The 1,153,433-nt window shown below is 42.4% G+C and overlaps 6 protein-coding genes and 1 long non-coding RNA gene across 16 annotated transcripts; 5 read left to right on the top strand and 2 right to left on the bottom strand.

The window, feature by feature from the left end:
* The first annotated feature begins 11,255 nt into the window (after positions 1–11,255).
* On the top strand, positions 11,256–105,225 carry LIFR (LIF receptor subunit alpha). 3 transcript variants are annotated; one of them, XM_084628347.1, is made up of 22 exons: positions 11,256–11,601; positions 51,193–51,322; positions 52,158–52,356; positions 61,980–62,136; positions 63,927–64,050; positions 66,926–67,077; positions 68,813–68,976; positions 73,338–73,512; positions 73,881–74,150; positions 78,975–79,104; positions 80,521–80,684; positions 82,615–82,760; positions 86,745–86,910; positions 87,193–87,263; positions 87,718–87,922; positions 90,563–90,742; positions 94,689–94,790; positions 97,627–97,794; positions 99,085–99,246; positions 100,131–100,224; positions 101,676–101,754; positions 102,574–105,225. In XM_084628347.1, the coding sequence occupies exons 4-22, from the start codon at positions 62,055–62,057 to the stop codon at positions 103,210–103,212; spliced, it is 3,273 nt and encodes a 1,090-aa protein (XP_084484473.1). In that variant the 5' UTR covers positions 11,256–11,601; positions 51,193–51,322; positions 52,158–52,356; positions 61,980–62,054; the 3' UTR covers positions 103,213–105,225. The 3 variants fall into 3 exon arrangements, with proteins under 3 accessions (XP_084484473.1, XP_084484472.1, XP_084484474.1); XM_084628346.1 differs by lacking the exons at positions 51,193–51,322; positions 52,158–52,356 and adding an exon at positions 25,846–25,923; XM_084628348.1 differs by lacking the exons at positions 51,193–51,322; positions 52,158–52,356.
* A 13,548-nt stretch (positions 105,226–118,773) lies between these two features.
* On the bottom strand, positions 118,774–246,880 carry EGFLAM (EGF like, fibronectin type III and laminin G domains). 3 transcript variants are annotated; one of them, XM_084628576.1, is made up of 23 exons: positions 246,561–246,880; positions 214,086–214,195; positions 211,253–211,336; positions 209,090–209,116; positions 202,158–202,275; positions 201,514–201,649; positions 186,527–186,693; positions 170,883–170,998; positions 170,268–170,610; positions 163,885–163,985; positions 162,771–162,871; positions 161,508–161,652; positions 159,272–159,461; positions 149,990–150,115; positions 149,143–149,386; positions 145,540–145,651; positions 143,253–143,369; positions 138,772–138,952; positions 131,919–131,997; positions 129,833–129,976; positions 127,917–128,000; positions 120,015–120,118; positions 118,774–119,642 (listed from the first exon to the last, which is right to left on the bottom strand). In XM_084628576.1, the coding sequence occupies exons 1-23, from the start codon at positions 246,667–246,669 to the stop codon at positions 119,488–119,490; spliced, it is 3,093 nt and encodes a 1,030-aa protein (XP_084484702.1). In that variant the 5' UTR covers positions 246,670–246,880; the 3' UTR covers positions 118,774–119,487. The 3 variants fall into 3 exon arrangements, with proteins under 3 accessions (XP_084484702.1, XP_084484703.1, XP_084484704.1); XM_084628577.1 differs by lacking the exon at positions 246,561–246,880 and adding an exon at positions 242,901–242,917 and having other exon boundaries at positions 118,775–119,642; XM_084628578.1 differs by lacking the exons at positions 186,527–186,693; positions 201,514–201,649; positions 202,158–202,275; ... (2 more) ...; positions 214,086–214,195; positions 246,561–246,880 and adding an exon at positions 172,655–172,724 and having other exon boundaries at positions 118,776–119,642.
* Positions 246,881–523,853: 276,973 nt separating this feature from the next.
* GDNF (glial cell derived neurotrophic factor) lies at positions 523,854–552,437 on the top strand. 4 transcript variants are annotated; one of them, XM_084628344.1, is made up of 4 exons: positions 523,854–525,065; positions 529,330–529,428; positions 529,928–529,984; positions 550,636–552,437. In XM_084628344.1, the coding sequence occupies exons 2-4, from the start codon at positions 529,356–529,358 to the stop codon at positions 551,118–551,120; spliced, it is 615 nt and encodes a 204-aa protein (XP_084484470.1). In that variant the 5' UTR covers positions 523,854–525,065; positions 529,330–529,355; the 3' UTR covers positions 551,121–552,437. The 4 variants fall into 4 exon arrangements, with proteins under 4 accessions (XP_084484470.1, XP_084484468.1, XP_084484471.1 ...); XM_084628342.1 differs by having other exon boundaries at positions 529,330–529,527; XM_084628345.1 differs by lacking the exon at positions 529,928–529,984.
* Positions 552,438–569,567: 17,130 nt separating this feature from the next.
* LOC311520376 lies at positions 569,568–572,971 on the top strand. The gene is made up of 3 exons (XR_014711570.1): positions 569,568–569,699; positions 570,976–571,060; positions 572,558–572,971. It is a non-coding gene; the product is annotated as an uncharacterized lncRNA (long non-coding RNA).
* Positions 572,972–607,055: 34,084 nt separating this feature from the next.
* WDR70 (WD repeat domain 70) lies at positions 607,056–879,813 on the bottom strand. Of its 2 annotated transcripts, none has more exons than XM_084628340.1 (18): positions 879,693–879,806; positions 877,476–877,538; positions 876,755–876,838; positions 859,172–859,292; positions 851,115–851,301; positions 795,596–795,655; positions 782,362–782,495; positions 764,893–765,046; positions 760,512–760,588; positions 712,722–712,896; positions 672,264–672,363; positions 664,119–664,203; positions 661,983–662,121; positions 630,126–630,226; positions 628,444–628,523; positions 625,931–626,047; positions 625,360–625,522; positions 607,056–607,336 (listed from the first exon to the last, which is right to left on the bottom strand). In XM_084628340.1, exons 2-18 carry the CDS (start codon positions 877,534–877,536, stop codon positions 607,249–607,251), a joined length of 1,926 nt encoding a protein of 641 aa, XP_084484466.1. In that variant the 5' UTR covers positions 877,537–877,538; positions 879,693–879,806; the 3' UTR covers positions 607,056–607,248. The 2 variants fall into 2 exon arrangements, with proteins under 2 accessions (XP_084484466.1, XP_084484467.1); XM_084628341.1 differs by having other exon boundaries at positions 607,059–607,336; positions 879,665–879,813.
* Positions 879,814–879,894: 81 nt separating this feature from the next.
* On the top strand, positions 879,895–927,476 carry NUP155 (nucleoporin 155; the record flags this gene model as incomplete). The annotated part of the gene is made up of 35 exons (XM_084628339.1): positions 879,895–880,030; positions 882,281–882,418; positions 883,922–884,018; positions 885,244–885,314; positions 885,905–885,997; positions 887,149–887,315; positions 888,298–888,403; positions 888,977–889,050; positions 889,400–889,491; positions 889,643–889,740; positions 890,225–890,377; positions 893,660–893,760; positions 895,484–895,654; positions 897,157–897,267; positions 898,773–898,867; positions 899,462–899,550; positions 900,973–901,035; positions 901,127–901,277; positions 903,237–903,303; positions 905,121–905,239; positions 905,462–905,565; positions 908,346–908,479; positions 910,167–910,358; positions 911,138–911,276; positions 913,489–913,624; positions 914,423–914,576; positions 914,851–914,955; positions 915,136–915,290; positions 917,058–917,187; positions 917,862–917,975; positions 918,561–918,681; positions 921,479–921,589; positions 923,155–923,291; positions 925,600–925,706; positions 927,077–927,476. The coding sequence occupies 35 exons, from the start codon at positions 879,895–879,897 to the stop codon at positions 927,213–927,215; spliced, it is 4,170 nt and encodes a 1,389-aa protein (XP_084484465.1). The 3' UTR covers positions 927,216–927,476.
* Positions 927,477–947,603: 20,127 nt separating this feature from the next.
* Positions 947,604–1,127,675, top strand: CPLANE1 (ciliogenesis and planar polarity effector complex subunit 1). Of its 2 annotated transcripts, XM_084628686.1 has the most exons (54): positions 947,604–948,337; positions 952,267–952,412; positions 953,839–953,974; positions 954,202–954,321; positions 959,224–959,456; positions 975,286–975,392; positions 984,638–984,794; positions 990,166–990,269; positions 990,382–990,564; positions 992,920–993,166; positions 997,171–997,326; positions 998,199–998,962; positions 999,566–999,777; positions 1,001,420–1,001,500; positions 1,003,569–1,003,733; positions 1,004,686–1,004,859; positions 1,007,215–1,007,443; positions 1,007,770–1,007,909; positions 1,011,031–1,011,248; positions 1,011,536–1,011,700; positions 1,012,678–1,012,816; positions 1,016,284–1,016,393; positions 1,029,493–1,029,654; positions 1,029,815–1,029,923; positions 1,039,833–1,040,139; positions 1,047,612–1,048,548; positions 1,050,971–1,051,134; positions 1,052,498–1,052,649; positions 1,052,781–1,052,863; positions 1,055,586–1,055,668; positions 1,061,793–1,061,861; positions 1,062,384–1,062,567; positions 1,063,239–1,063,535; positions 1,063,726–1,064,502; positions 1,077,358–1,077,530; positions 1,078,274–1,078,403; positions 1,083,054–1,083,108; positions 1,084,467–1,084,571; positions 1,085,100–1,085,192; positions 1,086,316–1,086,437; positions 1,086,703–1,086,898; positions 1,087,565–1,087,806; positions 1,093,899–1,093,992; positions 1,094,957–1,095,118; positions 1,096,599–1,096,745; positions 1,099,046–1,099,076; positions 1,099,795–1,099,926; positions 1,109,307–1,109,466; positions 1,118,546–1,118,607; positions 1,119,072–1,119,239; positions 1,121,210–1,121,334; positions 1,121,725–1,121,808; positions 1,125,500–1,125,678; positions 1,126,223–1,127,675. In XM_084628686.1, exons 2-54 carry the CDS (start codon positions 952,332–952,334, stop codon positions 1,126,355–1,126,357), a joined length of 9,840 nt encoding a protein of 3,279 aa, XP_084484812.1. In that variant the 5' UTR covers positions 947,604–948,337; positions 952,267–952,331; the 3' UTR covers positions 1,126,358–1,127,675. The 2 variants fall into 2 exon arrangements, with proteins under 2 accessions (XP_084484812.1, XP_084484813.1); XM_084628687.1 differs by lacking the exon at positions 1,096,599–1,096,745.
* Positions 1,127,676–1,153,433: the final 25,758 nt, after the last annotated feature.

Genomic DNA, 1,153,433 nt, shown 5'->3' with positions numbered 1-1,153,433 from the left:
CAGAGAGTATTTCCCATCAGTAAAAATGCAAAATTGCAGACCTACAGTGTTCATCTAATCAGGGTTACTTTACATCTCACTTGTTCATAAAATGAAAAGTAGACGATGCCATGAATAAACCTGACAGATAAGGATATAGATGCTTTTCAGAACACAAAGCCATTTGAAAAAGTTGATTATTTGGCTCTTGGTGTAGTACAAGAACCAAAAATGTTGAGGATAGATGATTTCTTCCTGACTATACTGAAAGAATGGGATTATCTGCGTGTTTCTGTGCATTTGACTGAAGGAAGCTGTATCACTGGAGTACATGATTCCTTCGGGAAAGCCTAAGTAATTTTTCTGCAACATCAAGTAAACAAGAAGTGAGCTGGAACTTTTGTGCAAGGACTTTTTTGTGGAATAAATCAGAAACCTGGGACTCTGTTTTCAATGTAATATTTAATCAGAAAACCCTCTGGCTTTGTTTGAAGGTTCCATATCTACTCATGTGCTACTCAGATCTGTCTCTCCAAATGTCACATCTCCAAAACCGTGACTTTTGCCAACTTAAGTTTTGGGTTTTTAAGAGATGCTCTTTCACCTCTTTAAAAATTTTGGGAATCACAAAATGCTGGGAGCTCTATAGTGATCAAATTATACCTCTCAGCAGAGGTAGATAGTAAAGCATCCTTAGAAATATAGGACCTTAGACAGAAGAGGTGAATAACCTGATTAAGAATAACTTCATATCTCTGACAAGAAGCTGGTTATTTTTTATATGGCTTTCGCTCTGATCCCACACTGGATTTGCATGGTCACTGTCTGTGCATGCACAATTCTCAAGGTAGGATCAGGGCCTTAAATTATTAAATAATGTGCATCATTTATTTAACATGGTATAGCTCACTCATGAATTAATTAAACATATCTAATTTTATTTTGAAGCGTTTCTTCTACTTCCTGGGTTCCTGTTGCCCAATCCTTTAAATTATGTATTAATTATATTGATTACTTAAGAATCCCCAGTTATCACTTTGAGAGTTGCCAGGTTCTTGCCCCAAGATCAGGCCCAGTATTATTCAAATTATTACATAGTTGGGAACTCTGATGTGCACAGGTGCAACACTGACACTATAGAAACTCTTTTATATTGACAAAGATAGTTTATTAATACATTTAGCACAGTCACAAACACCCCAGCTTAATAAGATATATCTAGAGATACTACAGAATGTACATCTGCACATCCACATACTCACACCAACCCTAGCAGGACAATCTGAAATGTTAGCCATTGTCTTCCTCATCATCATCACCTTCCCCCTCATCACCAGTGACCATCAATCTGGCACCTCCTAAGAACTACATATCTCTCTCCTACTGCTGGGATGCCACTTTTATAATATGTTATGCTGACACCGCTGTGTTTGATGCATATTCAGTAGGGGATTTTTCCCCCTTTTCCTCATTTGTATTTCCTCACCTTATTAATGTTGGAGTGTCTTTTTCCTATAGATTAGTATATCAGTGATCTCAACTTATTATCATATACATCAATTCGTTACCATGGCTCTTTTGTGATTAGGTATAACATTTGTTATTTCTGTCCTAACTGGTTATTTTGCTTCTTTCCAAGTTCCAAGTTGTGGTGTACCTGTTCAGTTTAAAAGGGTATGAACTTAGGAAAATTCCTATACCAACCTGCTTTAACGCATCCTCTCTGTTAAAGGTCGCAGCCATAAGTGGATCTTATGCTTTAGCTCATCGCCATCTATCAAGGTGAAAGGTCTCAAACATATGTATGTTAACTTTGCCTTAGCTCAAAATACAGGCTGTGGCCTACAGGTCCCTTAGTGTTACAGCCAAAGTATAAACCTATTATAATAAAACAAATAAGCAAACCCATAAGAATATGGTTATATAACAGGAAGGATATACTGTATGTAAAGTAATTAAACATTCAAAGGAAGTGGTGTTTGGGTGGAATTTGGTCCAACACAATCTTTCTGCAAGCATATGTATACACATTTCCTAATTCTGGACCATTTGGGACCATTTGGGAGAAGGGGGCCTGAATTTTCCAGGTGCTGAGTGCCAGCACCTCCCATTGAAGCAAATAGGAATGGTGGGTGTTCAGCACTTTTGAAAGTCAGCTGTCTTTACACTTGACTGTGCACTTTATACAGGACACAGTAAGAAAATAGTTCTCATCATTCCACTGGTGATGTACATGAATTGCTTTCATATGAACTGTTTGGTTTAGTTTCATAGACAGGAAAAACTGCTTCTACAGTTTAATCTTGTTAACAGTCCATTAAAATGGGAGTGGAGAGGGAAGGAAAAACATGAACTAAAAAAAAGAAGAAAACCTACTTGTACTAGTTACAGTGAATAAATAGTTTCTCAGACCTACAGACTTTCCTGTAAAATGATTAAGCTCCTGGAGGCCTGGGTTATCTGATGTATATTTATCAGCTGTGCAAGTTAAACTAACTCAGGAGCAGCTTTAACTGCCCTAATTTTTAACACAGCTTTGAATTTATAATTATTTTGTCTGTAGAGACTCCAATTTATTTCAGCAGGGGCAGGATTTTACCCTATGTGTTCTGTAAATTAGTTAAATTTACTGAGCAATACACTGGCAAGCCTGAGGCCTTTCAAGGCAGCTTCAAAAGATCTGGGAATGGAGACAATTGTTAAATACAGCTGTCTAAGCGAAATTCATTGCTATACAGAGGGCCAGGACAAGGCCTGTGAAACACTTACATTCCACTTAAGATCTCAAATTAGAAAGTTGGAGGTAAGGATGCCTGTATGCTTGTCATAAATATAAAGGGAAGGGTAAACCCCTTGGAAATCCCTCCTGGACAGGGGAAAGCTCCTTTCACCTGTAAAGGGTTAAGAAGCTAAAGGTAACCTCGCTGACACCTGACCAAAATGACCAATGAGGAGACAAGATACTTTCAAAAGCTGGGAGGAGGGAGAGAAACAAAGGGTCTGTGTGTCTGTCTTATGCTGGTTTTCTGCTGGGGATAGACCAGGAATGGAGTCTTAGAACTTTTAGTAAGTAATCTAGCTAGGTATGTGTTAGATTATGATTTCTTTAAATGGCTGAGAAAAGAATTGTGCTGAATAGAATAACTATTTCTGTCTGTGTATCTTTTTTGTAACTTAAGGTTTTGCCTAGAGGGGTTCTCTATGTTTTTGAATCTAATTACCCTGTAAGATATCTACTATCCTGATTTTACAGGGGGGATTTCTTTATTTCTATTTACTTCTATTTTTATTAAAAGTCTTCTTGTAAGAAAACTGAATGCTTTTTCATTGCTCTCAGATCCAAGGGTTTGGGTCTGTGGTCACCTATGCAAATTGGTGAGGCTTTTTACCAAACCTTGCCCAGGAAGTGGGGTGCAAGGTTTTGGGAAGTCTTTTGGGGGGGGAAGACGTGTCCAAACAGCTCTTTCCCAGTAACCAGTATTCGTTTGGTGGTGGTAGCGGCCAATCCAAGGATGACGGGTGGAATATTGTGTACCTTGGGGAAGTTTTGACCTAAGCTGGTAAAGATAAGCTTAGGAGGTTTTTCATGCAGGTCCCCACATCTGTACCCTAGAGTTCAGAGTGGGGGAGGAACCTTGACAATGCTAAAAAAAAAAAAAAATTCAGGAATCACTGGATCAGGGAAACTCTGCTCCTTGCCTTCTGACCACACTGAGGCCTGGCCTAAACTAAAAAGTTAAGTCAACCCAGCTATGTCACTCAAGGGTGTGAAAAATCCATACCCTGAGCGATGTAGTTAAGCTGAGCGAACCCCAGTGTAGACAGAGCTAACTCATTAGAATAATTCTTCTATTTAACTACCTACCTCTCGAGGAGGTGGATTACCTATGCTGACAAGAGAACCCCTCTCATCAGTGTAGGTAGTGTCTACACTGAGGTAATTCAGCAGTGCAGCTGCAGTTTTTGTGTTGCCAAGCCTCCAGGATTGGCCAGGAGTTCCCTGGAATTGGCATTGATCCCCCCAATGACTATTGTAAGCAATCTGGGATATTTTTGAGTAGGATATTTTAAGAAAATGGCATTACATCACATTGGGGAAAAAAATCTCCTGGAATAGTTTCAGTCAGAGTTGGCAACACTAGCAGTGGTGAAGCTGTGACATTTCAAATATGGACAAGCCCTGAGAAATAAATCACAGACATGCGCAATTTTGTGTTGTTTGATCAAAGTCACAAACATTTTAAACATGTATGTTAATTCAAAGCTTTTGTTTTCAGATGATCTGTTGGGACCCTGGTTATGAGCTTAGAGTTAAGCATGTTTCTCATGATGCTTTATTCACCTTTAGTAATAAACCATAAATAGTAACATTTGATTCAGGTCTACAGCTGAATTACCCTATCAAGCAGTCCTCTAGAGTTGTGTAGCTGTGATTTCCACATGCAAATTAATATTCTCACCTCAGATATTTTTGGGATCAAGGCTATTTCTAAGATACACATATACAAGTACTATTGTCTTTAGTGGAAACTGTATGTGCTTATATTAGGGTAAAGTTGGCCTTAGATATCTATCACCAAGAGCCTGATTCTGCTCCCATTGAAGTCAATTGACACTTTGCCATTGACTTCAATGGGAGGGGACTTGCTCCCTATCTGTAGAGTGATAACAGTAACATGAATGCAGTTAATTACCCCAGAACCTTTTACAAAGCAGCAAAAACATAACTTCCCTTGGAGTTTTTTGTTTGTTTTTTTAGTTGTTGTGAAGTTGGAACATAACATCCTAAAATAGAATTATACTCCTGGGTACAGTGCACTGACTCATTTCTGTGACTTCCTTTAGTAATCCATGGAAGGTCTATGCAGCTAGTACCAAAAGAGCCTTGGGGAGGAAGGAATCGGTGGTACCATTTTCTCTCTTTCAAATGCCTGGACAGCAAATCTCAGTAGTCTATGGTAGCTCTGCTATCTGGCTATCTCTTTATTGCTCCTCACTAGTTTAGAATCTGCATATCTTGTTGTGCTTTTTACTCTATATGCTCCTCAGGCTTTCTGAAGAATAGAGCTGAAAAAAATGCTTCAACAAATAAAAACATACTACAGAAGTGTAGCCTTTCTGCTCATGGAATATCACAATTTCCTCGTCTGGCTCTTTTTATGTCTCTTAACTGTATGGATTCATATCTCTCAACCTCCCAAGGCCCAAATGTGATGCTATTTGTGACAAAGACCCAAAATGGAGGGCACAAAACATTCATCCAGGAAAGTTAAAACACTGGGATTCATTCCTTTAGCATCAATAACTCTTTCTATAATCTGTTTTCATGATTTTTTTAATTTTCAATATAAATAATTTTCAACAATAAAATTTGTCAAATTTGTGGTAATTTTGGGAGTAAAAGGAATAATGTCCCTTGGAATAAAGGGATATTTGAGATCTATCACAAATTTCTCTCTCAATAATTATGACTTGAGTTGTTAATTAGTTGTGAATGGACAGAAGTCACAGGATATCACTTCTATTTCCTGATTGGATCAATGTGGAAACCACTTCCAAATAGTTGTGATTATCAATTTAAAATTCAGTACCTGTGAATACTTGTGCCTGTTAAACCAATAATCAGAAAAAAACAGAGAAGATCTGGGAGTGTGTGTAAAGTAAATTCATTTAAAATTGTGAGCAGATGTGTTCACTGGAAGTTGTTTATAGCCTTCGTCTTTAGGAGCAAAATGACTCAGACATGGTAACCCTCTCTCTTTTCTTGTAGTTTAGGCAGATATCTCTGTCTCTTTCAATGTTTCTGTGATCCCAACCAAAGTAAAAATCTAATGATTTGTACTAATATGTATCTACTGGTGTAATCATCCATGTGATTATAACTGCCAGGCTGCATAAGAATCTGATCCTGCTCTCAGGCAACATTTTCACCAAAGTTTTTCTGAATACAGAGTGCAAGATCAGGACCCAAAATAGTCATGACTGTATAATATTATCCCATTAGCATCTACAGAGAACTTGCTTTCCCTCCCCAATGCAATTTATCTTACTTAATCCTCACCCTTGCAGTTTTCTATCGGCTGTTGAAATTCTGCTTACATAAATGATTTCATATTTCCTCAAGATAAGGTAAAATAATGCTGATATTTAAAATTATAGTGAATGCGAAGTGTTCAGTTAATTTCAGAACTATCAATGGCCAAAATTGAGTATTAATTGGTAATGCTGTATCTGTGAATTAATCATGTTTGTGATAAGACATTAAAGCATTTCTTTAAACTTAATTGGCTTTTAAAATTTTTCCACTTAGGAAAAAAAATGAATGAAAAATGAGCAGTGAGGCATCATGGTAAAGAGAGAAACTGTCCATTTTTCTAATAAAATTTCTCTTAAAATAGTCATCTCCGCCAAATTCATCTTATGGGAAAGATTTCGTGAGAACGTAGGTTATAAACAGAAGGGCTCAGTGCTGCTCTCATTGAAGTCAATAGTAAAGTTCACATTGACTTCAGTTGCAGTAGCATCAGGGCTAGGGGCTCATGTTTAATTTGCTTGAGAGCTGGGTTTAACATCTGCAGCAGAATTTGTATGCTAACAGGAGTAGTGCTGTTGGAGTCCATTGTACCAAGCTGATATATGCCACTTAATACTATTTAACACTTATAATGTTTTATATTTTCAGATCACTGCACAAATATTAACCAATTAATGACCCTTGAAATATAAATTCACAAAGGCTTTTTTAACTCTTATACAGTCCAATATTTCCCATTAATTGACAAAGAGGAAAGTGTCCATAGCAGGTACTCCTCTTTGCAGGACTGCCACCAGAGGAGGAAATCTGGGGCAGTTGTCAAAGGCCTGGACTTCCAAGTGGGTGCTCAGTGGGTCCTTGCTGCTGGGTGCAGTATCCCATTAAGGATGCGGTAGTATGTCTGGTCAGTGGTCACTGCTGTTGCGGCCATGAAGCGAGCTTATTGGAAAGAGGTTCTGGGGAAGCTTTAGTAGTACTTAGGGCAGCATGAGAGTAGCCCTGAGCAGCCTCTTAGTCATCCTGAGCCTGATACAAGAGAAAGAGACAAAGGTGGAGGGATAGGGAAGTGGGCAATAACAAAGGGGGAAAGGAAAACCATGTAGGAGACAAAGTAAGTGTGTATGACGTGGGGGGGATAATAGCAAAACATAGAATTTTGGGTCCACAGATAGTGGGGACAGGACCAGCCATGCTCCACAGCACTGCCTCTCTAGATTTCCCATCTCTGAGCTGTGTCACCAGCTTTCACTTTCCCTAGGGCACCTTTTTTGGATGTGACTGAGCTGCAGGGGGACCCACCTAATAGTTGCACAGGTCCTGCAAGAGCAATAGGAAGGAGTGGGATCTTGGGCAAATCACTAAGGGATAAAAAGTATTTAGGCACCTAACTCCCATTGATTTGGGACTTAGGTGCCTACATCCATTTAAAAATCTGGCCCTTAGCCTCTCTGCACCTCAGTTCCCCATCTGTACAATGTGGATAATAGCAGTGCACTACCTGCCCAGCGTGTTGTGAGGATAAATACAGTGTCTGAGCACCTCACAATCTTCCATGTGATTATTTGGGTCATATAAGTACCTGAGTAATTTAAACACTGGGAAATGTGGAAAATGGAGATATCCAGGCCTTAAATAAGAACAGACTATCCACCTCTGTCCACATTCTAAATGTTAGGAGTACAGGGGTAAAAATCTTTATTTAATAGTGCCCACAAGTGTGCTAGGTGTTTCACAGAAACACACAGAATACAGGTCTCTGCCCGAAGGCCCTGATCCTACAATTATCCCTTTCCCCCTGTAGCTACGCCCTTCATAGGCACCGACTTCATGAGAACTCTGGGGCTTGAGCACCCACGAAAAAAAAGTGGATGCTCAGCACCCACCAGAATCCCCGCCGATCAGCTCCTCCCCTCTGATCAGTGGTGTGCAGGTGGACTGCGGTGTCTGCATGGAGTCCCCTTGAAGTTATTGAAGCTCTAGGTGGGTACAGCAGTCCATTCCAGCACAACACTGTGCAGGATTGAGGCCTAAGCAGTAGGCTTATAAAGGGTGTGAGAGGGAACCAATCAAGCTTTTAAAAAATCATAAAGTAAGCATTATTCTCTCCCCCCCCCCCCCCCCCGCTACTCCTGGTTGTCTGAGTTCTTATATGCATGGCAGCAGAGGTTGGTCTTGAGCAGAGATTTGAGGAAGGGGGCAGTAGCCTTACAGTGTGCTTCAAGGGTACAAGGAAGAGGAAAAGCGAAGGACTGATGAGGGCATGTGAGAAGCTGGACAGACAAGGCTGGTATCACTGACCGGATGAAGGAGGTGGAGGTAACACAATAGAAGACAAGAACAGATAAGTAAAGAAGGGCAGAGTTGTGAAGAGTCTTATTCCACAAGGCAAGATACTTGAACTGGATGTGGTGAAATAAGGAAGCCAATGGAAGGATTCAAAATAGTTACACTAACAAATCTTCTTGTTGTATATGTTCTAATTAAAATTCCCAAATTCTTTCTACTACTGTGCACACTAAAGTAAATCAGTTTAATTTCACATCCATAAATCAGATTTAAATTCCACTCACCACTACACAGTTAGTAAGACTGTTACCATTTTTTTGTTTTTTATCCTTTATCTAGAAATTTGTATTTAGTTGCACTGGTTTCTTTCAAGACCTCTTCTGTACCTTGTTCCACTGATTTGCAGGGTTGGTTTCATATAGGTAAGTCGCTATCTGATCCAGTACGGCATTTAAGCACGTGCTTAACTTTAATCATGTGAGTAATCCTATTGGATACTGCACTAGCAGTGTCATATAGGGATCAATCCCACAATATACTGAGTTAGTGTACATCATGCAGAATAGTTCTATAGACAAAGGCTCCCTCCTAGAGCATTTAATCATGCAAATAGCTGATTAACATTGCAATAAGTATTAATTGAATAAAGTTTGCAGCATGGGTGTTAAAGATAGATGTAGTGCTCCCTGCAGCACAGGGAGCACAATCCATCTGCTGAATTCTCAGAATCCTGGGTATTCTCAGTGGGTGAAATCCTGGCTCCATGTAAGCCAATGAGATTTCTGCCATTAACTTTAATTTCACCTGGTATGTTTTTCAGGAACGGAACATAAGCAAAGTATAAACATTTCCAGCACATGCATTAGATTTAATTTTTTTTTTTTTGGGGCCAGGTGATTTATCTTTCTCTTTTTTTACATTCATGAGCATGTACAATTCATTAATGTAATTTATTTAAATTAAATGAGGATACAGATATTTAGTCCTTCATTGCTCTTCTCTGTAAACTTTGCACCTCTTAAATTGGACACAATTTGTCATAGGCAAAGGAGAACAGGAAATTTTGTGGAGACTCCCTGGTAACATATTGCCAACTCATCCCTGGGATTTGCAGGATTGGGTCCCTAATGATGGAGAGATATCTTTATCTCTTAAAAGTCTTAATTATGGAATTCCTTAGAAGGTACTCTGGTTCAAGAATAGCTCAGGAAGCAGCTTGGCAACACACAGATGCTTCCACTGAGATTTCTTAAGCAAAAGCTGTTGTCTTGTGATGTACCAAAAATATATCCACAATCCAATGTTCCAAAAAAACTATTCTTGCAAGTATGATGCCTTCTATAAAAGGCCTGCTCCAGCTCCCATTGCAGTCAATGTGAGTTTTGCAATTGACTTCAGTGAGAGCAGGCCCCAAAGCTGCCTTGTTAACTGCATTATAAACATAACTTTAAAAAGGGATTATAAAGTTAATAAAAAAGACTTCTCTGTCACATCTAACAGGGCCTCCAAGACAACATTGACTTACATTGCACAGTGTCATGTGGACTGGTATCAACTAATAGGCCAGGCAATTTTTTAAAATGTTCATATAATCTATTTGGCAAAAGTCCACACACTATCAAATGTGCATAGCACAGAGTATGCAAAATATTACTTTTCAGCACATCATTTCTCTCCTATTTTTCATTAGCTGAAGGAAAGTGATTGCCAAATACAACTGCGGAAATGGGAAACAATGCGTAGAGGAAAAGTCCCACACCATTAAGGCATCCGTTTCTTTCCCCTGCCATAAATAAATTCAACATGTCTTTAAAGGCAAGACTAAATGGCTCCAGGAAATTCTCATTAAGGAAATAGCCCCTGCCTGTGCTACTTACTTTCATTTGACATTTACAACCCACTGACAAGTTTTCTCTGACATCAGAGAAGTTATTTTATAAGTAATAACCAATAAAACAAGTTAGCTAGCCTATTACTAGGGGGATTTTAATCCTCTTCACTGGCTGTCTAGAATGCTAACACCCAAGGGTTTGACCCTGCTTCTATAAAAGTCAGTAACAGAATTTAGATCTGGACCTATGCTTCTGCACTTTGATTTTGAAGGTTCAGTTTGTTTTCCAAAACTCAGCCCTACAAGACAGAAAATCCTTTATTGGGAAACCAGAGATAATGCAACAAGTAAAATAAATGTCCTAAAGGTAAAATCCAATATCTGCAAATGAGTTTTGCTTTAACTGTGGCAGCCGTGCTATATTATGATGGGAGAGGAAGCAAGATAAGACCGGATGAAAAAAAAGTGTGCCTGTTGTTTATTACAGATCAGGAGCACCAGCATGTGGAAGATGAACCAAGCCTTTCATCTGCAGAATGCTTGTATTAAAATTGTCATCTTTCATACAAAATACAGAGTACTCTAAAATGGGAATGTGGTTTATACCATAATCACTGTAAAACTTGGACGCGGAGATGATGTATTAAAGGAACATAAGGGAATGCACCTTCCTGTTACAAAGGCTTACTGGGCAGGGACCTAATCCTGCAATCAGATCTGCCTGGGTTCAGCAATCCACGATCGTTGAGAGGGAAAACTCTGAAACTGACTCTGTGAAGGGTTTTTTATAAATCTTTGTGGTTAGTTGGTTCGTTACTTTTTGCTCTTCACTCAGCTCACTGGAAACGGAGTCATGTCTCTCTCTGCTGGCAGGATCAGGGCCTCCGAGACAGAGGGAGGAAGGGGAAAGTGGTGATCAAAGACTTTAGAACAGCCCAATGATTCCGCCCCCCCCCCCTTTGTTTTTTTGTGACACTAGCTCCAAGTCCCCGCACCCTCCTCTGTCCCTGCCGTATCATTGCTGCTCTGCGGCACAATCCAGCCCCGGGCAGTAGAAGTGACTGAGTGTCAGGGGCCAGCTGAGATTCAAGCCCCGGCCAGCCCGACAGCGCCTCCCCCCACGCCGAGCTGCAGTGCGCTCCGGCGGCGAGGCCGCCTCCTCCCCTTCCCCTGCCGGCTGGGCAGAGCCCGGGCAGCCGCCGCCGCCGCCTCCGCCTCGGGGCCCGACCCCGGTCCTGCCGTGTCAACGCCTGCAGCCCGCCGGCCGCTCCAGCGCGCAGGCTCCGCTCGCCTCCATCCCTGTGGAGAGGCCGGCCCTCGCACTCCCCTCCCCGCCTTCCTGCCCCCGCTGTGCAGCGCAGAGCCGGCGGCGGCAGCCGGAGCTGGGCCCCGTGCGCTATGGAGCGCCCCGCGTAGCCGCTGCTCAGGGCTCGCCGCCCGCGGGACCAGGCTGCAGGAGAGGCGCTGGAGGGTGAGTGTCGGCGGAGGGGCCCTGCAGGGCTGGGGAGGGGGACCGGGCATTGCGAGGGCTTCTCAGCCGGTCGGGGGCGGTGGAGCTCTCCCCAGGCTGACCCTAGCTGGGCCGCCTCCCCCAACACGCAGCGCCGAGCCCCCCAGGTCAGAGAAATGTCCGGTTACCCCCTAGGTGGCGGGGGTGGGACACAGGGACCGGGAGGTGCCCCGGGGAGCGGGCTCAGTGCCCCCTGCCACACGCCGTCCCACGCAGCCCGGCTAGGTCACTGCCGTTGTTATTTGGCTCAGGGATCGGACGCCCGCAGGTCTGGAGCCGGCGCTGGATCTCCCGTTTTAGGAGGTGGCTGTGTTTACACGCGGGTAAGGGAGGACTCGGCGCTGGCGCTCGCTGATGCGGTTCTGCGTGGGTGGAAACGCGTTTCTGGCTTTTCTGTGTTGCTGTTCAGTCCTCAACCGGCGGTGGGCTCCCTGGGTGGGGGATGATTCTGCTAGAGGAATTCTGTCGTTTAAGCGGTTTTTTGTTTCAGAATGAAAAATAGTTATTAAATCACTCTTCAAAAAAAAAAATCGTTGAACCCCCGTCTCAGTTGGTATTGGAGGGTAAATAAATGTCCGCTGTACATGGTAAAGGAATGACTTGTTAGGAACGCCTAATGGTGTCTTAGGATCTATTTATACCTCTACTGCCATCCTGAGCAGGAGTTACATTGAGTTTTGCTTTGTAAACAGTTATTACTTATTCAAGACTGCAGTTGATAGATTGTGTATTTATTAAATTCTTTAAAGCAAAATGTAAACAAAATTTTTATTTGTTAGATGGGGTTTTTGAGGGAAATTTGGAATACATATGAATAATTTAGTTCAATTAGTAGTCATTATATGGGAAATTCTTAGACATGTTGATGCAATATGACTCTCGTTCTAAAAGGTTAGGTTATTTATTCTGTGTTGTTGTTTTTTATCAGTACAGGACTATATACTGTCCTAGATCTGTGCAGGGACTTTGTGCCTATTTTAATTTTAAGTGCTCAGTGTTTGTGGAATCATCGGAGTATAGGACTGGAAGGGACCTTGATAGGTCATCTAGTCTGGTCCCCTGCATGGAGGCAGGACTAAGTATTCTCTAGATCATCCCTGACAGATGTTTATTTAACCTGTTCTTAAAAACCTCCAATGACAGAGATCCCACAACCACCCTAGGTAATTTGTTCCAGTGCTTAACTACGGCCTTACAGTTAAGAAGTTTTTCCTAATGTCTAACCTAAATCTCCTTTGCTACAATTTAAGCCCATTGCTTCTTGTCCTGACGTCTGTAGTTAAGGAGAACAATTTATCACCTTCCTCTTCCTAACATCTTTTGTATGTACTTGAAGACTGTTATGTCCCTCTCAGTCTTCTCTTCTCCAGACTAAACAAACACATTTTTTTCAATCTTTCCTTGTAGGTCATGTTTTCTAGACTTTTGATCATTTTTGTTGTTCTCCTCTGGACTTTCTTCTATTTGTTCACATCTTTACTGAAATGTGGTACCCAGAACTGGACTCAATACTCCTGTTGAGGCCTTCTCAGTGTTGAATAGAGTTTAACAATTACTTCTCATGTCCTGTTTACAACACTCCTGCTAATACATCCAGAATTATCTTTGCTTTTTTTTTTTTTTGCTACAGCATTACATTGTTGACTCATTTAGTTTGTGATTCACTAAAACCCCCAGATCCTTTTCTACAGTACTCCTTCCTAGGCAATCATCTCTTGTTTTGTATTTATGCAATACTTTCCATTTGTCCTCATTGAATTTCATTGTATTTATTTCAGCCCATTTTTCCAGTTTGTCTTACATATTTCTTTTTTAAAATGCAACACAAAAATGATCTATTTGATAATATTTTATAAAAAGTGGCTTAGAAGAGAGAAATTTATAGTATCGTGACTTAAAATTCTTCAAGTGTAAGTAAATTTGACTCAGAACCAACAATATTGTGTTATATTTGCTCCCTCTCTGCTCTGCCTGAAAGGATTTACAAGTTATAGTGATAAAAAGGACTTGATCCTCCTACTGAAATCAATGATCAACTGCCGGCTAATTTCATTGTAAGTAGGATTGGACCCATGGGTAAGTACTAGAAATTATTTTAGAGCAAGTGCCAGAAGCAGCTGTCAGCCTTCATGCCAAGAATTATCATTCCCACTTTTTTACAGAGATTTTCACATTTAAAAACACTTAAACTTTTTGTACCAAGTATTGTAAAACCAGTCTCATAGACTATAACCAAATTGGACAGGTCCCCATTGCCTCCTGAAGGTAGGCTGGCTACTTCAAACACGAAACACCTTAATGTCTCATGTTAAAGTCCATACAGTTACCAAGTTTAAGTAAAGTAATCTTGATTGTGTCTGTCATCCCAGTTGGAAGTCTATTCTTCCTCTTCACTTTTTGGCAAAATAGTACCTCATTTGAATTCTTGTTATAGTTCTCTCAAACCTTACAACCATTAGTTCTGGCCTATTGAATGACCTTGAACAGATCATCAGACTTAACCGGTTTAGTACCTCAGAGGTAACTTAAATGTTAAGTCTTGTCACCTCTCAGCCATTTTCTATCAAGATTTAACAATTCTAATTGAACCAGTTTCCCATGTTGTTAATAATTCATGTAGGACCATAGGTATGCATTTTTTTTTTTTTTTTTTTTTTACTAGAAGATAAAGAAAATTCCTGCCCCAAGGATCTTACCATGTAAGCCATTATTCTGCAAACAGGATACGCTTGTGCTTATCTTAACTACCATGGACTTCAATGGGACTGCTCTCAGTAGGAAAGTTAAGTATGTGTATAAGGGTTTGCAGGATCAGGGCCTAGTGTAGACCAAGAACAAGAGAGATGGTGGAGGCTGGGGAAAAAGCAGAAAAGGTAAGGGGTGGATCTATGAAATTTTACTGTGTCTGAATTCTGTTGTCAACAGTCTTGGTTGGTGAAGACCATGACAAACTGCATTAAGCTAACTGATTATTTAGATAGAAATACTGCTGTTGGGGGAGTATAGTTTTTGTACAGAGGTCAGATCATTTGAGTTAGTTGCTGTGCTTGTTTCTTGTTGTTTACATAGGCCTCTTGTAAATCCCTCCTTTATCACCATTTAATCTTTTCATCGTCTTTGATAGATCACCTTTGATAAATCTCCACTGTATTATCTCTAGTTTTTAACAATATCTTTAATCAGATATAGCGACCTGAACTGGACAGTCTGGCTCTTTGAAAATATTGTACCCAATCCCTTTGCAGATGCACAAGGAAAAGGAGAGACTTCCCCACTAATCCTTTGGTCCTCCAGGCAGGGACAGAGCACAAGGAAGCCAGGCTTCTAGCCTCTCTAAATGGTGTGGAACCATGGACCAGCCAGCTGTGGTCTGGAGTGGGATTCTCTTTGCAAGAGACGTGTAGATACTTATGGATAAGCTTGCATATTTATGGTCATAAAGCCACTGCTACAATGACTTTAACCCAGAAATTAAGAGTTCTGAATATTTTTGTAAGGGTTTGTTGTAGAATGGGAACTGCTGCAATAAGGTCAGATCTGTTTTCAGACAGTGCATGGTTTACACATATTATACACTTTTGTGCCTCAGCAAAGCTATCTGAATATGTAAATCTCCATAGACACTTTTAGAACATTATATGATTCTGTAAATCTATCAGTAACAGTCCTGTTAGAGCATTAACTTGTTTTATTGCAGAAATGACTAATGTAATGTTGTTTCATGCCCATTTAATAGGATTTGTATAAAAACAATATAGTAAACTTTCTATGAGAAACATTCAGTTAAAAATAGACCAGAGACTCAATAGATATGCTTTTTTTGGTTGCGGGTCAAGTTTATAAAATGTTAGTCTTATTTTTTTAAACACACATGTCATAAATATAAAGGGAAGGGTAAACCCCTTTGAAATCCCTCCTGGCCAGGGGAAAGCTCCTCTCACCTGTAAAGGGTTAAGAAGCTAAAGGTAACCTCGCTGGCACCTGACCAAAATGACCAATGAGGAGACAAGATACTTTCAAAAGAATGTTATGCCATTGTCTACGCTCTGGAAAAGCTACGCCCATATGTTTGGGGACGGCGTTTCCACCTGCAAACCGACCATGCTGCACTAAAGTGGCTTCACACCGTCAAAGAAACTAACAAAAAACTTCTTCGGTGGAGTTTAGCTCTCCAAGATTTTGATTTCGACATCCAACACATCTCAGGAGCTTCTAACAAAGTGGCTGATGCACTCTCCCGTGAAAGTTTCCCAGAATCAACTGGTTAAAATCGTCCTTGAGATGTGGAAAATATTGTTAGTCTTTATGTACTTGGTAGTATATTTAGAGATGCATGTGTCTTATTAACTCTGTTTTCCTAGAGCTCCAGGAAGAAATCCCAGCCAGTGTTTCACCCTAGCTGAGATTTGGGGGGCGTGTCATAAATATAAAGGGAAGGGTAAACCCCTTTGAAATCCCTCCTGGCCAGGGGAAAGCTCCTCTCACCTGTAAAGGGTTAAGAAGCTAAAGGTAACCTCGCTGGCACCTGACCAAAATGACCAATGAGGAGACAAGATACTTTCAAAAGCTGGGAGGAGGGAGAGAAACAAAGGGTCTGTGTCTGTCTGTATGCTGGTCTTGGCCGGGGATAGACCAGGAATGGAGTCTTAGAACTTTTAGTAAGTAATCTAGCTAGGTATGTGTTAGATTATGATTTCTTTAAATGGCTGAGAAAAGAATTGTGCTGAATAGAATAACTATTTCTGTCTGTGTATCTTTTTTGTAACTTAAGGTTTTGCCTAGAGGGGTTCTCTCTGTTTTCGAATCTAATTACCCTGTAAGATATCTACCATCCTGATTTTACAGGGGGGATTTCTTTATTTCTATTTACTTCTATTTTTTATTAAAAGTCTTCTTGTAAAAAACTGAATGCTTTTTCATTGTTCTCAGATCCAAGGGTTTGGGTCTGTGGTCACCTATGCAAATTGGTGAGGCTTTTTACCAAACCTTGTCCAGGAAGTGGGGTGCAAGGTTTTGGGAAGTATTTTGGGGGGAAGGACGCGTCCAAAGAGCTCTTCCCCAGTAACCAGTATTAGTTTGGTGGTGGTAGCGGCCAGTCCAAGGATAACGGGTGTAATATTTTGTACCTTGGGGAAGTTTTGACCTAAGCTGGTAAAGATAAGCTTAGGAGGTTTTTCATGCAGGTCCCCACATCTGTACCCTAGAGTTCAGAGTGGGGGAGGAACCTTGACAACACATTTTATACTGACTCTGTGGTGTAGAATTAATATATTGCAAGGTTGATGCAACTGGATTAGGTTTTCATACAGATGATTCAGTAGATGATGTGTTTAGGTACATGGGTTTTTTTTCCCCTTCCATTTATATTTTTATTACATCCCCTGAAGAGTTGGAGAACCTTTTTATTTATGTATTAGTTTGGAATAGGAATGCTGATTTGTGTGGCAAATGTAGCCACTCCTTTCTGTGTAGTTCTAAAGCTTGTTGGGGCATATTTGTCTTTGTTTTCCTCCAACAATCTTGTTATATACATTCTTATTAATAAAAGAAAGCTACCTTGAAATAAGCTATGATCCTTTCTTGTGTGTGTTAATCATTACTATTGTATAGTGGAAGGAAGAAATGGAGGAAACAGGAAGCTTCTTAAAACAATGCTAAAGCATTTAAATTACATAAATTAGGCAAACTGTTTTATACTAAAATCTCACATTGGAGTCTTGGACTTTGAATGTGTTTTGAAGTATGAGGAAGGTGTATTTAAGTACAGTGAACTACAGAGGAATACAATTATGCAAATGAGGTTGAAAACGCCTTGCTCAGAACTACAGTGATATAACTTACCTAGGTGGTCCACTCCTCACCTAGTTCTACCTATCTCCATGTTCTGTGTTTGTACAGTGCCTACTGCAGTCCTGGTCGATAACTAGGGCTTCAAAGTACTACTGCAATACAAATATTAAATAAGTATTACCTGGGTAGAACTAGGCCTTCTGATTTGATACATTAAATGATGATATGGGAGCATTGATTTCTTTCTTTTTGTATGTGCTACCTGTTTGGTCATTGATTTTTGCTGTGCACTATGTAGAATGCCTCTGAACTGGAGGTAGTGGTGCAACGAGAGAACAAAAACGAATAAAAAAGTGTCTGACTTGTGGCCCAAAAGGTTTTAGTTGCCTTTGTCACTGCTGGACTGAGAGAAGCATGTGAAAAAATTCCAGTCCAAATGATGGAGCTGCATTTGGAATGCTGCTGCTCTTGTTTTTATTACTGCTTGTATTGCAGTAGTGACTAAAGGACCCAGTTGGCTCAGGGACCTCTTCTGTTAGGCACTTTGCAAACACAAAGACCTTACAGTCTATTTAATGTTGAAATTACTCTTGTACTTTCCTGTTTGTAGGACAACAGCCAAATTTCAGGCTTTCGCTGCCATTATCCAAGGTTGTCCCCAGAGGGATCTCCGATTAGGCCCCATAAAGACTAAGAACTCTGTAAGTTTCTGTTTGTGGAGTTTCTTCTTGTTTATCATTGTCCTCCCTCCCTATGAGCACATGGAAGATTCGGACCCCTGAACTTACAGTTCACTGGAATTCAGCCTGGATTTCAGGGGAAATGCAATAATTTACGTTTTTGGCAGTGATTCCATGGTTGCTTCATTTCAGTCTCCCATATCAGCCACTACCTCTGGAATCCTCCTTAGTAGGAAGGATTCTACTGCATGGGAAGGCGGGGCTGGGCCTAATTTAAAAAATGACTCCTGTGAGTAGGAACTTAGGTCAGTGAATCTCTGTGGGTTTGGGGATGTAAGATTACTGAAGAGTCCCTGTCCCCCAACCCTCTTCTTGTAGTCACACTGCAGAACTATTATCCAGGTGAGGTCAAGAGGGAATGGTGCTGCAGAGACAGCTCTCCCTTCCTCCAAAGGCTGGGTTCTGCTTGTGATTTGGATGTGGTTCTCTCCAAGGAGGGATGGGGGGCATAAATTAGGCTCCATTTATAAAATGCATCTCCTGGGAGCAGGGAGAACACTGTAGCTATGCCCTACTCCTCCCTCTCACTACATTGTAAAATTTGCCTTGAAAGAGAGTCTCCACTACATTCAATGAAAACTAAGGAAGTGGTTCACCAAAAAAGTTCTGTGATTTTGGTGCTGGGAGTGATTGGGACCGGGACTTCACATGCCTCACTTGGTGAAATTGTGTGCATTTTGCATCTTGAGAGAACTGACACACTTTGGATTCAGGATTCTGTTTCCCTTACAACAGGTGCTAATACTTTCAGCACCAAACAATGCAGAGCTGCATTACCAGCCATGGGGAGTCTGAAGGTGCCACTCTTTAGATAACTAAATGAGGGTTTCGGCTACATTGTGTGTTCAGTATTAGGGCAGGTCTACAGTAGAAACTTGGGCTAATAATATTGGGCTATAAACTTGGGCTAATAACCAGTAATATTGGTTAGTGGAGTGTAAGTATGTGTAGTTTTTGTTTGTTTTTTTAAATAACATTTCTCTACTGGCAGATGCCCTACTGGAGAATCAGTTGCACTGGCAAGAAAGGTGCTATTTGCCAGTATAGCTTGTTTCATTTAGGGAAGTGGTATAAACTATTCCAACCTGCATCTATGCTAGGAGGGATCTATATCTACATTAGTGCAGATTGGCCTTAGGAACCTGGAGTGTGTTCTTACGGTACTACATAAATGATAAATGTTTGTGTTAATTTCTGGATTGTAAACGTTTGTTTGAGGAACTTCAGTATGCCTTTAATCTATATAACTCATTTTTGTCAACACTTCACAAATTATCTGGTGATGTTAGCTAAAGCTCGGGTAACTGGGCACACTACAAGGGTAGTAACTGGGTGAAATTCTAATTTGTGATATTCAGGAAGTTAGAATAGATAATCTGATTTTACCCTGTGGCTTTAAAATGTCTGAATATGGACTTATAAAATAACTCTTGAGTAATAATTGCTGTTAATACAGCAGAGGAGAAGTACTTCTGATGTCTAATGAAATTTAGAAGAAAATTATGTTGCCCAGTATTATCTGAGCTTCTTCGGACTCTGCTGCTCAAAGGTGGATGGGAATTACAAGCATCCTTTCTTCAGAGGAAATCACTCAAACCGATCTTTTCATATTATTTCAGGTTTTGGAGCAGCTTCAGAGCTTGTGGTAAAAAAGGCAGACATTTAATCTTTGAGGTTTTAGAACCACTCAAGAGCTAGGACAAAGGAGAGAAGCTCTTAATGTTTTAGTTCTTGAGAGACTTTAATACATGGTGTGTGTGTTTGCTATGGAACTTTAAAAAAAAATCACAATCTTAATGTCAGATGGGCACAGGTGTCACCAAGAAAACTTCTGTCAGGATTTATTTGCAGGTTTTGAAGGCAGCACGTTTTGTCTGTCATCAGGTGTCTACTTCTCCTCCCTTTCCCCCCCACCACCACAGGAAAAAAAATAGAGCTATAGAGAATTGTTGGCATATAAAGCCTTAAGCATATACATTTATATGCTTGAAGCATATGAGTTATTAATATTGCATGAGATCCCGATATAGAACAATGTTCTCACATCTTCTATATTACAGATAGTTGTCTGTTGTTTTTTCCAGTGAAATGAAATGATATGTTCATAAGAAGATGTGTTTGACCAAATGCTGTCTCTCAGTTCAAATCAGAGGATCATTTCTCTTCGACATCAGCTTTATAACAAATTTGGCACCCTGTGCTACAAACCTTCGTTCAAAGATTTGCTGGATTGGCTCCTTCCACGCTGCCTTCCGTAGGCCTTTTTATTCCTTGGTTAATAGATTGGGGTTTTTTTAAGGCAAGAAGGGACCTATTGGATCATCTAATCTGATGTTGAGCATGACACAGCCTACAGAACTTCACCCGTAATTTCTCCATCAAGCCTATCATTTCTGGGTGAGCATATTTTTTAGAAAGACATCCAGTCTTGATTTATAGTCTTTAAGTGATGAGGAATCTGCCACATCAGTAGATCAGCTGGTCCAAGAGTTAATCACCTTCCCTGTTTACAAAATTGCACTTATTTTTAAGCCAGATTTGTCTAGCTTCAGCTTCCAGCCATTGGATCATTATGCCCTCTGTCTACTAGGGTAAAGAGCTCTCTACTATCAGAAATCTTCTCTCCATGTGAGTAGTTGTAAATTATCATCAAGTCACATTAAGCTTCTAATGGATGAACTAAATCGATGGAGCTTCTGGTAGCCTCTTGCAGTAAGGCGTGGTATCCAGACCTTGGGCTGCTCTTGTAGTTCGTCATGCCCACTTTTAGGAGAGTATGCTTGATTCTGCAAGAGAATGGACTGATTATTTAAACAATTTCTGTCACTAACTTCTATGATCCTATTGGTAAATTTTCCTTTTATTCTCTTGAGTTATGTTGCCTCACAGTACCATGTTGTTACTATAAGGACTATAACACTTCTAAGACCAAGAGGCCTTATATAATAAGATTGATACAGCTTTGGGCTATGCTTGTTTGTTTTATAAAACCAGCAGTTGGGGGGAAGGGTTGTAAGGGTTTTAATACTAGTAAGGATATTGAGTGTAAATGGCCTATATTAGAAAACTGCTGATTGAAAACATGACTAGATTTAATTACTGATATTATATGCACATTAATAGTATTACTGTATTTCTTTTCTGTGTAAAAAGAAAAGGAGGACTTGTGGCACCTTAGAGACTAACCAATTTATTAGAGCATAAGCTTTCGTGAGCTACAGCTCACTTCCTCAGATGCATATCGTGGAAACTGCAGCAGGCTTTATATATATACACAGAGAATATGAAACAATACCTATTCCCACCCCACTGTCCTGCTGGTAATAGCTTATCTAAAGTGATTTCCAGCACAAATCCAGGTTTTCTCACCCTCCACCCCCCCACACAAATTCACTCTCCTGCTGGTGATAGCCCATCCAAAGTGACAACTCTTTACACAATGTGCATGACAATCAAGCTGGGCTATTTCCTGCATAAATCCAGGTTCTCACATCCCCCCCACCCCCATACACACACAAACTCGTCATCTTTGATATTTAGGAAACTTGCAAAGTAGAAATTCTATTTTAAGGTTTTAATTCTTATTTAGTTGATGACTTCAAACAAATAATGGAAGCTGGGAAAAAAAAGGATGGAGTAAGTATTGTATTTTACTATAGGTTGTTGTAATGGGAGTCAATAAAGGGACAAAGTCAACTTTAATATAACTTTGTACTTTTAAAAAATGTTTTTTTTTTAAGTACTACATCTGCCGTAGTTCCCTTATGCCGTAGTTCCCTTAGAAATGCATTTTCCCATTTTTTCCAATAGTATGAAGTACCCATTCAAGCAGGGGAAATTGATTTAGGCCCTAACCTTGTAAAATACATATGCACACAACTAAGTATTTGCATTATTGGGACCTAAATGATTATATGCAAAGTGCTGTCAGGTAAACTGACTTCTTTCCCCCCCCCCCCATTACAGTAAACAAATGCTTCTTGTAAATGTTATAAAGAAAAAAATACTAGAAGTGATTTTTATGTTGAAAGTATACATTTAAGCACTGTACTATATTAATGTTAATGTGTGCTGCTTTGTTCTCTGAATTCTGTGGAAACAACAATTTCTTTCTTTTGTTGTTCTCTTTCATTGTTAGTACACACTGTGGAAGTACCCACATAGAAAACTTTACTGCTGAGTTTATACAAAAAATAAGGTTTGGGGGTTTTGTTGCTTACCCTTGGTTTAATGTTTATTGAGGTTATTCAATATTTCGTGCTATATTAGGGATATATCCTGCAAATACTTACAGTGTAAAACTTACTGCTGCAAGTGGTCTCTTGAACAGAATGGGGTGTAATCATGGTATTCTGTAAAGTGTTTGCAGGATCAGCTTCTCAGTGGTTTTATGAAACAAAATGTCACCTTCCCCTTTTATGCATACTTATACACGTGTGTGTGTTTGTAGTGTTTTGTTTGTAAGCTGGTGTCTCTTACCAACAGAAGTTGATCTGATAAGAGATATTACCTCATTCACCTTGTCTCTCTAATAGGACCAACGTTTCGACAAGAACTGCCACATATAAACAACCCCACACACTTTTACAGGTTTTAAATGTTGCTCTTAATGCTTTAGCTCCCAATCTTGCCTTGATAGAATTTAGGTGTGAGCCTTCCATCATAGGAGTATGGAAAATCAGCCCTGGTCTACAATGCAAAAACTTGTAAGCATGTATTTCTTAATCTGAGCAAAGTTACTCACATGCTTATATTTGCAAGATTGGGACCAGGGTGCATGACTCTGTGTGTGTGTGTGTGGGGTGGGGGTTACTTACAATATTTATATAAGATCAGCTGTAGCATAACTGCAGAATAGCATGCAAAGGCTCTTTAGACACTTTCATCTTTTCAATAACTGGCACATATAATCTTTGGTTTCAGAGTAGCAGCCGTGTTAGTCTGTATTCGCAAAAAGAAGTGGAGTACTTGTGGCACCTTAGAGACTAACAAATTTATTTGAACATAAGCTTTCATTATTCTGTTTGAAAACCATTTATAGTGGTTTCCTGCTAGCTGTAAACTAGATCCAATTACTGGCAATGCTAATTAATTTCCTTTGAAGTTGAGTTTGCAGTACAAAATACAGGGTATGGAAAGCCTTCTCGTGATTTTTTTTTTTTTTAAATACATTCTTACTATTTTGGAAGCCCCAAAGGTACAGTCGTGGTTTTTTCTTGTTGGTTGCTAAATTTAAAAAATAAATCAGAGTTACTTGAAAACAAAGTATATTTAATGTCCTGTGTCAGGTACTAGGGGAAAAGTTGAGGGTTGGGAAATCCACATCCCTCAAGTTCAAAGAGCAAATGTTTGTAAGTAAAACAATTTATGTTTATGTCCCCATTGTTCTCTAAACATCTATTGTACAGTGAATCTAGTGAGAAGGTTTGAGAACCTGGTTTGCTGATAGTATGATGTACAGCAGTGGTTCTCAAACTAGGGCCGCTGCTTGTTCAGGGAAAGCCACTGGTGGGCCGGGCCAGTTTGTTTACCTGCCGCGTCTGCAGGTTCGGCCAATCGCGGTTCCCACTGCCCGCGGTTCGCCGCTCCAGGCCAATGGGGCTGTGGGAAGCAGTGCGGGCCGAGGGATGTGCTGGCCGCCTTTCCCGCAGCCCCCATTGGCCTGGAGCAGCGAACCGCAGTCAGTGGGAGCCACAATCGGCTGAACCTGCAGACGCGACAGGTAAACAAACTGGCCTGGCCCACCAGGGGCTTTCCCTGAACAAGCGGCGGCCCTAGTTTGAGAACCACCGATGTACAGCATGTGGTGGCAATATAACATACATATCAGCAGTCTTATGTATTCATGTAATAATTGAAATAAATTTTGCATGTGTAATGACTGCAGGGATCCTAGGGGAAGATCTTCAATATGTAAGGTTATAGAACTGAAAAAATACTCTCCAAAGGCTTTCAGGGTTATTGGGTTTTAAATGTTAAGTAGGTTTTATGACTCTTGCTTTCTGGTGAGCTATCGAGAACATTTTTGCTGAATGAGAACATTTCATACACAAAGTCAATTGTGACTTGTTAAAGTGTTACACCATGACATTCAAGCTAATTGTGTTACGTATGTCCGAACTTAGAAAAGTGAGATAAGAGAAACCTTGGCCTTGTGACTGGAGTGTCACTATATCTCTGGCTGAATTCTGCGAAATACACAATGAAGAAAAAAAATCTCTATAGAGATGGGCTTATAATTAAGGCTGCAAGTCTTTCATGGCGGTCACGGAAGTCATGGATTCCGGGATCTCTGGGACTTCTGCAGTGGCTGGTTCGACTGACTGGTTGGCCCCAGGCAGCTGGTGCCAGGCACTGCCCCAGAGCAATGGTCCGGGAGAAGCAGCAGCAGTGGGACCCCAGGTGGCCTCTCCCCTCCCGAGCAGAGCAGCAGCCAGAACGCCCTCCACTGTCCACAGGATGTCTCCCACCCCAGAGCACCGAAGTCAGGGGTATTTATATAGTAAAAGTCATGGACAGGTCATGGGCCGTGACATTTTGTTTATTGTCCGTGACCTGCCCATGACTTTTACTAAAAGTACCATGACTAAATCATAGCCTTACTTATAATAAGTACTTTGTTTAAAATAAATAAATAAAGTACTTTGTTTAAATACTTTGTTTAAAATAAATGTGTGCTGTCTGGATTGAGTTTAGTGTATCTTAAAAGAATCAAACAATTGTGTATGAATATTGTATAAATAGACCTAGGGGTTTTATATTAAATAAATAATACACAGAATAGCGGGTAGTGGTTATGCAATATCCATTTAGCTTGGAATGTCTAAGACATTTTTAAGGAATGACAGTAGTTCACGAGAATTAAATTGATTTCTTAGTAATCCAAGGAACAAGATAGTCCTGAAACTACAGATCCATACTTTCTGATGAATTACTTTTGTATTAGTATTTCCTGTGTCTTAAAACCTTACATGACATGTAGTATTTCAGCTCTTGACACCTGCCTACAGTGTGTCAGTTTCTTTTAACATCTGTAAATTAATCTAACTAGACAACCATTCTGTTCGGGTGATTATGGACTATGTAACTAGACATGGATACCTCACAGTACACTATTGTCATCACCCACTGTGGACTTTTTTCTCCCACAACATTGCGAAGTGACTGACACTCACTCTCTGTGTGTGGGGGGGGAAGGGCAGGGTTGGTCAAGGAATGAGGTTTACTATTCTGAGTGAACTGACTTAAATCGCTGATCTTAATCATGATTTAAATTGGCAAGCAGGAAACCTTGATATAAATGATTATTTAATGAAAATTAGAATTCAATTAAAATGCGCAAAACCAGCATTTTAAAATTTAGTTAAATAACACTGCCTGATGTGTTAGATGTGTATTTTTTCTCATGTTTTATCAAAACATGTTTTTCATTTAAAATTGGTTTATTAAATAAAGAAAGTATTATTTATAATCACCGTGTCCTTTATGTTTTTAGAACTAGTAGCTCTCTTCCTCTCTGTACTACTTCCCATCTTTAGAATGGGAAGTGGACAGCAAGTTTTCCTGCTTCTTATTCAACTGCTAATCAATTTCTCAACTTTGAATAAACTAATCATTGAACTGAAGTAGTTGAATAAATGGAAATGAAGAAAATATTCTCTCTGCATCTGCATAGGAGGCTTCTGCGATCAAAAGCTGTTCTTGCACTTCAACAAATTCTGATTCCAGATGCCCAGCCGGTGACTTCCTCCAGGTTAGTGGTCTGACTTAAAAATGGCAGTAGAAAACATGTACTGTTCGAATATTACTTTTTAATTCAGATTCTTTTAATAGATTATACTAAATTTAGGCTTTAAAGGTTGTCCTAATTTCAAATTTAATTTCAAGTAGTTTATTTTTAAAAGAAAAATATATTTAAATTAAATACAAAAAATTGATTTATTTAAAAAATCAATTTTTATCCACTCTGCTGTTAATTTAAAAGAACAGAGTGAAAGAAAAAAACAGGAATTTATCATGTATAATTTAAAAATAGAATGTTTTAAGTGATTTGGAGCATGTTCTTTCTTACTATCCCTTTGTACAGCACCGTGCACAATGAGGCTCCCACTGCAATACAAAGTATAAATATTAATTCTGCTAGTTTTGCCTGTGAGCAAGTTAAATACAGAAATACATACGATGATTCCAGAAATGTGAACTTAGCCTTCATCAGAGCTAAGACCCTAGTATTGCAAACACTAGGCAATTGCTTAACTTTACTACTATGAGTAGCCCCATTGATTACAATATCAGAGGCAAAAAAAAGCGGGTTTTGTTTTATAATTGTCAAACACATTTTTTCATTTCAAGTAATTTATTGATGGGTTATTTTGGCCGCCATACAATGAATAAAGAAGTCCAGAAAAGTTTAAATTAGATTCTGTTTTGTTCTTTAAATTTAAATATTCAGAATGTCGGCTCTTGTCTTGTGTTTTGTGGGGTCACGTCACAGGTGACACAGTTGCGTACTGGAAACTTCCTGAGTCCTCATTTAAGTTAAACAAACACCATTGCTTAAATCACTGTGAATAATAATCACATCCCCTCTCTTATCAGGTTTAATTTCTGGAGTCTGTCATAAACCTGCCAGTTCTCTAGTTGGCCATAGGGTCTTCAAAGGTGACCAACACCTGACTTTCTAATATGAAATTTTTTTATTGCCGGCAGGAGGAAAGAGAAACAAACTATATTGCAGGCCATGGTTATGTCATAAAGCTGGTGATTGGAAGAAGTAGTGAGCATACTGAGATCTGTATTTGATTTGGTAATTTTTAATACTAGACATGGTTTTTGGAATCTAGGTATGGGTATCTTTATTGTTCTAAAATTAAACTTTTTTTGAATAGTCAAAAGAAAAAAAACTTAGAAAAACAAGGGGGTATTCATAGGCCCTCAGCTCACCCAAGAAGTTTGAGATGGGAGCACTATAAGACTAGTAAAAAGAAAAGGAGTACTTGTGGCACCTTAGAGACTAACCAATTTATTTGAGTATAAGCTTTTGTGAGCTACAGCTCACTTCATCGGGTGCATACTGTGGAAAGTGTAGATCTTTTCGTACACACAAAGCATGAAAAAATACCTCCCCCCACCCCACTCTCCTGCTGGTGGGGTGGGGGGAGGTATTTTTTCATGCTTTGTGTGTATAAAAAGATCTTCTACACTTTCCACAGTATGCACCCGATGAAGTGAGCTGTAGCTCACGAAAGCTTATGCTCAAATAAATTGGTTAGTCTCTAAGGTGCTACAAGTACTCCTTTTCTTGCGAATACAGACTAACATGGCTGTTACTCTGAAACCTATAAGACTAGTGTTGCTATATGGCATTTAATCTGAGACCCTTACACCGAAAAGGGTGATTTGCTCTAGACTTCGCTCACTGTAGGTACAGCAGCCTTCTCCTGGCGCACTCGAGCCTTAGTATTATTGGTGGAAGAAGCAGTCTGCATAGGCGCAAGCTGGACTTTACTTCACATGTCCACTACAAGTTGCAAATTGGATTTGCTTTTCTCTTCTAATGCTTCCTTTAGGAGGAGGATTCTCTTAAGTGGAGGTTTTTGTGTGAAATCCAAGGTTGTGGGTTTGTTTTATGTTTTTTCTAAAGGAATAATTCCAAGTTTGCTATGTCTGTTCAGCTTGGGGCTTCTTTCCTGTCATTTATTAGTAGCTCTCATAACTTAATACACTATTTCCTCAGTACTGGGCTAGCAGCTGATTTACGAGGGAGAAAGACTTCTTACCTGCTAGTTTCTGTTCTCTGATAACTCCTCCCCCACTCTGGACTGAACTGTAAAATTATCGTCACAGACGCACCTTTTTCCATTGGAGATTAGTCTGGGAGTCATGAGACATAGTTGATATGCTTAATTTCTTTGTTTACTGCTTCATTACTCAGTAGCCAATGTTAGTCTTGTTCAGAAATTTGGAAATAGTCATTCTGTGGGAACCAGAGAAGTGTGACGATTCCAGATGACTGCTGGTAGTTGGGGACACTGGGGGAGGCTCAAGCTCCAGATTCAAAGATGAGTTAATGAAGGAAAATATGTATAGAAAAGTTATGTCTTGATAATTTATTATTTTATTACTATAATATAAAGATTGTGCATCTCCATGTGAGGCACTTCTGTCTATGGCACCGTAGAAAATCAAATTATCTGATAGTCTGATGTTTAATTATGGAAGCATCACTGATCAGTTTTTCACTTTGCGTTTCGGAAGGCTTATTTTAGCAAATGTGCTGCTTTTTGATATTCAAGTGTTCTCCTTTTAAGCAGTTAAGTTGCATGCTTTATTGGAAAAACTTCACAGTATTAAAAGTTGTAGGTTCTTTAGTGTATGATTCCAATTTCAGATCATTGTCCTTTGTATTAGATAAGTAGCTGGAATTGCAACAGTAACTGTCAGTGGACCTGCAACATGCTGCTGTTATCCCATCATAAAACTAAATAAGCTGTTTTGTTTTGGCAAGAAGAGCAAAGGCCATGAAGCACAAAATAGTTTGATATTTTTGCTTATAAACACTACAAGAAAAATTGAGAGTATTTCATTAAATAAGATTTTTATATTCAACCAGCCTTTTTTGATCTAGGCTAATTTAAGTGGCCACACTTGGTCAGACCAATGGTCCCTCTACCCCAGTATCCTATATTCTGGCAGTGGCTGGTGCCACTTGCTTCAGAGGGAACGAACAGAAGAGGGCAATTATTGAGTGATCTATCCACTGTCATCCACTCCCAGATTCTGGCAGTTGGATGTTTAGGGACACTCAGAGCGTAGGGTTACTTCCCTTACCATCTTGTCTAATAGCCATTGATGGACCTATTCTCTATAACCTTATATATGTTTTTTTAACCTGCTTATACTTTTTGCTTTCCCAATATCCCATGGCAACGAGCTCCACAGATTGACTCAGAGTTCTGTGATGAAGTATTTCCTTATGCTTGTTTTTAAACCTTCTGTCAGTTAATTTCATTGGGTGACTCTGGTTCTTGTGTTATGTGAAGGGGTAAATTCCCTATTCATTTCCTCCACGTGATTTTATAGACCTTGATCATATCCCCCATTAGTTGTCTCTTTCCTAAGATTAACGTCCCCAGTTTTTATTCTCTCCTCATATGGAAGCTGTTCCATACCCCAATCACTTTGTTGCCCTTCTCTGTGTCTTTTCCAATTCTAATGTACTGTTTGTGGAAGGAGGTGACCACAACTGCACATAGTAGTCAAGGTGTGGGCATACTGTTGATTTATATAGAGGCATTATTATATGTTCTATCTTTATTGTCTTTCTCTTTCAAAATATACAAAATATAAAAGAGTACAAAATATATTGGAAGGTCGTGCTGGTGGGGGAGTGGCATTATATGTGAAAGAAAGCATGCAATCAAATGAAGTAAAAATCATAAATGAATCAAACTGTCCCATAGAATCTCTCTGGCTAGAAATTCTGTGCTCTAATAATAGGAGTATAGCAGTAGGGATATATTACCGACCACCTGACCAGGATGGTGATCAGTGTTCCCTCTAATTTTTGTCAGGCCATGTGCGCCAAAAATTTCTCCTGTGCAAATGTTTGACAGGCTGTGTGCGCTAAAAATTTCTTCGATGCAAATTGTTGTGCTTCTGTGCAAAATTTTGTGCATGTGGTATTTGGCCGTGTGCGCTGGGTTTAGGATCTGTGTATGTGCGCACGCACACAGCTTAGAGGGAACAGTGATGGTGACAGTGATTGTGAAATGCTCAGGCTGATTAGAGAGGCTATTAAAATAAAAAACTCAATAATAATAGGGGATTTCAATTATCCCTAAATTGACTGGGTACATGTCACCTCTGGACGGGATGCAGAGATAAAGTTTCTTGACACCTTAAATGACTGCTTCTTGGAGGAGCTGGTCCTGGAACCCACCAGAGGAGAGGCAATTCTTGATTTAGTCCTAAGTGGAGCACAGGATCTGGTCCAAGAGGTGATATAGCTGGACTGCTTGGTAATAGTGACCATAATATAATTAAATTTAATACCCCTGTGGCAGGAAAAACACCACAGCAGCCCAACACTGTAGCATTTAATTTCAGAAAGGGGAACTACACAAAAATGAGAAGGTTAGTTAAACAGAAGTTAAAGCGTACGGTGCCAAAAGTGAAATCTCTGCAAGCTGACAGGAAACTTTTTAAAGACACCATAATAGAGGCTCAACTTAAATGTATACTGCAAATTAAAAGACATAGTAAGAGAACCAAAAAAGAGCCACCGTGGCTAAACAACTAAGTAAAAGAAGCAGTTAGAGGCAAAAAGGCATCCTTTAAAAAGTGGAAGTTTCAATTCTAGTGAGGAAAATAGAAAGGAGCATAAACACTAGCAAATGACGTGTAAAAATATAATTAGGAAGGCCAAAAAAGAATTTGAGGGATAGTTAGCCAAAGACTCAAAAAGTAATAGCAAATATTTTTTTAAGTACATCCGAAGCAGGAAGCCCGCTAAACAACCCGTGTGGCCACTGGACGATCGAAGTGTTAAAGGAGCACTCAAGGAAGATAAGGCCATTACGGAGAAACTAAATGAATTCTTTGCATCGGTCTTCATGGCTGAGGATGTGAGGGAGATTCCCAAACCTGAGCCATTCTTTTTAGGTGACAGATCTGAGGAACTGTCCCAAACTGATATCTCATTAGAGGAGGTTTTGGAACAAATTAATAAATTAAACAGCAACAAGTAACCAGGACCAGATGGTATTCACCCAAGAGTTCTGAAGGAATTCAAATGTGAAATTGCAGAACTACTAACTGTATTCTGTAACCTGTCATTTAAATCAGCTTCTGTACCAGATGACTGGAGGATAGCTAATGTGACACCAATTTTTAAAAAGGGCTCCAGAGGTGATCCCGGCAATTACAGGCCTGTAAGACTGACTTCAGTACCAGGCAAATTGGTTGAAACTATAATAAAGAACAATATTGTCAGACATCTAGATGAACATAATTTGTTGAGGAAGAGTCAGCATCGTTTTAGTAAAGGGAAATCATGCCTCACCAATCTACTAGAATTCTTTGTGGGGGGTCAACAAGCATGTAGATCAAGGGGATCCAGTGGATGTAGATTACTTAGATTTTCAGAAAGCCTTTGACAGGGTCCCTCACCAAAGGCTCTTATGCAAAGTAAGCTGTCACGGGATAAGAGGAAAGATGCTCTCATGGATTGGTAACTGGTTAAAAGATAGGAAACAAAGGGTAGCTATAAATGGTCAGTTTTCAGAAGGGAGATAGGTAAATAGTGGTGTCCACCAGGGGTTTGTTCTGGGACCAGTCCTGTTCAACATATTCATAAATGATCTGGAAAAGGGAGTAAACAGGTGAGGTGGCAAAATTTGCAGATGATGCAAAATTACTAAATATAGTTAAGACCCAGGCAGACTGCAAAGAGCTACAAAAGGATCTCTCAAAACTGCGTGATTGGGCAACAAAATGGCAGATGAAATTTAAGGTTGATAAATGCAAAGTGGTGTACATTGGAAAGCATAATCCCAACCATACATATAAAATGATGGGGTCTAAATTAGCTGTTACCACTCAAAAAAGAGATCTTGGAGTCATTGTGGATGGTTCTCTGAAAACATCCACTCAATGTGCAGTGGCAGTCAAAAAACGAACGGAATGCTGGGAATAATTAAGAAAGGGATAGATAATGGGACAGAAAATATCATGTTGCCTCTGTATAAATCCATGGTACGCCCACATCTTGAATACTGTGTGCAGATGTGGTCGCCCCATCTCAAAAAAGATATATTGGAACTGGAAAAGCTTCTGAAAAGGGCAACAAAAATTATTAGGGGTATGGCTGCCATATGAGGGGAGATTAATAAAACTGCGACTTTTCAGCTTGGAAAAGACATGGCTAAGGGGAGATATGATTGAGGTCTATAAAATCATGACTGGTGTAGAAGAAGTAGATAAGGAAGTGTTGTTTACTACTTCTCATAACACAAGAACTAGGGGTCATGAAATGAAATTAATAGGCAGCAGGTTTAAAACAAATAAAAGGAAGTATTTCTTCACACAACACACAGTCAACCTGTGGAACTACTTGCCAGAGGATGTTGTGAAGGCCAAGACCATTACAGGGTTCAAAAAAGAACTAGAAAAATTAATGGAGGATAGGTCCATCAATGGCTATTGCCAGGATGGGCAGGAATGGTGTCCCTAGCCTCTGTTTGCCAGAGGCTGGGAATGAGCAACAGGGGATGCGTCAGTTGATGATTACCTGTTCTGTTCATTCCCTCTGGGGTACCTGGCACTGGCCACTGTCGGAAGACAGGATACTGGGCTAGATGGACCTTTGGTCTGACCCAGTAGGGCCATTCTTATGTTCTTCCCTAATGGTTCCTAACATTCTTTTGGCTTTTTTTGTCTGCTGCTGCATACAGAGCAGATATTTTCAGAGAACTATCCACAATGATTCCAAGATCTTTCCTGAACAGTAACAACTAATTTAGATCCCATCATTTTGTATGGATAGCTGGGATTATTTTTTACAATGTGTATTACTTTGCACTTATCAACATTGAATTTCATCTGCCATTTTATTGTCCAATCACCTAGTTTAGTGAGATCCCTTTGTAACTCTTTGCAGTTAGCTTTGGATTTACCTATCTTGAGTAATTTAGTATCATTTTTAAATTTTGCCACCTCACTATTCACCCCTTCTTTCAGATCATTTATGATTATGTTGAACAGCACAGGTCCCAGTGCAGATCCCTGGGTGAGACACTGTATTTACCTCTTTCCATTGTGAAAACTGGCCATTTATTCCAGCCCTTTGTTTCCTATCTTTTAACCAGTTCCTGATCCATGAGAGGACCTTCCCTCTTATCCCATGACTGTTCACTTTGCTCAAGAGCTTTAGGTGTGGACCTTGTCAAAGGCTTTCTGAAAGTCCAGTTGACAAAGTGCACTTGGATTACTCTGTTGACACCTTCAAAGAATTTTGATAGATTGGTGAAGCACGATTACCCTTTACAAAATCAATGTAGAGTCTTCTCCAATATATTGTGTTCATCTGTGTGTCTGATAATTATCTTTTTTACTATAGTTTCAACCAGTTTGCCTGGTACTGAAGTTAAGCTTACTGGCTTGTAATTGCCAGGATGGCTTAGGTGTAGGAATGTCCCTCTCATCCTTTGCAGTGAAAACTAACGTCAAGAATTCAGTTTGCTTCTCTGCAATAGCCTTGTCTTCCTTGTGTTCTCCTTTAATACCTTGATCATCCAGTGGCAGGTTCTGCGTGGCAGGCTCTACATGGCATCTACTAAACTAGGCACTTGGATAATGTGGTGATAGGGGCTGTATTAGAATCTACCAAAATAGAAATGCAAGATTTATTTCTCTTCCCTCTCCTATAACCCTGTACACACACTATTGAGTAGGTGCATTGACATTGGGCTTTGAGGCATACATTTAGTAAAGCACAGTGGACAGTATTGCTGTGAATAATTTTCTGTTCTGAAAACTTTGCTCTTATGACAGTTGTATTGAGTTCTTATATTAGCAAAAATTTATTTCTCAGATTTCAGACCATATGTTGGCATGTCTGTGAGTGTTTGATACATGTAATGATTTATTATGCAGATTGACAGTGGGAAAATCTATGTCTAGTATACTTTAATTATATTTTCAAACAAATTTACCAGAGAAGTTTGCAGTGTTCTGTGCATGGGTTATACTTCTTTATAGCATAGAAACACAGTGCTGAAAATATGCAGTGGGTATTCAAATAGCCTGAAGTAATCCTGGACTTGTGTCCTTGGTCAGTGTACTTGTTCAATTAATAGCTGCACAATTCAAGAATTCAAGGAAGTGTGAATTTGAGCTCACTGAATTCAAGGGTAGCAAGAAGCTTGCATAACTTTTTCAGACTCACAAAGATAAAATAGTAGAGTCCTTCACCTTAAGATGATATTGTTGACTTGCCTTTTACAGTAGGTGTCAAAATGTTTTGCTCAAACAGGTTAAAATATCATGAACTAATGCTAGTGACTTCTTGTTCAACTATCATAGTAGCTTCCATCATGTGGTATATTGAGCTTTAAGGCATGAAAACGATACTTCTGATTTAACTGATAAAGTACTTTCAGGCCCTTTTAACTCAGTTTTCATCTAGATGAGTAGGTGTTGCCCATCTGCAGTTCTGGGAATGATACGCCCTATGGGGGAGGAATTCTGCTCTTTTGTTGAAGGATCCTGGTCTCATGTGATAGCATGAAGACTGGTCGCCTCTCTGGGACAGTCTGCATGAAATTCCCAAACAGTCTATACTAGATTTTTTTTTCCTCTTGGTGCAGCTCTTGCAAATGTAGCAATGATGGATGTGCTTGTATTTTAGCCACTTGCATGGAAAAAGTCTAGACAGCGCAGGCTGAGATTTTTGATTCAAGAGTAAGATTCAGCTCCCATTGAAAGTCCTCTTCATGCTCTGTAAAATCTTGCCTTCAGAGGTTAAAATGCTAGTAGTCAGTTTACGCTAATGGTCCCACTGTAGATAGCAACGTTGGAACACGTTATGAGAAAGGAGTCTCAGGTTAACACCCAAGTCATGGGTCTGTTTTAACGTAATACAAAATTTATTAAGAATAGAGTGGTTATCCAGTTACATTTTGCATAATGTTTGTTATTATATCTGGCCTGAAATTCTGCAAAAGCTCCTAGGTAGGTTCACCTTAAGTTTAGATACGGTGACTAAAAATAAATCTTTAATTTCTTGGGTGCCTCTTTCTCCCTTCTTACCCTTTCATCTGGCCTGCTAAGTATAGCTTTTGATTTCACTTGTCTTGTGTCCTCCTTTTTCTCTGGGTCTGACTCTTACAGCACTGTTGTACCTTTCAGATTTCTTCTAAGGGCATGTCTACACTGGCAGAGTTACAGCGCTGGGAGTTACAGCGCCGCTCAGAGAGCGCTGAAGGGAAACCGCTGTTGTGTGTTCACACTGTCAGCTGCCTGTGCAATAGCGTGTTCACGCTTGCAGCATTTGCAATGCTATTCGGAGCGGTGCATTCTGGGCAGCTATCCCACAGAGCACCTCTTCCTCTTCTGGCGCTAAGAGTTGTGGGAAGGCGGAGGGAATCGCAGGGCATTCTGGGTCCAGACCCAGTGCCCTGTGATGCATTGCTTCACATCCCAGCAGTCCCTGTGCTTCTGTCCTCATTTGGCACCATCTTTCAACGGTTTCTGTATTGCACACCCTGCCTCTTCGGGCTGCAGGAATGGAACATGATCTGCTGACCAGTACGCTGCTCGCTCTGACCAACGCGTCGCGAGTGGCAGTGGAGTTATTCCTTAGACTACAAAGGCAAGAGGAGTGCGACACTGATCTCACCACGCGTAGTAGCTACGTCACAAGATTGCTTGTGGCATTCACAGAGGTGCTGATCACAGTGGAACGCTGCTTTTGGGCTCGAGAAACAAGCACCGAGTGGTAGGATCACATCGTGATGCACGTCTGGGATGATGAGCTGTCACGGTTCCTCCCCCACTCTGAACTCTAGGGTACAGATGTGGGGACCTGCATGAAAAACCTCCTAAGCTTATCTTTACCAGCTTAGGTCAAAACTTCCCCAAGGTACAAAATATTACCCCCGTTATCCTTGGAATGGCCGCTACCACCACCAAACTAATACTGGTTACTGGGGAAGAGCTGTTTGGACGCGTCCTTCCCCCCAAAATACTTCCCAAAACCTTACACCCCACTTCCTGGACAAGGTTTGGTAAAAAGCCTCACCAATTTGCCTAGGTGACTACAGACCCAGACCCTTGGATCTTAAGAACAATGAACAATCCTCCCAACACTTGCACTCCCCCTTTCCTGGGAAATGTTGGATAAAAAGCCTCACCAATTTGCATAGGTGACCACAGACCCAAACCCTTGGATCTGAGAACAATGAAAAAGCATTCAGTGTTTTACAAGAAGACTTTTAATAAAAAATAGAAGTAAATAGAAATAAAGAAATCCCCCCTGTAAAATCAGGATGGTAGATATCTTACAGGGTAATTAGATTCAAAAACATAGAGAACCCCTCTAGGCAAAACCTTAAGTTACAAAAAAGATACACAGACAGAAATAGTTATTCTATTCAGCACAATTCTTTTCTCAGCCATTTAAAGAAATCATAATCTAACACATACCTAGCTAGATTACTTACTAAAAGTTCTAAGACTCCATTCCTGTTCTGTCCCCGGCCAAGACGACTACAGACAGACCCACAAACCCTTTGTTTCTCTCCCTCCTCCCAGCTTTTGAAAGTATCTTGTCTCCTCATTGGTCATTTTGGTCAGGTGCCAGCGAGGTTACCTTTAGCTTCTTAACCCTTTACAGGTGAGAGGAGCTTTCCCCTGGCCAGGAGGGATTTCAAAGGGGTTTACCCTTCCCTTTATATTTATGACACGCCCCCCAAATCTCAGCTAGGGTGAAACACTGGCTGGGATTTCTTCCTGGAGCTCTAGGAAAACAGAGTTAATAAGACACATGCATCTCTAAATATACTACCAAGTACATAAAGACTAACAATATTTTCCACATCTCAAGGACGATTTTAACCAGTTGATTCTGGGAAACTTTCACGGGAGAGTGCATCAGCCACTTTGTTAGAAGCTCCTGAGATGTGTTGGATGTCGAAATCAAAATCTTGGAGAGCTAAACTCCACCGAAGAAGTTTTCTGTTAGTTTCTTTGACGGTGTGAAGCCACTTTAGTGCAGCATGGTCGGTTTGCAGGTGGAAACGCCGTCCCCAAACATATGGGCGTAGCTTTTCCAGAGCGTAGACAATGGCATAACATTCTTTTTCAGTGACTGACCAGTTGCTTTCCCTCTCAGACAGTTTTTTGCTGAGAAACACTACAGGGTGGAATTCTTGATCAGGTCCTTTCTGCATTAAAACTGCTCCCACACCACGCTCGGATGCATCTGTGGTTACTAGGAACGGTTTGTCAAAGTCTGGGGCCCTTAGTACAGGGTCAGACATGAGTGTCGCTTTAAGCTTGTTAAAGGCCTTCTGACACTTTCCGGTCCACTGAACAGCATTTGGCTGTTTCTTTTTGGTTAGGTCTGTCAGTGGGGCAGCGATTTGGCTGTAGTGCGGTACAAATCGTCTGTAATAACCGGCCAAGCCTAAGAAGGATTGAACCTGTTTCTTTGACTTTGGGACAGGCCACTTTTGGATAGCATCCACTTTGGCCTGTAGGGGGCTGATAGTTCCTTGACCCACCTGGTGTCCAAGGTAAGTCACTCTGTTTAGGCCTATTTGACACTTCTTAGCCTTAACAGTTAGTCCTGCCTCCCTTATGCGCTCAAGGACTTTTTGTAGATGTTCCAGGTGGTCTGCCCAGGAATCCGAAAATATGGCCACATCGTCAAGGTAGGCGACTGCATATTCTCCTAATCCCGCTAGGAGACCATCTACAAGTCTTTGGAAAGTGGCGGGTGCATTTCGCAGCCCGAAAGGGAGTACATTAAATTCATACAGCCCGAGATGTGTGATGAAGGCTGACCTTTCCTTGGCAGATTCATCTAGCGGTACCTGCCAGTACCCCTTGGTTAAGTCCAAGGTAGAGATGAACTGGGCCCTTCCCAGTTTCTCTAATAGTTCATCTGTGCGTGGCATGGGATAGTTGTCTGGGCGAGTTACAGCATTTAGCTTACGGTAGTCCACGCAAAAACGTATTTCCCCATCTGGTTTGGGAACTAGAACCACTGGAGATGCCCATGCACTTTCAGAGGGGCGGATTACACCCATCTGTAACATATCCTGGATCTCCCGTTCTATAGCAGTTTTAGCTTGAGGAGACACCCGGTAAGGTTGGACCCTAATTGGGTGAGCATTACCTGTGTCAATGGAGTGGTATGCCCGTTCAGTCAGTCCTGGGGTGGCTGAGAACGTTGGCGCGTAGCTAGTGCACAGCTCCTGGATCTGCTGTCGCTGCATACGCCCAAGGGTCATGGAGAGGTTCACCTCTTCCACACCACCAGCACATTTCCCTTCGTAGTAGACACCTTCAGGCCACTCAGCGTCGTCTCCTCCCTGGGCTGTAAACTGACAAACCTTTAATTCTCTGGAATAAAAGGGCTTTAGAGAATTAATATGATACACCTTAGGCTTTCGGTTGGAGGTGGGGAATGCTATGAGATAATTAACAGCTCCCAGGCGCTCCTGGACCACGAATGGCCCTTCCCACGATGCTTCCATTTTATGGGCCTGGAGCGCCTTTAAGACCATGACCTGGTCTCCTACTTTGAAGGAACGCTCTCTGGCATGTTTATCATACCAGGCTTTTTGCTCTTTTTGAGCATCCTGTAAGTTTTCTCTAGCAAGGGCTAAAGAGGTTCGGAGGGTGTTTTGTAGGTTGGTTACAAAGTCCAGAATGTTAGTTCCTGGAGAAGGTGTAAATCCCTCCCATTGCTGCTTCACCAACTGCAATGGCCCCTTAACCTCACGGCCATATACAAGTTCAAATGGGGAAAACCCTAAACTGGGATGTGGTACAGCTCTGTAGGCAAAGAGCAACTGCTGCAATACTAGGTCCCAATCATTGGAGTGCTCATTTACGAATTTACGTATCATGGCCCCCAAAGTTCCATTAAACTTCTCCACCATGCCATTTGTTTGATGATGGTAAGGAGTGACAACCAAGTGATTTACCCCATGAGCTTCCCAAAGGTTTTTCATAGTTCCTGCCAGGAAACTAGTCCCTGCATCTGTGAGGATGTCGGAGGGCCAACCTACCCTGGCAAAAATGTCTGCTAGTGCCTGGCACACACTTTTAGCCCTGGTGTTGCTTAGAGCTACTGCTTCTGGCCATCGGGTGGCAAAATCCATGAAAGTCAGTATGTACTGCTTTCCTCTGGGTGTCTTTTTCGGAAAAGGACCCAGAATATCCACAGCTACTCGCTGAAATGGAACTTTAATGATGGGGAGTGGCTGGAGAGGAGCTTTGACCTGGTCTTGGGGTTTTCCCACTCTTTGGCACACCTCACAAGACTGGACATAGGTAGAAACATCCTTGCCCATTCCCTCCCAGTGGAATGACCCCCCCAAACGGTCTTTGGTCCTGTTCACCCCAGCATGGCCACTAGGGTGATCATGGGCTAAGCTCAAGAGCTTGGCCCGGTATTTAGTTGGAACTACCAACTGTCTCTGAGGATGCCAGTCTTCCTGGTGTCCCCCAGAAAGAGTTTCCTTGTATAAAAGTCCTCTTTCTACAACAAACCTGGATCGATTAGAAGAGCTGAGAGGCGGTGGGTTGCTCCGTGCCGCCGTCCAAGCTCTCTGGAGGCTTTCATCTGCTTCCTGTTCGGTCTGGAACTGTTCCCTTGATGCTGGAGACATCAGTTCCTCATGGGATTGTGGACCTAGGCTTGGTCCCTCTGGAAGCGATATAGGGGATGGAGCTGTTTCTGTTGACTGTGAACCGCTCTCCGCTGGTGCACTATGTTGGGATTCAGGCTCCGGCTGAGCCTCTTGTGTAGGGTTATCAGCTGCTGCCAGTTCAGGTTCGGTGGGGCCCTCTGGTGTTGAGGTTGCAAGTACTGGATTCAGTGCTGACACGGGGTCTGGTGTTGGTTGTTCGGCTGGTTCCGGTTCTGGGACTGGTTCCGTCTGGGTTTCTGGGACTGGATCCACTACTGCTGTTGCAGACATTGGCCTGGGGTCCAGGTCCATCACCTCTGACTGGGTCCTGATAGAAGTTTCCGGAACAGAGCTAGGCCTCACGGCTTGTTTAGCCTGGTTGCGGGTGACCATTCCCACCCTCTTGGCCTGCTTCACATGATTGGCCAAGTCTTCCCCCAACAGCATGGGGATGGGATAATCATCATAGACTGCAAAAGTCCACATTCCTGACCAGCCCTTGTACTGGACAGGCAACTTGGCTGTAGGCAAATTGAAAGAGTTGGACTTGAAGGGTTGAATCGTCACTTGGATCTCTGGGTTGATTAAATTGGGGTCCACTAAGGAAGCATGGATAGCTGACACTTGTGCTCCGGTGTCCCTCCACGCGGTGACCTTCTTCCCACCCACACTCACAGTTTCCCTCCGCTCCAAGGGTATCTGGGAGGTATCTGGGCCTGTGGACCTCTGGTGTGATTCCGGTGCAATGAACTGTAATCTGTTGGGGTTCTTGGGGCAGTTGGCCTTTACATGCCCCAGCTCGTTACACTTAAAACATCGTCCAGCTGACGGGTCACTGGGGCGAGGAGGGTTGCTGGAGAACGGGGTGGTGGGACGATAAGGGGTCTGGAGGGTTCTTTGGGAGGTAGGTGGGGCTTTGGGCGGCCCCCGGTAATAGGGTGTGGTCTGGGGTGGTCCCTTCTGGTCTCCGCTCCAACTGCGACCAGTTTTCTTCTTCTCTGCCACCTCCACCCATCTGGCTCCAATCTCTCCTGCCTCAATTACAGTTTTGGGTTTCCCATCTAGGATGTATCTTTCTATTTCCTCAGGAACACCCTCTAAGAATTGTTCCATTTGCATTAGGAAGGGCAAATTTACTGGAGATTCAACACTTGCTCCTGATATCCAGGCATCCCAATGTTTTACAATGTGGTAGGCATGTCGGGTAAATGACATGTCTGGTTTCCACCTTAGGGCTCTGAACCTCCGACGAGACTGCTCGGGTGTTATCCCCATTCTGACTCTCGCCTTGGATTTAAACAGTTCATACTTGTTCATGTGTTCTTTAGGCATTTCAGCTGCCACCTCAGCTAAGGGTCCACTGAGCTGCGGCCTCAGCTCTACCATGTATTGGTCAGTAGAGATGTTGTACCCAAGGCAGGCCCTTTCGAAGTTTTCTAAGAAGGCCTCAGTATCATCACCTGCCTTGTAGGTGGGGAACTTTCTGGGATGGGAAGTGGTACCTGGAGAAGGATTGCTAGGGTTTGTTGGTATAGTCTGCTGGGCCTTTATCCTCTCCATCTCCTCCACATGCTTCCTCTCTTTTTCCTTCTCCTCCTCCTTCAGTCGCATGAGTTCTATCTGTCTTTCATGTTCCCTTTGTTTTTCCTCAGCCTGAAATTTGGCTAATTCCAGCTGTAGTCGAGCTGAGGATTTGCCCATTCTAACCTCTCTGTTTTTAACTAACTTTACACCCGAGGTTTAGAAATAAACAAACAAAACTTGGCTGTAAAATTTTGCTGTGCTGGAATAGAATACCTATTCTCTGATAGTGATTGTCAGCCTACAGAAAAAGACAATTCCCTTGTCTCTGCTCTGGGCCCAAATTAAAGCAAAAAACCTCCAACTATTGGAAACCTGCTTACCCAGCCCAAAGAAGAAAAAAAATTTCTTTTCAAACCTGTGCTCCTTGTAAAACAAAAAAAAAATCAAAATCCTAAAAAAAAACCCTGCCACTTTTGTCTCCAGGCAAATGGGTAGAGCACACACCCCCTATTTACTTTTAGGAAGAAAAGAAAAGAAAAAAAACCTCTGGGTTGGAAGACTGTGAATTTCCCTGCAGGAGTTAAGTACCCTGCCTCTAGGCAAAGAAAACCTGCAATTCACAAGATAATCCCCTTTTGTCTCTGCTTGGCCACAAAGCAGAGAGAAACCAAGCTGCTTTCAGTTTCAAAGCTGCTTTCTGGACTTCCTAAAAATTCCTTTTTAAAATCTGTATTTCTAGTTCAAAAAATCTCAACTGGATCTCAAAATGATTTCAGGTTAATCCCACCACTGTGCCACCATGTCACGGTTCCTCCCCCACTCTGAACTCTAGGGTACAGATGTGGGGACCTGCATGAAAAACCTCCTAAGCTTATCTTTACCAGCTTAGGTCAAAACTTCCCCAAGGTACAAAATATTACCCCCGTTATCCTTGGAATGGCCGCTACCACCACCAAACTAATACTGGTTACTGGGGAAGAGCTGTTTGGACGCGTCCTTCCCCCCAAAATACTTCCCAAAACCTTACACCCCACTTCCTGGACAAGGTTTGGTAAAAAGCCTCACCAATTTGCCTAGGTGACTACAGACCCAGACCCTTGGATCTTAAGAACAATGAACAATCCTCCCAACACTTGCACTCCCCCTTTCCTGGGAAATGTTGGATAAAAAGCCTCACCAATTTGCATAGGTGACCACAGACCCAAACCCTTGGATCTGAGAACAATGAAAAAGCATTCAGTGTTTTACAAGAAGACTTTTAATAAAAAATAGAAGTAAATAGAAATAAAGAAATCCCCCCTGTAAAATCAGGATGGTAGATATCTTACAGGGTAATTAGATTCAAAAACATAGAGAACCCCTCTAGGCAAAACCTTAAGTTACAAAAAAGATACACAGACAGAAATAGTTATTCTATTCAGCACAATTCTTTTCTCAGCCATTTAAAGAAATCATAATCTAACACATACCTAGCTAGATTACTTACTAAAAGTTCTAAGACTCCATTCCTGTGCTGTCCCCGGCCAAGACGACTACAGACAGACCCACAAACCCTTTGTTTCTCTCCCTCCTCCCAGCTTTTGAAAGTATCTTGTCTCCTCATTGGTCATTTTGGTCAGGTGCCAGCGAGGTTACCTTTAGCTTCTTAACCCTTTACAGGTGAGAGGAGCTTTCCCCTGGCCAGGAGGGATTTCAAAGGGGTTTACCCTTCCCTTTATATTTATGACATGAGCAGTGGCTACAGAACTTTTGGATGAGGAAAGACATATTCATGGGACTGTGTGATGAGCTCGCCTGAGCCCTTTGGCGCAAGGACATGAGAATGAGAGCTGCCCTGCTGTTGGAGAAGCACGTGGCGATTGCACTGTGGAAGCTGGCTACTTCAGACTGCTACCGATTGGTCACTAACCAGTTCAAAGTGGGAAAGTCGACCATTGGACTCGTGTTGATGGAATTCTGCAAGGCCATTAATCACATCCTGCTCTGAAAGACCGTGACTCTGGGCAACGTGCGTCACATTGTGGATGGCTTTGCACAAATGGGCTTCCCTAACTGCGGAGGGGTGATAGATGGCACACATATTCCAATTCTGGCACCAGACCACCTAGCCACCATGTACATTAATCACAAGGGTATTTCTCAATGGTTCTCCAGGCGCTTGTGGATCACCGTGGGCGTTTCACAGAAATTAACACAGGCTGGTCCAGAAAGGTGCATGACGCACGCATCTTTCAGAACACTGGCCTGTTCAGGAAGCTGCAAGCAGGGACTTTCTTCCCAGGCCAGAAGATCACAGTAGGGACAGTTGAAATGCCCATTGTGATCCTGGGAGACCCCACCTACCCCTTAATGCCGTGGCTTATGAAGCCTTACACGGGGCACGTTGACAGCAGCAAGGAGCGGTTCAACAACAGGCTGAGCAAGTGTAGAATGACTGTTGAGTGTGCTTTGGCTGTTTAAAAGCCCGCTGGTACAGCCTCTATGGGAAGCTGGACCTGGCCGATGACAATATTCCTATGCTTATAGCAGCGTGCTGAACATGCCATAATATCTGTGAAGGGAAGGGTGAAAGCTTCACTCAGGGTTGGATCGCAGAGGCTCAGGGCCTGGAGGCTGAGTTTGAACAGCCAGAGACCAGGGCTATTAGAGGGGTGCAGCGCAGGGCCGTAAGAATCAGGGATGTGTTGAGGCAGCAATTTGAAGCTGAAAGCCACTAATATTTGTTGCTATGCTCAGGAGTGCAGTGATTGTAATGCTAGGAGGTGATTGGTGCAGATGATGCAATATGTGGGTTTAACGTAATTGTATGTTGCTTTCCAGGGCTCTTTTTGCTTTCAAATAATAGAATAAAGATTGCTTTCAAACCAACACAATTCTTTTATTAAAAACCAACAACCAGAGGAGAGAGTCAAACCAAAAAAAACCCCATCAGTGGTGAGGGGGATAGGGGAAGGGAAGGTCCCAGGAGGAGGAGGGGTCCCAGGGTGGCTAAAGATTTGTGTATGTCCAGGGATCATACCCTTCCTTCTCCTTTGGAGTACAGTGCAGCGGGTGCTGTGCTTCAGCAGGGCCAAACTGCAGAGGGATGGGTGTTGAGTGCAGTGGGTAGTGGGAGTCCGCAGGGCTGGACTGTGAGGGGGAGGAGTGGAATGCTGCGGTATATGTATAGACTGGAACCAGGAGGTTGATAAGAGTGTGTTGGCGGTGTCTGGGGGGCATATGGGAAAGAGCTCTGCGACAGCAGCTGCAGGGGAGGGCGGGTACGGAGTTGGTAGGTTTGAAGAGCTAGTATTGCCTGGAGCATGTCTGCTTGGCACTCCATAACCTTTAAGAGCTGCTCCATGGCTTCATTCTGGCATGCTGTGTTCTCCTTTCGGTCCCTCTTCTCGCTGTCCTGCCACGCCTTCAATTCCTGTTTCTCGGCAGCGGAGTGCATCATAACATCATGCAGAAAATCCTCCTTAGTTCTTCTTGGCCGCTTTCTAATTCTGTGCAGCCGTTCAGCTGCCAATAACAGAGGGAGACTGGGCTCCCAAGGTCATCTCTGTGAAGTTTCAACGCAACATTTTACAGAAGCAGTAATGTTTGCAACACAGAGAACACTGATTCAATGCTTTAAAACGCAGCCAGTATTCTCTCACCTGTCACTAACTGGCTGACCCCAGGCAAGCACACATGAGCCACAAGACCCCCAAAATGGTGAGTAGCCACAGGGGCAGGGTAAATCACTCTTAGAATCATAGAATATCAGGGTTGGAAGGGACTTCAGGAAGTCATCTAGTCCAACCCCCTGCTCAAAGCAGGATCAATCCCCAACTAAATCTTCCCAGCCAGGGCTTTGTCAAACCTGACCTTAAAAATCGCTAAGGAAGGAGATTCCACCACCTTCCTAGGTAATCCATTCCAGTGCTTCACCACCCTCCTAGTGACAAAGTTTTTCCTAATATCCAACCTAAACCTCCCCCACTGCAACTTGAGACCATTACTCCTTGTTCTAGCATCTGGTACCACTGAGAACAGTCTGGATCCATCCTCTTTGGAACCCCCTTCAGGTAGTTGAAAGCAGCTGTCAAATCCCCCCTCATTCTTCTCTTTTGCAGACTAAATAATCCCAGTTCCTTCAGCCTCTCCTCATAAGTCATGTGCTCCAGCCCCCTAATCATTTTTGTTGCCCTCTGCTGGATTCTTTCCAATTTTTCCATATTCTTCTTGTAGTGTGGGGCCCAAGACTGGACACAGTACTCCAGATAAGGCCTCGCCATTGCCGAATAGAGGGGAACGATCACATCCCTCGATCTGCTGGCAATGCTCCAACTTATACAGCCCAAAATGCCGTTAGCCTTCTTGGCAACAAGGGCACACTGTTGACTCATATCCAGCTTCCATCCACTGTAACCCCTAGGTCCTTTTCGGCAGAACTGCTGCCTAGCCACTTGGTCCCTAGTCTGTAGCAGTGCATGGGATTCTTCCGTCCTAAGTGCAGGACTCTACACTTGTCCTTGTTGAACCTCCTCAGATTTCTTTTGGCCCAATCCTCTAATTTGTCTAGGTCCCTCTGTATCCTATTCCTACCCTCCAGTGTATCTACCACTCCTCCCAGTTTAGTGTCATCTGCAAACTTGCTGAGGGTGCAATCCACGCCGTCTTCCAGAACATTAATGAAGATATTGAACAAAACTGGCCCCAGGACCGACCCTGCTTGATACCGGCTGCTGACTAGACATGGAGCCATTAATCACTACCCATTGAGCCCAATGATCTAGCCAGCTTTCTATCCACCTTATAGTCCATTCATCCAGCCCATACTTCTTTAACTTGCTGGCAAGAATACTGTGGGAGACAGTGTCAAAAGATTTGCTAAAGTCCAGGAATAACACATCCACTGCTTTCCCCTCATCCACAGAGCCAGTTATCTCATCATAGAAGGCAATTAGGTTAGTCAGGCGTGATTTGCCCTTGGTGAATCCATGCTGACTGTTCCTGATCACTTTCCTCTCCTCTAAGTGCTTCATAATTGATTCCTTGAGGACCTGCTCCATGATTTTTGCAGGGACTGAGGTGAGGCTGACTGGCCTGTAGTTCCCCGGATCCTCCTCCTTCCCCTTTTTAAAGATGTACACTACATTAGCCTTTTTCCAGTCATCCGGGACCTCCCCGGACCGCCATCATTTTTCAGAGATAATGGCCAATCGTTCTGCAATCACATTTGCCAACTCCTTTAGCACTCTCGGTTGCAGTGCATCCGGCCCCATGGACTTGTGCTCATCCAGCTTTTCTAAATAGTCCTGAACCACTTCTTTCTCCACAGAGCGCTGGTCACCTCCTCCCCATACTGTGCTGCCCAGTGGAGTACTCTGGGAGCTGACCTTGTTCGTGAAGACAGAGGCAAAAAAAGCATTGAGTACATTAGCTTTTTCCACATCCTCTGTAAATAGGTTGCCTCCCCCATTCAGTAAGGGGCCCACACTTTCCTTGACTTTCTTCTTGTTGCTAACATACCTGAAGAAACCCTTCTTGTTACTCTTAACATCTCTTGCTAGCTGCAACTCCAAATGTGATTTGTCCTTCCTGATTTCACTCCTACATACCTGAGCAATATTTTTATACTCCTCCCTGGTCATTTGTCCAATCTTCCACTTTTTGTATGCTTCTTTTTTGTGTTTTAAGATCAGCAAAGATTTCACTGTTAAGTCAAGCTGGTCGCCTGCCATATTTACTATTCTTTCGACACATCGGGATGGTTTGTTCCTGCAGCCCCAATAAGGATTCTTTAAAATGCGGCCAGCTCTCCTGGTCTCCTTTCCCCCTCATGTTATTCTCCCAGGGGATCCTGCCCATCAGTTCCCTGAGGGAGTCAAAGTCTGCTTTTCTGAAGTCCAGGGTCCGTATTCTGCTGCTCTCCTTTCTTCCTTGTGTCAGGATCCTGAACTTGACCATCTCATGGTCACTGCCTCCCAGCTTCCCATCCACTTTTGCTTCCCCTACTAATTCTTCCCTGTTTGTGAGCAGCAGGTCAAGAAGAGCTCTGCCCCTAGTTGGTTCCTCCAGCACTTGCATCAGGAAATTGTCCCCTTCACTTTCCAAAAACTTCCTGGATTGTCTGTGCACTGCTGTATTGCTCTCCTAGCAGATATCAGGGTGATTGAAGTCCCCCATGAGAACATGGGCTTGCGATCTAGTAACTTCCATTAGTTGCCAGAAGAAAGTCTTGTCCATCTCATCTCCCTGGTCTGGTGGTCTATAGTAGACTCCCACCACGACATCACCCTTGTTGCTCACATTTCTAAATTTAATCCAGAGAGTCTGCAGTTTCATACTGAAGCTCTGAGCAGTCATACTGCTCCCTTACATACAATGCAACTCCCCCACCTTTTCTGCCGCACCTGTCCTTCCTGAACAGTTTATATCCATCCATGACAGTACTCCAGTCATGTGAGTTATCCCACCAAGTCTCTGTTATTCCAATCATATCATAGTTCCTTGACTGTGCCAGGACTTCCAGTTCTCCCTGCTTGTTTCCAAGGCTTCTTGCATTTGTGTATAGGCATTTAAGATAACTTGCTGATTGTCCTGCTTTCTCAGTGTGAGGCAGGAGTTCTTCCCTCTTGCGCTATCCTGCTGATGCTTCCTCCTGGTATCCCACTTATCTCAGGGCTTTGGTCTCCTTCCCCCAGTGAACCTAATTTAAAGCCCTCTGCAAGCAGGCTGGCTAACGTAGTGAGAAGATGCTCTTCCCTCTCTTGGTTAGGTGGAGCCCGTCTCTTCCTAGCAATCCTTCTTCTGGAACACCTTCCTATGGTCAAAGAATCCAAAGCCTTCTCTCTGACACCACCTGCGTAGCCATTCGTTGACTTCCATGATTCGACAGTTTCTACCTGGGCCTTTTCCTTCCATGGGGAGGATGGATGAGAACACCACTTGAGCTTCAAACTCCTTTATCCTTCTTCCCAGAGCCATGTAGTCTGCAGTGATCTGCTCAAGGTCATTCTTGGCAGTATCATGGGTGCCAACGTGGAGAAGCAGGAAAGGGTAGCGATTTGAGGGCTTGAATAGTCTTGGTAGTCTCTCCGTCACATTATGAATCCTAGCTCCTGGCAGTTAGCACACTTCTCGGTTTTCCTGGTCTGGATGGCAGATAGATGACTCAGTCCCCCATAGGAGAGAGTCCCTGACCACCACCACCCCCCTCCTTCTCTTGGGAGTGGTGGTCGTGGAACCCCCATCCCTAGGACAGTGCATCTCATGCCTTCCAATCAGTGAAGCCTCCTTCTGCTCCCTTCTATCAGATGTATCATCTAGTCCACTGTCCACATTAGTACCTGTGGAGAGAACATGAAAACGGTTGCTCATCTGTATCTGCATTGCTGGTACATGGATGGTCCTCTTTCTTCTTCTGGAAGTCACATGCTGCCAATTTTCCTCACTGTCCTTCTGTCCCCGCCACACAGCCTGCTGTGATTCTTCAGAATGTTGTGCCGGTAGAAGCATATCCTGACGTATGTGCAGGAAATCTTCATTTTCTCTTATGAAACGCAGGGTTGATACTTGTTTCTCCAGAACTTGAACCTCCTCTTCCAATATGGAGACCAGCTTGCACTTTGTACACACAAAGTCACTTCTGTCCTATGAAAGAAAGACAAACATAGCACATCCTGTGCAGGTCACAACAGCTGATCGCTCACCATCCATATTACCTTCCTTCTAAGAGCTTCCTTAGCTGTTGCAGTAACTACTTAGAGAAGCCTGCAAGATGAAAGCCTCAGTGGGCTCTCCCCAGGTGAAATCACAGTCAAACTCCCTCTGTTAGACTCTCCGCTGTTCGCTGCTTCCCTGACCCTGCTGTACACTGGGTATGTGGCTCTTGGGGAGAGCCAGCACTTTAGTGGGGGCCTGATAATCATTCCTGTCCCCACACTTCCCACAGGATGTGATCATTATGGAAGATATCTCGCTGCTGAGGGTGAGCAGGGAATCAAGGGAGGGTCTTCTCCAAGCTTGCAGCTTCCGCCCTGGCCCCCATGTGGCTTGCCTGTGTGCAGCAATGGTCACCCCTCCTGCCCCCCCCCGCCCCCCGTGAAAGCACAGTGGCGCAGGAAAGTTACCGTTAATGGGGCAAGAAACAAAGCAGCTCTGCTGAAGATCCTGTGGCAGGGGATTGCCCAGTATCTCCACGAGAGTTTCCTGGAGATCTCTGAGGGAGATTCCCGAGAAGCATGGAAGTCAGTCAACAAACAGCCTGTTCCGCCGCTCAGACTAGGCATGCGGTGGGAGACAAGCCAGCTTTCTGCAACCCTCCTGCCTCCAACAACTCATTTCGGCAATTCCCCAAATCAGACCCACTTACCATGGGCCTCCTCTCCTGTTTGCACTTCGCCAACATCCGACAGCTGTGACTGGCTAGCCTCCTCCGGGTTAGAAAAGAGCGCCTGGCTGCATGCATCTCTGACCTCCGAATCATCCTCTGCCTCTGGGGCCCCTCCCCCTCCACATCCTCATCCAAGATTTCCTCCTCCTGTCTTGGTCCACTCTCAACTGGCACGTGAGCCACCGAAGTATCCACGGGGGCCTTTGCCGTGGCGGGGGGGTTGCCACCGAGTATCGCATCCAGCTCTTTGTAGAACTGGCAGCTCGTGGGCGCAGTGCAGGAGCAGCAGTTTGCCTCCCGTGCCTTGTGGTAGGCATTTCGCAGCTCCTTCACTTCGACCCTACATCGCAGTGCGTCCCGATCCTGGCCCCTTTCTGTCATGCATCGTGAAATCTGTCTGTAGGTATCATAATTCCTGTGGCTGGAACGCAGCTGGGACTGGACAGCCTCCTCTCCCCAAATGCTGATGAGGACCAGCAGTTTGGCATTCCTCCAAGCGGGGGATTGCCTTATGTGTGGAGCAGGCATGGCCACCTGGAAAGATGCACTGAGACCACTGCATGCATCACCGAGCAAACAGGTCCGGGACTTTCAAAATACCGAAGGAATTTACGGGATGGGGATGACAGTTGGTCACCTGAGGGCAGGGCAGTAGAGTTCAAACCAATGAGTAGAGAGGCAAGAACAGGCATTGTGGGACACCTCCCGGAGGCCAGTCTCAGTGCTGTAATGAACCACAGTGTCTACACTGGCATTGCAGCGCTGTAGCCCCAGCGCAGAAAGCTGTACGCCTCTCGCTGAGGTGGTTTTTTTACAGTGCTACAACTGCAGTTTCTGCACACTAAGGGGCGTGGCAGTGTGTACACATCGGGAGTTACAGCGCAGAAAGCTGCTTTACTTGCAGAAAATTGCCGGTGTAGACAGGGCCTAAGTTTCCTGTCCTGTTGTTGCACACACATGGATTAGGGGAATCTCATGCCATCGTCTCATTATTTTCATCCCAAATGCCTTCAGGACTATATTCAACAATTTGATTAAGCTCTTTTGGTTCCTGTTTCCTGCATACAGGAATTATTTCTGAAGAAAAATAGGCACAATAGAAGTGTCTTAGTCCACGTTTGTTTTGCTCTATTGACCACAATGTATTAAATGCTTTCCCCTGCTTTGTGAAGGTTGCACCTTTAGGACAGATGGATGGGTAGAGAGCATGGAAGGGGAAACAAGAAAAGGGATTTTCTATATGAATCAACAAGACCCCAAAACCCTCTCACCTATGTGAAACACTTTGTGCTATTCATTCTTGAATGAACTCTCAAAGAAAAGTGATAAACACAATCACCCTATCACCCATGGGTGAACACTTTTCACAAAAGCATTGTTCCATGTGTGACCTCTCAGTCCTCGTCCTCAAAGGAAACCAGCACAACACCTTTAAAAGATAGCTTAGTCATAACTCTGCTAGACACTAAAAATCCTGGACTCAATAGAGACAATCTGTAACCCACTAACTCTCCTTTGTCCTATGACTGAAGAGGTATTAATTGCACAGTTCATTTTGAATGGTTTCTTACAACTTGTTAACTTCTTATGCTTAACTATCTATTTCACCTTGTATTGAACTATGACACTCTTAATTACCTTTTCCAGATAGTCAGACTTGACCTGAAGAAGAGCTCTGTGGGGCTAAAGAGTTTTTCTCTCTCACCAACAGAAGTTGGTCCAGTAAAACCGATTACCTCACCCACCTTCTCTCTTGTATCCTGGCGCCAACACAACTACAACAATACTGCAGACAACAAAGAAAAGAATTGCCCTTAAGAACTATCTCCCATATTAATCAGGTGACAGTTTAGTTTTAATTGATCCAAATACACAGGAAATAGCATGAAGGAAAGGGAAATTGGAAATAGAGGAATATATAGTCTGAAACAGTGGTGCCCAAACTTTTCTTCTCACGTCATGTCGCCCCCCTCACCCCCGTTACCAGTAATGGAATCTGTCTGTGCTCCCCCATCCATTGCTGTACAGTTGGCTCAGCAAAGGAGCTTGGGCTGAAGGTGCAGCTGGGGGTGGGGGAGGTGTTGGGGCTAGAGGCAGCACTGGCTTGAGGGCAGAGAGGGATTTAGGGAAGAGCTGAGCAGGGGCCAGAGTGGAGCTGGGCTGGGTGGCACTCCCTCCCCACCCCCCCATGGGGGCTGGCACGGGCCCTGCTGCACACACCCAAAATGTTCCTCCACTCCCCCTAGGGGGGGCGTGCCCCACAGTTTGGGGACCACTGGCCTAAAATATCAAACAGTTCATGACTGAAAAAACACACGGAGCTTCCACTTTGATCATTAGAGATTGGAGTTCTGTTCCTTGCTCTCACAAACTTTGTGACTTAGGGTAAGTCACCCTCAGGGCTTTAGTTTACCTGTGTGTGTAATGGTTCAAATGTTGACTTTAATGGAAGCCAACCATGAACACTTGTGAAATTGTCATAGAATTCTTGTCCTGGCAGAATGTACTTCTCAAAATAAAGGGCATCCCTACTGCACAATGGTTCTACAGGCAAGACTATATTGTCATTCATTTGAAATGTGTCCCTCAGCAAATAGTATTCATGACAAATCACTTGCAAAATGGTTTTATGAAAGTCTCAGTCCTTCACATAAGTTAATTCTGCTCCATTCTCAGATCACTGGTCACAGGAGCAAAACATATGCTGCAGTTCCAACTACTGAAAGACTCTGTACTGCAACTCCGCAGCTGGAGGAAACTGCTGTGGAACCTCGCTCATCCCTTCCAAGCTCCTTGTGCTTGGCATGTGCACGTACAAGAAGCGTTCGCTGCAAAGTGTTCAAAGAGCTGCCTGAGCATTCTCCTACTTACCTGAGTACAATATTTGAGTAAACTATCCTATACTCTTTGCTGTCTTTACAAGGAAATCCTTTTCCACCTTTGCAGATTACTAAGGCACATGTGCATGCATAAGTTACAATCATTAATTGTTTCATTCTTTGATTCTGTTTGCCTTCAGAAAAAAATTAACAGTCCAGTCCCTGAATTGATTCCATGGAACTTGGTGGAAACCAAATTCCCCAGTGGGGATTCATTTTTCTTCACAAACTGTCCCACTTTTTTTTTTTTGTACTCTGGAATACTGCCATAATACGAAACACAGAAGGAAAGCCTACATTTTAGATGACTAAAGGGAGATTTGTGCCTTAAGTTTGGGAATTTCTTTGGAAAAGAATTTAGTCCATTGAAGAAAAGCCAAGAAGAATGTTGGCATGACCACTCAATTGTAGTTTCATTCTGTATCACATCAATTAGTTTGAAAGCCAAGGACAGAATGTTGGAAGGTCACAGCAAAGCCTATTCTTAAAGGAAGCAAGTTAATCTTCTGTTTCTATTCCTATTATCTTTAGTGTCAGCAGTATTGGCAATGTGTTTTTGTTTCCCAGAAATGTGTACTTCTGGAATGAATTTGTAATTAGGGGGAACTTTTGTCTGTGCATCCTGCAATACTAGGATGTGTATTATGATATGTACATCTTTTCTCTAGAGCCACGGGTGTTCTCTTCCTTTGGCTGCTAATTAATTCCTTTATTTTCAGAAACATGCAACTCCACTTAAATAAAAAAGAGAACATTTGTTTCATTCCCTCCTGCTCATCACCAGGTCTCAAATCTATCTTTACTGGCATCAAGGGCCTGACCCTACAAAGTGCCTGCGATTCTCTTTGGCTGAATTGGGAATTATGGTTGCTCCGTACTGCTCAGGCTCAAACACTATATGAATTATCTATTATCCTTTAGATTTTTCACTACCACCCTATGTAATCACTTCCCCCAACAATCTTTTCTACCTTCAGTTGGCTGTCTTGGTGGTGACACCAACACCTTAGGGGAAAGAAAATCTCCAATAACTTTTACAGGTTTCATAAGTCACTGTAGAGCAGATTTCCCATACAGCATTTGATACTTATCCTTCACTAGTTTCACAGCCTCACAGCATCTTCCTGTAATCAGAAAAAGCTGTCCCCAAGGTTTCTGTATATATTTTCACTGTTCCTCATTATCTGTTTATGGCAGACACAATTTTAGTTAGTTCAGATAACTAAACATTTTTAAAAATATAAGCTTTGTACCCTAACTTAGAGATTTCAAGGCCAGGGGGGACCATTAGGATCATCTAGCCCAGGGGTTTGGCAACCTTTCAGAAGTGGTGAGCTGAGTCTTCATTTATTCACTTTAATTTAAGGTTTCGCGTGCTGGTAATGCATTTTAACATTTTTAGAAGGTCTCTCACTATAAATCTATATATTATATAACTAAACTATTGTTGTATGTAAAGTAAACAAGGTTTTCAAAATGTTTAAGAAGCTTCATTTAAAATTAAATTAAAATGCTGATCTTATGCTGCCGGCCTTCTCAGCCCGCTGCCAGCCTGGGGTTCCGTTCACCTAGGCCAGCAGCAGGCTGAGCGGGGCAAGCGGCTGGGACCCCGGCTGGCAAGGGGCTGGTAGCCAGAACCCCAGACCGGCAGCGGGCTGAGCGGGGCCGGCGGCCGGAACCCCAGACCGGCAGCGGGCTGAGCAGCCCGCTGCCAGTCTGGGGTTCCGTCTGCCGGCTCCTGCCAGCCAGGGTCCCGGCTGCCGGCCCCGCTCTATCCTCTGCCAGTCTGGGATCCCGGCCCTGCCCACATAGAGTGGGTACCTACCTTCTCCCTGGTTCTAGCCCATTCTCTTCCTCTCTCTCTGCACTGAGCTGAGAGTGGGAGGGCACTGAGCAGAGGGCTGGGGGTGAAGGAGCAGGCTGGGGGTTGGGGTGTAGGGTCTGGCCAGGAGCTAGAATGAGGGAGAGGGCTCAGGAGTGGGGCAGGAGGTTTGGGTGTGGAGTGCTTACCTGGGCAGCTCCCATTTGGTGCGAGGGGTGCAGGTGGGAATGTGTGTGGGGGCGTGCAGGAGCTGCTGTTTGGTGCTCAGGGTGGGAGTGGGAATGTGGGGGGGTGCAAGAGTCAGGACATGGGGTGGGGGACCTGGGGGCATGTGAGGGGGTGCAGAGTCAGGGCAAGGGGTGTAGAGGGGGGTGCAGGGGTCAGGGCAGGAGGCTGGGGGTGTGGGCTGGGGTCATGGGAGGTGCTCCCAGCCCTGAGCGGCTCACAGCAGGGGGCTGGAGGGGAATATGCCCTGATTCCACCTCGCTTCCCCAAGGCCCCATCCCCACCTCTACTCCGCTTCCTCCCTTTATCAGGGAGTGTGCTGTGGCTCCGCTTCTCCCCCTCCCTCACAAGGGCCATCAGCTGATCGGTGGCAGGGAGGGAGAGGGGGAGGGGCAGGCACCCAGCGCACTGGGGGAAAAGGCGGGGGAGGGGAGGACCTTGCTTGCTGTGTGGCAGCCTCCGGCAGGACCAAACTTCTTCACCCTGCCCCTGTGGGGGACCGGGGAGGGGGGGAGGGAGGAGACGGAGAAGAGCGGGCCGGGGTGGGCAGGATTTTAAATGGCATGCTGCTGCCTGCTGGGGTCCCGGCCTGGGTTTGACAGCAGGCTGAGCAGGGCCGGCGGCTGGGACCCGGCAGGCAGCAGCGTGCCATTAAAAATTGACTCGCGTGCCATCTTTGGTACGCGTGCCATAAGTTGATGACCCCTGATCTAGCCTGACCTCCAGCAGAACATATGCCAGAGAGTTGCATATAGTTTCCTTTGTTTTCCAAGTCTTTTCCAAACACTTACTCTAAAGTAAATTGTCATAGAGAGAGATTTGGAACTCTACATTTGATTTTTTTTCTTCTCCTTAATGGAGCATCATTGAACTGCTACATTTGAACAAAACTTGAGTTTTATGCCTCAATTACCTAAGCAAATAAATATTTTTGTTTCAGAAAGTGAATTATTAGGTACACATGCTCAGTCATTGGGACATGCAGGAATTAGTCAATAAGTTCAAATATTAAAACATAGCAGAAAGGTAGGGGGAATAGAAGTCAACCAAAATATTTTATGTGAAAGTTACTTTTTAGTGGAATGAGATGTGTGTGTTTGTGTCACATTGACAAGTAATCAGTGCATGTGTTTAAAGGTCTTGTGACGAGCTGAGAAAATGAAATTCAAAAACCTGTTCCCTCATAGCAGGATACACAGTCACAAAGTGTAATATAAATTTCTCATAAATGTTTTACCAGGTGTACTGTATTCACTCCTTTGTTTCTCTGACATATTACCTAGTACTCCCTACAGATGACTGTGTTGAATGCATCAAAATCATCTGTACAAGTTAGTCCTCGCTAGTCAACTGTTTGTTAAACTATTAATGGCTCTTTTGAGGATTGTTCCTGTTTAGTATGGACCAGCTCCCATTGACTTAAGTGGTTCAGGATCAGATCCTAATCCAGGTGTAATGTCACCCATGCTGCTTATCAGAATTAGTCTACCTTTTCTATCAATTATGGTATGCAGGCAAATACCTGAACCTTCTACATGTAAAATCTCTGAATGAACTTTAGGATATCTTCATTAATGTAGCTTTTGAGAAGGCTACAGTAAGAGTCTGTCTAGGTAGGTGGAATAAAAGCCATTAATATAGAAGATCTTAGCTCTTTTCACAACTTGGACATTTGTATACTGTAAGAATGGCTGCTACATTTCTACCCTAGAAGTGGCTTCATTTTAGAGAGTGCAGGAATATGCCTTTGGGTATACACACTTACACTGTTGTTTAAGAGCCTTTTTTCATGTTTGTTTGTTTTTAATTCAAAGTAGAAGATCTGTTTCTGAAAACTCTTGAAAATTAGTCTACTGTATGCCAGTAAATATCACTTCTACTTAAAGCCAGTGTCACTCCTGACACATTCAGAGAAGCCTCAGGCAAAAATTTGCTTTAATTTAACAAACTAATAAGATACTGAGCTCTAGTGAATGTATATCATATAACTGATAAGCTAAAGCTTGCATTGTTCTATTGAGATTTAAGAATACAGTTGCTGCATGGTTCATTTAAAACAACTGTATTTCACTCTGATAATGAAGGACCTTTTAACTCTCATGTGAATTTGCTTTAGGAGACTGGAGGAAGCTTTTATCAAAAGACAAAAGAACTTTCTGTTTCAAAATTACTTCATGTATTTTGTAACTTTATAGCTGAAAAAGAAACCTATAAAATGGGATTTTTTCCTGACTAATAACATTTAATTACAGTATGTGACTCTTCTAGTAGTACATTTTATAGTTCACCGAAGAATAGGCAAGAGCCAATGAGTCTACTCCTTTTCTGTAACAGATTATATTTAATGCTTTTAATACTCCGTACATATGTGCATATGTTTCTTTTGTTCATTGTTTTAGTGTCTCACTGACTTGGAAGCAAACTGTTTTGAGAAATGATTTAGGATTGTCTTGTTTTATTTGAACTTTTAGTGTGCCTCTGCTAAAATGTTGTTTTGTAACTTTGCACAGCAGGGCAGCTCAGTAAATGAGTTACACCTGCTTGTAGCAACAATACATAAGGGACAAGACTGTTTCCTCCAAGGCATAAACACACAGTTGTCATAGTACTGAGCTATGTCAGAACTCCAGCCATTGCCATAGTGAAACAGATAGGTTCATATTATATAGTTGTATAAAAGAACAAATCTTGATCCCATTGACTTTGGTGGCAAACCCCCTACTCATTCTAGTGAGGTCTGGATATGGCCCATACTGTGTTTCTTACTGCTTCAGTGCTGCTAACTTAGGGGGTTCTCAAACTGAGGGTCGGTATCTCTCAGGGGGTTGCAAGGTTCTTACATGGGGGGTTGTGAGCTGTCAGCCTCCACCCCAAGCCCCACTTTGCCTCCAGCATTAATAATGGTATTAAATATATAAAAAAGCATTTTTAATTGATTGGGGGTGGAGAGAGAGAGGGGATATTGCACCCAGAGGCTTGCTATGTGAAAGGGGTCACCAGTAAAAAAAAAAAAAAAAAAAAAAAATTGAGAATCACTGTGCTAGCTGAAGGGAAACTGTCAACTGGTTTGAAGGCCAAACTTAAGTGTTTGCATTTTTTTTATTTTTGCATTTTTTATTTTTTACAAAATAAACAAACGCCCAATGATCAGATAATTCAAGTGTTTATATATGCACAGCTGTGAGTTGGGTATGCATATCAATACAGATCAGGCATTTTGTTCCTAAAAGTGCATGTGCAGTTTTTTCATGCATACTTGAAAAAATATTGGTCTTGTGTGCTAATATCGGTCTTGAGTTTGCACAGAAATAGTTAAAATATATTTCTACTTAAAAAATAATATGAACAAATCTGGTCTGAAGGCACTGAGAGACAATAAACATGAAATCCTGTGTTGCAGCATTGACCTCCTAGAACCACTTAAATTTTCCATTTGTCTTCGAGATCTTTGAAGCTGAAGTTCTGGGCCTATAGTAGACTGGAAAGTGCTGTCATTGTCTGAACACAGGTTTTCAGCATTGGGCATGCCTACCTAAGGGCTTTTCTACACTTGAAACACTACAGCAGCACAGCTGCAGCGTTGCTCTAGCGCTTCAGTGTGGACACTACTGATGCCCATTGGTGTAGGTAATCCACCTCCCTGAGAGGCGGTAGCTATGACAACAGAAGAACTCTTCTATCAATGTAGTACTGTCTACATCGGGGTTAGGCTGGTACAGCTGCTATGTCTTTGGTGTGGATTTTTCAGACCCCTGAGAAACATAGCTATGCTGATGTAAGTTCCTAGTGTTAGAGCAACCCTTAGGCTAATAGAAAAGGAGGACTTGTGGCACCTTAGAGACTAACCAATTTATTTGAGCATAAGCTTTTGTGAGCTACAGCTCAATTCATCGGATGGTAATATTAGAGTTGAGCACACATGGGTGTGATCCCAAATTAGTTTGGCCTGGTTATATCAAAAATGAACCCTGGTAAATGAATATGAGCTATCTCATCCTTACAGCTAATGACCTGTCACCATAGTATCCAGGCACCTCACAATCTTTATTTATCCTCACAACTCTGTGAGGTAGAGCAGTGCTTTACAGATGGAGAGCTGAGGCACAGAGAGGCTAAATGACTTAACTAAGGCCACACAGAAAGAGAATTCAATGCCCTAAACATTCGATTCCCTTCCTCTCCTTTCTGACACTCAGTTACATTTCTGACCAACAGTGACTTGCCTGACCTTGGACATGTCACTGTTTCTGTACCACAGTTCACCATTATATAAAAAGGATGTGGTGTTTATGTACCTCCTGTGGGTTTGGAGAGGCTTAATTTTGTGTCATTGTAACATCCTTAGATGACATCTTTCTCTCTTCCTCCTCAAAATCTCCCCATTGGAATCCCCCTAGTTCCTTTCCCCACTGGATATTTTCCCCTAAGCCTTGGCATTGTAAAATTAGGAAAGGAGCTGATATTCCTTTTCTATACAGCACTCTTCCAGTAATCTAAAACTCCCAGTTATCTGAATCCAGTGTGTCCCCCATATAGCCCTATGTTAGTTAATAGCACTTCTGTTTATCTGAACACCTGGTTATCCAAAAGTTTTGGATGTCCCAGAGGCTGTTTGGATAAACAGGCATGTACTGTATTTCATTTAGTTCTGGTCTCTGCACTACAAGAAAGATATTGATAAATTGGAGGGTGTTAGGAAAAGAACAACTACATTGATTGGGGGTCTAATGGGATTGAGTTGTGAGGGTGAGTCTGTTTTTAAAAGAGCTTAAATATAGCTTGGTTAAATTTCAGGGTTGAGCGGGACACGTAGCTATACATAGTCAAATGGTGTAAATGCCCAGTGGAGCAGAAGATTGGTTGGTGTACAGAAATATTACTAGATCTAATAACATGAAATTAGAAAAAAATAAAAGTCTTGAAAACCTCCCTGATGGTGACCTGTGCTTGGCTGTGGAATAGAATCATAAGGAGGCGTTCCCCAACTTTTTACAAAGGTGACCCACCAACTGCATTATGTTTTTAAACCCACACAATGTCCAAACTTGGGGGGAGGAATCATAGGCCAGTGTCATTCTCTGCCAGCTCCTTTCGCCACTTACAAGGCACTGACCACCTGCAGCAGCACCTCTGCCTTGGCACCACAACCTAATCCTGACCTGGTGTGGAGGGAAGGGATATTTGGAGAGTGATCCCACCTACCCTCAGTGGTAGCTCCTGTCCCAAGGGGTTGTGCCTAGCTCTCTGCTCCGGGCATTGTGATCTGGCACATGGAGTCACCACACCACTCAGGTTTGGCCTGGCCACTGTCATGAGAGAGGGATGGCTGGGCCAAATTTGAGTGAGAGGTATTGCAACCTGGCACATGGTGTCCCAGTGCTACTCTGGTTTGGCCTGTCCACTTGTGCTATGAGATCTTGTGTGCCCGGTTGTAATTCCCGGAGCAGGGATCTGTCCCATACCGGTGGGGACAGGAGCCACTGCTGTGGGATGAATGGGGGGTGGGCTTACTCTCCACCCTCAACCCCACACCTTCCCAGGTCTCCCCTCCATCCTGGGTCCACAACCCATTTAGAACCTTCCTGGGACCCATAGTTTGGGAAATACTATCCTAAGATGAGAATTGAAATTCTGTCATTAGGGACTTTTAAAAGTATTCTGGACAAAATACTGGTAAATGGATTATAGGGAACTATTCTGGATTTGCAGGGAAATGGACTGGTTGGATTATATGCTTGTTAGGTCTTTCTCATCTAATTTTTATGGTTCTTCAGTATAATAAGGCCACATCCTGTATTGCAACCATGATGTTCATAGATGTGTTCAGTCTTCTGTTTTCAAAGTTTTCCAGCATTAAGGAGAAAACAAATGTGTCTGTGCCGCAGGGACGGGGTAGGTGTTGGGGGGTAAACTTTTCCCATCTTCCTCCCTAGGAGCAAAAATTGACACAGAAGCTAATTATTAAACATGAATACGGGTTAAACAAAGTTTGTTCCAGAGAAACTGCAAAACACTGAAAAGGTCGCTTTGTAAAACCCTCAATTCACACGTCCTAAAATAACATTGTGTCCACTGATACAGCCAAAAATGTAGATAGTTTTGACCGTTAGGAGGTTGACATACAGTTGCAAAGAAACACTGGTTAAGAAATGACAACTGTTTATTTACTTCTGCCAGCGAATTGAGACCATTTGAGTGCCAGCATGCATAGGGATGTTTTTTTTAAAAGGCGTGGATGGAGTGGAATGTTTTCTGCCTCTCCCAGCAGCTTAGTCTAAATTGACAGTCCTAACATAATCTGCATACAAACCTATTCCAGCATAAAACATCCACTGAAGGACAAGTATACATGGAATTGAATTTTAGACATGCACACAGTACTTGAAATTATCTTTGAAAGTCCTTGTAAAAGAAATATGTACTAAGAAGGAGTATGAGCAAGGTGAGGGAGGTTGCTTGACAAGCAAAGAAAGGCCTGAGGGCAGTACTGAGGAAGACAAGTGGAGAAAATAAAAGATGTGGTTAGGCAAGAGACTTGGGAGAAGTTTATAGGCAGAGAGAGAGAAAGCTATACTAGGCAGAGATACTGAGCAAGAGATGTTAACATGAGCAAGTGAGGAGCTTGAATCTTGATGAAAAAGATTTAAGTAAGTGGAGGTATATGAAGAAAATAAGTGAATTGTTACCTTGTGCGTATGGATTGGAGAACCACATTTTGTCATTGGCTTTCTTGTAACTCACCAGTTACATACTTCTCTCAGGTTAAAAAAAAAAAAAAAAAGGCAACCCCCCACCCCCACCCCAAACATTAGTGCTTTTGGTGGTAAGAATTTAAGAATTTGGTGGCCTAGTATTTAAATGATTCAATGTGGGCTGCGCTTGCTTATCAGGATAGAGTTGGGATTTCTGTGAGCATGTTCTGCAAAAGTGCTTGTCTGGTTCAATTCAAGAAATATTCATGGTATCTATGTAAGAATTTGCTGTTTTATTAGAAAGATTCCTTCCTACAACAATTTTAGGATACTCTAAATAGATATAGTGGAAGTTGTCAATGACTTGATATGTCAGGTCTCTCTCTTGTGGTGGTTCTTTTTCTGTGCAAAAGACTTCTGTGTAGTGCAATTTAAATTTTTTTAACCAAAACTGCTTTTCAGTGGAAAATAGGATTTTCAGCAAAACTAAATTTTCCATGGAATGTGTATATTTTCCACAGAAAACTTCAACTTTTTAAAATAAAAAGCTGGCTCTTCAAAAAAAAATATTTTTTTTTCATTTGTGTTGAAATTTTTTTCATGGGGTTAGAAAAAGTCACATTTTCTGACCAGCTCTACTTTTGTGATTTCCCATTTGGAATGTCCACTTACAGGTCCGGGTTTCTTTTTAGAGTGATTTTATGTTCTTTATTAACTTTTTGTCAGGGTCTTTTAAAGTAACTGCTGCATCTGTACAAGTAATATGTCTGGCATTTCAGTCTTGTTCAAACATACATCTATAGAAAACTTGTATTATTTGCTGCATAGCAGGGGGTGTCAGTGATTTTAAAGAGACTGTTCGTTTTGTTTTTGGTTTCAGAACTGGCAAATTTGTGTGGAAGATGAAGTTTATTCCTGCTTAAGGTTGTCATCCTAAATAGTAAATGGTAAAAGAATGTGGGATAATCCAAGTCTCCGATGTCTCCTAGCAATAGCTTTCTTACATTTGCTGAGCTTAATATATAGTCAGGAGACAGGTAAGTGTAGTTTGATACTGTTTGCTAGATTGCTTGCTCTTAGGATATGTGCCTACTCTATAAATGTGCTGCATTTATTATGTACTCAGGGTCAAATAATGTTGCCTCTCTAGGAATGAAAGATCTTAAGAGTAGAAATGCTGGATCTAATGCTCCAATTTCCTGCATCTTGTGTAGCCTCTAACACCAGTGCAAAGCTGGGTGCTTCTGCCTCACAATGGCGGCAATTTACATTCACTGGTGTAAATGACTCCACAGTGTGCAGGGCAACAGACACTCAGGCCCACTGCAGTTCTGCTGTGCATAGAGCCTGCACACGGAGGTTCCACAGCTCCACGCACCGTAGAGCAATGCTGTCTAGGCTGGACTGTAGAGGAGAGTATTGTAAGTTGACCAGTGGAGTTTGGGGGTTTGGACACAGGATATATGCAAGATGCAACTTCACTGGCCCAAACCCTGCACATAATGGAGGGATCCATTGTAGAAGGCCGATGAAGTGAGCTGTAGCTCACGAAAGCTCATGCTCAAATAAATTGGTTAGTCTCTAAGGTGCCACAAGTACTCCTTTTCTTTTAGCTACACCCAGAGGCTGTAACAGAATCCCTGGCCCAGCTGTTTAAGTATTCTACATTCAGCTTTAATGTAGTAAAGGGGATTCTGTTGTGCCTTGTTCCTCTCAAGTTGTGTAGGTATGTTTGAAGTATTCGAATTACTGAAAACTCAAGAAGCTAAACAAGTTCAGTTCACCAGAATTACAGCATCTGAATTGTCCAGATCAAAGCTGGATAGGTTGCACTGCACATATCACACCCAGTGGTAGAAAGCTGTTTAATTTGCAGTGAGGCACAGTAGTAGCTTGGATTTTTTTATTTTATTTTATTTTTTTAAGCAATAGTGATGTGGCCAGCTATGAACTAGAGCTTTTACTTTTTTCCTGACAACTTCCTTTGAGCACTCAACAAAATCAATAACTACAAACAATTAAAAGAAAGTTGGGATTTTAAAACTTTATTTCAAAGCAAGTGTATCGGATATACACAACTTTTGTAGGGTTTCCCAAGCAGAATTCACTTGTCAAATCAAAATGCTGAGGGTGAACCACTTAGGACCTGATCCTGCAAGATGCTGAGCAATCTCCGCTCTCATTGACACCCCTCAGGCGTGGAGGGGAATTGACATTACTCAGCACCTCTCAGGATTGGGTCCTTTTGTGGTTCAATAGGAGTTTAATTGACCCAGGCATTAAACTAAACAAAAATGGCACAAACTCCTCACCTCTGTGTGTGAAAAGGAGTGGAAGGGGAGAATTGACTAACAGGTTTATGTGTCTGAGTGCAGGAATCTTCTGTGTACTTCCTTCATGGAGTCCATGGTGCGGACCCAACCAGAGGGAGTCTGCTCGTAACATGGAGCCAGATTCTGCTACTCTTATTGCTTTAGTGTAATACCATTGACTCTAATATACAGAACCAGTCAAGGGCCAAGATTTTCAAAACACAAAGTCACCTCAGTTTTTGGGCGCCCAACTTGAGACAGCCTTAGAGGAGCCTCATTTTTCAGAAACTGTTGAAAACCCACCCTCCAAAGATGAGTACTTTTTAAGGTGTTTCAGGTTGTGTACCCAAAATTATTGGTCATGTTTGAAAATCTTGGCCTGCAACTATGTAATGGAAGTTTAAAAGTATTGTAAATGAGCGTGAGGTAATCTGTAAAATGTGTATATCTGATGGAGCATCAGTCTGAGAGCATTAAATTGTTACATTGTAACTATGTAGATGTTGCAATTTCAGGTTTTCCAGAAGCACCCTGGAGTTTGAAATGTATTACACATGACTTAAACAGAATGATCTGTTCCTGGGATGCCACCTCCAGTGCAAACCTTGGACTGACTTACAAGATCTGTTATACAAACAGGTAATTGTTTCTTCTTATCAAATTATGTATGTATTATTGTTCTTCAATCCATATTCATAAAATTTGTATCATCCTGTGTTTCTCAGAGCATGTCTGTCCACCAGTCAGTTACATCTAGAATGGTGTCTTCTGCTCTGAATGTTTTCAGTTCTAAATTGGGCAATTGTAAGCTTCCCAGCAAAGGACCTCTGTATGCCAAAGATTCTCTTGCCAGAACACCTTGCTACCCCCTCACATTGGGTAGGGAGTGCTCACACTCCTACTTCTGAATTCTCAGTGTCCATATGGCCCTTGTTTTCAGTTCTCAAAAGGTTATCTTCATAGTTTGGTTTAGTCCAAAAGGAAATGCCTGAAATATGTTCTGTGCTGAAATACCAGGGACCTTAAGCATTAAGATTCAGACATGAAAATGCCTTTAGGAAACTTAGATTACATCTAAGTAAAATCCCTTAATGGCTGTATTTTTTTTTTACCAATTTAAATATTAAATCCCTTTTGAAGATAAATGCTTTTGGAGTAGAAAACAAAATTGAAATAGCCTATTTGAAATGGAGTATAGTTTAGATTTTTAAGGTACGCTAAAAAAGTGTAATATTTTCAGACACATCTCTAGAACTTTTGTGCATTCCATGTGTAACTCACCAGAATGAAAATCTGCCAATTTTCTGTCATGCACTAGGCATGAGGTTTGAAGTCTTTTCTGGATCCTGACTTCTTCCTCGGTGCTGATATTTGTGCTATGCCTCTCTTCCTGTGAATAGTGAAGACAGCTCAGACTTGTTCATGCAGCTCCAGGGCTTGGCTGCACTCCTTTCCCCACCTCACACACCAGGTTCTCTGCCTCCGGTGGTGCAGAGAGAGTGGCACTTTAGTGTGCCTGAATTTTCAGTTGCCATCCCAGTTTGCAAAGAGAGTGTGTGTGTGTGTGTGTGTGTGTCAGTAGTGAACTGAATGAATCCCCTCACCACCATCTTGTTTGAAGGAGCAACTGCATCCTGAACAAGATCACCCAGTGAGCTGCTGCCTCTGTTTATTCCCTTTCCCTTAGCATGGTGGAGTAGGCAGGTGGCACAGAAAGCAATAAGGTGAGGAGACATTCTTGGGATCCACAGAAAGGGAGCTCAGCCACAGCTAATCCCGTCCTCCAGACCTTCACCTGATGCTCTCCACATACTCTGTGGCCAAGATCCCTTTGGAAATGTCTCTGCACTGGGGGAGGGTTAGTCCTCTTCAGCACTTGAGACTCAACAGGGTGTATTAGCCTTATCAGTCAGGGACTGCGGGGGTAAGTCCAAAAACCTCCCCAGTCCTCTTATTTAAACCACTTCAAAAGGGGAAAGCTCCAGGGTCCCATTTAAGTGAGTAATAGTTAATTAGCAGGAAGTTGGGCATTGTTCTGACTTTTTCCTTTCCCCCCCAGCCCTGAGAGGAAGATCTGGGCATTTTCCAATCTCTTTCTCCTCTCCAGTTACATATGAAATGTTAAGGAGAGTGAGGACTCAAGCCGCATCCTATCTATCCATCAAATCTATCATTAATTATGTGTTAGGCTGAGATTTTATCACAGTTATTTTTTAGTAAAAGTCAGGGACAAAACACAAAAATTCACGGAGCCCATGACCTCTCCGTGACTTTACTAAAAATAACCAGGGGGCAGGGCTAGGCCGGGGGGGGGGGGGAATGGAGTCCCATAGGGTGGGAGTGGGCGGCTGACAGGCTGAGCCCCCTGCCATGGTGGGGGACACAGCCTCAGCGTCAGCAGCCGCAGCGGGAGATGCAGCCATGGGGGACACACAGCCTGTGCTCCACAGCTGGCTGCACCTGCGGCACAGGGGTACACTGGTCACAGCTGCAGTGCCCCCGCCCCCACAAAGCCCTGGCTGCAGCCAGGGTGGGGGCATATCGCCCTGGGAAGCCACGAGTGAGGCACATGGCTCCAGCTGCAGCCGCCAGGCAGGGGCGCGCAGCCTCAATTGCAGCCCCTGGCGAAAGCCACGGGGTTGGGGTGCACTGCCTCAGCTGCAGCCCCTGCCAAGCCCAGGATGCTGCAGGGTTGGGGTGTGTGGCCCTGGCTGCAGCCCCCACCAAGCCCGGGACGCCGCAGGGATGGGGCGCACGGCCCTGGCTGCGGGGCCCGCCAAGCCCAGGACGCCGCGGGGATGGGGTGCATGGCCCTGGCTGCAGCTCCCAGTGGAAGCTGCAAGGTTGGGGCTGCAGGGTCCTGGTTCCAGCCAGCTCCAGTTGCAGGGCAGAGGCGCACAGTCCCACCTCCAACTCCTGAAGCCTTGGAAGTCATGGAAGTCTGGTAAAGTCACAGAATCCGTGACTGCTGTGACCTCTGTAGCCTTAATTATGTGCATTGCTGAGGAGTCACAGACCAGAACCTCATTGTGCCAAGCATTCTACATATACCGCCCCCCACCCCAAAAAAGGCCGTCCCCTGCGCCAAACCGCTTATGTTCTTATTAACCCCCTTATTCCCCTGTAGGCTAAAGCCCAAAAGGAAGCACCAGCTCTGTCCCCTGATGGGAATGAACATCCTTTCTGCACCCACATCCTCACCACAAAAAGTTATGAGAAAAGCAAAAAAGGCCAGAACGCAAAGCTATTTTGTGGCGTTTGATAAAAATACTGTCTGGAGTGAGTAAAGGGTTGGAGTAGTGTTCTGAATAAAATATCACAATTTTTAACTTTCTTTCTTTTGCCAAAGCTTATCCAAGTCTTACTACTTCTGAAATTTGACTCTGATCTCTCACAGTTTTGTTCTGAGAATAAATTGGACCTTTAAAGGTTTGCAATGTTAAATTTAGTAGGGAGCTCTCTAACTTCCTAATACATGGAGAACTTTTCTAATTCTTCTTTATTATTGTTTCAGTGAGCCATTCTCTCCAGTGTGTATTGAAACTGGGGAGAAAAGGGCAGATATTCCAGTGGCAATGGGCTCCACTAACATACAGATAACCACACTAAATGCTTCTGGAACTCCTTTAGCTACTGAAACGTTTGTATTGCCTGAGGAAAATGTTTGTAAGTATCAAGTTTATGTATAATGGCTTTATATGAACACTTAACTATAACATTCTGGAAATGGATACGATGATTTAATAGTTGTCTTTGGCAACATTTCCCTGTATAAAGAGCTTCTCTTGTTGAGATGCAGAACACCCCCGTGCTCCACCATGCACAGGCACTTCTGCTAAATGCATATTTTGGTAGCCAAGTATGGTATTTGATGCCATGATAGAAAACAACTTATTCCCTCAGGCTAATTTGTTTGGGGATGAGGTAGGCGAATTACATTAAAAAAAAAAAAAAACCATCAGTGGTAATTCTCACCTCCAAGATATTTCCTTGAACCATCACTGCTTGAGCACCATTTATGCCCATTTTTTCACAACATTTTAGGGGAAATGATATCTTCCTTTGTCTCTCTCACAGCTGCTAGGACCAAAAAAGCAAAATAAAACAATCTGTAATAGGGTGGCCTGCCCTGTAAGGCCTTGTTTAATTAGCTCGGCCTTGCTGCACCTGTGCTGGGTGTAGAACTTAATAAGGGAGGAAGCACAACAATTAGGGTTGGCTGGGGAGAGAATAGCTGAGTTGATGTGTAGCTGGAGAGCAGAGCCCCAGGACTGAAGCTAACTTCCTGACGTGGGACCCTGGAATGACATGCTGTTTCTCTTGCACAGCGCTGGCTTCAGGGCTGCCTCCCTCCTTAATGGGTTTCATAGCAGTGTACAGAACGTAGATATAATCTTGTCATCTCCCCTAGAAATGTACCCATGTTGGAACTGTCACTCTGGAATGAGTATTATAAACAACCATTTTTAGAAGGGGAAATGGGAAAAAACCTTCTAGTTCAGCGGTTCTCAGACTGTGGGTCGGGACCCCAAAGTAGGCTGCGACCCGATGTTAATGGGGTTGCCTGGGCTGACTTAGACTGCTGGGGCCTGGGGCTGAAGCCCGAGGGCTTTAGTCCTGGGCATTGGGACTCAGATTACAGGCCTCTGACTGGAACTGAAGGCTTTGTCTCTCTCCCCATCCCCCGCCCCCACCTGGGGCTTGGGCTGGCTCAGGCTTTGGTTCCCCCTCATGGGGGCATGTAATTGTCGAAAGGGGGTCACGATGCATTGAAGTTTGAGAACCTCTGCTCTAGTTAAAGCAGAGGGGAAGAAGGAACTAAAATATATTTTTCCCAACTTGGAATTGTGTAGAATAGGTACACTTCACAAAAAGCACCATGAGACCTTAGTGACAAAAGGGCCTCTATTTTATCTCAAGTGAAGAACAGCCCCTCCAAGAGCACACTACTTCCTAACAAACACGGAAGGATCGTTACTTTGCATTCACAACAATTTATGATTTAAACAAGTGCCGATCCTGAGACTTAGTCTCATTTGTATAGATACAAAAGGTAAAGGGGCTAGGATGAAGAAAAGATTTTTCTCAGCCAATCATTGACAGAAAACTGTGGGAAAGACATGTTAGAGCAGCTTGGAGGAGATCGCACTTGGCACCCCTAATGTAGCAGGAGAAATGCTGCCTGCGGAGTCACCAACAAAACTTCAGAGGATGTTTCTGTGCTTTCTTGGGAAGCTTCCTACATGAGGAATGGCAAATCCCAACCCAGTTTAATTAATGAGAACAAACCTCACATTGGTATGGCAGCAGGCCAGTTCAGAGTTGCAGCTATTAAACACCTGTAAGCGCTGTTGCTGGTAATTATTTTGAATGTATGCTTTTTCCCTTGTTTCTTTTCAAGCACTTATTCCACTCACCCCCCAAATTCTTAATCTGAATGCCGACTTTTCAACTTACACATTATATATGAAGTGGAACGATAGTGGCTCAGTCTTCCAACATGAATTAGATGCCAGCTGGCAGATTCAGATTCTGCGTAAGGAAACAATGGAGACAGTGACACTAGTAAGTCCTCTTTTTCGCTTTTTTTATGAAAATGCATTTCCCCTCTTTACCCCCACTCCCCCCCATACATTTTGGAGGGGTCACACAAGCAGGAGAGTTCAGGAAAACATGGACACAGACCTTACGGACTCATGCTATACATAGGTGTTGTTCATTTATTTTTATTAGTGTTTGAGAACCTCCTAGCACTAAAACAACTGAAAGTGATAGGGAGAAAGGCATGCCATGGCTATTGCACTTACTCCACACGGCACTGGCAGCTTCAGCAGTTTTTGTTCAGTTGTGCAGTGCCAGTGCCATTTAGAACCAAGTGAATTTTACTGTTTCCCTTCCCTGTTATTGTAAGAGTTGTGCAGGTATCTTATGCCCATTAATGGCCCCACCTGCCCCCTCCCCTGCTTGTTTGGTTCTGCAGCGCTGCAAAGCCAACCACCTCCTGGAGCCAAGGCTGCATGGACAAGCCCTCCCTCACTCTAGGCCCAGGGATGGTGTGCCAGTTAAATCCAAGGTGCATAACTTTGAATGTGTCAGCCTGCCAGGTCCGTACCAGTGAGATAGCATGGTGAAAAGTGCTGTTTAAGTAACTCAATAGGTTGTGGTTGCTCAGTGCTGGTGGGATGGGTAGCAAGTAGAATGAGTCCAACGTTCTTGTCACCGGAGATGACGACTGGGAGGGGAGATTTTTCTAGGTTAGTCACTCATTTTATCAGAATAGCCACTGAACCTGAACTCCAGATTTTGGGTTCAACGCAGCAGGCTCAAAAGCAGGCAATTCAGATTCCATCCCAAACCACTTTTCCAGTCATACTGTTGATTTAAAGGATTAATCTTATCTTCCTAACAGCTTCTTTAGGATGACCTACATTCCTCCACGACCCAGGGCATGGCTTGCCAGTTCTATTTTAAATGATAAATGTAAAATTTTCTATAAACAAGCCAAATCGAAATACTTTACATGACGTGCTGTAAAGTTTTCATCTCGTAAACGTTAATTCTGCTTAGTTCAATTTTACATTTTAAAAATATTTTATATAAAATGTGGTAGGATCATAACAATGACAATTGCAGTCTTTGAATTTTTAGAAAGTGCCCATAAGAAATTAGTTCATCATCATTATGGGAAAGAGTTACTTTAAAAAAGAAAAATATAATCTTCCAGTGGATGTTATTCTCCCAGTAGATCTTACTTTTTGTGGGTCTTTGCTGTGGAGGTACATTTTCCTTATGAAATTGGTCTTTCATTGTTTTCTGTTCCTGATTGGTGACTGCCTTAAGAGTGCTATTAAATAGTCAAGTTTTAATGCTCCTTTTGTAGTCTCCAAAAAGGAGATTCCAGATCTAGTGAAAGCCCCTGTACTTTCCTTTCAGAGTAATAAAAAGCTTTCTTCATCAGTGCTATTTCCTAGGTTCCTCAAAACTGTATTAAGTATATTGTATTGTATTCTGTGAAAGATTTCTGTTTTTCAAATGGCTGATTACTTTCATTGGCAATTAATGCAGTACTCTGTAAATATAGTGCGTATTATAAAGGTATTGTGTAATGTCATAAACTAAACAAACATTTGGAGGATGGTAGTTCTTCAGATTTTTGTCAACACGTGACTTTGTTCTGTAAGTTTAATAATTGAGAAAATATGTGCACTAGGGTATGTAGATGATCGTTGCAATTACAGATAAGAAAAGGCATATTACATCACCAGGTCCATCCCCTGTCAGGTACCTCCCTGGACTTCCTATCTAGATGCTGTAACTGTTAAAACATTGGTACAATATTTAGTTTGGGCTAATGCGTAAGGGCCTCCTGCAGCAAACTCTTGCTCACGTGAGTAGTCCTCCTACAGGGAGTCCCATTGCTGTTAACAGTGCTGAATGCATGAGTAGTAAGTATTTGCAGTATCTTGTCCTGTATTTTGATTTCTTAGATGTGATTAATAGGAGTGAAATGCTTGCCTGTATTCTCCTCTTGTGTGTCAGTGTAGATTGCAAGCATGGACTTACTCAGATCATGAATTGCTCTTTTAAAATAACCAAACCAATTTAATTCACATAGTGATCTGATTTTAAATTTCTTTTTATATTATTATTTTCAGATAATCCAGAAGTATAGTAGGTGCTTCACATCACAGATAAGATGACATGGAGTGAAATCCTGGCTGCTATTGAAGTCAATGGGAGTTTTGCCATTGCCTTCAGTTGGAACAGGATTTCACCCAGAGAGCTCACAACCTAATTCCAAATATTATGCAGTGAAGGGAGTGACAAAAGGGGATGACATCAGTATAATTTTTTTTATTTGGTCAGGGAAGACATGAAGTCTTTAAATCATGATTTGAGGACTTCAGTAACTCAGCCAGAGGTTATGCGTCTGTTACAGAAGTAGGTGGGTAAGGTTCTGTGGCTTGCGATGTACAAAAGGTCAGACTAGATTATCACAGTGGTCCCTTCTGGCCTTAAAGTCTGTGAGACAGTAAGGCAGGTATTTTATTCTAACAAATAAAGATTAACTTTCTTGTAGTTTTTCATACAAGGACTCTTCACTATCAGTGATTGCAAATGAGTCTTTGTTTCAGTATTAGAATACAAGTGAGCTGGGGGTACTGTGCGGGTGGAGGAATTACAGCTAATTCAAGGCTTTAAGAAAGGTAATTTAAGTTCTGATATAGTGATCACAGATTTACATTTCATCTGTCAATGAAGTTGTATAAAGTTAGAAAAACTTAAGTCAGTTTGTTGAAGTAGAAAGACCACAGCAAACTTAATGCAATATTGCAAATTTTAAACAGTGCCAATTCCCTCTAAAAGAAAACACTGCTGAATAACAACACTTCCTGTATTAGTTTTGTGTCCACTTTGTGATATGTGCTAAAGGCTCTCTGAAGGCAGAGTAGACACCCACAAAACAGAAACATTTCATTCTAGAATGAATATCTAAAAAACGTACAGGGCTAAAATGTTTGTGATGAAGCTTTTTATATCTGAATACTCTAGGAAACAGTTTTTTTAACATTTACAGAGCACCTTGCTCTGTGTGTGTGTGTGTGTGTGTTCACCCAACATTGAAATGTAGTCACTGCTTGGGTGGAACATAGCAGTTGTTAATTGTGCACAGCAAAACCACCGAACAATTTAGGTCAGGAAATAAAGGATATCTTACAGAGTTGGATGTAGATGGGGGGTTGAATGAATTTCCTAAGCTAGAACTGGACCAGGAACAGTAAATTTAAGTTGTTCTCTAGTAGTAAACTGTCTGTTTTAAAATGCATTCATTTTCCAGCTTCAGACTAAATCCTATGCCATAATTAATGAACTTTTAAAATGTCCATATGTTGTTCAGAGATATTATTATATGTAAAATGTAATTATGTTTTCAGCACAATTGAGTAGTTTGTCAGTATTTAGAAGCCCCAATGAGAAGAATTTAGTTTAGTTCTGTAATTAGCTATTGACTTAGCACCATTCTATTAAGATCCAGGTTTAATATGTTTTCTGTGATGCCAGCATGTTTTCCAGTCTTGAGGTAGGGTAGGGCCTTGGTAAAGAGGCCAGGCTGGGATGACTGCTTTCTACTCATGCTTTAAAAAAAAACAAAAACAAAAAAACAAAAACAAAAACCACCAGTTGAAAACAGTTTCTAGTAGAGTTGGCTGATCAATGCAGACTGGCCAAAATTGTGGCCAGCATTGGAATACAACTTTACAATATAATAAACAGCACTGAAAGACTATCCCTGCTTACCAGTTAGTTCTCGCTGCAAATCTTTGGTGATTAACTAATAGGAGTGGTTGAAAATTTTCTGTTAAAACTGCTTTTTAATGGAAAATTGGGGAGGAGTTGGGGCTAAATAAAGTGTTTCATAAAGTGTCTGCTTCCTATGAAAGACTTCAACTTTTCATTAAACAAACACTTGAAAACCAAAGTGGTTTTGGCTTTGGCTTTGGCCAAAACCTGAAAACTTTGTATGCAGAAATGCCATCACAGTGTCTCTTGACACTATTATCCTCTATGGGTTGGGTTCCCTAGCTGGATGACACCTTCCATGAGGCACTGTGGCGGCTTAGCACAAGGGGAGTCTGTGGTACATGGGATATTGGTCCAGGTAGGGAGCCCGGCACATAGAGGAGAATGGGGCATGAGGGACTATGCCAGCATTTCCTATTTGACATTTTTCAGTTGAAACTTTTGCCAAAAATTTGAAATTTCCTTGGAAAACTTCAGCATATATGGTTTTTTTTCATTATTATGGGGGGTTTTGGGGTCAAAATTTTCATGGGGGGAAACCCCATTTTCTAAGTAGTACTAACTTAGGTTGTAATGCCTGTAATGTCTATCTTTGAAAAAGCTTTATTTGTTTTTCTTTTTAGATGAATTATGATTCAAAATTGACTGGCAAAGACTCTATTCTTTCTTGGAATTGGACATCTGACATACCTTTGGAGTGTACTTCACACCATGTGAAAATTAGATGTTATATTAATGATCCATATTTTAGTGGTAGGACGGAATGGAGTGAATGGAGCCCAATTAAAACAGTTCCTGGTACGTTTACTTTCTTGCATGTTGCACAGAATTTAGCTACTTTTAAAATTGTGCTGAATTAAAAATAAACGTTAAATGAATAATATTCCCTTTTAATTCTGAAAGTTGATAGACAATTGTAGATCTTGTGGGACTGTTTCAGTTAAATATGTAAAGATGTGTAAAGTGCAGTAACAAATGTTTTGAGTGGGTGAAACATGTTAAAAATAGATTTCTGTACATTTTACAAGAGAGTTTTTATGCAAAACGGAATAGCCTGAGTGCTCCTACTTTGTATTAGCACTGACCAGCTGAATATATAAGAAAGTAATATTACTTTACTGCGCTCTAAAAATCATTTGATCATGTATTATTTTTCTTCCTCCTAGGAAAAGATACTAAGCTCAGTAGTGCTGTGGTTTTTCCTCAAGACAAAGTGGTACTAGTGGGCTCAAATGTCACATTTTGCTGTTTATACAATGAAGGGGAAAGTATAAAATACATGAAATATGGATCAAAAAGTTATTCACTCCTTCACCTCAGCAAGTGGAGCAGTGCAATCAAAGTGCAGAATGTCAGTGCTTCAATTTCTAGTGGGACAAATGTATGGTGCTCGCTGCTGCCAGATAATGCAGCAGGAACAGTATTATTTGTAGGATGTAAGTATACCATACTGTTACTGAAATGAGGTTCACTATGGTTTATTCACCTTGATAAAATCAAAATATAAGTAGGAAACTAAAAGGTTTTATGACTCCAGCCCTCTTGCTTTTAAAACAGTGGTTTAGTTTGGCCTACCTGGTTTCCAAGGATAGTTTACATTTGAGGGGTAGGGTGGGGGGATGTTTGGTTTTTATTGTAATGACCCAGTTAACTCCCCCAATGCTCAGATGCCATAGTGATAAAGATGTAGTGTAAACATAATAGAAATAGATAATCTCCAGTATAACCTGGCAGCTCAAAGCCATCATGTCCCTGCTATTCATGATCATGGGGGAGAGCAACAGGAGATGCCCCAGATCCATCAAAGTTGTGATGAGCGTATGTGGGATGGGGGAGAGACAAGGAGGAGAGGTAAAGAGCTGCTGAGAGCATCCTTACCCACCTGAGTGTGGAGTATAGAAAGCCCCCCAGGGTCCAGGGTGGGGGATAAGTGTCTCCATCCTCAACTTCCCACTAGCCAAGTTTGTAAACCAAAATATCAATTTTATATCCATTTTGATTATCTCTGATCACTGAAGAGGGGCAGGCATGTTATAGAAGAGGACCCTCTCCTGATTTTTGGTCTGTCAAGAAGTGGTGACTGTTCATGCACACATAAGTCATTACCACGCTTATTTTATTGGCTTCTGCCCATCATATATGTACAGTACCCTGCCTAAGTGTGAAATGTTAGCAGCGAAAACTCTGACACCTAGCAGAATGTTTTTGTGACTGTCAGAAGCTCTTTCTTCTGCCTGTTGCATTTCCAGAGTCACCGTTTGTATGGCCAAGAACACTTTGCTTGAAGATGAGCCATTGTTTAACCAGGTTTCAGAGTAACAGCCGTGTTAGTCTGTATTCGCAAAAAGAAAAGGAGTACTTGTGGCACCTTAGAGACTAACCAATTTATTAGAGCATAAGCTTTCGTGAGCTACAGCTCACTTCATCAGATGCATATCGTGGAAACTGCAGCAGACTTTATATATACACAGAGAATATGAACCAATACCTCCTCCCACCCCACTGTCCTGCTGGTAATAGCTTATCTAAAGTGATAATCAGGTGGGCCATTTCCAGCACAAATCCAGGTTTTCTCACCCTCCACCCCCCCACACAAATTCACTCTCCTGCTGGTGATAGCCCATCCAAAGTGACAACTCTTTACACAATGTGCATGACAATCAAGTTGGGCTATTTCCTGCACAAATCCAGGTTTTCTCACATCCCCCCCACCCCCATACACACACAAACTCACTCTCCTGCTGGTAATAGCTCATCCAAACTGACCACTCTTCAAGTTAAAATCCAAGTTAAACCAGAACATCTGGGGGGGGGGGGTAGGAAAAAACAAGAGGAAACAGGCTACCTTGCATAATGACTTAGCCACTCCAAGTCTCTATTTAAGCCTAAATTAATAGTATCCAATTTGCAAATGAATTCCAATTCAGCAGTTTCTCGCTGGAGTCTGGATTTGAAGTTTTTTTGTTTTAAGATAGCGACCTTCATGTCTGTGATTGCATGACCAGAGAGATTGAAGTGTTCTCCGACTGGTTTATGAATGTTATAATTCTTGACATCTGATTTGTGTCCATTTATTCTTTTACGTAGAGACTGTCCAGTTTGACCAATGTACATGGCAGAGGGGCATTGCTGGCACATGATGGCATATATCACATTGGTGGATGTGCAGGTGAACGAGCCTCTGATAGTGTGGCTGATGTTATTAGGCCCTGTGATGGTGTCCCCTGAATAGATATGTGGGCACAATTGGCAACGGGCTTTGTTGCAAGGATAAGTTCCTGGGTTAGTGGTTCTGTTGTGTGGTATGTGGTTGTTGGTGAGTATTTGCTTCAGGTTGCGGGGCTGTCTGTAGGCAAGGACTGGCCTGTCTCCCAAGATTTGTGAGAGTGTTGGGTCATCCTTTAGGATAGGTTGTAGATCCTTAATAATGCGTTGGAGGGGTTTTAGTTGGGGGCTGAAGGTGACGGCTAGTGGCGTTCTGTTATTTTCTTTGTTAGGCCTGTCCTGTAGTAGGTAACTTCTGGGAACTCTTCTGGCTCTATCAATCTGTTTCTTTACTTCTGCAGGTGGGTATTGTAGTTGTAAGAAAGCTTGACAGAGATCTTGTAGGTGTTTGTCTCTGTCTGAGGGGTTGGAGCAAATGCGGTTGTATCGCAGAGCTTGGCTGTAGACGATGGATCGTGTGGTGTGGTCAGGGTGAAAGCTGGAGGCATGCAGGTAGGAATAGCAGTTTAACCAGTTTATATTACATCAAAGGCAGTGGGGAAATAAACACCACCTTAAACTTGGAGACTAGCAAGTAAGCAGAGAAGCAATCCGTTGTTCAAACAATATACACCTAAAACTGGCAAGGAGCTGCACTGTGTTGTTGAAGGTGTTAGTGGTGCCCTCTGCCACTGCAGGAAAAGCACAGAACTCCGAAATTGCCTGTTATGGGAAAGAGGAACTAAACATTTGCAGTATTTTGTTTTAAGGTGTCATTATGTTTGTAGGAGGTTTTTGAGGCTTATGACCCTACACAAGCAGCTAATGATTTGGTATCTAAAACAGATTAAAGTTTTTCCATTCAAAAGATATTTTCCATGAGAAACTAATAATTTTAGAACTTGATTCTTTACCATTACAAGACACCCAAAAGCTACTGCACCGGATAGGGAAGTTCAACATTCAACCTGCCACTTTGAACACCACAATGTGTATTTTTGGTAGTTTAACACTAAATGAGATTCAGCTGGAAATGCTGGTAACATAAGGTTTAACATCTTAGCTTTCTTGCCCCACTATTTGCCCTTTCAGACTCAAATAAAGAAATTCTAGGGCTTTGCAAAAGGAACAGGCGTAAGTGTAACTTGATGATCTCCTTAGATAAGCTATTACCAGCAGGACAGTGGGGTGGGAGGAGGTATTGTTTCATGATCTCTGTGTGTATATAATATCTGCTGCAGTTTCCATGGTATGCATCCGATGAAGTGAGCTGTAGCTCACGAAAGCTCATGCTCAAATAAATTGGTTAGTCTCTAAGGTGCCACAAGTACTCCTTTTCTTTTTGCGAATACAGACTGACACGGCTGTTACTCTGAAACCTGTTTTTAAAGGTGTGTGTTTAGTACTTCAGTCTGCACATTCTGTTACTGATTTTGAATCTTAAACAGGTCATTTAAAAAAAACAAAAACAAAACCCTTTTTTCGGGGGGGACATCCCTCTAATATACCATCCAGTCGTATGGAATTTTTAAAATGGATAACTCTACATGTAAATATAAGTCAGGGATGCACACAATATTGGCTGTAGGTCAGTGACAGTGCAGCCCACAAAGGGTTTGCAGATGTGTCCATCCTTGAAGGTCTAGTGTGTTCAAGCCACTTCCTTCCTAGCGTTTTACAAACTCCTGTCTCTCTGCCGCCTACTCCATGAGGGGAGCGGAGACATCTTGTTTGGAGGCACCAGTCCAGCAAGACAATGGGATGCAGGGGAAAGGGACAAGATAAGAAGCCAGATAGAAAGGGGAAAGGGACAGTGCACCATCTCTATCTCGGGGTGTTTATATGTGCTTCAGAGATGTCAGTTTGAGTACCTGTGGCTCTGGTGAGCTAAGTGCTCTTCCCCTAGCACATTAGACCTATATTCATTGTGTACGCTTACATCACTCACACTGTTGCCTCTCAGCTGTGCGCGTGTGCGTGCACACACAGATCTTAAACCCTGTGCACACGGCGAAACACTGCACACACAACAATTTGAACAGAAACACAACAATTTGCACAGAAGAAATTTTTTGCGCACGCGGCCTGTCAAAAATTTGCACAGAAGAAATTTTTTGCGCACATGGACTGTCAAAAATCAGAGGGAATATTGGTCTCTCATAATCCTAACTGAGACATCCTTACCACTCACGCCAAACGAACACAGTGTGAAGCCCGTCCCGTCCGGGGTGGCCAGAAAGAAACTGGTTTCCTGGCTTCTGGGAGGAAAGATGCCCACAAGCAGCTGGAGAAAGGAGCTCCCTAGAGGCTCATCCCCATCACAGCTACTCAGCTCTGGTTTCTAGGGGGAGTATGGCATGTCCTTCTGCAGTGACTCTTCTACGGAGAGAGCTGCCATCAATCCTATGCTAGGGATTATGATCATTGCAGTCCTGGGGTCTAGAATTGAGGGACAAGCTTAAATGAAAGTGGGGGATGGAGACTTGTAAAGCATCTTGGAGGAGGATGACATGTGTGGTCTTCTTAAAAAAATCAGAAACTTTTAAAATAAAATACAGTGTGCGCATGTACTAAGTATTTCATGTTTCATAGAGTGCATGTGGGTTCACTTGTTTGAATAATTTGTTTAAATGGATTCTAAGCAACAGTGAGGCCTGCACTTGCCAAAACATGGCACACAACCTAATAACCTTCCTAAATCGCTTGGAGGCAAAATTGTGCAGTTTGGGATCTTGAAACATGTTTTGTAAAATTGTGTAATGCTTATAGTTCAGTGCCCTGATCCTGCAAAAACTTATATATGTGGTTAACTTTAAATACAGGAGTAATCCCATTGTCTAATGCTTGACTTCAATGGGCACTGTTAATGTGCTTAAAATTTAGCACACACATGACTGTTTGCAGGTTTGGGGCATAATTGTCACTGTTTATTTATGGTACATGTTCTGGAAACAAAATATTGCTTACAGATTTCCAAGCAATTGTCTGACCTTCTATGTTAGGACGTATTCTGTGAACATGCAGGCTAATTGTTTTGTCTTACTTCCATGCTACAGATGCCCCTGATACGCCACAAAACCTGAACTGTGAAACACGCACCTTTATTACTATAACGTGTAGCTGGAACCCAGGCAGACCCACGGGACTGTACAGGCAACGGCAAACAAAGTATATTTTATTTGAAAGGTAAAGCCATTTAGCAAGGAAGGATTAAAAAGTTAGAATACAAATTGGTCCACTATGGGCTTCCCAGGATACTGAATGACTGCTGCATGCCCACTCAAGTCATTTAAACTCTCCACTGCTTAGAGCTTAAAATAAATATAAAAATACACAGGAAGTTGGAACTAATTTTTAAATTACTTGAAGACAGAATCACGTGATTGCAATATAGTGCTGCAGTAGTATGGTGATAGTATAGTCAGGGTTGGGGGGCACATTTCTTTATAAGACATTTGATGATGATAGTTATATTATTTATTACTTATATTATGGTAGAACCTTGAGTTCAGGGCTCCATTGGGGTAGGCACTGTACAAACATGACAAAAAGAAGATCCTTGTCCTGAAGAGCTTACAACTTAAGTGTAAGACTGTGGACAACAGGAGGATAAGACCAACAGGTGCGGGTGCAGAAGAAAACAATGAGATTGGACTGGTCAACACAAAAACCAGTGATCACGGCTGCCTAACATTTGTTGAGGGCTCTCGAGCCAAGCTTTCTCATCCTTGTTCTGAGTGCACAGTGGGCTATTGCAGCCCCAAATACATGGAGCTACCCCTAAAAACCACTCAAATTTCTGCTAGTATAGATGAGGATGGCTGGTTGCTTACAGAGATCATATTACACTTATGCTCTCTGTTTGGCACTGGCTTTCAGTTTGTTTTCAGATGCAATTCAAGATTTTGGCTTTATTATATAAAAACCTAAATAATGTGGGTCTTGGCTACGGGATGGACAACTTCTCTCCTTGTGTGGCCCAGAGATACCTGAGATCAGCTGAGGTACACAAAGTGCCTGACTCTGATTTAGATGGGGAGGGGCTGGTGATTGGTCATCTTCAGTGCAAAGACCTTAACACTAGAACCTACTCCTTCTGCTGAGTCAACTAGTTCCTGATTCTGGAAAGCACTTAAGCAAATACTTAAATCCCATTAACGATAGGCATGTGCTTAAGTGCTGTCCTGAATATGGATATTTTCCTGAATCAGGACTCTAAAGCCTAGTTTTGACCTCAGGGCTCACTACCGAATCTATCTATTTTCCCAGGCTTCTGAGGAAGTAGGGTGGAAGTAAAAATTAAAGTGAGGATGAATTAGGTTGTGCTAGGGAGAAGGAAAGGGATTCTCTTTGGGCTGGGAGCCATGGATTTTGTGACTAATGCCAATCCAAGCTACATTGTGTCATTAAATTATATGTACTATACAATGCAGCATGGGGTAGGCAAATAATGACACTGCATTAACTAAATAATGGCATAGTGACTTGCCATTCATTCCTTTTAGCATCTACATCCAGTGAAGTCTGTACTAAGAAACTTCAATTCAGTGCTGTTAAATGGGTTGCTCAGAAATTAAAAATAATCTTTTTTTCAATTCACAGAATATCTAGAGAAAATGTTACATGCAAAGTAGATGAATTGAATAAGAAACATCACTGTGACTTTCCAGTGCATGCTAATCAAAAAATCTACAGTTTCACACTAGGAGCTTCCAATCCTCTTGGTCGAGCAGAATCATCGCTCTTAATTGATGTAAATCAAAGAGGTGAGCATTTAACAAGTGTGCAAAACCAAAAAGGGTTATCAAATAGAGGGTTAGTGCAATAGATAATAACTCATTGGGCACTAATATGGAATGTTGCAATTGTAATTGGTTTTGGTTTATTTTCTTCACTGGTTTAGATTCTCAGTAATTGGGATTAGAGGTCCTTTTTTCCCCTACTGTGTGTGCCGACAAGCGGGTAAGGATGTGGTGAGATGACAGATCTGCACAGAAACCATATAGCTTAGCCCCATGTTAGGAGAGGAATCTTATGCATGCACTAGTAACTAGCTAAATATCTGTAATTTACGTGGCACATAATATTCCAGTCAATTCTAATAACTAAATTTGCAACGTTATTAGGATCCAATTCTGCAAAGTCTTATGCGCGGCCGTGGTGGCCTTAACTTTCTGCACTGAGAGTGACACTGTGACTTCCATGTATCTGCTCATGGTACATGATGTTATTAAACACATGCATATGTCTTAACAGGATCATGTCTTTACAAAGTAGCAATAAAATGTGGAACTTACCTTCTGTGCCTCCATAACACATGCATGCATTTTGTGTCCTAACAACTTCAGTGTTCATATTTTCCTCCTGAAAACTTTAATGGCAAATAATAAATAGAAAATTGCATTTAAATGTTTATTATAGAGCTTGCATTTTTAATACATTTTTCCATGTACAGCAGCTTTATTATTTGAATTGGCAATGCAGTTGCAAAATATCATGTAATGTTGAAATAGAATTGTCTCAACTACTTAGAATGTAGGGTTGTTGTACAGATGCTGTTCTTTGCCGTTTCCCCTCTGCCATTTCAGTTCTCTTCCTTCTGCATGCAGTCTTTCTATCCTTCATTGGTACTATTACTGTGCAGATAGTTCTCAAACAGAGAGTTCACACATCCCTGTATCTGTCAGGTGACCAAAGTGCAGGGTTTGCATATGCATTGTGTGCTTATTTCCCAAAAACATCGAGTCCAGTGGCTGAGAATCTTCTCAACAGGAGGCATAGAGGATCTGTGGCCAGTATTCAAAGCCCTGGTCTACACTAGGGGGCAGGGATCGATCTACGTTATGCAACTTCAGTTACGTGAATAACTTAGCTGAAGTCAACGTACTTAGATCTACTCTCCGTGGTGTCTTCACTGCGGTGCGTCGACTGCTGCTGCTCCCCCATCAACTCTGTCTGCGCCTCATGGTGGTGGAGTACAGGAGTCAACGGGAGAGTGCTCAGAGGTCGATTTATTGAGTCTAGACTAGACGCGATAAATCGACCACCGCTGGATCGATTGCTGCCCACCGATCTGGCAGGTAGTATAGACATACCCAAAGATAGAAGGAGGACAAAAGAGGTGAAGAAATGAAAAGAGCTGGGTGGGAAATGGTGTGTTATGTAACATTGCTCTGCTATGTTTGGTAGGATATGAGTTTTATATTTTTGCCCCACTTTCCAATTATTAATTATGGATGCTTTTGGTTAATTTCCTGTTTGATCAAATACTGATATGATCTTGTGAAACAGCCACTGTGATCTTCGAAAGTGTAGCTATTTTATAGTAAAATCAGTAGCAGTTAACAGGAATAATGTTATGCTGTAATTTTACTTTTAACTCCTTGGGCCATTATGCCAATTACTGCTTCTGACTAAAATAAAACTATTCCCACGAGTGTCAGCCAAATTTTCAGTATGGACAAAAACTGCTCGCTGGCGTGCCTTCATAGCAAGAGACTAATATATATTGTTTGATTTTTAAAACAACACTCAGCTGTCACAATAATTATCAATCTGATGAATGTTCTGTTCTGTTGATTATTTTTGACTACTTTAAAAGTAAGATTTTTCTTACAGAATTAAAAATAATAATAAAGCTATTATTTATCACCTTTAAAAATCCTAGTTGATTTTCTTTATAAATTTAATTTTCAGTTAATCTGGAAACTCCTGATAAATTCACTGTGAGCGCTAATAGTTCAACAAATGCCCATCTGTCTTGGTATATACCTGGCAACTTTATTCAAATCAGACTTTTGTGTCAAATTGAAATTAGTAACAGTAATTCAGAACGACAACTGGTGAGTATTATTTTTAATGTAATTTTGCTCTGCTGAAATGTTGGTTTTATTGAAATGCATTTCTTTACAATTTTGTACCAGTAAAAGAGAAACTGATAGGTTATACCAATAGGTAACTGTGTTAAATGTCAAAAGTCTAGCTCCTAAGCTTACAGAAAGAAAAGGAGTACTTGTGGCACCTTAGAGACTAACAAATAAGAAATATATTTGTTAGTCTCTGAGGTGCTACAAGTACTCCTTTTCTTTTTGTGAATACAGACTAACACGGCTGCTACTCTGAAACCTAAGCTTACAGAGAAGCTCTAGTCACGTTTACTTCCAGTTCTTTTCACAGTGCAGTGGTAGGTCATAACAGGCTAAAACTAAGTAGTGTTTTGAGACGTTGCAAAGCATTAAAATTAGCCATAATATTTGAGTTCTATCATAAGTTTGCAAAATTGCTTTTCTGAAGATGTCTCTTTATTAAATTGCCACTTTTAGGCGATAGACTATAGTGGTTGTGTCTTTGGGAGGTAGGTAGCACTCATGCACACATTATCACTACTCTTGTACTCTGAAAATTTTCTTTGAAGTTGTTTTAAGATTCCAGTCTTGCAGTTTCCAAGTCACTTTTACAGTTGGTGTAAGTGGCATCTCAGTAAATGCTGTGTACGTGTTTGTCAGCTATTTCAGCAATTCGTTACTGCAATCTGTGGATGATATAAAGAATGAGAGGGGAAGAATTTTCCTGTTGAGCGAGATGAGCCGCGTGTGTCAGTAGGATATCCCGACTGAAGTCCTCTATATCTGTCATTTAGAGAAAACTAAAAGTACCTGTCAGATGTTCTCAAAATTTCAGTCAAAGTTGAAGAGGCGAGGTACACTTCCTGGAACTTGATGCTGATTGGGATTCAGTGGCCATGCACACAGTACAGTTACTATGAGTTCTGTCACTTTTTTTTCCCCGCCATGCAGCCATCATAAACGGTCCCTCTCAGGCTAGATCCACACTAGAGGTGGGGATGCGATTCTGAGCTCACATATACATACCTGTACTAGCCCTGCTCAAGCTAGCCTGCTAAAAATAGCAGTGTAGTTGGGGTAGCACATGTGATGGCTCAGGCTAGCTGTCCTGAGAACATTCCTGCTTGGACTCCCTGGAAACTAGCCTGAGCCGCCACCCATGTTAGCCCTGACACTGCTATTTTTAGTGTATTAACTCGAGCATCTCTACGCTAGCTGAGAATCACACACCCCCTTTGCTCCACGTACAGGCATAGCCTAATTTAACATTTTTACAGCCTCCAGAAAAACTCGTAAGGTCCCTTGCAAAGCTGCTCTATTGTGCTGGCAGCACCAGACATTTTATTAATTGGCCCCTTTTTAAGGTTGTAGATTACCCCCCTTCATCTCTTAAAGCTACCGTTACAAAAAAAAACTACTGTAAGTGTGTAACACCTGAGAACTCAGAAAGTATTAGGGATAAAGAGCTTTTACCATATCCTGAACCCTGGTCCAAAGCCTGCTGTAGTCAGTAGAAAACATTTTTTTTGGCAATGTCTGTGTTTTTGTTTTTTAAATAAACTACACTGGGGGGAAGTCTCTGGGTTTAAATATAGCTTCATGGACTAGTGTTTCAAAGCTGTGTTGACCTGATCTTTCTAAGCTGTGCACTCCAAAATCTTGATTTATATTCTGTGGTTTGAGAGATTTTGAGTCTTTTGTATTAAAATTATAAAATGTGCTAAAAAGTACTAGTAGGTTAAGTACCACAAGTAAAATCCATACAGGTTGCTTGAGGGTTTGAGGGGAGAGCAGAAAGAAATGACATTTAGACATGAGTAAGTTTAGACCTAGGCGGCTGCTATTGAAACACAGGCCAAAACTTTACAAAAGATGTAGCTTTGTTACCTTGTTCTCCAGACACTAGAGCAGGGGTTCTCACAAGACATGTTTTGGTGGCCTCAGTGTGCGGCCACCAACTCTTGCTGGTGGCCGTTCTGACAGTTTTTTTCCTAAAATACTTAATTAACTTTAGGAAAAAACAAATAAAAATGCATATATACATGTCCAAATCATTGTAATGTATTTATGTAGAGGTTTTTTTTCCAGACAAAATTATTGACAGTTGTCTCTATTCTTTACTGGACCTAAACAGAATAGAAATACAAATAAGGTGCTTTGCATGTTTTGCCTTTTTTTTTTTTTTTTTTTTTTTTTAAGACTTGCTAGTTAGTAAGTCTGCTACTGTGAAAAACGATATTTGTATATTTGTTAATACTACTTTTCAGAGCAGACTTACTCAGCCCCGGCAAGATGGGGGACAAATTAAGCCCTGGGTGGGGAGATGGGGGCGGAGGTGCAGTGGCAATTGGAGGGCTGGAGGAGGAAGCAGAGGCCAGGGCGACGGTGGGGGGTGAGCCTGGGGTCAGAGCATGAAACTCTGTGGCTGGGGAAAGGAGCCCAGCTCCACATGGATGAAGGCCCAGGAAGGCAGTGAACTCCCACTGATCTCCTGCTCCTACAGTGTTTATAGCTCCAGAAGGGGGCAGGGACAAACCGCTGCTGGTCGGCCCACGGGAGGAGCTGCTGCTTTGCCCCCATCACTACCCAGGAGGCTGTGGCCGCACGAAAAGCCCCTGGTGGCTGTATGCATGGCCGCATTTGAGAAACACTGTGCTAGAATATAAGTGAACAGGGTACAGTGTAATCAAGGAATAGATGTGAAATTGTTATCGATACTGCAAGATGTTTTGGTGACGGTGGCAGAAGCTTTTCCACTCATATGCTCAATTGCTGGCTTTTTGACATTTTCTATTTGTCATTTGGATTAGAAGAAAAATTATAACTAATTTCAGACTAAAATTAACTTTGGAGACCAGTTCTTGGCAGCCACGATAGATGTGTATTGATAAGTAGATTCAGTAAGAAATGTTCCCAGGGTCAGGATTTCTCACAGCAGCCTTGGCACTGAGTCACTGTACACATTTATAGTAGTATGCATATGTGTCACTATTATGCACTGTTTTAACTGCTTTAAACTCAATACTATGCAATTGACTGTTTATACTAAAACCTGATTATGTTTGCTTTCCTTCGAAGGAAAAAGGAGCACTTAGTAGGAATACTGTTACTGATATATATTTTATTTGAATGATATGGATGTTGGTCAAGCGTTTTTTCTTGGGTGTGCTTTGTGCAGGCACCATTTTACAGAGGAAGAATGTTTTTTATCTGTCCAGGTTCTCATACCATGCCCATCACTTGAGCATAGGAGCACCCCGGGTGAAATCCTGGTCCCATTGAAATCAGTGGGGATTTTGCCATTGATTTCAGTGGAGCCAGGATTTAATGCATATGTAGAAAGAGTGTTCAGTGATAATAGCTGTCATATATAGCCTCATGGAACCGGCTCAAAAGAAAGGGGTATTCAAATTATGGTCAGTGGACCACCAGTCCTTCCTGGTGGTTCAGAGAGTGCAATACTTTGGGGAATCAAATGGTAGGGGGCTGGGAAAGCAGAGAGAGTGTTGTTAGCATTGTGATTACTCTCCTTTATGGTATAGGATAATTCCCAGTATCACATGGGATACAGCAGCTAATGTTGACAATTTAGTATATACCCACATGCGTTTTAAAGTAGTTATTGGTATTTTAATTTCTATACTAGGTGTAACTTCTTATGATAGGCCCCTGAAAAACTTTCACTGGTGAACGGTGATTTTATGTAAAATATTTTCCCTATATATTTTCTTTCATTTACATTTATTTCCCCACATATTCTGGTTTGGAAGCTTTTTAGCATACATTCCCATTGCCCGTTAAAAGAAACTACATCCCACGAGACTTTATATAACAGATTCTTCTTAAATAATCACACAGATGCCTGATAGTACAACTTTAATACTGTAGTTGACTTTTAAAAAACATTTTCCAGGTAATGGTACTAGCATGATACGGGACAGGGGAAAGGTTTTCATATAGAATTCTATTAATTCTTAACAGCGGAATATCTCAATGGCCGGTGCAGAAAACTCAAATTACAGAGCTCGGGTGGACGCATTACATCCGTATGCCACATACACGTTCCGAGTGCGTTGTTCAGCTTCTGAGCATTTCTGGAGATGGAGTAAATGGAGTGAGACAAAAAAGCTCACAACTTTGGAAGCCCGTAAGTTTATTGAACTGTCTTTTATGTCAAAATATTGAACTTGTAAGCCATATGCTTAACAAAAAGAAAAGGAGTACTTGTGGCACCTTAGAGACTAACCAATTTATTTGAGCATAGCTTTCGTGAGCTACAGCTAGCTCATGCTCAAATAAATTGGTTAGTCTCTAAGGTGCCACAAGTACTCCTTTTCTTTTTGCGAATACAGACTAACACGGCTGCTACTCTGAAACCTGTCATTATGCTTAACAAAGTTGCCTTATTTTGTAAAATCTCCTTTCTTAGCTCCTGCAAGAGGACCGGATATCTGGAGAGAGAGAAGTCCTGTCAGAGAAACTCTAACAGTCTTTTGGAAGGTATGTACCTCTGTGTGTGTGTGTGTGTGTCCATTGCTTTTCTTACATATTTTTAATGTCTGCAAAGTTTATAGCCAGTAAATCTAATTGTTGTTCTTAAATATTTTATAGTGCCTTTACTCAGAAAATTAGTGTCCTAAACGAAAACATCATTGTTCCAGAAATGTGGACTATGCTTTTAAAAAAAAAAAAAGATTAAAAAAAAAAGATATTACTAAAAACAGCTGCATATGGAATTAAGTAGGATTTCACAAACAGGATAACTTCCTTAAATTTGTCCCTTTTGAGAGTTGTCTTCAGTGCTCATGTGTTAACTCCTAAAAACATTCTTGCTTTACTGACTTCTTTTGCCTGGTAATCCCAACTCTTGAGTATTAGATGCATGTAATCCTGTGTCCTGATTTTTAACAAAAGTTTTGGTTTTAATGTGATTTGTGCTTTTTTTGTTGCATAGCCATTACTTCTTTCTGAAGCCAATGGAATAATACTGTCCCATGAAGTGTCATGTTACCTGCGGGAGACCATGCTTGAAGTCCCTGTACCCTTGAACAGCACTGAAATAAAACTTGAGGGAAATGATTGTTTAATTAGTGTTGCAGCCAAAAATCATGCTGGCTTATCTCCCCCTTCTAGGATAACTAGTGTGGATCTTCCAAGTGGTGAGTACACGATTCAAGGATTTAAAACATTCGAAGCTTGTGGAACAGCTGGGTGGTTGTGTTTCAGAAAATTGAGCTGATCTGCGCAAGTAACGAGTGCTTTTTTCAATCTACAGTCACTGCTTTTTTTTTAAGTGCAGCGTCTCACCAGCAAATTATACTCGTTGCATAGAAGGAAGGCAGCAGTTACAAGCTAGGTTGCTGTGTTGCAGTTTTCTGGACACTTCCCAGGAATAACAAGGGAGAGGCTAAATCTTTGCCACAAATCTTCAACTTTTAGGAGGTTTTATTTATTTTTGTGCCATCTTTTTGACTCAAATGAATATGATTAAATGTAAGAGGATCAAAATAGGTTTTTCTTCAGTGGAACCTCCTCAATGCTGCATAGTTGTTTAACAGTTTTCCACTCTGTGGGATTCGAACATCAACTAAATGCATCTGTAGTTGATCACATGAAGGGAGAATAGGAGCAGACCACGTACATCACAACATGGTCCCAGTTCCCTCTTGCTCCAGGGAGAAAGTAATCTCTGTCAGCTCTATACCTGGTGCAGATTACTTCCCCATCCACTCCCATTCATCTGGGTCGTCTGGCACATTGGGAAGACAGAGTCAAGGCACTGCTAGCTCTCGCCCAACTCTTCTGGAGCGGGGAGTAGCAGCTCTGCAGAAGCTGTGCTTCCTAGCCCCTCAGCCCTATGCTGTGACCTGTCTTAAGGCACATAATGTGACCCATACACCCAATGTGGGCATGTAACAGACATCACAGTTGTGCACTTTCTGTCTGAAGTTCTGAAAATAAAATCACATCTCTTGAGGCAGAAATGTGTTTTGTTTGAGATTGATAGTTGGGATGTCAGTAACCATGATCCCCCATTATCCAGAATGAGTTTTGTCCTCAGGCTAAATAGCCTTCAGCTCCTGTATAGCGACACTTCCTATTAATTTATCACTGCATATGTGAAAGAAAAGGAATTGGGCAGGATAGATAAATTAATGGCATCACTTTAATAACTCCACATCATGAGCAACAAATGCAGCTGACTCTGCAGAATGTAGGGCTCTCTAGATAATTCAGCTCTGTAGCCTGTGACCGAGGGTGACAGCCGGAACTCTGTGATTATTACAGCATAGTACTGGAAAGGTAACATTTGGAAGACTGAATTTCCCTTTGGTGTTACCCAACATATACTCATTCTGAATTGTCTTCCGAGTTGACATAGGAATTATTTGAAACATGACTCACCACTGACCTGGATTACGCTGCTATACAGTCACTTCTGGCTGCATCCTGTACATGTTTATAACATCAATAAGAGAGAAACGTTTCTGATGCTCGAGACAGGTTTCATGAAAGAATTGAAAGGGAAGCAAAACCTATGTCATATCCTACTTAATGTGAGCTTTCAACATAATTAAAAAGATACAGTGGAGGAGAAGCAAACTTACTATGTGGGTGCTTATCTGGCCTCCTTCGTGGCAGTATTTGTGCTGCTAGTCTAGACTGCAGCAAAAAGATGCACGTACAGCACTTCAATATCCAGTGTTGTTTTTTGCTGAGAGAATGCTATTGAGCCGGCTGTCAGTAAATTAATTTCATATTAACAAAATTCTAGAAATAAAATACTGTGCAAGTGTCATAAAAAACGAGTACCCTAACTTGTGATTTCTTTGAATGTTCAACTTTTTAGAAACTATGTGTTTCAGGGTTGTTTTTTTAACAGTTTAAGAACTTGCCCTGTCTATACATTTACCCTTATAGTCCCATCAAATGGAGAGAAATGAATACAAAAAGAGGTGAAATTGACATGGCTTTAAGTGGCAATTCAGCAATGATATTTTCTTCCAAACAGTTGTACGGCTAGCACACAGCATACGGTCTCATAGAACACTCAGCATTAACATAGCCCTTTAATATTCACAACGCCTCAGTGAGGAATTAAGGTGTTTCTCTTTGCAACATTTTTTTTTTTTAATTACTGAGGTTTGCCTTTCCCTTTAAAGTCAGTCTTGCCTAGACTGGACAGTTTTAATAAAATGTGATGATCCAAGCAAACAGGGATCAAGGCTAAGAACATTGAAACTCAAGGAAAGTTGAGGAGGTTCTGAAGATGTGATGGGGTGTTCAAGTATTTTGGTTGCTCGTGGAGGGGATCTTTAAGACTTACTGGGCCCCACCTGAATAGTGGCCATAGGTGGAGGTGAGGTTCTGTAGGAACTAGTTAACAGCCTGGTGTTTGGGGGGTGGATGAATGAAAGGAATTAGTAGCTGGAGTCTTCTACCAAATTGCTGTGAATTTGACTTAAACCAGAACCCCTGCAACAGAAACTTATCCCCAGAAGGTGATTTGTATCCAAACCTGAGGATTTGCTGAAATTTTTATCTCCTTTCTGCACTACTCTTGCAGACTTCACTATGGACGTCTAAGCTTGATTTATAGTGCTTCAAAAAGTACAGTATAATTTACTACAATTTCACAGAACCAGTGGCGTGATCCTCTTTCCAAGTGTGAACACATTGTATGTGTGTTCTCATGATACCTGTTTTCTAAGAACTGTAGTTCAGGCTTCAAGAAAGCCCTTTGAGCTAAAGATACAGGGCTGAGATCTAATGTTTTTTATATACTGTCTTTATTGTAGACAATGTCAAAACAGAGCTGGCAATTGCAATGGGAAATGGAATTTACATTTCTTGGCATTCTGACCCCAACGTGACCTGTGGCTACACATTAAAATGGTGTATTTCATCTGGATCTGAACCCTGTAGTGTGGACTGGGAAACGTTTCCTTCAAATGCAACAGATGCTGTGATAAAATCTGGTAAGAGAAAATCATTGTTTAAATTAGGCTGTCCAATTCAAAGCTTGCATGGTATGCAAGTGAATGCCGAAAATTATCAGGGGGAAGGATAAAAGGTACTGTTTTAAAATACCTTCTTTGTGCTAATATTTCTGTTAACTTCTCTCTCTCCTCAGCTGTCTCCATCTCTTCGTTCTTGATTCAACTATTATTTTCTTTACACTTTCCATAATGTTTTGAAGTTACTAAAAGAAATGTAGCTGAAGCCCAAACTTTAGCATTCTGTAAAATTGTTAAAATCCCAGGCAAATCTTCCAGATTCCAAATGTACCAGTCTGGACACCAAGGGGAGGGGTGGGGGAAAAGAATGAATTGGTTTTTTGAGTGTGAGAAAGTGTGAGCTTCCTCTGTTGGCTTGCAATAAGTAGACAATTGACTTTTCCTGGAGCAAGGCACATTCCAGGTATCTAGATGCAGGTGGACAGGCTAAGAAATAAGCAAAAGGCAGGTGTGATGGGAACAGTGAGGAGCAAAGTGGGGAGAAAAGAAATAAGCAGGAAAAGAGGCATATTTCCTGCTGTCCAAGAAGGCATTACAAAGACTAGAACTTAATAAATTAAATATAAAGGCCCCAACTAGAGCCAACATTTAAGACTCAGTCACCTAGAGCCTCAACCCTACAATGAAATTCTTGTAGTCAGACCCCTGCACCTGCCCGGAGCCCATTTGGCAGCACCGAGGCTCCCAACACTCATAGGGATCAACCCACATGCATCAGATTGTTGGCTCAAGGTCTGAGCATTTGACTGCGCAAAGACTACTACTGAGCACCTCCTGCAACTTCACCGAGTGTCAAGGGCGTGCAGCGCTTTGGAGGGCTGAATCTTTTGTCATCTTATAGAATGATGGAATAATAGAAATGTAGGGCTGGAAGGGACCTCGAGAAGTCAAGTCCAGCACCCTGCACTGTGACAGGACCAAGTAACCTTGACCATTCCTGACAGGTGTTTGTCCAACCTGTTCTTAAAACCCTCCAGTGATGGGATTCCACAAGCTCTATTAGAAGCCTATTCCAGAGATTAACTCCCCTTATAGATAGAAAGTTTTTCCTAATATCGCACCTAAATCTCTTTTGCTGCAACTTAAGGCCATTATGTTGTATTCTACCTTGAGGAGACATGGAGAATTATTGATCCTCATCCTCTTTATAACAGTCTTTAATATATTGTGAAGATTCTTATCAGGTCCCCACTCAGTCATCTTTTCTGAAGATTAAACATGCCCAGTTTTCTTCTTTTACCCTTCGTCATAGGTCAGGTTTTCTAAATACGTTATCATTGATTAAATAATTGTTCTCCTCCGGACTCTCTCCACTTTGCTTCTTTCCTAAAACGTGGTACCACAAATTGAACACATTACTCCAACTGAGGCTTCCCCAGTGCCAAGTAGAGCGGGACAATTGTCTCCTGTGTCTGACATATGACACTCCTGTTAATACACCCCAGAATGATGTTAGCCTTTTTTCACAGCTGCATCACATTTTTGACTCATATTCGGTTTGTGATCCATTATAACACCAGATCCTTTTCAGCAGTAGTACCACCTAGGCAGTTCTTCCCCATTTTGTAGCTGTGCATTTGATTTTTCCTTCTTTGATACTTTTCACTTGTCTTTATTGAATTTCATCTTGTTGAATTCAGACAAATTCTCCAATATGTCAAGATTATTTTGAATTCCAATCTTGTATTCCAAAGTGCTTGAAATCGCTCCCAGGTTCATGTCACCTTCATATTTTATAAGCATACTCTCCACTCCATTATCCAAGACATTTGATGAAAATATTGAATAGTACCAGACCCAGGGCTGGCCCCTGTCGGACTCCACTAGATACGCCCTTCCAGTTTGAGAGCAAACCACTGATGGTTAGTCTTTGAGTATGGTCTCTTTACCAGTTTTGTATCCACATTATAGTAATGTCATCTAGAACACATTTCCCTTGTGTATGAAAATGTCATATGGGACTGTTTCAAAAGATTTACAAAAATCAAAATATATCACATCTACTGCTTCCCCCTCACCCCCCATCCACTAGGCCAGTAACACTGTCAAAGGAGGAAATTAGGTTGTTTTAGCATGATTTGTTCATGACAAATTCATGCTGGCTGTCTATTACCCCCATTATCCTTTGGGTGCTTACAAATTAATTGTTTAATAATTTGTTCCAGGTATAAAGTTAGGCTAACTGATCTATAATTCCCCAGGTCTTCTTTGTTCCCCTTTTTAAAGATAGGTGCTATGTTTGCCTTCTCCAGTCTTGTGGGACCTCACTGGTACTCCAGGAATTCTCAAAGATAATTGTTAATGGTTCCGAGACTATTTCAGGGTAGTTCCTTAATTTCATTAGGCCTTGTCACTTAGACATATTTAATCTTATATAAATATTCTTTAACCTGTTCTTTCCCTAGCTTGACTGGCATTCCTTCCCCTGGGTTGTTTAATATTAATTGTGTTGAGTATCTGGTCACCATGAGCCTTTTCACTGAAGACTGACACAACATAGGCATTAAACACCTCAGCTTTCTTGATGCCATCAGTGATTAGCTCTCCTTCCCTGCTAAGTAGAGGACCTACACTTTCCTTCATCTTTCTCTTGCTCCTAATGTATTTAAAGAACCTCTTCTTATTATTACCTTTTATGTCCTTTGCCAGGTGTAACTCATTTTGTGCTTTAGCCTTTCTGGTTTTTTTCTTACATGCTTGTGCTATTCTTTGGTACTACTTGTTAGCATTTTGTCCATGTTCCCACTTTTTGTAGGGTACCTTTTTGATTTTCAGGTCATAAAGAGCTCCCGATGGAGTGAGCTGTAGCTCACGAAAGCTCATGCTCAAATAAATTGGTTAGTCTCTAAGGTGCCACAAGTACTCCTTTTCTTGTTGCGAATACAGACTAACACGGCTGTTACTCTGAAACCTGTCATATAGGCCTTTTATTATTCTTCCTGTCTTTCCATTGTATTAGGGTAGTTTGCAGTTGTGCCTTTAATATTGCCTCCTTGCAAAGCTGCCAGCTCTCTTGAACTCCTTTGTCCCTTAGACTTTCTTCCCCTGGGATCTTCTCTCTCTAAACAAGAGGGAAAAACAATGTATGTTTTATACAGACTTGATTCAAGCCTGGAGCTCATTATTGAAGAGAATAGTCACCCTGAATAACAGTGCTGTAATGGGTATGGCTATAATAACTAAGAAGAAATCAGTTGTTGAGCCACTATATCTGGGGAGGGAAAAGAAGCACCAGGACAGCCTTGAAGGAAAAATAGCATCTCTGTTAACATTGCAAGTGTGTCTTTCATAATGGAAAGCAACAATTCGTGCTGCTTCCAACGTTTTCGTAATTTATATTTGTTCAACTGTCTAGGTTGCTCTGAGTGGGCCAAAATGATTTACTGACTCTGAACTGTGCGAGTAACGGCACACCTTTTGTGTATAAATACAGTAGGGATTAAATAGGGGAAATATTTATCTGTAAATACCGTATGGTCTAATTCAGGGGTTCTCAGGCTTTTTCTTTCCCAGGCCGACTTGTGTCCCAACAACTGTTTTTCTGCATATAAAAGCCAGAGCTGGTAATAAGCAGGGCAATTGCCTGGGGCCCCAGGAAGCTCAATTGCTCAGGCTTCTATATGCAGAAAAACAGTTGTTTCCTGCGGCTTCAGTGTTCTTCAGCTTCAGCCCCAGGCAGCAGGACTCCAGGGCAGTGGGGCTTTAGCCCCTGCAGTGTGGCGGGGCTTGGCAGACTCCCTGAAACCTGTTTGTGGCCCCCAGCGTGCCACGAACCCCCAGTTTAGAATTGGTGGTCTAATTATTGGTGGTGTTACTTTAAATGTTTTTGTATGAAAATATGCATGTAAAAGCTTAAAATATAACTCTTGCTAAAAAGATTTTGCTTACCAATGATATTCTTCTGCAGCTCTATTTCAACCTGGTGTGAGATACAATTTTTCACTATATGGCTGCAAACACAATGGATATCAGTTATTACAGAATATAACGGGATACATGAAAGAATTGCGTAAGTGCATTTTATTGTTAAGATCCTTTAGAAATACAAGATCAAATAAATATGACTAACCTGTACTAGTTTTTGCTAGATAAATTAAAACAAGTCTGAAAGCAGAATCTCCTTACTGCTGAATATTTCCTTTTTCTCTTTCAGTGCCACCAGCCTTCAGAGTTCATTAATAAAGATTTTTAATGTATCACTTATTCACTAATTCAGTGAACTTCCACTCTCTGCATCCTAGCTGGTTCTTATTCTGTTGTCTGAAAATCAGATTGAAATTATTGTAATATTTAATGCGAGAGGGGATACAGACATTAAAATGGGGATTCAGCCCTAAAATGTTTGAATAAATGGCAATATGAATTCCACCTTCCTCGTCTTACTCACTTCTGTGACAAATGTGCTCAGTTTGCAAGTCAAAAGACGTTTTTCCCACTGTCACCCCCACAATGTTATCCTGAGTTTTGACAGCCTGGTGATTGGCTTCCATATTGCACATCATCAACAACACACTCTGCATCCAAATATGCCCTTTGTTGTGCTCATGTAACTGCATTGTCTTCAGATTATGCTGTGTGACACAGGCGCCGACTTTCCAAAGTGCCAGGGCGTGCTCAACCCCCGGCTCTGCACCAGGCCCCGCACCCACTCCACCCCTTTTCCCAAGGCCCCACCCCAGCTTCACCCCCGCCCCGTCTCTTCCCGCTCAGTTTGGCCCCCGTCCCCCGAGCACACCGCATCCTCGCTCCTCCCCTCACCCCCCACCCCCGACCCTCCTGAACACTGCAAAGCAGCTGATCGTGGCGCGCAGGAGGTGTGGGGCGGGAGGGGAAGGTACTGATCCACGGGGCCCGCCGATGGGCGGAAGGCGCTGGGGGGAGGGAGAATAACAGGGGGGCTGTGAGTGATTGCTCAGCACCCACCATTTTTTCCTCGTGGGTGCTCCAGCCCTGGGGCACGCATGGAGTCAGCACCTATGCTGTGTGACATCTGTGCAGTCCCATTTACAGCCAGTGTGGTTGCACAGGGGTTGTACAGGTAAAGACAGTTGTACAGGTGAAGATAGTGGTTGTACAGGTAAAGCTGAGGTATAATTTGGGCTTCAAGGAACCATTTTTACCAGCCTTCTGCGGTGTGAAAAGAGTCCATCTTGACGAGAGCTGGGCAAAAAATGTTGGCCAAAACTTTTTTCCCCAAAGAATTAGCTTCAGGTTGACTGAAACATTTTGTGAATTCAGGTTGAATTCACCAAATTGTTTTGGTTGGAAAACAAAACAAAATTCTGGAAAAATTAAAACATTTCATCTCATCATCAATGTTTTTCTAAACAAAAAGCGTAGATTCTTTTTATTCAAAACACATTTTTGGTTCAAATGATGCAATTTTGCTTGTTTAACAAATGAAAGGTTTTATTGTTTTTGAATAAAAATATTTTTTTCAACCTGAAACCTACATTTTCTTTACTTTTTTGGGTCACCAGAACATTTAAAAAAATTTGTCTTTGGTTCGATGCAAAACAATTTTTTTTGTTTGGCCAGTGAACTAAAAAATCAGTCATTCACGCAACTCTAATCTTGACTGTTGAAGCCAAAGTGAGTGTGTGGGGCTCAGTTACTTTGCACGTAAAAATATGTCTGAGTATATTTAATATAGAAATCAGTGAGACACAGTGAATAAAGAAACCTACAATGTTCTTTATATCTAAATCAGTTTTTAGAGTAAAATTCCATTTTTAAAATATGAATGTACAAATTGTCTCATTAATTAAAATTCCAGAGTTTCTATAGCTACTGCTATTTGCATTTATATCTGATATATGCTGATATTGATTTGGAATGCCTTAGACATTTAAGGACAACCCCTGCACTCCCTTTTGCTCTGTTCCTGGAAGTCTGAACTCCTCTTTATACTTAATAGCTAGGAGAGTGAAGGATAAATGCATATTTTGGAGCTATAGGACCCATTTCATTTCTGCCAGGTGCTTGGAATAATTTTATTGGAAACTTTCTCTGATCACGTAGTCTGAGCCAAGGTAATGCTTTGTAGGGATCATTGCTTGTTGCTTAATGCTATGATGGAAGATGAAATGAAATGTTTACTCTAAACTCTTGTTTTCAACCATTTACACCTCTCTTAAAAAACAAAAAAGCATTTGGACTAAGTTTGTCATTTTTCAAAACAGAAATTGTGATATAATAGATATATAATTTCTTGTTTTGTAAGAACACAGTTGGCTTCTAAAATTTCACTCATGATGGTATCTGTACCTCCAGCTTAAGGCCTGTTGTGTGAATTTGCCTGGCTATGATCCCTGCACTAGATCCCATGTATTGCAATGGAGACTTGTGACTCCGGCTGGGACGCAGCAGTGCTTTTAAACAGCGTTAATATTTTTCTCAGTGAAGAATGCAGGCTCTGTTGTTACTAAACACAATTTCTTCAAATAAAGCAAAGTTACAGACATTTGAAAACGAGACAATTTCTATTAAGTTGCGTCTTTCTAAATGTTTGCACTAGTTGGATTTATTTTTAACGTGTGTTCATACTGCAAGCAGGAGCATCTTTTTGTTCTGTTTGTATAGCACCTAGCACAATAGAGTCCTTGTCCATGACTGGGATTAGTAGATGCCCTTGCAATACAAATTAGTGGTGATAATATACCAACAGGGAGGCTGATGTAGTGACACTTGGCTAATGTCACCTCCTTTTCTTTTTATTAAGAACATTTTCAGTGTAGTGATCAACATGTAAGTCTTAATAATAATGCTGTAATACTAACATACTCTTAGCATACAATGGAAGGATAGTTGTGTAACTTTTTTTTTTTTTTCAATTCTTTCCACAGCTCCAAAGGTAGCACCAAATTTTACTGTAGAAGAAACCTCTTCAGAGTCAATATTAGTAAAATGGGAAGACATTCCTGTTGAAGACTGCCAGGGCTTTTTAAAGGGATATATTCTTTACTTTGCAAAAGGGGAGAAAGGTACTTCAAAGACTAATTTTATGGAAGAAGGTAAATAAAATATATGGTCCTCAATTTTCCTGTAAACTCCTTACACTCGCTAATGAATTGTCCTTTAGAAACAATTGTTTAATTACAGTTCAGTTGGCATTGTTCAGCACCTAAAATTGGCCTTTAAGAACTGGTGAAGACATTTAAAATACTAACAGCTCATGTGGGCAAGAGTAAATGAATTAAGTGGAATTTCTACTTGACTAGGGTACCCACACCACACAAGTCACCATGACAATGAACATCCAGTCTCTGAGGAAAACACTGAATGAGAAGAGAGTGTGAAAATGGCGAACCCTCCAGAACTGAGTTAAGAGCATCGGCAGTGTGGTTGGGATAATGTTGTGTTGCCATTGCTCAAGCTAATCTCCGTTCTGTAGATAGAGAAGGCCAGTTTCTTTCCCTGTCAGTGTGATACTTTTCATTCAGTTCATTCCAAAACTGATAATTGTGGTAGTGTGCAAATGATAGAGGAAATAACCTTATAAAATGTAATTGCACTTACGAGAGATGTTCTGAAATGTAATTATATGAAGTCTGTAGCAAATGATGGAGTTCAGTGCGTGACATCTTTATTTTCAGCTAGCAGTTTATTAATGTTTAGTCTGCCAGGATCCTTTTTCTTCACTCTTTGGCTTGTCTGCACTGAAAACTTAGAGTTAAAATTCGAGTTCTGCTCCCAACTCAAGGTTAGGATTGTGAGTAGGCTTTAATTTCAGTATGGTGATGCTTTTAACTCAAGCTGGCTGGCCCATCAGGAAGTAGAGGCTAAAACTTAAGTTAACACAACTAGTCATCTGCTAACACAATGACTCTGTAGTACGGATGCAAGTCTTCCAAGGGCTTCTCACAGTTCCTCCCCATGTGCCAGACAGGGCAAACAAGTTCTCCCACAGTTCATTAGGAAAGAATTCATAGAATGGCTCAGCTTACTGCAGTGCTAAGAACCCAGACATATGTCATCAGAAGTCTTAGTGCAGCATCAGTGTGGACACATCAGCTTGAGTATTACTTCATAGCAGGGCTGCCCTCACTCGAGCTGGGCTAACTTAAGAGGAGTAACGCAAGTGTACATAATGAGAGTTACTTCTGCACTGAAGATATACCCTTTGTGCCGCTTAATTAACACCCTGTTACACGACACAGTAGTGGATTTTCTGCAGCATAATTCTGTATGCATGATTTCGCTCCATTAAAAAGATTGTTTTCCAGTTCAATATGAAAGTTTGAGTTTTGTGAACATATTCTAATGTGTACATTCCCTATATTTTTAAACACAAAACAAAACAGGGTCTCCTGAGCTAACAGTTAAGAATATTACTGACCTAACAAAAAAGTCTTTGAGAATACTTGATCTTCAAGGCAAAACAAGTTACCGACTGGACTTACGAGCCTATACCGTTGGTGGGATAGGCCCATCGAAAGACCTGTATGTGGTGACAAAGGAGAATTGTAAGTTGAACATTCCTGTTCGCTAATACTTGTAGCATGGCAGTGCTTAAGTCAAAGAGCATCATGATCTTTATCTTGGACTCATCTGACATCTTTTCCTGCTGAGCTATCCCAGGCCTGTTATCCATATTTTTAAATTGCAGATTGGGGGGAAAAATTAACCTTACAGCTGTTTAACTGTTACAGCTACTATGAAGCTCATAGTAATTAATGCTTAATGTTTAAAAACTTCATCTACTCATACATATGGATGGGGTCTGAACTCATAACTGCTCAAAAGATTGAAAATGACTAAATCCACCTGAGGATGGGGTTGGAGGGGGGTGGGGGGAGGAAAGGGGGTTACGCAGTTTGGAAAGAAGAAGTGCATGAAACAACTCTGCCCAGAAGGCTAAACAGGCAACTTTTGTTAGGGGAGAAGAGGAGGAGATGCTCAGTGATCTTAAAAGACTAAACTAAGTAAAAGGCAATGCACTTATGCAACATGTAATTAACCTGTAGAAATCACTGCCACAGAATAGACAAATAGTTTGATAATTTTAAATAGCCATCTAAAATACAATAAACACTAGAAGTTATGCTCTCTGGGATAAACTTTGCAATCAGGCCTATCACCATGCGTCTGAGGCTTAGTACCAATAGGGGATCAAACAGAAACGTCTTCCTTTTCTACACACTATTTCACAATTGACCAACTGGGAGGATTTGTCTTTTGCAATGAAGGATGTGCTATAGGTCACGTTATAGGCAGATGGGGCTTGATGAGCCTCCACTGATCTATAAAGTGGCCTATAATATCTGGGAATGTTACAAAAGGGTTGTGAGCCACGAACTTTGCTGATAACTTTGAATATCTCTTACTGTTTTTCTTTATTTTTTCCTAGCCATGGGGTTGATCATTGCCATTCTCATCCCAGTGGCAGTAGCTGTTGTGCTTGGAGTGGTGACCAGCATCCTTTGCTACCAAAAGAGGGAATGGTAAACGCTCATTTTCAGTTAAATTCTGTTTTTGTTGAGTAATTTATTGCCTTCCTGGGGCGGGAGGTGGACGTGGACCTCACCTCTCATGAGTGCCTCTGGTTGGCTGGGGGTGGTGCTGCAATCTTATTTTCCTCCTGGCACCCCCTGTAGGCTGCCAACTTTGCTAAAGGCAGGTTTTCAGTGGCCCAGCACTCCAGGCAAGTCACACACAATCTAAAATGGACAAACCTCTTCTGGGGTACTCAAGTAAAAAACAAACATAAACAAGTCTTCCAGTTCCCTGGCTCAAACTGGACTCAGCTCATTCTTCCTGAGGGTGCCTTCTCTCTTCAGTCCCTGTTGGGCACATTTAAATCTAGCCCCCTTTCTTGGGCTTTTAGTAAAGAATCTTTTACCCTCTTCAGGGTTTAGGCCACTTCTCCACTGGCCGGTGGGAGAGAGGGGGCCGAGGCCCACTTGCTACTCTGGGCCCCAACCCAGGGACCCTGCAGACAGCAGCCACGTGCTGCTTTCCTTAATAGTTGCTGCTGCATTCCCTGGGCTGTTTCACACTCGGTCTCCTTGCCTTCACCTATTACCTTAGGGTTAGTCTTGGGTTCTCTCTGCCTTATCTCTGCTTGAGCAGGGTCTCTCCCAGGCCTCCTTCCCTGAAGAGTTTTGCAGCCTTCCTCACCCTTCTGGTCCTAACCACTGACTGACCTGCTAAGCCCCTTCAGCTGCTTTTAACTGAGCCTGTTGGGCTCTGATTGCTTGCAAGGAAGCAACCATTCTAGGAAGGCCTGGAGGACCCACCTTCACTGCTCCTGCAGGGGGCCTCAAAAGGTCTGGTACCCCCTGTCATGCTTCCCAAAACACCTGAGGATTTCAGTGGGCTTTACGCAAGACTTTTGAGTGAGGAGAAGTATTATTCCCATTTTATAGTTGGGAAGGATAGGAAGGAAGGGAGGCCCAGAAAAGTAGCGATTTGGCCACAAGGTCCCACAGTGAGTCAGTGACAGAGCCAGAAGAACCCAAATCTTCTGCTCATTGTCCAATGCTCTTAACCATTAGCCTGTGTGTAGGGAGCAGTAGAAGATCTCTTAGGAGCCTCTTCCCCTCCACCTGAGGCTGCATTCAAGGTCAGATGAAGAAGAATCCTAATTACAATGTGTAGAATTAGGCATACTTTTAATTTGTGATCTGCCCACAATCAATTTGCAGTCCATCTTCAAGCTTTCAGAAACCTGAAACTCCAGTGGAAGCATCAGAAGAGTGTGTGTGCATTTTTTTACATGCAGCCCAAAGCACAACTGTGTAAAGTGAAAAATTTGAACAGTTAAAGTTTATTAATCCTGTGTTGAGGATTATGACCTGATAGTAACATCATGACTGTTTTTCTTGCATTCTTATTTTGACATGCTGAACCTTTGTTGGTAATTTTGAAAATTCCTTAAATTTTCTCTATAAAGGATTAAAGAAACGTTCTACCCTGACATTCCAAATCCTGAGAACAGTAAGGCATTGCAGTTTCAGAAGAATATATGTGAGGTAACCTTCATTTTAATTCAGTTTTTAAGCATCTAAAACAGTGGTCCCCAAACTGTGGAGCCTGGGCCAGCCCCCGGAGGTGGGGAGGGAGCACCACCCAGCTCTGCTCTGGCCCAGCCACCAGCCCCTGGCTGTAACTCCACTCCCGGCCTGAGGGATGGGGGTGGGAGTGGGGGTTGGGGTGTGAGAACACATTCTATTACAGGTAAGGAGGGGTGCGAGAGGGAAAGTTTGGGGACCACTGATCTAAAATGTACAGTTGCATCAAGAAGATATGTCCCAAGGGTCAGTAGAAGTGATGATATGATCTGGCTTATCCCCAGCTGTTAATTTCCTTCCTCCTTGCATTGGCAGCAGTGCGAAGCGAGGGTATGGCATTCTCGCCAGCTCCCTTCCATGCCCACTACTAACACTTTGTAATTGGAAGTAAATGGAAAGGCAAACTTATCTTTCTTGTGTAATCTACTCTGACAGCATTAAAGGGAAATAGTGGTTGGTTTTATATTAGAAATATTTTTTGGCAAAATTTAGGAATAGTTTGAACTTGCTAAAATATTTTAAAATGAGCTGAACATCAGATATACAAATAGATATATGGGGAAGCTGGGGAGTTGAATAGTTGAATAAGTTGAATAGTTTTTTAAACAGTAAACAATTGCTCTGCTGCAGTGTACAGATGGTGACACTTCTCTCAATTTAACTAAGCAAACCACAGTACAATATACTGTCTATATAAACTAAAATAGTATTCAGTTTTCTTAATATCAAACTCTTTTGCATTATCCTCACTTTCTTGCTTTTCTTGTGGCTTATTTTTAGGGGAACACAGCTCTTAAAACCTTGGAAATGAACCCTTGTACCCCGAATAGTGTGGAAGTGGTGGAAACGCGATCCACAGTCCTTAAGATAGAAGACACAGAAATTATATCCCCTGTAGCGGATAGTGAGCTTCCTGAAGATGGGTCTGACCCAGAAACAGGAAGCCACGTGGTAGTGTCATACTGCCCACCAATCATTGAGGAGGAGATCTCCAGTCCACTAATAGATGAACCTGTGGGATCTTCTCAGCTCATTTATATTGACATTCAGTCAATGTATCAGCCTCAGATTAATCCAGAGGAAGAGCCAGAAATTAACTTTGTCACTACAGCAGGCTATAAGCCGCAAATGCAACTGCCAATTAATTCTATGAAAATGGAGTGTCACTCACCTACAGAAGAGGACTTAGATAAAACTGCGGGCTACAGACCTCAAGCAAACACTAATGTCTGGAAGTTAGACTCTCCAGACTCTCCTATATCAATTCAAAGCAACAATGAAAATGGATCTTTTGGAAGTCCGTGCTCCATTAATTCTCGACAGTTTTTGATCCCCCCAAAGGATTATGAAGACTCTCCCACCCCTAATAACACAGGGTGGGCCTTTACAAATTTTTTTCAGAACAAACCAAATGATTAGCAATCATGGTAATCGTCATTTCATCTGAACCTGCCATTCAAGAAGTTCTTGTTCCTAGTGTTGTCGTAACAGCATGGGTTATCCTTGGAGACAGTCGGCAGCATTTTTTTTCGTGAGCTGAATGTTACCACATTTAAGTTAAAGTGTTAATGTTCCATTTTAATACAAGCTGAAAACCCAAAGTTATAGAAACTCAATTGTTACACTACAAAGATATTGGGGTTTTGAGGCTGGATCTCCTCGGAATCCTAGTCAAAGAACTCTGTCTGCTTTCAAGTTGTGTTTCAAAATCAATATGATCTCATACAACTTGTTACTTTGAAAGGGGTTCTGCTTCTGTTGTTAACTGGTTCTTATTATGAATATTCAGAATGACTAAATCCAAACCAATTTACAAACTGTCTAGATGAGGGTGATGGCGGTAGGCAAACTTTTAGTCTAACAGCTGGAAATTACATGCTTAGATTGGTAGTTAATTAAATCTGTTACCTAGACATTACAATTAGCACTTCAATCTGTGCTTAGTTAAACTTCCACAGGAAAAATATCATAATCATTTAACACTTTTAAACAATGGCTATTCATGTTTGTTGTTTGATAACCAGAACACTAGTTTCTGTACCTACTGTACAATGTTTATTCAATATCTGACTCAGGGGTACAAACTTGGAAAATGAGTATAACACTGATTTAAACCTCAACAAGAACTGCAAAATGTTTAAACTTCAGCATTAATTTTTTAAACCTTAAAACACTATATTTTTTCTCTTTTGGTTAAGGAGGTAGTATTTCCTAACATATTGCACTAATGTGTTTTGTATTTTATAGCTGCAGCTCCAGATCTGCTACCTCAAAGAGGTGACGCATCTTTTTCTTCTAGAAACACTCATTTTGACCATTATTAGTCTAGAACTAAAGTGCTGTGAGCAGGCCACCCAAATGATTCGTCTCATTCTTCAACAGTCATTGATTGCACTCACCTATCGGTAGAGACTGCTCCGTAGATTGCATTTAATAGCACTAGCTGCCCAGGCAGATTTGCTCCACCAGTGAGAAAGGTTGGTCTTTATCTGTAATAGTTTCCACCAACCAGGAAGACTCCGTGGCTAATCTCCAGAAACACTATCTACCAAACAGAGCACTCTTTCCAAATCTTAGGTGGAAACATAAGGTGGGATTTCTCTACGGGCAAGGGGGATCCCACGTAAGCTAATGCCACTAATGATTTTTAATAACTACCTCCCCAGCACTGGTCACCTGATGTAATTTTCTAATGGCAAGATTAGTGTTTGTGTATGTTTTAAAGAAAAGTTAAAAATCATCATCTTTGAGTATTTCTGCTTTCACACTTGCGTCACATAAACATGCTATAAACAGCTCTAATAGTAACACTTCAATGTATAAACATTAGGTTGTGACAGATGCATCAAAAGAACCAAGCCATTACTTCATTGACTTTGTTTTTTAAATGCTTTATAACTTAAATATGTTACTAATTGTTAAAAAAAACAAACAAAAAAAAGAATAATGGAGGGTCAGGAGATACAACATTGAAGGAAAACAGAGTGTCCTTAAGATCTTAGCTGAATCCTTTTAAGGTCTTGATTTCAAGCATTAATTTGTGGCTCCTCAAATAATTAAATTGCAGAAATAGTTTTCTAAACCAAGCTCTGAGACAGCCCGTCCTGCTGAATTTGGTATCAGACCCACAGCTCTGAAGTAGTCTGAGCAGATCAGGAAGACGGGTCTGCAAAACCATACACATCCACTGCATGAGGAACTGTAATCTGGCCACCCATCAGACAAAAATTACCTTAAACCTGATCACAGCAATACATACTAAGATTCTGTATCTGCACCCACTCTTTTATATACTTCAAAGGTGGCATAGCTTACCATGATCTATGTTTGGCTGAGTCACTTGGATAAAAATCAAAAGGAGTACTTGTGGCACCTTAGAGACTAACCAATTTATTTGAGCATGAGCTTTCGTGAGCTACAGCTCACTTCATCGGATGCATGCCGTGGAAACTGCAGCAGACTTTATTTATACACAGAGAATATGAAAAAATACCTCCTCCCACCCCACTGTCCTGCTGGTAATAGCTTATCTAAAGTGATCATCAGGTGGGCCATTTCCAGCACAAATCCAGGTTTTCTCACCCTCCACCCCCCCACACAAATTCACTCTTCTGCTGGTGATAGCCCATCCAAAGTGACAATTCTTTACACAATGTGCATGATAATAAAGTTGGGCCATTTCCTGCACAAATCCAGGTTCTCTCACCCCCCTCCCAAAAACCACACACACAAACTCTCTATCCTGCTGGTAATAGCTCATCCAAAGTGACCATTCTCCCTACAATGTGCATAATTAAGGTGGGCCATTTCCAGCACAAATCCAGGTTTTCTCACATCCCCACCACCCCCATACACACACAAACTCACTCTCCTGCTGGTAATAGCTCATCCAAACTGACCACTCTCCAAGTTTAAATCCAAGTTAAACCAGAACATCTGGGGCGGGGGGGTAGGAAAAAACAAGAGGAAATAGGCTGGATTTGTGCTGGAAATGGCCCACCTGATGATCACTTTAGATAAGCTATTACCAGCAGGACAGTGGGGTGGGAGGAGGTATTTTTTCATATTCTCTGTGTATAAATAAAGTCTGCTGCAGTTTCCACGGCATGCATCCGATGAAGTGAGCTGTAGCTCACGAAAGCTCATGCTCAAATAAATTGGTTAGTCTCTAAGGTGCCACAAGTACTCCTTTTCTTTTTGCGAATACAGACTAACACGGCTGTTACTCTGAAACCTTGGATAAAAATGAATGTCTTTCTCCAAGTGTTCCCTATCCTCTCTTAAACCAAAAAACACTGGATGGATCAGGTATTGATTTTTATGTGACATAAGAGGATCCTGATGATCAGCTTGATGAGGCTTGAAAGGCAGAAAACAAAAGAGGATATTAACCTCTTCAGATCTGATTTATGGTGAAGGCACATTGCTCCATCAGGATATCAGAGAACATCCTGTCCTCGGGACCACTCTGCAAATGTGGGGAAAAAGCAGTTCCACACCTTGGTCTATTATCAAAATTCTCATTGACTTCCCAGATGTGTGCAGGGTACCAGCTTTTCTTTCGGTAACTTCAGGTAACTTCAAAGGGTGGGCTGTCAAAGGACAGTAGATTCTTGGAGATTTTTATCCCAAGTCATAATGCAACTGACTTTTGAACTGTTCAGAATTAAATTTAATCTTTCTTGGGATTTCTATACATACCTGCAAGTAACTCACTTCCTAGACATGGTAGCTAAATGAGAAACTCCACAATTGGGAGTACCAATTGGAAGAAACTCTGATGGTGGCCTTACTCAAACTCTTCTGGCTACCGTACAATTTTTGTTAAGAAATGCAAGTACGTGCCTCAAGGTCTTTCATCTCCTGAGCTTCATATCCATAAGATCTTCAGGAAGAGGCATAACAAATTAGTGAAGATGTCAGCCAACCTTTGGGTCTGAAAGGGTAAAATAGGATTGAATGACTAATATTGTTAAGTGATTGAATTTCTTTCCAAACCTGTGCAAATGTACACTAATCGCTGAAGCGCCTTAAAGAAAAAAGTAGAGTAGTAACTAGTCTTCCATACCAAGGTTACTCTCTATGCATGGTGCTCTTTAACTTCCATAAACATTAATGGGGGTTGTGAGGATAAAGCCATGTGTTTCAAATGAAATTAGGCTCCTTAACTGATGTCTTGTAGCTTCCCAATGAAATCCCTTTGTTAAGATAGGGTCATTTTCCCGTTTCTGAAAAGCTTCTCATATAATAGAAAATTTTGCAAGACATTTATCTTTTTTATATCTCAGCCTTTGGATTTATTAAAAACCTATAGATATTTACTTTAAAGTGTGTGGGGGGGAATAAATGTTACTTCCAAAAGGGAGTTGAATTTAATAATAAGGGATTCTGTCAACACTCACTATCACTCTTTTTTAGATCACGGCTAGTATTTCGGTTTTAACACTGTTGAGGCATCTAAGAGATGTTAATGTGTTTTTTGCTTTTTTTTAAATGTCAGGCAGTTTAATTCTGGAGCAAATAATTTATGCTGCTGCTTTTTAATTTTGAGCCATGTCTGGTTTGTAGGATTTTGTTTTGTGGAAAGGATTTTTGTATTCTCTCCATTATTGAGCATCGGTAGCATTTGATTTATTTGTGTGTACTCTCTAGTCTATGTTCATTGTTTGTGTTGTATTGACTGATACATGGGGACTTGGAATCCTAACTGATATGACATTTTAATTAGGGTTGTAAATTTGAATAGCCTATATATGATATACCTCACAAAGCTGGTTAATATACCATCAAATGTAGTAAGCTAACGTTACAGGTAGTCCAGTGAATTTTTTCCTCTGCCACGTGTTCTCTGCATATGCAGGCTTAGGACCTGATCCTGCAAACATTTACTACCATGTAGGCCTCACTATGGTAACTAGTCCATTGAAGTAATGCTACTACATAGAGTAATGAGCACCACATCTGGTAGAAACTGCTTGCAATATTGTCGCTCAGATTGAAGTCAATTGGCAGATTCAGCATATTTCTTAGAGTACGTCTGCACTTCGAGCTAGCAATGTATTTCCCAGCTCAACATACTTTTGCCGGCTAATGTCTCCTTGAGCTGGGAATCTTACCTCCAGCGCAAAGTGTAGATGTATCTTTTGTTTTACATGGTAGGATGAGGGTGTTAGTTTTACAGGGAAGAGGGATAGGGTACTTCTTCCCCTCTGAAGTAGAAACCTGGGTTACTCTGAAGAGGAAAATACAGGCCTCTGAACATCACCTAAGCAAAGCAAGTTTGGGCCTGATAACCATTTGATGCAGGTTTATATTGTGTGGTCCCCTGAGACTGTCCCTCTGACCCAAGTTCAGTTGAATGTGAAATTGCTCAGAGAGGGAGAGTAATTGCAGAATCAAAGGAAATTGTATGCATGGGAGGGGGCAAGATATTCCAGAGAGAAATGTAACAAGATCATCAGTGCTATATTTTTAGTCAATTTAATTATATTGCTTTTTGTTTATTGTACATATTAAATACGCTACAGTAATAGATGTGACTAGCATTCAAAAGCTATATTGGAAATATAAAGGAAAAACATGAAAATTGATTAGACTGGAAGAATCAAATGGATAGCTGTGCTGTGTTTTACTATAATAAATAGCTAGCATATCCTAGCTTCTCGTGTAAATAAAATAGTATTCTCAGTTCCAAAGTAGAGGAATTTTGGGAGAATTTTAGTTCAAATGGTTTTAATATCATTTCTAATTTTTTTAAAGGTCCTAAATTATTTATGCAAATATATACTTGTACTTATACTGTACTTCCATATTGTATAATAAGTCATCTTGAAATTCCAGGACATTTTATCAGAGAGCCCCACTCTGGCACATGACGTATTAGAGGTAGAACATTTTCTAAAATGCTAGAAAGGGGAATGCTACCTGGACTTCCCACAACATGGTTACATTGTGGTTCATGTTGTTGCATGTAAAATATTGACTTGTGCAATTAACGTTTAAATGGATGCTGTTAGCAGTTGTTCTTTAGACTGTTGTAGTTTTTGTTTCAGTAACTCTCTGTTCTTTAGAGAGGAACAAGAACCCCAAATCCAAATACATTCAGACTTCGGAGGTTTTGAAATCCAAGCCCAGATACAGCTCCAAACTTGGTATGTTTAAAGATCCAGTTCCACATCCTGAAGCTTGGGCCCATCTGTTATTTTTTAAATGTCCTCATAGCAGCTGGAAAATAGTTCCTTTCATCATAATTATTTTCTTTTCCATTTGTCTAACACTGGATTTCCCCCAGTGTTTCTAACATAGCCAATATCTGTGGTTCCTTTTTCATGTTAGGCAAACAAGTATCAAATGAGGCTAGCAGGAGTGATGTTTTGCAGCCTTAGAAATTGTCCCAGCAGGTGAAAGAATAGTTTTGCCCACAAAATGGTAGCTGATTTCTCTGCAGAAGGGAGATGAATATCCACATGAGTTTCAAACCTTGGCAGACTACATTTTAAGCCTAAATTATTTCACAGGCTCCTTTTTATTATGTACCACTTAAGGAGATATTGCTAGATAAAATTTGGCAGAGTTAGGATCTGTGTAATAAGAAAAAAAATCAAAAGCGCACACCAACAGAAATATTTTCATGATTTAAACAATTCTAATTGGAACAATTTTTTTAAAACAAACATTTGCAACTCATATTGCCGCATTTCACTAAGGCATGAGAACTAAAGAGTGTAATCGATTAGAAATTGACTATGAAGAAAAGTTGCTAATTTATTTTCATTGTTCAAACTCAGAAAAATTCAAAAAGTAATCAGTTTAACTAGTGAAAAATCAAATTGAATTAGCAAAGGGCTTCCTTTTACTTTAGATTATTCAAGGGTTTGTAACAAAAATAAGAAAATGAATTTTTAAATACATTTTTAATCTGGCAGTATCTCTTTATGTAATAGTAAAAAGTGAATGAGGATGCGTAGTACTACATTTCATAGAGCTCCTGGAATGCTTGCAAAGGAGGTTGACTTTCACTTTTGACTATTTTGATTCAGATCTTGCCTAAAATCCTGCCACAATGCAATGTAATTTCAATTCTAAACTTTATCCTATTGTGGTGCACAGATTAAACGTTCTGGTAGTATCCTCCAGGTGATGAGAAAAAAATAGTGTTATGCTAAAATGCTGTTGTTTAAAAACACATACTGTGAATGGGTTTAGTGGGTTTTTTAGGTCTCTTTTATACCATATTTTTTTACAGCCTAAATATTATGTTTAGAAATGTTTTATGTTTTTTACATGTATTTCAATGGAATCTGTTTATAGCACTAATGAAAGCATTGTCCACTAATTTCAAATTGTAAAGTATGAAGTTAGTTCTGAGAATAAATGAAGGTGAAAAAGACAGTCAATTTAACACTCTTCCCTTTACATTGCTTCTAATTTAGAAATTTACCACGACAGTTTTTTGCTGAAATTGGCATACATTTCCAAATCTGCTATGTATTTAAAACAGAATAATCACAAGGCACTTTATTAAATAAAGTTAAAACGCACCAAGTAAACAAAATGTTGATTCACGAAAATGTATTAGCAGACAGTTTTATTGAATGGACATCTAAACAAACGCATGCTTGGAAAGAGAAGTGTGACATCATGTTGGGAAACATGATAATATGGTATGCTACATTTATAACTAACCTAGTACTAAGATTCCACCTTTTTTGCATACATTTTAAGCTAGTTTGCTTGGCTGTGTAACTCTTGACATATTGCTTATGTCTGTTTAAAAATATGCATGTATTTAACAGTTTTGCCATAGTATTGCCATAGAATTTAATAAATATATTTTCTTACTCTATTATAGGTTTGAACATTCTTTGCTTATGTATTTTTTTAATTGAGAGAGTCAAGTGTTTGTTTGGTATAAACTGAGTTACTTCAGCTTTACACCAGTATAAATGATGACAGAATTTGGCCCCGGGTGTTTAATAAATCTGCTACTGACCTCATGCCAATGTGCTCCATTATGTGGCTTATATCAGTTCAGTTGACATTTCTGGTTTCCTGCTCCACTGGGCTAGTAGGAACTGAGAGGTGCTCCGTACGACCTACCGTATTATGAAGTTCAGAAACAAGCTCCTAAAGAAACTCCTGTCACACACTGACATTTAAAGACATATTTAAAATTAGTTGCAAGGCCTTAGAAAACACTAAATCATATGGACAATTAGTTTTATGACAGATTTCTAATCTAACTGTTGGGAGAGATTATTGCATCTGACCCCCAGAAAAAAAAATATTAACTGAAGCCAAAAGTATGAGTATGTCAGTGTGACGTTCTGGGGTTCACCCAGACTAGTAAGGGTTTGGTCACTGTTTGCCTGGAAACCCTGGGTGTCTTGTAGCTGTGCAGCTTTGGTCCAGAGCTCTGACCTCAACAGACTGCCAGCGGCCCACAAGCGTCATCCTGGCTTTGTCCAACCTGGTTGCTCCTTGCAGGCCGACTTTAGTGCCCTTCCAGCCCCAAATTCACCCTAAAAAACATCCAGTGCAGGGACCCGTCCCTCTCACTGGACCCTCACAGGGAAAGTGTTAGGTTTGCTGCTTTTACAGGGACAGTAAAACACTCTCACCTGTCCATTGTCTAGAAGCACACACTTTACTGAATTTATACAACACTGATGATTTATAATGAAAGCAAAACACATTTAGTGACAGAAGGGTAAAAGGGATAAAGGTAGAGATGCTACAAACAAATAAGAGTGAAAACATGCATCTAAAAGTCTAAAACAATCTAGCAAGATACAGTCTTTGTTCAAGATGGTTTCTCTCACCCACAATCGCCAAGCTTTTGCTGGCCAGGACCCCTCACAGAGATCAAATGGCTAGACTTCCTTGTCTCCCAAGGTGAAGGATAAAAATAGAGTGTCTCTCTCTGTTCCTTATAACTCTAAAGGGGTTGTTTTTTGTCTTAAAAGGCCTGCCCTGGGGATTCAGTCTCCTGTGCCTGGGGTTGGGGGGGCGGGCAGGAGCCAGGTTAATTCTCTGTCTCCAGTTCAGAATCAGGATAACCTCTGCTGGTTTAGCTTGATGGCTTTGTTTACTGCTAATAATTAAGCTGAGATAACCCCACATTCCTTTGTCTAGGATGAACCTGTTTATCACCTTGACCTAGGCTAGGCTGTCTTGTTTTTACAATGTTCTATACTTACACTAGTAACATCACAGAGGGAATTCACAACTGCACATTTAGAATGCATGTGCTAATGTTATAATGATAATAACCAGTGTGGTGTTAGCTTTCATATGATACCTTACAAGGCCTATGTTGTACAAATACTGCAGTAGCATGTGAAAACAGGTGTGCCTGGGGTCACAGTCAGACATTTATGGGAAATTTCTAAACTGCAAGACAAACCAGGTGGGAGGGTAATTAGTAGATGGCTACATAGAGCCTCCCTAATTTTTACACACTATCTGCTAGCGTAGTTCTCAAACTCTCCCAGAAAAATGAATGCTGACTTAAGATATTGCTTGCCAGTTCAAGAGATTAGGGTACCAAATTCCAAAGCTGTAGACTCCAGCTGGTATTTAAGAGCCTTCATGCTCATCCAAGTGACCAAAATGAAAACTTTGGCATGCTAACTTGGACACTTTGGAAGTTGGCTGCGCATTCATTTAGTGATTCTCCAGCAGTGTTTTGGTGGTGTCTCAGCTGCCCCAGGTGTAAGGAGTGCAAGCACTCATCACAAAATCTTGGTTACCAGACAGATAAGATCATCTCTGTTGCCTCAGATAAACCTGTTACAAATGTTAGTAATGCATCTGTGACCAGCTGTGGTCACTCAATTAGGGTGACAATCTCCCAAAAGCTGGTGGATATTCTAATACTTAGATTTACCAAGCCACTACAAAACAGCTTCTTTATTACCTTACTGGTTACTCAGAAGTCCAAACAACACAGTTCTCTTAAAGTGATCCAGCCTCAGGCCGCCATCCAGGTACACACGTCAAATATGATGATTTCTGAAAATCTTATTTCATCATATAAAAGAAAAGGTTTAACCAATCCCAAAGGATCGGACACATTACCTCCTAGGTTACTGAATATTCCAGATCTTACCCAAATACACACTACAGCCAATTCTTATTAACTAAACTAAAATTTATTAAAAAACAAAAGAGAGTATGGTTAAAAGATCAATACATACAGACGTGAGCTCAAGTCATTGAGGTTCAGATTCATAGCAGAGATGATGAGCTTTGTAGTTGCAAAGAGTTGTTTCAGAAATAGTTCATAGGTTATAGCCCCATGTCCAAATATCATATTCAGGGCATACCAGCATAAATGGGACCTCAGTCTTGCAACTCAAACTTCCCCCAGTGAAGCTTAAACAGATCTGAGATGACAGAATCAGTACCCAACGATCTTTTATACAATTTTATGTCTTTTGACAAGCTGGATTTCAAAAGGTAATTAGCATGATTTTGAAGGCGGTGGAACACTGGTATTTAGCTGTATGAATTAACATAAGGCAATTTGCTTGTTCCTCCACCATTCACAGTATATTTCAAAGTGGGATGAATGCCAAGATATCCTGTGTTTCCAATTCATTAAAATGACAGGATGTTCCTTTACTCTTTGAATTAACAGAATACAACATAGACAGGGACTGTTGATTACATTGTTGACCATACACATATATATGTAAATACACAAAAATACAAACATCATCTTCCCAAATGTCTTTTGAGGGATATTTGTTTTTCAGGATGTTTAACCCTTTCTGTGGCCATGCCTCACAGCACCCAGGACAGCTTTAGATTTCAGCTGTGGACGATTTCCCTTGCATTGCACAGACATCTCAGGCTGAAGGAGAAATTCCTAATATGCAGCTGGGACCAGTCATGTCTCAAACTTGGATACGGCATAAGTGGTTATTTTTAATCACTTCTATTTTCTGGGGCAGGGCTCACAAAGTGACAGCTTTCTGTGTTTGTAGAGCAGCCTGAGCCACATGATGCTGAATTCAATGAAAAGATAAGGCCATTTGGGAGCTATGCCAAACAGAGATGCCAATAAAGAGCAGTTATTCATTTGTGAAAGTCTTGTGCAAAGAGGGCAACTGCCACAGCGTGCACATGACACTGTGCAGTGAGGCAAATGGTGCCTTGTCCCCATATAAGGTAGTTAGAACATGATCATTCAACCCACAGAAAAAATATAGATGGGGCGGGAGGGCTACACTCATTGGAGCTGGGAATGTTTTGAGTAGCAAGCCCCAAGGCCAATTACAAGTTAGAGGGGCTTCCCCTGAAAAATAAATGGCTGAAAAGTGAAGCTGATTTTTATGAGTTGGCTTGCCCCACAAAAATGTTGTAGCATTTGACATTTTATATATAGTGCTGGAAACTTGCATCCCAAGCAAAAAAGTGATGCAGTCAGTTTTCTGTAACTGATGTAGCTAGCAGAGATGCCCCGCAGCTGGGCCCTGGGTATACCTGGACAGCATGTCTGGCCTGATGTAGTGTGTTTACCAAATGTAAAGTGTTACAAAAACTGAGTGCTTTTTAATTAAAAAACAATCACTCATGGCAAGTTAATTAAATAGAAGCAACTTTGTCCCAACAGCAGCCTGCCATAAAGTGCCCTGCCTGCGTTTGAATCCATGCTAATTTTTGTTTGTTGGTGCCACACACTAAAGATGACATCTTTTCTCTCTTGGGCAGCAGGGCGAGATGGCTGAAGTAATAAGACGCACTCACAATATGTTCCCCCCCGTCTGTGTCTTGTTTCCTTCTGCCTGTTTTTGTCTCTCCTGACCTCCTTCTTTGTTGCTTAGTGCATAAACTGCTCTGTGAGTGTCAGGCATGAATTCAGCTAATTCCCAAATAGCTGGCTCCTAGAAACTGGGTTGGTGCTAGGTGCCAGTGAGGGTGTGCTAAGAAGGGGAATGATTTTTGCCTTTTGAGAGGGCAGGTGAGTAGTAAATCTATGGAGGACTAAGACCCTGCCTTTGCCTGTGTGCCTGATGTCACCAGTCTACTTTATGTCTAGCTACTCGTCCATGTCAAGGACTAGTGTGTACTTAGGGCTAGGGCGGAGAAGAACTGGTGTGAAACGTCCACTAAGACGAGACAGGGTCAGTGCCACAAAGCTGCAGGAGCCTAGTCTGCTGGTTGCAGTGGGGCGTTCAAGAGACGTGGAACATTAGGATGATGAGAGGAGTGAGGTGTTGGGCCAAGCTCTTCGGACACCTATTGCCTAGGGAACTGGGGCTTCGGCATCTGGAAATAGGTGCCACCCTCCCCCCCCCCCCCCCGCAAGATTTAGGTGTCTAGGTCAGGTCAACCCTATCTGGAGAGGGGATGGAGGGACTGGAAAGTGCCCTCTCCCGAGCCCCACTGTAGCCAAGAGCCCACTGGTTAGGGCATTCACCTGGGATGTGGGAGAGCTGTTTTCAAATTCATGCTCTACCCAATTTGGAAAAGGGCCTTGAGTCCACATCCTATGTTGAGTGCCCTGACCACCAGGTTCCTTCTGGGGGTGGGGCTCTCTGTCACTCCTGTTGGAGGTATTCCACTTGGTTTAAATAAAGATTTAGTGGAGAAAAGACTTAAGCCTGATTCTCCCACAGGGCTATTGAATAAGTAAATAAACTAGATACATTCATGGAGGATAGGTCCATCAATGGCTAATAGCCAGGATGGCCAGGAATGGTGTGCCTACCCTCTGTTTGCCAGAAGCTGGGAATGAGCGATAGGGGATGGATCACTTGATGATTACCTGTTCTATTCATTCCCTCTGGGACACTGGCCACTGTCAGAAGACAGGATACTGGGTTAGATCGACCCTTGGTCTGACCCAGTAGGGCCATTCTTAAACACACCTGCCAGGCAGCCACAAACATTTTCACCTCCATCTGTCTTTTAAGTGTGCTCTAGAATCTCCTACAGGATTGGGCTCTGCTGGTGAGACAGGCAGGCGAATGCTTATTTTGAGAATCTTGCCATGGCTTATGTGTCAGCAAGGGCTCCAAGTGGCTCATTAACTGTGGGACAGTGGCCAGTCGTTAGGGGGTGTTGAGCATTCCCACTGGTGGAAATTTAAGCTCCTGCGGGGTTAGGTAGCAGCAGAGTGGCAATTTTAAGAACCACCGTGACTCCTAAACATTGACCTTAGGCACATAAGTCTTCTTGTGAATCTAGGCCCAAAAGACTTGCTCTGCATTTCTCAAGATATAGGCCCCAATTCTGGACTGTGTTCTGCTCCCTTTACACGACTGGCATAGCATAAAGGCGCTGGAAAGCAGCCAGATTTCCCTACCTGGAGATGCTTGAAGTATTATGCCCACGTTAAAGCTCAGGAAGACACACTGCACTGGCCCCAAAGATGTGAAGTGTAGCATATAATTTATGCTCATGTAGTAATATTATATGATATTCTGCAATGATTCTATGTACAGGCAGTCTTCAACTTTACAATGTTCGAGGTACACCAAACGTTTATAAATTGTCATCGTGTTTCGACTTTACGATGTCGGTTTTGACTTTATGATGCCTGAGCTGATATTGTTCCTATAGGAAATTCGAGTTATACCCTTTTCAACTTAAGACGCAATTTTCAGGAACCAATTGTGTCGTAAGTCCGAGTATTTCAGATTCAAGTGAACTGTTACTGTAAACCAAAGGGCTGTTGAAAGCAGTCATGAAAAAGCTGTTAATCTTTTCCTGCTGTACTGATTCTCCCAGGCTATTTTTGGAGCAAGCTGATTACATTGTCAAGTCCTAAAACTTGAAGGAAGGAAAAGTATTTGAGCTGCCAGTGTGCCCAGAATTTTTGTGGAGGAAAACCCTGCAGCAGTCGCAGTTCCTTGTTAACTGGGAGTGTGCTAGTCACAGCTTGCCCGCACCACGCAAAGCTGCCATGTTTTGTAACCTGTGCTGGATAGTTTTGGGTTTGTTTTTTAAACTAACTCAACCATGAGTACTGAGCATAGTTGTGTCAATGCAACAAGTTGACAGAGCATGTGTCAGGTTTTCCTGTGGAGAATGACTGACTGCTTTGTAAAGTACCATTTCTTCTTCTCCAGCCTGTGATGTGAAAATTAGAGCCCAAATAATCCTCCCTTTTTATTCCACTCTCAAGGTCTGTTTGATCCTCTCACTTTACTTCCAGCCAAGGAGGCCATAACTTCCTTTCAGACTGTCAATGTCAGTCCTTAAGCAAGCATAGGGGGCAGTGTTAAGCAATACGTGGCTTCTCCCCCACTCACCATGAGGCTGAACATGTTGCTGCTACCCCACTGCAGCTGGAATTCCAACAAGAATGTGAAACAAGTCAAAAAGCTGGATCCTTTATTGGTGGTGGTAGGTAGGCCCCTTCACTGCAGTGAGAGATTTGGTTTCTCAGCTCCGTTCTTCAAGGGGTGAGCAAGGCTATCTTTAAAATTAAAGCTGCCCAAAAGAAATCCGCTTTAAAGGAGCCCAGTATTACAGTATGCACAGCATCTGCTAGTGCAGCCATGTTTCTTATTATGCTTCATTTGCTCAGCTGGATAGGTGAGGCTGGCAACTCAGAGGTCTCACATAGCCAGTGAGGCAATCCGAGTTATGAGTGTTTGTCGGTTTGTGGTGTATATCTCTATTGGCCTCCCACACTAACAAACATGGAGTTTCTTAAAAACCAAACCCACACTTTTCAAAGACCAGTCCCTGTTCCACCAACATAGCTCCTTGTCCTGAGGTGGCCTTATCTGTAATAAACTTTCTTAAAATACATAGTCATCTCCTGCCAGATGGTGATCTTTGAACAGGGCTCCAGATTTTATGACAGAGTTGAAAGGAGAGAGGAAGCAACCAGATGAAAAAAGGTAAAAGTAAATATGATTAAAGCGTCATGTAGTGCTGACCAAACAGCTGTGCTTCACAGAGACTACACATAGCAACAGAGTCACTCTTAATAAATGGTCCCATATATTTAAGGTATAGCAATAGGAGGCTCCAAGTGAATTGCCATCTCTATGTTCACAATAAAATGCAGCAGAAACCTGCTTAAATGCCTGTTTCTACATCATCTTCTAAACAAGTACTACTTGAAGAGTATATTGTCTTACAAATGTCTTCATTTAACTAATCTAGTACTTTAGCAGAACAATTTTCTATTTTATCTTATCTCTTCTGGTTCACTAGGTCTTTGAATGACCCTAGCCCTATATTAAAAGTTCAGCTACCGAGGCCAGAAATCCACCTGAGTCAGTGTGCTCCGGTCAGTGCACCATACCGTGTACTGTCTTCTGGAAATAACCATACAGCCATCTTCCTCTCCTGTCCAATAGATCCAGCATCATTTCCTTGGCAGCACTCCAGTAGCTGACTAATATTCTGTAACTGCACCTGCAGTACTGACTGATTCTGGCAGCAGTATTGGGGTCCTTGAGTTTCCACATTATGGTGGCCTTTAAGGGCTACACCATTATATGTGTTGCCTCATATTTTCGTTGGTTTGTTCACTGCTCACTATTCTACTTTATGTGAACACAGCCAAATGAAAATGACAAATCTCCAAACTCTGAAATTCCGACTCTCCCTGCAGCATTTTCTGTCTGTTCTGCTGATCCTATAAACATCAGTTTGACAAATACTGTTGAATAGGTTTTATTCTGATGCATGGAAAATGAAGTATTTAAGTTGGCTGCACTCTGCTACGTCCTCTTGCTTACACAGTCTGATCTTTGTGTGAAATCAGATAGATAAATACTGATGGTGAAATATCACAGTAGCAAGAGATTTTTATATCTTTTTAATCTGTTTAAGCCATGAAAGCTTCATGAACGTTCAATTTTAACTGTCAAAATTTACAAAAAAGAAGTCAGATTTAAAACTGGTTATAATTCACAAATATCTTCACTGACACTGTATAATACAGACATTAAACTTCCTTATATAACAAATTAAAAACAGTTTGTTTTGTTATTTTTAGGAAAATGTGCAAAGAGCTAAGTGTAGTACACCTAAACTTTAGAAGTTATACTAATTGATCAGTTCTTTTGCTGCAGCTATAAAAATATACAAGTACAAAATTACTTCTACAAAATTGGACTGTTGATTTTGCTGCTGGCAATAAAAAAGTAGACTTTAATATTAAGAATTATCCTCTTCAGCAAACAACATTGTTTTGAAACCAGGAGATGTAGGTTTTTGTTATTTACGTAGGATGGACCGTAACTTGAACACTGCAGTGAATGGTAAGAAGATCTGCTTATTCTGGGACAGAAATTTGAATGCATAGATACAGAGCCTGAAAAGATGTTAGTTGGATGATAGTCACTGTGCCATTGTAAGCTGGAAAGAATATGTTTCAATACTGTTCTGGTGGATACGTAAAAAAATCTCTATGGAATCACAACACTCATTACATCACACCTTTCTTTGTAATTTGTATGGATGTATGATCTTCAGTGTTCACTAAACATTTAATGGTTAAATGTGACATTTCCTACACAAAATACTCAGTTTGGTTGAGTCACAGAGCATGAAAAGGAGGAGAGTGGAAAATGGTCCCCCTTTGTATGATTTCCCTTCAGTTTGGTTCTTTCCTTCATGACTAACTCAAAGCATTGGCCTTAGAGTGCAGTACCGGTCATTTTGGTCTCAGCCACACCCACATCCACACAACGGTCCTTCCATGTGGAGAGTCTGCTCTTGTCACTTTGTCCCACAGGTGTTAATATTCTTCCCATCTGTGGCATCTTCAACCAGTGAAATGTGGTAATCTGTTGACAGGGTGAAGTGCGAGATACACCCCACCAGACCCCTCATGTACTGTCGGTTTGTGTGAAGTGCTATTTCTTTCATGCCACCTAGGAGAGACAGAGTGTGATCAAGTGAATGAGAAACTCATAGAAGAACATGCGCTTCCTTATTTTCACTTTAAAAAATGTAAACCACACTACAGTACTAGATTCCTATTCTAACACAAAAGGAAGCATCAGCTCTGATACAGCAGCTGGTTTCAATGAGGGTCTTCCTTCTTTTTAAATATCATTTCTTAGGCACTCAAAAATACAATTGTGATGAGCCTGATAGAGAAAACTGGGAAGCTAATCCCTTCCACCACAGCTCATAGTCAACTGTTAAAAGGAGATTAGAGCTCAGCATCTAGTTACTTGCTTTAACCACTAGCATGCAGGGTTCTCAGTGGACCACTATAGTCTACAATGGTGGTCACTTACCTACGTACAGATCTCCATTGATGTTTAATTGTCTCATCATGCCAGGTGATTTACCAGTTCTAGCACCGTAATCATCCACAGTTACCTTTCCAGACTGCCCATCCCTGAAATGGAAAATGAAATCCAGAATTTGGGTTTACTCTAGCAACTGATTCCTCCATTGCATAGTGTAAACAATCAAGCAGCAGCAGCTCCTCCTCCACAAGGTTGGACAGCTCAGACCTATCATCACTGAGCACGGTGCTTTTATTGTGAAGGCCTGATCTTGATTTGGGGAAGATTCCATGAGGTGCTCTTCAATTGAAACACCACAGTGTCATTTGGGTGAGTAAAGTATTAAGAGGAGGCAGGAGAGAAGGAATGAGTTTCTACAGGTTGTTAAGGGGATGAAAGAAGAAAATTGAAAACAAATATGCTGAGGGTTAAAAAGGAAAGGAATATGGGTGACATCACAGCAGAATTTCCGGAAGCCTTCTGCTGATCATCCCCTCTATGATATCTTTCTCAAGGTTATCCCCAGCGCTAGCCTGATGTGACCAAAGTACATAAGTTTACACCAATTGATTTTTCAACAGCAGGGTCTGCTCCTGTCCAATAATACTGGAGGGAGGAAGGGGAAGAGAAAAGGAACTGAGTTGTCCTAGGGTTTCCTTAACTCTGTACTCCTGGGGGAATTTTTTTGTAACTCTATTCTTACAGACATAGTTGCTGATAAGTATTTTGAAATAAATTACCAAAATAATTGAAACTGGCCCGATTATATGGTGTTATTTTTACAAATAAAACATGCAGAATTTTAAAATATTGTGTGCAGACTTTTTAATTTTTTAGCCCAGAATTTCCCCAGGAGTATTATAAAAATGTATTGTGTTTAGACCCTATAATATGCTTGTAAATTGCTGCATGCATTAATCTCGCTTATCTGTATTCCATGCTACAGGTAAAATATGTTTGTTTTATAATTGTAACAATGCCTGCTCTGAACTTTGTGAACTCAGATGGGAAGAGTGCCTTCCCCTCTTCTCCCACCCCCACTAAATGCAGGAGGACTATCAAAAATTAAGTGGACCATCATGGGACAAAAGTTTTGTTAACTGCCCCAGCCACTTATGAAGACAGCCTTGTCCTATGGGTTTGAGTGCAGAAAGAAGGAAATAAAAATAGTTGACATAAAGATTTGTCATCCCTCTTCAGTTTGAACTCTCACAAGGCCTGGATTAAGAAACAAAACAGCAGAGATCCTCAAGGTTGACCTGGAGTAAGCCCATTCAGTGCTGACAGATTGCTACATCTCTGGCACCTTTTGAATCCCAGACTGAAATTCATCTGTGTATATACACTTGCTTGCTTTAACCTGTAAATAACTCTTTTTCCTAGTTAATAAATCTTGAGTTAGTTTATTACAAGATTGACTACAGGCATGGACAGTGGGTAACCGGTGGGCTTGGGTAGGCTAGCCCCTGCCAGGCCCGCCCCTCCTCCCCCCTGCCCCGCTGGAGCCCAGAGCATCTCCCCTGCCCCCAGCTCCGGAGTGCTCGGTGGGCGGACAGGCAGCTGAGCACACCCCACCCCCACGCTGGAGAGCTGGGTGGGCAGACAGCACGGCCCCAGCACAGCCCCTAACCCCTAGTGGTACCAGCACCAGCTCTAGCCACCCGGAGTCCCTGCCTGCAGGCCAGCCCTCACTAGCCTCAGTCGAGGGCAAGGGTGCCAGAGCCCTCCCAAAAGTGGGGGAGGCGGGGGCCCCCACCTGAGGTGGAAACAAAGGCAGCCCCCCTGCCCGTGTCCCAGGACCCCGCACCCAGGGCAGGTGGAGGGACCCAGGCTCCTCTGGGGTTGCCAACTGTCTAATGGCCCAAACTCAAATACCCTTGCCCCGCTCCTTCTGGACCTGCTCACTCCAGCCCTCCTCCCTCCATTGCTCACTCTCCCTCCCTCACCCTCCCTCACCTTCACGGGGTTGCAGCAGGGGGGAGGGGTGCATAGGGGATTCGGAAGGGGGTGCAGGCTCTGGGAGGGAGTTTGGGTGCGGGAAGGGGCTCTGGGCTAAGGTTGGGGCAGCGGGTGGGGGTGCGGAGTGTGGGCACTGGAAGGGAGTTTGGGTGCAGGAGGGGGTGAGAGGTCAGCATCTGGGAGGGAATTTGAGTGTGGGCTCAGGGCTGGGGTGGGGGGATGGCAGTTACCTAGGGGGGCTCCCAAAAGTGACTGGCACATCCCTCTGGCAGTGATTCGGATGGGGGAGGGGGCAGAAAGCACCGAGTGCTGCCCCTGCCCACAGGCACCGCCCCCACAACTCCCACTGGCCGCAGTTCTCAGCCAATGGGAGCTGCAGAGTCAGCGCTTGGGGCGGGGGCAGCGCGTGGAGACCCCCTTCGCCTCCCGCCCTGGTGCCACAGGGACAGTGCTGGCCGCTTCTGGAAGCGGTGTGGAGCGAGTGCAGGCAGGAAGCCTGCCTTAGCCCCGCTGCACCGCAGGACTGTTAACACCCCAAATCTCCTGGTTTGGCCGCAATAGCCTCTGGGAGATAGGGCCTGATTCCGGGAGACTCCTGACAAAACCGGGAGAGTTGGCAACCCTTGGCTCCCCACAGCTGCCCAACCCGGCTCTCGCTGCGGGGAGGAGGACCTTGGAGCTGCAGCCCGGCCATGATAAGAGACAGGCGGGCAGCTGTGGGGATTTACTGTGGACCCTCTACCTGGCCCTGCCCGAAGCGAGCAGTTCCCTGCCCCCCAGACTTCCCTCCCAGGTCGAGTAGAGCCGTGCAAGCAGCTGTGGAGAGCCAGCGTGGAGTCACGACCCCACCCCCTCCATTCCACCTGTCCCCCATGTCTCAGGTTCCCAGGTGGTGCACATGGGCACACGCTGCAGGCCCATAAGGAGGTGCTCGTAGAAACATACTATTACACTGGGAGTTGGCAATGCAGGGTCTTGATCCATGTAGATGAAAATCATTGTGCAGATGCAACATGCCTTAATGGGGCAAGACTGAACCCTAACTACATATCTAACTATACTACAGGGTATTCATTCAGGCTCCTGTTCTGGCTGAGCAGTCAAGACATGATGCAGGCAAGCAGGTCCTCCCTGGGGATTGCTGGAGAGGGACTTACTGCCCATTCCCTTCTAGAATGGTGCTGACAGTTTTTAAAGCTTGGAACCCATGGGTTCAGATGTAAGCAGGTCAGGTCTCTGGCTCTAAAAATCTCAGATCTGGAGTGGGCTGGCTGCAGTGCAAGCAGGCTGCAGGTGGTGGCAGGTGAGATGGGCTGTCTCCTCCTGTTGTTGGCAGGCAGGCTGGGGGCAGAGGGAGTGGACTGGCTTTCGCTGAGGCTTTTTTGCAGGCTGGGTTTACAGACTGGGCATTTGCTGGGCCAGCATTTTAGCAGGCTGCAGGGAGATCTCTCCCCTCTGCGCCCCAGCTGGTCTGTGCCACGTGGGAAAGCCAGGCTATTCATAGCCTTCATCCTCCTTTCCCAGGCATCTGGGGCTCTGCCCTGGGTCAGAAACTGCTTGCAGTCTGTCTGGTTGTTTTCTGCCTCTGATTGTGTACTGGAGATTGCTGCTCTTTCTTCCTCCCATTGGTTGAGGGAGAAAGGTTGCCTGGGTGACTGGAGGGGCGGGGTGTTGCCTCCCTCTCCCCTTCCCTTCTGCTGTTGGAAGTCAGCAGTGCATGATTCTGCTATGGACCTTAGAGGAGCCCAAGCAGGGTGTCTCTTCTCTTTAGGGTGCAGCCTCCTTGCTGAGGGGGCTGGGGAGCTACAAAATCTTATCACTTGACATTATACAGCTAATAAAAGTAAGAGGGCAGAGGGTAACATTCTTCAGAAAATGGACAGGGGCAAAGTTTTAAGATGGGTTTTTAAAAATTCCAATTGTTTAAAACCCAAAAGAAAGAAATTAGCAGAATTTTTGTTTTTAAAAGCGGGAGGGGAAGGGAGAAGAAAATAAATGAAAAAAATAGGCGACCGTTAAAACACAAATACAGAAAAAAGCACCTTTCCCTCGTGATTGTAAGACTTTAGAGACTGCCTATTACTAGGGGTTTGTACAGCAGGTAACTCAAGGGAACCTTCTTCCTAACTGGGCTCTTGAGCACTTCCATAGTATAAATGTTTAATAATAATAATAATAATTACATTGATGTAATTGCCATTTCATGGGTTGCTTTGCTTAAGGTTGCCAACTTTCTAATTGCCCAAAATCGAGAACCCTTGCTTCACCCTCTGCCCTGAGGCCCTGCGCCTGCCATGCCCCCACTCACTCCATCCCCCTTCCCTCTGTCGCTCGCTCTCCCCCACCCTCACTCACCTTGGAGCAGGCGGTTGGGGTGCGGGAGGGGGGTGAGCTCTGGGCTGGGGGTGCAGGCTCAGGGGTGCATCCAGAAATGAGGGGTTTAGGGTTTGGGAGGGGGCTCAGGGCTGGGCAGGGGGTTGGGGTGCAGGAGGGAGTGAGGGCTCTGGCTGGGGGTGCAGGCTCTGGGGTGGGGCTGGGGATGAGGGGTTTGTGGTGCATGAAGGGGCTCAGGGCTAGGGTGTGGACTCCAGGAGGGAGTTTGGGGATTCTAACCTGGGGCAGGGGGTTGGGGTGCAGGAGTGGATTTGGGCTCCAGCCAGGCAGCACATACCTCAGGTGGCTCCCAGAAGCGGACAGCATGTCCAGCTCCTAGGAGGAGGGGCCAGGGGACTCTGCGCACTGCCTGCGCTCACAGGTGCTGCCCTCACAGCTCCTTTTGGCCATTGTTCCTGGCCAATGGGGGCTGTGGAGTCGGTGCTCAGAGCAGGGGCAGTGCGCTGAGCCTCCTTGGCCACCCCTGTGCCTTGGAGCTACAGGAAGATGCTGACCGCTTCCGGGAGCAGTGCGGAGCCAGGGCAGGTAGGGAGCCTGCCTTAGCCCCACTGTGCCGCTGACTGGACTTTAAGCAGCCATGCTGACTGGAGCCTTCAGAAAACCAGACATCTGGCAACCCTACTCCTTCTTTCACTGAAATCAGTAGCATATGAAATGTGCTATTTTCAGCCTCTGGGTTCAAGATAGCTAGCCAAGCTGCCAAAGAAAGGGGTTTGCTCTCTTGATGATGGGGGCACTTAACTCCCATTAGTGTACCTCCCAAAATGCCTAAGCCATAGTGTTTCTGCTGTTCTAAATACTTTGGAAAAATAGTGATATAGATGCAACACTACAACACAGGTACTAACCCACACTTAGAATTTTATTTATCTGGAAAGTTCAAAATATCACTCTTAACTCAAATGGTAATCTGAGATAAGACACACATGGAATCAAATGAAACAGCCTTCAAGTGAGTGGTATGGATTTAAGTACACGCCTACCACAGCTTCTATAACTAACCATGCACTACTAGGGCAGACTGGTTTGAGCTATGCCTGACTTCAAGGCTGCTCTTTGCCTAGATCATCTTGAGTATGACAATGTTTGTTTGTAATTCTTCTGCCACATGAGTTCAAAGTTGCTAAGCGTTTAGGGCCAAAGGTCCGTGCCATAGAATTATAGAAATGTTGAACTGGAAGAGATCCAAGGGGTCATCTAGTCCAGTCTCCTGCACTGAGGCAGGACTAAATATTATCTAGACCATCCCTGACAGGTGTTTATCTCACCTGTTTGCTTTTAGGCTTTCCTAAACGCCTCAATGATGGCAATTCCACAGTCTTCCTAGGTAATTTGTTCTATTGCTTAACTACGCTTACAGTTAGGAAGTTTTTACTAATGTCTAACCTAAATTGCCTTCACTGCAATTTAAGCCCATTACTTCTTGTCCTGTCCTCAGTGGTTAAGAAGAACAATTTATCACCTTCTTCTTTGTAACAACCTTTAAAGTACCCACAGACTTATCATGTACCCCCTCAATCTTCTCTTCTCCAAACTAAACAAACCCATTTTTCTCCCAATCTTTCCTCATAGGTTACCTTTTCTAGACCTTTAATAATTTTTGTTGCTCTCTTCTGGACTTTCTCCAATTTGTCCACATCTTTCCTGAAACGTGGCGCCCAGAACTGGACACAATACCCCAGTTGAGATCTTACCAATGCTGAGTAGAGTGGAAGAGTTACTTCCTATGTCTTGCTTACAACACTCCTGCTAATACATCCCAGAATAATTTTCACTTTTTTTGCAACACAATTACATTGTCGACTCATATTTAGTTTGTGATCCACTATTATCCTCAGATCTTTTTCTGAAGTATTCCTTCCTAGGCAGTCATTTCCCATTTTGTATTTGTGCAATTGATTATTCCTTCACAAGTGTAGTACTTTGCATGTGTCCTTACTGAATTTCATTTTATTGATTTAAGACCATTTCTCCAGTTTGTCATGATCATTTTGAATTCTAATCCTGTCCTCCAAAGAGCCAGCAACTTCTCCCAGCTTGGTACCATCCACAAACTTTAGAAGTGTACTCTCTGTGCCATTATCCAAACCATTGATACAAATATCAAATAGAACCAGACTCAGGACAGATACTTGATCACTCAATGTGCCCTTTGAGCTTGATTGTGAGCCATTGATATCTACTCACCTTAGAGTAGGTTCATCGAGGCTACATTTCTCTAGTTTATTTATGAGAAGGTCATGTAACACAGTATCAAAAGCCTTACTAAAGTCAAGATATATCACATCTACTGCTTTCCCATATCCACAAGACTTGTTACACCATCAAAGAAGGTTATTAGGTTGATTTGGCATGATTTGTTCTTGAATAGATCCATAAAGACAGTTGCTGATCACCTAATTTTCTTCTAGATGCTTATAAAGTGATTGATCATTTACTTCATTATCTTTCCAGGTACCAAAGTTAAGCAGACAGGTCCCTGGGTTGTCTGTTTTCCTTTTTTATAGATAGGCACTATATTTTCCCTTTTTCCATGGGTGGTGAGTGGAACCTCTGTTCGGGGAGGCTAGCCCCTGGCTCTGCCCCTTCCACCTGTGCCCCCCCACACCCTCACAACCAGAGCCCGGAGACCCCTGCGGCCAGCGCAAAGAGCTCCCTCTGCCCCCCCCCCCACACACCACCCGGAGGATCCCTGAGTGCCCCCGTCAGCCGGAGGAGCCCTGAGCTGGCCGGAGGCCCGAGCACCGCAACCACCCCGCCCCATCCGGTCAGAGGAACCCCAGGCTGGCTGAAACCCTGGTTCCCCCCACCCTCACACCTGCCCGGAGGAGCCCCAAGCCCCCCATCTGTCTGGAGGAGCCCCAAGCCCCCCGCCCCTTGCCTGGAGGAGCCCCGGGCCAGCCGCAGCCATGACGCACCTCCCCTCCCCAGACTCCAAGCCGCCCAGGAAAAGCTGCAGCATGACAGGTTCAGAGGGCAACTGAGGAGGCAGCATCTCTCTGGAGTCCAGGGAAATTACTAATGACCCCGGGAAGCTGAATAGCACATACCACCGCCTCAGCGGCCCCAGAACCTGCACGGGGCATAATAAAGCAAAAACTTCCCCCACCAAACCTGCAACTGGGTGTCCAGTGGCAGCAGCAAGTGCCACAGGAGGCTCTGCCTCCCCTGGCCTACTATACCTGCTGCCCATGCCTTTTCCAGTGCTTTGGAATCTCTTCCATCCTCCATGAGTTCTGCAAGATAATTGCTAATGGCTCAGAGATCTCTTCAGCCAGTTCCCTAAGTATTCTAGCATATATGTCACCAGGCCTTCCGACTTCATAGAATCATAGAATATCAGGGTTGGAAGGGACCTCAGGAGGTCATCTAGTCCAACCCCTGACATCTAACGTGTCTAAATGTCAATGGAGCTGCAAGCCTTTGCACCGCCTGGGGATCTGGCCCTTACAGTTTTCTTCTGTTTTAAGTTTCTGATCAGGGCACTTCTCTGGTGCAATCTCCAAAATGGTTCCTAAATAAATGAGACTGTTGATAACATGAAGCTGGACTTACCGAACTGCCTTTACTCTGTGCCACCTGCCATCATTGAAAGAGCCATTCACCATTATAGAAGCAATGCCACTGCCCAGATTGTAGCTAAAATGTTAAAAACAAATAGATGTTGTTTACCTCCCTTATGGGACCCTGAGTCCCCAACACACTGTCCAGGGAGCCTCATCCCTTGGCCCCAGCTTTGATTTGACCACCTAAGCTACACCTTGCAGCCAGCATCCTTGGGGAAGAGCTTGGACTCCCTTTGAAGGCTACCTTCATTGGATGGAGGGGGCTGCAGGGTGACATGTGCCACTTCTTTACTCTCCAAAGGCAGAGGGTGCTGCTTCCACAGCACTGCTAGGCCAGCAAGTGAGATCAGTCATAACACTGAGGGCTCCTGTATGGTGGTTTTTCATAGAAACAGAAGGCTAAAAAGATGAGTAACCCACAAATCTTTTGGCTTAATAGGGCCACATTATAGGAGCGAATAAAACAACTAACCTGAAATTCACAAAAGGATCATTTGTATTAGGGGGAACATGAGCTGTATGATGTTAGCAAGGGGCATGGTCCAGTGCTCTGAGCACAAAACCAAGAACTCCTTCGTTTCAATGTCTCTGGGTTAGTCTACAGTACGCAGTCTCTGCCAATAGAGCTACAGCGACAGAGCCCTGTAGGTGCAGCATATGCTGACAGGAGGAGTTTTTCTGCTGGTATAGTAATACCACATGCCTGTTCTGGAGCACGGACCCAGGTCTTCCACATCCCAAGTGAGCGTGCTAGCCAGCAGGCTATTGGAGAGACAAGGTGTGTGAGGATTCTTTCATTGGACCAACTTCTGTTGGTGAGAGAGTCAAGCTTTCTCACCAACAGAAGCTGGTCCAATAAAAGATATTACCTCACCCACCTCGTCTCTAATATCCTGGGCCCAACAGAGCTACAACTACACAGCATACAACAGACTATTGCACAGCCTGAGGTGGGTTGCTTTCATTATCTCCTGCTGAAACTGTTTTGCTCTGTATAAATAGTGAACTATTAATCAGGCCAAAGAAAGAGAAAGACTGACTCAGAGGTTAGAACACTCATTTGGGATATGAGAGATCTGGGTTCAGTCCTTGCTCCAAAGAACATGTAATTATTTGGAAGTACTGGCTGTCCTAATGAAAACTATGAAACCCGTGAACTATTTCATTTACTGTTTCAGTTCCCTGTTTCGCATACACTGAGACAGCTAAGATTTTTGCAAGGTTAACCACAGGAAACCACATGAAAATACCTTTATAGCAACCATTACAAGATAAGCTTTGGAATGGGAAACTTAGTATTTGTATCTATGAGATTCAGCCACAACCAGATAAAGCCAAAACGTTGATAATGTATCTTGGCATTAGACTATCATCAATTAATTGGTTTAAAAAGCTTTTCCATTTGTGAACAGCTATAATAATGTTTAAAGATGACCTGCTCTAGTTCATTGTTTGCTTCACTTAATCTGAAAATAAATTCTAACACAGAAAGACATGGCTTCCACCAATCAATATCCCACCAGAGCACTCTGAGATAAGCCACTCAAAAGCTATCTGAGCACTTAAAATAAAAAAAAAATTCCTCTGAGAGCACATGACTTTGTGTGTGTTGTCTGATGTGCCCGGGTTTTAGATTTTGGTTTTTTTGGCAGTAAGAATATTTGAATTTGAAAACAATTTGGTGCTTGACACAGGGGGAAAAAAATGTAAAACCAAGTAGCAGGGTGCATTTGAAACACACAGGCACCTGTCCAAGGGACCAAACAAATTTAAACTCTATCAGTGCACAAGACCATGAAGTTATAATCCCAGGGGTCCTTGCTCCATGTTGAAAGGTAATAACATTACTGTACAGCGTGGTGATTTGTGCACACTGTGTAAATAATTAAACCAGTTAGAGATTACCTGAATACTAACGCTCCTTCTTGAAGACCTAAAGAAATGAAATCACTATTAGGGCGCATGGGACTGTCTCCCCTCCACATCAGCAGACCATCCTTCAGGGTAGTCTTGAACCTCATGAACACGTTTGATCGTGATCCTGATACTCTGTTTGATTGGGAGAAAAAATAATCACACAGGAAAGTTATGAGATGGGTTTTTTTCCCCCTTTTTAACTTTACCAATGTACCCCTCAACACAAGGCTGTTTAGGGACATATAGGCTGGGTACTCTAACACTCAGCAAGGTATGATTTGATACCATAGAACATATTTTACTCTGATCACAGTTAAACTTCCCCTTCTCAATGCAAAACTCCTAGAAATGCTATTGCAGTGTTGGAATCCTTGGTTCTATGAAATGTACCGGCAGGAGCTATCACAGCCCTGCAATTTAGTACAGGCTGTGGGTATAGCGAGGGTGACTGCCAATGTGTGGTGCTATTTTATTTGGCATGTAATAAATGGGGTCAGCCCCAGAGAACATACAGACTACAGGCCCATAAACATTACCAGGAAGTGCTTGCTGCTGCAAGTAGTCCCATCCAGGAAGGTGTGGGGGGAAGGGGGGATGGAAACTCCCCCTGGCCATAATCCCAGGCAGTTCTGGTCTCTCCAGGATTCTGGGAAGCAGCGAACCGAGGCCAGACCCAGGGGGCCATTAGGTACAGCCAGGGGGGGCACTTTCCTGCCCAGGGAAAAGACCTGAGCACAGAGGATGGGCTGCAGCTGGTGCGTCAAGTGGATATCCCCCCCACCAAGCACCATCCCAGGCTACTTCACAGTGCCAAGCCTGCACAGGACAGCTATGATTGGGCCATTGCACTACCAGTGATTGCAGCTCGGGAAGGTGTGTGTGTGGGGGGGGTGGGGGGATGCTGCTTGCTGACTCCCGCCCCCCACCCCCTGAAATCACACCCCGGCCAGAGCTCCAGGAGGAGATACCCCCGCTCCCCAATTCAGGCCATGCTGGTCACTGACAGCTTCAATCCCATCTCCCATGACTGGCCCAGGTGAGAGTGATTGAAGCGGTCAGCGACCACTATGGCCTGGAGCAGGAGTGGATGCTTCTCCTGGGCCTCTTGGCTGTGGCTCCCCACATCCCAGAGCCCTGTGCTGCCACCTCCTCATGCTGTCTCCTCCAACTCTGCTGCTTCCAGGGCTGCTTCAGAAGGGGAGGAGAGGGCTCAGCGAGGTCATACATGGGCTGGGCCCCCACCTTAGGAAAATTCTAGTTGTGCACCTATTGCCATCAGTGTCAGCACTGTAGTGCCAGTTCCAAGTGTTGGTGGGATCAGGCCCAATGTTCAGGAATGACTTGATGAGGAATGATTATAAATACAGAGGTGGGGAGGGAGGGAAGGGTAACAGCACTAGACCCTTGGTGATGGCAATATCAGAGAGATTCCAAATTTGTTTTGCCTATATAGGCCTGATCTGGTAGGCACGCTCTGAGCACGCTTACCCCAGCATGCCTTGCAGGAGAGTTAGGCAGAGCATTAGCTCTCTTCTCTCACTTCGTGTACTGCTCTAGGGCTTGGACACCTGGCCTGGGGCGGCAGGATGCATATTCAGAAGTAGAAATATAGGTGCCTATGGAATTTTTACTGCAAAAACTTAGATGTTAAGCAAGTTTAGGCACTACATGGTTCAGGGGCAGCTTACTGGGGACTTTGTGAATCCCAGTTGGACCAGATTCTGGGATTTAGGTGCCTAAAGGGGCAGTTAGGTGCGTAAGTCCGTTTATGAACCTAATGCTCTGCCTCTTAGGTTCTCATCTGTAAAACAGGGAGAACAGCACCACTCTACCTCATGGAGATGTTAAGAGGATAAACACAATAAAGACTGAGAGGTGCTCAGATGCTAGTGATGTGGGGATATAAGTATGATTAAAAAGTTTGTTTTTCTAACATTAAGAAACACATTCCATGTGGCAACCATGGCTTAGCAGGACTAACTGATGGTACAATAGGACCTACTTACACAACATCTTTTATAGTTTAATGGTAAAGGAAAAGCAGAATCATTTAGGGTCAGGGTCGGTGAATTACCTTTTGAGGATATCCGGGTTATCATATGTGAGGTAACTACGGCCAATGAACTGTGGGATTTCAATGGCTTCTGTAACGGCTGGAAAAGTGAAAGAAAATCACAGACTATCAGCTAGTGGCAGGAAAATACAGTGAATTGACTGCTTCACTGATTCAGTTTCTTTACTCCATTTACAGCCACTACTCACTGACACTAAGCCAAGCTGACAGCACAGATAAACTGCTGAGCAAAATAGCCGAGCTGTTTTGCACCCAAGGGTGGGGAAAAAGTCAAGAAATCTTTGTCCATGCCCACACCCAAGGGTGGGGAAAATGTCAAAAAATCTTGTCCAGGCCCACACCCAGCCCTATTCTCTCTGCCTGTGGCTTTCTTTTCATATTCAATTTATCCTCCCACTGCGGAAAGTAGCTCCTAGCTGAAAAATGGAGACAGTAAGAGGTCGGGTGACCAGAGGGCCCAATTTTATAGGGACAGTACCAATTTTGGGGTCTTTTTCTTATATAGGCTCCTATTACCCTCCACCCCCGTCCCGATTTTTCACACTTGCTGTCTGGTCACCCTACTAAGAGGTAAAATGGTCCTAACATCTATTTTTGCCTGTTTTACCCAGTGTTTACAGACTCCTCCCTGAGCCCAGATAATCATTCAGCAGAAATTTGTGGTTCAACCGCCCTGCCCTTCCAATTCTTGCCTTTTATTGAAGAAACTAAATTGGGTTTCTGATTTAGTGTTCTCAACAGAGCGTGTTCTGTGGCCCAACACAGTTGCTGAGCGGGCTCTAGTCTCCTGGGGCGGGGGGGGGGGGAGAGGCGGCAGCAGGAGGGGTAGGTCTAGAGCTCCCACTTTTCCCTTTCCGACCTCTTCCTCTAGAGCCCTGTTTCTTCCTGTACTTCTGGCCACCCTCCAGCCTGACTTTGCCCAGCTGGGGGCCATGGCAGTTGCTCCTGAGCAGTGTCCTTCCTTGCATAGGCCCAACTTCCTCTATTCCCACGGGGTGCTTGACCCTCAGCTCTGCCCCAGGCCCTGCCCCCCACTCCACCCCTTCCCCCAAGCCGCTGAACAGCTGATCGTGGCAGGTGGGAAGTGCTGGGAGGGTGGAGGAGGAGCTGATTGGCAAGGCCGCCGGTGGATGGGAGGCGCTGTGGGGGGCAAGAGGGGAGTCACTGATCCACAGGGCTGCTGGTGGGTGCTCCAGCCCTGGAGCACCCATGGAGTCAGCACCTATGCTTCCTTGGCAACTCCCAGTACAGATAACGGCAGGGGAAGAGCAGGAGGCTGCTGTTGCAAGTATGGCTCCAAATGAAGTGTGGCTCTTGGGCAGTGGACCAGAAACTCAGCTGGTGTAAATTAGCCTAGCCTCACTGAAGGCAACAAAGAAGCTGGCTCATAATTTCAATGGTTCCAAGACAAGCTCTACCCCTCTCTATCCCTTCAAGTGGCGAGAGGCTTTAGGAGCCTCTCAGGAAGTTTCACAGTAGGCTTGGAAGCCAGATCAAGCCTGCCCACATCTGCCGAAGAACAAAAATGGCTAATGACTGGCAATGTTTGCTAATTCACATCTGCGCCCATAAGAGCGACAAATGCTTTTCTGCTCTGTTTTCACTACTAAATTTCTATCCTGAGATTTACATAACATCCTATTTCTTTCTAGGCTGTGATTATTGCAATATCTAGTGGTCCATAAATAAGGGAAAGTGAACAATATACATAGCTGTTGGTTTGGACTAGTCATTCCTCCTTGTTTGGGGAAAAGAGCTCTTTTGCAATATTCTGGACAATATACTCACACTGAAGCCAGTAGAAGAGTGACTGAGTTTGAGCATTCAGCATACAGAGGATTTGTGGGGAAGAACAGTTGAGCAAGGCTCTGCTGTGGCTGCAATTTTTGTGTGAATGTCCTGCAATTTGCTGCAGTGCTCACACAATTGATCATTTCCTTAATAATACAGTTTATGGATTCATAAAATAGCTGAATTCATTTCATCCATCTGCTAGCAGTTAGTATCAATTCCTCCTTCTCCAGAAGGTTTTAATGAACTTTGCAAATGCTTTGCTATAAGTGTATGTTCCATTCAAAGGACAAGTGCGGAAAGAGTTTGGCAGAATGAGCAGTAAAAACCTCAGTTCTTTTATTTCACTGATGGAAGCAATTACAATATTTTTAAAATTGAAAATTTTATTAATTGAAACAATTTTTAGGTGGCTGAAAAAGCTACTCTAGGATAATGCCCCCCACTCCTCCCCTCTACCCCCCATTTCTATAGCACATCAACATTAAAATGAGCACTATTCAGATGGAGGTTTGTGGTTAAATTACTAGACTGGGAGAAAGGAGATCTGGATTAAATTCCCAACTCTGCCACAGACTTCCTATGTGATCTTGATCAAGTCCCTTAGGTCCTAATCCATTTAAAATTAAGCAGGAGCATAAATCTTTGCAGGATTAGGGCCTTAATCCCTCCATGACCCAGTTTTCAATCTTCTGTTTGAATGCTGAAGCCTCTGCTGCTACAGCTTGTATGCCATGGCTATTTAAATTACAAGCTTCTCAGTACAGGGATTGTCTCTCACTTGTGTTTGTACAGTGCCTAGCACAATGGGGTCGCACTGTTGCTTGGGGCTTGGGTCACTACTGTTAATACAAAGTTGTCGTAATTTGTGCACACTGAAAGCCACCAGCAGCAATAAGGGCAAACTGGGAACTTCAGAAGGTAACATATGGCTTTTGCATCAGTAAGGAAATTAGGAAAACTGTCCAGTGTGTCTGAAGAGGAAACCATGTGTTGTGCAACACTACTGAAAGACTGAAATCTGTTTCAGGTTTCAAAAGAAATTGTATTATAATTGGGCCTGGCAGTCACTGCATGAATGGAAAAGTTGTAGGCCAGATGGTCTCTGACCCTAGTGTGGGTGAGCAAAATAGTGCAAGGATTCAAAGAACCCTCCTCCTGCTGCACACAGACTGGGGATGGCAGAGTCCTTGCTGCCTAGAGGCTCAAAGGGGTAGCCCCATTTGTGCACCATGTATTGCCCTTGCTGGAACAGACCTGAGCAGTTTCGCTTCCCTACTCAGAGCAATGCCTAAGGGTATGTCTACGCTGTAATTAAAAGCCCACGGCTGCCCTGTGCCATCTGACTTAGGCTTGCAGGGCTCGGGGCTGTTTAATTGCAAGGTAGATATTGGGGCTCAGGCTGGAGCCTGGGCTTTAGGACTCTGTGAGCTGGGAGGGTCCCATAGCTTGGCTGCAGCCCAAGCCCAAATGTCTACACTGCAATTAAACAGCCCTTTAGCCTGAGCCCCGCGAGCTTGAGTCAGCTGGCATGGGCCAGCAAAGGGTGTCTAATTGTAGCGTAGACATACCCAAAGAGACACAATCTAGCCCTTTGTCTTTATTAGTGCTGAGTCCTTGGTATGCTCTTCCTTTGCTATTGACTCTGACTGAGCTGGATTGTCAGTCTGAATTCTATCTAGGCTAGCAGTAACCAAAACATGTCACCATCTAAATGGTTTCCCAGCAGACAGGTGCCCAAACCACTTCTCTAACTGAAATCCTAGATAACAGTCATGGCAGAGGATGGCCTGAATGGCCATGGTGAGCACTGAACTACACTAAAGCAACTAAAGCGCGAGTTAGACACCCAAGTCCAAAATTTAGGCATGATGGAGATCCTCAAAACCCCTGTTAAATTGCTACATAACCCTGGAGGTGCCTAAACCCCCTTGGTGCCCTAACTGCTGGACTCTGGGATATTCTGATGTGGGTCTCTCTCCATCTCTCTTGTTGAAGCTGTCCCACTATGGATAAATAATAAAATGTGCATTGGGCCAGAGAAAGACTGACTCTATAGCCCAATGGTTATACTGACTGAAGTTGAGAAACCCACATCCAAATCCCTTCGCCTCATCAGGGAGAGGTGGGAATTGAACTGGAGTCTTCCACATCCAGGGTGAGTGCTTTAACCACTGGGCTAAAGGTTATACAGGGGTTGTATAACCCCTTGTCCCCGGCTGTCGTGTGTGGAGTTAGGTGTACTCCACCATACTGGCTAGAAACAGCTTAGATGCCTGACTCCAGGAGACGAGCTCCTGGCCTTGGACCCCAAGCAGAGATAGCACCTCCCTCCAGCCTGGACTTAGGTGCCTAACTCCTTGAGAGGGGTGAGACTTAGCATACATCACTCGCCTCAGTATCTCCCACTGGCGAGTTTATGCAACTGTTTGCCTGGCATGCTGGCTTTTGTGGATCTCATCCTCAGGGGCCTATCTTTCCCCATTCACTGAACAGAGAGCCTAGGAGCCTAACTCAGAGTTTGTGGACTCAACTGGATAGGTAGGCATCTAAAAGTTAGGCACTGTAATACAAGGCATTGCAACAATTAAGTGTCTGTTGATTTGGGCTTTCCCTCTGACTTCTGAGAACCCTCCAGGGTTGAGTTGAGACACACAGGGAGCAGCAGTGCAGATTCCACAAAGCGCTCTGTCAGCTGGTGCAGACCCTTTTTTTCTGGAATACAGGGACTTTGCTTCTGTCTCTAGCATGGTCAGCGTGGCACTCTCAATGAGTTCTGAAGTCACATTTAAAAACACTAACACGACGAGGTGCTGGAGAATTACTGTATAACCTCAAAAAAAGAACAGGAGGATGTGTGGCACCTTAGAGACTAACAAATTTATTTGAGCATAAGCTTTCATGAGCTACAGCTCACTTCATCGGATATTTTTGGCTTGCATGCAGACTGCAGTGTAAATCCAGCTATCACCTTGACAGAGTAGGCACAGACATGCAGAGACAGAGCAGTTTTCACACCATTTGCAGTACTTACTGTTAAAGCAGTAATTCCCACACTCTGCAACGCGTCAGCGTAAAACAAAACAAGAACATGTAGATTTTATTTTTCAATGGTTTTAAAATCTCAATTTCAATAGTCTGCCCTGTTTTAAGCAGGTCTTTCCTTCACTGAGCTTTCCCTGCTTCATTTTTGCAGTGTATCTCTAGATAAAGTGGTGGTATGATGAGAGGAACAATCTTAGAAGGTAGGGCACCCTCTTTCTATTGTCTTTAGGCAATAATTTAGTTTTGTCTACTTAAAATGCACAAATGGTGAAATTCATCCCTCTGCAGAGGGACACATCAAATATTATTTTGAGGTCTTAAGTGATGTATCAGACATGCGCAGACTTCAGCACAAGGCTGAATTTCACACAAAGGGAAAAAGAGTGGTTAGCTTTTTTGGTACTTCTTACTATTAAATATTAATTACCATGACCACTCATCACAGCTTATACAGAAAACATACAACAATGATTTCAGCAGAAAACTATTGACTCCTCATCCAGTTAAGACATCAAAGTATGTGTCTTATGTACTCGCACTTATATCACCTTGGTTAAATGTTCAAAGGTGCTGTGTGTGACTTAGGGTCCCTAAGTCCTATTTTCAAAAGTGACTTAAAAACTGACAAGCCTAAGTCTCATTGGAAAAGGTGCTTTTTAACATAATCACCTCTTGATCTGAGAAGTGCTCTTAAAATGTCGCCACAGAAATTTGGTTAAAACAAATTTGAATTTTAATCTAGTATGTTTGTGAAACAATGTTCAGAGCATTGGAAGGAAGTTGACAAGACTATCTCTAATTCATTAACTGGCCCTTAACTCATGCTGTAGATGTCAGTACTGCAGTACACAGAGCTGTGTATGTAAGGCTTCTCCACTAGCACCCTGTAAATACCTAGACAATAAAATGACAAACCAAAGACTCTGGAATTAATGATGCTCCATCTTTAGTTAAATCACAATATTATCCATGTAGGGCATTTTTGCATTTTTTTATTTTTAATAAAATGTATTTGTTGTGCTAAATTTCTTTTTTTGAGAAGAAAAGCTTATTTTTTCATCATGACTTAACCGAAACACGTACTTTTCATTTGAAAAACTGTCTGTGATAATTAAAGAGTGAAATTTCAATGTCCTTCTAAATTAGCATGCTGGTGTAGCACAATCATTTCCCTAGTGAGTCCCCCAAGATAATACTTGACAGAAGGGAAACAACCCCATCTAGTGGAATAACACTGGTTTCAGAGTAGCAGCCTTGTTAGTCTGTATTCGCAAAAAGAAAAGGAGGACTTGTGGCACCTTAGAGACGAACCAATTTATTTGAGCATAAGCTTTCGTGAGCTACAGCTCACTTCAGCTGTAGCTCACGAAAGCTTATGCAGGAATAACACTGTGTGCATGTTTTCCATGTTTATGCAATCTTAACTCTCTTTCATAAACCTACTGGTTTGAAATACACTATTGTCTCTTTGAGTAGAGGAGAACAAAACTCTTTGTTTTGGAAAGAATTCCTTGGTGGTCTCCAATGTTTTGCTGAGGTAGAAATTGCACCTACTGTGAAATTACAGGGTAGTCAGAGGCTAAAAAAGGGATTAGACCTTGATGTGAATAAGAACAGCATTTGTTGTTAACATAGCGAGGATAAAATTACAAAAGCTATCAATCCTCATGATTCAGGGTGTAAGGATAATCATCAGGTGGAGGAGAGAGGCTGGAATTCCCCCTTCAGATAGGGCTGCATAATTAGGGAGTTTTATGGCATTCTCTGAAGCATTCAGCACTGGCTACTGTGGGTGACCAGAGGCCCTGGTACCATCTCTGGATCATTGCTCTGTTCTGAGATAGCAATTATCATGTTCCTAAATGACAGAATGGATGCTGCTATGGGTAAGTGGAATGTGCAGTAATGCAGAAAAAGTGCAAGCCCCTCTGGTTTCTATTCTGAAAGATGTGCAAAATCTCTCCATTATTTTTGGAAGAATTCTATATTTAAAGTTTGAAAAAAAACTCATTGTTACCTTTTCGGCAGTGCTGGCCATCAAAGCCCAAAGGGCAATCGCATTCATAACTGTCCTTTTTGGGCATGCAGTTTCCCCCATTAGCACATGGAGAATTCACACAGGGATGGACAGCGTTCTCTACGTTGACTCCAGAAGTGAAATCCTGCTTCACATCAATCGTCCGGTCATTCAATATAATCTTGGGTTAAAAGAGAAGAGAAAACAATGCAGAAATCTCCAGATTCAGATGCTACCCCTTCAGGAACACATTTTTTGCTTTAATACTCAATATTTAGCATTAGGACTTCCCTGAATGGCTCCAGAGAAAAGCATTGTTTTCAAAACCTGATCTAACATCTATTTATTGTAATCAATGAGTTTTCAGAGCTTAGCCTTCCAAAACATTTAGCTGTTTATCCTGAGGTGGGGGAAATACACTTTCTTTTGTTTTTTCTGGAAACACAAAACAACTTAAGAACCCAATCAGATAAAAGCTGCCTGATATTTACAAGCCTTATGTCTGAATTTTGGTGCATTGTTTTGTAGCTCAGCTGTACACCAGAAATAAAATACTATATGAGCTTTGCTGAAGAAGTCAATTTCATCCTATTGTAGAAGGACATTGTGATGTGTCATTCCATATTTTTATGAAAATATGCTTATGATATGAATATGACATAACTGAGATATACTTTATTCAAGATGGCTCATGTGAGATCTCACTGGAAAGGTTATGATTTACTGAATGTGATTAGCCTATTAGCAGGCATGTATCATTTCTGTATCTGCAATTAGAAATATTGACTATGTAGCTATATTTCAACAATGTTACTTTGGGTGACGCCCCCTGCTAACACTTAAGGTAAAACAATGAAAAATCCCAACAGGGCTGATGGCCCATCAGCAAGAGACAATGGACTGTAAAAGAGCTTAGTCTTCCTGCGAATCTGTGGGTCAGCCGGTGTAGAATGGTTACAGGGGCCCTACAGAGGCAGGTGACCATGTCACCTGATACTGGAACCCATCTTGAATTCTCTACTTTTCCACGAGAAGCTAGAGGGGGGTCAAACTAGGAAACAAAGCACTCCCGCCTTATGCAAATCCTATTTAAGGGTGGGAATTTAGGTAATCCAGGTCGTGAGTTCTCCCTTGCTACCCCACTCCAGATGACTGCTGGAAACAACTAAGACTGAACACGGGGGAAAAGAACTGGACCCAGGCTGGAAGGGCATCTGACCTGTGAAGAAGATTATTAGAACCACATTTAGGGTGAGAACTTGCATGTAACCAGTTTCTTTAGTGTATTAAGCTTAGTTTGCGTGCTCTGTTTTATTTTCTTAGTAATCTGCCTTGTTCTGTCTGCTACCTCCTTAACTACTTAAAATAGACCTGTTATAGTTAATACATTTATTTCTGGTTTACAATATAAACCCGTTTTTGCTATGTCTAACGGGGGGGGGGGGGGGGAGGAGAAGTGTGCACACCTCTCTCCACATTGAGGGAGGGGGCAAATTTCATAGTATATCTTTGGGTCTGTACTCCAAGGGCGGTGGATATCTGAGTACTGAAGCAAGTCCCTTAAGCTGAGTCTTCCCAGAGCTAATCTGCAACTGGATATGGCCCTGCCTGTGCATGTGTTAGAGGACATTTTAAGAGCCTGGCTCAGCAAGACAGGTTAAAGGGGGCCCATGCTGGCAGAACTGGTAGACTCAGTGGAATCTCAGCACATCAGGTGGCTTCCCCAAGGGGTCCTACCCCTCACAGACATATCTTGGAGAACATAACAGGAAATTTATGCAGAGCAGTGTATCTAGCACTGTCTACTGCTAGTATGTTTGCCTGGAGAACTCACAACTAGCAATGGGCAAAAGGTCCAATTTGTTACTTCTTAAAATGTTGGGAGCAGTTCAATTGAAGATATCTGTGAAACTATAGGATTCTTCCAAAACATGTCCACATTTTGAGCTCTCTAAGAAAAAATATTGCATTTTGTACAACCTCATTTAATATATAACCAAGTTATACACAAGGTGCCATATTCTGATCTTGGTTACATCAGTGTAAATATGGCAAAAGTCCATTTACATTAATAGTTTCACAGATTTGAACCCCAAAAGGGACCAGTATTATCATCTGATCTGACCCCTCCATAACACAGGCCACAGAACGTCACCAATAATTTCTGCATCAAGCCCATAATTTTTGTTTGAATTATAGTATACCTTTTAGAAAGATATCCAGTTTTGATTGCAAGTGGTGGAGAATCCACCATCGCTAAGTAAGTTGTTCCAATGGTTAATTATCCTCACTTAAAAATGTGCATCTTATATTTTAGTCTGAATTTGTCTATCTTCCACTTCCACACACTGATCCTCATTATGCCTTTTGCTGCTTCGTTGAAGAGCATCTACTGTCAGAAATCTCTTCCCCATATACATATTTGTAGATTGTGATCAAAATCACCACTTAACCTTCTCTTGGATAATCAAAATAGATTGAATTTCTTAAGTCTCTCACTATAAAACACATTTTCAAAGATTCAGATCATTCTTGTAAGCTCTTTTCTGAATGGCTTTCAATTCTTCAACATCTTGTGTTAGGTGTTGACACCGCTACTGGACACAGTATTCCATTAAGAGTCTCACTTAATGCCATATACAGAAGTAATAAAACCTCCCTACTCCTATTTGATGTTCATCAGCTTATGCATCCAAGAATTTGTGTTTGCCCTCTTAACTGTAGCAGTGCATTGGGAGTTTGTGCTCATGGGCGGACGGTGAACTGGCCATTGGGAAAGCCTAGCTCCCGGCCCCTCCCCTTCTGTCTGAGGCCCCACGCCTCACTCCCCTCTTCTGCCCAGAGCACTCCCATGTGGTCCCGGTTCCCCAGCCCTGGGCCGCCTGAGTGCCCCCAGCCCTGGAGCTCCGAGCAGGCTCCCAACCCCAACCCCAGAGCTCCCCTGGGCAGTATGGCCACAGTGCCCCCAGTCCCGGAGCTCTGTGTGGGCCCCCAACTCCAGTCCCAGAGCACCAGGGGGCACAGTTCCAGCGCCCCGAGCGCCAGGTGGGTGCTGCGGCCCTGGCACCACCTGCCCTGAGTCCTGGCGACACGCTAGTCACCCCAGCCCTAGCCAGCCTGGGCTACGGAAGAGCGGGAACCAGGAAGTAACTGCAGGAAGGGGCTTAGGGGTGGAGCATGGGTGGAGCCACATCAGCCTTCCCAAGTCTATGATACCCACAACCCATGTGCTCAGTCAATTATTTCCCATTACCTTTAAGTCCTTTTCAGTGTCACTGCATTCCAAGATATAGTCCCCTATCTTGTAAGAATGACCCACATTATTTGCCCCTAGATGTCTGGCCTTGCGTTTGGCTCTATGAAAATGCACCTTGTTCTAACAAGCTCATCTTACCAAGTAATCAAAATAGGACTCTATAATGACATGTCCTCGTCATTATTTACCTCTCCATCAATTTTTGTGTCAACTGCAAATTTTGCTAGCAATGATTTTGTATCCTTTTCCATATCAATAAAGATATTGAAGAGTAGTAGCACTAAAAACACCCCTAATGTATGACAAATCTCCATTTACAATAACTTTTTCAGGATCTATCAATTAACCAGTTTTTAATCCATTTACTGTGGGCTTCATTGATTTGTTATTTAATTCTATGGAGTTACTCAGATTTAACTCTAAGGATTCCGGGCTACATTCAGAGTGTGGCTAAGTTATTCTAAAGAACTCTACAGGAAACCAGTGCTGGAATAATTTATATTTTCTTTTGGCCCCTCATTGTGTATATTATACCAATTTAGTCTGCTTACACCTGACTCCATTAAACATCACTTCTGAATTTTGACCACTAACTGAGGAAAGGGTGAGTAGGTTGGTGTCGCTCACGCGCTAAGAGGCCACAAGAAAGGAGGGTAGCAAGAAAAGCAACTAATGGAAAGCTGTAAGAGTGTGTAAGTTACATTACACTACGTTATGTTAGTCTTCACCCTACTTTGACTTGCACTTTCTTCTGGGTCGCTAGCGTGTAAGTTATGCCAACCATTTATCTGTCTATACTTTGTCCATCACTGAGCATTCTTTAGACTCCCCTTATGCTCACTTATTTACATATAGGTGTAAATGAGTCTAAGGAGGTCTAATTTTGACAACTTCACACATCAACTCTGACTTTGACCCAGCATGTCTGTGGTTCACTTATCAGTACAGCATGGAAGGTAAATCGAAAAACAGCAACAACACTTACCAGTAATTTGTCAATAGCATTAGGAAGAACATGGTGTTCTTGATTGTTAAACGTATTTTTAAGAAAGGAGAAATCAACCATCTTGTGAAGGGTTGCTGAGGTCTAGGGTTGAAATCTTGGCCTATCAGGAGTTTTGCCATTAACTTCAGTAGGGCCAGGATTTCACCCTTGATGTCCAAGTGTCAGGGATACAAAGATATGAAGTGAATGCACAGAGTTAGTTTATTTCAAAACATGTACCTTCTGAATACTTCCACTGAAAGCCTTCAGTATCCCAGAGTTCTTCTTCAGGTTATCATAATTAGGGACTCCACCGATAAATATGTCAGTGTTGCACTTAATCTGCGTGAAAGCTCCCTGTCACAAAAGTCAGAATCCATTTTTGTTAGATCAGCTACAACTATGCTTGCATTTTCAGGCTAGCTTGCTTTATATTTTTAGAAGGGAGCCCTGGGTGACACAGGATTTCTGTATGGTATGCAACATAGCCTTACATCTTCATGCTAACGTGGAAGGGACAATGTGGATCCTGTACTAAGTGGCTGGGCCTGATTCTATTTAGAGCTGTCTGGAAAATTTCAGATGTTTTGACAAAAAGTGTGTGTGTGGGGGGGGGGGGGGATTTTAAAATGGTATTTAATTTCTTCTCTTTCCTTTTTTTAGCCAGTTCTAATTCTGATCTCTTGATCACATTTGTGTGAAGTGGGAATAACTCCACTGCAGTCACACTGGTATGATACTGGTAGCAGTGAAATCAGAACCAGTATTGATTTTAACTCTGAACCCTCAGAGTTAAAATCAATACTAAACAGAAAAGAGTCAAACGCTTGCAGTATTTGAAAAAGCAAACCTGTAATACAGGAAACAGATAAAAAGAAGAAATATCATGTGTCTGAACTGGGTGCTGGAAGCTGACACAGTCACTCAGACTACACTGGAGTTCTGGTTAACGTTTTTGTATGAATTGGAAAGACTCTAAAGGTAAGGACATAATAAATATGTAATTCTAGTTCTGCAGGAGTTCTTTGTTGGCAGCTGCAAAGCCAACCGCTCTCTACAGCTGCTGCACAATGCTCAGCTAGAGAGAAAAAACAGAAACCTTGTTCTTCTCCTTTGTTCATTATGGACCAGATTGTTGAAGGAATCTCATATAGGGCTTGACAGCAGATGAACCAGATTACCCATGATTCTTTGTATTCCTATATTTATATATAAAATGCTATGATCCTTTGCGCATGAACCAAAGTGCTTTGTATCTATAATTCTAGAGCTTTGTGTCTATGATTCTAGGGACTTTGGATGTTTGGTTGAACTTTAGAGTGTGACCAAATAAGGGAAAGTATGTAATATTTTTACCCTGACTTGTTGAGAATGTGTCCAAATACCCAGGAAAAGACAACTTGTGATTGATTAATGAGGGATACTTGTTATTACAAATGTCTTCAATATTCCATACAATATGTGACTCACTGAAAGATATTTTTAGCTTATTAGGAATTACTTGTTGCCACAGGTGTTTCCTATAATAAGGATGTAGTTAGAAATGTCTTTAGCTTATTGATAAAATAAGCTAAAATGCCATAAAAAGACAAATAAATTACAGATATATTTAGCTCATTGATTAGGTATGCTGAAATACCATAAAGGGAATGCCTCAGATAAATCAGTTATGGGAAAGGAATTATTTTTTCTCTTGAACAAATATATAAGGAGGAGAGTTTTTGGAAATTAGTTAGGGATAAATCAAGCTGCAGCCACTTCTCCAGTCTCCAACTCAGCTTGGTAACAATAGCCTTTATTTCTGTATTGTGCTGTACAAATTTTTAACTAACAATCTTTAATAAATAAATAATAATTAAGCTGATTATTTAACTAAAGCACAATAGACTGGTAAAAAAAAATTTCCATTGAATCTGTTGAGGGAAAACTGGATTTCCAATTAAATGAAATTTTGCATGAAAAGTGTCTGCTTTCCATATAAAAATGCTAGTTTGCCTGAAAACCTGAAGACTTTTCTGCTGAAAACTTGGGTTTTCAGATTTTCAATGAAAAGTCGAATATTTCTGCATGAAGAAAATAAACAAGCCATTTTTCAACTTGAGTCTCAGTTTATTTGGAGAAAAAGCTTTTCTGACTGTAAATTCTAACTCTTGTGCTTAGAGGTGCTAGTGGTTGAAAAATGCACATGCTGGTGTTTTGTAATAGGTACAACTATGACCGATAAATTGATGAAGAGGAAGAAATGAACCTCATGTATGAAACAAGAAATGTAGGTCAAAGCACAAACACCTGGGTCAAGGCAGAAGAGAGGTGCTCCCAGTTATGTCCTGGGCTCCTCTCCTTCCCAACTCAAAGCTAAAGAAGAGGCTGCCCCATATATGTGCTTCAATAAACTCTTATAGGCGTCAGAGATCAGGGACTGTGGCTTATCTGAAGATCTCATTTTTGTTAATATTTAGATGAGAAGTTAGGTCATTTTATGAACAAATTGCTTTATATATGAGAATATACATTATATGCTTCTTACCTCTGCCATTCCTTCCACTGGCTTTTGTTTATCAACCTGCAAAATACCATTCTTCGCAGTGCGAGACACTCTGAGTTCATGCCACTGGCCCAGAACAACAGGTTCTTCACTCCTGTTTAAACCAAAAACCACAAACATAAAAACCCATAAGAAGTCTATACCTGCATTTTTTTGATACTTTCAAACATTTTTCTTTACCAACTAGCCTTTTGAAGATAATGTCCATGACCCTTCCTTCAACAGAAACAAATTACTGAGTATCTTTACCTATTAGCACTAAATAAAAGAAAGGGGAAAAATATGACTGCACAAAAGCTCGATGTATATGAGGCGCAACAGAAGGCACCATTTCTAAACACTGGCAGTGAAGGAATATGTGTCAGTGTTCCCATATTAAACTAAAAGCATTTTAGTTTTATTTGTAAAAGAAACCACTTTAAGCAACCAGTGCACATTTAACTATCTGAGAGCTAAAATTTCTATTCAATTTCTGCAGTTATTTAGATTTAAATACATGAGGAAAAAGTCTCAGCTATACATCACCCAACTCCAAATGACTGAAGCTGGCGTTACAGAAATTTACCTAAGGCAGAAGTTCCCCAAAGCCTTTGTCTCCTTATGAGACAGAAACATTTTGTGTTTGCTTATCCATTCAATTCAGATAAGCTCTTTTGATGCAGGCTATCCCAGTGATCCTTTTTTTTAAAAAAAATAAATAAACTGAATGTTGTACATTATGGGCTGTAACCAAAATATGATCCTAATTGTGTAATGAGATTCTGAATAAGAACCACAATCTCCAATTGTTATGCCAAGTGACCACCAGTCTCACAGGAAACATTTTAAAACTGTTCAGATAATCTTTATTAACCCAGCACTAATCTGGGACAGAAAAACAGTCTGCAGAGTGGATAGAAACCATGTCCCTGCAGATGTTACAATTAATGAAGTCCTATAGACATTCCCTTTACTTTGAAATGTCATTTTTACTACTTTGGGTTAAAGCAGTTCAAATCCAAATCATATCTCGAAGCCTTTTGTACGCATTTCTGCCAATCTTCTTCTGACACCAAACCCTCCAAAAAGCATCACCAAGCAATGTCATTCATTCTTTGTCCTTTTCTTGTTTAGTGACAATTAGGGTTTAATCACATTGGATAAATCACTAGGTAATAGGTTTTAATGCCTTGGATAAATCAATATGTAATAAAGAAACCAGATGAGTCTGACTACTTAATAAGATGCAATACATATATTCTCTGTCCTTTGCAGAACAAGTTATCATCATGCCAACCCTCCTGCTTTTGTAAACTGTAATTTTAATTAGGGATGGGTGAACCTTGCAGAGCTTGAGATTTTCAGAACTGTAAGTTTATTTTTTGGATTCTCAGGGTTTTCAAAACTAGTACAAGTTTGTCAATCCTTTTTAATACAATTTAAACCCTTTTTTCCTCAAGGATGAGTTGTTTTTTTAAATTGTTTTTCTCGTTATATTGAATCCTTGGCTATGTGCTAGGGATAGACTCACTTCCCCATATTTCTAGGTTCCTGATCCTGCATTAAGATCCAGGAATGTGAATATCTGTGCCCACGTGAAGTCTCATGGGCACAGTGGATCCTGGTAGAGGATAGGCTGTCACAGTGGTAGCCTGTACCTAATCGTCTATTCAATTTTTTTGTCTCCTCCTTTTACAACCTCTATTACTGTGTGCCTGCATTCTGCTTCTTTGCTCACCATGTTGCCTAAGCAAGCACAAAACTCAGTCACGTTCAAGATGAATGTTTAAACTCTCATTATCAAAGTGGCAACGAGCTCATCTATCCTTAATTATAATGGTAACATTCACATCCAGCTCATTTCAGCATGGTGCAATGGCCAAGGTAGTCAGGAGACGTGAGTCATATTCCCAGCTTTGGCACTGACTGTATGTGTGACTTTGGTCAAGTCACCTATGAACTCTGTGAGCCTATTTCACCATCAGCAAAATAGGTATAATGCTGCTTACCTCATCTTTGAGATCTATGGAAGAATAGTGCTATCCAAGACTTAAGTATTGCATGAAGAACTGCCAGCGATTCCTACATGTAGTTTGCCTAACACTTGCCATTATAAAAGATTCTTGAAACCATTTTTTTAGATTCTCTAACACTTGCACACGTGCATTTATGATACAGTCTTTAATTACATGATCACATGCTATATTTTTCACGGGACTTGATTCTTGATCCCCATCCATCAAGGTTGTATAGAGAATCTGTATAATTGAGATACTAATGCTCTCCTACTTTGTGTTGGAGAGATATTCATTGTTTGTGCGGCACTCAGATACTATAATGATGAGTGCTCAAGAAAGTTCCGTGATGAAATGAGTAATTCTATATTTGTTACAGGCTTTGGATGGTGTGCTTACTGAATAAATCATGTTTAACTCATCATTAGTAATCATGTTTATTGAACAGCTGCCTGTTCCCTATGTTCTGTCCATTCTGTGCACTGAATGAGGGAGGAATCCCTTGGAAAAAAAAGTAACAGGTGATCATATAATTAAAGACTATTAAAACTGCATACACACAAGGTAGCAGAACTAAGGTAGCATGGACAACCTAAATTCCTACTTTAAATGCTTCACTTTGTAACCTGCAAACCTTTTAACACAGTTATTTGTATGCTATTACTCTTTGTTAGTACTCTGTATTGTATGAGTGCATAGCTTTGATTGTTTTCAAGTAAGCTTACCATCAGGTTGACCAATTTTCCTTTTTTCAGCAATCAATAACAACTTGTATTTTTCCTCAATCTATTTGAAATCCAAATGTTAGTTTCTTTCTCCCTCTCTGTTTTTTTTAAATGTAAAAAAACGAATTCCACTCTCATATACACATGTACAACTCCTGATGGGAAGTGCATCCATCTATCTGAGTTCGAATTTGGCCCAAAGTGTTTTTAAGCAGTAAAAATGGTATTTGGGGAAAAATCATAATTTCTTTCAATATGTGTCTCTAATATGGATTACATACTGAAGATAGAGACTGCAAGATGTTATTTGAATGTATGTACTCAGGCCCTCCCAGAGTGAAAATCAGTATATTTCATAGCCTCCAGTATGACCATCATTTCTTATGAACACAGGAAACATACAATATATAATGGCCACAGGCAATATACTGTGTTACTCACATCTTTGCATACATTATTGCCACATATTAGGCTATTGTTAAAGATGACTGTAAAATATCTAGTTTCATTATATATTATTCCTTAATTTCTTGTGTTAATATTAGTGAGGCAAGGAGATGAATATTTTTAAAGTATTTTCCCTACATGGATAAGAATAACATCTGCAGTTGCAGGGTAGGATGAAATGATAAATGCTATCAATGCTTATGTCAGCTTCAGACCACCAGAGAAGAAAAAATACCCCTGTGTTATAGTATTGCAGTTAGACACATAGCTTCTGTGCCTTCCCTAGAAGTACCCATCACTGGATTTTGTTGGAGAGTGAATATATAACTACACAAACCAGTAGCCTCTCCAACATAGCTATTCCTTTCCCATATCTTCATTGTGGCATTGTTTGAAAAACGATTACAACTAATATTTACCTGATAATGGCTGTTCCTGAACCACAATCAAACCTGAACTCCACATAGCTGCCCACCATGTTAATAGACAGGAAGTCCTTGCTGTCTGTGTCATAGCTGTACAAGAGGACCCCATTCTCTGAATCTGGACGAAATGTCATCTCAAACTCCATGAAGGAAAGGTAGTTCTGTGGTTCCAAAGGCCAGGATGTTGTAGCAAATGACCTCAACGACTCATTGAACTGAGGTATGGCCAGGATAAATGCTGGAATTCCAGAAAAAACAAGTAGGTCAGCTTGGGCTCTAAGGTAAGAAATTGACTAACTCCCTAACCAATTTCAGATAGCTTTCTTCATTATGCATTTAAATCTACCGTCACACTAGAAGCCCTGCCATTCCTTCTGCAGCTCTCAGGCACACAGGATAAACATGCTACTGAACTTCCTTCCTCAGACAGCCCAACTCTATTGGTCAGGCATAGAGAAACATCAGGAACACAGCCCTGTTTTCTCCCAAGCCCTTAGAATGGGTTTCCCAGCAGGCAGTGTGAAGAAGGAGCGGTCCCCGTGCTCTGAAGTGCACAAGGACTGCAACCGTTCCCCTATCCACACCAAAGGGAGCACGGAGTCTCACCTACTTATCCATGCAAGATGCTCTCTAGCCCATAAAAATAAACAACATAACATGCACACAAGGCATCTAGCACCATTTTATCAGCATATGCCTGTGCTTTTTAGGAGAAGGAACAAATCAGGACTGTTTTCTGACAGTTCAATGACATCCAAACGGATCTTATCCTATTGAGAAAGTGTATTGAACACAGACTAACACTTAAGTCAGAAATAAAACACATCTGGTGTCCTCTCACCTTCTTCACAATGCCGACCTTTAAATCCAAGAGGGCAAAGGCACATGTATGAATCAGCTTGGCTTGCAGTGCAGGTGCCGCTGTTAATACAGGAAGCCTCATCGCAGATTCCACTGCTGCATTCACCTAAACTCAGAGCCAGAATGTCATACCATACCAGTTAATCCAAGAGGATTTAGCGGGCTGCTTGCTTGTTGTTACAAACAAATGCAATTTGCTTTCTCAAGTAAACAGAATTCTCTCTCAGTGTGCAAAGCTACAAAGCAGATTTTAGGGTAAGTGCTTGATTTCAGCATTGATTTTACACTGCATCATAAAGATGCTTTAAAAATGGTAGAAACGAGAACTAACCAAATAACTCACAAGATATTTTTTTACAGTATAACCATTTGCCAGAGGAGTGGGTTTTGCCTACCCTCAGTAGCATCTTTGTTGTTCTCACGAATGTGTATTTCAGAACCTCCTCGTGTCACCCGATTGTTTACATTACAAACATGCTGATTTGTTTAACCTCAATTATCTTAAGTGCTGCTTTGTTCATTCAAAGTTTGGGGACAGTATGGTAAGCACTGAATGTATTAAGCAGCACCATCTAAGCTTATTAACCAGCATGTAGTTGTTAACTGTTCTGTCTGCACTGCAGGGGATCCATATTACCAACATATGGGCTTTCTAATCACCATTTCCACCACGCTGGCATATGATGTCTACAGCACAGAAAGGTGCCCTGAGGTAACAATATCAAAACTGTCATAGAAGGACGGATTTTTTTGTATTTCCTTCTCAGTCAGTGATACATGTGTTTAATAGTCAAAAGTGTATGAAGTACCAGTTAACTCAGATATTTTTCTTTATTTTAAATTGTATTATTGTTTATTTAAATCATTTCCCCCCTAGTCTACAGGAATAAATTGTAAATATTAGTTAACAAGGCCCAGATCAACATGTGCGCTGTGTGTGAGTACATCGCTTATGTTTCTGCAGTGTTTTAAAGGGGTGAAGTCCCACAAAATGGTGACAGACAATAAATTTACACTTGAATACCTTCAGACATACTCCTGGAGGTGGGGTATGTATATTGAGGGAGCTTCAAGTGAGTATTTTCAGGGTGATTGACCTCAGATTACAGGTTGGATCATTCAGACATGAAACATGCACAAGGGTGAGTAGTTTTCAGAGTAGCAGCCGTGTTAGTCTGTATCCGCAAAAAGAACAGGAGTACTTGTGACACCTTAGAGACTAACAAATTTATTAGAGCATAAGTTTTCATGGGCTACAGCCCACTTCATCGGATGCATAGAATGGAACATATAGGAAGACGATATATATATTCACATACAGAGAAGTTGCCATACAAATTGTAAGAGGCTAGTTTCAGAGTAGCAGCCGTGTTAGTCTGTATTCGCAAAAAGAAAAGGAGTACTAGTGGCACCTTAGAGACTTAGTGGCCAATGTACATGGCAGAGGGGCATTGCTGGCACATGATGGCATATATCACATTGGTAGATGTGCAGGTGAATGAGCCCCTGATGGAGTGGCTAAACCAGACAGCCTCTACGCAAAAGAATAAATGGACACAAATCTGACATCAGGAATCATAACATTCAAAAACCAGTAGGAGAACACCTCAACCTCTCTGGCCACTCAGTAAAAGATTTAAGGGTGGTAATTTTGCAACAGAAAAGCTTCAAAAACAGACTCCAATGAAAAACTGCTGAGCTTGAATTAATATGCAAACTAGATACCATTAACTTGGGTTTGAATAGAGACTGGGAGTGGCTGGGTCATTACACATATTGAATCTATTTCCCTATGTTAAGTATCCTCACACTTTCTTGTTAACTGTCTAAATGGGCCATCTTGATTATCACTACAAAAGTTTTTTCTCCTGCTGATAATAGCTCATCTTAACTAATTAGCTTCTTACAGTTTGTATAGCAACTTCCACCTTCTCTGTATATATATCTATATATCTATATCTTCTTACTATAGGTTCCATTGTATGCATCCGATGAAGTGGGCTATAGCCCACGAAAGCTTGTGCTCAAATAAATTTGTTAGTCTCTAAGGTGTCACAAGTACTCCTGTTCTTTTTAAGGGTGAGTAGGAAACAGTCAGAACTGACCAGCAGGGAGTGGTTGTGAGGTGACTGAGCAAAGTTTGGCAAACCTGCTATTGACAAGAGGAACCCTTTTTTTAAAAAGAAAGAGGCGCATCAGGCAGAAATATTTAATCTACTGCACAGGGCACTGTAAAATCTCAGTGGGGTCCTGGCATCACTACAGTTCAAACTCAGAGTTTCATTTCCTATCTTACATTCATTCAGTGTGTAAAGAACAGCAGGGAAAGAACTTCTGTAGAGATTTAACACATGATAAACTTCAATTCAGCCAGTCATTTCAACCAGAGTTGATTAATTTTTTTGTCCTGTTACATGAACAAGAAGACCACTATGCTATACAACCTGGAATATAACCTTTGGATCACAAAGTCACAGAAGTTAGAGATGGAAAAATATCTATTAGGTCATTTGGTCCCTCTCCCTGACAGTGCAGAATTGTTCCTTATTGTACATTTATAAGTGTTTCATCAAGCCTAGTCTTTAATGTACCAAGTGGTGGCCTGATTACATTATTCATAGCACAAAGCATGAGGTACCCAACCAGAGGACTACAGGTTAAAGACAGAACCCATGCGGACACATCTTCTCCTCAGGGACAGGATGAATTCCACTTCCAGGTGAAGAGAGACAATTACCCTAAAAAATGCCTCCCCTGCCAGCCAGCTGTGTGAGCAGCTGTTCTTGCAATGCTAATTATTCCCCTTCCTCTCTCACAAACAGCTGTCAACCATGGTAAAGTGGGGGCTGGATAGGAGTAGGGATCCTGCGGTACTGTTTTTCATCTGAATATAATCCACGGTTGTGGGTTTAAACAACATTTGCACACACAGAGCACCTATACTTTGAGGCTCTCACCCCACTTATCACTAATAATCACAGCAGCACTATGATGAAGTGAATAGTACAAGGCCTATTTTATAAATGGGGAAACTGAGACAACCAGTGAATGGCAAAGTCACAGATGGAACCCAGAAGTCATGGGTTCCAGTATGATTCTCTAACTGCTAGATTCTACTTTTTTCCCTTAATCATAAGGCTATGAGTTTTCTAATAGACTATGAAGTCATCTGCAAATATATATGATGTAGCAGTGTAGCGCTTCCAGAGTGTTCACTCTCAAGGCTTGTCTACGCTTACTGCACTGGGGGTTAGGACAATACAATTGTTTCACTCAGGGGTCTGGATTTTCCACACCCTTGAGCAACATACTTATACTGACATCAGTTTGTAGTGCGGACCAAGGCTCAGTGATCTGTGCACCTGGATGCAGGTGTTTTTCAGACGAACATATTTCTGAGATGGGATGAAATCCTGGACCCAGTGAAATCAATGGTAAAGCTCGCATTGATTTCAAAATGTTTCACCCAAAGGATTCCACCCAGGGGGAATTCCAAATTACATGTCAGCTCTCTATGAGTTTGTGACCTCGGGGAAACCGCTAGTAAAACATCAGGCTTTATGAAGGCCTGCTGTGCCTCTGGGTAATTCTCCCATGCAGACAGTGAGCAGAGTCTGCATTGCCTCCCTCCTACATGAGACTGTCCCAAACAGCATACGCACTGCTTCCTTCCCCTCATGGCTTCCACTGGGGCAGGAGAACATTGAAACTGTGACTGGAGGCCACACTAGGGAATGAAAGTTCCACTGCTTTCTACCTTTGGCTGCCCCGGCCAGATTCTTCTGGGTACTGCTCCCAGGGGACTCTGTATTACCAGGGGGCCCTGAGTTATGCCAGCAGAATCTAACCCATCACCCTCATGTTGCTAAAGAGGGACAAGTTGTGTGACAATTTATACCAACCTTCACAAGCTGCCCAGATTGTCAGCTCTATGGGGCAGGGACCATCTTTTTGTGCTTACACATTGGGGCCTGTTCCCAATAGGGACCCTTATGCTCTACCACAATACAAACAGCAGCTTGTGATAAATCCAAAGGAGTGAAAAAAAGAAGTCCAGCAGCACACCGAGGCAAGAAAGGCAAGATCGACTGAATTCACTTACCAAGCTTCACAAAGAAAAATCCAATAATCTAATAAACAGACCTCTCAAAACAGATGTCAGCAACTGATGACCTCTTCCTATCCCATCTGTTCACTGATCAACTGATCAACATCATTATCACCATGGAATATTTAAGGCCTCAACACAAAGAGCCAAACTAAATATGGCCAGTACGATCCCGTCCCTATTTCAACAATACACTAATGAATCTGTGCTCTCATGAATTATTAACAGAGGACTACATTTAAATGTCTGGCTTTGACATCTGTGGGACTGGCCCTGGAAAGTGCTTCTGGAAATCCCTGCTTGGGAGGAGATCACCAGTACTGTATTAGGAGGGTGCTGCAGGTTACCAGAGAGACATATGGGCAGAGATGTAAGTAGAAACCTACACAACACAACACCCATCTGTACTATGTTTATTGTAGTGGTCGTCATTGCTGTTAGTTTTGCACTTTCATGAGCAGAAAATTTAAGCAAAATCTTTGAGATAAAGGACAATACATTTGTTTAAATTAATGGTAGAAGTTCCAAACTGACACGTTCTCAGTGATTAAGGTGAAGAGACTGCTTCTGTTCCAGCCAGCGCATTCTCAGTTTCTAAGGAGACCATCCACAAATCCTGCATCTTGACTGGGGGTTAGACTAGATGACCCTTGTGGTACCTTCTAACCCTATGGTTCTATGATCCTGCTGTCCAAACAACCCCCCGCCCCAAGTGACATTGAGGTATTCCATTTTTCAGTTCAGTATTGATGAGTACACTGAAAAGTCAACCTTCCCCTCCTGCATCTCATGCCTCCATGAAATCCCAGGCGTGGGGCCCTCATAGTGGCAGAAGAGAAAGAAGGGAGCTTCAGCAGGAATATGCAGTACTAAAGGTGTTTGCCCTTCCTCCTTTGCCAGCACTTTGATTTACAGTTCTATGTGAGATTCATAATCTCACCAGTAGGACTGATTTATACACAGGACAGGCCTCTCTTCTTTTTTTCCATTTTGTGGTCCCTGATTTATACCCAATATAAAAGCAGAATAGAATGGAAGGTCAGTTACCAGAAAAGCTAATAGACTTGAATCGCTAATTCCAGTTTATATTATGTACAGTTTTTAGTCATTTTCTATACTGTTTGCAAAGCTTCCATGGTACATGGTACACAGCAAGCTCTGCAATTGCAAGGAGCAATGTAACACACAGTATGGTTCTATCTTTCGGCTTCAGGTCACACATGGAAAAATCCAGCATTTATTTTAGTTGATGTTGATTGTTAATGCAACAGTGTGTGGAGGGCACATGGCTGGGAATGACTAGCTGGGACCCAAGAGGCAATAGAGATTAGGGATGAGGGAACCTTAGAAAGGTTTTAAGCTGTTTTCCATAGATTCTCACTCTATCATGAAATTACTCTCTCTGCTTCCAAAACCCTATTTTTTTCAGTGTCCGGTTCCTGGGTCACTCTGTTCCTTTCTTATACAGCACAGAGTCTGGTCATCTTATCCAGAGAATACAGAGCTGTTGTTAGTAAGTTGCACATTGATCACTGCCCTACTGGGATTTTGACTGCAAAACTACAAAAAAGAAGAAAGATGACTTCCTGCCTAAAGCACAGGACAGTCAGGACGTATGGATTCTATTCCTGCTTTTAGAGTAACAGCCGTGTTAGTCTGTATTCGCAAAAAGAAAAGGAGTACTTGTGGCACCTTAGAGACTAACCAATTTATTTGAGCATGAGCTTTCGTGAGCTACAGCTCACTTCATCGGATGCATACCATGGAAACTGCAGCAGACTTTATATATACACAGAGAATATGAAACAATACCTCCTCCCACCCCACTGTCCTGCTGGTAATAGCCTATCTAAAGTGATCATCAGGCGGGCCATTTCCAGCACAAATCCAGGTTTTCTCACCCTCCACCCCCCCACACAAATTCACTCTCCTGCTGGTGATAGCCCATCCAAAGTGACAACTCTTTACACAATGTGCATGATAATCAAGTTGGGCTATTTCCTGCACAAATCCAGGTTCTCACATCCCCCCCACCCCCATACACACACAAACTCACTCTCCTGCTGGTAATAGCTCATCCAAACTGACCACTCTCCAAGTTTAAATCCAAGTTAAACCAGAACATCTGGGGGGGGGGGGGGTAGGAAAAAACAAGAGGAAACAGGCTACCTTGCATAATGACTTAGCCACTCCCAGTCTCTATTTAAGCCTAAATTAATAGTATCCAATTTGCAAATGAATTCCAATTCAGCAGTTTCTCGCTGGAGTCTGGATTTGAAGTTTTTTTGTTTTAAGATAGCGACCTTCATGTCTGTGATTGCGTGTGGACACAAATCAGATGTCAAGAATTATAACATTCAGAAACCAGTCGGAGAACACTTCAATCTCTCTGGTCACGCAATCACAGAAATGAAGGTCGCTATCTTAAAACAAAAAAACTTCAAATCCAGACTCCAGCGAGAAACTGCTGAATTGGAATTCATTTGCAAATTGGATACTATTAATTTAGACTTAAATAGAGACTGGGAGTGGCTAAGTCATTATGCAAGGTAGCCTGTTTCCTCTTGTTTTTTCCTACCCCCCCCCCCAGATGTTCTGATTTAACTTGGATTTAAACTTGGAGAGTGGTCAGTTTGGATGAGCTATTACCAGCAGGAGAGTGAGTTTGTGTGTGTATGGGGGTGGGGGGGATGTGAGAAAACCTGGATTTGTGCAGGAAATAGCCCAACTTGATTATCATGCACATTGTGTAAAGAGTTGTCACTTTGGATGGGCTATCACCAGCAGGAGAGTGAATTTGTGTGTGGGGGGGTGGAGGGTGAGAAAACCTGGATTTGTGCTGGAAATGGCCCACCTGATGATCACTTTAGATAAGCTATTACCAGCAGGACAGTGGGGTGGGAGGAGGTATTGTTTCATATTCTCTGTGTATATATAAAGTCTGCTGCAGTTTCCATGGTATGCATCCGATGAAGTGAGCTGTAGCTCACGAAAGCTCATGCTCAAATAAATTGGTTAGTCTCTAAGGTGCCACAAGTACTCCTTTTCTTATTCCTGCTTTTGCCACTGACTCACTGTGTGACCTTGGGCAAATCAATCGTTCTGTTCAGACTGTAAGTGTGACAGACATGTCAATTTCCTGCAATATTTTTGGGAGACTTTACTGAATTAGATTTACATAGCTTTGGGGTCCATTGTTTTATAAAGGCAAAATTGATGCATCATTGTGGGGAAGGGATAGCTCAGTGGTTTGAGCAATGGCCTGCTAAACCCAGGATTGTGAGTTCAGTCCTTGAGGATGCCATTTAGGGATCTGGGGCAAAAATAAGGGATGGTACTTGGTCCGGCTGTGAAGGCAGTGGTCTGGACTGGACTCAACTCAATGACCTTTCAAGGTCCCTTCCAGTTCTATGAGATAGGTACACCTCTACCCTGATATAACGTGGTCCGTGGGAGACAAATAAATCTCACCGCATTTCCCCCCAAACTCACCAGTGGCGGGAAGTGGAGCAACGTGGCCCCAGCCTGCTCCGCTTTCCTTGCCCCGTCCCCAGCCGTGTCGCTGGCCGGGGCTGGGGGGAGGTCCTGCACTCACCTGCGGTGGGAAGTGGAGTGCTGCGGCTGGGAGCTGGCGGAGTGCCGCGCACTGGGGCCAGGCTGCTCTGTTTCTACTGCTGCCGGTGAGTGCGGGGGGGATCCCTTACCTCAAGTCCCCTCTCCCGCACGACACGTCTAGAGCCGGGGCGAGGGAAGCAGAGCGGGCTGCTTCCGCCCCCCCCCCCGCTAATCCCCTGGGACTGCGGGGCCCCCAAAAGTTCCCCACCCACAGCTCCTGCCTCCCAGACCTTGGGGTGGGGGGAGCCCCTGACCATCCCCGATACCCTCTGCCCCTTATCCAACCCCTAGGCCCCGGCTTGGCCCAGCACTCTTAACATGCTGCTCAGAGCGTTTTATGCGAACCCATGTTATATCGGGTCACGTTATGTTGGGGTAGAGGTGTATATCTTCATATTATAATGTATGTAAGTTCTCTAGATGGAAGATGTGTAACACCTATGTAAGTGTTATGAGCATCAAAGGACTATTTTAAACAATGTGCCACACGAGAAGGAACTTTGGGACAAAGATATATTGTTTCCCTAGGAAGTACATGGGGAAGAGGGGAATACAGATTCCCACCTCTGCACCCAATCTTTTGCAGCTATGCCCTGAAGATATAACCATTGTCTGGTTGATAACCTATTCATGGTCTCTGCAAATCAAGGATGCAGTCTGCATAAAGGAAAAGCTAACCTGTGCATAAGGGTTCTTGTTCTGAGCAAAAAGCTGTTATGAATTTGTGATAACAGAAGAACCCCTTGGTGGGATTTGAAGCACTGAATCCTATCAGAATCCTTATTGGAATTGGGAGTGATCTCTGGTAATTTTCCCAGGGGATGCTCAACGCCCGCTCAGCCCCAGGCCCTGCCCCCACTCCACACCTTTCCCCAAGGTTCCACCCCACCCCACCTCTCCCTGGCCCCGCTCCACCCCTGCCCCTCCTCTTCCCCGACTCTTTCTGCCCCCTCCCCCAAGTGCGCCCCATCCCTGCTCCTCCCCACCCCTCCCAGCACCTCCTGCACCCACTGAACAGCTGTTCCGTGGTGTGCAGGAGGCACTGGGAGGGAAGGCAAGGAGTTGATCAGAGGGGCCGGCAGCCCCGGACATGACTAGCGGACCCCCTGGAGCCGGACATGATTCACGGACTCCCTGGAGTACCCTTGCGGACCCACAGGGGTCTGCTGACCCCAGTTTGAGAACTGCTGGACTAGTGTACTGGGTCCTCATTTGGGGAGAAGAGTCCTTTATCATGCCAAGAAATTCTGTCATGGATCTCAAATTCGCCCCTGGAAACTTTCTCTGGGGCAATTACTAATGATGCACCCAGGCCAACAGTCAGCATGCTTTGTTGAGAGCTTGTCTTCACTGAGTGTTTGAAATACGAACTCAAAATCCTTTACAGAGTCTAGAGAAATACTATACAAAATATACAGACCTAACCCCCACTCTCCCCAACCAAACTCTGAACACAACTGTTTCATTTTTCAATTGGTAGAAAATAATGCTATTATTCTTGTTTAACATTGATAAAGGACCCCATAACATTGCACTTACCTACGTCAGCACCGCTTAAAGCCTTCCCTAGTGGCCAGGGTCTCATATCAACTATCTTCCCATTGACAATGAGTGACTGAACGCAGCCCTGAAAGCCACGGTTGGTTCCTGCTGCTCTGATCAACCAGTATGTACTAGGAGCACCACCAAGATAGAAAGGAGTCCGGAAGGTAATTTTACTATATTGGCCCTACAAGGTAAAACAAAGCTGTTTAACTATTTTAAATAACATGTTATATTCCATGATAGACTAATGAAGGCAAGGTAATTAAGCCATACAGTCATGATCAGTTTTTTTCCCCTCAATGAAGAAAAAGATGCCTTTGAGGAAAACTACGTTGTCCATTAGTAATTCTTTCCCACTCATTCCTCCTCCTAAAATATCAGCACCCTAAACATTTACTTTTATGCCTATTTCTTATCTTGGGATGCTTTGAATCTACTAATGTAAACACAATTAACAAATCATTTGATTATGAGGGCATGTCTGTCCTTCCTTTGTGCTTCCCAGTATAACTTGTTGTCCTATGTTTGTGTTTTCATTTGTAGGCTCTGTGGGGTCCAAAGTAACTTAATATTTGTGTCTTGGACAGCACTGAGCAAAGTGTGAGCATTAAATAAATAAATAATAATAAATTAAGCCCTATGTTAACAGGACACATTTCAGTGGAATTATACCCATTTATGCCAGGGCTAAATTTATTCTACATTTTTTGATTTCTTTAGGCCAGGACTCAACTTAAAGTTTTACTGGCATATCTATGTCGGAAAGGCGTGTGATTTTTTTTTGGATGTCATAGTTTTGTCAGTAAGAGCCCTACTGCAGATGCAGTTATGCCAGGATAAGGTGCTTTACACCAGTACATCTTATTTTGGTTCCCCTATCAGAATAAATTATACTGGCATAAGCACTTGTAGAACCAGTATAAATGTGCTACATTTAGGCAGAGGGTTCACTGCTTTAACCATGCCAGCATAGATAAAGTGCACAACTTTTAAGTTTAGCCAGTGCCTTTGGGTGTTTTATTTTAAATACTATCTTTAGAGTTTGTAAATAAATGTCTAAAGCCAAATTTAGTGAGATAACCTCTAGAGCCAAATCAAAACCACTTCATTTTCAGGGGTGGCGGAGGAGGCTAGTAGTGGCTGCCCTGGGGGTAGTAGAAGTAACAGGAGCTGAGTTATTGGCAATTGTCCACTAATTATTTTTCTTCTGTTCTCTCCTCAGGTAACAGGGGATCAAGTCAAGGTATCTTCATTTATAATATTTATCTTGGCTGTGCCACATGAAATCATTGGAGTTAAAAGAGGCCTCACTCAGGGCAGATTCTGGCACTGTGTCTCTAACTGCATAACAACTGTTCAGAGCCTATTATTACTTTTATTTTTCTTTCTTTTTCTTTTCAGTTCATTCTTAGATATTTTAGCAGTTTCCTTTTACAGTGAACCAGTGTTTCTACAGTTTTCCACCATCTCTATTTTTAATTTTTATTTAATGAAAATATTATTGAGCTCTTTTGTCTTTGAAGCCCTTGTGCCGTTATACATGCACATCTGTCTATGTCTCTGGGGCCCTGTCTGCACTATGGGCGCTACATAGTTATGGTGAGGCAGCTGTGTCATGGCAGTGCTATAGCACAGACTCTTCCGATAGTGGCGGAAGGAGTTATTCTGTCACTGTAGGCAATCCACTTCTCCAAGCAGCAGTAGCTAGGTTGATGGAAGAATTCTTCCATCAACCTCATTGCATCAACACTGGTGGTTAATTGGCTTAACTATGGTGCTCAGAGTGGGAATTTTTCACACAACTGAGCACTGTGGCTATGTCAACCTAACTTTTAAGGATAGACAAGCCTGGGGGGTGTGGTGTGATGTGTGCATGCGTGAGAGAGAGAGAGAGGTATTTTTTTAATCTGGACTAGGCAGCAGTGGGGAGCAGATATGGGAGGCAAGGCAAGGAATTGGGGAGAACAACAGTATGCTCTGCTAGATATTGGAAAGGAGAACACATCTGGGGCTAGGGATGGTGGCTGGAGGATTGCTGGACAATGGGAAAGTGCAGTGGGGAAACCAAGCCTTTTTAAATATTCAAATTGATTCTCGTTCATGCAACTGTCCCATCCCTAATAAAGACACACACATTTAATCTGATCTAGTGCAACACACTCCCTGTTAGGAAGAAATGCCGTCAGTTTGCAGAGAACCAAGGCTGAACATTAGGAACATGATTACTTACCTGAGATTTACCTGTGACTGGTGTGTCGTTATCCAGCCGGAGCCAGCCATTCAGCCCATCTCTGAACACAGTGACACTGTGCCAGTTGCCCACTTTGATTTTGCTTTCACTCATAATGACTGCAACTCCAGTCCCACAATTGAACCTGCAAGAGACAGACAAGGAGCACAAAAGTGACAATTTTTCATTAAACAACCAACCTAATCTTGTTTTTTGACTAAAAAGGGTGCCTTCTCTTCTCAGAGCCTCTCTGTTTCTCCTTTTACATTAAAGAGCGATATAAAAACACTCAGACAACTGATCTATATCTGGTCTATTTTAGAGCAGATAAAATATCTTTTCAAATTTTAAACTTTCTTTAATCTGTTTCCTTCTTCCATGTAGGATACTTTACATCCTCTGGCAATACGAAGTATATGGCAAAGTCTGCCAACTTTCTGAAATGGTTTCAAGATGCAGCGTATTAGAATTTGAGTTGCTGCTATCACAGTAATTTCTCTTGGGAATTTTCCTAAATCCTTGGTGAGAGCTGCAGCTAAAGCAATAATATTGGGATTCTATATGAAACTCAGAATGTTTGGTACTGACTGACAAGGAGACCTCAATAGCAGCAAAGCTGAACGTGCACAAAGCATGCTATTTTCTTTGCTTTGTCTCCACTATATGGGTCAGGTTGAGATAGACCAGAAATAGGGTTAGGACACATCATTCCCTTTTGTTGTCCCCCCATCTTTATAGCAATCACCATTCCGGTTAATAAGTGCCAGATGGAAGTCTCTCCAGATATCCTTTAAGATACAGTCACTAGAGCAATGTGAGACTCTTTTTCTCCATTTCCATTAAAGCTCCTCAAGCTCCGACCAGATCGGTGATGTGGGACCAAGTTCCAGCCCCAAACTTGATTCCTGCAGAGTAATGCATTGTACTACTACTAGACACCTGGGTTAGGTGCATCTCCTTTGTTCTGAAAACTTTCTTGGGGTTCCCTTATTTATGAAGCAAAGTAACTAACTGTATACACCTAGCTACAGCGCTAGCATAGTGGTAGTGGACTGCAGGCATTTCTGACCTTGCTAAGAAATAATAATGTTCACTTTGTGAAGGAATCCTCAGGGGGCAGCCTTCCCCAGATGTGGCTGACTTCCCCAGTGCCTGAGCTGGGGGAATCCTCTGGTTGCAGAACATTTAAAGGCCCCTTTTCACTGCACACAAGGACTGGAGTGGGTTAGGAGCTCACGCGTGGAAGGGCAGTAGATCCATTACCTGAACTGGATGTTGCGTCGGATTATCGCCAGTGACATAAAATCACCACGACCATGCTCATTCTCTCCACAGTACAGCAGCAAACCATCCTCCGCTTCAGCCTGTGATCACAGTATCAACATGCAAAAGTCAGTCTCCACCTCCTGGCTATAAAGTAAATGCACTAATGGAAGTAAGAGTGCAGGAACCAGGAACTGTTTTCTCAGAGAGGGGGAAAAACAAGGGGTAGTGATATTGGTTTTGAAACACCATTGTTGGATGGAATTTTTTCTTGCAGAGTCAAAATTAGAAGTGGTTCAATTCCAAATCCTATATTTGATGGGCATCCACTATTAGGGTTTTATTGGAAATTGGTTCCGATTTTAGGCCACCTGTTCTATGTATACTGACTTTGTCCTATTGCAAAGGAGCAGGTATACAAACTCTGATTTATTCATGGAAAGTGTTGGGCAACCTTAATCACAGGCTATCAGCTGTGTCTGTAATAAATAGCACAAATGCAAGTGAACAAAGAAATTACACTTTCAGATCAGATAAGCCCATTGATCTAACTAGTCCAGTATCTAGTGTTTCAGAGGGAGAAAATAATCATAGTGATATTACGCCTGGTGGAAGAAGGAAAAAATAACTTCCTCATCTCTGAAGATGATCAGTGTATGCTGTAAAGCATGAGGGACATCTACTTATCTATGAAACAGGAAGTTCAGAGGTACTTAATTAGTTTATAGGTGTGCCACTGCTGAACAGACAGACATTTACAAAAATTCTAAACATAATGCAGTCTAAAGTTCACTCGTATAGCTCTGTCACAGTAAGTGAGTGCTAACCTGCAATCCCTCAACACTGCCATTTCCAGGACCTTCCCTAAGAAAAAGGAGTGTGGACAAATACCAGGAGTATGGACAAATCTCGGTGGAGACTATCACATTTATTTTCTCTTGTGCGATGCAAACCCAGATTTCCAAAGGTGAAGGCTACGGATTAACTCACTGCAATATCTAGCTTGCAGCCTAGGCTTTTGAAGCTACTCACTCTCCTATTGTTCCTTCCTTACACTAATGGAAGTGAATAACATTTAAAAATGCTTTGTGAGTTTTGGACTGTTTAAACTTACCCTGAATTCAAGGGTAATTTGGAATGTCTGATAGGAATTTTTCAGCGGTTCAAAGGTGATGTATGAGTATCCATATAACTGAGGATACTGGATAATAATATCTGAAAGGCAAAGATAAGAGCATATTGTTTAGCAATGTGTTCAAATATAAAATGGATACACACATTTAGCACTAGATAACATCAGGCAAAAAAACAAGACAGAGTTCCTCCAGAGACAACTATTAGTCAGCAACAGTCAACAATCAGAAAAGGAGTACTTGTGGCACCTTTCTTTTTGCGAATACAGACTAACCCGGCTGTTACTCTGAAACCAGTCAACAATCAGTTAACCTACAGCTTTCTCCTCCTCCTACCTTTCAGAGCTAATTCCCTTGTTCCAAAGGATCTGCTGAACTTGCACAGAAACAGCACACTCATGGGAAAATTCTGCTCAACAGTTTCATCAGTGGCATCACTAGGTTTTCACTGATGTAACTGAAAGCAGAATTGGGTCCTTGGTGATTCATCTTGATTTAAGAAAATGTTTAACACAGAGACAGCAAGGCATTTTTTTCCTCAGGGAAGAGAACATATGTGGGAAAGACACATTGAGTCAGATTCCAGGCTGCATTAGGTCAGCTCTGTAGTGCAAAGCTGCTCTAAAGCTGATGTACTTAGCCACCAGAGAATCCTTAGGTGGCTTAGAGTGGGTATAACAGCTTCCACATTACCACCTCCTCTCTGTGGCCAGCTTAGAGTGTATGGCCGGGGTAGCCTATGCCCTGGCAATCATTGGCTGCTATAATGGTCCCTCAGGGCTGTTGACAGCTGGCGTATCAGCCCTCATGCTTCTCTCGCTTATGTCAGAAGGTCAGCCCAGCACAGGACAGCCCCATGATTGGGAAGAGCACAAAGATGGCTTAAAGACACCTTTGCATGTTCTGGTCCTGAGGAGCATCAAGGACTCCTCAGCCACAGCTCAGGATGTGACTATTATCTCTGAATCAGATATAAACCTAATGAAGTAGGAAGGATGAAGGGTCTAACCTTTCTCTATTACTTGTTTTCGGGGTGATTTTGCCTTTCCATTTGTACACAAGTACAGCTACTTTTACAGCTGTAATACAAAGAAACAAAATAAATCTTAGACTGATGCTAACAGAGCTTTAGCGCAGTGGTCCCCAAACTTTTCAGGGTCACACCCCCCTTACCCCTGTCTGAGCCCCCCACACCTCTGGAGCCGGGGCTGGGAGGGGGGTCATGGCTCCCAGGTTGGGGCGACGGGACAGGGACTCAGAGGTAAGGAGGCCAAGGCTGGAGCTGCAGCCGGGGGAAGGGCTGGGAGCAGAGCGGGGGCAGGGAATGAAGACACAGCGAGGGACTGAGGCTGGGTGTGGAGCTGCGGCAGGGCCATGGTTGGGGGTTGGAGCTGGAGGAGGGGCCAGGCACGGAGCCAGGAGCTGGGGCCAGGCACGGAGCCGGGTGCCGCACGGGGCCGGGTGGCACTCCCTCCCTGCCCGCCAGGGGGCTGGTCTCGGTCCAGCCCACCTCCCGCCCCGAATGTTCCTCTGCGCAGGGGGCGTGCCTCACAGTCTGGGACCTCTTCTTCAGAGAGACAAAGCTGGGTGAGGTAATCTCTTTTATTGGACCAACTTCTTTTGGTGAGAAAGACCAGCTTTCGAGCTTATACAGAGTTCTACTTCAGGCCTGGGAAATGTGCTCAGGAGAGTTACAGCTAAACAGGAGGTTTACCAGATTGTTTAGCATACATAGTTAACACTTATTTCAAGGGACCATTCCATTAGCACCGCTCCAGTCAGAGAGGGGAAAGTGTGTGTAGGGGAAAGGCAGTGGTGGGGGGGTGATTAGCATGTTATAGACTGTTGTTATAGGCCATAAATCCACTGTCTCTATTCAATCCAGGATTTTTAGTGTCTAGCAAAGTTATGAATTTAAGCTCCCCGGTTCGTCTTTTGAAAATGTTGTGCAGGTGTCCTTTGAGGATGATATCTGATAGGCATGGGAAGTGGGTGAAGCTTCCCATGGGGGAGGCTAGCCCCCTGTCCCACCTCTTCTACCTGCAGCTCTGCCCGCACTCCTCCAAGGCCCCTCCTCCATTCCGCCCCAGGCCCTGCCCCCTCCCCGCTTGGCACCGTCACTCACCGAGTCCCTCTTCACCCTCCCAGCCCATTGCAAGACCCCCCATGCTCACCACCTGATCCCCCACCTGCCCGCCGCTTGCTTCCTCACCCGCCCGCCTGGTCCCTCCTCACTCCTCTGCTCACCACAAGATACCCCACCTCCCGACCATGCTGATAAGTCAGATATAGAATGATCACTTTGTGAACAGTGTTCACTCACAGGTGATATGGTGGTTTTTCCTTCCCCTCTATGACTGGAGGAGTGTTATTGGGCCACTTCACTTCGAATGGTCTCTTGAAATATTTGTTAATTGCTTATGCTAAACAATCTGTATCTCACTGTGACATTCTGAGTACATTTCCCAGACCTGAAAAAGAGTTCTGTGTAAGCCTGAAAGCTTGTCTCTCTCACCAACAGAAGTTTGTCCAATAAAAGATATTACCTCACCCAGCTTGTCTCTCTGATATCCTGGGATAGATACGGCTACCCCACCCCCGCACCTCATCTCCTCCTCCACCGCCTGCTCTGAGCGTGCCACGTCTCTGCTCCTTCCTCCCTCCCAGCACTTGCCGGCACCAAACAGGTGTAGCAAGCTCTGGGAGGGAGGGGGTAGGAGCGGGAACATGGCACTCTCAGGGGAGGAGGCGGGGAAGAGGTGGGACTGGAGTGGAGATTTGGGGAAGGAGTCGAATAGGGGCAGGGAGGGGGCAGAGTTCGGGCAGGGATTTTGGGGAAGGGGTTGGAGTCGGGGCAGGGCGGGGATAGAGGGGGGTCGAGCAGCCACCGGCGCCAGAAGAAGTTGGTGCCTATGCAAGTCTTAATGAAAATACTGAATATTACTAGACCCAGGAGTCATCTCTGTGGTCCCCATTAGATATGCCCTCCCAGTGTGATAATGAACTGTTGATAGCTACTCTTTGAGTACAGTCTTTCAACCAGTTGTGCACTCACCTTAGTAATTCATCTTAGTACTCATTTTAGTAATTCATTTAGACCACATTTCTCTGGTTTGCTTATGAGAATGCCAAATGCTATGTTCAACTGTGTAAAAATCCTTACTAAAATCAAGATATATCATGTCTATTGCTTCCTGCTTAGGCACTAGGCCAGTAACTCTGCCAAAGAAGGAAATTAGGTTGGTTTGGTATGATGTAAACCCCTGGATGCAGTCCCTTCAGTGTGTGCTCACGTCCTTTTGTAAGACAAATCCATGCTGGCTATTTCTTATAACCCCTATTATCCTCTAAGTGCTTACAAACTGATTGTTTAAGAATTTGTTCCAGAAGTTAGACTGACTGGTCTGTAGTTTCCCAGATCCTCTTTGTTCCCTCTTTTAAGGATAGGTATTATGTTTGCCATTCTCAAGTCCTCTGGGACCTCAAATGAATTCTCAAAGATAGTTGCTAATGATTCTGAGATTGCTTCAGCTAGCTCCTTAAGCACTCTAGGATGAATTTAATCAGGCCCTACGGACCTGAATAAATCCAGAGTGTCGAAATATTCTTTAACCTGTTCTTTCCTTGTTTTGACTTGTCTTCCTTCCCCTTTTTCATTAATATTAACTGGGTTAAGTATCTGATCACCATTAACCTTTCTAGTGAAGACTGAAGCAAAATAGGCATTAAAGAACTGAGCTTTTTCGATGTCATCTATTATTAGCTCACCTTCCCCACTAAGTAGAGAAATTATACTTTCCTTCATCTTGCTCTTGTTCCTAATGTATTTAAAGAACCTCTTCCTATTACCTTCTATGTCCCTTGCTAGGTGTAACTCATTTGGTGGCTTAGCCTTTCTGATTTTGTCCCTACATGCCACAGTCACTGCTGATCTGCTCAGAGCCACACCTGGCAGTATCACTAGTTATGTGGATAAGCAGCATGAGGTAGTGGTTAAAGGGACAGATGAGCCACACCTTTCCATAATGTCTAAGATGCAGGCTCCAAGCAGGCAGCACACCTCCCTGGACTTCATGTCCAGTTGGCACATGGATGCCTTGGTCCCCCTCAGGAGTTTAGATAGCCGCTTTCTAAGCCAAGGAAGCCATTTCATTTTCAGGAACGGAAGCCCAGCTGGATAAAGTAGAGACAGGAAGGATTTTGCCCCCTTAAAGAGACTTACAAAAGGAGGTGAGCACACTCTGAAGGGACTGCATCCAGGGGTTTACTGTTTTCCGTAGATCTGTCTCTCTCGTGTTTTTTAAATTGTGTGTAAAAAATTCCTTTGCTAATCCTGGATGTCCTTGCTTTACTGCTATGTTGTTCCTCTGAAACCAGAGCTCCCACAGCCAGGTGGTCACTGAGGGGAAAAGTGTCTAAGTAAGCAAGGGCTCAGGAGAGTTGTGGCATTGGTGCCAGGGTCTAGGTGACCAGACTGCAGGGATCCATTGTCCAAGAAGAGTATCAGCATGGGGTCTGCACTAGAGAGTTGTGGTGCTGGAACTGGGAGGGGGAGGAGAGGCACGGCCCTCCCACTTTTTGAAAGTGGACAGGCCTGGCCCATCCACTTTTTGCTGGGGCAGAGCCTGCCCCCTTCCTCTCCTCTTCCCCACAAGGCCCCAACCCCCGACCAGGCCAGTGTGGAACCCAGCCAGGGAGCCATGAAGACCCTCCACCTGCCCATGATGTGTGTGTGTGGGGGGTGAGAGCAGCCCCCAGCCCATGTCCCTGCCCCCTGGGTCTCTCGCATGTGTCCCTACCCCCTGGATCTCTCAGTCCAGGGCAGGAGGTAGGTCCGCGACTCCATGCTGGCTCCTCACAGCTGCCCATGTGGCTCTCCCCGACCTGGCTCCAGCTGAAGGGGGGGGGCTTTCTCGGAGCCACAGCCTGTCCATGGTAAGAGCCATGCAGGCAGGGGAGCCGCAGACCATCCACCTGCCCTGGATGGGGAGGCCCAGAGGGCAGAGACATGGGCCGGGGGTTTCTCAGGCCCCCTTCACCGTGGGCAGGTGGAGGGTCCACCATGGCTCCCCACAACTGCCCATGCGACTCTTATCATGGCCGGGCTGCAGCTCTCAGGCCTCCACCTCCCCCTGGCTGGAGCTGTGTCAGGAAGAGCCATGTGGGCAGCTGTGGGGAGCCTGGGTCCCTCCACCTGCCCTGGGCAGGGGACACAGAGAGTGGGAACACAGGCAGGGGACTGCTTTCGGCCCTCCACCCTGCCCTGGGTTTGGGGTGGGCTCCCCAGCCCTGCTCTGGCTTCCAGCTTGGCTGGGGTCAGGGCCTCGGGTGGCGGGGCCTCAGGGGGTTTTGTGAAAGCTCTGATGCCCTTGCTATGGAGTACATCTGAGAAACCCAGAACTAGGAACAGTGATTCTCACTATCCAGACCCAGGGAGCTTAGTAGTGCTTGGGATTCAGCAGCTGGATATTATCACACAGACTGGTGTCAGCTTAAAGAGCAGGACTGGACGTGGTTGTGACAATCATTGTTTTCCAGAAGGAGAAAATGAGACATGGTGTAAGATCTGAGCCCTTTTTCTGTGGCCACATTAGGACAGCAGCCGCTATGAGCTAAAGAGCGGAAAGTCACATCCTCACATTTAATCTAAATTACATTAAAACAATGAAATACTGGGCTGTGAAGAAGGCATTTTGGTCCTAATAGTACCCACCATCACCAGATAAAGAAACAGATCTTAAAATGTTTAAAGAAAACTTTGATAGCATTCTGTCTGGCAAGGAATCACTTATCAACAGTTGTGATCGTGAAATCAATACTTCTTTATTGTTTTGCCTTTATGGTCCCTCCTTTATTATCTGTATGGTCTCTGTCTGGTTCTTACTAATTTTGCAAGATTTAATTCAACTACGATGGTGGGGTCTGATTGGTTAAAGAATTGTTTCATAATGGGCTAGGATTGGTGAAAAACACTGTTTTGTAGTATTTTAGTTTACAATGACTGGTTAAGGTAGAGCTAAGCAGCACTCAAGTTCAACTACATAAACTGGGGTCCAAAAGGAAGTTCTTTGGAACCTAACTCCAGGACACAGCCCAAGATCAGAGCTGCCAGACCCCAACATCATGCCATCCTGCAGAAGCTGGAGGAAGCCCAGATGACCTGATCCTGACTGGCCACCAGGAAAAGTTTGTCGGCCTTATTGGGAGTGGTGAGCAAGTATCAGCAGTTGCCAAACTGGTTACCATCAGAGGCAAAATGTGGGAGCCAATTAGGAAAAGAACCCCATCCATCCATCAAGTTGCTAAGGACAGAATTGTGTTGTGCTTGGAGAATAATTGCCCTAACCCACAGCACAAAACCTACCTTCTGTGCAAGTCTCTCCTCCTTTGCCCAGGTTACAATGACACCGAGAACCGCCTCGATCATAATCATTGACACAAAAGCTGTCGGCAGAGCAGATGGTTTCATCACAGGACAGATCAAACAGCCGTACTGCTGAGGCCATGCCATTCCTTCTGGTTGCCTTAGCTGTAGTGGTGCTAGCAGTGGTTGTAGGGAGAGGGTGCATAGTTGTTGCAGGGGAAGCAATAGGATCTGAGGTTGTTGTAATTAGCCTGGAAAGGAGCCTTGTGCTAGCCCCTGGAGCAACCTTGGTTTCAACCAAAAACTTCCTGTTGCCTCCTTTGATAGCAGGAAGTGGCTTGAGCTAAAGCAAGATAAAAGAAACTTAAGTTTAGTACAGTCACATGCTAAAATTAAACATGTTCCATGGAAATTAAAGGTACATCCCCTAAGAAATATATTTGAAGAAACAAATTCATCCTAAAGGAAGAGAAAGACACAAACAAGCCACTTTTATTTTACCTGTGCACATAAGGTTAAAGGTTAAATATGCCAACAGGATCAAGTCCCTTTATCTAAAATACGACTAGAAAATAAATACAAATAGAAATGCCAAACTGGAACCTTTGAATTTACCTCTTCAATATAAATGTCATAGTCTGAATCATCAATATCAAATCCATCATCGTCACCGACTATGGTGCCTGTGATATACCGATGCCCATAGCTTCCACTTCCTAACTCCTCAGAACCTGTAAAGACAAAGCTGGCATATTCAGTTCACATATTTTCTCTCTTTTCAACCCAGAGCCATCAATTCCTGCACAGAAGTTCAGGTCTTAACTCATCTGTTCAGAACAATGAGAACCAGGACGGTGTTGGCATTCATTTTAAAGAATCAGCAAATGTGCCAGTGTCAAGATGGAAAGCATACTGTAGAGCTAATACATCAGAAATTAAATATAAAGCAAACCAAGTGACACTCTCCTCTGGATTTTCTACTGCACTCTGTGCTCTGTACATCATTTTTTTAGACCAGAGTTTCAGTGTGACTCCATTTTTAATAGCTATATTGTCTCATTGAACAAATTCTCCCCCATTTGCAAGTGCATGGTCCACTACCTCCTCTTCTGGTGATTGAATATTATTCCTGTGTTAAGTACAACAACTGCTTACCTGGAAAAGTAAAAGCAGGAAGATATTCAGGGTGAGATTTTCAATAGCACTCAGCTTTGGCCTTAGTCTGCTCCCATTGACTTCAATGGTTATACTTGGCCACTTTGGAAAATGTCACCTTTAATGTATTTTTAGCTTTTTAAAGTGCAATTTAGCAGCTGAAAATGAAGTGAGCCAGCACCATGTGAGGAACCACATGGTTCCTCTGTGCACCACCAGAAGTGTGATACAGACTACAGGTTAAGGACCATTATTTCAGATGGTGCAATCTCAGGGCAGAGACTCTTTTTATTTGCATGTACTCTATAGCCTCAAGCCCACCACTAATACTAGACAAACAATGACAATAGGTTATCCTGGCCAACAAAGTTTAACAGGATAGACATTAGGCATTACAAACAAGTCTTATTATTTTTGATAGTGGTTTAAAGTACTAGGGATTTAGTAACTAATGTACCAGTAGTGTTTTCATAAATTTGCTTTTTTCACAAAATAATTTTCTCACAAAAACAACCAGTTCCGAGATATTTTTACATGTATTCTCAATGTAAGCACACCCCATAATGCTAGGTCCTTAATTGGCCATTTAAGCTACCACTGCTGATCCATGCTTTGCCAAGTCTCTGTGTGGGTTGAATGCATGTGCTTGCTTGTTTTAGGACTACCTGTACTCTCTCTAGTTAGAGGTAGTAATTTACATTACAAAGCCTGTCCAGCTAAAGAACACCTGCTGAAGGAGAGCACAGTACCAGGGATAGCTGCCAACATGAAAAAAACAACCAACCACTTTATAGCACAGAGGCCTTAACTTCCTCCACTGAGCAAAGTGATAGAATTGATCAAAAATAACACAACTGAAAGGACCTGCAGTAGGCACAGTGTGAGCTGAGGCATTCAGCATTATCACGTAGATTGTACTTGTCTAGTTCTGGCTAACAAACTCTCCTCTTGCTGTGTGGAAACAGCAAAAGAATCTCAGTGGCCTAAAGTCCAGAGGGGGAAATGCCAGTTCAAGCACAGAGCTTTTTGCAGACAATGATTAGCACAAGTGGCGCGCTCTCTTTCTGCCGCTGCACCAACAACCCAGAAACTCTGGCTGCAGACACTTATGAAATCAAACATATGCTCACCAGATATATATTCATGCTGCTACTTTACCAATCCAAAGGCAGACCATGATATGCTAGGTACTAGTTTTATTTATGGGTAGAAGCTGATATATTAGGACTCACCATAATTAGGGAGCAATTCTGGCAGAGATAATGAGGCATCTGTGTTTCCAGACCAAATAATTGTAGAAAAGGTGCAAGGCTTTTAATCCATCTTCTATCTATAAATAAGATGTTACATCAGCCCTATATTAACTGGAAGTATTTAGTGTAAATGAGTTACATCTTAGAAATGTAGCTCTGCTGAGTTTATAATATGCCTTTCAGCTCCTAATAGTTTGGTAAAAGTTCAAGGTTAACTAGTCATGCACACACTCAGAATACACTCATGTGGTTTTTGTTAAAGGGCTAAATTCTCCTTTCCGTTGCACCATGTAAATTACTGAAATAATGGTATTGACAATGGTGTCAGTGAGAGTAGAATTTGTCTCCCAGTATGTATTCAGAAACAGATGATTACTATAGTTAAAGAGAGAAGTATATATTGGGCCCAATCCCACTTTCATTGTGGGAGTAGACAAGTATCTACTATAAAAATATTGGTGAAAGCTTCTACTCCCAGTACTCATGTGAGTAGTCAGTGGGGTTAATCATATTAGTAGGGTGAGCAGAATTTAACCATAGTTAGGTAGGCACCCTGCTTTTACCTCATACAAAGAGCAATCACTGGCTGGCTGTCCTCCTTCCCCACTCTATACTACTGGCAAAATATGTTTTATGAGACATAATGAGTTTCGGCAAAAGAATCAGTGTGCAACAGAAACTAAGGAAATAATAATACTCACAGCAGCAACATTGTAAGTGAAATCTGCATTATACCTGGGCATGGTTTGAATGAAATTGAGCATATGATTAGCCAGTATTCTCATCCGCTCACCCTGGATCTAGGCAATCTCAGTCCATTGGAATATATTTGCTTTTATGTCAGATCTGTAATTTCACTAGGGACAGCTTGCCTTTCTAAAAGAGGGACTTATTTAGTGTGTCTGTAGCTGTTTCAAGGTCAATCCAGTTCAGTCAATACTCCTCTCATTTGTTGATAGGTACTAAAACTGGGGAGAGTGGCGGAGAGAAACATGGAACAATGGTGCCAGTCATGACTTGGGATGTGATCAAAACTGTATTCAAAATATCTAACATATGTACTATACCTTTTCTAATTCAAAGGTCGCAGACTACATAAGAAATATTCATAAAAGGGCAGATCCTGCAACACTCCCTCCTTTCTCAAGCAAATTTCCACTGATTTTAATGGGAGTTTTGGCTGAGTAAGGATAGCAGAAGCTGACTTGGAATAAAATGAAAAGAAAGAAAGCAGACGCCTTCCTACTATCACACACAGGGAAAAGGTTAGAGCCTTCTTTGGCCTCCAGATACATACTCACTGGGCATGGTATTGACTCCATGCTAGTTTTGCACTAGTGTAACTCCACTGATCACAATGGAATTATTCCTGAGTGACACCAGTTTCAATGAGAACAGAGGGTCAGGGTCACTGACTTGGAAACGATGCCCAATTCTGAGGGCAGAGTGTGTATCTTTTTGGGGTTTGGATCAGAATGTTCCACGTCAATGTGAAGCACAAAAGAGATGAAGTATTTTACCTTGCCAATGCCTTTTAATGTATTGAGCAGACATAGCATGTAAAGCCTGGGAAGAAGAGCAAAGAAGATATGGCTTATTAGGGCTGTCAAAAAAAAAAAAAGAAAAAATGTTGCTTCAAGGCCCTTCTTCTGGTTGGTTTTCTGTTTTACTTAATGAGAGAATGTGGAAGTTTGGCATTATGGGGGCAAGGGCATCTTAGGGGCCCCCGTACTTACAGGTCTCTCATTTGGCTAAGATTACCCTACCCCAACCCTCTAATGCTACTCATACAGGGCCAAATTCTTAGGAAAATCTCCTGCTGATCCATGGGATCCTGAAACAACTGCAGGATTTGACCCAAACTTGACAATGAACAGAAACTTGTTTTTCAAAACAACCAAACGTTGTAAGGAAAACTTTAAGTGGGTACTTGGTCCACATGGAAAGGAAAAGCTCAGCAGAAGGCCAGACAGTCACAGCCGGCACAAGTAACTTATTACTCTACCTGTTGATCTGTGCATGACTCAGGTAAAGCGGTGGTAAACACAAATACAAAGACTGGGAGGTATAGCCTTATCTTGCTGTGTCTAGATTTGCAGGGGTGAATTCTCACACATCAAGATGAGACCATCTTCTATCCCACTGAGTTTTCAGTTCACATCATGGATCATATGATATGACATGATACCCACATATGAGGCAACACAAATATAAAATAACCAGAAGACAAAGAAGTTAAGAGGAGTATTTTAAAGAGAAATCATGTGCTGGCTGATGTATTAGGAGCACGGCATAGCTCTAGCAAAGAGCTCGCCACATAATGGGTGGCAAATCAGGAATGATTAAACCAAGTGGTGCTTTGTGAATACCAAAACAATGACTACAGAGACTAAAAACATGTTATATATTTCATTACATCAGTGCTCCGGTGTGCAAGGAGATGAAGCCCATCTAAGACCCTCTACCAGCCTTGTAATCCTGTCCCATAATTAATTGAAAAACCTGCAGGGGTCATTGACATAAAACAGCCTCTCTCCAAATAACCTGGGATTAAGTTATACCAAAGAAACCTTTTCAAAATAAATAGGAATCAGCACAAACAGTTATTGCCAATTTAGTAGCCATGGGCATATTGAGAATTATGTAGGAACTAGATTGCAAAGTGCTTCAAAGTAGTTTTGTTAAACGTAGGTGCCGCAAACTTATTCAATTCAGAGGATCACATAGTTCTAACATCAAAATATTTGGAAGGCAGCTTTATCTAATGATCAGGAAACTGAATTCTATTCCTGTCAATGATTCACTTAGAGAAAATCCTGGATCCCAACACTGGCTTACTTTTCCTATCTACATAATGTGGTCAATAATACTAATCCACCTTTGTAAAACACTGAGAGATCTTTGGGTAAAAGGTTCTGTACGAATGGAAAGTGTATTTATTACCTTTAAAATGAAACATTCATGTCACGGCTTGGGTCCTAACTACCTGAAAGATTGCCTCTTTCCCTGTGTATGAGCTCAGATGAGTTCAGACTAGACACTCCAGGTTTAAATATCTGGGCCACCCTTTTTCAAAAGGGGCAGCTGATTTTTGGTGTAACTCGTTTTGCAAGTAGCCAGCTTGAGATGGCTGGTCCCTGAAAAAGTGATGCACCCAGAATTAGTGGACACTTTTGAAATGTTTGCCCTAGAAGGCAGGTGGCAAAATATTTGCAGTGAAAAGCCCTGAGTGGAATGCACTTCCCCGGCTGGCATGATGAAACCCAAGACTGGTGACCTCCAGGCCATAGTGAAAATTCCATCTGTTTTCCTAGACTGCAGCATGGGGGCAAGGGCACAAGAGCGGCAGGTGAGGCTACATTGCTTATTTGATACTGTGGGAGAATTTATTATTTTTGTAATTGTTACATTTGATATTTGAAATATGTTGGTTTTGAGAAAGTGTATATGCACCCAGAGCCATCTCTAAAAAGTGTGTTTTAATATACTGGGAAAATAAATACAATGAAAAATATCTGAAGTATCTTTATATCTGACATTAAGGTAATATTTTTATGTATTTATTGTATTACTGTAGCAACTATGAGCCACAGTCATGGACCAGGATCCCCCTGTGCTAGGTGCTGTACAATCAGAACAAAGACACAAAAATATACCATACAATTAACTAAAACAAAATATTACATCATTTCTTTCCAATACCAAGATATAGTTAGGATTCAAGGAGAATCCATGGTTAACGTCTCCCTTTGTCCCCTCTCTGCACGTGGATAATTGTAACGTAAAACCAACCACACTTTATTATTGCATAATGAATAAGCTCTCTGCAGGTAATCAAGGCCAGATGTTCTATTTGCAATGATTCTGGGAGGTCTGTCACCTCAGGTGACGCTGTTATCAGCTCTTCAGAATACAATCTTCTCTTATTAAGCAATTCCAACAGTTTCCTGCATTGGCTGAAACACTGCCATTAAATGTAACTAATGTATTTGGTTTCAGAGTAACAGCCGTGTTAGTCTGTATTTGAAAAAAGAAAAGGAGGACTTGTGGCACCTTAGAGACTAACCAATTTATTTGAGCATAAGCTTTCGTGAGCTACAGCTCACTTCATGTATTTGGAGTACAGACATTGCTAGGATGATATAAGCGTCTGATCCAATGCTCACTAATGTTGTCATAAATATAAAGGGAAGGGTAAACCCCTTTGAAATCCCTCCTGGCCAGGGGAAAGCTCCTCTCACCTGTAAAGGGTTAAGAAGCTAAAGGTAACCTTGCTGGCACCTGACCAAAATGACCAATGAGGAGACAAGATACTTTCAAAAGCTGGGAGGAGGGAGAGAAACAAAGGGTCTGTGTGTCTGTCTATATTCTGTCTTTGCCAGGGATAGACCAGGAATGGAGTCTTAGAACTTTTAGTAAGTAATCTAGCTAGGTACGTGTTAGATTATGATTTCTTTAAATGGCTGAGAAAAGAACTGTGCTGAATAGAATAACTATTTCTGTCTGTGTATCTTTTTTGTAACTTAAGGTTTTGCCTAGAGGGGTTCTCTATGTTTTGAATCTAATTACCCTGTAAGGTATCTACCATCCTGATTTTACAGGGGGGATTTCTTTATTTCTATTTACTTCTATTTTTATTAAAAGTCTTCTTGTAAAAAACTGAATGCTTTTTCATTGTTCTCAGATCCAAGGGTTTGGGTCTGTGGTCACCTATGCAAATTGGTGAGGCTTTTTATCCAACATTTCCCAGGAAAGGGGGGTGCAAGTGTTGGGAGGATTGTTCATTGTTCTTAAGATCCAAGGGTCTGGGTCTGTAGTCACCTAGGCAAATTGGTGAGGCTTTTTACCAAACCTTGTCCAGGAAGTGGGGTGCAAGGTTTTGGGAAGTATTCTGGGGGGAAAGACGTGTCCAAACAGCTCTTCCCCAGTAACCAGTATTAGTTTGGTGGTGGTAGTGGCCAATCCAAGGACAAAGGGTGGAATATTTTGTACCTTGGGGAAGTTTTGACCTAAGCTGGTAAAGATAAGCTTAGGAGGTTTTTCATGCAGGTCCCCACATCTGTACCCTAGAGTTCAGAGTGGGGGAGGAACCTTGACAAATGTCAATGAAAACTTTCCATTGATTCCAATGAACATTGGGTCAGCTTTGCTAAGGTGATTGTGCACTGTAACTCACAGACAGCCTAACACAGAGATACTACTGAATTCTGTGGGAGCTGGGGGGTGAGGGATGGAGGGGTAAAGAGTTCAACATCTGTCAAAAGCAGGCCCAGAAACACCTAAATGTCCAAGGCCTTATTTACTTCATGGTAAGTAGGCAGATGGTGTGACTCTCTCAGCAGGGTCCATGTCTTCCTCGGGGTTTGGAAAGTGCCTTACACAGTATAGGAAGTACTGAACTCTAAAAACTAAATAACAATCAGAGCAGCTTGTGACACAGTAGGAAAATGAGATAGAAGATCAGGGTGCTTCGTGAATGCATGGTATACATGCGGGAGTGGAGTGCTCCTTCTATGTTAGCCTCCAATAGAGCAGAAACACATATGTTCAAATGCATTTGGAGTAACGCTCAGGATCTGGCCCACCGCATGCATGCATGTCATTATATAATATAAACAGTTTATTTAATTTTATATTCGCAGACCAAAAAATATGATAAACTAGCATTAACGCTTAAAGTACCTGTTAGTATTTTACAGGTAAGAAGTATCATAAGAATATTGTAATTATCCCCAAAACAAACATTGCAAACCTAGGAAATACAAACTGAAGGCTAAAGTTAAAAGAAATCCAAATGTATTTGGAACTTAACCACCTGCATTTAACTGCAATAAAAAGTTGTCACATGGACAAATGCCATCTCATCAAGATATTTCAGGCTACATCTACACTAGCAACTGTACTTGAGCTTGGTTGTGCCACCATAATCCCATATTGTCCACACTTAAACCCCAGAAGCATGTGTCTGAAGCGGAGTAGAGGGCGAGAAAGCTAGCATGTCTGAGGGATGTAGATAAGTACATGCTTCAGGCTGTGGCATGTCCCTGTACCCGTGCCAGTGTGCAGTGTGGAGGGGGGTAAAGGGCATGTACCAGGTCTTGAGTTTCAATAGTCCTCCACACCCCCATTCCCATAATGCACTGAGCCCTTTTCTGCCTGACCTTACCCAATCTAAAGAGATCACTCTTTTAATCCATACAGGTGAATACAGCTCCTGCTCCCAAAGCAGCCCCCTGGCACACCCACTACACCCAGATGCTAATCAGTGTGTAGTCAGAATACACTGTCCTCCACGAATTCACCCAGAACAGCAAGAACCTACACCAGTACCAGAAAATTTCAGAGTCTGGAGCAGGGGTCACTGAATGAACTCCAGCCCAGTGTCATGAAACACTTGAGGCTCCTGCACAACCATGATCTCATCAGTAGAGTTTCCAATCCCAAAGTGGTTTGTAGTGGACATATAGCTGTTTGGTGTTGACAGCTTCCACAGGGCTATAGTCACCTGCTTCTGCACCTGTATGACTTCCCTGAACTGAGAGTTCTGGCAATGCAGAGGTGTGGTGCAAGATCTTCATGCAGCTCAATGAAGGTCTATTTCCTCTTTCAGACGTTCTGAAGCCACTGCTGGTCATCCCAGGTTCCAAATCAATGTGATCCCATCACACTGTGCTGGTTCTTCTGCACCAGAAGAATGGTCCACCCCTGGGCAACACCAGCATTCACCATATCTGTGCCAGAGGAGCTGAATGAGTTGTCATTCACCTTCAATGTCAGCCATCTTCGACATGTCACAAAGTTCTGCGCAAATTCCATCCGGCATCTCACTGATAGCCTTCTCCACTACATAAACATTTGTCTCACAATAAGGAGCAGGAGCAGAACCACAACCACATCATCATCCCATTGCTCCACGTCTTCTACCCAGTTTAGCTGGGGGGAGATATCATCACAAATTGGCACCTGCAAATGCGTGACGACTGGGGACAGTACCAAGAGCACACAGCAAAGCAGTTCCTAGAGTGTCTCTGTGTGATGCACAGAACCCTGGGATACCACCTCTGAAACAGTACAGCAGCAGTATGGACATGGGTGTACATAGGGTGACCAGACATCCCAATAAAATTGGGACTGTCCCGATTTTTAGGTCTTTGTCCTGTGTCCTGACTGATGCACGGTCGGGACGCCATTTGTCCCAATATTGCGGCTTTGGCCGCTCCAGCGTTTTGGTTTTTTTTTGCTTTGTCAACTCCGGCCGCTTTTTTTTTTTTGCTTCCCCCATGTGTCCCGATATTTTCTTTGTTTCATCTGGTCACCCTAGGTGTAAATGTACCTGGGTCCAGCACAGCATATGTGGACATACAGCATGGTATGGGGAACAGGCATAAGCATGGAGTATGTGCACCAGTGTAGACAAAGCCCCAGGTATTGAGAAATTTTGAGTTGGTAGCCAGAAAGTGGTGAGAGGGTACCAAAGAAAATATTTACTGTAAGACCTACTATTCCCTGGGAGGGAGAGAGGGAGGGGAAGGGGGGAGGACGACACTACTATTTGCTCTTTGAAGTAATACCACTTCCGAGGATGCAAAACTTAAAAGAGAAAAGATGCTTCCATATCAGACATGCCAATTTGCTGGCAATGAAATAACCTTTGCAGTAACGCTGTCTTCTTCGGAGTTTAGGGTGGATAAAAATCAATTTTTTTTTCTGAAAAAAAAATATGGGTTTTTTAATTTAAATCTGACTTTTTAATTTTGTTATTTAAATTATAGCTAGTTTTTCTTTTTAAAAATAAACCTGTTTAAAACAAAATCTGAATTTAATACAAAATATGTTAAGGCCTAAACTTATTATAATATCTTAAAACATTCAATTAGAAAATTTATATGCTGAATCCATCAGCCTCTATCAAAAACTTTGAGTTAAAGGTTGCTTTTCTATTTAAAGAAATAAACAGGGGGAAAATATGTAACTGGTCAAGCTTTATAAATATGGCACAATAGGTTAGGTATGGTATTAAGGGCTTGATCCTGTGGGGACCCAGGGGCTGTGTGACTAGGTGCAAGAGATTGGTAAAGTCATGACAGGCACTGGGACCCAGCCTCTGACTCCAGGAGACATCATCATGTATCTCATCACCACTGAACTCACCTGGGTGGTTTCATTCTCTTATTTTATAGCTTCTCCCTACCTAACCTCTGATTGGCTCAGTTTTCAAGTTATGATTATTTATGACACCAGCCACTTACTTTCCAGCTCATGGAAAAATACTGAAGTTTATGTATCTAAAATATTTAAGGTTGTGTTGTTTAATAAATATAAATTTCATTTGCGGTTTTGTTGTGTTTAATTAAATTCCAGTTACCATCCTAGTGCAGCTTGACACAAATCATGAGTAAAAAGTTAATTATCTAGTAAATAAGCAGTATATCATTCATCATTTTCTAACAAACTAAAAATGGACAATAAGAATCTGAAAATATTAAGCTATATCATTGTTTAAATAAATGTACATAGTGTGTCCTCCTAGATAGCAAAAAGATGTACCAAATCTAGTGTAAAGAGTCTATTTAGTTGTAAATCAACATGTTTTAATGGTTATATCAACCAATAAGAAATGCACCTTTGTTCAGAAAATAACTGAAGTACAAATGGAAAAGTTGATTAAAACTGGTTATTTAAATTGAGGCTTTCCACTTGGTGATTCAAATTGACTTGATTTAAATAAATCCATCCTAGTTTCTGCTAATATTTTATTTCTGCTAATATTTTATTTCAGCCGATTGGGTCCGGGTAACTATGGCCAGATGTGAATTAGATAGAGGTGGGCATTTCACTACCTGTAGATCTCTACTGATTTCCAACAGAGCTTGCTGGAGAGTTTTGTTAGACTTCTGTGCATCTTCTGGCTATGTTAGACCTCTGTAATGAAATATTTTAAGTTCAGTTTATGTACATTGAGGGCTTCTGGTTTTTGGAGTTTATTAATTTCATTGGGGTGGGGGGTATTTTTAGCAATTTTTTAATTTTATGGAGGCTGTCCAAAAATCAGGAGTTTTTAGAGCTCTTTATATATGATTGTAATGTATATTATATACATGAAACATGACAGTATATACTGCTGTAATGAGAAATCTTTGTAATGTTTAATGTTGTGCTGATGCAAACACCAATATGTTAAAAGTGCATTAGGAAGCCTTTAGTGTGCGCCAGCAGGGTCTACACACAGACCAATTAATGTGAAATACATTAGTGCACTTTAGAAATGACACCTCCATAGTATGCATTACTGTTCTGTGTAGACATGCCCTTATACACAAGTGATTGTTTCCAGTGTTGTTCTGGTGTTTATTGGATAAATACCAACTTCTCTTTCTTTTTGTGGATGTTCTATTGTTTTTTATCAGTTAAAATGTAAAATTAGAAGGCTTATATATACCGTACCTGACTTTGTGACTGAGCGTTTGAGGGACTGGGTAGTGCTGACAGCTAACTCATTCACACCTTCCTGTTGTAGTTACGTGTACAGATTTCTAATGAAATAACGTTGTTTTCCCTACTCTTTCCAAATTAATGTCATGTCAGTCCCATTACTCAATTTCAACAGACTGGAATGTTATTCAGAAAGTGCAACATTCCCAAATTAGCATTCAGAGCTTGAGTATCTTCTGGGCAATGGCCCACAGTGGAAGATGAAGAAAACAGGTACAAGCTGTAGATGCAGTCATCACTAAGCAGGATTGGTACCCACTCATGTAGTGAAGGATTATTAGATGGTCTAAATGATATTATGCATATTAGTACATTGTCACTTTAAAACAGTTGATCTTCCTTCAGGGTACTTTAGCAAGATGCCCTGATCTCTGAATGTTTTCAGAAGTCAGCATTTACTGTACATAAGGATAACAACATGAGTTCAGACTCCTTCCTTTATGGCTTCGTGCTCCTGCCATGTTTAAATTCCTAATGGACAGAACTGGTTGAAAATGTTCAACATTTTTCCAGAAAAATTTTCATCAGCACTGTGGACAAATATAAATCATTCTGTAAGCTGGTCGAAAAACAGCAACAATTTTTCTACAAAAAGATTCCATTCAGGAAAACTGTAAGTTTCAAAAATTTCCATCAGCTCTAAGAGTGAACAATGTGCTTTTGTGTGTTGAATCTGAATAATATTGTAGTGGCTTCTTGCACAATGCATAAGATAACATGCCAGTTGTACTAATGCTAGTGTACTCTTGCTATAGGAGGCGGACAGTGCAGTATTTACACTTACTGGTAAATTTTCAAATTATTGCACCAGTAAGTAGGAGAGTTGTGCCTGAATCTACAGTGTGAACATATTTCCAGTATAAGAACACATTTATGTAATAATTTAAATCTCGGCTCTATTACCAAGTAAGATGACAGATTACAAAATTTACATGCATTTTGTAAAAAGATTTAAATGCTTGTTTTACACAAGTACAAATCAGAGGTCATGTCGCATCACATGTGCATGCACAACTGTTCTTAAAATTGGAAAAATGGCAGTGGGGGAGGGGTAAGAAACATCATGTGGCAGTGATGGGACAAGTTAGGATCCCAAGTACCAGTGCAACGTGATATCCTCTAGAACACGAGAAAACAGTAGTCAAGTAAGCATCAGAAGCAGGAAAAAAAAAAAAGAACTACATATTTTCAGTGTCTAAATTCTCTCCCTACACAACGTGGTCTGGGGTTAATTTATTGCTATATTCTTAGTCCACATTAAAAAGCCTACCTTTAACTTCCAGGACCAACTAAGGAGGGTTTTGAACTTGTCTGGTCCCTACTTTTGCATGACTGCAAAGACAAACAATTATTTAACTTGGGCACTTTAAATAAATCTAATGATTAATATCTCTATGAGTGTCTTGGACACTGTAAGTTAAGTTACTATTATTATTCTGAATAGCAGTAAACTGGGATGTATAGATATAGGAACATTGCACAAAATGGGCACACACAGCATTGGAGAACCCACTGATAAACCCTAGTGACAGTATAAGGGATGATAGATAATGACGGTAACAGAACACCACTGTTTGCCCATGCACTGGACATTGGAGCGGAGAGGCACTGGAGACATAGGAGAGATTTTTAATGGCACAAATGGCAGTTAAGTAGCCAACTCTCACTGACCTTCAAATGGAAATTGGTTGCCTATGAGCCATTTTTAATCTTTGAAAGTCTCACCCCAGCAGACTCTAGGAGGATGTTACCATCGTTGGCCATCGGTACAGAGAACGAATGGAGGGTTTCACATATACTGGCTTTCTCAGCAGCTTTTTCAGCCTGTGTGGGCCAGGGGCACTGGAGCAATATAGTGGGGGTGCTGAACACCACTGAACAAAACTGTAAACACTGTATATGATGGAAGCCATGCATTTAGTTGTTATTATTACTTCAAGACAGGGTGTGCAGCACCCCTAGTTCCACACCCCCCACCCCCCATGGGGAATTGTAGTGGTGCACAGTGACCAACATCCTCACTCTGCAGGGGTCCTGGAATTGGCCAGTGCATCTCCCAAAATGACCAGCACTGGCCAGACAAGGGATATGGCTGCAGTGGCCAAGGGAACTTTAGACAGAGGGGCTCCTATGGGATCTTGTCTTGAAAGGTGCTCTCCCCTAACAGAACTCCCAAACATTGCCTGCCCTCCCCTAGTGGTGAACAGCCCCTCATGCATAGCTGCTCTGACCAGTGCAAAGGGGATGCAATTTCCACCACCTGTGGCAATCAGGATGAAGTAAGCTCAGACAGTGCAATGTGCTACCAGTTTAAAATTTCAGTTTTTCAGATCCCTCCAGCACTGGCCAGACAAGGGATATGGCTGCAGTGGCCAAGGGAACTTTAGACAGAGGGGCTCCTATGGGATCTTGTCTTGAAAGGTGCTCTCCCCTAACAGAACTCCCAAACATTGCCTGCCCTCCCCTAGTGGTGAACAGCCCCTCATGCATAGCTGCTCTGACCAGTGCAAAGGGGATGCAATTTCCACCACCTGTGGCAATCAGGATGAAGTAAGCTCAGACAGTGCAATGTGCTACCAGTTTAAAATTTCAGTTTTTCAGATCCCTCCAAACATCCCTGGCACAATAACTCCACAGAAGCCACTGGAGTTACACCAGGGATTAATTTGACCCAACTATGTATCCCCAGCCTTTCTGATACAAACAATTTCATACAGAACCATTGCTCTAGCTCTCTACAAGAAAGGCAACTTCCAGTTTTCAGACTTGTAAAGGAAAATAGCCTCTACTAGGTTTGCCAATTAAACTGTTAGCTGAGTACTGCATTAATAAGCCCAGTAGGAAGTCAATCCTATCCTTATTAGCAGAGCTAAACACTTTATCTTTTCTTACAAAAGAATGCAGACATTCATGTTGAAAGATAAACAGGAAATAGATGAGCACACACCTGGGTCTGAAGCGGAGGAAGCTTACCTTTCGGGATCTAAGAATCAGGGATCCCATGGAGCATACTATACTTTAGAGGTTTCCATGAACATTCAGTTCAGAAGTTGAACTTAAAGTATAGCAGCCTCAGAAAATAAACACTGCACAAACAGTTCAAGGGATCCAATTTACCAGCAAGAAAAAGACCAAGGAGTGAAAAGCAAAACTAACAGTGAAATGAGATGATTAATGACAAAATGAAAGGACTCACAAGTAAGGATATAAACCTAAGGGGCTTGAAAATCAATCCTCAGTGGGTTAAAAATATAGTCTGTAAGACCCACACCAACCTCTAAAGCTGAGGTCTACATTTACACAGCATACAATTGTTTGCTGCTATTGTGCCTCACCAAATACAAACCTGACCTAAAAACACAACTATATCCCCCAATATCATTTGGCCTTTTGTAATGTATTTAATTACAGACAATTTTCATTCCCATGCATGTGCGAGAGCCTGTGGCAGAGGCAGGGGCTGAGCAGTGAGCACCCCCCGGCACATTGGAAAGTCGGCGCCAGTAGCTCCAGCCCCGGAGTCGGTGCCTATTGAAGGAGCCGCATAGTAACTTCTGAAGAGCCGCATGGGGCTCCGGAGCCACAGGTTGGCCACCCCTGCTCTATAGGTCTAATAACAAGCTGTTTAAAGGTATTTTAAACTTGATTCTTCTTGGAAGTTCCCAGCCCTCCCTTATGACTGTGAAGACTGTAGGTGCTTAAAGGCAGCTGGATGTATGGGGTTATTAAAATCCCCCCTCAAAAAACCCACAAACAAACAACATTATAGGAAGACCAGGTTGTGGGTGATTATTTAAATGGTGTTTGAATGCAGTTCTGCCTAAAATATAACCTTCTCCATGCAGTTTCCAATCAAAAGGGTATATTTACATGTTCATACTAATAGTCCTGTATCTGTGCTTAAAAGTGCAAGATCCTCAGTCCTTCTCACATAGCAGTATAGATTTGCTTTGGTCTTTTTGAGTTGTTTGAATTATGTATGCAATATACACAATTCAATTTTAAAGAACTGCAAAAAAGGTGAGCAATAAACTTGTCTGTCTTAATTCTCCCTGTGACATTCGCTTATCAATTCTGTATGAAGTTGACACAAAAGTCAGTAAGTAGTGATCCAAAAATATCTGGCAATGACCTCTGGAGCCTGGAAACAGTATGAGACTGCTTTTGCCTATAACCTCACAGAATCTTACCAGTGGCTCAACTTTCACAGAATTCTGCAAACCTCAAAAGGAAGCACATGTGGTGTCAGGTTCAGGGTGCTTGTGTGCTTTGGTGTTCAATGAGAGTTCCTTACAACTCTGATCCTTTAAAAACTTCACTTTTAGGGTAGCCTTAATTAAGAAAAGGTATGCTACTCACTGAATGTTCGGATAATGTCACTTGGACTGCTGGATAAACTGGATCCATACGAATTCGCTGCTCTGATTGCAAACTGGTACTTGGTGTTTGGAATAAGTCCTTTTAGAACCATGGATTCCATCTGGATCTGCTCTTTTATTACTGTCCAATTGCTGTCAAGGTCTGGCCTAGGATTAAAAACAAGATAATAAATAAGTAAAGTTAGCTGTACATGTTAATTGCCTTTAAACTGTCCAGAAGTATACAAAATAATGAGGTACAAAAAAGGCACAGGAAGGAAGTACAAAGGGCAGGGGAAGTGGGCCAGGCAGAGCTGGGGTCTATAGAGAGTCAGGGCCATTCGAGACCTCTCTCCTCCTTGCCCCAGGAGCCGAGAGCTCTATTTTACTGTTGGGCTGAGGCTGTAGTGTCTGTAAAGATGGTGGGAAGGAATCATAGGACTAGAAGGAACCTCAAGAGGTCATCTAGTCCAGTCCCCTGCACTCGCGACAGGACTAAGTATTATCTACAGTGGACCATCCCTGACAGGTGTTTGTCTAACCTGCTCTTAAAAATCTCCAAAGATGGAGATTCCACAACCTCCCTAGACAATTTATTCCAGTGCTTAAGTACACTGACAGGAGGTTTTTCCTAATGTCCAACTTAAGCTGCAATTTAAGCTAATTGCTTCTTGTCCTATCCTCAGAGGTTAAGGAGAACAATTTTTCTCCCTCCTTGTAACAGCCTTTTACATACTTACCATGTCCCCCCTCAGTCTTCTCTTCTCCAGACTAAACAAACCCATTTTTTTCATTCTCCCCTTATAGGTCATGTTTTCTAGACCTTTAATCATTTTTGCTGCTCTTCTCTGGACTGTCTCCAGTTTGTCCACATCTTTCCTGAAATGTGGCACCCAGAACTGGATAAAATCCTCCAGTTGAGGCCTAATCAGCGTGGAGTAGAGCGGAAGAATTACTTCTCATGTCTTCTTACAACACCCCTGCTAATACATCCCAGAATTAGGTTTGCTTTTTACAACAGTGTTATACAGTTGACTCCTACTTAGCTTGTGATCCACCATGACCCCCAGATCCCTTTACTGTAAATAACCACTGTAAATAAAATGGCACACAATGCTTTACCAGAAAGTCTTCAAGCTGTTTGTGGGGCTAGAAAGTACGTAGAAGCGAGTCCGCACACCACAGTGGAAAAGCATTTACTCATGAAAGTTGCTCTATTAAAGCCAATGAGGCTACTCATGTGAAGTAATGCTACTCAGCATAAGTAAGGGTGGTAGAATTGGAAACATAGTGTATGCGGAAATTTTTTTTCTAATTTTTCATAATTATTATAAGATCATTTAGAAGCCTGTTTCTCAATTCAAGTGTGCTATATATTTCCCCCCTTCTTTTTCTAGCCTTTTGTATGGATTTTGTGAGCACAATTTTCAAATGTGGATATCTTAATAGGACATTTAAATGCTACATTTGAATCTACAGAATGGCACATCAGGCAAGATTCTGACCTGTTTAGTAAAATTTTGCAACTTGATGTCAATGGAGTTACTCCCGACTCACACTGGTGTAACCAAGATCAGAATCTAAATTGAAAATGATTGTTTTGCTTTATGATTAAGTGTCCATTAACAAATCTCCATTGGAAAACTGGGGGTCAAATTCTTCTCTCAGATACATCAGTGTAAATCTGGAGTAATAATGGTGGGAAAGAAGAATCTGTTCTAGGTATGTCGATTCAGTAACAAGTAATACAATTCCCATCACTGCTCCGAGGAGATGCCTAGTTAAATCTTGAATCATACTTAAGGCTGCGATTCTTCCACGGAGGTCACAGAAATCATGGATTACGTGACTTTCTGCAACCTCCGTGACTTCTGCTGTGGCAGGTGCAGCTGACGTGAGAGCTGCACGAGAAGCTGGCCCCAGGGCCAGCTTCTCAGGCGCCCCCTGGGCAGCTGCACCTGCCACTGCTGGAGCAACCTGGGGTCAGCTGCTCCAGGAGTCCCCGGGGCCAGCCACACCGGCTGCTGCTCAAGAGGCCCCAGACAGTTGGTTCCAGGGACTGTATGAGCAGCAGCCCCAAAAGTAGAGATTTAGTGAGGGGAGTTTTTGGTAAAAGTCATGGACAGGTCACAAGCTAAATTCCCTCTAATCTGCACTGCTGCACAGCTACCTGTTAAGCCCCACACAGGGGCTCAGGGCTGCAGCGGGAGAGATGCCTCTTCCCCAGCACGGATCCTGCCATGGCAGGGAGAGGCGCCTCTCCGCGCTGGCCCCAGCACAGACCTGACCTGGACTTGCTGTGGCCGGGGGAGAGGCGCCCCTCCCCCAGGCCCAACTCAGCCCCACATGGACCTGCCCCGGACTTGCCGTGTCCAGGGGAGAGGTGCCTCCCCCCAACCCCGGTGCTGCTGCGGGGAGAGAGAGCTGCAGGGAGTCCTCTCTCCCCGCCGTAGCCCCTGGGCAGCCTGCACTCCAAACCCCTCATCCTTGGCCCTACCCCAGAGCCTGCACCCCCAGCCAGAACCCTCACCCACCCACACCCCAACCCTCTGCCTCTCATCCCCAGCCCCACCCCAGAACCCTCACCCCCGCCACACACCCCAATCCTCTGCCCCAGCCCTGAGCCCCCCCCCCACATTCCAAACCCCTCGGCCCTACCCCCACCACATGAGATTTATTATGTGCACCGATATGGAGGTGATGTGTCACACATCACCTCCATATTGGTGCACGTAACAAAATTCATTCTGCACATGCGTGGGAAAAATTAGAGGGAACACTGGTCACAGGCCATGAATTTTTATTTATTGCCCGTGACCTGTCCATGACTTTTACCAAAAATACCCGTGACTAAATCTTAGCCTTAATCATACTGAAAGCAGAAAGCCAAATCCTGCTTGCCTTATTCGTATGAACAGACCAGCTGAAATTAGGGGATCATTCACATGAGAATACGGCCCAAACAAAAGTTCCAGAGAAACTAGATGTATTAACGTAATGAATTTTTTTGGAAGGGAAGCATGCATTGCATCTGCCTGTTCTGTAATTGACCTTAGGGGAGCTAGTCTGATATTTTGACACAGTCCCCACTCTTCATAAGAGTTAACTTGTACCACCAAAGAGAAAACATAATGGAAGGAAGTAAACAAATGTAAAAACCCAGAAATTTAAACATGAAGCCAGCTCAAAGAAACTCAGATTAAAGTAGCTGAAAATAAAAGAGGGAAAGAAATGACCTTCAAAATAAAATTATCCTGGTGTCCTTTACTAAGATGTCCTTCTGATATTTATTGCAGGAAATAACCTCCAAGTGCTTCCTGAATCTACTATTGTTTACAGAAGACTAGTTGCAAATATCTCCAGCAGTCTTCTAATGAAAATTATAGCACAAAACAGGCATTTTGCATTTCTTGTTTATTTGCAGCTGCAGGGAACAGAAAGTTACCATATGTTTTATTAGTCAATACAAGATTTATTGAATCATCCAGGCTTTTATGTCTTTTGTACTAGTAGGGTGGGTGCATTAATAAAACAAGAGTTTGCAACTATTACCTGCATCCTGCTTAGGGCATAACCCAAGAGCTGGCAATGTGAATATTTGATTGTCTCACTGGGTGCCGCAAGAAGAAATCAGTTAAAAAAAAATTAAAAAATAAACCCTTCACAGAAATGCACAAGACGTGATGATTCAGCTAAAAATATTGCTTTAAATCCATCTCAATAGCAAATTTATCGTGTTAGACAGGGAAGCCAAAAGAAATTTCCTCTAAGCAAGAAGCAGGGGGAAGCCTTGGAAACTATAACCAGTTCCCCACTCTACTTTCCATGCCTGGGCCAAATGACCAAAATGAAAACATGCAACATTTTCCAAATTAAAGATTGCTGATGCCTTTTCTTTATATATACTTCTCAATAGCAATCTCAGTTTTCCAGTACAAATCTCGTTGGATCTAATAATAATACAAATAATTCCTGCCAATTAAAAATAGCCTTGTGGATATAATATAATGGATACAGCTACCATATGCACCAGAATGGGAATATACACATCTAAAAGGAGAAACCATGTGGAGACATAGCTTCCTGAGAGTGGATTGCAGAGATATGTTCAGTCTCCAAAGATCCTAGGCTACTGTTGACTTTTTCTAATTTTCTTTTGCAGGCCTTTCTTCTACGGAAACAATAACAGAGGAAGAGTATTCAAACCACTAAATGCATGCAGTTAAAAACAGAGAGATTTATCACTTGACCTTTACTTTCCAGCCTGTCCTCTGTATTAACAAATCAGTATAACATGATAAAATGGCAAACAGATGGATAGAGAAACATTTGTGATAAACTCAGCTCACTATGTTCAGTGAGCCAACTTCAATGTTTTCTTGTTCTTTGGGGTTTAGAAATGTCCTGCATAAAAGTTCAGTTTATGTCAACTTTTACATCAGTAAGGCTCACTGAGAGAGTAATCAGTTCTACACAGTGATGAGCTGCCAAAAGATGAAGAACCGGTTCCTTCACTCGCTCCGGGTCTTCGGCGGCACTGAAGGACCCACCGTCGAAGTTCCACCAAAGACCCAGAGCACCGCCGGATGAGTAAAAATTGCCTAAAGTTAACCATGGGCTTAAGTGTTTTCTTGTTAAAGCATTCAAAAGCATTTCTAGTTGCCTCACAGCACACTGTCTGGTTCCTTGTATTCTTTAACAACCGGTTCTAACCCGGCTTCAAAATTTAACAACCGGTTCGCGTGAACTGGTGCGAACCGGCTCCAGCTCACCACTGGTTCTACAATCACTTCATACAGCTATTTTTCCTTTCTCTTGACACACTGGGAATAACCCTTTGTGCTACAATACTGTGTATAAATCTGACCCTCATCAGAGAGCTCAATACAATATATCTCTCTAAGAGGAAACCAGAAGACTTGGAGCGCCATTTTCTGCTCTTAAGTTACAGCAGTGCATCTTCAAAGCAGTGTATGGAGAAGCATGGTGTAACTGAGTGCAGGATTTGGCCAACATTAAGCAGAAAGTCAAACAGAGATGTTTTAAAATATAATAAGCCACATGGTCCAAATCATTGGGATTGGGCAGATTTCACTAAGAGCTGAATTTTGTCCTGTGTGTGTCTAGAACATTTGTGTTGCTACTTCATAACATAATCTAATGTTTGATTGAATTTTTAAAAAGAAACCTTTGAACTGTAAAGAACTACAAATTCATAAGCACTTGAAATTTCTTTTTAAATGAGCTGGGAATAATTTAGTAAAATAAAACATCTGCTAATAATCCAAATTTTATAGTTCTCAGCCCTTTAAAGCCATGTTTTTACTTAGCCCAAGTAACAAGCTCAGACCTGCAAAATATTAGTTGTAATGCTCCTATACACAGTAAATAAACAAAAATTATAGGGAATTCATATTTGCCACGAAAAAATACTCTACATATGAGGTAACTCATTATGGGGCATTATTATTGTTATTTACATCCTGCTTTTTCATTCTATTGCGATTGTGCCTCAGAACCACAATCAGGGCCCCACTGTACTATGACAGCATTTCCCAAACTTTTGAAAGTTGAGCCCCCTTCAGGAAAATGAAACCAATCATGCCCTCAAATGACATGTTGTTATAGGCCTACCGTTCTTACTTTATAGATCTTCCACAGCCCTATCTTTCCCTGGTGCGCACACACACACACACACACACACACACACACACACACAAATGTTTTCCAAAGATGTCATTCTTCATAATATACTTCTTCTCTTTTCCTGTATGGTCTGAGCAGCGACATAGTTAACAATATTGACATTAAAAGTATCATCTCTGGGCACTTGAGTTAGCACTCACTGAAATGAATGGGGCAGTTCACATGTCAGAGATATTGTTTCAGGCTCTCTGCAAACTCAAGCAGTCAGCGCTGCATTGCTTACACTCAGGTTATGGTGTGAAAGTCTTCATTACCACAGAGCTGAGGAAAACAGACCAGAATTCCTCTCCCACAGGAAATTATAATATTTCAACATTCGTTTTCATCCTGTATCAGGATGAAAAGTTGAAATCATGGAAATTTTCAATTTGGAAGTACCAAAACATTTTGTTTAGACATTTCTATTTGAAATAAACGTTTAGTTTGGTTTGTTGAACCAAACTGCAACATTTAGCTTTGAGTACATTCAACATTGGACTGCATTCACCTATGGTGTGATGGTGCCTCATAGGAGTTGTAGATCAGATACCTCTTGTACCCTATGGACTGGGCTCCCTGGTCAGACATCTCCCATGATGCACCCCAGTCATGTGATTCCCATGTTGTAGCACATGACTCAGTAAAAGGAAACCACAGGGAATCATGAGAGATGTAATCCAGCCAAGGAGCCTGGACCAGAAGAAAGAATGGAGGCATGAAGAATCTGAACTACAACATCCATGAGGCACTGCATCATGAAATATTTTGGTTCAGTTTAACTGAAATATTTCAATTTGGGTTGAACTGACCTGAAATAAAATATTTTGTTTTGATTTTCCCAACAGAATTTTTTTTTTGTCAAAAATCAAAATATTACTGTGTAAAATTTCAATTGTGTGGAAAGTGTATTTCCCATTAAAAACACATGAAATATTTTCAGGGGGGAAATTTCAGACCAGTTGTACTTCACTGTACATAACAGCTAGAATTGCTTTTTTTTTAAAAAAAAAAAAGGAAGTGGAGACTCTGGAGAGCAACTGAGAAATCTGTCCATGCCTCCCCATCCAACTACTCTTTCGTGGCATGCAATACTTTATGAAACACTGTACAAACAATACAAACACAGTTCTTGTCCCAAGGACCCCTCAGTGGAAATTCTATTCTATCTTCTGTGACCACAGAGGGCTCTCTGTGTGTCTGGACTATGCAGATTCACCAGCCATTTGACCCCACAATGTGGGGATGCACCAGGCACAAGTCCTGGCTACATGCAGCCTGGACAGAGGATTTTCCCATGGAGATTCTCACTGTGAATTCCCATTGCTTGGACTGCTCACCAGGGAAAGGATTTACACCGATATGGAGTATGGGCGATTTCTCCTTGAGTTGAGTTTTAAATGTGAGCGATGCTTTCTGTCATGAATTTAGAATAAGCTCTATCATATGCACTTTTTTTTTCTTTGCTGTAAATTATGTTCTCTTTGCATCCATGGTTACAGTGAAGAATAGATAGCTGTTGAGGGATACAGTTTACCATATTATGTCCACTGAAATAATCTGGGCTGTTGAGTGACAATTCATTACTGCAATGGAATTACAGAAACGAGGAGTTCCATTTGAAGGGAATGGAACACCAAAAGAGGTTCATTTTGGTCCCAATCCTCTTCTCAGCACCCTCCTCTGGGTGCTATGGAAATTAGGGTTACCATATTTGAACATTCAAAAAAGAGGACTCTCCCCGCCCCTTCCGCACCCCCATTCCAACCCCTTCCCCAAAGCCCCCGCCCTAACTCTGTCCCCTTCCTGCCCCATTGGACCCCATCCCCAAATCCCCGCCCCCGGCCCTGCCTCCTCCCCTGAGCGCACCACGTTCCCCCTCTTCCCCGCTCCCTCCCAGCTGCGCGAAACAGCTGATTCATGCCGCAAGTGCTGGGAGCCGGGGGGAAAATCAGGCGCTCTCTCGAGTGATCAACATTCACTTTCTTTCTCGAATGATCAACATTCACTCTTTTTCTTGAATGATCAACTCTTCTTTGGGGAAAAATAATAATGGCAAAATCCCGGACGTTTTTAGATATTTAAAAATTCCTCCCAGATGGCGATTTAAGAACCAAAAAGCCAGACATGTCCAGGAAAATACGGACGTATGGTAACCCTAATGGAAATGCACAGGGGGCAGTGGGAAGGGAGCTACCCACCAGACCAGAGCCTTTTCGCAGCTGTTGCTGTAGCCTCTAGTTTCCTGCACCATGCAGCTTTCCTTCTCCCTTCTGCAGGTGTCTGAGGAGAAAACAGGGGAAAGGCCCAGCTATTGACACTCCAGACAGACCCTTACCCTCTGCTGCCAGCTGACATACCGTACAGCTCAGCTCCTGACCAAGCAACAGGTGTATGCCTACTGCATACGCCCTCCCTCAACTCCTGTTCCTACTTTGAACAGCAGAATCATCCTGGTTCACTGTCGATGGCTCCTCCATTGCCACCAACCACAGGAAAAGGGGCCAGGTTTTCCCTATATCTGGAGATTCATATTAACAAGTGTCCTCTGCATCAATACTTCCAAAAAGACTGAATGAAAGTAGATGACTCTTTAGCTGCTCACTTATTAAGTGATGTATGCAGCTGAAATAGGGTTTTCTGAGTACTGAAGATAGCCAAAAATGTGTACTCTGATTAACTAGTTCCTCTAAAGTTGGAAGTTCAGTTATGCACCCAATGGACTAGAGTCTTTGAATATTTCAGGGAAAGTGCCTGATTTCAGAAAATTCAGTGGAGCTGAGAAGTGCGTGTGTTAGTTACAGGCAAGTCCTTTACAAAAACCCAGCATATCTGAAGCCCAATATTTTACCTCACACAGACATGCTACTTCTCAAAATACTCCTCAGCTTGAAAATTTAAAATAATTATTCCTGCAGGCATCCAAGAAAGAAGCCACTCACCTGTTTAGGCCTACCAACTGTTTGATTACATATTCCTTAAGGACCGTACTGCTAACAGTAAGTAGATAGGTATTTTACAAGTTAGCTCTAAATCAGACTCAGATATGCTCAAGCAATTAATTTATTGTATTTCCATGAGATTTTAATCCCAAAATTGCCACCTGGATGGAATGAAGACAGTATGGTTTCCTGTCTGTGGCAGACTCCCCCCATGTTGCTTTTCTAGGATACGGGGAAGAAACTTAGCCCTGGGGGAGTGAAATGATTTAAACAATTTCATCATTTCTGCAGGCTGCTTTTACCAGCACTAGAGATTCACAGTCCAAGAAAACCAGAGACATGCATAGAGAAGTACAGCTACTGATTCTGCAAAAACAAAGTATCGGATTGGAAGAGTATTTATTTAAGACAAGGGGGGGTTGATTCAGAATACACTTTTTTTTTTACACTGGTATAATCCTATTCGACTTCACTGGTATTACTCCTGATTGATACCAGTGTAATTTAGCCTTAAAACCGTATGCAGCAAAAGAAAATGCAGGTGAAGTGAAAAGTCTATCTCAAATTGCTATTTAAGGCTTAAGGTTCACTGAACTTTCTCCAAACAAACATACTGAAGCATCCAAATATAAGAGGGTATAATCCCCAGAATGACCAAATACATTGTGAGTTTTATTTTAAAACCTCTGACTAAACAATATTATCAAAACAATGTGCTGTTAGCAAATTCTTTCCCAAAGTCTGGAAACAACTACACACTGAATTTCAATTACTCACATCTCTTGATCTATAGAAGAGAATGCAAGTATGTACTCTGCAGCTAAGTAAATTTATTCAAGAATGCATTTTCAACGTGTCAAATGGGGAATGGGATACCTGGCTTGTACTTTCGCTAATGGGCCATAGGTATTATGAAGAGATGCTGTGACGGGATGCACTTGCTCTACAGTGGATGGGGAAGAGTTAACCCTACATTGTAGGCTAAGGAAGCAATACCCCTTCAGCTCTACTGGGCATGCTCCAGTTGGGGGCGGGACGACTGGAGAGGAAGGACACAAGTTGTAGGCTCCAGCCCCAGTTGCTGGGGACAGTGCAGATGGGGAACCCAGAGACAGCAGAGATGCCCAGACCGTAGCAGTGGGAACCACGGTAGGAAGCAGCCCAGGAGAATTAGACAGTGGTCCAGTTAGTGACCTGGAACTTTGAGTCAGCGTATTTCGGTCGGACCCCCCGCTGATTTAGTGGCACATGCTCTGGCCACTACCAGGGCTCTGACTGGGGCCCGGTGGAGAGGGAGGGCCTGGGCCTCCTTACCCAGCTGCCACCACCCCACTTTTTGTATGAAGAGGCCCCCCTTCCCCGACAGAGGCCACTTGGCCACTAGGCCTTACTGCCTCACAGATGGGGCAAACATAATGACTTTGGCCACTAGACCTTAATGCTCTGTTGACTGGGGTGAATCTATTGACTTTGGCCACTAGGCCTTACTGACATGCTAACAGGGGCAAAGCCATCGACTTAGGCCACTAGGCCTTGCTGCCTGGCTGAGTGGGGCAAATCTATTGATTTTTCTATTGACTCTGGCCATTGGGTCGCACTGCCCTGCTAATAGGGGGGGATACATTGACTTTGACTATTAGGCCTCACTGCCCTGCTAACGGGGTAAGTATATTGACTCCGGCTATGGAGGCATAAACACAGGTTACGTACACCCCGCCCCCACACCCGAGGGAAGACGGTGCGCACTCGCCCCCAGCCCTGTCACAGATGCACATAAACTTTCAGCCTCCTCTTCGCAGGACAAAGAATGAGGGTGCGAGAAGCACAATGAGTCAGAACGCGAGCAAATCCCTTTCTAACATTTCATGCTGAGTTAAAAGAAGGGGAGGGAGAGGGAAAGATTCAGATCACTATTATATTGGGAAAATAGGCAGTGGAACAATCTCCTGATAATTCTAAACCACAGCTAGCCTAACATAATGCCTATTAGACATCCTTCACTCTCATGTACTAGCTCCAAATGCAGTAATCATTGTGTCACTTCAAACCCACTAAACATCAGGCACTCTGATTTGGACGCAAAGTATCACAGAAATTCAGAACCAAACCTTCGGCATGGGGAAATCTTTTTCATTATATCTATGCTTTCTAGACTGTAATTGTGCTGTAGGAGAATCAATGTTTTGGGGGGTTTTGCAGTTTTTTTAAATTTTACAACACCAAGCTCTTAAAAAAAAATCTTTAGATGTGGTTTCCCTGATGAGATGAAGCATGAAAAAAAGATGTTTTGACCTCACAGCACACAGTAGTCCAGAGGCAAATCTGTCTTCTTGCCTAATAACTTTCAGTGAAACTAATCAACATATGTTTACTTAATGGACCAAACCAAAGGAAGAGACATGCCAGTATATTGTGCCCTTACAATATGTGCAAACACAAACAAACAAGTAGCCTTGCATATAAATATGAATTTGCATACTCGCTTGGATAATTAGGTACTACAGTATGTTTGTGCATGCAAATACACAGCTGCAAGTGCAATTACACATAGCTGACCTCTCACATACTTCTTATAGCTGCAGCTCAGGGACCAAACTTACTGACCCTCTGAGCCTCATACGATAATCTTTAGAAGTTCAAGAGCCACAAGAGACGAATAACCTTTACACATGCATTTTTTTAAACATTAGCATCCTACTTACTGTATCACGGCTAATTACAGCTAGAGCTAGAGGCCTTGTGGGTCTCTATCCTGGTCATAAGTCTTTGGAAATCTGGTTGATATGTTGTCAAGGCAGTAAGGAGGAGCTCAGTCAGATGTTGATTTGTAAGGACTGCATGATGTTTCGATTTTACAAACTTCATCACAGAATACAGCGATTCACAGCAGTATGCTGTGCCAAAAATTGAAATGAGTCGCACACTAGTCTTCTTGAGTTGAGGATACTTCATTCATAGAATCATAGAATCATAGAATATCAGGGTTGGAAGGGACCCCTGAAGGTCATCTAGTCCAACCCCCTGCTCAAAGCAGGACCAATTCCCAGTTAAATCATCCCAGCCAGGGCTTTGTCAAGCCTGACCTTAAAAACCTCTAAGGAAGGAGATTCTACCACCTCCCTAGGTAACGCATTCCAGTGTTTCACCACCCTCTTAGTGAAAAAGTTTTTCCTAATATCCAATCTAAACCTCCCCCACTGCAACTTGAGACCATTACTCCTCGTTCTGTCATCTGCTACCATTGAGAACAGTCTAGAGCCATCCTCTTTGGAACCCCCTTTCAGGTAGTTGAAAGCAGCTATCAAATCCCCCCTCATTCTTCTCTTCTGCAGGCTAAACAATCCCAGCTCCCTCAGCCTCTCCTCATAACTCATGTGTTCCAGTCCCCTAATCATTTTTGTTGCCCTTCGCTGGACTCTCTCCAATTTATCCACATCCTTCTTGAAGTGTGGGGCCCAAAACTGGACACAGTACTCCAGATGAGGCCTCACCAATGTCGAATAGAGGGGAACGATCACGTCCCTCGATCTGCTCGCTATGCCCCTACTTATACATCCCAAAATGCCATTGGCCTTCTTGGCAACAAGGGCACACTGTTGACTCATTCCTGGCACTTGCTTCCAGAACTGGATTGTACACTGTGATTTATGCATAATCTTTAGAGCCTGGTATTCCTGGAGTTTCAATAGTTCCATTTCTACAGTAGATGTTTCTGTAATCACGGTTTTGGGAATCGGACACCTGTCATTGATCACATCAACCATGAATGGATTTACAAAAAAGGGGAAGCAGGATCTCAGCTTCTGCAACTCTTCAAACCTGGACTGACAGTCATTAAGCAGGCCTTGTAATTTACCTCTGTGAACTTCTACTTTGATTTCAGGGAATGTGTTTACCCTACTCTTGAGATGGGGAAAGTGGTTCAAGTTTCTTGACACTATGTCTCTTTGCAGAAGCTTTAACTTGTTCTGGAAGCTGGAGACTGTCTGAGTAAGGTCAGAAATAATCTTCCCTTGGAGTGCCAAGTTGAGAGTTTGCAGATGCTGCGTAATATCAATGAAAAACATCAGATCCTGCATCCGTTACGGATTTCCTTTTCTTCAAAGGAAAGCACTGATGGAGTTCCACAAATCTATTTAAGACATTGCTGGTTGACAACCCCCCTCACAATACAGCCGAAAGAGACATTGTTAGGTTGTCTTCAAGATCCAGCTCTTCAATAAAATTTTTGAATGGTTGATGAGTCTTCTCATTTGAACAGATGAAATTGACAATTTCCAGGACTGTTTTTGTAATACTTTCATACTTGAAGTATCTGCCTGTGAGATGTTCACGACAGATGATGCAATGAACAGGGAGAAACTCTGGAAATTTAGGATCGTTTTTCAAAAGTCTGATAAGGCCTACTTTTTTTCCCCACCACTGCAGGTGCTCCATCCGTTGCAACACTAACAAGTTTATCCAGTGGTACATCAGCATTTGTCAATGCTTTGTCAAATGCATTTTTTATGTCAACACCACAGGTTGTTTCTTTTAGAGCCACTAAGTCCAACATTTCTTTTTTACAATTACATCCGTGGAAACATAGCAAACAAATATCACTAGTTGTGGTTTATCTTGAATATCTGTGGATTTGTCGACAGCTAGTCTGAATGCTAGAGAATTCTTTAGATCATTTTGCATCTTACTTGCATCAGCACAGATCTGGGAGATCCGCCTCTCTGTAGCGTGGTGCGAAATTGGAATTTGCTGCATTAGTTGTTGAAGTTTTGTGTTACTTTGATCTAAAATTGCAACCACTTCTGCAATATTCTTCTTAACAAATTCTCCATCATGGACGTTTTGCACGAGTAATATTCCATGCCATAACAAAACTAGCTTCAGTCTTTGTGTCAGCTTCCTTACGGAATGCCGAAAGTAGTGTCTGTTGACTATTGAGGGGTAATTTTAAAGTGGTTAGCTTATTTTTCCTTAATTCTGATCCAGCAGGATATTTAGAGGAAAAGTTATTGTGATTTGTTTCATAGTGATGTTTCAAGTTGCTCGCTTTGTAGTGAGAAAGCAATGCATTGCAGATAAGGCACAGAGGGGTCTGCCACCTTTACTAGTGAATGCAAAATCTTCCTCCCATTCTGGCTGAAAACTTCAGTTTTCTTCTTCATACTTGCATTTCTTACCATTTGATGATGTCAGTGTCACCCACAAAATTAACATAGGGTTAACACTTCAATCTATAACTATTCCACTGCGACTTATGAACAGTAAACACAGCCTGTCGTGTGCAGCATGGAAACCGATCACAGCACACAAGGTCTGCAGAGCACTAGAGTGACGCAATTTCCTGTTATAATGAGCATGTGACTGAAGCTAGAGCCTAGGCGCCACTTGAAGGGCTGAAGCCCCAAGCAGCAGTGCCTCTCCTCCTGTGGGGCTGAAGCCCCAAGCAGCAGTGCCCCTCCTCCTGCAGGGTTGAAGCCAAGAGCACCAGCTCCCTCCCCCAGCAGGGCTAAAGCCCCGAGCCTTGGCTCCCTGCCTCTGCAGGGCTGAAGCCCTGAGCCTTGGCTTGCTACCCGCAGGGCTGAAGCCGCAAGCTCCAGTTCTCCCTGCTGTGGAGTGAAGCCCCAAGCCTCGGCACCCTCCCATGGGGCTCGAGCAGCAAGTGCTAGCTCCACTTCCTCCTCCCCCCCAACATGGGGTGAAGCCCCGAGCTCAGTGGGCCACAGTTGACCCCTTAAAAAGCCGCACGTGGCTTGCAAGCCGTGGTTTGGCCATGCCTGCTCTATTACATACTATTGCACGTTTTAGATAATTCATGGTAGGATCTCCTTGAAGGTTTTCTAATAACTTTTCATAAAAACTAGGACAGTAACAGTAAAGGAGATCCATAAAGTAAAGAGCACATAGTGGTTTGAGACCTGCGAACTCAAGATACCACCTCTTCTTATATTCTTACATGACAGCTAAAATCAGCTGAGACAATTGAGCTGACAGTCCCAGCATTTCTACTTCTGAGGGCTGGGCATTTTCAGGGAAAGGCCCTTGACTCTGGAATTCTCTTCTCCCTTTGGGCATGAGTTTGATGACTTTCAGAGCATGTTTCAAACCCTGTTTACTCAGGCTTTCCCCAGAGGGCGGGTATTTTCTTTAAGGCGAAGGGTGGGAGTTATTGCTGACTTTATATCAATTGAGATTATTTATTTTAAATTTTAACAGTACATTTCACACAGAGCAAGAGAGAGAGAGAGTGATAAATGCACTATATAAAATGAATGAATAAATAATGAGGAACATCTGCACTGAATCTAATAATATATTTTGAAATACATGTAGTGCACATATACTGAAATTCAGATTCCTGATTTACCTGATAAACTCCAAGGTATAGTACTGGATTGGGGAACTTCCTTCACTGACTCCAGGTTTCCATGATAGCGCAACCTCTGAATCAGAAACTACTACGACCTGAGGCTGATAGGGTGGGTCAGGGGGCATGCATTTATCTAAGCCAAAAGAATGGCATGTAATCAGTATTAGAAAAGCAGACAGATTTTATAGACACAAAACTCCACACACACACATTCCTCCCAGGACCGAGAATCAGACTGGTGTTTTACCACAAAACAATCATACTTGTAAAAATTCTATGTTAAAAATATTTAAACTTAAGTACTGTACGTTAATCCGATTTAGCTAGGATTCACATGCTGCATTGTAGGCAGGAAATATGCTAGAGGAAAGAGGTTTCTTTCTTCAAATGCCCTTGCAGGCATTTATAAAGGGTCCACAAGGCCCCTGGTACCTCAGGTGGCATTTATCCTTTTAAATCTTTTAATAATGTTACTGACCATTTTGCCACTACAAATACAGCCTGCCCTCTGACATGAGCGACTTTGAGCAAAACAGAAATTTTAGCTCTCGCTCTATGTTTACCTGCCAGCAAAATGAAATGTCTTGGATTAACTCTGCCTCAGCCATTTCATAATGGAAAGCTATTTACACAGATTTTACCTTGGGATAAGGTTGTGATGTCTCTGGGCATGCTGGGTCGTCCTTTTCCTGCCCAGCCATAAGATCCTACACTAACGCGGTGTGGAGTGTTTGGCTTTAAATCGCCAATAACAACATCCTGTCAGAGACAAGAAAAAGAAGATACAAAAAAGTAACAGATCTGTTTCATGTTACTGAAAATGACATTGTGTGCTATGCTGCTTGGATGAGATATCTTACATTAATATCTTACATGATATTTTCCATGCAGGCCCCTAGGAAAATTGCAACAATGCCAATTCAGTACACAAACAAAACACACAAACAAGGTCACGGGTTTCCTGACAAGCTGCAGTTTTACCCCACAGGGATCTACAGAACTGACCTAGACCCATTTCTCAGCAAAATTCTGAAGTCTGAAGAAAGTTTTTATGGAGCTCACAGTCACACACTTTGGCTGCTGAAATTTAAGTCACATACATTCCCCTCTTGAGCCAAATGCTAGAGTTCATTATCTGTTTCCAGGGGGCTGTTGCTGCTTCTGATGGTGAAGAAATGTGTGACCTCTCCTTGTACACAGATCAGGAACCAATGGAAGCAGATGCCCCCTGAAATTTTCCTCCCACACTACTCTGCTAATGCTATCAAACGTGACTTGAAAGGAGTGCCTCCCTTTATGGAAGACCAAGGACTTACTTGTTTCTGTGTCACCGTCACAGGACAGGTTAACCCAAAGGCAAAACTGTCAACTGCCATATGTAAGGCATTGCTGAGCTCTGCATATGATAATTTTGTTATTTGTGATGCTGTTTAAGACTCCCAGCATGACCAAGTATTTAATCTCGGTGTCTGGTCCATTTCAGAACATATACTACCAGTCAGCTGGAGCTATTCAGATCTCATATTTTGGCTCAGCCAAACATTAATAAAGATTGGTCCATGTGCAAAATTCAGACCCTGGTCTGGGTTTGGATCTCAAAAACCCTAGAAGTTGGGGAGCTCTTGGATATGGGTTTTGATTTGGGCCCATCTCCAATTGTTTCACTGGAAACCATAAATGACACCTCAGGTGACACCTCAGTTCCAAAGATTAACGAAAGTATTTACATAAAGGCAATAATTGGACTGGATGATTTTATTATATGAAACATTATATGTACATACACACACATATATGCACTTCTAAAGAGTCATCCAGATATTTAAAATATCACTCACAGTGCATGGGAAAATTCAGAGAGCTCTTTTCCCCTGAAGCGAAGAGAAACTTGAAATAGTATTTCCAGGTGCAGCAAGCTAGTGAAAGATCCTAATACTTTATTATCTGCCAGCCTCCTGATGCCGGTCTTTCTAATAAGCTTTCCTTTATTCCTGTGGGTAAATACTGTACTAGTCCAATAGTTCTACTGCCTGTTATTGCTACCTCCAGTCCTAATCTGCAGTGAGCTCCAGAGAGGTAGACACCATAAGCTCATGCACAGTCCAATTGATCGGACAGCTTGTGGTGAGTCAGGGTTTTAGTCTAACGTTAGAAAGTCAGTGCAATTATGTGAAGTGCTTTTAAAGCAAGTTAAGATATTTATATGGATCTGGACTGAGTTCCACCTTCTTGTACTATTAATGCATCTTAAAAAATTTGCTGTGTTGTGATACTAGAGGTATAGTGGACTGAAATCTCTACTGCAGTACATTGGCTCTGTCGCAGGTACTATAGCAAGGTATGCCAAAGTTTAAACGGCATACGATGGGGCAGAATTTGGCCTTCTGTTTTATTAAAACATTATGGGTCTTACTGATGTAAATGAGAGAAGCTCTGTTGACTGCAATGGAGCTATGTCAATTTACAACAGTGGAAGATCTGGCCAAAGACAAGCTTTGCAAGGCCTAACTTTGAATCTATCACAAAATGTATTTCTCCTGTCAGGGTACACAAGCTCATAGCTATTCGTTGTTCTCCAAGTTCAGGCACTTGACCTAGAAACCTTCCACCTCTAAAGCCTGCCTATTCTTTTTTTAGGACCAAGTCCACAGGCTTACACGTGTGCTTAATGTGTAGCATGTGAATAGCCCCACTATACTCAATCGGATAAGAGCTTAATAGGTGCCTTTATATTATATTTCCATGTTTGCTGTGTGCTGTTATTTATATGTTCTATGTTGTAAAACAATAACATGACCAGGTATAATACATGCTATCCAATTTGATAATGCTTATACTTACAGGCTGGGACTGATTCTGCTCTCAGTTACAGCAGTGTAGGTCAGGAGGGAGCTCCATTGAAGTCAATGGAGTCCATCATTGTAATTTAGAGGAGAATCAGGCTCACTGTCTAAAAGACAAATCATGCAAACCTGACCACAGTGTTATTGCAGATTTCTGTTGACTTTGGTATGAGTATAACAGAAAGCATTTCAGCAAGAATGTCTGAGCTCAACAACATTTCCTGGGGATTAATGAGCAGCTGGGAGTTGATGAATCCCAGCAAGTCATTAATTCTCTAAGAAATGGCCCAACTGAAGTCATTATTGTTATCAGATGTAGAGATGGATCAAACCTGGAACCTCAAACCTGGAACCTCAAATCTGAAACACCTTCAAAATCTTCCAGTCCAAACCCAACCCTACAGTTTTGTTACTGAATCAGATCCAAAACTAGAAGGAGCCCATTTTCCCTTTTCTGGATTAGATGCATCCTAAAAGTCTCCTAACCACAGTGATTCTCCCAAGATCTAGCAAAATTTCCATTAATATAGATAGTTGAAATCTCATGAAATCTACTGATCTCACATGATTTCCACCATTTTTGGCCAAAATCTCACATAAACAGCTTGCAAGAATCCGTCAATGTTGACTCCAAGCCTATACACTGGTCCTGATTCAGTCTCAAACCAAAACCCTTTCATAAATGAACACCTCCTTTTTAGCCCATCTCTACAGCTAAACCCTTTACGGTTTTTGTTTATAGGAAGCAGAATGGTCCATTGGACTGAGCACAGGACTGGAAATAATTCACCAGCAACAAAAGTCATAAAGGGGGTTTATCTTCTATACAACATTGTCTTTAGTCTCCCATTCCTGCCTCCTTTTTGTGTGCTTTCTCTGCCTCCCTTATTCCTGAATCCTATCCTCTTTTTAGCTCAGCTCAGACCTCTTTGAGAGGGAAGAAAATGAAGTAAGAAAGGATACAGCCGTGGGTAGGAGAAAGACATAAGGCGGAAGGGCAGTGTACATACTAATCTAATAGGTAATATTGGCGGTAGAATGTCTGTGCCCAATCGGGTAAAGAATGCGAGCGAAGCCAAACAGCAAAAATTAAGATGTTTGTACACTAATGCGAGGAGACTAGGTAACAAAATGGAGGAACTAGAACTACTGGTGCAGGAAGTGAAACCAGATATTATAGGGATAACAGAAACATGGTGGAATAGTAGTCATGACTGGAGTAAGGGTATTGAAGGGTATGCGCTGTTTAGGAAAGACAGAAATAAAGGCAAAGGTGGTGGAGTACCTCAGCGATGAGGTAGACTGTAAAGAAATAAGAAGTGATGGAATGGATAAGACAGAGTCTGTCTGGGCCAAAATCACTTTGGGGAAGAAAGCTACTAGAGCCTCCCCTGGGATAGTGCTTGGGGTGTGCTATAGACCGCCAGGATCTCATTTGGATATGGATAGAGACATCTTTAATACTAATGGGAATTGTGTGATCATGGGAGACTTTAGCTTCCCAGATATAGACTGGAGGACAAAGTGCTAGTAATAATAATAGGGCTCAGATTTTCCTGGATACGATGGCTGATGGATTCCTTCACCAAGTAGTTGCTGAACCAACAAGAGGGGATGCCATTTTAGACTTGGTTTTGGTGAGCAGTAAGGACCTCATAGAAGAAATGATTGTAGGCGACAACTTGGTTTGAGCGATTATGAGCTAATTCAGTTCAAACTAAATGGAAGGATAAACAAAAATAGATCTTTGACTAGGGTTTTTGATTTCAAAAAGGCTAACTTTACAAAATTAAGGAAATTAGTTAGGGAAGTGGATCTAAAGGCGGAGGAGGCCTGGAATTACTTCAAGTCAAAGTTGCAGAAACTATCAGAAGCCTGCATCCCAAGAAAGGGGAAAAAATTCATAGGCAGGAGTTGTAGACCAAGCTGGATGAGCAAGCATCTCAGAGAGGTGATTAAGAAAAAGAAGAAAGCCTACAAGAAGTGGAAGATGGGAGGGATTAGCAAGGAAAGCTACCTTACTGAGGTCAGAACATTTAGGGATAAGCGAGAAAGGCCAAAAGTCATGTAGAGTTGGACCTTGCAAAGCGACTTAAAAGCAATAGTAAAAGGTTCTATAGCCATATAAATAAGAAGAAAACAAAGAAAGAAGAAGTGGGACTGCTTAACACTGAGGATGGAGTGGAGGTTAAGGATAATCTAGGAATGGCCCAATATCTAAACAAATACTTTGCCTCAGTCTTTAACGAGGCTAATGAGGAGCTTAGAGATAATGGTAGGATAACAAATGGGAATGAGGATATGGAGGTAGATATTACCACATCCGAGGTAGAAGCCAAACTCGAATAGTTTAATGGGACTAAATCGGGGGACCTGGATAATCTTCATCCAATAATATTAAAGGAACTGGCACATGAAATTGCAAGCTCGTTAGCAAGAATTTTTAATTAATCTGTAAACTCAGGGGTTGTACCGTATGACTGGAGAATTGCTAACATAGTTCCTATTTTTAAGAAAGGTAAAAAAAGCAATCCGGGTAACCACAGGCCTGTTAATTTGACATGTGTAGTATGCAAGGTCTTGGAAAAAATTTTGAAGGAGAAAGAAGTTAAGGACATTGAGGTCAATGCTAATTGGGACAAAATACAACATGGCTTTACAAAAGGTAGATCGTGTTAAACCAACCTGATCTCCTTCTTTGAGAAGGTAACAGATTTTTTAGACAAAGGGAACGCAGTGGATCTAATTTACCTCAATTTCAGTAAGGCATTTGATACGGTTCCACATGGAGAATTATTAGCTAAATTGGAAAAGATGGGGGTCAATATGAAAACTGAAAGGTGATAAGGGACTGGTTACAGGGGAGACTGCAGAGGGTCACACGGAAAGGTGACCTGTCAGACTGGAAGGAGGTTACTAGTGGAGTTCCTCAGGGATCAGTTTTGGGATCAATCTTATTTAATCTTTTTATTATTGACCTTGGCATAAAAAGCGGGAATGTGCTAACAAAGTTTGCAGATGACACAAAGCTGGGAGGTATTGCCAATACAGAGAAGGACCGGGATATCATACAGGAAGATCTGGATGACCTTGTAAATTGGAGTAATAGTAATAGGATGAAATTTAATAGTGAAAAGTGCAAGGTCATGCATTTAGGGATTAATAATAAGAATTTTTGTTATAAACTGGGGACACATTACTTGGAAGTAACAGAGGAGGAGAAGGACCTCGGCGTATTGGTTGATCACAGGATGACTATGAGCCGCCAATGTGATATGGCCATCAAAAAAGCTAATGCGGTCTTGGGATGCATCAGGAGAGGTATTTCCAGTAGAGATAAGGAGGTGTTAATAACATTATACAAGGCACTGGTGAGACCTCATCTGGAATATTGTGTGCAGTTCTGGTCTCCCTTGTTTAAGAAGGATGAATTCAAACTGGAACAGATATAGAGAAGGGCTGCTAGGATGATCCGAGGAATGGAAAACCTGTCTTATGAAAGGAGACCCAATGAGCTTGGGTTGTTTAGCCTAACTAAAATAAGGCTGAGAGGAGATATGATTGCTATCTATAAATATATCAGAGGGATAAATACCATGAAGAGAGAAGAATTATTTAAGCTCAGTACCAATGTGGACACAAGAACAAATGGATATAAACTGGCCATCAGGAAGTTTAGACTTGAAATTAGACAAAGGTTTCTTACCATCAGAGGAGTGAAGTTCTGGAACAACCTTCCAAGGGAAGCAGCGAGGGCAAAAGATATATCTGGCTTCAAGACAAAGCTTGATACGTTTATGGAGGAGATGATACGATGGGATAGCCTAATTTTGGCAATAATTGATCTTTGATTACTAGTGGTAGATATGCCCAATGGCCAGTGATGGGATGTTAGATGGGGTGGAATCTGAGTTACTACAGAGAATTCTTTCCTGGGTGTCTGGCTGGTGAGTCTTGCCCACATGCTCAGGGTTTAGCTGATCACCATATTTGGGGTCGGGAAGGAATTTTCCCCCAGGGCAGATTGGCAGAGGCCCTGGGGGGTTTTCACCTTCCTCTGCAGTGTGGGGCACGGGTCACTTGCTGGAGGATTCTCTGCACCTTGAAGTCTTTAAACCACAATTTGAGGACTTCAATAGCTCAGATATAAGTTAGGGGTTTGTTACAGGAGTTGGTGGGTGAGATTCCATGGCCTGCGTTGTGCAGGAGGTCAGACTAGACAATCATAATGGTCCCTTCTGACCTTAAAGTCTATGATTCTACTCTTCCCATCTCTTTTCACACTTCCTTACTGCTCTATTCTACCTTCCTACTCACAGGGTATATCCCCCTTCCGTCCTCTCCCTTTTGACTGACTGATTGGCCCTTCCACTCTGGCTAACTGCTCAGCTCTCCTGTGGCCCTCGCTGCCTGGCTCTCATTCTTATACGATTGATCTCCTATAACTCAGTAAGGCACCCTTAAGTGTTTTCGATGATTAAGTGTGGAAGATTATCCATCTCTAAAATGGAGATGATAATAATACTTTCTTACCTACCGGCTCTGAACATCAGTTAAAGTTTGTGCCACTTTGACTAGGAAAAGCCCTACTTAAGTGCCAAGTATTATTATTTTAGTAGATTATGGAGCCTTTTAGTGCACTGCATATGAATCAGTGGAAAGGGAGGCTCTAAATGTTCTGTCTTATTTTGGATCACAGCTGCGACAGTTTCAGGAAGTGCAGTACTTACAAAAATCGCTTGTCCATCAAGTTGACCCTGGGGGGAAAAATCAGAATGGGACTTGTTAACAAACAACATACTTAAAAGTTGATGGCAAATCATGAGTGATGAGTCAGCAAAGCAAGATATGACCAATATACTCAGCAGATGGGACATGTAATTCCCAGCTCAAATAGATGTACACGTGTTAGGTCAGCTGGAGCTAGTGCCTAAAAATAGCAGCGTAACCATGACTATGTGAGTAACAGCTTGGGCTAGCTGCCCGCATGCAATCCCATTTGACCCCTTGGGTAGGTATTCAGGTGGCTAGACTGAGCCTTGCAAGCACTAGCTCATGTCTAGCTTCCTGAACTGAGAATTAAACCTCCCAGCTGCTGTGTAGACATACCCTATTGTGTCATATCCTATGGTTTCAGAGTAACAGCCGTGTTAGTCTGTATTCGCAAAAAGAAAAGGAGTACTTGTGGCACCTTAGAGACTAACCAATTTATTTGAGCATAAGCTTTCGTGAGCTACAGCTCACTTCATCGGATGCATACTGTGGAAAGTTTAGAAGATCTTATATACACACAAAGCATGAAAAAATACCTCCTCCCACCCCACTCTCCTGCTGGTAATAGCTTATCTAAAGTGATCACTCTCCTTACAATGTGTATGATAATCAAGTTGGGCCATTTCCAGCACAAATCCAGGTTTTCTCACCCCCCCCCCCCCCACATACACACAAACTCACTCTCCTCCTGGTAATAGCTTATCTAAAGTGACCACTCTCCTTACAATGTGTATGATAATCAAGGTGGGCCATTTCCAACACAAATCCAGGTTTTCTCACCACCCCTCCCCCACACACACAAACTCACTCTCTTGCTGGTAATAGCTTATCCAAAGTGACCACTCTCCTTACATTGTGTATGATAATCCTGTGGTGGCAACAGAAGTACTTTTAGGAAAAAGAAGTGAGGAACACAGGAGGGACAAAAAATAGTGTATAACAAAGTAATAATTAATCATGACAATGAGACTCCTTCCTTTACTATGATCCCATATTTGTGAAAGCCATGAGATTCAGGAGTAGCCAAAGAAAGTGAGTATAAGGCAACAGGGAATCTGAGAAGCTACTCTTCCCTCTTCTTCACTTCATCACTTCCTTTTGAAGAGGTTTGCTAATGTTCACCAACTTCACCACAATGCCCTTCAAAAAGAGAAAGAAATCTCCCCTCTGCCCACAAATGTTTGAATTTGATGCTATTATCTCAGTGCCAATTTCTAGCTGGTGCAGTCCTACAGAACATTCCTAATTCAGCCATGTGAAAGGAAGAGTAAAGAGGACATGGCCCAAAAGAAGGAAGGACACTGATTAGAAGGAGAGAGGGGAATGGGGAGAAGAAGAATGAAGCATATAAAGGTGAAAAGGAAAGGGATGAAGAGGGTAAAGAAAAGAAGAGAATAGGGGGAAAGGGAGGTGATGGGAAAAGACAAGAGATTTTTTTGAAAGAATAAAAAACTTCCAATCCCAGAAAAGCCCCTTGGAGACTAGAACTTGCACATTTGCCTTTTTTTTTCTTTTTCTTTTTTTTTTTTGGTAGTTAGGAGTTATAAAAGCTCACAATTAAACTTTTAATCTCAAATTTTCAGTGGGCAGAGTCTCACTTGCACACACAGGAATTTGCCAAAAATTCAACTCTGTTTGCTCAGACATTTACCATGATGGCACAGCTTTGCCCAGATGGGAGTTTAGACACCTAAATACATGGAACAGCAAATGGAGACGTGATTGCTCTTCCAGTTTTGCATGCACAAATGAACTTTTCCCAATTGAAAAAGTGAACTTGAAATCAAAAGTAATATTTAAAGAGATCCCACAGGTAATTGCTATTAAAACCCACAGCAAGTCCCAACAGTTGCAAATTCAAAACTAGCAGGAGAATGAGGTACGAAAATCATATCCCAGATTTCTGATTAGATTACAGCAGTGTGCTATGATTTCCTCTTTGCCCAATAGTCCCTGTGGGTTTGGAATTGAAGCCGGTATTAGTTCACACAGCCAAAGAAGTCAGAGTTCCTGGTTCCTACTATAGAAATATCACCAATTATTAGAAAATGCCAAACTTAACTCTCTCAAAATTCCAGAGGCTCTGATCATTCTGACAATGGATAAAGCCAGATACTCACCATGCTGAGCATATCCAAGCTAAGGGGGACATCATGTGACCGCTGTTTTACTGGTTTATCAGCTTCAACCTCTGAGTAAAACACCTTGAAGAGATGTAGTTAAGGCAGTGATACAAATACTTTAGAAATAATAAGTAAACTACTATCACATCACTGCGTATACAGCCCTTGCCCCTCCACAGACACATGGAGAGTTAGCATACATTGACATATTCTTCAGACTTACCAAGGTTTGTCTACACATCAAAATTACATAATTTATAATGTGTTAGACGATACAATGTTAAATATGACTTAGCACTTAGTTGTAGAAACGAACTGTCATATTTAACACTGTATCAGAATGGACCCTAGGGTTAACCATACTCAGCTGACACAACAATCCTTGTTTAAACTGATCATTTAACCTTGTGTTTAACACATGTGTTTTAACATATGTCATATCCCACTACAGACAAACCCTAAGTGTACATGAATTAGTTGGCATTCAGTGAACTTCCTGGTACAGTAAAATGTGGTTGCTAAATTCAGCAAAATGCAGCCTGAAATAAGTAGGTTGAATTCCCATGGAAGTCTCTAGGCTTCATTCAGCAATTACATGAATTACACTGTAAGTTATACATCATGGGCAAGATCCTCAACTGGCATAAACCCATTGAAGTCAACTGAGGATCTGGCTCCTGTGTAAATTGGTAATGGAACTGGTGGAAGTTGCAAAGCAGTGTAACTTTTACCCACTGGACATCCACTTACTCTCTCTGTGCCTCTATTCCCCATTTATAAAATGGGGATGGCCCCTTTCTTCCACTGTTTGTCTGGCCTGTTTATTTAGCTTACAAGTTCTTTAGAGCTGGTACCATCTCTTACTTATGTCTGTTCATACATTCTTAGATTTTAAGGCCTGAAGGGATCATTAGATTATCCAAATCTGACCTCCTATATAACACAGACTACAGAATGTCATCCCATGTATTGAGCCCAATAACTTGTGTTTGATTAAAGCAGATCTTCCAGAAAGGCATCCAATTTCAATTTGGAGACATTGAGAGATGGAAAATACAGCTCTTCCCTTGGTAGTTTGTTCCAGTGTTTAATCACCTTCTCAGTTAAAAATGTGTGCCTTATTTCTAATTGGAATTTGCCTGACTTCAATGTCAAGTAATTGATTCTTGTTATCCCTTTTTCTGCTAGACTAAAGAGCTTTTTAGTACAAGGTATTTTCTCTCCACGTGGTCCTTTTCTGCACCCTCTCCAAGTTTTCAACATCTTTTGTATAATGTGGACACTAGAACTGGATGCTGGTATTATAGTATCAGTCTTGCCAATGCTATATGTAGAGGTAAAGCTACCTCCCTACTTCTACTCACTACTCCTCTGTTTATACATCCAAGGATGCACCAAACTAAGTACAGTGCCTAGCTCAATTATTGTTATTATAACTTATTATTTGTATTATCATGGACCTCTGGGAGCTACTACAATACAAATAATTCAATAATAATAAAAATAATTCAGCAGAGGTGCAAGACAAGTGTAACTTACACAACCAAGGGAGGAAAAGATAGGGCATAGCAGGAAAAGCAAGCAGCGTGTAGGTATAAGATGAAACAGCCCCTAACCACCACAACTTATATCAGAAATAGAGAAGGTCAAACATTTTCTGTCATAACTTTTTTCCCAATGGAAAACTGAGTTTTTCATTAAATGGACATCTTTCATTCAATTGTCTGCATCCCTTGAAAACTGGTTTTTTTTTTCAATGAAAATTTGCATTTGTATTTAGATTTTTTTTTGTGGGGGAAGGGGCGCTCAATCAACATTTTCCATGGGGAAAACAAAACATTTTTGACCAGCTCTTGTCTACCATCCCCCACGTGCTCAGGGCCAAGTTCACTCCTGGCAAAAACAGCTCCCATTGACTTTAGTTTAAGGGTTAAATTTGGTTTCCACAGAATACAAAATCAGTACAAGTTTCATTTGTTTTGCATGAATGCTGAATGCCAGACTGGTGCAAAGTTACACTGCTTTGCTTCTGAGACCTACTCACACCTCTTTTATCAACAACTTACGGCAGCACAGAATCCTAGAACAGAGGTTCTCAAAATGTGGTCCATGGACCACCAGTGGTCCACGAGCTCCATTCAGGTGGCTCACGGATAGTTCCCTCTAAGGTGCACGCCTGGGCAGCCTCACATGAGAGAATGAAGGGCCACCCACCTAATTAGTGGAGCCGCACAGGCATGGCTCCACTAATTAGGTGCCTGGACCCTGGAGAAGACGCACATGTAAGGTGAGGAGGTGGCCTTGTGGGCAATAGGGGGTAGATGGGAAGGGGCTGTGGGGTGAGGAGATGGGGTGGGGGGAATTTGGGACTCAGGCTTGAGGCAGTTAGAATAAATTTCACTCTCTGTGCCTCTGCTTACCAATCTGTAAAAAAAAAAAGCATAATATTTACCTGCTCTACTCTACCTTACTGGAATGTTCTCCTATCTAATTAATTGTAAAGTGCTTTGAGATCCTTGGATAAAAGTCACAAGAGAAATGCAAATTATTGTGAATCCATGCTTCTTGCATCCACACAAAATTCCCATCATAGCTTGCTTCTAAAACATAGCTGCTTGTTAATTAAAGACTCTTTACTATTGGTTCCAACTCAGCTTTTTCACAGAACTCTTTCTAGACAACTCTAGTGTATGGTACTGAGTCTGGGATTCAAAGTACCCTCCTTTCTTTCCCTTACTGTTTTCACTTTCCTTGCGAACAATGAATGGGACTATGTGGTCCATTTGGATTCTATGCTGTATATTGCTAACAAAAATAAAGGTTTACTTACAGTGTATCCTGTGATGGTGCTCGCATGCTGCTTTGGCATTCTCCATTGTATGCTGAAAGCTGTACAGTTCAGTGAATCCACCAATATATCTAGAGGAGGCCCCAGCCTATCTGCCTCAAAGCAAAATGATATTGTGTAAGAAGTTTCAGGAAACAAAATTCCCTTGTTTATAATCAGCTGAGGGGCATATCTTTGAAGAAGAATACACATATGCTGCCCTATTCTTTAAAAATCTTCAAAAATCAGACAGACCCAATCATTAAAGGGCTAGATTCTACCACTCTCACTCATGTCGAGTAGCTTCTTACCCCACATGCTGCCCATGTGGTTTCTACTCAGTGTGACAAGTGGAGTAGAATCTGACCCAGAATTAATTTGGGTCGATCTATCAACCCATCAAAGTACATTTGCTTTCCTTTTCAGTGTATTTGCAACTACTGCAGCACACCTGTTACTCTACATAGCATTAGTGGTGCAAACTGAGATGTGAGGAAAATTCCCTGGGACCCATGCCCTTAGCTACATGAATGCAACCCTTGGAGGCCATATGAAGAAAGGGGCATGTGTGAGAATTCACCTTCTCTGTAACCAGAATAAATCTACAGAAATACTTAATTACTCTTCACCAGTTGGGTTAAAGGATTCTTTAATGTATTTCATAATTTTTGTACACAACATTTCTTTGATGATCTTGCCAAAAAAATAGCTTGCAATTAACTGAGGAAGGTTATTAGCTTTAATAACAAAGGCACTTTATCTGGTAAAATAATAAGGATCACAACTCAACCGCTACAGTAAATTGAATAAGCACTGACAAGAAACTCTATCATGCTGAGTCAAACTGCAGGGACCATGAAGCATTGGGTGGAGCCTCTCTTGTAACTGTAATCAAAGTACAGGTCTGGTGTCTAAGCTCTGGAAGCAAAACGAGAGATGCGGGTGTTTGTATGCGTGCGTGCATGTGCATAGGCATGTGCAATGAGCTCCACTTACCTGGAGAAAAGATAGTGATGGCAAATGTTACCACCCAAGGTGAAGGAATTTTAGCCACTGCCTATGAAGTCTTAACATAGAACACTACAACTCAGGGCCCCAAACCCACAGTCTTGCAGACAACATTTCCCTTGAAATCATTAGGAAGTTTGACTATGGAGTGTGGAATCAGGCCCAAGATTTTTAACAAAAATTCTGTAAGTAGCCAGACAATTACCAATGCTCTTGAAACCAAAAAACACATAGTAAAGACACTTCATAAACAAGCATAACAAAGAAGTGATGAAAATTTGCTGGTGAAAAGAATTTTCTATGGCAACTTTTATTTCCTTCATAGCAGCAGTTTTATTATATGTAATGTTTTTGTGACCTTATCTACCATAAATGACAGGGAAGGCTGAGAAAACCTGATTTTTCAACTAGTTCTAACAAAATACCAAGTGAAATCAAGTTATTTTAAAGGTCATTTTTAGATGTGAGACAAGCCAAAATCAGATTTACACTTGTCATTTCCACCAACTTATTTGATTTGAAGCTAAATACAAAACTTAACACCTTACAAATACTCACCAGAATTGATCGGCAACAATACTTTAGAAGAGAAGCTAAAACAAGAGTACAGCTGACATTTAGGTCTCTTAAGAATTTACTCTTCATTATTCCTCTACTAGGACGCTTTTGGTTTTACACATTTTTCTTTAATTGAACAGGCAGTTGGGGTGCCAAGAATGCTACTTATGATAATCAAGTAAGTTTCACTATTTACCTTGTGGTCTTGTCCATTTCCTTTTTTATCTGCTACCAGCTATGGTGGATAAAAGCTAGACACAGCAATAATAATATAAATAGACAAGGTTTAAGAAAGCACCCGGTGAATCTGTTTTTGTCTCATTGTAAGAACTGTACTTCTAAACCTTGTGGTAAACCCTTCAGTCCTTATTCAAAATAAAATTCTCATCGGCTTCAATGGGAGTTTTGCCTGATTAAAGGCTGTGTAAGGACTGCATTAATTAGACCCCTTTTGAATAATTATGTCCTTTTGTTGAGATAACAGGAACAAAACACACCTCAGGAGGAGGGGAAGAACCTGTTGTGTGTTAAACAGTTGTATTTCCCAGACACTCCAAGAAATTTCCTTATCCGGTTGCATTTGAGACTAAATTTTGAAACCCAGGGCAGCACTAAAATACCTCTGTGAAGCTCTTGTGGATACAATAAGGGAGTACTGTACTGAAAAAATAAAACTATAGTAAAAAAACTTTGGGTCCAATCTTGCAAACTGCAAAACTTTCCTTACATGGGTAGTCCTTACTCACAAAAACAGCTGCATTGCAGTGCATAGAAACATTCAAAGGAGTAAAGGTTTACACAATAAGGCCTTTATTTAGAAAATGGAAACCTTGAGCCAGATTCTCAGCCCCACTCCACTGCTTGTGTGGTCCCTGCTTTTGACCCTATGACCTTCACTCCCATCTCCATTTTATCATTTATTGTTCCCTGACTTTACTTGAGCCCTGGGTTCAATGGCTCCTCCCCTTAGGCTGGGGGAGGGGCCTTTACATGCAGGTGGGCTTGTGCCCACTCACCCCTGGGAACTCAATAGGTGCCCAAGCAGCACAAAAGAAGTGGAAACCTCCTGCAATTCACTCACTGGGTACACCCTCAACATGATATACAGCTGCTGGTGCCATCTTTTAAGCCTCCCTCCCTGAAGCCCCCAAAAGGGACAGGTGGAAGCTCTAGCTACTCCAGCTGGCATATGGTCTCTAGGAGAATGTAGCCAACTGGTACAGTTTAGAGCAGCCCATGGTTCTGGGGCCAAACAGAGAATCAGGAAGCTGTAACCAGGCTCCAAACAGCCCCCTTTTTTGCCGCACCTACCGGTAGTTGAATGCAGCAGAGAATCTGAGCCTTCTAATCCATTTTACCAGCTCTCTCTTCTGTCCTGCATTCAGGATCATCAACTTGACACATATTAAAGTACTGATATACAAGAACAAGAAGACCTTACAACGCCCTTGGAAATAAAACAGCAAGAATCTCAGAAAAACTAAATCTATTGGAAACAATAATAATACTTTGGTAGCCCTTTACATTTAGCAAGTGCTTCTCAAACTTTAACTAATCATCGCAGTAGTCTGGTGAGGTAGGTAAGTAACAAAGCTATGTAAATAATGAGGGGGAAATATGCCATAAATTTTTCTTAGGATTTATAAACCAATTCACTTGGTATTTTTGCCCCTCTTGTGCTTATTTGTTATGGATGTTCTAACAAATAAGTTTGCTGGGGGAATTGTTGCAGAAACAATAAATTTCAAGCAACTCAGAAGAATATCCCTGGAAAGATGATTTCAAATTCTTAATTACAGCTGTGCTACAGATCAATAAGATTGACTGCAGAAATTATTTGGTGAATAATTTGGATTACATTTGAAAAAAGTCACGATCCATTGCAGACAATTTGAAAACACAAAGAGGCAAAACTGTTTAATACCCACTCCAAATTATTCATCCAGATCCCCTACACTTCAGTAACTTCAATTTGCAAATGAAAAAGACAAAGAGATCCAAATACTGCACAAATACATTTCCAACTTAAGCTGACATAGCTAATGCACTCAGGGATGTGAAAAATCCATGCCACTGCAACTATGCTGACCTATACCCCTGGTGTAGATGCGGCTACATTGACAGAAGCATTCTTCTCCTCTCCCCCAAGCAAAACTGCAGAACAAATGTGCAAATTAATGCTGACTGAGGCCAGGTCTACACAACAAACATATATTGGTATAACTACATCTCTCAGGGGTGTGAAAAAGCCACACACACCCCCGACCAATGCAGTTATACTGGCCTTACCCCTGTTGTAGACAGTGCTATGTCGATGGGACGGCTTCTCCTGTCGCCGCAGTTACTGCCTCTTGCGGAAGTGGATTAACTACCACGATGGGAGAAGCTGTCCCATTAGCATAGTAGTGTCTTCACTGAAGCACTACAGTGGCACAACTGCAGCGTTTTAAGTGTAGACCTGCCCTCAGTCAGTGTTAATTTATACAGGTTCCCCATCGTTTTGCCCTGCACGCATTGACTCCTGATTCCGCCCTTATGCGGGTGTTGGGCTTGGCAGCACTGAAGGAAAACTTGAACAAAGTAATGGCGACTCATTCAAAATTAACTTGTGTGGCTTTGTCTCCCACAGAAGGGGTTTTCGGAGGGCGGGAGTAGGAATATCTTGTAGTGTATAGATTCTTACCCCCTCCCCCTGGTCTCCCTGCTGTCCCAGCCACAAAGCCTGCATCTTAGAGATGGCTTCCACAGTTTCAGAGAAATGTGTGAGAATGCAACTGGTCCTGTACTTCCTCTTTCCATACTCCCTGGGCTTGGATCCGCATGTTCAGCAGACTACTTACCACATAAGCTGAGGGGCACTTCTGAACCCAAGTAACCTAAGGGCACTTGTTGACTACCCTGCAAGTTAGTGAAAGAGATGTGAATAGACCCATGTGCGCCTAACTTCTAAGTTTAGTTCATGAGAACAAGCTCTTTCCAAAGAGGACTGGACTCTTCCATACAGAGGCAGATTAGGGGTTTGTGGAGCCCTGGGTCAGAGTAAGTGGGGGTGCCCTCACGCCCCACCTGCAGCAGGGTCAGGATGCAGGGGATTCCCCCACTCCCCGGCAGGAGCGCTGGGCAGGCGAGTGGAGCGGGTTGATGTGTGGGGGCGCTCATTTTTCTGGAGGCTCCCCAGTTGGCTGGGGCCCTTGGACATGGGCCCCATTGGCCCTGAGGCTAATCCGCCATGGCTTCCATACCAAAAATACTGGAAGGGAACTAGCTGTGACTCTGGATTAAACAGGTCACAAAGCAAGGTGCTTTACCTAAAATCTATGTTAAACATAATCTTCAAAATGATAGATGACTCAAGATGCTTGAGAATTAGATCAGATGATAGTGTATCAGCCGGGAAACAAGAAACAGATCCAATATCCCCATGTGTTCTATAGCTTGGTCACATTAATAATTCATCTATTCACCTCAAACTAGCCTATGAAGTCAGATTTGACTAAAACCACAGGACGCACAGAGCCTAGCAGATAGCAGTATTGTAAATAAGACATGAGCTACTAAGATTGTATTTTGCACGCTACAAAAAAAAATAAAAATCGTTCTGTACAAATATAGCAGAACTCTATTTTTTTCCTCCTGGAATTGGGTTCTGCAACCCAAGGCAGGCACAAAAAGTTTGATGCACTACAAAATGCTTTTCTGAAAATGAAAAGAAAAGGAGGACTTGTGGCACCTTAGAGACTAACAAATTTATTTGAGCATAAGCTTTCGTGAGCTACAGCTCACTTCATCAGTAATCTTGGTCCCAAGAAAAAGTTTGTTGATTTATGAGGCGCACGGTTACACATGCTAAGACAGGGGCGGGCAAACTTTTTGGCCTGAGGGCCACATCAGGTTTCTGAAATTGTATGGGGGGCCGGTAGGGGAGGCTGTGCCTCCCCAAACAGCCAGGCGTGACCCTGCCCCCGCCCCCTATCCAACCCCCCCCAGCTTCTCACCCTCTGACGGCCCCCCGGGGACCCTTTCCCCATCCAACCCACCCTGTTCCCTGATGGCCCCCCTGGGACCCCTGCCCCATCCACCCCTCCCTATCCACTGACCACCCCCTGCCGACCCATCCAACCCCTCCTCTCATTCCTGACTGCCCCCCCAGGACACCTACCCCATCCAACCACCCCTCTCCCTGACCGCCCCTGGAACCCCCGTGCCAACTGCCCCCTGCTGCCCCATCCAACTCCCCCTCTCCTTCCTGACCGCCCCCCCGGGACCCCTGCCCCCATTCCACCCCCTTGTTCCGCGCCTTCTGACTGTCCCGACCCCTATCCACACCCCCGCCCCCTGACCACCACCCCCACCCTCTATCTAACCCCCTCGCTCTCTGCCCCCTGACCGCACTGCCTGGAGCACCGTGGCTGGCGGCGCTACAGCCATGCTGCCCAGAGCACCAGGACAGGCAGCCGTGCCACCTGGCTGGAGCCAGCCATGCCACCGCACAGCACAGAGCACCGGGTCAGGGCGCGGCTCTGAGCTGCACTGCCCGGCAAGAGCTCGCAGCCCCGCCGCCCAGAGCATTGTGCCGGTGATGCAGTGAGCTGAGGCTGCGGGGGAACAGCAGGGGAGGGGCCGGGGGCTAGCCTCCTGGGCCAGGAGCTCAGAGGCTGGGCAAGAGGGTCCCATGGGCCGGATGTGGCCCGCGGGCTGTACTTTGCCCACCTCTGCGCTAGGACTATAAAGAGGAAGAACTACTGCAAAACCATATCGAAGATGAGAGGACCAGAGAAGAACTAGATACGGAGCAACAATGCTGAACTGAAGTTGCTGGATTTACTTCACTGCTCGTTGTTGTTTAGATTACTGTTATTATGTCCCTGAGGCCTGGTCTACACTACAAGTTTATGTCGGATTTAGCAGCGTTAAATCAAATTAACCCTGCACCCGTCCACACAACGAAGCCATTTTTTTCAACATAAAGGGCTCTTAAAACCGATATCTGTACTCCTCCCCAACGAAGGGACTAACACTGAAATCGACATCACCGTTTCGAATTAGGGTTAGTGTGGACGCAATTGGAAGGTATTGGCCTCCGGGAGCTATCGCACAGTGTACCACTGTGACTACTCTGGACAGCACTCTGAACTCGGATGCACTGGCCAAGTGTACAGGAAAAGCCCCGGGAACTTTTGAATCTCATTTCCTGTTTGGCCAGGCGAGCTCATCAGCACAGGTGACCATGCAGAGCTCATCAGCACAGGTGACCATGCAGTCCCAGAATCGAAAAAGAGCTCCAGCATGGACCGAACAGGAGGTAGTGGATCTGATTTCTGTATGAGGAGGGGAATCCGTGCTATCAGAACTACGTTCCAAAAGACGAAATGCCAAAACATTTCAAAAACTCTCCGAGGCCATGAGGGACAGAGGCTACAGCAGGGATGCAACACAGTGCAGCATGAAACTTAAGGAGCTCAGACAAGCGTCCCAGAAAACCAAAGAATCAAACAGACACTCCGGGACAGAGCCCCAGACATTCCGCTTCTACGCTGAGCTGCATGCAATTCTAGGGGGGGGCCGCCACCACTACCCCACCCTGTCCGTGGACTCCGATGATGGGGTACTCTCCGCCATGCCTGAGGATTTTGCGGATGGGGAAGATGAGGCGGAGGAGGATGAGCTTGAGGAGAGCACACAGCACACCGTTCTCCGCGACAGCCAGGATCTTTTTATCACCCTGACTGACATACCCTCCCAACCCAATCAAGCCGGAGAAGGGACCTCTGGTGAGTGTACCTTTTTAAATATAATACATGTTATAAAATCAAGCGTTTTTTAATGATTAAGTAGCCCTGAGGACTTGGGATGCATTCGTGGCCAGTACAGCTACTGGAAAAGTCTGTTAATGTGTCTGGGGATGGAGCAGAAATCCTCCAAGGACATCTCCATAAAGCTCTCCTGGAGGTATTGTAAAAGCCTTTGCAAAAGGTTTCTGGGGAGAGCAGCCTTATTCCATTCTCCTTGGTAGGACACTTTACCACACCATGCTAGTATCAAGTAATCTGATATCATTGCATGACAAAGCCTGGCAGCATATGGTCCCAGTGTTTGCTGGTATTCAAGCAACATCCGTTCTTTATCTTTCTGTGTTATCCTCAGGAGAGTGATATCATTTATGGTAACCTGGTTGAAATAGGGGAATTGAATTAAGGGGACATTCAGAGGTGGCCGTTCGTACTTGGCTGTTTGCCTATGGCTGAAAAGAAATCCTCCACGCAGTTAGCCACGCAGTGGGGGAGGGAGGGCAATTGGCGCTGAGCTGTTCATGTTTGGCTAGCAGGGATCTTCCCTGATACCAGCCACATGGTGGGGTGAGGGGTAAAGCAATCATCCCAGAGAATTGGATGGGGGAGGGAGGGTTAGTTTGGTGTCTGCTGCTGCACGTTAACAGGAAAACTGCAGCACTAAATGGCCAACTCAATGTGCTTTGCTTGATATGGGAGAGGAGGGCGCTGCTGTTATGAAGGTTGAAGAAGCCAAAAGAATATGGCTTACCATGGCCACCTGCAAGCCAAATTCTGTTGCCCGGCACTGCGTGTGTGATCTCTAACACTAAAGCCGCAGGCACTCAATATAAGATGCAAAATGCGACCTTGTACCAAAATCACATGTGCTATGTAATGTGAATAGTGTTGTTTACTGTGAAAGAGTATAGCCATTGTTCTGTAAAATGTATCTTTTTAAATACTTCACTCCCTTTTTTTCCTCCAGCAGCTGCAAATGTTTCAAGCCTCCCTCCTCCGTCCCAAAGTCTATCTCAGATAAGGCAGCAAAAAAAACGCACGCGCGATGAAACGTTCTCTGAGCTCATGCAGTCGTCCGGCACTGACAGAGCTCAGCAGAATGTGTGGAGGGACACAATAGCAGAGTACAGGAAAGCAGCCGATGAACATGAGGAGAGATGGCGGCAGGAAGATCAGAGGAGGCATGAGGCAATACTGGGGCTACTGTGGGATCAAACGGACATGCTCCAGCCTCTGGTGGAGGTTCATGAATGGCAGCAGGATCACAGACTGCCGCTGCAGCCCCTACTTAACTGCCCTCCGTCCTCCCCAAGTTCCATAGCCTCCTCACCCAGACATCCATGAACGCGGGGGGAGGCTCCGGGCACCCAACCACTCCACCCCAGTGGACAGCCCAAGCAACAGAAAGCTGTCATTCAACTAGTTTTGAAGTGGCCTTTTCCTTCCCTCCTACCCTCCTCCCACACCCCATCCGGGCTACCTTGTGAGTTATCTCCCTACTTTTATAATCAATTAATAAAGAATACGTGTTTTTTAAATGATAGTGATTTTATTTCCTTTGCAAGCAAACTGTGATCAAAGGTGGGAGGGCGGGTGGCTTACAGGGAATTTAGAGGCAACCAAGGGGGCGGGTTTTCATCAAGGAGAGACAAACAGACGTGTCACACAGTACCCTGGCCAGTCATGAAACTGGTTTTCAAAGCTTCTCTGATGCGCAGCGCTTCCTGCTGTGCTCTTCTAACCACCCTGGTGTCTGGCTGCGTGTATTCAGCAGCTAGGCGATTTGCCTCAACCTCTCACCCCACCATACATATCTCCCCCTTACTCTCACAGAGATTGTGGAGCACACATCAAGCAGCAATAACAGTGGGAATATTGGTTTCGCTGAGGTCTGAACGAATCAGTAAAGTGCGCCAGTGACCTTTTAAACGTCCAGATGCACTCTCTACCACCATTCTGCACTTGCTCAGCCTATAGTTGAACAGCTCCTTACTACTGTCCACGGTACCTGTGTACGGCTTCATGAGCCAGGGCATTAAGGGGTAGGCTGGGTCCCCAAGGATAACTATAGGTTTCAGAGTAACAGCCGTGTTAGTCTGTATTCGCAAAAAGAAAAGGAGTACTTGTGGCACCTTAGAGACCAAATAAATTGGTTAGTCTCTAAGGTGCCACAAGTACTCCTTTTCTTTATAGGCATTTCAACATCCCCAACAGTTATTTTCTGGTCTGGGAAGTAAATCCCTTCTTGCAGCCGCTTAAACAGACCAGAGTTCCTGAAGATGCGAGCGTCATGAACCTTTCCCAGCCATCCCACGCTGATGTTGGTGAAATGTCCCTTGTGATCCACCAGTGCTTGCAGCACCATTGAAAAGTACCCCTTGCGGTTTATGTACTGGCTGCCCTGGTGGTCGGGTCCCAAGATAGGGATATGCGTTCCTTCTATAGCCCCACCACAGTTAGGGAATCCCATTGCAGCAAAGCCATCGAGTATGACCTGCACATTTTTGGGGGATAGGTCCTGCTTTGAGCAGGGGGTTGGACTAGATGACCTCCTGAGGTCCCTTCCAACCCTGATATTCTATGATTTCCCAGAGTCACTACCTTTGATAGCAGCAGCTCAATGATTGTGTTGGCTACTTGCATCACAGCAATCCCCACTGTAGATTTGCCTACTCCAAATTGATTACCAACTGACCAGTAGCTGTCTGGAGTTGCAAGCTTCCACATGGCTATTATCACTCGCTTCTGAACTGTGAGGGCTGCTCTCATCTTGGTATTCTTGCGCTTCAGGCAGGGGAAAGAAAGTCACAAAGTTCCATGAAAGTGCCCTTATGCATGCGAAAATTTCGGCACCACAGGGAATCATCCCAAACCTGCAACACTATGTGGTCCCACCACTCTGTGCTTGTTTCCTGGGCCCAGAATAGGCGTTCCACGGCATGAGCCTGTCCCAGTAACACCATGATCTCCAAATTGCCGGGGACCGCAGTTTTCGAGAAATCTGTGTTCATGTCCTCATCACCGTGCTGCCGTCGCCTCCTTGCCTGGTTTTTCAGGTGCTGGTTCTGCATAAACTGCACGATAATGCATGAGGTGTTTACAATGGTCATAACTGCTGTGGTGAGTTGAACGGGCTCCATGCTTGCCGTGCTATGGCGTCTGCTCGGGCAATCCAGGGAAAAGGGCGCGAAATGATTGTCTGCTGTTGCTTTCATGGAGGGAGGGAGGGTTGACTGACAACATTTACCCATAACCACCCGCGACAAATTTTTGGGCCCATCAGGCATTGGGAGCTCAGCCCAGAATTCCAATGGGCAGCAAGGACTGCGGGAACTGTGGGATAGCTACTGTGATAGACCCAGGCCAGTTGGGTACAGCAGAGTAGCCTTATTGGGATGCTAAAGGATCCCCCCCAGCCTAAGGGGGGGTCCACAGGACCTGGAAAACCAAGTAATTATGGGGGACAACTAATGAACAACAGGGACAGGAGTGCAGTCATGTACAGCAGAGTAGCAGAAGGCAGATATACTGGCCACTGGATTAAGAGTTTTCTGTTCCCTGACTGACCAGAGCAGGGGCTGCTCCAGGCTAATGAGAACACCTGACTCCAATTAACCTGCAAAGAGTCAGGTGAGGCCATTAAGCTAATGTGACCACCTGAATCTAATTAAGGCCCCTCTGATAATATAAAAGGGCTCACTCCAGAGGAGAGGAAGTGAGGCTGAAGGGCTGATTAATGAAGACACCCTCAAGTTATTGGTAAGAGAGCCCTAAGGTAAAGGTGAAGAAGGAAGAAGCAGGAGAGCTGTGGGGAAGTGGCCCAGGGAAATGTAGCAACTCTGGCAGTGAAAGGTTGGCTGCCAACAGCTGCTACCATTAGGGTCCCTGGGCCGGTACCCGGAGTAGAAGGTGGGCCTGGGTTCCCACCACTACAGAAACACCTCCTGGGAGGGGAAAACAGGCCCCTGTCAGGACAGGAGGCTAAACTGTTTTGGCATGAGGCCGTAGGAGCAACAGAGACTGTGGGAATTCTCTCACCAACCTCCATTGCTGGCTTATGATGAAAAGGGCTCCCTGGCCCTAGAGAGAGAAGGGCTACGTGGAGGGTTGCAGTGAGCCTCTGAAGCTAGCATAAACCACCTGGAAGCGTGGGACCCATGGGGACAAGGTCGGAGCTCTGCCACACTACCCACAGTGCACCGCTCGGAATGTCGACGCTTGCCACAGTACTGTGAACGCACACCGCCGAATTAATGTGCTTAGTGTGGACGCATGCACTTGACTTTATACAATCTGTTCCCAAAAATCGACTTCTGTAAAATCGGAGTACTTTCGTAGTGCAGACATGGCCTAAGGATCTGTAGTGTTAAAAAAATAATGAAGTAACTACAACACTGGGAAAAATTACCAAGAACAGTTCCCACCATGACCAGTGGGAACTGCAGCACAGACATGGCTCCCTCAGCCAGAGCTGATTTTACCACCATTTTAAACATGTTTTCTGCAAAGCAACTCACATTAAAATGGTGATACAAAACAATTCTGACCACAGAAGCCTTGTTTACATTGTGATTCCCCTCAGCTTTAACACTAGTTCAGCTGAACTGGTGTTAGAGCCAATGGAAGCGTTTTTGCGAACTTCCACCTGTGTTCTTGTCCGCCATATGCTTCTGATGTACTAAGTAACCTGGGGAACAAAATGGAACAACTCCAGGCTTGCTCTCCTTCAGGAAGTCCCTTGTGATCCTGTGAATTCACCCCTTTGCACTTTCAGTGTGTGGGTACTAAGGGTATTTCTACCCTGTGACTGCAGCTTGAGTAGATGTATTAGAGATTAAAGTAATCTTGCTAGCTTGGGTCCGAGGGCAGTGAAGCCGCTGCAGTACATGTTTCAGCATGGGCTGTGTAAGCCCACCTGGGACTCTCCAGCCCACACTGAGGCATGCACTGCGGTGGCTTCACTAATCTGGTACCCCAGCTATTAAGATTAAAGTTAGCTCAGATATATCTACTTGAGCTGCAATCATGCCCTGTGATTGCAGTCTACACAAATGCTAAGGCTGTGGTTGTCTCTTGCACAGAAGCTAAAGGGATGGCAGATGAACAGCACCCTCCCTCCCCTTGGACCAGCCACAATCTGACCAGAGACTTTACTGTAGTGATGGGTGATTACTGGAAAGAATCGAGTTTTAAAATAATATTTTGAGAATCAGTCCATTTCTGATGTCACTAGCACTCAAATCCATATAATAAAAGTACCCATAGATGTACTAAATTAAAATATGAGGCCTGATCAGTGTCATTGAAATCAATGGAAACAACTCAAATTGATTTCAGTGTGAACTGCAAAAGGTCCATCATTTGTGACAAAAATAAACAATGTCAGACTGTTATTTATTTGATTTCTACAGACTGAACTAGGTTAAATAAAGAATGCTGTGGGATGTAGATGGCATGACAAACCAACAAAGGTCAGGAAGTCTTAAATTAAAAAAATGTGGCATCTTTTCATCTTTTTGAAGCTTGGTCCAACTACCACTGCTCAGCAGCATTGAGTAAGAAAGCAGGAATCTCCCAACCACAACCAGAGAAGGGTGACTGTGTCAGGACCACAACAGAACAGTGACTGAAGAGACGCCGGTGCTGCCATTTTTATTATATCTGAAGCATTCAGAAAATGACGATAAGCACTATACAGCTTCTCTTTTCAGCACATGCACTGATGGGCCTGTGGGGTAACTAATGAAAACAACAAAAGATGAAATTGGAAGCATTGTGTGGGCAACTGAGCAGGAGTAAAGAGGATGGAATTTACCCCTCCTCTCTCAATCTGATGCAGTCCCTCTCTTCCTGGCTATTCCAACTCACACTCTGGAACACCAGCTGCTGCCCTTCTGTGCCCTGCTTCAAAGGATCTACACAAGAGAAGATAACATAGTTCATTTCCTGAGAGCCCCCAGGATGCAGGGTCCTGCATGGGTGCTCTACGCTACCACTGCAGGATTTAAGTGATGCAGAGTGTCTTGCATGTGCTCTCTGTACATGGGTGAATTTTACTCGAGAAGAATAACTCAGGCTACATCTACACCACATACCACTGGCAGTGGCATTTAGTGTACGTGTAGGTACATGCCGCAGTGAAAAGCCGGCTGTGCCCACACCTTCACGTATTAGTGAAAGGCTCTTGCAGAAGTCTCTTCCGCACTGCAGGAGTCTTTCCAGCAGCAGGGAGCAGCTGCAGTCTTTCCCTAGGGGGAAAAAGGGCTCCAGCAGTGGAGAACTGCCAAAGTCTTTCCCTTCAGTGGGGAAGGGCTCCAGCAGCAAGGAGCTGGCAGCCTTTCCCTGCTGCCTCCCCCATACCAGAGCCTTTCCCCACTGGGCAAGTCTTTTCCTGTAGAAGGAAGGCAGCCAGATACTACACTGCTCAAAATAGCAGTGTAGACAGGCAGGCATGGCTTAGCAAGTAGAGAGCGTGTTCTGCTATTTATATCCACACCATAGGGGTATGTACTCACATGCCACCAAAAGACCTGTGCAGTGTAGACGGACCCTAATTGGAATTAATTTAGAGGTAATAGCCATCCAACTGTATCTGAATTCCAAAAGGTCTCAACAATGGTAATATTATGTTCTTGTAGTATATGTTATGCAGAGAATATCTGTCTCAGGTACAAGTAAGGTGTATATCACTGTGGTATTTATAGCCTGTGTAGAAGGAAAAGAGAGCTGTGGTCTAGAATTAAGCTAGAATACAATATGAGTCCCATTGAAAATAAGTGGACACAGTGTCCGAGTATTGACTTTGCCATGGCATCCCACCCCTTGTGGCACCCTGTTTAGGGTCCCAGTTCAGGAAAACACTCAAACACATGCTTAACTTTAAGCACCGGACATCAATAAGATTTAAGCATGTCTTAAAGTCAAGAATATGCTTAGGCATGTGTCCTGCACAAGGACACGCTCCTGAACTGAAGCCTAGCAATGTAACCCAATAGGAGTCCTTGCCCTTAGAGAATGCAAAGATAATGCAGGGCTAGTATCACTGCCAGCACTAGCGTCTCTAAAGTGGGCAGATACCAAAGCTGTTGGGGTACAGAAGGCAGCAGACACTGCATGCATTTCAAGGAAAGTGCAGTGGCCACGCTCCACCAGCACTTCTGGGCACAACTGTACATGCTTTAGGTACAATGCCTGGAGCTCCTGCTCAGGCAGTGTGCCTTCCCACTGCCTCAGACAACATGACTTCAGCATCGGGGGGAGGGATAGCTCAGTGGTTTGAGCATTGGCCTGTTAAACCCACGGTTGTGAGTTCAATCCTTGAGGGGGCCATTTGGGATCTGGGGCAAAAATTGGGGATTGGTCCTGCTTTGAGCAGGGGGTTGGATTAGATGACCTCCTGAGGTCCCTTCCAATCCTGGTATTCTATGATCATGCCAGAATCAAGCTCCTATGTATTTCAAAGCAAAGTATTTCCACCATACCATGCCAAACATTTATTTTTGTGTAACACAAGTTATATCCTCTGTATAAAACAAATGGCAGTCACAAATGTGCTGTAGTCAGTCATGTCTTAACTGGTAAAGAAGAATGTCCTCTCTGAAACTGAACTACTTACTACCTGCTATTATCCTTTTATAATACCTCTAGTAAACATAGGTGTAAGGGTGAGTTTTCACTCAGAGAGCAATCTTTTCCTCCTTCTAGCTAAGGTACATCCAGGGCACCCATCACCATAATATTTGTCACTACTGGCTGGAAACAGACATTCCAGACACTGCAAATATCTGATGATGCCCAAGGTGTAGAAATAAATGTTTGTTTATTTCAAGTTGATGGAATTTTTGTAGTGAAAATAATTAAGCAATAAGATACATAACATAGTGGGTGTATCTCATAATACTGTCAAGAGACAGAATGCTGAAGACTTGTGTGATTTCAGCCAGCTCGTGCTTAAAGTGCATGTGATTCTTGTGCACCATTCCCTGGCACCACACAGTGTGAAGTGTGTTATAACTATTCTGAAATTAAGTGACAAAATATGTATAATAGTCAGACTTCTACATTGACTGAGTATTCCTGCCACAGGTACGGCAGTGACGATAACTACTCTCATGGACTTTGTATATATTACTGAAATCAAAGACAAAAATACAGCTCTGCAATAGAGTGTGGTGCCTTTGTAATTGTTATAACTCCAAATAAATAACCTTAAAAATCTTTTACCCATCAATCGTCATCATGTAGGAGTACATTTGTCAGGATTTAGCTATAGGAAGCTTCAGTGAGAATCATCTGGCTAAACTGTTGCCCAGTACTTGGAAAATGTTCTCCTTGCTGTCTCTCAATGTCTTTCCATCCTCTCTTACAAAACCTTCTCTTTCTCAGAAGTGTTCCTCTGACAAGATACAAAGGCCACGTCTACACTATGGTGCGACAGCAGCACAGCTACAGAGCCACAGCTATGCCTTTGTAGCTCCACAGTGTAGATGCTTTCTACAGCGAAAAAAAAGGGGGAGAAGTTCCATCACCGTAGCAACTCCTCCTCCGCAAGCAAAGGTAGCTAGTTGACGGAAACATTCTTCCATCGATCTAGCTGTTTCTACACCAAGCGTTAGGTCTGCATTGCTACGGTGCTCAGGGGTGTGAATTTTTCACATCCTGGAGCACCATGGCTATGTTAACCTAACATTTAAGTGTACTCTCGGCCCAAATTACACTTCTTTAGGAAACATTTTAATTCAGTACCATAAATATCATTCATATTGAGCATTTAGATGCATAACCTGCTCTAAATGAACAGAAAGCTATCAGGCAAGGAAACCACAAAGTCCATATATGTTTTATACTCTCTCTCTCTCATGCACACACTCTCAAAGGTTAACATTTAGAGGGGGTGGAGTCTAGTGTGGGACGAGGAGCAAATATGTGTACCAATTCTCCTTCAAAACCGTAAGATTTTGGCTTCTCAGAGCCTCTATGTACTCTAAACCCAATCATTTTGAACCTCATTGTCAGTGGACACTGAACAAAACTATTTGAGTGTCCCCCAAAGGAAATTACATTAAGGAAAATACAGACTTGTTAAGATCACAAGTCTGGGCACAGGCCTCAGCTTTAGCCTCACCCCCTCGACAGTGTACCATAAAGCATCTTTCTCTTCATTCTGACCAAAACTGACACAAAGCATATCATCATCGCCTTTGTGGAGAGCACAGCTGAGCTATAGCCATCTCGTTGGGCTGTCTAGATCAGCGGATGGAAAGAACAGAAGGCAGCATGTGGGGACCTGAAGAAAACTATGTAACAGAAAAAGTGCTGTAAGAAATGTAAATTTTCAAAAGTGACTAGTGATTTTGATTGTCTCAGTTTTTGGTATTCAACTAGAGACAGGCTGAAGGGGACTGATTTTCAAAAAGTGTTGAGTACCTGCCCCCTTTGAGGTGTCTCAGGCCTCAAATCAAATCAGGCCCCTTTGAGGTGTCACCAAAAATGGAGGCATCCAAAATCACTAGTCTCTTTTGAAAATTCAGGCCTTAAGCTTCTTCTGTGTGTGTAACTGAATTCTGTGAAAATGCAGAGCGGAGACTAGAGAAATTTGAAAATCAAGCAAGAGCCAGAAATTTGAGGTAACTAGTGCTTCTGGCAGAAGTGAAGAAATCTAACCTACTTACTTTCATTAACAAACCCATCCCACCCCTTTTGAGCATTAACAATGAGGCACAGGTAAATGCTACTGCATACTTAGCATAAACTGATTACAGAAGAGGGGATTGGCACAAACACAACTGAGATTTTAGCTAAGGCTAGTGATTGCCAAAGGGCATGGAAGGCCAGGCAGGACATCCATTTTGAAAGGTAGAAAACTAATTTCTTCCCAGACTACAGCTCCTGTGTGTAGAATGGGCAAAAGAATCAATTTCACTGTCCTTTGCTGTCACTAAGGTCACACTCCACCTGCTTCCCCATAATGTGGTCCAACACACCAGGGAAACACCATGGGGGAGTCTAGACAGTGAAGAACCTATTTGGGCAGAACAGAGGCAAACTTCACACTGGCTATCTGTGCAGGAATACAGACTGGGGGATTATCAGATGGCCAGGGCACATCTAGTGGGTCCACAGAGTTAGGACCTACTGGCCCAAAACTTTATGTCAGCTGCATCCACTGTTCCCACAATAACTACAGGAGCCATGAATCATAAGCAGTTGGGGATTCTGTTCTCCAGCTTTGCATTTTATGAATGCATTTGTCTGAGCACTTGGGCAGTGCAGTTCCCTCTTCCTCCTCACTGAAGCTTTCTCATCCTCAGCTCCTACAAAGGTTTTCATTCTTTCCTCTACCCAATCTCATATACTAGCTCTTTCTTTTGCCAGCAGTGAGGTGTTTTCCCCTATCATTCTCTCAGTTTCTTTTTTCATTATCACTGGAGCAGCTTTGCCCTCTAGCCCAAAGTCACAAATGGCTAAATGTTATAATCCATGGGTGTCATGTCGCATCCACTGAGACGCATATGGAGAGAGAGCTGCAGTTCTTGACATTGCAATTCATGATGTTATAGTGTTGCTACCATGACACTATGTTTAAGTTGGAGACTGTAGCAACCTGCATGGAGCTTGGAGGGAGGAGCACGGGTTGTAGGAGGAAAAAGTTTGGAGAAACCACCACGAAGTCAGCCTGTGTGCACATGGCTAAAATGCTGCACTTGCAGCATCTATACAAATTGTTTTCTTAATAAAGAGTTTATTTTTATACACATGGAGTCCTCTCCTGTTATTACCCAGCATGTGGTACATGAAACCAGAGACAGAACTTCTATTCCAAGAACCAAATTTTAGCCACTGATCTCTGCAGAGAGCTCCCTCTGAAGTCAAATAAGTTTTGGTCCTAAACCCCTATTTTCAATCATTATGCTATTTTGGTTTTGTTTGTGTGTTTTTTTTTCTTCTGAAGTGACCTTTTAGATTAAAATTTCTTATGCTTGGCCTAAGCCCAGAAATTAATTCTGGGGAAATTCTCAAAAATTCTTCTCCTCTTCCTCTCCCACCCTGCCACATGATCGTTCCCCTCTATTTGACATTGGTGAGGCCTCATCTGGAGTACTGTGTCCAGGTTTGGGTCCCACACTACAAGACGGATGTGGAAAAATTGGAGAGAGTCCAGCGAAGGGCGACAAAAATTATTAGGGGTCTGGACACATGACTTATGAGGAGAATCTGGGGGACCTGGGATTGTTTAGTCTGCAGAAGAGAAGAATGAGGGGGGATTTGATAGCTGCTTTCAACTACCTGAGAGGTGGTTCCAAAGAGGATGGTTCTAGACTATTCTCAGTGGTAGAAGATGACAGGACAAGGAGTAATGGTCTCAAGTTGCAGTGGGGGAGGTTTAGGTTGGATATTAGGAAAAACTTTTTCACTAGGAGGGTGGTGAAACACTGGAATGCGTTACCTAGGGAGGTGGTGGAATCTCCTTCCTTAGAAGTTTTTAAGGTCAGGCTTGACAAAGCCCTGGCTGGGATGATTTAATTGGGGATTGGTCCTGCTTTGAGCAGGGGGTTGGACTAGATGACCTCCTGAGGTCCCTTCCAACCCTGATATTCTATGATTCTATGAAATAACTCTTTAAAAGGTTTTAAAATATAATAATAAGTAGGGTTACCATATGTCCGGGTTTTCCCCAGACATTTCCTCTTTTTTGATGCTCCATTTTCTGTCCAGTTGGATTTTACAAATAAGAGGCAATGTCCAGGATTTTTGCAGAGCAGACACTGCAACTCAGAAAGAGCTGTCCCTGAACCCTGAATTGGTCCATCCCCAGCTGATCAGTCCCTTCCCTGTAGCCACAGCTGCCAGATGCAGCTCACTCAGGCCCTGGCTCCCAGCCTTGGGGAGGGGTCGTGCAGGGATGCATTGACAGAATGGCTGGTGCCGCATTCTGAGCTTTCACAGCCACCCTGCCTCCATGACACAGAGCGACACTGCCCCCCACCTCGAGAGTGAGGCCTCACGTACCCACTCCAACAGCCTCCAGGTACCGCATCCAGCACCCCCCAGGTGCTCCCTCCAAGTACACAAATATCCCGTCCATACCCCCCAAATAGCCTCTCCAGCACCCTCAAACTGTACCCCTCCCTCCAGCTCCCCCACTTCCAGCTCCCCCCGTCCCAGCAGTGTTCTCTTTTTGGGAACCTGAAATCATAGAATCATAGAATATCAGAGTTGGAAGGGACCTCAGGAGGTCATCTCGTCCAACCCCCTGCTCAAAGCAGGACCAACACCAACTAAATCATCCCAGCCAGGGCTTTGTCAAGCCTGACCTTAAAAACTTCTAAGGAAGGAGATTCCACCACCGCCCTAGGTAACCTATTCTAGTGCTTCACCACCCTCCTAGTGAAAAAGTTTTTCCTAATATCCAACCTAAACCTCCCCCACTGCAACTTGAGACCATTACTCCTTGTTCTAGCACCTGGTACCACTGAGAACAGTCTAGATCCATCCTCTTTGGAACCCCCTTTCAGATAGTTGAAAGCAGCTATCAAATCCCCCTTCATTCTTCTCTTCTGCAGACTAAATAATCCCAGTTCCCTCAGCCTCTCCTCATAAGTCATGTGCTCCAGACCCCTAATCATTTTTGTTGTCCTCCACTGGACTCTTTCCAATTTTTCCACATCCTTCTTGTAGTGTGGAGCCCAAAACTGGACACAGTACTCCAGATGAGACCTCATCAATACCAAATAGAGGGGAATGATCACGTCCCTTGATCTGCTAGCAATGCTCCTACTTATACAGACCAAAATGCTGTTAGCCTTCATGGCAACAAGGGCACACTGTTGACTCATATCCAGCATCTCGTCCACAATAACCCCTAGGTCCTTTTCTGCAGAACTGCTGCCTAGCTGCTCGGTCCCTAGTCTGTAGCAGTGCATAGGATTCTTCCTTCCTAAGTGCAGGACTCTGCACTTGTCCTTGTAGAACCTCATCAGATTTCTTTTGGCCCAATCCTCTAATTTGTCTAAGTCCCTCTGTATCCTATCCCTACGCTCCAGTGTATCTACCACTCCTCCCAATTTAGTGTCATCTGCAAACTTGCTGAGGGTGCAATCCATGCCATCCTCCAGATCATTAATGAAGATATTGAACAAAACTGGCCCCAGGACCGACCCTTGGGGCCCTCCGCTTGATACCGGCTGCCAACTAGCCATGGAGCCATTGATCACTACCTGTTGAGCCCGACAATCTAGCCAGCTTTCTATCCACCTTATAGTCCATTCATCCAGCCCATAATTTTTTAACTTGCTGCAAGAATACTGTGGGAGACCATGTCAAAAGCTTTTCTAAAATCAAGGAACAACACATCCACTGCTTTCCCCTCATCCACAGAGCCAGTTATCTCATCATAGAAGGCAATTAGATTAGTCAGGCATGACTTGCCCTTGGTGAATCCATGCTGACTGTTCCTGATCACTTTCCTCTCCTCTAAGTGCTTCAAAATTGATTAGCTGAGGACCTGCTTCATGATTTTTTCAGGGACTGAGGTGAGGCTGATTGGCCTGTAGTTTCCCGGATCCTCCTCTTTCCCTTTTTTAAAGATGGGCACTACATTAGCCTTTTTCCAGTCATCCAGGACCTCGCCCGATCACCATGAGTTTTCAAAGATAATGGCCAATGGCTCTGCAATCACATCCACCAACTCCTTTAGCACTCTCGGATGCAGTGCATCCAGCCCCATGGACTTGTGCTCATCCAGCTTTTCTAAATAGTCCTGAACCACTTCTTTCTCCACAGAGGGCTGGTCACCTCCTCCCCATATTGTGCTGCCCAATGCAGTGGTCTGGGAGCTGATCTTGTTCATGAAGACAGAGGTGAAAAAAGCATTGAGTACATTAGCTTTTTCCACATCCTCTGTCACTAGGTTGCCTCCCCCATTCGGTAAGGGTCCCACACTTTCCCTGACCTTCTTTGTGTTGCTAACATACCTGTAGAAACCTTGTCAAGGTTCCTTCCTCACTCTGAACTCTAGGGTACAGATGTGGGGATCTGCATGAAAACCTCCTAAGCTTACTTTTACCAGCTTAGGTTAAAACTTCCCCAAGGTACAACATTATTTTACCCTTGGATTTCCACTGCCACCACCAAACTTTATCTGGGTTTACTGGGAAACGTAGTTTGGACACGTCTTTCCCTCCAAAATCCTCCCAACCCTTGCACCCCACTTCCTGGGGAAGATTTGGTAAAAATCCTCGCCAATTTGCATAGGTGACCACAGACCCAAACCCTTGGATCTTAGAACAATGAAAAAGCATTCAGTTTTCTTACAAGAAGACTTTTAATAGAAGTAAAAGAATCACCTCTGTAAAATCAGGATGGTAGATACCTTACAGGGTAATTAGATTCAAAACATAGAGAATCCCTCTAGGCAAAACCTTAAGTTACAAAAAAGACACACAGACAGGAATATTCATTCTATTCAGCACAGCTATTTTCTCAGCCATTTAAAGAAATCATAATCTAACACATACCAAGCTAGATGACTTACTAAGTTCTAAGACTCCATTCCTGTTCTGTCCTTGGCAAAAGCATCATACAGACAGACACAGATCCTTTGTTCTTCTCCTTCCTCCCAGCTTTTGAAAGTATCTTGTCTCCTCATTGGTCATTTTGGTCAGGTGCCACCAAGGTTACCTTTAGCTTCTTAACCCTTTACAGGTAAGAGGATTTTTCCTCTGGCCAGGAGGGATTTTAAAGGGGTTTACCCTTCCCTTTATATTTATGACAACCCTTCTTGTTACTCTGAACATTCCCTTGCTAGCTGCAACTCCAAGTTTGATTTGGCCTTCCTGATTTCACTCCTGCATGCCTGAGCAATATTTTTATACTCCTCCCTGGTCATTTGTCCAAGCTTCCACTTCTTGTAAGCTTCTTTTCTGTGTTTAAGATCAGCAAGGTTTTCAATGTTAAGTCAAGCTGGTCACCTGCCATATTTACTATTCTTTCTACACATCGGGATGGTTTGTTCCTGCAACCTCAATCAGGATTCTTTAAAATACCGCCAGCTCTCCTGGACTCCTTTCCCCTTCATGTTATTCTCCCAGGGGATCCTGTCCATCAGTTCCCTGAGGGCGTCAAAGTCTGCTTTTCTGAAGTCCAGGGTCCGTATTCTGCTGCTCTCCTTTCTTCCTTGTGTCAAGGATCCTGAACCTGACCATCTCATGGTCACTGCCTCCCAGGTAAGTGGCAACCCTAATAATAAGGATTTTTTCAGATGATTTTTGAGCTCAGCTAACTCAAAACCAGCTTTGTTTTCAAATTTTATATTTGTGTAAGCAGGGTCTGAATGAGTTCTCCCCTGACAGCTAGCTGGGATGGGGAGAGACTTCAGGAGCGAATTGTATTTACATGAATACACCCACTCTGCCTAGATATCCAGCAGATAGAGCAATGTTGCTCAAAGTGATCAACTTTGGCTGGTGTTGGGTTACAAATCCCTTTAGTACTGAATGCAAGGGTAATGAAATGCTGTTATCAATGTTGTTGTCTTTCTTGTATGAATAAAGAGGAGCAGAACTGTGCTTTAACTTTCCCGATTGAGCGGGTCGTCCTAAGCTGAAAGAACCTAGTTAAACCAGGGGCTCAAATGCCAGACCCCTGTGAAAGTAAGAGGGGTGGGGACAGGAGTCCCAGCCAGGAGGAACAGACTCTCCCTAAAGGTCCCTGGTCTGGCTTAACCTGTTCCTCCTCACTGTTCAAAGATAGAGCCAAATAGGCTTCATTAGGAGCCTTTTGCTATTCTAAGTGCTCAAAAGAGCTGACAATCACTTGCGGTGGGACAGCTTTTCTGCCCAGCCTAAGACCTGAAAATCACAAAGAGCTGGGTGAAACCTCAAGAGACTGACCTACAGAGGTCACAGCAGAGAGGCAGGTGGCAGAAGGTGACTGGCAAGCGGAACAGAGTGAGAAGCTGGCAGGGCGGTCGCCAGAGAGGAACCGCGGCTGTCAGCGTGGCCAGCCAGAGCAAGTGCTCAGATGGTGAAGCAAGCAAGGTGCCTTCTTCCTGGGTGGGAGGTGAACTCACACAGATGCACCTCTGAACCCTGGGTCCTCACTGACCAAGGACAACCACTACGAGTGGGGTGTGGTGAGGGAGCAGAGAGGGGCACAGAAAAGGAACTTTTGGTTGTAGAACCCAAGAACATGAGGCAGAAGGCCCTGCCCCACGCACTCTGGGGCAGGTGTCCTGCTGACAGTTTTATGATTATGAATCCTGCTTGTGGCATTTTCCCTAATTAATGTTGGGTGACTTCCCTCCTTTCATTAAAAGTTTATTTTCTACACTCAGATGCTGTGCTTATGAGAAGGGAAGTATTGCCTTTCAGAGGCGCCCAGGGGTGGTGTGTAATTTCCCCAGGTTACTAGGTGGGGCTCAAGCCAGTTCTGTGCTGTGTTTTTGTAAAGGAACCCCTAGATATTGAACCTAGTACTGGCTGCTGCCGGCACCACCTGGCAGAAGGGTTACACTTGGACTAATGCCATTGACACGTCAGAAGAAACGAAGTGCCTTCGGTATTTGAAAACAGCATGCTGAACATTTACAGTGTGTTCATTTCCACTAATTGTAGAAAGACATCAAACTGCGATGTTCTAAATGTTCACAGATGTGAATTTGATTGCATGATCACTCTCACAGGTGCCAGTAATTTTAAATGACTCTGAAAACCAAGAGAGGCATGAGAGCTAATTTGGACCTGGAATTTTTTCAGACGTGAGACTCTGTCTGGGTTTGATATGCCAGTCTCCAGACCCGCTAAGAGCTTGGACATTGTTAGTCAGACTGAGCGCGGCTCAGCCTTTTTTTCATGAGAATAACCCTTCTCCGCTTGTCATCGTCACCTGAACAGCGATTTATGAGCTATATTACCTGTAAAGCAAACTCAAATAATGATAAACCAGACATGTAATTGCATCATGAACCAAAAGAGATTATCTATCTTTTTGGCATAGGGTTTTGTAAGGCGCTTATCACCACAATATCTGAGAGTCACAGGAAGTTGAGAAAAGAACAGGAGGACTTGTGGCACCTTAGAGACTAACAAATTTATTTGCGCATCAGCTTTCATGGGCTACAGCCCACTTTATCGGATGCATGTAGTGGCATTGTTTCATGTTCTCTGTGTATATAAAATCTCCCCACTGAATTTTCCACCGCATGCATCCGATGAAGTGAGCTGTAGCTCACGAAAGCTTATGCTCAAATAAATTGGTTAATCTCTAAGGTGCCACAAGTATTCCTTTTCTTTTTGAGGATACAAACTAACACGGCTGCTACTCTGAAACCTGTCAGAAAGTTGAGAGTACCTGGGTGCTTGAACGAGCAAGTCTGTTCTGTTTTTAATATGGTTGATTTTATCCAGGTTTGAAAGCTAGACAGGGTGGCTTCTGGTAACATTTGTATGAGCGATCTCCTAGGAAGAAAGGAGTGTTTGCTATGCCTGTATCTTTTGAATATCACACTACACAGACAATAGAAAAAAAAGTTTCTCCTTTGATCTGATAAGTTGCTATACTGCTTTTGGGTATAGAGCTCCTGGATCAGTATCTTACTGGAACAGATTCCGCACAAGGAAGGTTTCAGAGTAACAGCCGTGTTAGTCTGTATTCGCAAAAAGAAAAGGAGTACTTGTGGCACCTTAGAGACTAACCAATTTATCTGAGCATAAGCTTTTGTGAGCTACAGCTCACTTCATCGGATGCATACTGTGAAGTGAGCTGTAGCTCACGAAAGCTTCTGCTCAAATAAATCGGTTAGTCTCTAAGGTGCCACAAGTACTCCTTTTCTTTTCACAAGGAAGGATAATCCTTCATTCAGGACCTAGGACCTGCAAACTTTTATTCACGAGTGATCCTTACTCATGGATGTATTGCATTGAACTCAATGGCACTCTCACATGCGTCACGACGGGGACACTCACTGTATGTATTCTACACAATACATATCAGGCTTGGTGATTTTATGGATTACTACAGAGTGCATCATTAACTGTTTTTGTTCTAGTTATAGTCGACACGGCATTTTTATTCTAAGCCCTTATTTTCAGTGGCTTATTCCTTTCTGAAGCAATTACTTTTGGGAATGAAGTTTCCCATGCATTTCATCCCAGAGGTAAATGTTTTTTGTAAAGTTCAAAGAAATAATATTCAGCTTTTTTCATTAGTTTGGACAGTCAAACAAACACAGGTGTTTTTTTTTTAAATGAGCAACTAACTAAATATGTTTTTCCCTTTTATATTGTGTAATATAATATATTATATTCCTTACAAAAAATTAAAGGAAAAAATGATACTCGGTGGGCCCAATGCTGGACACTTATTCAGATGAGTATTTTCTTTGACTTCAGTGGGCTTGCTTACTGGAATCAGGACTACTCACGTGAATAAGTTTCCCAGATGGATTTTTTTTCCAAACAAATCAGGGAATTTGGAATTAAAGTCACACAAACATAACTCTGCCCCTCTTATGTCCACACTTTTCATTAGATGATCACACAACACTGGTTGATGTTTACATACTTTTTGGCAAATGCTTCAGCTCAGCATAATTACATTGACTCATGTATTCTTTAATGCTTAAACTAACTTTTTCTATAACATTAGCTGAATATATATACACACACACACACCAAATGAAGGGCCCATTCCTGCAAAGACTTACTCATCTAAGTAACTTTAGTTACATGAGTAACCCTTTTGATTTTAAATGGAGCTCATATGAGTAAATTTATGGGTGGTCTTTTCACATTAGTATTTCAATTACTCAGTGATAGAAATAATGTGAAAAGGCCAAATCAGTCTTGCTTTGGGGTCCAATCCTGCAAACAGCTACACAAGCAATTTTACTCACTTGAATAGTCCTATTAAAAATCAAAGAGGCTGCTCATATGTATAAGGTTCCTTACAGGTGTAACTGTTTGTAAGATTGAGTCCTAAAGCAAGATTGATCCAGGAAATAATTCTTCTGAGCTCCCCTAGCATTTTATCTCAGGGCTTGTGTACACTTGAAATGCTACAGTGGCACTGCTGTAAGTGCAGAGCATTTCTCAGGGAAGCCTTGGAGGACAAGGAGACCTTCAAGCATTATTATTGTCTGTATTATGGTACTGCCTACAAGCCTTAACTGAGATCGGGGTCGCCTTGTGCTAGGCACTGCAGAAGCATATACTAAGAAACAAGCTGTCCTATGAACAGTTTATAATCTAATGAGGCAAGACAGAAAAAGGGTGGAGTAAGAAAGTATCGCTATCCTCATTTTTCAGATGGGAAACCGAGGCACAGAGAAATTAAGTGATTTCCTTCAGGTCACAGAGGAAGTCTGTGGCAGCATCAGGAAGTTAACAAATATTTCCCAAGACCCATGCTAATGCCTTAATTCCAAGACTATTCTTCCTCTTCAGAGCACTGTTGGGAACCAGACTATTCTGTTCACATTAAGCTAACTTAAAATTCCAGGGAGCTGAAGGGAGTCCCCACACCAATTCTTTTCTGAAAATGCCTTCAAAAATCCTGTATGTCTTGGACAGACTCCCAAATCCTGACAGTCTAGGGGAAAGTCCTCTGAAAAAACGTGTATGTGGAACCTTTGTAGAGCATTTGGGTGGGTGAGGGGGAGATCAACTGGCAGCTTCCCTTCCCCCCCTTTTTTTTAAAAGAGGAATGTTGTGATTGCTGGATGGGTGGGGTAGGGTTATTCACTTCCATGGGCAGTGGGTAGGCTCTGCCTTCCCTAGCTGAAGCTGCTGCTGTGGAACGCTGGGCTGGGGCTGCTTGGGCCTGGCCGGCCCAGGGCTCCTCTAGCGGCAAGGGGGCGGGATGTACAGGTAGCTCAGGGTTCCTGCCAGCCTGGGGCTTCTCAGGCTATAATGTTGTCCAGTAGAGTCCAAAATATTTAAAAAAAATATAACAGAAAGCAATTTCCTTTCCAAAGAAAACAAAACTATCTACACAGATAGAGACAAATTTTCAAAATGGTTCAGATCCTATTTAGACATCTAAAAAGCCAGATTTTCAAAAGTGCTTACCACCTAGAAGCTTCTGTTGTGGTCATATTTGCTAAAGAACTCAGCTAGTCCACACTCAGGTCTTTGTAAAATCTGGCCACTTATTTTAGTGCCTACCTGGGAGCTAGCTTCTGAAAATCTGGCCCTGATGGTGGAAAAATTTGGAAATCTGTTCCATAGGAGCTATGGAGCTGTGTCTCTTGTCATTCATAGCGGTGAAGCCAATGGAATACACCAATGAAAAATTAGTGTTCATCAGGAGATTCAAGTCCAATATTTGTATTTATTTGTAATCAAAATTGAAAATTGATCCCAAAGCATCAGAAATGAATACAAATCTTATCTTCTGTGTTCCGCCCTACTCAATAGCCTTATAAAGTACAGGCTTTTGACTTCTATTTTATATTGTGGTATACAAAAAGGTAACAACACAGTATATTGTTATTCATATTAATGCCACAAACATCAACCTAAGGGGTCTGTTCTTCCCTCCATGCAACTAGATTGCCATTAAGATCCATTATATTATTTTTACTACTATACCATGGAATAAGGCATGATTAAGCTCTTTTAGCAACCAGTCCACTGAAAGTGGGAATAAAAGTAGAACACAGAGCAAAAACGTATGAACATGAATAAAGCAAAAGCAAGAAAACAGTTTGAATGTTAAACACTAGTGACAGCTTTAGGGAGATGTATGAGGTGTTGCTGCAGCCGCGTTGGTCTTTAGAGAGACATTTGAAACAACATAAAATTGCAAGACTTTTGGGAACTCCAGGCTATTCAGTTTATTGTCACACGCTGGCTCTCGCTTCATTTTAACCTATTTTAAAATGTGCCTGATGTTCCATTTCCTCTTGCATAATAAATATATAATGTTACTGTAAACACACGTGCAAAGAAGTTTTGCACTCATCAGGATGTTTTGAATTTGACCACAAGGGTTTTCATTCCTGAAGTTTCATTTAGTAAGCTGTAGTTGTAGCATTGTTATTGTTTCTTTTACTTTTAACTTCACAAACAGATTTCTCTCTGTCACTTTCTGGGGATTACAAAATTGATCTTTGTCAATGAGACTCGGAATGAAAACTTTGAAAAACTGAGGAGAGTTTGACTACCTTTCTTCTTTTGACCCTCAAGACCTCTCAGTCAGATCTCATCATTGAAGATGAACTGGTTTTATCACTTCTCTCACAGTGTGACCTTTTTGGTTGTATCTCAGATACAATTCTTGTACAAGTCCCATTTTCTATTGGCATTAAAAGGGCAAAGAAAAAAACCCTTTTTACTATTTTATCTCTTCCTCACCCACTACTTTTTGATGTAAGAGTAAATGATAGTTGTCTTTCATTCTTAATTTTCCAACATATGATAAACAGCAGGACTGAAGCAGAGCTGCATGTTACCTAGAACTATACCTGTTCTCAGTGGATTGAAAATGGCATTTCACAGCATGGACTCAGTCTAAGGCTTCTTGGAAACGTACAGTTCCAGTAGTCTTTGGCAGCATGTAGGTAGGATTTAAATCACATACTTCTGCAGACGAACTCCCCAAGGGATTTCCTTCTCTAACTCTTGTGGCAATGTGGGTTTTCAAATGCCTGCACAGGTTTTGTAAAATTGTTGCCACAAACAAGTGGCATCTGTTTGTATAATGGAGAAGCAAGAAAACAAATCATTTTGGACATGAAACAGGATCACTTTAAGGTAGAAAAAATGAAATTGTATTAACATAATATAAGCAACCAGTAAAAGTGTTGTGTACACAAAATTAGTGTATTATTGCAGAGGAATTATAAGTTTTTCTTTTTCCATGATTAAAGCTACTTTAGTTGAACGCCTATCAATACATTTCCGTTAGGTCAGTTGTTCTCTTGTGTGTTAACCTAAGATTGAGGGACACAAAGAGACTACCACTAAGTGATACCTTCACAAATACAGCCACATTTGCATATGTAAACTTTAGCAGTGGCAATGTTACTGCACATTTAATTTTTTGAATGCAACCACTGTCCATCTAATTTACTCCAATGCTTAGTGGCAGCTATTGTGCTAACCAAGGATCACGGGACTAGATCCCTAAGAGGTAAGGTCAGACCAGTAAAATTAGCCATCTGTCAAATAAAGACCTTAAGCTCAGGTTGTATTTACGTATTATGTTTCCAACTATACTGGCATTTCTCACAACAGCGAGTGACAAAGATGTGATTAATTTTAAATTAACTGTGAAAACTAAAAAAGAAAACTGTGGAATATATATAAAAACTAAGGATCCAATCCTACAAATATTGTATACTACCAAGGAAAATATATGGAGTCTGTCAAATTTTCAATTAATCTGATTCACTAGATCTACAATCCCAATCCAAACAAAGTCAATGAGAAAACTTACACTGACTTTAGAGGGACCAGGATATGGCTCAATGTTTTGGAACTCCTTGTCTCAGCCAGCAGTATTTCCTATAATCACTGCTGTCTTATAAATTATGCAAATACAATTAGCAAATTGGCAAACCTAGTGACTTTATCATTTCTTGTGCCTCATATGTATTTTACATTTCTATTGAGTGCAACAGGGAGCCGAAAACAATGTGATTTGCATGGAGCATAAATATTTGGTCAGTATCTAGACCTCTAACTTTTAAATACCAAGGACCATATACTGCCCTTGATCCACATGCAAAAATCCCATTGACGTCAGTGGGAGCTCAACTGCAGATCAAAGGTAGTGTATGTAGGGGACGAAGGGAGTCTTTGCTCTGACTTAACGTGCTCCATGTCATGATCCAATGAACTGTACAAAAATATGCTTTACAAAAACGTTGCAATTACATACTGATGCAATGACTGTCTGCCTCCTTCTGTCCATTTTCTTTCACTTATGTGCCAGTCCTCTGGCACTGCATAATCCACTGCCCTGGGAGTAATTCTGCTATCAGAAATACTCTGGCCAATCCTACAGTCACTATGCAGGTAAGCCTCCCACTGACTGGGAGCCTCACCTGAGTGTTACCTGTGTTCACTGCAATGCCACAAATTATGGGCCAGATCCTCCTCTGAATGGAGGCCAGTAGAATTTTGTCAGTAATTTCAGTGGCAGCAGGTCTTGGTTCTTGAACTGGAACCTCAGTGAATCAGCCAGGAGAAGCAGGCTGTATTAGAAGGAAAAAGAGAGAATGGGGCAGATTCTGATCATATAACTCCACTGATTTCAGTGGAGTTTCCTCTAATGTGCATTCATGTATATGAGATCAGAATAGGGTGACCAGATAGCAAGTGTGGAAAAATTGGGACAAGGGGTGGGGGGTAATAAGCATCTAAATAAGACAAAACCCCACTTATTAAGACTGTCCCTATAAAATCGGAACCTCTGGTCACCCTAGATCAGAATGAGGCCCTTTGTCTTCTTTGCACACACAAATCCCTAGCCAATCAGCAAAGATCAGAAAATAACACATTGGGGAAAGTACATATTGGTAAAATATATGTTGGAAGAATTTGGACAGTGTATTGGGGGGCTAAATAGGAAATATTGCAGTTAGTATTTCAGTCACAACTACAATTTACAAAAGAGGACACATTTAAAATTTAAAAATAAGAAGGGCTATCATGTTTAAATTTATGCAAAGAAGTATCTGATAATTCTAGTAGCCTATCTGGATAATGCATAGAGAGCTGAAGACTTTTCCCACAATAAGAGACAATATAATACTATATTTGCATGCACTTGTGCTATGTTCAGAATGAATGAAATGAAACAATGTGTATCCCAAGAATACTGTTTGTTAAGCTGATATCCCTCCACTTCAATACAAGGAGCAGTCAGACAATAATCGAAAGCAGAGTGTGAAGCAGGTCCATCTTTACTGAGACACAAGTTAATTTTCAAATGGACGCATCATGAAACAATAACGTTAAGCAGCCATATGAGAAGGACAAACTCCTACTGACTTCAATGGGAACACGACTGGGACTGTTATTTTGTTTTCATGCTAACAGATTTTTCCATCTGTTAGTGTCTCCCTCCTTATAGAAACATTATTTCTGAAGGCACTTTGAGAGTCAGATTGTAAACTCTGAAATAAAGTGGTATCGTTTCCACTGTACAAACAGATCATTAATCCCAAAACAGACATCTACTGTTCCAAATAAATATTTTTAAAACAATTTTAAATCCTTACAATAGACTTATGAAGAAAAGATGCAGTCAGTTAAGAGCATTTTTATATTTATTACTGCTTTCCTTGCCCTCACTTTTTCCTTTAATACTTAACATCTCAGATATGAAAGAAAAAAAATTTAGAAAAAAAATTGTTGTACTTATGTTGCCTTTTTATAGAGGCACTGCTCTTTAGAAAGAGTTATTGAGACCAGATAGAAACTTCAAGTTAAATACTTCTTAATTAGCTTTTTTAAAAAAGGTAAAAAATGCTGTTAAAAGATGCAAAAAGAAAAGGAGTACTTGTGGCACCTTAGAGACTAACAAATTTATTTGAGCATAAGCTTTCGTGGGCTACAGCTCACTTCATCGGGATCACACACAGTTAAAGAAATCCAAGGGTTTTTTTGAAAGCCAGACAGATCAAACAGGAAGAGATGCTGCAAATGACCAAAACATATGCGCCAAAAATCTAAGAACATCAAGAGTAACTAAACAGAGGAGGAAAAAACACCCTTCTGATTTTTAACAACAGGAAATGGAGAGCCTTTTGACAATATGGATCAAATAATAGACGTTTAAAGACAAGGAGGGGCTCTAGTCCCCCTTTGGAGGGTTTTCTCCCCCGGTGCCCAGTAATTGAGATCATATGGAAACTGTCTCAACTCACACAGTTCTTTGTATCTAAAAAGAAATGAAATACAAACAGTGCATTCTAAAACTCTCAGATTTCCCATCAGGGGAGATGTGTGATATGGATTTAACCCTGTCTGTGCCGGGGGAATGCACAGATTTGCGTTCCCACTTACCTACCCACCCACTCTCCAGACACAGGCATGTCTGGAGAGTGGGCTTCCCCCCGGGATAGTCTCCGAGCTGAAACCTTCCTACTCGCCCCTGATAAGGGGGAGTTTCTTACCTTGCCTCCTGGGGATGTTTCTCCTGGAAGCTGCTGTGTGCCCAATGCAAGAGGCCAGCAAGAGCAGAGCGAAGCAGCGGCAGCAGCGGGCTGGGCTCTGTAAATCCATCGGAGCCAGCCTTCAGCCCACCGCAAAACAGAGAAGTTTGGGGAAGTTGGGCGTGCGGGGGGCAGCTGACCGCGAGGCGGCCGGGGAGGGTGCGAACTGCTCCGCAGCCGCTCGGCTGAGGCCCGGGGGAGGGGGGAGCAGCCGCCGTCCGGAGTCGGCAGCAACCAGACAGCGAGTGGGGCTGGCGGCGAGCAGCGGGGCTTGTCACACGCGCAGGAGGGAGGAGGCTGGGACCGGCCCTTTGATGGGATTACAGCCCCCTGGAGCGCAGGCGGGCAGGGAAGGGACTAACGCGGTGGGCAGGACACCTCCCCTGAGCGCGCAGCCCACCCCGCGCAAGGGACCGGGGGAGACACAGACACCCCCGCTGCGGTCGCGCAGTCCTCCCCCTCCTCCCCCCCCCGCGCAAGGGACCGGGGGGGATACAGACACCCCCGCTGCGGTCGCGCAGCCCTCCCCCTCCTCCTCCTCCTCCCCCGCCGCGAAAGGGACCGGGGGGGGGACACAGATACCCCCGCTGCAGCTCGCGCAGCCCTCCCCCCCTCCTCCTCCCCGCGCAAGGGACCGGGGGGGGACACAGACACCCCCGCTGCAGCTCACGCAGCCCTCCCCCTCCTCCTCCTCCTCCCCCGCCCCGAAAGGGACCGGGGGGGGACACAGATACCCCCGCTGCAGCTCGCGCAGCCCTCCCCCCCCTTCCACGCGCAAGGGACCGGGGGGGACACAGACACCCCCGCTGCAGCTCACGCAGCCCTCCCCCTCCTCCTCCTCCTCCCCCCCCCGCGCAAGGGACCGGGGGGACACAGACACCCCCGCTGCGGCTCGCGCAGCCCTCCCCCCCCGCGCGCAAGGGACCGGGCACAGCCCCCACTCAGTAGGGCGCAGCCCGCGCCTGCTCTCACTGCTCTGCAGCGCTTCAGGGCCCGTGTAGGGCACCCCCAGCTCAGTAGGCAGCTCCTTCCCCGCCTCCTGCAGAGACCCCGTCCCCTTCTCTCCTCGGGGCAGCCAAACAAACCCCTCCCTCCGGAGAGACTTGGGACCCAGGTAATGCCCTGCCTGTCTGTGCCCCCCCCCCTTCTGCAGGGTGCCATAGCCCCCTAGGACCACCCTGCCCCTACCCCGCTGGGAAGGCCCCTCACTCTTTCCAGCCCACTGGATGACCCACCCTCCCGCCAGCAGCCTTTCCCTCACCCTTCTGTGGGCCTCCCCAGCCACTGGCCTCTGCCCAGCTCCCTCTCCTTGACCCCTCTCTACATTACCCTGCTGGGCCGCCTACTGGAGTTTGCGGGGTTTAGTGCCTTCCCCTCTGTAGGAACCCCACGTCCCTCTATCCCTCCGCCCTGCCCCGCCAGGTACCAATTTCTTTGGCACTAGAGGTTAATGGGCTGCCTTCTTTCTTCTCCTGGCTTTGGGAGAGTAAGTGGCTGCGGTGGCAGGCCCATCCTGGGGGAGGGCCAGGAGGAGGATTCGGTGGGATAGTGGTTGCAGAGTTAAGAAGATCAATGAGATTTAATCCCCCCCCCCCCCAGATGGATTCTGAGTCCACTCCAACCACTCAGACTAATATAGAAACTCTCATGGGGATTAGAGGCCAGCCGGAGGAGGTGTCCTGGGAAGGAAGGAGGAGAATAGGGAAAAGGAGCCCAAACCACCCTATCATAGCAACATAGGAATTACCTTACTGGATCAGACCCACAGTCCATTTTGGCCAGTGTCCTGTCTCCAATACTGGCCAGACCCAGACCCTTCAGAGGAAGGTGCAAGAAACCTCATATTAGATAATCTGGGGGGGTGTGGGGCAAATTATCCCACAGCTAAATCTCATCCTAATCTCGGATAGAATCTTAAACCCTGCTTGAAGCATGAAGTTTCATATGTCTTCCAAAATTGTTATTAATTATGACTGGATATTTTTATGCATATAACATTATCCACTCCTTTGTTGAATCTGGTTAAATTCTTGACCCCAGTGACATGCTGGGGCAATGAATTCCACAATCTAATTACACATTATGGGTGGGGGGGAGAATCTCCAGGCAAAGAGAAACAAGGAGAGAAGGAGCTGTGGTTCAGCCCACTATGAGTAGTACAAGGAGGTAGGGAGATGGAGCCTGTGCCATTTGAGGAGAAACAGGGGCAGTGATAGACTCTGACTTCTCCAAAGGAGAGGACAGGAAGATGGAGCTGAAGTCCCTTTGAAGAGAGGTTGGAGGAGGAAATTTTGAGCATCCTGATGAGAGGAAGCCCATGTGTTTTAAGTACCATGGGCTCACTCATTCATATTAAAAAATGTTTTCCATTTCCAACACCTGCTTTGATCATAAATAATTTAGGAAGCAGTTTGCCATGAAGTGATTTGTTTTTAATTCCAACCAACAGGATATCTAGTTGAAAAAACTGTCTGGTGAAAATGGGGCAGTCTTATTCTCTGGGCAGCTAAGTGAGCAGACTGTGAAAGAACAGCTGCCTGGCCAATGGGTTTAGCTGGCTTTTCCACTGTGATTAATGGAGAAAAAAGATATGCCAGTGCCTTAGAAGACCCCAGTGACGAAGTCCTGTGAGTTAGCAATATAAACATAGGTGAAGTCCAATTTAAATTATACCATCATATATAATTGCTGTAAGATTAAGAGCAAAGGAAGCTAGTAAGATGAATTCTTTAAATTTATGGGTTTTTTAAAATGGGAGAACAGATAAAAAAGACAGAACAAAAGGTAAAGGAATGAGGGAGGAAGGAAAGGAAAGGAAGAGGCAGGGAAGCAAAAGAAGAGCTACATCTCAGTTTCCATCCACTAGGAATTAAATTAGTAGTTTCTAATTTAGACCAGAAAGTTAGACCAAATCTTTTCAAATTTATCCGAGGTCCCTCTTCTCTAAAATGCTACCCACTCTTTAGTTGCCAGGTCTGCTAAGTCACTGTGCCAAGCTTCTATCCCTGGAGGCAATTTGCTATTCCGGTAATATGCATTCTTAATGCTTGGCATCACTGATGAAATGAGGATTTCTACATGTTTCTTGTTGTTCTTAGGATGACTGTACAAGACAGAGTTAAGAAGCTTAAATTAATTTATCTGTGTACTTTCATACTTTAGAAAAAAATCCCAGTTTTGGATTCAGTTGAAGCCTTTCACGGTTTTCAAAAAAGTCTTTGGGTGGGGGGAGTTATTTTAATCAAACTACAACTTTTTTTTAAAGGGGACTTCTAAAATGGGGTATTACATCTGCTCAGCCTGAACTCTGTTGTAACAAAGTTTTGCCTGGGAGTTTCCTAATCTCTCTTTTCTTTTAATGCGAGCCCCTCAGAGTCCCTGATAGACCGTGCAAGGTGCACACACACTCTCCTAGACCTTGCATGCTACACAGAAACATTACAGATCTTGCAAGCTGCACAGTTCAACTCCAGACTGTCCCTATTCCTATTTGGTTCTCTTTTTTGACTCCAGGCCAGCCAATCATTTTCCCTGTGGCTCTCTCTTTTTCCAGCTCCTTCTAAACTGGACAGATCTGCCCTCATGTTATTCTCCCTGCTGTTTAGGCATTTTATAAAGTCTGCATTAGAACTTTTAAATCAAAACAAACAAATAAAAAATCCTACTGAGATCACAACCCAAATGGTAAATTTCTATGATGATTCCTCTTTCACTTTTACCTTAGAAATGGATCTTTTAGGTGAAGTTTCTCTTCAGACAGTTCTTCCTAATTTACTGCCCTGATGCTATTTGCCAGATCAGATATTGACTATGATCCTATGCTACTGACCTAATATAGAGAATTACATGGATCTGAGGGTCTTTTCATTTACTTTAATGGGAGCTGGTATTGATGCACAGACTATTCAGAAGTTTATGGAAAGCAGAGGAACCAATAAGATGCAAGATTTTAGGTATAAAACCAGCACATGTAACTTTCCATTAAAAATACCAGACAGTATTTTATGATACAACCACATTTGCTCCAACCCCTCAGACAGAGACAAACACCTATAAGATCTCTATCAAGCATTCTTACAACTACAATATCCACCTGCTGAAGTGAAGAAACAGATTGACAGAGCCAGAAGAGTACCCAGAAGTCACCTACTACAGGACAGGCCCAACAAAGAAAATAACAGAACGCCACTAGCCGTCACCTTCAGCCCCCAACTAAAACCTCTCCAACGCATTATCAAGGATCTACAACCTATCCTGAAGGACAACCCATCACTCTCACAAATCTTGGGAGACAGGCCAGTCCTTGCCTACAGACAGCCCCCCAACCTGAAGCAAATACTCACCAGCAACCACACAGCACACAACAGAACCACTAACCCAGGAACCTATCCTTGCAACAAAGCCCGTTGCCAACTGTGCCCACATATCTATTCAGGGGATACCATCATAGGGCCTAATCACATCAGCCACACTATCAGAGGCTTGTTCACCTGCACATCTACCAATGTGATATATGCCATCATGTGCCAGCAATGCCCCTCTGCCATGTATATTGGTCAAACTGGACAGTCTCTACGTAAAAGAATAAATGGACACAAATCAGATGTCAAGAATTATAACATTCATAAACCAGTTGGAGAACACTTCAATCTCTCTGGTCACTCGATTTCTGACCTAAAAGTGACTAATCTTCAACAAAAAAACTTCAAAAACAGAGTCCAAGGAGAGACTGCTGAATTGGAATTAATTTGCAAATTGGATACAATTAACCTAGGCTTGAATAGAGACTGGGAGTGGTTGAGTCGTTATACAAAGTAAAACTATTTCCCCTTGTTTATTCCTCTCCCTCCCCACCCCCCCAACTGTTCCTCAGACGTTCTTGTTAACTCCTGGAAATGTGCCCACCTTGATTATCACTTCAAAAGGTTTTCTCTCCCCCCACCCCAATCTCCTGCTGGTAATAGCTCATCTTAAGTGATCACTCTCCTTACAATGTGTATGATAAACACACATTTTTTCATGGTCTGTGTGTATATAAATCTCCTCACTGTATTTTCCACTTTATGCATCCGATGAAGTGAGCTGTAGCTCACGAAAGCTTATGCTCAAATAAATTGGTTAGTCTCTAAGGTGCCACAAGTACTCCTTTTCTTTTTGCGAATACAGTCCAACATGGCTGCTGCTCTGAAACCTATTTTAACTTGTCATTTTCAATTTCACAGTAATATCAGACATAATGACTGGAATTTATGCCTAATTACAGTTTCATTAGAAAATAATGTTTGATTATGAATGCATATGCTGATAACTATTACTGACCAAGAATTAAATGATCCCCTAATTGCTTACAAGAGCAAGTAATTACTTAATTATTTGGTAAGAAAATTATCTACATTTATTATTGTTTTACTTTTTACTTACATGGTGTCACAGATAGAGCCCTGTGCAGATAAAAAATTTGTATCCACATCCAATCTGCAAAAATGATCTGCAGATATCTACATCTGTGGATATAAAGCAGATATCCACGGATTTGCAAGGCTCTCGTCCTAGTTGTGCGTGACACATTACAATACAGAGCTTACAATCTAATGTAAATGCCTTTCATTACAAAGGGTCCCAATGCAGTTTACAACAATATGCATACAGCATCACGCACATGCAGCCACGTTCCCAATGAAAGGTGGCCTCTAACTGGACACCTGGCACACAACATAATAATGCAAGGAGAGGAAAATTTAGTCTGAGGGAGAAACTCATGGAGAAAGTGCCATGTGAACTTTATTTTCCATGCAGAAGAGACAGGACTTTGGTTTTTAAGGTATTATGAAGGCTCACACAGAAAGCAGCATTTTACTCAGGAAAACTGCCATGAAAGGATGAAGGGTTGAGTCAATCCTACTAGGACTCTAACTTTTGACAGAATTTACATACTTCAAACATAGTGATCATGTTACTGAACTATCCCCCCTGGGCTTGTTTCAATTCTGTCAGCATAAAAGATTTGAAGTCTGCGTGGGCTGGTTTTTTTTAATCCCTGGTAAAAGAAAGTCTTTTCTATTTTCACTAGATTATTTTGCCTTATGAGCAATCAATAGTGGACTCATGGCATCAGGAGAGGAAGGGTGTGTGAAAGTGTGAAATACAGCAATTGTTTATACTTGCACCTATGTTGTACCCAATACACAGACCCAATTCTGCATTTGGGTCTCACCCTGTGCCATTGGTCAATCGGAGTTTTGACATTGACTTCAGTGACACAGAAACTCCATGCATCTGAAGAAGTGGTTTTTTACCCATGAAAGGTTATGCCCAAATAAATCTGTTAGTCTTTAAGGTGCCACTAGACTCCTTGTTGTTTTTACAGAAACTTTTGTTTCTATGTTTTGGTTGACTAATCATTGCACTGCCTATGCAGTGTAATATATTGAATATACTTTAGCTCAGTATCTACAAGACTATACATTGCCATCATCACAGGGCTACCAAACCTTTTGCTTGTAAGGACCAGACAACTCCACTTCCAGGCACTAATCTAACTCTCACTGAAGTCAATGGAATCTCCAAGGAATGAATAGACCTGTTGAATCAGACCACAGATGTGAAGAGGAGTTGGGCCATTCATTAATTTGAACAAAAACCTGCATGATATTTGTTTATATTTTACTTTAAAAGAAATTCCACACAAAAGGTCCCCTTGACATACATTTAAAAACACAGTAACAGGAGTTACAATACATAAAACCATCCAAAGCAGCAGCCCTCCTCTTTCCTCCCACACATCATTTATTCACCTGTCACATGACTCTGACCTTACACCCCCACTGCCTTTTCCCACCTGATAGAATTCAGACTCTCAACAGTCTCTGTCCTCCACCAATGCTCGCTCAAATACATGGGCTTTGTGGCCTAGCCAGAAAGCCAACACATTTAGGCTATTTCTGCCTTTTAGGAAAGTCATTGCAAAGGAAAGAGACTCCCACAGAGAATGCTCTGCCAGCTGTCCCTTCCCTTTAATCACAAAGGTGATACGCTCCAGGCCTGTACAGACCACAGTTATGGCAGGTCAGAATTCTTATACCCTCCTCTAGCTCAGTTTCCTTTATATCATTTACTGCCACCTATTATATCTTACTGCGCTCCTTATTGATTATCATTATGAATTATTTGTATTGCAGTAGCACCTCAAAGCTCTAATCAGGGCTCAGAGCTCTGTTGTACCAGGCATTGTACACACAAAAATATACGTAACAAAAAGACAGTTCCTGCTCCCAAAACTTACAATGAGAGACAACAAACAGACGGAGGACACACAGGATAACGAGACAATTATGAACATCATGATAAGTACTGGTCATAGCACATCAGCTGCCTAATCATTGTCAAGTTTTATCCCACTCACTATATTTCACAAGTGCTCTGATCTCTTCCACCTTTCTTACTATCCCTCTATATACCACAGAGTTTTTTCACCACACACTATAAAACAGTGCCTCCCAAACATGCTATAAATCACAATATCCACAGGATTGTATCTTGCCCAGCATTAACAGTATAATATATTGTCTATTATTAAAAATTATGCTGCATTACATTACTACTACACTACTACTACACGGAGTAACAATTTCATTTCCCTCTTAAAATAGTTTTTACAAGCTTATGATCTAGTGTCTGTTACTCTTCATAACTAAAACAAACACAGTCAGTAGTAATAAATGTATCATTCATTCAAGCCAACAGTTCTAGATATAGGGTGTTCTACAAGTTGTGCCTGTATGTTCAAATATAAGAGCTCCATCTTACCCCCCCCCACTTACATTAACATTATTATTTCTATTGCAGTAGCATCTATGGGCCCTAATCATAGACAAGGCCCCCTATCACTATGTGATGTATGAACACAGAACCAAAACACAGTCCAAGCCCCAAAGAGCTTGTATCAAGTGCATAGTACCTATCTTTACAAAGGAGAAAAAGAGGCCCCAGGGAATTATCCATTTCCAGCCTAACTTCGATACTTGGAAAGATATTGGAACAAATTATTAAACAATCAATTTGGAAGCACCTAGAAGAAGAGGAAGATTACAAGGAATAGCCAACATGGATTTGTCAAGAACAAATCATGCCAAACCAACCTAATCTCCTTACTGGCCTAGATGATATGGGGGAAGCAGATGTGATATAATTTAATTTTAGTAAAGCTTTTGACATAGTCCCACATGCCAGTTTCATAAGCAAAGTAGGTTAATGTAGTCTAGATGGTACTATTATAAGGTGGGTACATAACTGGTTGAAAGACTGTCCTCAAAATTATCAATGGTTTGCAGCCAAACTGTGAGGATGTATCCAGTGAGGTCCCCAGGGGTCTGACCTGGATCTGGTACTATTCAATATTTTCATTAATGTCTTAGATAATAGAGTGGAGAGTATGCTAATAAAATTTGAGAATAAGACCAAGGTGGGAGGGGGTTGCAAGCACTTTGGAGGACAGGGCTTAGAATTCAAAATGACCTTGACAAATTTGAGAACTGGTCTGAAGTTAACAAGACAAAATTCAATAAAGACAAGTGCAAAGTACTATACTTAGGAAAAATCAAACACACAACTACAAAATAAGGAATAGGGCACTAGGCAGTAGTACTGCAGAAAAAAGCATCTGGGGGTTATAGTGAATCACAAATTGAACTTGAGCTAAAAAGTGGTGCAGTTACAAAAAAAGGCTAGCATCATTCTGGGGGTTAACAACAAGAGTGTCATATGTAAGACACAGAAGGTCCTACTCTACTTGGCACTGGTGATGCCTCAGCTGGAGTACTGTGTCCGATTCTGGGCATCACACTTCCTGAAAGATGTGCACAAAATGGAGAACGTCCAGAAGACAGCAACAAAAATGACAAAAGGTTAGAAAACCTGACCTGTGAGGAAAGGTTTAAAAATAACTGGGCCTGTTTAGTCATGAGAAAAGAAGATGGAGGGAGGACCTGATAATAGTCTTCAAATATGTTAAGGGCTATTATAAAGAGGATGGAGAGCAATTGTTCTCGATGTCCACTGAAGATAGGACAAGGAATAATCAGCTTAATCTGCAGCAAGGGAGATTTATGTTAGATATTAGGAAAAACTTCCTAACTATAATGATAGTTAAATACTGGAATAGGCTTCCAAGGGAGGTTGTGACTCCCTTCCCCATCATTAGCAGTTTTAAGAACAGGTTACCGACACTTGTCAGGACTGGTCGAGGTATAGTTTGTCCTGCTTCACCACAGTGGGGCTGGACTAAATGACCTCTTGAGGGTTTACGTTTCTGCACTTCTGAATTTCTATGATTCTATCATGCTTTTGTTTTCAATTTCTCAGTTTTTGCCAAGCTTAGCACCCTCAGGTAAATGGAACTAAAGGCAATGGAGGGAGGAAATAAGCACTTTCACAAACCTAAGAAAAGTGTTATTTTGGGAGCTTACAAAACTCGCCTGCACCCAGATATTATACATACAATATTTACAATTTGGGTTGGGGAAACAATATATTGCCCAGTACTGGCTTCCCTTCTCTTTTGTTCTTTTCATACTCTCTGATGATGTTATGAAGAAAAAAGAATGACTTCAAAGCACTTTGGGGAGTTCAGACTGTGCTCCTCTCATCCTGTTCTCCCATTTCAGTCTTTCTGCTGCTCTTAGGGAAAAAAATTACTTAGAATTGCTTCTTTCATTGTGTTGCTGCTTCATGCAATATGCATGCTTTCCCTTTCCCCTCATCTGTCAGTATCTCAGACTGATACATACCTGTAGCCTACTCTATAATCTCCTGGTGATATTCCCTCCAGCTTCCGCACCAGCACTTTTGAACAAGGAAAGAGATTGGCCACAGAGAATCCCTCTAGCTCTTACAGTGAGCTCAGCGTATGCTGGGACAGGACTTAGTGAGTTTAGTTATGACTATGTGAATATTGGTTGTCAAAAAACAGGGATGGGGGAGATTTCCACATTAAAAATTGGGACCATTTTTGTTGCAATTTCAACATTTCTGCTATTTTCCACCAATTTGTGTGAATAACTTTGCACGACAGATGGGACGGCCCTGTTAGAGAGTCATAGAGTTTGAGGCCAGAAGGGACCACCAGATCATCTAGTCTGATCTCCTGTATATCACAGGTCGCTGCCACCACCTAGGGCCAACACACTAAACCCCCAAACCGAAATTAGGCCAAAGTATTACAGCGCACAGGAAACTAGACTTTCATATGCCATGGGTACAGACTAGGACGGACTGAGGTGCACCAGTGTCTGAGGCATCCACAATGCAGGGAACTGATTAAGTGAGATATACCCTGATAATCCTGACAAGTGACCTGCACTCATGCTGCAGAGGAAGGCAACCCCTTCCCCCCCATGTCACTGCCAATCTGACTTGGGGGGGGGGAAATTCGTTTCTGACCCTATAGATGGCAATCAGTTCAATCCTGAGCATGACAGCAAGAACCAGCCAGCCAAGAGAGAGAGAATTCTTGGTGCCACCTCAGAGCCCTGGCCCATCCTGACCAATATCCCATCTCTAACTATGACCATCCCTGATGCTTCAGAGGAAGGAGATAAAAAACCAAAACCCCAGAATACATTGCAGGGAGGAATCCCTTCCTGAACTCTGCAGGTAGCCAGCTGAAACCCTGAAGCCATGAGGTTTTAGGAGCATAAGACATACACCAGAAGTGAGCTCCATGGCAGCTGAGTCCTTTCCCCTACCATCACTCTACTTCTCCAGATAAAGAAGGCGTGATCCTAACTGACCTGTGCTGGAGAGAAGGGAGAGGCCTGAAAGGAGAGTGCCACTTCCATAACTTAGTTTCCCCTCTTGTACCAATGACCTAGCAAAAATTCCTATTCAGAAGATCCATGAGGGTTGAAATCCATGGCTGGGGACTGGCTGAGGCACAAGTGGCAGGGGGCAGGATGGGGTGACAAATGCTGTCTGCAGCACCATTTCCACCTTCCCTTCCACACAACTGTGAGATCTTTTGGGATAGATACATGCTGACCTAGTCCAAATTAATTTATCTTCTTTCCCATTCCCTGGTCTGAACCACCTCCACCCCACCAGAAGAGGAATGTAGGAAAATGGCTATTAGGGGAGGAAGTATAACTTCTAGGAAGCCAGAAGGAATTGTGGGATCCAGGAGACAATGGGAGGTATAGGGCCACAAGGTATGCTTAGAATTTAGGGGACTCTTCTGGTTTACAGAGCCAACCCCCCTGCTTCCTCTGTAAGGAGATGTAAGGTCTGGGAGAGGTGGAGATGGACAGTAAAAGCTGAGTTTTCTCCCCTTGACAGAAGAGCAATGAGAACTCCACAAGTGGAGCCATGTAGCTTGGAGGGGACAACAGGGCCTACAGATGTTCCTCACATTCAAGTCTCAGAGTCTGATTTCAGAAGCACCTGGGATGCCATTCCATCCTAGGTCCCCTCATCACCATGATTTTTAAACACAAAAAAAACAAAACAAAACAAAACGACATTCAAGATCATGCATTATCATCTGGATGAGTGCAAAAGATAGGGGTCTCCAACTAATCACCACACTAATATATCGCTCATGCTCTTTCTCCTTTCCCTCCCATAGACTGATAACTCCGCCTGTCACAGATTAATTCACTGTCTCAGAAACAAAATGAGAATTCTCTAGAATTAATTCCAGCTTTTTTATTTGGTCAATGAGCCTCTAAAAAGCTTTTGAAAAATCATAAAACTTTAAAAAAGATCTTTAGAAGTAGTTTTCATGTTTGCTTCAAAAGGAGCAAGGAGATAGCAAGATCCAATCAATAGGCCATTAAAATACTGACAGGACTGAGACAGGATTACATGGTGAAGAAATTGTGAAACCTTTAACTTTTTCATTTTCAGCAAGAACAACCCAGAAAAGTTGTATTATTTTTATTTCATAAACTGAGGTAATTGACCCCTTAATTTTCATCAGGAAAGTCCCCCTGCCCACACATGTTGCAAAACCATTAGGTTAGCGGATGTTCATATTATGGATGCAGTCGTGGTTTCTATTCTACAGGATAGAAGTTTCTTAAACAAAACATCTAATCAATATTTTGCATGTGCAGCTTATTACTGAGATAGGACTAGGAAAATAAAGCAATCAGCTTCACTTTTCTTTCTAGTAAATTCACTTTGAGGTTCTCATGCACTAGCTCACTGCTGCAGTGCTGGGGGTTGCAAGACTGAAGAGGAAAATTTTTGTTCAAAAAACTGTTTGCATGGTGCAATTTAAAAATATCTTGGAAACATTTCCACAAGTTTTAAGTTCTGTGACCTAAATTTTGGATCTGACTGTGTTCCTTTAACTTGATCTTTGAGATAAAGCACCAAATGTTTTCCAGCGTGCTGTATTCTTGTGCAGGGGATGAGAAATTACATGAGTTTTAATGCATCTGTTTCTGCCTGACTGTTCCATTCAGGAAGTATTGGGAATGAGGTGTGGGCCGTGCTTAATTTGTGCCAGGGCTTGCCAAGGACGAGCACCCTGGCACCTCTAGGTTTGGCAATTCGTAGCCCTGGCACCTCTGGGCTTGCTGAATCAGTTATGAATGTAAAAAAAAAAAAAATGCTCGAGCTCTGGCACTGCTTTCATTATAAATTAAGCACTAGGTGTGGGGCAATGTGTTCAGCTCCTAAACCCCAAGGATCTTCAGCTCATCCTCAACAGAAAATTCTTAACATTAACTCTCCAGTTTCTGAGTCAGCTGTGTTAACATCGCTTCCCTGCTGCCCACTGCCATGAAACCTCATCTTGTATATGGGACTGACTGTGCAGTGGAGAAACCCATGTAAAATTAATGCTAACAGTCTCAACATTATGTTACCCCTGGAATTCCTGCAGAGTGCAGCTGTCCTCCCAGCATCACTCTGCCATCCACATCCTGTGCCCTCTCACTCACAGAGCACAAATGCATGGAGTACCTGTGGAGAGGCGGTCCCGTGATTAGGGAAATGGGGAGGGCTGCCATGAGCCAGCACTCCTCTCCTTCTACCACCTCTCTCTGGGTCTGCTGATTTACACTCCCCTCTGCCAAGAGAAGCAGCTGAGCATTTAGAATGTGGGGTTCTCTCTCAGACTAAATTACAGCTTATCTGAAAAAGTATTTTTGATTAGGGGTCCCATATGGGTAAGATACATCATTTATAATTATAAGCACATAGTTCTGCAGACCTTATTGACACAATAGCCTCACTGGGCCTGACCCACAGCCAATAAAGTGAATGGAAGACTCCCACTGACCCCAGAGGACTTTGAGTCATGCCTTGAATTTGTTAGGTGTAATTTACAATGCCACCCTGCCAGGTGGAAGAGGTGGCTGGAACGATTTTTCATTACAATAAAACTAAAGCTGCAGAGGGCAGCTGCCATCAGTGGCAGCCTTTGCTAAGCACTCCCTGCACTGTGCACACACTTAGGACTTTCCACTCAGATGACGATGCTAAATAATATGATGTGGAGTGGGGTATTTTGCATTTTTTGGACAAGGCTGCTGTCAGTGATGTCACTGGCAAAACTCCCATTGCCTTCAGTGAGCGCAGGATCCAGACCTATACTTGGAGTAGGGGTGGCAGGTTTGTAGAAATTTTGATGGTGCCCAGAACCCGCCCCCACCCAAACTCCACCCCACAACTGCCCAAGGCTCTGGGAGGGAGTTTGGATGGGGGAGAAGGTCTGGGGTGCAGGACCTAGGCTAGGGCAGGGGATTGGGGTGCAGGCTCTGGGAGGGAGTTTGGGGATGGGGTGCAGAGGGAGGAGGTGCAGGGGTGAGGGCTGTGGGGTGTGGCTGCAGATGAGGGGTTTGGGGCATGGGAAGGGCTCAGGGCAAGAGTAGGGGTGTAGGGGGTGAGGACTCTGTCTGGGGCTGGGAATGAGGGGTTTGGGGTGTGGGAGAGGCTCAGGGTGAGAGTAGGAGTGTGGGGGGTGAGGGCTCTGCCTGGGGCTGGGGGTCTTGGAGGGTTAGAGAGGCTCAGTGCTAGGGCAGAGGGTTGGAGTGCAGGGGGGTGAGGACTCTGTCTGAGGCTGGGGGACTTGGAGTGTTAGAGAGGCTCAGGGCTAAGGCAGGGGGTTGGAGAGCAGGGGGGTGAGGGCTCCGGCTGGGACTGGGGATAAGGTGTTTGGGGTGCTGGAGGGGCTCAGGGCTGGGGCAGAGGGCTGGGGGATGAGGGCTCTGGCTGGGGCTGGAGGTGAGGGGTTTGTGCTGTTGGAGAGGCTCAGGGCTAAGGCAGGGGGTTGGACAGCAGGGGGATGAGGGCTCCGGCTGGGACTGGGGATAAGGTGTTTGGGGTGTTGGAGGGGCTCAGGGTTAGGGCTAGGGTAGAGGGTTGAGGGTGCGGTGGAGGGGTGAAAGCTCTGGCTGGGGGTGTGGGTCTGGGGTGGGGCAGGGCTGGGGATGAGTTTGGGGTGCAGGCAGGCTGCTCTGGGACAGAGGCCAGAGAGGAGGTCTCCCCCCCCCCAGCCCTTTCTCTGCTGGCAGCAGCGAGCTCTGGGGGAGGACCCCCTTTTCCCGCCCCCCCAAGCAGCACACTCACCCCTACCATTGTCAATGCATGTGCTCCTAGGGCCCCTGTCAGGTCCAGGAATCTCCCTTGCCTCCCCCGTGGTGGGTGCTGCGTGCACCTCCTCCCCTGCTGTTGCCCCTGACTGTAGCCTCACTGGGGGTGAGGGATGGGGCTGCCTCCTTGCCCAGCATGCGGCAGGAGTGGTGGCTGTGGGTGGGTGGGTGGGGCTCCCTGCGCTGGTGGAGGGTCCCGCCGGAAAAGGGGAGGGTCTGAGGTGGAGGGGCAGGCTCAGTCCTCCCTTGCAGTGGAGATGGGGGGCAGTAGTTGCTGCCCGGAGGCAGCATGGAGCTGCAGGGAAGAGGCAAAGGCAGGGACGCTCTGCTCCAGGCCCGGGGGAGGCATGCAGCGAGGGCCAGGGGACACTCGGGGGAGGTGCGGCTGGTGGGGGACACCCGGCCCCAAAGATTGGCAGAGCTGGGCCCCTGGGCTCTGAATATTGCTGGTGCTAAGGCACCACGTGGAGATATAACTTGCCGCCCATTATCCAAGAGAAGGTCTGTGAACCTTCCTCTCATAGAAATGTTAAAAATTATATGAATAATGTAGCCAGTTACCAAGTAGACTATGGGAGGAATGACAATGCTTTCTTCCCCCTCCTCTCTGAGCTCTCGACAGTAATCTTTACAAAAGAATTAGCCACTTATCACAAAACACAAGTGAAGCAGGATGTTATCAAACATGATATTTTTAATCCGAAACAAAACATTTGGTTAAAAGATCAGTTACGGTTGTCTGACTCCTTGTATAGTGGACAAATGTTTAGTGCATTCAACTTACCCAGGTGCACATGCTGAAAAGTAGCAGGGCTGCCCATGTAATCTTAAAATTTACAAAGATATATACTATGTTTAGAATAACAAACTAGGAGATTATGAAATTATCATTTCCTCTTCAAGGGCTTCATTTCCAACACACTATAGCATTAACATATGATGGAACACCGATCACTGCAAAAAGACTAAGCTCCCATTGGCTTCAATAGAATCGGAATTTTGTCCCACATGCTAGTAGCTGCACAATCTAGTTAAAACATAAGCCTACAAGTTCTGCCAACACCGTGTAATCAGCTCTTTTCACAACATCAAATGGATCAATCATTCCAACCGTGTCTATAAAATATTCTCCCCAGTCCACCAACACCTAACACTATTGCAAAACTTTATACACCTCTGATATAATTTAATGCATCCTGGCACTATATCCTTTTAAAACTTTTTACTACGCATGAAACAAGCAATTTATAAAATCAACCATATACACTCAAGAACATGTTTCCATTGCAGAACAAAACAAGAAGGCAAAGTTAAGACTGATCTAAAGTCAGCTGTAATAATAATGAGCCATAAAAGATATATGGCATTACAGAAACGGCTAAATCCCCTAACTATGCATTTGTACATTTTTTGAAGATTGTTTTTTTATAAAAATTTAAAGAAAGGGTAATTTTGAGGGGACTCTATTTAAAGACCCTATCAGCCTTAACTCTTTTTAAACTAAGTTATTTTCTTTGTTTAACAATACTGAAAAACGGTATTATGTCTGATAATGTCCTGAATCGCTTTTATGTTGTGATAAGTGGTTAGTTTTATTGTAGAAATTGCATAGAGGAGAAGGAAGAAAGCACTGACCTTTCATATTAGTTGCAAAATGAATAAAGCAAGATGGATTAAGCTCCAGTCATTATAAACAAGAGGCTAGATTCTGATCTAAGATACACCAGTGTAAATCCAGAATAATTCCATCCATGTCAATGGAACTATTCTGGATTTATACCACTGTTTCTCAGTTCAGAATCAGGACCAATATCTACATTATGTGCTCAGACACTAGAGTGATGAAGGACATAAAAAGCATTTAGCTAAATAGCTAGAATGAAGTGGCCCATTGTTCCAATACTCTACTTACGAAATGACAGAATTGATCATTTTTTTCTATAGGAGGAAGATTGACACTCTGTACAAGTAGAGCCAGATCTGCACCCATTGAAAGTCATTTAAAATTTTCAAAAAAGAAAAGGAGTACTTGTGGCACCTTAGAGACTAACCAATTTATTTGAGCATGAGCTTTCGTGAGCTACAGTGAGCTAAAATTTTGTCAGTGACTTCACAAAGAGGAGATCTGACCCCTCTATTGCTATGTAGGCGGTAGCTCACCTCTTCATCTGGAGTCTGTGCTGGCAGTGAATGCCAGCATCACATTTGCTTTGCAGCCACAGAAGCAGGATGTGTTGCTTTTCGTGATATTATCAGAAGTGCTGCTCCACAGACTGATTGGCAGGGGAGCAATGACAGTGTTTGTGCATGCATAATCTTTGGAGGCCGAGTGTGTCACCTTTACCAGAGACTGTGTCAGAACCTCAGCGTGTGTAAATCAGCATAGTTCACTAAAGAGTCATTAGCTTCAAAGAAGCTATGCCAATTTACACCAGGTGGAGATCTGGCCAACCATACCAGTCTTTAGTAACATGGGAAACAGAGACCAAAGGCTGTTCATGGACATAGGTTCCCAGACTGATGTATTATTTGTGATTTCTAGATGGAATAAACCTTACTCAAAAGCCTTCTGTTTTTCCTTTCGCACCTCACTGTCATGAAAGTAAATGATAAGAAATCTGCTCCTAGTTAACAGTATTATAGCCTTTTATCTTGTGGAATAAACTATTTTGACTTTTTACTCAGCCCAGAGAAGATATCTATGTTTTGTTTTGTTTTGGGCTGTCTCTGGAAAATGGATATTGGTTTCCAAAAGAAGAAGTGCAGAACAAAACTTAAACACATAAAAGCTTGTCAGATCCTTACAGTTTTCCAGATGCAGTCTGGTAACAAAAATAACAGATACAGGCTCGCATCCTGTGTCTCACATCTGTGAGACATCATGCTGCTCCTTGGATGAGGCCAATTTGAAACTTATTGAACCCTTTTTTGTTGTTGGCATATTCACGTTCTCTCCCCACATGCACTGTTCTGTTGCTGTCTGGGAACCATTTTTCTTTGATTTATTTCTATTCCTGTACCAGTCCCAGAGGCAAACCCTGCTATTTTATACTGAAAGAGCCACTTGGATCCATCCAATATTGTATCTTTATATACAGTAGAATTCCAGTTATTCCAACCCCCACTATCTTAACCTCCCTTTCTAACAAATTGAGAGTGTTTCCTTCTTCTATTGACTGCCAGATATTCAAAATCCAGATTAGCCAAACGTATTTAGTGTAACCCAGGTAATTCATATAATCAGGTTTCTAATATGACTTTATTGTTTAATAATACTAGGTCATAAATTTATGTTTATGTCCAAAATATGAGATTCTAGCCTTCACATCCCCAAGTAAACTGAAGAGAAAGGGCTTGATTCTGATCTCTGACATTGACTTTAAATTGGCTGCATTGATTTCAGTGAAATTACTGAGCGAAAGGGAGTTCAGAATCAGCACCAATGAATTTATAACTTTCCATAAAGACACATCTGCATTATACTGAATGCTGTTATGTAATTGGGCCCTGATCCTCCATGTAGCTGTGGTAGCATGGATTCCTGTACCTACTTGGCAGGGCTGAGGCCTTAATGTTTGATGGAGTTGTTACCACTAAGCTGTGTTTATAATGACTGACATACTTACCTGAGGATTATAATAAAATTCTGTAACCAGTTTTCTTGCTGTTTACAACTCTTTCATTGTTTGTGATTTTCAGAAACAAAGGGCAAACTCTTTTTTTAAAGTATCATTTTTATATGTAATTTCCTCTGCATTGTGGGATGCACTGATTTAGAAAGAAGAGAATCATCTGAGATGTGCTGCCATGCACTGGTGCACAGGCTCAGGAGATTTGCTTTCTCTTCAAATGATCATCGGCGTATGGCAATGTTATGAGCAATTAAGCACCACATGCTTTTAAATATTCAAGACAGTTACCACATCATGCACAGCAGTTAGAGGCAAATTGTAAACATACCATTTCAATTAGATATGTCAGGGCAGTCTAGGAACTCAGAATGTGAATGGGTAGGTCTGTCAAAGCTGTAGGGGATTGTATTGTTTTATTTATGTATTAGTTGCTATGACATGCAGTCTGAGGGCTATACTATTGTTGTCCTGACTCAGCTGGACAAGGCAGTAAGGAGGAGTGGTCTCTCCCCCCCAGCACAGACTGCCACTCCAGACTTGGAGAGGAGAGCAGGGACTGCCCACCCAATATGCACCCCTGTGAGCAAACTGGCAGGAAGAGGGTGGGGAAGAATGGCTCCTCCTACTCCCTTACTGACCAGCCCCTGTATCTGATTCGTCACACGCAGAGAATAAACTGCTCTCCACAAAGGAGGTGAAGTTGCTTATTCTCCCTGATGGAACAAGGGTATGGTTGGGGAGGAATAATCACTTTCCTCCTAGACTGATGCAGCTACACATTGACCCTTATTCAAGGCAGATTGGAAAGTATCAATCTAGCCCCAGGGGATTCCTTAACTTCTGTGTTTTGCTGGATACTAAGGTTCAGCTTGACCCTTCCGGTGGAGAGACCAGCAAAAGATCAACAGATCTTCAAACTCAGAGGAAATGATTCCACTGGTGCAGGGGGAGTTTTGCCTCCCAATGAGTTACCAGGGAATGAGGCCCAAGAGCCGCTAGCAAATCTTGTGGGTATCAGGGCATCTGAAGGGGGCTGGGACATTTGACTCCTCAGACCAGCCACTCTGCACTACTCCCTGACCCCCCTGTACTGCCTGGCACCATGGTACCTGTGATGGGTTGTCACCCCTGGGGTGCAGTCTGGGAGCCATGGGAACCACTCTAACCCCCCAGCTGGACTGGCCCTTTTTCACACTGCTTGGTTGGAGACACAGCCAGCCTCACCAGGCCCTGTTATCTCCCAACACAACAGCAAGTGGTGCCACTCACCTAAACTGAGCTACCTGAGTACAAACAGCAATCATCAGCCAATTTCCCTGGTCCCCAGGCTTGCACCCCCAGCTGGAGTATAAACCCTAAATTATACCATCTTGCACTGCACAGGGATCTGTACAATGTAAGCTCATAAATAGTTTGTTCTCCCCTCAATGTGGGAAAGATATGCAACAAGCCTGTGTTAACCAAAGGGGGGAGGGATAGCTCAGTGGTTTGAGCATTGGCCTGCTAAACCCAGGGTTGTGAGTTCAATCCTTGAGGGGGCCATTTAGGGATCTGGGGCAAAAATTGGGGATTGGTCCTGCTTTGAGCAGGGGGTTGGGCTAGATGGTTTCCTGAGGTCCCTTCCAACCCTGATATTCTATGATTCTAAGCTGAGATTTTTCCTCAAAGGCACACTGGTTTAGATAAAGCAAAAACAAGTTTATTAATTACAAAAGATAGATTTTAAGTGATTATAAGTGATAGCAAATAGCTCAAAGGAGATTTCCTAGCAAATAAACAAAACTGAAAACTAAGCCTAACATACTAGATAGATTGCATATGAATTTCTCACCCTGGCTGAGATACAAGCAGTCCACCAGGTTTCCATACACAGACTAGAAATTCTTTTAGCCTGGGCTCAGCACTTCCCTCCAGTTTAGTCTTTGTTTCTCAGATGTTTCCAGGAGTGTCCTTGTGTGGGGAGTGAGGCCACTAGACAATGTCACTCTCCACCTTACATAGCTTTAACATATGGAAGGAACCCTTTGTTCTAAAAACAGTTCCCAGCCCAGTTTGTGGAAAAATACAGGTAACAAAATGGAGTTCAGTATCATGTGGTCTGAGTCATAGCAGTCATTACTTACAGGCTGGCTGAAATGTTTATAGGAAACCTAAATTTTCCACAGCCATTGTGAACCATTAACACTGACTAGCTTCATCATTGTTGTACCTGAAAGCTAGCTGTGGGTGTTACTCAGAGTAAGCACATTTCAAATACAGATCCATAGTCAATATTGATAACTTCAGGTACAAAAATGATACATGCATACTGTAGCGGGGCAGTGACCCGCTCCGGGGTTGAAAGGGCTTGAAACCAGCCCTGGGGGAGGGATGGGGCTGCGAGAGGGCTGTTGCTGAGGAAAGCAGCAAGCCTTGGCTGATTGGGGAAGGCAGCCACAGCTAGGGCCAAGCCCCAATCAGGTTGAAGCTGGCCCTATAAAAGGCCAGTGAGCCAGCTTTTGAGAGGGGAGGACTTGGCTGCCTGGGAGTTGAGCAGGGATCTGAGGTAGGGCAGCAATGGGGGAAAGGCAAGAGGGGCTAGGGAGCTCCAGCGTGACAACCCCCCAGGCTCCAGGGCCTTGTGTGGGGCCTAAGCCAGGTGCTGAGGCTGCAAAGGGGCAGCCCAGGGCTAGGCAGAGGAAGCAGGTCATACCGCCCCTTGCTAATGATGAGTGGCCATTACAGGCTGCAGTTGGCCCCAGTGAGCGGGGTCTAAAAGATGACAGGCAGTAGGCATGGTGGGATTAGGGGGTTGGGGGTTCCCTGGGGAGGGGAGACCCAAGGGAGCTGAGGGGATACTGCTGGGGCAGAACCCCCACACAAAGGGACACTGGGGTCCAGAAGGGACATGGGGGGGCCAGCAGTGGTGATGACACCGGCCTGCAGAAGATGCTCTGGAGCTGGAAAATGAGCTAATTCCCAGACAGCCAGCAGGAGGTGCTGCAGGGGTGAGTCATGCACCATTACACATACAAATAGGATAATCATATTCTGCAAATCATAACTTTTTCAATTACACCTTACATGACTCATCTTGTACAAATTTGCATCATAATTCTGTCTGAATCATACCATAATCATACAACTATGAAGAACATGGGATGCAGTGTCAGAGTAACATCTGGAGTGACATGGTTAGTGTCTCAGCACTTGCTTCTGACCCCTATTCTGTAAAACAGGGACCAGTGGGAAACTAAGGAGTCATGCTGACATGGCTGCTGTTATTTCCTGCCTTTATTCTCTGTGTGTTTGTTGCGGGAGTGGTGCGATCTAGAGCTGTTCTACCTTGACCACTTCCCCTCCCCTCTCCACCCAGATAAGCTCAAGCTGCTGGAGCTACAAACATGGAGTTCATGCAGAGGGGCTTCTGCAGGCTTGGGGAGGGGAGGTGGCTCACTTTCCCTCCCTCCAACAGATCTGGAGTCATTGTTAGCAGTTTTTCTGCAAAAAAAATCAAACCACTATGGTAGCTGTGGCCTCGCTTCCATGGCTGAAATATCCTGACAACACTGCTGAATGCTGTGCAGGATGAGCCAGTCAGTGTGGGAGAGTGGCATTGGAACAGCAGAGGTTTTGTTGTCTGGAGGGGGGCGGGGACGGAGACACTGCCTGTGTCTTTTCTTAACCTAAATATGATGCACAATTTGGTAACAAATAAGTCATGTATGAAGCAAAGTCTTGGGGAACAAGTGTGAGCTCATGGGTGCCAGGTGTGTATAATTTTTGGTGGTGCCTAGAATGGGTCCAAGGAGAGCTGTCCTGTCCATACGACAGACGGGGCAACTGCCCCAGGCCCCACACTTTGAGGGGCCCTGTGCTTCAGGGGGATGTGGCTTGGGGGGGTGAGTGAGGGGCCTGGCACCGGCCCCAGCGAGCGACCTGGCCCCAGCCTGCCTCGCTGGCTCCCAGCATCACTCGGGGGACGGGGCAGAAGCCGGAAAGAGATGGATTGGGGGAAGGGGAGGAGCGGAGCGGGCTGGGTTGCTCGCAGCTGCCAGCGAAGGGCCCCCCCTGCTGTTTTGCACCCCTTGTCCCACTGAAGCACAGGGCCCCCCAAAGTGCAGGCCCCGGATAGGTTGCCCCAGCCCATCCTACGGACGGGACGACTCTGAAAATAAGCCTAAACATTGGGGGAGCTGGGCCCAAGTTCCTGAATATTGGTAGAGCACAGGCACCACAGACCCATATAACTTCCCGCCTACGCATGTGCTTACCCGTGCAAAGGATTATGGGGGAAAGAGCCCCATCACAGTCCTGCATGAGCTATTTGCATCGCTAGACCCTGTCTTCAGAGGAGAGCAGCTGGAGGAGGAGTAGCAACAATGATCATGGGTGGGCAAGGAATGGACAAAGATGGGGAGCAGGTGAAGCCTTGGGTCAGAGCTTCCCAACACACTGGAGAAAGTCAGCAAGAGCTGGCACAGACTACTACCTCTGGAGCACAAGGGAAGCAGGGCCTGAATTAGACTGTGACATTAAGAGTCAGTGTGATTCCTGCCCTACTCTTGGACATCACAGCTCCTGCTGCGCTTTACTTAGGCTGGATGTAGAGCACAATCCAGCTCCTGAAAAACTATACATCTGCACTACTAGGATCTTGTAAACAAGGGAACATTTCCCATTCATGGAAATGTGACATACATAATTTCTAGGTTTCAGAGTAACAGCCGTGTTAGTCTGTATTCGCAAAAAGAAAAGGAGTACTTGTGGCACCTTAGAGACTAACCAATTTATTAGAGCATAAGCTTTCGTGAGCTACAGCTCACTTCATCAGATGCATATCGTGGAAACTGCAGCAGACTTTATATACACACAGAGAATATGAAACAATGATGTGACATTTAATGAATTACATAGTAAGAGCCAGATTTTCAAAAAGATACGTATGTGAACTTACCACAACTCAACATGCAAGTATGCTCAATCAGCCATTTGCATGTGCAATGCACAATCAAGCAAACTGCAATCAGAAAAATAAAGATATGGGGAAAAGGGAACAAGTAGGATGTAGCCTTTTAGGCTGTTCACAGGGGGAGAAGGGAAGAGGAGAATGGAAGGATGCAGTACTGAGATGGGTTTAGAGTGAACTGTGGACTAACAAAAACAGGAAGTTTTTTTTTTTTTAAGGGAGATGAGGAAAGGTCTCAAGAGCTGGAGGAAAGAAGTTCCAGATGAATGGGACAACACAAGTGAAAGAGGAAAAACTCTGATGGAAAGAGATGAAGCAAAGATTGCAGGAGTGAAGAGTATATAAGGTCAGAGAGCATAGAACAAGACTATGGAGAGTTTTGAAAACAAGAGCAATTTTTGAACTAGGTTCAGAAAAAGAGAGGAGACCAGGGAAGACAATGGGAGGATGGTGATGGTAGACTCCAGCTTCTGGGAGCTAAAGTTTGCTTGGAAAGCTACAGGATTCTGGATCCCCTGAAATGTAGAGAAAGGTTTAGGGTGACTCTGAGGGCTTGTCTTCACTACGGGGTGATCAATGTTGCTGCAATCAATGCAGCAGGGGTCGATTTAGTGGGTCTAGCGAATACCCGCTAAAGCAATGGCAGAGCACTCTCCAGTCGACCCCAGTACTCCAGCTCTCAGAGAAGCGTAAGGGAAGTCGATCGGAGAACGTCTCCTGCATCACAGTGAAGACACCGGGGTAAGTCAACCTAAGCAACATCAACTCTAGCTACGTTATTCACGTAGGTGGGGTAGCGTAACTTAGGTCAACTTACCCCTGTAGTGAAGACAAGCCCTAAATCTCCAATGTTCAGGTAAGCAATTTAAGGAATAGAATTAATGCACATTTCAGCAAAGGTGGGAATCTAGCATGTGGAGTACTTTTTCATGAATATTTCTTCCCTTTCTCAAAGATTCTGTTTCAACTAAAATTTTCCACCTTACTCTACTTATGAAAAGTGCATGCACGCTCAATCAACATGAGATCAGGCAGGATGAGAGACAAAGAGAAAGCTATGATCAGAGGTAAAGGAAAGGCAATTAACCACACAAATGAAGAGTTTCAGTACTGCGAAAGGCTGAATGCCAGACTGCAACCATCAAGTGTACTGGGCAGGAAGAGATCATCTTCTGGGCCATTTTCTATTTTCCTTTCTACTCTAACAAAGACATTTGCTACTACAAATCTTTAAGGGCTAGATTGTAAAGTTACAATCTGCCCTGGATAAGGCATTGCCCGAGGAGCAGACCAAAGAATGATTCCACTATTCAGAATGTCATAATTCCAACCCTGCTCCCAACCAGCTCTGGGGAAGAAGGAAATAATTCATTTTCACAAAGCATCTTTTTCAGTGTTGCCAACTCTTAACAATTTTATTACGCATCTCACATTATTGGGGATTGTTCTTAAAGCTCCATCTCCTGGATTCAAGTGATTGTGAGGATCTCAGCTTTTATTTTAAAAAAATAGTAAGTTTCTGATCCTTATGGCTGCCAAGAAAAGCTTGAAATCACAAACCCTAAAGGCTCTAACACCAAAACGCAAATGAAACGAACCCCAAATTTACTGTTTTTGAAATCTCATGATTTTTGAAAACTTGGGGTTGGCAACACTGAACATACTCCCTCACCTATGCACCCAACCTACTACTCTGGCTGGTGAGTACGAGGCATGGAACCAGAGCTCCTTTCACTCTCCAGACCCTTCCCACCCATTTCCTCACAAGGCTATCAAGCAAATAGCACCTGACCTCTCTCCAATCTTTTGAGGCTGTTGTCAAAATTTGAGCAGGGCCAAGAAGGAGAGTAAGGGGGAATCCTGTTGCTGTTTAATCCCTTGCACAGCCAGATCAGAATGGTGACAATCTAGCCCAATACTAAGACAACTAGTAATTTTTTATTGATGAAAAATCTTACATCAATCAAGGGAAAATCTATAATTAAATACAGTTTTAAACAAGGCAGATTATTTTGAAAATCATGGCATATATTTGACCATTGGAGCAACAACCCGTCCGAGCAGGAGCAGTTTGTGGTTGTCATCACGGTTTTCTTTTTCAATGTTGCAGGACACACTGCCTTATATGGGAACACTGGAAAGCACTTGTTGGTTGGCTTTGTGTTGTCATGTATGCAAGAAACGACATCTGGAGGTGGGACTCAACACTGGAGCTACCTAGAATGGGCCCAATCTTGACATCCTTAGTCATTAGTCATGCAAAATGCCCATTGATTCCATCGAGAAGTTTGTCTGAGTAACCAATGGAAAAATCAGACTCAAGAGATATACACTGGCTATCTGACAGCTGGCTCACTACCAATATTCCCTCTAGTTTTTAACAGACTGTGTGCGCAAAAACTTGCTTCTGTGCAAATTTTTGTGTGCATGGTGTTTTGCCGTGTGCACGGGGTTTAGGATCTGTGTGCATGCGCACAGTTTAAAGGGAACAGTGCTCACCACTATCTTAAGTGCACTGAAATTTATACAAAAGGATAAACCAAACCTTTAATGTCTCTTACTAGAAAAAATTACTCTAGAATTGTGCTTTTCTGCATACAGCTTCGCTGATAAAAACATTTCATTAGCTAGAATTAGCCACACCGTTATACTGTGATCCTAAAGAAGGTGAGAAACTTTCAGATTCTAAATTACTTATTGAAAAGTCAAGTGCTATAGACTGCCAATAATATCTTTGTCCTCAAGTGCATACAGTTCCATCTGACTAGTACAGAAATCGATCTTTCTAGTTGTAGACATATGAGAAGCCTTTTAATGCAATAATGGGGAAAAGAGGAGTATAATGAAAAGCCTTAGGATTCACCATCCACATTAAAAACAGAGATCATTAAGTTTCCTACCCTCCTCTATAGCTAGTCCATGGAGTGGGGAGTAAAGGTGCAGCAGTAGATACATCCCCTTTGCCTGTTGTGGAGTTTATGGTGATGAACTTCTGCACCACTCCTTATTCCTAAATGATACAATTGAGCCCTTAATCAGTAAGTCAGTGTGCAAAGTCTACTGTTTTGCTGTTTCAGAAGGAGGTACTTTTTCTATAACCTGACATGGAAACAATGAAAATAATTAACAAGGAAGAAAAATAGTGTAAACGTTTTGCAATGGATTCATAAACCATAACCTTGAAAGTTGTAGATCTCTCTGTCATACCAATATGAAGACTGACTTGTGGTGGCTGCTATTTGCTTTTGGATCACTCTTTAGTCATAGAGTTTAAGGGCAGAAGGGACTAGATCATCTAGTCTGACCTCCTGTCTATCACACGCCAGCAACACCACCAAGCACCTGCACACGAAACCCCAAACTGAAATTAGACTGAAGTATTACAACCAAAGGAGATTAGACTATTATGTGCCACTAGCAGAGAATAGGAATGACCTAGGTGCACCAATACCAGAAGACCCTGGAATGGCAGAGAACTGAGTAAGTGAGATACACCTAGATGATCCCAGCAAGTGACCTGCCCCCCAAGCTGCAGAGGAAGGCGGGGGGGGGGGGGACCCACTGCTAATCTGACCCGGGGAAAATTCCTTCCCAATCCCACATATGGCACTCACAGTGGTAGTCAATTATTTTTGGTCAAAGTACAGTCAAGGTCCAGACTCCAGAGAGAAAAAAATAAAGTAAATAAAGAAGATTTCAAGGTCTGTTCAGAAGTGTCTGGCAGTCCAGATTTGCCACACAGTCTGCCTATTGACTACTCCTCAGTTAGACCCAGAGCACGTGAGCGAGAACCAGCCAGCCAAGCTCCTGAGAGACAGAATGCTCAATGCTACCTCAGAGCACCAGCCCATGCTGTCCAGTGCCCCATCTCCAGCTGTGGCAATTCCTGATGCGTCAGAAGGAGGAGACAAAAGAACAAAAACCCAGTATACGCTGGGACAGGAGGGAGAAACCCTTCCTGATACCTGCAGGTGACCAGCCCTTAATCATGAGATTTTAGAAATATAAGACATGCCCTGGAAGGGACCCCCAGGGAGCTGTTGTGCCCTGCTGCCCCATATGTCAGTAGAACTTTTAGCCAGGGCATGATGGGAGGAGGGTCAGACTGCCCTCTAGAAAGTAAACTTCATTCAGTTTCCCGATGATAAAAAAGAGAAGCTAATTCAGAATATCAGTGGTGGCAGCCGATTCGATTTGCTCTCCAATGTCTTTCAACACCTCTGCCTTATTTTCTATCCTGCTACTGCTCAAAAAGGTTCGGATCCTGGGAGCTGCTTAGTACCCACTGAAGTAAAACTGCCTCTGTTGCTATTTACTTGTATTTCAGTAGCAGCAGCTGTTACAGCCTTTCCTCATGTGAGCAGGCCCATTGAGTGCAGTGAGACCAGTTGCATGAGTAAGGGCTGTGATAATATAGAGCTAAACGGTCAGTGTCTGTCATGCAGAGGCTGAGGTAAGGGGCAGTGCTGAGCTCTGCCATCCCAGGGCAAGCATGAGAGGCGCTGTGACCCAGAGAGGAATGGCTCTTTGGTGGTTCTGGGCAGGTGAGAGAAACTTGCCACACCTTTTTAATGAGGGCAGTATTGTGCCTGGCTGGCTAACTCCATTGGCCTACAGGGCTCCACCTTCCCCCTACCATAGGGTGACCAGATGTCCCAATTTTATAGGGACAGTCCTGATTTTTTGGGTCTTTTTCTTATATACGCTCCTATTATCCTCGCACCCCCATCCTGATTTTTCACACTTGCTGTCTGGTCACCCTACTCCACCACCTAGTCTTCCAAGGAGGAAATCTCAGGCATCGGCCCCGTGCTCCCCTGAGATTCTTTACTCCATTCCCATCCTCATACAGCTAAGTATGACAGGAATACAATTTAGCCCAGAATTGGTCCACATTCTGCATGGTGTGTGTGCAGGGGGAGGAGTAAGGGCACAAGGAGTCTCCCTTTCAGCCTGCTTGTGCAGACCACATATAGGTCAGGCTTAACTGCAGCCCCTGTGTTCTGGGCCCCCTCCCTGCCCCGAGGCTGCCTAGAACCCAAAGACCATGGCCATGGCTACACTTCCCTATGCTCTGGTCAGCAGAGAAGCCCTCAAAGGGCTGTAGTAGGAAGCACATAGAGATTGTCCATGCAGGAGCTCTGGGAGGCATTCTGCCTCTTTGGGTACATTGACACTGCACTCTCCTTTTGCGGTATGAAGAGTATATATGTGCGGAGCCCCTATAGCACGAGTACAAATAGCAGTGTAGGGTGAGGCATGGCTTAGGCAAGTAAAGACACAGCTGAAGGGTGTGGGTGTGCATGTGAATACACGCCGTACACGCTCTACACTCACCCAAGCGGTGTCTCCCCATCTACACTGCTATTTTTAGCAGGGTAGTAGCCTGCTGACTCCCCAAGGCCAGAGCCTTTCTCCACTGCAGAGAAAGATTCCCACAGTGGGGAAAGGCACCCTGCAGCCAGCTCCCTGTTGCTGGAGCCTTCCCCTGTGGCAGGGAAAGACTCGGGCAGGGGGGAAAGGCTCTGCCAGCTCCCAGATGCTGGAGGATTTCCCTGCTGCCTCCCCACTGCTAGAGCCTTCCTCACCATAAGAAAAGACTCCCCCGCTGCTGGAGTCTTTCCCCTGCCACAGGGAAAGATTCTGGCAGGGAAAGGCTGCCTCCCCTCCACCAGAGCCTTTCACTGACTCATGTAGCTACATGCTGCAATGTGGACACAGCCTGCTTTTCACTGTGGTATGTAGCTATACCTACACTCCATGCCACTGCCAGTGATGCATAGCATAGATGTAAACGTAGAGAAACAACACCTGTAGTTTGCCCCGTCTGGGGTGCTGCAGCTCTGCTTTGCTCTGCTTGGCTACATGCAATTTGCACAATCTAGCCCTTAAATTATTTATTTCTAAAATTTGGGACAGATTCTGCTGCCCTTACTCCACGAATAGTTTCAAAACCATTACCAATGAAATAAGAGCACGATGAGGCAGATACACTGAGTCAGATGTCAGAACTGAGCCCATCGTTTATACAACTAGTCAGTGCTTGAGTTCCAGCTCAGGACAATTTTGTTAGCATGAAGAAAGAATTCTTTCAACTCATGGGAATTTGTGGAAGGTCAGACTCAGCACTGATACGTGATCACCTAGAAGTGAGGTTTGAATCATATAAGACATCACTGCTTGAGACTGAGTAATGCAGCTGTGTGAAATATCCCATGGAGAAACAGAAACCCTTAATCTTGGTATAAAACACATCTGAAAAATGCTCTGAGCACTACGACTGAGTGTGAATGTTTTATAACAACCTCTGTTGGGAAAGGGTGGAAGCCCCATCACTTGGTACATTTAAAACTACAGTAGACTGGACAAAACTGTATTGGTGGTTGTTTATATTATGATAGTGATCAGAGCTGTTTTGTGCTGGGTATTATACAAATATATAGTGAGAGTCTGTCCCTACTTCAAAATGCTTAAGTAGCAAATGTTCAATAGGGAACAATCTTGTATTGGAGTGGACTGTAATTAATTCTCCATGTTAATTCAGCCCCGCTAAACTGTTCTGCTTCAGTTCCACGCCTGGCTTCCTAAGACGTATCAGTGGGTCACCAGCAAAGCTCCTCAAAATTCTCTGATATAAATTTTTTTTCATCAGAAAATGTAGTTGTCTCAAAATTGAAGTTTTCTGTGAGAACTCAATTTTGACGAAATTTTTCAATTTTCCGAAGCAACATTTTGCATGTAACCAAAATGTTTCATTTTGAAATGTTGATTTGAATGGAAACACTTAGTTTTGAATTGCCATTTCAATTTAGGATGTCATTTTAATGACATTTTAAGTTGAAATATCAATTCAAAACAAAATCCTTTTTTCAAATTGGCGTTTCAGTAGGAGGAGTGAAGAGGACAATTCAGAAACTTTAAATGCACAATTTTACAAGCTGTAGTCCATAATGTTACAAACTGCAGTACAACATTTGCATGAATCCATGTAGACAGGGTAAATCCTTCAAAATTCTAAGTTATGTTTTCTTTAAAGTAACAAGGAAATTCCAAAACAAAATCTTGGTTAAACTTAACATCTTCTTATGTCTAGAACTCTGTTAGAGAATTTTAACGTTCAGCTACCTTAGTTTATCATTTCCACACTTTGTAATCGTTCTATTTTTGAAACATTATTGTTTTGATATTTTTTTCTAACATTTGTTACTTAGTGTTATAACCTTAATTTTAAGTTAGCAAGTTTGTCTCAAAGATTGTACCTGCTCTCATTAAAGTCAGTGGGAATTTTGCCATTGACTTCAATGGAAGAAAGACTAAGGCCTAAGTCTCAGATCTTTTACAGTTTTATTTTATCAGAGTGATTCAGTTCAATGTTCTAGCATCACTTAGCTTATAAAACAAATTCCACTGAGCAAGAATGTTAAAGATCCCACCTCTCTTTCTAAACTTAGGATGCAGCGGTGTGAATCTGTCAGTGACAGCCAATTATTTGAATGTTTGTCACCAGATTTAAATGGTTAAAAAAAAATGTTTTCTTGTTAGCAGGTTATCACAGAGGATGACCATGTAGATTACCTTAGGAACACAAATTGCTGATACAGCTGATATAACATTTGCTTCCTCTCATCTCCCCTATCCCCCTCCTTGAAAGTAACTCTTTCCTTTGTGGTTGGGATGCTCATGCAGCACAAAACTCATCTCTCTCACACCACTGATTGTAGTTTCTTTTGTTATCGCACTGCATTTTATATACTAGAGTCTCCAATTCCCACATGCAGCAGGTGAGATAGAGAAGAAAGAGTGAAGCCTAGTTACACAGAAACTTTTCTATTGAGTGTGAAGGGCCAGAAAGCGGAGGGTGGCATAATCATCTAAATAATTTAAAAAGCTAAGAAAACAGATGTGAAATCCATTCCTGAACATATATTTTCTCTCAGAGGCTGTTCAGATTTTTTCTAGGGAATGGGGTTGACTTTATTTTACCTCCAAGCTAAGGATTTTTAAAGCTACATTAAAAATAAACCCTCTAAATTCCTCCCTGATATGATGACTATATAGACAATAGAATTACATCAGGGATTAACTTGCCCTATCTACTCTCTTGTCAATTTGTTTGCCAATGTGTGTCCTATGTATTTGTAACCATTTAAAGAAAAAGAAATAAAAAGATAATGTATATGGGCCTGATCCATGTCCTGTTGAAGTCCATGGAAAGACTCCCATTCACTTCAGTAGGAATTAGATTGGGCCCTAGAAGAGGAAGGCAGCATGGTAAAAATTATTAGACTGGGACTCAGGAGATATGGGTTTTATTTCTGGCTCTGCCACAGACCTTAGGCAAGTCACTTAATTTCTCTGTATCTCAGTTTCCTGATCTGTAAAATGGGGATTATAGCACACTCTGGCCTCACAGGAGTGTTGTGAAGCTGAATTAATTGATGTTTGTGGGGTGCTCCATTACTAAGATGATGAACACCAGAAAAAAGCCAATAAATAAAGGGTGACACCTTGAAATTACTAACAAATTTATTTGAGCATAAGCTTTTGTGAGCTACAGCTCACTTAATCGGGAATGCATCCGATGAAGTGAGCTGTAGCTCACGAAAGCTTATGCTCAAATAAATAAATAAATAAATTTGTTAGTCTCTAAGGTGCCACAAGTACTCCTTTTCTTTTTGCTAATACAGACTAACATGGCTGCTACTCTAAAACTTGAAATTATTATTATTCATGCAGCTTCATAGGTCTCCATGGGATTTTAGACACATGGGAGACATGTCCCCTCACAGTCTATAGGCCAGAGTCTAGCTTTTACTGGCAGAGACTCAATGGAGGGAGGTTAAAGGGTCTCAGAGGAACATGACTCCCAAGAGGAATTCTAGCTGACTCAGGCCTTGCCTACCCACAATCTTGCTGTGGAGTAGTTAAACCTGTGCAAATGGCAGTGTGGATGCTCCTGTTTTGTTTCAGGATGACTTATTGCAATTTAGTTTAAATACTTCCTAACTGATTTAAAATAACCGAGTAAGTCCACACAGTCTTTTGCACCCATTTAACCAAATCAATTTAAAAATAACACCTGAAGTTAAACCAGTGCAACTCTGCTTACAGACAAGCCCTCAATCAATGATCCTTTCAATGGAGATAGCCTGCACTCATCCAACACCAAGCCAGTTCCACTGAATATATGGGAGGAGAGAGGACACCCTGGCCCTCCCTCACTGAGTATTATATCCATTGAAAATTGAGCCTTACAGTTACATTAGTCAGTAAAATGTTCAGGAACAGAGTATACACATTTCCAGCATAGTGCTGCTTAACCATTTTATTCAGCAAATGATCCTGCCTAGTGCCTTGGTTTAAGTTATGAGAGAGCATTTTTGATCAAATTAGAAAATTAAATAAATAGATTTCTACTCAGACTCATGCACCTCTGGTATACAAGCTTCAAGGGAAATTTCTGTGACAGCCTCTTTTTGAATTTTGAAATTATATCACTGCTCACACCACCCAGGCTGCAAAAGTCACTTCTAAGCACTTCTGCCTCATTCTCTCAACACTGTCAGAGCCACTTTATCAGGGAACTTAGTGTGCATCCGTCATCTTGATAGTCCTCTATGGGACACGGTTTCCCCTCTTCAGAAGAATCCCAGAATTCCTAAGGGAAGATCTGCCCTGGATCTCTATGGTGATTATCACGTGTTCAGCTTGAAGGCTGCTTATTCTTTTGTATAATAGCATTTCCTGTAATGCATTTATATGGGGGCTTCTCTCATGTAATGGATCTTTGCACCCTGATCTCAGCTTTAGTAACACTGTATATAACTCCGTATATAAGAGCCAAATTTTGTTTTCAGTTTGAATTTCCATACCCCATCTTCCTCCTCCTTTTCCCTAAACTTGGTAAAATGCATAGTGTTGTTCTGTTAAACAGCTCCTTAACAGTCACACTTTGTATTCTGCATGCCTATATGCACTGCCTTGTGAGAGACGGCATTGTACTGTGCAGAACTATTTGGTGGGAGAATAGTTTTTATCATGTATAGTGTCACTGTTGATTTATATTACTACTGGATAACAAAGCTATAACCATAGTCCTAACTTCTAATACTACTAAAGGAAAACGTGTTTGTCAAACCTGAGAAAATTAGCAATCACTTCAACACCGGTGGTGTGCACAGTGCTGTACAAGACACAGATATAAAGGTAGACCCTGCACCCAGGAATTTAGAGGACAAGATGCACTGGGAGATCCAGAAGATTTCAGAGTTAGTGTTTCACTCTCTTTTGTCTCTTATATAACATTAGATTGGAGAGGGCATTTGGCGAATGTAATTCAGTGTTTGGAGTCCTTGTGGAAGAAATGTGTCCTTAGGAATGACAAGAAGTTGGAGGCTGGATGCATGTGAACTGGGAGGCTACTCCTTGCACAGGTGGCAGCATGGAATGAGGTATTGTATTGTATTGTGATGCTTCCCAGGGTACCTAAGATTGTTAGTAATCTCGCTACCAAGTGCCCTTATCATGATGAAGCCTTGTCTGTGCCTGGTGAGAGTCAGCTCCCCAACTCCACCAGCTATGGGCAACAAAAGCCCTGCCCTCTAGTTCCCACTGTCACTCTACAGGTTAGTGATTGGCACACCCCAACCCTCGACCCTCTGAGCATCTCTCTGGAGTGTCTAGTCTCTGTTCCACTGGACGCATGTAGCATTCACAAATTTTTTGCTTCCACAGAAAGATTACACCCTAGCTTACCAGCTCCACCTCAGATCACTGCTCCACTTAACACACAGCGGTTAGATAGGATTATATTGAAATCAAGTATATGTTTATTTAACAAAGCACAGAGGTTCAAGTGATAGCAAGTAGAAGTACTGGAAACAAATGGTTACAGATAGACAAATTCATAACACTTATTGTAGAGTCTAGGCTTAATTAACAAGATGCTATCATATTGCTCACCCAAAATCCTTGCAGAGCTTTACAGCCAGGCTGCTTTACAGACAGCTGTAACAAGCATGCTCACAGTTTGCCTCCTAGGTGAAGGATTCAGTGTGTTCCTTTGCACTTCAAGGTATATCAGACCAATCCTTTGTCCTTTCTTTGTCTTACTTTTCACTTTTCTTTATGGAATTTCATCTCGTTGATTTCTGACCAATTCTACAATGTCTCATGGTCATTTTGAATTCTGTACCTGTCCTCCAAAGTGCTTGCAACCCCTCCCAGCTTAGTGTCAACTGCAAAATTCTATAAGCATACTCTCTACCCCTTTAACAAAGCCATTAATTAAAATATCAAATATTACCAGACCCAGGACAAACCCCTGTAGGACCCCACTAGATACATCCTCCCAGTTTGACAGCTGTAGAGAATCATTTGATATAATCATTTAATTGCTCTCTGTTGTTGTGGTTAATCCGTATGTAATCAGTATGTGATGAATAGATTTACATTGTAGGTAGAAGCGTAGGAATATGTAGGATAATATTATAGGGGTATGGGCTTGATAAGCGTATATTATTGGTAAGAATGTGCTAGGTACATAATTAAGGTAAGGCAGTAAAGCAAGTTCTGCTGGTCTCAGGCCTGTCAAATTCAGCTTAGCCATATCAGGGCTTATGCCTGAAAGAAGTTACATGACTAGCTGACCCAGGGGTAACCCTTTACCAATAAAGTTGCAAGATTATTGTAAAAGATATATTAATTGGTGCTGTTTGGGAAAATATGCCACAATGTGCCTGTCACTACTGCAAGATGACAAATTGTAACATCATGGGAAATGACCACAAGTTACCATGGGGACTTGTTGGAAATGTTAATGAAGATAACGGGAACTAACAGGATAGCCTATGAAAAGCGGGGCACCCCAACATTTATGGGGTGTGGAAATCCAGATAAAGAAAAAGGAGTTGGAACCCTCATGCATATGCATAAGAGTTATGGGGGTGTGTATGTAACAAAATAGAATAAAAGGGGCTCCCCCAACATGAATAAGGAAGGAAAACTCCATCAAGAAACCCTCTACAAAAAAAGCACCTTTGAGAGATACACCCATCTCTATGGTACCCTTGGGGATGAGAGTATGCAATCATTGATGTTAGATGTTTTATGGTTTACCCCTATCTCTGTGTATGTCTCAGTAATTGTGGCTTTGTTCATCTGCTTAATGAAACTGTTGTTAAAAGGATGATTGACAACTTGTGAATGTTGTGGTCATTGCTATCTTTCATTGTATGTGTCCTCCAAACCTAATCATATTTCTAATTGTCATCCTCACCTTGCTAATTCTGATATTGTAGCCTTTAGGAAGCATGAACCCTTGGCACAGGTCACTGTGGTTTAAGATACCATTGGTAATACCAATTATAAAGGCTACATAATGAACCATTGATAGCTGCTCTTTGAGTGTGTTTTTTAATCAGCTGTGCATCCATTTTATAGCAATTTCATCTAGATCACATTTCCCTAGTTTGAGACTATCATGTATGACTGTCAAAAGCCTTACTAAAATCAAGAAATATCACAGCTTTCCCCCACTCACTAGGCAAGTAAACCTGTCAACAAAGGAAACTAAATTGGTTTGTAATGATTTGTTCTTGACAAATCCCTGTTGGTTATACTTATCAGCCTACTATCCTCCAGTGCTTACAAACTGATTGTTTGATAATTTGTTCCAGTATCTTTCCAGGAATTGAAGTTAGGCTGATTGGTCTATAATTCCCTGGGTTCATTTTGTTCCCCTTTTTAAGGATAGATACTATGTTTGCCCTTCTTCAGTCCACTGGGATCTCATCCACTCTTCATGCGTGCTCAAAGAAAATTGATAACAGATCTGAGATTACTTCAGTTAGTGCCTGAAGGCCTTGCTGACTTGAATACATCTAACTTATCTAAACATTCTTTAACCTGTTCTTTCCCTATTCTGGCTCCTGTTCGTTCCCCCTTGTTATTAACATTATTTGAGTTAATTATCTGGTCACAATTTGTAGTGAATGCTGAAGCCAAATAGGCATTAAACACCTCAGCCTTCTTGATGTCATTGTTATTCGCTCTCCTTCCCTGGTAAGTAGTGGACCTAGACTTTCCTTCATCCTTCTCTTGCTCCTAATGTATTTCAGAACCTCTTCTTCTTGCCTTCTAGGTCTCTTACTAGTTGTAACTCATTTTTGCCTTAGCATTTCTGATTTTTGTCCCTACATGCTTGTGCTGGTTTTTTTTTTTTGTTTGTTTGTTTTTTGTACTCTTCTTTAATCAGTTGCTGTGTTTCCACTTTTTGTAGGATTCCTTTTTGAATTTCAGGTAACTAAAAACTCCTGATTCAGCCATATTGATTTCTTGCTATTCTTCCTATCTTTGTTTCGCATCAGGAATGTTTGCTGTTGTGCCTTTAATATTGCCACCTTGAGAAACTGCCAGCTCTCCTGAACTCTGTTTTCCCTTAGATTTTCTTAACATGGGACATTGCCAACCAGATCTCTGAGTTTGTTAAAGTCTGCTTTTTTGAAATCCATTGCCCTTATACTGCTGGTCTCACTCCTTCCTTTCGTCAGAATAATGAGATCTATCATTTCATGATCACTTTCAAGTTGCCTTCCAACTTCAGATTTGCAACCAATCCTTCCTGTTAGTCAAAATAAAGTCTAAAATGGCTGTTCCCCTGTTTACTTTCTCCACCATCTGAAACAAGAAGCTGTCCTCAATATATTCCCAGAACTCACTGCAGATTTGTATTTTGCCATACTACTTTTCCAACAGATGTAGGGTAGCTAAATTCACTCATTATTAGGCCTTGTGTTTTGGATATATTTTTTTTTCTAGAAATGCTTCATCCACCTTCCTCTTCCTGATTTTGTGGTCTTTAGTAGACCCCTACCACAACATCACCCCTGTTTTTCCCCTTTTATCTTCACCCAGAGACTTTCAACTGATCCCTCACTCACCTCCTTCTGGACCTTAATACAAGTGAATACATCCTTGATGTACAATGCAACATCTCCTCCCTTTTTTCCCCTCCCTGGACAAGTTATATTCCTCTATACCAATATTCCAGTCATGAGATGGAAGTCTCTAATGCCTATTAGGTCATAATTTAGCTTATGTACTAACACTTTCAGTTCTTCCTGTTTATTCCCCATACTCCTTGCATTTGTGCATAGACATCTAAGATGTTGAACAGAATCCCCATCTGTATTCCCTCTTGTTGTTCCTATGACCTAACTGTAATTTTCCATTTCCCCGTCCCCCTCAACTTCCAGCCCTCTGTCAAGGTCACTTTTCTTAATAAGTACCTGTGGGCTTTGGTCACCTGCCCCCTCTGAACTGATTTTAAAGGCCCACTCACTGGGCTGGCAAGTTGGGGTTAGAAGCTGCTCTTCCCCTGTTTGTCAGGTGGATCCCATCTCTTCCCAGTAGTCCTCCTTCATGGAGCAGCACCTTCCAATAATGTTTGGTTCAGAGTCAAATTAAGGCATAGACACCATGCCTCTATGTCTATGGCCCCAGCTCCTGAAGTAATATGATTACATCAGAATCTCAGCTTTCATTTAACATACATACATTTCTAGCCCTCATGGTTGTGAAGAAAAACTTGGAAACATGACTGAAGTGGAACTAATGGAACTGTACAGGGGGCAAGAGGAGACGCCCGCTTGTGCCCCTGCAACTTCTGGAGGGAGTGAGGTTGCTCACTTCAATCCTTTTATTACCCACACAACTCTGCATCCCTATTGACAAGCAAACTACAAAAGGCATTCAGCTACCCCAGTGCTACAGTATTCTCTACTGTTCTTCCTTAAAATCAAAACAAAACAATAAAGCCTTTTCCATGGAAATGTTTAGGGCTCCATGGACCAAGAACAGTACCACCAATTTTGAAAAAAAATCAAACCCATGTCCTTTTGTTAGCAAAATCAGGGTGGTGGAGGGTTGGACAATGGGGATCTGTTCATGGAAAAGAAGGCTGGCTGGGGAAGACAATGCTGAGGAGAAAGGAAATGAGCCTCATAATATTCAGATGTATGGATAAGCATCTGAGCATTTGGATGAGATTCAGCTTTCAATAGCTAAGATTTCCTGCCATATATTAGAAGAGGAAAGAAGTGCAATAGTTGAGCCAGCCACCCCCTCATGCTTACATATCTGCACAGAAGAAGCCATTTAGGCCCAAATTTTCCAAAGATGGTGGAGAAAGTCGGTCACTTAAATCAGTGGCTTGATTTTCAGAGGCTATTTAATTAGATGACTAAATATGGCTTTTAGGCCATAAAGTTAGCCGGCCACAGTTGAAAATTTAGTCCTTTCATTTTAGTTTATGGATATAATATGACCCATTGGTGGAAAAAACCCATGGATGATAAGATGGACTCTTTGCAAATGTGTGTGCAGCTCTGATTTTGAATATGCTGTCAGTGCAGAATGCTGGGGGGTGCGGGGGGGGGGGTGCGGGGAAGCAGCAATACAAACGTCTTATTTACTTTGTGGTGGATTGTATATGTGTGACTGCTAGCAATACAAGACAATGAAAATTAAATCATCGCCCAGTGGGCTTAGACAGAACTTGCAGGAAGCAACATAAATAAAATATATTATTCATTTCTTTTTTTGTTTATTTGCTATTAAGGATATGAGAATTTACTGTTAAAGTGGCTTGTGAGTTTGGAGTGCAATAAAAATGATATCAATGGCCAATATGCCTAACATTTAAAAACAATACTTTATGCTATAAGACATTATTTTGTATAGTACCTCATACAAACTGCATCCCAATAGGCTATGCAGACTGAAAGAATACAATTACAAAGATAAATAATACATAGTAAAGGGAGAGAGAAATTAAGGGGGTACTGTCAAGGGGGAAAAAAACCCACAACAAATGTACTGTATGGCATACATTCCTCTTTCCTTTGTAATAGAATACCAGTGCATAATGATTAACTTGGTGGAATTCTGAAGCAAGTGGCATAGAAAGTTAAAAATTGCAGTACCCTCCATTCTTAAAGGCCACAGATACAGCAGTTCAATCTCAGTTTTGATTGTATTTGCACTGGCGACAGGCCTGATCTAATCCCCATTTGAAGTCAATGGGACTCTTTTGCTGGATCTCAAAAGCACTGGATCAGTCCCAATAGATCTACTAGACAAATGATATTTATCTGATTCAGATACTCAGACAAAAAAGCAGCCCAACATAAGACTAAAGGAAAAAGTCTTGGGGACTTTTGGGGACTTTTGGGGGCTTTTTGGGGAGGTTGGCCTTTGTACTATTGCAATTTTAAGTGTCATTTTGTGAGATGTTTTAGGGAAAAAAAGCACTTACAAATATAAAATCTACTTTCATGAACAAAGAAAAAACCCAGCTCCTTCCAAAATGCTTTGAAATAATTAATATAGTACTTTTCATCAAGGCAATTACTTATTGATGTAGACTTTCAACTCCCTCACAATATAAGACACAGAAAAAATAATTCTTTACGGTCTTCACCTGAAAATGTAGAGAAAAGATTAACAAAACTGCAGAGAGACCAGTAGAGAATGAAAGATATAAGTGGCAAGAATATTTACCTCAAACTGGAATTTTTCAGCTTCAAAATCCGCCTTAAGAAGACATAGGCTGGATACCAGCAGAGGAGGAGACAGAACAGATACATCCACAGGTGGTCAAGAGAAAAATAAAATATTTCATGCCTAGTTTCCCATTAAAGATATTTGTGCCAGTATCATGGCTAATCCATAATGGATCTCAAGAGCTAATACATTGTCCTCATTTGTTAACATACTAAGTTTCAACAGAGTCTTTTTAAGAAAAAGTAATTTGAAAAGGAAATAAATCCAGCAACTCAAAACCAATATGAAAAATATAAAACAATCAACTTTGCAACATTAGTGAATGATAAAACCACAGGCACTGTTCTAAGAGTCAACTGGATCAGTTCAACTCAAACAGATAAATAGGAGCCAGCTACCAGTAAACAGTAGTCTTATATTTTGCCACATTGTATGAGTCATTTCCTAGAGAATGAAATGCATTTCTACAAAAATATAATGTGATTGGTTACTCAAGGACAGCTGCAAAATGGACATTAGAAAATAAAAATTCTTACCCTGAGATAAAAATCCCATTGGTACCAGGGATGTTCTCTATATTGACCTTCATCAGAAGGTGGACTGCTGCATCCTTGTCCCAGAATACATGTTCAGTCATCTAACTACTGGCTATGCAACAACCACAATAGCTCCTTTAAATGTAAACTGCTGATTCAGTAAATAAGTATCTTTCTTAGCAATAGCCAAGGTACTAAGTTTAGAAAAAAACAAAACTGATAGTCCTCTAATCAAATGGATCTTCTTAAAGTGCTGTTTTCCTCTATGGGGCCCTCAAGTGTCTTCAGATTTCAGTCCATCAGGTTTTTCCTGAGTTTTCTTTTAAGGTCTTTTTCCGGCACGTGCCAGATCATTTTTATTGTGGGACAGTAGCCCGCAGTCAGGCCTCAGCATCACCTGTAGTCCCTTCACACAATTGGTCAATCAATCCCAGTATTCTGCCTTCTGCAGTAGCTAAGAGCTGATGATTCAGAGGGAGGCAAAAGAAATCATGCTTCTCAATAGCTCACAATGCTGCTAAGTGGCCAGTCCACAACAAATGGTTCTGCAGTGGTTTTATCCTCAAATCTTGTGGAATTTTCCCAGACCACAGTTTTGCAGTGCCAAGATTCTCTCAGTTCTCCAAGTAATTCATACACATTTGAAGTGGGAGGAGTGGACTGACAGGATACATGCTAGAGAGGACAGCTCTGAGGTAGAGTTTCTTGAAGAAGGCCTGATCTCTTAAAAGATCTAGCTTGACTCCTTTCTGTTCCCCAGCTATTAGATCTGATGGATGCTTCTTCCTTTCCAGAGTTGTGGCCAGCTTTAACTAGATGCCTATAGTCTGTGGGAAAACAAATGGAAATCAAGATAAAGTAAATGGACACCAAGGAGCCCAAAACAAACCTGCCTATCATATATGCCAAGTTTGCTTTCCATAAACAGTTTCAAACAAGTTTATCTTTCTCTTTATTGGAAGAATGAAGTGAGTGCCCATGAAACTCAGCATCAGTGCAAGATTCCTCCTTATCCCTGCAAATATGCCTCAACCCTAACCTTACAATATCAGGGTTGGAAGGGACCTCAGAAGGTCATCTAGTCCAACCCCCTGCTCAAAGCAGGACCAATCCCCAATATTTGCCCCAAATCCCTAAATGGCCCCCTCAAGGATTGAACTCACAACCCTGGGTTTAGCAGGCCAATGCTCACACCACTGAGCTATCCCTCCCCCCTTGCAGAACCACTTGTAGAAAGAGTATGTAATTCAGTCTCCCTGCCAACCCAATGTATCACCTCTCTGGGAGAATGCCAGTAAGGGGATTTCTGCAATGTGAATGCATTCAAGTGAGACAAAACACAGTCTGGACCAACCAAAACACCTTGGCCAACCCAAAGCCTTCCCCAGATACAAGAGCATTGGCCTCAGCTTCCCACTGGAATCTCCACACCTTTCCAGAGCTGCTCTCCTCCTGAGATTCCCATATTCTATTTCAGAGTAGCAGCCGTGTTAGTCTGTATTCGCAAAAAGAAAAGGAGTACTTGTGACACCTTAGAGACTAACAAATTTATTTGAGAATAAGCTTTCATGAGCTACAGCTCACTTCATCGGATGCATTCAGTGGAAAATACAGTGGGGAGATTTATATACATAGAGAACATGAAACAATGGGTGTTACCATACACACTGTAGCTAGAGTGATCACTTAAGGTGAAAAGAAAAGGAGTACTTGTGGCACCTTAGAGACTAACAAATTTATTTGAGCATAAGCTTTAGTGAGCTACAGCATCCGATGAAGTGAGCTGTAGCTCACGAAAGCTTATGCTCAAATAAATTTGTTAGTCTCTAAGGTGCCACAAGTACTCCTTTTCTTTTTGCGAAGACAGCCTAACACGGCTGCTACTCTGAAACCTGTCACTTAAGGTGAGCTATTACCAGCAGGAGAGTGGGGGGGAGGAGCCTTTTTGCACTGATAATCAAGGTGGGCCATTTCCAGCAGTTGACAAGAACGTCTGAGGCACAGTGGGGGTGGGGTGGGGGTATAAACATGGGGAAATAGTTTTACTTTGTATAATGACCTATCCACTCCCAGTCTTTGTTCAAGCCTAAGTTAATTGTATCCAGTTTGCAAATTAATTCCAATTCAGCAGTCTCTCGTTGGAGTCTGTTTTTAAAGTTTTTTTGTTGAAGAATTGCCACTTTTAGGTCTGTAATCAAGTGACCAAAGAGATCTGGCACCTGTGTGTAGAACCAGAAGCATTTCAAAGAAATTACCACAGGAGGTTCATAGCAATCTAAGTTTAGTTTCCAGGCCCCCTTTGCTGCATCACTCTATATCTTTGGTACCAATACATACCATAGCCACAGCTTCTTTACAGCACTCACAAAAAGGTTATCTAGATTTCTCTTGAGATCCATCATCTTTGTACCTGGTAGCTAAGTCAAAAAATAGCTGTTATGGTCACCTCACACCTGAGTCTTGATATTTCTAACCATCAAATCTCCTATCACCAGAGCTTACATAGACTCACAATTGTATCACCCTATCCTGGCGGGACCTCCCCACAACTACTGGAAGTTAAATCCCACTTCAGGGATAATATGCCTTATAGTGAGATACTAGGAGGAAGCTAAATGTATTTAGTTTATCCAAGGGACAGTTACGAGGTGACTTGATCACTATTTACAAGTACCTACCTGGGGAAGAGATTTCTGATAGTAGAGAGCTCCTTAGTCTACCAGAGGAAGGTATAATGAAAGCCAATGGTTGTAAGCAGAAGCTAAACAAATTCAAATTAGAAAAAAGGTGCAATTTTTTTTAACAGTGACAGTAAATAACTATTAGAAAAACGTAACCATCCGTTAAATAGCCATTGGGCCAGAGTGAGAGAGAGAATGACTGTATAACCTCATGGTTAGCCTGGTGGCCCAGTCCTCCTATTACAATGCCTCATTTTCATCCTACATGGAACTGCTTCAGTGGGAGATACTTGGAGTCCCACATCAGAATATTCCACAACTCAGCAGTCACTCTTCTGGGTGGTGGGAGAACCCTGTTCAAATCCTCTCTCCTCATCAAGCAACAAGGGAAACTCAATCCACATCCTGGGTGAGTGCTCTAGCGATTTGGGATAAAAATTAGAACAAAGTCACTGCCACCAGCATCTCCTGTAGCCACACGTCCTCTCCACATGCCTAACAGATCAGGTCCCACAGGCTAGATAGCATGTTCCCCTACCTCTCTTCCCCAGGTTTGAGGATTGCCATGGGGTTTGCATAGGAGATAGGCATCAGGATGCCTAGTCTGAGGCAGCAGTGTGAATCCACAGAGATAGAAACTTATTAGACGCTAAGTGGCACCCTAGGCACCTCCAGGGTGAGGCAGTAGCTGAGCAATGGTTTTGTGGATTGCAGCAGTGCCTAAAACTACTTAGATGTGTTGTCCCTGTGGATTGGTGCCAGGCTCCTGTGCATTCCCAATCCTGCTTTGCTCACTGTACCATTCTCTCTGACTCAATCTTGAGAATACTTGAAAAGATACCTACTAGAGAGATGCAAAATTACCAGTTTGAAAATCTTTCATGCAGAACAAATTCATACTAGAAATAAGCCATAAATTGTTTACAGTGAAGCTGATTAGCCAATGGAACAAACTAGGTGATGGATACACTTGAAGTTTTCAAATCAAGATGGGCTGCCTTTCTGGAAGATATGCTTTAGTCAAACCCAAGTTATTGGGCTCAATATGGGGATAACTGGATGAAGTTCTAAAGCGTATCATACAGGAGGTCAGACTCATACATTTTATGGCCAGAAGGAACCATTATCTGGGCAATATTATCATAAAAACAGAAGAATCTTTCCCACTCATGACACTCCCTCCTTCCACTGCAAAAATAAACTCTTACACCATATGTAGTTTTTTGGAGTGGGTATGGTTGAGAATTTACAAGTAGAAAATCTCTCTCTTGCAAAAGTAGTTTCAGAATAGCAAAATAAAAGAACAAATACACCAACATTTTTACATCTTGTGATTGTTCCTTGTTCTGCAAGCACTACAGATGTTTTTTAAGGCTTTAAAAGCTGATGTTCTTGATTAATTACCTTGTGCTCCAGTCCACATTGTACAACTTGATCAGATTCAGATTTCAAGAAATTCTTTATCAGGATAAGCTTGCAACAATAAATTTCCACTGAACTCCATCATATCAACGCCTTTAGAATTTTAAAGCTATCAGAGCAAATACCATTTCAAATATCAAGCCAATATAGAAGCATATATATTTAGTAAAAATAATTTATTTTGAAGACGAATGATTGGAAATAAGCCCTTTTATGTACCTGAGAAAAAGCCAAATTTGGATAGAATAATTTTGATTGCTGGTCTCATGAGACATCTAGTGGAAAAAGGCAAAAAAATTAGCTACATGGCCTATCACATCGATATCCAATTTAACAGAGGATTGTACTTGTCCAATGAAATACTCTATGTCCTCTGCAAATGCTAAAGAAAATTTCTCTGAGACACACAATGACAGACGTATATATGAGAGTTACTGTGCAAAGAACATCCATTGACTTCATTATAAAGCATCTACTACTTAGGGCTTTATTTTCCCTCAAGCACCAATGCTCACTTTGAATGCTCCTTATTGCTCACAATTTAAGAACTTCTCACTCCTTATCATCACTATTTTGAGTGCTGAACTGAAGGGAGGAATAGCAGGCATAAGTTTAAAAGAAAGCATGATGAAGAATGGGCTTTTCGGAAGGACATGGGCGTAAGTGCAATTTTCATTCGGGGAATAAGATTCTAAACTCTCAGAAAGAAAAGGAGTACTTGTGGCACCTTAGAGACTAACCAATTTATTTGAGCATGAGCTTTCGTGAGCTACAGCTCACTTCATTGGATGCATACTGTGGAAGCTGCAGAAGACATTATATACACACAGAGACCATGAAACAATACCTCCTCCCACCCCACTGTCCTGCTGGTAATAGCTTATCTAAAGTGATCATCAAGTTGGGCCATTTCCAGCACAAATCCAGGTTTTCTCACCCTCCGCCCCCCCCCCCCCCACACACACAAACTCACTCTCCTGCTGGTAATAGCCCATCCAAAGTGACAAATCTCTTCACAATGTGTATGATAATCAAGGTGGGCCATTTCCTGCACAAATCCAGGTTCTCTCACTCCCTCACCCCCCTCCAAAAACCACACACACAAACTCACTCTCCTGCTGGTAATAGCTTATCCAAAGTGACCACTCTCCCTACAATGTGCATGATAATCAAGGTGGGCCATTTCCAGCACAAATCCAGGTTCTCTCACCCCTCTCCCACCCCCATACACACACAAACTCACTCTCCTGCTGGTAATAGCTTTTCTAAAGTGATCATCAAGTTGGGCCATTTCCAGCACAAATCCAGGTTCTCTCACCCTCCACCCCCCCCACACACAAACTCACTCTCCTGCTGGTAATAGCTCATCCAAAGTGACCACTCTCCCTACAATGTGCATGGTAATCAAGGTGGGCCATTTCCAGCACAAATCCAGGCTTTCTCACCCCCCCCCCGCCCCCTTCCCGGGGACACACACACACACACACACAAACTCACTCTCCTGCTGGCAATAGCTCATCCAAACTGACCACTCTCCAAGTTTAAATCCAAGTTTAACCAGAACGTCTGGAGGGACGGGGCGGGGGGGGGTAGGAAAAAACAAGGGGAAATAGGCTACCTTGCATAATGACTTAGCCACTCCCAGTCTCTATTTAAGCCTAAATTAATAGTATCCAATTTGCAAATGAATTCCAATTCAGCAGTTTCTCGCTGGAGTCTGGATTTGAAGTTTTTTTGTTTTAAGATAGCGACCTTCATGTCTGTGATTGCGTGACCAGAGAGATTGAACTGTTCTCCGACTGGTTTATGAATGTTATAATTCTTGACATCTGATTTGTGTCCATTTATTCTTTTATTTAGAGACTGTCCAGTTTGACCAATGTAAATGGCAGAGGGGCATTGCTGGCACATGATGGCATATATCACATTGGTGGATGTGCAGGTGAACGAGCCTCTGATAGCGTGGCTGATGTTATTAGGCCCTGTGATGGTGTCCCCTGAATAGATATGTGGGCACAGTTGGCAACAGGCTTTGTTGCAAGGATAAGTTCCTGGGTTAGTGGTTCTGTTGTGTGGTATGTGGTTGTTGGTGAGTATTTGCTTCAGGTTCCAGGGCTGTCTGTAGGCAAGGACTGGCCTGTCTCCCAAGATTTGTGAGAGTGTTGGGTCATCCTTCAGGATAGGTTGTAGATCCTTAATAATGCGTTGGAGGGGTTTTAGTTGGGGGCTGAAGGTGACGGCTAGTGGCGTTCTGTTATTTTCTTTGTTGGGCCTGTCCTGTAGTAGGTGACTTCTGAGAACTCTTCTGGCTCTATCAATCTGTTTCTTCACTTCCGCAGGTGGGACTGTAGTTGTAAGAAAGCTTGACAGAGATCTTGTAGGTGTTTGTCTCTGTCTGAGGGGTTGGAGCAAATGTGGTTGTATCGCAGAGCTTGGCTGTAGACGATGGATCGTGTGGTGTGGTCAGGGTGAAAGCTGGAGGCATGTAGGTAGGAATAGCGGTCAGTAGGTTTCCAGTATAGGGTGGTGTTTATGTGACCATTGTTTATTAGCACTGTAGTGTCCAGGAAGCGGATCTCTTGTGTGGACTGGACCAGGCTGAGGTTGATGGTGGGATGGAAATTGTTGAAATCATGGTGGAATTCCTCAAGGGCTTCTTTTCAATGGGTCCAGATGATGAAGATGTCATCAATATAGCGCAAGTAGAGTAAGGGCTTTAGGGGATGAGAGCTGAGGAAGTGTTGTTCTAAATCAGCCATAAAAATGTTGGCATACTGTGGGGCCATGCGGGTACCCATAGCAGTGCCGCTGATCTGAAGGTATACATTGTCCCCAAATGTAAAATAGTTATGGGTAAGGACAAAGTCACAAAGTTCAGCCACCAGGTTAGCCGTGACATTATCGGGGATAGTGTTCTTGACGGCTTGTAGTCCATCTTTGTGTGGAATGTTGGTGTAGAGGGTTGGTGTAGAGGGCCATAGCGGCCAGGATGGTGTTATCGGGAAGATCACCGATGGATTGTAGTTTCCTGAGGAAGTCAGTGGTGTCTCGAAGGTAGCTGGGAGTGCTGGTAGCGTAGGGCCTGAGGAGGGAGTCTACATAGCCAGACAATCCTGCTGTCAGGGTGCCAATGCCTGAGATGATGGGGTGCCCAGGATTTCCAGGTTTATGGATCTTGGGTAGTAGATAGAATATCCCAGGTCGGGGCTCCAGGGGTGTGTCTGTGCGGATTTGATCTTGTGCTTTTTCAGGAAGTTTCCTGAGCAAATGCTGTAGTTGCTGTTGGTAACTCTCAGTGGGATCATAGGGTAATGGCTTGTAGAAAGTGGTGTTGGAGAGCTGCCGAGCAGCCTCTTGTTCATATTCCGACCTATTCATGATGACAACAGCACCTCCTTTGTCAGCCTTTTTGAATATGATGTCAGAGTTGTTTCTGAGGCTGTGGATGGCATTGCGTTCTGCATGGCTGAGGTTATGGGGCAAGTGATGCTGCTTTTCCACAATTTCAGCCCGTGCACGTCGGCGGAAGCACTCTATGTAGAAGTCCAGTCTGCTGTTTCGACCTTCAGGAGGAGTCCACCTAGAATCCTTCTTTTTGTAGTGTTGGTAGGGAGGCCTCTGTGGATTAGTATGTTGTTCAGAGGTATTTTGGAAATATTCCTTGAGACGGAGATGTCGAAAATAGGATTCTAGGTCACCACAGAACTGTATCATGTTCGTGGGGGTGGAAGGGCAGAAGGAGAGGCCCCGAGATAGGACAGCTGCTTCTGCTGGGCTGAGAGTATAGTTGGATAGGTTAACAATATTGCTAGGTAGGTTGAGGGAACCATTGCTGTGGCCCCTTGTAGCATGTAGTAGTTTAGAAAGTTTAGTGTCCTTTTTCTTCTGTAGAGAAGCAAAGTGTGCGTTGTAAATGGCTTGTCTAGTTTTAGTAAAATCCAGCCACGAGGAAGTTTGTGTGGAAGGTTGTTTTTTTATGATAATATCCATTTTTGAGAGCTCATTCTTAATCTTTCTCTGTTTGCTGTAGAGGATGTTGATCAGGTGATTCCGCAGTTTCTTTGAGAGTGTGTGGCACAAGCTGTCAGCATAGTCTGTGTGGTATGTAGACTGTAATGGATTTTTTACCTTCAGTCCTTTTGGTACGATGTCCATCTGTTTGCATTTGGAAAGGAAGATGATGTCTGTCTGTATCTGTACAAGTTTTTTCATGCAGTTGATAGATTTCCACTCCATACGGCTAAATGCAGTGCCTTGCATAATGACAGGACAGGCCTAACAAAGAAAATAACAGAACGCCACTAGCCATCACCTTCAGCCCCCAACTAAAACCCCTCCAACGCATTATTAAGGATCTACAACCTATCCTGAAGGATGACCCAACACTCTCACAAATCTTGGGAGACAGGCCAGTCCTTGCCTACAGACAGCCCTGGAACCTGAAGCAAATACCCACCAACAACCACATACCACACAACAGAACCACTAACCCAGGAACTTATCCTTGCAACAAAGCCCGTTGCCAACTGTGCCCACATATCTATTCAGGGGACACCATCACAGGGCCTAATAACATCAGCCACACTATCAGAGGCTCGTTCACCTGCACAGCCACCAATGTGATATATGCCATCATGTGCCAGCAATGCCCCTCTGCCATGTACATTGGTCAAACTGGACAGTCTCTACGTAAAAGAATCAATGGACACAAATCAGATGTCAAGAATTACATCAAGAATATGATGTCAAGATGTCAAGATGTCAAATAAGATGTCAAGAATAAACCAGTTGGAGAACAGTTCAATCTCTCTGGTCACGCAATCACAGACATGAAGGTCGCTATCTTAAAACAAAAAAACTTCAAATCCAGACTCCAGCGAGAAACTGCTGAATTGGAATTCATTTGCAAATTGGATACTATTAATTTAGGCTTAAATAGAGACTGGGAGTGGCTAAGTCATTATGCAAGGTAGCCTATTTCCCCTTGTTTTTTCCTACCCCCCCCCCCGTCCCTCCAGACGTTCTGGTTAAACTTGGATTTAAACTTGGAGAGTGGTCAGTTTGGATGAGCTATTGCCAGCAGGAGAGTGAGTTTGTGTGTGTGTGTGTCCCCGGGAAGGGGTGTGTGTGTGTGAGAAAGCCTGGATTTGTGCTGGAAATGGCCCACCTTGATTACCATGCACATTGTAGGGAGAGTGGTCACTTTGGATGAGCTATTACCAGCAGGAGAGTGAGTTTGTGTGTGTATGGGGGTGGGGGGTGGGGTGAGAAAACCTGGATTTGTGCTGGAAATGGCCCACCTTGATTATCATGCACATTGTAGGGAGAGTGGTCACTTTGGATAAGCTATTACCAGCAGGAGAGTGAGTTTGTGTGTGTGGTTTTTGGAGGGGGGTGAGGGAGTGAGAGAACCTGGATTTGTGCAGGAAATGGCCCACCTTGATTATCATACACATTGTGAAGAGAGTTGTCATTTTGGATGGGCTATTACCAGCAGGAGAGTGAGTTTGTGGGGGGGGGGGGCGGAGGGTGAGAAAACCTGGATTTGTGCTGGAAATGGCCCAACTTGATGATCACTTTAGATAAGCTATTACCAGGAGGACAGTGGGGTGGGAGGAGGTATTGTTTCATGGTCTCTGTGTGTATATAATGTCTTCTGCAGCTTCCACAGTATGCATCCGATGAAGTGAGCTGTAGCTCACGAAAGCTCATGCTCAAATAAATTGGTTAGTCTCTAAGGTGCCACAAGTCCTCCTTTTCTTTTTGCGAATACAGACTAACACGGCTGTTACTCTGAAACCATTCTAAACTCTGTGCTTCCTTCTTTGGCCTCACTCCTACTAGGCAGGAATAACTTGGTGGCCACCTTGTGGTGCTTTTATTACTGCATGAGTGAGTTTACCTGCTCCCTAGTTCTGCTCAGAACTTTTCGCCTTACGCACAACACTCAACACCTGCACCATGTAAGATCAAGCCTACTGTTTTGTAATACATCAACATGACTAGAGGCTTCTGAAGTCCTGAAAAGCGATTGATATTGTTGGAGAAATATGCATTTACTCAAAGGAGGCAGATTTTTTGAATACTCTGTGACAACAGAAAGAAAAGGAGTACTTGTGGCACCTTAGAGACTAACCAATTTATCTGAGCGTGAGCTTTCGTGAGCTACAGCTCACTTCATCGGATGCTCACGAAAGCTTATGCTCAAATAAATTGGTTAGTCTCTAAGGTGCCACAAGTACTCCTTTTCTTTTTGCAAATACAGACTAACACGGCTGTTACTCTGAAACCTGTGACAACAGAGTATCCCCTTCAAGACCCACATTCCCTTGTCTGTCAGAAATGGAACTATACAAATGGTCAACAACAAATCCAGTTCATTTCTTGGAAGCCTTTGCCTCTGTAAAATTGTTAAACATCCTCAGGTTGCTTCCAGCTCCCAAAATATTACATGTCTGAAGTATTCTATTTTTCTCCATAAGTTTGCAAGCCGCTTAGGCCAGGGACCATATTTTCCTGTATGCTAGAATGGCACTGAGCACACTGTTGACGCTCAATAATAAATAATGATGCTGTAAGATTAAGCAAAGGCATTGGCTATAAAATAAGCCTTGCACCATGTTTTGAATGTTAACATCTGGCTTTTGATGGACCCTTAACTGAGAGTGCCCTGTCTCCATTTGTCAAGAATGCTCACCTACACATGGACAGCAGAAACACAGAATTAAGCACATTACATCTGTCTTCCTACCATTTGATAACAAATGTTTTTCACCGAGAGATTTATTCAGGCACTTAATGAAGCACTGCACGTGGAGGGGGAGGGGAATAAAACACAATATGCTATTATACAGTCATATTTCTGCTAGCAAAAGAGACTTCAGAACATGACACCATGTATCAAAACCATTCTACACTGTTTATGGGAAGCAATTTGAGAGCAGGATTGGATTTGCAGAAGTATGTGCAGAGTAAACAGTTTACAGAAATAGCAACCCAGACTCCAGCATTCTTACTGTGGGCCAGGAAAGGCTTGGGAGTCATTATTGTGCTTAGGCTTGATTACCAGGTACAGTTAAATCCTAGAGCTCCTTACAGCAGGAAAGGATGGCTGAGTCTGACTTTATGAAGGCCAGTTGCTGGGAATGTCACACGCAGAGTCAGCATCAAGAATACCTGCCTATGTTCCTTCAGCACCATTGAAAGAAACCTTGATTTTTTTCGTCTGACCTTGAATTAAGTTCAAGAAGTAGAGTGAGATTCTTGCTTGAAGCATTTGCAGGAGGTCTGTGGAGAGCTAGTCATAGGCCACTGGTTTTCCCTCATTTCCAGCTACTAAATAGCACTAAAAGCCAGCTAAAAATGCACACATCCTTAGTTCTGCAATCACAAATGGAAATGAAGGTGGCCCTCATGGTCGCAAATCAGGGGAACAGACCTCCAAAACAATCTCTGTAAAGATGTGGTCCACACAGTATCATGTTTGTAAACCTCTGTTTATAATTTGGATAATCAATAAGACTTAGCTATACAATAGAATCATTAAGAAGAGATACATTTAGGAATTAGTGATACGAAGCCTGAGCATTAAAATTCAGATCTAGATCCACATTTGATGTAATCCAATTCAGAGTTTTGGTTCAGTCCCTTGTAAAGTTAGGAACCATTTGAGAAATTCAGATCTGGGTTCAGAATTTGTATTCACAACATTCAGGGGTACTCAGATCTGAGGCTTCTCTTAGGCACAACTATAATATATACTCAATTTATTCCTTTTGTGAAAATGAAGTGCTGTGGAGATGCAGTGGAATAAATAAATGTGTTGGGGTGAGTTTAAAATATGATCTGCTACAGTGGTGGTCTAACACTAGTAAAAATTTCTTTGACCTTTGTAAATTAATTTCTGGCTTTCCTAGATTAATGTGGCTGAAATTATTTACTTCTGGGTAGTATTCAGTTTGGGATAAATATTTAACAATTGCTCTATCCATTTCATACTAGAGAAAAATTGAAAATAAATTAACTCACCAAAATCCATGTCCAAGTCACTTTTTAACTATATGGGTTTACAACATTCAGTGACAGAAATCTAGAATTAAGGAGTCTTTTTGCAATGTTGCAAATTTATTAGAAACATTAGAGGGACAATTCAAACCTGTGCTCCCTGCTTGCTTTAGATACTATGGACAGGATTTTCAAAAGTGCCTCATTATTTTGTGTGACCCAATTTTGGGGTACCTAACTTGAGACATCTTAAAGGGGGCTGATTTTCAGAAAGCACAGAGCCACCCAGCCTATGAAAAATCCGTCCTGTTAAGGGACCCAAAGCCACTAAGCACTTTTGAAAATCTTGGCATATATTAGGCACAAGGGGGCACAGCTTGCCTACAATATAGCTGTGATAGGCAAGGAAGGGAAATCAGTTGTGTATCTTAACTGTGACAGTGTCATCTCTTGTCCCTACACATTCCTCCCATTTCTGGTGTAAATTGACTTTTCTAAACCCAGTTTTAATGGGAATTATTTGTAATGGTTTGAGGATTTATTTGCTTTGAAAATGCTTTCAGAGGTAACTGTAAGTGCTACTCAAATGAATAGAAACGTGACTGAGTGTGGGGAAGGAGTGGATGAAAATCATTCACTATGAAAAAAAAGTAGGAAGAAGCAAAATCTAAAGACGACAAAATAAAACCCCACAGCCAGGATACAAAAAACAGTCAGGTTTCAGAGTAACAGCCGTGTTAGTCTGTATTCGCAAAAAGAAAAGGAGTACTTGTGGCACCTCAGAGACTAACCAATTTATTTGAGCATGAGCTTTCGTGAGCTACAGCTCACTTCATCGGATGCATGCCGTGGAAACTGCAGCAGACTTTATTTATACACAGAGAATATGAAAAAATACCTCCTCCCACCCCACTGTCCTCCTGGTAATAGCTTATCTAAAGTGATCATCAGGTGGGCCATTTCCAGCACAAATCCAGGTTTTCTCACCCTCCACCCCCCCACACAAATTCACTCTCCTGCTGGTGATAGCCCATCCGACATGACATGACATGAAGTGACATGAAGGTCGCTATCTTAAAACAAAAAAACTTCAAATCCAGACTCCAGCGAGAAACTGCTGAATTGGAATTCATTTGCAAATTGGATACTATTAATTTAGGCTTAAATAGAGACTGGGAGTGGCTAAGTCATTATGCAAGGTAGCCTATTTCCTCTTGTTTTTTCCTACCCCCACCCCCACCCCCCAGATGTTCTGGTTTAACTTGGATTTAAACTTGGAGAGTGGTCAGTTTGGATGAGCTATTACCAGCAGGAGAGTGAGTTTGTGTGTGTATGGGGGTGGGGGGGATGTGAGAAAACCTGGATTTGTGCTGGAAATGGCCCACCTTAATTATGCACATTGTAGGGAGAATGGTCACTTTGGATGAGCTATTACCAGCAGGATAGTGAGTTTGTGTGTTTGGTTTTTGGGAGGGGGGTGAGGGGGTGAGAGAACCTGGATTTGTGCAGGAAATGGCCCAACTTTATTATCATGCACATTGTGTAAAGAGTTGTCACTTTGGATGGGCTATCACCAGCAGGAGAGTGAATTTGTGTGGGGGGGTGGAGGGTGAGAAAACCTGGATTTGTGCTGGAAATGGCCCACCTGATGATCACTTTAGATAAGCTATTACCAGCAGGACAGTGGGGTGGGAGGAGGTATTTTTTCATATTCTCTGTGTATAAATAAAGTCTGCTGCAGTTTCCACGGCATGCATCCAATGAAGTGAGCTGTAGCTCACGAAAGCTTATGCTCAAATAAATTGGTTAGTCTCTAAGGTGCCACAAGTACTCCTTTTTTTTGAAAAAACAGTCAGAGATGCAAATCCAGAGCTGTTGTAGCTTCAAGTCTGAATTTGTCCTAGAGTACCATCTCCTAACCATTTTTAGAAACAGGCAAATACAGACAGAAAGGAATCCTGAATTGGAGCATTGCTTCCATAGCACTCTTTCAGTTGGTGGAGACACACATCCATTTTAAGGTCCTCGTTTTCAATTGCTTATACCTTTTACAAAAAAAAGTGTGGTAAACTCTTGCTGAGGTGTTTTTAATACTGAGATTTTCTAGATACTTTCTGATGAGAATGGATAACTCAAAAATTGCTTCAGGATTGACTAAGCTTAAATCCAGGTACCCATATCACAGTTTTACATGGGTTGTAACTCCACTGAAATCAATAGAGTTGCTCCTGATTCAAATAGGAATATGTGAGAAGAGAATCAGGTCTTCAGTCTGAATACATTTGGCTGAAGAAAAGGAAGTTATAAACAGGACCCTGAGTGTTCTGTTACTTCACAGCTGTGGAATTCATGCTTTGCCACAGAATTGTGTGTCAAAATCCAAGCTTTCGTTAAAAAAAAACAAAACAAAACTATCCCTTCTGGTTGCAGAGAAAAAAATTGAAAGTGCTAGTCAATGTAAACTGAAGTAGTAAAAGTCTTCCTGAATCTGCAGATAGCCTGAAAAAATAGTTCTGAGAGGTGTTAATTGCTCCATTCATTTCAATTGGTTGAGACTGAAACCTTATGATGGTCATTTCATTGTTGAGATAGTTAACTTTATTAATGAATTTCACTTCTGGTCATTTTAGAAGACATACCTAGCTACTGTGCTCATACCATAATCTGAAATAATTTCCTCAGGTGCCAAAAGTACCATCTCTCAAGCTATCGAAACCTCCAGCTTCACCTCAACAACTTCTATAACATAGTTACTTGCTTTCAGTATAAAAATCTGTGATATAGTGAAAACTGAAAATATGGAAACAGCTTATAATATATTAAATTTAATAACGGCTGTTGATTAATTTCAGTTAACTCACGCGATTAACTACAAAAAATTAATCGCGATTAATAGCAGTTTTAATCGCACTGTTAAACAATAGAATACCAATTGAAATTCATTAAATATTTTAGATGGTTTTCTACATTTTCATATATATTGTGTTCTGTGTTGTAATTGAAATCCAAGTGTATATTATTTTATACAGTATTACAAATGTTTGCACTGTAAAAATGATAAACAAAAGAAATAGCGTTTTTCAATTCACCTCAGCCAATACTTTAGTGCGATCTAAGAGCCTACAAGTCCACTCAGTCCTACTTCTAGTTCAGCCAATCACTAAGAAAAACAAGTTTGTTTACATTTACAGGAGATAATGCTGCCCTCTTTTTATTTACAATGTCACCAGGAAGTGAGAACAGGCATTTGCATGGCACTTTTGTAGCTGGCATTGCAAGGTATTTACGTGCCAGATATGCTAAACATTCGTATGCCCCTTCATGCTTCGGCCACCAGTCCAGAGGACATACTTCCATGCTGATGTTGCTCGTTAAAAGCATAATGCATTAATTAAATTTGTGACTGAACTCCTTGGGGGAGAACTGTATGTCCCCTACTCTGTCTTACACACATTCTGCAATATATTTCATGTTATAGCAGTCTCGGATGATGACCCAGCATGTGTTGTTCATTTTAAGAACACTTTCACAAAACACAAAGAAGGTAAGATTTCTAAAGATAGCTACAGCACTCGGCCCAAGGTTTAAGAATATGAAGTGCCTTCCAAAATCTGAGAGGGACGAGGCGTAGAGCATGCTTTCAGAAGTCTTAAAAGAGCAACACTCCAATGCAGAAACTACAGAACCTGAACCACCAAAAAAGAAAGTCAACCTTTTGCTGGTGGAATCTGACTCAGATAATGAAGATGAAGATGAAAATGTGTTGGTCCGCACTGCTTTGGATTGTTATCGAGCAGAAGCCATCACCAGCATGGACATGTGTCCCCTGGAATGATGGTTGAAGCATGAAGGGACATATGAATCTTTAGCACATCTGGAACGTAAATAATTTGTGATGCTGACTACAACAGTGCCATGAGAACACCTGTTCTCACTTTCAGATGACATTGTAAACAAGAAGCGGGCAGCATTATCTCCTGCAAATGCAAACAAACTTGTTTGGCTGAGCGATTGGCTGAACAAGAAACAGGACCGAGTGGACTTGCAGGCTCTAAAATTGTTTTATTTTTGAATGCAGTTTTTTTGTATGTAATTCTACATTTGTAAGTTCAACTTTCATAATAAAGAGATTGCACTATCGTACTTGTATTAGGTGATTTGAAAAATACTATTTCTTTTGTTTTTTTACAGTGAAAATACTTGTAATCAAAAATAAATATAAAGTGAGCACTGTACATTTTGTATTCTGTGTTGTAATTGAAATCAGTCTATTTGAAAATGTAGAAAACATCCAAAATTATTTAAATAAATAGTATTCTAGTATTGTTTAACAGCGTGATTAATTGCACAATTAATTTTTTTAATCACTTGACATCCCTAAATTTAATATAAAAATACACAACACAGGCAGGCTACTTGACTGATTAAATAATACAATTTTATATTTAATTCCATTTAAAAACCACCATTTTAAAATTTATCAGAAGCTGCTACGGAATTTCCACCAGAGCATCCTGCCATAGAAACATAGGTTCACCTTCTCACAGAGCCTTGTTTATATGTGCTTGCAAATTATATTCGGAATAGGCACAGTATATTGAATTTCCACTACATTTTTAACCATCTAACAGCAGTTAGACATGCATGATCCTATCTGATAACATTATTTGAATCTTGCACCTTTATATTTGAGATTAGATAGCTGCACTTTCAAATAAAGGCACTCATAGATTGTAAATGGTGACAGGGACTTTGGCCCAGATTTTTAAAGGTATTTAGGCATAGCTGCGCTCAGCGTTGCAGTACCTAACTGAGTTCAGAGCCTAAACCTCCTTTTCCAAAGAGATTTAGGCAGTTAGGAGCCTAAATCCCACTAACTCTCCCTTTTGAAAATGAGACTTGGGCTCCTAAATCAGTTAGGTGTGCAATGCTGAGTGCAGCAGTGCCTAAATACCCTTAACAATCTGGGCTTTTGTCTATTTCTGGACTTGCACTGTACCTTCCACATCTTTGTACTACCAAAATAGAAATATAATAAAATTATACATTTTCTAAATGTGAAATGGTGTGATCGTTGGAATAATTGCACTTGCCTCCTTGTATTTTATTCCCTTTCCACCCCGACTTTCCGAAAGCAAGGTAATAGAGTACAAATAAACCTACATAAATACAATGGGCATGCAAATGTGAAGGTTACACCAGCATCTATACATTAGCACATGTTGCACATATGGATTCCTGTTTTCCCAGTTATATCTGTAGCTTTATGTATTACTGATTATGTCATAAAGTGAACTTGGCTGAATTAAGAGTACTATTGTAACATTTGCGCTAGGCACTGTGAAAGGGATGCAGGATTAGAAGGACTGATCTGATCTGACTAATCCTGTGTAACTATGAGGTAATGAAAGAGCAACTACCCTCTGAGATAAGCTTAGTACTTCTCCAGTTTGATTGGTCAGAGAGAGGTTTCCTTCTGGCTCCTCTAAAAGTACTAAGGCTACTGTCTTTGGTCTATGACTGAATCTCGCCTATGATAGCATGAAGGAGGCACACAGGGAGTTTATAATAGTAGCAGCTGGAATCAATGGATATTGATCCCTGTCACATGACAGAGATATTAACCCTGACCCATGAGGCCAAGCAATGCAGACGGGTCTCTTACCAGCATTCTTATATGTCATTCCTTTAATATTGCACTCCCTGGATGGTAGACTACACTAATTGGTTAATTTTGCTCTGCTGGTGGCAGACAGAGCAGTGATAACATAGAGAGAGGGCAAGAGGAAGCTGATAACAGCTGCTGTCAGGATGAAGAGCAGGCAAGCAACAACTTAAGGGAGTGAGACCAAACTGGGAAGGGCCTAACCAGCTATCTAATATGATGTGCCATGTGTGCCAATGTTTACAAGCCCATGTGAAAATGAAGATACATACCTCCAAGTTCCCTGTCAAGTGGCTTTGTTGATTGACTGACATGATATGAATCGAAGGCCACTTACTTCTCTTCACAGCCCTGGAATTGTGAGAGCACTGCCTTCAGAAGAGATAGGAAAAACCAAAGGTGATTACAATAAAGCTGTATATAGGCAATAAAGTTAAGTTAGGTTTAAATATCCTTATTACTGTACTGCAGAGGTCAGAGTCTACAGGACATTTATCTTTAATAGTGCAAAGGGTGCACCTATTGACAGGCAAGGGAGGTACCCGTTGAGGAGTCACTCACAATTATGGCCCTGCTGAAGAGATGGTCCCTGTATAACCCTCTGTATTTGCCTGCAAATGTACAGTTGTCCAGGAGAGGGCAAGATGGCGTTTTGTGAGACAGGCAGGCAAGAAGGTAAGAAAGAAGGGATAAAAATGGAAGAGGACAAAAAAGGAAAGGACATGAGGCTGGAGACAGGGGCACAAACAGTTTTGAGAAGGGGGAAAAAAGTGGGAGATGAGGAAAAAGAAAAGTTCTTTATCTTCCCTTCTCTTTTCTTTACCACTTTCTTTTTCTTTCCCCTTCTGCTTAAATCATGTCTCCTACTCTCACAGAGCAGCATACCCAGCCACCCCACACCAGGGGAATGGAAAGAACCTATTGGTTTTGCCTGGTGAAATATTACAAAGCACACAGCTTAGATACAACAATTCCACATGACATAGGCACTGATTCACCAAAGCGCTTAAGCTCATGATTAACTTTAAAGCACACGTGTAGTCCCATTAAAGAAGAGCACATGTTTAGGTGCTTTGCTGTATCAGGGCCTTAGCTCCTATTTACTTTAAAAGCTTTATTTTTTTTTTCCTTTTTGTAGAGACTGAGGCTGTAATAAAGACCCAGCGAACTGTGAGAGCTTCTTGTACTAAATATATCAGGAATGCCAACAATACACCATGTAATTCTTCCAGCTGATATTGGCTTTTACAAATATTTGTGGTGCCCATGGAGCTGAGGTAGGTTTAAACTGAGAACAGAAAAACGCCAAACATAGGCTTTCAACGCATTGTCATGCTCTGCTACTTTACCGACTTTAGACAGTCCTGATTCTTTCAAATGCCAATTAACAGGTGTCAGAAATGCTAGTTCTTACCAAGAGACCTATGTCTGCATAACAGTAAAACTATTTTGGCAATCTAGCATAAATATCATGGTGTTTGAGCCCCTGGGGCCTGTGGAGTTTACAAGTATGCTGTCAAGATCTCTTCATTGGGATAATCCTTGAAGTCCTGCCAAAAAGCGAGGGGACTCCAGTGCTTTTATGTGCTCCCAAACTGAGCTCTGGCTCCAGAAGTCAACCCTCTCCCCAGTCTGAGTGCTAGTTGTGAATCTCAAACATCAAACTGACATTCCGATTGTAAGTGTGACATGCTTGGATGATGATGCCAGAACAGCAGGTGACACTGGCAGACAGAAGCAAGGGATAGTAACTTGGTGGCTTCTTGTTACATAGCCTCAGAACTCTACAGGATGGAATTAGGGACAGAGGAACAGTTATAAAATGATGTTACAAAATCCGGATGTCCTGATCAAACTGAGACAGTTGTAAGGTCTAACATTCTATGCACAGATGATAACAGCATTCAGGACTGGTACCGTATCCCCTTACATCTAATCCAGGATTAATCACATTGTGAGCAAGTGATCCAAAACACTCTTCCAGCCTCTCTAGAGGCTCACTGGAAAAGAAAAGAATGGGTTGGTGCATCGAAATGATGTCATAAAGAGGTGCAATATGGTTTCCATGCAAAAGAAAAGTGTGCAGGATCAAAGGACTTCAATACAGCTTAGAAAGGGAAACAAAAGTCATGCGGCCAAAATTCATCCATCTATCCCAAGAAGCCAAGAGTTTACACCAGTTGTGAATTTGGCCCTTTGTGTATACAGCTAATGCAGTTTTTTAGGATATACAGGGGGCAGAATTTTTAAATTTGCCCATCACTAGCGTCCAAATGTCAGAATAGCAGTTCTGTTTGGATGGTTATCAGAAGTAACCAATCCTCTTAGGTATGAAAAATTCAGGTGGAAATCTTGGCTTTGTTGAGAAATTTCTGGTGATTTCAGCATTGCTGTCAGGCTACTAATACTGTGACAACAGTTTTTCCTCGTGGCCAGAACCTAAACACAAGAGCAAGTGAAATATTTAACCCAACTTTCTAAAATTCAAAAATATTCCACATAAGTTCAGCCCGAGACAGAGGGAAGGATTTTTGACTTTATCTGATCCTGTTTATCCATCCCAGGTGGAAAGGAAACAAATGGGAAAGGTTTTGAAATAACTCAGTAAACAAAAAAAGAGAGATTGATGGAATGACAAGTGAATCCCTTCTACAAACAACAAATATCTAATTGTTCTTGCATTGCCCAGCATGGGTACTTTCCACATCAAAAAGCTACTACACCACGAAGATTTAAAACCATGAAACATTTATAAAGCATGGCCTAATCTTATAAGAAGGCTGCTTCTGATTGTAAAAGGTATGATTTGGGGACAGGAGAGCATGAATGGGTTTTTGTTTTTTTCCTTTTGGGGGACAGCAAATATATGAGAAATCATGGCTATTTCTCTGATCATAATTAAGGCTAAGATTTAGTCACAGGTATTTTTGGTAAAAGTCAAAGACAAGTCACTGGAAATAAATAAAAATTCACAGCCTGTGACCTGTCCATGACTTTTACCAAAAAAACCCCCTGACTAAATCTCTACTTCTGGGGTCCCGCTGCTCTGGGGGCCCCCTGCTGGGGTGGGGCCTATGCCAGCGCTTGGGGTTGACTGCCCCCCAGCCACTGCTCCTGGGGATGCCCTGGGCCACTGCTCCAGCCACCCTGGGACTGCTACTGCTCCGGCAGTCCCCAGGGCACCCCCAGGACTGCTGCTCTGGCGGTCCCCGGAGCCAGCCACACTGTCCACTATGCACACGGTTCCCGAAGCCAGCTGGCCCCAGACCTCCCAAACAGCGGCGGAGGCGGCTGGCCCCGGCGGAGCAGCTGGCCCTGGGTTGCTCCACAAGCGGCCAGTACAGCTGGCTGTAGGGCCCTGAAGTCAGCCTCACCAGCCACTGCGGAAGTCACAGAGGTTGTGGAAAGTCACGGAATCCATGACTTCCGTGACCTCTGGGAAAGAATCGCAGCCTTAATCACAATCACTTTCTATGTAACTAGACCTTAATTTGTTTTGCAGCATGATCTACGGAAGGGCAGCATAGCTCAGAGAGCTATGTCTACTGCTGATGAGTTGCGCTGCTGGCATGCATTTGTGTGGAAATTAAAAATAAAATAAAAATCATTTAAAAAATTCATAGAGTGAACCCAACCGTCTCCTGACCTGTCATGCCTGGAACTTGTCTGAGATGAACAGGACAGAAAAGTGAAACCTAGGCAGCAGATCATGCCAAGCTTCCAACCATGCTTTTGGAAGCTGGTCATAATTTGTAATGGATTATCTTAGGAAACTGATTTGGATGCCTCGTGCTCAAGAGCCAGGATGGCCTACTTTGAAGAAAAGAATGTTTGAGTCTTAAAAATGCCCCTTCGTTGCCTAATTTTTTGCTGTTGTATGAATTTTAATGCTTGATTTGCTTTGCACCAGCGGTGGGTATCTACAAATAAAACATGCAGTTGACAGATTAAGTACTAGATGTGTTGACTTATTTATGCATTTTCTTTTCTCTACCACTTGCACGTTGTTCCCTGGCTCTTCTTGGCTTTGAGCAGCAGCATCTGGCCCCCTAATGAATTTCACAGATTGTTGCCTCTGCACTGGAGTTTTCCACATGACCAAAGGGCTATGAGGGGGCCACACTGCTTAGTGCTTCTGCAAAACTCTTTCCCTTCAGTTCGCCCTTGATTTTGTGCACATTATTTGGTTGAGGCAGGCAAAAGTCACCTGCAGGAACCTTTAATGGGAGATGGCATTAGTGGATCTACTGTACCACTCTGCTGTATTTGCCACCCCTCAAGCGTACCAGCAATCAAATTTACAAGTGTTCATTTGAATCAGTTTTGAATTAAACCTGGGTGCTAAATGTCACTGTTCTCTGTTACGACTGTCTGAAATAAATCCTCAGATTCTTTCCCGGGTCAGTCCTGAACTATACTGTGCATCCTTAATTCCCATAGATCTCCCCATTTTTACAAAGCACATGTGTGGATTTTTTTCTTAAACGTGATTTTAGAGCAATAACTGTTGGCCCTACATTTAGCATCTTCCCTTCAAAACTTTGTCATTCCTTTGGTTAAACTGACCTCCTCTTCTGTGTATGTGTGTAAGATATTTTATTGGGTTTTTATGAGACTGTAGTTGTTTGTATTCTGTTGTACAGAGCTTTGGTGGAGAGTGCTAAATAAATATATGTATTACAGGGAAAGGGAAAAATCTATAGTTGGCCAACTCTGAACCAATAGTCATTCACATGATAAACAGTGATTACTGGCTTGTTGGCAATAGGATATAGACAGAAAGCTATGCTTGCTGTAATTATGCAACTATTTGAATTACAGTATTTGCTGGTTACAATTTACCAAACTAAAGAAACAGTTAACTGTACGGTGCTGTTACGCCCTCCTAAATACAGCACTTGACAATATTGCCCCCCAGGGCTACCACCTGTTCTGTCTATATAAAGTCATCAAGTTTAAGGCAGAAGAAATCAGATCATCTAGTCTGACCTCCAGTATTTCACAGGCACAGCAACACCACCCAGCACGCACACACACTAAATCCAACAACCAAAATTTGACCAAAGTATTACAGCCCATAGGAGACTAAACTATTGTGTGCCACAGGCAGAGATGGTTGTCTACACCTGAGATGGGCTGAACAGATTGGGAGGTTACAGTACATCAGAATGTGGATACATCTGCCATTCTAGAACATGATCCCATCCGCCTATTGTTAGCCTGGTATCATTATTTGAACCTGCCCTAGATATGTTAAAAACAGTTTCATAGACTTCTTTGTAAGACCTTTGTCTGAATCCAGATCTGCTCTTGAAGAAGGAACTAGGGTAAGGTTGTGATGGTGGAAAGAGCAGCATTGGAAGGAGGTGATGTGATGCTGAGCCAGTGGTACAATGCTGCCATGGCTGGAAATTACACACCCTCAAAATATGCCAAGTAGGCACAAGATTGAGAAATATATATCGCCTGTATAGAAACTACTGGAGGTCAGTGGCAATCTTAGCACATCATTCATTCCACATGTTGCTGCACTTACGCCATTAGGGAATGGTCTTGTAAATACTTATTACCAGGCATAGTGCCTGCTACCATGAGTCATCCTTTGAAGTCAATGGAACAACTCACTGTAGTAAGTATCACATCCAGTAATAAATGTTTGTAGGATTTCCCTTAACTATGATTTACATTTCTGAGGGAGAAAATATTGTAAGATATGTATCCACTTATTATTTTTGTAGCATTGATATGTAAGGTCAAAGGGTCAAATTAGCCTGGGAGTAAGCAAATGCAATATGCCTCTTAAGAGTCTAAATCTTCTGGTCTCCCCTATTAACACAGTATATTGAGGCAGCTTTTCTTATGAACAGAGGTTCAGCTAATCTCTGTTATACTAATTTATTCTTAAAAGACAAATATTCTGCTAGGTGCTGATTAAATAGGAAGGTTTTAAAGAGGCGGGAATTGAATCCCAAAATGCCAAAAAAGAAATAACTCCTTCTGCTTTTTTACAGATGGGTTAAATGAGACACTGAGAGGTTAAGTGACAACTCATGTAACAAGTCAGTGGCAGAGCTAGACATAGAAACTCAAGACACTGGACTTCCAGTTCCCTACTCCAGCTACAAGACACAGTCACTTGTTACATACTTTACACCATTATATTCAAAAGGAGACCAAAGTATGAAGTGGGGAAGGTTTTACAGTGAGCCAACAGTAGGTCGATGACATGCAGCTGTGTCATTTTCCATCAGATGCAGACGGTGCGGTTTTCCCACGGCTTGCCCAAGACAGACGTGGATGAGAGCAAGATGACTGAACTTTAATTCACACAAGGCAAAGGTGATGCTAGAGGGATGGGGAAATGAAGGGATCATGGGGTCCTTTCAGCCCATTATTGAGAGGGTTTGTCCACACACTACAAGAGACTTGCTATTTTGGGGTCTATTTATTTTACTGACTGTTCCTAACATTTCAGATGTTAGCAGCAGCCAAAATATCTTCTCTATCTGTGTCTGTCAGGTGGTATTAGACAGTGAGGTCCATACTACATCAATTACCGCCACTAAACTTGTTTCCTGTTTGTTTCTGGGTATAGTTTCAGGTGTCGACTTTGATCCCAACATGGTTTGGGCATGGCTAACTATTGAGGAAAAAAACCCAGGAATGATTTGCCCCATTTTTAAAAAAATTATATACACATGCTTTGAGACATAATTAGATGTAATGGGCCAGATCCTTTGCTGGCGTAAAACAATGTAACTCCTTAACTTAAATTGAGATATATTGATTTACATCAGACAAGGATCTAGTCCATTTTGTGTATTTGAAAATAAATAGAAATTAAGTCACTTGACTATCTATTTCTGAATTAACACACCCCATGACATTCAATTTCTGCTTCTGAGAAAGGAAAACACACTTTCCTCTAATCCAATTTTCTCCATAATTTAATCCAGAAATTCCCATCCTGTTCCCAGAAATGTTCTTGTCATAAGCGTTTGGAAGTGAGGAAACTGTTTGAACTTTGGAAATTCTTTGCATCATTAGTTTTAACAGATGCACAGTAGACTAATCATCACATGAGTCCAGTAGATGTCATGTAATTGGTATTTATAAAAGAATGGAAAGCTGTAGCTAGGTTAATCCCTGAAAAGTGCACATGCATCACTGTGGGTGACTTTTTATTCTTAGAACACTGGGCCCACAAAACTGCGATTTGCAAGGCATTAATGATTTCTCTTTCTGAATTCTCCATTGGTTCATCAGCCAGGCACTGCTTTTATCCTGATTGAATAAGATGCCCTGGGCAAGTCGCATCAAAATGTCCACTAGCCTGGATGTTGTTTTTTCCACTCCAAAAATGCACCCATGGTAATGATCATAACTGCAAAATGCTTCTGTAGAATAGGCATGGGGTAGTAAAGTTAACGCACTGACACTGAACACGTGTTAAGATCTCTTATGAATTGCTGTTGTGATTATCATACATGCCTCCTATCTTTCCATACTTTGCATTACAAATATAGACTGTGCTTTTAAAAGATCTATTCAGTGAACAGTTTTATCTCAGAGGAAACCTGAGTTAAGTAGAGGTGTCGAGTTTTTGCCTGACACAGTGGGCGACAAGAACTCTCAGATTGCTAAGTGAATAAATAGTTCTTTGTATTTTTCTCGAACGCTGTTAGTGCTCTGATCAGTTCTAGTGCACTTGCAAAGACCTGGGATTCTCTGTGGAGTTTCAAAGCAGCAGAATTCTCGTGGAAAACTTGAAACGTATGAACAATTTTGCATATAAGATCTGATTTTTAAAGGTGGTGGGAAAAGAGCATGATTGCACAGACAGACAAATTATTACAGGCACATATCGGATAACTCTACATGCAAAGGGTTAATTATGGTAACTGCATCTGCACAGACAGGCACATACACACCCAAATTCATATATAACAACAATCCAGGCACATATCCTGTAACAGATTTTCTCTGTTCATCTACTCTTGCTCTTTACTTTTGAAAATATTTGGAGGGACACATGATTTTTGTTTCTAGAGGAACCTTGTGCTTCAGCTGACATCATAATCACTGCCACAGCAACTAGATGTCACAGGTTCACCATTAATAATGATGCTCTGGAAAGCAATAAAAAAAAAATCACAAAGCGCCATTCTGTATAACTGATATCTTGCCCAATTGCCACTAGCTACCACTCAACCCTACTGGTTTTAATAGATTTCCCCTTAGTACTAAGAAAGCTGGATGTTTCTGGGTGGGTAGGTATTTTGGGGGGCTCTCTCCTCCTCCTTCTGTTAAGGCTGGTTTGAAGGACAGACCCCAGGCAATGGCAGCTAAAATGTTAACCTTGGTTTGCCCAGGCCTCAGTGTGCTACAGAATGTACCAGAGACACCCTCTTGGGGGTGGGGGGGGGTCCTAACATGAAGTTATCTTCCTCAATTTTCAGGAATAGAAGTATCCAGGGAGACCAAATCCAGTGCCAGAGACTTAAAATAGACAACATTCTCCCTTTTTCAAGTCATAATGGATGTGCTTTCTTTGGACTTGCTTTTGACATAATTAAGAAGAAAACAAAAAGACGAACTATTATAGTAGTAGGGAACAGCATCCTCCCTCTTCACTGTCTCCTGATTCAGCTCTCATTCAGCTTTGAAAAGTCTCTTTTATACATTTATTTCTAATATGTTTTATTATGAGATGGTTGTTAAACCAGTTTTTATTTATCTAACCAGTGTTACATTTATTACTCTTTATTGGTGACTCACCTACCCTTTGCTTCTCATTTGCATCTGCTCAGAATTGGGAGGCAGCCTGGGGTGAGCACCTTGCACAGGTGGGAGGAGATTCAAGTGCTTCGAAGACAGGCACAGCCTCACCAGCTGCAAACTTAAAAGGTACAGGTGAAAATGTACGTGGCTCCTATTGCCCACTGATAAACCGAACATTTTTATTCACATCAGAGTTCTGGAGGCAGTTAAGCAGATAAGACTTTCTCCTTTTTCAAAATTGGGAAAAGGCAACTGGGACTTGAGATTATTATAGGGTGCAATGTATTTCACCATACAACTCCGTTAATTTCAGTGGCAGCTGTATTGCTAAATCTCCTACTCAGCTTTGAAAATTTTAACCAATATGTGTGGCAAACGTTTGCTTTCCAGAGGCCCAATCAACCTCCAGTAGAAGTCAATGGGAGTTTTGCCATTCGTTTCAAACAGAACTGTATTAGGTCAAAGAAGCAGCAGAGTGGTTAATGTTATGATGGATTTATTAAAATCCACATACCTTCTCCTTGCGAATATTGCCCCTCATTGACATAGTTGTGGGTAGCAAGCTGCACTGTCTCGGGGGATAAAACTGAGCATGGCTAGTTTGGCTGGGGCTGCTCAGATATTGTAGCCTCAGACCAACTCTATCATTCATTTCTTGGTACTTCTACCTCTGCTCAGAAGCAGATCTTATTAAGACTGCACTTTCATAAGTGTAGAATAGCGCTCATGGCCAGGAGGTGTTCTATTACCACATGAAGAATTTAAAGATTAATATACCATTTTACCATTTATATACTGGTATCTTTGACACGGATTAATACTTGCTGATTTTATCAATCCCATTGTTAATATAATTAACATTAAGTTCTATAAACTTGTGATTTCAAGAGATTTAGAAGAATAAAAAAGGAACACAACCAATAAAGTGCTAACTGGGAGATTCTCCAAAACTATGAATACTATTCATGCTAAAACTATACGATAGAGTTGGTAGATATTTACTGCAGAATCCGAGGGGTCAAGACACTACAGGTGACCAGCATCTTTAGTACATCTTGTGGCTCATTCATACATATGATCCTGTACAAAATAGGACTATTTGACTAGCTGCCTCTTGTTTCAATTAATATTAGAGCACCACTCAGTAACATTTGGAGGAACATCTTTTAGATTAGACTGGTCAGAGCTGGATTGAATCTTAGCTGCTCTTTTGTCCGTTGCTTATGTTTTCAGTTATTTCTCTGTTCTGATGAACCCTGTGCCTGTGTTCTAGTCTAGTGCATAATGGATGGCATTGTTTCTTCAAAGCAAACTCACAGACAAGTTCAATGAGCACAGAAAAAAGCTGAATGGGAATGGGGTGGGGAGGTGGGGGTATCTGCTTGACACTGAGGCCCTTCTTCTATCATTATGGTGCTGACATGGCTGAGTCACCAGCTGATGAAGTCAATGCCTGTTTCAATACACTTTCCCCAAGGTCATTCAGTGAGTCGATGAGTAAACTGGGATGAGAACACAGGAGTTCTGTCTTGCAGCCCTACTATATTTATCCAGGGTCTCATGATTCTTAGGGCTTTTTTTACGCTCTGCCCACTACTTTGCACCAAGCCAGCTGTAATATGCTAAACAGCAGGCAAGCAGCTTGAAGCAGTCATTATTTGTGAGTGCTATTGAAAGTGTTCATAACACAAGATGAGGTGTGGGCAGGTCAGGGTTGGGGAGGGAAGAGCAGGCAGAGTGCAGCAAAGGAGTTGGGTGTAAAAATTCAGCTGACACTTGCGATGAATGTTAATGTTTAAATATCAACTGAATAAAAAAAGGATTCAATTCCAAAATGAATTAGAATGAAATGTGGTCCTGGAAAAAGTCATTCACACAATGATGCACTTTTCTACATTGTTTGGTTCAGATACCAGAGTATGAACAGGACATTTGGCAGCTCTGAGCTTATGGAGAGGTAAAAATCACTTAGTCACATGAAATTCAAACACACGTGTCCTGCTGCCTTAGTCTTAATCATAAGAAGGGGTTTTTTAAAATTTTTTGCACTGAATAAACGAAGTCTGATCTTTCACCACTTATTTTCTATCTCACCATAAATAAGAAGGCCCAGGTATTGGTCTTGACTCCAGTAGTCTGCATTGCTCTATGAACTCAGTCTTTTAAGGTGCTGGGCAACTCCTGGACATACTCAGCACCCTGAACTCTCATTGGTAGGACCTACCAAAGGTCCATTTTGGTCAATTTCACAGTCAGAGGATTTTAAAAATCATAATTTTCATGATTTCAGCGATTTAAATCTGAAATTTCATGATGTTGCAATTGTAGGGATCCTGACCCAAAAAGGAGTTGGGGGGGGGGAGGGTTCCATAAGGTTATTGTAGGAAGGATTGTGACACTGCTACCCTTACTTCTGCCCTGCTGCTGGCAGCGGTGCTGCCTTCAGAGTTGGTCAGCTGGAAAGCAGCGGCTGCTGGCTGGGAGCCCAGCTCTGAAGGCAGAGCCGCCGCCAGCAGCAGCGCAGACATAAGGATGGCCTGGTATGGTATTGCCACCCTTACTTCTGCACTGCTGCCTGCACAGCCAGGCCCTCAGTCAGCAGCCGCCACTCTCTGGCCACCCAGTTCTGAAGGCAGCGGCGCAGAAGTAAGGGTGACATGGTATGGTGTTGCCACCCTTACTTCTGTGCTGCTACTGGCAGGACGCTGCCTTCAGAGCTGGGTGTCCGGCCAACGGCAGCCGCTCTCCAGCTGCCCAGCTGTGAAGGCAGTGCAGAAGTAAGGATGGCAATTCCATGACCCCCCTCAAATAACCTGGTGACCCCCCTTCAGCTCCCTGTTGGGTCAAGACCCTCAATTTGAAAAACTCTGTTCTTACCCATGAAATCTGTATAGTATAGTATAAACACACACAAAAGACTGGATTTCATGGGGGGAGACCACTTTTCACGGTCCACGACACTGTTTTCATGGTCGTGAATTAGGTACTCATCAGCATCAGTTGGAGAGGAGGGTGCTCAGCACCTGGCAAGGTGGAACTCTAAATGCCTTTTTTCCTCATCAAATGAATAAGAAAGAGCAAGAGATTTGTAGGCAGCCAGCTAGAACCTGGATGATAAAGTGAGACCTTCCCCATGCTGAACTCCTCCACTGAAATACCACCCACCCTCAACTCCCATTTAAGTCCACTGATGAGAGTCAATGGGAGTGGAGAGTGCTCTGCACTTTTCAGGTACAACTCATCACTTTGCAAGACTGAGCTTGAAATCAGCAGCCAATTATTTTTATTTCCCCCCCCCCCATCACAGGGGGCCCAACATGTTAAGCGGGGATGCCGCCATTGGCCCCATTGCAGGGTTGGTACACCCTGTCACGTGATCGTCAGGATTCCCTGTTGTTTCAAACAATTGCGATGTGGTGGACTCAGAGCCCCTGGTAAGGCCGAGTAACTAAGCAATCCATAGCCCTTGAGGCGGGGCAGAGCAAATGCTCAGTCTTTAGCCTCCCAAGGCTCCAGGCTGGGGCAAACAATAGCATCTGGGGGCTCTGACCCTCTGAGCTGGGCAGAATAAACAAACAGTCTGCAACTCCTGAGATGAGGCAGAGCAAATGCTCAGTCTCTAGCCAGGGCCCCCCAGTAGCCATGCCTAGTGACAGCATTGGGGGAAGGGAACCCAGGCCCACCCTACGTCACTGGGTTCCAAACCAGGACCCCAGGAAGCTGAAGAATTCCCTGTTAAGGGTTCAAGCATATGATTTTAATACATTACCTGAGTCACTTCCTACCATAAAGCCCATCTCAGGCATCAACTCAGCAGCAGCAGCTCAGCATCCCAGTCAGTCTCTATGGTCAGCTGGTCGTCTGCAGAGTAGTCCAGATCCACAATCTCAACAATCTGGAGAGTCACAGGTTCTTCTGCAGGAGCTTGCAGCATACATCCTTCCTCCTCCTCTGCCAGTCCTGCCTGTGCTGGGCTACCTCCTTTTATCAGTCTCCTCCACCTGGAGGGGGCATGGTCTCCTGGGCCCACTGTTATTGGTCAGGTCCCGTTGGCTCAGTATGGGGTTGGTACACCTTGTCACACCACCTTCTTTATATGTGTCTGGTGCCTCTTGACGCAGGCATCTCAAAACTTGCTCCACCAAGCTTAAAGCTGATGAGGTTCCAGAGACGGTATTCATGTGTATCAGATGAGAAAGACTCCAAAAGAAATCCCAATACCAGTGCAAAGAAACTTTAACATGTTTCTGTTGTTGTAGGAGTGCTAAGGGGGAAAGGTTTTCATAGCAATTTAAGGATTAGTCAAGGCGGCAGTAGTTGGAAAGTCCAGGGGAAGAGAGTCCCATTGTCAAACAAAAGCTACAAAATGGCTTTACACACAATTGAAAATGCTGCCAGGGACAATTCCCCAAATATCTTATTCTGCAAATACCCTAATTCAAAGCCACCAAAGGTTTGGGGTCTAGATAAACATCCAGATATTTGGATGCTTACCCTAACCTACACACTTTTCTACCCCACAACAGGTTTACCTTACCTTACTGCAAAATGTCTTCTTTTGAGGAGGCCCCCTCAGCTGTATCCAGGGGAAGGATGGCAGCCTGTTTGCTCTCCCCTCCAGGAAGAGTTCTCTCCTTTTTCCCACCTTCCCAGAAAATGCACTGGGCTTTACCTACACAGATGGTGGGGTGGGGTCCCCATTTTGTCTTTCTTTTGGATCCCAATTTTTTCTTGCTACTTAACATGTTTCCTCTGCTGCTTTGTGCCATCCTTCATTTTGTGTGAGTGTGCACGTACACCTCTCTCTGTTCCTTTAACACTCTCATTTGTGAAACACTTTGTGTTGTCTTTTTGTGCCCCTGCACCCACAATTTGGCTACCTTTGTGTAGGTCCCAAAGGTTGCCTCCTTTTCAGTCTCTCTTCCTCCCTTCTTTTACTGTGGCACTGAGGAGGCAGATGCTCTGGCTGTTCTAGCAGTGGGGGTGGTTGAGGTAGAAAGACATGGGAAGCTGGTGCTCTCACTGCAAGCAGCAAGAACTTAGCATAGGCCTGGAGAACTCTCATCTCACTCCCTGTCTTGGCCTTTCCTGCTGCTATCTGAGGGCAGGAGGGAGAGCATCTCAGCTACAGGCTGCTGCGAGCATGCTCTGCAGTGACATCTCGTCACAGGAACACCGTTTTTTAAAAAAGTAAAAATGCTCAGGAAGCTGCCTGGAAATGGGCCAGGACTCAGCGGCCCTGGGGCTGGGTTTAAAACTCTGTTCTATTCAGGACAGTTAGCAAGTATGCTCTTAAACCTAAGGACTCCAAATGGGGCATGAGCAAAACATCATCATTGATCTCAGAGGGCAATCACTTTGTGTCCATAGAAGTTTATTTCAGTTAAACAGATCATACCTGCTACATCCTTGCAGCATTGTAAGCTGATCTAAGACGAAGTTGACAATTTAATGATTTAAAGTTAGAGCAATGTTTTCTTTGATAGAGCAATGTTTTCTTTGCTACGGGCTCTCAGGATCGTTCCTGCTGCTGCAGTCTGGACCAGCTGCAATCTGATGCAGGCCAAACCGTGGGCAAAGAATTACACTGAGCCAGTCAGGAGAAAATAAGAGCATCAGAAATAGTCTCCACGGCTACAAAAATCAAGCAGAATTTGATCCTTGCTTTACATGTAGAAGGATAAACATTATCAAGAGTTTGACAATGCCAGTTTCTGTAGCACCTAGGCAATCTTGTATCCATCTTCCACATATAACTATTTACTTTGCTTGAAGCTGGGAGGATGTGCCATCTCCTCAGGCATAACAAAGGGAAAAACATAAAAGTAGCAAAGAATGCTTATCAGCTGGAGGGTAGGAAAGGACAGCCTGCAGCAGCCAGGTACAAAATGGCTACCATGGGACTGCAGCTGCTTGTCTCTCCCAAATTTAAAGGGCCAGCACAAGGACTTTATCAGCCGGTGAAGACAACCTGGGGAGCTCTGTGGTAATCAGGTAATTACACAGTAAATAGCTCATAGGGAAGAGTTGAATTTATACCTTTCAAAGGGCCAAGGGATGTAGGTGGAATGTATCCTGGGTTGAGGTATTTGAAATAGTTCCACCAATTGTTATTTGTGTTCCTTTGTTATTAAGTTTGTTCAATAAAAACTGCCCAGGGGACCCTTTCTAACATTAACAAAGCGCATGGCTTGAGCCACACCTAAAATCTTAACCACTTCCAGGTTTTGTGAACTTAAAATTTAAGACCTCTGGTCACCTTTACAGGTGGCTATTCCCTCCCCATCCCCCAAATAACTTGTATCTGGGAAAAACAAAATAATCAGATAGTTACATCAAAATAAAAGTTAGCAAAACCCAAAGCATGTGTTACCGGTACAGTCAGCCCCATGGGTCCAGTTATGAATTCTGCAGCTTGTTGAGGTACAGAACTCTTACTCACAGGACAGTCTCTACCCTTCTAAAACCTCACCTGTGAATCCAAACAGATTCAATGGTAGACTCCACCTACACAGTCTGAGTTCAGCTCCAGCAGTTTGGCTGCTGCTTGGTCCAGCTCCTACAGAGTCAGCTCCACCAGCTCGCCCATTGTCTCCTTTGATCCTGCAAGTCTGTACCTCAACAAGCTGCAGAATTCATAACTGGACCCATGGGGCTGACTGTACCGGTAACACATGCTTTGGGTTTTGCTAACTTTTATTTTGATGTAACTATCTGATTATTTTGGGGGTTGGCCTAGATGACCTTCTGGGGTCCCTTCCAACCCTGATATTCTATGATTCTATGATAAGTCAGCTCTGCTGCTGCCGCTGCCAGTCCGCCCCACCAATGCTAGCATCCCGGTCCTATAAAGCCAACTCTACACAGCTTTCAGAAGCTCTTGAAGGGAAACCAAGGCAGAACAGGACTCCTGGGAAAAGTCTCTACTCTTTCCCTTCTTGACTTTGAATTCCCTATGCATCCAGAGCTCAGGGTGACCCACTTTTCACACCCTATACCTTTCACAATTTCTCCCCTTTCATAAATACATTTACATATACCATATAACATTTCCAAAAACAGAACACAAGAATTCTAGCAATACAACAAAACACCATACAGAAATGCATTGGGGCAGAATTCTAATGTATGTAAATGAAGGCTGCCATAGCTAGCTGCTTTTCCTTTCTCTGCTCCAGTGGAGCAGACAGCTTCTTTTCCCTTTAAACTGTCTTGCTTTGAGGCTTACATCTATTTTAGGGTTGTGGCAGAGTACATCACCACAGTATCCAAGGGCTTCCCAGGTAAATTAAATCAGTATGGCAAGGAACTTACTGAACTTCAGCGGAATCTTTTCCTTTTCCTGATACAGGAGTCTTTCGCTGGGAAACATATGAAAGTCAAAATCTCTCTTGGGGTCTGCTCAAGGGGCAGCATAACAATATACTGCCCCTTGTTCAGGGCTTGAAGCAAAGCTATGACTGAACCCATAGAAATTAGTTATATTGTACAACAAATAAAGGGGCAATGACTGAGTCTTGTGACACAAGGCCAAAAAGGAGATGAACTGGAAATAAATCCGTAAACGGTCACCAGGATCAGATTAAATCTTTGGGCTAACAGAATACCTAAAAAGCCCATGCAGCTTTTTAGACAATCAATATTAGTCCATTAACTGACACTGTTAGCAGAGCTGCAGCAAATTGTTAACTCCACTGGTGATCTGAGATAAAAACGCCTCACTGAGTTTGGAACTCATTTCCATTTGCCTAAAATACTTCTACTAAATTTGCCACTAGATAACCTCACTTCTTTCCATTCCTTTGCCCTAAATCTGCACCTCTAACCTGCCATCTGGATATTCCAAACCACTCTGTTATTTTCCTTCCCCTTTTCTAGACCTCAGCATTTTTGCAGCTCTTTCTAGGTGTTTCTGTCTTCGCCCTGATCTCTTCCCAGGCTCACCTGAGAATTTTCCTTCTCAAATATATCAGTGTTACTGATTTCACCTCTGAGTCCTTAGGTTCTGGGCTGTTCTTGTAGTCACTAGTATTCAGGGGAGACCCCAAAATTTTTTTGCATAGTCTGTACAACTGAACCACTGTTGCTTTAATTTAGCATCACACCACTCAGATTTGGAGGTGCCATTGGGCCAAATTTCAGTGAGTGGCACTGTGATACAGTGCACCAAGTCACAACACCACTCAGTTTGGGGGCACTCTTAAACACAGGCCTGGGACAAACCACCCCTTTTATTTCCCTCTGGGCAGCCTTGCCCCTGCCAATCTCACAGTTCACAACATGCATACAGCTGCAGGGACCTTGATTGATCTTGATTCTCTTTTCACACTGGTTTGAATCAGGAGAATGGAGGTCTATGGGATCACTGAGGCCAACAGTTACAATAGTGAAAAACTGTTGTGAGAGGAGAATCAGAAAAAGTAAGTACCAGTCACATGAAGAGACGCTCACAGGATTGATCCCTATGGTCAGTGAAAGAATTAATGTTGTCACTTGATTGAAAACCCACATTTATGCCAGAGCTTTTCACTGTTAGCCTGTGGTAATCATTTGCAGTATATCAATAAGTAGGCATTTCTGGGCATTTTTGATATAAATGACTTTCATAGAGCCTGTTTGGCATACACAAGACAGTAGTACCCAGTTTCACACGATGTCACACATGTGGATCTATTGTTGAACAAAAGGCTTGTATAACACCAAAATATTGAATCTGAGAAATAGTATGTGATCATGTCATTACAGACTGTATTGTAATGTGCTGGCTGAGTTAATGTTCAATGGTTACTTACTTCTGAGAAATTTAATCTGTAACTTTAAATTTACATTAATGTAAATTAGGTTTTACTTACATCTTTATCTAAGCAATTGGCTCAAAATGACCCCTGGCAAGAGAACCGATTTTCACTAGCAGTGACATTTGCTCTTGGAGTCTACTGTCATTATAAGCCATATCATCATGACAGTCCCCAGACTGAAATTGCTCCTGGAACTTGAGGTGATGCAAATGATAGTGGAATTGAACCTTGGACATTTTAGCAGAATCCTAGCAACCGATAGGAGATTCCAGACTGGAAAAAAATGTTCACATTTTCCACCAATCATGTCACCTTGAGAGCAGATGGAACTGAAGCCCACTTTAAGAAAATGGAAAAATACCTTCATGATAGGAATGTTACAGTTTTTAACTGCATAACTTGGTGAACACACATCTATGAATTAACAACGAGAGCCCTGGACCAACATCATAGGTAGTCAGATACAAACCCCACACGCACACACAAAAAAATCAGATACAGATATTTGTGCTAACCAACTAAAGCAAAAGAATTCAGGTCAAGAGCACAACTATAAGTGACAGTAATATTTAATGAATTCCGTATATTTGACAAAATATGTTACTCCTAGAAATAAGGAAAGCATTCACAAGCTGCACTAAAGGAAATAAACAGAGTGATCGAGCATGGAAATTGGAGGTTACTTACTTTAACTGGAGGGTCTTTGAGATGTGTCGTCCCTATCTGTATTCCACACACGGGGTACACATGTGCACCATACGCCCAAGTCTGGAAATTCTTCAAAGCAGTGTCCATTGGCCCACACATACACAGGAGCTCTCCTCAGGCTGCCGACCAAGAATACAAGAGACGGTGTGGCTCAATGCTCCTCCAGTTCCTCTTCTTACTGCAAATCCAACAGAATCCTAAGCAGAGGGGATGGAGGGCAGGTAATGGAATACAGATAGAGACCACCCATTTCGAAGACCCTCCGGTTACAATAAGTAACCTCCACTTCTCCTTTGAGTGATCATCCCTATGTATATTCCACATGTGGATGATTGGCAAGCAGTGTTCAGACTGGAAGTTGGTGCAAGGAAGCTGGTAGCAAAGACACTTGCAATACTGTTGATTCCACTACTGCATCCTCAGCCGAGGCATGAACCAGAGCATAGTGTATTGCGAACATGTGGATTGAACTCCAGGTGACTGCTTTGCAAATGTCCTGTAGTAGAACATCCGATAGGAATGCCATGGAGGCAGCTTGTGCTCATGTGGAGAGAGCTGGGATACCACCAGGGGGAGGAACGTTTGCTATCTTGTAGCACTCTAAGCTGCATTCCGAGACCCACTTCGAAATCCTCTGGGAGGAAATGGCTTGCCCATGCAATCTCTCTGCTATGGTGATAAAGAGTCTTTATGCTTTCCTAATGGGCTTTGCTCTTTCAGATAGAACACCAGGACATGCTGGGCATCCAGGGAATGAAGTCTCTTGTCTTACTCATAGACTGATAGACTTTAAGGTCAGAAGGGGACCATCATGATAATCTAGTCTGACCTCCTGCACATTGCAGGCCACAGAACCTCACCCATCCACTCCTGTAAGAGATGCATAACCTCTGGCTGAGTTACTGAAGTCCTCAAATCATGATTTAAAAACTTCAAAGTAACAGAGAATCAACCATTTACACTAATTTAAATCTGCAACTGGCCCATGCCACATGCTGCAAAGGAAGGTGAAAAACCCTAAGGGTCTCTGCCAATCTGACTCAGAGGAAAAATTCCTTCCTGACTCCAAATATGGCAATCAATTAGACCCTGAGCATGTGGGCAAGACCCACCAGCCAGAGGAAGCTTCAGTGGAAGCGTGGGGTTTCAGGAAAATGCAGGTAAGTAAGGGATTCTTCTGTCCTAAGTGCAGGACTCTGCATTTCCTTGTTGATCATCATCAGATTTCTTTTGGTCCAATCCTTCAATTTGTCTAGGTCACTCTGAACCCTATCCCTACCCTCCAGTGAATCTACGTCTCCCCCAAGCTTAGTGTCATCCGTGAACTTGCTGAAGGTGCAATCCATCCCATCATTCAGATCATTAATGAATATATTGAACAAAACCACCCCCAGGACAGACCCCTGGGGCACTCTGCTCGATACCGACTGCCAACTAGACACTGAGCTATTGATCACTACCTGTTGAACCCAACAATCTAGCCAGATTTCTATCCACCATTCAACCATCCCATACTTCTTTAACTTGCTGGAAAGAATACTCTGGGAGACCGTACCAAAAGCTTTGCTAAAGTTGGTATGTCACTTCCACCACTTTCCCCATATCCAGAGAGCCAGTTATCTCATCACAGAAGGCAATCATGTTGGTCAGGCATAACTTGCTCTTGGTGAATCCACATTAACTGTTCTGATCACCTTCCTCTCCTCCAAGTGCTTCAAAATGGATTCCTTGAAGACCTGCTCCATGATTTTTCCGGGGACCAAGGTGAGGCTGACCAGTCTGTACTTCCTCGGGTTCTCCTCCTTCCCTTTTTTAAAGATGGGCACTATATTTGCCTTTTTCCAATCGTCTGGGACCTCCCCCAATCACGACGAGTTTTCGAAGATAATGGTAAATGGCTCTGCAATCACATCAGCTAACTCCCTCAGCACCCTCGGATGCATTGCATCCAGCCCCATGGATTTGTGCTTTGGCCTTCTGATTACACCCCTGCACACTCGAGCAATATCTTTATACTCCTTCCTAGTCATCTGTCCAAGTTTCCACTTCTTGTAAGTTTCCCTTTTATGTTTAAGCTCACCGAAGATTTCTCTGTTAAGCCAAGCTGGTCGCCGGTCATATTTGCTATTCTTTCTGCACATCGGGATGGTTTGTTCCTGTGCCCTCAGTAAGACTTCTTTAAAATACAGCCAGCTCTCCTGTACTCCTTTCCCCCTCATATTAGCCTCCCAGGGTATCCTACCTATCAGTTCCCTGAGGGAAGCATATGTGCATTCAACCATGTGGCCTAACTTGTGCACTGCAGTTCATGGTCAGTCAGTATTGTATGAAATCAGGTTGCTTATTACATGAAACATTTCTGGTGGGAGAAACAGTTTTGTAGAGAATGAGTCCAACCTTGCCGCTATAAGGTTTATTGGCCTTGTGATTAACAAAACAGACTTTTTGTCATTTATGCAAATGCCTCAAATGCCTGTAAAAAGTTGCATGAGAAACCCTGTCACCATCCTGACCTCCTAACGAGATTGGCCTGCCGGGACCCAATCATTCAGGTATGAGAATACTGCATAGTCCAGCATGTCATCTGGGCTGCTAGCACAAAGAAAACCTTTGTAAATGCTCCAGGTGCCATAGCCAGCCCAAAGGGGACAACTCAAAACTGGAAGTGTTCCTGGCCCAACATAAAATGCAGTAACTTCCTGTGTGATGCGTGAATGTCCACATGGAAATATGTGTCCACCACATTGAAAGCCGCAAACCACATCCCGTCTTGAAGGGAGGGGATTACAGATGCCAGAGTAATCATCCAGAACTTCAGCTTTCAAATAAAGATGTTAAGTTGCCAAAGCTCCAGGATGGGGCTCTGTCTTTTGGGGGGGATTAGAAAATAGAGGGAATAGAACCCTCTCCCATGGCCATGAGGCGGGATGCGCTCTATTACCCCTCAAAGAACTACCTCATGAGAGTGGTCTCTGAAAGGGGACTGGAAAGGGGGCTTGTGAAGTGGGAAGAAGAGAAACTATTTGGAGTCTCCCTGGTGGATAATCTCTAGATCCCAATTGTCTGTAGTGATCTTGTTTCAGCTGTGGGTGAAGATTATAGATGACAGGTGACAGTGTGGTTGGCATCAGTGGGGGCATGCAGGGTCTCAACCAATATGCGAAATGTAGCTCTTGTCTGGTGGCTGAGAGTGAGTAGAGGCTGTGGTAGCAGATGTGGCTAAGAAGAGAGGCCTCTGAATCTTTTGGTATTTGCACAGAGGCTCAGCTGTGCACTGGTAATAAGGTGCAGAAAGGGGGGTGGCGTTGGTCTATAGGATTGTCTCTGGTGTTTCCCCCTAGGGGCAAGAGTATAAATCCCCAGGGAATGCAGAGTCAATCTTGAGTCTTTCAGTGAGTGAAGGGACTCATCTGTCTTCTCACTGAAGAGATTCAACTCATCAAAAGGGAGGTCCTGCTAGACAGTGTTTTGGACCTCCCTAGGAAATCCTGACAATTGCATCCAGGAATCCCTCTTCATGACTAGACCAAATTTCTGGAAGCCATGTCTGCTGCATCAACTGTATCCACTGCAGCCTGGAGGGCTACTTAGGTCACTGGCTTCCCTTCAGCTAAGAGAATGAAATTGGACCCGGTCTTCTGTGGGAAACTTGTCCATGAAGTCCACGTGCCTGGAATAGGTATTAAAATTGTATTTCTCTAACAACACTTGATAGTTAGCAACAGGAAATTGCAGGCCCGTTGAGGAGAAGCCCTTCCTCCCCAGCAGGTCCAGACTCTTAGAACCTTAATCTGCCAGGGTGGCCTTTTGACAGTGTGACCGAGCCCTTTCAGCAGCCACCTGGGCCACCAGCAAGTGGGAGCAGGATGGGGGAATAAGAATTTAGCCCCTTTAGAAGGAACAAAATCCCATCTCTTGGCCATTTTCAGTGTAGGGGCACAGGATGCCACAGTGTGCCATACCACTCTCACCAGTTCTAGTATGGTCCCTGCAGCTGCAAGATATCCAGGAGCCGGTGGTGAGGTCCTGGATCTCCTCTAATGGGATCTGTAGGCCATTGGCAACTCTCTGTAACAGTTCCTGGTACTGGCAGTGATCATCTGGCGAAAAAGGTGAAAAGGAGTGACCATCTCATTTGGGAATGATGAAGAAGCACCCGTCAGCACTTAAGTTCCATCTCCTTCTCCTTTTACATTGAGAGAACTGGCTGATGAGAGGGAAAGGAGCAGTACAACTCCTGAGAGGGGTCCAAATGCCTGCCATAAGGATCCCTCTGACCCAAATAAGACCAAAAACAGGGATCAGTTGGTTGTGTGGGACCCCAGGGAAATCGGTGCAAGCAGTTCCAGGGCACTCCTGCCAGATGGTTGGAGGTGAGGTGGCTCCTGGGACGGTGATGTAGACTCCTCCTCTGGAATAAGAATATCCCTCAGGAGGGCCAGCGTCAGTGTTCATCACTGATGGAGGAGGATAGAGGGCAGGAGATGGAATCCCAGGACTCTGGGTATAGTATCAGAAGCAGGGAGGGGCTCCCAAAATGGGGAGAAAGAAATATTCTGTACTGTGCTGTAAACTTTAATTACTAACTACTAATCTAAGAATATAAGTGAATTTACTGTTCATGGAAGATGTCATGAGGAAGGCCCTAGCCCTGGATATTGCAGTTCTTTATATACCCGCATTGCAGGAGAAGGGGCAAGACCACCACCATTGTACAAATATCTTTGAACGTCAGTCTGGAGAAGCCACCTTTGTGGATGAACAAATGTTTTAGTCTCCATGGCCTATTCAGTCCTTTGCCCTTCTGCTTTGACCCTCCAACAAGGGTCTTAATTAATACCAAATGAGTTGGTGGTTATGGGAACTGGATTGAAATCACCTACTAATTTCATATTAGTCACCAAACAACTATGAGATGATAATGACTTTCAGTTTTTACTAGTCCAAGCAGGACTGGAACTATTGAGCTCGAGTTCAGTAAAGGTTCAGTGTCCCATTATCACAAAGGGACTGTGTTAGTCATGCCACAGTGTATATGGCTTTTGAAGACTATTTCTTTAAATGTCCACAGAGATTTTAAATTGAATTACATTTGATTTTTTGTAAAACAAAATTCCCTGGATAAATTTATATTTGGAAGCCTGACTAAGTTGAAAAAAACATCCCAGCTCCATCTGTACCCAAGAAACAGGTAGTTGTACTGGTTTTCTTCGTCCTAACTAAATTAAACTTCTGTTTTTTAAAAAAAGTGGGGAAGAATGTATTGTCCTCTGTTGGAACTCAAGGACAAATACTCAATTGAATCTCCCAGTGAGAATGAACATAGATCATTGTACTCTGGTATGTCCTTTCACAATGCCTAACACAGTGTTTCCTCTAGAAGGCTGCTCTCGGGAGGCAGGTGTCTTGCATGTAACAGAGAGGTACATGTTTAAAACTGGTGGCCTCATGACAAAGAGCTTTCTAAAGAGGGTACTTTGTTTTTAAAGAGCAATAGAATATAGACATAAAACAAAACATTCTTGTGAACTCTCCATGAAACTCAAGGCCAGATTTCCAGTCGTCTTTTTATTTGTTTTTTAGTGAAATAAGTAGTGAAATTCTCTGGAAGAAATGAAACGTTCCTGGTAAATTAAAATTGTGCACAGATCATGCAGCCTATTAAGATTAAATAGCAAAGACCTGAGTACTATTCATTGGTTCAACTGCAGCCTTTCAGCTCGTATAAAATCAGACGCTGGAGGAGATGCTAGAGTTTCAATGATTCAATGGTTATTTAACTTAACATGACAGTATGTTACCTAATATTAAATCAGTCAACTCTCTGACCATTTGTTATGATAGTACTTGATATTGTTATTAGTAACCCATTGAGTGCCACATGTAAGGGAACTCAGACAGTAGCAAAATGCCCTCCAAAAATTCTGTGAAACAGTGACATAACACATTGCAACGTGTTCCACTCTGATAGTTATACATCAACTGTCCATAGAGCAATGAAAAATTAATACAGTGAAATATAAGATATAAAAGTTTCAAAAGTTTCAAAGTGATTTAGGAGCCTAAGCTGAAATTTAGCATAGCTCTGGCCTTTGTCTGCCCAGATCTTTACCAAAAATTAGTTCTACTGATTTAAAATAGGTTTCAGAGTAGCAGCCGTGTTAGTCTGTATTCGCAAAAAGAAAAGGAGTACTAGTGGCACCTTAGAGACTAACCAATTTATTTGAGCATAAGCCGAAAGCTTATGCTCAAATAAATTGGTTAGTCTCTAAGGTGCCACTAGTACTCCTTTTGTTTTAAAATAGTTTCTTTTTAAATGAGGAGTTTCACTTCAACAACGTCTTTGTACTCAAAGAACTTTAAAGGGGATTTTACAAAAGGAAAGTAGGCAAATAATTGGCCCATTGAATAAATCATGTCTAGCCTATTGAGTAAATCATATTATTTGTCATGGTGATTCATTTGAAATTTGTATGGATGAGGCATACAAAGCGCCCCAGCAGAGTTCACATTTGAGCTTTTCCTCCTTAACCCATACAGCGGGTGGCAGCAGAGTCCCTGTATAGGTCAAAAGTGACAGCAATGCCTTAATCCCTGAGATATCTATCAGTACAAACAGATGTTACAAGGGTGACTTTTCATTTCATTATTCCCTAAATAAACCAGTCAGCTTCACATAAAATGAACAGGAAACACTTTGACATCAAGTTGAATTGCATTTTTGTGTGTGATTTGTTAAATATCTTGTATTGGGAAATGGTTCTAAGTATATAATTACATGATGCAAATACCATCTTTCTAAACATGAGACACGCACAAAGCAGTGATGTGCTGCCAATATTTTAACAAAAGGCTATGGCAAAAATGGCATCCTTCCCTTGTCACATGTACACCTTGTGTGAGAGCTCAGCCAGAGGAGGGCTGAGGGATCAGGGAATCCATTCAGATGTTTTTTCACAGTTAAATAAAAATGCTTTCTTGCAACTACGACAAAGAGAAGAAGCAAAACCAGCTGGCAAACAAACTTCTATTAAGTGTACTTGCTGGGAAACTTTATGTGACTATTATAGACAGGCATAGCACAATGTTCAGCTTGTGTCATTCAAACTGGGTTGGTGTTAGGGCTGTCAAGAGATTAAAAAAATTAATCACGATTAATCACACTGTTAAACCACACTAGAATACCATTTATTTAAATATTTTGCATGTTTTCTACATTTTCAAATATATTGATTTCAATTACAACACAGAATACAAAGTGTACAGTGCTCACTTTATATTTATTTTTGATTACAAATATTTGCACTCTAAAAAAAACAAAAGAAATAGTATTTTTCAATTTACCTAATACAAGTACTGTAGTGCAATGTATGGACTCTCTCAGAAAATCACTTCCAACTCTCTTTTTGATTTGGTGTTGGAATTTCAGTGAGGGCCCTGTCCAGCACATCACTGACACAAAGCACTTGAAACAGGTAACCCTCATTAAAGTCAATATGCGCAGAAGTCTTTAAAATTCCACTTATCAGTGAATTCCACAGTCTCACCTTTGCTTTCAGTTTCAAGGTCTAAAGTTTTTGATGTTTAAACATTTTTGCTCCATTCCAGAGAATGCTTGACCTGATCGTCCTCATGCTAAAGTTATTGGCATGTCAAAGAACATAAGGACAAAAGTGAATTTACACAAAACTTTCATTCCCCTAATCCTGGGGACTGCCAGGTTCCAGGCTGGTTTGGTGTAAATTAAAGCAATCAAACTACTCTTACACTTGATCCAGCTATGCACAGCCCGAGGCACCATTCCAACAGCCAGGGGACCACCAGGTCACCCCAACCAAACCTCCTTTTCCCTGGAAACATCCCCCACATCAGGGGTTGGACACAGGGTGGCATGGAGCCACAGGTTTCAGAGTAGCAGCTGTGTTAGTCTGTATCTGCAAAAAGAACAGGAGTACTTGTGGCACCTTAGAGACTAACAAATTTATTAGAGCATAAGCTTTCGTGGGCTACAGCCCATTTCATCAGATGCATAGAATGGAACATATAGTAAGAAGATATATATACGTACAGAGAACATGAAAAGGTGGAAGTTGCCATACCAACTCTAAGAGGCTAATTAATTAAGAGGAGCTATTATCAGCAGGAGAAAAAAAACTTTTGTAGCGATAATCAAGATGGCCCATTTCAGACAGTTGACAAGGAGGTGTGAGGATACTTAACATGGGGAAATAGATTCAATTTGTGTAATGACCCAGCCACTCCCAGTCTCTATTCAAGCCCAAGTTAATGGTATCTCGTTTGCAAATTAATTCTAGTTCAGCAGTTTCTCATTGAATTAAAGGTGGCAATTTTGCAACAGAAAAGCTTCAAGAACAGACTCCAGTGAGAAACTGCTGAACTAGAATTAATTTGCAAACTAGATACCATCAACTAGAACAGATGACTGTCAACAAAGGAATGATCCAAGCTGCATTACATCTTCACTTAGGTGCCACAGATAAGAACATCAAGCAAAACTTTCAATCCATCATCAGAAATGCATCATACATGATCTGGAAGATTCACAACAAAATAATAGCTATTATAGGCCATCAAATTCAACAACAAATTGTTGTAGACATTTTGAGAGCCAAGGTCTTTGAAGTGCTCATTGACTAAACAACTAATATATCTCAAAAGGCGTTTTTGTAGCTGTGTTGGTCCCATTATATTAGAGAGACAAGGTCTGTGAGCAATGTCTTTTATTGGACCAACTTCTGTTGGTAAGAGAGACAAGCTTTTGAGCTACACAGAGCTCTCTCTCAGACAACTTTTAGGGGGACCCTCCAGGGCTAAATAGTGAGCATGGCCAATCAGAAGGCCTTGAACCCTTTGGGCAGTATATTCTGTGGCACCTAATCTCCTGGAGGAAGCTCTGCGTGACCTCCTCGGGTTATGTGGGACTGTCAGCTGTCCCCCACTCCACAGACCTGGCTTCTAGCCCTGTGGGTCCTTACAATATGCTAGGTTTCTGAGAATTCCATAGCTCAGAATTTTCTAACCTGCATCAGTGTTGAGGATATAGCCATCTCTGACTTAGATTCTGTAACCCATCAGGAGCTGGCAAAACATGGCCGCAATTTGGAATTTCTCTCTAGACAAGGCTAGGATGGAGCCAGCATGATAAGCATGCCATAGTGTTTAAGCAAAAGTCAAAGCTATGTACATGCATTGCTACAATGTCTTAAATCTCGCCATCATTAGTGCAGCATCACTTCTAATTATCTGCAGCACATGAACACTCTGATCAGTCGCTCATGAATTACATAGAGGACAACACCCACAAGCTCTCAAGTCCCAGCCTTATTCCCCCAGAAATGTGCATCTTGTACTGCCAAGAACACTACTGAATTATGCAAGCTCATAGAAAGTCCATCATTTCATGAAAGGAAAATGATATATGCACCACCTATTTTCATCCAAAATGGAGTTTCCCACGCACTTTAATCCAAACACACTGGTTAAGATAAAACAATAAGATAAGTTTATTAACTACAGAAAGATAGATTTTAAGTGATTACAAGTACTGATGCATAAAAGTCAGGATTGGTTACAAAAAGAAAATAAAAGAGTAATACGCAAGCTAAAACCTAACTTAACAAGCTAAGTGAACTTAAAAGCAAAGATTTTGTCTCACCATATGCAGTCGTAAATTTCACAGGCTGGGTCTCCTTTCCGCCTGGGACCACTCCCCCTTAGTTCAGTTCTTTGAGGGTCAACGTCCTGAGCAGAGAGATGGCAGGAGGAGAGATGACATCACGTGTTTTCCTTCCACTTTATAACTCAATTTCTTGTGCTAGAAACATCCTTGCTGAGTCATGGTGACACTCAGTCTGTTGTGGATGTGAGGTTTGAATCATCCCTGAGATGAAATGTAAATTTCTTGTTTATACCTTCTCCCGCACTGGACAATGGCTGCTTAAGTGAGTGATCTCCTTCTAATACCTGTCTGGGGTGCTAGTGTGTCTTTGTCTCTGAAAAACTGGTTTGAGCCTGCTTTTCTAACTTCGGAACAAGTTATGGCAATGTTATGCAGTAGAAACTTATAACTTTACACACAATGTTGACACACATTTTACACCAGGACAGTAATGTTCATCCGATTATGAGTTTTCAAATGATACCTCACAAGGCGTACGTTGTACAAAATTTATCATAGTCTTATAAAAGTGGTGACCATAATAGTATAGCCCATCATCCATATAGTAAAAAATGTATGAGATAACCATGAAACAGTGTTTAAATCCCTCTTTACCAAAGCAGTTAGATATCCGATATGAATAAGTGAACATTCCTATGAGGACTCCAAAGGAAGCAGATATAGAGTGAGACATCACAGCAACTACTGTACAGAAGACCAGAAGACCTCTATCAACAATAAATCCTTCACCATATCTCAACGTTGTGATCATTGAATTGACCAGTTGTTTTGCAGATTTATGTGAGGGATATAATTGCCTTGTTGCCTAAGCACCTGGCTGACTTTTGATGAATCAATAATGGAGCTAATTTAGTTATGCAATTACATAGTGTATTTTATAGGGTGTTGTTACTAATTTGCAAATGGACTTTTTCAAAAAGCCCATTTCACAGGAATTAGGAACATGAAGTATTATCTAATTCTACTATGGTGATGAAGTCGGTGACAATCACTGGAGGTGTAATAGTCAGATATAGCACATCTCACTGTGGTTGCTCCTGAAGTAGACAGGTGGCACCTCAAATGAGCAAATAGTCCAGTAGAAGAAATGCCACCAAATGTGCTTGAAACACTGGTGCACTGAAATGCCACAAGTTACCCTAATATCTCCCATCTACTGAGAATAATGGCCATGCTGCTAGTATCAACTGCTATGTTGAAGGATCTCTCTGGTGCTTTCCAGTGAATAAACAGCTATACACACGCAACTGTGGGAGAAAGTTGACTTACTAGATTAGCACTACTGGAAGTGCATAGTGGTTAGCCTATAACGTTAGAGAATGTGATTTGCAATCTTGCACTCACACCCCGACACCTTGATTTTGTACTTTAATTTTCTGTATATTACATGTACAAATAGAGACTTTTAGGTCCTGTCTTTTGTAATGACCTCTGCTACCTGGCAGGTAACCTGGGCCCCCCACTCTAGAAAAATTCTGGTTGTGCCCCCGGCTCCCTCCTACCTCTTCCAGGTCCCATCTGACTCCAGGGCCTCCCAGGCCCGTCACTGCCCTCTGAATCCCTTTAGCAAGATGCAAAAGCACACAAAAGGCTCCATCAGAATGAACTTTGAATGGAAACCCTACAGTGTGCACATTCTTCCAGACCTGCCATTGGCCACTGTCTCCCCAGGAGCAGATTCCTGCATTCACAGAGGGGTCTCCACAAGATCTTGCAGAAGATGCCAAAGAGGTGGCGCTGCTCCCTTCTACTATGACAGAGGGAGTTCTTTGAGCTTTGTTCCTCAAAAAAAAAAAATGAATCCAGTCACAAAACCTACAGCCTTAGTGAATTCCAAGCCATAGGCCATTCTAACGGGACAGTAGAAAGCTGAGAAGAAGAACTGGATGATCCCAAATCAACCATTATGCTAACACTGTTTCTGACAGTTAAACTGAACGGCAAGTTATTGACATTTAGATGCATGAAGATATATCTGAGCTTGTATGAGACACATCAAATTTACCTGCAGAATTTATTTCCTGAATCAGTCAGTCATTCATGTAAGAGATGCCATTTCCCACTAAAGAAAAGTCTTCTAGAGAAAATTCCCTCCTTTCTATTGCTATAAGCAATATTGTTGTAGACATGTTGGTCCCAGGATATTAGAGAGATGAAGTGGGTGAGGTAATAGCTTTTACTGAACCAACTTACGTTGGTGAAAGGGAGAAGCTTTCTGAAGAAGAGCGCTGTGTAGCTTTCACCAACAGAAATTGCCCTCTCCCCCCCAAAAAGTTACCTTGCCCACTTTGCCTCGCCTTTCTGTTGTTACATTTTTCTAAGTAGATGATTCAATAGAGAAGTAAAACTATTTTATGGTTCAGTCTTGACAAGACCAGAGTTTTCTTATTTGTGGGTGGGTCGTTTGTTTGTTTACAAACTCACAGCGCTGCCTCAAGAGCAGATTGAGTTATAGAGGAAAAATAAGAAGTAGAGGCAAGAGAAAGCTTGGGCACTTTTTGGATTTGTCAAATTACTTGAGTAAATTAATTTGAGATAGTTCAAAATTAGACCCTGTTGGTTGATTAAAGTTACGTAGGCCATCATTCAGCACAGCACTTAAGTGTATGTTTAATTTTGAGCATGTGCTTAAGTCCCTTTAATTTCAATTAAATCTTAAAGAGACATTCCAAAAGTTTAAGAGCCAAAAACTATTTCCCATGACATTGTTCTTGTTTGAAGGTGTCAAATTAAAGATTTCGCAGTTTCTTTCCTGGTTTCAATTATTATTAAAACAAAGATACTGTGACACCTACCATGGCCTAAGAATAAACAGCAGTGAAGCATGTGGTAAATGTTTTCAGTGATATATTTTTCTTACAACCGACCATGCGTATTGTTATATCTGTAACGAGATCATTAAATCCAGGATCCGGTCTCCAACAGGGCTAAGCCCACGTGCTTCAGTGGAAGGTGCAAGAAATCCCTCAACTGACAATTACAGAATAATCTTCCCATGGGGGAAGTTTCTTTCTTACCCAGTTAATGGTGAGCCCTTCCCTGAAGTATGAGGGTTTATATCCCTTCTAGAAATTATATTCCCGTCTAATGCAACTACTAATCCATAAAATGTCTGATCCCATTTATAAATCTTGCTAAAGTCTTTGTCTCAATGATATTTTGTGGGAATGAGTTCAATAGGTTAATTACACAGTGCATAAGGACACATATTTACAAAAATTTTGGGCTGAAAAATTCAGATTTAGATCTGGATTTCTTGCACTCCAGTACCTGAGGGGTGTTCCACTCCAAGGTTGTTTTTCTTTCTACCATCAGTGTGATTCCCTCCTTGGTCTCCCTGCAAAGAGACAATTAGCCTTGGAGATAGAAAGGAAGAGCAAGCCTGTTTGACCATTCATGCAAAACTAGAAAATGCAGCTTTGCAATGCTTTAAGATATCTCTCTCTTTCTCTTTAACAAAGCATTTTATAGGAGCTTTAACATGAGTCACGAGTAAGTTTTCCCACCCGCTGCCAAAGACACAATGCATTATAGTCCCAGACAAAGTGGGGTGGCTGCTGGCAGTACCAAGAAACCACAGAAGATTTTGCACAAGCTAAATTCCCTCAAACATTTCCAGATGAATAATGAGAATTACCTTATACTGTTGTTTCAAAACAGGATGCATTGCCCATTTTCAGATAGTCCTCTTTACAACTGTTGATGTTTCCAGGCAAGATTTTGCTATTCTTTTGATGTGGCTAACTGGCCAGAAATCTAGATACTTACACAAAATTATTTCAATGAATCCCAGGCATATCCTAAGGCATTTGTGTCTTTTTGTCATTGTTTGTTTCCCACAAAGCCTCCTTAAATGCCTCGTGTTACAAAAAGATGAACCTGTTATGCACAGTCCCCCTTTGCGCTTCATATGTAAGTTACTTTGGTGGATCATCTTGACATATGCAGTTTGTCTCCATCTTGCGGCAAGATATAATTTGGTTTGTGAGCTAGTCTTTTATGCACAGAAGAAAGCAATCATATCCTCTGATAGTCAGTGTATGCATCACAGTGAAGCATGTCTCTTATCTCCCATGCTACAAACATTAGTTCTGATCTGTAAGTCATTTTAGAACAAAATCTGTTTGTGCATGGTCAGATTCCTTCTGGGCTTGCTGGAAAGGCCTGTGAGAGTGGCCCTTAGAGGCTTGTGAACTTGCAACTACCTTGCTTTTCTATAAGGGTCATCCCTTCAGGACGACATCCTGTTCTGCGAGTGAGGCACGAGAGTCAAAAATAAGGCCTGAGGGATACAACAAGATTATCTACATGTGCCAAGATTTTCAGAAGTGACTAGTGAAGGTAGGTGCTCAAACTGAGATTCCTTAAAGGGACCTGATTTGCTGAGGTTGGGTGCTCTCTGAAAAATCACGCTCCTTTAAGGAGTCCCAAGTTACCCACTCAAAAGTGGAGGCATTCACATCACTAGTCACTTTTGAAAATCTTGTTCTACATTTTTTCTTAATATCACCCACTGGTGCAACCCCACTGGTTTTACCAAGAATGGGGGTACTACTTTAGATCGGGCAGAGTGGCCTTTGCTATTTTAACCTACCCATTAGACTCATCAGGAACAGGTTTAATGACAGTTTTCAGACTGATTTAGAGTACCTCACATCTGGGTCCCTTCTGGGACACTTCTATTGCCTGCTCTCTGCTTCAGATGCCCCATCTATAACGTGGCTGTAGAGAAACTTGACAACATTACAGAAGTGTTGCGAAGCTGAATGCATGTTTATAAATCATTTTGAGATCTGCTTGAAAGGAGCTAGATGAATCCAGCAAATTATTATTATGGTGGCTCACTGATTGTGTGTGAATGCAGGAATAAGTCTCTGTCTACACTAACCCTTTAAAAAAAAATCCCAGCATTGCTACCATGGATGCAATTCCCTTTATGGTAGCAATAGTAAGAACACTAGTGTAGCCAAGCCACTGGCATTTTAACTACTCAGCATTGGCTAACTCTGAGCTGAATGAAGTTAATGAACCAGTGACTTTAGTGGGAGCAGAGTCAGGCCTACATAGAGTGCTTTTGAAAACCCTGGCCATAACCGTTCAGTTTGTTTAAAAACAGAACAAGAGGCAAACAAACTGTTCAGACTCTATGGCAAATTATCTACAACCTTAAAGCCTCTTGGGGTTCTTCATGTTTGATTTTCTGTCTGACACTGATAAATCACCTAAATCCATTTTGGTTCCATGAATCAAAAATCCTGTAATCCTTGTAGACAGATCAGGCGTGGAAATTCTGGAGATTCTGCAGATTCAGGGCCTTGCTGCATGTTTTCCTACAGTCTCCAAAATCCAAACTTTTACAGGGAAGAAAGGAAAAAGAAGGAAATGAAGTGTTTTGCCCTTGTAGATGTGAAGATAACCTCCAACCTATAAAACAATGCACTTTGGCCTTGTGGAGACCTCAATCAGACAGACTAAGGCAAAAGCAGCAACTGAGGTGTTAACATCAGCCATTTATCTTTAGCAGAGTGTTCACTTCAAAGGATAATGTAATCATTTCGGTGTTAGCCTTTCTAAACAGCTAGCACATACAGGAACAGCCAGCATTAGGTCAACTGATTTTTGTTTCAAGGGATATAATTTATCAAGGGTAGAAAATACAGAGGGTTTCAAGCCACAGAATTCTGACCCAGATTTTGAAAACTACATTTTAGGATTGTTTTGATCTGGAATTTTGGATTAGCCTGCTAGAAAGACAGGGGACATTTGCAAAATTAGAATCAAGGCTGAGATTTTGAATACTTCTAACAACCAGGGGTGTTCAATATTGAGATTTAGGTCAAGCCCATCTTTAGTTTGCAGTCAGTATAAAGGCCAAGATTTTCAAAACTGGACACTTATAGCTAGATCCCTTCAGTGCTTAGGTCAGTAACTAAATAAGTGATCAGATTTCCAACAGTGCTGTGCACCCAGCATCTCCCAGTGACGTAAACGCAAGCAACCACATGCTCTGCACTTTTAAAATCAGGCCACTTATTTAGGCACCTAAATAAGGCATTTAGGTGCCGATGTTTAACACTTAGTTTTCAAAATCTTGACCAACAGTTCTGCTGATAGTGGTGTACAATTTCATCAACCTAAATCAAATCACTTTTAAAAATGCTGGAATATCTCTTTTGTGAAAAAAACCAAATAAATTAAATGGAAAAGATTCTTGTAGAGGCTGAAAAACAGAATTTGCCATCATAATACCCAAGGTTTTAAAATAAAAATGGTCTTTTTTTAGTATACTGGCTACAGTATGGTATTTGCTGTACCATACAAATTGTAGGTTTAGTACAGTAATTTTTATCCTGAGACAAGGCAAGCTAGCTGGAACTGGAACTTCAGCAATCTGTGGGCCTTTCCAAAGAGTTGCAGTAATCAAGCTCCCAAGGTTTTTGCTGCCTGGTCAGCCCTTTCTCCCTGTGAACCTGAATGAATTCATTTAGCATGAGATGCAGAGTAACCCAGGGCCAAAAAATGCTGCATTAATGTCAAGCCAACTGTTTTTTCCCAATTGCAAATATGAGTCTGTGGAACTGCAGAAATGAAAAGCCACGTTCAAGCTAGGGTCTGGACTTGAATAGGCAGGGCCCTCCTTAGGCACAGGCAGAATACGCAGCTGCGTAGGACACCTGAAAAGTTGGGGCACCACTGGGTCTTAGTGTCCACCCTTCCCGCAGCTGGCTGCTGCAGCCTGGTGACTCTTACTCCAGAGGGGATCTAGTAACTTAAAAGTGAAAAGCCTTCCAGCCTGCCAGACCTATTAGCACAACGTTGAAACTGTTAAAGTGCCATTCAAGTGGTAACGAAGCCATTTAACAGGCATTTGCCAACCTCCAGGTATATCCTGTCAGTTTCTGAATTTACTGACAAAAACAGTTGTACATTACTGTAATATTTACTCAGAACATATTAGTCTACAGGACCTTAGTTTAAAATTTGCTTTAAAAATATTTCATTAGTGAGTTGGTGAAGATTATAAAATCACATCTCTAAAAAATCCTTGCATAGATTTTTAGATGCACAATCAGCTTAAGCCTTACATGCTTGGATATTCAGACATATAGTTTAAATAAATCCTTCCAAAGACCACCCTTATCTAAAATACACATTTTAATTTTAATTATTATAGGAAAAAAAACTTGCTTCCAAAGTCTTCCTGTCCTTTCTGTCCATCCCTCTCTTCCTTCTCCTCCCCCCCCTCCACCTTTGAAGAGAGCCCTTAAAGGGACAACACCCCTTTCCTTCCAGATAGCTGGACAAAAAGAGTCTCCCTTTCCTTACTTCTGACTATCTGATGAATTAGTTTTAAGAGAACCTTCCAGCAAAATCTGTACCTTAATAAGATATAAGATCCTTTGTTATGCCTAAAATCTTTGGAAACATATTTTTTAAAGTTGGTGACATTTCATAAACATTTCGATTGTTATGGAGATCACACAAAGTAAATTAGTGTTCCCTTTTTCTAAAAGCAATGAACATTGTTATGAATACACTAAACCTCTGTGACTCATTAATTTAAAATAATGTCTTTGTTTCAGAGAGTTAAATATGTAGTAATCTGGAATGATTATTTTATAAGGTTTAAGAGTACATTTAAAATATAAAATCATCTTAGAAATACTGCTGAATTGGAATTAATTTGCAAACTGGATATAATTAACTTATATAGAGACTGGGAGTGGATGGGTCATTACACAAAGTAAACTATTTCCCCATGTTTATTCCCACCCCTCCACCCCCCACTGTTCCTCAGACGTTCTTGTCAACTGCTGGAAATGGCCCACCTTGATTATCACTACAAAAGGCTCCCCCCCCCCCTCCCCCCGTTCTCCTGCTGGTAATAGCTCACCTTAAGTGATCACTCTCGTTACAGTGTGTATGGTAACACCCATTGTTTCATGTTCTCTATGTATATAAATCTCCCCACTGTATTTTCCACTGAATGCATCCGATGAAGTGAGCTGTAGCTCACGAAAGCTTATGCTCAAATAAATTGGTTAGTCTCTAAAGTGCCACAAGTACTCCTTTTCTGATTAAGAAAATGTAAAACAGAGCAGAGCTGCATCATGTATTCCATAATATTTAATGTTGTATTCAGCAAGACAGTTGACTTGCCCTTACTACAAAGTTTTTACAAATAAATCTCTGACAAACTTCAGGGCATATCAAAAAACCTGACCTTTTTTATTCCCAAATTCAGTGCTTGTAACTAGGTACTTTCTGCATGTCCAGTCTTCAACATCAGGCATGCAATGGAAAACATGCCCCATTTTCTTTAGAAAGAAATTGGAGAAGAGTGTTTTTTTCAAATGTCATTTGCTTCATTTGGGTTCACGGGTTTGGCTGGAAGGGGGTGAGCAGGGTGGGGAAGGGAAGAGAGGAGGGAGACAGTGGGGAGAGGGTGGGGCAGAAGAGGTGGGCTGTTCCCACCCTCTCTCAACTCTACTGGGCTTTGGCACCCATGTACCCTGCCTAGCGTGTGCAGTTCAGTTGAGGGTGAGTCCCTCTATCGGGGTATTCCAAGCACAGTTCTACTGCCTTTGATTCACATAATAAGGATAACAACCCTTTAGAACCCTGACCCAATAACAAAGTGACTTGTGATCCAACACCAGCCAAAAGTGATCATTTGGACAAAGCAGCTGGGAAACTCTTATGTCTTTATAGATGTAGTTGTGAAATCCTCACTTCTGTATTGTTTTGTCGTTATAGTTCCCACTTTGCTATTGTTTATTTGCATGGTCTCTGTCTGGTTTTGTGATTGTTTCTGTCTGCTGTATAATTAATTTTGCTGGGTGTAAACTAATTAAGGTGGTGGGATTTAATTGGTTAGCTAATCATGTTACAATATATTAGGATTGGTTAGTTAAATTTCAGTAGAATGATTGGTTAAGGTATAGCTAAGAATATTACTATATAAATTAAGTGTTAGGATATAGATATTCAGGCCTATCTGTAAAGGCCTATACTCTAAGAATGTACGTATATGTTTATCATTTAGCTAGTAATAGAGGTATACAAGAAAGAATCTGGGTAAGGGCCTTCTCTCACTGTGACAGTCTGAGGCCCTGTTCTTAGGCCAATGCCTTTGGCTAAGCAGCAGAGGCAGTCATAAGCTGGGAAGCGACCGGTCACATCCTCACATTCCAAACTAGTCAATCTGGGGCTGTTAGGAAGGTGATCCGATCTATCTCCTCCAGAGAAAGGGAAGAGCCTAGAAGATGTAAAAGGAAATTTAGGTTGATAAGTGAGTTCTTACCAGACAGAAAACTATCAACCTAAATGGCCAACTAACCTCTTACAACCTGCTGAAATATCCAGTTTCCCTTCTAGAACAGTTGTTAAAAAGCTCCCAAAGGCTGAAAGAGGAAAAACAAACAACTCCCGCCCAACACAAAGCAAAACTTTTGATTTATTCCCCCCTGCTCCCCAATACAGAATGAAAACAAAGCCTATCAGTGCAGAGTGCAGCACCTCTGGCAAACAAGTAATGCCTGACACTGGAGCACCAGACACAGCTACTGTATTTGGAGATAGGGTATAATTAAATACATATTAATTCTGGTTGATTATTGGTATAATGATGTCTCCCTTGGTTTCAATTAAGGCACATGGTGGCATAGCCCTCCAGTTGCCAGTAGGAAAGAACAGAACCTTCTAAATATCTAAGCATGTGGGGGAAAGGAGGAGTTGTCACTGAATATGTATCCCAGAGTTGAAGGCCTCAGTCCTATTTTTCAAGCTACAGGAGCCTATCACCAAAAAGAAAAGGAGTACTTGTGGCACCTTAGAAGTGAAGTGAGCTGTAGCTCACGAAAGCTTATGCTCAAATAAATTGGTTAGTCTCTAAGGTGCCACAAATACTCCTTTTCTTTTTGCAAATACAGACTAACACGGCTGCTACTCTGAAAACTATCACCAAAAAGTGAAGTGATTTGTATATTTTAGCACAGTGCAGCAGCTTCCATGGGCAACACTGATTTCAGTAGGATTTCTACTTAAAAACTGATGGTAAAAATTGGCTCCTGTTGCTCTGCTGGGATTTTGTCCTCACATACGCACGATCATAGCTTCACTCCATACCAGGAGCACAAGTAATATGAGCAGGGAAGTGTGTTTAGGAGCATGGGAACATGGAAGAATTGGTAGGGGAAGTAGAAGTGGGTGGCAACCTGGGCAGCAGTGACCATGAGATGGTCGAATTCAGGATCCTGACACAAGGAAGAAAGGAGAGCAGCAGAATACAGACCCTGGACTTCAGAAAAGCAGACTTAGACTCCCGCAGGGAACTAATGGGCAGGATCCCCTGGGAGGCTAATATGAGGGGGAAAGAATCCCAGTCTCCCTCCCAGGCTCCTCTTCCAATCTCACTTCTGCCCCACTCTCAACTCCTGCCTCAGTCTGACCCCTCCCTGGCTCCTTGTCCCATTTCTCTCCCCCATGCCGCAATGCCTCCTCAGGTCTGTCTCTCCTACCTCTCACCCCCATTTCCCCTACACAAGTTCCCTATCCCAGTCTCAGTGTTTCAATTCACAGGAGTTTGTGTGGATATTTTATTTGGTTTGGCTTTTCACACACACACAGATTTGCTTTGAGTTTAGGAGGCAAATTAAAACCAAAATTTCAATGCAAAACTCAGACAAAACGGTCATTTTAGCTCTGCTTTCCTGGCAAAACTATGTGCAGCCATGAGTTTATGATTTTGAGACCATGGCCATAAGTAAGCTGGATTTCCATTTTGTAATATCCCCCCTCAACCAGACAGGTTTTGCAAGGTGTCAGCGGGTTTAACTGAAAATATTGCACACAGCTGGAGTCATAAAAGTTCTTTGCACTGGTATAGTATCATCCATCCATCGGGCTTTAAATACGATTAATGAATTAAATTCCACAACACTCTTAGGAGTTGTCAAGTATTACTATGCCCATTTCACAGATGGGGAAACTCAGGCCCCCAGAGCTAATTTGCCCAAAGGCCACTCAGTAAATGCATGGCAGTGCTAGGAATAGAGCCCAGACCTCCAGACTCCTAGAGCTGTGCTTAACCATTAAACCACACTTCCTATAAATTAATGCAGTTAGAGTCAGATCTCAGGTTAGCAGGCACAACACCATGGAGGCTGATCTAGGAACACTACAGATGAAATTAGTCTGGAGATTTATGTTCCTATTAGTTAGAAAATTGACTCAAATACCTAAATGTTGTGAAGAGACACTTATAAAGTTACACCAAAAGAGCAGCATTTTAGAATCAATACAGCAATTTGTACATGACGCAGGAAATGAAAACCTCTGCCCACCCAGTGCCTGAAGACAACAGAGAGAGTGCTCTGCAGATAGCTGCTGTGTTTGGTCCATTGTGCTTTGCTTTGCAGGGACACACATAGGATTCAGGCCAGACTCACAACCAGAAGGAAACCATGGAGCCCCAATATTCAGGCAAGTATGTGTGCGGTTTTAAAGCTTATAGAATTGCAATGAACTCAAAGTTCCGATGATTTCTGCATGTAATTCAGGAAGTTTGCTTCAACTCTAGTCTGTCTCTGAGCAATATTCAGGTGGAATAATGTGTAAGGGGACTAGTGGTGATAAAATTCTTGTAGCAGCATTTTGCTCCAGCGAGCACTTTCTTGCAAATACCTCCCCACTATGTGCAACCTGATGCATTTCAAAGGCTGATCATTTACTCTTCAGAAGCATATTTATGAACTCCAGGGGTAAAGCCAGCCCTAGAGAAAGAAGAGCTTACCAGTGAAACAAAATTTCCCTCCCCATCCTTAACAAAAATATTTCCCACCAGCCTTATGGTAAAGAAGAAGAGTCTAAATAAAAAGGGGGAAATTAGTGCAACTGATCCAGCATGTAATTCAACGTTTGTCAGACATAGAAGCCAACAGAATTGTTCAAACATCATGTCCTTTTTGTCTGGTTCTTGTATGGCAATCATCACTATGGTATCTGGACACTTCACCCATAAAGTCCCTATAATGCGATCTGATTCTGAACAATATGGGAAGTTTTGGTAAGTAAATTGCAAATTGTTCAACACCCTGAATGACCAACGAGTGGCTCAGGGAACCTTGACACTGCAAAATATGGCCTGCAGGAGCATGTGTCAGCATCCAGGTCAACTGACTCGGGCTCACACTACGGGGCTAAAATTAGCAGTATAGACATTCAGGCTCGGGCTGGAGCTCGGGCTCTGAAACGTGGCAAGGGAGGAGGGTCTCAGAGCCCAGGCTCCAGCCGAGCCCAAACATTTACACTGCTATTTTTAGTCCAGTATTGTGAGCCCCATGAGTCAGTTGACTGGGTCTCAGACTCCCTGCCCTGGATTTTTGCAACATAGATGTATCCTTAGTCACAGCTTTTAGCAACTTCTAATAAGCTCTTATAAAGACAGGGAAAGAGCGCCCCTAACCAGTCACAGACAAATATAGTTCCTCTATCAAACCCTTAAATTCTTGGACTAGAGACCTACCTCCTAACAACCAACATGTCAAGCATTGTGAGGTAAGAAATGTAGGGCCAAATTTGCAAACCTCTGCATATAACGTGTCTCCGCAAAAGATGTGCATGCACATATTACAACATCACATGACTCAGCATTTTCTTTTCTTTCTTTTTTTAAACAAAGTTCTTTGTTTATTGTGGGAATTTAAACCTTTTCTTTAGGAGTTTCTTGCCCACAGACATCCCCTCAGACAGAGCTGGCTACAGTCCAGCCTCCTCTTGAAGCACAGCTCACCCTCTGCATGCTCTAACCCCTGCAGTCACTCCCAGCAGGGGTCGCTCCCATTGAGCTCATTATATGTCACCATTAACAAAAATATGTACAATAAACAAATATTTAAAATTATTAATAAACAATATAAATCTGTTTCTAAAACAGGGACTTCACATGTGGAAACCACACATTTGCAGGTCGAAAAGAGAGAAATACAAACCGAAGTACCCAAACTGCATGCATAATGAGCTGTTCTGATCTCACAAAAATATGCTTGTATGCACAGTTCACTGGTTGCGTGTGCATTGACTGTTTTGTGAGTACAGTTTAGGCCCAAATATTGAAACCAGAGTTGTTTTCAATCGACCTGCATCATTATGCCATGGAGGATCAACACTATCATCAACAATATCAAAAAGTTGTCTTTTTTCCAAGCTGAAAAGTCACAGTTTTATTAATCTCTCCCCCTATGGAAGCTGGTCCATACCCCTAATTATTTTTGTTGCCCGTTTCTGAACCTTTTCAAGTTCCAATATATCTTTTTTGAGACAGGGTGACCACATCTGCATGCAGCATTCAAGATGTGGGCGTACCATGGATTTATATAGAGGCAAAAAGATATTTTCTGCCTTACTTTCAATCCCTTTCTTAACGATTCCCAACATTCTGCACGAATGAACATGCATGAAATATGGACATTTTGCAACTATTTGCTGCACCAAAGCAGTCAGGGGGTTGACTCGTATTACAGATAATCAAGAGCCATTGTTTCTGGGATCTACCACTTTGGATGACATAGAAGTTACTTGGAGACTGAAACTGAATATTCCTGGCAAGACTATCAACTTTAAAATTAACTCAGGAGCTGACTTCACGGTCATCTTAGAAGGGATTTACAAACACTATCAACCCCTCCCAAAGCTGAAGTCACCTGACACAGCTCTGACTAGCCACGGAGGTATTCTGAACTGCATGGATGAGTTCACCACAAAAACAGCTTATAAAGACAAAAACTATGCATTCAGAGTGCATGTTATCAAAAGAACAAAGACCAACGACTTTCTCAGCCACAGTGTGGCAGCCATGATGGGCCTAGTGAGAAAGGAGGAAGAATTCAGTGGAGGATTTGGTGATATTGGATTTTTGAAAGGAGATCCAGTACAAATCAACTTAAGAGGCAATGCTGGATCATGCAGTGTACAAATACCCCTACCAGAGAGAACCTGAAAGAGACTAGCTGCACATTTATGCAAATTCAGAGGGCATCTTTACCTGATTGTTATGGAGTATTTTTCCAGGTATATAGAAATAATGTACTTGAAAGACATAACATGTCACAGTGTTATTGAAAAGCTAAAGAGCCCTTTTGGTCAGATTGGTATTCCAGAATAACTAGTGACAGACAATGGACCACAATTCACTGCAGAAGAATTTAAGATATTCTGAATTAAATATTATTTTGATCATATTACTAGCAGTCCACAATACCCACAAACAAATGGAGAGGCTGAGAGAGGTGTACAGATAGCCAAGAAAATCCTACCACAGGAAGATTTATTCCTTGCTCTTCTGAGTTACAGATCAACATCAGTAGCTAGAGCCCTGCAAATCCTCGGATATCCATTTCATATCCGTGGACCATTTTTGCAGATAGTGGGTCAGATGTGGATGCAATAGCGCAGGGCTCTACCCACCAATAATGCCTGGCCCGCGGTATACAGCTTGAGCAGCCCAGGGGGTGCAGTGTGCACAGGGGGCTGGCAGCCAGCAGCTGGGAATGGGCAGCAGGTCGGCGTCAGGGCAGTCCAGCACCCTCTCACCGCGCCGCTTCCTGTCCAGCAGCTTGGGCCCCTCGAGCAGTGCCAGTGTCCGCACCATGACTTAGCCTGGTTGCGCTCCCAGTCACAGGCCGGATTCTGGGTAGCAGGGCCTGCCCCAGCCATGGGGATTGGAGTGGACAGGGCCATGGTGCCCCACTCCTCTGCCCTAATGTGATGCAACACACACTGCTGCTGCTGTGTGCCATTGTTTGCGAGCCCCTAGGAGCAGAACATGATGCAACATCCCTTCCCCCCAGGTCCCAGCACGCCACCCCTTCTCCTCGAGACCCCGCCCCACGCTGCCCCTTACCTCCAGTCCCCACTCTCGCACTGCCTCTTCCCCTTCAAGATCCGCCCCTCACTAGCCCTTGTGAAATGTCTTGCTACTGCAGGTGCAGATAGAGGTAAAAGCTGGGTAGCAGATCATGGGTTGATCCTGGTGGATGCAGATCGGATGCGGAGCCACATTTCTGTATCCGTGCAGGGGTCTACCAATAGCAGCTCCTGGATACAGTTTAGCACAACTCCTGATGGGAAAACAACTCAGAACTACTGTTCCAGCTTTGGGAAAGAATCTCCATCTAATGTGGCCAGACATGAAGAGAGTAGCCAAATTGGATAAAAAGGCAAGAACACTTTAACAACAGATGACACTCTGAGAACTGCTGATTTTAGAACGTGGTGACCGTGTTCATGTCAAATTGGGAAGAGGAAAAGGAGGGACAACTCTAGCTGTCATAAAGAAAAAGAATTCAGCACTCAGATCATACGTGATCGAGACCAACAGTGGAGAGTTCAACAGAAACTGTCGCCATCTACAGTTTGTTACTCAAAGAACAGAGCGAACTCTGCAGATGGTGAATGCAGAACAAGACAACAAATTAGAGATTCCAGACTGACCAGAGCCGTTCGTTGCAACTAATGGACAGCCAGACGACCAAGTTTGTTTCATGTATGGGTCACATAATTAGAAAACCAGTTCAATTAAGAACTGCTTAACAGACTGATACACACTGAACCTCAAAGAAAGTGTGATATTGTAAATGGCACGAATATAGAACTGAAAGGGGGAGCAGAAATGGAATGTCAAACTGTATTATACCATTCAGCCACTAGGTGGCACTGTGGTAAAAATACCTTAAATAAACCTCAGCCATACCTGGCAGAGCATTAAAGGATCTTAGGATGAAGACATCTGGTACGTATAAGCCAGTTCTACAGTCAATCCACATCTGGTACAGAAGAACATAAGGGGGCTCCTAAAACACATCTGTAGCCTCTGTATAAATAAAGCGAAGGGGGAGCAGGTGGGGCCCTAGTGAAGACGACATGGTGGGGCCTCAAATTACTCTCGAAGGGCCTGATCTCTAGAGGTCGCTTCTAGCCCTACATTCTATGAATGGTCCCAACTCTGAGGCCAGTAAGAAACTTACTGAGCCAAATGAATCCCTGGTGTAACGAGGGATGAAATTAGCCCATATGGTGGAAAGGTATGAATTTGGAGTGGAGGGTGAGCAAATCTGCATGATGATGAACAGAAGGTTTGCAAGAGCCATGGTGACAAAGCATAACAGAAAACAAGCGCAGGTCAGGGCACAAAACCCACTGATGCTTGTGATCAATAAACCAGCCCTATCAAACCTCACACAGCCAGCCTAAATTCCAAACAGACAGCTGTCAGGCTGAGATTCCCCGTGCATCCTGAAAAAGTTCTGGGGCAGCACAACATAATTACACTGATCTGATGAAGCTGTTCGTCTGCTTAAATATATATTAAGATTCAAGAATGAAACCTGAACATATAAGATGCACAACTGAAGTGCCGTAATATACATATATGAATCTAAGAGTTTTATTACACACTGCCCCTTCTGCCCCCTTTTCCGCAAAGCAGTTTTTTCTCTAGTTTATATCATGCACCGCTCTGGCATTTCAGTAATGCATTTGGATGTTGTGAAAGGCTAACCTTTATCTTTATTCCCTCGTTTGAGTTTTTGTTCCTGTCTTCTGCAGGCATTTCTTGGAAGGAATAGCACTTACAGAAATACAGCACAGAGGAATCAGACTGCATGTCTCGATGGTATGTAAATATTAATATTCACACCGCTTTTGTATGCATTGCAGATTACAAGATAATGAGGGGCTATATAGCCATGTAACTTAGTTTATAAGAAGAATGACAGTTATAGGACCAGATTCTGTCATTTTTCCAGGCCTGACTCTTAGGAATCTTTTTTTTTTTAAACGTATAATAAAAATTAAGCATTTAGGGCCTGATCCGAAGGTGGTTAAAGCCCAAGTGAGAGACTCTTTCCATTGACTTCAACAGGCTTTGGAGCAGGCAAGGAAATTCAAATGACTGCTTTGTGATTTTTCAAAATACAACACCAAGTAGACCCTAAGAAGCACAAACCATGCCCCCGGCCTCCCATGCCTCACTGTAGAATGCCCCTGTATAAGTCTGCTTGGGGAGTACCATAGAGGACTGTGTGGAATAGGCTGGTCTCAGGAAAAACAGAATCTAGACAGAGTGCTTCCACCTCTATGCTCTACTATGACCGTAGTCTTTGATCATAACTGTTCCTTCTGGCCTTTAAATCTATTCATCTTTCTGGTTGGCACACAGTTGCAACAAAGCTGGTCAAATTACTCATTGCAAATATATTACTTGCTGTATTTTGCCCTTAGTTCTCCTAATGAATTATTCGGATGCAGACTTTGCTTTTTAAAAATATATTCACTAACTTTTTGGCTCTGTTCACAAAATGTCCAGTGAACAGTTTCATGGAAAAGATGTCAGCCCATGTGTTGTTTCCATGCCTTTCACTTGTACTATTCATGTTCATGATGTGTAATGGGTTACCTAAGTCACATGACATTTGTTTTTGCTCCCTGATTGGAAGATGGGAATATTTAAAAACAGGAAAACAAACACCTCTTCTTTGTGCATGAATGACCATGTCTGCTCATCTGTACAAAGAGGCCATTCCCAAACTATTTGCATTAACAAAACCCATTCACACAGAAGTTCACCAAAAGCAAATAAACAAGAGCACGAACATGCTGAAACAGATGAGCCATTCACAAATGTGATTTTCCAGCACTCTTTACAAACAAACAAGCAGAACCTGGTTGCAATTTTTATTGTACCATTTGTAGTAAAATACACGTACATGAAAATATATAAATGGCTACAGCTAGGCATGGCTTGTGTCTCTTTTGAAATGAAAGTGCTTCTAAGGTAAATAGATGTTTTATATTTTTGTTCTTGCCATATAGTTTGAAGTTGTCTGCACCCAATGTTGTTGGTTTTTTTAATAGAGGGGGGGAAACTGGATCAAAATACTCATATTTAAAACTCTTATTTCAGTGCTAGGTTATCCAACAGTATTCATGAGAAAGTGATTTATAAATTATCTTAATCATTGTAAATTATTTACTATTTTAAGTCAGTCATGGAATATTGCCTCTTTCTCTGTTTATGAATGTTCTGAAATTCCTGTCTCCTAAATGCTTATATGCTACCAGTTTAGAATCTGAGAAATTGTTTCAGAATTTGTTCAGTGAAAGTTTTTGAACTGCCAATCACTTCTGAATATACATAATTCAAAATGTGTGCTTTGTTGTTTAGTTACATAAGGTGTATGGTTTTCCTTCCATTAGCTAATTGGTCAACTTATCTCACTAAACAATACAGCACAAATTGCAGCTTGACATTTTCTTCCAGTAAATATTTGAGTAGCCTAAGCAAAGCCTTCACTCACTTTGAATGAATTTTCACAATAATAGTGTTTGATCACAGAAAGAAAACACAAAAGGGTTGCAAACATGGTTGAACTGGAATTTTGATTTTGAATGAACCTGAGAAAATGTTTTCTGTTATTTACTAATCTCTGTAAGTTCTTAATTGAACTACAATATAATTCTTAAATGCATTTTGATAATTCCAGGTTCTTCAAAATTAAGGCAGTAGATGGTCTTGATTATTTTGTACTATTTGTTTAGTATTACATTTTAGTGAAATTATTTATTCATATTTTCAGAGAATCCTATAGGCACACAGTGACCTGTACGTACAGGATAATGTCTATTTTCAAAGATTCGATCACTTAGACAAGATGAAAATTAAGCCAAAACTGTGCAAGTCCATGGTCTGTGCACACACAAATTCTGGCCATTACATGAGTAACCTATGGTTTATTGTGCATAACAGTTCTTTCTGGTGGTTGATGTACAGAGGTTTATAAAGCTGCTAATGCTTCCACTACAGGATTGATTCTTTTAGCTCAGGTGGTAGAAATTCATGCTGTTAGTGGAAGAGGTCCCATGTTCAAACCTAGAGTAAATCCAAGCTAAATGGACTATACATACACACCCATCAGGATTTTGAAGAGGGACATCCAGCAATAATGCCCATTTCTCTGACCCCTTTTGGGGCGGCTACAGCTCAGTATGTCACCTCACCACTTTGAGTGCAACTACTGCAAAGAATATTGGAATGGGATCTGGGCAGCTCATCTCCTGGGCACAAGTACAATTAAAAAAAAAAAAAACAGGGAAAAGTCAATGGCTACCTTAAACCGACTGGACGCTCAAGAACTAGGAAGATGAAACAAGTACTGGAATGTACATGTGCTAAATGAGTTAGCTGGGTTATTTCTGTATCCAGTGTTCTTACATTTAACCATGGCTAGGATACTCATTTCTTGGCCAGACAACAACTTGACACAACCACAACACAGAGGGTACATTGAACATGATAAATATATTTTCTGATAATTTTGGTAGTATTTGCTACAGCTGTTTGCAGTGGGGATGAGGACGGGGCACCACCTTAGACAATTCTTCATTCCAGGCGAATTGTGGTAACCATAATCAGAATGAAGACATACTTCCCTTCACCACTGTGCTAAAATGTTCCATCTAGGTCAGGCAAGATGCTCTACTGAATGGCCTGGCACCACCTGTCTATGTTCAGAATACATGTCCCAGACTCATGCCAATTGCTGACACCCTGTGCAAGGAACTTTTCATAGAGTTTTCTACAGTGCCTACTCAGCTCCATATTTTCAGATGTAAATAGTGTTATTACTTGAAAAATAGTTGTTTTTTTCCCAAACCGAACGTAGCACATTCTGCCCAAAAGGCCTATTTACAGGCCACATTTGAAGTTTTAAGATTCATCTGGACTGGAGCAGAGAAAAGGTGTTCTGAATTATTTTTACAGTAAAAAAGCACTTTCCCCCCCAGGCTTGCATAACTCTACAATGGCCAGAGGCACTTTCTCTAACTTTCTGATGTAAAAGAAATTCACTTGAAGAAACCAACCAAGAAAAATCTCAGCCCCAAAAGGTAGAAATCTCAGGAAGTTATGAGTGTGTGAAAACTTGAAGTTTCACAGTGTAACTACAAAAGTTGCTACTAGTGCAACCACTACAGTGTGGAGCTGTAAGATTATTTGTTTTACTCTGGTGTTTTTTCTGCTAAGCATTTGTTGGTACATGATAGAAGCCCCTTGGCACTATTGCAAAATAAATAATAATGACAGTAACTCAACAGTCTCAGCCAAGGACAACGGATGAATGTGGTACACGAGTTAATCCAAACTGGGGAATTTCTCAGTGACCTTAATGGGTATTTTCCTCTAAAGGACCATCTGGTGGGTGACCAGTCCCAACAAAAAGGAGTGACTTCTCTATGGACTCCACTAACTCAGGGGAGTCCTTGTGCTGAGCGTGGGGGGTGGGAAGGAGAGGCAGGATATTGTGTGATCAGGTGAACTCCAGCTCCATGAAATTGTCTGAGGCACCTGAGTCTACTAGTGCCTCTACATTGACGTCAGGCATCTCAGGGTGCTGGAGATGTGTTGGATGCTGATTGGCCATCACCAGGATACTGGTGGATGAGAGTTGGGGTGGGTTGCGGGGATAGGAGAAGGGTGCCAACCCAGCCCAGACCCCCACTGGGGCTGTGTGTTTTTTAACTAGGATACAGATTGGACCTTTGCATCAAGCTGTCCTGCCAAGTGTCCTGGTTCACTGCAGTATATGCATAGGGCCAATACCCGGCATTGATTCTTCTGAACATTGGAGAGGCTTGTCTGGACTGGATAGGCTTGGATGGATTGAGGTGACAGAGAAGGCACTGGTGATGGGAGGGAAGGTAGAGCCATCAGGACTGGCAGGAGTCAGGAGAACCATCCTTTTTGTTGGTGGCATTCAATAGTTGATATCTTGATGCTTAGGTAGACTAAAGCATCCAGACCAGAAGGGGATTCCACCGGTACCAGTTCATCTTTAGTATCGTTATTTAGGCCGAGATGGAAACGTTAATGCTGGGAAGCCTCGTTCCACTTGATCTTTACTACCAAGCATCAAAACTCCACTCCACATTTAGCAACTGGCCAATGTCCCTGTGGCAACACATGACATGCAGCTTTGGCCATACGCTCCTGACTTGGGTCATCAAAGATAACTGGCATAGCTTGAGCAAAGTCCTCAAATTGTCACAGAAGCAGGTTTGATCATTCCAGGAGGGGAAACACCCAAGCCATGGCCTCCCCGGTAAGCAGACTGATAATGAATCCCATTCATGTTTGGTCAGTGGGGTATAACTGCAGACATGTCAGAAATAGGAGTTACCATTGATTTAGGAATCCACAAAGTTTGTCATGGTCTTGGGCTCGTGGGGAGCTGAAGGCAATGCACCTTGAACTTGCAGGACAGCGTTTTGCACCTGCAGGGTGCAAGGTCTGTAGGGCTCCCAGTATCTCTGTCAGAGAGAGATTAGCCTTTGTAGAATCCACACTCACAGTTTCAGCTCTAGTTCTCTTATTGTTTGACTTGGGCTGCTCAAACCGTAAGTGCCGAGGAGGTGGACAGTTGTGCCCAGTGGTTAGAGCAGGAGTCAGGCAGCAGAGCCCAGAGTCAGAGCCAGAATCAGAGACCAGGTACCAGAGCCAAGGTCAGAGCTGCAGTCAGAAGTCAGGAATAGGAACCGAGGGTCAGGACCAGTTTACCTGGAGGGAGGCAAGGCAGGAGCATGGCTGGGTCCAAGGCTGGGAACAAGCAGACACTGGAGCCATAAGAGCCATGGGTGAATGCTTTGAGCAACCTCTGAACTGCTGTAGCTGCTGGGCTTAAGAGCCAGCTGCTGACTCTTCCAACCAATCAGGCGGTATAGCCAATCAGACAGCCTGCTACAGGCCAGGTGCACTCTTTAGCTTGTCTGGAGACTGACTCTGCTGCAGGCCCTGACTCCTGATAAGGAGAAAAGGAGCAAAAACTTTATGCCAGAGGACATCTTTGGCAACCCTCCAGCTGCGGCTTCAGGCATTTTGTTTCCTGGTTAGTTATTTGAATGCCATTACTATAATCATAGGAATGCTTTATATTTCTATAGCTTCCAACCTCAGCCTGGTCCAGTCCACACAAGAGATCCACTTCCTGGACACTACAGTGCTAATAAACAATGGTCACATAAACACCACCCTATACCGGAAACCTACTGACCGCTATTCCTACCTGCATGCCTCCAGCTTTCACCCTGACCACACCACACGATCCATCGTCTACAGCCAAGCTCTGCGATACAACCGCATTTGCTCCAACCCCTCAGACAGAGACAAACACCTACAAGATCTCTGTCAAGCTTTCTTACAACTACAATACCCACCTGCAGAAGTAAAGAAACAGATTGATAGAGCCAGAAGAGTTCCCAGAAGTTACCTACTACAGGACAGGCCTAACAAAGAAAATAACAGAACGCCACTAGCCGTCACCTTCAGCCCCCAACTAAAACCCCTCCAACGCATTATTAAGGATCTACAACCTATCCTAAAGGATGACCCAACACTCTCACAAATCTTGGGAGACAGGCCAGTCCTTGCCTACAGACAGCCCCGCAACCTGAAGCAAATACTCACCAACAACCACATACCACACAACAGAACCACTAACCCAGGAACTTATCCTTGCAACAAAGCCCGTTGCCAACTGTGCCCACATATCTATTCAGGGGACACCATCACAGGGCCTAATAACATCAGCCACACTATCAGAGGCTCATTCACCTGCACATCCACCAATGTGATATATGCCATCATGTGCCAGCAATGCCCCTCTGCCATGTACATTGGTCAAACTGGACAGTCTCTACGTAAAAGAATAAATGGACACAAATCAGATGTCAAGAATTGTAACATTCATAAACCAGTCGGAGAACACTTCAATCTCTCTGGTCACGCGATCACAGAAATGAAGGTCGCTATCTTAAAACAAAAAAACTTCAAATCCAGACTCCAGCGAGAAACTGCTGAATTGGAATTCATTTGCAAATTGGATACTATTAATTTAGGCTTAAATAGAGACTTGGAGTGGCTAAGTCATTATGCAAGGTAGCCTGTTTCCTCTTGTTTTTTCCTACCCCCCCCCCCCAGATGTTCTGGTTTAACTTGGATTTTAACTTGAAGAGTGGTCAGTTTGGATGAGCTATTACCAGCAGGAGAGTGAGTTTGTGTGTGTATGGGGGTGGGGGGGATGTGAGAACCTGGATTTATGCAGGAAATAGCCCAGCTTGATTGTCATGCACATTGTGTAAAGAGTTGTCACTTTGGATGGGCTATCACCAGCAGGAGAGTGAATTTGTGTGGGGGGGTGGAGGGTGAGAAAACCTGGATTTGTGCTGGAAATCACTTTAGATAAGCTATTACCAGCAGGACAGTGGGGTGGGAATAGGTATTGTTTCATATTCTCTGTGTATATATAAAGCCTGCTGCAGTTTCCACGATATGCATCTGAGGAAGTGAGCTGTAGCTCACGAAAGCTTATGCTCTAATAAATTGGTTAGTCTCTAAGGTGCCACAAGTCCTCCTTTTCTTTTTGCGAATACAGACTAACACGGCTGCTACTCTGAAATCTTGCATTTGAGGATCTCAAAGCACTTGAAAGGCATAATGAAGTAAGCCCTACCCTCCTGTGAACACGTATACACTATCACCCCCATTTTACACCTGGGGAAGTGAGGCACAGAGAAGTGAAGTTAGTGGCCCAAGATGCACAGGAAATGTTTGACAAAGCTGGGGAAAGAACCCAGATCTCCGGAATCCCAGCTAAGAGGCCTTAACCATAACGGACACAAACCTGCAAGGGTGAAGAGCAACTCCTGAAGGATGCTCTAAGTGTTGAAGTAAGCACTAAGACTGTAGCATGAGGACAAACAAAAGAACTATGCTTTAATCAGCAACTAGAGAACTCCATAACCTAGGAGTTCCTACCTTTACTAAGCCCCTTGCTGCAACACATCTTGGTCCTCTCTGGTAACTGTGGAGGACCAGGAACTCTATAACTACTCGATAAGGAGTGCTTCAGCCTTTCTCTGACCATTCCTTCCATACCAAACTCATCAATAGTACATTTTTGGAGGCTGTTATGGGTTGGAAGAGAAAGTTTCTATATCTCAGCACCTCACAGTCTTTAATGTATTTATCCTCACAATATCCTTGTGAAGTAGGTAAGTGCTAATATACCAATTCTACTGATGAGGAACTGAGGCACAGAGAAGCGAATTGAGTTGTCCAGAGGAATATAGGAAGTCTATGGCAGAGCAGAGGCTTCACCCCAAGTCTCTGGCTAGTGCCTTAACCCCTGGACCATTCTTCTTGTTTTCATGACTGAAACAGTTTTGGTATTTATCAATGTATTAGACTACACTAGGGTAGAGAAATACTGCAAGAGCTATAACTTGTCCCAACAATATACAGTAGGTTTCATTTTCCGGGGATTACAAAATATCCCAACAGTAGAACCGTCATTGTTTGCAAACATAGCAGAGTTCATATTTTTGCAGAAATGAAATAATTATACAGTTGTGTTATTCTGCAGATTCCCTAACAAACCAAAATGGGATGACATGCAAGAAAAATAGAAGCACAGCATTTTACAATAACATTCACTTTCTTGAACCAACAGTCATATGACCTTCCACCCAGTGTTTCAGATACACAATAAGAACTGGCTTGGCTAACTGCCAGTCAGTCCTAAATATAGTGTAAAACCAAATATTTAAATTTTAGCCTGAACAGATAGATTTTTTAAACATACGCCTTTCAAGCTCTGGAAATTTTACTACAGTTCAAATGATAAACGTGTTTTTTCTTTGAAGGAAGTACTATGTCTCTGTATCACCAAGGCAATATTATATGAGGGCACACACTAATTGAATTACCATCAATATTGTTTTCTAGTAGCACAATTTATAAGCAAAAACAATGAGGCGTCCTTGTGGCACCTTAGAGACTAACAAATATATTTGGGCATAAATAAGCTTTTGTGGGCTAGAACCCACTTCATCAGATGCATGGAGTGAAAAAGTCAGTAGGCAGGTATAAATATACAGCACATGAAAAGATGAGAGTCGCTTACCAAGTGCGGGGGAAACGGGGGGACGGTCAGTGCTAACGAGGCCAATTCTATTAGAGTGGATGTGGCCACCCTAATTGAATTTATAAGAGATCTCAAATCCTGTACAATACAGAAAAACAAAAATAAATCATGGAAACGTTATACTATATGTCTTCAGAATATGTTGTCTACATGGATATTTACAACTTAGACATTCGTTTGGTGGTGTTAGTAGTTATAACATACAATATTATGAAAACATAGGTAAATAAGTAAACTACCTAGACATCCTGACTACACACAGGGATGTGTGGAGGATAACTGGAACAAACTAAAGTTAACGTTCCTGGAAATGGCACATAAAGTCCTAGGAGAGATTAAACCAGTGCCAAAAAGGATAAGAAAGGCATTGGAATCCTCAAGTTAAAGAATCTGTTGAGAAGAAAAAGGTAACTTTTAAATAATGCCAGGCCTGCAACTTGAGCAAGTGGTAAGATGGCATATATGAAGTCAAAAAAGGAGGCCAAAAGAAGTGTTGCAACAGCTAAAAATTTGGTCTGTGATGAGCTATAACTGACAAGGAGGATATGAGGGAGAAAAGACCACCTACAAACTCTTTAAAGAAAGAGAGCAAATGATGAGAACGAGTTTGCTCAGGAAGAAAGGACCATGGTATATTGCATATGAATGGTGAATCAGCCAGCCAACTCTGGTCTACACTACAAACTTAAGTCATGTAACTACGTTGCTCAGGGGTATGGAAATCCACATTCTTGAGCAAAGCAGTTATACTGACCTAACTCCCGGTGTAGACAGCATTAGGTCAATGGGAAGGCGTCTCCTATTGACATAGCTACCACCTCTCAGGTGGTGGAGTACCTACACCAATGGGAGAAGCTCTCCTGTCTGCATAGGTAGCATCTTCACTAAGACCTACAGCAGCGCAGATGCACAGTTACAGGACTTTAAGTGTGGACAAGCCCTCAGTAAAGTCTGAGGAGGGAGAACGCAAGGGAGGCACTTAGAATATGTAAGCCAAACTGAAGTATGATAGATTGTATACAGGAGGAAGACGTTGTAGAGGCACTTAGGAAAATAAAAAGGAGAAAGCCTCTAGGCCAGATGAAATACTGGTGGATGTGCTGAAGTCATTGGAAAGGGAAGGCATCAAGTATTTTGGTGGGACGGGGATCGTTTTTGACCCACCGCCTCCCATTTCTTCCCCTTTCGGGTCCTATTCAGAGAGAGTGGACTTTTTTAGGGTGTCCACAACCTTCCTACAGCACCCTTTCAGCAAAGAGTGTCAGCTAGTCTCAGAGAGAACGGCGCCGCATACTCTGTCACTTCTGGCGAGGTGATCAGATCGGTCAGTGGCTCATTAGACCCCTTCTTAGGCGATAAAGGGGAAACCAGAGGAAAGAAGTTGAAGGAAACACACTTGTACAAGGAAAATTTACAGAAAATGTCCACGACCCTCTTACAGCCCCCTTTTGCGAAGAACATCGGCTAGAGCCGCATACTCTGTTGCTTCAGGAGAGGTAAGGGATCAGTCAATGGCCAAAGAATTAGGGTCGTCCAAAGATGGAGCATAGGGATACACACGCTTTCCTTGCCTTAGACGGGGTCCGTTTCATCAGTCAAGCCATGCAGAAATGGCCCATCTTGGCCAGGGCTTTTACCACCCTTCTCTGCTGGGGGCACAGAGCTTGCTTCAGAGACACCTCTGGTCACAAGCAAAGTTTTGCAGAGGGCTCTGGGGATCTTTCTGTGACCCTTACTTTCACACTGGTACACACACAGAGAGACCAAGTCCGAGACAGACACCTTTGTGACTTTTCCAGCCTACCTGAAGGCATTAGAACTGTTTGAAAATAAAGCCAGGACCACAAATCCCAATCTGGAGTTGTTTTTTCCTCTGCTATGCTATGCAACAGTTTTACCTGCTGTTGGATGGTATGTATATTACTTATGACCTGTTGGCTTTTATCCACGTAGGCACAGCAGGTGGAGTTTACCAAGACACAGACACCTCCCTGACTGGCCAGGAGTAGATCTAAGGCCATGCGATTCTGCAGGGAAATTTGGGAAATGCTGCGGATTTTGGTCTGCACGTTGGCAATAGCATCCACTGTAGCATTCCCCATTAGTTCCATAGTGGCAGAAATGTTGACAATGGCCTTTTCCAACTCACTGACTCCCAGCCAAAGGATTAGTGTTCTGATATCCTGGTGGAATTTCGTAGGATCCAGGGATTTGGGGAACTGCATCTTACCCGGTGTAGGCCCAGATTGTGGGTTTGAGTGTGGTAAAGGTGGACCCTTTTTTCAAACCCTGGAAAAAAGTACCTGAGGGTGCAAATCTCTTTCCAGTCCCAGGGCAGAGTTTTGTATGCCCATTTCCCGCAGAGCCAAAACAGGCCGCGAATGGTGAGGGTTGGGTACATGAGCTTGGTCCCTTCCTTACACCTCGAATGGAAGGCATGGTCATGTTCTGACCTGGTTTATTTTGACTACACCCTTTGGGTAAAAATAAAAGATAGGAGGGAGCGGAGGTCAAAACAAGGGTGGAGTTTGGGGTGCAGGCTGGGGTATTTTGAGGAAAGAATACTCCCAAGCTTTGCATAGTCCAATTTTCCAGAAGAATATAATCCAGCCTCCACTTACTGTTATTACGAGTAGAGCAGTTGGAGGCAGTAACATTCTCCCCTAGGAGCTGGCCACAATTGCTGTTAGGGAAATAGGCAAGCGTGTGTTGACAGTGGGGGTATGATCCCACAAAATGTCCCTTTGAGGTATCTGCATAAGCAAAATTATAGCATAGACATATAACCAGCTTGTTCAGTCATTCCCCGTTCTGATATATCTGCAGGCAGCCCTACTACTGGGATTCCCTGTGCCTGGTGTTCTGGCATATGTGAACAGATCCAGCAATTTGTTAGACAGGCGGCCCAAGCCACTTGTTGGGTGAGATTGAGGTAAAGGTTTTCATCCCAGCCTCCCTGCAATCCTGAGAGGGTGTTCCCAAGTTTCCCATGGGAGAAGGACCGTTTTTTCCTCCCCGGGAAGATAGGGCAACTTTTATTTTTTCCCGGGAGTCTTAGGGGAGGGGTGGCAGGGGTGTTAGCGATGTTGGGTGTCCAAAAGAACATAATGGTGTCATGCAAATTCTGCAATAACAGAAATAGCATGGTTACACACACGAACCAGATAGAAGGCATAAGCCACTTGCGCACCATGGCCGATTCTTTTATTCTGGCAGCTGGCTCAGTCATGGTCACAAAGAGCCAGTGGGCACTAGGCTCACCACTGGGCTTGGAAGGCGTTATTATGGCCTTATGTTTCCTGTGCTCCTTTACCAGCAGGCCCAATTTCCAACTGGCTGTGAAGGCAGTTCACGGGAAGTTAGAGGTTAATTGTCTGAAAATCGATGACCTCGCTGTTGGAAGCGAGGCACTATTTCCTCTTCCGCAGGCAATACCGAGGCTTCTTTGGGCAGTGTTCTGGGGTTGGGCTCTTGGTTGCCAGCTGAGGTTTCACAGAGTCTGAGTCCAAAGGAGGGGAAGTTCTCTTGTAGTGGGAGGCATGGATCCAACTGGTGAGTCCTTGGCACTTGACCGCAGTATGGGTGGTCAGCAGGACCTGGTAGGGGCCTTCCCAGCGAGGCTCCCGGAAAGTTTTTCTTTGGTGCACCTTAACGTGGACCCAGTCTCCAGGCTGTAATGGGTGGCACAGAATGTCAGCTAGTTCAGATCCAGCACGCAACTCACCCAATTCCAGAGTCTACAGTCAGTTCTGCACCGAAAACCCAATATAGAGATTTAAAAGGTCTCTTACCTTTTACATGCCACCTTGGGTTCAGAGGGAAATGGCCTGCGGTCTTCTAGTCATGGATGGTATACGGTGGATCCCAGACGAGCCCCCAAATTGTTGTGGAATATGAGTCACACCATCTGTTTGGTTCAAAAAGTCTGAGGTCCTTTTATTGAATACAAGCATGCCGAGAGAAGGAGACAGAGATGGTCACATGCAGGTGCCACCCTGGTCTCTCTCTGTCCTGCCCCTATAATACCAGTCTTATATAGTTTTTTTACATTCAAGTCAAATTATACATTTCCTTAATTTTTTTATCACTCAAGCATTGTTAATAAAGCCTTATGAAGGAGCCAAAGTAAACAGTATCATAATTAGCACTGTGCTGACGCACTTCATTATTATCAAGATCTGCGGTTTGCTTGTGGCAGCATTTTGTCTAGGGGCTTTTGCAGATTTGGGGGCGGGGAGATTGCACATAATGGACAGCAGGGACTTGAGCTAGGCTAGAGGTTGGCCTAGTTCGTTATCTGGGTCAAAATACCAGCATATGCAAATGCTCTTAGCTTAAGCTAAGTCTTACAGGATGCAGGCCCATAGGCATCTTGCATTACCGCTCTTGCCTATGCTGCACATTGTGCATAGATCTTGTCACAGAGTGGGATGGGGTCAGGTAAACAATACTTTCCCCCACAGAAGGGTCAGTATGGATTTATGCTGTGAAGAAGCACAACTGATGTTATATTTGTTCTATGAATCCTCATGGAGATCTTCAGAGAAAAGAGATATCAACCAGGCATGGTCTTTGTGGACTTGGAGAAGGGGTATGATTGTGTATCAAGAGAATTAGTATGGTGAAGTTTGCAATGGAGAAGTGTGCTGGAAGGATATGTCCCTCTTATTCAGGATATGTATGACGGAGTGACTACAGAAGTCAAAACCAAATGAGACTATAGCAGAGACTTTCCAGTAAATGTCCTGCATCAGGGGTCAGTGTGGAGCCCTTTTTCGTTTGTTTGTCTTGGATGTGGTAAGTGAGAATATACAAAGGGAGCCACCTTGGAATATGCTGATCAAGTGTAGAAGACTGTAAGGCCACTTTTCAAAGCTGGTTTGTAGAGTAATAATAGTTTTGAGCAGGCAGGCTTAGAGTGAATGTTGGTAAGACCAAGGCTACGAGAACTGAGAAAGGAGGACCCACCATAAAGGATATTATAGGCAGAGAGCTTAGAAGAATGAAATAATTTCAATAACTGGGATCAGTGGTTGCTGATAATGGCGGCCTCCCGATTGATGCTTGGCATCATACCAAAGCCGCTTGGTGCAAATGGCGGGAGTTGGCCCCAGTTCTCTGAGATAAAAAGATGCTAATAAAGTATATAAAACTGTATAGAACAGAGACTTGGCCAGCCACACACACACACAAAATCAATATGCACTCCACCTTGGAAATGAAGATTTTGAGATGGTCAAATGCTTGGACACTCCATTTTTGGAAACAAAACGAGGTTTGTGTCACAATGTAAGTACTAAGTAATCATAAATAACAACAATAATACTTTCTGTAGACACATACTGCAGAACAGGGAATTTAATTCAAGTAGTAGTTTTGATTCCTGTGAAACTGAGCAAAGAATTTATGAATAGATCTAGTCATTTAGGAAAAATAAAGAGATTCACTTTAGTCATGAAATTAATTCAATTAGTTTGCCTGTATACTTTTTGATTGCATCACCACATACCTGTAGTGTCCCTTGTGTTCAGTCTTTGTGGTCATTATGAGCAAAAACCTTTTGGGTTGGTTTTGCATTTCTACATAGAGCCAGGGGTGAAAGTAACTTAAAGGACTTACTGGTACGCAGGGTGGTCAGGGTCCTGGACAAGGTGGGAGGACATCTCTGCACCCCTAGAAGGGGCAGGGCCTTCGGTGGAAGGGGCAGGGCTAGGGCCAGACTCCCCCTGCCAGCCCTTCAGCATTGCCCAGCCCGTACCACTCGGGGCTCCAGTGGCAATTTAAAGGGCCCAGGGCTCCAGCCGGGAGACCTTGGGTAGGGTGACCAGATAGCAACTGTGAAAAAACGGGACAGGAGGTGGGGGGTAATAGACACCTATATAAGAAAAAGTCCCCAAAAATGGGACTGTCCCTATAAAAACGGGACATCTGGTCACCCTAGCCCTGGGGTAGAGGCGGCGGTGGCCAGGAGCCCTGGGGCTCCAGCAGTGATTTAAAGGGCCCCAGGGCTCCAGCCACCGCCGGGAGCCCCAGGCCCTTTTAAATCGCCAGGCCCTGGGGGGTTGCTCCTTTTGTCCCCCTGCCACCAGCCTTGCCGGCACGGTCGGCTGTGTACCAACAGCCACTTTCTTACTGGTATGCTGTACTGGCCTACTTTCACTTCTACATAGAGTGCTCTTGTCTAAATGCCAAGAATCTGTGATCTTTACTTACTTAGGAATTTATACTGTTATATTACAATTATAAATTAAATGTTGGTAATAACACTTAATGTTAGTCAACATTCAGCTTAACGGACATAAACACACCCTTTCCATATTTTTAAGCTGTTCTTTGAGTGGCATATGTGACAACTTCCTCAGGGATTTCCTTCAAAGAGCTGGCACATTTTGTTGGTAAAAGTCTGTTACAACATACCATGCACCCATCTGAGCAGAAAACGGATTAGAAGGACTGTGAACAAGTCTCATTTAGGCAGAAGCTCTCTTCCTGACTACCATGGTTGGATGTAGTTTTTCATAAAATCTGATGAGAAAAAAGAAATAAGAATGTTCAGGAGATGACATTTTCTAGGATTCCACAGCTATGTTAAATCTATTTAATGGCAACTAAGATCTCTCTATAACTTTCACCAAAAACCAGCAAATACCATTCAACTGGAAAGATATTTTTTACAGTGCTTTTACTTTAAGCCAGTGGTTTCAACTTTTTAGATGTGGGACTGGGGGGCTTTGAGCAAAAGTCATTTTTCTGCAGTGTTTTATGCCAAATAAACCAAACGCTAAATATTGGATGTTTTGTCCCCTCTCTCACCCACCTCTCTATGACACTGCCTCTCTATAGTACAACAATCAGAGAGATTGTTTCAAGGGAAGAGCTAGCTGTGCTTGCAATCCATAACCAATGGTAATGTTAGAAAGCAATACACAATGATTAATGCTTCTTGAGTAAGCATTTTTCCTTCAGATGCAGTATAAGAATCCCAAGTCCTGCCACATGTTGTATTCCTGGTGACATTTCCATGCATCTTTATTTTCAATCTTCTTAAATCAGAATATTTTATGTCCATTTTTAGCAGGCATGTACCATTCCAGTGAGATACCTGACCCATCAGCCTGGCCACAAATATTAAAAGGCCAGAGTCAGCAATGAACACGTAGCAAGTCCATAGCCAGCATTCCTTTTGCCCAACATGGCATCAGCACTCCCATGAAATAGAATTCCACCCATGTTCAAGTAGATAGGTTGGGTGATTAACTGACTTACAAATACATGGGTAGAAATTTGATGCCTCCTGGCTCAGACACACCTGCAACTTCCCACACAAGTAACTCCTTCTCTTATATTTGGTATACTCCAGCAAGTTGTATTTTCAAGATTTTCCATTTGAGGGAAGGAAGACTGTTCCTATGGAGACAGGAAACAGGCTCAATTCTTTGCCTGTTCACTCTCAGGATTTTCTATAAAGACTATGCAATGGGGTGTCTTTTAAAGATGTGTTTTATCTATACATTACATAAATACATGAGTAGTATTAGACACACCACATAGATTACATTCACCTTCTGCTGCCCCTGGGTAATCACCACTGTTATGTGATCCTCTCCCAGCAGATGACTGACCTTTTGCTCCAGTAAACATGCCAACTGAAGTATTAACTAGAGCAACACATAATATTCTTATTAAAAGGTTTTTATACATATATAAAATCAAAACAGAAAAACCTATAAAAAGCAAATACCTCATAATATACATAATCAGTATCTCAGGCCTTAAGCACAGATAAGTCCACTTGTTACAGCTGAGATTCCCTTAGCACTGAATCATCTTATGGGCTGCCAGGCACACTAGTATGTTCAAAAAACCTTCAGTACCAACTAACATTCATGATTTCCAATCCAGTTTTCCATAGCACTCTCTCATCTATGATTGGCTAACCATGGCAATTCCCCCTTTAACAATAGTCAGGAATTAAAGAAATCCTGAAAAGGTTGGCAGGAAAAACACCGGACAGAGAAGAACATTGCAGACAAGTCATGAACACTGTTGGACTACGACCTTGGTTATTAAAAGTGAAAGACTCAGTCAATTTACATGTTGTTGGTAATGCACTCAGCTTTTTTTTGCATTTTTCTCAGCTTGGACAATGAAAATCAAAATCAGTTTAACTCTCAGGTTATTATTGCTACAAGGCTTGAATTTAAAGACAGAAAAGGAGGATGTATGTTTGTTAAAAACAACTATTTTCACTGGAAATGTTGAAAAGATGTGAATACTTTCTGTTTGTATTATTATATTGTTTCATAAAAGCTTTGAAAGTTTTTTCCCTTCCTTCAAATTTTAAATCTGGGTCTGAATTTACATCTGGGGCCAGTGACCTGACAAAAGCAAGTTTCTAGATGAAAATCCTAGTTACATAAATAAATGGAAAAATAGGGATTCACCCCCTTTTTGCTTCAAACCCCTTGCTTCTACAGCATATGGGGGTGGGGTGTAGAGAAAAGCACGGAAAGATTCTCTAAATCTATGTATAAAATAGAGACTCCCATCCTAATTGCCAAACCCCTTTTTTATTCTCAGTAAAATAGAGTCTCGATGGTCCATACAGGATCAGTGATATTAAAGATAAACACACAACTGTTTTAGGTATACTGACTAAATAAGGTATGGGTAAAGCAGTCAGAAGAGCTGAAACCAGTTTAATTGTGCAAACACAGATTGTGAAAGCAGAGTACAGAATTTAGACACACATTAATTTCAATGGGAATTGTTCATCTGAATCACTTAGGCAGCTTTGAAAATCTCAGCCAAACTTTCAGCCCTACAGTAATGCATATATGCACAAAAGGACAAGTAAGGAGGAGTCAGCGTGGTAGCTTGTTGGACACACTGGGGACTGAAATGATGTCTGGAGTTAAATGCATAAACTTCCACAGTGTGAGCTAAAAATCCAAGTCTCTGTAGTTGGGGGCTGTAATAACTCGTATCCTCTGTGGGTTGGCACAAAGGCAGAGTCTTAACACATTCACCAATGGGTTACATCAGCACCTGTGACTTTTAAGTGGAGGTAGTTGAGGGGATAAGGAACAAAACTAAACTTCATCTATATTATCTCCTTCAGGAATTTAAAAATGATCAATAATTGCTCCAGGCCAGAGCTACCATTAGTGAAAGTGTCAATCCCCCATAGCCCTGTGCTGCAACCTGCTCAGGCATGCACAGTCTGGTTACACGTAGTCACTGTGAGAAGAGGGAGCATGCTCAGTCACTCCCAGAAAGAGGATGGGTTTGACTGGTTAAACCCTGAAAAAGGTAGTTATTGATGACAATTGGTGTGAACTACAGTATTTACATTTTCCAGACAAATGTTGTTTGGAAAAATATACAAACGAATGCGATTTTTTTTGGCATTTCACTGCTTTTTTACTCTTACGTATATTAAGGACATTTCCTAAATATAGTTATTAATATTTTCTTAAAATTTATTGCATATGACTCAGTCCTGCTCCCACTGAATTCAGCCAGTGCAAATAGCTGATAAATTCTCAAAATCCATTTTTAAAAGCTACTGGGACTAGATGTTGGGATCTACAATGTATAGACTAAGTGCATACTTAGGAGCTTCAATAAAAAGTGATGTCACACGGGAATCAAACACCAAAAATATACAGTATATTGATGTACTTTGTGTTTAATAGCTTCCCTCTCCAAAGCAAATCTAGAGATGACCAACTTGGCAGAATATAACAGCTGAATTTTCTTTTGAATACTTTATTTAAATACATAGAAGGTTGTGTAGAAATTGTCTCAGTGTAAGGCAACTAATTCCCTGTTTCTCAGTTTTTCCCTTCAATCAGAGGCTAAATGGTCAAACGCTTTTTCATGCCATGCAGGCTGCCCTCCAGCAACGTTTTGCCAGGTATTATGGCTGGAGGAAATATATTCAGATGTCCAAATTCTGCCCTCAGATTCCCTCTGAAGCACAAGGACATTCAAGGGCAGAATTTGGCCATCTGGATATATTTCCATTAGCTATAATACTCGATGGCAGATTTCTGGACAAACACCTGTGTGGCACAAGAAGGTTCCAAACTGGAGTCATTGCCCTTTCAGTGAGGGGGCGGGAAGGAGGGAAAAACCAAGAGATGAGGAACTAAAGTAACACTTACACTGACCTAGTTTCTATACAGCCTTTTATGCAGTTAAAAAAATTCAGCAGAAAATTGTGCAGGTCAGCTCTAATATACTGGTCACTGAGATGTTTTGCCTTTCAAAAGAGACTATTAAATGCAAAGCAGCAGAGATCTAGTCGTATCTGAATGTGGAAGGCAAATTTGATGGACTGTTACTGTCATGTCCCTTTTATTCTTCTGAATTGTTAATTTATTTATTAAGTTCGTCTCACACTGGGGCTGATTCTGTAAGAAGCTGAGCATCTCTTGTGAGATGATGAGCATCCTCCATCCCACTGGCATCAATAGGACTTGAAAGTGCTCAGCATGTCACAAGGATGTGGTCCACAATGAGACTTGTGCAAATCACTGAAAAAAACCTCCGGTGTTTCCTGCCTTGGACAAGCCACTTCTGCAATTCAGACTATTTTTTAATCTCACCTTAGTCTGAGACTCTCTTTGAGACTAAGGCAAGGAAAACAGTTAAGAGAGAAAGGAGCCTTGAATCTGATTCTCTCACGTTCATTTCTCCATGTATGTGCAATCGGGCTGCTGTAATATTTATGACCATAGTATCTTTTTCTTAAAAAAAAAAAATAAATTCAGAATCACATCAAACCTACCGACCCGAAATAGAAATGAGCAAGATTTGGTTAGCCAGTGCATAAGGGACGATATGATCACAAACTACAAATATTTGAAGGGCCCCAAGTAAAATGAGTAAAAACTTGAACCCATTGAAGTCTGTGGAAGTTTTGCCATTGAGTTTGTAGTCTGGAGTCAGTCAATGGAACATATGCGCCTAAATCATGTAGGTGCTTTTGAAAATCTCCCCATATTTAGACACCAAAAGGTATTAGCAAAAAGAAAAGGAGTACTTGTGGCACCTTAGAGACTAACAAATTTATTTGAGCATAAGCTTTCGTGAGCTTTTTTTCCCCTTGTCTTTTTGCGAATACAGACTCACCCGGCTGCTACTCTGAAACCTGTCAAAAGGTATTAGAGGCCTAACTTTGGCTCCCTTTTTCAAAATTTTGGCCAGTATGTCCAAAAGTAACTCTGATGTATTGAAAGTCTAAATAGTTTTTCATTGTAAACACTGATACAACTTTGTTTTGATTGACAAAGATTTTATGCCACTAAGAAGGAAGTTTTTAATAAAAATACAGCTTTAATCCCTGATGCTGCAAATACTTATGTGCATGCTCAACTTTGAGTAAGTGAGTAAAGTTATATATTTGCTTAAGTGTCTGCAGGATCAGCGACTTCATTTTCCATATTTTGTTTTCTCTGTAAAGCAGTTTTGTAAAACTAAAATAAGATTTAGAGCCTCAACCTGATTAAATCAATTTTTTTTAAAAAATCAGTGATTATATCTTGATTTTAAAATCTTGATTTAAATCATTCCATCCTGCATCTCACTTTCAATCTTAAATTCTTACCCTCAATGACATTTTGTGGCAATGAGCTCTTCAGTTTAAATTTGCAACGTGTGAGCAAATATTTCCTTCTATCAGTCTGGAATTTGCCACCTTTCAATTTCATTGATTGTCCCCTTGTTCTTGTGGTACAAGACAGGACGAACAGAACAGAAGATCTGCAACGAAACTGGGAGGGCAGGGGGAGCAGAGAGACTCAGATTTGATATTACCCTGTTAGATGATAAACTCTTTGGGGCTGAGACTGCATCTTTTTCCAAATATTTGTACAGCACCTAGCACAATGGAGCCCTGATCTTGAATGAGACTTCTAGGTGCTACCAAAATGTAAATAAATGCAAGCGGAAGACAAAGCTATTCAACTACAATTGTTTTTGTTGGTGAACTCCCCAGGCCTCCAGATATCCAGCCATGTACCAGTATTGAAGAAAAACTGCAATGGAATATAAAATTGTTTCTGATCCCTTGACTCAATGTAAAATATAGTTAAATCGTTATAATTTATTTCAAATGTCATACCTATAAAAATTAAATATAAATTATTGAAAGTTCAGAATTGCAGCCAGTCATAGGAAAGGACAGGAGATTTCCACAACTGATTTTAGGGAAATTTTGTATTTTTTTGGTGGATATTTTTCTTCCATGTATAAAACCATTTGCTTATAACTAGAACACATCACTTACCTGAACTGGAGCAATGGTGCCCCTTTGCCTCTGTCTGCAGGCAAAGGGGATGGCAAAGGGGACATTAAAGTGAACCCCAAAGTGGTTCATTACAGTGCATGTAACTTTTGGAGCCAAATTGCAATGTGACACTAGATCATGGAAAAGAAAGTTGTGTTTTTAAATTCCACAATTTTCAGGATACAGTAGTTCTTACAACTGTGATTAATAGAAATAAAGAGAAACATTTTTCCTTTCATAAATCATTTCCTTGTTAGCAATGAAAGGTAAAATTTGGGTCAGGCAAAAGGTGTACCATTCAAGAACTGAAAGGCTCGGGGTCAGCACACCACCAAAGAGGGCTTCCATTTGTTTAACATATGGAATCTGAGACCAGGAGATAACGTGTCATCTTGATCAGCAGAGTGTCATTTGCTGGGCATGCAAGGCCTGCATGAGAGTTTGTAGGTCCAATTAGTACTACTTTAATGCATAGGAACTTAGCCTCTCAGGTGTCAGATTTCAGTTCAAAATGCTGAAAGGCAAGATAACCCTATTAACCAGCCTGGGATGATTGCTAAATCAGCTTTCTATAGCTAGCTTTGTTTGTGCATGTAGCTCTAAATACATTTTAAATATTGTCAAACTGGGAACACCATTTACTAGTTTTTGCCGTTTTTCTGATCACCTGATTGGCACAAGAAGTCTCAATGATTTCTATACGGCCACTCACATAAGTAAAGCAAGCAGGGTAGCATGGATTATGAGCATAGCTAATAGCAAAAAAAAAAAAAAAAAAAAAAAAAGTCAGCACAAAGCTCTAAAGCATGTGTATTTTGGTATAATATAAGAAAGGAGTTTTCCTAGCTCAGCTATTTTGCTTTTCAACAGATGCACATTTTCCACAAAAGATTTACGTAATTTCATTGGCGCTGCTTTATTGTAAAATGTCACTGAAAAAAGATCTTCAGATTTTCACACCTCCTTACAGTGCTTTGTTTGTGTTTGTTTGTTTGCAGTCCCACTATTCCTCTACGGATCATGCTTGAAATGGTCTAAACAATGAACAGTTGTCTGAAAGGAAATTAAAGTTAAGGGCTGTTCCCCTAGAAGGTTAACATTTGCAGCATCTTGTCATTGTAGTCTCTAGCATGAGATTACAGGGGTGAAAAGATGATAAGCGAGAAGTGAAGCTTTTCCTCTTTTAGTTCAAGAGAAAACAATTGTTTTGTCTGAAGAAAAAGTAGTCATCTTTTTTGTCCTCTTTTACACAGAAAGGAGGTTTCAAACGCACTTTTCTAAAATTCAAAGCACATGCAGGCTGTCAACATTCTGATAGGTTTCCATGTCAGGGTTCCTTCCCCACTCCGAACTCTAGGGTACAGATGTGGGGACCTGCATGAAAGACCCCATAAGCTTATTCTTACCAGCTTACATTAAAAACTTCCCCAAGGTACAAACTTTGCCTTGTCCTTGAACAGTATGCTGCCACCACCAAGCGTTTTAAACAAAGAACAGGGAAAGAGACCACTTGGAGACGTCTTCCCCTCAAAATATCCCCCCAAGCCCTACACACCGCCATTCCTGAGAGGCTTGAGAATAATATCCTAACCAATTGGTTACAAAATCATCAAAGACCCAAACCCGTGGATCTTGGAACAATGGAAAAAATCAGTCAGATTCTTAAAAGAAGGGTTTTATTAAAAAAAGAAAGATAAAAATCATCTCTGTAAAATCAGGATGGAAAATACAGGGTATTCAGATTCAAAACACAGAGGATCCCCCTCTGGGCAAAACCTTAAAGTTACTGATAGATTCTGATAGATTTTACAAAAGAAAAATGCTAATATTGTAATATGCATGTAATTAATTGATGGACAATGTGTTCCTGTTATTGCTTCCAGAGCCAAAGCATAAAATAGTTCCAAGATTACAGCGCTACCGACGGAGGGCAATATTGCTCAGTCATAGCGACTATTTTTATAAAAGGGCTTTCTAGTACAGCTATTGCCAGCTGGTAGGCATTTGTTCATGCACAAGAGGAACTACAAAGGCCAAAGCATCAGTCCTTTGCTAACCACGTTAGAGGTCAGTGATGGTATCCTTGGTGACATTTCCCTCCTGCTGTTGTCAAAGTACATATCTGTTTTAGTCACGTGACTGCAATAGAACCAGATGGTGAATGTTTTATACAGTTGATGTAGATACAGAATACATTATGACCGCCTATGCTACAAAGAATATTTTTTAAAAACCAGTCGGTGTTTGGGATGACCTTATTATCCACTGTTGGAAGGGCCAGGTGAAAGCTGTGTTGGTCTTTCCAAACAAATGCTAGTAATTTTCTGAATATGTTACACATGTTAAAGAATAGCTATTTTTAAAAAAAAAACAGTCTTAGAGAGCTTTTAAGAATTCAACCAGGACTTAAAGGAGTAAGAGGAAATTATAATACATTTTTGAGGCCTCTTGATATTACTTAATTGCTTTGTCATACATAACAATGTCAGAGCTTTAAGATCCAATAGCTCATGATCTACTAGGTCTAGAAGCAGAAGCTTTAAAACCACATCTTAGATTTCTAATAGCATAAAGTTCCCAAATCTAGCTCTAATGAGTGACAAGATATCAGATCTCAATCCAGTCACTGAACCCGAATTTTGAAGGAAACCTGGCAGATTGTTTGTGGGGGAGTGGTTTGTTTTTTTCCCCTACATGGCAGCTTTTTAAGCAGTTTAGAAACTTGGCATATTATCAATAGTCCCAGCAGAGATTAATTAGCAAGCAGCATATCGGCAAGATGGCCAAAAGGTGCCTGATCAATTAAATTTATTACAGTCACATGTGGTATAAATCGCCTGCCATGTGATGGTGTGTATGGTAAAAAGTGTTCTTACCACTCATTTGGATGGCTTGTACAATCCATTCACCAATCCATGGTTTGTGAGCAATACGATCACCCCAAACTCATGCCAATAAGAATTTGCAGCATCACAAATTCTGTTTATGCCCCTTATTTGTTAACATCCTGTCCCTTTTATATTCTTCCACTGTGGTACATTAGTTACTATGGAAATGTCAGAGTGCCCAGCACAACTTGATCCTAAACACAGGTTATTTTGAGAGAAAAAAATGAATGATAATCTATTTTTCTTTACAAATAAGTAAAGAGAAATGAGTTTTAATTGCAACAGCGAGGCAATCCAAACATGAATACCGGAGTGTCGATCAAGGCTTTTCTCAATAGTGTTTCTGGATGCAGTTCTTAAAATTTGTCTATCCAGCATAATCAGACATTGCCTTTATACAACTTTTTGCAGTTTATTTAGCTAAAATGACATGCCCTTCTTCTAAACGTTACCTCAACACAGAGCACCTTGGTTTTCAGTGTCTACAGTCTAGCTCTTAAAGATAAGCCCAGGCCAAACCCCCAGATCTGAAAAGCCTCTGAAATTTTGTCCCAGATCCAAACTTCTCAACTGCCTCGTCTCACTAAAACAATCTTAGCCATTTAGAATCATTGAATCATAGAAGATTAGGGTTGGAAGAGTCCTCAGGAGGTCATCTCGTCCAACTACTGAGTCACCTTTGACACTTACTGCAGCACCCTCACATTTCCTTGGGGTGTCCCACTGAATATTTACTAAGACTGACCCTGCTTGGTTTCTGAGTGTGATACCAGCAGAGCCCATATGATAGTTTTGCTTAACACAGATGTTAGTGTCCTAGGTGACTGAGGTCCTTAAAGCAAAGCTCTAAGATTTGATAGGACGGGGGAGAACTGTGAGCTTTATCTGCACTACATTGATACACTACAGTACATATGTGCACTACACTGGTACATAGCCCAGCCCTTCTGAAAGGCTTGTCCCAACATACTTTGGGATGGATTAGCTGCAGGCACTCTCTCCTTCGGTTGCTCTAAAATCCAGGTCAGGAGTTTTAAGGTTATATCCCTTGAACATTACAAATAGGAACTAAACCAAGACCGCTTCATTTGTCATAGATCACCAGCCAGCCATCTGGGAGTGCCATGTAATGGTGTTCTGTCCTTACCAGCTATGTTTGAATTTGAAGTGTTGACTTAGCTAATGGATGCTATGGGCCATCTAGTCCCTCTAAATGTCATTTTTAGAGGAAAAAAAAAAACAGTAAGATGGTTCTGTTCCTGTGACCTCACTCCACATTTCCCCACTTAATGCTATTCCCACTTACACTGTTTGTAAAGCTTTCAGAGTGATAGCCGTGTTAGTCAGTATCAGCAAAAGCGAGGAGTCCTTGTGGCACCTTAGAGATGAACAAATTTATTTGGGCATAAGCTTTCGTGGGCTAAAACCCACTTCATCAGATGTGGGTTTTAGCCCATGAAAGCTTATGCCCAAATAAATTTGTCTCTAAGGTGGCACAAAGACCCCGCGTTGTTTTTGTCTGTAAAGCAACATTTTAGTTGTTACTCAATACTCTTTCACAGGCCCCAGTGTTCCCTGGGGATTTTTTTTGCAGGGAAAGATCTACATTTTACAACAGTGACAACAGTGGGGCCAGTGGAGAGGGGGAAGGGTATTGTCTCTTGCTGTGCAAGAACAAGCCAGCCAGAAAAGCCTTGAAAAGGAGAAGTCATGGAGAGCTTCCAAGTTCTGTGTAGCTTCATGCGTGAGACATTTTATTTAATGAATTAATTTGCATAGAGCCATAAACACCCTACCCCCAAGGATAGAGCAGCACAACACTTGCCAGCTGTGGTATCTGGGTTTGCTGTGTTGGATATCAGAGACTAGCTCAGTGGGAGCTGTTGGGGGAAGCTTTGAATGAATACTGGTGGCAAACTAAGGGCTGGCCAGGCATGGGTAGAGGGACATATAATTATTTATACACACATACACACACAGAGGTTTTACCTGGGATAGTCCCAGGGTTTTTTTTTAAATGATATCATGGTATATGGAGATTACTGACCTGTAATTGGAGATTCTTCCAGATGTGTGGCCCCTATCTGCATTCCACACATGGGTATGCATGTGCAACATGCAGCTGAGATCAGAGATTTCCAGCAAGTAATGTCCATTGGTCCAAGCCTGCACATTGTTCTCCTTGTGTTCCAAACAGAAGGGCATAAGGAGTAGTGCAGACCAACACCTCCCCAGTTTTTCTCTTCCTTCAAATCAGAAGAATCCAAAGCAGGAGGGGAAGGAGGGCAGGTAATAGAATACAGATAGAGACCACACATCTCGAAGAACCTCCACTTATAGATTAGTAACCTCCCTTTCTTGTTTATGTGCTAGTCCCTATGTGTATTCCACTCATGCAGTATTTCAACAGCGGGGGCAGGGGGTGAGGATACAGTAGGTATAGATGCTTGTTATACTTCAGTCCCAACAGCTGCATCTGCAGAAGAAGCTTGAACTAGTCATATTGTTTTGTGAATGTATGGTTGGAGCTCCAGGTAGCTGCTTTACAAGATGTCCAGTATAGGTACCCCTTGAAAAGGTACTGTTGCGGTTGCTTTCACCTCATCCAGGGGCAGAATACATCCTAATTGGTAACACAGAATGATGCAGCCAGAGATCCACTTAGAGAGAGTCTCTAAGCACATAATGCCTGTCCTTGTGACCATACGGCTATAGTGACAAATAACCTTGGTGATTTTCTCATCGATTTCATCCTTTGCAGGTAGAATACCAGAGCTTGTCTGACGTCCAGAGAGAGAAATCTCTTCTCCTTATTGGAAGTGTGAGTTTTTGGGAAGAATACTGGTAAGTGGATAGGTTGATTCATGTGAAACTCAGAAATTGCCTTCAGGACAAAATTTCAGGAAGGAAACCTTGTCTTTATAAAAAAGTGTGCAAGGAAGGTCAGCCATATGTGCTCCCAGTTCATCCTTCTAGTCAACATGATGGCACTACACAGACGAGTTTCATGGAACGAGGGGTCACAGAATACATGGCCAGTGATTCAAATGGTGATCTGGTAAGTACTGATAGTATAAGGTTGATGTCCCATTGCGGGGCAGGTTTCACCACCATTGGGAAGATCCTTCAGGAAAGTAATTGCTGGGTGAGTAAAAATTGAGTGTCCTTCTATTGGAGGGTGGACGGCATCAATTGCTGGTAGGATGGATCTCCTGGAAACTAATGAAAAGCCCTGAAGTTTTCAGGGACAGTAGATAGTCTAAAATAGCACGGACCTCTGGAGGTAACTGATTACATTGCATCCAGGAAGAGAAACACCTCCATTTAACCTGATTGCATTTTCTGATGGAGTCTTTCCTTTTATGACTGAGAATAGACTGAATGTCTACTGAGCATGAATGTTCTAGATTTGATGCTCATCCAAATACCAAGTGAAGGAGGACTGTGTTGGGATGTCTAATCTTGCCATTCTCCTGAGTTAATAGATATGGGAAGGGTTAGATGCTGATGGGAGGATGGGCTGACATTTGCAGAAGGTCCAGCCACCATAATTGTCTCATAGCAGTTTCGTGCTATGAGAATGACTTGAGCTTTGTCATATTGAATCTTCTGCAGAACTTGTGGTAACAGAGGGATGGGAAGAAAGGCATATCTGAGATGGTCTGTCCATGATAACAGAAAGGCAACACCTCTGGAGCCAGGGTCCAGAGCTGCCCTGGAGCAGCAGAGGGTGAACTTCTTGTTCATTTGCAATGTGAACAGATCCCAAGAGGGGGTTCCCCATGATATGAAGATCTTGTTCAGGATGGAATTGTGCATCTCCCACCCATGGACTGTGGAGAAGTGCCTGTTGAGATTGTCCACTAGAAAAATCTGTGCACGTAGCAGGTACGTAGCTGAGAGAATCGTGGGGTTTCTAATAAACCAATTCCATAAATTCACTGCTTCTCAACACGGAGGAAGGGATTTCACTGCATCTTGTTTATGTGAAAGGCAGCTGTCCTGTTGTCTGATATTATCTGGACATGGTGGGATCGAGTAAGTGGAAGGAATGCATTGCAGGCTAGACAGACTGCTCTCTGCTCTAGTAGAGTGATATGCATCCTGGCCTCCTGAGAAGACCAAATGCCTGGCATGGTGTGGTTGCCCAGATGGAATCCCTATCCAGTCAGGGATGTGTCCATGACAATGGTTGCATCAGCTGTGATTGTGATGAAAGGAACTCCCACATGTACATGTTCCAAGTTTGTCCACCAAGCAATAGAAGCTGTGACTTTGGCAGGAATTATTACTCTGGTGTTTATGGTCTGTCTGGTGAGTAAGTGGACTGGAGCCAGCCAATGTAAGCAAAGCCTGATGAATGGTGTTATAAAAGTACATGATGCAATGTGGTCTAGTAAGGAAAGGCAGACGTTGACAGTAGTTCATGGTCTGAAAGTGGTTGTTATATCAAATTTGTTCATGGTCTGGAATCTTTCTAATGGGAGGTAGGCTCATGTGGAGGTCAAATCTAGAGTTGCTCCTATGAAGTCTATTGTCCTTGAGGATGTCAAAGTGGACTTCTATTTGTTGACACAGATTTCCAAGGCTTCCAAGAGATGGAGCAAGAACAGAGTCTCTGACTGGACCTCCTGACTGGAACAAGCTATTAGGACGCAGTCACCCAGCTACAGACAGACTGTGTAGCCATGGCCGTTCATTTGGACTGCCACCACTGAGAAGAAGATCGTCCATGAAGACCCTGTCTACTGTTGCTAGCCCAAACGGGAGTACTCTGAACTGGCAATGTTCTTGTCCTATCCGAAACCTGAGGAACCTTCTGTAAGATGAATGAATGTCCACATGAAAATTAGTGTCTTTCATGTCAAGAGCCACAAACCACATTCCCTCCTATATGGAAGGAATTGTTGATGCCAGTGTAACCATTTGGAATTTTGATTTGCCAGTAAAAATGTCTAATTGCCAAAAGGCCAAGAATGGTTCTCCATCCTCCATTTTTCTTGGGGACCATGAAATATGGGGAATAAAACCCTTTCCCTTGGTGCTGAGGTGGCATTTGTTCTATGGCCCTGGAGTGGAGAAAGGAATCTGTCTCCTGTTGGAGAGTGGTCCCTGAAGAGGGACCAGGAACTTTATGCAGTAGCGGCAGTAGAGGATTTCTAGTACCCACTTGTCTGTTGTGATTGCCGTCCAGTTGTGGGCAAAGAGGATGAGCAGCCACCAAAAAGGCTGGAGGAAAGAGTGGTAGCGAATGGCATCAATAGGTGTAGGTTGTTCTCAATCATCCCATCAGAAACAACCCCTGAATGGTGGATAGGGTTAAGTAGGTGCACTTGTGGTAATGGCAGCTGTATAACTAGGCCTCTGCACCCTCTGGCATTTCTGTGATGGTTGGAAGGAGCACTCATTGTAGAATGGTTAGGGAGATGGTCTTGGCTTGTATGCTTTTTTTAAAATGGTGTTTTCTCTTTGGGGCCAGGGTGTAAGCGCCTAGGGAGTGGAGTTGTTCTAGAGTCTTGCAACAAATGTAGAGACTCATCAGAAATTAGACTCATTGAAAGGCAAGTCCTGTATAGTATTTTGAATTTCTCTGGGGAACCCCGAGGAACGCAGCCAAGACTCGTGCCTCATGACTGTTCTTGTTACTATCCTGCTAAATGCAGTGTCAGCCGCATCCACTATAGCGTAACAGGATGTTTTGGCCACTAGTTTGCCTTCCTCAATGAGGATCTGGAATTGGGCCCGTCCTCTTGAGGCAGTGAAGAACTTTGAGTAATTGTTGATATCCTATTTTGCTAGCAAGGCTTTGTGGTTAGTGTAATAAGCCTGATGGAGGGGTTAATGAATCAGAGCAATAAGGAGAGGCAGAGACAATCTAGAGGCCTAATTATGTGTTATCTCAATCAGTTGGAATAAAGTCAAAATCAGTTAAGTGGGGGAATCAACACAAGTAAATCAGAGTTGGTTGTTTTAGCAGGAACCACTACGTAGGGCTACACTGTAAACTATTACTTTCATTTATTGTATTTTAACTACTATTTTTAACTAAAAATTAAATTCACATTATAGGTAACAATTTATATTTATGAAACAACAGAATTTGGAATTAGCTAATACGATGCACTAAAATAGGAACCTCACCATTGTGTGTTCCCTTGTAAGCCTAGAGTTTGGAGGAAAAGTTCTTAGGATGTTTAATTATATCTTGAGCAATCTTTTTTTTTTTACAGTTTTGAGTTCCAGCTTAAATAAAAAGACATGTACTCCTTGATGTGATGTGTTGGTTTCTTGATTGAACAATTATCCCTCCACTCCTTGCTGGCTTACAGTGCCTTTGTTCTCTGATAATTTCTCTATTCCTGTCACTTCACCTTGTATACCTTAAAATACTATCTGGATGTTTTGTTTTACAGTCCTTACTATTTTCTCACTTTCACTACAGCTCACTTCCTCCTTATTTCTTAAGTCTGTTTCTCTTTAATTACTGTTTATCTTTTATTACAGCTTATTTCTTTTACATTTCATTCTTGCTTTACTTCTGACAGTTTTCCAACAATGTTTTTCTAATAGTTTTTAGATTTGACTCTTATTTTTCCTCTTGTTTAACTGTACTTATCTTTCTTTACCTTTTCTCCGTAGACCACTCTCTTTCCTCTTTTGTGTCCCTTGACTATCCCTACTGTTCCTACTATCTCTATCTTTCCCATCCCTCCTGAACTGGACTTTCTCTCTTCAGGTCTGTTCCTGGCATCCCTCTGATGATGCAACTCAGCTACTGGGGTCCCTGTCCACTGGCTCCCCACTGATGCATCCCTTCTTTTCTGGTGCTGGACACTGCCTCGCTCACTACTGTATTCTCTCCCTCCCACTCACAATGCTGGGCAGCCTCCCTCCAGACTCCACTAGCTATTTCTGCTACTGCCTATTTGCAGCAGTGCTGGGTGGGGAGGTGGGCCGCCCACAACCCAAGCCCAGGTCAGCTGACATGGGCCATCCACACGTGTTGTACATGTTGGACCCTCAGTGGCTGCTTGCACCATCAGGGAGCTGGGTTGGGAAGAGGCACTCCACTCCTTTGGCTGGTACAAAATAGTGCCCCTCAGCCCTTTTCATTGTAGGGGTTCAGGAGGCCAGAGTGTGACAGACCACCCTAGCTGGTTCCATGATGGCTTCGTTTATTGGGAGGGCCACTTTACTGGGACCAGAAGGTTGTATCATGTCAAAAAGTTGATGGAGGGTATCCTGGACATTCTGTAGTAGAATCTGGAGGTAATTTGATGCTCTCTGCAGTAGCTCTTGATATAGCCTATGGTTGCGATGATAAAGATGGGTAAATTGCCTTACCTGGTAAGCAGAAGAAACATTCATAGATACCTGCAATCTGATTTGGTCACTTCTCCCTCATACTCTGATGGAGCTGGTAAGTATCACATGGGAGAGGTACAGTGGGCTTATGGATGGAACTAGGATATCATGTGTATGGATCCCATGGACCCCAATAGGGCCAATATAAATGGTCAAACTGGTGAGGGTCCCTTAGGTAGTCATATCTAGGTGGAGAATGGACCCTGGATATTTGAGTTGCTGTCCCAACTCGCCTACCTGCCTTCACCTGGGGGTGAAGCAATGTCTGGAGCCTCCAGCTCCTCCAAGGAGAAGGCTAGTTCCCCTTGACCTGTGGAGCAATTAATTCTGGTGGGTAAAGGCTCCTGCCTATGGACTGAGGAGTGGAACATTCCCATCTCCCTGAGGTAGTTTCCTCCTCTGGTGTCACAATAACTCTCAGAAGGTCAGACCCAAGAGGAGACCGAGGATAAGGAAGGGTGAAAATATCTTCTGGGGAGTTGTAATTTTCAGTTCGTTCTGGGAGTCTGGGACATTCCAGTATTCAGGACCAATGGATCCGGTGTCTCCATTGTCATCATGGATAGCAAATTGTTTCTAGAAAACAAAGAAACAACAGCTCTCTGAATTAATGAGATAATTAAATGCAACTTTTTATATTTAGAAATCTGGCACTGAAAGCAAATGCTTGGAAGAGAAAACCAAATAAATTGGCACCAAATATTTAGTGAAAGTAAACTATGGGAAACAGATTTGTGGGGGAACTGAAAAAAACTGAAAACAGTGGGCATGACTTGGACAGACACGGAAATAAGACAAACGAGAAGCAAGTTCATCCCAATTTAAAATTATGATAGCAAAAAATACGAATGGAAAGCACCTTCAAGCTACTTTTAGTTGGTGACATACTCATAGTTCTTTTACCAACTCAGATAATTTAAGAAATACACAAAAATTTGATCTGTGTTCAGTTTGCAGTTTTATGTATACATTTGCTGATCCTTGTTATACATATCACAATAGCACTTAGTAGCCCCATATAAATGAGATCAGGGCTCCATTATGATTGGCGCTACACATATAAGTATACATAAAAAGAAAAGGAGTACTTGTGGCACCTTAGAGACTAACCAATTTATTAGAGCATAAGCTTTTGTGAGCTACAGCTCACTTCATCAGATGCATCTGATGAAGTGAGCTGTAGCTCACGAAAGCTTATGCTCTAATAAATTAGTCTCTAAGGTGCCACAAGTACTCCTTTTCTTTTTGCGAATACAGACTAACACGGCTGTTACTCTGAAACCTATAAGTATACATAGTAAGAGATTTTCCACTCCATGCATCTGATGAAGTGGGTTCTAGCCCATGAAAGCTTATGCCCAAATAAATTTGTTAGTCTCTAAAGTGCCACAAGGACACCTCGTTGTTTTTTGCTGCTACAGACTAACACAGCTACCACTCTGAAAATAGTAAGAGATGTGTGCATCTTTCACACCAAGATCTGCAACCAGGCCCTGAAAGTGCATCCCAGGGTTTGGTCTGTGCAAATTAAAATACAATACATTATGTTAATGTTACATTAGCGTTCCAATTCTAAATGCTTCAGAGAGGAAATGGAAAAGATAGGCTTCCCATTTTAACTCTCTCTCAGCTACACTGTGACATATGACACACTTTATATTCCTCTTTCACTTTTAAAGTGTGTTCATTAATATATTCCTGTTGATGTTAAATATATACGTAATATATACAGGAAGTGCAAAGGCATACAAGGTTGTAATAGCCTGATTTCTGAGTATTTAAATACGTACGTTTAACATGATATTAAATACATTTTAAAAAAATAATGATTGCTTGACAGCATAGTAATTCAGCAAAAAGCTAAGCAGTGGCATGGATGCCATCAGAACTCAGTTCCTGGGAATGTAAAATGTACAGAGCCAGCCTGCTTTATTTTCTACCAGCTACTGAAATGCCACAGCAGTACTGAAAAATTCAGCGCACTTTAGGCTACATTGTGTCAGCCTTCAAAAACAATTAAATCTGACAAAGAAAGTCATGCCGATTTCACATCTGCTGGACTAGTTTTCATTCGATTTACTTCTATGCTGGAAAACTAGTAACTATATATAACAACTATACTGGTATAATCTCACCAAATACTATCATTAGCTTTACAATGCAGAAGTAGAACACGTAAAAAAGAGATAGAAGAGGACTGAAGAAGTGAAATAGCTAAGCCTATAAAAAAAACCCATATAAAATGGCACCATAACAGTAGAATGTATACAGATAGAAGGTATAGGAAAAGACATTAACTGAACAAAAGGCTTAGCAGAAAAGGAAAATAAAGCCAGTCGGTAAGGTCTTTTCCTTGGGGAATAATTTTTATAACAAAAAAAAAAAGTAAACATAACTAAAAAAGGGAAAACAAATGACTTACCAGTCTGGGGTTGAGCCCATTCTTATGATCCTGGTGAGGACCCTGTCTCCCCAAAGGTACCTTCCCCCCAACCCCAGCCTTGCTTACAATCAGTATATAGCAGTACTCATGAGCACTTCTGGAAGGCTAGCAGGAAGCTGCATTGACTTTAGCCCCTCATCCAATGGGGGCTCTGTGACACAGCCCTGCTGTAGTTTGATGAAGGGGCAGGAGGGAATGTCCACTCTATAATTGTTTCTATTGTGCCATGAAGCACCCAGTTTGATTTTCTTTTCCCCACCCCCAACAGCTTAGCTTTTCTTTTTTAAAACAGATAGAAAAAAGGGCAAAGACTTTTCAGATCACAATAAAATATTCTGAAGCATTTATTCTTCCTACTAGTGTAAAAGTGCTAGTCACATGGGAACGAGTGGATACCAGAGTGGAGTGGTGAAAAAAATCAGAAATTTCTGACCCACAGAAAATTCCAATATTTCAACATTTGTTTTGTCCCAAATCAGAACAAAAAGTCAAAATATTGATAGTTTTCACATAACACAAGTTCCAAAACCTTTTGATCCAGAAATGGCACTGCAAATTTAAACAAGGGGTGCCACTTTCTGCCCTAGACATTGTGCAGTGCACGGTCAGGGTCTAAACTGATACCATCCAGCTGGTACTTTCGACTGCAATGGCAACTGTGTTCCCCTTGCTACCTCAGTTAACCTATGCTGGATACAGTTGGGTTTTTAGATGTGCAAAGCACTTTCCCAAGGTCATGACAAATAAGGGACCAACGCACTTGATGGCCTTACTCTGATTTTATTCAGTTGCTTTTCAAACAAACTTCCACTGATGTCAGTGAGGAAGGGAGGTAAAAATAATGGAGTATGGACTTTAAGATATTTAAGTGTTAAAAGGAGATAGATATGGGAGAGAGCAGAAATTAAGATAAACTATCTGTACAGGAAAGCATCACTTAAGAATCTAAAAGACGGGGGGGAGAGAGAGGTTCTGATATCATTTATACCAGGGTAAACAGAAAATAACTCCACTGAAATTAACAAAAGATGAAAAAAAAATCCTCCAAAATGAAACTATAAGGAAATAATTTCTCTTTGATTTGACCATTTGGATTTTGACTCAAGAGGGAGCTAGGGAGCTTGTTTTTTGAGCAGAACATTTCAGTATGCTAGTTTCATACCCATTATAGTTTGAAAATTAAGGGGAGTAATTAAATATATTTAAACCTAATTGTTCTTGTTGACAAGAAGACAGATCTTAAATGACAGAGACAGTAGAAGTTTTTTATATAGAAAAGAATGTGAGGCTACATACTGACAGTGGCCTTTTTTTAGGAAGCAGAAAGTGCAAGAATTCATGCTACCTGGCAGTTCAATTGAATTGCTTTTCTCTTGTAACTGATTTAAACTTTTTTAACACCTTCATTTCCACCTTCTCTTTTCAGGATATTGTTCAAAAGAATATCCAGGTCTGCAATAAAACACATGAAGAGAAAATGAATACAGTGGGTAGCATGAAAAGATAGGCATTTACCTCATCTCATTAAATCATAGAAATGTTCTCATATACATGGTACTGCGCATTCTAAGCATAGAACTTTAGCCACAATGTGATCAATGCCCACTTTGTAATGGTGCCAATTGTATTTTGTTCAGTTTGTTAAGCAGAGTTTTTAGCTGGGCAGAAAATTCCAAAGTACACATTTAAAGTGCTCAGAATAGTTGCAAACATGGCATGAGACAGAAAGCAGGAGCATAATAGAAAGTTAGGGCTTTGCTCATCCCCTCCACAGGAAAATCCCAGGAGTGAGTTTTGGCAGAAGAAATCGCCACAGGGATCTCCCATGGAGTTCCTCCACTATTGCTTGGAAGGGAGTAGAGCTTTTCAGTAGATCTGGCCAGAAAACAGAAATCCTTTCCTGAAAATTTTTTCATAATTTTGAAAAAGTGTCATCCTGAATCAGGATAAAATGTCAAAAAATATGGAAGTTTTCATAAGAAGGGATTTCAAAAAAAAAAAATCCACTTTGGAAGAACTTACATGGACATTTTCAGCTTGACAGCAGCAAAAAGTGAAGTTAACAAGAGCCTTCAAGGCCGCCAGCTGTCATTTTGATTGTCCAACAGAAGCTTTTTAAAATATAATTGAAATTTTCCCATGATTTAGATTTTGTGATGTTGGAGAGTGAGTTTGTGTGTGGGGGGGTGGAGGGTGAGAAAACCTGGATTTGTGCTGGAAATGGCCCAACTTGATGATCACTTTAGATGAGCTATTACCAGCAGGACAGTGGGGTGGGAGGAGGTATTGTTTCATGATCTCCGTGTGTATATAAAGTCTGCTGCAGTTTCCATGGTATGCATCCGATGAAGTGAGCTGTAGCTCACGAAAGCTCATGCTCAAATAAATTGGTTAGTCTCTAAGGTGCCACAAGTACTCCTTTTCTTTTTGGATTGATAATATAGCCTCTAGCTAGCTGTACTGTCTGTTTCTGAGACTCGTCATAGGACCAGAGGAGAGATGCAATGTATTCCCTGGTGCACCCCACACTTCCCCCAGATTGCCCAGGCTCTATCCTGTTTTCCTTTCCCACATTTTTATGGTCACACAATTGTTTATCTGTCGTAATTATTGTATAATTGGGGTAGGAAAAACAAAATAGACTCGTTAATAGGGCTCTATCAAATTCACAGTCCAATTTGGGCAATTTCATGGTCAGAGGATTTTAAAAATCACAAGATGTCATGGTTTCAGATATTTAAATCTGAAATTTGATGGTGTTGTAATTGTACGGGTCCTGACTCAAAAAAGGAATGGCGGGGGGGGGGAGTCACAAGGTTATTATACGGGCATTGCTGTACTGCTACCCTTACTTCTGTGCTGCTGCTGGCAGCAGTGCTGCCTTCAGAGCTGGGCCCTTGGTCAGCAGCCGCCACTCTCCAAACACCCACCTCCGAAGGCAGCAGCACAGAAGTAAGGGTGACATGGTATGGCGTTGCCACCCTTACTTCTGCGCTGCTGCTGGCGGGGCTCTGCCTTGAGAGCTGGGCACCCGGCCAACAGCCGCAGCTCTCCAGCCACCCAGCTCTGAAGGCAGCGCAAAAATAAGGGTGGCAATACCGTGATCCCTCGTCAAATAACCTTGTGACCCCCCTGAAACTCCCTTTTGGGTCAGGACCCTCAATTTGAGAAATGCTGGTCTCCCCCATGAAATCTGTATACTATAGGGTAAAATCACACAAAAGACCAGATTTCACAGACTGCACCTGGAGGCTGTGTGTTTTTCATGGCTGTGAATTTGGTAGGGCCCCTAATCATTAACTATTTAAGGCCTGATTCTAGCATTTAACCACTCCTATACTTTGCATGGTGCAGAACTGCACAGCTTAGGGAGAAGCCCATTCCCCTCAGCAGAGTACCTTCTAGTGTTCCTCCTTCTTGGCTAGTCAGCTCCCTGGCTGATGTGGAGAAGGCGGACAGACAAAGCCTCTTCCTCACCTTTGGAAAGGATTTGTGCTCCCTAAATTTGGGCATAATCTATCTCTGGAGACTTTGCCACTGAACTGTAAAATGAGGAACAACCCCCAGGAATTGCTCATTTCACAAATAAGTCAGGCAGGGTCTGAATTCAATTAATTTTACATAATTATTCTACTGTGAAGACTTTGCATTCTGAAGTGACAAGAAACACTAACATAAACCAGATTAAGTTACTAATACTTCAAATCTTTGGCATTGTTCTGGGCTGAGTCTAACAAAGCTGGAAGCCAAAGCCCCAACCTCACAGCACTACTTTGAAATTCAAAACACATGACACAAAAACCCTACACTACATTCAGAGATTCTAATTTTATTCAAAATTAGTGGCACATACAAGTGAACTACCGTATTAAAGGGACAGTGGGATGGTTTCTTAGGTAGTGAAAATGGAGTAGTGCCCACTTACACCAGCAGAGGATTTGGCCCAGTATGGTCTAACCATGTGAAAATGCAGCTATCGTTTATGACAGCTGATGGTTGGAATGTTAGACCACATAAGAAAAATGTTTACGCTTACGACTGCTGTAACTGACACAGCCTGTAACTGTTTATATGCCACAATCCTGAGTAAAGTTCTTAAATAACCCTACTTACCATGAGTACATGGAATGACACATTATAATAAGATCAGGGTCAGTCTGTCCTGCAACTCAGCAAGCGTTAATTAGGTCATTCACAAAGCTATAGTAATTTCAAACATGTCAGAGATTCCAGTACTGAGTATCAATGCTACCAACCCCATGGAAGGGATGAAACCAGCATTGAAACTAACACTAGTGCTGAAACTGAGGGCACGGCTACACTTGCAGATGTAGAGTGCGGTGAGTTAAATCAGCCCCCCGAGAGCACAGTAGGGAAAGCACTGCCGTGCGTTCACACTGTCAGCTGCAAGCGCACTGGTATGGCCACATTTGCGGCACTTGCAGTGGCATTGGGAGCAGTGCATTATGGGCAGCTATCCCACAGAGCACCTCTTCCCATTCTGGTGCTGTGGCTTGTGGGAAGGGAGCGGGGGGTACAGGGCATTCTGGGTCCTGTCCCAACGTCCCGTGATGCATCGCTTTGCATCCCAGCAATCCCTGTGCTTCTGTCCACATTTGACACCATCTTTCAACGTTTTTTGTACTGCGCGCTCTGTCTTCCCTTTCGGTCTGAGGGAATGGAGCCCAAACTGCTGAGGAATATACTTATGAGTCTCGCCAGCACGTCACGTTTGGCAGTTGAGTTACTCCTTAAGCTACAAATCGACAGTGAGGAGTCCGACAATGATGTCAACTCACGTAACACACATGACATAAGATTGCTTGTGGCATTCACGGATATGCTCACCACCGTGGAACACCGCTTTTGGGCTCAGAAAACAAGCACTGAGTGGTGGGATCACATCATCATGCAAGTCTGGGATGACGAGCAGTGGCTGCAGAACTTTCAGATGAGAAAAGCCATTTTCATAGAACTGTGTGAGAAGCTCGCCCCCACCCTGTAGCGCAAGGACACGAGATTGAGAGCTGCCCTGATGGTGGAGAAGCACGTGGCTATTGCAATCTGGAAGCTGGCAACTCCAGACAGCTACCAATCGATCGCTAACCAGTTTGGAGTGGGAAAGTCAACCATTGGAATTGTGTTGATGCAAGTTTGCAGGGCCATTAATCAGATCCTGCTCAGAAGAACTGTGACTCTGGGTAACGTGCATGACATTGTGGCTGGCTTTGCAAAAATGGGTTTCCCTAACTGCGGAGGGGCGATAGATGGGACGCAGATATTCCAATTCTGGCACCAGCCCACCTAGCCTCCAAGTATGTAATCAGAAGGGGTATTTCTCTATGGTTCTCCAGGCGCTTGTGGATCACTGTGGGCGTTCCATTGACATTAACACAGGCTGGCCCAGGAAGGTGCACGCATCTTTTGGAACACTGGCCTGTTCAGGAAGCTGCAAGACGGGACTTTCTTCCCAGACCAGAAGATCACCATAGGGGAAGTTGAAATGCCCATTGTGATCCTTGGAGACCCCATTTACCCTTTAATACCGTGGCTCATGAAACCCTACACAGGAAGCCTTGACAGCAGCAAGGAGCAGTTCAACAACAGGCTAAGTCGGTGCAGAATGACTGAGGGTAAGGGGACTTGGCTGGGGCTTGTCCCTCTGCAGGGTGGTGGGGCACCACACCGCCTCGCTACACCCTCTCTGCTGGGTTGGGGAATACCCAGTCTATGGCCTAGACCTTCAGCCAGGGACTGTGCAAAATAGTTCCAGGTACACCCAGTCAGAAGCTCAGGCCCTCAGGCAGGGACTGAGCAAATAGTTCAACAACCCCCCGGCTCCTGGATTTGAGCGACTAGGGAGAGGGGAAGACTGTTACCCGCGAGGTGGGTGGCAGGGGCGATGCAGGCCCACCCACTCCACTGTGTCCCAGCCAGGGCCCTAGCAGTGGCCGAAGACCCGCTGCTGTGTCAGTGGGGATCCTGGCCACAATACATTGACATTGGCTCTGGCAGTGCTGCAGCCAGACTAGGGTTGGCTGCCCCGGCCTACCTCCAAACTACCCCTTGTAGGGTACCTGGGTCAGGGTGGTGTCCTCAGAGAGTTCCAGCACCATGGGTTCCTCTGGGTAGCTGGCGACGGGTAGGCTGGGCGGCTCCTCCGGGTAGCTGGCGATGGGTAAGCTGGGCGGCTCCTCCATGCACCCGTCAGCATTAAGCTTTGGCCAGTCTGGCCAGTCCTCAGGTCGGCCGCGGATTGCTGGGGTCTCCCAAGCTGGAGCCAGGCCACAGGCATCTGGCCTCTCCAGTGGCTGCGGCCCAAGTGAGCTCTGGGTTTGGGCTTTTATACTTCCTGTCCTGCACCTCGACCTCTGGGGGTCAGGCGCAGGATCCACTGGCTCCGCCCACATTGGTGTCTGGGGAGGTTCTTCCCTCTGCCGGGTGGTGGGGCACCATACCGCCTCACTACACTGTGGAACGTGCTTTTGTCCGTTTAAAGGGCTGCTGGTGTTATCTGTATGGGAAGCTGGACCTGGTCAATGACAACATCCCACGGTTATATCCGTGTGCTGTACCCTCCATAACATTTGTGAAGGGAAGGGTGAAAGATTCACTCAGGCATGGAACTTGGAGGTTTAACACCTGGAGGCTGAATTTGAACAGCCAGAGAGCAGGGATATTAGAGGGGCCCAGCGTGGAGCTGCAAGGATTAGGGATGCCTTGAGGGAGCAATTTGAGGCTGAAATCCACCAGTAATGTTTGGTGCTCTTCACAGGAGTGAAGAGCGGTGGTTCCAAAGTTAGTAGGAATCTGTGCTTGCTACACTGACTTGTAGTGCCTGTTGCTTTCTTGGGCTAAGGTATCTTTTACTTAATGCAATAATAAAGAATGTTTTCAAAGCCAAAAAAATCCATTTATTTAAAAGAATATTCATTTATTGAAAAGAAACACAACTGCTTGGGAAACAAAAGGGGCAAGGGGGTGGGATGGGGAACAGTTCAACCACAGATTTGCATATGTCCTGTTATCATACTCTGCCTTCCTGCCGGGAGTGCTGTGCAACGAGTGCTGCGCTTCGGGCTGGCTAAAATGCAGGGTGATGGGGGTTGAGTGCAGTGGGTAAGGGTCGCAGTTTGCAGGGCTGGGTGGTGAAGCTACTGGTGTTGGAGGCAGCTGGTGGCGATAAGAACCCAGATGTGGGGAAAAGTGGGTTGGAGGTGACGTGGGGGCACAAGGGAAAGAGTTTGGGGACAAGGGCTGCAGGGGAGGGACGGGTGGGGTAGTGCTCCGCCTGCGTGGCCACGAGCGCCTGGACCGAGTCCGCTTTGCGCTCCATACTGCTTAGCAGCCGTTCTGCATTCTGCCAGTGGACCCTCCCTTTACTCTCCCAACACTCCTGCGCTTTGTGATTTTCATTAAGGGACTGCTGCATGACTTCATGCACCATGTCCTCTTTGCTTCTACATGGCCTCTTCCTAATTCTTTGGAGTCTTTCAGCCAGTGATAACGCGGACTGCTGAGATCTCAAGGTTGCATCTGTAAAGGCAAAATGCAACACTTAACAGAGGCAGCATTGTTCACACCAGACAGAGCAATGATTCCCCCGAACTTAAAGACAAGCACAATCTACACAATAGCAGAATTTGCCCATCCCAAAGTGAGCGCACATAAGCCACAGGAGCCCCAAAATGATGAGTAAGCACAGGGGCAAGGGGGATGGATTGTTCAGTATTGGGGCCCCTTGCAGCTGTTAGCTCTCCCCAAGGCACAGAAACCCAGAAGACAGTACAGCCGTGAACCAATGTCACCACATTTTCCACAGGAGTTCGTCCTGGAAGATATCTCACTGCTGAGGGTGACCTGCAAGGCAAGGGAGGGTCTTCTACTACAATGCGGCTTCTGCCTGGCCCATATGCAGCTTGCCTGTGTGCAGCAATGTTCCCCCCACCCCTCACGGCACAGTCGCCAGGACATGTTAGCCTTACTGGGACAAGGAGTACAGTAGCTCTCCCAAGTAACCTGCACAAGCACATTACCCAGTTTCTGCATGAGACCTTTGAAGAGATCACTGAGGCCAATTACCTCAATGTGAGAGATCACATCAACTCCCTATTCCACATCTAAGCATGCATGCAGCCCTAACCCTCCTTGCCCCAAGAGCCCACACTGAACAACTTCCTTACCAAAATAAAAGCTGCTTACCAGGCACCTCCTCTGGTGCTTGTCCTTCCCCACACACCAGCCGCTGTGACTGGCTGCCTTCCTCCTGGCTTGAGGACAGATCCTGGCTGCATGCATCTAGGGATGCCGGGGTGTCTCCCTCCTCCTCAGCACCCTCGCTCCCACTTTCCTCCTCCTCCTCCTGCTGCCTTGTTGCACTGGGCTCTGAAGTGTCCATGGTTGTCCTCAGAGTGGAGGTGGGGTTGCCCCCAAGTATTGCGTTCAGCGCTTTGTAGAAACGGCAGGTCGCAGGGGCAGCACCGGAGTGGCGGTTTGCCTCGCGGGCTTTGCAGTGGCATTCCGCAGCTCCTTCACTTTAACCTGCACTGCAGTGCATCCCAGTCATGGTCCCTTTCCATCATGTCCCTTGATATCTGCCCGAAGATAGCGTAATTCCTACGGCTGGAGCGCAGCTGGGACTGGACAGCTTCCTCCCCCCAAATACTGATCAGGTCCAGCACCTTGCCATTGCTCCATACTGGGGATCACCTGGCACGTGGAGGCATGGTCACCTGAAAAGATTCGTTGAGAGCACTCCACGCCTTGCTGAGCAAACAGAAAGGGGATTTTCAAAATTCCTAGAGAATTTAAAGGGCAGGTCTGACAGTTGGTCACCTGAGGGCAGGGCAGTAGAGTTCAATGTGATGACCAGAGTGTCTAGAACAGGCATTGTGGGACACTTCTGGAGGCCGATCAGAGCGTAACAACAGACCAGGGCATCCACACTAGTGCTGCAGCGCTCCAGCCAGGGCACAGCAAGCGTTATGCCTCTCGTCGAGGTGGATTACCAGGAGCACTCCAGTCGCAGAGTCCGGGCGCTCTACGTGCCTTGCCAGTGTGGACATGTCATGAGTTAGGGCACCTGGGGCTGCTTTAATGCACTCTAACTCGAAAGTGTAGCCAAGCCCTAACACTAGTGCTCTTTAGACTACTGTGTAAAACTGCTAAGAAGCACATCAGGATAAAAGGGATTCCTACATTATTTATATTTTGTTAGATAGCACATAGGGAACTCACATATATAGTTACATTATGAATTGCAGAATATTTGAAGTAGGCAGTGATTATAGAACTGCCAATTGCTGTTACAGTGGTTATAGGGTAGTTAGATTTTTCATTACATACTGTGGATTCTCTCTTTTGGGGAATTAGATATTCAGCCATGGAAGCTTTACCTTAATTGAAAGTTTCCTGTATTCAAAATAATTTGTCTCACTGTTCTTAAATGGGGAGAAGGGAAAATGTAGGAACTTTATGCAGCTAAGAAGAGACTTGCTAAGATACAAAGGTCCAGCTTCTCAGTCTGCGAAGTTGTTTCAGCTTGTTTGATTTGATGTAAAAAGTTGAAAAGTTCTTAATATTTGAAGATTGGTTGCTGTATCTACACAAGAACTACATTCAGTTTTTTAAAAATGCACAACCCTTAAACATAAGGATAGATCTATACTGCAGACTAACATGTCTGGACAGCTTCAGAGCTTCTGGTAATCAAGCGGAGAGCATGATCCAGGTTCTGCCTGGGGTTGCTCTCAACTGAAGTCAGTAGTTCTCACTGACACCTCTAGAACCCATGCCTACATATGAAGGCTGATTTGGTCTCAAGTGATTTTAAGTATTCTAATTTTTCTGCATCAATTTTCATGCCTTTCCTTGAGTTTTAAAAACTAAATTACTACTACATACGTGGCAAACCCACAAAAGGTCTGTGCCTGTTGTAGCAGAGATTTCAGAACAGTGGGTGTGATGAGAGGTAGTGGATAGGGCAGCGCTAGGAAGTCAGGAGACTTGGGTTCTATTCTCAGAACTTCCAGTGACACATGGTGCGACCTTGGGCAAGTTATCTGGGACAAATGTAGGTTTCATTTAGGCACCTAAAACCGTAGCTGGGGCTAGGGTCTTCCTACCTGAGAGCAGACTCATTAATTGCATACCTAGCAAATACCTCTCTCCCACTGATGTTTCCATGTTTGCGGTCAACTGCCTGAAGAATAGAAAAAGGGGCCTGCTGGCAGACAGTTGAGAGTCCCCCTCCTTTGGTCTGAAATAGCCCAAATAAGTTGGTCACAATGTAGAAGCATAGAATCATAGAATCATAGAATATCAGGGTTGGAAGGGACCCCAGAAGGTCATCTAGTCCAACCCCCTGCTCAAAGCAGGACCAATTCCCAGTTAAATCATCCCAGCCAGGGCTTTGTCAAGCCTGACCTTAAAAACCTCTAAGGAAGGAGATTCTACCACCTCCCTAGGTAACGCATTCCAGTGTTTCACCACCCTCTTAGTGAAAAAGTTTTTCCTAATATCCAATCTAAACCTCCCCCACTGCAACTTGAGACCATTACTCCTCGTTCTGTCATCTGCTACCATTGAGAACAGTCTAGAGCCATCCTCTTTGGAACCCCCTTTCAGGTAGTTGAAAGCAGCTATCAAATCCCCCCTCATTCTTCTCTTCTGCAGGCTAAACAATCCCAGCTCCCTCAGCCTCTCCTCATAACTCATGTGTTCCAGTCCCCTAATCATTTTTGTTGCCCTTCGCTGGACTCTCTCCAATTTATCCACATCCTTCTTGAAGTGTGGGGCCCAAAACTGGACACAGTACTCCAGATGAGGCCTCACCAATGTCGAATAGAGGGGAACGATCACGTCCCTCGATCTGCTCGCTATGCCCCTACTTATACATCCCAAAATGCCATTGGCCTTCTTGGCAACAAGGGCACACTGCTGACTCATATCCAGCTTCTCGTCCACTGTCACCCCTAGGTCCTTTTCTGCAGAACTGCTGCCTAGCCATTCGGTCCCTAGTCTGTAGCTGTGCATTGGGTTCTTCCGTCCTAAGTGCAGGACCCTGCACTTATCCTTATTGAACCTCATCAGATTCCTTTTGGCCCAATCTTCCAATTGGTCTAGGTCCTTCTGTATCCTATCCCTCCCCTCCAGCGTATCTACCACTCCTCCCAGTTTAGTATCATCCGCAAATTTGCTGAGAGTGCAATCCACACCATCCTCCAGATCATTTATGAAGATATTGAATAAAACCGGCCCCAGGACCGACCCTTGGGGCACTCCACTTGATACCGGCTGCCAACTAGACATGGAGCCATTGATCACTACCCGTTGAGCCCGACAATTTAGCCAGCTTTCTACCCACCTTATAGTGCATTCATCCAGCCCATACTTCCTTAACTTGCTGACAAGAATACTATGGGAGACCGTGTCAAAAGCTTTGCTAAAGTCAAGAAACTTTAGGGGCGGCTGAGAGGATATTAAGTATAACTATTGCTGTCCCCTTTTTCCTGCACCTCTCTTTACCTCTCTGATAAGCCACAGACCAGAGTTCCATCCTTTAAGAAAAGAAAAGAAAAAAGAGTATTGCAATTAAAACCTCAGAGCTATGATATGCAAATCCCAGGATGTAGGTGGTAATAGCTGCCAGTCAGTGTCAGAGAGAGTACCATACAATTCCTTAGTGAACAAAACATGTAATACAAATACATTTGCAAATACCATTAGTAACATTTTTGAATAACTTTCTTAAACAAACAAAGTGGGTGAGGGAATATCTTTTTATTGGACTAATGTCTGTTGGTAAGAGAGACATGCTTGTGAGTTACACAGAGCTCTTCTTCAGGACTGTGAAATGTACTCAGCTAAATACAAGGGTAAAACAGATAAGGAGTTAACACATTGCAAAAGACTATTCAAGATGAAGTGGGAAGTTAGAAACATCTACTTCCTGATAGAGGTTACCATTAAGTTTTGCTTCCTTTTCTTTCAGGTTGTGGAGCTTCCATTTCAGAAGGAAAATTTTATATCTCCCATTGTTGTTTGCAGTGTTATTGTAGCCTTGTAGGTCCCAGGATATTGGAGAGGTGAATGGTTCTTGCAAACATGTGTTGACTCCTAACCGGTTCCGCTCTTGTATTTAGCTTAACACTCTGAGTACCTTTCCCAGCCCTATAGAAGAGCTCTGTGTAAGTTTGAAAACTTGTCTTTCACCAAAAGAAGTTGGTCCAACAAGAGATATTACATCACCCACCTGGTCTCTCGGATATCCTGGGACCAACAGAGCTCCAACAACAACGTTCCTTAAACAAAACTATTAGGCAATACATCTTTTGGTGTTCTTTATACAGATTTCCCCACTTTGTTGCTTTTACATAGATTTACAAGTGCAAGATTTTAATCAAGACACAAACACTTTGTACTCTGGATTCACACATACAGACACATTACCCTTTGATCTCAGAGATGATTTCTCAGTCTCTATAATGAGGCTAAAAATGCGTGTGTGTGTGTGTGACAGACAGACATGAATTCTCCAGAGTCTGAGGAGAATGGCACCTATTAGTCCCCTCTGAACAGTCCAGAATCTTCTCAGCAAACAGCCAAATACCCTCACAGCCAACACCACTGTCAGCCACTTGATCCAATAGCCAAATCTCTCTTCAAGCCGACAGTTTTACAGCAAGATATGGGAATCTGCATCCTGTATCCAAAGCAATACAGGTATTGGATGCTGCCTTCACATCAGTCACTGAGTCCAGAGGGCTGTCTCCAGTCCCCATATTTATAACCCGTGCGCCCCCGCCCCAATGTCCAAGCTCTGACTGGCTCAGCTCTCAGATGGTGAATGTGTGGCACTTGCAAGACTATTTGCCCTCAACAGAAACCGTCTGCAGGGCTTTAGAAACAACTATAGTAACTGCCACATCCACTTCTGCATGTTTCTAGACTGCTTTATCTATGGGCTTATCGACACATATAGCGCTACTGCAGCACAGCTGCGTTGTGTCTGGTGAAGACATTCCATGCCGATGGGAGAGACTTCCAATGGGATTTGGGCACCTAGCTCTCTTAGGGTGCTTTGAAGATCGTAGTCAGAGTGTTCAGACAGGTGTCATGTTGCTCTAGCCATAGGAATACATACATAAACACTCGGAGGTGCTGCCTTCAGTGGTTCCTAAACATGGATTTGGGAACCACTCATTTGAAATTTTTGGCCTCAACCTCTCTCTAACTCTGTGTAACTTCTCTTCTCCTGTGTAAAATGGAGATCGGTATACCTGCCCTTGTAAAGTGTTTTTAGATCCTCTGATGAAGGGTGCTAGCCAAGTCTCATGGACATCAAAAGAAACCCTCCCATTGCCTTCTCTGAGTTTAAGATACCACCCTACATGTGTGAAATATTATAGGTCAGGGCTGATAGCACCATCTATTATTAAGATTGCCTGACACTTCACATTACAAGACCCTGTTTTCAGTTGCTTATAATTTCCCCAAACTTTAAATATTTGGGTTGAAGCTTTCTATGCCAGGTGTCTGTCTCATAAGAACATAAGAACGGTCATCCTGGGTCAGACCAATGGTCCATCTAGCCCAGTATCCAGTCTTCCGACAGTGGCCAATGCCCGGTGCCCCAGAGGGAATGAGCAGAACAGGTGATCATCCAGTGATCCTCAGGCTAATTTTTTCTGGAAAACTTCAGCCAAAATGGTTCAGCGATTGGAGAACAAGGCAAGAGGAAAATACATTGTTTTTCCAGGTTAAAAAATTCTGGTGAGCTTTTCTTTGAAAAACTGTAGCTCCCTGTAGAGAGGTTAGCCGGGGCTCGTCTCTCTCCGGGGCAGCAGGGAACCACACCACCTCACTAAATTGGGGAATAGGTCTTGTGGGGAATTAGTCCGACCGCAGGAGTCTTCCTCCGCGGCCTTTGTGAAGGTGGAAATACCACAGTAAGCCCAGGCCCTAGGTCAGGGCAGGGCAGTGGTGGGTCAGGCGCTCAGGCCAGGGCTGAGCAGTAACAGTATATACACAGTAGGCTCAGGCCCTAGGTTCCAAAGGGCCTGGGAGACGGGGAGACTGCCACCCGCAAGTTGGGTGGTAGGGGGGATGCAGGCCCTCCCACTCTACTGCATCCCAGCCTGGGGCCCTAGCAGCTGAGTCAGTGGGGATCCTGGCCACAACACACTGACATGGGTTCTGGTAGTGCTGCAGCCAGACTAGGGTCAGCTGCCCCCAGACTACTTCCAGATTCCCCCTCTTGAGGTACCTGGGTCGGGTGGTGTCCAAAGGGGGGTCCAGCACACGGGTTCCTCGGGATAGCTGGCCAGGCATAGACTTGGGAACTCCTCTGGGTAGCTGGTGCGGGGCAGGCTTGGCAACTCCTCCAGCTAGCTGGCGTGGGGCAGGTCGGGCCAGTCCTCGGGTTTTCTGCTGGTTGCTGGGCTTTCCCACTCACGAGCTAGGCCGGCTGCTTCCCCAGTGAGCCCTGAGGTCGGACCTTTATCCTTCTGGGGCAACGCCTGTCCCTCTGGGGGGCGGGCTCAGAGCTCTCTGGCCCCGCCCATTCTGGTGTCTGGAGGGACTTGTCTCTCTCTGGGGCGGCAGGGAACCATACCACCTCACTACATTCCCTCACACTTTGGAGCACAAACTTGAAATTTTGCTTGGGAGGGGAAGAAGGAGAGGTGGCCAATCTTTGTGTCATGGATGTGACTTTTGCCATCCCTATGAAAAGCACCCAAACTTGGTCAATTTATAAGCCTCTGAAAAATAGCAATTTGCACATGCTTTAAGGGAGACAAATTTCAAAAGCTAAATGTCCTGAGGATGCTATCTGCACTGGATATGCTCCAGGCTGTTTCCTCTGTGCTGTCAGCAACTCCCCCCACGCCAGTTGGGCTCACATAGCACGGAGGACGAAGGTGCCTGATTCAAATACAGAAGGAACAAGAGCCGAACCTGCAGGAACTAAGGAGTAGAAGACTGGGACAAGAAACCTGGTGGAGCAGTTGGAAGTGGGAAGACTGGGACTGGACACTGGCAGGGGTGAGAGGGAAACTGGAAGTGCAAGTTGGTGTGGGGAGACACTGGGACGGAGATGAAGAGTTTGGATTTGCTTGAGAAGGAGACTGGGACTATCATGAGAAGCCTGAGGAGTGGAGATTAGGACTAGCTAGGTGAGTAGAATGGACTGGGATGAGAAACATGGGGTGGGAAAGACACAGGACTGGGACAGGAACAGGACATAAGAGGTCATTCTTGGGTAAAATGGGCAGAAGAATCTGTACCCTACAGAGCTAACTCCCTTCCAGAGCCTAAAATAGAACAAAAAATTCCAGAGTTTTATTTTTCTGCTGTCAGCAAATATCTATGGAATCCAATGGCAAAGCATCCCATCCACTTCCAGTGCAGGTCCACACAGAGGACCTATTAATGCTATCAGTTACTCCATTAACTCAAGTGAAAGAGGTCTGTGTGTTGGATTTAAAGGTTCCAAATCTGCTCATGAACCATGTGGGTGTCAATATGGTGCCACGTGATGGAGGCTTTTTTTGTTTTTTTTTTAAAAGCCAGGAAATTTAACTCCCCCTCTACCTCCAATAAAAATATTAGGTTGGAAAGTCAATCACTCAAAGGTTATGAAATGCCAGAATTAAGGTCACCCTTCAATCAAAACTCAAAATAAATATTTGTAGAGAACATGTTAACCCCATTCAGGAATTTAAGCTTAAACACATACAAAACCAAAGGAACTTTGTTTTAAGTCATTCCTCTAGATGTTTTATGTGGTTTATATTAATGGTACACGTTAAAATCCAGATCTCTTTTCTTAGTGTTGTACAACTTCTAGAATAAAAATAATGTAACTAAGAAATAGAAATTCAATTTGGGTAGAGTATTTAGTTTCTTGCCTTGACCCCGATCAAGAATGCTTGTCTATAGAAAATAAATTGAATTAGGCATCAGTAGCTAACCTGCTCCATTAAGCCAGTTAGCATTTTATTGTAATCTCTGGTTGAAGGGGCTATTCATGGAAATCTGCTTTCATTTCAGGTGTCTCTTACTTAAGCCTCCGTTGTCTATTGTTCTTCCACAAGAAGGTTATGTTGCTAGAATTTCTTGCTATGAAACAGTCAGTTACCAGTTTCAATAGTCAATTTTAACAAGTCTCTGCAGCCTAATTTACTTTAAAAAAATATATGTAGGGTGGGGGGAGAAATCACACTGTGAAATTCAGAGTCACAGAAGTAAACTTCTCTGTTCGTGAGCAGTACAGTATAGCTGAACCACCAAAATCTGATCTCTTCATTATCTCCACCAACTTTATTTGGCATAATTACTTAACAACTTAACCTGGCATGTGCGGTATACTATTGAATGTAAAAATGCTTTGATTCGATATACTGTGCTTCTTTCCTCATATATTACAGATAAACAGCAAGTCACTTGGACTAGCCCTGTAACAAATGACTAAATAATAAAATATAAATTGCTTGTAGGGTTCAAGTTGATCTACAGTACATTATTTTTCCTTTGTGTAACTTAATATTACACATGTACTGTAGACATCAGTGTCAGACACAACCATGTAAACACTGTGACTGCATTTACAGTGTATTTTATTAATGATATTCACATAGACATTTTGTGTATAATATATGTGTCAACTGAAATGGCATAATCCCAGCTTGTCTCAGCTGCATCAATTAAGCACAGGTCTCTTTGCAGCCCTTTTGGGTGTCAATGGAATATGTTCTGCATGACAAGAATCATAGTCCTTACCTGTTAGGCAAAAAACTAAAATCTTCAAGAAACAATTGGGTTACACTCCCACTTTGCCTTATTTCAAGAGAGATGGCATTGCAGAGCAGTTTGATTTTTGACTGGCCGTGTCAGTTGATGTAAAGTAAATTGTAAGTCTGGGCCTATCCAAGATCAGCTTGTTTCACTGCAATTTCTGTCTCTCTTGTTTCACTGAGAAGCAATAAAACTCAAGTTAACCTTGTGACAAATGTGGGATGGTCCAGTGAATTTGACATGTCAGCTTGCTTCAGGGACCAGACCCTTTGTGATGACTCAAAGGACATATAAATAAAACAAATTGATCTGTGTTATTATTTCTCCTAGCCAGCATCCCAGTAGAAATAAAATCTCTATTATAGAAAGTAGGGTAAGTTAATAATAAACATATGCCTTTAAATATATGATCGTGCATTTGTATATTTCCTAAGCATGTAGGGTTGGGGGGTGGGGTGGTGGTCATCATTCACCAATCTCCTCAGAAATAAGAAAGGTGTCCTTTTCCAGGCTTGGTTTTAAACTAAGGCTAAGCTAGGAGTCCTGGATTTTCCCCACAAACTAATTCTTAGGATACCCTATGTCCACCTTCCCCTCGCCAATGTAGATGCCCTGCCAGCTAGGGGTTGCATTTGTGGCTAAGCCCTGGTCTACATTGGGGGGAGGGATCGATCTAAATTACGCAACTTCAGCTGCATGAATAACATAGCTGAAGTCGACGTACTTAGATCGACTTACCACAGTGTCTTCACCGCGGTGAGTTGACTGCTGCCGCTCCCCCGTCGACTCCGCCTGCGCCTCTTGTGGCGCTGGAGTACAGAAGTCGACGGGAGAGCACTCGGGGGTTGATTTCTCGCATCTAGACTAGATGCGATAAATCGATCCCCGCTGGATCAATCGCTGCCCACCAATCCAGTGGGTAGTGAAGACATACCCTAAGTATATAGCTGTTTATGAGGCCAAAGGTCAACGGCACTCTAAGGATACTGTACAGTGGTAGATCCTCTGCTGAGTCAGAAGCTCAAAAGTGCTATCTTTGAGACATCCCAGGATGAGCAAAATTAAGGTCTCTGACATTCTTCACTGCTTGTTTAAAAGAACAGTTGGACTACTGTAGAAGGCTATTCAAGGATATCTGCACCCCAGGATTTGCCAGACCACCACATTTTAAACAAATTTGAAAGTGAAAAAGTTTGATTTAGTATCAGAGTTCAGAAAGTTATTACCTTCTCAGGAGACTAATAGATTTCTTAATATCTGAACCATAAATCTTCCTTACCAAAAACTCCACAAATCAGTGTCTAGTATATCTGGACACAAAATTATAGTGATTTGTTCTCAGAGGTGTCATTGACTAACTGTATGAAATGGGAGTCTGAGCCCAGGGCTCCATCCCGCAAGGTGCACAGTGCTCTGACCTAATCCAGCAAAAACATGTATGTGCTTAAATGCAAGCATGTGAACACTCCCAACGGGACTATTCAGATGTTTGAAGTCAAGTGTGTGGCTAAATATTTTGCCTGGAAAAAGCTCAGAAGAATATTATATGATTATGTCACAAGACTTTGGATCAGAAGATCTGAGCAGTATTCTTGGCACTGCCATAGACTTGCAGTGTAACTTTGACCAAGCCTCTGTGTTTCAGTTTTCCCATCTGTAAAGCGTAAATAGTACTACGCTATTTTGAACATTGTCTCAAGGAGCCTGTGGCCAAAAATCCTACCATTTCCCCTGGACAAAGAGATTTTTGTTTGATATTGTGACGAAGCGGGACTGTTCTTTATGTTGCCTCTGAATATTGTGGGGGTGCCTCAGTTTCCCCTATGCAGTTCTTAAGTATCTAGGGGGTGGGATAAGGGTGTATGATCGTTGCAGAGCCCTAGAGGGCAGGTGTGTGCAGGGGTCTGGACACAGAGAATGGCCGACACCCTGTTTCCTGGCAATTGGTGGCCTGGCCCTCCCCCCCTGCAAGGTGAGAGCTAAAGGGTTGGAGAACAAAGGAATCAGGTGACCTCCTGGCCCAGGAAAGGGACAAAGCCCAGAGGAGGAGGGGCTGGAGAGAGTTTCAGTTTGGGGCTGGCTGGGGACATGGAGTGAAGTGTAGACGGGGTTGTCTGGCTCACTGCCCCCAAAATGGACCCGGCCGAGGGGTCCTTTTCTCTGTACCTACAAGCTCATTTAGACCCTGTTCCTGTCGTCTAATAAACCTTCTGTTTTAGTGGCTGGCTGAGAGTCACATCTGACTGCGAAGTTGGGGTGCAGGACCCTCTGGCTTCCCCAGAACCCCGCCTGGGCGGACTTGCTGTGGGAAGCGCACAGGGGGGCAGAGGATGCTGAATGCTCCGAGGTCAGACCCACGAAGGTGGAAACTATGTGAGCTTTTTGCCCTGCAGACAATCTGCTCACAGAAAGGAGACTTCCCCAGAGTCCTGACTGGCTTTGTAGGGAGCAGTTCCAGAGCATCGCCCAGGGACTCCGTGACAGATATCCCAAGCAACAAACCCTTATAGGAAACTGCAATGGGGAGTAGAGAGCCCAGGCTGACCGGGCAACCATGGAATTAATACAGCAACCACCAGACAGTGCTGATTGGAAGCCTCACAAGCAGCTGGGAGAATAAGAGAGCTGAGAAGTAGCGGGGCTGGGTGGCTGCCGGATGAGCAAGCAGGCTGGAGAAGGAAAGTCCTGCCAGAAAACTGGTGAGAAATTGACCAGAGACAAAACCCCAGAGAAAAGATGACCAGATCCACAGGCTGGAGAAGCCTACAGAACCAAAAGAGGTAGGAAAGGGCTCAGGACAATGAGCTGGCACCGCGGCCTAACCACTTCACTGGGTTCCCCTACCGATGCCTCAGACTTAAGAACTAACCCCTTGGCTAACCCTGCAGAAAGGGAAAACCTGTACATCCCAGTGAGACCGAGACTAACACCCTTTATAGCCCAAAATGGGGCTACCTTAGGGACTCAGGCAAAAGGAGCTGACTGACTGCCCCACCAGATCAAGTGAACTCTGTGCAATGCTCTGTCTGGCCAGAGGGGGCCATGTCACATTAGCACACCAGCTCACAGGAACCAAATGTGAAACTACACACCACCATGCATAACTGGTGCATCCTAGACTTTAGAACTGCTAGAATCAGTAGATATAGTTTTGGGGTCCTCTTCCCCTCCCTTCACCCTACTAATGTATTGTAGTTATGTAGTGTGTACTCCAAAAAAATGCAGAGAATGGTTGAGTTGCCTAGGTTTAAGGAAGTGGCGCAGGGTAGTGGTGTGCTAATAAAGCAGTTTCTTGAGGTTTTGCTGGCAATTCCCAAAGAAACTGGGGAGGGAAATTTGTTTCAGGTTGAACCAAAAACAAAATGTTATGGAAGTTTTGATAAGTCAAAAGGAAAAATAAAAATTTATTTCAATTTTGAGCATTTTTGTAAATGTTTGGATTGTTAATAAAATTTAAGGAAATTTCTAAACAAAAAAAATCATTTTGAACTGAAATTGAAGCATTGTTTTGAAAATGTTGAAATTAAACTTTTTTGGCTGAAACAAATTGGCAAAACTGACACAAATTAACCCATTTCAGTGGTGCATCTGCATTTTTTCCCAAAAAAACCCCCAAAAACCCCTTTCAGTCAGCTCTAGTGCAGGGCTTTAAGCAGCTAAAGAGAGGTCCTCTTAAAGCCTTTGAGCAGAATAAGGAGAATGGAAGGACTTGTAGCAAGTACCATTGCTACCAATCCAACATGCTGCCATCCAGTTGTGGTGAAGGGTCCTGAATCGGATGATAGCCCCAGACAAAGGGAAAGTAGTAGTTTTGGCTCAGGCACTGATTCTTGCGTAGATGAGGATGCTAAGTTATCCATCCCATGTTATTTTTTCTTTGACATGGGCCTTAGAAAACATTATGCATCCTTTCCTCTTAACTAGAGCCAAGATGCCACATTGATGGCAGACACAGGAACCTGGGACTGCGTGACTAATCAGGGCTGTTTTTTTAGCTTTTATGGAAAAAAAGCGGCACTGAAATCTTGCCTAAACAGTGACTCCTCTTTGAATCACGCAATGGATGGCCTGTTTGTGATTTGTGAACATTTTAGCAGTGGTTAAGTATTCTGGGGTTCATCCAGGACATACAACCTTGATTCGTTGCATGTAGAATGACTGGACTATAATAGTAAAGACATATTTTTGGCTGGGATGATCCATTCACTCTCCAGAAATGGGAAACAAGAGGCTGATGTTCTTAATGTTTGTTCAACATGTTTGTACAGGGGCAAATGAGAGAGCTCATGGAGAGGAGAACGTGTTTCAGAGTTTGATAAGCAAACTATCAATCACATCTGTATTAAAAGGGGACCAGGAGAGATTGACACAGTAGTCAGATGATGCCTGTGGCAAAGGTCACAGCTTCCTTAGAAATCCCAGCTATAGGCTCCTTCCAAAGGACAACTGGGTGCACCAAAGATATTATCCAGTTCACAGCCTCCCCCTTTTCCTCATTTCCTCAATGCTATTCTCAAAAGAGCTAATCAATGTATTAGTTTTGCCAAGAGAACCACAGCACCATCCCCCTGCTGCCCTAAACAAATTCTCTCCCTGGCCAGTGCCACCTAGTTTTACACTGTGCTGCTGGCAAACTGCAGAACTCCAATATGGTTTCTAAAATAACTAGAATGATGGCTTGAATCCTTCCCCCTCCCAGACTCCTACCCCTGGCTCTGGCAAATTAAAATAAAGCCTGGTCTCTGCAGGTGGTTCTTCTCCACTCACAAGCTCTCAAGAGTACTTGGGATCATGGAACTACAAGGGGGAAGAGCAAAAATGGAGAAACACACACCAGAGTGTCAGGAGTATGGCCAACCCCACAGTTTCAAGTATCAGCTGTTTGGCTTGTTGAAGTCCAGAATTCTTAATCACACAACAATATTCACCCACCTGAATCTACACTCAGAAATCCAGTTCGAGTTAATGGTAATTGGGGGCACCAGACATAAGCTCTCCACCGCCTTTCTGTTCCATTCCAGAGAGGTCCACATCACCAGGTCCTGCTCCAACATGCAGCTACCTGGTCCAGGGTCATAACATCAGCTCTGATACTGCTGTGAAGGCCTCACTGTGAAGTCAGCTCTGCACTGCTGCTGGTTCAGTTGGGTCCTCAAGGTGAAGTCAGCTCTGTGCAGCCACCTCTAGTGGTCCAGTCCTCACTGGGAAGTCAACTCTGTGCACTACTGGTCCAGCCCCACAGAATCACTCCACCCAGGTTCCAGAATGTCAAGGTGAGAAACCCAGAGCAAAACAGGACTCTTGGGCAGAGTCCTGTTGCCTGGTATAGAGCTCTTGATCTCTAGAACAGAACCTTCTGCCCTCTCCTTGTTGAGCTTGAGTCCCATTCTCAAACCAGAATTCAACACTTGTACACCCAGGGTGGCCAACTTACTTTAGGCTGTATCTTACACAAGGCTGATACCCAGAGCTGGTTTTTCTCTTTTTTTTCCTCTACAGAGGGAGCAGAAAGCTCTAGCCCTCTAAGCCTTTAGCTCTGGGATTTACAGTAACTTAGAGTTCTCACACATGTGCAAACACTAGATGGGGGAGAAGAGGGATGTCTGGTCTACTAAGCCTGGGGTTCTCTGACCTTTCATCCTGTGTCTGGAAGAACACAATTCTGTGCAGTGGGCTCTGAACTACAGAGCTGCTCCATGCACAGACAAAAATGAAACCCTAAGCCACATGAAAAAAGTACACCCACACAATTGGTTCCTTGAGTGCACCTAACACAAACTGTGTGCACATGCATTTCAATCACCACAATTTCAGCATGGCTCCCTGGGGAGGAGGCGGGTTTGAGAATGGGTTCTCTGGTCTGAATATACAGCAGAGCAGGCTGACAACCATGTGCATATGTAACCCACACACCAAAGACCAATTAATGGGAGAGCAATTAATGAGTCTGCTCTACAGCCTTAGCTAACAGCCAGTTGGCTTTTAGCTCATGCTGTAGAGGCTCATGCACTGAGGTCCCAGGTTTGACCCTACCCACCGACAACCGGGGTCTGTCGGTGTTACACATATACATTCCGCTATCTCTAAATATTTTGATTATGCATTATATAAAAGACTATAGAATTCTACACATGCAACCCTTCTGCCAGGTGGAGTCAGCAGCAACAAGAGCCAGGGTCAATATCTAGGGGCTCCTCTTAACAATACAAAACCAGCTCAAGCCCCCAGCCAGTAATCTGGGAAAACTAATCACCACCTCTGGACTCCTCTAAGAGACAATACTTCCCCACTCACAAGCACGGAGTCTGTGTATAACAAAAGAACATTTATGGAAAGGGAAAGGGAAACAAGCATTAGTTTTAAAAAAAAAAACATGTGATCATAAGTCAACCTGACCCCACAGTGCATTAGGCAGTGTCCTGTACCTCAGTTTCTTACCTTGAGGTGGGAAAGTCCAACTAATGAATTTCCCTTTAGCACATCACTCCCCTCTCCCTCCACTGCACCCCACTCACAGTTGGCTGCCTTTGGTTAGCAAAGACTGAATTCATATGGGTTCAACTCTCACCCCTGGAGGGAAGCATCAAGCAATGCCTCAGCTGCTGCTGAGTTCTCTGCAACTGATTCACAATTGCCACCATTCACTCTGCCTTCACCATCCGCTGCTGCAGTCATTCACTCTGGCACTACAGCGGCTTCTCTACTGCCACCCGCCGCTCTGCAATGCCACATTCTGAGGTCCCACCATTTAGCCCAGCTTTCAGTGATTTCAGTGCATAGTGGGGAACCTCATTGCTAGTGCAGGCTCTTTCACTGCAACACTATCCTATGGCAGATGAAAAGCTCAGCAGCTAGACCTGGTTATCACTGATTGCAGCTCTAATGATTACTTAAAACAAAGACTCAACTGATGTAAAGACAGAGCTGATTAAACACTGCACAGAAGGAGGGTCAAATGGTATCTAGGACTCTTAAGTAGAGGCCACACTTCCAGGTGGGAACACCTACCCCTAGCTACCATCCTTTTGCTGAGAGTTGTCAAACCTACCCCCTGCCTAGCAAGTGCAGTTCAATTGAGGGTGACCCCCTCAATCCGGATATGCTAAGCACAGTTCTTCTGCCCTTTACTCATACAATGAAGATAACATTTATTATCCTTGCAGACAAGTGTAACCCAACACCAGCTTTGTCTGCTGAGTACCTAGGCAGAGTAGGTGTGTTTATGCAAATATGGTCTCTTCCTGACGTCTTTTCCCCCAAGCTCATCACTAGATGTCAGGGGAGAATTCATACAAACCCTGATTACATAGAAGTGGCCCAAAGTACAGTAGTATTACCTCTGTGAGATGTAATGTTATGAGCTATTTAAGTTCAGAGTATTTTTAAATAAAGGATGTAATTAATGAAGCAAGTCAAGGATGTAACTGGCTACAGCCTTTGGCTAAGTAGCAGTAGCCAAAAGTTTTCCAACAACAGCCCAATGGAAAATGGGCAAAGTGGAGCACATAGTGAGAAGCCCTGATTGTATGGTTCCCACAGGTACTCCCTAAAAACAAACAAGGGAAAATGTGGATATTTTGGAGGGAGGCTATTTTTATCCAGAAAAGGCTTGAACAAGAAATAAATCCCAGAACAATTAATTTCCCAAGAAAATTTAAACAGTGAAGGATTTTGTGGTGCCCATTAGAAAGTTAAAGTTGGTTTAACAGCAACCATGTATTAAATTTAATGGCTAATTAAACCCTTAAATTATGTGATTTCCTTCTAGTCCAGGAATATTTATAACAGTCGTGTATGAACAGAATAGCTGCATTTTTTAGTTTGGGATCATTGGAAAGCAATTTATTTTCATAATTGTCTGAATTGAGTAATACAATATTGTTCATTTATAATATTGTATAATTTAGTGTGTTCATCTCTAAGATCTAAAAGAGCATTAATTGTTAAAACAGTCTGTACCAATAGAGTCAGGCCTTAAATTCTCCAAAATGCTGGATAAAATGCTGCTGTTTCTCTCCCAAAGATGTGGCTGAATTTGAATATTAGGTGGCATGATTTCGACAGGGACTGCATAGAGGCACATTCTGGCTGCAGGTATACCTATTGTAGTTGCTTATTGCAAATATTGGCAACAAAAAGATTAGGTGTGGTTGTGACTAATGAAGGATTATGGTTTTCAATAATATATATTTGCTTTGAGACATTAGTGCTTCCTGATTTACTGCTACTTTATCGTAAACCTTTCATGAACTTTACCAACTTTTAACAGGTGCCATTTTATTGCACAGAATTAAGTCTGAGCATAGAAATGCTTTTAAAATAAAGGTTGGAAATGTATAACTGTTTTGTCTGGTCAACCCATAATGTAGGTGTCCCATCTTTGAAGTGCCATCTGCACATACCTAGCTCATTGTGCTTACAAACCGTTATATAGTTTGTATCCAAAACTATGCTACCAAAATGAAGTTAGAATACACTGACTCAGCCAAGAGCATGAACATACAAACCTCTAGCAGTGAGCCCATTGGTGAATGACTTCATTGGTGTCCTGAACCATGGCACTATTTTTTTTTAAATAAGCACTTCTTTATATTGCACAAGGATTGAAGAATGAACAAGTGCCATTGACAGCAACAAAGCTATATCTGAGCAAGGACTGTGGGATCAGGCCCTTAACTTGTGAAAATGATGATAGACCTATATCTGGAGAATTTATCCAGCTCATGAAACAATTATCATTTTGGAAGAAAGACACAAAGGACCAAGCCACAACTGGTGTAGATTGATTTAACTCCATTGATATCAATGGCCTTCAAGATTAGCCGCATTATCCTTATTTATTTTATCTGACAAATAGATAGCAAGAATACCTCTGCTCAGAATAATCCTTGAACTGTTGATATGAGATTTTCCCCAATGTGTTGGGGAGCAGGGAGAGGAAGAGGCAGATCAGTTATTTTTTCCATCTGAGGTATTATGTATTATATATATATTGGAGTGGACTTCAATAAAACAAAAGTGATTTACACCTACACCAATGACAGCTGCAGGTTCTGAGTATTGGAAAAAAAAATAAAAATCCAGCTACCTTTATGTAAGAGACTAACTTTAGCCAGCAGGCTTGAACAGTTTAGCTTCAGGACATTGTATTCTTTGTGCTTCCTTAAAAAGAAAAAAAAAGCAAACTACAAAACTACATTATACCATGGATTAGTAGATGAGACAGTAGATTACTTGTCCTATGTAATCAAGCTTCAAACAGAACCTTCTCTTTGCTGTTTCACCCATTTAAAATATTTTATGGCTCCTTTCCACTCCTATATTGTTGTTCTGGATGTTCCTTTCTGTCCTTAATTCTACACTTAGCACAGCTGACCAAGGTTATATAGATGTGCAGCTGTCTCCCCAAGGGGAACCCCTTTCCCTTTAACACAGACACGCACAGCTTTAATAAAACCAGAACATTAGACAAGAGGCATACTTTGTTACTGTGACAGCTATGTGATGTCTATTGTAACAAGGATAACAAAGAGTCAACTGGAATATTAAATGCAGAGCCTCCCATTTCAAAGTGTAAATAAATGGCAACAAAGCACAGGGAGAATGTATCTGATTAGGAAATGTGGAGTCTGCAAGAAAAACCTTTACTTAAAGTAGGATTTTCACCATGTTCTAACAAATTGTGTTGCATTGGGCATACCTGATGAATAAAGCGAATGCACTATTAGATACTCTAAAGGGATTTCTAAACCAGTACTGGCTTTGGTTGCAGTGTAGAGGAGAAAGGCACATTGTATAAGAAGAATGTTACATATCAGGGTTCAGTTAACTGTTAGCAAGGAACAGAAGGGAATGATGAAGCAATGAGCCAAAACCTGGCTGGGGGAAATCAGTGTAAATGTTGGCCTTCAGTCTACAAATTTTAGTAAGGTCTTACTTTTAAGCAATGTGTTCACAAAAATGGTGTTCAATGTTTCTTTTAAAACACCGTGATCTTAAGCCTTCTAGCCTTAAAAGAATCCATCTACTAGATGTCTTAAAAACAAAATCCCATCCAAAAATATTTTAAAAACACACACACACAAATTAGAATGTTTGCAATCCATAACTCTGTATGTTATATCCTTTTCTCCCTACCCTTTTTTTTCTCTTATCTATTTAGATTTCAAACTCTTCAGGGAACTCTTACTGCTTCTATCAGTATAATCTTGGTTAACACAAATAATGATTAATTAATTTCTCTTCTCAGAATGTCAGACACAGTTTTGCATTTGATCCATTTTAGCAGTTTTGTTTGCATATGGTTGTTTACATTCTGAAGCTATGTTATGGAAACTGCACACTAAGGAACTATATGAATATATGAAACCATTAGTGAATGATCATCTATTACAGCTAGAAAAATGGAAGTAATGGTGTTTTTCTTCAAGTTGCAAGAAAAGGCAGGAAGTCTAAACCAAAATTCAACATTTCTTTTAGTGTTTTATGTTTGAGTCTACCTGTGACTAAAAATTCATCAAGGCACGCAGATTTGGTTTCCCTGCTTCAGACAACTATATGTACAATCTGAGGGAATTGAGAAAGAGATCAGTATGTCTTTTGGGTCTTGCAATCTAGCCTAATGATTTGATTGCATCAGTTTCCAAGAATGTCTGCATCCTTCTGGCTGTCTTAAATGTCTGCCCAAGTCCCTGTTGCTTTTCACATCTGTCTAAATACCAAGACTGGAGCTGCAATTGACAAGATGCAAGGCCAAAAGTCAATACAACCACTCTTCAAAATCAGAGTCAACAATTAAAGGGAGGTAAAGCCAATTGAGCCTTGACCTTTACAGAGCAGGATGGTAACCTTTCTATTGTATGATTGAGTCCTGTCTTATAGAAGCAATGTGCTATGCAGACATAATGCTGACCTATGTTATAACATATATTTTGGATATTTTTAACAGAGAAATGTGTTTTCCCAGAAGTATCATAATTGAATGTATCAAGAGGAATGGATTGAAGAGCTTGCAAAATGTATTTAAATCAGAGTGAATGGAAAGGATCAATCTAATGTTGTACATTATGTTGCTGTAGCAGATGGAATGGTTGGACAAAACTTCTTTCATTGACAGAATAAACTGAAAAGACTGTCTGTTAAACAATATTTCAGCCAATTTCTTACAATTGTAACTAATATAATTCTCAAAAAAAATCATACTGATAATTTACATTTGATTTGCCTGCATGTCCCTTAGAGACACTGCAGAATACACTGCTGGGAGAACTTATGGTTCTGTAAATTCTGAAACCCTCTTGTTCACAAATATCGAGAAGCTAATTGTCAATCATGAAGAGTGCATAGTCTCAAAATATTGTGGACTGGTCTATATTGGGGTGAAACATACATGCTCCAATGAACAGACACAGTATATTCAACAAAGAGAATTAAACATCATCAAGAGAGAATGCTGAGATCCAGTCAGAGGATTCCCTCCATTCAAAAGGCACAGGGGTATCATTGAAACTCCTGCACTTCTACCTCCCTAGCCGATGGTGTAGGCAAATGATAGGGTATTCCTATTTCCAGCTGATCCCCAGCTGCTATAATTTACACCAGGAATCTTTGTATGCACACCCCCTCCAGGCTTGCATGAAGCATTCTTCAGCCATTCCAAAGAATCAAGGCCATTGTTTGGGTATATGCATTTAAAGGTTGTTTGTCCAAGCCCAGGCAGCCCTTACCTGGGCTTTTATTACCTCTATTTAAAGCTCAGTGAGGGCCCAAAACTGCTATCCCTCTATGTGGAGTTCCTGTTAACTTCATCAAGAGCTTCATTCTTCTACCTCTGGTTCCTGATTCCATTATACAAAACTATAGAAAGTTGCTAGATTGTATCCAGCAGATGCATCGAAGTCTTCATGTTGCACCATCTTGTACTGTTCCATGTATGTGCAGCAAATGATAATTACTGTTTCCTTGAACCAGGATCCATGTCAATTGGGAAGATAATATACACTAATGCAGTCTTTACATGTTCAAATCACTATACAAATTCTAGCATGAGATCATTCAGTCCAGACCTATCCACCCGTATTTATGTAGCTTTTTGCATCAGAGATAAGAAAAAATGCACAGAAGAAAACCTCATAATACATAAAGATCATTATTCAGGGCCTACAGGAAAAAAACAAATGAATAACTGCACACAGGAAGAGGCATGTTTTCAAACCAGGTTAAAAAAATAACTATCAAAACCGATGTTGTCAAACTTCATGCCATAATTAAATCCTGCCCCTGTTGAAGTTTATAGGAATTTTCCCTTTGACTTCACTGGGACCCAAGATTTCACCCCTGCTGCTAACAGAATCCTATTCTAAAAACAAAACAGCTAAATCTTGAGTGGTTGAATAAAGTGTGTGCTCAGGATAATATTTTGAGAACAGACCAGCTAACCAAACAATTGACATGAATGTTGTGCAATAACCCTCAGTCTGGGTTAAGCCTGCCTTCTCTCTCAGAAGTTTGTCCTTGATCTGGCATCCTCAACCATAACCCACTGAGGCACGGTGACACTCCCATTCCCAGTCTCTATTCAAGCCTAAATTAATTGTATCCAGTTTGCAAATTAATTCCAATTCAGTCCCATTGGAGTCTGGTTTTGAAATATTTTTGTTGAAGAATTGCCACTTTTAGGTCTGTAATTGAGTGACCAAATTTTGAAGTGTCCTCCGACTGGTTTTTGAATGTTATAATTCTTGACATCTGATTTGTGTCCATTGATTCTTTTACGTAGAGACTGTCCAGTTTGACCAATGTACATGGCAGAGGGGCACTGCTGGTGTCCCCTGAATAGATATGTGGACACAGTTGGCAACGGGCTTTGTGGCAAGGATAGGTTCCTGGGTTAGTTTTTTTGTTGTGTGGGGTGCGCTTGCTGGTTAGTTCCTTACCTACATGCCTCCAGCTTTCATCCAGACCACACCACATGATCCATTCTCTACAGCCAAGCTCTACAATACAACCGCATTTGCTCCAACCCCTCAGACAGAGACAAACACCTACAAGAGCTCTATCAAGCATTCTTACAACTACAATATCCACCTGATGAAGTGAAGAAACAGATTGATAGAGCCAGAAGAGTACCCAGAAGTCACCTACTACAGGACAGGCCCAACAAAGAAAATAACAGAACGCCACTAGCCACCACCTTCAGCCCCCAACTAAAACCTCTCCAATGCATCATCAAGGATCTACAACCTATCCTGAAAGATGACCCATCACTCTCACAGATCTTGGAAGACAGGCCAGTCCTTGCTTACAGACAGTCCCACAACTTGAAGCAAATACTCATCTTCTTTTTGCGGATACAGACTAACACGGCTGCTACTCTGAAACCTGCTCCCCTTGGAAGTCTGTTCCAGAACTTCACTCCTCTGATGTTTAGAAATCTTTATCTAATTTCAAGCCTAAGCTTATTGATGGCCAGTTTATATCCATTTTTTTCACATAACAACATTGGCCCTTAACTTATATAACTCCTCTTCCACCCTAGTATTTATCCCTCTGATTTATTTATAGAGAGCAATCATATCCCCCCTCATCCTTCAGTTTGTTAGGCTAATCAAGCCAAACTCCTCAAGTCTCCTCTCATAAGATTGGTTCTCCATTCCTTGGATCATCCTAGAAACCCTTCTCTGCACCTATCCCTGTCTGAATTCATCTTTCTTAATCATGGGACAGCAGAACTGTGCATACTATTCCAGATGAGGTCTCACCAGTGCCTTGTGTTAGTACCTGTTAGTAAATATTTACACTTTAATCCTCTTTTCTCTTTGTATAGAAGTTTCATTTATGTATTCACTATTCTCCCAGTGTCTTTATGGTATTAGCAAAGAGTGTGTTTGAATTCAGGTCCACAGTACTGGGTTTTAACTTTTAAGTGTCCTGTATGTAGCTATTCATATGACTGAGCATTTGACTGTGTCATAAACATACAGCTAAGGGTACAATAAAATCCCTCCTTTACCTGTAAAGGGTTAAGAAGCTTAGATAACCTAGTTGGCATCTGATCAAGAGGACCAATAAGGGGAGAAGATACTTTTAAATCTGTTTTCATTTTGTGTTTCTGTGTGTTCTCTCCAGAGACAAAGAGAGAGACCAAGCAAGTAATCCAGCTTCTACTGAATGATACATCTAAATTTACAGAAATTGTAAGTAAAAGGAAGGAAATGCATTATATTATCTTTTGTTTTAGCTTGTGAATTTTCCCTGTGCTAAGAGGGAGGTTTATTCCTGGTTTGGTTTTTTGGGTTTTTTTTTTTTTTTTGGTAACTTTAAAGTTTTGCCTAAAAGGAAATCCTCTGTGTTTTGAACCTGATTACCCTGTAAAATTACCTTCCATCCTGATTTTACAGAGGTGCTTCTTTTATTTTGGTTTTATAATAAAGTTCTGTTTTTAAGAACCTGATTGCTTTTTAGTGTCCTAAAAAACCAAGGGGCTGGTCTGTGCTCACCTTGTTAACCTATTTGGTTGGTAAATTATTCTCAAGCCTCCCCAGGAAAGGGGGTGAAGAAGTTTGGGGGGATATTTTAGGGAAACAGGAACTCCAAGTGGTCCTTTTCCTAAATCTTTGTCTAACTCACTTGGTGGTGGTGGCAGTACCCATCCAAGGACAAGAAAGGATTTGTGCCTTGGGGAAAGTTTTTAACCTAAGGTGGTAAAAATAAGCTTAGGGGGTCTTTCATGTGGGTCCCCACATCTGTACCCTAAAGTTCAGAGTCCGGAGGGAACCCTGACAGGCTGTATCTAGTTATCCTCAGCATCCTCAGGTTTATGGAAATCCAATTTTCCAGGGAAGGAAAAAACCCTCAAACTATTAAAAGTATAAACAAAACACTTGCTAATTGATAAGGGATACTGGTTATGGCAGATGTTTTCAGTAATGAAGAGGGTGGTTCATAAGGTTATTGTTACTGCAGATGGGTTCTGTAAGGGATGGAACAGTAATAATGACCAGATTAAAATTCCCCTTACATTATCGATCATGTAACCTAAAGACACCATACAAAGAATTCCATAAGTAATGAGATAAAATGAAGATGTCAGAACAGGACACAGTGAAATTAATCATGGGAAAGTATTTGCCCTCTAAAAAGGGGTTTGTCTCATATCCTATAAAAAGACAGAAGTTTTGGGATTTAAGTGGGAAGTGCAAACTGTCGGCATCCCACCAGTTAAAGGAGAAAGATAAGAAACCAACTCTTTAGCTTACATCGAGGGTGGTAATATATCTATTCTTTCAGTATTCTGGAATTGTGCTATACTAATCTCTGACAAACAGGTTCAAGTGAAATTTAATCAGATATCAATCTCATATTGTTATTAAATTCAAACACAAAACTCTTTATAATGGTAATCTCTCCCTCTCTCAGAATTGCATTAGCCTTTTTTATGGCCACATCACAGTAGCAGCTCATAGTCACCCTGTGTTTGACCAATGCACCCAGGTCTCTCTCGTCCTCTGTTGCCTCCAACTGATATGTCCTCAGCTTATAGCAAAAATTCTAGTTCCTCAGTGCATGACCATGCATTATTAAACTTCATCCCATTCCTATTACTCCAGTTTTCAAGGTCATCCAAGTCTTCTTGCTTTATATTCCAAACCCCCTCTGAATTGGCAATACCTCCCAACTGTGTGTCATCCAAAAGTCTTAGAGCACACTCCCACTGAATGCATCCGATGAAGTGAGCTGTAGCTCATGAAAGCTTATGCTCAAATAAATGTTAGTCTCTTAGGTGCCACAAGTACTCCTGTTCTTTTTGCGAATACAGACTAACACGGCTGCTGCTCTGAAACTCTCTCTTTTGTGGCAAGGTCATTAATAAAAATACTAAACTGGTCCCAAGACCAATCCTTGGGGAACTCTATTAGTAACACCCCTCCAACCTGACCATTCACCTTGCAGCATGACCTATTGTAGTCTCCCCTTTAACTAGTTCCTTACCTACCTTTTGATTCTCATATTAATCCCACACCTTCTCCAATTTAACTACTAATTTCCCATGTGGTACTGTATCAAATGCTTTACTGAAATCCAGGTAGATGAGATCTAATGCATTTTCTTTGTATAGAAAATCTGTTACCTTCTCAAAGAAAGATCAGGTTGGTCTGGCACCATCTACCTTTTGCAAAACCAGGTTGCATTTTATCCCAATTACCATTTACTTATATGTCCTCAACTTCTCTCTCTTTCAAAATTTGTTCTAAGGCCTTTTGTACAATTGAGGTGAAACTAATGGACCTGCAGCTTCCCTCATCACTTCCCTCCCCTCTGTTTCTTTCTCCATTGCTTTACCCTCTTTTACTTGAATTTCCTGCCACCCGCTATTAGAATCAGGCGTGGAGATTACATGAGTATCTCCCAGCCATCTCCCCCAAATTCCTAGTTTAAAGCACTTTTAATCAGTTGTGCCAAATAGATCATGCTAGAAGTCCATTTCCCTCCCTACTCAGGTAGGGTCCATCCCATTAGAACAGTCCTCAGCCCATGAATGCCTCTCAGTGGTAGAACATCCCAAAGCCCTCCTTATAGCACCACTGCTTGAGTCAGCCTTTGATCATCACAATCTTGTTTTGCCTTCACTCTCCTCCTCTAGGAACAGGTGATTTTTTTTCCAGTGAGATTCTACCTAAGCCTCCATTTTGTTAAGTATCTTCCCCTGGCACGGGAAAGTCTTCCTGGAAGTGTCCCAGTGAGAATCATCTGTTCCCACATGAAGGACAAACAGTGCATTCTTTCATGCTCCCATTAGGATCCTTTTCAGCCTCAGGTCCACATCCTGTTTCCTACTTCCCAGCATACAGCACACCCATCTGTTCTCCAGATCAGCTCTGGAGACAGACCTGTCTGTTCTTCTTAGTAGGGAGTCATCAGTCACATAGACCTGCCTCTTCCTGGTGTTGGTGCAATTCTCTGGCTTCCCCCTTCTGTTCTTTCTGGCTGCAAGTCTCCTTGTCTTCTGTTCTCATTTGCAGTCTTGTGTAAGTCATCTTCTATCCTCCTGGAACTCTCAGCTCTGACTATCTCCATTGTCTCTTCCTAGTCTCTTGTAGGTCTAGCCACTCTTCCCTTCTTCCTTGCTCTCCCATTTTCTGTTACTGCCTTCCTCTCCTTCATTTTCCATCAGAGAACCTGTCCCTCAGTTCTATTTCTCCTTCACTGACCAGTCTTTTCCTCAGTCTTGTTCTTGTAGTCACATGTTTCCACTGGCCACTTTCTTCATCCACCTGCCTACTTTCAGTTCTCTGGTCCAGCTTGTATCTTCAAGTCTTGAGGTTTCCCTTCAAGATCAGTCCAATGTAGGCACACACCAAAGAACAGGAGTGATAGAGGGGGGACAGATTTTCAAAATGCAATTTTGTTTGTTTACATGCAGCTTTAGGGATATAGTTGAATGCCCATCATGAGTGTATGCAAATGATACATGTGCCAACTGCATTTGTATGCACAAACGGAGCACAGATGAGTTTTAATCCTGTAAATGTAAGTATTGCATGTGTATATCTGCATTAGGAACACAGGGCAAAATACTGAGCATGCAAGTGACGTGTGCAAAAACAGAGGGAGGGTTAGAGCTATTTCAATTCTCCACCCTAACTGTATCAACATAAAAGTATACATCAGTCATTAATAGTACAATTTAGGCCGTAATCCTGCAATGCAGTCTTTATTTATTCAGAAGTGTTGACTTTAATGGGAGCAGAATGGCAATGGAAATAAGGACAGTCTTGTAAAAGAGGTATTTACGTCCATCAGTCAGAATCATGAGGTAAAATAAGGATAAACAAGAGTTTTTGATGTCCCACACAATGGACCCTTATTTTCAGTGGAACTTCTAGGTACTAATGTAGTGTAAACATCAATAATTGTAGATCCTGCAAAGTGTGGCCCTGGTGCTTATAACTGGGTGTGGCTTTTTCACATGAGTCAGGTCCTGGGTTTTTTTTCCTCCCCCCAATGCCAGATGGCTCTACCCAAAGTGACTCCTCATTGTGCCAGAAACTGTGCTGTCTCTTGGGGAAAGAAATAACATTACCACTGCTGGCAAGGCATATAAAGTCCAGTGCACAAGAAATAATAAAGTACATCAACACAAACCCCAGCAAAGGAGTGACACAGCCAAAAACAACAGCTATAACAGTAGTAGTATAACAGTATAACAAAGAGGGACTTTACTGGGCACTGGATAATAGGATCTGAGGAAGGAAAGGGCTTGGGTTACCTAATAAGTGCTAAAACTTCAACAAAATTTCCCACCACTCAACTCTTCGCAACCTCTAGTACCTTCCCTGGCACATTCCCAGGCAGATGTTATGCTGGAGATCAGTCCAGAGCCAAGTGCTGGAGCACTCTGAACAATGGCCAGCATTAAACAGAAAAAAAAATAAAAAGGGAGATCCTTTTACAGCATCTTTGCCCCTGGGTAGGGCAGGGTCTTCTTCTGGCTCCCTGGTCTGAGCTCCTGTAGAGGTCTCAGTAGCTGGCACTGGGCTGGATCTCTGCCACTATGGATGCTGGTCTCCACAGGGCTGGAACTGCCTGACCCATGCTCTAGTCCCACTGCAGTTCAAAAGACTCCCTTTGTGTGTGTGCAGGGGGTTAATCAGAGACTCCCTGAGCTGTTCTGCTTTTCTCTATGCTCCAACTCAGAGATCAAAACTGAAAACTAATACTTGTTTTTGTCTCTGAGTCAGGCTGTCCCATCCCACTGAAGGGCTGAGCAGCCCTGGCTCACCACTGGGCCAGCAAACTGCTTGTCCAGATCATCCTATGCAGAAGCCTCCAGTGGATTCTGTCCCCACTCTGATGCCAACACACTAGGAAATGGCATCAGAGGGCTCTAATACCCATTATTGTTCATAGGGTAGGACCCCCTAGAGGCTCAGTCCAGAGTTCCAGGAGCTACAAACTCCAAGCTGTGCTTACAAACAATGGCCATTGTAAACCTCTATCAGCCACTCAGAACATGCTCTTTAAACCGTTAATGGTTAACCATGAGCATATGTAATTGAATTTAGGTAGAATTTTGACTGTTTAAGGACTGGAAGGAAAAAGATATGGGACCCCCCAACAAGGGATGCAATCTCCAAACATGCCTTCTTGTGGTGTGGCATGCGTGGCAGTCCCCTGCCTCAGTTTCCCTTCAGGTTCCTGGAATTAATCCACCCTCACCCAAAAGCCTTTAAAATATTTTCCCCCTCTCTTTAGGGGTTTAATTTATTTGATATAGTCCAGGCCCCCAGAAGAGCCCCCCCTTTCTTTTGCCTTTAGATTCATGGCCTCTGAACCTTTAATCCTGTCCTCCCTGACTTGCAAACTCATCCCTCGGTTCAGGTCTTCCACACCTCTCCTTCTGGGACTATGTCCCAGCATAGTTCTCCTCTCAGCAAGCTCTCCCTGACAGGGCTGGGAGCCTCCTTTGACTCACTCACCCCCAGTCATCTGGGAATTCCTTTGACTCTTCCCAGGGAGGTCTAATTATCCCAAACACTTGTCTGTGCCAGCTGGAAGAGAGGGGGACCTTGCCCCATCCACTCCACAATGTTTCTTTTACAGGCTGGGGAACAGGAAACATGGCCTGGATTTTTTCCTATAATCTCCCCCTTCCAGACACCAACTATTCATCAGGACCATCTTCCTCTCACCCGAAATCCATTTTGGTTATTCTGGAATATGAAATTGGGTAACTGGTCTCTCAAACTCTCTTGTGGCCTTAAAGGGACAGTACTCTGCTACAGGACCAGATAGTACTACCATGCAATTAAAGTACAGCACAGTGAAAGTTTGTCTAAGATGCACTCATAGGAAGGGACTATACAAATTATAGCATAAAGTCACTGGAGATGCAATCACTTCAATTTTAATATTTACTCCACTGTTGTATTACACTCACCATTTACAAGCATTTTAGAAAGGGTTATATAGAATTTGTTTGAAGGTGACCAACTATGTGTTGTACAATTGTTTTCTTCTACTGGCAAAATACAGAACTGTGCCTCCAAGATCGTCTTATCCTGTTCAGTTCATAAAGCCACATTTGCTACCTTCTTACTATTATTTGAGTGTTTACCTATACTTTACTGCTAGGACCACAGTGACATTTTCTATAAATAATGTCTAATGGATTCTGAGCTTTGGAAATTTAAAAGCAACTTTACAATTCATCAAGGTTTGGGTTTTTTTAAGAAAAAAATTTACAAAGCAACTGATATATTCAACCATACAGGCTTTTCTAATGGACTTGGACAGGAATTCAAATTTCTGTGTGTGTGCGTCTTTCTCTCTCTCTCTCCCTCCATCAATCTAGACATTCAGCAACGCCACCCACCTGCTGCAACAGGTGGGAAACTTGATGGAACTAGCAGTGATTGGGATTGCCCCCAAAAGAAAGTGGGGGAGCACTTACTGGGGGAATCCAGGGGTGGCTCTGCCCACTCATTGGCCAGTTGGAGGCGGAGAGCTGATTGCCCCCTGGTTCTCCCCTTTCATTAATTTAAACCGTCTTGTGCTGTTTCAGCAGCCCCACGCCCCTACCTGCATCTGTAGTGTAGGTGCTGTGTTTTGCAGATGCTGTGGGTCTGACTGATTGCCTGTTTGGGGGTCAGGAAGGATTTTTTGGGTCTCATTGGGGACAAATTGGCAGAGGTCTGGTGGGACGTTCACCTTCCTTGCAGCATCTTGCATGGTTAGGTTAAATAGCAGTAGAACTTAGTAGTTAGTGGTACTACTTGCTAGAGATTCATTCCAACCAGTGGGATTAAAAAGACACTTCCCTGAAGCAAGTGACTTTGGATTTTGCTGATGAACCTTATACTGATGGGATTGGGGAAAACTTTGAAGTCTTGTGAGGAAGAGGGACAAAAAGATTCAGAAGAGCGAGCTGAATCCTAGAGGGTAAGCTGAAGATCTAGCTGGAGTTATGGGTTATATGGTGTGAGTCCTATAACCCCTGCATTGAAGCCACTTAAAACGCCTGGTATGAACAAATCTGAGAATGGGTAGCACACACCCCCCCCCCCGGCTTGTGTCAAATTTAAGTGGCAAGCCACAACTTTATTAAAATCCATCCCTGTGTCTATCTTCATTTGCTGCCATGCCCAGATCAAGAGTTTTCGGCATTAACGGACAGCCAGGTTGGTGACTGCTTAGAAGCCCAAAGGAAACACCCAAGTTACATGAAGTAGGGCAGATTATAGTTGCCCTCATCTTCAGGAAAGATGACCAGATCTGGGAGACACTGCATCCCATCAGTATGCAACAATTCATCTTTATCAAAGTGGCATAGTCAAGAAAGGCTGGGGTAGAACCGCATCTGTTTGGGAATTAGGGAGCACAGCCAGTGCAGCATAAGGATGCCTAATATTTATGAATGCTGTCACTTTTCAGAGGTATTTTAACCCTTCTCTTTTCCATTGAAAGTGAAACCAACTCGCTCAAGCTTTCCTCATGCAACAAACTTGATGAATTGAGACCTACTCTCCCCTCAGTGATGGGATGCGGAGGGAGGAAATCCAACAAGTGACAAATCCACAGTCTCATCTCTTGTTTTGTATTCTTTGGGCAAGGTTCTGAAGCCAGGATCTCCCATGGTTTTCATTAGATATGCCAGTACTGAAGGAGTATTGTGTGTCAGCAAAGGGTAAAAATATCCTATTAAAATCAAATGTTTGGCAGGGATATATGGCTAGCCCAGAAGAATTTTGTTGCATCACAGACTGAATTAGAATAATTGGTTAGGATAGACTAAGTATTCTATATCCAGTTTGGCTTTTCTACATATATTTGAAATTTACTAAAGCCCCAGCACTGTTATTCAACTCAGAGCAGTCTGGCCCTAGGTTTCCACAAGCTATGCTTCAATATCCAGGGTCACGACCTTCACTCAGAAAGAACTCCCTATACAAAGCATCTAAGTCCTCAAAATAAAATTCCCCGACCAGGGATTCTCCTTCCCCAGTCTCTCTTGGTTCTCTCTCTCTCTCTCTGAGATAACTTTGATCACATCCCAGGTTCCTTCCCATTCCCATCCAAGAGAGACCCACCCATAGCCCATGATCTCTCAATAGAGAGCTCCACAACCAGTCTGGTCTCTTTCAGATGAAGAGAAAAGAGAGCACTTTTATACCCCTGCCCCTTTCCCAGAATGCATTACTGCCAATCCTACAAATTCCAGAATGCTTTACTACTTTAACAAAGTTGTGCCAAGCTACAAAAAATGCCTTAAAGTGCCTGACACTATTACGAGAACATTGCATCAACAACACTTTGTTGCCCTATAAGCGGCCATTTGTTGATTTTGCTCATCATATCAGTATGGTGTAAAACATTAGCAGCCTAGCTAAACTAGACCCGGTACTAACTCTAAGATTTTATGTGCAGTAATCGTACGGCTGCCTTAATTGGGCTTGCAGCTATTTAGTTTTCATGAGCTGTTTGGAGATATAACAACAGCTTTAAAAAGATGTTTTCAATTGTCTCAAAAGAGGCTTGCCCTGCCAAGATCAAATAAAGCTCTGTAAAGATATAGGCACAATAGAGTACACATATTTTTAAGGTTTAAATATTTTTCTGCCAGCGACACTATAATTTGAGAGCCAGAAAGCTGTATGCAGTCCATTCTCTGCAGTGTTCCAAGGGAAAAACTAATCAAAAACTGCAAAAATTTTACTTGGACCTACTATAATCTCACAGTCCCAGAACATTTCTTTCCCTTTGAAGTCATGCTACAGCAATGATGGTCATGTCATCCGTCCCTTCAGTTACAGCTATTTCTCATCATCATCAATTCCAGAAAAGACATTTGCTTTGCAATCACACAATTGGTGTAAGGATGGGAAAACATTAAAAACTTGGGTCCCTGAAAGTTTGGGATGAACACTTATCTAAATCAATGCAGCTCACAAAACCCCGCATCTTGTAAGGGTCTCTCTACTTCCTGGTTCCAGTCAGGATAGGAATACTGCCAGAGCCACCTCTCATGATATTTTCACACCCAGATAAAGGTAAGAACAACATGGCCTTATTGTGTCTGAATCAGTTGCCAGTTCTCAACACCCAAAGAGTCCTTTCTCTTTCTAGTGAACACTGCACCTATTGTACTTACTGTATCAGGCAATTAATAATACACTTGCAATACAAACATACATAGCTTCTTCTCAGAGCTGTGTCAATGGGGTTACAAGTTCAACAGGATTTAGGATTCTTTGTGAAATGCTCTCTTTATGTTTTAATTTTAACAAATCTAAAAGAGCCTTGAATTTTGCCCAAGTACATGTGTAACGTTTCTTGTTGCCACTACATATTTCTGCATATCCATTACAGTAAGTACCAAGTATACTTGACTTAATATGAATAATTCAATTATTTAACCTACTGAACAAGTCTGTTTGACTACACCTTGTAATAAAAGTGCTTTATTTTTGTTATAAATATCTGTGGTAGACTATTTAGTGTAAGATTGCTTTCTATGGGATTTAGCTCCTTACCAGAATTGTAGTTTCAATGCCATTGTCCCCGTGCAATCATATGCTGGCCTTGCACTTCTGCAGGCATTTTGTTTAAAACGCAAAATTTCATTTCCCATTGTGGTGGATTGCACTCACCACCTTGAGCACCCCCAGAGACCAAGCACAGTGCACCAGCCTCTTCAGCTCCCAGCCTGCCTTCGCAGGTCTTTACTGGGTCAGCCCCCTGGCCAGGATCACACAATCCAAACCCTTCTGGGATACAACAAACTTAAACAGAAGAAGTTCCTAGCCCTTCAGGGCCAATTATAAACAAAACGGTTTCCTGCCCTTCTAGGGCTAAATGCCCTTTCTGAAACTGAATTAGTAGGGATCCTTCTGAACTGTTACCGCTGACTGGGTACAGCAATGAGCCCTGGCCCAGACTGGGTCCTTTGGCTATAAGCTAGGGCGCATCTCTATTCACTCCTCTAGCTCCAGCCAGGAATTGTCTCGCTACCACCAAGCAGCTCCTTTTATTTCAGCCTACTGGGTCCTGATTGGCTGTTGCTGGTCCCCCAGTCTTTCCAACCCTACCACACCATCTGTTGCCAGCTTCCTGGTTTATATAGGCCCCTCCAGATGAACCTGCTTCCAATCAATTCCCTGCTTCTGGGCTCCTCCTCTAGATGTAGCCTGTGGAGCTAATTGGCAGCCTGCCTGGCCATCTTAACTCCTTCCAGTCCTGAGAAATGTGGTGTTTTGCCTAAAGCCCCAGTACCAGGAGTTATGGGATTACCTGAGAAGCTGAACTTTTTATTATTATTTTTAAGAGTAAGTTTCTGGACCTCATGGCTGCAGAGAAAAGCATGAAAACATGAACTTTAAAAGCTCAAAAAATAGAAGACAAATAAAAATAATGCAATTACAAAAAAAGTCTGAGAAAATTTCATGATTTTTCAGGGCCTGACTCATGATTAATTAAATAATTAACTATAAGATGTGTTTTTAATTCCTCATTTTAATTCCCCATCCTTCTAGTCCATCACCATCACCCCAATCAGATTTTTATTCTTATTTTTCTTGATTCACTACCGTATACTCTGCTCCAATCGGTAGCACCAAAGAATATTCCAGTCTGTTCTGAATGAGGCCAAATGACATAAGACAGAAATGGTATTTTTTCAGAAGCACGGGTATGGTACTGTATCTTTTCTAGGGATGCACATCCTTCCCAATTAACTTACTATAGCATCTCACTGGTTACGATCAGATTTTTTAGAACTATAAAATATGCGGAATCCATTTTGTGCATGAGTACAACATTCATCTAATTAAATGAAAAATATTCCGAAGGGACTCTTTTCCCTTAACAACTAATGCTTCTCCATTTCAAGTTACATTTAAAAAATACATGAGAACCAGTCATAAAGTAGATTAAAATCAGGTGCATGTTTCATCCACAGTATTTCAGTGATTACCTTCCCAAAACTTTTCCTATGTAACTTCAGTTCTACATCAGCTACTGAAATGGACCCATCTTTATTAAATCAATTTTGAAATGAAGAACCTAACAGACCAGAAGCCGCAGCACACAGTCAGCTGTATGGACTGTAATTCAGCATAGCGATACCAAGTATAATATTAAAGTAGCCTCACATATATATCCAACACAAATGCTATCCTTGGCTAACATTAAAGCTAGTGACAATTTCGGACAAGTATGAGAACATTCAAAGCAAAGCTTAACATTTGCTCCTTAGTTTATCTCATTGCCTCTCACTTGTAGGAGAGGAAGGATGGTCCAGTCATTAGGGTGTTTGCCTAGCACTTGGAGACATGGATTCTAGCCTCTATTCAGTCACAGACTTCCTGTGTGAGGTTGGGCAAGTCACTTAGTCTTTTTGGGTATGTCTATACCTCAGCTAGGAGCAAGCTTCCCAGCTTGGTTTGACAGACTGGAGCTAGCATGCTTAAAAATAGCAGTGTGAATGTTGCAGCTCAGGGTCTCAAGCCTAGAGGGGTGGGGGCTTAAGAGCCTGAGCTGCAACATCCACACTGGCATTTTTAGCATGATCCCAGCTGGGAGGCTTGCTCTCAACTGCAGAGTAGATATACCCTTTGTGCCTCAGCTCCTCATCTATAAAATGGGGCTAATAGCACTGCTCTACCTCACATGGGTGTTGTGAGGATAACTACATTAAAGCTTGGGAGCACTCAGATACTATGGTAATGGGGGCCATATAAGCGAGATCCGCAGATTTTGATGGGATGCACTGTGTGCCATGATACCTGGGGAATACAGGACAAGTTAAAAAGGCAGTTTCAGCCTCCTTGCTTGTAAACAACTTTATTTCCATGTCACTTTTTCCTACCTCATGTTAAAGTTCTTTTTAAACTGTTTCTGAATTAAGAGCACCCAGAACAAGCCTTTATTTCTCGACGGATCAGGGATCATCACACAGGTGGCAGCATCAGGACAGACTTGCCCACACTTTCTGTCAAGATGCCTCAATCTTTTTCTTCAGGAATCATCACTAAGGGAGAGAAAGTAATTCATTCTCCATACATGTACGTCATTCATTTAGACCATGGCTTCACAAGAGAAGAAGATGTATTTTAGTCTTAGCTAACACTGTTAAAATCCTAGTGCAGACAAGGCACTTGTAGTTTTAATACCTGCTAGCTGATCAAAATATTAATAAGGCACCATAGCACCTTAATATTTCAATGCGCAGACTTTTCACATAAGATGCTGAGTAGACATTTTTTATTTTATTAGTTTTCATTTGGCAGGGAAAATTGAAAAACTGTCATTTCAGTTTAATATGAAATGATTTTTTCCCCCCAGTTTGGCCACTGAACTAAAAAAATAATAATAAATGATTTTCCCAGCTCTAGTGTTGAGGGAGTCCCCAGTGGTCAGTTTTCCAGAGGGGTCCAGCCCATGGTGCTGCACACAGATGTCCCAGTTGGCTCAAACCCCCAGGGGCAGGTGAGTAATTTGTCTTTCCAACCAAGACTGCCTGGGGAGGTTGTGGAAGCTCCTTCACTGGAGGTTTTCAAAAGGAGGCTGCGTAGCCATCTGTCTTGGATGGTTAGACACAACAAATCCTGCATCTTGGCAGGGGTTAGACTAGATGACCCTTATGGTCCCCTCTAACCCTATGGTTCTATGATTACATTTATCCTGAAGATAAGAGATAAATGGAGCAAGGCAAAGAGAACAAAAGAGGAAAGAAGGGAAATATTTCAATGAGGTGTTGATCTCATATAAACCATAACAAATTGCAACCTTCAGAATGCATTAGGACCTGATCCTGAGCAGCGGAGAATTCTTGAGAATGAAGGGTGCTCCCACCCAGAAAGCCCTACTGTTCCACTTGCAGGATTGGGGCTATGCATTTTTAAATACAGAATTCTTTATTGGCTGCATGGTTGTTACAGAACCATCAGAAACTACAGAAATATCCCCCTCAACACACACACACACTTTGACAGGACAAGTTGCAACAGTTGCTTCCAACACAGAGTCTATTTTACTAACAGAAAGTACATAAAAATAATGTTTGTGAACTAAAAATCTGAATCAAAATAACTAATTCCTCAACAAGCTTTTTTTTCCAGAACAGCCAAATTCACAGGTCTACATTATGGACTTGCTGTGCAGTCTGCAAAATTTAGTTAAAAGGATTTTTGTGGCCCTGGAAATCCGTAACTTCTAGTTTCTATATAAAGTCAAACAAATAACTAAACAGCCAAACTAATTTTCACAAATCAGTTGTAAGAAGTGTTGTAAGCTGAAATGGGAATAGTGCATTTTCATGATCCTGCTGTGAAGCTCTGAAACTACAGACCTATAATGGAAATGAAGATCCTTAGTAGTCATCATTTTTATTAAAAAGAAAAGGAGTACTTGTGGCACCTTAGAGACTAGCAAATTTATTTGAGCATAAGCTTTCGTGAGCTACAGCTCACTTCATCGGCTGCATGCAGTGGAAAATATAGTGGGGGGATTTTATATACACAGAGAACATGAAACAATGGGTGTTATCATACACACTGTAACAAGAGTGATCAGGAAAGGTGAGCTATTACCAGCAGAAGAGCCGGGGGGGGAACCCCCCAGTGATAATCAAGGTGGGCCATTTCCAGCACTTCACAAGAACAGTAGGAGGGCAAATAGACAAGGGGAAATAGTTTTACTTTGTGTAATGACCCAGCCACTCCCAGTCTTTATTCAAGCCTAGGTTAATTGTATCCAGTTTGCAAATTAATTCCAATTCAGCAGTCTCTCATTGGAGTCTGGTTCTGAAGTTTTTTTGTTGAAGAATTGCCACTTTTAGGTCTGTAATGAAGTGACCAAAGAGATTTTTGAATGTTATAATTCTTGATGTCTGATTTGTGTCCATTGATTCTTTTTTGTAGAGACTGTCCAGTTTGGCCAATGTACATGGCAGAAGGGCACTGTAGCAAATACCTGTAGCAAATACTCACCAGCAACCACACACCACACAACAAAACCACTAACCCAGGAACCTATCCTTGCAACAAAGCCTGTTGCCAACTGTGTCCACATATCTATTCAGGGGACACCATCATAGGGCCTAATCACATCAGCCACACTATCAGAGGCTCGTTCACCTGCACATCTACCAATGTGATATATGCCATCATGTGCCAGCAATGCCCCCCTGCCATGTACATTGGCCAAACTGGGCAGTCTCTATGTAAAAGAATCAATGGACACAAATCAGACATCAAGAATTATAACATTCAAAAACCAGTCGGAGAACACTTCAATCTCTTTGGTCGCTCGATTACAGACCTAAAAGTGGCAATTCTTCAAAAAAACTTCAAAAACAGACTTCAACGAGAGACTGCTGAATTGGAATTAATTTGCAAACTGGATATAATTAACTTAAGCTTGAATAAAGACTGGGAGTGGATGTGTCATTACACAAAGTAAAACTATTTCCCCTTGTTTATTTCCCCTCCTACTGTTCTTGTAAAGTGCTGGAAATGGCCCACCTTGATTATCACTACAAAAGGTTTCCCCCCTACTCCTCCCCTCCACCCCCCGCTCTCCTGCTGGTAATAGCTCACCTTTCATGATCACTCCTGTTACAGTCTGTATGGTAACACCCATTGTTTCATGTTCTCTGTGTATATAAAATCTCCCCACTGTATTTTCCACTGTATGCATCCAATGAAGTGAGCTGTAGCTCACGAAAGCTTATGCTCAAATAAATTTGTTAGTCTCTAAGGTGCCACAAGTACTCCTTTTCTTTTTACCGATACAGACTAACATGGCTGCTACTCTGAAACCTGTCATTATGCAAGGCATCATTTTTATTATTATTCCTCGTCTATTTTGCAGCTACAATGTATTAGGCCCCATGAAAGACTCAAAGAATATGTCTATGCCAGCAGCTGAAAGCGTGCTTCCCAGGACAGGTAGATAGAGGCACTAGCTGCTCGAGCTAGCCCCCCATTATGAACTCAGGAGGTCAGGCAGGTTTGTACTCAAGCAGCTAGCCTGAGCCACTCCCCATGCTGTCACAGCCGCACTGCTGTTTTTTAGTGCTCAAGCAGAGCAAGCATGTGTCTGTCTACCCAAGTTAGGAAGCATACTCCCACCTACAGTGTAGACATGCCCAAAACAGAAAGACAGCCCCTGCCCTAAAGAGCTTACAGTGAAAGGCCCTGATCCTGCAAGCTATTCCAAATGGGTGGACTTGTGTGATTGTGCAGAGCCCCGCTGACTTCAGTTACTTCATTACCAAGCAGTTGCATACAAGGGTCCACCCACACTGATCACACTGCAGGACTGGGGCTGTTGGACATGCAAACATTTACACCTATGAATGATCCTTATCCATGTGACTAGACCCATGTGAATAGTCAGTGGAGACAGTGGGAGCTCAGCACCCAAGAAGCAATCAATCAGCACATTGCACAGGCAGGTCTTTACAGTAGCATCCTGAAGGTTAGTATTGGCTTTATATCCTGGTGAGTGTACTGCATTTTCACAGAAACCAAACATACCAGAGATTAAGTGATCCAGTGCTTTCCCTAGTACCTGGGAGCTCTAATGAAAAAAGATCAAACAAAGGAATTAAGGTAGCCCCAGACAGATAGAAACATGATGGGGGTTTCCAAAGTTATTATAATCAAGTGCTGCAATTATTTGTATATCTTTATTAAACAGATTCCAGTTTTGCTAAAATGATGTGATAGAATTACTGTAATGTTTAATGTTATTCCTCTAAATGGGACAAAACTATAATTTTCAAGCAAAAATACTGTTTTCAAATAAAAAGAGATAAAATGAGATCTTATCCCTTATTCATGAGAGACAGATGTTATTTTAGGCTGTACAGTTTAATGAATACCATATTATGATCTTTTTAACCTAACACCAGAAATAACACTTCTAGCATTCAGAAGCTTAAATCAATTTTCAGTAAAAGCTTCTATTAACATCCAGAACTTTTCTTAGTTCCCATTGCAAAAGCTTTAAGCTGTCAGCTACATACAGTCCCCATTGTGCAAGGATTTTTTTAAACCCATCAAAAGGTATTCATGCAAATGATAGAATCCTTAGCAGTCTGCTAGTTGAGGTTGGAAACACTATCTTTGCGATATTTTCCCGTTGTTTTTCTTTATAGCACTTCACTTACTGATCTGATGTCATACTGCAGTGTTGTCAGGAAGCGTGTTTGTGTTTTCTCTCTCTAAAAAGGGAACACTGCATCATTTTAAAAATGCTATTATATCTGTGTTTATTTTTATTGAATTTGGGAAATGCATGCCAGTACGTATCAGCTGAAACTAATTACCATCCGTACAAAATCTCCATGCTGAACTGGGCTGCTGACAAAAATGCAACTAGAAAATGAATAAAATGTTTCTTGGGAGGCAGTGGTCTTTTTTGCTAACCAATGACTACAATGAAAAACAACACACACACACACCCACTACAAATGGTTATTATTAGCATTTCACTTTTATGGGGATAACTTTCTTTCCAGCGAATGAGCTGCAGCTTTTTCTAACTGCTCCATTTAACCCAACTACAAAAGATTTCTTGTGTGCCTGCGTGGCGAGTTTGTCAATGTGTTGGATAAGATTTCTCCCATCCAGTGCAATAGAACAGCTCAGAGCAAACTATGTCAGAATGAGAAAGAGCCTCCTAATCCAGCATATTGTGCAGTATTCTGAGTTTTGGATGGTAGAACTATTCTCACTATTCCATACACTATTAATCTTATTCATGACTCTTCAGGTGAGTGCTGTTACTTACACCCAAGGGCCAGAGGTCCTGGGCTACAGATTAGCAGCACTCAGCACAGCTCAGGAGCTGGGGCAGGGAGGAAGAAGGTGGTTTTGAGATACCTTTATGCCCCCACCCGATCCTGAGCTGCCCAGGGACCAGGTCCATTCTCCTCATAGGTATAAGCAGACCGAGGGCTGTCCAAACTTATGCCTGACACCTCATGGCCTTATAGAGCCATTCCCACATTTGTGGATCACTGGAGTGGAAGGATGTCCCTTCTCTCAGCCATCACCTCTTCCACAATCCTGATGTGGTGTGGCTAACAGAGCAAGGCAAAGCAGCCAAAGTGCCAGGTTCAGCATCTGGCCCAAAAACTTCTGAAAAGGAACACCAAATTTGTGGTAGAAAACAAGAACAAGATAAAGCTGAAACAATATGCTATGGTCTATTTTTAGCATGCTAGCTTGATCTGAGTTAGTGTGGGCACATCTCCTTGAGTTGGAGTTGAGATCTCCAGCTGAATGCATAGCCATAGCCATAGCGCACCTTTGTGGCAGCAGAGTAGGGTTTTTTCCTAGCATTCAAATTTACACTGGGGTGGGCCTAGCTGCCATACAATCAGTGCACCTCTGCTGGAAGTGGGCATGGTCTGTTGTGTGTGGGGTGTAACCAGACAAACAGCCTCCTAGACTATGTGCTGTGATGTACAATGCAAGTTAAGGCTGCTGCTACTGCTAACATGCTTTTTTTTAAAGGAACCGTAAGGTGGACCCTGCAGTGCGTTTCCTCCTATGCCAAATTGAGCCACTCTGTCATGTGTGCACTCTAACCCCAGCATGGCTCCAGTGAGCAAGGCCAGGCTTTTACCCTACACATCCTCCCATATCAATCTGCAAAGGACCATTTCTAGACGTCTAAAGGGGCACTACAATGTACTTATTCAAAGGAGAACACAAACATGCTACACTTTCTTGAAATGTCAGTTTTCATCCCTTTACTATCTTCTGTTGCAAACCCTAACTGATTTCAGCATAGTCTTTCACGGACACATGGATTATTGTAGAGCCATTTTTGGTCACAAATGCACACACCCTGATTTTTGCACCCACTATTTGCAGTAACAAAATTGCTGGTGCAAATTTGCACCAGCAGCTATCTGCAGGTGCAGTTTATATCATTTCATAGCTAAATACCTGACATGTGGGCACAATCAAGTACCCAAATATCTAACTGACATCATTTATACTCACAATTCTTCGTGCCTGCTAAATTTTCAGTGTGAAAAGGGGAGTCAGGCATCAAGTTTCAGTCAAATCAGGCATTGACACACTCCTCTTGGCATCCAGGCACTCACTATGACTGATTAATAAAATAACATTTCCCCGGATCTGGAGGTTAAAAATGCAACAAAGCAGAGCTAGCTGGGTAAAGCTGTAGTAAAGGGACTTTAATAAGGCTGAACAGAATACAATTTATGGTGTTTAGACTGCACCAGTGCTGGCACAGATCTATAATGAGAGCAGGCCAAAAAAACACTCAAAACTTCTGAGGTAATTTAAATATGTCTGCACATGCACATGAACAGCTTCCAATATTTTGTTTTAACTCCCACCTTTGCTTTTTATTTTAATATTTCCAAAGTACCTAATACACCCTTGTGACTATTGACCATCCAATTTGAATTTTAAAAGAACACTTTTTTGAAGTTATATACGTCCATGAAGAGCACTTTTAAAACCTTGACTGTTTTCTTATTATTTTCATTCTTCTATCTCTAAAATCAAATGGCTTGTTTCAAATTTCCTCCAGAAAATCCCCTGCCTGGGCTCGAATGCTGAATGCTAAATTTCACCCCAGAGTACATTTTACGGTTCAGTTAAAAATGGAAAAACTGACAGGAGTATGGGGCTGTGGATGTGCTGTTACAGGATAATGTTTCTAGTTTTGTAAAGAGAGAAAAAACACATTTTTGAATTGTAATGCTCCACAAAAAGGGCAAGGTCCTAAGCTAGTGAAAAATCAACCTTGTGCTATTGCTATGCTGACTGACAACAGGTAAGGATTTGGCCCCAACTCCTTTCCTACTAACTATTTTACTTTATTGAAGTGATCATAGATTAGAAGGAGAGGTGCAATCTAACAGTCTCAACACAGCAAAGGAACCAGAAATTTGAGAGTTCTAATCCCTTAAAACACTTAAACTCTGTCAGTTTCCCCATCCTTAAACTGGGGATAAGAATACTTACCTGCTGTATTGGGTTGATGCAAAGATCAATTAGTCAACATTTGTTAAGTACTTTGAAGATGAAAAGCTCTATATTGATGATAATCTTGTGATAATCCAGGTCTCAATCCTATTCCTGGGGAAATTCTGCATCACTGCGCAATACAAAATTGTGCAGAAATTAATGGTTTTTGCACAGAATTTCCTTTCCCCCACAGAAATGGGCTGTAGTGCTTCTGGCCACCACTAGAGGCTGCTGAACCCAGCAGAGCCCAGCTCCCACATGGAAGACACTGTATGGGGGGAGGGGAGAGAGTAGAGCATTCCTAGCAGCTGCAGTTCCCCACACGACCTGAGAGAAAGAGGCGGCCGTGCGCAGGAAACGCCACAGAAGCCTGGGACCAAGCAGCAGGCTGTTTCTCCCTCTGGATCCCTGGGCTGTAAGGGGTGGGTGTCTGAGCTGGGGGCGGGGGCAGGGCTGGGCTCTGGGGGGGAGGAGAGGGTGTCTGGGTTAGGGGGGCATGGCTGGGCTCTAGAGGGGAGGGGGCACAGGTCAATGTTCCCTCTAATTTTTGACAGGCCATGTGCACAAAAAATTTCTTCTGTGCAAATTGTTGTGTTTCTGTGCAAATTTTTGTGCATGCGGAGTTTTGCCGTGTGTGCGGGGTTTAGGATCTGTGTGTGTGCACACACGTGCACAGCTTAGAGGGAACAGTGGCACAGGTATCTGGGGGAGGGGGAGTCCGCAGTTTGCTCTGGGGGTGGAGGGGTGGGTGTCTGGGCTGGGAGGCACAGCTGGACTCTGGGAAGGGGTTGCGGGTGTCTGGCACCCCAGCTAAGCTCTGGATGGGAGGGGACAGAGAAACAAGAACTTGGTTGTCATAGGGGTTTCTTTAATGCTCTACTCCTGGGTGAATTTTTTTGTGTGTCTGTATTGTTACAAACATACTTGCTGACAAGTATTTTGAAACAAATTACCAAAATAATTGAAACTGGTGTGATTATGTAGTGTTATTTATTTAAATTAAATCTGCAGAATTTTAAAATAGTGTGTGCAGAATTTTTATTTTTTGGCACAGAATTCCCCCAGGAGTATAATCCCTGTGACTTTATTCAATAGGTAATACTAAGTACTACAGGACTGGTCCACTAAAATGTTAGGTTAGCACATCTGAGCCAGTCCTGTAATGTGATGGCAGTAGATCATCCTGATGTTATAAAGGAGGGAGAGGCCTCAGGACTCCTGTTTCCTGGAGATCAGGCTTATGGTGGATGAGAGAACAGTTTAAGTCTTTAAGCATCCACTCCTAGTTGCTGCCTGCAAAGCTGGTGGCTGAATTTTGTGACTTTGTTCTCACCCACAACTATTTCACATTTGGGGACAATGTATACCTTCAAATCAGCGGCACTGCTACGGGTACCCATATGGCCCCACAGTATGCCAACATTTTTATGGCTGACTTAGAACAACGCTTCCTCAGCTCTCGTCCCCTAATGCCCCTACCCTACTTGCGCTACACTGATGACATCTTCATCATCTGGATCCATGGAAAAGAAGCCCATGAGCAATTCCACCATGATTTCAACAATTTCCATCCCACCATCAACCTCAGCCTGGACCAGTCCACACAAGAGATCCACTTCCTGGACACTATGGTGCTAATAAGCGATGGTCACATAAACACCACCCTATACTGGAAACCTACTGACCGCTATACCTACCTACATGCCTCCAGCTTTCATCCAGACCACACCACACGATCCATTGTCTACAGCCAAGCTCTACGATACAACTGCATTTGCTCCAACCCCTCAGACAGAGACAAACACCTACAAGATCTCTATCAAGCGTTCTTACAACTACAATACCCACCTGCTGAAGTGAAAAAACAGATGGACCGAGCCAGAAGAGTACCCAGAAGTTACCTACTACAGGACAGACCCAACAAAGAAAATAACAGAACGCCACTAGTTGTCACCTTCAGCCCCCAACTAAAACCTCTCCAACGCATCATCAAGCATCTATAACCTATCCTGAAGGACGACCCATCACTCTCACAGATCTTGGGAGACAGGCCAGTCCTTGCTTACAGACAGCCCCCCAACCTGAAGCAAATACTCACCAGCAACCACACACCACACAACAGAACCACTAACCCATGAACCTATCCTTGCAACACAGCCCGTTGCCAACTGTGTCCGCATATCTATTCAGGGGACACCATTATAGGGCCTAATCACATCAGCCACACTATCAGAGGCTCGTTCACCTGCACATCTACCAATGTGATATATGCCATCATGTGCCAGCAATGCCCCTCTGCCATGTGCATTGGCCAAACCGGACAGTCTCTACATAAAAGAATAAATGGACACAAATCAGACCTCAAGAATATAACATTCAAAAACCAGTTGGAGAACACTTCAATCTCTCTGGTCACTCAATTACAGACCTAAAAGTTGCAATTCTTCAACAAAAAAACTTCAAAACCAGACTCCAACGAGAGACTGCTGAATTGGAATTAATTTGCAAACTGGATGGCATTACTTTAGGCTTGAATAAGGACTGGGAGTGGATGTGTCATTACACAAAGTAAAACTATTTCCCCATGTTTATTCCCCACCCCCCCACCCACCCCCCACTGTTCCTCACATGTTCTTGTTAACTGCTGGAAATGGCCCACCTTGATTATCACTACAAAAGGTTTTTTTTCTCTCCTGGTGGTAATAGCTCACCTTACCTGATCACTCTCATTACAGTGTGTATGGTAACACCCATTGTTTCATGTTCTCTGTGTATATAAAATCTCCCCACTGTATTTTCCACTGTATGCATCCCATGAAGTGAGCTATAGCTCATGAAAGCTTATGCTCAAATAAATTTGTTAGTCACTAACGTGCCACAAGTACTCCTTTTCTTTTTATTTTAGCTGTGAATCCCTTCCCTGCAAGCAATCTCACAGCCTCCCTTGGCAGCTTACTCCATCGCATTGTTCTTCTTATAAACCTTTCATACTTAACTTACATTTTCCTTTCTGCATTGCCCATTACTACTTCTGTCCTCAGCGACTAATATGAACAAGTGATACCAGCTCTCATCATGACACCCCGTTTGATGTACTGTACTCAGTTCCCATGTCTCCATCAGTCATCTCTACATTAAACATTCTCGCTTCTCTTAACATTTTCCACATAGGTCTTATTTTCCAAAACATGTATCATTTTTGCTGCTCTCCTTTGAACTCTCTCCAACTTGTCTTGGTCTTTTTTAAATGTGGTGCCCAGAACGGAATATAGTACTGCTAATGGTGCATTGAGTAGAACAAAATAATTATACTTGCTCTGTGTGTGAGATACTCTTGCTAATACAACCAAATACAATAGTAGCATTTTTTCAATCAGTGTTGCATTGTTGAGTGACTCAGTCAGTTTACCTCTACTATATTCTCCAGATATTTCTGTGATGTATATGTCCACACAATTCCCTCATTCTATATTTATTCCTTCCTATGTGAACCATACTTTTTTTGAGACTTGTTCAACTGACTTTAGTCCATTTCTCCAATGTGTCAACATCACGTCAGAGTATTTTTAAACCATACTCGCCAAAGTATTTATAGTTCTTCTTATACCACTAGTCTACTCTCCACCACTACTTTCAAGTCAGTAATGAAAGCAGTGAATGACATTGTCCTCACAATGTGACCCTGCAGCATCCTAATTTGACAATAAGCGAATAATTACTTTCTGTGCTTTTTTTTAAAAATTCAGTTTTATGGGGAGAATTGTGTCCATTTTACACTAGTTCCATCTAATCCACAGTTCTGCAATTTCTCTCTGAAAACTTAATGTGCAATTATACAAAATTCCTTAATAAAATCTAACATTAAAATTATGATAAACACCTGAATACTTCTTGCACACAGCTGCCATATCTCTCTCCAGGACAATCTAACAGTAGAGGGGTGGCAACACACTGCTAAATATTTCCCTTTTATTGTTTCAACACAACCCCGATACAGCGGGCAGATATTGTAATTAAGGGGTCCTTGAAAGATAAAGTTTAAACATCTCACCCTTGCCAAAGTATATACTCCCCGTCAAGGGCAAGTGTCTTTTTTTTTAATAAAACTTCCTAATTCCTAAAAAGATTAAGGAAGGGGATATTATTCTTCAGAGAATTTTAACGAGGTGCTTAATCCTGCTTTTGATTAATCAAATGTACACAGAAGGCATTTGGGAGGAGCAAGTGCAAATTTGTTGACTCACTTAGAAAAAATCAGGATATGGTGAATGTCCAGCAGGAGATGAATCCACAGGTCAGGGAATATAACCACAGGCGTATTTTGATTTACTATACACACTGTTCTGCTGGATCTTATTCAGGGATCAGGGATCTTATTCAGGGACTGATATGAGTTTTCTTACTAAGACCTTGGCTAATTTAGTCAAAACAGCTAATCTGGGAGCGATAACTTTGTCTGCATGTATTAGATTCAAAGATTGGGACTCAATGGAAAAACAAAGAGCCTGGCAGTTGAATAGAGCTTTGTTGTCCAACCCTGTTAGAGGTCAAGAGCTGGAAGATAAATTTCAGAAATATATACAAGAAAGTGTTGAGGAAGGGATCAATAAAAGAGTTCTCTGGGGAACTGGAAATGCAGTACTGAGGGAGATCCTAATAAATAAAGCATCATACCTCAAAAAGATGAGAGCTCCAGAAGAAGAGAGTTTGGTTAAATAACTCTGTTTTGGAAGGTAGACAAATCTACAGGATCTCAATACCTCCCCTTCCTCCTTTTAATCTAACAGTGAAGTTTCTTTCTGTGTGATCTCATTTCCCTTGACCTGCGCCTTCTCTTCCTTATAAATGATTATCCAGAATCTCCTTGCAGGCTTTGTCCATCCTCCACCCACACTTAGTGGGCAGGGGTTGTTCCCACAACTGTCTCCACTCACAAGTCTTTGCAGCAGGAGCAATTTGGTGATCTAATTTCCACACACTTGCTCTCTTTATTTTGGGGCATGGCATATCCTATCACCCATTTTCCCTTTTTATCTATCATCTCTCATTCTTATAGCCCTATAATTGTATTCCCGGGTTCCTCATCTCAAGGCCCTGGCTGCAAGCATTCTGGGGACAGTCCTGCTCCTTCTGATACTCTCAGGCTTCCTTTTCCCCCAGCTGCCTGCTCAGTCAGTTCTTCCCTTTCTCCATTTTCTCCTGGGGAATGTTCATTTCCCTTTCACCTTCTGGCTTGTATCCTGTTTTCTAGGGTTCTCCTCTTCCCCTACTTTAAGCCCTTTCTCAATCTTCCCCAGTGGCTCAGTTCCCTTCTGGCATGGCCGTCAGATGCCTACTTTCTTCTTAAAGGGCAAAGGGTTCCATCCTTAACACCACTTGATGGGGCAACCTATCCACAACCCCAACCCATTTCCATCTGAACTTTCCCCAGACCTCCAGGGGTATCTCAGCCAATAGGCAGAGTTTTCACTCCCCATGGAATCACTCCAGACTCAGACTCTCCACTGGCAGGATTCAGTGTAGCATTACCACATCTTTCCTGGCCAGCAAACACCCTGATGCAGTGTCCACTGTGCCAATCTCCCATCTGTTCCCCACCTTCACTGAGATGGTTGGCATTTTTATCAGCCACTCCCTCAAGGTCCCAGTCCAACCACAAAATTCAGTCAGTCGGCAGTCCATATAGGGACAGTCTCTTTCTAGATGTCCCAGTCTCCCACCATTAGTAAAAGGTAATTTCCCAACTCCAAGCAGGAGTTCCTTTGGTCTCCTTCCTTTTCTTCTTTGCAAGCTTTACTCCTGCCACTTCTCCAACCTTCTTTCCCTGCTTTAGTCTGTTAGGTGGACACACCCCCTTGCAGGGGAAATCTACTTCCTCAAATTTCTCTGCGAGTTTGACCGCCACAGCCAGTGTTTTGAGTGGATGCCTCCTACCCCATATACAGGTGTGCTCAGGATGGCTTTGCAGAAATGGATCCCTCATTATGGAGTTCATAATTTCACCCACTCACTTTGTATTTCACTTTAACTAGTGGGTAGACCAATTTGTTAACCTTTGAACAAATGCCCTGGGCTGTACATCTCCAGCCCATCTAATGGCCTGAGACTTCTGCTGGTACTTCTCAGTAGACAGGCCCATTCTGTCTAATATGGCCACCTCCACAGTATCAGTCACTGGCCTGTTTGTCACTCAGGACTATGTAGGCTGCTTGAGCCTCCCCCACCAAATAGGGTGCTAACTGGAGGCCCCTCATCTCTCTCCCAGGTGGCTTCCATTGCTATCCTTTCAAATGTCAATAGAAATGCATCAGGGTCATCAGCAGTCCCCATTTTACACAGACCGACCCCGTGTCCAATTGCTGTTCTCGTACATAAGAACAGCCATACTGGATCAGACCAAAGGTCCATCTAGCCCAGTATCCTGTCTTCTGACAGTGGCCAGTGCCAGGTGTTTTAGAGGGAATGAACAGAACAGGTAGTCATCCACGCCCTGTCATCCATCCCCAGCTTCTGGCAATCAGAGGCTAGAGACACCCAGACCATGGGGTTACATCCCTGACCATGCTGGCTAATAGTCATTGATGGACCTAGCCTCCATGAACTTACCTAGTTCTTTCATATAGTTTTGAATCCTGTTATACTTTCATCCCCTACCAGAATTTACCCGTTTCTGAAACAACTACTGCTCCCCTGGCATTTGTTCCCTGATGAAGAACCTGCAGGCTCTTCTGCTGCTCTACCTGCCATGCCAGCAAGGACTGTCTCTCCAGGTGGTGTGGTTGTTGGAAGACCTCCCTAGTTTTTTGCAGCACTTTCTGTTGCTCCACCAAGCACTGCAGAGTCTGCTTCATCACTCAGATGCTGAATTCCCACAGCGGCATCCCCCTGTCTGGCTTCTCTATCACCACAGCTGGGCAAGCCAGGTCCCGGACAAGTCCCCAGTTGTAATGCGACATGCTCCATCCCCATCCTCTCTGATGCCCCAGAAACCTCTCAGACAACTTTGTGGGAATTTATTTATATTCCCCATCACTAACACCAACACAATCTGGGTGCAGCAGAGTCTTCTCATGTGTTTTTGCCCTTTAGCACTTTTCCAGAGAGCAAGGGAGGACCAGCGGTCTCCCTTCCTTGAGAGCTCAGACCATACTAGGCTCAGCAAGCCCAGGTCCTCCCTCTCACTTCCTTCCTGTGTCGTCTTTTGTGCTCCTCAGCTGATGGCTAATTGGCTCATCAGTCCTCCCGGCTTGATCAGCTAATTAGCTGCACATCCCCAGCCTTCTCCGGGGGCAATGATTGGCACCTGATGAGCAGAGTACTGGCTCACCTGCTAGCTTCCAGCCCTCTATGACAGTATCCCTGATATGACATTAACAACATGTTGGGATGTGCTATTAAAATTCATATGGAAACATAAAAGACAAAGGTAAGCTCTAAAGTTCTGTTTAAGACTAAAAAGTGGGATGGACAAACTTTCCCTAATCTGAATGCATCCGATGAAGTGAGCTGTAGCTGACGAAAGCTTATGCTCAAATAAATTGGTTAGTCTCTAAGGTGCCACAAGTCCTCCTTTTCTTTTTGTGAATACAGGCTAACACGGCTGCTACTCTGAAACCTGACTTATTACTGTGCATCACAATTAAAAGATGTGAGACCAGCTTAGTTAACAATAGACCATATAAACACTGGGTAAAACTCAAAAAAGACTGCACCTCAAATATAGCAATTTATAGTCATTGTTGGGCTAAAAAGACATATAGGTCACCAAAAATTTAAAAATGGCCTATTCATCCACCTTAGCAGCTTTGGTCACATTTTTTAAATTCCTGCTGCCAAGGCCCTCTCCCTTAGCTACTTTCATTAATAATCAGAAATTTATCCCTAGGAAATATTAAAGTGACTATTCATTGTGGATAAGAGCTGAGATCACTCAATTTGGGACAGCTGTTCCTGGGTCCTGATTTGAAGTCATACCAAGAGAGATGTAATAATATAAATAACATCAATATCCCTTATTTCCAATATTTACATGTCAAACATTTTATTGTGAAATCTGGATACGAGATGGCTCTATCTAGACCTTTAACGACACATGAGGAGTTGAACCAGGAGCAAGCTGGAACAAAAAGGTTTAATTTCAAAGATATATACAATTTTGACTGAAAAAGATGTTAATAACAGAAGAACCCCAGATGAAAAAATGGGAGAGGGATCTGGACAAACAACAGATCTGCATGTGACTCTTTGTATGGGACATGGGATACACATCTTCAATATGTTTAGTTCATAAAGAAAAATTTTATAAATTACTGTAAATATGGCATTTGACTCCAGTTAAGATTCATCATATTTTCGCTACTAGGGAACCACTTTGTTGGAGGGTTGTGGGGAAAGGGGAACATACATGCACATGTGGTGGCTGTGACCAGGAATTAATAGTTTTGGGAGGAAATTATTGAAGGGATTCATCTTATGACAAAACGCCGACTTCTTAGAGATCCCCCTGCTTACTTAATGCTCCAGGAAATGATTGACATTTTAAAAAGAATGACAAATTAATTTCTTTTTTATTGTTAGCAGTAAGACTTTGTATATCACATTATTGGAAAAATGTGACTTCTCCTCCTATGGAATTGGGAATGCCTTGTAATGGAAAAGCAGTCATACCAAATATGTGTGCACAAGACAAGCACCAAAAAGAGGGCAGGCATTTCAAAATTTGGTCACCCTTTTTTAGTGTGCTCAGGGGAGAAGGATTTCCAAGCCACTCACCCAGAATCTTTAGCCAGGCTCTTTGAATATGAATATGATCCTGAATAAGTAATATACAATGTAATATGTTAATGTTTATTGTAACTTTGCCTTACTAAAAAGTTTAAAAGATAAAATAAAATCTAGCATTAACACTGGCACAACATTTCCTTACTTCACTAAACTGCAAGAAAGCAGCAAAGATATAACTTAATGTGTCATGATTCATTTGTAACAAATCCACATTGCCTTCTATTTATTGCCTTCTTTTCCTTCACCTCGGTTCCTCTATCGCATCCCGACACTGTCGTGTCTGAGTGCCACCAGACCATTTTTTTTTCCAGTCAGCATATTATACAGCATATCAGCTAAAATAAGAATGTGTGTGTAAATCCTCCAATTTGTCTAGGTCCCTCTGTATCCTATCCCTACCCTCCAGTGTATCTACCTCTCCTCCCAGTTTAGTGTCATCTGCAAACTTGCTGAGGGTGCAATCCACACCATCCTCCAGATCATTTATGAAGATATTGAACAAAACCGGCCCAAGGACCGACCGATGATTTAGTTGGGGCACTCCACTTGATACCGGCTACCAACTAGACATGGAGCCATTGATCACTACCCGTTGAGCCTGACAATCTAGCCAGCTTTCTATTCCACCTTATAGTCCATTCATCCAGCCCATACTTCTTTAACTTGCTGGCAAGAATACTGTGGGAGACCGTGTCAAAAGCTTTGCTAAAGTCAAGGAACAACACGTCCACCGCTTTCCCCTCATCCACAGAGCCAGTTATCTCGTCATAGAAGGCAATTAGATTAGTCAGACATGACTTGCCCTTGGTGAATCCATGCTGACTGTTCCTGATCACTTTCCTCTCCTCTAAGTGCTTCAGAATTGATTCCTTGAGGACCTGCTCCATGATTTTTCTAGGGACTGAGGTGAGGCTGACTGGCCTGTAGTTCCCAGGATCCTCCTTCTTCCCTTTTTTAAAGATGGGCACTACATTAGCCTTTTTCCAGTCGTCCGGGACTTCCCCAGATCGCCATGAGTTTTCAAAGATAATGGCCAATGGCTCTGCAATCACATCCGCCAACTCCTTTAGCACTCTTGGATGCAGCGCATCTGGCCCATGGACTTGTGCACGTCCAGCTTTTCTAAATAGTCCCGAACCACTTCTTTCTCCACAGAGGACTGGTCACCTCCTCCCCATGCTGTGCTGCCCAGTGCAGTAGTCTGGGAGCTCACCTTATTTGTGAAGACAGAGGCAAAAAAAGCATGAGTACATTAGCTTTTTCCACATCCTCTGTCACTAGGTTGCCTCCCTCATTCAGTAAGGGGCTCACACTTTCCTTGACTTTCTTCTTGTTGCTAACATACCTGAAGAAACCCTTCTTGTTACTCTTAACATCTCTTGCTAGCTGCAACTCCAGGTGTGATTTGGCCTTCCTGATTTCACTCCTGCATCCCTGAGCAATAGTTTTATACTCTTCCCTGGTCATTTTTCCAATCTTCCACTTCTTGTAAGCTTCTTTTTTGTGTTCAAGATCAGCAAGGATTTCACTGTTAAGCCAAGCTGGTTGCCTGCCATATTTACTATTCTTTCTACACATCGGGATGGTTTGTCCCTGTAACCTCAATAAGGATTCTTTAAAATACAGCCAGCTCTCCTGGACTCCTTTCACATTACGTGGACACGAAATAATGGAACTGTGAAGATACATATACTGTCAGTATAAAAATACTCTTTCCCATTGTCTTTCCATTACGGAAAGATGCTAATCTGGAAGTTATTAGAGGTTAAGGTTGAAGATAGTTTTCAGTCTTCCATTCATTTTGAGCCTACTTCTTTGTTGTAAGCCTCTCAGAAATGTCAGGAATTGAAGAGCATGAAGAATGAACTACTCCCAACCATGCAGATGATTTTTTAGGGTTAAGGCTTATTGGTAGTAGAGCAGATAAATGGGACTGTTCTGTAAATAGAGATCTTCATTTGCCAAAGTTATCAATCTTACACCTTCCACAAGCACTGCATTTACCTTTTGTCATTGTTTAATTCTTTGGGCCCGATTCTCTAGTCTTTTATGCCAGTTTTCCACTGGTGAAACTCCATTGAAGACACAGTTTCACTGATGTAAAACTGGTGTCACAGAGTGAATCGTCAGGCCCTTTATCTTTTCTTTGTTATGAAATTATATTTCAAAGTATTAGGTAATTTTATACTCTTGAAATGATTGCATAGCTCATTTTTATAACCTTCTAGCCTTGTTTTGCAAGTATCATTACATAATAAAAAATTAGAAAGCTTAATTTCTACATTTTCCAGGAACATCTGGAATAAGTCATTAAGATTAATTATGTGAAAAATATATCACATTTCAAAGATCAGACTGCCAATGTTCCGTAATATGAGCGACTTTGTGCTGTCCCACATATTGGCACCATCTTAAAACTTTAAATCTTCCCAAGGAAGACAGTTGAAAATGAATATGCAGACATATCTTAGAATTTAAATCAACACACACAAAGCCCAGAAGGAGAGAAGGATACTTTTGACACCTAAATGTTATGTGGAGCACCTCCAAAATGCCCAACCTATTGACAGGCAGGCTGTGTATGAAGGGTCAAGGTGTTATTATTAATGTTTTTATGTCAGCCTCTAAAAGCCTGACAAGGAAAAAAGAGCCTGATCCACAGCCTGATGAAGTCAATGAGATTCTATTCATTGACTACAACAGACTTTGGATCTAACCCAAAGGGAGTGTTTCTGGCACAGCCATCATTGATATGGGCTCATGATCAGAGCTTATCTTCAGCCTAGTGTAAATGGGTACTACTGCACTGACTGTATTTTGGTGGTTGAGAAGCAAAGCATCACTTTAGATGGCAGTAACCATTGACTGGGTGTGGTGTCAGTCAAAAATACCCACCTTAGCCAAATTGGGCCTCCACACACCTGGGAGTTCAGAGACACTGACAGGTTTCCAAACTCGTATATCCCTGTCTTTTAAAATTAAAGTAAAATCCAGGCTAAGAAAATATAGCAGCAGAGGAGTTTATATTTATGGCAGCTGTCACTATGCTGTACTTTAATCAGCTGAAGTGACCTTTAGAAAGTTATCACTAAGGCTGCGAGTCTTTCATGGAGGTCACAGAAGTCATGGATTCCGTGATTTTCCGGGACCTCCGTGAATTTCACAGCTGCAGCGACTGGTGCGGCTGACCCCAGGCTGCCTGAGCAACCAGGGTGGCCCTGGGACCAGCCGCACCGGCCGCTGCTCCAGCGGCCCCAAGCAACTAGTCCCGGGTGCTTCCCCGGAGCAGCGGTCTGGGAGCAGCAGTGTCACCCCAGGGCAGTTCCCTGGGCCACTCCTTGCCCAGAGCAGCAGCAGTGGGGCCCTGGGCCACCCCCTGCCCAGAGGAGCAGTGGCTGCAGGGCCACAGGCCGCCCCCCATCCTGGAGTGGTGGCAGCAGGGCCACGGGCTGGCCCCCCCTCCCGCCCAGAGCATCGGCAGCAGGCCACCCTGTCCCCCCAGGAGCAGCAGCAGCGAGTCCCCAGGCTTTCCACCACCCCCCCAGAGCAGCAGCATCCTCTGGAGCACACCCCCCCACCCCCCTCCCCCAGCACCTAAGATATAGTTAGGACCATTTTTAGTAAAAGTCACGGACAGGTCACTGGCCTTGACTTTTTGGTTATTGCCCGTAACCTGTCCGTGACTTTTTCTAAAAATACCCATGACTAAATCATAGCCTTGGTTATCACCATGCAAAGCTAGAATATAAAGTGATTGGAAATTCCACCTAACAGTCAGATAATAAATGTATTGGTTCAGATTTCATGAAAATTATTACTTGTACCATAAACTATAAGCCAGCAGAGGAGTGGTTTTTTAACTAGAAATCATTCCCTGAACATTTTTACACACAAATCAGATGTAACTGGGAAGAATTATAGTGAAAAAACCCAACCCAATCCAAAGGTCTTACATAAATGGGAATCTGCATGAGGAGAGGAGATAGATGAGCAGAGATTTATGAACCTGTATTTAAAATGGCATATGAAAGTATCCAAGTTTTGTATCTTTTGAATAGTCACCTGGTTAACAACTGGAATTTGAAGAGCCCCTTAGCAAACATAATATTTATTCCCCTAACACCCACAAAGTGACTGCAGAAACTGCCAGAAATGCTCTTTAATTCTCTAGCTTTTATAGTCTGACAATCTTTGGTTTCATTATCGAATCGGGGCAAATACACTGACAGAAGGGACACCAACAACAATGGTTCATATATTCTAATTTTGGCAAAATGCAGCATTATGCAATAGAGGCACTGTCTGAGGATGGCCACAGAGCGTATTATGCGCTAAGCTTCTCATGTAATATCTTTCGGATACAACAAATCTCCCTCATCATAATTCCACCTATAGGGCTTAATTTGTTCCTGATGTTGGGGTGGGGGGAAGTGCAGAGGGGCTCACTGAACTGTTCCCTAATGGAGATCTAGCTATCCCTTTGTGCTATTACGCTCCATTGGGGATTGTGTTTACAGAGGGCACCTGGTCCTCCATCAGAAGAGACTGCCCAGAGGATGAATCAGTTCACTCCCCGAAGCACCTTACCCATAAGCCTTCCACAGATGCATTCTCTATTTATGGGCCTTCTGGGGCAGCCGGCCTTGTGGCCACTGTGCAAAAGCTGGTATACCACAGTTTATAAGTGGTCTTTCTAGCAGCACAATGACTTTTCTCCAGTCCCTTCTTATAGTCCCCTTTTCCTTCTCTTCTAAGATAGGATAGGAACGTATTCATCTGGCATTTTCATAGCTTCTCTTTCCCCAGTTCTCCTTTCATCACCATCTGGGGCACTTCCACTTCATTTTGCTCCTTTGATTTTTCTTTTAGCCTTTCATTCCTGCTGCTTCCCAGCACCTCGGCCAGTTTATCAGTCTCAGATTCTAAGTACTGCGATCCAGAGCGTGGTGTAAGACGGAGGATTCAAAGCCTGCACTCTTGCGGGCTGCTGCCACTGGAACTATATGCTGCAATTCTTTAAAAGAAGAGTTGTGCATAGGAATATGGTTATTGTTTGGAAACTTAAAAGAGACATTCCCCCCCCCACGCCCCCCTAAAAAAAGACCTTCCCACAAATCACTTTGCAGCTCAGCAACAAACTCTTCCTTTAATCTGATTTGCCAAACAACCATAATTGCCATGTGATGTCCCACAGCCCTACTGATCTGTCCCATATGTGGAGCCAAAGGCAATTAAAACCTTTGTCTGTATTTGTGATCTCTATCCTTTAGGGCCCTCTCTGCTAGACACAGAGCAACCACTAACAGCAGCCATGCATTCCTCCTCCCAGACAGTCACTGCTCTGTCTGCTGCCTCCCTACTGGTCACCACTCAGCCTGCTCTTCACTGCACCACAGCAAGGGAGCAATGGTGGTTTGTGGGGGCGGGGGTCTGGCACTGAGAGCAGCAAGGCAGAAGAAGCAACCACCTTCTCCCAGCATCAGTACCATCAGCCCCTACCCCTGCACAGGCTAAATCTCCAAGGACAAAAAGGGAGAAGTGGGGAACACCAGAGAGCAAGGTGATGGGGCAGAGAAAGAAAATTTCCTGGGCTTCTTCCTGCTGTTCTTCCTTCTTAGAAAACTAACTAGTCATGGGGTGAGAGGTAAAGCTCTGACATGGATTAGAAGCTAGCTAAGAGCCAGAGAACAAGGAGTGGGAACAAATGATAAACTTCCAGGTTGGCAAAGGGATAGCAGTAAGGTGCCCCAAAGTTCTGTACTAGCACCTGTGTCCAACACACTTATTATTTATCTGGAAAATTGGGTGCACCATGCAAGATGCATGCTTAGAAGGTGCTCAGAAATCATGGTGATGGGTACGGAATAAGAACACAACAGTGAGGTGGCAAAAATGGGAGGTGGCACAAAGTTATTTAGATTCATCAAGAAAAAGACTGGGGCAGAGGCAACTCCTGGAGGCAACACTGAGCCAGAATGTTCTGCTGCAACTCAGGCTGCTATTAGGGCAGCAGGCAATGCGGTGCTGTGATAAATTAAGGGGGAGGGGGTAGCTCCCTTTATGGACACCCAGCCAGCCAGTAGCTATAAAATCCCTCTTAGGAGCTGTCCTCTAATTGCTCTACCTGTAAAGGGTTAAAAAGTCTCACTGCTATGCATAGATAAAAGGAAGTGAGTAGACACCTGGCCAAAAGAGTCAATGGGAAGGCTAGAACTTTTTAAACTTTGAACAAAGGCTCCCCTGTTGTCTGTCTGTGGTTGTTCTCCTGGGGAGAGGCAGACAGGGCAACAGCTATGCTGTAAGCAGTTTGGGCCAGGTATGAAAAATCCTCAGTATCATACCTAGAAACTACTCATTTAAAATCCCAGATATGTAAGTAGATGATGAAATGTCTAGGAAGATGCGATTAGGTTTATCTCTTTTTATTTCTTTATGGCTTGTGGATTCCTTTGTGCTAACCCTGGGTGCTTTTGTTTTGCTTGTAACCTTTAAGCTGGACCTCAAGAAAGCTATTCTTGGTGCTTAATTCTTGTAGTGGCTCTTTTAAAATCTAGTAATAGCCTGAGTTCCCAGATGTATTTTCTCTCTTTTTTTTATGAATAAAATTTACCTTTTTTAAAAAAAAACAGAATTGGATTTTTTGTGTCCTAAGAGGTTTGTGCATATGTTGTGCAATTAGCTGTGGCAACAGCTGATTTCCTTTTTTTTTTTCCTTTCTCAGCTCTTCCCCGGAGGTGGGGTGAAAGAGCTTGAGGGTAACCCAAGGGAAGGAATTCCCAAGTGCACCTTCCTGTACTCTCAAAGGGGTTCTGCACTTGGGTGGCGGCGGCATCTACCCATCCAAGATCAGAGAGAAGCTGTAACCTTGGGAGTTTAATTCAAGCCTGGAGTGGCCAGTATTAATTTTTAGAGTCCTCGCGGGCCCCCACCTTCTGCACTCAAAGTGCCGGAGTGGGGAATCAGCCTTGACAGGTGCTGTAAACCACTTCCCCTTGTTGCATTCAGCCCTCTGCTGCACTGTGCCACTTTGAATTTTTATTGCTGTTTGCTATGTAATACATTGTTTAATAATACAAACTTAAACATTCATTTATAAAGCATCTTCAATGCATTTGACACAGAAAATACATCGATTTTAAATAATTCATAGAGTTCTCCAAAAGTATCTAGGCACAAGCAAAAGGTAAAATAAGGATTGTCACAATGTTCGACTTCCACCACCCATAAACAAGACTGGACTGCTCACAATCCATACCACCCACCCACTCTGCAGGTTAGTGGCTGGATGTCAGCTGCATATTGTCAGGCCTGACACTCAAAGTATGAGCAATAGGCATCTGTCGCGGAGTATGCACACCCCATCCTATTTCAGGATGAGGTGGGGTTGTGATATCACCACGTCTACCGTATATCAGACGATCCTTAGACTGAAGGCAGCACAGCTCAGTGGTTAGAGTCAAGATGGCTGCCCTCAGGTGAAGGGCTGTGCAGCCTAATTTCTGGTGTCTATACAGCTGCCCTTGAGTTCAGGGCTGTGTGGCCTAGTGGCCAGAGTCAATATAGCTGCCTTGGAGTTTGGGGCTGTGTGGCCTAGTGGATGGAGTCAGGGAAGTGGGCTGTCACCTAGCAGTGGATGGCGGCTGGGGTAGGAGGAGTGTGGTTACCACTCAGTCAGTGGGGATCCTACCGCAACACGCTGACTTTCTTCGGGTGGGAGATATCACTCACCCCACCTCCCTGGGCTGTTGGGGTCTCTGAGCTTCCCAGTGCAGGTAGCTTGTTGGAACTTTGACTCTGTCAGCTGGCTGTAGGCAACTGGTCTCCTCTCTGGTTCCTGCAGTCAGGGCTGAAGCAGCTCCTGGGCTGGAGCCTCCAATGAGTGTCCTTCCTCCCCAGCAATCAGCCTAGAATGAGCTGGGTTGTTCCTTTTTATACTGAGGCAGCAGTTGGAGCATGCCCAGCACCGTCTGAGGGGCAGGACTTCCGCCACCCATAATGTGGGGTTAACCCTATCTTGCCTAGTGTGGGGTATTCACACCCTGTCACAGCTGCCCCTCTTAAGAGGGACCCTGAAGGGTGGTCCATCTCCTCTCCTTTCCTCCCAGCCTGGAGAAGAAGTCCACATTGGCATGAGCCTTACTGGGGCAATGACACATGCAGAAGTCAATATGGTTGAAGGGAGAAGTACCAATGCGTGATCCAGGGGTTGGTATCTTTCATGCTGTGTAACCATGGGAGGGGGGCATGGTCAGTCACCAGTATGAAGGTGCTGCCAAATAGGCAGTAGCGCAGGGTATCGATAGCTCACTTCACGGCCAAGGCCTCTTTCTCAATTGTCGAATAATGCTGTTCTGGGGAATAACTTATGGCTCAGATATAGGATGGGGTGTTCTTCCCCATCGACCTCCTGGGACAGCCTGGCTCCCAACCCTTCTTCTGAGGCAGTGGTCTGAAGTATGAAGGCTTTTATGAAATCAGGATGTTTGAGAACTGGCTCCTGTGCCAGCCGCTTTTTCAGAGTCTGGAAGGCCTTCTCGCAGTGGTCATACGATCGCACCTGCCGGGGCTGGGACTTCTTAGTCAGGTCAGAGAGGGGGGCTGCAATTGTTGCAAAGCCGTATCCGGCTAGTCCTAAGAATTGATGTACCTGTTTCTTTGTCTTTGGTTCAGGGGTATCAGAAAGAGCCTGTGCTTTATCAATCAGTGGCCATAGTTTACCCCCTCCTACTATGTATCCAAGGTAGGTCACTTCTTCATGTCCGAGGTGGCACTTCACGAGGTTGGCAGTAAGGCTGGCCTCCCAAAGGGCTTGGAGTACATTGGTAAGTGTTGAAGGTGGTGTGCCCAGTTGCTGCTGCAGACCACAATATCGTCGATATAAGCTTGCTGCGTACTGGTCATGAGGTTGTAACACCTTATTCATCAGCCGCTGAAAGGTGGTGGCTGCCCCATGCAGCCCAAATGGCATTGTTACGAACTGGAAGAGGCCATATGGTGTGAGAAAGGTGGTCCTCACCCAGGAGTTTGGCGTCAGGGGTATCTGCCAATAACCTTTTGTTAAGTCCAGTGTTGACAGATATTTGGCTCCCCCTAGCCATTCGAGGAGTTTGTTGATACATGGCATTGGGTACACATCGAATCACGAGATGGCATTCACCTTGTGGAAATCTACAGAAAATCAAATGGCCCCCATCTTGTTTCAAGACCAGAACGATCGGGCTTCACCACTCAGTTTGCGATTCCTCGACTACTCCTGTCTCAAGCATTGTGTTCAGTTCCTGACAAACAGCCGCCCACATCTTCTGGGAGGGAGAAGATGGTTGTCATCCCTCACTTTTTGCCCCAGGGTGGTTGCGATGTGGTAGCTTATGATGCTGGTCCATCTGGGAGGGTAAACAGGACACCTGGAAGATCCTGTAGGAGGCACTGTACCTCTTCCCGCTGTGTGGGACTGAGGCCCTCTCCCAGTGTCGCCGGTTTTGGGTCCAGAAGCTCCCCCACTAGTGGCCCCAGTTTGGGTCCCTGGGGCAATGAACAAGACCTCTCTGGCCTTCCAGGCTTTCAATAAATTCACATGGTACATTTGCCTCTCTTTCTGTTGCCCAGGTAACTGGATCTCATAGTCCACTGGTCCTACATGGCGAGACACCACAAAAGAACCTTGCCATTTGGCCAGGAGTTTCGACTCTGTGGAGGATAATAAGAGTAAAACCCAGTCCCCTGGCTCAAAGCTGTGTATCTTCATCTCTTTGTTATATTGTTGCTTTTGGGTCTGCTGGGCTTGTCACAGGTTCTCCTGAGCAAAAGCACCCAAGGCCCGAAGTCGCTCTCAGAGCCGTAACACATACTGGACAGTTCCCAGTATCTGCGTGTCTTGGGTCTCCCAGTCCTCTCTCACAAAGTCAAGAATGCCCTGAGGTTGCCTCCATTGCTCTGGTGCAGTGATGCTCCCGGTGTGGCTACCAAAAAGGGTACCCAGTAAGGATCCAGAGGCCCGGTCAGGTAAGAGACTAATAGGGTAGCCCAATGTGCTGATGGCCACCTGGCTATCAGTAAACAATTATACAAATCCAGGGCATCCTGAGGGTCATCCAGCTTTGAGTGCTGAAATTCTGCCATGCAACCTTTGCTGCCACGGTTGCTAGCACAGCAGCACAGACCATTGTTGGATCCAAGCTGACAACAGCAATGCAAAAATGGTGCTAGCCCACCCAGAAAGGAAGCATGGCTTAGAGACAATGGAAACATGGGATTTTAAAAAAAATTGAATTTCCCTGGCTTCTGTTATGCAACCCACAATTCAGAGCAAAAAAAAATCCCAGAATGCACGCTGCTGAGCAGTGAAGCAAAGGACCATTGGATACTCTCCGAGAACAACCCATCCTAGGCACCAAGCTATTGCTATCAGTAAACAATGACGCATATCGAAAGAAAGCACAGCATCCTGCTATTACTGAGGCTTATGTACTGCGAGTTAAATAATACATGTCAAATCAATCCAGGTTATAAACCCCCTGCATCAACAAGCCCAAAGACCGTGGAGTACTTAAAAGGGAACTAATGAAACTGTTTAACAAGGGAACATGATGGCAGATGAAATTCAGGGGTAATAAATTCAATGTACTGCATACTGGAAGGAATAATGTGAGGAATTCCTACACAATTGCTAGGTTCTAAAGTAACTGTAACCACTGAGGGAAAAGCCTTGAGCATCATTGCCAAGAGCTCACTGGAGAGATCTCTGGTCAATGAGCAGCAGCAGTCAAAGAAGCAAACAAAATGTTATGATGCCTAAGGAATGGGACAAAAAAATACTGAAAACATTTGAATTCTATTATATAATTCAGTGCTATACTCTGATCTGAAATACTAGATTATGTTCTAGTCACCCTACCTTCCATCTCAAACCCTAGTTCCTTTGACTCAGAGAGACACACAAACCCTTTTATATTCCTTGGCTGGAGCTAATGAAATCCAACTGAGCTGGCTGCCAGGAGGAGTCAGACATCTCAACAAGGGTCCTAGAGTCTGACATATTCTCACACGCTTCTTAATTCTATTCAGTTGAAACATCTCAAAACAAATTCCCAGAATATCCAGTGCTTAATATCTTCAAACCTATAAAAATGTTGCTACAAATATTCAGTCAAATATTGTTTCAAAATATTCAATAAAATATTGCTTTACATTAAGTTAAATTTGTGACTCTCTTCAATCATTTTATATAATCTTGCCCTGAAAAATACATGATCTAATTTAACAACTTTACCAGCACTTCTCAATGTTGAAATAATTATTATAATGATAGCATTTATATTTGACAAGTTAAGTTTCTAAGTCAGGAACTCTCTGTGTTCCCTCTTGAAATAGCAGTAAAGACCATGTCTAACAAATAATATTATAATAAAGTGAATTTTGCAGCAAGATTAGGCTATCATGAAATTTGACTTTGAGGCTGATCCTACCATCCTCACTCAGGATAATGGGATTGTTTTCCACAGGCTTTTGCCAGAGTAAAAATTTTAGGGATTAGACCTCATCCAACTTGTGTAATTTACCCTAAATCTAATGCCAGAATTTGGGGGTTTGGTTGCTAACATTCTTTTCATGCAACACCTACTGTAGGAGAGGATAGTTTAGAATTTCCAGTTAAATATCCCTTCCTCTCCTCCTCCATTATGTTATCTGCATTCTATTTAGTAATATAACTGCTATATATGTATTAATACTCTTTGGTTTTGTAATGAAGACCTTGCATAAAAAAGAGCAATGTGCCAGATTACTTCCTCCTATGGAAAAGCCCATGAAAGGTGGCTAAGGGAGAGGAAAACTGACAGGGTGTGTTCCCTTTCTACACAGTGAACCATGGGTCCAGCTCCAAAACCAATGGAATGCCTAGGAGCTGTAGGAGGCCAGCATCATCTGCATGAAGTCCCTGTGCCATGGCACCGGCTCTGGACCCTTGGCATCCCATCCCCTCATTCCCTGGCAGCATGACTCCTCTGGAATAATGCTATCCGCATCTCCCCAGACCATGGCTTCCCCTCTTTACCACCATGGAGCAGCCCCACTGGCAAGGTAATAGAGCCCTAGGCTGCTTTATTTCCCACAGTGATCTCCACAAAGGACAATCTGTGTCCTGCCCTCAAGATGACCTACTCCTCCCTGGCCTGTCCAGTGCCATCACTTCCCCTACATAGATCCCCAGGCTGCTGAATAGCCTACTGTGGGGTCCAGGGAAAGAGGAGCCAGTGGGACAGTGGCAGCTGATTGCCATCCCCATTAGGAAAGGTAGACACTGCATATACACGATCATGGACCATGAGGCATGATAGAGCCCCATGTCCTCATTCTAATTAGATGCCAGATTAGAGTCTGATGGCACAACTATACATGAACAAAATAAAGAAAATTGGACACAGTGTCATGTGACAGATTTGGAGATGATACCATTGTGCAGCAAGTGTATTTTTCATATATATTTCCTTATAGGCCAAATTCTGTTTGTCTTTCTCACTGTGAACAGGGTGAGTGGAATTTGACTCCATACTTTTACATGTGCATCGATCCTTCAGTGAGGAAAAGGCCCCCTCCTTGAAGTAATGAGAGACCGAGAAGGCCTCTCTTTGTAGAAGCAAGATCTGTATTTTACAGCCCTCAACTTACAGATTTGGGAAGTTTCTTAGTGCCTGAAGCAACAAACTCCCATCCACTTCAGTCACCTCAGGATTGGGCTCGCAGAAAGCCTGACATTAAAAGCCCCCACGGTATATTGGATACATACAGTATGTCAAGTGCAGAAATTAGGAACAATTTTACTGACTCTGATTTTTACAGTTGTCTCCTTGTGTAGGTGAATGAGCAGAAAGTCACACCAATGAGGTAAAAATCTTTGCTGTTCTGTCACCATACTACAGTTCCATTCTGTTAGCTGGATCTGAATCCAGCTGGATCTGTTAGCTGGATTAGCTGAAACTTCTTCACTAGGAGGGTGGTGAAACACTGGAATGCATTACCTAGGGAGGTGGTAGAATCTCCTTCCTTAGATGTTTTTAAGGTCAGACTTGACAAAGCCCTGGCTGGGATGATTTAATTGGGGATTGGTCCTGCTTTGAGCAGGGGGTTGGACTAGATGACTTCCTGAGGTCCCTTCCAACCCTGATATTCTATGATTCTATGATTCTACGATTCTATGACAGTACTGAAGGGAACGTCTTATTAAATTAATTTCAGAACATAAAGAAGTGGACGGTCACAGGTGAAATCTGTTAGCCAGACCAAAAAAAGAATCAGGTATGAATGGAATTTCATCCCCACCCTTCCTACTCTACATTTGTGGACTCAAAATTAAGGCAAAGTGAAAGAAAATTTTACCATGAGTCCACCCCTCCCTATTGGAAATAAAAGGTGCTTATCATATACAATTAATTTTCCATTTGGCCCCACAAAGCACCACATGACTGTTCAGGGACCAATGCTCAGCTAGGTTTCAACACTGAATAATCCCTGTACATACAAAAAGAATCTTAAATGTTAATTGTAAAATGTGAATACAACACAGTGTTTATAAATGAATGTACAGGTTGGGCTTTTCAATTTACTATTGATATTCAATGGCAGTTGGAACCCTAAGGGTCAGATTTTTGAAGGTATCCATGAATTAGGCAACTAGGCCCATTTTAAAATCCATTAGGTGCCCATTTTAAAATCCATTAAGTGCCCATTAGGTGCTTCAGGTGCCTGAACACCCTTAAAAATCTGGCCCTAGGTCAGGGGACTTTGAAAATTAAAGCCTTAATGAACTATGTAACAATGGGCCTAGATCTTGTCATGTGCTGAGCACCTTCTACACCCTTGATTGTAGTGTGAGTGCATACAGCTTAGCACTTCACAGTATCAGACCTAATATCACCTTCATCTGCCATCAAGATACAATGTTCTAGGCTTTCATTTGACCCCTGAATGCCCAATATACATGCCTCCTGCAGATCTTTTCCACTGGCAGGTCAAGATCACTTCACAGCAGCCCAAAGGAATTCTCTCTCTAGATTTTGTCCCTTTGTATGGAAGGCTATGTTTATTGACTAATTGCTTATAACTTTGGAGAAACTACCTTGTCATTCTTTTTTTACTGTCCTTTCTCCAACTGTCAATTCACCTGTTAATTTTATTAATCCATCACTGCAAACTCAGCTGCACAGTTATCTTTGCAGTAGAGGATACATTTTATGTTGTGAACAGTGTGAGATTAAAGCTAAACTGTCCCAGCCTCAAATGTAAAAAGAAACACACATTTAACATTCATGTGGATTATCAGACCTATCTGCTTTAAAATGTACCACTGTTTGTGGACCTATGTCTTATTTCATTGTGGGAAAGTATTTAAAAGTAATCTGGATTTACATATAAAACATGGTATAGATATTTTCCTTGAAGCTGGAATGAGTAATTAAAGGAGACACTGATTTTTTGAAAAATTGAGGAATTCATATCCTACAGAATTGAAGTCTGTTCACACTACTAATAAAGTTAAAAGTCAAAAACATAAGGCTTGCTCTGAAGCGTAACGAATATTTACCTATGATGATGTAATTTTTCTATTCTTTGCTGTGAACATTAAGGTCCAAATTCCCCAGTAAGATTTATATAATTTGGCAGTTAATTATTTCTAGACTGTCAGGAAAAATACTGAAATTCAGAGCACATGACGAAAAATAATAAATATTACTAAAACTGGACCACCCTCAACAAACAAATAAGTAAACAAATAAATAAATAAGCCTCTCAAAGTCTTAAAACACTGAACTGCAGTTTCAAGAAAACTTATTTATTTGCACAAAATATTTTTTAAATAATACATTTTTGCTCAATCCGGAAAAAAACACCTAGCAAATGAGTTATGAATTACACTCTGCAAGAGCACTATAAACAAGTCATTGGGGAGGCTCCCTGGAAAAATCATCTACATGTCATTACAGCGTAAGTTACATGGAAACTAAATGTATCAAAATAGGTTTCCTAATAGGTAGCAAGAGATTCTGGGGCACAAACCTGCAAACCCTTACTCACATGGATCTACTCACACAAGTCAAGACTACTTACGTGAAGAAGGGGTGCAGGATCAGACCCTTATCTACAAACACGGAGGAAAGAATATCAACCACTGGCAGAATTTGAACAATTAAGCAACAGATGCTGATTCATAAAACTGATTCCTACATAAAAAGCTTTGTCAAATTTCTGAAAACTTAAATGCATGTTAGAAAAATGAACCCCTTGGCAGATTTGCCATGGAAACAAAAACAAGCCCTAAGGCAGATCTGCCATGTACCTAACTCATACTGTTACTGACACGTGGCTACGTTATTAGGGATGGAATAATACTATTTTCAGGAGATAACTGTACTGTATCATTCCCCCCCAATCTACTGGACATAAACATCAAAGTACTTTTTTGCCAGACAATCCCAAGATGTGTGAGCAACCATTGTTCAACTTTAACAAGCCATTTATCAGTGTCCTTTAATCATTGTGCCATGATAGAGAGCTTTCTAGCTAGTCCTTATAAGGTAGCCCTCAGTGAAGAAGTAGCTGGTAAATGATTTCCAGTATTCATGATTGCTAGTATTTCCTTATTTGAAGGGCTGCCTGATTTAGAGAGCGCAAAAGAAGAAAGCCTACATATATCACAAGACGGCACTTCCTGAAAAGTGAGAGAAGACAGATAACTTTTTTCTTGTGGTCAGGCATGGAGCCAAATTCTCAGCTGGCATAAATCAGCATAGCTTCACTGAAGTCCATGAAGCCATGCCAATTTATGCCACCTAAGATTCTAGTCCATCTCTACACTCCGGAACCAAGATGATATTCTTGGGTATAATCTGAATTTCTTAAGATACATGTAACTAAAAAGTTAATAAAAAGCAAAAAGACTGAAAAAATGAGACCCTAGGCTAGATTCACAGAGGAATTTAGGTGCCTAACTACTACTTTAGTTGCCTAAATGCCAGATTTAGGCACCACTGGTATTCACAAAATCCCTAGTTAGAGGGTATATAGACCCCCATTCAGATGAGGAAGGTGCCAGAGAGGCCCTGGGGGCAGGGTTAGCCCCACCTCTCCAGACCAGTCAAGCATGTATGGTAGGGAGGATGACTTTAAAAGGGAGGAAACTACAGTAAACTGGAGGGACTCCTGGAGCCTCAGACGTAACTCCCAGACAAGAGATCTTCTCCCTGACCTCACAGAGAGTGCAGTGAACTCCCAGGGTAAGCCAGAGAGACTTAAGAAAGCCCACAAAGGGCAGGGCTCCTTGAAAGTAAAAAGTAAGAAAGTAAGAAGAAAGAAGAATCTTAAGAATCTTAAGAATCTGCGGTCTGCACTGAAGACACCCATCATAAATAAGCAAATTTGGTCAGCTTCTCCAACCTTCTGAGCAAAAAACATCGAGGGACCCTTTTACAAATGTGGCTGATGTGATTAGGCCCTATTATGGTGTCCCCTGAATAGATATGTGGACACAGTTGGCAACGGGCTTTGTTGCAAGGATAGGTTCCTGGGTTAGTGGTTTTGTTGTGTGGTGTGTGGTTGTTGGTGAGTATTGGCTTCAGGTTGGGGGGCTGTCTGTAAGCAAGGACTGACCTGTCTCCCAAGATCTGTGAAAGTGATGGGTCGTCCTTCAGGATAGGTTGTAGATCCTTGATGATGCGTTGGAGAGGTTTTAGTTGGGGGCTGAAGGTGACGGCTAGTGACGTTCTGTTATTTTCTTTGTTGGGCCTGTCCTATAGTAGGTAACTCTGGGTACTCTTCTGGCTCTGTCAATCTGTTTCTTCACTTCAGCAGGTGGGTATTGTAGTTGTAAGAATGCTTGATAGAGATCTTGTAGGTGTTTGTCTCTGTCTGAGGGGTTGGAGCAAATGCAGTTGTATCGTAGAGCGTGGCTGTAGACAATGGATCGTGTGGTGTGGTCTGAATGAAAACAAGAGGCATGTAGGTAAGTATAGCGGTCAGTAGGTTTCCGATATAGGGTGGTGTTTATGTGACCATTGCTTATTTGCACTGTAGTGTCCAGGAAGTGGATCTCTTGTGTGGACTGGTCCAGGCTGAGGTTGATGGTAGGATGGAAATTGTTGAAATCATGGAATTGCTCAAGGGCTTCTTTTCCATGGGTCCAGATGATGAAGATGTCATCAATGTAGTGCAAGTAGAGTAGGGGCATTAGGGGACAGGAGCTGAGGAAGCGTTGTTCTAAGTCAGCCATAAAAATGTTGGCATACTGTGGGGCCATGCGGGTACCCATAGCAGTGCCACTGATTTGAAGGTATACATTGTCCCCAAATGTGAAATAGTTGTGGGTGAGGACAAAGTCACAAAGTTCAGCCACCAGGTTTGCCGTGACATTATCGGGGATACTGTTCCTGACGGCTTGTAGTCCATCTTTCTGTGGAATGTTGGTGTAGAGGGCTTCTACATCCATAGTGGCTATGGTGGTGTTTTCAGGAAGATCACCGATGGATTGTAGTTTCCTCAGGAAGTCAGTGGTGTGTCTCAGACAGCTTGGAGTGCTGGTAGCATAGGGCCAAAGGAGGGAGTCTACATAGCCAGACAATCCTGCTGTCAGGGTGCCAATGCCTGAGATGATGGGGCTTCCAGGATTTCCAGGTTTATGGATCTTGGGTAGTAGATAGAATACCCCTGGTCGGGGCTCTAGGGGTGTGTCTTTGCAGATTTGTTCTTGTGCTTTTTCAGGGAGTTTCTTGAGCAGATGGTGTAGTTTCTTTTGGTAACCCTCAGTGGGATCAGAGGGTAATGGCTTGTAGAAAGTGGTGTTAGAGAGCTGCCTAGCAGCCTCTTGTTCATATTCTGACCTATTCATGATGACGATAGCACCTCCTTTGTCAACCTGATTGATTATGATGTTAGAGTTGTTTCTGAGGCTGTGGGTGGCATTGTGTTCTGCACAGCTGAGGTTATGGGGCAAGTGATGCTGCTTTTCCACAATTTCAGCCTGTGCACGTCGGCAGAAGCACTCTATGTAGAAGTCCAGTCTGTTGTTTCGACCTTCAGGAGGAGTTCACCCAGAATCCTTTTTTTTTTGTAGTGTTGGTAGGAAGGTCTCTGTGGATTATTATGTTGTTCAGAGGTGTGTTGGAAATATTCCTTGAGTTGGAGATGTCGAAAATAGGATTCTAGGTCACCACAGAACTGTATCATGTTCGTGGGGGTAGAGGGGCAGAAGGAGAGGCCCCAAGATAGGACAGATTCTCTTGCTGGGCTAAGAGTACAGTTGGAAGGATTAACAATATTGCTGGGTGGGTTAAGGGAACCACACTATCAGAGGCTTGTTCACCTGCACATCTACCAATGTGATATATGCCATCATGTGCCAGCAATGCCCCTCTGCCGTGTACATTGGCCAAACTGGACAGTCACTATGTAAAAGAATCAATGGACACAAATCAGACATCAAGAATTATAACATTCAAAAACCAGTCGGAGAACAATTCAATCTCTTTGGTCACTCGATTACAGACTTAAAAGTGGCAATTCTTCAACAAAAAAACTTCAAAACCAGACTCCAACGAGAGACTGCTGAATTGGAATTAATTTGCAAACTGGACACCATTACATTAGGCTTGAATAAAGACTGGGAGTGGATGTGTCATTACACAAAGTAAAACTATTTTCCCATGTTTATTCCCTTCCCCTCCCCCCCCACTGTTCCTCACACGTTCTTGTCAACTGCTGGAAATGGCCCACCTTGATTATCACTACAAAAGGTTCTCCCCCTGCCCACCCCCCCTGCTCTCCTACTGGTAATAGCTCACCTTACCTGATCACTCTTGTTACAGTGTGTATGGTAACACCCATTGTTTCATGTTCTCTGTGTACATAAAATCTCCCCACTGTATTTTCCACTACATGCATCCCATGAAGTGAGCTGTAGCTCACAAAAGCTTATGCTCAAATAAGTTTGTTAGTCTCTAGGGTGCCACAAGTCCTCCTTTTCTTTCTGTGAATGTAAAAGATGTGATTCTCAATTGCATAAGAACATAAGAATGGCCATACGGGTCAGACTAAAGGCCCATCTAGCCCAGTATCCTGTCTTCCAACAGTGGCCAATGCCAGGTGTTTCAGAGGGAATGAACAGAACATGTAATCATCAAGTGATCCATCCCCTTTTGCCCATTCCCAGCTTCTGGCAAACAGAGGCTAGGGACACTTCAGAGCATGGTTTTGCATGCTCTATTTAGACATCACCAAGGAGACCCACCTGTGGCGATCCTGGGTGGAGGCATCACACCCAGTGGTAGACACCTGTGAATGGTGGCCGAGAAGTTAAAAGATCACTGCTGGTGGTGGTTGAAACCAGAGCCCTGGATCAGGGTATAGGTGGCAGGGCTCATACTCATAGAACAATTTGTCCAGATTTTACCAGCAGGAGGATGGGCATTGCCTTGAGACCCTGAAGAATGCTGTGAATATTCTAGAAAACTATCTAGCTGCCTACCACCCCACCCCACACCACCGCCCCAGAGTGCCCAGAGACTGATCACAGAAGGATAGAGAGACTCACCAAGAGCCATTGATGGGAGGTACAAGGCCCAGCCAGGCTCCACAAGTATCCCTGACTGAAGAAAAGAAGCTAGATCGCCACACCAGAGCAGCAAGGAAGGACAGTAGCTTGTCAGAACCCTCTGCCACCCATAAGGGCCTTTGGTACAATCTAGCAAAACCCATTATGAAGCCACGAAGAGGTCAGACCGACAAGGCAATGACTTGCCAAGCCAAACCCTGACCTATGCTATGGTATCTGACAGGAAGTCCTTCCTCTGTGAGCAGATAGACCCCTTCTATAAAGACAGCTCCTATATGGAATGCAACTTCAGGCAAGTGTGTACCAGTCTAGGGCCTATAAGAAAAGCCCTGCCAAGCTAATAGTCCAGGTGTGGATGGAGAGAAAGAAAGCAATAGGGCTGGTGGACTCGGGATGTATTCAGACCTTTATCCACCAGCAGCTCATAGACCCAGGGAAGGACACAGGGGGGACAATATTCCTCCAGTGTGTCCATGCGGACATAAAGCCCTACCCCACACAGCAAATATGATTGAAAGTGGGGGAACATTCAACAAGCATGTGGGTGGGCTTAGCAGCCATGCTGGCCTACTCAGTTATACTAAGCAGGGACTGGGAACAGTTTGGTGAGGTCCTGGCAGAACAATAAAAACCATAATCTCAGGATCTAAGTCACTCCTCTATGGAACCTGCATGGGTAGGCGTGAGTGACCTCGACAACCCTGGTGAGGGACCATCATGCCAAAGAGCTCAACCCATATCCCACCCAAGTCCTCTGCACAAAGCTGAGACCTATAAAGCCTACGCAGATATCCTTGCCCGATATATCAATTTTGTGTGGGAACCATAGGTGGCCCCCACCTTCTCCTGTGCATATGATCAATTAGTGGTGGTAAATGGGGGAGTGATAGCCCCCCACCCCCAGAAAGAGAAACAATGCCCCCATTTTGAGCTTATCACATACAGCAAGTGAGACAGACTGGGAAACTGAGGCCCAGCTGCTGCATGTGAATATGTGGGAGATACTCCACTTGGACAATGAGGTCCCCTGCGCACGGCATCTAGGGAAGGAGAAACCCTCCAATTGTCCCATGGCCTCCTTTTACTGGCCTGGGGTGTTTCGAGACGTCACAGACTACTGCTTTTCTTGTCCTGATGGCCAGCTCTCAGGAGCTCCTCCGACTATGACTATTTCTTGCCAGAAATTTCACAGCTGCCTGAGTCCAGGAAGGAATTCATGACTGTGAATCCCAAGCAGAGATAGGTGCCTCCCTCCGCCCTGAGTGGGGCAAGGCTCAGCACTCCCCATCTCCTCAGCATCTCCTGTGGGCTATTTTAGGTGGCTGCCCACTCAGAGTGCTGCCTTTTGAATCACGGTCTTAGGCAGCTATCTTTCCCCATTCATTGTATAGGGAGTTTAGGTGCCAAACCCAGGCTCTGTGAATCTCAGTGATTTTCTAGGGGCCTAACAATTAGGCATGGTGACTCTGAGCATCACAATGTCCATGTCTCTTTGTGAATCTAACCCCCCGAATGAAAATCAGAGACTTGAAACCACAAGTCCGTTCTGTTTTTTGCTAAGATGTGGTCGGAGACTACATATTTTACTCATAGGAATTATGGACGCACTGTCAAATGATGTATCTGAGATTGTTGCCCCTTTTGGACAAGAGTGGGTAGTCAAAGTTTGGGACCCCGAGGGTGTTTCAGTTTAGGAAATTGGTGGTAGACAGATATTTCTTTGATACAATTTTGGTTTTTTACAAAAAATGTACAGAGTCCTGTGTCTGTGAACACAGGAGGAATCAAACAGCAGGGAGCAGCTTCTTTTGCTCACAGCACCAGAAGCACTTTTTTCAGTCTCAGGGGGTAGCTGTGTTAGTCTGTATCCACAAAAACAACAAGGAGTCCGGTGGCACCTTAAAATCTGTTAATCTTTAAGGTGCCACCGGACTCCTTGCTGTTTTTTCAGGCTGCACCCCTGACATCTCCCCAGGGTTCTTCTAATGCCAGCCACTTTTTTTTAGCTGCTGCTGCCTGCCTCTCTCACTATGTCTGTTCCTGACTGGTCTCAGGTTCATGAGATCTCTCTTCTCCCTGCTCCCCACATCTACTCAAAGTAATACTCATCTAAAAGCTCCTGGCCAGGTTCATACACATCTTTTGCCTTAAGTGAGGCTTATTCTTACAGTTGTTTGAATTGAGGGTGAGTTCACACCTATCAATCTCAATGAGGTTTTAACTCAACCCATAACAAGATTCACCCAGCTCATAACAATGTACACATGACTATTGTTAAGGCTCCATTTCTTTTCTCACCCTTAGGCTATATTAAATGGCTGTCACACATCCAAAACTGAATTGGCAGGGATAGGTTTCTCAGGATGGCATGAAACATTCTAATTCACTCAAAGAAAACTCAAACTACTATCATTTATGAGCCAGGTTGCATCAAAAGGAGCTGATTTTATGATTTTCTCTTATGCCCAGGAAAGTCCATCATTATTAATATCTAGCTTTTATATATATTAGCAACTGGTTTACAACTGGTTTATAGCAATTTAACTTAATTCAATCAGGTATCTGCCCTCATGGTGTCTCACTCTGAGCAGCTAGTTATCATTTTGTCCACTTTTATCTCTTTGAGATCCATCTGTTTAAGATGATTTCTCTGATGCCAGATGGAAATGGGCCAAATTTTCAAAGGGGCTTCTCCCTGACCTGCATTTTGGCTCATGCAACTTTGCGGAAGCAAACACCGATGCCTGCCTTTTTGGAACACTGGGGCTATGTCTACACTGCGCACCTTACAACGGTGTGGCTATGCTACTGTAGCCACTCTGTCGCCAGGAGAGAGCCCTCCCGGTGACAAAAATAACCCCCCCCCCCAACAAGGGGCAGTAGCTTCGTCGCCGGGAAAGCGTTGCCCGCTGACAAAGCATTGTTCGCACCAGCACTTTTTGTCATTAAAACTTTTATCATTCGGGGGTGGGGGGTCCACACCCCTGAGCGACAAAAGTTTTAATAACGAAAGTGCAGTGTAGACATGGCCTAACACCTGTGCATGGAGGTGATGGATTCTAATGCCTGCACACACAGGTGTTTGTGCATGAAGAGTTGGTCGTGTGCATTTTTTGAAAATGTGACCCATTTTCTTAGCCATATTAGCATGTAGTGTAAGATTCTGATTATATTTTGATTTAGATGCAAAAATGGATTTGAAAGCACAACTCTAGGCCCCTTTGACAATATTTGAAAATGTAGTCATAAAAATTTACAAATCCCTCAACCACTCCCCTGTGCAACTCTGGTCAGGCCAAAAAATAACCATTGAGTGCCTGCCCCCCCAGCCCTCCCATTCAGTGTGATACAGGATTACTATTAACATTTTTCACATGACAAATACTTCCCTGCAGAATAAAGATTTATATTGTGGTTTCCTGAGAATAATCTCTGGGGAGGAGGGAGAGGGGGAATATTTCCTCTCTGGCAAGCCCCCTCCCCCAAACACACTCACACATACTCAGAAAAGAAAAATTAGGGAGGATGTGATTACTTTCCCTAGAGAAAGGCTACTCCCCTCCCCAGCCAATGAGATATTACAGGTCACGTCAAGTAAGGTCAAGTGAGTACTTCTAAGGGCCAGTATCCTTGATTTATTCTTTCAGCTGTTAGTTGTCATATAGCACTGTGGCCGGTATGCATAGTGAAGCAGTGCAAAGTGTTGGTTTAAATAAGGGGGGGAGGGTATCATATTCAGTTGAAAGACAGTGTGTGTCCCGCTGGGTGGTTATGGATTTGGGGGGGGAAGGGGGGGGCTTGAACAATGTATTAGCACAGATCATTTATGTACTATGCTGTTTTCTCTTTTAGGATTCTGTCTCTGTGATGAGAAACCCCCTTAGGTTCACTTTCACCATGTGATCCCGCAAAGGACAAGGAAAGACAAAGGAAAGGAACATGGGGGAGTGATTTGATTAAATGAGGTGCTATATATCCCTCTGTTATCAAGTTTGCCTCACATTTCCTCTTAACTAGCTCCTCCCCTTTGTTCACCTTTCTGAACATTCCAGTTTAATATGTTGGGATTTTTTTATATAATTTGATTTTGCTAAATAAAAAATTGCTAAAAATGTTTGAAAATATTGGTTTATTGCTGTAAGTGTGTAGCATATGAAAGAATGACTGCTAGGAAATCAATGCTTCTTAAGTAAGCAGAATATAGTTATTTCCTATAGAAATGCCCACAACCATTCAGTGTTAACCCCCTTCCATTGTCAGCATCAAAGTGCTGACTTTCAAAGTGTTGTGCTTTGTAACTAACTGGACAGACACCTGATCTAAACTTAGAGCCCCCACCCCCATGTCCTGGGACATTAATCCAGAAGTTAAAGACAAGTGGTGATCAAAAAGGCTAAAGTATGTTAGGAAATATAAGGAAATGGATAGAAAATAAGACAGAAAAGATAATATCACTATATAAAATCATGGTGTACCCTCACATTGAATACTGTGTGCAGTTCTGGTCGCCCCACTTCAGAAAGAATATAGTGGAAGTGAAAAATGTTCAGAGAAGGGTAACAAAGATGATCAAGGGTGTGGAATGGTTTACATATGAGGAGAGACTAAAAAGATTATGGCTATTCAGCTTAGAAAAGAGACAACTAAGAAGGGGGGACATTATAGAAGTCTACAAAATCATGAACGGAGTGGAAAAAGTGATGGGGTGCATTATTTACCCTTTCACACAGTGAAAAACCCAGGGGGTCACCCAGTGAAATTAATAGGTAGCAGGATTAATACAAACAAGAAGAAGTACTTTTTCATACAATACACAACTAACTTGTGGAACTCATTGCCATGGGATGTTGTGATGGCCAAAAATATAACTGGGTTCAAAAAAGAACTGAACAAATTGATGGAGCATAGGTCCATCAAAGGCTTTTAGCCATGACTACCAGAAGTCAGAAATGGAAGACGGGTGAATCTCTCCATAATTTCCCTGTTCTGGACACTCCCCCTGAAGCTCTGGTACAGGCCACCATTGGAGATCGAATAATGGTCAAGCTTGACCATGGTCCAACCCAGAATGGAGCTATTATGTTCCTATGTACAATCTGTAATAGCACAAATCATAAATTTCTGGTTTTATGAGTGATTTTGGTGAACTCTCTAAAATCCAATTTTTTAATTAAATGAAGCTTCTAGCCCATTCTGTTCGCTATTTACAATGATAATAATATACTATTTTCATCCTGGGGATGCTAACAAAATAAAACATTTTCACCAAGACAGATGTGAATTTCCCTCGTTCATCTTAATGGGGCTTTATATTCAGACATGTAATTACAGCCACAGAAATGTCAACAATGTTACCAGTGCTGCTGCCTATTGAAGTGTAAGGTACTGTAGATCCAAATAAATGCATTCATACAATGCAACTAGATATGCCCAGCATGTCCTGACATCCCATGCATTTGAATGGATGCTTCATATGAAACTGCTACCTGAATACACAGAAATTCCAACAGTAGCAAAGACAGACAGACTACAATCTGAGACAGCTGGGTCCAGTTTTGACATCAGGGAAAAGTTCACCACCTTACCCAAGGTCACAACGCAATGAGGTGGAATCAAAACTCAAAATTTTCACTCTACCACCCCTGCTAGATGACTGAGGTGTATTACTTACTTTATGTAACCAGGCCACAGCAAATTACACTTACAAATGGTGGAATCTGTCTTTTTTGCAGGAAAGGCAAAACATATTTGCAGATTTGTCTTTATCCAAGCACAAGATGGAATCAGCCCTGCAACCTTTTTTTTCTTTAATTGTGTTGAAAAATGAAAACAGTGGGGGTTATTTTTGTTAAGCCTTTTATTAGGAATTAAACATATTTGTTTGTGCTGGCCTTTTTCACTCCTTTTTTATAAGTACACGCTTCTGTGGGCAGACTGCAAAGTGAAACAGTTTCTGAAAGAGGTTTGACAAACAGCAGAAAATGCCGAGCTCTCTTTAGAACTGCACCTTGGAGAGCTTCAGATTTTAAAGGCCTGATTTTCACCAGCTCAGTCAGAAGGCAAGGGACACATGAAAAAATGTGGGTGAAATTATATGTCTCATTTTTACAATAGTTACTATAATTACACACAAACATTGGGTAGTTGTACACGCAAATCCCCAATTTGCATGCATAGTCAGGAAAATATTGTATGCATATTAGGCATTTGGCTGCACATGTGTTTTTAGGCATGAGCTTGTAAACACCAGACTCTCAGGGTATCTCTACATTGGAATCGGAAGTGTGATTTTAACTCATGGAGGCATACCCATGCCAGCTTAAATCTAGCTAGCATAGCTCAAAATAGGAGTGACAGTGCAGCAGCATGGACCCCAGTGCAGGCTTGGAACTTGAACACAGATCCAGGATCCAGGATTGTACAGTCTGCACTGAAGGCGGTGCCAAGGCCTCTTCACTACTACCTTTAGCCATGCTAACTAGATTAAAGCTAGTACGGGTATGCTGGGCCAAGCTGCAGTCACATCTCCGATTGCAGTATAGACATACCCGAACAAAGAGAGCTGTTTAGTACTCTTAAAATAGCTGTGTAGATAACACTTTGAAGTTGTGGCTCAGGCTGCAGCTGGGGCTCTGAAACCTGCAGATGGGGATGGGCTACAAAGCCCAAACTCCAGCCCAAGCCAGAACTTCAAAGTGCTATCTATACAGCTACTTTCAGAGGAATAGTGCAAACCCCGCTAGCCTAAGTCTGTTGAGCAGGGCTGGGAGGCTTGCTGCCACTGGCTGTGTAGACCTACCCTCACTGACTTCAGTGGTGTCAGGATTTCACCCTGTACGAATATTTTAAAAGAGCCTTTTAATGAGAGTGGAATAGAATAAACCAGCTTCAGATCCTACCTTTGACATATTGCACCTTTTTCTGAACAAATTTCCAGAAAGCCAACACCAATTGTACAGAACTTATTACTGAGCTGGGGCCTGATCCAAAGCTCAGTGGCGTCAATGGAAGTCTTTCCATTCACTTTAGTGGGCTTTGGGCCAGACTCTTAGGCTCAGATCCTCAAAGGTATTTAGGTGCCTAACTCCCATTAGTGCTTATTTCAACTGTGGAGTGAAATGCAAGATTGGGCCTTGATGCGCTAACAAACAAAAGTAGCACATGCCTATTCTAGGGAATCTTTAGAAAAAGACAAGTCAAAATAACAGAAAATGCCACTGACAAATGAATTTGTCTTCCTGCTTAGCTCGATGTCACTGAAACAAGAGAATTCAAATGTTGTCAGAGACGCCAAAGGAAAATAGGTGGTTTTACTGTACTGGGGGGATGTGCAAACATTTCCTACAGTTTCTATTCATCTCCGCTCATAGCACTTCAGTTTCACTTGGCGCTTCAGGTTCAGATAAATCCTATATTCAAAGTGAACTTTCTAGTTTCTTTTTGCATCCAGATCATACAGAATGGCAAGTTACACCTTTTTTTGGATGCCAAACCTTATGTAACCCCATGTCCACTTGAAACTGGGCCCGGGTTTGGTCAAAAGATACCTGAACCTGTCAAACAAAGCTACATCAAGTCTTGACGTTGCCAGTCCTCTTTTGCATAGTCATTGATCTTACCAAAAATGTTTTACATAATTCTAATTTTTACTCTTGACAGAAAAAGGTATTTGATTATCAAAATTTAACAATTGTCCCAAAAGAAATTAAGGCTCTCAGTCCTGCTTTTATTGGTCACTAAGGCCCGCAAAGAGAAATGCACTAAAGTGCATACATAACTTTAAGCATCTGAGTATTCCCAATGCTTAAGTGCTAATCCTGCATTTATTGAAGTCAGTGGGACTTTTGCTATTAAATTTTATGGGAGCAGGATCAGACCCTAAGTGCTTTGTTGGACCAGGGCCAACATTCTCACAGACTTCAGTGGAAGCAGGATTGGGCCTGATCTGCAAATAACCATCACAGCTCCTCCTAGAAAGACCAAAAATAAAAACAAACGATACTAAGCCACAGGAATGAACACAGCAAACCGGGCAGGATCGTTCAGCACAAGACAACTAATGTACGCTCTTCTCATTTAGATACCAGTATTTCAAAGAGCCATAGCAGATTGTTTTTGTCACAATATCGTTAACACTGAGTTCTACAGGCAGCAAATAAATGAAGCATCAACCTGACTGAAATCCTAACCATCAAGTCCACCTGCCATGGAGCAGGAACTGCAGGTTTACCCCCTCAAGGGATTATGCTTCAGTAGCCAGGCGTCAAACAGACTGTGGAATATTGCACATAATAATCATGTATCTTCCATGTATGTTTCACAGCCAATAATGCCAGTGAGTAATATGTATGCCATTTTTGATAGTCAAATGTATTTGTAGTATCACCTCATTGAAGTCAACAGCTGTACGTTCAGGACAAATTTGGCTCAATATCATAATATTGATATATCATAATATATCATACTGTATATTTCCCTGACATAATATTATTTTATTGTTTTATCCATAAAAATATTGGTCTATTTCATTAAAAATATAAACCACCTATTTTGTGCTTACCTATTTAATGCACACATTGCACACTCACAGTTTATATTCTATCTATCCCACTTATTGTACATTTTAATAGAGCAGGTATAATTGTGGAGCTGTATCCTCAGGTGGTGTAAATCAGGATAGCTCTCTTAAGTCAATGGAACTATGTCAATTTACACCAGCTGAGGATCTGGGCCCTAGTTTCTAGACCTTTGAAATTGTTTTATTAAAATCTTAGGCTAAGAATAGAATACCCTTTCATGTGTGTGTTGCTTTAAACTGGTGGCAGGCCTTTAGAAAGTGTTACTAGATGAGGAAATGCAAATAGATATTTTAGGGCAATGGCTCTCAATCTTTCCAGGCTACTGTACCCCTGTCAGGAGTCTGATTTGTCCTGTGTACCCCCAAGTTTCACCTCACTTAAACACTACTCGCTTACAAAAGCGGGCATAAAAATACAAAGGTTTCACAGCACACTATTACTGAAAAATTGCTTACTTTCTCATTTTACCATATAATTATAAAATAAATCAATTGGAATATAAATATTGTACTTAAATTTCAGTGTATAGTATATAGAGCAGTATAAACCAGTCACTGAATGAAATTTTAGGTTGTACTGACTTTGCTAGTGCTTTTTATGTAGCCTGTAAAATTAGGCAAATATCTAGATGAGTTGATGTATCCCCAGGAGGACCTCTGCGTACCCCCACAGGGGTACACGTCCCTTTGGTTGAGAACCATTGTTTTAGAGCCTGATTCTGCAATCCTTTCATAAGTAATCAAATTGTCCTTACTCACATTAATAATCCTCTTGAGGTCAATGGAATTATTTTTTGAGTAAAAATTCCCTACATGAGTGAAGGCTGCAATGTCTGGGCCCTTAATTTTTGTCTATGTTTGCTTCAGTGGGATTGTCACAGCTGGGAAAGACATATATTTATTCCCCCCATTCTCTTTAACGACATCCTTCAGGGATCAGTGTCACTTTTATGGAATAGATACACTTACAACCAAATTTAGGGGTCCAATTTTCTATTCTTTCAAAGCAGCTAATGAGCAAGGCCTTCAGATGCTGTCACAATACAAATAATTTACAGTCTACAGAGTGTGTGAACAATTAACCCCCATTAAAAAACGGATGTCTGAAATTAATAACCAGCTCCAGCTAGGTCAGAGAATGCATTTTAAAGTACAGTGTCACATGCAATTTGTGAGTGAGCAAGAAGCTATGCCACTATGTTGCCTCTGGAAATAATCCTTACTGTTTTCCCTAGGCATTTGGTGACCTTGTGTGTTGATCGCACTCCCTTTTCCAGGACTGTAAATAAGAGCATTTAAAAAAGCTTTTCTGTTCACACAGTTGTAGTTATGAGGGAAAGTCCTGAATGGAAGAGCTGTAACTATCAGAAGAATGCAGCAGCTGGCAAAGGACAGATTGTATTAACAAGGATTGTGGCTTTTTATTATGGCAACTGAATTTGTATAAATATAAATAAAGCTACTCTCATGCGCAGCAAAGGGCTAGTGGGCCACTAGTCTGCTACATTGCTGTTTCCAGCACTGTGAACTGAATGGTGAGGGTCACTAAGCTGGTGGGAATTGAGATCTACATTTGCCAAAGCTACTTGTGGCCAGCTGAACTATCTGTCCCATTGTTTTTAGGAACAAGTAGACCCTCAGATTTGGTTTTGTGACAAAAACTTAAACTGGATTAAATGAATCTGCAGAATGTTTCACTAACAGTATTGCAAACCCAATAGAAATATGATTTTTTCACTTCAGTTTCTCTGGTGGCCGTAATCATTTATATTAGTATTTATTTTATTCTTTACACAGCTTTGTTCAGGACTATCCATGTAGCTGCACCATATTAAACTAAACACCATGTTCATTTGTATACTGACTTTTATCTCTTTTAGTTTTTATACAGCGCATATCACTGTAACACAACAATGCTGTTAGTATGGTATTTAGTGCTAATAATCTAAACCAGGGGTTTCAACATGGGGTTTGCAGAAAGGTCTCAGGTTTTTGCAACCAACCTGCCCTTCCTATATTGGAAAATGGGGTCCTTGGTTGGGATCCCAGTATAGAAAAGAGTGTCGCAGTAAGAGAAAGATTGAGAACCACTGGTCTAAGCCCATGCCAAATGTGATATCCAAGTGCTGATACCCTAAATCCTCTGTACTTGTATATGGCAAGGAAGATTCATTCAATCACGAGGAGTAGCTTTGTTGTGCTTTTAAAGGAAACCCTCCGTCATTCCAAGCATCCTCCACTATCATAACTGTTAATTTTGGACACAAATAAGCAGCAAAAGAGAGAAGAAAAAGAGAAAACAGGAATAACTAGATGAGTTCCATCAGAGATTACTGGTCACATTCTCATCTTCTCTCTCCCTTGTGTACACCTCTTTCTGAGCATCTATGTAAACAACAACTATTATAGCTGGTGACAGAATTGGAAAGTCAAGATTGCTCTGCATATCCACTGACGTCCATTCTGTTCTCTGCCTCAGTGCAGGAAGAAACAACTGTAAACTTCTTTAGTTCATACAAAGCTCCAAGGGTGAAAACCTGGCCACACTGAAGTGGATAGCAGATCTCCCATTGATTTCAATGGGGCCAGAATTTCACTCCCGTAGTATTAACTTCAGTATTGCCTCTCAAAGTCCAATAAAGACTCATGAGTAGAAGTTTCAAGTCCTTGGCTACCAGAGCACATTGTAGACTTAGATTTTTGTACACAAGGAATTAAAATGTCTTAAATCACTCAAGGTGGGAGTTCACATAGGAATCTCTGACCCAAGATGGAAGAGGAAATGGTGATCGGTTTGGAGAGTTCTGAAATTGCATGGAAGATGGATCCTGGAGACATTTAGGGCATGACCTACAGTATCTTTAGACTTCTCCATTCTCTTATACAGAGAGGTAGAGGATGAGGCTTCATTTGAATCCCTCCAAAAGACATGTTTTACTAGTCTTTTGAGCTGCCAAACAGGGAGCCAGACCTTTCTATAGCAACAAAGTGAGGGGAGTCATTCATTTGGGAAGCTTGGAAGGACAGAAAGAGAAATCTGCCAGTGTCCTCTGTTGTCTCTCTCTATTTATACCTTTAAAGCCCATGAGGAGACTAGCTGAGCATGAGGACAATAGCCAGCTAGGAATTCCTCACAGAGCTAGTATTCTTAGCAAGTGTAAGATCAGGTTCCCATGTCTAAGTTAACTGCTGCGAGGTGGAAATTACAGCCTAGTAAAATATTCATATGCTTTGCCACTATTTCAAAACAAATAAATTAAGAATTCAGTGAAAGTGATACACAATGTGTTTTGATAGAAAGTACAGGAATAGTAGTCCATTCTGCATTCAGTCATAGACAGGTGGAAATGGGAGTGCTGAATATAATATTGATGCATATTTTATAATAGCAAAACCAGTTCCTTCCCCCACCAGTACCGGGTTTACTATGGCACTAATGGTGCCATCATGCCAGGCTCACACTCAGAAGGGCCGATTATGATTGCCAGGTGTTCAGTTTTCAACCTGACTTTCTGGTCGAAAAGCAGACCTGGCAGTGTCCTGTCAAGACTACAGACTGGACACTAAAAGTCTGGTTACAGGAGCAACCGCAATCAGCCTCCCCACCAGGAGGGCGGGAAAAGCAGCTGCTGCTGCCTGGAGGAGCTGCAGCTCAGCTGGAGAGAGAAAGAACTGGCACCCACGCACCCAATTCTGGCAAAGAGAAGTAGGTACTGTGTCCGTGCTGCCCCAGGGTGCAGATCCTGTCCACTCCCTCCCCCCTTGCCCTGCTATATTTCTGCTGGCCCCTGCCTCGCTCCAGTGACTGACACCCTCACTACCCCCACCACTCCCACCTGTGCTCTTGGCCCTGGCCTCTGCCTCATTCTGGGAACTGACCCCTCCTCACCCCAGCGTGCTCTTGACCCCAGCTTCTGCCTCACTTGAGGACCAACTCCCCACCCCCCCAACCCTAGTGTGCTTGCCTCCAGCCCCTGCCTCTCCCTAGGGACCGACCCCACCCCTCGCCCTGCTGTGCTCTTGCCCCTGGCCCCTGTCGCCCTGGGGACTGATACCCCCGCCTCAGGAAAAAAAATCTTTAGCAATAGCAGAAGAGTCTCTGTCCCTTTCTTTGCCTGAACAGAAAAATATCTGATATCCAAGTTTTTTTTTCCAATCAACAAGTAAATAATAAAAAGGAATTTAATGACCATCTAAAATATCTGCAACTTAGTGGGATAAAGCACAGTTTGTTTCCAAACCAATGCATAAAGAATTCACCTTCCAAAATATTAAAGTGTGACAATCTTTGTTAGGTAGATCACTAGCCATCCGGGAACATTTTTTCAATCGATTCTTAAAATACTTTTTAATTGTTCCCATGAAAACCTGCCATGCTAAACAGTTTCTCAGAAACTTTCAGTGGCTTTCTTTGCTTCCATTTCTGTTTTGAGCCAAGTTATTCCTTTTTGACTGAATGGACCAGATTCATCCCTGATATAACTCTAACCACATTGTTTTACTTGATCCTCATCAATCAGAGTTTTGCAGTGATGATTGTAGAAATGGTGCCACTGATGGATTTTAATGGTTGTTGCTCGGTCCCAAAGCTTCTTATTCCTAATTCTTCTAGTGTTCCATGCTTCATTCATCACTGTTGCCTGTGATATTCTTATTCAACATTTTTCCTCAGTCTTTGGGTTTCAGGGTCCCTCCTATTCTTCTTTCATTTTCCCCCACCCCCAAGTTCTGAGGAAAAGGCTTTTTTCCCCAGCAATGGTTTAAGTTTTCTTCAGGATTCAGTCCAGTGTTCCATATTATATTCTTTGAGTATACTGTACTTCCCTAGGCAAACTGACTAGACCTGACAGGTTTGAGGGTAATTTATATGCTGTTGATACTCAATGATTTCTCCCATATCTCCATTCTCCTAACATTCAGTGCATGGCAGAAAACTTCCTTGGGTTGAATGTGACCAAAGCCAAAGGGTTAGATTCTGTGCTGAGCCCCCTGAAAAGCACAGCACAGGTGATGTAGCCCAGAGTGGACAATTGTAGTTTTACAGCACCCTGATTCTGGCCTGCTGCAAGAGCCAAAACATAAGCTAAAGCAGCCCTGGGCTTGGCCCTGTTCTCATTGAGAGCAGCCTCCCGAGGTCTGCCTAAGAACTACCCCATAGCTCAAGAATCCTCTCAGCATCATTAATAATAAGAATTTCTGTTATAAACTGGGGACGCATTACTTGGAAGTAACAGAGGAGGAGAAGGACCTCGGAGTATTGGTCTATCATAGGATGACTATGAGCCACCAATGTGATATGGCCATCAAAAAAACTAATGCGGTCTTGGGATGTATCAGGCGAGATATTTCCAGTAGAGATAAGGAGGTGTTAGTACCATTATACAAGGCATTGGTGAGACCTCATCTGGAATATTGTGTGCAGTTCTGGTCTCCCATGTTTAAGAAGGATGAATTCAAACTGGCACAGGTACAGAGAAGGGCTACTAGGATGATCTGAGGAACGGAAAACCTGTCTTATGAAAGGAGACTCAATGAGTTTGACTTGTTTAGCCTAACTAAAAGAAGGCTGAGAGGAAATATGATTGCTATCTATAAATATATCAGAGGAATAAATACCACAGAGGGAGAAGAATGATTTAAGCTCAGTACCAATGTGGACACAAGAACAAATGGATCTAAACTGGCCATCAGGAAGTTTAGACTTGAAATTAGACGAAGGTTTCTAACCATCAGAGAAATGAAGTTCTGGAACAGCCTTCCAAGGGAGGCAGTGGGGGCAAACGACATATCTGGCTTCAAGACAAAGCTTGATAAATTTATGGAGGAGATGATATGATGGGATAGCCTAATTTTGGCCACTAATTGATCTTCGACTACTAGCAGTAGATATGCCCAATGGCCTGTGATGGGATGGGATCTGAGTTACTACAGAGAATTCTTTCCTGGGTGTCTGACTGGTGAGTCTTGCCCACATGCTCAGGGTTTAGCTCATTGCCATATTTGGGGTCGGGAAGGAATTTTCCCCCAGGGCAGATTGGCAGAGGCCCTGGGGGTTTTTTGCCTTTTTCTGCAGCATGGGGCATGGGTCTCTTGCTTGAGGATTCTCTGCACCTTGAAGTCTTTAAACCACGATTTGAGGACTTCAATAGCTCAGACATAAGTTAGGGGTTTGTTACAGGAGTTGGTGGGTGAGATTCCATGGCCTGCGTTGTGCAGAAGGTCAGACTAGATGATCATAATGGTCCCTTCTGACCTTAAAGTCTATGATATCACAAACACATCCCTAACCAGGCGCCCAGCCCCTGCTCCCAGCATGTCCTCTACAAGGAGGAATGGCAGTGTAGGGCCACTTACATCCGTCTAATGCTGCTATTGTGCTGCAAGAATTCTCCCTTTGACTTCAATGGGCTTTGGCTCAGGCTCTAAACCGAGAACTATTTCTGAGGATTCATTACTGACTTAACCCTTTTTCCTTCATGTGCTCATGTTTGAGTGTTCTCTGGCATGTGCTTTATCCTTCATCATTTGTTGCTCTATTCCTTTCATTTTTCACATTCACAGTATACACAGTGTGCAAATCTGGCTGCACTCTGCAGCATTTCTCTCCAAGAAGCTCAATGAACCTCTTTCTAAGCCAGGCCTCCCACTCCACATACACACCCATCCATGGAGAGGGCTGGGTGCACCAGGCAGAGCAGGAGTCACCATTCCATAGGAGGATACAGCCTGTACACTCCTGGTGTGCACTGAGAAGCTCAGGGTGGGATTGCCCCCCTGCCCTCCACAACTTTCTCTGAGGCCATAAGGCTCTGCATTGCTCCCAGAACAGGGTGGGCCTTAAATGACACAAATTATCCCAGTTACCCACAAGAGTAGTCCTTAGTCACACTAGCAGGCCCATCAGAATCAAGGATTCGCAGGACTGAAGCTTTAATTCACTTCAGTGAACATTAATAAAAAATGAATGTGAAGTGCTGAGCATCGTCAACTGTCATTGAACTCCATGGGCTTGACCTTGCTCTCACTGAAGTCAACAGGTTTTGCAACTGAGTTCAGTGAGAGCAGGACTGGGCAGCTGAGGGCACTCAGAAGTTCTCCTGACCAGGTGGTTAGAAAAGAGAAGGACATATAAGATGTGATCATGCAATGTCTGAAACTTCAAATGAAATCTTCTGCTTCCATATTTTCCCAGTCACTCATTTTTCAAATTTAAAAACAAACCAAACATGTCAGGAAAGGAGATCCAGGAAGCATGTTTCCAGCTGGCCTGGGATTTAAACTTCTTGGCTTATGGTTAACAGAATGTTTACCAGTTTATGTGAAGCTGTAAGTGTGTCATCAGCATGCCACATGTTTTGATAATTACTCTAGCTGGTATTAAAGTTAATCCCAGATCATATAGATCACTTACAAAATACAATAACTAAGACCAGAAATCCATAGCTGAGACAGTCATAAAATTGATGGCTAAAAATGCCAGTCTGCCTCTGACATGTCCTGCATAAACTGGAATCCGAGAGTCCTGTCTGATGCAGTCTGACAGGAGTCCAACTCCTCTCTGGATATTAAATAGAGACATCTGAGGCATGGCAGATGAGCTTATGTCAGATCTAGTGCATATCCAGAAGTCACGACCCAAGATTTGTGAACACAACCCATGCCCTTCCTGATTTGTAAAGGAGAGGTATGAGCAACTGGTGCCACTCCTGACCAAAATAGCCAATGCATCGTTTAGAGAAGAAACCTTCCCTTCTTCCTTCAAACATGTAATAGTCTGGCCAAGACTGAAGAAACCCACCCTTCATACTTCAGCCCTAGACAACTATCACCTCATGTCAAACCTCCCATTCCTGATGTAAGGGGGTATGGAGAAAGGGGAAGGGCCAAAGAGGAGTCAGGATCCTGAGACTGACAGTGCCCCAGGGACAATCGAGAGAGGCCAGCAATCCAAGTCAGCTGCATTGACAGGGCAGGCAAGCCAGTGAGGGAGTTGAGAGACCAGGATCCATCCTCCATGTGAGCTGGTGCGGCCAGAGCAGAGATGGGGACAGTGCAGCAGCAGCCCAGAGCAGAGCCGGGAAACCAGAGCTAGAGTCCAGAGCAGTGCGGGAGAAAGTACAACAGCCTGAACATCCAGAGCAGTAGCCCAGAGTCTAAGCCTAAATCAAGTTCAGAGCCTTTTACTTTATCAGAACAATGGCAATGGTAACCATTGTAAACTTTTCCCTCCACTTCAAATGTAAAAAGGGGGTTGGTTATTTTTCCATCAATCTCATTATTTCATCAGTCTTACCAATATTTCATCAGTCTTTGGAGTTTTTTAATCAGTCTTTTTAAATCTTACACTCTTCAGACTTATTTTCATCAGTCTGAATTGTGTTTTTTCCCATTGAACTTATTTTCTTATCCATTAGCCTTATTATTGTGGAGTAAGGCCAAACTGATGCCAGTTTGCTCTAAGTTACATTGCTAATAGCTAGTCTGATCCAAAGAGATAGAATCATAGAATCATAGAATATCAGGGTTGGAAGGGACCTCAGGAGGTCATCTAGTCCAACCCCCTGCTCAAAAGCAGGACCCATCCCCAATTAAATCATCCCAGCCAGGGCTTTGTCAAGCCTGACCTTAAAAACTTCTAAGGAAGGAGATTCCACCACCTCCCTAGGCAACGCATTCCAGTGTTTCACCACCCTCCTAGTGAAAAAGTTTTTCCTAATATCCAACCTAAACCTCCCCCACTGCAACTTGAGACCATTACTCCTTGTCCTGTCCTCTTCCACCACTGAGAATAGTCTAGAACCATCCTCTCTGGAACCACCTCTCAGGTAGTTGAAAGCAGCTATCAAATCCCCCCTCATTTTTCTCTTCCGCAGACTAAACAATCCCAGTTCCCTCAGCCTCTCCTCATAAGTCATGTGTTCCAGACCCCTAATCATTTTTGTTGCCCTTCGCTGGACTCTTTCCAATTTATCCACATCCTTCTTGTAGTGTGGGGCCCAAAACTGGACACAGTACTCCAGATGAAGCCTCACCAATGTCGAATAGAGGGGGACGATCACGTCCCTCGATCTGCTCGCTATGCCCCTACTTATACATCCCAAAATGCCATTGGCCTTCTTGGCAACAAGGGCACACTGCTGACTCATATCCAGCTTCTCGTCCATCGTAACCCCTAGGTCCTTTTCCGCAGAACTGCTGCCTAGCCATTCGGTCCCTAGTCTGTAGCTGTGCATTGGGTTCTTCCGTCCTAAGTGCAGGACCCTGCACTTATCCTTATTGAACCTCATCACAGATAACTATGTGGCCATAGTAATCCTGGACAGATTCTGATCCACCACTTCATTTTGAGAGGTATCTTACTCATTGACTAGCCCTGTTGAAATGAGACTAACATATTACTTGACATGAGCAAGGATGTCATAATCTGACCCACACTTTTTTTGGGTGGTTTCTGTGAGAACTAAAAGGTTAATTTAGAGGAAGTTTGCTAGGCTCCGAGGTGGGCTTGCTAATACCCACCAAAGATTCTCAGTGGTTCTGACCTCAGTTGCTTCTTGAAAGAAACATGACTCAGCATAATCACTAAGGCTACACTACTATAAACATCATTAAACAAAGAATTAAATAATACAGTTATCAAATTGAGGTGAAAATCTGATCAAATGAACAAGTTAGCAGCAATGTTGAAATTAAATCATCAGTTTAGCCAGATCATCAAATTAAAACAGCAGAGAATCAATCCTTACAAATCCTGAAACAGGAAGTTCATAGACGCTGCCAATTATTTAGTTATAAGCCACAATTATAGAACTTGCACCCACTGCAGTGAAATCAACTTTTAACTGAGTGAATATTTTGGTATTTAAACCAAATTACTGTTTATCTCTATATCCCAACCTTTAGACCAATGGAAGTTTCTGCCTTAAATTTTACTATTGTGTGGTGGCTAATTTGTTTCATGACTCCTCCCCACACATCACTCCATGCCCCAGCACTAATTACCAACTTCTAGAAGACACTTTTTTAGGAGGATGTTTAGCAGCTCTCTCAATTAGCACTATATATAGATGACAGCTTAGTTTCTTTGGACCCTTTCACAAAATTAGGATCACACAGATTCAGTGAATTTAAGGCAGACTTCAGGACTATTTAAATTTAAGGGATTTTTCTTTGGCACCTGCCTGTGTCATCTGTGCAGAAATTCCTATACATGTTCATTCACCCAACTACATATTCACACCCTAAAATAATAGAAAGCTGAGATTTCTCCCACTAAATAAAAACAAAAAGGAAAAACAGAAAAAGGAAAAATAAGATACTTAAAATAAAAAGTGGTTCAAACTCTTCAGCTCCCATAGTCTTGGGACTCACATGCAATGGGAGGGGTAGCTGCAGTCAAGGACCAATCAATGGTTGCAGGCAAGTGTTCTCAGATAAAAGGAGCTGGTCAAGGCTAGATAGCTGGGTTGATATCATGAATTCCTTCCTCAGACATGATCAGTCTCATGGGCTCTGGAACATCAGTCTTACTGAGATGGCTTGCTGACCCAAAAGGCAAGGCCTTCTTCCTTTCTCTTCATCTTTGTGGTTGATGATTCTCCCTTATCCTGTGGAGCCCCTGGTCAAATCAGGTGTGAAATATACTCTGATACAGACAACATGGTCCAATCTTGTTGAAGTGGGCAAACTCTGGCCTAGGTTTCAATTTGGGAAGTCCTGCTTAAGCCAGGAGTTTCCTTAAAATATTCATTGTTGCAATGAACCCAAGATATCAAAAATAGAAAAACACAAGGCCAGTTTTGAAGAAGTTGGCCTCAGCCTTCCCCTCTGGAATAAATGGCCAGAGGATGCCACATGGCATCCGCATTCAGTGAAAGTTTTCTAAAAGTCCATACAAATAATTATCTACCAGAAACTGCTAAACCTCCACTCTTCTCATGCACTCTCAGCAGTTCTTTAAATAAATTTAAATCTCTTTGGATTGCTGTCACATCTTTCCTTCACAAACAAAAGAATAGGGGAACTAACCACAGAGCCTCAACTGGGTAAAAGGACACAACAGCTTCTACCTTCTAAAAGCAGAAAGTTCCTCTGTACTTCAGTATAAACTGCATTTAAAACAGAGATAATTAGAACATAAGAACAGCCAAACCAAGGTCCATCTAGCCCAGTATCCTGTCTTCTGACAGTGGCCAATGCCAGCTGCCCCAGAGGGAATGAACAGAACAGGTAATCATCAAGTGATCCACCCCTTGTCGCCCATTCCCAGCTTCTGGCAAACAGAGGCTAAGGACACCATCCCTGCCCATCCTGGCTAATAGCCATTGATGAACCTATCCTCCATGAACTTATCTAGTTCTCTTTTTAACCCTGTTATAGTCTTGGCCTTCACAACATCCTCTGGCAAGGAGTTCCACAGGTTGACTGTGTGTTGTGTGAAAAAATACTTCCTTTTGTTTGTTTTAATCCTGCTGCCTATTAATTTCATTTGGTGACCCCTAGTTCTTTTGTTATGAGAAGGAGTAAATAACACTTCCTTATTTACTTTCTCCACACCAGTCATGATTTTATAGACCTGTATCATATCCCCTCTTAGTCGTATCTTTTCCAAGATGAAAAGTCCCAGTCCTATTAATCTCTCCTCATATGGCAGCCGTACCCCTAATCCATACCCCTAATCATTTTTGTTGCCTTTTTCTGAACCTTTTCCAATTCCAATACATTTTTTTTGAGATGGGGGTGATCACATCTGCACTCAGTATTCAAGAAGTGGGCGCACTATGGATTTATATAGAGGCAATATAATATTTTCTGTCTCATTATCTATCCCTTTCTAAATAATTCCCAACATTCTGTTCACTTTTTTGACTGCCACTGCACATTGAGTGGATGTTTTCAGAAAACTATCCACAATGACTCCAAAATCTCTTTCTTGAGTGGTAACAGCTAATTTAGATCCCATCATTTTATATATATAGTCAGGATTATGTTTTCCAATGTGCATTACTTTGCATTTATCAACATTGAATTTCGTCTGCTATTCAAGCTTATACCAACTCTGTTTTCCCAAAGATGCTATTTTCCTCACATTTGTAACAGATGTTAGAGGTGGCCAGCTGGACGTTACTTTGGGAAATTGCAAGGTAAGTCTTCTCCCACCAAATCCATCCAAATATGTCAGGACAGCAGTCATACACACACACACACACACACACGATTAATCTTTTAATACTTGGAGCTGAAGGTACTCAACGCCTAATGAGCAGGAGAGTTGAACTGAGCTGCCAGGAGAAGAATCATGCCTTCTTCTCCTCAATAGAATGTGATGTTCACTCTGCCTTATGAAATACATCTGATTCCAAACAGGTTGGCAAACCCTACCCTGCCTGCCCTGAGGAACCCTCAGAGACCCCAAATCTCCTAATATAGCTCCCTCAGGCTCTACACATAGATAGCCAAAAAGCACTCATATTCAAGCTCTTCAACAAAATGTCTTACCCAGTTTGTCCATCTCTAGCTCCCAGGCCTTTCAAAATGGCTTTAAAGGTGGCTCTCATTCTCAGTATTTCATTATTTCTCTTCTACAGAATTCATCTGATCAACTGACTCCATAACCTACTGAAAAGCCTTAAATACTAAGGGATACAAAACATCTTTGTCTGCTCAAATCTGTCATTTTGTCCTGCTGTTCATTTTCTTACCTCTTTGAAAACAGCCCTCCCAGCACTGAATTTCTTCACTGAGGAAGTTATCGGATGGCGTAAATAGATGTCGTTCCATTGACGTCAATGGAGATGACATCAGTGGAGCTGCACAGATTTACACCAGCTGAGGATTTGGCCCGGTGTTCATGGCTGAATGTCACCTACCTAATATAAAGAAAAAGATTACTCCTCTCTCTTCTACTTTGCCTTCCCTGCTAATAGGCTTGGCCACACACCCTATCAACCTTATAGTTTTTCCAAGAGGTGAACAATATTCCTCCACCCGTGATGTCTGACTCAACAAAATTCCTAACTGTGTGTAATGAGAGCTCTGGTCTTAGCTCCAAGCCTGTCATATGTGTAGGCTGCTGTTGGCTGTTTTGCCATCTCTTGAAAAGCCTTGGATACTGAAAAATGTTATCTCTATTATGTGTTTTCAAACAGCACCTTCTGCCTGACTTCTACAAGCAGTAGTTATGATGGAAGAGTTTTGAGGGCTGAATGTTATGCTGACAATAACATTTCAATAGGGTTCCTTTGCATGGAAAAAAAATAGTTTTTGCCTAGAATCATAGAAATGGAGGGCTGGGAGGGATCTTGAGAGATCATCAAGTCCAGCCCCCTGAGGCAGGATCAAGTAAACCTAGACCATCCCGATAGGTATTTGTTCAACCTGTTCTTAAAAAACTTCAGTGATAGGGATTCCACAATAGACCTTGGAAGCCTAGTCCAGAGTTTAACTACTCTTATAGTTAGAAAATTTTCTCTAATGTCTAACCTAAATCTCCCGTGCTAGAGATTAAGCCCATTACTACTTGTCCTACCTTCAATGGACATATAGAACAACTAAGCCTCATCCTCTTTATAACAGCTCTTAACATACTTAAAGACTGTTATCTGGTCCCCCTCAGTCTTCTTTTCTCAAGACTAAACACGCCCAGTTTTTTAAACCTTTCCTCATAGGTCAGATCTTCTAAACTTTTTATCATTGTTGTTGCTCTCCTCCGGACTCTCTCCAATTTGTCCACACCTTTCCTAAAGCATGGCGCCCAGAATTGGACACAGGACTCCAGATGAGAGCTCACCAGTGCCACATAGAGAGGGACAATTACCTTCCATGTCTTACATACAACACTCCTGTTAATACACCCCAGAATGTATTATTAGCATTATTTGCAACTGCATCATATTGTTGACTCATATTCAGTTTGTGATCCGCTATAACCCTCAGATCCTTCATGTGAATACATGAACTCAAAAACACAAGCAGAAATTGTAAAAGCAGATCCTCACCTGGTTTAAAGCACCATTGAAGGATCTTTCCAACCACAATTTTAACATTGTAACAGTGATACATGTAACTGCCATTATATGTCAGTCATGTAAACATGCAACACCAAACTGTACTAAGATTTTCTAACACATATAACTCAACAACATTAAAAAAAAGAGAAAATTAGTTTCAGATTACAAATCTTATGTCTGTCTTTTCCTGGGAGCAACCATTATAATGGAATAGATGGCCTCTAACATACACCTGCAATATTTTATCACTCACTGTGATATTCTAAATACTGTGTGTGATTGTCATGCTGAGATATGAATGGGTTCACACATGGAAATGTAGGGGGGTTGCATGTATAAAATGTCACACTCAAAATTTTCATGGATTCAGTTTTGGAAACCCTTTGAAATTTTGCCCAGATGAATGTTTATATCTCAGGTATACTGAAGATATTGTTTTCCAAGGTGAACCTCTCTTATAAAAGACAAACTGAACTGAGCTAGCATATATAATTTGTAAATAATGAGATATAGTGACTAAAAAAAAGTTATTTTACACCTACTGTCAGATGGGAATGGAGGGAGGCAAAGACACACAGTATCCTGAAACTACAAGTGGTGAATTCACAGGTAATGAGATAAGTATTTGCTGGGGATGGGTGACATTTCTTCAAATTCTGAAATTTCAACAAAATTCCCTACTTCAAAAAATGAGGAAAATTTTCCAAAATATTTTAAAGTAAAATTTGTGTTTCCTTTTTATTTTTGACCAGCTCTAGTATATCTTTACTATATGTGCAGTCAATTAAAAACATAATGCTAAAACGTAGTAATTAGCATGTTGCAGTTGTAGAAGACACAGGGATCAGTTGTGATTCATTGGGAATTACTGCTGTGAAAATGTACAATGTTTCACTACAGAACCCAGAGGAGGACATGTTTTCAGTCCCTTTATCAATCTTCACAGTCCCTGTGTCCCAGGTGAATCCTGAGCAAAGAAAAATTAATCTGCATCCAAAGAATTTAAAATTTGTATTCAGATCCTCTCCCTCCAATGTGAGCAGCAAAAGGAAAGAAAGGAGCAGAGAAACCTGCTCAGATGGGCAAAAGGGGAAGGGTGGAAGTAGCATAAGGCTCCCTGTTTCTCTGACCTGCAGCGGCTTCTCTCTATGAGCAACACGCAGTTAGTTTTTTGTTTTTGTTTTTTGTTGGGTTTTTTTGGAGGGGGAGGGGTGTCAGTGTAAACTGTGGTGGAGTCAGGAGAGAACTAATTGTGTAACAACTGGCCCTGCTAGCATGCATCTTTATAGGTTCCTGGTCATGCTTCAAAAACCCTTTGAAGAGTTGTGGCTCTACAGGCAAGGCCTGGCTTTTAAGAAATTCATGCTGTAGTGGGTGATAGGAGTCCCAGAGGATCAGCCTCAGATACATCTGCTTTTGCCAACTTTCATTTTATCCTCTTCTTTGTTTGGAGGAGAGGGGAAAGATACACAGAACATCAGTTGGTGAGCAAGAGGGAGGTGGTTGCTTACACACATGGGAAGAATTGCTTTATGAATTCGAATAGCATGTACTTTACTGGCCGTATTGTTTTACTCACATCCTCCCCTGCAAAGTGAAATAAAATACTATGTAAATAGTTCATACATTACTATGTAGTTAGCCAATATATATATAATAGAACTCACATTCCATGATCTATTTTTAGATCTTGCACGCAATATATTTTAATACATACAGCACAGTATATTCATATCCCGTTAACTATTTTTTTGATTTAAGGAGCAATGTCAAACTTAGATACTGTGATGTTAGGTGTTCTATAAAGGGGGGGGGGAGAGAGAGAGAGAGAGAGATTATCCTATTAATTTGTAGATGATCACAAGAGTTTCTGATCTTTTTGAAGAACAAATAATCTTTGTTTTATGTCCATACTTGAGAATTTGGGGGCAGTTCATCAGCTGGTGTAAATCAACAAAACTGCATTAAAGTCAATGGAGCCACATGGATTTATATCAGTGGAGGCTCATATCTTTCTATTTATTCTGACACACAAACACACTATGCCCATTCAGTGAAATCATGAATAGCACACTGATTGGTCTTATACCAGTTTGGTGTATAATGTTGCTTTCCTAGCCACTCTAGGCTGTACTCTTTGGGAGCGATTTGTCCCAATGTGGGCTGCATCGTAACTTGCTTTATTCTAGCTCAGTCCTTAGAATTCTTTGATTATTCTTTTCCTGTATCTCCCTTCTGTCTGTCCTCTTCCTTTCTCTCCTGATCTGGCTGGTTTGGTTATTACTAGAAAACTCCTCCATTCTCTGATGGGAATTTGTATAATTGTCCAGATTCTTAACTCAGAGAATACCTAGCTGTCTAAACTAGAGGATCAGATTCTGAGCTCGATTACATGTTGTAAATCTGGAACAACTCCATCTACTTCAGGGAAACTTGTCTGGATTTACACTGGTGTCACAGAGATAGAAATCTGGCCCAGAGTTTCTGTTTCTTCACTCACTCTAGATTTCACCTCCCACACAACTCTGGCTGCCAGTAATTTGACTAGCTCTGAAATATTGGAGACAGGACTTTTTCACAAAGAGTTATATTCCATATACTTTTGCAGCTATAGAACTTCAGCTCTCTATCCCTGGAAGCTTCTTTTACTAAAGAAACTTCAAACTCCAACCCCATATTCCATTCAACAATTTAAAGCTTTTGCTACAATTTCATTAGATTCTTGTTTTGATCAAGTGGAGCAAATTCTAAATACCTCAGAAGCTTTAAATCCAGTACAGTGTTACATGCTGTGGGTCTGATTCTGACACTACTCTGATGTACAGTACTGCAGTACTCTCCCTTTAAGGCCCATTTACACTGACAGAGCAATATAAAGTAGCCTGAGTTTAAATGAGGATCTGGTCCTTTATGTTTATGATTTTCATTTACTGTCTGTTCTTAGCAATCCTCTTGTATAGTGAAAAAATTCTCTTTGTTCAGAAATTAGACCAGCACATGCATATGGGTGTGTGGTTTTTTTGCTAATGAGATTTTTAAAATAAGTGCTCCTAACTGTTCCCTCCTTTAAACTATAGCTTTCTCTCAACAGACTATGCTGCATTCAGAGCACTGCATTATGGATGCGTACAAAGGGTCTGATCTTGCAGTCCTCACTCATGCAAAATTCCCTTTGAAGACAGTGGGAATTTTGCTGTAGTAATGGCTGCAGATATCAGGCTAGCTGATATTACAGACTAGATTCTGCACTGAAATTAGTGATGTTGCACAGAAGGTAAGCCCCTACTCCTGTTCCACCAAAGTCAACAGGACCTTAAATCAGCAGAGAATTTACCCCAGATAGTTTCCGTTGTTCTACTCTTCTGAGTGAATAAAGCATCACGCTTGCATATTATTGGCTCCTGTAAAATACAGTTCCTTATTCGTTTTTTCTTGTGCTGTAGAATCTAGACATTTTGCAATTAATGAGAAATTAATGACTGCAATTTTTACTCAAAACAAGTGAGCTCTGTAGCCCTCTTTTGAGCCTAAATTATGAAATATACTTCTGCAGATAAATTATCTAGAGCCAGATCAATCAGTGCATTGGTATAATTCTTAGATTTTTGCCTCGGGGCACATAACTGACATTTTGTATATGTAAAGTACTGGAGTTTTTCATATGCCAAAGTTTAAACCACAAAAAGAATCTTCTAGCAGATTACAATAGAAGCTGGTTGCAGACATTTAACATGGCCTATTATCTGTGCATGCCATATTAACTAAAAATTAAACACAGGCTGCACTCCACAGTGAAGCAAGTTGAGCAAACAATGGAACCCTTATATCTGAATTGCTTTTGGCCCTATCCAGTCCAAATGAATCTCTGCAGCTGTTGGCTCTCAGGAACTTCCACTAGTATCCAAAGCTGCACCCATGCAATGCTAATTCTAATTCTTGCTGCATGGAGAGCTTTATGCATTCATGTACACCCACCCCATAACCAAGGGATGGTCGAGGATACTACTGTGCCTGTTTATTGGGTATGGCTATTGGGCATTTGTAAATGATAAATTACGTGGGTGTAAAGTCTGAAAAAAGACAGATAGTCAGCTAGCGAATAATTTTAAAACTCCAGGGCTGCACATGGTAGGGTCTCCCTAACTGGAGGCTCTTTTAAGTAGGTTAGAAAGAGTGAAGAGAGAACATCATGCGGCCTAAAGATTATCCCATTCATCCACCCCTAAAAAAAAAGTGGACAAGAGAAACCCCCTCCTTCTTAGGACCCTAATAATCTTAGAGAGGTTTCCACACAAAGGCTTGGGGATGGGTTGCCTCTAGAAGGGAGTCGTTTTCTAACATCTTCAATCACTATTTCACCTGCTTAATTGTAAATTCAGGATGCAGCTACAGAAGCACCCACAGGTAGCAATGCTTATGGTGCCATTGTTATGGTGCCATTGTTATGGAGAAACTGAGGCATGGCATTCTGGTGCCATTGTTATGGAGAAACTGAGGGCGTGTCAACACTAGAAAGTTTTGCCACTTTAAGCATACCAGTATAGTGAAAGTGAAAAAATCCAACTAGTGTGGATGAAGTTATACCAGCGTCAGAGGGCCCTGAGCTTAATGAAGGGTGTGTTTTGGTGGCTCCCACTATGGGAGAGGGCAAAAAAAGACAGGATGGACTGGGTCCCACAAGATTTCCAGTGCCCAAGACTTCCAGAGAAGGCTTGAGGTCCGGTGGGATCTGGCATTTGATTTGGAGCCATGATAAGAGCCAGGAGCTCAGGGCCACTTCCTGTTAGCTGGTTACCAGCAGTCAGCCCACCATTCCTCCACTATCTAGGTCTCTGCAAGTGAAGTTAGTCACCACTTTGGGGCTGGGAAGGAATTTTTCCCCATACCACTAGACTGGCCATGGCTGGTTGGGTTTTTTCACTTTAGATAAGCTATTACCAGCAGGAGAGTGGGGTGGGGGGAGAGAAAACCTTTTGTAGTGGTAAACACCCATTTTTTCATGCTTTGTGCGTATAAAAAGATCTACTTTCCACAGTATGCATCTGATGAAGTGAGCTGTAGCTCACGAAAGCTTATGCTCAAATAAATTGGTTAGTCTCTAAGGTGCCACAAGTACTCCTTTTCTTTTTGCAAATACAGACTAACACGGCTGTTACTCTGAAACCTGTCATTTAGTTGTCAGGTACCCATTACAGAAACTTGCTGATTTAGGCTCCAGATCCAAAAAGGTAATATAGGGGATAAAATTAATATACTGAAAATGAATGTCCTTCCCAGAATTTTGTATGTTTTGAGAGATTTTCCTATTTCTATTCCTCAAACTTATTTTAAGAAATTCAGTAATATTTTCAGAAGACTCCTTTGGGGCCCAGGTAAAAAAGCTAGACTGACTCTGAACAAATTACAGCTCCCCCTGTCTCTGGAAGGATTTCATTTTCCCAACTTAGAAAACTATCACATCTCCTTGCTGTTAAGCCAGGCATCGATGTGGCTGTTAGAAGTGACCTCACAGATCCCACCTTTGGTACAGGTTGAACAAGAATTGGTGTACCCTTGCCCCCTTTCAGGCATTGTGGGATCAAATTATTGTAGATTTGGTGGCTCCAGAGCTCCCATAATAACAGCTCTGAGGCAAGCTTGGTCAAATGTGGCTAGAAAGTTCTGCTTCCATCTATTCTTCCATGTAGAGGCAGTCCTATGGAGCAATCCCATTCTTAAAATCAGTGGCAAAACCTTGATGTGAGGGATTGGATGAAGAGAAGAATTATGACTGTGTCGCAGCTAATTGACAATGATAAATTTAAACCATTTGTAGATCTTCAGCAACAATTTGGCTTTTCCTGCTCCAGAGTGTGGAAGTATCCCCAGTTATGAATGTATTTGGACCAGATGCATTGGGAGCTCCAGAACCTCCAGAACTTTTATTATTTTGAAGGAAACTTCCTGGATTTACTCCACCAGTGGTATCCTTTTATGATTTTCTGGCCCCAAAAACTCTGCCAGAGATCAATAATTTGAGAATTGCTTGGAACAGAGATTTGGATAAACAGCTACCACCAACCCAATGGAATACAGTTCAATGAATATCTAATGTTCAAAAAGCAACTATAAACCTGAGACTATGACTTAGTCACTAGAAGACACTTTTTCAAATATACTGGTCCCCACATAGACTCATGATAATGGGCTTCATAAATGCTGACCGCTGTTGGAAATATAACTCTTTTGGTCCTACATTAGCTCATATATTTTGGGAATGCCCCTGTATCACAAATTTCCGGTATGAGATGGGTCAAAGACCAATTTGATATTGGAAGCTAAGTTGGAGCCCTCCCCCGCAAGTTTCATTCTTGGATATATCCCTTATACCTGGAGATTACCTGGTACCCAGGCAGCATGGTTCCAATGTGTTAATAATTAATCCTGCAAAAATGGAAAAGTCACTCCCTCTCATGGCTGACCTCGCAGCTAGTGAATGACTGGCATTCCACAAAAACGGAGTGCCTGAAAAATTCAAAGTAATTTGGGCTGACTTTTTAAAGACCTATGATTAACATAGATCCTGAAGATAAATATGTCACTTCCCCTCCCCTGCCTTTGTCCTAACCCTCTTTATTTACTTTGCGCATCATGATGAATCTGGTATTTGTTGTATTTGGAAAAAATAATAAAAAATTATAAATAAAAAGGTAACATAGGGGGCATCCTAAGTGTTATACTTGGACCCAGCAGAGAAGGAGACAGTCAGACACAGAGGGAGTGATGGATACACAGTTGTCTGCTGTGGAGACATTGTTGTTCTGGCAGCAAAACTGAAACCAGCACAAAAGTGGGACTTTGCACTGGGGACCGGGGAGTGCTCAAACATTTAAAGAGAGAGGACATCACACCAAAGGCATCTCCTTATAAGATGGGGGCATGGTGTCTTATCCCCATGAGGGGCAAACACAAACCCGGGGTTGGGCACTACCCTCTGGGGCCACCCTGCCAATGCACTTGACAGTGATGCTTATTGGGCATTGAGGTTCTATCTCACCTCAGCCCCCAACAGGGGCAAGATTGCTAATGGGCAAGTGGAGGCATCCAGAGACCCTCCTAGTGTGATGATTCGCTTCCCTTGTGGAGGGAGCCTCCAAGAATTGTCAAAGCACCAGTGGGGTGCAAGTGATTGTGCTGGGCTGTTCCGTAATGGTAATCGTGGAAGTTATTTGACTAATAAAGTTGCAGCTTGGTTAAAACCCATACAATACGTCCTTGCTTTCTTCCATGCAGTGAGCACACCAATGGTGCCTTATACTAGTATAGCTGTGATGGAATCCCCAGGGTGCAGCCTGGGACTGTGGTATGAGATGGGACCACTGTGTCCCCTTAACTCTCCAGCCTGCATTGTCTCTCACAATGTTTTGCTAGTGAAAAGCAGCAAAGCGCTCCAGGCACTGTTATCACTCAGCACAACCGCATGTGAAACTCCACACCCAGCTAGATTGCATGAAGGCTCCCACAGCCACTCATGAATCACATAGAGAAAGGCACCAGCCAAATCCCACCAGCTCCCAGCACTGTACCTCAGGAATATACCATCCAAATTTATTAATTGGTTCACCACTTCATCAATGGAAAGTGGACATACACCAGCCTTTACAAACCTGAGCAGATTTACCACATACTTCAAGCAAACTCACTGGTAAAGATAAACAGTAAAACCAATGTATTGACTACCAAAGATAGATTTTAAGGGATTATAAGTGCTAGGCAAAAAGTCAGAGTTAGTTACTAAAATAAAATAAAATGTGAGCATACAGTTTAAACTCTCAACCCTATTAGAGTGGGCAACATCTAGATTAAGCAGTTTTTCTCACCCCACTGGGTATTGCAGTCCTTAATATGCAGGTTTGCCCCTTAAACCTGGCCCAGTCTCCTCTGTTGGAGTCTTCAGTCTTCTGAGTGTCTTTGTTGCTTCAGCATAGATGGGGGCAGGAGAAAGGTGAAGCATGGTGCCCGTGTTCTGTTTTATACCCTTAGCCATGTGCTTGGAGAACAGAAGTCCAGGCATGTCTGGTGGGCATTGCTGAGTCCCCAGGCAAGGTTGAGCAATTCCCCTGATGTGGCCTTATGCAGGTAAGTCATTGCATTGTAGTTCCCTTGCTGAACAATGGCTGGTGATGTCTGTTCAGCAGAAACCACCTGGGTGTTGCTTACCTCCCTTGTCATTGTCTCTGTAGAGCTAGTATCTGGGTGCCTCTCAAATCCACACCATATTTTAGTGAAAACCATACACACAGTTCTTATAATTTCATATGCATTGATGATACACATATTTAGCTAGAACAATGTCTTTTAGCAGATCATAACCTTTCCCTGATACCTCACATGGCATGCCTTATACGCAATATCACAATTACATACAGATGAGGAATATGGGGGTTACAAGATGCTCCCCCAAGGTACAGTATGTCACAATAGCTTATTCCAGATTGGGAACTGAAATAAACCATTCAGGCATAACTGAATCTACGCTAGGGCTTTTACCAGTATAACTATTTGCGAGGGGGGTGGCGGGAGACACACTCACTCCTAACTAACTAACATAGTTAACCATATGCAGTGTTAAGCCATGTTGGTCGCAGGATATTAAAGAGACAAGGTGGGTGAGTGTATATCTTTTATTGGACCAACTTCTGTTGATGTGAGAGACAAGCTTCTGAGGTTACACAGAGCTCTTCTTCGGGTCATTGAGTATACTGGTTATATAGTTATATTGGTAAAACTTAAGCAGATGACACTTTTGATTAATCACAAGTAAAATAAATCATGCAGACCATCATTAGGAGCCATGTATGTATTTAATATGTTTTCAAGATGACCTAAACGATGTGTGGGGTATTGTTGTCAGCATGTTTGTTTTCATTACCTTGTTGTACGTAAGAAAGTGGTTTTAGATCATTTCAGTGCTCATTACAAGCACTTGAAATTCCAGTTGATTTATCTTATTGACCCTGATTATTTCAACACCTGCTTTAAATGTTTGTTTTCTTTGAGTGCTTTACTTCTTGTGGGCACCTAAGAGCAGGCATGTGAATAATACCTAATGCTCCTTCAGCTTATATATGATTTATTAAGTGACACAAGTGTTGGGGATTACGTTTAATTTGTTGTATGTTTTTGTTCTTCAGTTATAAATGTAAGAAGATTAAACAGAATGCACATTAATCTTAATTAAGATATGTACTTTTCCATAAATTAAAATTATTGCAGTGGTAGTCTGTTAATGAACCAGGTTTAAATCACTGGACCTGATTCTCATTAACAAGAAGGTCCTTTTACTCCACTCTGGAAGTGTAAAAGGGACACAAAGTAGGTGTAAGTTACAGTTACACCTATTTTAAGAATTTTTTTACACTGCTAGAGTGGTGTAAAGGGTCTTACTGTAAATAAGAATCAGGCCTGTGATATGTAGCACTGCCCAAGCTGATTCCCCGTCAAATTCAGCCCTTCATCAACACTAATATTTTACACTTTCTTCCAGTTTGGGTCAAATACCTATACCAGAACTTTTACATCCTATTGGTACAATTTAGCCACTGGAGTTAAAGGGGTGGTAGATGTGGGCAGAATTTGGCCCTTCTCAATAAGCCAAAAGTAATATTTTAGCCATTTATTATAAAATGATTTTTTCCCTGAAAGTCCTCCCTACCCCTATTATTTAGCATGCTAGGATGCTTTTGGCACTTTTATAAAGGAGGGATCTTTGCTTCCCATAGTTTAGAATGTAGTTTCATGAAACTGCCATCAGCTATAGCAGTGCTAAGAACATTGACATAAGCAATTCCCACCCCATCCATCAGATTTCCATATTGTGGTCAAGCGTTACAACAGTTGGTTGTTGCTTATATATAAATCAACAAAATATATAGTTTGGAAGGTCAGGAGGATTTTTCTATTGTTTGAAGTTGGGATTCTGTTTATCGCTTGCTACAGCTATTACATAACTTTTCCCTTTAGTCTACAAACAAAAGGTCACTTAGAGGGTAGACTGAAGTGATTGGCTCAATGTGAAGTAAACAAACGTGGCTCAGCCGTTTGAGCACAACACTGTAGCTCTGTGAGGTTCCCTTACAATTCTTGTGAAAGCAGATCCTTGGCAATGTGTCACAGAAGCAACTTTCAGATAAATCCATAGTGAAAGCAGCTTATCTGAAGCCAGTGCTTAGGAAAATGTACTTCTGGAATCTCAGCCAAGATCTGCCACCCCACTGTGCTTTGTTTCAAGATCTTCCAGTTGCAGTAACCAGGTTTTCTATTATTCAGGTCATTCGCCTCTCCCTGTGCCCCCTTGGCCATAACTAGTGCCCCCGGACATTGGTTAGGGAAGGGTAGCACAATCCCTTTACCCACCTTACACTCAGGCCATTACCTGCTTCAGACCCTCCTTCATCTGAAGTCATAGTTCAATTTCTCCTCAAGACACCAATTGGTGTCTGTCCCCAACTAATTTCTATTATTATATCTAATCCATCTACCAGTTTCTAAGTCATGAGCTATGAGGTTACCTTAACCAAAAACAAAACAGTCCAGGTAGCAGAAACAGCTTAAGCAGCTGGCCCAGATAGGGAGACCCCTTCCCCCCAGTGGCCTCACAGATCCTGAACTCTACAGAGGTCAGCACCTCTTAAGCCACTAGGACTCATTCTGTATCCCTTCTCCAGCCATGTGGCCTTTGGGAAAGAAACTGCAGAAGCAGCATAAGCAGGGACTGATGAACATTAACAATATATTCTATAGTTTTGACTGGACATTCTCTGCCCTGTGCTGATTGGTTGTTTGATTCAACACCCCACACCCCCCATCTGCTCCCTGCCTCAAGTCCCTTCACCTCAGCCTTGCTCCACACCTGCTTCTTAGTTCTTCCTCCCCTCCCTCTTACTTATCTGTTCTGTGCCCTTTACCCATCACCCTCCCTTTGTCTTGTCTTTCCTTTCAGCTAATCCCCTCCTAACTAAATCTCAACCCACCCTCCAAAAAGAATCTTGGAACTAACATTACATTTGCGGCCATCACATTGTTCACTCCAGTTTTATGTTTTAGCCTATTCCCCCACCCGGTATCTGTCTTGCCTATTTAGATTGTAAACTCTTCAGGGCACGGCCTGTGTGCTACTGTGTTTGTACAGTGCCTGGCACAATGGCTCTCCAATCTTGCTTAATCCACACTATTGTAATAAACATAAAAACAACAACAAAAGCAGATTTTACTGACAGAGCTAGAGAAAGAAAACAATGAAATATAACGAGAGGTAGAAATAATACTCATCTAGTCAAATACTACAGCATTCCGGGGCACACCAGCCTATTCTGAAATCATTATTGAAAACAAAGCTGTCACATTATAACCAGAGGATTCATTTAAGAAGATTTGGAATAACTGTCATGGCAACACATTTTTTGCCATGAGAGAGTAAATCACGTAGCCTTAACGATAACATTAGTGGCAATTAAAGCTATGGTAAGGGTTGAAAAATGTAACCACCATTATAAAACCCTATTCTCACTTACTCAGAAATGTCTCAGGAATTCTCCTTTTGGACTGAGACTTTCCATGCTTGAACACAGTCAGAACATGAACTTTATGATCTGAAACTTTGAGCAACATCTGTTCTGCTATTTTTCAGTTAGATGAGTAACAAAATTATATATTTCCCATTGAGAGAGAGAGAGAGATTTTAAAAAACCACATACATATACTTCAAATTATTGCTGAATTTAATTAGGGGTCAAATTTTCAGACACTAACATCCACTTCTGTGGATGCAAATCAAAGGCGCGATTTTGATAATATCTAAGCACTCTAAATTGTGGATGGAAATCAAGGACTTAGACCTCTAAGTGGTATAAACAAACTTGAGCACAAAACTGAACCCACAGTTATTTGTGTCTGCAAAACTTAAGCCCTTTTTTAAGTCCAGGCTGAAAATGTAGCTCTAAAAATTCAAAGTTTGCATCTGCTACAACACAATGAGAAACAGACTTCTGATAAATTTGGAAGAGGGGGAGTTTAAATCTCAAGGTCATACAGATTTTTAAAAATTCTGTATGCAGAGGACACAAGGAAGGATACAATTCAAAATGTATGGAGTTGAACAACATGCAGGTGTGCAACTCTATAGTGCCTCAGTCAGGGCTTCGTTTTTTAACTCTCATTTCTTCTGCCCTCTTTTCCAATGTCACCATATTGACAGATGATTGATTGATATAGTGTAAGACTGCAAGGCTTGTGATTTTTAATATTTATCTTAAATCCCCAATTCCCAGAGGCACGCGAATACATAAGAATCTCAGTGTTCATTGTTTAAAAAAGGAAGTTTCTAGCCCTCATGATTGCAAAGAAAAGCTTGAGAATATGAGCTGAGTGCACCCTGAGTGCACCCTACTCAAAAACCAGAAGGCAAATAAAAAGAACTGCACATTTATTATTATTTTTAAATCACAGCATATTTTAAGACAATATCATGATTTTAGAGGGCCTGACTTGTAATTTTTGAATGTTTGGGATTGGCAGTGGTGCTTTCTTTTTCCCCTCTTAGAAACATGAAATAAAGTGCAAATATCTATATTTTAATGTTAAGGCCAAGTCTTGGCAGGTCACCAGTAAATCCACTGTCATACACACAACAACATAAAATCAGATATACTGCCAAACATGGCTCTCTGTTCTCTGTTTGTACGGTGCCTGCCACACTGGAGTTCTGGTCCATGACTGGGGCTCCTAGGCATTTCCACATCACAAATAATAAAATAAATAATAATAAGCCTGACATCACAAGGCAGGACACTGCATGTCAGATTGGCTCAGTTCACTTCCAGGTGCTGTTTACTCCTGCTAACTTCAAGAGCAATGTGCTGTTAGAACCATCACCGTCTTGTTTCAGATGGAAACAAAGATGCTTTCTGGAGTATGGGTCAGCCATATGCCTTTTTCCTTCTGATCAGATCCCTTATGCACTTCCTATTGCATTAGCAGAGTACTTTTGTACACCATGGCGGATCCCATTTGCAGGCCTGCATCCCATGTACTGCTTTTGAATGAAGAAGCTGTTTTTATCCTTTGTCCTCCTTGGACATGTGCAGAAACACAAGAAGAAAATGCAAATAAGTTAAAGTCTCAATAGCCACATTTACTTGGATATATTACACAAACAAAGCAGTTTCAACTGCTGATTGGACTCAGATAAAGAATATAATATACAATTTACATTGCCATTGGAAATTCAACTCTTGCAGGGGTTCCTGTATACAACTGTAATCTTCAATTCACATCAGTTTTTATATTTCATAAGAAGAAATGTAATTCTCAAAATTGTTTATGAAAACTAATGAACTTAGGCCAAAGAAGGTTGAGTTCGTCCCAGTGATATTGTATGAGAACTATAGCTTTTACTGGCAGATGACCAAGAAGACTGAATTCAGATTCCTGCTCTGCACTGAAATGTTTTCAGCAGTGTGGCCCTGTCACGGGGCAGGTATACCCTATCACCCCTTGTGGGAGGGAGTGGAGATTATAGCCTTGCGGCTGAGTCCAAATAACCACGCTTTTCCTCAGGGCGGTATGACCTAATGGTCAGAGTCAATAGGACCCCCCTTCAATACAGGGCAGTAAGGCCCAGTGGCCCAAGTCAATGGAATTGCCCTTATAGGAAGGGCAGTGTAGCCTAACAGCCCGAGCCAATGATGTGGCCTAACAGCCAAGGGGGATGGGCCACCCCCGAGAGGTGGGTTGCTGACCGAGATAGGGGGATCCAGGTCCTCCCTACTCCACCAGGTCCCAGCCCAGGGCCCTATCAACAGTGAGTGTATCTGCCACTGGGTCAGCAGGGATTCATCTGAAATACACTGACTGGGTTCCCAGTTCTACAACTGAAACAATGTTTAGTTCCCCTGGGTTACTTCCTACCCTGTCTTCCTATGCTGTAGTCCAGAGGTACTCTGGGGTCATTGATCAGCGAACTTTCCAATGACACCTTCCCCTCGTGGGCTTCTGCAAGCAGCCGGGTATTCCCCGGGGTCATGCTGCACCTGGCCTCCCCTGTCTGGGTTTCTGGCTGCTCCCAGGTTGGAGTCCACAGCTCACATCCTCACTCCTCAGCAGTCAGCCCAGATTGAGCTAAGCTGCTCCCTTTTATACTGTGGTTCCAGCTGGAGCATGCCTGGCAGAAGTGAGGGGGTGTGGCTTCCTCTGCCCACAATATAGGGGTTAACTCTTTCCAGTCCAATGCAGGGCAGGTATACCCAATCACAGTCCCTCACACAAAAAGCCAGACATATTATCTTTAAAAGAAAGCTGTTTTTACAAAGAGAAATCAAGTTTCTAGACTGCATTATCTTTTCACCTCTGCCCAGTAATTAAATGTTTTCCCATAAATTAGGGGTGTTTCTCAAAACTTCACAGTCACAACTGACCTTTAGGTCTTGAGCTGGCTCCAATACAACAGTTTAGTCCTGTTCCTCTTTAAGTCAATGGGAAATTTGCTACTGATTCGAATGGGAGCAGATTTGGGCTACAAGTCACGTACAGCTTTATCCTGTGAAGTGCTAAGTCCCCTCGATCCCAACTGAAGTCACTGGGAGCTCAGCCTCTCATAGAACCATGGCCAATAAAGTGTTTCACAAAATATACCCACTACAATAGCTCAGCGTGCAATGCCAAGCTGACAATTAAAAGCACAGTGAGAGCGAAGCCTTCGGTATTGATTTAAAGAGTGAAAGAGCAGCAGCATCTCTGGCATCTTTGGACAGGGACTTTCAGGGAGAAGTTGCTAAATGTCTGAAACAGCAGCTGCCCAGTTTGTGTAAATTTATGAACTGGCAAAACAAGCAGGCTGTTACCAGTGAACTCAGCTGGCACTTGTGAGGCTGGAAGGTGTGATCAACTCAGAGAGAGAGAGGAGGAGTTCATACCCTGATTCTGAAGGGCTTTATAAAGTTAGTGGACGCACCTCAGACAGAATACTGAAACTGACCTGTAAGCAAAGTACTAGGGCTGTGTTCACTCACAGGGTGTCAGATGAAGCCACAGGAGCAGTAATTTGTACAAGATGAAGTATGTTAAATTTTGTAGACTGGAAACTAGCACAGAGGGCTTTACAATAACATAAACCAGAAGAAACAAAGACAGAGATGCAGGTCAATGACATACAATGACAATATTTCTAAGATGACTGAAGGCAGATTTCACCACTGGAGAGCGATGTGATTCAAATGTTGAACCTAGATCTAACAGCTGCACTCCTAAACTAAAGCCATGTTAGAAATAGCTCCCAAAAGATAAGACTGAGAAGGTGGTTGCAGATCCCTGTAGATCCCTCATGGTGCTGGTCATTCTGAGATATAATAAATTGTAATTTTCTAGATTCTCTAGTCCTTGACACAGTGCAGAGAGAAGAAATATGAGACCTAATTTTAAAATAAGCATATGACATTTTGCCATGGTGACAGATAAAATTTCCTAGGATGAAGCATGTATAGTAGGGGACTGAGAACAGAATCGTTAGAGCAGAGACAACAGATTTAATGGAACCATCACAGGACACAAACTGTTTGAGATCCACCAGAGGTGAACCAAGGAAGAGAACTTCTGTTCAAACCAACAAAGGTCTCAACTAGGTGTTTGAGAATAAGCAGCCAAGAGGTGTTGAGGAGCAGTTGACACAGAATTCAAAAGCAGCCGTCTCAGGACATTGTACAGGACAGGCAATAAAGAACAGTAAGTTTTTCCAACGACCTATGCCATATAACTACATGGCCTAAAAGGAGCCAGACTTCCAGCAAGACTTTAATTGAGTCATGCAAAATTCCTCCAGGAAATCTGGACTGAAGCACAGCTTCTCAGCACCCCATCCAGTCTGTTTCTGGCTGCAAGAGCCGGAAACTAGTCCTCAGTGTTTACCCCAGTACAAACAATTCCCTCAACTATAAGTCTACTTCTTTCCTCTGAAGTCCATGGGAGTTTTGCCATTGAATCCAATAGCAGCAGGGCTGGGCCCCTTACACCTAAAGCAGTGCAAGGAAAACAGCTGCCTGGCATGTTTTATAGCAAGAGTTAGTGTTGTCATTACCTGCTGCAAGTGAAACTCAAGACTTGGCTACTAGAAACTCTTCCAGGTCACTGTTAAAGACTAATGATCATTTTAAAATAGATCATTACCTCTACAATTATTCCACTCCGCCATGTTGAAGAATATTTAGATAAGTTAGATGTATTCAAGTCAGCAGGGCCTAATGTATTTCATCCTAGGGTACGTCAGGAACTAACCGAGGCAATCTCCAAGAACTCATGGAGGATAGGTGAGATCCCAGAGGACTGAAGAAGAGCAAACACAGTACCTTTCTTTAAAAAGGGGAACAAAGAGAAACAAAGAGGACCTAAGGAACAAAGAGGACTGAAGGACTTATAGACCAGTGAGCCTAACTATGATACCTGGAAAGATACTGGAACTAATTATTAAACAGTTTGTAAGAACCCAGGAGAGTAAGTTTATAAGGAATAGCCAGCATGAATTTCTCATGAACAAATCATGTCAAACCAATCTAAATTCCTTCTTTGACATGGTTACTGGCCTAATAGCTAGAGGGGAAGTGCTGCATGTGATAGATCTTGATTTCAGTAAGGCTTTTGACATAGTTCCACATAACGTTCTCATAAGCAAAGTAGGGTAATGCAGTCTAGATAAAATTACTATAAGGTGAATGGCCATACTGGGCCAGACCAATCATCCATCTAGACCAATATCCTGTCTTCTTACAGTGGCCAATGCCAGTTACTTCAGGGGAAATTAACAGAACAGGCACTCATCAAGTGATCCCCTGTTGTCCTCTCCCAGCTTCTGGCAGTCAGAGGCCAGGGACACCCAGAGCATGGGGTTGTGTCTCTGACCATCTTGGCTGGTAGCCATTGATGGGCCTGTCCTCCATGAACTTACCTAATTCTTTTTTGAACCCAGTTATAATTTTGGCTTTCACAACATCCTCTGGCAACAAGTTCCACAGGTTGACTCTGCGCTGTGTGAAGAAGTACTTCTTTTTGTTTGTTTTAAACCTGCTGCCTATTAATTTAATTGGGTGGCCCCTGGTTCTTGTGTTATGTGGAGGGGTAAATAACACTTCCTTATTCACTTTCTCCACAACAGTCATGATTTTACAGACCTCTATCATATCCCTTCTTAGTTGTCTCTTTTCCAAGCTGAAAAGTCCCAGTCTTTTTAATCTCTCCTCGCATGGAAGCTTTTCCATACCATTAATCAATTTGTTGCCCTTCTCTGTACTTTTTCCAAGTATATACTTTTTTAGATGGGATGGCCAGAACTGCAGACAATATTCCGGGTGTGGGCGTACCATGGTGTGACAAAGTTCCTGCTCTACCTTGGTGGGTCTTGCACTTACTGGCGGATTTGCTCGCCTTGGAGCTTGGCCGTTTTTCTGAATTCACAGTCCAGGTCGACTCCTCCTGTGTCTGACCAGGAGTTGGGAGGATTTGGGGGGAACCCAGGCCCGCCCTCTACTCCGGGTTCCATCCCAGGGTCCTGTGGAATGCAGCTGTCTAGAGTGCCTCCTGGAACAGCTGTGCAACAGCTACAACTCCCCGGGCTACTTTCCCATCGCCTCCTTCCAACACCTTCTTTATCCTCATCATAGGACCTTTCTCCTGGTGTCTGATAATGCTTGTACACCTCAGTCCTCCAACAGTCTGCGTTCTCACTCTCAGCTCCTAGTGCCTCTTGCTCCCAGCTCCTTACATGCACACCACAAACTGAAGTGAGCTCCTTTTTAAAACCCAGGTGCCCTGATTAGCCTGCCTTAATTGATTCTAGCAGCTTCTTGATTGGCTGCAGGTGTTCTAATCAGCCTGTCTTAATTGTCTCCAGAAGGTTCCTGATTGTTCTGGAACCTTCCCTGTTACCTTACCCAGGGAAAAGGGACCTACTTAGCCTGGGGCTAATATATTTGCCTTCTATTACTCTCCTATAGCCATTTGGCCCGACCCTGTCACAATGGATGTATATGATATTTTCCGTCTTATTATCAATCCCTTTCCTAATGGTTCTTCACATTCTGTTAGCTCTTTTGACTACTTGGGGGAGGTTGTAAGTTGGGAGGGGTTGCAGGCACTTTGGAGGACAGGATTGGAATTCAAAATGACCTTGACAAATTGGAGAAGTGGTCATCTGAACGCAACAAGATGAAATTCAATAAAGACAAGTGCAAAGTACTGCAGCAAGCTTCATTTTACTATTGCCTCACTTAGGAAGGAAAAATCAAATGCAGAGCTACAAAATGAGGAATAATTGGTTAGATGGTAATACTTCTGAAGCAGATCTAGGGTTATAGTGGACCACAAATTGAATTTGAATCAACAGTGTGATGAAGCTCTGGGGGTGCTTGGAAGGCAGGACTCTTTAGAACCCCTTAGGCCTCAATGTCCATCATTTAACCTCTCTTCTACTCCAGCTGGCAACACTTGGAGGGTGGCTGGAACAAGGGCCAGTCTCTCAGACAGCCCCTGGATGTTTGGTTTCACTGGATTCATCTCTGAAAATCTATTGCCCCTTCATGGGGTTTACCTCCTACCCCTCTTCCTGGGGCATATTGCTTTTCTGACAGGCAGGGTGGCTCCAGGAATGGTGGGTTCCATGGCTGTCTTCTCCTCAGCTGGACTGCCTCTGTTACCCTCTGTCTCTGGGTGGAGCAGCCTTCTTCCTGTTCATTGCCCCTTCCCATAGTAAGTTAAATTTCCTCCTCCTCCAGGATGAACAAGCTTTGCAGTTTTGCCTTGTTAGCATAGAACAAGCCCAGAAGAGCTTGTTAGCCTCTTCCCACCCAGTGTGAGGGTGTGTTTCTTCACAGGGTGTATTAACAGGAATGTCATATATAAGACACGGGAGGTAATTGTTCCACTCTAATCAGCTCTTCTGAGCCATCATCTGGAGTACTGTGTCCAATTCTGGGCACCACACTTTATGAAAGATGTGGACAAATTAGACAGAGTCCAGAGGAGAGCAACAATGATAAAAGGTTTGGAAAACCTGACCTGTTAGGAAAGATTAAAAAAACTGGGCATGTTTAATCTTGAGAAAAGAAAGCTGAGGGGGAACTTGATAACAATCTTTAAATATGTTAAGGGCTGTTATAAAGAGGACAGTGATCAATTGTTTCCATGTCCACTGAAGATAGGACAATTAGTAATGAGCTTAATCTCCAGCAAGGGAGATTTAGGTTAGTTATTAGGGGAAACTTTCTAAGTATAAAGGTAGTTAAGCTTGGAATAGGCTTCCTAGAGAGGTTGTGGAATTCCCATTACTGAAAGTTTTTAAAAACAAGTGGGACAAACACCTGTCAGGTATGGTCAAGGTTACTTGGCCCTGCCAGAGCACAGGGGGCTGGGTTTGATGACTTCTAAGGTCCCTTCCAGCCCTACATTTCTATGATTCTATGTGTTTGGCTGCAGAAAGCAAAATGTCGTGTGCGTTATATTTAAAGTTGCTTACAAATGATCAGGCTGAGTTAACTTTAAATCTCCTGAGAAAGCTGAAATAAATGTGATTTAACCCAAAGGCAGACGGATTTATCCCATGTGTTTTCCATTTTCTAATCAGCATAAGCTGCAACAGATACATGGAGAGCAGACGTAGATACGATGGTGATCTCATTTCAACTTCAATTTTGATACAGTTTATTATCAAGACAGCAGCCACTTTTGGCATCAGAAACTTTTGTTTCCTTGTCTCAGCAATCAGAAGCTGGCATCTATAGAAACCTTATAAGTGTGTGAAACCAGTTTTCACATATGAGAATTTTGATCTCATAACTGTTGTATTTTCTTTTTAAGATGCCATCAGTTTAGCAGTAATTCATTAAAAACCTGACATTCTTAAATATTTGTTGCTGTGTTCAATTAAAGGTTTTCCCGGGTGCCGTCTCCGTTTTTTCCTCAGTGTTAGTGAGTTAGGCCAGAGCCCGCTTTTCTCCTCATGTTGGGTAGCCTAATAAACTGCTTGCAGATTCAGATGCTACTTCCTATAAAAAGAGATGGCAAAATCTGGCCCATGATGATTATAGTAAGTGGGGCCAGCATTAGGGGTTAGCAAGCAGGTAAATTGCGGTGGGATTCAGGCTTCGGCTTCAGAAATGTTGCAGAAATCCAATGTGTGAGCAGGTAAGGGAGGCCAGTGGGGGGCACTCCTTAGTTTCTGCCCTGGGCCACAGCGAGTCTAATGCCGGCACTGGTGAAAAGCTGCCTCTGTCTTGAACATGCCTGAAAACAATGTGTGTATGTTAGCTGGAGAGGAGAGAGTTTTCGTAGAGATGCAAGGTGAGTTCACATTAACTTGAGCAGGATTTGAAACAAATTCCCTGTGCACCAGCCTAGAAATACACCTGCAGGTCTTCTTCATGACATGTATTCAAAGCATAAAAAGACAGATTCTGCCTCCCAGACTTGCGTCGTATAGGGTATGTCTACATTTGAGCTGGGAGATGTGATTCCCAGCTTTCATAGACATACCCACACTAACCCTGTCCAAGCTAGCACACAAAAAATAGTAGTGTAGCCACAGTAGCATGGGCAGAATGTGGCTCAAAACCAACAGATCAAATTTTTCAAGCAACACTTTTTTAAAAAATTGGGAAAATAAAAATCACATTGTAAAATGGACCTGTCCCTGTATGTATGAGAAATTGGTATTTTACAGTGATTTTTTTTATCATTTTCATTGAGAGAATGGAGATGGAAGAAAATGTTGTGCAGAAAATTTACCATTGCACTGGGGTTGTTTTTTAAATGGTTGTTATTTATTTTCTAATTGCTAAAGTAATTAGTGAGCTAAAACAGTGAGCTAAAAGCTGTACAAACAAACAGGGGGGGAAGTTCCTGCCCCACAGAGCTGAACATCCAGATCAGATACATACAAACCATATAGTTATCAACACACAGGGTATGAACTGAAGGTCATATTTCACACCTGTGTTTTAAAGTCTGACAAAAACTATCATTGGCACAAATGACGATTCTGAATGAAGATGTTCAGTCAGCTATTTACAGCCTGCCATTCCAAATGGCCAGCATCACCTCACTCTGGCATTAGGACTTTGAATGAAGAGACACTCCCTAGACCAAGCAGTGGAACCTTGTGTTGTAATGACTTGTAAAGACCCACTGACGCTCTGTGGAAAATTTTAAAAAAACATTCCTGCTTGAGGCAACTCTTCTCATTCTATATATTCACAGTCTATTATTGCTAACAGTAGCTACATGAAAATCTTAGCTGTAGAGTTCATCTGCTTTTACTCTTGCTTATGCCTATCTGAGGTCTTAATACTCTATTTGTGATGTCACAATTAGTTGCTATGGAGATGATTATATCACAAAGGAAGATTAAGGGCCAGATTTTGACCTCTGCAAAGTCTGCTTTTCACTGCTCCAGAAGCAAACAAAGTCAATAACTAGCTCCCCAGGGATTTACTTAGTGTAGGAAATCCCCATGACATAGGGCCAGAATATCCACCTCCATTCCATTTCTCCCCTCCCACAGTTCCACAACCCCAGCGGTGTAGGGAGGGTGGTATCAAGTGTATGGCCAAGGAAAGGGGGTGTGCCAGAAACATGCAGTCCAGCTGGTTCTTGTCTGCTGGAAATAATCCAGAGAGCCAGAGGCAGCTGAGTATAAGATAGAGCAGTCTCAGGGCTGCTCTATCGTGCTCCAGTAACCTGTCGTGGCCAAATCTCAGAGTCACGGGCCACGGCATGTGGGCTGATGCCAGAAATCAGGACTGTGGATGACCTCATGGATAGCATTGTTTTGGAACAGTATTTAAAAATTCTCCCTCTAGCACTACAAGCCTGGATCTGTGGGTTCACCCAGCAACCATCACAGAGGCCACAGAGACAATGGAGAAGTTTCTGATGGTAGAGGCCTTGAGTGTTGGGAAGATCCTCCCTCCATGGTAACTTGAGAGTCATTGGAGCCAGACAGGTTTTGGTGCCACAGAGCAAGAAGGCACCCACAGTACAGGGCCCCCATGAGGGACAGAATCTCCTACCTCCCCAGGAATCACAAGGGGCAGGTGTTCCAGGCCTCAAGGTGGGGCCTTTGTCAACCATTGAAAAGAGCTCAATCATATGTTGTTGTTGTGGGGAGTTTGGGACATGTGCAGTGAGTGTGATTATTTTGGGTGTCACTTCATCGAATCTATGACCTCAGACCCGCTAAAGAGGGAGCCCATAAGATCCTTCCTAGTTCCCGTCAAGATAAGACTACACTGGTTAGAGGGGTTAACGGACTCTGGCTTTGGCCAAACGCTCCTACACTGAGACTTGCTCCCATCCAAAGACTCATACCTGATTGAATGGTCCAAACTTCCTTCACACCTGGGAAAAGATGTACTTACCCAAGTGCATCTATTATATTAAAGTAGCTGTATTTCGGGGGGGGGGGGTAGAAAAGCACTTTCCCTGGTCCATATTCCTAGATTGCGATTGGTAATACTTCCCCATGCTCCTGAATAGAAACTCTGTGCCCCTTCTCCTAGGCAACTCTCCAGGCCTTATTCAATCTTGGGCTTATGCGGGGGGGGGGGGGGGGGCTTGTGCACCCCCAGGTTGTGGAGAAGGTCTGTCCCAAGAAGAGGACCCCCTGGAAGGGACCTCCTGAAAGGCTCCCGATCAACCTTCACCCATGACTGAGATGGAGACCCTATCCACCCTGGACTACCATTCTCTAGATGACATTTTTGATCTCCTCACTACTCAGCACAAGGATCAACCCCTCCAAAAATATTTCAAACTGGTGGCTGCAATCAATGGGGAAGTCAGTTCAGGACATGCCACCCACCTCTGGGTAATGCAAAGATGCTTGAAAGACTACTTGCCCAATTCTTTTGGCTGGATGTTGTAGGCCTGGCTTGACATAAGTAACTTGCCTCATTTCTTAGTGGACATAATTGGGAAGGTGACTGGAAGGTTAAGTAGTAAATAGAATTTGACAAATAGTATACTGAAGTCAGGATATCTGTGTGAGCTAAGATAAGCAGCAACACCTTGGTGCTAGGGACTATGGACAAGATAAACCTGAAATGTAAAGATCAGGTTCCAGTGTGCAGTACATGGACAGAATATGCCGTACAGGGATTGGTTCCTGCAAAGTAACCAATTCAGTCCAAAAATGTGTGGTGTAATGTATAGCAAATGCAATCTAATGTGTAAATGTATATAAAGGAAGAAGTTTCCTGTGTAACTTTGGATGTGTGGTACGTCCTATACCCATCCCCTACACTTGAGTTTGATCAACTCAACGTAGCTTTGCTGTATGCCAAATAAAAGAACCTGAGTGACAAAATCCAGAGTTGAACTGAGTGTTTCAGATCCCAGAGAACTGGATGAAGTGTTCTCCCAGAAATGGACAAGGTGTTCTAGATAAGCTGAGTGGAAAAGTTCTCAGAGCGAATCCCAACAGATGTATTTCAGGAAGTAGCAGATTTTTGTCTGTCCTGTCCAGACTGAGGGATGAGGCTGCGCTCCCTTAATTCCCTTCCCCCTCAAACAAACCCATTCAAAAGGGTGGAGATTGACACTGTAAACCCTCCTAGAGAAAAGTGTCTGGGGCCACAAATTTATTTTAGTACTAGTCAACTTTGCCACAAAGTACCCAGAGGCTGTTCTCTTGTGGAACACCTTCACTTCCACCCTCATATGGGAATTACTGCAGTCCATCTGGATATTGTGGTTGTCTTTAGTCGGGACTGGCCAATGCACATCAGGGACTTAGCTGCAGTTGTTCAGGCCTTAAGGGACACCATTTTAACCACAAGCCCAAAGAAATGCACATTAGGGAAGCAGGAGACCACATACTTAGGGTATGTGACGGGGAAAGCCATAGTGGAAGCCCTAGCCAACACACCCATTCTGAAAACAAAAAAACTAATTTGGGCATTTCTTGGGCTGGCAGGATTTTATAGGCGATTAATACCTGAGTTTGCTTCTCTAATGACTCCCCTTACCTATTCCATTAAAATAACAGTTCCTCAGTTCTGTTCCTCCCCAATGTGATCAGATGTTCCAAGAAATTAAAAGCATTCCCTGTAACAAACCAGTACTGTGTAGCTCTGATTTTTCACAGGAATTTATTTCACACACAGACACCTCAGACCAGGACCTGGGAGCCATACTGTCCCAGAAGTTCCACGGTCAGGAACCTCCTATTCTGCATATGGGCAGGAAATCCATGGACCATGAGACCTGGTAATTGTTCCTCGGGAGGGAGTGCCTAGCAATACATTGGGCAGTGAAAGCCCTGCACTATTATTTGCTTGGAGCCACACAGTGCTCTGATGGCTCCAGATGATGAAAGATTCAAATGCCTGGGTTACCTGTTGGTACCTCACCTTATAGCTCTTTCATTTCTCATAGAGCATTGTCCTGGCCACCAGGACCACCAGAATGCAGACTTTCTGTCCAGAGCGGATGCAGATGGCGAGCCATGCAATGAGTGCCCCAACATGCCCACTCAAAAGAACAAGAGGGATGTGAGAGAGCAAAGGGAGTGAGGGAGCTGCCTGCAGGAAACTCAATGCCTGGAGTAGGCTTGCTGAATGAGCCAACCAGAAACACCTGGTGCAGGGTGGGAACTTCAAGCTGCAGGTTCTTTATAAGAGAGCTGAAGCAGTTTTGGGGGAGCAGGTGACTCTGCAATGGAGTCAGCTCTGAGCAGGGCAGTGGCAAGCTTTATTTTTGAGTTTGTTTTGTCTGACTAGACCCAGCCCCAAATAAAGGTGATGACTGGATTAGCAAGTGTGTGGAATCTGTGTCAAAGGGCCTGGAAGAGGGAGAATAAAAAACATGGCAGGGCAGAGGGCCCTGAGCCACAAAGGGGACCATGGGCAGCAGCCAACTCATTTACAGGACCCCATTGTTCTAGGTGCTGTACACACAACAACGAGACAATCCCTGCCCGAAAGAGCTGACAATCTAAGAATAAGACAAAAGACCACAGATGAGTGCAACAACCAGGGGGAACACAAGGAAACAGTTAGACAATACTGATCAGCATGATAGGCAACTGGTGTGCTTAGACCACTGCTGGGCCGTTGTCCATTTTCTTATAGGCAACATGGCAGAGGAGGGTTTTAAGGAGGTATTTGAAGGAATAAATGAAGTGGCTTTGTGCATGTTTATCAGTGGCAGCTCATCACTGTAACCAAGAATTCAAAAGCTGATTCCCAAAAGCTACAAAATACGTTTTTGTATATGTACAGATTTTTAAGGACAGTTAAGCATGTATATATCAAATACATTAACATACCTCCACAAGGAGCATTTGTGATTTTATTTAAATGTCATAACTCACTCCCTGTCCATCTTCAGAAGAGAAACACAAAGCCAGAAAACGTAGTGCTGTGTGAGGCTCAAATCATGGTATAGATAAGGGTGCCTCGAGAAGCTGCTTTGTTACCATGACAATTTACCACACTCAGCAATCACTTTATAAGGACATAGTGTCGTAACCACGACTTGGTGAAGACATGATGGCAGGACTGTAGCAGCGAAGGCTGGTCCTGAACTTGGTAATATATATTGGAATTTGTAAAACTTTAAAATCTTCCCTAGAAGGTAACATTGTATGCAGCCTGAGAAAAAGAGGAGTTTCACTAAGATCTCAAGAAGACAGATGCTCAATCATTAAGGAAGGCAGATTTCCATTAGCAATGGAGGTTTTGAAGAAAGATGGGAAAAGAACGTGGCAATTTCTGACATCTTAATACAGAGTTGTCATGGGGTGCATAGACCCCATGTGGGCCTGCAACCAAGGCAGGAACTGCTGGCCAATGCTGATTGGCAACCTCAGAGCAGCTGGGAGGATAAAAGAGCTGAGAAGCAGAGCGGTGGGGCAGTTGCCAGGGGAGCAAGCAAGCCAGAGAAAGAAGGTGCTGCCAGCAAGCTAGTGAGAAGCTGTTCTAGTGACAACAACCCAAAGAAGAGATGATCAGGAGCCCCAGGTTTCAGAATCCTACGGAATAAAGGGAGGTAGGGAGGAGCTCAGGGTATAGCAGGAGAATTGCCGATGGCGGATCCTGCCTGTCTGGATTAAGGGCCCTGAGCTGGAACCTAGTTGAATGGATGGGCCTAGGTTCCCCTACCTTCCCTTTAACAGAGACTTAAGGGGGTTCCAGGCCCCTTGAGGACAAGGACCAGATAAACCCTCCAAACATACATCAGTGGGAAAGATAATTAACGTCCTTACCTCCAGACTAGGACTGTAGAGACTCAGACAAGAAGGGAGGACTGACTGCTCTGCCGATCTAAGCAGACCCGGCACAATGCCGTCTGACCAAAGGGGAGTGCTGGCACACTGAAGCACCAGCCCACAGGAGTCGTTAAATGGCTAACAGGCAGTGCTGTGAGTAGCAAATGATATTGTTGGCTCTGTTTACGTCTTTCAACTAAAAACATCATGTGGGCTAATGAAGGTTACTGAGACTGGAAAAATCTGTCACAAAGCATGTCAATACACAACTCATCACAAGAGTACATAAAAAGTGATTTTTCCTTGAAACACTTAGAGCAGGAAAGCACTCATAAAGACGTGTTGCTTAGTGAGCAAAGGCACCTTGATCTTAGAGCATGATGAGAAAGTCAAGAAGAATACAGAGATTTTGAAGTGACTAATTGATATTTCGGTTGCTTTATCTTGTCAAGACCTTACATTCCATGGCCACTGTGAGACGGAGGAATCTGTCAACAAGGGTGATTTCAGGGAACTTTTGATTTTTTTTTTTTTTATCACAACAAGGGGTTGAAGGTTTATAGGATGGAAAAAATGGGTGCATTTTTCTGCCAGTCCAAGACAATTCAAAACAAATTGATTGAATATGTGGCTGAAGAAATAACTTCCTACATTGACCATGAGATTGATGAGTGCAGCTTTTTCACTTGCAAGGTAGACAGAGCAACTGACATTTCTCACTTAGGCCAGCTTTCACTGGTGTTATGCCAAATGGACAAGAAGAGGAAAACCCAGGAGAGGTTCATGGGTTTTAAAGATGTTAGCATAGATCAAAAGGCAGTTGTTTTGAAGCAGGTTGTGGATTCAGTTATAAGAAAATACGATTATAAAAGAAAACGTGTGTCTTAGTTGTATGACTGTTGCAGTGATGGCGAGTGAGCTGGGAAGTCTGCAAGCCCTAATTTAAAAAGAGTCTCCTCAAGCTCTGTTTGTACACTGTTTTGTCACAGACTAAATCTAGTTTCAGAGTAGCAGCCGTGTTAGTCTGTATTCGCAAAAAGAAAAGGAGTACTTGTGGCACCTTAGAGACTAACCAATTTATTTGAGCATGAGCTTTCGTGAGCTACAGCTCACTTCATCGGATGCATACTGTGGAAACTGCAGCAGACTTTATATACACACAGAGAATATGAAACAATACCTCCTCCCACCCCACTGTCCTGCTAGTAATAGCTTATCTAAAGTGATCATCAAGTTGGGCCATTTCCAGCACAAATCCAGGTTTTCTCACCCTCCACCCCCCCACACAAATTCACTCTCTTGCTGGTGATAGCCCAACAAGGGGCACAGTGAATTAAAGAAATGTGTGGCCTTTTTTTTTCAGCCTTGTAAGTCTTCTCACATTTTTTACACGCACAAGCAAATGCAGTGAACTGCTGGAATGAACTGTGGGCTGAAGGATGCATTCCCGATGTAATCTGTTTAAAGAAGAGCAGATCAAAGAGGTGTTTACTTCTGCAGCCACTCCCCTCACTGACTTACCTTCATCTCCAGAAGACCATAGGCTGGGCTTGGAAATGGAAGACAGATCCTCCTGAAGATGGATAGAAAATGTATTTGCAACTATACAATAAAATCATTGATAATATTGTTGAGCTGTTTTCTCTCAGGTTTGCAGACATGAAGGCCCTCCACTTTCTTGAGCTGTTGTACTCAAGATTTCCAGCTTTCAGCAGGCAATTCCCCAAAGAAGTCTTTTCCTCGCTCTCCAGCTCTTACAGCAGCTACTTTGATTTAGGTCATCTCAAGAACAAGTTTAGTGCATCGTCAAAGACAAGCAGTCTCGGAACCATTCTTTTAGCAACATGCTGCACTTAATGAAACTGGCTCTGCAAGGTGCTTAGTTGCCACTACGCCAGCAACAATAGTAAGTGTGGAAAGAAGCTTTTCTTGTCTTAAACACATCAGGACATACTTGATCAGGGTCATCTCAATGTGCCAGCCACAACATCCATTGAAAAAAAACTGCAGTCTTTCCCGGAAAAGCAACTGACCTTTGCTTCAAGGACAGGATGACTGATTGATCTTCACTATAAATAAGGTAAGCTTACATCTCCTTTAATGGATATATACCTGTCAATTTCTTGCCATTAGCAAGACAGGGAATGTACTTGTAGCCATATCAGTCCCAAAATATTAGAGACCGACACTGCTACAAATACAGCGCATACAATTTCTTGCCAGGACATGACAAACTGCCTTGTTTTGAATTAATAATTTTGTGATATAGTTTTTGTGTCTTTATAGTGAATATTCCACTAAATAATATGTGATTTTGAAGTTCGGGTTTCCCAGTTGATTCATAGGTGTAGTTTAACATCCCCCTCAAACTACACACATGAATTGATTAAGCAAACTTTTATTTTAGGAATTTTGCAATTTTTGTTTAAAAGCTGATGTTGCTTTTTGCTTTTGAATTGATGGGAGTACAGTTACATAGCAGCTGCAGTCTATTATTTGAATGCATGAAAATGCTCTAAGCAGAGGCATATGAATCTTGAACGATGTCAATTTACATTTAGGACTTTAACATAAGCTGGCCTGATAGTTAAATTAATGTGTAAATGTGTTTTTGTTTGTTTACTTTGGAATTACTCCTCTTCTTCTTTCTCTCTAACCAGATTAATTAATTTGGATTCTTTTCCATGTATTGAAAAATAATCTTATAATAACAGATATTAGATAATACATTGGACAGGTGGTGAACTATTTTGCAATTTGTGCCTCATCTGCCAGAAAAGTTACAAACTGCCACTGATGGGTAACTTTATGGGTAACTCTTCCCATGCATTGTGGGGGCTGGGAATATGAGAGACAGCATAACGTTGCTTGTTTGAAAATTTAACAAGTAGCAATGAAGGCTGGTGTCACTGATGGAGCAGAGACAGGAATCAGTATCTCAGCAGCCTTTGGAAGATTATAGGTAGGGCAGGATTAGGCCATGAAGGTCCTTAATAGTGAAGACAAGTAGTTTGATGCAATGGAGAAGTGAAAGCCAGTGGAGGCATGCACAGAGAGGGGTGACAGGCTCAAACTGACAAGCCAGGGAAGCAATCTTTGTAGCAACATTTTGAATGGATATAAATGGGACATGGGCTTGGTCAAGGCCAGAGAAGAGTAGACTTCAGTAGTTAAGATGCAAGATGATGAGGGCCTGGATGAGAGTTTTATTAGCTGTGTGGATTGGAGAATAAAGCCAAATCTTAAAGATGTAAGCCAGGTGAAATGGCAGGATTTAGACATAGCCTGGACGTGAGAATCTACATAGAGGGCTGAGTCAAAAATTATGCTCAGATTATGGGCTTGAGCAGCAGGAAGGATGGTGGTGTTATCTGCAGTGACTGAGAAAGAAAGAAGTGGGAGAACTTGGAAGAAAAGATCCATGCTCTCGTTTGACCATGTTGAGTTCAAGCTGACAGCTGGACATCCACAAGAAAATGTCAAACAGATTCAAATGTTTCTAAACTTTTGAACCAGATCAGGACCAGATTCTGGGCCTGATTCTGTTCCCTTTGAAGTCAAAGAGCAAACATTTCATTGATTGCAATGGGGGCAGGTTCAGACCTTTTGCATCTTGAGCTCTTCTCTGATTTTAAGAATCAAAGGATTTTTTGCACAATTGATTTCATTTTAATGACTAGCTTGATTAAAAGGCTTGTGGGATTTTGATCCACATGTTGCATTGTTCTGACTTCTGACCTCAGTTGCTATAACAAAGTGCAATGTTTGTTTTCTGAACATACATAGGAAATACACAGGGGTGGGGTTGAGCCCCCCTCTCAAAATTTCAGTTTTGCCATAAACACCAGGAGCAAAAATAATGGCTTTGACTCATTGAACCAATAACATTAGAACAGCCCCCTCCTATGAGATCACACATTGTTCCTGAGGAGACTGGCCAGTTTTTCCCTGGCTCATTCATGAATGTCCAGAAGACAGAAATATAAAGGGTAACACTAGTAAATGAGGGTGTCTGAGCAAATTCCCCTCACCCTTAAAATTAGAAAGCGAGCTGATTAAGAAAGTTGAATTCCTCAGGATATGAGCTATTAATAACCAATAAAATAAATAATACTGAGAATCATATCTAGCACCGCACATGTACTGGCTATTTACAATTAGAGAGTAAGACATAATCCCTCCCCCAAACAGCCTGCAATCTAAGGGTGAAATTCACTCCTATGCAGAGGTCTAGCACCAAGTCCACTTAAGTCTGTGATGCTTGCCCAGGATATCCAGAGTTTTGAGGCACCTCACTACCATCTTCCCCTTGTCTGTGCCCACTCAGCTCACCAACTCCACCAGCCACGAATATCACAAGCACTCGTCAGCCCTGATGTTACTCTACAGCTTAGTGATAGGCAGTCTCCTATCCTCATGTTCTCCAAATGTCTTCCTGGAACATCCAGATCCTGGTACACTAATTACCCACAGTATTTACAGATTTGTTGCTCCCAAAGAAGAAGTCCACCCCAGCTTACCAGTTCCACCTCAGATCACTGCTCTGCTCAACACATAGCACTTAGATATGTTTATAGTGAAATTGAGTACACATTTATATAACAAAGCACAGAGATTCAAGTAATAGCAAGTAGAAGTATGGGAAACAAATGCTTACATATAAAATAAAATCATAACTCACATTCTACACTCTATACTTAATTCCCAAGACACTTTCATGCTGGGACATGCACGAGAGGGGGCAAGCAGGGGCTGCCCCCCTCCAAAAAACTCTGTGTGTCCCTGAAGCCCGGGGAGGGAGGAAGCAGCAGGGTGGCTGACTGCCAGCTGAGCTCCTCCTCCCCCACCTGCTGCTTCTCCTTCCCTGATGCTGGAGTCCCATGCGTTCCCTCTGCCTCCACCCCCTGACCCCCCTTTAGCAGGCAGCCCGCAAAGCAGGCAGCAGAGCTGGGACTTCAGCAGCAGGGAAGGAGAAGCAGCAGCTGTGAGAGTGGGAGAAGAAGGAGGAGCTCAGCCACCCTGCTACTTCCTACCTCCCCAGGCTGCAGGAACACAGAGAGTTCCACTGCCAGGGCAACCTCTGCCTCCTCCTTGCTGGGTGTCCCAGCCAGAGTTGTCCCAAGAAATTGGGAAGAGGCCATGTGAACCTTTCATTTGTATGTGTTTGTCTTGCCCCCTCCAAAAGCAGTCAAACAAATTCCTGCGTGTGGCCCTGCGTTCGTGTCTTGTAGAGTTTGGCTCACCCAAAATCCTTGCTGATCTTTCCTCCTTTCATGAGACTAGTACATTTTCAGCTTGCCTCCCTGATGAAGGACCCAGTGTGTTTCTTTGAGGGCTCCCTCATCCCCCCCACCCCCAAGATATACATGTACCATCCTACGTCTTCACTCAAACAGAAACCACCCCCCTCCCCCGCTGGTTTGTTTCTCCTTGCAGATTTTCTTTCTTTTAGATTTCACAGTCTCTCAACCACCTTGCTCAGTATGCAAATGGGCCTTCATTATGAGGCAGACAATATATGTACGATCAAACAGGCAGATAAGCATCTGTTAACTCCTGCCAGAAAGGAACATGTCTGAGGTATGTGACCTCTTGGTGACCTGCCTTAACACCAAGATTTTAAGAACATAAGGTTCAGTATAGATATATAACTCCTTAAATATTATCTATACATACATTTTACAATGTTTATGATGACTACTGGGCGACTGGCTTTCAGCAGAGATCTTACATGCTGCCCTTTGGTGATTATTCTGCATATATCCAATCCAAGGGATCCCTGTATCCACTACATAGTCCCTGTGCCCTCTGCCAGTTGGTACCAAAACATCCCTGTGTCACAAAGTTCTACTGTGAGGGTGCATACACCTCAGCTGACCTTCTGCACAGAAGTGAGTTTCACCTTTGGAGAATAAAAACAAAGCAAGAGAAGACATGAGATAGTGGTTTAGATAAGGGAAGGTTTAAGAAACTTGGTGATAAGAGCAGCAGCCCTGAAACTCTCATTATCTCTGAAACTACTCTGATTTCTTCTTCATGTAGATTCTAAATTGACACCCTTCAATCTCTATCAGCCATATCAACTGTAAAGGGCTCACAGGAGACGTTCACTTTGATATTTTGCCCAGATAACACCACTCCACAGCAGCTAGTGCATTGTCTTCCTAGAGGAGATAGACACCTTCACATGATTCATTTGAGGTTTGCCCATAAATTACTAAAGTAGTCGTTGCACCATTCTGGCCCGTTTACCTGGTGGGAGTGAAGATCTTACCCCAGTGTACTGTTTGATTTACCATACATGTAGAATTATTATTTATATTACCATAGTACCTAGAAGCCCCAGGTCCGAGTTACGATAGGTGCCATACAAACACTGAACACAAGGACAGTCTTTGCACCCAAAGAGCTTACAAATTCATATGAAATTTAATTATCCCAATGCAGTGAAAGGAAATAAACCCCTTCATCCAAATTTCTTCTTAACGGTCCAATCCTCCAAGGTGCTGAGAAACTTCAACTACTATAGATGTCAACGGGAACAAAGAACACTCAGCATCTTGCAACAATATCACACCATACAATCTTCAGCTGTATTCTGAGGAAGGTGGTAAATAGGAGACGACCCACCTCATGAGACTTTAGTTGGTACATTTACTGTGATTCAGGGTTATTTATGGAGAAACTAATTTCAATAACAATGTGATTTGATTCGGGCTGTCGATTAATCGCAGTTAACTCATGCAATTAACTCAAAAAATTAATTGTGATTTAAAAAATTAATTACAATGAATAGCAGTTTTAATCACACTGTTAAACAATAGAATACCAATTGAAATGTATTAAATATTTTTGGATGTTTTTCTACATTTTCAAATATATTTATTTCAATTACAACACAAATACAAAGTGTACAGTGCTCACTTTGTATTATTTTTATAACAAATATTTGCATTGTAAAAATGATAAACAAAAGAAATAGTATTTTTCAAATCACCTCATATAAGTACCGTAGTGCAATCTCTTTATTGTGAAGTGCAACTTACAAATGTAATTTTTTTTTGTTACATAACTTCATTCAAAAACAAAACAATGTAAAACTTTAGAGCCTACATGTCCACTCAGTCCTACTTCTTGCTCAGCCAATCGCTAAGAGAAGTAAGTTTGTTTACATTTATGGGAGATAATGCTGTCCGCTTCTTATTTACAATGTTACCTGAAAGTGAGAACAGGCATTTACATGGCACTTTTGCAGCTGACATTGCAAGATATTTGCATGCCAGATATACTAAACATTCATACGGCTCTTCATGCTTCCGTCACCATTCCAGAGGACATGCTTCCATGTTGACAACGCTCATTAAAAAAAATAACATTCATTACATTTATGACTGAACTCCTTCGGGGAGAATTGTATGTTTCCTGCTGTTTTATCTGCATTCTGTGATATATTTCATGTTATAGTAGTCTCAGATGATGACCCAGCACATGTTGTTCATTTTAAGAACACTTTCACTGCAGATTTGACAAAATGCAAAGAAGGTACCAACGTGAAATTTCTAAAGATAGCTACAGCACTCAACCCAAGGTTTAAGAATCTGAAGTGCCTTCCAAAATCTGAGAGGGCCAAAGTGTGGTGTATGCTTTCAGAAGTCTTAAAAGCGTAACGCTCTGATGCGGAACCTACAGAACCCGAACCACCAAAAAGGAAAAACAACCTTCCGCTGGTGGCATCTGACTCAGATGATGAAAATGAACATGCGTCCGTCCACCCTGCTTTGAATTGTTATCTAGCAGAACTGGTCATCAGCATGGACACGTCCTCTGGAATGGTGGTTGAAGCATGAAGGGACATATAAATCTTTAGCATATCTGGCATGTAAATATATTGCGACGCCGACTATAACAGTGCCATATGAATGCCTGTTCTCACTTTCAGATGACATTGTAAACAAGAAGTGGGCAACATTATCTCCTGCAAATGTAAACAAACTTGTTTGTCTGAATGATTGGCTGTACAAGAGGTAGGACCTGATTGGACTTTCTATGCTCTGAAGTTTTACACTGTTTTATTTTTTAATGCAGTTATTTTTTGTTCATAATTCTACATTTGTAAGTTCAACTTTCATGATAAAGAGATTGCACTACAGTACTTGTATTAGGTGAATTGAAAAATACTATTTCTTTTGTTTTTTACAATACAAATATTTGTAATAAAAATAATTATAAAGTGAGCCCTGTACACTTTGAATTCTGTGTTGTAATTGAAATCAAAATATTTGAAAATGTAGAAAAAATCAAAAAAATTTAAATAAATGGTTTTCTATTATTGTTTTAACAGCATGATTAATTGCATGATTAATCACAAATAATTTTTAATTGCTTCCCAGCCCTAGATTTGATTATTTTCTAATACTAAATAAAGAACTGATTGTAAAATGGATGAGCACATGGAGGATAGGAAATAATGTTTTATATTTCAAAGGTAACTCTGAAACTTCACTGTGAAGAGTTTGACAACATCAGTGATTTATATACATCATGTTGGCCTCGGAGGATTACACAAATGAACTGAGAAGTGAGACCATGCTGCGTTATACAAAATAGCTCTTGAATTTGTTTTTAGAGAGACAACATTTTCAATGGAAAGGTGCACCTCTTTTAAATATGGGAAGGAAATATTTTTGTTCCACATAATAATTGACAAATTTGAATATTTTCATCTAAAGTTTTCATGTTTCCCGAACAATTTTTTTTTTTTTTTGGTCAAAACCTGAACTATGTTTCAGTTAAAAAACAAAAATGTGGGGATTTGAGTTGCTGAAAACTAAAAAAAAGGTTTTCAGGTTTTTTCGGCATGTAGGGATTAGTCTCAAAATTTTCATCCAGTACTAACTTTATTTCCATAGTGTGGAGATGATTTGTTAGGTTGTGGCACTTTCTGTACTATTCCATTAAGGAGAGGTCCTTGTCATGAGACTTTCCATGCTGGGTTCTGTGTTCATTTGGGGATATAGAAGTGACAGACCCGGCACACTAGATTTGCTCTCCTCTTTGGCTCAGCCTATTGTCAAAGGCCAGACAGAGACTGAAAGACAGAATCAACTAATTAAATTAGATATATTCAGAGAGTAACACACTGACAAAGTGGGTAGGACATTTATAAAGCTTTCCTTTTGTTATTATTTCTAACAGTGTAAGCAATGTATATGCTAAGGGAAGAGCTCTCTCAAGGCTTTTAATAATAAAGAAGAGTAAATTCCATAGTGTTGCAAATATGAAGTGGAGGCCTCAGACTCCACTTCATTACACTGGTGTAAATTCCATGGAGTTGCACCAACATAAAAGCAGTGCGAGTGAGTGGAGAATTAAGCCCACTGTATCCAATATTTACAGTACAGATTTATTAACGTATGACTACACTGGAAACTTCAAAGTGCTGTTGCAGGAGTGCTCCACGGCAGTGCTTTGCCGTGCGAGCGTGGTCTCCCAGCTCTCCCAGCACTCCTGGTAATCCACCTCCATGAGGGGATTAGTTCCCAGTGCTCAGAGCCTGTTTACGCTAGCGATTTAAAGCGCTCTGACTTGCTGCACTCAGGGGGTGTGATTTTTCACACCCCTAAGCCAGCAAGTTAGAGCACTATAAACTGTAAGTGTAGCCAAGCCCTAAGTTAGTAAGGATGGTCTTGTGGCTAAGGCACTCAACTAGGATCCAGGAGATCAGGTTTCAACTCCTAGCTCTACCATACACTTACTTTGTCGGCCTGGGCAAGTCACTTATTTCCTATGTGCCTCAGTTCTTCATCTACAAAATGGGGACAATACTTCCTTTGTTCCACCCTTTGTCTTGTGTCTTTAGCCTGTAAGCACCTTCCTTCTGTCTTAAAGCACATAGAAAGGTAGGTAGATGTAATTAATAGGTGTCCATCACTGGTTTACAGATGTCATATACATAATTTCATTCAAAAAGATCACACTGTCACTCTTCCATTGATTTGCTGCTGTCCATAAAAAGGTGTACCTTGGAGAATTTTATTCTAGCTGCCCATTAATTAAATGTCTTTACTTTAAAAAGTTAAGATTTTTTTAAAGTGAATATTTCTGCACATTTTTGAGAATTTACAGGAGGGGTAACATATTACTAAAATAATTTACTCTGATGTTCCCATTAAATCTGTATTGTGCAATTTCATCTCTAACCAAGTGGAACAGCTACGGTAATAAGTAGTCTGGTATGGTAAAAAAAATTCTAATAGAGTTAATTATCTGAACATTATTTTGATTAACTAACTTGTTGCTATGGAATGTAGCCAACTACATTATAAATCAGTTAGTTTAGTTGAAGAGGGATTTGAAACATTTCATCCTAACATATTTACAGTTTCAGAATTCATAGCACTGTCTGTACTGGGGAGGATGGGTTAGTCTGACAAACATTTATGATCTTCTTGTTTCAAAATATATTTCCTAGGAAAATTCATCAGGATTAATTTAACATATCTCAAAATTAATTTCAGTTGAAGAAATAACCAGCATAGCAGCCTTATTCTATGCACTACCCTCACTATAGTGGCATCAGCTGGCCTTGCCTAAAAATATGTCCACAAAGTCCCATTACATCTAGAAGTTTGGTCCTGGTTGCTTTTATGGACCTACTGGCCTCATGGATCTTCAGTAAATGGATATGTGGATGCATCCAAACAACATTTTATGTTTATAAGATACGTGGGGAGGGAGTAGAAAGATACATTCCAGTAACATTGTGTCGGGCTGGTGGCTCTTTCCTTCCTTCACACTGAGATGCACCAGTGGAAATATTAAAATTCATACATCATGCAAGGGGCTTCCACTGACACCCATATTAAGCCTGTTGGACCTCCAGCCATATCACCATGACAAATCAAGTTTCACTATTTTACTGCAAAGTAACATTTACCATTCAACATTTTATTGTGATCACAGCTAGAGGGCTCAGTCAGATAAGGGCTCCATTATGCTAAGCCCTGTACAGATGTATAGTCAATGACAATCTGTGCCCCAATGAGCATACAGTTAGAGGTGGCTGGAAAATGGGGACATTTTTCAGAAACGCCCAGTTCCACGATTGTGCTGTCAGGAGAGGAGGCAGTATACATACTGCCCCATCTCATAAGCATAGAAGGGGGATCCTACAGTACAGAAAGGAAGTGCACAAAAATTAATACAGTCTCATGCAGTATATTATATACACATATTCTACACACACACAGTACGTATGTGGGGGATGGTAACCACATGGTAAATTGCATAATTGGATGTATAAGACACCTTTGACCACCTATATTAAAAATAGTTATGATTAATTGCAGTTTTAATCACACTCTTAAATAACAATAGACTATCAATTTAAATTTATTATACATAGTTTGGATGTTTTCTACATTTTCAAATATATTGATTTCAACTACAACACAGAATACAAAGTATACAGTGCTCCCTTTATATTATTGTTTTTATTACAAATATTTGCACTGTAAAAAAGATAAACAAAAGAAATAGAATTTTTCAGTTCACCTCCTACAAGTCCACTCAGTCCTACTTCTTGTTTAGCCAATTGCTAAGACAAACAAGTTTGTTTACATTTATGGGATATAATGCCACCCACTTTTTTACAATGTCACCTGAAAGTGAGAACAGGGATTTACATGGAACTGTTGTAGCCCAGGTTGCAATGTATTTAGGTGCCAGATATGCTAAACATTCCTATACCCCTTCATGCTGCGACTTGTAGGCTCTAAAGTTTTACATTGTTTTGGTTTTGAGTGCAGTTATTTAAAAATAATAATTCTACATTTGTAAGCTGTACTTTCACGATAAAGAGATTGCACTACAGTACTTGAATGAGGTGAACTGAAAAATACTATTTCTTTTGTTTATCTTTTGACAGTGCAAATATTTGTAATCAAAACAATAATATAAAGTGAGCACTGTACACTTCATATTTTGTGTTGTAATTCAAGTAAATATATTTGAAAATGTAGAAAAACATCCAAAAATACTGGTTTTAAATAAATTGGTATTCTATTATTGTTTAACAATGTGATTAGAATGGTGATTAATCACAACTATTTTTTTAATCTCATGATTAATTGCAATTATTTTTTTTACTGTTTGACAGCCCTACTTTTCAACATTGCTCATGAATAATGCAGCTATTCCAGACTTCTGCCAGTAAAACCTTCCCACCTCTAGCCTCCCCAACAATACTTAACAACATTACTATTACTAGAGCTGTCCTGACATCTCAGATAGTTGGTTTGCACAAGGAAAGAAACAAAACCACCTGCTAATGCCAGTGGGAAACAATGGCATATTGATATAGTTTTCCAAACCAAACGCCCCGTTTCTTTTTATGGGGAAATTGGCTAAAAATTAAAGCCCCAAGGTCTAGTAAATGGAAAAGGAACAAACTGATAGAGAACACATTTTCCCCCTGAGATGATGTTATAAATACCTAATGGAAGACAGACAGATAGTATTTTAAAGTATCCTTTTACCTAGAATGTACTCAGAGTTCGCTTATAATAAAATAATTCCTCCTCCAACATTTAAATGTCACCCGTGCTGAAAGCAGAAATCTCCCTTTTCTAAACTGATAATGCTATAAAGTACTATTTCTGTGGTTTCCCCTTTAATCTGTTGGATAAGGAAGTCACTAAGTCATTTGTGCTGCCAGTAATTGGCTAATCTCGTTGTCTGAGCCTGGCATGGTGTTTTACAAAACCCCTTTTGGTAGCCCAGTATACTCCCTTGAATGCTAGCTCCTCGTTTTCAGTTTTCTAAAGCGGCTTTGTAGCTTCCTTTCCAGCTACTGCGTAGCACAGAAACAAGTCTCAATTGGAGGAGCGCAACTAAGAGGTTTTCAAGACCTGAGAATTGTTGGTAATAGCCTCTTAGCTGTGTCCTTTTGCATTTCGAAAACCTTGATTTTTTTTTTTTTTGCACTCTCTCTTTTTAAACGGAGTTGACTGAAACTGGGATTTCGCCTTTTTTTACCTGCCTCCTCGTCAGTGCTACCGGTAGTTTCTTAATCAACTGCTACTGTAAAGAAAAAATTAAAAAAGCAAAGCACAAATGTTTCAGTGGGTCTTAGGCAAAGAGGCTTTTTTGATTTGTTTGAGAGGAGGTTCTTCCTATTTTTCTATGACGGAAAGGATGAAAAATGATATTTAGAATCTGGAGGAATTTCTTTACCAGCTTACAACTTTTTTATGATCCATTAGTTAGTTATTGGTCACTCGCTACTTGAATGTTTCAGAGCTCTCAGTCTAAAGACATTACTTCTAAGAATACGCGGTAGATCTAATTACAGTTAAATAAAGGGGTAGTCCGGGCCTATAGCATGGGCCAGAAAGAGCGAGTGAGGCAGTCCATATTGATTAAAGTTGCGGCACAAAACGTTATGTTTTCATTTCCTTGTAGGGTCAGGAAAGACACTGTCTTTCGCACGCTTTTGCTGCCGTTCCTCCTAAACCGTGGATCTTTGATTTTTAGCAAAAATTGCTTTATTTGCACAATCCCTGCGCCCTTCTCAATCCTGTTTCCCTGGCTCCCTTCTCTTAAATTGCATAACATGGGCTACAGAAGACTTCATGCCTCAGAACAACTGGATGAGTCATGAATACAAGAAGTATGGGTGTAAACTGAAGCTGTTTACACTTCCTTCGGCCTCCAGCTACTAAAATAGTAGAGATCGTCCATATCACAGAATCCGTTTGAACCCTCAGTTCAGCTTTTAAATCTCAGGCAATGCATAGAATTAAAGAGTTAGCAACACATTTAAGAGGCATCCTACATCTTAGAGGAAACTAATATGCTAAGTGAATGAGACAGATCGTATTTCCTTTTATAATGACAATCTGCCTAATAGTGCCGTAGAAATCACCAGCAAAGCTTGCCGTTACGGTATAGGAACTACCTAACACACGTGCTGTTCTTTGCACGGCTATACAGAAATTGGATTTAGCTCGGTCTAGTTACCTGGATCACCAAGAAATCAGGAAAAGCCTCTGAAATAGCAGGTCTCCTTACCCCTTTCTTTGGACACCCCCCCCCCCCCGCGCCTTTTCCCTGGCGTTCTGCTCACCTGCGAACCGCCCTGGCTAGGGATAAGGACCCGCTGCGGGTTTGGGGAACTTTGGATGAAATCAGTTTTAACGCAGCCTTCTTTGACCTGCTCCTTTAGAAATGATGTTACAGCTTTGGAATTGGGATGCGGAGTGTGTGTGCCTTTCTACCAAAGTGTGGTGTTATGTTACATCCGCTTGAAAATGCAGCCTAAGATGCCGGCCAACTTCAGAAGCCTTCTTCGTTGCTTGCCATGTAATACATGATATGTGGAGCCTCTGACTTCAGCCAAGAGATATTTGGAAACTCTGTCGGATCCAGTGTTGGGAGCTAACGTGTGTTTAGATCCGAAAGCGAATCAGAGGAGGCAGCGGAGGGCACGTCACGAGAAGGGGCCCTATAAATCCATCTCCCTTGCTACTTCGCCCTGGCAAATCAATTGCTTTGCACGTTGGCCTGCGCGCCCACATCTGCCCTCGTGTGAGACCCCTCCGGTGGCAGGTCCCAAAAGCGGATCGCTCCTACCAAGCGCTCTGACCCCACCGGATTAAAGTGGGTCCCGCGCAGGTTGCTGCCGGGAGGAGCTGGATGCTCTCGCACCAAGTTTGGATTGCAGGAGGGATCGCTCTTACTCTACACGTTCCTCTTGGATCTAACCTTTCAACGTGACGCGATCCCTTTCTGGAGGAGGAAGGCTGGCGGCGGCGGCGGCGGCTGCTAGCTGCAAATCTCAGCTCCAGCCTCGCTGCGCCCGCAGGCTGCTATTTCCCCGGCTCAGCTGTTTCTCGCGTGCATGTGCGAGTGCCCCGTTCCCCCCGGCCCAGCTGGCGTTCCAGGAGCCCTGATGTCTTCATCGGACTCCCCGCAGTTGTTGATGGGGTGCCTTGCTCAGATTTCCAGGCAGGAGCTCAACCGCAGCATCCACAGCCAGTTCTCGCTGCCAGGCGGCGCTTTGTGCGGCGCAGGCTGCTGCTGAGCTGGGACTCGGCTGCAGGGCAAGGATAGGCGAGAACCGGGGGCCGCCTCTGCTCTCCGCAGGGACCGCGCACCTGCGGCGGCGCGGGAGGGCGCACGGAACGGTGCCGGCGGCAGCAGGCCCTTCCCCTGATCCGGGATTGTGAACTTTTCCCGAGCACCCCTTGGAGGATCCCCGAGCTGAGCCACATGCATCCCTTGGCGGCCGGCCGGGCTTCCTGGAGTTAATGTCCGCGCTGGGTCCGACGAGACCATCTCAAAGGTAAAGTGACTTTTCTGCCCTTGGCGAGGCGCTGGGGTGGCGGCAGGGGAGGCGGGGGCGGAGGGTGGGGTGGCAGGGGCTCTGGATCGCTGGTCTTGAGGGGCACAGGGAGGAGCCAGCGCACCCCTGGGAAATAAACAGGTTTAATATTCTTCCCCTCGGATCCTGGGAAGTAAGCGGAGGGGCCTGCCTACGCCACCTGGGTCAATGCAAACATCTGCGCCCCTCCCTGCAGTTCTCGCACCTGGGCGCCCTGCCCGGGCCCGCAGCCAGAGCCGGGAGTTTAAAGCACCTCCAGCCCTCAGCGAGGGGCCGGGGACGAATTTCTGCCCTTCCAGGCGTTTTCCAAGCAGTGAGGATTCTGCCGGAGCGTGGGCTCCTGCACCCCCGAGCTGGGGCTGACACTGGGGGATGGAGACTCGGTGTCACCCCAGCGCCGCTCGCCAGCCGCGCCCCGTGCTGCAGCTCCGAGCACCTCCTGCCGCCGGTGTTTGTTCTCCGCTGGGCAAGGGTCCGCCACAGACGCTGCCTGGACCCGCGGTTGCGGGTGGCTGCGCGGCGCAGAAGCTGTTGGGGGAAGTTTAGGCACAAGGACCCGAAGGCACCGGCCAGCGAACCCCTTGTCACCCTCGCCAGCCTGCAGCGTCTCCTGCCAGCTTGCCAGACCCGGCAGCAAGAGTGCACCCCACAGGACGGGCTGGAGGGGCTGGTGTGCCCAGGAGGCCAAGTATTTACACTGGAGTAAGCGATCCGGGAGGGATTCAGCCACGGACCCGGCCCCAGCAATCAACGCCGCCGTCTAAACCCCGCATCCTCCCATGCTGCTACCGGGCCAGCAGCAGCAAAGCGGGGGCTCCGCAGCACCTCGCTTAAGGCAGCTGAGGTCGAACTAAGGCGTGTGCAAATAAACCTTTCAGCCAGGATTCGTTTCACGCCCTCACAAAGCAATCGTTAGGCTCCCCACCCCTCCAGGGTCTAAAATAGTGCACAGGCATGAACATAGGACTGGGAAACGCAGGGAACAGTTTCCTTGCTGTGATTCATCCCACTCTGTGAGGTATGTTTCCAGGGAGCTGACAGCTACCACCTCTGCTTGTTACATTATTCAATAGCCTGCTCATCGGAACTTCCCCAACGCATATTTGCCGAGGTCATTTTCCTCAGACAATGTACTAAGTATGGAGCGGAACTTTTAAGAGCCAAACAAAACTTTTGAAATCGCGGTATGAATTAAGAGGGAGTGTTGAAGTGGCCACATGGTTTAACACAGACCGTGCAAGTCTTCTAAAGGCATCACCTATGTTGGTTTGCATCCCAGGATGCCTAGTTGTCCTTTACAGATGGTTTTTGCTACCCGATGGATAGGACTGAAACTTAGTGGCAGAGTTTTCCGGCAGCAATCCATGCGGGATCACGTTCACTCTTGTTGCTTTCCAAAGAGTAGCCTAAAAATACAAATCTCCCACTCCAAACATCATGCTGGGCTACCCAAACATAGTAACTTCTCCCTATTGTAATAGGTGGGTACACCGAGTTATCGCCGTTCAAGCGGCCGGTTTACACTGCCCTCTAGAGCCAGAAACGTACGTGTCCTAACACACAATAGCAATGAGCAGGTTACTAATCCACCACCGGCCCCAGCCCCCTTTCGTGCCTTTCCACTTGGGGAAACTCTTCAAACACTCCTCATCACTTTAACTCCCGGTTTAGGGAAAGTGGAATCGCTTTCCTTGCTGAAATTTCTTCTCCACGTTCGGATTATTTTAGGGCAGCTTGTGACTGCTGAATTTCTGTTTTCTTCTCTCCTTTAAAAACAAGCAACAGAAAAGAAATAGCGCACTGAAAGATTTGTTTTGAATAAAGCGGGCAAAGAAAATGACACGGATTTTGCAAGTGGTAGAGAACATGCGAGTTAAACTTAGACCTACAGGAATGGATCTGTCTTATAAAGCAAGCACAACGGGCAATGCGGTTTGGTGCAGATGCCTCTATCTTTATTGCAAAAAGAAAAGGAGTACTTGTGGCACCTTAGAGACTAACCAATTTATTTGAGCATAAGCTTTCGTGAGCTACAGCTCACTTCATCGAAAGCTCATGCTCAAATTGGTTAGTCTCTAAGGTGCCACAAGTACTCCTTTTCTTTTTGCGAATACAGACTAACACGGCTGCTACTCTGAAAGCTATCTTTATTGAAATTCTTTAATGTACAATGACAGGGCAATAACAGAAAGTCAGGATGACATTCTAGACCTACACTAAAGTCAACTGAAAATTCACCATAGATTTCAAAGGGACCGGGATAGAAGCCTGCAAAAGTCTCTATAAGACTCCCGCATTATAGAGAATACGCAAAGAGCTGCCAGGACAGCCTTGTTGGTGCCCTAAGGATGTCTGAGGCGGAGGAAGGATTGGGATAAGGTAGCCCAGTTCTGAACGGGAGATTGGTAGTATGAACGCATTAGCCCCAGAGATGGCAGCTCTGGTATTGGACGGAGAAAGAGGGATTTCACCTAATGGGAGGAGAGAGAATTGAATTTTCTTTGTTAAATATTCCCCATTCCAAACCTTGCTGTGCAAATCATCTGAGTGCTGAATGCAAATCCATTTGTTAAAACCCCTCCCATCGTGCAGAAAGGAAAACACTCAAATGGGGCGTTCTTCTTGAGTCAGAAGGGAAATCGGTTGCAGTTAAATGGGGGAGGGGGTGAAAGCTTTAGGGACGCTGGTGTTTTAGGTGGTTCTTTGCTTTCAAATGTATCATGGCCCTGGAGTTGATAGATTTAACACAACTAATGTAGTTCTCTGAATTACTCCCAAATATTAAGGGAGGAAAGGGCCTTGCTTAGGTTTTTTTAAAGTTTTTGTGTTTTAATATATTTTTATGACAGCTGACAAATTGTAAAGGGGCTTCAGGAAGCGACATTAATTTCTTATTTATATTACAATCAACATCCCTGGCTAGTCAGGGCTAAATGCAACTGTCCTGACTGAGGCAAAGTCTGACCGCAGAGAGGTCAAAGTAAGATTTGCCAGATCTGACCCCACATTAACGAAATCCGAACAAACCAGTTTCAGTGAGTTTCCTCTCCAAAGACAAAATACAAACAGGCGAAAGCTAACATCTGCTAGACAAGGAGGATGGAAAATACACGAATCTGCCCAAACCTAGGTGTTTGCGAAAAGCGGAGAACTGGCTGGAGTGGAGTCGATGTAAATAAAGCAACAACAGATTTCTCCCACATGTCTGGGATGGGAGCAGCCCCCTTGCACCCTCCTGGTGCCCATAACATTTTACTATCAAAAGCCTGAAAGTTGCCAACTCCCTTCTTTGATGTAAAAGCCAGTGTGATGGATTTAAATTGCAACGCGACTGGTTTTATAAAATATACGCTTAAACCCAACCTGGATTCCCATTAGGAGCCACGACGATTTGTACCACAGAAAAAGTTCGACTTTCGAGCTCCTGGCCTCCCCCTACTCCCCTTCCCGTGCGTGATTATCATCAGGGACATTTCAGTGCCTCTTAGACTTAATCCCGCCGCTCCCCTGCTTTCCAATCGCCTCCACACAGCCAGGTACTGGGGTGTCGGCCTTGGGGACGGATCAGTACAGCCGTGGGCAGAGAAGAGGGATTTAGCGAGCGGGCGGGTGTCTGCCCTGTCCATTGCAAGGAGGCAGCGTGTCAGACGTTCCTCCTTGGCTCCTCGTGAGCCTGAATCCGTGGGATGGGGGGCAGCGTCTCTCCAGGACCGGCTGGGTTTCGTAACGAGCCCCCGCCTCTCCCCAAACCCTTTGGGTTTATTAAAAGGCCGCAAGAGACGCAAAGAGCCCCAGCGTTTTCTGGGCAGACCCTCGGCTGAGCTTCAGAGCGATACGGGCGAGCAGAAGGCTGGGTTTGTGTGAACCTCCTCATAAGAATTAGATCAGCTGGCATAGCCGGCTGCTGGGGGGGGGAGGTGAGGTCAGGGCCCTGGCAGACCCCCTGGTCTGTGCACGGCTCGGTTATGGGATTCTGGGGAATCCCCCACGCAGGAGGCTGGGCTGGAGCGAACCTTTTCCCCCTGGTGGGAGTTGATCATTTTCACTCCAGCACCTGCGCTGGATCGAAGGCTTCTGAGAAGGCGCCCGAGCGCAAGGCGCGTCCGGGCGAGGGCCACTGACGCCCTGGCCCTGGCCCTGGGGGGAGCCCGGAGCGCAGAGCAGAGCGCGCTCCCCACGGGCGCACAGCGAGCGCGGAGCTAACCTTGTGTCTCCTCTCCGCCAGGGGCCTGTGTCGGAAGGAAATCTAAGATGACGTTATGGGATGTTGTGGCTGTCTGCGTGGTGCTGCTCAGCACGGTCTCCACATCCCCGCTGCCCGCCGGTAAGACGCCTCCCGAGGGGCCCCCTTCAGTGGTAGAGGGGCCTGAAGACGATCACTCCCCCATCAGCCTGCCGCCTCCCTATGCTGTGCAAAGTGACTGTAAGAAACGTTCCCCTTCATAGTCACCGCTGTCTGTCTTACTAAACCCCTTTCCAGTGTCTGACCCCGCGCGCGGGGAGCTCGCTGCGCGGAGCGCCCCATGACTGAGTGACTACCACTGCGGGGCGGGCGCCCACCCCCAGGCACGCGGGGTGCTGGGCAGGGCGGGGGCCGGGGCATTCTGACTGAGGTGCGGGTGCTACAGCTGCTCCCATCCCCTTTGCATGGTTGTATCAGAGGATTTATTCCCAAAAACCTGCTTTCCTAGTTGCTGCTCCCCTGTGAAAGATCCATGCAAAGGAGGGGGAATTGCTGAACTGATCCCAGATAGGAAACACTTCTTTTCCCCTCTTTTCAGTTCTAAAAATCTCATTGTTATTTATTGTTTGTCTGAAAATAGCACCTAGAACCCTGAGCCAAGATCGGGAGCCCATCCTACAAAGCACGGTACAGACAGGTAGGGCTACTACTGACCTCAGTTAAATCCACCTTTATTCCAGAATAAGATTGTCCACATCAGACTTACACTGAAATAAAAAAGGGTTTTAGAAAACTGATGTAGTTAAATCAGTGTAAGCCTGTCTGTAGACCAGCCCACAGTAAGAGACAGTTTACAATCTATAGTCTAGGTAATAATAAATAATAATAATACCTAAACAACAAAAGGTCTCCAAGAAAAGCATTTTCAGAGAGCAGTGTGATTTCTAAATACACAGTGGTGCTCCTTTAAAGTTGGCATTAATATGACTCAGTAAGCAGTGGCAACATACACAAGTTAAACTTGGAAGTATTCAATTAACATGAAGGGCCTTGTCTTAAACCCATCAAAGCAAAGACCCAGAATTGAGACTGCCCACTATGTCTTTAAGTAATGCTCTTCTCTGCTTAGATACTGTAATTTACAGGATGCTACAGTTACAACCGTGTTGAGGAACACATTTATAACACATCTGGAGATTTAGCACAATTCTATCCCATCCACACAGACAGTGCTGCTCCTGGGTGCAAATGATACAAGAGTTGCCTTCCTTGCAGTTACCCTTTAGTACCGACTTTCCATTCTCTGTTCCCACTGCTTTGGCTTCAGCCTCTCTCCCCTCCCACCCCACACACATCTGTGTTCTTCCTTCTCTAATCTTCTCTACTCTTTCTCATTTTTCTCCCATTGGAATCTTTCCCAGGCCTCGCTCTCCTCTCTTTTGAGCTGAACTTCTCACTGTTCCATGAATGACAGCATCCTGTCTGTCTCAGTCCCTCATCAGATGCAAGATGACCAAAAGAACTCCTCCCTAGTTTTCTTCTTCTTGCATGGATTGCTGAGGCTTTATGATGCTGCGATCTTCCTCTACATTGTGGTACATGGAAAGGAAGGTGTATGTGCAGTGGAAGATTCCACAAAACCTCAGGATCTGCTTTGCTGGCATTTGTTCCAGTCTCCCCTACTCTAGTTGCAGCTGTTTCAGTTCTGTAGGAAGAAAAAAGCATTCAGAAAGTTGTACTAGTAACTTTACATGACGACAAGTCAGTTCAGGGTGGTGAGATATCAGTGTTCCATTGTTCTGGGTCCTACAAATGAGGCCTAGAACTATTTTTTATAACACCATCCCTCTATTAAGACATTTTAAAAATATGTTATTCCACCTAAACCATCCACTCCACAGCAAGTAGAGGAGACAGACAGGTAGCAGAAGCACTAATCACTTACCCACTAGGTCTAGTCTATTTCCAATATGAGGATAACCAAACTTCTCATTGTTGTTTGGCTATCTTGTAGATTAAGGAGTGAGATGTCCATTATGTGGGCCTTGTGTTTCAGGTGAATCATGGCAGGATGAGCGAGCAGTGTCTTCCAGAAGTATGTGCCCAGTGTAGAGCCAAGCAGAGATGGACGATGGGTCTGATCCAGTATATCAGTTCCTATGTTCCTACTAGGGAAATTATCCTCAGAAACCTGAGCAATATGCTCTTGCACTGTTCAAACCTACAAGGGAAATCACAAATAGATGGGCCTGGGTGCAAAGAAAAGATGAGCATTGCTACTCACCCTGAGGTTTAAGCTGGATAAGTGAGTCTCTCTTTTTGTGTTCTTTTCCCAAGACTGGTGAAATATGCATGCTCAGAGAAACTCCTGTATTGACTACATCGGTGAGCCTGATAAATAGCAGGGGTTTGCTGAGCTGATTGGCTATATGCTGATATTCCAGCCTAATTAGTTAAATACCTTGATTCACTTTATTACTGTTTCTATTTTAAAAATGTGTGGCATCTAGATGCCATTCTGAAAACACCGGGACTAATAAGCTAACAATATCCAAAATGACAGGTTTCAGAGTAGCAGCCGTGTTAGTCTGTATTCGCAAAAAGAAAAGGAGTACTTCTGGCACCTTAGAGACTAACCAATTTATCTGAGCATAAGCTTTTGTGAGCTACAGCTCACTTCATCGGATGCATAAAGTGGAAAATACAGTGAGGAGATTTATATGTCACTGCACTTCTGCCCACAGTGGTTTTTGGGTTCCACCATAATAAGAAAGGGTGTAGGCAGAACTCAAAGTACTATAACTGGCTTTTGAGTCAGGGATTGTATTTTGATAGCAGGGTCTGGGGGAGTCTGAATCAGGATGGGATGAATGCCATTAGCGTGTAGGCAGAGGGCATGCTAGTGTATTCCATTTCACTGAAAGCTATTTTCACCATTACAATAACCAAAAAAAGTCCACTGGAGGTTTCACCATGTGCTATTGATTTTATGTGGAAAGTGCTCATACCAATACAATACCGAGAGAGAGAGATCAAAGACTCAGGCACTTTTTAACGGGTTCCCCTTCCACAGTTATCTTCCTCAATCTGCTCTCATGACTTTGGTCCCATCCTCTTCCACACGTCATTTTGTGTGTGTGTGTGTCTCTCTCTCACCACACATGCATCCCAACACAATAAATGGGTTGAACACTACCTGTAATGGAATTCAATGGCTTCTCCTCCTCTTTGTGGATCTTCATCCTCCCTCTCCTCTCTGAAATATGCGTCGCTCTGCAATATGCTGCCAGGAGCAATGGTTAGCCTTGTTCCGGTTCAGCTCCCTAGAAGGAGGGGTACTTTGTCCAGCAGTGGCCTGAGCCATAGTTGGAGTTGTCAGCTCAGTTATACCAGGACTTTCACATTTTCATCTTTCCTCACTTTACTGCGTCATTTTGTCCATGAGGTGCTCTGAGAGGTGCTGATAGTGCTCTGAGACCACAAGATTATGTAGCACCAAATTCAGATTGGCCTGAAAGTTTCCCTTGCTCCAGATTATGAGCAAGGTCTTGACCTCTCAATCTGACCAGGTGTACTGTGATGACCCCTCCATTTCAGATCAGTGGTCATAGAGTAATGTGCACCAGCAGTACAGGCTTCAGCTATATGATTAAAGTAGACACCAGCTTGTTCAATGTAGCCTGCACTAATTACAGAGCATTTTAAATCAGCCCCCTGCTTCTTGATCATGTAACCAGAAGAGCCATATGGGATAGTTTGTGACAGGGGGATAGAATTTCTGGAGGATATATGCATAATGTCACATGCAATACATAAGGCGATGAAGTGTGGGATATTTTGTTATAGTGATTGAGAGGAAGCTATACTAGTTATAAAGGCATGATCAAAGGGTCCTGTATGAGCAAGAGTGGCACACAATTAGCTTCTGTAGATACTATGTATTGTATGAACACAAAACACATTATAAATAGAACTATGCCAATAATTGGATACACAGTGGTTAAATGGCTATGTTCTTTAGCCCTACCTATGAAAGCAAACCTAGTGTTAGGCATATGTATTTTCTAATTGGTACATCAACATGGCTGTAACTGTAGGGTAAATGGAATCCCAAGTCAGATAGACCATTACCTACAATGTGATCACTGGCACAGGGGGAGCACAGTGTAAGATCTAGCTGTGTACTTAAAAAAAAAAAAAAGAAACATTGTAGGAGCTTCTCTCTGTAAAAAGGCAGATGATGTTCTTATAAGTTGCAGTACCTGAGGCACAGTTAGATTGTTGACTAGTGATTTGATTTCAGGAATTTGTTATGTGTTAAAGATAATTTAGTGTTAGGCCATTTAACATCTTTAGCTGGAGCAGAGGCTCTGACTCTGTAGGTGCTCCAGGACTCAATCACCCACTGAAAAAATAGGGGGTGCTCAGCGCCTGCAGGGCTAGATTAATCTTTTGTGGGCCCCAGCGCTCAGACCATGGCTCCACCCCCTACTCTGCCCTGAGGCCCCATCCCTGCTTGGCCTCTTCCACCAAGGCCCTGCCAGCCACTTGCACAGGGAAGAGGGGGCAGAGAGGAGTACCCACCCGCAAAAATAAAAGTCAGTGCCTGTGAGCTGGAGTGTTTTTATTTACTATATTAGAAACACAGAGGAAATGTTGAATAGCCAGGATATGATACTGGAATACAAGGTCATGAGGATAAGACTTGTCTTTATATTTTGATGCTATATAGAGATGAACACATTATTAGTGCTAAACAAATGATATGTTCTTATCTAAATAGACTTTATTCTATATACCATTTGTTAGACACATACAATACACCATCATTCCATTCTGTGTCAAATACAGTGTCTAATACATTCCCAAGGAGGGTGCTTAAAGAGCTAACATTAAAATGACTGAGTCCTTCAAAAGGAAATAAATGTACAAGTATATATTTTTCTCATTATTCATATTTTAAAACTATATATTTACTTAAAGCATATTCAAGGGAAATTCTTGGAATTCAGCTGTTCAGATGACCACGGACCAAAAGATGGGAAAGAAGTTATAAGGCTACTACAGTGTGATCCTCAGATGGATGCAGTTTAAAATATTGCGTAAACTGTTCTGATCCCCATTAGGATGCAGAAACTAGAATTCAGAAATAATAATCTCTGCTGGACCTGCTTGAAAAAGATGTAGAGTTGTACAGGAATCTCATAATTCTGAGATAATATCCTAATGGCAATCAGTAAGATAATATTAAATAATGCAGTTATATGAATCCTCAGTTTTATCAGACATTAAAATAGAGTGGGTTTCAAAATGTTTAGTGGTGGCAAAACCAGTTAATCCTTGACACTGGAAAGATATAACAGGACTAGAATGGATCTTCTTAGATGTAAAAGATGCATCTAATGAAAAAGCAATATATGGCAAGCAGAATAAAAGGAAAGATTTCAATGAAACATGGAAACCATTCCCTAGTTATAAAGATGGAAAACAGAAATAAACAAACCGCTAGATACTTTAGACAGGTTCATACAGGATATTCAGTTGCACAAAAAATATTACAGGAGACTAAGGGTGTTTTAAGGTAAAAGAATGAAAATGAACTATGTAATGATAAAAACAACGAGGAGTCCTTGTGGAACCTTAGAGACTAACAAATTTATTTGGGCATAAGCTTTCATGGGCTAAAACCCACTTCAGCAGATGCATGGAGTGAAAAATATAGTAAGCAGTATATATATGAAAAGAATGGAGTTGCCTTAGCAAGTGGGGGGTCAGTGCTAACGGGGCCACTGCAATCAAGGCGGACGTCCTCCATTTCCAACAGTTGACAAGAAGGTGTGAGTATCAGCAGAGGGAAAATTACTTTTTGTAGTGACCCATCCACTCCCAGTCTTTATTCAGGCCTAATTTGATGGCGTCCAGTTTGCAAATTAATTCCAGTTCTGCAGTTTCTCACTGAAGTCTGTTTTTGAAGTTTTTTTGTTGAAGAATTGCCACTTTTAAATCTGTTATTGAGTGTCCAGGGAGATTGAAGTGCTCTCCTACTGGTTTTTGAATGTTACAATTCTTGATATCTGAATTGTGTCCATTTATTCTTTTGAGTAGAGACTGTCTGGTTTGGCCAATGTACATGGCAGAGGGAATTCCTGGCACGTGATGGCATATATCACATTGGTAGATGTGCAGGTGAATGAGCCCCTGATGGTGTGGCTGATGTGGTTAGGTCCTATGATGGTGTCCCTTGAAGAGATATGTGGACAGAGTTGACAACGGGGTTTGTTGCAGGGATTGGTTACCGGGTTAGTGTTTTTGTTGTGTGGTGTGTGGTTGCTGGTGAGTATTTGCTTCATGTTGGGGGGCTGTATGTAAGCGAGGACTGGCCTGTCTCCCAAGGTCTGTGAGAGTGAGGGACTGTCCTTCAGGATAGTTTGTAGATCCTTGATGATGTGCTGGAGAGGTTTTAGTTGGGGGCTGTAGGTGACGGCTAGTGGCGTTCTGTTACTTTCTTTGTTGGGCCTGTCCTGTAGTAGGTGACTTCTGGGTACCCTTCTGGCTCTGTCAATCTGTTTCTTGACTTCACCAGGTGTGTACTGTAGTTTTAAGAACACTTCATAGAGATCCTATAGGTGTCAATAGATTCTGTTACAAATTTCAGTAAAGATTTTTTTAAAAGGGTATAAGGTCCCACCTCAACTCAGCTTAAGCATTTGCTTAATTATCTCTCTTTTCGGCACAACACTTAAATATGTGCTTAACTTTAAGACTGTAATTAAATTTCTTTGAAGTCAATGGGATTTAAGAACATGCATAAGTGCTGTGATGATTAGGATTTAAGCATGTGTTTAAAGATAAATACCTGTTAAGTGCTTTGCTGAATCCGGGCATAGCTGCAGAACAAAAGGGATTCCGAAATCTTTTCATAATGCAGGCCACATCTTAACAGAGAATTTTTCTCATGGATATATTCCCTCTGATTCACAAATGGCACATAGCATATTCCCTCTCATAAATGTGAGGACCACCTTCGCTTCCATTCACAATCACGTAACAACTCTCTAGTGACAACAATTGCCTACCTGGAAAAGTTATATTAGGTCTGGATGTTTGGCCATATTTTAATACTGTGTGGAAACTGGGAAAGGATAACAGCCATCCTGTGAACAGACTCATCTTTGCAGGTCACTGTCAAGTGCTCCATGAGCTACCAGTGGTCCATGGATCACAGTTTGGGATGCCCTGCAGTAGAACACGTGGCACCTGTTTTAGTTCTATGCACTATTTATTGTAATAGTATGAAAACATTATCAGCTTGTATGCTAACAGGTTTCATACTGAGAAACATACATGCTAATAGTATGTTCATTATCCAGACACAAACTCTAAAAATGCTGAAATTTGGAAAGTAAAAGAGCATAATAGAAAAATATGGTATTATGCATAATGCAAAACCATCACTGAAATCAACTGAGATTCACATAGTCAGGGTTCAATCATGGCTTTGCTACAAGCCCTGTGCATGGGGGAGTATGGTAGTGTACTGTTCCAGGAACAACCTGGCAAGCAGACTATGAAAAAGGCACAATCTGCCTCCTGGACCTTGTGCCTGTTCCTGGGCCAGAATGCATTTGACTGATATTGATTAGATATTATGTATTTTAATTGGGGAGATAATTCTATATTTTTGCCAATACATTTTTCACCTTGAATATGTTAATAGTAGTAGATTGGCAGCTAGGTCACTCTAGTGAGGGGCTTTGATGACATTACTTAGAGCTGAACTGCTGGAGGATTTTTGTACCAGAAATCCCGGAAGGAATTTCTTTGTATGGCCATCACAGACTACTCTCCTAGAAATCTCAGTAATGTGTGTATTAGCTGGCTACATGCTCATTGCTATAGTGCTGGCTAATAGCAAGAGGCTCATAGGTTTCAGGTACTGATAGAGTAATAAACACCTATTTAAGGTTCTCAGATACCATAGTGATGAGATTGTTATAAAAATAGTGATGAAACAGAATATTCAGCTTACAGACATGTGAACCTGCCTGACACTGGACATGTACTTCAGTGATACAGATTCCCATACTTGTTTTGTTGAACAATACAAGGGTTTAGAGAGGAGGAATGGTCCAGGGGTTAAGACATAAGAACGGCCATATTGGGTCAGACCAAAGGTCCACCTAGCCCAGTATCCTGTGGCAATGGACTGGGGTTCTGTTCCCAGTTCTATCACTGACCTGCTGGGTGACCTAGGGCAGGTCACCTCATCTCTGTTTCTTCTCTCACCCTTTGCCTGTCTTGTCTATTCACATCGTAAGCTCTGAAGGGAAGAGATGGTCTCTTAATATAGTACCTATCACAGTGGGGACTTGATTTCAGATGTGGCCTCTAGGTGCTACCACAATAGATATATTAAAATAAATCATAATGCTTTCTCTGAAAAACTGTCACATTATAATTAGTTAAAAGTAACACTTTTCCATACTATAAGCCTTTAATAAAAATCTATGTATCTATACTTATTCAGATTGGCAGGATGTACTTTCTTCAAGACTGGTACAACTATTGCCATTAGACAGTCATTCGGTAATGCTTCTTGCTCCCATACCTTCTTATATATTTTTCCTATTGCTTTGATAGCACTTGCCCTGTTGACTTTTAGCAGCTTAGCTGTTGTTATCGTCTATTCCTGCAGCTTTCCCATTTTTTAATGGTTCCACTGCTTTTTCTATTTCTTTGTCTGACGGTGGTTTGGTGGTGATATTCATACAGCCTTATATGTTGCCCTGTTTATCTAGATGTCCAGAATGTTTGCATCTGAATGAATACAAGGTTCAGCACTTTGTCAAAAATGCTCCTTCCATACTTTCAGCTCCACTTCAGAATTTGTCAGTTCAACAAATTAGCCTCTCTTCCCGCTAGCATCATTGGCCTGATTGTGTTTCCATACAACTTAACTTTATCGTGTATCATTTTCATATCCTGTTTTCTTGATGCCTCCTATAGTTGCTGAGCATCTTCTTTCCATAACTTTTGCTTATCCAATCTTTGTGATTTCTTCATCACTTTATGCAATACTGTACTTATTATCATCAGTACTGGGAAATATCATGATGTAAATAACTGTCAACAGATTATGACCAGTTTTAGGGGCAGCAGTAAGCCCCATGTGGCTTCAGAGCAGGCTGCAGTTGCATTGATCAGATATTCAGTCTGACAGTTAATGGAAAAAAGTGAGAATGGGGATTAGAGACATTTGTTGTTTTCATTGACTTCACAGAATCATTTGATTCAGTTTGGAGGGAAGCATTATGGAAAGTAGTAAAATCATGTAGTGTTCCAGATAGGATAACTGCAATTATAAAAGTTATGTACAAAGATTCCTACAGTGCCATAAGAACAAATGGAAAATTAAGCAATTGGTTCAAGTCAAAGCAAGGGGACAAGGATGCACCTATGTTTTCATCATTTCTTAAACTGGACATTAAGAAAGATAGGTGATTTGGATGGTGTAACACTGGGTAATCTAGAGTTAAGCTCTTTAGTTTATGTAGATAACATTGTACAATTGGCAGACACATTTGAATTAATGATTATACTCTACTTTGGAAAATTGTTGTAGTCGACTGACTTACAGTATATGCCAAGAAGACAAAGTGGTTGTATCTTGGATAAGGGACAATAGATGAATTGTTGAAATGCAGCAGCCAGTGAAGTCACAGAACAAGTAAAATATTATGTGTATTTAGGAAGCTTGATATGTGCTGATGGTTCCATCAAGAATGAAGTTAAAAGAAGATGTGCTTTAGATACAAGTGCTGCATAGAAGCTGATGCACAGAGATTGATGAAATTATGGACTGATAAAAACATTACATTTAGTACCAAAAGTGAAAATTTATAAAACCGGTGTACTAACAGTATTACTTTATAGTATGAATGGCAACTGCATTAAAAGGAAAAAAACATCAGAAGGCTGAAGGCAGTAGAGATGAGACTTCTTTGGAAGATAGCAAGTATAAGATGAAATAATGTTAAGACAAACGAAGAAATTAGAAGGAGAGTAGGATGTCAAATCAGGATATGGATGTCAGGTACTCAGCTGCCTCTGGGCTTGGTTGCCTGGCAATCACATGAGCTCTGCTGCCCAATAAACCCTCTCTCTGTGACTGTGCTCCCTGGTTGGACAAAAGAGCCAACAGATCACCATTTAAGCCTTGTAGGAACAGCGGCACAGTGGCTGTTCAACGTGTTCAATACCTGCAGCTGCACCAGACCTGCTTCCAGCCCTAGTCCCTGCCTACTTCTGAACTCCTAACTCCTGGCTCTGATCACTAGATTGTCCCCTGACCATGACTCTGGTTCTGCTCTTTGGTTCTGTTCTGGTTCCCAACTCCTGGCTCTGACCATTGGCTTGTCTCCTGACCACAAGTCCAGTTCTGCCCAACAGATTCTGTTCCAACCACTAGGACACACCATCCACATCTCAGTGTGTGACAATGGGATTAGCGACAACTGAGAAAGATTATGATGGTGAGAACACTTCAGAAAAACAGATGATAGCATGCCAAAGAAAATAATGCAAATGCAATCTGACCTAGAGGCCAACCACCAACTAGATGGAGGAACATTTTATGCAGGAATATGACCAGGCTGGGCTTAATGAAGAAACAAGTCCTAAACAGGAATGAATGGTGACATTGTACTGCTTCCTGTGCCTGCAAAGATGTTCTGGGATGAGATGAAGATGAAAAATCTAACTATCCAACAAAAGTATTTTTGCTGCTTGGACTAATCCTATCACATACCAATATCAAATTTAGGATCTGCAGCTGCCAAAACAGGGTCCCCTCCCCTGGGGCTCAATTTTGTTCTTACTAAAGTCAAATGGAGATTTTGTGAATGGCTTCAGTTTGAACACTGTCAGTCACTCAGATTGGCCAACTAGTGATCAACTGGTAAGCCAACTCACAAAGATTAGAGCCCTGCAACCTGATCTAAACCCGATGGGACCCAGGTCTGGGTCAGAGTGGGTGGGAAAACAACTGGATTCTCTCAGGCTCAGGTTGGGGTGAGTTGGCTCTCCACTTCCTGCCTTTGTGTGTGCCCCGCTCCTGCCATCCTCCATGACCTGGCTGTGCTGTGTGTGTTGCAGAGTGACCGTGCCAGAGAAATCTCAGCACCACTCTGTAGTGCACAAACAGCACAGCGTGGGGCATGCACAATAGGAAGGGGGCATGCAGCCACTGGCATATGCAGTTGCTGCTGCACCAACCCAATGGGCAGGAGGTGGCATCAGCACTGATTCTGGTTCATGGTTGGGTTGGAAAACAACTCTACCCTCTTGTGCTTGGGTTGGGTTGCGTGGTATTGGGTCCAGTTTGCATCTGAGTCAGGCCTCAAAATTAGGCCTGAGAAGTCCTCTACTGTAGACCTCTCACCTTGAACAAGTTTGTATCTACTTTACTCAACTCTCCTGAGCATGTTTTTCCCTAATACAGCCACAGATGACAGCAAGTGAAGTTTAGCAAATGGGATGTTTCTGTCACTTCTCTTTGGCCATGTCTATACTTACCGGGGATCGATGCTCCTGTAATCGATACAGTGGGGGTCTATTTAGTGGGCCAAGTGAAGACCCACTAAATCGACCAGAGAGCACTCTCTGGTCAACTCCGGTACTGTATCGGAGCAAGAAGAATAAGGTAAGTCGACAGGAGAGCGTCTTGTCAATGCAGCGCAGTGTAGACACTGTAGTAAGTCGACCTAAGCTACGTCAATTCCAGCTATATTATTCATGTAGCTGGAGTAGTGTAACTTAGGTAGACTTACCCTGGTAGTGGAGATAAGGCCCTAGTTCAGGGGTTCTCAAACTTCATTGCACCATGACCCCCTTCTGACAACAAAGTTACTACATGACTCCGGGTGGGGGGACAGAGCCCAAGCCCTGGAGCCCAAGCCCTGCCACTCCAGATGGAGGAAGAGGGGCCCAGAGCCTGAATCCCGCTGCCCTGGGTGGGAGTGGAGCTCTGGCTTCAGCTTCAACCATGGGTTCCAGCAAGTCTAATGCTGGCCCTGGCAACCCCATTAAAATGGGGTCCCAACCCACAGTTGGAGAACCGCTGCCCTAATTTCCTTCTTTTACTGGAAGGAGATGGAATCTGATTTTCTCGCAACTACTGTGAACTGAGAAGCACAGTTGAGGAGGTAGAAAGATAACGGGAAACAAATGCAAACCCTGTAAAAGGCTGGACACGAATTTAAAAATGTGACTTAATAGGCAGATTAGCCATAACTATCAACTGATTTATTGATCATACCCTAGCATATGATGGACTTTCAAGCTAGCGAGCTATAAAGAGAAAATCCTTGTAACCACAAAAGGAAAAATTACAAAAGCTATTTTAATTCAGTACTTTTTCCAATACTGGCTCATTGTATCTGACATTAAAAGGTCTAGGAGTCAGATGCATCAGGATACTTAACACTTCACCTTGATGAGAGACAGGTGACACCAATGACTGTGTCAGTTTCTATGGGAATTTTAAGTTACAGGAAAGAATGTAATGTCTCTTTGAGAGCTGGCAAGTCAGTGAATAAGGTAATGAACTAGAACAGTATTAATCATTTAAAGACAAACTGACCTTGGCATCTTTGATGTTATATTTTTTAATGAATAGAACTGACATGTTTCTGTTTCACTCTTTGCCCCCACACATTTTCATGCAAAGCATAAAAGCAAAGTCAGTCTTCAAACTGGTGTTATTTTAATTGTTTAAATCCTGATAACTTTTCAGAATAGCTAGTTTAAGCATATGTGATAGGTGAGTTTATTTCCAGGGATTTGATTCTAATTTCTGCTTGATAGGCTTATTACTGAAAAATATTTCTAAATGAGTCTTTTTTCCCCCTTCACAACCCATTTCTTTCTAGCTTATAAATGTATGCAACAGAATGATCAAAATGCTTGAGAGGCTAATGGGAGAACAACTGGACCCTCTTGGGCTCACCATGGTCAAAATGGAAGTAGAGTTTAAGTTGAGAGGGGTCTGAACTAAAACTTTGGACCTTATTTTGGAAAAAGGAGCCTTTGAGCCAAACCCAGGTCTGGATCTGAAATTTGCAAACAACCCCTACCATTATAATGGGCTGAATCAAACCCCCTGAACTTTGGAGTTAATAATGTAAATGATGTTTAGACATGGTAACATAACAACCATTTAAGATACATTAAAGCGCTACGCACAATTCCAGTTAACATAGAAAGTAAAAAAATATGTACAGTAGAACCTTAGAGTTACAAACTGACCAATCACATACCTGGAAGTACACAATAAGACAGCAACAGAGACCAAAAAACCCAACCAAACAAATACAGTACTGTATGATGTTAAATGTAAGCTACTAAAAAAATAAAGGGAAAGCAGCATTTTTCTTCTGCATAGTAAAGTTTCAAAGCTGTATTAAGTCAATGTTCAGTTGTGAACTTTTGGACCATGTTTTGTTCAGAATTACAGACATTTCAGAGCTACGAACAACCTCCATTCCGAAGGTGTTCATAACTCTGAGGTTCTATTATAGATAAATATACAAAATTATTCCTTTCCTAAAATAATTGCATGGAACAGAAAAAATTGTTTCAATTCAAAATTACATTTTAGTGAAAAGGCATCTTTTACTGATAACTATTTTGCAATGAGTGGGATTTAAGCCTTTTCTCTAAAACCTGATGGCCAAGATTTTCAAAAGTGAGCACTTAAGTTAGGCTCCTACATCACTAATTAGACACCTAAACAAGTGATCAGATTTTCAAAAGTGCTGAAGATCCAGCTTCTCCCAATAAAATAAATTTCTGGTCACTTTTGCTTTGAGGGTTTTTTGTACTAATACTCTTGTCTGGGTTGTCACCACTGCAAGGGAATTTTTTCAAAAAATCTGTTGACAGTGGAATTAAAAGATTAGCTTTATAAAACCTGAATTTTGTGCCAGATTTGCTCTGATAGTTTCCCATTAAAGACAGATGGGACAATTTAGTTTCTGCCTTATTTGGAACATGGCCGTGTTGGAGTCTGCTGTTCCAAAATGACATTTGGACCTACTTTATTTATAAATTCTTCTTGTATGCAGTATAAATTGTTTTTTAAAAGGGGCTCAGGGCCAAATCCTCTCTGGCACTTGATGCCTCTAATCAACTGGAAATGCAGACTTGGGGAATGTAGTGGAGAACTTCCCCAGAGAACATGATGATCCTTTGAGAGCCATGGAGCAGAACTCTTTGGTGGCTCTCTACATAGGAAAATTAGTGGGGCCATTGTTGTTTGGCAGGGGAATGTGTGGCTTTCAGTGTTGCCAACTCTTTTAACTTTATCATGAGTCTCATAATATCTGATGTATATGTTAAAGCCCTAGCTCCTGGAGACAAGTGATTAGATGAAAATATCAGGTTTCATTTTTTTTAAAAAGTACATTTCTAAAATTTACCCTAATGGTTGTGGCAAAAGTATTGCCTGAGTGTACCTTAAAGTCTCAAAAAACAAAAGGCAAATAAAATGAACATAAGAATGGCCATATTGGGTCAGACCAAAGGTCCATCCAGCCCAGTATCCTGTTTGCCAACAGTGCCAGTGCCAGGTGCCCCAGAGGGAGGGAACCTAACAGGTAATGATCAAGTGATCTCTCTCCTGCCATCCATCTCCACCCTCTGACAAACAGAGGCTAGGGACACCATTCCTTACCCATCCTGGCTAATAGCCATTAATGGACTTAAATTCATGGAGGTTATCTAGTTCTCTTTTAAACCCTGTTATAGTCCTAGCCTTCACAACCTCCTCAGGCAAGGAGTTCCACAGGTTGACTGTGTGAAGAAGAACTTCCTTTTATTTGTTTTAAACCTGCTGCCCATTAATTTCATTTGGTGGCCCCTAGATCTTATACTATGGGAACAAATAAATAACTTTTCCTTATTCACTTTCAGCACACCACTCATGATTTTATATACCTCAATCATATCCTCCCTTAGTCTCCTCTTTTCCAAGCTGAAAAGTCCTAGTCTCTTTAATCTCTCCTCATATGGGACCTGTTCCAAACCCCTAATCATTTTAGTTGCCCTTCTCTGAACCTTTCTAATGCCAGTATATCTTTTTCGAGATGATGCCAGTATATCTTTTTCGAGACCACATCTGTACACAGTATTCAAGATGTAGGCATACCATGAATTTATATAAGGGCAATAAGATATTCTCCATCTTATTCTCTATCCCTTTTTAAATGATTCCTAACATCCTGTTTGCTTTTTTGACTGCCGCTGCACACTGCGTGGATGTCTTCAAAGAACTGTCCATGTTGACTCCAAGATCTCTTTCCTGATTAGTTGTAGCTAAATTAGCCCCCATCATATTGTATGTATAGTTGGGGTTATTTTTTCCAATGTGCATTATTTTACATTTATCCACATTAAATTTCATTTGCCATTTTGTTGCCCAATACTTAGTTTTGTGAGATCTTTTTGAAGTTCTTCACAGTTTGCTTTGGTCTTAACTATCTTGAGCAGTTTAGTATCATCTGCAAACTTTGCCACCTCGCTGTTTACCACTTTCTCCAGATCATTTATGAATAAGTTGAATAGGATTGGTCCTAGGACTGACCTTTGGGGAACACCACTAGTTACCCCTCTCCATTCTGAATATTTACCATTTATTCCTACCCTTTGTTCCCTGTCTTTTAACCAGTTCTTAATCCATGAAAAGATCTTCCCTCTTATCCCATGACAACTTAATTAACGTAAGAGCATTTGGTGAGGGACCTTGTCAAAGGCTTTTTGGAAATCTAAGTACACTATGTCCACTGGATCCCCCTTGTCCACGTTTGTTGACCTCTTCAGAGAACTCTAATAGATTAGTAAAACATGATTTCTCTTTACAGAAACCATGTTGACTTTTGCCCAACAATTTATGTTCTTCTATGTGTCTGACAATTTAATTCTTTATTATTGTTTCAACTAATTTGCCTGGTACTGACGTTAGACTTACCAGTCTGTAATTGCAGGGATCACCTCTACATCCCTTTTAAAATATTGGGGTTACATTAGCTATCTTCCAGTCATTGGGTACAGAAGCTGATTTAAAGGACAGGTTACAAACCATAGTTAAGAGTTCTGCAATATCACATTTGAGTTCTTTCAAAACTCTTGGGTGAATGCCATCTGGTCCCGGTGACTTGTTACTGTTAAGTTTACCAACTAATTCCAAAACCTTCTCTAATGACACTTCAATCTGTGACAATTCAGAGTTGTCACCTACAAAGGACGGATCAGGTTTGGTAATCTCCCTAACATCCTCAACCGTGAAGACTGAAGCAAAGAATTCATTTAGTTTCTCCGCAATGACTTTATCGTCTTTAAGTGCTCCTTTTGTATCTTGATCGTCCAGGGGCCCCACTGGTTGTTTAGCAGGCTTCCTGCTTCTGATGTACTTAAAAAACATTTTATTACCACCTTTTGAGTTTTTGGCTAGCTGTTCTTCAAACTCCTTTTTGGCTTTTCTTATTACATTTTTACACTTAAGTTGGCAGTGTTTATGCTGTTTTCTATTTACCTCATTAAGATTTGACTTCCACTTTTTAAAAGATGCCTTTTTATTTCTCACTGCTTCTTTTACATGGTTGTTAAGCCATGGTGGTTCTTTTTTAGTTTTTACTGTGTTTTTTAATTTGGGGTATACATTTAAGTTGGGGCTCTATTATGGTATCTTTGAAAAGTGTCCATGCAGCTTGCAGGGATTTCACTCTAGCCACTGTACCTTTTAATTTCTGTTTAACTAACCTCCTCATTTTTGCATAGTTCCCCTTTCTGAAATTAAATGCCACAGTGTTGGGCTGCTGAGATGTTTTTCCCACCACAGGAATGTTAACAGTTTTTATACTGTGGTCACTATTTCCAAGCGGGCCTGTTATAGTTAACTCTTGGAGCAGATCCTGTGCTCTACTCAGGACTAAATCGAGAATTGCCTCTCCCCTTGTGGGTTTCTGTACCAGCTGCTCCAAGAAGCAGTCATTTAAAGTATTGAGAAATGTTGTCTAAGAGAAGTCTCTGTCCGATCCATATGTTCCTCTGCAGCAATAGTCTTTCCCCCATCTCTTAGTTTAAAAATAGCTCTGCAACCTTTTTAATTTTACATGCCAGCATTCTGAACAGTCTGAACCCATCACTTATGATTTTTAAGCCATTCTCATGATTTTTGGGGACCCAACTCAGGACTGATGCTGCAGCTCTAGCTTCGCTCACTAATACTGCTGTTGGCAGCCCTAGCTGCTGGAATTGTACTGCAGTTCCAGCTGCCTCCAACCGAGGTTGCTCTGCCTGGGCAGAGCTGAGAAGCAGTAGCCCACATGGGCAGAGGAAGCTGTAGGGAGGGTGCTCAGGGGCAGCACCCGCTCCTTGCCCCTTTCACTCCCCTACGAAATGCTGCTCTCTGCAGTCCATCCACTGCACTGGGCTCCTTACCTGGGGGTAGGAGAGAGGAAGGGACATTGTCCCTGGGCGGGGGCAGCTGGGAATGCACATGTCCAGAGGAGGGACAGAGCAGGCAGGGGATTGAACCCATTGGATGGAAGGAGCTAAGTGGGGAGGGAGCTGGTCAGGGGCAGCACCTGGGTGGAGAGAGGAGAGAAGGGGATAGTGTCCAGGGTAAAAAGCTACCGAAAGTTCCCTGGGCAGGAGTAGGGAGGGTTTAGGGGAGCCTGTCCAGGGAGAGGTGGGATGAGGCCCTCCAACAGTCAGTAGTAAAGGGAAGCAGGATATGTTCAACATCACCCTTTTGTTTATTTTTGAGTTTCAGAGTAAGTTCAATGAAATGTACATGCTGCGCACATGCATACACACACGAGTGATTCCCACCATGAGTTCAAAAATCAGAAAACAGACCTAAAAAATGTGATGTAAAAATAAAATAATCTCATGATTTTTAAGTCAGTTTCATGATTTTTGGAGTCATCATCTTTGAACTTGCAGGGCTGGCAACACTGCTGATCCTATTACCACAAGCCTCACATACAAGGCCCTGTTGAATTGAATGGTCCTTTCTCCTGTGTATGGACTGTAGGTGAGACTGCAAACCAGATACACAGAAGTCCTACACCATACTTTGAGCTTGGAAGGAGGATGTTTAAGACCATAAATGCCCACATATTTCCCACATGCACAGCCCTTTCACTCAGGCTCTGTGTATGTTCTGTTCTATTTTATTCTATATAAATTCTTGTACGTCATTCACCTGAGCACCTTCCAGTAGTGCACTAAGCAACATAACTACCATAGAATCACAGGACTCGATGAGACCTCAAGAGGTCATCTAGTCCAGTTGCCTGCCACTTGTGGCAGGACTAAGTATTATCTAGACCATCCCTGACAGGTGTTTGTCTAACCTGCTCTTAAAAATCTCCAGTGATGGAGATTCCACAACCTCCCTGGGCAATTTATTCCAGTGCTTAACCACCCTGACAGGAAGTTTTTTCTGATGTCTAACCTAAACCTCCCTTGTTGCAATTTAAGCCCATTGCTCCTTGTTCTATCCTCAGAGGTTAAGAAGAACAATTTTTCTCCCTCCTCCTTGTAACCTTTTATGTACTTGAAAACTGTTATGTCCCCTCTGTCTTCTCTTTTCCAGACTAAACAAACCCAATGTTTTCAATCTTCCCTCATAGGTCATGTTTTCAACACCTTTAATCATTTTTGTTGCTCTTCTCTGGACTTTCTCCAGTTTTTCCACATCTTTCCTGAAATGTGGTGCCCAGAACTGGACACAATACTCCAGTTGAGGCCTAATCAGTGCGGAGTAGAGCGGAAGAATTACTTCTTGTGTCTTGCTTACAACACTTCTGCTAATACATCCCAGAATAATGTTTGGTTTTTGTTTGTTTGTTTGGGTTTTTTTTGCAACAGTGTTACACTGTTGACTCATATTTAGCTTGTTGTCCACTATGATGCCCAGATCCCTTTCCTTCTTAAGTGGAGTACTTTGCATTTCTCCTTATTGAATTTCATCCTAGCATCTGTCACATGTTTGTTCTCTCATCCGCTCTCCAGGGGGAGAAGTGTATGCAGTGGAATTCTTGATTTTAAAATATATAAATATACATGTTGCTATGTATTTCTGTTAGAGAAGGCAGGTCAGAGAAAGGCACCTTGCACTTACAGAGAAAGGTGGTAAGATTTGGATGGTCCTCAGTTCCTGGAGGAGTTCATTCCACAGTCTTGGACTGGCCCCAGAGATAGCTCTGTCTCCTGCACAGATGAGCTTTACTTTATTGTAGTGAGTTCCATTGTGCCACAGGAGTGGAGTTGTCAACTATGATCTTTATCCAGGCGCTTTAGGCAGTCTGTTAGATATCCTGGGGCCCAGGTTAATGAGTACCTTGAAAATAAGGACTGAGAATGTGAACTTGTATTCTGTAGGGAGCCAGTGTGGAGAGTGGAGGATAGGTCTGGTGTGTTTGTGGTACCTTTGTTGAGGAAGAGATGTGCTGCAGCGTTCTGTACTAGTTGGAGTTTCCTAAGTGCTGAAGTCTTTGTGCCCAGATGTATTGCATTGCTGTAGTCCAGACAAGAGGTGAATAAAGTGTGAATAACTGAGGCCAAGGCATTATTTGCCAGGACAGGATGGAATCTCCTAGCCAACCAGAGACAGTAAAAGCATTATTCACAGATGCTGCTATGTGAGAGCTTGGGTCAGTGAGGCACCCAGGAGCATGCTTAAACTATGGACTGAATTGACCAATTGTGGGTGTGTATCTTCAACCAAAGGAGACTGCACTGTGGCTGCAAACTCTTCAAAATGCTTTTCTCTGCCCACCAGCAACAGCTCTGTCATGCTCAGCTTTAGCTTCAACCAGCTGTTCTTCATCCATGAGCTGATCTCATCTAAGCACTGGACCATCTTGGTGGTGATGGTGTGGTCCTGTGTTGGAGAAGGAAGTGTACAGCTGTGTGTGTGTTTAAGGATCTGACCCTCTGAAAGCAACTTCACAGATGGCAATCTGCTCTGGCATCTGTGAAGATTTTGTCAACACAATCCACTACCATCCTACCTGTCATCCAGCTGTTGAGGGGTAAATCCATAGGTATCTTCCCTCTGATCCTTGCAAAGGATACATGCCTTCAATGACAAAGTTCTGGCACTGTGCATGAGGCAAGAACTCCTGTGGTATATTTATTTATGTATTTAGATTAAATAATAAAATGATACCCATATAATGGCTCCAGTCATCCTTTCACTTAAGCTATGTCTACACTACCGTGGTAAATCGACCTATGCTATGCAACTCCAGTTATGTGAATAACGTAGCTGGAGTCGACGTACCTTCGGTTGAGGTACTGCAGGAGGTGAAAGGGAGAAACTCTCCCATCAACTTACCTTACCCTTCTTGTTGGGGGTAGAGTACAGGGGTCGACTGGAGAGCGATTTGCTGTTGATTTGGCGGGTCTTCATTAGACCCGCTAAATCGACCCTGGTGGATCGATCTCAGAGCGTCGATCCTGGCTGTAGTGTAGATGTAGCCTTAGTTAAATTTACAGCATAATAACTTGAGCTTGTTGAGAGTCCGAATTTCTATCCCACTGGAAATGTCCGAATTTCAAAATTGGTTTGGTTTCCAATTGGTATGAAAAGTTGAAATCTCAGAATTTTTCATGAAATAAAATACTCCTAAAATATTTAGTTTCAGACTGTCAAAATGTTTCATTTTGATATACTGTATTTTAGCATATCAAAACATAAAAGTCAAAATGAAATGTTTCAATAATTTCCCATGAAAATTTTAACAAAATGTACATTCCTGCCAAAATTGAAAATTTTGGCAAATCATTATTCTCCGACAGAAAACTCTTCCACGTGAAAATTTTCAACCAGCTCTGATAACAACATCCTCAGCTGCATCAGAAAGCAAGCATTTAGCCAGGGGCAATAACTCAACTTGACCAGCAAGTTAGCTACAGACAGCTTCTTTCTACCACTGCCATCATTCCAGGAGCATATCCTTTATCCATTGTTAGTCCTTCTAAACAGAATGATAATCAGAGGGAGCCCTTATCTACAGTAGACCAGGAAGGTCTATGTGACCATTTTACAGTAGGTCTGCTCATCTAACATTTATACCTTGTCACATTTTTCTTTCCCAGTTTTTGGACCTGCTATGTATAGTTTTTGAAATAAATTGATAGAATAGCTTCCATAGGCATGACATTTTGTTGAGTTATAATATTGGTCAAGTTGTAGTGGACTTTGATTAAAACTTCTAGGAGAAATAAAAATCACCATCCACATCTAACAAACCTGTTCTCTCTTTCTTTTTCAAATAGCTAACATGCCAGAGGATTATCCAGATCAGTTTGACAATGTAGTGGACTTTATTCAAGCCACTATAAAAAGACTAAGAAGGTCACCAGATAAACAAACTCCAATTTTTTCTAAGCGGGAGAGAAGTCGGCAAAATGCAGCAGTTAATACAGAAAATTCCAGTAAAAAGGGACGGAGAGGTCAAAAGGGCAAAAATCGAGGTTGTGTCTTAACAGAAATACATTTAAATGTGACTGACTTGGATTTGGGATATGAAACCAAAGAAGAGCTGATTTTCCGGTACTGCAGTGGATCTTGTGATGCAGCCGAGACCACATATGACAAAATTTTAAAAAATTTAACCAGAAAGAAAAAGCTGGTCAATGATAAAGTGAGGCAAGCTTGCTGCAGACCCACTGCCTACGATGATGACCTTTCATTTTTGGACGATAACTTGGTTTACCATATATTGAAAAAACATTCCGCTAAAAGATGTGGATGTGTCTGATTTTTTTTTTTTTGAGATTATTACAATATTGCATTCCTACTACAATGCAAAGAACAGGACCAAGGTTCCCAAGGAAACTTCTGTTCAGAACTGAGAAAGAGGACCAAGGATGTAGGAAAACAAATGTCATGGGAGCCTGGTAGGACAAGATCCAGCACAGAAAACTGGACAGGATAGAAAAGTTGGAACTTTTAATTTCTACAGGAAAGCAAATAAAAGGCATCAAAGCTCAGGGGTGGAGTTTCACAATGGATGGGTGGAGGTTGCTATCACTATTTCATTTGACATGGTCCACTATCAACGAGAGTTGAATCAGCTAGGAATGTGCTTAAAAACACAACCTATTAAATATCATGCCTTGTTCTTTTTTTTATTAAGTTATAAAAACAGGGGTAGCATTAATAATGGTAAGCTCAAGTGGTATTAGCTTCACTCCAAGATACTGTAATATTGCTTGTTAAATGGTTATTCCAAAACACTGGAGATGCCTGATTTAACCTTACACATATACTATGTAATAAAAAAAAGTTAAGTGTCAAAATTAATCAACTAAAGTTCATCTGGGGAAAATCAATGCAAAACAGTTTCACTTACTGTTTGATTTAGGTTATTTATAGCTCACATTTCTTCAAAACAGTTAAGTATCAGATTTAATTCTTCTATTACCTCTGAAAACAAGTTGTGTTTTTAAGCACTCACTCCTAGTAGAATAATAGAAACAATGAGCCTGGCTTACACAAATGCAAAATATGTTTCTTTTGGTTTACAAAGGATTAATGTCACTTACATAACTCCTTTAATATTTGGTCATTGTGAGTGAACAGACTACTTGATGCAATGCATCCATTCAAAGACATAAATATACAGAAGATATTTATTGAGATTTAAGTTATTGTTATTTATTACAGTTCAATAATGAGTTTCCGTTCCTTATTTATTAAAGTTTTTTTCAAAGGTGCCAAAGTGGAATGTGCTCGCAAGATACAAAGACAGTTAAGCTGGGAACAAGGGGCCATGCTTTTAAAAGTATTAACAGTTAACTTGAAAGCAAAAAATCACTGACTTTACCTTTTTTAACAAAACCATGTTTAAAATCACAAAATAGAGGGCCAAAATCTGCAATCCATATTCATGCTGAATAACATTTATATGAGTAACTCCATTACTACCCGTATGAGTTAGTGACACTCCACATGAGTGCAAGTTGTAGAATGGGGGCCATTATTATCAATTTGTTAGAAAAAAATAATTATATTAATATTATAATGTTGATGCAGTTTCTCTCACAAACACTTCTTCTGCCAACTGATCTCATAACTATGATTGACAAATGAAGATTAATCACACTTTTGTCATTTTAATTTCATGATATATTTGTTTTTTCTTTCCATATAGAAAAGGTTAAATCCCTTTTTATAGTTAGTCCTGGATTTAATGTAGACTGAAGGTAAACAAACTATTTTGTTAAATAACCAGTGTTTTATATAATTTGCTGAAACATTACAGGATTAAACTGGCATAGTAAAAACCATTTTAAGTTTTCATCTAAGATACTGCTTTAAGGTGAAGGAGGTTATGTATCAAGTGGATTAGCACAAATCATGAAGCTGGAGGTTCATTTATTAAAGATTAGCAGAAGTGTATTTATACTAGACATAATAGACAACTGAAGTGAAGACTTGACTCCCACAAAAACAATATCCAGCAAAGAACCTACTGAACAACAACAACGATTAGGATCATAACTTATCCGATCCATGCAACGGCTCCATACTTATTCTGTTCCTTTTAAGTGCATGGAATCTGCACTGATACCAGTGGGGAAGGTCCCATGTTTGCAGGGAGAAAGAAAGGAAAAACACAAAGATCCACCATCATGTGGCTTAAAGGAGAATTTTGCCCTAAATCAAGTTTCTTCACTAAGGTCCCAATCCTGCAATTAATGATAAGTGAGCACAGTCATCTTCATGGGCTCTGAATTCATAGCAATCCACCACATGCAATCAATTGCAGGATGACAGTCTAAGGCCCCACTCCAGCAAAGCACTCAAGAGCATGAATAGTCCCATGGAAGTCATTAAGCACGTGTTTAAGTGTTGTGCTGGGTCAGGGGATTAACCACTGTGTTGGGCAGCATACAGAAGTCAAAGCATCATCTGCATTACTTGCATAGTACAATCCTGGCTGTGTGATGAGTCAAAACTCAGCAACACTGTGGTTAGCTTACGCTAGCTTTGAGCACAGAAATTATAAGTACTTTATCACTTGCTATGGTACTTCATTGATGGTTGACAGCTTGCCTCAAGCAACAGCCTAAATAGGTTTTAATTATAGCAGGTCACTATGTTCAAACTACAAAGGGTAAAGTTTGTGATTTTTTAAAAAAAACTTATCAAGAGCAGGAGTATGCTTCTCTGGAGGATTTTACTTCACCTACAATTTATGTCTCAGTTATTTGTGTTAATCAACCAAAGTTCTCTACAGACTTTATTTTTGTACAATATTCATTTTATAACTTTTTACAAAATAAAACTCATTTCTATTGTTGTATGGATGTTTATACTTCTTGCACATCCAACCTTTTCAGAGAGCTATGATCTTGTCCTTTTTACAATCCAGAGGGGAAATCCCAAATGAAGGCAAATTTCTATGTGGAAATCTCCTCATCCATTGTACCCATTCTGAACTGTGGCTCAGACATTGGAAGGGGATGCCAAATACACATTAGTCAAACATATTGAGGTAAACTAATCTCACCATAGCTCCAAAAAAGCAAATGTAAAGACTGTAGCATTTTGTGGCCTATGGCACACACAGCAGGAAAAGGAAATGTATATCACACACTTTTCCTGCTGTAACATGTTACTCAAACAGTTTCTAGCCAGTCCTAGCCTGTGGCATAGTCCATCTGTGCAACCTGCTACAGTCCAACAACTAATATGTGACTTGCCTTTTGCTTTACTGATGTGCTACTAAATCAGCCTTGCAAGATTCCATTCACCATGTCCAAGTAATTTTTCTTTTTCTTGATGGGAAAATACAATATTAAGATTTTTCATTATCTTCAGCTATCAGAGGAAAAATGAAGGGTGGGGGTAGATTTGGTGCCTGGGCTGGTAAATTTTCACAGAAGTTTGCCTAGGTCACATTAAATGCTACAGCTCCAAACATCATCTGTAAACAGAAGCAACCAAGGCAGGGACTGCTGCACTGGGAGGAAAGGATAAAATGGGGCCAATCTCAGATCAGCTTTCCCCCCTGCCCCAATACTACCTGGATATAGAATTGTACAGAGGAGATCACCTTACACTGGGGCCACTAAGACCTAGCCGGTGCCTCCCTCTCCACCCCACCCCGATATGTGGCCTTGAGAGAAAACTGCAGAGAGCAGGTTGCCAAACTAGTAGTAAGTAAGTGACTTTAGGCTTGGGAGTTGTTTTTGGTTTTTTGTTTTGAACTTGGGTGGGATTTTTCATACCGTTGTAGTGTGGATTTTTTTCTGCTTTTCTCTGTGGCTGCATTTTTTTTTTCTTTGACTATGTCCCACACCCAGCACAATGATATTTTCGCTCAAACCTCAGCCAGCATCATGATCCACGGATACAAATCTTCCCCCTGCCCTCTCTGCTTTTTTGGGGCTGTTTGGGCAGGTTTTTTTGACCAGTGTTGTTTTGAGGATTGTTTCTGGCAACCCTCATTCCCTTTGGAAAGAGAACTTTCTATAGTTTTGACTGGACTTTCTATGCCCTGTGCTGACTGGCTGTTTGCACAACTCTTCCTCTCTCAGTCTCCTTGCCTCAGCTTCACTCTCCACCTGCCCTGTCTTCCTCACTCCCCTTCCCTTCAGTGTCCTCTCTCCCTTCCATTTTCTTTCTGTTTAGTTTATCCCCTCCTAAGTAAACACCCTCCCTCCAAAACTGAGGCACTAAGATGACATTTGCTGCCATTACATTGTTCACTCTGCTTGTGTGTTAGACCTTTTCCCACACCCTGTGTCTATCTTGTCTATTTAAATTATAAACTCTTTGGGGCAGGAATCATCTACTGTTCTGTGTTTGGACAGTGCCTAGCACAATGGGGCCCCATACTTGGTTGGCCCTTAGGCACTACCCTAATAAACAAACATAATAATAATTAATAATAGGACAATTAAAGGATTTTACATACGGCTTTGTGCACTGGTGGAAACCACAAGATGAGGGAGTGTCCTACTGTTTGAAAAGTGCACAGATGCGTTTAAAAGACCTAACCAAAACAATACACACGCATTCTCTTCATACACAACATATGGGTGTCTAGGTTTCATTTCACAAACAGCAATGACATACTGTGTGTCTAGTGAATATATAGCAGTACAGCCTCTAGGACATAAGTAAAAAGAAAAGGAGTACTTGTGGCACCTTAGAGACTAACCAATTTATTTGAGCATAGGCTTTCGTGAGCTACAGCTCACTTCATCGGATGCTGTAGCTCACAAAAGCTTATGCTCAAATAAATTGGTTAGTCTCTAAGGTGCCACAAATACTCCTTTTCTTTTTGCGAATACAGACTAACACGGCTGTTACTCTGAAATAGGACATAAGTGAAATTAGTTGTAAGTAGGTTGCAGCAGTCAGAGATCTGCATTTTAAATGCATAGTATTCAAAGATATTGTACATCTGAAATGAAATTCCTTGTAAACTTCCCAGAGATCTGACAGCACAGGACATTAGCCATGCAGAAAGGCAGAACTATGCTGGTTACAGCATGGTGGAACTTAGCTCACATAAACTGCTTCACAAGGAGACTGTTGGCAGCTCTACATTCAATAGAGATCATGCACTTTCCCAAGATCTGGAGTGCAGTTTTCAGGGTACAATGTAGCCCTTATATGTAACAAAGATGAATCATTGACCTTTATCAGCCTCACGTCTGCCTTCCCATGGATGTGGAAGCATGATTAGGGCAATGCTGTAGTTCTATGTTTGGCCTCAGCAGGGGTCGACAGTTGACTACTAAAATGGCTGGAAGTTAGTTGATTTGCAAATTGCACAAAGCAGTTCAGTACACTTTTCCCACTCTTACCAATGAAGAGATGAGCCACCCTAGGTGGTATTAGGGCCAGTGTTGCTCCAGCGTGGCTGGTCTCTCTGGCCAGAGCCCGAATCCATTCTTGAAAGCTATAGAAAGCATAAGAGAACTACATAAAAATTAATTGTACTGCCATTCAGAACAAAGTACTGGAAGCCAAGACTCCTAAGTTCTATTCTTGGCCTAGCCACTGACTTGCCGTCAGTTAACATCTCATTTTCTGCTGTTATCAAAATGTTTACCTATCTCGGGGCATGTTGGGTGAGATAAAGCCCTTTGAAATTTTTGAATGAAAGGTTGTGTAGAAATGCAAAGGATTTTAAACAATACTTAATAAACACACAATCATTACTACTAACTACCAACACCAGGAGGGCCAACAGCTTTTTAGGTAGAAGGAAAAAAATAGCGATGGTGAGTTTTGGAAATTGATAAAAAGGCATAATATATTTAGCTAGGTTAAATCACTTTTAAGGAAATAAACCTCATAAATTAACTATTTTAGCTTGCTCTGGCTATTTTAGCTTGCTCTGGCTTTTACTACGGGGATGTCTGAGAGACTTTGGTTTTGGGGGTTCGTTTGATTGATAGGACAACTTACTTTTTTGCATTAGTTAATATTGGGCTGGTTGACACAAAGCGTTAATAGGCTTGGTACTGTGAGGTGATAAGTCATCCCTGAACTAGGGCCCGATTAAGTCACATACATTAATGAGTCAATTCTTGTGCTAGGCTCCTGCCAATCCACAAGCCAGGAACTGGGCCTATAAGCCTTGCAGGACAGGCTGCTCAGTGTCATTTCATGGCTTGGGACCATGGGCAGTGTGTTGCATAGGCTGGGGAAGGCTTTGCCTCCCCAAACAGCCCGGGGTGGCCCCACCCATGCTCCTCCCCGAAGGCCCCTCCTACTTGCCCTTCCCCCTTGGCCCCAGCCCAGGCAGGCTGCTCCTCTCAGGAAAGCATGCTTGCGGGGCGGGGGTGGTGATGGAGACTGCCCGGCCTGTGCTTGGGGGGGCTGGGGACACTGGGTCTGGGGAAGCTGTGTGCCTCCCAGCACTCAGGGGGGCCGCATGCCACCCTCCCAGTGCTCTGGGTCTGAGGCGGCAGGTGGCTATGAGGAGCAGGGGCTCCTGTGGGAGAAGGGGTTGAGTTCTCAGGCGAGGGGGCAGGACTGGCCGGGGCTAGCCTCCCTCAGCCGGCGGTTCACCTGTCACCCATGCTTGGGGACTCTCCTCTGCCTGATAATGGTAACAGATTCCACAAGCCTTAGCCTGCTCCAATCTTGCTCTTGCTTTAGCCCTTGTTCAAACCACACTCTACATTCCTAATTCCAGCTCTGACCCCTGGGAAGAAAAAGCCCAGGAGGCTGCCCACAGGAGAGCTATGCAGGCAAGGGAAAAAGAACAGGAGGAGAAGAAAAAAGAAAGGAAGCATTCACTGGAGATGGAGAAGGCAAAGGCTCAGCAGAATATACCAACAAATCCTAGCAGTCCTTCTCCAGGTACCACTTCTCATCCCAGAAAGTTCCCCACCTACAAGGCAGGCGATGATACCGAGGCCTTCTTAGACAATTTCGAAAGGGTCTGCCTTGGGTACAGCATCTCTACAGACCAATACATGGTAGAGCTGAGGCCGCAGCTCGGTGGACCCTTAGCCGAGGTGGCGGCTGAAGTGCCTAAGGAACACATGAACACATGAACAAGTATGAACTATTTAAAAGGTGAGAGTCAGAATGGGACTAACACCTGAGTATTCCCGTCGGTGGTTGAGAGCCCTAAGGTGGAAACCAGACATGTCATTTACCCGACGCACCTACCACATTTTGAAAAATTGGGATGCCTGGATATCAGGAGCAAGTGTTAAATCTCCAGAAGATTTGCCCTTCCTAATGTAAATGGAGCAGTTCTTAGAGAGTGTTGCTGAGGAAATAGAAAGGTACATCCTAGATGGGAAGCCCAAAACTGTAATCGAGGCAGGGGAGATTGAAGCCAAATGGGTGGAGGTTGCAGAAAAGAAAAAAACTGGTTGCTGTTGGAGAGGATACAGAAGGGACAACCTCAGACCTCACCCTACTACCGGGGCCAGCCCAAGGCCCCAATTACACCCCAAGGAAGACTCCAGACACCTTATCATCCTGCCACACTGTTCTCCAGCAACCCACCTCGCCCCAGTGACCTGTCAGCTGGACAATGTTTTAAATGTAACGAACTGGGGCATGTAAAGGCCAGCTGCCCCAAGAACCCCAACAGACTACAGTTCATTGCACGGAATCACACCAGAGGTCCTCAGGCCCAGATACCCTCAGAGCGGAGGGAAACTGTGAGTGTGAGCGGGAAGAAGGTCACCGTGTGGAGGGACACCGGAGCACAAGTGTCGGCTATCCATGCTTCCTTAGTGGACACCAATTTAATCGACCCAGAGATCCAAGTGATGATTCAACCCTTCAGGTCAAACTCTTTTGACTTGCCTACAGCCAAGTTGCCGGTCCAGTACAAGGGCTGGTCAGGAACGTGGACTTTTGCAGTCTATGATGATTATCCCATCCCCATGCTGTTGGGGGAAGACTTGGCCAATCATGTGAAGCTAGCCAAGAGGGTGGGAATGGTCACCCGCAGCCAGACTAAGCAAGCTATCACACCTAGCTCTATTCCGGAAACTTCTACCAGGTCAGAGGTGATGGAACCAGACCCCATGCCAATGTCAGCAACAGCAGTAGTGGATCCAGTCCCAGAGACCCAGACAGAGCCAGTCCCAGAACCAAAACTGGCGGAACAACCAGCAACAGAACAATTGCCAGCACTGAATCCAATACTTGCAACCCCAACACCAGAGGGCCCCACCGAACCAGCACCAGCAGCAACAGATAACCCTACACAAAAGGCTCAGCTGGAGCCTGAACCCCAACATAGTACACCCACAGAGAGCGGTTCACAGTCAATGGAAACAGCCCCATCACCTGCATCACTTCCAGAGAGACCAAGCCTAGGTCCACAATCCAATGAGGAACTGATGTCTCCAGCATCAAGGGAACAGTTCCAGACCAAACAGGAAGCAAATGAAAGCCTCCAGAGAGCTTGGATGGTGGCACGGAGCAACCCACTGCCTCTCAGCTCTTCTAATCAATCCAGGTTTATTGTAGAAAGAGGACTTTTATACAAGGAAACTCTTTCTGGTGGACACCAGGAAGACTGGCATCCTCAGAGACAGTCGGTAGTTCCAACTAAGTACCGGGTAAAGCTATTAAGCTTAGCCCACAATCATCCTAGGGCCATGCTGGGGTGAACAGGACCAAGGACCGTTTGGGGAGGTCATTCCACTGGTAGGGAATAAGCAAGGATGTTTCTACCTATGTCCGGTCTTGTGAGGTGTGCCAAAGAGTGGGAAAACCCCAAGACCAGGTCAAAGCCCCTCTCCAGCCATTCCCCATCATTGAGGTTCCATTTCAGTGAGTAGCTGTGGATATTCTGGGTCCTTTTCTGAAAAAGATACCCAGAGGAAAGAGGATTTTGCCACCTGATGGCCGGAACCAGTAGCTCTAAGCAACACCAGAGCTAAAAGCGTGTGCCAGGTACTAACAGACATTTTTGCTAGGGTAGGTTGGCCCTCCGACATCCTCACAGATGCAGGAACTAATTTCCTGGCAGGAACTATGGAAAGCCTTTGGGAAGCTCATGGAGTGAATCACTTGGTTGCCACCCCTTACCACCATCATACAAATGGCCTGGTGGAGAAGTTCAATGGAACTTTGTGGGTCATGATACGTAAATTCGTAAATGAGCACTCCACTGATTGGGACGTAGTGTTCAGCAGTTGATCTTTCCCTACAGAGCTGTACCACATCCCAGTTTAGAGTTTTCCCCATTTGAACTTGTGTATGGCTGCGAGGTTAAGGGGCCGTTACAGTTGGTGAAGCAGCAATGGGAGGGATTTACACCTTCTCCAGGAACTAACATTCTGGACTTTGTAACCAACCTACAAGACACCCTCCGAACCTCTTTAGCCCTTGCTAAAGAAAACCTACAGGATGCTCAAAAAGAGCAAAAAGCCTGGTATGATAAACATGCCAGAGAGCGTTCCTTCAAAGTAGGGGGCTAGATCATGGTCTTAAAGGCACTAAAGGCATAAAATGGAAGCGTCGTGGGAAGGGCCATTCACGGTCCAAGAGTGCTTGGGAGCTGTTAATTATCTCATAGCATTCCCCTCCTCCAACCGAAAGCCTAAGGTGTACCATATTAATTCTCTAAAGCCCTTTTATTCCAGAGAATTAAAGGTTTGTCAGTTTACAGTCCAGGGAGGAGACGACGCTAAGTGGCCTGAAGGTGTCTACTATGAAGGGAAAAGTGCTGGTGGTGTGGAAGAGGTGAACCTCTCCATGACCCTTGGGCATATGCAGCGACAGCAGATCAAGGAGCTGTGCACTAGCTACGCACTGATGTTCTCAGCCACCCCAGGACTGACTGAACGGGCATACCACTCTATTGACACAGGTAATGCTCACCCATTTAAAGCCCAACCTTCTCGGGTGTCTTCTCAAGCTAAAACTGCTATAGAAGGGGAGATCCAGGGTATGCTACAGAGGGGGGGTAATCCGCCCCTCTGGCAGTGCATGGGCATCTCCAGTGGTTCTAGTTCCCAAATCAGATGGGGAGATACATTTTTGCATGGACTACCGTAAGCTAAATGCTGTAACTCGCCCAGACAACTATACAATTCCACGCACCAGATGAACTATTGGAGAAACTGGGACAGGTCCAGTTCATCTCTACCTTGGACTTAACCAAGGGGTACTGGCAGGTACCGCTAGATGAATCCACCAAGGAAAGGTCAGCCTTCACCACACATGTCGGGCTGTATGAATTTAATGTGCTCCCTTTCGGGCTGCGGAATGCATCCGCCACCTTCCAGAGACTTGTAGATGGTCTCCTAGCGGGATTAGGAGAATATGCAGTCATCTACCTTGACGATGTGGCCATATTTTCAGATTCCTGGGCAGAACATCTGGAACATCTACAAAAAGTCTTCGAGCGCATAAGGGAGGCAAGACTAACTGTTAAGGCTAAGAAGTGTCAAATAGGCCTAAACAGAGTGACTTACCTTGGACACCAGGTGGGTCAAGGAACTATCAACCCCCTACAAGCCAAAGTGGATGCTATCCAAAAGTGGCCTGTCCCAAAGTCAAAGAAACAGGTCCAATCCTTCTTAGGCTTGGCTGCATATTACAGGCTATTTGTACTGCAATACAGCCAAATCGCTGCCCCACTGACAGACCTAACCAAAAAGAAACAGCAAAATGCCGTTCAGTGGACTGAAGAGTGTCAGAAGGCCTTTAACCAGCTTAAAGCAACATTCATGTCTGACCCTGTGCTAAGGGCCCCAGACTTTGACAAACCATTCCTAGTAACCACTGATGCATCCGAGCGTGGTGTGGGAGCAGTCTTAATGCAGGAAGGACCAAATCAAGAGTTCCATCCTGTCATGTTTCTCAGCAAGAAGCTGTCTGAGAGGGAAAGCCACTCATCAGTCAGTGAAAAGGAATGTTATGCCATTGTCTATGCTCTGGAAAAGCTAAGCCCATACGTTTGGGGACAGCGTTTCCACCTGCAAACTGACCATGTTGTGCTACAGTGGCTTTATACTGCCACAGGAAATAAAAAACTTATTCGGTGGAGTTTAGCTCTCCAAGATTTTGATTTCAACATACAACACATCTCAGGAGCTTCTAACGAAGTGGCTGATGCACTCTCCCATGAAAGTTTCCCAGAATCAACTGGTTAAAATCGTCCTTGAGATGTGGAAAATATTGTTAGTCTTTAAACATTTGGTTGTATATTTAGAGGTGCATGTGTCTTATTAACTCTGTTTTCTCCTAGAGCTCCAGGAAGAAATCACAACCAGTGTTTCACCCTATCTGTGATTTGGGTGGCGTGTCATAAATATAAAGGGAAGGGTAACCACCTTTCTGTATACACAACTATAAAATCCCTCCTGGCCAGAGGCAAAACCCTTTCACCTGTAAAGGGTTAAGAAGCTAAGATAACCTCGCTGGCACCTGACCAAAATGACGAATGAGGAGACAAGATACTTTCAAAGCTGGGGGGGGTGGGTGGAATAAAGGGTCTGTCTGTGTGATGCTTTTGCTGGGAACAAAACAGGAATGTAGCTCAGAACTCCTGTAAAAAGTTAGCAAGTAATCTAGCTAGAAATGCGTTAGATTTCTTTTGTTTAATGGCTGGTAAAATAGCTGTGCTGAATGGAATGTATATTCCTGTTTTTGTGTCTTTTTGTAACTTAAGATTTTGCCTAGAGGGATTCTCTGTGGTTTGAATCTGATTACCCTGTAAGGTATTTACCATCCTGATTTTTACAGAGGTGATTCTTTTACCTTTTCTTCAATTACAATTCTTCTTTTAAGAACCTGATTGATTTTTCATTGTTCTTAAGATCCAAGGGTTTGGGTCTGTGTTCACCTATGCAAATTGGTGAGGATTTTTATCAAGCCTTCCCCAGGAACAGGTGTAGGGCTTGGGGGGATATTTTGAGGGGAAGACGTCTCCAAGTGGGCTCTTTCCCTGTTCTTTGTTTAACATGCTTGGTGGTGGCAGCATAGGGTTCAAGGACAAGGCAAAGTTTGTACCTTGAGGAAGTTTTTAACCTAAGCTGGTAAGAGTAAGCTTAGGGGGTCTTTCATGCAGGTCCCCACATCTGTACCCTAGAGTTCAGAGTGCAGAAGGAACCTCGACAACCCCTGACTTTGATCACTAGGCCTGACCATCTCCATCATGGTTTCTGACTTGTACTTACTGTAAATGTGCCCAGAGGCTACCCAGGAGTTTTATAAGCAGGAAAAAATAAATAAAACCAAGATGTGTTTGGTGAAACTGCTTTGGAGGTTTAGTCCCTGGATGGCCAGCCAATGGCAGAGTCTCCTCTGGGAAACAGGAGTGCTATTGGCAAGGCTATACAGACTGGGCTATGACAGACAGAGAGAAAGGCTCAGATTCAAAAGGGTCAATGTGAAGCCTTCTACTCTGCTCTCCTGAATGGAAATCTAGAATAAAATCTACACTAAAAATTAATTGTTTCTGCAGTTTGGTATGGTATACCATACCTGCATTCTACAGCGTAATTGTTCAGTAGCACTGATCACTCTTGTAGAGATGATAAAATAAACTCAGATGATTTTAAACATTGGTCCCTCCATATTTGTTCACCAAACCAAACAAAAACAAACAAATTAAAAAAAACCCAACCCCAAACAAGGCAAAGCTCTATAATAGAGGCCGGGAAACCAGCTATTATTGATACTGATGTAGAACTAAAAATATAGAAGAAAATATCAGAATGAAAAAATAAATGGAACTGACATATTATGTAAATAGATCTTCAAATGACATATGTAGCTGGACAAAGACGTCTTGTTCCAAATCAAGAGATAGACTGAAATGGCTCCTTAATACATATTGAGAAGTCTGCTTAATTTGGAAAAGTATCATCATAATGAAAAGTTTAATTGTGCTTCAGTAGAAGGAAATGTTAAATTAGGACCCAGTCCTGCACTCCTCACTCCAGTAAAATTCCCACGGACTGCCGCTGAAGACTTTCCACAGTAAAGGCTGCAGTGCTTAGCCAACGTCATAACAATAAAATATACATAGGTATATTTATAAGACAATAAATCAATTTTTAAACAAACAATGTATTTCAGTAACATTGTTCATATCTATATTTACCCCATTGACTTCAGTGGTGTTACACCAGAATACAACTGGAGTAATGCAGTGGTGAATCGGGCTACAAGCATGCTAGGAGGGAAAGCTTTCCTACCGGAATTCAGTGTGGAAACTCTTTTAACATTAGATAACTGATCTCAACTCTTTGGTTTTGAAAACTTCCAGTACCAAATTCCATGACTGTGAAAATTAATTCTGTATAGTTAGAAAGGTGCCCTTCTATAACATTGCCACTTTGAATCTAGACCAGATTTTGAAATCTGCAAAGGAGCTATTGTAATTTAGGAACACTTGTAATTACAATATCATGTAATGAATTTACCCAACATTTTTATTATATCCTGACTAACATAGGATTAAATTGCCGTAAGCCCTGAGTCAGTGTAGGTGTATAGTTGCACTGCCCCAGGATCAGGCCATGACTGGTTCCTCCTTTGTTCTTGAGGTAAGAAATTTGCATCAGCCCTATATCTGGCACAGATTACTTCCCCCAGTGCACCACCTCAACCATGCTAGACAGTGCATTGTAAGGACAGTAGCAGCCCTAGGAACCTTGTTCTGGTCCTACTTCTCCTTCCCTTCCTGCCTCTCATGCCACTGTCTGTAATACAGGTAGCCACTGCAGGAGACTAAAGCCTTGTCTACACTTCCCGGGGGTTCGACGCGTGGCGATCGATGCATCAGCAGTCGATTTAGCGGGTCTAATGAAGACCCACTAAATTGACCGCCGATAGCTCTCCTATTGACTCCTGACTCCACCTGAATGAGAAGTGCAAGGGGAGTTGACAGGAGAGTGTCTCCAATCAACATTGCGTAGTGTGGACCCTGAAGTAAGTAGATCTAAGTACATCGACTTCAGCTACATTATTCACGTAGCTGAAGTTGCGTAACTTATGTAAGGGGACTGTTGCCCCCTTACTAACACTCAGTGGGGGTGTTTTAGTTGCTAGCTCCCAGTACTAAAAGGGGGAAGGGTTGGTGGGAAATCAGGACCCTGAGACTGACAGTCCCCAAGAACAATGGGGAGAGGCCAATGCTCCAGGTCAGCCTGAATGATAGGGCAGGGAGGCTAATCAGGGAGTCAGGAGGCCAGGGGGGTTCAGGAGGCCAGGGGGGTTCCGTCCTCCGCGTGAGCTGGAATTGCCTGCTCAGAGAGAGTGGGGCCGAGCCAAGGAGAAAACAGGGGCCCAAGCTGAGCTGGGGAGCAGAGCTGCAGCCCCAAAGCCAGAGACACAGCCCAGAGAGAGCAGATTTGCCCTGGGAGGAGGGCTGCAGCAACCAGAGCCAGAGGGGCCAGAAAAGCAGCCCACGAAGCAGGTCAGTGCTGGGAGCAGAATCACAGAAGCAGCCTGCAGAGCAGACCTGTTCTGGGAGCAGAGCGGTAGCAACTAGAGCCAGAGGGGCCAGAGAAGCAGCCCAGGGAGCTGGAGGCAGAGCAGCAGCCATTCTGAGGCAGAGTGGGGCTGGAGCTGAGACAGAGTGGAGCTGGAACAATCCGGAGCTGGGTGCGGTGAGCAGCTGGGGAGAGCGAGGGGGACCCTGGGCAGTGGGCCCAGCACAGGGAGATGCCTCAGCCAGGAGGCTCTATAGGCCAGACTCGGAGGGGGATTGGTAACCCCGACAAGTGGGGGCAACGGTGGGAAGAAGGGCCCTGCCACCTAGAGCCTGAGAGCGTGTGATCACCACCAGAGCGAGTGTCCAACCCACACCGTCCCTGCAGCACAGCGAGAGCCTGAGAAAGAGGCCTGGGACTTAAAGGAACAGACTGTGAACTGCCCTGACATTCCAGAGACACTGTTTGTGATGTTCCCTGCCACAGAGCAGGGTGATGTGTTTCCTTTAACCTTTCCCATTTTTCCTTATTCTTTTTAAAATTGTTGATTAAATAACTTGCATTTGCTTTAAATTGTATGTAATAATCAGTGGGTCAGAGAAGTGCCCAGTGCAGAAGTATCTCGCAGTGGGGACACCCTAGCCCCTGTCCTAGGTGACTACAGCAGGGTTGTGGGTCGAGCCCCCCAGGAATCCTGGGCCCAGCCTTGTTGGGGTTACGAGGACTCTGCCATACAGGAGAGTGGAAGGGGAGTCCTCAAAAGCAGGGAGGCCTCTGGGTAAAGGAAGTGGGAGCGAGGACTCAGATCCTTTCGCTAGCCCACTTCACCGGGGTAGTGCAGAAACCAGGAAAGTTCCCCACAATAGCGGGACTATTCCCCTGCTTACACTTAGATTGATCTCCCCCCATAGTGTAGACAAGGCCTAAGAGGGTGCCTTGCCCCCTCTTAATTAGGTGGGTCACGATTTGGCCCACAATTGTTAAGAAGGATGTGTGAAAATCAGCTTTGTAATAGGAAGTTGCAACCTTAACTATAGAGAAATGACAGTATAATTGACACTCACATGCAAACACAAGAGATGAAAGCAAAAAATACAGAGCACAGACTGTGACTGGCCAACACACAGGCCCACGGAGAAGCATGAGTCTCCCTGCTTGGGCTGCACACAGGTTCAAAGGTAGCTTGGGATGGGGGCAGCGAGGAGATGAGACAATGGCACACAGAGGAGCAAGCTGCACCATCATTCTGTGCACTGAGTTGCTTGAGGAGGAATCATGACCCCCTGTGACATGATCCCTCCCTGAACTCCCCCGGGATGAAGCAGTTTGGCATCATGCCCAACACAGGCCAGACACTAAATGACATAATTTGGCTCATAATACTTTAGGTTTATTAATCCTATAGGCTTCCTCCAACTTGCCCAGAAACCCCAGGCCTCCTTTCAGATGGTACATTGGAATGGTTAACATTTTCTTTTTAATACAAATGTGAGTAACTTGGCAACCTATAGTTGTTTAAATGGTCCCAGTGGGTCTGAGTCTCCTGTCAACTACACCAGAATAGCTCAACTTCAGTGGAATCATGAGTGTAAACCAGAACAGGATCAGGGCTATAGCCTTCAATGGTAGTATTCACAGAAAACTAAAATATTAGGTCTTATCTTCTCTCTCCTGTTTCCACCCAGTTTCTTTTTCTAATTAAATGTATTTAATCTTTTTCATGTTTCCTAGTCTTTCCGGAGGGGACACCAGCCTTCAACCCCTTCATTTTGTTTTCTTGTTCTGGTCCTACTTCTCCTTCCCTCTCTGCCTCCATCTATGAATCCCCTGATCTTTCTTTGCTCCTCCTGCCATTTCCCTTTCCCCATCAATCACTGGCAGCTAGGAGGCAGTAAACATTTCAAATAGGCATCATCTGGAAGTTTAAAATCAAGCCTCACAGGGAGGCAAACAAGCCTCCTATTACTAAAGAAAGACACTTGATTAAAATGAGAAACTATTTTTAATAGCATTTTGATTATGGAGATATTGTTTTGACATAAGCAGTACTTTTAAAAAAAGTAAAAAGAAAAGGAGTACTTGTGGCACCTTAGAGACTAACCAATTTATTTGAGCACAAGCTTTCGTGAGCTACAGCTCACTTCATCGGACGCATAAAAGTGGAAAATGCAGTGAGGATGTTTTTATACATACAGATCATGAAAAAATGGGTGTTTATCACTTCAAAAGGTTTTCTCTCCCCCCACAGAATTACAGAGTGAAATTCCATGTGATAAATTTGACAATCTAAAAAAGAGAGAGATTCCCTTCCTGAAGGACAGGTGAGATTTTAAAGCTCCTGTGCTGTGTTGTGCTGTGCTGAGCTGGAGAGTGATGAAGACAGAGGACTAGGGAAGCTCCTTTATGGAACCAGACAGCTGAAACAATAGTAGTCTCAACACAAAACAAAGGTACACACTGTCCAAAGGAAAGGTAAATGTGATTGAAGGTGTTTCACTGGTTATTTTGTGATGGTCTGTTTGTCTCTGAAAGAGAAGGTAATAAGGAAGCACCAGCCCTAGAAGCACGGATAGCATAGCCAAAAGAAAAAGCTGAGAGAGAGAGCTTTTGGGTTAAGTGCTGACTAGAAAGAAACTTTGTACTTTGAGCAAAGAAACTATCTCCTGTTGTTTGACTCCTTTCAAAGAAATAGGACTTTGTGCATTCTTTGTAAATAGGACTGCATCAGATATCTGGCTACATCATCAATTTCTCCTCCTAACCAAAACACTTCACAGGAGCCCAAATTTTGGCTAACCATTTGGGTCAAAAAAGGCTAAAAGTACTTTATTTCTGTTTAGTGATACTGCTCCATAGCTAGATCATTCTGGTTGCATATAGGAGTCCAAATTCTGATAATCACAAAGGTGTTCATATCATGTACCCCTAGCTTTTGTTGGGTTTCCCTATCCATGGTTATCTCTCACCTACCAAATACAATTTAACAAAACATAAAAGATATATTTTTACCATGTATTCAGAAAACACCCCCCGATTCTGACCATCGGTAGAACAAAATTTGGGCCATTCCCAGAACTGAATACTTAAAAAGGAAAGTCTGTATAAAGAAAAGACACACTCATTTCAGGAAACTTGGAATCTATTATATTAAGAATTTCTTGGGAATACTTTAGTCTGGTTTCAGAGATACTGGTAATACATACTAGACAAAGTACAAATAGGTCTCTGCATGCACTTCGGTAATAGGCTTTGTTTAGTATTTATCACTGACTGGGATGTTATTATGTACTGTGAGCTAACACAATTGAATAAAATGACTGTTTGTGTCAGATCGTTCTTTCTAGAACAGTAACTGAAGGGAGACGATGTTATCACAGCCTCACACCTACTCTGTTGCATCATTGTTCATTTAATTGGAAGAGAAATCACAGTTGTCACATTTTGTATAAACAACTCCTCTTAGATTTTCCTTGGCTTCATAATTAGGAGAAGAGGTAATAATGCACAGCCCATAAAAATATTTAGGATTTAAGCATCTTTAACCATTTGAAGGACAAAAAACAATTCAGTTGAGTACAGAATTGCAGAACTGAGTGATGTCTGCAGTACTTTAATTAAAAATAGGTACATAGGTTTTATTTACCCACCTCAAGTGCTGAATCTTCCATATCTTCCTTAGACATTGTTTAACTTTGAACTCAAAAGTATAGTTTAAAATTACAGCATGTGAAGATTTTTGAGGAAATATGGTAAAGCTTATCTTAAAAACAAAGGTAATTAATCCCCTGAGCCCACTTGATCTTAACCGTGTTTACTCATCTCTTCCAATGTTATAACTCAATAAATACTGCCACGGATTAACTAGAATGACCACTCAGTGTATAGTTTTATGGTCGAGGCCACTTTCTGGCACTCATTTAATCATGTGTTTTATTGTCAGTTCTTTAAACTTTCAAATGTTGGTCATTAGGAAATAGAGACCTGTTTTCTGTAACAAGAGGGATTCCCCCGTACTCATGATTTGGGACCGTTGATATATTTCATTTCCGCCAGGCTGCTGATGACATTTACGGCTGCTTTTCCAAGAAATCACATATTTTAAATGGGGCCTCTTTCCCACTTTTTAATGCTTTAGCTCAAAAATTTCCAACATACTGGAAAAAGCCCAGATAATGTGTTGATCTTCATATCCACCAATATCTAAGGGCCTTGTATAGCCATGGAATCTTTCCCCAGACACAGAATTTCCCCTAACTTCACGTGGCTCCACCAAAAACTTTCCTTGCTCTGCTCAGTAGTACAGAAGTGCAAGGCAAGCATATTCACTGGTGTGTTGCTGGCTCTACCTCAGATCAGCCAAGACCAGTGGAGGGCCATTCACAGGAGTACCCGTGTCTGTACCTGACTCAGCAGGCTGCTGGCATCTCTCCATCACCATGGATACTGTAAGTGTAAATAATACCCTACTGTGGTATAGTATTATGTACACATTTACACACATACATTCAATGGAGGTCTTAACCTCCCATAGTAAATTTACCAGGGTTCCAGTAAAAGCCTAATACTGTAAATTTGCTGCTCAGTTATTTAATGTTTGGCAGCTTCCATTGTGCATAGATACACACATACTAGTTATATAGACTTGTATTCTCCCACGCCTCAGCCACAAAGAATACAGGGGCAAGAAGAGGAAGAATCTATCCAGGGAGGAATCTTCTAGGAATCTGTGCAGAAGGGGAGTGGGAGGAAGAGTCTGTCAGAAGGCAGAGGAAATGGTTTAACAGTTACAGGCCTTCATTAGTCTTAATGAGCCTCACACAATGATACTAATTCCCAAGATGCTTAGCAGCAGGAACCAGAAAGACATTCTACTTTTCCTGTCCATCTCCATATACAAAACTTTCAACACAAGTAGAATAGGTTAATTTGCATTGCAGACAATTTTATGTCCCTGAACTTGTCAGTCCTTTCCAAGCTGCTTTTTGCATATTAATTAGTATTAATCACTGAAGCAGATCGAAAATTTCCCAGTGAAACAGTTTTCCAGCTGAAGATTCTGATTCAAAATATTTAGTGAGAATATATCTATTTTGTAAAAATTTTCAATGGTAAACTATCAAGCAGATCGAAAATTTCCCAGTGAAACAGTTTTCCAGCAGAAGATTCTGATTCAAAATATTTAGTGAGAATATATCTATTTTGTAAAAATTTTCAATGGTAAACTATCAACCTTTTATAAGGTCAAAAATATTTTTGGAATATTTAATTTCATGAAAAATTCCAAGATTCTAACTTTTTGTACCAATTCAGGACAAAACAAAATTCTCAGAATTTTGTGTAGGTCAGAAATTCCATTTTTTGACCACCTCTATTAATCATTTGCCTTCATCATTTGATTTCCTATAGGCTACTAATATTCCCCAGGTACTGTCCATGTTAAGTATAGGGAATACCATGAATACAGCACTACAGTCATGTATGGATTGTAATGGCAGGAGAAGGTTACTTACACCTGTAACTGTAGGTTCTTTGAGATGTGTGGTCCCTTTCTGCATTCCACTGAGGGTTATGTGCGTGTGCCACGTGCCCGAAACCGGAGCTTTTCAAAGTAGTATTGCTCAGCAGTCCACACATGCGCTCTTTGTACTGCCTTGTGGTTTCGCCCAAGACAATAAAGGATGGGGTGGACTGATCCCATCTCCAGTTCCATCTTCACCACAGGCCAACAGAGCTGCAGCAGAGAGGAAAGAGGGTGTGACTGGAATCCAGATAAGAACAATACATCTTGAAGAACCTCTAGTTACAGGTAAGTAACCTCCTCTTCTTCTTCAAGTGATGGTCCCTATTTGTATTCTACTGACGGTGATTGACAAGCAGTAACTAGATAGGAGGAGGGGGTAAGGAAGATTGCGGACTCATAGAATGAAGGACTGCTGCACCAGATGAAGTGTCCCTCACAGTATCATGTACTAGAACATAATGAGAAGAAAAGGTGTGTATCAAACTCCACATGGCCACCTCACATATCCGGGCTGATCAGTGCATTGTCTAACCCCATTTCCAAACATCTACTGGATGAAAGGTGGGGCAGTGAAACAGGAGTGCTCCTGAGCTGAACAAGACTGTTCTGAAGACAAATATTGTGGTCATGAATTCCAATATGGCCAGCCCAGTTGATCCTGCCGTTGTTGTGCCCAAGCAGCTGGATACCAGCTTCTTGAGTACGGCAATGGAGGAAACTGCCGTGGAGCCGTCAGAACCCTCTGGTCATCCTGTTTCCAGAACAAGCGGTGTACTGTGCCGAATGTCTGGATCCTCAAAGACAGAGGAGTCGGAGTCTTGCGTTAATGGTAGTGCCGATGGAGCCATTGGAAAGGGATGTGTTAGAAAGGTACGGCCAGCACAAGGTAGATGTAATGCAGGAGATGGAGCCCTCCGCAGAGGTGAATGCACTGGGACACATGAAGACCTTGCTCCTCCTGGGACTAACAGTCCGTGAGGGCTAGGAGTACTTCTGCGTCTCCCTGGAGTCAATGGTATCCGGTCTATTGATGGGACCAAAAGGCGACATCTGGGAGGGGCAAGAAGGGTCACATGCCCCTCCCCAGATGCCTGTGGGGTGGCACATTCAGCAGGGACTCACAGCAGCGAAAGGAGAAGAATGTGGGGCCACAGCTCCTCCAGCATGGCTGTACCGCCCCCAGCCCTTACACGTGGCTGTGTCTCCTGTCTGGGGTCTGCACAGCCCTGCCGGAGGCCAGGGCTGCCGGCAGTACAGCCACACCAGAGGAGCTGCCGGCATGGGGCCGCTGGGTAGCCCCATGTTCTGCTTCTTTCACCACTGCAGTTCCCAGGAGAGCCTGCAGTTCAGTTACTGAAATGAACTGCGAGGCTCTCCCAGTAACCACAGTGGTGAAAGGAGCAGAACATGGGGTTCCTGCTCCCAGCAGCCAGCGCCCCATGCCAGCAACTCCTCCAACATGGCTGTACTGCCCCCAGCCCCGCCCCCAGCCCTGTCCTCCGGCAGGGCTGTACAGACCCCAGACAGGAGATGCAGCTGCGTGGAAGGGCTGGGTGCAGGGCAGGGGCTGGCACAACGGTGCTGGAGGCACTGCCGACATGGGGCCACCAGGTGACCCTACATTCTTCTTCTTTAACCACTGCGGTTTCCAGCACAGCAGGAGGACAGAGCCCCCCCAGGTAATGATGGGGAGGGAAAAGGCAGAGCGTGGAGGCCCTGGGCTGGGGGCGAAGTCAGGTGCCCCCCTTTAACTGGTGCCCCCTTTCGTGTCTCTTCCATAAGTTGCCTTAGTCAAGACCAACAATTCACAGGACACCAGCGGAGCTGAAGCAGGAGGGGTACATGGATCCAGCAAGTGGCCAGAAGTTATGGACGGTGCAGGATCCTTCTCGGATTTAGAGGAAGACTTACTGCCATGCTTACGCACATGCTTCCATGGTGCATGGCTAGTCCCAGACAAGGGGTCCATAGCACTGGTACCAGAGGATCCGGATGGAGGCTCCACAATAGGGGGAGCACTCTTGGATCGCTCAGGCTGATGTAAGGAGCGGGGGGTTTTCCGGACTGGAACCGACTTCTACCCCATCGCGACCTCCATGAGGTTCTTTTTGAGGCAGAGAGCTTGGACTTCCTGGGTGCAGGCAGGGAAGGAGAGGCAGATACTACACCTGGAAGTGATGTGGGCTCCCCACAAACAGTACAATGTTGGTGTCTGTCGCTAATGGAAAACGAGCAAGGACAGGAAGCATAGACTTTGAATCCTGGTGTCTTTGGCATAATTCAGTATGCAGACCTGGGAGCTGAGGTGGTGGTGGGGTAGGGGGATTGTTTTGTGGGATTCCAAGTCCTTAATTTAAAAAAACTGCTAGGAATTACCAAAGTACAACAAAAAAAACCAACAACAATAAAATCCTAACCAGAAACGAAAATAAGAACAGTTTTGTTTTTTAAAGATTTTTAGAAAATGCATCACTAAGAACAAGAGGTCAGCAAAAGTTCTGACTCAGACCAGGAGGTGGTGAGAAGGAACAGATGTGGTCAACATGCCTCATTAACCAAAGATCAACACTAGAAATATGGCAGGCAGTGTGGCTAAAACAGCCCTTAGGTGGCCAACTGCAAAGTGGCCAGCCCCTTACTACTCCCTTCCCAGAGGACCTGACTAATTTCGGGTCTAAATCAACCAATTCCAATCAGCAAGCAGAGTAACGTCCTACTTCCTGAGCATACAAATGAACCAGGCCACTGAAGTGCCTGTATGATGGGAAGAGGATGCCAGCATTCTAGCAAAGGGACCAGCAAATGTTGGTGCTCTAAAAAGAGAACGTTCTTTTGCAACTTCTCCAGGTCTTTGCCTCTTGTTTTTCAGCATGTGTTTTGATATTTGCCTTTTCATTGCATCACTTACCTTGGTCTCCCAGGTCTTTTCATGGAGACCACCCACATTGCTAGTGCAAAACTGCTGGCAGATATATTCCAGAACTTCCTTTTTTGAAACTATGCTACCAGGCTGCGATTTTCAAATAAGTGTATAGGAATTAGATGCCCAACACCTGCTGTGATTTAGGTGCCTAACTCCCTTAGGCACCTCTGAAAATCCCATCCTTATTCTGGTTCTAACGTTAGAGCTCAGTTTTTTCTCCTTCACAATTTCATAATATTCTGCTCTTTCCTCTGTGTAAGAAAACCCTTATAAAATACAGTTTATTGATATACTTGTTTGCCTCACTGAACAGCTGTTCAGTTCAAATTATGATTCATCTTTTCATTTAATTAAAAAACCCCACACATTTCATTATATGTCTTTAAAGCATCGTGCATAACTAAAATCAGGTGCCTGATTTCATGATTTATTTTTTATTCCAGTTAAAATCATTAATAAATTCTATTGGTGTTTAATACCTGGCATTTAGCAGAAAGTAAACAACATGGAAATGCTAGTATTACGTTGCCAACAATAATGTACATCATTATTTATTATTTGTACAGCCCACTGCCAAAAAACCTATATAAAACCCTTTGTCCTGTATTATCACATATATGCTTATGCCTTTACAGTGCAGGTCTTTTTAGGTAGTGATGTCCACTCTCTGGCATATTTCCCAGCTCTAAAATGCAGCTAGGGAGCATATGATGGATGTAACAAATACAAAATCTGATTCATTTTTTGCAGGAATCCTCCAATAGTGAAGATATCTGGAATTGCTCAGTTACTGCTTTGAAAATAAAAATGGCTATTTTACAAATATGTGATGCTCTGTTAACAGGCCATGTCTACTCTGACAAGTCTGTGATAGGCTAATTGGTATGAAAAAGCAGCTAACCAGGCATACATTTTTGCTTTGCTTGGAACAAAATTAATTAAGCAACATGGAATATAAAATTGGGGTTTCTCTCCTTGCAAACCCCTATGGAACAGCCTTACAGACTTCAATAGAGGATAACTTTTCTATGGACCTATACAATGAACCTGTATAAGTAGGGATTTAGTACTCTATTAAGTTCTATAGCTTTTAGGGCAATTTCTCTAGAACCCCAAACTGGTCTAAATTCTTAATACATTTTATAAGAGATTTTCATAAGGAATGTGTAATCCTAGTTCACCAAAAGCTTGACTGCTCACAATGGAATACCATGGAATGAGAAACCATACAGGAATCAGGCACTCAGAGACTTACTAAAATACTCTAACCAGGATTATTAGGGAGCAGTATGTTGTTAGTACTGCATTCCAACCAAAAACAAAACTGTTGTTCCATAGACTTTTGATTCCAAAACCAGAAGGTATCATTATGATCATCTAGCCTGACCTCCTGTGTAACACAGGCTATAGAACGTCCCCCTAAAAAGTTCTGCAGTGTATCTTTTAGAAGAACATCCAATCTTAATTTAAAAATTGCCAGTGATGGAGAATCCACCATGACCCTTGGCACATTGCTCCAATGGTTAATTACCCTCATTGTTAAATATTTACGCCTTATTTCCAGTCTGAATTTGTGCAGCTTCAACTTCCAGCTATCAGATCATACAATACCTTTCTCAGCTAGACTGAAGAGCCCATTATCAAATATTTGTTCCCCACATAGGTACTTATAGACGGTAATCAAGTCACCCCTTAACTCTCTCTTTGTTAAACTAAATAAATTGAACTCCTTGAGTCTATCACTATAAGGCATGTTGTCTAACCCTTTAATCATTCTCATGGCTCTTCTATGAACCCTCTCCAATTTATGAATATCCTTCTTGAATTGTGGGCACCAGAACTGGACACAGTAGCAGTGGTTGTACCAATACCAAATGCAGAGGTAAAACAACCTCTCTGTTCCTACTCAAAATTCCTGTTTATGCATCGAAGGCTTCCATTAGCCCTTTTGGCCTCAGCATCGCACTGGGTTCTCATGTTCAGCTGATTATCTACCATGATCCCCAATTTTTTTTCTGAGTCACTGCTTCCCAGGATAAAGTCATCCATCCTGTAATTATAGCTTACATTCTTTGTTCCTAGATGGATGCATTTACATTTATCCATGTGACGGGTTCCCCCTGGGGTGCCACTTGGAACTGGGATACCAATGAGCCTGCCTGTGCCACTAGCATGGATTCCCCTTACTCTGTGCTGCTGTGACAGGCTCTCAAGCTCCCTTCCAGCACACACACATGTAGGGACACACCTAGCTGCAGCTATATTCACACACATGCTGAGATCAGCTCTGCATGGGAGAGCTCAGCTAAAGAATTGCCCGGCACACAAGTGCATACCCCCTCTGGAGTATAAACCAGTATAAAGTATAAAATTGTCTTGTCTTGTGCTGCACAGAGAACTATACAGCGTACGCTCATAAAATTCACCCTTTCCCTCAATGTGGAGAGAGATATGCAACAGCTTTCTGCCCAAGTATGAGTTACGCACTGGTTTTAGAGACAAAACAAAACAAATTTATTAACTACAAAAGATAGATCTAAAGTGATTATAAGCAATAGCAAACAGATCAAAGCAGATTACCTTAGTAAATAAACAAAAAATGCAAACTAAACTTAACACACTAGACAGGTAGGATATAAATTAGCAAATTCTCACCCTGAGTGATAAACAGGCTGGCAGATTCTTAAGGCACAAGTTGCCTTGGCTTTCTCAGGTTTTCATACACTGGCTAAAAATCCTTCTAGCCTGGGACCATCACTTCCCACAGTTTAGTCTTTGTTCCTCAGGTGTTTCCTGGTGTGCTGTTGTAGGGATAGTGAGGTCCCCCTATAATGTCATTTCCCCCCTTTTATAAAATCTCCCCACTTGCTGGAAAGCTCTTTTGCTGTTACCTGGGTCAAACAGTTCCCATTGTGTAGTGCTACTTCTGAGAGGTTTCTATTGTACACAGTTCCTGGGTTAATCCTTGTGCTTGTGTGCATTTCCTCAATAAGCCATTAACATTGTTTGGCCTTTTCACTGTCTGACCTGAAAGGCTGCTTATGGGTGTTTTCAACCTCATGACATGTTTCAGTAACACATAGAATTATAGAATCATAGAATATCAGGGTTGGAAGGGACCCCAGAAGGTCATCTAGTCCAACCCCCTGCTCGAAGCAGGACCAATTCCCAGTTAAATCATCCCAGCCAGGGCTTTGTCAAGCCTGACCTTAAAAACCTCTAAGGAAGGAGATTCTATAACCTCCCTAGGTAATGCATTTCAGTGTTTCACCACCCTCATAGTGAAAAAGTTTTTCCTAATATCCAATCTAAACCTCCCCCACTGCAACTTGAGACCATTACTCCTCGTTCTGTCATCTGCTACCATTGAGAACAGTCTAGAGCCATACTCTTTGGAACCCCCTTTCAGGTAGTTGAAAGCAGCTATCAAATCCCCCCTCATTCTTCTCTTCTGCAGACTAAACAATCCCAGCTCCCTCAGCCTCTCCTCATAAGTCATGTGTTCCAGACCCCTAATCATTTTTGTTGCCCTTCGCTGGACTCTCCAATTTATCCACATCCTTCTTGTAGTGTGGGGCCCAAAACTGGACACAGTACTCCAGATGAGGCCTCACCAATGTCGAATAGAGGGGAATGATCACGTCCCTCGATCTGCTTGCTATGCCCCTACTTATACATCCCAAAATGCCATTGGCCTTCTTGGCAACAAGGGCACACTGCTGACTCATATCCAGCTTCTCATCCACTGTCACCCCTAGGTCCTTTTCCGCAGAACTGCTGCCTAGCCATACGGCCCCTAGTCTGTAGCGGTGCATTGGATTCTTCCGTCCTAAGGGCAGGACCCTGCACTTATGCTTATTGAACCTCATCAGATTTCTTTTGGCCCAATCCTCCAATTTGTCTAGGTCCTTCTGTATCCTATCCCTCCCCTCCAGTGTATCTACCACTCCTCCCAGTTTAGTATCATCCGCAAATTTGCTTTGAGTGCAATCTACACCATCCTCCAGATCATTTATGAAGATATTGAACAAAACCGGCCCCAGGACCGACCCCTGGGGCACTCCACTTGACATCAGCTGCCAACTAGACATGGAGCCATTGATCACTACCCATTGAGCCCGACAATCTAGCCAGCTTTCTACCCACCTTATAGTGCATTCATCCAGCCCATACTTCCTTAACTTCCTTAACTTAACCTTAACATACATAGCCAAACATCATAACTTCACATACGATGACAGCACATACAATCCAATGAGATATTACTGTCTAGCAGATCAAGACTTTTAGAATGACACCTCACGTTCTTTGTATAAGACATACCCTAATTACATGACAGTGGTGAATATTGGGGTATCAGGATGTCACAAGCCATATTAAAAGACGTTGCCTTTAGTATTGCACAGTACAATAGATCATGTCGAGACCAGCAGTGTGCTTGGGTGAGATTAGGAAGCAATTTTAATTATTGAAGTTGTGCACCTTGGCTAGCACATCAAATTCCAGAGGTCTCATTGCCAACTCCCTTTCTGCAGACTGTCTCACATAGCTATGCAACTGTACACATTATGATTCTGATAAAAATGAAAAATCCTACTGTCATAAATATAAAGGGAAGGGTAAACCCCTTTAAAATCCCTCCTGGCCACAGGAAAAATCCTCTCACCTGTAAAGGGTTAAGAAGCTAAAGGTAACCTCGCTGGCACCTGACCAAAATGACCAATGAGGAGACAAGATACTTTCAAAAGCTGGGAGGAGGGAAAGAAACAAAGGGTCTGTGTCTGTCGGTACGCTGCTTTTGCCGGGGATAGACCAGGAATGGAGTCTTAGAACTTTTAGTAAGTAATCTAGCTAGGTATGTATTAGATTATGATTTCTTTAAATGGCTGAGAAAAGAATTGTGCTGAATAGAATGGCTATTTCTGTCTGTGTGTCTTTTTTGTAACTTAAGGTTTTGCCGAGAGGGTTTCTCTATGTTTTGAATCTAATGACCCTGTAAGGTATCTACCATCCTGATTTTACAGAGGTGATTCCTTTATTTCTATTTACTTCTACTTCTATTAAAAGTCTTCTTGTAAGAAAACTGAATGCTTTTTCATTGTTCTCAGATCCAAGGGTTTGGGTCTGTGGTCACCTATGCAAATTGGTGAGGATTTTTACCAAACCTTTCCCAGGAAGTGGGGTGCAAAGGTTGGGAGGATTTTGGGGGGAAAGACGTGTCCATACCATGTTTCCCAGTAAACTCAGTTAGAGTTTGGTGGTGGCAGTGGATATTCCAAGGACAAAGGATAAAATTAATTTGTACCTTGGGGACGTTTTAACCTAAGCTGGTAAAAGTAAGCTTAGGAGGTTTTCATGCAGGTCCCCACATCTGTACCCTAGAGTTCAGAGTGGGGGAGGAACCTTGATACCTACTTATTCACTGGAAACAAGTGGATTCAGAGGAACACCACACAATCTTTCCTAGGGCTAACAGCCTTCTGGATAGAAACAAATGTGCAGCATTGGGGAGCTTTTGACAGAAAACACACAGGAACTGCCATTTCAAAGACATGTCTGGGCATGCTAGAGAAATGTCAGATAGCCAAAGATAACATTTACATGGTGCTCTGAGATAATAGAGCTTCTCAGGGACTAACATGCATGCTTGGGATGCTGCATATGCACTGGAATTCTGCACCAACTATGCTCTTCAAAATCCCTTAGTTATAAACCTGAATGCCCTCAGTCAGAAGCTGGCTGACCATTTCAGAACTACGACTTCTGTTTCTCAGGGCTTGTCTGCATGGGGACACTCATGAAAGTGAAGGTGAATGAGCAAAAGGTGTGAAGTCATATGCATAAGGCTTGTCTACACCTAAAATTTAGCCCAACCAAGTTACATTGCTTAGGGCCGTGAAAAATTTCACACTCTGTGTGACATAGTTAGTTCAATCTAACCCCCATTGGAGATGCAACTAGGTCAATGGAAGAATTTTGTTGTTGACCTAGCTACTGCCACTCGAGGGCATGGATTTACTGCTGTGACAGAAATACCCTTTCTGCGCTGTAGCAAGTGTCTGCACTAGAGTGCTACAGCAGCATAGCTGCAGCTGCTCTCCTGTAGCACTTGTAATGTAAATATACCCTCAGTTAATGCACATTACACCTTGTGTGGATGCTCTCATTCAGGAGTAAAGTGGCTTTAGTTCTCTGTAACTAAATTCTTAAATTACGGTTTAACTTCACAACTTCAGCTGATTTGCCTTAACTTTTCTGAGTGTCCCCACATAGACATGGCCTCAGTTGAACAGTATACAAACAAGGTTAGTCCTGGCTGATACATAGCTGATTCAGGAGGAATTCCAGTTACCTCATGTTTAGATGCTTGCTAGAAAATAAATAGGCTATCTTATGCTTTTGCTCCAAAGATTTTAATATCATCCTACTGACATCATCCCACTGGAATCTAGGCAGAGACTGCAGGTATGTCTACACTGTGATAAAACACCCATAGCTGGCCCATGTCAGCTGATTTGTACTCATGGGGCTCAAAAATCGGAGTGTAGCTGTTTTGGCTGGGGCTGGAGCCTGAGCTCTGGGACCCTCCCCCTCACCGGATCTCAGAGCTTGGGATCCAGCCCGAGCCCAAATAGCTACACTACAATTTTATGGCCGCTCAACCCAAGCCCCACAAAACTGAGTCAGCTGATCCAGGCCAAACGCAGGTGTTTTATTGCAGTGTACACACACCCTGATATTCCAACTTAGGCTATTTGAGGAGTGAACCCATGAAATAAGTTTGGACCAAAGCAGTATCCCTGTTGTGATCCCTGCTATGTGAGTCCTGAAAGCTCATCTAAACAATGACGTTTCAAATCAAGGAATCAGAATTATGAATGCAAAAACAGTTGAACAGTTTGAAGTGATTTAGTCATGTCGATTTTGAGCAAATGTGTATGGTTGCTTGAGTCCCTGATCCCTTTTGAGATTCACAAAATTTGCCACCCAAGAAACTTAAGAAAATAGGCAGAAAAACGTAATGTATAGGATTGCTAGCTATGAACAGCATATGTGATTGTAGGGAGCCAGGGTGGCATCCCTCCGAACCAGAGGGTAAAGAGCCACCCTCTCAGCCTGAGTGGGCGGGGCCAGACCAAGCTTACGCCAATCCCCGGAAGGGGAGGAGTGGGACAGGAAGTACAAAGGGCGGGAGACAGACACAGGCTTCTGGCTGCTCCCTCCAGACCCTGCTGCCGACCCAGGGGAGGCCCTGGGCCAGGAGGAACCTGACCGGGAGGAAGGCCTGTGGCGACCAGGACTGCCAGCTGCTGAGTACCCGGAGGACCTGGAGGGGCCAGGCTGTAACCCAGGCCAGCATGAGCCCAACACAGAGGGGGAGCTGGAGCTGCCAGCAGTTGAATACCTGGACGAACTGGAGGGACCAGAGACGCCTGCTTGAGAGACCAGGTAGGAAGTAGCCCAGGGGAAGAACTGCACAGTGTGGTGGGTGTATTTGGTCAGCAGGGTGTGGATGGTCCCCCGCTGACCCAGCGGCGGGACCTTCGCCTCCCGCCACCGTCAGGGCCCTGGGCTGGAATGCAGTGGAGTCAGGTGTGCCTGCGTTCCCCTACCCCAGCCAACCTAACTTGGGTAGCAGAATCGTGCACTACAAACCCGTACCGGCGCTCCCCGGTGCCTGAGGGGCACGCTGCAGACTCGTGCCGGCGCTCCCCGGTGCCTGAGGGGCACGCTGCAGACTCGTGCCAGCGCTCCCCGGTGCCTGAGGGGCACGCTGCAGACTCGTGCCAGCGCTCCCCGGTGCCTGAGGGGCACGCTGCAGACTCGTGCCAGCGCTCCCCGGTGCCTGAGGGGCACGCTGCAGACTCGTGCCAGCGCTCCCCGGTGCCTGAGGGGCACGCTGCAGACTCGTGCCAGTGCTCCCCGGTGCCTGAGGGGCACGCTGCAGACTCGTGCCGGCACACCTTTTCCGCTAATTCCCCAGCGCCCGAAAGGTGTGACTAAGGCCTGCCCGTGGGACCATAGCTCTCCATCGCCCCCTAGGGGCTCGGTGGACCGATTGAAACCTGTCACAGTGATGTTGTGTAATTTAGAAACTTCTAGAGCAAATACAACCTCTTCAAGAACAGGTGGTGTGTCGTGTTGTTTGGCTTTGTATATGGTGTGAAAATCAAGGTTTATTTTGCACATGTGTATATTTATATGAACTCCCATTTTATCTTTGACATGTATAGAATCATAGAAATGGTGAGGCTGGAAGGGACCTTGAGAAGTCATCTAGTCCAGCCCTCTATGCTAAGGCAGGACCAAGTATACCTACACCATCCCTGACAGGTGTTCATCTAACCTGTTTTTAAAAGTCTCCAATGATATGGATTACACAACATTCCTTAGAACCCTATTCCAGAGCTTAACTTCCCTTATAGTTGGAAAGCTTTTCCTAATAGCTAACCTAAATCTTCCTTGCAGTAGATGGAGCCAAATACTTCAGTGGATAGGGAGAACAACTGACCAGCACCCTCTCTATAACATCCCTTAGCATATCTGAAGGCTGTTATCAGCTCCACCTCAGTCTTCTTTTCTCAAGATTAAACAGGCTCTATTTTCTTAACCTTTCCTCATAGGTCAGATTTTCTAAGCCTTTTGTCGTATTTGTTTATGTGTATATTGAAAGGAAGCTCATAAATACCCTTAACTAATAGCATCTGAATGTTTTGATTTACATACAAATATGTAAAATGCAAAAGCTAACAGAAAATCTGATAGCTCCCACTGAATTATAATACTGACAAAATTAACTACTGAATTCTTATTATTAGTGGTTTCAAAAATATAATCACTGTTTTCTGCAACATTACATAACTATAGAATAATAGTTACCAGCAATTCCACATGGGATCAGTCAAGTTGGGAGACCTTTGATTCAAAGGGATAGTGTCATTGCTCACCCTTGTAATAGCTCTGTCTTCTGTTTACTTCACTAAAGTTTAATTTGGCTATGATTTCATACCTATTAAAATTCACACTGTCCCACTGCCATAATAATTTAGGGCTCAGTAAAGATGAGTGACATCACTAACTCAATACAGTAGCTATTCAAATGTACACTGTGGTCTCCTTACAGAATCACCTAATTGTAGGCACGGAGTGAACATTATACAACAATACTCCTATTACAAGCTCTGCCAACTGTCAGTAATTGTCTTCTATTTTATTTTATTTCCCTAGTTTCAAATAACTCATGTAAAGTTCAGGTTATTATTTTCTTTTGAACTGACCCATGTCGTAAACCTTTACTACAGTACATGTAATACACACACTACCTCTTCCCCTCTGCTTCTGATCATTTTCACATATAATTAGTAATTTCAGAAATCCTGGATTATCACAATTGTGTGTCGCTCATGCTATTCACACACACTACATGACCTCATGACCTTAATATGTGTGTCAACAAGGCTAAAAGTACATTAAGAGTCATATAAGTCTATCTATAACATACACAGGTAAAAAGAACCTGGCTTGCTAACAGTAGCCTTCTTGTCTACATGCATGAATACTTGTAGGTGTAGTTTTCAATCAGAAGCTCTTTGCGACAAGAACTTCCTTTTGTTGTGTGTTTGTGCCTAGCACAATGGAGTTGGAGCCTCTAGACACTGTTGCAATACAAATAATAAATAACACCAGCATGAAAAGTGTAACCAATTTATATGAATAATTTGCATGTGTAAATTCTATCATCTGTGTGTTCAGGTCTTAATACTTGAAAAGTGGTCATATGGACATTTATACATTTTAAAAGAAGGCCAAGTTGCGGCCCCTTTGAAAATTAGGCCCTTAGATTTGAGCATCTTATGTGTGATTTCTATACAGTGTTATTTAAAATACTGCACATGCACTGTGCATTTGTATTATATAATGCACACACACAAACACACTTTACATAGTGTACCACAAGCACAAAATTCTTTAAATGATCTTATTTTACATCTTTTACGTGAATCCTATTGTCTGATTTTTTATATCAGTACAGTTTGAAAACTGTACATTGTGGTTATAAATAAAACTTTGCATTTGTATAGTACTTTTCATCCAAATAAATGAAAATGCTTTACTAAAGATATATGTTAAAAACTGTACGTTAACCTAAACTGCCTGACCCCACAAAGACAACGAACAAGAGCTGGTGGATTTCTGCACAATTACAAGAAAGAAAAACTCAAGTCCATACACTGTGTATGCCAGGAAATTAAAAACCAAACCAAACAAAAACAACATGTAAAAGGTTTAATTACATTTAAGAACAAACAACTACATTTTATTATACTAAACTACATAGTTCTATCAATCCTCCCCCTATATATAATACATTTGATTTTCTTTCTTTCTGAGTTTCTTACTTGCTGCCACCCAGAACTTTTCTCCCGATGAAAGAACTGGCAATCCTTTCCACTCCCTTGTGTAATTAACTATCTCACCTCAGAGATACGCTCACATTCTATTGGCTCACACTCAGCTCTTCCAGTTTATAGAATTGCAAATCTGCAGACAGAACACTGGCCCAGATTTCCATCAGTTTTCTAGTTAAAACAAAATTAGTGTCTGTGTAACACTTACAAGTCCTTGAAAAATAAACAAACTAAAAATCCAAAGCCACATCCGCAACTGGTGTAAATCAACATAGCTCCATAGTATTGACTTGCCCCAGCTGAGGATTTGAAACTATTTCACTCTATACTGAAAAAAAAAATCCTGCCTGCAGATATTAATTTGTCTAATTATTTTTCAGTTTGCTGCTGGAAGGGGGGGGGGGGGGCTAATAAATCTGTTTAAATGCTGGGACCTGAAAATCTGCTTCTGAAGAGTGCAGCTATATATCTATAGTATTTTTTATGTCATCCATCACTGTACGTGAATTCTCAATATCTTCGTCATAAATATAAAGGGAAGGGTAAACACCTTTAAATCCTTCCTGGCCAGAGGAAAAACCCTTTCACCTGTAAAGGGTTAAGAAGCTAAGATAACCTCGCTGGCACCTGACCAAATGACCAATGAGGAGACAAGACACTTTCAAAGCTGGAGGCGGGGGAAACAAAGGGTTCTCTCTGTCTGTGTGTGTTGCTTTTGCCGGGACCAGAGCAGGAATGCAGGTCAGAACTCCTGCAAAGAGTTAATAAGCAAGTTAGTTAGATATGCAGTAGATTCTGTTTTGTTTAAGTGGCTGATAAAATAAGTTGTGCTGAATGGAATGTATATTCCTGTTTTTGTGACTTTTTGTAACTTAAGGTTTTGCCTAGAGGGATTCTCTATGTTTTGAATCTGATTACCCTGTAAGGTATTTACCATCCTGATTTTACAGAGGTGATTCCTTTACTTTTTAATTAAAATTCTTCTTTTAAGAACCTGATTGTTTTTTCTTTGTTCTTAAGATCCAAGGGTTTGGGTCTGTGTTCACCTTTTGGTGAGGATTTTATCAAGCCTTCCCCAGGAAAGAGGGTGTAGGGCTTGGGAGGATTTTGGGGGGAAATACGTTTCCAAGTGGGCTCTTTCCCTGTTATTTTTGTTAGACGCTTGGCAGTGGCAGCAGTAAGGTCCAGGGACAAAAGGTAAAATAGATTGTACCTTGGGGAAGTTTTAACCTAAGCTGGTAAAAATAAGCTTAGGGGGGTTTTCATGCAGGTCCCCACGTCTGTACCCTAGAGTTCAGAGTGGGGAAGGAACCTTGACAATCTTTTATTCCTATTTTCATATGTTTCTAATGATGGCCATCCTCCTAAACACTTAAGATGGTATTATATCATTTAACAGTAAAGATTCTCTAGTCTACCTGTATAATATGTAAAATTCACCAATTAAAAATAAAAATGTAACAAACTCAAGTACTCACATATTAACACCAGGCTGATTTCTGGTACCTCCAGTAAAGCAGTATTTTGATTATTACATACAAATCCAAACTCAAAGACAGACTGAAACTTTGCGAGGAGATTCCCCTCATCCCCACCTTTGAAGAGAAAAGTTAAACAGAATATAGTAAATAGTCAATCATAAGCATCACAAACCTTGATTCTGAGAATTCATCAGTCTTTGTACCCATGTGGAGCTTGCTGCAGGATCAGGGCCTTAGATTTTAAAACTCCTTTAACTTTTATTAATCTAATCTAAATCATTAACAGCACAGGAAAGTATGCACAAATTGTATGTTCTCCTGTTTAGCAATCTACAGTCAATGAAGAAATTACAAATATAACATAAAATGGGAGTTAGTCTCTCGCTCTCTCTCTCTCTCACACACACACATAGTCTTGTCCATTTTTTAGGTTTTAAACTGTCTTCTAACCTATCATATCCACATATATTGACTCAGAGGATTCCCTAAGCACAATATTAAATTAAAATACAACTACCCAGCTATATCAGACTTCTTCACATTGTCCACTTGCAGTGCAAAAAACCAACTTACCTACCTCTTGTAACTGTTCTTCAAGATGTGATGCTCATGTCCATTCCAAATAGGTGTGCGTGTGCTGCGTGCACAGTTGTTGGAAGGTTTTTTCCCCCAGTGGTACCCATTGGGTTGGCTGCGAAGCCCTGTGGAGTCATGCCTTTATGGCAGTGTATATAGATCCCTGCTGACCCACCGCCTCTTGCAGTTCCTTCTTGCCGGAGTACTTCGACAGAGGGGTAAGCAGATGGAACTTGGAATTGTCATGAGCAACACATCTCGAAGAACAACAGTTAGGAGAGGTTGATAACCATTTTTTCTTCAAGTGCTTGCTCATGTCGATTCCAAATAGGTGACTCCCAACCAGTCCCTAGGAGAAGAGGCTGGAGTTCACCGAGTCGCAGACTGCAGCATCGCTCTGCCAAATGCGGCATCGTCTTTGGCCTGCTGTGTAATGACGCAGTGCGATGTAAAGGTATGGATCGACAACCACGTTGCTGCCCTGCAGGTGTCTTGAATGGGGACCTGTGCCAGGAATGCTGTTGAGGAAGCCTGTGCTCTCGTGGAGTGTGCTGTTAAGTACTGGGGCAAGTATTTTTGCTAGGTCATAGCACGTCCTGATAAAGGCCGTTATCCATGAAGAGATCCTTTGGGACAACAGCGGAAGCCCCCTCATCCACTCAACAATTGCAATGAAGAGTTGTGTTGATTTCTGAAATGGCTTTGTCCACTCAACGTAAAAAGCTAACACTCATCTGACATCTGGGGACTGGATCATCCGTTCCCAGTTACTAGCAGGCGGCTTAGGGAAGAGCACTGGAAGAGTATGCCGATTCACATGGAATTATGAAATTACCTTTGGGAGGAAAGCTGGGTGTGGCCGCAACTGTACCTGTCCTTATAAAAAACAGTATAAGAGGGCTCGGATGTCAAGGCCTTAAGCTAAGACAACCTCCTGGCTGAAGTTATAGCCACTAGGATCACCACTTTCCAGGAAGGGTAGAGGAGAGAGCATGTTGCTAGGGGCTCAAAAGGAGGGCCCATCAGCCTCGAGAGCACCAGGTTGAGATTCTATGGGAGGACTGGCAGTCTTATTTGAGGGTACAGTCTATCTAGTCCAGCGGTGGGCTGGATTCGGCCTACCAGCCGTTTTAATCCAGCCCTCAAGCTCCCACTGGGGAGCACAGTCAGAGGCTTGCCCACTCCGGTGCTTAGCCCCCCTCCAGCTCCTACACATAGGGGCAGCCAGGGGGCTCTGCTCTGCACGCTGCCCAAACCACCACCACAGCGGCCAATGGGAGCTGCAGGAGCAGTACCTGCAGATGGGGCAGTGTACAGAGCCGCCTAGCTGCACCTCTGCATAGGAGCCAGAAAAGGGACATGCCACTGCTTCTGGGAGCCGCTTGTGGTAAGTGCTGCCCGGAGTCTGCACCCCTGAACCTCCACCATGCCCCAACACCGTGCCCCTGCCCCAGCCCTGATCCCCCTCCCGCTCTCCGAACCCATTGATCCCAGCCCAGGGCATCCTCCTACATCCCAAACTCCTCATCTCCAGCCAGAGCCCTCACCCCCTCCTGCACCCCAACCCCAATTTTGTGAGCATTCATGGCTCGTCATATAATTTCTATTCCCAGATGTGGCCCTCGGGCCAAAAAGCTTGCCCACCCCTGATCTAGTCCCTGGAGGAAGCAGCCAACCATGGGGTTAGCGAATACTGATTGGCCAGCAGAACTGGAATGGAAAGCCAAGTTGGTGGCCAGGTGCACCTTTACAGGTCTTGCTGTTTCCGATGCAGGAAATAGTCTAGGATGAAGGGAATCGATGACTGTAATGGTGGAGTGTTCCCTTTTGCAGTGACCAAATCGAGAAAAGGTACTACGGCAGAGAATGGTTTGGAAGAGTTATCTGAGGGAATGGATCAGAAGGAGACCCCATCTACCGGAAGACATGGGATGTATTTCCTAAGGATGGAGGTTCCATGACCACCACTCCCAAGAGGAGGAGATGACTGGTGGCGGTCGGGGGACTCCCTCCTAAGGGGGATGGAATCATCCATCTGCTGTCTAGACTGGGAGACTCAAGAAATGTGCTGCTTGCCTGGAGCAAGAATTCAGGATGTGACTGAGTGTCTGCCAAGACTGATCAAGCCCTCGGATCACTACCCTTTCCTACTTTTCCATGTGGGCACCAATGATACTGCCAAGCGTGACCTTAAGCTGGTCGCTGCAGACTACGTGGCTCTTGGAAGAAGGATAAAGGAGTTTGAGGCGCAAGTCGTGCTCTCGTCCATCCTCCCTGTTGAAGGAAAAGGCCCAGCCAGGGACCATCGAATTGTGGAGGTAAATGCGTGGTTACACGGGTGGTGTCGGAGAGAAGGCTTTGGATTCTTTGGCCATGGGATGTAGTTCCTGGAAGAAAGATTGCTAGGAAGAGATGGGATCCACCTAACAAAGAGAGGGAAGAGCATTTTCACAGGCAGGCTTTGCTAACCTAGTGAGGAGAGCTTTAACCATGGTGACCTAAGTAAGTGAGATACCGGAAAGAAACACAAGGAGAAGGGTGCAACAGGGGAGGCCTCCTGATTCATTCTGAAAAAGTAGGGCAATCAGCTAGTTGTCTTAGGTGACTTTACATGAACTCAAGAAACCTGGGAAACAAGCAGGAAGATTTGGAAGTCCTGGCACAGTCAAGGAACTATGATGTGATTGGAACAACAGAGACTTAGTGGTGCAACTCACATGTCTGGAGCACTGTCATGGATGGGTATAAACTGTTCATGAAGGACAGGCAGGGGAGAAAAGGTGGAGGAGTTGCACTGTATGTAAGAGAGCAGTATGAGTGCTCAGAGCTCCAATATGAAACTGGAGAAAAGCCTGTTGAGTCTTTGGGTTAAGTTTAGAGGCGAGAGCAACAAAGGTGATGTCGTGATGGGCATCTGCTATGGACCACCAGACCAGGAGGAGGCTTTCTTCGGACAACTAACAGAGGTTTCCAGATCACAGGCCCTGGTTCTCATGGGGGACTTCAATCACCCTGACATCTGCTGGAAGAGCAATACAGCAGTGCACAGACAATCCAGGAAATTTTTGGAGAGTGTTGGGGACAACTTCCTGGTGCAAGTGTTGGAGGAACCATCCCCTTGACGTGCTGCTCACAAACAGGGAAGAATTGGTAGGGGAAGTAGAAGTGGGTGGCAACCTGGGCAGCAGTAACCATAAGATGGTCGAGTTCAGGGTCCTGATAAAAGGAGGAAAGGAAAGCATCAGAATATGGATCCTGGACTTCAGAAAAACAGACTTTGACTCCCTCAGGGAACTGATGAGCAGGATCCCCTCAGAGGCTAATAAGAGGGAGAAAGGAGTCCAGGAGAGCTGGCTGCATTTTAAAGAAGCCTTACTGAGGGCACAGGAACAAATCATCCCGATGTTGGCAGGCAATCAGCTTGGCTTAACAGAGAAATATGTGGTGAGTTTAAACACAAAAAGAAAGCTTACAAGAAGTGGAAACTTGGACAGATGACTAGGGAGGAGTATAAAAATATGGCTCAAGCATGCAGGGGTGTAATCAGGAAGGCCAAAGCACAATTGGAGTTGCAGCTAGCAAGGGATGTGAAGGGTAACAAGAATAGTTTCTAAGGTTGTTAGCAACAAAAAGAAGGGCAGGGAAAGTGCAACCCTTACTGAATGGGGGAGGCAACCTAGTGACAGATGATGTGGAAAAAGCTGAAGTACTCAATGCTTTTTTTGCCTCAGTCTTCACAGACAAAGTCAGCTCACAGACTGCTGCACTGGGCAGCACAGTATGGGGAGGAGGTGAGCAGCCCTCAGTGGTGAAAGGATAGGTTAAGGACTATTTAGAAAAGCTGGACATGCACAAGTGCATGGGGCCGGATGCAATGCATCCAAGGATGCTGAGGTAGTTGGCTGATGTGATTGCAGAGCCGTTGGCCATTATCTCTGAAAACTTGTGGGATTCAGGGGAGGTTCTGGATGATTGGAAAAAGGCAAATATAGTGCCCATCTTTAAAGAAGGGAAGAAGGAGAATCCGGGGAACTACATACCAGTCAGCCTCACCTCAGTTCCTGGAAAATCATGGAGCAGGTCCTCAAGGAATCCATTCTGAAGCACTTGGAGGAGAGAATTGGAATTCCATATTGGAACAGAAGATTGAAGGTCTGGAGCAACAGATATCGACCCTGCGTTGCATACAAGAATCTGAGGATTTCCTGGACAAAAGTCAGGATATGCTTCTACGGGCACAAAGCTCTAAAGATTTAGAGCAGGTTGCACAGCGGAGCCAAGAGGCCAGTGAAGAAGCTTGGCAACATGTGACCTCCAGAAGAAGAAGGGGGAATGTCCGGGTACCAGCAACACAGACACAGGTAAGTAACCATTTTCATGTTCTCTCCACAGGTACCATTGCGGAGAGTGGACCAGATGATACGTCTGGGGGGAGAAAGCAGAAGGAGACTCCGCTGGTTGGAAGGCATGAGATGCGCTGTCCTGAGGTTGGGGGTTCCACGACCACCACTCCCAAGAGAAGGAGGCGGGTGGTGATGGTCGGGGACTCTCTCCTCAGGGGGACTGAGTCATCTATCTGCCGCCCTGATCGGGAAAACAGAGAAGTCTGCTGCTTGCCAGGGGCTAAGATTCGCGATGTGACGGCGAGACTGCCAAGACTCATCAAGCCCTCGGATCGCTACCCCTTCCTGCTTCTCCATGTGGGCACCAATGATACTGCCAAGAATGACCTTGAGCGGATCACTGCATGGCTACGTGGCTCTGGGAAGAAGGATAAAGGAGTTTGAGGTGCAAGTGGTGTTCTCGTCCATCCTCCCCGTGGAAGGAAAAGGCCAGGGTAGGGACCATCGAATCGTGGAAGTCAACGAATGGCTACGCAGGTGGTGTCGGAGAGAAGGCTTTGGATTCTTTGACCATGGGATGGTGTTCCATGAAGGAGGAGTGCTGGGCAGAGACGGGCTCCACCTAACGAAGAGAGGGAAGAGGATCTTTGCGAGCAGGCTGGCTAACCTAGTGAGGAGGGCTTTAAACTAGGTTCACTGGGGGAAGGAGACCAAAGCCCTGAGGTAAGTGGGCAAGCAGGATACCGGGAGGAAGCACAGGCAGGAACATCTGTGAGGGGAGGGCTCCTACCTCATACTGAGAATGAGGGGCGATCAGCAGGTTATCTCAAGTGCCTATATACAAATGCACAAAGCCTTGGAAACAAGCAGGGAGAACTGGAGGTCCTGGTGAAGGCAAGGAATTATGACATGATTGGAATAACAGAGACTTGATGGGATAACTCACATGACTGGAGTACTGTCATGGATGGTTATAAACTGTTCAGGAAGGACAGGCAGGGCAGAAAAGATGGGAGACAGCACTGTATGTAAAGGAGCAGTATGACTGCTCAGAGCTCCGGTATGAAACTGCAGAAAAACCTGAGTGTCTCTGGATTAAGTTTAGAAGTGTGAGCAACAAGAGTGATGTAGTGGTGGGAGTCTGCTATAGACCACCGGACCAGGGGGATGAGGTGGATGAGGCTTTCTTCCGGCAACTCGCAGAAGCTACTAGATCGCACGCCTGGTTCTCATGGGCGACTTTAATCATCCTGATATCTACTGGGAGAGCACTACAGTGGTGCACAACCAATCCAGGAAGTTTTTGGAAAGTGAAGGGGACAATTTCCTGGTGCAAGTGCTGGAGGAGCCAACTAGGGGGAGAGCTTTTCTTGACCTGCTGCTCACAAACTGGGCAGAATTAGTAGGGGAAGCAAAAGTGGATGGGAATCTGGGAGGCAGTGACCATGAGTTGGTCGAGTTCAGGATCCTGACACAGGGAAGAAAGGGAAGCAGCAGAATACGGACCCTGGACTTCAGGAAAGCAGACTTCGACTCCCTCAGGGAACTGATGGGTAGGATCCCTTGGGGGAATAACATGAGGGGGAAAGGAGTCCAGGAGAGCTGGCTGTATTTCAAAGAATCCCTATTGAGGTTACAGGGACAAACCATCCCGATGTGTCGAAAGAATAGTAAATATGGCAGGCGACCAGCTTGGCTTAACAGTGAAATCCTTGCGGATCTTAAACATAAAAAAGAAGCTTACAAGAAGTGGAAGGTTGGACAAATGACCAGGGAAGAGTATAAAAATGTTGCTCAGGCATGTAGGAATGAAATCAGGAGGGCCAAATTGCACCTGGAGCTGCAGCTAGCAAGAGATGTTAAGAGTAGCAAGAAGGGTTTCTTCAGGTATGTTGGCAACAAGAAGAAAGCCAAGGAAAGTGTGGGCCCCTTACTGAATGAGGGAGGCAACCTAGTGACAGAGGATGTGGAAAAAGCTAATGTACTCAATGCTTTTTTTGCCTCTGTCTTCACAAACAAGGTCAGCTCCCAGACTGCTGCGCTGGGCAACACAGCATGGGGAGTAGGTGGCCAGCCCTCTGTGGAGAAAGAAGTGGTTAGGGACTATTTAGAAAAGCTGGACGTGCACAAGTCCATGGGGCCGGATGCGTTGCATCTGAGAGTGCTAAAGGAGTTGGCGGCTGTGATTGCAGAGCCATTGGCCATTATCTTTGAAAACTCATGGCGATCGGGGGAAGTCCCGGATGACTGGAAAAAGGCTAATGTAGTGCCCATCTTTAAAAAAGGGAAGGAGGAGGATCCTGGGAACTACAGGCCAGTCAGCCTCACCTCAGTCCTCGGAAAAATCATGGAGCAGGTCCTCAAGGAATCAATCCTGAAGCACTTACACGATAGGAAAGTGATCAGGAACAGTCAGCATGGATTCACCAAGGGAAGATCATGCCTGACTAATCTAATCGCCTTCTATGATGAGATCACTGGTTCTGTGGATGAAGGGAAAGCAGTGGATGTATTGTTTCTTGACTTTAGCAAAGCTTTTGACACGGTCTCCCACAGTATTCTTGTCAGCAAGTTAAAGAAGTATGGGCTGGATGAATGCACTATAAGGTGGGTAGAAAGTTGGCTAGATTGTCGGGCTCAATGGGTAGTGATCAATGGCTCCATGTCTAGATGGCAGCTGGTATCAAGTGGAGTGCCCCAAGGGTCAGTCCTGGGGCCGGTTTTGTTCAATATCTTCATAAATGATCTGGAGGATGGTGTGGATTGCACTCTCAGCAAATTTGCGGATAATACTAAACTAGGAGGAGTGGTAGATACGGTGGCAGGTAGGGATAGGATACAGAGGGACCTAGACAAATTGGAGGATTGGGCCAAAAGAAATCTGATGAGGTTCAACAAGGATAAATGCAGGGTCCTGCACTTAGGACGGAAGAATCCAATGCACTGCTACAGACTAGGGACCGAATGGCTAGGCAGCAGTTCTGCGGAAAAGGACCTAGGGGTGACAGTGGACGAGAAGCTGGATATGAGTCAACAGTGTGCCCTCGTTGCCAAGAAGGCCAATAGCATTTTGGGATGTATAAGTAGGGGCATTGCCAGCAGATCGAGGGACGTGATCGTTCCCCTCTATTCGACATTGGTGAGGCCTCATCTGGAGTACTGTGTCCAGTTTTGGGCCCCACACTACAAGAAGGATGTGGATAAATTGGAGAGTCCAGCGAAGGGCAACAAAAATGATTAGGGGTCTGGAACACAAGAGTTATGAGGAGAGGCTGAGGGAACTGGGATTGTCTAGTCTGCAGAATAGAAGAATGAGGAGGGATTTGATAGCTGCTTTTAACTACCTGAGAGGTGGTTCCAAAGAGGATGGTTCTAGACTAGTCTCAGTGGTAGAAGATGACAGGACAAGGAGTAATGGTCTCAAGTTGCAGTGGGGGAGGTTTAGGTTGGATATTAGGGAAAACTTTTTCACTAGGAGGGTTGTGAAACACTGGAATGCATTACCTAAGGAGGTGGTAGAATCTCCTTCCTTAGAGGTTTTTAAGGTCAGGCTTGACAAAGCCCTGGCTGGGATGATTTAATTGGGGATTGGTCCTGCTTTGAGCAGGGGGTTGGACTAGATGACCTCCTGAGGTCCCTTCCAACCCTGATATTCTATGATTCTATGAAAGGTGATCAGGAACAGTCAACATGGATTCACCAAGGGCAAGTCATGCCTGACTAACCTGTCTAATTGGTCTGTCCTGGGGCCGGTTTTGTTCAACATCTTCATTAATGATCTGGATGATGGGATGGCAACAAAAATGATAAGAGAGCCTGGACACATGGTTTATGAGGAGAGGCTGTGGGAACTGGGCTTATTTAGTCTGCAGAACAGAAGAGTGAGGGGGAATTTGATAGCAGCCTTCAACTACCTGAAGAGGGGTTCCAAAGAGGATGGAGCTATGCTGTTCTCAGTGGTGGCAGATGACAGAACAAGAAGCAGTGGTCTCAAGTTGCAGTGCGGGGGGAGCTCGGTTGGATATTAGGAAAAACTATTTCAGTAGGAGGGTGGTGAAGCACTGGAATGTGTTACCTAGGGAAATGGTGGAATCTCCATCCTTAGAGGTTTTGAAGGCCTGGCTTGATAAAGTGCTTGCTGGAATGATTTAGTTGCGGTTGGTCCTGCTTTGAGCAGGGGGTTGGACTAGATGACCTCCTGAGGTCTCTTCCAACCCTAATCTTTTATGATTCTATGAATCTCTTCCATTTAGTCAAAGAAGTGGCTCAAGTGGACTGTTTCCTGCTGCCAAGGAGAACCTCCATAACAGAGTCTGAGCATGTGACCTGCAAAGAGTTTAGCCATGGAGTGTCGATACCGTGAAATGGAGAGACTCAGATTCAAAACACAGAGAATCCCTCTAGGCAAAACCTTAAGTTACAAAAAGACACAAAAACAGGAATATACATTCCATTCAGCACAGCTTATTTACCAGCCATTTAAACAAAAGGAAATGTAACGCATTTCTAGCTAGATTACTTACTAACAAGTTCCAATACTCCGTTCCTGTTCTGTTCCCAGCAAAAGCCTCACACAGACAGACCAACCCTTTGTTCCCCCCCCCACTCCAGTTTTGAAAGTAACTTGTCTCCTCATTGGTCATTTTGGTCAGGTGCCAGCGAGGTTATCCTAGCTTCTTAACCCTTTATAGGTGAAAGGGTTTTGCCTCTGGACAGGAGGGATTTTATAGTTCTGTATACAGAAAGGTGGTTACCCTTCCCTTTATATTTATGACAATTGTCTTTTGGGTTGAAAGGCCACACTTGAACTCCACTCACTGTCTACCATGTGTGGTAGCATCAGCAGTCAGCTTGGAAGGATTAGATTTTTATTGGTAAATGTCAATTTCACTGTACACACACAAACAGACAAAAAATTATTTTCCATAAATAATAAATATTTCAGATAGGAAAGTAATAAAAATTCTGCTTGAGAACTTAGAATTTGATTTAAGGATATTTACTTTGTGTATTTGGATATGTAATGTTGACAATTTGTATTTTAATGGTTATAAAGCTTTCTTTGAATCTCAACGTCTGTTATTAAATTATCTGATCCCCTTGTTTTCTGATCCCTACTCCTAATTGCCCATAACTGTGAAATTTTAAATTGATCAAAACTGAAAAAAATGCAGAAAGCCCATACTTTTGCTCAGTTGTGAGCATTTGAATGGACAAAAATAGAAAAAAATGCTTAAAAATAAACATCAATATTATCCATTGAAATTATATAAAAAATTGAATTCTGCAAAGCCTACTCATCAGCAAGCCAAATACCCAATATTGTCCTAATATAGCAATTGCCATACATCCCACTGAAATTATATGCTTTCTAATTGTAAGTACCATTTAAGGCAAGAATTAATGGAATGAAACGATTGAATGAGATATTGAAAGGTCAGTCCTGTTGAGATAATCGGGCCTACATGTTGTCCAATTGTAAGCTCACCTGTAAAAAGTGTGTGAAAATTCGTAAGATATCACAATAACCTCTAACAATATATGTTGATGGGAAAAAGTGCAAAAGTGAGACAGAAATAATTAGTCCAAACAGAAAGGCCTACAGATATAACTAAAGGATTATGTTATGATCATGCTCAGTAAACGAGAAAAGTGTGGAACTCGAAATCAGTGAACCAATCTTGGTGTGTTGGAAATTATGCCTAATTGGTGGACAACATAATGATGGGATGGGTTATTTCACCCATCACTCCTTTTCAGGGTCCTTAAAAAAGAGAAACTTAGGGAGAAAGCTGGCTACAGCGATGCTAGCTGGCTGAAAGGAGGCGGCTACCAGGGGGCTTCTGGTACAAGTACACAGTTATGATTGTAAACCCGTTGCAGGCAAGAAAATGCAAGCTAAATTGTGACAGCCAAAAGGAGACCTTCCCTTTTGAGACACTACATCTAAACATTCCAAACGGTTGGATGCAACATGGTCTAGTATTGGAATATCTGAGTTGTATTCCTGCCACTTCCTCTCTGTGTGCCTATAGTCCCCCTCCCATCCGTTCTCTGTCTTGTTCATTTAGATTGTAAGGTCTTAAGAGAAGGAATCATTTCCTCAATATGTGTTTGTACAGAACCTAGTGCAATGGGGGCTTGATCTCCATTGGGGCCTTCAGGTATGTCAGCAAAATATATATATATGTGTGTGTGTGTATACAGATTAGACTATTTTCTTCAAAGAAAAGGGGGACTCTTCAGAGTCTCTCATACTATTCTATTGACTACCACTAAGCTGGGTGTTTGATACAGGGTGACTTTTACACAAGATTAGATTAAGCCGTTAAGAGACAGAGAAAGAATATGCACCATTTTTATGCTTATCTCACTACAAGCACTGAAATTTCATGTTTATGTTTTTCAGTGTAAACAATAGCTAAAAGATAGTAAAATTAATAAAAGAGCCCCACAAATGGACATTTTATAGTCTTATTAAAAAAGATACAGCTTGAGATTGGCAAAATCTCAAACTGCATTTGAGAGAAAATGTGGCAGCCTGTTCAACACTTTTACTCATTAAAATATCTTTCATCCAAGATCTTTCTTGCATTACGTGAGGATTTTCTCTACACTACATTTAGGCATTTGTTATGGCTCTTGTAACATTAGATCCCGTCATTAAACTTTCTCTGTTGTCAGAAAGGTGTGGCACACAGGGATGTTAGTAAAATACTTATTTTTATTTCCTGATCCCTGTTGGATGACATAGCTTAAGGTTATACCCATCACATGTCAGAGCTCAGTATCCACCAACTCCAAAGGCTACTGTAATGTATGTTACAACCTTCACTAATGGAGAAATTCAACACAGCTATGGCTCCTTAAACTGAGGCTTTAGAGTTGAGGACAACCTAATGTCGGCCATCAGCACTAGGCAGAAAAGAGAAGAGATGCTTTGACACCATTTAAATCCATCTCTTTACCTACCTCTCTAGTGCTGTACTTATGCAAATGAGAAAAAGCCTCTAACAACTGATTGGCATCTCATTCTGTGGGCCAGATCCTGTGAGATGCTGAGCTCAGTGTTTCGCAGAATTGGACTCTAAGACAATGGAGACACAATACTTAGTCTAATCAACTACAGACAGCCATATTGTATTGAAGCAGATGGAGATTTTGTAATTAATTACTTCTTGGACAAAATTCACTTTTCTTTATTATAAAAACACCACAGCATATGCAAACATTTGTCTCACATATCCAAGAGTAATTAGATCATGATAAATTTTACATGTAAAAGACTGATCTGAAGGAAAAGCGTGGTTGTGGGTTGTTGTGTGTGTCATGCTTTTTGTCACTGATATGCAGAAGAATGTCCTTTTGAAAATCATTATTTCACACCACATCTTTACCATTCAAAAATTCTCTGAAATGTGGTTTGTGATATTATGTATTAAAATGCTATATAAAAATAAAATGCATTTTAGATCATAGAGGCAAAATTTAAGTGAGGCCTGGGTTGTTTCGCTAAGAAATGTGAACAGCTAGCAAGCCGAATATGAGATCTACCTTTTTTTATTACCCTGTATTTGTTTGAAAGTACATGTAATTGTTTATATATTGCAAAAACAAATGGTTCAAGATTGATTTTAGAGAAGAAAACGTCATTTCTAGCAGTCCAGCATTTTGAGCAATTCAAGTATACGTAAATATGATATTAGGTGTGGGGAGAAGTTTGGGAAAGAAAGTTTTCAATTTGAAGAATTCAAGTGGATATTCTGAACTAACGTCAGTTATATCAATCCTTTGAACAGAATGGGCTGAACAAGGTTTAATGAAGGGCAGACTTTCAGATAGGCGTAACAGTACAATGTGGCCAGAACTTTTTAAAATAACTGGTAATGATGCACAAGAAGGAAACTACCCATGGCGGATAGAAATGAATACTTTTTACTTATAAATGGAGTACATTTGATATCAACATTAAGTGCTAATAAATATTAGGGCTGTCAAGTGATTAAAAAGTTATTCACAATAAATTGCACAATGAAAAAAAATTAATCGCACGATTAATCGCACTGTTAAACAAGGATAGCATGCTTTTATATAAATATTTTTGGATGTTTCCACATTTTATAAACATATTGATTTCAATTACAACACAGAATACAAAGTTTACAGTGCTCACTTTATATTTATTTTTATTATAAATATTTGCACAGTAAAAATAAAAGAAATAGTATTTTTTTCAATTCACTTAATACAAGTATTGTAGTGCCATCTCTTTATCATGAAAGTTGAACTTACAAATGTAGAATTATTAAAAAAAACTGCATTAAAAATAAAACAATGTAAAACTTTGGAGCCTATGAGTCCACTCAGTCCTACTTCTTCTTCAGCCAATTGCTCAGACAAACAAGTTAATTTACATTTGCAGGAGATAATGCTGCCTGCTTCTTGTTTACAATGTCACTTGAAAGTGAGAACAGGCATTCGCATGGCACTGTTGTAACTGGCATTGCAAGATATTTACGTGCCAGATGCGCTAAAGATTTATATGTCCCTTCATGCTTCAACCACCATTTCAGAGGACATGTGTCCATGATGATAATGGGTTCTGCTTGATAATGACCCAAAGCAGTGCAGACTAATGCATGTTCATTTTCATCATCTGAGTCAGATGCCACCAATAGAAGGTTGATTTTCTTTTTTGGTAGTTTGGATTCTGCAGTTTCTGCATCGGAGTGTTGCTCTTTTAAGACTTCTGAAAGCATGCTCCAAACCCCATCCCAATCAGATTTTGGGGTAAAACACAGAGTAGGAGACATACAATTCTCCCCCCAAGGAGTTCAGTCACAAATTTAATAAACACTTTTTTTTTAAATGAGCAGCATCAGCATGGAAGCATGTCCTCTGGAATGGTGGCCAAAACATGAAGGGCCATATGAATGTTTAGCATATCTGGCATGTAAAAACCTTGCAATGCTGGCTGCAAAGTGCCATGCGAACATCTGTTCTCACTTTCAGGTGCCATTGTAAATAAGAAGCTGGCAGCATTATCTCCCATAAATGTAAACAAACTTGTTTCTCTTAGCGATTGGCTGAACAAGAAGTAGGACTGAGTGGACTTGTAGGCTCCAAAGTATTACATTGTTTTGTTTTTTAGGGCAGTTATGTAACAACAACAAAAAAATCGACGTTTGTAAGTTGCGTTTTCACGATAAAGAGATTGCACTATGGTACTTGTATGAGTTGAATTGAAAACTACTATTTGTTTTATCATTTTTACCGTGCAAATACTTGTAATAAAAATAATACAATGTGAGTACTGTACTTTGTATTCTGTGTTGTAACTGAAATCCATATATTTGAAAATGTAGAAAAACATCCAAAATATTTAAATTGGTAGTCTATTGTTAACAGTGTGATTGAAACTGTGATTAATTGCGATTAACTTTTTTAATCGCAATTAATTTTTTTGAGTTGATCCTGAGTTAACTGCTATTAATCAACACCCTAATAAAAATAGATCCTTCTGGGGACATTTTTACTGTCACTTTTCAGATTAGAGTCACAATAATTACTTTTGTCACTTTTCTGGGGCTGAGGTGTAAAATACACAACATTCCAGAGTAGCTCTCACTTAATCCATCTAGTCAGGAGCAATGCTTTTGCAAAGGCAGCCCAAAATTGCATTTGCTTTTGCTGCTGCCACATCAGAATGCAAACTCATCTCAGTTGCCATCGACAAGCTCTAGTCCAGTGGTTTTCAAAAATTTTTCTTGGGACCCAGTTGAAGAAAATTGTTGATGCCTGCAACCCAATGGAGCTGGGGATAAGGGGTTTGGCATGTGGGAGGGGCTCAGGGCTGGGGTAGGGATGCAGGAGGGGGTCAGGATTTTGGGGTAGGGCCGGGGATGAGGGGTTTGGGGTGCAGGAAGGGGTTCCAGATTTGGAGGGGGCTCAGGGCTGGGGCAGGGGATTGGGGCACAGACTTACCTCTGGCAGCTCCCAATCAGTGTCGCAGCCAAGGCGCAGAGGCAGGCTTCCCACCTGTCCTGGCCCCGCGGACTGCACTGCGCCTGAAGCAGCCAGCAGCAGGTCTGGCTCCTAGATGGAGGCGCGCAAGCAGGCACACCCCCACCCACCCCGCCGCCCAACTCCCATTGGCCAGGAACCGGCTAATGGGAGTGTGGAGCCGATGCTCAGGACAGGGGCAGCGTGCGGAGCGCCGTGGCCCCCCTGCCTAGAAGCCGGACCCACTGCTGGCCGCTTCCAGAGTGCAGCGCTGTGCTGGAACAGGTAGGCACTAGCCTGCCTTAGCTGGGCAGCACTGACGATTGATACTTTTAACGTCTCGGTTGGTGGTGCTGACCAGAGTGACCCATTGCCTTACATGCTGCGACCCAGTACTGGGTCACAACCCGAACTTTGAAAAACGTTGCTCTAGTCTACTCAGATATTACCACAGTCCAAACGTCCCTCTCCCATGAGAAAAAAAAATCTGCATTTTGAATCACTCTCCTCCAGCTGTATTATTTTGCATTTGCCAGGGCTCACTCCCTTTGTTATTTCCTGTCTCTCTCATTTCAATGGTGTTTGCAGCAGTCCTCTATTTAGTATCATCTGTTAATTTCATTAACATGCTGTTTAATGAACTGGAAGGGGGGAGCTTAAGATGATGTTATATAAGACCGGACATAACTCCTATTCCGGCAGCATCCCACTAGTCACCTCCCACTCATCTCAATACATTGCTATTTATCATTACCCAATTCTTAACGGCCTAGAGCCAGTTTTCAATCCAGACTCTTACTCACTTAATTGTTCAACTAAAATTTTCTGATTCACTGCACCTAAGTGATTTACTAATGGCATTTCTTTATAAATCTGTGGTTCTTATTACTTCCAATTTGTTGATCAAGATGTTTACAGTTTTCTCTTAGCTGTACTATTATTTTCTTACAGATTGAGGTAATTGTCAAGATCATTACATTATTTTTGAAAAACAATGCAGTTTCTTCCCCTGTCCTTTATTATGGTAATATGAAGGTACAATTAGTAGAAATTTGTTGTTATAGAGCAGCTGGATATTGTAGCCAGAAGTCCTGGCCTGTAGTAGGTGAACTCTCAGTGTAAGTGTCTGACTGGACCTACTAGACCACATCTTGACCAACCCCCACTAAAAGAAATGGAATCCTCCATTATTCTAAATGAAAAATACCATTCAAAATTCCCTCTACTACAAGCTGTATGTGAGAGTGTAGCAACCTGCATGGAACTTGGAGGGAGGAGCACAGGATGCAGGAGGGAAGAGTTTGGAGGAGGCACCAGTAAGTCAGTCTGTGCACGTGGGCTGGAATGCTAGCTGCAACTATAGCACATCTGTAAATAGTTCTCTTAATAAAGAACCAGTTTAGTTCTAGAAACATGGAGTCCTCTAATGTTATTGCCCAGCACAAGTGAAATATGGTGACAGCAATCAGCTTGGGGAAATGCACAGCAAACAAAACAGCACCTAGAAATAGAGCAAACAGAGAGCATGAAGAAGTTCAAACTACCAGGAATGCTGGATTTCCACACATAAAGCTTGGCACAATCATGTAAACAGTGGATGCAAGAACTGATTCTGCATACATAGTTGACCATAGGGGATAAAGATGAGAAAATGAAGATAAAGATTTTTTACTATCTCACTGGGGGGAAAGGATAAGTGAGTGAGTGAAATGCTGTGGCCAGGAATAATGCCTGAAACACTGGAATAGCTGATAAAAATGTCTGATGAGTATTGTGACCACAAATGGGTTTCTTACCCAACACCAAGAAGCAAAAGAGGGAATAGATACATTACAGAGCATCCACACGTAACTTTAGAGATATTAGAGCAGGGGTCAGCAACCTATGGCACGCGTGCCAAAGACGACACGTGAGCCAAGTTTTAATGGCATGCTGCTGCCTGCTGGGTCCCAGGTGCCGGCCCCGCTCAGCCCGCTGCCGAACCCAGGCCGGCAGCGGGCTGAGTGGGGCCGGCGGCCCTGACCCCTGCAACCCCCCTCACACACACTCCCAGCCCTCTGCCCAGACCCCTGCACCCCCCCACACACACCCCAGCCTCCTGCACCCTTCTCACACACCCTCTGCCCTGACTCCTGCACCCCCCACACATACCCAGCCCCCCCACACCCTATGCCCTGACTCTTGCACCCCCCACATTCCCATCCCAAAAGTTACTAAGTTCTGATGATGCACAATAAAACCAGTGTGCACATGTAGGCTGTCAATAAGAAACCCACAAAATAAGAAATGTTATTGTTTGGAATTTGTAATAGTTGATACAGAGGAGTACCACCACTCAGGGCAGCAGAGAAGTGCAAGCCATGGATGTGATTGCAGTACAACACCAGAACATCCTCAACTTGAGAGAGGAGGGAGAACATTCACTGTGGGCCCTATCCAAACTTATAACAGAATATAAGGACATATTTCAAGGAGATGGACACACACAGGGCAAAATGAAGTTGGAAACAGACACCTCCCTCATACCTCTCCATGAGTTTACCTAATTGCAGAGTTCCATTATCTGTGGTGGAACCACAGAAGGAGGAACTGGCAAGCCTGCAAAGAGGAGGCATCATTACCCCACTGAAATTAGCAGAGTGGAACAGCAGTATAGTAAGGGTGAGAAAACTTTCAGCTAAAGTGAGGATCAGTTACCACCCATTACCTATAACTGAGGACACATTACCCAACTTATCCAGGGAAGAAGTTTTCATTGTTTGTGATATCAAGAATGGGTTTTGGAGTATTGAGCTAGATGAGCCATTCAGCCACCTGACAACTTTTACTGCACCTTTTGGCAAGTACAGCTGGGTATGATTGTTTATGGGCATTGGTCCATCTCCGGAGGTGTTCCAATGCAAACTGAACCAGGCATGAGAGGAACCTCCCAATCATCAAGATGGTAGCTAATGACGTTCTTATTGTAGCAGATGATGTTGACAGATAGTCTAGGATCATGATACCAGACTGCAGCAACTCCTAAACTGGTGCCAGGAGCAGATTATTAGGCTTAAAACAATATCTTCCCCTGAGTACCCACACAAAACTACAGAAAGGCAGAGTCAGCAGTGAAGTCGTAGACAAGAGACTGATGGCAAAGCTCAATGCTTTTTTTGCCTCTGTTTTCACTAACAAGGTCAGCTCCCAGACTGCTGCGCTGGGCATCACAAAATGCGGAAGAGATGGCCAGCCCTCTGTGGAGATAGAGGCGGTTAGGGACTATTTAGAAAAGCTGGACGTGCACAAGTGCATGGGGCCGGACGAGTTGCATCTGAGAGTGCTGAAGGAATTGGCGGCTGTGATTGCAGAGCCACTGGCCATTATCTTTGAAAACTCATGGCGAACCGGGGAAGTCCCGGATGACTGGAAAAAGGCTAATGTAGTGCCAATCTTTAAAAAAGGGAAGAAGAAAGATCCTGGGAACTACAGGCCAGTCAGCCTCACCTCAGTCCCTGGAAAAATCATGGAGCAGGTCCTCAAAGAATCAATCCTGAAGCACTTGCATGAGAGGATAGTGATCAGGAACAGCCAGCATGGATTCACCAAGGGAAGGTCATGCCTGACTAATCTAATCGCCTTTTATGATGAGATTACTGGTTCTGTGGATGAAGGGAAAGCAGTGGATGTATTGTTTCTTGACTTTAGCAAAGCTTTTGACACGGTCTCCCACAGTATTCTTGTCAGCAAGTTAAAGAAGTATGGGCTGGATGAATGCACTATAAGGTGGGTAGAAAGCTGGCTAGATTGTCGGGCTCAACGGGTAGTGATCAATGGCTCCATGTCTAGTTGGCAGCCGGTATCAAGTGGAGTGCCCCAAGGGTCGGTCCTGGGGCCGGTTTTATTCAATATCTTCATAAATGATCTGGAGGATGGTGTGGATTGCACTCTCAGCAAATTTGCGGATGATACTAAACTGGGAGGAGTGGTAGATACGCTGGAGGGGAGGGATAGGATACAGAAGGACCTAGACCAATTGGAAGATTGGGCCAAAAGGAATCTGATGAGGTTCAATAAGGATAAGTGCAGGGTCCTGCACTTAGGACGGAAGAACCCAATGCACCGCTACAGACTAGGGACCGAATGGCTAGGCAGCAGTTCTGCGGAAAAGGACCTAGGGGTGACAGTGGACGAGAAGCTGGATATGAGTCAGCAGTGTGCCCTTGTTGCCAAGAAGGCCAATGGCATTTTGGGATGTATAAGTAGGGGCATAGCGAGCAGATCGAGGGACGTGATCGTTCCCCTCTATTCGACATTGGTGAGGCCTCATCTGGAGTACTGTGTCCAGTTTTGGGCCCCACACTTCAAGAAGGATGTGGATAAATTGGAGAGAGTCCAGCGAAGGGCAACAAAAATGATTAGGGGACTGGAACACATGAGTTATGAGGAGAGGCTGAGGGAGCTGGGATTGTTTAGCCTGCAGAAGAGAAGAATGAGGGGGGATTTGATAGCTGCTTTCAACTACCTGAAAGGGGGTTCCAAAGAGGATGGCTCTAGACTGTTCTCAATGGTAGCAGATGACAGAACGAGGAGTAATGGTCTCAAGTTGCAGTGGGGGAGGTTTAGATTGGATATTAGGAAAAACTTTTTCACTAAGAGGGTGGTGAAACACTGGAATGCGTTACCTAGGGAGGTGGTAGAATCTCCTTCCTTAGAGGTTTTTAAGGTCAGGCTTGACAGAGCCCTGGCTGGGATGATTTAACTGGGAATTGGTCCTGCTTTGAGCAGGGGGTTGGACTAGATGACCTTCTGGGGTCCCTTCCAACCCTGATATTCTATGATTCTATGAAAGGCAATGTAGACAGGAAGGGATCCCTCCCTGGCAATGCTGAACCATTGCAAAATACCCTCCCAGGGACAAGACAGTAGCCCTGCACAGGGACTGATGGGCTGGAGAACCAAAACTCTGCTTTCCATGAGGGGTAGTCTGCTGCAGCCCAGCATAGGGATAATGGACAGGAAAAAGAAGCGGTTAACAGAATGCCCAGCTAATCAGGCAGCCTGCAAGGAGCCAAGAACCTGAGGCCAATATGCACAGGTGAGCAGGTCTGGGTCTAGTCAACAAATAGCAATGGTAAAATGCAACTGTCCAAGCTGCAATGGAACACAGGTCACATGAAGTAGCTACAGACTCAGGACAGTGGTGAAGATAAAACCAAACACAACTGAGTTGAACAGCAGCGGAGAGCTGGCACATCTGGACAGACAGGCCAATGACAAGACCAGAAGGACTTAGAAAGAGCCTCAGCCGTGAGTTGGCCTGATATACGAGAGTCTGAAGAAAACAAGGTATCTGAGTAACACAGAAGACCAACAGAATGCCACCCAACAGAATGAAGGTCAGAACAGTGTCCTGCACTAAAAGCAGAAATGCAAGCAAGTATTATCAGAACCAAAATATTATCAGAACCAAAATATACAAGCCCACAAGTGATCTAGCTTCCTCTTTATTTGCCTTAAGGAGGGTGGTTTGTTTTTGTGTTTTTAAATCTCTCTCCTTCACTTAGTGACATTTACCATAGCAACTTGCTGGTAAATACCACCATTTTATAAAGGTCAGTATCACACTTTAGAAAAAAGAAAAGGAGGACTTGTGGCATCTTAGAGACTAACCAATTTATTTGAGCATAAGCTTTCGTGAGCTACAGCTCACTTCATCGGATGCATACTGTGGAAAATACGGAAGATGTTTTTATACACACAGACCATGAAAAAATGGGTGTTTACCACTACAAAAGGTTTTCTCTCCTCCCACCCCACTCTCCTGCTGGTAATAGCTTATCTAAAGTGATCACTCTCCTTACAACGTGTATGATAATAAAGATGGGCCATTTCCAGCACAAATCCAGGTTTTCTCCCCCCCCAACCCACTCTCTTTAGAAAGTGACTTTGTCAGCCAATATATGCACAGTTCAGCTATACACCTCAGCAAGCCCAAGTCTATGTGTATATTGACTAACAAACACACATTATCAAGTGTTATTGCTTACCAATATACAACAACAGATTTAAGAGGCCTGAACAAAATCTATTTAACTTTGAATAATCCATACACAATTAGAAAAAAAAAGTAACAAGTGTACAATGTTTTAATTCAGACAAATATACAGAATTGTACATTCTTACTCCGTACGGCTTATAAAATCTTTACCAGTAATGTGAGAGACTGTATAATTCAAAAGAAACATATTTCAGATAAGTCACAAATACTAGAAAATATTTGATGTTTTACAAAACTAGCACACCAGCTAAACAAACCTGATGCCTAAGAATTATTCTAAATTGATATTCCTAAAAAATGTGAAATCATGACTTTTTTGCACAGCTTGATAGATGTTATTGGAATAAATAAAAGAAGCTTGAAAAACTCCAGTTTTTATGTTCTTACTTAAAATCTTCATATGGAATATTACAGTAAAATGCTGCTTTCTCATTAATCATTGATGATGTATTCTGGTTAAAAATTACAAACACAAATACTTTTTAAAAAAAATCTAAAGTTAAGAAAATGACATAAGATTTTTGCATAATATAATTAACTCCTTATTACAAAAGGCAGAACAACAATCATCTTCAGTTGGAAATCATGCAATGCATTCAAAGAATTTCTGTTTGTAAAGAATTTAACCTTTTATTGCATAATGAAATAACTCTCCACTTTGTTTTGAATCCACAGTCACCCAACCATGAATCAAGTACTTCATATTTTACGCTTTTTCCACTCTGGTTTGTTGTCTGTTTCATCTTCCTCTGATTCCACTTCTGCAAAAACTGCTTTTGGTTGAGTCCTAGAAAATATTAAGAAGCAGAATAATGATTAACCACAGCTCTTCTATGCAGAAGTGAACACTTTCTTCTGTGATTCCCAAAAGAGAAAAAAACGTTATCGGCTTAATTATTTCATTTAATCATGAAATAAAAATATTCACTAAATTTCTAGCAAATCAGAGAAATTTGCTGTTCTAAGGCAAAAAATGAACGAACAAGCAGACTAATGAATAAATATGCATCTCTTGCAAGTACTGTTTGCTCTTCAGCAGGCACTGTTATGTGTGTTTTCAATTAATAAAATTAAGATATCAGACGGGAATAAAGGGAATTTAATATAAGGCTACAAAAACTGAGCTGTACATTTTCACATTTCATGGTATTTTTTAAAATAAATCTTTCAACCACTGAAGTTTGACAGCTATCAAATAGAAACTGTGCTATTCTTGTTTTCAAGCCTACACATGAAAAAACAGCTCCTCTCCACAGAGACCATCCAGCACTACTGTAGCATAATAAAAGTAATGATACTCATACAAGAACATGCTGTATCCTGAAAGTAATCTTGAGCCTATCTATCCGGACGTTATTTGCTTGTATTTAAACAAAATACTTAAAAACTCTACAGAATATTCACTGACTACTTTTTAAACTAGAACAGTATCAAATAGTTTTTCACCAAACTCTGTGTCTGTTCATTCCGCTGTTTGGCACTTTAATCTCAGTTTAGTCTACTGTTCCCAATCTAATGTTTAAGAATAACCACAAAACCTTCAAGCAGTACTAGTGAAACCACTGAATTTCTAAAATTGGCTACAACAGAGATTCATACTTCCAAGCAACAATCAAGTGTAAAGTACAAAATGCAGTCAACAGAATTTTTGGCTTATTGGCATATTAACTAATGTTTTTACAGCACTTTTGAGGATGTAAAATGCTATATAAGTGCTATATATTGTTATTATTACAACTATTATTCAGCAGATTTGGCAAAGTGCATAAACCTTAACAAAATTGTGCTTAACTTACTTAAATTAAGGGGCATAATTAAAGTTACCACTGACTTCAATGGGAACAATAGCTAATGTGTATAACACAGCCATTAATATTAATAGGCTGGATTCTCCAGTCTGCTAAGTATGTGGCACAACATGGATTTAAAGAAGCGAGAGATCATCAGTGAAGAATGCCTTTTGCCAGGGCTCTCCCCCTGGTGTGCCTGCCTCCGACACCAGCCAACCCCTCCACCACCAACATAGGAGTGAGGAGTGTTGGGGGTGTTTTTGTTGGAACGGCCATGTCAGAGTGAACCATCCTCCACTGGTGTAAGGTCCCTGAGTAATCTTGAGATTTAGTGCATGTGCAGTAGCCTCCCACACACTAAAAGTTCAAATAGGAATACCTCAAAAAGCATTATGGAACTTTTAGTGACCGGTAGCAGGGTCCACTCAGCAACGTACTACAAGGCAGGGTAGAGCACTGTACATTCACACCCTGGCTTGTTGCGAACAAAAGTCTCCACAGAGACAAGGCCAAACTCACTTTCCCTCCATCTCACTGCATTTAAGCAGAGCTTGGGATCCGTTCCAATGAGACAGCACAAGGCATGAAGATATTATACTTCATACTATATCAAGTTAAACACTTTGAAAAAATGAAAATAGTCAGACATTTTAAATAATTCAAAGACAGTTCCATAAACTCCACTTCTTCAGTAGGAAATTTTTTTTAAAGAAGTAAGCAGCAGCAGCAATACTTCAGCCAATATGGTCGCCAGGGACGAAGGCTTCACTGGCTAAAACATACGATTTTATTGGCTGTTGAAGAAATGGAATTTATGGAATCTTCTTTGTTTCTCCTTCTCTCTCCAAATCTTGTTGATGGCAGTTTATTAACCAACTTTAAGAGTCTATCTGCCTATCTAGGCTTTTGTACAGAAACATCTCTGAGTGTCATGTAGTAACAAGTCAGGTCAACATCAGGTTGTCTGTTAGTGCAACACAACTGACCTGTGATAACTTATATTTCTGATATAAAAATCTGTGAAGATAATAATTTGAGTTGGAGTCATCAAGAACATAACAAGAACGGCCGTACTGGATCAGACCAATGGTCCATCTAGCCCAGTATCCTGTCTCTGACAGTGGCCAGTGCCAGATGCTTCTGGCAGTTGGAAGTTTAGGACAGCCCAAGCGTGGGGTCGTGTCGCTGACCATCCTGGCTAATAGTCATTGATGGACCTATTCTCCAAGAACTTATCTAATTCTTTTTTGAACTCAGCTATACTTTTGGCCTCACAACAACCTCTGGCAATGAGTTTTTCACACAACACAGAGTCAACCTGTGGAAGTATTTCCTTATGATTGTTTCAACTCTGCTGCCTGTTAATTTCATCAGGTGCCCCTAATTTTTGTGTTATGTGAAGGGGTAAATGCCACTTCCCTATTCACTTTCTCCACACCATTCATGATTTTATACACCTGTATCATATAGACCTCTATCAGACACCCTTAGTTGTCTCTTTTCTAAACTGAATGGTTTCAGTCTTTTTAATTTCTCCTCATATGGAAGCCATTCCATACCCCTAATCATTTTCGTTGCACTTCTCTGCAGCTTTTCCAATTCCAATATATCTTTTTTTGAGATAAAGCCACCAGAACGGCATGCAGTATTAAAGGTGTGGATGTTACATGGATTTATATAGGAACACTATGATATTTTCTTTTATCGCCCATCCCTTTCCTAATGGTTCCTAACATTCTGTTAGCCTTTTGACTGTTACTGCACAATAAGCAGATGTTTTCAGAGGACGATCCACGATGTGGCCAAGATCTCTTTCTTGCATGGTAACAGCTAATTTAAATCCCCAGGAAGAATAATTTAATTCACAATATGGTAAAAATCCTGTGTATTTGGGGGAGCAGGATACTGTGATTTAAAATATCATTTTACCATGATATATGAAATATTGATATAGTTGCTGAAACTTGTAAGATGTTCCGAGACTACTAAAGCAAAAACTGCAGCATAACCTAGCAATAACAACATCTAGGGAAAATGCAAAGAGGAAATCAAGTCTGCTTGCTATCGCATTTTTACCATTAGCATGAAATGACCTACTGGACTTGGTTCAGCTGGCGTATAAACTTTCCCACCTCCACAGAATATATAACTGTGATTTGGGACACCTAGGATGATTCATTCATCTGACCGTTGTAAATACATGAGCAAAGGAAAAATTCAGTTTTTGTTAAGCCATTACTAGCAGAAATTATTTAACTTAAACAAAAAATCATACCACTAGCTAGAAGTTGCCAGTGGTAGTAGGAGTTTGCTGCATGACTAACATTTGTAGAAAAAAATTATTAGAACAGGCTTATTACTTTAACATGTTTTCATTTCCAAGGGCTCCATGGTGTATGAAAATCTATGACACTCTTTCTTCCTTCAGTCCTCCCATCAATTTTCATTTATTGAGTGACTGTCATAAAATCAAGCGTCACCAGTTACCAAAGAAGTGCCACAATGGTCCTGAAATGCACACCTAGGCCGCTTAAAGATTATACAAAAAAAGAGTTTAAAACACAACAGGGAAAACAGAGTTGTGTGTGTTACCACAATGCTTGTGTAAAAGCTCCACATATCTCTCTCCAGCAGAGATGGCTGGAGGATGACAATTTCATTTCACAGCTTCACAGGAGAGATCACCCTCAGAAACCTTCCTGTTGAAAAAAAACCATTACTAACCTTTTGTAACTGTTCTTCAAGGTGTGTTGCTCATGTCCATTCCATACTAGGTATGTGTACACTTCATGCACAGTTGCCAGATATTTTTTTCCCTTAGTGGTGTCCATAGGGCCGGCTTATGCGCCGGTATCAGGGACACCGCCAGCCCTGCATCCCCTCTGTTCCTTCTTGCCAGAAATTCCGACAGAGGGATAGGAGGGTAGGTCATGGAATGGATGTGAGCAACTTATCTTGAACAACAGTTGTCATAAATATAAAGGGAAGGGTAAACCCCTTTGAAATCCCTCCTGGCCAGGGGAAAGCTCCTCTCACCTGTAAAGGGTTAAGAAGCTAAAGGTAACCTCGCTGGCACCTGACCAATGAGGAGACAAGATACTTGCAAAAGCTGGGAGGAGGGAGAGAAACAAAGGGTCTGTATCTGTTGGTATGCTGCTTTTGCCGGGGATAGACCAGGAATGGAGTCTTAGAACTTTAGTAAGTAATCTAGCTGGGTATGTGTTAGATTATGATTTCTTTAAATGGCTGAGAAAAGAATCGTGCTGAATAGAATAACTATTTCTGTCTGTGTCTTTTTTGTAACTTAAGGTTTTGCCTAGAGGGATTCTCTGTGTTTTCAATCTAATTACCCTGTAAGGTATCTACCATCCTGATTTTACAGGAGTGATTCCTTTACTTCTATTTACTTCTACTTCTATTAAAAGTCTTCTTGTAAGAAAACTGAATGCTTTTTCATTGTTCTCAGATCCAAGGGTTTGGGTCTCTGGTCACCTATGCAAATTGGTGAGGATTTTTACCAAACCTTTCCCAGGAAGTGGGGTGCAAGGGTTGGGAGGATTTTGGGGGGAAAGACGTGTCCAAACTACGTTTCCCAGTAAACCCAGTTAGAGTTTGGTGGTGGCAGTGGATATTCTAAGGGCAAAGGATACATTAATTTGTACCTTGGGGAAGTTTTAACCTAAGCTGGTAAAAGTAAGCTTAGGAGGTTTTCATGCAGGTCCCCACATCTGTACCCTAGAGTTCAGAGTGGGGGAGGAACCTTGACACCTACTTTTCCAAAAAACATCAGTTTCCTTTCCTCCAGCATGTAGGCACCAACCTCTATCTCCACAGCAGACCAAAGGTAGACAAATTTGAGAATGTGTCATGATGGCCATTGACAAGTAGGTGTGAAGACTGTCAAGTGCATTTTTGGCCAGAGGGGTTTAGGATGAAAGAGAAAAAGGAGAACTGTAACTCCCTCTTTTTCTTACTGGCAGGGTAGGTGTTTTTAAGAGATATCTTAAAGTTAAATAATGTTGCATCTGCTTGGCCAAATCATATAATTCCTGTCTGTGTCCTCATTGTTCCCTACCATTCACAAAAGGAGGTGGCTTAGAGGAAGGAATTGTAATATTGATTGGAGCACATGCAGTCCTTTTCTCTAAGAAAGCACTGGTGCATTATAACCTAAAGTGTAATAAAATTGTGGGCAGATGCTTTTAACCTAGAGAGCAAACCTGGTCAGATCATTTTCGACCAGTTTCCCATCAAAATATGCTGTTTTGTCAAAGCCAAAATATTTTGCAGAGATATATCTACTCTTCTTCGAGTGCTTGCTCATGTCAGTTCCGTGCTAGGTGCGTGCACACCACGTGCACAGTTGCCAGAGATTTTTTTCCCTTAGTGGTATCCATAGGGCTGGCACTAGTGCCCCCTGGAGCCCCTTGCGTATGTGCTGGTATAAGGGGTGCCGCCAGCCCCACACCCTCTCTGTTCCTTCTTACCACCCATGATGGCAGTTGGAACAGCTTCTTGCCTTTGCAAGTTTCAGAGTAACAGCCGTGTTAGTCTGTATCCACAAAAAGAAAAGGAGTACTTGTGGCACCTTAGAGACTAACCAATTTATTTGAGCATAAGCTTTCGTGAGCTACAGCTCACTTCATCGGATGCATTTAGTGGAAAATACAGTGGGGAGATTTTATATACACAGAGAACATGAAACAATGGGTGTTACCATACACAGTGTAACAAGAGTGATCAGGTAAAGTGAGCTGTTACCAGCAGGAGAGCGGGGGGGGGGGGGACTTTTGTAGTGATTATCAAGGTGGGCCACTTCCAGCCGTTGACAAGAACGTGTGAGGAACAGTGGGGGGGGGGGCGCTAATCACATCAGCCACACTATCAGAGGCTCGTTCACCTGCACATCTACCAATGTGATATATGCCATCATGTGCCAGCAATGTCCCCCTGCCACATACATTGGCCAAACTGGACAGTCTCTACGTAAAAGAATAAATGGACACAAATCAGACATCAAGAATTATAACATTCAAAAACCAGTCAGAGAACCACTTCAATGGCTAGATTGTCGGGCTCAACGGGTAGTGATCAATGGCTCCATGTCTAGTTGGCAGCCAGTATCAAGTGGAGTGCCCCAAGGGTCGGTCCTGGGGCCGGTTTTGTTCAATATCTTCATAAATGATCTGGAGGATGGTGTGGATTGCACTCTCAGCAAATTTGCGGATGATACTAAACTGGGAGGAGTGGTAGATACGCTGGAGGGGAGGGATAGGATACAGAAGGACCTAGACAAATTGGAGGATTGGGCCAAAAGGAATCTGATGAGGTTCAATAAGGATAAGTGCAGGGTCCTGCACTTAGGACGGAAGAACCCAATGCACAGCTACAGACTAGGGACCGAATGGCTAGGCAGCAGTTCTGCGGAAAAGGACCTAGGGGTGACAGTGGACGAGAAGCTGGATATGAGTCAGCAGTGTGCCCTTGTTGCCAAGAAGGCCAATGGCATTTTGGGATGTATAAGTAGGGGCATAGCGAGCAGATCGAGGGACGTGATCGTTCCCCTCTATTCGACATTGGTGAGGCCTCATCTGGAGTACTGTGTCCAGTTTTGGGCCCCACACTTCAAGAAGGATGTGGATAAATTGGAGAGAGTCCAGCGAAGGGCAACAAAAATGATTAGGGGTCTGGAACACATGAGTTATGAGGAGAGGCTGAGGGAGCTGGGATTGTTTAGCCTGCAGAAGAGAAGAATGAGGGGGGATTTGATAGCTGCTTTCAACTACCTGAAAGGGGGTTCCAAAGAGGATGGCTCTAGACTGTTCTCAATGGTAGCAGATGACAGAACGAGGAGTAATGGTCTCAAGTTGCAGTGGGGGAGGTTTAGATTGGATATTAGGAAAAACTTTTTCACTAAGAGGGTGGTGAAACACTGGAATGCGTTACCTAGGGAGGTGATAGAATCTCCTTCCTTAGAGGTTTTTAAGGTCAGGCTTTACAAAGCCCTGGCTGGGATGATTTAACTGCAAATTGGTTCTGCTTCGAGCAGGGGGTTGGACTAGATGACCTTCTGGGGTCCCTTCCAACCCTGATATTCTATGATTCTATCTCTTTGGTCACTTGATTACAGACCTAAAAGTGGCAATTCTTCAACAAAAAAACTTCAAAACCAGACTCCAACGAGAATCTGCTGAATTGGAATTAATTTGCAAACTGGATACAATTAACTTAGGCTTGAATAAAGACTGGGAGTGGATGTGTCATTACACAAAGTAAAACTATTTCCCCATGTTTATTTCCCCCCCTACTGTTCCTCACACGTTCTTGTCAACTGCTGGAAAGGGCCCACCTTGATTATCACTACAAAAGGTTCCCCCCCCGCCCTGTTCTCCTGCTGGTAATAGCTCACCTTACCTGATCACTCTCGTTACAGTGTGTATGGTAACACTCATTGTTTCATGTTCTCTGTGTATATAAAATCTCCCCACTGTATTTTCCACTACATGCATCCGATGAAGTGAGCTGTAGCTCACGAAAACTTATGCTCAAATAAATTGGTTAGTCTCTAAGGTGCCACAAGTACTCCTTTTCTTTTTGCCTTTGCAAGGCTTTCCTAACCTAGTGGTTTGAGTTTTATTCCATTGTATATAGTTGTAATTAGTCAGTTTTGTTACGAAGTTAGTGTTTAGAGTGTAGGTAGTTATCCTGATCTTAGAGGGACGTCATCCCACAAACTGGCTATTCCCCAGTCTCCAGGATTCAAGCCATGCTCCACCTGTGGCAAATCTATGCCTGTGAGCAACCCGTATTCAGCCTGTCTAAAGTGCCTTGGGGAAGCTCAAGTGAAGAAGCGTAAAATCTGCAGGGGCTTCAGGCCAAGGACTGAAAAAGATAGACATTTGTTTGAAGACTCTGTTGATGGAGACAGCCTTCAGACCATCCTTAGAGCCATCCTGCTCCAAATCAGTGCTGAGTACTTTGGCCTTGGTGTGAAGTGTGCTGCTGGCACTATGGTCCTCCCCGCACTGTTCATCTCTGGTGCCAAGGAAGAGAGACAAGAAACAGCATGAAGAGAGAGGGCGCTCTCCAGCACCAAAGAGGGACAAAGGGGAGCAGCTGACATGATGAGACCCACGCCAGGCCACTCGTCCTCCCCAGAGCTGCAGTTGGCTCTGGCCACTCTGTTGAAGGTCCTGAGCCCAATTCAGGACCCACCTCTGACTCCCAGGACCTGTTGTGCTGTCTCACAACTGCGGGCCTCCTCAATTCCTTCCAGGCTGCGAAGGACTAGATGTCCCTGCCAGTTCAGCTCACTCCCCAAGGGGCCATACCTGCCAAGGCTACCAGGGATAGAAGAATTCTTTCAGCTCCTCCACTTCCAGCACCAAATTCATGTTACCCACTTCAGGAGTTCCTGATGAGCCCTGAAATCATCTGGTGGGAGCAGGTTCAAAGGATCTGCTACCGCCTCGTCCAGGGACGATGAGGAGGAAGCTAGTGCTACGGGAGGGGTTGATACTTCCTCTGAAGGCGGTATCATGAATTTGGTGTTGGAAGCAGAGGAGCTGAAGGAGTCCACCCACAGCCTAATTAATATCTTGGCAGCAGTGGCTACCTCCAGAGTGGCCCTTCCAGTCAATGAGGCAGTGTTGGGACCAGTTAAGGCCATTTGGAAGACCTCTTCCTCTCTGCCCTATTTCTCTAAAAGGGTGGAGAAAATGTACTATATGGTGGAACCCCAAAAAATAAGGAGGCCAAGAGACCGCATTTCTTTGGAAGGAATGGTTATTCCACGGGCAGCCTCCAACTCCGTATCTTGAACCACCAGGCTTTGCTAGGGAGGTATGACTTTAATTTGTGGGAGTTGATGGCCAAGTTCAGAGACTCCCTACTGCAGGAGTCGAGGCAGGAGTTCTTGGCCATCCTGGAGGAGGGCAAGACTGTGGCCAGAGCCTGACTCCAGGCAGCTCTGGATGTGTAAGACTCGGCAGCCAGAACGATGGTGTGTGCGGTCACCATGAGGCTCTGTTTGTGCTCCAATAGTCGGGCCTCTCCCAGGAGGTGCAGCAGTTGGTCCAGGACCTCCCCTTCGAGGGCAATGCTCTGCTCTCTGAACAGATGGACGCCAAGCCATATAGCTTCAAGGATTCGAGGGCCACGTTGCACACTCTGGGCCTGTACGCACCCCGGCCTCCAGGAAGCATTTTAGACCTCAACATCCCTCCAAGGTTTTAGGGGCTCCAAGACAGGACTCCTATAAGAGAGAAGGGAAGGGGTAAAAACATCACCAGTCCATGCCTTCTGACCCGGCCTCCCAGTCGGGTTCGAGCAGATACCCCAGTGGGTTTAGGCAGGCCTTTTGAGGGTACGGCATACCAAACTTGAGACAGGATTCATCCCCTCTTTTGTTTTTGGACCACTTGTTTCCCTTCCCCGCTGCACGGTCCCATGTAACATCAGACCTTTGGGTGCTCAGTACTGGGTCAGTTGGATATACCCTGCAGTTTTCATCCACCCCTTCCTCCCCCACCAACCCCGTCCCTCTTCACAGACCCCTCTCATGAGCAACTTCTCGTATGGCAGGTAGAAGCCCTCCTACTTGTAGGGGCTGTAGAGGAAGTTCCTTGAGATTTGAGAGGGAAAGGATTTTATTCCAGATATTTCCTAATCCTGAAGGCCAAAGGGGGCCTGAGGCCCATCCTGGATCTGCACCGCCTCAACAAATATCTCAAGAAGTTGAGGTTCCACATGATCTCCCAGCCTCTATCATTTTCTCCCTGGATCTGGGAGACAGGTACGCCGCCGTTGACTTAAAGAATGCATATTTCCACAATTCTATCTTCCATGTACACAGGTGGTTCCTCCAGTTTGTGGTGGACCGACACCACTACCAGTTCACTGTGCTCCCCTTCAGTCTGTCGGCAGCCCCAAGGCTTTTTACAAAGTGTATGGCAGTTCAAAGGCTGTTCGTAGATTCAGGTTCAGCACAGCATTGGCGTAGTATAGACCACCTGTCAAGTGCTGGTCCTGTTAATAAACTGCTCCTCTCATGGGAGGCTGCCTTCCTATGGCAATTTCTTCAGCCAGGTGGGTTTCCAAAATCAGAGCCTTAATTTCTGAACCCTTTTATACAGCATTCTTCAAGGACAAGGTCTAGTTTCACCCACACCTGGCATTCCTACAAAAGGTGATGTCACAGTTCCATAACAATCAGGATATTTTTCTGCCCATCTTCTTTCCAAAGCCTCACAGAACTGAGGAGGAATGACAGCTGCATACCTTAGATAGGTCCTGGCCTTCTACAATGAAAGAACTAAGACCTTTCGCAGGTCGACACGGCTTTTTGTAGCAGTGGTGGATAAGATGAAAGGTCTGCTGGTGTCATCCCAGAGAGTCTCGTCCTGGATAATCACCTGCATCTGGGCTTGCTACGAGCAGGCAAAGGTTCTGCCTCTGGCCATCATGACAGCTCATTCTGCAAGAGCCGAGGCTTCAGCCGCAGCATTCCTCGTGCAGATACCAATCAGGACATCGGCAGAGCCACGACTTGGTCATCCATTCACACCTTCATGGCCCACTATGCCATCACCCAACAGGCCCATGAGGATGCCAATTTCGGGAGAGCAGTGTTGCAATCAGTACATCTGCGAACTCCAAGCCCACCTCCTGGGATACTGCTTGTGAGTCACCGCGCATAGAATCGACATGAGCAAGCACTCGAAGAAGCAAAAACAGTAACTAACTTTTCATAACTGTTGTCAAGGTTCCTCCCCCACTCCGAACTCTAGGGTACAGATGGGGGGACCTGCATGAAAACCTCCTAAGCTTACTTTTACCAGCTTAGGTTAAAACGTCCCCAAGGTACAAATTAATTTTATCCTTTGTCCTTGGAATATCCACTGCCACCACCAAACTCTAACTGGGTTTACTGGGAAACGTAGTTTGGACACGTCTTTCCCCCCAAAATCCTCCCAACCCTTGCACCCCACTTCCTGGGAAAGGTTTGGTAAAAATCCTCACCAATTTGCATAGGTGACCACAGACCCAAACCCTTGGATCTGAGAACAATGAAAAAGCATTCAGTTTTCTTACAAGAAGACTTTTAATAGAAGTAGAAGTAAACAGAAGTAAAGGAATCACTCCTGTAAAATCAGGATGGTAGATACCTTACAGGGTACTTAGATTCAAAACATAGAGAAACCCTCTAGGCAAAACCTTAAGTTACAAAAAAGACACACAGACAGAAATAGTCATCCTATTCAGCACAGTTCTTTTCTCAGCCATTTAAAGAAATCATAATCTAATACATACCTAGCTAGATTACTTACTAAAAGTTCTAAGACTCCATTCCTGTTCTATCCCCGGCAAAAAAAAAAGCATACCGACACACACAGACCCTTTGTTTCTCTCCCTCCTCCCAGCTTTTGAAAGTATCTTGTCTCCTCATTGGTCATTTTGGTCAGGTGCCAGCGAGGTTACCTTTAGCTTCTTAACCCTTTACAGGTGAGAGGATTTTTCCTCTAGCCAGGAGGGATTTTAAAGTGGTTTACCCTTCCCTTTATATTTATGACAGTAGGTATCTGCTTTTAGTTAGCATATGGTATCACTACCATCTGATCATAAAGTTCTAATTGTGTCCCCAATTCTAAAGCCTGTGTTATTTTAATGACTGTTTCTTTTAACACTGCTAAATATAAAATGTTGACCATAAAAGTCTTAGATTAACAGCAAAATACTTCCTGCTTAGGCCCCTATCCTGTACCACTCAGGTCAGTGTAAAATACCCATTCACTTCAAATGTGGATGATTGGACCCTCAGCTACAACATTTAGTGGTTCCTGCTGGTGGTAAGTTTGAAAGATAGGAGGACACCTGAAATAATTAAAGCATCTCTGTAAAGCTGTGTTAAAGCAAACAGTTCACAAAGAGTTGAAAATCTTTACAATGGTTGCTTCAAGTTCCTTTCCTCAAACTCTTTTTTTGAACCCTTCAATCTGTCTTCAAACCCTCTTCACCCTACTGAAATTGGTACCACCAAGGTCTATAACAATTTATTCCCTGCCAAATCTCAAGGTCTTTACTCCATCTTCATCCATTGTGACTTCTGTCACAGTTTCAGGGTTACTGCACCTGTATTCCCCCTCCATGGTCCTTTTAGAACACCCACTTAAAGATTAAGAAAGATAAGACACTTATACAAATAACATCTACAGTTACACTATCTAGGATATAAGATGTAACTACCCATGTTTCAGGACACAAGCCTACCACCAACTGCCTGGAGATAGGAACAAATTTCCTCTATTGGCCTGTTATTGCATAGCTGATCTTTGTGGACACCTTAGTTTGAAACTGGCTACTGCTGGAGACTGGAAAGCATACCAGATGGACTGTTCTGGTCTTGTTTCAATATGGCAATTCCTAAAGTTCTATAAAGGAAAGCGATATTGTCTAGTAAGTCTTATTTTCATTGCCTAACTGATTTTAACTAAGATTAAAAAACATTAAACAACCAGTCCTAATAAATCAATTTTTGTCAGTTTTTTCAGAATAATGGTTCTGTCAGAATGTAAGTAAAGAACTTTTAAAAATGTTTTAACTTCCTTTAAATAATTCGTTACCGTAGCTAAGCAATGTAGTTAAATAAATAGATCATTTATTCTCATTTTTTAAAAAACAGGTCAATCTTTTATTACAGCAATGTAATATTTTATTTAATTTTATTTAATCTTCACTACTAGTTTTGAGACTTTCAAAAAATAAATGTTGACTATAAGCTGTGTAATGAGTATGTTTCATAAAGCATTTCAAAACTACTGAACGAGGAAAAACGTCTCATTTAAAATATTCTCCCACACCTGATTTATTTAAGTATGGCTTTTTCTTATTGTACTTTCAAATAAAAATGAAAAAAGTCTGCCAAATACAGCAGATCAAGCCAGAATTATTGTGTTTCTATCCAGAGGCTTTTACATAAAGAGTAGCTAATTAACATGCAGGTTTCTTTTCCTCCTTCCTCTGTTCTTGCAGAAAAGTTTAAAATGCAAGAGGATCAGCCCCGATAAGACTTATAAAAAAGACTTCCCCCGCTTCTGACTGTAGAAGACAGAGGTTAAAGTACAATCATTTTCCTTTACTACTTAAAACCAGAGTGTCTCATTCCAAATGTTTTCACTGCAATTTGAAGTTCATAGGTCAAATTCTTTTAAATTATTGTTACTCATCGGCTAGGATTCATTCACTAAAGAACAAAGCTGGTTTCAGGCAAATGGTATGACTGTGAGGAGACATCACATGTATTATTTGTGACTAAGAATGTGAGGGTAAACCACAACTTTCTTGGTTCTGTGCCCGCTGTTTATTATAAAGGAAAACCTCAAAGTACAGTGTCTATTATAGCCATGACTTGATAATATGACATACTTGTTAACCCTACCACTATGAATCAGGACCAGATGAACTCTAACCCAGTCATCACAATTACAGAATTATGAAAATTAAAGGAAGGGATCAGCAAAAAGACTTGGACCTAGTAGTCGCCTCTGTTAAAATTATTTTAAAAACCAGGAATGGGGAAAAAAGATTAAATATGTAGCGAGGGATTTTTTTTAGCTAATGCAAAGAATTTTCTATTTTTCTCATTAAGTGAATAATCACCCATGGGGAAATATATATAAAAAAAAGCCTGGTCAAATAACAGATTGTTAAATGGATTAAATTGTTAAATGACCAAATGACTGGAGGATAGCTAATGTGACGCCAGGTTTTTAAAAGGGCTCCAGAGGTGATCCCGGCAATTACAGGCCAGTAAGCCTGACTTCAGTACTGGGAAAACTGGTTGAAACTATAGTAAAGAACAAAATTGTCAGACATATAGATGAACATAATTTGTGGAGACAGTCAATGTGGTTTTTGTAAAGGGAAATCATGCCTCACCAATCTACTAGAATTCTTCGAGGGGGGTCAACAAGCATGTGGGCAAGGGGGATCCAGTGGATATAGTGTACCTAGATTTTCAGAAAGCCTTTGACAAGGTCCCTCACCAAAGGCTCTTAAGCAAAGTAAGCTGTCATGGGATAAGAGAGAAGGTTCTCTCATGGACTGGTAACTGGTTAAAAGATAGGAAACAAAGGGTATGAATAAAATATCAGTTTTCAGAATGGAGAGAGGTAAATTGTGGTGTTCCCCAGAGGGCTGTACTGGGCCCAGTCCTATTCAACATATTCATAACTGATCTGGAAAAAGGAGTAAGTAGTGAGGTGGCAAATTTTTCAGATGATACAAAATTACTCAGGATAGTTAAGCCCCAGGCAGACTGAGAAGAGCTACAAAAGGATCACTCAAAACTGGGTGACTGGGCAACAAAATGGCAGATGAAATTCAAGGTTGATAAATGCAAAGTAATGCACATTGAGGGGGTCTAAATTAGCTGTTACCAAGAGTCACTGTGGATAGTTCTCTGAAAACATCCACTCAATGTGCAGCAGCAGTCACAAAAGCAAACAGAATGTTGGGAATCATTAAGAAAGGGATAGATAATAAGAAAGAAAATATTATATTGCCTCTATATAAATCCATGGTACTCCTGCATCTTGAATACTGTATGCAGATGTGGTCGTCCCATCTCATAAAAAGATATATTGGAATTGGAAAAGGTTCAGAAAAGGGCAACAAAAATTATTAGGGGTATGGAACGGATGCTATTTGAGGAGAGATTAATAAGACTGGGACTTTTCAGCTTGGAAAAGAGACGACTAAGGGGGAATATGATAGAGGTCTATAAATCATGACTGGTGTGGAGAAAGTAAATAAGAAAGTATTATTTACTCCTTCTAAGAACTAGGGGTGAACAAATGAAATTAATAGGCAGCAGGTTTAAAACAAACAAAAGGAAGTATTTCCTCACATAATGTATAGTCAGTCTGTGGAACTCTTTGCCAGAGGATGTTGTGAAGGCCAATACCATAACAGGGTTCAAAAAAGAACTAGAAAGTTCATGGAGGATAGGTCCATCAACAGCTATTAGCCAGAATGGGCAGGGATGTTGTCCCTAGTCTCTGTTTGCCAGAAGCTGGGAATGGGCAAAAGGGGATGGATCACTTGATGATTACCTGTTCTGTTAATTCCCACGGGGCAGCTGGCATTGGTCACTGTCAGAAGACAAGATACTGGGCTAGATGGACCTTTGGTCTGACCCAGTATGGGCACTCTTATGTTCTTATGATACTATACATTGCCCATACATACAGAAATAAAACATTATCTAAGAGAAAGAATACGAACAAAGAAATAGTGAATTTAAAAGCATTGTTCTGGTCACCAGAAGTTAAATAGGAAGAACAAGTGCAATTTTAAAAATACATGTTTTGCACATACAATCATTTAATTAAAGCCCTTTTAAAAATGAACACTCACTAAATGTATATATTTTCTATGCTTTAGGACAGTATATTTTAAAGGGATTCCTAATATAATTAAAATATCACATTATCTTGTATTATTTATACTGTGGTACTGCTCAGACACCTCATTTAGAACCAGAGACTTGCAGTGTTAAGCTATGTACAGACACATGGGAAGACACAATTCTGCCCCTAAGGAACTGCTGCATATAGTAGAAAGTATGCTGAAAAGTTAGATAATTTATGACAAACATACACTATATTTAGCATATTTTTATTAAACATATTTTGGGAAACGTTTGTAAAATGTTGCATAAATAAGGCACATTTATTTACATAGCAAAGTCCAATATACATAATTATCACAACTATTATATTGGCTATTTGTGTGCACAAATGACTAGTGATACATCTGTCTGGCAAATTTGTACATGCAGATTAGGCATAAACTACATGCCTATGTTTTTGGAAATCCAAGTATGAAAAAGCAAAGGTTCATCAGAAATGTAATATGATATGCAGAAAGGGCCCAAATTTGTGTGTCTCTATATAAATAAAAAATTACTTTAAAATGTATTCCCCATAGGATACCTCTTAAAAAGTAAGTTTCTTAAGCAGGGATAATGGCATGAAATTTATCATTGCCCAAGCTGTCAAGCCAGCATGGTGCTGGCTATTGCCCAAGCTCTCCCCTCTGCCCCCCACATCACTGTCTGGTGTATAAGCTAATAGCATTCTGGACTTATATCCTCCCCACTTCTCAGCCAGCTCTTTTCTTCCCCTGTAGATACGTTTTTAAACAATAAACTGAAACGAGATCTGCCCACCTGACACAGTGAGCCTTCTATACTACTACTATGTTTTAAAACTTTCATGTCTATTACATTACAGGTGTCAGGGATGAAACCTAATGTCTCATCAATTAAATTACTTAGCCAAATATACACTGGAGTACCTACATATCTGATGGTATGAGTGGTCATATTTACTTCTTTATGAAGGGATATTTATATATTTTAAGTAAAAATATCTGAATTTAGACTCGGAATAAATTTCATCTTCAGCACATGTGAATCTCCAAATAAGAAAAAATCCACCATACTTGGCATCTCCATTATAGTAACCTCTCCAGAATTATCCTTTTAAAGAGTACTACTTTTGGACTGGTAAATGTAGGCAGTATTGCATTAGTTATTTATTTTATATATTTTGTAACACTGGCATAGGTGTTATAAAAGTTAATATTTCCCAGTTCAAAGCCAGCCTCGGTCAATGGAGATCAAGAACTGTTGCCCGGTGATAGCTCAATGGTCTGTGTGAAGAAGTTGTACTCAGCTCAGAGGATCAGTGTCCACATCACAAATACCCATCACTGTTAACATACTATGGGCAACTTTCAAACTCTGCTTTTCTTAATTATCTTCTCATTACAGAAGTAAAACTTACATCGTGGCAGCATTGTCTAAAAGCATTGGACTGGAAGTCAAGAAACATGGCTTCTGCCCTTGGCTCTGCATGCTATGTAATCTTGAGCAAGTCATTTCATCTTTCCGTATCTCATTTTCTCCAGCTGTAAAATTGGATTATTGATACTTACCTTCTTTTGTGAAGCATTTGTACATCTACAGATGAAAAGTGCTACTTAAGAGTTAAATAATAATAAATAATTATTTGAAAAAAACACATTTTGCAGTGGCAATTTTTTATAAACAAAAAAGGCAGAAAATGTGGGCTATTGTTTTAGAATCTTACAAGTAGGCAAAGAGTTGAAGGAGTTTATTCCATAGTTTAAATGTCTGTATATGTAATGTATATGCACCCCCCACACACATATTATACATTAAATATTGCTGGTATAAAAATTTATGGGCAAGAATTAGACATGACAACTTAACTCATAAATGGCAAAACTATATTCTACAGGACAACCCAGACTCCTGCCAGTTAAATCATTATACCACTACAAGCACTCGTGTTTTTATTTATGCCCCATTTTGGAGCAGACTTATTTTAGGAAAAAAAACCTATTTTTAGTATCCTTCCACCTATATAGCCAAGCTGCCTTAAGTAGATGCACAGGTCTTGTAACATGGGTCTGGCTTTTAGCATGTATACATACCTACATGATGGTGTAGTGTGAATCTTTAAAAATCTTGTAAATATTAATACATCCACATCAGACCATGCTACTTATGTCACACATTTTAGAGGAACATCTACTTCAGAAAGTGTTAGAGATTTTAAAAATATGTACTGGTACTCTTGTAATTCTCCACCTGTAAAGCCAGGATTACTTAGTACCTTGGAGTTTAACTGTAACAGATTTAGGACCAGGAGAAACAGTAAGGAATACATTTTAGACAGCTTTAAAAGAGTATTCTAGCACTGAAAGGTTAGCTTTTAAAAATGGAAATTTTAGAAATGTATACTTTTAACAATTTGATGTGTTGTACATACTGCCTTCATATCAGAGCTCTGACACACGCTTAATTTATTTATTATTGGCAATAATCCAGAAAAGGCAGAGAATGCTGTTAAAAATGTATATTTTCTGTTTATATCAAACTCCCAATGGCTTTAAGAAATATTACTTGTGTTTTTTAAAATTGTTTCCTTACTTAGAATAGGCTGGAGCAACCCAGTAGGGGTTATCCTCAGCTTCCTTTGCATGTCGTAAAATGGCCTCTCGGGGGTTGCTATCATCAGTCTTATCCAGTGCAATATTCTTGACTATGTATGATGACAATGTACCTCCATGAGTTCCAACACGGCCCCCACGACCTATAATTGGGAAAAAAAAAGAAAAAGAATATTTGAGAGTAATGAACACATAGACAAAATGTGAAGTACTGTGTTTGTAACACTGATCTAGTAGTGTACTGAACTTACATATTACTGTAAAGAAAAGAGATGTGGGAAAGAAAAGAAAATAGCATTTAGAGTTGCAGTCAAAGTAGTGTTCTATAGAATATTTTATGGGCCTAAACAAAACATTAGTCATTTTTGTTATTATTTATTTGTATGGAAGTAGCACCCCAGCCATTGTACACACACATAATAAAGACAGCATTCCCAGTCCCAAACAATTTACAATGTAAATATAATTTCATAAGCAAAATTACTTCTAGAACTCGGAAATAAGTTTCCCAAATTTCTTATAACAATCTGAAAAGACTAAACATGGGTTACCTGGTCCTGCTACCGGAGGTTCTGGTTTGTGAGATTTTAGGGGATCCAGCCTATCCTTTTCCAACTGTTTCCTGGTACTTCGTTGCCGTGGTTCACGAAACATTGGAAGGGCATGAGCTAAAGAGAAGATTCACAGTTTGGGAAAACAATTCTAAATGTTAGCAATCACATTTACTTTTACATCTTTAACCCCATGGGCCAGATTGCTTTTGACCCTTACATGGAGAGGATGCCACCCCTTGTGCAATGCCAGGGATGTCATTCTTACATACTTCCACATTGGCTTATCACAGTATATTTTATAGGGCTTTGTCCTGTCTGTTTTTAAAAGTCTAAAGCAACCAGATTTCCACAACTTCTCCAACGACTATTCCCTAATCTAATAAATCGCCGGGGCAATTTACACTTATTTAGCTCATTCCTCTGTTGGTCAGCCCATCAGTTGCCTGATCAACCACTTGCTCTTTTCTTAACTTCCAATTTTTCTACATCTTTCTAATATTGAGGTGCTGAGACATCAAAATTCCAGGCACAGTTTAACCGCAAAGTGACAGATGGAGAATTATCACCTCCCTGATCCAAGTTGTGATGCACTTCTACATATGCTGCCAAAATCAATTTTCCCTAAGTAATGAGGCAAATTTAGGTTGGCAGGACCTAATTACTGCTGTCAGAATTTGGCCAGGACACCAGGATTTAACACCTCTTGAGAAAGTTGCCCTGGTATTTTTAATGACCACAAATTGTCAGTGTGTTGTTCTTAACCTCTCAACAAAAAGACAGTATCTTCAGCAGCACAGTAGCCTCTAATGTGCAGGCACTGGCTCTATACTGAATCAGAACTATCCACTGAATCATCATTATCTCTTTCCGAGTTATTCTGGGAGGTCTGCTTAATTTATTAGACTTAATGAAATCACAGCCCAGATGATATGGCTGTGGATCTTTAGGAATAAATGTTTAGAGTTTATTTTTGCAGAATTCATGAAGTATGAAGTGTCTGAACAGTTTGTTGGCAAGTGACGAACTTGATCAGTTTGCACAGGGCATTTGAGATGACTAATGTACAGATCCAAGATTTTGCCATATGTGGAGTCACGCTTGTTTGAGGAAAATCCAGCTGAGTAATAATATGCCTGTATTTTAAAAGTAACACCTAATCCCTCAAGTGGCATTCCTGCATTTTAAGCAATCAGTATATGCAATTCTGAAATTCAAATATGGTTTATTGTGCTTTCTTGGTAAAAAGATGCTTTATGTTGCCTGTAACGAAGGGGCTTCTGAAAAGCTTCCAAACAAGCAACAAACCTACAAAAAAACCTGTCAAGTGAAATTCCAAATTCTATCAGTTTAGAAACATTTTCAGCGTATTTCTTTGTATGGATCTATTCTTACTAGGTCTCCACAATTATGTGCAAGAACGAACCAGACAAATCCTCATGATAAAGTTAATATTTTCAAAAATTAGAGAAATCCATATTTAGGCATCTAATGGTGGGATTTTTAAAAGCCCCTAACTGACTCAGAGGCTGTGGTCCCAGTGGATTTTAGGCTCCAATTTTTGAAAATTTGCATAATCGAAGCACTTTAGAATGCAAACATTAATTAATGAAAGTATAGACACTATTTCTATTATAGGCTGTTCAATGTTACGATTAAGGTTGCCTAAAATTACCCATTATAAAGCTCCTCTTTTGATGTGCTTATAACTTTGCCAAACTAACTGTTGATTGAGGCTGAAATTTTCCATACTGAAATTTGGAAAATTTCAGCAAATATGGGTTTGCTGCTTCCGAGAGTGAGGTTCCGGAAAAACAGGTAATTTTGCCAATGTTAACAATTTTTTTGAAGATTTCTTTGAACAGCCCTAGCATCTCCACAGTTTTTATTAGAAACTTGATATTCTGCAGGAGGATAGTTCTGAGTGGTGTTTTATCTGTTCAGACAAAAATTCCACATATCTTTGGCTGAGCTCTAAGACCTGGAAAATCACCACTTTCACATTGTTAGTAGAAATGTCTTCAAAAATTTTCCTTTAAGTCTGTGAACATTCCATTGACATTGTGTATGCTCCCAAGTGTCAGAGATCTTCATCAACCTGCGCAGACCACCATCCTGTCTTTCCATGACTTCAAAGTTTTTATCTTTGCAATCTCAAAGTATTTTTCATGAAGTTTTTTGTATGAAATATATATATTTCATACAAAATAAATAAACTTTAAAAGGCCAGCCTGGATTTCTGAAGGAAAACTTTAGCCCATCCAGAATTTCATCAGATCAAGTCTGTATTTGCACCTTGTAAATAACAATATTAACAACTACACAGGGTATATGCAAGAACATTTTCATTTGACGTGTAGTATGGTGGACTAGCTTCTGAGCTATACCCACTCTCCTATGAAGTGTAAACGCAATATGGTGACAGTTTGACTTTTTGAGATGGGGACATATAAAGGTAAAAGCCTGAGAAATGAATAAGGGTCACCTTATAAATATATGTTTAAATTACTTACGTGTTATAATGTAATCCTGTGTAAGAGTCTCTGCCTGTCTGGCTTTTCGTTTTGTTTTAACCACACATAATTTTGCTCCCCTAGGATAAAAAATAAAGTGGCTTAATTTATTTATTTATAATAGAAGTAGAAAGTGTTTGTTCAAGATAAAATTCCTGCCAGGTTGAATAGTACTTTTACAAATGTATGAATACATTTGTGAGTATGCATGTAAGGGAGGCTAGAGCGGTTGATGAATTTGTAATGTGGCTTAAAGTCAGAGGTGGAAATGCATGTGGTAGTTTCATCTTATTCTTTGCTTGTTCACAACCCAAAAAACACCACACAGTCTGCAACTATTCAGCCCAATCATCCTCTCTTAAGCAGAAGAGTATTGGCGGTCTAAATGGAGATGCCCTGACAGAACTATGGGACAAAGCTTGCACAGGTCTTGTTGGAAGTAACTTAAATTGTAACCGACTTAAATTGGTGAGCTCCCTCTATTTATATAGATATATATCTGTGAAGGAAAAGGAAAACAATGAAACCAGGAAACTATCACAGACAAGAGTGCACCTCTTCCATTGAGACTTCAGGGTTGGAATGCTCCTGCATTTTACATGATTACCTAGTTACATTAAGACAGCTCTGAACTGTAAGCATCTTTTGAATTTAGAGGCAAGGTTCCTCCATTACAGGATATCTCCCACGCATGTAGAGAAGAGAAAGCACAAGAATTTGTTTATGTAGGAGCAGGAACCCAGGCTCTGATGTCAAATCACTACAAAGCCTTCAAAAATATACACAGAAAGAAAAAATTAAACTTGGGTCCCAGAAATCTTGGGAACCTGAGCTTGTCCCCATAATCAAGCATTCAGGTTACAACCAGCATCCGATATGAAATTCAGCCTGAAATTTAGAATATAATACTCCTTTGGCTGCTAGAGAGAGAAGCAGCTGAGCGTGCAAACGAACAAATCTTTGTATGTAAAGGAGGGAGAAGATAATCAGAAAATCATTTGTGCTTGCTCCATCTGCCAGCAGGGATAAAGTGTGCTGGACTGGCAGAAAAACTATGAGATGAGGACGTTAAATTCCAAACAAGGCAGTGTCTTTAAATTCATCCTGCCACTCTCAGCTGCTAGCTTCCCTTTTTATTAATTGCTTCTGCCTTTCCATCCTTTAAGTATGCAGTCACTGGCCATGGGCAGCAAAGAAAGTGAAACAGATGGGAAATTCTCTCATTCCATTCCTCACCTCTTCTCAAATTTGGGTTTTCAACATAACTGCACAGATCACTGAAATTCAAACTAAGAGTTGGACTCCTAAACAAAATGCTACTTCAGAAAAACAAGCATGACTACATTAAACAGTCTTTTTACAAACATCACTTTAGCAGTCTTTGGGGACAGTGAGGGATATGCTAGTTGGGCATTCTTAATGCCATTTCCACATAGTACACTGATGGAACCGCATGGAAAGTATTCAAAACCTCAGATAAAGTTCCAAATTTTAATATCCAAGTATACAGCGGAATCAAAGGCTCAATGGAAAATGCACTGCTTCTGAAAAACATAAGCTACTATTTTTGATTCACTGCCTCACAAATGATCATAAACTAATTTCCTCACCTTTTAATACGGTCAGTCTAAGGTTGAGAAAAAAAACATGGTTTTAACGATAATAATGTAAATATTAAATACCTCTGGCTTTTGATTGGATCATAGTATACTTTAGCCAATCCATTTCCTGTACCAACCATGATCTGGTTTAGCTTGGGATGCCAAAGACAACGCACAACACTCTGAAATAAAATTACATATTGATATTGGATCAGTGTTTTTGTGTCTCAAACTGTTTAGCTCTTGAAATTAGATTTAGCATACAACTTTGTAAGGGTTTTTTAAAGTAATTAATGAAGCTCTTTTCCTCTGAGTCTTACTTCATATGGTCTTTCTTCCCTATAGAACTAAAACTTTCACACGCAATGCTGCTCTCTCACTCATTGACTCTGCTACAACTTAAAAACAGTTAGTCTTCATTCGGATTTCTCCTTTCCCCAGGATGTCCTAAAGAACTAATCCAATTTCAGTCTCTGCCTGTAGTCAATGCCTCAGCCTATACTCCTGGGATGATACCTCCGCCCCTCTTTTGATCAGTACACAAACTGATTTTAGACTGTCAAGGCCTTAGTACCTTTTTGTTTTACACACACAACATATTCATCCATATGACATATCACTAGATATGCTCCAGTTCTAACAGAAATTAATTCAGGGAAGTCCTGTGGCCTGTGTTATACAAGAGGTCAGACTAAATAATCACAACAGTTCCTTTTGGCTTTATAATCTATGAAACTATGAAAACTAGATTTCAGTTTGAATTACAAAACCAAAATGAAAAATCTCTTTGAATGGTCAAATATTGACTGAGGAAGTAAATAAAGCAAAGACACTATTTACCATGAGGAACAACAAATCTTAATGTTCACCTAAACAACAGACTCTATGTATTTAGATAATTGGAGAGTGCTTATTGTTTGAGAGGTAACTACCTTATAAAGCGATAAACTAACTTTAAGACTGAAGGTTATAGTGTTGACAGGACTTGTATTAACTATATTATAAATGTATCTAGAGCTAAAAGGATTCATGCTCATATTATTATTTCATTGAAATGTGCTCAATCATCTTTCATAACCTCCTTCCCAAGCCTACTGTTCCACCTTGCCCAAGAGAACCTTTCAACCTGGACTAATCATTTGTTTATTAAATTATATTTGATATTGAGATGGGGGAGTGAGAAAGAGTGCTTTTGCATAATACATCTTATACAAGCCACAAAACAGGTGTTCACTTTAGTCTGAACAAGAGAAGTATAATAATTTAAATTATAATAGGGAGTGTAAATGAAACATAATACTGTAACTTGGGAGACTGGAGACATTTCAGGAAGTTAGTATACTTACTTTGGTGACCTATAAGTGAATGGCTATATATCCCCCACTGCCAATTTTCAAGCCTTCCACCCACCCAATACCTCCCTACCTCAATCCCAGTTTTCCTTCCCATTCCTGGCATAGCCCCAATATAATTTTGTTTGGATGTTAAATATGAGCCACGTGCTAATATGCTAGTGGAATGCCTGATTCTGAAAAACCATAAATCTGTTAAGCCCTAATCAGTTGGACCTTCTTTTGGCTATAAGATAAATATAGGCTTTTCTCAATTACTTATTGAGAAACAGGTTTCACAGTACTGAGCCTCAATGAAGTGGCAGTTAATAGAGCCTCCTGAAATGTCCCTAATATAAATCTCATCCCACACATCACACAGACACAATAGTTTTAAAAAATGACACCTCTCCATGCTCTTACAGGTATGCAAGGTTAAATATACAACCATATTAAAGGTCAAAGCTCATTTTACATGTAGCAACTAGTAGGGATGTAAAGTTAAATTTCTTGACGTTCAGGAGCTCCATAATCCCTGTCACTTGCTATAACAAGTTACCAACGCAGTCAGTGTAGGCCTGTTAATAAACTGTTTATTTTTAAAAAACAATTCTTATTTGTTGCAATATCAGTTATTACTCAAATGCTACAGTAATTCTAAAACAAACACAGCTAATAGCAGAATTCAAGGTTAAAGGTAAGTGGCCTTTTCGTTTATTAATATTTACTGCATGTGTTTTGCCAGCCTTTAAAAACTTTGTAGTTAATGCAGTTCACCACTTTCTTCTGTCAAGTAAATGTATTATATAGCATGGTACTGGACACCAGCCAACAAAAACAAATCTTGAGACATTGTGGCTCATGCACTGATGGGAATTGCTACAATTCTAGCTTGTCAAACATGCACAGCTCACTTAAAAACACTGTGGCACGTGCTTCAGAGCAGGCAGAAGAAACTGCCATAAAACACAGCATTATAAATCTTCTGAAACAGTAAAATGTCTCCAAGCTCTGAACAGTCAAGTAACTTTACTATATCACTGGTGTATAAATCTACTTTACAACACATGACAAAAAATACTCATGTCGATTTTTTGGATCATACACTACCCTGAAAGACTAAAATACTGAATCCTAGGGACTAAATCATTATAAGTCTCCATACAAGTAGTCCCACTGAAGTCAGTTATGCAAATTGGGGAGAGGGATAGCTCAGTGGTTTGAGCATTGACCTGCTAAAACCAGGGTTGTGAGTTCAATCCTTGAGGGGGCCATTTAGGGATCTGGGGCAAAAATTGGGGATTGGTCCTGCTTTGAGCAGGGGGTTGGACTAGATGACCTCCTGAGGTCCCTTCCAACCCTATGATACTATGAAATAAGGACAGTTCAGATGACAGAACATTGCAGGCTTGGGCACTAAATATGTGAAGATAGTAGAATAAAATCCTCACATTATAAAGAATTTAATTAGTAACCACTGCATATATCCTAAGACTCAGAGTTAACTTGCCTTTTACACTTAGAATATAATTTAGAATTTTAGTAGATAGGTGTTTAGTGAGCAACCTAAACTAAGAAGGGATTAAAGCACAGGCACTTTAGTCCTGAAACCAAGGGACCATGCTCCTGAAGTCACATGATGAAGTCAGAATCTCAGCTTTCATTTAAAAAAAAATCCCAATATCCTAATTTTCTAGCCCACATGCCTGCAAAGAAAAGATTGAAAATGCGAATCGAGCATGAGAATGTGAGCCTGAGACCGCAGACAGTCGGAAACAATAGCTCTGAAAGGTATGCACTTCCCTATGAATCTCAATGGTGTGATAACTCTACAACCCACTGTTCTTGGGAACTCTGCCAACTCCATCCCAAAAAGCATAGGCAGGGGGAGAGTACAGGAGGCCTGACCCATGCAGATACAACCCAGGCCCCGGGCCATTGCCCCAGCTTCTCTGGAAGAGAATGGGGGCCATGGCACAGGGGCAGAGCAAGGCTATAAGGAGCCTCTCATCATGGTGTGTGTAGGGCCCTGGTGTCCTTTAATCCAGCCCTGCTCTAAAGTCCATCTAATTTTAAAATCAATAATTTTTTTTTAAAAATCCTGTTTTATTTTAACATTTAGTATTTGCAATGGCATCACTACATGGCAGCTGGTGCTTAGTTTCAACTACACCCAAGAGACAGTTGAGTTCAGGCTGGAAGTCATAACCACATTAATTAGCAGCAAGTTACAATCTCTCACTGCACTTAGGTGATTTTATTTCTTAGCAGAGAAGTAAAACAGAAGGAGGTAATTAGATTGACAGTACTTTGTAAAAACAAGCACAAAGTCCTGGATTAACCACTAGTACGGGCTATATAGAGATTCAGATTAACAGTTTTCTAGATTCAAAGTGAAACTACGGGTACAAATACAGTAATTAACAACTGAGTACAAAAATTAGTTTACAGCCAGATTTAACTGACTGTTTCTTGCTATGTTTAAAACTGAATAACCTCAAAGCATCATGGATTCTGAAGTTTTACGAAGTCTCTTAAACCCATTTCTCAGCTCTTCAGTGTGAGAGTTGGTGATGTTTTCTTTAAAGTACTCCTCTTTCATAATACATAAAAAGAATTCCTATTGATGACAAACAATAATTCTGAAATATACAATGCTGCTTTGTGCAAAAGTTCTTTATATAAGAAAAGGATTCCTATAATAGCTCAATCTCTGATAAGTACATCTACAGGACATCACATGCTCAAGTACTGGATACAGGCCCAAGACCCTTTGCTAATTTTTAGCTACAACATTGAGTCAAAACTACATTTAAAGATCCTGAACGTATCCAAACCAAATCCTGAGTCTGATCATCCGCTTTCTGCAGAGGTGGGGGCGATGGGGTCTCAGCACCTTCTGCAGAAAGATGCATGGAGATCCGTGAATGAGGGAAGAAGGAAGACCTAGGGATTCACATCATCTCCCCAACTCCTATCCATTCAACAAACAAAAGTAGATCCAAAACTCAAGCAACCAGATTTACAGAAGATGATGGCGTGTGTGCACTACAGCTGAAAAAACTACCAACAAAGAACAATTAGTAAGACAGCTTTAGGCTACATTAATCAAGACTTGCTACTGAGAAACAAATGATTAATTATGGGGAAGTAGCCGTTTATTCAGTTAAGGCTATGATTTAATCATGGGTATTTTTAGTAAAAGTCATGGACAGGTCACGGGCAAGAAACAAAAAATCATGGCCCATGATCTGTCCATGACTTATACCATAAATACCCCTGATTGAATCTTGGGGGGGAGGGGGGGTGTACCTCTACCAGGTGAGGGGAGGGAATCCCGCAGCAACCAGCAGCTGAGGAGGGAGCCCCAAGGTAGCCCACGGCAGCAGCTGGGGGTGGTGGGGGAGGAGTCCTGGGGGGCCTGTGGCACCAGCTGCTGTGGGGAAGCCCCAGGTGGCTGGTGGCTGCTCCAGTCGCTGCCATGAGGGGAACCCCAGGGGTCCAGTGGCTGCTCTGGCCACCGCTGTGGAGGGAAGCCCCAGGGGGCCATCAGCTGCCATGAGGGAAGCCCTGGAGGAGCCATCAGCTGCTCTGGCCACTGCTGTGGAGGAGCCCATGTTAGATCATATTAAAGAAGTTCTGTATTAAAATCACAAATGAGTTTGATTCCCCATAGTTTAAATTCCAGAGTATTACTAATTAAGAGGGAGGTCTCTTGGTTTTTGGCTGCTAATTGTGTTAGTACATCCTAAGACAGAGTCTGTTCTCAAACAAATACTTTGTAACAACAGAAACAGCACACAGAGACTCCCTGCCTTTTGTTGTATTTATCTCGCTTTGTTAACAACTGTGATTAAAATAGAGATAGAGGATGTATGTGGATGGCTGCTTGGTGTGGATAATAAATGAATGATCAGAGAGGTGCCAGACTAAGAATCCAGTGTCCATCGGCCGAAGAAGGCGTCAAGTGGAAACAATCAGAGAACCCCCAGAGGGCAGACTGGAATCCACCCAAAAGCCTCAAGGATGCTAATTATAGACCTGTCTTTAATAAACTGTGATTGTAAAGTTTTGGCCAAGGTTCTGACGAAACAGCTGGAAAGCTTATTACCAAATAATATTCATGAGAGCCAGGTATGGAAGGAAAGGTTATTAGTAAATTACCTAAATAAAATTCTTCATCTATTCTAAGACTTTAAATGGTACAGAGACAGTTTAGACAGAACCAAATATTTGATAAGGCTCAAAAGGTGGCATCTGTATGACATGAAGCATGTAGCAAATGTTCTGATTTTAGTTTTATTGTTTTTCAGTACTTCAGTACACATGGAGCTAAGCATGAATATGCACAATAAATAAATCATCCGTCCCTAAAGCATTCCTACAGATTTAAAGCTATGATGCCGTTCATGTTATGTTATAAAAAGAAAAGGAGTACTTGTGGCACCTTAGAGACTAACCAATTTATTTGAGCATAAGCTTTCGTGAGCTACAGCTCACTTCATCGGATGCATACTGTGGAAACTGCAGAAGACATTATATACACAGAGACCATGAAACAATACCTCCTCCCATCCCACTCTCCTGCTGGTAATAGCTTATCTAAACTGATCACTCTCCTTACAATGTGTATGATAATCAAGGTGGGCCACTTCCAGCACAAATCCAGGTTTTCTCACCCCCCACCCCCCCTCCAAAAACCACACACACAAACTCACTCTCCTGCTGGTAATAGCTTATCCAAAGTGACCACTCTCCTTACAGTGTGTATGAAAATCAAGATGGGCCATTTCCAGCACAAATCCAGCAAGAGAGTGAGTTTGTGTGTGTATGGGGGTGGGGGGGTGAGAAAACCTGGATTTGTGATGGAAATGGCCCACCTTGATTATCATGCACATTGTAGGGAGAGTGGTCACTTTGGATGGGCTATTACCAGCAGGAGAGTGAGTTTGTGTGTGTGTGTGTGGGGGGGGGTGGCGGAGGTGAGAAAACCTGGATTTGTGCTGGAAATGGCCCAACTTGATTATCATACACATTGTAAGGAGAGTGATCAGTTTAGATAAGCTATTACCAGCAGGAGAGTGGGATGGGAGGAGGTATTGTTTCATGGTCTCTGTGTATATAATGTCTTCTGCAGTTTCCACAGTATGCATCCGATGAAGTGAGCTGTAGCTCACGAAAGCTTATGCTCAAATAAATTGATTAGTCTCTAAGGTGCCACAAGTACTCCTTTTCTTTTTGCGAATACAGACTAACACGCTGTTACTCTGAAACATGTTATGTTTTTCAGAAACAAAAATATTAATTAATTGATCGATATTCACATTCTACAGTTCCCAATTATATTTAATGTGTACATTTTTGACTTGAGAGGCAAGGGAGAAGAAAAGCAGGAAAGGAAAATCTAGGGAAGCATACCAACAAAACACAACAAATATTTAGTAAATGTGCTCCTAATTTCTACGGTCTTATATGCAGAACTATTAATCAAACTGCAGTTTTTATGACTTCAAGCCTTTTGTTATCAGAAGAGTCCAATTCATTTTATTCAATCATTGAATTTCATTAACCAATTTTGAATCTTTAAGCTTTAATGTTTTATTTTTGAGACACTCTCTTCATCTTGACCTGCTCTCTTCCTTTGGACTGCTTGGCTAGGCTAACACCTGGAAAAATTAAAAATGTTCCCTTCAATTGTCATTTTCTTTATTTCTGGTTGCTGCTAAAATTCTGCCTGTGATCTGAAATTGTAGACATAATTGTATTTCCTATTTTGTTCATTCTAGTTGATATTCTGTCAGGAATTCAATGGCATTTAACTACATGCATATATCATCCTGATAACACAGAAATATTATTTAATCTAACATGAAGGTAATAATTTGTTCCAGGATAGCTGTGGGATCAAGTTTTTCACTACTTGCAGAAACTCCAGAGATTTAGATATTTTTGGCCCAGATTGGGCTCTCCACACATTTTTTTTTGTATAGGTACAGCCTTTAGCACAATGGGGCCACAATCCTGACTGGGACTTCTGGGTAGTACTGAAATATAAACAGTAAATAAATAAAATATTCCTGTCAGTAATAATAGTATACCATATTATACAAACAATATTTTAAATTATTTCCTCCCATTGAGAAGGTCAGAGTTATTTTCTCACATTGCTTTCCAGCCTAATCAGTCACTGCTTCCCCATCCTACATCCACCCAGAGAATTAAGTTTTGCATAGAATCATAGAATATCAGGGCTGGACGGGACCTCAGGAGGTCATCTAGTCCAACCCCCACTCAAAGCAGGACCAATCCCCAACTAAATCATCCCAGCCAGGACTTTGTCAAGCCTGACCTTAAAAACCTCTAAGGAAGGAGATTTCACCACCTCCCTAGGTAACCCATTCCAGTGCTTCATCACCCTCCTAGTGAAAAAGTTTTTCCTAATATGCAGCCTAAACTTCCCCCACTGCAACTTGAGACCATTACTCCTTGTTCTGTCATCTGGTACCACTGAGAACAGTCTAGATCCATCCTCTTTGGAACCCCCTTTCAGGTAGTTGAAAGCAGCTATCAAATCTCCCCCTCATTCTTCTCTTCTGCAGAGTAAATAATCCCAGTTCCCTCAGCCTCTCCTCATAACTCATGGGTTCCAGTCCCCTAATCATTTTTGTTGGCCTCCGCTGGACTCTTTCCAATTTTTCCACATCCTTCTTGTAGTGTGGGGCCCAAAACTGGACACAGTACTCCAGATGAGGCCTCACCAATGTCGAATAGAGGGGAATTATCATGTCCCTCGATCTGCTGGCAATGCTCCTACTTACTTACACAGGCCAAAATACTGTTAGCCTTCTTGGCAACAAGGGCAAACTGTTGACTCATATCCAGCTTCTCGTCCACCGTAACCCCTAGGTCCTTTTCTGCAGAACTTCTGCCTAGGTGCTCGGTCCCTAGTCTGTAGCGGTGCATGGGATTCTTCCATCCTAACTGCAGGACTCTGCACTTGTCCTTGTTGAACCTCTTCAGATTTCTTTTGGACCAATCCTCTAATTTGTCTAGGTCCCTCTGTATCCTATCCCTACCCTCCAGCATATCTACCACTCCTCCCAGTTTAGTGTCATCTGCAAACTTGCTGAGGGTGCAATCCACGCCATCTTCCAGATCATTAATGAAGATATTGAACAGAACTTGCCCCAGGACTGACCTTTCTGGCACTCCACTTGATACCAGCTGCCAACTAGACATGGAGCCATTGATCACTACCCATTGAGCCCGATGATCTAGCCAGCTTTCTATCCACCTTACAGTCCATTCATCCAGCCCATACTTCTTTAACTTGCTGGCAAGAATACTGTGGGAGACAGTGTCAAAAACTTTGCTAAAGTCAAGGAATAACATATATACTGCCTTCCCCTCATCCACAGAGCCGGTTATCTCGTCATAGAAGGCAATTAGGTTAGTCAGGCATGACTTGCCCTTGGTGAATCCATGCTGACTGTTCCTGATCACTTTCCTCTCATCTAAGTGATTCAAAATTGATTCCTTGAGGACCTGCTCCATGATTTTTCCAGGGACTGAGGTGAGGCTGACTGGCCTGTAGTTCCCTGGATCCTTCTTCTTCCTTTTTTTAAAGATGGGCACTACATTAAGCCTTTTTCCAGTCATCCGGGACCTCCCCCGATCGCCATGAGTTGTAGATAAAGTCTCATATATTTGTCTTCCAAAGATGACATTTTGTATGAAGCCCATTTGTTTTCATATGTAGCACCCTCACAAGCTTTTGATAGCAGAAGGAAGGAAGGAAGGAAGGAAGGAAGTTGGCTACCACATTGAGGTATGCACTGGTGGAGCGAGTCTTCCAAAACTCCTTTTTCTTCTTCACCTTTGCCATGACCTCTTGTCTTTCAAGTATGGCTCATACAGTTGCTACAAACCTTCAAAATTTATTCTAATCAAGCTTATTGGATTTTTATGCTCAGGAGACTTTACCTTATTCCAACCTTATCAAGGAAGTAAGCAACATTTTATTATAAACCCTTTGAGAGAAAGTAAGGACAAAAAGAATCAGTTCACTTCTTACAGGGGAAACAGACTGGATTGTCATTACTCCTGAGGGAAGTCCGCACAAAAAATTAAAAATTCTGCACCAAAAAAACCCTAAAAATTTTGTGCACAATATTTTAAAATTCTGCATATTTTAGTTGTCAAAATAACACAATATAATCACCACCACTTTTAATTATTTGCTGACAAGTATTTTGAAATAAATTGTCAAAATAATTCAAAATGGTGTGATTATATTGTTATTGTATTACTGTAATTTTGACAAATAAAATGTGCAGAATGTTGCAGAATTTTTAAAAATTTTAGGTGCAGAATTACCTCAAGAGTACCAGGGTTCTGTGTGTTTAAATCTAGGTGCAAGCAGCGTGTTGTGTGGATCTGGATGCACAGGAGCTCGTGGGGGGGTTCTGGGTGCACGGGGAATGGGACTCTGCAGGGGAATCCAGGTGAAGGTGATTAGGGCTCAGCAGGGGCATGGGAGGTCTGGGTGTGGAGAGCTCAAGCGAGTGGTCTGGGTGCTGAGGGAGTGGGGGGTCAGGATGCAGCTTGTTGGGCCTCAGTGGAGTGGGGGTCCAGGTGTGGGGAGCTCCCGATGCAGGAGTGAGGCTCAGGGTGGGGCTTTGGGTGTGGGGGACTCCCAATACAGAAGGGGCTCAGTGTGGGGTTCCGGGTGCAGAGGGGGAAGGCTTGGCAGGGGGATTTGGGTGCAAGGGGGCGTCCAGATGTACAGGGGTTGGGTGGACAGGGGGAGCAGTTCCCCATACAGTGACCCATCCCCCCATGGCTGAGGAGCAATAGGGCCAGGAAATGGGGGGAGGGATCATTGTACAGGGAGCTGCTCCCTCTGTCTGCCCAACCCCTGTGCATCTGGACGTCCCCTCGCACCCAAATCTCCCTGCCGAGCCTTCCCCACCCCACCGAGCCTCACCCCATGCACCCAGACACCCCTTCCAAGACCCACCACACCCACAGTGGAGAGCTTCCTGTAGCCAGGGGAGGTTTTGGGGGTTGATCTGACCTCTGCTCCATTTAGGGAAGGTGGAGGGGAAACTCCATCTCCGTCATCGTCCTCCTCCTCTTCCCTCCCACTGCCCAGCCCAGCTGGGAATAAGGTCCTTGGCGGCTGGGCATCCCTAGACCCTGCCCTTCCCCCCCTCGTGGTGACTTACCTCTCCCCCAGCTTCCTGAACAGATGCACCCATGCTGCCGGGGAAGGGTGAGTGAGCACTGGTGCAGCTTCTATGCTTCCCACATAAACCATTTTTTGGCGGGAAAGCAAAGAGCATCTGCGGGGGAACATGTTTCAGGAGTATGTAATGCATTTGAATGTACTATGGTAGCTTAAACCCTAACCACCTCTACCACCAAAACAAAAAAACGGAGTGCAAGGCTGTATTTATGAGTATAAGATGAGTCAATGTACCAATAAGATATAGTGAAATGGCTGACTACAGGAAGAACATAGCTCCATTAGATGTATCAGATTAAAAATGGCAGTCAGCATCCCACTATTAAGGTAAACTGGAATATGTAAGAGATGTTTCTTTTGCATTGTCATGTGTTCATAATGAATCACTGGAAAAAAATTGGTAATTGAGGGTTAATACTGGGAATTGACAAGGAATAGGCAAAACACTGGATTTTCACTCAGCTCTACTTATTACAGCAACAGTATATTTGAGTTGTTTCCCTTTGTTTAGGTTTCCTTATTATGATAAAACATGTTTATTAAAATTTAAATGAAGTATCTATGAAATGATTTGAAAGTTATTGATGAGGTAATGTGACAGCTACACTTGAAGTCAGATATGAGCCAGAGAGCTCATGTGTGGCTTCCTATCAGCTGCCACCATCCTAATTTTTTAGGGAACAGCCTTATTCCACTATATTCCTTTAAACTTGCCAATGGCCTTAAAATCTTAACTGAATGAAAAAGGGTGCAAAATCAGCCCACTCTCTCCCATTTTGCTTTCAGCTAGATGCAGAGCAAAACAGGTGAAATCTTCCAATGGTCCAGCAACCAGAGAAAGTCAACCCCACTGGAGGAGAGTGAGGACTTGTTGTCTACAATGGCAGAAATGTTAAAAGTAGTCTGTGAAAACAGCAAAAAGCTAGAGGAATAACAGTTATAAAACAAACTCTCAGCAGGACCCATTTGACAGTACAACATGATGTTCGTAATTCATAGATAAAGTCTCCAAGGCTGAGCACAGGATTAGTGATTTAGGAGATCAAATTAAACTATAATAGTATGCAACAACTACAGCAGATAAAAGTACCAACAACTTTAGAGTTTATTAAAGCTTCCTGCTAATCTTCATGGTCTCCATTTGAAAGGTCAAATATTCAGCTCAAGAGGTACTTGAAACTGACTGGGGATAAAAAAACACCATAATCCTGTTTCAGGTTCTGTTTTGATCCTATAAGATAAAACAGTGACAGCAGGAGTTGCTGATAAAAAATATTTTTCATTAAAAAAGCAAAACTTCTCTTTCAAAAGTGCCAACTGCTTTCTGCCTCAGTGGCCATGACGATATGTGCTGGGGTCTGTTTGAATTGTGTCATTTTGATTTGCTGTTCTTGGCCACCTGTACAGCGAGATAAGTGGCCTGTCAGCACAAGAGATACTGAAATGCATAAAAAGATATTTTGACAGTAGTAGTCAGGCTTCATAATTTCAGGCCACCATAACAGCAACCAAGTGGGCTCTCTTGACGGTATGTTTGTCTAAACTATAATTTTTATGTCAGCACTGCTGTTGGAACACCTGTCTGTCAACATCATGGTAAGTATCCAGGTAGCAAATGTATTTAACGCACCTATGTAGTCTAACATAAATCATATCTTTAAATTTTCAATAAACTGTAATTTCATGGTGAAGAACTGTTTATTTTTATTGACTTTAATGCAGTACCATCTATTGTCTTTAAAACATTTAAAATATAATTAAGTAATATTATTTAAGAAAGTCCCTCTTGCTGCTTATTTGCATAATTTTTTAAAGATACAATAAATTAATTAACATTAACTTTGTCTGACACAGAGGTTTAGTAGTTATATGGAGTTGCATTTACATTTAAGGGGTCCAGTCAGGAGTTACAAAACTAATAACATTTAAAAACATGCACCCTTACCTATGACCCTACAAATAGCTGAAGATAAAAAGTTAAGTTTTGAAAAAGTTTGGTTTTACAACATATAAATGTTGTGTCTATTGACCTAATAGTGACAATTTGTCATTACATATCTTATGATATTTTTTAATTAATAGCAGGGATGTTAATCTCAGTGTCCTGGACAAACTGTAGATTTGGAAAATACATTCTGCTCTCCTAATTTTCCCCTGAATTTAACGAGTAGAAACAATATTCATCACTTCTATCCCTGTCTTAAATTATTACATAGCATTGCTATGTTCTGTTAAACTGTTGACATGTTTCACCAATGGACATAAAAATAAAGAGAATGGTACAAATTTTCTACCTTCAGTTATGCCCTAACCGCTTCAGTGGGGTTGCACAGACTCAGTAGAGGGCAGAATAGAACCTGGTGTCCAAAAAAAATTCAATACAAAAATGCTGAAAAATATGAGTAAAATTTCAAAGCAACAGGTTTGGATTTAGCCACAAACATTCCAATAAAAAGAATGGGAGTCAAACCAATGAAAACTCTGAGAAACACTTTGAAGTCAGGAATTTGGGGTGAAATTTGAATGATCAAAATGTAGGAAGTTTAAAAAAAAACAACAACCTAATTCACACTTCTTGGCTTTTTAATTTTTCACAACACAATAAATTAAAGATAAGGATATCCATATTTAAATGAGGTTTGCTGGGATTTCATGGAAAATTTTCCTGAATGTAAAACCTGAAAGATAAACTGACAATTACCAGGAAATTAAAAGCGAAGCCCCATTCTTCAAGTTAAGTATATTCAAGAAAGGCCCAGTTCTGGAAAGATTTACATGTGTTTAGTTTTACATAGAGTTCAACCGACTTAGATGACAGGATTAAATCTTCCCAGGATCGGACCCTTAGCTTGTATTAATAAGAGTTCACTTTGAAAGTATGTTTTAGTGGAATCTCTCCTCTCACTTCCCCATCTCCAAAATATTACACTGTCTTAAAGACAATTTTATACCTTTAAATAATACATTTAAAACTTTGGAAATTAATGGCTAAGGCATTCGGTCAGTTCCTCGATGGCATAAAGTCATTCATCCCTGATTCTCCACCCACCTGATTTACATGGCATATATATACACATGTGCAAAAGTTAAAAAAAAAATTTTTAGGAGACTATAAAATCCCACTACATACCAATATATACCACAAGATTACTCATTACAAAACATGAGCAGGAGTGCACCAAACTGGATGCTCCGGGATGCTGCAATAGTTGGGACTGTTCTAACTTTTATAGAGGAGCAGAATGATTCCTGGCTACCTCTAGACTGAAAAGGTAATGTAAAGACATCTTAGCACCCCTTACCACCTGTACCGAACCAAGCTCAGAATTAGGGCTTATCACATTAAAAACTTTTTTCTGATTTTCCCAAACTTCCAAGTATCCTGGGATGAGATGTGGCTGTGAAATTTATTCTTTGGGAAGCTGACAAAAAGTGGACAGAAAGTCAAACTTCTTCAAACTTTAATTTTAACTTGTGGAATAACTACTGACACTATAAAATAAAGTGCAAGGTTATAAGTATTATTAGGGAGTAATAATTAAGGTCTGTATGCACAGAGGAGAGCAAAACTACAAAGAAATCATGGTGCAATTATGGGAGTAAGAGAAAAAGCAGATACAGGCAGTGAATGCCCTTTTCATCCCTCCGTTAGCCACTTTCCTCCCACTGCAAAAGATCTGCATGGCCCATTAGTTGCATTAATTGGTATGCTCCCCTACAAGAACAGCTGAAGATCTGTATTAAGTAATCATGGAAAATTAATGCTGCTTGTGACAATATTAATTCCAACTGCACACTTTGTAATCTCTCTTTATTGGTGTCTTGGAGCACAGTGGTGAGCCAGCAGCCAATGGTAGGTTTGCCATGCTACAATGGCTAGGAAGGGGTGGTCTGCCCACTAACTGCTTCCACAGACCAGAGGAGGGAGAGAATACAGACTACATGGCTCTTAGAGAACAGCTGTACTTTAATTAGCTTTCTTCCTTCCTTCATGACAGGGGCATATGGGCCTATGACAGTTACTATTCCAAATTATGTTGTATGCAAAACTGAAAAAGATCAAAAATTCATTTAAAACTGATCCATTTAAAAATATTTGCAGAACTGAAAAACAAATGCCATAAATTTATTTACACAATTCATCTTAATTGCCCTTTGAAGTGGAAAAAGACATCCTCATGTATTGATATTATGCTGAAGCTCTTCACTCCAGCCCGAAAGAGCCTGTTTACACAACAAAAACTATGTTAAAATTATACAAAGGGTCTGCCTTAAACCCAAAAAGCCAAAAAAATCAGAACTGAGGCTCCTCTGGATCTCATCCTAGAAAAGGAGCCAAGTGCAATAAATAAAGTGGGAGATTAAGTATCTAGAATGTAGTGTTCACACAATTATTAGAATTAGAATACTCAGGAGCATAAAGTAGTAAAGGAAGCAGCACTAATGTTTTTCCAAAAAGAAAAGGAGTACTTGTGGCACCTTAGAGACTAACCAATTTATTTGAGCATGAGCTTTCGTGAGCTACAACTCACTTCATCTCACGAAAGCTCATGCTCAAATAAATTTGTTAGTCTCTAAGGTGCCACAAGTACTCCTTTTCTTTTTGCGAATACAGACTAACACGGCTGTTACTCTGAAACTAATGTTTTTGACTTTGTGAAATGTGACTTTGAAAATGTACGGAAATGCTCAAAGGAATTTGGACTGGAAACGAGTAAGAGAAAATTACAATTCTCTATATACTAATGGGAAATAGGCTAAAGAACAGTTGCAGAGAGCAATAATTGAGGGCAGGATTCCAATTTTTAAGACACATGGGCGTGCACTCTATCTTGGAAATTGCAAATATTTTGATACATGCATGTAGCATATTGTCAGATTAGAACTGAGCCACAAGTTTAACTTTCATTGACTTCAATTAATGGCTTCCTTGCATTAGGACAGTAAGTACTTGACCTTAGTCAGAATCACATTGTATTTGACCAATAGGAAAAAACTTCTAATAATATTGGAGGAAAACTGCAAGACAGACCATTTTCAAACACCTATCTTGTTAGGTACTGAAGCTACCTTTTCAGCACAGCATATATGGAAATTAGGCACACAACCCCTTCTTTTTGTTGTTACAGTGATTGAAGATGCATAGTTAATTCTTCACATACTCCGAAATAACTACTGACAGCAGCACTTATTTTGTTTTTGGGAGAGAGAGTAGGAAGAGGAGGTCCATATTGCCTTAATTCTTGTGACATCACAGAATGAAAGGAGAAAAGTTACTTCATTATACAGGAAACTGCATTACTACAGCTCAAGTTTTTTGCATTCTAATCAGGACATACCCTAATTCTTTTTTAAATAGTTGTTCACCATCTATGAAAATTTCATTGTTATTTCCAAAATCTGTATTTTGTATTCCACTTTCTAGTCAAAATGGTTGCATCACCTACTCTCAAACTTTCTATTAATTCCAGATTGTTAGTTACTTCTACTTTCATGTTTAAATAGCAATTTGTCTAAACTGGAACACAGTTTTTTGTATAGAGTCTTTCTCCGCCCTGAGACTAATGGGTTGTAACTCACTCCCTGTCCCATACAGGTAAAAGGATTGCTCTGCTGCTGGAATGTTGGAATGTTCACCAAAATCACCACCCCCTAACTATAAAAATAGATACTGATCTACTTTCTGCTTAGGAGTCAGAAATCCCTTTAGTAGAACGGGACTCAAAAACCACAAGGAAATATCAACTTGGGCCATTTGGTAAATTTCTGTCAATCAGGCCTTGATTCATTATACTAGAGTATAAAAAGCCCTTTATTCCTTTCTTCGGCTGCAGAAAGAGAGAGCACATGCCTTCAGAATGTTCTTGAACTCCTTAGTTCTGTGAAAACAATATCATAAAGTCCCTACCACATTTAACGAGTGCAACTGCTTTACTTTTGGAGATTTGGAATTAGGGCAAAAAGAGGAAAACTTTTTTTGCAGGATTATTGTGTCAGACAGAAATGGGAGACACAACAACTGAGGAATGTCTGTGTGAGCTGGTCAAAACAAGACTTATTTTTCTACAGCTGAGAGAGTGATTATTGCCAACAGAGGGAGAATCTAATCTAGAACATCTAAAGAAGACTATTCTTTGGCTGACCATCCTTTTTAGCTGTGCACAAGTTGGAGGCTTAATATGAGTAACAGTCACAAGATAAAACCCTCACCATTTCCTAGTGATGGGGCAGTGTGTGTACAAAGGGCCCAATTTTGCAGATGCTGGACGGGAGTTGGATTATAACATAGTGCACAAGCCCCTTGGTCTATGTGTGGGTGGGGGAACTAAGGGTTCTGAACAGGAGGTACAGATGCATGCGGTGAGGGGATATCCTGCCAGTATCCTGAAATGCAGGCATACGTACCGTGTATATTTGCAAATGCTTAATTCTAATTCAGCAAGGTTATTTTTGAATAAGCTTTACTCCTAGAAAGTCCCAGTCTCATCATGGTGGCATGATGATCAGGAATAGGAGCAGCAGAATTTAGTCTTAGAAAGTATCTTAGGGCTTGTACACACTACCACTTACATTGATGTAACTTACGTCACTCAGGGGTCTGAATAAGCCACCCCCTGAGTGATGTTACACCAACCTAAGTGCTGGTGTGGACAGTGCTATGTCAGCAGGAGAGCTTTTCCCGCTGACATAGCTACCACGTCTCATGGAGGTGGTTTTATTATGCTGATAAGAGAGCGCTCTCCCATCAGCATACAGTGTCTTCACCAGATGCACTATGGTGGCACACCTGTATTGGTGCAGCTGCGCCACTATAGCACTTCTAGTGCAGACTAGCCCTTAAAAAAACATGTAGGTGCATGAAAACTAAATTAATGTGTCGGAACAATGGAGGCTAACACACTGCAGCCCATTAGTAAAACCAAAAAGTTTCATTCCAGCAGCTTTGAAGCAATAATGCACTTTCCCATGAAAACTTAAAAGAAGAGGTGAAAAACGGTTTGCTTGGTATGATGGAAAGGAATGTCAGACTCTACTTTGGTCAGACATTCCCATTCAATTTAGTCCCATTACCCACCAGGGTTCATTTACAGGCCAAATGCACTGGCTATTTATCAAGAAGGTTTAAGATTAAGTTTACTGCCCATAAGCATTTTTGAATTATCTATATTGTTGGAACACCATAAAAACATGGAAGCAATACAAAACAGCTATAAAAACTGTATTATCTGCATAATTTAAACTTTCTACACAGTAGTGTTCTTTGTTATTTTTTTCTTCCCAATACGTATACTGTACCACCAGAGCTGGTTTATAATTACCCTTAATAAGTCCTATTATTTTAACTTCATTGTTGAAATAAAGGGCTAACGATGCAATTTTTCCTCAACATTTTGGATTAAATCCTGCTTCAAGTCACTGAGACTACTTGCATGAGGCCGGTGAACAGATTAAGTCCTTCATCACCAACTGATATACCTTTGTGTACTCACACACTCTTTTAATGCACACACACACAGTCTGTAAATCCAACTACATAAGCATGAATACACACAAAATATACACATTGTAAATTACACATTTAAACGAGGACGGTTAATTAATCGCAGTTAACTCATGCGATTAAAAACTCAAAAAATTAATCGCAGTTTTAATCGCACCGTTAAACATTAGAATACAAATTGAAATTTATAAAATATTTTTGATGTTTTTCTACATTTTCAAATATATTGATTTAAATTACAACACAGAATACAAAGTAGACAGTGATCACTTTATATTATTTTTATTACAAATATTTGGACTGTAAAAATGATAAACAAAAGAAATAGTACATTCACCTTGTGAAAGTACCTTAATGCAATCTCTTTATCGTGAAAGTGAGACTTACAAATGTAAATATTTTTGTTACATAACTGCACTCAAAAACAAAACAATGTAAAACTTTAGCGCCTACAAGTCCACTCAGTCCTACTTCTTATTCAGCCAATCACTAAGACAAACAAGTTTGTTTACATTTATGGGAGATAATGCTGCCTGCTTCTTATTTACAATGTCACCTGAAAGTGAGAACAGGCATTTGCATGGCACTTTTGTAGTTTGAATCGCAAGGTATTTATGTGCCAAATATGATAAACATTCATATGTCCCTTCATGCTTCGGCCACCATTCCAGAGGACATGCTTTCATGCTGATGATGCTTGTTTAAAAAAAAATGTGTTAATTACTTTTTGACTGAACTCCTTGGGAGAGAGCAGTATGTCTCCTGCTCTGTTTTACCCACATTCTGCTATGTATTTCATATTATAGTTGTCTTGGATGATGATCCAGCACATGTTCGTTTTAAGAACACTTTCACACAGATTTGACAAAACACATAGAAGGTACCAATGTAAAATTTCTAAAGATAGCTACAGAACTCGACCCAAAGTTTAAGAATCTGAATTCCCTTCCAAAATCTGAGGAGGACAAGGTGTGGAGCATGCTTTCAGAAGTCTTAAAAGAGAAACACTCTGATGTGGAAACTACAGAACCCAAACCACCAAAAAAGAAAATGAACCTTCTGCTGGTGGCATCTGACTCAGATGATGAAAGTGAACATGCATCGGTCTGCACTGCTTTGGATCGTTATTGAGCAGAACCTGTCATCAGCACAGACGCATGTCCTCTGGAATGGTGGTTGAAGATGAAGTGACATATGAATCTTTAGCACATCTGGTAGGTAATTATCTTGCAATGCTGGCTACAACAGTACCATGCAAACGCCTGTTCTCACTTTCAGGAGACATTGTAAACAAGAAACTGGCAGCATTATCTCCCGCAAATGTAAACAAATTTGTTTGTTTAAGCAACTGGCTGAACAAGGAGTAGGATTGAGTGGACTTGTAGGCTCTAAAGTTTTACATTGTTTTATTTTTGAATGCAATTATTTTTTGTACATAATTCTACATTTGTAAGTTCAACTTTCATGATAAAGAGATTGCATTACAGTATTTGTATGAAGTGAGTTGAAAAAATACAATTTCTTTTGTTTTTTTACAGCACAAATATTTGTAATAAAAAATAAATATAAAGTGAGCATTGTACACTTTGTATTCGGAGTTGTAATTGAAATCAATATATTTGAAAATGTAGAAAATATCCACAAATATTTAAATGGTATTCTATTATTGTTTAACAATGCAATTAATCGTGTGATTAATCTTTTAATTGCGTGATTAATCGTGCAATTAATCGTGATTAATTTTTTTAATCACTTGACAGCCCTAATTTAAACACTATAGATATATATAGGAACAGGGCAAGTAGCTCTCTCCAGTAAGACAAACTGACGTTTTAGGCAACAGTAAAAATGGTTACTAACCATTCTGTAATTGTTGTTTTTCAAGATGTGGTGCACGTGTCAATTTCACTATAGGCATTTGCGCAGTCCAACGCATAGTTGCCAGAGATTTTTTTCCTTACCGGTACCCATCAGGGCAGTATGAGTGCCCTCTGCTGTTTCATACACCATGTGCAGGCATAAAGGGCCAAGCTGTCCCAGACTCTCCTCAGTTCCTTCCTACCAGACAGACTTTGACAGAGGGAAAGGAGGTTGGTTGGACATGTGCAACACATCTTGAAGAACAGGAGTTATGAAAAGGTTAGTAACAGTTTTTTCTTCTTCAAGTGATTGCACACGTCCATTCTACTGTAGATTACTCACAAGCAGTTCCAACTGGAGGTGGGTTTGGAGTCTATTTGAACAGGGACTGGAGAACCATGTGTCCAAATTTAGCGTCACCAGCATTGCAGAGGGCTGGGACTTCGGTTTCAGATCAGTTACAGATGACAGCACTGTGGAGCCGAAGATGGCGTCAGAAGCGGAGTCCCCTGTGATCACATAGTGTTCTGCAAAAGTGTGGCCTGACACCCCCGTCACTGCTCTACAGATGTCTGTGATAGGAACATTCTTAAAGGAGGAGACAGATGAGGAGACCGATCTTGTAGAGTGTGTATGAATTGAGTCTGGAGGGGTCATGCTGTGAATTTGGTAGCACTGTCTAATGCAATTCGATACACACTTAGAGAGTCTCTGGGCTGATATTGGTGAGCCCTTGGATCCTTCTGCAATGGAGACGAAAAGTCTGGGGGAATTCCTGAAAGCCTTTGTCCTATCAAGGTAGAAGGCCAGGGCTCCCCTGATATCTAGGTTATGAAGTATAGCCTCCCTGTTGTCTTGGTGAGGGGTTTCGGGTAGAAGACTAGAAGGTGAATCAATTGATTCATGTGAAACAGGGAGGTTACCTTAGGGATGAATTTTGGATGCGGCCTGGCCGTAACTTTGTCCAGAGAGAATACCGTGTAAGGGAGATGCACCATCAGAGCTGTTATCTCTCCTATTCTTTTGGCTGAGGTAATCGCTATCAAGAAGGCTGTTTTCATTGATAGGTTCGTTAGTGAACAGGTGGTCATGGGTTCAAAGAGAGGCCTAGTCAGTCCTTTCAGCATCAGTTTTAGGTCCCACATGGGGATAGGAAGTTGGGGAGGTTGAGGGAAGAGGTTTATTATACCCCTGAAGAATCTTTTAGTGGTTGAGTGTGACAGCACCGAGTATCCTTCTACAGGTTGGTGAAAGGCTGTTATAGCTGCTAGATGAACCCTAAGAGACCTTAGGGATAATCCTGACTTTTTAAGGGTCAGAGCATAGTCTAGGATGCGTGAAAGAGTCACAGATATTGGGGATATTTGTTGAGACATGCACCAAATCTGAAAGCTGGACCATTTCTGCAGCTAAGTATGTCATGTGGAGGACTTTCTACTGTGTAATAGAATCTCTTGCACTTCCCTTGAGCCGGAGCTTTCTAGGTGTTGGTGTAGTAGTTCCAATGTTGGAATGATCGTTGATAAGGTGACCATCTTGAACTTCTGAGTTTTGACAAACTTGTTGAGAGCTCTGAGGTCCAGTATGGGTCTCCCCCTTTCTTTAGGGTATTAGGCAGTAACGAGAGTAGAATCCCTTGCCTCATAGATGTTGAGGTTCTGGTTCTATGGCTCCTACCTGGAGGAGGCAATCTATTTCCTGCTGTAGTAAACTCTAGTGAGAAGGGTCCCTGAAGAGGGATGGGGAAGGGTGTTGTGGAGGGGGTAGGGAGGTGAAATGGATGGGGTACCCAGATTGGGCAATCTTTAAGACCCATTGACAGAAATTATGCATTCCCAGGCACTGCGGAACGCAGCCAATCGGTGGCCAAATGGGTGTACAACCATGGTCGACCGTGTCAGTTATAGGGAGTGGTCTTGCGGTGCCTTGACCTGCCAGGCAAAAGTGATGCTTAGATACAGGGGTTTGGGCGAAGGCTGCAGACCAGATGGCTTGTGTTTTGGGAATTTTCCTTTCTTCCTTTGCATTTCATAATGGAGCTGAGGTTGGTACTGAGCCGCACATGGCCTATGCTGGGATTGGGAAGTAAATCAACTCTTTTGCCCCAGTGTATAGATTCCCAGCGACCGGAGGGTAGCCATGGAATCCCTCAGGGTATGAAGGGAGGTGTTGGTCTTTTCAGCAAAGAGCTCGTGTCCTCAAAGGGAAGATCTTTCACCACAGACTGCACCTCTTTCAGGAATCCTGACAAGTGGAGCCACAATGCCCGTTGCATCATCAATACCATGGAGATTGACCCAGCTGCCATGTCGGCGGCATCTCTGGCAGCCTGTAGTGATGTTTTTACCACTAGTTACCCTTCCTGAATGATGGCCTTGAAGGATTCCCAATGTACCTCTGGCAATTTATCAATAAAATAATTAAGTTTGTTGTAATTTGTGTAGTCGTATTTGGCTGTGAGCGCCCGACAGATGGCAATATGGAACTATAAGGTAGACAAGGAATATGCTTGCCTATGAAAGAGATCAAAGCGCTTCCAATCCCTGTCGTAGGACACAGCTCTGGAGTGGTGTTGTCGGCCATGGGAATTGACAGCGTCCCTCACGATGGAATTGGATGGCAAGTATGAACAATGGAACTCTGATTCCTTTGCAGGGACATAGTATTTTTTGTCCCCATGCTTACAAGTTCAAGCTACTGATGCTGGGCTTTGCCACACTGTTTTAACCAGCTCTAAAATGAATTCATTAATTATGAGGACAACCTTTCAGGACTACGAAGAATGGAAGATATCAAGGAGCTGATGGTTGGAGTCGTTGGTCTCTTCTACAGGTATGTGGAGGGTGTCTGTCAGCCTCTTCGCCAGCTCCTGGAAAGGACAGAAGTCATCTGCCAGAGCTGGTGGGAGAGGCATGACAGCTTTGTCTGTGGGGGAGGCAGATACGGTATTTGGTGTTATGTCCTCCTCAGTACCGGCTTCCTGTTCCTCCATCTCCTAAGGCAGTTCTGAGGTCCTAGATACTGCTGCTGAGGTAGTGTGCCTGGAAAGTTCTCGGGCGAGGCTTGAAGCTTGTGAGGCAGGCTTTTGGTGTGCTGCCCAGTGATCCCATTATGGCCACTGTGGTGGCATAGGGTCTGGTGCAGGTGCCCAGGGGTGGCTGTACCAAGATGGTGGTGGTGGAGGAGCCATCTGTGGGTACATTCTTGGACCAGAAGTTGAAGGTTGTGGCAAAACTCACATCTGCCGGGAGATTGAGGTTGGAGAGCTACCGCCATGAAGATAATCTTCTGACAGAGCTCTCTATCCTTGCGGGATCTCGACCGGAGCTGCTGGCAGAGGGTACACTTTTGTTGTATGTGGCCCTCACCGAAGCAGAGGATGCACTGAGAGTGCATCCGGGATCGCCACATTGTAGGTGTGGACTTCTTGAAGCCCAAGGGAGCTGGACATACCCTGCTAAGGGGAAGGGTCCCCAATGGGGAAAAAGACTAAAAGAAGAAGAAAAAAATTAAAGGTAGAAAGAACAGAAAAATAGCAATCAGAACTATAACTAGAACTATACTGGGGAATACTGCAAATGCAAACAGGAGAACAATAGCCTGAACAGACTGTTAATAGTGCCATCTCTAGCTAGGGGTGGTTGACAAGGAACTGAGGAGGGTTAGCACCCATGCGCTTGTGGCACAGCACAAAGCATATGTGCGTGCCTAATGGACAATGTTACGAAGTTTTCCAATCAGCAGCGCAGGGGCACAGATGTACCTATAGTGGAGTACTCATAGGGACACTACTCAAGGAAAAACAAGTGTTGACAGAGCCATGCCATGCCAGGGTGATCAATAAAAGTCAGGCTTTGACCTAGCTTTGCACTTTGGCCAGAAGAGAGATGGGGGAAAAGTGTACAGGAGACCCTCTGACAACGGCAGTAGAAAAGCATCTGTCAATGAACCAGGGCTGTGAACTGCTCTGGAGCAGAATGTCAGGTCCAGAATTGCTCCAATGTATTCCATTTTCTGTAATGGAGACAGGATTGACATGTCTGAGTTGATCAGCAGGCTGAGTGCATTGAAGGTGGATTGAATTATGCTTACGATGATGCTGGACACCATCTACTACCTGGATTGACCTCTTATCAGCCATTTGTACAAGTAAGGAAAAACATGGACCAGACATTTGAAGGAAAGCTGATACTACTGCCATCCACTTTGTAAAAACATGGGGCAGTTGAGAGACCAAAGAGGAGCATTGTGTACTGATGATGGCAACCGCTGACAGTGAATCTCAGATATTTTCTGTGGCACGGATGAACTGTCACATGAAAGTAGGCATCCTTTAAATTGAGAGCAGCATACCAGTCCCCGAGCTCTACAGAAGGGATTATGGAAGCTAGAGTGAACATCTGGAATTTTAATTTTTTAAGAACTTGTTTAACTCCCTTAGACCACCTTTGGCTTTGGAATCAGGACGTATCAGGAGTAAAACCCCTTTTCTCTGAAAAAGGGAAAGACATCCTCTACAGCAGGGGCAGGCAAACTTTTTGGCCTGAGGGCCACACTGGGTTTCCAAAATTACACGAAGGGCCGGTTAGGGGAGGCTGTGTCTCCTCAAACAGCCAAGCATGGCCCCCTATCCGACCCCCCCCCCATTTCTCACCCCCTGACAGCTCCCCTGGAACTCCTGCCCCATCCAACTCCCTCTGTCCCCTGATGGCCCCCCCTGGGACTCCTACTCCATCCACCACCCCCTGCTCCCTGTCCCCTGACCACCCCTGGACTCCCCACCACTGACTGCCCCCTGCTGCCCCATCCAACCCCCCTCTCATTACTGACTTGCCCCCCAGGACTCCTGCCCCATCCAACCCCTCTGTTCCCCGCCCTCTGACCACCCCGAACCCATCCACACCCCCATCCCCTGCCCCCTCCCACCCCCTCTCCCTGCCCCCTTGCTGCACTACCTGGAGCACAGGTGACTGGCGACGCTACAGTTGCGCCGCCCAGAGCACCGCGTCATGCTGCAGCTCTGCAACTGTGCTGCCCGGCCCATAGCATTGTGCTGGCGGCGCGGTGCACTGAGGCTGCAGGGGAAGTGGAACACTACGGGAGGGGCCGGGGACTAGCCTCCCAGGCCAGAAGCTCAGGGGCCGGGCAGGAAGGGTCCGTGGGCCGTAGTTTGCCCACCTCTGCTCTACAGCTTCTACAAGAAGTGATTGTATTTCTCGCAGTAACACTGTCTTGTGAGAGGGTGGTCCCTGAAGAGGGATGGGGAAGCAGGATGGGGGTACAAATAAATTAGAGCATACTTCCCACTCCCACTCTGCTTAGAACCCATCGATCTGTTGTGATGTGAGTCCAAACGTGACAGAAGTGGGGAAGGTGGTTTTCAAAAACCGGAAAAGAAAAAAGATGGCACTTTTAGAACGGCTAGACTGCTCTCAACCTGTCCATCAAAATGAGTTCCTGGAAGATGCCACCTGCCTTAATGAACTTGTGGCAGCTGAAGCAGGCAGCAACTGTCTTTTGTAACCTCTGGTCCTTCTCCTTGGCAGGTCTTGGGCTAGAGGGACAAACCCCTGAAAACGCTGGGACTGATGAGGATGGAATGCCTTCCACTTGATTGCTAGGCTGTAAATGTCCAGGGATTTCAGGGTTACTCTAGTGTCTTTGAGACCATGCAGTCTTGTCAATCTTTCAAAAGGCAAATCCTAGATTGTCCACTGCACATCTGCAGGGAAGAGCTTAACCAGGATGAGTGCCTCATCATGATTGCAGAGGCCATGCTGTCAACTGCAAAATCTGTTGTATTGAGACCCACCTGCAGAGCTGGTCTGGTGACCAACTTACCCTCCTCTATCAAAGACTGGAACTTCTGTTTCACCTCATCTGGGAGCTTGTCTTGAGACTCTGAAACTGCATCCCACTGGGTGAAACTGTACCACCACAGCAATCTTGCTGGATTGCAATATGAAGCTGTGAACCACCTGTTGAATAAAGTTTCCTCCCAAGTTAAGTCCAGTTTCTTGTCCTCTTTTTGGGTGGGTTCACAACTGGTGTCCTGTCTCTATTTTTCATTGGCTGCTGCCGCTACAAGGGAGCCTGGAGGGGGATAATTATACAAGTGCTTGGACTCCTGTGAGAGGACATAGTACCTCCTGTCCACTCTTTTTGTAGTTGGAGACAGGGAAGCTGGGCTCTGCCAGAGGATCTAAAATAGCCCCATTTATCGCTATTTGGTTGGAAATGCAGATGTCAAAATGTCCACCAGCTTGTGTGACTTTTTTCCTGGACCTCCTCCAGTGGATGTCTAGGGCCATAGCCATCCCCGTGAACAATTTCTGATGGGTCTTAAAATCATCAGGAAGTGGAGAAATAGGCTCCACCACAATTACCTTATCAGGAGATGAGGAAGAGGATGCCAACAGTACTGGGGGATGGTCCAGTTCCTGCTCCTTTTGCAGCTGGTCATGCAAGAGATCCCAAAACTGTTCTGTGCCAGGCTTGCTACCAATGCTAGGGTGCTTGTGCTGCCTATGCTCTTGATGACCAGTAGATGGAGCTTGCTGAGGTGGCTGCGGGGATGTTCCTGAATGACAGGGGAAGCACCATGGGCTCCAGAAGGGTCACTGATATAGCCCAAGGGTTCCTTCTGTAAGCTCCTTGTTGTAACTGAGGCTGAAACAGGGCAGGCAGGTAACAGACTAATGATAAGTTTCAGTGGTAGATTTATCTCGTGAGACTGACCTAACACTAGGTAAAGCAACCCACATCCTTTCATGTATTTATACCTGCTCCTATATCTTTTACTTCATACATCTGATGAAGTGGGTTCTAGTCCACGAAAGCTTATGCCCAAATAAATCTGTTAGTCTCTAAGGTGCCACAAGGACTCCTCTTTTTTAGACTAGTGATAGTGGAACTGGTTAGGCTGGGACATATAGGATTCCATTTCAGAGTCTGATGAAGCAGCTGCCTCCTTTTGTGACCACAGCGGTGCCACACCCATTGGTGCTGGTGAAGAAAGGGGAGTCAGGGAGGTCATCTGTGGCTTTGCCCTAGACAGTTCCGCTTTAACCAGTATCCTGACGGCTGAATTGATGGAACTGCCTAGTGCAGAGGTGAAGGCACTTACGATACTACCTTGGAAAGCCATGACAGGTGAGTCTCTTGAACACTCTTGCAACCTCAAATGTCTCAGGAGTAGACCATACTAGGAAGACGCTCTGCGGTTCCATCGTGTGAGGAGATGCTGATGAAGGTGATTCAGGAACCAGTCTCAACATGCCTGTACTGGGCTCCAGAGTCAATGAACTCCACTGTTTGGAGGTGTGCTCTAGGGAGTGTCTTCTCCTTGAATGCATCCCTGAGCCTTTAGAAGAGCTTGACTTCTTCTGACAGTCCCAGCACCCCGTCCAGTTTCCATGCCTCTTCCTCAGTACTGGTGATCCCACTCTGCCTCTCTGCACCAGTAGTGCTGGAAGTGCACTACTGGTCAATGTGGAGGCGCTTTGTACCAGGAGTGAGGTAGACAGATCCGATGAAAGACACAGCACCTATTTGAGGAGCAGATACTTTAGTCTGGTTGTCCTATCCTTTTTAGGATGGAGGCTTAAAGTCCTTACACTTGTTGCTCACAGCTGGGTTGAGGGTCACTATTAGGCATTGCCTTATCACAGGAGTGCCAGGGCTTTAAACCTGGAGAGTGCAGCATATCTTTGGTACCGAGGCCAGTACCCAGACCGGGTGCTGGAACCACACAAAACAACAATTAAAAAAAAATTATTTACAAACTAACCATACAAAGGCTACTAGCCACAGGATTTGCCTAAAGACTTGCAGAAGCAAAGAGAGGGAGCTCCAAAAACCATCACAGGTGGTAAGAAGGAACTGAGGGAAGTCGGGGTGGCTCAGCCATTTATGCCTGAGCATGGTGCATGAGGCAGGAGAGAGCACTTGTGTGGCCTTGACGGATACTGCTAAGGGAAAACTCTGACAACTGTGCCGGTGGAGCACACAAACACCTAAAGTGGAACTGACATGTGAAATCACTCGAAAAAGAACATATTCATCTTCAATTACAGTAAGTGTTCTATTTACATTTTTAAGAGACTACAGAGGAAAAAAACTATGAAATCTTTCAGTAGAAAGCAAGTAAATAATTTGTACCAAACTGCTGAAAGAATCTTTCTGTAAACCACGTACAAGATATTAATCTCTCTCTTTATAACCTGTGATCTTTGCAACAAGCAGCATGTACAACTTGTAAGCTGCAGAAACTCTGTATGCCTTTAAAATCCATTCATTCTTCAACATTCCTCAATTTGTTTATACTTCGTCTTACATTGCAATTTGAGAAAAACAAGAAACAGAAAATACTAATAAAAAAGCTGAATTGTGCAAGCAACTGAAAGGCACTAAGAAAACAGATTACTTTTATTTAAAAATGGCCTTTCAGAGTACTGGTAAGTCTCCCCCCCCCCTTTTTTTTTTTTTTAAGATGAACGCTAATATGTTTAACTGTGTTTTTCTTAGATGTGCAGTGTTGAAGTTGGATTCTGGACAGATCAATTTCAGAGGTATTATTAGTGCTGGCCCATAGAAAATTATGTCATGAGATCAGCTTTAGTAAATCTTAATTCTTCAAGACTAAGCTTGATAAGTTTATGGAGGAGATGGTATGATGGGATAACCTAATTTTGGCAATTAATTGATCTTTGACTATTAGCAGTAAATATGCCCAATGGCCTGTGATGGGATGTTAGATGGGGTGGAATCTGAGCTACTACAGAGGATTCTTTCCTGGGTGTCTGGCTGGTGAATCTTGCCGACATGCTCAGGGTTTAGCTGATCACCATATTTGGGGTTGGGAAGGAATTTTCCTCCAGGGCAGATAGGCAAAGGCCCTGGGTTTTTTTCGCCTTCCTCTGCAGCATTGAGCACAGGTCACTTGCTGGAGAATTCTCTGCATCTTGAAGTCTTTAAACCATGATTTGAGGACTTCAATAGCTCAGACATAGGTTAGGGGTTTGTTACAGGAGTGGATGGGTAGGTGAGATTCTGTGGCTTGCATTGTGCAGGAGGTCAGGCTAGACGATCATAATGGTCCCTTCTGACCTTAAAGTCTATGATAATATTTAGTAATTCCAGTGTTGTTCCATTTGTTTATCCATTGATTATACTCAAACTAAGAGAATATCAATCTTAAATTTTAAAGCTACAAATTAGGAAAAAGTAAAAGTACTTAACGTTTATGGATAAAAAGTCATTTACTACAGTTTTTAAAAAGGACTATTTAGATACTCTTGGGTTTCAGCCCCCAAGAATGAGACAGGCTAGAATCCTCTCCACAATTCTCAGATATTTGGCCCTTTGAGGCAACAGTAGTTTACTCTTCCCAATTCCAAGAACTGTCAGTAGCCCAATACCCAGTCTAGAACATCCTGTTTCAGTGCCTAGACGAGTAAGAAGTAGATAGCTCCTCAAATTGCAAGCATTTGGGAATTTTCAATAATTCTAAAGAACTGTTATGCTAGGTGTGACAAAGCTCCTCCTCTACCTTGGTGGGTCTTGCGCTTATTGGTGGATTTGCTCGCCTAGGAGATTCATGGCAGCCCTCAGTTTGGCCGTTTTCCTGAACCCACAGTCCAGGTCAACTCCTCCTGTGTCTGACCAGGAGTTGGGAGGTTGGGGGGGGACCCAGGCCCACCCTCTACTCCGGGTTCCAGCCCAGGGCCCTGTGGAATGTAGCTGTCTAGAGTGCCTCCTGGAACAGCTGTGCAACAGCTACAATCCCTGGGCTACTTCCCCATCGCCTCCTCCCAACATCTTCTTTATCCTCACTATAGGACCTTCCTCCTGGTGTCTGATAATGCTTGTACTCCAACAGTCCGCGTTCTCAGTCTCAGCTCCTAGTGCCTCTTGCTCCCAGCTCCTCACACGCACCACAAACTGAAGTGAGCTTCTTTTTAAACCCAGGTGCCCTGATTAGCCTGCCTTAATTGATCCTAGCAGCTTCTTGATTAGCTGCAGGTGTCCTAATCAGCCTGTCTGTCTTAATTGTTTCCAGAAAGTTCCTGATTGTTCTGGAACCTTCCCTGTTGCCTTACCCAGGGAAAAGGGATTTACTCAACCTGGAGCTAATATATCTGCCTTCTATCACTCTCCTGTAGCCATTTGGCCCGACCCTGTCACATAGAGCAAGACCATCAGGAAAAAAGTCAGTCATTGAAAATGTTATTTCCCTTCCCAACTCAGAGAACTTGGGTGGCTGAGTAGAAATACAGTCAAATGACATTTTCAGAGAAACAGATTAACAGGTAAGAAACTACTCTTCTATAAAAGACACCATGCTGACTGGATTCCCACTCTTGTAGAACAAAAAGGTCAAGTGGAGTTTCTACAAACTTCTTCTGACTGCTATTGTAAAATGAGCTCTCTCCACCTACCAGTAGGAGATGCAGCCATCAGGACCAGTTTCAGACTCCCACTCCTGTGGAGTTTTAGTGTCATTTTCGTCATTTGCCCTATGCCCCAGAGGTGCTACTCACACTGCCTGTCACCCATGTTTAACCCATGTTTAAACTTACATAGCTGAAGATGCCTTTAATTTGTCATGATGTTCTAGAGAGGGCACTGTCGTACTGATATTTGAGGCTGTACTACTGGTGCCACAAAAAGGCCAAAAATCTTTGAAAGCTAGAGTGAATTCTGAACTCACAGCAGGTACGTGAGACCAAAGTGTAGGAATCCCATCAATGTTTTCTTTAGAGAAATTCTTTAATACTAAAGAAAAACTGCAATGTGGTATAACAGCTATATATAAAATGTGAGTTAAAATAAAAAAGTTTTCCCCCTCAAAACCTCACTCTTCTTTCTACTTCACCCTTAATTCTCTGTGTTTTTGATTCCAAGTCTTCCAACACAGAAATATTTGCTATACCAAATTCAGCCTCAGGCAGATTTTACTGCAGAATCAAGTAGGATCAGAAAATGGGATCTAATGAAGAAAATTCTTGTACAAATATCAGTCTCTGTGTAAATGGACTCCAGCCGGAGTCTTGTTGGGCTGTGCCAGTGAAGACTGATATGTCTCAACAGCTGGGTCAACAGGAGGTGCCTGTCATAGAAAGGAGAATCAATGAATTGGCTTACTAGGCCCAGTGGGGCATATAATTGGCCACCTGATATTCTGTCTTATCAGCCACAGTGGATGCTTCATATTTGGTGTGCAGACATCCACAACTCTTTTCCACTCCCTGACTACTAAACTCTACATTCTTGCCTGTGTACACCACTATGGCAATTTGTTTTACATGACATAGTCTTCACTTTTGTATTAGGAAATAGCTGGTTGTTCAAGTCATACACATAAGCCTTCTTGTATTATCGGTTCAAGTATTTTAGGACTGCATATTACTGCTGACAAAGGGTATTCCTTGTCCAAGGGTTTCAGATAGATGACTTATATTTTGACACAAGGATGTGAGGAGTTCTGCAGTTACCCGGGCTATACCCATAGCACTGACACCTCGAACTACTGGGGACAAATATGGGTTTTCCCCCAAAGAGAGCTGAATCTTTTAACATGAGAACTGGTGGATTCAACAGCACAGGCACGTGTGTCAGAATCTTTGGACTTATACATGGTTTCACAGCTGGAGAGTTGTGAAGTCCCCAGGGGAAGCACATTTAGTATAGGAGTGGCTATTAAAGTAGGGACCTTCCTTCTGCTTCAAGGACATCTCGTCCCAGGGTTTAATAGAATAAATAAAGGGTGGCATTTTTCCAGAGAATTCTACACTGTCTTCATTCAGGCATGCCCTCAAAAATGAGATTTTTTGAAGTTAATGAAGATTACATGTATGCTTATGGGAATTATATTGCACATAAAAAGGAGAAGTGACACCTTAATTTGTGTGTGTGAAATGCAAAAAAAACAACAACAAAAACCACTTGATTTAATTTACATTTTGAATTCTACCTTAAAAGAAAAATAAAATACATACAGCATCTGTGACTTCTATTTCATACACCTTCTGGAATGTCTCCCGTTCAAAGAAAATAAGCTTCCCATTGCCACCTCCTTTCTTAACAGAGGTGCCCGTGACAATTAACTTATCATCTGGGCTGAAACAGCAATCTGTCCTGTAGATAAAATAAATCGTCATCATAATGGGCACACTTGTAATATGTTTTGGGAACATCATTACAAATACAGGTTTTTTATCTGTTACAGTTAATACAAAAGGTTTTTAAAACCTATTGTCAATGGCTTAACTATGTCTGACAACTAAAATCATACGTACAAATAAAGCTGTGCACAAAATACCCAAATTTGGCAAAACTAACAAAAATACCTCTTTTTCTTATCAAAATTTCAGCACTGGAAACAAACAAAAAAAATCAGCAGTTTCCAAATCAGTAAACAAGTAAGTAGGTCATGAAATCTGTTTTCACCAGTGAAATATCTGTCAAATTAATTTTAAACTGCAACTGTAAATCCGAGGAACTAGAACCCAGTTCTGTAAAGCATGGGGCACCTGATATTCTCTCTCTGCCACCAGGAGGCCATGCAGAGGCAAAACCAGGAAGCACTGTGGAGAGTAGGTGCCCCAGGAAATACCACCCAAGAGACCCAGAGTGATAGTCCCCTGCGGCCCTCTGATTGGCCAAGTGCCCTACTTAACCCCAGGGAGTTGTCTGGGTACCCACACAGACTTTGGCTCACTGTAGTGCCAGACTTTGCCTTGTCTCCTGATCTCCAGTCTCTGACTCCAGCTTGACTTCGACCCTGATTCCTGCCTCTTAATTCTAGCCTGGTACTCCCTCTGATCTCCCGTTGTCTACTTCAGTTTGACTCTGATCTTGCCTTTTGATTCTAACCTGGTACTACTTCTGATCTCCGGTGTCCAACTCTGGCCTGACTCTGACTCTTGTTTATGGGACCTTGGCTTGCAATTCCTCCAACTTCTGTCTGGTAACTCCCGTCCCTGAAGACCTCCACCCAGTTATAGCCCTAGGCCAGGGGCTATACACCCTGGTCGCATACAACAATTGTAAATAGATGGTCAAAACTATTTTACAACATACTCCTTCCTATTTCTCAATGCTAGAAACACAGAAAGAGTTCCAAGTCCAAGACTGAGTGTCTTTGACTTATTTCTGAGATATCATTTGAAAACTATAAATCTTCGGTGAGAGCTGTAACCGGCTGTGCCTAAAACTAGGTGTTCAGTACAAATCAAAATAAAAAAATAAATACAATACCTGCCCTCCAAGAGCTCCAGCACAATAATTTCAACATATAGATCCTACATATAATGTCCAGTTATCTACTTTCCAACTCAGCTCTCCTGCACAACACCTGCTAATTATTAAATATTATTGATGTTTATTGTGGGTAGTGCTTTGGGACCAACCAAGAGTGGGACCCCATTGTGCCTGGCACTGTACAAACACAGAGTAGCAGATGGTCCCTGCTCTGGAGAGTTTATCATTTAAATAGACAACACAGACACAGGGTGGGAAGGGGACAGCACACTCAAGCAGAGTGAACTATGTGATGACAGCAATCATGTTAGCTGCACAATTATTGTCATTTTTGGGGGGTGGGCTTATTTAGGAGGCAATAAACTACATGAAAAGAAAAGTGAAGGGAGATGGGAAGCTGAAAGGAAGGTAAGGTGACAGGGAAGGGGAGTGGAAAGTGAGAGGGGCAAGTGTAGAGTGAAGCTGAGGTGAAGTGACTGTGGGAGGTGGAGCAAGAGGGTTGGTGCAAACAGCCAATCTGCACAGGTCAGAGGAAGTCCAGTTAAAACTGTACAAACTTGTCTGAATATCCGAAGGTCCCTGCTTTGCCTTCTTTCTGCAGCTGCTCTATTGACTGGAGTGTCTGGCTGGTTCCTCTGCAGTTTTTCCCGAAGGTCAGATGGTGGGAGGATGGGGAAAAGGCAGCACCACCTGGCTCCTAGGGGCTCCTGACTGCTTGAAGGTGGTGGTGGTGTCTCCTCTGTACAATTCAGGGTCCACGGATGGCCCCAGCTGACCCCCATTTTTACCCACACCTCCCACTACAGCTGTCCCTGCTTTGGCTGTTTCTGCATCTGCTTCTACAGGCTGGAGTAAATGAATAAAGTACTTACATTGGGAAAAAGCTGGACAGACCTTCAACTGAGTTAAGAGGTTTTTTAAATTGCCTGATATCCCATGCTTTTAATGTATCATCTCCTATGAAATAAACAACAAATGACAAAAGTTAACACATAAGAGTCAAGAATTACATATTTGTAGGAACTTAATTTTTGTCCAGGGACCCAAAAGCTAAATAAATCAATAAAACAAAAGGAGAAAAATATCAGCATGTTTAAGGGGGCGGGAGTGCTACATGAAAAGAATGAGTTGTTTGTGCCTAAAGTAATGGCTTAAAGTTTAATAATGAGAAATACCACCTGTAGTGTTCCTTACTGTATGCTTCAATGAGACTGTCATGGACTTTTCCTCAGTGACAAAATCCTGCCAACATCTACTTTATGACTTTTAGCTGTTTCTAGCAGAATGGAAACTCCTTAAACAGTAATCCTTCCTGTGCTTGTGGGGTTTTGGGGCTGTAACCGTTTTTGGGTTTTTTGTTTTTGGGGTGGGAGAGGAGTGGGGAGTTGTCAATTTAATTTTCATTGACTTTTCACAAGCTAACTCACAAATGTTAAAATGGAAGGAACAGTTCAAAAGTTACATAAGATATATGGAGCCAGATTTCAGCTCATCCTACATGGGTGCAAAGGAGGAGGAGAGAGCATAAGGAGCTCTCCCCTTTTCCTTAGAAGACACACAGCAGCCAACTGTGGAGTGCAGGCATTAGCTACTTCAAAGGGGGCAAGGAAGGGTAGACAGAAAGTAGTCCCAAAGCCCAGCCTACTTTCTGCACCAGCCAGCTGACCAGTTACAGATGGTGCACACACTTCACCCATTACAAATGTACCAAAATTGCTGCATGTGTTCTCCCACTCAGGGGTGTGCGTACACACGGAGGGGATGGGGGGCGGGGAAGCAGGGGCATGTTCCCCTCCCCAATCAGCAGCAGCACAGAACTCCTCCGGGGAGAGGGCAGGGAGAGCAAGCTCCTCCGGCCCTGGGGTTGTAGGAGGTATCCATTTCCTCCAGCTGCAGGGGAGAGAGCGAGCTCCACTGGCCCCAGAGCCATGGGAGATAGGTTGGGGGAGAGAGCCAGAACCACCGGGCCCGGGGCTGTGGTGGGGAGAACCAGGTCCTCTGGCCGTGTGGAGCAGGAGGAGGGAGGCAGTTCCTCCGGCCGTGGGGGGCACAGGAAGTGCCCCTTCAAAAATGGCACTATTCCTGTGTACGCTCCTGTTCCTACTGAAATTCTGAGTGAATCAGCCAGAATTCCTTGTGGGAGACACACTGCAGGACAGCCCCTCCAATACAATTGTGACTTTAAAAGCCAGAACTACTTCACAATAAGTCATTTATAGCTGTTGTCATGTGTCTTTGATAAATGTGGTATGAATCAGCAAGTCAATCAAAGTTATGCTATTTATTCCCTTTTGGTAGTTATGTCATATTAACGACCTGTTAAAAAAGGGTAGTTACCTGTAATTCTTGTGTGTAGAGAGATGTGCATATTTATGGATTTTTACTCTGAAGTACATATTTCCAGGATGAGAGGAGGCAGAAATTCTCATAGTTCTAGAATTTTGAGTCTCTGAGGCACCAACAGGGTCCTGCATATTACAGAACCCTCACTAAGGCAACTAGCTGACCTCCTTGCATTCCAGGTCAGTTCCTTACAAAAGGTGAGAAGAAGAATTTGCATATAAAAGTAATTTTAAAAAGTACAAGGTTAAATCTAGATAAGAAGTTACAGAATTCCCCTGAACTCTGATGGGAGGGGTTGGGTGAGTGGTAATGCACAGAAATGCACACAACCAGGGCACAAGAATTAGAGGGAAGTCATTTTCTTTTCTCCAAAGATATTCATCACTGTGGATTCCCGCTCATGGAGACTAAAGAGCTTAAAGAGGGTAACTGAAATAAAATATAATGGAAAAATGGGTAATGGACAATAACAAAAGAAAATCAAGGTAAGTGGCATATTTTTGAATGAAAGCAGAAGCGTGTATGTGTGTGTAAACAAAATACGAAGGACTAAGATACCTCTTCAACATGAAAGCTTGTTGAAAAGTGGCAAATTTAAATAAAAATATTTTGACCAGAGTAATAAATCTATGTTGGTTGGAAAGGCGGGGGGAGGGAAAAGAGAACAAGGGTTTTGAATTCCCTAACTTCGGAATATCTATTTATTTTAGGATTTTCTAATAGTGTCCATCCCAATACTACCAAAGTGTTTGTTTCTGTAACATGAAAAACAATAATTATTGTCTAGATGCTAAAACTAAAGCACCAGTGCTTTGTTAATGTGTGCAAAGAATGCCATTTGGCTGCTTTGCAAATTTCTTGGATAGGGACAGATCTGAGGCTAGCATCCAAGGCTGCTCTGTCTCTAATGGAATGAGCCTTGACATGATCTTTAAGTTGCAGGCCTGCCAAGCTGTAGCATGCAGAAATGCAATCAGACAGTTATTTAGACATATCTCTCTTGCTAACAGCAAAACCTACTGTATTGGTGTGAAAAGAAGAGGCTAGAAAGACTTTTGCAGGGCTTTGGTCAGTTCCAGATAAAAGTCCAAAGTCATTTTCACATTCAGTTTCTGGAGAAAGGTCTTGTTGGGATGGGCATTGGAAGATGGTGTGGATTGCACCCTCAGCAAGTTTGCAGATGACACTAAACTGGGAGGAGAGGTAGATACGCTGGAGGATAGGGATAGGATACAGAGGGACCTACACAAATTAGAGGATTGGGCCAAAAGAAACCTGATGAGGTTCAGCAAGGACCAGTGCAGAGTCCTGCACTTAGGAAGGAAGAATCCCATGCACCGCTACAGACTAGGGACCGAATGGCTAGGCAGCAGTTCTGCAGAAAAGGACCTAGGGGGTTACGGTGGATGAGAAGCTGGATACGAGTCAGCAGTGTGCCCTCGTTGCCAAGAAAGCTAATGGCATTTTGGGATGTATAAGTAGGGGCATTGCCAGCAGATCGAGGGACGTGATCGTTCCCCTCTATTCGACATTGGTGAGGCCTCATCTGGAGTACTGTGTCCAGTTTTGGGCCCCACACTACAAGAAGGATGTGGAAAAATTAGAAAACGTCCAGCGGAGGGCAACAAAAATGATTAGGGGACTGGAACACATGACTTATGAGGAGAGGCTGAGGGAACTGGGATTGTTTAGTCTGCAGAAGAGAAGAATGAGGGGGGGGGGATTTGATAGCTGATTTCAACTACCTGAAAGGGGGTTCCAAAAAGGATGGATCTAGACTGTTCTCAGTGGTAGCAGATGACAGAACGAGGAGTAATGGTCTCAAGTTGCAGTGGAGGAGGTTAGGTTGAATATTAGGAAAAACTTTTTCACTAGGAGGGTGGTGAAACACTGGAATGCGTTACCTAGGGAGGTGGTGGAATCTCCTTTCTTAGAAGTTTTTAAGGCTTGACAAAGCCCTGGCTGGGATGATTTAGTTGGAGATTGGTCCTGCTTTGAGCAGGGCGTTGGACTAGATGACCTCCTGAGGTCCCTTCCAACCCTGATATTCTATGATTCTGTGTGGAAGAAATGTTGTTAGAATGACTTGGTTATTAAGGTAGAACACTTTAGAATAAATTTAGGATGCATCCATAGAACTACCTTATCAATGAAAATTTAATATGAATGTGGATCAGACACTGGTACTCCAAACTCACACTTGGAGGTGAAGTCACCGCCACCTGGAAAATTACTATATTATTATCCCACAACACCAGGGTTTATTTAATAATGATTTCTAAATGTATCAATTCCTACTGGGGCTGGAGAAACACTAGTCTACCTTCAACTAGTTCACGACAGACTAAAATAACTGCCAGATGAAGCCAAACGGAATAAGTTTTTAAATTTAGCCTCAAAGGAAGAAAGAAGGCAGTCAAGCAGTTTTTCAAATGGGGCATTCAGAAGAATTCACATTAGGCTTGAACATACCACATCACAGGTTTTTCCCACTTAAAATTTTAAGTCGTTATGGCCAATGTTCCCTCTAATTTTTGACAGGCCGTGTGCGCAAAAAATTTCTTGTTGTGCACACGGTGTTTGTGCACATGCACACAGCTTATATAGTTACCAAGAAACACAATGCCTCTGACTATTTTCTACCATGCCAATAAACAGCATAAGGATCCCAGGGTGGGATTACAAACAGGTTTCCTGGTCCATGTGATTATTTGTGGCCAGACTCTTAGCATGATGGAATCAGCCACTGTCATTCCTACTAGGGTTTAGATCCAAATTTGTCACAGTTCACAGAGAGCTCCCAGAATAATGCCTTCGTTTTTGCTGAACCAAGATAGGTCTTTTGCAAACAGCCTTCAGTCAAGTTAGAACCTACATGCTGATGGGACAGGAGAAAATGCTGATCAGAAAGACTGTATAGGATACAGAAAGATGAGAGAGATACTGTGAAGCAAGAGTACTGCATAAATTGGAAAGTGAACCATGTGATAATCTCCAGGGAGCTCCACTGCTGACATCAGCCAGGAAAGCAATTGACCTGGAAATGCATGGCTCAGCCTAAGTCACCGAGCGTGTGTTACATAAGGCTGTTGTGCTAGTGCCTGAAAGACTCAACACTTTAGAGCTGTGGCAGTTTCCCTCAAGTCTCTGCACTAACAACAAAGTTTATAGAATGAGATAAAATTATTTAAAACACACAGGAAAGCTATTTACATAAAAAGGTTAACACAAGAGAACATCAAAATATTAAATGTATGAAAACAAAAACATATCTTTAACACCATCTAAATATTTTCTGGCCCTTACATGTGTGAGAAAAATGGAATGAAAGCGTGCCTGAGCATCACCGTTTTCTCTGAGCAATGCAGGAGCTCCAATGCTGTTGCACCCTTGAAATGTACATCACCTCAAAGGGGGCAAGGTCACAGCCCTGTACTTGTGCAATGGCTCATGCACACCAGGCTGGAGAAGGCCAATTAAGGAGCTACCCAGGAGACAGACGCTGCTCATCACTCCCTCCGATGGGCCAAAAGCTAAATGACAGAACATGGATCTGGGAGAGAAATTATTTCACATTTCTACACTTACACCATCTTCTATGTCTCTCAGGATGATCTGGTCCTCCAGACTTTACCCTTCCAACAGACCATCCCACTTGGCATTGTGTTTAAGAATAATTGCTTCTCTATCCATGAAGAAACTATGGCTGCTAAAACTCCAATCCTTCCAGAAAGCCCTCTGAGCTCCATAAATTCATAGATTATAAGGCAAGAAGGAACCACAATGATCATCTAGTCTGACCTCCTGTATAACACAGACTGTAAGACTTCCCTGAATTAATGTATGTTTGAACTAGAGGACTTTTTTTAGGAAAACATCCATCTTGATTTAAAAATCAGATATTAAAAACTGGTGACAGCTATATAATATCCATTAGTGCCAATAAATATTGGCATTTTATTGAGGTGAATGTCAAGTTTATATACTTAAGCAAATATTAACTTCAGATTTGCTTTGGTCAGTATTTACCTTAAGGAACAATTCATCTTGCTATTCATCAAAACAGAAGTCTGTATAGACCAAATTTTTAAAAATCATGGCCAATATTATCGTTACACACTCTCTAAATGTATTAATCAGAAATACTGTATCTGGAATCTCTTCATATTCATCAAGAAGTTCTGAATGAAACAGTTTTTCCATCTAAATATTTTAAATGGGAGATGGTCAAAAATTGAGGGGGGAAAAAGAAGTATATTCATCTCTGAGCCATACAGGTAGCACATATTTGCACATGCTATCTGATAGCGCAGAGGTGAATAGGTTTCATTGAGTTTAGTTACATGAAGTCATGATGCACTGGTTTTCATTTATAAGTTGACTATTTAAGAGTCCCAGACCTAAGAGTTGTTCACCTCTGAGGTGATACACCAAAGAAATGCATTGATCCACACATGACTTTTCAGAGATTTTTATCTCATAAACAAGAAGAGAAGTTCACTGTAAGTTCTATATAATACCAGCATATAAAACTCAAGTTTTATTTTTATGATAGATTAGTAGCTACACTATTGAATCACTCTTTATTGTTAAGATAAGAAAACGTTGCCAAACATGCTTTTTTAAAATAATGAAATGTGTGTAAATATCACTTTCTTAAATTTCTGTCAGGTTGTTAGCTAATAACTGACAAGAACGAAGCCAGGAACTCCCATAAGCAACTCTCCTGCTGTTCCTTTTCCCCTGTGCCTGCAGCTGAGCTGTGCCTCATCTCCCTCATCTCTGACTCAGAATCTACATCAGATGCAGGGGAGGCAATCAGGCTTTCAGTGAAAGTCCCCACTCACCCAAACAATGATCCTCTCTTTGATCCCCATGCTAATCTATGGCTGCTGGATCCACACCTGCTTTTATTGGTACAGATCCAAAGCAATACTTATATTAAAACATTAACCAAACAAAGAATTTAAAATAAAGCATGAATCCTTCTCATTTTAGTATAGCAGATATACAGAGTTTAAAAAAATCATCTAACCAGGCAAGTACTGTATATTAAGGTAATATTTTAAAACACACTAAGGAGCCATTTCTTATGCTTAAATCCTGCAATAGTATAAATCAAGTTTTTATACAATTTAGACTGAAATGTGACAGACTGATGATTAAGTAAGTTAGGCATAGTCTGACTAGTCATCTGGATGCCTGATCATCCAGATACACATTCTGGGGACAAATAAGGATGGGAAGAACATGGGGGAAGGAAGTACAACACCACAGTAAAAAACGGCAAAAGGCTACTGAGCAAGTTTAATAAATTCACAAATACGGAACTTAAGAAAATATCCTCAAAAGGAAGGTATCACGTGGAAGGACAAATGAAGAAAATGAATGGCATAAAGAGAAAGTCTAATTAGAGCATGATAGGCAGCTTTGAAAAACTCAGCCTATAACAACAGAGGAGACTCAGAGAACCATTTATAAATGTGTCATTATTTATACAGGAGCACAGAAACTGACAACACTTTACAGGCAAATAAGAAGCTCCCCTTTTCATGGTGTTTACAATACAAATTAGATAAAATACAATCCAATGACAAAAAATTACAGTGTATAGACAAGTGAACTGGGGAGAGAATAAACAGTAAACAATATGAAGTGAATACTGTTGGAGGCTTTTCCACAAAGAACAAATGAAAAAAGTTGATACTTTTAAACACTTTGTATTAATTTTGAAAAATTCTTATTAGTTAATTTTGTGTGTTTATTTTATTCAAATTTAAAATTTCTGATTTTGGTGGATTATTATTGCTTGGATTAAAAAAATTGGAATTTGTACAATAAAAACATAGCAAAATAAATTAAATCATTTTCTTCTACAATTTCCCTTAATTATTTTTATAAATTTCCTTCCATAAATGTACCGCAGGTGTTCTCAACATTTTCTGATTCATGCCCTCCCTTCACCTTACAAAACAGGACTTTCCAATGTAATCTATATGGAACTGGAGCCATTAATACAGTGATTCCAATAAAGGAACTTCTACTTTAAATAAACCAGTCTTTTGATCCTGCTGTGCATAGACTAGGAAATGTTTAAAAGCACATAACATCTACAGTGTTTTCAGGGCAGTACTCCTTAATTTCAGCACTGATGAATGCTAGTGGGGACTGTGATGCAGTGTGCCAGATTGCAAACCCATTCACTCAAATTTGGCCCAGGTGCCCTTACATTTTGATGGAAGAGAGGCTGGACCAAATCTGAGTGGCACTGCATCCCTACGCAACAGTTCACAGAGTCACTCACTCAAATTTATTCATGACGGAGGGGCAGTAGAGATGTTGTGACCCAGTGAGTGAGAAGCCTTGCCGCACTCCCTTAGGAAGTTGGACATGCTTCCCCCATCCATGTTCAGAACTGCTGATGAAACACAATTTTAGAGTAAGGTATGGTAATGAAAATTAAGATTTGTGAAGTATTTCAGATTTAAAAAAAAAATCCAGAGAATAGCTAACTTCTGATTTCAATGTATTATTTTCCTAGTATGAAGAATTACCTCTAGGTGGTATGATTTAAAATGGCCAGAATTTCTTTCCCACATTAGTTAATAATTAGCGGAAACCTAAACTTATCTTTCATTAAGCAACATACATCAAAGAGCTTTTTATTTACCTACCTCCTCGACTAGCAAGGACAGTACCATCATAGGAAAACGTCAAGCATGAAGTTTCAGTGCCAGGAGCATGTGCCTGCCTGCAGTGGAACTTTGTATGAACCTGTTTGTCAAGAAAATAACATATATAAAAACTTTGTTACTTCCAGACTGAATATACTTATGTCCTTACAACATTAAGCATTCTTTATTATATTTCCTGCCTTTTTTTTTTTTTTTTTTTAGAAAACCATTTTCGAGTCAAGGAGGGGAAAAAAGTACACATTTCTATAATCTTTTAAAAATGTTCCTTTTGCATTATAGATGATGATGATGATGATAATGATTTTAAAGGCACATTTTAACTTCTTACTATATTTCATTTTATAGTACAGGAAAACAATTACACATCTCCATACAATCAATACCCACATGTAACTCACATTGTTCAGAAATAAAAGACTGTGATTAAAATATTTTTTATTACAAGACACTCAGTTCTCATCACTCCTATAGCAGGTTTACAGTTTAGAAATGTCAAAATGCATTATAAATATTTTGGATAAGACTTAAAGGAGGACTGGGAGAATTTCTTTTGCCAAATTTAGAATCTGCCAAAGCTCATAGATTATAGATTTAGAATAAAACTCAAATATTCTGAGGTTTGAGTTCCATTTTGCACCTGCAAAACTCAAGTTTGGGAATGCTGTATATTTTTGTTTTTTAACTATATTCCCCTGACAGTCCTAGAAAAAGGGGCAGGAATTACTTTTATACATGAATCTTTTGCTTGCATAGAACAGACTTTTATTTAACCAAGACAATCCGCTTTTGTCTTGAAATGTCCTTATATTAAAAAAGGAAAAATATTTTGTGAAATTCAAAACACGTTCTGTGAAACCTCAAACTACAAAAAGTTGTACAGGTTTCACAAAACCCAGGTTCTCCCTTCCTTGCTTAAAACAAAGGTCCAAACTATTAAAGATACCAAAGCACTTTTCACAAATTTACGTTCCACTTAATTAACTTCCCCAGATCTTTCATTTAGAAAATGCATCCTTCTTTATTTTCTGTCCTTAAATGTTGTGTACAGATATACTCTGTTAAAGAAAAATTACTTGCTACCCAGACGAAGCTGCATTTCTGATATTCTTGGAGCTTGTCTACACAAACATATAGTTTGCAGCAAACTGGGATGTAAATCTACTCTCCACTAGAATGCTGCATTAATTGTCCATGTGGATCCACTGATATACACTAACAATTCCTTAGTGTGTTTTGATCTAACCTGCTTTGAAATGGGTCTAGATCAGTGTTTCTCAGATGCGGCAACCATGGCCACATGTAGCCACCAGGGACTTTTCTTGCAGGCACAGCCTTCTGGGTGGTTATTGGTGGGGAGGTGGGGGACGGGGCAAAGCAGAGGCCCCTCTCTGGACGCACAAATGCTGGAAGAGCAGGCAGCAGGTGAGTTCCCCACTTTCCCAGAGGCGGTGGGGGTCAGGCTTCAGCCCTGGGGTGGCAGGTGGAAGGCTCCAGCCACAGGGCTTTGGGCTCCATTCCCCGAGCTCACCACCCCTCCCATCACCTCTGGCCTCCACTGCCTCCCCTAGTGCCCCATTGCCCCGGCTCCTGCTGCCTCCATACCCACCTCCCCATCCAGGGCTCAGTTTGTCCCCGGGATTGCCAGGGCTGAGTATGTCTTCAGTGAAAAGTGATATCTGTATGTTTGTTAATAAATATCACTTTTCACAGCAGACTTAGTAGCTAGCAAGTCTAAAAAAAAGCAACAGAAACAATAAGAAAAAAGACAAGAACGTGCAAAGCACCTTATTTGTGTTTCTATTCTGTTTAGGTCCAGTAAAGAATAGAGACAACTGTACATTATTTTTATTATTGATTCTCCAAAAAAAATCCTACATAAATAAATTACAATGATTTGGACATGTATATGTGCATATTCATTTGTTTTTCCTAAAGTTAATTAAGTATTTTAGGAAAAATTGTTAGAGCGGCCACCAGCAAGAGCTGATATCCGCACTCTGAGGCCACCAGAACATTTGTTGTGAGAACCCCTGGTCTAAATCAAAGTGCACAAAGAAACTGTTGGTGGGTGTGAGCAGGGTCTACATGACCAGATAGTGTGAACCAGGCTAGTGTGTGGTAGATTCACACCCAAACTGGTCATAAACTAAGTGTTCACGTAGAAAAGAGCTTGAATACAGTTCATGTAAGATGACAAAAGTAATTCTTACATGTGCATGTTTTTAAATCCTTCAGTATGGAAGATTCCATAGATAAATTTAATCGTAGGCAGCTAGAATTAAGGTTGTCTGCCACTTCCTACTATAAGACCTGTTTTCACTTGCTTACAATTCTGCCAAACTTTAACCATTTGGGTTAAAATTCTTCATGTTGGACGTCTGCCTCAGGCTGAATTTTTAAAAAAAAAATTCCAGCCAAAATAGTCTAGTTGTCTCCAACAACAAGGCTAGTGAGAAACAGTGTTTTGAACATGATAAAAGATTCTTGAAACCTTTTCTCTGAAATACTTTAGTGTGCCTATACATTGGAGCAGGTGCTTGAAATTTGATGGACGGTAGCCTATGTGTCAGGTCTACTATACCTTTTGCTATCCCTGTGAAAATCCACTCAAATGTGGCCAAGTTATAAGCCCTTAAAAAACTACACTTTTGCATATGCTCAGTAGAGACTTCAATTTTAACAGTTAAAATCTAAGATTCCACACAGTGAGAGACCATGATCCAACCCATGACGGTGGGAGCTCAGATTCCTGTAATTGCAACTCCTGGCTGATCTGAGTCAGGATGGGGCAAGATACTGGACCTGACAGCAGGTTCTCTCCTGTGCTCTCAATGATCCCTTTACTCCTTGATGGCACCCAGTTAGCGTGGAGGAGAAAGCTGTCTGATTTGAATATAGTGGGGACAAAAGACCAGGATGAGGGAAAGGGAATCTAGTTAGACTGGGATTGGAGGTAGAGAGAGAAACGGTGACTGGGAGTTGGAGGGAAAGGACATTGGGACTGATTGGGCAATGAGACTGGGAGCTGTTTGTGAGGTGGAGACTGAGATCCAACAGGCTAGGGGGATGAAACATTGAGGTTGGATGAGGAGCTGGAGGGAAGAAGGGAAAGACTGGGACCAGTTGGACAAGGAGACTCGGGCGAGGAGTAGGTGAACAGAAATGGGACCAGCTGGACAAGGAGACTGGGACAAAGAACCAGGAGGTATTTGTGGAGGGCGGAGACAGGGAGAGAGAAAATACTGAGATTGGATGAGGAGCCTGGAGACAGCAGCTAGGAGCTAGTTGGAGAAGAAAGAGAGACACTGGACAAAGACCCGGTAGTAAGGAACTGGGACTCGCTGGACAGGACGCTGGACAGAAGCAGTTCGACAGGAAGGGGAAACAAGGGCTGGCTGGGCAGGAGACTGGGATGAAAAGCCTCAGGAATAGAGACTGGGACTGGAAGGAAATTGGGACTGAGAAAAGGAGCCAGGGTTGAGGAAGAAAATAAAGTAAATACTAATGGAAACTGTGTGATCATGGGAGACTTTAACTTCCCAGATATAGACTGGAGGACGAGTGCTAGTAATAATAATAGGGCTCAGATTTTCCTAGATGCGATAGCTGATGGATTCCTTTATCAAGTAGTTGATGAACCGACTAGAGGGGATGCCATTTTAGATTTGGTTTTGGTGAGTAGTGAGGACCTCATAGAAGACATGGTCGTAGGGGATAATCTTGGCTCAAGTGATCATGAGCTAATTCAGTTCAAACTGAACAGAAGGATTAATAAAAATAAATCTGAAGCTAGGGTTTTTGACTTCAAAGGGGCTGACTTTCAAAAATTAAGGAAATTAGTTAGGGAAGTGGATTGGACTGAAGAATTTATGGATCTAAAGGTAGAGGAGGCCTGGGATTATTTTAAATCAAAGCTGCAGAAGCTATCGGAAGCCTGCATCCCAAGTAAGGGGAAAAAATTCATAGGCAGGAGTTGTAGACCAAGCTGGATGAGCAAGCATCTCAGAGAGGTGATTAAGAAAAAGGAGAACGCATATAGGGAGTGGAAGAAGGGAGGGATCAGCAAGGAAAGCTACCTTATTGAGGTCAGAACATGTAGGGATAAAGTGAGACAGGCTAAAAGTCAAGTAGAGTTGGACCATGCAAAGGGAATTAAAACCAATAGTAAAAGGTTCTATAGTCATATCAATAAGAAGAAAACAAAGAAAGAAGAAGTGGGACCGCTAAACACTGGGGATGGAGTGGAGGTCAAGGATAATCTAGGCATGGCCCAATATCTAAACAAATACTTTGCCTCAGTCTTTAATAAGACTAAAGAGGATCTTAGGGATAATGGTAGCATGACAAATGGGAATGAGGATATAGAGGTAGACATTACCATATTTGAGGTAGAAGCGAAATTCAAACAGCTTAATGGGACTAAATCAGGGGGCCCAGATAATCTTCACCGTATGATTTGAGAATTGTTAACATAGTTCCTATTTTTAAGAAAGGGAAAAAAGTGATCTGGGTAATTATAGGCCTGTTAGTTTGACATCTGTAGTATGCAAGGTCTTGGAAAAAATTTTGAAAGAGAAGGTAGTTAAGGACATTGAAGTCAATGGTAAATGGGACAAAATACAACATGGTTTTACAAAAGGTAGATCATGCCAAACCAACCTGATCTCCTTTTTTGAGAAAGTAACAGATTTTTTAGACAAAGGAAACACAGTGGATCTAATTTATCTAGATTTTAGTAAGGCATTTGATACCGTGCCACATGGGGAATTATTAGTTAAATTGGATAAGATGGGGATCAATAGGAAAATTGAAAGGTGGATAAGGAATTGGTTAAAGGGGAGACTACAACGGGTCCTACTGAAAGGTGAACTGTCAGGCTGGAGGGAGGTTACCAGTGGAGTTCCTCAAGGATCGGTTTTGGGACCAATCTTATTTAATCTTTTTATTACTGACCTTGGCACAAAAAGTGGGAGTGTGCTAATAAAGTTTGCGGATGATACAAAGCTGGGAGGTACTGCCAATTTAGAGAAGGACAGGAATACCCTACAGGAGGATCTGGATGACCTTGTAAACTGGAGTAATAGTAATAGGATGAAATTTAATAGTGAGAAGTGTAAGGTCATGCATTTAGGGATTAATGACAAGAATTTTAGTTATAAGCTAGGGACGCATCAATTAGAAGTAACGGAGGAGGAAAAGGACCTTGGAGTATTGGTTGATCATAGGATGACTATGAGCCGCCAATGTGATATGGCTGTGAAAAAAGCTAATGCAGTCTTGGGATGCATCAGGAGAGGTATTTCCAGTAGGGATAAAGAGGTTTTAGTACCGTTATACAAGGCACTGGTGAGACCTCACCTGGAATACCGTGTGCAGTTCTGGTCTCCCATGTTTAAGAAGGATGAATTCAAACTGGAACAGGTACAGAGAAGGGCTACTAGAATGATCCGAGGAATGGAAAACTTGTCTTATGAAAGGAGACTCAGGGAGCTTGGCTTGTTTAGCCTAACTAAAAGAAGGTTGAGGGGAGATATGATTGCTCTCTATAAATATATCAGAGGGATAAATACTGGAGAGGGAGAGGAATTATTTAAGCTCAGTACCAATGTGGACACAAGAACAAATGGATATAAACTGGCCACTAGGAAATTTAGACTAGAAATTAGACGAAGGTTTTTAACCATCAGAGGAGTGAAGTTTTAGAATAGCCTTCCGAGGGAAGCAGTGGGGGCAAAAGATCTATCTGGCTTTAAGATTAAACTCAATAAGTTTGTGGAGGAGATGGTATGATGGGATAACATGGTTTTGGTAATTAAATATTCATGGTAAATAGGCCCAATGGCCTGTGATGGGCTATTAGATGGGGTGAGATCCAAGTTACCCAGGAAAGAATTTTCTGTAGTATCTGGCTGATGAATCTTGCCCATATGCTCAGGGTTTAGCTGATCGACATATTTGGGGTCGGGAAGGAATTTTCCTCCAGGGCAGATTGGAAGAGGCCCTGGAGGCTTTTTGCCTTCCTCTGTAGCATGGGGCACGGGTCACTTGCTGGAGGATTCTCTGCTCCTTGAAGTCTTTAAACTATGATTTGAGGACTTCAATAGCACAGATATAGGCGTGAGGCTTTTTTTGTAGGAGTGGTGGGTGAAATTCTGTGGCCTGCGTTGTGCAGGAGGTCAGACTAGATGATCATAATGGTCCCTTCTGACCTAAATATCTATGAATCTAAGAGACAGGCCTGGAACAGACAGATTGGAGGGGACAGGGCAGAAGGGTCTCTACCCACTAGAGCACACTCCCCTCTGCAGCCTATAGCAGAACCCAATATTCCTCAGTCTCTCAATTTCTCTGCTGTCAGCAATTATCGTGGAACCGACTGGCAAAGTGTGTGTCTCATCCCCTTCTAGCGCTAGTTCACATACAGGATGACGATCTACTATTGCTATCAGTTACTCTGTTAGCTCAACTGGCAGAGGTCTGTGCAGTGGACCTAAGTTTCCAACCCTCCTGAGGACCCATGTGGGTGACAATACAATGCCACATGATGCAATTTCTGTTTGATCACTTTGCTTTTAAAAAGCTAGGTTATTACACACAACAAACTACATTAAAAACATTACTAAAGTTTTAAAGTCAAGCACTCAAAAGTTAGGAAATGTAACAATTAAGGTTGTCTGTAGAATGGTCTCCGTGCCTCAGCTCCCCATCTGTAAAATGGGATAGAATGGTCTCCGTGCCTCAGCTCCCCATCTGTAAAATGGGGATAGTAACACCCCTATCACCTCACAGGGCTGGGGAGAAGACAATTAATGTTTGCGAAGCACACAAACACTTTAATGATGAGCAACATAGAAAAGCCTATGAGGAAATTCAATAATTCTGTCTTCCAGGTTTAAACAGCATGGAGTAAATAAGGCCTAGGGCCACACATTGAAAAACTGAAGAACTGTTCATTAAATTAGCACCATCCATCCTGTGCACTGAATGAGGCAGTGGTTCTGTGGGAAAAAAAATAACATGATTTTATGCAATTAAAGACTGAATCATAATGCATACGCACAAGTAGGATAAATTAGGTTCCACAGGCAACCTTGATTCTGACATTTCCAAACTTTTAGAGAGTTTGACTTTGCAAACTAATAATAATTTCTTTTAACGTAGTTTTCCGTGTGTAATATACTATATTTACAAATTAAGGGCCCAGATATTCACACAGGTAAAGTTGCTCATTTGCTCAGCTTTTTGCAGGATTGAGTCCTAAATATTGCCTAAAATGTGACGGAAATGCACGTACATCTTAGACGTACACATAAAGAAAGCTTGGGAAATTATGTAAATTTTTCTTATACTACTTGGAAACTGAATAGTGTAACCTAAGTTTAATCAATGCACTTAGGAAGCACATTTAAAATTGTCACTTCTAAATTAATATACTTATTCTGGACACTACACATTGAGCAGATTTTAAATGAGAACTACAAGTTTTTGTTGGTGCAATTCTTAAACACCCAAACACATATTTTATGACATCAGCTACAAAAAGGTTGTTTTCAGAATGTGTGATAATATATTTGAGATGCGCTGTGAATTATTCTCGGAAATGAATATCCTTCAATATTTATTAAATATTACCACGTAATTTAAAATGCTTTATTTTGTGTTTGCAAAATACCATGGATACTTACAAATAAATTAACCATAACCAAATGACCATCACACCAAACTGATATGGAATTTAACCATTGTGACAAAGCTCTGTCTTTCTCTCCGTGGGTCCCGCATTTCCTGGTGGATTTCGCTAACCTCAGAGGCTCACTGTGACCCTCCATGTAACCCTTCTCTCTCTAGAGACAAGGGTCACAGTCTACTGAGCCATTTTCATCATAAGCCAGTGAGGGAGGTGAGGAGAAGCTATCCTCCCTTGCACAGTCTCTGTTGTCTCCCAGTCTCAGTGATTAATCGGGGGTGGGGGCCAAAGGAGGGAGCCCGGGCCCGCCTTCTACTCCAGGCTCCAGCCCAGGGACCCTAATAGTATCAGCTATGGTAGCTGACCTTTTAGAAACATGACACGTACAATTCCCTGGGCTACTTCCCCACAGCAGCCCCCACTTCCTCAGGCTCCACTTCACCCTTATCTCAGGGCCTCCTTCCTTGTGCCTGATATGGTGTGCATTGCTCAGTCTCTCCAACAGCACAACTTCCTCCCACAGCTCCTGACATCCACCCCGACCTGACTGAGAGGCTTTTAACTAGTTTCAGCAGCCAGTCCCTGATTGGCTTCAGGTGTCTCAATCAACCTAGCATTCTCCCTGCCTTCTGGAAAGTTCTTAATTGGCCCCAGGTGTCTTAATTGACCTGGAGCAGCTGCCATTTAACTTATCCTGGTACCAGGGATTTGTTTAGCCTGGAGCAAATATATCTATCTCCCACTACTTTTCTATAGCCATCTGGCCTTCCCCGTCACACCATTTAAAAGAATCTGGCCTAACCTAGATCTTGCACCCTCAAAATTTCCACTAAATGAATGTAGGATCTAGATTCTTCTGAGTAAAACATTTATACTACTGCCAATTTAATTGGTCAATTAAACTGAATCTTTCAGCACTGGAAGAGCAACCCTTGATATTTAGCTGAGGGCTCCCAGATTTAGACACATTTATTTGTATTTAATCACAGAAGTTAAACCAGAAAGCCTATGTGCCTGGGGATACTTACAAGTTTTTCCCTTTACAAGCTAACATATCGTTGAAAATGGGAAGGGGGAAAAAGTTAGCATATATGGTATCTTAAGTTTGAATATTTAAAAAAGTAGCAATTTTCAACAAACCTGCCCAGCCTAAAGGTTTTAGGATCCCACATAAAATAAGGCTGCACCCTGAAAATGATATAAAATCTACAATGGGGTTCTGCATTTCTCTTTCAAAACTAATTTGCTCAGTTTCTCAGTAAAAAGATTGTTTTTTTGTAACTGCAAAGTCACCCTCAATATATTACTCTACTGAAGAAAATAACCCTGAATTGTAATACTAAATCTCCCATGAAATCTGTATGGTATAGGATAAAAACACGCAAAAGATTTCACAGTGGGAGGCCAGATTTCATGGTCCATGACAAGTTTTTCATGGCCGTGAATTTGGTAGGGTCCTAATCATAGCACACGCAGCACCAGGGAGGGCACGGGGGTTCAGGAGCAAGGGACAGAGAGTGGAGCAGGGACCAAGCAGCTGCCCTTCAAGGAAGGGGAACAGCAGAGCTCCTGGCTCAGCATGGCTGTGGGAGAGGGGTAAGGATCCCCCAACATCCTGACAGCTAGGAGCTGCCTCCTGCCTGTCAGCTTTTGGTCCCGGCTCTGGGCAAGCTCCATGCAGCAAGGAGGAGTTGGAGCAGGAGCCGCTGCCACCACGAAAGGAGCAGAAACAGGGAGCATGCTTGGCTAGGCAGTAATGGTGCTTCCAGCTGCTGCGCTGGCTTCCTGCAGCACTGCTCCTCCACCGCTGGGAACTCTGGGATATATCCAGAGAACTTTCTGGACCTGAGTCAAGCTGGGGTCCAGGAAAGCAATAGGGTGCAGACCCCAGGTCCCAGCTTAACATGGGCTTGGATCCTCCAGCCCTGCGGGGTCCTGGGACCCTAGGTTTGAGCCCTTGATTAGCACTATTGATGTATGGATGGAAGGGGGTTAGGGTTGAGCCCAGGCTCCAGCCTGGACTTATCTTACTGCGTAGACATACTCAAAGAGAACATAAAGTTGGAAATTAGTGAACAATAAAGGGAAAAGTCAGCTTGCGTGGAACATAGGGGGGTGAAAGGGTATATAGGGGAGAGGTCAGAGATGTAGGTAGGGGAATAACTGTGTATGGTTGTGTGTTTGCAGCTGGAATATAGCAGAATATTGCAAAATATTAATAAGTAATCTCTTCTTGCGGCAGTTCTATAATTCAATAAGAGATTAGCACAGTAAAAAACTTCCTCAGTGTCTTACAGGCCCCACTTTCTACACCATTCACCTCAAATTTAATGTCTCTGTTTTTAAAATAGCTTCAAAATGTTAGGCACAAAAAGAAAAAGGGGAAAAAACCTTGGCTAGAACAAATCTGTTGTGTTAAAAAAAGCATTAGAAACTTGGAAAATCATCAACTAACTGAAACGTATCCTTGAAATATGGTCAAAAGTTCAAAAGTCTCATTTATTTTTTGTATCATTGTGTTAATCTGAAGGTGCCTTGAATTTCTGAAGTATAACATAACTTTATATGCATCACCATGTCTAGCTCCTTCCTTCTAGGATTGACAAATGTGTTTTATTTGGGATAGTGGTTTTTTACAATGTGAATCCCTGTTCCCTTGCTTCTGGATAGAGACAACTTATTTGTGGGAAACAGCTTTTTCAATGCCTGGTCATCTCCTGTCTTCATTATACTCCAACCATCATCTCCTCCTCTCCGACTTCAGTACTTCCAATGTTGTTCCCCTTCAATCCATCCAAACTTTGTGCACAGAATATATTCCTTACTTGCTGCTCTGATCATGTTGCTTCCCTTTTTGAATCCTCTCTGGCTTCCTCTTACTTTTTAATTTCATTATCATCTTAAAACTCTGCAAAAGTGTGCTCCTGCCTATGTTGCTGCTCTCACTTCGCCCTGTTATCCCATCTCTCATTTTTGATACCTCATTGGAACTTCCTCCTTTGCTTATGTACCAGCTATGCTCCCTGTCTCCTTGCCGATTATTCCTTAATGCATATGTCAACCACAAGGCCAATTGACTCTAATTTGCTGAACAAGTGTGTTTTGGTGTGCTACAGAACACACAAAGCTTGTCTCATTAAATGTAGCCTCTAGTTATCTGGTGCATTACATGCTTGAATTATCATGGCTTTTTTAAATTGTAACCTCCCTCGGGTAGGGATCTGCGTCTTACTCTCTGTTTTCTACAGTGCTGAAAACACTGTTGGCGTTCAGTAAACTATCATAGCATATTTTGGCCTTATCCATTGATTTATTTACACCTAATCTGTTCATAAATTAGAGCAAGGTTTACCTTGTATTCTATGAATAGTTCATTCATTCTGATCATGATATATGGTATGAAACCTTTAAAATGTCATGTGGAAGTCATAAAGACATCCTCCGTGGACCCCAGAATTCTTTTGCTAGGACTAATATTAAATACTTTCAGAAGGAAAGAATGTGTTACTGTAGATTTTGCTGAAATGTGCTAAAGCTGTCACTATTGTCAAATATTTGGGGACTTGACATGACATGAACTGTCTATATAACACAAATGGCACTCCACAATGATGGGTAGATTTAGGCTTAGGTAACTGAGTGTATAGGTGTGTGTTTATGAAGCAATTTGGTGATACTTTTTAAAACTAAGGGCTGGGGGAAAGCCAACAGGTGCGAAGGAGCACATGGTTTGGATATATCTTAAGGGAGGATCTATAAGTGGAGATTCCCTATGTCCTAATAAGGAAGAGAGGATGTAAGATGATAAAATGCAGGTAGGATCTGATGAGAAGCAGTCAAAAGAAAAAAAGTCCCATTCAATTACATCATGTAATGGCAGACAACTAAAAAGTGACAAGTTTTTCAAGTGCTTATATACCAATGCTAGAAGGCTAAATAATAAGATGGGCAAACGAGAGTGCCTCATATTAAATGAGAATATTGATATAATAGATATCACAGAAACTTGGTGGAATGAAGATAATCAATGGGACACAGTAATACCAGGGTACAAAATATATTGGAAGGACAGAACAAGTTGTGCTGATGGGGGGGTGGCACTATATGTGGAAAAAAAGCATAGAATCAAATGAAGTAAAATCTTAAATGAACCAAACTGTACCATAGAATCACTCTGGATAGTAATTCCATGCTTGAATAATAAGAATATTGCAGTAGGGATATATTACAGACCACCTGATCAGGATGGTGATAGTGACTTTGAAATGCTCAAGGAGATTAGAGAATCATTAAGAAAGGATAATAAGACAGAAAATATTTTATTGCCTCTATATAAATCCATGGTACACCCATATCTTGAATACTGCATACATGTGGTTGCCCCATCTCAAAAAAGATATATTGGAATTGGAAAATGGTCAGAAAAGGGCAACCAAAATGATTAGGGGTATGGAACAGCTGCCGTATGAGGAGAGATTAATAAGTCTGGGACTTTTCAGCTTGGAAAAGAGGTGACTAAGGGGGGATATGATAGAGGTCTATAAAATCATGACTGGTGTGGAGAAAGTAAATAAGGAAGTGTTATTTACTCCTCATAACACAAGAACTAGGGGTCACCAAATGAAATTAATAAGCAGCAGGTTTACAACAAACAAAAGGAAGTATTTTTTCACACAACTCACAGTCAACCTGTGGAATTACTTTCCAGAGGATGTTGTGAAGGCCAAGACTATAACAGGGTTCAAAAAAGAACTAGATAAATTCATGGAGGATAGGTCCATCAATGGCTATTAGCCAGTATGGTGTCCGTAGCCTGTGTTTGCCAGAAGCTGGGTATGGGTGAGAGGGGATGGATCACTTGATGATTACCTGTTCTGTTCATTGCCTCTGGGCCACTTGGCATTGACATTGTCCAGAAGACAGGATACTGGGCTAGATGGACCTTTGGTCTGACCCAGTATGGCCGTTCTTATGATCTAAATTCACCCCCATTCACTAATTGGCCACTAATTTGTTCGCTTAAAGGAAAGACATAAAACAAGAGTTAATGCACAATGTTCAGAAACTGATTGAGAGAGAGGGAGAGAACTGGAATTTTAGCTGTAAATGCAAGCAGTAATGTTAGTGTAAAAAAAAAAAAAGTTTTGCGAATGATTAGTAAACAAGATTAGGCTATAGTTAAATATGTTAGGAGGCCAGAGGCCAAAGAGTTATTTTCCTTGAAAACTGCATCAACTGTTCCCAGTGTCTGCAAAAACTTTTTGTTCAACCTTCAATCACTTTTAGAGTACTTGATTTAGTATTACAATTCAGGGTTATTTTCTTCAGTAGAGTAATATATTGAGGGTGACTTTGCAGTTAGAAAAACAATCTTTTTACTGAGAAACTGAGCAAATTAGTTTTGAAAGAGAAATGCAGAACCCCATTGTAGATTTTATATCATTTTCAGGGTGCAGCCTTATTTTATGTGGGATCCTAAAACCTTTAGGCTGGACAGGTTTGTTGAAAATTGCTACTTTTTAAAATATTTATATTAAATGTGTTTCATTTAATAAATGTGCTGCTGTATTCTGCAGTATTTGTAGCTTTTGAATAGTTACAAGATGTTGTCATTCTGCGGTGACAAAGATATAAATTATGGGGGCAAAGAAAGGAAATGTGGTACCTGAAAAAAGCTGTCACAGTTCACAATGAATGGTGATCACATCCAGAGAGACTTGGCAATGTAATCAGAACTGTGATCACAACTGACACAAAGCCAAGATATATCCTCAGTCAGAGGGGAACAATAGTTTTGCCATATCTTCCAATTTCTTTTTCAAACGTACCAGTATCACCTATGTTTTATTTGGATGAAGACATATTAATCTTGCTCTCATCCATGCCTCAATCTCTGCAAACTCTGGGAAAGATATTTAATTGTATTATCTACCTCTATCTCCAACTCCCAATACTGGACATGGTTATGTCTGTTAGATTAAAGAGCCATGTGGTATCTTCTTCCTAGGTAAGTTGTTACAGACCGGGGTGGGCAAACTTTTTGGCCTGACAGCCACATCAGATTTCCAAAATTGTATGGAGGGCTGATTAGGGGAGGCTGTGCCGCCCCGAACAGCCAGGCGTGGCCCGGCCCTCACCCTCTATCTGACCTCCACTGCTTCTTACCCCCTGACGGCCTGCCCCGGGACCCCTGTCCCATCCAACCCTTCCTGTCCCCTGACCGCCCCTGGCTGCCCCCTTGCCACCCCATCCAACCCCTCCTCTCATTCCTGATTGCCCCCCCCGTCCCCGGGACCCCTGTCCCATCCAACCACCCCTTCTCCTTGACCACCCATGGAACTCCTGTCCCTGATGGCCCCCCTCTCCTTCCTGACTGCCCCTCTGGGACCCCTGCCCCCATTCAACCCCCCTGTTCCCTGCCCTCTGACTGCCCTGACCCCATCCACACCCCCACCCTCTGACCACCACCCCGAACTCCCCTGTCCTCTATCCAACCCCTGCTTCCTGCCCCCTGACCGCACTGCCTGGAGCACCGGTGGCTGGCGGCGCTACAGCCATGCTGCCCAGAGCACCAGGACAGGCAGCCGTGCCACCTGGCTGGAGCCAGCCATGCCACTGCACAGCACAGAGCACCGGGTCAGGGCGCGGCTCTGCAGCTGCACTGCCTGGCAAGAGCTCACAGCCCCGCCGCCCAGAGGATTGCGCTGGTGGTGCAGTGAGCTGAGGCTGCGGGGGAGGGGGAACGGCAGGAGAGGGGCCGAGGGCTAGCTTCTGCGCCTGGAGCTCAGGGGCCGGGTAGAAGGGTCCTGTGGGCCGGAGGTGGCTCGCGGTCCACAGTTTGCTTCGCTTCAGTAACCTAAATATACTAAACTCCTTAAGTCTCTGTAATGTGTGCTTACCACATCTTGAATTATTCTTCTAGCCCTTTTCTGAACTCTTCAATTTTTCAACATCCTTTTTAAATGGTGGAAGCAGACATTATTCCAGAAGCGGTCTCACCAATGCCAAACAAGATTCATGAAACTTTAGGTCTTAGAGTTTATCCATGATTATTTCACCCTTCTCTGCAATCCTATTTTCCCTTTCAAACATGTTTTCAAGCATTATTAGCACGTTTAAGATTCCTTTGTACAATTTTTCCTACTTCTGTGATCATTGGTTATGAACATTGTGATATTTCGTTATCCACTGTGTATAGATCATTTTTTCAATTGTACTAAATGTCTGTGTATTTTTTCATTGTTTCCATTTTTCTAATTTCTTTGCCAAAATCACAGTCATGTGTCCTCCTATACCCAGTAACAGTAGTTTATACATTTTATATAGACATTCCAGTAGTGAATTTCCACACTGCCATATTATAGTAGCATTTCTGAATAGTACTGAATACAGATATTTCTTTAATCTACAGCTTTTTCAAGCAGCAGTGAGAAAATATAATGTGGGAAACAATCCTGCATGAGCAAAAGAATCGATGATGTAACAGATCTTTTATCATCCTTAATTTCAATAATTGCATCTTTATATTGCCCGGTGGTGAGGAACCCTACTGCCATATTATGAAGCTCTTTCACAAAGATTTATTTCAATGCTAAAAAATTTAAGAACCATATGTGAAAAGCTTGATCTCATGAATTCTCAATTTTGAGAGGAGAGGCGGTTAATCATTTTTTTAAAACAGAGACTAACTGTAACAATTCACAGGCTGGTATAACCAAACAGGAAGTGAAAGACCTCTGGCCCTTTTCTCCATTGAAAGTGATGTAAGAAGCTGATTCACATAAATTCAATTATTTTATCTAAAGGTCTCAGGGAAGACAATTGGGCTAAAATACCTGAAACACTTGATTAAATGGAGTTGCAGACAAAGAGGGCAAGTCAACTGGATGGCCAGTGTTACAAAAGGCTGTGATCTAGGACACACTGACAAGAATGCCTTTTGCCTTTGCTTTGTCATCCATCTACTGATTTCTCACAGACAGAATTAACTATACCAAATAGTTTCAAACTATTTAAAATGAATCAATCAAGAGAAACTTCAAAAATCCTATTTTGGGAACATGGGTTCTCAATAGTATTGCAAAATATTCTCCTAACAGTTTTAAAAATTAAGTCTCCTCTGAACCTCTGGCTGTACTGTCAAACTTTATATCTCAGACAACAGTCCTTTTTGGCCAACAAACAATGATAAATATCACTAATAAAAGAAAAGTTGCTGGACAGTACCTCCTTTTGGTTTTTACATTACATGTGGAAAATGTTCAAGCATACAAAAGCAATGTCCCTATGCTTTTTTTCATAAACTAGTAACTAACCCATGCCACTAAAATAACTTGCTTTGCTAGCCTTTTTGTGTGTCAACATTTAAGATATTTCCCCTTTCTAAATACCTGCGAAAAACATATTTCTTAGTCTAAGCTGGAAAACACTCTCTTGCCTCTCTCATTAAAAATATTGATTGCTTCCAAATAGACTTGCCCAGCTACTGTCAAAGGGTTGTGGGATTTGGTTTTTTCCTTCAAAAAAGAACTGACTGAACTATGATAGGTTTCTCTCATACGGAAATCTTGTTAAAACCTTATGCCTGACAAAATATTAACATTACTATAACACCACTGTTTCAGTCTGTAGGTCTCTCTAAATTTGCCCATGCAAACATAGCACTTACAAAAAACCTGAATAGCGTCATGTAAACTAGAAATATTCTTTTAACTATTTTCAGCAAGCAACAGCCATGGGCAAATTTTCAGAGGACATATAGAGAACCATAATGCAGCTGCCACAAAATTACTTCAACCATTATTCAAATGCCATTTCTCACAATCTTTGTAAGTCTTCATAGCCCACACACAAAACTGACACCCCATTTTAATAAGTCTAAAAGACACTGTAGTCTGAGTAATAATAAGCAGATATCTACATTAAACTACAGTGTCTGTGGTTAAATAAAAGATCTTAATCATGACCAAAAAATTACAGCTTTCAATTGATTTATCAGATGGCCAAGACAAATTAATATGATTTCCTGCTAGATAAGTGTTTAAAACTTACATGAATTCCACAAAGAGAAACACACATTTCTCCAAAAAAGGAACAGTAATGTTTGTTTTACTAATAATACTTCTGTGATTGTACACAGTATATCCTACTGGTTGGCACTGTGATCTACTAATTGTTTCATTTATTTGATTTTCCCAAGACAAGGGTGTGTGTGTGTGTGTGGAGTAAGGTTTGTATTTTGCAACACAATGAAATATTTAAATAAGTTGAGAGTGCATCCTGTTTATGAGGTAATCATGGTACACTCAGCTAAAACTAAAAGAACAAATGTTTTATCACAAATATTGTACAAGGAACATAACAGCAGCCATACTGGGTCAGACCAAAGGTCGATCTAGCCCAGTATCCTGTCTTCTGACAGTGGCCAATGCCAGGTGCCCCAGAGGGAATGAACAGAACATGTAATCATCAATTGATCCATCCACCCCCTGTCGCCCATTCTCAGCTTCTGGCAAACAGAGGCTGTTGGCTTTTATGAGCCCAGTTTACTTATCTGAAGCATACTCAGATTATTATACTACAATTTTTAAATATACAAATTTGAAACAAAAAATCTCTAAAAAACCAAACTGGGTTATCAGGATGCTAGAAAGTAAATTGCTGGGGAGGGTGGGAGTTGTTTTGTTTATTTAAAAATTAAGTAAGATTTTGTCCCATCTTTCTCCACTGCCCTGACTACAAGTCAGCAAAGCTCTTTCACCGAGAATATGTTGGGCCCAGTCCTACAATGAGAAGAGCTGCTAAGTGCACTCAACTTCCATTGCCTTAAACAGGCCTGAATGGTGCTTAGAACCTCATATGAGAAGCTCAGCACCTTCCAGGAGAACATCCTATTTTTATTTATATTGTGTTCCAACACTGAGTGGAGAGGGAAGCAGCTCATGAAATACACAAACAATGGAAATACAAACAGAAGAGAGTGAGAATCCTGTTAACTTATAGGGCAGGGGTCGGCAACCTTTCAGACGTGGTATGCCGAGTCTTCATTTATTCACTCTAATTTAAGGTTTCGCGTGCCAGTAATACATTTTAACATTTTTAGAAGGTCTCTTTCTATAAGTCTATAATATATAACTAAACTATTGTTGTATGTAAAGTAAATAAGATTTTAAAAATTTTTAAGAAGCTTCATTTAAAATTAAATTAAAATGCAGAGCCCCCCCGACTGGTGGCCAGGACCCAGGCAGTGCGAGTGTCACTGAAAATCAGCTTGCGTGCTGCCTTTGGTACGCATGCCATAGGTTGCCTACCCATTATAGGGCATGAAGGAGGAAGAAGGGAAATAAGTCAAGACGGTTTAGAATTAAACATTCTTTTTGGCAGTCTCTGTCACATTTATTTACCCGTTGGCATTTTTTCCCTCCTTCTCTTTCATGTTAATTTTAAAGTTTATGATTCACCAGTGACCATTAACACACACAAATTTGAAAGCTATACATATACATTAGTGAAAACTGCAAAATCTCACAGTTATCTGCTGCAAATAATTTGTACTAATTATTATGAAGTTTACATACGAAAAAGCAGTAATTTCTGACTTCACCTTCATAAATTGTGACTCTGCAGTTACAAGTTGCAAACTGTGGAGCTGTTTTTTCCAAAATACGAAAAATTAGATTTTAATCATTCAAATTAGAGCAAATGTTTCTGCACATTGTTAAGCAATGGAAAGATATTCTGTCAAAACATATGGTTTCATTCAAATGTAAGGAAGTAAGCACTGCATTTGGTTTAATCTGGCGCTTACTTCAGAAACAGTCCCAGAGTCCTAAATAAATTGAGCAATTAACATTTTATGGCAACTTCTACGCACCAGACCTTGGGATCTTTCAGGGTAAGAGATATTTTGTAAAGCATCCTCCAGTTACATTAACATCTTTCAAATCAAGATCTCAGTGCCTCTGCAAGGTGCCGTTCTGGTGCACTAAAGTTCAATTTCCAATGGCATAATTTAGAACTGCTTGAGGGTGAGTGGGTAAATTTAAACCATTCCTTAATGACACTGCCTTCTATAAAGTTAAGAAAAACATACAGGATTTAGAGACTTTCTTACAACCCTCCTGCTGCATCAACTTAAATCTGGAGGTTTTATCCTGCCAGTTGCTCCATGCAGGTGGACCACTGTGCCCATCTGGTGTCCCACTGAAGTCAATGGAACGCCATATAGTACAGAGCACTTCCCACATGCAGCAGCTTGCAAGACTACAGCTGTAGACTGTAATTCCAGGAAGAGACTGTCTTTTAAACAGATTTACACAATACCCAGTATAATGGGGCCCTAATCCTGATTGAAGTCTGGGTGCAAGTATAACAAATGTTGATATTAATAAAACCACTGCAGCCACCAGAGTAGTGTCTGGCAAGATACTTTGAAGAGAATAATGCATGTTTCTGCACTTCAACACAAGATGCATCAGCACTACATTTAAGCTAAACAGGAGAAAGATAGATTACAACTTGTAATAAACAAGCCTTCTTAAAGATGTGCTTTGGTGTTTTACAGTACAATTTCTGAATAAGTATTTATGTTTTTTTAAAAATATTTGCATAAAATATTTGGGCTTTGCTGTGTATTTACGTTTTTTAACCTGAATTTTTTAGACTTGTACCATGCTATCTAATATGCTTGGAATGGCTTCCCAAAGATCTATTAGTCCTTCTTTCTCTCTCACTTCATTTAAATCATTATCTTTTTATTTATTATTAATAATACTGTGGCAATGCTAATATATCCCAATCAGTCTCCAGGGCCCACTGAGTTAGGGATTCTCCAAATACATAGCAAGAAACTGTATAATCTTCATTTATCTTGTCTCTGCAGATTATAGAATCGTCATAGAATCTTCCCCAAAGGAAGGTGATGGGGGTGCCGGGTTTCTCCTCTACTGTTGCTTCCAAACCCTTCCTCCCTCCCCATTTCTTCCTTCCCTCCCACGCCCCGTCATCTACCACCCTCCTGGCTCCTCTCCACCCACCTTCCTCTCTGATTTTGAATTCCAGCTTTGCATCTTCCTCTCAGTTTTCCATATTCATGTTCAGTAACTTCAACTTCCCTCCTCATTTGAACTTCAGACTTAGGTCAACTCTCAAACTCAATAAAATAGCCACTCACTTGATTTGATCTTTACCAAACATTTCTCTCTCTGACCTCTCCACGGCTGTTTTCCCTTGCCCACCATCTGGTCCCTTTCAACACTGTCCATTTGTGCCCCTCCCTCTCTCCCCACCATCTGGTCTTTCCATGACTTCCAACTAATTGAAAATGAATTTTCTTCAACTCCCAGACCTCTTCTCCTTCTACTCTACTGACACATTTGATGATTCCCTTCATTCTACACTCTCCTCCACCCCCTCTCCCATTGCAAGGTTCCCCTGGCTGACCCAGCCCTGGATCACCCCTAAAACCATTTTTTATTGCAAATCCTGTGACTTAGCTGACTTCCCATTCTACAAATCTGTTCTCTCCTCCTTCAGGCCAAACAATTCTACTTCATCATCCTGATTATCATACCTGTAATTCCAGCAACTTCTTTGCCACCTTCAACTCCCCCCTTAAATCCTCCCCCATTCCTGCACACATTCCCCTCTCTGCTCAGGATCTCAGACTTTTTCAAAGAGAATCATAGAATCATAGAATATCAGGGTTGGAAGGGACCCCAGAAGGTCATCTAGTCCAACCCCCTGCTCGAAGCAGGACCAATTCCCAGTTAAATCATCCCAGCCAGGGCTTTGTCAAGCCTGACCTTAAAAACCTCTAAGGAAGGAGATTCTACCACCTCCCTAGGTAACGCATTCCAGTGTTTCACCACCCTCTTAGTGAAAAAGTTTTTCCTAATATCCAATCTAAACCTCCCCCACTGCAACTTGAGACCATTACTCCTCGTTCTGTCATCTGCTACCATTGAGAACAGTCTAGAGCCATCCTCTTTGGAACCCCCTTTCAGGTAGTTGAAAGCAGCTATCAAATCCCCCCTCATTCTTCTCTTCTGCAGGCTAAACAATCCCAGCTCCCTCAGCCTCTCCTCATAAGTCATGTGTTCTAGACCCCTAATAATTTTTGCTGCCCTTCGCTGGACCCTCTCCAATTTATCCACATCCTTCTTGTAGTGTGGGGCCCAAAACTGGACACAGTACTCCAGATGAGGCCCCACCAATGTCGAATAGAGGGGAACGATCACGTCCCTCGATCTGCTCGCTATGCCCCTACTTATACATCCCAAAATGCCATTGGCCTTCTTGGCAACAAGAGCACACTGCTGACTCATATCCAGCTTCTCGTCCACTGTCACCCCTAGGTTCTTTTCTGCAGAACTGCTGCCTAGCCATTCGGTCCCTAGTCTGTAGCGGTGCATTGGATTCTTCCATCCTAAGTGCAGGACCCTGCACTTATCCTTATTGAACCTCATCACATTTCTTTTGGCCCAATCCACCAATTTGTCTAGGTCCTTCTGTATCCTATCCCTCCCCTCCAGCGTATCTACCACTCCTCCCAGTTTAGTATCATCCGCAAATTTGCTGAGAGTGCAATCCACACCATCCTCCAGATCATTTTTGAAGATATTGAACAAAACCGACCCTTGGGGCACTCCACTTGATACCGGCTGCCAACTAGACATGGAGCCATTGATCACTACCCGTTGAGCCCGACAATCTAGCCAGCTTTCTACCCACCTTATAGTGCATTCATCCAGCTCATACTTCCTTAACTTGCTGACAAGGATACTGTGGGAGACCGTGTCAAAAGCTTTGCTAAAGTCAAGAAACAATACATCCACTGCTTTCCCTTCATCCACAGAACCAGTAATCTCATCATAAAATGCGATTAGATTAGTCAGGCATGACCTTCCCTTGGTGAATCCATGCTGGCTGTTCCTGATCACTTTCCTCTCATGCAAGTGCTTCAGGATTGATTCTTTGAGGACCTGCTCCATGATTTTTCCAGGGACTGAGGTGAGGCTGACTGGCCTGTAGTTCCCAGGATCCTCCTTCTTCCCTTTTTTAAAGATTGGCACAACATTAGCCTTTTTCCAGTCATCCGGGACTTCCCCGGTTCGCCACGAGTTTTCAAAGATAATGGCCAATGGCTCTGCAATCACAGCCGCCAATTCCTTCAGCACTCTCGGATGCAACTCGTCCGGCCCCATGGACTTGTGCACATCCAGCTTTTCTAAATAGTCCCTAATCACCTCTATCTCCACAGAGGGCTGGCCATCTCTTCCCCGTTTTGTGATGCCCAGCGCAGCAGTCTGGGAGCTGACCTTGTTAGTGAAAACAGAGGCAAAAAAAGCATTGAGTACATTAGCTTTTTCCACATCCTCTGTCACTAGGTTGCCTCCCTCATTCAGAACTGACAAGTTCTAACATGACGTACTTTCACCCCACCATCTCCATTCCTGTCCCTCCTATCACTCTCCTCCTACTCCCCGGCCCCCATCACCAATACTGAGGCTTCTTGTATTCTTTTCTCCTCTTCTAACCCCTCCATTTGCCCCCCCCCAATGACTCCATCCCATCCTGCCTCCTTATCTTCCTTGCCTCCACTCTCTCCCTCACCTTCTCCTCAATCTCTCACTCTTCTCAGACTCCTCTCCATTACAGAAAAATACTCTACCTACCTGACTCTTCAACTGCGGCCCTGTCTCCCTCTCTCCTTCACCTTCAAATCACTGCCTTGAGTTCCTCTCCTCCAATGTCATCCCTTCCCCTCTCCAATCTGGTTTCCACCTTGTCCACACCACTGAAACTGCTCTCAAAGTCTCAATGGACCTCTTCCTGGCCAAATCCCAGCACCTCTGCTTCATCCCCATTCTCTTTGGCCTTTCAGCAGCCTTTGAGACAGCCAACTACTATATACTTCTTGAAATCATGCCCTCCACTGGCTTTTGAGGCACCATCCTCTCCTGGGTCCTCCTCTGACCCATCTGATCACCTCTTCACTGTCTCCTTTGATGCATTCTTCTCTTCCTCTCTCCCAATTTCAGTGGGTGTCCACCATGGTTTGGGGCATCCTTAACCCTTGGCTCTTCTTTCTCCACGCCTTTATTTCTACATACTTTTATCCACAGGTATGACTTCAAATATCACCTTCATCTCAACAAATCACAAAATTAATTCCCCACTACAAATCTGTCACTCTCCATCCAATCCTGCATTTTGTCTTTCTGATATTTCCTTGTGGATGTCCAGCTGGCAATATAAGCTCACTGTGGCCAAAACTGAGCTTCTTTGCCCAGCCTTCATAACTTTCCTCTATTTCTCTATGACTATCAACAACACCCCATCCTCCCAGCCACTAAACCTGTAATCTGAACATCATCCTTGACTCAACCCTCACCCAAGATCCACACATTCAAGTCATATCCAAATCTTGTGCCTGTGCCTACATAATAGTTAAAAGATTAGACTTTTCCTGTCTGTTCAGACTACTGAGACTCTTCTTCGGGCTCTCATCACCATATGCCTCAACCACTGTAATCTCCTCTCTCTAATCTTGATGTGAACCACCTCACCCCTCAGAAGTCCCTTATATACTCTGTAACCAGAATCACCATCATCTTGGCTTGCTGCACCCATTTTGTCTCCTTCCACTGCATCAAACATAAATATTTATTTTAGGGCCCTCCACCACTTATCTCTGCCCTATTTAACAGATTTATAGTTCTAGGAAATCAAGACTGTGCTCTGCCAATAATGGCAGCATTCAATGGCAGCTTCAACCCCTACTTATGTGCTTCTCCCTCACAAACATTTCTGTGCTTCTTCCCATACACACACAAAAAAAAACCAAAAACCCTGAGTCAAAATCCACAAAGCCACCTTCTTCTTCTCTGTAATAAATATAATAAACTGCAACCTAATAATGGCTATAGAGGCAGGGAGTTATGATTATTGCTCCTGATTAGTTAGAACTGCACACATCCTACGTTTCTTCATTCCCCACCCTGACCCAAATGTCTGTCTCGTCCACCAGTCCTTTCTTTTTAGACTGCAAGCTCTCTGAGACACACACTGTCATTTACTATATGAATGTAGCACAAGGGGCCCTGTGCTGGCTGGCCAGTAGATGCTACCACAATAGAAAATTTAAACAATATAAACGAGCTCTGAAGAGTGAGCACTGTGTTTTCACATCTCTCAGCTTCCAGGTCATTATGGCTATACCAACATAAATTAAATTATTATAACAAATAGTTCTTAAAAATCCAGATGTGGAAAAGTACTCAAGCAAATGCTCATGTGCCGGATTTTTTTTTTTTTTTTTTGAAGTGCTGAGACTCACCGTCTTCCACTGACTTCAGTGGGATTTCCTGGGTTCTCACAGTTTTTGAAAAATCAAACCTAACTTTAGGCTCCTATTTTTGAAAATCTTGACTGTTCAATCAAAGCCAGTATGATTCACAGGAAAGAAAATTAAATATGATCACTTAGCATTGAATGCAGCCAATTACTTTGAACCAAAACGTGGAAAACCAAGTTCAGACAGACGTACATGATAAAAGTGAAATGGCAATCAAATACATCACAAGAAAATTTCTTAATTTTAAAATTACATGGTACATAACTTAGCCAAAATGAAAAATTATATGCTGTGAGTTTTCTTACTCTTTAGATAACTATAGATTAGAAAGATTGAGAGAAATCAGGATCTGATGAAATAAACTAGTATCTAGATATAAATATGTATTTATTACATACATATACATTCATTATCTACACACACAAACACTTACACATACAAAATGTGTGAAATGTAAATATTCATAATCAACACCAAACTGAGTTCTCTATCTCATGAGAAAATTAACGTGGTTCAAGGAAGGCAGCTGTTCCATGGATATATCTGGTTTCAGTCTGCGTAGTATCACAACAGTCATACATTAAATAAAACACAGCTGGAAAATGCTCCACCTATTTCACCACCCTTTCTGCTAACTGTTTTGTATCAACATCTGCTAAAAACAAGCTTTATGTAGTAGGGACATTATGAAAAAGAATTGTTATTTTATTTTGCTTAATAAGCTAACGTATGATTATCTGAAAAATAGCTGGTTTAATTATGAGTGTTCTAACTAGAATCCAAAGAAACTCACTCAATAAAGATTACCAAATTAGAGAGATTTTTTTAGAATATGTAATTTTTATTTTGTATGTCTGTGCTGGCTTCCTCTGACAGATCTCTAACTGCTGGTGAGAGGTGTCATTGTCTGGTCTAAGAATAGATTTAAAAGCTTGAAACTCCTAAATTTCAATCCCAACAGTGATAGTGTCTCCACAGCTGTGATCATAGATAAGTCAAATAACTTTTCTGGCCATGTCTCACCATCTGCAAATGGGAATAGTAATATCTGCCTACCTAGCTATGTTTCAGAGTAACAGCCGTGTTAGTCTGTATTCACAAAAAGAAAAGGAGTACTTGTGGCACCTTAGAGACTAACCAGTTTATTTTGAAATTTTTTGACAAAAAGTTTAAAGCAATAGCAAAAAAGAAAAAAAGATGGAGAAAAAGGGAAAAGTTAAATTCACCATTTCAAAAAAATTTCAATTTTAAAAAGGAAACAATTATTTGTTTCAAAATTTCCCCACTGAAAAAATTAAAATATTTGATCAAAAAATAAACTGGTTAGTCTCTAAGGTGCCACAAGTACTCCTTTTCTTTCTACCTTGCTACAGGGGTGTTACAAGTTTTAATAAACTGATGTCTGTAAATAGCTTTGAAGACAAAAACTGCTTGATGATATTATCAGTACACAAAACAGTATCTTCTAATAACCACAATTATTGCAATTATGGGTCTAAAACATTGGACCAAATTCATTCCTGCTGTAAACCCCACTGATTGTAATAAAGTTAATCCAACAAAAATTGATCCACTGTATTTTGATGTGCAATCTTATAACTTTTCTATAAGCACTTCCTTTGTTTCCTTTTGCCACTCCAACTTTTCAAAACTTTATTTTAGAAAAATTTACATAGAAACAAAGGAACTGCATCAGAACTGAAGTCCATCTAGTTCAGTTTCCTGCTTCTTAAAGTAGGCAGTATCAGATGTCTCTGAGGAAGATGTAAGAACCCTACAGTTGGTATATCTGGGATAATCTGCTGCCTAGGTCTCAGAATGGCAAGTTATGTTACATTTTTCCTTTTGATACCACAACTTATACAAAGTTAAGGAAATTTGACAATTTGAGTGGAAAAAGGAAACCAAACCAAATTAGAAAGCAATAGCAAAAAAGAAAAAAAGATGGAGAAAAAGGGAAAAGTTAAATTCACCATTTCAAAAAATTTTCAATTTTAAAAAGGAAACAATTATTTGACTCAAAATTTCCCCACTGAAAAAATTAAAATATTTGATCAAAAAACATTTTTAATTGAAAAATTTCATTTTTGCCAAAGCCATTTTTTAAATTGTAAACTTTTTGTCAAAAAATTTCAGCCTGCTCTATTTTACCCTACTGTTTATTCATCTCATTTACTTTGTTCTTCACTGACAAACCAATAAAACATAGCATAAAGTTGTCTAAAACTTGATTAGGAAACAGAAGCAAGCACCCACTACAGTTGCACCCAAATGGAAGGCTGGGAGAGACAAGAAAACTGGATACATGTTGCATGGTATTTAAAAATCGACTTCCAGAAGGTGACATTTCTCAATCATGCAAGAAAACAAACATCTACGGGGCCAAAAAAACAAACCAACCAAAAACCTGCTTGTAATTAATGCTAGATCAAAATCAACTTGTCTTGGAAATATTTCTGGTTTATTTTTTTCCTCAACTGTCTTCAGTCTGTGTCTAGCCTCTCAAAAGTCTAAAATAATTTATATGACATGTTTTTGCGAGGACTTTTACAAATCTGCATCAGTATCAGCAAAATTATTATCCTGAGTATGGCAAGAGATATGAATTCTAGGATTCTTTGTAATAATATAAATGTAAAGATTAGGAGCTGCACGAAGTTATGTTTATCCTTGTTTGTGCAAAACATACTGTACCAATCTACTGTCCTTCTCACCTGTCTCAAGAAAGAGCAACATACTAAAAAACTACAATGAAAACACTCACGCCCTATGCTAATTTCCCATTACACAGACAAGTATAAAATTCTTTTCCTAAATTACAGATCCTACCTGGCTCCAAACCAATAATGGGCTTAGCTTGTGTCAGTGGTGTATATATTAGAGTATCTAGAAATCTTCACTTTGGAAACTCAGTTCACCTCTGTGAGCTATCATCTTGTTAGAACAAAATTTGGAACTTTTTTATTTTCTGACTCTACTCATAAAGGTCACTCTTCATATTATTTTTTAAGCTATGAAAAAAAATGCAAATTTAATGTTATTAGACCAAGTCCTTAAAGTGAATGGGGATTTGCCCGAGTAAGGGTCTCAATACCCGACGTGCTATATTTAAATGCCATCATATTAATCGCTCTACTTATGTAACTATAGTGTTTCCAATATTTAAAAAAACTGTTTTCTACTAGAACTGTGTAGTTTCTCAACGATTTCTGCAGTATATATTCTCTCTCTCGCAGCAGTAAACCAAAGAAAGAACATACTTCATTATGGCATAAGCTTTCTTTCTTTGACTATACACCAATTCAAAGAAGGATCCTTTTGGTATTTCCAACAGGGGTGAAAGACAAAGATTTTAGAACTGCCTCTCACCACTATACTAGCTACTGCAAACAGTCAAATAGTTCCCTACTATAAATTGTTTATTATATAAAGAAGAAATGCACTTCGAAATATAGCAGTGCACATGTTATCTTAGCAAAAAGGAAAAAAATCTGACAATCATATGCTGTTACTTTCAGGGTACAGATTATGATGTACTGGCTGAACCAGACACATACAAAAAAAGAAACAACATATGAATGTGTTAATATTTGCTCCTGGCAAGCTAGTGTATGATTTCCAGTTTCTAGAGCAAAGGTCTGGCACATACACCTATGGAATGAAAGTATAGGATAGTATGGTTATGGAAAATGTACCTAGAGTTTGAAACAGAAATACATTATTTTTCAGGGGCAGTCTATTTTTTGTCAAGGTCCAAATTTTTTGGTCAAGATATAATCAATGTCCAGACTCCACAGAAACATTTTTCACACTGCAAAACAATAATAAATAAATAAATAGATTTTGCAATCCATTCAAAAGTGTCTGGTGGTCTGGATTGGCTCACGGTCCGCCTATTCACTACCCCTGGTATATTTGGGTGTCTTATATTTAACACAAGAAATTTCCAGATGTAGCGAGACTGCTCTCTTCAAAATCTTTATGGATCCATTAGTTTGTTATTTGCTTGGGGCAAAACAGAAGCCTGTTGTTTATTTACAATAGTGATATTCTGAACATAAGAGCATCCATACTGGGTCAGACCAAAGGTCCATCTAGCCCAGTATCCTGTCTTCTGACAGTGGCCAATGCCAGGTACCCTAGAGGGAATGAACAGAACAGGTAATCATCAAGTGATCCATCCCCTCTTGCCCATACCCAGCTTCTGGCAAACAGAGGCTAGGGACAACATCCCTGCCCATACTGGCTAATAGCCATTGATGGACCTATCCTCCATGAATTTATCTAGTTCTTTTTTGAACTCTTTATAATCTTGGCCTTCACAACATCCTCTGGAAAGGAGTTCCACAGGTTGATTGTACGTTGTGTGAAAAAATATTTCCTTTTGTTTGTTTTAAACCTGCTGCCTATTAATTTCATTTGGTGACTCCTAGTTCTTGCGTTATGAGAAGGAGTAAATAACACTTCCTTATTTACTTTCTCCACACCAGTCATGATTTTATAGACCTGTATCATATCCCCCCTTAGTCGTCTCTTTTCCAAGCTGAAAAGTCCCAGTTTTATTAATCTCTCCTGATATGGCAGCCGTTCCATATCCTTAATAATTCTGGTTGCCATTTTCTGAACCTTTTACAATTCCAATATATCTTTTTTGAGATGGGGTGACCACTTCTGCACGCAGTATTCAAGATGTGGGTGTACCATGGATTTATATAGAGGCAATATGATATTTTCTGTCTTATTATCCTTTCTTAATGATTTCCAACATTCTGTTTGCTTTTTTGACTGCTGCTGCATACTGAGTTGATGTTTTCAGAGAACTACCCACAATGACTCCAAGATCTCTTTCTGGAGTGGTAACAGCTAATTTAGACCCCCCCTCGTTTTATATCTATAGTCTGGATTATGTTTTGTAGCTCTTAGCAGTCTGCCTGGGACTTAACTATCTTGAATAGTTCTGTATCTGCAAATTTTGCCACCTCACAGTTTAACCCTTTTCCCAGATTATTTATGAATATGTTGAATAGGACTGGGCCCAATACAGACCTCTGGGGGACACCACTATTTACCTCTCCCCATTCTTTTGTAGTTCTTCACAGTCTGCTTGGGACATAACTATCTTGAGTAGTTTTGTATCATCTGCAAATTTTGCCACCTTAATGTTTACCCCTTTTTCCACGGTGCACTTAGAACAAACAAACAAATTCCAAGTAACATCCCCGTGTAGGCATGTTCTTAGGGTAAGACGCTGCAGAATTTCTACTGATCTATATCTATATTCTGTATATTGACCTGTTTGTTTAGAAACTTCATCATTATCACTACCATGAATGAAATGGTCATTGGGGCACCATCACTGATGAGCAATCAACCAATTGTCTCCACCCCTGCCGATCATTGCTTGGAATGACTCTGCAATGCTTCGGTCTCTAAGTCTCTCTAAATCAAACTTGATTCTGGTGAACTTTGGCCTGACGATTTTCCTTAGCTGCAGCCAAAAGTTTAGCACCACAAGGTCATGATCACTTCCAATATCAGAACCGGGGAAGCTCCTTGTTTTAGCTCTACTGATCCCAGAATAAAATTTTGCATCATGATGTAGTCGATCTGACTGTGATGCAAACCATCAGATGCATGCCACGTTGATAATCTGGATGCTTTATGTGCTCTTATTGTGTTTGCAAGAACCAGACTGTTATAGCTGCCAAACTCCAAAAGTCTCAGTCCTTTCTCATTGGTTACTGCATTACGGAAAGGGCCACAATAATCTCACCAATCTGCCTGTGCGTCAGTACCCACTTTACATTCCAATCTCCCTGTACAATCAGGATATCTTTCTTGTGTACCGTATCAATGATGTCTTGGAGATGATTGTAAAAATCTTCAAATTGCTCATTGTCACAGACTGTTGCAGGGGCGTAGACTTGTACCACTGTGATACTGAACGGTACTGCCTTTAGACAGATGGAAATAAGCCTGCTGGATATTGGGTGGCATCCTAATACTGAATTTTTGATATCTTTACACACAAGAAATCCTACGCCATTGACATGTTTGTCTTCTTCATAGTAATAGAGTACATGGCCTTCTTCCGTTAGTCCCTCTCCAAAGTTCTTCTGTCTGACCTCAGAGATTTCTAGGAGGTACCAGAAGTATTGTTCCATTTCGTATGCGAGTTCTTTCAACCTCCCTATTTGTCTCAATGTCCTACGTTCCATGTGGCTATGGTGATGTTATCTCTTCCATGGATCCTCTTTGTTGGGGTTACACCAGTAGTATACTTGTCGCATCCGCCCTGGTGGGAGACGGTTGGCGCGGTCATTATTAACCCAGGCTGCAACCAATCTGGTATGAACATGATAGACTTGCTCATCATATGGTATGTTTTGGGCAAATTTCTAACCTGGAGGAGCCCATTCGTCTCCAGGCAGCCTGCCCTTTAGTCACCTCTTACGACGTGCAGGAGCAGCAGTGAGCCTATTCTGTCCCCTAACCCACAGGGTTTAGAAACTTAACCATCAGTAAATTGGTTTGTTTTACTGAAAAAAACATATTTTTAAGAAATGATGATGTTAAGAAAAGCCTAATTCTACATAAAGAAAAAAAAAGGGAGACACACAAATGCATATCATGTAGCTTTAGTGCTGAGAACAGCCTACCTGGCATAGAGAGAATATACCAAGCTAGCAATATTGGAAAGCTTTAAATTACCACAAATGAAAACTTATAATATTGCACAAGTCTCCATGATGTTCTGGTACTTAATGCTGCATTTGAGTGGATGTGAGCCAAACAAACAAAACCTCCTTTTTAAGAGGCTACATTTTGGCACAAATATTTATTTAGCCCTGAGAGCTAGGTCTTTACAAATGGAAAGAGCAGACTCCAACTGCACAAAAAAAAAAAAAAAAAAAATCAGTCTTTTAACAAATACACACACATTCCAGCAGAGGACTTTTCATTTAAAGGAGAAAATATTAACAGCAAGTCTCAGATCATCCTATTTGCTTTCACTGCATTGTCTGGCAACATCAGCTGTAAAGTCCATTAATAAGGACAGCAAGATAAAGTTTACAAAATACTTTCCAAGTAAGTTCTGGGCTTAGATTCCCAGTCTAAAGCAAAAAGGTCACCCCTCTTAGGCCAAAAAAATCAATCTTACACAGTCTGTGTGCATTATCTAATCTAGAGCCATGTTGTTGGTTGTGTAGTATATCTTCAAAATGGCTCCATTATTTGTAAAACTTTTCAGATCTGAAAATACAGTCCCTGTTACAACTTTTTTTCCCTGCTGTCACATTTTACAATTAAAACCTAAAGCTTACGAAAACCCTTTAAAAGCAAACAATCGCTAACTACAGAAATATATTTATCTTAGTTCTATAAATCAGACAATTATTTGGAAAATACTTTTAAGATGAGTATTAGTAAATTACCAGGTGCAGAGCTGAGATCTGTTAATCTTTAGGGCACATTACAGGGCCCATGTCTTTTCTTTTGCCTTCAGGTTTTTGAGGGTTGTTCGGCAAATGGTTATAAGGGTTATCGTTTTGTCAACCTTGGTGACTTTACTGTGAGCAGTCTATTTGGATAGGAGGGGGCTTCATTATTATTGTATTTTAAGTTCTGTAATGTAAGTATATAACAGAGGTTGGGCTCTTTGAAACTCATTAAAATAAAATATTACTGCATTTTAACATCAAAGCAGAGCTTTAATAATGAATATAAACTTAATACAAGTACAAGCAGTAGCAGACTAATATTGGGGCCATTGTGTAAGAAATATCTGAAAAAACAGCTAAAAAATATGAGGAACTGACCATATCACTGATAGTAAGTCCTCCTATGAAATTATTAGATTAAAAAATAATACAAATTCACCTTTAAATATATCACCTCTTCATCAGCAAAAAATCAATCAGCTTAAGAGCAAATAAAAATTATGCTGAGACTTGCAAAATGTTTTACATTTTTGGTTAATATTTTGCTGTATACAAAAGATAGCACTAGTACTACTATCTATCTGCTGTAAATTAATCATTTACTATTTTGTTTACAATGGTTTAAATGATAATGATGTACCTCACAAACTTACAAAATGAGCCAAGACCCTCCCTGAGACTGAGAAACAGGATTCAGATAGTGTATCTATTATACAGAAAAGTCACTCTACATACTCAAGGAAGAGCATCTCAATAGTTTCCAGGGACTTGTCAGTTATGGACTCTATGGAAAAATTTAGTAAAATGCCAGTAGGTAGCTTTCAGAAATGTTACTCAATTAACAAAACACACTATTTTTTACCTACCCCCTCAAGGATCTCAGTATTCTTTATAAATGTGATTTTAGCCTCACAACATATCTTAAGGCAGGTATTATTCTCAATTTCCAAATGGTGAAAACTGTGACATGTAGAAGTTATCTGTTCTCCCTTCCAGTATTAAAAATATATTTAGAAGGATTCAATAATTTTAACTTCACTAATATTTCAGGTAGATCTAACATTTTGGCAGCTTTGATCTGCAAATGAATAAGGTTGTGCAGGTCCTTCAAAATTTTACCTAAACTACATCTCTTCTCACATTTCCTTGTCCTCTTCCCTACTCTTGCCATTCACTTCTCTTTTCCACCCTCAGAATACCCAATGCACTGTTTCAATGTGTCATTATGTGGTTAAATATTTCATACTACTATTTTCATTCTATTATAAACATGAGTGAAGTTATTTTCCTACCCTTTAAATCTGTAGTTGTCAGACAAGCTGAGAGTGGTTCAAAATACTTCTAAGAAGTTGACAGATAGTTCTCCTAATGTGTATGGTCTGTGCACATGCGCATGAACCTTAAGGAGAAACCATGTATACAGCCAACATAGTGCAAGTGAGAAAAATGTACATATTTATGAGACTATGAAAAAACTCTCCAAGGCAGATGATTAGAATGGATCATGATCATGTTGGAAAGTTCAGAGAAAAGGAAGACAAAGCTGGAGTACATTTGACTAACTTCAGCATTAGCTTGGGAAGCAAGATAACAATGTCTGTTTCATGAAGACAAAAAGTGTTCCTCCAAAGCATTTTTATTGTCATGACATACAGCTGGGAGATTTGGAATTTCACCAAAAAACTGCAGAAGGAGAACTGAATCAAACATTCAAAAATCGTGTTACCAGTAATAAGTGAAAAAGTGAATCTGATCATAAGGCCAAATTCATGCCCTTAACACCACAATGCAATATGTTACAGAATAAATTTCTAAAGTGACATGTGGCTTGGACTAACATCTGATGGACTTAGCTAATGACTAGGGACTAGGAATGAGAAATAGGCAGAGAAGAGATGTGACAAGTGGGGGAGAGTGTTCCATTTGTTGCAGTAAGTCTTTGAATAAAAGCTTTATAAATAACATTATTTTGAGCAATGCATAGGAAGCTATAAATATATATTTTATAATCTATATCAACTATAGTGCTTATTTGTACACAGACTACGGATAAACAGTGACTAAAATCAAAACCCTGCTTAATACTACTTCAATATGTCATGTAAACATATACTATATACATTTACTTCATGCAACAGATGAAGTGAGCTGTAGCTCACGAAAGCTTATGCTCAAATAAACTGGTTAGTCTCTAAGGTGCCACAAGTTCTCCTTTTCTTTTTGCGAATACAGACTAACACGGCTGCTACTCTGAAACCATTTACTATATGTAACTTTTATTCACCCTAATGATGTTACAGTGTATTAAATAGTTTAACAGTACTATAGCACAATAGCTTCTTCAAAAGACAAACCAACATGATTCCTGTGCTCAGGTGTGATACTTGTTGGTCATATCTGGAGCAGAAGGGTAATGCTCCCACAGCCAGCAGTGGAGCTGCTCTAGATGTTATGACAAGGAAAAGACATGGAGCCCTACTAGGTGGATTCTGCTACCTTCCCCAGTGGGCTGCCAGGGGTGGGTTTACATGAGGGATGGCTTTCTGCCAGCATTGCAGCTGACTAGCTGCTTCAAAGGGTGCCATGGGAGCTGACTGTCTCTTACCGACCCAGGGAAGAGCTTTATTAGCCCCGTTTCATATACTAGGACAGCAAGTGTTCCCCCCACCCCTAGTGTCAGGTTGAGACCAAGTTTCTAAGCATGCAGAGGGCATTAAGCTTTTATGGGGGCAGGGAAAGTAGTATTCTATCAAATTTGCTGCAGTGTTGTGGAGTGGCTGCTGTTTGGGGTTGGGGGGGGAAGAGGGTTGGTCTTCCTCTTGGCACACTGGAGGCCCAATAAATAGGGTGCTTTGGGTTAATGATCTTGTTTGTTAAAAATATGTTTGGGTCCAGTATGAGGGGTTAAAGGTGTTCACAGATCCTGGGAACCAAGTACATGGGACCAAGTATATGGGATGATATTGCCTATAGGAAGAGGGATGGGCCTGAAGTCTAGTAAAGCAAGGAACTCTCCTCTCATCCCCCAATTTGGTTTGTGGCAATCCAGGCAGGGTTGTGGGAGTTTTCAGCAATGGTGTTGAAACTCCTTTTAATTATCTGGGGGAGGGTGAATCAGGACAGCTGCCCCCCCTCCCCACAATTCTCTCTCCATCACCTCCCCCATTACCCACACTGAATAATTTTTTGCCTGATTGTTCTATTAGAATGGAATTGATAATGTAGCGGCTGATTTAAATCCTATTACTGTGTTTTGTCTGTCTTCCTGCTCTGTAAGGGCCAAATCACAGTCCCCAACAATGGCATGGGAATGGGTACCAACTGGTCTAATGTAAACAGTTATTTAGAATGCTTGTCCCTTCATACAATAGTGATGTATTGTTACAGAGCAGTAAGTGTTTTTCAGGATACATCTATAAACCTTAATTTCCAATCTGAAAGGATTTTATTGTGATACAGTAAAGTCTGAGTCATACATGAAACACTGCATGCACTCCAACAAAGTCAAATGACAGTTTGATGAATGGACATACTAAAAAAAATCTCTCTAAAAACAAAAGAAAAGCATCGCTCCTATATATTTCTGCATCAAATTTAAACTCCTTATCCCCACCTCTTGGTTCTTCATAACTTTGCTCCTGCCTACTTCTGTCTCATCTCCTACTGCTTACACCCAATGCTTTGTGTCAATTTGACATGTCTTGACATTTCCCTGCTTTCCTTCTTCCACAAACACCTCTGTGCCTTTTCTCATGCTTGGAATGCCCTCCTATATCCTGAGCACTATTCAGGCTCACACTCTTCCTAATTCCTCTTCAGGACAATTTTTATAGCATATATATATCGCTATAATGAAAAAAGGATAAATTGAGATTATTTGCCAAATGAAAAAATCTCAAAATTTAAATTTGAGAACACTATTTTCCCCAGGAGTTCCTTTATGTTGTATTTATTTATTGTTGATGTGGTAATTTATTGGCGAGTTATTTATGCTGCTTTTAATATTGATTTTATTTGGCCATGTTGTCTTTTTCAAAATGCCTGGTTTTAGGGATACACAAGTATTTTTTCTGTTAGGCACACAGACACCTTCAAATGCCATTGAAACAAAATTGTAATGATTGTTTTAATAAAGAGATGTGTGTAGTTTTAAATGACTCAACAACACTGAAGAGGGAAATCATCTTAGTCTTTTTTTAAAAAAATCCAAATTCAAAAGAAGGATTATAAGATTAATTTCTCTCTGACAACTGGTTTAGTCTCCTTAGTTACCTAGAGGTCACTGGTTGGAAAAAGAGATAAAGATGCATGGAATACATCTTTAAATTATTCATAATCACCTTAAAGTGCACTCTATCAGCATTGTAATATGTCATTTTATAAAGACACATAAAGGATCATAAAGAAAAGCACATGAATAAGCAGATGACCAAGAGCACTATTGTTAAAGCTACACCAGAAAGTTTAATATTTCAATACTGTATATGTTTAAATCAAGAGCATACATAGGTGATGAAAGCCAGTCTCTGAAAAATTTATTATTCTGTTAGAACAAGTTTACACTTACAGTGAGTTCTAAAAACTCCATGCCATTAGGAAGTTTTACTAGGTTTACAGTGGAAATAAAAACAGAAATAAAAATAGATGACACAAAAAATACAAAGTGTACTTTAAATATGATCGGAGTTTGCTTTTTGTCCCTTTATATCTGCATACTTTCCCTTTCCTCACTGCAATCAAACTTTGCTTAATCTTTGTGAAGTCCCGAAATTGCTTGTTCCCATTTTCCAAATTAAGAGTTTTGACAGCAGAAGTTGAACTGGTTACTATTATAATGATACTTTATTTAAGTGAAAAATTGTTCGCCAATATCCTTTTGTTCAATAAAGCCATCATGTTGTATTAGAGTTGTCACGTTTTTAAGGATTTACAACATAAGCTTGGCTCTAAGAAATTTTTTCCTACTCGTGCTTATTACTACTTCAGCTTCTAAATAATTGGGCCCTATTCTGATAATTTACACTATTGATTATAACACAGTTATTTGCAAATACAACCCTATGACAGGACTTTCTGGATAGTATTCCTTAGAAATACAGTGTCATGTAACAACATGGCAGGATTTGCACAAATGTTTAAATGGCCATGACTTCATATATTAGTTAACCATCACCACATACAAATATTGGTAATTGAACATACATTCCCACAGACAACATTATTGTTTTATTCAGAAATTCAGATAAGAATATATTAGCTACTCCCAATGTAATTCCATTTAATTCTTTACTAAACTTTTACAACCATGAAAACATATGTGATGTATAGAAAGTTATATCCCAATAATTTTGGTTCTCTGAGGTGACTACCTGTAAGGATCCACACTCTAAGGATGCATGTGGCCATAACTTATGAGCTCAAAGCTTTTTAGTGTCTGTTGGGTTGTATGCTTGAGCCAAAGAGTATAAAATGGACAGTGTTTCTAATTGACATAGTTCCTGACACTGAATCAGTAATCCATAGTCTTGAAGAACTGGGGAAAACATGCAGGGAATATAGATCCATACAGACAATAGTATTCAGGCACCAATTACTGACAAATTCCCTGTCTTCTTTGGGTATTTCCTGTGTGGGTGCTCATTCTTGTGAAATTAAGTAAGCAGTAACAATCCATGACTACAGCAGTATTAGATGCTTCAGAAGAAAAGCAAGACATATTGTAACTGGCATCTATGGAATAACCTACCCAGAGAGGGTACACACAAAGTACTAACAGATCCTGCTGGCTATAAAGTTCTGACCCCATACGCCAAGGACTCTCATACCCCAAAAGTGGGCATCCATACAGGAAATGCTGACTAAACAAATGAATAATTAGACTTTACACTGATAAATAATATTTTAAATTACTTAATAATTAGCATTTTGGGGTATAAAGAGATCACTCTGGATTATGAATTTGTCTCTAGCATATTTTCTTTTACCATTGTGAATTGCCAGTGTGCCCCAAATATCCAGGCAGTGACAGGTACCTCCCTGTGTGGATCATCCCCTTACTGCCATCTCTGCTGCACCATCTGTCAAATCTCTGCATGTCTAGTATCTATGTGGGGGGGGGGTGGCCCTGGGGGAAATACAGAGACTGGGGAAGCCAGAGAGGGGTAGATGGGCCAGGAGGGATGTATATGTCCCTTGCCTGGTTCTGCACAGCTTACTCAGGGAGATAATACAATCCCAGTCTGTGTGATCTTTTCCACGTAGCCTTTCCCTAGAGCAGCAATCCGAAAGAGCAGTCCTTTGGAGCCAAACAGCCAGTGAGCTGAGGAAGGCAGAGCCACAGTAGGCGGTCCAGTGTCTCTGTACACATGGGCCTGGCTGCCTGCAAATCCCAAGAGGTAGTCAGGTTTGGGGCCAGGTCCTGTAACATTTTTCAGTGAGGTGCTGGGGGTGTCCATGAGGACAATGTGGAAGGATCTACCCAAGGGAATAGTCATAGAGTCCAAGCCTATCCAATCCCCTTCTACTGATTTCACTACAGGAGGGAATGATCTGGGCCAGTGTATTTAAGAAGCTAGGAAGGAGGTTATTAAATAAAGGAATCATGTGCATTGTCATCCAATTTGCAAGTGACTTCAGTTTGCTTTAACAATTTACCTGAGAATAAATATAATAGAAAAGAAGATAACAAAAGTTATTGGTAACTGAAAAAACGGCTGAATTTTCTGTATATTTTGTGAGCAGCCAGGTAGGAGTAGTGGCAGGATGGCTAATGGGAATCAGGATATGGAAGTAGAAATTATCACATCTGAGGTGGAAGTCAAACTTGTTTAATGGGACTAAGTTAGGGGGCCCGGATAACCTCCATGAAAGAATATTAAAGGAACTGGCACATGAAATTGCAAGTCCGATAGCGAGGACTGTTAATCTGTAAACTCGGGGGTCGTATACTATGACTGGAGAATTGCTAATTGAACTCCTATTTTTAAGAAAGGGAAAAAAAAGTGATCCAGGAAACTACAGGCCTGTTAGTTTGACTTCAATTGTATGCAAGATCTTGAAACAAATTTTGAAAGAGAAAGTAGTTAAGGACATAGAGATAAACTATAATTGGGATAAAATACAACATGTTTTTACAAAAGGTAGATCATGCCAGACCAACCCAATTTCCTTCTTTGAGCAAATAACTGATTTTGTAGACAAAGGAAATTCAATAGATCTCATCTACATGGATTTCAGCAAGACATTTGATACAGTTCCACATGGGAAATTATTAGTTATATTGGAGAAAATGGGGATTAATATGATAATTGAAAGTCAATAAGGAATTTGTTAAAGGGGAGACTACAATACGTCATACTGAACGTTAAACTGGCACGCTGGAGGGAGGTTATAGTGGAGGTCCTCAGGGATCAGCCTTGGGACCAATCTTATTTAACATTTTTATTAATGATGTTGTCACAAAAAGTGGGAGTGTGCTAATAAAAATCTGCATCTGACACAAACTTGGGAGATATTGCCAATATGGAGGAGGGGAAGAATATCATACAAGAAGATGTGGATGACCTTGTAAACTGGAGTAATAGAAGTGGGATGATATTTAATAGCGCAGGGTCATGCGTTTAGGGATTAACAACAATAATTTTTGCTATAAACTGGGGATTTATCAGTTGGAAGTGACAGTGGAGGAGAAAGACCTGGGTGTATTGGTTGGCCACAGGATGACTATGAGACACCAATGTGATGCAGCTGTGAAAAAGGCTAATGCAATCCTAGGATGCATCACGCAAGGTGGTGTCAGTACAGACAGGGAAGTGTTAGTACCATTATACAAGGCATTGGTGAGACCTCATCTGGAATACTATGTGCAGTTCTGGTCTCCCATGTCTAAGAAAGATGAATTCCAACTGGAACAGGTGCAGAGAAGGGCTACTAGGATGATCCAAGGAATGGAAAACCTACCTTATGAGAGGAGACTCAAAGAGACTGGCTTGTTTAGTCTAACCAAACGAAGGCTGAAGGGAGATACCATGTCTATAAATACATCAGAGAGATAAATACCAGGAAGGAGGAGGAGTTATTTAAGTTAACTGCCACTGTGGACACAAGAACAAATCGATATAAACTGGCCATCAGTAAGTTTAGCATTGAAATTAGATGAAGGTTTCTAACCATCAGAGGAGTGAAATTCGGAAACAGCCTTCCAATGGGAGCAGTGGGGACAAAAAATCTAACCAGTTTCAAGACTGAGCTTGCTAACTTTATGTAGCGAATAGTATAATGAGACAGACTTCAGAGAATTCTTTACGAGGTGTCTGACTGGTGGGTCTTGCCCACATGCTCTGGATCTAACTCATTACCATACCCATCTGAGGATGTAGCATAACCATGAAATTTTGGGATTTCCAGTCAAGGATCTTTTGGAGTAATATCACCTCCATGTTAAATTTCACGTTTTGGACAAAACAAGAAAACATTTTTACTTGAGGTGCATTCCCATCTTTGTGTGCTTTGACCTTACTCTCCTCTGTATATTACCTGTATCACCCATTCCAAAGTGGATGAATTATTTATTCAACATCTGGAGTAGAACACTGACATGTACTTCTTAATATCATAAGAGCCTATAGGAAGTGACAGCTTCTTCATAGTCACCTTGTTATCTTTAGACAGATAGTACTTTACTTATTTATAGCTGTCACTACATATATAAAAAATAGACAAAATCAGGTTGCTAGCTAGTCTATTATTTGTTTGGGTGGGGTAGCAGCAGGCACTGAGATGACAGAGATATGGTAGCAGAGGAAATATTAAACCTCATTTACTAAATACTTGTCTTTCAGAAAAAAATATTTTAAGTATAAAATATAAAACATCCTAAAACTACTTCAAAATTTAGCAAGAGAAACTGTTAATATATGAAATGCTAAAGTTAAAAAGTATACTTCACTTACATTCATATTTCTGTCCCAGATCTGGATGGAGCCATCTTGGCAGCCAGCTGCAATAAGTTTACCATCTCTGCTATATGTGCAAGTTGTAGGAATCACCCGTTTACCTTGACCTGACCGTGGTTTAAACACACCTTTGTGCTTTTTGTCATTGTTAACATCCCATGTCCTCACAGTTCTGGCAAGAGATTTAAAGAAATAATTGCTTTACAAACAGTTAACACATATTAAAGAATTCCCTTGATGATACGAGGCAACCACTTTTTTCAGTATAACTGAATTAAAAATACATGGTATGTAATTTTATTTTTAAAGAAAGAATAATATTTGCCTAGCTCTTCTATGTTTCTTAGATACATATAAACACCAAAAGGACAGAGGGCTGGGACACAGGTGGATTCTTTAAACTGTCTTAGACACAAATGTTTTCTGTCCTTTTAAAACGTTGAGTTCTTTCCAGATAAAAATTCAAACCTCTTCTGGCATCTAATGCATAAAAGTGTTTCAGGATTTGGCAAGGGAAGGGAGATCATTAATTAAAAAAAAGAAAGATATCACTAAGTTCTCAGGGAAAACAATGCCTATGATACAAGAGAACGTAATTTATTGGTTCTCCTGGCAAAAATAAATGCTACTGTACCAAAGCAGCCATTTTCCCAGAACAGGACACAAGGACCTACAGCAGGACACCAAGATCCAGGTCTATAAGACAATTGTTGTTCCTACACTCGTCTATGGATGCGCAACCTGGAAGATCCTTTGCGTCAAGTGGCAAGATCACCGCACTAACGCCAGCATCCTCGCTGAAGCCAATGTCACCAGAATTGAAGCAATGATCCTCATGTACCAACTTTGCTGGGCTGGACATTGTGTGCGGATGCCACACTCTTGCCTCCCATAACAAGTCCTCTACTCTCAGTTCACTCATGGTCAGAGATCCTGTGATGGTTAGAGTAAATGCTACAATGACATGCTGAAAGCATATCTTAAGAAAACTGATGTGGACATCACAAGCTGGGAAGAGCAAGCCACAACCAACCCCAATGGCGCTATATCCTCCATCAGACAGTGGCCCGCTTCGAGAAGCGCCTTGCCCTCAAAGCTGAAAAGAGAGAGAGGAGGAAGGAAAAAGAAATAACTTTCTCCCAGCAAGCCGCTGGCCTGCCACAAAATGTCTGTACCTACTGTGTGTGAATTTGCAGTTCCAGGATCAGACTCCTGAGTCATCTCAGGATCCATATGTAAATCCGTGGTAGAGATCATCCTCGAAATCGAGGGATTGCCAATCAATCACTCTTGTTCAGTTCAGTTGGCTAATATCCACAATGACCCTCAAGTCTTTTTCAGTCAGTGCTTTCCATAATACAGTGCCCCTTTCCTTAAAATGCATGTTTAAAAGAGCCCATCTTACCAGATTACTATGTAGAACAGGCTTGTTTACCATTCAACCTATGTTTGGCATCATCTGCAATGAACTGATATTTTCTTCCAGCTCATAGATAAAAATGTTTACTAGAGTTGGGCTGGGAAGAGCTCCATGCAGGACACTGCAAAAACATCCCCACTGGCCCATTTCAAGGCCCTTCCCGTCACATAGTGTTTATCTATGCTTCGACATGCTCCACTCTGCCAACAACCATCTCCATACTCAGTCTCCACCCTTCACAGGCACGTTCATGCTTTATCTCAGGCTGCTGCTTACACTTGGAATGACCTCCCTGAACTTGTTCATAACAGCCCACTTCCCTCACCAAATTCAAATTTCTCTTAAAATTCTCTCTCTCTCTCTCACACACACACACGCTTCAGGGATTAACCATATTACTTATTCTGATCATACACCAAGTATTATTGTCACTTTTGTCTTTCCTCACCCCTTCCTCTCTCTCCTCCTATTGATAAATACTTGTTTCATATCATGTTAAATTTAGACTGTAATCTCTTCTGGGTAGCAACGGTGTCTTTGTTTTGCAAGGTGCCTTGTACATTTTGGGGAACTTTAAAAAACTGTTCTAAGCTATATCAGACCCTTGCAAGGTTTCCAGAAGTGGCCTCCTTCAACTCTTCAACACTTATTAAGGTGAAGACTATGCACAAACAAGTAATGGCACAGTCTTTTCCAAGCTCCGGTAGAAATAAAGGGAAAAAAAGTAATAGCTGGACACCTTTCATTGTTCTGTCAAATGGCAGGGGTCTTTTTAGATAAATGTGTCCATACACAGAACACTTATTTTGAGCACACACTTGCGTTGCAACAAACCTAAGTTAACTGGATTTCAGTAAAAACTACATATAATAGTATTTTAAATACTATACCTTATAAGTTCAATATTGTCTTTCCATCACAATTAATTTTTTACAGTGAAGGATATCAAAATCTACATAAACATGTTTAGCTACTAAATAATAACTTTCTTTTAAAAGAAAATGTATGCGAAAAACATCATATATACAAGTTTTAAAAATTAACTTTTTTAAATGGCAGATTCCACATCTGCAAAACAGATTTGTTACGTTTTTATAACTGCCAAAAGTGATTCAAAACAATTTGAAAAGGATAGGAATGTTCTTTTGGAAAAGTAATGAGGATATTTTCATGATCAAGAAGTTGAACTAAACAGCTTATTTAATTATCAAGCTCAATGTTAAGTTTCCTGAACGTTTTTTTCCCCACTCTCTTTCGTTTGTGTTTTAATACTCCCTCTATATTGTGACTTCCAGGTGAGAGAGATAATAAAATGAACTGTTCAGAATAACATTGTAGTACACAAATTATGACCTATTAAAGAGATTTAAATGGATGCAGATCCTGCTCTCTAAACACAGAATATTTATCCCAATTCTAATTCACTAAGCCACAGCCCCTTCCAAGCCTATGTTCTTCTACAAACCCAAGTACTGAACTGTCACAAGGCAGACAGCCCTTGTAAATGAAGCAGATCCAGCCTCCCTGTGCCAGAACAGGCACTCCCAGGGAGAATCTGAGAGGGAGGAGACCCAGTGAGAGAGCAGTCAGAGAGTCAGTGAGAAAAGGGCAGGTGAGATCGGTCTCAGAGCCAGGAGAAAGTCTCTTGGGAAAGCTGAAGAGAGCAGAAAGCTCTCTGTAGGCCCTATGACAGGGGTCCCAGGGAGCCACACTGAGGTTACTCAATTAGGGTGAACTGCAAAGAATGGAGTAGACAATACCCAAAGCTGGTGGATATTCCAATATTTACTGTGACCGGAATCCCAGGGGAGCCAGCTGAGGTCACTTAATAAGGGTGAACTGCAAAGAATGGGGCAGACAATCATCAAAGCCGGTGGATATTCCAATTCTTAGATTTACCATGCCAGCACAAACCAGCTTCTATTATACCTCACTGGTTACTCAGAAGTCAACAACTTCTGGATCTGGGAGGGAGTTTGGGTGCAGGAGGGGACTTGGGCAGGTGGTTGGGGTACGGGAAGAGGTTCAGGGTGCAGGCTCCAGTTTGCAAATTAATTCCAGTTTTGCAGTTTCTTGTTGGAGTCTGTTTTTTTTTTTAAGTTTTTTTTTTTTTTTTTTTTTTTAAGAATTGCCACTTTTAAGTCTGTTATTGAGTGTCCAGGGAGACTGAAGTGTTCTCCTACTGGTTTTTGAATGTTGTAATTCTTGAGGTCAGATTTCTGTCCATTTATTCTTTGTGTAGAGACTGTCCAGTTTAGCCAATGTACATGGCAGATGGGTATTGGTGGCACATATCACATTGATAGACAACAAACTGGACACCATCAAATTAGGCCTGAATAAAGACTGGGAGTGGATGGGTCAGTATAAAAACTAATTTCTCCCTGCTGACACTCACACCTTCTTTCAGAGTAACAGCCGTGTTAGTCTGTATTCGCAAAAAGAAAAGGAGTACTTGTGGCACCTTAGAGACTAACCAATTTATTTGAGCATAAGCTTTCGTGAGCTACAGCTCACTTCATCGGATGCATACCGTGGAAACTGCAGCAGACTTTATATATACACAGAGAATATGAAACAATACCTCCTCCCACCCCACTGTCCTGCTGGTAATAGCTTATCTAAAGTGATCATCAGGTGGGCCATTTCCAGCACAAATCCAGGTTTACTCACCCTCCACCCCCCACACACAAATTCACTCTCCTGCTGGTGATAGCCCATCCAAAGTGACAACTCTTTACACAATGTGCATGACAATCAAGTAGTGCTACTACTTAGTTAGTGCTTACTTAGTGCTACTTGATTGTCATGCACATTGTGTAAAGAGTTGTCACTTTGGATGGGCTATCACCAGCAAGAGAGTGAATTTGTGTGGGGGGGTGGAGGGTGAGAAAACCTGGATTTGTGCTGGAAATGGCCCACCTGATGATCACTTTAGATAAGCTATTACCAGCAGGACAGTGGGGTGGGAGGAGGTATTGTTTCATATTCTCTGTGTATATATAAAGTCTGCTGCAGTTTCCACGGTATGCATCCGATGAAGTGAGCTGTAGCTCACGAAAGCTTATGCTCAAATAAATTGGTTAGTCTCTAAGGTGCCACAAGTACTCCTTTTCTTTTCACACCTTCTTGTTAACTGTTTGAAATGGGCCACCTTGATTAAATTGACCTCATTAGCACTACAAAAGTGATTTCACCCCTTCTTGTCAACTGTTGAGAATAGCTCATTTCCACCTTAATTGAATTGGCTCGTTAGCACTGACCCCCCACTTGGTAAGACAACTCCCATCTTTTCATATGCTGTGTATTTATACCTCTCTACTGTATTTTCCACTCCATGCATCTGATGAAGTGGGTTTTAGCCCACAAAAGCTTATGCCCAAATAAATTTGTTAGTCTCTAAGGTGCCACAACAACTCCTCGTTGTTTTTACAGGAAGAAGTACTTTTTCATAACTATTTTAAGCATTACAGACTGTAAAATAAGCACAAAGTGCAAAAAAGCTCACAGAGAAATACAGCAAATATAACAATGGATGAGAAACATACTACAGAAAAAAATAAGTGAGTTGTAGATGTGTAATAACATCACTAAAAGTTCATAATCAGAACTTCATAGCCTTTCTGACATCCCCAATTACGAATGAGGGAAGGCAGAGAATTTAATAATCCAGTCCTCACACTTAATCTGAGCTAAACAGAACACAACAGACCCTCCTAATTACTTAATAAAAGGACCTTATTTATACAAAGCACACAGGCTTTACGGACTGAGAACCATTCACATGTTTTCCTTGAACAAATCTAATTAGCCTAACAATCCCAAAGGGAGTCAAACTTCAGTGGGATTGTGAAAAATAGAGTGCAATAGTCAATATGACATCAAGAGACTGCCTAGAAATAAACTACTAATTAACAAAATACAAATCTCACTGGAGCTGTAGAGACACAAGTCTAATGTTCCACAGAACTCAGAGATAGAAGTGACCTACTAGGGTCATTCAATCCATCCCCTTTCCAATGCAGAACTGTTACTAGGTGGAAAGGAAATATTTGATCCACATACAGAATTAGACTCCAGATATTGCAATGCACTGGAGACAGAAAGACTCCGGAGCTTGTGTGGAGCCTGTGTGGAGACCTGTTGACTTCAAAAGGCTCTGCATGCGTACAGGGATCCACCTGTGTATAACACATGGTAGACTGCTGCCACAGATCAAAAATGCTTATATATGGGTGAGGTGAGAACTAACATGAAAAGATGCTACTTTCACATGAGCTCATAAGTGTTCATATATTCCCTAACTGCTTCATTATTGATATTGTATTTCCATATGGGTCACATACATTTTTGTTCCATATATGCCCCTCTACAAGGGCTTATCCAAACTTGCCGAAAATTATCCTATGGAATTTTGCACAAATAATGTTAAGCACAGTTATTTTATATGGGTTTAAAATCCTCAAAAAATCACTTTCCATAAAATTCCCTCAATTTTTTGCAGATAACTCACTCAAATAGCTCAAAAATTCATCGTTTCCCCTATTCAAAGTTCCACATGAAAGTACCATGGCAGCCACTTTTGGCAATTCTGACTTATAGAGAAGAGAAAGAAAAACAGAATATCATACAGAAAACCCATATACTTAAAAAAGTGACCAGAACGCACACACTTTATCATCACCTCCACAAGTGGCACAAACATCTGTGCCTGGCCCTGCAAATGCTAAGTAAGAGATGTGTGAATAGAAATAGAATTCAGGGAAATTGAAGTAAGGAAAGTTTGAGGTTGAGAACACAATGCTGGGCATTATGTTGTGGCAGCAAACATGCCAGCCTCTTTCTCAGAAAGATCTAATTTTTTCACAGAACATTATTATTTCTTCTGACTTTTACATGCTGAGCCTGCTATGGTCCTCCTAGGGTGGGAAAACAGAGATGCAAGCTACCTGCAATGCCATGGGCTCTGCCAGGAGACCTGATATGGTCAGGAAGGAGGTTAGGTTTGGGTGCCTTCTCTCTGTAATTTTGGGTACGTCTACGCTTAAAACACTGTGATTAAAAATCTACATCTGGTCAATGCCAGTGACTCAGGCTTGTGGGGCTTGGGGTAAGGGGCCATTTAATTGTGGTGTAGACCCTCCCACCTCACAGGGTCCTACAGTCCGGGCCCAAATGTCTACACTGCAGTTAAACAGCCCCTTTGCCTGAGCCCTGGAAGCCCGAGTCAGCTTGCACAGGCCTCTTGCAGGTGTCTAACTGCAGCGTAGATTTACCTTTAGTAACATTTGAGTAGTTCTTGCTCCTTGTGTTTACATATAGACCCTCTGACATACTAAATTATCTTACTCCATTTAATGACGACTCCATCTTCTTATTGTCTATTTTGAAAGCACATGCCAAAATGGAGTTAGGAGAAATCATGTCAGAATCTCCATTAGAATCTGATCACACTGTTCTTTTTCTTTACCTATATATTAGAAAGCCTTATGCATATTTTACATCTCAAACAGGTATGATTTTTGGTCACTCTTTATATTAAGAATTCATTTATAAATAACTTAGAGAGTTAATAAAAGGATAGTGGTTATAAGCATGTTAAAGACAAGATCAGTATACATGATTATAAACTCATCATTACAATGTATTGTACGTGGTTATAAACCATGGTTATAAGCAATGTATTCATCCATTGTACTCTAATCAGCTATTAAAACATTAACCATTTATAAATTTAAATAATTTAGACCCTTACAAAAGTAAGGAAAAATCCACTACACAACGTTTTTGGGGGTGGGGGAAGCCAGAACAAAGACCAGGTTCTGGATTATTATTTAAGAAACAGGCTTTAGAGAGAACATTGGACCCCCCTTTTTGAGCCAGTTACTATAGATAGGCAGACTTCAGAGTGGGTGGGTGGAAAAAAATCCCAAGATTTTGCAAAGAGCGCCTGTTTGTTATGAGCTTCCCCTGAACTCTGTGTATTTCAAAATCATACAAAATATTTTGCCATTTCCAGTTTCTACTCATTTGCCTTTAAAAGACCCTGAACACGGTCTTCCAAACAGATTATCATCTTTAGGCATCTACAAGATTTTAGCAATCCATTTCTAACTTTCCAGAAAAATCTTTATCCATACCTCCTCCTTACCCTCAGAAAAGCCCCCAAAACACAAACTGTGCTTCCTTTGCATCTTAAGAAAATTACATTTTTCTCATTATTTAAGATAATTTATTTATCCCAATAAAAAGACAAACTTCAAAATAGTTATTCATAGTGTAGGTGTTCTTATGTAATGAAGACACACTATATATATTCTACAAAACACATAATACAAAATGGGCTGCCCATACCGAAACATATAAAAAATAACAATTTACCCTCAACATAACCTCCACGCCAGGGTTAGTTAGCATAATATACAAGTATTCAAATCACAAAAAGAAAGGTACAAAGAAGAAAGGAGTTTGAAAGCACTGAATCAGACTGAAATGACTGATGAAAAGCATGATTACGCGTCTTTTCCATTAACAGTTATTGGCAAGACAAGCTAGTTCCAAAGCTGTTACTTAATGCCCAATAGAAGTTTGCCACATCTCAAAACAAATAAAAACAACAGTATAAGAAAGGGCTTTGTTGGCCAATTTAAATACAAAAAAAAAAGAAATGAAGAGAACACACAGAGAGAGAGAGGATATAATAAAACTAGGATACCCACAGTCAGGTTATAAGGAAAAGATTTAAAGTAAAAAATTAACTGACAGAAAGAAAGAAGAGACTGGCACCCAAAATTAAATGTTATGTGTATAAAGAAAGGGAATAAAAATTTGAAGTATATGGTAAATTGAATGATATGATACACTATGGGCAGATGGAAAGAGACTTCCAGGTAGCAATGACTGATGAGAGGGTCAATGTCTGTCAAAAGTTTAAAAAAAAAAAAAAAAAAAGAGGCAAGCCAACAAGTTCCTAGGATGCATGAGAAGGAGAATAAATTACAAGACAGGAAAGCTATGGGTTTTTGTACGTCTATGTTAATAGCTGAATATGCAGTATTAAGCACAAATTCTTAAAGACATTCAAAATCTGAAGGTGAACTGGAAGGTAAGGCAACTGAACCAAACCAACTAGGAAAGACTCCATGGATTGGTCTAGGACAAAAAGGCCACTGAAATGAGTGAAGTGCAGTGTTTTACATTCCTTAAAAGGATCATAATGGGGATCTAAGGAGAGACCTTTTTTCAGACTTAAGGAAAATGATCAAAGCTTGAAATCAAGAAAATGCTCTAATACCAGAAGGTATTTTTTTGTAACTCCCTTGAGAACCCCTAGTGATTATTTTAGGTGTTCCAATCTGACTGGCACGTGACTGTTTCCTTTAGTACAACTGAGGTCAGGATATCTCCCGCAGGACACAGTTTTAAAGGAATGAGAGAGCTTCCATCCAGAACCTGAGATATTTCATCCACTTCTTGAATATCTTGAGATCCAGTACTGTTCATGGATTGCCCAACTTATTCGGAACCATGAAAAAGATGGAATAAAAGCCAAATAAATGCTTGAATGAGGGCACAGGCAAAAGGGTTCTTTCCTCCTGAAGAAGTTGCATAACAGAGTATTGTCTTCATATTGGGAGGCAGTATAATCTAGTGCAGGGGTCTCAAACACGCGGTTATTTTCTGCGGCCTGCCAGCTCCCCGCAGCACCTCTGCCCCCCCCAGCATTTACCTACAGTGGCTCTGGCCTAGCGTGCACCGGGGGCAAGGCAGGCAGGCAGGGAGTCTGTCCTGCCCCCGGTGCGCACCAGGCTGGAATCACCCCCCGAACCCTTCCTGCAGCCGAACTCCCTGCTGCACCCCACACCCCTCCTGCACCCCGACCCCCTGCCCTAAGCCCCCTGCTGCACCCCTCCTGCACCCCAACCACCTGCCCTGAGCCGCCTGCTGCACCTGGCACGCTGACCCCCTGCCCTGAGCCCCCGACGCACCCCGCACCTCTCCTGCACCCCAACCCCCTGCTGCACCCTGCACCCCTCCTGCACCCCCTGGGGGTACGGAGGGGGCAGAGTTGGGGTGAGGATTTCAGGGAAGGGGTGGAGTGGGGGCAGGGCCGGGGCAGCGGTGGGGGGGGCGCTCAGTGGTGCAGCCCTTGGGTCAATGTACTAGTCCTCATGTGGCCCTCATGGGCATTTGAGTTTGAGACCCCTGATCCAGTGGATAGGGCATTGGACTGGACCCAGAAAACTGTGTGCTATTCCCAACTTCGCCATTGGTTTCCTGGTTGACCTCAAACAAGTCATTTTAAGGTCTCTGTGCCTCAGTTTCCCCATCTGTAAAATGGGTTAATAATAATTTCCACCTTCGTAAAGTTCTTTGAAATCTACTGATGAAAAGCACTACATGGGCCTGACTGAAAACCCATTGAAGTCTATGTAACCAGAATCCCATTGACTTTAATAGGCTTTCAATCAGGCCCTAAAAAAGCCAAGCATGATAAATATATTTCTGTGATCTCTTGGTCCTGGGGCTTAAAGGAACCATCTTGGAGGATTTGAGATGAACTTCAGCACATTTCCCGAACAGGCTATTTCAAGTACCCATTTGTTCATCATAAGTGATTCCAGTGCTTCTGGAACAGCAAGACCTTGTAGCTGATTAGCTTGGTAAGTCCAGAAGATAGGATGTTCCAGTCATTTGTGGTGCTCTAAAACGGAAAGTGATTGTGGTGCTTAAATTCTTGCTTAACCTTTCCACCTCTATCTTTGTCCTAGTACTTTACTAAAACGACACTGATCAGTATTTTCCTGTAGCAATGTTAGTATCTTTGGGTAACTAAACTTCTGTGAGGAATGAAAAGAACACTTGTCATTCCTTTCCAGCTGGCATCAAATGGTAACTTGTTTTGCTTCTTGTTAACGAAGTCTTCATTCAAGTTTGGCTGAAGAAAGGAGCTGTTTTTCTTGGGTGTCAGCCATCCAGGCTTACAGCCATGAATGCCTGCATTTCAAAATATCACTTGATACTGAACTAGGTATGTACCTGAACAAATTTACATGAGTGTCTTTCATGAAAGAGGTTACTAAAGATAACTTAATCTGAAGGGATTTTGTTTGTTTGCCTTTCAGAGAGCAATCTTCCTAAACTCCTTGATCCAGGCAATAGCAACTAATTCTGGTGAATCATACTGAGGGTGAAGAAACCTGGAAGGGGAACACTACTGACACTTCTGCGATTCCAGCTCAAGGCCAGTTCTCTCTGCCTGTGTGAGAGAGAACCCCCCCCACACAAATTCACTCTTGATTGTCATGCACATTGTGTAAAGAGTTGTCACTTTGGATGGGCTATCACCAGCAGGAGAGTGAATTTGTGTGGGGGGGTGGAGGTGAGAAAACCTGGATTTGTGCTGGAAATGGCCCACCCGATGATCACTTTAGATAAGCTATTACCAGCAGGACAGTGGGGTGGGAGGAGGTATTGTTTCATATTCTCTGTGTATATATAAAGCCTGCTGCAGTTTCCACGATATGCATCTGAGGAAGTGAGCTGTAGCTCACGAAAGCTTATGCTCTAATAAATTGGTTAGTCTCTAAGGTGCCACAAGTACTCCTTTTCTTTTTGCGAATACAGACTAACACGGCTGTTACTCTGAAACCTGTCATTATGCAAGGCACTGCATTTAGCCGTATGGAGTGGAAATCTATCAACTGCATGAAAAAACTTGTACAGATACAGACAGACATCATCTTCCTTTCCAAATGCAAACAGATGGACATCGTACCAAAAGGACTGAAGGTAAAAACTCCATTACAATCTACATACCACACAGACTATGCTGACAGCTTGTGCCACACACTCTCAAAGAAACTGCGGAATCACCTGATCAACATCCTCTACAGCAAACAGGGAAAGATTAAGAATGAGCTCTCAAAAATGGATACTCTCATAAAAAACCAACCTTCTACACAAGCTTCCTCGTGGCTGGATTTTATTAAAACTAGACAAGCCATTTACAATGCACACTTTGTTTCTCTACAAAAGAAAAAGGACACTAAACTTTCTAAACTACTACATGCTACAAGGGGCCACAGCAATGGTTCCCTCAACCCACCTAGCAATATTGTTAACCTATCCAACTATACTCTCAGCCCAGCAGAAGCAGCTGTTCTATCTCGGGGCCTCTCCTTCTGCCCCTCCACCCCCACGAACATGATACAGTTCTGTGGTGACCTAGAATCCTATTTTCGACGTCTCCGACTCAAGGAATATTTCCAAAATACCTCTGAACAGCATACTAATCCACAGAGTTCTCCCTACCAACACTACAGAAAGAGGGATTCTAGGTGGACTCCTCCTGAAGGTCGAAACAGCAGACTGGACTTCTACATAGAGTGCTTCCGCCGACGTGCACGGGCTGAAATTATGGAAAAGCAGCATCACTTGCCCCATAACCTCAGCCATGCGGAACGCAATGCCATCCACAGCCTCAGAAACAACTCTGACATCATAATCAAAAAGGCTGATAAAGGAGGTGCTGTTGTCATCATGAATAGGTCGGAATATGAACAAGAGGCTGCTCGGCAGCTCTCCAACACCACTTTCTACAAGCCATTACCCTCTGATCCCACTGAGAGTTACCAAAAGCAACTGCAGCATTTGCTCAAGAAACTTCCTGAAAAAGCACAAGATCAAATCCGCACAGACACACCCCTGGAACCCCGACCTGGGATATTCTATCTACTACCCAAGATCCATAAACCTGGAAATCCTGGGCACCCCATCATCTCAGGCATTGGCACCCTGACAGCAGGATTGTCTGGCTATGTAGAGTCCCTCCTCAGGCCCTATGCTACCAGCACTCCCAGCTACCTTCGAGACACCACTGACTTCCTGAGGAAACTACAATCCATCGGTGATCTTCCTGATAACACCATCCTGGCCACTATGGATGTAGAAGCCCTCTACACCAACATTCCACACAAAGATGGACTACAAGCCGTCAAGAACACTATCCCCGATAATGTCACAGCTAACCTGGTAGCTGAACGTTGTGACTTTGTCCTTACCCATAACTACTTCACATTTGGGGACAATGTATACCTTCAGATCAGCGGCACTGCTATGGGTACCCGCATGGCCCCACAGTATGCCAACATTTTTATGGCTGATTTAGAACAACGCTTCCTCAGCTCTCGTCCCCTAAAGCCCCTACTCTACTTGCGCTATATTGATGACATCTTCATCATCTGGACCCATGGAAAAGAAGCCCTTGAGGAATTCCACCATGATTTCAACAATTTCCATCCCACCACCAACCTCAGCCTGGTCCAGTCCACACAAGAGATCCACTTCCTGGACACTACAGTGCTAATAAACAATGGTCACATAAACACCACCCTATACCGGAAACCTACTGACCGCTATTCCTACCTGCATGCCTCCAGCTTTCACCCTGACCACACCACACGATCCATCGTCTACAGCCAAGCTCTGCGATACAACCGCATTTGCTCCAACCCCTCAGACAGAGACAAACACCTACAAGATCTCTGTCAAGCTTTCTTACAACTACAATACCCACCTGCAGAAGTAAAGAAACAGATTGATAGAGCCAGAAGAGTTCCCAGAAGTTACCTACTACAGGACAGGCCTAACAAAGAAAATAACAGAACGCCACTAGCCGTCACCTTCAGCCCCCAACTAAAACCCCTCCAACGCATTATTAAGGATCTACAACCTATCCTAAAGGATGACCCAACACTCTCACAAATCTTGGGAGACAGGCCAGTCCTTGCCTACAGACAGCCCCGCAACCTGAAGCAAATACTCACCAACAACTACATACCACACAACAGAACCACTAACCCAGGAACTTATCCTTGCAACAAAGCCCGTTGCCAATTGTGCCCACATATCTATTCAGGGGACACCATCACAGGGCCTAATAACATCAGCCACACTATCAGAGGCTCATTCACCTGCACATCCACCAATGTGATATATGCCATCATGTGCCAGCAATGCCCCTCTGCCATATACATTGGTCAAACTGGACAGTCTCTACGTAAAAGAATAAATGGACACAAATCAGATGTCAAGAATTATAACATTCATAAACCAGTCGGAGAACACTTCAATCTCTCTGGTCATGCAATCACAGACATGAAGGTCGCTATCTTAAAACAAAAAAACTTCAAATCCAGACTCCAGCGAGAAACTGATGAATTGGAATTCATTTGCAAATTGGATACTATTAATTTAGGCTTAAATAGAGACTGGGAGTGGCTAAGTCATTATGCAAGGTAACCTGTTTCCTTTTGTTTTTTCCTACTCCCTCCCCCAGATGTTCTGGTTTAACTTGGATTTAAACTTGAAGAATGGTCAGTTTGGATGAGCTATTACCAGCAGGAGAGTGAGTTTGTGTGTGTATGGGGGTGGGGGGGATGTGAGAAAACCTGGATTTGTGCAGGAAATAGCCCAACTTGATTGTCATGCACATTGTGTAAAGAGTTGTCACTTTGGATGGGCTATCACCAGCAGGAGAGTGAATTTGTGTGGGGGGGTGGAGGGTGAGAAAACCTGGATTTGTGCTGGAAATGGCCCACCTGATGATCACTTTAGATAAGCTATTACCAGCAGGACAGTGGGGTGGGAGGAGGTATTGTTTCATATTCTCTGTGTATATATAAAGCCTGCTGCAGTTTCCACGATATGCATCTGAGGAAGTGAGCTGTGCTCACGAAAGCTTATGCTCTAATAAATTGGTTAGTCTCTAAGGTGCCACAAGTACTCCTTTTCTTTCTGCCTGTGTGTGTTATTCTTAGAGAAGAAATCTAAGGTGTCTTCTGAATAGCCTCCTGCCATCTTTATAAGTGGAAAACAGGTCTAACGCACACAAAATTCAGAATAATTATATTGAAACAGTGGATTTATACTAGTTAAAAACAGCATATATGAGAAGAGAATCAGACCATTGTGCCTCAGTTTGCTTCAAGCTGTATCAGTAGCATTATCCTTCCCTCTCTCTTTTAAAATAAAAATACTGTGTGTTTTTTTTCTATACATCACTGGACTATCCCTCTTCCTTATATTTATCCACGTTCTTTGGTGAAATATCCTGAGTAAAAAGATGAACAGAGTCAGTGTCAGTTGATCTATGACATTCTTTTAGCCCAACTGGAATTTTATTCTAAAAATTAGATAAAAAGAACATTAAAATCATCAAAAGCAAAACTTTCATTTATATTTTAGAAGACAGCATGAGTGCTGATAGGCAGTCTGGTGGACATTTTTTTTTCATCTTGGTTTATTATTTTAATTCAAATCTTTGCCGATTTCCAGTACAATATTATATATAGCAATGTGATAAAAGATTAATAAAATTATTCTTTAAAATAATGGCACAAGTTCCTTCAGTGGTTCCAAATTGCTTTTTATTTTTTTCAAAATAAAATTCTCTGTCCCAGAATCATTTATAACAATTTTAATTACCATTGTCTATTTCAGCTACTATTCTCTTCCCAAAATGATAAATTCTTGCATGTTACATAATCAGACTTCAGCTTTTAACGGAGCATTAGAACCGGGAACAAAGCATTCTTAGGCAGGGACACGCGACAATAGAATCAGTTTCCCAATGAGATAAGACTAACCAGACAATTTTCAGAAAATACTACAGGACTGAAGCCAATTTACCAAAGCCTTTTATATTTCAGAAGACAAGGGACAACTAATATGGGAAGGGTATGAAAACCAAAAACACCAGGAAACCACACACCCCTACAACCTGTGAGAACAGATCAACGTAAGCTTATATGAAAACTACTCTGGTCTTTGTGTACTGTAATTACTAGTTCAGTGCATAAATATTACAGTAATGGACACTATAGAAAACTCTAAGACACACATGCTAATATTTACTCTGATTTTGCATTTCCAAATATCAAACTTGCAGTGCAGATGAAGGGGCCTCTCACAATCCTATTCACCTGAGGAACTCCAGCCCCTGGCCTCATCTCACTCTTTCACCATTATGATCATTGTTCAGGGATTGAGAAGGAAGTAAGGAGGATGGACAAAACTATCTTTGGCTCAACAGGTCTATGTTGTCCCTGACTGATCCATTACAGATCTTTGAGTCAGGGAGACAGGCGTTGGATTACACAGCCTTTTAAGAACACTCCACCCCAGTTAACAGCTGTCTCTCTGCCAAGGAAGAAACTGCACCCCACCTCTTTCCCCTACCTCAAAGTTGGGGGTGCATCATTCAGTGCTGTCACCATTCCCAAGAGACCAATTACCATGCAACTGGAACAGCTGGCAGGAACAAATCACACACTTAAGAAAGGAGCATAACCAGGTATATGTAAAGTAGCATAACCAGGCTACATAAAAGCAAAACTGGCATTAGGCAGCTGCATGTACAGAGAGAAAGAATCCCTTAAAATAGGGAGCAGCTTGTATAATTGCAGAATTACCTTTACACTGGATAGAGCCCAATAATAAAAAAATACAAAATCTATGTTGTGTAATGCTATGTCAGAAGCCAAACATATACACTTTACAGGGACTCCCAAACATATCTGAAAATCTCAACCCATACTTGTGTGAAAAGTAAACCCTCTATTTTATTTACCATTTCAGCAACATCTAACGACTGCAAGTGTATCGATTTTTATTATCGAGAAATTTTAGATCAGTTACAGACAATCAGTGAATGGCTTATACAAAAACTAAGAGTAAACGGACATTTTATGCCATCTTCCACATTAGGCAAATGGGCTATATGTTTAGATTTAATCTAACCCTCATCCTTGATAAAGATAAGAGTGGAATATAATCAATCTCTGTATAGGGATCAAAGAAAAGATTACTGGGAAAGAACATCTCCGCAGTTCAAGTTAGTGTCATCAATACGAACTGAAATGACTCAAAAGCAGTCTTGCATGATGTAGCAAAAGCAGGAAGACTGAATCTGGGAAAACAGGATGGTTCTTAAAGATTCTGATTAGTCAAGGCTGTAAATAGTTGTGGCTCATTTGGTTTTAGAGTTATCTCCACCCAGATAAATAACTGTGATTGGAACCAGCTTTAAACAGCTCCCTCCATTAAAACTTCTGCAATAATTGAAAGCTCTCTAGAGGAACTTTCTCAGCTGACACTATAGGCATCTCATTAATTTGTCTTCTCAGCCTCATTTGCTACCATCTCAGATCTCACCATAATAGCCAATTTTCTGCAACTATGTTAACAATGAACAGAGTGACCAACCAAACTAAGAAAACAGAAGCAAAAATGTATATTATTGTGATTTTAAAACTAGACAATCCATCTTACTGTGTACAAGACACAAAGTTTTTGGCTTAAGTATAAAGAGTGCTCCTCCCTGGAATTGTATTAATACAGTTAGAAAAAAACAGTTTTACTTTATAATTATAGTCTTCTTGTAGCACTTGTTTCTCCCACCATTTATGTAAAAGATTCCCAGAGACCAGGCCAACTGGGTTACCCAGAGTATAAATAAGTAAAGAATATTCAGATTCTTTATTTTAACAAATACATGAAAACACTGATTATTTAATGGTGAATGGAAAAAGAATTATTTTAAATGCCCTATGTGGATTTGAAAAAGGTACAGTACAAAGATTATTTTCTGTTTTTATGTAACTATAGCAATATATCTTAACAGGACTTGAAACAATTTACAATCTCCTTAAAATGTATCTCCTGAAAATGCATTTCCTGACGGTGAAAGTGTTGTTATGGGACTCCATGTTGAGTCTATATTTGGTTTATCCAGTTTACAAATAAAAGGATGGGTTTCCTAACTGCCTTCCCTAACTCAGCCTGGGATCTGAAAGTCAAGTTACATTTTCTGGTTCTCACCTCAACTGTAACAGTCATCAAATGCAACACAGTTAACAATTCTGATTTCATCCCAGAAAAGAATCCAGCTCCCTTGTCCCATAGCTGCATTGAATCTGCATAGCTATCAGAAATACAAAGCAGTAAAAAATTATTTTTGTCACTAAAAGTCAACAGATAACTCTGAATACATTCCACAGGTAGCAGACATATCAAATAATTTCCTTTTCTGGGCCACAGCCCCACTTTGATGTTCCTAAGAAATATGAACAGTGGACTGACCAAGGGTTTGTAATATTGCTGTCTCTGTAACAATTTGGAAAAGGCACTCAAGATCTAGTCTTATTTCAGTCCATCACTACCACAAACTTTGTTTTTGGGTAAAAACATATATATACACAAGTTTCATAGGTGATTTTTTTCCCCTTTTAAAGGTCAAGCAGACTTTAAAACATTTGGGCAAAGAAGTTGTGGCTGAAAATGAAATGTGCTGCATAGCCAGTACGTTTTTTCATAAAAGTTTCAGACTACCTCTTGAAAAGTTAAATCACCATGAAGATACAATGATTTCACATTCAACAAAACCAAAAAATATGATTTAAGGTACTGTTTTGTAATTTGCGAATTTTAATAAAGCCAAGCCCTTACATTCAGTCCCGAAGAGATTAATGTACGAAAGAAATTCTAAATTCCTATCTAGATTGCTTAGGACCAGTTTCTGTTACTATGGTAATATCATCATCACTAGCCAAGAATTGTTATTGTTAGGAAAAGATATTTTTGGCATAACAACAACTGAAATGAAAGCAAAAGGAACTGAGAGATAAAGTGTAGTAGTAGACTTTAAAAATAAAATGCCTGTTTCAGATGTTAAACTATTTGCTTCACACAGGCAATATGCTGCATGTTTTATAACACAAAAAATTAAAACAGTCCATGCCCCAAAGAACATACAATCTATTCTAAAGGACAGATATAAATATGACAAACTACCCTGGGAAATTCAGAAGTAGAAATCCGAGTTGGTGGGAGTTGGCTGTGCGTTTGTTTGAATTCCCCCTCCTAGTTCATCTCACTTTGTATGGTCATTAAATAAGTGGATTTTTGGTAGAGATTTGAAAGAGAAGAGGGCAACCTTCAGTCAAAGGATTTTTTTGCAGGAGAGGATAATACAGCCCATAGTCCCCAAAGTATCTGCATAGAGTGGAGGTCACGTGGGTGTCAGGGCAGAAGCAATTGTCATTTTGCAGAGGAGACAAGAAGCATAATATCACAAATCTCCAAAGGTCCTTGATAGACTACTATGGACACAAGGAAGAAAGGAGAGCAGGAGAATACAGACCCTGGACTTCAGAAAAGCAGACTTTGACTCCCTCAGGGAACTGATGGGCAGGATCCCCTGGGAGAATAACATGAGAGGAAAAGGAGTCCAGGAGAGCTGGCTGTATTTTAAAGAATCCTTATTGAGGTTACAGGGACAAACCATCCCGATGTGTAGAAAGAATAGTAAATATTTCAGGCGACCAGCTTGGCTTAACAGTGAAATCCTTGCTTACCTTAAACACAAAAAAGAAGCTTACAAGAAGTGGAAGCTTGGACAAATGACCAGGGAGGAGTATAAAAATATTGCTCAGCAGTGCAGGAGTGAAATCAGGAAGGCCAAATGACACTTGGAGTTGCAGCTAGCAAGAGATGTTAAGAGTAACAAGAAGGGTTTCTTCAGGTACGTTAGCAAGAAGAAGAAAGTCAAGGAAAGTGTGGGCCCCTTACTGAATGAGGAAGGCAGCCTAGTGACAGAGGATGTGGAAAAAGCTAATGTACTCAATGCTTTTTTTGCCTCTGTCTTCATGAACAAGGTCAGCTCCCAGACTACTGCACTGGGAAGCACAGCATGGGGAGGAGGTGACCAGCCCTCTGTGGAGAAAGAAGTGGTTCGGGACTATTTAGAAAAGCTGGACGAGCACAAGACCATGGGGCCGGATGCGGATCCGAGAGTGCTAAAGGAGTTGGCGGATGTGATTGCAGAGCCATTGGCCATTCTCTTTGAAAACTCATGGCGATCGGCGGAGGTCCCAGATGACTGGAAAAAGGCTAATGTAGTACCCATCTTTAAAAAAGGGAAGGAGGAGGATCTGGGGAACTACAGGCCAGTCAGCCTCAGCTCAGCCCCTGGAAAAATCATGGAGCAGGTCCTCAAGGAATCAATTCTGAAGCACTTAGAGGAGAGGAACGTGATCAGGAACAGTCAGCATGGATTCACCAAGGGCAAGTCATGCCTGACTAATCTAATTGCCTTCTATGACTAGATAACTGGCTCTGTGGATGAGGGGAAAGCAGTGGACATGTTATTCCTTGACTTTAGCAATGCTTTTCACATGGTCTCCCATAGTATTCTTGTGAGCAAGTTAAAGAAATATGGGCTGGATGAATGGACTATAAGGTGAATAGAAATCTGGCTAGACTGTCAGGCTCAATGGGAAGGGATCAATGGCTCCATGTCTAGTTGGCAGCCAGTATCAAGTGGAGTGCCCCAAGGGTTGGTCCTGGGGCCGGTTTTGTTCAGTATCTTCATTAATGATCTGGAGGATGGAGCGGATTGCACCCTCAGCAAGTTTGTAGATGACACTAAACTGAGAGGAGAGGTAGATACGCTGGAGGGTAGGGATAGGGTCCAGATTGACCTAGACAAATTGAAGGATTGGGCCAAAAGAAATCTGATGAGGTTCAACAAGGACAAGTGCAGAGTCCTGCACTTAGGAAGGAAGAATCCCATGCATTGCTAAAGACTAGGGACCGAATGGCTAGGCAGCAGTTCTGCAGAAATGGACCTAGGGGTTACAGTGAACGAGAAGCTGGATATGAGTCAACAGTATGCCCTTGTTGCCAGGAAGGCCAATGGCATTTTGGGATGTCAACAGATCGAGGGACGTGATTGTTCCCCTTTATTCAACATTGGTGAGGCCTCATCTGGAGTACTGTGACCAGTTTTGGGCCCCACACTACAAGAAGGATGTGAAAAATCTGGAAAATGTCCAGCAGAGGGCAACAAAAATTATTAGGGGACTGGAACACATGACTTATGAGGAGAGGCTGAGGGAACTGGGATTGTTTAGTCTGCGGAAGAGAAGAACGAGGGAGGATTTGATAGCTGCTTTCAACTACTTGAAAGGGGGTTCCAAAGAGGATTGATCTAGACTGTTCTCAGTGGTAGCAGATGACAGAACAAGGAGTAATGGTCTCAAGTTGCAGTGGGGGAGGTTTAGGTTGGATATGTGGAAAGCTTTTTCACTAGGAGGGTGGTGAAACACTGGAATGCGTTACCCAGGGCGGTGGTGGAATCTGCTTCCTTAGAAGTTTTTAAGGTCAGGCTTGACACAGCCCTGGCTGGGATGATTTAGTTGGGGACTGGTCCTGGTTTGAGCTGGGGGTTGGACTAGATGACCTCCTGAGGTCCCTTCCAACCCTGATATTCTATGACCTCTGGGCAGCCACATGAATGAGAATTCTATACTCTACTCACTGCAATCCTTCCAAATAGTAGCACAGCTCCCACTTTGCTATAAAGCTTTCTCCTGGGTGTGGAGCAGAAAGTGAAGAGCAGGTAATAATAGATAAGACCAGCATTGAAATTTTGGTCTCTGTTAGGTGTTTGCAACTAAGGGAGTGACCCTCCCTTGGTTCCATTTTGTTGTTCATCAAGAAAGGGTCCACAGGTGAGAGGAGATTATGGCTCTTAGGCCCCTTTCTCACATTCCTAGGAGACATTTTGGGTCACTATTCATACACATTTAATCTGTTTGGCACCTTACAGAGGGGAAAATGTAGCTCTATTCCATTTTTCTAGGAAGTGTGTGGTGTAGGAACTGGGCAGTTTATAAACAAAACTAATAAGGTAGGAGACAGGCCATTTAAAATAAGACTTTCTCACTCTTCACCATACTTATAAGCCTTATTTTGATGGAAGGCAATGGAGAAGTGACCCCTTACATTGCCCTGGACAATACAACTGAAGCTCAAACATGTTATTTCTCTAATGCACAAGGTTCTGCTTGCCTTACACCCTGAAATTTCAGTCCGATAATAGATTCACCTCATTTGCTGCACAGCCTGTGTCACCTTGACCTTCGCCTGCCTGACCAGAGTATTTCTCAGTGCATTTAGACTCTAAGAGTATGTTACCCAAAATTCTGTCTCTTTTCATGTCTATACTTCTGTTAACAAATATGAAATTTTTTTTTAAAAAAAGCTAATAAGTCTAGGACAACCAGATTTTTCAGTTTTCTTAACAAATAACTTTTAAATCTGAAACCAAAATAAGGACATTCTTAAAAAGCATACAACTATGTTAATTTTATAAAAGGCAATATCAACTTTTTACAGAACTGAGAAGCTGAAATTAACCGTGGAATCTGAGAAAATGATAGAGCCTTCTGCCATTTCCCAGGCTTATCAGCTGACTACACATTTTGTGAGTGACTCCAACACATACAATTTCAACACACCCATTCAAATGATAAATTCCTTTGCGATTAAACAAGTGCAAACAAAGAATAACTATTAAGGAATGATGTCAGATTGGAGGAAGGTCTCAAGTCGGGTTCCACAGGGATCTGTTCTGGGTCCAGTATTCTTTAATATTCTTATTAATGATATGCATATAAGTACGGGGAGCACATTGATCACTTTTACAGATGACACAAAGCTACGGTGGTTGCCAGTACTTTGGAGGCTACAGATAAAATTCAGAGGCATCTTGATAAATGGGAGAATTGGGCTATGGACAACAAAATGAAATTCAAAAAAGACAAATGCAAGGTGCTACACTTAGGGAAGAAAAAAACAAATGCACAAATACAGAATGGGGGGAAACTGGCTTGGCAGCAGCACTGCTGAGAAGGATCTGGAAGTTGTGGTGGATTACAACCTTAACATGAGTCAGCAATGTGATGCTGTTGCAAAAAAAGAAAATGCACTTTTAGGTTGTATTAACAGAGGCACAGCATGCAAGTCATGGGAGATGATAGTACCGCTCTACTGGGCATTGGTTAGGCTTCAGCTGGAGTACAACATCCAGTTTTGGTCACCGAAGTATAGAAAGGATGTAGAGAAACTCAAAATGATCCAGAGGTGAGTGACAAAGATGATCAAAGGGATGGAATACAAGCATAATGAGCAAAGGCTGAATGAACTGGGTATATTTAGTTTGGAAAAGAGAAGATTAAGCTGTCTTCAGATATGTGAAAGGCTGCCATAATAAAGATGTAGAAAGTTTCCCACAGAGGGCAGGACAAGAGTCAATGGGTTCAAACTACTGCATAGCAAATTTAGATTAAATATCAGGAAAAACTTCCTAACTGTAAGAACAGTAGGACAATGGAACAGACTGCCTCGGGAGGTTGTGGAAGCTTCTTCAACAGAGATTTTCAAAAGGAAGCTGTATAGCCTTCTGTCTTGGATGGTTTAGACACAACAAATCCTGCATCTTGGCAGGGGGTTAGACTAAATGAAGCTTTTGGTCCCTTCTAATCTATGATTCTGTCATGTGAATACTTGGATACTCTATCTAATTTCAGGTTCAGGACTTTCCTAGCTCATCCAGATTTGAATCCTGAACTTGAAGAGCTTGACTGAATGATGGACAAACTCTCAGTTGGGGCTTCCTCAGGTGGAGCTACAGGCCATGCTCAAGAGTTCAGCTGCTCCTCAAATAAAGAGAGCTGGAGGTCCAGTTATCGCCCCTCCCCTTGCTTGAGAAAGCAGTGAACTTCCCCTATCTGCTCACCTCCCTCTGCTGGGAAAGAATGAAGATCCCAGTGGCTTTAATTCCAGTATCTTCCTACAAATTATGGGAGGTGGGGGGGAGAAGAAGGGGAGAGAGAGAAGGGGCCAGGGAGGTATTCAACTGAACATCTGAAGCCCAAATTAAATGGGGGGTTTTGCATGCTCTTACATATATGTTTAAAATTCTCACAGTGTGGTTTTACTAAGTGACAAAACTCATTAGAATAATAAAGAAGGGAAGAGATGTTTTAAAAGATAGGCAGCAGGCATAGAAAGGTGGAGCTCAGAGACACAAAAACATCAGATATTTATTCCAGCCTTTGGCCACAGTCCTGCCTGTGGGATCTAAATTCTCCCCCTCAGTTATTTTTCCGTTAAAGCTGACAAACATGGGTTCATGATTGCAGTTGTGGGCTCAAATATGATTAAAACAAGTATAATTTAATACGATTCTGAAATGCTGATGTGTGTGTGTGTGCGCACACAAAAATGATAGTTTACCATTGTAAAAGTTCAATTACAACCTATTCAATTACAGCCTCAAAAGCAGTGGGAATCAGGAAAGGGACAACCTACTTTGTTCTTTTGGCCCATATGTCTCTGAGACTGAAGCAGTATGAGAACAGGAATAGTGTATATCTTTGTTCTGTATTGGACCAAACACATTATTAGTGATCAACCAAGTGAAGTTTTAAAAAAAAATGTTAAACTTATCTGCCTTGTAGGTTGCATAAATGGACTTGCGGTGTACTCTGGCCATTTAATGACTATGTTATCCACATTGAAAATATTTATGCAATTTTTAGCCTATGTGATTTCATTTTAGCAAGTGTTTACTGCTGTCCAAAATCAGAAACTCAAACTTTTCAGGATTAATATTCTAGAAGTAAAAGATCTACAAACTACAAAGAGTGAAAGAGCTACAAATTCTTCATTTATGATTTACCATGACTCAGTGGATTCCATATTTTTTCCAATGAGAGTTTTTGTATCTTATGCAGATAAACAGAGGGAGCTTCCCCAACTACATAAGCTATAAACTTGGGCCTCACAGAAAACATTCGATTCCATGTTTATAATTTCAGCATAACAAGCTGATCCCTAGCCACATACAATACCAGGGTCAGAGTCTTTAAAAAGTTAAGATGAGAGATTAAAATACTAACCCATGATGCTTAGCTGAAAACTTAACAACCAGCAAAAAGTTACTGTTTATAAAATGCTGGAATGCCAAAAACACTTGACTAAACCTACTTCACTTTAACCATGCATTGGAAAATATAACTTCTTGTACAATGGATTTTAATTAAAAACATACTACAGAGACATAGAGCCAAACTTTTCTCACTTTAATCGTGCCAAGGCCTAATAAGACTACTTGTGTGACAAATGGAAGCAGGGTATGGCAAAAATTATTAGAAGAAGTAACATGCTTTGGCACTGTCCATTGTACTGTCTTATAGCACTTAGTACAAATAGTTCACAGACAGGAGTGGCATAGAAGATTTTTTAAATTTTAATCTTTCAAATAAATTCTAATTTAGCCCACTTTTCTTATGCTGTCTGAAGAAATGCAGAATTTCTGAAGTATACATCAGTTGAAAAAGTGCTTAAATGCAAGCTGTTTCAAAAGACCAAATTTTTTTAAACCAGCAACTAACATTTTCACCAAGAAAAACCTTAGAAAATATTAATATAAACATACATAGTTTATAAAGACAAAAATAGCTTTACTAACCCTTTTATAAACATACGGCATTCAGCAAGGGCCAGAACAGAGAAAGATTAATTATTCACACGTCTCTGTGCCAAGTCTGCTCACTTGCTATGCTTTCTTAATTAGCTCTGTATAGTATATATTTACAGACAGACAAGTTCAGCTAGAAAAGCCATCCTCACATAGCTGGAGTGAATTTAACACCTTCATCCACAACAATGCTGGGGCCACACCTCTCACAGTGGTGCACTACACACAATATAGGATGAAAAGAATTCTGTATTACATGAAGCATTTGTTTTAAAGAACTAGTTTTCCACTACATCATTATAGATGACAATGTTGAGGGTTAACTTGGTGATGCTGTAGTTATGTACTGTAGCTTCATAATTGAGTCTGGACTGCAAGAATGCTTAGCTCTTGAATTTTCATACAAAAGGTATAATTTTGAGAAACATTTTTCACGGGCTGCTTATAGTCCACAGCCATAGTAAACTATACATACACTACAGTATCAGGCAGATATTAGTCACATGCTTAATCCACTACTGGAAGACACTCAGATATGATCGCAGTGAGTGCAGCATATGAATCTACACAGAATTACATACATACAAATAAAAACTGTTGTGCTAAAAGAAACATTAAGGTTGCAAAATCAAGCATTCAAGAGTTAGAAATGCCTCAATTTGGTCCCCTTGTTAGTATGTATTATAATACTGTCTTTAATTACTTGATCACATTTTTTCCTCATTCAGTTCTCAGAATGGTTGGAGCTCACTTAAGAGCAGCTGTTCAATATCCTGTTTTCTCTTCGATGTTTAATGTGTAGTTCTATGTTTTATTTACTGCACATTATTCAAATGCTGCTCAAGACAGAATTGTTAATTTTTCCATGGGCTTTTTTATGGTATTCATCATTACAGTATTTGATTGCTACACAAACATTAATTTATCACAACCTCCACCCTGGCTTCCACTGTCTTTGCCAAGACACTCCCAGTTCTCACTCCACACCCTGGTTCTTCATCAAATCTTTCCCATACCCCACTGGTTCCCCCATGGCCTATAGCAACCCAGAGTTGAAAATTCAGGGACAGTCCTTCTCAGGCCCCTCCAACCGCAGGCTGACGCATACTCAGTGCAGATGGAAACTTCAGATATTTTAGCTACTGAACTCTAGCAAGTCTCTTCTGAGCATGTGCAAACTGTGATTTTTCAAAGGTTGATATTTCGGACAAAATTTAAGCAGATTTTTATGGAGATGGCAAAGGGCACATTCCTGGCACAAAGACCAGCAATGTGCCAAATTTCAAGTCCTTGCTCCAAATCATGAGGGGGTCAGAGTGTTCAAAGAAAAGGTTACCAGAATTGAACATGGGCGAAACACTATTTTCCCCAGCCTTTTTCTTGTAAATGGGTGAACTGTTCTGGCTGAAAATTTCCAAAAACATTCAGCCAGAGGCAGACACATGGTCCAAATGGTTAAAATAGGTCAGTTATAAGCAAGAGAAAACAGGGTCACATAATGGGAAATGCCAGGCAGTCATAATAACAGGCATTGCTACCAACACCGTCAGAATTTGGCCTTGTTTACCATTGAAATGCTTGCTGCTTTAAATATAACTATGCCAGCAAAGTGGCAAAAAACTTCCCTTAGCACAGATGCAGTTATGCCATTATAAAAGTACTTATATCAATAGAGTTTATTCTGATTCAGGAACCAAAATATGCTAAACCCGTATAAAATGACTTATCCTGGTATAACTGCATCTACACTAGGGCTTTTACTAGCACAACTACAGTAACTCCTCACTTAACGTTGTATTTACGTTCCTGAGAAATGCAACTTTAAGCGAAACGATGTTAAGCGAATCCAATTTCCCCATAACAATTAATGTAAATGGGGTGGGGGGTTAGGTTCCAGGGAATTTTTTTTTTTTGCCAGACAAAAGACTATATTTTTATATATATATATATTATATACACACACACACAAACAGAGTATAAGTTTTAAACAAACAATTTAATGCTGTACACAGCAATGATGATTGTGAAGCTTGGTTGAGGTGGTGAAGTCAGAGGCTGGGATATTTCCCAGGGAATGCCTTACTGCTAAATGATGAACTAGCAATTGGCTGAGCCCTCAAGTGTTAACTCGTTGTTAATCTATCCTCACCCTCTACAAGGCAGCAGGAATGGAGGGAGGGAAGACAGCATGGCAGACAGAGACACACACCGTGTGTGTGTGTGTGTGTGTGTGTGTGTGTGTGTGTGTGTGTGTGTGTGTGTGTGTGTGTGTGTGTGTGTGTGTGTGTGTGTGTGTGTGTGTGTGTGTGTGTGTGTGTGTGTGTGTGTGTGATGCGCATTTCCCCTTTAAGTACCCTGACCCACTCTTAAGTGTTAATCAGCAAGCTGAGACCACAGCTGCTGCCAGGAAGCTCTCTCTGTCCTGAGCCCTGTTGTGTGTCCCCCTGCTCTATGGAGATGGGGTAAGCAGGTTGCAGGAGCAAGGGGGAGGGGGACACCCTGACATTAGCATCCCCCCTTCCCCTTGCACAGCAAGCAGGAGGCTTGGGGAGCAGCTCCAAGGCAGAGGGCAGGAGTAGCACATGGCAGTGGGGGGAGGGACAGCTGAACTGCCAGCAATTGATAGCCTGCTGGGCAGCTTCTGCACAGGGAACTTAGGGGAGCGGGGAGCTGATAAGTGGGCTGCCAGTCCACACTGGTTCCAAGCCCCCACCATCTAGTTGCAACAGGCTGCTCTTCCTGCAAGCAGTGGACAAAGCAGACAGCTGCAGACGTTATAAGGGAGCATTACACAACTTTAAACAAGCATGTTCCCTAATTGATCAGCAATGTAACAATGAAACAACGTTAACTGGGATGACTAAGTGAGGAGTTACTGTATTTTAGGGGGGAAAAAAATCACAATCTAATCGACATAGTTGTGTCAGCAGAACTTTGTAAGTGTAGATCAAGCCTAAATTACCCCGGAATTTTAGCAACCTATTTGCAATGAAAGGTAAGATCCTAGCGCTGGAAATGTAGCAAGAGCTCCAAGAGAAGGCTTAAACCATTTTTTCAGGCCATTTTTTGTAGAATACCTTTTCCCCCCCCTCAAAACATATATTGGGCCACATTCTGTCTTGATTTTCAGCCCATGCAACTCCCACGTACAGCTTTTGAGATAACTTGTGATAGTATTTTGATTTAGGTACGTAAAAGATCACAATCACCACTGCATCAGTGTGCCTTAAACATTAACTCAAATATTAAATGAAAATATAAATATATTAAACATATATATTAAATATATGTACACAGAGAAGAAAGTATCTTCATTTTACAGATGGGAACAGAAGCACAGAGAGACTAAGTGACTGGTCCAAGGCAACAGAAGTTGTCTGTGGCAGAGCCAGGAATAAAAAGCATATCTCCTGACTCACAGTCCTGTATCTTAATCACAAGTTCATCTTTTCTCCCTCTATCTTCATCCAATGTTAGGTTCCTTTGGAGCTGTAAAACTTTATTTCCTCCTCTGTCCATTTTAGAGTGATGGGCTCCTTCTCCAATTTCCTTCCTGGGCCTAACTATGTCACAATACCAACAGTTGTGTGCATTTCACAGATAGCTGCACAGAGCAATGCTAACTGGCCACAGTCTAATAGTGCTCCTTTGATGTCAACTGTGTCAGTTAGCCCTTAGTTACTCTTTAATGAAAGAGATAATTATAATGACCATACATAACACCATCCATGGACACTAAAAATCTGTACGAATTTGTTATTTTACACACAAATTACATGTTTTTCAAAAGTGTTGCCAACTCAAGTGATTTTATCACAAGTCTCATAATATTTGGAATTCTTCTTAAAGCCCAAACTGCTGGAATCAGTAGCTTGCATCAGAATATCAGTTTTAACGTGAAATCATCATGTAGAAAAGCTTGAAAACCTCAAGTGATCTCTAAGGGCTCTGAAACCAGATGGCAAAGAACCACCCCAAAATTTATTATTATTATTTTTAAATCTTGTGATTATTTGGGACCTGACTCAAACATTAAGAACATTTGGAGTTGACAATACCGCTATTATTTTCAAAGTATATTGGCTCACCGGATTGGTAATATGATATGGAGCCTTTGAAATCTAGGTAATCAGTTCAAATAGTGGCCAGCTATGCAGTCATTAAAAGAATTATTGCGGGATGGCTCATCAGTAACTTATGCAAAGTAAGTTTCATGGCCTCATTCCAGTTATACATCATAATAACTGACACTATTTGACACCCTTGTTAGCAGTCTCAAGAAAGTGGCCAAGGACTGTATTGATATGGAAAGGGAACCACATTTTCCCCTTAGAGGTGGTCCCTCCAGGTCAAACAACCGGCAACAAATGTCCAGTGCTGTGTGGGAAAGCAGCAGTGTTGATGTTGTGTTCTGTGATCAATAGAGAACTTCAATATTTAGGAATATCAATTTTTACCAGCATTATATTCACTTTCAAACCCTTTTCTAAAATAAAAAACTTAAAGGCACGAGTTCACATTCCAGATGGTCACATTTAGGGCAAAAAAATAATCATTTTTTAGTAATGGCATAAAACCAGTCTGAAATCACAACTTCTAACTTCTGTTTTTTCCCCACTCTTGTAACTTGAATATAAAAACTATTTCATTTTCAAAAATTGCTCTCGACAGACTTTTTATGCCTAGTTTCAACCCAAAACAAATTTTTATGGCTCGGTTGTTAGCAGGGCTTTATAATGGAAATGCTGACAGAGTAATTATAGTCGTGGGTGCCACTGAAATAAACAATTATGTTAAATTTAAATGGTTTTTAAAAAAAATTCTTTAACAAAACTCTCTTTTGGCACTCCTATGCTGTAACTTTATATATTGATGAGTATCCATTCCATGCATTGTAATTCACATAACGGAAAGAATATACAAATGGCTGCAAGTAAGGTATTTATTTTGGGAGGGAGGAATGTACATGATCGAGTGGGGTTTATGATGACAAAAGAAGATCTGCAACTTATCTCACTGAAAGTTCAGCCACTGGAGAGTGAATAGTTTGCCAACAGATTCTAAATCACACTGACACGAATTAATGTACATCTCAATAGGACAGATTATTGGACAGTAAGTTTCCACTACCACTACATGAGCTAAAATGTAGAGTATTGATCATGTTTTTTCTTTGTATAATACATAATACATTTCCCAAATCACAGGTTTGGAAACATTTCAAGGAGGTGCACAAAAGTTGCCAAAACTGAACTAATCCCTTTCAAGAGAAACCTGTTCAGTGTAAAGTTTTATTAGCAAATATTGGAAAGATACAATCAGGATAAAATCAAAAGATTTTACCTCCATAATAGAAAAATTAATGGAAAGCAATCCATTGAAGAACTATTTGCAGATACCAATAAGGGTGCATGAGGCAGGGAAGGGGTACAGTGGTGAAATGGCTAGTTGTATTACAGAGGCTGACTGGGACTTTGAAAGAATCAGCCACTACTCAAATACACGCTTGCAATGAACACACCTCAGAGACAAGGCTTAGGCTCATATCCTGCCAGAAGTGCCACATGGGCAGGCCCTTCTATCCACATAGAGTCTATCAACTTCTCTGGGATTCTGTGAGAGGTTATGGGTCTGTTTGCAGGATTACAGCCTTTGAGAGTCAAACAATGAGCTTAATAGACGCTTAAGGCCCAATCCTGCAAACTCTTACCCACACAAGTAATTTTACACCCAAAAGTAGCCCGACTTCTTTCAAAAGGACTAATCATAGATTTTATAACAGAAAAAAGGAGTACTTGTGGCACCTTAGAGACTAACAAATTTATCTGAGCATAAGCTTTCGTGAGCTACATCTCACCTCATTGGATACAGTTCACTTCATCAGTTGCATCCGATGAAGTGAGCTGTAGCCCACGAAAGCTTACGCTCAAAAAAATTTGTTAGTCTCTAAGGTGCCACAAGTACTCCTTCCCTTTTTCTTTTTGCGAATACAGACTAACACGGCTGCTACTCTGAAACCATAGATTTTATGGCCAGAAGGGACCACTATGTTTATTCAGTCTGACCTCCTGCATAATTGGGACCACAGAACTTCAGTCAGTGATTCCTGCATCTAGCCCAAGAATTTATGGTTGAACTACAGCACAGTTTGAAAAAGATATCCAGTTTTAAGGACTCCAAGAGACAAAGAACGTATTACACTCCTTGACAATCCATTCCAATGGTCAATTAATCTCACTGTTAAAATTGTACATCTTGTTTCCAGCTTAAAGGTGCTGACTTCAACTTCTAGCCACTAGAACTTTTCAAATAGATTAAGGGAGACCTCAAGGATCAGATATCTTCTCCTTGTGTAAGTACTTCTTGGCAAAGAACAAGTCACCTCTAAACCATCTCTTTAATAAGTTAAGTATATCGAGCTCCTTTAGTCTCACTGAAGGTGTATTTTCAAACCCATAAATCATGCTTGTAGCTCTTCTTTGAACTCTTTCCAACCTGGACACAGTATTCCAGTAATGGTCTCTCCAATATCACATTGTCACGGGGGCTAGTTATAGAAGACTCAGTCCTCTGACAGAGTCCATGGGAGTCCACCCCTTCTGGGGTATCAAAGACTGAAAGGAAAACCAAACACAAATAAACTAATAAAAGGTTGTAGTAGGACTCTCTTCCTTCAGAGACCCCTTGGGTAGGCTATAGTGCGTTCAGTTGCCCACAGGTGAGCCTCTAGTAACAGTCTCCATGTAATGGTTCAGCACTGGGGCCTTGTTTCAGTCATAAGGGGTCTCAATAGACAATGGTCTGCTGAGCAGCTCCTGTCTTCAGCCAGGACCAATCCAGGATCTGAGGACTAAAGCTCTGCTCTTGTCCAAGATCTGCCACCAACTGAGCTGGGTTTCTCCCTTTTACGTCTTTCCTCTGTGGCGGGGTAGGCTACTTGAGCTTATAGCAGCCCATTAACTCTCGCCTACAGGGTGTGGGGTTTATACACGCCATCATGCACACACACTGCTTCTCTACTCCTGCACAATATTCCTCTGTTTATACATCAGAGGATCATGCTAGCCCTTTTTATCACAGCATTGCATTGGGAGCTCATATTGAGATATTTATCTACAATGGCCCCTAAATCATTTTCCGAAAATAATCCCCACCCTGCATTACAGCCTACATTCTTTTTCCTAGATGTATGATCTTGCATAATGCACTTCCTTGATCGCATCTAGCTTGCCAAGTGATCTTGATTGCTCTTTTTCAGTGATTTGTACTTGTTATTTATAACCCCAGCAATCTTTGTATAATGTTCAAATTTTAGCAGCAAGAATTTTATATTATCTTTGAAATCATTGATAAATATATTGAAGAGTTATGGGACCCCACTAGAAAAACCTCCATTAGCTGATGATTCCAGATTAACGTTAGCCAACACAAAATATGTTACCCATTCCCCTCCACCACCCCATAAATATGTATTATGAGCATGATATTAATATTGTATATATATTAAATAGGAATGTTGCATAGTTATGGTAACTGACTTGTTTGCTGATTATATATATATATATCCCACAATACTCTGCAAAGCTAAATATAGCTTTTCGCATTAGCTAATTTGAAACCTGTTAAAGACAACATATATGAATAGTGTGTCCTCATACAGGTTGGGTTTTGCCTTCATGACCCCTAGTACTTGGAATGTGGTATCCAAAACTAATGATAAGGAAGGAACAGGTCGATACAGGAAAACAAAGTAAAAAGTGATTGGTAGATTTTAATCTTGGGTGATGTATGAAGTGCTTTTAGCTTGTAAACAACCATATTATAAGTATGGCTGATTTTGAATGCATACTTTGGAGCACATCTTCTGTGTAAGATGAACTGCACACTGCAAGGGAACTGCTTCCAGGAAACAGTGATCTTGTTTTCATATTGGACTATTTTGTTTTTAGACAATAGATTAGCTAAGCCTGGTTATTTGGTATCTTGAACATTTTTTTAGCGCAAAAACAAGTGTACTCAAGTAACTGTCTATACTTTAGACAATATTAACAATTATGTTCTGAGAGCTAATACGGTCAGGTAGCCACTTTTTAAACCACTTAATATGTTCCACATGCGTCACATGTGTTTTCAAGATGAGTCCTGAGTAAAGGCCTGATCCAAAGCCCACTGAAATTAATAGGAAAACACTCACTGACTTCCACTGGCTGTGGATCAGATCCTTTCGGTACTTAAATACCGACTATACATGAGAGCTAGACAGCTTAGATTTACACAACATGTTTATCTCATTAGAAAATACATTGGCAAACTGAGTTTTAGTTTAAAATTAATAAAAAATTGTGATAAAGAATATATCACTTCAAATCAACCACATTTTCTCCCAAACCATTCAAAATATTTCCAGACCAACCATCAGCCAGAACACTCCATGCCTTTGAAAAGAACAGAAGTGAAAGAATACAATCTCACTCTGCTACCACCCATTTAATGGCAAACATTAAAGCAACTTCATATCTTTCTTGTGGCAGAAAATTAAGCAAGTGACAGAAGTTAGTGGGATGTTGATTTAAAAATATCAGGAGGAACAAAAATCTCAATAAAGGGAACAAACAATAATAAATTCTACATTATAAATTGCAAAATTATCTGCACTTTCTACTGTCTGATAACTGAAAACACTGAAAAAAAAAGAATTAATTTCTTTTAGCTATAGTAATGTTATGTATAGTACAGTGGGTACGTATATGTTAGTATGTATGTAGTATGTATCGTACAGCTATGTATAGTAATGTTAATGTTACTAACAATTGCAATAAAAATTTTAGACAGAAAACTGACTTTCAAGTTGATGGTGCCAATTTAATCAACCACTTTCAGTTTCTTAAAGAGAACAGATTTATCATCTTTGTAAGCAAACATGCCAAGATAAATATTCTGTTCCACCCCATAGATTTTTTTTCACTATCAAACACAAATATCTGAGTTTTGTTTATTAAGTCTACCATACTTCCTACTATTACTACAGTAAATGGAAAATTTTGGTCATTAAAACAAGATTTATATCTCATGAGAAAATATTACTGTAAATTAAGTGAGAGTTTAAAATTCACCACAGAGTTAATTTTGGGAAATGGAGAGTTCACATCCAGATGGAAATGGACCTATAGGTGTATGACATGTAGTAATGAAAAGAGTTTACTCAACATCATCAAAAGAGGACTCAAAGAGAGATGTAGTGGAGCAATGCTCCAGTCTCGTACCAGTCCCATTCCTCCTCCAATGGAACTTTGCTATTTTCAGTTCACCCAGGTATAACTTGGTGCTAGTTAGAGTAGTAGCACACAGGATGCAGGTTCCTGTAGTGCAGCCAGGACATAAAGGGCATGTCTACACTGCAATTAAAGACAGCGGCACAATCATAGCTGGCCCAGGTCAGTGGACTCAGGCTTGCAGGGCTCAGGCTACGGGGCTATAAAATTGCAGCAAAGGCATTTGGGCTCAGGCTAGAGCCCCAGCTCGGGACTTGGGCCAGCTGTGGGTCTTTTATTGCAGTGTAGATATACTCCAAGGCACTAAGTCAACCATGTGTTGTCTGAAAACAAAGATACTTTGGAGGAGGAAATTAAAGTAGAAGAGTCAAATTTCATCTGATACTGACATGCTTCCTGAGTTCCACTTTTCAAATATTTTCTTGGGAGGAATCCCAGACCTGACCATTACATCTGAATTTTAGAATTCAAATCCCTGGCAATTTCAGTTGCCTCTTGCGCCCTCCTTCCTCTCAATCTGTTTAGTTCAGAATCAAATGAAGAGCTAGGGCTATCTTACAGCTCCATTTGTGGGTATTATCTTTGCACTGACCCCACAGAGAGACCTAAGTAGCGTCCAACTCTCTCAGTTACCTGAGGTCCTACTTAAAAGAGACTCTATGGTATAGTATTCAGTGGTAGCCGTGTTAGTCTGTATCAGCAAAAAGAATGAGGAGTACTTGTGGGACCTGAGAGACTAACAAATTTATTAGGGCATAAGCTTTAGTGGGCTAAAACCCATTTCATCTGATGCATGCAGTGGAAAATACAGTAGCCACATATATATATATATATACACACACACACACACACACACACACAGAACAAGAAAAAATGGGTGTTGACATACCAACTCTAACAAGACTCATCAATTAAAGGTGGGTTATCATCAGCAGGAGAAAAAAAACTTTTGTAGTGATAATCAGGATGGCCCATTTCAAACAGTTGACAAGAAGATGTGAGGAACAGTAGGGGAAAAATGAGCATGGGGAAATAGTTTTTAGTTTGTGTAATGACTCATCCACTCCCAGTCTTTATTCAAGCCTAATTTAATGGTGTCCAGTTTGCAAATTAATTCCAGTTCTTCAGTTTCTCGTTGGAGTCTGTTTTTGAAGTTTTTTTGTTGAAGGATTGTGACTTTTAGGTCTGTAATTGAGTGTCCAGGGAGGTTGAAGTGTTCTCCGACTGGTTTTTGAATGTTATAATTCTTGACGTCTGATTTATATCCATTTATTCTTTTACGTAGAGACTGTCCGGTTTGGCCAATGTACATGGTAGCAGGGCATTGCTGGCACATGATGGCATATATCACATTGGTAGATGTGCAGGTGAACGAGCCCCTGATAATGTGGCTGATGTGATTAGGTCCTATGATGGTGTTCATTGAATAGATGTGGACAGACTTGGCAATGGGCTTTGTTGCAAGGATAGGTTCCTGGGTTAGTGGTTTTGTTGTGTGGTTGCTGGTGAGTATTTGCTTCAGGTTGGGGGCTGTCTGTAAGCAAGGACTGGCCTGTCTCCCAAGATCTGTGAGAGTGATGGGTCGCCTTCAGGATAGGCTGTAGATCCTTGATGATGCGTTGGAGAGGTTTTAGTTGGGGGCTGAAGGTGACGGCTAGTGGCGTTCTGTTATTTTCTTTGTTAGGCCTGTCCTGTAGTAGATGACTTCTGGGTACTCTTCTGGCTCTGTCAATCTGTTTCTTCACTTCTGTAGGTAGGTATTGTAGTTTAAGAACACTTGATAGAGATCCTGTAGGTGTTTGTCTCTGTCTGAGGGGTTGGAGCAAATGCAGTTGTATCTTAAAGCTTGACTGTAGACAATGGATCGTGTGGTGTGGTCTGGGTGAAAGCTGGAGGCATGTAGGTAAGTATAGTGGTCAGTAGCTTTCCGGTACAGGGTGGTGTTTGTGCGACCGTCACTTATTATCACTGTAGTGTCCAGGAAGTGGATTTCTTGTGTGGACTGGTCCAGGCTGAGGTTGATGGTGGGATGGAAATTGTTGAAATCGTGGTGGAATTCCTCAAGGGCTTCTTTTCCATGGGTCCAGATGATGAAGATGTCACCAATGTAGCGCGAGTAGGGGCGTTAGGGAACGAGAGCTGAAGAAGCGTTGTGACCCATGGAAAGCATGTTAAGGCAAAGATTTTTAATTGAGAGTTTGGGGGAAGGCAGAAAGACGGAGGATTAATTTCAAGTGCACTTTGATAACTAGTCTTCAAATTTGTAAAAATAAACATTGTATCTAATCTAAGTCATAATATGTGGTGTTTATACAAATGTCTGGTATTGGCCTTGGCACGGCTGCCCTACTACTCCTAGCAGTTCTGAAAACTGCAGCATAGCCAGCATTAACTGTGTATATTAAGCACAAAGTGTTTGTATAACACTGTGATGACGCAAAAGGTGTTCGGACTACTAATATTTATCCAGAGACTTTCTCCACGATAGTAATGTTATCCAAAAAGCTCTGCTGGATGGCATGTGTAAATAAAGAGTTTTAATTTTCACATTTCTCCAAATCCATTCTTATATACAAAAATTCATACAATTCACTACATATAAAAATAAAAATTAAAGCAAGATCATATAACAGCTATGCTTATAATGGGGGTTACTTGGGAAAAATTCTGCTCTTGCCTATACTGGTATAACCTCACCAATATCAGTGCTTATCTTACAGAATTCTAGGAACACTTGGACCAGAACTCCAGCAACCTAGTTGGATGGTTAGAACATGTCAGTCTTTAACACAATTCAGAGAGATGATTAAAATGCAGTTAAATCCTGTCAGTACTGCAAGATGTAAATATGCTTTAACCAGGTTGGGGAACTACTATGTAGTGGTGAAAGTGCACAGACTGCAGGCTGTGGACTTGAGTGGTGGTTTAGGCCTCCTAGAGTGGGAATGTATTAATACAGGGGCTGTTCTGTGGGAGTCAGTGCCAGGAAGGTAGGAAATACATCGAGTCTGATTCTTTCTTGAGCAACCTCTGCACCGGGGACACCTATGAAGCCCTGACTGGATTTTACAGAAAGCCTCACTAGATAGGACCTGTGAGGGAAAGAAGTGGCATTAGCCACTCTCTACCAGGAGTGAATTACCTTTTCCCCTGGAATAGCTGTCCCCACAGGGGTGAAGGAAGTTACAAATGGCAAATAAAAGATGACTAAGTAAGGCTACCTTGAATCTAGGTCTACTTATTGCTCTTCCTGCATTAACCCACTCCATTAGGCCATATTCTTTAGGACCACCTGGAAGCTAGGATGCTAGTTTGAATATTAGGGTCTAGATTATCACCTGATGTAGACTGACATAGCCCTATTGAAATCAATGGAGCCACCCTGATTTACACCATCTAAGAAACTGTCCCTTTATGGGTACAATCAAAATCCTAACTATTATCACACACTTTCACTGATATTATAGTCACAGGTGCAACTTCATAGAAAGGCTGTGCCATTATATTCTAACCTGTAGTTTTCACGGAAAACCAAACTTTCTATTTTGAAAAATTAAGTAATTTTTTAATTCTCTGATGGTGAGGAAATGGTTTTCCTGTTTTTAAAGTGAGGCTGTTACCATATAACTCATACATGGTTTGATTTAAATACTTCAGACTTGCCACATACTTCTTTACTGAAGAAGACAAGTACCTCTGCTGAGTTTGAACACAATAGGTTCATAATTAAAGTAACAAATATTTTTAAATTGCGTATTAAGCATGCTCAATAAATACTAGCTATCTCCCCAACCAACACAACTGCCAAAGCTGCCTGACTCTCCTCCATGACAACTAACTAATTTTCTCTGGACCATTGTGGATTACCTTTCAAAAAACCTTATGATGATATAGTTACATAGTAATAAGTTAACTTTACCTGTACTGACCATCTACAGAATTTGTAATAAAACAAGCATAGAAATGCATTAGAATTTCAGAAGCATGCCATGTCTTGATTTAAAATAAATATTTAGAGACACCATCTAGAGATAGAAAGAAAATGAATATAAATAGGAAAAAAACCAAAACATTTACCAAAAGTTCAAATTTAAGATAAAAATCTTTGAGAAGGAAAATGCACAACCCACATTTTCTTAATTTAAAGCATTTAAAGTAGGATTTTCAAAAGTCACTTAGGTTATATCTACACAGCAGACAGACACCCGCAGCTACCAGTGTAGTTGCTGTGTGGACATATTCTGAGGTGCTTCTGAAAATCCCACCCTTAGAGTTTTTAATCAAATAGTGATTAATGTACCTGTCTTCACTAAAAAGGATAAAAAAAAATTAAACAAACAATCTAACAGTGCAAATACCTGAGCAGTAATACTCTGACCTTAGTAGTTCAAGAACCAAATTAGGATCAACATTACCCAAAAAAGCCACAGTAGTGTGAATTCATTGTTTCATTTATTATAGTACTAGATATTTATATTTAAACAGTATGGCAAGGGAAACATTTAGTTTATATATATTATTCAAAATGACTAACCAAGTATTATTTTATCAATTTCAATTGGTTAACAACATAGTAAAAGGATCCTTATTGGTTAATAACTTAGATCAGTTTATAATTAAAACATACAGTGTTTTAATACCATGTGCTGCAAAGAGCCACAGGAAACACATTAAAGAGCCACTTGCTGCTCATGAACCTCAGTCTGAGTATCACTGCTTGAGAGAGTAAATCTTTAAAATGGTATTTTATGGATAACTCAAAGACAGAACAACCATCTTCTCAATGCCAATAATAGCCAATATTACATAGAAGCTATACAGTATCAGAAGCTCCATTGCTCCTCTCTCTAGTGTAGCATACAAATTACACACTATGCATATCTGAAGCAACAAATCATATTTGCAAATTTAATTGAGCCTATTGGCAATTGTTCCATTATGGCAGTAGAGCTGCCAAGTTAGTTACATGATTGTTATCTTCTTTGGTGTCAAGTTAATAAAAGATATCAAAAGAAAACAAGTTTTAGGAATGAATTTAATTACATTCTCCCTTCCATGCTCCCTTTATGGTAATCTGTTATGCTACTGAGACTAATTTAGATTGCAAGCTTCTTGGGGCAGGGAACTGTCCTGTAATTTACTGATAAAGAGCTATGCACACACCTATAGGCCTGAAGTAAATAAAATAATAATAATGAAAATGCCAACATTAACACGTTACCCAGTAAAGCATTTAGCCACAATTATGAGTCATACATTTGACCAATGTAAGAATGAAAACAAGTCTGAGTACACCTCTGTAACACTGCTGTAAATATGAAGTAACTTCACTGATGTCAATGAAGTACAGTGAGTTATTCCAGATTTACACTGGTGTAATTAAGCAGAATTAAGCCCTAAATGTTTTATTAAGGAGATCCCTTGAGGTTAGTTATTATCAGTCTCTAAGATACATTTTAAAGCGTATAAGTATGAACTTGGGTTTTAAGAGGATAGGAGAGATAATAGTTGGGAAAGGATTTTTTTTTTTTTTTAAATAGTAAACCAGCTGTAAAGTAACCACAGTCCTGGCTGCATCAACAAATCACAAAGCTCAGGACTGCTAAATTTCAAGGTTGGCTGTGATTCTATTTCTGAAAAAGAGAAAGGAAGTAAGACTAGGGACACAAAACACCCGCTGCTGTAGAATTTATCATCACCCAGCTCTCTTGCTTATTCATACAGAAATACCCATCATATGTGTGATAAGAAAATATCCAGATAGGAAAAAACAAAACGATCCATTTCCTCTTCCTCCTCTATTTTAACATAAAAATCAACTGATTTTTTTCATGATATAAATAAACTAAGTTCTTTATGTCTTTAAACGGTACATTTATATTCTTCTATTAATAGAATACCAGCACCACCACCAATTTTTCTTTTAACACACTAATTCTGGGCCTCCTGCTGTGGGGTGATGTGTACCTGCAATTTCCATTAACTTTAAGATGTCTGGGGTACTCAGCACTTTTCAGGGTCAAGAAATTTAATGAGTACGGACAGCTCCTTTTCTGAAGGCTTTCTTTCACAAAAGAAATGCAAAAGGCTACATCAGAGTAACATTTCAATTGTAAATACATATTGATGTCAAAATACTAGAAATGCTCTCTGGATAATGGCCAAACACATTACCAAGGATACATGTCCTCACTCAGACTCTAAAGGGAGAATTGGTGCTTTTCATCAACAATTTGGATGGGGTCGTATATTTGCAAATTACATCTTTTGGATGTAACTTTACTTTAAATGTTATAAGACACAGAGAAGCAAACAAAGTCATTTGTTATATTTCAAGAGAGCATGTGTAGCATTTTATTCTGGTTAATTATGTACATCCAAACAAACAATTCCTTCAGAAAGGATCCATGTTAATTCATTAGTGTTATTCAAGTACGTACATAAGGATAACCACCACATTCCTAATAAAAATGTCAGGTCTGTTCACGGAAGTTTCTCTATGCTATTACAATGCTAGCTAACTATCTGCAAAGCACAAGAATGGAATGCTATTTATCTTTAATTCAAGGATAAAGAAATATTTATTTGCTCATTTTTTCTCAATTAAAATGTTATGCCCTATATTCATCTAAGCCCAAAAGACAAACTGCAACTTGGTCTTATAAGGCTTAGGTTTTTACATGAAAGCCATCATTTGGAATATTTTCAAAGAAAACAAATAGTTGTAGTCAGGTGCACTGTAGTGAATTATCTTTATTGATAACAACTGTGTAAAGAAGCCATGAACTAAAGCTGGTTAATAAGAGTATACTTCAGATTTATTCTATAATTCCCAGGTCAATGGAATTTGTAATGTGCCAGCAGACCATCTTTGTTTATCTAATAGAAGAGCCCAAAAGAATGGAGTCTTACAGTTTTGTTCTCAGTGGAAACATGTGGGTCCCTAAACAGTCAAATATGACACTCTGAGACTCTCTGCTGGTAACCCAGATAACTGCAATCTACATTGTGTAATAAGTACATGGATAGCTGAATAAGGAGAGGTTACCTACCTGTAGAGAAACTGGATGTGGATTTAGAAAAGCTTTGATGATCAGCAAGAAGACATGTCATTTCCATACCAATACAGTGACATATTTAGGAAATATGATCTCTCCAAAACCAGAACTAGTGAAAGTCATGTGAGGTTTGAATGAAATGAAGTGTGCAAGAACAGCTTTAACGATACAAAACCTGCAATTTCCACCAGCCCAGTTCTTAGCCCTTGTGATTCTGAGAAGCAAACTACTGTCACAACAGATCCTTGTGATCATGGTCTTGGTTCCGTCTTGACTCAGCTAGAAAATGGACAAGAAGTAACCATTGCATTTGGTTCCAGAGCCCTGACCAATCCGAAAAATCCTATTCTGTCACTGAGAAAAAGGTTTCTGGGAAGTAAGACACTTCAGAGCCTACCTGTGGGATAGGAGATTTATCTTAATCCCTCTCTGCTTTAATCATCATGTGAGGTTCTGGACAAGCAACTCCAAGAATTGCAAAATGGGCCACTAAATTAATGTACTTTGATTTCCAGGCAATGTATCATCCAGGTGCCAAGAACACCACTGCAGATGGTCTGTGTCACCTGCCCATACCTTGTCATGAGGGTGCAACAGAGAAAGACAAAGAGACTGCAGTTGCACAAATCTCTGCTACAACTCAAGGAGTGATCACAATCTCAGAGTGGGCAACAGACATGGGAGAAACAAGGTACTTCAGGACCTAAAGACTTATATAGTTAGCAGATGGCCTTCCAGGATGATGACACCAGAACACCTGCAATCCTACAGACATATATCACATGAGCTGTTCTTTGTATATAAATGGATTTCAAAAACCGATCATCTTGTTGTGCCTACACTTCTGAGAATGATTAATTCACCTGAAACATGAAGGACTTCTGGAGATGAGTCTAACTCAAAGATGACTGTGACAAGACTTCTGGCAGCTAGGGCTGGACAAGCAATTTGAGGAAATAATCAAGAATTGCACAGCTTGTGCTAGCAGTGATAAGTCATAGAAAACCTTTAACATCCCTCACACCAGTTGATTATCCCAACTATTCACAGGAGAAACTGGCTCACAACATAATAGGATCCTTTGAAGATCATCCTGTTACACAAAGGTTTGCCATAGTAATGGTAGACTATTACTCAAAAGTGCTGGAAGTTACACCACTGGAAAGGTTACCACTGAAATAGTGATTAAGTTCATGTCATCAGTCTTTGCCTGAGAAGGATTTCCCAAGGAACTGGTAACTGACAGTGTAATACAATTGACCTCCGAAGAAATGCAATACTATCTCAACAGCAATGATATCAAACACAAAACAGTTTCTTTATATCATCTAAGAGATGATGGTCTAGTCAAGAATGAACAAACTGGTGAAAGAAAGTTTGCAGCTTATCAGTTTACAAGCAAGATCACAGAAATAAGTTTTATCACCCTTTGAACTGTTAAGAGGATGCAATGCCAATATATATCTTACTACCTGTCAAGGGCTTACATGTCCTCTTTTTCAACTAAACCTTCAAATGAAATTATTTGTGAACATGTTAAGAACAAACAGGAGAAATACAGACAGTACATAGGTTTCAGAGTAGCAGCCATGTTAGTCTGTATCCGTAAAAAGAAAAGGAGTACTTGTGGCACTAACAAATTTATTAGAGCTTATAAGCTTATGCTCTAATAAATCTGTTAGTCTCTAAGGTGCCACAAGTACTCCTTTTCTTTAGACAGCACATAGATTGTAAGAAAAGTGCTAAACCTCACTAGTTTCAAACTGGAGATTTTCCTCACATTAAGCTGTGACACAGTCAGAAAAGGATGTTCAAGCTATTCATGTCCTTTGCAGATGATAGAAATCTGACAAGATTCTACTGTATTAATAGATGGAAAGAAAAGGAACATTTCAAGATGGTCCACAGTTCATCAGCTACAAGCTGAAAAGGAGAATGGTCACTTCTATCTTGGACTGCAGAACATCGATGACACCAATAGTGATGAGGGAAAATCTATAGTAGTAGGAACTGATTCACTGCCTAGTCTCATTCTTCCCTCTATAGGCATTAGGAGAAGTGTGAGACAAAGGAGACTGCCTAAAAAACTGGAAAACTGTTACTGGACTCAAGTGATGATTTGGAAGTGACTGTTTAGAGTAAACATTGTAAAAATTAAAGAGAAAGAGTGTGTTGTATCTAGTTCAGTACAGATACCTATCCCAGTTTGTGTTTGTAAGTTAGTTCGTAGACGGTTCCTGTAGCTTTGAGTCCAGGAACTGCAACTTCCAAGAAACACTGGGGAAAAAGGGAGAGAAGAGAAAGAGGAGAAGGAAAGGAAGAACTTGAGCTCTGTGAAAGAGTGAGGGGAATAAATCTTACTTTTACTGTTATGAAGCTTCCCAAGATTTCCTCAGAGGGGTTCAGGTACAAAAATGCTCTAATTTCAGAAGTGCTGAGCACCCAAATGATACCATTAGCTTCACTTAAATGTTTGTGTATTCACACATGTATATCTATGCTAAAACTCAGCATAACCAAAATGTAATGTTAATTATATAAATATACACAAAAAACTCATCAGCTGGATGATGTTTGTCAATTACTTCCAGTTCTGTTCCTATTCTAATGAGCTGAAAATTGCAATTACATTTTCACAAAAGAGAAACAGATGTCATTGTGAGGATGACACACCAGCTCAGGCCAGAGCCATAGGCAAATTCACTTGTGTGAACAAACTGTCAATTAATCGCATTTAACTCACATTATTAACTCAAAAAAATTAATTACAGTTTTAATCGCATTGTTAAACAGAATACCAAGTGAAATTTACTCAATATTTTGCATGTTTTTCTACATTTTCATATATATTGTATTCTGGGTTGTAGTTGAAATCAAAGTGTATGTTATTTTTTATTACAAAAATTTGCACTATAAAAATGATAAAAGAAATACTATTTTTCAATTCACCTCATACAAGTACTGTAGTGCAATCTCTTTGTCGTGAAAGTGCAGATTGTAGATTTTCTTTTTTGTCACATAACTGCACTCAAAAACAATGTAAAACTTCAGAGCCTACAAGTCCACTCAGTCCTACTTCTTGTTCAGTCAATCACTAAGAGAAACAAGTTTGTTTACATTTACAGGAGATAATGCTGCCCTCTTCTTATTTACAATGTCACCAGAAAGTGAAAACAGGCATTTACATGGCACTTTTGTATCTGGCATTGCAAGGTATTTACGTGCCAGATATGCTAAACATTCATATTTCCCTTCATGCTTCGGCCACCATCCCAGAGGACATGCTTCCATGCTGATGACGCTCATTACAAAAATAATGTGTTAATTAAATTTGTGACTGAACTCATTGGGGGAGAATTATATGTCCCCTACTCTGTTTTACCTGCATTCTGCCATATATTTCATGTTATAGCAATCTCGGATGATGACCCAGCAGATGTTGCTCATTTTAAGAACACTTTCAATACAGATTTCAGAAAACGCAAAGAATGTACCAATGTGAGATTTCTACAGATAGCTACAGCACTCGACCCAAGGTTTAAGAATCTGAAGTGCCTTCCAAAATCCGAGAGGCACGAGGTTTGGAGCATACTTTCAAAAGTCTTAAAAGAGCAACACTCCAATGAGGAAACTATAGAACTCGAACCACCAAAAAAGAAAATCAACCTTCTGCTGGTGGTATTTGATTCAGATAATGAAAATGAACATGCGTTGGTCCACACTGCTTTGGATTATTATCAAGCAGAACCCATCATGGACGCATGTCCCTTGGAATGGTGGTTGAAGCATGAAGGGACATATGAATCTTTAGCACATCTGACATGTAAATATCTTGCGATGCTGGCTACAAAAGTGCCATGCGAATGCCTGTTCTCACTTTCAGATGACATTGTAAACAAGAAGCGGGCAGCATTATCTCCTGCTAATGTAAACAAACTTGTTTGTCTGAGTGACTGGCTGAACAAGAAGTAGGACTGAGTGGACTTGCAGGCTCTAAAATTTTACATTGTTTTGTTTTTGAGTGCAGTTATGTAACAAAAAACTCCTACATTTGTAAGTTACACATTCACAAGAGAGATTGCACTACAGTACTTGTATGAGGTGAATTGAAAAATATGATTTCTTTTATCATTTTTACAGTGCAAATATTTGTAATAAAAAGTAATATAAAGTGAGCACTGTACACTTTGTATTCTGTGTTGTAACAGAAATCAATATATTTGAAAACGTAGAAAAACATCCAAAAATATTTAATAAATTTCAATTGGTAATCTATTGTTTAACAGTGCGGTTAATTGCGATTAATTTTTTTAATCGTGGTTAATTTTTTTGAGTTAATCATGTGCGTTAACTGCGGTTAATCGACAGCCCTAATGAATACAAAATAATCAGAGAAAATACGAATATTGTCACTTTCTGGAGTAATTAGAATAATTTTTTCCCATAACGGTTTCATTTAAAATTCAGGAAAAAATGGTTTCTAGCATGCACAAACCAATAGCATAGTTTTTGACTGCTTCTGCCTGAGGCTACCTACTTCTCTGCTTAGCTCTAAGTGTCTTTGCTCCACAATCTTTTCAACGATCCTGAAATTATTTTTCCAAATAAAAAAAACTTTCTGAAATCACTAAAGAAAAACGTTATAGTAATTATTTTTTTAATTCTGGAGAAGACTGCAGTGACCTCTTTCTTACTTCTTCAGCACCATTCTTCCTCTTTCCATTCTGTGACACAAACTGTAATCATGAAGGTTACCCACCTGATCACAGTGGGTGAAATCCTGGCCCTACTGAAGTGGCAAAACTCCCACTGACTTCAATCAAGCCAGAAATTCACCTAATATGCATTAGCATAATACATGCCATTACTCCACAGTGAAATATATGCTTAAAATCCTGTTTACTAAAGAAACCTTCAAACAGTGAAACTAATGAACAAGACTTACAAGAATTAGTCTCTTTAAATTAGTAATTGTATCTCCTAAATATTCAGTTCTTTCAAGTGATAATATTGCAGAAACAGATGACCTCATAAACACATACTTTATCTAAACTGTCATAGACTCTTCTTTCCTACAGCATGGATAATGTCTGAGAATAATTTTTGCTTAAGTTATGGACACTTTGTTGTGTTTGTTAACATGAAAAATAAATTTTCTCCTGACAAAAGATGTTCTTTAGTCTATAAAAGCTTTTCTGCGGATTTAACATTAAGTGCCAATTGTTACTTTTAAAGTGGCACATCCACATATTGGAGAAAACTGCTGCTAGCCTAAACGGAAATGGGAAGTTTGCTAGATGGTTTCAAATACTTTTCTTATAATGTCAGCCATTTGGTGTCTCTGAGAATATAATTACACATCCATTTATAGCATTGTTTATATTTTACTCACTTGACCAAACCCTTTTAATTCACAGCAATTTAAGCACGGGAGAGCCATTGAATCCATATTTGGTATAATTGCTGAGCATATATTTATGCAGACAAAATTAGACAGTCTTGAGAGTACATAATTTCTTAATTTATTTTTCGCTATCTACAAACTGTTCAGCTAAGTAAAAGTACTGAATTTTAAAGTGGTAGAGCAGTAAAACTGTCTACCCTTTGTGTTTACAAGAGAAACAAAACATTTTAAAATCCTTTCACTTCAGAAATATAGCTGAATATAGCAGAGAAATTTTTGCTTTACTTTTTTGTCTAAGAACTGAAAAATGTGATTTCAATGCTTTTGTTTATTTTCTGTAAGTTAAAAAAACTCTAGTAGTTTAAAATGTTATTTTTTGGTACACATGCCTTCTTTTCTCCCCATCAAACTGTGTGAACTTTCCAACAAGGAGCATTAGGTTTCACTGGGGGAGGGAAGGGTGTGGGTGAGTAGTGTTGATACAATGCTTTTATCATTTTGAAAAGTGCCATATTGAAGGCACAGGTTACCAGAATCTTCTGTTTAATTACAAAGGAGATTATAAACAAGCCAAGGAAGCAGCAATGCAAACTTCCTTCACTGCCCTCAGTCCTGAGCACTGGGGAGACCAATGGTACCAGTATATTTAAGTCTCCATGCCCATTTAATTCTTGGCCTCACTGCTTAAAGTTCCAAGAAGGATGTAAATTAGTGCCAAACAGCACTGATTTTTGTGATCTGGACACTTGTCCACTAGGATCAAGACTGAGACCACAAATTCATTTCCAATTGTCTACTGGACAGCAGTCAAATGGTAACATTAATTAGTACCTACCTGGGGCATATTCAAACCTATGACTTTGAAGTGAAAGGTTGTGCCATCCCTCCTACAATTCCATTGAGACATCCAGCCACTCAGTGAAAATGACTACATTTGGGGGCTCATTTTTACATTTTTCTAATTTGAAATATATTACAGTATATTCATCCATATATTTTTCCTACTATGTCATCACCAAAAGCACCATAATATTAACAAAAATAAAGAATGAAGACAAACCAATGAACTCTTCTAGAAGCCAAATTATAGACAAGTCTTACACTGACTTCCAGATCTCAACGAACAAGTTCACAATTGACTGTTTGCAACCAAGTTATAACTGGGGAAGGTACATGGAGGTCCTAAAATGCAAAAGCTGACAAACCCCCAAAACATTCTAGCACTGACATGAACCTATACTCACCCATCATTGGAACAAGTCAAAAATTCTTCTTTTATTTTGGGATGCCAACAGCCTGTATTAAGCATTGCTGTATGACCCTGGAAAAACATAAAAACATGAGAACCAAATTCTACAGCAAACACATTTTTCAAATAGACATTTACTTTCCCCTCATTTTTCAGGCTCTCCACCTAAAATAACCTGCACTATTAACCATATTCCTTACTGACAATTATTTTGTACGTAAAATGGACCGTCTTTTAATAACAGTCCTTCATACCAATAATGTAATACACAACCATCAAGTTGGATGCTTTTTTAAAATACGAAACAATCAATATACAAGGAGAAATTATGGCCAGCAGAGTTACAGTATAATAAATATATTTTAAGTTTATTAAGAACAAAAAAAATCCTAACAATGGTATTGATCCATTACTAGATGGAAACTGTAAAATTATCAAAAATAATGTAGAAAAAGCAGAAGTGTTCAATAAATATTTCTGTTCTGTATTTAGAGAAAAACAGTTCATGTAGACATATGACATGTGATGATGATACTTTTTCCATTCCAATAATAAATTGGGGGAGTTAGAGATTTTAAAATCAGCAGGGTCCAGATAATTTGCATGGAAAGATTTTTAAAAAGAGCTGGCTGAGGAGCTTGCTGGACTTTAAATATTGATTTTTAATGAGTCTTGGAACACTGGGCAAGATTTAAAAAGGGTAAACAGCATGACCTGGGTATTATAGGCCTTAGTCTGACATCCATTCCAGGCAAGATATTGGAACTGCACATCAATAAAGAATTAAAGGGGGAGCGATAGCTCAGTGGTTTGAACACTGGCCTGCTAAACCCAGGGTTGTGAGTTCAATCCTTGAGGGGGCCATTTAGGGATCGGGTCAAAAATTAGGGATTGGTCCTGCTTTGAGCAGGGGGTTGGACCAGATGACCTCCTGAGGTCCCTTCCAACCCTGATATTCTATGATCCTAAAGGAGGATAATATAATTAATGACAGGTTTCAGAGTAACAGCCGTGTTAGTCTGTATTCGCAAAAAGAAAAGGAGTACTTGTGGCACCTTAGAGACTAACCAATTTATTTGAGCATGAAGTGAGCTGTAGCTCACGAAAGCTCATGCTCAAATAAATTGGTTAGTCTCTAAGGTGCCACAAGTACTCCTTTTCTTTTTGCGAATATAATTAATGTCAATCAACATAGGTTTATGATGAAAAAAAGTCTGATCAAACTAACTTGATTTTTTTGTAATGCGATTACAAGTTTGAGTGATAAAAGCAATAGTGTTGATGTAATAGACATATTTCTGTAAGGCATTTGACTAGTTCTGCACAATATTTTGATTGAACACTAGAATATAAAATTAACATGGCACACATTAAACAGATTAAAAACTCGCTGATAGGTCTCAAAATGTAACTATAAAACAGAGACAGGTTTTAGAGTAACAGCCGTGTTAGTCTGTATCCGTAAAAAGAAAAGGAGTACTTGTGGCACCTTGTAGACTAACAAATTTATTTGAGCATAAGCTTTCGTGAGCTACAGCTCACTTCATCGGCTGCATACGGTGGAAAATACAGTGGGGAGATTTTATATACACAGAGAACATGAAACAATGAGTGTTACCATACAGACTGTAACAAGAGTGATCAGGAAAGGTGAGCTATTACCAGCAGGAGAGGGGGGGGAGGGGAGAGAGAACCTTTTGTAGTGATAATCAAGGAGGGCCATTTCCAGCAGCTTACAGGAACAGTAGGAGGGGAAATAAACAAGGGGAAATAGTTTTACTTTACCTACTTTACCCAAGGTTTGAATAAAGACTGGGAGTGGATGTGTCATTACACAAAGTAAAACTACTTCCCCTTGTTTATTTCCCCTCCTACTGTTCTTGTAAACTGCTGGAAATGGCCACCTTGATTATCACTACAAAAGGTTTCCCCTCCCCCCCGCCCCCTGCTGGTATTAGCTCACCTTTTCTGGTCACTCTTGTTACAGTCTGTATGGTAACACCCATTGTTTCATGTTCTCTGTGTATATAAAATCTCCCCACTGTATTTTCCACTGTATGCATCCGATGAAGTGAGCTGTAGCTCACGAGAGCTTATGCTCAAATAAATTGGTTAGTCTCTAAGGTGCCACAAGTACTCCTTTTCTTTTTATAAAACAGAGAATCATCACTGAGTGCATGGGTCTCATAGTGCTGTCACAAGGTAGCTGTCTCTGTGCCTAGGCTGAGTTCAGCTCCCCTGTACTGGAGCAGGTGAACCCAATCCAGCTAATTAAAGAGGGCTGGGCTATATCTGGGCCTATATATAAAGGTGGAAGAAGAAAGGACTGAGACAGGCTGAGCCCTAAGGACGGAACAGCACAGTAGCTGGCATGGGTCCCTGGAGTGAGGGGCCAGGTGCTCACAAAGAGTCGGGGGCAGAGCTGAAAATACAACCTGACCCTGTTACATTAAATGTTACTGAGAGTGCTAGGAAAACTTCAATATATACCCTACAGTTCACTCCCTCACCATTTTCCCCCAAAACACAATTATTCGTTCCTTTTTTTTTTTACTAGATTACTTGTGCCTTTGAATTCAATTATTCCTGTCACTCTTCTTCCATTTGTCTTTTCTCTCTCACATGATGGCAAGTCACCTAAAGATTTAAGTTTCTCTGGACTGTATCATCACTTAATTCATGGAAGTATGGAACAATCTACCCAGACAAGGAGACAAGACTCTAGCTCACTCTGATCTCTAGTGCTTGGGATTTCCACAGCCAAGTGTCCTTCACCAAAAATGCCATGGTCTACAAGTTTCACCCTGAGCTGTATCAGCCACTCCCTGTTGGAGTGAGTTGTGGGAATAGAGTGCTCTTGAGTCACCTTTCGGTCTAATGCATGGAGAGTTTTAAATAATATAACTAGATCCTTGAAGCAGATCTGAAACTGGATCAGAATGTATTTTCATAAAAGATAATTTGTAAGATGAGAGTGGACAGACCCATTTCTTCAAGATGGAAATATCTGCTGGCGGACATTTTACCAGAATTTAAACCACTGATATTCTATAGCAAAAAACAAGATTTCGAGAAAAGACCAGGAAAAAAATAAGCAAACTATCTTTTTTAGGGAAAAATGCCTTTATCCAGTTCCTTTGTGTATTTTAGTTAGTTTGACATGTTTGAAGTGTTAGCACAAGCTTATTAAATAAGTTTGAAGAGAACAAAGGACTCCTATAATATTACATAAAATTTAAAAACCACACCTGCAAAACTAAAATTGAAATTGTTTCAGATTGTTTTTAAGAATTATTATGGAGACAGTTTTAGCAACTATTTAAAAAAACTACCAGGGAACAAATACCTAAAAGTCAATATGACAGCATAACTACTCTAGCACTTTGATTGTAAGACCATCATATAGTGAGGTTTCAAAACTTTACAAGATAAAAAATCTGCATTATTTTTAATTAAACAAGAACCAAAACAGCTGTTAATGTTATATGGCTTTATACACATTCTGCTAGCCAAAAGAAATAGTGTTCTGATATGAATAGCATCAAGTAATACAGGACTTAGGCTAGTTACTTGGCAGTCAGCCCTACAAGCACTAAATAAGGCAATTTTATCACAAATCTGAGTGGTAGATTTTATCATTACACTTAAATTATTAATTTTAAACTATTCACAAAACTGATCTGCATCTACCAGACTGGGGGGCAGGGGAGAGCTCAGGGCTTCTGCTCTGTGGTGGGGCTAAGGACTTCTGCCAGAGACAACTGGAGCCTGCTGGGGGGGCGGTGGGGGGAGGGGAGGGCGGCGGCGTGGCACAATATAAATATTCGTCTTCCCTCACAGTTTGAGTCACGCTCCTCAGCCATGTCCCCCCGCCTTACCCGCAGCAGCGCTCCCTGCAGTTCCTAGGTGTTTCCTACTGCCTCTCCTCATGGCCACAGCTCCCAGCTTGTCAGCTCCAGCCACTGCCATGCAGGGAGAGGGCTCAGCAGCACCATGTGACTAAGAAGAACCAGCAAACCTTAGCAAAAATCAGGGAGGCCAGTAACCCCATGTGCCCCACCATGCACCACCTCTGGCTTCAGCCCAGTGGAGGGGTATCAGGGTTTCAACCCCGTGGGGCGTGCCTGCCGAGACTCCATGCTTCAGGAGCGGGGCTGAAGCCCCGAGACCCAGCTCTTGAACTTCTAAAGATTGCTGTATGCACCTCAGAGGGTCAGTAAATTTTGCCACCACTGTTATACGGAAAGCTTGGAAGGGAACAAAATGTTTTTATATCAAGGACTATCACCAGAACAATAAATAACCTAAATCAAAGTACAAGACAACTATACCAGTATAGAACAATACAATTTAAAGTTCAGTGTTTCTTAACTTACCTTGGTGTTTGCCATGTCCACAATGTACTGGTCTCCTTTAACACATTCCATTACTGGAAAGCCATCTCTGTCAAGAACTTTAGCTTGAGAGTTACCAGACACAACAAGAATGACATCCCCCGTGCTGCTATACTGTAAAGATTTGATTTGGTGACTGAAAAAAATTAGAAAACACAAAATATGTTTTCATTAAATACAATTACCTTAAGCCAGTTTTAAAATGAAGATGTATCAGAGGTGAGAAAATCCTTAAAACATAAATGCTCTGAAAATAAACATATAGTATATCTATAGTATTTCAATGCAGGGATTAGAGGCTATGCCTGCAGCGAGAGAAATTTTTTTGCATGAGTTGTGCCTACCTGATTGCCTACATAATAACATTTACAGAGTATTATACATTTTACTTTTGGACAAACATATTTATCAAAGGGTACTTTTGTAACTCCAGGTAACAGTAGAATAGGTGTCACAAGAGGTAGGTCTCTTCAGGGTACAGATGATCCCTGGATCAAGGGAGGCAAGCTGACCCAGCCAGAGGGGCTTGATACATATCTCTGGATATCTCTATACAGACAGCAGTGCCTTGCTGAAAGGAGAACCTGGTGTTCAGAGAAGGAAAGATTACCTAGTCCACCTAAGTTAGCTCAAGGTAAGTGTAAATTTAGATACATTAAACAAACCTTTTTCTTTTTGTTCAAACTCCTTTTTCCTTGTGTTTTCAACAGCAATCCGAAAGACCAATAGTAGGGGATTAATAGATGTTAAAAAAAAAATCTTAGAATGAAGTACTAGTTACAAAGTTTAACTATGAAACTGCTATTGCAACTCCATAATGGGGTGCAAACAAAACAAAACAAAACATCAAAAGCAACAAAGTTTCACAAGGAAGTGAATGTGGATTTTAACCCAAGCACAAAACTTGGTATACAAAGGTGGAAAAGAAGGAGAAGGACTGGTGCCATTGCATAACTTTCAGGAAAAATAAAAAAACCCTAAAAGGACCCGTCTCCCAAACCAAGCCCTCTAGCTGATTAATACAAGAGCTGGAATACGTGCCAGAACACAGCTAAGAATTCACTGGATACTGTACGATGGGAATCAATTCTCAAACAAACTTGTGGTCACCATTTTGTATCTGTTCCATTTAAGACAGTAGTTCTTAACCGGAGGTACACATATCCCTAGAGGTAAGCAGAGGTCTTCCAGGGAGTACATCAACTCACCTAGATATTTGCCTAGTTTTTCAACAGACTACATAAAAAGCACTAATGAAGTCAGTACAAACTAAAATTTCATACAAACAAAATTAGAACGGAAGAAATTTTGTATTCTTATGTCCGATTTTGTAAGCAAGTAGTTTTTTAATCAGGTGAAACTTGGGGTACGCAAGATAAATCAGATTCCTGAAAGGGCTACAAAAGTCTGGAAAGGTTGAGAGCCATTGATCTAAGGGACAAGTTCTTGCAGCTGTTCGTAGAAGTGGATAAGCCTCCCTTCAGCTTACACATTCAAAGCTAAATTCAGTCCTCATGCACAAAATGTGTGTGTATAAGAAGAGTTTGTTTTAATAAATACTAAGTAATTGCACCTGGAAACAATACTGAGCACTGACTGCAATATTTTCTGCTGCACAGTACCACAATAACGTCACCAAAGTGATTAGAGGATGAGAGTAAAGAATGATCTTGTTATATTAACCATTCAAGTAAAACAGAAATTATCTCTACTGTTATATTAATTTACTGCTGACAAAAATGCAAGGTCAAGGATATGTGACTTAAGAAATAAGCTCCAAATTGCTTCAAGTTTTACATTTAGTTTTCTATTTCGCCAAGAAACTTTCTTCCTAAGGTACATAGATTCCTGTAGTGCCCAATACAAAATCCTGGGTCAAATTTACATGGCAGAATAAAGCTGATCAATCTATAAAACAAGTCATGAATACTTGCTACTTAGAAAGAGCAATTCCAAGAGTGTGGCCAGGATAAATTTCAAGTTGGTGGGAAGGACTCCATTAATGAGACAACAATTAGTTATCATGTGGAGATACCTATATCTATTCTTAACATAGTTTCAGTATCTTCTTAGCTCAGCATTTGATAAAAAATAGATTATGATTCTAAAACTCCTCACATCCTCCCTAGCAACTGGGGACTGGGTTTCTCAATAGGGAGCTGTCTCCCTAGCCCAGTGGTTCTCAAACTAGGGCCGCCGCTTGTTCAGGGAAAGCCGCTGGCAGGCCAGGCCGGTTGGTTTACCTGCTGCGTCCGCAGGTTCGGCCGATCGCAGCTCCCACTGGCCGTGGTTCGCCGCTCCAGGCCAATGGGGGCTGCGGGAAGAGGCGCGGGCCGAAGGAAGTGCTGGCCGCCCTTCCTGCAGCCCCCATTGGCCTGGAGCGGCAAACTGCGGCCAGTGGGAGCCGCGATCGGCTGAACCTGCGGACGCAGCAGGTAAACAAACCGGCCCGGCCCGGCCCGCCAGCGGCTTTCCCTGAACAAGCAGTGGCCCTAGTTTGAGAACCACTGCCCTAGCCTCTGCTCTTGCCTCCTCCCCGCATAAAAATCTTTCACTGCAGCCTCTGGGAACTAGGTATGTTCCTCTGGCTATTAAGCCTGTGATAAATTTTTCAAGCAATACGTATTCATGTGTCTATGGGGTTTCCTCCTTCAGATGGAAAAGAATGTACTTTTGATTCAACACAATGTATTTTTTTCTCCTACTTTTAAAAGAAGCTGAATAAATCACTGAAATTAATGCACAATTAAGGTTTTGCTGAAAACTCATGAAAGCAATCTGTCACTTACTAATTTAGCATTTTATGGTCCATGAGGCAATGTCCTTCTGTGGCAACACTTATCTGATCCTCTTCCCCACTGTAAATCCACTAGCTCAGGGTTAGTTATTAACAGTAACTGTATTTAATTCTCCTAACAGCAACTTAAAATAAGCATAGGTTTTGCATACAAAGAATCTCTGGAAAAAAACTATACATTTGTTTTATGATGCAAAAGCCAAAAATCACTTCAAAGGCACTCTTTTACAATCTAGACTTGCTGCCAAATCATTACAAACCTTGAGTTTTAATAAAAATTGGACATTAATATATCCAGAATACTACTTCATAGTCAGAAGTACAAATTTCAGGCCACAAAGAAGGTTCAGCATGCCTCCATGCTCATATTTAATACTTTAAGCAGCTACAGGATGACATGGTAGACTCTGAAGAGGCAGGTTACCTATGCATGATAGCAATTGTGAAAAGGAGATAGGAGAAACTTTTTTGTCTCACAAACTCTTTCTTACCCAACAATAAATTACTGTCTCTGGGGAAAATGAAAATTATATATAAAATAATAATAATGCTTATTTTCGGAAGTTTAACATTTTATTCTCTTACCAACTAAATATGTATGTTTAATGTTAATGAAGTATAATTAAGGCTGCGAGTCTGTTACCGAGGTCACAGAAGTCACAGATTCCGTGACTTTCTGTGACTTCTGCAGCAGCCAGTGCTTACTCAGGGGCTGCCCGAGCAGCTCCTGAGCCAGCAGCAGCAGTTTGGGAGTGGAGTGTGGGAGGGGGCTCCGGGCTAGGGGTTGGAGGGTGTGGGGGGCTCCCTGGCTCTCACTGGCATGTCCCTGCAGCTCCTAGGTGGCAGAGGGCCAGGGGGCTCCGCGCGCTGCCTGCGCCCAAAGGCCCTGCCCCCTCAGTTTCCATTGGCTGTGGTTTCCGGCCAACGGGAGTTGCACAGCCAGCACTTGTGGCAGGAGCAGTCCGCAGAGCCCCCTGGCCCCTCCACCACCTAGGAGCTGCAGGGACATGTGGAGCTGGGTAGGGAGCCCCTGTCAGCCCTGCCAACCCTCCCCCTCCCCCCCCCCCCCGCAGCACCAGCAGGGGTCCCGGGCCATGTGCCACTACCCGCCCCTCACCCCCCCACACCAGTGGGGGTCCTGGGCCGCACGCCGCTGCCCAGTCCGCACCCCCAGCACCAGCGGGGTCCTGGGCCACCTCTCCCAGCACCTGTGGTGCCCCGGACAACCTCCTCCCCAGAGCACCTGTGGCCCCCATGCCCAAGTTTTAGTTAGGGGTATATAGTAAAAGTCATGGACAGTCATCCATGAATTTTTGTTTACTGCCCGTGACCTGTCCATGACTTTTACTAAAAATACCCATGCTTAAATCGTAGCCTTAAGTATCATAAAAGCAAATATTGGAGGATAGTTATTTTAATGCTCAAAAAAGTGTGGTAGGATCTTTATAGACATTTAAAAATTATCCTTCCTTCAAAGACTTTAAAATCTATACCTGAGGTGGAGGTAAGGGGATGAGGGAGGGTAAAGGGGTGAGGAATGAAGGAGGATACAGGAATATAATCAAGCAGATACTCAAGTTTATTCACATAAATATCTGTGTTCATTAAAAGACTTTTTTTAAAAAGACAGATACAGGAAAATGAACATTGACTCATTTATTGTGGACATCACAGAAGACTCTTTTTTAAGATCAAGCATTTATCTGTGGAATCTTTTCTAATGTAGGTTGTAAAAAAATTGAAAATGCTTGAACTAGAAGTTAATAGGCTACAATAGCTGCCAGATGAACTATAATTGTACAAAAATAAGACTCTAGAGTTCACAGGAAATGGAATAAAACAAGAATGAGAGCTGCCTACATAGGAGAGAGTTTCCACTTTAATGTATTGCCCGTTCTTTTAAATGGTTGATGAGATGTTTAGCCAAGGAGAAGGGAGTGTCTTGTGATTAAGGCATAGTACTAGGGCCATAAAGATTGGGGTTCAATTCCCAGATATAACACAGACTTTCTGTGTGACCTTTGTCAAGTCACTTAGGCACTTTTGAAAATCTTACTTGAAGTGACTGACCAGGTGTACAAACCCCACAATGGGCAACAAGGGGTTAAGGGATTATTTTGAGCTCTGCCAGCCCTTTCCCACCACACCTGCAACAAATGCTCCATCTGGTGGAGAAATTAAAAGGCAGGGAATTAGCTCATTTGGGTGGCAGAGCTGGAGGTGGGCAGACCTGCAGCCCACAGCTCCAGCAGCACAAAGCAGAGGGAAGCCTGAAGGCTCTGACACAGCTGCCCAAAGGGGCCCTCCCTGAGGGAAGGAAGGACCCACCCAAGAGGCAACCAGAGAGGGAAGTATCCTGTGGACCTTGGACATTAGTAACTCCCTCTTACTTCTTTTGGTTTGGATTTCCTCACCAGGGGAAGGCCTTTGACTGAGCTGATCCCTGGGGGGACGGGGATGAGAGGAACAGGCCCAGGGAGGACAGCCTTAAACAGCCTTGGTTGCCAGACTACTCATAGCCCAAAGGGCACTGGGTCAGAGCCGGTGGAATGGGAGGGCCTGGATTCCCCTCCCCACAACCCCCTTAGCAGTCAGGGGTTGTGGCCATGACCACTAGGCCACACTCCCCAACCAGACCCCGAGGACCATTACAGTGGCTCAGACATTTAGGCTCCTAAGTCACTTTTGAAAATGGGACAGATACAAAAAATAAGGGTAACATTTTCAAAAGCACTTATTTGTAAAATGAGGATAAATCCCTTCCATCATCCTTTTTCTATCTTCTATACTTAACTTGTAAATTCTTCAGGGATGGTACTATCTTACTATGTAGTCATACAGTGTCTAGAATAATGGGTCCGCAATCCCAGAACCTCTAGATGTTACTGTAATACAGAAAATATAAATCATAATAGTCTCTAACCAAACAAAACCAATATCTAAAAAGTTGCCTATGTCCACACTGATGAAGGAAATGAAATTTGGCCTTATTTCTGAGATAAGAGATGAGGAGAGAATGGAAAAACCATCTCCCTCTTTACTTATATCACTGACATTTGACTGCTTATCAGACAAGCAGCCTGAAGAATATTTTCCCTTAGTCACAAAACTATTTTCTCCTTGAGAAGAATGAAAAGGGAGATTCCTGAAATATTTTTTTTTCCTTTTTCGTTTCTAGATAGTTGGCCAAGGAGCAAAAGAAACATAAGCAAACCTCCAAGGAGATGGGAAAACCCAAGTACAAAGACTGTGAATAGCTAAGGGACTTATGCAACCAGAGCACATCATCCAAGATCTGGAGTGTGAACCTGGGTGTCCTGGTCAAATTCTAGTCCAGATTAATTACATCCTGGTTCAAAAAACTTCATCCTTCTTATGGCCAAGAGAGTCAGAACTTAGAAGTACACGAACAAGATCTCAACAACAGTAGTAGAGTCTACTTAGACCTGTAAGAAGATGACCAAAATTAGGGAATTTCCAGAGTTGAGTAGAGGCTACATCTGAAAGATCTGATCCTCAAGAGCAGAAATGGATGCTTTCCCAGGAAAAGAGAATGGGGGCTAGGCCCTGGTCTACACTAGGAGTTTAGGTCGAATTTAGCAGCGTTAAATCGATGGAAAACTGCACCCGTCCACACGATAAAGCCCTTTTTTTCGACTTAAAGGGCTCTTAAAATTGATTTCCTTAATATACATCTGACAAGTGGATTAGTGCTTAAATCGGCCTTGCCAGGTCGAATTTGGGATACTGTGGACGCAATTAGACGGTATTGGCCTCCGGGAGCTATCCCAGAGTGCTCTACTGTGACCACTCTGGACAGCACTCTCAACTCAGATGCACTGGCCAGGTAGACAGGAAAAGGCCCGCAAACTTTTGAATTTCAATTTCCTGTTTGCATGGTCACCTGCAGCTTGCCACGCTGGCCAGAGCTCATCAGCAGAGGTGACCATGATGGGGTCCCAGAATCACAAAAGAGCTCCAGCATGGACCGAACAGGAGGTACGGGATCTGATCGCTATATGGGGAGAGGAATCCATGCTATCAGAACTCTGTTCCAGTTTTTGAAATGCCACAACATTTGTCAAAATCTCCCAGGGCATGAAGGAGAGAGGCCATAACAGGGACCCGAAGCAACGCCGCGTGAAACTTAAGGAGCTGAGGCAAGCCTACCAGAAAACCAGAGAGGCAAACGGCCACTCTGGGTCAGAGCCCCAAACATGCCGCTTCTATGATGAGCTACATGCCATTTTAGGGGGTTCAGCCACCACTACCCCAGCCGTGTTGTTTGACTCCTTGAATGGAGATAGAGGCAACACAGAAGCAGGTTTTGGGGACGAGGAAGATGATGATGATGAAGTTGTAGATAGCTCACAGCAAGCAAGCGGAGAAACCAGTTTTCCCGACAGCCAGAAACTATTTCTCACCCTGGACCTGGAGGCAGTCCCCCGCAAATCCACCCAAGGCTGCCTCCCGGACCTGCCAGGCGGAGAAGGGACCTCTGGTGAGTGTACCTTTTAAAATATTATACATGTTTTAAAAGCAAGCATGTTTAATGATTAATTTGCCCTGGCATTTGCAGCTCTCCTGGATGTACTCCCAAAGCCTTTGCAGAAAGTTTCTGGGGAGGGCAGCCTTATTCCACCCACCATGGTAGGACACTTTACCACACCAGGCCAGTAGCACATACTTGGGAATCATTGTACAACAAAGCATTGCAATATATGTTTGCTGGCATTCAAACAACATCCGTTCTTTATCTCTCAGTGTTATCCTCAGGAGAGTGATATCATTCATGGTCACCTGGTTGAAACAGGGTGCTTTTCTTAAGGGGACATTCAGAGGTGCCCGTTCCTGCTGGGCTGTTTGCCTGTGGCTGAACAGAAATGTTCCCCGCTGTTAGCCATGGAGGGGGGGGGGCTAGCCACGTGGTGGGGGGAGGCAAAATGCGACCTTGGAACAAAAGCACATGTGCTATGTATGTAATGTTAACAGCAAGGTTTACCGTGAAAGAGTGTAGCCATTGTTCTAGAAGATGTGTCTTCTTAAATACCACTGCCTCTTTTTTTTTTCCTCCACCAGCTGCATGTGTTTCAATGATCACAGGATCTTCTCCTTCCCAGAGGCTGGTGAAGATTAGAAGGTGAAAAAAACCACACTCGTGATGAAATGTTCTCTGAGCTCATGCTGTCCTCCCACACTGACAGAGCACAGACAAATGCGTGGAGGCAGACAATGTCAGAGTGCAGGAAAGCACAATATGACTGGGAGGAGAGGTGGCGGGCTGAAGAGGGGGCTGAAGCTGAAAGGTGGTGGCAGTGTGATGAGAGGAGGCAGAATTCAATGCTGAGGCTGCTGGAGGGTCAAACCAATATGCTCCAGCATACGGTTGAGCTGCAGGAAAGGCAGCAGGAGTACAGACCGCCGCCACAGCCCCTGTGTAATCAACCACCCTCCTCCCCAAGTTCCATAGCCTCCTCACCCAGATGCCCAAGAACGCGGTGGGGGGGTCTCCGGCCACCCGGCCACTCCACCCCAGAGGACTGCCCAAGCAACAGAAGACTGGCATTCAATAAGTTTTAAAGTTGTAAACTTTTAAAGTGCTGTGTGGCCTTGTCCTTCCCTCCTCCACCACCTCTCCTGGTGCTTCTCTCCTCCACTACCGCTCCTGGGCTACCTTGGTAGTTATCCCCCTATTTGTGTGATGAATGAATAAAAAAAATGCATGAATGTGAAGCAAAAATGACTTTATTGCCTCTCCAAGCGGTGATCGAAGGCAGGAGAGGAGGGTGGTTAGCTTACAGTGAAGTAAAGTGAACCAAGCGGTGGTGGGTTTCATCGAGGAGAAACAAACAGAGCTTTCATACCGTAGCCTGGCCAGTCATGAAACTGGTTTTCAAAGCTTCTCTGATGTGCACCGCGCCCTCCTGTGCTCTTCTAACCTTTCTGGTATCTGGCTGTGCGAAACCAGCAGCCAGGCGATTTGCCTCAACCTCCCACCCCGCCATAAACATCTCTCCCTTACTCTCAGAGATAGTGTGGAGTGCACAGCAAGCAGTAATAACAGTGGGAATATTGGTTTCGCTGAGGTCTAACCGAGTCAGTAAACTGCGCCAGCGCGCTTTTAAACGTCCAAATGCACATTCTACCACCATTCTGCACTTGCTCAGCCTGTAGTTGAACAGCTCCTGACTACTGTCCAGGCTGCCTGTGTATGGCTTCATGAGCCATGGCATTAAGGGGTAGGCTGGGTCCCCAAGGATAACTATAGGCATTTCAACAGCCCCAATGGTTATTTTCTGGTCTGGGAAGAAAGTCCCTTCTTGCAGCTTTTGAAACAGACCAGAGTTCCTGAAGATGCGAGCGTCATGTACCTTTCCCAGCCATCCCACGTTGATGTTGGTGAAATGTCCCTTGTGATCCACCAGTGCTTGCAGCACTATTGAAAAGTACCCCTTGCGGTTTATGTACTTGCCGGCTTGGTGCTCCGGTGCCAAGATAAGGATATGGGTTCCGTCTATGGCCCCACCACAGTTAGGGAATCCCATTGCAGCAAAGCCATCCACTATGACCTGCACATTTCCCAGGGTCACTACCCTTGATATCAGCAGATCTTTGATTGCGGTGGCTACTTGCATCACAGCAGCCCCCACAGTAGATTTGCCCACTCCAAATTGATTCCCGACTGACCGGTAGCTGTCTGGCAATGCAAGCTTCCATAGGGCTATTGCTACTCGCTTCTCAACTGTGAGGGCTGCTCTCATCTTGGTATTCTTGCACCTCAGGGCAGGGGAAAGCAAGTCACAAAGTTCCATGAAAGTGCCCTTACGCATGCAAAAGTTTCGCAACCACCGGGAATCGTCCCAGACCTGCAACACTATGCAGTCCCACCAGTCTGTGCTTGTTTCCCGAGCCCAGAATCTGCGAAGGAGGGAGGGAGGAGAAAATGAAACACAAAACAAGTCTGGTCTATTTCTTGTTTTGAGCCACTTCATCTATCTTTATACATCTTGCTGGCAGCAGACTGTGCAGTACGACCACTAGCCATCATCATCTCCTGGGTGCTCGGCAGAAGACGGTGCAGTATGACGACTAGCCGTCATCTTCTGCTGGCTGGAGGTTAAAAGACAGTGCACTGCCGGTAGGACTGAATTGCTACAAGACAAAACAAGGGAAATGACCTGGCTGAGTCACTCCCATGTTTGCCCAGGCGCCCAATTAAAAGCGCACCCAGGACTAAGTCGATGACAGCTACCAGTCATACTGCACCGTCTGCTGCCAAAAGGCAATTAAGTGCTGCTGTGTAGCAATGCAGTACCACGTCTGCCAGCACCCAGGAGACATACGGTGACTGTTACCTGAGCGGTCTCCATGCTTGCCGTGGTATGGCGTCTGCACAGGTAACTCAAGAAAAAAGGCGCAAAATGATTGTCTGCCCTTGCTTTCACGGAGGGAGGGAGGGAGGGAATGAACAGGGGCCTGACGATATGTACCCAGAACCACCCGTGACAATGTTTTAGCCCCATCAAACACTGGGATTTCTACCCAGAATTCAAATGGACAGCAGAAACTGCGGCTACTGTGAGATAGCCACCCACAGTGCAACGCTCCAGAAGTCTACGGTTGCCTTGGTACTGTGGACACACTCCGCCGACTACATGCACTTAGCACTTGTGTGGGGACACACACAATCAACTGTATAAAACCGCTTTCTACAAAACCGACTTCTATAAATTCGGCCTAATTTCGTAGTGTAGACATACCCTAAGTCCTGTTAGGCTCAGAGGAGGCCCTGGAAAAAATCTCACTGCCTTGACAGGGATGAAACAGTATTTGAGTTCTAGAACTATCTTTGCAAACAACTGAAGATTTCTTATTGAAGAATCCAACAGGATCTAACTAGATTTACATGAATGAACAGATTTAAGGATCCAAAGTTATTCCAAGTACCTATATATCTGAGGATTCTTTCAGCACTAAAGGGCCCAAGAGATAGTAAAATATATGTATCATCTTTGTGCTGGACTCAAGATTAGTGGTTAACTGTGTCATTCTTCTTGCACTCTAACACTGAAGATGCCAGAAGGGAGGACTTAAGAATCCTTTTCCAAGATTTAGGATTTTATTTTTTTTATTTTTAAACTCAATTGTTTGGGTTATAATCCACTAGAAATCAAAAATATAGATCCAGGAAAAGGAGTCTTTGGAGACTACATAAAAAGAAGAAGATTTTTCTATCAACATTCTTATTTGATGCATGCTTCAGGGATGAAGGGAGCACACAAGGAACAACAACCCAATGAATTTCAAATAGAAGTCATGTGCTGATCTCAGACAAAGGTCTAGTTTGTGACAGAACGCACAATGCTTGAACTCATTTTTTTTTTCTGACAAAGCCATTTCCCACGTGGATAATAAAATAAAGAAATTAAAACTGTAGAGTAAAACTATGCCAAGTACTTAAGAAACTAGCTGAAGCAATCTCTGAATCGTTAGCAATTATCTTCAAGAACTCAAAGAGGATGAGTGAGGTCCCATATGGTTGGTGAAAGGTGAACATAATACCTATCTTCCAAAACCAGGAAAAAGGAAGACCCAGGAAATTACAGACCAGTCAGCCTAACTCTGATACCCAGAAAGATTTCTTCTTAACTCAGAGCATCTTTGCAGACACAGGGAGCAGAAGAGCATTACCATTCATGTCTGTCCATGGATTGTTCCTCCATTAAGGCCAGACTTGTCATGTCCCTTAATATGATGTTCCACCATCTAGTCGGTGACTGGCCTATAAGCCTAACTGACCTTCATTGTGCTTATATTATTTTTTTCGGTACCCTATCCATCTGTTTGTCTTCTGCAGCATCCCCACCATCATAATCTTTTTGATTGCTGCCAATCCCAATTCCACATCCTATCTCCTTCTAACTCTGTCTTAACATTGTTCGACTTTACACTTGCCATCCTTCTAAGAACTCTCATCTTTACTGCCCCCAACCGTCTGATGTCCGTTTCATTTACCACCGCTGCCTACAGACCATAAAGTAGCACCGTTCATACACTGGCTTGATAAATGTTGACTTCGATACCAAACAGTGTTTTTTCAGTCCAGGATTTCATCAATTTCCATGCAGCACTCGTAGATAAAGCACATCGTCTTTTAACCTTGGCCCTGATGGAACAGTTAAGATTCTGCTTGTTCTACAGTTCACCACTGCTGCAATTCAACACTACCTATTGTCCCTTTTTTGACATGAAACCATTTAATCTTCTTGGCACTTATTGTAAGTCCAAGTTGACTACACCAATTTTCCAGGGTAATAAAGAGGAATTTTAGAAAAGGTTACCTTAGAAGGCAACCAGAAGGTTACTTTTCTAATGCCCATATATCTTTGTTGAGATGATGGGACCACATCTGTAAGCAGTATTCAAGATGTGGGCGTACCATGGATTTATATAAAGGTAATAAGATATTCTCCGTCTTACTCTCTAACCCTTTTTAAAATTATTCCTGACGTCCTGTTTGCTTTTTTGACTGCCGCAGCACACTGCGTGGACATCTTCAGAGAACTATCCACAATGACTCCAAGATCTTTCTCCTGATTAGTTGTAGCTAAATTAGCCCCTATCATATTGTATGGATAGTTGGGGTTATTTTTTCCAGTGTGCATTGCTTTAACATTTATGCACATTAAATTTCATTTGCCAGTTCATTGCCCAATCACTTAGTTTTGTGAGATCTTTTTGAAGCTTGAAATTGGCATTAAACTCTTCAGTTTTCTCAGTGTCATCCATAATTAGTTCTCCTTCCCTGCTAAGTAGTCAATGTACACGCTCCTTCTTTCTCCTGCTCCTAATGTATTTATAGAACCTCTTAGAATCATAGAATCATAGAATATCAGGGTTGGAAGGGACCCCAGAAGGTCATCTAGTCCAACCCCCTGCTCAAAGCAGGACCAATTCCCAGTTAAATCATCCCAGCCAGGGCTTTGTCAAGCCTGACCTTAAAAACCTCTAAGGAAGGAGATTCTACCACCTCCCTAGGTAACGCATTCCAGTGTTTCACCACCCTCTTAGTGAAAAAGTTTTTCCTAATATCCAATCTAAACCTCCCCCACTGCAACTTGAGACCATTACTCCTCGTTCTGTCATCTGCTACCATTGAGAACAGTCTAGAGCTATCCTCTTTGGAACCCCCTTTCAGGTAGTTGAAAGCAGCTATCAAATCCCCCCTCATTCTTCTCTTCTGCAGGCTAAACAATCCCAGCTCCCTCAGCCTCTCCTCATAACTCATGTGTTCCAGTCCCCTAATCATTTTTGTTGCCCTTCGCTGGACTCTCTCCAATTTATCCACATCCTTCTTGAAGTGTGGGGCCCAAAACTGGACACAGTACTCCAGATGAGGCCTCACCAATGTCGAATAGAGGGGAACGATCACATCCCTCGATCTGCTCGCTATGCCCCTACTTATACATCCCAAAATGCCATTGGCCTTCTTGGCAACAAGGGCACACTGCTGACTCATATCCAGCTTCTCGTCCACTGTCACCCCTAGGTCCTTTTCTGCAGAACTGCTGCCTAGCCATTCGGTCCCTAGTCTGTAGCTGTGCATTGGGTTCTTCCGTCCTAAGTGCAGGACCCTGCACTTATCCTTATTGAACCTCATCAGATTCCTTTTGGCCCAATCTTCCAATTGGTCTAGGTCCTTCTGTATCCTATCCCTCCCCTCCAGCATATCTACCACTCCTCCCAGTTTAGTATCATCCGCAAATTTGCTGAGAGTGCAATCCACACCATCCTCCAGATCATTTATGAAGATATTGAATAAAACCGGCCCCAGGACCGACCCCTGGGGCACTCCACTTGATACCGGCTGCCAACTAGACATGGAGCCATTGATCACTACCCGTTGAGCCCGACAATTTAGCCAGCTTTCTACCCACCTTATAGAGCATTCATCCAGCCCATACTTCCTTAACTTGCTGACAAGAATACTATGGGAGACCGTGTCAAAAGCTTTGCTAAAGTCAAGAAACAATACATCCACTGCTTTCCCTTCATCCACAGAACCAGTAATCTCATCATAAAAGGCGATTAGATTAGTCAGGCATGACCTTCCCTTGGTGAATCCATGCTGGCTGTTCCTGATCACTTTCCTCTCATGCAAGTGCTTCAGGATTGATTCTTTGAGGACCTGCTCCATGATTTTTCCAGGGACTGAGGTGAGGCTGACTGGCCTGTAGTTCCCAGGATCTTCCTTCTTCCCTTTTTTAAAGATTGGCACTACATTAGCCTTTTTCCAGTCATCCGGGACTTCCCCGGTTCGCCACGAGTTTTCAAAGATAATGGGCAGTGGCTCTGCAATCACAGCCGCCAATTCCTTCAGCACTCTCGGATGCAACTCGTCCGGCCCCATGGACTTGTGCACGTCCAGCTTTTCTAAATAGTCCCTAACCGCCTCTATCTCCACAGAGGGCTGGCCATCTCTTCCGCATTTTGTGATGCCCAGCGCAGCAGTCTGGGAGCTGACCTTGTTAGTGAAAACAGAGGCAAAAAAAGCATGGACTCTTCTTAAGTCCATTGCTGGATGCAACTAATTTTGTGCCTTATTGTTTCTGATTTTGTCCCAAAATTTTGGCTCCCAGCTGTTACCTCTCTTGGGCAGAGACCCTTGTCACTCTCCCTCCTGACCAAGGTTTTTCCAGGCTGCACAGTTCCCTGCATATACTACGATATTCCCAGAAAGCCTGACTACCTAAACAGGCTAGAGTCTGCACTTTGCTTTCTCTCCAAACGTGATAAATAGTGTAACTGCTAGCAGTAACAAGTTACCACACAGCTCTTTCTAAGCACATCCATTCTTAAAATGATAAAATTATAAAAAGAACATTAAAAACATTAAAAGAACCTCCATATATGCTTTAAAAAAAAAAGCTTACCTGAGGTCACTCTGACACCAACTGCGGGCTCTGGTAGGTGTCCATTTTTCAAACCCTACAACTGGGTTTTCCCCATGGCTACAACTTCATGACTACCTCATATTCAGAACCAGAACCACCGTGAATAGCTAAGTCTTTCTTTTATATATGGGCCTTTGATCTTGGCCCCATGTAACAGTGATCAGCAGACAATGGCCCAATCTTCAGAGCACAGCGAAGAGGCATGAGACACGCTATTTTGTCCCCTTAAAGGGGTATGAGCATCTCTTCACTTATTCTCCACCCTTGGTGGAGGAAGGCAAACAGATTATGAGGGCCTCCTTGCAGGCTGCTCTTGATGGCGCAGACACAGCTGTAGGGGGCAAACAGGCCAGAGTCTGCCACAAAGTTTTTGTGGTCTCATTTACGGTTTTAATGAGTGGCAGTGCAATACGTGAGGGCCAAGAGGGAGCAAGGATGTCCGCCACTGGATCAGCATGCTCTACCACTTCCTCTGCCTGGATCCTCAGGTCCTGGGCCACCCTGCGCAACAACTGTTGCAGGACCCTACTATCCTTATCCTCCAAGGGCGGGGCCACCGAAGTGCCCACAATGGCCTCATCTGGGGAGGACAAAGACAAGAGCACCAGCACATGGCCTTGGTCACTGCCCTCGGCGCCGAGAGTGTCACATTGTTCATGGGGCTGGTGAGCTGATGATGCTGAGGTCACTGGTGCCGTGATGGCCGGTGCTGAGGTCGTTGGTGCCGAGGTCAGAGGGGCAGGTGGAGACACAGGCATAGTCACCAGAGATAGTCCCGGTGCCAGCTGCTGCGGGGGGATCAAAGGATGCCAACGCGACTCACACCGATCTGGATCTCGATGCCAGGCTCTGACCCAGGAAGTTCAAAAGGGCTACAAAGCTGGTGGTTGCCATGGCGCCGGAGGAGGCTGGCGGTGTCGCCAGGATCTAGACCTCCTGCTGTTGGACCTATCTGAGCAATAGGACTCTGCCCAGGACTCAGAGGTCTCCAAAAATAAGACCACAGAGGAGCAGCACTGGGTGGTGCCAAGGAGTGGTGCAGAGCCTCTGGGGACTGGTGGAGTTCCCCCACATGGATGGCCAGTGTCAGGGAGTGGCGTGCAGGAGACGGGGAGTGGTGTGACATCAATGCCAGCTTGCCCCTAGATGGAATAGGTGGCCAGGTTATCACCGGTGCCTGATCCGTCCTTGGAGAAGGTGGTACCATCAAGCAAATAAGGTTCTGCACTGCCCTAAAGATCTCCAGAGTGGAGGGGAGTTGAATGTCCTGGCCATGACAGTCCAGAGAATGGTAGCGGGCCGGACTCAACTGGACCCCTTGCGGAGCAGGAGTCGACAAGCCCCTGGGAACCGCCGGGCCCGAAGTAGGCTGGCTAGGCTGAGGTCTCCTTGCCGCTGGCTCCTTAGGCTTAGGAAGGGCCCTCTCTCCTGCTTCTTTTTCTTCTGGGGTTCCGGAGATAAAGATCGGCACCTGCCAGAAGTCTTATGTTCAGTGCCATGTCAGTGCCGGCAGTCCTTGGCCTCCTTTCTTGGTGCCAATGCGCTGCGCACCGAAGAGGAGGCACTCGGCATATGCTCCGCCGACCTGGGGTTGGACTGTAGGCGGAAGGCTGCCCCCATGAGGATAATTAAGAGTCTCTGCTCATTATCCTTAAGGGTCTTGAGCCAAAACCCTTTACAAATGCAGCACTTGTACTTTTGGTGACTCTCACTAAGGCACTTCAAGCAAGAAGTGTGCGGGTCACTCTTCGGCATAAGTTTGCCACAGTCTTCACAAGATTTGAACCCTGGAAACTTAGGCATGCCCTGGTGTCGGGGGAGAAACTGGGGGGGCACACTCCCGTAATGGAAACTTAGAGAAATGACTACTAAAGCTACTACTCCTACTAAGAAAAACTAACTATATACAAATCACGATGGGACACTGCCAAAGGCGCTTGCAGAAGCAAGAGCGAGGGAAGTTCTAGCAAGCCATCATTGGTGATAAGAACAAACTGAGGCGGGGGTCAGGTTGGCTGGCCCTATATTGGACGCCATGAAGGCGCAACTGCAGGGGTTGCCCAGGCTGACCCTACAGATACTGCTAGCGGAAAAATCTTCTGACTGTCGTGCACATGCACACCTGATTGGAATTGACATGAACAAGCACTTGAACAAGAACCCATGGCTGGCCCAGGGCAGCTGACTTAGGCTTGCAGAACTCGGGTTTTGGGGCTGAAGGCTCTGATGATGCTCTCCTCAAAAAAATACTGGTACTTATAGAAGCCCTATTCCTACTAAAGCGCCTACATGAGACTACCATCAATTGTTTTCTTTCTTTCTTAGCTAGCTTTGTACGAGTAGGAGGGGTGGGGGACAGGCACATTCTATCAACCTGCTGCATATAATAAAGACACTACATCTGCATTTGTCTTGAGAGATTTATCCTATAATTAGCTTACGTGATACCTATGTATGCGGTGCTAAATATTTGAATAGTACAGTTTGCTGAGCCAGCTCAAGAGAAAATATGCACGTCTTTCAAACAAAATGTGAAAGACAGGCAGCATGTAACTAGCTCTATCCACATTTTGTCTAATGTAGAAATATTAGGGGATAGTAAAACCTTTCCAACAGAATCATTTTGCAACTTACAGTGTATTGTAGCTAGAAGCTGTAATACAGGGGCTGTTAAGTCAGAAAGATAGTCTCAACACATACCATTCACAAGGTTGAAGTGATCGAAAAGCTTGAAGAGATGCATCCATTCCAGCAAAGTCCCAAAGCCGAACATCATAGTCATAGCCTCCAGTTACCAAACGGGCGCCTGAGGGATCCAAACCCAAAGCAGATACCTACAGACAGACAGACCAAAAAGAATTCAATGAAGATAATTCAGAGGTAGTCTGATCTTCCGCTTTGTACTTTTTTTTTTTTTTAAAACTGTAACCAGTGCACAGAATGGCACTAGTCTCACACAGCCATATTTCACAGTCATTGCTTTGGTCTGTTCCTTCCACATGTCAGCCATGCAGTGTTCCATTTTTTGGGAGAGTTTCTGTCACCTCTTGTGTGAAGTCTGAATTATGTACAGGGAAATAAAAATCACTCCTTCTGATGGCAACATTTCAAGAAGAAACGTTAATTAACAAAATATTTAATTTTGTTTCCATTTGTTTGGGGTAAATTATTTTATTTCTGAATGCAGTTGTTTTCATTTCTCTTACTGAAGAAATGTAATTTCCTTTTCCATTACCCATACCAGGAATACTAATATTTCTAGTAAGATAATCATCAAATGACATTTAATTTACATCATTTTATGACTCTGTACCATTTATCCATGCCAGTACAGCTTTACACGTATACTACTTAGTAATTGTTGCTTTCTAATGAAAACTGTAGAGAGCTCATGCAAAAAGCATTAAGAATAGGTGATGCATATACCAAAAGAAGAAAGCCATCATGGAGAAGTAACAACTCAAAAAACTTGAAAATTTACTGGAAAGGTATCATACTAGTCACAAAATCAATAGTTCATTGCTATAATTAAAACACTTACAAAATGAACATTTCTAACACCTCAGCATAAATTATTGCCCTCAGGTTTCAGTGAAATGCAGCATTTCATTATAATGAAATATTCTACAAAATTATGACACATATTTAAAACTGCAATTAATGTGTAATTAAATAATTACACACCAAGAGTTTTCAAATTTTCATAACATGAGGACATTAATAGAAAGTGTCTCATGGCTATCACCCCTTCCACAGGCAATCACATGGATCATACTCCCTCCCCTTCACAATCATGAATTGTGGCATCAATAGTAGTGAATTGCAACATCCCTGCAGCAACTATAGAAATTGCTTCTGTGGAAAAGGACTACTTAGGTAATATTTTCTACCTCTCAGTGTCTTCAGTGCAATAAATTGTGTTTTCAAACAAAGAAAAAAAAATAGAAAAAAATTTACCTGTGACCCCCTAATTTTTATTCTCACAGAAAGTCTGTCTAAAATCCTTAGTGAGAGGAAATGCACTGACATTGTGGTAGAAGCAAAGCTGTCAGTCAAGTAAGCCATTAAGCTTTGTCCACCAACTCAGCTCTCCAGTTTAAGGTCTCCTATAAAGGTATGAACAACTAACTCAGTAAACAGAAGAAATAAGAAATCTGAGAAATGATGAAAAAATTGGGTTCAAATTTTTAAACCCTCCTGGAATTACTACAAATTAAATCCAATTTGAGGGGGTTAGGGTTGGACAGGCTTCCCCTAAGAATGGAAATTAGCAAGTAAGAGGTGAAATTTCATGTGTTAGGTCCAAAGTACATCATTTAATCTCTTTCAGTTGCTTCAGGTTAAGGCAGAATGAGGGAAGAACTAGGTCCTTTGACCCAGAATAGATGGTATTAGCGTTGGAAAAGTTCTGGGCTATGCCACAGGTTACCTTTTCTTCCTCAAATACATAATCAGTAAAGCACCCAGATCAGAAGCCCTTTTTGCCACACGGAAGACTACCCTCAGCAAGAGGAAATAAAGTGACTTGAAGAGATGAGCCATGAGGGCTTGAAGAACAAGTTTTAGACTTCAGAAAGAGCACTTTAAGACCTTGGGAAGATCCTGTAACTTAACTTCCCCAAGGAAAATCTAAATGCAGCAGAGATACTAATTTAGATTGTTTTCTGGCATCCAGAAGCACTTGCCAGTGCTTAAGGGTGAACTCTGAAGAGGTGAGAGACAGTGTCAATGGTCATATCATTTCCATACAGCAGAGTACTGCCTATTTGAAACATGTTTCCAGAATGCTAGAGATCAATATATTCTAGTAGTGCCTACTGTTCAGCAGTCAAGCTATAGGTTTCAGGATCGGGAAGAAGGACTGGGCCTTAATGAAGAAGATCTGGAAATTTTAGTAGAAGCACTAGAAGCAATATGGTCAAGAGGAATCATGATCTTCTGCAGCAACAAACCCCTTGCTAACAAGATATCAAGAAAAGGTAATACATGATTCCCTTCCAGTGGTGGAAGACGCTAATCACATGTATGCTTTTCTGTAAATTTTGTGGGAGTAGTGGAGAGTTCATAGGGAAGTGTGTCTATACAGCTGTAAATATTTCTTCTGGTAGCAAAACCATAGAAACCTGTGGTGAGATTTCCAGATTTTTTTTTTAAACGTGAAAGTAGGCATCTCCTAAAGCGATATATGTCAAAATCACCAGCATCTTTGGTTACCATTATGTATGTCCGAGATTCCATCCTGAGACCTGCCAGAAAAATCCAAGTTGTAAAGGAAGTGATGATAGTGATTAATCAAGCAAATTCCTTTCTTCTGAGTCAGTACTAATCCAATTACCCAACATTATTTTAGAGGTGCACTGCTGCTGGAAGTGCCATCTTTCAGGTGAGATATTAAAAAAAACCCTGATAACCCATTACATTTTTCACAAGAGCAGATATTTATGTCCAGGGTCTCTACACAAACTGGAATTTGGTTATTACATCCTGCCTACCTAAATTCCCCATGTAGTTTCAATTGGATACAGCATTTTTCTTCACTTTCTATCCTAAACTGTTTAAATGTATCACTGTACAAGCGGTCATCAAAAGGTCCCAGTTACCACTTAATCCTCAGGCCCTGTCCACTAAGATGAATTTCACATTTAGGACAATGATAAACAGAATATGACCACTTAATAATTTCCCATTTCTGGAAAAGCTAACTATTTAATAATTTAAATATCTTTGCACACCATTCACCTTGTTTAGGATTTGTAGACTGTAGAGCCTGTGGACAAACCCCATATTAACCATGCATCCAGTTAATATTCTAAAATGGGGTTCTCTGCTACAATTACTATCTGTACTGTCCCAGTTATGATTTGAAAAGTTAAAAAGCATGATGTTCAGAAAATCTCTTTATGTTCTTTTTCCCATGCTCACCTAGTGTCAAAGCTGACAGGAGAAAATTTATCTCTGCAGTTTCATTGGGAAAAAGTAACTCCTATTACTATATACAAGCAAGGCAACTGGAAAATTAATCAGGTTTCTGGAAAGACTCTTTAGCTTGGGAAATCTTTTCTGATTCATTTCAGCTGCACAGGAATACAGTCATCATCAGCCTAAGATCATTAGACTGAAGAGATACAGATGGGATATTTAAGTTTAGATGAAATACATTTAATAAATGAAACTCTCTATGTACTATTGACTATGTCCTGAAAAAAGATATTGAGTTCCACTAATTTTTAAAGGACTGTCATTTTACTGTATGAATGTGTAGATGGGTAATTTCATTATAAATAAACTGGATAGCCCTTCTGTGGGATAACTGATTTTTCCATTGATCTGTTTTGTTCATTCGATCCAATCTATTTGTACTGTATATACCCAATCTGTATCTCACCTCTGCTCAAAGTGATGACAGCTGCATTCTTAGGCAGTCAAAATGTTTCTAAGAGGCTTCCCAGATTGTAGTTCCCAACAATAAACATTTGAATTAGAAATTACAACTTCCATTTTAAAATGCCACACAAATATAGAAACTGCATTAAAGAAGAAACTGCACAACTTGGACATGGATAAAGCAACCTGTTCTCTACAATGTTGTGCCTTTGTTTTATTATTTTTTTGACAAGCATTGATAATACCAGACGTTTGTACTAAAACTTTATAGCCTATATAACCTAGTTTAAATTAAAAGTATATTTAAAATATTGACCAAAAGCGAATCAGAAAATAAGTTATTTTAATATTTCCATAAATGTTTTGATATACAGCAAATCAACTACTCAAAGTGCACTCAGACTATTTACACAGGCCATAACTGAATTACTTCAGGTCTGAAAAATAATGCGTCTTCCAAAGGAAGTGATAACAGACACCAAACAGTACTGTTAAGAAGATGAGATGTTGAAAGATCAAGAATCTATTCATTTAAAATGCAAATGATATAAGGTTTTTAGCAAAGCCTGGCAAACCATCAAGCTTATAAAATATACCTTTCATCTACATTTAAGCAGCATCCAAATGAGCACAAGGTATATTTTATGTTCTGTTCTGACATTTTGAGAATTTGTTCAAATTACTTAAAGGCTCAACAATATTTTTCAAAAAGATGTGTCCATTTCATTTTTAATCTTTTCCAATTATTCAGTTGGCCTGTAGCAGCACAATGCAATGGGAAATTGATCAGTGGTGATCTGAACCAATTTAGATCATCACAGATGTTCCAGAAGATTAGTTGATATACAAACAGTAGTACAGAACACAAGTTTCATTTCTAGGGTAATTTAATTAAACATGTACTGCAAAAGTAGTTTTGCTAAAGGTTATAAACAATTAAGAAAAGCACATTTTATACATGTATGATTCTGCATAAGATCTAATTCATTCAACTTTTCTGCCAGGATTTTGTTAAAAATGCAATGTGATGTATAGTTTTTTAGCACTTAAAATCCAGGCAAACACTTTCTAAAATGTCTGTTCATACTATGTAAATTCCCCACATACAAAATATCTTTCAACACAATCAGATATTTCTTTTTCACCTCTCCTCCTCTTAATGAGAAATTATAAAAACTTCTATGCCACAGCAAATTAGTCGCTCTGGAGGACACACCTCATGTGACAGCCTGGCTTCCTGCGTCTCACTCTAGGTGGCACCACATGGTCCAACCACACTTAAACCATATCTCTTGGCTGAAGTCCCCTAACTCCCAAGGTATTAACAACACAAGTCCAACACTGTTCTGGCATCTGTACGAGTTTCCCTCTGGGATCCTGTGACAGTATAAGTTTGCAGTGAAAGAGAAACAGAATCTTCAAAACAAAGCATTATTTATTCATTCCTCAAAAGAAACAAAGCATTTAGGGCAAAGGGTAACACAATAAAAGGCCCACACTCATGGGTAATACTTACACCTTAGTAAGCTCCCCGGCCCAGCTAACTCCAGCTCCGAGTTGAGAGAGTCATACTCACATCACGTGTCTCTGTGTGTGTGTGTGTTTGCCAGCAGGTCAGCTTTTCACGGACACACTGTAGCAGTCCTTCTAGCTTACTCAGTCCCCCTCCCCCTGCCTTTTGTCAAGGGTCTTTTAGGTTTAGAATCCCTTTTAATCCCAGGCTTTAGCACTGGAAAGAGTAAAACAAACAAGCCTGGATGGAACCAGACAGTTTCTTCCCCACTGATAGCCCAACTGCTGTTACCTTAGCTCCTTTCAAGCTGTTTACCTCAGGGGTCTATTCATTGCCATGGTTTTGTTTCCTTTGAATTAAACCTTATGGATTCACAGAGAATAATATTAACTGAGGTATATATGATATTTATAAAAAATACAGACATTTCCCAGATTTCCCAGTTCTTCATACCATGTTACTACGATTACTAAGGAGGAAATAACAGGTAAACATAAGACTCTTTAAAAAGAACAGGAGTACTTGTGACACCTTAAAGACTAACAAATTTATTAGAGCATAAGCTTTCGTAGGCTACAGCCTACTTCATTGGATGCATAGAATGGAACATATAGTAAGAAGATATAAATATACATATTCAGAGAAGGTGGAAGTTGCCATACAAACTGTAAGAGGCTAATTAATTAAGATGACTCTTTGTTCAGGTGTTATCAGGTTAACAAATAAGCTCCTGTAGTATTTAAATTTGACAGACAAGTTATGGAAAGATTGGTAACATAGCGTTTAATTTAAAACATATGGAAGAGTCCTACAGGACTGAAAGGAAATGAACCTTTAAGTGTTTTATGTAGAATTTAATAGGTTTTATACCTTCTACAGAACGTTTAAAAAAGCACATAGAAAATCTATTCTATATTACATTACATGGGTTTAGAGTAATTTCTATAGCACACCACTGGAATTCTCTCTATGAAGTTGTTTACCAACTTTCCATAAGGACTTAAAATAGTAATTATTTGGTTTTCAGTATTATCATCATCATCATCATAGAATCATAGATTCAGAGTCCAACATCAGAAGAGACCATTGTGATCATCCAGTCTGACCTCCTGTACAACATAGCCCAAAGAACTTCCCCAATATAATTCATAGGGCATATTTTATAGAAAAACATCGAATCTTGATTTTAAAAATTGCCTGTGATGGAAAATCTACATGGCCCTTGGTAAACTGTTCCGGTAGTTAATTATTCTCACTGTTAAAAATTTATGCCTTATTTCCAGTCTGACTTTGTCTAGCTTCAACTTCCAGCTATTGAATTATGCTATACCATTCTCAACTAGATTAAAGAGCCCTTTATCAAAAATTTGTTCCCCATTACAGTAGAGTAGGAATCTCAGAGTTACAAACACCTTGGAAATAGAGATTGTTTATAACGCTGAAATGTTCATAACTCTGAACAAAAAGTTATGGTTGTTCTTTTAAAAGTTTACAAAAGATGGTTACTAACCTTCCGTAACTGTTGTTCTTCGAGATGTGTTGCTTATGTCCATCCAATGTAAGGTGTGTGTGTGCCGCATGCACAGTTGCCAGAGATTCTTTCCCCCCCGTGTGATATCCGTAGGGCTGGTTCTAGTGCCCAGAAGAGGCCCATATTCATGGGCCGGTATAATGGACACTGCCGGCCCCATGTCTTTCCAGTTCCTTCTTGCCGACAACTCCAACAGAGAGGTAGGAAGATGGGTCATGGAATGGACATGAGCAACACATCCCGAAGGACAAGAGCTATGGAAGGCTAGTAACTGTCTTTTCTTCTTTGAAAAAAGTAGTATTTGGGGCACCTTAGAGACTAACAAATTTATTAGAGCATAAGCTTTTGTGAGCTATAGCCCACTTATCAGATGCCCACGAAAGCTTATGCTCTAATAAATTTGTTAGTCTCTAAGGTGCCATAAGTACTCCTGTTCTTTTTGCAGATACTGACAAACACGGCTGCTACTCTAAAACGTTTCTTCTTTGAGCACTTGCTCATGTCCACTCCATGTCAGGTGACTCACAAGCAATGCCCTTGGAGGTGGGCCAGGAGTTACAGATGTGCTGCTTGCAACATAGCTCTTCTGAAACTGGCATCTTGGACCTGTTGGGTAATGGCACAGTGGGCCACAAAGGTAAGAACTGATGACCATGTTGCAGCCCTGCAGATGTCCTCGATTGATATTTGCGCGAGGAACACTGCTGAGAATGCTTGCGCTGTTGCAGAATGGGCCTTTATGACAGCTACAGGCGGCACCTTTGCCTGCTTGTAAGAATCCTAGATGCAGGCTGTGATACAGGATGATATCCTCTGGGAAGACACAGTGTGCCCTTTCATTCTATCTGCCACAGCCAAGAAAAGCTGCGTCAACTTGCAGAAGGGCTTCGTCCTGTCAATATAAAAAACCAGGGCCCTCTACCATCCAAAGAAGACAGACACCTCTCTGCCCATTCTGTGCAGTTTTGCAAGGACAGTGGGCAAAAGATGTCCTGGTTGCTATGAAACTGTGACATCACCTTGGGCTGGAAGCGCAACTGGACCTTACCTTTGTAGATGACAGCGTAAGGAGGATCTGAAGTCCAGGCTTGAAGTTCTGAAACTCTTCTGGCGGAAGTAACTGCCACTAGGAAGGCAACCTTCCATGAGAGGATAAGCAGGGAGTCACATGCCATGAGCTTGAAAAGGGAGCCAATGAGTATGGCTAGGACAAAGTTTAAATCCCACAGAGGAATTGGGTTGGGAACTTTCCATCATGTGATGAGCCTCCTTGTCATCTCATGGGAAAAGATCCATGTGCCTTGAATTGGTGGGTGGAATGCTGAGATGGCTACCAAGTGGACCTGGAGCAATGATAATGATAGGCCTTGGTGCTTCAGACCAAGTAAATAGTCTAATACTGCAGAGAAGCTTGAGTCAGGCAAAGGCGCCGCTCGACTGCTGAGCACGACAAGCGCCTCCACTTGGCCTGGTAGGTAGCTCTAGTAGAGGGTTTCTTGCTACCGAGCAAGACCTACTGTACTTTTTCCGAACAGGCCTGTGCGTCCGGATTTAACCATGCAGCAGACATGCTGTCAGGTGCAGGGAGGTGAGGTTCAGATGAAGAAGCTATCTGCAATCTTGCAAGATTAGGTCCAGCCTACAGGTTCATTCACGGGGCTGCCACTGTGAGATCTAGAAGCATGACAGACGCGCAATGTTGACGCGACCACGCTAGGGCGATCACGATAATGCTCACCTTGTTCTCTTTGATCTTCAGGGGAATAATTGGGAAGGTGTACAGCAGGTTATCCTTCCATGAGAGCAGGAAGACATCAGACAGAGAACCCTTGCCTTGTCAAGCCAGACATGCTAGCCTGCTACAAACACAGACCCAGGTCTGAACCACGTCCCCCAAAAGCTCTGAGGGTACTGAAGCTCAACAAGACAGGGTACTGAAGTCCCAAGCTGCCAGGGAAAATGGGCTCAGAGGTAGCCTCAACACATCAGGTGGCAGTCACAAGTGGGTCTTTGTGACTCAACCCGTCACAGTATGTTTTCTCCACTTTTTTAGATATTGGTGGCAGAGACGCTGGTGTCTGCCAGAGCACCTTGACCAGCTTTACCACCCCCTCATGAACTGGCAAGGCCACTTTAGAGGGCCCCACTGCAGCCAAGATATCATCAAATAGGCTGTCCGCGGGCTCCTTCAATTCCTCTGCCTCCAGCCCGAGGTTGGTAGTGAATCTTTTAAAGAGATCCTGATGAGCCCTAAAGGCCTCCAGAGGCAGCGGGTTTGTGGAGCCTGAAACCACTTCATCGGGGAATGAGGAGGAGGAAGATGCCACCACTACCGTAGGGACTGGGTTGCCTCATGATGGGTTGCCTCTTCCGGTGGAACCACTGGGGTCTTGCTGCTGTGGTTGGAGTCCGAGTCAGCCCCTGAAACTGGTTTAGGTGGGGGTGGAACCCGTGGCCTTTCGGAGACCGCTGAAGACAGCGGCTGAGAGAATGGCCCAGGCACCGCTAGGAACCCCCACGGGTTCCAATACTGCCATTGAAGCAGCAACTGCCCTGAGAGCCAAGCTCCCTAGATGGACCTGCATTGAAGTCTGGCGCATAGGCAGGGTGATGTCACTTAGGTGGCGCCCCTTATACCGGCACATGAGTGTGAGTCTCCAGGGGCACTAGACCCGGACCTACAGATACATCAGGGGAAAATATCTCTGGCAACGATAAATGCGGTGCGCGCACACCTGACAGGGAATGGATATGAGCAAGCACTGGAAGAAGAACTGAACACTGACTTAGAACAGCTTTGAAGATTTACTATGAAGAAGAAAAAATACTGCTTTCCCTTTATTTTTTTAGTAGTTTACGTTTAACACAGTACTGTACTGTATTTGTCTCCCCCTCCCTTTTTTATTTTAGACTCTGCTGCTGCCTGATTGTGTACTTGCAGTTCCAAATGAGGCGTGTGGTTTACTGTTCAGTTGGTAACTCTGGTGTTTCTAACTCTGAGGTTCTAGTGTACTTATAGACTAATCAAGTCTCCTCTTAACTTTCTCTTTATTAAGCTAAATAGATTTACTGCCACTATAAGGCATATTTTCTAGTCCTTTAATCACTGTTGTGGCTCTTCTCTGAACCATCTCCAATATATAAATATCCTTCTTGAATTGTGGACACCAGAACTGAAGACTGTATTCCACCAGTGGTAACACCAGTGCCAAACACATAGGTAAAATCTCCTACTCCTGCACAAGATTCTCCTGTTTACAGATCAAAGGATCACATTTGCCCTTTTGGACACAGTATCACACTGAGAGTTCACGGTCACTTTAGAGGTTAATAATTATTAGCCACTAATGTTATGTTTGTATTCGCATTTCCACTGTAATCTCCTTGCCCCCACCTTCCAATTTTCATTTGCTCTTAACTTTCATCTATCAGTCAGAAATTTTCCATGAGAAGGTAATTTTTCTTTTTTTAAGTTTGAACCAAGATGGTTCAGCCTTCTTTGAATATGAGGAGGGATACACTTTCAATTTCAAAATAATTTCTGCAATGTTTATATTTACTTATGTGTTTGTTTTGGAATTTATTAAACAGCTCCTGTATTAAACTGAGGAAAAAGATGAAATTTGGCAAAATAGTCATCCTCCTTGAGGGGAAGAATCTGTAGGAAGTCTGCAGGAGAAAACGAGCCTCTTGCTTCATTCACTGCACATCTTGAAAGGTAAAAAACTGCACATGTCCTAAGGTTCACTCGAGAGGGTTCTCTTGTGAATGGTATGATAAATGTGCAAAAGGACATCATTATTGGGACTTGGATTGTCGCATCAGTTAAAATTTTGATATTACCTCTAATTTTTGTTTTCTTCTCGGGCAGAAACTTTGAATTCTTCTGGAGTTGTGAATGACCCCCACATGAATATCAAGAATTGTGGGTTCATAGAATCATAGAATATCAGGGTTGGAAGGGACCTCAGGAGGTCATCTAGTCCAACCCCCTGCTCAAAGCAGGACCAATCCCCAACTAAATCATCCCAGCCAGGGCTTTGTCAAGCCTGACTTTAAAAATATCTAAGGAAGGAGATTCCACCACCTCCCTAGGTAACGCATTCTAGTGTTTCACCACCCTCCCAGTGAAAAAGATTTTCCTAATATCCAACCTAAACCTCCCCCACTGCAACTTAAGACAATTACTCCTTGTTCTGTCATCAGCTACCACTGAGAACAGTCTAGATCCAACCTCTTTGGAACCCCCTTTCAGGTAGTTCAAAGCAGCTATCAAATCCCCCCTCATTCTTCTCTTCTACAGACTAAACAATCCCAGTTCCCTCAGCCTCTCCTCATAAGTCATGCGTTCCAGTCCCCTAATCATTTTTGTTGCCCTCCGCTGGACTCTTTCCAATTTTTCCACATCCTTCTTGTTATGTGGAGCCCAAAACTGAACACAGTACTCCAGATGAGGCCTCACCAATGTTGAATAGAGGGGAACGATCACATCCCTCGATCTGCTGGCAATGCCCCTACATATAAATCCCAAAATGCCATTGACCTTCTTAGCAACAAGGGCACACTGTTGACTCATATTCAGCTTCTCGTCCACTGTAACCCCTAGGTCCTTTTCTGCAGAACTGCTGCCGAGCCATTCGGTCCCTAGTCTGTAGCGGTGCATTGGATTCTTCCGTCCTAAGTGCAGGACTCTGCACTTGTCCTTGTTGAACCTCTTCAGATTTCTTTTGGCCCAATCCTCCAATTTATCTAGGTCCCTCTGTATCCTAGCCCTAACCTCCAGCGTATCTACCTCTCCTCCCAGTTTAGTGTCATCTGCAAACTTGCTGAGGGTGCAATCCACACCATCCTCCAGATCAATTATGAAGATATTGAACAAAACCGGCCCCAGGACCAACCCTTGGGGCACTCCACTTGATACCAGCTGCCAACTAGACATGGAGCCATTGATCACTACCCGTTGAGCCCGACAATCTAGCCAACTTTCTATTCCACCTTATAGTCCATTCATCCAGCCCATATTTCTTTAACTTGCTGGCAAGAATACTGTGGGAGACCGTGTCAAAAGCTTTGCTAAAGTCAAGGAACAACATGTCCACCGCTTTCCCCTCATCCACAGAGCCAGCTATCTAGTCATAGAAGGCAATTAGTCAGACACGACTTGCCCTTGGTGAACCCATGCTGACTGTTCCTCATCATTTTCCTCTCCTCTAAGTGCTTCAGAATTGATTCCTTGAGGACCTGCTCCATGATTTTTCCAGGGACTGAGGTGAGGCTGACCGGCCTGTAGTTCCCAGGATCCTCCTTCTTCCCTTTTTTAAAGATGGGCACTACATTAGCCTTTTTCCAGTTGTCCGGGACTTCCCCCAATTGCCATGAGTTTTCAAAGATAATGGCCAATGGCTCTGCAATCACATCCTCCAACTCCTTGAGCACTCTCGGTTGCAGTGCATCCGGCCCCATGGACTTGTGCTCATCCAGCCTTTCTAAATGGTCCCGAACCACTTCTTTCTTCACCTCCTCCCCATGCTGTGCTGCCCAGTGCAGTAGTCTGGGAGCTGACCTTGTTCATGAAGACAGAGGCAAAAAAAGCATTGAGTACATTAGCTTTTTCCACATCCTCTGTCACTAGGTTGCCTCCCTCATTCAGTAAGGGGCCCACGCTTTCCTTGACTTTTCTTCTTGTTGCTAACATACCTGAAGAAACCCTTCTTGTTACTTTTAACGTCTCTTGCTAGCTGCAACTCCAAGTGTCATTTGGCCTTCCTGATTTCACTCCTGCATGCCCGAGCAATATTATTATACTCTTCCCTAGTCATTTGTCCAATCTTCCACTTCTTGTAAGCCTCTTTTTTGTGTTTAAGATCAGCAAGGATTTCACTGTTAAGCCAAGCTGGTCGCCTGCCATATTTACTATTCTTTCTACACGTGGGGATAGTTTGTCCCTGTAACCTTAATAAGGATTCTTTAAAATACAGCCAGCTCTCCTGGATTCCTTTCCCCCTCATGTTATTCTTCCAGGGGATCCTGCCCATCTGACATGGACTTCTTCATTTGCTTTTCTCCTAATCCTTTTGGAAAATAGTTGATCGGAGGAGCTTAAATTATTTCCCAACAGGATTCTGTTCTTATGATCCAGTTTTCCAGTTAAGGATTTATCCGCAGCCACAAACTACAAATATCAGCAGCCACCCCTCCAAGACACTTGAGGACTTTTTTTTTTTTTTTTTAAGAAAGGACTTTGCACCCATCATTCTTAATGACCTCCATCTTCGCCTCCAAATATCAGTTCTTTTGTTGCTTATCTTCATAACTGCAGAGTCCAGAAAGGAACTTTGTATAGGCACTGGTGGCTGCCCAGAAGTTACTCACCTTTTCCTACTGTATTTCATTTTTAGCTTTACTGCTGTTGCAACCAAATATATATTTATCTCATTTGTCATAAGTGGTTCAAAAGTTCTGGAGAAATCCATTAGAATATAAAAAGTCTAGGAGTTATCACTTACTGTTTTGGTCCCGTGCAGGAGTGTAATTTCATGAGAGTCTGGAATTTTCTTGACAGGGTTCTGAAACAAACAAACAAACAAAAAAATACAATTTTATGGACCTAGCCTATTGCCATTACATCAAGAAAACCATCACAATATGAACATTAAAATAAGCTACTTAACCTGAACAGGAAATGAAAACCAATTTCTACTTTTTCCTGATAATATTTTTGAGAGTAAAATCATTTCAGCATAAAATGTTATAAAATATATATATGCTATTAATGAGGCAGCAGTACTATAAACAGAATAATGGATAGGCTTTAAGTATTTAGGGGAAAATTCCATGTAGGGTTCTTATAGCTTCCTTAAAAGGAAGAAACCTTACAATTTGTTTTTTTTTTTAAATGAACACATACTTAAGAGGAGGGGAACAATTAAAAACTAACGATAATCTAAATTATTATTTTCCCATTTTGTCCCTTAGAAAAAATAAAACTTCTCCTGCTGGGTCCTTGACCCCAAAGACCTTAAAATCTTGAATTACAAATGTTAATAAATCATACTACCTCTCAAATCATTTGACTTTGTCAAGTATTATTTATTACACATTTAATGCAACAATCTAAAATTACATCATAACAATTTATGTTATATACAATGTAGATAGGACAAAGGATAGGCTTTAAAGATTTATCTCAAGCTCTACTGTGACCACAAGCATGCCACTAGGACAGTTTTTGTGTCAGGCTATGTGATGTAGTCAATCTAATGTAATTCAGAGCAGTTTGTTTAATCCCAATATATAGACCTAAAGCCATTTACAAGCCCCAGAAGATTTATAAGAACTCTAAAACATCTATTTAACAACTGTTACAAATATGTTAATAGTTACTCTAAGCAGTAAAGCTGAAGGAATTCCAGTCACTGTGAGTTAAAGTTTTAATGAAGGTCACTTGAACCATTCACAAAACACTCATTTAACTGGCATTACTTAATGTTCTAAAATAGTTACAATCCATCATTCCAATGTCATATCTGTTGTTATAACTTTCTACTACAAGAACTCAATTAAAAATTACTTTTTAAAGTATAGTTTACAGTGTAATTAGTAAAACTGTCCGTAGGGTAGAGCCCTAACAAGGGATATCAAAACACATGGACACCAGATTCTACAATGCAAATTGCTTGTATTAGATTGTTGCACATTTATTTGATATAGGTGTAGCATAAGGTTAAATAATTCCTATTTTAATTTCTTTCCATTTACATTCTATAAGCCCCAACTGATCATTGGTCTAAATATATTACAGAATTTGACATAGCCTCTTTAGGAAAAGGGTTCAATTCAGACACGTGCTTAGTTAAACAGCCTATACCTGTTCTTTCTCTCAGACTCCAGAGAATTTTTCAGAAAAGGGGATAATTCTACACACAGCCCACAGAACCACTTAGTTGAATGTTGGCATACAGTACCCTAAAGGATCATAACTACGGATCCAACAACCTACAATCCTAGGGAAGAAGTTTGGATCTGGAGCCCTATTTACAGTTCAGGCCCCACCTCTATAAAGCACCAGAAAAAGTTATTTTTGTATTATTAATTAAGCCTCCAATGCCTGAGCCTCCTTAATATTCTAAAGTGCTTTTAATTATTGTTTGGGTGATACCAAAAACTGCTCATCAGTAATTTATGGTTCTTGATATCACCAATAGCTCTAGAACATTTTATAAAACAGAAGGCAGGCAAGGAAAATCATATATGTAGATAGTGATAAGTTTCAGAGATGTATGCATCTGCCACAACAGAGGAAGCACCAACTCTGAAGAACAACCTCCATCATAAAAGAGAGATTGAAAATCTTCATTGGTTAGCAGCAGCAAAAACAGAGCATTTTGAACGCTATTAGTGTATTCGGTGCAAAGGCGTTAAGAAAATGTTATATGCCTGCTCACAAAAAACAGGTTTACTTTCAAAATTATGTCTATATTTCAGTACTTTATGTTGTTTTAAGGGGTAGACTGCCTGTCTTGTGAGTTCTTTCAATATGTTAGGCAGCAGCAGAGCAGGCAAGGGAGCTCTTACAAATATGAAAAAGGAGGTTTGTTACTACCATATTAAGTAGTAATGAACTGGACTATTTGCAATTAGTTGTTTGTGCTTCATCTTTTAGGCGAGTTACAGCATTTATTTAAAAACATTAAAATGACTTTAACTATCTCAAAGCTACTAAGAAACACCAATAAAAAAGCTTTCTATATAATTCCCTCAGATTAGTAAATAAAATGTGCAAGACAGACCAACATTTATTTCATTTCAATCTCTAGTACCTCCAAGTGGTAGTAAATCGGCCTCCTTCTCTTTGAGATGAACACAAAGTTCACATAAAGAGGTTTCTTGTTGTGAAGCACTCATTGAATGTATTTCTGGCTGCTTAACAATAAGGCGGAGCAACAGATACATGTAAACAGTACCACCTGATAAATCTTAAAATTCTAACAGCTTGTTCCTGAAAATCAGACACAGTCAGAGGGTTCATTGTACTATACTCTGTGCTTTCCAAGGGATTCCTGACATTTAAACTAGCTGTTTAGATTATTCAAAACAAAAATTAAGATAACAACCTCCAGGGACATATCTTGGCAAAGCATCTCTTAAAAATAGCCAAATATTTACCAAAAAGAAAAAAAATATCAATGTGACTCATTCTATTTTAGTAACTCTAAACTTCCTAAATTATAGAGGACACTAGAAATATCTCAAACTTGCAAAAACAAATGCCTATATATGCACACAAGTACAGATGTAACTAGTGACTTTCCAGTATTGTAATTCCAAAGAACAAGGAACACCAGACAAGGATTTTTCATGCTCTAAAGAAAAAAATTAGGTAGTATATTCTGACAAGTGCTGACTTTTGTGCTAGGAAGAACCCCACACATCTTGGGAGTTTAACTACAAGCTTGACTAAATATTAAAACAAATTGTTTGTTCAATATAAAACTGTACATTAACCTTGGGTTACTAACTTGGAATCCCAATGAAATATGGGGTACACTTACCGTAAGGTGGGTGCAAAACTAGTTGAAAGACCATATGGAAAGAGTAGTTACAATGGATCTCTGTCAAATTAGGGGGATCGATCTAGTGGGGTCCTGCAGGGGTCTATGCTGGGTCCAGTACCAGTCAATGTTTTCATTAAGGACTTGGATAACGCAGTGTAGAATATGCTTATAACATCTGTAGACAACACCAAGCTGAGAAGGGCTCCAACCACTTTGGAAGACAAGGTAAGAATTCAGAACGACTAACAAATTGGAGGAGAATTTGTCTAAAATCAACTAGATGAAATTCTATAAAGACACGTACAAAGTACTACACTTAGGGAGGAAAAATCAAATGCATAATTACAAAATGGAAAATAATTACCTTGGTGGTAGTACTGCTGAAAAGGGGATTATAGAGGATCACAAACTGAATGTGAGTCAATGATGTGATGCACTCACAAAAAAGGCTAATATTCTGGGATGTATTCACAGGACTATCGTATGTAATTGTTCCACTTGGCACTGGTGAAGTCTCAGCTAGAGTATTACGTCCAGTTCTGGTCAGCACACTTTAGAAAATATGTAGACAAACTTGAAAGAATCCAGAGGAAAGCAACAAAAATGGTAAAAGGTTTAGAAAACCTGAACTATGATGGAAGGTTTAAAAACTGGCATAATAAGTCCTAAGAAAAGGGGGGGGGTGGGGAGGGCACCTGATAACCTCTTCAAATATGTTAAGGGTTGTTATAAAGAAGAAAGTGATCAATTGTTCTCCACGTCCACTGAAAATAGGATGAGACATAATCAGCTTAATCTACAGCAAGTGAGATTTAGGTTAGATATTAAGAAAAACTTTTTAACTATAAGAATATTTAAACACTAGCATAGGCTTCCAAGGGAGATTGTAGAATCCCGATCACTGGAGGGCTTTAAGAACACGTTAGACAAACATCTGCCACGGATGTGTTAGGAACAATTAGTCTTCCTTCAGTGTAGGGGGCTGGACTGGATGACCTCTCAAGGTTCCGTCCAGACCTACATTTCTAGGATTCTATGTTAGTCTATTGCCATGCCAAATAATGTTGAATTTGAACTGAGAATCCGTACCCTGACTAGAAGCAACAAGAAATCTGAACTGATATTCTTGAGTGTACCAAAACAAAAGTTTTGATATGGCAACTTTACTTTCCTTCCCATTTATCACAGGAATTGACCTGTCCGGACAACATTTTTCCTTGTATTTCTAGAAAACTTTGCATTTTTATTGCTTTAAGATGTTAATGAGTTTTTAAACCTGTAAAATATGATTCAATTAGCCAACAGCCCTGCTCCTTTAAATTGACCTTTCATTGTTGAGAATTTGGTCTCAGCTTGCACAGTGAATGTCTGCAGAGAAGATCACAAGTCTGAAATCTGGACCAGTGCTCCTCTTTGTTGCAGGTAACTCCACCTCTACCTGTTTGCTGAGCTTTTGGTGCCTCCTCCCAGCAGCCCCTTCTTTCTCAGCCCCAGATAGAGCTTTTACTTATCTCGAAGCAACTATAGGTTAACACCAAGGCAGGGCTTCTTCAGATTGGTGATCTCCTTCCAGAAAGTCAGTTTAAAAGACAAGACAAAAGGTAAGGAGCACACCAGTAATTCTACAATTTGGGCTACACCTAGCTGAACCTGAGGTGAACCCTAGGCAAGCTAAATAAAGCAGAATAAGAACATAAGAATGGCCATACTGAGTCAAACCAAAGGTCCATCTAGTCCAGCATCTTGTCTTCTGACAGTGGCCAAAGTCAGGTGCTTCAGAGGGAATGAATGGAACAGGTAATCATCATATAATCCATCCCCAACTTCCAGCAAACAGAGGCAAGGGGGCATATAAGGTGGAAGGGAATGGGCTTGGAACCCCCATCAGTTCCTTTGCACCGGACATCCTGGGGAAGACTCTGATGCAGAGGGGACGGAGGGTGGGTCATGGAATACGACTGCCTCACATCTCGAAGAACTATAGTTACAGTAAGTGACCACTTCTTCTTCGAGTAGATGCAAATGTGTATTCCAAGTAGGTGACTTGTGAGCAGTACCCCCCCATCCGGAGGTGGGGCTTGGAGTCTATCTGAGTAAGGATCGTAGGACTGTTCTTCCAACATTAGCGTCCGCTCTGGAAGAAGCGGTGATCATAAATGTATGTATCGACAATCATGTGGTGGCCCTGCAAATGTCCAATATGGAAATGTCATTGATGAACACTAGTGACATTGCATGTGCTCTCATTGAATGAGCCCTGTCATAAATATAAAGGGAAGGGTAATCACTTTTCTGTATACAGTGCTATAAAATCCCTTCTGGCCAGAGGCAAAATCCTTTCACTTGTAAAGGGTTAAGAAGCTAAGGTAACCCCACCAGCACCTGACCCAAAATGACCAATGAGGAGACAAGATACTTTCGAATCTGGAGGGGTGGGAAAAGGCTTTTGTCTGTCTGTGTGATATCTTTGCCGGGAACAGACCAAGGATGCAAACCCTTCAATGGAGACTTAGAACTTTTAGTAAGTAATCTAGCTAGGTATGTGTTAGATTATGATTTCTTTAAGTGGCTGAGAAAAGAGCTGTGCTGAACAGAATGAATATTCCTGTCTGTGTGTCTTTTTTTGTAACTTAAGGTTTTGCCTGGAGGGATTCTCTATGTTTTGAATCTAATTACCCTGTAAGGTATCTACCATCCTGATTTTACAGAGGTGATTCCTTTACTTCTATTAAAAGTCTTCTTGTAAGAAAACTGAATGCTTTTTCATTGTTCTAAGATCAAGGGTTTGGGTCTGTGGTCACCTATGCAAATTGGTGAGGATTTTTACCAAACCTTCCCCAGGAAGTGGGGTGCAAAGGTTGGGAGGATTTGGGGGGAAAGACGTGTCCAAACTACGTTTCACAGTAAACCCAGTTAAAGTCTGGTGGTGGCAGTGGAAATTCCAAGGGCAAAGAGTAAAATTAATCTGTACCTTGGGGACGTTTTAACCTAAGCTGGTAAAAGTAAGCTTAGGAGGTTTTCATGCAAGTCCCCACATCTGTACCTTGGAGTTCAGAATGGGGGAGGAACCTTGACAGTAGTAGGTCGTGATTTTTCAAATTTTTCTCCATAACTAAAAAGTTACATGCACCAAGATGAATCTACCATATTTAGCAGTGAAGATGTAATATGTCCACTCAGATTAAACTCATGTTGTGAGAGAGAAGGTGGAGAAAGAGGATATATGTGCACACATACTCCTCTCTTCCCCCCACACTAAACACACACACACTCACCCTTCTAAATACCCTGTAGCCTAGGGGAAGTTCCATGAGCTGAAAAAGAGACGATCATGAGCTCAAATCTCACCTCTACTGACTGCAGTGTATATTTCCAGGAATCTCACCAGCCATTTTATTAACCAAGGCCATAAATCCTAACCCCAGAAGGCACTCAAGTCTGAGCGGCCACACCATTTTACAAATAAGTCAGCAGATAGATTATATGACATCACAACAAGAGGCTCAAGAACAGAACACAGGATTCTAACATGGTAGACCCAAAACTTACATACTCAGCCAGACTGCCTTTCAGAGTCAATGTGCTTTGGTTAGCCTCTCTCTAACCTATATTCTTCTACCAGTATTCGTGATCAATTAGATAGCTAATGCAGAAGGCTACTGCTATCTAGCAAACTGTTGTGTAACCCACAGGGAAAGGGTGTGTCAAGTCTTTCTGTAGTGCCTAAACAAGAAGCTAGCAATTACTCATGTAGCTCAAGTGGTAGAGGTCTGAGCAGGGGTTCTGAATGTCTTTTTGCACTCTAGCACAAAATTAAGGCAGAATAAACTTCCCAATCTATTGGTACAGGAGCATCTGAAGTCACTGTCAAGAATGTGCGCTTGAGGGCAAGTTTGAGAAAGCTGGGGTATGTATTGTTTTTCCATATATATTGGAGATGGAAGCAAATGCTTTATGGAGTGTGTTATCAAGTGGTGTAGCCAAACAAAGTGGAAAGGAGTGCAGGAGACTCTTCCCTTAACTTTTCATTTCCTTGATTTTAGGGTTTTGAGTTGGTGGGTGGGTCCTGATGAAACCTTAACTCTCACTACACACAGTTCTCATGTGTTTATTTTCTAAAGTGTGGCTTCAAAAAGAAATATAAAAAGAAAAATTTTGTAATAAGCCAGCAGATGCACCTAAGTATGAGCAACCAAGTTCTGGAGGATCAACAGGCCAAGAAGCTGGAGGATTTTATGACAGCTGGGAAGGGAGCTGGAGGCCAAGCGCCATGTTGGCTGTAGTGTGTGTGAGGGGGAAAAAGGGGAGAGCCACTCTGTGAAAGGAAGGACTGTGCTGCTCCGTCTGGGCCTCTAGGCTGATGGGGTGCACTTCTCCTCAGCTTCTCAACCTTCACCTTCCCTTGGGACATATGCGAGTTTAAGTCCAAAGTGCTCACAACAAGTCCCAGCCTAGCAGCATCCATGACATCCTGCACACTTGTATCCAGGGCAACAATGGGTTGGCTGCAAACACACACAGCCATCTTGTGTATTAGTCATCTTGGATGATGTCCCCACATGAGATATCCACAGCGTGGGGAGGGATGTATTACTGCAAGAGAAATTAGGAGGATTCTCATGGCTCCATGATGGGTGCACAGGACACTAAGGAATGAAAAATATTAAGAGGATGCTGTAGAGCAGGGGTGGGCAAAGTTTTTGGCCCGAGGGCCACATCGGGGTGCGAAACTGTATGGAGGGCCGGCTAGGGAACGCTGTGCCTCCCCAAACAGCCTAGCCCCTACCCCTTATCTGCCCCCCTCAAAAACCCCGACCCATCCAATCCCCCCTGCTTCTTGTCCCCTGACCACCCCATCCCGAGACCTCCCCCCCCCACCACCCCCAACCTGCACCCCATCCAACCACCCCGTCCCGACTGCCCCCCAGAAACCTCCTGCACCTTACCCAACCCCCTTACCAAGCCGCTGACAGCAGCATATCTGGCCGACGCGCCACCTGGCCAGAGCCAGAAACGCTGCCGCACTGCCCTGCACGAGCAGGTAGCCCTGCAGCCCAGAGCGCTTCCCACACGGCATGCTGAAGCTGCGGGAGTGGGGATACAGTGGGGGAGGGGCCGGGGGCGAGCCTCTCGGGCCAGGAGCTCAGGGGCCGGACAGGATGGTCCCGCGGGCCATAGTTTGCTGTAGAGTCATTCTTATTAGTCTCCATTGCTAATGCAGATAATACTGTAACAGCATAGCCTCACATTCTGAGTTTTAATTACTTGTGGGCGGGAGGGAAAGTTATTAATTTGTTCTGTGGTCTAAAATAAACCCCTCCAAGAATACAGCCAAAAATTCATGGGGACTTTAAATACATGAACTTCCTTTCTAATGCATACAGGAGGCAAACTTAATTTAACCAATGTAGAAATAGCACCTTGTCTTGCTTCTCCCAACATCTCCTAATCCATAGTCTCATGATTTTTTTCTTAGATCTGCATTGAAGAGCCTTCTTAGCAAGACAAAAGACCTTAGATTTGACTTTCATCTCTAAAAATGCCTAAAAACACAAATCTACAACGTTATTATAAGTCAGCTAGAAAATATTTCATTAAACAATGGGTCAATGGTCATTCAGACTGTTCCCAGAAACTTGTAAGTAACTTGCACAGAATCTTTGCTTCTTTCATTTGCCACTTATTATCAGTTTTCCTTCCTGAAAAACCTCCTTTGGTTCAGTATCTAACAACAGGTAACACAACGAGATTTGCAGCATGATTTGTAAATGTCTCTTTATACATAAATATTACACTCTTCAAGTATACAGAACCTGTCTCCTCTTTCTCCTGGTAATTAGCTTTAAGAGTTGAAAGGTAATGGGTGATTATTTTTCATCACATATTCTGGAATCTCACTCAGATGATTTCTAAATTCATAATGAGTGCTCAATCTGTGAAGTCATAGTTTCCATTAATATTTACGAGCTGGGAATTGCTCTCATGTACGTGAACAAGATAGATTCACTTCAGTCTTTTCCAAGGCAAATTATAATCTCTGATAAAACTGGTTTAAATGTAAAATTGCATGTGGTCATTAAAAATCCCATTGCAGTTTCCATAGGAGAATCTTTCTCAACCCCAGTGTCCTGGCCATACTCCAGATAAATTACATTCTGCTTACCTAACATACCCCACCCCTTCAGTTTCAAATGGATACAATACTTCTCACTTGATAGAGGCTATTGTGAACCGTTCACTATGCTTTATAAGAAAGTACCTATGTTTTAGGCAAGATATGGTTTAATTTTGGTGGCAAGATATGCAACTCTATTATAGTGCTTGGCTGAGTAGTGCTAGATATAGTTAAGAGTGCAAAATTATAAACCTGTTTTCATTCACTGATAACTTTTAGAAAGATTATTCTTTTAGGCTTTAACTTTCCATGCTTGGTTTCTACCCAATAGAGGAAAGTGAACAAATCAGCATTCTCCATTATTTGCTCATGAGGGGAAACCAAACAAAAACACCACCATATATTTTTCACTATTTCTTCTTTAAGAATTTGCTAAACTTTCTCCTTCGTGGGGGGAAGGAGAGAGAATAACTGAAAGACAGCAGACCTTTGAAACTAGAAGTGAAAATAAACCTCAGTGAAAAGAAAGCCCATAACTAAGGGCCAAATGCTTCTTTCCAATACACACATCCTTCCCTTTGAAGTCCACTAACATTTCATATCCACTTTGAAGGAGACATCTGTATTTCTATACCATACAATTCTGAAGTGCGGAAATCACACAGGAGTAGACCAGAGTATATTGGAGGAATCCAGGAACAAAAGAGGATAAGGAACATGTCATGAGACCAGAGGATGGGTCTCTGACATGCTGGCCTGTCCACATAGGTACCATGTAGTGCATACTTTTAGCTCAGGAGAAAGAAAAAATATCTATAGAGATACTTTGCCAAGGAAAGATATAATAAAACACACAAAAATGTACCTCACACACCATCTATGCTTTTTCACTTGATCTACCAATAGAAACTAATGGAAGCCAAAAATTCTTTAGCAGTTCCAGAACAAGCGTTGTGTTATGGAATCCCCATCACTGGAGATTTTTAAGAGCAGGTTAGACAAACACCTGTCAGTAATGATCTAGATAATATTTAGTCCTGCCCTGAGTGCAGGGGACTGGACTAGAAGACCTCTTGAGGTCCCTTCCAGTCCTACAATTTAATCAGAAAAATACTTCCATATTTTCTTAATTTGAGAAAGTGGCTTTACTGTTCTTGAGGTTTGTCCCCTGACTTAAAACAAATAAATTATGAAATTCAAACTGCGGGTCTATGCAAATTTGTGAAAGCTCTAGATAAAATGCCACCAGCCTTTAGAAATGCAAACCTTTCAGAGTTGTTATACTGACTCACATCAGTGAAAAAACTATGTCTTTGTAGTTCAAGCAACAAACCAAAAGACAGCTACAGTTATGTTTTCTCCAGCAGTAAGTTAAAATTAAATAGTTGCTAAGGGACTTGAGTACACATACTAGGAAAAGTAGTTTTTATCTTTTTTTCCACAAGTTTTACAAACAATGGAGTAAAGACCAATAAAACTGTTAATGAATTCTGATGGATTCTCCTATCAGTTCAACAGATGAGTTTTCAGCTACTAATGACTTACATTCTGGATTTATCGGTTTTTTTGGCTTCTCATATGGGAAGCAAGTCCAATCCTGGATTTCCAAATGCAGTTGCGTGTCTTGCAAGTGTACTCATTGTTGAAGGGAGGGTTGGAGGCACTGTCCTTACAACATGCTCTCTTCTGCAAAGACTTCACACGCCCCTCCTCTAAAGTGGACATGGCCTCATGACACTGACCTCTCCATCTGGGTGTATCCAGTGCAACTCATTCCCAGATTTTAATGTCTATCATGCATGCTTTAAGATTGGCCTTCAAGAGGTCTTTGTATCTGAGGATGGATCGATCCTTACAGCAAGTTGGCTGTAAAACACTGCTTTTGGTATTCGGGAAACCTCCATGTAGATCATGTGTCTGACCCACCGAGACCTGATAAACATACTTTCGATGCCAGGAATTGGGCACCTCTCAAGGACTTCAGTGTTGGGGATTGTGAGGTTATTGACGTAAACTTTAACCGTGTAGATCATTGTTGCAACCAGGGTCCTATGCTTGCATCAGTTCTTATACAGAGGAGGCCAAATGGGGTGTTTATGGGAAGGTTGTAGTTTGCTGGTTATGATTATGCTGTCTCTGTGTGTGTATCATTTTTGTATTTGAAGTTATGAATATTGGCTATGTATTTGTTTGATACTAAGTAACTTCAATGAAGCATTTGGTCAGCTTCTTAAGAATAGTCCTCTCTCAGAAAGTGCCCAAACAAGAAACACTTAACTGACAATGGAATTTGGGAGATGCCAATCCACATCTGAGTTTTCCTGGGAACGTTCAAACTAACATGTAAACAATAGCGTCGACCTGCAAAAACCTGAATCATTCATAGACATGTGACTTGCCCAGGTGACTGCAAACTCCACCTTGTTGAGGGGATTTTACACAGGAGAACAAAGGGGTTTCCACTCAAGAGAAAGACTATATAAGGCCCTGGAAACCCCTTCATTTTGTCTTCAGCTGGCTTAAAAGATAGCCTCTCCACCCCAAAGAGATGTCTGAAACGAACTGGAACAAAGGACAGTAACTATGGGGGTCGGAGTGATTGCTGGACCCAGGCTAGGAAGGAGTCTAGTCTGTCAAAGAAGCTTATTGGATATACATCTGATGAAGTGAGCTGTAGCTCACGAAAGCTTATGCTCAAATAAATTTGTTAGTCTCCAAGGTGCCACAAGTACTCCTTTTCTTTTTGCAGATACAGACTAACACAGCTGCTACTCTGAAACCTGGAACATCTCTGAGGGTGAGATTTACCTGCATTTAGTTTCCTACTGTATTAGGCTTAGACTGGCGTGTTTTTGTTTTATTTTGCTTGGTAATTTACTTTGTTCTGTCTGTTATTACTTGTAACCACTTAAATCCTACTTTTTATATTTAATAAAATCACTTTTTGCTTATTAATTAACCCAGAGCAAGTATTAATACCTGGGGGAGCAAACAGCTGTGCATATCTCTCTATCAGTGTTATAGAGGGCAAACAATTTATGAGTTTACCCTGTATAAGCTTTATACCGAGTAAAATCTATTTCTTTGGGGTTTGGACCCCATTGGGAACTGGATATCTGGGTGCTGGAGACAGGAGCACTTCTTAAGCTGTTTTCAGTTAAGCCTGCAGCTTTTGGGGGACTCGGTTCAGACCTGGGTCTGTGTTTGTAGCAGGCTAGCGTGTCTGACTCAACAAGACAGGGTACTGAAGTCCCAAGCTGCCAGAGAAAACAGGCTCAGAGGTAGTCTCAGCACATCAGGTGGCAGTCCCAAGGGGGTCTCTGTGACCCAACCCATCACAGGGATCTTGTCCTGCCACTTGATGGTGAAGATGGCTTGAGGACAGGATGCTACGGAAGAGAGTCAATGGCTTTTTGCTGGACGTTGCAGATTGACAAGTCAGGAGACTAAAGTGCTGTGCCCAGAGAAAGAGAATATTGCTTTTGTCTGTGAACAACTGCTGTGAGAACAGGGGTTGTACCACTGAATGGCAGTCACACTAATTTTCTTTCATGGTTTGAGGTGTCTTCTGGAACACTTTGGTGAGAAGTGTAGTGAAATGATGCTTTTCAAAAGCCAATGGTCTGACCAACATTCTCAAAGAGTCGACGATATGCACATCTTTAATGTCTTTAGACCACACAATTACATAATAAGACTGTTAAATCTATTAAAACTGGTTGATGAGTTTTAAAATAAAAACTAGTTTTCAAAACTGAAAAAAGTCTATTTCAACCAGTCTCTCAGACAAGTATTGCCTATGTCCTAGAAACACATATGAAGATAAAGGTACTGTAGTAATAACACTTTCTAGTCAGGGAAGAGACTGATACGCATTTTAGGAGTTAGGATGATTCACTCTAGCATAAAATTTTATAAATATCAAATTCACAGAAATAAGCGATACTGAAGTTTTTTAATGCCAATATAACTGCAGCCATAATAAAAGGTTTATATCGGTTTTTAAACTGATATAATTAAAGCACTACAAAAAGTGTGTGTAGACCAACCCTTGCTCTTTGACTTTGTGCAAGTAATTTTACTTCTCTAGGCCTCAGTTTTTCCATCTTTAAAATTAGAATAATATTTACCTATTATACTACAATATTTACCTATTATACTACAATTATACTAACCTGCTACAAGGTTTAATTTAATAAGGTTTGAACATTTAGTAGGATCTCTGAGATCTCAATATTGTTAGCAAGATGCACCGAAATTCAGCTTCACTGTACACAATCTAACCTCCTGTGGTAGAGAGTTATCCACAGATCCTCATGTTCAACAGTTCTTTTGATTTTAAAGAAAAGTTTACCCACATACTTATTCTAAAAGGCACCAAAAAAGACATTTATATACATAGCTATCGCTAACAATACCAAAATCTTCAGTCTAGAAATATGTTTACCAATTAAGATATGAAACTAAACTGAAAATTACAGCCAGCAAATAAACTAACCATTCATGGAAGAATTGCAAGCATTAAAAAAAAAAAAGTAAAAATTACAACATGTCTAAGTTACTGCAGGAAGGAAGGACAATTTCCTATCTAGCTCACACAGCTGGTTCCAATCCTATTACTGTTTCGATTAGTAATTCTCCCACACCACCCATAAATTACCTTCAAAACATTACCATTTAAACTATGTTATGAACTGTGATATAGCAGCACAATTTTGAATAATATGACATGACAATAAATTGCTACGCGACTAACAATGCATCTGGAAATAGGAAAAAGTAGGTTTTTGTTGTACTCACAAGATCTGCTTAACTCTCTCTCTCTCACACACACACACCACTTAGATACATTTCTTTAATAAAGTAAGTCTCAAAACAATAATTGCCACCAAAGGAAGCCAATATTGTGTGACTACCTTGTTCATTAAATGCTGCTAAACCTGTTATAATACCACCAATAATGCAAACAACTCTCACTCCAAAGAACTTGCACTAGTTAAAGATGCAGATATCTTGAATTGTTTGGCTTCTCCTTTAAACACAAGGCTCTGAAATTTTACTGTATGGAGTAACTGTTCAAAGATGTGCACAAGAAGTGTAGGATGTGTGCTAATCTACATAAACATTTATACCCTGGCTTCCCTTGATATATAAGCACAACAAGATTTCTCCTGCACACTGCTGAGAAAATGTTCCTCAAAACAACACTATTTTTAATGACTACAAAATCAAATATAGTAGTTTGATGACTCAATGACTGCAACTAAACTTTGCACTAAAAATATTAAGAGGACTGGTTAATGGGATACAGTTTCTCATTTCCATTTAACTGATCCTGAAAATGTTTACAGCTATGCAACATGAATCGTACACTGCCTGATCATTCCCAAAACTGCTATGCAGAGAGGCCTGATCCACTGTACTCCATATAGAACCGCTGCATATATATTCTAATGAAGTCCCCACCTAATGTATTTGTATTTCTTCACTCTTTCTGGCATTTAACTTGAATCAAAATTCAATTTATGTAGTCTCTGCACTTTTCTTTCATATACTATGATTATGAAGTTTTTTAGATGAGTATAGCTCAGAAAAGGTTCCACCAGCCAGGCTACACCAGCCAGTGCATCTCATGAGTGGGAATACGCAGACGACACTCAAATAAAAATTACTTCCCTACTTCACAGGTATGTTGCAACAATAATTCATAAATGTTAAAGCTGCTCAGATGCTACAAAGACTGAAGCATAGAAAAACCTATTAATCTGGCATTTACAGTGCACGACTCTGTGGTATCCAGGTTGTCACAGCTCTAGCTGGGTGCTCCCTTCCAGCCACACACCAGACTGTTGTGAGGGGAATCCAAGCCTCTGGCTCTCTGGGAACCTGGATGTTTTATATTTCAGAGCCAGAATGGAGTTCAGCCAGCCATTGCCTCAATCTTGGGTCCCTGACTCCCTAGGCACACTCCTGAAGTGCAGATCTGCACTCTAAAACTCCCTCCTGAGAGCCAGAACCCACTATCCAGCTGCCTACCTCCTCTGGGCACAGGGCTGACCCTTCAGACTCCCTCACAGTTAAATGCACCCTCTCCCAGAACTCCATTCCAAAGGTGCAAAGCTTCAGGGTTAGTGTTACTCTCTCTGGAGACACACAGTTGTTGTGAAGCATTTAACACACACAGAGTCTAATGAATTTGTTCTTTTACTTAATCAGATAAAGCACAAGAGAGTACAGAGCACAAAACAATAAACACTACAAGCATTTTCCTGCCTCAGTTTCCTGACCATGAGAGGCTGTTCTTTGGGCTGGGGTGGAGTCACTTAGATTATCAGGAGTTCTTCTGCTTCAGTGCGTGGCTTGTGGGCTACAACTCGGAGTCTTCTTCCCCCGGACCTTTCCGACTCCTTTTCCCTTGGGAGCATAGGCAGCAAGTTATACCTCTACGTGGTGCCTTGACACCAGCAATATTCAGAGCCCAGAGGCCCAGCTCCACCAATATTTGGGGCCGAGTGTCCCCCACGCTTCCCCCGAGTGTCCCCCGGCCCCTGCTTGCTTCCTCCCCGGGCCCCAGAGCAGAGCTTCCCAGGCTGCCTCTTCTGAGCAGTTCCATGCTGCCTCCCTGGAGCAACTGCTGCCGCAGGGTCCTAGTGCCACCCAACTAGACTAGCAGGGAAGACTGACTGAGCCTGCTCTCCAACCTCAGACCCTTCCCTTTTCCGGCGGGACCCTCCACCAGCATAGGTAGCCCCCCCGCCTGCAGTCACTGCTCCTGACCCATGTTGGGCAAGGGGGCAGCCCCATACCTCACCCCCAGTGAGGCTACAGTCAGGGGCAACAGCAGGGGAGGAGGTGCATGCAGCACCCCCCGGCACCCACCACAGGGGAGGCGAGGGAGATTCCTGGACATGAGAGGGGCCCTAGGAGCATGTGCAGTGACAGTGGTGGGGGTGAGTGTGCTGCTCGTGGGTTGGGAAGGGGGGCTCCTCCCCCAGAGCTTGCTGCTGCTGCTGGCAAGGAAAGGGCTGGGGGGGAGTCCTCTCTGGCACCTGTCCTGGAGCAGCCTGCCTGCACCCCAAACTCATCCCCAGCCCTGCCCCACCCCAGAGCCCACACCCCCAGCCAGAGCTTTCACCCCCCCCCACCGCACTCTCAACCCTCTACCCTAGCCCTGAGCCCCTCCAACACCACAAACACCTTATCCCCAGTCCCAGCCAGAGCCCTCATCCCCCTGCCTTAGCCCTGAACCTCTCCAACACCATAAACCCCCCATCCCCAGACTGAGCCCTCACCCCAACACTCCTACTCTCACCCTGAGCCCCTCCCACACCCCAAACCCCTCATTCCCAGCCCCAGACAGAGCCCTCATCCCCTACACCCCTACTCTCGCCCTGAGCCCCTCCCACACCCCAAACGCCTCATCTGCAGCCATACCCCACAGCCCTCACCCCGCACTGCCTCCCACCCCCAAACTCCCTCCCAGAGCCTGCACCCCAATTCCCTGCCTCAGCCTAGGGCCTGCACCCCAGACCTCCTCCCCCACCCAAACTCCCTCCCAGAGCCTTAGGCAGGTGGGTGGGGGGGGGTTCTGGGCACCACCGAAATTTCTACAGACCTGCCACCCCTGCTTGGGAGTCCTTTTAGTGCACCTTGGCTCAGGAAAGGCCCCCTGCTTTATGCAGTCCTTCACATGCTGAGTAGCTTCTCTCTCCTTTTGGGACAAAAGCACTGAAGACTCCAGAAAGATCAGCTCCTACCTCTTCATAACTTTTAGCTCTGTCAAGCGACACCCCACCAGCTGCCCCACTTGAGCACAATGCCCCTGCCAGGTGACTTTGTTGCCAAGGCAACCTCTCCCTAAGAAACTAGGTCCCCTGGTTAGGAGCTAGTGTATAGTCTACAGCAATTACATTTCACAGAAGGCTAATCGCCGCAATTAACCCCCTCCAATCACACACACCTAGTCGTCACCTGCCATCCCACACTGGAACCGATACAGGGTATCATTAAACAATTACAACCCATACTTGCTGGGGGCCACATCCTGAAAGAAATCTTTCCCAGTCCCTTTCTTCTGGCCTTCAAACACTCCCTCAATTTGCCAAGCTCATCATCAGAAGCAAACTCCCCACAGAGCAGGATACACCAACTCAAAAGCAGAATCAGACCCTGCCATGACGACAGATGCAAAACCTGAAGACACATCTCCACTACTACAGTAATGAATACCCCCCACTATATATTTTTTAAGAGCCCTGGGTCCTACACATGCCTATTACAACATGTGGTGTACCTCATCCAGGTACACATGCATTACATGCATTAACTGCCGCAGTAACAACTATGTGCATGAAACGCATCACTACCCTCTCAAATGAACTCACCCAGGAAAACGATATAAAGACAAAAACACCATATCACTGTGGATGAACACTTTTTACAAAAACTGGAATTAATTGGCAAACTGGACACCATCGAGTGGATGGGTCACTACAAAAAGTAATTTTCCCTCTGTTGACACTCAGACCTTCTTGTCAACCGTTAGGAATGGGCCACATCCAGCCTGACTGAATTGGCCTCGTTAGCACTGACCCCTCACTTGGTAAGGCAACTCCTACCTTTTCGTGTGCTGTATATTTATACCTGCCTACTGTATTTTTCACTCAATGCATCTGATGAAGTGGGTTATAGCCCACGAAAGCTTATGCCCAAATAAATGTTAGTCTCTAAGGTGCCACAAGGACTCCTCGTTGTTTTTGCTGACACAGACTAACATGACTACCCCTCTGAAACTTTTTACAAAATGATCACTCCATATCTGACCTCTCAATCCACATCCTCAAAGGAAACATGCATAACACCTTCAAAAGATGAACCTGGGAGATAAATTCATAACTTTGCTAGACACTAAAAATCATGGACTCCATAAAGAAACTGGATTTATAGCTCATTACAACAATTCATTGCAACCCACTAACATTCCTTTGTCCTACAGCTGCTGGAGGATTCTCTGCTCCTTGAAGTCTTTAAAACCACGATTTGAGGACTTCAATAGCTCAGACATAGGTGGGAAGTTTTTCGCAGGAGTGGGTGGGTGAGATTCTGTGGCCTGCATTGTGCAGGTCAGACTAGATGATCATAATGGTCCCTTCTGACCTTAATATCTATGAAAAAAACTGCAGAGGTGTTAACTGCTCACTTAATCTTGAATGGCCTCTTACAAACATGTTAACTCCTTATGCTAAAGGATCAGTTTCACCTTGTATTTAGCTGTGATGCTCTGAGGTCACACCTGCACTCAAGATTGAAGTTGACCCAGCTACCTCACTCAGGGGATGTGAAAAATGCACACTCCCGGAGCCTTGTAGTTCTTCCCTTAACCTAGCTATTGCCTCTCAGGGCTGGTCTACACTATGAAGGGGGGAAATCGATCTAAGTTACGCAACTTCAGCTACGTAAATTCCACCTTCTCTGTATGTATATCTATCTATATATATCTTCTTACTATATGTTCCATTCAATGCATCCGATGAAGTGGGCTGTAGCCCACGAAAGCTTATGCTCCAATAAATTTGTTAGTCTCTAAGGTGCCACAAGTACTCCTATTTTTTTTGCGGATACAGACTAACACGGCTGCTACTCTGAAACCTACATAAATAACGTAGCTGAAGTAGACGTATTTAGATCTACTTACTGCAGTGTCTTCACTGCAATGTGTCGATGGGAGATGCTCTTCTGTCAATTCCCCTTACACTTCTCGTTGAGGTGGAGTACCAGAGTCGACGATAGAGCGATAGGCAGTTGATTTATCACATCTATACTAGACACGATAAATAGACGCCCGCTGGATTGATCACTGCCCATCAATCCAGCCAGTAGTGTAGACAAACCCTCAGATGGGTGGGTTAACTATGTTGACAAGAGAACCCCTCCTGTCACTATAGTGAGTATCTACACTTAAAAAGCTAGAGCGGCTGCAGAACTGTAGAGTTTCAAGTGTAGACAAGCCCTGAGTATTTTTCCTAACCTGAAGAAGAGCTTTGTGTAAGCTTCAAAGCTTGTCTCTTTCACCAACAGAAGTTGGTCCAATAAAAGAAATTACCTCACCCATGTTGTATCCCCAGTTAAAGCCCACCTACTGACAGCCCTTGAGGCTGTATCACTATGCCTTAGAACTTTGGTCCATTATGGAGCTAACAGCACAAGAGAAGACAACTAACTCCCACATTAAAAATTGAATTTGCAGTCTGATAACATAGGTACAAAGAGCCCTGCAGTAAATAATAAGTTTGTACAGATTCCCATATTGTCACACAAGCACCTTACTCTTTTTTCTTTTGGGGGGAAGGAGAGCAACAAATAGGAGAATTTCTGTGCATGATTGCAATGTTATTGTGGTTGGAACTGTGAATTTGTAGGGAAAAACCAACCAACAAGGGCTTTGGCGGGAAGGTGGGGGAAGCTCACACTATAACTTCTGAGTCTACTCAAGGAATTCTTCCTCTTTTACAATGTTGAAACACTGGCACCATTCACTACCTTATCAGAAGGTGTGATATGGAGTGCAAAGACAAGAAAAAAAACTGAAAGTTACTAATAAAGGGAGAAAGAAACAAGCAGCTCATGTTGAATTCTTGTGGCTGCTCACAAAAGAAGCTGCCATGAAGGACAGGAAAACCGTGTCTATAGGCATTCTAAATTAATGCAGTCTCACAACAGACAGTGCTGTTCTGGAACTGCATCTAACAGTCTCCAGTGGTGTGGGACATAGGTGAAGAAAAAAGCTAACAGTGAGCAAAAGGATATAAATAGAGTTTTTCAGCTGGTTGTGTGCATCACAAACCAGAGTCTGGAAGTATCTGTTAACACTGACAGACACATGGGTATGTATACATTGCCCAGTCTGCAACCAAAGAGCAGCACAACAGTAGGAGTCGGGGAATTTTGGCCAGCACAATGGGACAAATATCTAACCTTATGAAGGTTCCAGTGTGATCTTTGATGTTCACACAGAGCAGACAGGACCTCCGTTTTTAGTCTCCTCTAAAAGACTCCTACGCTGTAAACTGCATGAATTCAATTTATCACTCTCTGATGGATGAAGGACTGAGTTGACCCTGATGGGATTTGAAACTGTTTCCAGGTTGTCTAGGTATGTCAAGCCTGATGCTTAGATGGTAAACCATCCTCATTTTAAAGGTGCCAAGTTGACAGGGCATTGTCTGTGCACCTCAGCCTTTTCCTTTATGTGAATGCCATTTCAATGAGAACAATGGCATAGGCTCAATTAAGTCATCTGGCAGTGTATCATCCAGTATTGTCATGATTTCAGAGTTTTCAGGAAGCTTTGAACTCTAAAACTGGGTTGTTTCCTTTGATGAGAGATGAGTGGGCACAGATGCAAGATTAACAAATGTATTTATATTCTATATACACCTTTCTTCAATTCCAGGCACACTGCATACAGTAAGAACACAAAACAAAAGATACTTCCAGAAGTCATTAACTTAAGAGACAATCTTCCTAATAAACATCGCACCTTAAAACCAACGTCAGAATCTTCCTCTGTACCCTGGTTTACTCTCAAGTTCATTTTTATCACAAGGAACTGCTAAAAAGATGCAAATACAGTTTTGAACAGAAATGGATGTCAGGAAGCAAAAAAAAACCTATGTACTTGTGATCTATGGAAATGGTTACATGGGTGTTACTGAAAAATATAACTTCAGAGACTGGAACTCCAGAAGTATAAACTGAGGGCATAATTTGCCTATGGAATTATCATCACTCATAATGATGCTCAAAAAGAAAGAACCCAGCCAAGATTGTAGGGCTAGCAGTTAGGAAAAGAAATCTTTTTGCTGTACGTGTAAACTAAGCACAGTTGATGAAGATGTGATTGACATAATGAACATGTGCCCTTACTGTACCATGTTTGTTTTTTTCCCCCAGTTACTTTTCAGAGTAGAAATGTACTTTAAATCTCCTCCTCTGCTACTCGCTCTCCCTCATGAGCAGCTCTGTACTTCTCACCCCACCTTCATACTGTTCATTTGCCTCTGTTACTTCCTACTATTGTCCTTAAATGTTTCCTCGTGCTGCTGATTCTTATTTGCCTAACACTTGCCCATTACAACCACTCAACATTCTGTCACTAAACTGACATCTGTCATCACCATGATGTGAGTACACAGTAAGAAAGCTGCAGTCATGAAGCACCTCCTGGAGGTAAAGGCCCTTTAGCAAACTCACCTGCTAACCAGAACACTTTTCTACATTCCTCTGCTAGTGAACTTCAATTGGCAGCAGGCAGAGCCCACAGTGAGGCTACTTTCTGAAGCTAACAATGTTTCCATCTTGCACTGATGGTTTCCTACAGGACTGTAGTGGCATAGCCATGGCACCGGAGGTTTTCTGTTACTGAAGAAACAGCATCTCCCTTGAGCGATGGAAGCTAGGTTGACAGAAGCATTTTTCCATCATTCTAGTCGTGTCTACACCAGGGGTTAGGTCAGCATAGCTACAGTGCTCAGGAATGTGGATTTTTCATACCCCTGAGCACTGTAGTTACACTGACATATGTTTTAAGTGTAGACCAGGCCTAAGACATAAGTAAGGCTGCAGTTCTCTCATCGAGGTCACGAAAGTCCATGAATTTCCAGGACCTCCCTGACTTCAGCAGCAGCTGGTGCAGCTGACCCCAGGGCCAACCAAGCAGCTGGGGGGACCCCGGAGCTACTCACACTGTCTGCTTCTCGGGCAGCCCTGGGGCCAGCCACACCAGCTGCTGCTCAGGTGGACCCAGGCAACTGGTCCTGGGCACTACCCCGGAGCAGCGGTCTGGGGACGGCAGCAGCAGAGCCCTGGGCCACCCGCCCAAGCAGCAGCAGCAACAGGGCCCCAGGCCACCCCCCTGCAGCAGCGGCACACCAGAGCCCCCCTGACCAGAGCAGCAGCAGCACCCACTGGAACACCCCCCTCCCCAGCAGCTAAGTTTTAGTCAGGTGTATTTATACAGTACAGGTCATGGACAGGTCACGGCCGTGACTTTTTGTTTACTGTCCGTGACCTTTCCATTACTTTTATTAAAAATACCTGTGACTAAATCGTAGCTTTAGACATAAGGGGTGAAATTCTGAAGTCCGTGGCAAAATTCCTAATGACTTAAATGTGGCCAGGATTTCAGGTCCCTGCTGAGAGGTGCTTGAAATCTAAATCAGATAAGTGAAATCTTGAAATCTAAATCAGAAAAATCAGGAAAAAATAAGCGTAACGAGAACAGCCAACGACATGTGTGGGAAATGTGTAAGGCAGACCTCAAAAGCAAGTAGTATGGTTGGGTGATGGTGGTAGTAGGGAGTGCTACATCTTTCTTTTTTAAAAAAAATTAAATGTAGAATAAATGGTGTCAAAACAGATTTAGTGTTAAAAGAACTTTAAAATAATAAATTCTCACAGAAAGTAGGTTTAGAAATCAACAGCAATGGGGAATCTAAATGTTTTTTTTAAAATGGTTAATTTTTTATTCTGTATCATTGCGGGCTTTTTAATCATTACATAAAGGCACACATTACAGACGGACACAAAATTTGTAGATATTGAGGATGCTTAAGTTAGTTATTCCTCTTTTAGATTTTCAAAGCCTGATTAGTATTTATTTCTGGAATTTCCCATAGTGATGAATGCTCAGGGATACATCTATCTATTTAAAGAAGTGTTATCACTGGGAAAAATATATTCATAATGCTTGAGAAAACAATAGACAATTGGGCTGCTTATGATTCTGGCATTTATTTGGCAGGAAACACAAGGTGATTATTTATACGTGAAATGATAGCACTGACTAAAACTGAAATATTCTTAGCTTGACATACATGAGCTTTCTTCGTACAGAACAATCTGCTCTGAATTCCCTTGTTAATTCTGCTCTACACAAGACCTCTTGCAAGTGGCAGATATAGCCTAATAAACCCAAATCACATATGGAAGCTTGAGAAGATAGATTATTAACCTCAGAAAGAAACAGTTCATTTTTTCAGTTTTTTATTTCTGGGATAAGAGGCGTCAAAAGTCCAGTTTATCTTTCAAGCTAAACCCAGATAGTTCTTGAGATACGTAAATCTATAGCATATTCTGGCTTTCTGATAAATATGAAATATCAGCACTCAGTTTCGAAAAAGGTAAAAGAATTAATTGCTTTAAATATCTTAATTGGTACAATTCAGCTATAGGAGGAGAAACAGATTATTCACATTAAAAACAGAAACGGTTTTTCAGGACGTATTTCGTTAATTCAAATTCCTGGCTATCACATGATAAGCAGTGGTGTAGGGACTGTGTCTTCCTATATATTTGTACAAAGCCTAGCACAATAGAGCCCAGTGGGGCCTTTGTGCACCACCAAAATACAAGCCAGAACAGTAACAGTTGCAATGATTTGTATAGTTTTCAGTTATTATTAAATAAGTTTCTAAATATGAATATAACAAATATGAATATACATATATGAATATAAACCTCATACATGACTATTTACTACCAAAACTGTTTCCAAACTGATCACTTCAGGTTCTTGTATATTATTTTCTAATTGGACTGTAGAAGCTATGGCAAGACAGTCTGGCAGCTACAAAGATGCTCTTACTGCCCCCTAGTGTCTCCTTTTAAAAGAGACACTTCATAGAGCAGAATGCTGACACTACTTACTTGTAAGCACTCATTTTGACTTTAGGGTATGTCTACACTGCAATTAAAAACCCATGGCTGATCCATGCCAGCTGACTCAGGCTCGCAGGGCTGTTTCACTGCAGTGTAGACATTCAGGCTCGGACTGCAACCCAGGCTCTATGGCCCTGCAAGGTAGGAAGGATCCAGAGCTTAGGCTGCAGCCCGAGCCGGAATGTCTACACCACTATTAAACAACCCCTTAGCCTGAACCCCAGGAGCCGAAGTCAGCTGACATGGGGCAGCCATGAGTGTCTAACTACAGTGTAGACTTACCCTTATTGTGCTTGATTATGTAGGTACTTGCTTGTACCAACAGAGCATCTAGCAACTTTTGCTGCCAGAATTCCACCTATTTTGAACGTTGTTTCCAGGGCCACAAATCATTTTCTTCATACTATTAACTTATTGTGCATGTCATGTTTGTATCGCCAGTCATACCGATACTGCCAACACTTAGCTTTAAGCTAATAAACAGTCTCACTGATATCAGTTGGACCACTCTGATGCTTCAAATTAAGGAAATGGCCTAATAATCTATCTTTGTCAAGCAACCAACATTAAACAGCAAGCCAAGAGAAGCTACTGAGGCAGGTATTTTGGAACCATACTTCAATCTCCTGGTTTTTGAAATCTTGACCCTAATGAACAAGGGCAAAATGTGAATAGCCTTTTTTATTTATTTTTTAAATAGAGAGGAAAGGCTTCTCTCATTATTTTTGTTTTCGTAGGATTACCTGAAGCACTGAAGGACATGTTTTCTGCTCTACAAAACAACAGAAGCACCCAGCAGTGATTAGCTATAATAAAGGACCTGTTTTCTGTAATGACATGTCTCAGTTTTACATAAGGGTTCAACATAAAAAGATGAAAAAGCATAAAGGCATCTTTCTCCATTATTTTATTTTGTCAGTCTTCATTACGTAGATTGCACTTTGAGAAATTTCAGTTACAGTCATTAAAAACTACAATAAGTCTAGCATACAAAATATTCAAGTTCTCAAAGTTAATGAAGCAACAAAGTTTATAAAGCCTATTTTGCTTCAGTCTTCACTAAAGGTTAATGGTGACAAAATACTCAACACAATTAATATTAACAACAAGGACGAAGGAACGTAAGCCAAAAGAGGGAAAGAATATTTAGATACGTTAAATGTATTCAAGTTGGCAGGGCCTGATAAAATTCATCGTCAGGTACTTAAGGAACTAGCAGAAGTATCATAATTTAAGAACCATTAGCAATGATCTTTGAGAACTCAGGGAGGATGGATGATGTCCCAAAGGACTGGAAAATAGCAAACAGGGAACCTATCTTTGAAAGGTAGAACAAAAAGGACCCAGGGGATTATAGACCAGTCAGCCTCACTTTGATATCTGGAACAAATGATTAATATGAATTGATAAGCACCTAATGGTAATAGAGTTATAAGGAATAGCCAACATGGATTTGTCAAGAACAAATCATGCTAAACAAACCTAATTTCCTTCTGTGACGGGTTCCCCCCCAGGGTGCCACATGGAACTGGGGTAACACTGAGTCCTATGACCCACCGGCCTGGGCTCCCTTTCACACTGTACTGCTATGCCAAGCTGCAAAGCCTTCCAGCCTGCACTTTCACCAGCATTCACACAAGTAAGGACACACCCAGCTACAGTTACACACAGGCTCTCTAATCACCAGGTTTCCAGCCTAGGACCCCAAAGCAGTACTGTCCTGCCCTGATCAAATCTGGCCAGTATATGGGTTTAATACCTGCCTCTCCCTCAATGTCAAGAGGGCAATGCACACTTGTGGTAACCAAGCAGAGATTTTCCCCAAGCACTCCAGTCAAAGCTCACTTGCTTAGATTAAAACAAAAACACATGATTTACAAGGAGAGGCTGAGGGAACTGGGATTATTTAGTCTGCAGAAGAGAAGAGTAAGGGTGGATTTGATAGCTGCTTTCAACTACCTGAATGGGGATTCCAAACAGGATGGATCTAGACTGTTCTCAGTGGTACCAGATGACAGAACAAGGAGTAATGGTCTCAAGTTGCAGTGGGGGAGGTTTAGGTTGGATAATAGGAAAAACTTTTTCACTAAGAGGGTGATGAAGCCCTGGAATGAGTTACCTAGAGAGGTGGTGGAATCTCCTTCCTTAGAGGTTTTTAAGGTCAGGCTTGACAAAGCCCTAGCTAGGATTCTTTAGTTGGGGACTGGTCCTGCTTTGATTTGAGCAGAGGGTTGGACTACGTGACCTCCTGAGGTCCCTTCCAACCCTGATATTCTATGATTCTATGAAAAACAAGTTTATTAACTACAAAACATAGCCTTACTTATAATCATTTAAAATCTATGTTTATATCATGGAGGTCACAGAAGCCATGACTTCCAGAGACCTCTGTGACATTTTCTGCTTCATCCCCTGGCTCTGTGGCACTGGAGCTGGCAGCCAGTGGGGCCCCGGCAGGGTCCGAGCAACAAGCAACAGCCTTCTCAGGGTCCCCCTGCAGGTTTCCAGCAACAGGCGACAGCCTCTTCAGGGTCTCCCTGCAGGGGGGTTCCAGCAACTGGGGACAGCCTTGTGGAGGGTGGGAGGGGAGAACCCTGCTGCTACCACAGTGGCAGGGGAAACCATGGAGCTGCAGCAGCAAAAGTCACAGACAGGTCACAGCTTACGCAAATATTTGTTTATTGCCCTTGAACTGTCCATGACTTTTATTAAAAATAACCATGACAAAATCTTAGCTTTAATTATAAGTGATAGCAAACAGATCAAAGCAGATTACCTAGCCAATAAACAAAACTGCAACCTAAGCTTAATATACTAGATTGGATAGGAATAGTAGATTCTCACCCTACCTAACTGATGGTGCAGGCAGACTTGTAGATTCTTAAGACACAAGCTACACTTGCTTTGCAGCTTGGAATCCCGAGGTGTTTCATGCATAGGCTAGAAATCCCTTTAGCCTGGGTCCAGTACTTCCCTCAGTTCAGTCTTTGTTCCTCAAATGTTTCCAGGAGTCTTGTGTGGGGAGTGAAGAACCACAGATGATGTCACTCCCTGCCTTATATAGCTTTAGCATATGGCAGGAACCCTTTGTTTCAAAACTTGGTTCCCAGACCGGTTTGTGGAAAAATACTGACATCCCAAGATGGATTCCAGAATCATGTGACCTGTTCACATGTACTTGTAGTCATAACAGCCATTACTTACAGGCTGTCTGGAGTGTTCTCAGGAAGGCTCACCAGATGGAAGATAAGCTTCTCCTAAGGTCTACTGTTTTCCCTAATGGCTCATTGCCCCGAATAGGCCCTTCCCAACCAGCTATCTAGACCAGCGGTTCTCAAACTGTGGGTCAGGACCCCAAAATGGGTCGCAACTTCATTTTAATGGGGTCGCCAGGGCTAGCTTAGACTTGCTGGGGCCTGAGGCTAAAGCTGAAGCCCTAGTCCCACAGCCCAGGGCTGAAGCTGATGCCCAAGGGTGTCAGCCCCTGCCTTGGGCTGAAACCCTGGGGCTTCGACTTTGCCCCCTCCCACCCAGGGAGGTGGGGCTCAGGCTTTGCCCCCCTCTCAAGGCAGTGGCACTTGGGCGGGCTCAGGCTTTGTTCCTTCTTCCTGGGGTCAAGTAGTAATTTTTGTTGTCAGAAGGGGGTCACAGTGCAATTCTCATAAATATAAAGGGAAGGGTAAACCCCTTTAAAATCCCTCCTGGCCACAGGAAAAATCCTCTCACCTGTAAAGGGTTAAGAAGCTAAAGGTAACCTTGCCAGCACCTGACCAAAATGACCAATGAGGAGACAAGATACTTTCAAAAGCCGGGAGGAGGGAGACAAACAAAAGGTCTGTGTCTGTCTGTATGATGCTTTTGCCGGGGATAGAACAGGAATGGAGTCTTAGAACTTTTAGTAAGTAATCTAGCTAGGTATGTGTTAGATTATGATTTCTTTAAGTGGCTGAGAAAAGAACTGTGCTGAATAGAATGAATATTCCTGTCTGTGTGTCTTTTTTTGTAACTTAAGGTTTTGCCTAGAGGGATTCTCTATGTTTTGAATCTAATTACCCTGTAAGGAATCTACCATCCTGATTTTACAGAGGTGATTCCTTTACTTCTATTAAAAGTCTTCTTGTAAGAAAACTGAATGCTTTTTCATTGTTCTCAGATCCAAGGGTTTGGATCTGTGGTCACCTATGCAAATTGGTGAGGATTTTTACCAAACCTTCCCCAGGAAGTGGGGTGCAAGAGTTGGGAGGATTTTTGGGGGAAAGACGTGTCCAAACTACATTTTCCCAGTAAACCCAGATAAAGTTTGGTGGTGGCAGTGGAAATCCAAGAGTAAAAATAATTGGGGAAGTTTTAACCTAAGCTGGTAAAAGTAAGCTTAGGAGGTTTTCATGCAGGTCCCCACATCTGTACCCTAGAGTTCAGAGTGGGGAAGAAACCTTGACATGGTGGCAGAGTGGTGGGATTAACCTGAAATCATTTTGAGATCAATTTGAGATTTTTTGAGCCAGAAATACAGATTTTAAAAAGGAATTTTTTTTTCCTTTGGGGCTGCTGGAAAGGAGGTCCAACTGAAAGCAGCTAGTTTTTTCTCTGCTTTGGGGCCAGAGCAGAGACAAAAGGGGATTATCTTTGTGAATTGTAGGTGTTCTTTGCCTGGAGGCAGAGTAGTTAACCTCCTGCAGGGAAATTCACAGTCTTCACAAACCTGAGGTTTTTTCCCCTAAAAGTAAATAGGGGGGTGTTCTATACCCATTTGCCTAGAGACAAAAGCGGTAGGGGTTTTTTTTTTTTTAGGATTTTGATTTTTTTTGTTGTTTTTTTTTTACAAGGAGCACTGATTTGAAAAGGAATTTTTTTTTCTTTTGAGGCTGCTGGAAAGGAGGTTTCCAAGTAGTGGAGGATTTTTGCTTTGATTTGGGGCCAGAGCAGAGACAAAGGGAATTGTCTTTTTCTGTAGGCTGACAATCACTATCAGAGAATAGGTATCCTATTCCAGCACAGCAAAATTTTACAAGCCAAGTTTGTTTTATTTCTAACCCTCGGGTGTAAAGTTAGTTAAAAACAGAGAGGTAAAGATGACAGACACCAAGGCACTACACAAATTGGAGTTAGCCAAACTGGAGACAATGAAAGAAGCCGAAAAAGCTCGAGAAGCTGCTCACAGGAGAGCAATGGAGGCAAGGGACAAAGAAAGGGAAGCAGCGAAAGAGGCAGAACACCACCAAGCAGCTGCTCAGAGGAGAGCTATGGAAGCAAGGTACAAAGAAATGGAAGCAAAGGACAAAGAAATGGAGGAGAAGGAAAAAGAGAGGAAGCATGTGGAGGAGATGGAGAAGATAAAGGCTCAGCAGAATATACCAACAAACCCTAGCAATCCTTCTCCAGGTACCACTCCCCATCCCAGAAAGTTCCCCACCTACAAAGCAGGAGATGATACTGAGGCCTTCTTAGAAAACTTCGAAACGGCCTGTCTTGGGTACAGCATCTCTACTGACCAATACATGGTAGAGCTGAGGCCGCAGCTCAGTGGACCCTTAGCTGAGGTGGCAGCTGAAATGCCTAAAGAACACATGAACAAGTATGAACTGTTTAAATCCAAGGCGAGAGTCAGAATGGGGATAACACCCGAGCAGTCTCGTCAGAGGTTCAGAGCCCTAAGGTGGAAACCAGACGTGTCATTTACCCGACATGCCTACCACATTGTGAAACATTGGGATGCCTAGATATCAGGAGCAAGTGTTGAATCTCCAGTAAATTTGCCCTTCCTAATGCAAATGGAACAATTCTTAGAGGGGGTTCCTGAGGAAATAGAAAGATATATCCTAGATGGGAAACCCAAAACTGTGATCGAAGCAGGAGAGATTGGAGCCAGATGGGTGGAGGTGGCAGAGAAGGAGAAAACTGGTCGCAGTTGGAGCGGAGACCAGAAGGGACAACCCCAGACCACACCCTATAACCGGGGGCTGCCCAAGGCCCCACCTACCTCCCAAAGAACCCTCCAGACCCCTTATCGTCCCACCACCCCATTCTCCAGCAACTCGCCTCGCCCCAGTGACCTGTCAGCTGGACGATGTTTTAAACGTAACGAGCTGGGGCATGTAAAGGCCAACTGCCCCAAGAACCCCAACAGATTACAGTTCATTGCACTGGAATCACACCAGAGGTCCGCAGGCGCAGATACCTCCTAGATACCCTTGGAGCAGAGGGAAACTGAGTGTGGGAGGGAAGAAGGTCACCGCATGGAGGGACACCGGAGCACAAGTGTCAGCTATCCAGCTTCCTTAGTGGACCCCAATTTAATCAACCCAGAGATCCAAGTGACGATTCAACCCTTTAAGTCCAACTCTTTCAATTTGCCTACAACCAAGTTGCCTCTCCAGTACCAGGGCTGCTCAGGAACGTCGACTTTTGCAGTCTATGATGATTATCCCATCCCCATGCTGTTGGGGGAAGACTTGGCCAATCATGCCAAGAGGGTGGGAATGGTCACCCGTAGCCAGGCTAAACAAGCCGTGAGGCCTAGCTCTGTTCCGGAAACTTCTACAGGACCCAGTCAGAGGTGATGGACCCAGACTCCAGGCCAATGTCTGCAACAGCAGTAGTGGATCCAGTCCCAGAGACCCAGACGGAACCAGTCCCAGAACCAGAACCAGCAGAACAACCAGCACCAGACCATTTGCCAGCACTGAATCCAGTACTTGCAACCTCAACACCAGAGGGCCCCACTGAACCTGAACTAGCAGCAGCCCATAACCCTACACAAGAGGTTCAGCCAGAGCCTAAACCCCAACATAGTGTCCCAGCGGAGAGCGGACCACAGTCAACGGAAACAGCCCCATCCCCTACTTCGCTTCCGGAGGGATCAAGCATAGGTCCACAATACAATGAGGAACTGATGTCTCCAGCATCAAGGGAACAGTTCCAGACCGAACAGGAAGCAAATGAAAGCTTCCAGAGAGCTTGGACGGCGGCATGGAGCAACCCACTGCCTCTCAGCTCTTCTAATCAATCCAGGTTTGTTATAGAAAGAGGACTTTTATACAAGGAAACTCTTTCTGGGGGACACCAGGAAGACTGGCATCCTCAGAGACAGTTGGTAGTTCCAACTAAATACCAGGCCAAGCTCTTGAGCTTAGCCCACGATCATCCTAGTGGCCATGCTGGTGTGAACAGGACCAAAGACAATTTGGGGGGGGTCATTCCGCTGGGAGGGAATGCGCAAGGATGTTTCTACCGATGTCCGGTCTTGTGAAGTATGCCAAAGAGTGGGAAAACCCCAAGACCAGGTCAAAAGCCCTCTCCAGCCACTCCCCATCATTGAAGTTCCATTTCAGCGAGTAGCTGTGGATATTCTGGATCCTTTTCCAAAAAAGACAGCCAGAGGAAAGCAATACATACTGACTTTCATGGATTTTGCCACCCGATGGCCGGAAGCAGTAGCTCTAAGCAACACCAGGACTAAAAGTGTGTGCCAGGCACTAGCAGACATTTTTGCCAGGGTAGGTTGGCCCTCTGACATCCTCAGAGATGCGGGGACTAATTTCCTGGCAGGAACTATTGAAAACCTTTGGGAAGCTCATGGGGTAAATCACTTGGTTGCCACTCCTTACCACCATCAAACAAATGGCATGGTGGAGAAGTTTAATGGAACTTTGGGGGCCATGATATGTAAATTTGTAAATGAGCACTCCAATGATTGGGACTTAGTGTTGCAGCAGTTACTTTTTGCCTACAGAGCTGTACCCCATCCCAGTTTAGGGTTTTCCCCATTTGAACTTGTATATGGCCGTGAGGTTAAGGAGCCATTACAGTTGGTGAAGCAGCAATAGGAGGGGTTTACACCTTCTCCAGGAACTAACATTCTGGACTTTGTAACCAACCTACAAAACACCCTCCGAACCTCTTTAGCCCTTGCTAAAGAAAACTTACAGGATGCTCAAAAACAGCAAAAAGCCTGGTACGATAAACATGCCAGAGAGCGTTCCTTCAAAGTAGGAGACCAGGTCATGGTCTTAAAGGTGCTCCAGGCCCATAAAATGGAAGGGCCATTCACGGTCCAGAAGCACCTGGGAGCTGTTAATTATCGCATAGCATTCCCCACCTCCAACCGAAAGCCTAAGGTGTACCATATTAATTCTCTAAAGCCCTTTTATTCCAGAGAATTAAAGGTTTGTCAGTTTACAGTCCAGGGAGGAGACGACGCTGAGTGGCCTGAAGCTGTCTACCACGAAGGGAAATGTGCTGGTGGTGTGGAAGAGGTGAACCTCTCCATGACCCTTGGGCATATGCAGCGACAGCAGATCAAGGAGCTGTGCACTAGCTACGCGCCGATGTTCTCAGCCACCCCAGGACTGACTGAACGGGCATACCACTCCATTGACACAGGTAATGCTCACCCAATTAGGGTCCAACCTTACCGGGTGTCTCCTCAAGCTAAAACTGCTATAGAACGGGAGATCCAGGATATGTTACAGATGGGTGTAATCCGCCCTTCTGGAAGTGCATGGGCATCTCCAGTGGTTCTAGTTCCCAAACCAGATGGGGAAATACGTTTTTGCATGGACTACTGTAAGCTAAATGGTACAACTCGCCCTGACAACTATCCAATGCCACGCACAGATGAACTATTAGAGAAACTGGGACGGGTCCCGTTCATCTCTACCTTGGCCTTAACCAAGGGGTACTGGACTTAACCAAGCAAGTACCGCTAGATGAATCCCCCAAGGAAAGGTCAGCCTTCACCACACATCTCGGGCTGTATGAATTTAATGTACTTTCGGGCTGCGAAATGCACCCACCACCTTCCAGAGACTTGTAGATGGTCTCCTAGCGGGATTAGGAGAATATGCAGTCGTCTACCTTGACGATGTGGCCATATTTTCGGATTCCTGGGCAGACCACCTGGAACATCTACAAAAAGTCCTTGAGCGCATAAGGGAGGCAGGACTAACTGTTAAGGCTAAGAAGTGTCAAATAGGCCTAAACAGAGTGACTTACCTTGGACACCAGGTGGGTCAAGGAACTATCAGCCCCCTACAGGCCAAAGTGGATGCTATCCAAAAGTGGCCTGTCCCAAAGTCAAAGAAACAGGTTCAATCCTTCTTAGGCTTGGCCGGTTATTACAGACGATTTCTACCGCAATACAGCCAAATCGCCACCCCACTGACAGACCTAACCAAAAAGAAACAGCCAAATGCCGTTCAGTAGACCGAAGAGTGTCAGAAGGCCTTTAACTAACTTAAAGCGACACTCATGTCTGACCCTGTACTAAGGGCCCCAGACTTTGAGAAACCGTTCCTAGTAACTACAGATGCGTCTGAGCGTGGTGTGGGAGCAGTTTTAATGCAGAAAGGACCTGATCAAGAATTCCACCTTGTAGTGTTTCTCAGCTAAAAACTATCTGAGAGGGAAAGCAACTGGTCAGTCAATGAAAAAGAATGTTATGCCATTGTCTACGCCCTGGAAAAGCTATGCCCATATGTTTGGGGACGGCGTTTCCACCTGCAAACCAACCATGCTGCGCTACAGTGGTTTCATACTGCCATGGGAAATAACAAAAAACTTCTTCGGTGGAGTTTAGCTCTCCAAGATTTTGATTTCGCCATCCAAGACATCTCAGGAGCTTCTAACAAAGTGGCTGATGCACTCTCCCATGAAAATTTCCCAGAATCAACTGGTTAAAATAGTCCTTGAGATGTGGAAAATATGGTTAGTCTTTATGTACTTGGTAGTATATTTAGACGTGCATGTGTCTTATTAACTCTATTTTTCCTAGAGCTCCAAGAAGAAATCCCAGCCAGCGTTTCACCCTAGCTGAGATTTGGGCGGGGGGGGTGTCATAAGTATAAAGGGAAGGGTAAACCCCTTTAAAATCCCTCCTGGCCACAGGAAAAATCCTCTCACCTGTAAAGGGTTAAGAAGCTAAAGGTAATCTCGCTGGAACCTGACCAAAATGACCAATGAGGAGACAAGATACTTTCAAAAGCTGGGAGAAAGGAGAAAAACAAAGGGTCTGTGTCTGTCTGTATGCTGCTTTTGCCAGGGATAGAACAGGAATGGAGTCTTAGAACTTTTAGTAAGTAATCTAGCTAGGTGTGTGTTAGATTATGATTTCTTTAAATGGCTGAGAAAAGAGCTGGGCTGAATAGAATGAATATTCCTGTCTGTGTGTCTTTTTTTGTAACTTAAGGTTTTGCCTAGAGGGATTCTCTATGTTTTGAATCTAATTACCCTGTAAGGTATCTACCATCCTGATTTTACAGAGGTGATTCCTTTACTTCTATTAAAAGTCTTCTTGTAAGAAAACTGAATGCTTTTTCATTGTTCTAAGATCCAAGGATTTGGGTCTGTGGTCACCTATGCAAATTGGTGAGGATTTTTACCAAACCTTCCCCAGGAAGTGGGGTGCAAGGGTTGGGAGGATTTTGGGGGGAAGATGTGTCCAAACCACGTTTCCCAGTAAACCCAGATAAAGTTTGGTGGTGGCAGTAGAAATCCAAAGGTAAAATAATTTTGTACCTTGGGGAAGTTTTAACCTAAGCTGGTAAAAGTAAGCTTAGGAGGTTTTCATGCAGGTCCCCACATCTGTACCCTAGAGTTCAGAGTGGGCGGGCTCAGGCTTTGTTCCTTCTTCCTGGGGTCAAGTGGTAATTTTTGTTGTCAGAAGGGGGTCACATTGCAATGAAGTTGAGAGCCCCTGATCTAGACTGAAAGTATCTTGTCTAGTGGGCGTTATCCAGGTGTAACTACATTTGAAATACAGCTATGTAGTCAATATTCATAACTTCAGATACATAAATGATACATGTATACAAACAGGATAATCGTATTCAGTAAATTATAACCTTTTCAAGAACACCTCACATAACCCGTTTTGCATAAAACGCATCATAATTATGCCATAATCATATAATAATAATATCATTGCAAAGAATATGGGGTGCAGTGTGTCATCTTCTTTGACAAGTTACTGGCTTAGCAGATATAGGGGAAGCAGCAGATCTGATATTTCTTGATTTTAGTAAGGCTTTTGACCGTAACATGACATTCTCACAAGCGAACTAGGGAAATGCAGTCTAGATAAGGGGTTCTCAAACTGGGGGTCAGGACCCCACAGGGGGGTCGCAAGGTTCTTACATGGGGGGGGGGGTCGCGAGCTGTCAGCCTCCACCCCAAACCCCGCTTTGCCTCCAGCATTTATAATGGTGTTAAATATATAAAAAAGCATTTTTAATTGATGGGGTAGGGGAGCGTGCACTCAGAGGCTTGCTATATAAAAGGGGTCACCAGTAAAAAAGTTTGAAAATCACTGGTCTAGATGAAAATACTTTAAGGTTGGCACACAACTGGTTGAATGACTATACTCAAAAGAGTAGTTCTCAATGTTTCGCTGTCCAACTGGGAGCGTTTATCTAGAGAGGTACCATAGGGGTCAGTCCCGGGTACAGTATTATTCAATATTTTCATTAACTACTTTGATAAAATGGAGTGTACGCTTATATAATTTTCAGACACCACCATGCCAGGAGGGGCTGCAAGCATTTTGGAGGAAAGGATTAGAATTCAAAATGCCTTGACCAATTAGAGAATTGGCCTGAATTGCACAAATGAAATTCTATAAAAACAAGGCAAAAGTACAGCATTTGGGAAGGAAAAAAAAAAATCAAATGAACTACAAAATGGGGGGTAACTCTGCATGTTGTAGTACTGCTGAACAGGATCTGAAGGTTTATAGTGGATTACAAATTAAACGTGAGTCAACAATGTGATGCAGTTGCAGAAAAAGTTAAGACAGACAGACCTGGGAAATAATTGTCCTGCTTTACTTAGCACTGGTGAGGCCTCAGAGGGAGTACTGTGTCCAATTTTGGGCAACACACTTAAGAAAAGATGTGGACAAATTGTAGAGAGTTCGGGCAAGCAACAAAAATGATTAAAGGTTTAGAAGACTTGACCTATGAGGAAAGGTTAAAAAACTGGGCATGTTTAGTCTTGAGAAAAGATGACTACGGGGGGACCTGATAAGTCTTCAAAAACATTAAGGGCTGTTATAAAAAGAGCGGTGATCAATTCTTCTCCATGTCCACTGAAGATAGGACAAGAAATAATGGGTTAGTCTGCAGCAAGGGAGATTTAGGTTAGTAATTTGGGAAATCTTTCTAACTGTAAGGGTAGTTAAGTTCTGGGATAGGCTTCCAAAGGAGGCTGTGAAATCCTCATCACTTGTGGGTTTTTAATAACCTGTCAGGGGTGGTCTAGATTTACTTGGTATTGCCTTAGCACCGGGGGCTGGACTTGGTGACCCCTTGAAGCCCCTTCCAGACCTACATTTCTATGTTTCTGTGAAAATACTAACTGGTGAAGCAAAAAGAACAGAAATTTTACACGTGGCACCAAGTGTACCTGAAGGGATTCAAGTGAAAGCTTTACACATCTCTCAAAAATCCTAAACTTAGGGAAGGGGGAGTTGTTAATTTATAAGTTTATGATTCTTCTGTTCCTTTGGAAAAAGAGCAGTCTTTATGATTTATGAAAGGAAATCAAATAACTGTTATATATCCACAATATTTTGAACATTTACCAATCTTCGGTAACAATGCAACTGAAGCAAGTAATACAAATACTACACAAGATACTGCTGTAAAATATTATTCAAGATCCTAATTATTTGTAATGGATGATACTAAACATTTAAAATTCAGGAAAGGAAACTGAGAAATAAAGGAAAGTTATGTATAGTATATTAAGATCTGGAGAGTGTTAGCATCAAATATGTGCAGTCCCCATATACCTCTACGTGTCCACCTGAAAATAAGAGATGCCATTGCAGCAGCTGTAAAATGTTATATGTGACAGTATCACATTCATAAAAATCAAAAGCCATCTTTTAGACAAACAGCAGACATCCTGACAGTCAACAAAATTTCTCTCCAGGGATAAAACTGGAAAAGTCTGCAGGTCCAGTGGTTCAATATAAATTATTTATTAATTCAAAATTCTGTGAAGACTTGTTTTGGAAAGGAAATGCAACTACATGCCACTTGCACTATTCCTTCCAATATAACCTCCCTAAATTAATCATCTCCATTGCAAATATTTCAAATACCTGTTATCACTTTTACTTTTGGTTCATTCAAAACAAGAGCTCTTCACACTTGTACTTCGAATTACTACTGTTTGGACTATAAGTAAAGTTAGTCAAATCCATTTATTCATGTCTGAATATTGGTGACATCATAGCAGAATTTTCAGAAGCCTTTTTTGGTCCATCACTAGCTTTCAACATTCAGTAGCTGACCTCCCAGTAATGCTGCATGTTACCCATCTCTTTCTGGGTCATCCCCTACTATGGTCCACCACCATTCCTTCCACAATAACTTTCCATCTCTATGTTTGATGTGACCAAAGCAAATATGTTTGCACCTGTTGAATTTCACCAGCACGGTCTATTTCTCTCCAAGAATGTTTTTAACATAAGCATTTGTCTTCTTTTCTATCCAGGAGATATGCAAGAGTTTTCACCAGCATCATATCTCAAAAGCTCCAATTTTCTTCTTAGGAGCAGCATGCATTTCCTACAATTTGCATCCATAAGTTGCTATTGGGAAAAAATTAGCTTTTCCCCTGTCAACTTTTGTACATTTTGAGATGCCAAGTTTTTTCCAAGCTTTTGTAAGGGAGGTAATGGCTGAGTAAGCCATTTGTAGTCTTTTTCAGATTTCTTTGGAACAGCCTCCTTAGCTGGATATGAATTCAGTACCTGGGATCATACATCTACTGCTTCTACCACTTGACCCTTAATCATGATGTCTGCTTGCACACTATTTTTTAAAATCATCTGAACATGAGTACATTCAGTTTTTGCGTCATTCAGGGTTAGTTCATCTTCCCCAGTGACTCATTTTACAAATGCAAACATTCATTGCATTACATCAGTGGTTGTAGAAAAAGAGTGTTGTGTCATGAGCATATCTGAGGTCAGTTAAAAGGTGTCCACCAATGGAAATCAACTCCTTCTACTTTGTCAAAACCTTTCAAGGCTTGTCTCATCATAAACTCTGTGTATATGTTGAAAAGGCTTGGGGACAGAACATACCCTTCTCTCACACCCTGCCCAGTGGAAAGCCACACGCTGTTGCTTGCTGCTTTTCACACCATGGTCTGTTGATGACAGAGACTTGGAATGAGTTCAATTAGATGCTTTAGAATCCCCACATCTGCCAGTATCCTCCAAAAGATTCATGTCAGACAGCACTGAATGCTTTTGAGTATAATAATCAATGGGTGATTGTATGCCCTGCATTTTTCAACAATATGAAGATATTTGCAATTTGATCACATGTTTTCTCACTCTCTGAAACCAACTTGTTCTTCTGGTAGTTCTGCTTCTATCATTCACTTCATGTGATCTTGGATTACCTTACAGCAGAACTTTCCTCACATAAGATATTAGGGAGATGATTCAATTGTTACTAAACTCTGTTATGTCTCCTTTCTTTGGAAAGGGCAGAAAGATTCCCTTTGTCCAGTCATACAGCCAATTTTTAGTTATCCATATCTCATAATAATTTTTCCACAAAAGATCAATACCATGGTCACTTTTTAAACAGTTCTGCTGGTGCGTTATCTACACCTGGTGTTTTCCCAGGCTTCATTTTCCTAATAGCAAACACCATTTCCTCTAGCAGGATTGATGGCTCCGGCTCCATACTCGTTCTGTCTTCCTATATCTTGAGTGACTCTAATGAAGCATACAGACTGGCACAGTTCTCTCCACCGACATTTCATGTTGCCACCTTCAGTGAAGACGCTGCCATCGTGATCTTTAATTATGCTTGATCGCGAGGGATACTTTTTGGTAAGAATCTGACCACTGTGAAGGGGGAGGAGGTGCGGGGGGGGGGGGTGCCACTAGGACCCAGAATGTAGAAAATTGTGTCTGCTGCTGGTGCATATGTATTCTCTCTGCTCTAGATGCAGACATGGTAGAATGCTGTGCTGGAGGAAGGAGGGAACAAGAGACATAACCGGCAGGCAGGAGAAAAGGTGAGAGGGAATAACAGAAAGCAGCAGGAGAGAGAGAGAGGAGGAGCCGACTCTTATGTGCCTCTCTAGCACCCCCAGGATCCTGGACTGATTAACACCAGCTTCTGAAGGAGCTTCCTGTTTCCTACTGCTTCCCTGAACCCACTTGAGGAGAACAGGCAGTCAACTGAAGTAGTAGGAGCCAGTTAGGCCCTTACAGCGCTGATATCGTCCCTTACTCAGGCCGTGCTACCAGCCTGCTTATCTGTCCCCTTCAATTGAGTGTTGAGAGCCACTATAGCTGGCACAGAACACCAGTCATGAGTAAAAGAAGAAAACACTCTTCTGGGGCAGCATTCAGAAAAAGGAAAGAAAGCAAAGGAAGCTTTTCTATCTAAACAGGAAGGAGCTCTTCTGAGAAACATAGAGACAAATGTTCATGGTGAGCCTTCCGGCCCCAGTGAGGATGTGAGTGGTGAGGGGATGCCTGATCTTCCAGTCAGAGTACGGGTGACCTGGCAGCTACTGCAACATCCATATCTCCATCTCAAATGGATGTAACCCTGCACATTCCTGAAGAAAAGTGTAGATCAGAGAAGAGTGTGATGGAGGCACAAGAAACAGCTGCTGCTGAGTTTAGTTCCTTAAGTCTAGATGATCCAGGACTGTGGACCCACTTGAGCAGTGGCCTGAGGGACTTTCTTGTACTGCATGGGCCACAGCAAGTGAAAAACTTCATGTTCCCCAAAGACAATGAAAATAGAAGTTTCCATCCAACACATTACTGGCGTGAAATCCCCAATGGTGACAAAGTGGAGAGACCCTGGCTCATGTAGTCAAAAACCCAGAATGCTGCATACTGTTTTTGCTGCAAACTCTTCCAGTCTAATGTTCCAGCCACATTGGTTTTCTACAGGAACAAAGGACTGGAAAAATCTGGCTAGAAATCTGGCATGCCATGAGAAGGCAGCAAATCACCAGAGATCATTCCATAGGTAGAAAGAGCTTGAGATGAGACTAAGGTTAAAGGCCACCATAGATGATCAGCTTCAAGAGAAGATCGCATCAGAGTCTCTTCACTAGCAAAATGTTCTGAAAAGGCTCATTGCCATTGTGAGAATGCTTGCTACCCAAAACCTAGTACTGCGTGGCACTTCAGATCGGCTGTATGTGCCAAACAATGGAAACTTCCTTACAATTGTGGAGCTGACGGCTGAGTTTGATGCTGTACTCCAGGTGCATCTAAGAAGAGTCAAGAAACGTAAACGTACACGCACCCCTACCTTGAAAAGCAATTCAAAATGAGATCATATAGTTACTGGCAACAAAAGTCAAACAGAAGATTGTGGCAGATCTGAAGTCAGCAAGATATTACTCTGTTATTCTGGACTGCACACCTGACATCAGCCATATGGAACAAATTACTTGAATGGTGCGTTTTGTAGCAACAACAGAACCTAGTGAAAATGTCCCTGCAATGGTGACTGTCAGAGAGCATTTTCTAGAATTTATTGACATTGATGATACTACAGGAGCTGGTATGACAAATGTGCTTCTTAAAAAGCTAGAAGATACAGAAATTGAGATAGCTGACATGAGAGGTCAGGCTACAATAATGGTGCCAACATGAGAGGAAAGAACGGAGGAGTGCAGACATGGATCCGAGAGTTAAACCCATGAGCTTTTTTTGTCCCATGCAGTTCTCATTCACTGAACTTGGGGTCAGTGATGCAGCATCAGCTTCTAGTGAGGAATAGAAATAGGGAGATTCTGGAAAGGACATTCATTTTCTGTATATTAATTTTACTCAACCAACTGAGGATTAACAAATTCTACCTTCTCAAATTGCTAGCCACTTGGGCAATAATTGGTTCTATACATATCTTTGGGATATCCTGAATATTACTGGGAATCAGTAGTCTTAAATATTCATGTAAAAGGACTGCCACTGAAAGTTCCAACTTTAGCAAAGGCCTTTGTGGGCATATTTGTTAATGTCTAAGATTTCTGATATACCCCAATTAATTTTATGTTCTGAGGGGTCTCTAAACTTATTAACAGTGATTAGAAGATTAGGAATGGTAACCTCAAGCTTAATACAAATACAAGAGCATCATCTGCATAGAGCATAATTGTGTGTTCTGTTTTACAGTCTACTTAAATTCCCCCCTCCAAATCAGCAGGAAATGGTATTCTTCAATTCCTGAACTGAAGAGTACAGTTGCTGTGGGCTGTTAAACTGTTGCTGCAACTTTGAAATGGCTCAAAACAATCCTAAAACTTGGCATAGGGCTGTCACTTTGAAAACATTGCCCAACTCAGGATACAGCCTTAGAGAGATCCAAGGCTATAGAATGTTTCAGGGACATGATTACAGCACAACCCCTGCTATCCTGCAAGAAGAAACAGTGTTGTCTCCTCATATGATTCAACTGTGCTGCAATTGGGTTCCCCAACACTGTTGATTTTTATAGCGAAGATGTGACCATGAACTCTACCCCCTGCAAACTATGCTAGCAGCAACCAGTAGGCTTATCAGTTCATGTAGGGAAAATGCAATGTGATGGCATAAGAAAACAGGATATCATTAAATTCTGTTAGAATCTTTGCAGATTCTGCTAAAGATGCTCAGAAGCGATTTACCCTTAACCCCCACACTCTTCAAAATTTAACAAATGAACTATTGAGCCTCCCCTCTAACAAACAAATCCTGTTAAGATGTCTGAGTTTGGGAATCCAAAAATCACTAATCATTTTTGAAGATCTTGGCCATAAACTCACCATTTTGCATACAAGTCTTAAAAAAAATTGTTAAGCAAATGGGCCAAGTTATCAATGAAAGAAAAAAGTCTGACGAGACTAAAAATATATACACTTTTCATATTCTCCAATATCTCAAAAATGGTTGATGAGATTTTCTTCAGATTTTCCATAAAAATGTACTTCTGGGCTTAGATCAAGCATGAAAAGATTCAGCCAAGGAGACTTTTTTCAGAAAGGCATGAGGACGTGGGAAAACAGGTGTTATAACAAAAGTGCCAAACAAACTTTGGGCTCCATTTGCCTGAAAAGGACTACAGACAAGCTAGATAACGCACTAGATAATAGTAAGAAATTGTTTAACCATTTAAAATACAAGTAGCAAAATGAAATACCTTAACATTCAAAAGTGTCATGGTCACATAATGCCACAAATATATTTTAAAGAGACACTGAACCTAAACCACAGTTCTGTCTGAAAGTCTTTTTTTTAAAGCCTACTACTGTTACTCGTAACACTCATGATTGCTATAATTGATAACTTAGAGCACCATTTCTCAAACTGGGGGGTCCAGACCCAAAAGTGGGTTGCAAGGCTCTTGTAGGGGTGTTGTGAGATCACAAAAAATAGGGCTACCATATGTCTGGGTTTTCCCAGACATGACCTCTTTTTTTGGTCCTTGCTCGTCCTTTTTCCTTGCCCTCAGAGCTAGGCGGCTGGAGAGTGGCAGCTGCTGGCCGGCCAGCCACCCAGCTCTGAAGGCAGCAGTGCAGAAGTAAGGGTGGCATGATATGGTTGCTTAGTTCTGCAGGGATCTGCAATGATCCTGCAAAAGCTATGTCCGGTACCAAGAGTCTTCAGGACCCTAGGGGAAGTAGATGTGAATAATATAGTATAATAAATTGACCAGTCATTCGGTCTAAAACGTATACGGCAAATACGACACACAAGAAAACCCCACAACCAAAGAGCCAACCAGCACCATTAGCATGGATCCAGCACAGACAGATCCCCAATAACTGGTACCATCACATGCTGTCTCATGGAATTTAGTTCCAAGAACAATACTAAAAAGTTAGTCAAGGCAGAGATCACAAACCATACACCACTGATATGTTTCAACCCTCTAGTTTGTACTCATCATGCATTATATGATCACTCTCCATAAAATAAAGTATCTGCAAAATATTCAAAACCAACAGTACTGATTCAACGTACCGTAAGGCAGAACAGTCAGCTATAGTAAGTGATCAATCTTCCTAACCAATTACCATACAAATGAAGAGTGAAAAGTTTCCAGACAAAAGTCAGTAATGGCCAAAATGTACTCCCCCCTACTAAAACTGTTCAGTAGTGTACACAAATCAGTTGGGTAGCCTTGGACCAGTTCTCACTTGACAGATGCCTACCTCCCACCACAACTGATACTAATAAACACTACTATCAACAGTCTCCATTAACAAACAAATCTATCACGGAGAAATAATTACCCTCCCACTGCTACAGGTGGCCAGTCAGGTCAGGCTTGAGGCACACTGGCAGGGTACTATGGTGAAGCCAGCATTAGAACCGGTCATGTTGGTTTAGAGAAGAGAAGTCTGAGCGGGGAACATGATAACATACTTCAAATATGTAGACGGTTGTTATAAAGAGGATGGTGATTAATTGTTGTCTATGTCCACTGTGAGGAGAGCAAGACGTAATTGTCTTAGTATGCAGCAAAGGACACTTGGCTTGGATAATAAGAAAAAAAAATTAACTGCAAGGGTAGTAAAGTTCTGGAAGTGGCTTCCAAGGGAGGTTGGGGAGAGCCCAACATTGGAGATTAGACAAACATTTGTCAGGGATGGTCTAGGTTAGGGGTTGGCAACCTGCAGCTCCAGAGCTGCATGGGGCTCTTTGGATGCCCCCTTGCGAGTAGCTGTTTTTTGAGGGGGTTTGAGGTGCAGGCACTGGCCAGGAGGCACTTATCACATGCAGCTCCAGGCCAGCAGCACAGGAGGGCTCAGGCAGGCTGCTCGCCTGCCCTGGTACCTCACTGCTCCTGGAAGAGTCTGGCTGCTGGCATGTCTGGGCACGCCCCTTGGAGGGAGGGGGCAGAGGGTCTCCATGCACTGCCCACGCCCATAAGCACTGGCCCGCAGCTGTGAGGACGGTGCTGGGGGTGGGAGCAGTGTGTGGAGCCGCCTCCCCCTGCCCCGCCAGGGCACGCAAAGACATGCCAGCAGCCAGCCACTTCCAGGAGCAGCATGGGGCCAGGGCAGGCAGGCAGCCTGCCTGAACCCTGCTATGCTGCCGGCCAGGAGCCACCTGTGGTAAGCGCCTCCCGGCCAGAGCCTGCACCTTGCATCCCCTCCCGTACCCCAACCCCCTGCCCCAGGTTAGAACCCCCTCCTGCAGCCAAACTCCCTTCCAGACCTTGCATCCCCTCCAGCACCCCAATTCCCTACCCCAGCCCCCTCCTGTTTATATTCAAATGGCTCATTACCAAGGCAACTGTTGTCTACCAATAAAACTCTTGGAATTTCTTGTGAAAAGGAAGCGGATGTGCTATGTCTTTACTAGTATTTTCAAATGGTTGGACGTTGGAACAAGTCTAAAGTCAGAAATAACAGATCAGATAAATGCCTTCAATCAAAAAAATTACAACCAAAAAGATAAAAGACAAACACCGAGAATTTCAAAATGATTGGACGGAGTCTTGTTTTTCTAGCAAGTTCAGCCGAACTCCAAGCGTGCTTCATTTGCAACGAGAAACTATCCAACGACAAGAAATCAAACCTAGAAAGACATTTTTAAAAGAAACGATGGACGTTCACTGAAACTTATCCAGCTGGTGATGCAAGGAAAAAAGCAGTAGAGGAGCTCCGACGCAAAGCAGAGCAAACAAGATGTACGTTTGCTAAATGGATGGAGGAGCCAAGCGGAACCATTACTGCTAGTTTCATGGAAGCTCAAGCAATGAAACGAGGGAAGTCATTCACATTTGGAGAATACGTGAAAGAAAGTTTCAATAAAACATCTAAGCACCTCTTCGGCAATTTTAAAAACAAAGATGAAATAGTTAGGAAAATCAGAGAAATGCCATTATCTGCGAAGACTACAAAGGACAGAACTATTAAGATGGTCACAGACTTAACCAGCCAGCAGGTTAGTGACATTAGATCAGCATCAGATTTTTCTATTGCCTGCAATGAGACATGCGATGTGGATGACATCGCTCAGGTTGCCTTACTCGGCAGATACATTAATGATCAAGGTCCTCAAGAAAAGTTGATTATTGCCACTAAAAGACAAACTTGGGGCAAAGATTTTGTATCTGCTGTCACTGAATGTCTGAAACAAAAAGATATTGACATCAACAGAATAGTTTCTATTGCTACAGATGGAGCACCGAGCATGAAGGGGGAACACAAAGGTTTTGTTCCTTTACTTAAAGAAAGCATGGAGCACGATGTAATTTCATTTCACTGCATAATCCACCAGGAGGCACTCTGTGCACAAACCTTTCCAGAGGAAATCTCAAAAGTAAAGGAAATGGTCTTACAGATTGAGAGCACTTGTCATAATTTTGTTAACAATCATCAGCAGTTTTGTGAGCTTCTTCGAGAAGTTAACTGCCAATATTCTGATCTTCTCATGTACAACAAGGTAAGATGGCTTTCCAGGGGTGCAGTCCTGGTGAGGTTTGAGTCACGTCTTGAGGAAATTAGGGTGTTCGAGAAAAGGGCCTTAAATATGTAGCGCTAACAGATCGTCACTATCTGCAGAAATTCAATTTCACGGTGGATTTAACTTCTTATTTAAACATGTTGAATTGGAAACTACAGGGAAAAGGAAACACTGCAATTTCCATTTTGGAAGAAGTTATTTCATTTGAACGAAAGCTGTCTTTGTTTGTAAGAGACATTGTGATGGGCATGTTAGTGCATTTCCCAACACTGAAGCAATACAAACAAACGACTAACATTGACGTTAGGTTCCTTGCAGAAACAGTCATCAAAATGCAAGCTGCATTTGTTGACTGATTTCACAAGTTCAGAAGGGAACTTTGTCATTTCTGTTGAAATTGCTTGAAGCTGACACTTCTACATTGAATTTTTCAACATTTGAGGGAATCGATCGAGCGCAATTTGAACTTGAATTAGTGGACTTGCAAGACAAGGATTTATGGAATTCAAAATTGAAAGACCTTGTCACTGAACTTGAAAACCTGGAATGGCAGAAATCCACCCTGGGGCTACAACACAAGTGGTCTGAAATGGATGACTTTAAATGGCAAGACCAGATTTTATTCGACGTTTGGAACGGTCTACCGGATATGTACAGTAAGCTGAAGAAATACGCATTTGGGCTTCTCCCAATCTTCGGTTCAACACACTTCTGTGAACAAGTGTTTTCCAACATGAATTTCATCAAAAACAAACTGAGGAGCCAACTGCAAGATATGAATCTTGAGTCCTGCTTGAAAATGAAAATCATGGCATATTCACCAAACATTGAGCAACTCTAAAGATGTCCAACAACAGAAGTTGCATTAAAAGTAGTGGTGAGTAGTAATAACTTTAATATGTTCAATTATTATTAGTTGATAAATTCTAACTCTACAAGTAGCTTTGCATGTGATCCGGCTCTCTAAATGTTTTGGTCAAAAACAAAAAAAAATGGATCTTCTTCTTTGAAAGGTTGCCAACCCCTGGTCTAGATATATACTTAATTCATAGAATCATAGACTTTAAGGTCAGAAGGGACCATTATAATCATCTAGTCTGACCTCCTGCACAACGCAGGTCACAGAATCTCACCCCCCTAACAAACCCCTAACTTATGTCTGAGCTACTGAAGTCCTCAAATCATGGTTTAAAGACTTCAAGATGCAGAGAATCCCCCAGCAAGTAACCCCATGCTGCAGAGAAAGGCGAAATCCCCCCAGGGCCTTTGCCAGACTGCCCTGGGGAAAAATTTCTTCCCAACCCCAAATATGGCGATCGGCTAAACCCTGAGCATGTTGGCAAGACTCACCAGCCAGACACCCAGGAAAGAATTCTCTGTCGTAACTCAGATCCCACCCCATATAATATCCATCACAGGCCATTGGGCATATCTATCGCGAGTAGTCAAAGATCAATTAATTGCCAAAATTAATTAGGCTATCCCATCATATCATCTCCTCCATAAACTTATCAAGCTTTGTTTTGAAGCCAGATATGTCATTTGCCCCCACTGCTTCCATTGGAAGGCTGTTCCAGAACTTCACTCCTCTGATGGTTAGAAACCTTCGTCTAAATTCAAGTCTAAGCTTCCTGATGGCCAGTTTAGATCCATTTGTTCTTGTGTCCACATTGGTACTGAGCTTAAATAATTCTTCTCCCTCCATGGCATTTATCCCTCTGATACATTTATAGATAACAATCATATCTCCTCTCAGCCTTCTTTTAGTTAGGCTAAACAAGCCAAGCTCATTGAGTCTCCTTTCATAAGACAGGTTTTCCATTCCTCGGATCATCCTAGTAGCCCTTCTCTGTACCTGTTCCAGTTTGTTCCTCAGCATGGGGGATGACCTTTCAAGCCTTACATTTCTATGATTGATGCACGTGCTGTAACAATTCTATGAACAGTTGGAAGACTTGAGACTCCATGGCTGAAGTTTACACTTTGTCAAGGAAGCAATTAGCTTCCTACAAGATCAAAAAAGTAGAAAAAAAAAAGTGTCCTTCAGCGGAGTCACATCAGCATAAAAATGTTGTGGCAGAACAGAAAATAGGGCCCATAATTGGTTTAGAAACAAAGAGCATATTCCTGAACCAATCCTTTCATTTAATGTCTCATAGTACTTCCCTGCAACTCCCTCCAGGCTGAGGTATAATCAGGAAAAAGGGATCAGGGAGTTCTCATAACATCAACACCTGCTTTTCTTGGGGCTCAGAGGATCTTACTGTGATCACCAATCGATCGACAGGAAATCAGGAAAGTGCAGATGTTTCCTTATTCCCTTCACAGGAAACAAAAATAGCTAAATTCAGGCACAGCAGTAATGGGAGGCTCTGGACCCCAAAGGCCTCTGGCATCCATGTTGACAAAATTTTCCCAGTTACAAATTAACTGTTTAGACTGAAAACCCACAAGTCTCATATTTCTGCTCCTCTGCTTATTCTCAAACAAATCTAACCTAGACTTTTTTTTTTTTTTAATTATTGTCTTTAGTTCAGACAATCTTAAAACACATCCATCTGCTGCTACCTCTAGGTCTGAAACTTTTCATTCTGGGTCTTTTAATCTGGGTTCCCAGTTGCTGCCTCTCCCCCTTCCCCCCCCCAACCCAATCAGATGTAGTTATGTAGTTATTTCATGCACAGTCATCCAAACAGATATAAATCAATACAGAGCAACCATGTAAGGAAATTTCTAGAAAGTCAGACTGTCAACCAGAAAACGAGAAAGCCACTGAGAAAGGTCACATTTGAAAAGTAAAGTCAGCTGGTTCAGCACTTTGTTTCCCCTTTGGCATTCTTAAGGGATTTACAGTACCACAGCAAGAATTTAACTTAGCAAGCTTCCCATTTCCCTATGGAGACAGAAAGTGAAAAGATACTGTATTCAGAGTTCAAAATCCACATATCAAGAGAGTTATACATGTAAATCTGTCACAAGTGCCTACATATCTCAGCAACAGTTTGCATGTCAGCTACCACATGTATATTATTTATTGCACGCTTATATTTATGACTTACATTTATTGCTTGCTTCATCCCCAAAGATTTAAAAGTATAAATGTAAAGCACTAAGGAAATGCAGCATCTTTAATGGAGGGCAACAGAACTGGCATACAGCAGTAAGAAGTAAGGGAGTCTGTTACAACTTGATGCCAATCTGTAGTGGAAACATTGTTCTACCTTGTTATTTATATTCCCTACACCACTGTAATGAAGGTTCCGTTTAAACCACAAATTGGAACAGTGGGGTAAATGGGACCATCGATTCACATATAGTTAATAAAATTAGATGCTCTACTTACAATATAAATGGCAAGGTACGCACGCCTAGCACCCTGTCCACATTATATTGTTGTTCCTAATACATTTCCAAAATAGTTTTTTTGCCCAACAGGAAGATGGGTTTTCTGTGGACGATGATAATCTATAAAACTATTATATAGATGGTTACTGTTGAATCTTAAGCATTGTTTCATAACACTGTTAAAATTTCAACCACGGTGATAACAAAGGCGAAGATCAATGTTGAGCCTTTGGTGGCCTGTTCATGGTGTGGCTTATATCATATATTAGCCAAATTTCATGAGGAAGAGACCCTACCTTTCCAGTGTTTTCACTCTAATGTGTACCAATATATTTCTCTTGCTTGCCAGTATGTTTTCTCCCACCTCTCCCACATAAAGATAACAATTTATACGAAGTATTGGATCACACAGTAATCAGCTAGCTGTGAAAACCCACAGCACTTGTGTCGTCCAATCTGCTCTCGGCAGAGCTACTATCTAGATCTTTCAAACCAAGGTCTTAACTCTTTTAAAAAAAATCCTATATATACAGGCTAAGTATAGGATTAATCACATAAGGAAATAGGTCTAACAGGCTATGTATGGGGCTACAAGTCAGGATCTCTCAAATTGCAACTGCTGCTTTGACACTGGCTTACTACTTTACAGTCGGTCCCCAGCCTGTAGCAGTGCATGGGATTCTTCTGTCCTAAGTGCAGGACTCTGCACTTGTCTTTGTTGAACCTCATCAGATTTCTATTGGCCCAATCCTCTAATTTGTCTAGGTCACTCTGGACGCTATCCCTACCGTCCAGCGTATCTACCTCTCCCCACAGCTTAGTGTTATCTGCGAACCTGCTGAGGGTTTAATTAATCTCATCATCCAGATCATTGATAAAGATGTTGAACAAAACTGGCCCCAGGACCGATCCCTGGGGCACTCCGCTTGATATTGGATGCCAACTACACATCAAGCCATTGATCACTACCCGTTGAGCCCGACAATCTAGTCAGCTTTTTATCCACCTTACAGTCCATTCATCCAACCCATACTTTTTTAACTTGCTGGCAAGAATACTGTGGGAGACCGTATCAAAAGCTTTGCTAAAGTCAAGATGTATCACATCCACCGCTTTCCCCATATCTACAGAGCCAACTGTCTCATCATAGAAGGCAATCAGGTTGGTCAGGCATGACTTGCCCTAGGTGAATCCATGCTGACTGTTCCTGATCTCCTTCCTTTCCTCCAAGTGCTTCAAAATGGATTCCTTGAGAACCTGCTCTGTGATTTTGCTGGGGACTTTGAAGTGAGGCTGACCAGTCTGTAGTTCCCCAGGTTCTCTTTCTTCCCTTTTTTAAATGTGGGCACTATATTTGCCTTTTTCCAATTGTGATCACCATCAATTTTCAAAGATAATGGCCAATGGCTCTGCAATCACATCAGCCAACTCTCTCAGCACCCTTGGATGCATTAGATCTGGACCCATGGACTGTATTTTAAAGAATCCTTATTGTGGTTACAGGGACAAACCATCCCGATGTGTAGAAAGAATAGTAAATATGGCAGGCGACCAGCTTGGCTTAACAATGAAATCCTTGCTGATCTTAAACACAAAAAAGAGGCTTACAAGAAGTGGAAGATTGGACAAATGACCAGGGATGAGTATATAAATATTGCTCGGGCATATAGAAATGAAATCTGGAAGGCTAAATCACACCTGGAGTTGCAGCTAGCGAGGGATGTTAAGAGTAACAAGAAGGGTTTCTTCAGGTATGTTGGAAACAAGAAGAAAGCCAAGGAAAGTGTGGGTCCCTTACTGAATGAGGGAGGCAACTTAGTGACAGAGGATGTGGAAAAAGCTTATGTATTCAATGCCTTTTTTGCCTCTGTCTTCACGAACAAGGTCAGCTCCCAGACTACTGCACTGGGAAGCACAGCATGGGGAGGAGGTGACCAGCCGTCTGTGAAGAAAGAAGTGGTTCGGGACTATTTAGAAAAACTGGACGTGCACAAGTCCATTGGGCCGGATGCGTTGCATCCGAGAGTGCTAAAGGAGTTGGCGGATGTGATTGCAGAGCCATTGGCCACTATCTTTGAAAACTCATGGCGATCAGGAGAAGTCCCAGACGACTGGAAAAAGGCTAATGTAGTGCCAATCTTTAAAAAAAGGGAAGGAGGAGGATCCTGGGAACGACAGGCCAGTCAGCCTCACCTCAGTCTCTGGAAAAATCATGGAGCATGTCCTCAAGGAACCAATTCTGAAGCACTCAGATGAGAGGAAAGTGATCAGGAACAGTCAGCATGGATTCACCAAGGAAAAGTCATGCCTGACTAATCTAATTGCCTTCTATGATGAGATAATTGGTTCTGTGGATGAAGGGAAAGCAGTGGACGTGTTGTTCCTTGATTTTAGCAAAGCTTTTGACACTGTCTCCCATAGTATTCTTGCCAGCAAGTTAAAGAAGTATGGGCTGGATGAATGGACTATAAGATGGATAGAAAGTTGGCTAGATTGTCGGGCTCAACGGGTAGTGATCAATGGCTCCATGTCTAGTTGGCAGCTGGTATCAAGTGGAGTACCCCAAGGGTTGGTCCTAGGGCCGGTTTTGTTCAATATCTTCATAAATGACCTGGAGGATGGTATGGATTGCACCCTCAGCAAGTTTGCAGATGACACTAAACGGGAGAGAGGTAGATACGCAGGAGGGTAGGGATAGCATACAGAGGGCCCTAGACAAATTAGAGGATTGGGCTAAAAGTAATCTGATGAGGTTCAACAAGGACAAGTGCAGAGTCCTGCAGTTAGGACGGAAGAATCCAATGCACCGCTACAGACTTGGGACCGAATGGCTAGGCAGCAGTTCTGCAGAAAAGGACCTAGGGGTGACAGTGGACGAGAAGCTGGATATGAGTCAACAGTGTGCCCTCGTTGCCAAGAAGGCCAATGGCATTTTGGGGTGTATAAGTAGGGGCATAGCCAGCAGATCGAGGGATGTGATCGTTCCCCTCTATTCGACATTGGTGAGGCCTCATCTGGAGTACTGTGTTCAGTTTTGGGCCCCACACTACAAGAAGGATGTGGAGAAATTGGAGAGAGTCCAGCGAAGGGCAACAAAAATGATTAGGGGACTGGAACACATGACTTATGAGGAGAGGCTGAGGGAACTGGGATTGTTTAGTCTACGGAAGAGAAGAATGAGGGGGGATTTGAGAGCTGCTTTTAACTGAAAGGTGGATCCAAAGAGGATGGATCTAGACTATTCTCAGTAACAGCAGATGACAGGACAAGGAGTAATGGTCTCAAGTTGCAGTAGGGGAGATTTAGGTTGGATATTAGGAAAACTTTTTCACTAGGAGGGTGGTGAAACACTGGAATGTGTTACCTAGGGAGGTGGTGGAAACCCCTTCCTTAGAAGTTTTTAAGGTCAGGTTCGACAAAGCCCTGGCTGGGATGATTTAGTTGGGGATTGGTCCTGCTCTGGGCAGGGGGTTGGACTAGATGACCTCCAGAGGTCCCTTCCAACTCTGGCATTCAAAATAAATTTGTTAGTCTCTACGGTGCCACAAGGGCTGCTCGTGGTTTATACTTTGTGTTATTCACACCTCTGTTGTGGTTAAAAACAAATAAAAAGGGTGACAGGAAAGAAAGACACTAAGATGCAGACACGTGTGGGGGAAGTGGAATAATTAAGGAAAGAAGTATTTATAAAGGTATTTCCACATCCTTCTTCTGTTGTACATTAGTGAAATTGAGAGACATGAGGTTTAAATGTGGTTTTAGTTGGCAATGTATAAAAACATGATTTAAAGTTTACACTATTTTAATTTAATTTAGTGTACACTGAAATCTTTAGAACTTCTAGCAGCAGAACTTTTCATTCCCCTGGGATTAGATATTCTTGCAGGACTTGAGTTCCCAAGCCTAGCTGTTTTGCTATGCGTGGCTTCAACTATTCAGTGCTACAGAGTAGTTACAAACTCGAGAAGTGCTGACAGGAGAGCTGAAGCGTTCGGGCGTGTGGAACTGCTTTCTCGCTCTGTCCTAGGGCAGGGGTGGGGGTAGTTTTGTTTTAGGGTTTTGTTTGTTTGTTTTTGGAGAAGAGGACGGGGACAATCCCACGAGAGCCATGATTTAGAGCCATCCTCTTTGGAACCCCCTTTCAGGGAGTTGAAAGCAGCTATCAAATCCCCCCCCCCTCGTTCTTCTCTTATACAGACTAAACAATCCCAGTTCCCTCAGCCTCTCCTCTTAAGTCATGTGTTCCAGTCCCCTAATCATTTTTGTTGCCCTCCGCTGGACGTTCTCCAATTTTTCCACATCCTTCTTGTAGTGTGGGGCCCAAAACTGGACACAGTACTCCAGATGAGGCCTCACCAATGTCAAACATAGGGAACAATCACGTCCCTCGATCTGCTAGCAAATCCCCTACATATACATCCCAAAAGGCCATTGGCCTTCTTGGCAACAAGGGCACACTGTTGACTCATATCCAGCTTCTCGTCCACTGTCACCCCTAGGTCCTTTTCTGCAGAACTGCTGCCGAGCCATTCGGTCCCTAGTCTGTAGTGGTGCATTGGATTCTTCCGTCCTAAGTGCAGGACTCTGCACTTGTCTTTGTTGAACCTCATCAGATTTCTTTTGGCCCAATCCTCCAATTTGTCTAGGTCCCTCTGTATCCTATCCCTAACCTCCAGCATATCTACCTCTCCTCCCAGTTTAGTGTCATCTGCAAACTTGCTGAGGGTGCAATCCACACCATCCTCCAGATCATTAATGAAGATATTGAACAAAACCAGCCTCAGAACCGACTCTTGGGGCACTCCGCTTGATACCGGCTGCCAACTAGACATGGAGCCATTGATCACTACCCGTTGAGCCCGATGATCTAGCCAACTTTCTATCCACCTTATAGTCCATTCATCCAGCCCATACTTCCTTAACTTGCTGGCAAGAATTCTGTGGGAGACCATGTCAAAAGCTTTGCTGAAGTCAAGGAACAACACGTCCACTGCTTTCCCCTCATCCACAGAGCCAGTTATCTCATCATAGAAGGCAATTAGATTAGTCAGGCATGACTTTCCCTTGGTGAATCCACGCTGACTGTTCCTGATCACTTTCCTCTCGTCCAAGTGCTTCAGAATTGATTCCTTGAGGACCTGCTCCATGATTTTTCCAGGAACTGAGGTGAGGCTGACTGTAGTTCAGCCAGTAGATCTGATCTTGTATATATATCTTGGTTCACTTGGAATAAGGCAAACAGTTTCAGATAAAATTAAAATCATCCACAACTTTTACTCAAAACTTACACAGAATCCCCCCACCAAACAAAATAAACCCCACTTAATTATGGGAGAAGGGCACTTTGTTTATTTTTATTTTTCTGCACAACTAGGTTTTATATAGGCAGAGAACCAAAACATCACAAGTGAAACTATTTTCTGTTATGGCAGCTACCAAAGAACATTGGAAACGTCATAAAATCTCCAGTTCAAGGAGATTTGAAAAAGCAGGTGGACCAAACCCCCAACTGATTATGCAGCAATAAGCCCCTGTCAACAGAACATGTGCAATATCCAGTCTCTTCATATTTAAAAGCAAACAAAAAACAGGCTATGTTTTTCTCTAATCCTGAATTTACCATTCCCTTCCAGACTGGAACAAGCTGTTCTGTTATTTATTTGGATTTGAAGAAAAAAAATAATCAGACTTATTTGCAGTGGTATTTTTCCTACCCCCCCAAACATTTTTGGCAAACTTACTCTGTCTGAATTTGGGCCTCTTATTTGGGAAAGGATTATATTCACTGCTTCAATAAGCAAACAATACTAAAGATAAACAGATTGAGAAGTGATTTTGCAGTTACTAGTTGCTTTTCGTGTGTTACTAATCACATTTACATTATGGAAACAACTAGAAATAAAACCATTGAACTTAGCATATGAAACTAATTTTTCCCTGCAATAGCGTCCCAGTTTGTTTCTTTACAACAATGACATTAAAGGAGATACGTCTTCAAAAAGCAGAAAAATATTTTGTGCCATGGTTGGGGAGAAGGAGATATTAAAAATCTATCAAAAAAGAGTGTTGAGTGGAAGGGATTCTGCAATACCATACTGCACATTTAACAACAGGATGCAAACAATTTTCTATAACTTAAGTCTCTCGCCAAGTGTATGATAGCCCTTTTGAGACCTGAAACATAAATCCATATCCTTAGTTAATTTCCCCCCATCTATTACACACACACACAGGATTGTACTGCTGGGTTGTTCTGGAATACTGACATTGGAATACTGACATGGCTGTGTGTATGTTTAAAGCATTCAAGGGTTTTTTTTACTATAGAAAAAAAAGATTACATGGATTTGGTAAACAGCTACTAGAAAAACAAAAAGTCTTGGACCTACAAACAGCAGCAGCACCATTTAAGCCAGTGGCTCTCAACCTTTCCAGACTACTATACTCCTTTCAGGAGTCTGATTTGTCTTGTGTACCCCAAGTTTCACCTCACTTAAAAACTATTTGCTAACAAAATCAGAAATAAGAATACAAAAGTTTCACAGCACACTATTACTGAAAAATTGCTTACTTTCTCATTTTGTTTATATGAAATTTTAGTTTGTACTGACTTTGCTAGTGCTTTTTTAGTGCTTTGCTAGTGCTTTTGTAAAACTAGGCAAATATCTAGATGAGTTGATGTACCCCCTGGAAGACTGCTGCGTACCCCCAGGGCTACATGTACCCGTGGTTGAGAACTACTGATTTAAGTTGTACAGAAAGAATAGTTAGTTACATGTGAAGATCTGCACAGCATATTGAAACATATATACCTTATTTAGGAAAAAAACAATACTTACATTATCTTCCTCTTGCATGTCGTCATCATCATCATCACTGTCTTTATACCCTGGTGGAAGTGGTGGCCCAATAAATTCATCATCATCAGTATCCTCTGCTGGTCCTTGAATGGAAGTTTGGCATGGCAAAGGAGGACCAATTAATTCTTCATTTGAACCATCTTCACTGTCACTACTTTCTGTCTCTCTGTATGGAAGAATTGCAAAAACGGTTATTTAAGTAACATGCAGCATTTCTAGAGTGGTTTTCAGAAGCACGCCACATTGGCCTAACTTTGCTCTCATTGAAGTCAATGGCAAAACTCCTACTATCTTCAATGGGAGCAGAGACAGGTCCACCACAATCTTCACAGCAATTTACAAAACTTGCAAAAAAAAAAAAAAAAGATACTGTAGTGGCAGGCACAATGAAAGAATCTAGGGAGAACAGAATACCATTGTGAAGTTGGTAGGTAGGTATGGTGAAATATGTGCTAAAGCAGCCAACCAAGGGATCACTGCACGGGAGAATAGAAAAAGTTAAATTTTTTTTTTAATTAATGGTGGTATATTAATATGCTTTCAATGTCTACAGTCACAGCAGTACTTAATTATATATCACTTTAGGGCCTGATTCTCCAGTACCTGGCACCTTGTGCAGGCATTTTATACCTGTGTAAAGCAGTAGTAAATCAAAATGGTAATGTTTCAGACTCACTGTGCACAGGTGTAAAGCGAGGAAGAATGAAGGGACATATAAATCTTTATTGCATCTGGCACATAAATACCTTGCAATGCCAGCTACAATAGTGCCACGCAAATGCGTGTTTTAACTTTCTGGTGATATCGTAAACAAGAAGTGGGCAGCATTAGCTCCTGCAAATGTAAACAAACTTGTTCCTCTTAGCGATTGGCTGAACAAGAAGTAGGACTGAGTGGACTTGTAGGCGCAGAAGTTTTACATTGTTTTATTTTTGAATGCAGTTCTTTTTTGTACATAATTCTAAATTTGTAGGGAGAAGCAATAGAGAATAAGGCAGAGAAAATGCAAAATACAGTATAAGCTTTACAACCCTTAAAACTTAAAGCAGAGGAGATCATGCACTTTAGACCAAATACTCAATCTCCACTGTAATCTCCTAGTGTAGCCTCTGGAGTGTAAAGATCATGTGCTATTACAGGGATTGGCAACCTTTGGCAAGTGGCCTGTCAGGGAAAGCCGCTGGCAGTCCGGGATGGTTTGTTTAGCTGTGGCATCTACAGGTTCGGCCCATCACAGCTCCCACTGGCTGCGGGTTCGCCCTCCCCCGCCAATGTGGGCTGCGGGAAGCAGCGGCAAGCACATCCCGTGGCCCACGCCACTTCCCACATCCCCCATTGGCCAGGGACGGTGAACAGAGGCCAGTGGTAGCTGTGATCGGCCGAACCTGCGGATGCTGCAGGTAAACAAGCCATCCCAGCCTGTCAGTGGATGGGCTGCGTGCCAAAGGCTGCCGATCCCTGTGCTATTACCATTTCACACAGGGAACATCCATTGAAGTCCACAGGAATTGTGCAAACACACATAATTTAATCACGAAGACATTTTTGAAAAGTAAAACTGTACCACTATTACTGGTCACATAGAAGCTACTAAAAATAAATGTTCTTGTGCTCCCTCTGCTGGCTCTACAAAAGCAGTTACCCACTTCCCAGTTGTGCTAACAGCAGTTACACCATTGCAAAAACAATAAAATAAATTAAGTATTGTGCGTAAAAAATTTTATTACTTGTAAAATTAATACTCCCAATACAGATAAAGTGCTTTAAAAAAAAAAAAAATCAGAGGTCCCTATCAAGTTCAAGGTCCCATTGTATGTTAGGTAATATACAAACACATCAAAAGAGACAGCCCGTGCCCTAGAAAGCTTATAATTTAACAACAGGTCTGTTCTGAACAAAAACAGTTAACTCATACAATTAACTCAAAAAAATTAATTGTGATAAAAAATTTAATCATGATTAATCACAATTTTAATTGCACTGTTAAACAACAGAATACCAATTGAAATTTATTAACTATTTTGGATGTTTTCCTACATTTTCAAATATATTGATTTCAATTACAACACAGTATACAAAGCAGACAATGCTCACTTTATATTGTTATTTTTATTACAAATATTTGCACTGTAAAACTGGCAAACAGGAAATAGTATTTTTCAGTTCACCTCATACAAGTACTGTAGTGCAATCTCTTTATCATGAAAGTGCAACTTACAAATGTAGATTTTTTTGTTACATAACTGCACCCAGAAACAAAACAATGTAAAAACTTTAGAACCTACAAGTCCACTCATTCCTACTTCTTGTTCAGCCAATTGTTAAGACAAATAAGTTTGTTTACATTTACAGGATATAATGCTGCCCGTTTCTTGTTTACAATGTCACCTGAAAGTGAGAACAGGCATTCGCATGGCAAATTTTGTAGCCAGCATTGCAAGGTCTTTACGTGCCAAATATGCTAAACATTCATACGCTCCTTCATGCTTCGGCCACCATTCTAGAGGATATGCTTCCAATCTGATGATGCTCGTAAAAAAATAATGCATTAATTAAATTTATGACTAAACTCCTTGGGAGAGAATTGTACGTCTCCTGCCTGCATTCTGCCATATATTTTATGTTATAGCAGTTTCCGACGATGACCAGCACATGTTGTTCATTTTAAGAACACTTTCACGGCAGATTTGACAAAATAAAAAGAGGGTATCAATGTGAGATTTCTAAAGATAGCTACATCATTCGACCCAAGATTTAAGAATCTGAAGTGCCTTTCAAAATCTGAGAGGGACAAGGGGTAGCGCATGCTTTCAGACGTCTTAAAAAGCAATACTCTGATGCGGAAACTACAGAACCCGAACCACCAAAAAAGAAAATCAACCTTCTACTGGTAGCAGCTGACTGACGCCAATAACGAAAATGAACATGTGACTGTCCGCACTGCTCCGGATGGTTATCGAGCAGAACCCGTTATCAGCATGTCCTCTCGAATGGTGGTTGAAGAATGAAGGGGCATATAAATCTTTATTGCATCTGGCACATAAATACCTTGCAATGCCAGCTACAATAGTGCCACGCAAATGCGTGTTTTAACTTTCTGGTGATATCGTAAACAAGAAGTGGGCAGCATTAGCTCCTGCAAATGTAAACAAACTTGTTCCTCTTAGTGATTGGCTGAACAAGAAGTAGGACTGAGTGGACTTGTAGGCGCAGAAGTTTTACATTGTTTTATTTTTGAATGCAGTTCTTTTTTGTACATAATTCTAAATTTGTAAGTTCAACTTTCATGATAAAGAGATTGCACTACAGTACTTGTATTAGGTGAATTGAAAATACTATTTCTTTTCTCTCTCTTTCACAGTGCAAATATTTTAATCAAAAATAACTATTACGTGAGCACTGTGCACTTTGTATTCTGTGTTGTAAGTGAAATCAATATATTTGAAAACGTAGAAAACATCCAAAACTAGTTAAATAAATGGTATTCTATTATTGTTTAAACAGTGTGATTAATCGCAATTTTTTTAATTGTGTGATTAATCATGATTAATTTTTTTAATCACTTGACAGCCCTAATTTTATCAGTAAACACAAATAAAAGATTACTCAACGTGATTGGAAAGTTCAAGTCAGTCTTTTAGAACAAGAATTAAACACATACACGTTATTTTAAAGTCAGATTTAAGAAAGATGTTCCAATCTGCACTATTCTGAGTACAAATCTAAATTTCTCAACTCTTAGATGAATTCCCAGATCTTCAAACACATCTTCCAGTTAAGAATGGCACACCAAGCAGGAAATATTACAACACAAGTGTCTTGCGTATAGCCTGTCAAGTTTAGTTCTTTACACTGAACAACTACCATCCACCCAACACGGAAGACAGTGAATACTCAGACACTGAAGCAATGAGGGACATGCAAAGTCCTAGATGATCAGGATATGCCTATCTAACAAGTATGACCATGTTCCCTGTAATTATAGTCCAAAATTTCTTTACATCTGAACAAACCCACAATGTATTTATAATTTGTCAGCACTGACAACATGCTGAAATGCAACAAATCAGTGACATGATCTGTGACTCAAAGAATTTATAACCCTAATAGTTTGCTTTGCTTCACATTTACAATTTGTCCAACATAGAATCAAGAGTACACTGTAGATCCCTATTTTCAAAATGTTGAAAGAGAGTAAAGAGGAGATCCTGCCCTGCAAGCGTAGGAGAGATGAAAGGAATAAAATCTTCTGCTGCCCCTTCACTCCTAAAAGATGAGGGGGTGCGAGGAGTGAGAAGAATGGAGAGCTGTAATAAAATGCTGGAAGACTCTCTTCCCTTCCATGCCTCCATCCCCCTCTGTTATGTATTAGTGTAAATTTACAATCTACTGGTTTTTGCTTTCTAGATGTTAGCAGGTGTGTTCTCCTTACAATAATCAGAATTCTTAAAGCATGCATATGAATATACCAATAGCATAACAATTAGAACCTTCTCCTCATAGCTAATTTAGGAATCAACATACTGTAGCTGTCTCGTTTCTCTCTCTTTACACACACACACACAAACTGTGATGGGGCAAGGCCAGATGGCTACAGTAAAGTAGTGGGAGACGGATATATTAGCCACAGGCTAAACAAATCCCTGTTACCAAGATAAGCAAGTGGCAGCTGCTCCAGGTCAATTAAGACACCTGGGGCCAATTAAGATCTTTCCAGAAGGCAGGGAAGACAACTAGGTTGATTGGGACACCTGAAGCCAATCAGGGGCTGGCTGAAACTAGTTAAAAGCCTCCCAGTTAGTCAGGTGGGTGGATGGGTGTGTCAGTCAGGAGCTGTAAGAGGAAGCTGTGCTGTTGGATAAACTGAGCAGTACAAACCAAAACAGGCACAAGGAAGGAGGCCCTGAGATAAGGGTGAAGGAGATATTGAGGAAGTGGGGAGCTGCTGTGGGGAAGTGGCCCAGAGAATTGTACGTGTCCTGTTTCCAAAAGATCAGCTACCATAGCTAATACTATTAGGGTCTCTAGGCTGGAGCCTGGAGTAGAGGGTGGGTGTGGGCTCCTCCATTTCCCCCCCTGAATTAATCAGTGAGACTGGGAGACAACAGAGATTGTGTAAGGAAGAGTAGCCTCTCCTCACCTCCCTTGCTGGCTTATGATGAAAATGGCTCAGTAGGCTGTGACCTTTGCCTCTAGAGAGAGAAGGGTTACGTGGAGGGTCACAGTGAGCCTCTGAGGCTAGCAAAATCCACCAGGAAACGTGGGACCTACAGAGACAAGGACAGTGCTTTGTCACAATACATACATACACACACACATTCCTGAGAGCTTCCATGCCAAAATATTAAAAATTATGTGTGCAATATTTTAAAATTGTGCAAATTTTATCTGTCAAATAAATGTGGAGGTTCCAGCATGGCATTGGGGAACCCAGGCCACTGGCTGCACAGAGGTGGGAGATCACTGTGCAGCTCCCCCCTGGGACATGGACTCAGCAATTAGGCTGCACCCAACCCTGACACAGCACAAGGACAGAGCTTGCCCCAGAAACACCCCAGAGCCCTGCCTCTCTGTGCCAGGTGCGGGCAGGCAGGCAGGCTCAGGAAGGCAGGATCCAAGTGTGGAGGGACTTAGGGTGGGGGGATCCAGGTGTGGGGCAATCTGGGTGTGGGTGGTTCAGTGGGGGATCTGGGTACAGGGGGGATCTGGTGAATAGGGGCTTGTTGGGGAGGGTTCTGGGTGCAATGGTAATGGGACTCTGCAGGGGGGTGAAGGTGGTTGGGGCTCAGCATGGGAGGATCAGAGAGTCTGGGGGGTATAGCTCAGCAGGGGGTCTTGGTGTGGGAGGCTCAGTGGGGGGTTCCAGATGCTGGGGGAGTGGGGCTCAATGGGGTGGGAATCCAGGTACGGCTGGTTGGGGCTCAGTGGGGTGGGAATCCAGGTACAGGTGGCTTGTTGGGGTAGTCCAGGTGCAGGGGGATTTGAGCTCATCGGGGAGGGGGTGGTTCTTGGTGCAAAGGGGTGGTAAGCCTAAGCGGGAGGGTCTGGGTATGAGGGAATCTGTATGCACGGGGGTTTGGTGGATAGGGAAGCAGCTCCCGGTATAGTGATCCCTTCTCCTGTAGCTGAGAAGCGATGGGTGCAGGAAGCTTGGGGAGAAAGGGGGAGTTTGCGGAGCTTCCTACAGTCAGGGGAGAAATATGGGGTGGGTCTGACACAGCCCCAGATGCTGTGAAAGGGAAGAGGAAGTCCCATCCTCCCCAGCCCAGCTGCGGCTAGCAGCTGAGCCCGGCACAGGTTAGGAGCCACCAGCTGGGTCTTTTCCAGTCCCGCCTCTCTGCCCCACAGTGATTTACCTCTCTGCCAGCTGACCTGGGCATCTGAACCATACTGTTGGGGAGGGTCTCATGACCGCTCTTGTGGCTTCCTTTTGCTTCCCCATCAGAAAGTCATTTTTCTGCGGGGAAGCAAAGAAATATGTGGGGGATATAAATTCTGCACATGCGCAGTGGTGCAGAATTCCCCCAGGAGTAATGTGTTTGTGTATTATATACATAAAACTGTCAAGAACTTAGGTTAATTTTAGTATGGGGTGGGGCTAGATGACTCAATGTACTTGAAATACAAAAAGACTAAATATTGAGGGGAAAAGTTACTATCTGATGGCTAATGGACAAGTTGGTAACCTTGGATCAGTTCCTTAATGACAAGCATCACAAAGACTGCTGTATTTGGTGCAATTTTGGTCTCAGAAGAGAGTACCAAGGTCTGAATTATGGGCCTTAACTAGCCTCTCACTATTATGTATTGTCCCTCCAGATTAACACTGGGCACAATGACACATTCTCTTCCCAGCTTCCTGTCTCTTTCAGCATCAAGTTCAAAACACCTTATCATAACTTTCAGGGTAATATGTAACTCTGGAATCAGACTACAGCTCCGACTTTTTCTATCAGACTCTTATGTCATGTCCTGTCTTCCCGTTGCTCCCAATCCGGCAATCCCAGAGCCCATTAACAACACTGGAACTCCCTTTAGTTACAAGAGTCCATCTGCATGAATCAGATTGCTGAATAGGGTCCCTTGCCTTCTCCCACTTTCCAACATGCACAGCAAATCTATTCTTCCTCAAATCCCTTATCCAAAAGAAATGTGTTTTGAGAATTTTCTATTATTCTGTGTTCTCTCACATCCTACTTTACCTCTTACGTTTAAACCTCCCTCTCACACATACTGTGCAAGTCTCAGACCTAATATCAGTCACAGCAAGTTTAATTGTAACTCTCGGCCTTCCATTAACAAGGTATCAATACTGAAGATTAGCATTTTAGTATGGTAAGAGTGTAGAGAAAATATTTATATTTTTTTTCAGTTTATGTTCTGCATTTGACAGTACTTTGTGTATAGTCAGGTACTTAAATCACCAGCCACTGTTCATGTGAGGTTTTCCACATAGCAACAGGAGAGAACTATTTTATAATAGAAATTTGTTTTCATGCCAAACTATAGTGAGCACTATAAGGCAACTGGTACAAAACTACATATTTTTATAATTATATGTAGCATGCATGTAGTGGCTACATACATATTTTGATTTGTTTTCCAGTCGACATGGACAAATGTGTTTTATCCAATTTTAGGCGGCAACAGCACCTATTTGTTCCTTGATTTGTCAGTTATGATTTATTTGACCCAATGTCCATTGACTTTTACTGGACTTTTTTTAAGTACAAAATATTGGCAGAATCAAACGTATAAAGAAAACAAGTGCACAAAGCCTCAACAGTGAGAAGATGGCAATCAATCAAAATAGCATACAGCCCTTCAATGTGTTTATAAGCCATAAAACGATTGTAAATTGACAGACCATATTAAGAAAGTGTAGATTAATAATTGCAAATTATAGTGAAAAACGTCCATTTACATAGTTTTGGGGACACAAGTTCAGTGGTCCCTGTCCTCCTCTCAAGAGTACAGACAGCCCTTCAGACAAAACAGTTGTAAGATGGTATGATACTTCCACTATATCTAGGTACCTGCAAGTTAATGCAGAGCAAGCTCCCATCACACTTGAGCCTGAAGCTGCTGAAAGATCATCATCATGTTGGCTTCTTAGTTCTTCTTCTTTATGGGCTTCCTCTTCTCTTGCACGGGCTTCTAAATAGGGAGTGAACATGCAACCGTTAGATCTCCATGTAAAATAATGAAAACTTGGTGCTGCTTTTTGAGACAGTATTATTAAATTCATTTTCAGATACATATTCCAGAAGTATGAAAAGATGAAAGTAGAGCATTTTAATTGAAATTTATTGGTTAACTTTCCCAAACAATAAAATAGCTAATTTCCTTTAAATCTCTGTCATTTTGATACCCAAATGATTACTCAAAGAAACAAACCTCTCGGGGAAAAGTCAAGCTTAAGACACTAAAACTGTTAACTACATGGAATAAAATATATGTTTTATAGCATATACCACTGTTTCACATTTGAACATTTTCAACATCAACAAGGTATGATTAGTCAATACTGATCTTTAATTTTTTCCAGAACAGGGTATTGGTAATTAAATCAGGTGAAGCAAGTCTAGTACACATGGGTATCATTAAATTTGTTACAGCTCTCACTAGTTACTCCCATTTTCCTCACTATAGAGGAGTCCCTATAGAACCATCTCACTCACTATCTGGAGTGACTCACAGCCATGAGTGTCTCCCTCAGGGCAGACTCAAAAAGCAGGGCAGATACCCTAGCTGGTGGTATGTTCTATAATTCGATTTCACCAACCCAGTAACAAATGTGAACTCCCTAAGTACTACACTAGATTTATAATGCAGTCACAGACTCTCTCCTTAAATAATCAGTCTATTTTGCCACCCAGGCAAGCTGGACTATGTGATAAATGGTCATTTGCACCTAAAATCACAAAACATTCACGTTACACCCAAGAGAACAGTCACTCACCCAGATTGATTTGCATCCTAGATCTCACATCAAAGACAAACTCTAGTCGCCAATTCTATACTAAACTAATTAAAGATTTATTAGTTAAGAAAAAGGAATGAGAGGTTAAAGCAGGTTAAAAATATATGAACAGGTCAATTAGTCTATAATTTCAAAAGGTAGCAGAGATGTAGTAATCTGACAGTTTCCCAAAAGTTGTTAGGGCTACCCAGAGTAAATGTAGGGATCTCTGTCTTCTCGTTTAGTTTTTCTGCCATTAGAGTCCAAACAGTCCAGAGATTAAGAATTTTTCTTGTGTCCATATTATAGCTTCTTCTCTCAGAAACCAAGTTGACAGCAATAGTTCCCACACATCTCTTCTTCGTGGGGTTAAGGCTGTGGGGAAGGAATGCACTTAATATCTTTGATCCTTGATCTCATATAATGGCTCATTTGCATTTAATGAACAGGATTTACCATCATCTTGTAAGAGATGGTTATTTGCATTATACAAGGCTTCTTTCTTGTTTGATGGGTTACTTAGTTACAAGGTTATATACAATGAAAATGTTTGCTGATACAATATAACATGAAATATACTTGAGCGAGAACAATACATGCAACATCCTACAAGCATTTTATAAAATACTAAAACACATTCTTATTAACTTAGCATTATTAAAATAGATATTAGATGTTAACACATTGCCAGCCTCACACCATCTCCCCTACATCATGATAAAACTGACTGCCCGTTTCTTTTAAAAATGTAGTTCTGTCTTATTATCAGAGGGAGACAAGACATTGGGGTGGCTTTAGTAATTCAGAAAAATATGTTCGGAGATGACACACACAATGACCACTTGCCTTCAAATGCATAAGAATTAGTACTTCTTAATTAGGCTTATTTCTCATTTGATTTATTTAATTATAGGGGTACATATGATGTAAATGTTTGCTATTACTTTATAACAGGATACAGAAAAATGAAAAAACAGTGCATGTAACATTTCATTAGTTTTCATGAAGTTTAAACAAAATAAATTTTATATTTAAATATCACTTTGATCTATATTAATACACAAGTGAATTTGCCTGGCTGCCAACTATGCATTTGTAAATGTTCAATGAGGCCTGGGGCTTTGGCTAAGCTGGCACCTGGTCTGTCAGCATCACAAATTGCACGTTAGATCTTGCACAAAAGACAACAACTTGTATCCAATCCTATAAAACTATACACAGATGTATTAATAGGAAAAGGAAGTAAGTTATTTACAAGGTTAAAACAGGTTAACATATGTACACAAATGAGTTACTATCTTACGTTTTCCAAGTCATAGAATCTTCTATGATAAGCAAGCTCTATACATCCTTTAAAGCTAACCCAGGCTAAACAAGAGGGATCTTTTGCTTATGCATAGTAATCCTTGCCCATCAGAGTTCAATCAGCATAAAGATACAGGTCCATCTTGTTAGGGGGTTTTATTCCCTTATCCCCATCCCCTTGTGCTCTGAGCTGCAAACTCAGCTGATAGGAGGAATTCACTTGCATGACTCATTTCATGGGGAGGGGGAATAAGAGCAGAACAACACAGTATTATTCTCTTTAACGTTCAAGGATAGTCTATCTTGGTTCGAACGGCCTTCCTCATTTGCCATGACATAACGCTTTACACTAGTTAATGTCAATCTCCTTTCTGGTGATTTAAACAGTCACAGAGTGCTTACAATACAAATATGTAAATATTACCTTAGTAGCCAATGATTATAGTCCATTTAACGTGTGATATGATCGATCAACATGTTACCATATTCGCTGTATATTAGAGATAATTTGTAGGATTATAAAACTATAAGATTGATCAGTATTTAGAGGAACCATGTAGTAGATATAAATAAGACAAGTTGAAACGCAAGAACCTGTAGGCTGAGGCCTGCAAGACTTTTTAGCTATTTTAGGCCTTGGAGACAAGAAATGAGGACATAAGTGACTGGAAAATAACCTGATACCCAAGATTATGGGAAGAGAGGTAACAAGTGGTAATATTGCTCAAAATTACCCAGAAGATTAATATTAGGTCATAAAAATACTGTAAAGGCATGTCTGAGACATGTCTTAACCACAGGATACAGGTTATATGTCAATGCTAATGAGCATAAAGTGAATTTACACAGCTTATAGAAAATTGCAGTCCCTTAAGTTTCCAGGGGACACAGACCAAGAAGAGAAAAAAGGTCTGACACTTTTATGGACACATGCAGAATGTAGGTATAGACAGAATCACATTATAAAAAGGGGATGCCCAGAATGGGAAATTTGAGCTTCCTATGGGAGACTCCAGCAGAAACCATCCCTCTATTGATGATCAAGCCATGAGAGAGCCATCAGACACTAGCACTATTGTGAAGGATGTGAGTATAACTATATTTGTAACGTGCATAGGTCTGTATAAATTTTTTATATGCTTGGGTAATCATAACCTTAATTGTAACTTTAATAAAACTTCTAAAACAGACTAGACCTTGTACTTGTGAATATGTGTGGTCACACCCTTGGTCTTTGTGTTCCTAGAGACTCTAACGCTAAAACGAGTAGCAGAAGTGACTTTCACTCTGTTAAGCTTGAAACTGTAGCCACCAGAGCTGAACCCATAGTGGTGTAATACCACATTACAAAATTCACTTTAAATAAAATCAAAGGCTACGCCTTACAATATGGAGTACAGATATTATAATTGAGATTGATGCATGCAGCAACTCACAAGCATTCAATAAAGTCTAAAAACATTCTTATATAATCCTGATACTTATTTTAATAATTCTAACACACTGGTGAGCCAGACTGATTCCAGGTATGTTTCTCTCAGTATTCACTTGAGATATGGGGACCTTGGCATGAACTGGCACCTGGTCTGCCAGTGTCATGCCCTCAATGCAAAAATGGTGTAGGAAGAGATATCACTTACACTCCTGATATACACCTCACTGTTCCCCTATTTTTGATAAGGCATATGCCACTACATTTTCTTTACCATTGATATGGACTATTTCCCTGTCTCACTCCTGTAGAGTTAGACTCCAGAGTAACAGTCTCAAATTGGTCCCTGTGGGTTTGTGCAACTATGTTAACAGGGAGTCTAAGGGTCCCCACACCTGTCTCCCGTAAAGCAGATCAGAGGAGGCAAACCCTGTAGATTTTGGGGTACACTCCAATATGCCAACAACAAATAAAGAAGCAACACATCCCAGTCATTCTCTTGCTAGGTAACACATGAGAAGGTTACTTGTCCTGTGCAGTAACTGAAGTTCTCTGAGATGGGCGTCCCTGTGGGTACTCCACTTCAGGTGGATGTGCTTCCCTGCACCTTTGATTGGAGAACTTCAGCAGCAGTGCTTGTCTGGGTCGTGGATGTGCTCTCCCCATCTTATATGGGCGCCTGTCTAGTGCTGTGCGACCAGACCCCCATTGGTTCCTTCTCTACCACAGAGTCCATAGACTGAACTCTGAAGAAGAGGGGAGGAGGGTGGGGAGTGGAGCACACACAGACACCCATCTTGAAGAATCTCAGTTCCTGTACAGGATGAGTAACCTTCTTAGAGAAGTGTCCCTGTGGGTGCTTCCCTTCAAGTGACTGTAGAGCACTGCTGCTTGGTGGATGGAAGGGGCTTCAGAGTTGCATGAGTAACTGATAACACAGTAAGCCCTAACAATGCGTCCGATCTTGAGCCCTGGTCAATCATGTAGTGTTCTGTGAACGTGTGTGCCAACGCCCATATGTGTTACATACGTCCATAATCAGTAGATTGTTTAGAAAGGCTAATGAAGTTGACAGTGATCTGGGGGAGTGAGTTTAGATCCCCACTGGGAGTTGTAGATTCTTCTGTTGGTAACAAAGGTGGATGCACCTGGAAATTCCTTTAGATAGCCTGTTCGGATATAGCAGAACCTTTAGATCATTCCAAAGTTGAAATAAAGAGCCTCAGTGACTTCCTGATGGGCTTACCTTTTCCAAGGTAGAACGCTAGTATGCATCTGACATCTAGAGTGTGTAGTATTGAATCTTGTTTACTCCCATTAGCTTTGGGGAATAATGAGGGAAGATGGATTGGTTGGTTCAAGTGGAAAAGATATTTTGGGTAAAAATTTTGGATGAGGTCTAAGGGTGACCTCGTCCTTGAAAAATATGGCATATGTTGGGTGTGACATAAGAGCCCCAGCCTTCCTAATCATTATCACTTCTGCCTGCTAAGTGGGAGAGCTAACTTCATTGAGAGATGTATCAGAGAGCATGTTGTTAATGGTTCAAATGGAAGATAAGTAAGACACCAGGTTCAAGCCCCAAGGTGGGATATGGACTTGTATTTCACATAGACATTTCTGATCCCCTGTAGAAAGCGTTTGGTGATAGGATGGGTGAATAGACACCGACAACCTTGTGGTGAAAAGCAGTAATAGCTGCGAGGTGTACTCTGAGCTAAGTGATCGGCCAGTTTTCTTCAGCTCCAGTATGTATTCTAATATCATTGGTACAGGGGCAGTAATGGCCCTGGCTTGTTTGTTGTAACACCATATGTTGAATCTCTTGCATGTACTTGTCATTCTGCTGATTAATAATATGTCTTTCACATCTTCAGATTTCAGAGTAGCAGCCATGTGAGCCTGTATTTACAAAAAGAAAAAGGAGTACTTGCGGCACCTTAGAGACGAACAATCATTTCATCATGATGGAACCACGGAGGAGCAATGCTCTCAGGTGAAGCCATTCCAGGTTCGGTTGATAAACTTGTCCGGCATCCTGCGGCAGAAGGTTCGGCAGAAGGGCACAGGGTCCATACCTTAACAAGTATGAGTATTAAGTTTGTCTCAGCCATGTAGGGGCTATCAAGATTACTTTGGCCTTGTCAGTCCTTATGTTATTACCCTCAATAGCAGAGGGATGGGGGGAAAACGCATATAGCAGAGGCGTGTCCCATTTGAAGATAAAGGCATCACCCAGGGATCAGGATTCCAACCCTGCTCTCAAGCAGAATTGTAGGCATTTGTAATTCTCTGTAGCAAAGAGGTCGAACAATGGGTGACTCCAGTGTTTGAATATGCTCTGCAGGACTGTGTCGTTTAGCTCCCACTGGTGGTTCTGACAAATTCTCTGCTCAATGTATCTGCTGTGGTGTTTTGACATCCTGTGTGATGCTTTTGCTGGGAATAGATTAGGAATGCAGCCTTACAACTCCTGTTAACTTAGTAAGTAAGCTAGCTAGAAATGCGTTAGATTTCCTTTTCTTTAATGGCTCGTAAAATAAACTGTGCTGGATGGAATGTATATTCCTGTTTTTGTGCCTTTTTGTAACTTAAGGTTTTGCCTAGAGGGATTCTCTGCGTTTTGAATCTGATTACCCTGTAAGGTATTTACCATCCTGATTTTACAGAGGTGATTCTTTTACCTTTTCTTTAATTAAAATTCTTCTTTTTAAGAACCTGATTGATTTTTTCATTGTTCTTAAGATCCAGGGGTTTGGGTCTCTGTTCACCTGTACAAATTGGTGAGGATTCTTATCAAGCCTTCCCCAGGAAAGGGGGTATAGGGCTTGGGGAGATATTTGGGGGGCGGGGAGATGTCTCCAAGTGGGCTCTTTCCCTGTTCTTCGTTTAATATGCTCGGTGGTGGCAGTATACCCTTCAAGGACAAGGCAAAGTTTGTACCTTGAGGAAGTTTTTAACCTAAGCTGGTAAGAATAAGCTTAGGGGGTCTTTCATGCAGGTCCCCACATCTGTACTGTAGAGTTCAGAGTGGGGAAGGAACCTTGACAGGTGCGGAGTGAGAAAATAAAAAGCCCATCCCCTTTCAGGGGAATGTAATATATTTATCCACTCACTCGCATGTGGACAGCATTATTGCCGGGGTATGCCATAAGTTTTTTAGCTGGTTCCATAAGCGCTTCATTTACAGGAAGCGTAATCTGTGAAGATGTTTGCAGAATGTCTAGTAACTTATGTTGGGACTCTGGGACTTCCTCTAGGGGAATCTCAAGGGAATCAGTGATTCTTCTGAACAGTTCCTGAAAGCGTTTGAAATCACTGGCAGTTGTGAGTGGTGGAGGCATTATGGCCTCGTCTGAGGAAGAAGAAATGTTGGTTGTTGGGGTATTTTCTGTTCCAGGGTCTCCTCCTCTTATTCAAAAATTTCCTCTTGGGGGCTCTAATGTTGCAGCTACTAAGGGTGGTGTAGATCTAGTCCTCTCTCTGTAGGCATTCGGGGGCCTGGAGTATTGTCTCCTGTATGCCCCTCAGGGGTCCCAGTAGGGCCACTGAGTAGAGAATGGCATAGGTGGTGGGATCCACTGGTGCCCATACCATGTCTGGGTGTCAGTCCTGTGGCGATATTTGGGCTATACAGCTGGACCTAATGACATACTAGTTGGAATAGGAGAGGAGTAGCATGATGAGTAAGCACCATCTTCATCCTCACTGAAAAATGGAGGGTCCAGAGGTGAGGAGAGGTGGCACAGTACCATGCGCACCAGAGTAACAATAGTGCCAAAGAGTGGTGATTCTGGTGTTGACAAGACAAGGAAGTGCTTGTGGTGAAGAAATTGATGTGGTACCAATGGTTTCGGTACCAAGGCAGTCGGTGCCAATGTAATTGTAGGTATTGGTGCTGACGTCGGAGCACTCGGCGCTAAGGGAGCTGAAGGCGGCATCGTAGCCTGTGGAGATTGCATTGGTGCTGCATATTTAGGTAGCTCTGTCAGTACGGTGGTCGACAAAGTAGGCTTCTCTTTGCTTCTCGACTCCAAGCCTTCAAAGAGCCTCTCTCTTTGAGGAGGGTGAAGTCTGTTTGTCAGAATGGGTCAAAGGGGACCAGGGTCCGGAGGGAGGCTGCTTTTCGGGGTCAGAGACCAGGCACTCTGACTTCTCCATTACAATAAGTTTGAGTTTCAGATCTCTGGCCTTCTTGTTGCAAGCTTTTAAGTAGGGGCACTGAGAGCACTTCTGCAGGAGGTGTGTCTGACCAAGGCACCAGACACACTGGGAGTGTCCATCACAAATAAGGATCACTTCTCAGCAGGAAAGGCAGCACTTGAAGCCCGGTGAACAGAGCATGGCTCCAACTATAGCAGGTTCACCTTAAAGGTGAACACACACTACTCTAAGGGGTAACAAAACCTGCGTAAAGAAGAAAATAAAATTCTAAGAGGAAAAAAGAAAAGGGGAGAAAAGGTTAACAATCTAACCAGAGTACTAAATAGGCTATTCTAACACCTCCATCTCAGGCCAAGGGCAGTTGAGAAGGTACTAAGGGTGGTCTGGTCACATAGAGCTGGATAGGCGGCCAACAACAGCACGAGATTGGGACAGCGCATGCACGACCCAGACAAGCACTGCTGCTGAAATTCTCCAATGAAAAGGTATAGGAACGTACATTCAGCTGAAGTGGAGCACTCACAGGGACACTCCTCAAAGGAGAACCTCACCAGAGACTTCAATGTCACACTGAATCTTTCTACCAGACTTAGTTTCTGGATGATAGGAAGCAGCCATTGTATGCCTCACTCCACATAACTACCATAACTCTTTTAAAACTACAGACATGAAATTTGCACCACAGTCTGACAAGATTTCCCTGAGAAAAACTACTCTGCTAAAAATAGTAATTAAGGTAGGAGCCATAGTTTCAGTTTCTATATTAGACAGAGCTGTGGCTTCTGGGTACCTAGTGGCAGAATCCATCACAACCAGTAGATATTTCTTTCCATTTCTGGAAGGTATGGGTAGGGGTCCCACAATATCTAAGATACTCTTGCAAAGATTAATGATGGGCAACAGCTGCAAAGGTATCTTGTAGGGTCCCTTTAATCTCTTAAAGTTCTAACATAAGACAACTTACAGCAATTTTTTACTGTCTCAAACACAAGGCCAACAGAAATTCTGTGCGAACCTGTCACTGATTCTTTCCACTTGTACATGTCCAGCAAAGGGGCAATCATGAGCTACCTACAGCAATTCTGTTCTGTACGTAGCAGGCACAAGCACCTGCTTGAAAACCTCACAAAAAGTGCCCTTTTTTCCCCCTAAGGGAGTCTCCCTGTACAACAAACCACATTCAAGGGGGGGGGGGAGGGAGTGAGGGGAAATCTACTCTTTCCTTCCCAAGAAAGGGTATTATTCTGAGCTGCAGTCCTACCCTTATGAAGGGAAGGATCAGCCTGTTGAGCCTCAGTAAACTTATTTTGAGTTGCACTCAAAAGCAGGCTCTGACAAAGCAATGGAATACTTAAACCACTCCTATGGGAACAAACTGTTTCTTTCAGCTGACAAAGGACTGAGGGCATTTCCCTCATCCTCACAACCCTCCCTGATGTCCACAGACAAGCCAAGTGAGCAAGAGCTATACTCTTTCTGGCTGCGAGTTATGAGATGAACAAAATATCATTGCCTATTAAAACATCAGCAGGAAGTAGAATGCTAATGCCCACAATAGTATCTCCTTTAAAATCCTCAACCTTAAGGATCAAGTCCGTCTTCCTCTCTTACCGAACTTTCCTTGACCAAAGTGATTTGGAATGCTGTGTCCCTCCTGCCATTTACCTTAACAGTTTAAATAAATTCTTCACTACACTCCCAAGACCTCAATCCTAATATTCACTATTTCCTCCTGCCCTACTGCTATCTTTGGAGCAAGAGTAGTGGCAGGTGAAGGTGTGGATTATGGGATTACTTTAAATTTTTGACAATTTGGTTCTAAATGGCCAGGAGCCCCACAGTGATGGTACTCTGATACTTGACAGTGACAGTAGATTACTTACTTTCCCTTTTGGTAGGGGGCTTTAAACTATGGTCTCCCTTGGGTTTTGTTTTTGGTTTGTTTGTTTTGTTGTTTTGTTTGTTTTTAATCAAAGTTGGGTGACATGGGGATTTCCCTTCCCCTGAGATTTGGGCCCCCATGGGCCCTTGATTCAACATATTCATCAGCAATTTCTGCAGCTGTCAAGGTTCCTCCCCAACTCTGAACTCTCGGGTACAGATGTGGGGACCTGCATGAAAACCTCCTAAGCTTACTTTTACCAGCTTAGGTTAAAACTTCCCGAAGGCACAAATTAATTTTATCCTTTGTCCTTGGAATAACCACTGCCACCACCAAACTCTAACTGGCTTTACTGGGAAACGTAGTTTGGACACGTCTTTCCCCCCAAAATCCTCCCAACCCTTGCACCCCACTTCCTGGGAAAGGTTTGGTAAAAATCCTCACCAATTTGCATAGATGACCACAGATCCAAACCCTTGGATCTGAGAACAATGAAAAAGCATTCAGTTTTCTTACAAGAAGATTTTTAATAGAAATAGAAGTAAATAGGAGTAAAGGAATACCCCCTGTAAAATCAGGATGGTAGGTACCTTACAGGGTAATTAGATTCAAAACATAGAGAATCCCTCTAGGCAAAACCTTAAGTTACAAAAAAGACACACAGACAGAAATAGTCATTCTATTCAGCACAATTCTTTTCTCAGCCATTTAAAGAAATCATAATCTAACGCATACCTAGCTAGATTACTTACTAAAAGTTCTAAGACTCCATTCCTGTTCTATCCCCGGCAAAGTAGCACACCAACAGACACAGACCCTTTGTTTGTCTCCCTCCTCCCAGCTTTTGAAAGTATCTTGTCTCCTCATTGGTCATTTTGGTCAGGCGCCAGCGAGGTTACCTTTAGCTTCTTAACCCTTTACAGGTGAGAGGATTTTTCCTCTGGCCAGGATTTTAAAGGGGTTTACCCTTCCCTTTACATTTATGACAGCAGCCTATAAATTTGTGTGTGGCTTTTTGTCACACATAGCTGCCTTTACCTCTTCTGTAACTACTCATAACAATTGCTCCTAGGCCTCAGATCAAACAGTTTTTTATAATCACCTTTAGCCCCCACCCCAATATCTATTTTCTCATAAAATTACACATTTTATGTATTCAAAATGAGTGATATTGTCAAACATTCTGAGGGCTCATGGATAATCTTAAATCTTTTCAATATATTTCCTTTACATTTCTTATACACAGTAGCATCGGCCTCCTCAATACCATTAAAAACTTGTCTGGCTTTCCCAGTTAATCTGGTTAAGAGGTGTGACAGTCCATACCATCATGTTCACCACTTTTATAGAGTGACAAATTTTGTACAAAGTATGCCTTGTGAGGTATCATTTAAAAACTCAAACTTGCTAAACTTTACTATCCTGGTAAAATGTGTGTCAAAATTGTAAGTTTCTATGGTATAACATTGCTGTATCATGCTCTAAAGTTGGAAAAGCAGGCCCAAACTAGTTCTTCAGAGACACAGGCATACTAGCACCCCAGCCAGGTGTTAATCAGCTGTCACCTGTTTAAAGGTCCATTCTCTGGTAGGAGGAAGATGTGAACGAGAAATTTGCATTTCATCACAAGGACAATTCAAACCTCACATCCACAAACATGGTGGCTGTTTGTCACCATGACTCTGCAAGGATGTTTTTAACACAAGGAACTGAATTATAAAGAGGGGAGAAAAACACTGGATCTCACTCTCCTCCATCTTTGCTCATGACTTCAACAACTCTTAAAGAACTGAACTGGAGGTAGGGGTAAAAGAAGGGGAGTCCTGGTGAAAGAAAACTCAGCCAGTGGACTGCAAAGCATCTGGTGAGAAAGATATTTGTTCTCAATCCATTTTAGCTTGTTAAAATACACGCGAAATGCCTAATTTATCTTTTTGTTGTCTTAGTAACCAATTCGGACAATGCCTCATTACTTTTCTTTCTGTAGTTAATAGACTTGTTTTCTGTTTCTAACCGGTGTGTTTCGATTAAACTGTGGTGGAATCTCCATTTGGGATAACAAAGCTAGTATACATCATTGTCTTTTGATGAAATGAGGCTTTATATGAGCTTGCATTGTTCAGCAAAATGCTGGGCAATAGAAAAGACATTTCTGGGGGCAAGTCTGGGACTAGAGAATCTGCTGATGTTCTTCTGCAGCATAATTCATGAGTGGTTAACTAGCAGCACTCAATACTGTGCAGCTGGTAGCAAGTTACATGCTGGAGGCTGTGCGTTAACTGGCCAGGAGTGGCTGTTCACCAGTAAAGTTGTGTAAAAGTTATCCCAGGTTTGAGAACTCAGGAGACAGCTATTCAGCAATGCAGATTGTGCCCAGGCTAACATCACAAGAGTACAGATATCTGTTTATCCACTGGGATATTGTGCATCCCACAGTTTCTCAAAGGTGGACAGGAATTCTTCTACACAGTCAGTTTCTTTATACATTGAGTGACTTCCTCCCACTCCATTTGGGGGGGTGGGAGGGTTAGACTCACTGGATGGGAAAGCTCCTTTTACTTGTCCCAATAACCAGAACTGTAATATTTGAGCTTTTATCTGCCTCCTCTGTGCCCTCTCCTCAGCTTCCTCATAGGCTTTGACTGATTCAATTTGTTCCATGCATCATTGGTGGACTCATTCATCAACTTCTTTGTTGACCCTGAGTCTTTGGTGGGCTCTCTCCTCTACCTCCTCACTGATCTTGACTGTGGCCTCGGCCTCCCTGATCCACAATTCCACCCTCAGTCTCTGGTGCTTGTTTCTTCCTGGGCTGGTCCAGTTCCACTGCAGTGCTCTCCTCTGCAGTGTCTGAGGCAGAAGGGTCCTCGGACTCTACTTGGTCAGAACTTATGAACAAAGCTCTCAGCTCCTGAACTGGGCTTTTCTTTTTAGGAGATTGTGAAGTTGTCTAATTAGAACATAATCATGAAAATCATTATTATCACTGTTATATAATTGCAATGAATCTTATACAAAGTATAACACATGGCCAGAAAGGGTTAAGCACCTTGCAGGCTGAATGACCCAGAGCCAACCTTTAATGTCATGTTAGAAAGATCTGCAATTGTTAATTAGGGCCATTCATGGTAGATGGGCTAGAACTTTGAAATGCAAACTTATGTTGTTGGAAGTGATACTAATTGTCTGTATACTCATAAACATTAGCCATGTAAACAGATAGTTCCTGTCTGTCACTATAACTATTAATTCAGAGATCAAAAGGGGATATTAACATTTAGAAGAAAGTTTGCGTGAAATAATGTCATTGTCTATGTCTCGTTGAAGTTTGTGATAGACTACCTAATGGATAAGTTGCCCTATGTTAATTTGTGTAATAATTACTGGTTGTGCTTAGGAAACAGAAGGTTACATCACAAGCCTATAGTTAGATACTTACAGCCAATTCTTATTACTTGGGTAAGATCTGGAATATTCATTAACCTTTGGGATTAGTAGAACCTTTTCTTTTATGATTAAGATTTTCATTAATCCTCATATTTGACTTGGGTGACTAGGTGGAGGTCTGAGACTAGGTTACTTTAGGGGAACTGTGTTGACTTCTGAGCAATCAATGAGGTATAACAGAAGCTGTTTTGTGCTGGTTTGTTAAATTTAAGTATTGGAATATCCACCAGCTTTGGTGATTGTCTGCCCTATTCTTTGCAGTTCCCCCTAATTGAGTGACCTCAGCTGGCTCCCTCCAGAACCCCAGTCACAGGGATATTCTTTCTGAAAAAAATGTATCTTGAATATCTTTTCTCCCAAGATCATCATATGATAGCAATTCACCCATTGTGTCTACTCTTTAACCTTTAAAACTCTCACTATCCAGTTTAAACTTTAGCAGCACTAAGGTTACGATCTATATACTTGACCTGTAGTATGTGAATTCTGCTATAACTACATCAGTGTCCAGCTGTCCTGTGGCTCAAGGGCATGAGTACCAATCTCAGGGCAGACTGTTAAGAAGTCCAGGGCACAAACCTCAAACATTGGTTGGAGCACTATACTTGAGTTTCACTTTTAACACCCTTAACATGAAGCTACAGACAGTCCCCTTAGCGTGCTCTGACCTGTTTTACCATCCAGCTTAGCCTAATTAACACCACAAATCAAATCAAGGTTACTTCCAGTCCCAAAGGACCAGTCACTTTCCCCAGGTCAATTGCACCTTAGATCTTACACCAAAGACAATACTTGTAGCCAATCCTCTAATAAACTATACAGATTTATTAATAAGAAAATAAGATTGTAGTTCATCTGTCTACATATCTGCTTTAACCTTGTAAATAACTTAAGTTTCTGAAGTAATAGAAACTTCTATGACAAGCAAGCTCTATAGGCCCCTTTAGGGCTAAGCCAGACAAAACACTTGGCTCTTTTGCTTATGCCTAGTAATCCTGTCGCTCAGAGTCCAACCAGCAAAAAGATACAATTACTACTTATTTGGGGTTTATTCCCTTACCCTAGTCCCTTCTGCTCTGAGCTGCAAACTCAGCTGATGGGAGGCATTCACTTGTATGACTCATCGGGGACAGGAAAGGAGCAGAGTTCTTTCATGTTCCACAATAATCTCTCTAGTGTTGAAGGGCCTTGCTCGTTAGCCAGGACATGACATACCTTCCATTGGAGACCAATGTTTACACTAGTTAATGTCTCTCTTCTGTCTGATTACACAGTCAGAGAGACTTAAAATACAAATGCTTAAATATTACCTTATGTCAGGGTTCCCTCCCCACTCTGAACTCAAGGGTACAGATGTGGGGACCAGCATGAAAGACCCCGCTAAGCTTATTTCTACCAGCTTAAGTTAAAAACTTCCCCAAGGCACAAATTCTTCCTTGTCCTTGGACGGTATTACTGCCACCACCAAGTGAGTTAGACAAAGATTCAGGAAAAGAACCACTTGGAGTTCCTGTTTCCCCAAAATATCCCCCCCAAGCCCCTTCACCCCTTTCCTGGGGAGGCTTGAGAATAATATACCAACCAAATAGGTAAACAAGGTGAGCACAGACCAGACCCTTGTATTTGTAGGACACTAAAAATCAATCAGATTCTTTAAAACAGAACTTTATTATGAAGGAAAAAAGTATAAGCAGCACCTCTGAAAAACCAGGATGGAAGGTAATTTTACAGGGTAATAAGATTTAAAACACAGAGGATTCCCCTCGAGGCAAAACTTTAAGGTTACAAAAAACAGGAATAAACCTCCCTCTTAGCATAGGGAAAATTCACAAGCTAAAACAAAAGATAATCTAACGCGTTTCCTTACTATTACTTACAATTTGTAATCTTAGATGCTTATTTTAGGTAGTGTTTTAGGAGATGTGTTTTTCCTGCCCTGGTCTCTCTCTGTCCCAGAGAGAGCAACAAACAGAGAGCACAAAACAAAACCTCCCCCCACAGATTTGAAAGGATCATCTTCCCTTATTGGTCCTTTTGGTCAGGTGCCATCCAGGTTATTTGAGCTTCTTAACCCCTTTCAGGTAAAGGAGGGATTTTATGCTATCCTTAGCTGTATGTTTATGACACCATACAATAAGGGGATATAGATGTTATAAGTGAAATTAGTACATACGGCAACTCTCAAGCATTTAAAAAAATGTAAACATGAAACATTCTTATATAACTGTATCACCTACTTTAACAATACTAACACACAGGTGAGCCAGAATGATTCCAGTTAAGCATTTGTCAGTGTTCAGTTGAGACATGGGGTCTTACAAGTCTGTACCCTTATGTCCACCACTTTTACAAAGTATGCCTTGTGAGGCACCATTTGAAAACTCATAATTTGCTGATCATTATTGTACTGGAGAAATAAGAGTCTACTATATGACATTGCTGAGACATGTTCCAAGTTTAGAAAGGCAGGCACGAACCAGTTCCTCAGAGACAAAAGGCAAACTGATGCCTCAGGCAGGTGTTAACATAATCAAATGGACTAGAATACTTAGTTCTGATTGCAGGGGACTAGACTAGATGATTTCTCAAGCACTCTTCCAGTCCTACAATTCAATGACCTGGTTAACCGGTCATTCTTTGGCAGGAAGAAGGGTGTGAGTGAGAAATTTACATCTTGGCAAAGGAACAGCTGAGGATTCCCATGCAAATAGACTTTGTGTGTCTTCTGAACCTCAGACCAAAATGATTTTTAAAGAGGAAAATAACTATACGAGATAAGAACAGAGGACACAAAACATCTCTCCCTTCATCTCTACTCATAGCATCAAAAACATCTGAAAGACAAAGGAAGCATCATTGGACTAGAGAGGGATCCTGGCTGAAAAATTCAGCCAGTAAGACTGCTAGAACATGTGATGAGAGACACTTTTGCTTTAATAGTGAACTTAGTGTGTTTTACCTTTTATTTCTTTATAAAAAATTCTGACTTTTATGCATTATTACTTGTAATCACCTAAAATCTTGCTTTCTGTAGTCAAACTTTTTATTATTTTATCTAAAACAGTTTGCTTGGATTGAATTGTTTGGGAACTCAGTTTGAGGTAACAAGGTTTGTGCATAACATTTTCTGTTAATGAAATGACAGACTTTATATGAGCTTGTATTCTTGTCCAGACGGGTGCTGGGCTGTACAAGACACATATTTCTGTGGAGAAAGTCTGGGACAAGGAATTTGCTGTGTCGCTCTACTGTGTAATTCAAGGGTGGCTGATGCAAACATTTTTGCAGAATAGCTCAGATTAATTTACATGCTGGGGGCTGTGTGAGGGCAGGCCAAGAGTGCTTGCTCTCAAAGCAAAGTCTGTAAAAGGTTGGCGAACTGAGGGGGCACAGCTGTGCAACAGTCCAGGCTGTACCTTGGGGAATGTCACATGGTGACTTTGGCATGAGCTGGCACATGGTTTACCAGCATCACACATTTCAACATGAAGAAACATTTATTTAGATTTATTCAATATTTAAAAGGTGCTTAAGTCAATGCTCTGACCCTCTTATACAAGTGATTTTCACAATATCATCAAAGTGTTCCTCACACCAGCAAATAAATACATAATTTACAGCAGACTTAGGCCCAAACCTGAACTAAGAACAAAGCAGGTATACTCCGGCAAATGCTCAGAGCCCCAAAGCCAATAGGCATCTGCACAGAAGTGTGTTCATATGGCTCTCAGTATAGAATCAGAACCATGATAATCAAATCCTGTACCCCTGTGCCCATCCCCTCCTTGAATGGATCAGTAATTACACAGGCCTTGTATTATGCCTGAAAGTTAACAAATTCTGGTTATTTTTGACCAGAGGGTGTGGGGAACAAATTCCAAGGTTGAAAGATAGTCCAGAATAATGACTTGGAAGTAGTTCCTTATACTTATAATAAGGGAGCTTCAGCAACTTTGCTGATCTCAATCACAAAGGTGTGGCCTGGAGAGAGAGGTCTCTCTCAAGTAAGCGGATCCCAAACTATTTAGGACTTGTCCACACTCAGTGGTGAAGTCCTCAAGGGGAAGCTACTGGAACGCCCCTGGCAGCATGACCTTGCACACACACATGCTATGCAGAAGACACCATTTTGCTCTAACAAATGGTGTCTTCAATGTAGCGTGACTGTGCATGCACCACACACTGTAGTGAGGATGTTGTTTCGAGAACAAAACGGCATTCTCCACGCAGCAAAAGTCCCGGTATGTCATCCCAGCATGATCCAGCCCCACTACAGCAGTCTACACTATGATGAAGTGTATTTTTAAAACATGTTCTCCAACATGTTTTCACACCTACATGTAAACAAGGCAAGTGTTAAACACGTTAGATTATTGTGTGTTAGCCTTTTGTCAAATACACAAGCATGGGAGATTCACCTATCTTACCCAGCATTTTTTTACTTCTTTCCACTGCAGTTCTTCGAGTTTGTTCAAACATTGCTTCCAAGTCAAAAGTTCGTGCTTTCTTTCCTAAAAGATGAGTGAAAAAGAAACTTTGATTAAAACCAAGTAACATGAACTTCAGAAGATTAAAATGAGCAAGTGACCAGGGTAACTCAGATGCTCTTCAATTCAAGTTTCAGATTAAAACTCTCTCACTAGGACTGTTACATAAATGGGAATTGGGCACCTTACTGCCCTTCATGCCTTTCAAAAAAATCTACCTCCTATTCCCCACTATACACACATAGTTTATATACAGTTACTGTGATTGATGTGAATTGGATAGCGTATGTTACCATGCTTTTTACATTGCATTTCCAAGAGTATTGTCAAAGTTAAATCCACAAATACTATAGTACAACCCACTGAGGAGCATTTTACAGTCTTCTAAATCACAACCCATAATATAAAATTGGGGAAAGAACAAACAAGCTTCAGCGTTAAGCTTCATCTGAACTGCAACACCCTTAACAAGTGCATCCTGCCCCAAGAGGTACTCTAGGCTTTCCAGCTATGGATAATGCTACCCTACTCCAGAGAGACTCACACTCCTGCCTACTGCCCCCTTCACCATCCCCAACCAGTACTTTCCCAGTGCACAAGGTGTATTCCTCCAGCACACAGACAGTGCCTCATTTTCCCTTCTCATGAGCCCTGGACTTACCGAAGCCTGAGAAGCCCATCGTGGCTGCTAGCTCCGGATGGGGTCCTCCCACCAGCTCCATATCTACAAAGGAACAGAATGGTTAGAGTAAATTCTGTGCATAGAGCCCACCGTTCCAGCACCTCCCCAGTTGTGGCCACTCATCGCCCTCCGTGCCTAGCTGCTCAGCTGGAGCTGCACCAGGAAGCACAACAGGAGCCACCTCCACCAGCAGGAAGTGACTGCGTGGGAGATTGCAGCAGATCAAGAAGAGCCCTGCCACAAGGGGATTGGCCCACTCACAGAGACTCCTAAAGACATCCGCTCAGGACTCTCTGAACCCACGGCTACTGAGAAGCAGCCCTACTGGATAAGCAGAGCTGCACACATAGTACATCGTAGCCACAAATATGGTGCTGGACAGACTCTTGTCCCTGCTGCTGTGGCAGCACTCAAGCAGGTTGTTGTTTTCCCAGCCAAACTCACTTCCCTCTCCATGTTCCCCAGTTACCCTTTATAGTCCTCCTTCCCCAATATATTTCTTGCACTTGTAAGTCCCTGGCATCATCCCCCCAAACAGGTTTAGCAGCATGGTTAGTTGGAGAGAACTCTATCTAAACATTGCACAAACACAGGCTCAAATCTCAGCCATCTGCCACTGTAGTATAGACACTACAGTGATTTTCTGAGTGGCGCCAGCTAGCTCAACAGACAAATTCTTCCATCTACTTAGCTGTGAATAAACTGGGGATTAGATCATCAAAACTACAGTGTGCAGAGCATGAAATTTTTCACAGCCCTCAGTGATGTAGCTGAGTCAACCGCGATGTAGCTAGGTCTACCTAAGTTTTAGATGTAAACCAGGCCTCAGTGTCCAATGGGATAGGGTTATAAAGTGTAATGGCTGAGATATTCAACAGTCACTTTATAGTTTTGCTTACAATTAGGATAAATTTGTAGGCCCAATATTACGATAGTACCTAGCTCCCTTAGGCTTGTTTGAAAAATCCTAGCCTTTATTAACAACATCTTTATTTAATTGGTTTGCACTTCATTTGGTAATAGTCCAGCAGCTTTATAGCTCTTTGTTAATTCTTTCCCATTTATCATCTTCTACTTAAGGAAAGGATAGTCTTGCAATTAAGATATTAACTTGGGACTTCCCAGTTCTGCCACAGACATCAAGTATATCCTTGGACAAGTCCCCTAATTTCTCAGTGCCTTAGGGCACATCTTCACTGGCAATGTTAAAGCACTGGCGCAGCATTGGATTGTGTAGTCACGGCTGAGCACTGGGAGAGCTCTCCCAGCACTCTGAAAAAAACCCACCTCCACGAGGGACACGGCTCCCAACGCTGGTACACTGTCTACACTGGCACTTTACAGCACTGAAACTTGCAGCACTCGGGGTGTTTTTTCACCCTCCTGAGCGAGAAAGTTGCAGCGCTGTAGAGTGCCAGTGTAGACAAGCCCTTAGTTTGTTCATGCACAACGCAGGTGATGAGATGTCCTTTCTTGTGCTCTTTGTCTTGGCTTTTTAGACTGCTCTTCACTGCAGAGACTCTCTTACTGTGTGTATGCAGAGTGCCTAGCACAACAAGGTTCCAATCTCGCTGCTACAGTAATACTCATAAATAATAGAGATGTTGGCCCACACTGTGGTCTTAAAAACTCTAGCCTCATACTTTATCAAGTACAAACAACAGATTACAGACTAATGTTAGACATGCCTTCACTGAACATATCTTAATGTTCTGCCTGAGAGCAGACAACAACAACATGCTGTTTGTGAGGAACAGGGAAGGATGTAGGCCTCGTGGGGCGCTCGGCGCTGTACGCTAATCCAGCAGGAGAGTTTGTCGCTGAGACGCAGACTGGGCGCAGCGGGACTTAAATCACACGCTGGCTGAGAAGATACCACCCATCTAAGCGCTGGGTACTGCTAGTGACTTCGGCACTGACCGGGGGGGGGGGGGAGGTGTCACTTGCTAAGACCAGCCCTCAGAGGAGCAACCGAGCTCTTTTATTCCGTCACCTCGGCGCACACGGCCCGGCCCGGCCCGATCCAAGAGCCCAGGGATTACCAAGCTCTGCAGTCGAGGTGCGAGCGCCCAGGGCAGGCGCGCGGCGCTCCTCCTCCTCCCACCCCCCCGCCAGGTTCTCGGAGCCCCTGGTCCTGCTCTCCATCCTGCCCCTCCCCTTTCACTCACGAGACGCCTCAGCCGCCAGCGCCCCCACCCCAACGGTCTCCTCTGCATCCATCGCCGGATCTTCTTCCCTGCCGACGCCGCACCACAGCGACCAGTTTAAACTTAACCCTTCCCTGCGGGGGCGTCCTTCGCCGGAAGTGAGTGGTCGTGAGGCGGAAGTGCGTCAGACGCTCGGGCGCGGTGGCTGCTGGGGTTTGGCGCGGTCCTGTCTCTCTCCGGCCGATATCGCTATGCCTGTGGCGATGAGCCCGGCCGCCCCGGCCTTGCAGGAGGCGCTGGAGAACGCGGGCCGCATCATCGACCGGCAGATCCAGGATGATCGCTGCTACCCAGACCTGTCCGAGCTGCTGGTTGTGCCGGCGCCCGGTGAGGATCCGTACGGGCCCGCTCACCGCTCTGGTCCCCCGCTCAGAGCTTCCTCCTCCTCCCCTTGTGATTCTCCCCGGCCGGGTCGGGCGCACACGGCTCATCCCGCTGGGGCCCGGTGGTCACGCGGGGATCCGCGCGCTACCCCCCACCTCCCCTGCAGGGATGGCTGCTCTGGGGACCCTCTGCGGGCAGCAGTGCCAGAGCGCCCTGTACTGTGCCTCTGCGACCCTCTTCCTGCCCTCGGCCCCCCGCAGGCAGTCACATCCAGCCAAAACTGCAGCTCGTGGGGCACTGGCGTCTCTAGTCTCCAGCCCCTCCGGATGGTCGTGAAAACTGCACTTCAGAATCCTGGTTCCGCTGAGGAGTCTCCGAGGTTATGTCTACACTGCAGTGAAACACCCATGGCTTGCAGCGCTTGTGCTTCAGGGCTGTGAAATTGCAGTGTAGATATTTGGGCTGGGCTATGGGACCCTCGCCTCTTGTGTGGTGTCAGAGCTGGAGCCTGAATCTGTATTGCCCCAGCCCAATGGGCCCAGGCCAGCTGAGGGCGTTCTGTTGCACTGTAGATATACCCTGACATATGAGGCGCTTTAGGGTTGGTCTACACTATGGAGGGATGGACCTAAGTTATGCAACTTTAGCTATGTGAATAATGTAGCTGAAGTTGACATACTTAGATCTACTTATCGCGTTGTGTCGACGGGAGACACTCTCCTGTTGATTCCCCTTGTGATTTCGTTGAGGTGGTGTATGGGAGTCAACGCTAGAGCGATCGGTGGTCAATTTATTGAGTCTATACCAGACATGATAAATCGACTCCTCCTCTCCCCCACTGGATTGATTGCTGCCCATCCATCGGGCTGGTACCATAGACAAGCTGTGAGCATCCACAGGTGACTAAGGCTAGCGCTGCCAGATAATTCCTGCAGTTTGCCTTAAGTTTATTGCCCATATTTCATGTATGTTGAGAATTTGCTTCCTTTGTGGTTCAGTTCAGTCATCTTTGATGGGTTATGTAGGTTTCTCCCTTGTCAGGAGCACCTCGCTTACGTGTAACAGTTACTTAAGTTAAAGCACCTGTCATTTTAAATGATCCTATAGTGAGCGATAGCATTGGGGTTGACTCTAGGAGGAAAACGGAAAAAAAAGAAGGGGGGAGAGATTGATGATTAAATGCATCCAAAGAGGGTAAAGTCAACAAACCAAGGCCCCAATCTTGCAACTTTTTGTGCATGGACAGATTACACATCTTGTTCTCTTTTTTCCTCAAATAAAGAGTACAGTTTTTAAAACTGATTTCACTAATATAGAATATGAAACAGCAGTTCTAAAATGAAAATATCTCAAAAGTTACTTAGCTGTCAAAAGTGTAACTAAAGGGAAAGGAAGACAACATTTAGGAAGCTTTACAGACCGTCACTTTTCTTGGTCTGATAAGTCTCTTCCCACAAAGGAGACTCTCCTTGCATTTAGCCTAACTTGCATTTGGTGGCAGGAGAAAAACATTGCAAATGTAAACTTTGGAGTTTATAATAGACAGAGGGGACTGTATTTCACTTGTATTATACCAATGTAGTTTGTGAACAAGTTACGAGAGCCTTTCGGATGGAAGGTGCTTATAGCATATATATAAAATTAGATTTTGAGAGCCTATCAGCCAATTTTAGGAGGGCACTAGATGTTTTATTTGTTTTCTTTATTTAAAATGTATATTATAGATATGGCTTTAAACAAATACTCTTGAAATTGTGAAAGTCCCTCTTTTAAAAATACTTCATAAATATTTTGAGTGAGCTGTGTTACTCTTAGTGCACTTGTATTATTTGTGTATTGTAAATTTTGCTTTTGCTCATGTCTCATTTAGGATTTACAGTATAAAGTCCTGATTCTACAAACATTTATACACATGCTAAACTCATGTTTAATACTACTCGTATGCTTCAAATTAAACATGTGCTTAAGTCTTTGAAGGATCAGGGGCTAAAATTTGGTTTAGTTCTTCCCTGTGGTTTAAGGACTTTCTAGTTTGTCCATTTATCTGAAATAATCAACCAAAATTAAGAGAGGAATATAAAGTAGTCTAATTCAGGTTTAACAGAAATTAGTGCTTGCTAATTCAAATATTGGGGCAGGGGAAATCTCTTAAGGATAATTGAAGTAAAGTATCAATTGGGTATTATTTTTTGGCTGACAACTTGTTTTTCATATGAAACTTTAAAGTGTTTTATTTATTTATTTTAATTGCAGGTAGTCCCACAGTTTCTGGTATGTCCGATATGGATTATCCTTTGCAAGGACCTGGTTTGCTCTCAATACCCAATCTTCCAGAAATCAGTTCAATCCGCAGAGTCCCGCTTCCCCCTGAGCTAGTGGAGCAATTTGGACGTATCCTAATAAAAATAGCATGTTACTTTGTGTGTATAATAATTTTATAAATGAACTTTTGTTATTTCATAATCGCTTTGGCCCTGATCCTTCAAGCAGCTTCCCCTGGATGGACCCTTATCCTGCACACACCCACCCTGGAGTCCATATGGCTCCCAAGAAGTTACAGGGGTCCATCTATGTGAAGTTGCTTCAATAATCGGCAGCTACATATTGTAATTTTGATGCTTAATGACAGTTGGGTATGTTTGTCATAACAATTTTAGTACATTTACATTAAAGGGGTCTGCATATGTTAGAGGTAAAAATAAAGTGCTTTTAAAATCAAGTGGAATAACTTACTTGCGTGAGGTGCATATCTTTTTAGGGCTGTCAAACGATAAAAAAAATTAATTGCAAGAATAAAAAATAGTTACAATTAATCACAGTTTTAATTGCACTGTTAAAAATAATAGAATGTCATTTATTTAAATATTTTTGGGTGTTACTTCTGTGCAGCAGCTCGTGGTGCGTGGCACTCAGCCTGTGGCTCAAGGCTGGCTCTGTGCTATCGCATGGAGGAGGCTATGTCTTGCCAGAGCCCCGGGCCATCCCACAGCTCTCTGGCCACTCCTGGCTCACCAGGGGCACCATTTCAGATTTTGGTTTGTGTGTGAGTGTGTGTTAGTCAGCATGATATGCAGCAATCTCAACACACCAGCAGCCTAACTACTATCAAGCGTTCTGTAGGCACCAGCACAGCAAAGGAGAGTTTTAAGGATTTGAAGGTGAAAAATGATGTAGCTTTGCAGACATTTATGTAGAACTCCCGCCAAGCATGAGGGGCAGCATGGGAGTAAGCACAAAATTGCTTATTTTGGAAATTTAACAAGGGGGCAATGGAGGCTGGCATCATTGGTGGTAGGTAGTGTGGGGATAGGCCTGAAAGGCCTTGAAAGTGAAAATAGTCATTATTGCTTTCAATGGATTGTTCAATTTTAATGCTCATTTAAGTAATAGGGCTACAAAATGGTGCTTTTTTTTTCCCCCACCAACTCTGTAAAAAGGTGTCTGAGGAGAGAACATTTTATTCTGCCCAAGCATCAACAGTGGTAGTTATTGGTTTTCCCAGCATGGAGCATAGTCTATTTATGATGCACAGGTGGAACGTCCATTGGTATTACTGGTACTTACCAGCAGTAAATAGTGAATATGCCCCATGTGTTTGATATGCAATATCTTCAAACAAAGCAGGGCCAGAGAAAGCTGCAGTATGATGTCATAGCTTTGGGAGGTGCACAGCTAATACCAAGGAAATTTCCCCCAACATCTGTATCTGATTTCTTTTAAAGGTAGTTTTCATTTATTTTTTCACACTTGTCAAAATATGTCAGCTTCTCGTACACACATACAGAACTTCTTTAACTAGTATCTGTGCATATTCTTACAACTTTAAAATAGCCTGATGGGGATTTTGTCATGGCTAGCCTGAGTACATTATTCCTTACATCTGTGGTATTTCAGATATGCAATGTAATTGTATGATGGGAGTATTTTCAGATATCAGCAGGGCATGGCTGACTATTGACAGTGACATTTTTATGTGGAATTATGAAGATGGGTATGTAGAAAACAAATTTCTACAGGTATATATGGTGTTAAATCTGAATTAAGTCATGGTTATAAGGGGAGTGGTTTGTTTCAGCACAGAAGTGTACTTATTTTAAGGTACCTTGATCATTTCAGGTTCTGGATTTTTGGTGTAGTGGGGATAAGAGATGGGTAAGGAAAATGCATGCCTTTAGTATTGGGCTTCTCTACTCTCCTAAAGTTGTTGGTGTATTTATATTGAGCTTGAGTTCAAAATTTTTAAGAGGAATGTTTTTATTTTAGACTCCATATGCTCATACAGCAATTAACTTGGTTGACTAGGTTTAATCCATGCATTATGGTGTATATGTAGTAGGCAATCATGTTCCCACAGTCAGCTATTTTTATGTTTATAATGTGGCTTTAGAATGATGAAGATATACCAAAGCTTTCTGACTTACATTTATTATTAATATAAATATCTTACCTGACTTATGATTTAAAGATTCATAAAACTATGATGATAAATTCATAGTCTTTTTGAATGCCTCAGGGAGAGATGCTTGTGATGCCCATTCAGTGCCTGGGTTTGTGTTCCTTATGTGTCTCTATAGTATAACTTATTTTCTGTAACTGCAGTTTTTCTTCTGAATTATTACACTTCTAGAGGAGATTTAAATGAGACTTGTGCTTTACACAGGGTTAGTTAATATCTCCAAAATGCATGCACCAATAGGGTTGAATAATACTAACTTCACGGTATTACAGGTGGGTTTTTTTTATATATAGATTTTTTTCCCCATAGTAAATTAAACTCACTTTAGATAATTTTATCAGAAAGAAGGAAGGAAGGAAAGAAAGTTGGTTGTGAATAGTGCAGTGAATCCCTTTCTCCTGTTGAGCTATATCTGGACTAACTTTGGGAGTACTATAGACTACAAAATAGACTGTGTGAATAGACAAGGAACTGAGAATTAAAAATACAGTTGGATTTTAAATTTGAAACTTAAAGCATAAATGACTACTTCATTCCAAACAGAGGATTGTTTACATAGCTATTATGATGACTTTTTTCGGTCAGTGCCATTCTAATGGTCTTGCTTCCACCCTAAGAAAAGAATGCAGAAGATGGGTTACAATTGTTGTATAGTAACAGAAGAATTTAAAAGTTTCAGATTCTGTATATTTAGAAATTATTGGATATTGAAAGTCTTTTCTGTTGTGCTTTGATGTAATTTTTTCTCATTTGTTGACAGGGGAGACCTTGCTTATTTTGATGGTCTTAGTGAAACTATTCTTGCTGTGGGTCTTGTGAAGCCAAAGGCAGGTAATAAAAAATGCATGACAGTGACCAGAATTCTGTAGCTGCTGAACACTGTCAAAAATTTAAAAAACTGATTAATTTTCTTTACGAAACTAGAGGCGTTATGGAAGGATTTACAAGTCACAAGTAGTGAGGTAGTCATGAACATTAGAGATCTTACAATTACTGCTAAGTTACAATCTAATGTTTTATACTATTTGAAAACTAGGAATTCTGACTTGCTGTCAGCTGGCATGAAATATTGGTTTCTAGCTGTAGTAGTTCTTTTGGTCACAGCTGCTTACATCAGATTGGACACAGAGTTGGAGAGAGGGGGTAGGGTTGGAGGTTAAAAGAAGATAGTAATAAGAATATCATTTTAAGACTCAATATTTCATGACTTGTCAGAGCTGGAATAGAATGAGATAAAGCATTGGAAAATTGGGCATCTGAATGGTATATAGTTTTCTAATTCTGGCGCTTCACAAGCTGTCAGACCTTCAATATGACTAACCCTCAGACCATTGTAAATTGCATGCAGGGAAGATGTTGATCTTAGTATGAATCTGGTGTACTGGCCTTGAACTAAGTTCTAACTTTTCTTCTTTTCTTAGGTATTTTCCAGCCTCATGTACGATACCTACTGGTTCTGGCCACTCCTGTGGATATAGTGATTCTAGGACTTAGCTATGCTAATTTGCAAGCAGGTAATTCTCTCTCGCATCCCAAGTAAATATAAATTTCTAGGATAATATTCTCAGTTGCGAATTAATTGCCACACAACATTAATTTATTACTAGTCATGTAATTTAAAAAATATTAAGCTGCATGCTAAGGGGCTTTTCCTAAAATTCTATGGCTTTCTGCATCCAGGGTGAAAGAACTTTATAGCATCCTTTTCACGTAGGATATAGTATCCTGTCCTGCAAGAGATTCAGAGAAGTATCTTCTCTGTTACCCACCCTTTAGTTCTTTTTGAAGATACTCTGACTGTTAACTGTTTCCCAGTAATCAAGTATTGTGTTGAGGGAGGAGCAGCATGTGAACTGCATCAGTTTTTAATGTGTCTTAGGGTATATCTACACTGCATTTTGGAGCGAGTAGGAGCATGCCTTCCTGACCAGTAGACAGACTCTAGGTAATGGTGCTCTTTCACACTCTCCAAAAATAGCTGTCTAGAGAGCACTTTGAAGTTGTGGCTTGGGCTCTGAAGCCTAGGGCTGGTGATGGCTTCAAGCCTGAGCTCCAGCCTGAGCTGCAACTTCAAAGATCTGTCTATACAGCTATTTTTAGAGTGCTAGTGGGACCCCACTAGCCCCGATCTGTCAACCCAGGCTGGGAGGCTTGCTCCCACTTGGAGCAAAATGCAATGTAAAGGTACCCTTATTGGCAAATTCTAAACTCTTTGGCATTTGATTCAGAACCACAGAAAACTCAAGCCCAGTACTGTATATTTTTACACATGAAATGTGTAAGTAGAAAAAATAAATGAGAGGTTTTGAGAAAGTTATGAGGGAGTAAGAATATTAGAGGGCTAAAATAGAATATATTTTCAATAGGTTGTTGTTATGATGTCTCTGTTTGATAGACAAACTGGGAAGTCTTATGTTTAGATTTGTCAGGATTTTGGGATATTAATTGTATTGATTATAAGCTTCCGAGAGAGGTAAAATGTAAACAAAACTTGCTGTGACTTTAAAAAAAAGAAAAGAAAGAAACCAACTCTGGCAGTCCACTAAGCTGCAGTCTCACTATAGTGTTTCCTGATTTTCTGAAATAGTCCTAAATCACAATACCATGGTATTTAAACAAGCAAACTTAACAGATGTGATGGGGGTTTTTTCTTGATTTCTTTAAGGTTCTGGAGCCCTGAATGACAGCATGTCTGGAGGAATGCAGCTGCTTCCAGATCCTCTCTATTCACTCCCTACTGATAATACCTATCTTCTAACCATAACTTCCACTGAAAATGGCCGTATCTTTTTGGCTGGAAAGGATGGCTGTTTATATGAAGTAGCTTATCAGGTGAATATAGTCTTTATGCAAAGGTATTTTTGTTCTTGGTTATGGGGTTGGGGTTTTGGGAACTGAAAATTTGTCAATCTTGTCACCTCATTTCCACAATTCTGTTGCCTGCCTTAATTTATTTGAGTGATAGCTCTGAGCTCTTAATACAGAAATACTATCAACCTATAGTCATGATAAGCTAATTTATTTGAGAAATGAGCAAAAAAAATTGTTCTGCAAAGGGCAAGCATCATGAGATCTCCTTTCTGACAACTTCTACAGACACTGCTGTCCCCAACCATCTTATCTCTACCTTCAAAACCACCTTACTAGGAGCAGCTGTTCTGATTATTGGAGACTGATAAAACCTAGAAGTTGACTGGGATGAGGTTTGATCTGCTGTCATGAATTTAATTTTACTTCACTGACTCAATCTGCAGACTTGAGCCCAGTCCTTTGTCTCTAAAGCGGCACTGTTAAAGTCTTTTATAGGCTGTTTATTTTTTTATTACAATAAACAGAAGAAAGTACTGATTATTTTTATTGATTTACATTATATCAGCACTTGCAAGTCCCAACTAAGTCATGGGCCCATTGTGGAATGTCCTGTAAAAGTAAATCCCTGCCCAAAGAAGTTAAAATCTTAATTTTAAGATATATTCAGCAGGTGGCTGTAACAATCAGCCAATCAGTTTCCTTTGTTTGGATCGTTTCTTGACACATTGCAGGAGAGAGAAAGATATTACAACCACACCCATGCACCCCAAAAATGGAAAATGTGATTAGAAAACCACACACAATGGCTTTGAGATTCAGAGGCTTCTAAGTTTCTGAAACAACTTTTACTTTTTTTTTTTTTTTTAAATTATCTACATTTCAAATAGAGAGTGTCCCTTTAAAATTGGGTTCATGAAAACTATGTGTATTGCGTCATCATGCAGGAGTTCACATGGCTAGTTTACCTAGCTAGTTTTAATGCTTTATATGTTTTTAATTGTAGGCTGAGGCAGGCTGGTTTAGTCAACGATGTAGAAAGATCAATCATTCAAAGAGCTCCCTTTCTTTCCTTGTTCCTTCATTGCTGCAATTCACATTCTCAGAGGATGGTAGGTGATAAAGTATCAATAACTGAAATGTTTATAAGTTAATGTAAAAAAAACCTTAGGCCAACATTTTCACACTTGGGTGCATTGAGTTAAAGATTATGGGACGAAAACAAGTGGTTGCCAATTCTGAAAATCAAGTTACTTACTTAGATCCCTAAATATGGATTTAGGTATTGAAGTCTGAAAATGTTAGCCATAATGGCTAAAGTCCCTGTTTTGTGGTATAAATTTGGTAAGTTTTACATACTGGAGTGAAAATATTGTAATCAGTATAGCAAAACTTTTACTAGAAATTGTTATACAAATATTTAAAATGTTTGTTTTGTAATGGATTAGACAGTGATAGTCTGTTGTTCTACTGTACTTCAGTAAAATATTAATATGTCACTTTTAAATCTGTTCCTGGGCAGGAGCCCATTGTAAATGGAATGCCCTGTATGAGTACATTCTAATAAGTGATTCCGTCAAATGCCAGGCAAATCTACCCTTGTAAAGTTTCAGTACTGTCAATTTTACTGTATTAACTAGTTTGCACCAAATCCAGTTTTGATTTTCACATGCTTTTTTTTGCAGATCCCATAGTTCAAATTGCCATTGACAATTCTCGAAACATCCTATATACCCGTTCAGAAAAAGGAGTGATACAGGTATCTGAATAATTTCCATGTCTTATTTGGAGTTTCTTACGTGCATATGTTATTTTTATCCTCCCCATCTGAAAAACTATGTTTGTACATTAGGATTCTCTATATGCCAGTCAAGACATGAAGGATTTCCCCCAGGGATTTTATTCCTGCATTTATTTCCCTCCCCCTCTGAACTATATTGTGGCCACAATCCTTGCTGTTGAAAACTAGGAAGGACTACTGCTTCAGTCCTCTGGTGTATGGAAGCTTGAGGCCATAGAAGAATTGAGAGCAATCTGAGTCACTGCATGATGGGATAAAGTTATGTGCATTAATTTAATTTAAATACTAAACTGTTATTAAATTACAGGTTTATGATCTGGGCCAAGATGGTCAAGGAATGACCAGAGTTGCTTCTGTTTCTCAGAATGCTGTTGTTTCTGCTGCTGGAAACATTGCCAGGTAATATGAAGTGTGTGATTGAAATACTTCCTATTGGGCAATCTGTTCGTTTCTTTTTTTTTGTTTTACCAAACTTTGGAAGAGTGTTGTGTATTCTCTGATTTGTTTATTGCATGATGTCAGTTACGTAAACTCTTTTCTGTTCTTTTAGGACTATAGATCGTTCTGTTTTTAAGCCTATTGTTCAGATAGCAGTGATTGAAAATTCAGAATCTATAGATTGTCAGTTGCTGGCAGTGACACATGCTGGTAAGAAATCAATATTACCTCCTTCCCTTATCAGTAAATAAGACCTGCTTAGGTTCGGAAAATTGGCAAACATTTTTCTTTGCAAGGTTGTCTGTCCCCCATGCATACTATAACATTTATATAGTAATCGTTATAATAATGTTACCTGTTCTTTGTATATTGCTTCATACATTCAAAGCACTTCAGACATCTGATAAATACTTGATCCTACCATATAACTATTTATGCTGTTTTACAGTTCAGGAAATAGGGGGAGAGTGGTTTGTCAAAGGTTACGCAGAAAACTAGTGGCAGATCAGGACCAGAATTATTTGACTTGGATAGAAGGATCATTTTCAAGAAAGGAATGTAATAATATTTATATAGAATTTCTTACAAGCTTCTGAATTAAGCCTTGCATCAAATATGTTGAGACTGTTAGCCACTTACAATATTTCCACAAAATCCATTGCCTAAGAGTGATCTCCTTTTTTCTTTGGCCTAGGTGTACGAATGTATTTTAGTACATCCCCATTTAAGCATCCAATGGCTCGACCCTCAATGTTAACACTGGTTCACATCCGCTTACCTCCAGGATTTTCCGCTGCTTCTAATGTGGAGAAGCCATCAAAGGTGCACAGAGCTCTTTATAGCAAAGGTAAGCCTTGGAGTGCAGGTTAAATAAGATCCATTCTTTAAGACTTTTATAAGTAGTCCCACCATGATTGCATTTTACAGTAGGAAACTTGGTGTAGGAAACTTTGAGTTTAACACAGGCAGTGGTACGGTACACTATCCTATCACTGTACCTCAAGTTTATCCTGAAAGACATTCTCTAGACATGACATAGTGATAGTTAGGCTCTGTGCCCATTAAGTCCTTGGTCTGTGAGCTTAGTTTGCCAAGAAGTGTGCCAGTTGTGTTAGTGATCTTGTCTGAATTACTAATTCATTTCATATAGGCCGGCCTAATAGCTTTCAGGTGGCTTCAGTTTTTGGTCACTTCTGACCTAGACCAAATTCAAAACTGTGACCCAGAAATGGAAGAAAACTCTTTATAGTGTAATTGACCTCTTCAGCCATTCAGTTGTCTTCCAGGTAAATTTTCAAAGACGCATAGGGGAGACATGCAACTAAGCACTTTAAAGTCCCTGAACACACTACATGACCAAACCACATTGCAGTTCCTCAAAATGTTACCCATTCGTGTTTGTTGTTCTTCTGTTTTTAATAAAAACATAGATTTTTGAGGCGTCAGTATCAAATTAAATTTGCTGTGTATTAACCGAGTTTAGTCATATTGTGACAAGGCACCTCCTCCACCTGTTCAGCCTCAGCGTTTCTCTATCTGGTGGTGGGGGCCTGGAGTAAATTGGTCTTACTCTGGAGGGTCTCCCTGTCCTTCACCCCCATCTCCTTTATTTTTCAATATTTACAAAGTAGGCCCAAGTAATACTGTTTAGCCAAACAAAAGAAACTCAAAATACAAAGAGAGAGTACCTTTCCTTACCCCCTCTCTGGGGTGTTGCCTTATTATGCTGGCTTCTGGGTGCCAGTCCTTCCCCAAACCACAGTTGGCTTGATTGCATCACATATAGGGAGGAGGGCAGCCTTCCCCCCAGGAGAAACCTTTTCTCCTTACTGCCATTACCTCTGCTGCAACTTGTCTCTCATCTCTCCTCCTCCTCTCTTACCAGAAAAGGGGTTTTTGAAGATCACAGGCAACCCTTAATTGGCCTCAGGCTCTCCAGTTAAACTGAGGTAACCTTTTCAGCTCGAAGGGAAAAGGGCCTTTACCATTTTAGGGCTGATATACCTGACTTCCACCACTCTCTTATAACCACCCTAGTCCCGCAGCCCACTGGGGATATCAGCTGGCAGCTCCTCCACGGAGCCGTGAGCACGGATGTGTATTTGGCATGATTCACTCCTGTCCCTGAAGCCTGTCCCTTCTCTGGTGTGAGGGAGACCCTGCCGCACATTTACCTTGAGTGCATCAGTTTGCAGCCCCTTTTCCAGCTACTCCTGGACCTCCTTTTAAGTTTTTGGCTGCACTTCTCCCCCCACCTCCTTATATATGCACATCCTATCCACGGTCCCACAAAGTCATGGGACCTGCTCGTCAGTTTCTTCCTAGCGATGGCCAAGGTGGCCATCTATAACGGCAGGGAGAGGATGTTGGCTGAGGCGGTTCTCTGCGACTGTGGGGCCTATTTCCAAACCTCCCTCCGTTCACACATCCAGGCAGAGTTCCTCTGGGCAGCATCTGCTGGTTCCCTTGACATGTTTGAGGAGCAGTGGGCGCTGGCTGGGGTTCTCTGATCAGTGTCCCCTCAGGTTTCCTATTTTTGACCCTTTGCCCTTCACACCTGTCTCTGTTATTTTGTCCATTGTCCTCCATAATTACTTGAGTTTCCAGGCTCTGTGGATCGTCCCCATGGGCTGCGGGATGGTCCTTTAGCCGTGGGCGAGCTTGCACTCACCCATCTCCCTGGAACCCAATAGGACCACTCACGTATAGGTGTCAGATCTGACTTCGTCACACTCTGAACTTTGAACCCCTTCTAAATATCTGGAATAAATAGCCCTTGCCAGTAATAATAATAATAATTAATAATGAAGACTTACATTGTTCTTTATATGTTCAGAACACTATACTAGTATTAATAAATCCTTATAGGTCTCCTGTGAGATAGTGATTGCAGAGTAGATGTTTGCAAGGACATACAGCAAGGCTGAGGTTGACCCATTTGGTCCAGAAAGTGGTTGTCAATCTATTTGCCATTGTGGACCACATATGTAGCTCTCGGTGCGTTATGTGGGCCACGTCCACATAATATATATGTTCTTATGTACCTGTCTGGCCCTGAGGATGTCACGTGGGCTGCAGTTGTGTGCTGATTGGGCCGCAAGTGGGCTGCAGGTTGAGAACCACTGGTCCAGATCATAGCAGTAACAGTACCCAACCTTTCTTCAGTAAAATTATTTTAGTTTTTTTCTTCTATATTTTTAGTTAACCTTTTTTCTGTTTAAACTTGTGCTACATAGCATATAGCTTAAGGGCCAAAAACATCATGCATCATTCTGTTATGATCTAGTTACCCTCCGGAAGTGTAGGGTGAAGCCATACCACTTTTATTGCCAGTGAACACTGGTAACAAGCAGTTGTTATTACTCTGTCATGGAAGACACAACTGTAAGCACATATTACAATCTGTGTATTTTGCATAAATATATACAAACAAGATGTGGCTCCTTGATTTCCAGAAAATTCTTAGTAAGGCCCTTGTGTTGTGAAGATTGGATATTCATGTGCCTATCCTTGAAGCGCATCAGAGAGTTTGTGTATTATTTTAGCACTGAACTCTTTCTTCCAGATGAACCTTGTGTCTCCAACTCTGAATGCAGCAATTTGCATTTTTGTCACTGCGCTAGTGATAGAGTGATGAATCTACTTTAGGGAAGAGCTATTTAAAATTTTCACAGCATGGAATTTATTATTAAAATAACTTCCAGATATTTTTTACTTTCAGGGTATATTTAAACATCTCATAATCTTTCATAAAAATCAGTGAAAAACGTTCAATTATTTCTGTCTTAATTTTAACCTTCATCCTTGTTTGTGTGCATGTATAGAGTATCTTGGAATACATTGTGTGCATATATAGTGCATGTTAGACTATACTGCAAAAGGGATCCAACAGACTGTTCAAATACAGACTCCTGAACCAAAAGAGCAGTTAAATATACATCTGCACTAAAACCCCTTAGATACTTAAGTTTATAAACTCAACCAATGGCTAGATGTTGATCCCCTTGTAAGATTAATTTAAGAATGTGTAGAATGGACTTGTACTGAATTTAAATATAGGTTTAGCAACAGTGGGCCTGATGTAAGTTTTCGCTTCCGCTACAGAGTCTTAATTTTACTCTTTTGTTAGGTGTCCTGCTGATGGCTGCTTCCGAAAATGAGGATAATGATATCTTGTGGTGTATCAATCATGATTCTTTCCCTTTTCAAAAACCAATGATGGAAACACAGGTAGTAACCTCTTCAATATTGTAAAGTAATATCAATTTTTTGAGGCGGCATGGAGAATATTATTTGAATATCATAGGCTCCATGAATCACTTTTTAAGTTCCTATATAGAAAAGGTAACTTACACAAAAACTCCTGTGACTAGTTATTTGGTAAATATTTATCGAGCTATGTAACTGTTAAGTGTAGTTTTTTTGTCATACCTGTCTCACACTAGGTATCTCTGTTTTGTGAATGGAGCTGGTGTCTTTCAGTTGGAGCTGCCACTTTAATAGTCTCCAGCTGAAGAACCCAGTTTGATGCAAAGTAGGATTGTAAGAAACCATTATAAATCGTTGGAAATTTTCTACTGTTTTTGTTTTGGTGGTGCCTGCAATGTGCAAGGCACTGTCCATAAACACAGCAAGACGTAGTCCTGCCACATAGCGTTTATAATCTAAGAGGAGCAACATTTACTTCTATGGGGAAGCAAAGAAATCTGTGGGAGACATAAATTCTGCACATGCGCAGTGGCGCAGAATTCCCCTAAGAGTAAACATTTGAAGGGCAGGGGAGATACTACATTATTTTTGTTTAATTAAACAAGTATATCAGCTCCGCCATACTTCCCTCAATCATTCCATTGGTTGGCTCATTTCTTGTAGGTGTCACAGGTGAAGGGTGGGTCTGTAGGAGAGATTTGAAGGAGGAGAGAATCATTGCCTTATGGATCAGTTCAGTTAGGGCATTCCATGGACAGGGTACAGCTTGGAAGAAGGCATGAAGATTGTTGTTGGAGAAGTGGACAAGTGAGCTGTCAAGAGTAGTATGGTTGAAGCAGTTTGGTAGTGTTTGGAGGAAGGGGCTGGTTGTGCCATACAGAGTTGAAACCTGATCTACAGTTTTCTCCTTTCATCATTCCCTGACTCACCCATCAGTTTCCTCCCTTCTGGTTCCTCTTTCTGTTTCTTTTCAGCAATGCTTGTGTAAGAGAAAATAAATAATGCTTAGATAGCTCCTATGTAGGCAGTTTGCTGTTTGGCCCTTCAGAAGGGCTTCTCCATCTATTCCTAAAATACACGGGGAGAGCTGGGAGAGGACTGATGATCTGAGTGGGTGTAGGAGCTGCTTGAGCAGCTTGGCGGGATCCCCGACATATTGGAAGAGTCCTTTCAAAACAAAACAACCATACGCTGAAGGAACACCTTGGAGACTAGACAGTTAGAAACTGGATCTAGGAGTGTGGACGAAAACAAGTAGGTGGTAGATACCTTTAAGTGACGTCCGTCCTACAAAATGCCTTGGCCTCAATTATATATCACTGTTGCCAGTCTGTCACCGGAAGTTTTTTAAAAATCTCATGTCTCACTTGCAGCTCTTGGATATTATTTAAAAATAAACAGTTTTTATGCATTTGGAGTTTTGTACAATTTGCAGCTTGATTTTACTGTTTGTATTATTAGTAGCATCATAGTGCCTCATTATGCTAATTGTACATACAAATAATGATCTGTCCCAAAGAGCTTGCAGTTTATAACTGGAAGTAGTTTAGCCAGTTTTTAATCTGGTGGGGTACATATGCATGTATCTGTTTTTAATGCCTTATTTTCTTAGGGGCTTGTTGTCTTAAGAGTACTTCAGTTTCTATGCTGTGTAATGTTAAATACTGGTTATTTAGATATCACCATTGGTGTGCAAAATGTACATCCTGTTTCAAACTTTTGACAATGTTCATCTCTTACTCAGATGACCACACATGTTGATGGACATTCATGGGCTCTTTCTGCCATAGATGAGTTGAAAGTTCCAAAGATTATAACACCACTGAATAAAGACCTTATTCCAATAACTGATTCTCCTGTTGTTGTACAACAACACATGCTGCCACCAAAGAAATTTGTTCTGCTCTCAGCCCAGGTGTGTTATAGATTTTTTTTTTTCCTGTTGTTTAGAGATTGGGAGAGGGAGAAGCAGAAACTTAAAGCTTAATGACTGACCCAGTGCTGAAAAGGGCTACCCATGTGCATGGAGTTTGCAGAGAATACCTTTGGTGAAGGTGAGGTGGGGGAGCGGAGTGGAAAAATGGTTAAGGAGTCATTTGTAAATTCTGTAAACCAACTCAAGGTTATAGGGCCAGATTATCTTCTGACATAAACTGGTATGTCTCTGTTGACTTCAGGGGAGTTACATGGGTTTATTATCAGCTGGTGACCAATAGTTCAACATACTCTTAGGGAATTTGTACACGGAGTTGGGGGTGTGATTGCTAGCTCAAGTAGACCTACTCGGGCAGAGCATGCTAAAGACAGCAGTGTAGATGCGGTAGCATGTGCTAGCTATCCCAAGAACGTACCCATGGGGTCTGAGTGGGTTATACATGGTGCAGCTAGCCCATGCTGCAACTACTCGTGCTACTGTGGCTACACTACTGCTTTTAGCATGCCATCTTCATGAGAGCTAGCACAAATATGTCTACTCAAACTCTGAATCACAGCCCCAGCTCTAAGTGTAGATATACCTGTGGATATGTAAAATTGGAACAAATGCAGGTTGCTGAGGTAACTGTATGAATCCTAAAGTTTGAAATAAGAGCAGAGATTTATTGTTAGGGGAATTTTGAGCAAAGAATTCCATTTCTGGCCACCTCACAAAAAAACTCCATGACGCAAGAACTTCGGTAGTTGTTTTTTATTTAAAAGGCTTACATTTAAAAATAGCTGAGATTAAGTAGTAGTAAAATTTAATGACTCTCTACAATAGGAAGGAAAATGTAGCAATAATTCAACCTTCTAATAATTTAGCAATTAGGAAATATAATAAAATTAATTGCCAGCTTGCTGCAGTCCTGTTGTAGTTTTGTTATCATAAGGCTATTTGTGAGTCTGGTTAGATCACACTACAGGACCCATCACAGAATGTACGGCTACATGCTATGAAAGTGGTCTAGAAATGCTGCAGATTATTGGGGACCTGATTATTGTAACTCAGCACTTGTCTTCACTGCTTTGGTTAGCTCAAGTTACTACACTCAAAAAAGCTTCCCTCAAATGAGAGCAGCCACACTGGAAAACAACACTTGAGCCACACAGAGTGATTGAATTAGCAGAGTGATGACTTCTGCTAACTCAAGCTGTAGCAAGTAGCTGCAGCCTCACTGCATTACTAGCTTGAGGAGTACTAGAACTTCAGCTGGTAACCCCGATGGACCAGCTATTTCAAGTTTAAAACACCATTTTACTTGAGCTAGTGATTTTTGTGTGCACAGGAGTTGGGTTGGAGCAACACTCACTATACCTTGAGCTAACATTGAAGTGAGACAAGCCCTCAGGGTGTTAGATGAATGTATTGAATTGTTGTTTGCCAATTAAAACATGCAGATCTCATTATTTCAAACTTTGTATTGCTTTATTTTACTTTAGGGGAGCCTTATGTTTCATAAACTCAGACCTGTAGATCAACTGCGACATCTTCTAGTTTGCAATGTAGGAGGTGATGGAGAGGAGATTGAAAGGTTTTTCAAGTTGCATCAGGTGGGAACTTTTAACTTGCCCTGGGGAAAAAAGTCCTCTATGATTAGACTTAGGGCTTGTCTATACAAAGAATTAGTGTATAACAAACTGGGTTGTAAATTCACAGCATTCTAGCGTGCTGCACACTGACTGGCTATGTGAACCCTGCTAGCATACACTAAAGGTTCCATGATGCAGTTTGACAGGGTTCACATGGCCAGTCAGTGTGCGGCAGGCTAGAGTGCTGTGGATTTACAACGCAGCTTGTTATACGCTAACTCTCCATTAGGCAAGCCCTCGGTGTACAGTCATATACTGGATTAGTTTGTGTTGTAAATGTGGCCATTCTTTGGCTTCAAAAATATTAGTTCTTGTATTACTTGTCATATCTAGGTACTTATATAGGCTTCCTCATCAAATTATCCGAGTAGCTATAAGGTCAAGATAATGCTGCTTTGTCAGTTGAACAAGCAAGATACTGTGTAAGGAAGAAGGTAACCATTTTTATGGGGTCTAAAAACATAAGGGTAATATTCTTTTCCTTAAAACTGTCTGTTTCATGTAAGTGACAAACACAGAATTATGACAAGAATTGGGAATGTAATTCTCTTATTAGAAAAATTATTAATCTTGAAAAAACTAGTGTCACAGTCCTAGTCCTTTTCAGAAAAGTTTTGTATGTGCTTCAGTGGCTGCAAATACTTAGAATCCACCTTCCTTTTTTACTAAAACTGGTACCAAGCAAGCTAGAATGAAACTTTTTCACAGAACTTGATTTTATTTGACATGTGTAGTTCTTTCTTAATTTCTACTTCACAGCATAGTAGTAATGAAACCTCACAATAACCTCTGCTATTATTTCTTTGAGAAGTGGGTGAGACGTGTTTTTTTTTTTTCAGTGGCTTATTTAAATGTTTAGTCCTTTAATAGCAAATACAATCATTGTAAATCATATAGATGTTTATCCTTCGTAACACTAATTTAATAAACTCACATTTCCATACAAGTATAATACGTCTTATCTATACCTATAAAACAGTTTTTCCATATATTTCATTTACTGCAAGCTTATTTAACCTGCCAAGAATCAAGAGCGTTCATAGAAAGCTTTCACGGGTCACTTTACCTGCCACAACAGAATCTCTTACTGTGACTGACTATTCCTTTCTGTTTAACTGACAAGACTCAGGCTATGTCTACCCTGGAAACACTACAGTGGCACTTACTACAGTGATGGAAGAGGTCCTTCCGTCATTGTTGTAAATCCCCCTCTCCAAGAAATGGTAGCTTGGTTGACAGAAGAATTCTTCCTAGTTCATCTTAACTACATCACACAGCGCATGATATTTTTCACAGCCTGACTGATGTAGTTAAGCTGACCTAACTGTAGCATAGACCTCATTGCCTCACTGTTGAGGCAAACAGAGCCTTGAATATTTTGTGAGGAGCCAATATAACTCCTTCAAACTTTTTAACACGATGGTCTAAATTGTTGTCACTCTGATAGAAATCATGATTTCCTACAGGAGGACCAGGCCTGTGCCACTTGCCTTATCCTTGCCTGCTCTGCTGCTGCTTGTGATAGAGAAGTGTCTGCCTGGGCTACCCGAGCATTTTTCAGGTAAGTTTCAATTAATTTGTAGATTATGCCTTGAATTTTATGTTTAAAATCGAATGCCACTACAGCCACAAAGGAAGCTCTTGGTATGTTTACAGGGGGCAGGAACTGTTTGAGTTCTGTATAAGTATTGTTTTAAAATTAGTGTAAACTCTTAACAAAGTAACATGGAACATGCATTTTAAATGCAACTGGTCATGCATGTATACTTAATTAGAAGTGAATATGAAACTTTTTGTTTTTTTAGAAGTTGTAACTTCTGCATAAAACTCATACTCCGCTCCAGAAAAAAATCAACAAATAAAAATGTCTTAATTGTTCAGAAAAAAGCATGTGGAATTTGTGTCTGTAATATGCTAATGACTTGTTGTTCATCTAACTTGTAATTATTCAGTTTCCAAATTTGAGTGCACAAATCAGTCATACAGTCACAAATAATTTTTTCTGAAAATTTTAGGTCAGTATTTTTAACTCAAGAAATGAAAAATTGCATTATTTTCTGTTTGTTTAACCACATTTAACAAAATAAGGCCTCAAAATCAGATGATCTAAGTATGTGATATGCAAGGAAGTTAGTCTTTGTCTGGCATATTTTAGGTATGGCGGAGAAGCACAGATGCGATTTCCATCAGCTTTGCCTCCTCCAAGCAACGTAGGACCAATTTTGGGTTCTCCTGTTCCTGCTAGTGAGTAGCAAATGTTTCATTGATCTTTTTTTTAATCTGAAATTTGTTTCATTTTCACAGCTTCTTGTATCTTTACCCTTTCTTATTTATATGAAATATTTTCCTTCTTTTCATTCACTGCCTCAATTTCAAGGAATAAACCTGGTGATTATCAGGGTTGGGTTTTTCCAACTTTTCTTTTGAATTATTTTGGATTTAGGAGTTCACTGGTGTGATTCTAAAATATGTCCAGGTGTTCTAAAGATGCTGTCATAATATAAAGGAAATACAGACTTCTTGCCATAGTGCCAAAAATCACCTTGGCAGCCAGAAAGCAGTTTATCAACACTATATTGCAGAATATCTTCTTACTTGTGTCATTCTCATACTTCCACAGGCACTGCAGGTCTACCCATATGTGGGTGATGGAAGAAATGAGAAGTAAAATAAGTTAATTGTTAGGATTTTTGACACAATCAATGTTATGACACAATCTTTAATTACATGATCACTTACTGTTTTCTCTGCAGTACCATGCCTCATTCAGTGCGCACGGTGAACCTGCTTTGGGAATGAATCAGGGTTGTGTAGTGAAGGAGCTTGTTGTCTGTAGGAACCCTGCCTCATTTATTGCAGAAGTTGGGAGGTGGCAGGAGAGACAGTTCAATGTCACCCTGGCGAATTGAATTCTACCCTGCCGCAGACATGTTCCGTGTGTTACTGGGTAAGGAACGTAAACCAAAATTTTCCCAGGTGGCCATTGCGTGTTCCTCATTTTCTGGATACTCAACTTGAGACACTTGTCTGGTTTGGAGAAATGATGAAAATTCACAGCTGCAACTGAAGTCAATGAAAGCCGCAATCTGAATATACAAAGTATTATATAAGGCTTATGTATCCTGAAAAGGTCAGACCCTAGGCTATGCAAATTGGACACCTAAAAGTAGTTGACACTTTTGACAATTTTGTCTTTAATCCCTGGCCTCAGTTCCCATGTGTAAAATGGGGATAATATCACCTCACCTCACAGGAGTGTTGTGAAGAGAAATTCAATCATTTTTTAGCAATGAGAATACCTTAGGAAAGCCCCATGTATTTGGTGCCGAGTTTGGATGGTGTGCAGTAAATGGGGCATGGTGCCACACTAAATGATTAGGATAAAAATAAATATTAAATAGCTACTCAGTCAGTGAGCATAAACGATTCTGTGCACCAAATGAGGAAAGGTCCTGTGCAAAAATAGTTAGTGATCATGTAATTAAAGACTTTATGGTAATGGATATGTTCACGGGGCCAAACTAAGGTTGCATAAGGTAGACTTATTTCTCATGTTTCTTAACTTCTGAGTGCTTGACTTGGCAATCTTAACATTCTTTTCATATCATGGGTTTTTATTGTTGTTTTTGATGCAATAAATGTATATATTGCTTTCTTTCACCTTAGGTTCCCCTATGCCTATTGGCAGTCCCTATCCTAATCCAAGCTTTTTGACAACACCAGTACAAGGTATTTTATTTTTTCATTTTTTGTTGTTTTCTCAACTAGATTTATTTATATCAAAAGTAAATGGATTAATCTATATGTGTCCCTGTCCTAGGTTTGCAGCCTCCGAGTATGTCAACCCCAATGTTTGCTGCAGCCAGTTCAATGTCTCAGGCTGGCGCATCCATGAGTGGTATGATGGGCCCAGAGATAGTGTTTTCAGGAAAACACAATGGCATCTGCATATACTTCTCTCGAATTATAGGGTGAGTTGTTTGTGTAAAAGATGTTTTGTCACTCAGTTCATAACATAGTCTTTCTGTCCACTAATGGCTTAGTATTTGCTTTTGATACTGTATTTACTATAGTTTAATAATTAAGAAGTGTGTATATGTGACTAATCTAGGTAAATTCCAGTGGACTAGTGTAATCACATGCTACATGCTAGCTTCTCACTACAAGTGTGTAGTTAGCCATTGTAACGTATGTACAAAATGACCAATCTGTTGGCCGCCTTCCCTCTCTTAGACCTAATAGCACCCAGGTTATCCCACAGAAAGTATATCATCGCACATAATAGATGCAGCAGGTGAAGGAGTACGCCTCAGCAATTTTTTGTTCCACTTTCTCCCTTCCTGTTCCTTGTGTTTCCTTCCCTTCCTGTTCATATGGTATCTGTTATCTCATTCCCTTTACAGCTCTGCTAGTATTGCATTCTGTGGGTGAGCTGGGCAAGAGATCTACTTAGGCCCTGATACTGCAGTGGGCCGTCTACAAGCACACACCCCTGCAAACTCGTTTCTTACGGTCCAGTCCTGCGAGGTGCTGTTTGCTTTCAGGTCCTATTCAAGTCTGTAGGAAACAAGAATGCTCATCACCTCACAGGGCTGAGCCCCTAGTTTGTAGCCTTCTTGGTTAACGGATTTTTAAAAACCGTGTCCTATTCTGAGCAAGTTGTTAGTGCTTACCAGTAATAAATAATAGTATTATTGATCTCTAGTATGCTGGACAATAGCACTGCAGAAATGGGGATTTTGGCAAGTTGTACCTTGCCCTCTAACAGTGTGGTAGTAGGAGGCCTGTTTAAGAACAAAAACCCTCTTTGGTACTCTACAAGTACTGCCTTTAAGAAAAAAATGTGTTTTATGGCATATCTCAGGGGTTTTCAACCTTTTTGTTGCTTAGGCCCCCCTCTACATGCTACAAAAACACCAGGGCCTGGTGGGGGCGGGGGGGAAATGGGGGCTCCAGGCTGGGGCATAGGCATAGTTTTACTTCTGTTGGGGGGGGGAAGGACTGGCGGGGCTCGAGCCAGTTCCATACAGGAGGATCCAGGGAGGGAGTGCCACCTCCACCCCCTGACTCCCTCAGTAGGCCACCCAGCCTGTCTGGGCTGTGGAGGGATGCAACCAAAAAATATAACTCCAAGAGGGGACTCAGTTCAGAAAGTCTGAAGTCCACTCAGGGTGCAGGGAGGGGGTTGCTAGGGGCTGTATGCGGGCAGGGGAGTAGCTCAGGGTGCAGGTAGGGGTAGCTGGAGGCTGTGTGCAGGCAGGGGGGTAGCTCAGGATGGTGGCAGGGGTTTGCTAGGGGCTATGTACAGGCAGGGAGAGGCTCCCAGTACAGCTCCCAGATTCAGCGGGATGGGGGGTACTGGGGCTTCCGGCTTCAGCCCCCCACTTCTCCTGGCTTGGGACGGGGGGGGCAGGGGCGCTTGGCCATCTTCTCACATCGATCCCAGCTTCAGGGACTTGGTGGGACGCCGGCTTCAGCCCCGCACCATTCCCGGCTTCAGTGCTGGGGCTCAGGGCACCGGGTTTCGTCCGCGGAGTTCCACGGACCCACAACTGAGAACCACTGGTATATATGATAGTTGCCTGCCTATTCTCTCATCTTCTGAGACTACTATTAGCTTATGTGCAAAATAATTTGAGGAAATCAAACCTAATGTTCTTAAAGCACATAAAGAGGCTTTGTTTCTTTAATTGTAATTTGTGCCTACCTCATTCTGAAAGGTACAGAGCTTATGCTCATGATTTTTTATGAATAAAGACCCTGATTTTTACAAGTTGACTCTTTGGGTTGGATTCAGGATGAAGGGAGGGTTTTTTAATTCATAAACATTGGCAATTTGTATTAAGAAATGGTTTAGAAAAGAAACAGTTTTTCAAGGCCAATGGCATTTTTGTTAATTTATTTGGTGTTAACATACTTTTGTATTTCAGAAATATTTGGGATGGCAGTATAGTAGTTGAGAAAGTTTTCAAGAGTGGTAACCGAGAAGTTGTTGCAGTAAGTGGGAGATTATTTGGTCTTTTAAATCTTCCTTAAAGACTTTATTTATTTCTCTCTAGCACTTTTACATGTCCTCTCTTATCAGTGACACTGCATTGTGATACTCATCGCATTTTCGCAGAAACAATAAATATTTATTGATTGTATTTAATTGCTCTTTACAGGAGGACTGGGAAGGGGATGTAAAATCTTTCACGTCTAAATTACTAGTTTAAAGTTTTACCAAATTAGTGGTGCCTAAAAATTACTAGCTGCTATGTTTGGTGATTTGTATGAAATCCATTGGTCTTAGTCTTCTAATACACATTATTTCAAAAGAATACCCAAACTGTAATTTAGTGCATCCTGTTTCCTTTGCTGACAGCCCCAGAAGAATGGCTGAGCAGAAATTGATCTAAACCTTTGTGTAGCGTCCTAGCTTGTGACAGAGTGAGTCAACAGAAGAGCTCTGCATCTCCATACAGACCTTTGCAAGGTTTTAGAGTAGCAGCCGTGTTAGTCTGTATCCGCAAAAAGAAAAGGAGTACTTGTGGCAACAAGAGAGTATTTCATTTCCCGATGGTGTCAGCTGGCACCAATATTCTCTTTAAAAATGCAAGGAAAATTATATATAATATGCCTGCAAATGTTCTAATAAACAAAAATCTGCATAATCTCTGATATTCTAGTCTTGAGCTTCTACTGAGTCTATGTGGCAAAATGTGTAGTGGATTTCTGAGTGGATAAACTTCTGAGTACTAAATTAATGCCAGCCTCATCTTCTTATTCAGCCAAATCTAGGTTTGGACTGCGGTCTTCAGGTGGAGCATGATAGTTAAGGCTATGATTTTGGCATGGAAATTTTTATAAATTTCATGGCAAAGTTGTGGGGAGAGGGAAGAAAAGTCACGGAAAGGTCAGCAATAATGTAGTTTTTGCTACATCAGCGTGCACAAGGGCTTTTAAGTAGTAAAAGCAAGCTTACCCTATTCCAGGCTTTGCAGCCTTGCATACATGATCTAAGTGCCACTCGGGTTTGGCATGTCCTCCCCTCATTTCCATCTATGGAGGGGCATATGCTCCAGACCTGAATGGCATGGTGACCATGTGCTCCACATTGCGATGGCCGAGTGGGGAGGCAGATATGGGTGCTGGAAGGACTGCAGAAGTCCAGCATGACCATCCTGAAGTTTCTTTCTCCACCACCTTCTTCCCTCCTCTGACCCCAACTTCTTATCCTCCCTGCTGGTGAGTCCAAGGTCCTCAAGTGACGGATCCATCCCAGACTCACCCAGTCCCCAGCACCAAGAGGAGCCACCGCTGCAGTTCTGGCAGGTAAAGGCCCAACTGCCAGCATGCGGCACAACACAGAACAGGACCCAGCCAGGATGCTGCACGATGCAGAGTGGAAGCTGGTGCCAGCTAGCCAGGCTGTGGTGTGCTCCTTTCCAAAGAGGTTTTAAAAGGTGGTGAGGCCCCTATTTAAAAAGAGCGGGAGGGAGATAATGGTCCTCCCCGCCCTATGGAGCCAGGCCCAGCACCATGCGACAGATGCTGTTGCTGCAGAGTGAGTGTGGGATGGCCTCCTTACAGACTTCATTCAGATTCATGATTACTTTGAACACCGTGACCTCCATGCCAAAATCATAGTCTTAATGATACTGCATTAACTCCACATAGCACTTTCAATATGTTGTCCTTTTGGTCATATTGTCTTGATAGTTTTTATTCTTTAGTGACCGTTTTATATCTCTCAGCTGAAAATTTAAAAGGTTCAGAGATTTGAAAGAAGTATTTTAAAGAAATTTTAAAGAAGCTCTCTCCTTCTCTTGCAGATTGAAAGCAGTGTTCCATCGCACATGCTAGAATCTGTGCTACAAGAACTAAAAGGTTTACAGGAATTTCTGGACAGAAATTCACAGTTTGCAACAGTAGGAGCTCTTGGAAACCCAAGGTAGGATTGAATATGTTTGGTTTACAAAAGGCATAGAAGTGCTACTTTTTTGAAAATTATTCCATATAGATACAACAATGCTGTTCAATTTGGCTTAAAGTGTTTGTTACCTCTCTAATAAAACATATCTACTCAAACTCTCAAACGTAGTTTTTAGTTTCTTTTTAAAATAAATGTTCAGGGTTTGCACTAATAGCTTCTTAATTTATTTTGGAATTGCAGTTTTAGCACCCCAGCTAACCTGCAGCAGAGGTTACTAGGGTTCATGCGGCCTGATGGTGGAAGTTCTCAGCAAGTGCAACAAGAGCTCCAGAGGAAGTTCCATGGTAAGGGAAGTACTCTTGAACAATGAGTAGCAAAAGGTGGTGCATCCAAATGGTAATCTCTCACTGCTGTTCCAGTTAAGAGCCTGAATAAAAATGCAGAACTGGCTTTTCTGAGTAAACTGTACTCAGAAGTAAGAACTGTACAAAGAACGATGTAGTCTGGGTGACATCAACTGTTCACATTTTGCTCTTCATTTCTGACAATATATATAATATTTTGTCAGTACCAACATTTCTGCATTTATTTCTATGGGGAAATTGGTGTGGGCATTTCCATATGGTTCCTCTGGGGACAAAGCATGTGCCCAACATAAAAACTCAAATGTAGACTTAGCAACACTTGCTAGTCTTTCTGCTTTGAATTTGATGGGTGACATCACTCATCACAGAGTACAAATGTTTATCCTGTTTAGGATGAGTTCCAACTGGATATAGTAAGATTTAGTATTCAAACTGACTCCTTAAACAACTCACAAACATAACTTTTGTCTGTAAAATGAATATCAAATTATTAAGGACAGTAGCATCTAGCTATCAGAGGTATAGCAAACCACAGGTCACATTTCCCATGACATTTCAATAAATTAAACTAATTAAAGAAGTTTTTAAGCTGCTTTCTCCTCTACGAAGAATTAAGTCAAAATCTTGTGTAGTTGCATATGTTTTCTCAGTCCTATTTCTTACACTCAGAAGCACTGGGATAAAATAAAAGTTAGACTGTTGTCTGTACTCTGGTCTTCATAAAAAAAAAAAAAAGGCTCCAGAAGTGACCCTGGCAATTACAGTCCAGTTAGCCTAACTTCAGAACCAGGCAAATTGGTTGAAACTATAGTAAAAAACAGAATTATCAGACACGTAGATAAACACAATATGTTAAGAAAGAGTCAACACAGCTTTTGCAAAGGGAAATCATGCCTCACCCATCTATTAGAATTCTTTGAGGGTGTAAGCAGGCACATGGACAAGCGTGATCCAGTCAATATAATGTACTTGGACTTTCAGAAAGCCTTTGACAAGGTCCCACATCAAAGGCTATTAAGCAAAGTAAGGAGTCATAAGATAAGAGGGTAGGTCCTCTCATGGATCAGTAACTGGTTAAATGATAGGAAACAAATGGCAGGAATAAATGGTCAGTTTTCACAGTGGAGAGAAGTAAATAGCAGTGTACCCCAAGGATATGTAATGGGACCAGTTCTATTCAACGTATTCATAAATAATCCAGAAAAAGGAGTAAACAGTGAGGTGGCAGTTTGAAGATGATATAAAATTTCTCTAGACAGTTAAGTCCAAAGCTGACTACAAAGAGTTCCAAAGGGATCTCAGAAAACTGGGTGACTGGGCAACAAAATGGCAGATGAAATTCAATGTTGACAAAATGCAAAGTAATGCACATTGGAAAACATAATATCACCTAAACGTACAAAATTATGGGGTCTAAATTAGCTGTTACCACTCTGAAAACATTGGCTCAATGTGCAGTGACAGTCAAAAAAGCTAACAATGTTAGGAACCATTAGGAAAGGGATAGACAATAAGAAAATATCACAATACTACTATGTAAATCCTTGGTATGCCCACACCTTGAATACTGCATGTAGTTCTGATGGCCCATCTCAAAAATTATATATTAGAATTGGAAAAGGTACAGAGAAGGACAACAAAAATTATTAGGGGCATGGAACGGTTTCCATATGTGGAGACTGTTCATCTTAGAAAAGAGACGACTAAGTGGGGATATGATACTGGTCTATAAAACCACGAATAGTGTGAAGAAAGTGAATAACAAAGTGTTATTTATCCCTTCACGTAACACAAGAACCAGGGGTCACCCAATGAAATTAATAGGCAGTAGGTTTAAACAAACGTAAGGAAATACTTCACATAACTCACTGTCAACCTGTGGAACTCATTGCCAGGGGATGTTGTGAAGGCCAAAACTTAACTGGGTTCAAAAAAGAATTAGATAAGTTCATAGAGGATTGGTCCATCAGTGGCTGGACCATTTTTGTGTGCATGCCAAAACTCAAAAAGTTTCTTTCCAAACATAGTTGTGGTTTCCAAGTGACCAGTAGTGGTTGCATCTTCACAACATGCAAGCACTTAACCAAAGAAGTGAATTAAGGACATCATAAGTATTACATTGCCTACATAGTCAACATATTGTATCCAATATAAAGATATTCATATTTCATCATAACACACCCTTAACTCCAATCCATGGATTGGGTTTTTTTTTCCTTTTTATTTTTGTTACTTAGATTTCATGTTTAAGGGATGCTGTTAAATAGAAAAAATGCTATTAGTTAATGCCTTACTATTATCAATAATTTATTTACATTACCATAGCAGTCATAAGTTAAGGAAATTTCTAAGTAAATTGTTTATAATTGCTGTTTCTAGAATAATTTAGTATAGTTCATTTAATACACTTTTTTTTTAATTTATGATAAATTATTAATCTGGACTTCTATTTGAGGCTGGTCAATATATGAAATCAGTATGCACATACAGAACTATGTTTATTTTTCAAAAAGGTCTTCTGTTGTGTTTGTAGTTGGAGATGAGTAGTGACAAATTAGTATCTGTTTTGGGAAGTGTTGAGATTTAAAGATCCACACAAACAGGAATGAAAATGAAACATCAAACAGCAAAGAGAGAGGAAAAAACTCCTTAAAAATATGGGGAAATGTCATTGTAAAACAAAATTTGGCATGGTAACTCAAGAAGACCACATGTAGTACCTGAATAGAAAATTACCCATGATCTATTCAATGTTACAGCAGAGGCACAGTTAACGGAAAAGACCTCACTTCAAGGGATCCAGCAACTTGTTCACAAAACCTGCCAAGCTTTAGCTTTGTGGAAACTTCTCTGTGAGCACCAATTCAATGTTGTTGTAGGTGAGCTTCAGAAGGTATGGGTATAAACTTTACTGAACAACAGTCTGTTTTTTAGTTGATTGCATTTAACAAGTCTGGACTTCTTAAATATGTATTTTAAACAGTTAGTCTAATCCATTTAAATGGACTTCACAACCTATACAGCATGTACAGAGATTTCTAGAGTTCAGTTTTCTTGGTGTTGCAAGTATTCCGTTAAAATAAAATCTAACGTGTTGCTCTCACACCCCAAACTAATTAGCCGATTTGAAATGCTATTAAGTAATATTGGATTTGCTTTTTTAAAACTCTGCTTAGAAGTTAATATTGAGTTTGTTTTGAGCAAAGTCTGGGAAGTGCAGAGTGAAGACAATGGGACTGAAATGAGCCTGCATAGAAAATTCACTCCCTGCCTTCTGGCTTGCAAAGGTCTAGCAGAGGAAGAAAGGCCCAGGTACCAGAGGCTTCAAGTCCCAGCAGTTTTGGGATGCGAAAGGCTGTTCAGTCCTCGAGGAAATTTGTGGAGGAACTTCTGCTGCTGCCACCATTGAGATAATTGGCAGATGTGTCAACAAATGCTGCAGCGAGTAACTCAGGAGACACCTTTGGAATCTAAAGCCTATATAAAACACAGTTGATTTCAGTGACAGAGAAAGTAGAACTGAAGTCACCTTTATAAAGGAAAGAAAGTAACTACATTTGTCTTGTATAAACAACATGGAGTATTCTAAGTTGCCCATCAATAACAGTTTTAATCAAAGTTCTTTTGTTTGGCAATGAAAAACATTGCACCATTAGCACCAGCCTAGCACTAGCAGTTAATTTATGAGCATAAGTAATTCTGTCCTGGTGATAGTGAGGATAATTTTAAATATGATTTGCAGAAGTGTGTGTGTGTACGCGCTGAGGGAAAGTATCTTTGTTTTATTTGTTGGTTTAAAAAATGGACATGGGAGTTTTCTCAGTCCCCTACTTTTGAGGTTGGAAGTGATTGTTTTAAAAAAAGAAGCATTTCTCCAGTGTTTGTCAAGAGTTAGTTAACTAGCTGTTTAAAACTAACAAAAAAACCTTTCTCTTGCATTCTTGCAGTTTTCAGTCTCTTAAGAGATAATACCACTAGTTTGCAAAAAGATTCACATGACCAGATATTTCTATGATTTTTTAAAAAAACAGGATGATAATCTTTAAGACTTTATACAAAGAAGCAAACAAGGGTGCAAACATGCATAATTTCCTTTGCGTCCAAAGTCCTTTGAGTCACCAGTATTCATTTATCCATCTCTCTTAGATAGATATATGGGCCCCAGTCCTACAGTATCTGAATGTCTCACAATGTTTAACATATTCGTTGTCACAACAGCCCTCTGAGGTAGGGACATAGTATTATTCCCCCCGTTTTACAGATGGGGAACCGAGGCACAGAGACTTAAGTGACACAGACTTCAGGCCACACAGGAAGTCCTTGGCAGAGCAGGGAATTGCACTCTGCTCTTCTGAGTCCCAGGCAAGGGCCATAACTGCTGGGCCATCCTCTTTAATATAGTATTTTCTATTTTAATCGTTAATATGCATTAAAAAATGTGCATTGATTCTGTGAATTTTGGTCATTGAAATTTATTTGTTGGGAAAGCAGCTGAATTTGCTTCTATTATAATAGCCCTGTTTGGAAATGTGAGAATGCTGCAGCTTTGGAAATATAATGGATTTTTTTTCTTCCAATAGGAATTTCAAGAGCATTTGAAGGTTACTACTTTCAAAGACTTAGTAATTAGAGACAAAGAGTTAACTGGAGCACTCATTGCCTCTCTCATTAACTGTTACATCAGAGATAATGCTGCTGTGGATGGCATCAGTTCACATTTACAAGATATATGTCCACTTCTGTACAGTACTGATGATGCTGTCTGTTCCAAGGTATAATGTACTTTCGATTATCTGTGGTGAAAGTGAGAGGTATTCATGGAAGGCAGAATTGTTTTGTATAATTGTTCTTTTGCCTTAGCAAAATGCTATTGTGCATTTTATATTAATGTGTATATATTAATATGTATCCTCTTGGAGCTCAATGTAAGCCTAACAGAAATTACTTTAAATGTGCTGATTATCATTAGTGGTCTTCCATCCAAACTTGCAGAATATTAGGTAGTGTGATCAAATGAGCACAAAATGTTTGTGCTCTTGACTGTCAGATTTATTTGCCATTAAATGACATGTCATTTGGTAGTGACACAATAGCTAAATGCACATTTTCCATTATGAATCTACTTTTAATTCCATCTCCAACTTTATTTCCTTTAGATTTATGTAATAGTTAAAAAGGCATGTATATAAAACCTCTGTTGCCCTAACATTTAAGCAATCTTACAACACTGTAATCCACCCGGGAGCATTAAAAACAAGCGTTCAAACAGGAACTAATTCATTCATTTCAGTCAGCCAGTAAACCAGTAACAAAAACCTCCTTTTGTCCCTTATTTTGGTTACAGAATCTTTCTGCCTAGAACTTGACATGTTGTCTCTGGGCAGAGAACTTTTTTTTTTTTAAAAAAAAACAAACTTGAAGTGATAAGGTCCGTAGTACTTCAGGCTTTGAAACATGTGAGTTAACAGAAACTGAGTTATTGCAAAGAAAATCTTCATGACAGTGTAACTTAAATTAATAAGGACTTAAATTTCCAATTGTTTTACTGTAGGCAAATGAATTGCTTCAGCGGTCCCGACAGGTTCAGAGCAAATTGGAAAAAGAGAAGATGCTAAGAGAGTCATTGAAGGAGTACCAAAAGATCAGCAATCAAGTGGACCTTTCTAATGTCTGTGCACAATATAGACAAGGTGAGAGGCAAACAGCACTGGAAACTTGACAACTTTTGAGTTCAGTCTTTGGTTCAGACCCCATTTTTACCTCTTTTTGGCACTTCAGATCAAAGCATAGTATTCTTGGAGTAGCCGAGAGATAATCCAGAAAAATATACATATAGGTAAGAAAAATGAACACATGGAGTCAGAGGAGCTTATGTACAAATTCACATTCTAAATATGTTAACTCTTTGCCTTATTTTATGCTGTTATTGATAGTCATATTTCAGGATGGAAGGAATCTAAGCAGCTCATTTACATTTGTCCATCAATAGGCCTAATCTGTAATGATTCTTCTTTTCACCATAGAATCATAGGACTGGAAGGGACCTCAAGAGGTCATCTAGTCCAGCGGTTCTCAGCCAGGACTCTGGGGCCCCCTGGGAGGCGCAAGCAGGTTTCAGGGAGTCTTTCAAAATAAACCAGAAAGCAGGGCCAGCATTAGACTCACTAGGGCCCAGGCCAGAAAGCTGAATTCCAAGCCCTGCTACTCAGGGCTGAAGCCAAAGCCCGAGCACTTAGCTTCACAGAGTTCCTTGTGGTGTGGGGCCCTGGGCAGTTGTTCTGCTTGCTATCACCTAATGCCAGCCATGGCTTTAAATCTGCTGAAAAACAATTCTGGTTGCACAGATGGGCCATGGAATTTTTATAACGTGTTGGGAAGGCCTCAGAAAGAAAAAGATTGAGAATCCCTGATCTAGTCCAGTCCCCTGCACTCAAGGCAGGACTAAGTATTCTCTAGACCGTCCCTGACAGGTGTTTGTCTAACCTGCTCTTAAAAATCTCCAGTGATGGAGATTTCACAACCTCCCTGGGCAATTTATTCCAGTGCTTAACCACCCTGACAATTAGGAAGCTTTTCCTAATGTCCAACCTAAACTGCCCTTGCTCTAATTTAAGTCCATTGCTTCTTGTTCTATCCTCAGAGGTTAAGGAGAACAATTTTCCCTATCCTCCTTGTACCTCCGTCAACCTTTTATGTACATGACTATTATGTCCCCACTCAGTCTTCTCTTCTCCAGACTAAACAAACCCAGTTTTTTCAATCTTCCCTGATAGGTTATGTTTTCTAGACCTTTAATTGTTTTTGTTGCTCTTCTCTAGACTTTTTCCAATTTGTCCACATCTTTGCTGAAATGTGGCACTCAGAACTGGACACAATACTCCAGTTGAGGCCTAATCACCACAGAGTAGAGCGGAAGAATTACTTCTCGTGCCTGGTTTACAACACTTCTGCTCATACATCCTGGAATGATGTTTGCTTTTTTTTTTTTTTTTGGCAACAGTTCTAACTGCTGGCTCATAATTAGCTTGAGATCCACTATGATCCCCAGATTCATTTCTGCAGTACTCCTTCCTAGGAAGTCATTTCCCATTTTGTGTGCAACTCATTGTTCCTTCCTAAGTAGAGTACTTTGCATGTGTTCTTATTGAATTTCATCCTATTTACTTCAGGCACTATACTTGTTGAATTTGTTTGGGTTTTTTAATACATTCATGGTTGAATTTCTGATTTTAGTGTTGTGTTATCCATTCCACAAATGGATTGTTCTGTGCATAAAGAAGTTTTCCTGATGTCCATTAGTGTCATGTTTTTTATTTCCCTCTGGTTTTTGAGCAAATTTCATCCATAAATAGCTTATTGTTAGCCCTTGCATTTTATACACATCAAAATCTTCTTTTATTTATGGCTTGTCTTGATTAGATTTGAGCAACTCAGGCATATTTTTCCTATTTAAAAAATACTCCTGTGCACTGTTCCACATTTTCTACACTAAATTGCCAAGGCACTTAACCATTTGGTAAAATTCTTCTAACAAAACACTTAGGGTAGAATTTAAATGGCTGTTTATTGTTGCAGATGTTGTCTCATACTATACATGTTGTTGAAAGATCATTCTGTGTTAACCTAGCATTCAGAGAAAATGAATTCTTTTTGTAGATAATCATACAACTGCTGTAATATTCAAAATGATTTGGGCCCCAATCCTTCAAATAACTTTAAGCATGTCAATAGTCCCCCAAATTAAGCATGTGCATAAGTGTTTGTAGGATCAGGGCCACTGGGAGTGAGGGGAATTCTGGCATTCTAAAATGGGAAGTGTGCAATATATTCAGTATTGTATAGTAGTTCGCAGTATGTTTAATATTGTGATGGACCAAACTCTCAGTTCTTCCTTATCTCAAGTGCGTTTCTATGAGGGTGTGGTGGAACTGTCTCTTACTGCTGCTGAGAAGAAGGATCCTCAAGGTCTCGGACTTCATTTCTACAAAAATGGAGAACCTGATGAGGATATTGTTGGACTCCAGGCTTTCCAGGAGAGGCAAGTTTTCAGGATATACGGGCAACTTTATTCAAGGCACTTTACTTATAAGAACTTTTCCGCTGATTTGGGTGGGATGATAGATAAGCCTTCTAGAATTAAGAGCAGGATGAGAACACATTTTTCTCAGTGCATGTTTCTTAGATAGTGATAAGATGTGCCATCTTTATTTTGGCCAAAAGGTTAACTGATCATAGGTAATAAGATATGGTTTGGGGAAGGTTGTCTGATCTAAACTTTATATAATTGAATTAACCTGTAACTTGTTTTAAAAAAAAAAAAAAAAAAAAAAAGGGAATTGTGGATGATATTCAGGATTATAACTGCCCCCCTTTACAGCACTATTGTTTGGGGGCAGCAATGACTTCAAGAATATCTGTAAAATGTTTGCCGGGTTTAGTCATGTTACTTTTTTAATGGAAGATGCTCCATTATGAAAAATATGACCTGACTGAGGAGTAGTATTCATAGTGTATAGCCCTTAAATTATTTCTTATTGGGAATAAGCACCCTCCAAGGCCTTTGCACCCTGCCCTCCTAACTGAAAGGAAAATAGCATGTTAGCAGTTACTACTGAAGTGGGGGATTTGCACAACAAAGTATTTGTGAGGAAGATCATTCCAGAGGAGAGAGACTGGTAGTAAATTACATTGATTCAACTCACAGGGTCCTATAGAAAACCTTTCCTTTTAGTTTCAGAAATATTTTTTCAGTGTATATAGTAACCTATTTTGTGGGAACAGGGATCTCACTGATATCTGTAACTTAAACTGTTCTTTCTCTTGCACCTACTTGCAGGTTAAATAGTTACAAGTGCATCACTGACACCCTTCAGGAACTAGTAAATCAAAGTAAAGCTGCTCCTCAGTCTCCCAGTGTGCCCAAAAAGCCAGGCCCTCCAGTGTTGTCATCTGATCCCAATATGCTGAGCAATGAAGAAGCGGGACAGCATGTAAGAAATTTACAAAAGAGACCTAGTTACAACTATTAAGGAAGTTTGTACAACATATTGTTGCAAAGTAAATTAACAGAGATAAAGTCAGGACTTGAAATGAATTTGTTTCAGTATGTGAGAAGATACGGTGTTCACAGAAATTATTGAATGTTAATATAGATGTTGGCATATATAAATATGCAATGTTTGTAAGCCCGGTGACAAAGACTTTGAGCTATTTATGAAATGTGAACAGTTCTGGAGTAACATCTTTGAGCTTTTCTTCCTTTAGTTTGAACAAATGCTAAAATTGGCTCAGCGTTCAACAGATGAACTCTTCTCTATTGCTCTCTACAACTGGCTGATACAAGCTGACCTTGCAGATAAACTGCTACAGGTAAGATCGTGCAAAACAAACATAGTCACAAAAATATTTTGTAGGGTACTTCTATTAGGCCAAAAGAGTTGATTGTAATACTGGCTAAAAACACACACTAGGAAAGGAGAGGTTTTTAAGGATGCTTTTAAAAAAAAAAAAAAAAAAAAAACCTATCTGTGGTTTATATGATTCCTGCAGATTACCTCCCCATTTCTGGAGCCGTATCTGGTGCGTATGGCTAAGATTGATCAAAACAAAGTCCGTTATATGGATTTACTGTGGAGATACTTTGAGAAGAACAGGAATTTCAGTAATGCAGCCAGAGTGTTGGCTAAATTGGCAGACATGCACAGGTATGGACAGTTTGTCATCAGTGTATTATTCCTAGTATTGAGATAATAAAAGAAAAGTTAATTTGTGTAAAGACTAAACAATAAACAAAAACCTAAAATATTATTTTTAACCTGGCTACTATTAGAATGATAAAATGGAAATTGTTGCATATTTTACACAGAAATAAACAGGTTACAGAATTAATGTATTTGTAGAATATTGACTGGTAACTTAATTACATTGTGTATTTTATTATATAGTTTTATATAATAATTGTAGAGTAGTAGAGGAAGAAATGTCTTACAGATGGGCACATACAAAGTGGTTATTTAGTTACACTTGGAGTCAGTGTCAGAGCCTGGAGAATTTAGAAGTCCTGATTCCTATGCTCCCTTTAGTATAATTATTTTGGGAACAGTCTTGGGAACACGCTTTTTTACAGGATTACTGGCCTAGTGGATAGGGGGAAGCAGTAGATATGATATATCTTGACTTCAATAAAGCTTTTGACACAGTTCCACATTAGAGAGACAAAGTGGGTGAGGTAATATCTTTTATTGGACTAACTTCTACTGGTGAGAGTGATGAGACATGTGTTGATCAATAAAATATATTACCTCGTCCACCTTGTCTCTCTAATATCCCAGGACTGACATGGCTAGAACACCATTGCATACAACAGTTCCACATGACAGTCTCATAAACAAACTAGGGAAATGTGGTCTAGATGAAATTACTAAAAACTGGGTATTATAGTACTGACAACTAGTTGAAATACATACTCAAGGAGTAATTATTAGTGGTTTGGTGTCAAAATGGTAAGGGATATCTAGTGGTGTCCCACAGGGGTCAGTCCAGTATTTTGACTTGGATAGTGGAGTGGAGAGTATGCTTATAAAATTCACAGATGACACCAAGTTGGGAGATATTGCAAGCACTCTGGAGGGCAGGATTAGAACTCAAAATGACCTTGACAAATTAGTGAATTGGTTTGAAATCAGAAAGATGAAATTCAGTAAAGACAGGTGCAAAGTACTATGCTTAGGAAGGTAGAATCAAATGTGCAACTACAAAATTGGGAATAACTAAGTAGGTGCTGAAAAGGATCTAGGGTTTATAGTGGACCACAAATTGAATGTGTCAACAATGTGATGCAGTTGCAAAAAAGGCTAATATTCTGGAGTGTAATAACAAAAATGTCATACATAAGACACTGAAAGTAATAGTCACACTCTACTTGGCACTGGTGACTCCTCAGCTGGAGTACTGTGTCCAGTTCTGGTCGACACACTTTAGGAAAGATGTGGATAAATTGGGAGAAACTTGAGGAGAACAACAAGCATGGTAAAAGGTCCTGTGCTTGGTTATTCTGGAGAGAAGATTGAGGGGGGACCTGAAAACAGTCTTTAAATATGTTAATAGCTGTTATAAAGAGGATGGTGTGAACTGTGTCCTTCCTTTAATGGACATGGAGAACAAGAAGTAATGGGCTTGATCTGCAGCAAGGGAGACTTAGATTAGATTTTAGGAGAAACTTTTTAACTCTAAGGGTAGTTAAGCTCTGGAATAAGCTTCCAAGGGAAGTTGTGGAATCCCCATCACTGGAGGTTTTTGAAAACACCTGTCAGGCATGGTCTGGACAAACACCTGTCAGGCATGGTCTAGGTTTACTTGGTCCTTCCTCAGCACAGAAGCTGTTCTAGACCTCTCAAGGTCCCTTTCTGCCCTACATTTCTATGATTCTATGTTCTAGGCACGTGGCTTACAATTGAATGTTTCTTTTACAGCACAGAGATTCCACTTCAGCAGCGTCTTGAATATATTGCACGTGCCATTTTGAGTGCCAAGAGTTCCACTGCCATATCATCGATAGCTGCAGATGGTGAATTCCTACATGAACTAGAAGAGAAAATGGAAGTAAGAAAAAATGAAAAACCATTTTCCTTAGTTGCAATTATTATTAATCATGTTTATGGTACTGCCTAAGGACCAACCAAGAGTGGGGGCCTGATTGTGCTAGGCATTGTACAAACACAGAGCAGCACAGTCCCTTCCCTGAAGAGCTTAAAATCTAATAAAGAAGACAGACAGGTTGGGGGAATGGGATATAGCACACAGCAGAGTGAATTGTGTAATGGCAGCAAACATCATGTTAGTTCCATAATTATTTTTTGGGAGGTGGGCTTCATTAGGGAGGAAATGGAAAGAAAAGTTAGGGGCCGAGGGCATTGGACGGAAGGAGAATGGACAGGACAAGAGAGGAGGGACAGGACAGGGGAGAAGCTATGATGAAAAGTTAATGTTTCTATTAATATCAGTGTTAGCATAGGTCTTTTGTATTATTGACAATCACACTATTTTTTTTTTCTACTGATGTAAATGCAAAAACAGACTGTTTAGGCTGAAATGCATTGTCCCAGTAAAAATCAGCGGATCCAGATTCACTCATTTTACTAGGATTATGTCTCCAACATATACTCATGGAATGTCTATATTCAAATGTGTTCGAACCAATTCTAGGTTTTTCCAAGTTTCCATAGCTTTGGATGAAATGAAGGACTCTTGAATTATCTTGATTTTTTTAAAACTAGGTGGCTAGGATACAGCTACAAATAGAGGAAACATTACAACGGCAATATTTCCATCATTCTTCAGTACAAGATGCAATTTCCCAGTTGGATTCTGAGCTGATGGACATAACCAAGGTGATTAGAAATAAGTTGATGTTCACCTGACTGCTCAAACTACTCATGCAAAAGAAGATGCAATATCCCACTCCTGAATATAAGCTTCTCTAATATCTGAGAATGACAGATTCCAACAAATTGTTTATCAGCTATTAGCCAAAACAGTCACAGTGAATTCAGCTTCCTGTTTTCAAAATTTATATATATTTAGGTTTAGCCTGTCTAATCTTATATTTTCATATTTTACCTTCAGTAATTTCATCTTTCTCTTTGTGTTGTCGGCTGTAGGAAACACATATTATTTACAGTGCATAGCTTCTTTGGTTTTAGAGGTGTTGAATTGGCAAACACTCTAGTTTTTTCTTAGCTTGCTTTAAAATTTTAAGATTGTATGGTGATACAGAGCTGACTTGATTCAATACAAATGCTCTTCATGCAATATCTGTCAATGGCTATTAAAATGCACCGTCTACTATTTTGGCTTTGTTTCACTTTGTGTATGGTGCATGTTAATGAATAACTGTTCTATTTAATTTCACTCTGATAGTAAATCGTGGTGTTTTGTCTTGACTGAAATACCAAACTCTGTCTTTTTTATTGCAGCTGTATGGTGAATTTGCTGACCCTTTCAAACTCTCGGAGTGTAAGCTTGCAATTATACATTGTGCAGGGCATTCAGACCCTATCTTGGTGCAGACTCTTTGGCAAGAAATAATTGAGAAAGGCAAGTCTTGACAGACTGGGACTGAAGTAGCTTAGAAATATAGAATAACTGATAATGAAAGCACTTGGTGCCAGTGATCTTATGCTGCTGTTAGTATCCTATCCACATGAGATGTTAAGTATATCTTTTAGGAATATTCTGCAGTATAGATTTCATTGAATGTAAAACCTAACTTCAAAGCCTTTGAATTTTGTAGAAATTCAAAGGCTTATTATTTAAACAAAAGAATAGTACAGGATGAGGTCCTCATCCTCTGTACTCCCATGTAGCTTGTTTTGGGATTGGGGCTTGAGTCTGTTTGTATTGCAGCAGTAGAAGTACATTTTCTTCCAGTTGTGGACATGGCAGCTGAATGCTCCTCATTTCAATCATTCTAAAGATTTAGAAGATGAGTGGAATGCAGCTGTTAAACACAAAGACATGTTATAACATACGTAGGAAAAAATCACTTATTTTCCATTATAATAATAAATATGTTCATTTGTTAGTAGCATTATCTATTTACACAATTTTTTTTAAAATGGCTTTATTAAATGGTATGTTGAAATTGAACTGTCCTTGGGTTTTTGAGCCTGCCTATTAATTCAGTAATGTTAACATGATTGTTTCCAGTGCCTAACGAAAGGTAGAAATCAAATATTTGTACAAACAAATCTCAGGATGATTTACATGTACATGTGACTTGAATAACCCACATTATAGATAGGCATTTTTTACAGCACATCTTCCCACCCTGTTAATCATCTTACTCCCCTTCATTGCCTTATAGAATCATAGAAATGTTGGAGTGGAAGGGACTGAGATAGGTTATCTAATCCAGTCCCCTGCACGGAGGCAGAAGTCAAGTATTATCTAGACCAGTGGTTCTCAAAGCCCGTCAGCCACTTGTTCAGGGAAAGCCCCTGGTGGACCGGACCAGTTCATTTACCTGCCGCTTCCACAGGTTCGGCCGATCGCGGCTCCCAGTGGCCGCAGTTCACCGCTCCAGGCCAATGGGGGCTGCGGGAAGCGGCACGGGCCCAGGGACGTGCTGGCTGCCTTCCCACAGCCCCCATTGGCCACGCTTCCCGTAGCCCCCATTGGCCTGGAGCAGCGAACTGCGGCCACTGGGAGCTGTGATCTGCCGAATCTGCGGACGCAGCAGGTAAACAAACCAGTCCGGCCCGCCAGGGGCTTTTTCTCAACAAGCGGCAGACCAGCTTTGAGAACCACTGATCTAGACCATTCCTGACAGGTATTTTGTCTAACCTGTTCTTAAAAACCTCCCATGATGAAGATTCCATATGTAGTTTGTTCCTGTGCTTAACTATCCTTCTCACTTAGGAATTTTTTCCTAATCTCTAGTCTAAATCTCTCTTGCTGCAATCTAAGCCGCTTACTACTTGTCCTATCCTCAGTGAATAAGAAGAACAATTTATCACCCTCCTCTTTATAACAACCTTTTGCCCTATTTGAGGACTGTTATCATGTCCCACTGCAGTCTTCTCTTCTCCAGACTAAGCAAACCCAATTTTTTCAGTCTTTCCAAGTAGTTCAAGTTTTCTAGACCTTTAATAGTTTTTGTTGCTCTCCTATGAACTTTCTCCAGTTTGTCCACATCTTTCCTGAAGTGCGGTGCCCAGAACTGGACACAGTACCCCAGCTGAGGCCTTACCAGTGTTGAGTAGAAGAATTACTTCTTGTTTCTTGCTTACAACACTCTTTCTAATACATCCCGGAATTATGATTGCTTTTTTTGCTTTGCAACAGTATTACATTGTTGACCCCTCTCTTCCTCCCTCCCCCCCCCACCCCCCCCCCATCCTGTACCAATTATGTGCAACCATGTCTCTCTTCAAGGAAAGTCTGGACATAGCGTTCTCTGGAGACAGAAATGAGTTGCCAAATGGCAAGTGAAGATCCTTCTAGAGGGCAGAGTGTGCTGCCACTTCTACCCCCTGCTGACCTCAAACCCCTGATCATCTGCTTGGCAGAGCAGAGCTCTGTTTATACTCCTCTTGGTTGCCATTATACAGGGGCATTTCTAAAAGAGATGGCTTCAGAAATCCTGCAGACTTTCATCTGAAGGTTTCAGGATAAGGAAATCTTAATCAAAATGTTAAGTAAAGCTATGCTGAGAAGGATTAAAACCTCAGGTGAATTTAGTGTTTATGAAAGGTTGCCAAATTGACCTCATGGAAACTGAAGTCTTCTGTTTATCCAAAGAAGAGGTAGAGCACTGGTTCTAGCAGGGCAGGCTTCCCCACCTGGCTCTGCCAGTTTGCCTTAACCTCTATAGTGAACAAGTAGTTCACTTTCCTTGCCCCCTCAGTCCTTGCTTTTGTACTGGAGACTGCCAGGAAAGTTGTGTCACCGTTGATGGTGATTTTGCGATGTGTGCACCTTTCCACTGAGTATTGGCTTGAAACTACAGTTCATTTCACATAGGTCTCCCAAAAGCTATTGGATAAGGCTTCTTAAGATATTAAAGCCATTTGGTCATGTATATTAGTGAATTTATGTGAAATTCCAGGGAATACTAAACCTATTCATATAACATATATGCATTCATATGAAATCTGAAAGTGTATTTGCATTTCTACATGCATACATACTGACTTCCCACCAACAATAAATGGAGTTGTGTGTATGCCCTAAGAATATAAAAGTCAGGGTTAGAAAAGACTTGCTTGAAGTGTTAGTGGTAAATGCAAGTACAACACTGTAGTAAGAGGTAATAGCTGGTTTTTTTAATTTACTTACCCTCCATAAACTTTAGTTTTAAAGGTAGATTATATGCCTAATTGTTCTCTTTCAGAGTTGAGTGACAGTGTAACACTGAGCCCAGCTGACAGAATGCAAGCTCTCAGTCTAAAGATGGTATTGCTTGGAAAGATATACGCTGGCACACCTCGTTATTTTCCTTTAGGTAAGCAATTTAACAGTATTTGGAAGAAAAATAGGCATTATGGCAATGGGTTCAAATGCTTCGAGTACTTCCTAAGCATTGAAACATACATGTTTTATTCAGTATTTAAACTTTGTATGATGCTAATTAAAAAGCAACTAAATTTACCAGTATATATAGATGCTGGTTTTGCATATGTTAAATAAACGTTAGCTTTACATGCTGTACTCTTTATACAAGACAGAATCAAAAGAGCATGGTGAAACAAGTTTTTTTCAGATTATTGGAAAATTACCTGTCTTTTTCTTCTGAAAAGAGACAATTGTAAGATTATGTTTCTAAAGAAAACTTTATTTCCTCCGCTGTCTGTAATATTTAATCACTGTTTTTATATGTTAAATTTTCCCTTGTGGCTGGAATAGTAAAATGAAATCAATTTTCATTGAGGTTTACTATTGCAAAGACAATAGTGATTGAGGTTGTTGAGTAAATTAGGGAATTCCTGATGATGGGTTTTAGGGCAGATGGCTGGTCATTCCTTTGTTGTCCAAGAGCAAGAATTTGGACAATCGGGTTGTGGTGCTTGCTTATTATCACAGTCACTTTGGAGGATGATTGGGGAGAGTGGCTAGAAAAAGAGAAGAGACAAGATTGTAATGGAAAAACAGATATTAATAATACAGATATGATATGGCAATTCTTATATTCCTGGAACTTACCTATGATTAGTACTTTTCACCCAAAACTGTAGCTAATCTAAGTTCTGAAATGGTCTTATTTTGCTCTATTCAAACAGCTGAATTTACTTTTGGACAGTTACATAAACTAGACATTGAAGGGTAGAGCGGTCTTTCTATTCACATACTAAATATATGCATTGTGTGTGTGTGTGTGTGTTTTGTACAGTTGTTAGATTCTTTATGTATCTACTTGCCATATCTATATATTTTATATATCTACAGAGGCAATTCCATAAAGTATAATATATGGGAACTCTGTGTCCTGTATTAGATTGGGGTCTGTGTTTCTTCTTTGAGATACTCAAATCCCATGGTGAAGAGGTTGTTTGTATGAAAACCTGCATGGATATATGTCACTCTAAGCTTTTGCAAATACGAGAGTTTTATGTTACCGAGAGTTAAACATGGTATGGATGTGCTGGTATTTTGGATAAAACAGACTAGTCTGGCAATCTAATAGCAGTGTGTTGTGCTGTCACAGGGGAAAATCAGAGTTGGGCTCTTGAATTTCCCTGGACAACAGCATAGCCTGAAAGTATCACAAGGACAATGTGCTAAGCCTTTAGTAACACCGTGTTGTTGCTCCTGAGTAATACCTCTTGTGATGCTCATAACAGCATCTGACTGTGGAAAGCAACCCATCTTGCATATCCTCTCGGCCTCAGTTTTCCCATTTGTAAATTCTGGGATAACTCTTACCCACTTTGTAAAATGCTTTGATCTCCACAGTTGAAAGGTTCTGTGTAAGGAAGACATAACTTTGTGTAGATACCTAACATTAATTAGTTTTGTTAAACTAATATTAAAGTAAGATGGAACCTAAACAGGCAGTTCTTTTTTTTTCAGATTTCTTAGTGCAGTTGTTAGAGCAACAAGTTTGTTCTTTGAACTGGGATGTGGGATTCGTAACCTATACTATGCGGGAAATTGGAGTGCCACTATCTAGGCTACTTGAAGTGTATGACCAGTTGTTCAAAGCACGGGTAAGGATAAAATTTGAGCTCAAATATTATCTTCAACATTAAATTCTAAAATTTTATATTAAAGTTAAAATGAGATGTATCAGACATTTTAATAGACCTTGGGATTTCGGAATATCTTACTAGTTTAAAAAATAAAAAACTTCACTGTTTCTGATCCTAGTAGGTGAGGAAAACTAAACTCTGATATTTCTGTTACTTCAGCTACAGATGATCTCCTGCCTATCATAAATAGGATTAAAATTATTAGAATTGCTGCACTTCAGCATGGACAACAGGTCTTGGATTCCTGAATATGATTTTCTTCTTTCTTAGAGGTAGTTCATAATGCCAAGGTCAACAGAAACAGACAAACTATTTCATCTTTCTTAGCTTATTAATTTCCCTGGGTTGTGACTGGCACAAATAATAAGAATCACTTCCTGCATTTTTAGTTCATAGTGTGTGTTTTTTCTGATTAAAGAACAAAGATAATCTATGTGGTTCATTTTGCCCTGTCACTGGCTCCAGGTATAATCTATTGAGGGGTCCCTGCTGCTCCTGACAGATGCTCCTCAGATTGTCCCCGGTCAGAGTAGTTCTTGGTGTGACCAGTTGTCACCCCTGGGGTGCAGTCTGGGAGCTGTGGGAACCACAGCGCCCCTCTAAGACACACAGCTGGGTTGGGGACACAGCCAGCCTCACCCAAGCCCTGTAATCACCCGACTACCCAACAGCAGGTAGTAACGCTCACCCAAACTGGGCTACCTGAGTGTAAACAGCAGACACCAGCCAGTTTCCCAGCTCCCCAGGCATGTCCCTCCCTCAATGTGGAGAGGAATATGCACATGTGACCAAGCTGAGATATTTCACCAGACACTTCACTTAAAGGCACACTGCTTTAGGTTAGAACATAAAACAAGCTTATTAACTACAAAAAGATAAATACTAAGCAATTATAAATTATAGCAAACAAATCAAAGCAGATTACCTAGTAAATAAACAAAACTGTAAACTAAACCTAAAATACTAGAAAGATTGGATATGATTTAGGAATTTCTTACCCTGACTGATGATACAAACAGGCTTGCAGATTCTCAAGGCACAGCTTGGGCTCCCCACCCCTGGTCCAAGTCCTTTTCCTTAGAAGCTTCTCTTAGGTGTTGAGTAGTGGGGAGTGAAGAACCACAGATGATGTCACTCCCTGCTTTAACATATGGCGGGAACCTTTTATTCCAAAAACAATTCCTAGCCCAGTTTATGGGAAAATACAGGTACCCAAAATGGAGATCAGTGTCATGTGGTCTGGTCACATGCCCCTTGCATGCCCTACTGCTTCATAGCAGCCATTACTTACAGGTTGTCTGGAGCATCCCCAGGAAGGCTCACCAGGTGGGGGATAACCTTCTCCTCAGGCCTGTTGTTTTTCCTAATGGCTCATTACCCTGAATGGGCCCTTCACAACCAGCTGTCTAGGCTGGAAGCATTTTGCCCAGTGGGTGTCACCCAGGTGTAACTACATTTGAAATATAGATACATAGTCAATATTCACAACTTTAGATACAAAAATGATACATGCTTATAAATAAGATAATATTCAGCAAATCATAACTTTTCCAATGACACCTCACATTACTCATATTGTACAAAATGCATGGCCATGATGCCATAATCATAGCATCATAATATTACTGTGATGAATATGGGGTATAGTGTCACACTTGGGTCCTCACCTCTAATTGAGTCTAGCAGTCTGCTTCGGTCTCTTGACTGTGTTTGTGGAGGCAGCCTGCTGCAGAGCTGTCACCCCTTCTCTATCCCAGGCCTTTCTGCCTCTCCTTCCTTCTCTGTAATTTCTCCTTTATAGCAGCAGGCCTTGTTTCCTCTATTGGCTGAAGCTGTGGGTGCCTGTCTCCATAATTGGGAGCTGTGGCAGCTACATGGGGGTGTGGTCAAGCTCCTTCCATGTAAACAGGAGAGGCTCTCCTAACCTTTCTGTCTATGCTCAATATGGTGTTTGTAGACCCCATTACATATCCATACCCTACCAAACTATTCAGTAGTTCAGAGTGTGTTTAGAATTATACAAAGTCTAATATTTACAATACTGTTTGATGAATTTCATGTGTTTTACAGTTTCCCTAGTGGAAACCCATGCAAGTAAATAAACATCCAGTTCCCACTTTTTTTTCATTCTTTTGCTGTAATAAATCAAACATTTAAAATATTGCAGTAATGCAATTTTTATGTACTGACATCCTCTACATTTCCCTATCGATGAATCAGAATTAACTTAGTACTGCCTCCCTAAATTGATGTAATCTTCTTTTAGGATCCGTACTGGAATAGAATGAAAAAGCCTTTACACCTTTTGGAATGTATTCATGTATTATTATCGGGATATGTACAAGACCCCAACAAAGTGCTTAACTTTGAGAGGTAACTATGAACTATAAACAAATGTTCCACAAAACTTAAAAATATACTCTCAAGTTATTTGTTTTGGAAGCTCCAAAGCCCTTTGGGTCACTGATTTTAAAATGCAACTCAAGGTAGAGTCACCAAAAGTCATTGTTACTCTTACAGTTGTTCAGAGGTATGTATTGGGTAGTTTTAGGTGATGGGGGCTTTAATTATTATGGTGCTTGTTTTTAAACAAATTGTGTCTCACTTTTAAGTAAATGTTTTTAGTTCTTTAAAAATGAGGACTCCCTCGAATTACATCAAAAATTGGCTGCCTCTTGAAGCTTTATGTTCAAGGATCAGATTCACAGTGATTGTGGTAAATCTTTAGTGGCAACTGGCTCTCTGTAAACAACTTTCAACCATATATGGTACACTTACGGTATTTTTGGTGTATATTTTATGAACCTATTTTCAATTTTATACTTGTCAACTATTGATGGAGCTTAACTAAAATCCATAGGTTTGTGAAGAATTTACTTAGGTGTGAGGTGAAATCTTGGCCCCATTGCTCTAATGAGAAGTTTTGCTATAGACTTAACTGGGGTTAGGATTTTACCCGTGGAGTATGAATTCTTCTACCCTTGGAAATAGTTCCTCTGCAACAGGGTTCAGACATATCGGCAGGATAGTGGAGGGAAGCTTGCAGTAAATCTGTCCATGCAATGCACATTCTGGGAAATGAGGACTGTTTTCCAGGACTAACAATCCAGCATCCTTTTACAAGCATAAGATTTCACTTAAATAAATAAAATTAGAAAAGCATATCTTTAATTTTAGGCTTCCCCTTCCTGCTATTGAATCATGTTTATATCTGATTATTTTCAGTTTTTTCATTCCATTTTGTATATGTAAATGTACTTTTATTTACAAATTTTACATTGATGTTCACAAATTTCACTGAATAAAACTAGTTGTTTTGCAAAATAACATTGTTTCCTAACAAGTCAGCATAGTTCTTCTGAGGCATCCCTGAGTGAGGGGGTACTTCTAAATTTATTATTATTTATTAGATAAAAACACTTGAAATTATTCAAACAAATATTTCACTCCTGAACTGACAAGAGCTACAAATTTGGTTTTTGAATTGCTGCAACTGTTAAAACTCAGGTAAATAGAAATTATTTAACAAGTTCCCCAGTATACTTCAATCACAAACATGAGATTTAAAATATTTGCTTTTCATTAACTATATGTTAGAAAAATTAAAGTTAGCTGATTTGGGCTTTTGTTATTTACAGATTATTCCATTACTATCTGAAAGAATCCCACTTCCTTTTCTTACATGAATTTTAATAAACAAAAGCCAAAATGAGTTTTCTTGACAATGTTTTTCTTCTTTACAGACGACGATTCACTAATGTATGTTTGGATGCTGTCAGTTGCTACCTTGTTGAACTTCAGTCTATGAGCCCTACACTAACAGTGCAGACCACTATTGGGAATTTTAAATCCCTACAGGCTAAATTAGAACGGCTTCATTGACTAAGATGATAAAGAACTGTTAGTCCAGAGAAAATGAACTGTTAAATGGAAGCTCAGATGTCTGCACTGGAATCTGGAAGAACAAATGCTCAGAAGGAAGTAGGGGAAAATTAAAATTCCTGCTGCAATTGATTATTTGTGTTCTATGCTCTTACTAATCTACAGATTAGAATAGAATGTATATTTGCCAAATTATAAATTTCTTTTGCTACCACCACATTTTTCTAACAACGGAAAACTTTTTTTATACTGTTTAATAAAATACTTTGTATAATTGCTCCCTTGAGGATTAAATGTATTTGGAAAACATATTTTCTTTTTCTTTTACACTAAACATAATTTACGTAATGCAGTGGAGGAAGTACTGGGATGCAATCTCAAAAGTGATCATACACTATTGACAAATATGAAAAACATGGAGATGGTACTGGCAGGCAGCAAGAAGAGAATTACAAACTGGAGAAAAGTTGTCTAGCTGGCCTCAGACCTGGTTAGATCTAGGGTTAGCAACACAATCTTAAAAGTATCCCTGTACATGATCCTGTATAATGGCTAACCTTTTGATAAAGACAATACGTTCCATGCCTGCTATTTGCACAAAAATTGCCACCATAATAGAATTATTAGGACTATATTTCAGAAACTAAATACATAATTTGCTTGATCTGGATTTGAAAAAAAAATACACTAGTAGAAGCCTAGCAAACATTCTCTCCCATCTTTTTCCTTAATAGAAGTTATGCTTTGTTCAACTCTTAATTTTTACCTGGAAAACCCACAATGTGTAAAAGGGCTACATTCCAGAAAAACGTAACTGCTAGACATTTTCACCACATATACTTCTGAGTGCCAGTCTGCCTACGTTTCTAAATGGGACAAAATCAAAGAATCCTGTATAATTACCTCCTAGGATCAATCTATGTAAGATAGCGCTTAGCTTGCTACAGTCATCAAGACGTATGGCCACCTGTAAATGTTTCATTTTTGTTCTATAAACAGTTACCAGAGAGACAAGGTGGGTGAGGTAATATCTTTTATTGGACCAACTTCTGTTGGTGAGAGAAACATGCTTTTGAACTGCACAGTGCTCTTCTTCAGTTCAATATAGCTTGAAAGCTTTTCTCTTTCACCAACAGAAGTTGGTCCAATAAAAGATCTTACCTCACCCATCTTGTCACTCTAATAGCCTGAGACTAATACAGCTAAAGCAGTAGTGCAAACTACAAACAGGTGTGCATCCATATTAAACATATCATAGAATCATAGAATATCAGGGTGGGAAGGGACCTCAGGAGGTCATCTAGTCCAACCCCCTGCTCAAAGCAGGACCGATCCCCAATTAAATCATCCCAGCCAGGGCTTTGTCAAGCCTGACCTTAAAAACTTCTAAGGAAGGAGATTCCACCACCTCCCTAGGTAACGCATTCCAGTGTTTCACCACCCTCCTAGTGAAAAAGGTTTTCCTAATATCCAACCTAAATCTCCCCCACTGCAACTTGAGACCATTACTCCTTGTCCTGTCATCCGCTACCACTGAGAATAGTATAGATCCATCCTCTTTGGAACCACCTGTCAGGTAGTTGAAAGCAGCTATCAAATCCCCCCTCATCCTTCTCTTCCGTAGACTAAACAATCCCAGTTCCCTCAGCCTCTCCTCATAAGTCATGTGTTCCAGTCCCCTAATCATTTTTGTTGCCCTCTGCTGGACTCTGTCCAATTTTTCCACATCCTTCTTGTAGTGTGGGGCCCAAAACTGGACACAGTACTCCAGATGAGGCCTCACCAATGTCAAACAGAGGGGAACGATCACGTCCCTCAATCTCTGGCAATGCCCCTACTTATACATCCCAAAATGCCATTGGCCTTCTTGGCAACGAGGGCACACTGTTGACTCATATCCAGCTTCTCATCCACTGTAACCCCTAGGTCCTTTTCTGCGGAACTGCTGCCGAGCCATTTGGTCCCTAGTCTGTAGTGGTGCATTGGATTCTTCCGTCCTAAGTGCAGGACTCTGCACTTGTCCTTGTTGAACATCAGATTTCTTTTGGCCCAATCCTCCAATTTGTCTAAGTCCCTCTGTATCCTATCCCTACCCTCCAGCGTATCTATCACTCCTCCCAGTTTAGTGTCGTCTGCAAACTTGCTGAGGGTGCAATCCACACCATCCTCCAGATCATTTATGAAGATATTGAACAAAACCAGCCCCAGGACCGACCCTTGGGGCACTCCGCTTGATACCGGCTGCCACCTAGACATGGAGCCATTGATCACTACCCGTTGAGCCCGACAATCTAGCCAACTTTCTACCCACCTTACGGTGCATTCATCCAGCCCATACTTCTTTAACTTGCTGACAAGAATACTGTGGGAGACAGTGCCAAAAGCTTTGCTAAAGTCAAGGAACAACACGTCCACTGCTTTCCCTTCATCCACAGAACCAGTTATCTCGTCATAGAAGGCAATTAGATTAGTCAGGCTTGACTTGCCCTTGGTGAATCCATGCTGACTGTTCCTGATCACTTTCCTCTCATCTAAGTGCTTCAGAATTGATTCCTTGAGGACCTGTTCCATGATTTTTCCGGGGACTGAAAATATCCAATAACAGATCTTACATAAACCATACACTGGAAATCACCTCTGTCCCTACACTATATTATCAGACCCATCTCCATTTTTAGTCATCCTTGGGGAATTTCTCTTTTTGACGACTTACTAACCAAAAAGACTTTTCCTTGGTATTGTACTTTTCCACGGCTGGATTATCCAGGAGAAGTATTGCAGTTTGAACAAATAATTCTTCTCTTCTACTTTAGAGTAGACAGAAGGTTGAGATTTGTGCCATCACCCATACAAAGGAAAACACTTCCTAGATACCAATGTATAGCCTTTAGATCTTAAATATACTTAATTACTGGGTGATATTTAGCATGCTCCAAAACTTAATTTATTCAGAGAAGACCTCTGGACTTTTTCCCCCTCAAATCACCAAGTATACTCAGGATTCTAATTTCTCTGTCCCACCAAAACATGCTTCTCTTCATTCGGTAAGTAAACTGGGGTAGGTCTAGCCTGCAGCTTTAGCTGTAGGCCAAAATAAAACTGACGTTTTAATTCTGGTTTTCCTCCCAGATCGTATAAATGTGGAAATACCTCACAAACTCATAAATATGTTGGGTTACTATGTGAACTGGAGAAGTATCGGAAAAAGATACATCAGCCCAACAACGGCACTGTTTCATTTAAGGCTAATCTTAGTTCCTCTCTGCAAAAGAGACAGAAATGTTAATTTTCTGCAGATCTCTATGCTCAGGCATTTTGTATATTTGTCCAGTGTATATTTGTGCAGTTTATATTTTTTTAATTTTGCAAGAAAATGTAATGATGGTTAGCCTTCATGTTAATCCAGCCTCACTTCCTAACTGGCCATACACTCACACCAAGTTATGTCCCCTGCTCCCCTTTTATTTTTTTGTTTCCACATACTTAACCCATATTTGTAAACTTAATATTTGTTCAACAATATGTTGTATTGCCACGTTATGTGATCTTGATAGGGCATGAGGCACAGGCTGGAGGAATTAGCACTGGAATGGGAGACAGGAATGGAGTTCCAGACACAGGTCTGCCACTGACTTGCTGTGTGACGTTAGGGAAGTCACTTCATCTATCTCAGTTTTCCTATCTGTACAATGGGGATAACTTGCCAACCACCTGCAAGTGTTGTGAGGTTTAGTTTGTAGAGCACTTTGAAAATGTAAAGCGCTAAGTATTATTAATATATCATACTTGCAGATGGTTACGGTTAAAACTGCAGTATAAACCTTAAATCTTGTTTTCCTGGCATTCATAACTGTAATATCCCAGCCTTAAATTTAGGAAATTTAAAGCAAGAAAAATCTATTTAAAGTCTGAGGAACGTGGGAATTAGAGATCAAAGGGAGGGGAAAGCTGATTTTTACATGAGAGACTCAATTTCTTTGACTGACATTTTTCTCAAAAAAGGTCATCTTGCCATTGGGGCATTGTCTCTGCTTTTCCAAGATTTGTGCAACTTGTACCTTTAAGCAAAAATGTTCTTGACCATACATTCAGTCTTTCCATCATCGTTGTTGCTGCTTTTTTTTTTACATGTGCCTGTAAATCTGTAAAGGAGAATACAAAGGTTTCATAAACATAAAATATGGGTAAGTGCGTTACCACAAGAACAAATTAGATGAGTGGAAAAATCAGGATTGTTCCACTTCATGTTTTTGGAAGGTAAAATGAAAGTCTGAGGATTACTGTCATCTGATATCTTCCCTTTTATGAAGAATCCATTCCAGATGAAGTCTGAACCTAGAACCTTTAATTCCCCAAGTGGTAGCTCTACTTATTGAAGTAAAGCACAGTAGTTAATATCACTGACATCTGCTGCTAGGCTGCTAGCTACGATGAAAGAAATAGTTAAATCATACCCTCCAATCCTGAAATGGAGTTACCCTGCACTCAATTTGATTCTAGATTACATTTCTGCATCTATTCGGTTTTGGGTTTACTACTAAGTGTAACCAGTGGTTAGTTGAGAATTCATGTGGCTGGCCAAAAATATTGAGCACTGTTCAAGTATAGTTAAGTGTTCAGGTTCTACAATGGATATTATAAATGTGCTTTATACCTGAGGTTTTATCCCTCGTCTGACCATGGGATAGCCTTGAAATGCATTTAAAATCTTTCAAAACATACAGTAGGAAACCTTTTCACCATTATTCATATTAGTCTAAAATTGTGGTAGAAGATATTTCTTCTCTTTCAGTTTGAAATATTTGTATTAACCTGATAACTGATGGAATGTTGGGTATCGAAATTCACGTGGCTTATTTGAACTATATTGACAATGGATGGACATATGCACAATATGTAATTTTTTAATACGGATATTGCCAAATGTGTTTTTTTTTTAAATTAACAATCAGATTTTTTCTCTGTAAGGACTATTGGTAAAACAGAGTTTGAAGTCTAAACATCTTTTTGAAAATAGAGATTGACCGTTTCTTTCATCAGTTAACCATATTTTACCAAATTTAGCTAATTCTTTTTTCACTGGAAGCTTCAGTGAGGAAATATCTTCTGTCTCTAAAATTAACACGGAATGAAAAACGTTCTTCTTGGCCTTAACTACTATAACATGTCTGGGAATAGGACTTTAGTAGATTGCTAACAGAGAAATTGGGGTGAGATTTAGATACTAAGGATCAGATTCTTATTTCAGTTACATTGGTATAAATTTGGAGAAATTCCATTGAACCCAGCAAGTTGTCCTGGGTTTACACGAGTGTAATTGAATTCAGAATCTGCCCCATGACCTTATTTTTGGCTACTGGACTACACACTGTTAAAATATTCTGTTACTTGGAAGACAATACAAAGGAAAAGGCTTTTTTTTTAAATGTATGTTGTGATTGTTCCAAAATTTGTCTTAAAATAGTTAACATAGTTCTCCTATGATGAAAAGAAAAACAGGAAGTTGGAGTATAGCAAACGCCTTTTTCAAAGTAGACTGAATTGTAGTAAAAGCACTGTTCTAGCACATTCAACAGATAAAATCGATAGCCAACTCCCCTAAGCAGACTCATAAGTTGTGTAAGTTGCCTCTGTCTTATGTTTTGGCAGCCCAAATTGAAATACACTAAACTTAACAGAAATGCGACTTCACTTGGCATAAAGTTGGAGAAGTTAAAATGGACATGATTTCAGGGAGGGACCATGGAAAGGTACGTTACAGCTACTGATCAACAGAATTAAAATGCAGAACCATCATTTAATAAGCCTATCAATCAATTGCTCAGCAAATTTACATTGCTACAGCCCAATGTCTCCCAGAACTCTAGCTGTCTGGTCCGCTGTCCTCTGGCTGCAGCTCAGGAAGGTGGATCAGTGTTTGGGCACCACACCGTCTGGCCCTGTTGTTAGGGGGCTTATTCCTTCACCCACTTACTTCCCTGGTCCTTCTCGCATGAACAGAGAGCAACAATACCCGAAGTCCAAAGGTGCAAACAATTTGATGTTTATTGGGGTGAACTTCCAGCAAGCATGATTCCAGTTTCCTTCCTTAGTATCCTCCTTCCCCGCTCTGACATCACAGAGCCTTACACCTGTGTCCCTGTTCCCATTCGTGCCCTTAGCAAAACATTATTCCAATTTCCTTACCCCCATTCCCTGTTCCCATTTCCCCCTTTAGCAAAACATGATTGCAATTTCCTTACCCCTGTTCCCATTTCCCTCACCCCTGTTCCCATTTCCCTCACCCCCTCCCCCTCCCCCTCCCACTTCCTGATTGACTGCAGACTATATAGTAAAACCTGAGTTCTGCTTTGCTATACCTTAACCAATCATTTTCCTGAAATTTAACTAACCAATCCTAACATATTGTAACATGATTATTTAACCAATTATATCCCACCACCTTAATTAGTTTACACCCAGCAAAATTAATTATACAGCAGACAGGAACAATCACAGAACCAGACAGAGATTATACAGACAAACAATAGCAAAGTGGGAACTATAATGACAAAACAATACTGAAGTGAGGATTTCACATCCCAGCTAGTGATACGTGAATTCATGCCAGACAGGATGCTATCAAACTAAGTTTCCTTTTACATTTTCTAGGCACTTCCCTTTCTCTGGAGGTGATAGGCACTATCAGGACAGGATTGTATTCCTAACAGCCCAATAGCACCTTATTTCAGTGTGACTAGTTTGGAATGTGAGGATGTGACTGTTCACTTCCTAGCTTATGGCTGCCTCTGCTGCTTAGCCAAAGGCCTTAGCCTAAGCACAGGGCCACAAACTGTCACAGTAAGACAAGGACCTTACACTGGCAGACAGTGATTTTGATTCTTTCTTTTATACCTCTATAACTAGTCAAGTGATCAGAATACACCTAAATTCTTACAGTACAGGCCTTTGCAGACAGGCCTGAATATCTATATCCTAACACCTGTCCTCTCTGCTCCGGCTTGCTGCCAGATTCCTTGCCTCCGCAGCAGCACACAATGGTATTTTCTTTTGCTCCTGCTCTCATTCCTATTTTAACTTTTCTGCCCGTTTTCTGGGCAGTGGAGAGCATTGGCATTCCTTCTCATCCCAGGCTTGGTTAACCCCTCAGGGGTTTAATCTTCTCTCCACTGCAGTGTCTGCCTGCTGCCTCCTCTGCCCCATACAGGCATAGGCAGTGAGTTATAAGGGCCCGTGTGTCCCGTGCTCCACCAATATTTAGGAACGTGGGCCTGGCTCCACCAGTGTTTAGGCTTACCACACTTTGGGGGGGTCCTCGCTTCAGAGGGATGCAGGGTCCAGGGTGGTCTGGGGGGTTTACGGGGGGGCCTGGCAGCAGCAGCAGTAAGCAACCCAGACCCAGCCCGCCCCTGCTCTGCCCATTCCACCCTTCCCCCAAGTCCCCACCCCTTTCCAGCTTCCGCCCCCTCCCCCGAGCGACATGGGGAGCCAGTGCGGCAGGCTGGGGCCGGGTTGCTGGCTGCTGCCAGCACCAAGCCCTCTGCTAACCCCCCAGCCTGCCCTGTACCCCATGTCCCCCTGAAGTGCAGGGCCTCCCAAAGCACGGGGCCTGGGTTGCCCCAGTCCGTCCAAAGGATAGGACAGCTCTGATTGGACGCATTCTGGCCACCACCAAAAATTATACAAACCAGGCGTCCATGCTTACAGGTATGGCAGAGCTAACAAGAAAGCATCAGGTCAAATCCAAGTGGTGCTCTATGTGTGAGGCAGCATTCCCAGACTTAGCAGATGGCAAGTCGTGCCCAGCCTACACCCAACCTTCCATCCCTAACTAGGTCCCGGTGCTTTGAGCTGGACAGGCAGGTGGGGTGCCTCATCCGGTGAGAAAGCTGTATCCCCAACGAATGAAAAATGGACCAGGAACCCCAGTGCTGAGCAGGGAGAGGTTGCAAAAGCAGGGAGAACCTTGACCACTCAATTCAGGGATCAGTCCCAGGGGGACTGTTCAGTGCTGAACAAAGAAGGGAAGCTTGCAGGGTCACAAGTCTGACCCCCTCACCCAGTCCTAAAATGGGTTCTGAGTGTCCTGGGGAAAGAAGCAGGGCATCTAATCAGCCTCTCTATCCCAGGGCAATCAGCAGGGCTCTAACAGTGACACTCTGTACCTCGGGGGAACACCCTGCACCCCCATGTTCATCCTTATAATATGACTGTGTGGTGATCCAATGCAAAGTTTGTCATGTCGGGTGTCTTCGCAGAAAAACCTGAGAGTCTTTGGATTAACTTTAGAAGTGTGAACAACAAGGGTGATGTCGTGGTGGTAGTCTTGTCATAAATATAAAGGGAAGGGTAAACCCCTTTGAAATCCCTCCTGGCCAAGGAAAAGCTCCTCTCACCTGTAAAGGGTTAAGAAGCTAAAGGTAACCTCGCTGTCACCTGACCAAAATGACCAATGAGGAGACAAGATACTTTCAAAAGCTGGGAGGAGGGAGAGAAACAAAGGGTCTGTGTGTCTGTCTATATTCTGTATTTGCCGGGGATAGACCAGGAATGGAGTCTTAGAACTTTTAGTAAGTAATCTAGCTAGGTACGTGTTAGATTATGATTTCTTTAAATGGCTGAGAAAAGAACTGTGCTGAATAGAATAACTATTTCTGTCTGTGCATCTTTTTTGTAACTTAAGGTTTTGCCTAGAGGGGTTCTCTATGTTTTGAATCTAATTACCCTGTAAGGTATCTACCATCCTGATTTTACAGGGGGGATTTCTTTATTTCTATTTACTTCTATTTTTATTAAAAGTCTTCTTGTAAGAAAACTGAATGCTTTTTCATTGTTCTCAGATCCAAGGGTTTGGGTCTGTGGTCACCTATGCAAATTGGTGAGGCTTTTTATCCAACATTTCCCAGGAAAGGGGGGGTTCAAGTGTTGGGAGGATTGTTCATTGTTCTTAAGATCCAAGGGTCTGGGTCTGTAGTCACCTAGGCAAATTGGTGAAGCTTTTTACCAAACCTTGTCCAGGAAGTGGGGTGCAAGGTTTTGGGAAGTATTTTGGGGGGAAAGACGCGTCCAAACAGCTCTTCCCCAGTAACCAGTATTAATTTGGTGGTGATAGCGGCCAATCCAAGGACAAAGGGTGGAATATTTTGTACCTTGGGGAAGTTTTGACCTAAGCTGGTAAAGATAAGCTTAGGAGGTTTTTCATGCAGGTCCCCACATCTGTACCCTAGAGTTCAGCGTGGGGGAGGAACCTTGACAAGTCTACTATAGACCACCGGACCAGGGGGTGAGGTGGACGAGGCTTTCTTCCGGCAACTCACAGAAGTTACAAGATCGCACGCCCTGGTTCTCATGGGAGACTTCAATCACCCTGATATCTGCTGGGAGAGCAATACACTGGTGCATAGACAATCCAGGAAGTTTTTGGAAAATATAGGGGACAATTTCCTGGTGCAAGTGCTGGAGAAACCAACTAGGGACAGAGCTCTTCTTGACCTGCTGCTCACAAACCGGGAAGAATTAGTAGGGGAAGCAAAAGTGGATGGGAACCTGGGAGACAGTGACCATGAGATGGTCGAGTTCAGGATCCTGACACAAGGAAGAAAGGAAAGCAGCAGAATACGGACCCTGGACTTCAGAAAAGCATACTTTGACTCCCTCAGGAAACTGATGGACAAGATCCCCTGGGAGAATAACATGAAGGGGAAAGGAGTCCAGGAGAACTGGCTGTATTTTAAAGAATCCTTATTGAGGTTACAGGGACAAACCATCCCGAAAGAATAGTAAATATGGCAGGCGACCAGCTTGGCTTAACAGTGAAATCCTTGCTGATCTTAAATACAAAAAAGAAGCTTACAAGAAGTGGAAGATTGGACAAATGACCAGGGATGAGTATAAAAATATTGCTCGGGCATGCAGGAGTGAAATCAGGAAGGCCAAATCACACCTGGAGTTGCAGCTAGCAAGAGATGTTAAGAGTAATAAGAGGGGTTTCTTCAGGTATGTTAGCAACAAGAAGAAAGTCAAGGAAAGTGTGGGCCCCTTACTGAATGAGGGAGGCAACCTAGTGACAGAGGATGTGGAAAAAGCTAATGTACTCAATGTTTTTTTTGCCTCTGTCTTCACAAACAAGGTCAGCTCCCAGACTGCTGCACTGGGCAGCATAGCATGGGGAGGAGGTGACCAGCCCTCTGTGGAGAAAGAAGTGGTTCGGGACTATTTAGAAAAGCTGGACGAGCACAAGTCCATGGGGCCGGATGCGTTGCATCCGAGAGTGCTAAAGGAGTTGGCGAATGTGATTGCAGAGCCATTGGCCACTATCTTTGAAAACTCATGGCGATCGGGAGAAGTCCCAGACAACTGGGAAAAGGCTAATGTAGTGCCCATCTTTAAAAAAGGGAAGAAGGAGGATCCAGGGAACTACAGGCCAGTCAGCCTCACCTCAGTCCCTGGAAAATCATGGAGCAGGTCCTGAAGGAATCAATCCTGAAGCACTTAGATGAGAGGAACGTGATCAGGAACAGTCAGCATGGATTCACCAAGGGCAAGTCATGCCTGACTAATCTAATTGCCTTCTATGATAAGATAACTGGCTCTGTGGATGAAGGGAAAGCAGTGGACGTGTTGTTCCTTGACTTTAGCAAAGCTTTTGACACTGTCTCCCAGAGTATTTGTGCCAGCAAGTTAAAGAAGTATGGGCTGGATGAATGGACTATAAGGTGGATAGAAAGCTGGCCAGATTGTCAAGCTCAACAGGTAGTGATCAATGGCTCCATGTCTAGCTGGCAACCGGTATAGAGTGGAGTGCCCCAAGGGTCAGTCCTCGGGCTGGTTTTGTTCAATATCTTCATAAATGATCCGGAGGATGGTGTGGATTGCACCCTCAGCAAGTTTGCAGATGACACTAAACTGGGAGGAGTGGTAGATACACTGGAGGGTAGGGATAGGATACAGAGGGACCTAGACAAATTGGAGGATTGGGCCAAAAGAAATCTGATGAGGTTCAACAAGGACAAGTACAGAGTCCTGCACTTAGGACAGAAGAATCCAAAGCACCGCTGCAGACTAGGGACCGAATGGCTAGGTAGCAGTTCCGCAGAAAAGGACCTAGGGGTTACAGTGGACGAGAAGCTGGATATGAGTCAACAGTGTGCCCTTGTTGCCAAGAAGGCCAATGGCATTTTGGGCTGCATAGGTAGGGGCATTGCCAGCAGATCGAGGGACGTGATCGTTCCCCTCTATTTGACACTGGTGAGGCCTCATCTGGAGTACTGTGTCCAGTTTTGGGCCCCACACTACAAGAAGGATGTGGAAAAATTGGACAGAGTCCAGCAGAGGGCAACAAAAATGATTAGGGGACTGAAACACATGAGTTATGAGGAGAGGCTGAGGGAACTGGGATTGTTTAGTCTACGGAAGAGAAGAATGAGGGGGGATTTGATAGCTGCTTTCAACTACCTGAAAGGGGGTTCCAAAGAGGATGGCTCTAGACTGTTCTCAGTGGTAGCAGATGACAGAACAAGGAGTAATGGTCTCAAGTTGCAGTGGAGGAGATTTAGGTTGGATATTAAGAAAAACTTTTTCACTAGGAGGGTGGTGAAACACTGGAATGCGTTACCTAGGGAGGTGGTGGAATCTCCTTCCTTAGAAGTTTTTAAGATCAGGCTTGACAAAGCCCTGGCTGGGATGATTTAATTGGGGATCGGTCCTGCTTTGAGCAGGGGGTTGGGCTGGATGACCTCCTGAGGTCCCTTCCCACCCTGATATTCTATGATTAGGCTCATGATGCACTGAGCATCGTTGTTATAGTAATGCTATAGGTTGTAATTTCATGTATATAGTTATGAGGCTGAAAATGTGTCCTCATGGCTTAAAACAAGCCCAGACAAAACTCTCCAGGAGCAGAACATGTATGGGACAAACCCAACCCAGCCTCACAGGAACAAAGGATACTGGCCTAGACAGCGACAAAGGATCTGTTGGACTCTTAAGTGAGTCACCCCCCTTCCCTTGATTAATTTGGGACTACGATGAGGTAATGCTCACCTGACTCTGAAGCGGGGGGGAGGGGGGCAAAGCCCAGGGAGAAGAAAGAACATGATAAAAGGGAGAGATGTTTGCCATGCTCTCTCTCTTCCACCTCCATCTACAAACACCACCACCAAGAGACTGAATCGCTGATCAAAGGGGAGAGCCTGGCTGAAGGACAACCAGCCAGCCTGTGGTGAGAAGCATCTAAGTCTGTAAGGGTACTGAAAGTGTTAAGATCAGCTTAGAATGCGTTTTGCTTTTATTTCATTTGACCAAATCTGACTTCTTGTGCTTTAACTTATAATCACTTAAAACAGGGGTTCTCAAACTGGGGTTCAGGAGCTCTCAGACTCCACTCCAAACCCCGTTTTGCCTCATGTATTTATAATGGTGTTAAATATATTTAAAAGTGTTTTTAATTTATAAGGGGGGGTCACACTCAGAAGCTTGCTACGTAAAAGGGGACATCAGTACAAAAGTTTGAGAATCACTGACTTAAAATCTATCTTTTGTAGTTAATACATTTGTTTGTCTGTTCTACCTGAAGCAGTGTGTTTGGTTTGAAGTGTGTCAGAGACTCCCTTTGGGACAGGAAGCCTGGTACATATCAATGTCTTTGTTAAATTGATGAACTGATATAAGCTTGCAGCATCCAGCGGGCATAACTGGACACTGCAAGACAGAGGTTCCTAGGGTTGTGTCTGGGACTGGAGATATTGGCTAGTGTCAGTTGGTTGCACAGTCCAAGCAGTGGCTGCCCAAAAGTGCTCACTCACATAGCTTGGAGCAGCTTACATGCTAGAGGCTGTGCGTGAAGAGCCCGGGAGTGGGAGTTGTCACAGCAGGGCAGGGTAAGGCTGGCTTCCAGAGTCGAGGATTGGAGTGACCTACCAGATCACCGGTCCAGATAATACGAAGGGAATGTCACACCTACCCATCTCCCAGGGGGAATAGGACCCAGTGAGGAAGATTCTGAGGCAGAACTCTTGAGATGGCTCCAGGCCCTAAGGAAGGCTAGCCACAAAAAGTCTCACCAAAGACAGAGCACAGCTTCTATGCCCCCAAAGCGTGCAAAAAAGTTTTATATATAAAAAGGCTAAAAAAAGGAAAGAAAAGGCACAAAAAAATCTAGGAGAGATGACTCCTCTTCCTTCTTCTCCTCTCTCTCTTCTACTAAGGAAGGTGAGCTGTCTGGCTCCGAAACCTGAGCAGGTTCCTGAGAGTAAGCCCCAGAGTAAATTTCTCTCCACAAAATCCTCCCAAGGCTGCAATACCCTTCACTCCTTCTTGGAGGAAGTAATTAGGGATGAATGGAACAAGCCTGATAAGGACAAGTATATTAACAAGAGTGACCTCAAGATCTATAACATTCAAGAACCAAAGGGTTCTTGATGCAACTGTAGCATCCTTTGCCAGTGATATGGTTATTCCCTTAGAAGGGGAGTTCTATAAATATTTTTGTTCTGCATTTGGGGATAAATCAGATGATATAGTCTCTTTCCACTCCACTATTATTTTGGGAGAATGTTAAATGGAAGATACTGAAATGAGACATTTTAAAATCAGCAGGTCCAGATAACTTGCATCCAAGTTGTTTTTGAAGAGCTGGCTGAGGAGTTTACTGGATCATTGTTAATTTTCAATAAGTCTTGAAGCACTGGGTAAGTTCCCAAAGACTGGAAGAAAACTAATGTTGTGCCAATTTTTAGAAAGGGTAAATGGGGTGACCCAGCTAACTATAAGCCTGTAAACCTGTTATTAATCCTGGGTGAAATAATAAAACAGCTGATACTGGACTAACAAAGAATTAAAGAAGGCTAATGTCATTAATGTAAATCAACATGGATTTATAGAAAATGGATCCTGTCAAACTAGGTTGATATATTTTTTGATTAAATTACAAGTTTGATTGATAAAGGTAAATAGTGTTGATGTAATATACTTAGATTTCTGTAAGACTTTTGACCTATTACTGTACAACATGTTAATTATAAAAATTATGTAAGCAGAATCTGAATGAACTCTCCCCTGACAGCTATTTGGGGAATGGGAGAGACTTCAGTAGCAAACTATATTTACATGAATACACTTACTCTGCATATATATCTAGCAAATAGGAGCTGTGTAACTCCAAGTGATCAACTTTGGCTTGAGTTGGGTTACAAATCACTTTAGTACTGAATTCAGGGGTAGTGAAATGTTATCAGTGTTGTTGTCTTTATTGTCTAAGTAAAGGAGAGCAACTGTGCTTAACTTGTCCCAAATAAGGGGGTCACCCTCAATTGAACGGACCTCATTAAGCCAGGGGCTCAAATGCCAAGTGTCCCGGCCAGGAGGTATGAACTCTCCCTAAGGGTCTCTGGTCTGGTTTGACCTGTTCTTCCCCACTATTCAAAGATAGAGATAAATAGGCTTCATTAGGAGCCTTTTGCTGTTTTAAGTGCTGAAATCACTTGTGGTGGGACAGTGTTTCTGCCCAGCCTGGTGAGAGCTAAAAAGTCACTAAGAGCTGACAATCACTAAGGGACTGACCTACAGAGGTCACAGCAGAGAGGCAGGTGGTAGCAGAAGGTAACTGGCGGGAGCAGCTGGCGAAAGTGGCGAGCAGTAGGCCAGAAGGAGGAGCAGGCGTCGAGCAGGAAGTCAGCAGGAGCGTGGCCAAGTGGTGAGGTACAGAAAAGCAGCAAAATGAGTGAAAGTGAAACTATCATGAAGTTGGAAGTGTGCAGATTTCAGACAGAAGAGAAGGAGAAACAACATAAGACTTTTGGAGTTAAAACTATTACAGATAAAAGAAAGGGAAGCAGAAGAGGCCAGGCAAGCAGCTGCATACCATAGACTTCTGAAACTGAAACAAATAGAGGCTAACAAAGAAACTGAGATCCAGAAACTAGCCATGGAACAAGCCAAGGAAATGGAGTAGAAAGAAAGAGAGAAGAAGTACCAACTGGACTTGTTAGAGAAGCAGAACCAGAACCCCCATGCTCCAGTGAGTCCCTCTTCTCCAAAAATCCACAAATAGGAATGGTTATGTCCTGCATACAGTGAGACAGGGAATACTGCTGAATACTTTATCACCTTTGAGAGGCTGTGTGTGCTCCATAAAATCCCTGGGGACCAGAAGATGCCCACTTTGGTTGCAAAGTTGACTGGTACAGCTCTGGATGTATTCAATAAGATGCCAATTGGAGATGCTGCAGATTATGATAAATTCAAGGAAATGGTTTTAAAACAGTTTCAGATTACTCCTGAAACATATAGAGTAAAATTTAGAAGCTTTAAAAGAGGTGCCGGGATGAGTAATGTGGCATATGTAAACCAGACGAAAGATTTAATGGGAAAGTGGGTAAAGGGAAAAGGTGTTACAAGCTTTGAGGGAATGTGTAACCTTGTTGCTCAAGAACGTTTCCTGAGTATATGTAAAGATGATGTAAAACAGTGCTTATGGGACAAAAAGGTGAAAACTGTGGAGGAAATGGCCACTCTAGCTGATGAATTTGAGCAAACTCAAGCATCTATTGTAAACAAATCACAGACAGAGGTTTAAACCTGGTGAAAAGCAGGATCCCTATTTTATCCCTGGGAAAAAGGAGGGTGGATGGGATGCTGGGCACTCACCTCCCCAGAACCATTCCTCTATTCCCCATCCCAAATCCTCTGTAAAAAAAAAAAGAGGACCCCAGAAGGTGCTATCACTGTAATTCCACTGAGCACCTGAGGAATGAATGACCTGAACTGGGAGTGAACAGGCAGCAAGCAACTCATGGGAATGCTGCTACCCTGAGCACAGAGGCATCTCAGGTAATTGCAACTTATCATACATAGTTTGTAAAAGGAGCCTCTGCCCAGCCAGGCATGAAGCACATAAAGGCTGTCAAAATTAATGGCAGAGAACACTTTGGGTAGGAATACACAGAGGCAGAAATTTCTATGGTTAGAAGAAGTGTTGTACAGGAAAGTGACATACTGCCGGGACAGATAGCAGAGTTTTTATTAATAGGAGGTTACAAAATCCTTGTGCCTTTGGATAAAGTGCACATAGAAACTGAGGGTTTGGAAGCTGTCTTATTTGCAGCAGCAGTAGATAATAACCCGATAGCTTTATTTCTGGAAAATGACATTTTTCCTTGTAGCTCGGGCTGTCAAGGGGTCTGCCTGCAGGAAGGAGGAATATCATGCTGAAACCCCAGAGAAGGGTAAAGTCTCAGAAACTGCTGAGGGAATGGGAGAGAGTATCTTTAATTCCTCTGCAGCAGTGGGAAACTGTATGCTTCTAGGTGTGGGTGTGGCTGAGACCAGCTCCCATCCTGTAGCTAAAGGCAGCATTTCCCCAGGAAGGGAGTGGGGGGTGTAAGGTGAGAAAACTGTCCAGATTGCTGGCTACCAACAGGTTGCAGATGAGTAAGGGACAGACCTCACAGCCTCACTCTAGGGTGCAAAGGGAGATGTGTCCTAGAGGGAAGCCCAGAGAAGGGTGATGGAATCGTAGAGACCATTGAGGTGGGTAAGGATTTATAGAATCATAGAAGAATAGAGTTGGAAGAGACCTCAGGAGGTCATCTAGTCCAATCCCCTGCTCAAAGCAATATCAACCCCAACTAAATCATCTTAGCCAGGGCTTTGTCAAGCCGGGCCTTAAAAACCTCTAAGGATGGAGATTCCACCAGCTCCCTAGGTAACCCATTCCAGGGCTTCATCACCTTCCTAGTGAAATAGTTGTTCCTAATATCCAACCTAAAACTCCCCCACTCCAACCTGAGACCATTGTTCCTTGTTCTGTCATCTGCCACCACTGAGATCAGCCTAGATCCATTCTCTTTGGAAACACCCTTCAGGTAAAAGTTGAAGGCTGCTATTAAATCCCCCCTCATTCTTCTCTTCTGCAGACTAAGTAAGCCCAGTTCCCTCAGCCTCTCCTCATAAGTCATGTGCCCCAGCCCCCTGATCATTTTCACTGGACTCTCTCTAATATGTCCACATCCTTTCTGCAGGGGGGGGGCCCAAAACTGGACACAATACTCCAGATGTGGCCTCACCAGTGCTGATTAGAAGGGAATAATCACTTCCCTCGATCTGCTGGCAATGCTCCTACTAATGCAGCCCAATATGCCGTTAGCCTTCTTGGCAACAAGGGCACACTGTTGACTAATATCCAGCTTCTCATCCACTGTAATCTCCAGGTCCTTTTCTGCAGAACTGCTGCTTAGCCAGTCGGTCCCCAGCCTGTAGCAGTGCATGGGATTCTTCTGTCTTAAGTGCGGGACTCTGCACTTGTCCTTGTTGAACCTCATCAGATTTCTTTTGGCCCAATCCTCCAATTTGTCTAAGTCACTCTGGACCCTATCCCTACCCTCCAGTGTATCAACCTCTCCCCACAGGTTAGTGTCATCTGTGAACTTGCTGGGGGTGCAATCCATCCCTGCATCCAGATCATTTAATGAAGATGTTGAACAAAACCAGCCCCAGGACTGACCCTTAGGGCACTCCGCTTGATACCAGCTGCCAACTAGACATCGAGCCCTTGATCACTACCCCTTGAACATGACGATATAGCCAGCTTTCTATCCACATTATAGTCCATTCATCCAATCCATACTTTTTAAACTTGTTGTGAAGAATACTGTGGGAGAACATATCAAAAGCTTTGCTAAAGTAAAGATATATCACATCTGCTGCTTTCCCCATATTCACAGTGTGATGTTGCACTCCATAATGTTTTATGAAAATATGCTTTGACTGTGAATATAAAGTAACTGGAATATGCTTTATGCAAAAGATCTCTTGTAAGGTATCATTACAAAGGTCATAATCTACTAAATTGTTCATCCTATTTGTTTACATGTATTATTTCTAGGTCTTGAGTTAGGAGAATAAGATATAAACTTCTATTACTGATGTAAACACATTAAGTGGAAGCCATTAAGGGTGCTTCAGAATCAATGAACTGTGAATGGGTTTGTTTACCTGCAAGCCTTCCTGTGTACGTGTCGACTACCTCCTAGGTAATGAAGAAGGAGATCTTATAGTGACATGTGATCATGTCACCTGAACTGGAATCCATCTTAAACCTGGTGCTTTTCCATTTAGAAGAAAGGGTGGGGATCAGAAAGACAAAAGATTCCTGCCTTGTGCCAAAACTATAAAAGGGTATGGAACAAAACAAAGAGGGTCCCAGTCATGAGACAGCCCCAGCTTTTCACCTAAGATGCCTGCTGGAACTAACAAGGACTGTACCAGGGGAAAGGATTGGGCCCAGACTAGGAAGGAGTCTAGTCTGTGAAAGAAGCTTATTGGAACATCTCTGAGGGTGAGATTTACCTGTAAACAGTTTCTTAATGTATTAGGCTTAAACTTGTGTGTTTTGTTTTATTTTGCTTGGTAACTTATTTTGTTCTGTCAGTTATTACTTGAAACCACTTAAATCCTACTTTTTATACTTAATAAAATCACTTTTGTTTATTATTAACCCAGAGTAAGTGATTAATACCTCGGGGAGCAAACAGCTGTGCATATCTCTCTATCAGTATTATAGAGGGTGGAAAATTTATGAGTTTACCTTGTATAAGCTTTATACAGAGTAAAACAGATTTATTGGGGGTTTGGATCCCATTGGGAACTGAGTGTCTCGGTGCTGGAGTCAGGTAACCTGCAGAGCAGTTGTTTGTTAAATTTCTGCAGTTTTGGGGGCTTGGACCAGACCTGGGTCTGTGTTGCAGCAGGCTAGCGTGTCTGGCTCAACAAGGCAGGGTTCTGGAGGCCCAAGCTGGCAGGGAAAATGGGCTCAGAGGTAATTCCAGCACGTCAGGTGACAGTTCCAAGGGGGTCTCTGTGACCAAACCCATCACAGTGGCGTTGTCGAGCAGAATCTGTGCACAGCTGATTGCTTTGAGACACTGGTAGTGATTTTAAGTGAGTTTTAAGTGTGGTGGCTAGAGAATAGACAAAGTGGTTACTGGTTTGTTATTTTCTGTTTGCTTATTTTGCATAAGGGAAATAGAGGCAGGAAAATCAGCAAAATGAGTGAAAGTGACGCTCAAAAGAAGCTAGAACTGCACAGGTTGCAGATTATTGAGAAGGAAAATGAACATAAAAGACAGATGATATTAAGACAAATGGAGATTAATGCGCAATTTGCCAGGGAAAAAGCCACGGAAGCCCAGAGTTTAGCTCAACAAGCTGCTCAAGAGGGGAAGGAAAGAGAGAGGCAGCTAGCCTGGGAGTTAAAAGACAAAGAAATTGAGGCCCAGACTGCGACCCAGAAGCATGAACAATATCTTAGTGGTGGTAGACTTTGCCACTTGGTATCCTGAGGCAATTGCGCTGTCTAACATAGAAATTAAAACAGTGGCAAGAGCCCTGCTCACCATCTTCAGCAGAGTGGGCTTCCCTAAGGAGATTTTGTCTGATTGGGGGGCAAATTTTATGTCGCAGTTGTTCAATGAGCTATAGAAGGCGTGTGGAGTGAAACAGCTTAAGATGGCCCCTTACCACCTTCACACCAATGGACTGGTTGAAAGATTCAAAGGAACCCTAAAATCTATGCTGGGGATATATGCCAAGAAAAGGGCCAAGAGTTGGGACGAGGTTGCCCTTGGTGAATCCATGCTGACTGTTCCTAATCACCTTCCTCTCCTACAAGCGCTTCAAAATGGATTCCTTGAAGACCTGCTCCATGATTTTTCCAGGGACTGAGGTAAGGCTGACTGGTCTGTAGTTCCCAAGATTCTCCTTCTTCCCTTTTAAAAAGATGGGCACTATATTTTCCTTTTTTCAATCATTCGGAATCTCCCCCGATCGCCACGAGTTTTCAAAGATAATGGCCAGTGGCTCTGCAATTATATCAGCCAATTCCCTCAGCACCCTCGGATGCATTAGATCCAGACCCGTGGACTTGTGCACGTCCAGCTTTTCTAAATAGTCTTTAATCTGTTCTTTCACTATTGAGGGCTGCTCACCTCCTCCCTATACTGTGCTGCAGCAATCTGGGAATTGACCTTGTCTGTGAAGACCTGAGGCAAAAAAAAGCATTGAGTACTTCAGCTTTTTCCACATCACCTGTCACTAAATTGCCTCCCCCATTCAGTAAGGGTCCCACACTTTCCCTGATCTCCTTCTTGTTGCTAACAAACCTGTAGAAATCCTTCTTGTTACCCTTCACATCCCTTGCTCGCTGCAACTTCAATATGCTGCATATGAGTTTCCTTCTCTTATCTAAAGTATAGTATGTCATAATATTTAATCATCTGTAGCTGAGACATTATACAAAAAGGAAAATGCAGACTGTGGGTAGCTTTCTACATTGTTGGATATTATCCTGTTATACTATTGATTATAACTTCAAAAATATAGCTTGTAACCAAAACATGAAAACAACTGGTTGAATGTTTTTTCTTTCAAACCTTCTCCTTCAGACTCAAACCAAAACGCTTGCAGACAGGCTAGGGTAAAACAAGTCTGCTGTTGCAAATACACCAGCCCATCGATGCTGGAATTAGAGGTGCTCGGGGTGCAGCAGAACCTCCTGATTTGAAGTAGTTTCCATCTTATCCATGGTTTACAGTTTTGTTCAATATAATAGCTCTCAACACCCCCCACGGTATGCATTGTTCCAGCAGCTCTGCACCAGCCAATGTCAATCGATGAAAAGCAGGGGAGGGGTTGCTGCAAGGTTTGTATTTGATGAGCTAGCAGTTGTGCGGCGCGTCTGTTTAGATGGCTGTTTAACGTTCAGCTGAGGGGAAGGACGCTGGGGCGTGGTCAGCGCTACGCTCCGTGCCTGCTCCCGCGGACATGAGCCGCTCGTACTAGTCCTCGGCGGGCCCCGATTTCTCAGCACAGCCCCCTGAGGGAGCGCATCCAGCTTCGGGTTGCGGTGGGCAGCAGCCTCGGCCGGGCTGCTCTGACGGGACCCAACGCGCGCCAAAGCCAAAGGAGGGGTTCGGACGGAGCCTCTCCCCCGTTGCTCATTCCCCGCCTCGCGCGCCCGCAGCTGCGCACTCCAGTCCACTCAGCTCTCGCTCTGGACGCGGCCGGCAATTGGGCGGCCGCCGCTGAAGCCGGCCCGTAGGGCAGCCGCTGTGCGGGGCAGAAGCGCGGTGAGTGTGGGGCGGGCAGCCTCTGCTCGTTCCGTGGTGACGGGCCGCGGTGGGGACATGGGCCGAGGGGGGCCGGCTCGCTCTGTGCTCCCAGGGCCCGGACAGCCCGCCCCAGGGGCCCCGCGACCGTTACCGCTCCGGGACCACAGGACGTCTCCGCGCGCTGCGCCCGCGTCTCTGAGGCACGTCGCGAGGCGTTTGAGCTGGGTGAGGGGCCCGGGGTGAGGGGTCCTCCGTGCAGGGAGGGACGGGACCTTGCGTCCCCTCATATTCAGCACCCCCATCAGCACGGAGGTAACAGTGCCAGCATGCGACAGATCCTTTCCCCCAGTACTTTTGAGGTTGAGGCAACAGGGCCTGGCATATAACATACCCCTTTCTCTACTTCAACATGGAGGTAGGTGTGATCTGCACCAATGCGAAGGTATCTTGACCCAGTTTGTGTCATGCCCTTATCCTTGATGTAGTATGTGGGGTGCTACCTTGAACAGTGCATCCTCTTCTGCCTTTAGTATGAGAGTATTGTGGTAATGGGACTTAGCACATAATTCACCATTTGTTGGAATTATTAATAATTAGAATTATGAATATTAATATTGGAGACCATCAAACATTAATTTAAGCATACATTCCTTTAAATCCAAAGGCCAAATGGTATTTTATACAATAGCTTTAAAATCCTAAAGGCTGAGCAGTTACCATATCCAGTACCACAGTAGTTCACAAACTGTGGGGCATGCCCCCTTTGGGGTGGGGCGTGCACGGCAGGGCCTGGGCCAGACCCCATGGAGGGCGGGGAGGGAGCACTAACCAGCCCAGCTCTGCCCTTAGCCCAGCCCCAGCTCCACTTCACCCCGGCTCTGTGACCAGCCCAGCTCTGGCCCCAGCGACACCTCTTCCCTGCCTCCAGCCCATTTTTGCCTTCATTCCCTCTCTGCCCCTAGGCCAGCTCTATGTTTAACCCCAGCTCATTCCCCATCTCCAGTTCTGCCCCCAGCTCTGCCTTCAGCCCAAGCTTCTTTGCTGAGTCAACTATGCGGGCAGGGGGCATGGACAGATTCCATTAATCGTAAGGGGGAGCATGACAGGAAAAGTTTGGCCATCACTGCAATACAGTAACAAAATATTCATAAGCATGTGATTAATATATTACAAATAGGCTGAACCTAGCCAAACTGTTTCATCCTGGTATGCTCAAGCATGATCAGATAGAGTCTGGCAAAGAACTCTAAATTCATTCTTTTTTGTACCCATCAACAAATAAATGAAGACATTTCCAATTAATAACAAGCTAAATACCAATTTGGGCAGTTAGCCTTTATTTCTGGTCTTAATCCAGATAAAATTTACCATCTCCTTTTTCACCAAGGTCTTTCCTCTTAACTCCTCCCATCCTTCTTGCAGACCAACAGTTTTTCTGTTGCGTATGTCCCAATTGTGAGGTAACACTGATATGTGGGGTGGGAAAGTCCATGTTGGCTGCTTCAAGACAGAGTCTTTGTCTTATTTAAAACCATCTGCAGTCACCCCTATTGGTCATAGGTCTTCTTTTAGAAACTTCCCTTTGTCATTAGTTACTCTTTGAACCAGGCATCCTCCCTACTTCATTCCTTCTGGGCTTATAGCTCATTATTCTGAATGCCTTCCTTTAAAATACTTATATTTCCTAACCAAACTTAAACTAACTCTAATTCTTTACTTTCATATATATTCTACACCACCTTGATTTAAGTCATGTGCATGCCCTTCAGTGCATAGATTTTTAAAGCAAGAAAGGACCATGCTGATCATCTAGTATGACCTATGTAACAGAGGCCAAAGAACCTTACACAATAATTTTTGTATCAACGTAGCGGTGCAGAGACCCTGAGTATTATGGTGTGATGTGCTGTCTTGAACGGAGGAGGCCCTTGCTTGATGTGTTCTGGTATATAGTGTGTTATCTTGAACTGTATTTTTCTCTCCTGCCTTTAGTATATCAGCACACAATAGGTCCCAGTGTGCGACATCTCAAAGCATACAAACACACGTTCAATATGACAGAATAAAGAGACAGGGTCCCAGCATCCAGTATATTGTTTGAAACTATATCCAGTACTGATTCAGCTAGCTGTCAACTGTAGTGAACACTTATCCTCTTATGTTAAACTATCAACAAAGACTTGCGCTCTGTTGGTGTGAGTTACATATTTCCCTTGTCTGAAGATGCTCATCCAAGGCTTCTGAGTTCTGTTGGAGTTCAAGCCCCATATTGATGTGCCACTGTTTTAATGGATCATTCTCAGATTTTTGAATCATTTGAATTCTCCATTTGAATCATTCTCAGAGTTTGATTTTGGGGCCTTTAGTGCTCAAACCATAATTCTGTACTGCTTGAGCTAGAAGAATAACTCCATTAGCTGTAGCTATTAGAGGGGGATAAAGATACAACTAATTATTGATTGGAGATCTGGCCCCACACAGACATATATTGTCTTGATGTGAGAAGCCTATAGAAAGATAGGCTTCTGCATGTAATACTTCATCTGAGCAGCTCCCTTGGTAATACAGATCAAAGCATTATATAGTGGGATATGTTGTTTCAGAGGGTCATGTCACTGTATTAAAGGTGGGGCTACATTGTGGAATGTGGTGTGCCTCACTCTGGATACTTTGCTAGATGAATAATTAGGGACCTACCAAATTCATGGCTGTGAAAAATGTCACAGACCATGAAATTTGATTTCCCCCATGAAATCTGACTGGGGTGGGGGTGCCCTAGCCAGGGATTCCTACCATGAGCTGGGTACCATCTGCTAGTCCCGGCTCAGGCTGGGGAGGGACGGGACTTGCTCTTCCCTTGCAGGGGCTTCTCCCAGAGCTCTGTCAGACCCACTTCTTGGAACCTCCCTCAGCTGCAGGAAGCTGCACTGCTGCTGGCCAGGACACTCCCAACCTAAGTGGGAGGCTGCAGGTCCTGACCCAGGCGGGAGGCTGTTGGGAAAGCCTGCAGGTATGGTAAACACCCTCCCCCCCGCCCAGACCCTGCGACCCTCACTTCTGTGCTGCTGCTGGCGCTGGCTTTAGAGCTTGGTGGCTAGCCAGCAGTCACTGCTCTCTGGCTGCCCGGCTCTGAAGGCAGTACCCCTGTGACCAGCAACACAGAAGTAAGGGTGGCAATTCCCTGATCCCCTTTTGGTCAGGACCCCGATGGTTACAAGACTGTGAAATTTCATGTGTAAACATCTAAAACTGTGAAATTGACTATTTAAAAAATCCTATGACTGGGAAATTGACCAAAATGGACCTTGAATTTGGTAGGGTCCTGTTAATAATTAACTGTGCTAGAGGTGCATTTGTACCGAGAAGCAGACATCTATGATTGAGTTGTTTGGATTCACTCCTATGATGTTTAGTTTTATACAGTGCTGTTGCTTATCTTGATATTGTTTACCTATCTATGTGCCTTTCTTCACAGCTTCCACCTTTACTTACATGTGCTGCGTTCGTTTCTTTACATTACTTAGGTTACTTCAGTTCAATGTGTATTATGTGGAACCATAAAATGTCATAGAGTTTAAGCAATCCTATTGTACTATCATGGTAATTTTGGTTCAGATGAGTTCTGTGCTGAAACGTACTAATGTTGCTTGGTATTTAAACATAGGGCTAGAACAGCCAAGGTTTAGCTAAGCATATTTAGCCTACATTGATTATATACTTTGTCAACCAAAAACCATGTTGCATGTTAATACTATAAAATGGGCCCAAAAGTTAAAATGTATTTCACAAATGCAAATAATCCACAATTCAAGTTTATTTTGATAATAAAAATGCTTGGGAATTATGTTTGTGTTTTATGTAGTATGTGGAAATTAGAAATTGTGTTCTGAATTTATATCTTTCAAAAACTAAAATGAAAACCAACATTTTTTTTCAATCTTTTACAGGTATGTTTGCAGACAACCCTCTAGTCTTTTTTAAACTGTTGTGATTACTGGGAGTGTGAATAAGCATGGAGATTAAGTTAGACGTTTTAATCTCTACATGTATCAAACATAGGAAACCTTGGCCTCAAATCTCCTGGCTGGGACAGGTGAGTGTCTGTAGATTTTTATTTAAACCTAACTGTACATTAAACATAGTTTTGATTGTGGCAGTTATTTAGCAACTCAGTTTACAGAAAACTCAGGGAATGGTTTAGAAGTGCCATACTGGTTATTAAGTTAGGAAGCACCAAGACAAATCACTGGATTTATTGCTGCCATTTTGACTTCATTCCAAAGTTTCAGTATTGCTCACAATACCTGATGGAGAACATCTTTTGATAGCTGTATGCTTCACAAGAGTTAACAATTTTTTTAATTCCTATTAGTGGTGTTTGGTTATATGCACTGAAAAATATACAGTGTTTGAGATTTTATTCCTCCCATGGGACAAACATAGCAGAACTCAACTATTCTGACCTATGTTCAGTATCTGACGTTTTTGTAATAATGTGCTATGGGGGATAGCAAGGGCCTGGAGCCAGGAGTGGAAGCTGCTTATTTTACTTTAAAGATTTCTTTAGTTATACATTTATAAGAGTATATACGTGCACAGATATGGGAATGTATACTTAACCTGCTATAGTGACAGACACTATTGCCTTTTAGCCAGCTAGCACCTGCACAACAAATACGCAGTATATTAATGACTTTTTTTGATGGGCACAAGTTTACTGTATCCTTTTCTTTTAAAACAACTTAAGAAATTATGTAAAAAACTAAGTTAAAGCAGTATCAATATTGCATGGTTAAGCATTTAGTAGCCAGGAAATGCTGTACGCAAAATTAAATATATAGCATTAGCTCTCCTTTCTTGCATATATACATTACAATACAGTTTTTACACATATGTTCAAATGTTATCTAACATAGTAGAATTTTTCTTTCTTTCATTTGAAGTGAGCTGTAGCTCACGAAAGCTTATGCTCAGATAAATTGGTTAGTCTCTAAGGTGCCACAAGTACTCCTTTTCTTTTTGCAAATACAGACTAACACAGCTGCTACTCTGAAATTTGAGAGATAGTATGTAATCATTTAGGGCCTAATTCTTCTTCGATTGAGCGATATAGCAAAACTCCCATTGAATTCAGAAACATAGGATCAGATCTTTAGGGCCTAATCCTGCATTTTCTAGGCACATAGTCTTATTTGGGTAAGTGGGAATAAGGATTGTGGGATCAGGCTAATTAAAAATGATGGGCCAAATTCAACCCTGGCATGAGTGAGTGCTGAATTTGGCCCTGTATTGTAATGGATATGTGCAAAAAGGCAGAGTTAAAGTTTCAGTTTCAGCACTACATGATTTTTGAATGCTTAACTGTGAATTTCAGTTTAGCCTTTTGTATTTACTTAATAGTTCCCCCCCCCCCACCTTTTCTGGTCTTAACACTGTTATCTATATCTGCATCAATTTTCAGGCAAAAATAGAAAATAAGTATTTTTGAAAACTGAAATATTCCTTTTTCCTTTTAATAGGAAAAAGAAGCTATTTATCTTTTAGGTGATAAATGTATAAGTGAAATTAACCTGTTATCAGGAAAGACAAAGAAGAAAATTCCTCGACTTCAATCACTGTTGAAAAATGTTGTCGTCTTAGCAACATCAAGAAATGGTTAAGTATTTTCTCAAGTTCCAATTCAAATTTTTGTTTTCATTTAAGATTGCAACAATTTGGAAACATACAATACTGTAAAAGGCTCTGATACTGTAGCTGTCTCCACACAAGCACAGGATCTGCTAGTTCAGAGACACTTGAAGGATTGGGGACAAAATGGGGGAAGATAATTTTAAATACTTTATAGTAAAACAATTTAATAAGTCTTTCCCCTATGAAAACAGGTGCTTGGTTGGCAGGAATACTTACAACAGGAGAACTATTTCTTTGGAATAAAGACCAGGACTATCTGAAAATTGTACCAGCAGTTGAAGAAACTAGTAAGGTGGTTACAGCAGCACAAGGTAGGACTCTCCAGTTTGTCTTTTTTATTACAATTGAAAGTAGAAAACAAATGTTGACAAGAAAGATCTTCCTCTTAATGATTAAATTTTATTTAATAAATAATGACTAACTTTTATTTGGCAGAAGAGAGTTGTAAATCTAATTAGTATTTTGGGTATGCCAAGCTAACCCTTAGCAAACCTTAATTTTTTATTAACAGAAATGTTAATTACATTTTGGATTTCCAAACTCTTAAGATTCTGTCTTAAACAGAATAATTTTTTTTTTTTTGATGGTTGGATGGTGGGGATGAAGGTAAGATAGATGTGCATATAGATCCTTTAATGTTTTAAAGTGCTTTGTTCCTGCTGTTAAAATTAAACAACACTTTGGTTTGAGAGAGCTGTCTAGTCACCTGTGTTAACCACTGGTCACATGCTCCAGAAGGGGAGACTGGCTGAATAATGAAGGTTGATACACAGCCCAAGGCCTGATTTAAGAGTGGATGAATTGTGGGATTCCACCCTAGGAGAGGTGAAGACATGAGCCTTAACATCTGGGGTTGTGCATTCAGTGAGACCAGAAGAGGGGACAGAGTTGCCTCTAGCCCTGTAACCATGACAAATGTAATAAGTGTTTCCAGGGGACTGCATCCTGAAGGGTGAACTTGAAGAAAAATGCCCATTTTGAGGAATTGTGGGTGAACTCAGAGGCAACCATGGGGGTAATGGTAAAGGTCAAGGTAAGGTAGTAAGGGAGACATCTGTGCTTCCACTGAACCCACCACTTGATCTCCTGTCACCGTGAAATGCCCCTTTGGAATCTTCCCCATTCATCCCCATCCTATGGATGGCCACGAGGAAGGGGTTCCACTTCCCAGCAGTAATGTTGTGCCAATATGCCTAAGGGATCTGCCAGTGCAGTATCTCTCTTCTGCTGACAACAGGATCTTTGACAGATGGCATATCTTAGTCTGAGATGGGGCTGCTATCTCTCTTTTTCTGCCTGCATCAGGAGCAGCTTTCTGGCTGTCCCTGCCTCTTCACAACAGGGATCAGACAAGACTCAATGTTGCTGAAGTTGGCTTAGTTACACAGATACTTCTGTTCCTGAGCCAACAGCTCTTTAACAAAATGCAACATCTTTTCCAAAGAGATCTAGATCTCAAAGTTCTTCTCTTCACCTCTCTGTAGCAGCCACTCCCATGTCTCGCAGCCAGTTCTCTCCTTTAAAGGCAAAAGAGAGAGGGAAATATTCTTTCTTCAATTAAAACTAAAGATTTCTTGGTGTCATTAGGGTTCATTTTTGTATAACATTTACGAATAAAGTTGTTGACTTTGATTTTGATAGTTTCCTCAGTATTTGGAAAGCTCCTACCACATTTTGGGTGCTATCATTCAGGCAAGATGATCAAGCAGAAAATTGACAGAATGCATTGTTGTTTTTTAAAAGTTAAACACATTAAATTCTCTGTACACAGTTCAACCTCCTCTTCCCCACATCCCAGTTTTTAGCTTCAATTCTCGTATCCTTACATCTCTCTCCCAGCATTCAGGCCTGTCTTTCCATATAAAGGAGCAGTTCATTCATGAGATAAGTGAAATAGGGAAGTAGAGGACTTAGTCCTCATAAAAGTGGGTCTTCAGGAGGAATTTAAATAGTGAGAAACCAGTTCAGGTAGGGCATTCCATGCATTGGGGGTGGCATGTAAAATTAAAAAGGTTGTAGCGGAGTTTTTAAACTAAGGGTTGGTGGAAAGCTGACAGGTGTGGAGGAACACATGGTTATGAAAGACACATCCCTTAGGGAAAGATTTCTTAAAGGGGCTACTCTATCATCTTCTATCCTCTCCTCTTTACTATAAAGTTACAAGTAAGAGCTGAAGAGAAACAGTCAAAGGAAAAACAGTACCATTCAATTACCTTCACATGAAGGTAGACAACTAAATATTGACAAATTTTATAGTGCTTGTGTACAAATCCAAGAAGTCTAAATATAAAGATGGGTGAACTTGAATGCCTGGTATTAAATGAGGATATTGATATAATTGGCATCTTAAAAATTTGATGGAAGGATGGTAATTAATGGACATAGTAATATCAGAATACAAAATATATAGGAATGACAGAGTAGGTCACACTGGCTGGGGCATGGCATAATATGTGAAAGAAAGCATAGAGTCAAAAATAGTGAAAAAAACTTAAATGACTTAAACAGTATCACAAAATCTCTATGGACAGAAATTCCATGCTTGAATAATAAGAGTATAGCAGTAGGAACATACAACCAGTCACCTTATCAGGATGGTGATGGCTATTGTGAAATGGTAAGGAGATTAGAGAGGCTACAAAAACAGAAAACCCAGTAATGAGGGATTTCAACTATCCCTGTATTGACTGGGAATATGTCACCTCAGGATGGGATGCAGAGAGAAAATTTCTAAACACCGTTAATGATAGCTTCTTGGAGCAGCTAGTCTCGCGTAAGGGGAGGGACAGTTCTTGATTTAGTTCTAAGTGGCACACAGGATCTGGTCCAACAGGTAAATATAACTGATCCACTTGGTAATAGTGACCATAGCACAATTAAATTTTAACATTTTTGTAGGGGGATAAATGCCAAAGAAGCCTACCACAATAGCATTTAACTTCAAAAGGGGAACTACACAAAAATGAGGAAGCTAGTTAAATGGAAATTAAAAGGAACAGTCATAAGGGTGACATGCCTGCAAGCTGCACAGAAACTTTTTAAAATCACCATAATAGAAGCTCAAATTCAATGTATATTCCTAATTAAAAAAAAAAAAAAAAATGCCACCATGGCTAAACAGAGTAAAAGAGGTGCTTAGAGGCAAAAAGGCATCCTTTAAAAATTAGAAGTCAAATCCTACCAAGGACAAAAGTTTGCATAAACTCTGGCAAATCAAGTGTAAAAGTATAATTAGGCAGGCCAAAAGAGAATTTGAAGATCAACTAGCAAAAGACACACAAACTAACATCCTTTTTTTTTTTTTTTTTTTAAGTACATCAGAAGCAAGCAGCCTGCAAAACAATCAACTAGGCCAGTGGGCAATTGAGGTGCAAAAGGATCACTGAAGGAAGACAGGGCTGTTGTAGAGAAGCTAAATGAATTATTTTTCTGTCTTCACTGCAGATGATGAAGGTTCCAGACTGAGGTGTTGGTAGAGGAGGTTTTGGAAGAAACAGATAAATTAAACAGTAATAAGTCACCAGGACCAGGTGATCACCCAAGAGTTCTGAAGGAACTCAAATATGAAATTGCCAGACTAACAACTGTGCTTAACTTATTACTTAAATCAACCTCTGTACCAAATGACTGGTGAATAGCTAATGTAACTCTGATTTTTCAAAAAGACTCCTAAGGCGATCCTGCTAATTCGCAGACTGGTAAGCCTAACTTCAGCACCAGGCAAATTGGTTGAAACTGTAGTAAAGAACAGAATTATCAGATGCATAGATGAACCTGATTCGTTGGGAAAGAGTCAACCTGGCTTTTATAAAGGGAAATCATGCCTCACCAATCTGTTAGAATTCTTTGAGGAGATCAACAAACATGGACAAAGGTGATATAGTGTATTTGGACTTTCAGAAAGCCTTTGATAAGGTTCCTCACCAAAGGTTCTTAGGCAAAGTAAGGCATCATGAGATAAGAAGGAAAGTTTTTTTTCGTGGACTAGTAACTGGTTAAAAGATAAGAAACAACGTATAAGAATATATGGCCAGTTTTCACAGTGGAGAGTGGTAAATAATGAGGTAATCCCGCAAGGATCTGTATCGGGAGCAGTGCTGTTCAACATATTAATAAAAAGTCTGGAAAAAGGGGTGAACAGTAAGGTGGCAAAGCAGATGATACAAAATTACTCAAGATAATGAAGTCCAAAGCTGCATGCAAAGAGTTAAAAGGGATCTCACTAAACTGGATGACTGGGCAACAAAATGGCAGATGAAATTCAGTGTCGATAAATGCAAAGTACTGCACATTGGAAAACACAATACAGTGCTAGATAGCAATTGGTCTGACTCACTATAGCCATTATTCTGTTCTTATGGCATGAAGGTTAATGCAGAGATGGTCATAGAGGAAGCAGATATATGGGACATCAGGTCTGCCATCAGTGGCAGAATGGAGGGACCCACAGTTATGAAGATGGAAATTTAGAGTCTTTAGAACCGTCACTATAAGGTTGACATTGTGATGGTGGAGAAGAGGGTAGCCAGTGGACGGGTTTACATGGTCACTTGAGGCAAAGTAGACTTAAAAGCTGTGTGTTGCATGGATTTTGGAAGGGGTGATAAGTGAAGGGAGAAGGGTGAAGACGAGATTACGCTAATCAAGATGAAGACTCTCAAATGTAGCCCAATCATGATAAAGCAATTCCAAAAGAAATTTTAAAACAGGTTTTTCTCTTGCCCCATGTTTACACAGGACATTACTGTATGGATTGATGCTACTGTGAAGCTTTTTGTGTCTGCAGTTTACACTGAGATGTAATGTATGCTGCCTCCTTTGTCTTTGGAGGCTTACTTCAACAACAAAGATTGTTTCAATTATACCACCACTCTTACTTATGCCTCACATACACTAGAGTTACACTTGGTACATATTGTCACAGTTTTAGGTTCTTTGAGGGCACCAACCTAGGGTTTTTGGCTCCTAGCCATCACCTCTCTTGTGTGAAGTGGACCATGGAGGGAGAGAGACCCATGCCCTGTTACGTTTAACACTGCTTGCTGTTCGTGTGTGTCTTCCTTGTATGAAACTCACTAAATGTTCTTTAAAATATTTTTTTAAAAACTGGTTTGATTTCAGTTAGTACTCATACCTTTTTTTAGTAAAATCTCTTCATGCACATCTGTGGACAGTGGAAAAACCGTCACTTTTCTGACACGTTATTTTTCCAGAGTGCTCCATGAGATTGTACCTGTATGTCTCAGGAGATGGGAACAAGGTGCTACTCATTACTCCTACTGCATGTGTCTTTCTGTGGGAGAGCACAGAATGCGAAAATATATCCTCTCCTAAAAATACTTCACTGGCTGGGCGTTGGTCACAAATTGTTCCTGAGGAATCAGTTATATTGCCCTCCTCTGAAGATAAAGAAACTGGAATGAGTGCTGATTTCATCAAAAATGAGGTAAAAAAAAGTATAAAATAGCACTGCATGCTGTGTGCTTTTTGAAAATCTAAAAACAATTAGAATACTTACATGTATTAATATGAAATAGTAACTTTCCTATGTGTGCTTTACAAAGCAAACTGAGTTAGATACTGATTGTGGAAAGTCTTAGCAAACATGGCAATGATTTTGAAAGGTTTCAGAGTAACAGCCGTGTTAGTCTGTATTCGCAAAAAGAAAAGGAGGACTTGTGGCACCTTAGAGACTAACCAATTTATTAGAGCATACGCTTTCGTGAGCTACAGCTCACTTATAGCTGTTCACAGCCATGAACTTTAGAGTCTGCTTTACGTAGGGCATTTTGGAGTGGACCCTGAGATTCTCTTCTGGCCTTTCAAAAAAGGTGCTGAGGGATATTTTAATTCTTCGTCCCTGTGAGTATTCCACTGTGGGTGTGCACGCTCTCCATGCTCCTAAACTGGAAGATTTTTCACTAGCGGCATTCGTTGGTCCATGCCTGTGCCGCCTCGTTGTGCCAAACCAAGGGCATAAAGGTAGACACAGACTGTCTACCTTTCCAATTCCTTTCTACATTTCATGACCTGAGAGAGAACCCTGAAGTGTTGGCAGCTTCACTATAATTACTGCTTCAAATCAGGTTTTTCTGTAAATAGTTCTACCTTCTGGATAGTTTTAGTAGTTAGTTAACATTTTGAAATCCCAGAGTTTCCCCTTCCATTCTCCCATGCTTAGTATGTCTAAGATCCCCAGTTCAAGTCTTCCATGGTCTGCCCCCTGTCTTCCTGATGAGTGATTCCCCACGACTTATTTGTGTATTGGCTTGGAGAATCCCACATTCCCTCCATATGCAATATTTGTAATTCTTTTCCACCCTGAACCCAGCAATACTGAAAATTCCAGTTCTAAAGACACCTGATGGAGCAGTCGTTGAGAGCGCAGTCCAAACCTGGGTCATCTGCTTCCCGTGTATGCTGGCCAGATGTACTTAGTAGCACCCCTCCTCCTGGATCTTCCATAACTCTGAACCATCAGAAACCAGGCCCAAATACTTTAACCTGAAATGGGAGGAGGGTAAGGACAAATACCCTCATAAGAAGTGGGAGAAATCCCCTCCTGAGGCCTCTATGAAGAGGACTGCATCCCCTCTTCTTTCCAAATCTAATAAGACTCTGTGTCCCATTGTGGATGTGTCAGGAATTCATGGGGTGCATGGATCCCAACCACCAGCACTGAGGTCCAAGAGTGCCCCAAAACCGATAGAGAGAGAGAGGAGCGATTGCCTGCTGCACCAAAGATACCGCGCCACAGCAGGAGGAAGGAGGTTTTGGTGGTACCAACATTCACCACCCAACCTAAACTGGCACTGTCTGCTTCATCAAGGGGTAGAAGCCCTTCATGTCCCCCACTGTTAGATCCTGGTATATTATCTTTTACTACAGCCTGGATCTGTACTCTGACCTGGAGTCGCGGATAATCCTGGAACTGGTAGTCTCTAGGGGAGATATCCACATCATCAGTGCACCATATGCCATTACTGTATTGCAAGGGATACTGTACCAATGGCTCAGCTGGCAGAATTGAATATTTTTACTTATCTGGTGAGCTAGAAGTTGAGACAGCAACTCCTTTGCCTCTCCAAGGCATGCAGTTAGCCCCAGCAGGGATTCCAGAGTCTCCTGGGCACTCTTGCACTCCAGCAGGGCACACTACTGTGCTCAGGACCAATGAGGAAAGCTATGCTGGAGCCAGCCAGGATGGCCTGGCATACCCTAGCTATTTGTGACCCCATTCTTCCCCCCCCCCCAAAAAAAAAAAAGAGGAAAAAGTAAGGGGGCAGAATATTTGTGTTCACACCATGCCCCAGATTCTTTGATGGTTCAGACCATCACTGAATGTAACAGACTGCACCAGCCTAGGTCTGTTCCCTCTGAAAAATACACCAAATGATTAGATGAAATAAAGCGTTCTTCCTCTCCCAGTCTTCAGTTTTGCATTGTAAATATCATATATTGATTTCTAAGTATGACTCTAACTACAGCACATTGTCTGCATTCATCAAAAAACTTCCACAGGAACTCAAATAACAATTTCAGGCCATCATCGACAAAGGTAAATTGACAGCTAGGTCATCCCTTCAAGCTTCAATTAACACTTGTGACACTACTTCACACGCCAGGTCAACTGCGGTTGTCATGAGGCGGGCTTCATAGCATTGCTCCTCTGGGTATCCCAAGGAGGTTCAAGATACTGTGGAGGACCTCCCCTCTGAGGGCACCAATTTTCATGGAAGAAAAATTGATGAGTCTGTACCCCTTAAGGACTCATGTGCAATCTCTGCATTCCTTGGATATTTATACTCCAGCCTATTGGAGGAAGTACTCCAAACCATCTCCTTATAAGCAGCATTCTGCTCCTGAGCCTTTTTACTATCAGAATGTCAGCCTTTTTACTGTCATATGAGCCTCTCAGGAGGAACTAGAGCAGTGGTGAGCAAATGTTTTGGCTCGAGGGCCACATCTGGGTATGTAAATTGTATGGCGGGCCATGAATGCTCATAAAATTGGGGTTTGGGGTGTGGGGTGAGGTGTGAGGGCCCCGGCTGGGGTGCAGGGTCTGGGGTGGGGCTGTGTATGAGGGGTTGGGGGTGCAGGAGGGTGCTCCAGGCTTGGAGGGTGGGACCGAGAGGTTTCGAGGGTGGAAGGGGGATCAGGGCAGGGGGTTGGGGTGCAAATTCTGGGCGGTACTTACCTCAGTTAGCTCCTGGAAGCAGCAGCATATCTCCCCCACACTTACCACACTCCAGCTCCTATGTGTAGGCATGGCCAAGCGGCTCTGCGCACTGCACCGTCCACAGGCACCGTCTCTGCAGCTCCAATTGGCCTTCATTCCCAGCCAGTGGGAGCTGTGGGGGCATCGCTTGGGGCAGGGGAAGGGTGTGGAGCCCCCTGGCTGCCCCTACCTGTAGGAGCCCGAGAGGGGATGTGCCTCTGCTTCCGGGAGCCGCGTGGAGCCCTGGCATGAACAGAACAGGGCAAGCTGCTGACCCTGCTTCATGGCTGGAGCCGGGCAAGCCCTGGACCTTGCTCCCCAGCTGGAGCTCGAGGGCCAGATTAAAACATCTGAAGGGCCGGATGTGGTCCCCACGCTGTAGTTTGCCCACCCCTGTACTAGAGGGTGCAGCACAGCAGACAAACTGCCTCATCGTTGTCCTCTTCCCAATCCCAGCCTCCTGCCAAGAGACCATTTTGATGGGACTCCCCTGGAGTTGCCAAGGCTACACAGCAGAATTTCCTTTCATTCTTCCCACAAAACCCCCTTCCCTGTCCCTCTTCAGGGATCCAACTCATGAAAGGATCCTCAGACAGGAGGTAGACTCCCTAAAGTGGAAACTAGGTCAAATTATGAAGGATGAATATAAACAAACATAAGCATGTAGGGACAAAATTAGAAAGGCGAAGGCCCTTAAAAAGATCACACTATCTAGAGACCTAAAGGGTAATAAGAAGCCTGTGTTGCATGATCTGCTAATGGTTTAAGAAACGGACTCAGTGACTTGGCTCCTTAGTCTGCAGCAATACCTACTCGAACAGGTCATGTGGTCGGCTTTGGAACTGAGGCCATCATCAGGTCGGAGATTGCCCTCAGGTTCTGAGAGTGCTGCCACTTCATGCTGTGGAGCAGGCGCTCCTCTCTCGAAACAGAGGAGCCATTCCCCATCAACTTTACCAAGGAAAAGGTCACATGAGCCCAGTTGACACCACTCCAGGTTTTGGGGTGATTCTTCTGCCTCTCCCAGGAAATACATGGATTGGCATTGAACTGGTGCTGGTACAGCCGCAGACTTCCCCTCTGCCCCATGGGTGCTCGACCCCGCCGCCCCGACCCCGCGTCTTTACTGCCTCCTCTCCCGAGTGGGCCGTGTCCACACTCCTCCCCCTCCCTCCTGGAAAGTCCTAAGCACGACCAAACACCTGTTAGGTGGCCGGGGGTGGTGGTGTGTGTGTGTGTTTGGGAAGGGGAGGAGTGGGGATGCAGCAGGGGGGGGGGGGGGGAGCTTGGCCGCCGGTGGGTGCGGAACACCCGCTAATTTTTCCCTGTGGGTGCTGCAGCCCCGCAGGTAACATTTCCCTGGTAACATAAGAATGACCATACTGGGTCAGATCAAAGGTCCATCTAGCCAAGTATCCTGTCTTCCAACAGGGGCCAATGCCAGGGGCCCCAGAGGGAATGAAAAGAACAAGTGATCCATCTCCTGTTGCCCATTCCCAGCTTCTGGCAAACGGAGACTAGGGACCCCATCCCCGCCCATCCTAGCTAATAGCTATTGATGGGTCAATCCCCATGAACTTATCTCATTCTTTTTTGAACCCTGTTATAGTCTTGGCCTTCACTACATCCTCTGGCAAGGAGTTCCACAGGTTGACTGTGTGTTGTGTGAAAAAATACTACTTTTTGTTTGTTTTAAATGTGCTGCCTATTAATTTCATTCTTGTGTTATAAGAAGGAGTAAATAACACTTCCTTATTTACTTTCTCCTTACCAGTCATGATTTTATAGACCTGTATCATATCCCTCCTCAGTCATCTCTTTTCCAAGCTGAAAAGTCCCAGTCTTATTAATTTCTCCTCATATGGCAGCCATTCCATACCCCTAATTATTTTTGTTGCCCTTTTCTGAACCTTTTCCAATTCCAATATGTTTTTTGAGGTGGGGCTAGTACTTACTGAGTCTTTGTCTCGCTGTTCTTTTTTGACTTTCTTAATTATATTTTTACACTTCATTTGCCAGAGTTTATGCTCCTTTCTGTTTTCCTCACTAGGATTTAACTTCCACTTTTTAAAGGATGTCTTTTTGTCTATCACTGCTTCTTTTAGTTTGTTTAGCCACGGTGGCACACTTTTTTGGTTCTCTTGCCTTTTTTAATTTGGGGTATACGTTTAAGTTGAGCCTCTATTATGGTGTCTTTGAAAAGTTTCAATGCAGCTTGCAGGGATTTCACTTTTGGCACTATATCTTCTTAAATTGCTCATTTTTGTGTAGTCCCCCTTTCTGAAATTAAATGCTACAGTGTTGGGCTGCTGTCGTGTTTTCCCCACCACAGGGATGTTAAATTTCATTATGGTCACTGTTATTGCCTAGCGGTACAGCTATATTCACCTCTTGGACCAGATCCTGTGCTTCACTTAGGAGTAAATCAAGAATTGCCTCTCCACTTGTGGGTTCCAGGACTAGCTGCTCCAAGAAGCTGTCATTGAAGGTGTCAAACTTTATTTCTGCATCCCATCCTGAGGTGACATGTACCCAGTCAAGATGGGGATAGTTGAAATCCCCCATTATTATTGTTTTTTATTTTTATAGCCTCTAATCTCCCTAAGCATTTCACAGTCAGTGTCACCATCCTTTCTGTATAGGCTCCCCCTTTCCCAAAAGTTTCCCCAATTTCTAATAAATCTAAACCCCTCCTCCCTATACTGTCATCTACTCTACACATTGAGACCCTGCAGTTCTGCCTTTCTAACTGGCCCTGCGCGTGTAACTGGAAGCATTTCAGAGAACACTACCATCTCTTACTTAACAGCCTAAATATGGTCTCTAGAATCTTTCTCCTATCCTTCCCTTCATCATTGGTACCTACATGTACCATGACCACCTGCTCTTTCCCAGCACAATACATAAGTCTACCTAGATGTCTCGAGAGATCTGCAACCTTCTCACCAGGCAGGCAAGTCACCAGGCAGTTCTCCTGGTCATCGCAAACCCAGCCATCTATGTTTCTAATGATCGAATCCCCCATAACTGTTACCTGTCTCTTCCTAATAACTGGTACGCAGTAGGGAGTTTAGAAACCCTACACTGTTGATGCCAGCTCTGGCGTCCAGGAGTCCGGTACTGACGGGGGAGACGCTGGTACTGATTGCTTCCATGTTGGTGGCATACCAGGCAGCTACAGACCTCCTCTGCCTTTCGGTCCCAACCTCTCCTTAGTTTCCAGGATTTTGCCAGGGCTGCGTCAGCTATAACCCCTTTGATTGAACAAACTGCTGAATGCTGGGATCTATCTGGACCACACCCCAATTTTTCAGTTCCAGAGGTTGTGGAAGTAGGTTTGGTACACGGGACCTCAGTACTGGGAACCTCCTTGGCACTGATGGAATTGGCACGGCAAATGCTTCTGTGGCAGCTTTCACCGTCCTCCACATTGGTACCATTGGACACTGGTACTGCTGTTCGCTTCAGGACTGATACCGCTTCTGGGACCAATACTGTTTCCAACGGCAGTGCCTCGTTCTGGTGATGGATGAGTCAGACCTCCTATTTGCTCCCTCTACTCTCATTCTGCTCTTATCTCTGGGATCTTGAGGTTCCTCTGCCTCACTTGGTATGTAAGTGGAACTCTTACAAGAGAACACCCACAAATTGATGGACATTTTACAGCTGTCTTCTCCTGGGAATGTTGCCCTCCCTATCAATGCACTCCTTGAACCGGCTAAGACCCTCTGGAGCACGCTGGCTTCAATAGTGCCTGTGGCTAAGTGCCTGGAAAAGTGCTGTTTTGTTCTTGTGCAGGGATTTGAGGGGTTTTACTCCCATCCTTCTCCAGATTCCTTAGCTGTAACTGTGGTGAATAGCAGTCCACTCCTGAGGATAGGGACTCTAAATGATTGGACCTTATGGGCAAGAAGACTTGCATCTCCTTACAGATGCAAATAGCTAGCTAGCAAACCTTGCCTCCAAGTATGATTTTGTTAACTGGACAGCGATGTAAGTTTGCAGAACAGCTGTCCAAGGCCTTGTGGAGAAATTTTGGCATTTGTCACTGAGGGCTGCTTGGCGGCTAAGATGTCCTTGCAGTCCACACTTGATGTCGTGGACACCTTGGCCAGGGTGATAGCCTCTGCAGTCACCATGAAGAGGGCTTCCTGGCTGTAGAATTTGAGCATTGCCCCCGATGTCCAGCAAGCCATTGAAGATTTGCCTTTCCAGGGCAAAAGCTGTTCTTGAACACAGCTGACAAGATGCTGCACTCCTTCAGGAACTCCAGGGCTCCTTGGGGGCGCCACTACAGAGTCCAAAAGCAGCAGTATCTTCTGTAGTGTATGTTGGGCCAGACTTTCCCTCCTCCAAGGCAATGGGACTATCCCAGAAAGAGAGGTAAGTCCCACCAGAGAAAGTAGCCGTGGTTGGGTTTTGGCCAGTCCACACCCTCTTCTCTGATGCCTTCCAAGTGCCCATTTTGACTCCTGGGTCCAGAGCACTGTTCCAGTTGCCGCTCCTCATCTCCCCCCTTTGGGGACAAGCTAGCCTGCTTTCACAATGCTTGGGACTCTGTCATTACTGACAGTTGGGTCCTAAGCATGGTCAGATCCTCTCCATCCCTCCTCAGGGACTTCTCTCAGGAGTTGCTGCTCCTCAAACAAGTCCACTCTGCTGGCTTTGAGAGTGGTGGAGAGGGTTCCACCGAAACACCAGGGTCACAGCTTCTACTTCTGTTACTTCCTGATGCCCAAATCCAAGGGAGGGAAAAGACTCATCTGTCGTGCTGTTTAGACTACCTCAGGGCAACCTGTCAAAAGTAGGGCAAACACGCCAAACTGAGGGTGTGTTCTGTAATTAGATTTCACCAAGCCAGTAACAAATGTGAACTCCTGGATCATTGTAACAGTCTTACCATGGAGTCACAGACAATCCCCTTAGACCAGTGGTCCCCAAACTTTGTACCTCACGCCCTTCTTTACCCCGTCTGTCCCTCCCATGGAGCCAGGAGCAGAGTAGCAGCTCCGGGGAGGGTGGGGCGGGGACGCAGGTAAGAGGGTCGAGGCTGGGGCCACAGCTGGGGGCGGGAGCGGACCCTCGGCCAGGGGCCGAGGCCTGCAACCGCAGTTGGGCATAGAGTCCCGGCTGTGGGATGGGCAGCTGGGGTGTGGGGCGGGAAGCCTCTCAGACCAGCATCTGAGCCTGAAGCCAAGACCCCACCTAGACAAACCTTGCCACCGCACTCTGCTCCACCTCTTTCGAGCGAGAAGGCTAAGGAAGGGCAAATAGTCTCTCCTCCACAATCTCCTTCCCACCGAGAGCCGCTCAAAACAGGACCCCCTCAGGGGGCATATTATACTGATCCCAGAAATCCTGGGGCCCAGCGATGCCCTTGCCACCCCATTGTGTATACTGGAATCCGTGGGCAACATACTCACCCCCCCCCCAACAAGGACTGCCTACCATATCTAAACTGAGCACACAGGAATCGCCTTTACCCCTCAGTACAGCACCCTCGGTACCAGCAGGGGAAGGGGATGAAGAGGAAGAAGAATCCTCAGACCAGGAAGGGACACCACCTACGCACCTGTCATTATCTTCCCCAGATGATGCTGTCATGCCTCCTCCCCCCAGTATGGGGAATGATTTTAAACAATTTCAGGACCTATTTAAAAGGGTGGTGAGTTTTCTAGACATCTCTCTGGAAGAGGTCCTGGTGGCACAGCACAAACTTGTGGACATTCTGAACATATCCTCCTCTTCCAAAATCGCTCTTCGCATGAACGATGTGATAATGTAACCTGTCAAGTCCATTTGGCAGACCCCTGCAACTGTTCCACCAATATGTAAGAGGTCTGACAAAAAATATTATGTGCCAGTTAAGGACACAGAGTTGCTCTTCTCCTATCCAGCACCCAATTCTCTGGTAGTCGATTCAGTCCATGAATGGGGCAGACAACAGCAACTTAAGAATACAGTTGTTATGATAAGGACTGGAAGAGGCTCCACCTTTTCTGCTGCAAGGCTTAATCCACAGCTACACTGCACCTGTGGATAGCCAACTATGAAGCCTTGCTGATTAAATATGATTATAACTACACAATATTTTGAATTAGTTGACTTTTTATTTCTGATGAGAAAAAAGAACAATTTACAGTACTTGTATCAGAGGGTCAACTAATATCTAGAACAGCCCTCCAAGTCGCCCTGGACTCTGTGGATACAACAGGAAGATGAGTGGTGATGAGAAGGGTTTCATGGCTCCATCTTTCTGGCTTCTCTGGGGAAGAGCAATCCACAGTTGAAGATTTACAATTCAAGGGGTCCAAACTCTTCTCTGCAAAGATTGAAGATTCTCTCCATATGCTCAAACACTCAAGGGTGATGCTGCGATTCCTGGGTATTTATATACTGTGACGGGGCAAGGCCAGATGGCTATAGACAAGTAGTGGGAGATAGCTATATTAGCTCCAGGCTAAACAAATCCCTGGTACCAGGATAAGTTAAATGGCAGCTGCTCCAGGTCAATTAAAACACCTGGGGCCAATTTAGAACTTTCCAGAAAGCAAGGAGAATGCTAGGTTGATTGGGACACCTGAAGCCAATCAGGGGCTGGCTGAAACTAGTTAAAAGCCTCCCAGTTAGTCAGGTGGGTGCCGATGTCAGGAGCTGTGAGAAGAAGTTGTGTTGTTGGAGAGACTGAGCTGTACACACCGTATCAGGCACAAGGAAGGAGCCCTGAGGTAAGGGTGAAGTGGAGCCTGAGGAAGTGGGGGCTGCTGTGGGGAAGTAGCCCAGGGAATTGTACATGTCATGTTTCTAAAAGGTTAGCTATCATAGCTGATACTACTAGGGTCCCTAGGCTGGAGCCCAGAGTAGAGGGCGGGCCCGGGCTCCCCCTTTTGCCCCCACCCCCAGATTAATCGCGGAGACTGGGAGACAACAGAGACTGTGCAAGGAAGGATGGCTTCTCCTCCCCTCCCTCGCTGGCTTATGATGAAAATGGCTCAGTAGACTGTGACCCTTGTCTCTAGAGAGAGAAGGGTTATGTGGAGGGTTACAGTTATCCTCTGAGGCTGGCGAAATCTGCCAGATAACGCGGGACTCATGGAGACAAGGACAGAGCTCTGTCACAATACCGAAGTTCAAGAAGTGACAGAGGAGTTACTATGTCCCGCAATGCTACCGCCACACACTGTATTCACAACAACAACGGCAGTATGAACCACAGTGTTGAAAACAGAGACCAGTGAGGAGACAATAGCCTACTCCTGGTGCTGCTGCATCACAATCATTGATGTCATAGAAGATTACCGTTGGAAGAGACCCCAGGAGATCATCTAGTCCAACCCCATGCTCAAAGCAGGACCCAACTGCAACTAAAGCATACTAGCTAGGGCTTGGTCAAGCCAGGCCTTAAAAACCTTTTAAGGATGGAGATTCCACCCCCTCCCTGGGTAAGCCATTGTAGTGCTTCACTTCCCTCCTAGTGAAATAGTTGTTCCTAATATCTCTCCTAGACCTCCCCCACTGCAACTTGAGACCATTGCTCCTTGTTCCGTCATCTGCCACCACCGAGAACAGCCTAGCTCCATTCTCTTTGGAACCACCCTTCAGGTAGTTACAGGCTGCTATCAAATCCCCCCTCACTCTTCTCTTCTGCAGACTAAATAAGCCCAGTTGCCTCAGCCTCTTCTTGTAAGTCATGTGCCTCAGCCCCCTAATCATTTTCGTTGCTCTCTGCTGGATTCTCTCCAATTTGTCCACATCCTTTCTGTAGTGGGGGACTCAAAATTGGATGCAGTACTCCAGATGTGGTCTCACCAGTGCTGAATAAAGGGGAATAATCACTTCCCTCATTCTGCTGGCAATGCTCCTACTAATGCAGCCCAATATGCCATTAGCCTTCTTGGCAACAAGGGCACACTGTTGACTAATATCCAGCTTCTCGTCCACTGTAATCCCCATCTTCAAAAATGCCGCTTAGCTAGTCGGTTCCCAGCCTGTGGCAGTGCATGGGATTCTTCCGTCCTAAGTGCAGGACTCTGCACTTGTCCTTGTTGAACCTCATTAGATTTCTTTTGGCCAATCCTCCAATTTGTCTAGATCATTCTGGACCCTATCTCTAGCCTCCAGCGTATCTACCTCTCCCCACAGCTTAGTGTCATCCGTGAACTTGCCGCGGATGAAATCCATCCCACCATCTAGATGATTAATGAAGATGTTGAACAAAACCAGCCCCAGGACTGACCCCTGGGGCACTCTGCTTGGTACTAGCTGCCAACTAGACATTGAGCTGTTGATCACTACCCCTTGAGCTTGACGATATAGCCAGCTTTCTATCCACCTTATAGTCCATTCATCCAACCCATACTTTTTTAACTTGCTAGCAAGAATACTGTGGGAGACGGTATCAAAAGCTTTGCTAAAGTCAAGGTATATCACGTCCACTGCTTTCCCCATATCTATAGAGAAAGCCATCTCATCATAGAAGGCAATTAAATTGGTCAGGAACGACTTGCCTTTGGCGAATCCATGTTGACTGTTCCTGATCACATTCCTCTCTTCCAAGTGCTTCAAAATGGATTATTTGAGCACCTGCTCCATGATTTTTTCAGGGACTGAGGTGAGGCTGACTGGTCTGTAGTTACTTGGATTCTCCTCCTTCCCTTTTTTAAAGATGGGCACTATATTGGCCTTTTTCCAATCGTCCGGGATCTTCCCCCCGAGTGCCACGAGTTTTCAAAGATAATGGCCAATGGCTGTGCAATCACATCAGGCAACTCCCTCAGCACCCTTGGATGCATTGCATTGGACTTGCGCATGTCCAGCTTTTCTAAATAGTCCTTAACCTGTTTTCATCACTGAAGGCTGCTCACCTCCTCCCCATACTGTGCTGCCCAGTGCAGCAGTCTGGGAGCTGCCCTTGTCTGTGAGGAATAAGGCAAAAAAAGCACTGAGTACTTCAGCTTTTTCCACATCATCTGTCACTAGGTTGCCTCTCCCATTGAGTAAGGGTCCCACACTTCCCCTGACCACCACCTTTCTCCTAACATACCTGTAGAAACTCTTTTTGTTACCCTTCATATTACTTGCTAACTGCAGCTCCAATTGTGGTTTGGCTTTCCTGGTTACACCTCTGCATGCTCAAGCAATATTTTTAAACTGTATTTTTATAGTCTTCTGTCCAAGTTTCCACTTCTTCTAAGCTTCCTTTTTGTGTTTAAGGTCACCAAAGATTTCTCTGTGAAGCCAAGCTGGTTGCCTGTCATATTTGCTATTCTTTCTGCACATCAGGATGAGATACCTCCAGAGTACTCAGAGATCCTTACTATCTTGGACTACCTTCTTTCCTTAAAGAAGTCAGGTCTGTGTCTCAGCTCACTGCCTGTGCAATTGTCAGCAATCAACACCTGCCTGTATTCTAGCCAAGGCTTCACATTGCCAGGGAAGACAGAAAATTCCATTCTCTGGGTGTCTGTTGAGCCTTAGCTTTCTGCCTGCAAAGGACAAAGCCCTTCAAGCAATCTCCAAGTTCCTTCATTTCTATTTCTGGGTGGATAAAGGGAAAGCACTCTCCTCACAGACATTCTAAATGGATCTCAAGTTGCATCCTGCTTTGCTATGAGCTCCTCAAAATATGAGGGCTCATTCAACCAGAGCCCAGGCTGCCTCATGGCTTCTCTTCAGGGTGTTGTCCTGGAGATGGGTAGAGTGGCTACATGAGGCTCTGTGTATATCTTTACTAGACATTACGATATGGTACAAGCTTCTTCAGCAGATGCATCTTTCAATACAGCAGTCCTGCATGGTTCCTTGCATCCTTCTTGTCAATGAATATTGCTTGCAAGTTACCCACAGTGGAATAGCCATAGGGATCACCACTCAAAAAAGAAAGGAAAGCTATTTATCTCACAGTGACTGAAATTCTTTGAAATATGTGGTCTCTCCTACACCACTTCTTTGGATCCTTTTCTAAGTTATTTGTGGTAGAAAAGGAACCGGGAAACAGGTCGGTCCCTATCTCCCTTTATGCCTTGAGTTAAGAGCACAAGGAGACACAGGGTGCAGGTGTAGACCAGTGGACAGTGCTAGTGAAAAATCTTTTGGTCTCAGGGAGACACAACGTGTAGGCACCTGTCTGACAGTGGGGGTTACATGCCTCACTCACTTAGTGTAGGTCTACGCTTACATTGGCATGTAGAGTACAGACACCACTGGTATTTATGCACATGCTAGCTGGGCATGCGAAGATGAGAGGGCACTGCTTAGGCAAGTAGAGTATAGACAAGCTAAAATCTTAAAGTATCCTTGTGTGGCTCTCTACGTGCCAAAGCAGTACCTCCCACGCCCACGCTGCTGTTTTTAGCAGTGTAGCGTCCCTCTGCAAGCGTCTTTCCCTGTTGCAATGAAAGGCTCTCGGGTGCGTGGTGGGGGGGGCTGGCAGGGGAGAGGCAGCAGGGAAAGGATCTGTCGGCTCCCTGTTGCTGGAGTCTTTCTGCACTGCCTCCCCCTTGCCGGAGCCTTTCACCGCCACATGTTGCGGCACACCTCACTGTGGGCGCAACCTACCTTTCACTCCCTCTGTAGCTACATGTCGCTGCAAGTGTAGACAAAGCCTTAGTAAATTCTGTTAGATGCCTATCTTTATCTTTAGGCACCTAAATATCTTTATAAATCTGACCCCTCGTTTGTGAGACTAATTGCTGGCTGCTTAAAAATACAATGCTAAAGGGTGCTGCAGTATGTCAACATTTTCTAGAGGCTGGATGAAGTGTTAATTATGTGTTTGGATTTCGAAGTTTGTCTCTAGGCCATGGGTTCAAAGCAGGCCTACATCAGCAATGACTGAACATTCTGTGTTTAGTAGCTATGTGAAATTACTAGTTGTCTGACACAAGTAGAAGACAGTTTTCCACATCACAGGCACCAAACTGGTACTAAATATTAGTTAGGCAAAAATAGATACTTAGCAGTAGACTGTTGAAAAATAGCAAAATGATTTTAAAAATAGTTCTGAAGTTGTTTCCATTTCACAAGGTTCTAAAGGGACCCATTTTTTTGCAAACACATTTTTTTGCAATTTGTCTCAATTTTTTAAATTACTGAAGTTTTTTTTCTTTTCTTTCTGTGAAAACTGGGTTTGTGGTAAATGAGACACTTTAAAATAAATAAATTCAATCCAGGGGAAAAAACCTCTCAAAAATGGAAAATGTTGATGTCCTCAATTTCTCATGATGACACTTGCAGCACTGTTTATTTAATCTAATTTTCATTAATCAACACTAGTGTAACTATATCAGTGGTACAGAATGTGCTTACATATGAAAGATTAAACAATTGGAGGTAAAACAGGTCATGGCAATCCAGCGCTAAGCATTCCCACAACTTGCAGAAGGCACATAGTCCGCAAAACTGACAGATACAAATCTCCCTTTTTTATTTTTTTAATCAACTGGAAAAAAAGGTCTGCAAGCCATAGACTCTCTAGCATATAATCCTAAAATTTAGAGGTAGTTGTTTTGCTGTGTTTAGTGTGACGTTACACTCCATATTCTTCATACAAATATTGTTATGATGTGAATATGGCATAACTAAGATGTTTTTATGCAAGACGAGTCATGTGAGATCCTTGGGAAGGTTATGATTTACTGAATATCCATAGGGACCACATATATCAAAGAACTCCAGTTTCTATAAAGTAAGTAACCTTCCTTTCGACTAGAGACCAAGAAGAGAGACCTTACTTTAAAGTATTATCAAAATGATAAGACATTGCTGCAACATACTGTTAATATTTTGCTGTCTCAACTTTTGTTATGAGAACCCAGTTTTGGGCCTCAGTCCTGCAATCTCATCTGCACTGGTGATTTCTTGTACCTGCTGATAACTCCAGTTATTTCAATATGGCTCTGTGCAGGCATGGGGAACTGATTCGGCAGATCTGATTGTAGGATCAGAAACCTGGAAGGCCTTTCCTTCTGGAATCCAGCCATGTATTTATTTATTCTTGATTGAACTGGAAGGGGTGATTACTTCTGTGTGTCTCAAAAAGCTCTGAAGATCTTCCCCACTACCCTTCTTCCTGTTTTTAAAAGCGTCAGTTTAAGGCTCTGCATTATACATCCTTCTGGCTAAGGGAGACTAGATGGGATTCCAGTATCTGTGGAAAAACTGTGTTCTAATTGTCCTCTCTCAGTTCATGCATCATATATGTATTTTTCCAACCAATTCTTTTTTTGTCTCTACAAATGTAATCTGTAGGATTTATTGTCAAATTAATAATAATTCAAACCAGTCACCTGCACTGTCCTGCTAAAGTGCTTACATACGTGTTGTTATAATGTACTACATGCATAGAATTTTGCCATTTTTTGTTTTAATTTGTTTACTATTTTTCTAGTAAGACAGCAGAATAGGTGTAGGTGTGGTGGACTTGCTCCTATGTAAGGATATGTATGTAAGGATTCATGGAATTTTATCATGTTACCTGCAGCCACCATTTTTAGTTCACTTTTCTGAGAAAGAGCCCCCCGCAATTCCTTTTTAATAAGTATGGAAAGTTTTGGTAGCAAATGAAGATTTGAGTATAGGCAACTCTCAAATACGCTTTTTTAACAGCTAAAACCCATAGCTTTTTAAAGTTTCGGAAGTCTACTGTGGAAAATTACATCTCAAAGTAGTAAACCTACGAGGGGGAAGTATGGGACCCTGTAGAGGCCTGTAGTGCTTTCTAATTTAATTGTACAAACAAAAAATGAGTAATTTGAACTATAACCTCAACTGAATACTAATTCAGTGTGACAAGGTAAATTGCCTAGTTAGATTGATTTATGTAATCTATTACCTACTCAGGCTAGTCTCATATTCAGTTCTTAGGCAACCAAAATGTTGTATCTCGTAAGATACTGGGATAGTTTAAGCGAGGTTACAGCGTGGTTGGCAAATTGCTTTTATTGGTTTGTCCTAAGTTCTAAATCTAAGTGAAAAATATTTGTATTACATTTAATTGTAGTAATAGGATTGCACTGATCAAGTAAGTTTGAGAGAAAAAAAAACATTTCTTTTGCAGATACTAGGTGACTGCTGCTTGTGCTCTTTTGTGTTTTGTTCTGGGGAATGCTTGATGCTGACATTTTTGGCACTGCGGTGGCATGAAAACAGTTTCAAATTCATTAGGTGAGTTCAAAGTTATTTGAAATTTTGCCAGTTTTACAAGGAATATTTGATTTATTTTTGATCAAGCATTTTGAAGTCAAGTTTTCAGAGTAATGAATGGACAACCTTGGACACTTTTATGTCAAACTAGTTTATGAATACCAATACTTAAGGTGAATGAACAAATCAGGTATTTGCAAGCACGCATGGCTAGCCTGCATTGCTTATATATACACATAAGCTAGTCATGCACAGAGATATAAACAACAAATGTACCTCCCTAACTTGCAATACAGAGCCCGTAATGTTTAATTTAAAAAAACAAGCAATTTTATTTCAGAGCAAATTATAACTATATACGTTGATCTGTTTTTACTGTTGATTTTTGGCAAGAAGCTGCTCAGAGGCAATGTCAGCTAATTTGCATAAAGCATAGGAGTTCTGAGCTGAGGTTTTCTGCTCCAATCTTATCTTTTGTGAAAGAGCAACAGCATACTCTTAACGAGAGATTGAGTTGGGGGGGAATTTCTATTTAGAGCCTAATGATTTGGATGTGTGCCATAAACTTTTACTCGTGCATCTCCTGACCTGGAAATGAATGCTGTTAACATGCCTCTGTGCAGAAAAAAGTCAAGGAAAGTGTGGGCCCCTTACTGAATTAGGGAGGCAACCTAGTGACAGAGGATGTGGAAAAAGCTAATGTACTCAATGCTTTTTTTGCCTCTGCCTTCACGATCAAGGTCAGCTCCCAGACTACCGCACTGGGCAGCACAGCATGGGGAGGAGGTGACCAGCCCTATGTGGAGAAAGAAGTGGTTCGGGACTATTTAGAAAAGCTGGACGAGCACAAGTCCCTGGGGCCGGATGCGCTGCATCAGAGAGTGCTAAAGGAGTTGGCGGATGTGATTGCAGAGCTGTTGGCCATTATCTTTGAAAACTCATGGTGATTGGGGGAGGTCCCGGACGACTGGAAAAAGGCTAAGTAGTGCCCATCTTTAAAAAAGAGAAGGAGGAGGATCCGGGGAACTACAGGCTAGTCAGCCTCACCTCAGTCCCTGGAAAAATCATGGAGCAGGTCCTTAAGGAATCAGTTCTGAAGCACTTAGACGAGAGGAAAGTGATCAGGAACAATCAGCATGGATTCACCAAGAGCAAGTCATGCCTGACTAATCTAATTGCCTTCTGTGACAAGATAACTGGCTCTGTGGATGAAGGGAAAGCAGTGGACATGTTAGTCCTTGACTTCAGCAAAGCTTTTGATAAGGTCTCCTACAGTATTCTTGCCAACAAGTTAAAGAAGTATGGACTGGATGAATGGACTATAAGGTGGATAGAAAGCTGGCTAGATCGTTGGGCTCAACGGGTAGTGATCAATGGCTCCATGTCTAGTTGGCAGCCGGTATGAAGTGGAGTGCCCCAAGGGTCGGTCCTGGGGCCTTTTTTGTTCAATATCTTCATTAATGATCTGGAGGATGTTCTGGATTGCACCCTCAGCAAGTCTGCAGATGACACTAAACTGGGAGGAGAGGTAGATACGCTGGAGGGTAGGGATAGGATACAGAGGGACCTAGACAAATTGGAAGATTGGGCCAAAAGAAATCTGATGAGGTTCAACCAGGACAAGTGCGGAGTCCTGCACTTAGGACAGAAGAATCTCATGCACCGCTACAGACGAGGGACCGAATGGCTAGGCAGCAGTTCTACAGAGAAGGACCTAGGGGTTACAATGGACGAGAAGCTGGATATGAGTCAACAGTGTGCCCTTGTTGCCAAGAAGGCCAATGGCATTTTGGGCTGTATAAGTAGGAGGATTGCCAGCAGATCGAGGGACGTGATCGTTCCCCTCTATTCGACATTGGTGAGGCCTCATCTGGAGTACTGTGTCCAGTTTTGGGCCCCACCCTACAAGAAGGATGTGAAAAAATTGGAAAGCGTCCGGCGGAGGGCAACAAGAATGATTAGGGGACTGGAACACATGACTTATGAGGAGAGGCTGAGGGAACTGGGATTGTTTAGTCTGCGGAAGAGAAGAATGAGGGGGGATTTGATAGGTGCTTTCAATTACCTGAAAGGGGGTTCCAAAGAGGATGGATCTAGACTGTTTTCAGTGGTAGCAGATGACAGAACAAGGAGGAATGGTCTCAAGCTGCAGTGGGGGAGATTTAGTTGGAGAGTAGGAAAAACTTTTTCACTAGGAGGGTGGTGAAGCACCGGAATGTGTTATCTAGGGAGGTGGTGGAATCTCCTTTCTTAGAAGTTTTTACGGTCAGGCTTGACAAAATCCTGGCTGGGATGATTTAGTTGGGGGTTGGTTCTGCTTTGAGCAAGGGGTTGGACTAGATGACCTCCTGAGGTCCCTTCCAATCCTGATATTCTGTGATTCTACGATCAGAAAAGTTTGAGATATTAGACATATTAGATCTTCCAGTCCATTCCCAGCCAAAATTATATTGTTTCCTACAGTATATTGTTCAGTGTTTGGCTAGTGTTTTGTGCAAATCTCAAGAGATGAAGTTTCTATCACTTTTTTTGGGAGATTAGCCTAGAATATAGTGTAACTCACTGTCAGGAAGTATTCCTGACAGTTTTCCTATATTTTCCCGGTCTTAGTTTCTTCCTATTAGTCTGTGATACACCCCCATACACACCTTAGGTAACTCGTCCTCCTCTCTTGCTTCCTTCAAATATTTATAAATTGTGTTTTTACTGTACCCCTGTTTGTCATTTCTAGGCCTGGTCTACACACAGGTTGTATATTAGAATAACTGTGGTGGTTGCTGGAACGGAGACTTTTTACTGATATATTTCAGAGTGACAGCCGTGTTAGTCTGTATTTGCAAAAAGAAAGAGTACTTGTGGCACCTTAGAGACTAACCAATTTATTTGAGCATAAGCTTTCGTGAGCTACAGCTCACTTCATCAGATGCATACAGTGGAAAATACAGAAGAGGTTTTTATACACACAAATCATGAAAAAATGGGTGTTTTATCACTACAAAAGGTTTTCTCTCCCACCACCCCACTCTCCTGCTAGTACCCGCATGGCCCCACAGTACGCTGACGTTTTTATGGCTGACTTAGGGGACGAGAGCTGAGGAAACGTTGTTCTAACGCCCCTACTCTACTTGCGCTATATTGATGACATCTTCATCATCTGGACCCATGGAAAAGAAGCTCTTGAGGAATTCCACCATGATTTCAACAATTTCCATCCCACCATCAACCTTAGCCTGGTCCAGTCCAAGGTAACTTATTTCCCCTTGTCTTCCTAACCAACCCCCCCCCCCCCCAACACACACACACACACACACACACACAAACCCACTCTCCTGTTGGTAATAGCTTATCTAAAGTGATCACTCTCCTTACAATGTGTATGATAATCAAGGTGGGCCATTTCCAGCACAAATCCAGGGTTTAACAAGAATGTCGGGGGGGGGGGTAGGAAAAAACAAGGCAAAATAGGCTTGAATAGAGACTGGGAGTGGCTAAGTCATTATGCAAGGTAACCTAAGTTAACTGTATCCAATTTTCAAATAAATTCCAATTCAGCAGTCTCTCGCTGGAGTCTGGATTTGAAGTTTTTTTTTGTTGTAATATCGCAACTTTCATGTCTGTGATTGCGTGACCAAAGAGATTGAAGTGTTCTCCGACTGGTTTATGAATGTTATAATTCTTGACATCTGATTTGTGTCCATTTATTCTTTTACGTAGAGACTGTCCAGTTTGACCAATGTACATGGCAGAGGGGCATTGCTGGCACATGATGGCATATATCACGTTGGTGGATGTGCAGGTGAACGAGCCTCTGATAGCGTGGCTGATGTTATTAGGCCCTATGATGGTGTCCCCTGAATAGATATGTGGGCACAGTTGGCAACGGGCTTTGTTGCAAGGATAGGTCCCTGGGTTAGTGGTTCTGTTGTGTGGTATGCGGTTGCTGGTGAGTATTCGCTTCAGGTTGTGGGGCTGTCTGCAGGCAAGGACTGGCCTGTCTCCCAAGATTTGTGAGAGTGTTGGGTCATCCTTCAGTATAGGGTGTAGATCCTTGATAATGCGTTGGAGGGGTTTTAGTTGGGGGCTGAAGGTGACGGCTAGTGGCGTTCTGTTATTTTCTTTGTTAGGTCTGTCCTGTAGTAGGTGACTTCTGGGAACTCTTCTGGCTCTATCGATCTGTTTCTTCACTTCTGCAGGTGGGTATTGTAGTTGTAAGAATGCTTGATAGAGATCTTGTAGGTGTTTGTCTCTGTCTGAGGGGTTGGAGCAAATGCGGTTGTATCGCAGAGCTTGGCTGTAGACAGTGGATCGTGTGGTGTGGTCAGGGTGAAAGCTGGAGACATGTAGGTAGGAATAGCGGTCAGTAGGTTTTCGGTATAGGGTGGTGTTTGTGACCATCGTTTATTAGCACTGTAGTGTCCAGGAAGTGGCTCTCTTGTGTGGACTGGACCAGGCTGAGGTTGATGGTGGGATGGAAATTGTTGAAATCATGGTGGAATTCCTCAAGAGCTTCTTTTCCATGGGTCCAGATGATGAAGATGTCATCAATATAGCGCAAGTAGAGTAGGGGCATTAGGGGACGAGAGCTGAGGAAGCATTGTTCTAAGTCAGCCATAAAAACGTCAGCGTACTGTGGGGCCATGCGGGTACTAGCAGGAGAGTGGGGTGGGGGGAGAGAAAACCTTTTGTACTGATAAAGCACCCATTTTTTTCATGATTTGTGTGTATAAAAACCTCTTCTCTATTTTCCACAGTATGCATCCGATGAAGTGAGCTGTAGCTCACAAAAGCTTATGCTCAAATAAATTGGTTAGTCTCTAAGGTGCCACAAGTACTCCTTTTCTTTTTACTGATAAAGTTATACTGGTACAGTCCTTTGTGAATGCAGTAGAACTGGTATAAAGATGCTGTATATTGGTATAGCTTATTCCTCTTCCCATGTGGGAAGCACATTAATAGGGGTATAACTGCATCCACACTATGAGGGTTGTACTCTCATGTTAACTATGGGAATTAAAGTGGTACAACTTTTATGTGTAGACAAAGCTTTGCCTATTTAGCCCTTCTTCAGAAATCAATCCCTCCCATCACCTAATCATGAGTATTGCTTTTCTCTGACCTTGCTTCCATTTGTTAATACTATTTCTTCAAGTGATTGTTCATGTTGATTCCAATCAGGTGTGCGCGTGCCACATGAATGGTCGCTGGAAACTTTTTCCCTGAGCAGCTCCTGCTGGGTTGGCTAGGGAGCTCCCTGGAGTGCTGCCCTGATAGCGCTCAATATATAACCCTGCCAACCTGACCCCCTTTCAGTTCCTTCTTACCATCTGTGGCGGCACTGGAACTGCATTTCACTTGTTTGCAAGTGTTCCCTTAGCTGTTCCTTAGTCCTACCCAGTTCTTGTTTTGTAGTTAGTTTATTATTATTTGTAGTTCTTCCCTCATCCCATGTTGGGCTTCGGGGCATGTCTCAACCGCAAGAATTTAAATCTTGCAGTATATGCAAGAAGCCTATGTCCAATAGCGGCCCCACGACTTGTGCCTGTGGTGTCTATGGGAGGCGCAACAGTGTGAGCCCTGCAAGATTTGTCGGGCTTTCAAGCCCAGTGCTAGGAAGAAATGCGACTTCCGTTTGAAGCAGCTATTAATGGAAGCCACACTCCATCCAGCAGCACCTGACCGCCAAGTCCCAGGCCCGAGGTCGGTGCGGAGCACCCCCAGCGTTGGTCCATGAATCGGTACCAAGGAAGGACTCTGGTGCTAGATACTCTCGGTACTGGAGATCCCTGGCACTGCAGTGTGGAGCGGCCCCCTGGCACTGGTCAACATCACCGGTGCCCCACAAACACCATAAGAAGGTAGACAGAGGATGCTCTCCTCAGAGAGCAAGACCATCCGAGAAGACTTTGCTCCTCAGAGGAAGGACTCTACTTCCAAGCAGTAAGAGCTCGTGCCGTCAACTCCGGCACCCCAGTTGGCACCGTTGAGCCCAGCACTCAGTGACTCTCTCTGGCGGGGCAGTGGTTGGTGGAGGAATTGGAACCCCCCCCCCCCGCCACCCCAAACACTTTTGAGGCTGCAAAGGAACTTATAGAAAGTACTGTGCCTCAGCCCCTTACTGTTAGAGAGAAGTATCCAGCACTGTCCAGACAGGTGCCATCTAGAGGCAAGCCCACGATGATGCTCTCCATCGCCAGACTGGCACTGTTCCCGGTCTCCATCGCCGCAACACCCCCCAGCACCGGCCCCAGTACAAGATCGCCCAGTGTAGGGAGCGTGATGATCTGTGTCTCCAGCACTGAGGGGTCGGTACTGATCACGGTCACCCTCTCTCGACTGGCACCGAGACACGGCACAGGAACACAGGAGCTGTTCTCGATCATGGGACAGCCGGCACTGATCCTCTACATGATCATTGCAGCAATGATCCCTGACTTCCTCTTCCTGGCACCTTCCGCCAGCTCAGGAATCATCGACACCGCCCTGGTCGTCGTCCTCGGACTCTGAGGCAGACTTCTACTACCTGCGGCGCAGTAGGCACAGGTTGGATAAACGTCAGACACGCACAGTCGACCTGGCAGCCACAGGGGCCACCTGCTGTGCAGTGGCCCTTCTGAACCCCCAGGGCTTAGTATCAGTCCCTGGCTATCTCTTCCAGGGTTTCTAGGTCTGTAGCATCGGGGCATCCTCCTGCACGGTCACTGGCAGACAGACCTGCCCTTTGTGCTACAGAGGTGACCCGATCCAGACCTCCCCATCGTACTACAGAGTGGGCAGCAGAACCGGCTCCAGACCCACCCATAGCCCGGTCACATCTGACTGTGCTGAACCACTGGACGCCAATGCTACCCAGAGCAACCTGAGCACATAGTGGGTCTTGAGGACCCTGTACCCCCACTGGCTTTCTTGTCATCTTCGCCTGATGAGGCAGTGGCAGGAGCGTCCGCTTCAGGTTCTCCGCCCATTGACTACAGGGTGCACCAGGATCTGCTTCGCCGCATTGCCCATAACGTGGGCCTACAGGCAGAGAAAGTAATCAAGTCTAAGGACTTGATGGTGGACATTCTCACCCTGGAAGTTCCTTCCAGAATGGTGGTGCTAGTCATTAAAACTATTTACAACTATTATAATACCCTGTGGCAGACTCTAGCCTCCATTCTGCCCACCGCCAAGGGTATGGAGAGAGAATACTTTGTTCTTTCCAAGGGATATGAATTCTTGCTCCCCGGTAGTCTCGGCCATAAATGAGAAGGAGTGCCAGGGGCAGCAGGCGCTGGCTCCCAAGGCTGAAGAGGCCAAATGTATGGACCTCTCTGACAGGAAAGTTTATGCCGTTGGGGGCTACACCTGAGGATGGCTAACCAACAAGCTATCCTCAGCAGGTATAATTTTAACTCATGGGACTCTATGTCCAAAAAGGAGGAGTTGCTCCCCACTGAGTCGAAGGCTGAGTTCTCAGCCACTGCTTTCCCCTCCTTGACCAGAGCCGAGACATCACTGCAGGTTTCCCTTGACTTGGCTGACTCTGCGGCACATACCATCTCCTCTGGTGTGGTCATGAGAAGAACCGCATGATTCCAAGCTTCCGGGCTTCCCCCGGAAGTTCAGCAGACCCTACAGGACCTTCCCTTTGGCGGTGCAGGGGCTGTTTTCAGACCAGACGGACTCGAGGCTTCACAGTCTAAAAGACTTGAGGGCAATTATGAAATCTCTGGGGATGAACACTCCTGCTACCCAGAGAAAACCCTTCAAGTCTCAACCCCAACAGCAGCAGAGGCAATACCAGCCCCTCCTGAGGCAGGATTCATACCGCTGTAGGGGCAGGAATAATAGGCGTAGACCTTCCAACCCTTCCTCAGCCAAGGGCAGGGCCCGACCAAGCCATCGTCAGGGTCCAAGAAAGGATTTTCAAGGGACGTCTGAGGATGGCGTACCAGTCACTATCCCAGATCCTTCCTCCCGCTTCTGAACCATCTACCCCTCTTCTACTGTGTGTGGTCCCATATAACATTGGACCACTGGGTTCTTCGCATGGTAGAAGTGGGATATTCTCTCCAATTCTGCTGCTCCTCCCCGCTGTCCCACCCCCCTTCCCCATCTCTTCTCTCAACCTTTCCAGGCTACTATACCCCTTTCAAGAGTCTGATTTGTCTTGTCTACCCCCAGGTTTCACCTAACTTAAAAACTACTTGCTTAGAAAATCAGAATACAAAAGTAGCACAGCACACTATTACTGAAAATTGCTTATTTTCTCATTTTTACAATATTACTATAAAATGACTGGAATATAAATATTGTACTTACATTTCAATGTATAGTATATAGAGCAGTATAAACAAGTCATTGTATGTATGGAATTTTAGTTTTGTACTGACTTTGCTGGTGCTTTTTACGTTGCCTGTTGTAAAACTAAGAAAATATCTAGATGAGTTGATGTATGCCCTGGAAGACCTCTGTGTACCCCCAGATGTACAAGTTCCCCTGGTTGAGAACCACTGATCTAGACAACCCCTGGCAGGTGTTTGTCTAACCTGCTATTAAAAATCTCCAATGATAGAGATTCCACAATACCCGAGGCAATTTATTACAGTGCTTAACCACCCTGACAGTCAGGAAGTTTTTCCTACTGTCCAACCTAAACCACCCCTGCTGCAATTTAAGCCTATTGTTTCTTGTCCTATCCTGAGAGGTTAAGGAGACCCCCCCCCCCCGCTCCCCAGACTAAACAAACCCAATTTCCTCATAGGTCACGTTAGTTTTCGTTGATCTTCGCTGGACTTTCTCCAGTTTGTCCCCCAAATCCTTTTCCACAGTACTCTTTCATAAGCAGTCATTGTCCATTTTGTAGATGTACAACTGACTGTTCCTTCCTAAATGGAGTACTTTGCGTTTGTCCTTATTGAATTTCAACCTGTTTACCTCAGACTATTTCTCCAGTTTGTCCAGATCATTTTGAATTTTAATCCTATCTCCAAAGCACTTGTAACCCCTCCCAGCTTGGTATCGTCCATAAACGTTATAAGTGTACTTTCTATGCCATTGTGTAAATAACTGATGAAGATATTGAACAGAACCGTACCCAGAACTGATCCCTTTTGGGACCCTACTCGATATGCCCTTCCAGCTTGAGTACAAACCACTGATAATGGCTCTCTGGAAACAGTTTTCCAACCAGTTGTGCACCCACCTTCTAGTAGTTTCATTTGGTTGTATTTCCCTAGTTTGTTTATGCACCATTATTTATCATTTAATATAATTTTTTTTAACAGTTCTTTACCTTATCATATCCACTGGGCACAGCAAGCATGTTCTCTGCCCACTCTGGTTCCAGTGTGTGAGTCCGTAAAGTCGAGAGGAGCTTTGCTTACTGCATTTTCAAGGGATGGACTTTTACTGGCAGTAGCCGTTAATCAAAATGATCCAAAGGTATGACTGGTAGAAAGTAGAGCACTAAAGCTAATCTTGCAAATAAAATACAGTTTGGCAAAAGTGACCTTTATTAAATTGTTTTAGAATTGCCTCTCAGATAGGCTTTCTATTTAATCATAACCGTATTTATAGCTAGGAAGTTCTTCAGAAAAGCATGGCTCTCAGGAAGATGGATCATCTGTTTGATTCTCAAAACACCAAAACTTTATATAGAAATTCTCTCCGACTACCACACTATATCTGACCTCCCATTTCTAGGCAAAGTTATTGAGAAAGCAGTGACAACTAAGCTGAAGCAACATGTTGCATCTGCCATTATCCTGAATGCTTAACAGTCAGGCTACAGCCTGAAGCACAGAATGAACACAGCCCTGGCATGAACTGTTCTTTGAGTAATGGTCCCTATTGTATTCCACTGTGGGAGGTTATGCATGTGCACCATGTGCCCGCAGCTGGTGAATTTGAAAAGTGTCTGTTGGTCTGTGCGTGTGACCTGGCTCACCTCATGCCTCCATCTGACAGGATAAAGGGCGGGGCAGACCACCTCTGCATTTCCTTCTCACCACTACATACTCCTTTTCGTAACGACCAGCGTCCGTAGCTTCAGCTTTGTCCTGCAAAATAAGAATTAGTTTTGTAAATAGTTTTAACAGTTATACAGTTTTTATAGTCTACAGTTTAGTGTTTTATAGATGTATTATAGATTTATTCTCTTGGACATATTGCTCAGTAGCTTTTCCATCAGAGACCCTATGAACCACCTCACAAGAGACAGAAGGTTCAAATGACGTGCTTCCCCATAGCAACAGGCTATGTATCTCCATCTCAGCCCCTACCTTGATGTTGTTTTTAATGGGCGCTTGAGAGCTGCACGTCACTAAGCCAAACACTTCCTGACCCCTACACACTGTTTGGGGGTTGTTTAGCACTCTTTTCAACACCTGAAGTGCAATAACAATGGACAAGTGGGTGGTGAACATCATCCAATCTGGCTAAATCATAGAGTTTGCATCCCTATCTCCCCCCAAAAACCCTCTCCACCCCTGTTCAGGAACCACTTTCACAAGAGTATTCTCAAACAAGATGAACTCCCTATTGTAGTGAGGATTGATAGAATTCTTCCCTATGCAATACAAAGGGAGTGGGTTTTTCCTCTCCTTACTTCCTGTTACTCAAAAAGAAGGGCAGTTGGAGACCTATCCTCAACCTCTGCCATCTCAACCGCTTCATTCACAAATTCAGATTTCTCATGGTCACGTTGGAATATGTATCGTCCCCAGAGTCTTGATCAAGATCTTCTCAGTAGTAATAGTAGCTCACATCAGAAGTCGTGGTCTCATTGTCTTCCACTGTCTCGCTGACTTTCTCCTTGTCACCAGGAAGCCTATGCATCAACTTTTATGATGCTGCACCTCTTCTCTTCACTGGGAGTCAGAGTAAACGCTGAAAACTCCAGTTCCATGTGGCAAACTCCAGTTCCATGTGGCAAACTACCAAGCCCTGTTGGTGAAGTATGACTCTAACCATATTCTGAATTCACTCATTTTGTTGAACATCTGCCACAGGACCAGAGGGAACAATTTCATGCTCTCATTTTGGAGAGGAAATTGCTAGCTAAAACCTCCCTCCAAGGTACCCTAGATTCTACGGACATGGCTTCTAGATCCCTAGCCAAAGCCTTCACAGATCTTTGGACTGTTAGAGGAGATCTAGACCCCAGAAAAGGGAACCCCACCCCCTTCTACAGCTACTTTATCTACACCTCCCTGGAAGAAACTGTTTTTATGTCCTGGACAAGGACCTCAATCTACCTACCTTCCCAGATCATGTGCTGAACAATTCCATCCAGCCCCCTTTTGGACATCAGGTATCCCACTTCCTCACTGTCTTGGAATAGATTACCTCAGACAGATGGATTTTGGAGGTGATCAATGTGGGGTATTCCATCTTCTTTCACTGACTGAGATCTCTTGAAACAAGAGGTCCGGTCTCTTGTACTCTTGGGGGCAATGAAGTCATTTCCCCCAGAGTTTGTCAGAAGGGAATTCTGTTCCAACTATTTCCATGTTTCCAAAAGGGATGGAGGTTGGAGACTGATCCTCAACCTAAGAAACCTGAATCCTTTTCCAGGACTACAGGATGGTGACACTAGCCACTATAATTCCATCCTGAGATTGGTTCGTCATCCTCGACCTCAAGGATGCCTAATTTCATATAGCTATCCACGCTTTCAGAAACACAGCCTGCAAACAATTGCAAGGACCTGCCTACAACTTGTGGTCCACATGACAGACTCCACATTCATCACACTTTAGGCGAGGCTGCACCTTAGGTGCTTTCAGATATGGCTAAGGTCTGTGTTCACTCCAAACAGATACAGTTTTTCCAAACATGTCACAGTACCTCAGAAAGTTCTAAACTCTCTCAGGTGGTGGTGTTGGAAGGTCTGTGTTGGAACCCCATTCTCACATTCCCCACTCTGAGCTCCTTATAACAGATGTTTCTCTTCTGGGATGGGGAACTCGCCTCACAACCCAGAGCAAGTGGTCTGCACAAGAGGTCACAGTCCACATCACATCCACATTCTGGAGCTGAGAGCAGTTCATTATGCTTGTCAACGCTTCCTTCACCCCTCAGTCAGTTTAATGCTGGACAACAGAGCAGCAATATATTCTATCAACCAACAGGGCAGAGCAAGATCCCTATCCTTATGCATATAGTTAGTAAGGATATGGTACTGATGCATCACCCGTCAGACAGACTGCTGAGATTTCTATCTCCCAGGCCTCCAGAATACAGTTGCAGACTCCCTAAGCACATGTTTTCTTTAGGACCATAAACAGTAGCTCAACAATTCAATCTTCCACAGCATTTGTCAAATCTGTGGTCTCATAAAAGCAGACCTCTGCCAGTCCAAACATTAAATGTCACCTTTTCTGTTCCAATGGAAGATACGGTGTCAACTCATTGTGAGATGTTCTGATAATACCATGGCCTATTGTTTGCTTATCTGTCTCTACCTCAAGACCTTATTCAAACTTCATCAGGAAAGAGTGAAGGTTATTCTCCTAGTGCTATCCTGGCCAAGACAAGTGTGTACTTGAATCTCCTCTACCTGTCTGTGTCAACACCTCCCTGACTTCCTCTCAGGAATCATCTCTTATTACGGAACTCCGGGACCCTGATCCATCCCAACCCTTCCTCCTTGAACCTGAGATCGCGGTTCTGAAATGGTTCTCATGCATGGCACTAACCTGTTTGGGTAAGGTCCAATCAGTTCTCTTATCTATCAGGAAACTTAGTACTTGCAAAACTTATCTTCAAAAGTGGAAATGTTTCCACTACTACTGTTCTGTTCACTCTTCCCAAGCCTCAGAGGTTCTGCTTTCCAAAATCTTGGATTATTTGTTGGATTCAAAGTTGCAAGGCCTTTCAGTTGAACTCAGAGTACATTTGACCATTATCACAACCTTCCATTCACCCATCAGTGATTTCTCAGTCTTTGTCCATCCAACAACAGTTAGATTCCTCAAGGACTCACACATCTTGTTTCTGCCTGTATGGAAGCCAGCCCATAGTGGGACCTAAATTTGGTTCTCAGTGCCCTCAGGAAACCTCCCTTTGAACCAATGGCCACCTGTTCTCTCTTTCACTTCTCACCCAAGACTTTGTTCCTCATAGTCATCACTTCAGTTAGACAAAGGGAGAGCTCAGTGCTTTTATGGCTGACCTGCTATGTACTACCGTCTATAAGTAAAGGTTGTACTGCATCCTCATCCTCGCTTTCTCCAAAAGGTTTCTTTGGAACACCACGTTAATCAAAAGATTCGCCTGACAGTGTTCTACCCAAAACCTCATCTCTTTAGAGAGACTAGCCTGCATACACTAGACATCGGAAGGGCCCTCACCTATGTTGAAAGGAAAAGCCTGGAAAATCTGCTACCTTCTCGTTGAGTTACTGGTTGGGAGTCTTGTGCGGTGGAGCATCCAGAGTCCTACTTGAAGAAGGAGTAGAGATTACTTACCTTACAGTAACTTGAGTTCTTTGAGATGTTTTGTTTCTGTGGGTGCTTCTACCCTCCTTCCCTTTGGCTGTGGAGGCTCTGTTCCATGGTTGAGAAGGAACTGAGTGGTGGTAGGCCGTGGCTCCCTATATGTTGTTCTTTGGAGGCATGAGGTGCTGTTCTGCGTAGCCATGAGCCCGTGGCCACCTCTTTGCATTCTCCATTTGAGAGCACACACATGTGCATACGTCCTACAGTGGAGCACCGAAAGGGACAAACCATTTTGAAGAACTGAATTATTCTAAGATAAGGAACCACTCCTTCCATTCCAAATTCTTCAGGGGAGTGTGCTGTATTGGTCACAGACTCTTCTGTCCCTGTTCCCTTTCAAGCCTCATCCATTATGCCTCTATCCCTTCCAGCCTGTTCCTGTTTCAGTCCTGTCTTTTCCCTCCTCCTTGGCTCCTTGTTTCAGTCCCAGTCTCCCAGCATCCATTCTGCGTGGGACTGTTGTTCCCTGTCTATTCAAGTCAGTCGTCTTCCTTTTTCGTGCCACATGGGAGCCAGTTTTGGTGTGTGAAACCAGAGAGGACTGCAGCACCTGGGAGCAGCAATTAGAGGGAAGTCCAGCTCAGCCCCTATAACTGTGGGATGGAACATGCTCAATTCAGATGGAATCTTTGGAGAACTTTGCTGCCAAACTCTAACAAGTCAATGCTGAGAATATAATGAGATTTTGAAAGGTTTCCAATTTGGCCAAATTTAAGTACTTTTGCATGGGAATAGCAAAAGGCGCATCCCTGACACACAGGCAAGCTGATGCCAAATTTCAAATCCTTGCTACAAAAGTTGGAGGTTCTAGAGCTTTTGAATGTGAGAATTTTTTTATTGTGGGCAAAAGATTCTCAGATATTTTTCCTGGATGTGGCTGTATTGTTTTATCTGAAACTTTCCAGAAAAATTCAGTCTGCGGCAGACACCAGATAATTTCAACCCAAGTGATTAAAGTTTGCCAGACTTTCAAGCAACTGAAAACAAGGTCTTGTAATGGAAAATTTGGACAGCCTAAGTATAGGCTGCACTGCCAGCTCTGCCTATGATTAACCTCTCTGTTTAACGAATATTGATATTATATGCCTAAATAAAGACATTACAAATCACAAGTTGATTTAATTTAAGTTACAAAGGTAAAAACGTACTTGTGTATTAATAAGCATGACTTATTATTTCTGCATATAGTAATGCAGACAAGATTTCAGTATGTAGTAATGTTTTCAGTACAACAAATCTAAGGCATAACTTGGTATTAAAAGTCTTATGGTCAATTATTTAATTTTTTTTGTGCTTTATTTTTTTCTTCCCAGGCAACTCAGATTTTGTTTATAAATACACTGAATTTTGTTACTGTTTCTGGTAGCCTTAAAGGTTGTAGTAGCAAGAATCATGTGGTTCCATCCAAGTTTGTCAGGTCAGTATCTGAAGAGTAGAATTTAAGTTATTCTAAGAAGTAAAATCATTGTTACCTTGATTTGATAGGAAAGTAGACTTGTAAAGCTATTAATTTTTTCTATCTTTGTTAGGTCATACTGGGTAGGTGACATGAGCTGGACTCCCGACAGCCTTTTTCTGGCTTGCATGTTAAAACGTGGCTCCTTGATCTTACTGACTTGTATGGGTGAATTGCTGACCTTGGTTACTTCTGGTTGCTCTATAGAATTTGGACCAGCAGAGTTTATTCCCTTTCATCCACTAATAACATACAGGTGAGACAACCTGAAAGTTCAGATTTTTTTCTTTATCATTTGATCATATCTGCCTTTCTTACATGTTTTCTACTATTTAAAATAAATTTCATCTTTCAAATTAAGTCTTTTGGTTTCTCTCTTTTTCTCAATATCTGTTTCTCATTCATAGTTCTCTTCTAATTCTTATAATGGCTTTTGTCCTGATGAAAAATTGGCATTGTGGCAATGTAAGTATAAATTATTTGTGGCTTTTAGGGCTGGTTAAGTTTTTAGATATTTCAGAGATTAACATTACCTAAAACCTGCATGTTGTTTTGTGATGGAAGAAATTCACTTTTTGTAAATGTTAACTTGGATTAATTTTTAATGCAAGGATAACTTTGGTGGCTCAAGAATTAATTTACTGGAATTTTCTAATTGTGAGAGTTCCAAGATGGAACACGAAATTATAGCAATTGTATGTGAAAGTAGGGTGTCTAAACAAAGTAGCTAGTTATATTTAAATAGCCTTTTGCAAGCCCAGAACCTTATTTTTCACATGCAATTTCTCACTCATATAAGAAGTACAGTTGTGCATGCATTTTTGTTCAGTAGTGTGTATCGCTATTGAAAATTGCTTCTTGAAAATGAACAAAAGGCACTTCTAATATGTTATAACAAGAAATCACACGTACAATAGAAAATTTTATTTAACCTTAATTATAAGTTGCAGGTAGTTACAAAATGTCAATACATACAAGAATCTTTAAAATACTTTTTCTGTGAATCTGATTCATTTAATTAAAGATCGTGACTGTTAGCACTGATGGATTATCGCCAGGTATTGTCTCAGACTACTCTGCCAGTGCATTTAAATCCTTTTCTACATTAATCTATGTATAGTGTTTCAAAATGCCTGCCATCATCATACGTAAGACAGATCAACTGTGTTGTTCCAGTTTTTGTCGTTATTTAAGCAGTGTGTCTGTTGTGGCAGGATGTGAAGCATTTTTAGTGATTCGTTTGAAACCAACAAACTCCTTTTCTCTTGTGACCTTAACTTTGAACCCACAGATCTCCAGAGATGAAAAGATAGCACATTAATTCACCACATTACCGAGCTCCCTAATGCTAAGTCCTCTAGTATCTTACTACTGGCTTTAAAAACCTCTATACTAACCATTAAGTTTCAGGCATTCTTGTAACTTTGTACATAGAGACGGAGAAAAAAAATTGCTGGCCAATAACTTAAAAGAATTTGAAGTTACATGCTTGCAAATGGTATTGCAGTGCACACTTTCGTTGGCTGATTTAAAAATCAGAATTTTATTTTTTATATAGGGGAGGCAGAGTGGCCTACTGAGTAGAGTACACCTGGGTTCTATTCCAGACTCTGCTACTAGACTACTGAATGACCTTGCGCAAGTCACTTCGTATCTCTGCCTCAGTTTTTCCATCTGTAGTATGGGAATAGTGATATTGATCTCCTTTGTTGAAGCACTTTAAGATCAGCTGATGAAGACCTATATAGGAGCTAGGTGGTATTATGATATGTGAAAGACTATTTGTAATCGTAATACAACTGTTTGTTCACACATTCAGCTATTTAAATTTTAGAGAACTTCTTAACATTTTAACTGTCAAGAAATGGAAATAACCAAATGTTTCACTGATAATTTGGAAATGCCATGGATCCAATCTTACAATGCATGTGCAAATACAGGGCCCATGGACTTCAATGGGAATCTTTTCTGTGTAAGGACTACAGGACTAGGTTCTGTGCGTTGTATTTAAAAATTGTTGTAGAATGGCCAAGGAGTTTATTTTTAAAATAGACACAAAATACTAGTGTTCTTTATTACTTAACATACATGATTTTTATTAGTAGTCATTTAGAGCCCCATCCTGCAAAGATTTATCATGGACTTAACTTCTGATTAGTCTCCATGGGTCTACTGATAATGCATAAAGTTAAGTATTTGCGTAAATCTTTGCAGAATTGGGGCCATATAGAGGACCATAAATTGATATGTTACTATATGATAGGTCTACATAACAAAATTCAAGATGTCAATATTTTGCTGTAGTAATTAGCAAGTAGCTAATTAAGGTTAAAAAAAGGCCCGTTAGTATTTGCACATTTTTCTGTTAAGCTTAACTTCTGTATTATGTCACGTTATATTATAACTTCCAACTTGGTGTTAAATTGCTTACACTATTACTTTGCCATCTTGCATTTGTGCACTTTTTGCTTAAATTTTCCCCTTGGAGAAAAATTGCATAAATTGCAAAAATTATTTTTTAAAACAAAATATGTATGTTTGATATTTTTATTTAATAGTTTTGCATATATTTGCTTTATTTTTTCTGATATATTTTTATTTTATTTGCTAGACCGCAACAGTCTGTGCAAGATTCTAGTCATTCTCTTGGTTCATCTGCCTCTGAAAGTGATCTTATGAGACAGAGATTTTCTGTAACATCACACTCAAGATTACCCTACCTCATTGTGTCTGATGGGTATATGGTTACAGTACTTAGGTTTTCTGATAATCTTTTACCGTCTGGAGTTATGAGGTCACTTCTACTTGATTCAGCCCAAAGGCTTGAAAAGATACATCAGAGTCTGATGACACCTAAGGTACTGTTGGGTTGAGTGGTGGTGGTGGTTTTTTTGTTTGTGTGTGTGTGTGTGTGTGTGTGTGTGTGTGTGTGTGGGTTTTTTTACATTAGAGGTTTTTTTTTTAATGATGAAATTTTAGTCAAAAGGAGCAAATAGTAAACACTATAATCTCAGAGTATTACAAAATGCTTTCAAAGGCAACTGTGGAGTCATGTGCCTGTTTAGTCTTCGAAAGAACAATCATGATATATTCCTTTTAGTGCTCTGTGGAGGAAGGTTTTGAGGCAGACTTAGAATGGCAGTGATTTGAAAATCAGGCTCTGAATTTAAGTGAAACTGGATTTTCTTATATGCCCATGGAGAACAAAAAATGGTAGTACAGCGACTTGTTATACCTCAACCCTGTTCTGCATAGGCCACCTCTAGTGAGTAAGAAGGTAATTTTGCTTCCTTGTCATTTTAAGTCTTTGGTTTCTGTCGAGACAGTCGACGAAGTTTCTGGTTGTACTGCGGGCATCATCACTCCATTGAACTCCAAAGCAACTGGATTGAAACCAGCAACTCATTTCACATAGATCAACAGCTATTGGAGGGTAACAGTTTTCAGTCACTAGCAACTGGGGCGAAGTTTGAACAAAAAACTTAGAGCTGACAGACCTTTCAGCTCTATTTCCAACCCCCCACAGAGACTCATTCAATGTTAAGCATAAAATGGGATTTCCATATATCCCAATGGAAGCTGAAACCAGTTTGCATCACCATCACTTTGCAGGTGCCAGCAAGTATACTTAGTTTATGGAGATGATCTGTTTACTGGGATAAATTGGAACAGTGGGAGAGGATGTGAGAATTTAGGGGTGAAATTCTCTTAAGAGCCTAAGAAGGGATGGAATTGTAAGTATCAGTAAAATTATCTATGGGATCAACTGAGAGATCAAGAGGAGAAGGATTCTTTGAACGGGGATTAAAGGCACCATGTATGTTAGCAAACGAAGAAGACCGTTTAGGAAGAACAAAATCAAATAGGATGAGAGAATGATTGCTGATAGATTTGGGGTGGGAAGAGAAGACGAGTTTGATATGAATTATGTTGAATATGTGGCGATATAGGTCCATTGCAGTTTGATAAATTGAGAGTATCCAGCAGGGAGATGAAGTTATAGGCAAGCTAATTGAAAGGCAGTCAGCCTGGATGTAAAATTTCCCAGTGCTAATGAACAAGAACATATCTGTCAGGGTATAGATATGTCCAGATTTATTAACACACTGCACCCAAAACCATAGAGGCATAGAAAGCGAAGTATTACGTTACTGTGACCTTGTAATTGATCATGATTTTTTTTTTTTAGTATTTCAGTTTACATTTGTTGAATAGGAAAACATATTAAAAGAAGTGAATCAGAAGTAGAGCCCTTATTTGAGATCTTAAAAACTTAATGCAGGGTAACACAATGAATCTGAAGATCATCTTTGACTACTTATTCTCCATTTTCCCACTTACGCAAGCTGTACAGAAATCCTGCCAGTTATTCTTCAAAATATCTATCTGTTCCAGGGTTCTGATCTCTTCCTTCTATCCCTACAGCTAAAACATTTGTTCAGGCTATCTGATGATCTTCCCTCTTGATTATTGTAACATCTTCCTCCCCTCGGAATACTGATACCTCCAGTATTTAGAAAATACAATTACCAGATTGGTTTCTTTGCTTGTTATTCTAACCATGTTATCCATCTCTTTAAATTCCTCCACTGGCAGCTTCTCCTATATTACATGAAATTCAAGCTCTTTTCCCTATTCCATCCAGGTGCCTACATAACCTTGTCCTTCCCAACATACTAGTCCTTGTCTCTTTTTTTCATTGCCCCCATCTTATCTGAACTGCCAGGGATGGCAGCCTTAACACACTACTTCTCCCACAGGTGTTTGTCTATGTGGAGAATGTGGGAGATTTCTGTATTATTTCTATGAATATTACATGTGTCTCAATTTATCTATCTGATATTAGTCTGTATGACTGCATGGATTTAATCAAAACGGGAAATGAAACAATGACAGAGATGAGATCCCTCCAGAGGGAATGCCAAGGGTCTTCAACAGAACTGTGGGGGAGCTCTTCAGTGGGAAATCTTCACCTGCCTGACCCAAAGCGGATGGCCAGGTTTATTTTCCCAGGCTTGAGCCTAGGATCAAAGAGACTCTAATCCATTAAAGACCCCTGCCTAGAGAGGAAGCGATGGACAGGGGAGCAGTGGCTGAAGGTTAGTCTCTGACAGAGAGAGACTGAGAGAATGCTGCAGTGGTTGATTGTCTGTCTCAGCCCAGGAGTAGGAATGTCCAAAGATGTAAAATTTCACAACTTACTCTGAAACCTGTCATTCTTTCCTTGTAACAGCCATGTTAGTCTGTATTCGCAAAAAGAAAAGGAGTACTTGGGGCACCTTAGAGACTAACCAATTTATTTGAGCATAAGCTTTTGTGAGCTACAGCTCACTTCATCGGATGCATACTGTGGAAAGTGTAGAAGATCTTTTTATACTTGGTATGTGGTTGCTGGTGTTGTGTTGCATACCACACAACAGAACCATTAACCCAAGAACCTATCCTTGCAACAAAGCCCATTGCCAACTGTGCCCACATATCTATTCAGGGGACACCATCACAGGGCCTAATAACATCAGCCACACTATCAGAGGCGCATTCACCTGCACATCCACCCATGTGATATATGCCATCATGTGCCAGCAATGCCCCTCTGCCATGTACATTGGTCAAACTGGACAGTCTCTATGTAAAAGAATAAATGGACACAATTCAGATGTCGAGAATTATAACGTTCATAAACCAGTCAGAGAACACTTCAATCTCTCTGGTCACGCGATTACAGACATGAAAGTTGCGATATTACAACAAAAAAAACTTCAAATCCAGACTCCAGCGAGAGACTGCTGAATTGGAATTCATTTGCAAATTGGATACAATTAACTTAGGTTACCTTGCATAATGACTTAGCCACTCCCAGTCTCTATTCAAGCCTATTTCCCCTTGTTTTTTCCTACCTCCCCCCCCCCCCAGACGTTCTTGTTAAACCCTGGATTTGTGCTGGAAATGGCCCACCTTGATTATCATACATCTTGTAAGGAGAGTGATCACTTTAGATAAGCTATTACCAGCAGGAGAGTGGGGTGGGGGGAGGTATTTTTTCATGCTTTGTGTGTATAAAAAGATCTTCTGCACTTTCCACGGTATGCATCCGATGAAGTGAGCTGTAGCTCACAAAAGCTTATGCTCAAATAAATTGGTTAGTCTCTAAGGTGCCACAAGTACTCCTTTTCTTTTTAAGGAAAGAATGAAGTTTGGTTAATAGTTATGTTTAAACCTTCTTGGTTATTGTAACCCATTTCTCTGAATACTGTGTTCTTGTTGGCTAATAAATAATACTTCATTTTGAAGAGGCTGAGCTGTGTCATTGCATATATTTTCTTGTTAGAGCTCCTGACAGAAGACTTGTACAAGAAGCCAAGCAAAATAGGCCCTTCTGAAGCCTAGTATGCGGTCTGAGTGACAGAATTGCAGGACTCTTTTGAGGGAAGTGGAGCCCCAATCCTATTACTAGGAATGATGCACTCACAAGGAACTGTGAAGGGGTACAAGGCATAGCACACACTGTGATCTGTGGTGATCCACTTCTCCCACAAGCATTTCTGCACCTTCTTCCCCACTGCCTTGTATACATAGAATATCCATACTATGTCCGTCAGTCTGTTATTTCCATGCATTTAAATCCCTACTGAAGACCCGCTTCTGCCATGATATGTAGGGGAAAAAAACAATTGACTGGTGGTGTTGCCCCTTTCCCATAGCCCTTTGTGTATTTGCCTGTTTGGCTCTCATATTGTAAGTTCTTTAGGTCAGGAATAATTTTTTATGTTTGGAAAGTATCTAGCATGTTGTGGGTGTTACCAGAGACAGACAAATATGTAATAATATTAAGGTAGTTTCTCTTACTTTTTGTCTCCTACAGTTGAAAGGGAAAAGGCTGCAGTTGCGATCATTGTCTTCTTTAAAAGCTAGCCTACTGAAACAGCATCAAAACCAAAATTCTACCCTTTCTACCATTCCAAAATTCCTGCAAGAAGAAGAAACAGCAGAACTGAGTGAGAAAGCAGCAGATTTACAGGTATTTAACAGCACTTTTGTATTTACTGTATAATTAATGCATCTGATCTAATTTCTGAATATGGAAAAAAAATCTAATTAACCTGAGCTCTTTTTTAAGTCATATTCTGAATATTCTACTCTTACTAAATTTGCTTAAATGATTTTACATTAAACAAATTCTTAGGAAGAATTTTAATTTTATTTTGGCTTATAGGGTCTAGAAAATGCACTGATTTTCTTATCAGTCATTTTAGCAGGATGTTAATGGTTTTCAAACATCTTCTTAAAACAAATGATTTTTTTCAGAAATCAATTTACTTTTCCAAAAATGCATGCTAATCAAATGCATATTGTTTAGTCCCTTTCTGTTGCTGTTCAAAATCTAGTTCAATTGGGAATTGCACCTTGAACTGTAACAAAGAAATCTATTCTGAGTGTTAAGCTTTGACATGTATTGCTACTTGTGTACTTCATAGATCTTAACATCTCTTTAGGAAAAATGGCTGTATGTCAAACTCACCATGCAGCCTTTCAAATCTGCTGGGTACTTTTTTTGAGGATCTCTTCTGTAGAAGCAAATTCCTCTTTACCCGCATTCTGAGCCACCATATCTTGTGCTTTGCAGAATGGTTCTTGGACCATTGGGTCAGAGAGATTATATAGCTCCATCCTTATTATTTGGGGCAGCAAATGGAGTGGGGAGTAGAGTCCACAGGCAGAGACACAGACACACACTCTGTGCTAATTGCTTTTTGAATGTTAGGTTATTTAGAATGCATAGAGGTTTCGTATATAAGGCCTGTTAATCTTCACTGTGCCCCTTCATTAGCCTTGCTTTCAAGAAAATAGACACAAATCAGATTACATGTGTGTTTTTTCCCTTTAATTTAGGATTATGAAGAGGAATCTGATGATGACAAGCAGTTTCAAAATAACTCTTCTACTTTCTGCAGCCAGGGACCAAATTCATTTTTCAGTAGAGCTGATCAAGGCCGGTTGGAATTTGCATCAATGTTCGACACTGTTCATGCGAAAGATGATACTGATGCAAAAGATGATTTATCTATGGAACTAAATTCAATTCAGAAAAACCTTCTTGCAGCCTGGGGGATAGGGATTTCAAAAAATGTGCAAGAAAAAGATATGCTGTTGAATTACACAGTAGGCTGCATTACCCACCTTTTCAGCATTCTCCAGTTCAGTAAAAGCTCTTTACTAAACCATGATGCATTTTTAAACCAGTCTGAAAAATATAATCTGTGGATGCATTGCATCTTAAAACATTTTCAGCAGTGTTTAACTGTCCTGTACTGGGATGTGAGAGACAGACAGACAGTTGGGCATTTGGTAAAGCTGACATCACAGACTGTAAAACTGATGCTTATTCAGCTCCAAGATCAGTTGTTCTCAGAATACCTTTTGGGGTGCTTCTGTTTGCTGAAGATGGTTGCACATAGTCTAAATGGGAAATTCACACCTTGTTATGAGATAATGTCTGCATCCTCCGATGTTAACACTACTATAGAGCTTGACTCCCTGATTGTGCCTATTTTTCAAGTTCTTGATGGGAGCAGTGCTCAGAAATTTCGCTCACTGAATTCTCTGCTTAAGATACCTCCTCAGACAGTAAAACTCAATGAAAAGCCAGAAAACAGGTATGATTGTTAATGTGCATTAAAACTTTTTAAAAATGGGATTTAATTAGTTTCTCATTGTTCTATTAGAGAAGAATTACAGCAGCATTTTATCTCATCACCACTCTATACTCTGAAAAGATTGTGGTAATTTATTCAAGCAGGCATAGTAATTCCATGCTATTAGAGTGAAATACAGTGTCATATATTTGTTTATTTGACAAAGGTACTGTTATGTTTGTACTAAGTTCAATAAAACAAATAACAGTGTGGGAGCAACACCTGGGTGCATGAGTTAGTATGATTCTTCTGAACACTAAAAGCTGTAAATTATTAATCAACATTCTGCACAATAAGTTTAGTAAACAAAAGGAAAACAATACATAAAATATGGTTCTTAAGAATATCCAAGAAAATATATGAACATGTTAATGAAAAAATTATAATTGGGAAATATAGAGCTGAAAATCAAATTATGGTGGAAACATTCAAGAAAATATTACTTTAGCTGTAATATAATATACAAAATAACAAGTAAGTTTGAGGAATAAGACAGAATTATCCCTCTGTTTCAACTAACCTGTATTTTTTGTTAGTGATAGTGTACTACTTTTTGATCTACAGGTTGATGATATTGTGGCGGTTATTATATAAACAAGTGCTTTGGTATCGGACTCAACTAAACAGAAAAATATCTAAGGATGGCAAACCATTAACTGAAATGAAGATTGCACATGAAGAATCCATTGTTGCACAACTTCTAGGTCATATACAGGCAGTCCTGCAGTCTTCAGGAGAGACCTTGGAACAAACCCAGAAGCTCAATTCTGTGATTGGTTAGTACATTGGAAGGAACTGTAATCAGATGACAATTGTATGGACTGAATTTTAGATTAGGTACAACTTATTTGTAATTAATAACTGACTTGATCTGTAATTTATTTGCTGAGATAATTATAGTTGGAATTCATCAAACTTCTGAGGACTCACAACTGAAGCATCGTAATATTTTATGGCTAACAATATTTCTACGTATAGTTTAGTGGCTTAATCCAAAACCTGCTGAACTCAATGGAAAAACTCCACTGACTTCAGTTTGCTGAATCAATTTGAAATACTTAGGCATCCTGGTACCACAAATCTGAATCCTGACAAGGTTGAGACAGTTTTGTCTCTTCTGAAGTAGATAAAGGGAGTTCCGGGCACTTCACTGTATGTTTGTTTTTCAGCTGAGATCTTACAAACAGAGATTCTATTCAAAGTTCCATGCCACTTTCCTCTGGCGTAGGAGTTTGCTGATAATGGTGTCTTTGGCAAAAAGGTTCCATCCTCCCATTGTTATGCTGGTTGTTCACCTGGCTTTCACCCATTACCTCACAACATTTCATTTATGTGTAGATAAGGCGCTATAGTTCTCATGTAGGCAAAATCCAGTTTACTTCAGTGGGAGATTTGCCTTTTGGAATGAAAGGGAATATTATATAAAATTTGAGCTGCTATTATTTATTACTAAAACAACAAAGCAGGTGATGTGAAAGTTGGAAAAAGTAACGGGAAATGCTTATCACCATGAATAAGATATTATATGTTTTTGAACCATAAAGTTTTTAATTACATATACCACAGGGGCGGCCAACCTGAGCCTGAGAAGGAGCCAGAATTTACCAATGTATATTGCAAAAGAACCACACTAACATGTCAGCAGCCCCCCATCAGCTCCCTCCACTCCAACCTGCAGCGTCTCCTGCCCGCCGACAGCCCTACCAATCAGTGCCTCCCGCTCCCTCCCCACACCTCCCTCCCACCCAATGCGATTAGCTGTTACGCGGTGCACAGGAGGCTGTGGTGGGGAGGGGGAAGAGCGAGGGCATGGCAGGCTCAGGGGAAAGGGTGGAGTGGGAGCAGGGCCTGGGGCAGAGCAGGGGGTTGAGAACTCCCCAGCACATTGGAAAGTTAGCATCTATAGTTCCAGCCCCGGAGTCAGTGCCTATGCAAGGACCCGTATATTAACCTATGAAGAGCTGCATGCAGCTCTGGAGTCACAGGTTGGCCTCCCCTGACTTAGCATTTCTGAATTTACTGTTAGTATGCTAAAAAGTTAGTTTATGAAAGCTTTGTGGAAAGAGGTTGTAACCAATTTTAATTCCACTTTAATAGTGATTTAGCAGTCAAAAATGTTTAACCCAAAAAAGTCTGTAATTCAGAATTATTATTTTCACCCCCCTTCTCCCAAATAGTCACTTGTCTGGAATAAGAGTGGTTTTCCAGCCACTGAGAAATTTGCACATGTAGTAGCTGCTGTGGAATTGTGCTACCATTTATGACAGCTTCTCTGATATACTGTTTAAAAATCATATATTTAATAACAGGCAAAGATTTGAACTGAAATAGAAACAGATATATATTTGTGTGTTTGTATGTGTGAAAAGATGTGAATACTTCACATACTTTGTTGACTATATTGTATTTTTTTTAAAGGTGAGGAACAGTTTCTTCTAGGCTCATATGAAGAATCTGTGAATCTGTGGAAGAGGGCTCTTCAAGAAACCAAAGCAAAAGGCAAGGGAAAAATGGTGTCGTGTTCATCTTTTCAGTTTTCAGATGTTTGCACAATATTCTGACAAGGCTGTTCATACTTCTCTGCTGTAGTTAACACGCTGCTAGCACTTTTGTAAAAGATACCTATTTTCCAGAGTTATCCTGAAATCAAAATTTGCTCAGGAATAAAAATTGAGTCCAAAAGACTTTTAAGTACTTTTGAAAAACCAAAGGACAATTACTACAGAAGTTGTAAAGTTAAAGGGGGAATTTGTTTTAAATAAAAAATTCTGCTGAAAATCCATTTGGTGAGCGAGTAGACTATCTGGAATGGACTTCCTGGTTCATTGAGTCCCGTTCCCAGAATTGCAGACAACCCCATTGGATAATACTGTTCATACGGTTATCAAGCTCTATCTTAAAACTAGCTAGGTTGACCCCACTATTCCTATTGGAAGGCTGTTCCAGAACCTCAAACCTCTGATGGTTGGAAACCTCCTTCTGATTTCCAGCCTAAACTTATGTATGGCCCATTTATATCCATTTGTTCTTGTAGCAGCACTGTCCTCTAGATTAAATAGCTCTTCTCTTCCCCTGCTGTTTACCCCTGTTGTATTTATAGAGCGTAGAAAGGAGTAAAGAAGTGCTCCAGAATCTTTACATGGCTATCTTTTGAGGACAGCCACTCGTATCTTAGGAGAGGAATAGTTCTCAGGTATGCCGAGTGGACAGCGGTTATATAGGAGGTTTTATGATTTTTTAAAATTAATTTTCCTAAAGAAACAATAAAAATGCAAAAAGGTAAATTACTTGCAGCTTGTATTTGTCACCAAATACTGCACATTTCACAGGATATCCAATAAAATTATGCAGTTACACAACTTTACACTTGTCAAAGCTTCAAGACCAGCTAATACAAAGTCAGACAGTATTACAGAGATGTAACTTGTTAGAGTAGGGGTAAATATAAAAATAAAAATAATAATAGCAAAAAACCATATACAAATATGCAAAAATGGAAAGGAGAGGGCAGGGCTGGAAGAGGGAAGGAAAAAGCAGAGGGGTCAGGTGGAATGGAAGTCTGACATGATTTGAGCTATGATAGAATCATATAAAGGTAGAACTGGAAGGGATCTCAATAGGTCAACTAGTCCAGTCCTCTGCACTGAGGCAGCACTAAGTATTATCTAAACCATCCCTAATAGGTATTTGTCTAACCTGTTCTTAAAAACCTCCAATGATGGAGATGCCTCAATTTCCTTAGCTAATTTGTTCCAGTGCTTAATTACCTTTATAGTTAGGAATTTTTTTCTTGATGTTTAATCTAAATCTCCCTTGCTGCAATTTAACCTCATTACTTCATGTCCTGTCCTTGGTGGATAAGGAGAACAATTTGTCACTCCTCTTCTTGATACAAACCTTTTACACTCTTTAAGACTGTTATGTCCCCCTTCCGTCTTATCGTCTCCAGGCCAAACAAACCAATTTTTTTCATTCTTTCTTTGTAGGTCATGTTTTCTAGATCTTTAATCATTTTTGTTGCTCCCCTCTGGGCTTTCTCCAATTTGCCCACATATTTCCCAAAGTGTGGTGCCCAGAACTGGGCACACTACTCTAACTGATGCTTTGTCAGTGCTGAGTAGAATGGAAGAATTACTTGTCAAGTCTTGTTTACAACACTCCTGCTAATATACCCCAGAATGATGTTCACTTTTTTTGGCAACAGTATTACATTTTACTTCAAGGAGGAGAATTAACTCCCATGCAAATTTCTGACTGATAATGCACTGGTTTGCAATAGGATCTCATCTTCTAGAATGTCTGCCCTCCAGTTCTGCTCCCTCTATAACTTATGGATCCTTAGGTGTATCATGTTTACACAGAGGCAATTTCAGGTGAGGGGCATCTGCTATGTTGAGCCTTTCTGCATCTTTTTTTATGCTCATTTGTTTTTCTGCATACTGGATTACAGCTGCAACTCCCTCTCTGGGAGGGTGTGTGTGTGTGTGTGACTGACTCTTTGAACCTATATTTATCTTCCTTTGCTTTTGAATATACAATTCTGCATTTGTTTCCTTTTATAATGTAGGAGAAAAGAGGACACAGTTTCTTCAAACTAGGTATTATCTTGCTATATTATATTGCCACCTGTATCACTATAACTTAAGTGAGGCTCAGGGGCTGAGCGATCATCTTGTGAGAGAGATACTAAGACGATCTCGGCTGTCTGTAAGGCAGAGAGAAGATTTTTCTGGTATGTTTATCACGTTTTTAAAAAAAATCTGATCCGTTTACTAATGTATGTTTATATTCTTTAGATAACCTGGTGTCTAACTTGTATGCCCCTGTATGCCCTTGACTCCATGATTCCCTTCAAAAAATTCTAAGAGCTCCCTGCAGACAGAATACATCTTTTTTTCTTCAGGGATGGAAAATGGGTTTTCTGTGTAATTCTGACAGAAGCTGAGAGTTTCTTAATTATTTCCATTCTTCAGCCTCTAATTCCTTAATGCCCCACTTCTGAATCAGTATTTCTGTCTCTTAAAAATATTTGACTGCAGAACGTCTGTCTAATCTGTAATAATTAGAGTGAGTGTTTGGAAGACAGCTTTAATTGTATAATTTTATAGTTTGTGTGTGAGGTGATTAAGTTCCTTTTTTTTTTAGAGCCTGATCCAAAGTCACAGAAGTTTGTGGGAAGACTTCTTTTGACTTTAATGGACTGTGTGTGTATGTGTATGTATGTATAGTGTGTGTGTGTGTGTGTGTAAGATCAGAGTTGGTCACAATCCTAAATCCAAACACACAGACTTTGGAAACATTTTGTATTCTTATATGGATAAAAATTTTGTGACTAAGCCCCTTGCTTTATAAAGGGCTGAATCAGAGTCCTAGATCTGAATAACCAAAACTTTGGGAAAGTTCAGAGTCAGTCCCGGATCTAAACTTAGTGGTTTGGGCCCATCTATAGTTGTAAGAAATCTTCAAAGGGAATTGTTACTAACTAGTCATTAGTAGTAAGAGGCTTCTATGTTTTCTGTTTTAAAAGGCTCAGGAATACTGTCAGGGGAAATGAGTAGGGCCACAGTTTGTTTATTCAATACAAACAGTTGTGTTGGCTATAATTAAACAGTTCTAGCGCTACATTTTTATAGCAATTTTTTTGTTATTGTCAAAAACATTTTAATTAGATCTCTCTCTCTTAGATGCTGAACATTCTCAATATGAACTGTGGATGATAAGGAATGTTCATCCTGAAGCTGCAGTGGCAGTAATACGGTCCATGGCACGATTCATGGCTGCCTACTTCACTAATCAGCTGCTTTATATACTTCCCCCACATAAAGTTGATATTCTACCTCCACTTCACATCAACCAAGGTATTCTGTTAAACAAAAAATATTTTAACTGGCTCTGATTCAGTGTTATGATTTATGTTTTTATTTATGTGTTAATGTTGCCTAACTTTAAAAGGGTAAGTATTTTTAGATATGTGATTTTTATTTTTTATAATTACTAGTATTCAGGATAAAATTATACTTTGTTTTAAGATATTTTTGCAAATATTTTTTGTGCCAGCAAAACAAATATTTTGTAGCTGTGGTAATTGCTGAGAATATTTTCATGTTTAAATATTTAAGCTTTCATGTCATAGTTAAAAACTATAGTACAGAGTATTCTCAGTTTATTCTATAATCCATATACTTACTTGGATTGTTTTGCAAATTGCTGTGCCTCATGGGTATCCAGAGTAGTTAGTGATCCAAATTTGAGGTTGTTTGAACAAGGGATTCCCAAGATACAGCCCTCCCTAAAAACTATAATAATGTGACATCAAAATTTTACAGTTCTTGCAATGCCTTTTTTTACACACATCTGGGGCTCAAACTCTGGTTCTGCCCCTCCTCAATTTGATATCCCCCAATCAGGATAAATCTCAGCTATTGTCTGATACACACTACCCTTTTGGGGAAAGAAGCAGTATATTAAAGTTTATTCAGGATATAAATTGAATCTACAGTGTGGTTTGAGAAAATAATTTGTGCATGTGCAAAAGGACTGGGGCTCTGTTGCAAGCTGTGGTGTTCCAAGCAGCCTGACATTAGACTAACTGGCTGACTCAAGCTGACATGCTGTGGCCATTAAATCCAAGCAGCACCTTCTAGGGTGAGTTTTAGTCCTGCCCTTGGCAGCTTTCTGGGAATGTGTGTTTGCACTTTAGGTACTCTCTGCCTGCATTCTGCAAGGGTTTTTTTGGGAAGTTTTGCCCTGAGAGCAGAGTTTCTGGTTTAAGACCTGATATTTCAAAGTGCTCTAACATCCACATGCATTCTCTGTTTTCACTTTGGAAGTATTGTCAAGGAAAATAGTTTTAATTAACTAAAGGGAAGATGTAGTAAGCAACATTAGGGTAATGTAATCATACCATGTGCTCCTGATGTTATGAGCTTGTAATTTTAAAAATACTCTAACAGTCATGTGCATAGTGATATTATTTAAAGTATTGGTTTGCCATGACATTTGCAGGGGTATGCTTCTTGGTGCTACTTTTGGGGTTAGTTCCTCAGACGCATCCCTCACAATAAGGAGCTGATTTTTATATTCACATTGCTGTAAAGCTCACATGCCTTGTCTCGAAAATAGGTACTCCACAACAGAGGATGGGGTAGACTTTGGGAGAGTGGAGAGAAGAGCACCCCCACAGGGTGAATGGATCACTTCACACCTGTCAGGTTGAGTCAGTCTGTATTCAACTCCATATGGTGTTCTGAACACCTTACTGGAAACACCCAATTAAGATTAATGGGCAACTTTCTACTTCTGCAATCTTCGCCTGATGCTGTGGGTTGTGCGGAGCCCCTTTCTCTTATGCTACAAATCTCCATGGCAAGACTAGACTTGTGGCTTGCACAATCCACTTAACTCAGCACAGAAATAAGCAGTGCATGATACCTTTTGGGTGCAGATATACCTCTCTTCATCTCACAGAGTGAGCTATGGCAACCTACGGCAAGTAATCCCTGCACCAGTCAATACAGCTGTCTCTCACACAGTGAAGGGCAGTTGGAATCTATGGAAATGAATGAGAGAATACAATTCGATGGGACACTTTGCACCAAATAAAATAACTTATTAACATAGTCATTCCTTATGCCTGCTCATTATAGGGCACCCCTTGCTGAAATGTACTTTCCGTATATCCCCAATGGCTCTTGTTTATTGTAGGGAGTAGAGTAAAAGTTGCAGGGGTAGGGGTGGTGTGTATCTTAAGTTATTTTCTTGTTTTTAGAGGCTTAAGTATACGTGCATTCCACATTCTGGAAGGGTATAAGACACGGTTAGTCAACCTGAACTCTCTGTTACAATGACTTGGGGCACTGAATTTAGCTCAGCAAAGAGAAGGTTAAGAGGCAACTTGTTCTGTCCGTCTGTAAGTGCTAGACAGGGAGAGGATAGTTGATAATAGAGGAAAGCCTATGGGGCAGATCCTCAGCTTGTGAAAATTGTCATAGTTCTGAGTTTAATGGAGCTATGACAACTTTCCCCAGCTGAGGATCTTCCCCATATTATTCTTTTAAAAATCATATACCATGTTATAAAGGTAATAAAAGATCAGTTACACAACAAGGTGGTGTGATCAAATGCCACACTATAAACTAAAAACTCTGAATTTATTTTAACTAACCTGCAGGGTATGTAATTAACATTATTAAAAACATATTTTTCTTTCGTAGACCGGTTCCCTCGAGTTGTTCCACTACAGCACTCTGTGGTCGCCAGTGCTGTTAGAGACCAGAAACTTTCTTCTGTATGGACTGCTGAATATGCTCTTGATTTGCTCTTTGTTGGTGGACTGATTCCAGAGGCTGTGTGGCTAGCACACAAACTTGGAGACTGGAAAATGTCCGTTTCAATAGGTGTGGCCTATAATCTGTACTGTCAAAGTGGTGGTGACTTCTTAAGGTGAGTTATGCTTTTTCAAATAAGGGAACTCAGAATTATCATCATGCATTATTATATAGTATCATGTATTATCAAGTATTTTACTTAGCAGAGAAGGTAGTGTCCTTCCCCTAAGACACTTCCAGGTTAATAGATACAAGATTTAAATAGATGTGCATTTTAGCCAGTGTGCCTCAGATTAATAATTTTATCTATGGAAGGTTTTGGGTTTTTTTTCAGAAAAAGGAAAGATGTTTCCACAGAATTTCCTTAGTTTCTCCACAGATTTTTTGTTTTGTTTTGTTTTTACTTTGTCATTAATTAATAGTTTCTTGATATGCTTTCAGGTCAGAGAAAACGGAATTCCATCTGCCTTTGAACTTGACTCCAACACAAATTTTTCAGGAAAAATTACAGTCTTTCTTGGGACAGCCAGTCAGTTTTGAAACATCAAATGAAGGAAGTACTAAATATAAACAGTTTACAGGTACATTTAAAATATAGTTTCATCCTATTTACTATCAACTTTATTCCAGTTGATTCCACAAATCCTAGGTGTTCACTTTAAAAATAAATGTCTTTAGCATTATGAAGATACAGTTATTATCACCACATACGCAGATAGCTACTGTAAGTGCCTAGAATCCTATAGAGAGACGGGGTGTATGAGGTAGTATCTTTTATTGGACCAATATCTGTTGGTGAGAGAGACAAGCTTTCGAGCTTACACAGAGTTCTTTTTCAGGTCTCTGTAAGCTCTCAAAAGTTTCTCTCACCAACAGATGCTGGTCCAATAAAAGATACTGCCTCACCCATTTGTGTCTCTAATATCCTGGGACCAACAAGGCTACAACAACACTGCATAGTATCCTGTTGCTCTTTTGGCTTTTCCCATGCCCAAGATGGCCCATATCTTCCTTCTTGTTTGGGGAGGAAGATCTAGACATATCAGATAGTCACTTCAGTTTGGTTTGACTATAAAATACTTTATTGGCAAATGTACATATTTAGAGCATAATAAAAATAAGACACATTGAAATAAATGTGAATGTATGAACAGTATAGAAAACATCATTGCAATGGCACTAGAGTTACAGAACATGCAAGTATTACTTTGGCCTATAGCAAGACAAAAAATGTCATCTTTTTGCACTACGCCAAAGTTGGCTCCCATAGCCAGATCAGACTGCCCTTGGTTCAACGTCCCAGAAAATCTCGTAGTAAAATTATCCGTATCCCTTATTCTGCTCTGCTCTTTGAAGTCCATATTTCAAGGCGTTGTTTGCATTTGTGATTTATGGTATTCTTTGTCTTAGCCATTATCACGCTGTTTGGAGTGATTCACGACCGTGAGTGCCAACCTTAGGGCAGACTGTTGGAAAGTAGGGCGGACATCTCAAACTGGTGCTATGTTCTGTCATTAGATTTCATCAGCCCAGTTACAAATGTGAACTCCTGAAGTACTAGAATAGTCTTAACATGAAGTCACAGACTGTCCCCTTGGACACTCCAGTCTTTCTTGCCACCCCAGGCAAGCTTAATGATAAATGGTCATTTACAGCAAAATGACACAATATTCAGATTGCTCCCAGTCCCAAGAGACCAGTCACTTACCCCATGTCAGTTTGTACCCCAGATCTCACAACAAAGACAACACTTGTAGCCAGTTCTGTAGTAAATTAAGTATTAATTAGGAAAAAGAAATGAGAGTTTGAATAAAGGTTACATCAGGCAACATATACACACACGAGTTATAGTCTATGTTCAAAAAGGTGACAGAGCTGTAGTAAATTGTCAGCACTGAATGTCTTTTAAGGCTAACCTAGGTTGACCCTGGGGATCTCTGGTTTTGGTTCCTAGCTCCAGCCCTGTGAGAGTCCAAACAGCAAAGAGATGAAAAGTTTTCATGTCACTTATAGTCATAAATATAAAGGGAAGGGTAAACCCCTTTAAAATCCCTCCTGGCCAGAGGAAAAATCCTCTCACCTGTAAAGGGTTAAAAAGCTAAAGGTAACCTCGCTGACACCTGACCAAAATGACCAATGAGGAGACAAGATACTTTCAAAAGCTGGGAGGAGGGAGAGAAACAAAGGGTCTGTGTCTGTCTATATGCTGCTTTTGCCGGGGATAGACGAGGAATGGAGTCTTAAAACTTTTAGTAAGTAATCTAGCTAGGTATGTGTTAGATTATAATTTCTTTAAATGGCTGAGAAAAGAATTGTGCTGAATAGAATGACTATTTCTGTCTGTGTGTCTTTTTTGTAACTTAAGGTTTTGCCTACAGGGATTCTCTATGTTTTGAATCTAATTACCCTGTAAGGTATCTACCATCCTGATTTTACAGGAGTGATTCCTTTATTTCTATTTACTTCTACTTCTATTACAAGTCTTCTTGTAAGAAAACTGAATGCTTTTTCATTGTTCTCAGATCCAAGGGTTTGGGTCTGTGGTCACCTATGCAAATTAGTGAGGATTTTTACCAAACCTTTCCCAGGAAGTGGGGTGCAAGGGTTGGGAGGATTTTGGGGGGAAAGATGTGTCCAAACTACATTTCCCAGTAAACCCAGTTAGTTTGATGGTGGCAGTGGATATTCCAAGGACAAAGGATAAAATTAATTTGTACCTTGGGGAAGTTTTAACCTAAGCTGGTAAAAGTAAGCTTAAGAGGTTTTCATGCAGGTCCCCACATCTGTACCCTAGAGTTCAGAGTGGGGGAGGAACCTTGATACCTATCTATATTTTCCTCTTCCAGAATTCAAGTTGATATAGGACAAGCTTCCTCGCACCTTTATGGGTGTGAAAGGGCTATTAACCTATTTTTTAAATCTTGTTGCTTCACAATGGCTCACTTAGTTTTGATAGTCCTCCTTGGTGGGCAGGGGGTACCACTCTTCCTGACAATTCAGAAGTTCAGAGCAGGCATTTTTATAATTGTAAAGCGAAATTTACATGTTACCTTACAATATGGGATACGGACATTGCAAGTTAAGATTAATGCATGCAGTAAGTGACAAGCATCCGATGAAGTGAGCTGTAGCTCATGCAAGCTTATGGTCTAATAAATTTGTTAGTCTCTAAGGTGCCACAAGTACTCCTTTTCTTTTTGCGGATAGACTAACACGGCTGCTACTCTGAAACCAAGCATCTTATAGAGTCTAAACACATCCTTACAAGTCTAACATCTATCTTAAACACTACTAGCATACAGATGAGCTGGTCTGATTTCCAGCTATGAATTTGTCAGTGTTCAGCTGATGCCTCCAGCCGTGGCAAGACCTGGCACCTGGTCTGCCAGCATCTCGGCACTAAAACACTGATCCACCTCCATGAGCTGCAGAGAAAGGAGAGCAGTCCAGACATCCAGATTTGTGGGAGACGTTGAATAGCAAAAAACAACCAGAGTTAATTATTAAGCATTAGAAGCAATTTTTTTAACACTACATTTATTCACTTTTTCAAATCTTATATTAAAGAAAGTAAATAGAGTTATTCATAAATTCTGGAAAAATGAATGTAAAATACAGTAATGCTACTTATTAATTTCAGAAGAAAGCATTGCATGAATTGATGCATTTACCATATCGGTTTAAATTCTTGGTATTTTTTAGATCCCATTGAAGAGGAAAATGCAAATGTTCTTTTTGGTTCAGTGCAAGAAATACTGAAAGCAGCTGTTATGGCAGATGCAGACATTCTCTCAGACACATTTCAGCTTTTGATAGACTCTGCCAAGGACCTCAGCAGAAAATTGTGTGGTTTAGTGCCTGATGGGCTATATCTTCCTGCACCACCATTATACTGTCCTCAACCAGCTTCTCTCAGTGAAGTAAGCGTATTTAGTAGAAGTTGCATGAATGTTAGTTTGAACCTTCTAATTCAGTTTTTCTTCCAAAAAAATCTTCAGCCAATTACTTGTGTGGCACCCTAACAGCAAGAAACCTCTTTGAAAAGCTCCTTTCAGTTTTTCCTTCTACTTAGTGAAATCTCTGCTCTTAAGACTAAGAGAAATGTTCTGAAGAGTAGATATTTCATGTGTAGCTCAATTTCTTAATTCTTTATGTCCTCCCAAACTATTTGGCTTATTGTCTTGTACTTAAACTTTGTATTTCTCAGAAAGACTTCAATGACTCTCCTTTAAAAATTGAGAGAGATTATCGTCAGAAGGTGTCTGGGGTCCTTCAGCGAATTATGCTGCTCTTCCGGGCTGCTCGTTGTTCCTGCCCTGTGGCACAGTGGTATATTGTACAACTGAAATGGGCAAGAAAAGTAATGCAAAAGGTAAATAATAAACTTGTTTACTTTTAACTCCATTATCTGTAGTAAATATTAGAGGGTGACTCTTTTGAGGGAGATACCCATATCACTTTAATTCCTTCCTAGTCTGATAAAAGTCTCAGTCTCAGATAGCTGCTGTCTATATTCTTCTCATAGTTTATTCCAGAGGAAACTGGAGCCTAAACAAGTGGGGGGTCCAATGTTTTGGCCTCACAAGTAACTAGTGCTATTACTGGAGGTGGGAAAGAAGTGACCATTCAGTTCCAGACCACTCGGGGCTTTAGAAATAATTATTAACACCTTATGGATTCATATAGTTTCCAGGGCCAGAAAGGACCTTTATGATAATCTAATCTGATTTCCAGAATAACAGGCCGTAGAAGTTCCCCACAATAATTGACTGGCAACTGGCTGCAAATTTTCAGCCATCTAGAGCACAAAGTACACATGTAATAAGACTTTTAATCTCAACTATTTAGATTTCATTGACTTAAAATTAAGCCTTATAATATAATGATAAAGATTTTGAAACAGAGCAACTCAGGTTTTTCTTAGCTGTTTTATACAGTAGTTATACTAAAGTTCTATCACCCTGGTAATTCACTCTATCATATTAAATAGAGCATTGTAGTTGTCATAGCTTGTACATGTATTAGATGAAAATTAAAAAAAAATAAATTTAAAAATTCCTTAAAAAAAATTAACCTGGGTTTCAGGTCCATTGCATTACAGGAAATAGAAAGCAGGCCTTTGGAAATATAGTTGATTGTGGCAATATTCTGTCAGTAAGTTAAAGGGGCCATTCAATTCTGATACGAAAAACTTCAGGTGATTTCATTAGGATTTTCACCTACAGATGAACTGAATAATAAAATTTTTAACTAGTAAGCACTTACAAAGGTAATTTGCTAATTTCTAAATTGTCACAAATAAAATTGCTCTCAGTTTATAACATTTTTGCTTTCTTTTCCTGCCTATAGATTCGAATGAAAGGCACTCTTCCTTCATTAAGTTCATTTCCTAAAACTTTGCTTCATTATTCCAAATTTAGTACAATATTCTTTAGACCTGCATCTTCTGGGGACCATTGCTTTGATGATATTTCTTGTAAAACAATAGGTATGTGTATAATAAAATTGAATAAGTAACTTATGGTTGGAAAATAGAACAAGGGATGAGAAGTTGCATGTGAAAGGGCACTATCTAGGTAGGCTTTATTTATTTACTTTTGCATTTGGTTGAAAGTATATCAAGATACAGTGTCTTCTGCAGTGCTGTCTGTTATAAATCTTTCAAAATTTGTGCAGTTTTTGATAACTCAGAAGGATATTTATATTTTTGTATAATTTTAAAATATTAGTATATTAAAATATAGGTTGTAATTATATATTTACAATTTTTTAGAAAATGAGTTAATCATGCTTGTTTTTTAAAGACTACAAATGAATTAGTAATGTCGGTCCATTTATTTTAATTTTTTTAACTAAAATTCTAGAGACTGATATGTATACTGGGCTATACTGCTTTGCAGCTCTTATTCCAATTTCTGTGTGTAGTTGTGATTATTTTGAGGGGGGCGGGAGAGATGGCCTTTTTCTCATATTATTCAGAGAATGTACTAACTTGAAGATTAAAAAATTTCATAATGTCAAATTACTAGAACAGATCTTATGTTAGAGACTTCTTTAAGTGTATAAAAATGTGAGAAAACTTTGTCAAGGGCGATCTGTGCTGCTGAAAACCAAACTGTAGTGTAGTATAAAGAAATCCATAGACAATAAATTGGGGCAAATTAATGTGAAAATAATCAGAATTGGTGGTGATGACATTAATTCCTTCGAAGCAAGCTGATCTATGTTAGAGCTCTCCCAATTCTTTAACGCTTACAATCTCTCTCCTCAAAGATTCCAACTGATTAAGAAATTTTACTATGTGAATACAAAGATGCCAAGATCTCTGTTTTCCTTGATCTACGTTTTGCTACGAGACAAGTGAAATGAGAATCTGACCCTATAAAGAAGAATCTATATTAACTTGTGAATAATTGTTGACAAATTCTGCAAGCTCTGCTTGAACTAGCATGCTAAAAATAGCAGTGTGGCTGCAGCGGCTCAGGGTAGCCATCTGAGTACACACCTAGGACCTCAGACAGGGTTATACTCGGGTGACTAACCCATGCTGCTACCTATGCCACTGCAACTACACTGCTATTTTAGAGCACTGGCTTGAGAAGAGCTAGCACATGTACATCTACCTGAGCTGGGAATCACATCTCCCATCTGCTGTGTAGACATAATCCTAAGAGACTGAGACTAGTAAAACCAAGAGAGTTAGCAAGAAGAAAGTGGTCCTAGTGTGAAAAGGCAGCAATCTCATCCTGCCTCTTTAAAAGGTAGTTCAAGGCCCAGAATGGGTCCCACTGACACCCTCAGAAGCACCAGTCATCGTGCTTGCACAATACCATTCCCTTGGTACTGAAGTTCTAATTACCAGTACTGATAGCCTCAGTTAGTCCTCCCACAGTACCATCATTTCTGGTACTGAAAACTTCTATGGTTCTGAGCAATCTTATGATTTCAACTCAGCCCAAATCATCGCTGTGGTGAAATTATCCTCCGTCATACTGATAGCAGATAATGTTATAGTACTCAGCATTTCATTGTTGCTGGTCAGGGCAGAGACTGTGACTCTTCCTGAAACTCCAGTTAACATAGCTCCACATCTAGAAGAGGAATACTCATGCTCTTCTTCCGCCTTCGAGCATTACCTAGCTGCTCTCCAAGGTCCCGATCTCATGATCCTTTATGTTTCAGATAATGATTCTAGTACTCATAATTTTCTTCGATCCAAAGAACTGCTGTAACTGTCTAAATCTAAATAACATGGTGGGGCGAGGCTGGCACCGGTTTTAGACTTGAAGCTGCTAAATGCCTTCATCTACCACTTCAAGTTCAGGATGATAAAGCACTGGCCTCTCTAGGCCTCTCCTTGGCTTCCCATGACTAATTTACGGCTCTCAAACTCTAAGTTTTTTATTTTCACATAACAATCCATCCATCTCACAGGACATACCTGAGATTTCTTCCAGTACTGAGAGGACTGACAGTTTAGAATTGTCAAAACGTAATAGACTATACCCCATCTGCCCAAGAGAGAGGAGAAATGCAGGCCCTTCAGGCTGATCCACTGCATGCTGTATTTCATAAGGACAAGGTGCTCCTTAGGCCTTGCCCTAAATTCTTGCCAAAAATAATCTTGGACTTCCATCTAAATCAAGTAATCTTCCTTTTTCCTAAACCCAACTCCAACTAAGGGAAAGCCAGGCTGCACACCTTGGATATGCTTAGGGTATCATTCTATCTATAGAGGACTAAAATGTTCAGGAATTTCCCAAGATTATTTGGAACTTTTCCAGATATGATGATGAGTCAGGCAGTATCAACCGAGAAGTTAGATAACTTGATTTGCAATTGCATCAGAATATGCTACGAATTAGCAATGTAGATCCACTCGTAAAGATTAGAGCCAGCACCATCAGTACCCAGCCAGCTACTGTGGTTTCTTTAAGAAACGTGTAAGTTTCTGAGATCTGTAGGGCAACTATGTGGGGTTCAGCACATAAGTTTACACAACATTACTCCCTTGTAGAGGCATCAAGGTCTGATTTGGCAGACCTGTCCTAAAGTCACTGTTGAAATAAACACCAACCACCCACCCCTTATGCTCCAGGTCACCAGAAGTGGATTACATATGGACAATCGCTCAAACTAATTTACTCTGCAGGAACTGTGGTTCTTTGAAATGCATTGTTTGTATGTATTCTGCAACCCATCCTCCTTCCCTGCTACTGCAGAGTCCTATAACTCCTGCATTTTGTATTGGTAAAGGAACCGAGGGACACTTGGGCCTGTTCTTCCCTTTATGCCCTCATTTGTGGGTGTGTGAGGACACTTAGGGCATAGGCACGTACCCAGCAGATGCTGCTAGCCAAAAAAAATCTGAGCTTAAGCACATGGGGCACATTCATGCTAGCAGTAAATCTCCTGTGTCAACTTCCCAACATAGAGGACTTACTGAGGAAAAAGTGGGGCATTAAGAGGGAGTGGAGAGGGCTGGGAAGGGGAGCAGAGTGACCATATACAACTAATGTGTTCCATTAGTGACTGACTATAACGAGCAGTTTTAAATTAGAGCATCCACTAGGCTGCCTTAACCTGAATCAGGGTCAGGGCTGTGATTGTAATAGCTTGAGGATCAGGGAAATGTACATGTAATTGCACCCTGATGGTCCTCCTCATGCTCACCTGTCCTGAATCTGTTTTAGTATAGAAGAAAATCTGGCCGAAAGTTCTATTCCAAGATGTTGAACATATGTTTTTATAGATCTAACTGAGATATTAAAACTCATTGCTATAAAGGGTACAAAAATTGCCTACAAAAATCTGACTACTGGTCATTCTTGAAAAATCAAGAATTAAAACCTTTCCTCTAAGTTACTGTTACCTGTAGTTGAACATTTTAATTAACAAGTTGTTCCTTTTTTTCACCTTTAAGTAACAAGTTATATTGTGTTATTTCTTTTGTAGGTTGCTTCAGAGAATTATGTGCATTGTGTTGGATGCTTCATGTTCGTGAAAGGTTGTCTGACAGTTGCAGATGCTACCAAACTGCAAGAGAAAGTGTGGGTAGTCAAAAGGTAATAGAGGCATTACAGTAAAGGTTTACTGCAAGAGGATACAGTTCTTTGAGAAATGGTCCCTGTGTGTATTCCACCTTTGGTGCACATGTTCTCCATGTGCCAGAGACCAGAAGCAGTGTCCATTGGTCTATGCCTGCAACCCTTTTCCTCATCACGATCTGAACCGGGAGCACAGGGGGTGGTGCAGACCAACTGCCTCTCCACTAACCATGGTCTGAGATGGAGCCTCTTCAGTATCCGCAGCATTATCTAGATTCTTCTAGATCTGACTGTAATTTTATGTAACTAGTTTTTATAGAATAGTTTTAGGCCATTTTTATACTTGTGTAGTTTTTAGTAGTTAGGAGCTGGGTGTGGGGGGGGTCTTCTCCTACCCCCACCATTGGTCCAGAGTTCATAAGAAAGGGGAGTTGCTCACCTGTATCCCATACCAGCCAGGGAATAACAAGGCCCCCACATATTGACAGCATTTTTCATGGAATTTGAAGCCGCCACCTCCTCTGAGTCAGATGTTAGTGGGAAAGTGTCACCACGCGCATCAAGACAAGGGGTCAGCCCAGACAGAACATCCAGAGTCTCTTGGGTATTGTCCAAATCCGCTAAAAGAGATTATGCATCTTTGGATCAAGAGTAGCTTACTACTCCGTGAAGACTGCCTTAATTTCCATTAGGGCCTTACTGGGGGTCCAGGGGACCCATACAGACAATATCCTGAATCTACACAGTCAATCCAGACAAGCCTACCCTTGCAAAGAGGATTTTGAACTTCCTTAAGAACTAATGGAGGAATCGGAAGAACTGGATCAGGCAGAACCACCAGCTCCAATGGTCCATCATTATCCCCAGATGAAGTGATCGCACCAGCCTCATCTTTACTTCCTGATGACTATGGGCAGTTTCAAGACCTGCACAGGAGGAGCGCTGACGCACTCTCTGAAGGAGGTAAAGGACACCTCATAAACCTCTGGACATTCTCCAGAGCATTGGTCCCAGTAAGGTGGCACTTCCCATTAATGAAGCTATCTTAGAACTGGCCGAGACCGTCTGGCAGACTCCAGTCACTTATGCCCCCATTCCGAAAAGAATGGAGAAGAAATACTTCATGCCAACTAAAGGAGCAGAATGTTTGTTTTATTTACGCATCCTGCTCTTAATTCATTAGTAGTTCAGACTGTCACTGAAAGAAGGAGACAGCCTAGATCCGCTACCTCCAATAAGAAAACTAAATGTTTAGATCTCTTCAGGAGAGAAAAAATGTGACAGCTAACCATTCTGCATTACAAACTATCAAGTATTATTGTCAAAATATTATTTTATTAATTCTACTAAGTTAGCAGAATTCACACTCAAACTCCCACAAGAGGATAGGCTCCAATTCAAAGCACTCATTGAGGAGGGTAAATTGCTAGCCAGATTGTCCCTCCAGGCCTTAGTCAATGCAGTGGATCCAGCCTCCCACTTGGTGATGACTTCTATGATTGTATGTTTGGCGTTCTGGCTCCAGTCCTCTGGATTTCCCAGAGAAGTGTAATCCATGGCGAAAGATTTGCACTTTGAAGGAAACAATTCTTTTAGTGAAAAGACAGGAGTCATTACGTTCCTTAAAGGACTCAAGGGCAGCTCTCTGCTCATTGGGCATCTACACTCCAGTGCCAATGATGAAACAGCACAGATCTCAGCCCCACAAGCAATGATCAGCTCCTCAATCCTTTTATCATTAGAGGGGTTATGAGCCACCCAGCAAGCAGCAGAGCGTGCAGCGTAGCAAGCATAACATCCCCCACAACCCCTGCCCCATCATCCTTCCAACCCCAGCATCCCACAAGAAAACATGTTTGATAGGAGCTTAGAGAACTGCGAATCAGTCCCTCTACCATATCCATCTGGTACCCAATTTGGTGGCCGCCTAGCCTACTTTTCACAAGCCTGACATCTTAACAGATAAATGGGTTCTGGAAATTAGCACTAGTGGTTACACCATTATTTTCCCTGCCCCTTCAAGAGCCGCCTCTCCCCACCCCCCCGCTGTCCCTCTTCAGGGTCCCCTCTCACAAAAGAATGCTCTATCAGGAGGTAGATTCATTGTTGCATCTGCGGGCAATAGAACCCATACCTCCTCAACAGAAGGGAAAATGACTTTACTTGAAAAGCTTCCTCACTCTCCCCAAAAAGAAGGATGAAGACCCACTCTGGATCTCAGATGGATGAACATCTTCATCCTAAACTTAATGTTCAGGATGATTACCCTGACCTCCATAATTCCCTCATTTTTGAACAAAGGCAATTGGTACACATCTCTCCATTTGAAGGACACTTATTTGCATGTAGCTGTGCATCCTGCACACAGAAGAGTCTTCTTCGAGTGCTTGCTCATGTCCATTCCATATTAGGTGCATGTCCTCGCCACATGAACTGATGCCAGAAGTTTTTCCCTGAGAAGTATCCATAGGGGACTGGCTCTGGTGCCCCCTGGAGTAGCACCCATATGGCATGGTATAAGGGGCACTGCCGGCTCCTCACACCCTCAGTTCCTTCTTGCCACCAGTGACTGTGGTGGAATGTCTGCTGCTTCGGCAAACGTTGTTTTGTTTTCTGTTCTTGTGAACTTTGAAAACCTGAAATATAGTTGCATATAGTTAGTAGTTTCTTAATTATGAAATCATCCCCAGCCTTAGTAGTTCTCAACTTTTACTTAATCCCAAACAGGACTCATTTGGGGGGATGGGGCATCCCCCCGTCCCCAGGCTCTAACCTCTGCGATGGCTGCAAATGGCTTATGCCTGTCAGCGATCCACATACCAGATGCTTAAGCTGCTTAGGCGAAGGGCACGTAAGTGCCATATCTGCAAGTTCTTTAAACCTAGGATGAAAAAGGAGCGCAATATCCATCTGAAAGTGCTGCTGATGGAGTTGGCACTCACTCCAGTACCATAGCAGCGGTCCGACTTGGCACCGAGCACCGTGCCCTCTGCGCAAGCCGGCACCAGTCCCTCTCCACAGTTCCGGGGAAGAAGTTGAAAAAGACCAGGAGAGGAATGGAGAGGGCTGGGGATGAGCCACAACTTGTGCCAGGCAGCTCAACACCCTCTTTGGGAGGTCGGGCCCCAGCTCAAGTCGAGTGGTGCAGCCCATCCCAGGCTTTGCCTGCGACCCCAGATAGTGGTGCAGGCCCTAGCCAGCTTCAGGTGCCATCAATGCCCGAAGCTCTTTGAGCAGCTCAAGCAATCTTGATACTCCCGGTGCTGCCCACGCTGGCTCTCATGGTACCCCGGTCTCTGGGAAAACCCATGTTGGGACCTATGCATGTGTCCCCATCGAGAGGGACGTCCCACCACTGTTCGCCCGCCCAAAGCCATCACGCCTCAGGACTCGAGAGGCAGGCTCGGCGGAGCCCTCTTCGGTCTCCGCACCAGGGGCACCGATTGTGGGACTCGAGGCGTACCTTGATGGTAGATTGGCGCAGACCCTCTAAGGTATGCACCACCCTGCATGAACTCCGGGACTGGCTCCGACCGTCTTCAAGAGCCCGGGATCGGTCCTGGGACTGATCAGACACCAGAGACTGCTGATCATTGGGTCATCATCGCTTGTCTCCAAGAAAGAGGTCGTCCTGCTCAGGACAATCCTCCTGGCAACCAGCCTGTAGTAGCTCCCAGTCCCGTTCGATGTCCTGGAATTGGTTGAGTAGTGTGAGGTGTGGATTGCTGGGTATCCGATGCAGATCGCTGGGTAGCCACTGAATGCTGTCAGTCTCCAAGAGCCCAACCAAGACAGTTTTGCTCAGACAGGTCGGCCTCAGGATGCAGTGACCAGCACCAGTTGGACAAGAGCCACTGTTCAGCCCGATGCTGGTTGCCCGGGACCGACTGACTGTACCGCTGGTAGCTCCTGCTTGGAGTGAGGTTCCCTGACTGTAGGACAGGTCCCAGTATCAGCAGTGCCGACTACATTATCGGCACCGAAACCTGTCCCATGGCCCTAAGCGCAGTGGCTTGCACCATGGTATATGGGGAACCCTTGGGGATTCACCTGCCCTTCTCAGGCTGCCTGATCAGTGTTGGGAGCCTTGAAGAAGCCAGTGGCCTTGGTATCCCATCCCTCTCCCATACTCGAGGCTTGGGAGGGTAAGACCCCGCGGGTCCAGGAGGACCCGGGGAGGAAGCTGCTAGACCACCAGTGGACATGGAGGTTCCCATGGCACCGGCATCGTCCTCATTGTCACTGGATGAGGCTATTGTGGGGGCCCCCTCACCCAATTCCTTAGGATGATGCCAAAGCGCACCAGGAACTTTTGAAGAGGGTTGCTTCTAACCTGGGGCTTCAGGCAGAGCAATCGGAGGAGCCTTTGACTCTGTTTGACGTCCTCTGTTCCTCGACTCCTGCCCAGGTGGGTCTACCCCTTCATGAAGGGGTATCCAAGATCACTAAGGCCCTGTGGCAGACCCCCTTTTCCCTGGCCCCATCTCTAAAAGGGCCAAACATGAGTACTTTGTGCCAACCAAAGGGCATGAGTACTTATACTCACTCAGCCCCCAATTCCCTTGTGGTTGAGGTGGTTAACCACAAGGAGAGGCAAGGTCAACTTGGGGTCACCCCCAAAAATAAGGATTTGAGGAGGCTGGATCTCTTTGGATGTAAGGTTTATTAGTCTTCCAGCCTTCAGCTGCGTGGCCAACCACCAAGCCCTCCTTGGCCAATATGACTTTAGTATGTGGCAAGCCATGGCCAAGTTTGAAGGGTTGCTCCCCGAGGCTTCCAAGAAGTTGTTACGAGCGATCCTTGATAAGGGTACGACTACAGCCAGGATGGCCCTCCAGGTAATGTCAGATGCTGCTGCTCGCACCATGGCTTCCGCTATTTCCATGTGTTACCCGGGGTTCTTTCAACCCAAAGCTCTTGGTAACTTTTACTCTGTGCGAGGTGGTGTCAGGAAATAAATTGGGGAGACATGGCCATCCGACCAATAGATGGCTGGCACAAACAGGACAACGCAAGAGTGCTTTCACTTAAAGCTAAACTTTACTTGGTCTCAAGCACTAACACATGTTCGCAAAAGGTTAGTAAAACACCCCCAACCCTTGATAATTACCAAAGCTGAGTGTGGCTCTCGAGTAGCACAGCGGCAGGCTTCCGGTGGCCAAATCTTACATCTGCCGGTGGCGACTGCAAGATCTATCCAGAGGGAGAGTCCAAAAAGAGTCCAACTACCTCAAACTTTTCCCCCTTATTTATACATTAGTAATAGAATGACATGTCCCTTAAAAAGAAAAGGAGTACTTGTGGCACCTTAGAGACTAACCAATTCATTTGAGCATAAGCTTTCATGAGCTACAGTTCACTTCATTGGATGCATACTGTGGAAAGTGTAGAAGATCTTTTTATATACACACAAAGCATGAAAAAATACCTCCTCCCACCCACTCTGTTGCTGTTAATAGCTTATCTAAAGTGACCACTCTCCTAACAAGGTGTATGATAATCAAGGTGGGCCATTTCCAGCACAAATCCAGGGTTTAACAAGAACGTCGGGGGGGGGGTAGGAAAAAACAAGGCGAAATAGGCTTGAATAGAGACTGGGAGTGGCTAAGTCATTATGCAAGGTAACCTAAGTTAACTGTATCCAATTTTCAAATGAATTCCAATTCAACAGTTTCTCGCTGGAGTCTGGATTTGAAGTTTTTTTGTTGTAATATAGCAACTTTCATGTCTGTAAACGCGTGACCAGAGAGATTGAACTAAAACCCCTCCAACGCATTATCAAGGATCTACAACCTATCCTGAAGGATGACCCAACACTCTCACAAATCTTGGGAGACAGGCCAGTCCTTGCCTACAGACAGCCCCCCAACCTGAAGCAAATATTCACCAGCAACCACATACCACACAACAGAACCACTAATCCAGGAACCTATCCTTGCAACAAAGCCCGTTGCCAACTGTGCCCACATATCTATTCAGGGGACACCATCACAGGGCCTAATAACATCAGCCACACTATCAGAGGCTCGTTCACCTGCACATCCACCAACGTGATATATGCCATCATGTGCCAGCAATGCCCCTCTGCCATGTACATTGGTCAAACTGGACAGTCTCTACGTAAAAGAATAAATGGACGCGAGTCAGATGTCAAGAATTATAACATTCATAAACCAGTCGGAGAACACTTCAATCTCTCTGGTCACGCGATTACAGACATGAAAGTTGCTATATTACAACAAAAAAACTTCAAATCCAGACTCCAGCGAGAAACTGTTGAATTGGAATTCATTTGAAAATTGGATACAGTTAACTTAGGTTACCTTGACTAATTTACAGCCTGCTGACTTGGCTGCTTTTAGCAATAAGCCATAGTGGTTTCAGGCACTTTCCTGGTTTGCCAAAATCTCCCCGTACACATGTGGCAAGTCTCTGGGCTGCTCCTCTCTGGGTTGTCCACGGAGGCCAACCGTCATTGCAGGTCCTGCCCTTCGATGGCAGAGCCCTATTTGTGGAGCAGACAGCAAGTTGCATGGCCTCAAGGACTCCCGCTCCACCCTGAAAACCTTGGGTCTCTACGTCCTAGCCTTGGTGCATAAGTGGTTCAAACCGCAGCAGCCTCAAGGCCAGGGGAGCCAGCCTCGGCAGGACCAGCCCCATACACGAGCCAAGGGTTACAAGCGCCACCCACCTCTACCCTCTGCCCAGTCGGGCTCGACCCGTAATAAGCAGGGGGCCAAACAGTCATTTTGAGGGTGTGCCCGAGAGTGATCTATCAGACTATTCCCCAGATCCATCTTTCCCAGTATTCTCTGACTGCCTTTCCTTCCAACATGAACTGCTATAACTTCGGATTGCTGAGTCCTCAACACAGTGGAACGGGGTTACACCCTCCAGTTTCTTTCTACCCCCCCTTCATAGAATCCTAGAATATCAGGTTTGGAAGGGACTTCAGGAGGTCATCTAGTCCAAACCTCTGCTCGAAGCAGGACCAATCCCCCACTAAATCATCCCAGCCAAGGCTTTGTCAAGCCTGACCTTAAAAACCTCTAAAACCTTAAAAACTTCCCACCTGCCTTCCCTTCCCTCTTCAGGAACCCCCTCACGAGATTCTCCTTGCGCAGGAGGTAAAGGGGTTACTACAGCTGGGTGCGGTGGAAGAAGTTCCTCTGGAGTACAGGGACAAGTGGTTCTATTCCTGGTACTTTTTAAACCCAAAACCAAGGGCAGTCTACGGCCCATCCTGGACCTGCGAGACCTCAACAAGTACCTACAGAAGCTAAAGTTCCACATGGTCTCTGGCTTCTGTTATCCCCTCCCTGGATCCAGGAGACTGGTATGCTGCCTTCAACTTGAAGGACGTGTACTTCCACATAGCGATATTTCAAGGGCATAGACGCTTCCTCCGGTTTACGGTGGGACTCCACCACTGCCGGTTTATGGTCCTCCCGTTCGGCCTGGCAACAGCACCGAGGGTGTTTACCAAGTGCATGTCAGTGGCAGCAGCTTACCTCAGGCGCTAGCATATCCAGATCTACCTGTACCTCGAGGACTGGCTCATCAAGGGCGGCTCCTGGTCTCAAGTCTGAAGGGATGTTGCGGTGCTTCAAGCCATGTGCTGCTCTCTGGGCCTACCGGTGAATGACAAAAAGTTGACATTGGTGTCAGTGCAGGGGATAGAGTTCATCGGAGCAGTCCTTGACTCTACCTGCTACAGAGTGTTCTTGCTGCTGGAAAGGTTCCACATGATGGTGAACCTCATTGCAGATGTCTCCGCGTTCCGTCTGTCTATGCCTTCTGGGCCACGTGGCAGCATGCACTTATGTGGTCTGCCAGGCTCTGGATGCAGCCCCTGCAACAATGGCTGGCGACAGTTTATTCCCAGTCCAGAGACCCCCTGGAAAAGATCGTTACCATTCATCAGGGATACGTACCTCGCTGAGATGATGGACCTACTGCAGGACAGTCCCGGAAGGAATTCCATTTGACAGCCCTCCTCACTCCATCTAGTTGGTGTTGGACACTTTGGACCTCAGCTGGGGGGCACATCTCAGCAACCTCCAGACATAGGGGATGTGGTCCCCGGAGGAGGAGCGGTTAGACATAAACGTCAAAGAGCTTGGAGCAGTCCGGCTGGCATGTAGAGTCTTGCTCCACCAGTCGGGCAAGGTGATACGAGTCATGACGGACAATACAGCCTCGATGTTCTACATCAGTAGGCAAGGGGGCGCATGCTCGTCGGCTCTCTGTAAGGAAGTCCTCCATCTTGGGACTTCTGCATCAGCTACGAAATATACCTGGAAGATTGTCACCTTCCCGGCATCAGGAATACGCTGGCAGACCAGCTCAGCAGGGACTTCTCCTCTCACCATAAGTGGTCGCTTCATGCAGAGGTAGCCTGCATGATCTTCCAAAGATAGGGAACTCCCTAAGTGGACCTGGACGCTGCAAGACAGAACAGGAAATGCCACCAGTTTTTTTTCTCTAACAGGGTCTGAGCAAAGACTCCCTCTCCAATCCCGTCCTCCTGTTGTGGTCAGGGAGCCTGATGTACGCATTCCCTCTGATTCCACTCATTGGCAGGGCGCTGGCAAAGATCAAGAGGGACCAGGCACAGGTTATGATCACTCTGGCGTGGCCTCGCCAGCATTGATTTGGCACGCTCGTGAGCCTGTCAGCGGCCCCTCTCTGGACTCTGCCCAACCAACCAGACCGGCTATTGCAGGACCATGGTTGGCTCTTACACCCTAATCTTGGGTCCCTCCACCTCTCGGCATGGATGCTGCGTGGCTGAACCTGGAGGAGTGGATCTGTTTGGAAGGAGTTCAAAGGTTCTCCTGGAAAGTAGGAAGCCCTCAACTAGACTGACTTACCTGGCCAAGTAGACAAGGTTTTCCCGCTGGGCATCCAAATGGGGCATCTGTCTCTTGCGTTTCTCCTTACAGGAGCTGGACTGCCTGCTCCATTTGAGGAACCAGTGCCGGGCACACACTCTTCCATTACAGTGCATCTTGCTGCCATCTCTGCTTTTCACTCGCTTATCCATGGACAGACGGTGTTTTCCCATTACATAACGGTCAGATTCTTGAGAGGGCTGGAGAGACTCTTCCCACAAGAGAACAAGAAATGAACAAATGACTGTTCCGGGGGACTCAAGGTCAGGGCTCCAGAGGGGCCGCATTTCTAGTTCTATGATTGGGGCAAATGACATATGCCTTCCCACGCATTCTGCTTTTAGCTGAGGTTCTGAGGAAGATCAAGCAAGAGGGAGGGAATGTTGGTGATCCTGATTGCTCCTGGATGGTGCAGACAGTTGTGGTTTCCAAGCGTTTTATAAATATCACCATGCCTGGGCATCCATATCCTGCTCTTCCTGGACCTGTTGACCACAGGACAGAGACAAGATCAGATATCCCAATCTGGCATCTCTCCACATCGCAGTCTGCTATTTTGGTGGATGACCAACCTAGAAAAGACATTCTGGGAAGCAGCACAATCCATTCTTAACAATAATTGAGTCACAGAGTATAAGGCCAGAAGGGAGTACCAGATCTAGTCTGACCTCTTGTATATCACAGGCCACCAACACCACCTGGGATCCACACATGAAAAACTCAACCCAGTAGGAAGAATTCCATAAAGAAGTGCCACACAGTAAAATGAAAAAGGTTTTCTGTCTGATTCCAACAGCGTCAGATGTCATCAGGATATTGGCATCCCTGTCATTTTGGACTTTTTCCTTAAAGATTTCACAACTATCTTTTTGTTCCCTATGGGTGGATTTAGCAGTTATCAGTGCCTGTAACCAACCACTTGATCTTCACCCATTCTGTGTACAGTACATTTTCTAGAAGGTGTCTGTGATGCCGGCAGACCAGGTGCCAGCTCATGCCAAGGCCTCAGGCCTGACTGAACACTTACAAATGCATAGCTGGAAACCAGTCTTGCTTAGCTGTGTGCATTATTGAAATAGATATTAGATGTTAAGTTGATAAGAATGTGTTTAGTCTGTATGAAATGCTTGTAGGATGCTGCATGCATTGGCCTTATAACCTCTAAAGCCTAATGTATAAAGTTATTGAGTATTTGCATTGTATACTTCTGTAATTGCATAACTCACCAAACAGGAAAATAAGCATTAATTAAGATAAAGTGCTTGTCCTGAATACAAGATAGCCTGTTGAAGGCAAATAAGGAATTGTATAGCATCAAAGGACAGAGGCCCTGTTGAATGCATTTCTAACTCCCTCTGGGAAGGAGAGACCTACTCCTGAGCTTATCCCATCAGTTTGGACTCTGGGGTGGAGGGAATAAAAATACCTGACAAGGAGAAACTTTGCTCTTTGGCTGTTTGGACTCTCACAGGGCTGGAACTACAAAACAGAAGCAGAGATCACTAGGGTCAACCTGGGTTAGCCCTAAAAGATATTCAGTGCTGATGATTTATTACAGCTCTGTCACCTTTTGGAACCGTAGGCTGTAACTCATTTGTGTATATGTGTTGCCTTCTTTAACCTGTAAATAACTCTCTGTCTTTTCCCCTAGTTAATAAATCCTTAGTTGGTTTACTGTAGGATTTGGGTATAAGCATTGTCTTTGGTGTGAGATCTGGATTACATATTGACTTGGTATAAGTCTCTTGGGACTGGGAACAATCTGAATATTTTGTGATCTTTGGTGCAAGTAAGTGTTTATCACTTAGTCCAGTTTGCCTCGGTGGCAAGATAGATTGGAATGTCCAAGAGGGCTGTCTGTGACTCCACGGTAAGATTGTTATAGTGCTTCAGGAGTTCACATTTGTTACTGGGTTGATGAGATCTAATTATAGAACATACAACCAGTTTGGGATATGTGCCCTGCTTTTTGACAGTCTGTCCTGAGGTTGGCACTCATGGCTGAGTCATTTGGGGTAGCGTGACAGTAATAGTAGAACCTTTCCTCTGATGATGAAGTCTACCCCAACATGGGACTTCAGTCAAGTCCTATCAGCATACATAGACACTTAACTTTGTTTCTTAGGCAATCTTCATTAGAGGTGGACTTTCTGGTTACCATCCCATCAGCTAGAGGAGTAGATAGCTGGGGGCCTCCATGGCCAATTCATTTTACACTATCTTCCACAAAAGCAAAGTTTTCCTGAGATTACATTCAAAATTCACCCCTAAAGTAGTCTCAGAATTCCACCTAAAAAAGGCCATTCACTTACCTGTCTTCTTCCCAAAGCCATATGCCACCACTGAGATAGGCAGCTGCACACTCTAGTTGTTTGTCGAGCCTACAAAGGACTAAAGCTTTTATGAAATTATCTAAATTTGTATCCTTTATGGAACATAAGTGAGGGAAAGTGATTTCTTCTGAGCGACTTTCCAAATTTTGGGCTGCATCTTGCTCTGTTATGAATTAATGGTGACTCCTACCAGACAAAATGTTGGGGGCCAATTGACGAGAGCCCAGTCTGCATTGGTCGCCTTGCTATGAGATGTTCCTCTCCTGGAAATCCGTAGAGTGGGGCTCTGTTCAGACTTTCACCAGACATTATGCTCTGATGCAAGCTTCTTCAGCTGATGTATAGTTTGGCAGAGCAGTCCTTCAGTCAGTGATACAGCCAGGGTTCTTGCGTCAACCTTTTCAATGAATCCTGCTTGTGAGTCACTCACAGTGGAATACTCATAGGAACCATCATTCGAAGAAAGAAAGGTTACTTACCTTACAGTAACTGGAGTTCTTTGAGATGTGTGGTCCCGAACTATGACCTTCTACCCACCCTCTCTTCTTCCCCTATGCGGTGGAGTCTTATCCTAGGGCTGTTCATGGTAGAAAAGTAACTGGAGAAGCAATCGGTTCATAACGTCCCTTATGCCCTTTCTTTGGAGTATGAGGAGGAGAGGGGCACAGACCAACAGACCTTGCTACTAAGAATCTTTCAATGTCAGGTGCATGAAGCGCACGTGCATCCACCGTGGGCTACAGACAAGGACCACTCATCTGAAAAAACTCCAGTTACTCTAAGATATGTAACCTTTCTCCTATAAAATGATCTCTGGAGATTTGTTATACACTTTTTATGACCTCTTGAAAGAACTCCATTTCACTCAGTAGTACAAAATGTTACTCTGGGATACTGTAATCTCATGAGACATCTTGCTGTAATTATACTAGTAATATATGTTACCAAGAAAAAATGCTGTCCATGTCTATTATGCTGTACATCTTTAAAAATGTTAGTAATGTTATTTTTCCTGGGACCTTAGTTTATTTTTAATTTGAATTAGAGACATACATCACAAGAAATATAGCATTTTCTGCATTTTTGTAGCAATTACAATAATACATTCCATGCTTTTTTATTACCTATATTTAATGAACTCATTAAACATGTATATCACAGATGGGTTGAAAAATATCCAAAATTCCTTGTTTTACCAGTCCATGAAGCTAATCTGGTACATGAAATTAATATAGGTTAGGTCTTAATGCTCAAAGAAACTAGGATGGGGTGGGCGAACTTTTTGGCCTGAGGGCCACATTGGGGTATGGAAATTGCATTGCAGGCCATAAATTCTCACGAAATTGGGGGTGGGGGTGAGTGCTCCGGCTGGGGGTGCAGGCTCTGGGGTGGGGCCAGAAATGAGGTTGTGGGGTGCCGGGGGGATGAGGGCTCTGGGGTGGGGCTGGGGATAAGGGGTTTGGAGGGCGGGAGGGGAATCAGGGCTGTGGCAGGGGATTGGGGTGGGGTGGGGGGGCTCTGGGTGGCTCTTACTGCAAGCAGCTCCCAGAAGCATGGCCAGGGGGCTCTGCCCACTGCCCCATCCTCAGGTGCCTCCCCTGCAGCTCCCGTTGGCCAGGAACTACAGCCAATGGGAGCTCGGGGGTGACACCTGTGGACGGGGCAGTGCGCAGAGCTGTCTGGCCACGCCTCTGTGTACTACGTAGGAGCCAGAGGGAGGGTCATGCGGGCTGCTTTCTGGGAGTTGCGTGGAGCGGGGCAAGCCCCAACCCCGCTCCCTCACTGGAGCTGAGGACCAGATTAAATCATGAAAATTGCCAATAAGTATATAGTCTAGCTGGAATTTTTCATGTATATCAATTAATATATATCTGACCATTTATTTTTTAGGACTGCAAGAAGGCTGAATATGATGCCTCTATAGTTGAGCATTGTCTCAATGCAGTGGAATGGGCTTGTCGAATGCTCCCTTTTGCTAGGTTTATGAATGTTGAAGAACTTGTTCAAGATATAATTCTGAGCCTTGTTGGAGAATTACCACCAATCAGAAAGGTAAATGAAGCTAAAACCACAAAAGATATTGAGAATGACAAAGTTTTAGCTTTCTTGCAAATGTTATTTTTAGAGCTATGAATAATACAAGTTTTGCTGGGAGTTTTGCTATAACTTTTTTCCATCAAAATTAACCCTGAAACTGATATATTTTGTACAGGTGGCAGAAATTTTGGTGAAAGCATTTCCTAATTCTGAAGATGTAAGAGTTCCATTAAGGGATAAATATCATGCTCTTCAGCAGCGACTTAGACACTGTACTGTCAGAGGTAATGTACATTCTTCCTCAGGGAATATAAAACAGGCTTAGTGACTTCATTGCTTTTTGGGTTTTCTTATGAACAATAATACTGCTAACATTTCTTTAGATGAGACATTGAATTATTGGCTTTTGTCTAGGTAGAAGCTATGGATATCATGGTGCTTTTGAAATGAGAACTGTAGTGTTCTTGCCAACAAATCAAGTTCAAGGCTGGAATTTTCAAAAGAGCTCAGTGTTGGTTTGACTTTTCTTCCACTGAAGTCAATGGTAAAACTCCTATCAACTTCAGTGGGAGCAGTGTTAGCCAAACACTGAACTCTTTTGAAAATTCTACCAAGGTTTGAGCTATCATTGAGTTAATGGCTGCTCATTTTGTGTACGTGATCGTTGGGCTATCAGTATTCATCTCCTTATTTTATATTTATAAACACTTTCAGATATCATGAATTGAAAGGTGCTGCATAAGAACAGTAGAAAGAAAGTACTATTCCATTATTCTGTAATGTTTAAAACAAAAAAAAAACTTTTTTGGTATGATGGCAGAATAATTAAATCAATTTTTACAGTACTGCATATAAACACTAACACTTTCAAATTTTTTTGTTGGTGGTTTTTAAGAATTATCCTTACAAATAATGGCAAAAGATATTACTCCAGATGAAGGACTACAAGCTTGCCTTATTTCATATTTAGAACTCAAGTTCAATATCCATCCTTTAAAAGCACCTAATTTAAACTTAGTGTTTTTCTTTGAGTGATGGTCCGTACGTGTATTCCACACATAGGTACACATGTGAAGCATGCACCTTAGTTCAGAGATTTTTAGTAAGCAGTGTTCATTGCTCTGCACATATGCAGTTTTATTCCTCATGCTCTGAAATTAGAGTACAAGTATAAGTAGTGCAGGCCGATGCCTCTCCAGTTCCTTCTTGGTGCCTCATGGCCTAAGTTGGACTCTTTTGTCCACAACTTCTATCATTGCTTCAATCTTTAAATATATAAATTTTAAATAGTTATTAATATTTTAGCATTTCACTCTTAGATTTATAGCCTTTAGAACTTAGTTAGTTCTCTTCCCGTCTTGGGGAAGCTCTAACCAAGGACAGGGTCTGTGCTCAGAGTCTTGGGTATTAAGAATTGCGTTTTATGCCCCTACTCCTTTTGACTGAGCAACGAACACCAACGTTGCCTTTACTGCCTTGGTGAAGCTTATGTCTCTGTGCTGTGCGTGGGTAGTATAAATAGCACTGTGCAGTCTGACTGCCCTCAGTTCCTTCTCTGCTGCAGAGCCCAAATGTTACACTCCGAAGCAGAGGGGGGTAGTTGAGCACATCTCAAAGAACCTCAGTTACTGCATAAGGTTAGTAACCCTCTCTTCTTCTTTGAGTGATGTCCCTATAGGTGCTTCATTGTAGGTGATTATAAAGCACTGCCCCTAGCTGGAGGGTTGGGGCTTCAGAGCGGCTGTTATCGCCGAGGATAGGATCATATGTCCAAGGATGGTGTCCGTCGAAGAATCCTGCAAGATGGCATAATGTTGGGCTAATTTATCAGAGGACGCGCACGTGGCAGCCCTGCATACATCTATTATGGGAACATTATTGAGGAATGCAATGGAGGTTGAGAGCGCACATGTGGAGTGTGTCCTGATAGAGGCAGGTGGTTGCTTATTGTGAAGTTCGTAAGACGTGTCACACCTGCTGCTCTGAAGTCTCATTTTGGTGTGGGAGAATTTATCCCCACAACCAGTGCGGTGTTGGGAAGCTGGGAAGCACTCTTATGAGTATGAGACTCAGTCTTTCTCAAAGTCCACATCAAAGAAGTTGGACTCACTTGTAAGCAAGCCTTCCAGCTTGGCTTATGAGGACTTGGTATGTTCTAAGCCCCAGAGGCATGAGAAGAAAGCCCATAAGCATTGGGCTCTGTTGGTACCAGACCATGTTCCATTGGTACCGTCATCCCTAGCTCCTCCCAAACCCTGGGAACCATCAGCACCAAGAAAGTCTGATCATCACTGACTTCAGATACTATCGTCCTCACCAGCTCCAATGACGCAGACAGGCTGAACTCCTCTCACACTAGGGAGATATGAACCTATTAGAACCCGACAGGACATTTTTGCTCTTCTGGCTGTGGGATCCCTTCCTCGATTGGGCCCCTCTCTTTCCAGGGAGATATCACCTCTGAGAGAATTGATTGCTGGAAGGAGCTTATCACCCCTCTCATATACAAAATACACATCCAGTCCAATTGTAGTGCCCTACATATCCTTCGCTGCCCAAAAGACCCACACAAGTTTGAAACCAGCCTCCACCTCATCTAACTTAGAGCTGCTGATACCCCTTGACATCGGGGCCTCTGCAACCACCTGTCAGCCTCTGCTACAGAATATATTGGGGGACTTGGGACCCCTGCAGTATCAATCCAATCTGCCAGGAAGTCACCCCTTGCCTCCCCTCTATGGGGATGCTTAGATCTGCTCCCAGAGCTGACAGAGGAAAAGGAATATTATGCTCCAGATCCGGCAGCTCCATCAGAACCAGCAAGACTGCTATTGTCATAACTGGATCAAGTGGTGACTTCTAAATCCCCTTCTCCTGCCAGTGACTTCAGGCAGTTCTGGAACCTTCTCCACAGAGTTGCTGCAGAGCTTCAGATCCCCTTGAGAAGATCCAAGACTCCCAGCACAAACTTCTAGACATCCTGCATGCTTTTGGACCCAACAGAACAGCTCTCCCCATTAATGAAGGCATACTGGAACCAAGTAGAACAGTTTGGCACACCCCTGTCTCTACCTGCAAAAGGCCGGAGAAGCATTATTATGTGCCAGCCAAGGATGTGGAATTTTTGTTTTCTTATCCCAATCCCAATTCACCCGTGGTCCATGCTGCTTCTGAAAGAGCTAGAGAGCAACATCTCTGGTCTGCTCCTGCTGGCAAAGAGGACAAACACCTAGATGTGCTGGGAAGAAAGGTCTTATCATCCAGCCTCCAGCTCAGGATAGGCAATTACCAGGTGCTACTGGCTAAATAAGATTTCCTGACCTATGCCAAGTTTGTGTCATTTACTGACAGCCTTCTGCAATGGGACAGAAGGTTTTTTTTTCAAGTTCTGATTGGCGAGGGCAAACTGATAGTGAGGATTGCCCTCCAATCTGCAGCTGATGCCGCTGATGCCTTCTCTAGAGCTATGGATACTGACATCATCATGCGCAAGGAGTCATGGCTCCATGCATCAAGGTTCCATAGGGAGATCCAGAATACTATCGAGGACCTCCCCCCACCTTCAATGAATTGCACTTTTCAATCAGAAGACTGAGTCCCTCCATATCCTGAAGGATACCAGGGCTACCCTACATTTGCTGAGGATATCCATGCCTGCCCCTAAGAGGAAGTTTCATTGCCCATGGGCCAAATCTAAATATACAGCTCAGTAGTTCTTCCATCAGAGGCCTTATGAACCACCATGTAAGAGACAGGGAGTTCAAAAGTCCTGATTCCTTATGCCGTCTGCAACAGTCTCGGCATCTCAATCCCCAAGAGCTTATTTTTCATGGGAGTTTGAGAGCTAAGAAGCACTAAGCCCAACACCTCCCGACTCCCACACACTATTTGGGGGTCATCTAGCAGTCTTTTTCAACACCTGGAGTGCGATAACAATGGTCAAGTGGTTGCTGAACATAATCTACTCTGGCTAGATGATAGATTGCATCCCTACCTCCTCCAAAACCCTCCTCCTCACCACTCTCATGAGACCATTCTTATGAGAGTATTCTCACGTGAGGTGAACTCCTTACTGCAGCAAGGATAGAACATGTCCCTCTGTACTACCAAGAAAGAGGGTTTTACTCAACTTGCTTTCTTATGCCCAAAAAGAAAGGTGGTTGGAGACCAATCCTCAACCTCTGCCATCTCAACTGCCTCATTCACAAACTCAGATTTTGAATGGTCACATTGGCAGTGATAATTCCATCTTTAGAAATGGGCATGTGGTTCACAGCTCTCAATATGAAGGACACCTACTTTCATAGACATTCATCCCGCCCACAATGCTTTCTCAGATTCATGGTAGGCTCTGGCCATTTTCAGTGCAGAGTACTCCCCTTCATAATAGTGACTGCCTCCAGAATCTTTATCAAGATATTCTCAGTAGAAGCAGCCCACATCAGACGTTGTGGTCTTATTGTCTTCCCCTACCTCTAGGGTGCGAAATCCCACCAGGAAGCTTGTGTGTCAACTTCCAGGATGCTACACCTCGTCTGTTCAGTGACAGTCAGCATAAACATAGAAAAATCTGTTCTCACCCCCACGTAATCTCTGGATTTCATTGGGGCCACCTTAATGCTATCACTGGAAGAGTTTACCTGCCCAAGGACAGGTTCCAGACCATAAACAAAATTATAGCTCATGTCACAAGCAACCCTTGAGTGCCAGTCAAGACATATCTGTCTCCCCTAGGCAGGGGTGAAAGTAATTTAAGGGACTTACTAATACACAGGGCTGGGGTTCTGAGCAAGAGGGAGGGGTGTGTGTGTGTGTGCCCGCGCTAAACCAGAAGGGGCAGGGCCTTTAAATCTCCGGGCCCTTTATATCACTGCCAGAGCTGTGTGGTAGTGGCGTCGGGAGCCTTGGGCCCTTTAAATCACTGCCAGAGCCTCATGGTAGAGGTAGCTGTGGCCAGAAGCCCTGAGGCTCTGGCGGCCATTTAAAGGACCAGAGGCTCTGGCCGCTGCCGGGAGCCCAGGGCCCTCTGAAATTGGCAGCCTGGAGAAACTCCCCCTGCCGGTGTGGTTGGCTCTGAACCGGCTCTTACCAGTATGCTGTACCAGACTGGACTGGCTTACTTTTACCTCAGCTCCTAAGTCATATGGTCTTGTGCACCTATGTCATCCCATTTTCAGGACTCCATTTTTGTTGCCTTCAAGCTTGGCTGCAATTGGTATATTCCCCAAGCTGTCATTCCATAAACCTCCTGGTGACAATTCTAGCCAAGTTACTAACTTCCCTACTGTGCTGTACAAATCCTTGTCAGGTATATCCCTTTCTCATTCCCTCTCTGGACAGTACCATCATTATGGATGCATCCCTATTAGGTTGGGGAGCCCACATGAACTGCCACACAGCACAAGGTGCCTGGACATCTTGGAGGCCAAGATGCGCATCAATATCCTGGAGTTGCAAGCAGTATGGTAGGTACGTGAGTACTTTCTCCCGTTCATCTGCGCTCACCATGTCCTTACAATGTCTGACAACGTTATGACTGTTATAGATCAACAAACAAGAGGAAGTGAGAATCTGCCTCTGTGTGTGTGCAGAAGCAGTCAGCCTGTGGAACTGGTATATCAGCAATCAGATCACTGTATTGGCACCTACTTCCCAGGGAAGCAAATCACATTAGCAGATTCCCTCGGCAGACAGTTCAGTCAACCACAAGTGGGAGCTACACGGCTCCGTACTGCACAATATGTGAAAGTTCCTCACATTCGTCTTTTGGAAAGACCATTATCAATTCATAGTCCTCCCATTTGGACTAGCTACAGCACTAGGGTCTTTACAAAAATCCTTTAAGTGGCAGTGGTTTAGATTAGAAGAAATGGCTTCCTATCTTTCCATGTCTCGACGACTGGCTCCTGATGGGCAGATCCAGCAGGGAAGTCCAGTAGCAACCCTGTTCCTACTCCACCTACTGTCTTCCCTGGAAATCTGCGTCAACCATAAAACGTCCACTTTCAGTCCCACAAAGACTATGATTGTGTAGGGGGGACCCTGGATTCAACTACTGCAAGAGCCTGTCTCCCAATGGAGAGATTCTGTGCTATGAACTAATTGATAAAACAGATCACCCTCCGACCTTGGACTACAGTCGGGATCTATCTGTCCGTTCTAGGGCATGTGGCCTTATGCACCTATATAACACCATTCGCCAGGATCCATCTCCACTGCATAAACCTGGTTTCAGTCTGTCTACTCACCATATAAAGATAACATCAGTGCCAGAGTAACATTTCCGGCCAAGATTACAGTTTGTCTCCTGGTGAGCAAACCCGGAGAAGGTTCAGGTTGGAGTTCCTTTCCTAACACCCAAAGTGTCTATCATTACAGATGCTTCCCTCTTAAGTTGGGGAGCCCATATGGACAATCACACTGCACAAGGCACTTGGATCCATTGGGAGGCCAGGAAGTATATCAACTTTGTGGAATTAAGGACAGTGTGTTGGGCCTGCAATCTGTTCCTTTCTCTCATCTGTTCCAACATGTCCAGGTAATGTCAGACAATATAATGACTGTCGTTTACATGAACAAAAGGAGGGAGCAAGATCTTTTCCCCTGTGTGTTAAGACAGTCAATCTGTGGAATTGGTGTATCAGAAACCACATAATCTTTTTGCTGGCATACCTGCCAGTGTGTAGAACTCCCTAGCAGAGCGTCTTAGCAGACATTTTTCCACACACACCATGAATGGGAGATTCACAGTTCTGTCTTGAACAACATCTTCACCCAGTGGGGAATGCCATCATGGGACCTCTTCACCTCACAAGTGAATAAGAAACTACCTCTGTACTGCTCCAGAGCAGTTCTGGGACAAGGCTCAAGGGGTGATGCCCTTTTGCTAGCCTGGATGGACCACCTCAGATATGGCAACCCTCCCATTCTATTAACAGAACAAGTCCTGTGACTTATTTGAAATATGTCACAAGTCCTGTGAAATATTTGAGACAACAAGGTTTGGATCATCCTCATTGCACCCAACTGGCCAAAATGGTTTTGGTTCTCAGACTTCAACATCTGACCATTTCTGGATCTACTGATGTAACACAACAGTATAACCAGGTACTCCAAATGGGGACCACTACAATTCAATGCCTGGTATTTGGAAGGGCATTGGCCATAGGGTGCTCATGCTCAGCAGTGATCCAATTTGTCCTAACCTAAAGCGGGAAGAATTCTACTAGGAGATGCTTTTTGGCTAAATGGAAGCCTTTCTCCCCTTGGTCACAACAGCACCAGTTATTTCTATAGTCTGCTGAAATTCCTATTATTTTAGATTAATTACTTACCCTTAAGATGTTAGATTTCTCTGAGTTCCCTACACGTCTAGTTCACAGCAATCAATGCTTTTTATTCTCCAGATGAGGGCCATCGCGTCTTTCCTCCAATGATAGTGGATAGTTATCCAGTGACAGGTAGATTCCTGAAGGGATATATTAGAACTTTCCAACCAGTGGTATATCCAATACCACACTGAAATCTCAATCTTGACCTTTCAGTTCTCACCAGACCGCCCTTCAAACCATTAGCTACCTGTTCTATGTCCCATCTGTGGATGAAGGTTGCCTTCTGAGTTGCCATCACATCAGCCAGAAAGGTAAGCGAACTGAGAGCTTCCATGGCAGATCCATCATATACCATTTTTCATAAAGCGTCTCTCTGTGCCTCCAAATGGAATTTATCACTAAAGTAATTTTGGAGTTTCACATGAATCACTTACCAGTTTTCCCCCTAAAATCACATGCTTCTGATGAGGAGAGAAGACATCACTCCCTAAATGTCTGGTTGGCACTGCCATTCTATCTAGAGAATGAAAGCAACTAGAAAGACTCCTAGACTATTTATCACCCTGAAGAGCGATCAGTGGGTCAACCACTGTCCACGCAGTGACTCTCCAAGTGGATGTCAGGCTGCGTCATCCTTTATTACCAACTAGTACACATCCCACCCCCAGAGGGAGTGGGAGCCCGTTACATCGGAGCACAAGTGATCTCTCTGACATCTCTGTGAGACTATGTTTAATAGATATATGCAGGGTGGCTAGCGTGAATTCCGTCCACACCTTTACATATTGCAGACTACTACTGCAAAAACAGCTGTGGGGACGGCAGTATTAGAGATATCCATAGCACCCATCTCCTCATGTCCCCTCCTGATTGACTTCTGCTCACTAATCTCCCATGTGTGGAATATATATAGGGACCCTCACTCGAAGAAGAAATGAAGGTTACTCATCTGTAACTGGAGGTTATTTGAGATGTGAGGTCATTATCTGCATTCCACTCCCCATAAGTAGAGGGTATAATAGGCATGGGGAAGTTAAATCTCTCCTGATGCAGCCGCTGCCTCCCCACTGCTGGACGCTTGGGTTGTGGTGGCCTCGGCTGTGCTTTGCGTCTTCCTGTCCCTATTCTGCCCCTTTCCTGATGCCCCGCTGCTGCCTGGTGAGTCCCTCTTTTTGTCCACTCCACCTCCACCTCCCCCGCCCAGGCCTCGTGTGTGGCAGGGTGTGTGGGTGGAGAAGAGGAGGGATGTGGGGAGTGATGGGAGCCTCGCGGGGGGCAGGGGGTGGAGGAGAGGAGGAACGTGGAGAGTGGCGGCATGGGGCACGGAGTGGTGGGTAAAGTGTGGGCAGGGCTGCAGGCAGAAGAGGCAGGACAGGGAGCTAGTCTCTCCAGAAAAAGCTTCACCTGCTGCCCATGCCACTACCCACACTCTATTCCTATTGCTGTGGATCATGACTGCATTCATAAGAGAAGGAACTGAAGAGGCATTGATTCACATTGCCCCTTACACCATCAGTTCAGAGCATGAGGAGAACAACAGCGCATGCACAGACCAATGGATGCTGCTTACTAAATATTTCCGAACTCTCATGCATGGTGCTCATGCATACCCACTATGGCCGAAACATTAAATAAATATGATTATTTGAGACTTGGTCTCTATAGTTGAGACTACTCAACTTTTTGTTTTTGGTGTGGATCCAGTGTACAAGGAACTGGACTGAGATCTGTTAATTTTGTATAAGTTAACAGGTGATAATATCTTTTGGTGTCTATTCTAGTCCCCTGAGTCTTCCAGAGCCATATTCCATCCCTAAAATTTGATGATTCAGTGATTTTTAGGGCAGCATACTAAATAAATTAATTACAAAGCTGTAAAAGGTTCCTTTGATGGCACTTAACTATTGCTTTACATTTTTAAATGTACAGCCATTAACTAATGTCCCTAAGAGATGGTAGGTAAAATATTATTATTAATTTTATTTCTGTTTTACAGAAATTCAGAAATGTTAAGTGACTTTCTCATTTAAAGCTGCACAGTGAGTCAACATCAGAATTGGGACTAGAATTGGTTCCTTGTGGGATGCTTAACCTCTAATTCACTGCATCATTGACCGCTAATATTCATTAGATTTTACAAAAATTGTAAATTCATTAGCTTTTCAAGAATGAATGGGAGTTCAAAGGCAATTACTCATTTTTGGTATGCATTGTATATTTTGTATGCATTTGTCATTTTGAATATTACCTGTTTTGCATAAACAGTTACCTGTTTGTGTCTGCCACTCATATTTTGCATGTACAATTTTGGGTTCTGTGTTGAAAACTTGTTCTTGAGAGTGTATTTTTCTCAAATATATGAAACGTAACCAGGGAAACAGTCTGATGGACTACTTCTATAGAGGAAATAAACTGATTGTCCACAGAGTGCTGTCATAGTGTAAGCAAACTTGACAATGGGGAAGAATAGAGATTTTTCTTCTAATCTCTTTAGGTTCTAGTAATCTTAATTGTGATTTGAACCAAAAGTAGATAGAAGTGTTTCTGGCAGACATGCAATTTTGAAAGTGATGGTGTTTCTTCAGTTAGAAAATAAATAGTAACTACATGAATCAAAACAGCCTACATTTCTTTATAGCTATATAAATTTACAAGTTGTAATTAAGTAAAAATTATTCTAAAGACCTACTGCATAAGTAGAGTCCCAAATACTAAATAACTTCATCTTTGTTCTGGATATAAGTTGGAATATACTTTATGATTGATTTATGTCCTGCTAATCTTAGAGAATGTGAAATGTATGGACTCCACACTCAAAATCCCATCTCTTTGTCCCCTCTCTCTTTTTTTCCCTTTGGTTAGGATCCAAAAGTGAAGAAATGATGTCTGTTGTTATCCAGGCCACCCACAAAGTGAGGCTGAAAGCACTGAAACGTGTAATAAGGAACATAGGTCCCATTGAAATGAGTATCTGGGAGCCATCGGAAGAGGAGACACCAGATGATGAGGCACATTGCTATGATAGATTCTCATTAGGGACCAGTCTAAGCAGAAGTACGCTCTCTGATTGTGGAAATCCTCAAGTATATAGTGATGCTGAAGCAGCAGATACACTCTCTGAAGCTTTGCTTACAGAAGAAACAAGAAATCAAGCACCTTCACCTCAGAGGTATTAAGAAAGTAACGAATTGAGTTCAGTCAAACAAAACATAAAGCTACTGTCAGATTGTTTTTCAGTACAGTTTCACCACACCTTTCACCTGCCTCCCAGCTACTTAATACTCAACTGAAACCATTTATTACCTTTTTTTCTTGTCTTTATTATTGCATTTGTTACAGTCAACAAATATAGACTGAAGGAAAGGGAAAACTTGCAGAGCCAGGCAGTCGGTGTGCTGGCAGGGAGTGATGGTGGGCCTGTGCAAGGAACTCTGGAATGGGAAAGAACTTTTTTAAAAAGTGAAGAGGATTTGTCTGACTACTACTTTTGAACCTGAACCTTTCTTGTCTCTTACACGTACACAATTGTTTTGTGTGATAATTAGATTAAGCTGTTAATCCATTTTATTTATGCATACATGCATACCGCTCCAGTCAGCAGCCAGTTTTATTGGTAGCAGGGAATCACAGATGAATATTGGTTTATTATTTTCTCTTGGTCATCCACCAGACCCACTGGCAGCTGTTCAAGGGCACTAGGCCCCAGTAGCTCCCACTGTCTTCCCAGCCCCCTGGCTTAAAACTCAACTGATAGCAGATTCCAGGTAGCCTACATATTGCCCTGTCCCCTGACATTCCTACAGACAGGAGCTGCTGTCTTCCTAATGTCAGTGAAAATCAACAATATTGGACTTCTTTTCAAGTATATGTCCCTATGGGTGCTCCACTGTAGTGTGTACGCATCCCCGTGTGCACTCAACCAAAAAGCAGCATTTGTGGGCCCATACTTGTGCAGAGCAGCTCCTTGTGCTCCCAAATGAGGGCATATAGGGAGGTCCTTGTTGTATCCCACAGCTGTACAGAGCAGCTCCTTGTGCTCCCAAACGAGGGCATATAGGGAGGCATGGACCCATTGCCACTCAGTTCCTGTGGCTCACGTCTGAGCATTTGTGTGTCTGCTCTTCTCAGCTTCCCACTCTTCTTATCTAGCTAATTTTATTAGTCCTTTTCTTTATGTAGTTTGGTTATTTTTATTTTATTTCTCTTTAGTTCCGGGACGGTTGTGCTTCAAAGAGGGTTCCTGCCGTCCATCTGAATTTTGGTGCTTTAGCACTCTGAATTATGCCAAAGACCCTAGGCTTAAAGCCCTGCCAGACCTTCCACAGGTCTTTTCCCCATAGTTCTGAGTCATCAGTACTGCACACAAAGCAGCGTGCAGAAATGTCCTCCAGTAGACAGCACAGAGATGCGTACAGGGCTTCTACTCACTCTATGGTACCATTGCCGCCCTCTTTGAGTGATGGTCCTTGTTGTATTCCGCCTGAACCAGAGCTTTTCAAAGTAGTAGTGTCTATCGGTCCATCTATCTATTTGTGCTTCCTGCCCTCACTCGTTTTTGCTCAGCAGCAAGCACCAAAGCTGTCTGTACTGCTTGGGGGAAGTCCATGTTGCATCCAGGTGCAGTGTCTGCCTCTTCTTCCCTGCCCATACCTGGGAAGGCTGGGCCCTGTGCCTTAAGCAACCCTCCTGGAGGTCACCATGGGACCATGGTTGAATCCTAGCTGGGGAGCCTTTCTGTACATCAGCCTGAGCAGTCCAGGAGTGTGCCTCCTACTGTGAAGTTCCAGTCTGTTTCTGCCAGTACCAGGGCTCAGTACCCCTCACTGCACCTGGCTATGAACCACGGAAGCATGCGCATAAGCGTGGTAGTGAGTCTTCCTCCGGATCCAAGAAAGACATTGCACCATCCATGAGTTCTTGTCCACAAGAGCAAGAAGAAATCATTGTTAACTGGATCTGCCAGTCCCTGTTCCTGAACCACGCATCACTCCTCCATCAGCTCTACCGGCACAGCATGAATAGTTGATCCCAAGGCAGGCCCTCTTACCAGCTCCGGTTCAGTCCATGGACCAGTGCCAGACACCGAGGAGAATCGGATGTGCTCCTAGTCCTTATGAACTCTGTGCCCTGGAACAGACGAGGTCTCCCCATGTTCCGGTCCATTCACCTGCAAAGAGGGCTCCTTCTACATTGGATCTGCCATCCTCTGGTTGTGTTCCTACAGCACACTCCTTTCTGTCGGCGCTCCCATTCGTATAGGACTCCAGTTCCTCTGAGGATTTGGATACTATGCATGACTACCAGAGGTTTCTGACAGTAACGTGGCAGTACCCTTCTTTGCCTAATATCTTTGCCTGGTACCTGGCTCCATGGACACCACCACAGCATCAGCAGGATCAACCAGGTTACCTATATTGGAGCCCAAGGGTTTCTGTACTCCCATCTTCCACCTGATTCCCTGGTTATCCTGGCCGCTATGGAGCGGGCCAAGCAACAGCACCCACGCTCCACCCCCCTGACAAGAAGGGCAAGAGGTTAGATCTTATGGGTAGAATGGTCTTTTCCTCAGCCAGCCTCTAGTTCCTTATTTCAAACTACCTAGCACTGATGGCCAAATATGATTTTCTGAACTGTGGGCAGATGGCAGATTTTGGAGATAAACTACCTCTTCAGGATCATGCCCACTTCCTGAATCTGGTTCTGAGTCATTGGTACTGCACACGAAGCAGCATGTGGAAAAATCCTCCAATAGACAGCATAGAGATTCATAGGATTGCCTTCCTTGAACTAGAGCTCTGAGGTCAGAGAAGTTCTTCATCAGACTTCTCTGGTACCATGCACATCTCTATTGGACTGACCTATGTTCCAGGCCCTGATACCGACCCAGACTTCTGGCTACTAGAGTCTTCGAACACTATCCAGATTTTTTTCTCCAGAGAACTTTTCATGCTGGAATAACTGGAGTCTCCCCTCCTACAGTAATAGTAATGCTAAGGTTGTTGGGAATTTACGTCCCTGCAACAAAGGGATGGTTTAGCAGATCCCAAATGGGACAGTACCACCCACAACAGACCTTTCCCAGACCTTCAGAACTTCCGAGGAAGAGCGGCAGACCTCAGAAAATGGAATTGCCTCCTTTTACAACTGCACCATTGGCATCTCCCTGTAAGAAACAGTTTTGACATCTTGGTCCAGGACCTAAAGCAACCTATTTCTCCAGATCCTTTGCTGCACGATTCTACCATCCCCACCCCCTTTGGAGACCATTGTCTCACTTCCTCCGAGCCTGGGAACACGTTACTTCAGACAAACGGAACTTGGAGGTGATCATCATCCACTTCCGCTTTATCTCCACTTCCCTTCACCATCCCTCTTCAGGGATCCTTTTTATAAGGAGCTGTGAACCTCTTGCTTTAAATCTCTCCTGCTCTTGGGGGAGATTGAACTGGTTCCCCAAGAGTTCATTGGAAGGGGATTCTATTCCAACTATTTTCTAGTTCCCAAGAGGATGGAGATCGATCCTCAACCTCAGAAACTTGAACCCCTGTGTACTTTTGCTGCACTTCAGAATTTTTACACTAGCTACCATAATACCAGCCCTAAATCTAAGGGAGTGGTTCATTGCCCTTGACCTCTGGGATGCCTACTACTATCATGTAGGTATCCATCCTTCTCACAGGCATTTCCTATGTTTTGTAATAAGCTCAAAACATTACCAATATCAAGTCCTATCCTTTGGGCTCTCCATAGCCCCAAGGGTCTTTACAAAGGTCTTCTCAGTGGTGGTGGCCCACCTGTATCAGTCAGGCATCACAGTAATTCCATATCTGGATGACTGGCTCCTCAGAGGTCACTTGGCTCTAGAGGTCCAATCAGCAACCTCCAGAGTGCTAGCCCTATTTCAGTCTCTGGTCCTTTGCGTCAACCTGAAGAAGTCTACATTAACCTTTGTCTAACTTCACTGGAGCCATTGTAGACTCCATAACTATCAGAGTCTACGTGCCCAGGGAAAAATTTTCCACTTTGTCCAATCTCATATCTACTCTACAGCATGGTCTGCAAACAACTGAAAGGACCTGTCTGGAACTCCTCAACCATAAGTCAGCCTCTATGTGCATTGCACTATGTGCGAGACTGCACCTCAGTACCTTCAGTGCCCCAGACAGACACAGTCTCTCCAAACAAATATTACCTCTGGAAGTTGTAGACTTGCTAATGTGGTGGACAGACCCATTGAAGGTCTGCGTGGGAAACCCATTCTCACATCCTGTACTATCAAAAATCCTAACAATGGATGCCTCTTGGATTGGGGGGCAAGCAGTTCCCACAAGAGATTATGCTCCACATTAATGTCCTGGAGTTGAGAGCAGTCTATCAACACTTTCTTCATGACATGCAGGGCTGCTCTGTCAGGTAATGCTGGATAACAGGGCAGCAATGTTATATAAACTGCCAAGTGGGAGCAAGATCCCAGTCCTTATGTATACTATCACCAAAATTGTGGAACTGATTCATCTCCTACCAGATAAAAATCTTGGTGGTTTATCTACCAGGCCTCCAGAATACAGTTGTGGACTCCATGAGCAGAAACTTCTGTCAGGACCATGAATGGGAGCAAAATCATTCTTTAACATCATCTGTCAAAGCTTGTCTGACATCAGTGGACCTCTTTGCTACCCCGCCCTCCCCACCGCCCCCCAACAAATGTGAAGTTGTCACCATTTCTACTCCAAGGGACAATGTGGTCACAACTTCTTAGGAGATGCTCTGATAGCACCACAACCCCATCTCTTGCTGTATGCTTAACCACCTCTACCTCTCATTCTCACGACCTCTCAGATTGAGACAGGAGAAAACACAGGTCATTCTCCTAGCACCATCATGGCTAAGACACGTTTTGTATTTGAACCTTCTTCACCTCTCAGTGGTGACACCGTCCTCTCTGCCTTCCTCTCAAGAAGGATATCCTTTCTCAGAACTTAGGCACCCTGAACCATCTCAACACCTCTGAACTTCAGGGCATGGCTTCCAGGTGCCTCTTGGGCATAGAGATAACCTGTTCAGATAGGGTCCAGTCAGCCCTCTTACGTAGCAGGAAAGTTACTACTTGCAAAACTTATCTGCAAAAGTGAAAACGCTGGAGTTCCTGGTGTTCTCTTCACTCCCTCAATACTCAGAAGTTCTGTTTACCAAAATGCTAGACTACCTGTTGTACTTAAAGACACAAGATCTGTCAATAAGCTAACTCAGAGTTCAACTGGCTGCTGTCACAGCCGTCCACTCACCCTTTGAAAGCTTCTCCATTTTTTCGCCCATTCTACTGTGGTCAGATTCCTTAAGGGGTTTACGCAATTTGTTTCCCCCACTATGGAATCCTGCTCCGCTGTGGAACTTTATTTTGGAGCTCAATGCCTTAAAGCAGTGGTCTCCAAAATGGGGTGCGCAAGACCATCCCTGGGGGTGTGCGGCAGGAGGAGCACTCCTGGACCTTTGATTCTTCGATGGCACACCGGAGGCAGCTCTTCTCTCCCCACTCTCTTTGATGGCACACTGGCGGCAGCTCTTCTTCTTCTCTTTTTGCCTCCCTAGAACTGGCCCCGGGGGGTGTGCGATCCAAAAAGTTTGGAGACCACTGCCTTAAAGAAACACCCTTTGAACCAACAGCTACCTGTTTTCTTCTCCACGTCTCCCTCAAGACATCATTCCTTATCGCTATCACTTTGGCTAGGCAAATGAGAGAACTAAGTGAACTCATGGCAGACCCATCATTCGTGACCTTCTCTAGAGACAAAGTCACACTATGTTCCCATCCTCGCTTCCTCCTTAAGGTGTCTTAAGAAGGAATACCATATTAACCAGGAAATTCATCTACCATTGTTCTACTGAAAGCTTCGTACTTCTAGAGAGGAGGCTAGCCTGCACACACTAGATGTCAGAAGAGCTCTTGCCTTCTTCATAGACAGAACCAAGATCTTTAGGACCTTTGCCAGATTGTATCCTGTACTGGAAGGATGATGGGTCACCCTATTTCCACACAAAGACTGTCCAAGTGGGTTTCGGGTTGTATTTTAACATGCTATGAGACGGAGGGAAAACAACCACCTCAGAGAGTGTCAGCACACTCCACTAGGGCTCAGTCTACATCTATAGCCCTACGTTGAGGTCCATGGGTTTCAAACCGTGGTCCAATGGGCTTTTAGGAGCCAGTATGTTCCAACCCACCACTCAAGTGACCTAAGTCACTATAACTTGAAGCTTAACTTCAGTTGAGTATTTCAGTCCTGGGATCTGATTTGGCAAAACTCCAAGGGTTCTTATTGGTTCTCTGTTTCTATTTAAACCAATCAGAGGAACAGGAAGTTGTCTGTGCAGCTGGGTTTTTCTCTGCTTAAGACTGCCTCTGCTGCACTACCTTCTGCCTGACTCTGACCTGGCCTGCTTCTTGACCCTGACTCCCAGTCTCTGCCCTCTGATCTCCTGGTTACCTTACTCTGCCTGACTTCTGACTCTTGGTTTCCCCCTTGGGCTCTCAGATTCCCTTCTCCTGTTATCCACACCTGGCCTGCCTCCTGATTCCCGACCCCCGCTCCAACCACTATGTCAGACTGCCCACAACCCGGTCACGACACTTTATTGAAAAATATGCCCATCTGCAGGACTGCAGCTTGTCCTCTGTTCACGTGTTCATCAAGCATTACACCATCTTACCTACTTCCAGTGTTTGCCAATGTGTTTGCGGCTCAAGGATTGGACCCTTCAGTTACCATACAAAAATAAAAACCTGTGGAAGAGATCATCTTCGACCCCGAGGGATCACTGCCGCTGGGTGATTCATCTGCTGTCCTCCTTCCCCTCTGTGTGGCGGTGGGTTCATGTGTCCCTGTATGCCCTCACAGAGGAGCATAAGGAGCTGCTTTGCGCAGTCATGGGCCTGTGAACACTGCTTTGTAGTCTCTGGTCAAGTGTGCATGAGCACAGGCATGTCCTACAGTGGAGTACCCATAGCTACAAAATATCTCAAAGAACTCAAGTTACTGTACAGGTATGTAACCTCTGCTTTTTGGACTCCCACATCAGTTTCTGTCACTATTCATGATCCCTGTCATCTAACTGTTCATCATCCATCAGTCCCTCATCCCCGCTGTATCCTCCCTCCATAAATACTTAATCCTCTATTATGTCCTTTGTTATTCCTGTGACCTTATCCCCTCTGCACAATGTCTTATTTCCCCTTATACTCCCATTCTCTCACCCTAAAAATGTAATAATTATTCTGTATAATTTACCAAAGTAACCATACATTCTTAAAGTTACTCCGATCCTCCTACCCTACCATTTATTTTTTCATGTTTTCTGTTCTTAGATTGTAAATTATTATTAGCAATAAAAGTTACTGTGATACTTCTAAGTTAATATTGGTTTGTGAATTATGACTACTACATTTTGTCTATTTTGCCACCTTTACATTGCATTAATGTGAATTTTTGCAATTAATTTCCTATTTTTATTTAACAAAAGAGAGAAGAAATTAAGAGAACTGTTGCATTAACATACTTTATTGAATTTAATTTTTTTTTTTAAAGAAAGTATTAGAGTTAGCCTTCTGATTTTTTTCTGTTTTCATGTTTTGCTGTATTGTAGGGAGACACGGCCTCACACAGAAGAACAAACTGGTAGTAAGAAAACTGCATATAAGATAAAATATCTTAACTGGAAAGCAAAACATAAAGAACAAAGTAAAGTTTTGCCAAATCAACATACTTTGCCTGTGGTAGGTGCATGGGAATTTGAACGTGATGATGATGAATATGTTAAGTTCTTAGATCTCTTTTTGAGTTACATGCTTGAAAGAGACTTTAACTGCAGTGATCCTGGGATTCCTTTTCTGACCAGCTTTTCTGAACTCCTTAGAGAACATGAACTACACTCTCTCCTTTTTGATGTGCATACAACACTGAAACGTCGACAGGGCAGAACTAGTAGCCAGAATGTGTTTAGAGCTGGTTGCTGCTATGCTGTTACTCTTGCATCTTGTGATTCCAAACCAGCTTCCTTGTGTAATGAAAAGAAAAAATATTTGGAAAACCAAATGTCTGTTTCAGTTCTACAACCAGCAGACTCCTTGCTGTGTGACTCAGTGAATGGAGTAAAAAAATACATGGGAAAGAAAGGTTTATTTGGTCTAAACCACCTGTCAGTTTACAGAGCACAAGAAAACAAGCAAGAAATAACTATTACACCCATAACCCAGACCTTGTCTGACCATGCTTGCTCTAGTCTACAAACTTCAGTGACCTGTAAATATACGTACAAAACAATTCATGTGAATGATGTTATACCAAGAGAGGAACTTTGTCTAGAACTGAAGAATAAATTTAGCAATATTGCAAGACTGCTTGAATGGATGATCAGATGGTCTGATAGGAGATTGCTATATGACACCAACAAAATAGAGTCATTTCAAGAGAGCCGCCCAATGATGCATGTGAAAACATCAGCAGCTGCTATACTTACATCATTATGGCTTCTAGGACGACCCTATTGTGATGAATCACAAGCTAGGATCACTAGTTTTAAGGTAAGGGGATTGAATAAGTATTTAATAGAGAGAGCTAGGATTGTAATTAATTAAACTTAAAATATTATGCATTTGTGTATTTTAATTCCTTTTTACATGCATAAATTTAAAAGTAGATATTTTAAAATGCAGTATATAATTTAACTTTTTCCCATGCCTTTTTAAAAAATATTCATCTAATATAGACACTAATCCTGCAAGTTGTTCCATACACATGGACCCCAGGCATCTGTGCAGAACCCTATTTAAATAAGTGGAGCTCCAAGTAGCAGCAGTGGTTTGCAGGATCATGGGCTTAATTTTGACTGGGTATTTATTTATTTGGTTGGTTTTTTTGGCTGTTGAAAAATAATTTTCTACAGACATAGGAAAAAAGGACATTAAAATATTCAAATGTTGCACACCATTCTGTCACCTAAACACAGGTTTTTTGTTTTGGTTTGGTTTTTTTGCTTAAGAGTATTTTAAACATGCTCAAAATATTAAGGATGTTAATTCATGTTCAGTGTCCCATAAGTAGTCAGCACCTTGCAAAAATGGGTGCACAATGAGCAGAGCTGTGAATATCGTAAAACAAATAGGAAAAAAGTGTGAGTAATTTCCATTACTTGGGAAGATTGACAGCAATTTTAGATAACTGAAATCCATGTTAAAGATTTCATATGTGTGTTTCTGTAATTTCCTAAATTATAGCAGGAATGCCTGTAACTTGTACATATTACCTTCTAAAACCATAACAAGACAGAGGGGACCAGAATCCTAGGGGATAGCGAATTGACTCATAGGAAAGCACTAAATACCATATGTTCGACACCTTGTTGAGGAACACATTTTAGATAAATGTTGACAACCAGGTTATATTTTATCTCAGTGAAAAGATTTGCCATGTCAAAGTGACTAGTAATAGCAAAAAACAGCATCGCATAGTCTTTAAAGCAACAGAATTACTGAACACAATGTAAATGCTTGAGACTTTTACCTTCTAGCTGCATTCCAGGTAAAGATTAGAATACTGAGTATCAACCTCTCTATAAGGAGTTGCTAGGAAGAGATAAACATTCCAAGAGTGCTGGAGTTCTTTCTGTGAGGTATTTTTATGGGTGAGAGGACTTGCGTTGTAGATATAGCTCTATCGTCTGTTGTGAGATCTATGTAATTTATCTAGATACTATTGTATTTGAGTAGACGCTTGAAAATTTTGGCTTTAAGTGTCCAGTTTTGGTCGTGTTTGAAGAAATGTATAAGGTTGAAAAGAGTACAGCAGAGAGCAACAAGAGAAAAGGCTCATATGAGGAGAGACTTGAAATTAGGCTTATTTAGCTTTGAAAGAGAGGATTAAGATTTGACATATTTAAACTGGCTAAGTGCTATTATAAAGTTAATTTTGCATTTCTGCATGATGTTACTGGATAGGTGAGAACCAGACATTCTAGGTTTAAAATAAAAGGAAATATATATAAGAATAATTTGATGTAATTGTAAATGGTAAATAGGTACAGTGAACTCTTGTTCCCAAACTCTTTCACAGTGAGTCAAGTGTGAACATTTTTAAGCAAAGTTGAATGTCTGTGGAATTTAACAAATAACAAGATTAAGGGTGAATTAGTTGTTTTTGAAGTTAGGAGTAACTAGGGACTTTTAAAGGGACTTTTTCTTATAAAGGCGCCTATTACCCCTCACCCCCTCTCCCATTTTTTCACAGTTGCTATCTGGTAACCCTGGGAATAACTGAATCACATTTTGGATTTATGAGGATTTTTTTTCTTTTTGTTGAGCATTCTTTCCCCTTCTAGATAAAGTAGATTGTTTTGTTTGTGTAGTCTCTTCTCCTCTGACACAAATGGTGTATAATGCACAGATGACTAAGGTATCACCAGAATGTTCCAGACACCAGAGATGTTTCTGAATGCTTCTGGTTATACACAATATTGAAACTGTTTTTTCTACCTCTGACATTATTTCTAGTAATAACTAACCATTTGAATTTAGCACTGATTTTATTTCTGATGCACAAAACCAAATGTATTTTTCTGCCCATTCAGTTGTATGTAGTATGAAACAATTTTTAATTATTACATACTATTAATGATAGTGACTATATAATAACTATAGTGACCATATATTGACTATTTAATGGTCCCATACTGTTTTGCACAGAATTCTTTGCCTCATTCAGTGCACAGGTTGGATGTGAAAGGATGCAAAACTCAGATTGCACAGGCAACCATAAATCGGGCTTTTTTTTAACTGTGTGAAATCCGTAATACCTTCAGCCTGTAAAATTTACATCTGGAGAAAAGGATGTGTAGTTAAGCAGAAATGCAATACATACATCTGAAGTAGGAGAGAGATTCTTACAATTCAGGTGTTGTTTTTAACTAGAAAGACTTCTGAATGTGTGTTTTGGGTTTTGTTTTATTAGAGTCCAGATTATCAATACCTAATGAACTCTGCATCCCTACCAGAAACTAGATCCAAGATACAGAAAGAAAGCAGTATGGATACAGGCTGTTCTCCATCAACAGAAACGCTACACGCTGTCCAGGATGTAAATGCTTACGATGAAGTTTGTGAAAATGTTTTAGGGTAATATTTTAACTAGAACACTCAAGTTGATGTAATTGCTCAGCTAAGCGGGAAACATTGGCATGCTACATACAAATCGTATCTTCTTGATTTACAGCCAAATTCTGCTTTTTTTCTGCAAATTCTGCTCATATATATTCATAATTGTTTAAGGCAATTGGAGTTGTAGGCAGGTTGCAAGGGAGTGTAGTGGGAGATGCTCTTATGGAGCAAAATTTCATCCTTATTTGTTAATTATAGTCTTTACTCAGCAGAAATTTCTATGCAGATATAAATAAATAATTCCACTGAAATATAACTGAACTTGTTCTTTTTTATAATGTTCTAATATGTATCAGTTTTGTAACCAGATCCTTTCACATTCCATTGTGCAGTTTACACATTACTATTTGTTTTTGCTGTCTATATCTATTATTTGTGTTGATGTACTTCTGTCTGGACATATTCCATTTGACAGGCTGTACCATATAATTAATTTTGAGGAAGCTCAAAACTACCTCAAAATATATACAGAACAATGAATATTCCTCATTTTTTGTTTATAAAAAATCCAAACAAAAAAATATTAGACTTGAACATTTGTTCTCATCAGAGATATGGGCAGGAATTTAAATTTGACCGCTTTTGGAGGGGCACATTAAAAACATCATATGAGGACACCCTCGCTATAACAAACCTCTGGGGATCAGAGCCATTTGGCTGTTATAGCCAAGGTTTTGTTATAGCAAAAGAGAGGGGGCCACAGCTTCTCTGGGCCCAGGGCTGTTGGGGGTGGGGACACACAGCTCCTCTGAGACTAGAGGAGTTCTGTGCCGTGGCCCCGGGTGCGGAAGGCGCTGTTAGCTCCCACCACCACTCTAGGCTCACAGGAGCTCTGTGACCTTGCTGATTATTGGGTGGGCCCATGCCCATGCTTGGGCTCCCCCCTACCTTGTGCATGTCCTTGGTTTGCATGACTGGAGCCAAGGTTGTGTCGTACTTTTGTTATAAACCTTGATTTTCAGAGATTTAGAACTTGACTGTGTAAATTTACACCAATCTGGAATTTGGCATTTATGATCATAGCAAAACTGCATACTTTTACTAAATTATAAAAAGAATAGTTCATGTAAAAATCTCACCAATGTATAGGAAATATCAGATAGTTTTAATGATTTGTGTGCACTTCAATACACAAACTCAAAGATAGAAAAAAATGGATGATACTTACTGGTCAAACTAACAAAAAAACCCAATTGTTATAGGTAAAATAAGCACAACTTATTAAATAATGAATGCATACAGCCTCCCTATATACTTATGTCATACATAAATGCATTATTCACTTATTTTTTGTAATTTGATCTGTTATACTAATTTACAGAATATCTACAAAAACAAAACATTCTGAAAAGAATGAAATGAATGAGAGTTATTCTGTAACTCACAGTACTGAAGAAGGAGTAATAGGTTTTGATGAAGAAGAAGTGGGAGCATTCCTGAAGAAGGAAATAGATGCAACTTCAGAAACTGAAGGTTTGCTCCTTTAGCAAAAATATTCTTTTTTTTATACCATATCCCTTTATCTTAATAAAGTTGTCAGCCATGTAGTTTACTGATTGTATGTACTTTATTTTCTTTATGAATTACATCCCTTTATTTCATAGAGCTCTTTGAAGAACCATTTGGAGTTCCAAAAAGCCCCAGTATTTCTGTCAGCATTAAACCTGTACAACAACAAAAAGAGGAGGCAAGTTACTCTCTCAGATGAATGAAACAATTACTTTTAAATATTATATTCAAAATGCATTATTCCCTGTTATATATAATGGGGGGGGCCTTAAAGTACTCAGTGTTCACCAGACTGCTCCCCTTAAGTCAATGGTACAATGCCCATTGATTTTAACAATAGTAAAGTTAGGCCAACACTGTGCACTTTTGAAAATCTTACCCAATGCTTATAAAAAGAACTATGGGGGGGAGGGGTGGGGGGTGATTCTGGTTTAACATGCTGCTTGTACTGAATACTGTCTATTTTTACATTTAGCTCTTTGACTAACAGTAATCTAGTATTTCTCTTCATTATAATGCAAAGTAATGCACATTGGAAAACATAATCTCAACTACACATCTAAATTATGGGGTCTAAAGTAGCTGTTACCACTCAAGAAAGAGATCCTAGAGTCATCATGGATAGTTCTCTGAAAACATCTGCTCAAGTGCAGTGACAATCAAAAAAGCTGAGAAAGTTAGGAACCATTAGGAAAGGGATAAAAAATAAAGCAGAAATTATCATAATGCCACTGTGTAAATCCATGTTATGCCCATACTTTAAATACTGCGTACAATTCTGATGGCCCCATCTCAGAAAAGATGAATTGGAAAAAGTACAGAGAAAAGCAACAAAAATTATTAGGGGTATGGAGCAGCTTCCTTATGAGAAGAGATTAAAAAAAATTGGGAGTATTCATTTTAGAAGAGACAACTAAAGGGGACTATGGTAGAGGCCTATAAAAGCATGACTGATGTGGAGAAAGTAAATAAGGAAATGTTATTTACCCCTCCATATAACACGAGAACCAGGCGTCACCCAATGAAATTAATAGGCAGCAGGTTTAAAACAAAAATAATGAACTACTACTTCTCTCAATGCACAGTCACCTCAAACTCATTTCCAGGAGATGTGAAAGCCAAAGGTGCAACTGGATTCAAAAACTAATTAGATAAATTCATGGAGGATAGGTCTATCAATGGCTATTAGTCAGGATGGCTAGGGGCACATGCTCTGAGTGTCCCTAAGCCTCTGACTGCCAGAAACCGGGACTGGACAACAGAGGATGAATTACTCAATAATTGCCCTGTTGTTTTCATTTCCTCTGAAGCATCTGGCACCAGTCACTGTTGGAAGACAGATTACTGGTTTAGACAGACTATTGGTCTGACCCAGTATGACCATTCTTATGTTCTTATAATACATGATGTTGTCTTTTAAGTAGCCAGAGCGATTATGTAATGACTTCAAATCAGTTTTATTCAGTTTACAAGTACACAGATATGTTTCTTACTTCCACTTTGAAAACTTAACGTGGGATCTGTAAATAAGCTCTATTTTTTTTCTGGCTCATGTATCACCTAAATTCGCTGTAAGCTGCATGGCTGCACAGCAGCCTATTTTGCGCCACGCAGGTGTTTAGGGAACCCGTCCCTCCCCGAGTCCCAACCTAGCCCAGTCCCCAACCTGCCGCGGCTGGGGTGGCGTGGCCTTCTGCTGGCCCCAACTCCGCTGCAGCCCGGCTCTGCTGTGGCAGCCAGGGTGTGGCCCAGCTGAGTGTGGCCCCAGTTGCGGTCCAGCCTGGTTGCAGATGCGGCCAGGGCGGTGGAGCACAGACCTAGGTGCGGCGCGGGCGCAGACCCAGACCCAGCCTTGGCTTGGGCACCCCTCAGGGACCAGGGAAGGGGCACCTATCCTGCAGCCCCAGCCCTGGAGCTGCCGTGGGGGGAGAGAGCTGAGGGGTGGAGGGGGGGTGAAGTCCTCTCTCCCTGCCATAGCCCCGGAGCACCCTCCTGCCCCCAAATCGCTCATACCCAGAGCCCACACCCCCAGCTGGAGCCCTCAAACCTCTGCACCCCAAATCTCTGCCCCAGCCCTGAGCCCGCTCCCACACTCCAAACCCCTCAGCCCCACCCCCACCACATTAATTTTGTTATGTGCACCAATATGAAACTGATGTGTCACATATCACCTCCATATTGGTGCATATAACAAAATTCATTCCGCGCATGGGTGGGAAAAATTAGAGGGAACACTGATCACCACCAGTATCAAAGATTCAGTACTAGGAAATTGGTCAAGAATTCTTTTGCTGATGTGTGAATCAGAATAGAATCTGGTTGACCTTCATGTAGCACTTTAGAACCAATGCAACGAACAGGATTAAAAATATGTACTATTGTCCTCAATTCTGCCATGTGGCTTACTAGGGTTGGACCCTTGTGCCTGGTGCAAAATCCTGGGCTTTGCTACTCCTGGAAATAATTATTCATAGGGTCAGTCCTTTTAACTTGTAATCATTTTGTTGGTTTATTTTTTGTTTTTTTGCTTGTTTGTAATTGTTTTGTTTCCATGCTACCAAGGGGAATAGTAATAGGTGGATGCCTGATTAGCAAGGTGATACTGCTGCACAGGCCTGATTCTATGGCAATCTAGTGAACTGAATTTTAGAAATGGTTGAAAACTCATGATAGGTATGATTAAATTTAGTTAAAGAAGTCATTAGGACACCTCCTTGCATTTTCTATAGTTCTGTAGCTATGCAAAAACTAGGATGTTTGGATTATTACAAAAAATAATCTGAATTTGACCACATGGATGATTAATCAGAAACCGTCTAGGATTTTCATAATAATCTATTTAGGCAGAAGTATGCTGAAGCAAATATATACATATTCATATGCATCTTTTTAAATTGCAGCATATCTCCACTCTAGATATAGAATTTCCATGGGAAGAACCCATGATGGAAAAGTTAGAAGAAAAAAAAGCCAAACAAAATGGGTAAGAGAAATTGATATCATTAGCATTTCAAAAGAATTAGTTTATTACTACCTTGTTAAATTTATAAAGAGAGAGTATTATTCTTAATTAAAAAAAGATTTGTTCTTGGTCATAACAACATACTTATAGTTTGAAGCTAAATTCCAGCCTCCCTTCCATTTCTGGTGCGTGCTAGTGTATTATTGCAGGGTTGGCCATGAGAAGCTTGGTATCTACAACTGAGTGTTTATCTTAAGAACAAAGCAAATGTGTTCTTCAGTAATTGAAGAATACAATCAAGTCGCTTCAATACATTATTTCAGGATTTTTACAGAGAACCCCCATTTCCTTATATTAATTAAAAACATTTTTAAAGTTGTTGAAGCATTTGTCTTTTCAATGAAAAACCATATAAAGAATTACAGGAACTCTGCATAGACCATCTCTTGAGTGTCTCTCGTGGTCTTATGTTTGAATTGATAACTTATGTGGCTTACTTGTGTGATTCAATTGTGAGTTTCTCAAAGAAAGATATTTGTATTTTTCTGCATGTTTTTTTTTTTAAATGTCACGTTCGCTGTCTGGAATCTGGATCCCCAACTGCTGGTCTGATATTTTTCTTGATGATTGGAGGAGAGCAGCTCAACTCCTTTCAAACTGGCAAACTTGTACCAGTCACTCCCTCCAATCTGTTTCCCTGTTTGAGACTACTTCCTTTATCATTAATTATTTAAAATCTTCACCTGGATTTCAAGAAATCCAGACAATGTCTTACCAGTTACGATGGCATGTGAACTGAATCAAACTAGCTAGGGACATAAAGAGTAACAAGCACATTCTACAAACACATTAGAAGCCAGAGGAAGGCCAAGAACAGAGTAGGCCCATTACGCAATGATGGGAGAAAGAAAATAAGAGAAAATGTGGAAATGGCAGAGGTGCTGAATGACTTCTTTGTTTCGATTTTCACCAAGAAGGTTGGTGGCGATTGGACACCTAACATAGTGAATGCTAGCGAAAATGAGGTAGGATCAGAGTCTAAAATAGGGAAAAAGAAGTAAAAAATTACTTAGACAAAGTTAGATGTCTTCAAATCACCAGGGCCTGATAAAATGCATCCTAGAATACTCAAGGAGCTGACTGAGGAGATACCCAAGCCATTAGCAATTATCTTTGAAAAGTCATGGAAGACTGAAGACGTTCCAGAAGACTGGAAAAGGGAAAATATAGTTCCCATCTATAAAAAGAGAAATAAGGACAACCTGGGAAATGACAGACCAGTCAGCTTAACTTCTGTACCCAGAAAGATAATGGAGCAAATAATTAAGCAATCAATTTGCAAACACTGAGAAGATAATGAGGTGATAAGTAACCGTCAGCGTGGATTTGTCAAGAACAAATTGTGTCAAACCAACCTGATAGCTTTCTTTGACAGGGTAACAAGCTTTGTCGATGGGGGGAAGCAGTAGATGTGGTATATCTTGACTTTAGTAACGCTTTTGATACTGTCTCGCATGACCTTCTCACAAACAAACTAGGGAAATACAACCTAGATGGAGATACTATAAGGTGGGTGCATAACTGGTTGGAAAATTGTTCCCAGAGAGTAATCATCAGTGGTTCACAGGCATGCTGGAAGGGCATAACGCGTGGGGTCCCGCAGAGATCGGTTCTGGGTCTGGTTCTGGTTCTGTTCAATACCTTCATTAATAATAGAATCATAGAAGATTAGGTTGGAAGAGACCTCAGGAGGTCATCTAGTCCAACCCCCTGCTCAAAGCTGGACCACTCCAACTAAATCATCCCAGACAGGACTTTGTCAAGCCGGGCCTTAAAAACCTTTTAAGGGTGGAGATTCCACCCCCTCCCTGGGTAAGCCATTGTAGTGCTTCACCACTCTCCTAGTGAAATAGTTGTTCCTAATATCCACCCTAGACCTCCCCCACTGCAACTTGAGACCTTTCCTCTTTGTTCTATCATCTGTCACCTCTGAGAACAGCCAAGCTCCATCCTCTTTGGAACCCCCCTTCAGGTAATTGAAGGCTGCTATCAAATCTCCTCTCACTCTTCTCTTCTGCAGACTAAATAAGCCCAGTTCCCTCAGCCTCTCCTCGTAAATCATGTGCCCCAACTGCCTGATCATTTTTGTTGCCCTCCACTGGACTCTCTCCAATTAGTCTACATCTTTTCTGTAGTGGGGACCCAAAACTGGATGCACCAGTGCCGAATAAAGGGGAATAATCACTTCCCTTGATCTGCTGGCAATGCTGCTACTAATGCAGCCCAGTATGCCTTTAGCCTTCTTGGCAACAAGGGTAGACTGCTGACTCGTATCCAGCTTCTCATCCACTGTAATCCCCAGGTCCTTTTCTACAGAACTGCTGCTTAGCCAGTCAGCCCCCAGCTTGTGGCAGTGCATGGGATTCTTCCATCCTAAGTGCAGAACTCTGGACTTGTCCTTGTTGAACCTCATCAGATTTCTTTAGGCCCAATCCTCCAATTTGTCTAGGTCACTCTGGACCCTATCCTTACCCTCCAGCGTATCTACCTCTCCCCCCAGTTCAGTGTCATCTGCGAACTTGCGGAGGGTGCAATTCGTCCCATCCTCCAGATCATTAATGAAGATGTTAAACAAAACCGGACCCAGGTCTGACCCCTGGGGTACTCTGCTTGATACCGGCTGCCAACTAGACATTGAGCCGTTGATCACTACCCATTGAGCCCAACAATCTAGCCAGCTTTCTATCCACCTTATAGTCCATTCATCCAATCCATACTTTTTTAACTTGCTGTGATGAATATTGTGGGAGACCGTATCAAAAGCTTTGCTAAAGTCAAGATATATCACGTCCACCGCTTTCCCCATATCCACAGAGCTAGTTATCTCATCATAGAAGGCAATCAGGTTGGTCAGGCATGAATTGCCCTTGGTGAATCCATGTTGACTGTTCCTGATCACCTTGCTGTCTTCCAAGTGTTTCAAAATGGTTTCTTTGAGGACCTGCTCCATGATTTTTCCAGGGACTGAGGTGAGACTGACGGGTCTGTAGTTCTCTGGGTTCTCCTTCTTCCCTTTTTTAAAGATGGGCACTATATTTGCCTTTTTCCAATCACTCGGGACCTTCCCCCAAGCGCCATAAGTTTTCAAAGATAATGGCCAATGGCTCTGCTATCACATCAGCCAACTCCCTCAGCACCCTTGGATGCATTAGATCTGGACCCATGGACTTGTGCATGTCCAGCTTTTCTAAATAGTCTTTAACCTGTTCTTTCACCACTGAGGGCTGCTCACCTCCTCCCCATACTGTGCTGCCCAGGACAGCAGTGTGGGAGCTGCCCTTGTCTGTGAAGACTGAGGCAAAAAAATCATTGAGTACTTCAGCTTTTTCCACATCATCTGTCACTAGGTTGCCTCCCCCATTCATTAAGGGTCCCACATTTTCCCTGACCTTTTTCTTGTTGCTAACAAACCTATAGAAGCCCTTCTTGTTACCCTTCACATCCCTTGCTAGCTGCAACTCCAGTTGTGTTTTGGCCTTCCTGATTACACCCCGCATGCTCGAACCATATTTTTGTACTCCTTCCTAGTCATCTGTCCAAGTTTCCACTTCTTGTAAGCTTCCTTTTTGTGTTTAAGCTCACCGAAGATTTCACTGTTAAGCCAAGCTGGTTGCCTGCTATATTTGTTGATCTTTCTCCACATCGGGATGGCTTGTTCCTGCACCCTCAATAAGGCTTCTTTAAAATACAGCCAGCTTTCCTGGACTCCTTTTCCCCTCATATTAGCCTCCCAGAGGATCCTGCCCATCAGTTCCCTGAGAGAGTCAAAATCTGCTTTTCTGAAGTCCAGGGTCTGTATTTTGCTACTCTCCTTTCTTCGTTTTGTGAGGATCCTGAACTCAACCATTTCGTGGTCACTGCTGCCTTGGTTGCGACCCACTTGCTACTTCCCATACCAATTCTTCCCTGTTTGTAAGCAGGAGGTCAAGAGGAGACTGGCCCCTGGTTGGACCAGGAAGTTGTCCCCAACACTCTCCAAAAACTTCCTGGATTGTCTGTGCACTACTGTATTGCTCTTCCAGCAGATGTCAGGGTGATTGAAGTCCCCCATTAGAACCAGGGCCTGTGCTCTGGAAACTTCAGTTAATTGTCTGAAGAAATCCTCGTTTACCTCATCCTCCTGGTCCGGTGGTCTATAGCACACGTCCACCTTGACATCACCCTTGTTGCTCTCCCTTATAAACATAACCCAAAGACTCTCAACAGGCTTTTCTCCAGTTTCATACTGGAGCTCTGAGCAATCATACCACTCTCTTACATCAATGATTTAGATAATGGCATAGAGAGTATACTTATAAAGTTTGTGGATGATACCAAGCTGGGAGGGGTTGCAAGTGCTTTGGAGGATAGGATTAAAAATAAAAATGATCTGGACAAACTGAAGAAATGGTCTGAAGTAAATAGGATGAAATTTAAAGACAAATGCAAAGTTCTCCACTTAGGAAAGAATAATCAATTGCACACATATAAAGTGGGAATGGACTGCCTAGAAAGGAGTACTGCAGAAAGGGATCTGGGGGTCATAGTGGATCACAAGCTAATTATGTGTCAACAGAGTCACACTCTTGCAAAAGAAGGCAAACATCATTCTGGGATCTATTGGCAGGAGTATTGTAAGCAAGACATGAGAAGTAATTCTTCCACTCTACTCCGCACTGATTAGCCTCAGCTGGAGTATTGTGTTCAGTTCTGGTTGCCACATTTCAGGAAAGATGTGGACAAATTGGAGACAGTCCAGAGTAGAGCAACAAAAATGATTAAAGGTGTAGAAAACATGACCTATGAGGGAAGATTGAAAAAATTGGGTTTGTTTAGTTTTGAGAAGAGAAGACTGAGAGGGGACTTAAGTTTTCAAGTACATAAAAGATTGTTTCAAGGAGGAGAGAGAGAAATTACTGTTCTTAACTTCTGAGGATAGGACAAGAAGTTATGGGCTTAAATTGCAGCAAGGGCAGTTTAGGTTGGACAGTAGGAAGAACTTCCTAACTGTCAGAGTGGCTAAGCACTGGAATAAATTTCCTAGGGAGGTTGTGGAATCTCCATCATTGGAGATTTTTAAGAGCAGTTTGGACAAACATCTGTCAGGGATGGTCTAGATCAGTGGTTCTTCCCTGGGGGTGCGAGACATGCCAGGTTTTTTTAGAAGGTAAATCATCGGAAACACAAATTAAGCACAGGGACGTAAGTACAACTTCTTTGTTTCATCAAACCTATGTATTTATTAACATTATAGACTTTTTTAATGATTACCATAATATACAAACAAAAATATATCTCGGTTTAAAGAACTGACCTACTTCAACAATTTTTTATAAGAACATATTTTGAGAACCAAAGGGGTGCCAGCTGCAGTAAAGGTTAAGAACCACTGGTCAAGATAATACTTAGTCCTGCCTTGAGTGCAGGGGACTGGACTAGATGACCTCTTGAGTTCCCTTCCAGTTCTATGATTCTATGTAATTATATTGTAATAATACTAGATTATATAGATAAAACGTCCTCAATATGTGTACAGTTTGTTGTAGTCTTTAAAATCTACATAGCTTTATAAAGTCTTCATTAGTATTTCATTACCATTTTAAGGCAGTATAATTTTTCCTTTTTGTAAAATAGGGCATATAAAAACTATCCTCAGGAGTTGCTGCGTGACATTAACTTTTCCTTTTAGAAATGCACATTTCAATCATGTTCACAGTGTCCCTTAAATGTGGGATTTTAAGGATTTTCACATTTAAGGATTTTCCTTTGTTTTGCCAAGTCAAATCAGTCCTCAGCCTTTCTGTTGCCTAGTATTTTGTGTGAATAATCAAAATCTATTCAACCATGTTGTTTGTCAGTTACTGATTGCTATGGAGACCAAGCATAAACAATCAACAATTGTGTACTCAGCTGCAGTGTTATACAGTGATAGAAGGTACTCAATTCAGTATGTCTTGGATTAAATTTACATGCATATTAGGTAAACAAGCTTGTATTTTACATACAAAATCTTTCAAAAATGTTCCATATAACTAAAAAAACAATATGCAACATATTAAAGGTTGAAACATTTATAATAAACTTATATTTTTGTCTTTCTTTACAGTATGGCTGAGGCTGTTTCCAGCACCATTCCTCATTCATTCTGTTTAGAAATGAATGCAGATGCTCCTACGTAAGAGAAACTGTAATGCATTATGTAGTAAATTATGGATTATTCCTATTAAATCTGCAGTCTTAATATTCTGTTCAGTGTTTCTTTGCAGTAAATGTATAATGTTTGCGTTTACTGTACATTGTGGTATAAGACCTACAGCCACACCACTTTGTGCTGCGATCCTGTGAGATCACAGAATCTAAGCAGGTCTGGCCAGAAATCTACTACCCATTAGAGAGGGGAAAAAATGGTTCTAATTTTAAAAAATGTGTCTTTTTTACTTTTTTCCTCCAGAAAATTGATTTTGTTTTTAAAAAAAAAAAAAATTCAAATTTCCAGAGGGGATGAATGCACACTGAAAACCTAAAACAAAGTGTCTCTTATTTTTGCTAATGGGTATCATTTTTCATTTTAACGTACCAGTTGTAAAGTTTTGATACATTTACTTCACTCTGATTCTCATCATCAGGTTCAGTGTTCAGAATCCATATCTTTTGGAAAGTGTCTAAAAATTACTATTTTTATTCCCAATACTTCAAGTAACATAGAGATTTGTGCATGTGATGATCAACCTTCTTTCACTGGTGTATCAAGTGTTCCCTATAATCGTCCGGTGTGTTCAAAGAAGCAAGAGGTCCAGGATGGAGAGCAGATATCAGAGCCATTGAACGTTTCAGAAGCTGTCAGACAGATGCTCCAAGATGAAATGTTTAAATTAGTTCAGGTAAGAATCTCTCATTATTAAAAATAATGAAACACAGATTAAACTGTTCAATTTTAAAAAAACAAGCAATATGAAAAATGATTGCTTTCAAGGTTATTCTATGATGCTTTTATGCAAATTTCTGGGTTAAAGGTAACTGAAGGTAGAAACCAATTATTTTAGGCATAATTCATGACCTTTTGACTTCTTAATCAGAAGGTTTGTGAATTTGAGGAGCAGTACAGTTTGAACAATTATATTTTTAGGAGGACTAACTGTTAACATTCTCTTAATGTCCTTTATTCATATAAATTAGGGGACATTATGAACAAACAGTAACTGTATAGTTAAAATGTTAATGAGTTAATGCTGGTACATTTGAAACTATTCCATCCTGGTATTATTCAGGTTTAGATTTCTTTGCTTTGAAATAAAGAATGCAAAGGACTATACGTTGTTGTAGGATAACATTATTATTTCACATAGCGTATTGTATCACGAAAGAAATATCGATTTAGTGTACTTGTTATTGAGACATTGGGATGTTGTTTCTGTTGCTATCTATTTTAATAGGATTATCTATAAATTTTAGGATAATCTATAGGTCTGTAAAAAGTTTTAACTAAGGATTTTGGCCAAGACCCATTTAAGCAACTTTTATAATGTTAGCTTTATTTTTGTTTACATTCTAGCTGCAGCAAGTCAACTTTCTGAACTTAATGCAAATGGTGGGATCATCCTTTGCCAGCTTGCCAAATATGCAGCATCTTCTGCAGCAGTCTCAGGCTATTCAGTTGGGAGGAAGCCAGGCTTCACACACTGTAAGAGGCAGTGGTGCTGACACATCCCTGCCTGTACAGTCTGCAGACATTTCTCCTGAGACTCAGCTGCCCACTGAAGAAAATGCTGGAAAGTCTAATAAGAAGAGCAGCTCTCCTTCTCAGGAAAGAAATATCCTAAATGATCAAAGCAGCAAAGAAAGTATACATGTAGGTAAAACCAAGCATTACTTTTTAAGAAAAAGCATATCAGATGTTATTCCATTTGAAAAATTAGAGAACTTTCTTGTAGTAATTGCATTAGACAGAATTACCAAGTAATAGAGACTACATTTAGTAACGATTTATTGTGATCTTATACATAGTTTAAAGTACTATTGTGTGTTCTTTTTTCATTTAGAATCATCCTGATGTGAATATTTCTTTAAGCCTATCAGAGAGCCAGTCCAATGGAACAGAATTTATTCCAGCATCTCAGGACTTGCTTCCTTCAGCTCCAGCCACAGCACTTCATCTGTTATCTCATTCCCTAGATATCCAGAAGACACCCAAACTTATCCCAGTTGCAAAAACCTTAAATTATGAAAATGGCTTTCCTTTGCTTAAACTTGAATCTGATCATTTGAAACCACTCAATTTATATCCATTAAAAGTTTCACAAGCTTTCATCGGGTCACTCCCCCAACCAAGGGTAGTTTGGGATCCATCTAATTCTTTACAGAACCCTCCGCTGTCATGTATGCTAGGAGACAAGACTATTTCAATGACACACTTGAATTTGAATAAATACGATCCTGAAATGATGAGGCAAGTATATGAGGAAAAGAAGAGGTGGGCAGAAGCTGAAAGCAAGAGGCCTCCTAAACTACTTAATCTGGATCAATATGAAGGAGAGCAAAATTTTGCACCTCTGCAGCACCTTCCTACAAATGTGAGTGCAGAGAAGCCACGGAGTGCTCAGCATGCTTCCTTCTATGGAACTTACCAGCATTCAGCTGGAATTCCTTTACTGCACCTGCAGCTTGACCCAGCACCTAGATTTCCACCAATTATAAGACCACCAGTCCCTGGTTCTTTAATACCCGTTAGACCTATAACTGAGGAGACCAACTGCAGAGACACATTACAGCACACAGGAATACCGATTCTTCACACTAATTTACCTCCAAAAAACAAGGTAATGGATTTTAGGAATATATTTTTCTATGTTGCAATTAAATAAGCATATTTCCTGTTGCATAGCTTCAGTCCTCATTAATGGGATAATGCCCTCACCTGTGTAATTTGGAGGAGGTCCAGCATTGTTGCTTGAGGCACCAGCACTAAGCCATGCCTTCAGCTCAGGCCACCAGATTTTCTGTCTCCAGCAGAGGAACAAGTTGGTGGTTTGGTTTCTCCCCATCATTTTGTTTTATAACTTTAATTTTTATTCATTTTCATATGGTAAAGACTTATAATCTTTCCTCCTCCTCCTCCTCCCCGCAAACCCCCCCCCCCCCCCCGTCCCCGGATCAGGTTATTTGATAGCATGTTTGTTTCAACCACTTGGACCCGCCACTGCAGTGCCTCCTCTCCAGGATTTCTCTGCCCCCACTCTGGGATGGTGGAGCTGTTCTGCAAACACTGAGCTAAAGTGTTGCCTGTGTGAGGCAGTATTTACAGGCTCTACAGAGGGTGAATTACAGCCAACTCTCACAGTGAAGGGACAGAGTGTTGGACCGGCATGTTGAATCCCTTCTTCCCCAAAGAGCCTTAACTCCATTACAGAAAAGCTCAGGAGCATCTGAACATTTCAGGGAGAAAGTATAAGGATGAGAAGGATCCTATCCAGTCAGCTTGGGGTAAGACACACAACAGACTCAGGTTGGAGGGGGAAGATTTTCTGACTACTCTCTGGATACTGAAGGGGGTCCTCAGCTCCATAGGGGAAAAAAAGTAGGGCTTCTAAAGACCTCTGCTTCCTCTCATTGTAAATTTGGAGGTTGTCATGATGCTCAGGAGTGAGTTATGCAAACCCCAGAGACTTGGTCCCAAAAATGCAAAAGCAAGCATCATATTTGCAAGGCAGCAGTTCATAACACCTCCATATAAGGGAGCGTTTGCTAGAGCCATTCTCCTATGCAGAGGCTCTCACAGTGCTCTGTAACACTGTGCTCTGCCCCTTGCCCTATGATGTGTCACTCCAGGCATGTAGAGAACCTGTCTATTCTGTGAAGCACTTCCTCAGGCTACAGTTAATGGGAATTGGGTCTATCTGGCATACAGCCCAAGGACCCTGACTCTAAGGAAAGGGGCTCAGATTTCAAGCACCAACAGAATGTGATTTGTGCCTTCTACATGTCAGCAATAAATCCTTGCCCTGTCAAAGAAAAGGGCTCAGGATTATGAAAGAGTCTCTCTCCACTCCACTCTTGCTCCACAGACTGGCTCTATATTAAAGCATAAGGAGCACTTCAGGCAGTCTGTGACCAGATCAGAGTCACATGAGGATTCCACTCCCCATGAATGGTACCAAGCTGGGAGAGGAAGTGCTTGGAGAACAGTATTAGAATTGAAAATGATCTTGACAAACTAGAGAAATTGTCAGAAATAAATAGGACAAAATTCAATAAGGACAAATGCAAAGTACTTAGGAAGGAATACTCAATTGCACAAATACAAAAATGGGGAAATGTCTGCCTAGGAAGGAGTATTGCAGAAAAGGATCTCAGGGTTATAGTGGATCACAAAACTAAATATGAGTCAACAATGTAATAGTTTTGCAAAAAAAAATCTAATTCCAGAATGTGTTACCAGAGTGTTGTAAGCAAGACACGAGAAGTAATCACTCTACTCAGCACTGATAAAGCCTCAGTTAGAGTACTGTGTCCAGTTCTGGGCACCACACTTTGGGAAAGATGTGAACAAATTGGAGAAAATCCAGAGTGCAACAAAAATTATTCAAGATCTAGAAAACACGACCTATGAGGAAGTATTGATTACAGCACACTATGGAATGTTAGTGTGTGGTAGCAGGGTCCACATAGCCTGTTAGTCCAAAGCAGGCTAGAGCACTGCAGATTTACACCCTAGTTTACTGCACAGTTACTCTTGTTGTTGACATATCCTTATAAAAAAGCCAGTCGGTGCCCTATCCAGAGAAACAGATCTATTTATACATGGACAAATGCAGGAAAGAATTCATATCCACCAGTTCAAAATCAATAATATTTTTCGAACTTAATGCAGAGACTTGCTCACCCAGGGGTCAAAACAAGCATGGCTTTGGTTACCGTTTTATTATGGTAAAGATTTGCCAAGAGCCAAAAATTCATTGCATCAGTAATTTCCTGGCAATGATCATCTATAGGTCTCTATCTCCAGTGGTTTGCTGGTGCCTTGTTTGGATTGCTGGTGCCATGACCGGCTTAATTTCCTGGATAGGTTTATTAAAATGCACCTGCAGAAATGTCTTCTGAGGATACAGAATCATGAACCCAATACAATGCAAAATGATTTGTTATTCTCAGGTTATATCTGAATGTGCCTTTGTTGGCAGGTATGTACAAACAACATGCAGAAAGCTGACCCAATTTTCACTCCAGATCCTTGTATACACACTATGAATGCAAGCCTCACAGGGTGGTAGAGTTTGCGGACAATACAAAATTACTCAAGACAGTTAGGTCCAAAGCTGACTGCAACAAGTTACAAAGGGATCTCACAAGACTGTGTGACTGGGCAACAAAATGTCAGATGAAATTCAGTGTTGGTAACTGCAAAGTAATGCACATTGGAAAACATAATCCCAACTATATATATATAAAATGATGAGTGGTAACAGATAATTTGGAACCCAAGAAGGAGATTTTGGAGTCACCGTGAATAGTTCTCTAAAAATCTGGTTAGTCTGCAGCGGCAGCCAAAATGCTAGCATTGTTAGGAACCATTAGGAAAGGGATAGACAATAAGACAGAAAATATTGCTTCTATATAAATCCATGGTACACCCACATCTTGAATACTACATGTAGTTCCGGTGGCCCCATCTCAGAAAAGATGTATTATAATTGGAAAAAGTACACAGAAAGGCAAACTAATGTGTTGGGATATGGATCAGTTTGCGTAGGATGAGAGATTAAGAAGACTGGGATTGTTCATCTAAGAAAAAAAACAGTTAAGAGGGGATATGATGGAGGCAACCTAGTGACAGAGGATGTGGTAAAAGCTAATGTACTCAATGCTTTTTTTGCCTCTGTCTTCACAAACAAGGTCAGCTCCCAGACTACTGCACTGGGCAGCACAGCATGGGGAGGAGGTGACCAGCCCTCTGTGGAGAAAGAAGTGGTTCGGGACTATTTAGAAAAGCTGGACGAGCACAAGTCCATGGGGCCGGATGCGCTGCATCAGAGAGTGCTAAAGGAGTTGGCGGATGTGATTGCAGAGCTATTGGCCATTATCTTTGAAAACTCATGGTGATCAGGGGAGGTCCTGGACGACTGGAAAAAGGCTAATGTAATGCCCATCTTTAAAAAAGGGAAGGAGGAGGATCCAGGGAACTATAGGCTAGTCAGCCTCACCTCAGTCCCTGGAAAAATCATGGAGCAGGTTCTCAAGCAATCAGTTCTGAAGCACTTAGACGAGAGGAAAGTGATCAGGAACAATCAGCATGGATTCACCAAGTGCAAGTCATGCCTGACTAATCTAATTGCCTTCTGTGACAAGATAACTGGCTCTGTGGATGAGGGGAAAGCAGTGGACGTGTTAGTCCTTGACTTCAGCAAAGCTTTTGATAAGGTCTCCTACAGTATTCTTGCCAGCAAGTTAAAGAAGTATGGACTGGATGAATGGACTATAAGGTGGATAGAAAGCTGGCTAGATTGTTGGGCTCAACGGGTAGTGATCAATGGCTCCATGTCTAGTTGGCAGCTGGTATCAAATGGAGTGCTCCAAGGGTCAGTCCTCGGGCCGGTTTTGTTCAGTATCTTCATTAATGATCTGGAGGATGGTGTGGATTACACCCTCAGTAAGTTTGCAGATGACACTAAACTGGGAGGAGAGGTAGATACGCTGGAGGGTAGGGATAGGATACAGAGGGCCCTAGACAAATTAGAGGATTGGTCCAAAAGAAATCTGTTGAGGTTCAACAAGGACAAGTGTGGAGTCCTGCACTTAGGACGGAAGAATCCCATGCATTGCTATAGACGAGGGACCAAATGGCTAGGCAGCAGTTCTGCAGAAAAGGACCTAGGGGTTACAGTGGACGAGAAGCTGGATATGAGTCAGCAGTTTGCCCTTGTTGCCAAGAAGGCCAATGCTATTTTGGGATGTATAAGTAGGGGCATTGCCAGCAGATAGAGGGACGTAATCGTTCCCCTCTATTCAACATTGGCGAGGCCTCATTTGGAGTACTGTGTCCGGTTTTGGGCACCACACTACAAGAAGGATATGGAAAAATTGGAAAACATCCAGCGGAGGGCAACAAAAATTATTAGGGGGCTGGAGCACATGACTTATGAGGAGAGGCTTAGGGAACTGGGATTGTTTAGTCTGTGGAAGAGAAGAATGGGTGGGGATTTGATAGCTGCTTTCAACTACCTGAAAGGGGGTTCCAAAGAGGATGGATCTAGACTGTTTTCAGTGGTAGCAGATGACAGAACGAGGAGTATTGGTCTCATGTTGCAGTGGGGGAGGTTTAGGTTGGATATTAGGAAAAACTTTTTCACTAGGCGGGTGGTGAAGCACCGGAATGCGTTACCTAGGGAGGTGGTGGAATCTCCTTCCTTAGAAGTTTTTAAGGTCAGGCTTGACACAGCCCTGGCTGGGATGATTTAGTTGGGGATTGGTCCTGCTTTGAACAGGTGGATGGACTAGGTGACCTCCAGAGGTCCCTTCCAACCCTGATATTCTATGATTCTATGATAGAGTTCTATAAAATCATGAATGGTGTGGAGGAAGTGAATAAGGAAGTGTTGTTTACCCCTTGTAATGACATTGGCACCTACCTCTCACAAGCACCCCCCTCTCTGGCTGATAGTGCCTGCAATCATTCATTTTTGAATGGGGTAGCACCCACCTCTCATGGGTGCTCCCTTTCTGGTCGAGTGTGAATCTGCTTTTTTTCAATTTTTACAACAGAGTAGGACCCACCTCTTGTGAGGCCCCTTCTCCCCCGATAGTTCTTTCAGTGGGTCTTCAGTGACTCAGACCTCTGGCTGAGTCACACACACTGTCTCCCCTTCCGGGGTATACAGTTTCTACTTCTCTCTCATGGCCTTGTGATGGGGCCATAGCACCAAGGCTTCCTTCCTGGAGAGACTATCTTCTTTAACAGCCCAACGGGCCCATCTTGGTACCCTCAGTTGGTGTCCTTTTGCCAGCACTCACCTTGGCTCAGCCTTCAGTTAGACCAGCAGGGCCCATCACGGTACTCTCGCCTGATCTGGCTAGGTCCAGGGCTCAGCCTCCCTGCATTGACCTGTCCATAATCCTACTGCTCTTCCAGCCAGTCAGGCATCTCATTCTTCCTCTTCAAGTTCCAGATAGTAACTGACTACATTTCCTCTGCTGGTCCCTTTATATATGGCCTTTCTAGCCCTGATTGGTTGCTCCAGCAGCCCCTCTGATTGTGTGCTCCCATGCAGCTCCTCTAGGTTGCCTGGAGGACTTTCTCCTCTTCTCTTTTCTGGGGTGGGGTGAGGCAGTGCTGCGAGGCCTCCAGACCTAGTCCACCCTGTCACACCCCTTCAGACTAGAACCAGGGGTCACCCAATGAAATTAATAGGCAGCATTTTTAAAACAATATAAGGAAGTACTTCTTCACACAGTGCACAGTCTATCAGTGGAACACGTTGCCAAAGGATGCTGTGATAGCCAAAAGTATAACTGGGTTAAAAAAAAAGAATTGAACTTTCCCTTTTCTTCTTTTCTATAAATGATGGACCTAACATCCATGAATTTATTCAAGTCCTCCTCCAGCTTTGCTAGATTGCCCAGGAACCCACATTGCACATGCAGAAAAGACAAGATCTCTTGAAGCAGGATGCCTTCATCTGGACTTGGAAAACTCTCAGTTAACGTAGGCACTGGAAGAAAAGTGTAGTTCAGTATGGATTCTCTAATAGCGTCTGACACATTTTGGTATCTGGCAAACAGAGCTGTAAACGGGAGTTTTAGGAGGAGTTGGAGAAAGGAGTTTGGTGTTCTGGATTTCTTTTGGTTTGTGTTTTGGGTTATTTTCTTTTTTTTGTTTTGTTTCTTTTTCCTTGACAGGAGGTTAGGCGGGAAGGAAATGACAGCTACAGAGGCACCAGTGATAGTGATCCAAGCAATGGAAGAGACCATGAAGATGATCAGATATGGAAGCTGTGGGATATACATGATCCTAGAGTGGGTTCCTGAAAAAGAGCTTCATTTGTATGAAGTGGTGCCTGATAGAACTGATGGAAGAGAAGATCCGAGGCTTGGAGCTGCAGGTGGAAGCTATAGTTGAGTTTCAAAGGGGGTTGAAGCAGATGATGGATCAAAGGCAAGAGGAGGCTGAAGGGAAAATTCAAGACTTATGGATGCAAGCTGGACTGAAGAACTGATACGGGAGACTGCTAGGTGAGGGAAATGATCAGTGGAGGCATGCAACTACAAGAACCAGTCAGAGAAGAAGACTGGCTAATGAAGGAGAAATAGAGCCCAGGAACAGGTTTGCTGGGTTGGAAAATGAGGAAGGGGCACATCAGGCTGTAACTGAAGGAGGGAGGGCAAGGAAAAAGAGAAGAGCGGTTAGTCCTGTAAGAAGAGGGGAAGAGTCAATGGAGATAGCCAGAGTTCACAACCCCAGGAAGATGCAGGATGACTTGCAGAAGATTGCAAGGGAGAATAAAAGACAAGAGAACTTGCAGCCAAAAAGAACATGAAACACCATCACCAGGAAAAGGCAGGTGTATGTGATTGCGGACTCCCTACTAAGAACAACAGACAGGGCTGTCACCAGTGCAGAACAGAAGGGTTTGCTGTCTGTCAGATGCTCAGAAATGGAATGTGAACCTGAAGCTGAAGAGGATCCTAATGGGAGCAGGAAACAATCCATTGATTGCCCTTCATGTGGGAACAAATGACACAGCTAGATTCTCAGTGGAACATATCGGGAGACTATGCCAGCCTGGGAAAGATGCTTAAGGAAATGGAGGCTCAGGTAATCTTCAGTGGGATTCTGCCTGTCCCTAGAGGAGGAGAACAAAGGTGAGAAAAGATTATGATGATCAAAGATGGCTCAGTCAGTCGTGCTATAAGGAAGGCTTTGGGATGTTTGACCACTGGGAGGCGTTCATGGACAGAGGATAGTTCTCATGGGATGGACTCCACCTCAGTAGGGAGGGAAATAGACCTCTGGGATGGAGATTGGCACAGTTCATTAAAAGAGCTTTAAACTAAGAACTCGAAAGATGGTTGGGAGATGTTCTTAAAATCAGGCATCGAGATTATAACATTGAGAGGGAAGAAAATCAAGAAAGGATACAGCAGTAGAGATGGGAACAGCAATGGGTAGCAGAATGGACATTAAGAGGAAGGATTGTGCTGATACCAGTCAGATAGGTGATACTGGCAGTAGAATGCCTGTACCCCGTTGGGCAAGGAATGCGGATGAAGCTGAGCAGGAACTATTAAGATGTTTGCACACTAGTGCAAGGAGCCTGGGTAACAGAATGGAGGAACTAGAAGTACTAATGCAGAAAGTGAAACCAGATATTATAGGGATAACAGAAACATAGTGGAATAGTAGTCATGACTGGAGTGCAGGTATTGAGGGGTATGTGCTGTTCAGGAAAGACAGAAATAAAGGCAAAGGTAGCAGAGCAGCATTGTATATTAATGATGAGGTAGACTATAAAGAAATTAGAAGTGATAGAATGGATAAGAAAGAGTCTGGGCCAAAATCACTTTGAGGAAGAAAGCTACTAGAGGTTCCCCTATAGTGGTTGGGGTGAGCTACAGAACACCAGGATCTGATTTGGATTTGGATAGAGACCTCTTTAATGTTTTTAATTAAATAAATTCTACTGGGAATTCTGTGTTTATGGGAGACTTTAACTTCCCAGATAGAGATTGGAGGACACATGCTAATAATAATAGTAAGGCCCAGATTTTCCTGGATCTGATAGCTGACTGATTTCTTCATCAAATAGTTGCTTTCCTTGATTTCAAAAGAGCTAATTTCAAAAAATTAAGGCAGTGATTTTCAACCTGTGGCCCACAGGCCACTTGCAGCCCAATCAGCACATGTGACATCCTCAGGGCCATCCAGGTATTATATATATATTGTGTGGATGCAGCCCACATAACACACAGAGAGCTTTGTGTGGCCCACAATGGTAAATAGGTTAAGAACCACTGAATTAAGGGAATTAATTAGGGAAGTGGACTGGACTGAAGAACTCAAGGATCTGAATGTGGAGGAAACTTGGAATTACTTTAAGTCAGAGTTGCATAAGCTATCTGAACCCTGCATCCCCACCAAGGGAGGGGGTGGTGAATTTGTAGGGAAGGGTTGCAGACCAACCTGGATCAGCAAGCATCTCAAACAGGTGATTAAGTAAAAAGGAGTACTTGTGGCACCTTAGAGACTAACAAATTTATTAGAGCATAAGCTTTTGTGGGCTACAGCCCACTTCATCGGATGCACAGAATGGAACATATAGTAACAAGAGTATTATTCTTTTTTATACATACATAGAAGGTGGAAGTTGCCATACAAACTGTAAGAGGCTAATTAGTTAAGATGAGGTATTATGAGCAGGAGAGAAAAACTTTTGTAGTGATAATCAAGATGGCCCATTTAGACAGTTGACAAGAAGGTGTGAGGATTAAGTGAAAGCAGAAAGCCTACAAGGAATAGAAGGATCAGCAAGGAAGACTACCTCTTGAAAATCAGAAAGTGTAGGAATAAAGTGCAAACTGCCAAAAGCCAAACAGAGTTGGACTTCGCAAAGGGAATTAAAAACAATTAATAGGTTTTATAGCCATATAAATAAGAAAACAAGGAAAGAAGAAGTGGGATTGATAAGGATGGAGGATGGGGAGTGGAGATTAAAGATTATCTAGGCATGGCCTAACACCTAAATTAAATACTTTGCCTCATTTTTTAGTAAGGCTAATGAAAAGCTTAGGGGCAGTGGCAGGGTGGCTAGTGGCAATGAGGATATGGAAGTAGAAATTACCACATCTGAGGCAAAAATCAAACTCAAACAGCTTAATGGGACTAAATCAGGGGACCAGGAGAATCTCCATCCAAGAATATTTAAGGAACTGGCACATGAAATTGCAAGTCCAATAGCTAGGATTTTTAATGAATCTGTAAACTCAGGGATCATACTCTATGATTGGAGAATTGCTAATATAGTTCCTATTTTTAAGAAAGATTAAAAAAGGTATCCAGGAAACTACAGGCTTGTTAGTTTGTTCTCAAGTTTATGCAAGGTCTTGGAACAAATTTTGAAAGAAAAAGTAATTAAGGACGTAGAGGTGAACGGTAATTGGAATAAAATGCAATAAGATTTTACAAAAGGTAGATCATGCCAGACCAACCTGATTTCCTTCTTTTGAGAAGATAAATGATTTTGTAGACAAAGGAAATGCAGTAGATTTCATCTATCTGGATTTCAGTAAGGCATTTGATACAGTTCCACATGGGACATTATTAGTTATATTGGAGAAGATAGGGATTAATATGATGATTGAAAGTCAATAAGGAACTTGTTAAAGGGGAGAAAACAGCATACTGAAAGGTGAACTGTCAGGCTGGAGGGAGGTTACTAGTGGAGTTCCTCAGGAAGAGTCTTGGGACCAATCTTATTACTGACCTTGGCACAAAAAGTGAGAGAGCTAATAAAATTTGCAGATAACACAAACTTGGGAGGTATTGCCAATACAGAAGAGGACTGGAATATCCTACAAGAAGATCTGGATGATCTTGTAAACTGGAGTAATAGAAATGGGATGAAATTTAACAGTTCAAAGTGCAAGGTCATGCATGTAGGGACTAACAACAAAAATTTTTTCTATAAGTTTTGGACTTCTCAATTGGAAGCGACAGGAGCAGAAAGATGTGGGTGTATTGGTTGATCTCAGGATGACTATGAGCTGTCTATGTGATGGAGCCATGAAAAAGTCTAATGCAATCCTAGGATGCATCAGCTGAGGTATTTCCAGTGGACACAGGGAAGTGTTAGTACCATTATACAAGGCACTGGTGAAATCTCATCTGGAATACTGTGTGCAGTTCTGGGCTCCAATGTTCAAGAAAGATGAACTCAAATTGGAACAGGTGCAGAGAGGGATTACTAGGATGATCCAAGGAATGGAAAACCTACCTTATGAGAGGAGACTCAAAGAGGTTGGCTTGTTTAGCCTAACCAGAAGAAGGCAGAGGGGAGATATGATTGCTCTCTATAAATACATCAGAGGGATAAATACGTCAGAGAGAGAGAGAGGAGGTAAGTTAAGCGCAAAAGTGGACACAAGAACAAATGGATATAAATTAGCCATCAAAACTTTAGGCTTGAAGGTTTCTAACCATCAGAGGAGTGAAGTTCTGGAACAGCCTTCCAATGGGAGCAGAAAACCGAACTGGCTTCAAGACTGAGCTTGATAAATTTACGGAGGGGATGGTCTAATGGGACTGCCTACACTAGCACATGGTCCATTGGCAACTGCCAGTAGCAAAAATTCCCAGTAGCTGGAGATGGGACACTAGATGGAGGGCTCTGGGTTACTACAGAGAATTCTTCCCAGGTATCTGCCTGGTGGGTCTTGCCCACATGTTCATGGTCTAACTGATCGCCATATTTGGGGTCGGGAAGGATTTTTCCCTCGGGTCAGATTGGCAGAGACCCTGGGGATTTTTCCCCTTCCTCATGTGCAGGTTTAAACTGGTGTTAATGGTGAATTCTCTGTAAATTGAAGTCTTTAAACTATGTTTTGAGGACCTCAGTAACTCAGGCAGAGGTTATGGGTCCACTACAGGAGTGGGAGGTTGAGATTCTGTGGCCTGCAATGTGCAGGAGGTCAGACTAGATGATCATGATGGTCGCTTCTGACATTAAAGTCTATGAATCTCTTTCACTCATTGATCTGATCAATTTATGTTTCCGGTGCAAGAGGAAACAGAAAGCTCTTTGGGGCAGGGACTGCCCCTTAGTATGGTGCCCAGTGCAATGAGTCCCTGACCTCTGGATGCTATTGTGATACAGATATAGTCACAAAGGTCTGATGATCTCAGCTACATTAGAGGTTCACCAGAATGGTTGATTGGAGTTCTAAAATCAAACATCATAGAAACATATGTACCTTCCCTAATGGCGTCATATAGGTAGACACATCAGTTTCTCCCTTTGAATATGCTCAATTGCCAACATTAATCAGATTACACAAGACTATGGCTGGCTTTTCTAGTTACTATTTGGAATTGGAAATATATCTCCTATATAGACAAGAATCACACAACTATTGTCATGAGGAAAAGGTTATTCTTATAGCTCCAGGAAACCTTTATGTTCAAGGTAAGTTCCTCTTTCCACAATTCCTGGGAAATAGTTCTGTTACTTTGTGCTAATCCCTAGCACTCCTTTGGAAGATTGTGGCAGAAATGGGCATTCCTACCAGTCTAAAGATCTGTCTCAAGCATATTGAATACATATACTAATTTATATTCTTTTCATCTCATTCTATCCAAAACGTCAAGGCCTTAGGTCTTCAAAGTTGCTGCAGGCAAGATGTTAAATCCTGCACCAGTTATCATGCTAGGATTTGGGAAACAATTCACAGAAGTCCCTAGGGTACTGGAGAAAAGTGTATGAGCCCCATCTATGGAAGATTTACAAAATAAGTTTCCATTTCTCTGCAGTCATCCATTGATAGGAGAGTTATACTGGGTTGGTTTCCACACAATTCCTTGCTTTATATGGGAAGAACTTCCATTCCTGCCTATTATTCTACTATAAAAATAATTAAAACTCTGCTTATCTTTCCCCCTACCTCTATGATTCACTTCTTGCTATTTCCCATTAGAGATGAATGTGGAGAGAAGCTGTGCAACAGAAAGAGATTTCTTTCATGATAATTTTCTTTTTATTAGCAGCTTCTTTCCTTGTTCAACACATCCTGGTAATCTGGTAAATGATTGGAATACAAATGGAAATTTTCCTCTCAAGGGAGACTTAAATATATAACTGTGTTAAGGATAATTACCACATGATATCAAGTGATCTTAATGCTAATAGTCGGTTGCTGGAGTGTTTCTATAGCTTTGGAAGAATCCTGGTAGCCTGAGCTGATGGACAAGGGGCTTAGTCGTGCAGCCTCCAGCAATAATGGACTGCCTCAGAAATTTCAAAGCCAGGGTGGGGGCATTAATTTCTTAGTGTTGAATTGGACAGAAGCTGCTAACAAGGAAAATTATCGGGTAAGACATTTCTCATTCCTTGGTAAATTCCTTATTATTAAAGGAAAATGACATTTAACTTTAGAATATAAAATGTTGTAAATTTCCCCTTTGTTAAGGCAAATGTATATCAAAAGATAAATAATTCCTGGGAGCTGGAGGTCCTCCGACATATATATGTCTCCCATTTCCTAACTTCATCCACAGGAACATGCTATAGGAATTTTAATATGTTGGAGAATAACAGATGGGAAAAGATTTTGCAAGAAAAAATGGATTTTTCTTAAAATTTGGACAAATAAAGTAACGAAGTGGTTTTGTTGAGCTCTAGTAATAAACCAACAACATTTCTATATCCTCTTCTGTTTTGTATTGCACCTTTTTGTTTATGGTATAACCACCTGTTTCTATGTCTCTTATGTTGCCTCTGGGTGATAATTTATAAATGTGTTCAGTAATTGGGTCTGATTCTACTACTAGATAGTTGCCTTTTGCATTGACTGCATTACACAGGTACAACTCCTAACTGAGGTCAGAGTTGGACCTACTCTGTTCAATAGAGTCTGTACAATTTTTGGTTTCCTCTTCTATAAATGTCTCATTCTGCTTCTCTTTCAAACAGTTCCAACCACCAAAACTCATCCCAATTCAAAATCTCATTGCATTTGAGCAAAGCCGCCAGCGTACCAGTGCACCGCACGAGTTCAGTGGACAAGACCATTCTGGTCAGATTGAGTTGTTAAAAGCTAACATTGAACCATTTGACGCAAGACACACGTGGAATAATACAAAAAGGCAAGGACAGATTTTCAAAATTGGTCTTCATTTGGAGAGGCTTACTAGTAACCTGAGCCTTCTCTGATTGATTACAATGAGAGTTTTTGTACCAGCTTCATTGAAAACAGGATTGAATGCTTAATAATTTGAGGAAATGGATATTGAGATTCAGAGCCTTGCACTTCTAAATCTCTGGTATGAATTGTTGTTACCATGTATCGTGTTCATTCCCTACTCTGGGAAAGGATTTCATAGTCACAGTTTAGTTCTTAGTGGTCCGCTGTCCACATCACAAAATAGTCACATTGCTAGTGCATGTATTCCTTAAGAGAGCATGTTGTCTGATCTCTGGAGGAGTTTAATTTAGGTCAGGGTTCTAGGCTCATTGACAGGATGATAATTTCCTTGTAAAGTCATTGATCCTGATTGTGAACCCAGTGGAGTGAATGGCAAAACTCCCACTGATCTGAATGAGTACATGATTGAGTTATTTACTTAGCTAATTCTGTGGTACTGGCTGTATATTTCATGACTTTTAAAGTTTGTGTTACTATTAAATATTTTATGAACACCTTAAATAGCGTAGATACTTACGTTTTTAATTAGTTTAAATGGAACAGCAGTTAACTCTCTTTACTCAAACACCTAATATATTTCTTAAGAAGAAGGTTATTGTGTTCTTTCTTGCTTATTAGAAAGAATGATTGATGTTTCTATTATCAGAGAAGTTAAATTGTGATTTCTCACTGATATGTTGACAGGCAAAAGAGACGTGCTGAAAAACAGATAAAAGAGAAGGAGGACAAGAAAAAAGCAAGTGTGACATTCCGCCCAGATGACTCCATTATTGGTACTGATGATGTAGAGAAAGTTTTTGAAACTGAGATACAGGTATAAGAAAATAATTATTTTCTTCCTTTTTTTTTATTGATTTTTAAAATGATACCAGAGAAGCAACAAGCAAACACAATATAAACCAAACTCTGCTAAATACCTCCTCCCACTCTTTCTAGCACAGAGGTGGGCAAACTATGACCCGCGGGCCACATCCGGCCCGTGGGACTGTCCTGCCCGGCCCCTGAGCTCCTGGCCGGGGAGGCTAGCCACTCCCCCGCTGTCCCCCCTCCGCCTCAGCCATGTCGCTGTGTGAGCAGTGTAGCTTGCGCCCATCCATCTCCCAGGCTTTCCAATAAGCCTGTCCTGCGGCTCTGAGTGGCATGGTAAGGGGGAGGGGGGGTTGGATAAGGGGCAGGAGGTCCCGGGGGGCAGTCAGGGGACAGGGAGCAGGGTCGGGGGTGACAGGGAGCGGTTGGATGGGGGAGGGTTCTTGGGGGGCAGTTACAGACAGGGTCCCGGGGTGCACTCAGGGGACATGGAGCAGTGGGGATTGGATAGGGTGTGCACTCCTGTGGGGAGCAGTTAGGAATGGGGGGTTCCGGGAGGGGGTGCTCAGGGGACAAGGAGCAGGGCGGGTTGGATGGGTCAGGAGTTCTGAGGGGGGCAGTCAGGGGGCGGGAAGCGAGAGGGGGTTGATGGGGGTGGGAGCCAGGCTGTTTGGGGAGGCACAGCCTTCCCTCCCTGGCCCTCCATACTGTTTCGCAACCCCAATGTGGCCCTCGGGCCAAAAAGTTTGCCCACCCCTCTGCAGTGATCTCATGTACCTTTTTTACTTGCACACTTGCATTTTCCTTTAAGCCAGAGATAAAGCCCTCTTTTACCAAAAGAAATTCTTCAGGGTATTTTCATTACTCCTGTCAGGTGCCCACATGAAATAATTTCTGCAATGTTGACATACCAGTCCTATAAAATTGGGACATGAGCTATTCCTCTTTCTGAGGATGAGGGTTTTTTTGCACAATCAAGGGGAGTTGCAATCCATAAAAAAATTCTTTGTTGGCTTGTACTGATGAAAATCCCCATAGTGATTATAATTCTTATTTAACTGGTTATTTATTCCAGAGCATTCCTATCACATTTATAATCATTTGTCCAGAAATTCACTAATGTTTTCTAGGTCATTTTTATTTAAAACTGTACAAACTGTAGATCTTGCTTAAGTGTGGTGGTACCATTTGCTATTTTATTATGCGTATTTTTAAGGCACGCAGCACTGTACTGCTGTGTGTGTTTCCTTTATATAATTTAGAAATAGAGCAGTTCCTCACAAAGAATGGGGGATAGCAAGGCTCTTCTCCACAATTTATTTAAAAAGCAGTCTAGTTCATATTGCTTAGAGTAGGGGGTCTCAAACTTTTTCTCTTGGAGGCCCCCATCAACAGGCTATAAAAACTCCAGTGCCCAGCAGGGGTGCAGCCTTCAGGGCAGGGGCCTTGAGCATAGGCGTAGTTTGACTTCTGTTTTGCGGGGGCAGGGTCGAGAAGGGCTCGAGCCACCTCCACATGGTGGGGTCCAGGGATGGAGAGCCACCTCCACCCCCGACTCACCTCAGCTGGCCACCCAGCCTGTCTGGGTTTGGGTGTGGAGAGGTGCAACCAAAAATTGTAACTTAAAAAGTTTGAAAACAGCTTAGGTGGAGGGAGGGGGTAGCTCAAGGTACGGAGAAGGGGTAGCTGGGGCTGTGTGCACACGGGGTGGCTGTGGGTGCAGGGAGAGGGGTGGCTAGGGGCTTCGTGGGGGCAGGGGGGTAGCTAGGGCTGTGTGCGGGCAGGGGGTGGGGAAGCTCAGGATGCCGGGAGAGGGTAGCTGTGTCTGTGTGTGGGTAGGGAGGTAGCTCAGGGTGTAGGGAGAGGGGTATTAGAGGCTGTGTGCTAGGAGGGCTCCCCTGCAGTCCCTGTTCCCGGAGGAGTCTGTCAGCCACAGAGCTGGGTCTCCCCATGCAGACGGCTCTTACCAGCTGCCTCTGCATAAGCAAAAAGGGCTGGGAGCTGAGGAGCAGCTTCAACCTGGGGCACCAGCAGGAGAGGAGGAAACGTTGCGGCTGCCTGCTCCATGGCACCAGCTAGATCAGCAGCTGCCCCGCATGGCCTGGTGTGATGGCAAAAACAGCAGACGGCACATTTTCCCACCAATAGCAGTTACCTTCTGAGCCAGCTCAGTTTGGGTGAGCATGCTCAGTACAACCTAGATAGGAAATTCTTCTGTCAGGGAGCTGTTTTTGCTACTACACAGGCTCTGGCTTCCGATCTCTGACCTGGCCGGGGGTGGGGAAAGGAAATTAGGTGGGAGGTGTGGAGCTGTCCCCGGGACTGCTGTGCTCTTGTGCTGCAGTTTTGTCGGGGAGGAATGCCCTCCATGTCCCCAACTCAGCCCATGGGCTTCTGCCCCACAGGGAGCACCAGGGCTCAGGGATTCAGTCCCGCACCTTCTGGCTTCAGCCCCGCGGGGGGGCACTGGGGATTGGGGGTTCAGCCCTGCGCCTCCCAGGAGTCCTGGTTTCAGCCTCGCGGGGCTCACTGGTGGGGATTGGGGCTTCAGCCTCCTGAGGGACACTGATGGGGATCAGGGCTTCAGCCCTGTGGGGGGCCACAGACCCCCAGTTGAGAACCACTCAACTGGCTTAGAGCACTCCATAGCACAAGTAGGGGAAAGCCAGAGCAAAGAGAATTCTTGTATAGCACTCTGTGGGTGGTCTGGCCTAGCAGTCACGACTGGGCTGGTGTCTACATGTCAGGGACGGTAGTCTGTAAGCCCGGTTCAATAAGCAAGAGTTGGCTGAAGTTGGGCCAGGGTCAGAGACCACAGGTAGTACCTGGCTAGAATAAGGAGGCAGGAATCAGGGTCAAAGTCAGGCCAGAGCTGGAGACCAGAGATCAGTGATAGTACCAAGCTAGAATCAAGAAACAGGAATCAGGATCAGAGTCAGGCTGGAGTTGGAGACTGGAGATCAGAAGTAGCACCCGGCTGGAGTCAGGAAGCAAGAGTCAGGGTTAAAGTCAGGCTGGGACGAGAGATCAGGAGATGAGGTGAGGTCCAGAGTCGCAGCAGGCCCAAAGCCTGTGTGGTTGCCCAGACAATTTTTTGGGGCACCCTCCACAGTTTATTAGGATGGTTGGCCCATCAGAGGGCTTCAGTGTACTGTTACGATGGGTCCTTTGGGTGGTACTTCCTGTGGCGCCTGTTCTCCACAGTGCTTCCTGGGTGTGCTCTGCATATCCTCCTGGTTATCCTCTGGGAACATTGGCTGTCCCAGGCTCAGCAGACCTGGGTTCTAGTCCCTGCATCCTTACCGTGGGGTGGGAAGACTTTGGCTCGGGTGAATATTAGTAAATAGCAAATTCTTCAGGAATGCTCTGCTCTTGGAGCTTACAAGTCCTGCCCTGGGGCCAATTGCTTCAGTGTCCGTACCCAAATGCAACTGCCACTCAGGGTGCAGACAGAGAGAGAGGTGGTGTATAGCTCACATGTAAGGCTTAATAGATAAAAGACCAGGAGCATAAATTGTACCTAGATTTGAATTAGTAATCCGTGTAGATTTTGGAGCACTAATAAGATGTTCTCATTATCTGTTTTGCCTAGAAGCTAAACCACCTGGTATTACTGTTGTTTTAACTGATCACTACATTCATTAATTTAACCATTGTGACAGGATCGTTACGGTTAAAAGAAATTAGGAAGATGGATTAGGACCAGATTCTGCAAACTTTACTTTCACTGAGTGGCACTTATGCACATTGTCGTATTGAAATCAATGGGAGTATTTATGTGAATAAGTGCTATGTAGAGTGAATTAGAGTTGTAGAAAATGGCCCTTGGAGGGTAGTGCTTTGCTTCCTAGACCAAGGTCCAAGTATAATAATAATAATAATAAGTGATCAGGCATTGTGCAGACATTAACAAAAAAGATAGTCCCTTTTTGCAAACTTAAGTATAAGATAAGAGACAACAGATGAGTAGAAACAGACAGAAGGGGCAGTACAAGGAAACAATTAAGCAGTACTGATCAGCATGGTAGGTAGTGGTCTCAGCATACCAGCAGCCTAATCTTGTCAAGTTTGGTCTCTGGATTTTTAATCCTCAGGCCAAGCAGAGGCTGGAAATGCCAAGAATCTGCCTCCATGTAGGAAGGTCAGTTTATGTACCACTTTGACAGAACCCTCAATATTTGGTTGTAAGGATACATTGCAGCTTTGGAGAACTGTTGCATGTATGTGAGGAATGTGTAGCGATTGTGTAGCCCTGTCCTTTTGTTTTCAAATGCCTCCTAATGGCATTTAAAATTGATGACCGGCTGGTAGGCCTATATGTATGTAAAGATCTGTAAAGAACTATATTAAACTCGGATTAGTTAAAATGAAAAAAAAAATTGCCCAAAGTGACCTATGTTGTTATGAGGAGCAGCCTAAATATTTCTTTCAAAAATCCCTAAAAGTTTTAAAATATAAATTTAGTTGAGGGAGTTGCATGGCTGCCTACTGCCACTTCAGTACAGGAATAATACCAGAATTAAAGAAGAAGAGTGGGGAAAGTGTGTTTTCTAATGAGTTTTAAAATTATTGCTCAAAGGAAGCATAACTTTATTTAAAAGTTGACAGCATCAGGAAATCCTGTAACACTGGTTTGATCACATTTTTCTCATATTAGGATCAGCAAGCAGAATCCAGCCATTATCTTGGAGATGATTTTGTCATTTCACTTGGTATGTACATTCGTGTTTTAAAAAAAAATCATGTCTAAAGTCATGAACTCTATCTTTTTTTTCAAAATGTTGTCAGATGTCACGGAAAGAACTAACTCGTTAAATTCTGAGTTCCTAGGTTGATATGTTTAACTCTTTGCCTTGCTGAGCATAATGAAGACATGACAACATCAAGATGCAACATCTCAAATCATGCAGTGTAGAGTAGCGAACACCATCATGGCTTGCAAGATCTCCCCAATAAAATCATGACAATCTCTATTAATGCATGATGAGTTGAAACCATAAGTCTAGTCCTCTTTCATGGCACTGGAGTTTTGAAGGGTACTCCCAAAACAACCAAACAAACAACGCCTCACAGATTTAGGGTCTGTGGGCTGGATTCTGACCTCGGTTACACATAAATGTGCACTCAGAATAGCTCCACTGAAGTGAATGGAGTTACTCCAGGTTTACATGAGAGTAAATGAGTTCACTGTATTGTTTATAATTGTATAAATTGTCCCTGTATGGTTTCTGTCCTAGAATATTGCAAAAGAGAGAGAAAAAGAAAAGAATGGAAAATTAGGTGTTCATTGCAGTGATCACGCTACCTGTACTTGTTGGGGAAAAAACAGTTAGAAAATATATTTTTCAAGGTTTATAACAAATTTCTGTAGTTTAAATAAAATAGATATTACTCCACTTTTATTTAAATGAAAATTTTGATTACGTGGAATATACGGTGCCTCTGGGAGCAAATTGCCCAGGTTATTCTGAAAATGATCTCTTCTCTAACCTGTCAAAAGTGCACATGGGGGAAAATGTGGCTGATATCCTTCCTTCCAACTAACTAATTCAATATCAGACTTAGTATTGCTAGGAGCAAAAAGAGAGGAAAATCTATTCCCTGACCTTGGGTATTGGAGAAATAGGTGATTGCCTTGTCGAAATACAAGCCAAAAATAAGAAAAATAAAACATACATACATATATATATATATACACACACACACACACACATTTTTTCTTTAAAACATGAGACAAGTACAAAATTTTATTATATAAAAAGATATCTCATTTAAAATTTACTAGGCCAAATTCAGGCTTGGTTTAAGTAGGTACAACCACATAGATTTCAGTGGAGTTGGATCCTTTTACATTAGGTCTTAAATCGGGCACCACCAATATTTTTATAAAGCGTGCTTACTGAAATAATAGTTGACTTTTTTCTAATTTAAAAACTGTAGAACAGATAAATACAATTACAGCAGTTATTTAGTTTGTTTCATTCTGAAATGGCTAGTTTATGGTATATTTTTCTTTAAAAATAATTCTTGCTCTAAGAGAGGACAATGATTATGTGTTTCCCCATTTTAGACACAGTGGGAGAGGCTGTTACTACTTCAGCAGGTCTACACTGCATGGCTTCCACAAGGAAAAAACCCGCAGAAACTCAAGATGCAAGCACAAATACAGATCCAGGTAAAATGCCACCTATAATCTGTTTGTGCTATTTGTTTTACACTCTTGCAATCAGTTGTTTTCCAGATCTGCTTTTGTGTATTGCAGTATTTGCTCATTTTTATAATCAAAAAAGCTTAAAAATATTGACTACCTTGTTATATTTTTTGGTATTTTAATCTTTTCTTATTTTAAATAAATAATAAAACAATAGAAATTCCTGTTCCTACAGATATTCAAATAAAAATGCAAAATCTCTTCTTAACATAAAGCGATTGTCAGTTTTTTCCTGAGGACCAGATCCCAAAGTCTTTTCTGTGGAAATACTCCTGTTGATTTCATTTGGCATTTTGTCCACATTATGGCTTAGATTTAGCAGTTTAGAACTAAGATTTAGATCTTAGGCATTAGAATCTGGTTACTTCCTTTTTCTTATATAGTTTCTGTTAATGGATAGTAAGCAAATGTTTTCTGTATGGGTTTCTGCTCTCCCAACATTTTTCCTGTTCTAGTAATCCATTTTGATTTTATTTTTTCATACCATTCAAGTTCTCAAGTCCTATCAGGATATAGAAACTGGCTCTGAAGACATAGCTTCTGAACTTAGTAAAAACCAACCTATCACCTCTGTTCCTTCAACAGGTGTGCCTTCTGCCTTTCTTTGTCATTCTGTGGATTGCATGGGTTTTCTGTATACACTTTTGCATTATATGATGTTTTCAGTACCTAGTGGAGAATATCATGAAGAAGACATTAATTTTAGTCCAATTGTTCTTAAAATCTAACTAAATAACAGTGATTCGTGATATGAAAATGTTGATTGTGACTGCATTTCATGACTCTATAGTCCACATTTTTGTTCTCCTGTATTAGCAGATACTTTTGTGGTTTTATGCATATCTGTCATTTCCCAGTCGCTCCATATCTGAGCAGGCTGCCTTACTCAGTTTTTCCACTTACTGGCAGGAACAATTTTTCCCCTGATCTGGCCGTGATTTTTCAAGCAAGATTTTTCTGCAGAATAGAATCTGGTTTGTTCTTTATGATAAAAATACTTCTCTTTTGTGCAAATTGGCTCTGCAGGAGAATTTTTTTTTTATTTGGTTTTTGCCAAATATAAGACCTTGAAAATGAGATTTGTAATGGAAATATCCTTTTAGCCACAAAGCTGTGCTACATCTTCCATTAGAATTTACAGACAACAAAAGGATTATTGCTATAATTTTATTAATCTAGCCTAGACCCCTAGAAATTAGAGGTGGAAGAGATCCATTAAATTACCTAGGTACTTCCCCCTTCCAGCGCATGATTGTTCCCCACACGTGCTTAATTTTGACAGTGCTACTTTTCTCGCGAAACCATTCCACCATCTGATAATTTAATGCATTACGAAGATGCGTGCTACAGTTTTTGCTAACAATGTGTTCTTATGAGTTTTAGAGCAAGTATCAGGTTTGGGCTTTTTAACTATTTAATTCAAGAACTGTTTCTGGAAACTAATAGAAGTTCACAGTTTCTTTGATATTACTGATTTTTAAATTTTTGTTGATTATCACCAAAATGAAAAATAATGTTGTAATAATCCGTTTTATTGTGAATAATTATTAAACAACAATATAGCATAGCATGTCACTTTATTCTGGTCAAAGGATAACAGAAGCTTTCCTTGATTGAGTTAGTGGAATCTGTTTCCAAATTGTTTTTATAATATGCCAGGGATATTTACTGTATGTTGTATTCCTAACCATTATTTCCTTTCTCATAGAACATCTGGTTTCAAGAGTTCCTCAGATGTTGCCACCAGACATGTACTTAAACTTCAGGTTCCACACAGAAGTAGGGGAGAGACTTTTACCATCCTCTGGGTCTGATACTACACCTGATTTGGTTAGTACTCAGAAATATTTTCTGATAATACAGTTATAACATGCTGTATGTAACCAGTTGTGTTAGTTTGGGTTCGTCTCATCAGCATGAGTTGATTGCATGAAACTTTATAGAAAAATGACTGTTATCTAGTCTTTGAAATAAACAATTATCTATTTCAATTCAAAAACCAAAGACAATGGATTAGAAAAGAGGACAGTTAGCCATAGTACTACCCAAAATACATATTGTATAATTCCTTTAAATTTTTTCTGCTTTGGTTCAGATTGGACACACATATATCAATGTGATTGACATTGAAGACAATGATCTCTTGAAGGATTTGCCTACTATAGCTGAGTCTACAGAAGAGATGGTTACCACACAACAGGAGAACTTTGAAGTTCCATCTTCTGCAAAGCTGCATCACATGGCAGCTTCTGTTACCAATGCAATTCCACCTAATGAATTTCAGAGAAAAGGTAACAATCACTTATTTACTCTTCTATTTTTATTTTTTTAGTTGAAAATAATTGCTCACAAAAATCCTTCATTATAGCACTTATAACATTATAGCATTGTTGCACTTCCACACAAGAGACCTTCTGTCTTTCCCCCACCTTAGAGGCCATCCCTCCTAAGAAATTCTGCAGAATTCCTTTGTGCTTTCTCTTTCTCTTCGAGGTCATGTCTCTTCCTGAGAGATTCTGTGATTCTTCACCATTCTCCATAATGCCATCCTCCTGCAGCAGAGCCACACTGCCATGATATTCAATACTGTAGAGGGGAAGGTGGCGTCTATCAGAAGGTTCATGCAGTTACAACCTGCATTATGTTTTTGCAGAATTACCACCGCTTGCCAGGGAGATGGGGACACTGTGCATCTCCCAGCCCTCCCTTCTAACACAGATCACCAGATTTTCTGCAGGTCCTGGGATGCAGGAAGTGGTGACTGATCCCATTCTCCAAGTAGGATGGGGGAGATTTATTCACAGAAAGACCATTTACCGTATGACTCCTATAGGGATGGACCCTGCATTCTTCCAATCCACACCAAAAACATCAACATAACTGATACACATATACCCGTTATTGAAGTATTTACAGTTCACTGTATTGTGTGTGTTCTTTTTTATTATTATTTTGAGATGACCATCAAAATGATCTGTTCCCAGTGCAAGAAAGGGATATAAAATCACTTGCTGGTAGACACAATCTAACCTGGAACCTATTGCATGAGGATGTCAGGATCATTCACTCTACAGGACTATCACCCAAAATAATTAGCAAAGAACACTTTTGTAAAAAGCTGCAGGAAATGGATATACAATTGCAGGCACTACAAAACATAGCAGACAATATGGAGAAGGATTTCAGCAATACTAAATTGGTATGTTCAGACAACTCTGTATTTTTTTTCCTTCTTTCAATTAAAATTAGAATTTACATTTTGGAATGATTTTTTTTGTATACTTTAAGAAAGAGAGAATAATGGACCATCCATTCACCCTTAGTGCTGGATCTCTTGGTTTCCATTGTTACTGTCAGAGGGCCAAATCTTCAGTTGATATAAATTGTCAGAGCTCTGTTCAGCTAAGGAGCTGGCCCAGCATATTTAGGTAACCTAGAATTCTGTGGATTTTAAATGCCAATTGCTACAGGCTGGGAAGGAGACCTCTTTTTGGCAAGTTTTAGAAAATTCTTGGCAATTATAACTGCAGTTTTAGTTACAGATTAACTGAGTGACTGGATTTCTGGAAACCATTAACTATGACATTTACTTAGTGTGTGTTTATTTTTATAAAGAAAAATGTTTTATCAAGGGTAATTAGATGCCCATTTTTATAAATCTAAATATATAAATAAAATAAATACCATTTGATTATATAGTATATTTGGATTGCAGTGTATAAATTCTAGGAAATGCAATTTCCTATATGCCATGACAAAACATGAGAACTGAGAAACCAGCAACAGAGTTTTGCCTCTCTATGGTACATCTAGTTTAATTTTCTTATGAATTTTCCATCTAAAATGTGCCAAAGTTTAATCATCCTAAAAATGTGGAAAATAATATACTCTTGTAAAATGTTGCTTTGAGAACATCTGATGAATACTACTAAGTATTATTTATTATTTCGTCAATTTAAAAGTATAATTGCAATTTACTACCGAACGGAAGTAACTTTATTAACCTGAGCCAATGAATTGTCCTTTCAGGTGGCCAGATCCCCAACTGGAGTTTAATCAGCATAACTTTACTTACTTCAACAGAGTTATGCTGATTTACATCAACTGAGAATCTGACCCAGCATGTAGTCTGGAATCACGTCAAGTGATGTTTCACAGCCATCTACTTTGTACATTATCATGCAAGCTGTTAGCACATCCAAAAAGATAATGAGGCAGTAAAGCATAAAATAGCTGGGGTAGCAGAAGAAGTTGAAAGCATTTAAAAAATATTTTTCAGGGACAGTGACAAACGATGGATCAAATTTTAGCTTTATCAATTTTGATTTGGTTTGCACAGGTAAATTTCATGCCTTTTGGAAACTCGTGTGTTGCTAGAATTTTGAAATATCTGACCTAGACCATTTACATGGAGAGTTAGTGTGTAGCAAGTCAGAGTGTGAAACTGTAGTGCACCTTGCTACTTATTTTAAATTAACCATATGAGAATAGTTCAGCAGCATAAAAATATGTATAAAAACTACCATATTATAAGGGTGCACTCCTGAAAACACGAAAGCTTGTCTATGCAGAGTGTTAGTTGAGCAGCAAGCCAGGTTATGAATCTGCTGCACACTAGCTTGTAGTGCATTAGCTGGTCATTTGGACTTGGCTATCACACCCTTAAAAAAAAATTCTGTAGTATACTTTTATGTCCTGCTGTTTGAAACGGGTGTATGTCAAAGTGCACTGCTGAACATCTAGTGTATGATAGCAGGGTGCACTATAGTTCTTCAATTCTATTCTAGGTGTGGCACGCCCATGTGAACAGTTTGTTGGAGACTTTTGCCTTAGCTGTATCTGTAGGGTCGGCTGCGGCACCTCCTTTTTTTCTCCATCTGAGAGGCCTTCCGCAAGACCTCTCCGAACTGCCGGTCTTCTACCAGGACCTCCTCCGGACTTGGAAGCTTTTCTCGGAGGCCCTGCTACACAACCTCAATCTCCGTGTGCAGGTGGCGGAGTCTCCCGCGGTGTGTCGGAGGTTGGTCCTGGCAGAAACCACCAGAGTCGGAGACCTCCTGGACTATGACGGGGGATTGGGTGGAGCCCCGCGTGCTCGGACGACGCATGGAGCTTTCCACCCTTCCGACCCCTAGGCGCGTACTCCGGAAGGTGAAGGCCGCCTTGTCACCTGATTCTCTCGCTTTCCAGCGGCAAGCCCTGTGAGAGGGCGCTCCCCGCCCACCTCTCACCCCTGGCCCTCTGAACATTTTTCTCGGGCCCCTGCTCCGCGAGCCGCCCCGGCCTCCCCGCTCCTACACTCCGAGCTGGCTGCACACCCTGCAGCTGGTCCGGTTTCGAACCGCGCCCAGAAACCATCTATACATGGTCGTGCTCCATAAGTTACATTTCCTCACCCTTTTGTCCCGCCCCGACACCAAATGGCAGGACTATCTTCCACCTAAAGAGGGTGAGGAGCCCCAGTGGGCCAGCCTTTATTCCACCTTGGTCCCATGGCCTGCCGGGGACATTAGTTGGCGGCTCCTTCATGGAGCCGTGAGCACAGGCGTGCACCTGGCGCGGTTCACCCCTACACCTGAGGCCTGCCCCTTTAGCGGCATGAGGGAGAACCTGGCGCACGCCTATCTTGAGTGCGCCAGGTTGCAGCCCCTATTCCGGCTCCTCCAGAACCTCTTGTTGAGGTCACGAGACCTCCTCGTCAATCTTCTCCTGGCTCTGGCCAAAGTGTCCATCTACAATACCAGGAGGAGGATGTTGGACCAGGGGGTGCTCTGCGACTGCGGGGCCTATTTCCATTCCTCCTCCCTAGTTTCACGCATCCGGGCAGAGTTCCACTGGGCAGCGTCCGCTGGCTCCCTCAACAGCTTTGAGGAGCAGTGGGCACTGTCTCGGGTTCTCTGCTCGGTGTCCTCATCCGGTATCCTTATTTTGAACCTTTGACCGTCACTCCCATCCATGTTTGTCATTAGTTGTCCCCTGTAATCAGTTGGTCCCTGGGTCCAGTGGTCCCTCCCGCTAGGCTGGGGGAGAGGCCTTTAGCAATGGGTGGGCACCCACTTTCCCGGGATTTTCCAATATGAACCCCTTGAGTGCTGCGCTCATGCATCAGTGTATCGGGCGCCGCTGACCCTACCCACTCTCTGTTCCTTCTTACTGCCTGTGACGGTTGGAGCGCCTTGTCTTGCATCGCAAGAGTATTAGCGGCTCTTTCACCCCATTGTTGTGTCTCCTTTGTAGTTAGTTGTTAGGTACTTAGTCTGGCTATTAAGTTAAGTGTTAGCTAATAGTTTCAGTAGTTAGAGTCCTGGCTGGGACTTTGCTGTGGAACAGGGCAGGCTTTAAGCCATGTTCATCGTGTACCCAGCCGATGCCCATTAGTGACCCCCACGATAGCTGTTTAAATGTCTGGGGGAATCCCACAGAAAAGGCAAGTGCAGGATCTTCAAAAACTTTCGCCCTTGAACTCAAAAGGAGCAGGATATCCACTTGAAGGCCCTCCTCATGGAGACTCTGCTTCGTCCTGCCTTGGAGTGCTCCCGATCGGACTCCACACCTACTATTTCGGCATCGGTGCACAGTGCACCGCCGGCACTGGAACCTGCCTGGCACCATTCCCCCTCGCTGGCGCTCAAGAAGCGTCTGAAGCCCAAGGGCCTGTCAGCACTGTAGGACAAGGGGGCTTTGGGCAAAGGACCTGTGTTAGGCCACGTGCCCACCCCAGAGCTACGCTAGGGTACTGCTGTGGTCGGACCCCCTAGTCCAGCTAGGGATCCGACTCCTGGGAGCTGCAGGGGATCCCGGCTGCTCGTAGGGCCACCTGTGCCTGAGGTGCCCCCGCCAGCCAAGGAACAAGTAGGCCATCCAGCACTGCAGATGCCAAGCCAGGTGATGAACTCAGTTAAGGCCCGGACCTCCCTCTAAAGCAACGGAGCGTCCCTGGACCACAGGTGTCAATCCCTGTCATCGTGGCCTAGGAACCTGGCACTGCAGCCTCAGTCTCTGGTTAGAAGACCCAGGTCCCTAACACCAAGGTTGCCACCTACAAGGCATGGGACACCCGAGTCATGATGCCAATCCCCTTACCCATGGTACTGCCAGGCCTCCCACCAGACATTGCCATGGCGCAGATCCCCATTGCCTAGGCCGTCCCCCTGGCATTGATCCCCCATGGTGCGGGATCGTTCCTAGTTGTGGCTCTGGTCTCCGACTCACTGGTACTGCTCTTTGGGCAGGCACTATTCCTTGCCCTTTCCTTACTGGTTGCTGATGAGGGTCAGCCGACAGACTCAGGTATCTATGGCTCTGCTCTGGTCACCGGAAGGGCAGTGATCCGAGTCGGAGGGAGAGTTCAACCCATCACCTAGGAGACAGGCACAGCTCTGGCAGCAGCAGCAGGGGCAGTGGCCTGCAGTGGCAGTACTGGAGTCCATGGAGTGTACCTGTCATGCCGGTCCTGTACTTCCACCATTCCTCTCAGGCCTCATCAGACAAACTGCCTCTGGACCAGCCAGCACGGGTATCAGAGCATGGTGCTGAGTCTGTTGCGGGAGTGTCGCAATGGGCCCCAATGCCCAAGGAGCCGTCCCCAGGCAGGCAAGAGGAAGCTGCCCCACCCCCTGCGCTATAGTCTTCTTCGTTGTCTCAGGGCGAGGCGGTGGCGAGTCCCTCACAAGCAAGCAGCCCCCCCTGATGACTTCAAAGAGCACAGGGCCCTGCTCAAAAGGGTAGCTGCTAACCTGAACTTGGAGGTCGAGGAGCTAGCAGAGGAATCGAATGACCTCTTCAATGTCATACCCTCCTCCACCCTAGCCCGGGTTGTAATGCCCATTCTCCCAGGGGTCCTGAAAATTGCCTCTTCCATTCAGTCTACCTCCAAAAAAGCAAAAAATAAATATTATAGCCCGGCAAAGGGATTTGAATATCTGTATACCCACCCTCCAGCAGGGTCCCTGGTAGTATCTGCTGTCAACAAAAGGCCAGTGGCATACCCAAAAATAAAGATGCCAAGAGTTGGACTTGTTTGGTAGGAAAATTTATTCGACAGCCAGTCTGCAATTTTGGGCGTCTAACCATCAGGCCCTGCTAGGCAGGCCCCAACCCAGCCCTGACCCGGATCTGTCACGGTTGAAGGAGAGGCGCCCCTCCCCCACAGCCCAGGTGCTGCTGCATGGAGAGAGAACTGGGGGGGTTCTCTCTCCCCATCACAGCCCCGGGCAGCATGTACCCCAAACCCCTCATCCCCAGCCCCACGCCAGAGCCCGCCCCCCAGCCGGAGCCCTCACCCACCACATATCCCAACCCTCTGCCCCAGCCCTGAGTCCCCTTCCACACTCCGAACCCCTTGGCCCCACCCCCACCACATGAATTTTGTTATGTGCACTAATATTGAGGTGATGTGTCCCTGTCCTCTGCACCTGGGGCTGTGCTAGCCGCTTCCTGGAGCAGCGTGGGGCTGGGGCAGGCAGGGATCCTCACTCTGCTGCTGGAGATCGCAATCGACTGGTTGGTGAGCACTGCTCTAGACTGTGAACTCTGAGCCCACCTGCAAGGATACTGCTTGTGAGTCACCTAGAATGGAATCAACATGAGCAAGCACTCAAAGAAGAAAAAAGGCTACCTACGTTGTGTAGCTATTATTCTTCGAGATGTGTTGCTCATGTCCATTCCATAATCGCCCTCCTGCCCTCTGTCGGAATTGCCGGCAAGAAGGAACTGAGAAGACGTAGGATCGGTGGCGCTTGATATACCGACGCATGACTGCAGCAGTCAGAGGGTCACTGCAGCCAACCCTATGGATACTGCTAAGAGAAAAGTCCCCAACGACTGTGCACGTGGGCGCGCATGCACCTACCTAGAATAGAATGGACATGAGCAACATATCTCAAAGAACAACAATTACAGAAGGTGGGTAACCATTTTTTTCACACCCTGACTTGCTACGCACTAACTCTCCATGTAGACAAGCCCTTAGGCATATGAGTAGCATAAGCTTAATGGGACTACTCATGTGAATAGTATTGTAAACGTTAGCAGGGTATGTTTTTTAAAGATTTAGCTGTTTACGTGAACCAATTGAACAAGACTCAGTTAGGGCTCCTTTGGCTCCTGTCTTAACCAAATTATTTATTTATTTAGTTGAAAATGTTTTGAATAATAATATATTTATTAAAATGTTAAACAGCTATTTCTGTTTAAAACAATCCTTTCATGAATATTTGATATATAATTGTTTCAGTTAAACAAAACATTAATCAAAAATACTTTTATCAAGTATGTGAGTTCTTTTCTTAGACAGTAAAAACAATAGAAGATTTAGGAATGGCTGCCAGTCCAAACTTGGGTGCAGCTTCCTTGTTCTCTGAAGGTGTTGGAGTTATTGATGAAGGTATGTGTCCTGCTAAATGAGGAGTGTTGGGCCCTGTGCTGAATCATGGAATTTTGCAAATTTATTACCACTTAAAGTAATGTTACCTCAATTACAAAATTGGGAAAAGATCAGGTTACCAATCAAGAAGAGGTAACATGACAGGTAGAAAATTAGAGTACTGATATAAAGGGAATTTACTCAACCACATTGGACTAGAAATTATTGATATACTTTTAATTGTTTCTACAACTAAGATGCAGGACCTGATCTTGGGTTTTAGAAATAATGGTTTTTATTGCAGTTATTTTGTAAAATCAAATGCCGTGCTTGCATTGGCTTCCACACTAATTTTGTAAAACATGATAATTTGCCCTCTGAATGTTTTCCTCATGTTGTAATAAAATTACATTATTCATGCCGTTTTGGTGGCTAAAAGGATATAATATTACCCTTTAGCCTGATTTAATAAAAGGTCACATCAATTAAATTGGTTTCTTAGTGGTGAGGTATTGATTATGTAATTGATTATTTTTGTCTAGAAAATGGATTGAAAATACGTATATGGGTAGCTCTGCTGCTCTGTATTGATTAATTGAGGCTAAGAGGGATCATCATATAATTTCATATCAAATATACAGCCAGATCATGGCTACATTCTGTATTGATACACAAAATTGATGGATGAGCCACAATTTAGTCCTCCACATGGGCAGGCTACCATGTACCTGGCAATTCCAGGAGCCACAACTACTCCTGGAGCTCAGACTGGGGCAGTATGGCTCCATACTTGAACTGGTTAACTTTCAGCAGCACAGTGATCTGAATACATTGGGTTTGGGGTTTTTTTGGTTAGAAGGGTATATTAATCAATCCATAACACAAATTCATAAATATATTACTATTTCACTGCATTTTCTGTTTTTGTTTGGATTTTTTTACTTTGTTTTACTTACTGTGTCTATTAATTCTTCCATTGCATCAGCACATTATGTGAGCTCTGTGGACTTTGAAGATCTTATGGATGAAGAAGAGGAGGGTTCAAGACCTGAACATTCTGTAACCAGTTATACAGCCTTGCAAGCTCACTCTCTTTCCCCTGCAAATTCATCTGCTAACCTTCTGGGTCGTATAAAGTCATCATCCGGTATCATTCTTTAATTTACCTTTTTTCCCCTTTACTTGTTTAAAAGCAAGTTGACGCATTTCTTTGTGTTGCTGAAATCTTTCTTTGTCTGGCTAGGCTGGAAGGAGGAGAGGAGACACTGGATGTGGTTTAGTTAGGCTGCAAATTTTATTCCTAAATGTCTGGGAGTACCCAGCAGATAAAAATGTACAGTGCAGGTAATTCCATAATCATTTACATATACCCAAGGAGACTGCTAGGACCTTCCCCTCCCCACCTCGACTGAGGGTCAATGGAGCTAAAGGGGGGAGGGGTTGATTCCCTGCCATACCCAGTCATAGGAGTCCCGACCCCACAGCAGCGTGCCCTCCCACAGTTTCTCCTCTTTCAGTGAATACCTCCTTTAAATCTTTTCCCAATCCATTTTATCTGATCACTGTATCTGTTCCCTATGGAGTACCTGCACTTACATAATGAGTTGTGACTTCATAGCCTAATCCCCTCCTTTCATTCTTCCCTTCTCCCCCAAAACTCCAGTCCACTGTGGGAAATGCAAAAAATCCCCACCAATCTGGCAGTGAGGAAAAACTGCTTCCCAGACCCCCAAAAGGAGCAACTAGCATAATGCCCAAAGTGGATCATAATGAAAACCTGGTATTTCAACTACTTACGTTGCTAAAAAGGTGGGTGGTGCTCTGCCTGACAGGCAAAAAGAGGCCTTTCACTGCCCAGATATGAGCATAAATAGTTCCCCGCTCTTCCAGTCACCTCAGGGAGGGGGTGTCACGGACTCATAGGTTGTGCCCACGCTTGGCCCCGTGCGATCTGTGGGGGAAACCCCCTTCAGTGAGACAGCCCTTCTCGGGGGTCCACTCTCTTTCGGGGGTTCAGCCCCTCCACCTCCTGGAGCTGCACCTCTCCCTCGCCATGGGTCCCCTCAGGGAGTCCAATCACTGTGGACCCCCAGGGCCTCCACTTCCAAAGGGAATAATGCCACCCTGTTCTCTAGACCAGAGCGACTCTCAGCCAGCATAAAACAGGAGGGTTTATTGAGCATTTGAACACAGCATAGGAAACTCTCAGGGCCCTCAGGCCTGGCCTCCCTCAGCATAGCACATCCAAGTCTCCCCTGCATCCAGGTGGGCCCTGCCTGCTCTCCCTCTCCAGCTCAGAGCCCCCCTGCTTCCCAGCTGGGCATCTGATATCACCGGCCCCATGCCCCGCCTCTGTCCATTGTCTTCTCTCCAGGTAAACAGGGTTGCCTGGGCCTCCTCTCCCCTCATCTGTCCTCTGGCTCTGGCCCCCTCTGGCTGGAACCAGCTGGTTAGGTCACCGGTGTCCTCTCTTCACAACCCATTGTCCTCCCACTAGCCAGAACCCGCTGCGACTCCTGAGCTGGGCCTCCAGGTCACCAGTCGCTGGGGTATCCATTCTCCAGGCCATTGGCTGGGGTCCCAAGTTCCCTCGCTGGTCCTCTGTAACAACAAACTTCCTCTCCCAGTAACACCCAGGGAAACTGAGTTCCACCCCCTCTGCATGCAAACCATTGGAAAACGAGGAAAAAACAAGAAAATCCCCACTTCGTCACAGGGGTTAATAGGTCAGCATCCCCATGCTGACCTGGGATGGAGCTGCCTCCATGTTGCAGGTAACTCTCTGGCTTTCTAACCACCCTTAAAGGAGCAATACACCTTCTCTGCCAAGCCCAACAAAGGTCCCCACGGCTTAGTGTGCAGTGAGATTATTAGCATTATGTGAAGTATCATGCCACTTTTCTCGGTTGCTTGATTTATGCATTCAGGAGTGTAGAAGCACTGTTTTTGTAACCCATGCACACACATTTAATGTACAGATGTACATTTAATGCTTGATGACAGTCCAGAGGGGTATTATATCCTGTGTTATGTCCAAAGATACCTCCATTAGAATGTTGTTGAAGAAAAGTAAATAATTTTGGGTCTGATTCTCTCCTTTTTATCTGCCCAGTGACTTGAGATGAGAATTTAACTCCAGTCAACCACATGACAATGAAATGTGTTGCTATATGTCACTAATACCAGTTCCCCTAGCTGTATCCTAGCCTGAATGCTCATTTTATTTCATCTAGCCTCATTTCAATGTGCAAAGTAAATAGCTGTACTGACATTACAGTTCTCTTTGGCGGTATGTGCAATGACAATTCTCTTGCCTTTCTCTTCTTTCACATTCTTAGCTATTATATGTACTTTTGGTGAGTGACTAGGAATCTAGCTCTCAAGCTGTAGCAGCCTAGCTAATGATTTTAAAACAGTGATCCCCAAACTGTGGGGCATGCCCCCCTGTAGGCGTGCGATGGGGCCCTGGCCAGCCCCCATGGAGGGCAGGGAGGGAGAGCCACCCAGCACTGCTCTGCTCCCAGCTCTACTCTGGCCCTGGCCGCAGCTCCACTTTGTCCAAAGCCCCGGCTGCAGCTGTGCTTCTGGCCACTCCTCCACTCCCAGGTCCAACCCCAGCCACAGGTTGGGCTCAGTTCCTGGCCCCAGTCCTGCTTCCCCTCCCTGCTCCACTCCTGCCCCCAGCTCCTCTCACTCTCCTGGCTCCAGGTCCAGCCCAGCTCTGTCCTCATTCTCTCTCTCTCTCTCCCCCGCCAGGCCTTGAGCCCCAGTTCTGCCCCAAGCTCTGCCTTCAGCCCAAGGTCCTCTGCTGAGCCAATTGTTCAGTAATGGTGGGAGGCATGAACAGATTCCATTACTGATAAAGCAGGGCACAACAGGAAAAGTGTGGGCACCACTGTTTTAAAAGCTCAATTCCCAAGTGAGATCTGCTTATAAGCAGTGAACATCAAATGATATAAAAAGCCAGACTGATCATATAATTGTTACTGAATTGTATTTAAACAGAGAGCTGTAACTTCCAAGCTAAGGGCCAAGATTGATATTTGTTACATTGAATGTCTCTGACCACTAAGTAATAATAGTGATGCTAAATGATTAGGGCACTACCAAATTCATGGTCCATTTTGGTCAATTTCATGGTCATAGGATTTTTAAAATAGTAAATTTCATTATTTCAGCTATTTAAATCTGAAATGTCACTGTGTTGTAATTGTAGGGGTCTTGACCCAAAAGGCAGTTGTGCAGGGGTCGCAAGGTTATCGTAAGGGGGTCGTGGTACTGCTATTCTTACTTCTGCACTGCTGCTGGTAGATGCGCTGCCTTCAGAGCAGAGCAGAGGAGCCCAGCTGTGAAGGCAGCGCTGCTGCCAGCAGCAGTGCAGAAGTAAGGATATCATGGTATAGTATTGTCACCTTTAGGTCTGCACTGCTGCCTGCAGAACTGGGCCCTCAGGCAGCAGCTGCCACTGTCGGGCTGCCCAGTTCTGAAGGCAGCAGCACCAAAGTAAGGGTGGGATGGTACGGTATTGCCATCCTTACTTCTGCATTACTGCTGGTGGGGCACTGGCTTCAGAGCTGGGCGCCTGGCCAGCAGCAGCTGCTCTCTGGCTGTTCAGCTGTGAAGGCAGTGCAGAAGTAAGGGTGGCAATACCACGACCCCCCTGAAATAACCTTGTGACACCCCCCCTTGCAACTCCCTTTTGGGTCAGGACCCCCAATTTGATAAACGCTGGTCTACCCCCCCCCCCCCCCCCGTGAAATCTGTAGAATATAGGGTAAAAGCACAAAGAAGACCAAATTTCACAGGGGAAGACCACATTTCACAGTCCGTGACACATTTTTTCATGGCTGTGAATTTGCTAGTGGCCTATAGATAATGTATTCCCAAATCCTGTCATGAGCACAAGGTAGTTAAGACTATACAATAGTACACATATTCATTGTAATATGAACATATCCAGTTTGGAAAAGTCTATATTTCATCTAACAAATCTGTATGTCGTTACATTTGCACAGAAATTAGATGTTAATGCATGTATTTACGTTTTAATTGATTAAAGCTATTTCTATTTCAGACATTCATATAAATGAAGATTTAGGTGATAAGTAAGTATTTTGAAATAATCACAGATTTTGTTAAATTACGTTGCCAACATTGTATTTCTAAAAAGCCTACTGGAAAATGGAGTATCAAACTGGAAATCTTATCTATATAGAAATCTAGGCATATATGTAATGCTTTTCTAGTCAGGCAGTTGTATACATGTAACGTGGATCAGAATAACCTTAACATTCACTAACAGGATATGAATAAACATGTTTTATATAAGACACCCTGCAGTCCGCTGAAAATTATGTTTCTTTTGCACATTTTGAGCATTTAAGTAAGACATTATGAGTGTTTATGCATGTTTTTTTATGTTACTTTTATCGGCTAATTTTTTCTTTTGGATCAGCACACACAACTTCCATTGAAATACTCATATTAAAAGTCAGAATTAACACAATGAAACCATTACAAAGTTATTGAATAAAAATGCAACCCGGCAGGCTGTAGTTGTGTATTGAAGAGGTATTTATCTGTTGACTAAAAATGGATTGATGTGTGTCACACCTAGAATATTGTTCTGTGTAACTCTAACTATACACATGTAGAAATATGGGCAACTCGGTAGACAAGAGTATGAGTAACTTGCTCTTGAATAAGGAGAATATTCTTGCCCACCTGAGCTCAAAAGTGAAGATTTTAAGATATTTTAATTTTAGTTTTTCTTGGAAATATATTCCTGTTTTAGTAACGACATTGTTTTTTCCTTAATTTGAGTTTTATAGACAATCCCCTGCAAATTACTGGACTGAGTGGTATCACTGATGTTATTGATGATCTTGTAACAGAGGGTGGCATTTCCACTACAGAACCGAGCATTACAAAAACACAGGCTAGAAAAATCTCCAGGTAATAATATAGCAGTCATCTTTATTTCTGCTTTGTATGGAGTAATGGCCGCTACCATATTAATTAATGTAAATTAAATTGTTTAAATTCACTATTGTTTACAACTCTAATAAAACAAGCAGCTTGTTGGTTAAAACTATCTTGATTAAATAAATGCTTTATAAAATGTCATTGTCTCTTAAATTTAAGCCTACAAAACACCTCCACACATGCTTAACTTTAAGCATGAGTGCACTTCCATTGACTTCAGTGGCACTAATATTCAAACAGTGAATACAATCTACTTAGCCTCCACAAAATATGTGTTTAACAGGGGAGATATAAATTTCCATAAGGAACAAATTATTTTGCTGAAAAATTTCATAAGTGTCCACTAACTCTTTAAGAGATTTTCAGAATGGCCAGAAGGGACCATTATGATCTGTTTCTGACCCTTTGTGTAACACAGGCCATAGAACTTCACCTAGTCATTTTTTCAATAATTCAGTAATCAAGTCCAATCATTTGTGGTTAAACTAGAGCAAATCTTTTAGAAAGAAATCAAGTCTTGATTTGAAGGTATCAGTTTTATTTGGTTCAGTTTGGAAGTGCTCAACTTGAGGCCTTATTTTTACAGGCACTGAATACCAATAGCTTCTGTTGACTGGTCCTAAATGTCAGGTCCTAAATGTCTTAAAAGGGGAGACCTGAAAAAACGAGGCACACAAATTAGAGGCCACATTTGAAAAAAAATTTTAGGACTTGTCTGTAGGGGGACATCCAGGAAAATTAATCTGAATTAACCAGAGGTGTGCATTTGAAGTGGATTAGTTACACTAGGGGTCGTCAATAGGCAGACTGTGGGCCAAATTCAAACAGCCAGATGCTTTGCAATGGACCACAAAGGTAAAACGGGCTGAAGCCGAGCCAGGACTGGAGCCATGCCCACTCCCCACTGCAGGACCCACTCGGGGGAATGAGGCTGAGGTGGGGGATGACTTCTTCAAGTGCTTGTTCATGTCAATTCCAATCAGGTGTGTGCGTGCATGGCAGCCAAAGATTTTTTCCATAGCAGAATCCTTCAGGTCAGCCTGGGTGCCCCCTGGAGTCACGCCTTCATAAGGCTCAATACAGAGCCCTGCCAACCCACCACCCCCTCAGTTCCTTCTTACTGCCAGTGACTGTTAGCTGGAACATTCCATCGCTCTTGCCTGGGTAAACGCCGTTCACAGTGTTCCTTGTATATAGTTCTTCATACTGTTAGTTACCATTAGTTATTAGTACTTGTAGTGTAGTTATTTTTAGTGGTTAGGTTTTCTTTGGGGATTCCCCCCACCCGCAATGCTCCCAGTCCCATGGTATGCCTTGGTCCCCAGGCTTTAAGACTTGTGAGGCCTGTGGCAAGCGCATGCCTAAAAGTGACCCGCACTCCTAATGCCTAAGGTGCTTAGGGGAGAGTCACCAGAAAGACAAGTGAAAGATCTGTCGTGGGTTTCGCCCTAGGACTTTGAAAGACGAAGACCAACGTCTTAAAGTCCTTTTTTTATGGAGGCCATGCTCTGGCCCCGGTCAGACCCCAGATTGGGCGATCCTGCGCCTAGCACCACCTCTTTCTTAGCGCGGAGCGCTCTGGCACCATCTACAGGGGAACTGGTGCTGAAAAAGGACTTGCAAGACTCTTGGCACTGTCACAGCTCCTCCCACGTATAGGCTGTGGGTAGGCACCGGTCACAATTGCTGTTGCTACAAAAGAAAAGGAGGCCAGAAAGGGGCCACTCTCCCTCAGCCAAGACCAAGGAACCAGCCACTGTGAGATCCCAGTCGGGCCACACCACCTCGGCCCCTTCGCCTGCCAGGGTCACATCGACTCCTGCCCCAGTGGTGATGCAGTCGAGTCCAGACCCTGTCCACTCATGGGGCCCACGGAGTCCACAGCTGCAGCTCCCATAGACTCCGGAGGCATTCTGGGTGGCCCAGGACTTGTTGCGCCTTACAGCGCCATTTTCCCCTCCCAGGAGAAATGAATCACTGGCACCATCCTGTCCAGGGCGTTCACCATCCCCAGAGCACCCCACAGCACCAACAGCCCAGGTGTGGGAGCCATGCAGGTCCCCTAGCCCATGCTGTGAACTGTCGGTGCCTCGCAGTACAGCATCTCCGTGGTCCTCCTTCTCGGAGAACTCTAAGTCAGAGTCTGACTCTGTTCACTCTGACAGGAGTAGGAGATCGAGGTCATGGCGGGATCATCATGCTTACCCAGCACCATGGCTGGCGCAATGGCAACACCTGACACAGTGGCCCTTCTGGACACGCTAGGCCTTCCACCAAAGCCAAGGGCAAAGCCAGGGGTCCCATTCCAGAGTGGCATCGGTAGCTTCGGCTAACTTTATACCACCTCCGGCTCCAGCAGTATCAGGAGTGGCTCCACGCTTTTCGATGCCAGGTTACCACCACTCATGGCACTGACATCGGCTCCCACGGTACCACCGCCTATTACAATGATGCCGTTGGCATCAGCACTGTCACCAGTACCATTGGCACCGGCGGTCCTGACACCGGCACTGACTCTTCTGGCACCAACAGTCTTCTATAGTCACGGAACTGAAGGTCATGGCAACTGTTGGGTTCGACATCAACATCCCGGGAACCCAAGGCACCATGAGACCTCCCTGGGCACAGAGGGAAGGGAGTAGCCACTCTTTCCGGGGCTTTCTTCCTCTTCCTCTCCAGAAGAAGCGGTGCCGGGCACTTCTGTAGCCCCGGCTCTGGAGGACAAGAAGTATCTGCAGTAATTGCTGCAGCAGGTTGCCCAGGGCCTAGGCATCCAGGCTGAGGAGGTTGTGGAGGATGCTGATCCCATGGTGGATATTCTTGCCCCATCTGGGCCTGCACACATTGCCCTGCCCCTCGTAAAAACCATTTCTGACACCACAAAGACTTTGTGGCAGACTCCAACCTCATTGCCCCCCCCCCCCCCGGGCTAAGCAAAATGAAAGACAGACGCTATTTTGTGCCATCGACAGGATACGAGCACTTGTATACCCATCCTCCACCAGATTCCCTGGTGGTGGATGCTGCCAACAAGCATGAATGCCAGGGCTACCAGGGACCCTCCCCGAAGAACTGGGAGGCAAAAAGACTTGACCTCTTCAGGAGAAAGGTCTACTCGACCGGCAGCTTGCAGCTCCGCATTTCGAACCAGCAGGCCATTGTAAGCATATGATACTCTAATACTTGCGGAGCAATGGCTAAGTTTGTGGAGCTGCTGCCACAGTAATTCCCATGCCAAGTTTTTGGCTCTGGTGAAAGAGGGCAAGCTTATTTCCCAAGCCTTGCTGCAGGCTGCTCTGGACAGGGCGGTTGTGGCTACTCGGGTTATGGCCACAGGGGTTGCCATTGACAAGGAGCTCCTGGCTACAGGTCTCTGGTTTGCCATATGAAGTCCAGCAGACTATCCAAGACCTCTCCTTGGAGGGCTCAGCTTTCTTTTAGTAGAAAACAAAAAAAGTCTGCATAACCTAAAAGACTCGAGCCACTATCAAGTTGCTGGGCCTCCACACTCCTTCCATGCAGCGGAAGCACTTCAGGCCGCAACCTCCTCCTTGGTTTTACGAACTGCAGAACCGACAGGACAGTTCCCGGAGGAGGAATAGGAGCAGCAGAAAGAGACCACACCCGTCCTGAGGCCAGGACCCTGGTCAATCTAAGCTGTCATCAGGTCAGAAGCAGGCCTTTTGAAGGCAGGCTTGAGGACAGCACACCAGTACACAGGCTGGATCCAATCTGACTTACCTTCTTGTCCTGACTATCCCCTTTCTACACTGCTTGATCCTGTATCACATTGGACTGATGGGTGCTCTGAACAGTAGAAAGGGGATACTCACTTCAATTCTCGGCCCTCCCGCCCTTCCACCCCCTTTCCCTGTCCCTCTTCAGGGACCCTTCTCACAAGCAACTCCTTATACAGGAGGTGCACTTGCTGATATCATTGGGAGCAGTGGAGGAGGTTCCTCAGGAGCTGAAGGTCAATGGCTTCTATTCCTGGTGTTTCCTAGTACCAAAAGCGGGCTAAAGTCCATCCTAGACCTGCGAGAGCTCAACAGGTTCATGAAGAAACTCAAGTTCCGCATGGTCTCTTTGGCCTCCATCATCCCTTCCCTGGATCCAAGGGACTGGTATGCTGCCTTTGACTTGAAGGATGCATACTTTCATATAGCAATTACACTGTCCCACAGAAGGTACCTCAGGTTTGTGGTGAACAACTACCACTATCCGTTCGGCCTGTCAGTGGTTCCTCAAGTGTTTACCAAGTGCATGGCAGTCATAGTCGCGTTCCTGCGGAGGGACAGGTACAGGTGTTCCCGTACCTTGATGACTGGCTGATCAAGGGCTGCTCCAGGGCCCAAGTGGAGGCACAATTCGACTTCATAAAAATGATGTTCGACAATCTGGGCCTTCTCCTGAACATGGTGAAATCTACGCTGTCCCTGGTTCAGTGGATAGAATTTATAGGGTTGGTACTGGATTCAACACAGACCAGGGCATACCTCCCAGAAGCAAGGTGCTGGGCCCTGGGCGATATCATTCGAAGTCTCAGGCAGTTCTCCACCACCACATAAAGAAATTGCCTGAAACTCCTGGGACACATGGCCACTTGTACCTATGTGGTGCAACACACCTGGCTCAGACTCCGGCTGCTCCAATCATGGCTAGCCTCAGTGTATTGGCCAGTTCGGGACAGTTTGGACAGGGTCGTGACTTGGCCTTGCCCTGTCCTCGACTCCCTCCTGTTGTGGCTCGACCCGCAAGTAGTGTGTGCGGGGCCCCCTTCAACAGTCCTCATCCGTCCCCCTTCCTAGTGGGGGCCTTGGGCTGGGGAGCACATCTGGGAGACCGTAGGACATAAGGCCTCTGGTCTCAGGCGGAACTCTCTCTCCACGTTGTCAGAGAGCTGAGCGTGGTCCGCCTAGCATGCCAGACTTTCCGAGCCCACTAGACCAGGAGATGTGTATCAATTATGACAGACACCACCACGACGATGTTTTATATCCACAAACAAGGGTGCGTGCTCCTTTCCCCTGTGCCAGGAAGCCGTCAGGCTTTGTGACTTTTGTGTAGAGCATTCAATACATCTTCAAGCATTGTACCTCCCTGGAGTACAGAACGAGTTGGCGGACTATCTCAGCAAGTCATTCCACAGCCATGAGTGGTCCCTATGCCTGGATGTCACAAACTTCATCTTCCAATGGTGGGGTTTTCCCCTGATAGACCTGTTCACCACACGACACAACAGGAAGAGCCAGCAGTTTTGCTCGTTCCTGAATCACAGCCCAGGTTCCGTCGCGGACGTGTTCCTCTTCCCTTGGGTAGGCCATCACCTATACACGTTCCCGCCTATCCCTCTTGTTCACAAGGTGCAGAGGGAAGAAGCTTCAGTGATATTGACAGCTCCAGCCTGGCCCTGCCAACACTGGTATGCATCTCTACTGGAGATGTCTGTGGAAGCCCCAGTCATCTTGCCTCTCTTCCTGGACTTAATAACTCAGGATCATGGCCATCTCCAGCACCTGAACCTCGAGTCATTGCACCTCATAGCATGGAAGCTCCATGGCTGAATCCGATGGAGCTCTCCTGTTCGGACCTGGTTAGGCAAGTTCTCCTTGGCAGTAGGAAACCCTTCACTAGGGCTACGTATCTGGCCAAATGGAAGAGATTTTCAATCTGGTCGCAGCAACACTCTCCGCTTCCGACGCTCACCTCTATACCACTTATACTGGACTACCTTCTCCCTCTTAAGCAGCAGGGGCTGTCCGTGTCATCAATAAAGGTTCACTTGGCTGCCATCTCTGCTTTCCATCCAGGTGCGGAGGGCCGGTCAGTCTTTGCCAACCCTATGGTCAGCTGTTTCTTGAAAGGTCTCGACAGGCTATACTCACACGTCTGACAACCAGTCCTGACCTGGGACCTTAATCTGGTTATTTCCAAACTGATTGGGACACCCTTTAAACAGCTGGCGACTTGCTCTCTGCTCTACGTCTCATACAAGGTGGTGTTTCTGGTAGTGATAACCTCAGCCAAGAGGGTGTCTGAGCTCAAGGCCTTAACATCAGAGCCCCCATACAGGGTGTTCCATAAGGATAAGGTTCAGCTCACGCCACACCCAGCTTTCCTCCCAAAGGTGGTCTCCCAATTTCAAATCAACCAGGACATCTCCCTCCCAGTGTTCTATCCTAAGCCTCACTCAGGTGGCAGGGAACAGAGGCCTCACCCATTGGACATTCTCAGAGCTCTAGCCTTTTACATCGAGAGAATGAAACTGTTCCGGAAGTCAATCCAACTGTTTGTGGCTGTGGCAGACAGGAGGAAAGGGCTTCCAGTCTTCTCTCAACAAATTTCATTATGGATCACGTCCTGCATCCGAGAATGCTACAACCTAGCAGAGGTGCCTGCCCTTCTCTCACAGCGCACTCCATCAGGGTGCAGGCTTCTTCAGCAGTGTTCCTGGCGCAGGTTCCGACCCTGGAAATATGCAGAGCAGCAATGTGGTTCTCAATACATACCTTTTACATCACATTATGCGATCACCCAGCAGGCCCGAGACATCATGGCCTTCGATAGAGCGGTGCTCCAGTCAGTGAATATCTGAACTCTGACCCCACCTCTGGAACTTGGGCCTGGGAGCCACCTGATTGGAATTGACATAAACAAGTACTCGAAGAAAGAATGGTTACTCTAATGATTCTATGATACTCACCTTCTCGTAACTGCTGTTCTTCATAGAATCATAGAATATCAGGCTTGGAAGGGACCTCAGGAGGTCATCTAGTCCAACCCCCTGCTCAAAGCAGGACCAATCCCCAATTAAATCATCCCAGACAGGGCTTTGTCAAGCCTGACCTTAAAAACCTCAGAGGAAGGAGATTCTACCACCTCCCTAGGTAACGCATTCCAGTGTTTCACCACCCTCCTAGTGAAAAAGTTTTTCCTAATATCCAACCTAAGCCTCCCCCACTGCAACTTGAGACCATTACTCCTTGTTTTGTCATCTGCTACCACTGAAAACAGTCTAGATCCATCCTCTTTGGAACCCCCTTTCCGGTAGTTGAAAGCAGCAATCAAATCCCCCCTCATTCTTCTCTTCTGCAAACTAAAAAATCCCAGTTCCCTCAGCCTCTCCTCATAAGTCATGTGTTCCAGTCCCCTAATCATTTTTGTTGGCCTCTGCTGGACTTTTTCCAATTTTTCCACATCCTTCTTGTAGTGTGGGGCCCAAAACTGGATACAGTACTCCAGCTGAGGCCTCACCAATGTCGAATAGAGGGGAACGATCATGTCCCTCGATCTGCTGGCAATGTCCCTACTTATACATCCCAAAATGCCATTGGCCTTCTTGGCAACAACGGCACACTGTTGACTCAAAGATGTGTTGTGTTCTTTGAGATGTGCTGTTCATGTCCATTACATTACCCACCCTCCTACCCCTCTGTAGCCAGCAAGAAGGAACTGAGGGAGTGGTGGGTCGACAGGGCTCTATACTGAGCACCATGAAGGTGCGACTCCAGGGCGCGCCCAAGCTGACCTGACGGATGCTGCTAGGGGAAAAATCTTCCAGCTGCTGTGCATGCGCGCACATGCCCCTAATTGGAATGGACATGAACAATACATCTCGAAGAACAGTTACAAGAAGGCGAGTAATCGTTCTTTCAGGGACCGCTTGGAGGCGAGCAGCTGGGCTGCGCTGCGGGGCGCAGGGTATCCCCAGGCAGCTGATTTGGCAGGGGAGGGGATGCTGAGGGAGAGACAGATAGCCTAAAGTGTCACTCTGCTACACCCCAGCCTCTCCAATCAGAAAGTGATGGGGTGTGACTTGCACACTGTGCAGCCCCATCAGAGGGCAGTTCTGTTGGGGCACTAATTCAAACTCTTTTCTGGTTTCCCTGGAGATGGTGGTGCTGGCTGGGCTATGTAGCCCGTAATTCATGGGCCCTGGGCCCTGCCAGGCAACCCAGTAGGGTTTCCAACCCTCCAGGATTCTCCTGGAGTCTCCAGGAATTAAAGATTAATTTTTAATTAAAGATTATTCTATGTGATGAAACCTCTCCAGGAATATGTCCAACCAAAATTGGCAACCCTACAACCTGGCTGGTAAATGCCCAGCCGAGTCTCGTAGCATCTGCTTGTCCTGGGGCACCTATCACTGCACACCTCCCACCACCCTCTGGCTATATTAAACAGCATTGTATGTGTTTGTTGAACAGGGACACTTGCGGTGTGAAACATGTTTCTCTGGCATCTGGACCTTTACTGTACATTGACCAAGAAATTTGGACTTTGACAGAGTCAATTGTTAATTGACTATTAATTGGCTTCGCTGAGTTAAACCACAGTGAGCCCCTGTGTGTACATCCCCATTCAGAAATAAAGTGACTTTAACTCAGTTAATATTAATTCACTTCCAGAGTGAATTAACCTAAATCAAATTAAGGCCACTTCAATTCTGAATAACAGTTTTCACACAGGGATTTAATGCTATTTCATTAATCCACTTCAAATTGACACCTTTAGTTAATTTGGATTAATTTTCCTGGATGTCCTCATGTAGACAAGCCCTTAGTTTCTCTTAGTCAGTTTTTCTGTTTATAAAAGGGAGATAATACTTATCTACCTACTTACCTTAAAGAGGTACTGCAAGGATTATTTATTTAGTCTATTTCTAAAGCACTTGGAAGGCAAACTGCTATATAAATCCTAAGTAATGTTACTAATATTTATTATTGGCCATTACACTATCATTAAAAGATTCAAAAAGGTATTCACATATTAAAGAGAGTCTTAGTTAAAGTTTATGATGAGCATCTTAAATTAACATTTCCAATTGTTCTACAAAGGGTCCCATTAAGATTATATTGTTAAATATGAAAAAACCTTTTCCTCTATTTAAAACAATCTTTTCAATCTTAGTCAAATGTTCTCGTTTAGGTGACCCTACGTAGTGGCATGGGAAAAGATAGATGATGGTATCTATCTAATCTAGTTCTCTAGGTTCTTATACCATTACTATATATTTAAAGAATACTTTTCTCTTTTTATCTTTTCCCACCTTTGTACCAAGAACAATTTTTTATTTAAAGCTTTGATTACAGAGCATTATTTGTATGTAGCCTAAATACACAATCAAAAAGAAAAGATACCTTTAGAAAACCCCGTGAAAAATATTTGCATGCCAGGATTTCTAGTAAGTTACACTTTATATAATAAATTACTATTCCAGTTGATCATTATTTAGGCTTTTTGTGTCTGAATTTTAGTATATCATTATATATCTGTGTTTTCATGTAACCCTCATCACTATAATTTAAAGGACACATACTGAATTGTTTCACGCTTATACCTGTTCTCAGAATCCATGACACTGCAGCTGGACATTCTCCAAAAACAGAGAGAGAGAGAAAAGAGATACAAGCATGGATGAAAAGAAAAAGGAAAGAAAGACTGACAGAATATCTTAAAAAACTGGATGAACAAAGAGAATATAATCCATTTAATTTGAGAAATAATATGGTAAGATTACTGGGTGTCTGGAATAGTCACTGTTGCATTAATATAGGTTAGTGTGGCAAAAAAAATAGGAATTTCTTTTAATGGATTGGTATAAACCAGGGGTGGCCAACCCGTGGCTCCAGAGCCACATGCGGCTGTTCAGAAGTTCACGTGCGGCTCCTTGCATAGGCACCGACTCCGGGGCCGGAGCTACAGCCGCCAACTTTCCAGTGTGCAGGGGGATGCTCACTGCTCAACCCCTGGCTCTGCCACAGGCCCTGCCGCCACACTACCCTTTCCCGCCCCCTCCCCTCAGTCTGCAGTGCCCTCCCTCCTCCCCAGAACCTCCTGCATGCCATGAAACAGCTGACTGGGAGGTGCGGAGAGGAAGTGGGAGGTGCTGATTGGCAGGGCTGCTGGTGGGTGGGAGGTGCTGGGAGCGGGGTCGGGGGGGTGATGGGGAGCTGCCGACATATTACTGTGGCTCTTTGTCAATGAACATTGGTAAATTCTGGCTCCTGCTTAGGCTCAGGTTGGCCACCCCTGGTATAAACTAAGGCTGAGTTGGGTAGTGCAAGTTTGGAGAAATGGTTAATAATCGGTGAGTATTTGGAAAACTAATTGGATAACTGTGTGTTTACAAAATTTCCTACATTTAGGTTGTTGGGGACTGTTGAATTTTGAGAAAGATGATGACTTGAGAAAGATGATGAGTACCACCCTAGTTGTGTCAAGGGTGGTAGGTAGTTAGTTGAAACTAGTAAGCGATAGGATGTTTCTAACTGTTCCTCTCACTCTTCCTTGTTGGAGGTGACTAAGGTCAGAGGCAAATGTGCTATTCTCATGATATGTCACCCTCTGTCTACAATGGAAGAGGCTGTGATATCTTTAGATGAAAAGTTTCTTTCAGCTTTCATTAGGAGATACCTGTCTTTCAAGAGCAGTAAAAGTTTGTTGTTAGGAAGGCCTGAACCTTTATTAATTCTGTCCTCAAAGGGAAGCAAGACTGATTTAAAAATCTGAGCTCTTATGTGTGAGGCCAGTCAGATCTTGACATCCTTTAAATGGTGCTGATATGGCAGTAATGGAAACTGTCCTTGACAGTGATGCATTCAGACATGCATGGCTACATTCAGTTTTACACAGAGGTTCAGTAGAAACTTGATGACTGGCATGTGTTAAAAGGAACTTTTCCCATCAAAAGATGAAGGGGTGTGTCACAGAGACTCAGACAATTCACTGTTCAGTTTGAAATCATAAGTGCTCAGTTCATTCAGAATCCGGGTGCTTGGCTTCCCTACTGGCAGAAACCAAAAGATTCCAAGTCCCCAACCACAAGCAGTATAAAACCTAGAAGATTTAGAAGGAGATTCCACCACCTCCCTAGGTAACCCATTCCAGTGCTTCCCCACCCTCCTAATGACAATTTTTTTCCTAATATCCAACCTAATGTCCTCCCTCACTGCAACTTGAGTCCACCTTGTTCTGTCATCTGGTACCACTGAGAACAGTCTAGATCTATCCTCTTTGGAACCCCCTTTCAGGTAGTTGAAAGCAGCTATCAAATCTCCCCTCATTCTTCTCTTTTGCAGACTAAATAATCCCAGTTCCTTCAGGCTCTCCTCATAAATCATGTGCTCCAGCCCCCTAATAATTTTTGTTGGCCTCCACTGGACTTTTTCCAGTTTTTCCACATCCTTCTTGTAGTGTGGGGCCCAAAACTGGATACAGTACTCCAGCTGAGGCCTCACCAATGTCGAATAGAGGGGAACGATCACGTCCCTCGATCTGCTGGCAATGCCCCTATTTATACAGCCCAAAATGCAGTGAGCCTTCTTGGCAACAAGGGCACACTGTTGACTCCTATCCAGCTTCTTGTCCACCATAACCCCTAGGTCCTTTTCTGCAGAACTGCCGCCTAGCCGCTCGGTCCCTAGTCTGTAACGGTGCATGGGATTCTTCCGTTCTAAGTACAGGACTCTGCACTTGTCCTTGTTAAACCTCATCAGATTCCTTTTGGACCAATCCTCTAATTTGTCTAGGTCCCTCTGTCTCCTGTCCCTACCCTCCAGCATATCTACTCCTCCTCCCAGTTTAATGTCATCTGCAAACTTGCTGAAGGTGCAATCCACGCCATTCTCCAGATCATTAATGAAGATATTGGAGAAAAACGGCCCTGGGGCTGACCTTTGGGGCACTCCGCTTGATACCGGCTGTCAACTAGACATGGAGCCATTGATCACTACCCACTGAGCCCGATGATCTAGCCAGCTTTCTACCCACCTTATAGTCCATTCATCCAGCCCATACTTCTTTAACTAGAATGAACAATGCAAGCTCATATTAATTAGTTCACCACTTCGTCAAAGGATAGTGGACATGCACCAGCCCTTGTAATCTGAGCAGATTCCCCAAGCATTTTGAACAAACTTACTTTAATGTTTTATCCTTATGAGTAAGTTTATTAACTACAGAAAGATAAATTTTAAGCGATTGTAAGTGGTAGGCATAAAGGTCAGAGATAGTTACCTAAGAAAATAAAAAGTAATGCATTCTAAATCCTAAGCTTTCAGACTAAGCAAGATTTGAATCAAGCAGGTTTTCTCACCCCACTGGATGTTGAAGGTAGGTTACAGTTGTTAATACACAGGCGGAATTTCCTTCTGAGCTTGGGACCAGTGTTTCTTCAATCAAAGTCTTCCCAGCGTTCTTTTTGCCTGCAATGTAGGTAGGGGAAGAGAGAGGTGGTCTCATGATGCTACTGTCAGGTTTAAGTTCCAAGGAAGAATTGGGTCGCGAACTTATGGGTAGAGCCTTTCCAACTCTCTGAAGAACTTATCTCATGGGCGAAGACTGATCTGCCTTGGATCGGAGGGTGGAATGCTGAGATGGCTGCCAAGTGGACCTTGAGTGGTGATGATGATAGACTTTGGTGCTTCAGACCAAGGAAATAGTATAAGATTGACTGCAGAGAAGCTTGAGTCAGGCAGAGGCTCCACTCGGCTGCCCAGCAAGAGAAATGTTTCCACTTAGCCAGGTAGGTAGCTCTGGTAGAGGGTTTCCTGCTACCTAGCAAGACCGGTTGGATTTGTTCCAAGGAGGCCCTCTTGTCCAGATGCAGCCATGCTGTCAGGTGCAGGGAGGCAAGCTTTGGATGAAGAAGCTGTCCGTAATCTTGTGAGACTAGGTCCAACCTGAGTGGGCGCATCCACGGGGCTGCCACTGCAAGATCTAGAAGCATGCAGAACCAATGTTGATGTGGCCATGCTGGAGCAATTACAGTAACTCGTCCCTTGTCTTCTTTGATCTTCATGAGGACCTTGTGAATCAGGAGAATCAGAGGGGAAGGTGTCCAGCAGGTTGTTGTTCCGTGATAGCAGGAAGGCATCAGACAGGGAGCCCTTGCCTTGACCGAGCCTCAAACAAAACCAATGGCATTTCCTGCTCTCTGCAGTGGTGAACAGGTCCACCTGGGGAGTCACCCACCTCTGGAAGATGAGGCCGGCAACCTCCAGGTGGAGAGACCACTTGTGGTGAGAGGAAAAGGACCTGCTGAGGTGATATGCTAACCCATTCCAGACCTCAAGGAGATACGATGCTTCCAGGTGAATGGACTGCTTCACGCCAAACTCCCAGAGTCTGAGGACTTCCTGGAAAATGATCCCGGAGCAAGCTCCTCCTTGCTTGTTGACATAGAAAACTGCCACTGTGTCGTTCGTCAAGACCTGCACTGACTTGTCTGAGAGTTGCGGAAGGAACACCTTGGAGGCCAAGTGTATCGCCCTGAGTTCTTTTACATTTATATGCCTTGATAGATCTCTGCGCCCAGAGACCTTGGATCTTGATGTTGCCAATGTGGGCACCCCGCCCCTGATCTGATGCAAAGTCATCATGAGCTGTGGGGTTGCAAAGGGTACCCCGGTCAGCAGTAAGTCTGAATCTAACCACCACATCAGGAATGCTAGAACTGGTGATGGAATGGTTAGAATCAAGTCTAAACGGTGTCTGCTTAGGGAGTAGTCTGACGTGAGCCACATTTGAAGTGGCCTGAGGTATAGTCAAGCGTACTGCATGACATAGGTGCATGCCACCAGAGTGACCTAGAAGCTGTACACACACATGGTTAGCTGAGATGATTAGGTCCTCCATAGCTGTGAACCTGGACTCTGGATGGAAGGTCCAGGCCTGAGATGCATTGAATTCTGCCTATAAATGCTATTTTCTGCACCCGGATGAACATTGACCTTTGTTCCTTTTATTTAGAGTTCCTTAGCCAGACAGATGGCTTGAATGACGTTGATACTATGCTGAACCTGAGCCTGTGATCAGTCTCTTATCAACCAATCGTCTACATATGGCTAAATCTGTATACCTCAATATAGCCTGATATAGGCTGCAACTACTGCCATGCACTTTGTGAAAACTCAACAGGCCAAAGGGAAGCGCTGTAAATTGGTCATGGCTCTGACCCATCACGAATCTGAGGAATTTCCTGTGTCCTCGGAAAATGAAAGATGTGGAAATACATGTCCTTCAAATCGAGGGCGGTGTACCAGTTCCTTGGAGTCAGGGAGGGGTTGATGTAGATCCAGGGAGACCATTTGGAACCTCAGCTTCTTGAGATATTTGTTGAGGAATTGCAGGTCTAGGATGGGCCAGAGGCCCTCTTTTGCCTTGGGAATCAAAGGAAACCCCTCTTCCCTCTGAGTTCTGGAGGAACTATTTCCACAGCCCCTGCCCGCAGGAGGGTTTGCACCTGTTGGACGAGAAGTTGCTTGTGAGAAGGGTCCCTGAAAAGGGACGGGGAGCGGGGGTGAGGTGGAGTGATAGAAATTGAAGGGTGTGCCCCTTTGCTATGCTACTTAATACCCAACGGTCCGATGTGATTGATGACCATGCAGGGAGGTAGGGCGAAAGCCGGTCTGAAAATAAAGGGGACAATGGATCCGGAATAATGACTGGTAAGTGATCCTCAAGCATGCCTTCAGAAGGCCTGCCTGTTCCCACTTGTGAACTGGCTAGTGTCCTGCTGGGATGTGGAGGAAGATGGTTGGCCCTGATGGTATATGTAAACTTTTCCTTTCCTCCTGTAAGGCTCATGTCTGGGGGGCCCCTGAGAACCTGGGCAGCAGCAGTGATATGATGGGTTTCCTCAAGGTTGATGGTATATAAAGGCCTAAGGATCGCAGCGTAGCCCTAGAGTCCTTGAGATCATGCAGTTTGGAGTCTGTTTGCTCAGAAAACAGTGCAGCTCCCTGAAAAGGGAGCTCTTGTACCAACTGCTGAATCTCATGAGAGAACCCCAAAGATTGCATCCAAGAGCTGCGTCTCATCGCCACTGCTGACACCATTGTCCTGGCTACGGAGTCTGTCACATCTAAGGCGGCCTGGAGAGAAGTCCTGATCCCCACCTTCCCTTTGTCTATGATGACCAGAAACTCTTGCCTTGACTCCTGTCAAGGTTCCTTCCCCACTCTCAACTCCCAGGATACAGATGTGGGGACCTGCATGAAAGATCCCCTAAGCTTATTCTTACCAGCTTAGGTTAAAAACTTCCCCAAGGTACAAACTTTGCCTTGTCCTTGAACAGTATGCTGCCATCACCAAGCATTTTAAACAAAGAACAAGGAAACAGCCCACTTGGAGACGTCTTCTCCCAAAATATCCCCCCCACCCCCTTTCCTGGGGAAGGGCTTGATGATAATCCTTACCAATTGGTACAAGTGAACATAGACCCAAAACCTTGGATCTTAAGAACAATGAAAGATCAATCAGGTTCTTAAAAGAAGAATTTTATTTAAAGAAAAGGTAAAAGAATCTCCTCTGTAAAATCAGGATGGTAAATACTTTACAGGGTAATCAGATTCAAAACAGAATCCCTCTAGGCAAAACCTTATAAGTTACAACAAGACACAAAAACAGGAATATACATTCCCTCCAGCACAGCGTATTTTACAAGCCATTAAACAAAAGAAAATCGAACACATTTTCTAGCTAGATTACTTACTAACTTAACAGGAGTTGTAAGGCTGCATTCCTGATCTGTTCCCGACAAAAGCATCACACAGACGGACCAAACCCTTTGTCCCGTCTTGGCCATTTTGGGTCAGGTGCCAGCGGGGTTATCGTAGCTTCTTAACCCTTTATAGGCAAAAGGGTTTTGCCTCTGGCCAGGAGGGATTTTATAGCACTGTATACAGAAAGGTGGTTACCCTTCCCTTTATATTTATGACAACGCCTGAGGCAGGGAGTCCTTAAATTTTGTCACTGAGTCCCAGATATTAAATTCATATCTCCCCAGCAGCTTAGCATCGAGCTGCTTAACATCTTTATTTTTGGGTGTGGCACTCGTCTCGCCCTGTCTGTCCCACTCCTTAGCCGCGGAAACTGCCAAGGACCTCAGGGGAGGGTGAGAATACATGTACTTGAATCCCTTGGTGTGAACATAGTACTTTTTCTCTGCCCTTTTGGATATTGCGGGCAGACATGATGGGGTCTGGCAGAGTGCCTTCACCAGCTTTACCACCCCATCATGAACTGGCAAGGCCACTTTGGAGGGGCCCACTGCATTCAAAATATCAAATAGGCTATTCATTGGCTCCTTCAATTCCTCTGCCTCCAGTCCCAGGTTGGCAGCAACTCTTTTAAGTAGTTCCTGGTGAGCACCAAAGTCACCTGGAGGCAGTGGGATCATGGGGCCCATAATCACCTCATCTGGGGATGATGAGAATGCCACCACTACTGGAGGGACTGGCTCTTCCACCTCTCTGGGCGTGGTCTCTACCGGGGGTACTGCCGAGGATTCAGAGCCTTGGTCAGAGCCTGAGTCAGCTTCTAGAACCTGCTTAGGTAGGGCTTCAGCTTATCTTTGGGAGATTGCAGAAGACAGTGGCTGAGAGAATGGTCCGGGTAATGCTGGGAACCACGCCGGGTTCCAATATTGCCATTGAAGTGCCCACTGCCCTGGAGGCCAAACTCCCATAGATAGTCCTGCACTGAAATCCAGTGCATAGGCAGAATGACATTGCCTCTTTTGTGGGGGAGTTGACTCACCTCCAGAGCTCGAAGAAGATGACTCCATGTCCAAAGGCCGAGGAAGGGCCGTTGTCTCTTTCTTCTGCCAGCCGTGGTGAGCCCGGGGAGCAGTCCCGAGGTGCTGGGGAACGATGTCAAGGGTACAGTGACTGGCATCCTTTCACTGGAGACCGACTCTGGGATACTGGCAACCGGTGCTGGGCAGATGGAGACTGGTGTCTCAACATTAGAGACTAACATGGAATAGACATGAGCAAATACTCAAAGAAGAAGAATAATTTACATTTAATACTGTTCACAATGTTTGTGGATATATTTGGAATATTAAATAATTTTTAAAACAAAAGCTAATAGCTATTAATAGGCAGTGGGTTTAAAACAAACAAAAGGAAGTACTTCTTCACACAACACATGTTCTGAAGGCCAAAAATATAACTAGGTTCAAAAAAGAATTAGATAAGTTCATCAATGGCTATTAGCCAAAATAGTCAGAGATGCAACACCATGCACCAGGTGTCTGTAAACTTTCAACTGTTAGAAGATGGGACTGGACAACAGGGGATGGATCACTCCAAATTGCCCCGTTCAGTTCATTCCCTCTGAAGCTTCTTCTGGCATTGGCCACTGTTGTGCTAGAATGGACCATTGGTCTCGCCCAGTTTGGTGGTTCTTAAGTTCATAGGTAGTAAAGCCACCAAAGTTTTTCCTACACTCTAAACTCTGCCTCTGTTACTGTATACATTCATAGAATGAAAGTTTGGTTTGTAATATCTGCACTACAGTGTAATTTCAGCATAACCTTTGCATTTCTATTCTTTAGCAGACTGACATATAAACACAATTTCCCCCCTCAAATCTTGTTTCAGAGACTATTTCTCAGTCTGTTGAGTGATGTAAACTGTGGTGATGTCACCTGGGATTTTTCAGGGCTTGGAAAGAAATTGCAGTATCTCAGTTGTCACCTCCTCTCCCCTCCCCCCAAATAAATAAATACAAACTGTTGCCTTGTCAGCAACCAAAAATCTGGTGGCTTCTTGCTAGCAGCATTTGTCTGTTCTTAATAAGTGAAGAGCTCTCTTCAACTTAATCGACAAGAAATCTGTAGCTAAAGCTCTACAGGGGTTGAGACCTTGCCCAACAGCAAACACATCCTCTGCTCTTGTGCTGATCAGCCAGATCCACAGAGCTGTCAGTAACTCCTGTATTGTTAACCTCCCCTGTCTTTGAGCTATGATTGACTCAGCTCTTAGGTTGCAACTATGTAAGCCATGGGAAAACTGCCTACCCATAATGGTGACTTTCTGTTCACATTCAGAAACTCCTAATGATCATGTCTAGTAACTACCACGCTCTTCTTCTGATTGTTTCTTGGCAGTTCTGAGTTGCTCTGATCTGTGTGCCAAAACAGATAATTCAGACAAATCCATGTTCCCTCCCTGCTGCTTTCTTGCCCTTTCCCATGTGCCAGATCTCATGATTTTGTTGTATCACAATATTTGGTGCTTTTCTTAAAGCTTCTGCTCCTGGAGTTATGTGATGATGAGAGAATACCTATTTTAATTTAGAAAAAAGTTTCTGGACCTCAAAAGATTGGAAACATGTTCTCTAGCAGCTCAAGAACCAAAGGGCACCCCCCAAAATTATTTTGTAAAAAAAAACCCCTCACGATTGTTAAGTCAATCTCTTGATATTTTTACTCAGGAGCTTTGATGCTTGGGGTTGGCAATTACAACCTTTCTTTGAAAATAAAATATGTTGCAGTTTAAAGCATGTGGTTTACACAGTCAGGAATGGTGACTTGGCAGAGTTTGTGCCGTATGAACAAGCAGTTGGGCTCCCGGGGGTTGGGTATGTTTCCTGAGTTTGGGAGAACTGAACGCATAATATTAGCCTGAACTCCTGCTGAGCCAGTACAGTTCCACTTTGCTCCTTACTCTGGGTAATGCCTCAAAGACACAGTCTAACCTCAAAAAGAGTAGCTATAATAAATAAGATCTGATAAGATTTTTAGGAGGTGAACTAAATGTATAGCAAGTTAAATGCTTGTTTTCATTTTCTTTTATAGCAGTTTGGTCTCTCTGCAAAGGAAATCAAATTGAGCCAGAAAAAGAAAGATGAAAAAGATAAGTAAGATACTACGAGTGTCATTCTGGGACTACTTATGTACTTTTAAATTTAACCATTCTGCCAGTCTCGGTGCCTAGCTAATTATGTCTGTCTTAACTCTGGAGTTTCAGATATTAATAACTTTTGATGTAAAAAGCATCAACAGTTTGTGTCATAATTCTCATTAAATTGTATTTGGGAGAAAGTTGAATATTTAACTTTTTCTGGTCTATATCTTTGTATTCTATTAACTATTTTTAATGTAATGTTCTGATTCGTTCTATTGAGGCTGTTAATTGCACCAATTATCTTAATTTGTGCAACTGAGTTCAGTGATCGCAGAAAGTATTTCAGTAACCATCATAAAAGGATGTTATGAAAGTGGACTGAGGAATCCATAAAACAGCTCTAGTTAAAATAAATAACTTTCACTGAATGATGTAATGAAGTAATGTGTAACTTTTGCCTTACTCTTCTCTCCAAAGAGCCCTGTTCTCTGAACATCATAATCTTAGAGTCTCACAAGCGCTTTCCCTAATGAACGAGATGTTATCTGAGACAGTGCAGCTTCCTGCAAGTGAATTGAGACCATTGTCCAAAACAATGAGATCCCCTCGAGATTTCAGAAAGCAGCACCCCACATCTGCTAGAGGGTAACATATTTACAATTCAAACATACTTTGGTGTACAGGCCTCCCAAATGCACATCAGATTTGCTAGTTGAGATGTTTCAGAGTAACAGCCATGTTAGTCTGTATTCACAAAAAGAAAAGGAGTACTTGTGGCACCTTAGAGACTAACCAATTTATTCTGTGTGACATGGATTAAGTTTGAATGAGTTAAATGTAATGGCAGTGGGCAAAATGGCTGGGTCTCTCTAGCTGATGTTTAACCTGGTGTTTGGAAGTCTCCAGCTGGCACACAGCTAGCATAGCTAGCTCCTACACCATCCTCTGGCAAGCACCAGAGAACAGAGCATTGAATGCTGCTGTTTTGGCATGGCTTGTGGATTACCCCTTGGGGATCATAGCCAGATAACCAGCTCCTTCAAATCCACCCCCACTTACCTGCATCCAGGAGATACTGAGCACAGCCGAGAGAATCTGGTGGCTCATGAGTCCATGAGCCCTGTAACATCTGGTAACAATCACCAATTTTTTTTAAAAGTCCTAGACTAGTGAAAACCGAACAATTTACCTGAACCTACTTGTAGTTGCATGTGTAACACTTCTGCCATGTGGAACTGGCAGCAACAAGGTCTAGGGGTTCCTTTTCAGCAATACAACACCCTCTCGGTGCCTCTAAGAGGCAATAGTTCCCCTCTTGCAAGCATAGAGTCTGAGTGTAGAAAAGAAAATTTTAATAAAAAAGGGGGAAAGAAACCCGGCAGGATTTATAAGCAAGCAGGATTCATAAGCAAAACGCCCTCCCCCAAGAAGGTGGGGCAGTGTATTTTGCCTCAGGTTCTTAAGTCCAACAATTAAATGTTCCTTTAATGTGCCCGTTACTTCTCCCTCCACTGCACCCCACTCACAGTTGTTGTCCTTGGTCAGTGAAGATCCAGAGTTCAGAGGTGCATTCACATGAGTTCACCTCCCATCTGGGGGTGGAGGGAAGAAGGCATTTTGCTTGCTCCCTGGCTGCTCAGCTGGCCACTCTGCTAGCTGCACTGGCCGCCTGACTGGCCGCTCGTTGCTCTGCCGCTCCTACTAGGATTTCTTGAGGTCCTACCACTTAACACAGCTTTATGTTCTCAGTGTGGGAGCCTCATTGCCAGTGCAGGCTAGGCAATTGCTTTCACCAGAGATTCTGTCTCATCACAGGTCAAATGTTTAGGCCTGGTTATTAGTGTTTTCAGCTCTATTGATACACAACAAAATAATCAGCTGTCATTACACAGTGGAGAGAGAGGCTAGTCAAACGGTGGCTAGGATTCTTAGATGGCACCCACGCCACCAGGTACAAACACCTGTCCCCACCCTCTCTCAACTAAACTGGGCTTTGGCCCTTCTGTCCCCTGCGTAACGAGTGTAGTTCAGTTGAGGGTGAGTCCCTCAATCAGGGTATGCCAAGCACAGTTCTGCTATCCTTGATTCACACAACAAGGATAACAACACTTTATTACCACTGCCCTCAATAACAAAGTGCCTTGTGATCCAACACCAGCCAAAAGTGATCTTTTGGGCAAAGCAACCCCATGATGCTGCACACATAGGCAGAATGGGCATGTCTATGCAAACAAGGTTGGTTCCTGAAGTCTTCTTCCCCAGCTCATCTGTAGGTGTCAGAGGAGAGCTCATGCAGACCCTGCTTACATATGTACTGGTTTTCAGCAGAGCCTCCTGAATTTATACCCCTTCTCCTTTTCTAGAAAGAAATACTTCCACAGAAGTGACTCACATCACCGAGATAGTTAACTCTTCTTTGTTTTGTACTTTGCTGCTTATTGCCTTGTAGAAAATAATGGTATTTCATTTAATGTTACAAATTATTAAATATCCTCCCCTAGATATTATTGTTTCAAACATAGTTTGTTTTTATTGCAATACATTTGTACTAGTATAATTGTATGTTGCTAGCAGTGGTAAATATGTATTTTTTTTTTTTTTAATTCTTGCTTTAGAAGTCATCCTGGTAGTCGCAGTCTATCAGCAAGTCAAGCTGAAAGGAGCAGAACTGCTGCCAAACCAGACTTTGGTAAAGCAAGATCCCATTCCACTCCACCTCAGGGTTTAGCTCAGTCTGCAGGTAAGAATTGAAATTCTGCTCTCTCCCCCCTCACGCACCTCCCCCCCCACTCATTTGTACATGGAGGCTAACAAGCTTATGGTGTAATGCAGGCTCCAGACCCAAGATCTGGATTGTTCTTTGAAGATGAGAATGTCGCTCTTATGATGACTTTAGCCTCTCAGATAGGATGTCAGTTATTTGACTGCTTCACCATTCCTTTCTGTATTCATGAAGGTCTTCATGTGAAATTTGTCCAGAGTCCATAATAAAAGGTAGTGTGGAACCCAGGAAGCAGGCACTTACTTGACTCTCTCTCTCTCTCTCTCTCTCCCTTTTTGAAAACCCACATATATTACACACAATACTAAAACTGGTTGCAGTAAGACTGGTTTGTATATGTTTTTTTAGGAACTGCCACTGTGGTATTACAGAAGAATATATCCAAAGGGAGGATTAGAAATGCAAGACATTATCCTGTTAACTCTAGGCAAGGTAAGCTATACAGAACAAAGAAATGGTGCTTTAAACTAAAAGATTAATATAGTGCTGTGTTTTACAAGACCTAAAAAACTCTGAGGTAAGTAACTATTTAAACAGTAAGACAAAATTATTGCATTTCTGAATTATTACTGCACATTTCAGGTGGTATTTTTGTATGGCACAGTACTCAAGACTAGAACTGGTTGAAAAATGGGGGGGGGGAAGGTATCCCCCTTTTTTTTACTGAAAATATTTGAATTTTTAAATGTTTTGACGTGTTCTACCAGTGATTGAACGCCCTTTAACAACCTGAAAAGTGCAGTAAGTGCCTTGAAATGCATTGTTTAGCTCATCATTTCTATGAAATGGAATTTATGAATTGCAGTAGGAAAATAGTAAAGCTCATACATTTATGAAGCAGTGTACGGGAGGCAGCACAGGAGAGAAGTAGCAATTAACTGGGTTCAGTTCCCAGCTTTACTACAAATTAGTATTGTGACCTTGAGCAAGTCCCTTCATCTCTCTGTAAGGCTGTTTCCCCTCAATTAGGGCATCTAGGTAGTACTGCAGTACAAACAATAAATATATCTATGATAGGAGAGTGGAAGCAGTCATATGGTACTACTCAAAAAATTAGGAAGACCTAATTCGGCCAGACAAGGTTTGGAAAAGGAATTTAGGATATATTGAGGCCTAAGTCTCCTTTCCATTACTCATGTTTATGCTAGTCTCACTGGTGTTTAAGTAGTGTAATGGAGTAGAGACCCTACTTGAACTAGCCTCATGTGGTGTGACTCTGTTTGATTGTCCTGTCTATTTGCTATTTCTGTATGAAGTTACTATTTTTCTAAAATGGTTGTTTATGAACTTTTGGGTTATGTGACCTCCAGCTGGAGTCTCCTTTTGTGTAATTAGGTCTACTTATCATATCTTAGAAGTAGTTAAGGCTTTTACTAAGGGTTCTAAGAACATTTGGAAAGTGTCCTCATAATCTCACAGCCTGCCCACAAGCTAGGCAGGTGAATGGGCAGGAAACCAAGTAGATTTCCCTCTGAGTTTCATCAGAATCAACACATTCCCATGAAACATTTCAGTTTTGATAGGAAAACGTTACATTGAGAAATTTCAGACCAGTTGTCGTAGCAAGATCCAATTCCAATTGTCAGTTCCTCAGGAGAATATAAGAAGCTTGCTGATTCCTGCCTAAAAAGTTTAAGTGCCACTCATTGTATTGGAGTCCAGTGGCACCTTAAAGACTAACGGATTTATTTGGGCATAAGCTTTCGTGGGTAAAAAACCACTTCAGTTGCATCTGATGAAGTGGTTTTTTACCCACAAAAGCTTATGCCCAAATAAATCCATTCGTCTTTAAGGTGCCACCGGACGACTTCTTGTTTTTGTGGAAACAGACTAACACGACTACGCCCTGATACTTGACTCGTTGTATTGCATATATTGTATTATCTGTAGCTTTTTATACTGTGAATTTTTATACTGTGTCACCATAAAGTGTGAGTGCCTTCCAGTCATGCATTAAGCAATGTTACTGTGCATGTCACACATTGTCCAATCACTCATCCTCAAAGGACAAGCATAAGCAGTGGAGTGTCTTATTTTGGTAGGTTTTTCAGGTTTTTTAAATATACATGATGATAGGCATTTATAAGGAGGCACGTTAAAGAAATTTCCCTTGCACTTGTGAGGGAAGGTGGTGAGGTTTGTGATGGCCCTTAGTTCTTGGGGGAGCTCATTCCACAGTCTTAGACCAGCCTCTGATAAAGTTCTGTCTCCCACACATTCAAGTTTTTCCTTATTATAGAGTTCCATTGTGCCAGAGGAGTGAAGTTGTTGACCATGGTGTTAATCCTGGAGCTTTAGTGGTCTTTTAGATATATCCTGGACCCAGACCATGGAGTTCCTTTAAGATAAGGACTGAGACCTTGAACTTGATTCAGAGTTCTGTTAGGAGCCAGTTTAGAGAGCGGAGAACAAGTTTGATTGTTGTGTGCTGAGGAAATGTGCTGCAGCATTGTGTACTAGTTGGAGTTTCCCAAGTGCTGAAGGCTTCATGCTCATGTATATCGTGTTTCTGTAGTCCAGCCAAGAAATGACAGAGGCATGAATTACTGAGGCCAGGGCATCTTCAGAAAATCACTTCATGTTGGGAGTCTAGACTGTCCTCCAATATCCTTGATTCCAAGGCCGAGGAAAGTATGACATCTGCTTCAAGAAACTGAACTGCAGCAACATCACTTATGCATGAGTCCAGAGAGAATGTCAGAGAATCTAGGGGACTATAAGGCACCATATGCTACTGAGCTGGTGTAACTAGAAGAATCAAAGGCAGCATTTTTTATTACTGTATTATTGTATACCTCCAAAATCCAGGGTCTTGGGAATATTTTCATAGAAGATAAATTGAAAGGAGAGTCTCTAGTGGGACTATATTTTTTTTTAAATGGGGGATTTAGTGAGTTTTGGAATATATTCTATAAAACAAACTTCTAGCCTTGTCTCTGACTGACATAATTTCCATCTTTTTGTTTAACAAAAATCTTAAAATTGTGCATTGTTAGTCATTGTAGGCTGCTGAATACAAGAGGAGAAAACAAATTTAGCATTTGACCTTTTGATCAGTATTGCTAAAAGTAGTTGATATAGTTTAAACATTAAAGTGCCCTTCTGAGCTACATAAGAAATTTGATTCTTGTTCTTTTTGGCCTACTGGTTACACAAAACAACCTACATTTGAAACTCGACATTTTAATTTACAAAACTGTATTCATTTCTTCCATGAAGTGGTTCTGTGGGGTTATGAGGCCTCCAGTTTGTGGGGGGAATGGTCATTGGAGTTCACCAGATCTATTTATCAGTCTTGAGCCAAAAAAATTACCTAAGCAAGTGCACTGCAGTGGTAGGCTGCTGTCTTCTTTCACCACAATATTCTCTCTTAGGCACATTCCACCCAGTTTAACAGTGTCCTAATTAATATAGTAATGAATTTGCTCCCATAACAGTTGTTTCTATGATCTTGAGAAATCTGTGAGGCTTAAATCTTAAAATTAAGAACATTTACAAAAAAGGCTTTTCACAAAAAGCTATTTATCCTTTTGTGGAGATCCAAGCTCTAAAACCATGGAATATCCCTGGTCTCCATTCCCAGTCAAGGACATATGCTGGAGTTGCTCTTATTTTGAAATAGGTTCTGAAGAGATTAGGCCATTCTAAATGTATTTAGCCATGACTTTCACCCATTCTTTGTTCAAACATCCCCTTTTTAATAGTATTTGTAATATTCATCTGAGGATTTGGAGATTTGTCATGTTGTGGCCAGTTAGTAGCAGGGTAAGTAGCTCATTTTCCCTAGCTTAGGCTTTGATTTTTTGAATAGGATTATGTTACAGCATCCATTCCCTGATCCTGAATTTCGTTTCTGCATGCTAGTTTTCTGGAAGACAAACACTCTGTGCTCTGACTACATAAGGATAGCAAGAAATATCTGCTGATCTGTGATTGGACAGATGAGATCATGAAGTTTCTGATATACTCTGAGTAGGGGAGTGCTGCTAATATTTTAGGGACAGTGAGGGTACTGGGTATTTAGCTAGAAGTATTTCAACAGAACAGCTATAAAGGATACTGATTTTTATTTTATCACAAATTCATAAACAATGGCATGATTTCTTTGTGTTCCCCTATTCAGCCTCTGATTATCAAACACTGAGCACAAGGAATCTGAGAAGACCTACACCCTGTGCAGCTGTAATTCAGAGAGAAGAGACCGGTCTTGATTATGAGTCTGAACGAGATTCAATAAGTCCTTGGAGTGTCCCTGATGATATCCAAAGACTCCTTCATGACAATTATGATTCCCTACTTGAGGTAAGCAGTCAGCGCCTATCTTGTGTCCAAAGGACAGGTATTTCATATGCCCTTAATTACCTCTTTTGCATTTGAAATAGATTTCACATCCAAAGTGTGAGAGTGCAGGAGGTGGAGGTAGTAGCTGAGGATTCTTGTTATAAATATTACAGCAGCAGTTTAGCGGAGCCTCATGTTCCCATTATAAAGCTGTTGCTACTGCCATGTCTTTACTGGTGTAGCATGGACTGGGAAAACAAACTACCTTATAACCTTGCAAGTGCATACTGATTTCTTGTATGCTGGGGGCTCACTTCAGTTGCTACCAAGTAGCCAACTGGGACACAATTGTGTAATAGCCTTGTTACTTAGGCAAAAGAGAAATTAGCTTCCCTTTGGCACAAGCATGTCTTGTTCTCAAGATATGTTATAGAAAAGTCTAAGTAGATGATTGTTTAAATCAGGACAAAAGTTTACGACACGAGCACTTCAGCTATCTGTATAGGGATTTCTAGAGGCCTTATACGTACGTTGGCTCACTGTTCACCCTCTTTTTCCCTCATAGGTCTCTGTGCCTCATGAAGAGGATTGTTCTCCTCTTAGCATTAATGACAGTGTATCTGAAAGCACAGGAAGTATCCTGAGCAAACTGGACTGGAACGCTGTTGAGGCTATGGTAGCGAATGTGGAAGAAAAGTGAAGAGATGTTGTCTTGACCTCTGTGCGGCCCTACCATTCCATTGTATTTTAAACAGAACCCTTCATTGAAACCCTTCAGAACCCTTCAATTTGCAGTTATGCTTAAAACTCAATAGTGGATTATGACTCTTGTACCATGGAAAGTGTTTGGATCTCTTTGAAATAGGTTCCTTAGTTTCCTGGTTAAAGACCATATACTTTGGTGTTAATGTGCATTGTCTCTTCAGCTTCTCTTATGCTCAGGACAGACTCTTGTAATCTCGTAAGAAAAATATCAGTTAGTTTAATGTAATTCCAAGTTAGGTTGATAGATGCTTTACAGACTTTGTTATAGAAATACTATTGACTTGTAATTGTAAACAGGGAATCAAGATGTCATGCAGTACCATGTTGAGACCCACCAGTTTTTAATCTTCCATTGAGCAATGCTGTAACTGAGTGGGTGAGGGAACTTGTGTGCCAATATTGACTTTATTTCTCAAAATAAGTGTACAGACAATTTAAAGAGTTTTAATGATCAGATTTTCTCCTTCAACTACTTTAATATCAACTCAGTAAAAAGTTTCATTTTATACTTCAGAGCAATGCAGTTAGTGTTAACTATTAAGTATATTAACAAGTGTGATATTTTGATTTGGTTTTGTCTGTTTAGTCATATTCCTCCCAATACATCAAAAAACAGTAGAGAGTTTGCTTTTGCATTTTTATATTAGTGCCTTCTATTTTAAGTCATAGGTGGTGACCCTAAGCTAAAGTTCTTCCTTTCTTCTTCAGAGATTTTAAGGACCAGTCTGACTTCTGTTTCTTACTTAGCAGCATGAACTACAGCATAGCTTTGAGAAAGATACCTGAGTCCTTAAATCGTAACTTTTTTAGATAAGTGTTTAGCATGCAGAGACCATGAATATTTATTCATTAGATTTGGTGAAAAGATGGCAGTGGGAAAGACCAGCAAATGTGGATAGTTTTCACTTTTAGCATCAGCTGCCTTTAGTAAAATATTAATTCAGGCATTTTATACAGCTACTTTTTACATCCATCTATATTTTCCAGAGCACAATTATTTCCTAGAACTGATCAATTTTAAGCAGTGAAACTGGTTGACAGTACCTTCCTAATGAAACATTTTAGTTTTCAAGCTCTCTTTGTCCTCTAGCAGACACACCTTTATTGCTGTGCAGGTCAAAACCTATTCCTGTCCTTTTCATACTGCTAACAAACAAGTGAGTAGCCTAGGAACATCAGTTGATCACCTCTTAATTTTAATCTGACACAAAAGTGTCAGCGAATGCCCTCAATAAAATAATAATGGCAACTCATGTAGCAAGTCTTAACTTTATTTGGTATATGCATAGGCCAAAAGCAGTAGGGTAATTACAGATAGACATTTTTAGGGTCAGCAATGTGGGAGGTAAGTGATGTATTTGATGAGCCAGAAATTAAGAGTAAGCATTCACCTGCTTATTGAGAGGAAAAATTGTTGTTCATTACCACCTACACAATGAAGCCCATTTGGTCAATTACCAGGGTAGAATTGTAAATAATAATGCAGAAGTGTTCAATAAATGTTTGGTTTTTTTCCCACCCCATATGATAACTGAAAATAAAAAGGGACAGAGCTCAGGTCATTCTGATTGCTCCTACTTGGCCAGTACAGACCTAACACCCTTACCTGTCACAGCTCGCAATGTGTACACCACTCCTTCTCTGGCCATTCTGCACTGCCTCTCACAGAACAGAGGATGTATACTACATCCCACCTTGGGGATTCTCTGCCTCAAGGCATGGCTCCTGCTTGGTTCGAACACATAGAAAGCCCCTGTTCAAGACAGGTACAAGAGGTTCTGTTATATAGTAGAAAGTCCTTGACATGACATACTTACTGCAGAAATGGTCCAGGTTTCAGATTTGGTGCACATCCCAACAAGTCTCCCCAACATTTGCGAGTCTTCCACATATCATAGACTATGCATTGACCCTGAAAAGGTCATGTTTATCTCTCTTAGGGTCCATGTAGCAGCTGTAACAGCTTTCCATCAGCCTGTAGAGGGATACTCAGTGCTGTCACACCCAACCACCAAGAGGTTCCCCAAGGGTATAGTAAACCTCTTGCCTCCCTAAATCTGGTACTGAAAGGATGACTAGGCCTGCCTTCTAACCCATGGCCACCTGTTTGCTGCTGTACCTATCAATGAAAACAGCCTTCCTGATAATTATTTTCACCAGAAGAATAGGAGAGATAGTGGCTCTGATAGCACATCCTGGGGTGATGGGGGTGCCTCCTGGAACTGGGGTACCACTGCGCCCCCTGACTCACCAGTCTGGGCTCTTGCTCACGCTATATTGCTGTAACAAGCTGCAAAGCCCTCCAGCCTGTACTTTCACCAGCATTCACACAGGTAGGGACACATCCAACTGCAGGCTCTCTAACCACCAGCTTCCCAGCCAAGGACCCCAGAGCAGTGTTGTCCCGCCCTGGTCAAATCGGGAATATGCGTTTAATACCCACTCCACTTCTCCCTCAATGTGAAGAGAGCAATGCACACTTTTGTTGACCCAGCATTTTCCCCAAGCACACCAGTCAAAGGTTACTGATTTAGATTAAAACGAGTTTGCTATCACTTCAAATCTATCTTTTGTAGTTAATAAACAGATCAAAGCAGATTACCTAAACAAAAAAATGCAAACTCAGCAGAATATACTAAATAGATGGGATATGAATAGCAGATTCTCACCCTAACCGATGGTACAGGCAGACTTGTAGATTTTTAAGGCACAAGCTACACTTGCTTTGCATCTTGGAATCCCCAGATGTTTCATGCACAGGCCAGAAATCCCTTTAGCCTGGGTCTAGCACTTCTCCCAGTTCAGTCTTTGTTCCTCAGGTGTTTCCAGGAGTGAAGAACCACAGATGATGTCACTCCCTACCTTGCTTTTGCCGATGGCAGAAACCCTTTGTTCCAAAGCTTGGTTCCCAGACCAGTCTGTGGAAAAATACTGACATCCCAAGATGAAGTCCAGCATCATGGGGCCTGGTCACATGTCCTTGTAGAGTCATAGCAGCCATCACTCACAGGCTGGCACCTTCGCAGGCAGGCTCACCAAGTAGGAGATAAGCTTCTCCTAAGGCCTGTTGTTTTACCTAATGATTCATTGTCCTGAATAGGCCCAACCAGCTATCTAGACTGAAAGCATCTTGTCTAGTGGGTGTTACCCAGGTGTAACTACATGTGAAATACAGATACATTGTCTATATTCATAACTTCAGATACAAAAATTATACATGCATACAAACAGGATAATCCTATTCAGCAAATCATAACTTTTCCAATGACACCACACATCAAATATTAGGGATGGAAGAGACCTTAGGAGGTCATCTAGTCCAATCCCCTGCTCAAAGCAGGACCAATCCCCAACTAAATCATCCCAGACAGGGCTTTGTCAAGCCAAACCTTAATACATGACTTGTACAAAATGCATTATAATTATTCTATAAACCTATCATCATAATATCCCTGTGAAGAATATGGGGTGCAGTGTCACACACACACACACACTCCCCCCACAAGATATTTTTTTCCAGACAAGGTTACACTCAGCCCCCATCCAAAACTCATCCCTAAGGTAACCTTCCCCTTTCAAATGAATCAGTTGATTCACCTTCCAATCTTCTACCCCAAGTGTCACCAAGGGAGGCTATATTACATATCCTAAAATGTCAGGCGAATCCTGGCCTTCTACCTGGACAGAATAAAGGCCTTCAGGAAGTCCCCTAGGCTTTTCCTTTCCATTGCAGAAAGATCCAAGGGCTTAGCAATAGCAGCCCAAAGGCTCTCCAAGTGGGTCTTGAATTGCATCAGACAGTGTTATTAATTTAGTCGCATGACCCCTCCAGACTCTATTCATACAAAGTCACTCTCCTCATCCGTTGCCTTCTTCAAGCATGTCCCTATTTCAGAGATCTGTAGAGCGGCGACATGGGCATCGGTTGACACCTTCGCGGAACACTATGTGATCACTGGAGACTCCGCTCTGATGTCATCTTCAGCTCCACAGTGCTGTCATCTGTAACTGACCAGACTCCAAAGTCCCAGCCATCCAGAAGGGGTACTGCTTGGGAGTCATCTACAGTGGAGCACCCACAGAGACACTACTTGAAGACATTACTCCCCTTGTGCTGTAATGGTGGTTCTTTAAGATGCATGTCCATATGGGTGCACCACAACTCACCCTCCTCGCCTTTATTTCGGAGTTCTTATCTATGACTCTGCGGTAGAGAAAGAACTGAAGGGGGTTAACCCAAATGTGCAGGCTAGCCTCATGATGCAGCACTAGGAGAAACCTTGGATATGTGGGCCTAATGGACACTGCTACCAAAGTTCTCCCATCAGCAGCACAGGGACGCAAGCACACCTACTGCAGAGCATCCATAGGAGGACACATCTCAAAGAGCCACCATTACTGTACAAGGTTCTTTTTGGCCCAGCCCTATTTAAAAATTTTATCAGTGACATAGAAGAAAACAAAATTAACACTGATAAAATTTGCAGATGACAAAAAATTGGGGGGAGTACTAAATAACAGAGTACAGGCCATTACTAGAGAGCTATGTGGAGTGCTTGGGTGTGAGCAAACAACATGTATTTTACTACAGCTAAATGTAAAAGTACAGATCTAGGAACAAAGATGTAGATCAGGATGGAGGACTTTATTCTAGGTAGCAGTGACACTGGAAAGAATTTGGGTGTCATGCTGGATAATCAGATGCACATGAGCCCCCAGTGTGATGCTGTGATCAGCTGGGCTAATGCCCTCCTTGGATGAATAAATGAGAATCTTGAGTAAAGAGATTATATTACCTCTATATTTGGCACTGGTGTGACTGCTAATGGATTATTGTGTCCAGTTCTCTTCCTGACAATTCAAGAATGATGTTGATAAATTGGAGAGGGTTCAGAGAAGAGCCACAAGAATGATTAAAGAATTAGAAAATATGCCTTATAGTGATAGACTCAGAAAGTGAATCTAGTTAGCTTTAAGAGAATATTAAGGGATGACTTGATTACAGTCCATAAGTACATACATGGGGAACAAATATTTAAAAATAGGTTCTTTAGTGTAGCAGACAAAGATAAGGTCCAAGGATTGCAAGTTGAAGCTAGTAAAAAGCAGTAGAATACAGACTGGAAATTAAATAAGGTGTACATTTTTAATAGTGAAGGTAAGTGACCATTGGAATAATTTACCAAGCATCATTGTGCATTATACATCACAGACTATTTTTAAATCGAGATTAGAAAAACATCTTTTTTTATGCACCTACCTAAGGGGGAAAAAAACTAAAGTTCTAAAGACACAGCAGCTCCCATCAGACCACTTACTTTGGTGCCTACATATGGACTTGGGAGCCTAACTTTAGGCACCAGTTTTGAAAATCATGGCTTAAATATATATAACTCAAGTGGAAGTATCGTCATTATTTACATATAATGCAACAGGGTGTGTGTGGTACAAAACAGAGGAAAAAGGGTCCCAGCCATTGGAGGGCCTTGTGTGCATTCTATGAGTTTTAGGAATTGGACAGCACATGCAAACATTAACTACTTAATAGTCACAATGGCCAATGATGCAGCTAAGATTATCATTTCAGGGATGTGGGCACTAAGGCCAACATTTTCAAACTCTAGTATGTTAAATTAGTCACCTAAATCCATAATTAAGCCCCTAAATAAATGCCATGATTTCAGAGGTACCACTGAATTCAATGGCATGCAGGTTTGAAAATGTTGGTCTGTGTGACTTGACAAAGGCCCCAGAGAGAAATGGGATCACTCCCTTGATCTCACCTACAGCATACTGAAAAGGAAATGGCTTCGCCTGAGACAGCAGCTGGTAGGAAACTTGTGGCTTAGCATCATTAATGATAGTTTGGTCAAAACTGCACCCTACTGATCTAATCTTGGATCTTGCAAAAACTCAGACGACCTCTATCCAACAGAATAGCAGTCCATGTGGAGTCTCTATCACCAAGCAAAGGGTCAAGTGGCAGGAACTCCCAACCACGGAACTCAATCTGCTATTCAGCATGTGAGAACAGAAGCAAAAGCCTGAACCAACCTCCATCCACATTGCTAGGACAGCACAGAGCAAGATTACTGTAATTACTATAACCAGGCTAAATGGTCCCGTGGCCTCAAGAAAGGAAGTTCTCTAGTGCTTCCCCTAATCCTAGGGAGAGCAGATGAGGCAGAGGAAAGGCAATCTTAACCTTTAATGGGCAGGGGAAAAAAAGGGCCCTAAGGAGTGTGCGCGCTCAGGAGAAGGAATGCAACTACCAAACCTAAGCAATTCAAATATCATAAATCAGATCCAAGAAATCATGATTAGTTTAAAACAGGGGTCTCAAACAACGTGACCCACAGAGTTATTTCCTGCGGCCCACCAACCTCCCCTCACCCCCCACCCCCCAGAGCATGCCATGTCCCTGCTCCTCCGCCTACCTCCCAGCACTTTGTTTGGTAGAACTTAGGACTTTCCAGGAGGGAGGAGCAGGGATGTGGCACTCTCAGGGGAGGAGGTGGAGAAGAGGCGGGGCTGGGGTGGGGATTTGGGGAAGGGGTTGGAATAGGGGCAGGAAGGGGGTGGAGTTGGGGGCGGGGCCTTGTGGACTAGGCAAGCAGTCCGAGGTATGAAGTTCAGCATGTAAGATTCTTTCCTATCAGTAGTTGGGAAGAATGTTTGTTAAAAGTGGCAACGTATTTTGTATGAATAGTTACTTTAAAAAGTTCCTGCCATTATAGCTATGTTGATAGACTGTTAGTGTAGATCACCATCAGTGTTATTGACCACATAAGGAACAGTTACTGGTGTTTATATTTTATTAAAACTCTTCTTCGCATTAGTGTTAAAAAAGTTAATACATTGACTTTTTAATAGCATACTCTATTACACTTCATTTTTTTCATTTTTGACTATACTTTTGTATTGTTGTATGAAAAGGTTTCAGTGATGCAGCCCTCAGGCCAATGTACTAGTCCTCATGGGCCCTCATGGTGATTTGAGTTTGAGATCCCTGGTTTAATACCATATTAAACTCCATCCCTCCCCCCAGAAAAACAACTTTTTATCTTGCTATGTGATTTTTCAGCATTTAATGGAAGCTGCCCACCTGTGTGCTTGTGGTTTTCAATTTGAAATGCCCTTGTAAATGCACACACAAACACAGGCCTCCTCTATGGGGCCTTCACTTACCATCTGTTAGCCCCTGAGACAGGAGAGCTGCTATTCTATTATTGATATCCTTAACTCCAAGTGGTCACAAATCATGAAACTTTTTTTAAAAACTGATACATTTTGGTACTCTGATTTGCATTCTTTTTTGAGCCTACAGGGTCACATTTTCAAACTTTTTCCCCACAATCACAAGGACTAGAAGCTTTATTTTAAAATTAAAGCTGAGATGCTCACATAATCACAGGGCTCCAAGAGCTGGAAATTTAAGAAAAGCACAAAATATTGCAAGTCTCACAATGAAAATCACTTAAGTTAGCAATACTAATTCCTACCACTGCCCCTACTAATCCTCCCTGCTCCCTTCTCTCTCCCATTCACATTCTCCTGTTAGCTGATCTCCAACCTGCCCTCCATCTTTGGTTTTCCTTTCCCTTCAGTCTCTGAGCTGTCACACATTCTCCTTCTCTGTCCCCTGAATCCCCCTGAACTCCACATTATTTTTTACCTTCCTCAGACTCCCTCTGTATCCCTCACATGCTCCTATGCCCCTATAGTCAGCTTCCTTCACTCAAGTCTCCTTTCTCCCACATATTCCCCTCCATCACCTGACAGCACAGGGGGACATCTTCACTGAGTCTAACTTAGCTTCAGTGCCTTGAATGCACTGTGAGGCCACAGAAATTTGTGCTAAGGGCAACCTCACTACAACCGTCTCTTTTTTAAGTTTGGAAATCATGGTCATGTTATCTACATAGGACCTGTGCCTACAATGCTATTAAAAGTAATGGGGGATGGCAAGTGTATTGAAAAAAGGCAGATTTCATGAGTTTTCTCCCCCAAAAAAGAAAGGACAGAACAGGTCATGCTGGTGGGGGAGTGGCACTGTATGTGAAAGAAAGCGTAGAATCAAATGAAGTAAAAATCTTAAATGAACCAAACTGTACAATGGAATCTCTATGGATAGTAATTCCATGCTCTAATAATAAGAATATAGCAGTAGGGATATATTACTGACTACCTGACCGGGATGGTGATAGTGACTGAAATGCTCAGGGAGATTAGAGAGGCTATAAAAATAAAAACTCAGTAATAATGTGGCATTTCAACTATCCCCATATTGACTGGGTGCATGTCACCTCAGGACGTGATGAAGAAATGAAGCTTCTTGACACCTTAAATGATTGCTTTTTGGAGCAGCTAGTCCTGAAATCCACGAAAGGCAATTTTGGATTAGTCCTAAGTGCAGCACAGGATCTGGTCCAAGAAGTGAACATAGCTGGACTGCTTGGTAATAGTGACCATAATAATGTACTCAAGGTCCCTCACCAAAGACTGTTAAACAAAGTAAGCTGTCATGGAATAAGAGGGAAGGTCCTCTCATGGATTGGTAACTGGTTAAAAGATAGGAAACAAAGGGTAGGAATAAATCATCAGTTTTCAGAATGGAGAGAGGTAAATAGTGGTGTCCCCCAGGGCTCTGTACTGGAACCAGTCCTATTCAACATATCCATAAATGATCTGGAAAAAGGGGTAAACAGTGAGGTGGCAAAATTTGCAGATGATACAAAACTACTCAAGATAGTTAAGTCCCAAGCAGACTGTGAAGAGCTAGAAAAGGATCTCACATAGCTGTGTGACTAGGCAACAAATGGCAGATGAAATTCAATTCTGATAAATGCAAATTAATGCACATTGGAAAACATAATCCCAACTATACATATAAAACGATGGGGGTCTAAATTAGCTGTTACCACTCAAGAAAGAAATCTTGGCATCATTGAGGATAAAAAAGTTCTCTGAAAACATCCACTCAATGTGCACCAGCAGTCAAAAAAGTGTACAGAAAAGACAGTTATCTTTTTCGTAACTGGTGTTCTTCAAAATGGGTTGCTCATGTCCAGTCCATTGTAGGTGTATGTGCTCGCCACATGCACCCATGCCGAAAGTTTTTCCCTCAGCAGTATCTATAGAGGACTGGCTCTGGTGCCTTCTGGAGTGGAGCATGTATGCCGTGTTATAGTAGGCACCGCCCACACCCCCCACCCTCAGTTCCTTCTTGCTGGAAACTCCAACAGAGGGGAAGGACGACAGGTCATGGAATGGACATGAGCAACACATCTTGAAGAACACCTGTTATGAAAATGGTTACTATCTTTTCTTCTTTGAGTGCTTACTCATGTCCTTTCCATTGTAGGTGACTCCAAAGCAGTACCACCGGAGGTGGGTAGGAGTTCATGGACATGTTAATTGCAACACAGCTCTGCTAAATCTAGCATCATCTCTGGCTTTCTGGGTAATGGTGTAATGCATCATGAATGTGTGCACTGAAGACTATGTGCCAGCCCTGCAGATGTCCTGGATGGGGAGTTGCACTAGGAAGGCCACCAAGGACGCTTGAGCTCCGGTTGAGTGGGCCTTCAATATAGGTGGCGGTTCGGCCCATGTTAACTCATAACAGAACCAGATACAGGAGGTGATCCAGTTTGAGAACCTCTTTGAGGATACCGGGAGGCCTTTCATCCTTTCCACTCTCGTGATGAAGAATTAGGTTGACCTGCAGAAGGGCTTGGTGCGCTCCAAGTAGAACACTAGGGTTCCCTGGGCATTAAAGGTGTGCAGCTGCTTCTCTTCCGCGATGGAGTGCGGTTTTGGACAGGAAACTGGGAGAAAGATATCCTGGTTAACATAGAAGTGGGACATCACCATAGGCAGGAATGCGGGGTGTGGTCACAGCTGGACCTTGTCCTTGTAGAAAACCATGTAAGGGGGCTCCAAGTAAGGGCTTTAAGTTTGGATTCCAGCCTTGCCAAGGTAATGGCTACAAGGAAAGCAACCTTCCTTGACAAATGTGGAATAGAACAAGAGACCAAGGGTTCAAAGGGAGCCCCGTGAGCCTCGAGAAGACAAAGTTGAGGTCCCACTGCGGAACCGGGTCCCGGATGGGTGGGAAGAGTCGCTCTAAGGCCTTTTAGGAACCAGATGGACATGTGTGAGGAAAACTATTTGTCCTGAACATGCTGGCGTGGAAGGCTGATATGGCTGCCAAGTGCACCTTGATGAAGGAAAGCGCGAGGACTTGATGCTTAACGTGCAACAGATAATCTAGGATAAACTGCAAAAATGACCTTGTTGGGGAGATGCCATGCTCCTCTGCCCAGCAGGAGAATCACTTCCACTTCACCAGGTAAGTGGCTCTGGTGGAGGGCTTTCTGCTTTCCAAGAGGACTTGCTGTACCTGACTGGAACAGGCCCTCCCCTCCAGGTTGAGCCACGTAGCAACCAAACTGTTAGGTGAAGGATGGAAGGTTCAGGTGCAGGAGCCGCCTGTGGTCTTGCGAGAGGAGATCTGGACGGTTGGGCAGTGGCCATGGGGGAGCTACGGCGAGATCCATAAGCATGCCGAATCAATGCTGGTGAAGCCACGCCAGAGCGATCATGATGACCCGTGCTTTGTCTATTTTGACTTTTGGCAGGACCTTGCTGACCAGTGGAATCGGCGGGAATGTGTACATCACATCCCCTTCCCACAATACGAGGAAGGCTTCAGAGAGGGAGTCCCTGCCTAAGCCATGGAGGAAGCAGAATTGCTGGCACTTCCTGTTCTGTCTGGTGGCAAACAGGTCCACTCGTGGAGTTCTCCACCTTTAGAAGAGCACCTGGATGACCTCCAGATAAAGGGACCACTCGTGAGGAAAGAAGAAGGACCTGCTGAGGTGATCCACCAGTGCATTCCAGATGACGGAAAGGTGAGACGCCTTGAGGTGGATGTCATGCTGTGCGCAAAAGTCCCACAAATGGAATGCTTCCTGACAGAGAGCTGATGATCGGGCTCCCCCTTGCCTGTTGATGTAGATCGTAGAGGCCGTATTGTCCGTCAGTACCTGTACCACTCAATCTGAAAGATGTGGCAGAAAGACCCTGCATGCTAGGTCGACTCCCCTGAGTTCCCTGATGTTTATGTACAATGTCAGTTCCTCTGGGGACCATGTTCCCTGAGTCCGCAGCATGCTGAGGTACCCCATATCAGAGATACTGAGGGTCGAGGGCTCTGGAACAGAACTCCTTCCACAACCAAACTTGAGTTGGTCCACCACTGCAGGGACACCAGTACATTCAGTGGGATCGTGATGACCTCGTCCAGATGATCTCTGGACGGGGCGTAGACTGTTGACAGCCTCCATTGGAGGGGTTGAAGCCTGAGCCTTGCATGGTGGATGATGTAAGTACACGCCACCATGTGGCCTAGCAGCCTGAGGCAGACCCGGGCTGTAGTGAGGGGATATGCGGAGACACTGGCAATCAGAGCTGCCATAGTCTCGAACCTGTCCTGCGGCAGAAATGCTCTGGTGCGAGTAAACTCTGTTCTCTGAATGACTTTTCCTCATATATTAGCAGGTCCAGGGCATGACTTGCAGTACTGAGACATTACACTGGACCTGAGACCTGGAGCAGCCCTTGATGAGTCAGTCATCAAGGTACGGCTAAATCTGGATACCCCGATGCCTGAGGTAAGCAGCCACCAACACCATGCATTTGATGAACACCATTGGGGTTGTGGCAAGGCTGAATGGGAGCACCACAAACTGATAGTGAGTGTGACCCACCGTGAACCACAGGAACCATCAGTGCCTTTGGAATGATACATGGAAGTAAGCGTGCTTCAGATTGAGGGTGACGTACCAGTCTCCCCGATCCAGGGAGGGAATGATGGAGGCCAGGGAGCGAAACGTCAACTTCTTGATGTATTTACTGAGGTGTCGCAGGTCCAGGATGGGTCTCAGACCCCCCTTTGGCTTTGGGGATTAGAAAGTACCTGGAGTAAAACCCCTTGCCCCTGTACTCTTCAGGGACTTCCTCCACAGCCACCACTTGCAGAAGGCCCTTTACCTCCTGTGTGAGCAGGTTCTCATGAGAAGGGTCCCTGAAGAGGGACAGGGAAGAGGTGTAGGAAGGGGGGACAGAAAGAAAAACTGGAGGGTATAACCCTGTGCCACGGTGTTGAGGACCCAATGGTCCAAAGTTATGGAGGCCCATGCAGGGAGGAAAGATGCTGGTTGGAAAAATGTGGGGAAAAAAGATCCGGGATACAGACTGGTAGGTCTCCCTTGGATGCACGCTCAAAGTGCCCGCTTGCCACCCTCCTGGTTATGGGTGGAGCTCAACTGAGCAGAGGATGCTAGCTGGTGATCTTGCCAGAGTCTATAGCCTTTGCCCTTCTTACAGGCAGGCTCTGATCTGGGCTGGATCCCAGATCCCTGGGGCTGTTGTGGCTTAAACCGCTTTCTAGCTGGGCCCAGGGTATAGAGGCCCAGGGACCTCAGTGTCACCCAGGAGTCCCTTAGCCCATGTAACTTCATGTCTGTCTGTTCAGCAAACAGAGTTTGGCCATTGAAAGGGAGATCCTGTATTGTTGGACCTCTGTTGACAGATCTGATGAATGCAGCCAGGACGCCCTCCTCACTGAGATGGCTGAGGCCATGGTTCTGGCTATGCACACGCTAAATAAACAAATGGTTCTGGCTGCAGAGTCCGTCACGTCAAAGGCTGCCTGGAGGGCTGCTCTGGCTACCGCTTTGCTCTCTTTGAGGATCGCACAGAACTCTTTCTTGGGATCCTCGAGCAGTGAATCCTCGAACTTGGCCATGGACTGCCACATGTTGAAATCGTAGCGGCCAAGCATGGGCTTTGGTTGGCCTCTTGCAACTGGAGGCTCAATGATGAATACGTTTTCCTTCCAAATAAATCAAGCCTCTTTGAGTATTTGTTTTTGGGGGTCGCTGCTTGTTGGCCCTGTCTCTCCCATTCATTAATGGCCGCAACCACCAGGGAACTTGGGGAGGGTGTGTGTAAAGGTATTCATTACCTTTAGTGGGCACATAGTACTTCCGTTCCACCCTTTTGGAGATAGGGGCCATGATGAAGGTGTCTGCCACAAGGATTTTGTGATCTTTGCCAGCCCCTTGTGCAAGGACAACGCAACCCTGGCTGGGGCCGCCAAGCTGAGGACATCAAATAGGGAGTCCGAGGGTTCCTTTAGCTCCTCAGCATGAAGCCCCAAGTTTGAGGCAACCCTTCTTAGCAGCTCCTGATGGGCCTTAGCATCATCCTGCAGGACTGGGTGAGGGGCCCTGTGGTCACCTCGTTGGGCGAGGAAGAGGAGGAAGCAGGAACTGGAGCATCTGCCACCTCCGATGACCGCTCAGCGGGCCCCTCGGTGGGGCCCGGGTGAATATGGGGTCTTTTCCACAATCACCTCCGTGTTGGGAGGCTGGCAGGAGACCACGGTCGAAGATTTATCTGAAGCCCCTGTGGCTGACCTGAGCCCTTACGACGGTTGCGGAAACCCCCAGGGATTCCAAAGGTGCCAGGGAGCAGGCCACTGGTTCTGGGGCCACGACGCAATGGGTGGTGCCACTGGTAGAGTGGGTATCCCTGACACGGGATCCTGGCCCGCTGGTAGGGATTCCTGTTCAGAACCCGAGTCTGAGGCAGAGGGATCACGACTGGGATTCCAAGATGGTGCCGACTGTCCATCCTGATCGCAATGGTGCTGATCCCAATGTTGTGACAGGGATCTGTCAGAGCATGACGACTCCCCACATCAAGATCCTGGAGACTGATGGTGCTTCTTGAGCGGTGTCAGTCCGTCAAGCGAGAGCAGGAGTGGGTCAGCCTGCTGAGATGGGGAATGTCAGCCCAGCCATGGTGACCCATACCGGTGCTCCTGTAGAGAGGCTCTCGGGACCATTGGCTTGGATCCCCGGAGTGGTGCTGAACACTAGGGGAGTGGCTAAGTCCCGGTGTCGGGACTGCAGGGACAGGTGCACCTGCATGGGCCTGTACAAAGTCACCGGTGATTGGCGTCTTGAGCCGGATGAGCGGTGCCCTGAATCCAGAGACCTATGGGGGCTTCCTTCAGCTGGCCTCTCTGTGTCTGAGTCTGAGGCCTGCTGGCTCCGTGCAAGCGAGCACTGGTGGGAGCTGCTGAAAGGATCCCAGGGCAGGTTTACCCCTGGAATGAGGCACCGCTGTGGGCGGCACCAGGTGGGATGTCCTGTGCTGTCCGCGGGGCCTCAGATGTTGATGACAGGTCCAGGTGCCAGGGGCCGACATTGCTGTCCAGGGTGGCAGGCACGTCTCGGGATGGACTAATCCGCTCGACCTGAGCTGAGGCCTGACTCCCGCTCAGAGGTAAGGAGCTACCCTTCTCGGTCTTTGCTCCCCTCCAGTCCTCTCCTTTCCTTTACAGAATGTAGAAGATCGTCCCCTCTGGGCCTTTCTTTGCTTTCTGTCTGGTGCCGGGGAGGGGGATGCCATGGTGCTGGGAGCAGAGTCTGACCTGGACGGCTCCGGCGCTAGTACCAATTCCATAAGGAGCGCGTGGAGACATATGTCCTGATCCTTTTTTTGTCCGAGGTTTGAAACCCTTACATATACCACACTTGTCGCTGATAAGGGTCTCGCCCAGGCACTTCTAACAGCGATAGGTATCCTTTTTTTTTTTTTTTTTACAGTGGTCACAGGGTTTGAAGCCTGAGGAATCAGGGCATGCCCCATCCCCAGGCTGAGTCCCGTCTGGGGCTAACTAACGACACTAAGGGAAACTACTAATAACTTTAAACTATTTACAGGGAAAAGTTCATAAGAACCATTGAGAAGGAATAGGCTTGCCGAAGCAAGAGGACGTTCCAGCACTGTCACTGGCAGTAAGAAGGAACTGAGGGCGGGAAATCTGGCGGTGCCCATTAAACCGCAGCATATGCGTGCCAGTCCAGAGGGTGCCAGAGCCAGTCCCCTATGGATACTGCTGGGAGAAAAACTTCCATCACTCGTGCATGTAGCGAGAACATACACCTACAATGGAGTGGACATGGGCAAGCACTCAAAGAAGTATGTTGGGAATCATTAAGAAAGGAATAGATGATAAGACAGAAAATGTCATATTGCCTGTATATAAATCCATGGTACACCCACATTTTGAATACTGCATGCAGATGTGGTCGCCCCATCTAAAAAAACCCTCAAAAAACAGTTACCTACCTTTTTGTAACTGTTGTTCTTCGAGATGTGTTGTTCATGTCCATTCCATTCTAGGCGTGCACATACCCACGTGCGTTTTTTTGGAGATTTTTGCCTTAGGGTCGGCTGTGGCGTCCTCTGGAGCGCCGTGCTCATGCGGCGGTATATCAGGTGCCACTGGCCCTACGCCCTCTCAGTTCCTTCTTGCTGACAGGGGCAGGAGGGCGGATAGTGGAATGGACATGAGCAACACATCTTGAAGAACAACAGTTATGAAAAGGTAGGTAACCATTTTTAATTCAAGTGCTTGTTCATGTTGATTCCATTCTGGGTGACTCTCAATCAGTATCCTCAGAGGTGGACTAGGAGTTCACAGTCTTGCAGCTTGCAGTACAGCTCTGCCAAAGGCCACATCATCTTGAGTTTGCTGGGTAAGTGCATAATGCAATGCGAATGTATGGACAGATGGTCTGGTAGTAGCTCCCAGATTTCTTGGATTGACACCTGTGCTAGGAAGTCTGCTGATGACGCCAGCACTCTAGTCGAGTAAGCCGTCGCGATAGCCAGCGGAGGCGCCTTTACCAACTTGCAACAGTAGTGGATGCAGGCCGTGATCCAAGATGAGATTCTCTGGGAAGATATTGGGCAATTGTTCATCCTGTCTGCGACAGCAACCAACAACTGTGAACGTGCGGAATGGCTCTGTTCTATCAATGTAGAAGGCCAGCGCCCATCTGAAACCCAAGGTATGTAGCCTGCATTCCTTGTCTGTGGTATCCGGCTTTGGACAGAAGACCGGTAAGTATATGTCTTGACTGGTGTGAAACTGGGAGACAAAGTTGGGCAGAAAAGCTGGATACAGATGCAGCTGGACCTTGTGCTTATAGAAGATTGTATAAGGCGGCTCCAATGTGAGCGACCTGATCTCAGACACCCTGCGGGCCGAACTTATAGCTACCAAGAACAAAACCTTCCAGGAGAGAAGCAGGAGGGAGCAGGAAGCCAAGAGTTTGAAGGGGGAACCCATGAACCTTGACAGTACAAGATTCAGGTCCCAAGGGGGAACCAGGTCCCGGGCATGCGGGTAGAAGTGCTCCAGATCTTTCATAACCATGCCATCATGGGATGGGCAAAAACTGTCCTGCCTTGAAACGGAGTGTGGAACGCCAAAATGGCCACTATATGTACCCTTACCAAAGAAAGCAAAAGGCCATAGAAATTAAGGTGCAGCAAATAGTCCAGGATGACCTGCAGCAGGGTCTCCTCGGCACAAAGGTGCTGATCTGAGGCCCAGCACATGAACTGCTTCCACTTCGCCATATAGGTAGCCCTGGTGGAGGGTTTCCTGCTGCCCAGCAGGATTTGTTGGACAGCAGCAGAGCACGTCCACCCGTCCATACTTAGCCACGTAGTAGCCAAGCTGTCAGGTGCAAAGTCACCAGTTTTGGATGCAGTAGATTGCCAGGGTTCTGGGACAGCAGATCCGGCCGAAGAGGCAGCTGCAGTGGGGCGGCTGCCGAAAGACTCAGCAGCATGTTGAACCAATGTTGATGAGGCCAGGCTGGGGCTATGAGAATAACAGTCGCTTTGTTTTGCTTCCCCTTTAGCAGGACCTTCTGGATCAACGTCACTGGTGGGAAGGTGTACATCAGCGTTCCCGACCACGGAGTCAGGCGTCTGACAGGGAGCCCTTGTCCCTGCCCTGCAGAGAACAGAATACGTGGCACTTCTTGTTCTGCTTGGACACAAACAGGGAAAAGTTCATAAGAACCACTGCAGAAGATTAGGCTGACCACCTTTGGATGGAGCAACCATTCATGGTGAGGCAAGAAGGTCCTACTGAGGTGATCTGCCAGGATGTTCTTGGTTCCAGGCAGGTGGGCGGCTACCAGATGAATGCATGCCATGCACAAAAGTCCCAGAGGCTGAGTGCCTCCCGACAAAGGGCAGAAGACCTGGCGCCTCTCTGCCTGTTGATGTAATACATCACAGTGGTATTGTCTGTCAGGACCTGCACCATCTTGCCTTTCAGGTGGGACAAGAAAGCCTGGCAGGCCAAGCGAACCGCTCTGAGCAACCTGACATTGATATGAAGGGCTAGATCATTTTGTAGCCAGTGGCCCTGGGTGTTGAGCTCACCCAGGTGGGCTCCCCAGCCCAGATCCAATATGTCCGAGACCAAGGTGAGCAATGGAGATGGGGTCATGAAGGGAACTCCTTGCAGCACTGACTTGGGAGCTAGCCACCAGTCCAGGGACAAGAGAATGTGGCTCAGCACCATGACCACTCGGTCCAAGGCATACCTGCTGGGAATATAGACCGAGGCCAGCCACGCTTGTGGAGGCCTCAGATGAAGTCGGGCATGGCTGACCACGTATGTGCATGCGGCCATGTGGCACATCAGTTGCAGGCACATGTGGGCCGTGGTGAACGCATGGCTCTTTATATGAGAGATCATGTCCAACATGGCCTGAAAACACGCTTCCAGAAGGAAGGCCCTGGCCTGCATGGAGTAGAGAACCACTCTGAAAACTCTATGCATTGGATTGGCATGAACATGGACTTTTCTGTGTTTATTAATAGGCCCAGATTGCTGAAGGTGGAATGCACCAGATCAAGGCTCCTTTGCACCTGCTCTGGAGACCTGCCCTTGATGAGATAGTCATTGAGATATGGGAAGATCTGGACTCCTTGACATCTCAGGTAAGCTGCTACCCGTCCCATGCATTTCATGCACACCCTGGGGGCCGAGGACAGGCCAAAGGGTAGTGCCATGAACTGGAAGTGGTGCCCGACCACTATGAAACGCAGGAAATGCCTGTGTCCCAGGAATATGGAGACATGAAAGTAAGACTCCTTTAAGTCCAGAGCAGCATACCAGTCCCCTGGATCCTGGGAAGGGACAAAGGAGGCCAGGGAGACCATGCAGAACTTTAACTTCTTGAGAGACTTGTTGAGGCCACACAGGATGGATCTGAGGCTGCCTTTGGCCTTCAGGATTAGGAAGTAGCGGGAGCAGAGTCATCTTCCTTCCCTGCACCGAGAAACCTCCTCCACAGCTCCCAAGCCCAGGAGCTTCTTCACCTCCTGAACAAGGAGTTGCTCGAGAAGGACCCCTGAAGAGCAACCGGGAAGTGGTAGGGAGGGGCGGCCAAAAATTGCAGGGTATAGCCCTGAACTCCTATGTTCAGAACTTAGCGGTCTGATGTAACCCATGACCAGGCTGAGCAGTAGGTTGAGGAAAAGGCGGGCAGGATCTGGGTGGCTGACTGGGGCGCTGCTTTCAGGTGCACCCTGAAAATGACCACTTTTGGCTCCCTACATGTTTGGTGGGCCAAGGCTGGGCGGGTGAGCAGGAGGAAGAAGGGTGCCGACGACTAAAACTAGCATCTCTTTCTCCTTGTAGAGCCCTGACGGGGTTGCCTTGGGCTTGGCAGCAGTCGGAAGGGCCCTCTGGCGGATTGCCATGTGTGCATGTCCAACGAGTGAAGGGTAACCCTAGTGTCCTTCAACCCATGCAGCCTGGCGTCCGTTTGTGTGGAGAAAAGACCAGCTCCATCAAAAGGGAAGTCCTGAATCGAGGTCTGCATTTCCTGGAAGAGGCCTGCCATTTGGAGCCAGGAGCTGCATCGCATGACCACTGCCAAGGCGACCACCCTAGCTGCTGAGTCCGCCACATCCCATGCCATCTGCAGGGAGTATCTGGCTGCCACAGTACCCTTCTCTACCAGGGTGCCCAACTCTTGGGCTAGCCCCTGAGGGAGGGATTCCTGGAACTTTTTGGGACCATCCCAGAAATTGAAACTGTATCTGCTGAACAGGACCTGATGCTTTGCCACCCGGAATTGCCGGCTGGCAGTTGAATATTTTTTTCTCCCAAATAAATTGAGCCTCTTGGCCTCTTTTTTTCTGGGAGTCAAGGAGGTGTGACCCTCTTTGTCCTCACTGGCCACAGACACAACCAGCGAGCCTGGGGGTGGGTGGGTATAAGGGTATCTGAAACCTTTGGCTGGAACAAAATACTTTTTCTCGGTCCATATTGATGTGGGAGGAATGGAGGAGGGGGTCTGCCACAGGGCCTTGGCTATCTTGAGAACCTCTTCATGCACGGGCAGGGAGACCTGGGTGGGCATAGAGGCAGAGAGGATATTGGAGAGGGTGTCCTCCTGCTCTGCCATCTCCTCATCTCAAGCCCCAACTTTTCAGCCATGTGCTGGAGAAGGGCTTGATGCTTCCTGAAATCATCTGAGGGGCTAAGCTCTTGAAGGTCCCGTGACTGCCTCATCCGGGGATGATAAGGAAGACTGGACCACTGGGGGAGGTCCCAGGGTCTGGACCCCAACGTTTAAATGGGCTTCTGGTACCTGGCCCGGCAGTGCCACTGACCGATGCTCTGATGCGGCCACCAAGGAATGCAACAAAAGGGGCATCATCATGACCAGTATGCCCTACATACTCCAATAATGCCACTACGTTGGCCACTGGCCATTGCAGTGCTGCAGATGAAGGAGTGGGTTCCGGTACCCAATTTCACCGATGGGACCTGGGCAATGGGCTGAACTGGCCCTTCATACTGGAGGAATCACCTTTTGGTGACCAGGGAGGGGCTGTTGAAGCTTGCATTTGCTTACTGGTCGTGGCTACTGGCAACCGTTGACCAGTGATGGTACTGGGGAGAGCGGTACCTGTGCTGGGGAGATCGGTTCCGAAACAGGGAATGTTCCCACTGTGCTGGCAATTGGGATTGATGCCTGGAGGATGACCGGCACCGGGAATAGTAGGGGGAGTAGTGCTGAGGGGATCTGGACATTAGCCTGGGTGACTGATGACGTGACTCGGACCTGCCCCAGGATCCTTGACGCAGCAGAGAAGATCATCGTATTCTATTGGGTGAGTTGTGGTGTTTCCCTGCCCCCTGAGAGGTCTTAGCAGCTGGCTTGCCCTCTTGGGGAGCCTTAGCCGGGTCCTGCGACACCGAAGTCATCATTGGAACAGGTGGAAACTTGTGCTCTCACTGTTCCTGGGGAGCCTGGGATGACGACAGTGCAGGAAGGGGTGTGGATTCCATACCGCTCCTGGGAGTTGGTTACGGACTTTTAAGGGGGCCGGGAGCCCCAACTGGGGAGGCACGATCGCGTGGCTCCAGGGTAGCCTAGCAGCCAGGTCCGGGTCCCTTAATAGATGATCCCTGGGCCTTCTTGCTCAGTGCCGGAGAGTGCTTCTTGACCTTTTTCTTTGGCACCAGTGATGGTGAATTGTGCTGGGAGGAGCTGGGTGCCAGTCATGCACTGCACACAGAGGTCAAGAAGCTTGGTGCAACCTGCCTGTGAAGCTCAGAAGCCGGGCAGAGGGTGAAGTCCATCAGGAGAGCTCTGCGGCGGATATCCTGCTCCTTTTGGGTGTGGGGCCAAAAGTTTTTGCAGATCCGGCACTGATCCTTTATGTGTGACTCTCCCAAGCACTTAAGGCAGCTGCTGTGGGGGTCATTTACAGGCAAAGGCCTGTTGCAGTCGGAGCAGGATTTAAACCTGGGAGAACTTACAGGTAGGGAGGACCTCTAGTTAGTAGAGGACTTCTAGTTAGGGTCCCAGAGGACTACTAAAGCCCCGGAGGACTTAAACCTCTGGGACCCTAACTAACTAACTTACACTAAACTACTTAATAACTACTATATGCAAACTATGTACAAAGGCCTTAAGGCACAAAGTTCAAAAAGAAAACACTACCTATTGTTAAGCAAGAAAGGCGCTCCAACTGACCACCATGGGCAGTAAGAAGGAACTGAGAGGGAGTAAGACTGGCAGTGCCTGATATACCACCGCATGAGCGCGGCACTCCAGAGGGCACCACAGCTGACCCTGCGGGTACTGCTAAGGCAAAAATCTCCGATGATCGTGCTCACGGGCTTGTGCACACCTAGAATGGAATCGACATGAGCAAGATATATTGGAATTGGAAAAGGTTCAGAAAAGGGCAACAAAAATTAGGGGCATGGAAAGTCTTCCATATGAGTGATTAATGAGACTGGGACTTTTCAGCTTGGAAAAGAGACAACTAAGGGGGGATGGGACAGAGGTCTATAAAATCATGATTGGTGTGGAGAAAGTAAATAAGGAAGTGTTATTTACTCCTCCTCATTACACAAGAACTAAGGTCACCAAATAAAATGAACAGGCAGCAGGCTTAAAAAAAATGAAAGGAAGTATTTTTTCAGACAACGCACAGTCATTCTGTGGAACTTCTTGCCAGAGGATGTTGTGAAAGCCAAGACTATAACAGGGTTCAAAAAATAACTAGAAAACTTCATGGAGGATAGGTCCAGCAATGGCTATTAGCCAGGACAGGAAGGGATGGTGTCCCTAGCCTGTTTGCCAAAAGCTGGGAATGGGCGATGGGATGGATCATTTGATGATTACCTGTTCTGTTCATTCCCCCTGGGACACCTAGCATTGGCCACTGTCGGAAGACAGGATACTAGGCAAGATGGACCTTTGGTCTGACCCAGTGTGGCCGTTCTTATGTTATGCTCAATTATCCAGAAATCACAAGAAGCTGCAAAAAAGTTACTAAGTATCATGAGACTCATAATACCATGAAAGTTAGTTACCTCCCACCTTCAGAGTTGCCAAGGGCAAATACAGTAGAAGGAAAGCAAACAAGACCAAGTGTATCAATGACAGAGGAAATGGGCAGAAGCTCCAGTAATTCATATAATATTCTCTCTCCACAGATGAAGGACAAACCGACAAATCAATCTAAGGAGGCTCCTGCCACAAGGGCTCACTACTGCTAGTTCACTTGGGAACCAGGAAAGCAACTTCCCCAGTCTTAAACATGCAAACCAAACACATTAACATTAAACACCATTATCTAGATCAGCAATAACTGGGCTCATATATGTGTTGCCTCTAAGGCTATGAAGCGATTAAAAAAATTAATAGCGATTAATTGCTCAATAGAATATTATTTATATACATATTTTGTATGTTTTCCACATTTTCAAATATATTTATTTCAATTACAACACAGAAAAAAGTGTACAATGCTCACTTTATATTTATTTTTATTATAAATATTTGCACTGTAAAAATAAAAAAATTATTTTAATTCACTTAATACAAGTACTGTATTGCAATCTCTTTATCATGAAAGTTGAACTTACAAATGTAGAATTATGTACAAAATATAACTGCATTCAAAATTAAACAATGTAAAACTTCAGAGCCTACAAGTCCACTCAGTCCTACTTCTTCTTCAGCCAATCGCTCAAACAAGTTTGTTTATATTTGCAGGAGATAATGCTACCCACTTCTTGTTTACAGTGTCACCTGAAAGTGAGAACAGGAGTTGTTCTCCTGTTGTTGCAAGATATTTACGTGCCAGATGTGCTAAAGATTCATATGTCCCTTCATGCTTCAAGCACCATTCCAGATGACATGTCCATGCTGATGATGGGTTCTGCTCGATAGCTATCCAAAGCAGTGCAGACAAATGCATGTTCATTTTCATCATCGTGAGTCAGATGCCACCAGCAGAAGGTTGATTTTCTTTTTTGGTGGTTCGGGTTCTGTAGTTTCCACATTGGAGTGTTGCTCTTTTAAGACTTCTGAAAGCATGCTCCACACCCCATCCTGACCCGATTTTGGAAGGCACTTCAGATTTTTAAATCTTGGGTTGAGTACTGTAACTATCTTTAGAAATCTTACGTTGGTACCTTCTTTGCATTTTGTCAAATCTGCATTGAAAGTGTTCTTAAAACAAACAACATGCTGGCTCATCATCCGAGACTGCTATAATATGAAATATATGGCAGAATGCAGGTAAAACAGGAGGTGGGAGACATACAATTCTTCCCTAAGGAGTTCAGTCACAAATTTAATTAACGTTTGTTTTTTTAAAATGAACATCATCAGCGTGGAAGCATGTCCTCTGGAATAGTGGCCAAAGCACAAAGGAGCATGTGACTGTTTAGCAGATCGGGCATGTAAATATCTTGCAATGCGGGCTACAAAAGTGCCATGCAAATCTCTGTTCTCAGGTGACATTGTAAATAAGAAGTGGGCAGCATTATCTTCCATATATGTAAACAAACTGGTTTCTCTTAGCGATTGTCTGGACTTGTAGGCTCTAAAGTTTTACATTGTTTTGTTTTTGAATGCACTTATGTAACAAAAAAAATCTACATTTGTAATTTGCACTTTCATGATAAAGAGATTGCATTATGGTACTTGTATGAGATGAACTGAAAAATACTATTTCTTTTATCATTTTTACAGTGCAAATATTTGTAACAAAAATTATATAAAATGAATACTGTACACTTTGTATTCTGTGTTGTAATTGAAATCAATATATTTGAAAATGTAGAAAAACATCCAAAATATTTAATACTTTTCAACTGGTATTCTATTGTTTAACAGCATGATTAAAACAGCAATTAATTTTTTTAATCGTGATTAATTTTTTTGAGTTAATCATGTGCGTTAACTGTGATTAAATGACAGCCCTAGTTGCCTCATCTATTGATTGTTCATTAATTATGTTGAACCCTGAAGAATTCCCAACTAATAGGGATCTTGTACTAAGATCAGGCCCAATATTATTGGAATTGTTGTTCAGTTGGGAAACCCAAGATCTATGGTTGCAACATTCACACTTGGGGGAAAAAAAAATCTGTATTTGTAATAGTTTAATTAACATACTTAGCAAAGTTACAAACACTCCAAACTCGCAAGGTAGAAAGAGATACTCATCAGACTCACCATCACCAGTGGTCACCATCCTAGCATCTCCCTGGGCACACAGACCGGGATAAAACTTTTATAATATGTTATGCTGATGTAACCATACCTAGTGCATATTCAGTAGGGGTTTCATCCCCTTTTCCTTATTTGCATTTGCTCACCCTACTAATCTTCAGTTTCCCTTCTCCTCTCAAGCTTATTAGCACATACATCAATTAGTTACCATGGTATTTTTGTAGTCAGATATCTACTGATGTCCCTCACTTTAAGATATGCCACGCTGGTAGAAACTAGCATGTTGTGATTGCATGTCAGCAATTTAGTCGTTACAGTATTCTATCTTGTGATATCTTATGATCTAGGGTTACTTCTGGTTAACTGCTTATGCTAAGGCTTTTTGAGCCTTAGGCCTTGTTTAGCTAAGCTTATTGTCTTGCAGGCCATGTAGGCTCATTACATTACTGCATTCACTTATACCTATGCCTTAACCTAGCAAATATTTATACCTACAGGCTACATATGGTTTCTGGAAATGTTCTCACAGTAACCCAGTTGTACAGGTGCAGAAATGTCCCTTTTCTGCAGCAAATAGCACCAATAGTCAATGTCCAATGAACTCTAAATGGAAGCAATGATGTGTCCAGTTAGGGAAAGGAATAACAGGTCTTGCAACAATATAGATGAAAGTTACCCATGAGACTAGTATACACTTTCAGCAGAGGATTAGAGAATCTTCCAGGTGACACTACAAATCTCTTCTTAAAGGCTACCTCCTTTCCTTCCAGAAGGCATCCAACTCAGATCCTTCCACAGACATATGCCTCAAGGCTCACTGAACAAATTCATCCTGAAATTCATCCAGTGCTTTAAGACCTGCTTTGCCATTTCATGCTTTTTTAAACAAAGAGGCACTCAGATGATCTGAGTGTTTTTGTCCTTTCCAGGTAGAAGTAAAAGCCCCAGCTATGCTAAGAGAGCGCAGGAGTCTCCCCTTCTCATATTCCAGGCTGGAGTTGATAGAGACCTCATGATTGATGTAATGTCTGAAATTTTTTCTGTGGAACAAAGTCAGTCAGTTCTAAGAACCACATGTCAGAATGAAAGATAACAAATGGGAATTAAAAAAAAAAAGATGCATTTTCTTCCCATCTAGCTGAGGTTAGTTGCAAACAAAAATGTCACAACTGATCAAAAGAATTTAACAGGACAGAGCCCATAAAATCAAAAACATAGAGGCAGAGACTTTTAATCACCAGATTCCAACGTGGAGTGATTTCACAGAACTTGTGCTGCAATGGCTTGACTTTCTTAGGAAACACCTTACTAAAGGAAACAGTCAATAAAGTTTTTAGAAGCAGGAGCTTGTCTCTCTAAAAAAGTATCAGGACAGATTTTTCTCTTTAGGCCACCTTGGAGAAAATAAGAATAAAAAATTTAAATACCCAAAGTGGGAAATGTCCTTATTAGCAATACCTCCAGACAATGTCATCCTGGTCAGTGACTACTTATCTCTGAAGCTTGAGAAGGCTTTAGACAACTCAGTCTGATAGACCATGGCTCTTCAAGTTCAACCTCTTATGAAGCTATGTCAGTGAGGACAGACTATTGAGATTGCCATGGCAACTCAGTCCCTGATGTAACAGCCAAGGAAGATGTGGTTACGATAATCAATTTTATAATCTCTCTGAACTTTTCTCAGTACTGTGGGAAGGAGAGAGAAAAAGGAGGCTTCTTGTGGAGCTGCCTCTTCCATCTGGTTCAAAGAACACTGCATGCATATATCCCCAGTGCTACTGGATTATTTCATCTGTTGTAGAATAGACATAGTTTTAAATTGTTGTTTGAGGTAAACAAGTATCATTGGGGCTTCCCATCTCTTGATAATCTGGAGAAATTCATGTGAATTGAGACATCATTCTCCAAGATGCAGATGGAATGGCTGAGTCAATTGATACTGATGAGTTTTCCAAGCCACGTGGATGGCTTTGAGAGAGGAACAACGATGCCTTAATGAGTAGGACTACTACTGTTGATCAGGAAGTAAGTTGCTAGCCTGTATAGTTATCCAAATGGATTAGGACTGGTTTCTGTAAAATCCGAGTCTTGAAACATAGAAGTGTCAGGTGAGCTTCTTTCCTTTACAGTCTGTTCATATGAAGATGTTTGTTTCTTTGAACTCTTTACACTGCACAGACTTCTAGTTTATTTTGGGCCCCATATGAGGAGACTAGCACCTGTAATTAAAATAGTGGCGCTCCTGATAAGATGAATAGGTAGGATCCACTATGCGAAAGATTTTCTGACACACTCCAGAATGAAGTTTCTTCTTCAGACCATGAAGTGTTTTGGTTCCATTGTGAGAGCAGAGGGGATAAGCAGGTATCTGTTGTGTCTAAATCAAAGCAAGAATCATTAATCCAGGGTCTGTAATACAAGGCCAAGATAAGATGCATTTCACCTTGACAAGTTTCTGGATCTATTCTTGAAGCAAATACACATGGGCCTTCTGAGTGTTTAAAGTGAGCTTACAAGTGGACTAAAATCCGTTTATGTTTAATATTGTTATTACAATAGTACTGAGAGGGTCCAATCAGGATCAGGGACCAATTGTGCAAAGGTCTATGTAAATATATATGAAGATATGGTTCCTATCTCAAAAGATTTATGATAAAAACCAATGATAAAGGAGGAAACACACTTTTAGAACTAGAACTTGGTCCTTTGTATTTTTATGATCCAACTGGCCAAAAAAAATGGCAGAATTTGAACCACTTATGAGTGAAGAGCTGCCAGAAATACAGAGTATGTGAGAAAATTCACGGGGCTGTGGTGAGAGTGCAAGGTACTGAAGAGTCTGTTTGCAATTTTCAGTTATTTATAATGAGATGCTTTAATAGGTAGTGAAACTGTGTGTCTTGCAGATCAATGGCTGCCATAAATCCACCTGTCCTGTTGTTCAGTGGTTATTGCAGACCAAAGAGATTCCATCTTTTATTTCTTGTCCTCCCAAATGCAGTTTAGCTATTTGAATACTAAATCCAGTTGAAAACTTGAGCACCAGGTAGAAGAGAGAAAAAA

Source organism: Lepidochelys olivacea, assembly GCF_965140295.1.
Source record: "Lepidochelys olivacea isolate rLepOli2 genome assembly, chromosome: 5".
In the NCBI taxonomy this organism is placed as follows: domain Eukaryota; kingdom Metazoa; phylum Chordata; order Testudines; family Cheloniidae; genus Lepidochelys; species Lepidochelys olivacea.
This window is presented reverse-complemented; position numbering and strand designations above follow the sequence as displayed.

What these genes read in the sequence shown, in the direction of transcription:
- LIFR (XM_084628348.1), top strand. Translation starts at nt 62,055, where the DNA reads ATGTGGGATAATCCAAGTCTCCGATGTCTCCTAGCAATAGCTTTCTTA. An exon ending in CCCAATTAAAACAGTTCCTG is followed by an intron (nt 73,513 to 73,880) that starts GTACGTTTACTT and finishes TCTTCCTCCTAG; the next exon opens with GAAAAGATACTAAGCTCAGT. An exon ending in GCTCACAACTTTGGAAGCCC is followed by an intron (nt 86,911 to 87,192) that starts GTAAGTTTATTG and finishes CTCCTTTCTTAG; the next exon opens with CTCCTGCAAGAGGACCGGAT.
- EGFLAM (XM_084628576.1), bottom strand. Translation starts at nt 246,669, where the DNA reads ATGGATTTACAGAGCCCAGCCCGCTGCTGCCGCTGCTTCGCTCTGCTC. An exon ending in TCAGGAACAGCCATTATCAG is followed by an intron (nt 145,652 to 149,142) that starts GTAAATATTAGT and finishes TGGTTTAAACAG; the next exon opens with GAGTGAAGAACCTGTTGTTC. An exon ending in AACCCGGATATCCTCAAAAG is followed by an intron (nt 129,977 to 131,918) that starts GTAATTCACCGA and finishes CCAATCAAACAG; the next exon opens with AGTATCAGGATCACGATCAA.
- CPLANE1 (XM_084628686.1), top strand. Translation starts at nt 952,332, where the DNA reads ATGGAGATTAAGTTAGACGTTTTAATCTCTACATGTATCAAACATAGG. An exon ending in GCAGCAAAGAAAGTATACAT is followed by an intron (nt 1,063,536 to 1,063,725) that starts GTAGGTAAAACC and finishes TTTTTCATTTAG; the next exon opens with AATCATCCTGATGTGAATAT. An exon ending in CACCTCTGTTCCTTCAACAG is followed by an intron (nt 1,085,193 to 1,086,315) that starts GTGTGCCTTCTG and finishes CCTTTCTCATAG; the next exon opens with AACATCTGGTTTCAAGAGTT.
- WDR70 (XM_084628341.1), bottom strand. Translation starts at nt 879,716, where the DNA reads ATGGATGCAGAGGAGACCGTTGGGGTGGGGGCGCTGGCGGCTGAGGCG. An exon ending in TTGACTTGTTCCAATGATGG is followed by an intron (nt 712,897 to 760,511) that starts GTGAGTATAGGT and finishes ATCTCTTGCCAG; the next exon opens with AACTGTGAGGACATGGGATG. An exon ending in TCTGGGACAGAAATATGAAT is followed by an intron (nt 672,364 to 712,721) that starts GTAAGTGAAGTA and finishes CTTGACAAACAG; the next exon opens with GTTCATACAAAGTTCCACTG.
- GDNF (XM_084628342.1), top strand. Translation starts at nt 529,356, where the DNA reads ATGACGTTATGGGATGTTGTGGCTGTCTGCGTGGTGCTGCTCAGCACG. An exon ending in CTATGCTGTGCAAAGTGACT is followed by an intron (nt 529,528 to 529,927) that starts GTAAGAAACGTT and finishes GTCTGAAAATAG; the next exon opens with CACCTAGAACCCTGAGCCAA. An exon ending in ACAAAGCACGGTACAGACAG is followed by an intron (nt 529,985 to 550,635) that starts GTAGGGCTACTA and finishes TTTTTCAAATAG; the next exon opens with CTAACATGCCAGAGGATTAT.